The sequence below is a fragment of the Giraffa tippelskirchi genome, chromosome 3 (assembly GCF_054371585.1).
Source record: "Giraffa tippelskirchi isolate mGirTip1 chromosome 3, T2T-mGirTip1v1.2.pri, whole genome shotgun sequence".
NCBI lineage: Eukaryota > Metazoa > Chordata > Mammalia > Artiodactyla > Giraffidae > Giraffa > Giraffa tippelskirchi.
This window is the reverse complement of record NC_137277.1, coordinates 125,596,791-126,750,223: the sequence shown is the minus strand read 5'-3', so window position 1 is coordinate 126,750,223 and position 1,153,433 is coordinate 125,596,791. Positions and strand designations below refer to the sequence as shown.

Sequence of the window (1,153,433 nt, the reverse complement as noted above, 5' to 3'; positions counted from 1 at the left end):
ACAGTGAATATTTGATTGAAATCCTCCATTAGGAAAAATGCTTTAAAAAATGACCTGTGTCCATTTGCAAAGCCAACTGTGGCCAGTGGTTTGGGCACACATTGGCATAGGAACATGCTTGCCACTTAACCTATCCCAGGGCTCCTTTTAATTTTATCTTTTAAAAACAACCTGCTGGATCATACATGACATCTAATCCAGCCTTATTAAATAGAAACTAAATGAGCATGTGAGAAATTTAATTGAAAGTAATATTCAGAATGTTAATAAGCCCCTGGCCAGGAGGGAGATTGATGTTCCCAGCTACAAACACAGCTCAGAGGAAGAGTCCCTGAAGACCTTGTCGCTAGAGGAAGGCTAAGCTTCTATTTGCTGATACTGCTGGCCTTGAAGGCTGGTTTCTACCAGCAATCCTAGCCATCCACCTGTTTCCCAGATTCCAGTGTAATCAGTCTTCCCTAGAGAGGATCCTGCTTACCAGCTCTGTAGCAAAGCAAGCACCTGGCCAAAAGCTCACTGTTGCTGTTAGGAATGAAAAACAGTTTCTCTCAGTGAGCAAATAAAAAGGATGATGCTGGGAAAATGGGGGTTCACACATTTGAATCCCTTCCTCTTCCTTCCTTGGCTTTCTAGCCAAGAACATCACATATGTCCTCTGCAATAAGAAATAATGTCTTTCTGAAAACACACATAAAGTTAGACTACACACTATTCAAATTATATTTTTATATGCTAAAAAGAGGGTTTCCATTTCCAGAGCTTATGACATTAGAGAATACTAACCATACTTTGTTCTTTGAGCACATTTTCACATGAACTATTTCCAGGAATACGAGCATACTCTTGAATTTTTCTTTTCATAATTCGAAACACAGGTGATCTGCTTGCATCTGAAGTGTGTGTGTGTGCGTGTGCATGCTCAGTCACTTCAGTCATGTCTGACTCTTTGGGACCCTATGGACTGTAGCCTACCAGGCTCTTCTGTCCATGGCATTCTCCAGGCAAGAATACTGGAGTGGGTTGCCATGCTCTCCTCCAGGGGATCTTCCCAACTCAGGGATCGAACCCTTATCTCCTCATTACAGGGGAATTCTTCACCACTGAGCCATCAAGGAAGACCCAAAGTGTGTCCAGTTGTGGCTAAAATATGACTATTTTAAAAAATTTTATTGAAGTTTACTTGATTTACAATTGTGTTAACTTCTGCTGTATTGCACAGTAAAGTGATTCAGTTATATATATATATATATATATATATATATATACACATATACATATGTGTATATATATGTATTCTTTTTCATATTCTTTTTCATTCTGGTTTATCACAAGATATTTAATAAGCTTCCTGTGTGATTCAGTAGGACTTTGTTCTTTATCCATCTTATATATAATAGCTTGCATCTGCTAATCCCAAACTCCCCATCCATCCCTACACCACCCCCAACCATGGTAACCACAAGTCTGTTCTCTAGATCTGTGAGTCTATTTCTGTTTCATAGATATGTTCATTTGTGTCATATTTTAGATTCCACAGATAACTGATATTACAGGGTATTTGTCTTTCTCTTCCTGACTTTCTTTACTTAATATGATAATCTCTAGGTCCATCCATGTAGGTGCAAATGACATTATTTCATTCTTTTTAATGGCTGAGTAATATCCCATTATATATACATATATATATACATATATACCACATCTTCTTTCTCCATTCATCTGTCAACAGAATTTTAAGTTGTTTCTATCTCTTGGCTATTGAAAACAGTACAAAGCATTGTCATTCAGAGGCATAATGATTTCTATTGTTGTTTCTGAAATAAAAATGTCTCAGTATACTCATTTTCCATTTGTCTGTAATTGAAATTAAAAATAATTCAGAGCCAAAAATAAAGCAAAGTAAAATTTTCCTGTAGTTGAGGAAACAAATATTTTCATACAGACAAAAGTAGAGATAATGATGAAATACAACTGCTGATTGGAAGGCAGTGCCACTAGGTAGAACTTAAGATGTTTATTTACCACTGACTTTTAGAAACCTGGATTTGGCCTGCAAAGGAGGGGTTGAAAATATCATCCAAAATAGATGAAAGTGTGAATCTTATAAAAAGTTGAAGAAATGAGTATTAAAAAGCACAAACCACTCCCTCATGCTTATTTCCCTGGGGGCCTGAATATTGATTTAAGAAATTTTTGGCTCTTCTGAACCACTTTCCTGGTTAGCTTAGCTTTTCCCTAATGAATTGTATTCTATGGAATTTTTCTGAAACCACGTTTATTTAATTATACACTGGATGTCCTAAAAGATAAAAAGACTATCTTCTTATTTGTCATGTTGGTTTAGGAGAAGCAAAAAAGTGTTATATAGTAGTTATGAGCACATACTCTGGAGAATGACTGACTTTGGATAAAATCTCTTCTCCAACCTTTACTAGCCAAACAAACAAACCTTGAAAGTAGTTTGTTCTTCTTTAAAAGATAGATCATATATATCCCAGAATATATTAAAGGATAAGTTAAGTAACACACATCAAAACATCTGGTGCAGTATACTGCACTGATACCTGAGCATACGGTAATGCTCAGGTAACGTTAGCCATCTTTACTATCTTCATCATCATCCTATCACCCTATCATCAAAGGCTTTAGAAGTCATGGAGAGGAGCTCAGACTCTCTTCTATTGAAGATATAGAACTACTGAAAGAGCAGTGGCATCACTAGATGTGGCCTTTGAATCCTGGAAACTGTGTGGAAGGATCCAAAGTGGTGGGAGGGTGGAGGGTGGTGCTATGGGAGACAGGGAGATCACATAGGAGAACATTCTACTAGTTTGAGCAGGAGAAAGCTTGATGTAAAACAGAAGCTGTGAGGATGGAAAGGAGTGGGAAATGGATACAAGAAAGATTCAAAATGAAAATTGGAAGGACTTAGGACAAGTCTGAATGTGGACAAATGAGGGTGATTGGGGAGTAAGAGATAGCTTGGCTTTCCAATCTACATGACTTGGTAGAAAGTAGAGCCATGTATCAACACATGTAGAGAGTACATCCTATATTTTTTATGCTCTATGGCCATGATTCCCTTACACTGTCTAGATTCATCACTTTTGTTGGCCTATCCTTCTATATGAATATTCAGAGGGAGAATTGGCTATGGGCTAAAGTCTGTTGATTCTAGTTTGCAAATAACTACCATTATTGCTGTGAGAAGTGTAGTCATTAGCAATTCATTTATTTGGACATGACATATTAAGTCATTAACTAATGCCTACTGTAAATGTGCTTGTAGTTCTCTTCCTGAGGCTTTGTAAATTTCTCTTTGGAAAAGATGGAGAAATGAACAAATGAAAAAGCAGTCAAAGAAAAGAAAGGCGTGGAGAGTTGAAAGAGGGAGGAGTGGTGAGATCAGGTCCCACTTCTCAACTAGGATCAATAAGACACAATCATTGCCCCATAAGCCTTCAACCATGACCACTATCAAATAGGAAAATAGATTATGTGCTTCAATCCTCTGGGCCACCTTACTCTGAGCTGATGACTCTTTATTATTTTCACTTTATATTTTGGAACCAGCAGGGTTGAATGGAACCAAAGTTTCACTGAATTGACTGACAGAAGCCTTGTCTAGCCTTGGTCCAAAAAAAAAAAAAAAAAAGAAGTCAATGCAGTTTGTTTTTGGTGCTGGAAAGTGAAGGTGTTAGTCTGTCAGTCATGTCCAACTCTTTGCGACTCCATGGACTATAGCCCACCAGGCTCCTCTGTCCATGGAATTCTCCAGGCAAGAACACAGGAGTGGGAAGCCATTCCCTTCTCCAGGGAATATTCCTGACCCAAGGATCAGACTTGGGTGTCCTGCATTGTAGGCAAATTATTTACTATCTGAGCCACCAAGGAAGCTCTATCTCTTCAAATATCACCATTCCCTTCCTTAAACCTTTTTCTTAACTCCTTACCTCCAGGCCTCCAGCGAGGCTCGATAATCCCCCCAAAGGTGACAGCTAATAAGATTAAACATGTGCCAGGAACTTGAGTTTTAACAAGTTCTCTTGAAAATGAAAAAACTTGAAAGGTTCAAAGGAATTTTAAGCTTTGAAGTACAGAATGTTGTCTTGTGGATCTTGCAGATTTGATGGTCAGAAACCCTGCCCACATGACGTGGGAAGCTGCCTAACATTAAAATTAGCCTAAAGAACTAGGGGATATCTTTGCCAAGAAGACTTGCTGATTTTCCACCTGTGTCCCACAAACATGCATACAAAACATGCCCACCCCTGATTTAATCACCCATTGTCTGAGTTTGACTAACAAACATTTCTTATCTCCAGTTATGGCATATATCATACTGGACTGAAATTGGTTGTTTAATTTTCTTCCTCATCGGATGTGCATTCATTCTCTGTGTACCTTCTAGTTAACACGACACAGTTCCTAGAAAAAAGCAGGCATGGTCTACTTACTCGATTGTTTTAAAACCTGGGGTTTCCCTTTTGTTAGGATACTAACTAGTTAAATAATAATCAAAAAATTTCCAGACTCGTCAGGCCTGTGTTTAAAATGGGGTGATATTCTTTCCATCGCTCAGATCCTGAGTTCTCCTCTCCTTAAAATGCAACTGAGAAGCATCTGTAAATATCATCATGCCAATGTAAGAATTTTTAATTATTATTCTTGTTAAAAATGCTGCAGTGCTAATCCAGAGCTATATATCCTTCAGGCTGCTCCTCTCCATGTTCAGAGTCTTTAGGATATCCTCATCCTACAATTCTTTTCTTGGTGAAGTACCATCTATAGTATTACCTCAGCTTCCTTGTGTAAGAGAAATGAGAGAAACAGCATTTGTAGTTATTGATACCTCAGGCTTCGCAGATAGCTCTGTGGGTAAAGAATCTGCCTACCAATGTAGGAGATGCAGGAGATGTGGGTTTGATCCCTGGTCAGGAAGATCCTCTGGAGGCAGGCATGGCAACCCACTCCAGTATTCCTGCCTGGAGAATCCCATGGACAGAGGGGCCTGATAGGCTACAGTCCATGGGGCTGCAAAGAGTCAGACATGACTGAAGCAACTGAGCACATATGTGCACATGGAACCATGTATTATTCTTTGTGCTTTGCATAAGCTGTCTTATTTTACTTTCTCAGCTATACTGTGAAGCAGTTGCTATTAACCCATTTTTCAAAGGAGAGAGCTGAGGTTTAGCGAAATTAAGTAACTTGCCAAAAGGCACCCAGGTAAGTAGTGACAGATTCCAAAATGGAGCTTTAAATTGTTCCAGATTCAGATCATTGGATATTCTCTCCATCCCACCCGTTGTTTTCTAAACTGATAGTTACTGGATTTCCAAGGTGATATTTTGTTCTTTAGTCTATCTCTGGGATTATCAGGTGCTATTGAGTGGGAAGGAATTGGTAGGTCCTTCCCTATCAAGACCAAATTTGTTCGTTATAACATAAGCATGCTTCTGTAAGTCAAGGCAATGCCTGTCTTAGGCACCTCTGAGAAAGGTTTACCAGTAGAACCAGAGTCCTAGCCAAGGACACCACAGTCAAGATTCACACTGGGTGATGGAGAAAAACAGGCTAAGAAGAGCCATATTGAAGCTAGCAGATTTGTTCAGTCAGTTACAGTTCTCTGCATTCTCACAATTGTGCTTTCAAATATTGGCCAAACAAGAGGGGATAAAGTCTATTCAAATATCTCCAACTGAAAAGGATACAAACTTGCACATACTCAAATTAAAAATTAAAACTGACATCATTCCAAATGCCTAATTCAGAAACAGCAAGATCTGTTTTGGAAGCTGTCAGCTTTGACATCAACATCTTTTGTTTATAAGAATGTATTAGGAAGGCCCTTTTTCCTTTTTAGGGCATCTTCTCAGTGAATACAGAAGATAAATAGGGCAGGCATCAGAGAAGAATTGTGGAATGAACATATGTCCTCTGGAGGCAGTCTAGTCTAACTTTTAGTATATGCATGAAGAAATCAGAGTATAAGGAAAACAGGAACAACTTCACCTAGGACATTGCAAACTATCATAGCTGAATAGGATGGTTTGTGCTGTGTAACATATAACCCTAACAGTGAGTTTAGCCTTAAAAAGTATTCCTTGCTTATACAATTCTGCTGCAATTTGGGCAGCTTGCCAGGGTAGTTCTTTTTCATGGCATGATTTTCTTCTGACACATGACTTTATAGACTTCTACAGTTTTCCATCTTGTGGCTTCCTCATCCCCACATGTGCCTTTTGGAATCTCTGTGACAGATAAAGAGAGCTGCTTGTTTGTCAGGGCTAGCTATGACCCTTGCTCAGAAAAGATGTGTAAATTTGTTGGAACTAATAATATGGTATTGAGCAAGGGTCTTTAAAATGAAATATTTAATATATCCAGAAAGTAGAGGATAATCAGATGTAGCTAGACAACAGTAATCTCTACCAAATAAGTGGTGCAAAATTCACACTTTCTGATGGTTTCTGTCTATTAGCACATGGCCTCTGGGCACAATTTGTAATGGATGCTGGAAACTGGAGAAGACTAATTGGAAATTTCAGAAAACTCTAATGTCATCTCAATCCTAAACTATTTTTTTAAAAATTAATTTTAGGGAAATAAGTTTTTTGATTTAATCTTATTTCTTTGAAACAGAATACCTTAAAGAATTACTGAGTTTGTAGGGGTTGTCATATTTATATCTCCTTTTTAGTCCTTACAACAAGCTATTGGAATTGGTATTACCCCAGATTGAGATAGGAATGCTTTTGATTGCAAATTACAGGAAATTAATAAATTACTTCAAATTAAAACAAACAACTAAAAGGAGAAAACAAATTGAAGAGATTCTGAGTTCACACAGGAAACTTAGATAGGAAATGTCATCAGGAAAACAAACTTCAAACAAAGTAGAATTGGGTCTTATTCAGAATTCAAAGCTGCTCAAGGGCTGCCCTGTATCCCATGAGCAACTTTCTGCTTCTCTGAAGTAGCCTCTGCATTTTTTCAATCTCTCTCCATATGCCTGTTCTTCATGCCATACAAATGACCAACTTTCTCTGCTTTCAGTTTCTGAATGCTTTATCATTTTTGCTTATATATAGCTCAAAATCGTTCACCAATCCTCTCTGCATTTCAGCAACCCTCAGTTATGGCCATTCCTCTTTCTACTAACTGATCTTGTCTCTTACCATCCTCATTGAAAATTTTAAAATACCATACATCTGGTATTATTCTTATGAACTAGGTCATGCAAGTCCTATGTCATAGGCCCACGTATGGGTCTGCTTCCTGATTGGATGAGGTCTCCACCTATGTATACACCTATTCACCTGTGCCCTGGTTAAAGACACTGGAGAAGCAGTGAATATGGACAGTCTGACTTAGCAGGAGCAAGGACAGGAGAGTCTAATGCAGTAAAGGAGCAAGCAGGCATAGTAATGAACATGCATAATCTTGTGCAAGGTCATTGCTATGGTCTGAATGTTCATGCCCCCTACCAAAAGCCATGTGCTGAACTGCTACTCTTCAAAAGTGATGGTGAGAATAAGTAGGGCCTTTAGGAGGTTCCTAGGTTGTAAGAGAGGAGCCCTCTTGAATGAGATTAGTGGTCTAAAAAAGATTCTACAGAACTCCCTAGCCCCTTCCACCATACGAAGATGCAATAAGTCTGTGACCAGGAACAGAGTCCTCACCTGATCATGCAGGCACCTTGATTTCAGATTTTCAACCTCCCAAACTGTGAGGCTGTTACTTATAAGACACTCAGACTGTGGTATTTTGTTACAGCAGCCCAAACCTACTAAGCATCATGATGCTAGTAAATGTTAATGTGACATTTAAATGCAAAATTGCCTGACATTGCAGTATCAAGCTGAATGAGGAAACGTGTATAGAAGCAATAGCTAGGCTGGAATTTTGTTGTCTCTTTCATCATTACCTTTCCTTCTGTAATCCTCAACCCAAACCAGTAATAAGTCTAAACAGACACTTCACAAAAGTAAAGTGTTTGGCTAAAGCTGAATAAAGTAGGTCTGTATAGTCAAAGCTATGGCTTTTCCAGTAGTCATGTACAGATGTGAGAGTTGGACCATAAGGAAGGCTGAACAAACAAAGAATGCCAAAGCATGAACGCTTTTGAATTGTGGTGCTGAAAAAGACTCTAAGAGTCCCTTGGACATCAAGGAGATCAAATCAGTCAATCCTAAAGGAAATCAACACTGATTATTCATTGGAAGGACTGATGCTGAAGCTGAAGCTCCAATACTTTGGCTACCTGATGTGAAGAGCCAACCCATTGGAAAAGATCCTAATGCTGGGAAAGATTGAGGGCAGAAGGAGAAGGGGACAGCAGAGGATGAGATGGTTGGTTGGCATCACTGACATGAGTTTGAGCAAACTTTGGCATATGGTGAAGGACAGGGAGGCCTTGCATATTCTAGTCCATGGGTTCGCAAAAAGTCCAACACGCCTTTGTGACTGAACAACCACCACACCTTGTTTAGAGGGCATTCTTGATTGAATGAACAAAATGCTGGAGTAGTTAGAATGACTGGATGAAAATAATAAATCAACAGTTCTCAGACTGGAATTCTGAATTTGGTCTCTAGGGGATACATCAGCCAGGTTGGGTCTGCTCATATTGGAGCATGACCTAATTTCAGTGCAAGGTTTCATTTTACATGCTTTAGTTCAAAATTGGTGAATGTGTGTCACTTATCAACACTAATGCCTAACCTTCTCACAAAATCCTAGGTGACATTACACAAAATACTTAAGTTCTTTACACTTCAGTTTCCACAACAGTAAAATAAGAGGAGTTATAGTAAATTACCTCCCAGGGTCCTCAGAGCTATAAAATTCTATGACTGACTCACCTTACACATTCAGCATGCAAATGTCTACATTTACTGATTACAACCTGAGGCAAGATCACTTTCCTCAATATTCATTTTAAACAGCACCCAAGAATCCTGGAAGAGATTTTAAAAACTGCAGCCCCATCCAGTAAAAGTCTCTGTGATGATGAAACTGTCTTATCTTGTCTAATACAGTAGCTTCTAGCCACACAGGCTAATTGCACACTTCAAATGCAGCTAGTGCAGCAGAGGAACTGAAATTTTACTTTCATTTAATTTAAGTGTACAGTTCCATGTGACTAGTGGCTACCATGTTGAACACTGAAGGAATGGAGATGTATATAATGTGAACAACAAAAGGAAAATCAAGAGGTAGTGATACTATCTTGATGCAAGCTTAAAATCCCATGGATAGAAGGGCCTGGCAGGCTACAGTCCATGGGGTTGCAAAGAGTGGGACATGACTGAGTGAGTAACCCTTCCACTTTCATTTTAATATATGAAAACCACTGGCTGTCATTTTCCTGTGGAATTGTGGGCTTTTTAATTTTATTATTTAAAATTTTTATTGGAGTATAATTGATCCACAGTGCTGTGTACTTTCTGCTGTACAACATAGTGAATCAGTTATTTGTATACATATACATACTCTTTTTTAAGATTTGTTTCCTACTGATGCTGAAGCTGAGCTCCAATACTTTGACCACCTAATGCAAAGAGCCAACTCATTGGAAAAGACCCTGATGCTGGAAAAGACTGAGGGCAAGAGGAGAAGGGAGCAACAGAGGATGAGATGGTTGGATGGCATCACTGACTCAATGGACATGAGTTTGAGTAACTTCAGGAAATAGTGAAGGATAAGGAAGAGTGGCATTCTGCAGTTCATGGGGTTGGAAAGAGTCAGACATGACTCAGTGACTGAACAATGTAAATCTTTATATTTTACTATATTGTTTATATTGTATATACCCAACTATTTTGCAACCCTGTGAGCTGTAGCTCACCAGGCTCCTCTGTCCATGGGATTCTCCAGGCAAGAATACTGGAGTGGGTAACCATATCCTTCTCCAGGGGATCTTCCTGACCCAGGGATTAAACGTGTGTCTCTTTCATTGCAGGCAGATTCTTTACCTTCAGAGCCACCAAGGAAGTAAAGAGAACAGTACCCTATAAGTCATTAGAGAGTACCAAATAGAGTTTCCTGTGCTATACAGTCTTTATAGGTGCTAATAGGTCTTTATTAGTTATCTATCTTATACATAGTAGTGTGTGTATTTCAATCCTAATCTTTCAATTTATCCCCTCTCTCCTCCCTTTCCCTCCGGTAAATATAGGTTTGTGTCCTACACCTGTGACTCTATTTCTGTTTTCTAAATAAGTTCATTGTACCATTTTTTAGATTCTGCCTATAAGTGGTATCATATGATGTTTGTCTTTCTCTGTCTGATGTACTTCACTCAGTATGACAATCCCTAAATCCATCCATGTTGCTGCAAAGATATAGCTCTGAATTTTTAGTTCCATTTTTGTCATAAACCACTCTTTTCTTTAATTCTAAATTTCCAGTTAATGTAAAATTTACCATGAATTTTATACTACCTTTGGGAAAGAGAAGGTAGTGGTAGGGAAAAAAACACTTTTTTAGCTAACTTATTATGACACTCATTACATAGGCCACCCTTTTATTTCAGTAAAGCTTCATAGGGGAAATCTTCTTTTATTCCCCAAACTCAAGATCTTAACTTGTTCAGTCCTTTAGAATTGATGGTGTAAAGTAACAATAACAGACATTCATCTTCATTTTCTATTTGCTTAACCTTACCTTCACTTATTTTCTTTGATTAAATTATATCTTTCTAAAAATTTAGTTAAATAGCTTTTCCAGAATAGCAGCAAGATGCTTTTGGCAAATAGATGGTTTATGCCTAAGTGATAGTCTTTTACGACACATGGAGCAGTCATAAAATGGTTTGTGAGAATTCTCAGACTTACTCTGAAGGGTCAAGCAATTTCTACTGCCTTTAACTGCTCTGCTTAGCATGAGGTATGCTGCCTACTTCATATGCAATAACTTTTCATTGCAACATAGTTTCCTAATGATTTTTTTAAAAAGAGATCTTAGTGGGAAGTTAAGAATATAAAAATAAGTTAAGATATAGTTATCTGTGGTTTTACAAGGAAAATTAACTGTATTGATGATTGGATGAGCCCTCCAGGCATGGCTCATTAACACAGGCCTAGGCCAGCAATGGTTCTGTTGCAACCTCTTTTCTGTTTCTCAGCTAACAGGTGATGGTTATTATGTTTTTGTGTTTTTAAATGTGCCTTATATTTGAATAAACATGGTAGCTGTTATTTTCTGCAAGTCTCTTCCATACAGTATATTGGATCTCCTATAAAATGGGATTAATAGTGCTACTTATCACCCTTCCCTAACTAGTGGATCCTCACACTTCTAAAATACTCTAATTTTCAAACATCTTATGCATGATCCACTTTATACGATTACCTTTCAAATACAGAAGATTAAGCCAGTTTGGAATATAATCAAGATTACAATTTAATTTTTATTCAGTAAGATATTGCTTAATCAGAATGCTCAAGAGAAAGAATATCCCAGTTAGCTGAAATGGCTGCATAACTGAGGTGTGGTCCATAGCCCTACCTGTACACATTGTATATTTTTCCAAGTCTTGTTTTCTATGTAGAGTTTGGTGTACAGATAAAGCTCAGTTGGATGACGAAAGATGATTTAGGATTTCAGGATTGTTGTCTTGCATTTAGGTGTGGAAGGTTAAGAGGCGATAACCCATTGTGTCACCTGGATTCATTCTGGTTCTATATTTTCATGTTGACTGTATTTACTGCTTACATCAAAGAAAATTCCTTCATCATCACACATAACCAAAACATTGGTTCTTATATCAAACACACTTTGTTGTACAATTACAAGCAGCTAGTTTTTTAAAAAATTTATTTTATTGAAGTGTTGTTGATTTACAATGTTATTCTAGTTTCTGGCATACAGTAGTCAGTGATTCAGTTATAAACACACACACACACACACACACACACACACACACTAGCTGGCATTTGTTAATCCCAAATCCATCCTTCCCTTATCCCCTTACCCCTTTGCCTTGGCAATAATAAATCTGTTCTCTCTGTCTGTACATCTGTTTCTGTTTCATAGATAAGTTCGTGTCATATTTTAGATTCAACATATGTGATATCATATGGTATTTGTTTTTCTGTTAGTGACTTACTTCACTTAGTATGATAATCTCTAGGTCCATTCATATTGCTGCAAATGACATTATTCCACTATTTTTATGATTGAGTAGTATTCCATTATACATATAAACATATATAATATATGTATTCCATTATATATATATAAACATATATGTATACAGCACCTTCTTTATCCATTTATCTGCCGATGGATATTTTGGTTGTTTCCATGTCTTGGCTATTTATTGTAAATAGCACTGCTATGAACATAGGAGCACATGTATCTTTTCAAATTATAGTTTTGTCCAGATATATGACCAGGAGTGGGACTGCTGTATTATATGGCAACTCTATTTTTTTTTTTTAAGGAACTTCCATACTGTTTTCCATAGTGGCTATACCAATTTACATTCCTACCAACAGTGTAGGAGGTTTCCTTTTTCTCCACTCCCTTTCCAGCATTTATTATTTGTAGACTTTTTAATATTGCTCATTCTGACCAGTGATACCTCATTGTACTTTTGACTTGCATTTCTCTAATAATTAATGATATTGAGCATTTTTTCATGTGCCTGTTGGCCATCTGTACGTCTTCTTTGTAGAAAAATCTGTTTAAGTTTTCTGCCCATCTTTTTTGATTGGGTAGTTTTTGTTGTTGTTGTTATTACTGAGTTGTATAAACTGTTTGTATATTTACAAAATTAAGCCTTTGTCAGTTGTAGCATCAAACAATAGTTGTAACTTTAGCTTCTTTCCTTAAACATTTTGGAGATTAACTGAGTGATAACACCAACATTTTAATTTGAATCTTAAGTTTTATTGTTTTTTTAAAGACAATCATTTTCATTAGGAATTTTTGCTAATATCAGCACACTTTTTTTAATGTGTATTGAATTCGATATGAGAATCAGACATCTCCACTAATTATTTGGTAATCTGGTAGTATCTTGAATTACTTTCTAGATATTTGTATGTGTGTGTCTGTATGTGTGATTGTATATGTTAACTATTTTTATATCAGAATAAAGCAGTTTACTAAATTAATAAAATTTTGTTTAATGCATTCTGATTAATAATAGCTTAACTTTGAAATCAGCTTTAACTTTAATTTTTAACATGCATTTTTTATACTAAAACATTAAATGTAAACAAGTGGTTTCTGGGTTCTAACATTTGTCAGATTATTAATAGTTAAGTTTTAAAATATTTTGCTGACAGAGTATAATATTTGTCTTTCATGAGACATTCTAATATATTTCAAAGAAATATGGTGAAAAATCTCTTAAATATATCAATATTGAAGTATTTTTGCACTCTCAACCAAGGAAGATGATCCTTTCTTGTTTGAACCTCTTCAATGAATAAAGCATTAATTTTTCTCCCACAGACAATATGGCCATTAAGAGATTATATATCATTCAAAAGAAAGTTGGGAAAGATTATTTATACCAATACAAATTGAATTACCGAGAATTTTCCACTAGAGAACATTTTCTTCTCAATTGTCATCATTATTTTGGTGCTTAATTGCTGTCTTAATTTCAAGTGGGATCATTGTCTCTTGTGATCCCTTTCATAGAGCCATTTTCTGCTCACAGATAACAGAAAGATTTATAGTCCTATATATGTGTGTGTGTGTGTGTGTGTGTGTGTGTATGTGTGTATATATATATATATTTTCTTTTTTTTCTGTTGTCATATCTCTACTTGGTTCTCAGGAGCTAAACTGGCAGAGGCTAGAAGATATACCAGAATATTAATTCTCATAATTTTTAAATTGAAAAGGGTTTTGACATATGACCTCTATCTTTCCAGGAAGACAGTTACCTTTATGGAATAAGAACAATATTTTTATCTTCTTTATTCTTAGTTGCTGTATCTTTGTTTCTTTGTTATTTTTTCTATATCATTACCTTCTCCCAAAATGCACACACACACACACATACAAAACCTACAAACCTACAATTTTTCCCTTCAGCATCTACCTTTAACATTTTCAGCTTCTTTTTGGAAATGATAGGTACTAAGCAGATATTTATTAATTGTATGACTCTATCTTGGATTAAACATGTTTAGAAGGTGGATGGCATGCAGTCCTAGATATTTTGTATTGTTCAATTCAGTACCAAGCATAACCCGAAAATTAATAAAATTAATAAAATTCTTAAAGATCAAGGTGGCAAAGCTCAATAGATTTTTCTGTGTTTAAATAGGGCATTAGAAAAATTGGCATTGATTTAATTGTTGTCTTTCTAGAAGGTGATTTGTCTATACTGATCAGTAATCTTAAAATATTTTTACCCTTTAAGCCAATCATTCTAAGTATTTATTGTAAAAAGTAGCAATCAGGAGGTCAAAGACCACACCAAAATTTCATTAAAAATATTGTTGAAAGCATTCAAAGCATCTGGTTAAATGTTTATACTATAGATACAAATATACTATGTAGATATTAAAATAATTTTTAAATAGTTATACATAAAACTCAATAACATTAAACTTAAAATTTTGAATTAAGATATAAAAAATAAATCATTTAGAAGTTTGTGTGTCTGTATAAAAAGAAAAAGTTTAAACTATACTAATACATATTAATAATGGATATTTCTAGTGGGTAGGATTTTGGCTGAGATATATTCTTCAATAGTTCTTCATAGTTCTTCTTAGAAGAACTTCATAGTTCCATAGTTCTCTGAATTTTTCAAAAATTTTAAAGTAAATATGTAATGCTTATATAATGATAAATCATGGAAAAATATCATTTGACTTACTAACACCCTATTTTTTAAAGAAAACATGTTAGGTATTCCAAATGATAGCTTTTCAGTTCATGTGTCCTTGAGACCACTACACATAAGAGAAAGACCACACAATTTGGAGTCAAGTTTTTCTAGGAAGGACTCCTTGTTCCATGTCATACCTCACATATGACTTGGAAATATCACCTTAGCTATCTGCACACCTGTGCCTTCTCATTTGAAAATTGAGGATACAAACATTAGCTTTATGGAATTTCTACAAGTAATAAAAAGAGCTAATAATTATTTGAAACCAACATCTATGACTGGTATATAGGAGCCATTTGGTACATGTTAGATGATGTCGGTGATTATAATTTGGTTTTGTTATTTTTCATGTTTCAATGGAAAATTGTATATTTCCCAAGAAAACATTTTGAGAACTTTAAAAGCAGCAGTCTTGCATACATGGAGTAAATTATTCCCAATGAAGGAGTGAAAGCAGAGAATGCTAATTCAATTATAACTTCATGCTAGCTTGATTTTCTAACCCTCAAGTATTTTCACTTAAAAATATAAAGACCAAACACCTCTCTCAGATTTGTTCACTTGTCCCATCAGAAAGGTCCCAAAAGATAAAAATAAAATAAAAATAAAATAACCAAAATGTGGGCAGTTTCAGAAAACAAGCAAACTGGTTGGTTCTCTTATTAATAAACCCCACAGATCACTCACTATATGCCAGGCACTCACCATTCTCTAAGTACTTTGCAAACATGCCTTCTTTTAGCCCTTATAACAATCTTATGACAGTTTCTCTTATCATCTCTGCATTAAAGATGAAACATCTGAGACCCAGGTATTCATAACTTTTTGAAGTTCATATAGCTTGATACAGCACAATGTAATGCAACCCTAGGCAATTTAAATCCTGAACCCATCTTCAGCTTTCCTGATTATCAACACTATTATATATTCCCCTTGTGCCCTGATCTGAAGATCCCCCTAAAGCTTCTAGCGCTTCACTGATGGCTCAGACAGAAAAGAATCCTCTTGCAATGCGGGAGACCTGGGTTTGATCCCTGGATTGGAAAGATCCCCTGGAGAAGGGAACCGCTACTCACTCCAGTATTCTGGCCTGGAGAACCCCCATGGACAGAGTAGCCTGCCGGGATACAGTCAATGGGGTCACAAAAAGTCGGACATGACTGAGTGACTTTCACTAAAGCCTCGAAAGCAGGAGATAGGTGTCTCCCACCCTCCAACCCCACTACCTTCCACCCATTGCCACTCAGGGTAAAGCGATTAGAAAGTCATTCCCTGTGGACCAAACTCCAAGAAGAGAATAGCAAGACATTAAGAGAGGAGACTGAGCCCTGCCCAGACCATGTATTTCTCATTCTCCAAGTCAGGAAACCTCCCTGACCACACATGCGCAGAAAGGAGGTTCAAGGGAAGTGGTGCCAAGGGAAGTGATGCCAAGGGATGTTCTACCTAGATGCCTTTTTGGTAGAATCCACCTTGGCTAAGAGATGTGTTCACACACATGGGAGGATCCTGAGATATACCAGATATGGTCTGTGAACCAGGCAAATTAAAAGAATTGACTAAAGGAAACCTGGAAGAAATGCCCCGTAAAAGTAATTCAAACTACCACAAGGATGTAACTCAGGGACTCTCCCTCTGAGTATGCCCATGTGTTTCTCCACTGTACTGTACTCTTATTCCTCCTAAAAAATACTTTACTTGTTTCACTACTTCCTGTCTTTGTGGAAATTCTTTTCTTTTTTGCAAAGCCAAAGGGCCAGAGTCCTTGTCAATGACCACTGGTCTAGTGGTTAGGATTCAGTGCTCTCACCACCCTGACCCAGGCTCAATCTCTGGCTGGGAAACCAAGCTCTGCTTCAAGCCACTGCAGGAAAGGCCGTTTCAGGCCGAGGCTACCAGAGATCACCCCCACTGGATTCATATGGAAATCCTAGCCAGTCTGCTGAGCTAAGGGTGTGTATAATACCTACCCAGAGAAGGAGGCTCAAAAGGAAGGGAATATATGTATACACTTGGGCTTTCCTGGTAGCTCATGGTAAAGAATCCACCTGCCAGTATAGGAGATGCGGGTTCGATCCCTGAGTTGGAAAGCTCCTCTGGAGAAGGAAATGGCAACCATTCCAATATTCTTGCCTGGGTAACCCCATAGACAAAAGAGCCTGGCAGGCTATAGTCCATGGAGTCACAAAGAGTTGGACATGACTTAGCGACTAAAACAGCAACACGTATATACTTATGCCCGATTTGCATTGTATAGCAGAAACCAATACAACCCTGTGAAGCAATTATCCTTCAATGAAAAATAAATAAATATAAGCTCTCAGGGGAAGGAATCTTCTCTACCATGTTTATCATCTATTTCCAGCACATAGTACAGTGTCTGGAAGGAAGGGCACTCAAATACTGAAGAGTAAATCAGTGAATGAATTGGTGAATATCCAAAATTGCTTTTCCTTGGTTTTAATTATTCTTTACCCTGCTTTCCTTGGAAGTATGTACGGTTCAACAAACTGAACTTAAAGCACAAGTAACAGTGTTAGATCCTTTGGTTTTTGTTTGTTTCTTTGTTTGCCCAGGAGGTCTTGAGCCTTCTTTGTTTGGAAAAAAAAAAGTAAAATCTTTATCCCTGGTGTTAGTCCTCTATCTTAGTTGGAAGTAATTTTTTTCTCTTCTGCAACAGTCCCTTTCTGTATCTCTGCTAGCTGTCATTTTACTCCCTTGTCCTATCTAAGTGTGTAGGTATAATTTTTCTCCTTCAACCTGATGAATTCCTTAACTGCACTGACTATTTCTTATCTATGCTTTTATTATGCATATACAGAGAGAACCCCTTGCTGCTATAGCTGTTGACCTTCAACAACCCCTGAGGGAGTCAGGGTGGAGTGAGGCACTCCATGCTCCAGGGAATCTGGTCCCACAGGTCTTTAGATAGTTGGATGCTCTTCAGTTCAGTTCAGTTCAGTTCAGTCACTCAGTCATGTCCGACTTTTTGAGATCCCATGGACTGCAGCACGCCAGGCCTCCCTGTCCATCGCCAAATCCCGGAGTTTACTCAGACTCATGTCCATTGAGTTGGTGATGCCATCCAACCATCTCGTCCTCTGTCATCTCTTTCTCCTCCTGCCTTCAATTTACCCAGCATCAGGGTCTTTTCAAATGAGTCAGTTCTTCCCATTAGGAGGCCAAAGTATTGGAGTTTCAGCTTCAGCAGCAGTCCTTCCAATGAATATTCAGGACTGATTTCCTTTAGGATGGACTGGTTGGATCTCCTTCCAGTTCAAGGGACTCTCAAGAGTCTTCTCCAACACCACAGTTCAAAAGCATCAGTTCTTTGGTGCTCAGCTTTCTTTATGGTCCAACTCTCATATCCATACATGACTACTGGAAAAACCATAGCTTTGACTAGACAGAACTTTGCTGGCAAAGTAATGTCTCTGCTTTTTAACATGGTGTCTAAGTGGGTAATAACTTTTCTTCCAAGGAGCAAGCGTCTTTTAATTTTATGGCTGCAGTCACCATCTGCAGTGATTTTTGGAGCCCAAATAAATTAAGTCTGTCACTGTTTCCACTTGTTTCCCCCATCTAGTCGCCATGAAGTGATGGGACCAGATGCCATGATCTTAGTTTTCTGAAAGTTGAGCTTTAAGACAACTTCTTCACTCTCCTCTTTCACTTTCATCAAGAGGCTCTTTAGTTCTTCTTCGCTTTCTGCCATAAGGGTGCTGTCATCTGCATATCTGAGGTTATTGATATTTCTCCTAGCAATCTTGATTCCAGCTTGTGCTTCATCTAGCCCAGTATTTCTCATGATGTACTCTGCATGTAGGTTAAATAAGCATGGTGACAATATACAGCCTTGACAAACTCCTTTTCCTATTTGGAACCAGTCTGTTGTTCCATGTCCAGTTCTAACTGTTGCATACAGATTTCTCAAGAGGCGGGTCAGGTAGTCTGGTATTCCCATCTCTTTCAGAATTTTCCATACTTTGTTGTGATTCACACAGTCAAAGGCTTTGGCATAGTCAATAAAGCATAAATAAATATTTTTCTGGAATTCTCTTGCTTTTTCGATGATCCAACATATATTGGCAATTTGATCTCTGGTTCCTCTGCCTTTTCTAAATCCAGATTGAATATCTGGAATTTCACAGTTCATGTACTGTTGAAGCCTGGCTTGGAGAATTTTGAACTTTACTAGAGTGTGAGATGAGTGCAATTGTGTGGTAGTTTGAGCATTCTTTGGCATTGCCTTTCTTTGGGAGTGGAATGAAAACTGACCTTATCCAGTCCTGTGGCCACTGCTGAGTTTTCCAAATTTGCTGGCATGTTGAGTGCAGCACTTTCACAGCATCATCTTTTAGGATTTGACATACCTCAACTGGAATTTTATCACCGAGTCCACTAGCTTTGTAAGGCCCACTTGACTTCACATTCCAGGATGTCTGGCTCTAGGTGAGTGATCATATGATCCTGGTTATCTGGGTTGTGAAGATCTTTTTTGTATAATTCTTCTGTGTATTCTTGCCACCTCTTCTTAATATCTTCTGCTTCTGTTAGGTCCATACCATTTCTGTCCTTTACTGTGCCCATCTTTGCATGAAATGTTCCCTTGGTATCTCTAATTTTTTTGAAGAGATCTCTAGAATTGATGCTTTTGAACTGTGGTGTTGGAGAAGGCTCTTGAGAGTCCCTTGGAGATTCAACCAGTCCATCCTAAAGGAAATCAGTCCTGAATATTCATTGGAAAGACTGATGCTGAAACTCCAATACTTTGGCCACCTGATGGGAAGAGCTGACTCATTTGAAAATACCCTGATGCTGGGAAAGATTGAGGGCAGGAGGAGAAGGGGACGACAGAGGATGAAATGGTTGGATGGCATCACCGACTCAATGGACATGGGTTTGGGTGGACTCTGGGAGTTGGTGATGGACAGGGAGGCCTGGCATGCTGCGGTTCATGGCATCACAAAGAGTTGGACACGACTGAGCAACTGAACTGAACTGAACTAGTCTTTCCCATTCTATTGTTTCCTTCTCTTTCTTTGCATTGATCACTGAGGAAGGCTTTCTTATTTCTCCTTGCTATTCTTTGGAACTCTGCATTCAGATGAGTATATCTTTCCTTTTCTCCTTTGGATGTTTTTAAGAACAGATTTTATGATCTCAATCCTTACATCTCCTCATATCTAGAGAAGAACTAAATCCCTTCATGATGACATCAGAGCCTCATAACTAACAAAAAACCCTTTTGTAAAATGAATGCTTAATGTATTGAACTCCCCCTTCACCAAAACATTATATATTGACCTTCCCCCACTGCCACTTTGGAGCAGTCTCTCAGAGCTATCTGAGATGCTGCCTCCCAGGCTGCAGTCCTCATTTTGCCCCAAATAAAACTTAACTCCAAACTCTCAAGTTGTACATCTTTTTAAAGTTGACATTGTGTTGCAAAATCTTCTACATATCCTGGCTCCTCCCTTACCTCTTGATATCTGAGAGGCAGCCTGCTGGGCTGAAGTCCTCAGTTTTGTCTGCCAAATAAAACATAAGTCTCAACTTTTAGATTCTCCTTTTTTTTTTTTTTTTCAGTTGACACAGGTCACACTGTCTCTGTTGTAGGTACTTAACTCTGCCTTTGCAACATGAAATCAGCTACAGACAATTGGCGAATGAATGAATACAGCTATGTGCTAATAAAACTTTATTTCTGAAACAGTCAGTGGGTTAGATTTGGTCTACAGCCCACAGTGGTTTTTGAACTCCTATTCTTACCACAACCCACCCACAACCTGAGCACATATCAAAGGGTAGTTTTGTCAGGGAGAAAGAATGAATTTATCGATAAAACCATTACTGGCAAAGCTCAGAAGAATGAAGCCTTCAGGAAATAGGTCAGATGTTTCATTTGCATATGCAAAGCCCATACTGTGGTTTATTTTATATATCTTTCTTTGCCTGCATGAAATCTTTTCCTAATCTCATCTTCTTCTCAATTTCCCCTTCAAGCTCTCATCCTTCCAAATCTTTAAAGGATAATAAATAAAATTTTCTTATTAAAGATAATGGGCTTTCAGGGATCTCTCTGCAAAGAGGAAATGAGGGGAAAAAAATCTTATTAGGACCTATCTCTATCATATAGATTGATCTGCAACTCTCCAATTATAAATTTGGTTTTTGTTTTATCAATCAATTCTATCTTTTTACTTCTAATATCCCTTTAGGACATCAAAGAATGAAATTAGTTCCTGGCAATTTCCTAAGGCAAAGGGGAAAAATGTATAGAAGATAACTTGGCTGAAAATAAAATCATAGGCAGACACGAAACACCATGCAACTAAGTGGTAAAGTATAATAATTCAATAATGATCACCTATTTACTTCTAATTTAAAGGATGTATTAGTGTCCAGCCAGGGAAATAGAAAAGTACATGTACTTTTCCAGGTCACACTGATCATCTCCATTTTGGTTTCTCTATCAATCACCAGTACTATTAGAGCTACAGTACCTATTCCCATCTTTTTAAATAATTTATTTATTTTATTAGAATGTACTTGCTTCACAATGTTGTGTTAGTTTTTGCTGTACAATGACGTGGAATCAGCCATATGTATACATACACCCCCTCCCTCTTAGACCTCCCTCCCACCTCACCCCCATCCCACCTCTCCAGGTCATCACAGAGCACAGAGCACAGAGCTGAGTTGCCCGTGCTTTATAGCAGGTCCCCTATAGCTATCTGTCTTACACATTGTAGTATATATATGTCAAACCCAAGTTCCCAATTTGTCCCACCTTCCCCTTCTGTGTACACATGTCAGTTTCTAGGTCTGTGTCTCTATTCCTGTCTTAGAAAGTAGGTTCATCTGTATCATTTTTCTAGATTCCACATATATGTGTTATTCTCACCTTTATTTCATATTTATGGACATGAATTATTTTCTTAAATATGTCATTCTGAGTGTCTGTGCTGTATTAGTCATCAGTTGTGTCCAACTCTTTGCGAACCTTTGGACTGCAGCCCACAAGGCTCCTCTGTCCATGGGATCCTACAGGCAAGAATACTGGAGTGGGTTGCCATTTCCTTCTCCAGGGAATCTTCCCAACCCAGGAATCAAACCTGTGTCACCGGTGTCTTTGACACTGCAGGTGGATTCTTTACCTGCTGAGTTATCAGGGAAGCCCATTCGGAGTGTCACCTTATCCTTAATCCTCATCCCACCTTAAAAGGACCACGCTTTGCCTTCACATTCTCCAGCACTACATGGGGAGTTAACTGAAAATCTGCAAAAACTTGTAGTGGAACCCCAGCCTGGGATAGCAGTAGGCAAATGACCCAAATCCCTCTTTTGGGATCTCCCACCTCCAAGTTCTCTCCCCTGTGGCTGGTCCCCAGATATTATGTAACTACTCTGATTCACAGCCCAGACAGTGTGATCAAGTCAATTTTCCCTCTTGGCACTGTAAATAATGAAGATTGAGAATTGAAAATGCTCCTGTTAACCTAGCATTAAGCAAGCAGCTCTTCTAATTTAAACATTCCTATTTTTTGGAACCAGACAAATATGCTTTATTAACAATATTGTCTAGAGGACTTTAGGTTCAGGTAAATTTATTGTGCCTATAAAGCCAATCACCATTTCCATTTCCCATGGACATCAAGCTAAACTCTCTATGAACTTTAACAATGAATGAAAATTGATTAAAATCACATATGCTGAATTACTTTCTCCCAAGCATAGCTAATAATTTTCTGAATAAACTTGACCTTTACTCTTCCATTCATTTTAACATAAAGGTGAATGAAAATCACATTCAAACAAGTATATCAATCCACTTGGGCAAGCCTAGAAACAAATTTATGTCTGTGAAAATGAAAAGTAATTTACTCTTTTCATTAAGATGTATTGTAAAGTCACAGTTGTGATCTAATGCATGTTTAGCAGCTCTGTACCTCTATTTATGATTTTCTGTTTTTTTTTTTAATGATTCATTTGCTCCAGAGTGAGAATAGCTCTTAAAAAGAAAGAGATTTAGATATGTTTTTTGTTTGTTTGATTTATAAATGATTCTTTAATTAGTAAAACCATCTACCTCTAGCACAGTTTTCTGCATAGTGTTTTTTCAAAGTGATTGCACATGTATTTTACTCATTTGATCTCACCAGCAATACAATGACATTTTTTGTGTGTGAAACTTCAGCTTCCAGAAGAAGCTCGTGTCTCAACCAGCGCACATCCTCATCCCCTTTTCTCACCCTCCTCACCCGATTGCAGAGTGACTTAGACACAGTCAAAGGCAAAATAGGTTCCAAATTGCTCAAGGTATAAAGATAGTAGAGACTGTGTTAAGAAGAGCACAGATATAAGCGACTCCATCTTTTTCTTTTTTTCTTTTTCTTTTCTGCTGTGCTGTACAGCATTCTGGATCTTAGTCCCCAACCGAGAATCAAACCCAAGCCCCTTGCATTGGAAGCATAGAGTCTTAACAACTGCACCACCAGGGAAATCCCAAGATTCCATCTTCTCTGTTTAGTATTTCTAGGGGTTTCCTTTAGATTGACTTATTTTCTATCCATTCATGCAGCTGATTGGTCTGGGGATGTCATCCCAGAGATACATCCTGCTCTTAGGGAGAGAAAATCTAGGATGGGTCCAAGGAAATCTGAGATGAATCAGGCTATTCCAGTCTGTGAAATACCAGAAGGGATCCTATGGCTCACATGTGAGCAGGTAATGTCACCAGACTTAAATATGACAGGAGAATATAAAGGCACAGTTCCAATTAACAAGGAAAAAGACATTTGTCTTGAAGTTGTCACATGACCCAGGGGAACAGAAGCCAAGTGTGTTAAGAAACAGGGTAAGATGTGACCATTCAAGATCAAGGCCAAATACCTTAAACTATATAATAATGCCTATTTTACTATCTTATAATTTGAAGAGCACAGAAATCAAATGGCTTGTCTAGTATCCCATAAGTAATCTGCTCAGAAAAGAACATGAGACTTGATGAGTCTTGTAGGGTACTTTCTAGGGGGCCTCACAGCAACCCTGGAGCTGTGATGAGACTCTCGAGAATCCAGGCTTCTTCCTCTCCCCTGTGACAATCTCTGGTGCCTGTGCCTTATTCGCAGAGTCTCTCTCAGGTGGCCACTCAGTGGACCACCAGTAGACCAGGAAGATGTTGGGAGCAAAGAGCATCCACTGGGATTCTCCTCTGACACCAGGAGTGTCTCATTTCATCCTATGGGTACACTTTTCCATATCATCATAACCTACCAGTAACTTTTCCTGACTTCAAATCTTCACTGAATACCTACCAAGTACTACAAAATTGAGTAAAGTTCAGGGAACAAAAATACAATACATGGTTCTTACCTGTACTCAAGTAACTTACAGTCCATTGGGATTGATTCTCAAAGAAACTGGCCATCACATTACATCCCAGTAAGGCCACTTACAGACTTTCAGAGGAATGACTTCCTCAACACTAGTGAAGCTTGAATTCAAATACCTCTTCCCCAAGTGCCCATATGTATAATTATTCATCCAAGAGAAAAGTAATCCCTTCTATCCAGAGATATCTTTTTCTAGGCTTGTACTGAATTGTCATTGACAGTTTTTACATTGGTATTTAACTTTTCACATTATTTTTGTGAAAGTGAAGTCGCTCAGTCGTGTCCGACTCTTTGCGACCTCATGGACTGTAGTCTACCAGGCTTCTCTGTCCATGGGATTCTCCAGGCAAGAATACTGGAGTGGGTTGCCATTTCCTGTAGATGTCCTCAAATTGTCATTTCAACTCTAAGATTTTATAAAACTCTATTTTGCCGTCTTGACAGAGCTATAAAATCCCTGCAAGAGGGACTTTTTTTTTTTTTTTTTTTTTTATCACAGCCTCAGCTTTCCAGGCACACTATCAAACAGTTCCTTGGATGTATCTAGTACTCTATATTTCAGGGTTTTGATTGAAAAGTACCTGCATGCACTCAAGAGTCAAGTACATTAGTGTTCAAGAATAGTTCTATCTTTTTCAGATTTTGCTCTTTTGGAATATATTGTTGTCTTCTTTAAACCTGTGTTTCCCCACATTTAAAATGAGAATAATGATTCCTAAAATGAAGAATTGTTATAAGATTTTTTTAAAAACATTTAATAATAAATGAGCTGGCACACGAAGAGCCTTAAAGCATGATCTTTAACTAATCTTCAGTGAAATAAAGTGAAAGTGTTAGTTGCTCAGTTGTGTCTGCCTCTGTGACCCCATGGACTGTAGCCCATCAGGCTTCTCTGTCCATGAAATTCTCCAGGCAAGAATATTGGACTGGGTTACCATTTCCTTCTCCAAGGGATATTTCTGACCCAGGGATCAAACCATCTGAGACACCAGGGAAGGATTTAATTATAGCTAGAGAGATCTGAATTCACATCCTGTCTCCTCTACTTACAGATAATGTGCATATATTCTCTGTCAACCTAAACATTTTTACAAATAAAATGGAAAGAATCATAATATCCACCTCCTGAGATTTTAAAAGCATCAAATGAAATAACGTCTGTAGAGCACTTAGCACAGGGCCCACTATACAGAAAGCACTCAATAAATGTCAACTTTAAGACTGATATTCATTATGTAGATTTAGGGGTATAGTGAGTAACTTCACAAGATCTTAAATAGTTAAATAGGATTCCATCATTTATCCAAAGCTCCAGTTTTACCTTTGTTGTTGTTTAGTCCCTAAGTCCTATTCTACTCTTTTGCGACCCCATGGACTGTAGTCCACCAGGCTCCTCTGTCCGTGGGATTTCCCAGGCAAGTATACTAGAGCGCGTTGCCATTTCTTTCTCCAGGGGACCTTCCCGACCCAGGGATCAAACCCCAGTCTGCTACACTGCAGGCAGATTCTATACCATCTTAGCCACCTGTACCTAAGTCTTAGTTGAGGAATCAGAAAATGCTTTCTGATGTTAACAATAGTAATAGTGAAGCATCACAAAACTCCTGCATATCTTCTGTTATGACTTTGATGACAACTAAGCCTGCGATGGTTGCTTGTTCACTGAACAAGGGTTTTACAAGGCAGGAGAGCTAATCTACAGATGAATAAGAGAGACACAAATCTTGAGCTTAAATTGCTTATGATCCCATTTGGGAGTAGGATGTGCACATAAGGGATACCACTGGAGTAGAATATGTATTTACTGATATGAGGCATTTAGGGTGCAAATGCAATGGATCAACTCTGTTCTCAAATACAGAGCAATAAAGAAAACCTCCACTGGAAAGGTTGTACTTAACACTTAATGTCATGCTTAAAAGCACGGTGAGAAGAGATAGATGAGGGAATAACAACATGGTCAAAGAACCTGATGCATGGAATGGCCCTGGATGGAGGGCCAAGGATGGAGGGAAAGGATGAAGTTGTTCTTGTGTCGGTAGTGTGGATAACTTAAAGAAACATTCGAAGTGAGAACTGGCTTTTCTAGAAACTTAACTTAAATTTCAGTGATTCTTCACATTTTGAGATCACAAGTGAAATGAGTTTCCAGTGAAAGTTTTGCAGCTTCTGTTTGGAAAAAGATGTACGCACACATTTTTATAGAACATCCTGGATACTGAGGAAAGATGGAAATAGAACCTCCAGCCTGGAAAAAAAAAAATACTTTTAGTTTATCAGACAAGCACAAGGAATCTCCACAGGACAAAATAGTAATGGAGGTGGTGACTGATTCTCCAATATCAACAGCTTTGTTTGTTTTCTTTTGGAGACTTGCTCAGTTTTCATTTCAATGGCCACACCTCCACCTATAACATGAAGATGTTTTGAGAGACACTGACTTAGTCTTTAGGGTCTAGGGGTATGGCATGTGGTTCTAGCTTAAACTAATCATCCAAAGTTTACCCTTTGACCACAGTTATTGATTTAGGGGAGGGTATAAAATACATATTTAATCAAGCAATTTACTGAAAAGGCTGGCTGAAGGCTTCTGGAAAACAAACATCTTTGATTTTTCTGGGAGGACTTCCAGAAGCAAATTGCAGAACTTTTCTCTCTTTATCTATATGGTTCAGGGCAGAGCAGCTGCAGGAGTTACTACTAGCCATATTCTGTGACTATGATGGGGAATCAGGCTTTAGAATTCAGTCTACGCCGTAGAAGGTGGAATGAAGAGGTGGAAAGAAACATGGTTCTTACTGACACTTCTGAGTCACACAATCAATGTAGCTCTGAAGTTCACCTACCACCAGACCCTGCTCTTATGGTGGCCACTAAGTCCCTTATATGGTTAAAGTGAAAGTGAAAGTGAAGTTGCTCAGTCGTGTCTGACTCTTTGCGACCCCATGGACTGTAGTCTACCGGGCTCCTCCGTCCATGGGATTTTACAGGCAAGAATACTGGAGTGGGTTGCCATTTCCTTCTCCAGGAGATCTTCCCAACCCAGGGATTGAACCCAGGTCTCCAACATTGTAGGCAGACACTTTACCATCTGAGCCACCAGGGAAGTTCCTTATGTGGTTCAATAGATCTGAATTTACTACCATGTATAAAATAGATAGCTATTGGGAAGCTGCTCTACAGCACAGGGAGCTTGGCTCAGTGCTCTGTGATGACCTAGAGGAGTGGGATCAGGGTTAGGAGGTGGGAGGCTCCAGAAGAAGGGGATATATGTGTACATATAGCTGATTCACGTTGTCAGAAGCAACTAACACAACAATATAAAGCATTATACTGCAATTTAAAAATTAATTTAAAAATCTGAATTCAATGTTTATTGGTTGTAGCCAACAGTACCCTAAATAATGCATAGCAAAAATTATATATACTCTCTCTCTGTCCATATAGAGTCCAGCACACCACTTTCCTTCCTCTCGGTTCCTTCTGTCTCTCCCTTGTGTTTCTTCTGCACCTCCCACACTGTGTAGTCTCAGTTCTTGTGTACTTAATTCCATCCTCCTTGATGGAGCTGGTAATATCAGGAGGCTTCCAGGCCTTGCCTTTCCTCAGTTGTTGTATTTGCTTGTCTTAATAAATAAATCTTCCTTTTGCTAATATTAATTTCTTTTTAAAACATCACTATCAATTTGCAACTAGTAGATAAAAAAGTTCTGTAAATCTAATGCACAATGTAGTGATTATAATCAATACTGTATAATAAAGTTCAAAGTACTGAGACTAGATCTTAATTGTTTCCAACACACAAAAAAAGACATGATAATGATGTGATGTGATAAAGGTGTCATTTAGCACTACTATAGTAATCATATTGCAATATGTAAATGTATCAAAATAACACTTTATATATCTCAAGCTTATGTAATGTTATATGTCGACTATCAAAAACAAACAAACAAACAAACCCAAACTCCAGAGATTATAATGTTAACAGCCTCTGCCTCTTTGTTCTGCCACTCGAGGACTGCTAAGATTTTCTTCTTCGTACTTAGATATGTGCCATCACATCCAGAAAAAGGTAGAAAATTCTCTAATAGGAATGTAGAGATGTGGAGGTAAAAACTTCAGTCTACCATCATAGTGTTTGCAGTGTGTTCAGAGACTTTCCCAAAGATCATGGAACTTGTAAGAACCCATAATTTCAGGATAGGAATTCTTGCTTTATACACTAGGGAGCTGTTGAAGGGTTTTAGGGATAGGCCATGCCAGTTGTGTCCAACTCTTATGTGACCCCATGGACGTTAGCCCACCAGGCTCCTCTGCCCATAGAATCCCCCAGGCAAGAATACTGGAGTGGGTAGCTATTCACTTCTCCAGGGGATCTTCCCGATCTAGGGATCAAACCCAGGTCTTCTGAATTTCAGGAGGATTCTTAACTGTCTGAGCCACTGGGGAAGCTCTCATAACATGGTCATATTTGTGTTTTTCGAAGTTCACTATGAAGCAATGTTCTTAATAAGAGGCTAAGTGAAAAGCTTTTAAAGCCACATTTTATTTTTATGCCTGTTAATCAATTTGTCATAATTTGTTCTTGTGACAGTTTTCTCTCTCTCTTCCTTCCTCCCCTCCCCTTCTCTCTCTCCATATAGATAGATATCCATACAATGGGCCCATTCCTTCATAGAACACCGATGTCGATACAGTAGGTTCTTCTGAGTTTCACTATATATGTAGGACAATTCTCATAGGATGTTTTAGATTTATCACTATTTAATTATCTTGAAGTTTTATGTTACCCTACTTAGAGCAGCCTACATATTCATAGAATCATAGAACTATAGGTTTAAAGTGGATTATAAGGTTCAGCTCATCTAGTTGTTTAAAAAACCCTGTTTGTCTACAAAATGTATAATATCTGACATATAAAACCTAGGATTATTGAATGCTTCATGAGAGCATTTTAAAATGGGAATTGACTATTTCTGACCAATGGAAGTTACATTTTAAGGTAGTATGATATGTAAATCATAAACATGATAAGACAGAAATTAGAAAATTAAGCATATGAGGGACAATTATCATTCTGGAAAATGTCCCTAATTTATGAAAACAGTATTTAGAATATGTTATGGTCCTTTTGCCTTCATTCATTTGAACATACTAAGCTCATATTTGCAAAGTCATGTTGAAAACATATGAAGAGCTAGGTAGACAGTTACACTTGGTCTCTGGAAGCAGAAACCAACACAATATTGTAAAACAATTATCCTTCAGTTAAAAGTAAACAAATTAAATAAAAACATAGGTCACTGTTAATGGCCTTGTTCTCAACTCTCCAAACTTTCACTCCTCTTTCTAAGATTCTTGACTAAGTCTTATTTTCTTGATTTAGATTTAATTGAATCTTCTTTTACAGGAACAACTATTTACTTTCTGACCTTATGTGTTGTCAGTATAGAAAAAAGCACCTAATCCCTTAATCTCTCTATATTAATTATTTATTGATGCATAATAAACTGCTCCAAAAGTTAGCAGCTAGAAATGGCAAATATTTGTTGTACACAATTTCTGAGGCCAGGCATCCAGAAGAGTTTTAGCTGAGTAGTTACAGCTCAGCATTTCTCATGCGGTTGCAGTCAAGATGTTTGATGGAGTTGCACTCATCTGCAGGCTGGACTGTGGCTGGATGACCCATTTCCAAGATGGGATACTCAAAGAGCTCTTGGCACAAGGCCTCAGTTCATTTCCATATGGGCTTCTTTTTATGCTATGGCAGGTGGTTTCACAAAGGGCGATGAAAGGAGGCGGGTAGCTGCGATATCTTTTAAACCTAATACTGCAAGTAACATACCATCACTTCTGTCACATTCTTTCGATCACACAGAAAAACTTGAGTACAGTGTGGAATGGGAATATATGAGAATGTGGTCACCACAAGTGAGGGTCATTAAAGGACTTTCACGTACCCTTAGTGGGTTAAGTGCTCCTTCATACAGGCTTAATCAAACTCCCATTACCCTTGATGGGCTGAGAATGGATAGTTCTAAAAAGCGATTTTCCTGAAACAATATCAAAATATACATGAAAAATGTGTGCATGTTTTCTAAACACAATGGTGGATTTGAGTAAAAAGTTGTTCTCTTCACAGAAGCAATATTTTGAACTTTCAATTATATTATACCAGTGAGTAAAAGTAGAGTTGTAATTAAGAAGTCCTCTGAATTGTACTATAAATGACACATCTGAAACACTTTGAAATACAAGATGATTTCTTCTTGAGTTCTGAAATTTTTTCTTTCTTTATTTTGATATTTTCCAAATTTGTTTATAATACATCTGTGGAAAAATTAAGTAAATATACATTAATCAAATAATAAATATATAAAGAGTGTTTGTTTGAATGACAAATATACTAACATTAGGGCTATAAGAAAATCTGCTAGTATTCAGAATTCTTGACTATAAATTACACAACAAAGAAACATAAAAAAACAAAGGCTTAAAGCTAGAAGATGAAAGACTGATAGTTATATAATATATACTATAGTCTCCCCTTATATGTGTGTGTGTGCTCAGTTGCTCAATCATGGCTAACTCTTTGTGACCCCATGGCCTGTAAGCCACCAGGCTCCTCTGTCTATGGAATTTTCCAGGCAAGAATAATGGATCAGGTTGCCATTTCCTACTTCAGGGAATCTTCTGGACCCAGGAATCAAACTCAAGTCTCTTTGAGTCTCTTGCATTGGCAAGTGGATTCTTTACCACTGAGCCATGAGGGAAGCCCTCTCCTCTTATATACAGGGGATATATTCCAAGACCCCCAGTGGATGCCTGAAACCAAGGATAGTATCAAACCCTAAGTATACTATGTATTTTCATATATACATACATACCTATAATAAAGTTTAATTTATAAGTGAGGCACAGTAAGAAATTAACAACGATAACTGATAATAAAATGAAATATTTTAACAGTATACTGCAATAAAAGTTGTATAAATGTGGTCTCTCTCTCTCTCTCACAAAATAACTTGTGCTGTACTCATCTGTCTTCATCTTGTGATTATTCGAGATGATAAAATGCCTGCATGATGAGATGAAGTGAAGTGAATGACAGAGGTAGTTGACATAGCTTTAGGATACCACTGAACTTCTGATAACTTCTGATAAGTCAGAAGAAGGATGGTCTACTTCTGGTGATCCCAGATCATCCAGGCATGAGGATGTCAATGGTTGAATGTCTAAGGAAGATTATGTCAGTGGCTGGGGATTCCAAGCAGGACAGAGAACGAATTAGTGAAATTTCTCATCACACTATTCAGAATGGAACAAAATTTAAATTTATGAATTATTTATTTCTGGAATGTTCCACTTAATATCTTCAAATTGTGGTTGACCGCACATAACTGAAACTACAGAACGCAAACAGGGGATAACTACAATGTATGTGTGTATATATATATGTGTGTGTGTGTGTGTATAGGTATATATATGTATATGTGTGTATATATGTGTGTGTGTGTATATATATATATATATATATATATGTACGAAGGGAGAGAGAGAGAAAGCTGTCACAATCCATATATGTATGGATTGCCTATCTGGAGGAAAAAAAGAAAGTGGAAGAACGCCTAAAGTACCAAAATGTGTATTAAGAAAGACGTAGCCCCTCACACTGGTTAGAATGGCCATCATCAAAAAATCTACAACAATAAACGCTGGAGAAGATGTGGAGGAAAGGGAACCCTCCTATACTGTTGGTGGGAATGCAAATTGGTACAGCCACTATGGAGAACAGTATGGAGGTTCCTTAAAAAACTAAAGATATAGCTACCATATGATCTAGCAACCCCACTCCTGGGCATATATCTGGAGAAAATCATAACTCAATAGGATATATGCATTTTGGTGTTCATTGTAGCAGTATTTACAATAGCCAGGACATGGAAGCATAGATGTCCATCAATGGAGGAATAGGTAAAGAAGATGTGGTACATATATGCAGTGGAATATTATTCAGCCATAAAAGAATGAAATAATGGCATTTACAGGCAGAAAGTGAAGAAGAACTAAAGAGCCTCTTGATGAAAGTGAAAGAGGAGAGTGAAAAAGTTGGCTTAAAGCTCAACACTCAGAAAACTTAGATCATGGCATCCAGTCCCATTACTTCATGGCAAATAGATGGGGAAACAGTGGCAACAGTGGCTGACTTTATTTTTCTGAGCTCCAAAATCCCTGCAGATGTTGATTGCAGGCATGAAATTCAAAGATGCTTACTCCTTGGAAGGAAGGCTATGACCAACCTAGACAGTATATTGAAAAGCAGAGACATTACTTTGTCAACAAAGGTCCGTCTAGTCAAGGCTATGGTTTTTCCAGTTGTCATGTATGGATGTGAGAGTTGGACTATAAAGAAAGCTGAGCGCAGAAGAATTGATGCTTTTGAATTGTGGTGTTGTAGAAGACTCTTGAGAGTCCCTTGGACTGGAAGGAGATGCAACAATCCACCCTAAAGGAAATCAGTCCTGAATATTCATTGGTAGGACTGCTGCTGAAGCTGAAACTCCAATACTTTGGCCACCTGATGCGAAGAGCTGACTCATTTGAAAAGATCCTGATGCTGGGAAAGATTGAGGGCAGGAGGAGAAGGGGACAACAAAGGATGAGATGGTTGGATGGCATCACCGACATAATGGACATGGGTTTGGGTGGACTCCGGGAGTTGGTGATGGACAGGGAGGCCTGGCGTGCTGTGATTCACGGGGTCGCAAAGAGTCAGACACAACTGAGTGACTGAACTGAACTGAACTGTGAGTCTATTAGCATAAGCATGTATTTTTTTCATAGAAGAAATTAACGCTTATAAATTAATAAAGCACTGGAAAAACCACAGTCCAAACCCTAGCTTGCTACACTCCAAAGCCCTTCATGACACAATGCTGCTTTTTCACACCAAATGACTTTTGCCTCTCCTCTGATGATCTGCCTCACCCCTTCAACTTGGCTTGTGGCACCCTCATACAAACACACACACAACTTAGGTAAGTTAAGCACTTTTTTTTTCCAGTACCTCTTATTTGATTCTTTGTCAACCAGCCACACAACAAACTGTTTGACTGAAGGTTTCATATTATATCTAGTTCTCTAAATGATATGAGACATATAGTAATAAAATAACATTCCCAGAGGACATTTTCACACATTACTTGCTGTTTCTCTTTTAAAATTTCCATCATTAAAAGTGCCAAACAGCCATAGGCTCAAGATATAATAGCTTCAGCTGCAAATAAAAGAAACTTCTTTATGGATGAAAGGTGTCAAAAGGATTATTTCATCAGTCTCTCAGCTACCCTCCCACAGAACAGTGTAGTTAGTGTACGAGGACAGCAGTTAAAAAGCCAACATTTAAAATGGTATAAGATCTTCCACACCTAGATTTCAGATCATTTTGAAGGCAAGTATTAATTTATTTTCCGTTTAGTCCTAACTTTTCATATGGGCAAATTTGGGCACAGAGGGGATAATGAGTTTGGCAGAGAATCAGGAGCAAGACATGGATAGAAAATGGGCACATATTATAGGATGCAGATTTCATTGCTTCTCATATCCATTTCTCATCATGGAAGCACAGTCATCCTGTTACACTTGTATTTGACAGATCACTGAACAGCCACAATAACAAATTGTAAATACCTATCAAATGTTATAAAATGTCACTTAATATGTTTTTTGGCTTGTAAAAGGAAAATGAAAATTGATAAAGTTCATGTATATTTTGTACTAGTTCAATACCCTAAATAACATACTGTAAGACTTTTAACAAATACGTAGCCAATCGTAGTTAGTATGGTCATATTAAATACGGGAGTGCTACATGTTTTCAAGGGAAAGTAGTCATATTAAAAACAGTTATTTTACAATCCTCTAAACAATGTCTTTGGGTGCATCACAGCAAGATTCAGCTGATAATAAAAACTGCCTTTCAATAGACTACTCTAAATTTTTACAAGATTCCAATTCTTCTGTGCAATTATGGAATTTGAAATGTAATTCTCCCTGGAACCATCAAAGAATTAAATCAGAGAAATGCTGTTGAGAATATGGCAAGAAAGAAAAAAAAAAGAACTGTTTCAAAGATCTATTTTATTTTGCTATTTCTTGGTATCACATTATATTGTAAGCCACCATGTTGTTATGAAAAAAGACAACTGAATATTTCCAAAATGTTGACTCAGGGATTTTCTTTTTCTTGATAATTATATTTATTAACTATGGCCATCTATCTATGAAATACATAAAGAATTTCTAGAGAAATGAATCATCAGTCAAGGTACAATTGTTTACCAAATGTTCATTATGAACCCATCACCATTACCCATACAAAGGGTGTATAAACTAGTCCAAAGAACTGAAATGTGTTCATCCAAACTTGACTTCTGTCTTTATTTCACAATCAATTAATCACCAGTTCCCATAGTTTTCACTTCCTTTAATGATCTCTCAAATCTCCTCATCCTACTAGATCCCCAATACCAGTACTAAAAATTATTCCAGTAAGTTCCTAACTGTTCTACTTGTCTTCAACTTTGTCAACTTTAATATATTCTGAGAAATATTTTGGAAATAAAACTATGATTATACCACCTCTGCTGTTGAAGCCCAGAATATTTACATCGAAATCCTGAGTCCCAGGACGTCTGTATGATTATGCAGGGTTCTCATGAGTGAGTTCAGTCTTCTTCCCTTTCTCGCTTTGATTTCTGCTCCTCCCTCAAACACTTCATCGAAGTTAAACATCATGTAGTTTCCTGAGCCAGAAAGACCATTTCCTCTTCCTCATTCAAGTTCTTTTTAATGTTTCCTCATCCTAGAACATACTCCCCTCACCTTTTGTCTGACCTGCTCTACTAGCCTATTAAGAATTCAGCGATCACATCTTCTATTATGTTTTTCCTCTTCCTCTCCTCCTCTATGAGTTAGATCCTTTTGCTATGTAAACTCTTAGCTTAGGCAATTATATCTGATACTGTATTTATATAGTTTTGCTGACTTCCATGAGACATCTGTTAGATCTTTGAATATAAAGATTATGCTTCACTAATCTGAGGTGTTTAACCTACACAAAACCTGGCATATGGTTATCAATTCAACAAAGAAATGTTTGTGGAATAAATAAATGAATAAACTCAAAATGGAGAGAATATGTATTCATTTCAACCTAATTTGCAAACTTCTCATGTTTTTCTTTACTGCAAATTATACCCAATGTGATAGTTGGCATCTAACTCCATAGTGTTTATTTCTAAAATTTTTAACTAAACGTTTTGTTTCAAACATTAATGATGTAATTAAATGATAAAACTATGATTCATCAACTGTAAGATTAGCTATTGTTGTTGTTGTTTAGTAGCTAAGTTGTGCTTGATTCTTTTGTGACCCCATGAAGTGTAGCCCACCAGGCTCATCTATACATGGAATTTTCCAGGCAAGAATACTGGAGTGGGTTACCATTTCCTTCTCCAGGGAGTCTTCCTGACCCAGGGATTGAACCCACTTCTCCTGCATTAGCAGATGGATTCTTTACCACTGAGCTACGAGAGAAGCCCAAAATTAACTCTAAGACACCAAAAATGGTAAGACATTGTTCATCTACAGAGATATTAAAATATAGGGAAAAAATGTGTGGCTTATAAGCAATGACATAAAATTCCTTGAAGTCATACCATGTGTTTGGCCCCGTAATGTGTTTTATATTCATAATTCTCTTAATGCTCACAATCTTCCTATGAAGAGGGTGCTTTTATTATTCTCATTTTAAAAATTAACAAGCTGAGTTCAAAGAAAGTTAGGTAATTTTCCCAAGGTTGCACAGATTGTAAGTGGCAATGCTAGGATTTAAGTCTCTAACTACAAAGTGCATGTTCCATTGCTTGAAATGGTTCTAATACTCCTTTATTGAGCTCAGCACTGAGAGGAAGACCCCCAAAAAAAGTAATATTGCCTTTAATTTAGAATATAATTTTCTTGACTTCATCATACCCAGACACACATATAGGAATACAAACATACTCAGAATTTCTAAACAATGTGGTAAATGTTATGATTTTAACATTTTATGATTTTAACATTTAACATTTCTTTAAATGTTATCTATGAACTATTACAATAAGAAGCAGACTCACATATATAGAGAACAAACTAGGGGTTACCAGTGGCACTATAGGAGGTGGGGAAATAGGAGATGGGGAGGGCACTATAGGAGTGGGGAAGTGGGAGGCACAAACTATTGAGTTTAACATAAGCTTCAAGGATGTGTTGTACAACACAGGGAATATGGTCAATATTTTATAATAGCTGTTAATGAAAAGTAAACTTTAAAAATCATGTAAAATTTTTAAAAACTAAATGAATAAGTAAACTGATGCTGAAGGAAAAAACATTATCTATAAGCATTAGAAGTAGTTTTGCATGTAAATTGTAAAATATCTCCTGAAAAAAATATGAAGATAACTCAGGAATTGAAAAAAAAAACAAACCTTAAAAAAATTTAGAAAAGGAAACAAACAAACAAAAAATCCCCAAAACAAAGATGGACTGAGGAATAAGTATTATCCTGGAATGTTAATGACATCTTGGGAGGAGGCATCCTCATTTACAGAAAGTTAGGTAAATTTACAGGAGGACAGATACCTTCTACATAAATGCCATCCCGTTACAAATATGTTATATAAATACTTTACATATTAAGATGCTAATAGAAAATAAACCCATATAAATATTGATTTATAAATAATGCAAACATGCAAAAAATTTTCTAAATTTCAACATGTTGCAGGAGGATTGAAACAATATAATTTTGAAATCAATACCATCGGTTATGAAACTAAGTTAACTCTTCCTGATTGTAACTATGGGATTTCAATATGATCCAGGATGCCCAATATTAGAAAAAAATATCTGAGCTATTTTTGCACTTCCTAACTGCTCACTATTCCCCATTCCTTTAAAAATGCAGGCCTGTACATGGCAGATGCACACAATCACACAGTTTTTCACACCCACTTACTTTTGTCTGTGTCTTAGTGTCAATTCTCTGGAATACTAAGGTAGATGAGGGTAAATTTTGCTTAATTCACTTCTCTTTTATCCTGGTCCCAGGTGATCAATATCACTGGCTATTCCTGGCTGGCCAGGACATCCTCTTCCTTCAATACATATATCCCCTCTTTTTTGTATTTATTGGGATTGGTATATATATAGGGGCTTCTCTGGTGGCTTGGATGGTAATGAACCTGCCTGCAATGCAGAGGACCCGGGTTTGATCCCTAGGTTGGGAAGATCCCCTGGAAAAATGAATGGCTACCCACTCCAGTATTCTTGCCTGGAGAATTCCATAGACAGAGGAGCCTTAGCCTGATGGGCTATAGTCCATGGGGTCGCAAGGAGTCAGACACAACTGAGCCACTAATACTTTCACACTTTCATAAAATAGATAACTAATGAAAACCTAGTGTATAGCACAGGGAACTATACTTAGTGCTCTGCAGTGACATAAATGGGAAGGAAATCCGGAATATGTTTTTGATGATTCAAAGACCATCCAGGTTTCTGATGTAGCTAAGAATCTTACATACAGAAGAACACATGTCCTTCTAGAATTCTCTTTCTTTACTTCTGTTGATAATGGTATAGCATCCCTTGTTAAACTCAGCCTAGGCATGACTGCCTCTTGGAAGCCCTTATATGATTTCTCCTGTTTGACCCTTAATACCCTGTGCCCAGTTCTGTCTCATGTCTTATCTTTCCACATGCACTTGTCAGTTCACCTGGACTGTGAATTATTCAGATGCAGAGACTAGAGCTTGTTCACTTTCTGTACCTAGAATATGAGCAGCTCATCGTTAAGTCCAAAATTTCCCCCCAACTTTCCTCACCGATCCAGTCATTTAGTTTCATGATTCTCAAGTAGAAGGGGAAAGCACTATTTCCTAGGATCAAGCACTGGAACCCCCAGGAGGCTTTTTCAACCAAGCACAGCCTTGATGATTTTGTTTTATTTCCTGCAAAAGGTTATAGCTTTCTCTGCCTCTCTTAGGTGAATCACTACTGTGTGAGTCATCGCACCGGGCAGCAAAAGGGAATCTAATTTCTAATCCTCAAGTGCATTGATGTAGAAAAAGTAGAGGAGAAACATTGCTCTGATTCTGCAAAATAGTGTGTAGATCTTTTAATGCAGTGTGCCTCTGTGACTTTCTGCATACTGGGTCCCACCCACGGTCTTCTCACTTGACTAGCTCCTATTAGCCCTTTATATTCTAGATCAAACACCACCTCTTCTACAAAGCCTTCCAAGATCTTCCTTTCTCATTTATATAGACACCTCAGGATTCTCTTAGTGGTCTGTGAATACAGCCAGTATTTTTGTTTTACTATATTTTCCCAGTCTATTCTCAATCCCACCCACTAAACTGTAAACACCCTGAGTTTGAGTATTGTGTTTCTAATATTTCTATCACAAAGTCCTCTTATAATATCAGGAAAATAATATGTATACAATAAATGGTTCCTGACAGATGGATAAAAATGGAATGAGAGAATTACTATTCAACCTTAAACTGGGTTCTGTTGAAAATAAAATAGAATTGCATAATGTGGTTTTTCCTCTGAATTTCTTTGAGGTGATGTGACTCATCCATGGGAACAGAGGGTTGCATAAAATATTGTATGATAAAGTACTAAATTTATCATCTTCGGGTGTTCGAGGAGAGAAAAGAACTCATTTTAGGCAGATTTAGAAAAAAAATGTTTTATTGTCAAAAACACTTTTACTGGAAATTGAAGTTGTGACAGATTAGAATAAATAGACAAGAGAAGAAAGGACATTCTGTGAAGATGAGAGACTGCATATTCACAGGTGTGGTTGTAGAACAGCTTAGTACAGGTGTTGCAGAGGACATGCAGAAGAAGTGGCAGATGTTTGGGACATGACAACAACCAGAAAAATGGGGTGGTTGGAGGTGAAATGGGGCGATAATGAGGAAGTTATAATATTTTGTCATATGCTTTATCTGAAAGAGATTATAGTTCCTTCAACTGAAATGGCCAGTTCTCAGGGATTTCTACTGGGTTCAGGCCAATCATTAATTCTGCCTTACCACCCAAATCTAGTTCCCTGATCGTTCAGATGGTAAAGAATCTGCATCCAATGTAGGAGATATGGGTTTGATCCCTGGGTTGGGATGATCCCATGGAGAAGGAAATGGCTACCCACTCTAGTATTCTTGTCTGGATAATTCCATGGATAGAGGAGCCTAGCAGGCTACAGTCCCATGGAGTTGCAAAGAGTCAAACACGACTGAGCAACAAACACTATCACTTTCATTGAAACCTAGGATTTTGAATAAGAGTAAGAAATTGCATGTCTTCATAGAAGAAAGGATGGGTTTAATTTTGCACATTTGATTTTGTTGTTGTTCAGTCGCTCAGTTGTGTCTCTTTGCAACCTCGTGGAATGCAGCATGCCAGACTTCCCTGTTCTTCACCATCTCCTGGAGCTTGCTCAAATTCATGTCCATTGAATCAGTAATATCATTCAACCATCTCATCCTCTGTTGCCCCTTTCTCCTCCTGCCTTCAATCTTTCCCAGCATCAGTGTTTTTTCCAATGAGTTGGCTCTTCACATCAGGCAGCCAAAGTATTGGAGCTTCAGCTTCAGCATCAGTCCTTCCAATGAATATTCAGGATTGATTTCCTTTAGGATTGACTGGTTTGACCTCCTTGCAGTCCAAGGGACTCTCAAGTCTTTTCCAGCTCCACAGTTCAAAAGCATTGATTCTTTGGGACTCAGCCTTCGGGACTCAGCCTTCCTTATGGTCCAACTCTCATATCTGTGCATGACTACTGGAAAAACCATAGCTTTGACTAGTTGGCTGTTTCCAATGGGAAATCCTAGCAAGCAGATAGGTAGTCTGGACTTCCAAAGAATTGTCTCATGGTCGAGAGATAGAATTTGGGAGCCATCAGTACCAGCCTAAAGAGTGAATCTTCTATTGGTGAAAAATAGATCTTAGTTCTATGTTTTATTTTTAAAGCCAAAAGTTACCTGTTAATTATTAGCAAAACAGGGACAGGAGGAACCTAAGAGAGCAGTGACCAGGCAGCAATTTTGGGGTCAATAAGTAGTTACTGCAGCACGGAAAATGGCTTAGCATCCAAATCTTGGTTTTATCTTGTGAGACATGAGACTGGGGAAGTCAGCAGGCAAATAGGCAGAGTCAAGAGGTAATAAGGGTAATGTGAAGAAGGAAGTTAGTGGATAATAATACTTCAGAACTAAACAGAGGATGAGGGACCCAAGAGAAAGTTTGAGAAAGGGCAATCAGAGATTTAGAAGGAGGAAAATGAGGATAACTGAAGAAAGGGAATACTGATCTGGCAGACCAGGCAGAAAATTCATGCAAAAACAAAAAAATAAGATATGCTCTTTCAATTCAACCAGTGAAAAATTCTTATTGACCTAGGCAGGTACATACTTTTTAGTTAGAAGATGTTCACTGAACAGTTAAGAATTCAATGACAATTAACCATGGTCATTTAATAGGTTTCTGTGGACTTCTTTAAGTAGAATCTGCTCAGCTTCACAAACACAATATTCAATATGATGAAAATATAAATTAGTAAAAAACATACCTATGCACATGAATTAAATATGCCAGCACAGGTGTCTCATAATAAAAGAGAGAGTAGGATCTCTTTGCTTTTCTCTACTAAAACTGAGTATGGTTTTTCATCCACCAACCTCTTTCCTTTGTGCAATAGGTAACTGAGTGTTGGAAGCAAACTAGACTTCTCTGGCAAAATGTGGTGAATGGGAGAACAGAAACATGGGACCCAACTGTTGAGTAAGACCAAAGACTTGCTGGATGTTCGATGTCTCTTAGTACAGTTGAGTTGCTAACCCAATCAGAGATCTTTAACAAAGTGCTGAAGAAGACAGCCACCCTGGTGTGTCTGCATTGTGAAACCAGCCCAAGAGAGAAAGAAAACACTTTCATGTGCTAACCTCATCCTGTCTTCCCACTTTTGTCTTTGCCTTTGCCTCTGCCTTCTCTCTGAACTGCAGGATCCACTTCTTTCTAACCTTTGAATGTCACAGAAATATGTCCCACTGGGAGCCACAGTGAAGTAGAGGCAGAGTGAAATCAAATCCTTTAACTTCCCTTCCTAGTAAAGTGGTCAGAAGGTAAAAGAGAAAGTTCTCTCTCTAAGTAACTGACAGGAGGGGTCACTTGACTTCCAACTCCTACAGGGCTTGACTTAGAGTCACCTGAAAAATAAAATCCATTAAAGTCAACGTAGGCAGGAAATAGCTAAGGAGAATCTTCCCTACCTGGACTGTTATGGATGGCTCACAGGATTCTGAGACAAGGAAGGATTCTCCCTGCCAGGAGAGGTCTGGGGCAGCTGAACCCTTGAATCTATCATCACAGGCTACACATAGCTTTGGTCTTTCTCTCCATGTACTATACAGATAAATTTTGTATTTTGTGTTTTTGCCATGTATATTTTATGTTTTTGCCATGATATAGAAACCTGGCCACCTCTTACCTAGATGGTGGCTTTGAAGAGGGGACTTTGGAAAGTGAGAAGATCTGTGAGCTCTAGGAGAGACATTTTGAAAGATAGGCTATCACTACTACAATGGGTCGATGTTCTGGATTTTCTGCAGACCAGGGGCAGGGGCAGGGAGTCCAGGACAGGAGAAGAGCTTCATTGTCATCAGAGAGCAGAAGGAAGTCAGTAAACCAGACACTGTGTTAGAACTTATCTTATAGTCATACTCACTGTCCCTAATACATTTTTGTGATGCTGAAGGGGGGAAAAATGAAGGGACACACTGAGTATTGAAGTTGAAGAGTTCGTTGCTGGATTGGGGCGGACCTGGGTAAGGATTTTATTTCTATCATTACTTGTTAAATAGCTCCATGAAAATAGGAATCACTTCTGTTTTTTGCCCACTCCTATATCCCTAGTGTTTAGCACAGTACCTGGTCCATGATAGGGACTAAATAAGTATTTGCTGAATAGATGAAACAAAAGAAGCAAAGGAGAAAATCAGATAGGGAGAATATATTATAGGTTTCCCTCATAGCACAGTTGGTAGAGAATCCACCTGCAATGCAGGAGACCCCGGTTGGATTCTGGGGTTGGGAAGATCCCTTGGAGAAGGGAAAGGCTACCCACTCTAGTATTTTGGCCTGGAGAATTCCATGGACTGTATAGTCCATGGGGTCCCATTGAGTCACATTTTAATATCTCAAAATCTCAGTGTCCTCATCTGACAAATGGGAAAAAAATACTGTACCTCAATAAAGAGCATTTGAGATTTGAGGATAAAGAGCATATATAATTGTACTTATCAGCATTTTCAGTCCGTAAGACACATTCAATAAGTTAGCTACCAATAAGTGTTAGCTATTGTAGTGATTTAACAAAATCTTAGAAAAAAGGGTCTTTTAGCTTACCAAATGGAAAACTTGATTAAAACATTGAGATTAGTTATACATAGTCTGGACAGTGAAGATGGTTTTACTACAAGCTTGAATAGAGGTAGGGCATAAGTATATACAAGCTTTCCAGGTGGCACCAGTGGTAGAGAACCCACCTGAAAATGCAGGAAACATAAGAAATGAAGGTTTGATTCCTGGGTCGGGAAGATCCCCTGGAGGAGGGCACAGCAACTCATTCTACTATTCTTGCTTGGAGAATCCCATAGACAGAGGAGCCTGGCAGGTTACAGTCCATAGAGTAGAAAAGAATCGGACATGACAGACGCTACTGAGCACAGTATATATATACTTTTTGCACTTCAGGAATTTCTGCAAGATCTATCTAATTATTAATACTTATCTATCTGTCTATATATCTACCCATCCATCCATTTAACTATCCCCTTGGAAGATGGTATCATAAGACAGGTTAAAATGACCCAAATTAAATATCTACATAAGTTTTTTTCTTAAAAAAGTAAGACAAAAAGGATACCTAATTTTAAGGGCTTATCTAATAATATTTGAAAGCCTAATGATAATATAATAGTAATAAGCTGACAATTGTCATTTAGAATTGGTTAATTGTTAAACATCTGGGACTGTAAGCTAAAGCAAAGCACAATAAAATAACGGTTTACAGTTAAACAGTTGATAGACTATGGCATACTGGAAGTATTATTGAATTTAAAAGACAAAAATGATCAAGATCAAGATATACTAAAATATAATGGAACCACAGAATCTTAGCATTGGAGTCTCTTAAAACCATGTTTCCAAGCTCCAGCTGGCACCTGAATTCTTAAAATGTGAATGCTGGTTTGAAGATGAAGAATGATTTGGATTTGGCTTGATGGAAGAACAGTTCTGAAGGGATCTCACTCTTTAGAGAGAGAGAAGGAAAGACAGTAAGAGTGAGAGTAAGAGAGAGAAAGAAAGCAAAGAGAGAGAGAGAGAGAAAACAGTCTAAGAGTCCTGTTGATTGTTCTAGGAAATAGCAATTTAACCATTCTGGAAATGAGTACAATAAGGTCTAGCACTTGAGCCTTAGTTTTCAGTGTGTTCACTGAAGAAATGGGACTAGACAGTTGATAATGCTTTCATTCATCTCTTCTAAGCTTGTCACCACTCAAAAACCAGGTCAACCATTTGCTAAATTTCCCAGGCTGTCCACAGTTGGAAATAAAGTCATCTTCCCTGAGCACTGTGGTGCTATTTATCTCTTCTTATCATTACAACAGCATGCCACAGCTCTGTCACACAGCATAGATTATAACAGGAACATAAAATACAGCAAATTAATTTTCTCACATAATAACAGTGTTAGATGACAAGGAAATAAAAACAGGCTGTCCTCTTCCCAAAGCAATTTTAAAACTCTAACATCAAGTCACACTCACTCTACTCTAATCTACTATAGACTTCATAAAATGCATTCTTTCAAAGTATTTATTTTTTGTTAATGCACAGATATTCTCTAATGTTGCATAGTTGAGTCAGCCCACACAAAGCCTCCATTTATTGTTGGAAAGGGGGTGTGCTAAATATTGTAGAGGACCTTTTAAAAGTCAGGAACATAACTAGAGCAATAAACATCTCTGAACTGGGTATTATTGGGTGAACTATTGGAAAGTAACTGTTGTTGTTTCTCATATAAATTTAGGACTCTATCTGATCTCCATGAAATAGATGATTAGCAATATTTTAAGAGTAGAGCATCAGAGGAAAAGACATTACCATACGCACAAGGAAAAACAAATAGAATTTGAAAGCCATAATGGAGTGACCAAATTCTTACTAATATCAGAGTCTTAGTGGGAAGAATCAAAATAAATTAGAACTGTTGGTAAGGTAGTTGGTATCCATACTTTAAGCTAGCAATGGACTGCACTAGGCAGCGTAATGATGCTTTTCTTTTTAAGCTGTATCAGAGAAATTCAAAAAAAGCAACATAGTTGGCAGATCTGACTGAACATTGGATAAAGACTTCTGAGAAGAAATATTTAAACTGGGAATTATAAATTGAGTAGGATCAAAATAATTCAGGTAGCATTGAAATAATTTGGGTAGGGTTGGGATGGGCATTTAGCAGAGAAATAGCTTGATTCATAACTAATATTATGATCTAAGTATAGAACAATATGGAATGTAACTTATAATATGAACAATATGGAAAGAGACTGAGTCCTAGAATCAGAAAATATGGAATAGCTTCTTATATGAAAAGACTCTACCATGTATTGCTGTTGCTGCTGTTAAATTGCTTTAGTCATGTCTGACTCTTTGAGACACTATGGACTGTAGCCCGCCAGTCTCCTCTGTCCATGGGATTCTCCAGGCAAGAATACTAGAATGGGTTGCCACGCCCTCTGCCAGGGGATCTTCCTGACCCAGCCATCAAACTTGCATTTCTTTTGTCTTCTGCATTGATAGGCAGGCTCTTTATCAGTAGCACCACCTGGGAAGCCCCTGCTGCTGCTGCTGCTGCTGCTAAGTCGCTTTAGTCGTGTCCGACTCTATGCAACCCCATAGACGGTAGCCCACCAGGCTCCCCCATCCCTGGGATTCTCCAGGCAAGAACACTGGAGTGGGTTGCCATTTCTGTCTCCAATTACTATGTATTAATAGTAGTCAAAATTCATCTCCTCTCCTAGTAAGTTCTTCTAATGCCAGGACCATGTCTTGGTCATATTTGACTTTTTCTAAGGCCAAAGACAATGCATGGACAATAATTTTAGTTTAATGAAACTGTGTATGTGTGCTCAGTCATTCAGTAATGTTCAACTCTTTGTTACCCAATGGACTGTAGCCTGCCAGGCTCCTCTGTCCATGGAATTTTCCAGGCAAGAATACTGGAACAGGTTGCTATTTCCTACTCCAGGGGATCTTCCCAACCCAGGGATCAAACCTTTGTCTCTTGTGTCTCCAGCACTGCAGGTGGGTTCTTTATCACTGCACCACCTGGGAAGCCCTTAATGAAAATGTAGGTGGATTGAATGGTTCACAAATGTAAATCTGAATAACCTATGTAAATAACCTCGAAGAGGATGGACTTAAGAGATTAAAAAAAGTCAATTTGTGTTATTTTTTTTTCTGGACTATATTCATTGGTACTTTATGCTTTTGTATTTTATTCTTAGGGAGAATTATTTCACTGCATTCATGTAACCCCCTAAATGGGTTTACCTGGTGGCTCAGACAGTAAAGAATCTGCCTGCAATGCAGGAGCCCTGGATTTGATTCTTGGGTCAGGCAGATCCCCCAGAGAAGGGAATGGCTACCCCCTTCCAGTATTCTTGCCTGGAGAATTCTATGGACAGAAGAGCCTGGCAGGCTGTAGTTTATGGGGTCATAAGGAGTTGGACATGACTGAGAGACTAACACACACACACACGTAACCCCTAAACAGCAGATTTGCACAAACATTTTAACACACATTTTTATTCATTTTTATAACACACATTTATTTATTGAATAAAAATAAAAAAACACTTATTATAAAGCTTGATGAGATATGATATATAATAAGTTTTTCAAAAAGAAAAGCAAACCACAATTTTTAAAAAGCAAGAATTTAAAGAATAAATTTATATATCTAAGACAAAATGAACAATGTGAAACAAGAGTAATGAGAGAACTCATTATTTCAGTCTACTTGTGCAGTTCTTATAATACAGAACCCAGGTTTATAAACTTGAATACATTGCTTTGATAATAAATATTTAAGATATCAAAAAAGCAAAAAAAAAAAAGCAACTCTATAGGATGGAGTGATTACAAAATCATAAAAATCACAAATAGTATTGCACAAATTTCCCAGAGGGGAAATCAGCAGCAGAAACATCAAATGTGTTTTTACTAAAACCAGCATGTTAGCACTCTCCCTTGTTTTAAATGCAGATGCTATTCATAATATTTATTTATTTATTTTTTGTCTGGACAGTGATGTTACATCATTTAGAAGATATCCTCAAATACAGAAACCTCCAGAAATAAATCTGTGAAAATATAAAGCATGTTTATGCCAACAGATGTATTCTACATAAGACCCTGCAAATTGATTTCCACCAATTATATCCCATTTTAGATATCCTAGGAGAGTTGCTCATTTTAAAATAAAGTACCTCTCAAGAATCATGTTGTGAAGCATAGAATTTTTTCCTATATCTAGCCCTTACTCTATGAAAGACACTACAATAGAGATTTGACTTCTCAGTTCTTAAAAATTTTAAGAAAGCACAATATTAGATTTTGAAGCATTCTTGTAATCAGTTGGAGAATCATAAAATGTCATAATTCTTTTTAAAACTGTATTCTAGCAGACATATCCCCAAATAAGTAATTTATAATACATTATCTAAATTCCTCCTATTTTTAATCATCATTGGAAGTGGGATTGACAGCTTACTCTTCTTCACTCCCATATTCTCAGAAATGAAACAGACACACACACACACACACACACACAAACACACACCCTCACCAACCTATTGGTAAACGGTGTCTTCATTTTTGCAATACTATCTAATAATCTATAATTACTGCCTCTATTACCTAATATATTGCAGGGGTTATGTGCCAAATTTGGAGTTTAGGCTATGCTCATTGTTTAGATAGTATCTAGTCTGCTCTTATACAATAATAATGGCAGAGTTGAGTAATTGAGTCCATGACCATATAACTCACAAAGTCCAAAATAACTTTCTATCTGTGGTCCTTTATAGACAAAGTTCACTTACCCCTGACTTATAATCTAAGTGTTAAAATGCATCAGAAATTCCTGATCTCTTATAGCTGTCAAAATTGAGTATTTCTTAATTAAAAAGATGCAAAAGATTTCTGTAGTAGGAACATCTAGGATTTTATATTTTATCTAATTTTGACAATGAGTTGCAGTAAATATCCCTTAATACCATACCACCAATGGACTTCCCAGGTGGCCCAGTGTTTAAAGAACCTGCCTGCCAGTGCAGGAGACATAAAAGACATGGGTTCTCTCCCTGGATCAGGAAGATCCCCTGGAAGAGGGCATGGCAATTCACTCCAGTATTCTTGCCTGGAATATCCTACGAACAGAGGAGCTTGGGGGGAAACAGTCCATGGGGTCACAGAGTCAGACATGACTAAAGCGACTTAGCATGCATGCACATCAATGGCATACAGTGTTTGGCCATAGAAGAATAAATTATGTGTATTATATTTCAATGTGTCAAGTATGGGTAGGTTGTTTTCAGTGTATACATTTTTTAATCTTTATAAGCCCTTAATGAACTACTATTGTCTCCAATTTACAGATAGGTAAACAGGGGTCCAAAGGGTTTGTAAAAATTACCTAATGACATACAGCTAGTATGGGCTCCCCTGATGGCTCAGTTAGTAAAGAATCTGCCTGCAATGCAGGAGACCCTGGGTGGATTCCTGGGTTGGGAATATCCACTGGAGAAGGGATAGGCTACCCACTCCAGGATTCTTGGGCTTCCCTTATGGCTCAGCTGGTAAAGAATCTGCCTGCAATGCAGGAGACCTGGGTTCGATCCCTGGGTTGGGAAGATCCCTGGAGAAGGGGAAGGCTACCCACTCCAGTATTCTGGTCTGGAGAATTCCATGGACTGTGTAGTCCATGAGGTCGCAAAGAGTAGAACACAACTGAGCAACTTTCACTTTCACTTTCATGCATCTAGTATATGGGGTAGCTGTGATTTGATTTCAGATCCTTTCTCCAGATTCTTCCTAGTATAGAATAAGCCTTGTTTTTATTTTTTTAAGCTCTCTAGGAAGCTACCTAGACAAAACATGCAGGCAGCTCACATCCTGGATTGCTTCTCTGGCCCAAGAGTCCTCTAATGTTTAGTCCTAAGTAAACATTATAATATAAACTAAAGAGACCTAAAGAATACCAGTTACCACCATTACAATAGCAATAGGGTCTTCTAGAAAACAATTATTCTACTAGCAGACTAGGTAGAGAAAGAATAATTCCACAGACACTTTATGGTTCTCCCAGGAAGTGTTCTCTGCAGTATAAGCCAACGTGTGTTTTCCCATTATAACAAGTGATCTCAGCTCCACCTCCCTGTATTTCAACCAGGGCTCCAAGCAAATAAAATTTAGAAATCTCATTTGAGGTGTTCACAAATAAAATGTTTTGAAGCAATTTTCCTGCGTTAGAGTTTCATGAACCACTGGGGTGTAATCAGACCTTGTTTGAAAACCATGTTCCACCTCTGTGTACAATATTAGTATGGCCACTGCTCCACTCAGAAAATCTGTACTCTAAAGCAAATGCAGGTCTCAAATTGAGGCCACAAATGGATTTCTAGTTGGCAACAACCTGCTGAGAAAAGACTCAGAGATATATCCATGTGCCTGATCCAAGAGAAAATACAAGGAATTACCTTAAAATGACTTTTATTCTGCAGAGTTAATTTCTTTAGAAATCATAGCATCATGATGAGATATTTGAGAACAAAAGTAGAGAATAAAAGAAAAATTTCCTTTTACTCTTTACTATTTAGCTAAGTACCTAGCTCAAATTAGAGAGTTTGTTAATAATATTCAATCAGTGTTCTGCATGAGTATTTGATACTTTTTAATTCCATCATTATTTACTGAGCTTACTGAATGCTCATCATTGTGTTACGCCAACGTTTCAAATACTTAAAAAAAGATACTGCCCTTGAGGGTTTATATCAAGTAGAGAACTTTTGTAAATAACAATTTCAATATGTGAGCAGAAATGAAACAAAAGTGAGGAGGAGGAAAAGGGAAGAGAAAGTACCATCCACTAGCATACATGCTGGAGGCCAGAGCATTGTAAACTAATCCATCTTTAGTTGGTGAAGGAAGGTGAGCCAGGAATAGGAAAGTTGCAAACTTTTCCTATAGTTGAAACATATAACTCCTTTGGAAATACATGGCAAATGTGCTGAAATATATGCTGTTTTATTTAAATCTTCATGGCTACTAGTTGGAACTGAAGACGAATTGTACAATTGGCAGTGTAATTAAACTATTTGTTTAATTCCTACTCTCAGGCATCAGAGTTTAAAAAGTAAAACGAAGACTGACTACAGCAAAATCCTAGTCAATATAACCTTATTCATTTATCATGTTATGGTTTATTACAAATGTTAAATACAAGAAATAAAACACTCCATATATTTCATTTCAGGAAGCTTTCACTTTACAAATCACATACAAAAATACTGGTGGTTGGGTGTGCCTTTTGCAAAAATGTTATTTTATCTTCCTCGCATAAATAACCACCCTCATGAATCTCAATTAGGCTAGAGTTACTGCAGTGATCATCAGATTAAACATGCTTTCATTTGTTCTGAAAGAAAAACAGATCTATTTTAGCACAATATATTACAAATTCATCTAATGCATTCTGAATTGTTATCTGCAGTTTATACCGAAACAAATACCACATTTCTTTAACTATATTGATTCACTAAGAAGACAAACATTGCCTTCATCATTTAGCAGCTGTTATCTGAAGGCAAGGTTTTAACCCTTGATTTTCAGTTTCTGCATTTGTAAAATGTAGATGAGAATTGTGTAGCTTGTGAGGACTGAGTGGGATGATCTATGCATGAAGTAAGTTGCACAGTCTAAGAGATCAATTTGTATAAGCTATTTTTTCCATTAGATACGTAAATCTGTAAGATCCGTTTTAGCGTCCAAATAGCTAATCACCTATTTTTTCTATTTTTTTATCCAAAACTAAAGTACAATGCTATTTTCCTGATAAGAATTCCAAATCCAGTAAGACTAAAAGGACTTGAGTACAGGAGGGAGGTACTACCCGAATGTGCAATAACAATTGTATGTATTCTGTATTTATGTGTGTTATGGGGCTTCCCTGGTAGCTCAGCTGGTAAAGAGTCCACCTGCAGTGCAGGTGACCTGGGTTCGATCCCTGGACTGGGAAGATCCCTTGGAGAAGGGAATGACTACCCACCCCAGTATCACACTTTTGTATTTTTATGTAATACTATGTGTGATATTATTAACTCAGTCTTGCCCAGACAGCCATCTTCAAGGCACAATATATTGCTTGTGATGAAGCTCAAATGTTCATCTTTGATCATTACCAAAAAATACAAAACAAAACCTCAGGAGGTAGAGAGCAGATGAGCCAGAGAAGGACATTGTTCAGAAATAAGATTCTAGACTCTGGATCAAAGGAAGGTGGGCTTCCTTCACACTCTGTGGCCTTGGGCAAAGTAATTTTTCTCTCTGAGCCTCAGTTAAGTAGGTATAATAAATAAGGTCAGGTATTTGATATTTCATATTTAAAATGCTCTGTCCATGGAAAATCATTAGTAAATAGTAGAAAAATATATTTTTCAATTGCATTTAATTATAGGGAGATTATAAAGGGTCAGTTTCAAGAGAATAATCCATCCTGTGGTCCTCTGAGAAATATATATATAATCTTGGCCTGAAGCCTACTTACTCAAATTTTAGTCCAAAGTTTAGCAGCATTAGCAAAAATTGGAAGCTTGTTATGAATGCTGAATCTTAGGCCTTATTGAATCAGAATCTTAACAAAAATTTTAGTGAGAAGCTCAGACTATTTGGATGCCCAACCAAGTTGTAGAAGCACCAATATATAAAAATCACATACCAATGCACCAATATTTGATTGAAATGAAATTCTTTATAACCAATAATGCTTACAATTAAACAGGTAAAGTAGTATGTTAAGTAGTCTTAGTAGTTATATACAGTAGTAGTTACTGTGTTATGAAGAGTTGAAAATAAGTGTTTAAGATATTAACTGAAAATTGAGTATTGCCATCTCCAATATGAGATGAATCTACCTCTTTACACACCACTATCTGTCTATGTGGATCAGCATTATCTGAAAATGTTTTCCAATACCACTTGTATCACAATCATATAAGGACTATTTTAAAATGTAGATTCCCAGGCACCAAATACCTAAACATAGTTATTCAGAATTCTTAGGAATTGAGAGTACAGATGATGGGAAATACATATTCATATTCCCCTTTTAAAAACAATGTTTAAATTCTGATGACTGGGTCCTATCACCAGAAATTCTAATTTGATTTATCTGAGTATGGTTTGAGCATTGGTGGTTTTAAATGCTCCTCATGTGATTTTAATATGAAGCCAATTGAGAATCATTGTTCTCAATAGAGCTCAGCCTGATGGTGAGTGTAAAGAATTTCCCGATTGTGAAATGTAAACTCCAACACTAGCTTGGATGGACAGTTCGAACATAAGGGCCAGAACACACATGTGGACTTTTATAGCCAAACGTTCATTAGCCTCAATCCTAAGGTCATGATATTGGTTAGGATTCATAGGACAAAAATACAGCTAATTAAACTGAAAATTTATCAGATCAATTTCTATTCAAACACTTCCCCTTCTTCTCACTGACATCTATCTCTTTCAATTCTGTTGTGTGTGTGTGATGTTTAAAATACAAGTGCAACTGGGATGAATCAGGGAACTTCTCATTTCTGAAATGATCCAGGATTTTATAAGAGTGATGTTGAAGAACCACATGCAAAGCCATTGACAAAAGACTTTCTGACAGAACCAGACCAGGCAGCAAGAATAGAGCAGGAAACCAATGTGGGGGAATTATGGAAAGACAGTTCAAAGTGAAATAATTTGAATTTCAAAACACTAGGAGAGGCCCTCGGGAAAACTGTTGATGTACTGAAAGATTTCTGTAAAAAGTCACCCCTGTCATCAACACGCTACAAGGGAAGGGTTACACAACTTGGAACTTAGAAGAGTAGGCTGAAAAATTGAACTTTTTGTCAGTTTCCTATAAGCATACATAGTTAAATCTGTAACCTAAAGTTTATAGACTATAAAGTTAAATAAATAAATAATAATAATAATAATTTTAGTTTCATTTTTTTTTTCTGGAAGGAATTTCAACAAGCACACTATACAATATATAGTCTGAAGTTTGATGCTGCATTTTAAAACTGGATCAACTACCTTAAAATAAAAATGTTTCTATATTTTTTCTCTTCCCCATAGTATTTTTCAAAACAAGAGATCTCAAATGTGCATCTAGCCCAGAATAATGGTCAATGTAAAGCCACTTAAAAACTTGTAAGCTATCAAGATGGGATCTTCATTGCCACCACCCTATAAGACTCATTTATTTAAGAAAATAAAGTTGAAAATCTACAGTTCACAGATGTATCTGTTATATTCCCTTGTTTATTTAAAAAGAGTTTTTTTAGTAATAATCTTAAAATAAGTTTTTGTTTTGCTCTTAGAATTTAACTTCTAGTAAAATAAAATAGTGTAAAACACATTTCTTCATTTATGGAGGCATTGTTAATTGTAGTAAATAAGGGAAATAAATGAAAATACATGGTATTACGTATGCTTAAGTAAAACAAACATGTTCAGCTGATGAAAAATTATGAATCCATAAAAATAATATTATGAATAGTTTTCAAATATCAGAGAGTGTTTATGTTTTAATTATAGGTGAAACAAATAGGATATACATTATTTATTCAGCATAATTTAAATTACATTATAGGAACAATATATAACAAAAATACAACAATGTATGCAAAAATTTTTAGTCAGTACGATAGAATGGTACTTTTCTTCCATTTAAAAATGTTTTCTGTGTTTCTCAAATTTTCTAATATATTCCATTAAAAACTTCAATTATTGGAAAACTAAAAGACTTTCAAGTATAAGTTCAAATGAAAGCAAGACACCTTCTGTTCTCAGTTTAGTAAATCTAATTCATCAAGGTCCCTTGTTTCTTAGAAGTTCAAATTCAGCCACCCATAGGTTCTAGTATTGATACACAACAAAGTTATTAATGAACTTGCTTTTAATGTGGATTTTAAATATTCCATCTAGACTTACTATAGCTAAAAGAGTATATTTCAAAGAATGGAAAAATGTTGTATGTATGAAAAGCAGAGTTTTTATGATACTAGGAAATGATAACAAAAATAGAAGGCAATGGCACCCCACTCCAGTACTCTTGCCTGGAAAATCCCATGGACGGAGGAGCCTGGTAGGCTACAGTCCATGGGGTTGCTAAGAGTCAGACACAACTGAGCGACTTCACTTTCACTTTTCACCTTCATGCATTGGAGAAGGAAATGGCAACCCACTCCAGTGTTCTTGCCTGGAGAATCCCAGGGACGGGGGAGCCTGGTGGGCTGCCGTCTATGGGGTCGCACAGAGTCGGACACGACTGAAGCGAGTTAGCAGCAGCAGCAGAGAGGGTATGTTGACACACAAGAACTTACAAGGTGTAATATGTCAAACAAATTAAATGGCATGCCGAGGAAGAGAAAGTTTAACATCGATCTTCTTACCCTTTGTGCCCATCTGATACAATACTTAAATTACAGCACTAAGCCCATAGCAAATGGCTAATAATTCACTGAATAGCAGGTAATAAAATAGGAAGATGTTGCTGGAGCTGGAAGGATGTTGCTGGAGCTAGAACACCAGGAAAGGCTGATCCCATCTTCCTTGACATCACTGTTAGGAATACCCAAGTGTCAGGATTAAGTTTAATCAAAAAAGAAACTGCACATGGAGGAGACAGTATTAACTGTGAGAGTGTGGAGACATTTCACAGAGCATTTAACAACAAGTCCCAATAAATTTTTGTGGGAAGCTGCTATAAATTCCACAAAGTAACATATGCAGTTCTGAGAATCAAATAATCTCACACAAATTCCCATGACAATTTCTGTGTTAGAAGAAAAGGAGTGCAGAAAGTAGCAAGAAAGGTCAACTGGGAAAGATATGCATTCCCACTAGCTTACAAATTGAGTCTTCTAGAAAGCAATCAGCACAGCATCCTTCCCATTTCCTTGCCTCATTTTTCATGTGTTATCTCCTGAAGTGAAGATTGAGTATGCAATTTCAAATTTTACAAATGTAACATAATCAGAAAATGTTGACATAAATATGCAATCACTGAGTATCAGTGCAAACAAGTCACTCATGCAAAGAAGCATTACCTAATTTATCTATCAAACACTTCTTTGTTGAGAAAGTGGGAGGGAGAGATAGGGAGGAATAGAGAGAGAATGATAGAGAAAACATGTATTCTAGAAAGTAAATATAAGTATATCATTTCCACTAACCTTGTTTTTTCCCAGGTGCTTTTTTTATGTCTTATTTGAATGTGATCCACAATCTCAATAAATGTGAATTACAAAAGGGATCTAATTATCTATAAATGATATTGAAACAATAAGGTATCTTTGGAAAATAAAAATAAGCTTGAATGTTTTCACTAACTACACACAAAAATACACAAAATTAGAGTGACTTCAGAGAAGTATCAAATAAGATATATCCCCTATGAATGTCAATAATTTGGCATCCATCCACATACAAAAGTGTCTTCCTGGGAGCTTTGGGATCCAGTTAGGCAATTGTGAAAACCTAGGGCTTCCATGGTGGCTGGCTCAGATAGTAAAGAATCATGCCTGCAATGCAGGACACCAGGGTTCGAGCCCTGGGTCAGGAAGTTCCCTTGGAGAATGAAATGGCTACCCACTCCAGTATTCTTGACTGGAGAATTCCAAGGACAGAGGAGACGGGCAGGCTACATTCATGGTTGCAAAGAGTCAGACTCTCACTTTCAATTCACTTTCATAGTAAAGTTCAAGACCAAGAATTTTGAGGAGGAAAGCTTGTACCCTCATGGCTGGCTTGCTGACCATGGTTGGATATACATGTGATATACACACAGTGATATACATACTCAGAAATAGTTCCATACCCCTGAGAACTTGGTTACAGCCCCATTTGTCTTGGACCTGACACAAGCACCATATGTGAAGAGACCTGGGAGGAGTCACACTCACCCATGAGTGTGTTGGATAGCAGGCATACAGAACTTGGTCCCAGCTGTAGACCCTAAAGTGGATCCAGCTTCAGTCTGTTTTGGCTACTGCCCAGTAGCCCAAGAAGGTAAGCTTGACAAACAGTCACATTGTAGATTCTGAAAGGGCTCCAGCCTGTCCCAGCTTCAGTCTGTGAACACTCCTGCTGGCACAGGGACCTGGCAGGAGACACTCCCACCTGTGACCCTGAAGATCCTGAAAGTACTCCATCCTCAATGCTAGCCCCTCACAGTCAAAGTGTGCCAGTAGACCTGCCAACCCAGGAACCTAGCATTTGCAACCCCAGAGATCTAGAAGGGCTCTATGTTCAGTTCAAGCCCCTCTCAGACACAATCTGTGAGCAGTCCTGTTGGCAAAGGGACTCAGAGGGAAACACTCATGTCTATACTTCAAAGGATCCAAAAAGGTCCATATATTCAGTTTCAGTCTCTCCACAGACAGTCATGGAGAAATCCAGCCCACCCAGGAACCCCTGTGCCTCCACTGTCCAGTGTGCAGATTTCAATCTTGGCTGTGGATACTGAAATATTCCTGGGGCTATGTTACAGTCCATTTCACCCATGTTCCAGGGCAATCCTGCTCAATCAAAGACTCATCCAGTGACTGGGCAAGAATCATCCCAGGGAGCTTCTAGGAGCCACCCCCCATTCCCACGTCTGGTAGTAGGTCCACTGACTGAATACCCAACTCTGGACTCTGAAATAGAAACTTGTCCAAGTGCCACCCTACTGAACAAGCTACTGGAGGAAGTCCCATCCATCCACCTGAACTCTTGGTAACAAACATACCAACTGTGGACCCCACTGCAGCCCCAGTGACAGCCTTCAACCTAGCATGACTAAAAATCGCATCAGCCTAGGGAACCAATGGGAGAAGATATTTACCTGTTGAAACAAGTCTTTAAAGACGGGAAAAGATGTTTTCTCATCCAAATACACAGACTACATGAATCATAAAGAATCAAGTAAACAGGATACTACCAAAGGTAACTAATAAAGCTCCAGTAAATGACCCCAAATAAATGGAGAACATTTGCCTAACAAAGAATTCAAAATAATCATCTTAAAGAAACGGAGTGAAATTCAAGAGAACACAAACAACTAAACAAAGTCAGGAAAACAATGCATGAACAAACTGAACAATTTAATAAAGAAACATAAATCATAAGAAAAAAGCTAAAAACAAATCCTGGAGCTGAAGAGCAAAACAAGAGACACGAAAAATTCAGTAGAGAGCTTCAACAACAGATCTAATCATGCATGCATGGGGGAAAAAAAATCAACAAAAATTTGAAAACAGATCATTTGAAAATCATTTTGCTCACAAGGAACAGAATGGGAAAATACAAATAGAGAAAGCTTACATGAATTACAGGACATCACACAAATGAACATCTGCATCATGGGAGTCTCAGAAAGAGAAGAGAGAATGGGGTAGGAAACTAATTTAAAGAAGTAATTGCTGAAAAACTTCCCATATCTTGGATAAGAGATAGAGATTCTGGTGTGGAAAGTTTAAAGAACCCCAAGCAGGATCAACACAAAGAAGATAGCTATAAAATATACTATCATCAAAATGGTAAAAGGCAAACACAAGACAGTGACAAAGAGATAATTTCAAAAGCAGCAAGAGAAAAATAACTCATTAGATAAAAAGACCCACAATTAGACTATCAACATATTTCTCACTGGCCAGGAGGAAATAGGATGATATAATCAAAGTGCTTAAAGAAAAAATAAAAAAAAACTGTCAACAAAGAATATTATATAGAGTAAAAATTTTACATCATAAATGAAGAAGAGATAAAGACATTCTAACAAACAAAAGCTAAGGGAGTTCATCATCACTAGACCTACTTAACAAGAAATGATAAAGGAGGTTCTTCTAGTTGAAATGGAAGAACACTAAGTAACAACATGAAAACATATGCAAGTATAAAAATCTATGAAAAAATAAATATATAGTCAAATTATGAAAACCCTAGTATTGTAATCATGATGTAGAAAGCACTTTATCTCTAGTACAAGTGTTAAAAAAATGTCAAAAATAGCTATAGCTAAAATAATTTGTTCATGAATGAACAATATAAAAATATATAAAGTATATAACAGCAATAGAATAAAATGTACAACGATAAGTAAATGTAAAATTTTTGTTTGTGATTGAAGATGTTATCAACTTAAAACAGATTGCTGTTTTTATAAGATGTTTTATGTAAGTCTCATGGTAACCACAAAGAAAAAACCTATAGTAGATAAATCAAGAGTTAAAGGAAGGAATTAAAGCATAAACACCATAAAAAAATCACAAAAGAAGAAAATAAGAGAGAAAGAAAAAAATAAAGGAACTAAGAAAATTCCTCATAAGAAAATGAACCGAATAGCAATAGCTCTTACATATTGATAATTACTTTAAAATAAAAGGATTAAACTTTCCAATTAAAAGACATATTAACAGAAGGAATAAAAAACAACAGCCAGTGATGTGCTCCCTATTAAAACAAACAAAAATCAAAACCTCATTTTAGTTTTAAGGACAAACATAGGCTGAAAGAGAAGGGATGGGAAAAAATGTCCCATGTAAATGTTAACAAAAAGAAGGCAGAAGTGGTTAACCGTCTTTCAGTCCAATTCAGTCACAAGAAAAGAAAAGTCAGTTTACTGTGATAAAAGGATCAAATAAATAAAAGAATATAAAAGTTATAAATATAAATGTTCTCAACATAGGAGCATTTGAATTTTTAGAGGAAACATTAACAAAACTTAAACAACAACAAAAAAAAGAGGGTTTCCTTGGTGGCTCAGGTGGTAAAAAATCTGCCCACAATGCATCACAATGCATGAGGCCTGGGATCAGTCTGTGGGTCAGGAAGACCTCCTGCAGAAGGGAACAGCAACCCACTCCAGTATTCTTTCCTGGAGAATTCCATGGACAGAGGAACCTGGCAGGCTACAGTCCATGGTGTCACAGAGAGTCAGACATGACTGAGTGATTAACAAGGGAAAAAAAAATAGACACAATACAGTAATACGAGGGGATTTCAGTATCCCATTCTCAACATTGGATAAATTATTTAAACAGAAAATGAGTTAGGATACAATGGACTTGAATAACGCTACTGACCAAATGAGCCTAACAAATGGTTATAAAACATTCCATACAACAGTACCAGAGAACACATTCTTCTCAAGTAACATAGAACATTTTCCAGGATAGGTCCCATGCTGGATCACAAAGCAAGTCTTCAAACATTTAAGAAGAACTGAAATCATATCAGGTATCATTATTTCCAATTAGAAATATGAGACTAGAAATTAGTGGTATGAGACTAGAAATTAGTAATAGGAGGCAAGTGGGAATATGAAACTTAGACAACATAATTGTTGTTGGAAGTACATGGGAATTAAACAAGTACATGGAAATTAAACAACATGATTTTTAACAACCAATGGGCCAACGAAGAATCAAAAGTGAAATGAAGTATCAAGACAAATAAAAATAAAAATAAACATATCACAACTTATGGAATGCTTGAAAGCAGTTCTAAAGGATAAATTTATAGCAGTAAACACTAACGTTTAGAGAAAAGTAAAATCTGAAGTAAATAACATAGTTTTATGCCAAAATATATAGGAAAAAAGAATAATCTAGGCCCAAATATTGTAAAAGTTAGAAAATAATAAATATTAATAATAGAGGAGAAATAAATGAAATAGAGACTGGAAAGACAATAGAAAAAAAATCAACAAAACAACAAAAAAATTTAAATAAACAAAATTCACAAACTTTTAGCCAGACTAACCAAGAGAGAGGACTCAAATAAATAAAATCAGAAATGAGACAGGCTACATTACAACTGACACTAAAGAAATGTAAAGAATTATAGGAGGTTACTATGAAAAATTATATGCCTATAACCTGTACAATACAAAAGATTTGGATAACTTCCTAGAAACATACAAGTGACCAAGACAGAATTATAAAGAAATAAAAAATCTAAAGGGGTCAATAACAACAAAGGAGATTAAAACAATTATCAAAAACTTCATCTAAAAGAAAAGCCAGGGCCCAGATGATTTCTCTGGTGAATTCTACCAAACATTTAAAGAAGAATTAATGTTAATCCTTTTCAAACTCTTCCAAAATATTGAAGAGGACAGAATACTCCCAAACTCATTTTAAAAAGCTAACATTACCCTGGTTCCAAAGTTAGATGAGAATCTCTAAGAAAAGAAAACTACAGGCCAATACTTCTGATAAATATATATGCAAAATTCTCAACAAATACTAATAGCCTGAATTAAATAGCTCATTAAAAAGATCATACAACCATGATCAAGTAGGATTTAGCTGTGGCATTCAAGGATGGTTGACATACACCAATCAATAAATGTGATACATTATATTTCCTTAAAAAAAATTTAAAAAGCAATTACTGTATTATCCAGCAATCCCATTATTCTAGGCATGTCTGAAGGTTATGACATCATTATCTTGAAGAGAGGTCAACACTCCAATGTTCATCGTAGTATTTATCACAACAGAGAAGAATGGAAACTACCTAAGTGTCTATCAGTGGATAAATTGATAAATAACATATATATATATATATATATATATATATATATATATATAAAATAAAATATTTAGTCATAAAAAGAAGGAAATCAAGCCATTTGAGACAGATGAATGCACCTTGACAGCATCATGCTGAAATAAGCGAGTGAAATAAGCGAGACTAAGACAAACACCATACGATCTTATGTGTGGAATCTAAAAAAAACAGTGAATTTAAAGAAACAGAGGGTACAACAGAGATTGCTAGGGAGTGAATAGCAAAATGAAACGTTGGTCAAAGTGTATGAACTTCCAGTTTTAAGATGAATAAGTTCTAAGGACTAAGTGATGACTGTTAACAATGTTGTATTACATACTTGAAAGTTATTAAGAGAGTAAATCTTAAATAAATCTCACTACAAAAAAAAATAGTTATGTGAAATGATGGCTATGTTAACTGTCCTTATTGTAGTAATCATTTTATGACATATATGTATGTCAAACCATCACACTGTACACCTTAAACTTATACAATTATATAATTCAGTTATATCTTTATAAAGCTGGTACAGAAATACACAAAAGGAACTGTAAAGAAAAAATTGACAATCAAATTTCTGAAATACATATTCTTCCCCAAATCCTATAGATAGATGTTAAAGAAAATCATAGAAAAATGGATGTATGCCTTTAAGAGTAGACAACGTTTTACAATTCAGAAGACAATATCCATATTAGAAAATATAAGGTAAATGTGACTGATACAGGAATATGGTTAAAAGTTAAGTGAGAAACAGCTGGATCATAGAAAACACTAGAGAATTTCAGAAAAACAACTATTTCTGCTTTAATGACTATGCTAAAGCCTTTGACTGTGTAGACCACAACAAACTGTGGAAAATTCTTAAAGAGATGGGAATACCAGACAACCTTATCTGCCTCCTAAGAAACCTGTATGCAGGTCAAGAAGCAACAGTTAGAACCTGACATGGACAGCAGACTGGTTCCAATGAGAGAAAGGAGTACTTCAAGGCTCTATATTGTCATCCTGCTTATTTAACTTCTTTGCAGAGTACATCATGTGAGATGCCAGGCTGGATGAAGCACACTGCTGGAATCAAGATCATGGGGAGAAATATCAATAACCTCAGATATGCAGATGACACCACCCTTATAGCAGAAAGCAAAGAGGAACTAAAGAGACTCTTGATAAAGGTGAAAGAGGAGAGTGAAAAAGCTGGCTTAAAACACAACATTCGTTCCTGGGTAGGAAGAATCAATATTGTGAAAATGACTATACTACCAAACACAATCTACAGATTCTATGAGAGCTCTATCAAATTACCAATGGCATTTTTCACAGAACTAGAACAAAAAATTTCACAATTCATATGGAAACACAAAAGACCCCGAATAGCCAATGCAGTCTTGAGAAAGAAGAATGGAGCTGGAGGAATCAACCTTTCTGACTTCAGATTATACTATAAAGCTGAAGTCATCAAGACAGTATGGTAATGGCACAAAAACAGAAATATAGACCAATGGAACAAGATAGAAAGCCCAGAAATAAACCCATTCACCTATGGGTACCTTATTTTTGACAAAGGAGGCAAGAATATACAATGGGGCAAAGACAGCCTCCTCAATAAATGGTGATGGGAAAACTGGACAGCTACATGTAAAAGAATGAAATTGAACACGTCCTAACACCATACACAAAGATAAACTCAAAATGGATTAAAGACCTAAATGTAAGACCAGAAACTATAAAACTCTTAGAGGAAAACATAGGCAGAACACTCAGTGACATAAATCAAAGCAAGATTCTCTATGACCCACCTTCTAGAGTAACAGAAATAAAAACAAAAGTAAAGAAGTGGGACCTGATTAAACTTAAAAGCTTTTGCACAGCAAAGGAAACTATAATCAAGGTGAAAAGACAACCTTCAGAATGGGAGAAAATAATAGCAAATGAAACAACTGACAAAGGATTAATTTCCAAAATATACAAGCAGCTCATACAACTCAATGCCAAAAAACAAGCAACCCAATCAAAAAGTGGGAAAAAGACCTAAACAGACGTTTCTCCAAAGAAGACATACAGATGGCTAAAAAACACATGAAAAGATGCTCAATATCACTCATTGTTAGAGAAATATAGATCAGAACTACAATGAGATATCACCTTACACTTGTCAGAGTGGACATCATCGAAAAGTCTACAAACAATAAGTGCTGGAGAGGGTGTGGAGAAAAGGAAATGCTCTTGCACTGTTGGTGGGAATATAAATTGATACAGCCACTATGGAAGACAGTATGGAGGTTTCTTAAAAAACTAGGAATAAAACCACCTATGACCCAGCAATCCCACTCTTAGGCATATGCCCTGAGGAAACCAAAATTGAAAAAGACACATGTATTCCTTGTTCATTGCAGCACTATTTACAATAGCTAGAATATGGAAGCAACCTAGATGTCCATCAACAGATGAATGGATAAAGAAGTCATAGTACATATACACAATGGAATATTACTCAGCCATAAAAAGGAACACATTTGAGTCAGTTCTGATGAGGAGGATGAACCTAGAACATATTATACAGAGTGAAGTGAGTCAGAAAGAGAAAGATAAATATCATATTATAACACATATATACAGAATCTAGAAAAATGGTACTGAAGAATTTATTTACAGGACAGCAATGGAAAAACAGACATAGAGAATAGACTTATGGACATGAGGAGAGGGTAGGGGAGGGTGAGATGTATGGAAAGAGTTACATGAAAACTTACATTACCATATGTAAAATAGATAGCCAACGGAATTTCCTGTATTGTTCAGGAAACTCAGAAAGGGGCTCTGTATCAATCTAGAGGGGTAGGATGGGGTGAGAGATGGGAGGGAGGTTCAAAAGAGAGGGGATATATGTATACCTATGGCTGATTCTGTGATCAGATTGGCTAGTTTAATCACAAAACACTAGCCAATCTGATCACACAAACTACAGCTTTGTCCATCTCAATGAAACTAAGCCATGCCCTTTGGGGCCACCCAAGACGGATGGGTCATGGTGGAGAGGTCTGACAGAATGTGGTCCACTGGAGAAGGGCATAACAAACCACTTCAGTGTTCTTGCCTTGAGAACCCCATGAACAGCATGAAAAGGCAAAAAGATAGGACACTGAAAGATGAATTCCCCAGGTTGGTAGATGCCCAATATGCTAGTGGAGATCAGTGGAGAAATAACACCAGAAAGAATGATGGGATGGAGCCAAAGCAATAACAATACCCACCTGGGTATGTGACTGGTGATAGAAGGAAACTTCAATGTTGTAAAGAGCAATATTGCATAGGAACCTGGAATGTTAGGTCCATGAATCAAGGCAAATTGGAAGTGGTCAAACAGGAGATGGCAAGAGTGAACGTCGACATTCTAGGAATCAGAGAACTAAGATGGACTGGAATGGATGAATTTAACTCAGATGACCATTATATCTACTATTGTGGGCAGGAATCCCTTAGAAGCAAAGGAGTAGCCATCATGGTCAAAAAAAGTGTCGGAAATGCAGTACTTGGATGCAATCTCAAAAACGACAGAATGATCTCTGTTCGTTTCCAAGGCAAACCATTCAATATCACAGTAATCCAAATCTATGCCCTGACCAGTAATGCTGAAGAAGCTGAACTTGAACGGTTCTATAGAGACCTACAAGACCTTTTCGAACTAACGCTCAAAAAAGATGTCCTTTTCATTATAGGGGACTGGAATGCAAAAGTAGGAAGTCAGGAAACACCTGGCGTAACAGGCAAATTTGGACTTGGAGTACAGAATGAAGTAGGGCAAAGGCTAATAGAGTTCTGCCAAGAGACCACACTGGTCATAGCAAACACCCTCTTCCAAAAACACAAGAGAAGACTCTACACATGGCCATCACCAGATGGTCAACACTGAAATCAGACTGATTACGTTCTTTGCAGCCAAAGATGGAGAAGCTCTATACAGTCAGCAAAAACAAGACCGGGAGCGGACTGTGGCTCAGATCATGAACTCCTTATTGCCAAATTCAGACTTAAATTGAAAAAAGTATGGGAAACTACTAGACCATTCAGGTATGACCTAAATCAAATCCCTTATGATTATACAGTGGAAGTGACAAATAGATTTAAGGGACTAGATCTGATAGACAGAGTGCCTGATGAACTATGGACAGAGGTTTGTGACATTGTACAGGAGACAGGGATCAAGGCCATCCCCATGGAAAACAAATGTAAAAAAGCAAAATGGCTGTCAGAGGAGGGCTTACAAATAGCTGTGAAAAGAAGAGAAACGAAAAGCAAAGGAGAAAAGTGAAGATACTCCCATCTGAATGCAGAGTTCCAAAGAATAGCAAGAAGAGATAAGAAAGCCTTTCTAAGTGATCAGTGCAAAGAAATAGAGGAAAACAACAGAATGGGAAAGACTAGAGATCTCTTCAAGAAAATTAGAGATACCAAGGGAACATTTCATGCAAAGATAGGCTCGATAAAGGACAGAAATGGTATGGACCTAACAGAAGCAGAAGATATTAAGAAGAGGTGGCAAGGATACACAGAACAACTGTACAAAAAAGATCTTCATGACCCAGATAATCACAATGGTGTGATCACTCACCTAGAGCCAGACATCCTGGAATGTGAAGTCAAGTGGGCCTTAGAAAGCATCACTACGAACAAAGCTAGTGGAGGTGATGGAATTACAGTTGAGTACTTCAAATCCTGAAAGATGATGCTGTGAAAGTGCTGCACTCAATATGCCAGCAAATCTGGAAAACTCAGCAGTGGCCACAGGACTGGAAACGGTCAGTTTTCATTCCAATCCCAAAGAAAGGCAATGCCAAAGAATGCTCGAACTCCTGCACAATTGCACTCATCTCACACGCTAGTAAAGTAATGCTCAAAATTCTCCCAGCCAGGCTTCAGCAATATGTGAACTGTGAAATTCCAGATGTTCAAGCTGGTTTTAGAAAAGGCAGAGGAACCAGAGATCAAATTGCCAACATCTGATGGATTATTGAAAAAGCAAGAGAGTTCCAGAAAAACATCTATTTCTGTTTTATTGACTATGCCAAAGCCTTTGACTGTGTGGATCACAATAAACTGTGGAAAATTCTGAAAGAGATGGGAATACCAGCTCATCTGACCTGTCTCTTGAGAAACCTGTATGCAGGTCAGGAAGCAACAGTCAGAACTGGACATGGAACGACCACCTGGTTCCAAATAGGAAAAGGAGTATGTCAAAGCTGTATATTGTCACTTTGCTTATTTAACTTATATGCAGAGTACACCATGAGAAACGCTGGGCTGGAAGAAACATAAGCTGGAATCAAGATTGCAGGGAGAAATATCAATAATCTCAGATATGCAGGTGACACCACCCTTATGGCAGAAAGTGAAGAATAACTAAAGAGCCTCTTGATGACAGTGAAAGTGGAAAGTGAAAAAGTTGGCTTAAAGCTCAACATTCAGAAAACTAAGATCATGGCATCTGGTTCCATCACTTCATGGCAAATAGATGGGGAAACAGTGGAAACGGTGTCAGACTTTATTTTTTTGGGCTCCAAAATCACTGCTGATGGTGATTGTAGCCATGAAATTAAAAGACACTTACTCCTTGGAAGGATGGTTATGACCAACCTAGATAGCATATTTAAAAGCAGAGACATGACTTTGCCAACAAAGGTCCGTCTAGTCAAGGCTATGGTTTTTCCAGTGGTCATGTATGGATGTGAGAGTTGGATGGTGAAGAAAGCTGAGCGCTGCAGAATTGATGCTTTTGAACTGTGGTGTTGGAGAAGACTCTTGAGAATCCCTTGGATGGCAAGAAGATCCAACCAGTCCATCCTAAAGGAGATCAGTCCTGGGTGTTCATTGGAGGGACTGATGTTGAAGCTGAAACTCCAATACTTTGGCCACCTCATGTGAAGATCTGACTCACTGGAAAAGACCCTGATGCTGGGAAGGATTGAGGGCAGGAAGAGAAGGGGACGACAGAGGAAGAGATGGCTGGATCACATCACCGACTCGATGGACATGGGTTTGGGTAAACTCCGGGAATTAGTGATGGAGAGGGAGGCCTGGCTTGCTGCGGTTCATGGGGTCACAGAGAGTCAGACACGACTGAGCGAGTGAACTGAACTGAACTGATGGCTGATTCATGTTGAGGTTTGACGAAAAGCAGCAAAATTCTGTAAAGCAATTATCCTTCAATAAAAAGATAAATTAGAAAAAACTAAAAAAAAATAAATAAATAAAACCTAACATTCAAAAAACTAGGAGAATGACATCCAGTCCCACCATTTCATTGCAAATAGATGGGGAAACAATGGAAACAGTGACTTTTTTTTCTTGGGATCCAAAACCACTGTGGATGGTGACTGCAGCTATGAAATTAAAAGATACTTGCTCCTTGGAAGGAAAGCTATGATCAACCTAGACAGCATATTAAAAAGCAGAGACATTATTTTGCCTACAAAGATCTGTAGAGTCAAAGCTATGTGTTTTCCTCATTTACAGATATAAGAGTTGGACAATATAAAAGGGTGAACGCCGATGAATTGATTCCTTCAAACCATAGTGCTGGAGAAGACTCTTGAGAGTCTTTTGAACTACAAGGAGATCAAACCAGTCAATCCTAAAGGAAATCAATCCTGAATATTCATTGGAAGGACTGATAGTGAAGCTGAAACTCCAAATCTTTGGCCAGCTGATGCAAAGGGCTGACTCATTGGAAAAGACCCCGATGCTGGGAAAGATTGAAGGCAGAAGGAGAAGGGGACAACAGATAATGAGATGGTTGGATAGCATCACCAACTCAATGGACATGATTTTGAACAAACTCCAGGAAGTGGTGAAGGACAGGGAAGCCAGGAGTGCTTCAGTCTATGGGGTCACAGAGTCGGGCATGACTAAGCAACTGAAGAACCACAAAATGACAAGATTATTATCTAAAAAAAAATTAAGAATTCTTATCAATAATTTAAAAAGACAAGACAGTTCAATTTTAAAAGACAAAGGATATAAAAGGTCTTCTTATAGAATATGAAATGTAAATCACGAATAAAATATTGAAATGTTTTACCTTTACAGTAACCCAAACATGAAAATCTTTATATATGACATATTTTTATAAAAAATTTACCTATCAGAATGGCAATTTTACAAATCTATGAAAACAAATTTCAAGCAAGTAAGAATGTGCAGAAATAGTTAGCTCTCATATTATGATGGTAAAAGTTTAAATTAACATAGGGAATATGGAGGACAATTTGGTAGTGTCTGTTAACTTTAAATTCCGTACACCCCATGTCACTGAAATTACACTTCGGCATATCTACCCAAGACAACCATATGACATATGCCCTGGAGCTAGATATAAATTCACTGGGTTAGCAAAATAAATAGCAAAAAAATTAAAAATAAAGAAAAAATAAGAATGCCCATTTATGGAGGAATAATTAAATAAACTATTTTACATTACACTATTGAATACTATGCAGCTGTTAAAAAGATTATATTTACACTTATACCAATAGAATAACTCTAAGTTCTCTCTCTCTCTTTTTTTTTTTTTTTGGTGAAAAAAGCAATCTGCTGAACAACTCTTGCATAAGAATTTAGTTTAAGTAAAAAGGGAGAACAAAATGCAACATAAACCATACCAAGTGATTTCTTTAAGTGAACATGTAAATGAAGGAATCACACTATTTGATAACAATTAATACCTCTTGAAAGAGTGAATTAAAGGTTAGAAGTGGTGACTAAATGGGACTCTGGATTTGATTGTTATGTTTGCCTTTTTTGTTTTTAGCCCCAAAGAGAATGCCTCTGGTTAATCTTGGTTGATCAATTTCAAATATGAGTATTAATTCCATGAAAGAAAGTGGCACCATTAAGTAAATGAATAGAAGGAAGAAAAATGTTACAGAAATAGGGAGAGAGAATGGATGGAAGAAAAAATGTATGCGTTAGTAAGTGGAGGACAGGAGAAAGATTTGGACTTTACTCAATAGATGTAGACATATCAGAGACTTTTCATACAAGGAGGACTAGATGATAAACATAGTCCTCTGGGAAAGCTGCTTTGTGCAAGATGGAGAAGCATGGGGAGTGAATGGAAATAGACAGCAGTAAGTTCTGATAAAGTAGGGATAAGCAATGAAAGAGATCTAAGCAAATTCAAATGTTTCAGAGTAGCCGGCTGAGAAGGAGCAGCTGAGAAAGGGGATACCCAATAGCAAAGAGCTCTGAAGAAGACTAGAGAAAATGAGATGCATAAAAGAGTAAAGGTATTATTCTGATATAGAAGAGAGAGCACCTTTTCCATCATAGCAGGAGGGAAAGATGAAAGGGAGTAGATATAGATGCAAGGTGCTTATTATAGTGCAATAGTATGAGCACAGTGCAACCACATGGTTTTCCCCAGCAGGGCTCTGCAGGTTAGGTACAGGCAGGAGATAACAGAATTCTAGATTAATCTTGGGTATTTGCCAAAGGGTGAAAACAGTCATGTCTCAGGTGATCCTGTATGGGGGACAAAAAGTGAAATGAAGAACAAGAAAGTCTGATCTACTGACAGGAGTGAAGGAAAAAAGGACAAATGATGGGGAGAAAAAAGTGGCTCCTGGAACTAGTTTTTCTTTCTCATTTTCTTTCTGTAGCAAGTATTTAAAGAGAGTTTTCAACATTCTGAGCATTCTTCTAAGGCTGAGTATATTGTGACAGATGAGGCAGAAAATATTCTTGTTTTCATGGACCTTATGGTCTAGTGGGAGGCATAGTGAAAGCATGTAAACTAAATATGAAAACAAGAGAAAAATATGTTTTTTATACAATTAAAGCTATGTAGGAAAACAAAACGACTTGTTGGACAGAGGGTGGTTGGTGAGTACTTCAACAGAAGAAGGCATTTGAGCTAGAATCTAAATAATGCAAAAGAGGCAAACACAGAGAGACCTGAGAGAAGACTAAGCAGGAGGAATAAAAAGAACAAAATCCTGAGGCTGGACTAAGCTTGACATCTTAAAAAAAATAAAATAAAATAAAAAGATCCATGTAACTGAAGTGTAGTTATTAAGACGGAGATAGGAAATAGGAAATAAGAGGTGTGAAAGGAATAGACTGTACAAGAGTTTAGGAACAGGAAGCCAATGGCAGGTTGCATTCCTCAAGCAACAGGAACCCAATAAAGGGTAACAAAAAGGTTATGATATGATCTGACTTAGTCTCTAAGAAAAGGAAAGGATGAAAAATAAAGCTAGTAGACTAATAAGAGACTATTGCAGTAGTCTGAGTGAGATACAGTGATAACCAGAATGAGCATGTTGGTAGGATAGATGGTGAGAAAGGGTCGAATGCAGTGTAAGTTTTGGAAACAGGATCAATCAGTTCAGTTCAGTCACTCAGTTGTTTCTGATTTTTTGTGACCCCATGGACAGCAGCACGCCAGGCCTCCCTGTCCATCACCAACTCCCGGAGCTTGCTCAAACTCATGTCCATAGAGTCGTGATGCCATCCAACTATCTCAATCTCTGTCGTCCCCTTCTCCTCTCGCCTTCAATCTTTCCCAGCATCAGGGTTTTTTCAAATGAGTCAGTTCTTCTCATCAAGTGGCCAAAGTCTTGGAGTTTCAGCTTCAGCATCAGTCCTTCCAATGAATATTCAGGACTGATTTCCTTTAGGATGGACTGGTTTGATCTCCTTGCAGTCCAAGGGACTCTCAAGAGTCTTCTCTAGCACCATAGTTTAAAAGCATCAATTCTTTGGTGCTCAGCTTTCTTTATAGTCTAACTCTCACATCTATACATGACTACTGGAAAAACTATAGCTTTGACTATATGGACTTTTGTGGGTAAAGTAATGTCTCTGCTTTTTAGTATGCAGTGTAGGTTGGTCACAGCTTTTCTTCTAAGGCGCAGGTGTCTTTTAATTTCATGGCTGCAGTCACCATCTGCACTGATTTTGCAGCCCAAGAAAATAAACTGTCATTGTTTCCATTGTTTTCCCATCTATTTGCCATGAAGTGATGGGACAGGATACCATGATCTTCATTTTTTGAATGTGGAGTTTTAAGCCAGCTTTTTCACTCTACTCTTTCACTTTGATCAAGAGGCTCTTTAGTTCCTCTTCACTTTCTGCCATAAAGGTGGTGTCATCTGCATATCTGAGGTTACTAATATTTCTCCTGGCAATCTTAATTCCAGCTTGTGCTTCATCTAGCCTGGCTTTCGCATGATGTACTCTGCATATAAGTTAAATAAGCAGGGTGACAATATACAGCCTTGACCTACTCCTTTCCCATTTTGGAACCAGTCTGTTGTCCCATGTCTGGTTCTAACTGTTGCTTCTCGACCTACATACAGATTTCTCAGGAGGCAGGTAAGGTGGTCTGGTATTTCCAACTCTTGAAGAATTTTCCACAGTTTGTTACAATCTACACAGTCAAAGGCTATGGTGTAATCAATAAAGCAGAAGTATATGTTCTTTCAGGAATTCTCTTGTTTTTTTTTAATGACCCAATGGATGCTGGCAATTTGACCTTTGGTTCATCTGCCTTTTCTAAATCCAGCTTGAACATCTGGAAGTTCTCAGTTCACATACTGTTGAAGCCTGGCTTAGAGAATGTTGAGCATTAGTTTGCTAGTGTGTAAGATGACTGCAATTGTGTGGTAGTTTGAACATTCTTTGGCTTTGTCTTTCTTTGGATTGGAATGAAAACTGACCTTTTCCAGTCCTGTGGCCACTGTTGAGTTTTCCAAATTTGCTGGCATATTGAATGCAGCACTTTAACAGCATCGACTTTTAGGATCTGAAATAGATCAGCTGGAATTCCATCACCTCCTCTAGCTTTGTTCATAGTCATGCTTCCTAAGATCCACTTGACTTTGCCTTCCAGGATGTCTGGCTCTAGGTGAATGATCATGTGATCATGGTTATCTGGGTCATGGATATCTTTTTTGTACAGTTCTCCTGTGTACTCTTCCCACTTCTTAATATTTTCTGCTTCTGTTAGGTCCATACAATTTCTGTCCTTTATTGTACCCCTCTTTGCATGAAATATTCCCTTGGTATCTCTGATGTTCTTGAACAGATCTCTAGTCTTTCTCATTCTATTGTTTGCCTCTATTTCTTTGCATTGATCATTGAGGAAGGCTTTCTTATCTCTCCTTGCTATTCTTTGTAACTCTGCATTCAAATGGTATATCTTTCCTTTTCTCCTTTGCCTTTCACTTCTCTTCTTTTCTCAGCTATTTGTAAGGCCTCCTCAGACAGCCATTTTGCCTTTTGCATTTCTTTTTCTTGAGGATGGTCTTGATCACTGCCTCCTGTACAATGTCATGAACCTCCATCCATAGTTCTTCAGGCACTCTGTCTATCAGATCTAATCCCTTGAATCTGTTTGTCACTTCCACTGTGTAATTGTAAGGGATTTGATTTATGTCATACCTGAATGGTCTAGTGATTTACCCTACTTTCTTCAATTTAAGTCTGAATTTGGCAATAAGGAATTCATGACCTGAGCCACAGTCAGCTCCCGGACTTGTTTTTGCTGACTGTATAATGCTTCTCTGTTTCTGGCTGCAAAGAATATAATCGATCTGATTTTCGTATTGACCATCTCATGATGTCTATGTGCAGAGTTGTCTCTTATATTGTTGGAAGAGGGTGTTTGCTATGACCAGTGCATTCTCTTGGAAAAACTCTTATTAGCCTTTGCCCTGCTTCATTTCGTACTCCAAGGCCAAACTTGCCTGTTACTCCAGGTGTTTCCTGACTTCCTGCTTTTGCATTCCAGTCCCCTATAATGAAAAGGATATCTTTTTTGGGTGTTAGTTCTAGAATGTCTTGTAGATCTTCATAGAACCGTTCGACTTCAGCTTCTTCAGCATTACTGGTCAGGGCATAGACTTGGATTAACATGATATTGAATGGTTTGCCTTGGAAATGAACAGAGATCATTGTGGCATTTTTGAGATTGCACCCAAGTACTGCATTTCAGACTCTTTTGTTGACTATGAGGGCTACTTCATTTGTTCTAAGAGATTCTTGCTCACAGTAGTAGATATAATGGCCATCTGAGTTAAATTCACCCATTCCAGTCCATCTTAGTTCACTGATTCCTAAAATATCGACGTTCACTCCTGCCATTCCTGTTTGATCACTTCTAATTTACCTTCATTCATGGATCTAATATTCCAGGTTCCTATGCAATATTGCTATTTACAGCATCGGACTTTACTTCCATCACCAGTCACATCCACAGCTGGGTATTGTTTTCACTTTGGCACTGTCTCTTCATTATTTCTGGAATTATTTCTCCACTCTTCTCCAGTAGCATCTTGGGCACCTACTGACCTGGGGAGTTCATCTTTCAGTGTCATATCTTTTTGCCTTTGTTTAGGAGATTCAACTGAATGGTGTTTTTTATGATGAGGTAACACACAGAATGGCAGTAAGGCTTGCCATGAAAAGAGGGAAATAATCTACAAAGTGGAATATTCAGTGAATTGAGTGGAGAAGTGGCTGCATGGTAAATGCCAGTGAAGAGAGGAGGTCAGAGATGGTTAGCAGATGATAAGAACCTCAGATTAACAGAAGTTTTTTTACATAACTTTGGAATATTCATGAGTCTTGTGTAAGAATGGAGAGTGTATTTTATTTCATTCATTACAGAGGTAAATAGGGTTGGGAAATGAGAAGTGTGAGAAAGTGAGTCAGCCAGAGGGATTATGGCATAGTCTTGAAGTGGCTGAGAATATAGTGACATCAATTTATGTTGTACCCTGTGTGTTACAACACATAGTATGATGCAGTATCAAAGTGTAGAGTGAGAATAGTAAGAAGTGAGTTTGGTGGAGAACTTTAGAGCATGTGAGAATGTGAATACCCAAATGGGTGAATGACCCTAGAGATTTATGTTTTGCAGACTGACCAAGGGTATTAAGAATGGTGAATTTATTTTGTTATGCTTTTTCTAAAAATCTGAAGTCGGCTCTTAACCAAATGACAGTGCTTTTGCAAGAATAAGGGAAGTTGTGAGTTATGCAAGAGATTGGTTTTCCTGTCCCTGCCCTCAAAATAGGGGCATTGTTAGAGAGCCTGGAGGCTAGCTTGGGAACAGAGGGACAATGATTGAGTGAGAAGGTTATCCTTGAGTGATGAATTCTTGGGAGGGAACTCTGTAATATGAACAGGGAAACAGAACATAAGGACAGTGAGGAAGCAGCTCTTGAAGGATAGCACATTCGTTATTAGAGAGGGTAAATCTAAGCATGAAAGACCAGTTGCACTCTAGGGAAGAGACTCAGTTCAGTTCAGCTCAGTCGCTCAGCGAGTCCGACTCTTTGCGACCCCATGAATTGCAGCATGCCAGGCCTCTCTGTCCATCACCAACTCCCGGAGTCTACCCAAACCCATGTCCATCGAGCCGGTGATGCCATCCAACCACCTCATCCTCTGTCGTCCCCTTCTCCTCCCGCCCCCAATCCTACCCAGCATTAGGGTCTTTTCCAATGAGTCAACCCTTCGCATGAGGTGGCCAAAGTATTGGAGTTTCAGCTTCAACATCAGTCCTTCCAATGAACACCCAAGATTGATCTCTTTTAGGATGGTTTGATTGGATCTCCTTGCAGTCCAAGGGACTCTCAAAAGCCTTCTCCAACACCACAGTTCAAAAGCATCAATTCTGCGGTGCTCAGCTTTCTTCACCGTCCAACTCTCACATGCACACATGACCAATGGAAAAATCATAGCCTTTACTAGACGGACTTTTGTTGGCAAAGTAATGTCTCTGCTTTTAAATATGCTATCTAGGTTGGCCATAACCTTCCTGCCAAGGAGTAAGTGTCTTTTAATTTCATGGCTACAATCACCATCAGCAGTGATTTTGGAGCCCAAAAAAATAAAGCCTGCCACTGTTTGCACTGTTTCCCCATCTATTTCCCATGAAGTGATGGGACCAGATGCCATGATCTTAGTTTTCTTAACGTTGAGCTTTAGACTAGTTAATAGTTAATAAAGGAATACAGAAAAAAAATATCTATAGACAAAAGTGAAAGTGTTAGGCACTCAATAATGGTAGACTCTTTGAGACTATAGCCTGCCAGACTATAGCCCGCCAGGCTCCTCTGCCCATGGGATTTTCCAGGCAAGAACACCAGAGTGGGTTGCCATTCCCTTCTCCAGGGGATCTTCTTGACCCAGGGCCTGAACCTGCATCTCTTGCATCTCCTACATTGCAGGCAGATTTTTTATAGCCTGAGCCACCAGGGAGGTTAAAGACAAAGAAGTGGCTGAGAAAAAATGGATTCAGAACCAGATATTCAGAGAGCAGACTCTGCTATCTCATCAAGGCCCTAATAGCTTAATGTTATTAACTGTTCTGTATACAGAAGACACCTTATAGAAGTTCCAATAGCCAATACTTTGAGTAACCTTTCCTAGTTCCATTCCAGAGAAAGATGGAAGATGTTTCGTTCAGCTGCTGATTCCTGCCATGTCCCTTAATCTGCTCAACTGGAAAGAATGAGTTAAAGTAGCATTCATGGTTGATACAAGGTAAAAAGAGAAGAAATTTGAGACTATTATATTGAAATCACTGATATCCCTATTTGTATGTAAATGATCTGGGGCGGGACTCAGGTTTCAGTCATTTTTAAATGTTCATGGTTTTTAAAATTTTAATGTGCAGCCAGGGTTGGAAATCATTGCTATATTTACAGAGAAATATTTACTATTCTTTCTTACAAAATCATAATAATATCATTAAGAACAGAAGGTACGATTCAGGAAGAAATTACAAATATCTCCTCCTTATGAATATGTTAAAAAATTCTAAACAAAATATTCAGTTTCAGTTCAGTTTAGTAGCTCAGTTGTGTCTGACTCTTTGTGACCCCATGAACTGTAGCATGCTAGGCCTCCCTGTCCATCACCAACTCCCCGAGTCCACCCAAACCCATGTCCATTGAGTTGGTAATGCCATCCAACCATCTCATCCTCTTTCGTCCCCTTCTCCTCCTGCCCTCAATCTTTCCCAGCATCAGGTTCTTTTCAAATGAGTCAGCCCTTCACATCAGGTGGCCAAAGTATTGGAATTTCAGCTTCAACATCAGTCCTTCCAATGAATATTCAGGACTGATTTCCTTTAGGATGGACTGGTTGGATCTCCTTGCAGTCCAAGGGACTCTCAAGAGTCTTCTCCAACACCACAGTTCAAAAGCATCAATTCTTCTGCTCTCAGCTTTCTTTATAGTCCAACTCTCACACCCATACATGACCACTGAAAAAACCATAGCCTTGACTAGACAGGCTTTTGTTGACAAAGTAATGTCTCTGCTTTTCAATATGCTGTCTAGGTTGGTCATAACTTTCCTTCCGAGGAGTAAGCGTCTTTTAATTTCATGGCTGTAATCACCATCTGCAGTGATTTTGTTAGCAAGTTAATTTCAGCAATATATTAAAAGAACAGTAAAATATAACCATTAGAGGTACATCACAATTTAATTAGAAATTTGGTTATTATCCCCTAAAAGTTATGGGAAAACAACATATGGAAAGTTGTAATAAATGCTTACTGATTTTTTTTTTAATGTAAGAAATGAGGAGTTGATGAATTGTGTATCTTGATAAAACACATATAACACACCCTACCAGTCCATACATATTCTGTTTACTGGTGAAATCTAAAAGTCTTGCCATCAAAGTTAGGTTTAAGTTACAGTTATCTGCTTTTCCTGATGTTATTCTGGAATTATTTGATAATGTCATTGAATAAAGATATAAAGTATTTAATGCATAATATGTTGAAAACAATAGCAAAAATGAAAAACCTTGGAGAGGCCACTTGAAAAGTTATTAGAAATTAGAAATACTACAGAATTTCAAAATAGTGGCAAAATTAAAAATCAACATATAAGTACTTTTATACTAATCAAATAATAACAGACTAGAAAAAGCAATTTAAAAAATATCCCACCCACAATAGCAATAGCAAAAATAAATCTAGAAAATCACTCTATGAAAACTATACAAAATACATATAAATAAATTTGCAAAACTCTGCCAAAGCAAGAAGGTATAAATAAATGGTATGGTTCTTGGATATAGAGATTCAATTTTATATCACATCAGTTCTCCCTAAACTAATCAATAAATTTAGTGTATGCTCAATGAAAATTCCAATGTGTATGCAAACGTTTGTCTATCTCTCTTTTTGTGTTCAAGTTTGTAATGTGTCAAAATATTTTAAAATATAACTAGAAGAAAATTTCAATAGCCAGGAGAACTACACAGGAAAAAAGAATAGTGAAACATACAATAAAACAAAATCACAACAGAATGATGTAAGTGCAAGACTAGAATATATCATTGGAAAATACATTTTCAAAGTTTAAATATACCCAAGACATAAGGACAATTAGACTATAAAATAGCAAGTACTTTGAATTGACAAGGGAAAGTATATTGTTCAGTAAGTTTTGGTGTTAACTGGCAGTCATTAGGTAATAAATAAACCAGTGTTCATTGACTTCAATAAAATATATTCCAGAAAGAACAAAGATTTAAATACAAAGACATACATAAAATATTAGAAAGTGAAAGGACATACATATATATATGTGTCTGTGTGTTATAAATCTTTAAAAATATTGACAGATTTCACTACATAAAATTTTAAAATGCTGACATAGTAAAAAGCAGTACAGAGAAAGGAAAGAAAAATGATGAACATTATTTGGGTCACACTGACAGAAAAATATACTTTAAAAGATAACAGATTCCTTACAGTCCAACAGAAAGATGAGCCAAAAAATATGTAGAGAAAATATTGACAAAAAGTTTAAAAGGCAATAAATGCATGTAAAGATGATTAAACTCCTTAATATTCAATTACTACAAATTAAAAAGCTTTCTTTCACAAGTCAAACTTGCAAATACTCCAGAAATGATTTATGAAGCTTTTTGTAAATATATGGATAAAAGACACTGTTTTGGAGAAAGTATAAATAAATATAACACCTTTAAGAGCAATTTAGCTATATCTGGCTGACTGAAATAAAATGTCTCATTGGCCTGGCATTTTCAATCCTAAGTTTTCATAGTATATAAAAATTTACCCATATGTGAAAACAATATTTGTTCTTGAATATGTAATTGATGAGTGTGTATAAATATAAATACAATATATAAGTATATAAATATATGTAAATTCAAACATTTATATATATATGTGTGTGAGTTACACATACACAAAATATCCATAGCTGCATTGTTCATGAAAGTCAAAAATGAGAGATTGATTAGTTTACTTTGACTCATCTGTAGAATGGATCATATATGAAAATAAGAGATTAAAAAGCTCTCTTTGAAATCAATGGAAAGGAATCCATGGGATGTATGTTAGTTTGAAATGCATTCTTCAGAACAGGCTGCCCAGTGTGATCTGATTTATATACATGTGTTCGTTATACACAGCTATTTTTAAGTTCAGTTTGGTTAGAATTTTTTAATGAAAGAAATTATTATTTTTTTAAATTAGTTAGCTATCTACAAAATAATTTTCTTCTTCTGTGGTCCTCAAAATATAGTCTGCATGAATTAGCACTTTCAAAAGATTATAAAATACTAATACCCATTACACACTTAAATTTTAGTAAATATATTGCACAGTTTAGAAGGCATCTCTAGGGGTTCCAATGCCTTAAGTCAGCTTGCAGGAACATTAATTTTTGTGTCTAAGTCATCAGCTGAAGTGGTGAACAGTAATTGAACAGGACAATGATTTTATTGAACAAAATTCTAATATCTTGTATATTCTTTTTTTTATTTATAACTTCCTTTGTTTCTCATTTCTGCTTTATCTCTTAAAATACTTATCATATACTTACTATAAAAGTGCATGTGAAATAACTGAGATCTGTTTTTGACCTGTTAAAAAAAAATCAATCCCCTATGATTTGATCTCATATATTTTAGGCAAGTGAGATATTTAATCTCCATTATATTCTTATATGGTGAGCATTACCAACCCCGTTTTGATACACACCAAACACACACATACCATTAAGCAGTTAATTAAACCTCAAAGAATTGATTTCTTTCTGTCTTTATTAAAATACTGTTTATTTTATATATATATATATATATATATATATATATTGTTGTCTCCCCACCATTTCCATTTGTCTGACCAAAATAGCAGTGTGGACTACTATTTCATACATACTTAAAAGCAAGCAAAGGGTAGAGTCCCATCTTTAAAAACTAAACAGGCACTTTGGACAACACAGTCTTGCCAATCAAACCTGGAAAACATTTATCAGACATTTATCAGACACTTTAGGGAAAGTTCTCACTCTGTATTATAAAAAGGGCAGCCATATATCAACTTTAAGGAAATGAAATAAGATGGAACATTTCTACTACTTAAAATACTTCCTTTAAGAGACTTCCTCTACTGCTAGAGATTTTGAATAGTCTCCTGGTCAGTCATTCGGAATCAGTTCTTCACATAATTGATAAACTTGTGTTCCACATTAGGAAGAGAGCCACATTCTATATCTGCTTGCATTTTTGATAATGCCTTCTATAGAACTAGGTTCTTTGGGTGTCTTTTTTTTTTTTCTGTTTTTGGATGGATTCTTGATCTTTTGATTTTAGTGTTAATGGTTTTGAATCTTTTTCATTCTGCTTTCGTTTTCATGCATTTTGCCTTTGAATAATTCCAGCTCAAGTAAAAGACAATGATAAGTCTAAATTTTGGAAAAATGGAATGTTTTAAGTATCTGTTGTCTTCTTTATTTTCTCATTTTTAGATGACTATTTATAACACTGTTGCCAGTTGACAGTTATTTTAATCTCTCTCAAAACCATAATATATATATAGGTAATTAAAATTTACTCTAGAGAATAGCTAGGAAAAACTTAAAAATCAAATCTACTTCAAAGCTTTTTATTCTCATTTTCGGTGAACAAAAATTACTTAATGTTAGCTCATCTTGTATATTTTCCCTAATGTGACTTTTACTACCTCTATAATGAATTACAACAGAAATAAATGGTAGTAACTACCTGTGTTTCATGTGATAATTACTATAATCACACCATCATCATTCTCTGTATTGATGTCTTTTTCCTACAACACATCAAGCAAATTATTTACTTCTAAGGTGATGAATGACTTGCAACAAAAATTCAGACAGGTATTATGATGAGAGGTAATAAGGTAAATACAATTTTCCTTTTAAACAGAAATAAGACATGCTTTCTATGTTTGTGTGTGTATATTTTATGCTTAAAGACATTCTTTAAATTTTGTAGACATTAAATGGGGTGTCTGATTAGAAGAAGCCTAATGTAGTCAAAAGGAGAGGATTTAAGCTTATTTTTCTCCCAAAGTACATTATGTTCTTTACAATTTTTTAAAATGACCCTTTTATGGGAAAAAGTCAGCTTCACTGACCAAAATTATTGATGCTTTAAAGGTGGCCTAAATGGCAAATTACTAAATAATTTTAAATATATTATTTTAAACACTTGAATTGTTCTCTCATGCAGAGCGTAAATAGAAAAGAAGAAAGTATTTCATAATATATTTCATATTGAAATTGCTGTTTGTTATTACAGTGTTATCAACCCAGCACTGAACCTGATGATCTGTAATGAGACAAAGTTTCTGATGATCTGAAAGAGACAAAATTTCTGCAAATAGATGTAACTCCTTTATTGACATAAATCAGTAGTCTCCACCCACATACCAAACGCCCCTTTATAAACAACATATTTATTATCAATTTTCTAGAAACACATGTACAGAGAGAGACACCAATTACTATAGGATGGACAACTGGTCCTACATGTGTGTACTAACAGCTTTTCAAAAGTACACAAATGCTTTTCACATATACATTTTAAAAAATCATTACTATAATCAAAATAATTTTTGATACTGTTCTTGGCTCAAGCTATGGTTACTAGAAGTCCAACTGTCACACTGGGGCCTATGAAATTTTTGATATCATATGTTAATCTGAATTAAAATGGCAATTGTTATAAATAATTGGTAGAACAGTTATGACCAGAAAGTAGATGCCACCTCAACTATTTTTAATAATGCATTTTTTTCAACATGTCTTGTGATAATTTTGTGTGTTAGTTACTCAGTCATATCTGACTCTGTGTGACCCCATGGACTGTAGTCCACTAGGCTCCTCTGTACATGGGGATTCTTTTTTTTTTTTTTAATTTATTTATTTTAGTTGGGGGCTAATTACTTTACAATATTGTAGTGGTTTTTGCCCATACATTGACATGGGGATCCTCCAGGAAAGAATACGAGAGTGGGTTGCCATTCTCTTCTCCAGGAGATCTTCCCACCCCAAGGATGGAACTCGGGTCTCCCACATGCAGGCAGATTCTGCACCATCTGAGTCACCAGGATTTTAAATAACACTAAATGGATGTTTGGGGCTTCCCAGGTGGCAGTAGTGGTAAAGAACCCACCTGCCAATGCAAAAGACATAAGAGATGTGGGTTTGATCCCTGGGTTGGGAAGGTCCCCTGGAGGAGGGCATGGCAACCCACTCCAGTATTCTTGCCTGGAGAATACCATGGCCAGAGGAGCTTGGCGGGCTACAGTCCATAGGGTCACAAAGAGTCGCACATGACTGAGCATGCTTGCACACACAATGTCTTATTAGCCTTCCGCTATCCAGGAAAGGGATGGAAATTAATTTCAGATTAAGCATAAGGACAGAATTGTTACTTAAACTGCAACTTATAAATATATATTTTATTGATATTTACATTCTTATTAAAAATTCCTAATTTTTATGAAAAGATACTGTCAGGTAATTCAAGTGATTTACTTTTCTTTTCTCTAGGAACTCTATAAAGTAGGCGTGATTTTTATCCATTATTAGAGATAAAGCAAGACACAGAGATATTTAGTGACATGTTCGAGGTCACAAATCTGGAAGCTTATGATGAAACTCAGATTTCCTTTCTTTGCATTGCTCCTTAGAAACAACACTGTAAAGTGAGTGGTAAGCTCTGACTAGGGAGGGGTTCCCTGACCAAAGATAAACTTGTCAATATGAGAATTATATAAGATGGCAAGCATAAACCATTAAGGAGAAGAAATGTACATATTGCTTCATAGGACCAGCAGGCTGAACCCTCTCTTAATCTCTTTGAAGGGCTCTTAAGCTTGCCTGTCTTTTGAGAATCAGTTGTGCCTCTGAGTGCAGGTATTTCTATAATATACTGTACATTTTTTAAGATTATTTCATGTGGGATGGGAAGGAGTTTTGAGTTGTTTTTTTTTTTTTTTTTGTCTCCCATCTCCCAGTCTCAACTGGAGAACTAGCAAAATTTCTCTGTGGGGTAAAGGAGAGTCATGATCAGCATTCCATAAGCTATATTTCTTTTCTTAAAATTTATTTTACTGAAGTGTAGTTGACTTGCAACATAGTGTAATTGCTGCTGTATATATCAAAGTGATTCAGTGATACATATGTACATTCTTTTTCATATTCATCCCCATTACAGTTTATCACAGGATACTGAGTAAACTCCTGTGCTATACAGTAGGTTCTTGCTGTCCATCCATTTTACATATAATAGTTTGCATCTGCTCATCCCAAACTCCCAATCCACTTTTCCTTACTTCTCCCCCTTGGCAACCACAAGTCTGTTCTCTGTGTCTGTGACTCTGTTTCCATTTTGTAGATAAGTTAACTTATGTCCTATTTTAGATTTCATATATCATGATATCATATGGTATCTATCTTTCTGTTTCTAATTTCAGTACAAATTATATTTCTAAATTCCCACTGGACCATCTCCTAAGCAAAAAAAATATATTTTTTCCCTCCCTCCAACTTTAAAAGGTCACTGAGTTAAGGACACAAGAGATAATCAGTGTATACTCAGTGAATATTGTCTAAATTCACATTATATGATAAGAATTTTTGTCAAAGTTCCAGCATGTAGAACATCCTCTGGCAAAGACATTAGGATGTTTTGGATTTGTACTCACTCTACTTGTACAAGGCCTCCTGATTAAACTTAGATTGCATTCTTATTAGCGCTCACACAATACAGCTCTTTGTAAAAGTGTGCATTTCTGTTTGCGCTCTTCTTTTCTGAAGTCTTATCTCCTCTCCAGCAGCATTTACTCAATATCCCCTGAGCTCTCTTTGAGCAATAATAGTACACAGAATGGGATTTGCCAAGCATGAATATTCCATAAAGGATCACAAGGATTCCATAATTCACTGACTCTATTGTCTTTGAAAGCAAATTTCAACATAAACACTGAGTTCCCTTCTTCCCTTGCAAAGCTAAGTGATAATATTAACCCCATATTATGAAGGGAATTTATATTCAGTAGGAAATTGTTATTCATAGAGGCTCAAACATACCTGACTCATTTACATTTCCTCTTTCCCTAAGTTCTTAAGGTACATTGGAAGAAGAAGCTTACCCTTCAGGTTTATGAATGAGAAAGATGTCAACAACATAAAGAGAAAAATAATTCACAGATGACTTTTTAATTAAAACATAAGGTAATGACCATAGTGTGGACAAAGACATAGTTGGCTGGGAGGATCAGGTCTTATTCACATTTGTATTTAAGTAAATAACAGTGCCTGGAAAATAACACTTGTTTAATAAATAAACATTTGTTGAAAGAATGATGTATAGGCAGTTGAACTATGGCCACTGAACTAAATCTGATCATGCCTTTTTTGCATGGCCACATGCACAGCCATGCCAAAGCATTTATTAATGCCTATGGTTACTTTCATGCTACAAAGGCAGAGTATGTGACTTCTTGAATACAAAGCTGAAATACATGATCTGGTCCTTTATGAAAAATATTTACTAACTCCTACATAGAAGAATGCTTGAAAATAGAAAAAAAATACTTATATTTTACGAGCATAATTTTGTGTACTTGTAGTTAAAGTGTATACAAAACTTAGTGTTTTATTTTTTGCTTCCTGTAGTAAATGTCTTTTTCTGTGATGAACTTCAGTCTTCTCTATTACTTTAATAACTGCAACAGTACTCTGTTGTGTAGATATATTATGTGACTGCCCCTTTTCAATCTCAGTTTTCACATTTGTGAGGGAGAAGGGAATGGCAATCCACTCCAATACTCTTGATTGGAAAATTCCATGGACAGAGGAGCCTGGAGGGCTACAGTACAAGGGGTCGCAAAGAGTCAGACATGACTAAGTGACTAACACTTTCACTTTTATAACTCAATAAAAGTTGCTTCCAACTTCCAACAAGATGCTTCCAATTCTGACTCTGGTTCTGTCTCCCTTCCACAGTCTTTCAGCATACATGCAACTTTAGATGTTGAAAATATGCTTGTTTATTTAATTCTAACATATCTAAGGACAGTTGAGAGACCAGTTCTAAATTCTCCTCTAGATAAAAATGGAAGACACTGGGTTTTTGCTGATCACACATTTTATGGTTTCTACTGGTGGGTCTAGGTCTCCATGTTTTCACGTTCAAAAGAACTCAGCAGCTGTTCAGCTCTGCTAAAAGGAGATAATGTTACATTTTCTTCATTTAGGTGTTCTTTCTGTGTGTGTTAGTCTCTCAGTCACGTCTGACTCTTCGCGACCCCACAAACTGTAGCCTGCCAGGCTTCTCTGTCCATGGAGTTCTCCAGGTAAGAATACTGGAGTGGATTGCCATTCCCTTCTGCAGAGGATCTTCCTAACCCAGGGATCGAACCCTGGTCTCCTGCATCGCAGGCAGATTCTTTACCATTTAGCTACAGGAAAGTCCTTGTACTCTTTCTTCTAGAATTCAAATAATACTGACTTTAGAAATCAAGTATAATAGAAAACAACAATATGTTTGGCTTTTTTTACTTTTTCATTTTTAATCTGCTCACTGAAAAGTTTTTATAAATAGAACACTAATTTTATATTCATGTATTCATTTGTTCACTTATATTAATAAAACATACTAAATGCCTAATATGTGTCTAGTGCTAGGTTATGCATTAGGAATAGAAATACAAGGGAGATAGATATTAGACTTTAATGATGATGCTCAGTGATGAATAGAAGTCTAAATCCTGAAGATAAAAAGTAAGTCTCACACCTGATGCAAACAGCTGACTCATTGGAAAAGATCCTGATGCTGGGAAAGATAGAGGGCAAGAGGAGAAGGGGTAACAGAGGATGAGATGGTTGGTTGGTATCACCAATTCAATGGACATGAACTTGGGCAAATTCTGGGAGATGGTGAGGGACAGGAAAGGCTGGCATGCTGCAATCCATAGGGTGGCGAAGAGTCAGACATGACTTGGTGACTGAACAACAGCATTCTGATCTGAAAACTGTATATTAAGATCTCTCATTATGCTCAAACTTAGTGATATATAGAATCTTCGATGTCCAGAACTGTGAGTTTGAGTTTACATTATTTCTCTTAGGATACTAAAGCAAAAGTAATTCCCCCAAACTCTGTACCCCATTTATACATTTATTTATATTTTGTATTTATACACTAACTTATACATTTATGTATATATAACATAATACATTTAAAAATGTATTACTATGTGAATGTGTGTGTGTGCTCAGTCATGTCTGACTCTTTACAAACCCATGGATTGTAGCCCGCACAGTAGAATGACTGCAATGAGTGAGGGGGGCTGAGCCACATGGCTCCTGTAATGCATTGGTCTCTCTGATTCTTCTCCACTAAAAGAAGCTCATTCTCTTGGAATCACCTGTGATCACAGGGCTTGGGTTTCTAGGAACTGCAGCTCAAAATAAGAATATCAGTGTCCCTTTTATTTAGACAACTTCCAAATTAATTCCCCTAATCAGGTGATAGGAAAGATTTTTCAAAAGGTTTGTCTTACACAATTTTAGTCTTGGCATTCCAAAAGCTGTCCTTACTTTTTTGACACATGTAAAGAAGGCAAAGATCACCTCCACTCTTACTCAGATACAAAGAAGTAGTAACAAACACAGCAGGCTCACATCTACGAAGAGTCATACTGTCTTTTGCAGCAGCCATGGGCAGTTTGGCAAGCAAAAAATGATAAAGAAGAAAATAGTGCATGAAAACAACAAGTTCATTTTCCTTTCTGCTGAGGTTATGTATCAGTGAAGAGAAGGAAGGGCAGGGAGGTCATGAGGCTGCCCTTGACCAAGCTATTGGGTAGGTGGTTCAAGGATGATACCCCACAGTCATATCACAAGCGAGAGAATAGCCTTCTTGGTGGTGGTTTTTCTGCTTCCTGGGGTCCATTCACAAGGCTAGGTTTGAAGGGGCAACATGGCACAGATGAACGTGGGGCAGGAATAGAGACACAGACATAGAATGGATGTGTGGACATAGGATGGAGGAGAGGGAGGGATGAATTGATAGATTTGGATAGATAGACATACACTACCATGTGCAAAATAGAGAACTAATGGGAACCTGCATAGTGCAGGGAGCTCAGCTCAGGGCTCTGTGATGACCTAGAGGGTAGGGCGGCGGGGGGGGGCAGGTGATGGGGGAGGCAAAGGGGGAGGGCCTATATGTATACATAAAACTGATTCACTTCATTATACAGCAGAAACTAACACAGCGTTGTGCAACTAAAGCAACTATACTCCAATAAAAATATCAGAAAATACAACTGAAAAAAAAAATGTGATAACATTTCAACGTACTTTCCACACACATTTTTCCTTGACCTCTAGGTTAGGATATAAAGTACTTACGAGTTGACAGGAGACCTGTGCTATTTCAGGGGACTCCAGACTCCCTTCTGCAGCACCCATACCATCCATTGTTCAACCTACACTACTGTTCTTCTCCTTCCCCGACTGTGGCCAGAGTTACAGGTACTGCCAATGAGATGACCATGTCCTACTGTATTCTACTCTTGAGTTTCTCAAAGTGGAGATGACCCTCCTTCTAGCTTTATATTTATCCACATGCTTCTTCACTAAGAGGGAAGAAATGGAGTTCAAAGTTCAACTTCTGTATGCTGCCTGAGTAGCATAGATTAGCTCTAGAAGAGCTAGCTGTGAGTGCAAAATACAGGTAATCAAAATTCAAGTTATTATGCTCTGGATTGGTCAGCCAAAATGAGAATCTCAAACTTGGTACCCAAATCTAAAATTATTCCAACTACAAGATCCAACTGTAGAATTTTATACAAGAGCTCCTTAGGATATTTGTGGATGATGCATACTTTTACTCCTTCCCCCAAATTTCCCTTCTAGTTACCTATTTTTAAACTCTCATTAATAATAACAGCTACGATTTATTAAGTGCCCATTATATTAAGGGTACTAGTCTAAGTGCCTTGCATGTATTAGCTCACTCCTCAGAGGAAGGTGCTCTTATCATTCCCATTCTACTTTTATGGCATTTAGTCTACAGAGAGATTGAGTGAATTGTTCAAGGTCACACAGCTAGTAAGTGGCAGAGCTGGGTAAATCCAGGTAGTGTGGCTCTAGAGAACCAAAGCTTTAAACAAAGTTCCTTTGTTAACCACTGGGCTCTTTATACACCAGGAATCTTCATCACCATGTCATTATTTCATTTAGTGGGAGATGTTCTCATACTGAATACACCTAGCAAAAATCTTACTACTGTGTACATTTATTTAAAGTACCAGGCAAACAGTTGAGTGTCAAAGAGTCTACAGTAGATTATAAATGCCCTGCACCTCTCTCTTATTTTTGTTACAATGAAGATGGGTTTGCACTATATCTGAGGCAGTAGAATAAAATATACACAGAAAGAAAAGAAGGAGCCCTCAATTACTTAGCTAACAAATGTGGGTGAGGCAGTGAAACTTCCAGGGATATGGCTGCCTTTCTGCCTTATTACACAATGTATGTGATAATCCCCCCAATACTTTTGTATTACAAAATTCAGGTTCTTTTCCATCGATGTTTTCATAACATTAATGCATGCTCCAACTTGTGGAGTACTTGTCATGTATACTATGTATATGCATTATAATATCTCAAGCAAAATCAAATTTTGCTATGGGAAACTTATGCTCCATTTCCTTTGATTCTGCTGTGGATAGATTACTCAGTATAGCATGCAATCTGAAAAGAAATAAAAATAGAACAGCTCAAAGTTCTTTACAGACTCCCCAGTAGTTAATCATGTTCTGATGCAAATCTACTAGGAAATTTTCAGATGTCAAGTCAAGCGTGATTGGGCATCAAAGATTATAAACCTTTGAGGGAGAATCCATATTATCATGGAAGACTAGAGGCCATTTGCATTATTTTAGCATTCTAGAGTACTCATCTGACTTAAATAGAAAGATTTTTTTGTTCCTTGAAAGGAAAGATGAATGGGCATATATCACTTTGGGCAGAATTCTCCGGAAACTATAATCTGCAACTACAGCATTTATTCAAAATTCTGTATTTTATTTTAAAGGTCGTGGCTGTATAATTCTGAATTTAGCAAGCAGAAACATTTTCAAAAAAATGTAGCCTAATTTTATTGTTCATCTTTAAATATTCATTTCATATTTGATGGGCTAGAAATTTGCAATTCAAATTACTTCCTTTTCCTTTATTCTTAGTAAAGTAATCTAAGAGAAAGAGGTGCAGTTCATTTATGACAAAATAGCAATAAAATAAACTTCATAATTCAATAAGAACTAATTAAAATTATTTAAAAGGCAGTTTACAGGTGAGTAAACTGCTAATTCCAATTGCATCACTCAGATTCTTTATAATTATTTCAGGAAAATTATTCACTTACCAAATCATTGAATCATAGTGTTGAAAAGGACATTAAATTCACCTCCTACAAAACCCTCCTATTACTGATGAGGTCTAGAGAGTTTCCTCAGCAAGTACAAGGTCACTTTTTAAAAAAGTTAAGAAGTAAAGAAACAAATTTAGGCCTATGTCTCTAAGTTCTCTGCACTTTCTAGGAAACACTTGGTTATGCCATACTAGATACTGAGTAAATTTCCCTAGCATCTCAGGTCCAAGATCTCAGCCGGTACCTTGTCTCAAGCCCAAGGTCAGGGGTAGCACATGATAGTGGGTCTCCAATGTGGTCACTGAGTTTTAGTCAGAGTATTCCCATGGGTATCCCTTTCTAGAAGAGCTGAGCAAGCCTAACTTTTCTAGAAAACAGTGTCATATGATCCTCAAGCTAACATAAGCAGGCTGTTAATACCAAGCACACTGGATATAAAATCTCTTAACATCAATATCCATTTACTGGAGCTAGTGGTCAGGCAAGAAACGGAATTTGGGTCACCATTTCCTTCCCCACTTCTTTGTGTCCCCGTTTCCTAGGACTGCTGTAAAAAGGTACGAAAAACTGAGAGAATTAAAAAAACAGAAATCTTCTTACAGATCTGGAGACAAGAAGTCAGAAACCAAGGTGTCACTGGGGCAATGTTCTCTCTGAAGGCTGTGACAGATAATCTGTTTCATGCTTCTTTCCTGGCTTCTGGTGGTTGCTGGCGATACTTGGTGTTTCTTGGCTTATAGCTGCATTATTCTAATATTCCCCTTGGTTTCCCCATGGCCTTTTTCCCTCTGGATGTGTGTCTCCCATCTTTATAAGGATACCAGTTAAGGGCCCACCTTAATCCAGTATAATCTTATTCTTAGTTAAGTGCATCTGAAAAATCTCTATTACCAAATAAGGTCACGTTCACAGGTACTAGAAGTTATGACTGTAGCATATCATTTTGGGTGATATAATTCAATCCACTATGCCTCCCAAATTGATTATATTTAATAAAGACAGTACTGCTTCAGGAAACAATAGACATCTCCTGGATGATTGGTTTTTGAACTATTTATAAATATTTGGCCAACTCAGAAAAAAGTTTTAATATAGCTAGGTCTGATACCATATCTCATTACTTGGCTTGGTAATATAGGCAGGGATTTTTTTAGAAGTCAGAAGTAAGGCATCATCCCTATCATGTCAGGACATGTACAGCCACTGCAGAGATCAGGCAACAGTCCCTGGTGAGGGGATTCTTCCATCAGCCTTTTTACAATTCATTGGAACATTCACTTCTGAATTTTGTGTTTTAAGTTTTTATTTACCAGTGAATTTAAACTATCCATAGTCCCTTCTCATATTTATTTATCTGACAGGAACTCAGATCCTCATGCAACATGTATTGTGTAGGCAGAGACATTCCAAGATGCCTAACGCCAAATAGGCTTTGCTGACCTTCTAGAGTTAAAATAATTTCACTCAATAGCAGGTACCAACACAGGGTATACACGGCACAAATTATGAGATACATTTGCAGTGAAAAAGTGTTAGTTGCTCAGTTGTGTCCAGCTCTTCATGCCCCCATGGACTGCACTCCCTCCAGGCTCTGCTGTCCATGAAATTTTCCAGGCAAGAATACTGGAGTGGGTTGCCATTCCCTTCTCCAGGGGATCTTCCTGACCCAGAGATCAAACCTGGGTCTCCTGCATTGGCAAGTGGATTCTTTACCACTGAGCCACCAGGGACGCCCCAAGTGCGAGACACTTAGTAGTGTCTGACTCTGTGTGACCCCATGGACTATAGCCCACTAGGTTCCTCTGTCCATGGAATTCTCCAGGCAAGAATATGGGAGTGGGTATCCATTTCCTTCTCTATGAGATCTTCTCCACCCAGGAATCGAACCCTGGTCTCCTGCATTGCAGGCAGATTCTTTACCATCTGAGCCATCAGAGAAGCCCACATTTGGAGAGTGATGCTCAATTTATCTTTTTATATTTGTTACACATGTCTCCTCTTCTTATTTTTATTTTTATTTATTTTTATTTTTTGGAAGTTCTCTACAGTCATATATGTATATATGCATATGAATGATTGAAACTTTATTACAGGAAGAAATAGAATCCTGATTCATCTTACAGAAGTTAGTTTGATGTCTTGCACAAAACAAGGGTTAAAAAATATTTAGAGAGTAAATAAACTCATGAGTTGTAAAGCCAACAGTGATCATATATGAATAAATTATACTTGAATTTATAAAACACCAACAAGTTTAAACAATGCTCCACTTGATAACATATCTGATCCAGGCATTGCTTAATGAGTTGGTCTCACGTATCACACAAAGAAACTAACAAATTTAGTCACATGTTACTGGCAAAAATAAATATGTTGAATAATAATTATACCTTGCCTTCACACAATGGGTTATTCTTAACCTAGGTATAAAGAACAAAGTTATTTCTACTTTATGATTTTAAATTATGGAGAAAAGAACATTGAAAATAATTAGTATATAGTTTTGACAAGCTTGATTTGTTTAAACAAGTATTACAATTCAAATAATACTGACTAATGACTAATATTTTAATTTCAAGTTATCAAGATAAATTATGACTATTTTGAAAAGGGTGCACTGAAAGGTTGTCATTTAAAACATAATAAGGGGGGAAATGCCTATTTCTGGTCATTCCAGATTGAGTTTAAAGCTAACAAAATCCATTCATTTTTAAATGTCTGCTAATGACCACCGGGAATTAAAAGAAAGAACACAGAACTAGAATTGGTTATATTACAAATTTTCAAGTAAACTGTTGTATCTTTGGATCTTAAACGGTGTAAGTCTGGGCCTCTGGCAAATTGACAGAAGACTGAACCTACACTTGAACCTTCTAGGTTTGGAGCCCACTGGAAAATCCCATGGACGGAGGAGCCTGGTAGGCTGCAGTCTACAGGGTCGCTAAGAGTCAGACATGACTGAGTGACTTCATTTTCACTTTTCACTTTCATGCATTGGAGAAGGAAATGGCAACCCACTCCAGTGTTCTTGCCTGGAGAATCCCAGGGACGGGGGAGCCTGGTGGGCTGCCATCTGTGGGGTCGTACAGAGTGGGACACGACTGAAGTGACTTAGCAGCAGCAGCAGCAACACCAAGTTTAAATACTCTTCACATGCCCTATGAGCCCAGGTTTGTGATCTTCCCAGAAGCAGAGTCCTTTTTCCAATGCTCTACCCCTAAGATTTGGACATAAAAATGATGCTTACATATTTGATTTTTTTGTTGTTGTTGTTCTCTGGACTTGGTTTGACCACCACTTTCTCATCTACTCATTCCTCACCATTCTTTTATGTTCCTGACCCCACCAGCACACACATACACACACAAGCACACTCTACAGTCTTCAACAGAAATTTTGCCTTACTTACTATATATCTCTCTCATCAAGCAAAATGCTACATAACAGTTGTTTAATTATATTTGGGTGTCTCTTTCTCCTTTTGAAAATAAGATAGCTGGTATTGGTTACAAGAGTTTACTTCCATGTAAACCATCCATATCCATATGTGTCATAATGTGTGCAAACTTTATTTTCTCTTTTTCTCCTTTTTTTTTTATTTTCTGAAAATCATTCTTTCCTCTGCTCTAAAAATACATGACCCTCTTTTCTTTACATTCCATCAATCATGTTCCCCAAAATGTTTGAACAAACTCATCACCAACTACATTTTAACAACAGATGCATCCTAAAAGTCAGGAAGAAACTGGGGACCAAGTCTTTAGAGTTATCAGATGATTTGACCAACGTTTCTGAAATTGAAAATTTTGGCTAGTTCAGTAGATTCAAGTACTGAGAATGTTTGCTAAAAATTACCCATTTTTCAGAGGAATTTCAAAGACACACAAATAACACTGAATTACAACACATCTAATTATCCCTTCAAAGGAAGCACACCTTCTACATCAAGTAGTTTTGTGAAGCATAGATAAATATATGAGATTGTCTTTACATTTTATAATCTGCAATGCAGACTTTCACCAGAATTCAGGTTTCTGACCACCAAATTTTAACAAGTTTCTCTCAACAGAATTAAGTCCCATTCTCAGCAGAGTCAGAAATAATGGAATTGCTCATTAAAAATAATGAGATGCTGTTGTAATGAATCCTGATCTATAGCTTCTGTCTCTGAAACATCTTTTCAATGGAAAAAAATAATTAGGTTCTATGAAGTGTCTCACCTTGGGATATAAAAGGTAATCACAAAACCATACTTAATTATATAAGTGAGTGAATGAAAGTCGTTCAGTAGTGTCCGACTCTTTGTGACCCCATGAACTGTAGCCCACCAGGCTCCTCTGTCCATGGAATTCTTCAGGCAAGAATACTCGAGTGAATTGTCATTTCCTTTTCCAGGAGATCTTCCTGATGCAGGGATAAAACCCGGGTCTTCTGCATTGTAGGCAGATAGTTTACCTACTTTCTGAGCCACCAGGGAAGCCCTAATTATGTAAACTGAATACTTGAAGAACAATGTTACCAAAAAGTGTCCATTCCATACCAGGTATCAGGTTAATGAGGAAAATAAGTTACATTTGATAATGAAATAGACCTGGAGGAGAAAGACAAAAAAGAAACAAGAGGATACTATCACTCTTTTGCTACCATGAGCCATCATAACTTTCTCCTGAAGAATTGACCTTGACAGAGAAAGGAGTCCAGTCAGTGAACAGTTAATCTCATTTCTCAACCCATCAGACATTTGCACTCTTCAAACTTCTGAATGCACTTTTCTTGCCTTAACTGCCAGGCTGTGAAAAGGGAACATAATTTTTACTGAAGCCATATAGAAGTTTAGCAAGGAATCAAAAGTTATAATTAGGTGAGTCATTTATACTCAAGTAGCTTATCTGCAATATAGTTAGGCTGCCTGCCTGTCTGGAAACCCAAGTAGGAACAGAAACACCTAGACTCTCATGTAAAGCACAGTTTGAGAGAGTGGCAGGTCTTTGTCTAAATTGCAGTGGGATAGTCAGGGAAGGAAAACATAGGCCAGGCAGGAATCAATTTTTCATTAATTGCCAGATAATATTGGAAATATAAAAACTAATGATTCAATAGTGAGACTGAATACTGTGAGAAGAGGTCGTATTTGACATTAATAACATAGACTAGACTATTGGAAATAGACCTGGAGGGCTATGGATTCCCCTGGGAGATTCAGTATCTTTCTAGCTACCTATTTTGTGAGAGAAAAAGTAACAGCATTCACCACCGAGGGTCTGGTGTATGGGGACTCCCACCGAGAATGTTCTTTTAAATCTCAGCATTTTATCTAATCCATAGAAGTCCATTTAATCCTGAAGCTTTTGGCTGAAACCACACAAACACAAAACTCCCCACAACCTACCCGCAGAGAATTCCCTTAGCTTCCTTCAGGTCTCACTGATCTGTATTTAGATTCAAGATCAGGATAAACAGAAAAGCTCTGCCTTGTTGAAGATTGCTGATAGCCTGTTGTTGGCAGAGACCAGTTGGAGGGCACAACAAAGGCACAGAAGCACAGTTCAAACAAAATGACCTTTGAAGACCCTGGGCACTTGTTTGCCTTTTTCTCCTCCTTCCTTTCCTGAGCCTGGGTTATTCGGTAGTGCAGTTGTTTTCCAGGGCTACCCTAACAAATTGGCTCAGCTGGTAAAGAATCTGCCTGCAATGTGGGAGACCTGGGTTCAGTCCCTGGGTTGGGAAGATCCCCCGGAGAAGGGAAAGGCTACCCACTCCAGGATTCTGGCCTAGAGAATTCCATGGACTATCCATGAGGTTGCAAAGGGTCAGACACAACTAAGCAACTTTCCCTGATTCCTAACAAATCACCACAAACTGGAGGGCTTAAAAAAAAATCAAGAACTTAGTTTGTCAAAGTTCAGAAGAGCAGAAATCCAAAAATCAAGGTGTCCACAGGGCCAGAATGCTCCACTGGTTCTAGGGAACAGTCTCTCTAAAATACCTGGTGGCTTCAGGCATTTCTGAACTTGGGACTACATCCCTCCAGGGTCTGCCTCCACCTTCACCTGGTCTCCTCTGTGTCGTCTCCTATTCTGTGTATTATAGGGATACTTAGCGTTGGATTTAGGACCTATCCAGATAATCTAGGATAATCTTATCTCATCTGTGAGTGTGTGCACATCCTCAGTCGTGTCTGACTTTTTGTGGCTCCATGGACTGTAGCCCACCAGGGTCCTCTGTCCATGGAGTCTTTCAGGCAAGAATACTGGTGGGGGTTGCCATTTCCTTCTACGCAGGATCTTCCTGACTAAGGACATTGAACCCATATCTTTTGAGTCTCCTGCATTGTCAGGTAGTTTCTTTACCAACTGAGCCATGGGGGAAGCCCATCCTTAAATAAACTGTATCTGAAAATATCCTTTTTTTTTCCAAATAAGATCATATTCACAGGTTCCAAGATGTGGAAATATATTCTTGGGTGGTCACCACCACAGGGACAACAGACTTAGGCTGAGACTGAAGACTATGTAACCTCACCCCTCCCCTCCAAGTCTGAACATGAGCTCTTAGAAATTCTAAAGAATTAAATTTCTTTCAAATGTTCCATTCTCCATCTAGAGAAATGCATCAGGGAAGAGCCTACTTAGAGAAAACATACTTGACTTTTATAGAGAATGAAGTTCAACAAACACTATAAACTAGACATCCACTATGACATACCTTCAGATGTGTGTTTTGCAAGTAAAAATCAATCTAAAAAAGCTGAAATATGTGCAGGGTATATGTTTAAATTATTAAGTGAATCTGGTACAACTACTGCTTAGATAATCTTTGCCTACAATCTTGTTCTCTAAACATACTCTATGGGATGAATTTAATGCCAGCTCCTAAGAATAATGTGAAATCTTGTTATTTTGCAATGAAAATTACCTTCTCAATTAAAGCAAATAAGAAGACAGAGAAAGCCCACAGGCTTTAATAAAATCTCTCTGGGACTCTGTTAAGATGAACCACTAGAAGCTGCATTTGCCTTTTTACTCACATGACTGCTTTCTCAATCATGTAGAAATTACATAGTCTGGGCCAATCTTGTCAAGATTGGATGCTTTCTCTAAAAAAATCACTTAAAGACTTAAACTTAGAGCTTTTAAGTAATTTCCTGAGCAGAGAAATCCTCCAGTACTTCCTCTTCCTTCCCATGTTTGAAGTTCTAAAGCTTTATTGACTGTGAGTCGTCCAGCCTTGTTTCACTTTCCTGATCTCATCCATCCACCTACTTTTCTCATCACTTTCTTTCCCTGATCAGATTTCTTCATGGACATCTTCATGGAACTCCTTGCTAATCAGAGTGTGGTTCATGGATTGTAATCACTTGGGAGCTTATTAGATTAGCAGCATCTCAACACGCCCTGGATTTACCATCTGCATCTTAACTTCAGGCACATTAAAGTGTGAGACACAGCCTCCAAGTCCCGTTTACTAATTTGGTTATGTTTTAGCCTGGCCTCCCAACAAGCATGCTCTCTCTCATTCAAGACTTCAGTTCTCACTTGCTATTTGTGCAGAATTAATATCACATAGCATCCAGTCCCATCACTTCATGGCAAATAGATGGGGAAACAATGGAAACAGTGACAGACTTTATTTTCTTGGGCTCCAAAATCACTGCAGATGGTGGCTGCAGCCATGAAATTAAAACACGTTTGCTCCTTGGAAGAAAAGTTGTGACTAACCTAGACAGCATATTAAAAAGCAGAGACATTACTTGGCCAACAAAAGTCAGTATAGTCAAAGCTATGGTTTTCCAGTGGTCATGTATGGATGTAAGAGTTGGACCATAAGAAGGCTGAGCACCAAAGAATTGATGCTTTTGAACTGTGGTATTGGAAAAGACTCTTGAGAGTCCCTTGGACTTCAAGGAGATCAAACTAGTCAATCCTAAAGGAAATCAGTCCTGAATATTCATTGGAGGGACTGATAGTGAAGCTGAAGCTCCAATACTTTGGCCACCTGATGTGAAGAGATGACTCAGTGGAAAAGACCCTATTACTTGGAAAGATAGAAGGAGGAGGAGAAGGGACAACAGAAGACAAGATGGTTGGATGGCATCACTGACTCAATGGACATGAGTTTGAGTAAGCTCTGGGAGATAGTGAAGGACGGGAAAGCCTGGCATGCTGCAGTTCATGGGGTTACAAAGAGTGAGACATGACTGAGCAACTGAACAACAACAAAATCACTTGAGTAGTTGCGTTTTTGTTTTGTTTTGTTTTTCCATCAGAAAAGTCCCACTCTCAGTTCCCTGGTGGCTCAGATGGTGAAGCATCTGCCTGCAATGTGGGAGATCCAGATTCCATCCCTGGGTTGGGAAGATACCCTGGAGAAGGGCATGACTACTCACTCCAGTATTCTTGCCTGAAGAACTCCATGGACAGAGGAGCCTGAAAGGTTATAGTCCATGGGGTCATAAAGAGTCGGACATGACTGAGCAACTAACACACACTGAGACTTTATTTTGTCTAGAGTGGAGCCCAGGCATAGTCTTTTTTTTTCTTTTTTTTTTTTTTTTTAACTTTCCCCGGAGATTCTAATTTGTAACCATATTTGAGAACACTGGCATAGAAGGATGGTTTCAAAGTGTGGTTACAGGGTAGGTAACATTGTATCACCAAAGTGTTAAAATGAAAATCCTTTGGTTCCATCTCAGGTTTTCTGAACCTGGAACTCTAGAGAAGAGCCTGACAAGCTTGTTTTAAAAGCCCTCCAGATGATTTTGATAAGGGCTAAAGTTTGAGAAACTGCCCATCATCACTCACTCCAAGTTCTATGGAAAGTACACAAATGAATAAAGTATGGTCCTTACACTGGAGTAACAAAAATGTACTTGGAAGAAACACTTTGAACATTCACACACACCTCAATAGCACACATGCTTTCAGATCCCTGTAATTCTAGTCAGAATGTGACTAAGGATAAGCAAAATACATGAGAGAGTGAATAAAAAAGAAAAAATACTTCTGAGAGAATTTCTATAGAAAGAGGCCAAATATGCAGCTGATACAAGTATAAATAATAGGTGGGAGAGGCTGTTTAGGTAACTAGAGTGGTTTATTAAGAGGTGGACTAAAAAAATAAATGGGTGGTAGTCGTACTCTGGAATATCTTGAACATCACTCTAAGCCATCCAGGTATTACTAAAAATACCAAGAAAATATTTGGTGTATGCATTGCAGTTAGCTAGATAAAGGAAAGAAGAGGACAGAGAAATTCCCAGGTATTAGAAAGAGTGTGTACGAAGGCCCTGAGATAGGAAAAGCCATAGGATCTTCAACATAATCTGCATGGAGCAGTCATTTAGAATGCAGGGTCTGAGTGCCCATCTGTAAGGATGATATGAGGCTGATTGTACAGGGGACAGATTAATAGGACTTGTGACCTTGAAATTCCAATTTAATTCTCTCTGGTTATACTTAATAGGATTCTTCCAACTTCACAGCCATCTTTCTAAATCCTTTCTTTTAATGCAAACTAATGGTATGGTCTGAGTAAGTAAAAAATTGAAAGAAAAGAAATTTGATTTTATAACACAACTTTGAAGGTCACCATAGTAAATGCAGTGTTGAAAAACAAATTTAATTATGGGTGTGTGGCATTTCTTGTTTGTAACCATAGCTTCCTTTTTGGAGAACTGCCATTTAGTATCACACCCTGAGCAGATTCCCAGTGTCATAAAAACCATTTAAGGAAATAAAATGTAGTGGGGACTTGATATTTTTTGATGTTTTATATTCATTTCTACCCTTTGATTAACATAATGCTAATTTCTCCCTACTTTACCTACCAAAATTCTCTCCTTGAATCTCAGGATGTGTGCTCTGACATAACACTCCAAGATTAGAACATGGAACTCAGGTCTGGCCAATGCAACTGCTATATTTCCCTGATCACAGGGATGGTCTGGTTCTGCAGGGCAAAAGACACTAGATTGTGGAACTCTAGGGGCTTATTCCAAAAGTTTTCCTAAAAATAACATATAAAACATAGCCAAGAACAGTTTTTAAAGTAATACAACTGAGGCAGAACTTGATGTCCTAACTATCATAATACCCTGTAAATCTTTCGTAATTTTGAGACATTATCAATAGTTAAGATATAGTCAAATAGATCAATGGAATGGCATAGAGAATTCAGAATCAGACTGAATTTATATTTGTAATGATATCACTTAAAAACCAGTAAAGAAAGATGTTCAACATTGTTGATCATCAGGGAAATGCAAATCAAAATCACAATGAGGCATCACCTTACACCTATCAGAATGTCTATCATCAAAGAGAGCACAAATAACAAACATTGGCAAGGATACAATAAAAAGGGGAGAGGGATATCTTGTACTTTGCTGGTGGAAATGTATATTGGTGCAGCCACTGGGAAAACAGTATGAAAGTTTCTAAAAAAAAAAAAAAAAAAGAACTGCCAAATGACCCAGCCAATTCTACTCCTGGGTGTATATCTGAAAAAAATGCACTAATTCAAAAAGATATATGCACCTGAATTTATTAGCATTATTTGCAATAGCCAAGATATGGAAGCAACCCAAGTGTCCATCAACAGATGAATGACTAAAAAGATGTAGCACACACAGACACACAAACAGACACATACACACATAAAATGGAATTAACTATTCATCCATAAAAATGAATACTACTTTGTCATTTGCAGCAACATAGATGGACTTGGAGAGTATTACGTGAATTGAAACAAGTCAGACAAAGAAAGACAAATATTGTATCATATCATTCATATGTGAAATCTAAAAAAATGCAACAAACTAGTGAATATAACCAAAAATAAGCTCACAGATATAGAGAACAAACTAGTGGTTACCAGTGGAGGGGGCATTTTAGGGGTAGGAGAGTGAGAGGCATAAACTATCAGGTGTAAGATAGGCTACAAGCATGTATTGTATGACACAGGGAAAATAGCCAATATTTTGTAATAACTGTAAATGCTTTATAAACTCTTAAAGATGTGTAAACATAAAAAATAAAAATTAGAACAAAAACTAGTAAGAAAAATAAAACTAGCTTAAAAACAGGAGATTTCATAAGTAATATTAGAAAAAGTGGCTATTTGGAAATACAAAATAAAAGTTAGAAATCTACTAAGTCCCAGTCCAAAACTGAATTCTGGATAGTCTAAAGTGCAAAATGGAAAATCCCATAAAATAGTTCATTTCAAATTGTTGTTATGTATTACACAATATGTAATAGGGTGTCAAAGAACGAGACGGCTGGATGGCATCACTGATGCCACACTAGATAGTGGAACTTGAGGGTTTTATTCCAAAAGTTTCCTCCAACAGAATATGTAAAACATAGCCAAGAACAGTTTTTAAAATAATACAACTGAGGCAGAACTTGATCACCTAACTGTCAATACCCTATTGTGTTTTTTCCAGTCTTAAAACTAGTCAGAAGGATTTCAATCACTTGGCCATGGAGGAGTTAGGGAAAGGATTGTAGAGAACTTGGCATATTTATCCTCTGTAAGTAGCCATAGTAGTTATCTATTTGGATGGACAGCAGCTTTGCCATGATTATAAATAGCTCTGGGCTTCCCTCATAGCTCAGCTGGTCAAGAATCTGCCTGCAATGCAGGAGACCACAGTTCAATTCCTGGGTCGGGAAGATCCCCTGGAGAAGGGATAGGCTACCCACTCCAGTATTCTCGCCTGGAGAATTTCATGGACTGTATAGTCCATGGGGTCGCAAGAGCGACTTTCACTCACTCACTCACTCTATGTTATATGCATGTATTCCATGTCATTCAGCACTGGGCAGCCTGAAACCACAGTCTTGACATAGAACTTTTAGGCTTCAAGTATCTAGACCGTTTCTTCTTCCCAGTCCTAAGAATAATGCAATCTTTCCACCATGAGCTTAAACATAACTTCTGAATCTTTCTATCATCAGCTTCAGGCTGTCACTTTCAAATAGTTAGAATTGACATATAAGTTGAAATAGGCCTACAGGAATTTTCTATTTCTTTGTGAACATAGAGAGGGAGCCACACTTAGAGAAGTAACCCAGTGGGAAAGATACCAGAAATACAGGCTGAATCCCTGAGACAGGGGAAGAAATCTGGGGTGAAAATTGTGTAGCAATTATTAGTAATTTATATTTACAAGTTTCCAGAAAGTAGAAACCAAGTGTCACTAACTGTGGAGAGTTTGAGATTTACCAATCTGAGATTTACAAATTAACTTGCTAGTTTCATAGATGCTCAAAGATCAGAGATTCTTAGATCAGAGACAAAGGACTCTGCTACTGACAGCACAGGAAGCAGCACGAGTTTTATGTTTTCACCAGTTGCTTTTGACCCTCAGTTCAAAAGGGTGGGTGAGTGGGGGTCATGCAGAGCTGGGCTGGGGGATGCTGCACATATAGTAGGTTTGCATTATAGCCGAGGAGCCCCGAAATTAGAAAATGCTCAATCTTTGATGGAGGTTGCAAGCAGCCCCCTCCAACATTTTCCCTAAGGAAGGCATTATCATTATTATAATGTCCTCAGGCCTGAAGGAAGATAATACCTCTGTCTTCTAAGAATGTGTGCTATATAAACGTTCTTAAAAATAGTAAAAAGAGGTACAAAATTCCATGGCAAATTACTTCCAGCTCAAGAAAAATGGGGATAGCAGAAAGGAACCCAGAATATAGCTGGAATAAGTCTAGGATACAAAAATAATTAATCACAGTAAATAAAGTTAGCAGCCCACATTACAATCACAGCTTTCTAAGACAGGTGACTAAGAAATTGGGTCCCCAGTTAGAGAAATAACTGCATGAATCTAGAATTTAACAAGAATTTCCAATGCCAATATTAATCTAATGTCCACACCCTACAACCAGACTCATGAGTCTCTGAGGATAAGACCAAAGTTAAGGCATTACAGAAGCTGCCACATTTTCATCTGCTGCACAGAAATTCAGTGGATTTGCTTCCCAAATATACTTCCACTTTCCTTTTCATTATAGGTTTCATTATAGGTATATAACCCACTAAGAATATAGCCAAAGGATATCATTACTATCTGATGCCTTACAACTCCAATTACATTAGTCACTTTAAGAATATTGAAGCCGTTAGGGAAATACCTTGACACTAAGTGGCTCTGCGTTTTCAGCAGTCTTGGTTAGTTTGGTTTCATACAGAGAACAGCTGGAGAGGTAAGGGTACAAAGATGTGCCGATTGCAAGTTAAGGACCCTGAAGAAAATCTAAATTAAACATATTTGAATTTTGCTCATGCTAAGGGATCACCAGTGGGAAATGGACCCCCTGAAACAGAGAAAGTGATAGCAAGAGGAGAGTAAAAAGATAGACACCTCACATAAGTTTCCCATGAACTTTCTTCTTATTCACAGAGACCCTTGCTGATTTGGAAATGTGTTCATCTTGTTTCCTTCGGGATGCTATTAAATACACTGTGAGGCAATGATCACAGCTAATTGAAAGATGATGTCATGCCAATACAAGTGAACTGCACTTGGAATCCAGTATGTGAATCACAGCTAACTGTGTGTGAGGACTTAGGCAAGAGCCTCTTCTGCTTTGAATCTCAGCTTCTTCTTTCATAAAATGAGGAGGCATCCACTAGGTTTATACTGCTTATAGTATTTTCCGGGAAGTGGTACAATTGCAAGGACAAGCTTTAAGGATAACTTGATGGAGGGTAGGGTAATAGGTTGAAAGAAAGACCAAGAAACCAGAACTTACTTTTCTCTTCAACCAGCCAGGATGGCATCATTTCATATATTTAACTGTAAGATTCAATTTTAGGTAAGGGTCCTCTGCCAAATGAATTTAATAAAACAAAACGAATTTAATAAACCTCGGAATAAAAATCTCTATAGTCCCTTCTACTACTAATAGTCTATTAAATTTTCATAAATTTCTTCTAGTGGAAAACCAATAATCACACACACACACACACACAAGTGGGGGCTATAAGTCTTCAGAGAGTCAGAATTTAATTTCATATAATGAAGGAAAATTCCCTTGGGGTCCTAAATAGACTTACTCAAAGACTGACACAGAGAATCCTAAAAGGGAGTCTACCCAAAACATGCTGGGAAGTGACATGTACTTAGTTGCTCAGTCGTGTCCGACTCTTTGCAATCCCCCATGGATTGCACCCCATCAGGCTCTTCAGTCCATGGGAATTCTCCAGGCAAGAATACTGGAGTGGGTTGCCATCCTCTTCTCCAGTGGATCTTCCCAACCCAGAGATGGAACCCAGGTCTTCCCCATGGCAGGTGGATTCTTTACCATCTGAGCCACCAGGAGAAATAACATATGTAGTGTTTAATTAGAAATGAATAGTTTTTAGTGCCATATCTTATTCATTTGGGGCTTCCCCCATGGCTTAGTGGTAAAGCCTCAATGCAGGAGATACAGGTTTGATCCGTGGGTCAGGAAGATCCCCTAGAGTATGAAATTGCAACCCACTCTAGTACTCTTGCACGGGAAATCCCTTAAACAGAGATGCCTAGTGGGCTACAGTTCTCGGGGTTGCAAAGATTTGGACACGACTAAGCTACTGAGCACTTTTCCCTTATCTCTTTAAGGAGGGAACTGAGGGACAGATAATATAGAGATAGAGTCATGTCTAGGGAAGAATCCTTCAGATTGACTTGTTCTTGGGGAGCTCTTCTGAATTACAAATGTAGGGAGATGGTAAACCAAGACAGAGAAGAGAAAGCAGCTATAAAAATGTGCCAGGATACAGTATACTAATGCATATATATGGAATTTGAAAGATGGTAACGATAACCCTATATGCGAGACAGAATAAGAGACACAGATGCATGGAACAATTTTATGGACTCTGAGGGAGAAGGTGAGGGTGGGACGTTCTGGGAGAATAGCATTGAAACATGTATATTATCATATGTGAAACAGAACACCATTCCATGTTCGATGCATGTGACAAGGGCTCAGGGCCGGGGCAATGGGATGATCCAGAAGGATGGGATGGGGAGGGAGGTGGGTGGGGGGGTCCAGGAAGGGGAACACATGTAAACCCATGGCTGATTCATGTCAATGTATGGCACAAACTATTACAATATTGTAAAGTAATTAGCCCCCAACTAAAATAAATAAATTTATAAAAAAAAAAAAAAAATGTGCCAGGACTCAATCCTGTACTGTCTGCCTTTAGTCACTTCACCACTAAGGTAAACAGGTGAAATGTCTTTCCTCATTCATATACTCCTGCCATGTTGACTGTTTTTCTGTTCTAAATCTTCATTTTAGGTAAGTTTTCTCCATTCAATTAATCTCATCCTTTTATTCAATTAATCTTGTCTGTATGAAAAAGGAAGGGAGGATGGGAAACACACCTGGTTTGATTGGAGGGTCCTGAGCTATGAAAGGCCACCTGGACACTCCACTGTCCACACATGGCTCTGAAGGGATGGAGAACCAGAGTTCTTCATCTTCCTTTAATTCCTTCTTCAGCTTTTTCTGAGAAGGCCTGGCTTTTGAATTAAGAAGATACTTTGTGGGACTTCTCTGGTGATCCAGTGGCTAAGCTCCACGCTCCTAATGTGGGGGGCCTGGGTTCCACCCCTGGCCAAGGGAAGTAGATCCCACATGTCACAACTAAGAATTCACATACAACAACCAAAGATCCCATGTGCCACAATGAGGACCGAAGATCCTGTGTGATGCAACTAAGGTCAGCATAGCCAAAGAAATAAATTAATATTAAAAATAGAAGATGCTTTGATTTGTTCCACAGATGCCATAGAAGTTGGGGATAGGGTTTTGGAAAGGGAAGAATTTCTGTGTTAGGAGCTCTGCTGGTGAACATTAGTGTGAAGATCAGTTCTAGACCAGTAAACAGGAAGGGACATACAGAATCTTCAGGAGCACCTACAGAGTAGAGTCTACTGCTCCTCATGCCATAGACTGGTGAGGACATCAAACTCAGACACAATAACAAGCAATAATAAATGCAAAATGTAGAAGACAATCTGAAAATAAAACTGGAAACCTCCTAATGGGATTCTACAGAGAAAAGGTGCAGTCAGAATCATGCTGCTCACCCAGTAAGAGAGTTGAGATGTATTTTCAGTTCTCATGCTATAACCAGTGTAAGAAACACTTATGGAGGAAAAGTTCAAGGAACAGGGCTGTGCTATTCAGTAGGTTCTCGTGAATTATCTATTGTATACATAGCAGTGTGAGTGAGTCAGAAAGAGAAAGACTGGCTCTTTCTTCATGGTGCTACCATAGGGTACCAATATTATTGCTATTCTAAGAGTTCTTACTTCCTAGTTACCATCCTGGAGGGTCCTTAAACCTCCTTGATGATAGTCAGGAGAAAGAATGTACTCCACGATGCCAGCTGACACAGTCCTCAATTGCTAAAATCTGTTATCCGCTCTCCCATAAAGCAGTGTCACCTGATAGAACAAATGGGGTGATATAGATACACACTTAGTTTACTCACCCTGGTAATATCTCTGACAGTGTAAGATAGGGCAGGCTGCTACTGTTCCTAAGGCTCTCTCAAACATGCAGGATGCTGATAAGCTTTTTAATTTATGACCTAAGGTGTAGCCTATGTGCACTTATACTTTATCTTCTGCTTAAGTCTTCTAAAGCCCCATCATAAGCCTTCCTCCAGGAGAAGTTCACCAAACAATGCATCATTCCTTCTCTGACAACTATTTCTTTCATTTGCTGAGTAGTAAGTAGATCCTCTGTTTTTGGTTGAATTGCCTCTGGATTCTGGCTTTTATTTTCTCTCTTTTTGACGGAGCCATATGCTTTGCTCTTCTTTTCAGCATCTTGCTTAGATCTTACTAACCAAAGCCACTTCTTCTAAACTCATTTGGTATATTCTTTTTTTTTTTTTCTTAAATTGGAGTATAATTGCTTTATAATGCTGTGTTAATTTCTATTGTACAACAGTGTGAATCAGCTGTAAGTAGATATTTGTATTCATTTAGTATATTCTATATCAACTTACATTATATGCAGAATTTTTCCCAGCATATATATGTATGTATATAACTGGTGATTTGCCAAGAGTTGTATGTGTCTTTCCAGATACCCTATTTTCCTAAAAAAAGAGCTCCTCTTCTCCTAATTGTTATACCTCATAACTTGGAAGCTCAAGTCCCTTGAATTAGAACCAGTGATTAATTTGTTGTCAATAGATCTAAGTCAGTGAATCAGTGTTTCCTCAATCTTATCAAAATGTCTGGGTATAGGGCACTGAAATCAATAGCTCCTAAAAACTGCATGGATAACTTTAATGTGAAGCCAGGTTTATGCTTTCAGCCTCTGAAAAGACACATAGATTTGACTGAGAGAACACTTGGCTCAAAAAATTGCCTGCTTTCTTCATTTATTCAGTCAATATGTATCAGCAACAATTATTTGATAAGCAACTTCAATTAGATGTCCTGCCTAATGTGCAGTCACAGTGGTAGCTTTGAAGGTCATGGACATGCTACTCATTTTATCATTTCAGATCTTCCTGACTGAGTAGATAGAAAACAGGGTAGTCATTTTATTTGCTCTCTTTCTGATCCTGTAACTATAGGCATGCGTGCTTGTGCTCAGCCGCTTTGTCATGTCCAACTCTTTGCGACCCTATGGACTATAGCCCACCAGGTTTCTCTGTCCATGGTATTTTCCAGGCAGGAGTACTGGAGTGGCTTGCCATTTCCTATTCCAGAGTATCTTCCTAACCCAGGGATTCAACCTGTGTCTCCTTTATCTCCTGCATTGGCAGGCGGATTCTTTACCACTGTGCCACATTGTGAATGTACAAAGCTCCCTTTCAGCCTATTATTTTCTGTTGGTGAAATCCAGTCATTACCAATGCAAATTAAGGCCCTAAAATATGCTGAAAAAAAAAATTCTTTGGTCAAGTAGCAAAAATAAGACATAGACCCTATCTTACCAAATTATGAGATTCAAAAAATATAGTTAAGTGTGATAAATGATGTGAAGGAGTTTAGGATACTCCACCCATCTCATTGGTGAACTAAATTGGTTTTGCATGTGCCAGAGTACCTTCTTCTTTCCATCAAAGTGAATTATTCCAGCATAATCTGAGTTAAAAACCTTCTTAAAAATTCAAAGCCTTGGTTTTTAACCAAGATTACAGTGATTGTTCCTGCTGCACAGCTTTTAGGAGCTACTGATTTCAGAGCCCTGTACTGAGAGACTTTGATATGATCAAGGAAACAATGATTTGCTGACTTAGATCTATTGGCAAAAAATTAATCACTGGTTCTACTTCAAGGGACTTGAGATTCCAAGTTATCAGATGTAACAATTAGGAGAAGAGATGCTGTTTATAGTGACATAGGATATTTGGAGGATACAACTGTTGGCAAATTCCCAGCTATATACATATATATATATATATATATATGTATGTTGGGAAAAATTCTGCATATAATGTAAGTTGATATAGAATATACTAAATGAATACATAAATACTTGTAGTTGATTCACACTGTTGTACAATAGAAATTAACACAGCATTGTAAAGCAATTATACTTCAATTTAAGAAAAAAAAAAAAAAAAGAATATACCAAATGAGTTTAGAAGAAGTGGCTTTGGTTAGTAAGATCTAAGCAAGATGCTAAAAGAAGAATCAAGCGTATGGCTCCATCAAAAAGAGAGAAAATAAAAGCCAGAATCCAGAGGCAATTCAACCAAAAACAGAGGATCTACTTACTACTCAGCAAATGAAAGAAATAGTTGTCAGAGAAGGAATGATGCATTGTTTGGTGAACTTCTCCTGGAGGAAGGCTTATGATGGGGCTTTAGAAGACTTAAGCAGAAGATAAAGTGTAAGTGCACATAGGCTACACCTTAGGTCATAAATTAAAAAGCTTATCAGCATCCTGCATGTTTGAGAGAGCCTTAGGAACAGTAGCAGCCTGCCCTATCTTACACTGTCAGAGATATTACCAGGGTGAGTAAACTAAGTGTGTATCTATATCACCCCATTTGTTCTATCAGGTGACACTGCTTTATGGGAGAGCAGATAACAGATTTTAGCAATTGAGGACTGTGTCAGCTGGCATCGTGGAGTACATTCTTTCTCCTGATTATCATCAAGGAGGTTGAAAGACCCTCTAAGGTGGTAACTAGGAAGTAAGGACTCTTAGAATAGCAATAATATTGGTACCCTATGGTAGCACCCTGAAGAAAGAGTGGGTCTTTCTCTCTCTTACTTATACTACATATACAATGTATACACTGTATACAATGTATACACTATGTATATCTATGTATACAATAGATAACTAATGAGAACCTACTGTATAGCACGGGGAGTGGCGAGGGGGAAGAAGGTGTGATCTGTTTGTAGGACATATTAAGTTAACCTTAATACAGCAACTGCAGAGAAATACTGTTTGATTCTACTTATATGCTGTACCTAGATTAGTCAAATTCATAGAGTCAGAAAGTACCCTGGTACATACCAGGGGCCAGGGTAGGGTGGGAACAGGGAATGGGGACGTAGTGTTTAATGGGACAGGGTTTCAGTTTAGGAAGGTGAAAAATTTAGGAGATGACTGATAGTTTTCACATGGAGAAGGCAATGGCAACCCACTCCAGTACTCTTGCCTGGAAAATCCCATGGACGAAGGAGCCTGGCAGGCTGCAGTCCATGGGGTCACTAAGAGTTGGACACGACTGAGAGACTTTACTTTCGCTTTTCACTTTCATGCATTGGAGAAGGAAATGGCAACCCACTCCAGTGTTCTTGCCTGGAGAATCCCAGGGACGGAGGAGCCTGGTGGGCTGCCGTCTATGAGGTTGCACAGAGTCGGACACAACTGAAGCGACTTAGCAGCAGCAGCAGCAGATAGTTTTCACAACAATAAGTACTTAGTACCACTCAAATGTACAGTTAAATATGGTTAAAGTAGTATGTTTTTGTTTTTTACCACACACAAATCAGTACAAAAAAAGAAAGAATGGATCTCTCCTTCCATGAGTTTCATGTGTTCTAGAACCAACTCAATGTTTTGAAATAAGAATAGAGTTAGACTCAAAGTTTTGGGTTTCCTATTATAGCGTGTCTTCACAGACTCATTGCCTTTGCAGGAAGAAGTACTGGTGACTCAGATGGTAAAGAATCTTCCTACAATGCAGGAGACCTGGGTTCTATTCTTGGGTCAGGAAGATACCTTGGAGAAGGGATGGCTACACACTACAGTATTCTTGCCTGGAGAATTCCACGGACAGAGGCAGGCTATATAGTCCATACGGTCACAAAGAGTTGGACATGACTGACTGACTAACACTTTAGACTAGAAGTCTTGTGGTTCCTACTCTAGCTTGTCTTCACAGATTTTTTGCTTTTGCAGGAAGAAATATAAAATCCCATGTAAGGCTCCCAGTGACCAGTGGGCCTCCTGACTGCACCGAAAGCAAGATAAATCAAGAGGGATATGAAAACATGATTAGCTCATTTTGATTATATCCACAGGTGATCCAAGCAAAACATGCTTGGACTCCAGAGATTTGGGTTCTGTTTCCAGCTTCACACTCACAAATGTTGGTGTCTGCAACAAAGCAGTGATGGTTTCAATCTGTGTTAAGTATTAATAGTTGATTGATTGGGAAACACACTGGAAGAGAGGAAGCACTTTTTTCTTAGGCTAGGTGGATTCCTGAAGGTCAGGCTTTTTACTTCCTCACTGTGTGGCCCTGGTGTGTTCCTGCTGCTCTCATGACAACCATTTATTTGACTGTGGTTTCCATAGCTTCTGAGATGCCTACAGCCAAAGAGAACATGCAGTATCTTACTCACCTGCCTGCACAGTGCATGCTGAGAGTGGTGCTGGTACCTGGTAGCTGCTTAATGATGTAAAAAACACATGCTTGCAAATATAATCCTACTTTGTTATTGGCTTAATTTGGTTTTGTTTAATTCAAATCATGGAAAGTGTTGCAGTCTCAGTGAAGACATTTGGGCTTTGAAGTCAATTCATCTGGATCTGAATTTCAGTTCTTTCAAAATCTTTAGTCGAGGAATTAGGAAAATCACTCAACTTTTTTGATCCTGAATTTCCTCTCTTACAAAATGGGGATGATACTACCTAAACTAGCTTCCTATCACAACTGCTTAATGATAAAAGTGGTCTGGAAGGTTAAGGAGTTCAATAAACTAAGAGATCTCTGAGCATTTTTAAAATCTCAATTTATAGGTACAATTATTTTATAGACGTCCAAATATTGCCTTCATTCAACAAGATAGTTGGACTCTCAACTACAAAAATGTTTTGGTTCTGGCTGCAGTGCCATGTCTGATGTCACAGCAAGCAAAGGCTTAATATCAGCCTGAACCAAAAGAGTAACTACATTTAGTGATAATTAAGAGAAAAATACTTTCTTTAAAAAATGCATTAAGGTTTTTTAAGTGAAAAAAGGATCTGTTTAGTTACTCTTAAGCTAAAAAACGATATCTACTTTATTTCCACACCTGGTGATTGATAAGGTCGGTTTTGTACTTTTGAGCCACTACAAATTAATGATGACCTAGAAGTGGTACCAAAAAAGACAAAATGTAATTTTATACATTTTAATATTTATTTTTTATCCATTCCTTTTTTAATCATTTGCTTCACTGAACATTTACATGGTTAATTTCACTGAATTATTCTAAGTTTTAAATTGTTAGCTTTTATTGGGACTTTATAAATTTCCTGATTGGAGAATACTAGTCAGTTTAAAATAGACTTTAGCTGTGGCCAGAAATCCTTATCAAACAGTTAAATGTTATTGACTTCATGTTAAAAAGCAAGACCTTGAGACCATTTAAAACTTTAGGATAATATTTTTAAAAATAATTTTAAGTGGCGCCCACTTTGGAAGCCTCTACCAGATCATTTCATCTGCTATTAAGCTAACTGTGGATCCCTTGGAGGTGGCCTCTGTGCACAGGACCATCAGTGATTTTTCTCCCGGGGAAATTCCATAAGAGAAAGCTCTTCATTGTCTCACACAGCTGGGAAGGTCACTACTGGTCATGAATATGGAAAGCAGGGCCAAGAACAATGTCATTTATCAGGGAATAAAAGCAAGTTCTGCATTGAAAAGCAATTGAGAAATGAGGAAATATAGTAGTTGAAAAATAGCATGATATATAAAGAAGAATGAAAATAAAATTTGGATTTAGACAGAATTACTAGGAATTAAATCTTGGAAAATGACCTACCTTCTCTGAGCCACTATTTTGTTATTAAACAGAATAATAGCAACTATCTTCTAGGATTGTTATGAGAATTAAATAAGCTGACTTACGTGAAACATAGTGGGTGCTTATGACCTGTTTAATCTCTTCTGGCTTTCGCTTCTTCAAGACAGATAGAAAATTAAAGTCAGAGAATGAAAGAAACCTGGGTAGAGGTATGGAAAGTGCCACACAAATCCTGCCAGTTGAGGATTTTGCAATGCTTGGCTCTTCTGGGGTATTATAATATTAAAATAGAGGACTACCTCCTTCTCCATCATTCTAAGATCAAGTTGAATTGATACTTTGTCTTCTGCCTCCCTCTCTCCTGTGATATACCAAGAAGAGAGGTTAAAGTGATGAAAGAGCTAGGGAGCCAAGGGATTCGCAAAGACAAGCTATTTTCCTTATTCTCTGTGTGGCTGACTGGTGGAAACACCTTCAAGGCTGCAGTTACCATATATGTCCATGATGCTGTGGAGAAAGAGGTCACACTGAAGGTGAAGGGACAGTGGGGACAGAGATAAAAGGTATCAGGGAATGGCAATCACAAATGAATGGTCATTAGGGGTTTAGATGAAGCTAGGTTGCTGAATTAGGACATGGAGGAATATGTCCTCTTTAGTTCTCTTCAAATGCACTATAGAAGAATCAGAGATACTGCTTCACACACTGGAGCTGATGCAGGTTATTTCTGAATCATAGGAAGTAGTTAATTAGAGGTTAATAAATCAGATCAATGGGGAATCATTTGTCTGTTATTTTTCTAAAATCCACATATGGTCACTATGTTCTACTGACAGAAATGACAGCAGAATCCATGTCCTATGCTCTACAATCCAGTACTACATGATGTTTGTCCCATTTCTCTCTGCCATTTATTCTCATTCTTTCCATAATTCCTTTAGAAACAGTGAAGAAAAAGATTGTCCAAAATCTTTGGAAGACTGAATCATAATACCTTCAGCAATGTTTTTGTACCGATGTTAACTGATTTCAGTACAAATTCATTTAGAATCTCATTTTTCCTCAAGGAGAAATATTTTGAATTTATAATTATTTTGCAAGTAGGAAAACAAGGATACAGCAATAAATTGAAAACAGAAAAAAAAAATCCAATATCTTTAGAAAAGCCCAAAACAGAATAAAGACCTTAGACCTGAAATGTTCTTTGCTAGTTAACCAATTACTTAGTTGTTTTATGAAATAAATCTGAAATGCGGTTTCTGTGGACTGTTAAGCACTGATCTTTCCCTTGACAACCTGCTCTGATGCTTAACCAACTCCTGTACTGATTGGAGGACAGTAATGAGATAATAGATCAGATGGTCTTCTCAATGACTTTAACATTATAGGAAGTTTGCCTGAGTAAAAATTTCCTTTCACCCAGTAATCATTGCCTATGTGACAAACCCCATGAAAGTCATGATTATTAATATTGTGTGTTTGACTGCTTTTTATTTCAAGGTTAAATAAATTTATTTCAAGGCTAAACAAATATTTTAAATAAAAGCTTCTTGCTAGTTTAAGGATCTTGACCTACAAAAAATATTAAAACTTCACTCCTCGGCAAACACCTTTTCTAAACTAGTCAAACAAAAACAACATTCTTTAAACAATGAATAATAAAAACCAAGAATTTAAGCAAAGAACAATATATATATTAATTTGCTAATGGTTCTTTACCCATATTCATCTCCTGTCATTATTTCCAAGTATGCGGCAAAAGCAAAAGTTTTACCACTGATGATCTGAACTTCTCAGATTTTTTTATTCACCTGCCCTTTTTCATGTTCCAAATTTTTAAGGTGAGGTCCTCTTTTTGGACTGTTGTTGACTCAAATCTTATATCAAAAGTCAACAAAGGAGGTATGTTGTATATATTTGGAGCTATTAATAGAAAAGTTTTTGGTCTTCCTCTGAAGCTCATGTTAATCCCACAGTTCTCAAGGAACATGGAAAGTAATTTGTATTTCTAATTTATGTCTAGGTAGTATGTAGTTCTGGGCTTCCCAGGTGCCTCAGTGGTAAAGAATCTGTCTGCCATTTCAGGAGATGCAGGAGATGTGTGTTCAATCGCTGGGTCGGGAAGATCATCTGGAGGAGGAAACGGCAAGCCACTCCAGGATTCTTGCCTGGAAAATCCCATGGGCAAAGAAGCCTGGAAGGATACAGTCCATAGGTCGCAAAGAGTCAGACAGGACTAAGCAGAAGCCCAAATATGTAGTTTTAATAGTCTTTTGAAAATAAGAATGGAAGACTGAGATTCAGGTTTTAATGGCTGCAGAGCACTTTGTTTCTACCTTAAGTGAATGAGTCAGTTCTCAACAAGACAGCAAGATTACTTGATGTTTTCATTGCAACCCCTAACTGTACTGTTCTGGCCTGGGTATCTGGGATACTGGAACTGGAAATAATTGTCAATAGCAATGCCCTTTTAAAGATAGCTCTTTGAAACAGAGTTGATGACACCTGTGTTAAGTTTTTTTTTTCTTTAATAAATTTATTTATTTTAGTTGGGGGCTAATTACTTTACAATATTGTAGTGGTTTTTGCCATACATTGGCATGAATCAGCCATGGGTTTACATATGTTCCCCATCCTGAACCCCCCTCCCACCTCCCTCCCCATCCCATCCCTCTGGGTCATCCCATTGCCCCAGCCCTGAGCATTTGTCTCATGCATCGAACCTGGAATGGTGTTCTGTTTCACATATGATAATATACATGTTTCAATGCTATTCTCTCAGAACGTCCCACCCTCACCTTCTCCCTCAGAGTCCATAAGAATGTTCTATGCATCTGTGTCTCTTATTCTGTCTCACATATAGGGTTATCATTACCATCTTTCAAATTCCATATATATGCATTAGTATACTGTATTGTGGAAAAGGAAATGGCAACCACTCCAGTACTCTTGCCTGGAAACTCCTATGGACAGAGGAGCCTGGTAGGCTGCAGTCCATGGGTTCGCTAAGGGTCAGACACGACTGAGCGACTTCACTTTCACTTTTCACTTTCATGCATTGGAGAAGGAAATGGCAACCCACTCCAGTGTTCTTGCCTGGAGAATCTCAGGGACGGGGGAGCCTGGTGGGCTGCCATCTGTGGGGTCACACAGAGTTGGACACGATTGAAGTGACTTAGCAGCAGCATACTGTATTGGTGCTTTTCTTTCTGGCTTACTTCACTGTGTATAATGGGCTCCAGTTTCATCCATCACAATAGAACTCATTCAAATGTATTCTTTTTAATAACTGAGTAATATTCCATCGTGTATATGTACCACAGCTTTCTTATCCATTCTTCTGCTGATGGACATCTAGGTTGCTTCCATGTCCTGGCTATTGTAAACAGTGCTGCGATGAACATTGGGGTACTGTGTTAAGTTTTAAAGAATATAGCCTGGGGTCCACCACTTCCAGAGAGCTGAGACTAGTACACTCAATCACTCAATTCAGCTTCATGTGAATAACTACTCACAAGAGCATTCACTTGTTCTAAATTAAAAAAAAAAAAAAAGTTGTCATCTATTGCAGTTTACCCACTCACCCCAATAATCTGGAAAAGTATTTTATTTAGACGTTCTCTGTTGTATTTATTAATTTATTCATTTGGTGGCAGTTGAAGTATGGAGGTTTGAGTGGAGAGGAGGAAAAGGGCCTGAAACAAGAAAGGACTGATGTTCCTAGATGCCCAGAGAACTCATGGTGGGGACGTCATAACATCTGTGGGCCCAACTTTCACTGTAAATGTTATCTCTGCCCTGATTCTAAGGGGATCCAGACATACTACAGTGTTCTTAAAGCACTGTCCACAGATCCCTGGGATGTCTGATATCCTTTCTGATGGCTCTCAAGCTCAAAACTGGTTCCATAATAATTCTAAGACATTATTTCGCTTTTTCATTGTGTTGAAATTTGTATTAATGACGTAAAAGAAATTCTTGGTAAAAAAAAAAAAACTACTGGTGTCTTAGTTTGAGTCAAGATATGGCACAAGACTATACTGGTAATTGTGTTTTTCAAAGCCACTCACTTGCAGGGGAAAAATTCTAATTGTATTTAAGAATATCTGTGTATTTGAAACTGTAATGATTGTTAATTTAATTGACAACTTTTGATTACACATCTGTTTATTGTCTTCTGTGAAGTTTATAGAAAACAAGTCTACTGCATACTGAAGCATACATGGTTATTTCAAGGAAAAGAAGTTGTGCAATTTTTTGAGTTGCAAGACTAACTGGCTCCTTTTATCTCATTTAACATGATTCTCACTTGAAAGAATTATTGAAAACATAATTGTTAGACTAGGGTACTTAGTAGTGCTAGTGAATCTGTCACTTCAAAGAAAACAGCTGACAGCTTTTAAGTAAAAATTCAAATTCTGGAAAAAATGTATCTGCCACCCAGACAGCGTTCCGGTACTTAAAGACTTTCCTCATGAGAACAGTGTGATATTTAACAAATGCAATTTTCTTCCATGTTATAATTAAAATCTGTTGGCCTCTGGAAGATCCACATAACTTAGTAAACCAGTATTTTTTAAATGACCAAATGCATGATCATTTTCAAGATCATACATGAATAAAGACCATGTTCAGAATGTAACTGAGTGTGAAAAGTTCCTTGAAATGATTTCAGCTATCACACTCCAACTGTTGTTTTTGTTGTTATTGTTGTTTTAATAAAGCACCACTTGTAGAGTTTGGATAATGCATCAAAGAAAAATATCCACAAATTATCTGTAAAGGTTACTAAAATACTCCTCACTTTCCAACTACATACCTAAGTAATGCTGTATGTTCTTCATATATTTCAACCAACACAAACAATCATAACATGTTTAATTCAGAGAAAGAATGTAGAAACTGAATGTCTTCTATGAAGCTAGACTTTAGAGAGGTTTGGAAAAAGTAAACTAGTGCCCCCTTTTTTAAGATTTTTTTGAGAAATATGTTTTATAGACATATATGGTCTTATTGTTATTATAAATGAATTAATGAACGGTTTTTTGTTTTCCAATTTCAATTCTTCATTTCCAGTGATAAATGTAACAGGCATAAACCTACATCAGTGAAAGCTATTTGAAGTCCTGGATAAGTTTTAAGAGTGCAAAGAGTCTTTAAATTAAAAAGTTTAAAATTTACTGCTTTAACATAAGTCAGTGTGCTCATTTACCATTATAAAGTTCAACAATACAACAAATTCTCTAAGGCAGGGGACAAGGCATTTACTAATGTCAGGAAAAAAAAAAAAGACGTTGAATGAGCTTTGTCTTTAGAAAAGCAGTCACTCACGGTTTTCTTCAATTTTTCACATAAATTATGCTAGCAAACCTAGTAAGCTGAGTATGTCTCATTCTGTAAAATAATGATTTCCATCAAGATAAAGCAGTCATGATTTTTATTCATGTAATATTTCTGATAACAATATCCAATTAACACATTCATTTTATGTCCACTGCATTAATTTTATGTTAAAAGAAATCCAATAGTGCTCAATTACATTTGCCTCCAAATTAAATTAGCATTACATGAATTTAATGGGTATCTTAATTAGACCATGCCAGTAAGAGGATTTTATACAAATTAAATTCCACCTCTGCATGGTTCAAACTTCTTTATGTTAAACACAGGATGAAAATTCTTTAAAACATAAGGAGCATAAAAATATTTCACATTGCAAACAGAGAAGGAAAACAATGAGGAAATTAACAAAAAAATGTAAATAAGACTTACTTCAGCCAGAAATTGCTTACTGTTTCTATGCATCTTATAGTGGTAGTAGAACTTTCTTTTTCACTAAAATATTAAAATCTTTATATTGTAAAAGGAAGCAATGTCAGCACAATCCTCTGAGATTCTTTTAACTATTAATTTTTGAGGCTTGTTTATACTTTTTATTTTTTTGAGCCAAATAATCCAACTGCACTAATCCTAAGGAAATTTTAATTTTATTAAATAGAATTGGCATGTAATCAGATCATAATACATTTCATGAACTCAACAGCAAAATTGTCTGGTGATCTTCTGTATGGCTTACTGTGGTTTCACTATTTACAACATTAATGAATGCTACTTGTCTGGCAATCTGCTAATTACTTTGCATGAATTATCTCTAAACTTTGTTACATTTCTGAAAAGTAGGCATTATTGTCCCTGATTCATAACTGGGAAAAATGAAGCTCAGAGACGTTAAGGAGCTTGCTTAAAGTCACACAGATAGTAATAGAACCCGAAGATTTCAAATGCTTTTTCCAGAATGTTACCTCACTAGGGCCTTTGCTAACCAGCTGAGTGCTCTATCTCTGTGGGCAGAAGACCTCAGTTTGATTCATGGTTCCATCACTCTAGGCCCAATGTATCTAGACAAACAAATCATCTGCCACAGTAACCAATCCATGATGGGTTAATAGGGATGAACAGATAAGAAAGTAAAGAAAATGAGTAAAGGTTGTGGAGTGAGAAGGACAGATCAGGGTGTGCCTTCTCAGAACCTAGTTTTTATTGCTTTAACATTGAACCATATAAAGGCTTAGTATATTTGAAAAATCATATAAAATTAGCAGATGCTAAAATTCAACACAAGTATTAATAAAAAAGAATTGAGTTGATAATGAAGCCACGTAGATTGAAGAATTGCTTCAAGTAGCTGTTGAACAGAGTATTACTTCTGTATTTTCTTAGTGGGGTATTTTCTTAAGTTTATTTGCAAAGTATACATAACAAGTAGAAGTTGCATCTAAATTCCATTCAATAAATTTAATAATAATATGCACTCATACACACACAATTTGTTGTTGCTGCTTAGTTGCTGAGTAGTGTCCAACTCTTTTGTGGCCCCATGAGCTGAAGCTCACCAGGCTCTCCTGTCCATGGGATTTTCCAGGCAAGAATACTGGGGTGGGTAGCCATACCCTTCTCCAGGAGCTATTCCTGACCCAGGGATCAAACCTGCGTCTCTGGCATTGGCAGGTAGATTCTTTACCACTGAACCACCAGGGAAGCACCATCCCCCCACACACACATACACAATTAGGATGAAGTAAATTATAACCCATTAATGTAAAATAAAAACCCACAAAAAATGAGTCAATATTTTCAGTGTAAAAAAAAGAAATAAAATATAAAATAAGTTACAAAAGAAAATTTATACAGTTGAATTTGTAGTGGAAATATCAGTGCAAAGTACTTAGCTTCCTTTTCAATATAACTTTTGTCTCTGTCACTGAAAAGAGCCAGAAGCAATGATATCTGAATAGCAACAAGCACACACAGCCCTTATATTTTGCTTTCTAATTACCATCTCCCACAGAAAAGAACCAGAGATATTCAGAGAAATGACTGATTCAGGTCTGGAGGCTTGTGAAATATTAAGACACCCTGGTGGGTCTCAAGGATGGCTCAGTGGTAAAGAATCTGCCTGCCAATGCAGGAGACACAGGTTCAAGCCCTGGGTCGGGAAGATCCCCTGGAGAAGGAAATGGAACCCACTCTAGTATTCTTGCCTGGGAAATTCCATGAACAGAGGGGCCTGGCGGGCTACAGTCCATGGGGTCACAAAGTGTCCGACACGACGGAGCACAGCACACAGCACAACACAAGGCATCCTGGCACAGGGAAGTGATCAAGTATCAATAAGAATTATGTCAAAAATGGACAGGTGAGTCATTGCAGCTTGAAAGAGCATCCACTGTCAAGTTTGGAATAAATGTAACAGAAAAAAAATCATTACAGTAATAAATTGGAACCGATTAATATAAATTAAAACCACTAAGTCTAGTAATGCTTAAGCAAAAGAAAAAGAACATTTTAAAAATCTTTTTTTAACAGAAAAAAATAGCTATTAACCCTAGAAGGAAAAACGTATTTGTAAAATTATAATTTTGTAAATCGTAACATTGTCATTGATTACAAAATATATCACTAATGAATGCTAAAACCATAAACTGAGAAGTGATTGGGGCATAGAGGATTCATGGATTTCTTACTAATTACAAAGGGAAAGTGGAACATCACAGTGGAACAGTCACTATATTAGCCAAGTGATTAAATTCAGAATCTCTAACAGTAGGCCAATCTTTTATGGCATAATAGGAAATACTCAGTGCCAACGATGAACTATTCTGAGAGAGCGAGAGAGAGAAAGGGAAAACTCAGTTCGGTTTACCTCCCGTGCAGAGAAAAAAAACCCAACATTTTCCTCCTCTTTCCTTTTTGAGTGTCTCCTCCACTAATCACACACACTTCACTTCCAACACTTCTGATAAAATAATGAAGCTTTTCCCCACACCAGCAAGAAAGTAACTGACCCCAGCTGGATGTTATATCACTCCGACTCAATGGACATGAGTTTGAGTAAACTCCGGGAGTTGGCGATGGACAGGGAGGCCTACAGTGCTACAGTCCATGGGGTCGCAAAGAGTCGGACATGACTGAGCAACTGAACTGAACTCAACACTGTCTGCCTGGAGATACCACTGGCTAAAGTCTCAGTCCCACCAGACTGCTCCCACCCCACTTCAGATGCCAATTATAAGCAGTATAGTCTCTGAACTTTAATCTTATTTGTCTACAATCAAAGTTTCCCATGAACTTCCCTTGTAGCTCAGCTGGTAAAGAATCCACTTGCAATGTGGGAGACCTTGGTTCCATCCCTGGATTGGGAAGATTCCCTGGAGAATGGAAATGGAGAATTCCATGGAGAATTCTGTATAGTCCATGGGGTCGCAAAAAGCTTCCCATGACCTCCTCCTCAGGTCTGATTAATTTTCTAGAGCAGCTCACAGAACTCAGGGAAACACTTAACTTATATTTATCAATTTATTAAAGTTTATTAAAGGGTGCATAAATAACACAAATAATTAGATGAAAATCTCCTGGGGGAAGAAATGGCAATCCACTTCAGTGTTCTTGCCTAGGGAATCTCATGGACAGAGGATCTCATGGACAGAGGAGCCTGGCCGGCCACAGTCCATGGGGTCACAAAGAGTCAGACACGACTGAGTGACTGAGCAACTACACAAATACAAATAATTAGATGAAGAGATATATAAGGCCTGGTCCAGGAGGATCCTGAATGCAGAAACTTCTGTTTCCATGTAGCTGGGCTGTGTCACCCTCCATATAGATGTTTTCACCCACCTGGAAGCTCTCAGAAACTCTATTATTGGGATTGTATAGGGCTCCCTCACATAGGCACGATCAATTATTAACTCCATTTCCAGCCCCTCTCTGAAAAATGCGGAGTATATTAGAAAGCAAAATATAAGGGCTGTGTGTGCTTGTTGCTATTCAGATATCATTGCTTCTGGCTCTTTTCAGTGACAGAGACAAAAGTTATATTGAAATGCTATAATCATTCTCATCATAGCTTGATGTTTCTGCTGACCAGTCCCCATCCTGGAGCCCAACCGGAGTCACCTCATTTGAACAAGAGATGGTCCTAGTGATCTTATTATTCAGGAAATTAAAGGGTTCTAGGAGCTCTGTGCCAGAAACTCTGTGTGTGTGTGTGTGTGTGTGTGTGTGTGTGTGTGTGTGTGTGTGTGTGTGTGTGCGTGTTATACTTTTATCTTATAGAGAGAGAGAGGGAGAAGGAAAGAAAGAGAGAGAAAAAAGAAATGTTTAACCTGAAGCTAATCTTCCAACCTCACAGAAAATACAGAGAACAGAGGAAAACACTGAAATGCAGGAAGATGAAACAATCAGCCACATCTAGATTGGAAGACTATCTCTAAAATAATATCCTAGATTCTTCAAAAATGTAGTGATTAAAAAGTAGTAGAAGAAATATTCTACTAAAAGAAACTAAAGAGATACAATCACCAATGTATAAACCAGATTGAAAATAGGTTTAAAAAGACAAAACTGCTGCAAAACATTCCTGCAACATTTGGGAAACTCTCTCTCCACACAAAGTAGATATTAAATATTATGGAATAATTTATAATTAATTTCTTAGTCCTGAGAGTGGTAATATGGTCCTAGAAGCAGTTGTTTTTAATATTAGGAAATGAGCATAATATGTTTTTGGAAAGGAAGTGTCAATGTTGTTTTCAGTTTATTTAAGTTAAAAAGTGAAATAGGAGAAACATATAGAGAACAAATATGGCAAATGTTGCTAGTCTTTTTTAAAATTCATTGTACATTTTTGTTGAGGTATAGTTGATAAACAATATTATGTAAGTTTCAAGTGTACAGCATAGTGAGTCACATTTTTTAAAGGACATACTGCATTTATAGTTATTATAAAGCACTGTCTATATTTCCTGTGTTATGCAACATATTCTTGTGGCTTATTTATTTTATACATAGTCCTTTGTATGTCTCAATACTCTACTCCTATTTTTTCCTTCCCAACTTCCCTTTTCCCACTGTTAACCATTAATTTATTCTGAGTCTGTTTCTTCTTTGCTATGTCCACTAGTTTATTTTTTTTTATATTCCACATATAAGAGATATCATATAGTATCTGTCTTTTTTGGTTCACCTTATTTCTCTTAGCATAATGTCCTCCAAGTCTGTCTATGTTGCTGGTAATGACAAATTTTTGTTCTTTTCATGGCTGAGTAGAATTACATTTCACACACACACACACACACACATATATAAACATCATATATCATATAACTTCTTTATTCACATATATGTCCATTCATATATATGTATCACATCTTAATACATTCTGTCATGGGACACTTGCTTGGATTACTTGGCAATTATAAATAATGCTACTATCAACATTAGGGAACATGCATTTTTTTTTTTTTTCAAATTATGTTTTTGTTTTTTTCAGATATACCCAGGAGTAGAATTGAGGGGTCAGGGCTAGTCTTCTTTCTGACACTGTATGAACACTCAGGCTGGCCCTGTGAGTTTTTGGTAAATGTCCAATAATAAAAAGTCTTTCAGTTACTTTAGTCTCAAAGATACACTTAATTCAGTTAACAGCTGGAGTAATCAAAACTTTCTATGCATTGATATGTTAAGGTAAAAACTTCCCTCCTCCTCTTGCTCAGACTAGCATCAGACATGAAAAAGGAGAGTGTAAGGAAATAGTTATCTCTCATTTTCCCATTCAACTCCTCCCTCAGTCACAGTTTATCTAGGATAGAGGTTGGGGGCAGACAGGAGATAAGGATGAAGCAGTGGAGGAAAGATTGCCTTTCAATGAGTGGTAACATCTTTGAGCATGTCAAGTTTTTAAAGTTAACTCAGTGAGTGCACACATGTGGGTTTGTCAAAAACCCTACATCTTATTTGCAATTTTGTCCTTGATGGAAAAATGCATCTCTCTGGAAAATACATCTGGATTCTCACTCATCCCTCAGTCCTTGTCATTCAGTACATTTCCCTCTTTATATTAAGATTTTCTTGTGCCTTCCATAAGGTAATTCCTGGATCTCTCTCTCTCTCCCTGTCCCCTACCCCATTTTCTTTGTTTCTCTCCCTTAACCTGCCCACATTTAGTCTCTGGAAAACATAAACAATGTCCTGATACACTCTGGATATTCAAGCAGTTTTAGTTGCAGTAAATCTGTGTTCTACATGAGAGCAATTAGCCAATCACTGTCTCTGGCTTTTCTATTAATCTCTCTCAGGCATCAACTTGATACTAATGCACCAGTGTCTCAGCCCTAGAGAACATGAGTGAAGCTTTCAAAATAAACCCATGGAAATCTCTTTCTTAAGACTTGAAATTAGGGGAAAGCTCCCCCATCTCTCCTCCATGGTAGGGAAGGATAGAGATTTGGTAAAGGAAGCACACAGTAGGCTGCCAAACCTGCTCTAAAAACCCTGTTTTTAAGGATTGTTTTCTGATCCGTATGCTTCACAAACTTAGATTTGACAAAGAAAGTGTTTATGATGAATTGTGCCACTGTATTCCTTCAGTTGGAGCTCCATAAGAGGCGTGACACTTAAATTACTTTGATCAAAAGCGAAAACAGCACTTGAAGAAAAGAAGGCGGCGAAGAAAGAGATTTAAACACTGAAACTTTAAATACAGAAACATAAAATGGATGGAACAACTGATGATGAAGGAAAAAAAAGAAGCTGAAATGATGAATCCATATTTGTTTCAGAATCACTAATTTTAAACCAATTGTTCTTTAATTCACCAGTCTTGCACTGTACAGTGCTCAACTGTTATATCAGACTTATTTATTTACCAAGCTAGAAATATAGTATGTAGTTTCACTTTTTTAAATGCAACAATTGTACTTCAACTTTTTTAAACAATTAATACTTGAATAAAATGGGCTTCATTTATTTAAAAAAAAAATTCAAAAATAAATAAAAACCCTGTTTCAATCTACAGCAAATTCTCTTAACCTCTCAAATCTCTTTAATAGATCAGAGGTGGCTCTTGGTCATCTTATCTATCTGGCTGCTCCAGTTCTTGATTGTGGCATGTGGGATTTAGTCTCCTGATCAGGGATTGAGCCCGGGCACCCTGCACTGGGAGCATGGAATCGTGGCCCCTGGACCACCAGGGTAGTACCCCTTGTTCACCTTATTGGGATTCCTGTTTTGGTGACCTGGCCTCACATGCCACTCTTTGGTTTAAAGCAAGGCTGAGACAGGAAGATTTTTAATAACATCATTTTCATAATAATACATTTTCCTCTCACTTAACTGTAAATGACCAAATGAAAATGGAATGAGAAGAGGAGACAGGGAAATGGACATTATGTTTTCATTTAATAAGCTGAACTTTCCAACTCAGATGTTGCATACCATGTGATTCTGGGATTATTTTATTTTTGTTAATATTGGCCTGAACTGGACAGAATAAAAAAAATCCTGCCTCAGTCAGTAGTTTCAATGGTCTTTCTGAGATGTTCAAAGAGCTTGAGATAAACCTTTAAGAAGTCACCAGCACATTTTGAAATAGTATACTTTCCCAGTGCTATGCTGTGCTGTGCTTAGTCATGTCCAACTCTTTGTGACCCATGGACTATAGTCTGCTAGGCTCCTCTGTCCACAGGGATTCTCAAGGCAAGAATACTGGAGGGAGTTGCCATGCCCTCCTCCAGGGGATCTTTCCAACCCAGAGATTGAACTGGGGTCTCCTGCATTGCAGGCATATTGTTTACCAGGTGAGCTACCAGGGAAGCCCCATACTTTCCTAGCATGTTTGCCTAAATTAGAGCAATTTTGAATTAATAAAAATTTAATTACCAACACACTTTCAAATTTTAGAACCCAATTATAAAATACAGAGAATCAAAGAAGAAATACAGCATCAACCTGGAAAGAATTACTGCCAAAGTGTTCATTTATAATCTTCTAACTTTCATAAGTTATTTATGTATGTACCTATGTATGTATATATATATGTACATATATATATGTACATATAATCATTTACAGCATTTTTACTTAATGCTGTATATCAAACATCTATTTTTATAGATAAATATATACCTACATCATTATTTTTCAAGGTCAAAGTCTTTTGAAAGGATATTTTAAAATTTATTCATTGATGACCACTGGTGTTATTTTTAGATTCTGAATATTAAAAACAATATTACTATGAATGTCCTTGTATAAACACCTTTGAATATTGACTGATTATTTTCTCGCTCTAATTCTTAGAAATTAGTGAGAGTTGGACTCTCATAAAGAAAGTTGAGCACTGAAGAATTGATACTTTTGAACTGTAGTATTGGAAAAGACTCTTGAGAGTCCCTTGGGCTGCAAGAAGATCAAACCAGTCCATCCTAAAGGAGATCAGTCCTGAATACTCATTGAGAGGACTGATGCTAAAGCTGAAGCTCCATTACGTTGGCCACCTCATGCAAAGAACTGACTCATTGGAAAAGACCCTGATGCTGGGAAAGATTGAAGGCAGGAGGAGAAGGGGACTACAGAGGATGAGATGAGATGTTTGGATGGCACCACTCGATGGACAAGAGTTTGAGCAAGCTCTGGGAGTTGGTGATGGACAGGGAAGCCTGGTGTGCTGCTGTCCATGGGGTTGCAAAGAGTCAGGAATGACTAAGCGACTGAACTGAACTGAATTCTTAGAAACGTAGGCTCAGTGGGTTTGCACACTTTTAAGAATTTAAGTTCATGTCATATCCTTGAATTTTCCCTCATGGTGGCTGTAATAATTGATACCATTCTTTTACTTTAGCCAGCATAATCAGATCCAGCACACAATGGTATTTTGTTATTATTTCCAAATAAATTATACTTATTTTATTAACAGGATTGAACTTCTTTTCAAATGTTATTATCCATTATCATTTCTTTATAAATTTTCCATTCATGACTCAAGCCCATTTTGTGTCCAGTTTATAAGGGTCCTTTGTATCTTGAAAACTTTAACCAACCTTTCATTAGAGCCTTTGTTAAGAGTATATAATAGGCATGTTTTCAAATATGTTATCACTTGGATTTTGAATGATCTAAACATTTTCCTATAATCCATCAGGCCCAGATAACCACTGACATGGTATTACATAATTCAGCAAGAGCACAGAGGCAGGCTGATGATTGATTTTAGAGGAAAGAGAAACAGAATTTGTTAGGGAGAAAAAATAAACATCAGTAACCTTTTACTGTAAAGCTTTTATCTTATAAATGAGGATATGTGAATTTGAGGAGGTGAGGTTTTATGGTCTCAGATGGCATAGTTATTTTGTTGCCAGTGCCAGAGCTTATGACTCTGTGCCATCTCTTGCCACCAGCCAGTTTTTCTCAAATTTGGCTGCAAATCCAAAACACCTGAGGAGTTATTTAAAATAATTCATGGGAGGAGATAGCACATGACCTACCACACATTTGTATGCCATTATCAAAGAATTATAAGTCACTATCCTAAATAAACTCTTAGTTTTCTTTTTTTTTTTTATTAGCTTTCCTTCTTAGGGGTTTTGGAAAAAGTGAAAAAGTGATATTTGTCACAAAGAGAAGGAAATAAGAAGACCAAAGGGAAGGGATAGTTAGGGATTTGGAGATTGACATGGACACAGTGCTATAGTTAAAATGGATAACCAAGAAGGACCTACTGTACAGCACAAAGAACTCTGCTCAATGTTATGTAGCAGCTTGGATGGAATGGGAATTTGGGGGAGAATGGATACTTGTATATGTATGGCTGAGGCACTCTGCTGTGCACCTGAAACCTTTGCAACATTGTTTAATCAGCTATACTCAAATACAAAATAAAAAGTAAAATAAAAAAAAAATTAAAAAGAAGACCCCAAGTCTCCACTCTTCATTTCATCAACTTTCCCATGGATTCCAAAACATGGAGTTAAGAGATGGCTCCACAGAAGGATTAGATGGTTACCTAAGCTTCCAGAGTTAGTGAAGGACACCCCACCATTCATCTCTCAACATATCATAACATCATCGCTATTCTTTGTGTCTAAGATTTTGCCTGCAGCTCAGATGGTTTAAGAGGCAGTGCACAGATGATCTCAAGGAAGGAGAATTTGAAGAGTTGGGCTGTCAGTAACAGGACACACGTTGTTAAAGGCCACGTCAATGATTAAGGCTGACAAAAGACCTCACATGAAAATTTCTAGTTAATTATTTTAGCTGATTTGCCCTTTATTTCTTTGTGTCTTAATGAAGTTGGTAAAATTTTAAATGAAATCATATTCTGATCAAATGATGGCACAATGAGACATTTCATGCTTCATGTGACTAGGATCCTACCCACTTAAATCTCAGCAGGAACTGTCTCTGGGGAAAAACTGACTCCTGCATCATATGAATATCTAGTTCAAAATATAGACTTTTTCCCAATTTATAAAGAAATTAATCTGACAGGAATTAAGCCTCAGAAGCATAAAATATCGAAAATCCACAGTCTTGGATTTTAGAGAAAAAAAAAATCAGCTTTTGCACATCTGAAGTCATAGTTGTTTATTTAATCTACGATAGTTAAAGGCCTAACGTAAGAAAACTGATGTGACCTGTCACAGACTTGCATTATAACTCCCTGGAACCTCAAAAGTGCCTCTCTGACTTTAAATGATAGACATAACCAACAAGCTTTATATTCTGCCTTACTCATTTAAATCTTCAAAATTCCTTTCACTAGTGACGAGCAAAATCCAAGCTCCAATCCACCATGGCAACATTTCCAGGGGTTTGAAAAGCACCAAATTCCAGATAACGCTCAAACTACCCAAAACTAACTCTCTGAACCCATCATGCCCCGTCTTCTGACAGGCATTCACCATCACAGCTCTGCGTGTGTTTCACCACTGCCATTTCCAAGATATTCTTAGTTCTGATCCCTAACAGTCCTAAGTTTGCACAAATGCTGGAATCTGACTTAAATCACATACTGGATACCACTTAGGGAGATCCAAGGGCTTGATCACTCAAGGATCCTACAATACTGCAAACCTTCTACCCAGTGTTCTTTGGGGTATCTGGCTTCTACCCAATCAGCCATATTATCCCATGCTTTCTTCTGTCTGTACCCTTACTTCCATCTCCCAAACACCCCTAGCTTATTCACTTTCTTGTTTGTTATAAAGTTATTACATAAGACCACAGAGGTCCCTTGGGGTTCAGTAGTGTGACTGATATTATAGAAGCATGTTTGGCAGGTTATGTTGACCCTAGTGGAAGCCTAGATATTCAGCAATATTAGTTAAATTGTACTTCTCTGGCATGAGAAGTAGCACAAAATATGATCTGCTAGAGGACAGAGTTACGGAATCATATTTTTTACAGAACAGGGAAACACATAGAAAACCTATCTTGAGTGCAGACTGACATGGTCACAGAGGGCAACTTCAGGTCAGTGTTTCAGATACTTCTGAATTCTATCTGCTCGCTTGGCAGCTAGTTAAAAATAAGTAGTTAATGGTTTGTTCTCCTTTATATTCTAATTAGCAAATATTTCATCTAATTGGTGAACAAGACCTGTTAAAATATTAAGCACCCAGATGATCAAAAATATTACTTGTTACTGCTGACAGCTGAAGACAATGCTTAGGTTATTTTTACAAAGTATCATGTGTTCACTGCAAGATTATTAGAACAGCAAAACAACTGGAGCCTGACTAAGTGTTCTACAATGGTGCAGGAGCTAATCAAATTAAGGTCCATCCACTTGATGGAATAGTGTGAAGCCATTACAATGATAATAGGGAGAATATGCTACAACCTGGAAAATATTTATGATAGAAGGTCAAATAAAAGGGCCAAATGGCAAGTAATAGGCATCTCTCAATGTCAAGTCTGTAAAACAGATACATAAAATATCCACAAAGGTATAAGGAGATTGTGACTGACATTTTTTTATTTAATTTCCAAAACTTTCAAAATATTACTTGAATCTTAGTGTCCTTTTTTTAAGCAACAGAAATCTCAGCTCTTTCATAAATGTTTTCCTATTGCTAGTCTTTGCCAGCCAACTCCTTTGATTCCCAAATGAGACATGGCTCTAGGTGGATGACCCCTATGTCTTTTCTAAAACTATTAATAGAAATTTCAAAGAAGTATGCATCTAGCAACACCACACTCCCAATTCCTCTAGCAAAGAGGCTGCTCAAACAACATATCTTAGTCTCAGTAGCCCATTTTTTTTAATACACTTTGCTTGTAGATTTGATTTTTGAAGCCATGTTCATAGTCTACCTAATTATAAAATATAACTTAAATTTAAAAAGAAATCTACACATTTTTAAAGTAAAAGGAAACTGATAAACCTGATGGCTTATCCAACCGGTGGCATGACTACAGAAAGACGAACTACTCCAAACGACCATAAAACACAGTGTTTTCACTGTACGTCTGTAATGAGATAGGTCCTAAGGGCAAAATGAACTTTGAAAGCAATCAATTATAAACTGGCTTTGGGTAATCATATTGGTGGTGGTAGTTTTCTAGTGTGCATTTTATATGTAGTATGTGTTGAAGCAAATGAGTAACTACAATCACGGTGAGAACCAGAATTTTTGACATGGGAGTGAGAAAATGAAGGGTTGGTGAGAGTAAATCAAAATTCTATAGCTCTGAACTTGGAGTCATCAGTATAAACTCATATGTATTTTTAAAAATCGCTTTTATTCTGTCAGTGAAATGATCTAGAAACAATGATCAACACTAAAAGCCTTAAGCATTCTTAATTCCTAAATCTTAGTCACTAGAGAAATTCTACTAAAGGAACAAGGGCTGCTTGGAGAACTGGCAAATTCCAGGTCTGCAGCAGGAAAGACATAGGATGAGCCTGGAGTAGCGTATAGTAGCAGAAAGAAAGCCCTCAAAAGTGCTGCAGTGCCAGCTTGAATTTACTTTCACCGTCCAAAGTTGGGAAAACCCGAGCCTCAGCGCTGTTAGCAAGTGCAGTGATATGAAACACATTAAATGTTTCTCAACCTATTAGTTTATAATCATATTTTTTTTAAATCCAGCCATTATCTTTGGAGACAACTAAGGTATCAACTCATGACTTTGAAAGATGATAAATAAAAAGTATCAGGCATTTATTCATCCTATTATACCTCAGGGTATCTAAACAGTTGATAAGGAGTGGTTTCTTTTAATAAAATTATCTCAGCTTCAATAAAGAAGAAATATAGCAATAAACTACTACTACTTTACAAGTTGTAAATGAAAGTGAAAAAGTTAAAGTATTAGTTGCTCAGTCATGTGCAATTCTTTGTGACACCCCCATGGACTACAGCCTGCCAGGCTCTGTCCATGGGATTCTCCATGAAAGAATACTGGAATGAGTAGCTAATTTTTTCTCCAGGATATCTTCCCAATCCAGGGATTGAAACCAGGTCTCCTGTACTGTAGGTGGATTCTTTATTGTCTGAGTCTCAAGGGAGGTTGCAAATAACGCCTACCAAAAGCTGATATTACAAAATGGAAGGCAAAACAACACAACATACCTCACAATAATGTACTGCTTACGAAGCAATCTATCTAAAAGGCATGTCTAAATCTGGTGCAGCTTCTAGATCTAAGGAAATCAAACCAGTCAATCCTAAAGGAAATCTACTGTGATTACTCACGGGAAGGACCGATCCTAAAGCTGAAGAGCTCCAATACTTTGGCCACCTGATGCAAAGAGCTGACTCATTGGAAAAGACCCTCATGATGGGAAAAACTGAAGGCAGTAGGAGGAGGGGATGTCAGAGGATGAGATTGTTGGATGGCATCACCGACTCCATGGACATGTGTTTGAGCAAACTAGAGGACAGTGAAAGACAGGGAAACCTGGTGTGCTGCAGTCCATGGGGTTGCAACAAGTTGGACACGATTTAGCAGCTAAACAACAGCTAGATCTAAACAACAATTGACAGAAAATACTGGAGTCAGAAGATCCTGTTAGAGACACCTCAAAGATGCAATAAGCAAAATCTATAAAGTGGAAAACTGTAGCACACACACAACCAGGTATCTTCAACAAAACAACAAAATAACAATTGCATAGAAACAGAAAGAGATGATCAGATCAAAAGCATGTGAGAAAAATTTTTAAAATACAACATACGCCTTATTTGAATCCTGATAAAAACAAGCTGAACATAATTGTGAGCATATATTGGATACTTGAAAATATTACAGAATTACTATCAATTATCTTTTATAGATAATGAAGGCATTGGGATATATTTTTTTTTCCCAAGGAGTTCTTAACTCTTAGAGGTGCATGTTTAATTATTTACAAATGAAATTCCATTTCTTTGAAATTTGCTTCAAACTATTTCAGGGAGCAAAGGAAGTTAGTGGGAGTATGGATGAAATAAAATGGGCATGAGCTAACAATGAAGATAAATGATTGAAGTTCATTATACTATTTTTATACTACTCTATTTAGGTTATGCTCAAAATTTCCTCTTGTTAAAGAGTTCAACAAAGTCTCATATTTACTAATTAGGCTAACAACTTTTAAAATGGGGATCAAAGTATTAGTAAATATATTGTATAATGTTTTTATAATGTATATATCTTATTTACTTGTCACAATGTGTATAGAAAAGCACCACATAGTACTTAATATACATAGGAGTCTATGTCTTTTTAAATTAATTCTCTGAGATAAAAATCACTAGTCACATTTTCAAAAGGAGAAATCATTTAATGGCATCAGTTCAGTTCAGTCACTCAGTACTGTCTGACTCTTTGCGAGCCCATGGACTGCAGCACACCAGGCTTCCCTGTCCATCACCAACTCCTGGAGCTTGCTCAGACTCTTGTCCATCAAGTCAGTGATGCCATCCAACCATCTCATCCTCTGTCATCCTCTTCTCCTCCTGCCTTCAATCTTTCCCAGCATCAGGGTATTTTCCAATGAGTCAGTTCTTCACATCAGGTGGCCAAAGTATTGGAGTTTCAGCTTCAACATCAGTCCTTCACCAGACAATTGTGACTCCATATCATGCTACTCTTATAGCTAATATTTACCTGATAATTCAGGGGCATTTCTGAAACTAAGCCGTATTATATCACTAGTCTGTAAAAAATAACTTCAATTGTCCCCCTTTCTCCAGTCAATGAAATTTAAGTACCCTTCAGACCTAATAAGACTTCCCTGGTGGATCAGACGGTAAAGCGTCTGTCTACAATGCAGGAGACCCAGGTTCGATCCCTGGGTGGGGAAGATCTCCTGGAGAAGGAAATGGCAAACCACTCCAGTATTCTTGCCTGGAAAATCCCATGGACAGAGGAGCCTGATAGGCTACAGTCCATGGGGTCGCAAAGAGTCAGACGCGACTGAGCGACTTCACTTTCAGACCTAATATGGCCTACTCATCATTCCTAAAACATACCAAGCTCTTCTAAGGCTAGAGAATTTTGACCCATCAATCTTTCCCTAGAAATCCTACCTACACTTTTCCATTTAGTGAACCTCTATTAATGATCTATCTAAAAGTAGCCCTTCTTGGTGAAGACTTCCCTAGTCCTAGGATAGAGAAAGTCATTCCCTTTTCAGTGTGCCCATAACAAATAGACATAGTCACAGAATATACATTCACAGAATATAACTACTACTATTTACAAAATATTTATCAGTCACTGTTCCAAGTGTTTTATCTATACTAAATTAATTTACTTATCCCAGTAATCCTGTGAAGTAAATACCACTACCATCCCCATTTGGCAGATGAGGAAACTAAGGCTTTTCCTTGATGGATTGAATCAGTTGTTTTGTTTTGTTTTCCTTTGTATTTAAAATACCAAATAGTGCAAGGCATGTAGAAATTGTTTGGTAAATATTTGTTGATTTGGATTGGTTTGGAGATTTTAATAATTTATTTAAAGCAAAGCCATTTTTCAACAGTAATTTTTAGATAAAGCAGGAAAAAATTGGATGGAATAAACTCTTCTAATTTAGATCATGTGTTGGAATAGATTGAAACTGTGATTGACTTTTCTCAGAAGAAAACAAAAGTAATTATCTGTGCAATGGAGTTCTTTTTTCAAACTACTTGCTTGGCTATTTTTGCTGTTGTGAGGCGTTTTACAAAAGATTTATTTATTTATTTTTTTTTTAATTGCCACTACTTTTTGGTAAAATAAGGCCATGAAAGACCTTGACCAGCCCTGGTATCTCAAAATCTCAATTGAAAATCAGCTTTATAAAACACCTCAAATTGCAAGGGCTGGGAGTGTATCTCGGTTGACCTCAGAATACAGTTGAACAAAGTGTTTTCTAAATCATCTGTTTTATTTTTAGAATGCATTTGTCTCTTAAAATGAACAATGGTGCTCCTGGCAATGGTATCATTTGGAAAATGTTTTAATATACATAAACAATTGCATGTCTCTGTAAGTATATTTCTCAAGATATTTTCTATTTGTGATAGTGTGACTACAGTTTTATCTTCCTTTTTTTTTTATCACAGATGGTATTATTTCTAGAGTGCATCTTAACATTCAGTACATTTTTACTGTGTTGTCTTAAATGTCAGTACACCATCAGCCTAAGTCAGTCAAACTATTTTCTGTGAGAGGCAGAAGCTCATGAAAAGGGTCTTGATATATGTCTCCTATGTAACACCTTCAACACATTTCAGCCTTATGCTGTATTCTGAATGCCTTTATTTAAAACATGCCACTTTCCCCATTCTAAACTTGTTTCATACTGCCACCTCAAAATTGTCAACCACTGTTGTAATAAAAAGTTTAAAAAAAGAAAAGAAAAATCAGTTTCCCCAGCCACATTAACTGGTTCTGGTGATATTAGGTACATGTATTGGATAGAAAGGGATACTTTCTCTTAGGGATTGAACCTCTGAAGGTAGGAGTTCATGGTTTTCAGTTGCCATCTTGCTACTAAAAGTGAGAGGGTATTTGAGAAGTACCCTCTCAAAAGAAAAAGAAAACAACAAAAAAGATTTGGGCATCAAATCTTCCATTTATGTCTGGGTTCATCTGATTTTATACAACAAAACTTCAAACTCAATTGGTTGAAACAAAAATAAAAAACCAATCTACACTTGCCCAGGTAAGTAAATTCTGATGCCCAAATCTTTTTTGTTGTTTTCTTTTTCTTTTGAGAGGGTACTTCTCAAATACCCTCTCACTTTTAGTAGCAAGATGGCAACTGAAAACCATGAACTCCTACCTTCAGAGGTTCAATCCCTAAGAGAAAGTATCCCTTTCTATCCAATACATGTACCTAATATCACCAGAACCAGTTAATGTGGCTGGGGAAACTGATTTTTCTTTTCTTTTTTTAAACTTTTTATTCTGTATTGGAGCTGTTGTTTAGTGATTAAGTCATGTCCGATGCTTTGCAATCTCATGGACTATATGTAGCCCACCAGGCTCCTCTGTCCATGGGATTTCCCAGGCAAGAATACTAGACTGGGTTGCCATGTCCTTCTCTAGTATTGGGGTATAGCCAATTAACAAACAATGTTGTGACAGTTTCAGGTGAACAGTGAAGAGATTCAACCATACATATATATGGTCCAATTCTCCCCCAAATTCTCTTCCCATGCAGGCTGCCATATTGCTATTCAGTAGGTCCTTGTTGGTTATCCACTTTAAACAGAGCTGTGTGTACATATCCATCCCAAACTCCCTAACTATCCCTTTCCCCCACTGTCTGCCCCCTGGAAACCATAAGTTCATTCTCTAAGTCTGTGAGTCTGGGCAACTGACTTTTTTGATTGTCCAAACTTGGATCATATGCTTAACCCTATTATTAATGAAAAGAGGCCAGCACTACCTGAAGGACACACATTGAGATTATGAGGTTGTCTCTCCCAAAGAAATATAGAAGAGCTATCACCCAAAAGGCAATGTATTTGGGGTAACAAATATAAGATATAACAATCATTCAGACAACTATACAGTAGTGAGAAAAGCAGTATCAATGCAGATTACTCGGGAACAATGTCCAATTCAAAACCTTAGTATGGTTTTAGCCAGTCAAATTCTTTTGGATTTCAGTTTCCTTCTCTGTAAAATGTGAAAATAATGACTATTTTATGAATCTCAAATGAGTAAGAATAAGTAAATTACTTGCCACATACCATGTTGCTTGCCAAACAGTAGACACCCAACAAAAGCTAGCTTTCTTCAAGACCAAGAAAACATTCATCTTGGAAAGCATCTTCCACAATTCCTGTCTTTTCATCTGTACCCTCTGAAATCTTGGTTAAATTAGAATCCATTATACAGTTTAGCACTTAATTGTATACGAGCGATACCACCTCTGTATGTTAGATATGCAAATGCCTTGTCTATCAACTAATTTTCAAGCTCTTTATGGGCTTAGATCATTTCTTGTTACCCTGCCCCAGCAGTCAGCCTAGGACTAGTTACTCATTCAGCACAGAGTTAAGAGATGCCCTGCATCTTTGAACTGACTATGGGGTCAAATCACATTTTGAGTACATTGGGTGATACCTATGGAAGCACGCACAAGCAAAAGAGGTAATAAATATTGAAATGATAAACTGGGGAAAGTAGTGCATATAAAATGAAAGAGCCTTTATGCATTTACTTATTTACTTAAAGAGTAGAGAAAAATTTAAGAGGTACCGGGAGAGATGTTCAGTGTCATTCTGCTGAAACTATAGGGATGGTTCAAATGCCTTTTGAAAACTCCTTCTAATCCCAATGGATTTTGTCATATGCAGTAGGATTACTTGCATCAGGAAAAACATTAGAATTGTAAATACTTGAGTTAATGACTAGTAGGTAAAATAAACACTATGAGGTTAGATTTTGGAAACAGATCTAGATTTGAGCTCCATATCTAGCATTTAGAATCTGTGTGAACTCTGGCAAATTACTACAGAAGGACCTGTATGGACATATGAGACTTGACTAAGATGGTGCAGGTAAAAGACTTCTTCCCACATAGTTGAGAAAACAATAAAGAACAGCAAAGATAAGATTTACTACTATGTTATTGGGAAATGTAAAAAAACATAAAGGAGGGTTAGGTCTGATTTAGTGAAGTTAACGCCTAATTATTACAACTGTTGCCTTATCTTTGGGAATACTACATACAATAAGCATTTGCCTGATATCCAACTGGGTGAATCCTGTGCTGATTCTTATTTCATTTTAAATCGTATATCCATTGGTTTCATTCTCATTGGAGAACAAGTCAGATGACAGCTGCGACCAGGTTCATCTCTTTTTTCTTAGAACCCCACAGGGTTTCTTCTCTGTTTCCACATTTTGGCTTGACTTTATGTGGGACCTTAATAGTGACTTAAAATTGAAAATAAAATTCAGTCACTGATACTCTCTTGGTAGAGATATTATATTTTCATTTTACCAATTCCATCAAATTTGGGGAACATCGTGTAGTTATTGTCAATCCAAATCTTCTAAAATATACATTGATATATAGAGACAGAAGAATGAAGAGGTCATGTATAAGCCACCAAGGTACCAAGTCATTGTTTAGCTGTGATGAAGAGTCCATTGTAAGAATAGATACAAGAGGATTTTGCAGTAGATGAGAGGGGCAGGGACAAAATCTAAAATTTTCACGTTGTTTATTAATTGGCCTAGTGCTTTCCTTTGAAACCTCCTCAATATGCTCATTAAAACACAGACATAGAACTAAATTGATACTGTAGAAAAAAATGGGCTTTGCTCTATCATTTGGAAAGGGATTTTTCAGGTGATTTTGGTGGTGGCTGGCATATTGTTGTTGTTGTTGTTGTTTTTAATACTCTATAATAGTTTATTTTTACCTCTAATTAAATACTAGATTCCACTGTTTAAACTCATAACACCACTCCATGATGATCAATTAAATTAATGTTCTGAAGAGGAAAATGAAGATTTTAAATAAGACCATAATTAACAGCCTATAGCATTATCCTAACAGCAACCTCAACTCTCATTTTCCTACATGGTTTTATTTATTTGGGCCCTCTTTATGTCTCTCTTCATTTTTTTTTTTTTTTTTTGATGAGTGCAGTTAAAGATTCATTAATTTTATTTATATTTTCAAAGAACCAGCTCTTAGTTTCTTTATATTTTTAATTGCAATTTTAGTCTCTATTTTATTTATTTTCACTCTGATCTGTCTTTCTTTTCCCTTCTACTAATTTTGGGTTTTATTTGTTCTTTTTTCTGCTTCCTTTTTTGTCAGGTTAATTGTTTGAGATTTTTCTTATTTTCTGAGATACATTTGCGTGGTTATAAACTTTCCTCTTAAAACAAATTTTGCAGTCTCCCATAGATTTTCAGATAGTTGTGCTCCCATTTTCATTTGTCTCAAGGTATTTTCTATTTTCTTTTTTTATATGACCCATTGGTTATGTACAATAGCATGATATTTAGACTCCCTGTATTTGTGTTTTTTGAAGTTTTTGTTTTGTAGTTGATTTCTAGTTTCAAACTGCTGTGGATAGAAAAATAAATGCTTGATATGATTTCAATCTTCTTAAATTTAACACGATTTGTTATATAGTAAAGCATGTGATGTATTTTGGAGAATGTTGCGTGTGCACTTGAAAGGAATGTGAATTCTGTTATTTTGGATGAAATGTTATATACATATATAATGTTTTCCATTTATATGTGTGCATATATATAGATATATACATCTATATATACATATATACATGGCTTCCCAAGTGGTACTAGTGGTAAAGAATCTGCCTGCCAGTGCAGGAAATGCAAAAGACACAGATTTGATCCCTGGGTCGGGAAGATCCCCTGGAGTAGGAAATGGCAACACACTCTAGTATTCCTGCCTGGAAAACTCCATGGACAGAGGAGCCTGGCAGGCTGCAGTCCATGGGGCCACAGAGAGTCAGACATGACTGAGTGACCAAACACAGAACACACACACACACACACACACAGATATATAATATGTATATAAATTTCCAATTTATCTAATGTGTTATTTACATCCAGTGTTCACTTATTGATTTTCTGTCTGGTTGATCAGTTCATTAATGTAAACGGGGTGGTAAAGTATCCTACTATTTTTATATTTCTGTCAATTTCTCCCTTTATGTTTTTAAATATTTGTTTTATGTATTAGGTGCTCCTGTATTAGCTTCATATATATTTATAGTTGGGTCTTTTCTACTTAGAGATGTTCCTTTAACATTTCTTATAAAGCCAGTTTAGTGATATTGAACTAGGTTAGCTTTTGCTAGTCTTTAAAACTACGTACCTCTTTTTCAAGTCTGAATGATAATCCTGCTGGGTAGAGTATTCTTGCTGTAAGATTTCTTTTTATCTTTCATCATTTTAAATATATCATGCCACTGCCTACTTGTGTAAAGTGTTTCTCCTCAAAAGTCAGCTGATAACCTTATGGGAATCTTCTTGTATGTGACTAGTTGCTTTTCCTCTGGTGCCTTTAAGATTCTCCTTTTATCAATAATTTTTGCCATTTCAGTTGTAATGTGTCTTGGTGTGGACCTCTTTGAGTCAATCTCATTTAGAACTCTGTGATTCCTGGGCCTGGATGTCTGTTTCCTTTCTCAGGTATCAAAAGTTTCCAGTTATTATTCCTTCAAATAATTTATTGACCCTTTTCATTCTCTCTTCTCCTTGTACCTTTGTAAAGTGAATGTTAGTGTATCTGATGTTATCCCAGAGGGCTTTTAAACGATCCTCATTTTTTTTTTCTTTTTTCTATTTAGTTTGAGTGATTTCCATTATTCTGTCTTCCAGTTCACTCATCTCTGTATCATCTAATCTACTGTGAATTTCTTATCTTTTTTTTAATTTCAGTTATTGTATTCTCTATCTCTATTTGGTTTTTACTTTTTTATTTTTAAACTTTGTTGAAATTGTCACTGTGTTTATCCAATTCTTTTCCCAAGTTCGTTTAACATCTTTATGATCATTACTTTGAACTCTTTATCAGATAGATTGCTTATCTCCACTTCACTTCTTTTTCAGAGGTTGTCTTGTCCTTTCACCTAGAACATATTCTTCTGTCATCTCATTTGGCCTGATTCTCTGTTTTATTTCTATGTGTTAGGTAGGTGAGTTATGTTTCCTGATCTTGGTGAAGAACCCTTACGTAGGAAATGCCATGTAGTACCCAGCAGCATACACCTCTCTTGTGACCAGATCCACGTGATTTAGGATTTCCCCAGTGTGGGATGTATATGCCCTTGTGTTGTGACTGAGCTAACTACTGTGGACATGCTGGTAGGTATCACTGGCCCCTGGACCATTTGGCTGCAAGGCTGTGCCTGATTCAGTGGTTGCGGGCCCTCTGGAGGGTGGACTAGACTCCCCATGTGATTGGCTATGTGACCCAGTGGGGCATGGGGCTGGTGTTGGTCTGCTGGCAGATGGGGCTGGGTCCCCACATGGCTGTCTGCATGATCCTCACCCCAAGATTCTTTAGTCTGAGCCCCATGCAGAGGGACTGCAATTAGAAACTGAAGAAAATGTATCTGCATGGTGTCTAAAAGAATCATATACTGACAAGCATACAGGAGCATTGTCTTAACTGGCAGCCATAGACCTGATGTTAACATTATTTTTTTAAAAGCTCCTTTAAAAAAACTTGTGAGTAACCTGATGAAAGCAGTTCTTTGTAAGGTCAATTCATTCAGGATATAAAGTTGGAGTTGAAGAGAGAAAATAGCATTCTTATTTTCTATATATGTGGCAAAATGTTCAAATACTTTGTTGTTTGAAAAAAACGGCAAGAATATTCTGGTATTTGCAGTTTTATTTAGCTATTTGAAAATCACGTTGTTGCCCGATTCTTTAAAATACATTTGAGCTTGTATTAAACATTACCATGCTTACTGTTAACTATACTTGCATGTTTTCAACTGTTTCTAAACTGCAACAAGAGATTTTAATTTCTTCTACTCTTCTTCGGGGGCCGGGGGCGGCGGCCGACAGGGCCTAGGCCGGGCCAGGGGCCGGGAGCTGGGGGCAGCGGCCGAGAGGGGCTAGGCCGGGCTGGGGCCCGGGAGCTGGGGGTGGCGGCCGACAGGGGCTAGGCCGGGCCGGGGCCCGGGGGCCGGGTGTGGCGGCCGACAGGGGCTAGGCCGGGTCGGGGGCCGGGGGCAGCGACTGACAGGGCCTAGGCCGGGCCAGGAGCCGGGGGCCGGGGGCCGGGGGCGGCAGCTGAGAGGGACTAGGCCAGGCCGGGGGCTGGGGCCGGCGGCGGCGGTGGCGGCGGCAAGAGGAATTACCCAAGGCCCAAGGTAAGAGAAATACAAGTAAGACGGTAAGTGTTGCGAGAGGGCATCAGAGGGCAGACACACTAAAATTAAAACTACAGAAAACTAGCTAATGTGATCACACGGACCGCAGCCTTGTCTACCTCAATGTAACTAAGCCATGCAGTGTGGGGCCACCCAAGACGGATGGGTCATGGTGGAGAGGTCTGACAGATTGTGGTCCACTGGAGAAGGCCATGGCAAACCACTTCAGTATTCTTGCCTTGAGAACCCAATGAACAGTATGAAAAGGCAAAAGGATAGGACACTGAAAGATGAACTCCCCAGGTCAGTAGGTGCCCAATATGCTAATGGAGATCAGTGGAGAAATAACTTCAGAAAGAATGATGGGATGGAGCAAAGCAAAAACGATACCCAACTGTGGATGTGACTGGTGATAGACGCAAAGTCCGATGCTGTAAGAGCAATATTGCATAGGAACCTGGAATATTAGGTCCATGAATCAAGGCAAACTGGAGGTGGTCAAACAGGAGATGGCAAGAGTGAACGTTGACATTCTAGGAATCAGCGAACTAAGATGGACTGGAATGGGTGAATTTAAATCAGATGACCATTATATCTACTACTGTGGGCAAGAATCCCTTAGAAGAAATGGAGTAGCCATCATGGTCAACAAAAGAGTCCGAAATGCAGTACTTGGATGCAATCTCAGAAACGACAGAATGATCTCTGTTCGTTTCCAAGGCAAACCATTCAATATCACGGTAATCCAAGTCTATGCCCCGACCAGTAACGCCGAAGAAGCTGAAGTTGAACGGTTCTATGAAGACCTACAAGACCTTCTAGAACTAACACCCAAAAAAGATGTCCTTTTCATTATAGGGGACTGGAATGCAAAAGTAGGAAGTCAAGAAACACCTGGCGTAACAGGCAAGTTTGTCCTTGGAGTACAGAATGAAGCAGGGCAAAGGCTAATAGAGTTTTGCCACGAGAACACACTGGTAATAGCAAACACCCTATTCCAACAACACAAGAGAAGACTCTACACGAGGACATCACCAGATGGTCAACACCGAAATCAGATTGATTATATTCTTTGCAGCCAAAGATGGAGAAGCTCTATACAGTCAGCAAAAACAAGACCAGGAGCAGACTGTGGCTCAGATCATGAACTGCTTATTGCCAAATTCAGACTTAAATTGAAGAAAGTAGGGAAAACCACTAGACCATTCAGGTATGACCTAGATCAAATCCCTTATGAGTATACAGTGGAAGTGACAAATAGATTTAAGGGACTAGACCTGATAGACAGAGTGCCTGATGAACTATGGACAGAGGTTCGTGACATTGTACAGGAGACAGGGATCAAGATCATCCCCATGGAAAAGAAATGCAAAAAAGCAAAATGGCTGTCTGAGGAGGCCTTACAGATAGCTGGGAAGAGAAGAGAAGCGAAAAGCAAAGGAGAAAAGGAAAGATATTCTCATCTGAATGCAGAGTTCCGAAGAATAGCAAGGAGAGATAAGAAAGCCTTCCTCAGCAATCAATGCAAAGAAATATAGGAAAACAACAGAATGGGAAAGACTAGAGACCTCTTCAAGAAAGTTAGAGATACCAAAGGAACATTTCATGCAAAGATAGGCTCGATAAAAGGACAGAAATGGTATGGACCTAACAGAAGCAGAAGATATTAAGAAGAGGTGGCAATAATACACAGAAGAACTGTACAAAAAAGATCTTCATGACCCAGATAATCACGATGGTGTGATCACTCACCTAGAGCCAGACATCCTGGAATGCGAAGTCAAGTGGGCCTTAGAAAGCATCACTACGAACAAAGCTAGTGGAGGTGATGGAATTCCAGTTGAGCTATTTCAAATCCTCAAAGGTGATGCTGTGATAGTGCTGCACTCGATATGCCAGCAAATTTGGAAAACTCAGCAGTGGCCACAGGACTGGAAAAGGTCAGTTTTCGTTCCAATCCCAAAGAAAGGCAATGCCAAAGAATGCTCGAACTACTGCACAATTGCACTCATCTCACATGCTAGTAAAGTAATGCTCAAAATTCTCCAAGCCAGGCTTCAGCAATACGTGAACAGTGAACTTCCAGATGTTCAAGCTGGTTTTAGGAAAGGCAGAGGAACCAGAGATCAAATTGCCAATATCCGCTGGATCATTGAAAAAGCAAGTGAGTTCCAGAAAAACATCTATTTCTGCTTTATTGACTATGCCAAAGCCTTTGACTGTGTGGATCACAATAAACTGTGGAAAATTCTTAAAGAGATGGGAATACCAGACCATGTGACCTGTTTTTTGAGAAACCTGTATGCAGGTCAGGAAGCAACAGTTAGAACTGGACATGGAACAACAGACTGGTTCCAAATAGGAAAAGGAGTACGTCAAGGCTGTATATTGTCACCCTGCTTATTTAACTTATATGCAGAGTAAATCATGAGAAACGCTGGGCTGGAAGAAACACAAGCTGGAATCAAGATTGCCGGGAGAAATATCAATAACCTCAGATATGCGGATGACACCACCCTTATGGAAGAAAGTGAAGAAGAACTAAAGAGCCTCTTGATGAAGGTGAAGGAGGAGAGTGAAAAAGTTGGCTTAAAGCTCAACGTTCAGAAAACTAAGATCATGGCATCTGGTCCCATCACTCCATGGGAAATAGATGGGGAAACAGTGGAAATAGTGTCAGACTTTACTTTTTTGGGCTCCAGAATCACTGCTGATGGTGACTGCAGCCATGCAATTAAAAGACACTTACTCCTTGGAAGGAAGGTTATGGCCAACCAGATAGCATGTTTAAAAGCAGAGACATTACTTTGCCAACAAAAGTCCATCTAGTCAAGGCTATGGTTTTTCCAGTGGTCATGTATGGATGTGAGAGTTGGACGGTGAAGAAAGCTGAGCGCCGCAGAATTGATGCTTTTGAACTGTGGTGTTGGAGAAGACTCTTGAGAGTCCCTTGGACTGCAAGGAGATCCAATCAATCCATCCTAAAAGAGATCAATCCTGGGTGTTCATTGGAAGGTCTGATGTTGAAGCTGAAGCTCCAATACTTTGGCCACCTCATGCGAAGGGTTGACTCATTGGCAAAGACCCTAATGCTGGGTAGGATTGGGGGCGGGAGGTGAAGGGGACGACAGAGGATGAGATGGTTGGATGGCATCACCGACTCGATGAACATGGGTTTGGGTAGACTCCGGGAGTTGGTGATGGACAGAGAGGCTTGGCGTGCTGCAATTCATGGGGTCGCAGAGAGTCGGACACGACTGAGCGACTGAACTGAACTCTTCTTCAAATTTGCTCTCATTATCCACATGTGGATAAACATATATTCTGAAATTTTTCATGTTATTTATCACAATCCATACTGTTCACCGGGGAAGGCAATGGCACCCCACTCCAGTACTCTTGCCTGGGAAACCCCATGGACGGAGTAGCCTGGTAGGCTGCAGCCCATGGGGTCACGAAGAGTCGGACACGACTGAGCGACTTTACTTTCACTTTTCACTTTCATGCACTGGAGGAGGAAAAGGCAACCCACTCCAGTATTCTTGCCTGTAGAGTCTCAGGGACGGAGGAGCCTGGTGGGCTGCTGTCTATGGGGTCACACAGAGTCGGACACGACTGACGCGGCTTAGCAGCAGCATACTGTTCACCATTCCCATAAAGTTCTTATATCATTCCTATCTACAACATCTAAACCATTCAGCCAATTATATTGATAACCAATAAATGCCTGCCAACATTCCACAACACTCTTTTCCCTCCATTGTTAAGATCAATTGCTTCCTTGTTATATTCTTTCTAATCAGTATCAGTGATTCCTGATAATGCCCAAGTCTGAGCTTCCAAGCTTGAATCTATAGTTTAAAAATGATGTAGAAACTGTGACTTTTATGCAGACAGTTGAAAAAATAACCCCACTCTCTTTATCTCATGTATACAGAGTACTACTTTTGGCTTGAATTATCAGAGAATTTGTTCAATAATCCACTTTATTTTATACTAATTCTATTTCTCCAGAGCTAAATATACCTAATGCAACAAAAACAATACAACATTTAGTCTTTCATGTGAAGCTTCAGTCTATATAATTTATTTTTGTTTGTTTGTTGTTACGTTTTAATCCGCAGCAGAACTATTGTTAGCTAAAATAATAATATTGCAAACATACAAGACTTTTGGTCAAAATCCTCCCTTACCATTACTTTTTTAAAAAATCCTTTTTAAAGAGACTATCTAGAGCAGTGGGTCAAACACACTGTTTAGATTCAAGGAAACCTGAGGTCAGGTTCTGACTAAGCTTTATATTAACTGATGACCTTTCAGAAATTGTTTTCTATTCAACTTTAGTTTTCTCATCTATAGAAAAGAAAAGGGAAATGGTTTATTGATCTGGAAGGGTTTTAATGAGAAAATTATAAATAATATGCCTAGAAAACCTCATGTGTTCCCTGCGACATGGCTGGCTCAAAATGAAGGATTGCACCATCATTTTCATTACTAATATTTTGAAAGAGAATATAACCACCACTTTTCATCTTTTTCAAGAAAATATCCCTTTTTTGAGCTCTGTGTTGCTATAAGTACAGAGAGAGAAAACTGCATACTTGACATTGATGGTTGAATATTTATAGTATCATTGTATTGAAATTACAATGCATTTCCTTTAAAAAATGATGCTTGAGGCATATACAATACCTGTCAATCAATTTCAGTATCTTGCCAATTACATGGCAAGTATGGGATGATTTAGAGGATTTTTTTAAGTGGAACAACTAATCAATTGATATTAATGTGATGGAGACTTTTATTACAGAAATATTGATGTCATATTTCTCCTTTCAAAATATACATGACCCATGATAGAGACCTTGGGAAAGAAACTGAGCAGCCCCATTTGATGTTTAAATACATCATCTGTTCCCACGCTCTCTGTATCACCTGACACTTAGAGCAACATCAAAGAGCTGCAGTTTTATAACTAGCTCTAACAATCTGGTTAACTGGCTTCATTGGCAGTTCACTGTTTACACTGATTTAATCAACTAAATCCTAGGGCAGGAAGCTATACAACCATAGACTATGCTTCCACTGATAAGGACAAAGGAGGGCAATACACAGCCACTAATGTAATAGGCGATAATGAAAAGAAAGTTCTTTATATCATCTTTAATGAAATGGCTAGTGTGTATTTATGCAAATAGCCACAAAGTGCTTTGACTAAGTGAAAACAAGTGTGAAATGTGGTACTGATCTTCACGTAGCTTACTGACCTATTTTGGATCTAGGCAGTAAGCAGATAAAATAAATTAGAGAACACTAAAAACACTAAATTTAGAACCAGATTGCATAGAAAATGACATCCTAAATGCTTTTACACTGGGTCTTAAGTGCATTGTCATTTTAGATGTGAGGGAAGTTCAAAAGGGAGAGGATATATGTGTACCTAGGGCTGATTCATGTTGAGGTTTGACAGAAAACAACAAAATTCTGTAAAGAAATTATCCTTCAATAAAAAAAAAATTGCACACAAAAAAAGCCCTAACCATTAAAAAAATCTCAAATATATGGAAATTTTAAAAGAATAGATCATCTTTAGATAAAGAATAGACATCTTTATCTTTTTCCCTCAAATTTAATAGGCATTTAAATTTTGTAAATATAAATTGTAACACCTATTTTGAAGTAATTTCAAGTCAATTAATCACATATAAGCTATAAACCCTTAAATAATTCAGTATATATCTTAGAAAGTTGAGACTTTTTCTAACTACAATACTATTATTAAACTAAACAATATTAATACTAACTTCTGAGTAAGCTGTAATAGCCAGGCTATATTTAAATTTTCTCATTTGTCTTCAAGTATTTTTCATAACTCAGTTTTTCAAACCAGGATACACACTAGAACCACATACTGCATTTGGTTTTTTCTGCTGCTTTCTCACTTTTTCTTTTTGCAACATTAGTTTGTTGGACAGACTAGTCATTTGTCCTGTAGTAAGTAATGTGCTGAATTTTTTCTATGCTGTTGTGTTCAACTTCTACCTCTATACTGTGTATTTCCTGATAAAGGAAAGTTGCATATAGTGATATACTAGATTCAAGTTAATCACTTTGGCAGAAACACTTAGGCCATGCCGAGGAGTTTATGTGTCACCTGATATGATGCTTTATGGTGTCTACTTATCCCATAATTTGTGACAAATTGCCTTAAAGTAGTAGAAACTTGATCTTGTCACTGAAGTTATTTGTTCTCTTGTCCTCAGCAAGAAATCTGTGGAGTCATAATCTGATACCATGCAAACACTGTTTCCCATCCGTCTTTCATTTAATAACCTTATCATTCATTGATGACTACTTCCTCAATCAATAATTTAATTCAAGCTTACAAAAATGTGTTTTACTAGCCAGTTCTTTGCTTAATCATGATAATGCTTTGTCACAAATGAACCCCAAGTCTCCAAGGCTTACATCAACATTTATTTTCTGTTCACAGGTGTATGTGAAGTCAGGCTGGTCTAGACTGAAATCAGCTGGTGTGACTGGAATCCAGGCTTTGATGGAGTTAAGTCTGGTCCACATTGCTTTCTTGTTGGCATAGACTAAAGAGAAACAGTTACTTGGGAACAAGGTCTTTTCCTAGCAAAGAGTAGAAAATCTGGCAGTAGCTTTCCCATGACCCTTCAAGCCTCAGTCTAGAACTGGCACAATGGCTCTTCTGTCCATATTCCATTGGGCAAAGCAAGTCACCTCACCAAAACCAGCCAATGGAGAAGGCATGCACACTGCTGACTTCAATGGGAGACACTACAAAGTCACGTGGAAGAGGTAATTAGTGTGTAATTCTTCCACAGTAGAATGTAATAAGTTGCAAACAATAATCCCATCTACCAAAATAAACTTATTATTATTTATTTGCTGTCTTTCTTCAACATATTAGTAGACATTGTTGTTACTTTATTGTCACAAAGTCATGTCTTTTTTTAGTCACAAAGTCACGTCTGACTCTTTTGTGAACCCATGGACCGCAGCCTACCAGGTTCCTCTGCCCATGGGATTTCCCAGGCAAGAATATTAGAGCGGGTTGTCTTTTCCTCCTCTAGGGGATCTTCCCAGTCTGAGGATCGAACCCACGCCTCCTGCTTTAGCAGCTGGATTCTTTACCACTGATCGACCAGGAAAGTCCCATTTGTAGATATACAATTATCCTTCTAGTGTAATTCATTTGGATTTAAGATGAGATTCCAGACAATCTTTCAAACAAATTTGAATCCAGATCTCTCTTTCACCTCCTGTCACCTAATGAGCAGCAATGGAACGTCCAACTTATCTTTGTATCCCTGGTGCTCAGCACAATCTTTAGAACGTGGAGAAAGTGAAAGTCTCTCAGTCATGTCTGACTCTTTGTGACCCCATGGACTATACAGTCCATGGAATTCTCCAGGCCAGAACACTAGAGTGGGTAGCCTTTCCCTTCTCCAGGGGATCTTCCCAACCCAGGGATCGCACCCAGGTCTCCCATATTGCAGGCGATTTCTTTACCAGCTAAGCCACAGGAAAGCCCAAGAATACTGGAGTGGGTAGCCTATCCCTTCCCCAGCAGATCTTCCCTACCCAGGAATTGAACCGGGGTCTCCTGAATTGCAGGTGGATTCTTTATCAACTGAGCTATCAGGGAAGCCCTTTAGAACATGGAAGATGCCCAATAAATGTGGAATGGGTTACATTTCAGAGTAATCTTTTGAATTTTGTAAATAATTTTCATCAAAAGAAATGAATAGCATACTTCCCTTTTCCTCAGCTTACAAGTACAGTTATCTTTGTACCTCGATGGATAGAATAAGACACTGAGAGGTTTTAGAGGAATGATGAGCCCAAGGCTAAACAGTAAATCAAAGATAGCGTAGAGAATGAAACCCAATACTTTTCATTCCTTTGCTGTGCATCAGACAGCATGCCTCCATGGCTCTCATTCTGTACCATATGGTTGTTTCCATATATAAGGCAATTGCCACTGAACATTTTGACTATTACTGATAAATTGAGCTCTGTGCTAATCAGTAGATCTTTTATATCTCAGAAGGATATATATATATATATATATATATATATATAAAGAGAGAGAGAGAGCTAGAAATAAGTCAAACTGCTCACTCTATTTTAAATTCAAGGGGAAAGAGACAAAGAACATAAGATCTTGGGGAAGCTAAGGGAAACTATTCTTGTTGTTGTTGTTTGGTCACTAGGTCGTGTCCAACTCTTTTTCAACCCCATGGACTGTAGCCTGCCAGGCTCATCTGTCCATGGGATTTCACAGGCAATAATAGTGGAGTGGGTTGCCATTTCCTTCTCCAGGAGATCTTCCAAACCCAGGGACTGAATCTGTGTTTCCTGCATTGGCAAGCAGATTCTTCACCACTCAGCCTCCTCAGACCACAAGGGAAACTAAAGTCACAGGTAATGTTAGAGAAAACCACACTGTTTTATAAGGACAAACTTAAATTGCATTCATATTAATTTTCAGTAATTACAAAGTTCAGTGACTAAGAACAATAACATATGAACATGAAAATTATATGACTGAAAGCAAGTTTACTGTTCATTTGGAAATAAAACTGGCATGTAAAAATAATAATAATAATAAAAAGATCAGTGGTAAGGGGTAAGATTTGCACATCTAACTGATTATGTTAAATCCTAACCATTCATTGATAGACACACTTAATTATAATCCATAGATTTCAGTAACAAATTATATTCCCATGGCTATAGAGCCTGATCCATAAATATGTACATATTCATTAGTTTGCCCTAAACTGAAGTATTTTGAGAGTTTTTTCACTATCCCCTTTGTTTCAGAATATCAAGTCTGTCACTCTGCAGGCTTATTAGACAGAGACACGATTGATTAGACTTGACTAGCTGTGCTGATAATTTATGCACAATTAATAGAAAGGCTTTTGCCATCATTATGGCATTTCATAGACTACTTATACACTCTAGTGGGAAAAATTGGTCAAAGCACTCTTTATGGAAAGAAAAATTAAACAAATAGCAAGTAGATATAGAGCACTTAAGGATTACAAACATATTGGAACTCCCCAGTGTCCTGAAATTGTGTACGCAAACTGATATAATAAAATCTGACATAAAAAGCCACTTAAACCCCACTAATTAGATGGATAATAAAAATCAAGCAAGTATTGAACTGTGAGGCAGTCAGGAAGATAATCAAAGGTTAATTAGATGCATGATACAGGATCTCCTGCCCTGGGATTTATTCCTCAGAGGCTTCAGACAGATTCAAAAGGAAGTTTGACATATAACATAAAAATTCACTATGATTTGCTAATATGAAAAAAGTTATTAAAAAAAAAAAAAAAAGACCAGGCTTTAGGAATTGCAGTAGGGTAGGGTCCAATAGGAGGATAGAGGGGAACAGAAAAAATTAATAACAACAATGAAATTACTTTGGAAAGGTTATCAATGCTTAATATAAATTTAAATTTATTTCCAAGTGGTGCAGTTGTAAAGAACCCATCTGCCAATGCAGGATATGCAGGAGACTCAGTTTCAATCCCTGGGCCAGAAAGAGCCCTTGGTATAGGAGGGAAGATTCCCTTGAGTAGGAAACGGCAACCCACTCTAGTATTCTTGCTTGGAAAATCCCATGAACAGAGGAGCCTGGTGGGCTACAGTCCATAGGGTCACAGAAAGTTGGACAGGACTGAGCATGCAGGTAGATGCATAAATAGAACTTTAAATGACCCAGAAAGTTCCACTGATGAGAGTAAGTGAGGCACACTGTAAGGTATGAAGAAACCCTGTGTGAGGTAGTGAGACAAAGCCTGAGGTTTGGCTTCTAATCCCACCCTGTGCTTCTCAAAGTCTATGTGCTAGCATTTCATGGAACGTTTTTGGTCCATAGTTTCTCCTCCTTTCAAAAGTTGAAATCTGATCTAGGCTCTTGGATCTTTCACATCACTTTCATAGGCCCATAACTAAATCATTTTTATCTCCAATATTTTCACTGTCATACAAAAATGCTAACGTGTGTGTAGGATGGATTGGATGCTTAAAAATGAAATGTAAAAGCCTCTAAAAATTTATTCCACCATAAATTCAACTCAACATTGTTTTCTGGGAATGAAACATGTGCCAGAAACTGTGCCCAGTGCCTGAATTTGGAGATAAATGTCATGATTCCCAGTCTCTCTTTAATTATTAATAGTAACTGTAGTGATTACTTTGGTGTGAATATCAAATATCAATAACTACAACATCTGATGTATATACAAGATTCAATAGAACCCTTTTATGTGATTCTTAGGTAAAAATAGCAGAGAGCTGAGAATATTTTTAATAATCATATGTTATTTATTTGATCAGCACAACTCTATGAATTAGCAAACATTTTTTGCATATAAACAAATGAGTATTATATGGCATAGAGGTTCACTGAAGGCCACAGAGTTCATAAGAGACTGAGCTGAGAATTGAACTCAGGGTTTATTTTACCAACTACCCTTTGTGGGCATGTACTATAAGGCTATTTGGTTCGTTGGTTGGTCATTTAATATTATGGATCAAGTCTCACAGATTCATTCATACTCCCTCAATAGATATTGTAGACACATCAGGTTTGGAATAGACTGCCATTTAAGGGAACTCCTATCATCTGACCATGTGTCGCTGGAAAAAATAGCTAAAGGCATAAATGAGGAAAAGGGAAGGGATTAATGTGAATGAAATTTTGGCAAAAATAATGAGGAAAAAAGTCACAAGCATTCAAATTCAGAAAGTTTGAGCTAGAATTTCTCTGTCACTTAGAGTAATATGGTTTCAGGCTATGGAATCATCAGGGTTTAGGGCTGGGCAACGCTCCAGAGGAGTTAAGCTAGAGATGACTTCTCAAACATGAGGAAGGCCTGGACAGAAAGGGAGGTGGAAATGTGAGGAGCGGGTTCCAGGAAAGGGACAGACCCACATCAGAGCTGGAGAAGCAGAACAAGTGAAGGGAGACGTTGTACAGGATTCTTCAGATGTGACTTTACCATTAATCAAGTTTAAAAAAGAAGGGCATGTGTGTGCAGTTGCAAGGCTGGAGAAGCAGTGTAAGCAACAGCGTGAGAGATAAAGAGCAACTAACATGGATGGTATGCACTAGAGAAAGGAGGGAGAAAAACTGGGAAAATAAGCCAGGCAGTTAGCATGAGCCCCATTTTACAGATGAGAAAACTCTCCAACCTAGTGTTGGAACTGGGATTCAATCTAAGTTTTTCTGTTCCCAAAGTCTGTGTACCATCCTCACACTGTGCTGTCATTAATAGTCATCTACACATAGGATGAACTTGATCAGTTATCTTGGGTGATAAGTTGATTTATAAGGAATCAGCAAAGGATAGGGAATAATTTCAATATCCAACAATAGGAAAATGAGGAGAGACAAATGAGGGCATGACCATAACATGAAATATCATAAAACAACTAGTCATTTTTAGTGTATTCAATGGCAAGAATAAATGTTACGCTCATAATATAAACCAAAAAAACAAAATATAAAGCTGCTGTAATATAACCTTAAATATTTTGTTTGTGTATGTGTGAATGAATAAGAGATTGGATGGAAATGTATAAAAATGTTAATAAGAGCTACAGAGTCATCAACTGTAAATCTTTATGAATTCCTATATTTTCCATATTTTCTGAATTTATTACTCATGGACTGAGAAAAAATAAACTTTACAAAGGAACAATAAGGGGAAAAATGACAGTGACTGAAGTGCAGACAATATTCTAAACCAATTCCATTCCCAGTGTGCACAAGAAATCAGGCCATCACCATTCTCAGCTTTTTTTAATGATATGGAAGAAAAGGAAATCCTGGGTGAGTAGATAATTAAAAGTTGCACACGCCTATCAAAGCAAGGACACTCCAACTCCCATTCCTACTTGGTGCCTGAACCTTGTGGTGCCTATGGGTTTTCTTTCAAAAGATTTAATAGAGAATGAGAGGCCATCCCTCCCTGGAAAGTACAGTGTAGATAAGTAGAGGGTACTAGGACAGCCTTCATAATTATACCTGAGGCTGCAGGAGGAGTGGAATTGTGTGGTCGGGAAATTGTATCTGATTATGATGGGTCAGTGCCCAATGTCAGAAAATGGTTGCCCTGCTGAAAAAAAAAACAGCCTGCATGTGTGGAAGGGTGGTGGGAGTTACAGGCAGCTAGCGACTCGGCAGTGGAGGAAGAGGTACAACCCGGACACAGAGGGAGCTGATGGTGAAACAGCAGGGAATCTTTTAGAAACCGTGTTGACTGTCTGCTGCCAAGAACACAGAGACACAGCTGGGATAAGCTGTTTGCTTGTTAGCATGTTGGTTGGTCGGTTGGTGGAAGGTGCAGGAGAGAATCGCCCTCATCAGGTTTCCCCAACGGCCAGGCTCTTAGACTATGTCTGGCTTTGTCTTGAGTCAACTGGACACAGTCCCTGATCCCTGGCACATTTTTTCCTAAGTGAAAGTGATAATCGCTCCGTTGTGTCTGACTCTTTGTGACCCCATGGACTGGAGCCTGCCAAACTCTGTTCATGGGATCCTCCAGGCAAGAATACTGGAGTGGGTTGCCATTTCCTACTCCAGGGGATCTTCCCAACCCAGGGATTGAACCCTCTTGCACTGGAAGGCAGCTTCCTTACCACTGTGGTACCTGGGAAGCTACTCCAAATATAAAACACCTCTGATATGATTTGTACAAAGAAGAGCAGGACTATCTTCTCTCCAAACTTTTGTTCTGAATATTGAATATTTATTTCATGCAGTTTAAGAACATTTCACTCCTTTCAATCTGCCCTAGAGGGGTGGGATGGGAGGGAGGCTTAAGGGGGAGGGACTATATATATATGGCTGATTCACCATGTTGTATGGCAGAAACCAATACAACATTGTAAAGCAACTATCCTCCAATGGAAAAACAAACAAACAAACAAAAAACTACCCTTTTAAGTGTCAACCTTGACTTCCCATCAGATCCCCTGTGAAATGTGATCACATTACAGATAACAGGTCCTCTAGCTATGGAAGGACTAATGCAGCAGATTTGAGGTGGAGCCTGGGGAACTTATAATTTTAATAAGTTTCTTAGATCATTGGCTTCCCTGGTGGCTCAGACAGTAAAAGCATCTGCCTACAATGCGGGAGACCCAGGTTCAATCCCTGGGTCGGGAAGATCCCTGGAGAAGGAAATAGCAACCCACTCCAGTACTCTTGCCTGGAAAATCCCATGGATGGAGGAGCCTGATAGGCTACAGTCCATGGGGTCGCAAAGAGTCAGACACAACTGAGTGACTTCACTCACTTAGATTATTGTGGTGTCCATCCAGGGTTTACCATTCCTCTACATTATTACTATAGAAGATGAATACCAATGAAAATCCAAATGTGCAGTTGTTATGTACACAATAGGGACAATGTAGTATAAGGAAAGAGTACTCTTTTCCCTATGCGAGCCTCAGTTTTGTCATCTGTAAAATGGAGACATGATTACCTATTACTTCAGTGTTGTTCATGTGAGACATTTAGCACCGTCTCTTGCACAAAGCAGGTTACTTAACAAATACAAGCACTGCCTTCTCCTTCTTCTGGAATATGGCCAGGTGCATTTAAGAATGCCAACATGCAGCTCAGATCTCTAATGTATCAGAGACATTTGGGATTAAAGGGTGCCTTGTCCTGGTTGAATGTTTTCAGGTTCAAACATGCCTTTTACCTCCCACTGTCCTGTTGTAACTTGGTAAGTGTTTCCCATTCATGGTTTTCCTAAAATTATTCTTGACACCCTGAAATTTAGCCTCTGTCACCTCATCGGTTAATTTCTGAACATTTTCTATAGGGGTCATCTATCAGTAGCTGGGAGTTTAGAGAAAGTAGTTGAGAATCTGTGTTTTAAATTTTCCTCTCTATTACTTACTAGATTTTAACTTTGGACCTTTTACCTGGCTTTCTTTCTGAACCTATAAAATGGAGGAAATTAAGAAACTAGGCATATTTTTGCCTCGCTCTCTGGGCCCAACCATCCCAGAGGGGGTTTAGGCCAACTTCACACAGACACAGGCTATAAGACCCGCACCCTCTGCCAACACAGTGGGCCTCTTACCTGCCATACTGAGGCTTTCCTACCAGCAGTAATGACTGTGAGATACCAGAGACTAGAATAACTATTATTGGAAACACAGAAGCAATGGATGAATCCATTCTCCTTCCCCTCCCACAAAGAAAGTTCTGAGACACAAGTTAGATGCCTTCCTGGGGGACTGTATTGTTGATCAAGTATTCTGTAATACTTGGTCATGACCATTTTGACAAAGCATCCTCATCTTGATGCTTCCTCCTTCTCTGCTTCATTTTCTTGCATCTTCTCTCCTGTCCCCAGAGTTGTCTTCTCAATTAGAGTAATGGTCCATAAAATCTCTGCAATTCTACATTCTTGGTAGCTTTATGTTAAGACACATAATATTTACGTCTTAGAATTGATGTGGAGATAAAATTAGATAGTTCACGAAAATGAGTTAGAAATAGAATTCAATACATGATAAATTATCATGATCACATATCCTGATTTGTATTTCTCAAGCTTCAAGATGTACTTGAGTGTCATCCCTGCTAACTCTTCTAAACCCTCTCCTACACCTGCCTTTTCTGGCCACAATTTATGGTTGCTGGTGGCAGGGCGGGGGTGGGGAGTGGTCCTTTTTTATCTGAATTCAGAGAATAAGTCTGTGCTTAGAATATTTGTGACAAGTATGACTACTTTGAGCAAAGATTTAAATAGCACTAATTATCTCAACTAGGGCTTCCCTGATGGCTCAGATGATAAAGAATCTGCCTGCAGTGCCAGAGACCTGGGTTTGATCCCTGGGTCAGAAAGATCCCCTGGAGAGGGGAATGTCTAGCCACTCCAGTATTCTTGCCTGGAGAATTCTATGGAAGGAGGAGCTTGATGGGCTATAGTCCATGGGGTCACAAAGAATTGGATACCACTGAGCAATTAGCACTTTCACTTTTTTTTCACTTTCAGTTATCTAAACTGCCTGGTAATTCTTTATTAGTTTCTTATTGTTCCTTGAGTATTTGCTCAAAAGATTGTAACCCACTATGGATAAGGGTTATCACCTCACTTGGATCCTTCACAAGCCAGCTCCCTTGGAGCCAGTAAATACTTTTATTGAGAGAGTTTCAAAGTAACAACCTGGGTTTCAGAGAAAATGATGTTATTTGCCTCATGAGATGGATGGTGAATGGAGACCTTGGAGAATCTAACCAGCTCTCAAGCTTGTGGGTCTATAAACTATCACAGAGTAAGGTCTTTCCTTAATCCCGCAATTAGTGCACTGGATGGACAGAATTTTTCCTTGAAAGAAAAGATCATGACAGGTTCAAGAACAATAGTTTGTGGGTTGAGTTGGCACTCAGACTGTTCAAATCATCTAGGAGGAGTTTAGAAGTGTCTATTAAGAAACAAAATCAAATGAAAGCACATTACAGCCCCTTCTCAGTGAGAAGAGAACACAAAGCAAAAAAGGAAAGATATTCCCCTACTCAAGGCTGATGTGTTTGGGAGTGGTCTATGTTGCTTAATAGAAAGTGCCTTACTCATGCGAACTCCCAGTGCCTTGCAGAGTTCTTGGCTTGTTAGCTGCTCTATAGGATTTTGTTGACTAATAGGGTGACACGATGAAGAGAGGCTCAGAGAGGCAGTAAATTCAGCAAGGGAATTAATGATGACAACAATAAGAAATATACAAGGGGGCATTGCATGAATAAGCTGGAATTTCTTATCATCAAGGGCAAGCTTTAAGGTTCATGGATAGACAGTTTAATAGAAACAGGCAGCCAAGGTTCCTCTTGTCACACAATCACACACACAATGTGGCTTCTTCTTTCAAAGTGTTTATTCCCTCATCTGTATTCATTCATAAAAACAGAAAGAGCAGTTTATTCTTTGGTCCACAACTCTTTGCAACCCCATGAACTGTAGCCCACCAGGCTCCCCTGTTCATGGGATTTTCCAGGCAAGAATACTAGGGTAGGATGTTATGAAAAAATCTAAATGAAACTTTTGGCCAATTCAATATTTTTCAGGAAAGGCAAAGTTTTAGCAGAAGGTTTTAAATTAAAAGACCTCATTATCAAAACCACCCATGAAACCTCCATTATTCTAATGTTATTCCATTATTATTCTTCATTATTCTGTTAGGGCTCATGCATGCTCAGTCACTAAGTCCTGTCTGATTCTTTATGACTCCAAGGACTGTAGCTTGCCAGGCTCCTGTAATTCCAGGCAAGAATACTATAGCATATTGTCATTTCCTTCTCCAGGGGATCTTCCTGATTCAGGGATTGAACCCACATCTCCTGCATAGCTGGAAGACTCTTTACCAGAGAACCACCTGGGAAGTCCCTTTGTTAAGGCAACTCCATAGATATCATGGTTCTTTGCATTTTAGGACCACTTCCTTGGATGTTGCAGTCTGGGTAACACAAAAGCCCATGGCCATTCTCAGAATTTGTAGACTATGGCACCATCTTTCCAACAAATTACCTGGATTGAGTTCCTTAGCCAGACTAACTCTTAATTACCTGAGAATACTTTGTGTCCTTTCCATCCATGACACTGAGATGAGAGAGTCCAGGTTTAATTGAACATTAAAAATTCCTCTGCTGCTGCTGCTAAGTCACTTCAGTCGTGCCCGACTCTGTGCGACCCCATAGACGGCAGCCTGTCAGGCTCCGCCGTCCCTGGGGTTCTCCAGGCAAGAACACTGGAGTGGGTTGCCATTTCCTTCTCCAATGCATGAAAGTGAAAAGTGAAAGTGAAGTTGCTCAGTCGTGTCTGACTCTTCACGACCCCATGGACTACAGCCTACCAGGCTCCTCTGTCCATGGGAGTTTCCAGGAAAGAGTACTGGAGTGGGTTGCCATTGCCTCTGGAAAGGGACAAAATTTATAATGTGTAGCATGCCTCCTGAAAGGTATGTGAAAAGGAGAAATAAGTGAGAGAGGCTAGGCTTCCCACTGTGTTGCTAATATGGGAGTTTTGTTTCTCATTATATGTAAGAAATTTTTTATGTTTTCTGGGAGACAGCTGGCATTACGTCTACATTTTTCTCTTCCAGATCACCATTTCCTATACTCTAGACAGGTTCAAATGTACGAGTTGATGGGTGAGATCTTTCTTCCCAAGAAATAAAAAATCAGAAACTTAACAAATGAGTCCCAAAATATTGTTAAATCCTGGTCTGGTAGATGAGATGGCCTTGGGCAGGCAACTCTTTCAGGGAGGATGCAGATGCTAAAATCCTAGTAGCATGAGAGCATCAGGCAACTGAAGAAAGAACTTACATGTAGCAAAGACGGTAAAAAAAAAAAGAGAGAGAGATGTCAGCAGGAAAGACCTTTGCTAACTCCACAATGTTGCCAAGGGCCAGTCAGAATCCTAATCATCAAGCTCATAAAAGTGCAAACATAAAATAGAAACAAAGACAGCTGGCCCTTCAAGTATATCCTGTTTCATTATTTAAAGGTTTATTAAGTGCATAGATCATGGAACCAGTGTCTCAGATTTCCAATGAGACTTGAATCAATATATTAAGATACAACATTAAAGTAAAGGACTGCAAGCTTTATTGAATACTAAATATCTTTTATAGTTAAATGTCTCTATAAAACTAACTCTTTTGCCCAAATGGTTATTTCAACATTTTTAAGAAAGAGAATGAAACTTGAATGAAGTTAAACTTTATTCAAGGTAAACAGTGGCTTTGAAATAGACAAGCCACCCCCTTACTAGACAACTTACATCCAAATGAGAGGAAAATCTTTATTGTAATAAGTGTGCTTAGATATGAAAAGTAGAGATCCAAGCCCAGTTCTTAGCAAAATAATTAGACCTCTGTCTTTGTTTTAGAATCTGTCCCTTACTGGCTGCTTCATTCTTGAATATATTCATCTTATTTATACCTTGAGTTCTTCTACCTTTTTCCTCACTCATGCATTTTTACTTGATGACTACAGTTTCTTGAGTCTTGATCATTTGTACAGGTTTGTACTTATCTCTAGACATTGCTGGCTTAGCGTAGCTGGCCATCCTGACCAATCTAGCTCAGGCTTCGGAAACCCAGCTATGGTAGGGATCCTCTTGATTAGATCTCCACTGTTATCACTACAGGTTCAGGGGGTCATAAAAGGAAGGACTATCTGTCATTGGACTGAGACTGCCTACCTCTTATGACTGTTTCCATGAGCTTACTTTTACGATATTAAGTTGATTCTACAAGACGTCAGTTCAAGATAGAAAATCTGTGTTCTGGCCTAAGTCTTTCCAACAAATGTTCCTAATACGGTTACTTAACTACACTGAACTTAACTACTCTAAGCTAATACAGAGAATCATTGGTCACTGTTCCCCTTCTCTGCACTAAAGCCAGAGTGAACACTATCCAGGTCAACATTAATTACAGTTATAGAGGTAGGTCCCAGGAATGGAGGAAGGAGGGGATCAATATTTATAAATGCCCTCCTATGTCCTAGGTACTATATATGGGGTTTCATATACACAGTGAATGATCATAACAGGGAGTCAGTTGCAATCCTTTGGTATGCCTTAAGAATATAGGATGCAGAGAGGTTAAGTAATTTTCCCCAGGTCACACAGTATGTTAAATCATAACTTGAAACTGAATCCTATATGTGTCTATCTGAGTCCAAATCATATGTTCTTTCTCTTATATTACATTGCCCTCATTTTCAAATTTTTTGAACTTCTTTATTCTGAAAATTGCAGCTAACTATCTGTGCTTATTAAAATAAAGTAAGGTATGTATGCTAAGTATGTAGTACAGGATCTAATGTGTAGTAAACTTGAAACAAATAAGAATCATTTCTCGTTACTATGATTATGATTACACTTTCAACAGAAATTTGTCTGTCTCAGGACTCCTGTGACTGCTCTGCCCAGGGAGCCAAGAACTGAGGATGGCAAGACAGACGTCAAGGACTATCTAGGACATACTATTCTGACTTTTTTTTCATACGTAAAATATAGCACACTAACAGTTATATATCTTATTAAATATTCATCAGATTAGTGCTGAAATTTTTATTTGAATCCACTCCAAACTCATATGTATACAAATCTGAATTTTTCATGTTATTTCTGAATTACTTTACAATGCCCAAATTTATGAGCGAACAACAATAAAAACTATCAAAAGTATTGTCTTGGAGTGGCCAAGTTTGTGTTCCTGAGCACACTGGTGTATGAAAGAACTTTATAAATTATTCTCCCATACATCACTCTATATCTAAGAAACTGAAAAATATATGTTCCCAGATGTATATGAGAACCCATATTTGACTTATTTTGTTAACAGTTCAAAACACATCCCAGGTACTGATTTTGTTCAAATCACTACTGGGCACACGGTGTGGGATAACACAATGTTTGGGTCACAAACATTTATTGAGAACCTACTTTATACAGATAATACCACATCTCTCTGGCACACAATAAGACTTAAAGAATGTGAGCTGGGTTAATGATGGTGATGGTGATTAAAGAAGGAATAACAAATATTCTAGCTTCAGACAAGAGCTTAGATAGTTTCTGAGATCAATCCATTAATATTTTACAGTTTAATAACCACTGGTGGTGGTTCAGTGGCTAAGCTGTGTCCAATCCTTGCAACCTCATGGACTGTAGCCTGCCAGGCTCCTCTGTCCATGAGATTTTCCAGGCAAGAATACTGGAGTGGGTTGCCATTTCCTTCTCCAGGGGATCTTCCTGATCCAGGGATCAAACCCTGGTCTCCTGCATTGCAGGCAGATTCTTTACTAGCTGAGCTACCAGGGAAGCCTACACACAAACATATATACACATATCACACATACACCTCCCCAACACACACACATGAAGTCATATGAAGTGTACTGAGCCTATATCATTGAAATTTTTGGAGGAAATTCAACTTTCATAGCACTACTTATATTAACTACCACCAAACATATAGTGTGTATTCTCCTGTTGAAATATACTTAATATTTTATATGATTACTTTTAAGCTCCACATTAATAAACTTAGCCCAAACAACAGAAAAAAAAATCTTTAAAAATAAATATAGCCCCTTCTATTTCCATGCGGCATGTATTATTGCTATTGATTTTCTAGTCATTTACTTTTAAAGCCAGGTTGAAAATGATTTTTAAGTGCTCAATCTCATTTATTAAAACTTTGAAAGTTGATTGCTTTAATTTTCCTCCAATCAACAAAATAACCCTTAATTTTAAGGTCTGGATTGGTGGCACTCCCAACAATGAAGTAATGATTCCATTTATTTACATTAGAATCAACACAAGTTTATAACTTAAAGCCTTCATCAATTTTCCAAATAAAACTGCAGCTGTAGTGTGGAACAAATGAAATGAGGTCTGTATTTCTCAGATGTAACAGAGCCAAGAGCTTAACCCAGTCTTCATGAAGTTTAAAAGCAATAAAGCCAAAGTTATTTCAGCCCTGCAGGATACTTATTTAAAGAGATGGATGTTATCGGCTGTCTTTCAATGTACTGCTTATGCTATCATTAAGACTTGAAAATGAAATCTACACTATTATATGTGTGGACTACCATAATCTGGTAAGACCCACCCTTTTCCCCAATCTCTATGAAACAAGATAAAACAATTCTAAAGCTACATCCAGAGTACTATGATATTTATAGAATCCTATCTCTGTTCTCATTCCTTGCAGAAAAAGCATTAGATTGTGAGATTATGGACTATCAAGTATAAGAACCAGATACATCTGTCAGAAGCTTTGGTCTAAGAGTCAGGAATTTAAGGTGGCTTATTAGAGCACTTAGTGGCACCTACAAAACTGCCAAATTAATAGCATAAAGGAATATACTAACTAATGTCTAAACTCTATGAAGGAACAAACCATGTCTCTAGCTATAACACTGGCTACTGGGGTAGCCATATCAGTTAGGAAGTGAATGTTGAATGACTTAATGAGCAAATGATACATAGAAATGGCCAAGTCCCTCCAAGGTGATTAGCTGTTTTAAAAAAGTTTCCATCCATGAAGAAAATCTGAGTTATTTGCTACAGCACAAAGTCTAAAAGTCTAATTTTGAAAGGTAAGTTGGAACTGGGAGAGAGCAGAGAAAAGCATTTCATCTTCTTTGCTTGGGTATCTATTTTGGGTAGAAATGCTTTTATTTATTTATTTTTTTAATTAGTTTATTTTCTAGTTTTTAACTTTACAATATTGTATTTGTTTTGCCATACATTGACATGAATCTACCATGGGTGTACATGTAGAAATGCTTTTAAAGTGTCCTACTTCTTCCTCCCTTCTAAACAAACAAGTTCAACAAGTTCTGTCAAAGTAGAATTTATTCAGTGTGGTACTACTCTTTTAATCTCAGCAATCTCAGTTTAATAAGATAAAGCGAGTTTAAATGCAAGTAACTGGGCCTCTTTGATTTTCATGATCATTATCAGGTGTAATCATATTTCTCTATCTCCCTGCATAATAGCTGAGGTTTTTATTCTACACCAATTTGTGCTAGATGTATTATCACTAGTATATTAAACAGTATATTGGAATAAATTAATGATACTGAGGCATACATATCAAGTTGCTTATGACTGTGCCAAGTCAAATCAAGACAATATTTACATTATGATTCCTATGACAATAAAATTCTTTGGTTTCTCTCAAAAGAAAAAGAAAAAATAACTAACAGAAATAGGTCTAGACAAATCACAGATATTAGAATTAGCAGGGAAGGACTTTAAAGCAGCTGTGATAAATATGTTCAAGGATTCTGAAAATGATAAAAATAATGAATGAGCTGATAGTGGTTCTCAGAAAATTAATGGAGTTCATATAAATTAATCCAGTGGGAGTGGGAATTCTAGAACTGAAAAAGATGAAATCTGAAATGTAAAATTATCTTACGAGCTTAACAGAAAATAGGTAACTGAATAAGTAATCTCAAGAGAGGAAAATATAAATTATAAAATTAAAGAACAGAGAAGAAAAGAAAAAAGTTTAAAAATGAACAGAGCCTAAGTGAGTTGAGGGACATTATACAGTCTAACAGATATATAATTGGAGTTTCCGAAGGAATAGAAAAAGATTGGAAGAAAAACAAATATTTTAAAAATGGTGGGTTAGATTTCTTTTCCAATTTTGATTTAAAGAATCAATCCCTGGAGGATGCTGAATAAAACCTCTTCAGGATAAATATAAAGAAAATGGCATCTAGATATATCATAGTCAGTTTCCTGAAAATCAAAGAAAGAGAGAAAAATCTTAGAGTAAATTCAATGGATAATAAAGACTTTTCATAGATTATACTGAGAACCACATGGTATCCATATAGAAAAAAAAAATGAACCTCTACAATTAAATGTAGCTATACACAATGATTGAATCTTTGATGAATAAAAAACATAAGCATAAAATTTTAACTATAAAGCTTCTTTTAAAAATAGGAAAACTTCTACACGCCTTGAGTATGTAAAGATTTGTTACGAAGCAAGCCTTTTACAAGACTGTTCATAAAAGCTTTACGCATAATAGCCTAAAGCTGGAAACAAACAAAAAAACTGTCATGAATAGATAGACTTAACAAACAAATGAATGGAACCTGTGGTATATTCGATGTATTAAAATCTAACTATTAAAAAAAAAGTACCAGTGCAAAAAACTGCATAAATAAATTCCAAAAACTTCATGCTAAAAGAAGCCAGAGACAAAAAGATGTATGTACTGTCTGACTCCAGAAATTTTAGAATGGGAAAAAATAATCTGTGTTTATAGAAATCAAACAGTAGTTGCCTCTGAATGACAGAAAGACTGCAAAGGAAGATGAGGGAACTTTCTTAAGTAGCAGAAGTAGCCTACATCTTTAAAGGTTTTGAATTACATAAATGTAAGCATTTGTCAAAACTTGCATAACTGAAAAATATATGTGCATTTTACTGTGTGTATATTTTATGTCAAATTTTACAAATGAAAGAATTACAAATTAAATTCATCTCCTTTAAGCCACATTATCTTCTGACTTCCTCCATTTATTTTAATGGCAACTCTACTCTCAGTACTCTGCAATTTTTTGGAGTAGTTTCAAAAGAATAGGTATTAACTCTTCTCTAAATGTTTGGTAGAATTTGCCTGTGAAGCCACCTTGTCCTAACGTTTGTTTGCTGGGAGTTTTTAAAATCACAGGTTCAACTTCAGGACTTGTAATTGGTCTGTTCATATTTTCTATTTCTTCTTGTTTCATTCTCTGGAGAATGCACCTTTCTAAGAATTTATCCATTTCTTCTAGGTTGTCCATTTTCTTGGCATATAGTTGCTTAGAGCAGTCTCTAATGGTCCTTTGTATGTCTGTGGTGTCTATTGTAACTTCCCCTTTTTCACTTCTAATTTTATTGATTTGGGCCCTCTCCCTTTATTTTTTTCTTGATGAGTCTAGCTAAAAATATATGGATGGCCAAAAAGTACATGAAAATATGCTCAACACTGATAATATTAAAGAAAATCAAATCAAAACTACAATGAGGTATCATCTCACACAGTCAGAATGGACATTATGAGAATGTCTACAAATAACAAATGCTGCAGAGGGTGGAGAAAAAGGAACCCTTTGACACTATTGGTAGGAATATAAATTGATACAGCCACTGTGTAAAAGATTACGGACGTTTCTTTAAAAAATTAAAAACAGAGCTACCTACCATACGACCCTGAAATCCCACTCGTGGGCATATATCTGGGGAAAACCATAATTCTAAAAGATACATGCATCCCAATATTCACTGAAGCTCTATTTACAATAGCTAAGACAGGGAAGCAACCTGAATGTCCATTGACAGATGAGTGGATAAAGATGTGGTATATTTATACAATAGAATATCACTCAGTCATAAAAAAGAATGAAACAATGCCACTTGTAGCAACATGAATGGACCTAGAGATTATCATACTAAGTGAAGTAAGTCAGACAAAGAAACATATATCAATTATATATAGAATCTAAAAAAATGTTACAAATGAACCTATATATAAAACAGAAATAGACACAGAGACATAGACAACAAATTTATGGTTACCAAAAGGGAAAGTGGGTAGGGATAAATTAGGAGATTGAGATTAACATATATACACTACTACATTTAAAATAGATAACCAACAAGGATCTACAATATAGCACAAGGAACTATACTCACTATTATGTAATAATCTATAAGGGAAAATAATCTTAAAAAAAGATATATATGTATGTATGTATAACTGAATCACCTTGTTGTACACCTGAAACTAACACAATGTTGTAAATCAACTATGCTTCAATAATAATAAAAACACTATTTTTTAAAATTAATTTATTTATCTTAGTTGGAGGCTAATTACTTTACAATATTGTAGTGGTTTTTGCCATACATTGAGATGAATCAGCCATGGGTGCACATGTGTTCCCCATCCTGAACGTCCCTCCCACCTCTCTCCCCATCCCATCCCTCAGGGTCATCCCAGTGCACCAGCCCTGAACACCCTGTCTCATGCATCTAACCTAGACTGGTGATCTATTTCACATATGATAATATACATTTTTCAATGCTATTATCTCAAATCATCCCACCCTCGCCTTCTTCCACAGAGTCCAAAAGTCTGTTCTTTACATCTATGTCTCTTTTGCTGTCTTGCACATAGGGTCATCGTTACTATCTTTCTAAATTCCATATATATGCATTAGTATACTGTATTGGTGTTTTTCTTTCCGACTTACTTCACTCTGTATAATAGGCTCCAGTTTCATCCACCTCATTAGAACTGATTCAAACACATTCTTTTTAATAGCTGAGTAATAGTCCATTGTCCATATGTACCATAGCTTTCTTATCCATTCGTCTGCTGATGGACCTCTAGGTTGCTTCCATGTCCTGGCTATTGTAAACAGTGCTGCGATGAACATTGGGGTACACGTGTCTCTTTCAATTCTGGTTTCCTCGGTGTGTATGCCCAGCAGTGGGATTGCTGGGTCATATGGCAGTTCTATTCCCAGTTTTTTAAGGAATCTCCACACTGTTCTCCATAGTGGCTGTACTAGTTTGCATTCCCACCAACAGTGTGAGAGGGTTCCCTTTTCTCTGCACCCTCTACAGCATTTATTGTTTGTAGACTTTTGATAACAGCCATTCTGACCGGTGTGAGATGGTACCTCATTGTGGTTTTGATTTGCATTTCTCTGATAATGAATGATGTTGAGCATCTTTTCATGTGTTTGTTAGCCATCTCTATGTCTTCTTTGGAGAAATGTCTGTTTAATTATTTAGCCCATTTTTTGATTGGGTCGTTTATTTTTCTGGAATTCAGCTGCAGGAGCTGCTTGTTTATTTTTGAGATTAATTTTTTTTCAGTCGCTATGTTTGCTATTAGTTTCTCCCATTCTGAAGGCTTGCTTCAGTTTCACCTTGCTTATAGTTTCCTTTGTTGTGCAAAAGCTTTTCAGTTTAATTAGGTCCCATTTGTTTATTTTTGCTTTTATTTCCATTACTCTGGGAGGTGGGTCATAGAGGATCCTGCTGTGATTTATGTCAGAGAGTGTTTTGCCTATGTTTTCCTCTAGGAGTTTTATAGTTTCCGGTCTTACGTTTAGATCTTTAATCCATTTTGAGTTTATTTTTGTGTATGGTGGTAGAAAGTGTTCTAGTTTCATTCTTTTCCAAGTGGTTGACCAGTTTTCCCAGCACCACTATTAAAGATTGTCTTTTCTCCATTGTATATCCTTGCCTCCGTTGTCAAAGACAAGGTGTCCATTGGTGTGTGGATTTATCTCTGGGTTTTCTACTTTGTTCCATTGATCTATATTTCTGTCTTTGTGCCAGTACCATGCTGTCTTGATGACTGTAGCTTTTAAAAACACTATTAAGTTATTTTTACACCTGCTATCCTTTTTTCCAATATTTCACTATTTTCTAAATTCAAATAAACTACACTTTTCACCATTTTTGAAGACTTTGTCCAAGTACAGGTAAAGCACTTTTCATTCAATAATTCACTTATAATCTCATTTATATTGTGTATAAACCCTTTGGTCTTTATTTCCTTAGCTACTGTGAGGAAGCTAAGATTCAGGGCAATCAAGTTGCAAATAGTTTGTAGAAAATCAGCGTTTGAATTCATGCCTGCCTCTAGATTTTAACCAACATTACTTATTACAAAATCCCCTAATGTCTGTCCCATTTTGAAGCAGTACTCTTAACCAAACTTAACCTGGATTTTTGCTCTCAAAGTGGCAATCAAATAAGCAAATAACTAGCTATAACTTTCAATGACCCCCATGTTACCAAAACTGTAGTTATGCTCTAGCCCATATCTTATTTGACCTCTAGCCTTCATTTAGCACTATTGATTTTTATTCTCTACACTTAGGGTGTGCTTTTAGCAAACTCCCTTTACTCTTTTTCCTATACAAAAGATATTTGATTTCCCTTCTTCTCTAGCCACTCCTTCCCAAGTTCATTTGAGTATTTATCCAAGCCTATTCAGTAACTTAACATCCTCGAAGAGCAATTACAGATACTGTGCTCCTGCTATTTTATGCTCCCTCTCCCTAGATAATCTTAGTCATACATTGGTTAGCAAAACAAAAGGGCTTATGCTTCTCTCCATCCTCTTTCCCACCCTAAATAAAGATGATTTCTTTAAAGCAGAGTTTGATCATTTTACTTCTTTTCTCAAACATCTTCGACCCTCCCTCTCCCACTGCCATCCAAATGATTCCTCCTCTTGATATCAAAACAAGATCTTCACTCTATGACAGTCTCTAGGTCCATCCACAGAGTGAAGTGAGTCAGAAAGAAAAAAAAACAAATATCATATATTAATGCATATACGTGGAATCTAGAAAAATAGTACAGATAAACCTATTTTCAGGGCAGTAATAGAAATGCAGATGTAAAGAAGGGACTTGTGGACATGGGGCAGGGAGGAGAGTAGGGTGAATTGGGAGAATGAGATTGACATATATGCATACTATATGTTCAATAGATATTAATAGCTAGTGGAAACCTGTTGTATAGCACAGGGAGCTCAGCTTGGTGCTCTGTAGTGACCTAAAGGGGTGAGAAGGACATCCAAGAGGGAGCGGATATATGTATACATATAGTGAATTCACTTCATTGTACAGTAGAGGCTGACATAACATTTTAAAGCAACTATACCCCAGTAATAATAATAATAATTAATAACAATAATAAATCTTCAAAAATGTAGAAACAGCTCTCTTTGCCCTGTATTACACTGCTCCTGTTTTCTATCATCTGTGGTTCAGTCATACAGGTATCTGTGCCTCGCTGTTATTCTTTTTACATTGTGCCGTGACTTGTGCTGTTTCTTGTTTTTGATCATTACACTTTTACTTACATTTGCAAGAGCAGAGTGACATGACATATCTTCCTTGAAACTCTCCCGTATTCCCAAATCAGAAGTATCACTTTCCTCTGCAAACTCTCAGACTACTATATAGTATTGGTTGTACAAAAAGATATTGAAGTGTCAAAAATCACAGTGGGAATTGAGGTGGAAAAAAAGAGTCACTGCCCGAGTTCTAGAGTCTTCTCTAACTATTGGGTAATAACTGGGATAAGGATGAGTGAAGAAGACATTGAAGGAAACAGTGGATTAACTTGAGAGCCATGAACTTCAAAAGGAGATAAATACATGGTTTCCCTGAGAATATAAATGTTTTCCTCTGGCTTGAAAATACCAGTAGTACAGAAGAATGGAAACTAGTCAAAAGGGCTTCAGAGGAAGTGGTATTTCTGGGGAGGAACCAAATTTCCATAGTTTAAGTAATAGGTATGTTGAACAAAAACTCCAGTCAGGCAGAATATCTTCATCATATTTTTTTTTTAATTCAGATAGCACTTTTCATTCCTAATATCTAAACAGATATCAACTAAAATTAAAAAAAAAAGTCTCTACTGAAAGTCTTGTAAGCAAAACTAAGTAAAACAAAAACTACTAAAATATCTTCTTAGGAAACTATTAGCTGCCCTATAATTTCTCTGTGTATGACTTGTTCTAATTGTTCCCTAGTTTAAAATTCCTCATACGAGTCTTCTTAACCAAAGGAGTGAATCCCAACTTGCACGCTTAAAGGATGAGCCTTTTCCTTTTCTGTTACCTAATCAAGTTCTAGCCTCATCCCCATCATAAGAATCCCCTACGTATTCTTCATGGTCCAACAGTAGCATTACTCTTCTTTTTATGCCATGCAATTTCCTCATTAGGTGCCACTGCAAATGCTTTTCCCTTTTTTTCTGGAATATCAGTGCCTGCATTCTTTTTTGCCAGTTCAACACAGAGAACATTCTGGGTACCATATGTGATTGATCTGTGCCTGAACTGAGCCACTTGTCTTAACTGCTATTCAATTGTTTATTACATGCACTGTTTTATATTACATTCATTTGTTCACTTTTCTGAGTTGCTTTCTAGAATATGAACTCATGTATTGCAGCCCTGATTACCCTGTAATCCCAGCAACTAGGACAATGGCTACATACAGCAAATGCTCAATAAGATTTCATTGAGGGGGGTCTTCTCTGACAGTCCTGTGGTTAAGACTTAACCTTCCAGTGCAGGAGGTGCAGGTTCGGTCTCTACCTGTACCAAGGTTGTAATTATTTGAGCAAACTCTGAGAGATGGTAAGGGACAGGAAAGCCTGGAGCGCTGCAGTCCATAAGTTTGCAAACAGTCAGACACTCCTGAGTGACTGAACAACAACAATGTTGTAACAAATTCAATAAAGACTTTAAAAATGGTCCACATATAAAGTATTAAGAAAAAAATTAATTGAGCGACTTCTCTTGTGGCTCAGTGGTGAAGAGTTCCCCTGCCCATGCAGGAGACATGGGATCTGTGATTTGGGAACAACCACAATGCTGCAAGGCAAACTAAGCCCTGTGCTACTACTGAGCCTGTGCTCTAGAGCCCCAGTGCCACAACTACTGAAGCCGACATGCCCTAGGGGCAGTGCTCTACAGCAAGAGAAGCCACTGCAATGAGAAGCCTGCACACTGCAACAAAGAGTAGCCCCCAGCTCACCGCAACTACAGAAAGCCCTTGAAGCAACGAAGACTCGGCACAGCCAAAACTAACTAACTAAATGAATATTTTAAGAAAAGTATTTCATTGAAATAATATGACCCACAGGTTCAAGAAACCCTGGTAATAGCATAGAAAAGCGGCTAAAGGCCCCAATTAATAGCTTTGTATGTTTGTATTAAACCACGACTGACTGATTCTGTGACTCTGGAAAGTTATTCAACTTCCCTTACCCTCAATTTTATCATTTGGGGAAGAAAAGGCAAATGGAGATAATAATACTCTGTAGAATAACAGTTAAGACATGAGATGATTTGTATAAAATGCATAGCATGTTTTCTGTCATATAGTGAACACTCAAACTATAAGTGTTATTATTTGCACTACTACAAAATTAACACCCCAAAATAGGAATCCAAGAGGATTCATGTTGCACTCACGGAAAAAGATCTATGTGTTTTTCTTATTACCGAGCACTCAATGCTCACATATTTATGTTTATTTGAGGTTGTTACAGTAAATTTAGTGGCTACCCAAGTCTCTAAAAACTTACAGGATGCCTAGTTATTTTTTTTTTCTTTCAAAGACTCTGGAAATTTTCATTTCCTTTAGACAACCCAAACTTGAAGGCCGCCATCACGTCACCATGAATATACACAAGTTTGAGAGATCTAGCTATGGAGTGGCTTGTAGGAGAGAGAATAGACAAATATGAAATAGATTTAAAAACATACATCATTCATGTAAATGGCCCAATAAAAAGCAGCAATTTCTCCACAATTTTCAAGAAATAGTTCAGAGAGGAAGAGTTGCACATTTTCAAGCTAGGTTTGATTCACAAGTGATTTTTATATGTATGCCTCAAAAATGCAGGAGAAACTGAGTGACTTGGGAGCTGTTTCTGAAGGACTGGTAGTAGAATGCCTTAGTTTTGTAAATCAGCATAAGAATACCAAGGAGTTTCATTCTCAAATAACACTTCTGAATTGATTTCCTACTAATAGCAATACTGGTGAACTGTTGTGGACCTATGCACTGATTAAGTCTCCTCTTATCACACTCTAGTTGAAAGTACAGATAATGATCAAGGATCACGCAGAGGACATGCAGGTCATCCATCGCACTAGGTGTCTAAGGTAGTATACCTGATTCTTCTTGGGTCATAGAAAAGCTATTTATTTAGTCTACAATGTCTCTGCTCTATCCAGAAGTGCTTTCACTGAGATTCATTTGGAATGCATGCCCTAGCATCTAGGAACTATCTCAACTGTGACTATTTGAAAGGTCACTAGATGAATGGCTTATTCCTCCTCACCCTTTATCTCAGACCATCTGGGTTGCCTTTGTACCTTTTGTGATGACAAAAATATTACTAAAAATCAAAGCCATCTGTCATTGAAATAATCAAGATTAATCAGAACATAGTTAAGGTAAAAATGCCCTTCCTAAGGTAACAGTTGTTTGAGTGTCCTCATAATAGGCTCCCCAAGCCTCTCTTTTTTAAATTTAATTTTAATTTAATTATTATTTAATTTTTATTAATTTAACTTAATTTTTATTTATTCATTTTTATTTTCTAATTTTGGTAGTAAGGCATGCAGGATGTTAGTTCCCTCACCAGGGATCAAACCCATGCCCCCTGCAGTGGAAGTATGGAATCTTAACCACTGGACTGCCAGGGAAGTCCCAAATTTCTCTCTCTCTCTTTTTAAAATAATTTTCCATTTTCCTTCCTTTCAGTGACAGCTTTTTGATAAGGTTGGCCGGATGGTTTGTTTCAACTGTAAACCTGATTTCTACAACGTTGCTCGGCTCCTGAACCATATTCCTCATGAAATCTTGCAACTGGGGAGCACAGCTTTATTAAGACTAAGAACTGGATTCTGTTATTTTCAACTCAAGCCTGATTTTCTTGTTTTCATTATATCATGTAGATACTGAAATTATCTAGAAATGGTGACCTGCCCCAAATAAATTCAGGTGACCAAGCAGTTTCCCCAAATACCAGTGATGTATATTCCCTTATGTAAAGGGAAAACAAGAGGGGACAGATGTTTGAGCACAGACAAGGACCCAGCACCCTCAAGTCATAATCTGGAAAGTGTCCCAGAAACAGCGCTGCTTGCATTTCCCTTTCTGTCACAAGAAGTCACATGTCCTTGACTTCTAGTTTCAATGTCTATAAAGAAAGCAAGGGCCTGGCACTCTGAAAAGAAAACTCATCCTATTACAAAAGGTGAGTATGGTTTTCCCTACATACATGCGTGCTCAGTCGCTCAGTTGTGTCTGACTCTAAGATCCCATGGACTGTAGCCTGCCAGGCTCCTCTGTCCATGGAATTCTCCAGGCAAGAATACTGGAGTGGGTTGCCATTTCCTTCTCCAGGGGATCTTCCTGACCCAGGGATCAAACAAGTGTCTCCTGTGTTTTCTGAACTGTCAGGTGGATTCTTTACCACTAAGCCACCTGGGAAGCCCACTTTTTCCCTACATACATCACAAATAATTAAATTTTCTATCATCCTCTGATTAGGTTTCTCAACACTGTCCACTTGCATGACTATTATCATTGAGGGGGGTATGTTTAAAGTCTCTAGGATAACTTTCCCTAATAACATCAACAAATGTAGCCTGAGTTGAGTTCTCTTTCTAATCTATAGGCAAAGTGATGTTTTAGTTAACAACTTCTTTGGTCATAGTTCTCTCAAGTCAGCATAGATTTACAAAGTTTGTTACTATTTTGGTCTGGATGGGGAAACAAACAAATAAAAAAACTTATTTGTTCAGGATTAGATCAGGGGCATGCTGAGGGGATAATCAAACTTCAAAGAGACACTAAAAGGAAAAGATGAGCTGCTGACCAAAGACAAGTATAAGGGTCCCAACTTATAGAGGTTTGAGTAGGTGTTCTCAAGCTTATGATGGCATAAAGGCCATACACATTCAGGAGAAAGTGTACTTTGAATTTTGATTTTTTTCTGAACTAGTAATATGCACTATATGACATTCTCTGCAACTCCCATTAAGCCATGTGATCTCAAAGTAAACAACAGATACACTTACAGCCATTCTGTACCCAGACAACCATTCTGTTTTCAATTTTAGTAACAGCATTCAATAAATTACATGAAGTATTCAATACTTTATCATAAAATAACTTTTGTGTTAGATGATTTTGCTCAACTGTAGGCTAATAGAAGTTTTCTGAGCATGTTTAAGGTGGCTGAGTAGTAAAGAATCCACCTGCAATGCCAGAGCTTCAGGAGATGTGGGTTTGATCCCTGGTTGGGAAAGATCCCTTGCAGGAGGAAATGGTAACCCACTCCAGGATTCTTGCCTGGGAAATCCCATGGACAAAGGAACCTGGTGGGCTGGAGCCCATTGGCTCACAAGAGTCAGACATAACTGAGCACACGTGCATGCATGATGCAAGGTAGGTTAGGTGAAGCCATGATACTCAGCAGGTTAGACATGCTAAATGCATTTCAATTGATGATATTTTCAACTTACAACAGGTTTAGCAGGACATACCCTACTGCAAATCGAGGAAGATCTGAACAAGAATCAACATCAGCATTGAGGGTCCAGCTAGGATGGGGGCAACTTGCCTCCCTGTCTTATGACTTTGCCTCTGATCCTGTATATTCTCCACATTGCCACTGTAACCATTGTTCCAAAAGGAAAGCCTGAAACATCATATTTAAAAACTGTCAATCACAAGCAAGAGAATATTCTGACTCCTCACCGGGTTTTATAAGCTCCCTCTCAATCTGGCCTCTGTAGACCTCACCCCATTCCAATTATGAGAGACTTGGGCAGGTCCAAACATCGATGCTTCATGCCACTGACCATTCTACTTCCTTAGCATGGAATACCTCCTCATTGCATGCCACAATCATTTATCCTTCAGAACTTATTTCCTGACATCTCCCAATAGAGATGACTATTTTGTGTGTGTTCCCCTCTGTCTTTAGTACCTGACATAGCTCTAGCTGTGTGCTAGAACTGACCCATGTAGGCTTATAGGAGCTGATCCTTAAACTTAAAGGAACTTTCAGACTCACTTGTTAAACACACTATTATTAAAAAGTAAATTCTATAAAATTACATTTAAATTAGTTATTTTAAAAACTACATTGAGAAATACTCAAAGCTCATCACTTCCTAGATATTTTACTACATTTTACAATCACATATTCTTTGAAGGTCTTTATTTCTATTTTATATGTATGTTGAATATACTATAAATGACATGCCACTGTGAATCTCTTTTCCTGATCAGTGACATCCTGTTGGTGTTTGAGATTATCCATGATGAGAGTATTGATAAACCATGGAAACTGATAAATACTACACATCAGGGCCTTCATGTTGTCACATTGATTGTCTAGCCTTAAGAAAATGTTTGACAAAACGTTAATACTGCAAATTAAATTTAAAACTTAATGTGTTTCTAGATGTTGCATTATGAATAACACAAAAAAATTGAAAATAGTCTTTCAGAATTTGAAAATTGTTATCCAACTAACACAAAAAAAGCTGCTCTGTCATTGATGACTAAGGGGAGTGCTGATATGCATCTTTGTGGTTTCCCTTTCATCTTACATGCTAATGTAAACTGAAACAACAGATGTTTATTTCTTCTGGAACTCTCAATTGCAACCATTAGTTGGCTGTAGATACAAAAGGTCAGCCTAAAACCAATGTAGGCATTCACTACATTTAAAATTTAAAATAAAAAGCACTGTATATTTCATTATTATTTGAAATTATTTGCTATGCTTTTTTTTCTATGCTTTCTGTAAATCAGTAGTATTTATAATACACTTGTGTACAAGCTTTCATTATACTTGTGTTTCCTCCCAGAAGGCTAGTTCTTAAACATTTTCTAGTATACCACTTCATGTGCCTATCTCCTCCAAGAGCCTGGAAGTTTCTGTTTTTCATTTGTTTTTTAACAGTTAGGATTCTATCTGAAGCATCATCAAGTCTTCAGCACAGATTGGACACCCAGTAGGTACTTGATAAATGCTTGTTGACTTGTTGACTTGCATGAAAAGGAGGATGGTATTCCTGACTACTCAGATTTGTAGGACCTCTCCAACCTCACGGAGACTGGCATGTTTCTCAGCTGGGCCAAGGTGACTGGGGAGCAATAGACTAATTATCCTGTCTAAATGGAAAGGAACAGAGGAAGAGAAGAGGTGCCTGGCCAAAGCGTCAGTGTTACAGAGTATGTTTCTCTAATTCTTTTACTAGTCTCACATTCTAAAACTCTTATCATCAGAAGACACACTGAATATAATGTATTGGTCTGCTCAATTAAAATTATTGTTAGAGTCTGTAATGTGTGCCAAGTTGCTTCAGTCGTGTCTGACTCTTTGTGATAGACTGACTCTTTGCTATAGACTGTAATCTGCCAGGCTCCTCAGTCCATGGGAATCTCCAGGCAAGAATACTGGAGTGGGTTGTCATGCCCTCCTTCAGGGGATCTTCCCAACCCTGGAATGGAACCTGAGTCTCTTATGTCTCCTGCCTTTGCAGGTGGGTTCTTTACCACTAGCACCACCTGGGAAGTCCAGAGTCTGTAATAAGTGCAGCTCTACTTACTCAAACACATTCTGTACCTATTCGCCAACACCCATAGATTTACATACTACATATACTAAATACTAACATTTATTAAGGGGAAAGAATTGAAAATATATACATGCCAAAATATAAACAATAAAGTTACTTGAAATTGTAAAATAATCCTTTTAATTGCTGAATTCACATTGGAACTTTGTCCTCACTTGGCTTAGAACAGAAAGTAGAAATCACCCTTGGTATTTTAGTAGAAAGAGAGTTAACAAAGAACTTCAGGCCCTTATAGTATGGTTGAGGCACAGAGCAGGAATATTCTATAGGCTGGTACTACAGGAATGATCCAGAACTTTGTAGAACTGGCCTATTCAAAGGGCTTTCCTCTGCTACAAGTCACCACTTGGATGCAGACTTATAAGGATGCTTTGATCAAGAAACTGCCACCACTCTGAAAACCCACAAACATTTACAGAATGCACACTAGAAAGGGCTACTATAAAATTTTATATCCCCAGTTTCCATAAACAGGCAAAGGAAGAAGGGAAACGACCTCTGCCTTACTTCCAAACAGTGTAGATGTATATCTAACTGCTGCTGCTACTGCTAAGTCGCTTCAGTCGTGTCCGACTCTGTGCGACCCCATAGACGGCAGCCCACCAGGCTCCGCCATCCCTGGGATTCTCCAGGCAAGAATATTGGAGTGGGTTGCCATTTCCTTCTCCAGTGCATGAAAGGGAAAAGTGAAAGTGAAGTCGCTCAGTCGTGTCCGACTCTCAGTGACCCCATGGACTGTAGCCTACCAGGCTCCTCCGTCCATGGGATTTTCCAGGCAAGAGTACTGGAGTGGGGTGCCATTGCCTTCTCCGGTATATCTAACTGGCAGACTCTAATTCACATCCAGTCATACATAGCTTCAAGAGAGAATAGGAAATGTGAGTTTTAGATTTCCTACTTCTATGGAATAGGAAGACACAACAGAAAAAAGATGGGTTGGATGCTGAATGTCAAACAACAGTAAACAATAAAAATTCCTACCTGGTCAGTTTTGTTCTCAGGTGGCTATAGGACTACATTCTTAAAATTGTACCAGAACTCAATTGACCACTACACCAGTTCTTCCAAAGTGAGGTTTGGCTAATACAAAATAACTAGTAGCCTCTCTACCTAGAAAAAAGTCTTAAAATATGATTGTGATAATTGAAAATGTGGCATGTGTTTTGTACTCTGCTTTAATTTTCACTTAAAATTATTCATATACCAATAAAAAATTTCATAAACATTTGCAAAGGATACTTAATATGCCATTTGTGACTGTCCTGTATTATACTTAACCATTTGTCTTTTGCTAGTCATATAGACAAGTTATGATCTTCCACAAATGCTAACGATTTTGTAAGCAACACCTCTGTATATAAATATCTGTCATCCTCTCCAATTAGGATAGATTATCAACCTTCTCTTAAAAAATGGGTATTATTTACTGGCTCACCAAATCTAGACCTCTTTATTTGTTCTGTAAATGAGATAAAAGTAGAACCACATTATTTTAGAAGGAACAGGGGATAAAGTCAGCAGTATATTTGTTCTAAAATAGCACAACTTCTAAAGCACCTGGGGCCTTGTTTAGAGGCATTACATAAAAGCATAGATTGCAGTAAATAATGATACATTCTGATGTGTTTTAGGCCCATAATCTTGATGTAATATATCAACATGTTTCTTATTTAAAATGATACTTTATCATTAGAAACTAGCACTGGCAAATATTATTGCTTATTTTCCTAAAGAAGACAACATCTGTTTCTAACATTTTTAGTTTAAATCAATTCACTAAGTATGTGATTCCCCATCATGCCAAATTCTGAGGCTATCAAAAATGTGCAAAATAATGTCCCTAAACTCCAAGAGCTTACAGTGTATTAGAGGAGGGAGAAAATTGCTTTATTGCTCTATTTTAAAATTGAATTTTGTTCTGAAATTTTCTTTAAATCTGAGTAACAATGGAGTTGGGTGATAGAACAAATGATTCTCTTTAGAATCTCTAGACTGTAAAGTTCTCAAGGACTGGAGATTTATTTCTCATTTAAATTGGTATCACCATTACTTAGTTTGCAACTTGATAAATATAGATTGGATAACTGAATTAAAAATTGGATATTAAATGAATGACTCCACTTGGACTGTATTCTCTATGATGGAAAATTAGTTCAAACAATGGCCAAAGACCTATGTGGCTTAGTAACCAGACAAATTATACTGAACCTAGAGAACATTTATCAAGAATTTAACTGAAGTCTGTTATAAACCCTTTACATGCTGTACATTATTTACCATTTACAACTACTTTACATGGTCAGTACAATTATGTTTCCCAACTTATACATCAGAAAACTAAGGCTTAGAATTGATTTGCCCAAATCATGCAGTAAGAAGTGAAGTGGAGATTTCAAATCCCACCATATTCTTAACCATTATACTAGGTTGCCTCCTCAGTTCAGTTCAGTTCAGTTGCTCAGTCATGTCCGACTCCTTGCGACCCCATGAATCGCAGCACGCCAGGCCTCCCTGTCCATCACCAACTCCCGGAGTTTACCCAAACCCATGTCCATCAAGTCGGTGATGCCATCCAACCATCTCATCCTCTGTCGTCCCCTTCTCTTCCTGCCCCCAATCCTTCCCAGCATTAGGGTCTTTTCCAATGAGTCAACTCTTCGCATGAGGTGCCCAAAGTATTGGAGTTTCAGTTTTAACATCAGTCCTTCCAATGAACACCCAGGACTGATCTCCTTTAGGATGGACTGGTTGGATCTTCTTGCAGTCCAAGGCACTCTCAAGAGTCTTCTCCAACACCACAGTTCAAAAGCATCAATTCTTTGGCACTCAGCTTTCTTCACCATCCAACTCTCACATCCATGCATGACTACTAGAAAAACCATAGCCTTAACTAGACAGATCTTTGTTGGTAAAGTAATATCTCTGCTTTTAAATATGCTATTTAGGTTGGTCATAACTTTCCTTCCAAGGAGTAAGGGTCTTTTAATTTCATGGCTGCAATCACCATCAGCAGTGATTTTGGAGCCCAAAAAAATAAAGTCTGACACTGTTTCCACTGTTTCCCCATCTATTTCCCATGAAGTGATGGGACCAGATGCCATGATCTTAGTTTTCTGAACGTTGAGCTTTAAGCCAACTTTTTCACTCTCCTCTTTCACTTTCATCAAGAGGCTCTTTAGTTCTTCTTCACTTTCTGCCATAAGTGTGGTGTCATCTGCATATCTGAGGTTCTTGATATTGATATTGAAATAGATGTTTTTCTGGAACTCTCTTTTTCGATGATCCAGTGGATGTTGGCAATTTGATCTCTGGTTCCTCTGCCTCTTCTAAAAACAGTTTGAACATCTGGAAGTTCACAGTTCACGTATTGCTGAAGCCTGGCTTGGAGAATTTTGAGCATAACTTTACCAGTGTGTGAGATGAGCGCAATTGTGTGGTAGTTTGAGCATTCTTTGGCATTGCCTTTCTTTGGGATTGGAATGAAAGTTGACCTTTTCCAGTCCTGTGGCCACTGCCGAGTTTTCCAGATTTTCTGGCATATTGAGTGCAGCACTTTCACAGCATCATCTTTGAGGATTTGAAATAGCTCAACTGGAATTCCATCACCTCCACTAGCTTTGTTCGTAGTGATGCTTTCTAAGGCCCACTTGACTTCACATTCCAGGATGTCTGGCTCTAGGTGAGTGATCACACCATTGTGATTATCTGGGTCGTGAAGATCTTTTTTGTACAGTTCTTCTGTGTATTCTTGCCACCTCTTCTTAATATCTTCTTCTTCTGTTAGGTCCACACCATTTCTGTCCTTTATCGAGCTCATCTTTGCATGAAATGTTCCCTTGGTATCTCTAATTTTCTTGAAGAGATCTCTAGCCTTCCCCATTCTGTTGTTTTCCTCTATTTCTTTGCATTGATCTCTGAGGAAGGCTTTCTTATCTCTCCTTGCTATTCTTTGGAACTCTGCATTCAGATGGGAATATCTTTCCTTTTCTCCTTTGCTTTTCAATTCTCTTCTTTTCCCAGCTATTTGTAAGGCCTCCTCTGACAGCCATTTTGCTTTTTTCCATTTCTTTTCCATGGGGATGGTCTTGATCCCTGTCTCCTGTAAAATGTCACATACCTCTGTCTATAGTTCATCAGACACTCTGTCTATCAGATCTAGCCCCTTAAATCTATTTGTCACTTCCACTGTATAATCATAAGGGATTTGATTTAGGTCATACCTGAATGGTCTAATGGTTTTCCCTACTTTCTTCAATTTAAGTCTGAATTTGGCAATAAGGAGTTCATGATCTGAGCCACAGTCTGCTCCCAGTCTTGTTTTTGCTGACTGTATAGAGCTTCTCCATCTTTGGCTGCAAAGAATATAATCAATCTGGTTTCGATGTTGACCATCCAATAGATTATAAAACAAATATCAACAGTAGATAAGGGGGAAAATAGTACAGCAAGTCAACAAAACATTGTTCAAATGCTATGACCTCCTGCATGTGTTTTCATGACAAGTAGAGTCACATAATTGTCAAATTTCTATGTGTCTTTTTGGTAGGAAGTCTACTATTGCCTCTTAAGCTCCTACCAACTTTGAAGTCCCCCAAAGGTTGAACGCATACTCTGTCCCAAAGTGTTCTGAACTTAAAGGAACACAAAGCCAAGAGTAAATCCAATTCTGTTGTAAATACTGCCTTTGTCTCTTAACTGGCATGCCACATTGCTGTTGACATGGTATAGTTTTCTATCTGTCCATGAATGTCCACTCTACAGTGATGCTTTATTGATCTGGATACTTGCCAGCTTTACAGGGTTGCCTCTTGCTTGAGTGAGAGCTTATATCTCAGTGGGAGGCAGAATTCTAAATGGTTCCCCATATGTCTGGCCCCTGATGCACTTATGCCTATTCCTAGTTATTCAATTAACACTAGTCAAGGTATTGCTGTAAAGGGATTTTACAGATGTAATTAAGGTCCCCAAACAATTGACTTTAAGATTGAAAGATTATCTGGGTGGAGCTGGAATTAACATTTGAATAATAAATTTGAGTAAATTTGAGTCTACTGGTCAGAGATATTATTGAGTCAAAGAGATGAGAAGAATGAGAGATTTAATAGGAGTGAGATAGGTGGAAAGACATAGGGTATAGAATTCAGGAACCCTCTAGAATCTGAGAGCAGCCTGTGCTGATGATGGCAGGGAACTAGGGACAGTCCTATAGTCCCAAGAACCTGGATTCTGTCAGACACTGAATGGATTTCAGTGTGGCCTCTTCTCCAGAGCCTGCAGAGAAGCCAGCATCCTGATTTTAACAATGGTATACCCTGAACAGAGAACCCAACTATTCAATACCAAACTGTAAGCTCTTAAACACACATTGTTTCAAGCAGCTGTGTAGTATTTGTTATACAGAGATAGAATTATAGTCCATGGGGTCACAAAGAGCTAGACCCAACTTAGCAATTAAACAACAATAACAACAGAAAACCAATATGAGTTCTATTGTTCACACTCTAAGGTCTAAGATTTTTCTCCTCAGTTCAAATATTTGGTCTGAGGTGCTTCTAGCATGATTCACATGGAATTACAGAATCTCCCATATCCTATAAAACTTCAGGTTTTTGCTCTGGGGCCAGGGTTCTTTCAGTGTTTTTGTTGAGTTCCCATTTTTCATTCACAAAAGCAAACTGTTCTTCAGTTCAACAGATAAAGCCTTGCTATCAAGCCACAACAAGTTCCAATGCAGTCTACTTAATCAAGTCACTGGCTACTTATTGTAGATATTTAAAATTGACCTTTCAATTTTAAAGGTCATTTTTTTTCTATTAAAAAACCCCCCAAAACTATTGGTACTTCCCTGGTGGTCCAGTGGTTAAGACTCTACACTTCCATTGCAAGGGGTGTGGGTTTGGTCCCTAGTTGGGGAACTAATTCCCACAATCCAAGTGGTCAAAGATTAAAAAAAAAAAAAAAAAAAACTAAAAAAATATAAATAAATAAATATCATGTGACCTGATATTGTCAACTCTAGGGAAAGTATAATTCTACCCCTCAGTAATGCCTACATTTAAGTTTGGTTTGAAAAGGTATACCATTACCTGTGAATTCTTTTAGCTAACCAGAAAAGAAAAAAACACATACACATACACATACCTACATGTTTCCTTTTCAGGTTTTGTGTCAAAACAAACTTAAAGTAACATGCAAAAGAAGCAAATGTACACTCAGAATACTAACTGGGAGTGCAAAGGTGGTAACTTGATGCTTTTCAACATAAATAAATACAGAATGTTCCTTGGACTCCTTCATGATTGCCTTCTCTGTTTTTGTTTGGTATTTGCCCTTATTCTCTCTTTATCAGACAAATATCCTAAAGTCTAAAGCCACCAGCACTTTTATATATCTTTTATATATCTGTGCACTTCAGGATAATATTTGCTTTCAAAACATTTTTATAGTGAGATAAAAGAAAAGCCTGGAAGGAGAAGGTGAATTATATTAAACAGTGATTCATAAGAGTTGAACGTCAATGAGAAGCGAGCCAAATATTATCTGGAGGTTATTCCACATCTCATCATCTTTTGAAATATGCTATCCTATATAAGAGAAAATAGACTTTATTCAGCTTTGCAGATCCATTGTTTTGGATTTATTTAAAATAGCAGATAATTTCCTCCTCCAAAGCAAGGACTCAAAGAGTTATGGTATAATAAACCCACCTTTAATATTGGCAACTTCTCCCTCACAGGAGTCCAATTTATAGTCAAGGGTTCATTTAAATATCCCCAGATTTCTCTGCAAGAGGTTGACTTTAAACTTTAGTAAAAGGCAGACTCATCTACATTTCAGGTTAGGCATACCTAAGTTCATTTTAAAATTTTACTATACGCGTATTTTATTCTATGTGTAATAAATAGACTAAAACCCAGCAGGTAAATCTGATCCTTTGTTGAAGTTTGTTTGTATCCAAGTGTTTTAACAAAAAGTTCTATTGAAAAGGATAATAATAAAACTGAGTGGAAATGTTGAGTTTTAGCTTCTTAGTTAAGCTTTTGGAAGACTAATATGAAAGATCACAAGGTTGTAACTCAGGCATCACTGTTCATCTGGTAGAAGTTTAATAGCAAAAATATTAACATGAAATACATCAAGAAATAAACATCTTTTGAAAACTAACCTATAAAACACTATTTCAAATCATGATTATAAGCACATACATTTAAATAAGAAATTGTAAACAATACATAAAACTAAAATTGAAATGTTAAAGTAGGGTAATATAAGGAAAGAAGAGGTCTTCCAGGGCTTTTGTTTGAACTCGGTGATCTAGAGTGAAGAGGTAAATCATATCTTTATTGTTTGAAAGTGCTAATATACAGCCAAGATTGAAAACTCTGAGTTAAAAACTAAAAATTAGGTAGATATCAAAACTCAACAAGAAGAAAATGAAAACCTTATTAAAAACCGGCAAAAGATCTATCTAAACAGACATCTCATCAAAGAAAATATACAGATGGTAAATAAACATATGAAAAGATGCTCCACATGGTATGTCATGAGGGAATTGCAAATTAAAACAGTGAGAGACCCTACACATCTATTAGAATGGTTACAATCTAGAACACAGATGATACCAATATCAACAAGAACACTCATTCATTGCTTGTAAGAATACAGAACAGTACAGCCATTCTGGAAGACAGCTTGGCATTTTCTTACTGAAGTAAACAATCTCTTACCATATGATTCTACTGTTGTGCTCATTGATATTTACCAAATGAATTAAAAAAAAAAGTCCACATAAAACCTGCCGTTGGATGTTTAGAGCAACTTTATTTAGAACTGCCAAAAGTTTGAAGCAAGCAAAATATCCTTTAATAGGTAAATGAATAAGTAAACTGTGATATATCCTTATAATTAGTTATCAAGAAATGATACCAAGCCATGAAAAGATGTGGAAGAGGCTTAAATGCATATTACTAAGTGAGAGAAGCTAATATAAAAAAGATGCACACTGTGTGATTTCAATTATATGACATTCTAGGAAAGGCAAAACTATGAAGACAGTAAAAGATTAGAAGGGGTTAGAAGGCAGGAAGGGGTGAATAAGAAGAACACAGAGGACTTTCAAGGAAGTGAATTTAGTATTTTGTATTTTAATTTTTTTAACTGTGGTTAAAACACACATATGAAAGTTTCGTGTGTGCATGCTAAGTTGCTTCAGTCACGTCCAAATTTTTGCGATCCTATCAACTGTAGCCCACCAGACTGTCTGTGGGATTCTCCAGGCAAGAACACTGGAGTGGGTTGCCATGCTCTCCTCCAGGGGATCTTTCCAACCCAGGGATCAAACCCATGTCTCTTATGTCTCCTGTATTGGCAGGCGGGTTCTTTACCACCATCACCACCTGAGAAGCCCATGTATTACAGGACATGGTACTAAATTGGTGAGTTCATACCATCATACATTTGTCAAATCTACAGAATATATAAAACCAAAACTGAACCCTAATATAAACTATAGACATAGGGTTATTATTATACATGAATGTTCATCAATTGAAAAAAAAAATGTACTACTCAGGCACTAGATGTTGACAGTGGGGGAGACTGTACTTGTATAGGGGTGGGGGTTGGGAGGATATAGAAACTCTCTGTAATTAATATTTAATCTTAGTGCAAACCTGAAACATCTAAAAGTCTATTAAAACATGGCATATGACATTAAAGGATAAATTTCATAAAAGATAAATCACATATAAAAATATTTTAAAAATGACAAAAATTTTATTTGACTCATCAGCTGGTAAGGCTGCTAGAAACAAATGTTACAGTAAGCTCAAAGGAGAATCCAAAGACCAAATATGCATGGCCATTAGGAATGCTGAAATGAACTTGCTTCATGGAGGCAAAACGGGATTTTTCCCAACAATGTATAAGGACAATTGATTAAAGCACCAATGGACAGAGTTTGTCTGCATTTATATAGAGAGGAATCATTTGTATTACTTTCTGCTTTTACAAGTTAAATTCTAACTCTACAAAGTTATATAATAGCTCCAAGACAATGAAATACACAGACCCTCCAGAATCAGATAATTCAGATGGAGTGCTCCAAACAATACATAGTTCTCTATGGATGGAGCCTTATAATCTTTTGGGTCATATTAGAGTTGTGTACAATTTTTCCTTACAGTTAAAAACAGATGGAAAAAAAGGACAAGGCAAAGCTTGGCCCCTTAATAACATGGACAGTTGAGATAACTAGGAGGCAATAAGCCTTGAAAAAGCAGAGGGTTGGAATTAGAACAACAGGTTCAACAGTGTTTGACCTTTTTCAAAGGGTGTCAGGTGTCATGCTGATGATTTTGTTATTCCTATTATGGTAATGTGAAGTCATCCTCGGTTTCTGGGAAAAGATATGTATGATTAATGCTGTGCTTTAGGGATACTAGTCTAAAGCAATCTCTAAAATGGATTAAATGCCAGAAATGATTGGGAAGACTAGGATGAAGCTGGTAAGATCATTCAGGATTAAGGTAAAATTTAAAGCTTTCTTATCCAGAGATTTCCTAAGAATTTCTTTGGAGACAGACACTTTTCCAAATTCATCTTATTCTACAAAACTCACAAAACCAGTGTGTACTCTCTCTCATAGCCTTGCTCTACAGTAATATGTTGAAAATAGAGACCCATTTTTCTTTCTAGACAGGGTGGATAGTTATCTGGAGTGAAAAGTTTCATTTTCTAGCATTTTTCATTGAAACCACCACCTGATAATTATACTGACTAGAAAGTAACCATTAATCACATCTTTAATATATCAATTCATCACTGTCTACCTTGTGTGAAATACAAGAACTAAAATTAATCAGTCAAACCAAACTCCACCACAACCAAATGCCTGGGGAGGGTGGGGGCCAGAAGAGAATCCTTTTAAATGGAGAAAATACATTTGCTTCCACTGGCAGAAGGATTGAGGCCTCAGTGGTAACACTACTTTCTGTCATCATAGGTGATTTTAATCTCCTCCCTTTGCCCCATTTGAGCAACTTTAAGTTTGTAAGAAATTCAAAAGCTCTTAAATGTTATCTTATCTACAAGGGAAGGGAGTAGGTGAGTTCTGACATTGCCCTTTCATTGCACAAAATCTTTGTTAATGAAAACCTTTTACGAAACAAATTCACATTTCAAATTGCAACTGCTGCCTCTGTCCTTGTCACCCTGTTTCTCAACTGATAAGTTCACTCTGTCAGGTGACCCACTTACAGATTCCTAGCTCTAAAGCTCTAGGAAAGAAGGTGTCTTTGTGGTGGTGATTAAATGTACAGGCTGACTCTAAAGGTTCCTGGTAATGAATAAGGTGCACGGGGAACTATTCATTTGTTGCTTATCATTGCCTGCTTTCTTGACTTGTGATGGTGCCATGAAAAGAAACCTGAAAACTCCTTATAAACTCCTTGAAAATAACAGCCAGGTCTTATATTTTTTTAAGTCACTTTCCTAGTATGGCAGCTCCTGCATAACTGCTTGATAAGTAATTGAATATTTGGTTGGTTATAAACCATAGATTCTCTAGAAAGTTTAGGAGGAAAAAAAGAAAAAAGTATTCTCTTAAGGGCTAAAAATGTCAAGGCATTTATTTCTAAACTCCTAATCTAGCTTATAAATCATTATTATATTATACATAGAGTGAGGGAATTTGGCATTTCTGAGAGAAATGCCTTAAGACTTTCCGTGATTGCCATGACAGTACATTACCAGCCCCCCATAAAATTCATGAAATTAAAAGCTGATGAGAGGCAAGGCTCTGGCAAAATGAAAACAATCAAGCCACTGAGTTGTGAGTCCTGAGCAGCCAAATCCTCTCCCTCACCAGGAAGAGGCGCCCACTAAGCCCAGAGGGGCACATGTCACATCGTGTGTGTGTGCTAAGTTGCCTTAGTCATGTCTGACTCTGTGCAACCCTATGAATTGCAGACTGCCAGACCCCTCTGTCCATGGGATTCTCCAGGCAAGAATACTCGAGTGGGTTTCCATGTCCTCCTCCTTTAAGGCATCTTCTCAACCCAGGGATCAAACCTATGTCTCTCACCTCTACCTGCATTGGAAGGCAGGGTCTTTACCACTAGCACCATCTGGGAAGTCCACATGCCACACCCACGCCTCCTCAAAACTGCAAAGTACATGACAGAAACCTGTGGGCTTGGTCATTGATCAAGACAATAACTTTAAATTCGACACATTTTCAACTTACCAAGTATCTTCATCTTCACTACAGCTCCCAGCACACTATAAGAAAAATGATAGGCATCTGAACATCATCAAAAAAAAAAAAAAAATCTCCAAACAATAAATGCTAGAGAGTTTGTGGAGAAAGGGGAACTCTCTTACACTGTTGCTCAGAATGTAAACTGATACAACCACTATGGAGAACAGAATGGAGTTTCCTTAAAAAACAAACAAACAAAAAAAAAAACTAAAAATAGTTCTTCCCTGGTGGCCTATTGATTAAGAATCAGCCTGAAAATGCAGGGGACACAGGTTCTATCGTTTCACTGAGTTAGACATCATTGTACTCATCTCATATGCTAGTAAAGTAGTGCTCAAAATTCTCCAAGACAGGCTTCAGCAATACATGAACCATGAACTTCCAGATGTTCAAGCTGGTTTTAGAAAAGGCAGAGGAACCAGAGATCAAATTGCCAACATCTGCTGGATCATTGAAAAAGCAAGAGAGTTCCAGAAAAACATCTATTTCTGCTTTGTTGACTATGCCAAAGCCTTTGACTGTGTGGATCACAATAAACTGTGGAAAATTCTGAAAGAGATTGGAATACCAGATCACCTGACCTGCCTCTTGAGAAACCTGTATGCAGGTCAGGAAGCAACAGTTAGAACTGGACATGGAACAACAGACTATTTCCAAATAGGGAAAGGAGTACGTCAAGGCTGTATATTGTGTATATTGTTACCCTGCTTATTTAACTTATATGCAGGCACATCATGAGAAACACTGGGCTGGAGGAAGCACAAGCTGGAATCAAGATCGCTGGGAGAAATATCAATAACCTCAGACATGGAGATGACACCACCCTTATGGCAGAAAGTGAAGAAGAACTAAAGACCCTCTTGATGAAAGTGAAAGAGGAGAGTGAAAATGTTGGCTTAAAGCTCAGCATTCAGAAAACTATGATCATGGCATCCGGTCCCATCACTTCATGGGAAATAGATGGGGAAACAGTGGAAACAGTGACAGACTTTATTTTGGGGGGCCCCAAAATCAGCGCAGATGGTGACTGCAGCCATGAAATTAAAAGACACTTTACTCCTTGGAAGGAAAGTTATGACCAACCTAGATAGCATATTAAAAAGCAGAGATATTACTTTGCCAACAAAGTCCATCCAGTCAAGGCTATGGTTTTTCTAGTAGTCATGTATGGATGTGAGAGTTGGACTATAAAGAAAGTTGAGCGCCGAAGCATTGATGCTTTTGAACTGTGGTGTTGGAGAAGACTCTTGAGAGTCCCTTGGACTGCAAGGAGGTCCAACCAGTCCATCCTAAAGGAGATCAGCCCTGGGTGTTCATTGGAAGGACTGACGTTGAAACTGAAACTCCAATACTTTGGCCACCTGATGCGAAGGGTTGACTCATTGGAAAAGACCCTGATGCTGGGAAAGATTGAAGGCAGGAGGAGAAGGGGATGGCAGAGGATGAGATGGTTGGATGGCATCACCAACTCAATGGACATGAGTTTGGGTAACCTCCAGGAGTTGGTGATGAACAGGGAGGCCTGGTGCGTTGCGGTCCATGTGGACACAAAGAGTCAGACATGACTGAGCGACTGAACTGAACTGAACAGGTTCCATCCCTGCTCCAGGAAGATTCCACATGCGAAGAGACAACTGAGCCCATGTGCCACAACTACTGAGCTAGCACTCCAGAGCCCACAAGACGCAACTACTGAAACCTGCTTTCCCTAGAGCCTATGCTCCAAAACAAGAGAAACCACCCCAATGAGAAACCTGTGCGCTGCAACTAGAGTGTAGCCCCCACTTGCTACAATTAGAGAAAACACGTGCACACACAGCAGCGAAGACCTAGCGTAACCAGAAATAAAAATAAAAAATAAAATAAATGAATATATAAACAAATAAAAAAAAAACTAAACAGAGAGCTACCATGTGACTCAGCAATCCCACTCCTGGGTATATATCCAGAGAAAACCATAATTTAAAAAGATCCATGCACCCCTATGTTCACTGAAGCACTATTTATAAAAGCCAGGACATGGAAGCAACCTAAATATCCATCAATAGAGGAATGGATGAAGAAAATGGGGTACATATATACAATGGAATATTACTCACCCATAGGAAAAAACAAAATAATGCCACTTGCAGCAACAAGGATAGACCTAGAGTTTGTCATACTGAGTGAAGTTGTCAGACACAGAAAGACAAATATCATATATTGCTTACACGTGGAATCTAAAAAAGGGGGGGTATAAAAGAACTTATTTACAAAACAGAAATAGCATCACAGATGTAGTCATAGAAGACAAACTTATGGTTACCAGGGGATAAGGGGGGAGGGATAATTTGGGAGATTGAAATTGACATATATACAGTACTACATATAAAATAGACAGCTAATAAGAACCTGTTGTATAGCACAGGCAACTCTACTCAGTACTCTGTAATGGCCTATATGGAAAAATAACTTTGGTGTACACCTGCAACTACTACAACATTGTAAATCAACTATACTCCAACAAAAATTTTAGAAAATAAAATTTTAAAGACATTAACATTTATTAATAAAGGTAAGAAAAAGAAAAAGAAAAAATGATGGAGGCTCAGTACATTTTGGTTGGATGAACTAACTTGTAGATCATTAGTCTTCAGGGCAGAGTGTCTACATCTGAGAATAACAAAGAGAGGGAATTAGGGGTCAAAGAAAGCAGAGACGATCATGCCTATGCCAGAAACAGTTTTCATTTTCACATAAATCGAAGGAATGCTTTAATATTTGAGTTCTGAGTTAGACACAGACTCAAAACACATGGAATTTTATTTCATGCAAAAGAAAAGAGAGATAATGAAACAGAAGGATATCGTATATGTCTCGGCCTGGGTGCCAGTTACAATTGCAGAGGACAATTCATACTTTCATGCTAGCAGCCATAGAATGAAGGAGCCAGTGGTCACTGGGAATACCAGCCAAATCTTACTGGAGTGTCCATAACATTGTCTGTTTCTGATTGATGACCATGCAAACTGGTTTGCAGTCAGTGTGCTGACCGTGCTGGCAATTTAAGTTCCTTTTTGTTAGTGAGCTGTTTAGCTAGAGTTGGTGACCTGACCAACCCAGTGTTAAGATGATTTTGCCTTTAAATGAGAGTTGGGAAATATATTTCAGAAAAAAAAATAAAGTGGAAGGGTTCAGTTTCCTGAGAGGAAATAGACATATATGCTACTAATCTAGGATTTAATGAAGTGAAAAGAAATGGACCATATAAATGAGAAATGTTCAATATAACAATAAAAAGAAGCTACCTATACAAATAAAGACTTGTGATGACAATAAAATTCATGCCTTAATTTGAATAGCACACAGCTTGCAAAATGCCATCACATATGGTATCTCATTAGATCCTCAGTGAAAGTGAAAGTTGCTCAGTTGTGTCCGACTATTTGCAATCCCATGGATTATACAGTCTATGGAATTCTCCTGGTCAGAATACTGGAGTGGGTAGCTATTCCCTTCTTCAGGGGATCTTTTCAACCCAGGGATCGAATTCAGGTCTCCCTCATTGTGGGAGGATTCTTTACCAGCTGAGTCCCCAGGGAGGTCCTAGATCCTCAGAGGTTATTTTAAAATGCATTTGCACATTATACATATATTGACTTTTAGGCACCAAAGCCAACTATTGGACATTTGGACAGAATCAGATGCTCATAGTTCTTATGAGCAATCCTCTAAATGCCCATTGTTTTCCTTTTGTTTATATCTTCTTTCCTAGATATTTCACCTTATGAAGCCCTATGAACCAATTCTTCTTATAACCCACTGACAAATTTATAAGTTGCTATTATGAGTTGCACTGTGTCCCTCACAAATGCATATGTTGAAATCCTAAGCCCCCAGCACTTCAGAAGGTCACACTATTTGAAATTATGGTCATTGCCTGTATAAGTAGTTAAGGTGACATGATTAAGTGGATCTTAACCCCATATGATCCCCATCCTTATAGAAAGGAGAAATGTGGACATAGAGATAGGCACACAGAGAGAACACCACATGAAGACAAAGGCAGCGATCAGGGTTATGCTTCTGAAAGTCAAGGAATGCCAAAGATTGTCAGCAAACCACTAGAAACTGGGGAAAGCCATGAAATAGACTCTCCTTCTCAGCCCTTAGAAAGAATCAACACTGCTGATACCTCTATATACCTCTACCTCTAGCTTTTCTAGCCTACAGAACTGAGAATAATGCATCTCTGTTGTTTAAGCCACCCTATTCATGGTACATTTTTACAACAGCCCCAGCAAATTAATATAATACCATCACGCTTATTACTATAAAAATGGAGACACGTCTAAGAGTGTAGGGTTATGTGTCTTTAGGACAATATACCAAAGAAAATCCTTCATCATCCAATAGCAATAGCTCAGATGTTCTAAACTCTTTCAACCGGCAGTAAGCAAGAGTAACTTGTGGAAAGCAGAGGTGTCCAGATAGTTCCTTGGGTGTGTGATATAGATGACGCCCACTCACTCCGTTTTCAATCCATATTCTGGGCTGAGACCTCCTCCCAGTATTACCTGCAGGAAAGCTTGTTGGCCAAGAGAGTTGGTAGAAAGAAGGATGGTTTCTAACTTTATCTACTACCAGGTATATGTTCTTGTACAAGTTATTTAACTTCCCCACTTATAAAGTGAGGATAAGGAAACTTATCTTACTAGGTTACTGTGAGGTGTAAATGAGTTAATGCCCATCACTTTTTCCAAGACATCTTCTCCTGCCTCAGTGTTGAAAACTATCAAAGAAACCAGGGGAAAAATACAAACACCACTTTTTCTAGCCCCAGAGACTAAAAATACTTAGCTTTCTTTGTTTCTTTCTTCTTAATAAAACACCGTAAATTTGCTTCTGTAATATCCATTTGCTTGCTATTTCTCTTAACTTATGTATCTCTTTTACCATGTCATCCCCATCAACTTTGTCCCCCTGACTTTCTCTTATCTGAGGCAAGCAACTACTTACATTGTTTTCCCTTTACTCATTCTCTAGGAAAAGCACTTTTCCTCTCTCTGCTGGTAGCTGAAGAATTTCTATTAGGATGGCTTAGGGGTAGTAATTTTGTTGGAAAGCTGTGCCCAAGGACAGATCTTGAGTCCACACTTGCAGAGCAGGTTCTGTGTTTTTGTTTAGTGTTGTTTTACTTGGGGTGGTTTAAGAAGAGTAGATGTGCCAACTGACTTATGCATGATCTAATATTCTGTCTTTCCACCCCACATTTCTTCTCTACTCTCTCCACCCTGCTCTGTGCCCTGAGAGGGAAAACTCTATGGAGTGTTTACCCAAACTTTCTTGTCCTCCTGCCAGGATATCCTAGGGTTGGACCAGAGAGAAACAGGGGTACTGATGCATGCCATCTCCAGGTCCCTCCATGCAAGGCTATAATTTTGACAGCAGCTGCATTCCTACTAAGACTGTAGCTTCTTTCCAGCAGCTCTTCTCCTAATGCTATAGTTCAGTAATACCATTCCCTCCCCTCCCTCTTCAAGAACAGGGATAGTAACATAAACAACTATAATAGCCATTCTTCAATACATTTATCCCTTAAAAAATTGGAAGACTTGCACCATTGCCCCCTGGGAGTTTTATTATTCTTTAACACCTCCCACACCTTTGTAAACAATCCATTCATTAAAGTTCTCTTCATTTACACCCATTGAGGTGCCATTTCTTTACTGTCAGGACTTTGGTCACCCTGGCACTGCCATCTCCCTAGCACTGTCATCTCTCTTCCTAAAAACATCATACAAGTATAACCAGCACATCATTCATAAGGAACTTCTACTTTATTTCAGTTCATCTATAGCCTGAAGAACTTTAGTGATGCTTTTAATCACAACCATCAAGTATATGTTACTAGGTTATCATGTATTCTTTATATTCTTGGACTTTTCCTTTTTACTGTCTTCATCTTTAAACATCTTCATCTGTGAAGGAAGTCTGGGCCAGTGGAAAGAGTAGGAACCATAGTGGGCCAACTGGTCAGACTTGGAATTCAACATTTAGCTATTATGATATTAGGAGTCTGTGAGTACTGCAGTTTTGAACAAAACATGAATCTTCCATCAATCTTAGTGAGTGTAACACCTCCAAGTTAATAATAAAGAAGAAATAATGAAAGTGAAGGAAATAGCACATACTAGTGAATTAACAGTTATCATCATCTTCCATACAGATAGATAAATAGATCCATTTTGTCTGATGTTTGTTAGATACTGCTATCCTCAGCCCAAAAACACCCTGAGATTTTCATTTCCTTCCCCATTTACGTATTCAGCATTCAGTTCAGGGTCTACTTGGTGTAAAATGCCACACTTCTACAATCAGTTTTTCTGCTCCAACATCTCATGGCATTAGTCATGATTTCCTTTTCACTACTACATAATCAAAAGTAATAATCACAATTTGATGTCTCCTTCCCTTGGAGAAGTGGAGATTTCCCAGCAAATGATCATCTCTTTCCAACTACTTTGTTTGAATAGTACTGGTCTTACAGGCAACCCCTGGAACAAACACTGAAATTACCTACTTACAAAAAATATTTATTTATCTATTTATTGGGCTGCATCAGGTCCTAGTTGTGGCATATAGGCTCAGTAGTTATGGCACAGCATGTGGGATCTTAGTTTCCCCAAGCAGGGATCAGACCTGTACCACCTGCATTGGAAAGCAGATTCTTAACCACTGGACCACAGGGAAGTCCCTGAAATTCTTTTTTTAGTTACTATCAGTGACTGTTCACCCTCTTTCTCATCACTGTTGGCCCAATCACTCATCAGTCAAGAACTATTCTTTGGAAAAAAATTATTCTTTGCATTCCTTCCACATGTGAGTTGGTTTTCTCCCCGGGATAGTGGTCTAGGAGGAAAATAATTTTTCCAGAAGTTCTCAAAACTTTCTTAGAATTCAGGAACTAGGTCAGCAAACCCCCAAACAGCTTCCCATTTCAAGGTATTGTTCATGCTCTTGGTTTCCTGAGCTGAGAAGCCTGCTTTGGGATTATTTTCTCCTTCTCTCTTTAATAGCTTTTGACCTTGCCCTTGCTCCTTTGTCCTGCACTTTTCCTGTTCCCCAAACTGACCTACAAAGAACTCTTCCGTTAGCCACAATTTTTCTTTTGGGATCATCTTTCTAGATCATTTTTTATTATATAAGCCTGTTAGTGCATTATTTTATTTTCTTCCTCCACACTCTAAAATGCTTACAAGTCATGACTGTACATGAGGTTGGCAGCATCGTTCATTGATTAATTTTTTCTCAGATCTCCTTAATTCCTAACACATAAATTCATTTATCTGCTCCTTGAATTTTCATCATTTTCACTTTTCTATTTTCAGCTCCTTTTTATATTCTTCAGGAAAGCAGAAAGAAGCAGCACAGGCTTTGTATCTAGCAGAACATGATATTAATCTCAGCTTGACCACAGAAGTTCAGTTTCTTCACAGTAAGAGGAGATAACATTATCCACTACAGTTTTAAGGATGATCACACTTTAAAAGCCTGTCACAATACCTGGCACATTGTGTCCTGTCAACAAATGTTTGTTTTCATACTTCTTCTTCTTCATTAAACTCAAATATCAGGAGATATTTATCTTTCACTGTAGTTTTACTCCTTTCCCCGAAAACTCATGCTTAGATCTAATTTAGCACATGTCACCAGTTGGAAAGATTGAATGCAGTGGAGATATTCTTGCCTTTCTGATGATTTTTCTTATATTTCTAAACCTTTCATGTTCTAGTGGGAATTTATTTATCTTCTTCAGGCCATGAAAAACTCTTTGAGATTTTGAAGAATTAATTTTGGTTATTATTATAGATCCCTGGGTCAGGAAGATCCCCTGGAGAAGGGAATGACAGCCCATTCCAGTATTATTCCCTGGAGAATTCCATGGACAGAAGAGCCTAGTGGGGTCCACAGGGTTGTAAAAAGTCAGACATGACTGAGCAACTAACACACACTATTACAGAATAATAGATATTATTTTGACTCCTATATCACCATCTATTTTCATTCCAAAAGACAAAGTACCTAATGTCTACTGGTCCACATCATTTTTTGTCAAGTTTGTTCCAGACTGTTATCATATTTATCTAAATAAGCTTCTTAAATAATATATGAGCTGATGAATTCAGGGTGTTTATCCAAAGAGTAACAATTTGGTTATTTCCAATTCCATTAGTTTAATAAAATTATTTATGAAGCATATGCTTCTTCTTTGTAATGTGAGAGGTTCCCTACTCTTTAATAGAGTGGATCGCCTTCCTCTCACGCATGTGCCTGTGTGTATGTCTGTGTGTGTTATGCACAGGAGACAGCTGAGTGGTAATGGTCATCCATTTAAATGTCACAATATGATATATATATAGTATTTATATTATATATATATATATATCAATATATAATGCTATAATATAACATAAATAATTTAAGGCTTATTATGATTCATCATCCAATTAAGATTGTCCTTTATTTTTAAAATCTACAGGATGAACGTTAAATGGAAATTCTGTTTCTGGATGGTTTTCTTTTTCTATAGACCCAGCTCTTTGACAGCTATCCATGTCCCTAATGTACTCACCATAGTTACCTGCAAAAAAAATTACACTTGAGTTCTTCTCTTCTCTCTCAGAACCTCATACTAAAGCAACATTTTAATAAATGTCTGAGATGAAAGACTGAGGCATATGACTATCTGGGGGACAAATGTTCTAGGCAGAGACAAGAAAAAGTACAAGTGCCCTAAGTGGAGAGTATGCCCAGTAAGTTTAAGAAACAACCAGAGTGTCAGTTTTTCTGAAGCGTACAAAGTGCAAGGAAGAGAAGTATGAGATGAGAATAATATTACAGGGGTGTTGGGATTTAGAGAAGGATGAAGCTGCTGCAGGGTCTTGTAGGTCACTATAAGGATTTTGGTTTATGTAGTGTGAGATGAAAGCCACTGGGGTGTAATGAGCAGAGACATTTCATGAACCACGATCTGACCTTGTTTTAACAGTACTATTATGGCTGCTAGGTGAATTGTTCATAGAGACAAAGTGTGGAAGCAGGGAGAATTGTTAGAAAGACCTTGTAATGATGTGTGTGAGAGATAAGGCTGGTGTGGGAGGGGTGGGAGTGGTGAAAAGTATTCAGGCCACAGGACCATGTTGAGGACAGAGCCAGTGGGATTTGCAGACAGGCTGTCTGTTAGATGTAAGGGACGGATAACTCCAGCTGTTTGAGGAGTTGCCATAAACTGAGTGAAGATGTAAGAATACATTTGAGGTGCATGACTTAGATGTTTGAGTGAAGGAGAGAAGGTGGCAGAATGTCGGAAACTGGGGAAAGATACAAGATGATGGTTGGTACTGGAGTCATTGGCTTCTAGACGGTACTGAAAGCCATGAGAATGAGATTTGAGAGAAAAGAAGAAACCAACAACTGAAACTGAGACTGAGTAATCAATGAAGTAAAAGACCAAAAGGAAGGGGTGTCCCGGAAGTGAAATGGGGGAGATAAAGTGTTTTGAGAAGGAAGCAATTGATCCACTGAACCAAATGTTGCTGACAAATTAAATGTGGCAAGGGTTAAGAATTGTCATTAAAGTTAACTGTGGAGGTTATTGGTATCCTTGAGGAGGTATTTCTGAAGAGAGTAGCAGAAGGGAAGCCCTGATGAATTTGGTACTACCAGACAGTGAGAGATGTGGTGGAAGGAAAGAGAGAAAACAGAAGAAATTTTCTTCAAGTAGATTTCCTATGAGGAAAGCTGATAAAGGATGAAGATGAGATTTTTTTAAGATGGAAAAAACTGCAGAAGAGTGATGCTAATAATGCAAGAGAAGGGAGAAACTGATAATACAGAGAAAAAACAGGACAATTACTGGAGTGAGCAATCTGAGTAGCAAAAAGTAAACAGATACAGTGCTCAGGTAGCAGGCTGGCCTCAGAGAGCAGCTCATTCCACCCTCACCCTGTAAGAGTGACCATGAAGAGGACATGCACACATGTAGGTATAATGGTGCAAGGCTGCAGGAGTTCTCTTCCTATTATCTGCAGTGTCCCAGCAAAATAGGCAGCTGGGCCACAAGCTGTGTACGACAGTAAGGGAAGAGGTGTTGGAGAGTGAGTAGGTTTAAAATGTCACCTGGGAGAGGGAGAATGAATGGCCAACAGAAATGTTGTATGATTGCTTGTTAGTGTTGTAGGCCAAGTTAAGGACAGGAGTTTAGTCATTATGAATTTAAGGTGTAACCAGTAATGGTGGGCTTTATTCTCTGCTCACGTTTGGCTGCACAGCCTCAGGCATAAAGAAGTGAGGGGCTGGATGTTTGCACAGAGGTGGCTTAGCTAGGAAGTATGATGATGTAAAAAGGGCTCAGGAGTTGAGGTGTCAGGAATGGAGTGATTATATAGGAGGGCTCTGGGGGCCAGGAACAAACATGAAATATAAGATAGATGGGTTTTAGGGTCAGTAGGGTATAATAAACTGTTTGAATCAGGGCATCTCAGACTAGCCTAGTTTTTCTGAAGTAAATAGACTTGTGTTTCCTTCTGTTTTTTTCTCTTTGAGGACTATTTCCTGCATTTGTCCTGCTCACCATCCTGCTTTTTCTCCTGGTGTATTTTAGCACATGGGCTTCCCCAATGGCTCAGCAGTAAAGAACCTGCCTGCAGTGCAGGAGACCCAGGTTTGATCCCTGGGTCAGCAAGATCCCATGGAGGAGAGTCTGGCAGCCCACTGCAGTATCCTTGCCTGGAGATTCCATGGACACAGGAGCCTGGTGGGCGACAGCCCATAGGGTTGCAAAGAGTCAGACATGACTGAAGTGACTGAGCATGCACATACACATTTTAGCACACACAGAATAATTTTTTCTTTAGCACACACAGAATACATATTTTTTTTTCTTAAGGAGAAATAAAATGTCTCCTTATTTCTTCTGAAATATTTCACTACATTTTTGTTCTTTTTAAATACTATCCTATAGAATTTTCCATGCTAATGAAAATGTTCTATATTTGTACTATTCAATAAAATAGCCAATGGCCACCTGTGACTGTTTATCACTTGAAATGTGAATAGTGTGACTAAGGAAATAAACGTTCAATATTATTTAATTAGCATTAATGTAAATTTAAAGAGCCACTTGTGGCTAGTTGCCAATCTATTGGACAGGTCAGTGAGACTAAGAGCCATCTTTATATTATTTGATGATACAAACGTCATTGGCATTAAAATCATCTTTCTGTTTTCCCAGAAATTTCTTTCATTTCTGCCTTCTAAATTTGGTTCTAGTGCATCTACCTCTCTATTTCCAAAAGATTCCAGTTCAGTTCTGTCACTCAGTCATGTCCGACTCTTTGTGACCCCATGAATCGCAGCACACCAGGCCTCCCTGTCTATCACCAACTCCTAGAGTTTACTCAAACTCATGTCCATCGAGTCGGTGATGCCATCCAGCCACCTCATCCGCTGTCGTCCCCTTCTCCTCCTGCCCTCAATCTTTCCCAGCATCAGCATCTTTTTCAATGAGTCAACTCTCCGCATGAGGTGGCCAAAGTATTGGAGTTTCAGTTTCAACATCAGTCCTTCCAATGAACACCCAGGACTGATTTCCTTTAAGATGGACTGGGTGGATCTCCTTGCAGTCCAAGGGACTCTCAAGAGTCTTCTCCAACACCACAGTTCAAAAGCATCAATTCTTCAGTGCTCAGCTTTCTTCACTGTCCAACTCTCACATCCATACATGACCACTGGAAAAATCATAGCCTTGACTAGACAGACCTTTGTTGGCAAAGTAATGTCTCTGCTTTTTAATATGCTGTCTAGGTTGGTCATAACTTTCCTTCCAAGGAGTAAGCGTATTTTAATTTCATGGCTGCAGTCACCATCTGCAGTGATTTTGGAGCCCCCCAAAATAAAGTCTGACACTGTTTCCACTGTTTCCCCATCTATTTCCCATGAAGTGATGGGACCAGATGCCATGATCTTAGTTTTCTGAATGTTGAGCTTTAAGCCAACTTTTTCACTCTCCTCTTTCACTTTCATCAAGAGGCTCTTTAGTTCTTCTTCACTTTCTCCCATAAGGGTAGTGTCATCTGCATATCTGAGGTTATTGATATTTCTCCCAGCGATCTTGATTCCAGCTTGCGCTTCTTCCAGCCAGCGTTTCTCATGATGAACTCTGCATATAAGTTAAATAAGGAGGGTGACAATACAGAGCCATGACGTACTCCTTTTCCTATTTGGAACCAGTCTGTTTTTCCATGTCCAGTTCTAACTGTTGCTTCCTGACCTGCATACAGGTTTCTCAAGAGACAGGTCAGATGGTCTGGTATTCCCATCTCTTTCAGAATTTTCCACAGTTTATTGTGATCCACACAGTCAAAGGCTTTGGCATAGTCAACAAAGCAGAAATAGATGTTTTTCTGGAACTTTCTTGCTTTTTTGATGATCCAGCAGATGTTGGCTGGATCTCTGGTTCCTCTGCCTTTTCTAAAACCAGCTTGAACATCTGAAAGTTCACGGTTCATGTATTGCTAAAGCCTGTCTTGGAGAATTTTGAGCATTACTTTACTAGCGTGTGAGATGAGTGCAATTGTGCAGTAGTTTGAGCATTCTTTGGCATTGCCTTTCTTTGGAGCACCCACTGTATGCTGGGACTAGTGAGGGGTATTGGTGATTTAAGAATGCTTGTACTCAAGTAAAGAAGAGATGGGTAAATAAATCAATGACAATAATGGAGTTTCCTCAGAAAACTAAAATACAGTTGCCATATCATCCTGCAACCCCACCCTTAGGCACATATTCAGATAAAACTATAATTTGAAAAGATACATGAACCCAATACTCATTGCAGCACTGTTCACAATATTCAAGACACAGAAGCAATCTAAAGGTTCATTGACAGATGAATGGATAAAGAAGATGTACATATACACAAAGGAATACTACTCATGCATAAAAAAGAATGAATAAAACCATTTGCAACAATATGGATGGACCTAGAGATTACAATACTAAGTGAAGTAAGTCAGACAGAGCAAGACAAATGCCATACAATATGTCTTATATATGAAATCTAAAATATAACACAAATGAACATATCTACAAAACAGAAACAGACTCATGGACATAGAGAACACACTGGTGGTTACCAAGAGAAAGGGATGAGGAAGGGAAGGACTAGGAGTTTGGGATAAGTAGATGCAAACTATATTATATATAGGATGGATAAACAACAGGTCCTACTGTACAGCACAGGGAATTATATTCAGTATCCTGTGATAAACAATAATGGAAAAGAATAGAAAAGGAATATATATTCATGGAAAAGAAAAAAAAATATATATATACATATATATACATATATATATATATATAAAACTGACTCACTTTGCTGAATAGCAGAAATTAGCACAACATTATAAATCAACTATATTTCAATAGAATAAACTTTAAAAAATCAATGACAATATAAAATTACAGTACAATGTTCCACCAGCCATGGTCAGTGAAAATGTGAAGAGTGGTAGGTGCCCCAAGGGGACAGCACAAAGGGAATGGATTTTTCAGCATCCTACTGGCTGAGGTGTGAATCCTGGCTTTTACCCTTCTTTAGGGAGTAATCCATCTCACGGTGCATCCTAGTTAGACTTTCTTGACAGAGTCACCTTCTTTGACAAAAGAAACACAGAATTTGTTTTCCTATCTTGATCTGCTTTAGTTCAAATATGCCATTCTTTTTTCTGCCCCCTCCATGGATAGGTCCATGAAGAGGTCCATAGATAGATAAATAATCAACATATACATGATGGACAAATGATAATTGATAGATCGATAGATGATTGCTTGATAGATATGAATGTGTGTGATTATCACTCCTGTTTTAATTCTCTTGTTCTTGTTTCATTTTGCAGCTTTTTTCTCTTCCACTCAGGGTTCTTTCTATGTCCCTATTCCTTTGTTTGGCCACCCACTTTCTCTTCCCCATTACACAGCTTTAAAATGGCCACATCTTTAAGGGGAGCAGTAATACCCAGTGTAATGCAAAGCGTATTTCCCAGGGTACAACAATAACTTGACGGGCCTCATTGTGGGCTGAGGTCTGGAGAGACATGAGGTAATTTGCATTCCAGCAAATATCAGTCTGTCAGGTCCTTGCTATTGTCTTAAAAATAGCTCCCACATATCAGGACATATTTTAGAGCTAAGTTAAAAGCACATTTGCTTGTTCAGAGCATCTCTTATGAGGCTGAAAATGCTGAGCTTGTGGAAAGCAAAGTTGGAAGTATTTATTTGTAACTTGCCGTTACTCAAGAATTTCCTCTGGGAATGACTTTGCAGCAATTTAAGCTCAAACGTAGAGCAAATGGAAAAGTACCTGATTTTTCCCCACTCTCATAAGATTTGTCCTGTACCACCTCCTCACATAGATAACAAGTAGAAAAGAACATGATTTAGAAACCAAGATCTGCACACTTATCTTCAGTAACTCTAGGAGACTTTCTCAGTCCGTATTACAAGCCACACTTCTAAACCAAGCTTCTGCCCCTAAATCACTTTACTCTCACCCATCCTTCTCTCCTTGGGGGTACTCTTTATACCAGGATTATTAATGTATTACATGAGAAAAAACTGTTGAATGTCACATTTCAAAAAACAACTTAGTTGTGCTTGTTTGTTCAGAGTTTTAAGAAACATGTAGTACCTTCTACTGCTCTGATGCTTACAGCAAAAACACATAAATTCTATTGATACATCAAGTGACAATAAACATTACAGCTTTGCTTTGGCTTCTGCAAAAGCAAGAAAAGACTGGAATGGAGAGAGAGACATAGACTTGGTGATACAGAGATAGGCACTTAAGAAAGAGCAGAGTACAAAGGCAGATGAGAGACCAGGTGAAGAGAGAGAGAGACAGACACCCCACAGCCGTCTTTACCTCACTCTCAAGGTATTAGATTTAAAATGGGAGGGAGGTTCAAGAGGGAGGGGATATACGTATACGTATACTTATGGCTGATTCATGCTGAGGTTTGATAGAAAACAACAAAATTCTGTAAAGCAATTATCCTTCAATTAAAAATAAATTAAAAAAAATAAACATAAGCAAATCCTCCTAAGCAATATTTAATGGAATAAGTTGCTATTCAATTGTATGAGGATATTTTATCCTTACTGTGATTGTTTAGGAGTCATATGCGTCAGATCTGAGCATGAAGGTGCTGGACTCAGGTTTGAAGTGGGTCAGGGATGGGTGTGGAGTGTGGCAGGATGGAGAGGCAATGAGTGAATTGGCACTGCATGTCGTTGTGTTCATGAAATAACGATATTGAACAATCTGTATGTACTGAGCAATGTATTCACCACTCAGCTCCTAAGACTTCAGAAGAAACCTACAGGGACAACCCTTTCACCTCAATGAAGCCCTATGACCTAGTGACTATAAATGCAGGTTCTGGAGACAAACCTTGGTTGAAATCTGAATTGTGCCACTTACCAGTTATGCAATTCTGGACACATTTTTAAACCTCCATGGGTATGTTAGTTTTCTCTATTGCCCACGTCCACTGTCATAGTGACCCTGAAATACCGCCCCCCTCCACTGCCTTGACCTCTGTGGTCAACTTCCTTCATCAGTTAAGTAAAGAAAATATTTATTTCTCTGCTATGATGGAAATCAATTTAATGTGGTATATAAGATGCCCTCGCATAATCTAGAGATGGGGCTCAGTGTATGCTGCCTGCTGATAGAATTCAAGCAGAGAATTTATATTTTTAACTAGGAAGATAAGACTTAAAAAATGCTAGTAAAATACCACCTCACGCCAAAGCATCACTTCAAAACTGTGGTCACCTCACTTAAGGGCTTCCCACGTGGCAGAGTGGCAAAGAATCCGCCTGTCAGTGCAGGAGATGCAAGAGACCTGGGTTACTCCAGAGTCGGGGAGATCTCCTGGAGCAGGAAATGGCAACCCACTCCAGTATTCTTGCGTGGAAAATTCCATGGACAGAGAAGCCTGATGGGCTACAGTCCAATGGAGTCTGTTGGATATGACTTAGCTATTGAGCATGCACACATACCTCATGCAAACCCCATGGCACCACTGAACCTATTTTATACATTTGGAAAAACTGAAGCACAGAGAGGTAAATCGCTTCAAGTCATATGACAACTTGATGGCAAACCTCAGGTCTTGGCATTTCAAGCCATTTCTCCTTTGATCCCACAGTGGATCTCCTGAGAGCTGTATCCTAACAGCAAACTGACAGACAGAGGCTTCAAGAACACAGCAAATACACAAACATAGAGAAGGGACATGTGGACACAGTGAGGGAAGAGTAAGGTGGAACGAACTGAGAGAACAAGATTGACATATATACACTACCATGAGGAAAATAGATAGCTAGTGGGAACCTGTTGTATAACACAGGGGGAGCTTTGTGATGATGTAAAGGGGTGGGATGGGGGGAGTTGGAAGAGGGAGGGGATGCATGTATACAAATAGTTGATTCAATTCACTGTACAACAGAAACTAACACAACATTGTAAAGCATCTATACTCCAATAAAAAAAATACATTCAAAACAAACAAACAAACAAAAAGCCCTGCACACACACAGCAAAGAGATTTATACATGGAAGAGAGGGCAGAAGAAAAGTCTTGTGTGAAATGGGCAAAGAGAAAAGTGGATAATTCCCAAGACGCACTGCATTCCTTCACTCTGTCCCTCTGACTTTCATGCTGGCTAATATCCAGATTAACTTGTTTAGTTTCCAGTCTTATCAAGTGTGCCATTTCAAAGCAAGCTAAAAATAGGAATAAATGAATGAAGCTAGGGCTCCACAGCCAGGAAAAACCAAACCGTCTCCTCAGAAAGTAATGAAGCAAGACTTGGGGTTGCTCCTCTTCTTAATCATTTAATGGCCAAATTGCTAAGGTGGGGAAGAAATAGCAGAGACTAACATGATATTGTTTGTATTTGTTTATCCCTGTAACAATTATTTTCCAATAATAAAAATAGTGGTAGACATTTCACTTAAATTTTTGGAAATGTGGATAGATTCAAGGCATATGCATGCCTTGGTCCATTTTTTTAGAAGTATAAATCCATCCTTCAGAATTGAGTGACTGTTAATTTATATTTAATACTTAATTGAAACTTTTTTGTATTCTTAACATGCAAACATTTTAATTTGAAAGAGAAACAGCAATGTTAATTGTGATGTAACTCATTCATTTTTAGGAAGCCCTGCATATTTCGGAGAATTCAACTCAAAACAAAATTTAATATGATTAAATATCCATGGAGCATTTGAAAGACATAAAAGTATAGCAGGGAAATAAAAAATTCCAAACATACCAAATGCTCCATAACAATTTTTCCTTAATATTAAATCAGCTCAATTTGGAAAGGTTACATATAGTTAACCATATGATGTCATATAATACATCAAGATAAATGGAAAATATATAATTCCTTTTTACAGAGTATGATTTCAATACTTAATTCATCAACCACCATTTTGACAGAGAGCTTCAATATGCATCTTAGCTCCAATCCACAATGCATGCACTATAGCTATTTATTACAATGTTGTGCCATTTGTCACTTTTATGGAATTCAGTGTATTTTGCAGGCTGTAAAATGGGCTAGAGTGATCCAAAAATGATCTATGTCATCATTATTTCTCATTCCTAGTGCTTCAAATGCATCTACTCTCCCCAACAGTCTTGATTTATTAGGTGAGTAAATAACAATATGCTTCAATAATGTATATCTACTGAGACTTCATTAGCTGCCCAGGAGATACTATCCTGATTTTAAATAATTGAAACAGACATGTGATGGAGTCCAATGGACTTGAGATGACTGGGGTATAAATACTTGCTAAAGCAGAGTGGTGGAAGGACGAGGCTTTCAGGCTAGATTGGAATTGAAGGGACACATTCAAATGACAGTAAATGTTCTTTGTATAAAGATTTAGAGGCTTCTTCTCTCAAAATAGAAAGGCACCTTAGCATGGAGGTAAGGAAATTTGTTTACTTTTTCTGAATCCCAAACAGACTGTCCTCTATCATTCAGCTGGCTCAATTTTAAAAATGGACCTATAACTCTAGTCAAATTCATTCATAACTTAATTCCCAAGGCAACCCAGTGCTGAGCCTCAGAGTCCAATAAAGTAAGGACCAAACAGTGGAGTATATTGCTCTCTTCAAGGCTAACACTTTATCTTCTGCTAGTTGAGGTCATTCACTTGCTAGGTTAAATGAGTTTTGCTCCCTTAATTAAAAAGTTTTTTAGCTCTGTCTATAACTCATAATATGATGAAAGAAGCTTAAGTCTGTAGTCAGAAAGTCTTAGTTCAGTGTTTCAGAAATTTCTAGAACAGTTTCTGTCAGAAGCCATTCGTAATAGGTGCAGCTTAGCTAGTTAAGAAAGATAAACCTAATACAATTTCTAAACTACTCCAGCTGGCATATTTTGGCTAAAAATGCATTTTGGGGAGGAGAATATATATTTCTTCTCTAAAATACACTTAGAAGTTCCTTCCCTCTAATCAGAGAAAAAAGTTGCCTCACAAGTGGTGAATAGATGCTAAAGAAGAATGTTTATTTCTGCTTTAAAAGAAAACTGGAAAACTCGTCTCCCTAATTGGAAGGGGAGGCATAGTCTCAAATGTGAGAAAGAGTTGCTAAAGGAATAGCATATCTACAGCAAAAAAAAAAGGTACGTGTGTGTGTGTGTGTGTTTCTTTCTCTTCTTTAAAAAGGAAATAAACAAGCCCCCCTCTTCTTGTTCCAGTGGCATATGGATGGCAAGAGATGTCCTGCAGCCCCAGGAACCAGGCATCTATTTAGAGAGGTCAGTAATGTGATTGAGGACAGAGTCTTAGATGGCACCAGGGAGGCAGATTCTAGGTATCTGGTGAAGAATATTCCAGATCAGAAGAGTTAAACAGAACTGGTTGAGGCAGGAGGGAAACCCCAAGGCAGGAGAAAAAAGGTGCTGAGGATCTCCTCCTTTAATTAAGGGAAGGGTGGGGGGATACAAGACTGTGTGACCACAGATGTTATTCATAAAGAAAAGAGTATCGGAGGAGGGCAGCTCATGAATGGTAACATTATCTAAAGTGAGAGGCTCCTCACCAAAGAGTCAGTGAGGATAACTAGTAAAATAGGATGATTCAAACAGATGTTTTCCAACACTCAACGCATTTATGGGATTGTTATCAGAGAGCCTGTGTTAACATATGATCACATATATATATTTATATGTACATGTGATCATATGTATATCATATATATATATATATATTTCTCCCCTTTCTAGAAGCCTTAGAGAATTTCTGCATTCTATAAGTACCCTGTTTCTGTAACCTAGTGAAAATACAATGTAATCAGTCATGCTTTGTGATCTGAGGACTGGCTCGAGAGAAATGGTAGTGGGAAAGAGAACACATGGGTGTGAAAGTGAGCATCACTGTGAGATCCTGGCCCTGACTCATCACTGGGCCCTACTCTCTTCTCCTCCTGGACCAGTGTAAGCCTATGTAGATACAGGGTGTGTCCTTCTTTTTATTTCCATATTCCATGTGCTATACGGTATGTATATATTATTATTTATCTATTTTATTTTAGTCATATGGCATGTGGGATCTTCGTTCTCTGACCAGGGATCAAACCCATGTCACCTGCGTTGGAAGTGTGAAATCTTAACTAATGGACCACCAGGAAAGTCCTACAGAGGGTACCTTTCTCCCAGCAAATGTCTTCCTATCTGAGACTAGACTATATCTACTCCTTCCCTCAAATCTTTAGTTCTGATTGATCTGATATCCTAGGTCCTGCCATGGAGATCCTGGGCATGTGTTACCCTGGAAACCCTGAATAGCATGCATCATACCCCAATTCTTGGGTTTCCAGGTGACTTAGGGGTAAAGAATCCACTTGCCAATGTAGGAGATGTGGGTTCAATTCCAGAGTCAGGAAGATCCCCTGAAGAAGGAAATAACAACACACTCCAGTATTCTTGCCTAGGAAATCCCATGGACAGAGGAGCCGGGTGTGTTAGAGTCCGGCTCTCGCGAGGAGACGGACACGACTTAACAACTGAGCAAGAGCATGACTCTAATACTGCCCCAGGCAAGTTGCTTAGCCTCAGGAACCCATCTCCTCCTGTGATTTTGTTGGTTGCCTCCAAATATATTATGTTTATTTCTGTATTTTCAAGTCCAAATTCTTTCTAACTTCTCATATATCCAAATGCTACTACACATTGCTACCTGAATATTCTCAAAATGCATGTCTAAATATTTCATACCTGTGTGTTTGAGCTCCTATATACCAGGAATTATTATTAAATTAACATATATGTTATATTTATGTTTATTTTTATTTAGGTTTATAACATAACATATATGTTATATATGTTAAATAAATATATATTTAACACATATGTTAAATTATTTACATATATTATTTATAATCCTCACAGCACAGCAGCCCTCTGAGGTAGGTAGCAGTTTATTTAAGAAGAATCTATTGAATGTCTACAAAGCACCAATAATCCTGCTAGGTACTGGAGCATCACAATGAAAAGATTAAGGCCTTGTTCTCACTGACCTTAAATTCTGATAGAATTAATCTTATTTTATTGGTGAGGAACTGAAACTCAGAGGGTCTGATGGGCAACCAGTGGTCCCAGACTTAGTGAGTGAAAGATTTATGATTTGTTCTCATGCACTTCACACTGTACCACACCGACCAACATGTACTAGGCTCCTCTAGGTCAAGTATTGGCGCTATTTCTATAAAGGGGCAGACAGGAAACACTTTAGGCTTTCTCTGTCATAGCTGTTCAACTCTGCCTTTGGAGCAGAAAGACAGTCACAGACACTATGTAAATAAATATGCAAGGCTGTGTTTTCATGAAGCTTTATTTATGACTGGAGGGCCATAGCTTGTTGACATGTGTTCTAGGTGATTCCTTTCATCTCTGAGATTATGCTTTTTCTGTTAACAATACTATATCCTCTAGTGATGCATGTGAAAGCTTTGGATTCATCTACACATGCTCCTCTTCTTTCACTGCCCACTTTTTCCTTCCAACTCACACAAAATATTCCATGGTTCATCAATAACAACTCTTTCATAATGTCAATTGCAATATTAATTAGATGACTTCTAAGGTTAACTGCATATAATTCTAAATCACTGGGACCAAAGTTTAGCCTAAAAAGAAAACCAGTGATGGTAGAATAAAATAAGGTTAGCATTAAAAGAGACCATGGAGGAAATTATCCTATGGCATTTGAACGTGGTATATAAAGTAAGTACAGACTTGGAGAAGCCAAGGTTATATATCAGAGAAAGACATAATATAAGCATAACCTTCTCCTTCTTGCTTTCCTTTCTTCCTTCTTCAATTTTTTTTTCCTCTATAATCCATGATAATACCTGTGATGCTCCAGAAACAAGCATGTTCTTCACCAAACTGGGAAAAACATAAATTCTCACCCTCTAGGCTCCATCCTCTCTTATTACCAACCCTAGTCACTAATGGTCTTCCACAAACCTCTGATCTAGTGCCTCATAATCCATGGAGGTCAGTCAAACCATCCCACAATCCAGAATCCCCTTTCTTGAGATACCACATGTCAGTTATGGAACCCACCTAGTAGGGGACAGAGATGAAGCAAGCTAGAGTGGGTGGGTTTGATGTGAGAATAAGAGTATTTGTTTTCTATTGTTGCTGTGTAAATGATCATAAACTTAGTGACTTAACACAAATATATTCTCTATGGTTCTGGAGGTCAGAAGTTCAAAATGTATTTCACTATGCTAAAATCAAGTGTTGATAAGACTGCATTCTTTCTGGAGGCTCTAAGTGAGAATGCATTTCCTTGCCTTTTCCAACGTTTTTGGCTCCCACATTATTTCTCTTGTGGTTCCCAACCAGCAATTACATGATTCTGACCTCTGCTTCTACCATCACATCTCCTCTCTCTCTGACCTTCCTGCTTCCCTCACTCCCCTTGTGATTACCAGGGTTCTAAATGTGCATCCAAGAGAATCTCCATTTCTTGAGATCCTTACCCCTTAATCACATATGCAAAATTCCCTGTGCTATGAGAGTAAATATACACAGGTTTCAGAGGTTAGGGCATGGACGTCTTAAGGGTAAAGGACATTATTCTGTCTTCCATTCTAAGCTGTATGCACGGGAACATGCTTATTTCTGGACATGAGATGTACTTCTGACTATATTGAAATACAAAATACAGATTAATTTTGAATCACTCGTTGATGCCACAAATAATTCTTAAGTATCCATTTTATGTTAGACACTGTGATCCAGAGAGGAATGAAGAGAAGTCAGCTTTTCGCATCAGATGGCCAAAATAATGAAGTTTCAGCTTCAGCACCAGTCATTCCAATGAATATTCAGGGTTGGTTTCCTTTAGGTTTGATCTCCTTGCTGTCCACGGGATTCTCAAGAGTCTTCTCCAACACACACCACGTTTCAAAAGCATCAATTCTTTGGTGCTCAGCTTTCATTATCATCCAACTCTCACATCCATACATGACTATGGAAAAACTATAGCTTTGACTATACAGACCTTTGTTGGCAAAGTAATGGACACTTTATGAAATGCTTTATTTCTATTACGCTTGGGCTTACTTTCTTCAACTCTATAAGGCTGCCAAGAAGGGGCTGTCAGGAAAGCCGAGTTTTACCCTAGGAACACCATCTTGCTTACCCACTGTGACCATAAGATGAGCTAGGAAAGTTTCAGCTCATTGGTATTCTGATGGAAACCTTCTCCTGTCTCCTACTGGCTAAAGAAAATTCATTGCAGACTAATCTAGAGACCTGCTCTAGAAAGAAAAAAGCCTCAGAACACACCCTCACTTTTCTCATCACTACATATATCTTGCAGGATCTATTTTCATTCTAGACCTTGAGTAGAGATCAAATAAACAACTCTTGTCAGTAACTATCAGTAAATTTTTCAAAGGAAAAGAAATCTGTTTATACTTCATTGACAATATTTGTCAACATTTGTTGACAATATTATTTTCATTTTTCCTGTCCCCATTCACACACACACACACACACACACACTCTTTAATGCCACCAATAATCATATATCCCTGCTCTAGAAAAATATCTAGCTCCCTGTCATCTGATTTAAATTCTCAGCATTATTTCATATGGATCTAGAATGTTACTATGCTATACACATTGTCTTTCTTCTAGGCCCAAAGCCACTCTTCTCTCCCCAGCTTGCTGGGACTCATCTAGGAGACCTCCAGATCCAAAAATGCTCTTCTCTTCCTATTTATACACTTTCTTTCCCTGATTGCATGCTTATTATCTTGACATTAATGCCTCCCAAAAGCTCCTCTCCTTGAAATTCTAGCCTCTATTAACTTCACACACTCATTTGTACATTGTAAAAATAAAATTAAAAGGTGGATAGATGAAACCATTTTTTTTTTTTTAAATATCTCCCCACTAGCCCACCCAGGGACACTTCTCTCTTTGGGCTTCCCAGGTGTTGCTAGTGGTAAAGAACCCTACTGTCAATGCAGGAGACATGCCAGATGCAAGTTCAATCCCTGGGTTTGGAAGATCCCCTGGAGGAGGGCATGGCAACCCACTCCTAGGCAGGTATTCTTGCCTAGAGAATCCCACGGACAGACGAGTCTGGCGGGCTACAGTCTATGGGGTCACAAAGAGTCCGACACGACTTAGCACGCACACTAACTTTTTGCTAACTCAATAAATCATATCTTTCAGAGTACTCATTGATATCTGAAATTACCTATTGATTTATTTGCTTTAATTTGCCTATATGTTTGTTTGCCAAAGGACTTTGCATACGGTAACTAGAAGTACTTTTCCTAGCAATAGGGACTCAGTGATGAATAAGACCAGGGAAACTCCCTGCCTTCAAGGGGCTTGAATTCTGGTCAGGGAAATGGCAAACAAACACAACTTTTTGGCCAACCCAATAGGTAATGGGTATCTTTGTTGCTTTTAATCTCTGAAGGGTAGTATATTTAAGTTCATTCATTCAACACAGATTATTAAATATTTCCTACGCTCAAACTGTGGTACTGGAGAAGACTCTTGAGTATGCCTTGGACAACAAGGAGATCAAGCCAGTCAACCCTAAAGGAAATCAACCCTAAATATTCATTGGAAGGGCAGATGCTGAAGTTGAAGCTCCAATACTTTGGCCACCTGATACAAACAGCAGACTTACTGGAAAAGATCCTGATGCTGGGAAAGTTTGAGGGCAAGAGGAGAAGGGGGAGACAGAAGATGAGATGGTTGGATGGCATCACTTACTCAATAGACATGAGTTTGAGCAAACTCAGGGAGATAGTGAAGGACAGGGAAGCCTGGCGGGCTACAGTCCATGGGATCACAAAGAGTTGGACACGACTGAGCAACTGAACAACAACTTCTCAATGCATACTTTGTGTCTGATCAATCTTGATGACTGGTACAACCAAGTAAAGCTGGCATGCACAGTGGGAGATGCTTCAGACAATCCAGGGCTGGAGTTCTCTGCATGTAGAGTCCCACTGCTCCTACATTCTGAGTGTATACTCTACAGAGTATAGACTGCACATACTATAGTCTAGGTGAGGGAGGAATTGGCTGAGTCTCTATTCTGCACCCAGGACCAATCTCAGGAGATATTTACAATGACTGAATGTGTCATTGTCACTTCTTCTTTCCTTTCTTCACAGTCTCTCAGACCTGAGACCCAGGTCCAACATGTCTGTTGACCGACTGACTATGGACAGTGACTATGGACACCAGCTGTGCTCCTCATCCCACATCTCCTCTCTTTGTTAATACTTACCTCACTGAGTCATTTTTTTTTCCTACCTGTACTGCTTTCATCTGAGAGTGACAGAAAAGTGGTAAATCATAAAAGCAAATTTATGTGAATTTTCCAGTGTATCCAAGGGAGCAGAGGACATCTAGCCCATGAGGCAGATTTAAAACCTTTGAAGAGCCAAGGTAATGGCAGGGTGTGGGGCAGGGGACAGGGGAAAGGAAGATTTTAAAACCCTGAGGTGGACAAAAAACAAGGTAATTTGAGGATATGTCGTTATGCTACTTATTTGATGGTGTATTCCATGTAAGAGACTGTGACCATACATACTCACCAGGTCACAGGTGAGGGATTTTGATCCCTCACGCCAACTTCTGGTCCCTTTTTTCTCCCACATGGACTATTTGTTTAAGATGGATATTGTCCTAATATTTACAGAGCTACATAGAGCATTTCATACAATTGACCACACAAACAGGGAGCTAAGATCTAGAAAAGGCACAAACCTTTCAAGATGATGCAGCATTTGAGTGGACCAGACACTGGAAGCCAGATTCCCTTGCAGCTCAGAACTCAACTCTTATCATGCTCTGCATGTGAGCCAGTTCTGACACCTTTTATTGAGACCTCAATGGATATTGTTGACATTTTAAGGAGAAAGTTCCCTGGGCTTCCTGATCTCAGGATGGTTACTGAGGGTTGGAGTGGGTCAGAGAAGAAAGAAACAGGGATGTGGACAAACTTGGACCCAATTCAAGATTCATTAAATTACTCAAATATCCTTCTGCAATTATGGACTCACAAGCAACCCTCCAATAAGAAATTTTTGTGACCATCCAACACAAGATTTTCCACTAACATTTTCCTATTTTGTTTTCTTCCTAGTACATTGAAAACCATCTAATTTGTCTGTTTTCTAGTTATTATCAGTCTTGTTAATTAAAAGGCCGGCTCCACGAGGATGGAATCTTGTGTATTCTGTTGACCTTGTATTCCAAATCCTGGTGTACTGATAGTCAACAATAAATATATGTGTCAATGAATGCTGATTAAGTCAAAGGTATGGCATAAACTTTGATACCATGGAATCTTCAAATATGTGCTTTCTGAATTAAAAATATATTATTTGATCTTCTGTTACTTCTACTGTTTGAATCTAAGAAATCAAATGTCTGTAATTTGGAGAAAGGATTTCTTAAATTTCAGAGAGTTGAGAGCCTAAATGCTGGTCAGCCGTTTACAATTCATTTGTTGCCCCATCACATTATCACTTTATCTAACTCATCTCTCATAAAATGACAAAAAACTACAGAAAACCACTCGCCTCTCATGAATTCCCCTGATATAGACCCAGAGGGGAAAAATACAAATATTGTTCTCCCAGGGAAAAGAAATGCCCAATTTAGTTACTGCTGGATGGATGACATGATTCGTAGGCATAGGAGATCTATCATCTTGAACTTTTCTATCTAGCAAGGATCAGACTGTGGTAATAAGTCTAAGGAGCAGCATTTCAACTCCAGGTGTGGATCCAATTTCCACTTACATGATTTAACCTGGAAATTACCAGTGACAATTGCAGGGGGAAAATGAACAGCTGATTTGGGAGGTACAGTGTGGAAGAAGCTGGCTCAGCCTTGCAAGAAGAAAAGACAAATGATATACATGGCAAACTGGGATAAAGGATGTCTTTGTGGAAATGAAACGTGATATACAGTCATTCCAACTGTGAAGCCACCAAACAGCCTATTAAGGAATGAGTGGCTTGATGGGATTATAGGTAAGACAAGTGAAATTAAAGAACATTGCATGCATCTGGGAGCTTTGATTGAGAGGTAGTGAGAGGTCTAAGCAGCAGGAGGAAATGAAGACTGGATCATGCTTTGAATGAAAAAATAAAAGGAAAAGAAAGGTAGTACATGGGCAAAAGTCTATTTAATAGGGGTGCAGATATAGGGGGAAATTAGTCTCCAGCTCTAAAATATATAAAGGCTAAGAATTATAAAAAATGTAATGAAAACTCAAATAGTGTCAGCATCTTTAGTTATAGGCATCCCCTGTGTTCAATGAACATTGTTAAAATCCTAAGAGCCAGGCACTGTGCACATCTATAGATTAAAGATATCATCTCTTCCCTGCAACAGATTAAGATTAGGGCACAGAAAAGGCAGCTGAAAAATACAGGAACAAACTTTGTAATAGGAATCAATATTCCCAGGAAAGCTACCCTCTTTTCATTTCAAGAACAAGAACCCCTCCATTAATTGACCTTCCATATACTCTGCCACTCAGTCTCCGCACACCCTGTGAGTGGGGCATTGCTGTCCCCCATTGCACTGGCAATAAAACCGAGGACCTGAGATATTTACACACATCACAGAGACAAAGATCAAAGAAGCTAGGGTTTGAACCCAGCATTTGCTCCCAAATTGCTTCCACAACATCATATCATCTCTGCGGATATTTAACCAAAACAATGCCTGGCAAATCTATAAAGTACACAGCCTCCCCCTTTCTTGTGACTTATGTCCCACTGAAGTGACCCCATTTTACCTTCTCTGAGAACAACTGGCTTTCAAATCTTTCCTGGTGAGATTATAAATGTGTTGACAAGTTGGGTATCCAGGGGAAAAAACATGTTTTATTTTTCTCAAAAGTATTTGAATGTTAGCATGTGCTTCCCTGCAGCCTTAAGGCTGAAAATGATTAATAATAATTAAAAAAAAAAAAACCTTCAAAAAACAATCAAGTCAGGGAATGAAAAATGAGGGAAGGAGGGAGGTGTCTGAGGTCATAAAAGAAGTCTCTAGAAATTTGCCACAGACATCCACAAATAGCACAGGGATAAAACACAGAATCTGTCATATGGAACCAAGTCTAGGAGGCAGAATGGCAAGCCTCTGTTTCAGCACAATAGCATCTAAAGACTCCCCAACTAAAATAAATAAATTAATTAAAAAAATAAAATAGAATTGCAACACAAAAAATAAATAAATAAATAAAGACTCCCCAGCAGCAGTCAGCTGTTCTAGATCTATTGTCTGCAACAATTTTCTCCAATCAGGAGGCTGCCGATAGAGCTGGAGCTCAGAGGGAACTTCTTACAGCCTAGAGCCTGGCCACAACACTAGGAGGCAGCAAAGTACCTGGTAAGGGAACTCTCTTCAATAAACTGTAGTTCCCAGACCTATTTATGATTTGGTGAACATGTGTCCTGCTGCTGAACTTGGAAATACAGTAAAGAGCCAACAATCATAGCTTTGACCACTTAAGATGTATGGTCTCATGAAGGATATAAGCAAAATAAACCCAGTGAGTTTTTAAAGGGAACTGGGGAGTGTTCCAGAGATGGTGACACTGAGAGTATGTTTTAGGAAACAAAGACCAAATCAAGCTACTTAGTTGAAAACTTCATGGAATAAGTGGACTTTGAGACAATTATAAATGAGAAAAGGGATGACCTTTGCTGAATAACAAGCATTTCCATGGAAAAATGAGCTTAGGAAAGATGGAGGTGGGGGAGATGGCATTGCAAAGATATCAGATCAACTCAGAGAGGTGTATCTACTACTTAACAGCCTGGGACTACAAGTTTACAATTGCCACTTAACCTAACTCTCGCAATAACTCTGTTAAAGGCAGTGCTTTGTTTATCCCTATTATAAACAGAACAGAATCTAAGAAATAAGTGGTTCCTCTAACAAGCAGGCCAAAAATTAAAAGATCATTCACAACACTCTCTATTCAAGTGTCTACAGGGGTCAGATGCAAGTGAGACAAAGACATTTTCCCTGAACTCAAGGAGGACACAGCTTGGTGACGGGGGACACAGACAACTTCATCAGAGATTTTAATCTGCTATAATGTACCATGGCAACAATTTGGTCAGGGTCTTGGTTTATAAAAGACGGTGTGGTACTTAAAATGAGTCTTAAAAAATAAACAGAAGACAAGCCATAGACTGGGAGAAAATATCGGAAAAGGTACAACTAATGAGGGGCTATCATTCAAAACACACAAAAACTTCTAAAAATTAAGAAAATAAATAATCTAATAAAAAATGAACCAAAAAATCTTAACAGATACCTCACCAAAAAAGACATTCCTATAGCAAATACACACATGAAAAGATGTTCCACATCGTATGTCATCAAGGTTACAAATTAAAACAATAAGATACTACTACATCTATTATAGGGCTTCCCCAGTGGTTCAGGCAGTAAACAATCTGCCTGCAATGTGGGAAACCCAGATTTGATCCCTGGGTTGGGAAGATCCTCTGGAGAAGGGCTTGGCTACCACTCCGGTATTCTTGCCTGGAGAATCCTACGGACAGAGGAGCCTGGTGGCCTACAGTTCATGGGGTTGCAAAGAGTCAGACATGACTGAGTGACTAACACCTCCACTTTTCACACCTATTAAGTGACCAAAATCCAGAACACAGACACCAAATGTCAGCCAGGATGTAGACCAATAGGAACTTTCCATACATTTCTGCCACAAATACAACATGGTACAGCCAATTTGGAGGCCAGTTTGGCAATTTCTCGCAAAATGTGTTCTCTTCATACAATCTGGCATAATGCGTGCTTACGCAAAGCAGTTGAACACATGTCCACACAAAGACCTACATGTAAATATTTACAGCAGCTTGTTTCATAATTGCTAAAAGTTAGAAGCAACCAAGATGTCCTTCAGTAGTTAATGTAATTTATGAATAAACTGTGATACAACCAGACAACGAAATATTACTCAGTACTAAAAAGAAATGAGCTATCAAGCCATGAAAAGATGTGGAGGATGCTTCAATGTTTATTACTATGTGAAAGAAGCCAATGTGGAATGACTACACACTATATGATTCTACTCATGTGAAACTCTGGAAAAGGCAAAATTAGAGACATAAAAAAAAAAAAACACAACAGTGTTTTCCAGGGATTTGTGGGGCATGCGTGCATGCATGCTAAGTCACTTCAGTTGTGTCCGATTCTTTGCAACCCTATGAACTGTAGCCTCCCAGGCTCCTCTGTCCTTGGGATTCTCCAGACAAGAATACTATAATGGATTGCTGTGCCCTCCTCCAGGGAATATTCCTGACCCAGGGATCAAACCTGTGTCTCTCTTGTCTCCTAAATTGGTAGGCATGTTCTTTACCACTAGTGCCACCTGGAAAGCCTGGTTAGTGGGGAGAGCAGGATAAACAGGCAGGGCACAGAGGACTTTAAGGGCAGTGAAACCTTTTGTAGGATACTTTTGGATTGGCCAAAATTTTCTTTTGGGTTTTTCTATAGGATGTTATGGAAAAACTTGAATGAACTTTCTGGCCAACCCAATATAATGATGGATGCATGTCATTACATTATATATTTATCCAAACCCATAAAATGTATAAAACCAAGAGTGAACTCTAAAGTAAACTATAGACTTCAGATAATAAGAATAGCAGTGTGAGTTTCCCAGGTGGTGCTGGTGGTAAAGAACCTGCCTGCCAATGCAGGAGATGTAAGAGACACGGGTTCGATCCCTGGGTAGGGAAGATCCTCTGGAGGAGAGCATGGCAACCCACTCCAGTATTCTTGCCTGGAGAATCCCATGGAAAGAGCGGCCTGGTGGGTTACAGTCCATAGGGTCGTAAAAAGTCAGACACAATTGAAGCAACTTAGCATGAAATGTAGGTGGGGATGCTGATAATGGAGGAGACTCTGCATGTGTGGAGGTGGAGGCATATGGAAATCAGTACCTCTGCTTAATTCTGTTGAGGATCTAAAACTATCCTTAAAATAAAATCTATTAAAAATAAGAAATAAATGGAAGATATACAAATAAGGAAAGAACAGGGCTGCTTCTGGATGAAGAAATCACCTGCTTATAACCCTAGAGGTGAGAAGGACCTGGCTGATCCAGCAGCAGGTCCTACAGGCTAAGGGCAGAGACTGAAAGCAGATGTCTCGTCTAAGTCTTCTTAGCTGTAAGACCTTGGAAAAGTCATTTAACCTCTCTGGCCTCAGTTTTCTCATCTGAAAAATAAGGACAATAATAACACACATCTCCTGGGGTGGTTATAAGCATTAAATGAGCCAACATTTGTAAGAAACTTAGGATGGTACCTGGAAAATACAAAATGTGGTTTGACTGGAGTCTTAAAAACAAGTCTGATCATGGGTTTCCTTGTGTGTTATGCTAAAGAACCTGTAATTTGTCTTCAGAATGGGGCAGGGATGTTGAAGGGGTTTAATCTCTAGACAGTAAATATCTGAACCAGCATTTTAGTAAGCTGGGAGTGGAAACTTGGAGTAATTTAAGTGAGCAATGGGGAAGGCCAGAAACTAAGACAACGGCAATTGAAAAGGACAGAATGCAGTGAGTCTGAAAGATACTGAGAGTGGAATATACAGAAGAGGTGACTGAATGAATAAAGGCAGAGATTTTCTCTAGGTTTTAGGTTTGGTGATGTGATCATTTCTAAAGGAGGTAAAATGCTTTCCTGTGATCCTTGGCCTTCCCTTCCACTCCTCACCACTCCCTGACTGCTTTCCTATAGTTAAGATGAGAGCTGTCTGGGATATTATCTCTAATTGACCCTTTCAGCTCTAAGAGCCCTTGTGTAGCATGAGTGATTTCAAGCACAGGAATCAATCCAGTTTTCTCTCGGACCAGTATCATGGCAGCCAGCCTTGCCCTCTCGCTTCCTGGTTATACAGACTCATTTTCAATGGTTTGCTTAGAAATGAGGCTTTAAAGTAGATGTCTCTTCCCAAGCTAACACGTGAAGTACCTAGAGATGGGACAGAAGCGTTACTCACAGCTTCATCCCACGCTGTGGATTCCCTCCTTGTCACGAAGAGTCAGTGAGTGAATCTGGGCCAACAAGAATGATTTGTTCCCCACTGCCGAATCCATCACCCTTTTTATGCATGTGTACACTGCTAAGTGAATGTTACGGGGAGGCCAAAAAAATGACCCAAATGAGAACTTAATGCATTCCCAATCCTTCTGCTTCTGTTGCTAACACAAGATATTAGTCAGTGAGAAAATTAAATGTTACTTGGTTTGATTTATGTTCCTATATTTTAATGTCCTTCTGCTTAATAGCTATTCCCCTGCCCTCTTTTAAAGCCACATATCAAAGTATTTTGGACACATCTGTCTTTAACTAAAACTAAACAAGTCACTATACACTGCAACTTCCCTCTCTTAGAGTCACCTCTCACGCACGTGCCACAGGAGAAATGAGTGCAGTATTTCTGCATTCTATTATGAACACATGGTGCCACAGAATGTTCAGGCATGGAGAGAAGCAATGTCGTTTCATCCTACTTCTTGGGAGTCATTGTGCTGACAAGTCCCAGAATTCAAAGACGTCACAGCCATCAATTTTATGCTTTCAGCAGCTCTTGAAACACAGCTCCAAAAGTGGAGTAGGTAATGAGAAACAACCCACTACTTCAGAGATTCAACAACCTAGAATCTCCAGCCTGGTTTCATGAAAGGAAGTATGTGTATGAAAGCAGTTTCTTGGGACTTCCCTGGTCATCCAGTGGTTATGACTCCAAGGTCTCACTGAAGAGGGCCTGGGTTCGATCCCTGGTTGGGGAACAAAGATCCCATAAGTCATCTGGTGTGGCCACAAAGTAAATAAAGTTAAGAAAAAAGAAAGAAAGCAATTTCTTGATACTCATACTAAGCCTGCTATTAGTCTTCTCATCTCAAAGATGAGTAAGGGGAGGATTAGAAGTAAGTGGCCTGTTCAGTTTTCTGACAGAAATATGTCAGGGCCAGGATTAGAATCCAAAAATCCCCACCACCTTGATCTCTGTATTACTGAATAGTGAGGATGTCAGTGGAATCTTGGCTTGTATCCTATAAAATATCACCACCTCTGAGCATGGTGGTGTGACAGAATCAAGAATGTGGCAAGACTTTCCTCAGGCTACAAACCCCACTGCATGAATTCTTACTTGTTCTGGCTTCTCCAGACAGATAAAACATGCAAAGATGGATAATAAAGACGTCTGGCTGGATTCAACGGTACTTGACAGTTACAGTATTTCATACGCTTTATCTCACATAACCCTCAGAGCAATTTACTGAAGTCCAGCTAGGTGTTCTCATTTGCTCCCATCTCACCTCCCCTGCCACCCAGCTTTGGCCCTGGGAGGCCAGTCTCTAGACCATATCGCAGTGGTCCCTGCAGTGTGGATTCTGGTCTGTGTCTGCAAGAGGAAGACACCAACAGGAGATAAGGGGACAGGAGGAGAGAGGGGGTCAGTGAAGGTGGTCACCAGCTCCTTCACCCAGCTAATTGAGCATGACTGTCTGTGCTTCTCCCAAAGAGGTGACATCTTCTGTCCAGAGGCCCACTTCTACCCTCTTCAGTGGGAAGCAAACAACCCCTAAAGGTTAGTATCTTTGTTATCTATGTATGTATCAAACTCACATGCATATACATGTATATTTATATGTAGTAGTAGTAGTGAAATTCACTTGGTCATGTCCAGCTCTTTGTGACCCCATGAACTCCTGCCAGGGTCCTCTGTCCATGGAATTCCCCAGGCAAGAATACTGGAGTGGGTAGCCATTCCCTTCTCTAGGGGATCTTCCTGACCCAGGGATTGAACCTGGGTCTCCTGCATGGCAGGCAGATTCTTTATCGTCTGAGCGACCAGGGAAGCCCCCATATTTATATGTGTATGTATAGATAAGTGTGTGCGTATGTATACATGTATCATAAACGTGTGCACATGTGCACGTGTGCATGCTCAGTCGCTCAGTCATGTCCGACTCTTTGGGACCCCATGGACTGTAGCCCATCAAGCTCCTCTTTTCATGGAATTTTCCAAGCGAGAATATAGGAATGGGTTGCCATTTCCTACTCCAGGGGATCTTCCTGACCCAAGGATCAAACTTGTGTCTCTTGGGTCTCCTGCACTGGCAGGAGGATTCTTTACTACTGCACCACCTGGAAAGCCCCAAGTGTACAAATGTGTACTCAGAAATACCAACACCTGCACACTACTAATGTTTTTCTTATTGAATCATGATCCTGACTGATACACAGAGGATCAATTGGCTAAGGAACTTTCCCAAAGTCACAGTCAGAGTCAGCTACAAAGTTTGCAAAGTCCAGTGAAAAATGAAAATGCAGATCCCTTCATCAAAAAGTAGAGGGGGAAAGCTATTTACTTTCTTCTATGGTCTCTTTTTTGACCTGTCTCAGTGTTTATTTTTACTATTTAATGTTGCAATCTCTGGGTATAGGTGCAACCCCTCAAGGAACCTGAGGCTCAGCCCCAGCGCTGGCATACCAGGCATGTCCTTTCAACTTCAGTTGTCCCCACACCTGCCTCTGGGCCACTGAGGTAGCAGTCACTGAGTAGGAACAGGGAAGTGGCAAACTAGTACCCTAGGGAGGTGGGAAGTGTCAGGAGGCTAGAAGCCCAGCAAGTTGCAGAGTTTACTTACAAAACACAAATCCAAAGATAAAATTATGAAGAATTACAAGACGGCAACTACAGGGCAAAAATCCCAAGAGCAGGGTGCCCTTGGGATGGAGCTCTGCACTCCTGTACACCCAAGATCCTGGCCCCACACACAGATAGTGTCTGATAGACTCAGAACTTGAAGTATATCTGAATCTTAAACCCAAACCCATGCTTTTCCCGTGGAATCACATTGCCTTCGAAAGCCAACAGAGGATGTCTCATATGTAATGTGAGTGTAAGGATAAGAATGAGCAAGCACCCCAAAAGATCCCATTCTTAATTTCCCATTCCTAGAGTCCACCTACATCTCCATTTTGTTAGCCAAGTAATGGCAATATTCAGTTTTCCTTTATAATTAAGAAACTAAAATTGATCCAGGCAACATTTCTAATGACATTTCTACTTCTCAACTCAGCATCAGATGCACGCTGAGCCTCCATTAGTGTACAAGCCGAGCAGAGGTGGCAAATTTTAGGAGATATGGAGTCACCAACCGCTTTAAAATTGAATCATGCACTTGACCGTTCTTGCTGGAGGTAGAAGTACTGGTGAAGGGAAAATTCAAAATCAACAGACTGGAAAAACATTTCAGGGCTTTAGGCACAGTGCAGGGAGATTGACTGAGAGGGTCTTTGGCTGACTGGGTAACACTAATTCTTTCTCTCATGAATATAAACAGAACTCCTCCCCAGGAAAGAAAGAAAGACCACCAATGTGAATTTGCAAGCCATGGATACTTCTCAAGATAGAATTTCATTTGGAGTTTTTCATACATAACACAAGGCACAGGTGTCCAGGTAATGAAATGGCAGCACAGGAGCAAATCACTTATCAAGACTCTTGCATGTGTAAGATTTGCTCCATGGGTTGAAGTACAAAGAAATCCAAGGTGGGACTGAGTTTTCTTGCAGGTGAGACCAGAACTATTTCACAGAAATAAACAGCAACTGTGCTTCACATGTGTTGAATGATAAATGAATGCTAGTAGAGGGTGAAGAAGAGAAAATGTACTTTACGGAGTAGGAAAAACTTGAAACTTTTTTTTTTTCTGCAACAAGAATGAAGAGTCACATAAATGCATCTCCTTGCCAAGAGATCACACAGAAAGAAAACCTTTCTAAAAAAAAATCTAAATTTCCTGCACTCAATCAATTAACAAGTTAAATCCTGATGGCTCAGATGGTAAAAAATAATCTTCCTGTAATGTGGGAGACCCTGGCTCGATCCCTGGGTTGGGAAGATCCCCTGGAGAAGGGAATGGCTACCCACTCCAGTATTCTTGCCTGGAGAATTCAATGGACAAAGAAGCCTGGCAGGCTATAGTCCATGGGATTGCCAAGTGTTGGATAGGACTGAGCTACCAACACTTTCACTTTACTTTTCAAGACAGTTTAGGACATTTGCTCTTGATCTCAATGAACCCCACTTTTTCTCAATGGTTTCGATCACGGTTGTAGGGGTATACCAGTCAGGTGGAACCCAGGGCTCTCTCTGTTGGTAAAAGCCTGTCATGATTGAGTTGCCCTAAAACCTGAGGCTGAATATTTCCTTACCTGGTTCCAGAATGGAAGTCTATTGTAGACTAATTCAAACAGGCATTCTAGGAGCTAAAGAGCCATGAAATCAGACATCCAACTGAGTGAATCTAGACCAGTGCTAGGCGTTGAAAATACAGTGTGAGCCATATGTGTAATTTAAATGTTTTTAGTAGCCAGATTTTAAAAAGTTAAAATAAAGGGTTGAAATTAATTTTATATTTCAACTTATATCTGAACTACTACCATTTTAACATGTAATAAAATTGTTGAATTATTAATATTTTTCATTATTTTTATTAAGTCTTCAAAATCCAGTGTATATTTTATATTTCACAGCACATGTAACTTCAGACAGGTCACATTTCAAGGGCTCAATAGCCACATTTGGTTAACGGCTGTCAAACTGAACAATATAGGTTAAACTCTTTGTTAAGCATTAAAGTCTATTACATCAATCAAAAAGAATTTAGGTAGTCTCTCCTCTGCTTAGTCATGGATAGATTCCAAGGTAGCTCTTTGTGTCTGGAAGCTTGTGAAGAAGAAAGAGTTATTTTTTTCTCGTCTGATCAGTGACCTGGCAGCGCAATGCATTTACTTTTTAATGTGATGAATAAGTGAATGAATGAACAAATGAATGACTAAGTGTCGTTATGAACTACTTACTAGCAAGACTGAGACGGACTAAAAAGCTGGACAGTAGAGAAGAAGCATGCAGTATCACAAGTTTAAACTGTCTGGTATTCAAGACAATTCACATTTTCTTTCTTATCCCCAGTGTTAACCCTATACATTCCCTAATGAATCCTATAATAAAAGCTAACAAAAAACTAATCTCATAAAGGAGTTACTCTGTACAAATAAAATAAAAGAGGATTATACCAATCACTAAATTACACACACACACACATTGTAGTCCCTACTTAGAGATTCTCAATACACACCAGCACTATGAGGAACAAAGCTGCAAGAAATTCTTTTCAGCAAGCCTTTGCAGAGACTTTAATACACTGATACTTAATCGTTCTCATTCTCTACCATGTCTGTCCACATAAATGGTGGGCTTGTTGAGGCCAAAGATCACATTCTTTGTTCTTTTATAACTATCACATGACCTTTTATTCCGGCTTGGACTCTTTCCCCTACAATCCATTCACCAAATACAGTTAGTGTGGCCTTTTACAACATGATCTGGTCACATTTGTTGTTGTTGTTCAGTCTCTAAGTCATGTCCAACTCTTTTGTAACCTTATGGAATGTACCCCACCAGGCTCCTCTGCCCACGGGATTCTCCAGGCAAGAATACTGGGGTGAGACCCCATTTCCTTCTCCGCCAGTCACACTACTACATTGCTAAAAACCTTCTGAAAATCCTCTTTATGCTTGAATGCAATAGGAGCTCCTTCCTCTAATTCTCTCACTATGTGGTTCTACATGATCTGATCACTATCAATCACATAAAGCCTGATGTCCTGCCCCAGGAATATGCAAACTAAGGCTCTGTATCTGATCCAGTGAGTTTTGTGAATAAGGTTTTGTCTAAACACACCCACACAAGTTCTTTAAGTTCTGTGTCTGCTTTGGCTTCAGTGACAGAATTGAGTAGTTGCCAGAAACACAAGTGTGGACCATAGACCCTCACCTATTCACTGTCTGGTCCTTTACAGAAAAGTTTGCCAAGTCCTGGCAGACCCATTCACCTCTGCCCACTGCCTTCTTTCTATGCTGACTTTCTTTCTGAACTTGAAACACATCACTCTTTTCACTATAGGTATTTTTTGCATCCATCCTCTCCTCTGCCTGGAAGATTGACCACATATTGCATGACTAGTTCCTTTTATTTCTCAGGCCTCAGCTCAGCTCCCTCCCCTCACTGTCCAATCTAACATAGGTCTTCTCACCCCCAATTACTCTCCCTCCCACGCCCGTGTGGTTTGTTGCTGATTCTTCCTGGTACCTGTCACTCCCTGAAATTTCCTTACAGATACGTTTATACTTTCATTATCTGTCTCCCTTAATAGACTGTACACCCCCAAAGGGGCACTGCCCATAGCTTTCACTGTTGTAACATCAGAATCTAGAACTCTGCACAGCCCATAGTAGCTACTCAATGCATACTTCTGGAATAAAAGTTATGGAATAAGTCAGTCTATACCGGGCCTGTCATATGGCCTCAAGAAAAGAATTCAATGGACTCAATCTGATCAAGTACCATGATTTTTTTAAAGACCATTTAAGACAAACTTCTCATTTTATGGATGAAGAAAATGAGAAATGAAGATAGGATGTATTCGGGTTGAATTCAGGTTTACTCTTATTTCAGGCTCGGGTTGCCCCGCCGTCTGACTCAGCACTAACATGAATGACTGCCTACATGGAGCTTGATTTAGAGACAACTTTCCCAAGGATTCCATTGATTAATAACCTTTGGAAGATCACAAAGCAAAGTGAAATCATTTCTTTACTGAGAATTTCTCAGATCCTTCAGTAAACTATTTTTTATCAGAGAAGTTACAAAAATGGGATGTTTTATACAGACCTTCCTAAACTAGTTTGAATACTTCTCATCAGAAAAAGTACTATATTTTTCTGTGATTAGTCTATACTCTATCCAATCTTGTTTAGAAAATGCTACAAAGAGAAACAATTAGCAGAGTTACCTTCTTCAAATCTCTTATGCTCCTATAGCATTCTTATAGCATGCTACAAGGATGCTATACCACCCCTAGCATCTTTAGCTTTATGCTTTATCAACAGTTATGATATATTGAAATTGTCTATTTTGGATCCTATACCAGTTTATAAGCTCTGGAAAGCAAGAAACATACTTGATTCATCTCTGACTTCCCAATGATTGATACTGCCAAAAATATTAATTTTTTTTAAATAAGTGCATCTTGATTTTTCCCACCACAAGACTTTTGCCCCGGCCTGGAAAATTCTTTCCCCAAATGGATTTCTGGCTCACTTTTTCACCTCCTTCAAATCTTGACTCATCTGCCATTTCTCAATAGACTCTACACTGACCACCTTATCTAATACTGTAAACCTCTCCACTTGAACTTTCTGATTTCCATCACTCTGTTCTACAGTCTTCCCAAAGCACTTATCACTTTCAAATACAATGTGTACAGTATACCTATTCTCCATTCCCTCCCCTCGCTAAATAATACACTCCAGAAAGGTGAAGGTTTTTTTTGTTGTTGTTTTTTTTTACTTGCTACATTCACTAAAATATCTCTAGCACCTAGAATGGTTGATACTAGGTGGTTAAAATAAATTTGTTGGATTGGGAAAATGAATTTATGAATGAATGGGTGAGGCCAAAAGGAGGAAGCTACATGTCATGGTGCATGTGAGATGGGCCAGGAGACTATCAGATCCTGCTGTAATCATAGCAGATACCAGGTCCTCTCTTCTCAATCCAGAAAGAAGCTAGAGTTCAGGCAAGCCATATTTAAGAGCAGCACTGAACAAATAAAAGTTAACAACCCATATGGGAGAGGAGTTTGCCTTCCTTAATGGCTTGGCAGCAGATTGAGCATGGGGAGTGTTTGAAGAGATTTGAGACTTTATCTTTTGTAGACTCTCTGCTTCTACAGCCCACAGGAGCCATGAGCAATATTTCCAAAGGACAGAAAAAAAAAAAAAAAAAAACTAGTGTTGTTCAACCACCAGGAGGCAGAGTGAAGCACCAGTGTGAAAAGAAACAAATCACAGTCCTTTCAACTAATTTCTATGAAGAAATAAATCTACTTTGAAAGAAATGGAGTAAGTTACCTTTTACCTCAGGCTATCTTGTATGTATTTGTCAACTTTGGCTCAGGGGCTCAGGGAGATTGAGGATGCTATCAATATGGGGCTTGACCCGGCTTGAGAATAATAGAAATAAGCTACCGTGCAAAAGGCTTTAGATGAGATTTGTATTTAACACTGAAACAAAATGGCACCAAGCTTAGAGATGGCAAAAAAAAAAAAAAAAAAAACCCACAAGAGGAGCTATGTGATTTAAATTAATTCTTTTCATTAAAAAAATGATAATAGTAAGAAAATAAGAACTTTGTTTTCCTAACAAATGGATTTAAACAATTAGTACTGTTATTAACAGTCATGGTCTCCTTAGGTACCATCAGGAAATGGAAAAAGCCTCTAGCAGAATTAAGTTAGTCTTTGTGGAGAAAACACATTTGAAGGTTTTTATTCTATTAACTTGGAACAGAAAACCCACTATTCTCCTGAGAAAAACCAAGGCTTATTTGAATAAAGTTGGGACTTTGTTTACTCAAGAGTTTGGGCATATTTAATGGAAACAAAAAGACTCCTAAGAAATAAAAAAAAAACTCCATCCTAAGAAATGAGAGGCCAGCTCCACTCTTCAAAAAATCCTCACTATCAGGATGCTTGATTTTGGAAGCATGGTACAATTAGAAGACAAAAGAAATAAAGTGACTCTCCATTTTTGAGAACTTGTGCTAAGGTTTTTTTCACATGGGTCTCCTCATTTTTATCCTACAAGAACAAGACAGTGTTCTTTACTAGTTAACAGATGAGAAAGCCGTTGCTTACTGACCGAGTATATAGCCAGGGGTCATGCCACTAGCGATCAGGGGAGTCCACTGCAACTGAAGTCAATTTGATGCCAAAGCTCTTTGTCCTCTATGTGGAGAGATAAGAGGGCCAAAAACTGCATTCCTCAGCAATACAGAGGATGCTAGGGAGGCTGAAATCCAAAGGGTTCCATGTATTAGTAAGGTAAGACTTACATAAATCCAGTTCTAAACCTCTGAGCACTTTAGCCAGAGCCAACTTTGTGAAAGGCAAAGCAAACCTTCCCCAGTCATGGCTTGTGGAAAACTTGCAACCTTTCCTACCAAATAAACAGTGGAGGTGGAAGCAGGTAAACATAGCTGGATACACATACACACAAACACACACACAGAGGCAGAACCTGGTTTTAAAAATCCCCCATTGGCAATCTGTTCCTTTCTTCTTTTTACACTTATATTATGTTTTCCTCACAGCAAAAATCATAGAGGACTAGTTCAGTAATTAAAATAAAAACCATAATCTCATCACACAAAGGCAAATATTCACTTCGAGTCTTTTTCTGTGATATTTTTTTTTCCAGGTTTATTGAGATATAATTCACAAACCACAAAATTTCCCCCTTTGATACAATTCAGTGGTATTTATTATACGCAGAGTTGTGCAACCATCACCATTATCATTTCTGGAAATTTTCATCACCCCTAAAGAAACCCTGTACCCATTAGCAAGCACCCCCCATTCTTCAACTCCAAGCCCCTGCCAGCCCCTGTAAAACCACTAATTTATTTTCTATTTCTGTGAGTTTGTCAATTCTGGACATTTCCTACAAATGGAATCATATGGCATGTGGTCTTTTGTGATGGCCACTTTCACTTAGTATGTTCATCCATGTTGGAGCATGCATAAGTGCTATACTCCTTTCATGGCTGAATGTTACCTCTTTGTATGGATGGACCACATTTTCTTCTATCTATTCACCAGTAGATGGACATTTGGGTTATCTTTGTCTTTTGTCTATTATGAATAATGTTGCTATGAATATTTGTGTCCAACTTCTTTTAAGGACATGTTTTCAATTCTCATTGGCAAATATTGGGGGGTGGAACTGCTGGATCATGGTAACTCTATTTTTTACCTTTTTAGGACAGTCAGACTGTTTCCCAAAGCAGCTGGAACATTTTACATTCCTACCAGCAACGTATGATGGTTCCAATTCTCTGCATCCTCACTGACATTCGTTATTGTCCATCCTTTTGATTACAGCCATCCTAGTGGGTTCTGGCAGCATGTTTATAAAAAAGAGCAGCAGTTAATATACCCTGGGCAAGTGTATTCTTTGACCAACTGTAGGACTCACAGGACCCGATCACCATGGGAGAGAGAACAAGGATAATACTGATCGTATTCCCTGTCTACTGCCTGGACTGCCTGCCTGACAGGTAAGGACACTGGTTCTCAAAATGCGGTTCCCAGACTGGCAGCACTGGGTGTATCACCAGGGAACCAGTGAGAAATGCAAAGACTCCACCCAGACACTGAGTCTGAGACTGCCGGGTGGGGTGGGGCCAGCTCTCTGTAATTCTGGTGACCAGGAGGCTTGTGCATAGCGTTTCTGCCCCCAATGCCAGCTTTAACCCCTTACTAATAATGATGAATATGCACCACATCCTTCCTCCCTGCAAACGAGGATGACAGGGACCAAGGAAAGAGCTTTCTGAAGGATTCAATCAAGCAACTCAAGTGGGAGGGCTCTGCGCCTTCCAGTAATGAGTGAGTGACAGACATTGTTGGTGTAAAATGTTCACAATAATTAATGTTGAACACAGAATAAATATCCAGCTGGAAGGTAAAGAGGAATTTCACAAGCACCATTCAAGGCAGTAGTAACAGAGATGTGATTTCCATCATAACGCAATATTTTAAACGTTCCTTATTCACTCAAGGTTTCAGAAAGCATGCTAGCTTGCTGAGGCGTGGATGACACAGACCTGTCCCTGAGCAGCCACCTGAAACACAGTGATGTCTCCTCTGTACCGTGAAGTACACTGCAGATACTCACCTGACAAAGGGAGAAATACCGCTTGTGTCTTCCACACACTGCCACTTAAAAACCCCTCTATACACATTGCTTACAAGCTTACAGATTTAGCTGTTAGAAACACCTCTTTGTAGCTCCATTTTTGTTACTTCCTTCAGATACTGGTCAGACTCACTGCTTCTCTCCACCTTTGCTTGCAGCCAGGTTCACGTCAAGCCCATGTGCTCTTGCTTAGCAACGCCCCTCAAGCGGTCAGGAGAGGAAGAACCCGGAGCAGAGCCACTAACAGGTTACATCAGGGCAAAACCGGTGCAACTCTTCCAGCCGTTCCCTGATTCCCACCCCTCAACGGCCATACTCGGAGAGGGCAATGGCAACCCACTCCAGTACTCTTGCCTGGAGGATCCCATGGATGGAGAAGCCTCATGGGCTGCAGTCCATGGGGTTGCAAAGAGTCGAACACGACTGAGCGACTTCACTTTCACTTTTCACTTTCATGCATTGCAGAAGGAAATGGCAACCCACTCCAGTGTTCTTGCCTGGAGAATCCCAGGGACGGGGGAGCCTGATGGGCTGCCAGCTATGGGGCCACACAGAGTCGGACACGACTGAAGCGACTTAGCAGCAGCAGCAGCAGCAACGACCGTAGTACTGGCTTTTACAGCATCTCTCTTGTCTGAGATGTCGAGGTGTCTCTGGGTAGATTCAGAACCTTCTGGTAAATGTCCAGGACATTCTGAACAGTGGATTTCTCTGCAGGCTCCTGGCTCTTACATGCCTTGTGAATATCAAACAAGTGGAATCTGACCATGTCGCTCCTTTCCACGTGCCCCAGAAGGAAACTGGAGACGTCTGGAATCTTCCAGATGTTGCTCTTCTTGTCATAGATGGGCATGAGATCGTCCTAGAAGGTCGTCCTCTCCGAAGGGCCACAGCTGCTCTGGGGCCACGAAGTCCCCACGGAGCTCCTGGTGACCAAGGTCTAGCTGTGGTTCACCAGGGGCAAGGTGTCCAGGTCGTTGAGGACGATGCTGAAGTTGGCGGTCAGCAGGTACTAGGACAGTGTCTTGGACAGGTCGCTGGAGTCGCACATGACCAGCATGCCCAGGGGGCAGGAAGTCAAGGATGGCCACGTCGCCCAGGGCCATCTGCAGCCTGTACTGCCGCAGGCTGCAGTACTTGGAGAGATTCAGCGTTGCCTCCAGGTTGCCCAGGGAGCCTAAGGGGTGGTACTCGGTAAGGATGATGTTATCTTTCTCGCAGTAGCCCAGTAGCATGACCACGTGCTTGCTCTATGGTGCCTGCAGAATCCGCATCCCGTGCAGGAAGTCATCTCTCACCTCCAGCCTGGTGAACCTCGACAGGGCCACCTTGCGTTCCTTCCACTCGAACAGAAACACTTTTTTCTCCGCTCCTTCCCTGACACGCTTCAGCTGCCTCACGTCTGTCTTCAGCTGCTCCGAGGACAGCCGCGGCGAGCAGCTGGTCATATGCCCCAAGCTGAAGTGGCCGGGGGGCTGGGGGCGGGGGTGGGCAGTGGCCAGGGTCCTCCGCGGAGCGCCGGGGCCAGATGAAGAGCTGGTCGAGGCAGAGGTAGAGGAGGACGTTCATGAGGGCCATGGAGAGCAGCAGCCCCGCTGCCGGGGGCATGTCCCTGGGCTGGGGGCTCCTTCCTGCCCTCCTGGAGCCTCGTGTCCATGGCGCTGTGCTCTGCCAGCTCCTTCCAGGAGGGCATTCCTTCCCGCTCAGGTTTCTGGCCAGATTCCCGGGTCCGTCAAGGTTCTGGCTGGCCCCGCATACTGGTTTGAAAGCACTCTTCCTCAAGATTGCAGGCCCACATCTTTCCAGCCCTCTCCCTCCGGGCGTCTCACAGGACTCCTGTGGACTTGACAATGACATTCACCACTCTGGCCTCACAGTCTCCTGAGCTTCTTCCACCAATGCCTGATTCTTAGAAGGTGACCTGGGCTTCTGCAACACTTTCCCAAGAGCTCTACCACTGCTTTGTCTTTACCAATCCATTTCCCACAGCAAACAGGATCTCTTTTCTTTCCTGCGGACCCCTCCCCTAGCCCGGCGGCTGCCTCCTTCTCTCCTGTGATATTTTAAATAGCTTTCATCTTACTGTACTATTTCCTGTTGTTTGCTTAACACATGATATAAGCATTTTCTTGCCATTAAAATTCTACAAGTTTAAAATATTTATAATTTTATATTAAAAAGTGGAAACATCTTGTAAATGTAATTTTAATATGTAGTAACATAACATCATGTGCATGTCATTTACTTAATTCCCTATATGTGAGTATTTTAAATTGTTTTCATTTTTTCTGATTGTAAATGACAAAGATTAATTCTTTTGACTTAAAGTTTAGAGTTCTGCAATTACTCAAATGCCTTAGGAAGGCTGGAATATAAAATCTGACGATCTATCTGTATACTGGGAGAAGGAATTTGCCATGCGTTTTCTTGAAAGTACATTTAATAAATAGTATTGGTTGAACCAGGAGGGTGTGGAGTGCCTGGTAGCTCCAGGTGGGCCCCCCACTGAGGGAGTGGGTGTCATCGAAGAGAGAGGATGGGCCAGCAACCCCACCCCCCCAGTGCTGACCACCTGACTGCACCCTCACACAAACCACTGAGCAGAACACAAGTGATACAACGCCCCAGACAGCCAGAAATCTTAAACATGGCCAGGGAGTAGAAGGATAATTCTAAGTTTTAGAAGAGGTGACTATTAGATTCCTGTATATTAAAAAAAAATACAGTGGTTGGGAGAAACTGTCGCTCAGTCTCCATTAGAAGTCATATCATCCACCAGAGAAGGTATTCTCCAAATGGGCAAACAACTCCTTTCAGAAGGTTCCGAGTTCTAATTTGAAACATTCTTGATGGACATATTCACCTCTTAAAGACCTAGAGGAGCCGCAGTATTTAAAAAACCGAAGGGAATTCCCTGGTGGTCCGATGGTGAAGACTCCATGCTCTCACTGACGAGGACCCAGGTTCGATTCCTGGTCAGGGAATTAAAATTCCATAAGCTACACAGCAGGGCCAAGGGCAAAAAGAAGAAAAAAAAAAAAGATTGGGGTTAATTTGTGACTGAGAGGGTTTGTTATTTTCAGAAGCAAATTTTTGAGGACAGCCCACAGCATTTTCTGAAGATGGGATTAAGAATAGATTACACATTCATTCACACATACACACACACACAGGATAGATTGCACAATACAATTTTATGTCTGGTTTTAGAAGTGGGGAAGCAGGTGGAAGCAGAGGCAGAGACAAGGGGAAAGATGCCCTTTCACAGAACTGTAGTATAACCAAGTGTTTGTGACCCTCTCAGGTTATGTGCCTTTTCTTTTAAACTCCAATGTAATTAAATCAAAGTCAGCAATAATAAAATATCATAAATAATTTTAGTGTATAATATATGCTGACAAATGTTATTAAGGAGATGGCTGTAATAGACAGGGAAATATTTAGTATGACTTCATCTGAAAGTTACATTGCTAAGAAAACTCAGTAATGAGTTTTACTTTAATTATTCCAATGAAATGACTTCTCTATAAATGATTTTAAAATCATGGCGAGTAGTACTTAAAGAATTTCCAAAAGGCTTTTAGGGAGGACTTGTTAACTTGATCAAGTTTATACAAAATATTCCAGGTTTAAAATAAATATATGTACATAGAATTCTTACTATGACTGATGCATTGTTCACTGGTAACCTTTTAAAATAGGCTTACCAAACTTCCAAAGACTTTTTATTCTGTTTAGTTCTAACTAGGTGATAACCATCTGTCTTGGAATTTCCATGAGAGTTCTAATTATTACATATATTCCATGTCATTGTCCTTCCAAACCATCGAATTGGCCTAGATATGTCAATACAATGGTGTCAAAACTCCTCTTATTAGATGTTTCTCTACTCTTGAAAATGACACAAAAATCATTTGACAGACTATATTTGATTTTTTATTTGAAAATATTATCACTCCATCATTTTTATGAAAAAAGCTGAATTGATGGTATCTGCCTTTAAAAATATGTTCCACATTCTATCACTCAAAGCTTAGGCTTCCACTTCTATTGTGTACTTTAATATTCAAAAAGATAAAAATATATTATTCATTGACAATGTGCAGTAGGCAGGTAATGAGTTAGAAATGCTTGGAATTATCATTACCTACAAAACAGCCATCATTATCACAATAACATTACTAAAAAACTTATTATGTACAGTTCCTATCCTAAATGATTTAGCTGCTATGCCTACATCACTGTGCTTTTGAAGACAAAGTATAGTATTGTATGTGAGATACATACAATATCTGTTCATTCACTCTTGCGTGTAATCATTTTATGAATATTTGTTGAGTATCTTCTTTCTGCCAGGTCTTGCATGATGTACTAAATATATAATGAGAACAAAACAGCCACAATCTCTATGAACAGGTAACAGGGACAGAATGAGGGGATGAAATAGATGATTAAATAGTTAATCCCACTGGAGGATTGTAAGTAGAAAAAATACGGGAGACCTGTAAGTTAATGAATACTTGAGAAAGTAGGTCCGCTTAACCACAAAACCAAACAGTCTTGCTTAGCAACAAAACCATGCAACAGAAGCACAGGACATGCCCCCAAACAATAAAACAATGGTGGCATGAGACCCACAACCTGCCCAGTGAACTCAGTAAGTTAATGATCCCTAGGACATGCTCCCTGCACACATTAAAAATAATCATTTGTGGACCTAGTTTGACCATGCAGAGACAAGAAAACTCCCCTGCACAACCTGGAAAAGGACCTAATGATGAAAACATGGTGTCTACTCAAGAAAGTCAAAAGGAGATCTTCTCCCCCCCCCCAACTTTTCCTTTGACTATAAAATCACAGCTCATATGTTCTGGGGGGATGGCATTCCTCACCTGTCCACTTATAAACCTCAGAAGCATCCTATTCTAATAAATCACTTCTTATCTACTACTTTGCTCCTGCTGAATTCTTCTCTGCACTGAGGCATAAAGGACTATGGTACCAAAGCTCTTCAGAGCCCCTCTGAAATGACAACAGTTGGTTTCACAGAGAACTTACAGGTGGTCAGAGATGACACTGATGCTGAAACATGAACAATACAAGAGAATGAGCCAAGCAGAGAGAAAGTACAGGGACAAGGGAGAAGAGAGAACAGCATATAGAAAGATCCTGAGCCAAGGAAGTGCTTGACAATAGTCAAGGACTTTCAGCACATGTGATGAAGTAACATGAGTTTGCGGATAGTGGCCTGGGGATGGAAAGGGCCAGATTAAATAAGGTCAAAGGTATTATGCAACAGCTTGGTTTTAGCTTAAGGTGATAGAAAGGAAGTAGTATTTCCATCAGAGTTGTGAAGTAACAAGATGTATGTTTTAGAAACATCACTCTGGCTACTCTGTGGAGACTGACTGGTCCATATGACTGATTTGGTGGAGGAGTCAGGAACCAAAGTGATGTGACACTCTTATGAGCCCAAGTACAGAGCTGGGTAAGAGTTCTCTGTGTGTCCCCCTCCTACTCCAGCAAACATGGAAGTGTGTGCTTCGTGTGGGTCATCTATTGGAAGTTGAAAACTCTCTCATTCTGGGTCTTTAGTGACTATAAGAAGAGAGAGTGCCCATCCACCCAACCTGTCACCCACTAATCCACACCAGACTGTAGCAGAAACAAGATATAAATTTTTTATGTTAAGGACTCAGATTTCAGACAAAAACATGGGAATAAGAGCCTTCAATTTTGAGGCATGAGAGTCAGTATAGTTACAGATATGCAAGTACATATCACAGTAGCAAGGACACAGTAGATGTTAAGAAAAGGGTAGCTAGAGACTATCATACCTGTTGATTCTAGTCTCATCTCTGATGTTAACTAACTCTCTTGACTTTGAGTGACTCCTTCAGCTTTCTGAATCTCAATTCCCTGCCCTTTGCAATGAAGGATTAGTACTATATCTCCAAAACTGACGAACCTGGATTCTAAGATGATAGTATAAAAATGCAGGGGAATTCATGGTGATTTAAAAAATTGGACAACACTTCCTCTTCTTTCATCCAGTAGAATAAGCAGATTCTTTGGATACCAGGTCAAGAACACCAGGTAATACCCCCAGGAGCCAGGCCACTGATGTTCTTCTTTGCACAAAGAAAGAAGTGAAACTATTTGGAATTCCTCTAAGTCCATCAAACAAATATTTAATTTCTCCCTGTAAATTTACAAGCCCAGCAGCTAACATAGGAAAAGAAAGGCACTGATTCTTCTAGTTAAGACAGGTCACAAGTGTTGATAAACTTTCCAGTTGATAAATTTCCCAGTTTACACTGCTGTCCTTTTTTGAGAACTTCCAGGTGAATCTGAACATCTCCAGAGTCACTGGCTTGAACTCCCAAATGAGAGGCAGGTTTGGACTTATTCCATGTTCTGGACATTTCTGTGTGCAGGCAGTGCAGATACTCTATTTATGTGAAAACGTTTCTCGGAAAATCTGGACTCTGGCTCCAAAGCTGCTACTAACTAGCTCTGTGATTCTGCACAAAGAACCCTACCCCCTCCATAGCTTAGGATTCTCATGTGTAAAATAGTGATAGTAATACTCACTGTGTATACCTCCTGGGGTTGTCATAATGATCAGATGAGATGAAATAGAAGTGAATGTCCTTTATAAAGCATACTCTGTCTCACAGATGCATTTGAGAATCACTGATGCATTGTTGTTATTATTGCTAGTATGATCTTCCCTGCTCCAAGATCATTTATCTCAAGGGACCTTCCTTGTGCACATCAGGGACCAAAAAAAAAAAAAAAAAAGAAAAATCAAGAGCCTCCCTTCTCCCTTCTCAGTTTGATGCATGATGTGGCTGTGAAGGAAGTTTGCTGGCTTGAAAATGTGAACAATCTCTTTCCACTGAGATGTTTCCCCTTTACAGAAAAAAACAACTGCTTATTTTTTTTCTTTCTCAATGCATATAAATTTCTGTTCTCCTAAGATATCCTAACTGCTTTATCTCTGTAATAAGTTTACCTTTCTACATGCTTGCTATTCACCGAATAAGCTCACTAAAGTAAGTCTGTATTCTTCAGATCTCATGGGAGGCAAGTCGACCATTTTTATCCAGTTTTCATCCCCAGGGACGCTGGTTGACATAAAATTTTGAAACAAGCAACAGGAATTGGAGACAATAGTTTACAACCCATGCATACACCTAAGACATGCTATAAGGTCAATTAGGTGATGAGGGGAGGGGTACCTGGTGGAGTATTTTTGTCTAAAACCTAACAGGCATTATAAAATCCTCCTTTCTTAGGAAGCTTCAACTTTTGGGATTTATCATACTTTTCAGACATCCAAAGTTCTGTCTAGTCTAGTAATGCAAGTACATATGAGAGTGTATCTGAAATTATTAGCTAAAATCTTGAATGGAGTTGCTGACAGCTTGCTGAGAGTAAGTTTTAGTTTGGAAACACCAGAAAAGTGGGTACATATGTGGAAAGGGGGAGAAAAGGGCAGAGATATTATAAAGAAAATAGAATTCTTAGAGTTGAATTATAGTGATCTAATCAAATACCTATAAAAATGATATAATTGCAGCCCAAAGAGGTTAAAGAGTTAATTAGCAAAAAAAAAAAAAAAAAAAGTTACTTCAGTCCCAGGCTAGCAAGTGAATTTCAAATCAAAATGGCTTAAATAATTATAGAAGTGGGTAATATAGCCCCTTAAGGGAAAAAAATATATATGATTTTGGTTGGTGGCCCCCAGTTTCAATATTATCATAGCAGGAAACATTTTACTAAGTGTCAAATAGTATACAGGACATGCAGAATAGAAAAACAGGACAGTTCTAATAGGGTATGGAAATGTAGGCAATTAACGGCAACGCAGGTTGGTATCTTGGAATGGGGTAGAGTGCTTGGAAGTTTGGAAAAGAAACTCCCAGCCCAACTTTGGGAGGGTTGGTGAGAGATTCCTGGAGGTACCGAAGCAGATCTTGAAGTATGTCTCCAAGAAAAGAATGGACATAAATATGCAAACACAAAAATGTGTGTGAACTCACTGAAGTGTCTGGTGCCAGAAAGGCCACAATGGAAAATGAGGTTGAAGAGACTTGTGGGAACGTTCTTTCAGCTGTCACCATGCTGCTCTTAAGTTTGGACTTGAGTAAGCAATAACAATCCATTTGGGAGTTTTACAGAAGAATGTGACATGATCATATTTGTATTTGAGAAAATTCAGCCTGACAGAAAGGCAGTGAATGAATTTGAGGGGTGTGTGGCAGTGAACATACAGCAGGAACTGATAACATTAATTTATACATTGGGGCCCACAAAGTGGAGCCCAACCCAGTGGCCTGTCCGTGTCACAAATCCAAACCCAAATCAAGCTGCATTTAAAGGAAATACCTCATTGTCAAGGAAACCTCACAAGTCTCCAACAAGTCACATACAAGTCTCCATACAAGTCACAAGTCTACAACTCAGCTTTAGCTAACAGAAAATAGGACCTGCTAACCTTACAGTGAGGTCCCTGACTGCCTAGCCAATCATTCTGTGTCCATATTGCTTCCTCTCACGGTCTATAAAACTCACTTGTGCCCAAATCCATCAGAAGGAGTGCTCCACTACTTACAAGTCCCTGTACTCCCCAGCCCATGGGTTGCTTTTCTCTGAATAAAGAACATCAAACTCATTACTAAATCATTTTAGTTTATTTTTCATTTGACAGAACAGATGCAAGAGATATTCAGAAGGTAAAATAATCTAAATTTAGTGAATGCTTGGATTGGGAAGTGTGAGAGAGGGAGTGATTAAGGACAAGCCCTTTTAACATTGGAGGAAAAAACACTTAGTGTAGAAAATATTTTAATTTCTTTATATCATACCCGAGTACTACAGTTGAAGGGGAAGCTACTAAGATATGAATGGAATTAAGAGGTAAAGAGGTTTTTCTCTGTCTGACTTACTTTACTCTGTATGACAGACTCTAGGTCCACCCATATCTCTGCAAATGACCCAAGTTGTTCCTTTTCTATGGCCAAGTAATATTCCATTGCATATATGCACCACATTGTCTTTACCCATTCACCTGTTGATGGCCATTTAGGTTGCTTCCATATCCTAGATATTGTAAATAATGCTGCTATGAACATTGGGATGAAAGTGTCTTTTTTATGGTGTCTTCTTTACTCTTTTTTTAAATTTATTAATTTTTAATTGAGTAGAATTGCTTTATAATACTGTGTTTGTTTTTGTCATATATCAACATGAATCAGCCATAGGTATATGTATGTCCTCTCCCTCTTCAACTCCCCCCTCACCTCGCATCCATCCCACTCCTCCAGGTTATCAAAAAGCACTGGATTTGAGCTCCCTGTGTCATACAGTAAATTTCTTCTGGCTATCTAATCTTACATATGGTAGTATATTTTAGTGCTACTCTCAATTCATCCCACTTTCCCCCGACTGTATCCAAAAGTTTGTTCTCAATGTCTGCATCACCACTGCTGCCCTGCAGATAGGTTCATCAGTACCATTTTTCTAGATTCCATATATATTAGTTAATATATGATATTTGTCTTTCTCTTCCTGACTTCAGCCTGTAAAATAGGCTCTAGGTTCATCTACCTCATTATAACTGAGTCAAGTGCATTCCTTTTTATGGCTGAGTAATAATCCATTGTGTATATGTACAACAGCTTCTTTATCAATTCATCTGTCAAGGATATCTAGGTTGCTTCCATGTCCTAACTATTGTAAATAGTTCTATGATGAACAATGGGGTGTGTGTGTGTCATTTTCAATTATGGTTTCCTCAGGGTATATGCCCAACAATGGAATTGCTGGGTCATATCTTTAGTTCTATGTGGCATAAGAAAAGTTGTACAGATGAACCTGTTTGCAGGTCAGGAATAGAGACACAGATATAGAGAACAGATATGTAGACACAAGGGGCAGAGGGGATGAATTGGAAGACTGCGACTGATGTAAGTGCACTGCCATGTATAAATACATAACTAAGTGGAAATCTGCTTTATAGCACAGGGAGCTCAGCTAAGTGTTCTGTAATGACCTTGATGGGTGGGATTGGGGAGTGGGAGGAAGGCTCAAGAGGGAGGGGATATATGTATACATATAGCTGATTCACTTTCTTATACCACAGTGTAAAGCAACTATATCCCAATTTAAAAAAAAGAGATGAGAATTGACCTACTTTTCCCAATTTAGCAAGTATTCCCCATTTTTGCCTATTAGTTTTACTGCTAGAAAAATTTACTATCTTAAATATAAAAAGGAAAGTGTATCTTAATGGGACAAAAAATTATCTTAGATTTATGGAAGCAAGATGATGTTACTCCTTACTTAATAGAAATCAGGAGATATTTGTTGAATGGGTAAAGGCTTAACATTAAAACTACATCAATTGAACTATGGGTCAAGATGGCAGGTTAAACACATGCATTTAATGCTGTTCCCTCATAAAGCCCACGACATTTATAGTAAATGAATTTTGTTTGTAAAGCCACACACATGGGCACAACAGAAAAGGACATGATAGAAACACAATTCTGGAAGCTAAAAAGCAGATGAGGAAAAGAAAACTTAGCAGAACTGAGAAAGCTAACTGCTAAGTCAGTATTGAAGAAAAACTGAAAACCAACACAAGTTACATCATGGGATCCTCAAGAAGATCAAAAAAATGCCAGTCCCACCCAGGCAATTTTGGAACTGCAGGGCTGGGAGAGGGACAGTGAGGAAGCAAGAAGAGCCTAAAGTAAGAGAAGGTATAGCTGAAGTAGTTTGAGAATCCAGTGAATCGCAACTTCTCCTTCACCCCAGCCCCATGATCCTGTGAGACTTCTGCCGCAGCATAAAATTCTGGAAGCTTATTCCCTTCAAGAAAGTAAAACACAGGGTCTCTGGGGTTGGAAGTACAATGAGAGTGTGGATACTATCCTAAAAGCAAAGGATATAAGTGACTATGCACAAGAATGCTGACTGTTGCAATCCCAAGTCAGTTTCCAGAAGAGCCCTGGCAGTCAGATTTCCATGGCTCTGGGAGGACTGTGGGCAAAGACTTCCTAGGGAGATCTGACCAGCACAAGAAGGGAGTCCTGAAAATACTGAGAGTCCTCCTAGGCAAGAGCTCAGAGTTGATGACCTGTTGGTCAACCAGATTCACATACATAACCTTCTTTTTCTATTCGCAACCACGAAGAGGAAACCACATTCACCAAACACCAGAATTAAAGGAAAACTTCTAAGTTAGAGAAGTCCCTCTCGTATGAAATACAGAGATCAAAGTGATAAACAATATAAAAGCAGCTTGGAGAAAATAGAGACCATAATAAAAGCAAAAGAAAAGGAAATATTTATAGTCTTAGAAAGATAATACAGACATGAAAGAAGCACAGAGATAAAGTACAAGAAAAAACATTCATATAAGTTAAAGGAGTTCTTAGTAATACAAAACATAAACAGAAAATAAAATGGAAATCTCAGCATTAAAATTGTAAGATAAAGTAAAGGGAATATACTGTAAAGCTAGAGGAAAAGAGATCTAAAATAGAAAAGTAGAAAATTGGCTGATTACATCCAAATAATAGATGTTCTAGGAAAAAAAAAGATAATAAAAACAGAAGGGAGAAAATCATTAAGAAAATAATTCAAGAAAAATTCCTGGAAATGGATGACAAGAATTTTTAGATGCAAAGATTGCATGAGTGCCCAGCACAGTGGAATGATCAATTTGTTAAACTTCAAAAGAGGGGGAAAGAATAAACTTAGACAAAGAATAGAGTCTGGAGATGACTGCAGGTTTCTCAACGACTACTCTGAAAGTAAACACCTTTGGAAAAATGCCTGTAACATTCTGAAGGAAATTTATTTCTATCTAATCTAGTAAAAAGTACTATGATGCTATAATAAAGATATTTTCAAACATGCAAGGTTAAAAAATATACTTCCCTCTCATTCTTTTTCATTAAATTACTGCAGTATGAGTTCCACCTTGTGCAAAAAAAAAAAAAAAGAGAGAGAGAGAGAAAGAAAATAAACCAAAAAGAAAATGACATGGAAAATAGGTCATCCAACACAGAAGAAAGGATGAGAGAATCAAAGCATGTAATTAATACCTCCATAGGACTGCTGTGCAATAGATCTGGAGGACAATCAGCAGGGTTTATACCAATGCACCCCAAAAGACAGACACCCCAAGGACTGTCATCTCTAAGATGCCAATGCCATCCTTTTACTTTTTACAAAAGAATAAAATGCCCAGGTAAGTCTGATCCTTATTTATAGCTGATCTTGGTTTACCTTGACACTGTGCTGATAAATTGTCTGCTCTTCCAACTGCCATACATCCTAGATCAGTTGAAGACACTCATTTTGCTTCACAGAAATGTTCTTTGATCCACTCCTGAGAGCTGTAGGTAGGGCATGATTCAATCAGGGTAGAAAATAATACAGAGTCACCAACTCCCCTCGTCATGTTCCTGCAGGATGTCCAGTACCTTGTCTACACCTTAATCCTGCCACATGCCCTGAAGAGGAGACTCATGTCACCTTTACTCCAGTAAAGGTGAAGCCAAGTGATTGCTCAGATTCAGTTCTGTTTGTCTTTTCCTGAGAACCTTCAAGGAAGAGTGGCAATTTGTCCTTTTCTCACACAGCTACTCAAATTTCAAAAATAATCTGCATTTTATTTGCAGATATTTATATTGGTGATACTATGATAAATGAAGCAAGAAATAATTAACAAAAGTCAGGGTAAAAAGTACTTCTGGAGGGTCAACAAGAAGATGCAATCAAGAAAGCTTCTAAAACACTTGCCATATTGTAATTTTTAAGTTCGGTAGTGGTTGGATAAGTGGTTGCTTTATTATTCATAAGCTGTGTATATATTTCATACACTATACAACATATATCATAATCTGTAAAAGTAAAAATAAACATCATATATTTTTCAAAGCTCTTTGAGTTTGGATCCACTGATCCTCTATGAACCTCTATTTGCTCATATTTTACATAATATAGTAAATACTTATTTTCTCATCATTGTCAAAAATGAGGTTATTTGTGACAAATGCAGTATGTTGTAGAAGTCTTCATAGAGGTTCTTGAAGAGAGGAGTATTTAGGGAAGGCTTCCAAGAGTAAATGGAGCCATGAAGGAAGGTAGGATGTGGTTGCCTTCTCTGTGTAAGCATCACAGTTTATTTTTTAAATTAATTTTATTGGAGTATAGCTGCTTAACAGTATCACAATTTATTCCTCTCCCCGCTCCTGCCCTAGTGATAAGCACAGTGCTTAGAATATAGAAGGAGATCAATAAATATTGAGTGACTGGATGTATATTCAAGGAAAAGGCATTCTAATCTCTAGCAGGAAGGCAATTTGCTCTCATAGTACAGCTGAATTCTTTTTTCCCCTATAGACTATCTTTGTCCCCCACTTCCCAGAATTACTGAATGAAAGAGTTTCTATAATGAGGTTTCAATTAAATCGTATCTGCTTTTTATTAATTGACATGAGTAAATTATTCAGGAACAGATGTTCACATTATATAAAAAGTGAAAAAAAAAAGTGAATAATACAGATTTTCCAGTAGCTTTCATTGACCATCAGTCATTTTCTCACCATACAGCTAAACTGGATGATTCAAAAGAATATTTTTCTTGTTTTGTTGATTCTACAAAACTTAAAAATTAATACTATAATTATGCCCTTGATTATTTTTGTTTTTTTTAATTATCTTATTGAAGACAGAACTTCCATGGATGCTTTTGCTGCAATCATTAATGAAAGTGATGAGCTGAGGTCAGCAGAGTAACTTGGAAGAAACCCTGGAGGGGATTTGAGTAGTTGAGTTATTGGCTTGTGCTCTGAGGTTTTATTGCGGATACTTACGAAAAATGGAATTCAAGACCTGCCATTGACCTGAGAGCAGCTAAATGTTTTTGAATGAGCCCCTTTTCTTTGACTATGGGCTATGTTTATTCTCAAATTCCTCAAATAACTCTTCAGTTTACCTCACAACAGAATATTTAAATAATAATCATAGAAGGCTTCTCTCACTGTTGTTACTGCCTCATTCATTTGGCCTTTGTTTTACTTCTGTTTTTGTCATTCTGGTTGGCTTTAGCTAGAGATACTTTGCTTTATTATTCTGCATCCAATAGATATTTATAAAATGGCAATCATGTGCCATGAATTGTGCAAAGTTCTATGAATCAAATTATGAGAACAAACACATTAAACACTTTCTGCAAATACAAACTTATTTTACATAAGACAATTATACAAATATATTATACTCCATGGTAAGTGTTTATTTCAAAGAATTTTTTTGAGGTGAGCTATTTTCAAAGTCTTTATTGAATTTGTTACAATGTTCCTTCTGTTTTATGTTTCAGGTTTTTTGTCCATGAGACATGTGGGATCTCAGCTCCCCAACCAGAGATTGAATCTGCACCCCTTACATTGGAAAGTGAAGTCTTAACCGCTGGACCACCAGAGAAGTCTCAATGGTAAGTGCTTTGAGACAAACATATAAACCCATGTTCTAAATGTGTCATATTAACTGGAGAATAAAATTTCTCTAGCAAAAATGGAATGAAGTTTCAAGAATACCTTCCCCTGTGATCAAACACTTAGAGTAAACTTGCAGAAGAGATAGGATAAGGCAAGAAAAGAGAGAGGAAATTCTGAGGAGAGGAGAGAATTCAGGAAGACGCTCAAAGCAGGAAGTCACCTGGCAATTTCAAGGACCTGGGGGGAAAAAAAATATATATATATATATAACTGGAGCTGAATGAGTGAGCTAAAGTGAAAAAGGAGACATAGGTAGGGGCTGGATCATATAGGCCATGGGACATTATTTGAGTTACTTTTCTCTAAAGGGCAGCAAGAAGTCTTCAAGTTTAAATCAGAAAAGCAACTTGGTCACATTTGCACTTAAAGATAACTGTGCTGTGATACAGAGAAGGTCTGAAGTGGGCAAGAATGAGTGTAACAGGAATAGTGGATCATTCAATGTTCTGTAACAAAACAAAAAAAGTGGGGTGGCTTTCTCAATCAAGTTTGCATTAAGAAAATGTAATGAAAGATTCATTTATACCTATAGGAGCAAAGTTAAGGAGCCAAATAGGGAGTTGCAAGTCATTGGCATCCCTCAGCCTGAGAAGGCAAGGGGAGCAGAGTTTGGCAGAGCCTGAGAAGGGTCAGAGGAAGAAGTGGGACCTGCTGACAGGGCAGGGGATGGAGACAAACACTCTGATCTTTCCACTGCCTGATATTGCTCTATTGCCAATGCATCCCCATCCAGATCCACCTGAAGAGCACGGATGTCAGTTACAAGAGGAGATGGAGGAGAGAACATGGATGTATTAGAACATGCCCTGTGCCAACCTTCACCTCAGAATTCGGATTAATCATCCAGCTAGGTTTAGGTAGCCTTTTCTCTCACCTAGAACCAGGAAAATAGTAGCTAGACCCTGTGGCAATAACGAACCCACAAAGTGATTGAAAGTTGATTTTCTAAGGTATTTTGCCTGAGGATAGCAACCCAGTTCAGTTCAGTTGCTCATGTTCGACTCTGCAACCCCATGGACTATAGCACACCAGGCTTCCCTGTCCATCACCAACTCCCAGAGCTTGCTCAAACTCATGTCCATCAAGCCAGTGATGCCATCCAATCATCTCACCCTCTGTTGTTCCCTTCTCCTCCTGCCTTCAATCTTGCCCAGCATCACGGTCTTTCTTTTCCAATGAGTGAGGTCTTCTAATCAGGCAGCCAAAGTATTGGAGCTTCAGCATCCCATGCACTTCTAACTGACTTGTTTAGTTGCTAAGTTGTGTCCGACTCTTTGCGACCCCATGAACTCCTCTGTCCATGGAATTTCCCAGGCAAGAATACTGGAGTGGGTTGTCATGCCCTCCTCCAGGGGATCTTCCTGACTCAATGATAGGACCCACATTTCTTCTGTCTCCTGCACTGGCAGACAGGTTCTTTTCCACTGAGCTACCTATTGGATATTAAACACAATGACAATGTATTAAAAAGCAGAGATATCACTTTGCCAACAAAGGTCCGAATAGTCAAAGCTATGATTTTTTCAGTAGTCATGTACGAAAATGAGAGTTGGACCATGAAGAAGGCTGAGCACCGAAGAATTGATGCTTTCGAACTACGGTACTGGAAAAGACTCCTGAGAGTCCCTTGGAGAGCAAGGGACAGTCAATCCTAAAGGAAATCAAGCCTGAATATTCACTGGAAGGACTGATGCTGAAGTTTCAATACTTTGGCCACCTGATGCGAAGAGCTGACTCACTGGAAAAGACCCTGGTGCTGGGAAAGATAGAGGGCAGGAAGAGAAGAAGCTGACAGAGGATGATATGGTTGGATGGAATCACCTACTCAAGGGACATGAGTCTGAGCAAGCTCTGTGAGATAGCGAAGGACAGGGAAGTCTGGAGTGCTGCAGTACATGGGGGTCTCAAAGTGGACATCACTGAGAAACTGAACAACTCTCCCATTACCTGTGAAACTCACTGACTTGTCCTTCCACAGGGTTCCAGAAGCACCCAAAATGGATCCCTTAGCTAGTATCTACTCTGTAGCTACATCTGTGTAGTGCCTGGGTTGTGTGAGTATGGGAGGTGGCCATTCCATTGCTCATGCCTTGGGCTGAGAGTGACCCAATGATGCTGGATGTGTTCTTCCTTTCCCAAGATCATCTTCAAGGAAGCTCCTGATATAATCTCATTTCACATTGACACTTCACTTTCCATTTCTGAACACTTTACCTCTTTACTGTTTGAGATTAATTTCTAATTTTTGACCTGCTGAAACCCTATATGTTTCCAAAATTCCTGTTAATATCTAATTCCTCTGGCTCCAGGATCAAATGTCTTTATTTCTTTGTGCAGCATGATGTCAGCATCAGAAAGCCTGATACAGTAATTTCTTGATCATATTTTGGAGATTAAATTACCATGACTGAGAAAATAAAAACAGTCACACCAGACAGTAGTCTTTTTCTTGGTACCAATGTAGGACATTAGGGACTATTCCTATTTGGATTGAGATTTTGATAAAAGGTGGATTGATGGAACATGATAGGTTTTGAGCCATCATGTTCTGTAAACCATCTGGGCTTTCAGAAAATTTTTTTTTTTTTAATTGAGAGAGAAACAGGGCATTATTGAAAAGTCACCTGGTTGAAAAACTGCTTCCAGGATTTAGTGACCCCACATTTTACACAGAGCTAGTCCTAGAGTAGACAATCAATAAACTCTTATCTAAAGATTGATTTCACAACCATTACTATATCTCATTTCACATAGTTAAGAGCTATGATAGAACTAACCACAGAATCCAAAGGAAACCCTGAAAAAGGGTCCCCAACTCAAACTAGAGAAAGGGGAGTGCAGCTGTGGACTATTTCTCAAAGTAAATATTATAAAGGGTAAGCAAATTATACAACATCAAAGGGGGAGAGTCATAGAAAAGGGAACAGCCATTTACAGCTTGCGAAAGATGACTTCATCAGTATAAGTGAAAATCATGCCCACCCATCACTGAGACACAAAGGCACAAAGTCTTTTCCATGGGATATCTTAGACTGCCATAGTTATACCTCACTCAGAGAAATCACGCTTGTGGCAGCAAATTTCAAATTGTATAAAATAGATAACTAATGAGAATCTACTGTATAGAACGAGGAACTCTACTCAGTGCTCTTCGGTGACCAAAATGGGAAGGAAATCCAAAAAAAAGAGGGGATATATGTATATGTATGGATGATTAACTTTGCTGTACAGCTGAAACTGACATAGCAGCATAAAGCAACTCTATTCCAGTAAAATAAAATGAACATGAAAAAAAATTGTCTTGTGATGTTTTATCCTCTCTATTCTCTCCCTAACTTTAGAAACCCAAGCAGTGATTGCTAAAACAAAACAAGGTCGTATAAAAGTGAAAGAAGAATTGACCCTCTTGGCTATCACCGTGCAGCCTCTCCCTCAGTTGCCAATGGAAGCAAGGGAAGACAAGGGAGGAACCCATATTTTCTGGTTGACCAATGTAAACTCCCCTTGCTTCAGTGATTTTACACAATACAACTGATGTTGATGGATGCAACTCAAGGTATTTTGTTAGGTCAGCTGTGTTCTCTTGGCTGGCACACCATCTAGAGCCCCACAGATGATGAATAAGCATCGTTCACAAATCAGATTGCTATCCCGGTTTGCCAAAGAGCACTCCTTTTAGGCAATAAAATATGACTTTGTTTTCAGTGTCAGACATGATTAAGTTAAATGTGTGAAGATTCCTAACCTTATTGATTTCTTTGTATTATGCTCATATTTCTCATGCTTTTCAGCACCGTATCCATGCTCAAAATAGAGGAATACATTTGAAAGAACAGCTGTTGCTTAAGAGTCAAAGAGAGTATAGGCAGGGAGATGTGGCAAGGTAGTTGGATGGCATCACTGACTCAATGGACGTGAGTTGAGCGTGTAACTTGGAGATGGTGAGGGACAGGGAAGCCTGGCATGCTGCAGTCCATGGGGTGGCAAAGAGTCAGACATGACTGAGAGACCAAAAAACAACATAGACATAAGATGCTAAAGATTTAGAGAAAGACTAGTGATTTTGCCTTTTCCTCAGATTTGACTATTTACTAAATAAGAACACTTTCATGGAGATGAACATAAAATCACACAGCAGGAACAGACCTGAGAAAAAGTTTAGTTAACTTCCTTCATTTTACAGATGGTACAAAGATAAAGAGCTTTCAATGTAATGACATGAGCTACCCAAAAATCACATAGAAGCTAATAAAATCACAACTCAAATCTAAGCTTCTTGGTTCTGAAACAAGGTCACTTTCACATACTCTAGTGCAATCTTCAACAACTGTAAGTCTCAGTTTCCTCATCTGTTAAGTGGAGATAATAGCATATAACTCATGGGGTTGTTCTGGAATTGAATGATCATAATACAGGTAACATTTCTAAGCATAACGTAGTACTCAATCAATATTTGCTGTTATTTTTATATTACAGTCTTAACACATGCTTTTTAAAAATATATATTTTTTTTTATAAATTTATTTATTTTAGTTGGGGGCTAATTACTTTACAATATTTTTCTTAGGATCTGGTCTCCTGAGAGGTCAACAATCAAATGTATATGGACTCAAGTATACTTAAAAAGTGCCCATTTATTTTCCAGTAAGTAGGTATTTTCCACTAAGATGCCTAAAATCCTTCCCTAAAGGGATTTTCTCTGGGTTAAGCATTAATCTCTCCCAAAAATGCATTTTTATTATTACATTGTGAACGTGCTTGAATTAATGCACCAATATCTGTGTGTCTAAATTGAACTGATTCTTTTGTTCTAGTACATTATGGAACAAGATGGAATAAGATTTCTAGAGAGTTAACTTATAATGTAGAACTAAAAATAGGAAGATGAAACACTGCTAATAGATCAGCAAACTCTCCACACACACATGCTACGTAGGTATATTGCCCCATCCCAGTGGACTACAATGCTCTTATACATGAGCCTCGTCAGAGCACAACTGAGGCAATGGGCAATTCTGAAAGGACACAATTGGAAGAAAATTACTAGAGAACAACAAAATCTCCAGAGAAGGAAGGAGTGGGATTAAAGAATTGAGAAGTTATGTAATATGGGAACAAGTTAAAGCATTGGGGCATATTTAGGAAGAAAAGGGCAAAAGGGTAGAAAGGACATGATTGCTTCTCTCCAGTGTATAAAGGATTCCATGAAAGTATCATGCATCCTCTCAGGATGCCAGACCAGTCATTCAGCCTTCCTTCTAAATTCCCTGTTTTTCTCTTTGCAAAAAAACCTGATTGTTTATGTCTTTTTTTCTCTCATTATGTTTTAAGCTCCTTGAGAGCTGAGACCATGTCTGCTTTACCTTTGGAATCTCATTTTTAAGACAGCACTTGGCATATAAAACTTTTTTTATTGAATGAACAAGTAAACTTCCCTGCATAACTTCAAAGAGCAGAATTAAGACCATGGGTATAATTCTCAGAGAGATATTTAGATTCCAAATAAAGAAAAACACCATTAATGCTTCAAATGGCACATCCGTCTCCATTAGCAGTTCATGAAGAAAGAAGCATCCATGGCTCTTCCATAAGGAATGTGGGATCCTGCACTAGGATCCCTGAGAGGTTGTATTAATGACTGTTAAGATTAGTTTAGGCTTTTACATTTTTAATTGGAATAAATACCCCTAACTGTCCTCCCTGACGTTTTCTTTCCTCTCTGATCCATCTTCCACATTTCTTTAGAAAGTATTAAGCTACAGCACAAATGCCATCTTCACCCATATTTCTTGAAAAGTCATTGAGTATCCTTGCAAGTATCAGCATTTGTCAAAGAATGTTTTTGTAAATTGCTGATCCCATGAGATGGTCAACAACGAATCCCCAATGAATGTGCAAAATGCCACATTCTAGTCCTCTCTTCAAGATTGGAGACTATGGCACTCCTTTGTATTTATGTTACAGAGACGTTATTATTGTTGTTTAGTCCCGTCTGACTCTTATGAGACCGTATGGACTGTAGCCCACCAGGCTTCTCTGTCCATGGGATTTTCCAGGAAAGAATACAGAGTGGGCCATTTCCCTCTCCAGGGGATATTGCTGACTCAGAGATCGAACCCGTGTTTCCTGCATTGCAGGTGGATTCTTTACCACTGAGCCACCTGGGAGATATTTACAGAGACATTGGTATGTCCCAAATAGGGGACAAATTCAAACTGGCTCTTTCTAGGCTCGTTTTAATCCAAGACAATTTCTTTCCATTTCAACATCACCCCCCAAGTGGTCATATTTCTCATCTATTGTTCTTGGGGGTTAAAAGTTTTCAAACTGTGATATGAGATATGGCATCTCAGTTGAGTTGGACCATTGAGAAGAGTAGGGAGGAGAGGATGGGATGAACTGTGTAGATTCCCTGGAGGATAATAAGCAACACTTAATGGACTAATAGACCATCTGAGTTTTTTTGTGACTTCATTTCTGGCATCATGAATAAATAAATAAATACATTAGTTAGTTGCTCAGTCATGTCCAACTCTTTTGCAACCCCATGAACTATAGCCCGCCAGGCTCCTTTGCCCGTGGAATTCTCCAGGCAAGAATACTGGAGTGGATTGCCATTCCCTTCTCCAAAGCAGGAGTAGAGGATCTCTAATATTTTTCAAGGTTAGGAGAAGAAGGGACTGGCTTTTGGCCCGCTGTTACGGAGAAGATGAAGTTTCTTCTCCTCTTTTTCTTCCCATCAATGGATACTTTCAAAAAATAAGTATCGTATTTATATAATCATCTTTAATTAGAGTCCCACTTCCTATACATATACCCATGCTTCATCCTGCTGCTCTTTCACCATTACATTCCTTTTTTATTACCTAATGAAACTCTGTATTTTCTTTTGGCCTTTCTTACTTTGTCTGCTGTCACTTTCCAAAATTTCTTATACACAAAAGCAGCAGCATTCTTGCAGTAAGTGCTTTGCCTTTCAGCAATTTCCTTTATGAAGCAGCCTCTAGGAAGGCATCATGTACAAATTACAGGTCATCTGTATTTTACTTTATTCATTTACTCACATCTTATTCATTTACAAAATATTGAGTACCTCTGATGTACATTGGCCCAAATAGAAACTGAAGGGAAAAGAAAATCACTTACCACCACTTCATAAATCCCCTTCAGATAAACAAAAAAGTTTTAAGGAATTTGATAATAGTTTTAGAGGGCAATTTTATTTAGCCTGCATTTCTCACATCCATAAATATTATTAAGTGATGATTATCTGCTTTGCTCCTGACCGGGGAAATTGAATTTCACGAGCTACTGATGAGATTGATTTTTCTAAGAAAAGAACATTGGTCAGTTATTTCAGGAGACCTTTCTTTTTTCTTGGTGGTTGTAGTTTGAATATGTACTCCTGAGAAGATCTGAAGGTGTGACTATTTTTATAATAACCCGACCACAATACATGAAGGGGAAAGTAAGATGACTTCATGTAAATCCCATATTTGAATTAGTAAGGATATAGTTTGTAGACATCTAAAACAAATCCTTCCATTACCCGAGTTCTTTGGAGGAAGTGTACCAAGAAACATATAATTAAGTAATAGACTAATACACCTATCAGATGGAAAAAATAAAAAGTGGATGATGGCTCCACACTATGAATTGGGAAAAACATCTGCTGCTGTTTTGAAGAAAGAAGGAACCATATTTATAACCGGCTATGAAGTTACCCTCTTTTTCAGCAGAATGCAGAGGAATCTGATCAGGAACTATGGTTATAACTATAGCTCTATTCTGACTCTGAGGTTCAGTTGTAGATAATGTGTCAACAGAAAATGAACTGGGCAGTTTGGCCCTCTTTTTCTCACCGGGGTGTACAGGATTGGAAGTTGCTTTGCAAAGTGTAGGATATAACTCGGTGTCTCAGACCTTTGAATCCTTTTTAGATCAATGTATGCAAAGTGAATGGCACTAGCCAATTGATATCTAAGGCAGTGGTCCCCAACTTTTTGTTACCAGGGACCAGTTTTGTGGAAGACAATATCCATGAACTGAGGGGTTTGGGGGGATGGTTTCAGAATAGATTAATTCAAGTACATTATATTTTATTATGCCACTGCTGATGTGATAGGAGGCAGAGCTCAGGTGGTAATGTGAGTCATGGGGAGTGGCTGTAAATACAGATGAAGCTTCCCTCACTCTCCAAGCCACTCACTTCCTGCTGTGTGGCCCTCGTTCTAACAGACCACAGATCTGTACCAGGCTATGGCCTAGGGGTTGGTGACCGCTGATCTAAGATCAGAGGTGACCAAATAACCAATGCTGATTCTAAAAAATGATTGAACAGAAGTTTGTATCCTGTAGTTGTTGTCCAGTCTCTAAGCCGTGTCCAACCCTGCGACCTGGTGAACTGCAGCACTTGGAGGAAGCCAGCCTTCTCTGCCCTTCAATATCTCCCACAGCTTGCTCAAACTCGTCCATTGAGTCGGTGATGCCATCCAATCATCTCATCCTCTGTGATCCCCTTCTCCTGCCCTCAATGTTTCCCAGCATCAGGGTCTTTTTCAATTAGTCAGCTCTTTGAATCGGGTGGCCAAATTACTGGAGCTTTAGCATCAGCCCTTCCAATGAATATTTAGGATTGATTTCCTTTAGGATTGACTATTTTGGTCTCCTTGCTGTCTCAAGAGTCTTCTCCAGCTCCACAGTTTGAAAGCATCAGTTCTTCAGTGCTCAACCTTCTTTATGGTCCAACTCTCACATCTGTACATGACTACTGGAAAAACCATAGCTTTGATTATATAGATCTTTGTTGGCAAAGTGATGTTTCTGCTTTTCAATATCATGAGGAGAAGGCAATGGCACCCCACTCTAGTACTTTTGCCTGGAGAATCCCATAGACAGAGGAGCCTGGTGGGCTGCAGTCCACGGGGTCGCGGAGAGTCGGACACGACTGAGTGACTTCACTTTCACTTTTCACTTTCATGCATTGGAGAAGGAAATGGCAACCCAATCCCGTGTTCTTGCCTGGAGAATCCCAGGGACGGTGGAGCCTGGTAGACTGCCGTCTATGGGGTTGCACAGAGTCAGACACGACTGACGCGACTTAGCAGCAGCAACATAAACAATTCTCTTACACTGTCAGAGAGGATAAATTTGGGACACTGTATGACTAAAATTGAGATAAATAGTGGGAATTTTAGTGACAGGAAACCTGAGTTTCTCTATACTACTCATGGAATCTTCTGGAAGCATGAAACCCTTGGCCTCAGTACCTGAAAAGTATACATAAACCAAGAGATATTTCCCTTAAATTTTTCATATCAATGAACAGTATTATAATTATACAAACTTTATCTCTGCAAGTGACTATAGCACTCCTCCAAGTAAGCTTCAAATCTCTTTCACAAACCTTTTCTCATGTTGGACTAGTGACTAAAAGGGCTACCCAGGTGGAACTAGTGGTAAAGAACCCATCTGCCAATTCAGAAGACATAAGAGACGCAGGTTTGATCCCTAGGTCAGGAAGATACCCTGGAGGAGGGTGTGGGAATCCACTCCAGTATTCTTGCCTAGAGAAACCCATGGACAGAGAAGCCTGGTGGGCTACAGTCCAGTGGGTCACAAAGAGTCAGATACGTCTGAAATGACTTAGCACATACAGTGATTAAATGCCAATAAAACTAGAGTTTCTTAGGGCTCAGGGGAGAGCCCTTGACCTCACTTCTCAGGCTTCAAGTAATCATAGCTGAAGATCCTAGGAACACAATTTGAAAATCTGAGCTGATTGGTACAGGTTTCCATAGGTAGACAGTGGCAGAGCGAGGATTAGAAGCTGGATAACCAGGTTCAATGCCAGTACTCCTCACCAATGCTTTTCAAATTTCAGTGAACACATGGATCACTTAGAACTCTTATTAAAATACAGATTCAATTCCATGATTCTGAGGGGGTCTTGAAACACTGTACTGCTAACTACTCCCAGGTGACATCAATGCTGCTTGTCCAAGGAGCACATTTGAAACAGCAGGGCTTTATACTAAACCACATTGCCCACAATGAACAAGCATACTGGAAAGAAACTTAATCTAAGCTAAAAATGGCTCATGTCAGGCCTGAGTATTTTTGAAAGTATAAAACCAAGTTTGAAAATGTTGACTTTAAAAAATATATATATATACATACACACATTTGAGGGAGGATCCACAGATAAATTGAGTACAGAAGATGTAAAGCTGACAGCCATAGAAACATTGCCCAGGATATGAAGTTCATCCTCAGGGGTCCTCCACATTCCTTTTGTGGCCTCATCCTTCTGAGGACTCGTAACCCCTGAGCCTTCCTTTTGAAGCCTAACACTCCCCTCACAAACCTAGACTGTGTATTAAAGAGCAAAGACATCATTTTGTTGGCAAAGGTCCATGTTGTCAAGGTTATGGTCTTTCCAGAAGTCATGTACGGAAGTGAGGGTTGTATCATAAAGAAGGCTGAGCACCGAAGAATTGATGCTTTCTAATTGTGGTGCTGGAGAAGACTTCAGATACTCTTAGAAAGCAAGGTGATCAAACCAGTCAATCCTGGAAATCAACCGTGAATACTCTCTGGAAGGACTGATGCTGAAGCTGAACCTCAAATACTTTGGCCACCTGATGCAAAGAGCCAACTCGTTGGAAAAGACCTCAATGCTGGGAAAGATTGAAGGCAGGAGAACAGGGCAACAGAGGATTAATTGGTTGGATGTCATCACTGATTCAATGGACATGAACTTGGGCAAACTCTGAGAGATGGCAAGGGACAGGGAGGCCTGGTGTGCCACAGTCCACAGAGTCACAAAGAGTTGGACGTGACTTAGCGACTGAACAACAAAAACTCACTTCACCATGTAGGGTAGCACCAAGCTTTCCTATCAACCATTATCTGTTCTTTCCCCTACAGTCATACTCCGTACATCTGAGGCAACTGATCAAATAATTTGCAGGTTAAAAATAATGATGTGCTTTCATTTTAAAACAGCATTTCAATTTATATAATGACCTTAGAAACATTCATGAAAATTAGTGATAAAAATATAGGTTAAATGTTTCACATGCTTTCTTATAGTCTTTATTATATCATGAGGACAGCTGATTTTTTAGCAATGTAAACTCTATGAAACAGATAGGTCCTTTAAAGACTGGTTATACTCCTCAAATCGTAACAGTCTGGTTATTACTTGTAGTATATCATCGCCCTTCTTATTTAACTTATATGCAGAGTACATCAAGTGAAATGATATACTGGATGAAGCACAAGCTGCAATCAAGATTGCCAGGAGAAATATCAATAACCTCAGATATGCAGATGACACCAACCTTATGGCAGAAAGTGAAGAAGAACTAAAGAGCCTCTTGATGTAAGTGAAAGTGGAGAGTGAAAAAGTTGGCTTAAGTTGAGTTTTCAGAAAACTAAGATCATGGCATCTGGTCCCATCACTTCATGGGAAATAGATGGGTAAACAGTAGAAACAGTGAGAGACTTTATTTTTTTGGATGGCATCACCGACTCAATGGACATGAGTTTGGGTAAGCTCCAGGAGTTGGTGATGAACAGGGAGGCCTGGCGTGCTGCAGTCCATGGGGTTACAAAGAGTCAGACATGACTGAACGACTGAACTGAACTGAACTGTAGTATCGAATCCTCAATGGGAACTAAAGTGAATTTCCATGTAAAGAAGTTCTCACTAAATCAGTAACAAGGATATAGAATGCCTTCAAGTTAGTTGGGAAAAGAGCCACATTTTAAGAAGCTGATGGAGAATTGATTATATTGATCTTTACCCACCACAGTTACTGAGAATACAACATAAGAACAGTCTTTTGTACCCTTTGCAATATCTGGATGCAAATCCTTGACTTGGCCTTCAAAAATTCCTATAAGAAACTCTACCTAAAGATTTAGCTTCTTTGGGTGCAAAACAGCATTACTTCATGAACACAAAAGCAGAATTTTTTTTTTAAGTCCAATAATTTATTCTCACAAAACCGTTCTGTTCCATTTACATTTTAAATAAAGTGCTCTCTTCTGAGTTTAATGTGGTAAATGAGCTTAAACTCTTTAGAAACATACATTGGTATTGCTTTCTTGTAATTTGGTAAAGTACAGGCAAGGCATTTGAATAATGAAAAAAGAGACAGTTCTCCTCAATACTACATTAAGTAAAAGCAAATCACTAACTTATAATCCTGTTTCCATGGGAACCTAAGTATAGAGCCAGTCTGATACAAGGCTTTTCTCCTGGTGTACATATTTTCCCCCTGCTTGAAATATACTTTTGATTGCTGTCCAAAGGCTAAAGAGTAGTGCTGAGAACCAAATGATCATCTTTGGTCCTTTTACCAGGTTAATAGAGCTGTATAAATAGCTAAAACAGACAACAGCACAGCCTCATCATGGCAGGACTGTAGGAAGGACTGGCTGGAAGAATGGACTTTGAGGGGGAAAAACTTGCCTTAATGAATCTGCTTGCCTTAGTTGAGATTTGGAGATTAAATCTGAACTTCTCAACTCCATCCCCATTATTTCCTAAGCTGTGTGCATCGCATGCCTCTGCCTGGGCAGCAACCTGTTACAAGACAATGTTCTCTGCCACCCCCATAATCTATAACCAGAGTAGAATCATATAAATGATTTTTTTTTTCCTGGAACAGTTGTTCTCAAGTGTTGTATGGGACCAGCAATATCAGTAGCACCTGGGAGTATGTTAAAAAATGCCAATTCTTGGACTCCACCTCAAGTCTACTGAACCAGAGGTTCAGGAGAGGCCCAGCAGTACATTTTAACAAGCCTTCTGGGTGGTTCTAATGTATGTTTGCAGAATCACAAGTTACACACCTGTATAAACAGGGACTTGTGGGAAGACATGGACTTTGACTTGGAGCTAAGTTACCCTCAGCACACAGGGAAGAGTGGCTAGGATTCATATCTCATCTGTAGTACCTGCCCTAAGAGAGATCCCTAAGGAAACTAAATATCCTGGGGATATTTGATATTTGAAGTTAGAAAAAGGATGACAGGATGACAGGAGGGGTGAGATTATATGGGATAGTGGATTAAGCTCAAGTTTTTTTTAAAAAAGAAGAGGCAGCAAGCTATTTCTTATATCATACTGAACTTTCTCTTACTTGGAGACCACCCCTGACTCCAAATGGTAACTAACTAAACAAACATATGGATATACAATATTTGAATTTAGACTTTTCAAGGTGCATGCTGTACTATTTCCTATCCATCTGGAAACAGTTTTTTATTTGCATCTAAATCAGCATTTTATTTCTAGGAAAAAAAAATAACTATCAGAATGCATTGCACCAAAAACTCTTTTTGTAAATTAAATCTTCAATAAGCTGCCTACCTTCCTAAGGTACCCTAGTCTTCTTGTCAGCTCTTGTTGGAACACCACACTAGGTTAGATGCCCGCTGAAGAGCTGAAAAGGGAATCTGAGGACCTTAAAAACTCCTTCCAACACTAAAATTCTCTCCTCATATGACAGATTGGGTTCTGGGAAGACACAGTGGTTATCAGTCTCAACATTCACTCTGAACACCAATGTCAAAAAGAAAAAGTATAGTAGAATGTGGAATGTTGGAAAGCAAAGCCTCAGTTCAGTTCAGTTAAAGTCACTCGGTCATGTCCGACTCTTTGTGACCCCATGGACTACAACATGCTAGGATTCCTTGTCCATCACCGACTCCTGGAGTTTGCTCAAACTCACATCCTCGAGTTGGTGATGTCATCCAACCAATTCATCCTTTGCCGACCCCTTCTCCTCCTGCCTTCAATCTTTCCCAGCATCAGGGTCTTTTCCAATGAGTCAGCTCTTTGCATCAGGTGGCCAAAGTATTGGAGCTTCAGCTTCAGCATCAGTCCTTCCAATGAATATTCAGGACTGATTTCCTTTAGGATGGACTGGTTGGATCTCCTTGCAGTCCAAGGGACTCCCAAGAGTCTTCAACACCACAGTTCAAAAGCATCAATTCTTTGGCACTCAGCTTTCTTTATAGCCCAACTCTCACATCCATACATGACTACTGGAAAAACCATAGCTCTGATTATAGAGACCTTTGTAAAGCCTATCCTAGAATAAAATCAGAAACTGTCTTAGGGCTACATCTTCACTCCAAGCATGTTTCTTTATCTCTTGGCTCTTTCTCTTCAAAGAGCATACATAAAAAGTTCTAATTATTTGAAGAGATTTGTATCTACAGTCCAATTTAATCAAATATCTGCTACACACTGTAGCATGCTATATAGTATTACCCATGCATAATGTGCTTTTCCTTATTACTAGAAATGAGTGAATACACTGAGTATTATTTGGGAGTAAGGCCATGATACTTGGTAACTCCTATTACTGTTGTAGGGAATTGGGGAAAATACTATGAGAACCCAAACCAGCTTTTCTCCGGCCTCCATTTTGGAGTAATGTACACCTTCTATGGCAATAGAAAATACAGTTATTGTAGCTACTTCATCTAGAAAAATCACTGCATTTTTTTCATGTTCTATATCAACCTATTTGACCTGAGGGACAATGAGTAACACAGACAAACCCCAAGTCTTTGCCAGGGATCCTGTAACCTTTCTCTATAGAATGTAAGTTTCACTAAGAGTTTATCTTTTTATTTAAGACTATGCCCTTTTAAGCAATTCATAATGGGATTAAGACCTAGAGAAGCTTCAGTATATGTCATAATCATATCCATTCTCTGTCCCCTCAACCCAGGGATGGGAAGAAAACATCTCCATCACTGGCTGGAGATGACAGCTTGGAAATTCCCTGAAGGTACTTGGCTGACAGCTGTGGGCACCCTCTCCTACTACATTCCCCTAGAAGTTGCAAATGTCAAGGAAACAGGACCATGTAGACAACATTTTCCACCTTTGAGCAAAGACTTGAAATTAATGCAGGTAATGTCAAACTACCACTTGGGCACTGTATTTAATTGAGAATTCACAAGACTGTGTAGCAGGTTTGTCTGTCTTGGTGTTTGACTAAAATGATCAAGGTGTGCAAGTCATATCTAATCTGGTCAAAATAATATTGGTTTCCCTCTCCTTTTTCTTTGCTTTAAAAGGCGTCATAGGCAGTGATGCAGCCCCTAGAAAAGGCAAATGTTCAGTGACCTGCTGTTTACATTATACTATCTCTAACCTCTCTCCATAATGATGCTCAAGGTGGGTCAAAGTGAAGGCACTACTCAGCAAGGAGTGTGACCAACCAGTTCCTGTTCCCATGCTGAGGACAACATCTGCACAGACCTGCTTCTAGTACCTGGAGAGTTGGCATGTCTCCAGAGGAATTCATAACCCACTTCTAAAAACATGCATCCTTTGCTAGTTGGGAATTAATATTCTCAGAGTTATGTATCAAGGAGAATACCCTGGCTAACTTATGATATGTAAGGGGAAGTAACACACTGGTGGATGTGCCTAACATTGTGCTGCAAAGAGAGAATGAAATTTACTCTTCTCAGTGCCTATGGCCTTCCTGAGACCATAGTCAACACTTTCTTACACAGTAAGGCAATGAATCCTGAGCCATTCTCTCAATTTTACAGATGCAAAAGCTAAGGCCAGAGTTTGTGCATACTGCCAGGCTTATCTGAAGCATGGAAGTCTCTGTCAAAAGGATGAATAAAAGCATAAGGTGTAGTTTCTGTGTCATCAAGTCACTGAGACAAATTAACATGAAATTGTTCAGTCCTAAGGTGTGTGGAAATGATGTTGGTGGGAAGAGATACTTTATGAACAGTGAGGACTCAAAATGTTAGAGGAAGAAAAAGTCAGGTAGGTTTTGCACAGAAAGACCTTTCCCTTTCCCAGGTTACCAAACTAACAGCAGAGTTCACTAACTCAGAATAAGATCATCTGGATTTTGTTTCACAAAGGACAAAAGGACAAAGTTTTACAAAAGGTGGGACCAGTTTCTCTCTGGGATCTGTTATTTCTATACTGCTTCCCAGATAAAAATATCTCTACAGCATTGACATATTCAAAGACAGCTATCCCTTGAGAGGAATCATGTGCATCATTTCCACAGGTGCCTGGAGATCTTTATGGACAACCCTTTTAATTGCTGCTTTTAAAAGCAGATGAAAAAAAAAATAAAAGCAGATGATGGAATAAAATACTCTTTAACAAAGGAGAGAATGTATGGAAAACTTATCATCTGGAAATAATACAGAGCAAGAAGCAATTTGAAACTCACACACAGAGTGTGCCTAGAGGAAAATTCCTGTGCCGGGGTTGATGCCATCACACCTAGGCTCCCTTGGTAGTTCAGGATCACTTTGTGGATCAAACTCACAGCAGAACTTTGAATTATTTTATGGTTTGGGAGCTAATGTGCATTAAGAGCTGATGTAGGCTAATCCTCCTTGTCTTCACTTACTACCAATCATTACATAGCGTTTATACCAATAATTGAGTTCAATTAGCCTGGGAGTGCTCCAGAAGCTGAACTTAAGTCCTGAGACATAAACTCAAAGGTTTATGTCTTCCCTGACATCATCTTTAGACAGTTATATATACTTATTTTTTTCTGCTGCACTTTCAGAGAACTATCTTCAGAAACAGCCAGTCATTCCTTTCTGAATGTCTTTAAACTGTTTGTTTTAGTGCCAGAATACATGGACAGATGTTGAAAGCCTGCTCTGACAGTTCTGTTTGTCTTTAGCACAACTGTGCTTCCCTTGTGGCTCAGCTGATAAAGAATCCGCCTGCAATGAGGGAGACCTGGGTTCAGTCCCTGGGTTGGGAAGATCACCTGAAGAAAGAAAAGGCTACCCACTCCAGTATTCTGGCCTGGAGAATTCCATGGACTGTATAGTCCATGAAGTTGCAAAGAATCGGACATGACTGAGCGACTTTCACTTTCACTTTCACTTCACCTTCTAGGTCTTGCTATGAAACTTCTTACTGTGTTCCATAAGCATGTTTTCATCAAGGCCCAAGTTCACACTAACATTTTCTTGGAGACACATTGATTTTATGAGATCTCTTTGTACAGAAGAATGTTTAAGGCTAAATGCAGAAACTAATTATTAATTTTTTGCAAAGTACCATGTACTATAAATAAATCCATATATATAAATATATCCACATCTTGGAGAAAATTATACATATATCCTGTTTTTTAACTTTTGGTATAAGATAAAATTCAACCACTAGTTTCTATTCCCACCCACTCTGTATCTTCCATAGAACAGATCATTCACCAAGCCTTAGAATCTAGGCACACCCATCATTCCTGAACTATAGAAAGATTTAAAACTCTTTATGTCCAAAGTTTTAAATGACATACTCAACTCCTTTGGCACCCATAATTAAGAAGAAGCTTTGATAAATTTAAATTAATAACTACACAGAAGTCCCTGAACTATTTTTATTTAAATACTCTAAGTAGTATCTAAATACTCTAATTTAGGACTTTTCTGGTGGTCCAGTGGTTAAGACTCTTTGCTCCCAATGCAGGGGGCTGGGCTTTGATCCCCAGTTAGGAATTAAGATCCCACATGCTGCTTGGTATGGCCAAAAAACTAATAACAATATATAAATAAATAGTATAATTTGAGTAGTATCTAATTACTCCAATGAGAATAGAATGGTCACTCCACTACTGTCCATGAAATAATATTCTCCACTGTACACTTCTTTGATTATCTGTACCAGAGAAGAGCTGAAAACTAATGAAAGTCTCAGTGAAGAATAAGAAGTAATGATAAGGACTTAATATTTACTGAGCACCTACTATGTGGCAGCAGATTTGTACTCATTTGATTTTTACAGCAATTTTGCCAGGTCTTTCTTCGTTTTCAGACCAACTGAGAAAAAGACCAGCAATTAGTCAAAGGCCAGACAATTAGTGGCAAAAATGTATATTCATACTGAAGTAATATGACTGAAACATGCACTGTACCTATCCCTCCCATCTGATCTGGAAGTGCACCAGTCTGAGGAATAATTGTGAGTGACTTCATAAGTTCTGAAGACTTTCCTCTTCCTCATATTCCCTCCTCCATTCTTTTCTGTGCTACTGTATGTTTTCATTTCACTTTCTGCCAGTGAAGTATTAGTCGCTCAGTCTCGCCCGACTCTTTGAGATCCCATGGACTGCAGCCCACCAGGCTTCTCTGCCCATGGGATTTTCCAGGCAAGAATACTGGAGTGGGTTGCTATTTCCTTCCCCAGGGCATCTTCCCAAACCAGGGGTCGAACCCGGGTCTCCTGTACTGCAGGCAGATTCTTTACCGAGTGAGATATGAGGGAAGCCCCATCTGCTTATAATGAGGAACAGATATAAAATGTTTAGGTTTTTAAAAATCATATGTGCTCCCTCCATAAAATGAACAAAAGTATAAGGAAATAAGCAGGCACACAATAGGGGAATATTTATATTTCTCTAAATTTTACATATATGAAATATAGTCTTCACATATCTTTTCTGCATTTCTAAATTAGCATTCTATAGCATTTACAAGTGCCTTTCTTCAAACAGCTGATACTATCTCTACCCTCATTATCAGCACATTATCTAGATTCACAGAGAAAGTGGAGTCCATAAACAGGAACACCCTTATTGCCAATTACTTCATTCCCTTCTTTGGACATATCAATGCAGGATCACTAAGCTGGGCGAGTTTCACAGGGCTCTGGGCCACCTTCATCATTTCACCACTGAGGAGTCAGCACTGGAGCTTTATTTCCAGCAGAGACTTTGGAGAAAAGCACATCAGAATCTAGGCTCTAGCTCTGATACTCTCCAACCTTGTAAAAACAATTTAATTTCTTTGAATTTCAATTTCTTAATTGTAAAATATGGGGGAAAAAAAAGAAAAACCCTTTCTCATAGGGTTATTGTGGTGGTAAAATTTCAGAAAGCAATTAAGGCTTTATTATTAAAATGTCTGGTTTATAGTTGATAGGTTTATAGTTAGAACTCAGTCAGTCTTCATAACAATTATGATTTGTCTCAGACAGGGATTATTTGGCTGAGATGTATGGCAGAAACAAAAGCCCATTGCACCTAATTAAAACCAAAACGACTGTTCATTGGGGTACTATCTGGGCATCTGAAGAAGTCCAGAAAGAATTACCCAACATCTTGGAACACTGGAATTGGGAGGAACAGCTGTAGGTCCATCCTGTTACTTAATCTCTTATTTCTGTGCCTTACTGCTTACCTCCCTTCCTCCATTCCTCTCTGTCTTTCTCTCTCTTATTCTCTTTCTCTCTGTCTTTTCTCAGTACTTAACTCTAATGGGCTATACCAGTCCTGTCCACCTTAACTCTAATTCAAGCATACACAATCAATTAAACAAAGCCACTGGTTCTGAAAGCCCCTATTTCTGGACTTCACAGCCTCAGGGGAGAAAATCCATTTGGTTCATCTTGAGCCACGTGCCCACTCCAGTGCAATGAACCATGGCTGGGGTGGGGTGGGGTAAGGGTAATAGGTTCAGGGAGTACAGTGGAGCAACTACTCTGAAAAGAGAACAAAAATGGTCAGTCAAAAGGAAGGGCCTGCCTGCTTCCTTATGAGCATCACCATGATCCTCCAGCATCACTGGAGGCAAAGAGAGGGCCAGGAAAAAAATGTTCCAATTCTGATAAAGTGTGTATGCTTTCCATTATGACCCAGTATCCTCTTTCTGGATACACTAATCCCTGTGAGGGAGTCAGTCCACCCGAATTCTTATGTTCAAATGCTTATAGTAATATTCTTCATAAAGCCCAAACTGAAACAACCCTAATGCCTGTTGACTGGTGAATGGATAGACAATTTGTGATATATTCATACTATGGAACACCGCTCGGCCATAAATGAATAAAATGTTATTACATGCAACAACATGAGTGAATCTCAAAAACATTATGCTAAGTGAAAGAGATCAAATGCAAAAGACTACATATTGCGTGGTTCTATTCATATAGAATTCTATAAATGGGAAAACCATAGTAACAGAAAGCAGATTAGTCTTTGCCTGAGCTTTGTGATGGGGTTAGACTGTAAACAAATGTGAAACAACTTTTTGGAGCATTGCAACTATTTTATGGGCTTCCCAGGTCGCTCAGTGGTAAGGAATTTGTCTGCCAATGCAGAAGTCACAGGCTTGATCCATGGGTTGGGAAGATCCCCTAGAGAAGAAAATGACAACCCACTGCAGTATTCTTGCCTGGGAAATTCTATGACAGAGGACCCTAGTGGGCTACAGTCCATGGGGTTTCAAAGAGTCGAGCATGGCTGAATGACTAAACAACAACAAACTATTGATATTTTATATCTTAACAGGATAGAGTTCATCTGATGGTGTACAATTACCAACATCCTTCAAACTGTGCATTAAAAGTGGGTACATTTTATTGTGAATAAATTATGCCTCAGTAAAGCTTTTTTTTTTTTAAAGCTAAGAGAAAGAAAGAGGAAGACGAGACAGAAGGAGGGGAGGAAAGAAAGGGATTGAAAGACAGTTATCTCCAAATTCTATGATATATGCCATTTTTTTTCATCTGAGTCAGCATATATCAATTACTACATTTAAAACATCTATTATTATTACTAATAAAGATTTATTAAGCAATTACCATATGGCAAAAAGTATGCTAAGTAGTTCCTTTAAATGCATTACTGAACTGAATTCTCACAACAATCCTGCAGAGTAGGTGTTATTATCCCTGTTTTAGATATCAAGAAGTATTTGTTCAAATAAACTAATTTTCTTGCCCAGCTAGTCAGTGTCACAGATGGGATTCAAATTCAGTCTGTCTGATTCCCAAGCCTCTATTTCAGCAACCGTCCTTTGAAACTGAACCCAATATTAAAGGCAGAAATGCCCTCAAACTATGCTCATCACATTGGTTAGAGGAAAAAAAAATCAGCCAAAACAAAATGAAATTGAATACCCTAGGCAATATCTGTGTTTTTGGAAACATGCACTTTCTGATGCCTTTTAAAAAGCATCCAAGGTAATTTAATATTGTTTCCTTTTATGTAGAATATGTCCATGAATATATATATATATATATATGACTGCATATATCATATATATAATTATAAATGGTTTGATTTTTTGGTTCGTGTGATGTGATCTTTACATGAGTATTTTTTTAATTCTTTCAGAAAAATGTCAAATGAAAACTGGATAATTCAGATCCATCAGAGCCCAACTTAGAAAGCATGGTAAAATGCTGGTCAACTGACACCTCAGCTAAGATCCACTTTGTAGATCCTATGCATGGACTTTATAACACTTTCTAGTGTATCCTAGACTTGAAGGTACTGGGTCTAAACAATCAGAGTGAATTATAAGATCAAGATAATTATTTTATAATTGAAGGGGAGGAAAGTTACCTTCACACTATCTATCAACAACAAATAAGTACTAAATGAGCTCCTCCGTGAACTGGGACCCTATACTATTTTAGAAAGAAAGTAGAATGAGGACTTGAGAATCCCTTGGACAGCAAGGAGATCCAACCAGTCCATCCTAAAGGAAATCATTCCTGAATATTCATTGGAAGGACTGATGCTGAAGCTGAAACTCCAATACTTTGGCCACCTGATGGGAAGAACTGACTCGTTGGAAAAGACCCTGATGCTGGGAAAGATTGAAGGCAGGAGGAGAAGGGGACGACAGAGGATGAGATGGTTGGATGGCATCAGCGACTCAATGGACATGAGTTTGAGTAAGCTCCAGGAGTTGGTGATGGACAGGGAGGCCTGGTGTGCTGCAGTCCATGGGATCCCAGAGTCGGATACGACTGAGTGACTGAACTGAACTGAAAATGAGGCATGGAACGCTTTTTAAGACATCTTGCTATATAATTCGGAGAAGGCAATGGCACCCCACTCCAGTACTCTTGCCTGGAAAATCCCATGGATGGAGGAGCCTGGTAGGCCACAGTCCATGGGGTTGCTAGGAGTCGGACACGACTGAGCAACTTCACTTTCACTTTTCCCTTTCATGCACTGGAGAAGGAAACGGCAACCCACTCCAGTATTCTTGCCTGGAGAATCCCAGGGACGGCGGAGCCTGGTGGGCTGCCATCTGTGGGGTCGCACAGAGTCGGACACGACTGAAGAGACTTAGCAGCAGCAGCTATATAATTGTCCAGGGGAATAAAGGCATGAAACAGGCAAAGTGAAATGATACACTGTATGGCTTTGAACACAGCTTCCATACATGTTCATAATGGAGGAGGTCAGTATGAACTGGAAGACAGAGTGGAGACTGTGAAGGGGAGAGGCAGAGGGTGGCAGAAGGTGCAGCAGTAGAGAGAGGAGGATGAGGAGGCAGGCAGCCTGGAAGTGTATCCCAGTTGAGTGACTCAACAGCTGTGTTACTAGGCAAGTCACTCCTCTGTGCCTCAGTTTCCTCATCTGTAAAATGGGGAAGTAGAACTACCTTACAACTTTACAAGGTTGTTATAAAAATTCAATAGCACTTAGGACTTGCTGGTGGTTCAGTGGTTAAGAATCTGCCTTATAATGCAGGAGATATGGGTTTGATCCCTGGTCAGGGAAATAAGATCTCACATGCTGCTGGGCAACTAAGCCTGTATGTCACAGCCAAAAAACCCATGCATCGCAACAAAAGATACCATGTGCTGCAACTAAGACCCAAAGCATACAAATAAATAAATATTTTTTAAAAACTTAAATAGCACAATCCATGACATGTGCTTAGAACAGTGACTGGGACATTGGCAAGTTTCAGTGCATGTTCCCTATTCTGTTATCACATAGGTAGGTATGAAGACAAAACTTAAAAACTCAAATTTATGCAGAGAAAAGAATAAGATCGGGTGGGTGCTCTTGAGAAAAGTAGTAACAAAAGGAATGGCATCCAGACTATGTGTGACAGTGAGGAAAGGCCTTTAATGGGGAGGAAACGTACATTTTGAGTTGAGGAGGGGCAGGAAATCAAGCTGAGATCAAGCAGAACGAAATTGAGGATGACTTTGAAACCTGGGAAGGAAAATTCAGATTACCTCAAGCAACAGTATGCTGATTAGGTTCTTCAACAAGAAAGGATTCAAAAAACAAAGTGGTGTTTAAAGAACATTTTTTTCATAGCAACAAATGAGTTATAAACAGGAAGTGACAAAGGAAAGGAGAATTAAATAGCAGTTTACTGAATAATTCTGTACATTTCAGCAAAATTCTAATTTTAAGCCTGAACTGAGGAAGTCAGAAATCCAGACAATAAAGAACAACCACACTAGTTCTAAGTTATAGACAGACTCTAACTACTTACTGTGACAGTGAGGAGGGAGGAGTACCTGAGTCTGTGACAAATGACAAAGAAAATAGAGGATTCACTTTACTACACTTGGTTAAAACATATCTATTCTAACAATCAAAGTAACTTCTTCTCTGCTTGTCACTCTCTTCCTCCTCATAGGCATTCTAAAATACATTAGGGTTATTCCACAGTCCCCCAAACCTATATAAAAATAGAAACTGATGAATAATTGCTTTAAAAAAAAAAAAAAACCTTGCTAGTGTCTTATATTTCATAGCGCAAAACTCTGACAATATCCAGCATAAAGGAAAAGAACAGGTTAGTCCAATTTATCTCAGCAAGGTTTACAATTGCCTGTAGCATTCTGAGATGATTCCAATGAGAATTTATGTTTCCATATGATGGTTTCACTTGCCTTTACCTTATACCCACTTTTAGTTCCTTTCCCACAGCCATGCTAATAGAATAATATGTTATTTGAGCCTCCAGATCCTTCTCTCCCTTTCAGAGCACCCTCTTTTTCTCAAACTCAGGGCATTCGCTCCAGTATCTATATCTTCCATAGAGGGAGTATTCTAAAACTCAAAAAGTGCCTCTTCTGAAGTATAATATTGTATCAGTGTCAAGCTATTTGAATTTCTCAAGATTTTAAGAGAAATCAAATGAATTATTATAATCTATAATCTATCAAAACTCCCAGCCAGTAAACTCTGGTTATAAAGTACAAAATTAGATATGAACGATCAGATTAAGCCACTTTTTCACAGTTATTGTTAGGACAAACCCTGCCCTATGTCAAAGAAAGCCACTGTCATAGAGATTTTTTTTTTTTTAATCCCCAAACAAATGTCACCAAGTGTCCTAAACTGTGCACATCCCTCTTTTAATAAAGTTGGACATGTCACAACACTTATAGTCTATGTGTGTGAGGCAGCATGTTACTGGTGATTTTCCAGAGTCACTGCAAAAAGTATCTACAGCATCTTAAACATAAGAGCGATGCCAGCTGAATTCATTGCTGAAGCTCTCACACATCTATTTCTAGAGCCCTCTTTGTCCTGCTTATACTTCACACACACGCACATGCACACACAAATATAAACACCCTTTCATGTTGTCTTTTGTCTACCCAAAACTCCGCACGGTGACAGGGACCCTGGCCTGGCCTGTCCCATGGTGTTCCAAAATCCTAATGGGGGTCTGTTGCCTCTATCTTGAGCAAAATTCACTTCTCTGTCTGATTTCAATTTGGAAAGAAACTATGCATTTAACATTTTTAAAAATTCACACTGAAGAATGAGTCACCAGATGATGGGTTTAACCCTTTCAAGTGTGTCTGAATTATAGTAAGGGCCTCTTTAATCCAAATGAGTTTCCACTTGGTAGAATGTGCAGAGATATTTTGACTGGAGTGTGTTCTGGGTGTCTCTAGGCAAGCACTCACATGAGAAAGAGAAGGAGCAGTCACCTGCATTACAATTCTGAAAGAAAACAACTCAAAATATAGGCTGTTTAGCTAACTCACTAGTTTTGTTTAGAATCACGGCAACCAGTGTGTTGCTTACTCATGGCTGCTTTGGGATCTCCCTTAAGCTTTGCCACAGCCTCAAACTGAATGTTTTTTGTTTTTTTAATTCTTAACAAAAAGAAAGCACATGTCTACATACCAATACTTCTCCTTATATAATAGATAGACTCCTAAATTGGCTTTATCTATATCAACATTTCATACATAGAAATCTAGTTTAAATGCTGAAAAATGCTTGTAAAAGAATTCTCTTGAGAACAGAATACACACAGACACAGACAGACAGACACACACACACACACACACACACAGACACACACACACTCTCTCATGAGGATTCACCAGAAAGTTTCCTAATATGTTGGTCTCACTTTTTTCTCATATCAATTGTATCCTCACTTTAATGGTGTTTGATCATATGGAAAGACACCTTCTTCATCAATTATTTCCCACTCTGCTTTAGGAGTGAATATGTACTTCTGAGCAATATTTTATCATATGACACCTGAACTACAGCTTCATGGGCATGAGAGTTGCAAAATGAAATTGAACCGCTCTAGCACCAAAGCCATAAGCAAGATGACAGATATTGATTGTGCCCTAAGATGTAATGTAGGCACCTAATGGGGCGTAGTAATGTACAATGAATCATTAGAATATTATTTTAAATTTTCCAGTCACCTGGGGGATTGCTAACAGGGTATTTCACCTTCAAGTCACTCCCCTGCCTCCCCAGACTAGGACAGCACTTGATAAAGGTCATTTAGAATATGGTAGATGTTTAGCAGCTTTGGGAAAATTAGTGATTATTTCCTAGGTCCCAGAAATCAGACGTTCATAATACTGAGAATTAGGAATCTTTCAAAATGTATGTGTGTGTGTGCTAAGTCACTTAAGTTGTGTCTCTTTGTGACCCACTGGACTGTAGCCCCCCCAGGCTCCTCTGTCTATGGGATTCTTTAGGCAAGAACACTGGAGTGGGTTGCCATGCCCTTCTCCAGGGTATCTTCCCAACCCAGGGATTGATTCCATGTTTCTTATGTCTCCTGCATTGGCAGGCAGGTTCTTTACAAGTATCACCACCTGTGAAGCCCTTCAAAACGTGTGTGTGTGTGTGTGTGTGTGTGTGTGTGTGTGTGTGTGAAGTCCTTCAAAACGTGTGTGTGTGTGTATACAGCTGTGTGTTAAATCCCTCAGTTGTTGCTGACTCTTTGGGACCTCATGAACTGTATCCTTCCAGGCTCCTCTGTCCATGAAATTCTCTAGGCAAGAATACTAGAGTGGGTAGCCATTCTCTTCTCTAGGAGATCTTCTCCACCTGGAGATCGAACCCAGGTTGAATGCAGGGATTGAACTCAGGCAGATTCTTTACAGTCTGAACCAGTAGGGAAGCTATTTTTGTTATTCAAAACACAAAGATGAAGGATGTACCTGCAAGAACTGGAAACTAATAATCACAACATGCTAAACTGTAAGCCTTAACTGAACATTCACCATTACTCCTGGGATAAGTGTTGTTGTGGTTTAGTTGCTGAATCATGTCCAGCTCTTTGTGACCCCATGGACTGCAGCCTGCCAGGCTCCTCTGTCTATAGCATTTTCCAGGCACGGATACTGGAGTGGGTGGCATTTCCTTCTCCATCTTCCTGGTCCCCATGGGATAAGTGCTGCCCATGTATTATTTCCTTATTGTTGACAATAATCCTTTGAACGAAATGCTATCATTGTCTTCATTTTTAGATATAAATTCTGAAGCAGATGGAAGTTAAAGAACCAGATTCAAATGGTCACGAAGTTCATAAATGGTAGAGCCAAGGTAAAACATATTTTTTAGATATATGTACAGACCTCCCACACTTAACTACTATATAATCCTGTGAAAAGAAATGTTAGGAGACCTGAAGTCATTCATTAGAAAGTTAAGTGACTGATCATCTTGTAACCACAGCTCCTTCTATAAGCCAACTGCCTGGTCATAGTTATGGTGTGTATGAAAAATCTTTCCAATTCCCTGTCTGTGGTCCTCAGTTACAAACCATTCATTATGGCCCTTTGCTGCCCTTATCCCTGCCATGATATTCCTCCCTGTCAAATTACTTTCCTGGGCTCCTTTCAGTTGGATAATCCAAAGACCAAAAATGTTTCAGAGTCACTGTTGTTGTTTCAACTGCATTAAGTCTATTCTCCTTTCTATCTTTCTCTCACTCTTTATTCTTTCTCTTTTCCTAGATCCTGGAGACCAATCAATATCCTATTTTTCTTTTGAGGCACTTGTTATCTGAATAAAACTGTGAGGCAGAGTGGGCAGGTCTTAGATTTTTAGTGTTAAGGTGTCAAGGTTCAAATCTGGTTTCCATTTAGCAGAAAATTGGGAGACTCATCTAATCTGATGTATTGGTATGATTGTTTCAAGTTGGCGTTTTATCAGGGCTTTCAAAAACTTAACCCAAACAATTAAGTGGTGGGGAGTTGTGAATAAGGCAGAGATAAACATTTTAATACCATGGAACTTCTGTTGCCATCAAAGTTCATCATACAGGCAAGTGTATATTACACTCACACAGAATGTGAGCCTGATTTAGCAATTTTTTCCCAGGATGTGTTCAATAGAGTAATTAAAATATTTGGGAACTTGATCAGGGTTTCTCATGAATCCTTCAATTCTGTCAATGGAGTCAACAAATATTGACTAAGTGCCTGCTGTGTGTCAGGTTTCTATTAGCGTCTAGAAATCCAGCAATAACCAATGGATAGTTTCTGCTCTCATCTCTCCATTTTGAGCAGAAATAGAATAATTTATGCCATAACTGAAATTTTCAAAGGCTTAAAAACAGAGACAAGTGTGCCTGATGGTCTCAAAAGTTTGGTCAAAAGGAGAGGAGCTAGAAAACTCTTCCCAAAGCGGGTGACAAGAGATGAGTCAGAAATTCTGAGTGGGATTCGGCTCTTCAGAGAATACGGGATTGTATGAACACTGGCAGAAGTTTGATTGACAACAGAAAAGTTCCACAGTGATAGAGCATTATTACAGGAGACCTCATTTCAGGAAATTTATTTTGAATTATCAGCACAGAAAACTGATCTGCAGGATGACAAGCTTTTATTCCATAAAGGCAGGAGATGTCAGATCTGTCTTCACTTCTCCCCCAGAAATCCTCTCTTTATCTTGTTTTAACTACTTACAGCTTCCACCTAATTGCCTAAAATGATAAATATTGAGGATCTCTTTCAGGAACACACACACACACACACACACACACACACACACACACACACACACACAAGTCCATCCTATTGTTTTAACCTGGCATGATGACATTGCTTAAATCCTCTGAGCATGTTTTTTTTTTTTTTCCATTTGTAATAAAGCACTAATTCCATGTCCTTAAAAAAAGTTACTAGGATTATTAAACGAGGTGATATCTCTGAAGGACTAAACAAAACAAATTTCTTGAGCCATCGTGGGTTGAGATAGATATTTGTTTTCTCCTTAAATCATTTCCATTATCCTAGTTTAGTTTACCACTCATCCTATTCTTAGACACTTCACTTTTATATATATATGTTCATTCCTGGTGCTAGAGGTCTCACATATTTCTATAAGAAATACTTTGTAATAGTAAAACTTGGTGAAAAGATTTTTGCTGTAATTAACCTATTGTCTCTCAGATCAACACCCATCATTCTATACCTGCTTGGTTATGCTGAGGCTGAGATTCAGCAAATCTCTCTCTCCTTTGCCAGTCATTTCCATGTCAGACTCTGCCAAGGGTACTAAGAGGCCAGAAGGCAGCAGGAGAAATAAGAGACTTGCTTCTTGCATTTTGTCTTATTGTTCCCTCAGGTGTCACTCCAACAATGACCCTTTGCCATGATGGTAACAGCTGGCTTCAGTTCTTCCTTTTCTTTAGCTCATCTCAAGCCAGCTTCATTGGGCCCCTTCAGAGACAGGAGAAATGGTGGCAATGCTTGTGCTTAGAAGTCTAGGTACCAGTTCTACAATGTTCCTTCTTTGAGTTTCTATTATAATTTAGTACCACCAACTGAACAAAACCTCTTTCCTGCAGAGATTCGGATCTCAACTTTATACCCCCTTCCTCCAAGCTTCTTGGTTCTAATAATACCAAACCTTCCCCTATCTACCCTTTTGACCATAGAGGTGGTAGCTGCTTTCTGCAGGCATCAGTCTGGTAGAATTTAAGAGCGAGTCTTTCAACGTTTCTTTAACCAATGTCCTTATAAAAAAAATTATCTTTTTAGAAATATCTGTATGGTTTCTATTTTCACTGTATGATATTGATACAAGGGATATCAAGATAAGTCCTGCCCAAACAGGGGAAGAACTTATCAAAGGATAATATGAATGTTTGAAAAGAGAAAGCGTAAAAAAAAAAAAAAAAAATCCTGCATATCACACACACACACATACACACAGAGAGAGAGTTGGCATTTGCTTCTCAGCTAATAGGGAAACCACTAAAATGGTGACTCCATCTACTTCATCCAACAGCCCTTAATATATCTTGACACCCAAGATGCTTATCCACTGTTAATCACCCAGCTGCCAACTTACCTAATTCTTTTGAGTCAATCGTTTATGGCTCCATCTTTTAATGACCTATCACTGTTGACCTCCAACACCAATACCTGAGGCCAAGTCTATTCTTTTGGGATATTTTACAGAGAATAAAATCTCCCTTCACAGTTCCTTGTAAAAGAACATTCTATATCTTAGTTATCAAATTGTGATATGTCCAAAGTCATTATTTTATTTATCATAGGTGGAATTTTCTAAGAAATAAGTTTTTAATGGATGATATTTCCTAAGATGATGGGCAGTGAGTGAATAAGGAGAAGAAAGATTACATGTTTTAAAATGCTTACAAATGGTTTTCCAGAGCCAGAGCAATATTTACAGATATTTGTTCCCTTCAGATATAAAAGAAAACTTTAATCAACTGGAGTGGCAAACACAAAGGCAGATAAGATGAGTTGAATGTACTCGAATTCTTACAGGCACTCTTTAAAGAATTCTGAATTAATGGACCTAGAGTAAAATAATGGCTCAATGACTGTTCAAATACAAGCACTACAAAGGTGTTATGCTGGTGGTGTGCTATGGAGCAACAAAAATGTATAGCAAAGATATATGCATAATAACCCATGAAGAATTTTACACATCTATTTTTAAATATTTCTATAATTTCAACAAATAAAAGTAAAACTTTAAAAAATGAGATTAACTAATTATTCTTCTCCCAAATTACCTGATTACCATTTGATCTAGAAACACAGATTTTTTCTTTAAAGACCTACAAAGCTTCACAAAAGCTCTGATAGAAAACTTCCCTACACAAAGCAGGCCATTTAGTTATAAAACTAATCCTCTCCAGTGACCAACATCACCTACCTGTGATTTACATGAGAAAACCCAAAGGGAAGGTTTTCCTTTTCATGACCCAAACTTTGAACCACTCTATCACTAGTTTTGAACATTTTGAAGGAAACCTGAACTACAGTTTCTCTAAAATACCCATGATCATTTTACCTTTCTTTTGCAAAAACTGGACAAGGTGCATCAATAAATGTTGATTCAACCAGAATATCGCTGTTAGCTTCAGCTTCCCCAAAAGTCATGCCTATTATGCCATTCCATTTAAAGAGCCTCCAACATTTTTCCATTCACTGCTGTCACAGAACTAGGCACAATGTGCTCAGTAGGCATGAGAGAATTCCTAAACTTTCTAGTAGGAATCTCTATGTGCTTAGTTGATCACTCATGTCCGACTCTTTGCGACCTGTAGGACTGAAGCCTGCCAGGCTGCTCTGTCCATTGGGGTACTCCAGGCAAGAATGCTGGAGTGGGTTGCCATGCAACCCAGATCTCCAGGAGATCTTCTCAACCCAGGTGTTGAACTGGAGTCTCCTTCATTGCAGGCATATTCTTTACCAGCTGAGCTACCAGAGAAGCCCTAGGAAATCTCTATACTAGAAACAAATAGCTTAAAAAAGAAGAGAAGCTAAAGGCAAAGGAGAAACGGAAAGATATAGCATTTGAATGCAGAGGTTCCAAAGAAAAGCAAGGAAAGATAAGAAAGTCTTCTTCAGTGATCAATGCAAAGAAATAGAGGAAAACAATAGAATGGGAAAGACTAGAGATCTCTTCAAGAAAATTAGAGATACCAAGGGAACATTCCATGCAAAGATGGGCACAATAAGGGACAGAAATAGTGTGGACCTAACAGAAGCAGAAGATATTAAGAAGAGGTGGCAAGAATACACAGAAGAACTATACAAAAAGATCATGACCCAGATAACCACGATGGTGTGATCACTCACCTAGAGCCAGACATCCTGGAATGCGAAGTCATGTGGGCCGTAGGAAGCATCACTACGCACAAAGCTAGTAGAGGTGGTGGAATTCCAGTTGAGCTCTTTCAAATCCTAAAAGATGATGCTGTGAAAGTGCTGCACTCAATATGCCAGCAAATTTGGAAAACTCAGCAGTGGCCACAGGACTGGAAAAGGTCAGTTTTCATCCCAATCCCAAAGAAAGGCAACGCCAAAGAATGTTCAAACTACTGCACAGTTGCACTCATCTCACATGCTAGTAAAGTAATGCTCAAAATTCTCCCAGCCAGGCTTCAACAATATGTAAACCATGAACTTCCAGATGTTCAAGCTGGATTTAGAAAAGGCAGAGAAACCAGAGATCAAATTGCCAACATCCATTGGATCATTAGAAAACTAAGAGAGTTCCAGAAAAACATCTACTACTTTTTTTTTGACTAGGTGAAAGGCTTTGACTCTGTGGATCACAACAAACTGTGGAAAATTCTTCAAGAGATGAGAATACCAGATCACCTGACCTGTCTCCTGAGAAATCTGTATGCAAGTCAAAAAGCAACAGTTAGAATTGGACATGGAACAACCGACTGGTTCCAATCCCGGAGAGAAGTACATCAAGGCTGTATATTGTCACCCTACTTATTTAACTTATATGCAGAGTACATCAAGTGAAAATGATGTACTTGATGAAGCACAAGCTGGAATCAAGATTGCCAGGAGAGATAAAAATAACCTTAGATATGCAGATGACACTACCCTTATGGCAGAAAGCAAAGAAGAACTAAAGAGTCTCTTGATGAAAATGAAAGAGGAGAATGAAAAAGCTGACTTAAAAGTCAATATTCAGAAAACTAAGATCATGGCATCCAGTCCCATCACTTCATGGCAAACAGATGGGGAAACAATGGAAATAGTGACAGACTTTATTTTGGGGGGCTCCAAAATCACTGTAGATGGTGACTACAACCATGAAATTAAAAGCCACTTGGTCCTTGGAAGAAAATCTATGACATATCTAGACAACATATTAAAAACCAGAGACATTACTTCACCAACAAAGGTCCACCTATTTAAAGCAATGGTTTTTCCAGTAGTCATGTATGGATGTGAGAGTTGGACTATAAAGAAAACTGAGTGCCTAAGAATTGATGCTTTTACATGTAGACCCATGGCTGATTCATGTCAATGTATGGCAAAAACTATTACAATATTGTAAAGTAATTAGCCCCCAACTAAAATAAATAAATTTATTAAAAAAATAAAAATAAAAAAATAAAATTAAATTAAAAAAAAATAAAAAAAAAAGAATTGATGCTTTTGAACTGTGGTGTTGGAGAAGACTCTTGAGAGTCCCTTGGACTGCAAGGAGTTCCACTCTCCACTGCCCTTTCCCTCTCTGCCCTGTGTCCATTTCTTGGATTCCAAAAAAAGCTGACTTTCTCTAGTTACCTCAGCAATCTCAAGCAGGCTGATACCATTTAGTTTCCTACCCTTCACCAGGACCATTCTAGTCAATATGTGCTATTCTGCTTTCCCCAGAAAGCTTTCTTCCTCTTAGCTGCTGTAGCTGTATTTCCCAGATGGTTATGAATCTTTTCCCAGGTGTGATGCTCTGCCTACACTAATAAGTGTATTATAGCAAAAGCCTCCTCCCATTTCCAACCCTCTCATTATTCAAAGGCCAGAACATATTCTGTCCCTCTCCATGCACTAAGCATCTTACATGGCACTCACCTCAGAGCACTTATGCAGAAACCCACGTTCAAAATAACAGCATCACCATCATCACACTGGCCAACACTTACTGAGTGTCCTTAATAGATCAATCACTGTGCCTCAGATATAAAACATCTCATTCAATCCTCGTATTTCCATGTAATCTGTCCTACCGCATCCCCATTTTACTGCTGAGATACAGGTCTAGAAACTAAAGGACCTGCTAGAGACTAAATGACCTGGAAAACAGGAGCTGTCTACTCTTTGTTGTATCAGCAGTGTGACTATCTTACTATTCACCAGAACCTAGGCTCTGGAATATCAGGATCATATATGTATTACTCATGTCTGTATCCCCAGGGCTTAGCATGGCACCTGGGCACACAGTCAATGACAGATAAGCCTTTGTTAAGTAAAGATAACATATTTCCAAAGAGAGGAAACTATTTCTCCCCATCAAGTTGTAGTTTCAGTGGCTGTACCCTAACACAAAGCCACATCCATGTGTGTTCAATGCTGCAGCTGTAACTGTGTGTGCCAGTAACTGTATTTAACTAGATATTTTTAATAGAATTAATTGTCTTTGTAAAGCAACCAAATTTAGCTTATATTTAAGACAGCTTCTATTAAGTTTTATACGAAGAAAATAATTTACTGAAATGCAAAGTATTTGCATTTCTAGGAGTTCTAGAAAATGAGCATGTGTATTGTATATAAACATTATTTCTCTTATCCTCTGAAATCAAAAGACATTTTTAATACTAAATGATGTTGGTCAAAAGGTTATTATTTTCCAGTTACCTGTGTGTGTGTGTGTGTGTATGGTTACCATTGTGGCTACTGTTGTGCAATTATAAGCAAATAAGAGTATTTTGGTTAGTTGATCACTGTTAACCTAACTGTAATGGTTCATTTCACAGCCCCTGCTAGGGACTTTAAGCATTTCATAAACATAGTCTGAACTTCTCCAGAGGCTCAGCTGTAAAGAATACACCAGAAGTGCAGGAGACACAGGAGACATGGGTTAGATCCCTGGGTGGGGAAGATCCCTTGAAGGAGGATATGGCTACAGTCAAAGGGTCACAAAGAGTTGGACACAACTGAAGCGACAGGACACACACAACTGAAGCGACAGGACACACACAAATGTGGTTTAAAATGGCAAATTAGTTTTGGGAATAAAATTATATAATACATCACCATGTCAGAATAAAGAATTTCTGATATGATAGCTCCTATTAAATAAAAAAGACACTGAATAAATAATTTATTAATTCCAAGTCCATTCTCAGTCATGTCCGACTCTTTGTGGCCTCATTGACTATAGCCCACCAGATTACTCTGTCCATGGAATTTTCCAGGCAAGAATATTGGAGTAGGTTGCCATTTCTTACTCCAGGGGAGCTTCCTGACCCAGGAATCAAACTCTCATCTCTTTTACGCCTCCTGCATTGGCAGGTGGATTTTTTACCACTAGCATCACCTGAAGAGCCAAATAATCTTCTGGATAAGAGTGCACAAACCAATTCATTTGTAACAAATATCCTTAACTTTTTTGTAATTAAGATAGAGATTAAAAATATATAACCCTATACAAAGTACCTGATACCTATTTAAAAGAAATGTTAATTCTTCCTGATTTATGATCAAAATATTATATTCATTCATTATTTTATATTCCTGAGACTTTTCAACTGTTTTCCAAGAATGCTAGAAATAGTCAGGAAAAAAAAAGAATCTGAATTAAAGACATCAACATGTTCATCAGTTCTTAGGAAAATCCTTTTTGTCTCATGAACACCCAATCTGAGAGCACTGATTAAATCCATCTTCAAGGCAACCTAATTAAATTCTTGAATTAAAAATCTAAAAATTAATTCTTCCAAAACTTAGCTAACATCCTTTGGTCTGATGGTGTATTTTTTTCTTCAGTGTGTAAAATCTTTTCAGCAAAATCGATAAAACTTTCCTAAGGAAATGCCATATTTGGTTTATTAGGTCCCATTTAGGTTGCCAATAGAAATGAACCAGTTCCACAAGCATGTAAGGAAAATAGTACTTTTTATTAACAGAAAAGATTTCTTTTCAACAAATTGAGGGTCAAGTTGGTGTTTTATATCTATAAATATAGGAGATATATTCTTTAAAGTTTCAAATAAATAGAGTCACTATGGATATTGGTTTTTACCCAAAGATATTCACTGCAGGTTTAATTACAACAGTGAAAATGGTACAACTAAACATTCACCATTCAAAGAACAGCAAAACAAATTACACAATGTCTATACTTTAGAATAATATCAAACAGTTAATAATGATATTTTCAAAGAATACATCATGAAGGAAAATGTGAAGCAGAAAAAAAGGTTATTTGTGATTTTTCACTCTTTTGTTGCATTTTTTTTCCAAATTATAAACAAACTGGGCTTTAAAAAATTAGTGTGTTGTGGTACTCAGAAATATGTTAACATAATTTTAAATGCAAATAATTATGTATACAGAAGTCTATCAGGTATAGTAGGTTTCTGAAAAATACCTTTAAATAGTTTTCATATAAATCAGATGCAAGAAACAGGACAAATTGCTGTGTTCTTGAGCTTGCCAGGACATAGTAGGCACCTGAAAATTGCTTAATATTATGGGTTGGAATTGATGCTTATTTTACATCCAGATTCTACTACACTTTCAAGCACTCAAAGCTTGGCACAATCAATAACATCAAAATTAAAACTTACAAATACATATGTCTTCCAAATTATCATCTATAAAATTCAGTTCAACTAATGTCTATTAAATACCTTCTCACAGAAGTTTTCTGAGTTCCACATCAGTTCAGTTCAGTCACTCAGTCATGTCCGACTCTTTGTGACCCCATGGACTGCAGCATGCCAGGTTTATCTGTCCATCACCAACTCCTGGAGTTTACTCAAACTCATGTCCATTGAGTCGGTGATGCCATCCAACCATCTCACCCTCAGTCATCCCTTTCTCCTCCTGCCTTCAATCTTTCCAAGCATCAGGGTCTTTTCCAATAAGTCAGTTCTTCCCATCAGGTGGCCAAAGTATCGGAGTTTCAGCTTCAGAATCAGTCCTTCCAATGAATATTCAGGACGGATTTCCTTTAGGATGGACTGGCTGGATCTTCTTGCAGTCCAAGGGACTCTCAGGAGTCTTCTCGAATACCACAGTTCAAAAGCATCAATTCTTCGGCACTCAGTTTTCCTTATAGTCCAATTCTCATATCCATACATGACTACTGAAAAACCATAGCTTTGACCAGACAGATCTTTGTTGGCAAATTAATGTCTCTGGTTTTTAATATGCTGTCTAGGTTGGTCATAACTTTTCTTCCAAGGAGCAAACATCTTTTAATTTCATGGCTGCAGTCACAATCTTCAGTGATTTTGGAGCCCCAAAAACTAAAGTCTGTCACTGTTTCCCCATCTATTTGCCATGAAGTGACAGGACCAGATGCCATGATCTTAGTTTTCTGAATGTTGAGTTTTAAGCCAACTTTTTCACTGTCTTCTGTCACTTTCATCAAGAAGTTCTTTAGTTCTTCTTCGTTTTCTGCCATGAGTGTGGTGTCATCTGCATATCTGAGGTTATTGATATTTCTGCCAGAAATCTGATTCCAGTTTGTGCCTCATCCAGTCCAGGATTTCACTTGATGTACTCTGCATATAAGTTAACCAGCCCATATTTACACCATGAATTAACTAAGGCTTAGAGTTTTTAAATATTTGCCTGAGATTGCACTGTTAGAAAAGAAAAACAATGGATCAAATCTATATATTAAAGTTTCCAATCCAAGGCTTTTCCCAATACTCTGTAGATCTCCTCAGCACCCTTCCCTTCTTCCCTCTCACTTCTCCACTTAGCCAGATTCTATCAGTTCTTTAACTCTTGCCTTCTCCACAAAGCTGTTCTTGGCTGTGCTCAAATCACAGTGTTGGTTTTCTGAATGTCTGTCAAGTCTCCTCAAATTCACTATGGCCTTGAAGCTCTTGGAACTGGGCACCTTCTCAAGGACGCCTTCTCTAAGAGGTTTTATTCTCCCTCTCCCTTCCCTTAAGCTTTTATTCTCTGCAAAACCGTTGGTACAATGGAAAGAGCCCTGTGCAACTATGAAGGCAAGAAAGAGTAGGACAAAGCTCACCACAGGAGGAAACTCATTTTGCAAGAAGTGTGCAAAAACAGTGAGCGGATGTGGAGAGTTGACTGAATGCAGAATCGGACCATGAGAACAGGCGATTCTCTCAGCAGGGAGTGGCCAGAAGTTGAGAAATTAACCTTCCAGCAAACACATGTCCTGAAATGCTATTGCTGCAATAGAGACCATTCAAAAGGCATTCACTGATAATCAGTTTCTGGTGGAGAAGTCATGGTGATCTTATAAAAAAATAAAACTCTAGTAGATAGTTATGGTGTAATAATAACATTTATTGAACTTTCACTGTGTTCAGACGTTTGTTAAATATTTTACATGCATTATTTCTTTCAGTCTTGACAACGGGTGATTTTACATTTGAGAGAAATAAGGCTTTAAAGGGTTAACAAAACTTGTTCAAGGATACTGCAAATAAATGCTGGAGCTTATTCAGAACCAGGTTTATGTGCCCTTACAAGCCTGCATATTTTACTACACAAATTGTTGCTTTAAAAATAATCATTTGCTGTGTATGGTCTGTGGTGCTTTTATCTCCAGGAGCTTGTCCAATCAACCTTATGTGAGCCCAAATTCAGATAATTGTTCCCAAACCAAGGTGGGGGTGGGGGGAAAGACAGTTCTCTTGCCAGGCCACTGACTGAGTGAGAAGCTAAAATGTAATGTTTCTGAGCACTGTGATAATGAGATGTGCTCACTTAATCGTGTCCGACTCTTTGTGAACCCATGGATGGTTGCCCACCAGGCTCCTCTGTCCATGGGATTTTCCAGGCAAGAATACTGGAGTGGGTTGCCATCCCCTCCTCCAGGGGATCTTCCCGACCTGACCCAGGGATCAAACTCATGTCTCCTGCATTGGCAGGTGGATTCATTACCACTGAGCCATCTGGGAAGCCCAGTAATGAGATACATGTTCATGTAGGGATTAGTTGCTATGCCCCACTCCTGGAATTGATGGTATTTTGGAGAAAAAAATTTCATTTTCCCTTTAAGCGTACTTGGTATTAACAAGGATTGGATGCCAGGACACAAGCTACAGCAAATGCAGCCCTCTCTGCTCATCTGGATATGATCAGGAAGCTTCTGTCATTTGCCTCCTGACTATGGCTGTTAGACACAGCAGAACTTGTCCCACAGGCTATGCAGCTATTGGCAGGTCCCCAGGGAGACTCTCTCAGTGTTTAATATTGGTTGTACTCCTTCCTGGAGAGAAGAATGCAATGGATGTGTGAAAAATAAAGGTGTGGGAAAGAAAGATACAGCAGAGACATTATGAATACATCAGGGATCTGGGCATGGATGACATTTCACAAAGCCATCTGAGAGGATTTTGGACTCTGGTCAAACATTTCAAGCAGCTTCTGATCACACTTTATTTTGAAAACACATTCAAATAGGATGGAAATATTCACATGTAACCCCAAAAGTGTCTGAAGGAACAAATGTTCCAAATGTTCTCACTGGCAGAGGTATTCAAAGAACCAAGAAATATCTGAGACTGAGTTAATGCGTTAGGTGACACAAAATTAGTTAGCGTGATCGATAAGCATATTATATGTCTATCATGATTTACCATCTGCTAAACCTGCCTTGACAAAGAGCACAAGGCTATGGTTCCAGACATGGAGGTATGTAGATCAGAGCTGGGACTGAGCTTCAGGAAGGATCTGCTTAATGAAACAATGTTGCAGAGGCTCCTTTAATCCTGCAGATGCCACTAGGTGGCTGTTTTCCAAACTGTGCTCTGCAGGGCAGTGTCCACTTGGGATTTCTGGGCCAAATTAGCATTCTATGGTTATATAAATTTAGCAAACACTATAAACTATGCCCTCACCTTAGAGATTGTGTGTGTATGAGTGTGTGTATGAGCTCAGCCATGTCTGACTCTTTGTGACCCCGCAGACTGCAGCCCACCAGGCTCCTCCGTTCATGGGATTTTCCAGGCAAGAAAAATGGAGTGGGTTGTCATTTCCTCCTCCAGGGGCTTTTCCTGACCCAGAGATAGAATGTGAGTTTCCCCTCTCCTGCACTGGGAGGTGGATTCTTCACCACTGAGCCATTAAGCCCCCTTATAGATTATACAATGTATATTAAAGGTTTATTGAGAGCTATAGTAGAGGAGGGGGAGGAAGGGATGTTCAAGACAGAGGGGCATAGGTATACCTACGACTGATTCATGCTGATGTTTGGCAGAAACCAACTCAACACTGTAAAGCAATTATCTTTCAATTAAAAATAAATAAATTTAATTAAAAAAAAAAGAGCTATGGTGGCTCAGTAGGTAAAGAATCTGCCTGCAGTACAGGAGATGCAGGTTCAATCCCTGTGTCAGAAAGATCCCCTGGAGAAGGAAATGGCAGCCCCCTCTAATATTCTTGCCTGGGAAATCCCATGGATAGAGAAGCCTGGTGGGCTACAGTCCATGGGATCACAGCGACTTAGTGACTAACTATATCACCAATACATGAAAATTCTGTAATTAAGAAAGTTGCTTGATTGCACCCTAATTTTTTTTTTTTTTGGCCCCACTGTGTGGCTTGTAGGATCTTATTTCCCCAACCAGTGATTGAACCTTGGCCCCTGCAGTGAAAGTGTGAGTCCTAACCACTGGATCACTAAGGAATTTCTTTAATTCAATACTTATCTTTTGATCATGGGTCTCTTTTTCATACACTACTATTACTATTATTAGTTTTAGTAGTAATAAAAGTGAATAATACTAACTGAGTACCTATTCTATGTTAGGCATTGGTTGGAAATGAAATAAATATGTAAACCCATTTATTCCTCATGTCAGTCAACATGTATTAACAGTAGTCATTGCCACTACCATGATTTTACAGGTAAGGAAATTGGGGCACAGAGGAATTGACCCAAGATCACATAACAACTCTGTGGTGGAGCCTGGCTTAAAATCCAGATGGTCCCAAACTCTGTTCCATCATTTCACCATCAAGCCAAAGTTACTCAGCCAATGTCAACAAATGAGATACAGTTCAGCTGAGACATATTGATGACAAAATCTGTAAAGTATAATAAAAATTTAAAGTCATGTTTTCAGCCATTCCAAAATTTGAGGACCTGAAATGACATTTGAGTACCATTTGTGTGTAACATTTTGAATTCAGTCATTATTACTTCTGTAAATGACATAATGGGGATAATACCTTGCATATTCCTTTGGAATAACCCTAATTGGTCTACAATTTATTTATAAGAATAAGGCTCTCCTTTTTGCTAGTGTATAGAAATCATTTCCTGTTATTTCGTTAATGCTTTACTTTCATGATTTCTCACTAATCTATAGGTTACATATGGTTGCTGTTGTTTTCACTTTTTCTTATTAGATACTGACTTTCTTTTTTAATGTTAGTTTTCAAGATTTCTAACTCTTGAGTTATTTATATCTTATATTTTGATGTTTAAAATCAGTCAGAGTCTCAGGAAATTTCATAATAACTACTGTTTAACAAATTTTTATTTCCAATAAATATAATTGGACCTAATTAGTTTAAGTTGGTTTATTAAAGAAACTGTAGGTCTTGAACACTTAAAAGTCACATTTTAAAAAGTTCTGGAATTGAATAATGGTGATGATGCACAGCACTGTGAATATACTTAATGCCACTGAATTATAAACTAAAAAGTGATTAAAATGTTTAAAAAAGATAAATGTTTAAAAAATAAATGAATGCTGAAAAGAAAAAATAAGTCACATTTTATAAAATTTAATTTTTTTCATTATTAAATAAAATTAAACATAATAGCCCAACAATCAGAGAATCATTTTGTGAAACTATAAAGATCCCCGTCTCCCTGGATAACTTTATATTTACATGGATTTAATTTTTACTTGACACTTGCTTTCTCACCAAAATGGAATTTTTTTCTTTTTATTAAAGCTGAAGCTTTCATATTTACAAGACAAACAAATGATTCATCATGAAAAAAGCTGACCTGAATAATTAGACAACATGAGGATTGTCTCAAATTTCTACTTCTGTGCTCCAATATAACTTTTCTTTAATACTTAAGACATATTTGCATAGAAAGTTACTAAACAAATTGCCACAAATTGCACTAGCACCTAGTCCCAAGACAGGAAAATATTTGAAACTTATGTGAGGTCAAGGACAAAATATGAATCAATGTTTTCCTGTATGGTTTTCTAAAAAATATTTTTTCTTTTTTTTACAATATTATTAGGTGGAGCTCAAGAAACTATTAATAGTTGTAAGAGCACACCATTATCACTAAATCCAAAGCATTTTTAAATTTTGGTTTCAAAAAGTAACTTGCTTCAATAAATTAAAAATAGAACTATCATATTATGCAGCAATTGCACTTCTGGGTATACCGCCAAAGAAAATGAAACCCGTCCTCAAAGAGATAGCTTCACTCTCATGTTCATTGCAACATTATTTACAATATGGAAACAGCTTGAGCATTTTTCAACAGATAAACAGATTAAAAATATGTAATTTATATGTACAATAGAGTATTATTCAATCACAAAATGGAAAGAAATCCTGCTATTTGTGAAACATGGGTGAAACTGAAGGACATTATGCTAAGTGATAAAGTCAGACTCTTTGGAGACCCCATGGAGTATAGCCCTCCAGGCTCCTCTGTCCACAGAATTCTCCAGAAAGAATACTGGAGTAGGTTACCATTCTTTTCTCCAGGGGTTCTTCCCACCCCAGGGATGGAACCGGGTCTCCTGCATTGCAGGCTGATTCTTTACTCTCTAGCCACCAGGGAAGCCCATAAGCCAAACAGAAGAAGACAATGCTATGATCTTGCTTATGCTTGAAATCTACAAATTTTAAACTCATAGAACCAGATGGCTTGCCAAGGGCTGGGGGTTGGCAGGGGTGAGAAAACAGCAAGGTGTTGGCCAAAGGGTAAATATTTCTAGTGATAGATACATAAATTTTAAGGATCTAAGTTGCATGAGTGCATGCTAAGTCACTTGAGTCGTATATGACTCTTTGCGACCCCATAGACTGTAGCCTGCCAGGCTCCTCTGTTCATGAGGATTCTCCAGGTGAGAATACAGGAGTGGGTTGCATGCCTGCCTCCAGGGGAACTTCCCAACCCAGGGATCCAACCCAGGGATCCAACCCAGTCTCCCACATTGCAAGTGGATTCTTTACCGTCTGATCTACCAGGGAAGCCCCAGCCTGGTAATAATAGCTAGTAATACCACATAGACAAGCGGGTAAAGTATTGGCCTGCAATGCAGGAGTCTGCCTGCAATGCAGGAGGCCCCGGGTTTGATCCCTGGGTCAGCAAGATCCCCTGAAGAAGGAAATGGCAACCCACTCCAGGACCTTTGCCTGGAAAATCTCATGGACAGAGGAGCCTGGCGGGCTACAGTCCATGAGGTCACAACAGTCAGACACGACTTAGCAACTAAACCACAACCCACAACCATTGTGTACTTGAAATTTGCTAAGAAAGTAGATCTTGTATTCTCACCACAGAATATTGCAAAAAGGTAACCATGTGAGGTGGTGGATTTATTAACTTGTCATTTAATTGTGGTAATCATTTTTATAATATATGTATATAAAACATAATGTTGTATACTGTTAAAATATCATATAGTACAATCTAAATATGTTTTTAATGCAATTTTTATTTGTCTGTCATACCTCAGTAAAGCTAAGAAAAAAAGTGGCTTTACTTCTCTCACATTTTTGAGCACCAGAATAAATTTAGTTAAATATTGCAAAAATCATATAAAATTATATTATTTCGGGACAAAACTTATGGATTTAAACAATAACTCAACTTTGAAAAACTGAAGTGGGGAAGACTCATCAAAAATGCTTAATAAGAATTTCATTGGTCTCCTGAATGAGAATTTTTAACACTAGTAGAAGAGTATCTATGTGTGCTTGAATAAAATTTTCCTCATTAATTTTAAAATAGTTGATATTTTAAAAAGTCAACAAAAATCCATATGCATGCATTATCACAAGTATTTTTAACATTATATTTTCACTTGGAAGAAAAAAACAAATCAAAATCATTAGAACTAGAGAATTACAAGTCCCTTGATGTATAATTTAAAGAAACTAAATTTTGGCTGATGGCAAGAAAAAAAGTTGTAGTCAAATGGAGAAAATAGTGATGCACACACTTCTGATATCTGATACCATCTACTTGTGATGATAAAGAACTGAGAGAGATCATCATTAAATAGTCTTCCTCAAAAATCACTCGCAGCTATTTCAAACATAAATACCTGATATAAAGCATTATGTTCTTGGAAGGAAATTTATTAAATATATTTAATACATTTCATGTGGATGTTTATACAAATTCAATATTTAATATTCTACTTAAAGCTTCATATTTTATTTTTCTTGTAATCTGAAAAAAGGTAATTTCTTTCCATAAGCTGCATCTGAATACCCACAAATGTTATGAAAAATATTGGAATGTCATGTACAATACTGTGTTCTATTAATACCACACACAATAAAAGATGTATTTTTGGAAACCCTCACCTAGTCATTCGGATCTACCCAGAATGCCTAGCCAGGATCACTTCAGTTTCCAGAATACTTCAACATGGATAAAAACTAACCTATGAATATCAAGATCCTGTTTCTTTTGTGCTTCACCTTGTGAGTAAATGTCACCCTAATGGATCTTCCAGGCAGTTCAAAGCTCTCTCAAATGGTATCAGAGAGTATAAGCAACATTTTCAATTCAGAGTGTGCTGTGTGAGTAAGGTAGGATGGGAAGGGAGTGGCGTACCCTAGCCCCAACCCTTCTTCTGTCCACAACGGCATTTAACTCTCATCTCAGGGATGCATTCCACTTCTAACCAAAAATAGTCATGCTTTTCTGTGCTGAAAGACCAGATAATCTTGGATTATCAGAATCAGCAAATCAGTCAAACATGCAGGATATTGAGAGTCAAGTATAGATATGGGCAACAGCAACAAAAATACAGCAAGGGAGAAGAGAAGAAAAGAAGGAAAGCTGGGAGACAACTAAAGGGAAGAAGAAAGAGAAATGCCCATCATTCTAGAAAATATGTCACAACAACCACAATAATGCAAGCTCCTTCAGATTAAAGTTATAATTCCAATTCCACATGGTAACTAGCTGTGCCTCTCAATATCCATCAACATATCATTCAAATTTACCATCTTACTCTACAGAACTTTGCCTAGTGAATCCCACCTTATTCCTCTATTTTCTTTACTCAGATTAAGGTATAAAAAGTGATTTCCTTTGTTACGGACTTTTTTTAACCTCTGCAACCCTCTCTTCAAACAAAATCTTAGGAGGAACTCAATGAATAAAACAGAAAAATCACATACTCCTCTGTGTTGAAGCCAGGAGGGATCTCCATGAAATTCTTGTAATGAAAGCATAGAATTTTTAGCTACATTGTTTTGTGATCAGCCTATATTATGTTCCATTTTTATTTGAGAGTTCTCTGTGTAAACAGCAGTGCCTCTCAAACTCTAATGAGCATTGTATGAATCATCTAGGGGTCTTGTTGAAATGCAGATTCTGATTCAAGAGGTCTGGAGAGGAACCAGAGGGTCTTTATTTCTAACAAGCTCTTAGATTTTGCCAATGCTGCTGGATCTTGGACCACAGGCTGCACAGTAAGGTCCTATGTTACTAGCTGTACGCTAAACCTGGGGCAGAAAAAAGAAAGTACAAATGCTCGCTTCCTACCATTAAAGATCTTAAAACTTAAAGTAATCTATAGGAACTGATTATCGACCAATAAAGCTTACTGCCTAACTTCTCCACTCAGAACTTGGCCATGTCAGGAACATCCTCAAGATCTCTACACCTCAGTTTTCTTCCATATTCAGGTTCATTTTGGTTCCATGAATCTAAAGGCAAAGTGATATAAATCTAAATGCAAGTGCAGAGTGGGTTGAGGGATCCCAGGAGAGTCAGAGTAGTTGGGGACACTTCAAGTTAGATCCAGGCTGTGAGCTGGGATCAGCCATCAGGCAAGTTCGTAGCCTTGGCATGGCATTATTGGAGACTATGTGCTCCAAAGCTGAAGTCACTCGCTTGAGTTCTGCAATGCCATGCCCCTCATGGTATTTGCCCTGGATGAAAGGAATGAGAAAGAACAACAGTCTGATAGTAACACAAATGATTCAGACATACAAGTCTCCAGGGACTAGGAAGATAAGGTAAATGAGTGACACTGTCCCCAGGCCAACAGGGTCTAATGTCACAGGAGTGTGACAAAATGAAGGTGCTGCTACAGGGATCCAGACAATTTTGCAATATAGAAATACAGATGTGTTGATTGCCCAGAAGTAGATATTCAGATTTTTCAGACGAAGTAGAAATCCTAATCGTTTATGAGAATCTTATTTAAAATACGGTGTGTGCTGGGTAACAAAACCTGTGTGAGGATCTCTAGTTTATAATCTTCCAAAGAACTGGATTCCATGTGCAGCCATCATGGCCTCCAAAGAAACCTAAGTTTCCCCAAGAGTGAGAATCCCCTTTCTTTAATAATCAAAAAGGAAGTATTATTAATACATAGCAACCTGCAATAATCTTAGTATTTTTTTTCTTTTTCTTTTGGAAAGTTCTTGCTCACTGCAAGGTCCTTGTAGTTAACGATAGGCTGAAAGTACTTCAAGTGTAAACTGTTCTGTTCTGTCAGAGACTGCCTATTGTCTGAGGGCTGTACATGGTTACTGGTTAGCATCTTGCTCTTTTAGGGGAAAAAAAGTTCAGTGATTTTGCTATTTATGAAGTCTTCATGGCACTTATTTTTAAAGTAGTAGCCAGATGCTGGATAGACTCATTGCATGTTTCAAACATGTCCAAATGATACAGGAAGGAAATATAAACAGATGCCCACTGAGGTCTCTCTCTCTTTTTTTTAACAGAAATGAACTTGTCTTCTCTCTTACCTTCTATCCTCCCATCAAAGTCAACACACTGAAGAATGGTGGGGAAAAAAAAAACAAACAAGCAAACCAACTGACTCAATCAAAAGGTCCTAATATCTTCCAGTTAAAGATTTTTAGATTTAGACAAGGTCTGGCAATAACAAAATATTCAGTCAACTTAGCTATCATTTCATGTAAACCATTTATCCAACTCTTGTGTCATGTTTATGAAAAAAATGAAAAAAACTAGTAAAATACATTGCTTGTTACATTGCCTTATAAGCACAATAATTTGTTTAACTAACTTACTAAGTTGTCAGAGTGAATGGAGAGAGTTAACTTTACTGGGCCGTAGATTTATACTTGTGGAGTTTGCTCACTCAAGGAGTGAACCTGATGACTGAAGTTATGAGATTCAAGATCCAGGATGCTAAGCAGGAGGCTTATTTTTCCAGATCTTCAAAACAAAGTCAACAAAATACTTTCCAGTAATCATAAAAGTATGAAACGTGCATTGGATAACAGGTAATCTCTTACAAAATACAACTGAATAGTCCTTTGTTTGAAACATTTAAATAAGAAAAGAAATAGCAATAAATAAGACTCTTACCCAAACAAAATAGTTCACTAATATCCTTTCTTGGCATCAGGTCCACCCACCAATCTGTTTAGATATGACAGCAGATGTATGCAAACCCAGCCTAGATCTGCTGACCCCTAGCCCTGAACTGCCCCACCAAACTTCACTGATGTAAAGTAATAAATGATTGTTTCAAGCCACAGAGTTTTGAGGTAGTTACACAGCAATAGATTACTGATATGTTTGGCTTTCATAAATTTTATTTCTAAGATGGAATTCACAGAGCTTATAAATCATACGAATCTATCTTTACTGTATTTTTTTAAGCAGATAAAAATAGATTCAATTAAATCCATAGCTTATAGTGAAAGGCCTATTTTGAAAGGCCTGTTTTTTTTTAAGTAGTGTTCTATAAGAAACAGGGCAAAAAGTTAAACTGAATTAAGTAGCAGATATATGTTTAGATCTTAGCAAGAAAAAGAGATATATTCAGAATTTTCTGTAAAATATGATCCCCTCTGAAAATGCTGCATACATATTAAACCAATATTGTTCTAGTTATCAGCACTTATTTATCAATTGTGCACAATAGCTGCAATGGATTTCAACAACTGCTCGAGTTTTACCGTTTGGTTCCATGTATTTTTCATTAGCACCCTCCTGAAGCATCCATTATACATTATACATGCTCCGTGCTTCCACTGCCTTAGATTCAGCAGAGAAATACTGCCTCAAATAGGCCTTGAATGTGGTTCCAATAAAGTTGAGTATGTTAGGAATTTGCTAACAAGTTGTGTTTGTTTTTTTTTTTTTTTTGCTAAGGTATGTTCTACCATTTCCATTTGCTTTATCAATATATGTCTGTATTTAATTCCTAAGAGTATTAGAAAAAATGTGTATTTACTATAAAATTCTATTTATATGTTCCATGATAGATCTTTGTGATGTTTTAAGAAAGAGGTAGGAAAACATTTTCTGTAAAGGGCCAAATAGTAAATATTTCAGAGTTTGCTGGTCCTAAAGTTTCTGCCACAGTTCTCAACTCTATCACTGCAGAGTGAAAGCAGCCATTGACAGTATGTAAATAAATGGGTGTGCCTGTATTCCTATACAAATATATTTTAAAAAATAGAAGACAGGTCTGAATTTGGCCTGGAGGCTGTAGTTTGGGGCCCCTGTTTAAGGTATTCAGTATACTTCAGTTAATTAAGTCACAAAGGATTATAGAGGGTTGAAAGAAGATTGCAAATGGTCTGTTGGGGTCCAGGTAAGAGACCGCATGAAACTACCTAGTCTGTTGATAAATTTAAAACTAGTCACTGGAGAATAGAAAGAAAAAGGAGAGGTAAGAATTATGCAGACAAAGCTTCAAAGAGATGCCTTCCTTAAGAGTATTCCTTTCCCCTACATCAAACATTCTCTCGTTTTTGAATTTAATTTGGCATAACCACTTTGCAAAATTGCTTTGCAGTATCCAATAGAGCTGAACATATATGAACCCTAAAACCCAATGATTACACTCCTAGGTGTGCAACCAACAGAAATACATACATACATGCACTAAAAAGACAAGGCAGAGGTGACATGTGTACACCTATGGTTGATTCATCTTGATGTATGGCAGAAACCATCATAATATTGTAAAGTAATTATCCTCCATTTTTTAATTTTTTTAAAAAATACACATACTGTTTAAAGTGATTTTTTAAATTAAACTCTTTATTCAGAGATAATTGTAGATTCACGTGTAACTGAGAGAAATAACACAGAAAGATCCCATGTCCCCTTTAACCAATTCTTGCCATGTAACATCTTGCAAAACTATAGAACAATATTTTAACCAGTATACTGACATTGTTGTAATTCACTGACCTTACTTGGATTTCCTATTTTACTTGTACTTGAATGTGTGTGTGTGTGTGTGTGTGTGTGTGTGTTGGTGTGTTTGTGTATTTAGGTCTGTGTAGTCTCATCATGTGTAGGTTCATATATTCAATCAAAATATAAAACAATTCCATTGACACAAGTATCCTTCATGCTGACCATTTATCACCACACCCACCTCTTCTTTCCCCCCTGTTATTCCCAGAAGTGCTCATCTGCTCTCCATTTCCAAAATTTTGTCATTTAAAAAATGTTATGCAAATAGAATCATCCAGTATATATCCTTCAGGGATTGGCTTATATTATGAAGTATAATTCCCAGGAGATTCATCTAAGGTGTTGCATATCCATTTCTTCTAATTGCTTCTGATTCAGGATATGGAGCCACCACCATTAAATCCTTCATTCATTGAAAAATATTGAGTTGTTTCCAGTTAGGAGTTATTATGGATACAGCTGCTAGAATATTTGCACGTACATTGTGTGTGAACGTAGGTTGTGATGTATCCGGGACAAAGGTCCAAGAGACAATTGTGGGTCATAAGATGCTTTTTGTTTTTAAGGAACTGACAAAAAGAGTGGCTATACCTTTTAACATTCCCACCAGCAATGATACAGTTCCTCCACATCCTGCTATTGCCTCTATTTGACATTGCCTCTATTTTTACTTTAGCCATTCTGATAGCTATATGGTGATATTTTGTTGTGGTTTTAATTAACACTTAGCTAATACCAATAATGTTGAAGATTTTCTCATGTGTTTATTTGTTCTCTGCATGTACTCCTGTTTGAAATGCCTCTTTGTTTCTTTTGTGGACTTGAATGGTTTTGTACCTGGATGCTGGAGAGGTACTAGTTACTAGTTGGCTATGTGGTTTGTAAATTGTTTCCCGAGTCTGTAGTCTGTTTTTGATCTTTTACACCAGGGTATTAGAACCAATTTTTTTGTTGTTGTTTTTCTATTTTGATGAGGCCCAGCTTGTCATTTATTCCTTACATGGATCATTTTTGGTCTGAAATCTAAGAACTCCTTACCCTAAATCCTAAAGATTTTCTCTTTTCTTTCCTCCTAAAACCTTTATGTTTTATATTTAAGTTCATGGTCTATTTTAAGTTAATTTTTATAAAAGATGAGAGGTTTAGGGAGAGCTTCATTTTTGTATTTTTGCTTACAAATTGTCTAATTGCTAAAGTATCATTTGTTGCAAAGGCAATCTTTCCTTCATTGAGTTTTTTGCAGCTTTGTTAAAAATCAGTTTGGCAATTTGTGCAGTTCCTTTTCTAGATTTTCTACTCTATTTTATTGATCTATTGATCTATCAGTCATACACATTGATCTATATATCTATGTATCCATTCATACACATTAATTTATATATCTGTCTATGTCTATGTATCAGTTCATATATATTGATCTATGTATCTACCACTTCCAATGAATAGTCATTGGAAGGACTGATGCTGAAGCTCCAATACTTTGGCCACCTGATTCAAGGAGCTGACTCATTAGAAAAGACCTTGATGCTGGAAAATATTGAAGGCAGGAGAAGGGGATGACAGAGGAAGAGATGGTTGGATGGCATCCCCGGCTCAATGGACATGAGTTTGAGCAAGCTCTGGGAGATACTGAAGGACAGGGAAGCCTGGCGTGCTGCAGTACATGGGGTCGCAAAGAGTCGGACACGACTGAGTGACTGAACAACAACAATAAAATCTATCACCCTGACAATACCACACTCTCTTGATTTTTGTAGCTGTGTAGTAAGCCTTAACATCAGATAGAATGACCCCTTAAATGTTATTCTTCCATCTCAAGATTGTTTTAGCTATTCCAGAGCTTATGCCTTTCCATATATATATTGCAGAATAAGTGTTTGTATGTGTTATAAGAAATTTGCTAGGATTTTAATAAGAATTGCATTAAACCTAGAGATCAGTTTAGGAAAAACTAACATCTTTATTATTTTGAACCCTTTAATCCAAGAAAATTATATATATATATATACATATATATCTCCATTTATCTCAATTTTCTTTTATTTCTTTCAACAATATTTGATAGTTTTCAGTATGCAAACTTTGCATATGTTTTGCTTTGTGCATACCTATATATTAAATTTTCTTTGGAGTGATAGTATTTGGTATGGTGTCTTTAATATCAATTTCTACATATTCATTAATACTATATAGAAACTTTTGAGTGTTAGGATCTCGCATCCCATGATTTCCTAATCTCCCTTATTAGTTCTTTAAGTTTTTTTGTAGATCACTTCAGATTTTCTATGTAAGCAATCATATATTTACAAATAAGGACAATTTTCTTTCCAATCTATATAGCTTTTCTTTCTTCTCTCATTTCCCTCCCTCCTTTCTTCTTTTTTTTTTAGTTTTTGCCTTATAGCAGGGGCTAGAAGTTCTAGTACTACATTGAATAAGCCTGGTTATTCTTTCTGTATTACCAATCTTATGGGGAAAGCATTGAGTTTTTCATCATTAAGTAAGATGCTAGTTTTAGGGTTTTTGTAGATACTCTTTATCACATTACCTTCTATTCTAACTTGTGGAAATTATTTGCAATATATGGGTGTTAGATTTTGCCAAACTCTTTTCTTGGGTTACTTTATATAATAATATAATTTTTTAAAAAAGTAGAATTTTTCTTCTTTGTTGTTTGCTGTTCAGTCGCTAAGTCACATCCGACTATTTGTGACTCCATGAGCTATAGCACACCAGGCTTCACTGTCCTCCACTATCTCCCTGAGTTTGCTCAGATTCATATGCATTGAGTAAGTGATACTACCCAACCATCTAATCCTCTGCTGCTCTCTTCTCCTTTTGCCTTCAATCTTTCCCAGCATCAAGATTTTTCCAATGAGTTGGCACTTCATATCAGGTGGCCAAAGCATTGATACCATAGATTATATTAATTGAGTTTCAAATGTTGAACTAGGCTTTCATAACTGGAATAAATCTCACATGTTCATACTGTATAATTATTCTTACAAATTTTCTTTCAACTTCCTAATATTTTGTTACAAATTTTAGGTCTAAGATCAATGAAGGATACTGATGTTTAGCTTTCTTTATTGTACTGTCTTTGCCTGATTTGAGCATCAGGCAATACTGGCCTCATAAAACAAGTTGAGTAGCAGTATTATTTTTAGTTGTCCAAGTTTAGATGCTATTCAGTTGTTCATAACCAATAGAAAGGACTTGTACGTTGTGGTATTTCATAAAATGTAACAGTATAAAGAAATCAGAAAAAATAAGCCACAACTATATACAAAAATATACATTGATCTCACAAATGCTATCCTGAGCAAAAGAGCCAGTCACAAAAATTAATATTCAATATGACTCCATTTATCAAGAGAATCAAATAAGAGAAAACTAATGTATGATGTTAGAAGTCAGGATAATGATTATCTTTATGAGAAGTAGTTCCTAAAAAAAGGACATGGAGTGTGGTTTCTGGGTTCCAGTCATGTTCTATTTCTAGTTATACAGATGTGGGCATTCCTGAACAATTCATTGAGTTGTGTACGTACCTACCCATTTCTGTATGTTTGCTATATCTTTATCTGTTGGGGGAAAAAGCAACATCCACCACCTCAACCCAAGCCATGGAGGAGCTCCCCTCTCACACACCTTCTGTCTACTTTTTGTTTGAATTCCCAGGAACGAGTCACATGACTCAAAGTTCATGTAAACGCAAAGATGAAAACAGCTTTTTATAGTATGTTTGACTAGAAAGACACAAATTTCATTGTTTTCAAAACAGAACCACTATCTGTTTTTGTTTCCTTTTAGGCCTTATGTTTGAACAGCCTCAACCAATAGATAATCTATCTGAAAAGTTTGAGAGCCATTCATACTTTTAGCAGAGAAGAAATGTATTAAAAGGTGGTTCTGCCAACAACTTTCATTCACTGTGCACTCTCTCCTGCCTGTTTGTGCTTGAAGAGACTGCTATCATATCATATTCTTTATAACAATACCCAGTTAATTGAAAGTAAATTATCCTAATAGCATCTGTGATTGCAGATTTCCTTTCTTTAGCATTCTGTACTTAAGACAAATAAATGAATAGAGATTTATTAAATACATACTAGAAAATGAAAGCCTTGATTACTAAGTACATCAAGAATCTGAGAATATTTCAGCTTCAAAACAATAAGCAGAAATAGTACATTCCAGTGGTTAGTGGTACTATATCAGTGGAACAGTTCACTGAAAACTACTTCCACCCAAAAGATTTTAAGTTCTTAAGATTTCCTATGCATAGAAAGACCCCTGGCCCTTCTAAATGCCTTCTGAAACAGCACACTTCAAGAAGTCTGCAAAAACAAAAAAAAATTCACTGAACACTCTGAAGCACAGGAAAACTTCTCTGAACAAAATCAATGCACTCCAACATATAGTCACTATCAAGTTACCCTGACAAGAAGCAGAGTTCCTATTGCTCCACCACCCCTATCACCCTCACCCTTCACTTCTTTATTTTATTTTTCAATCTTCAGGAGATAAAAATTGCTTTAAAAAAGTTCCCAGAGAAAATCATAATTCCAAAAGATACATACACTTCACTGTCCATTCGTTGTAGGACTATTTACAACAGCCAGGACAAGGAAGCAACCTAAATGCCCATCAACAGAGGGATGGATAAAGAAGATGTGGTACATATATACAATTAATATTACTCAGCCCTAAAAAGGAACAAAACTGTGCCATTTGCAGAAACACGGATGGACCTAGAGACTGTGATACAGAGTGAAGTAAGCCAGAAAACCCCCAAATTTATTAACGCATATGTATAGAATCTGGAAAAATTGTACAGATAAACCTAATTGCAAAGTTGAAGTAGATACAGAGATGTAGAGAACAAACATATGGACACCAAGGGGGAAAAAGGAGATGGGATGGATTGGGAGATTAGGATTGAGATATATATGTGTGTGTGTGTGTGTGTGTACACTGCTGCTACTGCTGCTGCTAAGTCGCTTCAGTCGTGTCTGACTCTGTGCGACCCCATGGACGGCAGCTCACCAGGCTCCGCCGTCCCTAGGATTCTCCAGGCAAGAATACTGGAGTGGGTTGCCATTTCCTTCTCCAGTGCATGAAAGGGAAAAGTGAAAGTGAAGTTGCTCAGTCATGTCCGACTCGTAGCGACCCCATGGACTGTAGCCTACCAGGCTCCTCCATCCATGGGATTTTCTAGGCAAGAGTACTGGAGTGGGGTGCCATTGCCTTCTCCGGTGTGTGTACACTACTATGTATAAAATAGATAACTAATGATAATCTGCTGTATAGCAACATGGAACTCTACTCATTGCTCTGTGGTGACCTAAATGGGAAGGAAATACAAAAAAAGACAGGATACATGCATACTTGGGCTTTCCTGGTGGCTCAGTGTTAAAGAACCTGCCTGCCAATGCAGGAAACACAGGTTCAATCCTTGAGTCAGGAAGATCTCTTGGAGAAGGAAATGGCAACCCACTCCAGTATTCTTGCCTGGGAGATCCCATGGACAGAGGATCTTGTTGGGGTACAGTCCATGGAGTCAGAGTCGGGTACAACTTAGTGACTAGACAATAAGAACATATGTACACATATGGCTGATTCACTGTAATGTACGGCAGAAACTAACACAACATTGCAAAGTAACTATACTCCAATGATTTTTTTTTTAAAGTTACTAGATGATAACATTTTCATACAAAACTATGATTTGAATATAATTAAACATATTAGCTTCTCAAGCTTTAGGATCCATCAGAATCATCTGCAAAGGCATTAAAAATACAGATACTCAGATCCTAGATTCACAAATGATGATAGACCCTTGGATTCTGCATTTTTAACCATCTTCCAAGATGATTCTGATACATAGGACTTGGAAGACAGAGCAAGAGACAGAGAGATAGAATGAGAGACAAAGTTAGAACCAGGCTGGATAAATGGAAACTCCAAGATTGAAGAGTACATTTGCAAGAAAATCAAACTTGTTTCTTTTGAATGTGAATGGCAATAACAACTGAGTATAAATAATGCTGCCATGAATCAGTAATATGAGGCCAGATTTATACATGTAAGATATCAGTAAATATAATATATTGTCCTCATTGATTCATTCAATAGCTATTTATTAAATACCATTGTGCCAGGCCTGAAGAATGCAATGGTGAAATATTCCTTCAAAAACTGACAGTGTAATAGAAAGAAAAGCAAAATAAGTAGGCATGCTTGTGGCTGAATTGTGTTGTATGGCTGACTTTATTTATTTAACCTTGTTTCTTTAGAACAAACTAACCACTGCATAGATCAAGAATCCACATCACAGAGAGTCTTGAATGCAACCACCACCCCCATTAGCCTGGACTCTGGCACTATCTGTGTCCCTGGGGATGCTCATCTTGAATGCCGCAGACTCCTTTCTTCCTCTATCAAATTGAGACTTTTTAAGCTGACAAGGCATCTTCGAGACAAAACAGCCAGGGAGAACAATGAAGGAGAGGGATAGTTACGAAATTTGGAATGGATATGTACACACTGCCATCTCTAAAATGGATTAACCAACAAGGACCTACTGTACAGTACATGGAACTCTGTTCAGTGTTATGTGGCAGCCCGGATAGAAGGAGAGTTTGGGGGAGAATGGATATATATATCTATAGGACTGAGTCCCTTCACTGTTCACTTGAAACTATCACAACATTGTTAATCAGCTATACCTCAATACAAAAGTAAAAGTTAAGAAAAAACAAATAACCTAAAAATACAAATTTCAGAAGTATAAATAGGAAAATATAAAAACTTACTTTTCTATCCACCTAGAATCTGTCTTCTCTTTAGAACTTAAGATTTTAAAAGAACTTAAGATTTTAAAAAATAAATTAGATTTGGATTGTGAAGTGAAGTCACTCAGTCATGTCTGACTCTTTGCGACCCCATGGACTGTAGCCTACCAGGTTCCTCTGTCCATGGGATTCTCCAGGCAGGAATACTGGAGTAGGTTGCCATTTCCTTCTCCAGGGGATCTTCATGACCTAGGGATCGAACCCGGGTCTCCTGCACTGAAGGCAGACACTTTACCCTCTGAGCCCCACCAGGGAAGCCCTAGATTACTTGTGACCATACTGATTTCTGCTAAGGGTGTAGTATACAAAATAAATGCATTTGGAATGTGGTATTTTGCTGCTAACTATGGAGTAACTTCTTCTGTATTAAAAGCAAACAAAAAGCAAAACAAAAACATAAAACAAAAGTCCTGCACTGTGCATGGCAAGTCCTCCAGGCAACCGCTCTTTCTTCTAACCCTCAAAAGGCCTAGTGTGCATGAGCCATCCCTCAGGGTCTTCAGCCCTTCTGAAACACAGCCCCTACCAAGACTCTGAGAGGTCCTGAGTTCCTGCTCTCCCTGTCAGATACCAAGGAGATACCTTCTAAGTGGAGGGGAAAACTACATCAGCAATTGGACTGTTTTTTTCTCTTCCATACCAACACCATTGTATCCCAAAGCAAAACACAGTATTTACCTTTGGTCTTTCCCTCATCTTAGGGTGAACTTCCTCCTCTTGGAGGACTTATTCTCACTCCAAATCAGAAGTCAGACTGATTACGCACCCTCTTCTCTCTCTCTCTTGTTTAAATTGAAGTTTAATTGACTACCCTTCTATTTGAGGATTGGGTGTCCAGTGATGAGTTCTTCCAGAGTAGCCTAGAGTCTTTTGTTTACTTGGTTCTCTGAGCAAGACTCTGCAGTGATCAAATGCCAACAAAATCTTGTTCCCATGCTTCTAGTTTCAAGCACTATTAGTTTCTTCAGGTATCACAATTAGATAAAGGGTTGATCTGGCCCTAAACCAGCTGAGAAGCCAGTGTGGTTACCCCAGGTTTTGTTGCCATAGTGGGTGAGAAAAGGGAATTGTGATGTTATGTTCCTCATTCTTTTTATTTTGGTCACTATACCATTAGCATAGACTTTTAGACAAAAAATAATTATAAAATAGTGAAATTCACACAAAATCACAAATCATCCTCAGACTTTTACCTAGGCAAATGAATATACATATGAGTATTCATTTGAATGTGTATGTATATATTCATGTGTCTCTGTGTACATAATATATATGTATATTTTAACAATTAAATTTCAGTGTCACATTAATGTTAAAACTGATTATTTTATTGAACAATGTATTATAGCACCTTTCCCTTTTAAAAAAATAATAGAGCTACCATCAATTTAAGACTATATTGGGTCTATTGAATAGATTACTATATTGTATCTAACAAGTCCGCTAATGTTCGGTATCTGGGGCTGTTCACAGTTTTTCACTGTTATAAACAACTCTACATATTTTTACTACATTTCTGCCTTTCTCACACCAATTATCTTATCCATACCTCAATACTCCAACATGTACCACTGTCTCCTGTCATAAAGATACAGGAAGTTTGTTTTTCCCCTGGATAAGGGCCAATTAACAAACCTAGATGGCCTAATCATAAAGATCAAATTCCTCCTGAACACCCTCCATTGCATTTTGTCTAACATACCCAGCATTTCAAAGTCCCACCTTTTGTTTTTTTGGCAGTGAACTCAGGTTACACTGAAATCTCTCCTCTCTCACAGTAGTTAGGACTGAACGAAATCTGACTTCACTACTTTTACAAGTATCTGGCTTTGTTCTTTTCCACAGTTCTGACTGTTACTGCTCTGACAAGTTTCAGATCCTACTCATCGTGATCTATAGTACAAATCACCCTTTGTGATCTTAGTCTAACAGCATCCCTGTCTTCTTGTATCAGTTCTGGTCTCCACTAATTGATCCCCAGTACTTTACTTCCTTGTCTGAACCTCCAATTTCTCATCTTTCTGGGCCTTAAAATATGCCTGTTGATCTCTGCTCAATCTCTTCTAATGGGTCTGGCAATAAATAGGTTGTGCATGGAAACATTTAAACAGACAATAAGAGATATATAAGGTACTGAAATGGATAAGAAATGTATATCTAATTCGTATAGTTAAAATCTGTATCATTTTTTCTTATCCTTTTTGACATTCTATTTTATTCTATTTTTTTTCATTTATATCTATCCATATCACACTCATCAACTACTAAATTTAACACAATAATACTGTTTATCCTCAAGAAAATATCTCATTTTCCTTGCTTATTTCTTTTGGTTCTTGAAATTTAACTAACGAAAAAGTTGTAGACGTGAAGTTAGGTAGAAACACTGAGGAGGTGGGTGGTTCAATTTTGTTCCTAGCTCTCTGATTATCTATGTTACAGCATAGCAATGTTGGAATTTCCTCTGTTCTAATTCCTCAACACCTTTTAGACTGCCTAGAGGAAACAAATGATCTCTTGACTTTGCCAGGAAAATGATCCAAATCTCTCAAATTTAAACTACTTCCCATTTTGATTTGATAGCATTTTCTCACTAACCAGGAGGGAAGAAGATAACCATGGAATAGCTGTTATTGCCAGTATCATATTCTTATTTCTATTCATTAACTAATAGTACTGTGGAAGCATATCAAGTCTTAAGAATGTGATATGTGCTGCAAAGAACATATAATTAGGCTGTGAAATAATGGTATAGATTTCAGAGGCTTCAAGTTAATCCAGAAGATATTGTCTTTCTCCTTCTCTTATCCCCCTCCCGTATTTGACTAATTGCTAACTATTAAATATTTATTGAGTACCTACTCAGTTCCTACAAAGTGCTAAACAGTGAGAAAAGACTCAAACTGTTTACCATTACAGCAAAACAAAATCCCAACCAACGATGTGCTTAAATTCTATGGTGAGATAAAACTTGAAAGGGTAAGGCAATTAGCAAGTAGAACAGTGTATATAAGTGAAAATGGTATGAAACATTTTACACTCCTCTTTTTTGTAAGAGATCCTAACTTCTGTCAATGGAGAAGAAAAGTGTGAGAAGTAGAACACATCTCCCTTATTTAAAGAGCTCAGGGAAAAGGATAATACACATATTAACATAGCCAGCTTTTGCTAAGATTCTAGAACACATAGTGTTGGTCGCTCAGTCATCTCCAGCTCCTTGCGACCCCATGGACTTAACCCACCAGGCTCTTCTGTCTATCAAATTCTCCAGGCAAGAATACTGGAGTAGGTTGTCATTCCCTTCTCCAACATATACTGAATAACCAAACGTGTAGTAAATTAACAAAGAATCATGGTGAAGATAGAATTATAGTTATTTTCAGCATACTTTCTCATTTCTCACCACCCAAAGGAATATCTCTATAACCATGAAACTTAGTGAAGAATTAGCATTCTCAGGTCCCAAAAGCATTATGTGATAACTTTTTAAAGCCCTATATTGTTCTGTCTGTATGTAAATAAATATACTTACTTTGTATTTGGCAATTAAAATCAACTGAACTAAAAACTGGCAAGATTAGGGTTCTTTAGACCAAGATAATTGGGTATCTCAACCAAATTGTGACTATCTGAGACAAATTTGTATGTTTTCCATATATGTTGTAATTTCTTCTATTTTTGCTAGAACTCTAATCTTGCCACTTTTTAGTTCAGTTGATTTTAATTATCAAATATGAAGGAAGTATATATATTTATATACAGACAGAATAATATAGGACTTTAAAAAGTACTTTATTTCCAACTTTATTCTGAACGTTTTAAAAATAATCACTTCAGTAAAAATATGTTTCTTCAAAACTATATTTTAACTATTCTTGCTGGTTTAAAGGTGATTTGAAACTGCAACTTTAAATGAGAAATGAATAAAAATGGATTTTAATTTCACTTTCTGAAAAGAACATAATCTTTCACTTGGGGTATGTGGTAACTCTCAGAGGCCAGAGACTATTGATTCATTTTTACCATTAGTAAAATTTGTAATAAGAAATCCTAATGAACACCAGAATCTCAAATTCAAGTCATTTTTTAAAACACAAGAAGCAGGGAGGGGTAGGGGGCAGAGAGGAGGCATAAGAGAAGATGAAGAATTTAAAACTAGGTTCAGAATTCCCTAGAGCAGGCTCACTAAGGACATTCTGCCCTCACTGCCACAACCGGACAATGCTTTTCATGTTTCTATGTTGTTAGTTCAGAGTGGTTGGAGCAATTCAGTCTTGGCTGGCCAATTAACCTTGGCAGACATATTGAAGGGAGGGTCAAGGGAAGAACCCTGTCTTACTCTTGCAAGAACAAAAAAATGGAAATTCCCTAGTGGCTCAGACGGTAAAGCATCTGCCTGCAATGTGGGAGATCTGGGTTTGATCCCTGGGTTGGGAAGATCCTCTGGAGCAGGAAATGGGAACCCACTCCAGTACTCTTGCCGGGAAAATTCCATGGACAGAGGAGCCTGGTAGGCTACAGTCTATAGGATCGCAAAGTGTCGGACACGACTGAGCAAATTTACGTTGTGCTGCACGACTCCCACATCAATTCCTGATGCCCATTTGTTTTGTATTATTAGTTTTCAGTTTCTTCATCCTGGTTTGTTTTTGTCCTGTGACCATGATGACCTTGCTTTTTCTCTTATATCCTTTTAGGTAAAGCAGTGTTTGGCAGAAAGAATCTCTGCTCTATCAATGTAACTTGTACTGTTGTTGGCATTGTGTATGTTACTGTTGCCAAACACACCATGGAAATGTCAGCAGATTGTTCATTCTTTCTCAAGTTCCCGTTGACACATTTGGCCATCTGAAAAATATAGACAACTCTACCTTTCACACTCTTGGCCAGAAGTTAAACAATTCAGAAGATAAAATCTAAGCAATCAAATACTGAGTGTATTTCTAACTGAGGTTGAGCCCCTCCCTTGTTTAATAAATATTCAGGATCCTAAATATTTAGTGCATTTGAACACTGTTTTGTACTCTTGATTTCAACTCTGTATCATTGCTGTATTTCCTATGGCTTATGACCAAGATACTTTGAGATGATGGAATCAAACAGTAACAGTCTCAGGAATTTCTCAGAGAAAAGTTTCTCAAACTTTAGCATTCTCTCATGAGAAGTCAAAGGAGTCTCTCTTTCCACTGCCAGTAGTTTATAGCTATGCTCACCACTTTCATAGTTATGGAAACACAGACATGGTTTTTAAGTTTCTTTCTTTTGCTGTATCTCTCAACTTCTGCACTATTTAAAAGAAAACTTCCATTTATCTTCTCCTTTTTATTATCTTTCATGTCTTTTATGTCAACTAAAATGGACACTAGAAATACCACTTAATCATGGGAAGATTAGTGTTCAAAAACCTAGAGGTCATGAAATGAAATCAGGTATTTCAAGCACATAATTCCATTAGTTTTTCAAGTGCTTCAGTAGTGTCCAGAAATGACTCCCCCTAAATCCAAGCAAAATTATTTTCCAAGTTCTATATTTTTCTCTGGATAAATCCTCCATCAGTATTCAGACTATATTTTAAAGTTCTCATTGAAATTTACAGTTTTCTTTTTTATTTAATTGCTAGAATTACAAGAGTTCTATTTTCTAAACATTTTCATGGCAAATGTACACTATTTCAGATACATTAAGGCTAAACAGCCTTCTGTGGACAAGCCTCAAGGGAAACATAACTGCATTTGTAACTGTTTGTGCAAGGAAATGGATTCTGAGTTCCAAATAACTGATTTACAAATGAACATTTGGAAAGCTATCTATTGTAAGGAGCAGACTTCTTTAACCTATGTTTTCTGCACTCTAACCAGTAATCTTGACAAAATCATCCAGTAGAATGACTGTAGAAAAAGTTTTTCCAGATGGACAAGATGTGGTCAGCAACTCCAGTTAGCTGATGCCTGGACAATGTTATTCTCAGGAGAGATTTGAATGTTTCATGACCTAATTTGAACTCTAGCTCATTTGAAAGGGCAGACCCAGACAAAATGCTGTTAAGTCTACACTGGTAGCAAGCCTTTGATCTTAGACAAGTAATTGCGCCTTCTAATTTTCTTATCTATACCATGAGAAAAACAACCTGATGGAATGTTTTAACAATCTGATTGTTATAATTAGAGGGGTTTATATAGAATCCCTAATAGCACCCTACATTTAACATAAACAGCTACAATGGAGGTTTATTAATGATTCAAAGGATTGATTTGAATGAGAAAAACTCAGGAGGAAAATCAAATTGAGTCAACAAAAAACAAGTATTAAGCTGTACTATCTAGGTAGCACTGTAAAAGGTATAAGAGGGATATGCAAGCTGGAAGAAACACAGGTTAGTGTAGCCTAAAGATTATAGGTCTCAGTGGCAAGCAAACAGTTTGAACCAGCTACTAGCCATAGACATTCTTTGTCGCTCACAATATTTTATTTATTTTTTTAAAATTAGGTTATTTATCTATTTTTTAACTTTATAATATTGTATTGGTTTTGCCATGCATTGACATGAATCCACTATGGGTGTACATGTGTTCCCCTTCCAGAACCCCCCTCCCACCTCCCGCCCCATTTCATCGCTCCAGGTCATCCCGGTGCACCAGCCCCAAGCGCCCTGTATCATGCATCGAACCTGAACTGGAGATTCGTTTCACATATATTTTAAAAATTGAACTAGTTTTCAACATTAAGAAATAGAAGTTTTCAGATTCTCTTGAAAAGTGTATTCTGCATGAGTAATCAGATGGAGTTGGAAAACAGTTGTCTTTTTAATATGGGCTGTGAGGCCTCCATTTTTCTGTAGTCTCCATTCAGGCTACTTCAGTGATTTACCTATCGGACCTCTATGCAAATAAGTTTGTGATCCTTGTTGCGGATAATGTGTTAACAAAGATATCCCTTAAAGAGTCTTTCACCACTGTTTTCATAATAAAGCTTAAAATTTTCTCTTTATTTTAAACTTTTTGATATCTCAAGAAATAGTGACTACAATGTTAGTTTTCTTTTTTTTTAATTAGTTTATTTATCTACTTTTTAACTTTACAATATTGTATTGGTTTTGCCATACATTGACATGAATCCACCATGGGTGTACATGTTTTCCCCTTCCAGAACCCCCCTCCCACCTCCCGCCCCATTCCATCCCTCCGGGTCACCCCGGTGCACCAGCCCCGAGCACCCTGTATCATGCATCAAACCTGGACTGGTGATTCGTTTAGAACAGTATTATGGACTCTATGGGAGAGGGCGAGGGCGGGATGATATGGGAGAATGGCATTGAAGCATGTAAATTATCATATGTGATACAATGTTAGTTTTCAAAATTTAAGTAGACAGTAGTTTTAAACCTATGTTTTGTATTGGGTTGGCCAAAAAGTGGTTCCTATCTACAGGTGATCAGGGCCAAGGCCTATCCTAAGGTTGTTACCTACATTAACTTATTTAACCTTCACAACTACATTTTGATATAGGTACTAGATTTTTCCCAATTTAGCACAGAAGGAAACTGAGGTAATATCCCAACAAGTTAAAGCCTAAGGTCACACAGCCGGGAAATAACAGACCCAGGACTCAAACCAGATGGTCTGTTTCCGGGACCAGTGCTCATAATTATCATGCAGTATAAAGCTTTCAGTATGGTCCAGACTTTCCTTGATAACTAGAAAAACTATGTGTATATGTGTAGATAGATAGATAAAGATATAGATATATAGGGCTTCCCTGGTAGCTCAGATGGTAAAGAATCCACCTGCAATGCCTGAGACCTGGGTTTGATCCCTGGGTTGGACAGATACCCTGGAGGAGGACATGGCAACTCACTCCAGTATTCTTGCCTGAAGAATCCCCATGACAGAGAAGCCTGGTGGGCTACAGTCCATGATGGGGTCACAAAGAGTCAGACATAACTGAGTGACTAAGCACAGAGATATATAGATATATATGGTAAATATATATACTTATATATGTTTATAATAATGTGTATACATATATATATATAAACATACACATATATACACAAAAATACTCATATAAATATGAATGAATGAACCATATTTGTATACTATTATTTTCTATTGACAAAATACATGTAGCCAATATTAGACTCCTTTAATTATTGTGATTTTATAGAATGCTTTGATATATTTCTTAAGTAATCTCAAATACATTCTCCCCTAAATAAATTTTAAGATAAGCTTGTTTGGTCCATAAGAATTCATAGTTGGATCTTTATTAAGATTACATTAAAATTATGGGTTAATCTTGATCAGACTATCAACTTAATATCAAGTTTTCCTATCCAATCACAGAATAGAAAACAACAGGGAAGAAAATCTTTATAGAGTTGAACTGACAGAGCTTGGTAATATATTAGAAATGAGTGATGGAGAAAGGAGAGCTTGAAGATGTTTTGTTCTTTTTTAACAAATACTCCCCTGATTTGTTCAAGAAACATGATATAGATTTTAGGAAGACCACGAGCAGCCATTTGATGGAAACAAGAAAAACTCCTCAAAAAGATGAGCCATTTGCAGTATAAAGAAATAGAAAAGCTCCTCAAAGTTGCATATTCTGAGTTGTAATAAAAATGGTGGATGAAAATTAGTAATAGAGTAAGGAGTTCCACTAGGGCAAATCAGGAGAGGCTGAAATATATATATATATATATATATATATGAAACAAAGCAGAGGAAAAAAAAAAGTGAGAACTAATACTTACTGAGTGCTTACTCTGTGCAAGGCCCTGTGTTAAGTACTATATATATTTTCTTCCAATAGTACCTTAAGACAGGTGGATAATATTGTCTAAATTTTATAGATGAGTAAGCCAAATTTCAGAAAAGTTAACTTCAACAATTTCACACAACCAGAAAATATGAAGAGCAGAATTTGAACCAAGGTCCCTGAGTGCAATGGCCATGGCTGCTGTACCCAATGGAGAATGTGATACATTTTCTCTGGTCCCAGGCCCTCTCCCCTGGTTTCTCAATGATTCCAGAGGCCCTGTTTAGAAGCTTGACAGACACAGATGTAACTGCATACAGAATTGGAAAAAACAAGATTACAATTTAAACCACTCCATATACAGCAGTCCTTTTGGATATAATATCCAGTTATGCAGAGCAACAGAAACTTATGTAATGTAGTCTAAAATTACTGTGAGCAGTTCCATATAGTAGGAGATCTAGCTGTGGATAAAAAGGGGATACAAACAAATTTTTTTTTAATTTTTAAAAAATACTTTTGCTCTGAGAAGAACACAGATAAGAGAATGAAAAGTCAAAGATTGTGAGTAAATATTTGTCAATTACGTATATAATAAAGGACTTACATCCAAAGTATGCAAAAAAGTAATTAAATCTCAACAAGAAAACAAACAACTCAATTAAAAATGGGCAAAAGAACTGAACAGACACTTCACCAGAGAAGATATACAGACAACAAATAAATATATGAAAAGGTTGAAGGAGGGCATGGCAACCCACTCCAATATTCTTGCCTAGAGAATCTCATGGACAGAGGAGCCTGGCGGGCTACAGTTCATGGGGTAGCAGAGTCAGACATGACTTAAGCAACTTACATGCATGCATATGAAAGGTACTCAGTGTCATTTGTCATTACGGAGTTATTAGAGCACATAAAGCACCAATATGTCATTCCATGCCTGTTAGAATCCAAAAAACTAACAATATCAACACGGCTGGTAAAACATTCTCATTCTTTACTAGTTAGGATGTAAAATAGCATAGACATTTTGCAAGACAGTTTTTCAGTTTCTTAAAAAGCCAAATATTGACTTACCATATGCCCTACCAGTTTCACTCATAGATATTCAGAAAACTTACTTGAATTTATGTCCACAGAAAAATCTTCACATGAATGCTTATGGTAGCTTTTTCCACCAAAAAATCATGAAAAACTAGAAGCAACCAAGATGTCCTCCAAAAGATAAATGGATAAACATATTATTATATTTCCACAGAGAGTACTACTCAGAAAGAAAATGGAATGAGCTAGTAGTCCATGCTATATATAATATGGATGAATTTTAAGTGCATCTTACTAAGTGGAAGAAGCCTGTTTGAGAAGGCTACGTATTGGAAAAGGCAAAAATGTAGAGACAAAAAATTATCAGAGATTGCAAGTGATTAGAGAGAAAGACTATTGACCAGGTGAAGAAAAGATTTTTAAGGGTGGTAAAAATATTTTGCATGTGACTGTAGTGGCAGATACATGATGCTGTGAATCTGTCAAAACTGACAGAACTTTACAGAACAGAGTTAATCTTAATGTAGGCAAATTTTAAAACTTACTAGTAGGTTAGGGGATCCCAAGGTGGAATGTATACTTTGACAAAATAATTTAACTGTATTATAAAAAAGTGAATACAATGTAACCTCACTGAAAAGTGTGGGATAAAAAGGCATCCACAGAAGTAACTTTGTAAGTTACTGGAAAGTATTCAGCTCAGTTCAGTGGCTCAGTCATGTCTGACTCTGTGACCCCATGGACTGCAGCACACTAGGCTTCCCTGTCCAATATCGACTCCCGGAGCTTGCTCAAAATCATGTCCATCGAGTTGGTGATGCCATCCAACTATCTCATCCTCTGTCGTCCCCTTCTCCTCCTGCCTTCAATCTTTCCCAGCATCAGAGTCTTTTCAAATGAGTCAGTTCTTTGCATCAGGTGGCCAAAGTATTGGAGTCTCAGCTTCAGCATCAGTCCGTCCAATGAATATTCAGGGCTGATTTCCTTTAGGATGGACTGGTTGGATCTCCTTGCTGTCCAAGGGACTCTCACAGTTCAAAAGCATAAATTCTTCAGCACTCAGCTTTCTTTATAGTCCAACTCTCACATCCATACATGACTACTGAAAAACCATAGCTTTGACTAGAAGGACATTTGTTAGCAAAGTAACGTCTCTGGTTTTTAATATGCTGTCTAGGTTGGTCATAACTTTTCTTCCAAGGAGCAAATGTCTTTAAATTTCATGGCTGCAGTCACCATCTGCAGTGATTTTGCAGCCCCCCCAAAATAAAATCTGTTGCTGTTTCCACTGTTCCCCCATCTATTTGCCATGAAGTGATGGGACCGGATGCCATGATCTTAGTTTTCTGAATGTTGAGTTTTAAGCCAACGTTTTCACTCTCCTCTTTCACTTTCATCAAGGGGCTCTTTAGTTCTTCTTCGCTTTCTGCCATAAGGGTGGTGTCATCTGCATATCTGAGGTTATTGATATTTCTCCCAGCAATCTTGATTCCAACTTGTGCTTCATCCAGCCCAGCATTTCTCATGATGTACTCTGCATATAAGTTAAATAAGCTAAAGCAATCTTAGCAATAAAATGTGTTGGATTATAAGTGTTAGTCACTCAGCTGTGTCCGACTCTTTGAGACTCCATGGACTGTTGGATTATAATCCAAATATAAAGTAAATATCCATGAGTTCATATGGATAAAAATAAATGAATAATAAGTAAACAAGGAAAGAGAGATAAATCTCTGAATAAAAGAATTTCAGGAATTTCTCTGGTGGTCCAGTGGTCAGGCCCAGTGGTTAGATCCAATGGTTAGTCCGTCTGCCAATGTCAGGGACACAGGTTTCAACCCTGGTCCTGTAAGATCCCACATGCCACAGGGCAATTCAGCCTATGTGCCACAAGTACTGACCCTGCAGCCAAAAATAAATAAATAAGTAAATTTAAAAAATAATTTTAAATAGTTTATGTAGATACCTCCCTCTCAAGGAGATGGAGCACAACTACCTGTCTCTTAAGTGAAGGCTGTGTGTAACTCGCTGCCAAGAGCAACGTCAGAAGCAGGAGAATGCATTTTCACAATGAAGAAGTCTGACGCACTCCCTTAGCCAGGTCATCAAAGTTGCCATCATCAATGAGAAGTCGTGTTGCTAGCACATGCCCTTGGTATAATAAGAACTGAATAGCAAATCATTCTGGGGATTTCCTTCCCCAAAACCATAACCCCAGTGTAACTAAGAGAAAAACATCAGACAAATCCAACTTAAGGGACGTTCTTCAAAATAGGAACCTCCCCAAATTGTCTAAGTCATCAAAAACAAGTTTGAAAAACTGTCACAGACTGGAAGAGAAGACATATGACTAAGTGCTATGCAGTATGATGAATAATATTCTGGGACAGAAGAAAGGACATTAGGGAAAAACTAATGAAACAGAATAAAGTAAGAAATTTAGCTAACAGGAACATACTGACATTGGCTCCTTAGTTCTGATGAATGGATCACACTGATGCAAAATGTTAACAAGACGGGAAACTGGGTTGGGGTATACGAACACTCTTAGTACTGTCTCTACAATTTGTCTGCAGATATAAATCTATTTTATAATGAAAAAGAATTTTTAAAAGAGGAAAATTGCCTTGCAGTGCAGGATAATGTTCTATTCTAATAAAGCTCCACATGTGTTTGCTTTGATCACCCTGCTCCAGCCTATTCCTGACATCAGCACAGTCTGTTCCAGTTATTTCTCAAGTGATAAATTTGAATGAATATCACAGTGCTTCTCCCTTTTCATTCACAGGGAGGTCCACCATGTATTACTAAGTCCAGGGCTCATTATGTCCTCATCATCCACCAGCCTCCACATGGCTCTCATCTCCCTCCATCCTTCCTTCTTCCTGTTTCTTTCCCCTCTTCCATTCTTCTTGTAGCTAAAGGGTGAAGCTATATTCTATCAAATTCAATATATACCAGGTGCATCCATATGTGGTTTCTAATTCTCTAACTTAGAGATGAGGAAACTGCATCCTAGAATCTTTGAATAACTTGCTCAAGCGTAGATCCGACCAAAATGAAAAGCCAGCATTTGTCTCCCCAGGCACAGACCCCTTGCACCAGTAGGACATCGCTGTGTCTTTCCTAAAGCAGTCTAGATTTTCTTTCTTCAAGCATGTGATGCACATGAAAAAGAATTGTGCTACTGGCTTTTAAAAGAACCTTATCATTAATGGAAGTGAGGGGGCATGAGGGAGAGGGGAACTGGGGAAGGGAAGCAAGGAGTCACATCCCGAGAAAAGACAAGCTTAAGAAAACACAACCACAATAAAGAAAGATGTTCTCTCCTAGCAAATCAATGGACAGGGAGAGATTTGTAAGCCTGCACTTCTCACCATCTTCTCCCTCCTACACAGATTGCTCAAAAGGAGAGCTTTTTGTGTCCTGCTCACTCAGCAAACCCTGTGGACACTGAAGGTGCTTGCTACCAGCTGATCCTTAAAAGAAAGCTCTAGGTGAGTGCATAAAGAGTCCTTGCTTTGCAGGCTTCGCCAATCAGGGGAGAACACAAGCCCCCTAACTTCACCAGAGCTCACCTGCAAACATCCTAAGAAATCCAAATGTTAAATGAGAACTCATTCAGATGGAGCTTTAAATTGATGCATTTAAAGAGACTGAATAAACTATGTTACAATCTGGCATGAGCTTTTAATATTAACTACTACATATTTTATAGACAGTATTTGTTGCCAAACACTAAAACAAACATTAACATGCTTTTGCCTCAACTGGTACTCTGAATGCTTCCAAAACAGTTGTATAAAAAGCCACATAAAACACATCATAATCATGGAAATCATCTACATTAAACTCACATTCTCCATAAAAGTGGCACTTATTTTTCATCTACAAACAATTATATCTCAATTACTTATTCTCTGTTAGGGAAAATTTCATCAAAAACTCTCATTTAATTGATGTAAGGATACATTTTGTTTGGGGAGAAATATAATCTCTAATTTGGATTAATTAAAGAAATAGGCATTTTGAATTAGTGAAAGGCTGATGTCTATTGAAAAATATGCAGTTGTGTTAGTTTAATATATAGAGAATAACACAAACTAAGCTGTGAAACTGACATTAAGACAAGAAGGACCTAAAAGAGAACTGGTCTTTAATGAACAGGTAAGGGTAATGCTAAGAGGATCTATATTTCCCATAATATGGAGAGCTTCAAAAAGTCTTTTATATAAGAAGTTGAAATGTACACCCTGTGTTATCCTGTTTAAAATTTGAATTTCCCCAGCAGTTATTTTCTTTTTAACTAGGCAGGTATAATAGGCACATCTAAATTATTACATATTCAGAATTATTGCAGTTCGGACAATTGAGCTGCTTTTCTAGAAGGAATGGTTTAATTAAATCTAGATATGCCAACTAATCTTAACTGATATGCAAATGTATAGATTGTAAACAATCAGTGAAAGTGAAAGTGTTAGTCATGTCTGACTCTTTGCAACCACATGGACTGTAGCCCACCAGGCTCCTCTGTCCATGGGATTCTCCAGGCAAGAATATTAGAGTGGGTAGCCATTCCCTTCCCCAGAGGATCTTTCTGACCCAGGGATCGAACTCAGATCTCCTGCATTGCAGGCAGATTTTTTACCACCTGAACAACCAGAGAAGACCCAAACAATCAGTAGTATACCAAAATACAAGAAAGGATGGAGGTTTACTAGCATGGAACCATTTGCTTGTAAGTTTCCAATTTTTTTAACTCAGAAATTATTCAACACAAGCATGTACTCTTAGAATTAAAAAAGAAAAAGGAACCATCTGAAAATATATTGGGTGGCAATGGAATGATTTCTCAGAAAACAAGGTAGTCTAGTTGCTCTCTTGTCCAGTTCTGTTATTGTCCCAGCATATTGCTGTTTATAATCTTTGGGAGAAAATAGAAGACATTTTCCTTGGCTTAATACACCTGGGCATATGGTTTGTAAGAGCATTTCAGGCGATAAGAATGGCTTTAATCCCACTGTGTTTTATGTCCACCAAGGAATAACCTGTCAATACATTGGCCATGGCAGCCAAAAATGGCAGGGGTAAGTCATAGTGACAGTACAATGTGACTCTCTTTACTACAACTCAAGAAAAGAAGAAGAAAAAATCAGCAATATTAAGGTAATGGTATAAAGCCTTGCACTCAGTGACATAAAATGAGAAAACATTAACTTAGACATCTCATAGCAAAATATAGGAATGGCAATGTTTTGTGATAAACTAAGTGATTATCTATCACTATTTAATCTAAATTGCTTGTATCCTTTCAAAATGAAAGAGAGCTTGTTTTGAGACCTCTTGTGATACAGAAGAGATTCTGACCCAATTCCACTGACTTTGCACATATCAGGGAAGCCTAGGGAATAAAAAAAGAAAAACTGTATGATTCTTCCAGGTCTCATAGAAAGTCTTGACACCAGTCTCTGCCAGTAGATCTATACCTGGATCTTTCTAGATCTATATAAATTCTGCTTCTTACATCAAATATTGTCACATGCCATATAATATATACTACAAGGTAATAAAATCAGTGACATGAGTATTAATAATTTAGGCTCCTAAAGCAAAATCCGGCTTGGAATAATGGCCAGATCACTGGTTACATTACCCAGTGTTACATGTTACATGTTGTATGATGGTGTTCAACTGGCTAACAGAAAAGGTCATAACAACAGTAAGAACATGCATGGTAGAGGGGATGGTAACAATTAAGAGCCAAAAGTTGGGACTTTCCTGGTGGTTCAGTGGTTAAGAATCCTCCTTCCAATGCAGGGAGTGTGGGTTCAATCCATGGTCAGAGAACTAAGATCCTAAATGCAACTAAGCCCATGTGCTCTGGAGCCCATATGCCATAGCCAGAGAAGGTTGAGCACTGCAACAAAGAGCCCTCATGCCACAGCAAAGACCCAGAGCAAGCAAGTTAATAACAATAACAAAATAATGATAATAAACATTCAACATTCAATCTTCAAACATTTATTCAGGCTCTGCATTATACTTTTCTCATTTACTCAATTAGTAAAAGTAATAGTGATTTTACCACACTGTTCTTTTCTAAGATCCAGATTAAGAATATGATAAAATAGTCAAGCGGACTTATTTGGGCAAATACATTGTCTAGTTTTTCTAAAGTTTTTTTAAAATATCTAAAATATCAAATACTTGATATAATGTCTAGTGACATTAACACGTCTTCCTTAAAATTCTCTTTAATATACAAGGCAAAATCCACCCTTTCAGAAACCCTCAGTTCTCTGGAAGTAAACATCAAAGACAGTAGAAATTTCTTTAGAAGCCTACAAATTCAGTTAAGACAGAGTTTATAATAGGAAGAAAAGTTACCACATTTTAAAATGTCTAATACAGGGACTCAACTAGTTTAATACAGCAAGAATTTCTTATGGGGTGATTTAATATATTATAATTCATTTAATATCATTTTCCTTGATGTAATTATGTTTTTATTGATCTATTCACTATAACTCCTATTTTCTGATAACTCAGAAGACTGTGAAATTGTCAAGATAACCTCCAATATCATTTTTATCAATTATTTCTTTAATTTATAGCATGTATGCAGGATGGCCCCAGGAATAAAGTAGTAATAACAGTGGAACTAGTTATTATTTATTTAGCATTTTTAAAATGTTTTACGTACAGTAAGTATGCCACTCAGTTGTGTTTGACTCTTTGTGACCACATGGACTACACAGTCCATGGAATTCTCCAGACCAGAATAGTGGAGTGGGTAGCCATTCCCTTCTCCAGGGGATCTTCCCAAACCAGGGATCGAATCCAAATCTCCCACATTGCAGGCAGATTCTTTACCAGCTGAGCCACCAGGGAAGCCCAAGAATACTGGGGTGGGTAGCCTATCCCTTTTCCAGCAGATCTTTCTGACCCAGCAATCAAATCAGGGTCTCCTACCTTGAAGGTGGATTCTTTACCAACTGAGCTATCAGGGAAGCTTACATACATTATCTCATTTAATTCCAACAATTCCAATATAGAGAATGTTATCACCCCAACTTATAGATGAGGAAAAGAGATTCATAAAAATTTAGAAAACTTCTCTGAGATAATATTGCTAAAAGTGGCAACCTGGAATATGAACTGAGAAAGCACACTTTCCAAAGCACACAATTCACAAGTATGCAATATTGCCTCCAGAAATAGATGGTTTGTCTTTGGCTGACAAAATATACATATGTCAGAATTTTCAAGTTCATCTGCTTTTAAGAAAAATGATAAATGGAGAAATCAACCTCTTTATTTAACAAACTCAGTCTCTAAATGTAGACCTTCAGATACCACGACAGGGAGATAAGGGAAATGTGAGTGGTCAAGCTGTATTTCTCTCACCCTGAGATGACCCTTATTTTAAGAAAAATGAGAAGTTAGAAATTCCTGGATTCATATAGAATTTGAAGACTGCCAAGCAAGATGTTAGCAGGATGAGAATTTAGATTCTCAAGAATGGGGTAAAATTTCTCAAGGTTCTGCCAGAAGAAAACTCTGGCAGAATAGCTCAGGATAGCCTGGAAGAGTAAAATAGGGAGACAAGATGACTTTTTCTGGAAAAAAATCAAGACTGGATAATGAAATGGCCTTTTTGGGTCCCAGCCCCTATTAAATTTCCACCTTGCAGGTTAGCAAACTTAATACCCCTGCAGCCTTAGCTTGCTTTACTCTTGAAAACAGTAACACATAAATATCATTGAGCTTCTCTCTGTGTAAAAGATAATGCAAAGAATTTTACCTTTTATTACTTTAGCAGAAACATAAACCATTATCAACACAGAATGGTGACAGTCATGCTGCTGTGGCCAACAGCAGGGATGGGTAGAAGCACAGGAGAACTCAAGATCCTACCTATTTCCCCTTTCTCTCAATACTTAAGGTTGGGGGAATCTGCAAAATCTGGGATAAAAACCACTTGCTATAGAAAAAAAGGGATGTGGTGTAGAGTATTATGATTGGGTTTCAAGTTTCAGTTCCTCCATGTGACTTGCGGACAGATCTCTAGCTCTCTGACTGAATCCCTTCATCTATAAACCCCAGATGACAATGATTCAATATTCTGAGTACCGTTTGGGTGGCTCAATCATCCTCAGTGTCAGAAAGGCCCAGGGATACAGTGTCACAGTAACTCTGAATCCAAACAAGCCGCAAAACTAGAATGAGCCACTTCTACTCCCAGCCCCATGCCCTTTTATCTGTAGCAAGGGCTACCAGTTAGGCCAGTGGTTCTCAACCAGGAACAATTTTGCTTCCCAGGGAATATTTAGCAATATATGGAAACCTCTTGGTAATAACTGGAGAGAGTGCTATTGACAGGTAGAGGCCAGGAATGCTGTTAAAACATCCTACAATGCACAGTTCAGTTCTCATAGCAGAGAATAATCTGGTTCAATATGTCAAAGGTGCTGAGGTTGAGAAATTTGGAGTTAGAGCAAGTGAGATCGAATGAGACCAGGTAGACATGGAAGTCTTAAATTTCTTTGTATGGACTGACAGAGTGGAAACTACAACAAGAGACATGGTCTCTAATATCATCTGAACTTCAGTGTTGATTATTTACCCAAGACTACCCTCCTAGGTCTACGCCACAAACTCATTTCAAATGCTTTCTCGAATCTTCCCCCAAGATGGAGTTGGATAGGACATGGACAGCTCCACTTCCACCACTGCGTTCTATAACCACCCTTGGCTTTCTTGGCTTTTCTTATTGTTAATGGGCTTGTACCATCTGCAGCAGAACTTGGGCTCTATAACCACAGTGCCAAGAACAGAGCATGTATACTGTGATGTATTTGTTGCTATCTTTCCCCAGCTTAGTCTGAGCCTCAGTTGTCCTTAGCCTATCACATTCCAGTGGTCTCTAGAACACAAGTTGCTGCTTTTACCTATTAATATTTTGCTGATCAGGAATAATTTTGCCAAATACTTTAAATGTTCCAAATAATTGTCTAATAATCACAACTATATTCCTCAGTAGCTGCTTTCCTAAAATCTGTTGTAATTTATGAAACTGTGTAGTATATTTATACTTCATTATATACTGCTATTTTTCTTATTGCAACACCACAGAGTCCCTTCTTTATTTTGTCATATGCTACTGATAAGTATGTGCTTCACAGCATTGCAGTTGACATGGAGTAAGAAGTTATCTAAAAATGTTTTGCATGGAGAAGGAAATGGCAACCCACTCTAGTACTCTTGCCTGGAAAATCCCATGGACCCAGGAGCCTGGTAGGCTGCAGTCCATGGGGTCACAAAGAGTTGGACACGACTGAGGGACTTCACCTTCTTTCACCTATATTGAAAACAACTGATTATGTGAACTCCCTGCCTTTGTTGGTAAGTTACTTTATGCTCCTCACAAAAGCTCAAAGTCGTTTATTCCAAAGTTTCATCTGTTTGAGGAAACTCAAGATAAAATCATCAGTTAACCCCTCCCCCCCCAAAAAAAAATAAAAATAAAAAAAAATTTAAAAAAATAAAAATGTTTTGCAAATACTTAGAGCACACACTTTCTGTCATGGTTGCTGTTGCTAATATTCTTATTCTGGCTCTAGTTAAGTCCAAATTGCTACAGATGCCTCTGCTTGGGTCTCTAATTGTACGAAACCATTTGTCTAAATGAACTTAAAATCACCATTCATCCTGTTCTTATTCCTGAATGTTCACTCTCTCTCAGGCCCTAAGCTGTCTTTTGAAAGTAGTTGATGGTGCTATGTCCTATTCAGTGTTCCTTTCAAACACATATTTTGGACTCCACATTGTTTCTCCTGCCTTGAATCTTGGGTTCTCAATTCTTCTATTTCCAGGTAAGGCCCATTCATTAGTGATACATGAGAAGGACGTAAAATGGTGGTGACTGTGAAAATGTGAGATTTCACAAAGACAAATCTGTCAGCATGCAAATGATTATCTGGAGAATCAAATGCTTATATGTTTTAAAATGAAGACTCCTTAAATTGTGTGTTTTCCATGAGTAATATTATCACATGGTATAACAGAAAGAGCTTGAACTATGAAATCAAGGCAGGACTGGGGAGAAGGCTCAGTTCTATCTTTCCCTCACTCAGATCCTTAAGTCCTTAATATGTTTTGGTAGAATGATGATCATATCTTCCCTAGAATTTAAAAGATATACTGAATGTAGAGGGCTTGACTAAGAACCTACTTAAAATATAGGTTCCCACTACTTTCCTAGCAGGTAAAAGAGTTAAAAAATAAATGAATTTGTTGGTAAAAGAAGTCCTAGCACAGAATAGGTGCTTGGAAAATATTTTCTTCTTATGAAAAATCCCATTCTTAAAAAAATAATTTCTCCACATTTTAAATGACTTTAAAATATATTAATTTAAACACTAATGAAAGAACTTAGCAATAAGCCAATTTCAGCAGCATTTACATTTTTAAAACTCAACCCTCATATTGTCTGTGTGTCTCTCACACACACACACACACACATACACACATACACACATACACACAATGGCGGGGGGAGACAAATTCTTTGAAAAACCACAAATATAATTGGTTTCTTTTCTCACACTTACATTTCTCCCAGAACAAGAGCCATGTGACTCTATATCAAGTGAAAGGAAACATAAATATTATAAAGAATATTCTGAAGCTGTGACATATCATTTGCCACATTAGATGGCCTTTGCTTATTCATTCATTCATCAGGCCCTTTTTGAGCATTTGCTTCATATCAGGAATGGTACTAAACACTAAAGACATAATAACAAATGAGATATCACCTCTGCCTTCATAACCCTGCAGTCCAGCTTCAGACACGACGTGTGGTGGAGGGTAGATAGGATGAGGAACAGGGTGAAGAGAGAAGATAAGAAGATAAATATACACAAAGACGATGGTATGCAGCAGGCTCAGTAGAGTACAAAGCCAACAGTCTCCCTGGGCTGGAAAGGAGCAAGTAAGGAAGAGGCAAGCTTCAAACAGAAGGTGAATTATCTACAAGGCAGGTGAAAAGGAGGGACAGAGGGCATCCCTGTGGGGAAAACAGGACACTTTGACTTAGAGGCATAAAACAGCCAAGAAGCCTGGGTAATAGCAAACACTTCTGTAGAGGATTTGGAAGCATGGGAGAGCAGAGAGAACAGTACTAAAACAGAAGCCAGGAAACCCACTGTCAGCTTGAGTTGTGAAACAAACCTAATGAGGTTCAAATATGAGCTCCATTTCTTACTGTCTGGGAAACTTCGGACAAAATAATGTCCTTACTTATAAAATAAGAATAACAAGCCTTTCCATGAATAGCCACTGTGGGAATTAGAGATACCCCATAAAAGCACCTAGAGCTGTGTGTGTGTGTTGGTATGGTCAGTTAACAACAGTAATGATGAGACAGCAATGACAGTGATCACACAGTGATGGTGGTGGTGGGAGTGGGGCTCTCCTTACCTGGGTGCCTTCACACATTCTACCATCTAAGATGTCCCTTTCCATCAGATTCTTCACCATGATTACTATCACTTGCCCATCAACTGTCTAAGTTCGAAGTTCACTCCTTCACACAAGTTGGAGTAAGGTGTACTTTCTCTGATCTCTGATTTGAATCCACCTGCTAATACAGGAGATGCAAGAGATGCAGGTTCAATCCCTGGGTTCAGGAAGATTCCCTGGAGTAGGAAATGGTACCCCATTCCAGAATTCTTGCCTGGAAAATTCTATGGGCAGAGGAGCCTCATAGGCTAAAAGCCCATGGGGTTGCAAAGAGTCAGACACAATTGAGCGTACACACACACATCTCTGATTTCCCAGAGAATATTCACACTCTATTGTCATTAGGAACTTAATTTTCCATGTCTTCCACCTTCACCCCAGGAAAAAGGAAAGGAGAAAAGGAGCCAGACTGTATGGTTCTATGCCTTATGCCTTTTGGTATCCTCATCTGTGCAACACATGCAACACATATGTTCACTAAATATTTGTTGAATTAACATAGTGATCAGGAAAGAACTGGAAACTAGAATCCAGAAAGTTTCTTTTATAAAATAAAACCGTCTTTTACAAGGGTTGTGATAAGGCATAAAACAAAGATTAAAGGCCTTCAGAGAAGGAAGAGTCCCCCATTCCCCTGTGAATTGGAGCCTTTGGGAGCAGCACTATGGTCATAACACGAGATAATCACCACCCTTGTTTATGAGCTTCTTCAGCACCAACATAGAGGTGAACACAACCTAGACGGGCAGAGTTTATCAGGAGAGGCCTGAGTTGAAACTATAAAGGTGCTGTGGGAAGTGGCAGGAAAAAAAAGTTCTTAGACAATGAGAACAAGCACAGAGAACATGGTGTGGTAAAGAGCTGACAATGGTTTATCCTCAGAAAGGTGGCCCATTTTTGTTGGAGAAGGGTCATGGGGTAGGGTTGCAGGAGAAAGAATGGACACCATATGGTCAAAGGGTAGAACAGGGGCCAGATCAGTGCAGGATCATTAGAGTAAAGTCAAGGATTAGGACTGTTTTCTAAAAGTGATGTTAAGATCTAAACCAGGTGTGCGAATGATTAGCATTGCATTTTAAAACCATCACTCACCTAGGGAGTGGAGAATGTTGGTAAGATCTCCATTACCTTAGAGAAGACAGAGTTCTCTCAAGTAGCTTCCATAATTCAGATGAAATGTGCATGTACACAGAGTTTGGGTGTGGAGGTAGAACAAGGAAATTAGACTGGACATACATTTAACAGGTAGAATGGGCAGGATTCTTGATGGATTGGATGGTGGATTGAAGAGAAGAGACTGCAGCCCACCAGGCTCCTCTGTTCATGGAATTCTCCAGGCAAGAATACTGGAGTGGGTTGCCATTCCCTTCCCCAGGGAATCCTGACCCAGGGATCAAACCCAGGTCTTCTGCCTTGCAGGCAGTTTCTTTACCGTCTGAGACACCAGGGTAATCCCTGGAAGAGAAGAGAGGAAAAGATAAAATTTAAGCTTTTAGTTTGAGTCTCTGCAAAGAAGACAGTGGTACCATGTAATGATGTTAGGTGAAAGAAGCATAGGTAACAAGTAAAAAAGGGTAATATCTTATACTTGGATTATCCTGAAAGATGGACCAGGAATCTGTCAGTCTTCACTTTCTAATTAACTCCTCAGGAATGCTTCCCAAGGTCACAGAATTTAAATCCCATGATCTTATCTTTGTACTCTCTGCCCTTAAGCTTCACCCTCAGGATACAGTCACATTCTGAAAAATAGCACTGTCAGCCCCCCATTTTATACTTGCAACATCATTTTTCACCCCTTCCAATTATTTGCACATTATAGTCAGTTTCAACTCAGCAATGCTGTCATATCAGTTGCTTTGCTTCTTCATCTTTTGCACATGTTTTCTCTGTGTCTGGACTATTTTCTTCTCTGTATCAATCTAAGAACTCCTCTGTGGAATTCTGTTTTGAGCTTTGTGAATGCCCCTCTGAAACCTTACATTTGCTTCACCTAGCAGTTATCATTTTAGATTGCAACTGTATTAATTTGCATCCTAGACTGTGCTTTTTTAAAAAAAAACAAGCATTATCACCCTCTAAAACACTGAAATCTTCTTTCACTAAATGTTGAATGACTGAAACAATGAAACAGTGAGTCCTGGTCTCTACCCATCACATCATACTATGCTCACCAATCATTATCATCATTTCTTGAGTATGTCCCTTCAATGGATTTTATTTCCTTCAGAGGACATACATAAAGGAAAAAATTTAACCATAAGTCCCCTTCCTTGATTAAGAATATCTGTCTTGCATAGTCTCCCTGCCCTATTTCTTTCACTGTCTCAAAAAATGTATTGAAGTAAAGGGCCCATCTATTAAACACAATAATACTTTTGTGCTATTTAATTTCCATTAAAATAAAGTGGAGTCCATTTTTCTTTAGGCCAAATCTTGGAATCCAAAGTTGTAAGAAATGGTGTTTTTCAATCCAGCAGCAGTGATTCATCTTGGAAATTAAGGATTGTGATGAGAAAAAGCCTCACTAAAGTGCCAGAGTCAATAGTCCCCCTACATAACCCCATCAATTAAAATTAGCAGCAACTAGTGTTTGCTATGCTAACAAGAGCCCCAAAGAGGGACAGAGATAATCTCTGTTTGGACACAGACTTTCCTTAACCCTGATGTAGAAAGACACTCATAACAGAAAACCTATTTTTGGCTTAGAGAAACCACTCAGCCTCAAGAGAATTAGCATATCTCTGTCACAAGACATGAGGCCCCTTTGTCATCTCTCCAAATGTTGTTTATATATTTTAAAGTAAAACAATTCATTATTCAAGGATCAAGGAGGACTAGCATGATTCTGAACTCAGAAGTCAGACTGCATCTCTTGAGATGAATGAGTTTATAGCCTTCTTTGAACATTCTTTCACTCAAAGAATCTTAACTGAGCACCTGCTAGGCACCAGATATTGGGCTAAACATTGGAATTAACAAAAAATAAAAGACAGAGACCTTTTAAGAGTTCTTTAATAGCTAGTGGAGAGACATATAGTAACATATAATTATAACTCAGAAGATGAATTGTTATTAATCAGATATAGAGAAGATTGGGCTTCCTTGGTGGCTCAATGGTAAAGAATCTGCCTGCTAATGCAGCAGACGCAGATTTGATGCTTGGATCAGGAAGATCCCCTGGAGAAAGGAATGGGTACCCACTCCATTATTCTTGTCTGGAAAATCCCATGGACAGAAGAGCCTGGTGGACTACAGTCCATGAGGTCATAAAGGAGTAAGACATGACTTAGTTACTGAACAACAACAGAGAAGATTATATGAGAACACAGATGATCAGTTGAGACTATGACTGGTTTGCCTAGGGGAGTCTGAGAACTTTCACTTAGAAAATTCTGTATGAGGTTTCAAGTGAGAATGTGGGTTTTTTAAAGGACCATTGGGTGGAAGGATAAATGAAACAAAGGAAACAGTGAGCCCTGAGGTGGTAATAACGCTGTATCCATATTATGATGAAACATCTCCCCAGTTCACCCACATGGGCAATCCATGCAGCTACTCTTGTTCTCTTCCATTTTCTGTAGCATAGCACCAGAATGAGTAACTGCATTTTTTATTAAATTAATCAGCCCTTTAGATGGCATTTAAACTCAATCTCCTTTTCTCCCTACTTTTCTGGTGCAGGTTCATGATGAAATCTTGCAGATGTTACTACAATATTAGAAGATACTTTTCAGCTCCCTGGTGACTCCAAAATGAGTTTTATCATCATTATAGTTAATAATAATTGCAAATAAAATTCTCAGATTTTATGTCATAAAAATTGATTCTCACTATACACCTCTCTATGAAAATGTCATATCTCTTAAAAATTGCTGCTAGAACAAATTATAATACAAAGCACTTACATAGCATTTTTGTTTGGGGAGGTAATTTCAGTTTATTGCCCTCTGTTAGTGGGAAAAAACACCTTGACAGGGTTAATTGCCTTCCCTAAGATCACATGGTTCATGGTAATATAGAGGAAGTGAGAACTCAAATTGAGGATGATACTCCAAAGGAAAACCCAACCAATCTGCCTTACATTTCATTCACAGCTGGTAGGGTAGGTTGTGCACATTTGATCTTTCTTCCAAGTGGAAACTGTAAAAACTAACCAAAATTCTGAAGAATTTCCAAGAAATAATTCTGTTCAGAAGGTAAGTTTTCTTTATTTTAGAGCTTATCACCCAGCTTAAATCTAATTCTGCTATTGGAACACCATGTTAGGTCTGTTAATGGGAGGTCAGGTTTGAAGATGATAATTAATTTTGGTATACTATTGCCAATTATATCCTACCAATGTGGCCTATATCCAAGAGCTAAAGAACATTCATAAAGAGGAGGGAAAGGTTATAGTGATAGTCCTGCCTACCACTGTTTTGCCAAGTTTCAGAGGAAGCTGGCAAAAAAGGGAGACATTTATCCAGCACACTTTCTGCTTAGTGTGACTACGGATCTCCCTAGTTACCAAAAAATGTTGATTATCAGATGACCTCAAACCAAAATCAGAAAACAGAATCATCAAAAGCCAAAGAAAATGTAAATACACATTTAGAGAAACTTGCTATGAATTTAAGAGACCATCAAGGCTTCCAACCTGGTTATCTATTAAACAAGATTTTAAAAATTGACTTAGCTCATCTGAGACCAGATAGACCTGAGCAGTCATTTTGTTGTTGTTGTTTAGTTGCTAAGCTATGTCCAACTCCTTGCAACTCCAGGGACTGCAGCACACCAGGCTTCCCTGTCCTTCACCATCTCCCGGAGTTTGCTCAAACTTATGTCCATTGAGTCAGTGATGCCATTCAACCATCTCATTCCCATTTAATAATCATTTAATCAATCATCTAATAATCAGCAATTATATATTTGATGTCTAGTGTATGCAGGGTTTTGCATCAAATAAACTCTGCAAGCAATAGCCTTGTATTTGTATCAAATAAGACCTATGAGCAATAGAAGAGATGAACCTGATAAGATCTCAGCTCTCATAGAATTCATGTTAGTTAATGACCCTGAGTATCATTCTGAAGTTCTTCAGGTTCCATCTGTGATACTCAGTCAAATCTTACAGGTGAATCATAGCACAAATGTGTCTTATTTGCTAGTCTTAGTAGTCATTTAGCTCCGTTTCTGAAATTTTAATACACATCTGAGCACACAGAGGACTTGCTAAAAGACAGATTGTTGGACCCTACTCCCAGAGTTTCTAATTGACTAGGTCTGGGTTGATTTGGTCTAACTGATTAGGCCCAAGAATGTGCATTTTTACCAAATTCACAAGAATGCTGATGTTGTTGGCTCAGGAATGCCACTTTAAGAAGCATTACTTTAACTTATTTATTCTGTACTACAGTTGTAGAACCATACCTTTTCGGTGACAGACAGTGGTTTGTCATCACAAATTTATCATCAAGAATGTCTTTACTACCTGACCATAACATAAGTTTCTAGAAAATGAAGTAATATTAAGTATTTTCTAAAATCGTTCAAATTTACCTCAAACATTCTATGACAATACTTCTTTGAAGCAGGAGTTGCCATTTAAATGCATAAATAACAAATAAAAAGAAACTTTCTATTTCTTCTATTTTATTAAGAAAAAAGGCCAGCAAAATACAAAAATGGGCCAATTATTATAACATTGTCACTCTTTACTAAAGGGAAAATAGAAACCTTAGTACTTTCTTATAAAACAGTTTAATTGACATTTATTTAAGATAAAAGTATCCTATAATCTTTTAAATTTTAAATACTTGGCAATAAATTCAACCTGTAAATGACTATAATTGCTTATCAACAGAATTTCTAACTTGTGGTCCAATTAGTGTTTATCACAGTCTGTGATTTTTGTCTAAGCATATGAGGAAGCTGTGTCAGAATAATTAAAAAGAGGTAGAACATTTCTAACAGTGATGAAAAAAATTCTCACACACAATATCCTTCATTCAAATTTTCTATAAGTCTTCTCCTCTGGCTTCTTCAAATATCATCACTTAAGACAGTGACCCATTCTCCTAATGGTGAATAAAAATATGTTCCTTGCCAAGTGGAACTGTAGGGTTCACTAAATACAGATGACAACTTTTTCTTTAGTGTGTCTAAGTCTGTGTTGAGAACATAATTTAATAAACTTTATTTCTTTTTCTCCCTTATGACTAAAGTCCTTAGGATTAAGGCCAAATTTGATCTCAAAGACAAGATAAAATTCAGAAGTCTGTTATAATCTTTGCACTTAGAATTACACATAATAGTAAAATTGGGAGGCTACATTTTGCATATTGTGATGACATAAAGAAGATTTTTTTCTAGATGCTTTTGAATTTTTAACATTTTAAAAATTCAAATAATTTGGATGTTTAATTTTGAAATGTTCTTTAAGACTAAATTGCAATACCAACTCAAGTACCATGTGAAATACGGATGAGGTGTCCATCCTTGAGGCACAGGGTATGGAATTAACAACCATAAAGATGCCAGTTGGTACCATTCCAAGCCAGATGAACCATGCCAACTCATCACAATTTCACACTCCAAAATTTCCAATTTACTAAAGACAGAAATCATTTTCTAACCACATACATCCTTAAGTCTACAGATTTAACAACAAAAAAAATTTGTGATTAAATTTTCATTCTGTCCTACTTTATTTTATACCCTGTTTCTTATAGCATAATTTTAACTGGTGCTGTGGTTTACAGGTAGTAGGGGAGAAAGTATTTACTAGCATAATAACATTTTAATATTACAGTATAACAAGACAGCCAAAATTATGAAAAGAGTTTACCTGCTCATAGATGTTCTACCCCCAAGGCAATGAAAATCCTAAATACTCATTCAAGTGTATTTTGTAAAACGTTTCAGCTACTCCAGCAAGAATAAAATAAAATTAAGATTTCTAGGCCTTGAGATCCTTTTCTATGTATGACTAGGAATCTGGGTTTGAAGGTATCAGTAGAATAAACCAGGCAAGTCTTAAAGAGAGGAAAGGGAAAGAGAGAGACTGATATGAAAGGCTCACGGATGGGAAAAATAATATTGTGTACTGTATTTGGAAGTTACCATAATAAAACATATATGATTCTTGACCTGGGAATCACCAACCCTAGATAATTTATGCACAACTTTTAACTTTTAAAGAAGGATGGAGGATTTCCTTTACTACCCTTAGACATATATGGATGTTAGATTTCTATTAAAATATAAAAGAATTTTTAAAATCTCTCACACTTTTTTAGGCAAAGTTCTAAATTTACTATTCCACTGCAGGGGGGAAAGGTGAATCAAGTCCAGAGATTTGGCTGGGAGATTTGATTTGCTTTCAGTGTAGTCCAGAGAAGGCAAAATAAGGAAGAAAAAAACAAGTTTGTTGTCCAAGGTGGGGTCAATTCTTCAGAAATCAAGTTTATAATAAGCCAAGATTAAATCTGTATTTAGCATTCCCAGATAGTCCTTGAAACTTTCCATTACAAATCTCACAATGAAAGATCATTTTAGAGTGCTGTTATACAGACGGTAAGATTTGCAATCATTTTAGGAAAAGCTTTACTGCTTTGCAAGTTCTAAAATGGGAGAGGACTTTATGAGTGCATTGTATTCAACATTCCATCCAAAGTGATCTGAGAACATGCCTAGCGTCTTTATTTGATTTCCTCTGCTCTATTCTCTCTTATCTGTTTTGACTATAAGAAAACACCTGCTCAAGCACATCAGGAAAACTGTGTTGACTGGTTGAATTGGAGAGTGGCCAGAATGGCAAAGACAAATGTCAAGGCACCTGAATAACACTGACCATTTTATCTCATTATGACCCCTCTTAATCCCCTTTTCTCCAACTCTGTTACTACCATGACCACCAATAGCTTTCACTAGCAATAGTTGCTGGATTTCACTCATTGCACATATCATTGTTTTTTAAATACTTCTAGTAGGGAAAAATACACACACATAAACACACATACACACCTGTTCTTTCTCCACATACACATTTTGGCCTTTAAAGCTGTTTTTAGCCAATTCAATTCAATTTTGTTCATTCCCACTGCATTCTTTTTAGAAATGGTTAAACCACCAAGAGAAGGAACAGCCAGCATTTACTATACTGACAATGAGGAACAATTGCCTACAGGTTTATTACACTGAACTATGGGGGGACAGTTCCTACAGGTTTTAGAATTTCAAAGTGCAACAGTTTACAAATTCTTAAGTATCTGGATATTTCTAGAGCCCCAACTGGGTCACGTATCATTATCTACAGGCAGCTAGATTTCATAAGGGAGTTTTATTGCAAAGTTTCAGACAGTAACTTTAAAAGTGAGCAAAAATTAACTCTAAAAAGCCATGCTGTAAACAAAACAAGATAGATTTCAGAAGTTCAGAATCCTATGAGCCTCAATATCTCAATACTTCCCCAAAACCTCTCCTCTTATGGTTTCTCTTTAGGTTGTTACTGACTTTTGTTCATAGGCTAATGCATTACCTAAATATAGATAGCCATTTTAGTATAAATTCCAAAAGCCATAAATGTTTCATAATTGAGCATATAACTTGAAGTAAGAGAGCTTTTCCACTCATCCACTTTTACTGTTGCAAATTGGAAAATACTCAAGTAATTACTCCCTTAATAGTTCAATGCTTGTAACTATATATATACTTTAGGAACATCACAAGCATCTTTTGCTCCCCAGAGTAATATCAAGGGGGGAGGGACACAAAACAACTTCACTTATCCAATTAACCAAATCACCCAAAGGTTTGATTCAAGATTCCTTAATGAATTCAAGATTCATTAAGCCATTAATATAATACACTGCTAAGTGGTGGGTTGTCCAGTTTTTATGATGCCTTTCATTTCAATTCAATGGCTGCAGTTAGAATGAAAAACCAGCATCTGCAAGATCAGCAAGATGATGCAAAACCTTACACTAGATACATTTATTTTTTTCTGTCTCCACAGTTTGTCTGAGGGCAGTCAATGCCAGAACACCAATAGGGAAGTGATTGTCAGTCTCAGAAAGTAGCACTCACTTGTCCTTATTCAATACATAAAAGGGCAAACAAAACACTTGATTTCTATGACCTCAAACACTTAAACAGAAAGCCACCAGCCATTTTATGGTTTTCTAAACGTACTCAAAGGTAGATTGCCAAATTGTAACTCTACCACACTTTAGACTACAGCACGTATTTCCCACCAGAGTTTATATATCACAAATTTGGAGTATCGTATATACTGTTTGGGCATTTTTCAGTAATGGTACTCATATAATTGAGATATGTGGGAATCTCACATGCAGAGAAAAACTTATCCTAAAGCTCAACATTTTATTTCTAAACTTGGACACAGTGCAGAAAATCCAATGCTGAAAAATATTATACTTTTGCAATTAGAGATGGTATAAATTATCCTGATAATTTGGGTTCTTCATTATTTTAGTTAACTCTATATGTTTATTATGATGGAAGTCTATGCATCATTTGATATATCCTGGAGACTTCATTGCTTTTAAAAATAATTGCAGATAAATGGAAGAAAGTGTTCAGTTTATGGTCTATTTATCACTGGAAGACTCTGACAGAGGGTAGGTAAGTTCACAAGAAAGAGACTTATTGCTGAAAATTATATTCCTTTTATGATTGCAGTCTATGCAGTATTTTCAAAGGCCTTAAACATAACTCTCAAATAGTATAATCATAAAATGAGTCTTCTCAAATTTTGGAATCTCAATAAAAGATATGCATTGTATGGAAATTAAAGACCACAGTAATTAATTTTGATCCATCAGGCTGCCAGTTTCTTCTATAAAAGAGTTCCAGAGGAACACATTACTCCCCCCCTACACAAATGCAAAGTACTTATACAGATAGTAATCTAATAAAGATAAATGGCAAGGTAAGAGTAAATTCTTCAGTAGAAACCTGGTTATTTATAAGTCCTTATGACCATCCCAAATAAGAACAAGCAGAATGACATAAACATTAATAATGAAACAGCACAGTAAAATTCTGAGTTGATCCTTTTCATTTAACCATGTCAGAAAAAGACTCAAATTTAAAACAAGCACCTGTCTTAAACAGTGTCTCCCATCGCCTTACTGTTTCTGAGTTGTCTGGTGGCATATATAAGGACATACATTTTTATACTTCCTCTAAACTCTTTTACACCCTTTATAGTCACTTTAGTATAACTACCAGTTCAACGCTCAAATGAAGAATGCACTTTTCTTTGGAAAGAATGAGAAGTTCCAAATCCACATGACAATGAAACACTGTAATAAAGTCTGTATTCAATTTAATATCATATGTTTCCAGCAGTTTGCAAATTCTACACCAGTTCCATCAATAAAAACTGACATAGATCAGAAACTCTTCTAGAGGCTCACTAAACTTTGTTTCTGAAATACACCGTTGACAGATTCTAAGTCAAAAAAAGCCAAAGTCATCAAGGCAAAACAGTTATTTAGTGCAAACTACTCTTTCTATCCTACATATATATGCAAACGAACCAACTACTCAGATCCACCTTCAATTCAAACTCAAACCAACTAGGTATCGCCACTGTCAGTGCCCTGCCATACCAATGCCCATGTTTGAGGTAAATGAATAAATATACATTCGCAGACGCAGAGAGAAGAAAGAAAACCTGGGTCCTACCTTGATTGTTTTCGAGGGCTGACACTTGATGTGATGGGACACGCTGGCAGTTTGGTTCATGTTTCAGGACCCTGGACAGTGCACGATCCCAGGTGGAGTTCCAGGATGAACTGGAGATCAGGTCTCCTTTATTGGACTTCAGCTGGGGCTGCTGCTGTTGCTGTTGCTACTGCTGTTGCTTCTGATGCTGCTGCTTCTGCTGCTTTCTCACTCCGGAGGCTGAAACGCTGTCAGAGTGGAGGGATCTGTATCTCACTTAGCCCTAAAAAAAGCATTCACTTGGTTCATCAGTCTCAAAGCTCTTGGCGATATGGAATAGAAAACTAAAGACTGTTTCAATTCACTTGCACTGTACCTTTTCAGTACTGAGATGTGACAGCTTCACAGTACAGCCAATGATCTTGGCTCTCATTCTCTTTTCAAAGGGATGAATACCAGAAAACGTACAGAGATCAATTGCAGTACCACAGTTTAAAGCGATATTCTCAACTCCCCTAATTCTAACCAGTTAATACTTTTTTTCAGCATGAAATAAATCTCTCTCCATTTCTTTTCTCTGTATCCCTCTCCTGATTTTTTAAACCATAATTTGTTCTCATTCTGATACTAAATCTTATTTCTTCCAGGGTAGCATGTGAAATCAAAACACCAGTAAGTGCTGAAAAGGACCTGTTGCCTAATTTAAGATTGCAGGTTTATATATCTGTATGGTAAAAGACTGGCATTCTCTACCCATATATAAGAAATTCTGCAGTAACAGTCAGCAAAGATACTGAATCTTCTGTAAGCAGGAAGAAAGCCTATCATATATAAGAAAAGTTTTCAAATACAACAGCTATTGGATGTCACGCAAAGCAAAAAAATGGTTTGTTTTTCTTTTTTTTTTTTATGTTTAACCATCTATTTCCCTGATGCCATATTTGTTTTTATTTCTTCGGACAGACTAGTATTGAACTCATGCCCGTCTAACTTCCCACATAGTTACCTTTCTGTTCCAAAGAACACTCTAGGCAAATATAAATAGTTATGAAAAAAAGTTTCTCTAGAGTCGCCAGTCTCAATTGTCACATCAGTGCTAAGATGAATTTATCCTAGTTAGAAATGAGAGATCCAGCAAGGTTGACTTAATGGAAGAAATTATTTTCCAACATGTATTATAAAGTATTAGATGTGACCTAGGCTGAGTCTGTATGTCTCATGTATTTTTGAAGACCAACACTTTTACTCATCAAAAATATATCCTGCTGGTGGAATGCCAAGTTTATAAAACTGAACTGCATGAAGCTTTCAAGAAGCTTTATGAGTAGGCCCAGAACATTACAGATAAACTCTAGTATGAAATAAATAAAAAGTTTTGTGACAAATTATTTAATTTACAATTGATTTAAAAATACATTTATTGCTCTGAAATGGAAAAGGGATCTAAATATTCTGTACAGGAGTCTGTACAGAATGTTTGTACAAAGTCTCTACAGATGTTTGAAGATGCCCAAGTTGCAGAGACTGATAGCTCTTGAAGCACAGTGGAGATAAAAGATTTGACTTTATCAAGATCAGACACTAAATCAGAAAGGTTCATGGCAGGAGTATTAGAGAAATTAATGAAATATTGGGCAAAATGAGGGAGCCTATAGGAAACAGGCCAAGGCCATGTCCAAGAATCTGGGGTACCAGTATCAAGGCATCACAATGAGCACAACCAAAGGACCAAGAAATCTTCTGATTCACAATTCAATATTTTAAATCATAAGTTTGGCCATCTTTGTGGCTTACATTATATTTTTATTGTATAGAATGTTTTAATAATCCATAAATTAAAGAATTTATGTTAAAACTTTCAAACATTTTGAATTTGAAAATAATTTTAAAATATATCATATTTGTGGGATATAGCCAAATCAGTATTTAGAAGGAATTGTGTAATTTAGAAATGCAAAAGGGCACAAAATTAACAATTAAAATTAACAATTAACTAATTAATTAACAATTAATAAGTTAAATGATCTCAAGGAGTTAAAGAATGGTAAAAAATAAGATCAAATACAGTATAGGGGAGAAAATAATGGAAAGAAGGGAAGAAGTTAATGAAGTAAAAAACAATACAAAGTGTATGATCAGTGGACAAACCCACAAACCCTTAAACATGTAGTTAGCAGGGTTGATAATCTTTGAAGAATTGACTATCCCATACAAGTGGGGTTGACAGCTCCTCTTTCTTAGATGATACTTGGTAACTAGATATCTGAGGAAACTTTGAGCCTAATTATCTAGGTAATTAAGGGAGAATGGGAGTTGGGGTGATACAGGCATCTGGAAGGGCAGGGTGTAAATTCAGACAAAGTTTTTCATCCACGCTGGAGAACTATACAGTATGGGAAGAACCATCAATACCCCAAGGGCTCTTAATCCAGAACAATGAGAGAGTCAACACTTACACGTTTACCAAAAAGAAGGCACGGGGAGCTCAATTACAACCACTATAGTCACATAAGACTCCACTCCTTTCCCTCCTTTCTTCAAAACTGTCTTCCATCCCCACATAGATGGCAGTTAGAATATAAAAAAATACACTGGCATTACCATTTACAGGTAAGCAGCCAGGACCCGCCTTAAATCCTTTTCCAATGTTGAATTTTACAAATAAAAGAAAACAACTCACATTAAGAGAAAAGGGTGACTAGTATATATCACACACTCCCTCTCCATTTCTCCCAGCCTACACTGTATCAAACATCAAGTCCAAAGAAAAATCAATCGCTCTGAACAAAATATATGACTGAAGTCTCATTTGGGTATAGTTTTCCCTTTCAGTAACATTGTTTTTTTCATGAATTAAAAAAATTAAAACCATTATAATTTTTTAAATTTCTATTTAAAATGTATAGATTTTTAATAATTCTGTGAAATCTTCTATCTTAATATGTTCAACTGAAATTACTACCAGAGAAAGTAAAGATTTTTAAAAATTTAGCCAAGTGCTAGAAAACTAAGTAGTGATTAATAAAGATAAAAATTCATATATAATTATTCTAATTGGGACATATATGGTTAAATAAGTTCAGTGTGAAAACAGCTATAAAGTTTCATAAGTTTTTCACATGGTAGGATTTATTTTAATGTTTAGATCTATTCAGAAAACACTACATACTGAATCATAGTGAACTAGAAACTTTAGGAAATTTAATCCAAAAGATCAATTTCAAATTTAACGCTAGCAATAATCATATAAAAATACGCTATTTTCAGATTCCACAGTTCATAGAAAAGTAGAAGTGAATCCCTTCCACCCTCCTCACCAAATAATAAGGAAGATGGCTACTAATTTTAGAAAATATAACCCATGATAGTCCTTGAACAGCTATTGTTTGATCTGGGAAACAGAAATCTAGAACTGACCTAAGGGAAATATCCCTTTAGAAAAAAACATTATCATACTATCAAGTAGATTTCACTGCCTTCTCTCTCTGGTTCAGGCCCTGTCTTATCTATTCCTAACCAGCTGGTCACAATGATGATCTACTAATTGAAAACTTAGGCAATACCAAGTCTTTATCAAGGAGAATGGTATCCAAAAGTATGTGAAACTGTCTCTTTGATATTTGGATTTCACTACAGGGGCTTCCCTGGTGGCTCAGACACTAAAGAATATACCTGCAATGCAGGAAACCCAGGTTCAATCTCTGGGTCAGGAAGATCCCCTGGAGAAGAGAATGGCTACCCACTCCAGTATTCTTCCTGGGAGATTCCATGGACAGAGGAGCCTGGCGGGCTACAGTCCATGGGGTCGCAAGAGTCAGCCATGACTGAGCGACTAACACTTTCACTTTCACTTTTCATAGAAAATCCAAGTTTCTAAATAACCATAAAGGAAATCACCTCCTCGTCTTAACACCCACTCTGTTATGTCCCAGACTTCTGCTTACCTGTCCACAGACTGATTTGCATTGCTTGCTAGAATCAGAATGCAATTTCAAATCGTCAGCTTTGTTGGCCTGGAACGTAAGGTTACCTAATTTCAGCTTGCTTCTTCTTTCTTTATAAATGTAATCTGCTTCTTATATCTGCTCAACTTCAGATTGTTTCCTAAATTCATTCAGGTTGAAGTCAGTGACCTCATTCTGGCCTTTAAGAATTGATCTTTCCCAGAAACCAGAGAATCAGTCAAGATAGGCAAGGTTATACTGCAATAATAAATAATCTCAAAATCTTAGGGGCTTAAAATAATGAAGGCTAATTTCTTATGATGCTGTATGTCAATAGAAGATTGGCAGGGAGGTTCTTTCCAAATTAAGACAATTCAGGGTGATGGAGAGTCATCTTGGTATGAACTTTCCATAATCAACAGGGCAGAAGGAAGAAAACATGGCAAATCATGCTTTCACTTAAACTTTTGCCTAATAATGAATAGCACATATTATTTCTTGCATTAAGGTGGCCAAAGTAAATCCACATCACACTGAAGTTGAGATAATAAGGAAGTAAACTTCCACTATATGCTTGAAGAAAAGCGGGATCCAAAGTGAACAACCCTAATGACAAACCACAAGCCTTTTTACTGCTCTTTCTTCCACACTCAGAACCCATATATGCAGCTGGTCTCAAGATGCCAGCCCATTCATATTTAAGGTTCTGCTGCCTATGGAATCTCTTCATTTGGAAGAGATGATGTGGATACAAGACAGAATTTCCTTATCCTGCACGTCCTGCTATGAACAGAGCTTTCACAGAATCTTTTCCCTGGTTTTTCAGGAGTAAGGCACAGACCTACAATAGTCTTTGTCTGCAGAAAAATACCACAGTTGAATGTGAGGTAAGTGGTTTGATTTTCCCTGTGCTAGTAGATAACTACAAAGGCCAGGGATGATGGTCAGTGGCAGAGAAGGTAGGTCTGACTACATTCCAGAATGCATACTCATCCATTATGCTATACCAGTCAAAGACAGTTTTTATTCTTCTAAGCATGGTAAGTCCACTAATACAACAGTATGTGAAACTCACAATTTTTATTCTTTCAATAGGAATCATTTCAAGAACTGCTTGAAAGAGGCCAATGATAGTACTATGAACTCCCAAGTAGCAATAAAATGCAAATTTATGGGGAAAAGTAACATAAATATCTAAACTTTACTTTTATTTTAGATAGCCAGCTTTTATGACTGTGAAAGTATTAGTCGCTCAGTCGTGTCTGACTCTTTTGTCACCCCATGGACTGTGGGCTGCCAGGCTCCTCTGTTCATGGAATTCTCTTGGCAAGAATACTGGAGTGGGCAGCCATTTCCTTTTCCAGGGGGTCTTCCCAACCCAGGGATCAAACCTGGGTCTTCTGCACTGCAGGCGGATTCTTTACCATCCGAGTCACCAGGGAAGCCCCCATATGTCCACAATCTACCTGTCTAGAATCATGTCACATAATATTACAACTACACAATATGTTGAAGAAATTATGAAGCTAATTTATAAAGTCATGTATGTATGTCAGTCTCATCTGAGAAGCACTTGCCTTACATTTTTGATGTATTAATGTCTTCCAATTTAAATAATGAAGCATTTTATTGTTCTTCATTCAGGACAGGAGGTATTGCCTAAAGCCAGACAGATGTGAGGAGAGATTAGAACTCTTAAGTGAGATTATAGTCTAGTCTATGCCACTGAATCTCTCAAGCTGACTCCCCATTCCCCTATCCAATAAGAACCATCGCAACAGTCACTGTTTTTGTTGTTCATTTAGTCGGTCACATCTGACTGTTTGGGATGCCATGGACTGCAGCATGCCAGGCTTCCCCGTCCTTCACTATCTCCTGGAATTGCTCAAACTCAAGTCCATTGAGTCATTGATGCCATCCAATAATCTCATCCTCTGTCACCCCCTTCTCCTCATGCCTTCAATCTTTCCCAGCATCGGGGTCTTTCCCAATGAGTCAGCTCTTCACATCAGGCCGCCAAAGGATTGGAACTTCATCTTCCAGCATCAGTCCTTCCAGTGAATATTCAGGGTTGTTTTCCTCTAGGGTTGACTGGTCTGATTCCTCACAGTTCAAGGAACTGTCAAGAGTCTTCTCTGGCACCACATTTCAAAAGGATCAGTTTATCAGTGCTCAGACTTATTTATGGTCCAGCTCTCACATCCATATTTGACTACTGGAAAAACCATAGTTTTGACTATATGGACCTTTGTCAGCAAAGTGATGTCTCTGCTTATGAACGTGAATTGTCTCTCATTGCATCTGCTTTTATTGGCATTAGTTTCCTAATGTTTTTCACTCTTTACTTTTTGTTAACCATCTCTTGACCATCACCACGAACTCCTCAGGATGGACATTTGTCTGACCCTCGACTTTCTCTCAGAACAATAACTTGTATATAACCTAAAGATTACTTATTTCCAAGTACATAATACAAATATCAGACTGACTTACATTCTTGACAGCTTTCAGCCCCCCATCCTTCATCAATCAGAAACAAACACGAACATCTCAGAAACTATTTCTTACCCAAAGTAGAGTTCCACAACAATGAAAAGACCTAACATTATCTCTGCTAATGTTATTCAGTCCTTTGCTTTCATTTTCAATGGTGACATTTATGTTTTGTAGAATAATTCTCTTTGCAAAACTGCCAGCTGAAAATATGATACAAACCCTAAATTTATAGAATACCAAAATAAATAGCCACGATTCCCTCATGAGAGATTTCTGTAGCTCTCCTCACCCTTAGTTCTCTTGTTGAAATAATTCAGCAAATAGGAACCCCAAAAGTACCATAGAAATGTCCAGTTCTATATACAGATGCTTCCCTGAATAAATAGAATACATAGAAATAAACACTGGAGGTAACTCCTCATGTAAGCGTAACAATTTCTGCTTCTCAATTGCTGAAAAATGCCTTCAATAAATTCTCTCCATGACCAAAGTCACAAATCACTGTGAAGACAGAAATGCATACATAAAACTCACTGTATTATAGTTCCCTGGACACCCAGAAACAGACTTCTTCATCCAGTTCAGCTATTAGTGACAGTAGTCCCCCAAGCCACACTACTATTCTAAAGTTCCAGGACCTGACTATTTGAAGTTTGACTACAGCTCCCTGGTCACCCATTTGTCCTTTTTCTCAATCCTTCCTGTTCTGAGGGCTATCCCAACTTGTATGACTTGCAAGGAGTTCACATTTAAGACAGATAATCAATGGACACAATAAAGCAGTCATTATTATAGAGAGAGGTTTGGCAAGCATTCAGACCTGGACCCCACTGTATGTCCCACACTTCCAACAAAATAGGGTGGAGCCATGGATTTCCAGGACATTGCACCCTTTCTCTCGTACTGTAAACAGACAGGGAACAGATATTCAACTCAGGTGACTAACTTCTATGTTTGTAGCAAGAAAGAGATGCCATCACAGCTGTGTTTCAGTGTTTCACCTATTATATAAGAGAACAAAGTAGTCACACGGAAATTTTGTTCTAGTTCAACAAAATTATTGTTTAGAGGACAAGTCTTTCATAATACATCCAAGCAGAAGTCTCAAACAAGTTAAATGCTTCTAATCTTTGGGAAGTACAATTACAGGTCCAAATTAAAAGTCTTTCATAATATATCCAAGCAGAAGTCTCAAACAAGTTAAATGCTTCTAATCTTTGGGAAGTACAATTACAGGTCCAAATTAAAACTATCTCCTCTTCCATCCTGGCCAATGCGCCACTCCAGGAGGATCCTAAAATCAAAGTTAAAATGACTATGCTTGAACTTCTGCAAAAAGATTGGGAAAATGCTGATATTATCCCCTTCCTGCCATTCCCAATCATTACACATCCTTCCATGGTTGTTTAAGAGGCTCTCTTTCCTCTATTTTTTTTTCCTGATTTGCCCAAATAAAGCTGAGCTCTTCCTCCTCACATTTTATCTTTACCACTTTTATGATATTAACCTACATTCTGATTTTTTTCAGTAACTTAGTTCTGAATTATTTTTATGGCATTAATTTGCCCATAAGTTCCTTGAGGGATATGATTACAACTCAAAATTCCTCATACACCATAAAATAAATACTTCAGTGAAGATTATGTACACAGAAGATCGATAATTGACTGTTATTTAATTAATAATAAAGTAAAGTCTGTTCATTAAGTTTAGCAAAAAATAAGTCACATTTAACTTGGCTCAGAGCACTTTTGTGAAATGAGAGAAGAGACATGAGATTTCATTGGGTCAAAAGGTGAATAAAAGGTGAGAAAATAGACATGGAGAATATAAACCATTCTTATGAAACTCAGCTGTAAAGAGAAATATGTACATGGACAAGGTAATAGCACCATATAAATAAAAATTATTACTATTAAACCATAAAGTCTACATTAACTACTAAATTTTTCTCTTCTCTAAAAATATTACTAAATCTTTCTATCCTCTCCCCCTAACAAATGTATCAGATATGAGTCAGCCTGGGAACCAAACAGCAGATGTGGTACTGAGCTTATTAGAAAATTTAAGCAAAATACACAGTGTCTGCAGTAACAGCTAAACGGGTGCAGCAACACCAAAGAAGCTGCGTTTTATTCTAAATTTTGCAAAAAAAAAAAAAATCCACAAGTTCCTCTACAGGATTCTTGCTTTTATTGTAATTAGGTGCTAAGCTGGCTCAAAATTACTGTTAGTTCCTTTTTGTGTCATAAAAAGATCCTAGAATGATGTTTCCCGTTGAGAAATTTTTACACAAGGACTGCTTGAACTCTAACAGTTTCCAACACAATAGTTAAAGCATTCATTGATTGACAGAGAAAATGTGTACCTACTATGGTCTAACAACATGCTAGGCACTAGCAGTTCAAAAGTGAGAAATCGCAATCCTCTTCATTGAACTCATCTTCAAATACAGGGAAGACAAGGCCAAATGGTAGTGTCAAATATGGTGCAACTACCTCTGAGGTTGTGGGGGCAAAAAAACCTTCTGAGAGAACGTGCCACATAAGCTGAGTCATAAAAGTTGAGACACGAGAGTTCACCAGGTAAGGAAGTCAAAAGAAACAGGAAACAACAATGCGGCAATTTTCAGAGGAAATCTGAGGGGATGGGGTAAAGATTACTGGTGGCAAGATCATTCTATATGAGGATGAGCTTTCTACTTGCAATGAGATTGGAAAGAAAGAGGCTCATGAGAAGTCAGCTGCAAGTCTTCCTCTGTATCAAGATGGGCAGTTGAGTATAGGAATAGATTCTATGCTAAACAGGAGTTAGCATATTCTGCTGAGAATAAATGAGGCAGGGGACCTGGGCTAAAGAAGAGTAACAAAAGGTTGAAAGAGCTACAGGGAAGAATTGAGCACAAGTAGACCAAGGATAGACAAAAAGAAGGTAGGATGGGGTGGGAGATGGAAGCGGGGGTTCAGGAGGGTAGGGATATATGTATTCCTGTGGCTGATTCATATTGATGTATGGCAGGAACCCACACAATATTGTAAAGCAATTATCGTCCCATAAAAAATATATTTAAAAGATCTACTAGAGAAATGCCTATTATTCAGGTCCTCTGTCCATTTTATAATTGAGTTGTTGATACCAAATCACTATGTTATACACCTGAAACTAATATTGTAAGTCGATTATACTGCAGTTTAAAAAAAAAAAAAAATGAAAAGAAAATAAATAGTCCAATCTTTTGGCTAGGAAGTAAAACGAAATAGAGACCTGTTTGTCGAAATAGGGGGGAAATAGTTATAATAGAGGAATAAGGGTCCAGTTGAAAAGGCCATAGCAGTGATTCCAGAGTGGTTTTGGATGAGTACCAAGGCCATCTTCATAGCGGACCAGCACCCTGTGTGGCATGGGTTAAAGGTCACCAGAGCTTCACATTCTTACTCCATTTTCACTGGTGGCCTGAAATGTCTATACTACTTATTTAGGTGTTTAAGGCATTTCAGGTCTCTCTTCAACATAAAGAAGAGCAAACACAGAAAAATATATCAAACTGAATATATGAATTTCACTTTGCTGCCTCCAGAAAATCCACCCGATAAATAAAGAGATATTTTTAATTACAGTTATTATAGATATTATAATTACAGATATTATAATGGACATGGTGTGTGTGTGTGTGTGCATGCACATGCAAAATTTTTCTAGAAACAGCCATCTTTGCCTTCCAGTTTTCACTTCTCAGAAAATTTGCCCTCATAAGCCACTAACAAGGACAAAAAAACCCAGGTGCCCATTCCTCCTGGTTATAGCTAAAGAGGCTAGAGGTAGACATACAAACAAAACACATTTCTCTTTATGGGATTTAGAACTGGAAAGTAGAAAATATAGTCACTGTCTACTGGGAACTTAAACCAGAAAAACTAAACAGTAGGGATTGGGGCCAGGGCAACCATATCTGGCTGAGACTTGTCAAGTCCAAGAAAATGTGAACGGAAGCACAGGATATGCAGAAAAACACAGGGGAATAAAATGGTTCCCAATTCTCCAATTTCTGATTCCAGGACCTTGTAAGACCCAACAACGCTTCTTTATTTTGGTTTCATAAGATTTTCTTTGATTTGTCAATATTGCTTTATCTATTTCAATTAGGTCTTCATTACTCGCAACTCTGTGACATTATGTGAGGACAAATGTGCACATTGACATAACCCCTACCTTGGTCATGATGAAGGGCAGCTTAGGAGTGTGTGGTGAGAGCAGGCAGAGCATAGATCAAGAGCAGTGGCTAAAGCCCAGCTTCTGCAGAGAGAACAGAGATATATGTTCATAGTTGGCAATATGAGAAATCACATCAGAGATCTGTAATTTGGACCTAAAATGTACTGGCCACTTTCACTGAAAAACTAGATTTAGATATACTGATAACACATTACAAGGTCTTCATAAACAATTGTTAAATTAAAAACTGAAAGTATGACCCACTTGTTGCCAACTCTGGCTAAATGTTAACACCATCTGTAAAGACCCTTATCCAAAACTTCTTATTCAGTTGGCCTAAGGTGAGATCCATGTAAAAGTTTTCTTTTTAAGAGCATCTCCTCACCCCCCACCACCAACTGATGTTAGTGTGAGATGGTGAAAGCACACAAGGACCCCAGAGGAGGAACTCTATAGGGAAAAAAAAAAAAAAAAAAAAAACTTTGCAGAAATTTCTAGCTACATGTTGTAATTCAGAAACAGAAGAATAAAAGTGGTGTAAAAGAGAAAAAGACATTTTCCTAGATAAACACCTTTTTCCAACAACACAAGAGATGACTCTACACGTGGACATCACCAGATGGTCAATACCAAAATCAGATTGATTATATTCTTTGCAGCCAAAGATGGAGAAGCTCTATACAGACAGCAGAAAAAAGACTTGGAGCTGACTATAGCTCAGATCATCAGCTTCTTATTGCAAATTTCAGGCTTAAACTGAAGAAAGTAGGGAAAACCACTAGGCCATTCAAGTGTGAGCTTAATCAAATCCCTTATGGTTATACAGTGAAGGTGATGAATAGATTCAAGGGTTTAGATCTGGTAGACAGAGTGCCTGAAGGACTATGGATGTAGGTTCATAACATTGTACATGAGGCAGTGACCAAAACCATCCCAAAGAAAAAGAAATGCAAGAAGGCAAAGTGGTTGTTTGAGGAGGCTTTACAAATACCTGAGGAAAGAAGAAAAACAAAACGTAAGGGCAAAAGGGAAAGATATAACCAACTAAGTCCTAGAATTTTTTTTTTTTTTAGAAGGAGCTTAAAGACTGGAGCAGTCAACCAGCAAAAAGCAAAGAAAGAGTGTCAGATCAATGAGAAATTCAAAACAGGAAAACACTGGAAAGAATGGAGGAAGTAGCTGTGCTAGCAACTCAAGTAATGTCAGGTAATAAAGCATTTTCGTTAGGATATGGCTGAAATGTCAGAAACAATGTAACCTCCATTACAGACTAGTGTTTATTGTTTCTGAAAGCTCCTTCTAAAGCATTATGTTAAATGTGCTTGAAAATAGCAAGGGAATCATATGGGATGTGGCTCTGACTCCTGGTTTATAGGGACTCAAACCCTAGTAAATGTAAAATTATATTTTAAAATATGGTTCTGATATTATGGGGCCTTCTCAAACGTAAGAATTTTACATGCACCCACACACACAAAGGCATAAGACTTTGGACAGTCGTTACTGGTATCAACTAAAAGTGATCTTATTTACAAAGCAGAAATACAGACACAGAGGTAGAGAACAAAGGCGTGGGTACCAAGAGGGAAAGCGGGGGTGGGATGAATTGGGAGGTTGAGATTGACACATAGACACTATTGATGCTGTGTATAAAATAGATAACTAATGAGAACCTACTACATAATTCAGGGAACTCGACTCAGTGCTCTGTGGTGACCTAAATGGGAAGGATATCCAAAGAGGGGATAAATGTATACATACAGCTGATTCACTTTGCTGAACAGTGGAAACTTAACACAATGATGTAAAGCAACTATATTCCAATAAAAAAAAATTAATAAAATTAAAAAATAAAAGCTTTGTCTTCATCCACAAGAAGGTGTGGCACTTAAGGTCTATGAAACAGTGATTAAAATCTCTACCCCTACCCAGCCAGGGATAAGAGGGGTCTTAGATTCCAGGCAAATCTCTTCACTATCTTTGGCTCACCAGACAAAGTCTGCAGAATGATACAGAGTCTGCAGTTCACCTTTTTTATACCTAAAGACATAGAAGATGACGGGGCTCTGAAGTAAACCTCCAAACACACTGATTCTGTATTTATGGGACCAAGGAGATAGGGAACATTAAGTGGACTTAAAACAGCATATTGTGATCAGATTTTCAGTTGTTCCGTGTCACTGGGAATGGCAGAGTAAAAAGAACAGCCCTGATATCAATAATGAATGTCTACCCGAGAACTCCAGTAAGTTATAAGGGTTAAATAACACTAAGGAAGAAACGCAAAGTCTAGAAGACACTTTCTCTCTCGCTCTCTCTCTGGCAAAATGCCCAGGCCATTGGCTTTTCTTTGCTTCACTTTCATGTTTGCCAGCCTACCCCTACCTCCATAGAAATTTGTTCAAATGGCAGGGTATTTGAGATCTTACAGGAGTTAAAAAAAATTATTTCAAGTCTTTGAATTTCTCTCTGGCCAGAATACATAACTTTAAATTTGATGAATCTATCCTTTGTGCCATTTCACATCCAGATGTGGACTCCTTATTGATTAGAAAATAGCAGAAAATGAAATAAACTTCCATGGTGTCACAACTATGAATCTCCCAGTACATACAGCACTTTGTACATGTGACTTATAGGAACCATACAAGATCTGCCAAGTAAAACTGTTCTCATTTTACAAATGAATAATTAGAGACTCTGAGAGGTTAATGTGCCTGAGGATTTGTAAACATCAGAGCTGCTAAACTCTGGAGAAAGTATTGCAACCCAGTTCTGTTTGGCATCAAAATCTTCTCCATTACTCAGGTTTTTTATCAGTGGACAGCAAATCAGAGTGAATTTCCCAGCATCACCTACCCCTCACCATTGTTTGTGGCTGACATCTGATAGAAGATCAATCTAGGTTGGTTGAATGAAAGCATCAGTGAATGTTCTACAGGGGCCCTTGACACTGAGATGTGACCCCAAAAAGCAGGTAAGTTGTAGGAGGAAGAAAATCACAAGACCACAGAGTGAAAAACTCTAAGACTTCCATGAATGATTTTGCTTGAATGCCAGCCCACCTGGTTGAAGTGCTGCACCAGTCACTTTGGCAGGTATCCTGCAGTTTGTCTCAGCTGTCTTTTGGCTTTTTGAGACAGCAGATAATGGTGCTTTTAACTTGAAAATCTGCTACCAATAAATAAGTGCTGGTTGAGAAATGTAGCTACTCAACTAGTATTGTTGTTGGATTACAAAATTTTAGAACAGATTTGGTTGTGGTCTGTGCCTACAATTTATCTAACAAGGATAGAGAAACTGCAGAGGGAGCTTTGGTTGAATGTCTCAGAGCATTTTAATCCACAAAGCTTAATTTCCACACTGCTCCCAGAACAGAGAAGCCTCTGCAACCCTGATATATTCAGTAGTAGCAGTTTGTCCTGCCCCTGCTCTCAATCTTTGCGGTTTTCTCTTTCTTTTCTTTTGAACATTTGATTTTGTATTAGGTTATAACTGATTAACAATGCTGTGAACAGATGAACGATGCTTAATTTCAGGTGAACAGTGAAGGAACTCAGCTGTACATATACATGCATCCATTCTCCCCCAAACTCCCCTCCCCTCCAGGCCACTACATAACACTGAGCAGAGTTCCCCGTACCGCAGAGAAGGTACTTGTTGAAAGGATGGAGTGAACGGATAGTCTGGCAGTCTGGAATGGGCATGTACATACTGTTATATTTAAAATGGATAACTAACAAGGACCTACTCTTACTCTTTCTTTACATCCATCCACTTGTCCCAATCCTTTCAGCCTAGGTGCTGGAACGTTTTTCCCCTTTCAAGAGGAAAATAGTCAAAAAACTTAACAATGGGTTTAATGTCTCTTCCCTTTGTCTAGCACTAGCTAGGTGTTCTCTTTGCCCCAGGACCTCTTGCTGTTCAGACAGATGCAATCACCAGAGGCAAAGCCATAGGGAAATGACCTTCAAGTAGAGAACTATTTCAATATTGGGAAACTCATTATAATGCATACTGGCTGAATATCAGTCCTGTCTTTTCCAAAACTGGATAGAGGCTGCCACTATCTATGTGGATCTATTCTGTCATCACTTTTCCTTTTTTGCTACTCCTCTTTTTCCAAAACTGAGCTTGTTAAGAATATATCACTCCTCTGCTTTCTTTATACAGAAGCTAGAGTGCTTTTATATCATACAATCCTTGGACCAAGGAAGGTACTCAGAATGAACCGGTGTTATGGGAATTGGAGGCATAAGCTCCGGTGAGGTTATACACTTTTGTGCAGGATAACCTGGATGAATATGTCAGGAACTGATCTTCATTTACCCTTTTCCTACCCTTGCAAGGAATTACTGTGTTTCAGCTATCTATAGAAACTGGCAACATTCTTGATAGAAATAAGCAATGTGGATCCACAGTGATGAATTTAGAAGTAAAACCAGAACTTACAAAAGCTTGTGCCATATCCAGATGCAAACAATGTTGTTGGAGGTGCATTTATGCACCAAACAATGTTGGAGGATTTCAAATCTCAAAATTATATAATTTTTAGAACATGATTAAGGTCAATAGAAATGATGATTAAAGATGTTTAGAAGTGAAACTTTGAGGAAGATACAAAATGTATAGCCATGTCCCAGGTCTCCATTTTCAATCTCAACAATCAGCAGCAAAGTGTGAAGGCCTCTATGACCAAAGGCAAACAGAAACAGGAGAAGGAGGCAAAAAAATTTCACAGTAAAAACTCTAAAACCTTTGCCACCCCAGCTTCTGATAATGCATGTGTGCTAAGTCATTTCAGTCGTGTCCAACTCTTTGTTAGCCTATGGACTGTAGCCCACAGAGCTCCTCTGTCCATGGGATTCTCCAGGCAAGAATACTGGAGTGGGTTGCCCTGCCCTCCTCCAGGGGATCGCCCCAACCCAGGAATCGAACCCACGTCTCTACTGTCTCCTGCATTGGCAGGTGGGCTCTTTACCACTAGGGCCACCTGGGAAGCCCAGCTTCAGATAATGTTGGGACATAAACTTCTAAAAGTGCTACAATTTAAGCAAACTGTAGCTGTACTTGCAAAAGCAGGAAATTGACCTCTACAAAAAAAAGCAAGATGTGTAAAAATAATGAAACATACTGGATTTTTTTCATTGATTAAAGTCTACATTTCCGCAACAAAGTAAAATCTACCTTTCTAGATCTCAGCTCTTTTTTAAAAGTGTTACTTTATTTTTTATTTTTGACCACACACTTTGCAGGGTCTTAGTTCTCCCACCAGGGACCAAACTTGGCCCTTGGCAACGTGAGCATGGAATCTTAACCACTGACTGTCAAGGAATCCCCCTCAATTCTGTTTTAGTAACTACGCCAAGTACCCAATCCAAGGGCATCCAGCCCATCTTATTGATAGTTGAACAACTTTATTATTTAAAGTCAGTTCAGTTCAGTTCAGTTCAGTCACTCAGTAGTGTCCAACTCTTTGTGACCCCATGAACTGCAGCACGCCAGGCCCCCCGTCCATCACTAACTCCCAGAATTTATCCAAACTCATGTCCATTGAGTCGGTGATCCCATCTAGCCATCTCATCCTCTGTCGTCCCCTTCTCTTCCTGCCTTCAATCTTTCCCAGCATCAGGGTCTTTTCAAATGAGTCAGCTCTTTGCACCAGGTGGCCAAAGTATTGGAGTTTCTGCATCATCATCAGTCCTTCCAGTGAACACCCAGGACTGATCTCCTTTAGGATGGACTGGTTGGATCTCCTTGCAGTCCAAGGGATTCTCAAGTCAGATTTGTGTTTAAAAAAAGAGGAAGCAACATCATCTGATTATCATTAAGCCAACTCAGGATGGATGTAGATAATGTTGTCATCTGTGAGAGATAATTATAGGGTGCCAGGATGAGCCATTCTGGGCACTGATTCACCAGGTGCAATCCCAAACACTGGGACTTTGGTTTTATAGTGTGGCAAGTTGTACAATGAAGAGTCATTCTTTGGGGACTTTCTATTACTCTCTTTATAAATCATAAATGCACCTACTATGGTACAATTCATTAAAAATATTCTACCCATGTATCCTTTCATCTAAATATGAGAGAGAGAGATGAAAATATATGACTTAAACTTTTGTCCTAGAAAACAGGATATGAAGGAAGGTAAAAATGGTGGAAAGAAAGACTTTCTTTTATTCTTAAAATTTTTATATAGGGCTGGATTTGTTCACATTTTCAACAAATATACACTAATTCTGTAACTTTTGACAAGAGAAATTTGAAAAGAGAAGTTCGCCCCCATGCTTCTGGAACGTTAGTGGCTTATCCATTGCACAAACCTTGCCCTGCCTAAGGTAAAGTTTTCACTGCTGATCCCTCAGACAACTCTTAAGAACCATGAATTTGAATCCTACTCTGACTTAAAATATTTTAAATAAAAAGAGCTGGAAGATCACATAGGGCAAACTCTTAATATGAGAGGAAAAGAAATGAAGTGGTAAGTCACTTGTCTATGACACACTCTCTTTGTCATTCAACAAACTTTCTTTAGTGTCTATTAATTTGATCAAAAATCAAAAGTTTGTTGGAACTACAATTATTAGTTCACTACATACTTGCTTACATTGGACATACCTCATACAAATTTATTTCACACCAACAATATGGCTGACTTAATTCTAAATTTATCCATACTCATATACCCATACTTTTAGGCAGAAATATGTTGTCCTATTTCACAGAGAAGGAAGTTGAGACTCAGAGAAGTGAAGTGGTAATAAATTCAACCTCAGATCTTCTGCCTTCCAATCCAAGGCTCTTGTCAGTTTTACACTGGGTGTTCTTAGAATTTATTCCATGAGACTAGAGACATTTTCTCCTAAATTTCTAGTTCAATATTTTTTTCTATTAGATCATAGTGATCAGTTTATCAATGTGGATTGCTTATATCCTGTTTTAAATATTATATTAAATGGCTCAGAACTATTTCCTTGATCAAGATTTGATATGTACTTGGCAAGCCCTATTACTTAAGTCATCTCTCATGGAAGAAAAAAAAAAAGCTCATTAGAGGGAATTTTTCAATATTCTCTGATATCTAATTAAAACAAGAATTAAAAATCATAAAACTGACTAATGTTTATGTGGAGGAAAATAACTTAACCTCTGAACTACTGATATTTATCATTCTGGGTGACCTCTCAAGATGAATTCTGGCCAAAAATAGGAGTGTAATGAGAAGGGTATTTGCGTTGCTTTTTATGTTTCTTCACAAATCTTTCTAAAGACCTTGAACACCTGTTGGATAGAGGATACCATGACTTATGATACAGATTACTACAAAAGGTATTTTGTTGAACCTAGAATAAAAAATACAGTTTCTGTTTAGGATTACAACTTCCTTGTCATTATATCTTACGGGGATGTTATGGACTGAATTGTAGCCCCTAAAATTCATATGTTAAAGCCCTAATCCCTAATGTGATCATTTAAAGATAGAGCCTATAAGGAGGCAATTAAGGTTAAATGAGGTCATAAGGGTGGATCTGTGACACGGTAGGATTAGAATTCTTATAAGAAGAGACACAAGACATTTTGCTCTCTTGTCTCTGCACATGCATACAACAAGGTGGATGCTGCCTGCAAGACAAGATAGGAGTCCTCAGAATGAAACTTGCCAGCATCCTGATCTTAGACTTTCCAGCCTCCAGGACTATGAGAAAATCAATTTCTATTTTTGAAAGCGTGCAGTCTATGACATTTTGTTTTGGTAGCCCAAGTAGTTGTGCTGGAAAAGACTCTTGAGAGACCCTTGGAAAGCAAGGATATCAAACCAGTCAAGCTTAAAGGAAATCAACTCTGAATATACTCTTTGGAAGGGCTGATGCTGAAGCTGAAGTTCCAATACTTTGGCCACCTGAGGCAAAGAGCCGACTCATTGGAAAAGATCCTGATGATGGGAAAGGTTGAGGGCAGGAGGAGAAGGGGGCAACAGAGGATGAGATGGTTGAGTGCCATTACCGGTTCAATGGACATGAACTTGGGCAAACTCCAAGAGATGGTGAGGGACAGGAAAGCCTGGAGTGCTGAAGTTCATGGGATCACAAAGAGTCAGGCATGACTTGACAACTGAACAACAACAACAAAGCCCAAGTAGATTAATACAAGGGAATATGAATGTTCATTTAGATGAACAGATAATTTTGAACAAAACTACATTTGGGTAGGTAAATTGAAAGTTGCTATTCTGGGCATAGAGCTTTGTTCCAACTGATAACTAGTTATGAGAGTGATGGATTAACTTCTGCATATGTAACATGCGAATTTCACTCATTTACACTTTACTTAGACAATTTATAAGATCCCATAGACTAGTTAAATTCCCTAATCTTAAAGAAATGGGTTTCACTGACTGTCCATTTGGCCTTCCTTTCTATAAGAGTTTTTAAAGAACAGACACATTCAGCCCATCAATAAACATTTTTCCCATTTTCCCTCATGGCAAATATCAAGACCCACTCTCCTGTCAGGGGCCAGGGAAACCTCAGAATCCATTTCTACATGGCAGTCTTGGCAGTCTGTCCAACTGACTGGAGTTGGCATACACAATAGAATTTAACTGCTGGGCCTGAATATAACTCAGCCTACCATTTTTTTACAGAGCCATAGACCCAGAAGTGGGAAAAAACTGGGCTGAATCTAAATTAAACTAGGTTAAAAGAAAGTAAGATCTAAAACTACCAGCTCTCATATTATTATATTTGGGAGAGGAAAAATATTAATAATTTAAACATATTGTGTTATATAATCATTGCCTATATAATAGTTATCCTTAGAATGGCTTGTTGTGGTTGTGTTGTTGTTTAGTTGCTCAATCATGTCCAACTCTTTGTGATCCCCTGGACTGTAGCCCGCCAGGCTCCTTTGTCCATGGAATTTCCTAGGCAAGAACACTGGAGTGGGTTGCAATTTCCTTCTTCACGGGATCTTCCTAACCTAGGGGTCGAACCTGTGTCTTCTGCATTGACAGGCGGATTCTTTACCACTGAGACTCCAGGGAAGTTAGAATGGTTATGTGCCAACATTAAAGATTGGTTAATACAACTTGCACTTTCAGTACCCTTCCCCTTCGCCTGACAATTATAAATGCCTGTTCTTTAGTCTAGAATGCAGTCATGGACACTGGAGTTGTGGCATTTCCAATGCCCATGAAACAACATGCATAAGCATAAATGCCAATAAACTCAAGATGGTAGGATAGAAATATGAGAGAAGCCTCAAAGTCATTATTAAACCCCCCTGCTCTGCACTCTTACTGCCAGACTACTCATTATGTTTGGCAAATATGCTTTTAGCTTTTTCATCTAGAGCTAACAACTCTTCTGTATTTTGCAATTGAACACACTACTAATTAATACAATGGCTTTAATAAAATCACAAATCTTTAAGCAAAACAAAGGTTCCATATCATAACTATTTCTTCATGAAAAACTTAAAAACCTTTTTAAATCTGTAAAAATCCAGCTACTGCCCCCAGTGAAGGAACTTCTCACTTTCCTCCTCTATCCCGGAAGAAGACACCAATCCTCTTATACTGATAAAATGAACAATGATGTCAAGCTAGAGTTTACAATTCTATTTGCTTTTATAATTTTATCTTCTTTGTCACTTGCTTGCTCGCTGATTCTATGTGCTTGCTGCAATTCTTTTTTATGTTTAATCAGTTCAGTTCAGTCGCTCAGTCGTGTCCGACTCTTTGCGACCCCATGAATCGCAGCACGCCAGGCCTCTCTGTCCATCACCAACTCCCGGAGTTTACCCAAACCCATGTCCATCGAGTCGGTGATGCCATCCAACCATCTCATCCTCTGTCGTCCCCTTCTCCTCCTGCTTTATGTTTAATAGTTCCTTTCTTTTCCCAATCTGCTTTGGCTGCCAGCATGGAAGAACGTCATCATACAAGCCATCTGGGTCCAGACTGTCCCAATCTCAAGCTACTCTTGGCCAAATATAACAAAGCCTTGACCGATCAGTGTGCAGAGTGTGAAACTGGTCTGGTTTTCTAATTCAGTAAAGTTTCTCTAGGTACCTATGAACAAGAAGTACCTTTATCAGACAATCTTATTTTTACTAACCAATTAACTGCCCAGATTTCTCCCTTAAAGTCCTAAAAATAGATCTACTTCAAGGAACTCTTGCATAGGACCATGACAGACTCTGAAGAATGCTTGCAGCTCCCTTTCCACACCTTCAAATTTTACATAATAATGCAAGGAACTCTACTGCATTTGAAACCAGTCATATTTATTCACATAGCTGTGGTTTGCATAAACTACGTAATATACAGGTATACATTTTTTAGCTTTTTTCCAGAGAAAGAGATTTTTAGGGCAGAATCTACTGAACTGGATACTATCAGATTTTTTTAAATAAAAATGTCTGTGCTATTAAAATATAAAGCAAAATTTCTTAATGCCATGAATGGACACTTCAGCTTATAGACCTATGATTTTCATCACTAGTAGGATATTCAAAACAATTGAATAACACTCTACTTCTAGCCAATCAGAAGCCAGAAATGTTTGGTTATTTGCAGTCTGTACCTATACAGATGCTGACATATTCCAGCAATCGCGTTTTTTAACCACTAAACTGAAAAATCGCGGAGGAGGAAATGGCAACCCACTCAGGTTTTCTTGCCTGGGAAATCCCATGGACAGTGGAGTCTGTTGAGCTAAGTCCATAGGACTGCAAAGAGTCAGACACGACTGAAGTGACTTTGCACAGCAAACTGAAAAATAGTTGATATGGCTCTTGATAAGAAACATGAATCTACTATAAAAGAACAGGTAGCAAATTCATTGCTATCTCAATTCCTCAAAAAAATCTACAAGTAAAAAAGTATATTCTTAGAGCAGAACATTGGAATCAGGCTAGAAAAATGTCTTGAAGACTATTACTTTCCCAGAGCCTCATATCCACTCTTCTATTGCTATGAAATGCAGCCTCCTTCCCTGAGGTTCACAGAATTTAAGGCCCAACTTTTCTCAGTCTCTCCTTGTATGGGTTAGTCTCTCTCCATCAGCTGCTGTACTCAGTTCAGTTGATCAGTCGTGTCTGATTCTTTGAGACCCCATGGACTGCAGCACATCAGGCTTCTCTGTCCATCACCAACTCCTGGAGCTTGTTCAAACTCATGTCCATCCAGTCAGTGATGCCATCCAACCATCTCATCCTCTGTCGTCCCCTTCTCCTCCTGCCTTCAACGTTTCCCAGCATCAGGGTCTTTCCCAATAAGTCAGTTCTTCGCATCAGGTGGCCAAAGTATTGGAGTTTCAGCTTCAGCATCAGTCCTTCCAATGAATATTCAGGACTGATTTTCTTTAGAATGGACTGTTTGGATCTCCTTGAAGTCCAAGGACTCTCAAGAGTCTTCTCCAACACCACAGTTCAAAAGCATCAAATCTCCGGTGCTCTGCTTTCTTTATAGTCCAACTCTCACATCCATACATGACTACTGGAAAAACCATAGCCTGGACTAGATGGACCTTTGTCGGCAAGGTAATGTCTCTGCTTTTTAATATGCTGTCTAGGTTTGTCATAGCTTTTCTTTCAAGGAGCAAGCTTTATTAAGAATCTGCATCAAGCCATAGGGCATCTGAAACTATATTATAGGTCTCCATTTTGATTCCTGTCAAGATAATTACAGAGTTGTATAGTGTATGCGTGTGCTCAGTCGCTTAGTTGTGTCAGACTCTTTGTGACTCTGTGGACTGTAGCCCACAAGGCTCCTCTGTCCATGGGATTCTCTAGGCAAGAATATTGGAGTGGGTTGCCATTTCCTCCTCCAGGGGATCTTCCCGACCTAGGAAGCAAATCCGCGTCTCTTGTGTCTCCTTCATCGGCTTGCAGATTCGTTATCACCGTACCACCTGGGAAGCCGAATGTTGTTTGGGATGGAGGGGAGGCAAAATCCAGTTAATAAAGAGACTACCTAAAAAGTATCAGGTGGTGATGTGAATTACTTTCAATGTCAGCATAAGCGCAGGATTCTTGCACTGCTCCAAAGGCAGCCTTTTCATGCAGAAAATCTTTCAATTTGGCTTCAGCTGTGCCTAATTTCTGAATATTCATTCTGTGTGGGGAATTGTGTGCATCCTTGCCTTGCTAGACTGTGGAAGTATAGGTTTTTCCTACGTCTGCTCTCTCCTTGCCCTGTCATCATGCAGATCACCTCCATCCTACAGAATTCCTCCAGACTGCTAGCCACACATGTCAGGTTCTACCAAGAGCTCGGTTACCACAAAGTACACAGTAGATTCTCTGTGTTCAGCAAACTTTCGGCCAGGGATCAAGAGGCCGATGTCTCCTCCTTGCAGGCACTCTCAACCTCTGTAAGTAGACTCTGAGCTCCCTCACTTGGATCAGGTAAATAAGAGAAAGAAGGAATCTCTAAACCTCTTTACTCATAGGAATTTCCTCCAGTCTATATTCCTATAATTTATTGCCCTATTTTAACATTGATGGAAAGGGACAGTGAGGACAAAAGTCCCAGGACCAATTTTGCTCTCATTGTAGTAAGTCCCACATAGATGACTCTAGCACTGCTCTATTGTTTTCCACTTCAAGGTTTTTTGCCCAGTGGAATTCTCAAAAAGATAGAACTATTCCACTTAAAGGTTGCTATATATGTGTGTGCGTGTGTGTGTGTACGCAGTTGCTCAGTTGTATCTGACTCTTTGTGACCTCATGCACTGTACCTGCCAGGTTCCTCAGTCCATGGCATTTGTCCAGGCAAGAATACTGGACCGGGTTGCCATTTCCTACTCCAGGGGATCTTTCTGACCCAGGGATTGAACCCACATCTCTTGCATCTCCTACATTGACAGGAAGATTCTCTACCACTAGCACCACCTGGGAAGCCCTGCTATAAATATAAAGAGGTTAAGGAACATATACATATTTAAAGGACTTTTTACCTAGGCTTTGAATTTTATAACGTTATTAAATGGAATATTAAACTACAATTTGCTTAATAAACAGTCTATCTGTAAAATCATCTTCTTGTGATGTCAAAAATAACTAACCTGATCGTTGTCACTAGTTCAAGTTCCTGCTGCAATGCCCCTCCACCTCCAGATCAAAATGCCTAGTCTCATTACTATGAACCCAGAACCATCAGTGAATCTTCTCAGAGACTCAAACACCGATTTGAATGGCTAGCTACCTCTCACCATGCCTAGGCAAGGGGCAAACACAAAGCACTAAAAATTGCTCCCAGCCCATATGCTGTTGATTCCTCCTCCTCACCAGCCATTCTATCACCAGGACTCAGCTTGCCTTGTGGTGGTTTAGAGCAATAGTTTGTAATACATAATAGTTTACAACAGTAAATTCCTCCAGAATGTGGAAAGCTGCAATACAGCAGATATAAGGTATTTCTTTTTTAGAGGTAGCCAGATATTTTGATCTTTATTTCAGGTTCTCACATCCTTCTTCTTCCAAGAAACTACTCAGTCAAAATATTGATGTTCAATGGTTTCGCTTACTTTCCTCTCGCTCCATAGAGATGGAACAAAGTAGCAGAGCCAGAAATAGGATCTAGATTCCTAAATTATAGGTGATGGAAAGACACGGAAATTATAGAACACGTATCTTTTTCTAAGTCAGAAACAATAATGAATGAATGTATTCATTTACATTTGTTGACATACAAGTATGTGTCAAGCACTAGGTTAGTTTAAAGAATCCAGAGCTAGGCAGTAGAGTGACACAGACATGTAAACAAACACATGATGCTCACTTGTTTTTTCACTATGGATGTTAAGTTGAAAGAATTTTCTCTGTATGTCTACCTTCCTAAAGGAACAGGGTTGGGAGCTGGGGGCTTTCTGTGAATGATACTCAATATTACTTTCACAAGCAGAGGAAAACCTTAGTGAGAAATGATACAACCATAAATTAAGAACATAATGAAAGACTGACAGGTCCACATGAGTGACCAAGAAAACAGAGTCATACATCTTTGATAAGCTCAAAAGGGCCTGTGAGATGGGCAAGTAGATGAGTGACTCTCATGAGCAAAGTCTTCCCACCTTTCTCAGAACTGCTGGATCCCATTTCCTGATAGCTTAGCTGGTAAAGAATCTGCCTGCAAAGCAGGAGACCCTGGTTCGATTTCTGGGTCTAGAAGATCCCCTGGAGAAGGGATTGGCTACCCACTCCAGTATTCTTCAGCTTTCCTGGTGGCTCAGATGGTAAAGAATCTGCCTGCAATGTGGGAGACCTGGGTTCGATCCCTGGGTTGGGAAGACCCCCTGGAGAAGCGAACAACTACCCATTCCAGTATTCTGGTCTGGAGAATTCTATGGATAGAGGAGCCTGACAGGCTATATAGTCCATGGAGTCACAGAGTCGGACATGATTAAGAGACTTTCACTTTCACTTGTATTATGATGGAGAGGGCACAACTGAGACTGAATTAGTTTCTACTCCTTCAAGCAAGGGCTTGGATCCAGGTTGATTTTATTAAAAAAAAAAAATTATGAAATTTTATGTGTTTTGTACCTGCTTCTTAGATAGGAAAATCACTTCTGCTACTCAAATAAATGCAATAAGGGATATATGCCATCAAAGAAATATATGTGCGGATAAAAAGAAAAAGATCCAGTCTTCCTAGGGAAGTAGAAAGATGTGGTTCAAGAAAATAAAGACCATATATCACACATTCCCTACATCTCTCTACTTAAAAGTGTTCACATCCCATGATGGTAGCATGTGCTCAGTAGGGTATTGGCAGGCTTGTGCCAGTGGCTAATATGAAAAGGTAATTCCAGGTGAGGATAGAGTGACACAATGTGTTAAAGTGCAGTTTTCTAAGATGAATATTTGATTTTATTAGTAGATAAATATATGTATTTATTTTACAAATAGATTTTTAATGCTTTAAACAAGGAATAGTAAGTATTTATAATTAGACCTAATCACAGAAGCAGTTCAAGATAACCATTGACCCTATAATAGCACTAAGTTAGTCATGGCTTTTCCCACCTTTATGAGTGTTTAATGATAGCAAAGTAAATAGGTAGGAATAGGTATAGATACAGGTATAGATGATAGATAGATACATACAGAGAAAGACTTATGTATTGAACTAAAATTAAAAGAATAGAAAGCACTGTTCATTTTAATGTGTGTGTATATATACATGTGTGTATATATATATATGTAATTGCATGTATGTGCATGTTTGTTTTTTTGAAAATGTTAGAAAGAAAAAAATAAGTTCATACAAGTGTTAATAGTGGTTCATTGCGAAATTGGGATTCTTCCACACATTTTTTTTCCTTTTTTCTTTATACTTTTCATTATATTTTCTTCAGCATTAGTCAACAAATTTCAGTATTATTTTCCTCAAAGCTTTAACTTTTTAATTATGCTCTAACTTTCATTTTTCCATCAACATTTTCACAACAGACACACCATTTCATGATCAGACAAAAATGAAAGCTGTATTTCTTCAAAGAAATAGAAAGATATCCTGTGTTTTCTGATTGGCAGAATTAATATTCCTAAAATGTCCATAATACCCAAAAAAATATACAGATTTAATTCAATCCCTATCAAAATTCACTATGACATTTTTCACCGAACTATAACTAATAATCCTAAAATGTATATGGAACCACAAGAGACTCCAAATCACTGAAACAATCTTGTGAAAAAAAGAACAAAGCTCAAAGTATCTTGCTCCCTGACTTCAGACTGTATTACAAAGCTTCATTAGTCAAAACTGCATGGTACTGTTACAAGGTAAATAAAACAGAATAGAAAGCCCAGAAATAAAACCATCTATGACAAAAGAGGGAAGAATATACAATGGAAAAAAGACAAACTCTTCAGTCAGTGGGGCTGGGAAAACTGGCGCTACATGTGAAAGAATAAGATAAAAACATTTTCTAACACCATAAAACAAACTCAAATGGATTAAAGACCATAAAACTCCTAAAAGAGAGCATAGGCAGAAGACTCTGACGTGAATCATAGCAAAAAAATTTTTTGATCTATCAGCTAAGGAAACTTAAAAGCTTTTGCACAACAAAGGAAATGATCAACAAAATGAAAAGAAAACCAACTGAATGGGATAAAAAATTTACAAATAATATGACTGATAAAGGATTGATGTCCTTTATTATATGTGTAATATATAAATATATAAATAGCTCACACAACACAATATCAAAAGAACAACTGGATTAAACAATGGGCAGAAGACCCAAACAGACATTTTTCCAAAGAAGACGTACAGATAGCCAAAAAACACATGAAAAAAATTTCAATATCATTAATCATCAGGGAAATGCAAATCAAAACTACCTGTCACCTCACACCTGTCAGAATGGCTATCATCCAAAAGAACACAAATAATGTTGTCAGGGATGTGGAAAAAGGGAACTCTATTACACTATTGGTGTGAATATAAATTGGTACAGCCACTATGGAAAATAGTACAGAAGTTTCTCAAATAACTAAAAATAGAACTATCATATATTTCATTAGCAATTTCACTGGAAATAGTGTAAACACTAATTCAAAAAGATACATGCACCTCACTGTTCATAGCAGCATTATATACTAGAGTCAGGATACGGAAGCAACCTAAGTGTCCAAAAATAGTTAAATAAATAAAGAAGATGTGTGTGTGCATGTGTGTGTGTGTGTGTGTGTGTGTGTGGTGGAATATTATTCAGCTATAAAAAGAATGAAAATCTGCCATTTGTAGCAACATGGATGGATCTAGATGGTATTATGCTTAGTGAAATAAGTCAGACAGACACACTCTATGTGATCACTTACATGTGGAATCTAAAAATTAAAACAAATGATTATATATAACAAAGTAGAAATAGACTCACAGATACAGAGAACAAATCAGTGGTTACCAGAAGGTACAGGGAAGGGAGAGGAGCAAGATAAACAAGATTAAGCAATATAAACTATTCTGCTTAAAATAAAGAGGCAACAAGGATATATTGTACAACACAGCACAATCTATAGCCCTTATGTTGTAATGACTTTAAATGGAGTATAACCTATAAAATATTGAATCACTATGTCATGTACCAGAAACTAATATAATATTGCAACTCAAACATATTAATATTTCAATTTAAAATTTTAATAAAAATAAAATTTTAATAAAAATTAAAAAAAATAATTTTGAGAACAGACAGAAAGGGAGAGAAAAATTCCACTTTGATAGTGTATAGGCAGTGAGGATTCTAGAAATATTACTTTTTGAAGAGTGAGCAGTTAAGACAATTTATGGAACTCAGACATCTGATGGTCTGCCGAATGTTAAGAACCATTAAGGTGGGAAGTTACGTCTTATCATCTAAGATGTAGGGCTGACTAAGTGTCCAAGCTCATCTTGACCTCAAGAGTTTCTGCACCTGCTCTTTCCTTGACCTCCACTTGGAAGCCATCATTGCTATTTCATGTCACAGAGGGCTCAGCCCTGCTTTCAACTTCTCTGACTCCCCATGCTAAAGTCATCCTTTCATCCTCATCCAGTCAATCCTCACCTTAATTCCTTGTATTACATACATCACAGGAAATATCACAACCTCAAATAATCATACTTACTTACACTTTTGTCATTGCCTTAACTTTGCCACTGTAAGGGGGTCTCCAGAGACTGAGACTGTGTCTCACATGCAGTGCTACACCTCCAGGGCCTGGGACAAACTGCACGATTAATGTTCAAGATATTTGTGGAACAAAAGATCGAAAAAATGTGTTTTTGTTTAATGCCTTTATTGGGTATTTTATTGTTGTTTTTGTTGTTCTGTCGTTCAGTCATGTCCATCACTTTAAGCACCAAAACTCCTGAATATTTAGAAGTCCCTTATTCCATACAGCCAGTGGATTAACTGATAACTCACTCTACTTATATAACCAAATACCTCTCACTTTCCTAACACAGGATGCAAACACAGCTAAATTCCTTTTCTTTCCTAATTAATCCAACTGCCTTATAGGAGGAAGTTTCAATATCCTATTCTTTGGCTGTTGAAAAAATAATTAAAAACCACTGCACTTTCAAAAGGATTTGCTACTCAAGCTGTTTTCTTACCTCATTTTATCAAGATGATTATGATTTTTATTCTTTCATTTATTTACAAGCACCCGTATAACCTAATGTTTTAAGAAAATTTTTTAAAAATTTAATTTCTGTTAATTTCATTAAATCTTTCAAACAATATTTTTGGCACAAAGTTTCATGCTTTCAAATATTATAAATATATTTTCATGTAAATCTTGATATTGATGATTTAGTCTAGTTATTTTATGGAAATAAAATAGTGTATCCCAGCTTTATTCAATAAACTAACACATAAACTACTTGGCTAATCTACTTTCAAGTAAATTCACATATCAGACCATAATTTCAATTTAAAATATATTAATAATCACTTAGAGGATTAATATAAAACCTAAAGCAATAAATTAGGATAATGTGAAAGATAAAAGTAATGTGATTTTTTATAACTTCATTAGATTTTAAGTCTCCTAATAAAAGTTTTGATACTTTATGAAAAAGAAGGCATATACTACTAAAAAGCAACAGGTCCAGAGTCTAACAGTACTATAATTTTATTCATTTATATTAAAAAAAAAAACTTTAACATTATACCAAAGGTGAAAGAAATCATGTACTTTTATTAATTAATAGATTGTATTGAATATACTATATATGCTCAGTCGTGTCTGACTCTGCGACCTCATGGACTGTAGCCCACCAGGCCCCACTGTCCACACGATTCTCCAGGCAAGGATACTGGGGTGGGTTGCCATTGCCTTCTCCAGGGGATCTTTCTGACTCAGGGATCGAACGCACTTCGCTTGTGTCTGCTGCACTGGCAGGCAGATTCTTTACTACTACGTCACCTAGAAACCCCTAAGAATCATGAGTACTACTAGGAAAATTTAGTTTGAAGCACTCCACTCAAAAGTCCAATGCTACATACAGATAATTAACTGTACATTGTTCTATACTGGCTTCCCTGGTAGCTCAGCTTGGTAAAGACTCTGACTGCAATGTAGGAGACCTAGGTTTGATCCCTGGGCTGGGAAGATACCCTGGAGAAGGGAAAGGCTACCCACTCCAGCACTGTGGCCTGGAGAATACCATGGACTGCATAGTCCATGGGGTCGCAAAGTGTAGGACCCGACTGAGTGACTTTCACTTTCACTTTGGTCTACACTAGCATTTCAGTAATAACAACGAAAATAATTTTCCTGAAAACATAGCTTATTGATATTTTAGTGCACACAAAATTCAGTCTCTTTTTAAAAAGTACAAGGTGGGAGGATTTTAGTAAATTGATTTGAAAGCACAATGTAGATGAAGAATGTTTCCTTTACCCTGAAACATTCCCTCATGGGCTTTGGCAGGAAAACCTTTCCGTGGTCCCAGCCTCTCACAACTACTGATCTGTTTTCGTCACCACGTTTGTGGTTTGTTTTTTTTTTTTTTTTTGGTAGAATGTGGTAGAAATGGAATCACTGATGAACAGACTTGATCAAGATGTAATATATCAGGTTGCTTTTGTGTCTCGCTTATTTCACTCAGCACCATGTTTCCGAGACTCATACACATTGTGTGTGCTTCATTAGCTTGGCTTGGGTTATAACTGAGTATTCCATCATGGGGCTCCCCTGATGGCTTAGACGGTAAAGAATCCACCTGCCAATGCAGGAGACTCTGGTTTGATTCCTGGATTGGGAAGATCCCCCGGAGGAGGGACAGGCTACCCACTCCAGTATTCTTGGGCTTCCCTGGTGGTTCAGCTGGTAAAGAATCCGCCTGCAATGTGGGAGACCTGGGTTTCATCCCTGGTTGGGACGATCCCCTGAAGAAGGAAATGGCAACCCACTCCAGCATTTTTGCCTGGACAATCCCATGGACAGAGGAGCCTGGAGGGCTACAGTCCAGGGTTTTGCAAAGAGTCAGACACGACTCAGTGATTAACTCTTTCTTTCTTTCTTCTTTCTTGTTGTATTAATCATACACACATACCCCAATGCATGTACAGAGCACACTGCACTGGGGTAGGGGGAAAAATACAGTGCCAGGAGGCAGGCTTCACTGGCAGCTAAGCTAGAGGCTGGATACACACATACAATTTCATTTTTCACATGCATTAAGAGTTCAATGGCTTTTAGGAAGAAAAGTGAGCACTTTTCCTCCAACTATGCCAGTTGGAAGAGCAGTCACGTGATAGTAATTGCACGCCAAGGGTCAGGTGGTTTATTTTAATCCCCACATAAGAGAATTTATTGAATATAAGCTATTTTTTGTAATTTTACAACCCATTACAAATCATTTAAAACTATATCTAGCTCTTTGGCTGTTTGAAGGTGTTTTTCTTTCCAACACATTTCAGATCATAAGAATAAGTGTTGATAGGAACTGAAAAGAAATGCTTACTTCTAAAACATGGAAAAAAGTGTTTTCATGTTCAGTGCTTCTTAATGATAGTCTCTTTTCTTTGCTCCAGCAGGACTCTGCCTTAGAGGAATGCATTCTTTGACAATAGCTGAAGGGTAGATAGAAAAGGGAAAATCACTAAATAAATATTGTAATTAGCCCCACTATCTCACTCTACCATATATCTTAAACGGAAATACCAAAACCATCCAAATTCTTTCTTTCTAACAAGTTGATCAATCTTAATGCAAGCATTTTTAATACAGGGAAAGACTGAAAGTCCTGAGGGTTTATTGTACCTTACTTATTAAAGGAATCTCCCCCTTAGATGCCTAGATTATTTTTAACAACTGGAAGCTGTGTACTTTTGTAAGATTTGGGATGGGTGATGGGTGAGGAATATGCCTTTCTCCTATAAAGTGGAAAAAGCACTATTCTGAACATAGGTAAATTCTCAGGTAGATACATTTTAGAGAATAAAATCCATACCCATAGGGAAATTAAGGACCTAGAAATTGATATCCTTAAAACTTTCTGTGTGCATGAGTAGCTCTAATCAAGTTTAAAGGTGGTATATTTGGGACTTCTCTGGTGGTCCAGTGCTTTAGACTCCATGCTTCCAATGCATGGGGCCAGGGTTCAATTCCTGGTTGGGGAACTAAGATCCCACATGTCACATAGCACAGCCAAAACAAAAACAAGGGAAGAAGAATAAAGGCTGATATATTAAAGCACTCATCACCTCCATATCTCCTTGGGATGCAATTTCCTTTTAAATTCCCAAAACTCAAGAGTCTCATGATATCACTTTTCCCTGGGCAATGGAGCTTCTTACTAACCCTGTCATTAAGACTAGTTATCAGGGGCTGTAAGAGGCCTTGGGCTTCCCAGGTGGCCAATGCAGGAGAGGTAATAGACTGGGGTTTGATCCCTGGGTTGGGAAGATCCCCTGGAGGAAGGCATGGCAACCTACTCCAGTATTCTTGCCTGGAGAATCTCATGTACAGAGGAGCCTGGCAGGCTACTGTCCATAGGGTTGCAAAGAGTTGGACATGACTGAAGCAACTTAGCACAAACACAAGAAGCCTTATTTCTACCCTTTTGAGGGAAGTTACTCTCTTTACTCAAAGGTGACTGGTCTTTCTAAAGGAGGCAGCACAGTTATTGTAAGCTGTCACCACTTCATCTTTGCGGCTGAGGGCTGCTAGGGTGAGGTAGGCTAGCTTCAGTGATTTTAAGTTGAATTTTCTGGCATGCATCTCACTAAAAAAAAAGAGAAAACCAAAAATTTTCTCTTGTGCAGTATCTGATGCTAACTAAGTTTACTAACATTCAGAAGGATATACTTGAAAAAGCAGTCTTGATAGGAGTAAGCAATATTGTTTAAACACATCCATTTGATGTGAAAATGATTCCCTTGTGAGAGTCCCCTAAGTATCCAGACTTTACTGTGGGGTAGACAGAAGGACTCCACTTGTAGCTTACCACAGCTGTTTCCATTAGTTAGCTCACAAAATAATGCAAAAGTGAGTCAGCACTGTAAGAATGAGTGAGGACTTTAGAGTTGGAAAGATAAGATTTCCATCTCTGGTCTGGCCCTTGCTAGATATATAATTTAGGGCAAGCAATCAAGTTTTAGTGTTGCCAACTATAAAATGAATATTAGATTACTAACTTCATGAGACTTGGGAGGATTAACTGAATTAACATATGTAAAGCACATAGCACAGCCACATGCCTGGCATAGTAGCCAATTAATAGAATTTTAGTTCCTTTTCTTTATTCATCATTTGCCACATCTAAAATTATTCCGAAAAGAATGATATATCCATACTTCTCTCAAAAAGGAACCCTCCTACACTGTTGGTGGAAATATAAATTGGTGCAGTCACTATGGAAAACAGTATAGAGGTTCCTTAAGAAACTAAAAATAGAGCTACCATATGATCAAGCAATCCCACTCCTGGGCATATATCCGAAAAAGATGAAAACTTTCATTTGAAAAGATACATGCATACAAATGTTCATAGCACCACTTTGAAATAGACAAGAAATAAAAACAACCCAAGTGCCTATAGACCCTTGGAATATTATTCAGCCGTAAAAAGAAATACTGCCATTTGGAGCAGTATGGATAACCCAGAAAATATCATACAAAATGAAATCAGACAGAGAAAAATATATATTATATCACTTATATGTGGAATCTAAAATATAATACAAATGAATCTATATACAAAACAGAAATAATAAACAAACTTATGGTTCCCAAAGGGGAAAGAGGGGAAGGGATAAATTGGAATATGGAATTGAAAGATACTACTCTACATAAAACAGATAAGCTATAAGGATTTACTATATAGCACAGGGAACTATTCTCAATAATTTACAATAATCAATAGTGGAAAATAATCTGAAATATATACATATGAGGATATACACACACACACATATTTACAAATGAATCATGCTGTACACCTGAAACAAACACAATATTGTAACTCAACTATCAGTTCAGTTCAGTTCAGTCACTCAGTTGTGTCCAACTCTGCGACCCCATGAACCACAGAAAGCCAGGCCTCCCGGTCCATCACCAACTCCCAGAGTCCACCCAAACCCATGGCCATCAAGTCGATGATGCCATCCAGCCATCTCATCCTGTCATCCCCTTCTCCTCCTGCCCCCAATCCTTCCCAGCATTAGGGTCTTTTCCAATGAGTCAACTCTTTGCATGAGGTGGCCAAAGTATTGGAGTTTCAGCTTCAACATCAGTCCTTCCAATGAACACCCAGGACTGATCTCCTTTAGGATGGACTGGTTGGATCTCCTTGCTGTCCAAGGGACTCTCAAGAGTCTTCTCCAACACCACAGGTCAAAAGCATCAATTCTTCAGTGCTCAGCTTTCTTCACAGTCCAACTCTCACATCCATACATGACCACTGGAAAAACCATAGCCTTGACTAGACAGACCTTAACTCAACTATACCTCAATTTTAAAAAAAAGACAAATAAATGCTTCTCTCAGAAGATACAACATGTTGAGAGACAGCTGGACACAGGAATACAAAGTTAATATAGATCCCATTAGAAATCACAAAAGAGGCATGCACAAAGTACTATGGAAGCACAAAATCAGCAACCAAGAAGCCAACCTTTCATATTCCATGTGATTTCATTCAGCTCAGTACAACAAACCATCATTGAGATCCAGCTTTCTGCTCAGCATTACTGGGCGCAATGGACATTTCAGGGGATAAACTTTGAACTCTATCCTCTGATATTTTAGCTCAGAAGACAAGACTTACAGGAAATACAATACTTAACAAATATTTATTGAATGCCTTTTGCGTGCCAAGAACTAAACAAGGTGGACTATGGTCCCTTCCAGAGCTAATACATAGTAGTAGAAATTTATAAGTAAGAAATTAATCTATTAAAGAATTAATGCCACCCATTGACAAAGTGTCAAGAGGTAATAGAGAGGGTAAGTGCCCTGGGAGGTCACAGAGGGTAGAGAAAAGCATTCATTACTATCAGATTGGCCTCATTCTGAAGACATGGGTGGCCCTCTCTAAATATACTAAGTGAGAAAAAAATTCTTTTAGTTTTTACAACTCGTGTAATTTAATATCTCTACTTTTCCCTGAGACTATTAGTGATGAAATGGCCCCAATATACCAGGGTTGCGTATTTCATTTGTGATATACAAACCATTTATTCTTATAAGATTTGATACATGTATATGTGGTTACTGTTCTAGCTATTCTGAACTCTGCTCATAGATGCTCACCACTTCACCATTTGACTGAAGGTGACTGATTTTGGTCTGGTGTGGAGTCATATGAATAGATTAGGCTTAAAAGAAATATTTTAAATACTGATCCCAAAGGAGAGTTCATAACAACAGATATCAAATATTATACCTATTAAATATGACTAAAGATAGTGGAGCTGACATGAGAATATGGATCCTGATGTAATGTCTTTAATTTTCCTAAACAGAAGACATTTTTTATGGTAACATGATAGAGAAAGTACATTATGCCAGCCATGAGAATTCCAAGAAACTGTCAACCTGAAAAGATACTGTCCATAGGGCATAGTGCTAAGAAATATTCTCCAATTTCACTAGCATTATTTACTTTTGACTTGAGAGTTCTTGGAAATACTATTTTATTTACATGTCTGGTAATAGAATTTAGAAGACAAATCATCTTTCTCTTCCTTTCCATCCACTGTGCTGACCATGCCTCACATTGCCTCATGCCTGGCTCATCTCCAGACTTCTACATCTAGAAGAAGGCAGTATGGCAGGGAATAAAGAGGGGAGACACTGGAAACAGACCTGTACACACAGCAGGGCTCCACTACTTGTCAGTAACTCTGGGAACTATTAACCTCTTTTAACATCAACTTTTTGATCAGTGAAGTGAGGATGACATCATGGTCTTGCAGGATTATTATGAGAAGGTCATTAAGGATATAATAACCACAAAGCATCTGGCAATCAATAAACAAAGTTATATAATTATTGTAAGAGAAAGACTGAGGGAACTCTTTAAGTGAGGATAAAGGCATTAATCACAACAAACTGGAAAATTCTTAAAGAGACAGGAGTACCAGATCACCTTACCTGTTTCCTGAGCAACATGTATGCGGGTCAAGAAGCAACAGTTAAAACCTTACATGGAAAAACTGACTGGTTCAAAATTGAGTAAGGAATACAGCAAGGATGTATATTATCAGCCTGTTTATTTAACTCATATACAGAGTAAATCATGCAAAATGCCAGGCTAGGTGAATCATAAGCTGGAATCAAGATTGCTGGGAGAAATACCAACAACCTCAGATATGCAGATGATATCAGTCTAATGGCAAAAAGTGAAGAGGAACTAAAGAGAGTGAAAGAAGAGAGTGGAAAAAAGCTGTTTAAAACTCAACATTCAAAAAACTAAGATCATGGCATCCAGTCCCATCACTTCATTGCAACTGGATGGGGAAAATGTGGAAACAGTGACAGATTTTGTTTTCATGAGCTCCAAAATCACTGCAGACAGTGACTGCAGCCATGAAATTAAGACGGTTGCTGCTTGGAAGGAAAGCTATTACAAACCTAGACAGTATATTAAAAAGCAGAGATATCACTTTGCTGACAAAGGTCCACATAGTCAAAGCTATGGTTTTCTAGTCGTCATGTATGGATGTGAGAGTTGGACCAAAAAACTGACTGAGCACCAAAGAATTGATACTGTTAAATTATGGTGCTGGAGGAGTCTCTTGAGAGCCCCTTGGACAGCAAGGAGATCAAACCAGTCAATCCTAAAGGAAATCAACCCTGATTCATTGGAAGGACTGATGCTGAACCTGAAGCTGCAATACTTTGGATTGCTGATGCGAAGAGTTGACTCTTTGGAAAAGACTCTATTTACTGGGAAAGATTGAGGGCAAGAGAAGAAGGGGGGACAGAGGATGAGATGGTTAAATAGCTTCACTGACTCAATGGACATGAACTTGAGCAAACTCTGGAAGATAGTGGAGGACGGGGAAGCCTGTCATGCTGTGTCCACGGGGTTGCTGAACAACAAAGGCATTGAATTTAGTCGACTGGGGTAGGGGGTCATGGGGAACAATAGTCACTGATGTTCCTTAACTTTAAAGTCAATAATTTAACGTTCTCAAATACAAAAGAGATCAGATAAAGGTGTCCAAGGACTCCCCTTTAGAAAAAAATTTTCACAAATCCAGTCAATCAAAAGATGATTTAAGCAGCCTTAGTTTAATAGTCAATACAGAAAACCATGGAACAGTGTCTACAGAGATCTGAGAGGAAAAAACGGGATTTAAGAATATCCTATCCAAGTTGTTTTGTCCATAAGCTTAAAGACAACAGATGTTTCTAAGCATGCCAGAACTCAGAAAATGTAACTCCTAGAAGTAAATATAGAGGTAAGGTTACATAACTGTGGGAATTATGGTTACTGAACAGACTATGATTATTATAAACTTGAAATTATAAAAATAATAAAATAACAATAAAAATTGGAAGAAAGACAAATTGGTGAAGAAATATGAGTGCTAGTTTTGTCATATTTCACAGGAGAGAGCTAATTGGTAGAGTATAAGATTTCAATGTAAAGTTTTAAAAAATATAATCTCTAAATTCTTACTGGGTTGCACATTATTTTGTCTTTATATAGAGAGAGATATAATATTTATGATAAATATATATCTTACAGTTAAAAATATACTTATTTGAGTATTATTTGTGAAGTCCTCATATTTATTTGTGCTATCATTTCCATTGGATTTCATTTTCTTTTTCATCTATAAAAACTGAGAGAAAATAAATGTAATAATTTAATAAAATATAATAAGCCTCATCCTGTTTAGTAAATTTTATCTCTATAATTTTTTCAACTATATATTTACCTATCTCCACCTCTGAATAATATATATTATTATATTATATATTACATTATAGAATGCTGTCTAGATGGTAATGATGGTAATTTATATGTGGCAGATATTAATGATGGTAATTTATATGTGGCAGATATTGAAGTAATATTTTAACTTTCTCTGTTATCCTTTTCGTTGTTGTTTCAATTTTTTTTTGTTCTTGTTTTTTTTTAATTAGTTTATTTTCTATTTTTTAACTTTACAATATTGTATTTGCTTTGCCATACATTGACATGAATCCACCATGGGTGTACATGTTTTCCCCTTCCAGAAACCCCCTTCCACCTCCCTCTCCATCCCATCCCTCCAGGTCATCCCGGTGCACCAGCCCCTAGCACCCTGTATCATGCATTGAACCTGGACTGGTGATTCATTTCACATATGATAATTTACATGCTTCCATGCCATTCTACCATATCATCCAGCCCTCGCCCTCTCCCATAGAGTCCATAATACTGTTCTATTTATCTGTGTCTCTTTTGATGTCTTGCATACAGGGTTATCTTTACTGATTGACTAAATACCATATATATGTGTTAGTATACCGTATTGGTGTTTTTCTTTCTGGCTTACTTCACTCTGTATAATAGGCTCCAGTTACATCCACCTCATTAGAACTGATTCGAATGTATTCTTTTTAATGGCTGAGAAATATTCCATTGTGTATGTGTACCACAGCTTCCTTATCCATTCATCTGCTGATGGGCATCTAGGCTGCTTCCATGTCCTGGCTATTATAAACAGTGCTGCGATGAACATTGGGGTACACGTGTCTCTTTCAAGTCTGGTTTCCTCATTTTAAACACTTGACATGTTATTTTTTTAATTGGTAAAGACATTTTTTCTTTAAAAATATTTTAAAAGTGGTTTCTTTTGGGAATAGAACTTGGCTAAAGAATACTTTTCATATAATGCATTTGGTACGATTTGGGTTGTGTGTATGCATATGTGAAATACTGACATGTATTCTTCTATACAAAGAGAAAAAAGAAAGAAGGAAGCAAAGAAAAGAGGGAGGAAAAATATATTTGCAGGGTATAATAATAAGTTAATTCCTAATTTGTCTCCTGTCTAAGAAGATATAATTCTAAAAGAAGGAGAAATACAGAGACTGTATCATAGGGCTCTTGTGGTCCACTTGAGACTCTGCTCACTTTGCTGACATCCAGGCTCCACTTCACACATGCTCAGACTTCTTTGCTCTGCCTCCTGTACCTCTTGCCTGCTCTGACTACTAAAGTCATCACAGAACCCGATCTGTGCTCCAAACATGCGTGTCCAAAAGTATGAGGAAATTAACTTTCCTGTGGGGAGAATTTTGACAAGTGAGATACAGGAGCCAGCAGATACATTTTTTTTTTTTCTCTCTGGAGGATAATTCTAAGACCTAGTTTCTTCGAAGGAATTAAGCAATCGGTAGCATTGAACAATTGTTATCTCCTTAGGTGGCGCTAGTGGTAAAGAACCCGGCTGCCAGTGCAAGAGACATAAGAGACAAGGGTTCTATCCCTGGGTTGGGAAGATTCCCTGGAGGAGGGCATGGCAACCCACTCCAGTATTCTTTCCTGGAGAACCCCATGGACAGAGAATCCTGGCAGGCTACAATCTACCGGGTCACAAAGAGTCGGACACTACTGAAGCGAATTTAGCAGCAGCAGCAGCAGCATTAAGACATCCTAGAGAACTCAGACCCTCTTGCCCTGTCTCACTGTTTTATTTCTCTTGTGCATCCCATGGGATTAAACTCCTTAATAAAATGATAGGTCTACTCCCTCTATAATCATTTTCCTGAGGCTCTACTTTCTGGACAAACCAGGTAGGACAGGAATTCTATTTCTCTACAAAATAATGTGAAAATCTAACTCCAATAAAAAGAGGTAGCATTACAAATTGCAAGGCACTTCAAAAATATTTACTTTCCTCTAATGGGGTTTAGACAAAGAACTAGTGTCTCTCCTTGAGAAATTAGTATTTATATGCATTGAAAATGTGCACACAAATCTGATAGAAAAGTTGCATTTAGAAACTGGAGTTGCAAAAAAGACATTCTAGATCTTACTCTTATAAGAAAGCTTTAAGCAACTTGGATTTGTGTGACATCATACACTTCCTCTGTCTGATGTGGGGTACCCTCAGTTTCACCTCTTCTCCTCTTCCTTCTACTCCATGAAACTTGGAGTTCCAAAGGTGATTACCAACTGCCCTAGACGAGTCTCCTTTTATCAGATGGTACAATTATTCAACCAATTCTTTGGTGCTCCAAAGAATTATGATGGGAGATTACTTAAATTTGGAAGTATGTGCTGAGGAGAACTTCTGAGGAAAATGACCCCAAGGGTAAGGAATGGAGACTTTCAAATTTGGATGAAGGATCAGAATACAGAAGCAGAGACAGACTTTCTTTTCTTGGGCTCTAATATCACTGTATCTAATATCTAATATCACTGTATCTAATATCTAAAGAGCCTCTTGATGAAAGTGAAAGAAGAAAGTGAAAAAGTTGGCTTAAAACTCAACATTCAGAAAACTAAGATCATGGCATCCGGTCCCATCACTTCATGGGAAATAGATGAGAAAAAAATGGAAACAGTGACAGACTTTATTTTTGGGGGTTCCAAAATCACTGCAGATGATGATTGCAGCCATGAAATTAAAAGACACTTGCTCCTTGAAAGAAAAGCTATAACCAACCTAGACAGCATATTAAAAAGCAGATACTTTACTTTGCCAACAAAGGTCCATCTAGTCAAGGGTATGGTTTTTCCAGTCATCATGTATGGATGTGAGAGTTGGACTATAAAGAAAACTGAGTACCAAAGAATTGATGCTTTTGAACTGTGTTGTTGGAGAAGACTCTTGAGAGTCCCTTGGACTGCAAGGAGATCAAACCAGTCAATCCTAAAGGAAATCAACCCTGAATATTCCTTGGCAGCACTGATGCTAGAGCTGAAACTCCAATACTTTAGCCACTTGATGCAAAGAGCAGACTCACTGAAAAAGTCTGATGCTGGGAAAGATTGAAGGCAAAAGAGAAGAGAGCGGCCGAAGACAAGGTGGTTAGATAGCATCACCAACTCAATGGACATGAACTTGCAGGCAAACTCTGGGAGATAGTGAAGCCTGGTGTGTTGCTGTCCATGGGGTCTCAAAGAGTTGAACACAACTTAGAGACTGAACAACAGCAAAAATCAGAAGACAAAGCCTGTGACAGAAAATTGCTTTAAAAAACCACATCGTGAGGACAGGTGAATTAAAGTTCTTTCTGGAGAAAACTGCTTTTTTCAAATCATATGCATTATCTGGTATATTTACAAAGCACACTAATGTCTTCTCTTTACTATAGTATGAGCTAGTTTTACAGTTTTCAAGCAGGGAAAATTCTGACAAGGGAATGTCATATAGAACAGAAAAATTTGTGGCGAAGAAGTAATACATCATAAGCATTGACCCTGGGAGGAAAGCCTTGAAGTAGTTTTCCCAGTTGTATTAACTGGAGAAATGGAGAGGCTGAGATTATAACTAAAAGTAAGAATAGGGGCATTTCATAAAAATTGATCGTAGAGAAATTTTTGTCACATTGTATTTGGAAAACTTGCCTATAATCTGCTTTGGCCACAAACAAATCCCAATGTGAATAGCTACATCAAGGGGTATCAATAATCACTTCAAAGAAAGCCTGTTTGTATATATTTTTGCAGAAGGGTTCATATAGATCTCCACATACATTTCTACAGGCTGTACATTGCAGGGTATATAACAATCCATATGAATGCTACCCTCAAGAGCTGTATATGGACAATCTCTACAATGTATACAGCTGCCCTACACTTGCAATTGATGTGCATCTAAAATTTGGGACTTGTTCAAATTCATTTCAAAGCATTTTACTTAGAAATGTCATTTAAATACACAATGTATCTATTTTAACAGTAATACACACTGTTAAGCAGAAGCACCTCTATCCTCAGGTTCACTTTTATAGCCTTCTACCCTGGCCCTATTCCACTTGAGATTCTTGACCTCTTCATTGATTTTATGTGATTTTTATCTTGACTTGTGCATTGATTTTATATGCTGTAGGATGATGTGGTTCTAGGGAGGACTTGCCACGAGACTAGCATTATTATATTTATGATATTATATCCCACACTCCTTAAAGACAGATTCTAGATAGGACTCATAGTTCTATATTCTACATTGCTTTGTACATCATAGGACTCGTGGTGATTAATTGAAGGAGTGATGAGAGGAACTAAATCTCTAATTTCTTTCCATAGCAACAGAGAAGGGATAATATCCAAAAGCAATAGTATGAGCATCAACTAAGATTTTTTTCCTATATAATAGAGTTTCTTCTTTCACAAGTATTGCTTAAAGCAGCTAAAGAACTAAATGAAGTTTCTGAAATGAAGCTGAAAAGAAGTCTGGCAAAGTAATTCCTAACCAACACATCATGATCCCACGGGCTGGTGCTGCCCTGCAGGCCAAAGTTCTGACTGTATACATTGGAGAAGCTGGTTACTGTGTTTGTGAGCACAGGGGAAGCGGAGAGACAGAACTGTTATTGGGTTATTTCAGCCTGATTGCTGGGAAATGCTTCCAGAGGCCAGACCTAATTCCAGAAAGCTGCTCTTCCTCATATACCCAGAGTTGTGATGGATGCCTGTTATTTAAACCCTTGAAATGTGAGGAGAAAGTATCTAAAATGAGCATGATGAAATGTAGCGTTATTCAATTAGAAAGATGAAGAATGATTTTGAGAGGCAGAATATAATTACAAGGCTGGAGCATTTCCAGGAGGTTTTGCATGGCACCCCAGCTGACTCTGGAAGAAATGCACTCAGACTGAGCCTGGGCAGATGGCGTCCATCATCGTCCTCCTCACAAGTGCTGCAAACTTTGGTCTTACAATGACCATAATGTCTCATAGTCTCAATTCACACCCAAATGCCAGTGCTATCAACTCTGCACATTTATAACGTCATATCCACAAAACACTGAAGAAGGCTGATCTCACATTCTTCAGTGTTTTATGAATATGACTTTATAAATAAGACTGAGCACCAAAGAACCAATGCATTCAAATTTTGGTGCTGGAGAAGACTCTTAAGAGTCCCCTGGACAGCAAAGAGATCAAACCAGTCAATCCTAAGTGAATCAATCCTGAATATTCATTGGAAGGACTGATACTGAAGCTGAAGCTCCAATATTTTGGCCATCTGATGCAAAGACTCATTGGAAAAGACCCTGATGCTGGGAAAGCCTCAGGGAAGGAAGAGAAGGGATTGATCGAGGATGAGATGGTTGGATGGCATGACTCAATGGATATGAGTTTGAGCAAACTCTGGGAACTAGCGATGGACAGGGGAGCCTGGCATGTTGCAGTTTATGGGGTTGCAGAGAGTCAGACGTGACTCAGCTACTGAACAGCAAGAATATCTGCAAAACTCACACTCAGTTTTGATCCTCTGTGGATAGGAAGTAGATTAAGTGAATAAGACATATTGGAAACTATAAAAAGCTATGTAAAACGTATGTATTGTTATCAATATTAGAAGGTTGTTCATGTTACAACTTCTCTTACATAGGTCAGATATATTTAGAATCCTCATTGAAAACATAAAAAACAAGGTTATGTGTAAAACTTATAGTTATTACACAACAATTACTCTTCTTCAGAGATAAGTTATGTCATGATTCTATTAATACAAAACATTTTGCATTATTTTAATTGGGGTCTTTATAAGCTTAATTCATTGTAAAAGTTTATGTTTAAATTTCAAAAACTTCAAATTTCAATAAAATATTATTTATTTGGGGGATAATAGACTCTGGAAAACTTGACAGATTTGAGAGAAATCAGATACAAAAGGAAAATAACTCAACTGCCAGCCATGAAGCAAATAAGAACACAGTATTCATAGGTTGACCAGTAGTCCCTGATGAGTTTCAAAAGACTGTCCTCCCAAAGATATTCATCTATGTGTCTAGAATCCTACTCTCCATTTGGGGTGTATTTTACCTTGTCTTTCCTTGCTCATCAACTCTTCTCCCTCCTCTGTGCAATTAGACTTTAACTTCCAACTTCTTGTGTTTACTTAACATTTTGAATCCTAGCTCCCTTTTTCTTATTTTAACAATTACATTTTGAAGGTTTACACTAGTAACTCTCAAACTTTAGCCTTATCAGAATTACCTGGGGAGCTTGTTACACCAGATTTTGGGGTTAGAGTTTCTTTTCAACAGGTCTGGGGAGACAGCCAAGAGTAGTAAAAGTTGCTTCTCCAGAAAGCTTCCAGTGATACTGATGCTGCTGGTCCAGGACCCACACTTTGAGAACCACCATCCTCCATTATACAAGGTGTGATATTCAGGTTATCACTAATGCTAAAACTCTATAAAGTTAAATATTTTAATCCCAATTTTATGAAGTGAGAAACTGAGACTCAGGAAAGTTTAATTGCTTGCTGAAGGGCACACAGCCAATGGGGATAACTTAGGAGTCTCTTATATCAGTCTATATTCTTTTGAATTTATCATTCTTATTTTTATTATATTCACAAACTGAAGTCAGATCCTAATCAATATTCTTAGAACTATTTATACGGAAAGAGAGGAATGCTTATCACTTTTATCTTCCAATTTCTTAGCCCCAAAATTGCTTCAGTTTGTGGATGAGAAAACTGCCAAATTCTACTGCCTAAAACACATCTCCCTGGCACTGATGTCTCCCTCATCAGATTAGCCATGTGACAAGTAATTAAGGAGAGCTATGCCAGTCCCTCTCAGCACCTGCAACTCATTATGGACCCACACAGCTCAAGTCCAAGGGTTCCATTCAGAAGAATGCTATAAACAGTTGATGCCTAATTGGTCAGGGATCCCTAAGGCCTACATTCAACCTCCATTAAGAAAAATGAAGATTTATGCAAAAGCTATTCAATGTTCTCCATATGGGAGGCCACGGACAAAAAATTCAGCTTCACTCAGCAATAAAGTAGCCCTTGCCTTACCAGAATACAGCATTTTGAGAACATCAACCATTATTTGCATGTACAAAAAGACTCATAAGAGCTATATTGCAACGGCTTGGGCCAAAAATCCACCTTAAAATTCTAGGAAATCTTTCAAATTATCCATAACCAAAAACAATCCTCATAACCTACAGCCATATATATATATATATACTGCATTCATCTATCTGGCCATTTGAGTCATGGTGCTGTTAGCAACAATGGTATTATCTGCTATCCCTACTGGCTGCTAGCAACTTCAAGCTTCATTTTCACCCCACCCTGAGCAAGTAAATCCCAATGCATGTACTTAATAAAATCTAGATCCCTGGGCTAATGTTCAGTAGTGTGATTGATGGAGCTCAGTCAGTAAGAGAAACAACCAATTGGCATCTGTTAATAATGAAGGGTATTATTTAACATCATGCTCGTTCTCAGTCACATGTCTAAATACTTGTGATCCCATGGACTGTAGCTCACCAGGATCCTATGTCCATGGGATTTCCTAGGCAAGAATACCTGAGTGGGTTGTCATTTCCTTCTCCAGGGGATCTTCCCAACCCAGTGATCGAACCTGCATCTCTTGCATCTCCTTCACTGGCAGGCATATTCTTTACCACTGAATCACCTAGGAAGTCCTTTAGTGTCATGATATGCTCTCAAATGGCATAGAGAAAATTTGCATTGGATGTCGAGTTTAGGATGTATAATTTTCCTGTATCAAAATTATGTGGCAGGTGACTCTTTTCAAACTTGGTATTACCCAGAGAAAGGGAGTTCCAAACAGGCAAAAAAATTAGACATCTACTACAGATACCTTCAGTGCATGAGGAGGAACTGATCTTGCTCTTAGCTAAGGATAGATGTAATCATGCCTATGTAAGCCAACTTCAAGTAAACCTGCCCAGAGAAGCTTGAGTGATTCCCTTTGTCTTGTTTGAGAAAGAATTGCTCACACTCACTTATACCTAAAGAACTTCTATGGAAAGGGCCCTCAGTTCAGTTCAGTTCAGTCGCTCAGTCATTTCTGACTCTTTACAACCCCATGACCTGCACCACACCAGGCTTCCCTGTCCATCACCAACCCCTGGAGCTTATGCAATCTCATGCCCATCAAGTTGGTGATGCCATCCAACCATCTCATCCTCTGTCACCCTCTTCTCCTCCTGCCTTCATCTTTCCCAGCATCAGGGTCTTTTCCAATGAGTCAGTGTTTTACATCTGGTGGCCAAAATATTGGAGCTTCAGCTTCAGCATCAGTCCTTCCAATGAATCAGTTCAGTTCAGTTGCTCAGTCGTGTCCGACTCTTTGCGACCCCATGAATTGCAGCACGCCAGGCCTCCCTGTTCATCACCAACTCCCAAAGTTTACCCAAACCCATGTCCGTCGAGTCAGTGATGCCATCCAATGATCTCATCCTCTGTCATCCCTTTCTCCTCCTGCCCCAAATCCTTCCCAGCCTTAGGGTCTTTTCCAATGAGTCAACTCTTTGCATGAGGTGGCCAAAGCATTGGAGTTTCAGCTTCAAAATCAGTCCTTCCAATGAACACCCAGGACTGATCTCCTTTAGGATGGACAGGTTGGATCTCCTTGCAGTCCAAGGGACTCTCAAGAGTCTTTTCCAACACCACAATTCAAAAGCATCAATTCTGCGGTGCTCAGCTTTCTTCACTGTCCAACTCTCACATCCATACATGACCACTGGAAAAACCATAGCCTTGACTAGACAGACTTTTGTTGGCAAAATAATGTCTCTGCTTTTAAACATGCTATTTAGGTTGGTCATAACCTTCCTTCCAAAGAGTAAGCATCTTTTAATGTCATGGCTGCAATCACCATCAGGAGTGATTTTGGAGCCCAAAAAAATAGTCTGACACTGTTTCCACTGTTTTCCCATCTATTTCCCATGAAGTGATGGGACCAGATGCCATGATCTTAGTTTTCTGAACGCTGAGCTTTAAGCCAACTTTTTCACTCTCCTCTTTCACTTTCATCAAGAGGCTCTTTAGTTCTTCTTCACTTTCTGCCATAAGGGTGGTGTCATCCGCATATCTCAGGTTATTGATATTTCTCCCGGCAAACTTGATTCCAGCTTGTGTTTCTTCCAGCCCAGCATTTCTCATGATGCACTCTGCATTTCTCATAAGTTAAATAAGCAGGGTGACAATATACAGCTTTGACGTACTCCTTTTCCTATTTGGAACCAGTCAGTTGTTCCATGTCCAGTTCTAACTGTTGCTTCCTGACCTGCATACAGGTTTCTCAAGAGACAGGTCAGATGGTCTGGTATTCCCATCTCTTTCAGAATTTTCCACAGTTTATTGTGATCCACACAGTCAAAGGCTTTGGCATAGTCAATAAAGCAGAAATAGATGTTTTTCTGGAACTCTCTTGCTTTTTCGATGATCCAGCGGATGTTGGCAATTTGATCTCTGGTTCCTCTGCCTTTTCTAAAACCAGCTTGAACATCTGGAAGTTCATGGTTCACGTATTGCTGAAGTCTGGCGTGGAGAATTTTGAGCATTACTTTACTAGTGTGTGAGATGAGTGCTATCGTGCGGTAGTTTGAGCATCCTTTGGCATTGACTTTATTTGGGATTGGAATGAAAACTGACTTTTTCCAGTCCTGTGGCCACTGCTGAATTTTCCAGATTTGCTGGCATATCGAGTGCAGCACTTTCACAGCACCATCTTTGAGGATTTGAAATAGCTCAACTGGAATTCCATCACCTCCACTAGCTTTGTTCGTAGTGATGATTTCTAAGGGCCACTTGATGTCACATTCCAGGATGTCTGGCTCTAGGTGAGTGATCACACCATCATGATAATCTGGGTCGTGAAGATCTTTTTTGTACAGTTCTTCTGTGTATTCTTGTCACCTCTTCTTAATATCTTCTGCTTCTGTTAGGTCCATACCATTTCTGTCCTTTATCGAGCCCATCTTTGCATGAAATGTTCCCTTGGTATCTCTAATTTTCTTGAAGAGATCTCTAGTCTTTCCCAATTTATTTCTTTGCACTGATCGCTGAGGAAGGCTTTCTTATCTCTCCTTGTTATTCTTTGGAACTCTGCATTCAGATGGGAATATCTTTCCTTTTCTCCTTTGCTTTTGATTCTCTTCTCTTCCCAGCTATCTGTAAGGCCTCCTCAGACAGCCATTTTGCTTTTTTGCATTTTTTGCATTTCTTTTCCATGGGGATGGTCTTGATCCCTGTCTCCTGTACAATGTCATGAACCTCTGTCCATAGTTCCAATATTCCAATGAATATTCAGAACTGATTTCTTTTAGGATTGACTGGTTTGGTCTCCTTGCAGTCCGAGGGACTCTCAAGAGTCTTCTCCAACACCACAGTTGGAGCATCAATTCTTCGGCACTCAGCTTTCTTTATAGTGCAATTCTCACATCCATACATGACTACTGGAAAAACCACAGCTTTGACTAGATGGACATTTGTCGGCAAAGTAATGTCTCTGCTTTTTAATAGACTGTTTAAGTTAGTCATAGCTTTTTTTCCAAGGAGCAACTTTTAATTTCAAGGCTGCAGTCACCATCTGTAGTGATTTTGGAGCCCAAGAAAATAAACTCTGTCACTGTTTCCATTGTTTCCCCATCTATTTGCCATGAAGTGGTGGGACCAGATGCCATGATGTTAGTTTTTTGAATGTTGAGTTTTAAGCCAGCGTTTTCACTGTCCTCTTTCATTTTCATCAAGAGGCTCTTCAGTTCCTCTTCACTTTCTGCCATAAGGGTGATGTCATCTGTATATCTGAGGTTATTGATATTTCTCCTGGCATTCTTGACCCCAGCTTGTGCTTCATCCAGCCCAGCATCAGGAAAGGATAGTGATGGCACTTAAAGGAAAAGTGTCCTCAATTGAAAGAATCCAGCCTGCCAATTTAGTCAGCATCTGACTAATGAGAAAGGAAGTCCTTTTATACTTTAAATTTTCCTTCATACATGCCAATTATCAGATGATCTATAAAAATGCCACAGGAACTCACACCTACTGAAGGATTGCTGTACCTGGAGACATCGGATTAATGAGTAGTTAAAGGGAGATTATAAAAATTGCAGTGAGATCCATCTTGAAAGATGGAAACCAAGACAAATCATCAGAATAAGGTAGCTGATCAGACTAATAATGTAGCTATATGTAGCTATGTCCTACCCAGCTCAAACTGCTGCAGCATCTGAATGCTATTTTGTGGGCATGAGATAGCAGATACTTGTGGATCTCAGCTCAGTCAAGGTGAGCAGTAAGTCTCCTATTTTTCTCTGTTTAAGAAATGACAGTGTCAGAATATCACCTTGAAGTCACAGGTAAATTATTCTTAGGGGAGCAATCATATCGGAGAAGGCAATGGCACCCGACTCCAGTACTCTTGCCTGGAAAATCCCATGGACAGAGGAGCCTGGCAGGCTGCAGTCCATGGGGTTGCGAAGAGTCGGACACGACTGAGCGACTTCACTTTCACTTTTCACTTTCGTGCATTGGAGAAGGCAATGGCAACCCACTCCAGTATTCTTGCCTGGAGAATCCCAGGGACAGAGGAACCTGGTGGGCTGCTGTCTATGGGGTCGCAGAGAGTCGGACACGACTGAAGCACCTTAGCAGCAGCAGCAGCAGAGCAATCATATTCTTATCTAGACTCTAAATAAAACTTCATTCCAGAGAAGGGTGAAGAGATTTAGGATGATCACGATGCCCTTAGAAGAGAGAGAAATTATTCTTATTATTCAAAAATTAGGATAAAATCAAATATTCTGTGCTTTGAGTATCTAAAAGCTGAAGCTACCAGACTTATTAAAAAAAAAATTGAAGAAAGATGTTTAGAGATCCAAAATCTAAAGCAGAGAAAAAAGAAGCCAGATCCACAGATCTAATACAGAACTATGTGGCTAACTTGGAACCATGCTTCAGTGGCTGAAATATGGCCAGAAGTATCACAGCAGAGGTTATACTGATCCAGACATAATTACACAAGCCATCTGCTTTTCTGATGCTATTTCTCTCCTTCATGGTTGGTCCTAAAGATAATGCTCTGAATATGTCCTGTTCACAGAGTAACATATGTTCTGGCTAAGTCAGGACCTATCCAAGGCTCTGGCCAAAGTGGTCTTCATCTGACCAAAGGCAGGGCATAAGTATTCTATAGCATTAGGGAGTACAAGAAAAGGCACATAGCAGATGCTGGATAGATATTTGTTGGGGGAATTTATTTAAATTAAGCAGTCAGGCAAAGGCACAAAGCAGATGCTCCATGGATATTTGTTGGGTGAATGGTGATATTCAACAGTTAATGGAATATACAAGCAGATAGTAGATGATAGGAATGAAAAGAGTTGAGGCTAAGGATGTTGTTACACACAGAAAGAACTACTAAAGAATTTATTTGCAAGGCAGCAATGGAGAAACAGACATAGAGAACAGGCTCATGGACATGGGGAGAGGGGATGAGAGGGAGAAACGTTTGGAGAGAGTAACATGGAAACTTATATTACCATACTTAAAATAGATAGCCAATGGGAATTTGTTGTATGTCTCGGGGAACTCAAACAGGGACTCTGTATCAACTTAAGAGGGGTGGGATGGGAAGCGAGATGGTTGATTCATGTTGATATTTGACAGAAACAACAAAATTCTGTAAAGCAATTATCCTTCAATTAAAAATAAATTAATTAAAGAAAAAGAATTTATACTTTATCCTAAGGATAGAGGGGAGTCTTTGAATGGTATTAAGATGAGGTATGAAATAATCCTAGTTAAAGTTTAGAAAGATCACTCTGGCTACTAGAAAATGAACGAGTACCAAGCCAGAGGAAGATGTTGTAAAACTATTTTCATAATCAAATTGAGATCAGAGAGAAAGTAAGTAGAAGCAGGAATGGGTCTTCTGTGATTAGACGGCAACTAATTTCTTGGGTTCTTACTCAAAAGACAATTTTCTGGAAGCTCTTTCTTCAGCAAAGGCAGGGGTATCTGATCAGCTACCTCCTCCACAGTGCCACAGGCCTGCATCAGGCTTTTTCTTTTTCTTTTTTTATTATTTTTTAAAATTGGAGTATAATTATTAACAATGCTATGCTAGTTTCTGCATCAGCCTTTGTGTCGCATGTCCCCCATGGATCACAGGTGTGTTGGTATTGGCAATGAATGTTAATCTAGGGACTCTTCTGGAAACTTGGAGAAAGGAGAGAAAGTTAACTAAAAAATGCCAGTGTTTAGACTTCTTATTGAGTCTTTAGCTAATGACAAACCTTCCCTGACTTTGCCTTCCCCACCCACCACACCCCAGCGAAACAAGGGACTTATAAGGCTTAGTTGTTGAGTCAGACTATCCTTCATTCCCTAGCATCTCCTGTACCCCAACAGTACTGCAGCTCAATCAGCCATGAAGAAGAAATAGCAATATAATTGCAAATGTCATTTACATCCTACAACATCACTGCTTTACTGGAAGCCTTGGTACCTAAGAAAAAAACTCCTGTCACTAATCTACTTATAGTTCCATACACATGACTTTTACATTCTTTCTTCTGCACCTCTTCTCCCTCTGCCTTCCTTCCTTAGATAGCCCACATCCTTGTTTTGTTTTTATAACAATGATATTCATCCTTCAAGACCCAAATGGAACCTCATTCCCTCAAAGATGCCTTCCTTCAGACAATACACATTCTGAGGGATGCTTTCTTCTGAATTCCTGCAGAAAACCTGCTGGTACCCACTGAAAGAGAAAGCAAGTGAGAGACAATGAACAGGGAAGTCACAGCCCTCAGAGTCACTTGCTACAGGAGAGACAGTTAAATTATCAGGTATGATAGACAAAAAAAAAAAAAAAAAAAAAAGCCCCCCAACTAAAGATGTCCATATCTCAATGCCCAGAAACTATGACTAGTATGTTACATGGCAAGAGGGAAATGAGATTGCAGATGGAGTTAGAATTGCTATAAGTTGAGCTTAAAGAGATTGTCTTCAGTGATGCAAATGAGTCCAAGTGTCCTGTAAAATGGAAAAGAGAGGCAGAAGAGAAGGTGAGAGCTGGAGAGAGATTTGAAGATGCTCTGATGCTGACTTTGAAGAAGGGGGCATGAGCTAATGAATGAAAGCAGCATCTAGAAACTGAAAAAGTCAAGGAAATGGTTTCCCCCAGAGCCTTTAAAGAATGCAGCCCTGCTGACATCTTCATTTTAGTTGAGTGAGACCTACTTTGGATATCTGTCCTCCAGAATTTTAAGATGGTTTGTGTTATTTTAAGCCACTCAGTTTAAGAAAATTTGCTATGACAAATTTTTATAGGAAACTAATATATGATATATCCAGCTTAATGCCTGACAGAATTTAGCTCAATTGTTGTTACTGTTCAGTCGCTAAGTCGTGTCCAACTCTTTGTGACCCCACTGATTGCGGCACACTAGGCTTCCCTGTCCTTCACTATCCCCCAGAGTTTGCTAAAATTTGTATCCATTAAGTAAGTGATGCTATCTAACCATCTCATCCTCTGCTGCTCTCTTCTCCTTTTGCCTTCAATCTTTCCCAGCATCAGTCTTTTCCATTGAAGGGAGAGTGCATATTGAGTAAACTAGCACAAGCTACTTTTTATACATGGTGTTATCCTGAAAAAGAAAGGGAAAGTGTTAGTCACTCCCTCATTTTTGAAACTATCAAAAATGCATCCCTGACCTAGAAGAACTGACCATACATTTAATATTAATAGTTGGAAAAAAACATGTCTAGAACACATCTTTGTTTTAGGGTATCTGAAAATAACAAAAAGCAAGAAATCCCTCTGTGGTTCAATGGTTAAGCATTTGCCCTGAAATGCAGGGTACACAGGTTCAATCCCTGGTTGGGGAACTAAGACCCCACATATCACGAAGTAACTAAGTCTGAGCACCACAACTAGAGAATCCATGCACCCAACAAAAGATCCCAAACAACACAACAAAGATCCTGTGTCCTGGAACTAAGACCTGATGCAGCCAAATAAAATAAATAAATAAACAAAAAACAGTTGCCTTCACGCTCTTTGTGATCATGCTCAGTCACTCAGCTATGTCAGACTCTTCACAACCCCAAGGACTGTATAGCCCACCAGGCTCCTGTCCTTAGGATTCTCCAGGCAAGAATACTGGGGCAGGTTGCCATTTCCATTTCCTCCTCCAGGGGATCTTCCCAACCCAGGGGTCATACAATACTGATAATGTGGTTCTAAGGGATTATGCTATAATAATTCATATAGCAGAGGCACTTAAGTGACTCTTCTAGGAAGACATCTCAGGTCTGAACAGAGCATGCATGAGATTACTTACAGTAGAGCATAAGTTATGCTATGGTCAGTAGGGAGGAACAGAGCAGTATTGGAGCAGATGCATGGATTGTTAGCTTATCAAGATAGGCCAGGCAGGGGAATTATAGTAGTCAAACAGAGGGAACAGAGTATGCAAAGTGTAAAGGTAAGATCTTTGATACTTTGAATATGCTAATTTGTATTGTTATTTATAATTTTTAGCTTCATCTCAGGTCTCCCCAACTAAACTATAGTTGCAAATCCATGCCTTTTGCCTCTTTACTCCTGAATACCTGCTGAACACTTTTTGAGAAGAAACTAGGAAATTACTAGCTGATGCTGTGACTTGCTTTTTCCTGATCTGACCCTGATTTTGCTTGGGTGGCATTTGTTGCCATTTTCCACTTCCCAGTTTATGTTCAACAGTATGACAAGGCAATGGTAGTTCTCCAGAAACATCTTGTTCTTTTGTGTTTCTGTCTTTGCCCTTGCTTGTTTTCTTTTCTTAGGAATTTTCTTTCCTCTTTCCTCCCCTTTGTCTGCTGAGTGAGCCCCTGATCCTCCATTAAAATTAAGCTCACACCTGATCTCAACTGCTCTTCCCCACTGTTCCTTTACCATGCAACTCTTTTTCTTGTTTCCTGCATTACAATGTATTTCCTTCCATGCATGCCTCCCACTTCTGACTAGATTGGAGCTCTTTTAGTTCAAGAACTGTTTGGTTCATTACTGTACCCTCAATATGTGTCATAGTCTCTAGCATTTAATTCCTCTGTTATTAATTATTATTTATTTACATTGGCATTATATCATAATTATTCAGTAAATATTTTCCAATGCTTTACTATGCCTTAGGCTCTGATCTAGGATCATGTGAATAAGACAGACAAGGCCAGAGTTTAAAATGGCAAGTAAAGGGTCACTATAAAAAACAACTTGGGATAGTGATACACACTATAAAGAACAAAACAGGGTAATATGATATGTGTTTGTTGAACTGTATTATTGAATTCATGAGAAATTTCAACACGTGATTTGACACTGAATTTCAAAAGTCAAACTCAATCTGTATGGGCAACCCTTATTCACACCGCTATTCATTTCAAATTATTTAATTTCCAAAGATAAACAAAAAAAGGATGACAATTTCAAGGTAGAAGGATTCTCAAATCATTCTTCCTTGTCTATTTGCTTGCCTCTGGTAAGAAGAAAACAACAGTGAAAAGTTAAGACAAATACGACATCAAAATGTTAAATTACACAAACCAAATAGGCAATCAAGCAAAGAACAGCTCAGGAATTAGTGAGTGAATAGAATAGTCATCAGCAGGTATTTATCTAGTGGGACAACTTAAATAGCTTCTACGAAATTACATTGAAAAAGATCTTGATTTAACAATGTCAAGGGAAATCTAGTTCTACTTTAGATGCTCTTCTAAGGCATTCTAATAGGCTGGTAGTGGAAAAAAAAAAAAAAAAAGTGAAACAAAGCCAAAGCATCAAAAGAAAACAGAGGAATTCACTGAGAGACTTATCTCCAACCCAGCTATTATTTATGTCCACAGGACACATCTACACAGCTACATGAATGGGAGACACCTCCGTAACATCTTCCATGGTGGCTTCATAAAGGATGGATTCTGCTTCTTCTTCAGTGAAAAGAGGATAGACCAGAAGTCATGAAACTTCTTAACACTCTGTCACTAACCAGCTACGTGGTCTTGAATGAGTCAGTTCAAGTTCACTTGAAACCTGTGTGAGCCTAAGCTTTACCATCTGTAAACTGCCATCAAATAATCTTTCTGAGTCTAAATGTCCATAATCTTAAACCATTAAGAACTTAGTTTCAGGTAGAATGCTAGTACTGCTGGTTCAGGATAGAGTCAAGCTCCAAGATTCTAATTTCCATATGTCCTGTGGGCAAGGGTTCCCACATTACTCAAGATTACCAATCAAACTGTCTTAGACCAATATGACCATGTCATTTGTGAGCTGTAGAAGGTCTGACTCAAAGTCTCTTTTTCTTAATAAGAAGACGGGCAGTCCTCATTTTGCATGGTACTCTAGGACCATAAAAGTGATTGTGAATCCAATACTGTGAGGAGTGTAATCTTTAATAGTGAAAACCATAATTGTTTTGCAATTCTTAAAAAATTTTGCCAAAATGTTAAAAGCCTATTACTATCAATTACAAATATATCAAGTGACAAAAAGTAGTAAAACTAATATATATTTAGTACAATGTGAATTAAAAATCTTAGAGACATTGAGAATTAAAGCATTGTTTTTCTTTTTTAATTAATTTTATTGTACAGTTTATTTACAATGTTGTGTTAGTTTCTTTTGTACAGTAATGTAATCAGTTATACATATACATATATCCCCTCTTTTTTAGATTCTGTCCCCATATAGGTAATTATAGAACTGAGTAATGTTTCCTGTACCATATAGTAGGTAATTATTAGTTATCTATTTTATATATAGTAAGTCACAGAGAGATAGAAAAATATCACACAATGTTGCTTATATGCGGAATCTTTAAAAATGGTACAAATGAACCTATTTACAAAACAAGAACAGATATAGAAAACAAACTAACAGTTACCAAGGGGGGAAGGGGAAGGGGAGAAATTGGGAGAGTGAAATTGACAAAGCACTGTATTTCTTTGTAAGAAACTTAGCAAGCGTTATTTGAACAGTGTTTCCATTCTTCTCAAGATGCAACCTATAATACACAGTAAGCCTCTTTTTTATATCTTGGTAAATTGTCATATACCTTTCAAAGTTTGGATCAGCTTCCAATATTTTACCCTTTGCACTTTCAGTATTATGAAATATCTCTGAGGGTTCCTTTAATTTGAAACTTTTTACTGGAATCACCTCCTCCAGGATATATTCTTTCTTTTTAATCACAACCACTTTATGTCAGTAAGTTTGCCTCCACTGAGTTTCTCTGGCTTCGTAAGTGTTCTCTCAAATGATGGCAATGCCACCATGCTCAAGGTCAGCTCTTTGACCTGTAATTTCATTTATGTTCAATTTGACTCTCTCTTATAGCATTACCACTTGCTTTTTCTTTACTGCACTTGCATCTTTATTGGCCACTTCTCTCTTTGGATTATACATTTTTGTAAAAAGTCATGTGGATTCATGACTAGGAGAGAAGGAAGCAGCACAACTATACACCTTGCTGTGTGTGCGCAAATTAGATAATATTGGCAGGGACCAATCACCACAGACTTTGAAAGAGGTGAATAATTGGCCACTGATCATGATGTGCATCTCTCATTTGTGATTTATGCTACCAGCAAAGTTTGTTCTACATTCAATTATTCACTGTTAATATGGTAGTTAATGAGGTAACTGAAATTTGAACTATATTTTCAGGATTGGTCTTTTACAACACCTGTTATGGTAACTGTAATCCATGCATATCAGAACCATGCAAAACAAAACCAATATAGCAGAAATTGTTTTTTGCTTTCCTCTTGTCAGTTTAGATAAGGACATCTCAAGAATTCTTTTTCCTATATATCTGTCTTATTCTTTTTAATTATCTCTTTTTTCCCCAACACCTTAAAATTACCATAGAAAATCTCTCTTCCAATTCTGTATCTTCTCTCTTCCCTCACATTCTTCCAAACCAAAACAAAAATAAGAAATGGATTTCAGTCCAGTTCAGTCACTCAGTCGTGTCCGAATCTCTGCGACCCCATGAATTGCAGCACGCCAGGCCTCTCTGTCCATCACCAACTCCCGGAGTCTACCCAAACCCATGTTCATCGAGTCGGTGATGCCATCCAACCATCTCATCCTCTGTCGTCCCTTTCTCCTCCCGCCCCCAATCCTACCCAGCATTAGGGTCTTTTCCAATGAGTCAACCCTTCGCATGAGGTGGCCAAAATATTGGAGCTTCAGCTTCAACATCAGACCTTCCAATGAACACCCAGGATCGATCTCTTTTAGGATGGATTGATTGGATCTCCTTGCAGTCCAAGGGACTCTCAAGAGTCTTCTCCAAAACCACAGTTCAAAAGCATCAATTCTGCGGCGCTCAGCTTTCTTCACCGTCCAACTCTCACATCCATACATGACCACTGGAAAAACCATAGCCTTGACTAGACGGACTTTCGTTGGCAAAGTAATGTCTCTGCTTTTAAACATGCTATCTAGATTGGCCATAACCTTCCTTCCAAGGAGTAAGCGTCTTTTAATTTCATGGCTGCAGTCACCATCAGCAGTGACTCTGGAGCCTAAAAAAGTAAAGTCTGACACTGTTTCCACTGTTTCCCCATCTATTTCCCATGGAGTGATGGGACCAGATGCCATGATCTTAGTTTTCTGAACGTTGAGCTTTAAGCCAACTTTTTCACTCTCCTCCTTCACCTTCATCAAGAGCCTCTTTAGTTCTTCTTCACTTTCTGCCATAAGGGTGGTGTCATCCGCATATCTCAGGTTATTGATATTTCTCCCGGCAATCTTGATTCCAGCTTGTGTTTCTTCCAGCCCAGCGTTTCTCATGATGTACTCTGCATATAAGTTAAATAAGCAGGGTGACAATATACAGCCTTGACGGACTCCTTTTCCTATTTGGAACCAGTCTGTTGTTCCATGTCCAGTTCTAACTGTTGCTTCCTGACCTGCATACAGGTTTCTCAAGAGACAGGTCAGATGGCCTGGTATTCCCATCTCTTTCAGAATTTTCCACCGTTTATTGTGATCCACACAGTCAAAGGCTTTGGCATAGTCAATAAAGCAGAAATAGATGTTTTTCTGGAACTCTCTTGCTTTTTCGATGATCCAAAGGATGTTGGCAATTTGATCTCTGATTCCTCTGCCTTTTCTAAAACCAGCTTGAACATCTGGAAGTTCATGGTTCACGTATTGCTGAAGCCTGGCTTGGAGAATTTTGAGCATTACTTTACTAGCATGTGAGATGAGTGCCATTGTGCGGTAGTGTGAGCATTCTTTGGCATTGCCTTTCTTTGGGATTGGAATGAAAACTGACCTTTTCCAGTCCTGTGGCCACTGCTGAGTTTTCCAAATTTGCTGGCATATCGAGTGCAGCACTTTCACAGCATCACCTTTGAGGATTTGAAATAGCTCAACTGGAATTCCATCACTTCCACTAGCTTTGTTCGTAGTGATGCTTTCTAAGGCCCTCTTGACTTCACATTCCAGGATGTCTGGCTCTAGATGAGTGATCACACCATCGTGATTATCTGGGTCGTGAAGATCTTTTTTGTACAATTCTTCTGTGTGTTCTTGCCACCTCTTCTTAATATCTTCTGCTTCTGTTAGGTCCATACCATTTCTGTCCTTTATTGAGCCTATCTTTGCATGAAATGTTCCTTTGGTATCTCTAATTTTCTTGAAGAGGTCTCTAGTCTTTCCCAATCTGTTGTTTTCCTCTATTTGTTTGCACTGATCGCTGAGGAAGGCTTTCTTATCTCTCCTTGCTATTCTTTGGAACTCTGCATTCAGATGAGAATATCTTTCCTTTTCTCCTTTGCTTTTCGCTTCTCTTCTCTTCCCAGCTATCTGTAAGGCCTCCTCAGACAGCCATTTTGCTTTTTTGCATTTCTTTTCCATGGGGATTTTCTTGATCCCTGTCTCCTGTACAATGTCACGAACCTCTGTCCATAGTTCATCAGGCACTCTGTCCATCAGGTCTAGTCCCTTAAATCTATTTGTCACTTCCACTGTATACTCATAAGGGAGTATAAAAATAAAAGTAGAGTGGAAAAATACCTGAATCAAAGCAAAGTGAAGTCATGTGATAACTAAAAATAAGAAAAGTATCTTTGACCTTCAAGCTCCCTGAATACACTTCTAACATTTTTTTAGAATTTCTAAATAGTCTATACCTATTTCTCAATTTAGCTTTAATTAAATTTACTCTTCTCAAAATGCAACATTGAAGATTTTTATATCTTGCAAATATGCAATATTTCAGCTACTCTGTGAATTTAGTGAACTCATGTGGGTAGGCCAGGGGACCTCATTGTTGTTTATAATACTGTTATAGACACCAAACATCAAAATTCAAGTTATAAATGAGCTTCCAGAGCACAACCCATCATAAAGTGGGGGGCTTCTCTAAAATCAGAATAGCAAGAGGATGTTTCCCTATAGCAACAAGATAGGTATTCCTCTAAGACACAAATGAAACTGCATTTATTTTTACTGGTTCTTTAAATGTTAATCTCCCCTTTTATTCTCTTATTTCTTCTCTCTCTCACTGTGATTTCCTATAGAAGGACAGCCTGTTTGCTCATCCCTGCATGTATAACCTCCTCTCCCAACTTTAGAAGGACACGTTCCATAGAGGAAAAAGTCACTAGACAGACTTTCAGAATGTTTATGAGTCACTTTAAATTTTCATTAAGAGCAAACAATTTTGGTACATGATTACATGACAGGGATATTCTGGGAGAATAATTGTGTCCAAGCAGCCATTGTATGGTAGCTGAAATATGAATTTGAAGTGAGAATAATTTCTGAAGGCATCTTAGGCAAGGCATCTGAAGTCAAATATCTAATTGGCTAATAGATGCTAGGATTTAAGAAGGCAGCTAACAAGCATCCAGACATTAAACTTTCTGAATCACCGAATTTCCAGTCAATAATGATTCCAAGCTGTTCTAACGATGATGTGGGAAGAGGGAAAGTCCCTAACCATCATGAACTGAGAAGATTCCAAGAGAATGAAAGTAAGCTGAGATTTGCACAGGGCATTGAATTTGAGGAGAAAGGTGATAAAAAGAAATATGAGTAGAGGTGGGACAATTATGCCTAGGAGGTGCAGAATATATGAGTTAGATATATGAGTTAGACAGATATATGAGTTAAAAGATAGTGACATAGTAGATGTTTAATAAATACTAGTGGGATCTCTCGGGTGGTTTTTCACTTCAGTGAAAAACTGCCAGTTTCACAGACTTAGAATAGCAACCATTCTGATTAGAAAACAGACTGTCAAAGCACCACCTGAACAAAAAGAATAAATCAATAAACTCTAATGCTGGGGTTATGAGGTCATTATCTGTCTGACCCTAAATTTATCTGTCAGTTTTTAGACAACTCTGTGAGTGGATGATGTGATCTCACCAAAGGATGCCAGAGGTGTTTAGGTAAATATCACCATGACTAAGACAGAGATAGAAATCAGAGATCTACTTATTACTGCACAAAGGAAGAGATGTACTTTGCACTACTCTAGATCTGGTCACCCTCCCTTCTACTCTTCAGCCATGACCAGCCTAGACTGGAAAAAGACCAACTACTTAGACAAAATAATACCAAATTCTAAGCGAACACCTCATGATCTAACTACATTCCTCTCTAAGTCTACTTATCTCCTTTTCTAAGACTGCTAGTATGTTCACAAAAGGTTCCAAATTTTTACTTGATTTTCTCCAGAATTATTCATCACCTTTTTCTAGTATAGCTGGACTATAACACATTAGAATTATATCTTGAATTCTTTCTCCTTATTTCCCATTTCCTCCAGGGAAAGGTGTTTCTCTTTAGCCTCTGAGCATACCTGTCAAAGAGCAGACTTCAGTGATAAGAATAATTGTTTAATATGCTCTTCTAGAGAGAGTCTGAAATTCCCCAGAAAATAAAATTCTACTTCATAAGAAGCTACATAGGACAGCGAAATTAGTTTGAACCAAAGCCTAAAGCAAGAAGAAAGAAAATGCCTTCACTAGCTTTTGTTTTCATTTTTTTATCTAATATTTATTACCAGATATTAGTCCAAGGCACTCATATCCCATCTGGCAGTCAGTATATGAAGTCAGGGCAACTGACGTAATGAGAATATCCATATTCCTTTATCTGTAATATTTGTTTAAACTGATTCTGTTTCTGAACCTTGGTGACATGCTTATTGTCAAGAGCAAGGACAATTATTACGATCATAAAATGTCCTCAGTTCTTCCCCTCAACTCCCCCCTTTACTTATACGTATATATCATGTGCATATGCACCATATGTGTAACACAGAGACACACACACACCTATATATGCCCTCCAATAGCACCAAGTATCCCCCAAATGTGTTTACCAACCATGATATGATATGTCTAATACAATACTGCCTGTAACGTGGGAAGTATAAAAGAAACATACATGGTTCTTCTCTACATGAGGCTTATAACCTAAATGAGGAAACAAGTAACATTTAAGCATATAAGACAGTAAAACATGCCCTCTGTATCAAAAAATCCTACACTTGTCCTCCTGTGTGTCTCTGACCGCTCACACAGAGCACGCCTGACATTTCTGGTCACCAGCTATGCATGGGGTTTTCCCTAAGTAGTCTTCAATGACACCAACTGGGTGTCCAACAGTTTAACTCAATTTCGGAATTATCTACTTGGAAATAGTTTCAGATCTCACAGGTTAAAACCTAAGTCCCATAGGACTGCTCCCACCCCACCTCAGATACCAATCATAAGAAGTAGGTCCCCAGGTTACCCGCAACTTTTGTCCAACTTGGCTACAAATCAGATTTCCACAACCCTCTCCTTGGGTTTGACTGATTTGCTAGAGTGGCTCACAGAACTCAGGGAAACATATTTACCAGTTATTAAAGGATATGATAAAGCATCCAGATGAACAGATACTTAGGGCAAGGTCTGGAAGGGTTACAAGTGCAAGAGCTGCTGCCCCTGTGGAATTGGGGGTCTATCACTCTCCTCATACATGGATGTTTTCACTGACCTGAAAGCTATTGAACCCCCTACAATTGGGATTTTATGGAGACTTCCCCATGTAGTCATGAAAATAACTCTATTTCCTGCCCCTTTCCCCTCTCTAGATAAGTTATTGTGTAGGGAGAAAGGGCTGAAAATTCCAGGCTTCCAAGCATGTCCTGGTCTTTCAGCCAGCATCCAAAAGCCATCCAGGAGTCCACCCAGAGTCATTAGAACAAAAGATGCCTCTAGAGTTTAGAGTTCTTATCACTAAGGTATTCACAAGAGTTTTAGGAACTCTGGGCCTAAATCAACATATTTAGAGATCAACATATTTTTTTTTCTGTTATCTCACACCATCAAATATCTATTAGTGATAAATTTGTTTGAGTCTTTAGAAATTCATCTACAGTTTGAAGGTATTCCCTGTCCATCACCAACTTCTGGAGTTTACCCAAATTCATGTCCATTGAGTCAGTGATGCCATCCAACCATCTCATCCTCTGTCATCCTCTTCTCCTCCTGCCTTCAATCTTTCCCAGCATCAGGGTCTTTTCAACTGAGTCAGCTCTTCACATGAGGTGGCCAAAGTATTGGAGTTTCAGCTTCAACATCAGTCCTTCCAATGAACAACCAGGATTGATCTCCTTTAGGATGGACTGGTTGGACCTTCTTGCAGTCCAAGGGACTCTCAAGAGTCTTCTCCAACAACACCACGGTTCAAAAGTGTCAATTCTTTGGCACTCAGCTTTCTTTATAGTCCAACTCTCACATCCATACATGACCACTGGAAAAACCATAGCCTTGACTAGACGGACTTTGTTGGCAAAGTCTCTGCTTTTTAATATGCTGCCTAGGTTGGTCATAACTTTCCTTCCGAGGAGTAAGTGTCTTTTAATTTCATGGATGCAATCACCATATGTAGTGACTCTGGAGCCCAAGAAAATAAAGTAGCCACTGTTTTCACTGTTTCCCCATCTATTTCCCATGAAGTGATGGGACCAGATGCCATGATCTTAGTTTTCTGAATGCTGAGCTTTAAGCCAACCTTTTCACTCTCTTCTTTCACCTTCATCAAGAGGCTCTTTAGTTCTTCTTCACTTTCTACCATAAGGGTGCTGTCATCTGCATATCGGAGGTTATTGATATTTCTCCCAGCAATCTTGATTCCAGCTTGTGCTTCCTCCAGCCCAGCGTTTCTCATGATGTACTCTGCATATAAGTTAAATAAGCAGGGTGACAATAGACAGCCTCAACATACTCCTTTTCCTATTGGGAACCAGTCTGTTGTTCCATGTCCAATTCTAACTGTTGCTTCCTGACCTGCATACAGGTTTCTCAAGAGGAAGGTCAGGTGGTCTGGTATTCCTATCTCTTTCAGAATTTTCCACAGTTTATTGTGATCCACACAGTCAAAGGCTTTGGCATAGTCAATAAAGCAGCAGAAGTACATGTTTTTCTGGAATTCTCTTGCTTTTTCAGTGATCCAGCGGATGTTGGCAATTTGATCTCTGGTTCCTCTGCCTTTCCTAAAACCAGCATGCTGTGGTCCCTGGGGTCACAACGAGTGGGACACGACTGAGCGACTGAACTGAACTGAACTTGAAGGTATTAATACATTGAGAATGAGATGGTTAGATAGCATCACTGACTCAATGGACATGAATTTGAGCAAACTCCAGGACATAGTGGAGGACAGAGGAGCCTGGCATGCTGCAGTCCACTGGGTTGCAAAGAATCCGACACAACTTTGTCACTGAAAAACAACGACACTTTTTGAGAGGCGACATAGAATGAGATATTGCTCAGTTTGCTCTGTTAAGAGAAAAATGTGTGAGGAAGACCTGTATCCCATAAGACAACTTCGGCCAAAAAAGCCTGAAGATTATCATCAAATCTAGTTTAGATCTTGTTTCACAGTACCCTGACACACAAAGAATATCACTAGTTTAAGGTTTAATACATTAAGCTGGCCAAACAAGACAGCTGTCAGTTTATAACTCTTGGACTATTTTTTTTTTTTTACATTTAGAGTATGTGAAGAACCAATATGAAAGATTTGATTTTATCACCAAGGTTTGGGAATTCCAGTGGACTTGTAGTATATAGTATCTGGGACCCACAGTTGAAAGCTACTCAGAGTCGTTATGAGCCACGTGTCAGCCACTGTCTAATTCACCTGTGAGGGTCATGATCCTTCCACATCAAGTCTCTAGAGCCTGAAAGTACTAAAGAAAATCTATAAAGATCAAAATATTTGTATCTTAGTGTTTGCTCTCAGCTCTATCTGCTCTATATTTTAAGGGCCCATTTCAAGTTCAGCAGCCTCCATCCCCTCAAAACATACACAATCATGCTTAGTAATGAATGTTTATAGGATTCATTTGGATGTAACTAACTTTATTATTTATGCAAAGTTCAACTAGATGACATTTTTAAACATCTAATACAGCAATCAAAAAAACACATAAGTGACTTTTGAATCATTCATACTGCTGCTCTGAAAAATAAATAAAAGGGCATCCTTTTATCCCAAATAGACCCCCAATTTTTTTTTCTTTGGGGACCAGAAAATGATGACTGGCAGATTCTAACACAGTAGTTATTAACCTTGGCTGCCCATTAAAATCACCTGAAGAGTTTCTTCTTTACAATAATCATGTGTTGGCTACACCACTGGCAGAGATTTTTCTTTAATTGGTCTGGGGTGAGGTCCAGGTATAACCATTTGTCCAAGGCTCTCTAAGTAATGCCAGTGCACAGAAGAAGTTGAAAATCACTGCTCTTCTAAGAGGTCATTTTTGAGGGATCTTCCACTTTCTCTCAATATGCCCCTCAAACACCTTATAACTGGTCTTGCTAACGCCCTTCTGTTTCTATGGCTAGGTAAGAGTTCATTTTTGGTTGCTTTCCTTCAAGAGGAAAAAAGTGTTTTCCACTCTGGATTATTCTAACAATCTCTTAGATTCAAGAACTCCCTTGGCCCAAGTTTCAGAAAAGGTCTACAGGGCCTGAAATGTCTAATCAGTTCAGTTCAGTCGCTCAGTTGTGTCTGACTCTTTGAGACCTCATGAATTGCAGCACACCAGGCCTCCCTGTCCATCACCAAGTCTAGTCATTACTCTCCAAGTGAGGTAACACATTTCTTATGCAAGTGATTTAACCTAAATAACAATAATTAGCCACAAATGTGACGACAGTAAACAGAGGACTTTCTTTTATCTCAATTTTTCAATGAGATCTTCAGGGAAGAACAACTACACTTTTGATTTTGTATTTCTTGGCAGCTGGCAGTCTGTGGCCTGTAACTCTAGGCTTCTTGGGTCTCTATTAACTTTGTTCTAAACTTTACATAGCTAATTAGAAGTGTTCAAAGGCCTTCATTTTGAACCACTTAGTTGATGAGAAATGCATACTTAATGGGCACCCTCGAAGACAATTTAATGAATCTAGAAGGAAAGCCAAGCAAATTGATTATAATGCAATGACTTGCAAGAGCTCTTTGCAACCAGCTTGTAAATAGCAGAGCACAAAGGTAACAGGACATGGATGGTGGCAGCTCAGCTTATTAATGAGGACACCAGTTGTGCTAATGATCAAGCAGAATTTTTGAAAATTAAGTCTTTGGGGCTAGGTGAAAATATTCCAATTTAATACCATTTAAATGGTACTTTAAAAAATCTTAAACCCCATGAGCTATTTAAACCTTAGCCTTTGGAAAGGCTAAGGGACAAGAGATAGGCGCTACTGGTTTCCTTGGCTGAGATTCGAAAGGTACCCCTCCTCTAAGAATTCTGTGGCCTCCATATCCAAGGTGATTATTCTAATTAGTGATGGTTGGGATGAGCAACATCTAAATCAATGTAGCAGGGGTTTGTTGTTGTTTAACTAATCATGGTTTTGCATTAGGAATATGGGGGGGGATAATAAAGTAGATACTATCGATGATTTCTTAAAGAAGATTTATACTACTTTAATAATCCCCAGATTTTTGGGTTCAGATTGCAACTGTATCTCCTCTTTCACCACCATGAAGTAAAGAGAAGGAAAATGGATATCCCTTAGAGGAAGACAGACTTTGTTAGCCAGTGGAAATTTGCTGTATGACACAGGGAGCTCAAATACAGTGCTCTGTGACAACCTAGAGGGGTGGGATGGAGAGGAGGGAGGTTCAGGAAGGAGAGGACATACACATGCATGTGTGCTAAGTTGCTTTAGTTGTTTCTAACTCTTTGTAGCCTGCCAGGCTCCTCTGTCCATGGGATTCTCCAGGTAAGAATACCGGAGTGGGTTACCAAGCCCTCCTCCAGGAGATCCAGGAGATCTTCCCAACTCAGGGATCGAACCTGCGTCTCTTACTTCTCCTGCATTGGTAAGCAGGTTCTTTACCACTAGTGCCACCTGGGAAGTCCCAGACATACATATACCTATGGCTGATTCATGTTGATAATGGCAGAAACCAACGCAATATTATAAAGCAATTTATACATAAATAATAAAAACTCAACCTTTCCCAACCCATACCTACCTTTTTCCTCTTCAATACTTTCCGTGTGTACATTTCCACATTGCCTTACAACATGTTCAGATTGGTTTGTCCCACCTCCCACCCCCAGTCTCTGATTCAATAGATAAGAGGAGAGATCCAGTAATCTGCATCTCTAAAAAGTTGCCAGGTGATGCTGATGCTATTGGTCCAAACCACATTTTAAGAATTACTCCTGAGGATGTTCATCTATTCCTGATAAATACGACAACTTCCTACTCTTGTCTGAACATGCCCTGTGCCTTTAAACTATAGGTCCACCACTCTCCACACATCCAATATTAACAAGCAAAAGTTCATAATAGTTTTGCTTCATTCACAGGTCCATCCTATACCATTCCTTTCAGCTCATTTTACACTCCATTTATTGACATGTTCCTAATTTGCTGTCTCATGGTACTTGGCACTGAAACAATTCCAAAGGTCTGAGCTCCAGGCTTCTCTCCTATATGGACATCTCTAATTACACTGCATGCAGTGCCTCTGGGCAGCACTGCATTTGGCCCAACCAAGGCGTCTCTATCCTGACACAAGTCTTTAGGGTAAATGTGTAAAATGATATGCCTTTTTATCGTACATGCTAGAAAAGCAGAGAATCATAGAGTATCAGCATAGGGAAAGACACTAAATTATAAAAGGTAATATTACAAATTATAAAGATACTGTTATTTAATTTAAACACCTGCAAAACTTCTCTTTCTGGATCCAATAGAAATTTTAAAAGTAGGTTTGATATGTGTATGGGCTTTAAAATGGTCCCTGTTCCAAGCACTGCCCCCATTCCTTTCCTAAGGATGGTCTGCTGCTGAAGGATTAGGTCCAAATCTTAGTTTTGACCCTCTTGGTGCTTCTTCATATCACTCTTTTGTGGGGACAGAATAAGTAAATATGCTTAGTGACTGCCATGTCCAACTCTTTGCAGTCCCATGGCCTGTAGCTTTCCAGGCTCCTGCGTCCATGGAATTTTCCAGGCAAGAATACTGGAGTGGGTTGCCACTTCTTTCTCCAGGGTATCTTCCCAACCCAGGGATTGAAACCACATCTCTTGTGTCTCCTGCATTGGTAGGCAGATTCTTTACCATTAGGACTACCCGGGAAGCTCCGTAAGAGGTAAAAGCAGTGTAATATTTCTACCATTGGTCTCTTCAAAAAGGTATTTTGTTCCATTATTATTTTTTTTTTAAAGGAAGGCTTTATTTTTTTATTTTTGGCCACAGGGCATGTGGGATCTTACTTTCCCAACCAGGGATTGAACTCATACCCCCTGCAATCGAATCATGGAGTCTTAACCACTGGACTGACAGGGAAGTTTAGCATTTTGTTCTTTTAATTAAAAGGCACCTCTTTCTCTTCCTGCAGAACTATCATACCATCACTAAAGTCAGACTTCTGTCTCCTAATTATCTCAGCAAGCTTCAAGTACTCACCATCTGCCCTCTGCTTGTTGCCTCCATAGCTTTTAACAGCCCAGTTCCAGGCCCTCTCAGGAAAGCCCACATGGGAAGTCAGCATCTGGTGGTCTGAAATTAAGGTGGCTTATTTCTTTATAGTTCCTGAGTCTGGGCACTTTTATACTCATTCACTCTGTTCACGTCACTTTTATTATTTCTACAGTAATAAAAGACTACCACTCAAAATGTTCCCTTGCCATTTTGCCAAAGTGTCCATCCAGGCATGCGACACAATTATGCCTTAAATTGTGACCATGAAAGTGGTGAATTCCAGTGTGCACTAGAATTCTGGACTGAAGCACTGGTGTAGACCACCACTACAGCCCCACTGAGTGTCATTATGAGTGGGCATAGGAATTTTGGAGGTAAAATTAAAATATTATACAAATAACAGAAGGAATTTAAGGAAACAATAGCCCTATGCTTTTTTTTTTTCTTTTTCTGGGACTTATTTTCAGTCTTTTACACTAAGAACCGTAGCTGTGTCCCTTGATACACAGACCTTCCTCCAGCCCCACAAGTCTGACTCCTGATTTCTCTCATTGTCAGGGTTCAGGCTCCTACCATCTCTCTTACGGACCATTACAACTGCTTCCTACTGAACATTCTTGACCTTGGTGTCCTCCCACATCCAGCTTCTCTCCACTTTCTCATTCTTCAAGCTATCCCCAGAGTGATTATTATAAAATAAGAGTATTTTGCTCAGGAGCTTAATGCTTATAAAGATTTTTAGACAAAATCTAAGTCCATTGGCATTTTGTACAGCCCTTCTCAAGCTGCAAGCATCCTTGCTCTTCAGTCCCATGTCCTGCCATTATCACTCTTCCATGAACACCTCAACAGCCACACCAGGTCTTCAGTATCACCTTATGCCCATCTTCCCTTGCTCTCTGTACTAGGTCCCTTGACCTTTAAATGCAAAAAGCAAAATCCAATTCAAAATGGCATTCTCACATGAGTAACGTGTGTGGTTCCATTTGTCTGAAACAGCCTTCCCCTGGATAATTTCCAAATCACATTCATCTTTAACAGTTTGTTTTAAATTAATTTTATTGGAGTATAGTTGCTTTACAATGTTGTGTTAGTTTCTTCTGTACAGCAAAGTGAATCAGCTGTACATATAGGTATATCTCCTCTTTTTTGGATTTCTCTCCCATTTAGGCCTTTTAATTGTATCTTAATTATCATTTCTCAGACAAGCATTGTATAAGTACAGAAACAGAGGGAAGAATACAAAATGGATATATGCTAATTATGATAAATCAGATTTTTGGCTAGAAGTCCTCAATTTGTGTTCTTCATTAGCACAAAGCCTTCTGCTTAATTAAAACAAGCTTTTTAGTGATATGAATTTCCCTTGTTCAGTGCTAGTTGTAAATCCACCCTCCTTGACCTTAACTCCTGATTCAAGAGAGCTTATGATGAGTTTCAATCAAACAATGTTCATTAGTATAGTAATTTCTGATGCATCTTCCTTGGGAGGAGCTTCCTTGAGATCTGGTTAAAGAAAGATATGTCAAGTTGGGTTTTGAGGGTTGGGAGGGTCACAAAGAGCAGATTAAAGAGTTTGGGCAAATTCTGGTCAAGTTGGCTGGTATAAAAGCAATGAGTTAGTTTAAAAGGATGCAGATGGGTAAGTCCACAATAATTATATCCAGGGCACTAGAGTAAAAGTAAAGTAGCTCAGTCGTGTCTGACTCTTTGCGACCCCATGGACAGCAGCCTACCAGGCTCCTCTGTCCATGGGATTTTCCAGGCAAGAACACTGGAGTGGGTTGCCATTTCCTTCTCCAGGGGATCTTCCCGACCCAGGGATCGAACCCGGGTCTCCAGCATTGCAGACAGACGCTTTACCATCTGAGCCACCAGGGAAGCCCCCAGGGAACTAAAAGAACATACAAAACTGATCAAAAAGCACAAATTTAATATAGTCTTTGAGAAATAATGGAATAATGAGAAGTGTCAGTATCCCACAGGTGAGTAATTGTGGTCCAGGTGTGTGTGTGTGTGCAGTGGTTAGGAGGACAGTTTAATGCAATGGCTGATAATCTCTGACAGATTTCTGCTCAAAGAAACAGTTACCAATAGGCACCATCACAGGTTCACAAAGAGCAAGCTATGTTGAACTAACCTAATTCATCTTTAAGAAAAGATCATACATCAGGAACTATATTACACATATAGCTGATAAACTTCAGTGTATAGTAGAAACTAATACAACATTGTAAAGCAACTATACTTCAATTAAAGAGAAAAAAACAGAAAAACACCTTATATCTAACACAAATAGTTTGCAGGTTGACATAACCTGCAAGTAACTCACTCCTAATAACCTCAAGAGTGAGTCAATAAAGCTCTTTTTTTTTCTTTTTTTGGAACTCTAATATAGTCCATCCTAAAGGAGATCAGTCCCGGGTGTTCATTGGAAGGACTGATGTGGAAGCTGAAACTCCAATACTTTGGCCACGTGATGCAAAGAGCTGACTCATTTGAAAAGACCCTGATGCTGGGAAAGATTGAGGGCAGGAGGAGAAGGGAACAACAGAGGATGAGATAGTTGGATGGCATCACCGACTCAATGGACATGAATTTGGGTGAACTCCAGGAGTTGGTGATGGACAGGGAGGCCTGGTGTGCTGCGGTTCACGGGGTCACAAACAGATGGACACGACTGAGGGACTGAACTGAACTGAACTGAACTGAATACAGCTTCTGGTAATTAACATTGGTACTGCAAAAAGCTCAACAATAATAATTCTCCCTTTATAAGCTAATACATTAAGTTCTATCATTTAATAATTTATACAACTGCTTTATAATTACTTATACTTTATTATTAGCATCTATTCACAAAATGAATTTATTGGCATGAGAACTTGTATTCTTGCATTTGGGTTTTAAATGCTTTAGAAATCTTCCATCTAAAACCACATTGTTATGTGTTCAAATATTCCAACAAATTATATTAGGGGGTGAGTATGGAAATAACCATTTTTTTAAATTTATTTTTGGCTATACTGTGTCTTAGTTGTTTTGCACAGGCTTTCTCTAGTTGTGGTGAGTGGGGGAGACCCTTCTGTGCAGTGCGCGGGCTTATCATTGTGATGACTTCTCTTGTTGCAGAGCACAGGCTCTTGGCGCATAAGACTCAGTCATTGCAGCACGTGGGCTCAGCAGTTGCAGCTCCCAGGCTCTAGAGCACAGCTCAGTAGTCGTGGCTCAGGAAGTTAGTTGCTCCTCTGCATGTGGAATCTTCCCAGACCACAGATCAAACCCAAATGCTCTGCACTGGCAGGCCAATCTTTATCCACTGTGCCACCAGGGAAATCCAGAAATAACCATATTTCTTAGAGATATTGAAAAACTAAAACTAAATCTTCTCTTCATAAGAAAGGTCCTCGTCAAAGCTGGATACAATGATGCTTTCCTTCTGCTATGGCTGTCTTCATTTCATAGGGAAGTATTCCCCTTGCTTTCATTCCCAGCAGCCACTAACAACATAGTCTGTGATTTCTTCACCTTTTTCCAAACCCAGATAGCTAAATCAGCCCAGAGAAAAAATTCTGAAATTGTTTTTTTTATGCCCAATGAACTTGGAAATTGCCAGGCTCTTTGATTCTAGTTTCTACCTTCTAAAGCTTTGTGGTCTATTTTGGAATTTATCATTTCTCACCAATTGCATGTTTTTTCACATTAGAACATTTTAATGTCTACCTGAAACTTATAATAAATAATAGTTTCTATAAACTGTGGTAAATGTAAGTAATGTAAACACACAACATAGAGAAGTGATTAATTTGGTCTGGAGGCTGTATAGGATAGATGGTAGAGTGACAAATGTAGGAGACAGCAGAAAAAGATTTCCAAGAAGACTGTGTTATCAAAGCCTTATCTTTAAGGGAGAGGGAGAGAAAGTAGGAGGAGGGAGGTCATCCTCCTTGTGAATGTATGTCCCACTCTAGGATAAGATTTGACAATTGATGACCTTTTTCCATGACTTCTGAAATCCATTCACACAAAGCCATGTAGGCTGCAATACATTTACCTAAATATAGACAAGACAAAGCTGCTACCATGGCCTACCTGAGCCACTGATTTTTAAGAAAACAAAAACTGCTAATATACAAGGCAGAAATTATAATAAAAATATTAGAGCAAAGAAAGGGTTATGAACAGATTTGCATATTAATTTGCATGTTTGGTATACCTATTTATTACCACTGTCAATTAAATAATTAATTTATTAACATTAATAAAATGGCTGTAAGGTCTACTATGTACCAAGTCTTTTATGTACATGGTTTCAATTGTCATAGCAATGTCTTATCGACATCTTAAGATAAACCAGAGAGGTTAAATCTTTTACTCAATATTACCCAGCTATAAAGTACAAAAGTAAGAATTTAATACTTCTATTCAAAATTTGGGCTTATTTCTTAACATCCTGCTGTCTATCTTCTTCCTCTTACTTAAAATATCTTTCTAAGGTCCTTCTGTTGGAAGTTCAGTAGGGTGCTCTGCCCTTAAGGGAAACCTCTCATGGATGTTGTTCTGTCTCTGTAGGGCCATGTTTAGCTGAAAGTGCCTTCATCAGAACCTGAAGTAATGGCAATCCATGATCATTTAAATCAATAGAGTGCAAAGCAGCTACTCTCAACATAGCAGTTCTTTTTGTTCCAGGTTTGTTTGTTTTTTTCCAAACTCATTAGTTTCCATGGAATATGCCTGTTGATTCACAAATTTACCTTTCCTGCATGATAGAAATTTAATGCTATCTAGGACAGCTAAATAACAAAGTTTTAACCTCTTCCATTGACCTACCTAAGGTCACTTCCAGAAGCCAAAATATTGGGTTGATCTTACAAGGTAATAATATAAAGTGTTGTCTAGAGGACCCCTATTCAAAAACATCTCTCTGTTCAGTATCCACCAGTTCTCAGGAATTATTAGTAATTTCTCCTAATAGAGCACTTCCCATATTGTACTTCAATTACATCTTTGCTTAATCATCTTACCATGAGAGAGTTAGCCCCATCAGTATGGAGATAGAAATGCTCATCTCTGTAGTCCCAAAGCCTGTCCCACAGTGGACATTCATTTAACATGTACAGAATGAAGAATGAGTGAGTGAATGGATGAATTCATTCAAACACCCAATATTAGACTTCCCTGGTACTACAGTGGGTAAGAATCTACCTGCCAATACAGGGAATATGGATTTTATCCCTGGTCTGGGAAGATTCCACATGCCTTTTAGCAACTAAAGCCCATGTGCCACAACTACCGAACCCGTGCTCTAGAGCCCGAAAGCCAACTGAGTCTGTGTGCTGCAACTACTAAAGCCCATGTGGTGTAACTACTGAAGCCCATGTGCTGTAGCTACTGAAGCCCATGTGCTGTAGCTACTGAAGCCCATGTGCTGTAGCTACTGAAGCCCATGTGCTGTAACTACTGAAGCCCATGTGCTGTAGCTACTGAAGCCTGTGTGCTATAGAGCCTGTGCTCTGCAACAAGAGAAGCAATGAGAAGGCTGAGCACTGCATCAAAGGGCAGCCCACCTCACCACAACTAGAGAAAGACTGCATGAAGCAAGGAAGACCTAACACAACCAAAAATTATAAATAAACAAAATTAATTCAAAAAAACAACCCAACCCTACTGGCACCCTGACTTGGATGCCATCCTTCATGATGGCGAGAAATAAATGCCTGATGTTTAAGCTGCCCCTGTGTGAATGCTTGCTAAGTCACTGTAGTCATGTCTGACCCTTTGCAATCCTATGAATTATAGCCCGCCAGGCCCCTCTGCCCATGGGATGCTCCAGGCCAGAATACCAGAATGGGTTGCCATTTCCTCCTCCAGGAAATCTTCCCAACCAAGGGACTGAACTCCCATCTCTTATGTCTCCTGCATTGACAGGCAAGTTTTTTACCACTAGTGCCACCTGGGAAGTCCTTAAGTTGCCTGGTCTATGACAATGACTTAAAAAAAAAAATCTTGAACGAGCCTTTCCAATAAGCTACACAATTTATCTGACAATGGAGGACAATGAGGAAATGATTGTTTGAGCTCCTGCCAGCTTGAGACATACATTTTTAGTGGAGTAAATAGAGAGTAAGCAGATAAGAACTGCAGGAAGGCATAGCAGCCCACTCCAGTAATCTCACCTGGAGAATCCCATGGATAGAGGGTCATAAAGAGTCAGACACGACTGAAGCAACTGAGTATGCGCGCACGCACACACACACACACACACACACACACATACACAAGCAGATATGAAAACAAATGAAACATTTTCAAATAATAATGCTGGCTTATATTATATTAATAGAGTGTTTAATATGTTCAGGTCAACTGCAACTTGAGACAACACCTTATTAGAAGGAATTCTGAAGAAATATGGCCTTCAGGTAGCAGAAAAATGATCACTTGAAATACAAGATGAAAAATGAAAAGCTTGAAATACAAGAAGTTAAGAGCAAAGAAGTGATACAAGTATAGATATATCTAAATGAATGTTGACATAATCAATAATGATAACATTTTGCGGTGTTCAAAGTCAAATAAAACATAAAGTACACAACAATGACGACAAAAAAGAATTAAATACCTTTGGAAAGTAGCACATTAAGTTCTACTTACTAAATCCATTTCTCCCAACATGAGACAATAGGATATCAGGAAAGTTCTAGAGGTCAAAAGAACTGAAAGGATATGAGCATCCAAAATAAATCTGAGAGGGACCTCCTGTATAGCACAGGGAACTCTACTCAACACTCTGCATTGGTCTACATGGGAGAAGAATCTAAGAGTGGATATATGTATATGAAAATTCACCCTAAAAATCATCTGGTCCACCATCTTCATTTCACAGGATGGGAAGTTGAGGGTCAGAGAGGAAAAATTAAAGAAATTTAGTTTCTCTCGAGTGGCTTAGCCTGTGGGGATTGAGTGGGGTCTAGTGCTCACAGCTTCTATCTTGGCATATATTCATAATTGGACCCAGAATCAGTGCCCTGAAAGTCACTTTGACAACAACAGTTCAAGCAAACTCATCATTGACTTTCAAAATTTTAGAGATCTAAAATCCAATAGTGGGGCTCTCACTTAATCTTCTTTGTTCTTCTAGCTTTCAGCTCTCATTTGTACGGGCAAAAGGTGAAAATTCCTGATAAAGCTGTGGCTTAGACAACATTTTTTTTTTTACCTCCTTATTTTACATTTCCTGAGTGTCAAACAAAATACACAGCTCCATAGGGAGAGAGTCATAAGAGAAGTGACTCAATCTTTCAAACACTCCCTATTCTCACTTCACTCCATCCTCCAAAACAGCCTCAATTTCCCCGAACAATATTGAATATGCATTAGCAGCAACTCTGCACCTTATACTTCAGGCAAACACTGAACCTTGTTCCTTCAATTCCAGCTTTCTACTTATTTTTAAAGAGTGTCAAACATTAAACAGCCATGTCTGAGGAAGTGACTCTCTTAACTTTAAAAGAAGAAATACATTGAACATTTTCTTAACCTTTAAAACATGTCAAGGACATAAATCAAAATATACCACATTGCCTCCAGGTGAAAAGAACACTTTCTCACCCAAGTGCCTTGGCAATTCAATAGGCATGAGGTCATTTTCTTCAGAAAGGTTCAGAATCGGTGTATTTTCTTTAAAGAATGGATTTTTTTTTTCCTATCCCCCCTAAAAAATCTTACTTTTCATGCTGGGTGGCTGACAATTCAAGGTCTGAGAAAAACAAAATAAAAACAGAACCAGGAAAAGGTTATTTTAGAGATTCCCAGCGTTGCTGAACTCTTAAAAAATAAAACTAGCAATGCACTCCCAGCAGCTTTTGGAAGATTGAATATTGCCTTGCTCTTAGAAAGTAGCTAAAAAAAAAATTTTTTTATCATTTGATTTTTTTGGCACTTTTGTTTCTTTCTTTCTTTCTTTTTTCTTTTTTTTTTTTTTTGCTGTTGCACTGCAAACGATTGAACCCATGCCCCCTGCATTGGAAAAACACAGTCTTAACCACTGGACCACCAGGGAAATGCTTGACTTTTTAGTCACTTTTGACAGTAGTACCTCTGATACTGATGCAAGATTATCTTCCTTTGTACACACACTGGATAAACCCCTGTTTAGAGCAAATAGTTCCTCTTCCTATGATTTGTTTTAGAATCAAAGAAGATCACTGATAAAAACAGAGCTAAGGACAGCAAAGAGATCACCAGTCAATCCTAAAGGAAATCAACCCTGAATATTCATTAGAAGGACTGATGCTGGAAGCTGAAGCTCCAATACTTTGGCCACCTGATGTGGAGAGCTAAATCATTGGAAAAAATTCACCCTGATGCTGTGATATATTGAGGGCAAGAGGAAAACGGGGCGACAGAGGATGAAACGGTTGGATGGCATCACTGACATGAGTTTGAGCAAACTCCAGGAGATAGTGAAGGACAGGGAAGCCTGGTGAGCTGCAGTCCATGGGGTTGCAAAGAGTCGGACATGACTGAGAGACTGAACAACAACAAAGTATTAATATATACTGATTTAATGGCTTCAAATTGTGGATGAGGAAATTAACAGATGAAAAGATTTGTGGCTGCTCATGCTCTCAGTTAGTGGAGGACCCCAAGCTAGGACTTGAATTTCTAAAGACTCAGTGCCGTGGTCTTTTTCACCATCATCATTTGGGTCTCAGGTTTTAAAAATTATACTCAAACACCAGGGCAAACTCCTTCTGTTTTTAAGACAAAATATTCATTTGTTTCTTTCTTTTTTCCACCTTGTTTTTTTTTTCTCTCATTTAGAAAGTGGTTTGTAAAAAGTATTCTTTGATATCTTGACATCTAGGAATTCTTGAATAGATTTTGCTAAAAATTTTATTTTAAAACATGAAGGAGCAAAGAAAAAATGCATTTGGGTAAAAATCTAAACTAAGAGAATAGAATAGGAATGATGGAAAATAAAATGAATATATGTGACTACATTTTTGCTGCACTAAAACACTCTCACAGCCAAATGGTAGATTCTCTACAGCAAGTTTCTTATAAAGATACAATCTCATCTCAAATAGCTTTCAGATTCAGCTGTGGAGCAAAGACCTTCTACCGTAATAAAGGACAGTTGAGGTTGAATATATTTAAGTTTCAGTTACCTCAGAACACAGAAAGTGGTACATTAGGCTCATTAGCTTGTAGGGGGAAAATAAAAAGTGGTTAAAGCAGTTCCATAAAATGAGACAATCCAAATGTGAGATAAAAGTGATTAAATGATATCTCTAAGTCAGACACTAAAATATGATACTACTGTGGTTATTACTTTTAGCAGTTGGCAGTGATGTGTGATAACTCAAGACCGTTTCACACAATGATTTTTTTTTTTGTGGCTTTGGACCCTTGTGCAAGGATTTTCTAGTTAATTTAGTCAGATCTTATTGGAACCAATTCTCAGGTGGGAAAAGAAAGAGGCCATTTTAATCTGGTGTTCCACTCCAAGAGTTATCATCCTTCACACTGTCTTTAGTGAAAATTTTAAGATTGAATCTATACCTAAGTAAGCCTAAAACCCAAGAGAGTAAAAAATGAATAATTTTGAAAATTTTTCCCCTTTAAATATTTAGATAACTGGAGCAAGGAATATCAGAAGTTAAATTAGTTTGACAGCTGCTTCCCTGTTCTATTTAATTTGGCTGTGGTCTGGACATGTCCTAAGTTTAGTTTATGGGCTATGCAAATATCTTAATATTCTAATACTCTTGTGTGTCCTAATAACAGTATTTTAAAAAACTGTGACCACCATTGAAACATTCAAATATACTCAACTCGTGAACAAAGCTGAGATGCCATAAAAAGAACCCTGTAAGTAGGAATCAAAAGCCCTTATTTTGGTGTAGGCTCTGCTACCATTAGTTCTGTGATGGTATTAAACTCTTTTCATCATGCTACATACAATAGCATATAACTCCCAAATCTCCATGGCTTACAACAGAGGTTTATTTCTTGCTTGCATTTTATGTCAGCAGGGGTTGGGCACAGCTCTATTCCATGTTGTCTTCTTAGATCCAGGCTCAAGGAGAAGTCCCTATCTGGGTTTGCAATTCTTGTGGCAGTAAGAAAAAAAAAAAAAAAAAGAGCAAGCCAAATGACTAAGCCTGACTTGAAAGAAGCAAAAGGAGTAATTCTCTCACAGGAGGCAGCAGATAATTGAGGAAAATACACAACCTACTTAGACCTTTCTTTTAGTCACAAATATACAATTCCTTCCCTTGTATATCCTAAATACATTAATTCTTCCTTGGAAAAAAGTCATAATTTTCATATAATCATAGTATAAAACTTAAATTCTGGGACTTCTTGAAAATATGAACAGTTCAGTCTAGATGCGGTTCCTCTTGATCTGGAAACCTACAAGTTGTATGCCTCTCATACATTCAACAGACAATGATTTAAAAGGGACAGAATATCACAATGAACAGTCTCATTCAGAAAGGAGGATTAGAGGCATTCAGAATCACCAGTCATGAGATGGTTGGATGGCATCACCGACTCAATGGACATGAGTTTGAGTAAACTCTGGGAGTTGGTCATGGACAGGGAGGCTGGCGTGCTGCAGTCCATGGGGTCGCAAAGAGTCAGACACGACTGAGCAACTGAACTGAACTGAAAATCACCAGTCTACAGCAGTTCCAAAATCTCAACAGGTAAATGTTACAAGGGCCGAGTACGCACCAGCTGGGGAATGATCTTTGATTAGACTGAAGTTGTCGTTCTTGACTCTGCCCTCTGGACATGACTTCATTCCCCATTATCCTTTTTAAAACCATATGGAGAAAACAACGAAGCTTCCTTAAGAGACTGAAAGATGTTTTTAGTCTATTTTCTACTTGTAGAAGTTCGAAGCCCTAACAATCACAGTCTTAAATATTTGCAATCAATTGTAATCCAAGTTGGGGATTCTTCTGGAGATTCTAACCTGCTCAAAATCCAACTTGGTATTTTATTCATTTGATTCCATTCAGCTCCAAATGCCAAGAGCCACATTCATGACTATTTTTCAAACTGACTTCTTTGTCTTTCTCAAGACAATTTTACACAGGAATTTATCAAGTTTCCATGAGAAAGCATATCCTTAGTCTTTATTCCATAAGTCATTTTGTCCAAATGAAAATATTTATTAGGCATCACATCGATAAATAAAGAGACCAGTGGCCTCATCCTTGATTTGTTCTTTGCCTCTAATTTGAGTATTAGTTGGCTCTTCTTACTCAGAGCATTTTTTTCAATATTAATCTTTACTAGTTGACAGGGGGAAACATCTTTCAACACTGATGATAGCTTTAAAGGTATATTCTTCAAATGCAACAATTATATTTTACTATTTTATAATTATAAAATATATAATGATATAAAATTCTACTATGAATTCAAGTATTGATTCACACTTCATTTATCATGGAAGCACTCAGATATTGTGCAAGATATAAGTTATTCTTTATGCAAAATATGCTTGATGAGAACACAGACTCAAGATCATATTTCATTAACTCCACAGACTCACAGCGGCCAATGATGCATATTTTAGGAACCACAAATCTAGTTAATGTTTTCTCCACATGCAAGAGTGAACACTACCCAAGGAGAAGTAATTTACCCAATATTACACTGTTAATGGTGGAGCCTATTTCTAGATCCTGACTCATAGTCTGGCTTTCTTTCCACCCAACAGAATACACACTGCACTATGGTTATGTACGAAGAAATTCATAATGATTACCAAGTATTTTTGAAACATACTAAATAGTCGGTAATTGACTATATTTGACCTTCAAAAATCTCAATTGTTCAACCTAACACCACAATTATTTCTCTTTTCTGTGTTTTAGAATTTAGATTTTACTCATCAGAGTTTTCAACATGGGAGGAATATTACAGGTGATTTTGGTGATGTATGTGATTATTTGTATGGTACCCATAAATGGAATTAAATAACACTGAATCATGTTGGTATTTTTGGATACATCTCTGCAACTGGGAGCACTAAGAGAATTGGTATTATATATGGTTATTTATATTAATTTCCCTACAGTTATTATTTATATCAATTTCCCAGTCAGGGGGTTCTTGACTGTAATTTCTTACCTAAAATCAACACAGAGTTAAGCTTTCTTGTTATTTGTGTGAATTTTCCTAGTATTCTTTTGAAGCACTGTGTTGGTAGACACACCTGAGTCTGAATCAATCATCCACTTAATACTCACTCACTGCTAGCCAGATAAAATGTAATACCTTCCATAATACTGTTCTATTTATCTGTGTCTCTTTTGATGTCTCACATACAGGGTTATCTTTACCAATTAACTAAATTCCATATATATGTGTTAGTATACTGTATTGGTGTTTTTCTTTCTGGCTTACTTCACTCTGTATAATAGGCTCCAGTTTCATCCACCTCATTAGAACTGATTCGAATGTATTCTTTTTAATGGCTGAGAAATATTCCATTGTGTATATGTACCACAGCTTCCTTATCCATTTGTCTGCTGATGGACATCTAGGCTGCTTCCATGTCCTGGCTATTATAAACAGTGCTGCGATGAACATTGGGGTAGACGTGTCTCTTTCAATTCTGGTTTCCTCAGTGTGTATGCCCAGCAGTGGGATTGCTGGGTCATATGGCAGTTCTATTTCCAGTTTTTTGAGGAATCTCCACACTGTTCTCCATAGTGGCTGTATGTAAATTATCATATGTGAAATAAATCGCTAGTCCAGGTTCAATGCATGATACAGGGTGCTCGGGGCTGGTGCACTGGGATGACCCAGAGGGATGGGATGGGGAGGGAGGTAGGAGGGGGGTTCTGCAAGGGGAAAACATGTACACCCATGGTGGATTCATGTCAATGTACGGCAAAACAAATACAATATTGTAAAGTTAAAAAATAGATAAATAAACTAATTAAAAAAAAATAAATTCAGAGGGGGGGAAAATGTAATACCTTCACTATCCTTTAATTACTAAATCCCATGTTTAGAAAATAATCAAACTATTAACAGCAAAGTTGAGGGGCTTATAAGTCGATCCACCTAGGAAGAGATACCAATGTGGATTATTGTTTAAATGTCATGAGGGACTCAAGAAAAAGCAGGATGGCTGAAGATGTATGAACATATACTAACGTACCATCCATGTAATGAATGGTAAGAAAATGAATAGTTCTAGAGTGGTAATTGTTGCAGTTATTTTCTAAAATTTCTGATTATGTTAATGATAAAGTCTCAGTCTAATGCTCATCTGTGTTTCACATCATTCTAATATTGACTAACACTAACAAAAGAAAGTAAGCTTTATCTCAAGAGGTTATCTGGGCAATGATTCTTGGTTAGAATATAATAGTGTCATTGCATTTGTTTTTATAATTACCTTTTTACTGTGCCAAATACTGGTTTTCTACTTATATAACATTTCTTTTAAAGTACATTTATTTAAATTAAAAAGGAAAGTCAATTAATAAAATACATTAAGTAAATAAGAATTCAGGTGATATCTAGAGGGTATTATGCAAAGTGAAATAAGTTAGGCAAAGAAAGACAAATACTATATGACTTCACTTACATGTGGAATCTAAAAAACAAATGAACAAACATAACAAAACATAAATAGAATCAGAGATACAGAGAATGAACAGGTGGTTGCTAGAGGGGAAGGAGGTTGGGAGTTGAGTGAAATATATGAGGGAGTTTAAGAAGTACAAACTTCCAGTCTCAGAACAACTGAGTTACAGGGATGAAAGGTACAACATGGAGAATACAGTCAATAACACTGTAATCATTTTGTATGATAGCAGATGGCAACCAGATTTATCATGGTGATCATTTCCTAATGTACAAAATAATGAATGACTGTTGTGCACCTGAAACTAGCATAAAATTATAGATTAATTATACTTAAATTATTAAAACAGAAAGAAAAGAAATATGACCATAGTAATGACTATTTATTATGTGTTCTAGTGTTTATTCCTGGAGAAGGCAGTGGCACCCCACTCCAGTACTCTTGCCTGGAAAATCTCATGGACAGAGGAGCCTGGTAGGCTGCAGTCCGTGGGGTTGCTAAGAGTCAGACACGACTGAGCGACTTCACTTTCACCTTTCACTTTCATGCATTGGAGAAGGAAATGGCAACCCACTCCAGTGTTCTTGCCTGGAGAATCCCAGGGACGGGGGCTGCCATCTATGGGGTCGCACAGAGTCGGACACGACTGAAGCGACTTAGCAGCAGCAGCAGTGTTTATTCCTGTGCATATCTGAGCATTTATAGATTGGAATATATAGTATTTCATCATAAATCTTTTTAATATTTTTATATTAGAGTTAGGACATTATAAGTATACTTTTAGTGTACAGTTAGGTTATTATACATACACACTTGTTTATATCAATATTTTAGGATAGTAAAGAGGACTTCACAATATATTTCTTATAAAAATGTTGTGTTGGTTAGATAGGTTAGATAACTACTACTTCAACCAAAGAAACTACCCCCTTGAATTGCAAATCATTGGTGGGGCAGCGGGGTTGGGAGTGGGGGTGGTGAACTGCGATGACCAAGAAAATCCTATGAATCAGTGTTTTAAAACAAATTTAGGTTATTGGTACCTCATGGCACCCAGTCACTTCAACCATTTTCAGGTCTCAGTTATCCTCTGCCATACTTCTCATCATGTTTTCCAATTTATCCAAAAGAACATACAATACTGTGTGGACAGGAATTTGAGTAGCTTCTCCAAAACTAGGAACAATTGTCACCCTTACCCACTCACCAATATAACTTAAAATACTTCTTTTAAGCACTCACTTTTATGCTTCTAAAATGGAATCTCTTTAGAAACAGCATTTTATAAAAGTAGGGACTTGCTCTGTTATAATTTGGGGACTTGTTCCATGAGATCAGAGATAGAGGTAATACGAGCCTTTAAACCTATTTGGCTCTTCACCAGTAACCACTTTGCCAAAATACCTTCTCCCTCTTAAAAAAAAAAAATAAATATATGTACTAAACATTCTTAGTATGCTTTAGATAGCTACACCTATGGAAAGTCTGTCTCATGTAACACAGAAAATATAGGCTGCAGGTAAATCCATTAGTCCTAGGAAATAATCCATGAACTGAAGTCCAAATGAAAATTTTATTAATTTGGTTATCATGGTTGGGTGACGGCCATGCAAGTATGTGCGTGTATGCAAATAGTGAATCAATGGAAACCTGGTCTGGAAATATCCAATGAGAGAGAGAGAGAGATCAAGAGAAGTCAATGTAAGCAAAACTGATTTAACATCCACAAAAACTCATTAGTCATTTGAGGTCATATGGTTTTCTTAATATATAAAACCTCAGTTGTACAGAATGAGATAAACCCCTAAACCATCAACTGACCAGAATTTTTAATATATTTTATTTTAGAGAGAAAAAAAGCTTAATTTTTTACAAAATAACTAAACAAAAATAGGAAAAAAATATTGGAGAGATTTTCTGTCAGTGACAAGAATCCAGAAATCAGGAGGAATGCTTTTCAAATTAATACATAATACAAACTGGGAACAAGAGCTAAAACACTACCTCGCAGAATGGGGATCTCAAGGGGTCTTGACAAGCTGAAACTTGGGGTTCTCAACTCTGACTGCATACTTTCATCAGTTGAGGAGCTTTAAGAGTCCAGCCATGCTTGGGGTCTACTCTTGGAGATTCCAATTTAATTAGCCTGGGTCAAGGCTCAGGCATTGGTAATTGTTAAATGCTCCCCAGATGATTCTAAAGCACAGTCAGGGTTGAGACCACTGCCTTAGATCATGCCAAGGTTCACTCTAATAAAAGGTCAAATGCCATGATTGCCAGCAGTGGTGGGCAGGTAACTGAGAGAAAAGTGACACAATACAGACCTAATTGGCTCTCTTGGGATAGAAAAAAGGGCTATTCAAAGAGAGATAGAACTAAAATCCACAAGTAGTAGTAGCAGATAGCATCGATGACTGATTCCTATGGTAGGCACGAGCTGAGGTGCAAAAACATGAGAATGGTAAGTTCACCACATATAAAAAGAAAGATGAATAGATAAATAGACAGACAGGTAGACAGAGAGATACACGAACATGTATGGCAAACTTGGTGAAGATATCCAAGAAAGTAGATAATAGTTACCGCTGGAATGTAGGGCTAAAGGAAGACTTATTTTTATTATGTAATTGTATGCTCATTTATATGACTCATTTATGTGACAATGGCATGTGTCATTGTCAGAAATAGTTTTAAGATATTTAAGTAACAGCAATTTCTGATCTTGATAAGGACTTTTCCCCCTGCTGTGCTCCCCAACTCAAGCCATCTGTTTCCCTTTTCTGATAAACATAGTCAGAATTTTTTGGATAATACCCTTTTTTTACTGTTCACTCTCTACATACACCTAAACTGAGCTCTACTAATTAGCAATAGACCTTAATATTTTTAGCTGACTCTGGGATTGGTACCTGTTGAAGATCAGACAAGCTCAGATCAACTGGTAACATTTTTCTATAGAAAATTGCAACATGGGAGTAACTGGGGTATAGCTATAGATACACTTGGGGCTTTACAGTTATCTTGTATATAGATGGGATTAGTGGATGGGCTAGAAAGGAGCCTGTGACTGCTATGAGGAAAGATGATAGGGATAAAATAGAATTTGCATTAGCTTGTAGCTCCCTTGGGTTGCCAAAGCTCTAAAGAACTTTTAGCTCTCCATTCTATTGATCAGGTCTGCCTTTGATGTTCTCTTTAAACATCATCCCCAGAGCAGAAATGTAGGGGATAATAGGGACAGGAGAAGACCACCTAGGGTCTTTTCTCCCACCCCCTACACACTTCCTCCTCCACTCAGAAGTATCCCTTGCTCTAACCACCTGCCATCAAGACAGCACTTTCCCGTCATATAGAGCAACAAACACCAGCCCAAGCAAGAAGAATACCTGCAATCTATTGGCAATTTTAGTGGGTGGTTGTCTAATGCTGGGCCACTGGAGATGGTTACTCACTTGTTCGCTGTACACACCCTGCTCAACTAGTCCCTGCCTCACCCACGCCCTACTCAGCTGACTGACCTTCACTTAATCATAGAGCTTAATCAATAAATACCTACATACTTGCCCCCCCAAACCATCCCAACTAGTGATTGCTCTAATTAACCTTTAGATCACAACCATCTCTACTACGATAGTGTATCTAAGGGTGTGCCCCTCTACTAGTTTCCCTGGTAGCCCATGAGCCAACCTTAAGTCAATCCCCTCTATAACTGGCACTCCCCCTCTCCTTCTAGGAGTGAAGACTACTACCTTGTCCTGCCTGTCATCTGCCACACACTGTGAGATGTCACTCCAGGGCCTGGCTTAAGATATATAAGCTCCTCCCATACATTAAGCTACTAACATCTCTGTTGCTGACTCCAGGCTCTTTATTTGGTCTTGAGGCTGGGCCAGTACCAGACTGGCAGGTCTGTGGAGTTCACACTCATTAGCCTGTGAAATGACCCAGCCCATAAAAATTAACCACACCATATTTCCAGGCTACTCTCATCTTTTGAGATGGCCCACGCTCTGTCTGTGGAGTGTGTTTCTCTCTAAATAAATCCACTTTTTTCCTATCACTTTTGTTTCTCATTGAATTCTTTCCGCAATGAGACATCAAGAACCTGAGCTTCATTAAGTCCTGAGACCAGCTGTGATATAGAAGGTTTACACAGTTTCAAAAGGAGGAAACTTGTAAAGATAGATTCAATTTTTTTCTATGTTCTAAAACTCTAATACTTTGGCCACCTGATTCAAAGAGCCAACTCATTGGAAAACACTCTAATGCTGGGAAAGATGGAGGGCAGGAGGAGAAGGAGGTGACAGAGGATGAAATGGTAGGATGGCTTCACTGACTCAATGGATATGAGTTTGAGCTAACTCTGGGAGAGAGTAAAGGACAGGGAAGCCTGGCGTGCTGCAGTCCATGGGGTCTCAAAGACTCGGACACGACTAAGAGACTGAACATCTTTGGACGGTACTTATATTTAGTAAAATAGATTCTCAACTACTTGAAAGCAATGGCCTAAGAAATCTAGACCCAGAAGACAGAAATAATGGAGACTGCCATGCAACCCAGGCACCAAATGTCATCATACAAAATGGCTTTCTGTGTATATCAACCAGATAATCAATTTCTCTTTTCAACTGTCCATTTGGCCTAGAGAGTTAGAGATTCAAATCATTGCAATGTCCTTGTTGCCACAATAAAACTTGCGGTTGTATTCTAGATACTGAATATTCTTGTTATACATAACTGAGGTGGGTTTGATAGGTACACGCTCAGATTTCTCTGAGAGCACATGTAATAAATATCACTGCAGAAATATGGAAGCTGCCTTAGGACACTAACTTTAATTCTACAAGGAAAGTATAAAACAGAAATCAAGTTCCTGCTTTCAAACAAGAAATCTTAATCTTTTTCCAGTTTTCTTTCTAAAATGACAGTTTATAATTTAGATTAAAAGGCATCTGAGATGGAATAATTTTAATGACTTGACTAGAAGAGTGATGGTTTATTGAAACAATTGAAATGGGAAAATCAATTTAATTCTTGTAAAAACAAGTACCAATGAATCTCTGCCCATGCATTTCAAAAAATTGTATTTAAGTTTTTCTATGAGAGAAATCATTACCAATCAAAAGGATTTGTTTCCAAAATTTTATCAGATGTTATCATCATTTTTTTATCCATCCTCTGACCCAAAGGAGAAAGAGAAAGCTAAAATAGGATCAAAGGAAAAGCAGGATCTTGATTTACAACTTATATTATCTGACCAGACTTACAAATCCAGCTAAAGTGTTTAATCAATACAGAGCACTTAAAAATGATGTCAGTAACAGAATGCTTTCACCTAAAAGTAGTGCTTAAGCTAACTTCTTGTTAAAAAATAAAATAAAAAAAAAAATTAAAAGTCTGTTCCTCTTTAGCATGTATTTCTCTAAATCTAATGCCCAAGACATTAGATTTAGCCTGCATCAAATTGCATCAAATTTAACCTGCTTCTCTTTTATTGAAGAAGCTACATAAAATAAAAGAATATTCAAAAATAGCTGCCTAAGTATTTGCAGGCAGATTTGTGGGACTTTGAATGTCTAGTTCAAGGGCCTCTGTCCTTGCCTTGGAAAGCCCATATTTCACTTAGACTTAGCAAAGGTAACCAATAGTTACTGGGAATATCTGCCAGCTTCCAGGTGGAAGGTATTGAATCAGAGTGTACAGTTTTCTCTATATTGATGTTAGGAAATTAGCCTCTTTAGTTCAGAAATAGAAAATTAAGAAGGTATTTGGCCTAAGTCAATAAGATCATGAAGGGTACAAATGAAATAAAAATGAACCAGGTTATTAAATCTTGAAGTTGAGAGATGTCAGTTGCTGCTGCTGCTAAGTCGCTTCAGTCGTGTCCGACTCTGTGCGATCCCATAGACGGCAGCCCACCAGGCTCCGCCATTCCTAGGATTCTCCAGGCAAGAATACTGGAGTGGGTTGCCATTTCCTTCTCCAGTGCGTGAAAGGGAAAAGTGAAAGTGAAGTCGCTCAGTCGTGTCCGACTCTTAGCGATCCCATGGACTGTAGCCTACCAGGCTCCTCCGTCCATGGGATTTTCCAGGCAAGAGTACTGGAGTGGGGTGCCATTGCCTTAGGATGGCTAAAAGAAAGCACAGTTTTGAATAATCAATAGCATATATATCAGGCTTATGTGTCTAATAAGAAAAAATATAAATAGTGTCTATAAGCACTAAATTCATGTATATATGAATCAGCTATAAGTAGTTATTACAGGAAGTTGGTGATGCTTTTTAGATCAACAGCAGTATTTGTGCCAGGTGTCTGATGTGAATTTTTCATTTACTACTCACAGGAGCTCGGTAAGCAGGTATTCCTATCTCTGGGCTTCCCAGGTGGCACTAGTGGTAAAGAACCTGCCTGCAGGAGACGCAAGAGATGCAGGTTCAATCCCTGGGTCAGGAAGATCCCCTGGAGGACCGCATGGCAACCCACTCCTGTATTCTTGCCTTGAGAATCCCATGGACAGAGGAGCCTGGTGGGCTAGTCCATAGGGTTGTAAAGAGTCAGACACAACTGAGGCAACTTAGCATGCACACACACATTACTATCTTTAATTTACAAATTATGGAGAGAAGCTCAAATGGTTAAGTTAATTGCACTAGGTTAACTGTGAATGATGGAGCTGGGATTTGAACCCCATTCAGTTTCATTCCAGAGCCTATGAACTTTCCTTTAAGCTGAGATACCTTTCAAAGACAAAAGACATCTCTGACACACAAAATACTTCTTGCGGTCACTATCAGACACACAATTATCAATTGGCACCATAATACCACAATAACTAAAACTCTAGATCCTTACTGTTTTTTTTGTTTGTTTTTTAGGTCTACTGTTACCCACTAATCTATGGGTCAGCTGAGAAGCTCTGCTGATCTTGGCTGAGTTTGACCAATCTAACCTAGTCTTGCTCACATGTCTGTAGTCAGCTGGAGACCGGCTTGTCTCAAATGTTCTCAGCTAAGGTGATTGTCTCTCCTCCACATAGTCATTTGTTCTCCAATATGATGTCTTAGGCTTGCTTTCACTATGAAGCCTGTTTTTAAAAAGGGAATGGAAGCAGGTAAGGTCAATGTACACCTGGGTCCAGGGCTTTCCTGGTGGCTCAGACAGTAAAGAATCTGCCTGCAATGCAGGAGACCCAGGTTTGATCCGTAGGTTGGGGAGATCCCCTGGAGAAGGGAAAAGCTACCCACTTCAGTATTCTGGCCTGGAGAATTCCACAGATAGAGGAGCCTGGTGGGCTATAGTCCATGAGGTTGCAAAGAGTCAGACACAACTGAGCAACTAACACACACACACAAGGTCTCTGGAGACCTAGATTCAAAGCTAGCACACTGATATATTTTATTGGCCAATGCAAGTCAAAAAGTCTGTCCAGATTCAATGAATGAGGAAATAGACTCATTTGAGTCTATTTGCGGAAATGAGGAAAATTTCTTCCTCTTTTGAATATTTATTATTTATTTTCCTGTGCCAGGAAATTTCTTTGTTGTGGCATGCACACTCAGTCGTGGCATATGGGATCTGTTTCCCTGACCAGGGATCAAATGCAGGCCCCTTGCATTGAGAGAGTGCAGTCTTAGTCACTGGGCCATGAGGAAAGTCCCAGATATTACTTCTTCATAAAGAAGAACTGCAAAATCACATTGACACGGACATATACAAGAAAGAGTAAAGAATTTGAAACTTTTTTTTCTTTCAATCTACAACAATGCAGAGGTGAAAAAAATAGTTGGAGAGGTCAGGATTGGTTTCTCACCATTTTTTTTTCATTCAATAAATAGTAATTTATCCCTCTCCTGTTTCAGGCTCCTTATAGGTACTGAGAATTCCAGGGATGAATAAAACTGATAAAAACTCCTTCCCAAATGAAACTTCCATTCTAATGAAAGATATAGGCAGTATCCAAAATAAATGAATAAAATAATTAGTGTATATATAAATATGTGTGTGTATACATGTATATATGTTTATAGATAGATACACATATGTGTGCTAATTAAAAAAAAAAATCACAGAACTGTATTTCCTCACAATTCTGGAGACTGGAAGTCCAAGATCAAGATGTCTGCGTATTTGGTTTATCCTGAGGTCCCTCTTCCTAGCTTGCAGACAGCTGTCTTCCTGCCGTTGGCTCACATGGCCTGTTCTCTATGTGTGAGCCTGTCTGGTGTCTCATCCTTGATTCTTCCAAGGACACCAGTCATGTTGGACTGGATTAGGGCCCCACTCTGATGACCTCATTTAACGTTAATAGCTCTTTAAAGGCCTTATCACTAAACACATTCATGTTGAGAATTGGGTCGTCAACATATGAGTTTTGGAGAGATGCATTTCAGTCCATAACAATATATTAGAAATTAAAAATAGCAAAGTAAATAAAAAGCAGGAGGCACAAACTGTTGGGTGAGGGTAAGGTTTTAGATAGAATAGGCAGAGTAGTCCTCACTGAGAAGTGACATCTGAATTGTGGAGCTGATCATGTGACTAGTAGCAGAAGAACATTTCAGGCAGAAGGAACAATAATTAAGGAGCCTCAAAGAGCCTCAGGGCAGTGCCTGCTGGTTGCAGAGGAGCAAAGCTGGAGAGGTCTGACAATAGAGAGAGCCTTTGAGTGCTTGAGTGCATGTGGCTGCTGCTGCTGGTAAGTCGCTTCAGTCGTGTCTGACTCTGTGCGACCCCATAGATGGCAGCCCACCAGGCTCCCCCGTCCCGGGGATTCTCCAGGCAAGAACACTGCACTGGGTTGCCATTTCCTTCTTCAATGCATGAAAGTGAAAAGTGAAAGTGAAGTTGCTTAGTTATGTCCAACTCTTAGCAACCCCACGGACTGCAGGCTCGTCCATCCATGGGATTTTCCAGGCAAGAGTACTGGAGTGGGGTGCCATTGCATGTGGAGGTGGAGACTTACAGTGATTCAGATAGGAAAGAACATACTGAAGATTTTGGCTTTTACTGAGAAACTACTGGAGGCTCAGGAGCAGAAGATTTCTATAACTTAATTCACACTTTAAAAAAATTATCGGAGTGTAGTTGCTTTACAATGTTGTGCATTGTAAATGTTGTGTTAGTTTCTACTGCACAGCAAAGTGAATCAGCTATACATATACATATATCCCCTCTTTTTAAGATTTCCTTCCCATTTATTTCACCACAGAGCACTAAGTATAGAGTCCCCTGCTCTATACAGTAGGTTCTCATTAGTTATCCATTTTATACATAGTATCAATAGAGGGTTTTCTGATTGCTTTAACAATACTCTTGGGAATAACCTAAGCGATCAGTTCAGAGGAGAGGTTAAAAGGTAGCATTCATCAGATGGTAAGGTTAGTGAAAACTGATTGAATTCTAGCTACAATGAAAACTTAGAGGTTACAGGATAGGCTGATGGATCACGTGTGGACTGTGATAAGAAGACAGATGAAAAAGAGGATGCTAAGAATTTGGGCTTGGGTAATTTGGAAGAATGGAATTATTAACGAAGATAGGGAAGACTATAAAAGGAGCCACAGGAGGAATCATTTTTATACGCTTGCTTAATTATTTGTTTATATTTGGTTAATTGTTAAGAATATCAAGAGCTCAATTTTAGACATTTAACTTTGTTTGACTGTTTCAGGAATCCCCAAAACCATTCCTAACTTCAAAAATGCACAAGAAGAGCTAAGAAAATGAAGAATATACATGGACTCAAAGCTAAGATTTATTACAGCAAAAGGGTACAAAACAAATTCAGCAAAAGGAAAAAACACAACAGAATGAAGTTAAGAGAAACCAGGAACACATCGGTGCGAGTCCTCTCCCAGCAGAAGCCCAGGACAGGCTCAATTTTTACCACAACAAATTGTGGCAACACATGCATAATATGTATATGAGGAAAGCACACTAGAGACTCGGTGCGCACCAGTTTTATTGGAGACAGATCACATTCATATCTTTTGCCAAGCATTCACCAAAATCCCAGAATTCCAGAAGAAAAGCACATATTCAGCATAAGCCACACTCTTTGCACAATTTAGACACAATGAGCTAGTCTCAATGGTTAACTGCCAACTGGAAACACTGACTCTGAGGGTCAGGTTCCCAAATGCCAGCCAATGAACAACCTTGCAGGCCAAGTTTCCTAAAGACAGCAGTCTTAGCCTTGCTGTGTTAGCTCCATTATCAGACCTCTTTGCTGCACAGCACCCTTTGGACCTCTCAGTGTAGATCTCAAGTAGGCAGAGGTATATATATATATATATATATCTTGAATTAGAGGAAAATTCTGAGCTAAAGATATGAGTTTTTGAATCATGAGCATAACATGGTATTTAAATTAATGAGGCTAGACAAGGTCCCCTATAGGGAGTAAAACAACAGAGGTCCATGAACTAAGCTCAGGGCTCTCTAATACAGAGAGGTCAGAGAGATAAGAAGGAACAAGTGGAAAAAAGTAGGGATGACAAACAAACAAAAAACTAAGAAGGAACAGGAGTAGAAAGATAAGAGGGGAAGCAGAAACATAAGCTATCCTGGAAGCAACATGAAAAAGTGTTTGATAAACCACAACTCAAGTGGTAAGAAAAGATGAGAAGTGAGAAACAATGACTGGGTTACATTTTGATATTTACAGATAATCCACACTACCTATTCAGAACTATTTTGAACATACTTAACCCACACTGCTGCCTTTTTACTTCCCTACAAGGCCCTATACAAAACCTGGAAGGTGATGGGTGGTCCACAAAAATAGAGCAAGCATAATCTCATCTCCATTCCCTCTGTCCCCATCAACCTGTCTTCACTGAGCAAAAGAGAAGCAAGTTTTGGAAGAATGCAGGACTAAGTGGGAGGAGAGTTCTCTGCTTGTGAGAGAAGAATAGTCCAGCCAGATGGAGAAGGAAGAGCCAAGATACAAGCTACTGAATGACCTAACGCATGCAAATTGCTTACTCCAGTGCCTGGCACTGTGAATACTACTCTGTTTGTCATCACAATCATCAACAAAAACATTAGCATTATCCAAGACTGACCTACTTACAGCAAATCTCCAAAAGAGAAGTAAATCATAGTATGATTTAGACTTTCAAGATTTTCAAGAACCAGAGAGGGTCTTCTTATTCCAGACCAAATCTCCTAAACACCTACACTTATTCTAATACCCCTGAAATGACCTATACCATATCCTTTTACAGAAATAGATTTCCATTTTTTATCCTCATTCTTGCCCATGTTTAAAGTCCCAGGTTTATTTGTACATTGACCTGATTAGGATTCATCCTTTGGACAGTTTAAAATAGCGTGTTTCCTTAAATATTTCACCATAGGTACCATATTCATTCTCTTCATTTCAATCCCATTCTCAACTGGAACTCAACTAATGCTTAATCATTGCTCAATTAATGGTAGGTAATGGAATGATACATGAAAGGACTAACTAAGTAATTGGGACCATACACTGGAATTGCTTTTCTCCATCCTTTTCTCTCTGTCTCCCTCTCTTTCCTTCTTGCTCTTTCTCTTCCTCTATGATTTTTTTTTTTTTTTTGGCTATAAGGATTTATTCAGCATTGACCTTGACTAATCAAGTCAAGCAAGAATCATTATAAACTGACATTTTAGAACAATTATTTTGAAACTGTTTTGCAGCTCATTAGTGGATTGTAACATCTTTTTAATGATTTATTAATGCAATAGAATGGAACAGTTTATACTTGGCTAGTCTAGGAGAAAAATGAAAAAAAAAAACCAAAATAATACCACAGTGTACTTCATGTAGTAACAGTAAAAATTGTTTCTTGAAGTTTTGTGTGTTTGTACATGAGTATGTATGTGTGTGTGTGTGTGTACTAGGTAGCAAGGAAAAAATTATTTCATGTATGATCATGATCCAAACATTCCAGAAACACATTCCAGAGAAATTCAACAAATGGTATTTTGTAATGCAGAAGAGAATCAGGCTAAACTGATGTCACAAAGAAATAATAAAAACACAGAATAAATGCAGCTTGTATGATTTTAACACAGGTTCTGGAAGCTGCAGAAAGCCCCACTGCATGTGGTCTCATCCAGCTCATGCTACAATGCAGGACCATGCAGGCACTTTCAAAATGCATAATTTGTTCATTTTATTATCTGGATGGGAGATGGTAAATACTTTCAATCCATAACAATAGGCTTAGCATTTTTATTCAAACCTCAGTGGATTCTCACAATTTTTTTGCAGCATTTGGGGATATCTTGGGCATTATTATTACATTGTCTGGCCAGAAACACAATTTGAGGTTTGGAAGGAGACATATGCCAAGTCAAATTCCCTAACAAGAGGCTCACTGAACATATATTTCACAAATCAGCCTTTGTACAGTATCAAGCAGACACAAGAGCTCTTAGGAAACCAGAAACTGGTTATAGTATCTGGGAGAGATCACAAAATTCCGGAACACATATCCAGGTAGTAGTCCTCCAAAGACTTGCTTTCTGGAAGGCTGAGAGTCATGTAACTCCAAAGTTTACAAGCTGAAGCCCGGGTCCAGATGAGAGCTGTTGTGTTTTGTCTAGCTGATACAATGATTTATACGTTGGAGACAATATTTTAAAAATGGATGATTTTACATATAATCTGTATGCCTAATTTCTCTTGAAAAATTCAGAATATATGGCAGCTGGGCTCTGTAACAACTGTCTTTTTTTATACAGGCAAACCTTCTCCAGCTTTCCAATGTCAGCATATGCACCTACATCTGCTTCAGTCACTTGTTTTACCTGCCTGGCCCTATGAACATTTTAACTTGCCATTCATAATCTAGCAACGCGTATCTAATCAGAGCAGATCATCTGGAAACAAAGATGGATACCATCACAGAGGTGAAGCCTGGAAGCTAATTTAGTAAATAGTTTTTACCTTTTACCCTGTTTCTTCTAAGCACAGCATTTCCTGTTCATTATAGTTGCTCAGTAAATGACTGTGGATAACTCTTCTACAGATAAATGCAGTGCACAGCAATGAAATGGAGTAGGAAATGACAACCTACTCCAGTATTCTTGCCTAAAAAATTCCATGGACAGAGGAGCCTGGTGAGCTACGGTTCATGGAGTCACAAAGAGTAGGACACGACTGAGCACATAGGCAGGCAGCAATGAAAATCAGCAAGCCACATGTCCGCCAAAGAGGAGCCTCAGCAAATATCTTAGTAGTCTCTTCCCATGCAAATACTTCCACCACCTGTGAGCTTACATTTCTTTTTTATTCTGGAAGTTTAAATTTATTTTAAAAGCAATATAATAACTACAAGCAAGCTCTGAACAGAGAAACAAATCACCCATAATCTTAATCTGCACATTCCTATGCAGCCCTGTACATACCATCAACATCACAATGTATCACATCTCACACACATGTGTGCACACACCTATACACAATCCCGTGGCTACACACTAGGCTAGGTTAAGTCCTGCACTTTTCCCCTCCACTCACCCTCCCAAAGCTCTGCACTTGGCTCCAGTATGTAGTACACAGTAGGTACTCAATAAATCCTTCTTGAATAAATGGCCTCTGCAGCTCTGTCTACTCTATTCTTTAACAGCTATCATAATAGTAAACACATTTCCAGTTTATGGCATTGTCTTCCTACTGTAAGGCTAAAGAGAATTGTGGGAAGTATCATGAATGTTCTTTTTTCCCTTCTATTGGATACAGACATATACATATTTTTTACAGTGAAATAGTCTTCAGCCATGAAAAAGAATGAAATTGCACCATTTTAAAAGCTGCGGATGGACTTGCATTTAAATTTTCAAACTTCTCTATTAAGTTAAAAACAATCAGATGTGTAACTACTCTTAGGTACTATAGCTCAAAAATATTCAAGAAGCCCAAGTTACAATGTTGGAAGAATAATGCTTTCATCCCAATGAAGACAATGACAGTTGCCAATGTCTCCCAAATGCCCCGCTGGTCCTTCAGAACTAGAAACTTGTATTCATGCTCTGCAGTCTAGAAGTCACTTCCTTTACTCTCACATTCAGTTCAAATCCCACCTCAGCCACAATGAGGCCTCTACTGACTCTCTCTTCTCTAGGTTATGATAGTTCCTGCCTTTCCACTCTTACCTGGGGGGGAGACACTTAATTGAAACTTTGCTTCTATTGTTCTTTCTGCAATAACCTGTCAAATAAATATTAATCTAACATGTGAAACCAATGCATAATCACTTTCAAGTTTATAATATGTATAAAATCCAGTCCTCATCTTCATGGAAGTGACATTCAACTCTGTGTAACATCCAAAATTCCCCCAGTCATCAGGTCAAAATTGAGCACATATAGGTTCTAAGAAAATGTTCTTTAAATAACTTATTGAACAGAGAAAACAAATGAGTGAAGGGGCCTATGGGTAAATAAACAGACTGGAGAATTCTGTGTCCTTTGGATCGTCTACACTCTTACTTTTTGGAATTTTACATTTGCACCATGATGTGCCAGGACACATTCACAACCATGAACAGCTCCAAACCTGAGAGTGTGCACCATGCTGCTCTGTTTCTGTGGCTTCCATGGTAACAAGAAGAGATCCAGAATAAGAAGAGAAAGGCCTGACATGGTCGAGAAACCTTGGAGAATCAGGAATCCATGGACTGTTTTGGGGTCCAGAATCTGCTATAAGTGGATGCATTTGACTGTAAATTCCCTGTGGGTGGCTAATTGATCCACTTTAAAACTCAGTTTCCTCATTTGCAGAATAACAAGGATATTTTAGATCCAATTTCAATTCTTCCAATGGTAACTTATGATCTTAATTAGACTTAGTACTAGGGATAGGCTTTTCCTGACATTTAAAGCAACAAAAAGAATCATTTATATCCTAGTTTACAAAAAGGAAAAAGGAAAAAAAAAGAATCTCACCATGTTTTGTTCTTGTTGATGTTGCTTTGAGTTTTTCCCTTTAATCACTTTTGACCCATGGTGGTGGTGCTGCTGCTGCTGCTAAGTCGCTTCAGTCGTGTCTGACTCTGTGTGACCCCATAGATGGCGGCCCACCAGGCTCCCCTGTCCCTGGGATTCTCCAGGCAAGAATACTGGAGTGGGGTGCTATTTCCTTCTCCAATGCATGAAAGTGAAGAGTGAAAGCAAAGTCGCTCAATCGTCTCTGACTCTTAGCAACCCCATGGACTGCAGTCTACCAGGCTCCCCCGTCCCTGGGATTCTCCAGGCAAGAATACTGGAGTGGGGTGCCATTTCCTTCCCCAATGCATGAAAGTGAAGAGTGAAAGCGAAGTCCCTGAATCGTCTCTGACTCTTAGCAACCCCATGGACTGCAGTCTACCAGGCTCCTCCGTCCATGGGATATTCCAGGCAAGAGTACTGGAGTGGGGTGCCATTGCCTTCTGTGCATGGTGCTAATAACAGTCAGAAAAAGTTACTTTGCTTAAGTTGCAAAAAAAAAAAAAAAGAAAGAAAATTATTCTCTTTTTCATGTTCTTTGGTCTGATCAGTCAGGATATAAGTTTGTCACCTCTTGAACTGAATTTGGTAGACTTGATTTAGAATGCTTTAAAAAATAGGATAACTTTTGTTATTTATTTAATCCAAATCTTTTTCAGGGGAAGTTAACAGCAGTTCTAGAAACCATCCTAGAATGATACATTAATTCATAAGAAAAAGAGATAAAGTAGGAATTCTTAAACATCAGCATGTTTCATATATACACTACTATATCAGACTGTAAAGAATCTGCCTGCAGTGCAGGAGACCCAGGTTTGATCCCTGGATTGGGAAGATCCCCTGGAGAAGGAAATGGCAACACACTCCAGTATTCTTGCCTGGAGAATCCCATGGACAGAGGAGCCTAGCAGGCCACAGTCCATGGGGTTGCAAAGAGTCAGACATGACTAAGTGATTAAAATAAACAAACATACATAAAATAGATAATCAATAAGAATCTACTGTATAGCACAAGGAACTCTACTTTCTACTCTGTAACAATCTATACGGGAAAAGAATCTGAAAAAGAATAGATAGATGATTGTGTATAACTGAATCACTGCTCTATACCTGAAACTAATACAACATTGTAAATCAAATATAGTCCAGTATAAAAGAAAAACAAAACTAGAAAAAAATTAGCACGTTTCAGAATTATCTGGAAGACTTGTTAAGTACATGGATTATAATAGGCCCCATCCCAAAGAATTTTTTATTTAATATTTTGAGCTGGACCTGATAAATGCATTTATAACAAGTTCTGGTGAGGCTGATACTAGTGGCCAAGGGGCCATTCTTGACAACCACTTTTCTACAATATAATGCTTCCTTTGATAGCTATTGTTTGCAGCCCTTAAAGACAAAGTCAGGATCCATTAGCAAAAATTACTGAAATAGTATAGTCCAATATAGTCAAAAAAATTCTTAGCATAATTTGTCCGATAGTAGAAATGTCTAACCTTCATATCACAGAAGCCTTCTAGCATCTGAAGACAGGATGGCCAGTCATTACTTAGAAGTCCAAAAAGAAAGTCAAATTAAAAGACCTCTAAAGCTCAGATGGTAAAGAATCTGCATACAATGCAGGAGAGCCAGGTTTGATCCCTGGGTGGAGATGATTCCCTGGAGTAGGAAATGGCAATCTACTCCAGTATTCTTGCCTGGGAATCCCATGAACAGAGCAACCTGGCGAGCTACAGTCCATGGTGTCACAGAGTTGGACATGACTGAGTGACTAACACTTTCACTTTTTCACTTCGAAGTTTCCATATCTCTAACCTGCTACAAAATTCTCAACAAATAAGAGTCAGAAAAATTATATTTTATGTGTTTTATGCAGTAAGTTTATAGTCTATCCCATACTTCCCCTTAATTAACTTGAGTTTGCTCTTTTTGCAATTGCTGTTTTTAATATATTTCAAAAGTTGAGCTTCTGTACGCCTCACATTCACAGATTTAAAATGATGAGAGGGCAAGAGAACTATGTTTGGAAGAAGCTTGCTTTTATCCAGGCATTGCACACTTCAAATAAGAAGTTTTAAAAGTCTTCACTCCCTCTAGTCTGCATCCTTACTGACAGAGAATAAAAAATTTAAATGAGAAATAATCAATTATTGATCTGCATTCTTTTTTCACAGACATTTTTGTGCAATTACACCGTGCTAGCGTTTACTTTGATTTCAGCAGTATGCATCATACTAATTGATTTTGCCTTATTGAAATAAAATTGCAATGCTGCTAGATCAACTTTAACCCTTTACCTTCTAGGAAATGTTGCTTATGCCAAGGAAAGAGCCAAGTTGCATCACAATATAACTCTCTTTTAAAATGTTCTATCCTTTTATGTTTGGAGAAAACATAAGCTTTTTTCAAGAAAGCCTTTTACAAGATGTCTCTAACAAGGAATGACTCTGGCAGATTTTTAAATACCTACATGATGAATTTAATAAACTTGTCTTGAGGACCACTTGTCTGTTGGAAGCATCCATCTATTGATTTTTTTCACTAGTTAGTTCAGCAAATATTTATTGTCACACCTTAAAGGAAGAGAAAAGCAGAAAGTGGAGAAGCATAAATGGATCACAGTTTTCAATGCAAACTCAGGAGTTCCCTTGCCTCATTTTACTTTTCACTGGTTGCAGAGAGAGGATTAAGACTAAAGAACAATGTGAGGGTTAAAATATTAATGGATCAAGGCTTCTCTCCCAGTTCATCCCACCCTCCCCTTCTAGACCTGATTCTGTGTTCTGTGATGACTTAGAGGTGGGATGGGGGGGAAGAAGGCTCCAGGGAGAGGGATATATATATATATATATATATATATAGCTGATTCATGTTTTTGTACACGAGAAACTAACACAACATGGTAAAGCAATTGTATTCCAATAATAAAATAAGAAATAAAAACAATAATAATATTAAAACATTAATGGGACATTATGATATGCAATTAAGATTCCCCTTCAATACACTGGAAAAATTAATTAGAGATCATAGCAGGAAGCAAATCAATGACATATAAGTGAACAACTAAAGGAGATTGCAGTATAGTAAAGCCATATAATGCAGTGATAAGAAAAAGCAGGGGGCAAAAATTTACAAAAAGCTGCTCTGGACCTAAGATTTGAGGCTTCGTGTATTATATGTATATGCATATATATGTTTAACTGTACATATATCTGCATAATTATAGGTTGCCAAAATGTTTCAAAGTAATTTATACGTACCACCACACTTCATCCCTAAGTAGATCAACATCCTTCTCCCAAAACTAGTTCCCTACCTAATACTATCCTCATACTAACAATAATTATGTAATATTATCTGATATCCTTTTCTCCAACTCTCAAGATCTGAGAAGTTTTAAAGGCAGAAGTCCTATCCATAAGTGATATAGAAGATATTTCCTTAAAGTTTATTTAATAAATGTAGTTGATAAACATTGGTTGATAATAGTTGGGTATAATGAAAAATGTTCTAGTCTGTCCTGAGACATTTGTAACTTAATTGTTGTTGTTGTTCAGCCACTAAGTTGTGTCCAACTCTTTGAGACTCCATGAATTGCAGAATGCCAGGCTACCCTGTCAGAGAAGGCAATGGCACCCGACTCCAGTACTCTTGCCTGGAGAATCTCAGGGATGGCGGAGCCTGGTGGGCTGCCGTCTATGGGGTCGCACAGAGTCAGGCACGACTGAAGCAACTTAGCAGCAGCAGCAGCAGCAGCAGCAGGCTACCCTGTCTTCCACTATCTCCCGGAGCTTGCTCAAACTCATGTCCATTGAGTCAATGATGTCACCCAACCATCTCCTGCTCTGTCACCCCCTTCTCCTTCTGCCCTCAGTCTTTCCCAGCATCAGAGTCTTTTCCAATGAGTCGGTTCTTCGCATCAGGTGGCCCAAGTAATGAAGCTTCAGCTTCAGCATCAATCCTTCCAATGAATATTCAGGGTTGATTTCCTTCAGGACTGACTAGTTTGATCTCCTTGCAGTCCAAGGGACTCTCCAGAGTCTTCTCCATCACCACAGTTTGAAAGCATCAATTATTTGGCTTTCACCCTTCTTTATGGTCCAACTCTCACATCCATATATGACTACCAGAAAAATCATAGCTTTGACTAAACTTGTTGGCAAAGTGATGTCTCTGTTTTTTAATATACTGTCTAGGTTTGTCATAGCTTTTCTTCCAAGGAGCAAGCGTCTTTTAATTTAACTTAATATTACAATTCTAAATTGTATTTTAAAATAAACTGAAAAAAACAAAGGTGTTCACTAAATTTTTGCCAATTATGTTTCTTCATAAAGTGTTATATTTCTATAAATGTAAATATATAGACCTATATTTTAATATTTCGCTGATGGTGACCATTGGTATTATCAAGCCTTTCTTGGAACAGTACACTGTGAGTTCCTAAGAGACCCTATGATCAACAATCTTGAAAAAATTCCCTCATCTTGGAAGAACATACCTACAAGCCCATAACTGGGCACAAAAATGAAGTTGATAGAGAGACAAAAGGTAAAAAGGCAAAGAGATAGAAAGATAAGGAAAAATAGGAAATATATGTAATGACAATGAGAATAAAGAAATCAACCTCACTGCTACTAAAAATTTTGAGGATATAAGAAAATAATAAATTCAGGAAGCAGTCAATTCAAAAATAACTCAAATTCAATTCTAAAAGAATATACAAATAACATTTGTGAGTTGCTATTTAAAATAACTGGACAATCAGGCATAAAGAAAACCTGATAACTGGTAACATAAAACCTACTAAAAACTTTTATGGTTTTTCTTTTCCCTCTTCTCCACACAAAATAACATTGTCAATTATTTTTCAATGTGTTCACGTTTCCTATAAACAAAACACGATTTCAGACCATCTTAAATATCACTGTACTCTCATACAACCTAGTAGTAAAGTGTCTTTCACATACCAGACATTCAATAAATATTTACCTTTCCCATTGATAAGAATGGAAAACATAATTTCTTTTAATTCTTCATACCAACGCTAGGTTACTAATAAAATATCCCAGGAGTCCTTGGGAGCAGTAACTTTTCTTTTTGAAAATTTCTGAGTTGTAAAAGCAAATGAGCTCCTTATCTTTAAGGAACAAAGGATGGATAGTAAATGCACACTCACAGTAGCCCAAGATTCCACTGGTGTGTCCCCAGCTCTAAACAATGACAAAAAGTACATTAACCACAAGATCAAGATGCCTAATCAATTTGCAAGTACATGGAAGGGCTTAGAATGATGGGTAATAAGCAGCATGACTTTGTGACCAACAAATCATGTTAGACCAATTCAATTGCCTCTTCTGACAGAGTGGCAGACCTTGTATGCAGGGAGGAAGGGACAGACATAATATATTTTGACTTCAGGGAGGCTTCTGACTCTGTTCCACATGACATGCTCATCAACAAGGTAGGAAAATATGGCTTGCTGTCAGAGATGGATTAAATTGATTAGAACAGTGGCTAATTGGAATGAGAAGGAAAATCATAGACTGCATGAAAACATAAATGCAGAGCCAAATATGCTGGTGTTTTGGTTCTGGATAAATTCAAGGGCAAATGAGTATAGCAGACAAAGCAGAACACAGTTAGATGGCAGATCCTTGCCCATAAATACAGTAGCTCGTGTCTTTTAATGGCATTTCTTCTAACTCTTTGGATATTAACAAGTGTAGGAATAAATGGACACTATGTTACTGTACTTGCAGGAAAGGCATTATGTTAGATTAAAGCTTTGTGTCTTCAAAATATACTTTTAAAATGCAAAGAAAAACCCGTAGATATAATTATTTTCTATTCAGTTCAGTTCAGTTGCTCAGTCGTGTCCAACTCTTTGTGACCCCGTGAACCACAGCATGCCAGGCCTCCCTGTCCATCTACTAATATTAAGAGTAAGTCTCCAACATGAGTAAGGTTCCATTCACCTTCAAATGAAGGAATTTTGATAGATCTTCCCAGATATGACAGATTGAATGAGAATAAGAAAATAAGATGATTAAATTTCAAAGGGAAGAAACAGGAGAGAAATCTTGGGGGCACAGTCAATGGCTAAAGGCAGAGCAATAGGGGCTTCTAATAATTTTGACTGTAGTCTGATTTGACCTGAAATTATTTTTTTGGTTAGCCTATTAGTTAAGATCTGACCCTAAATTCAGCATTTAGACCAGGTCAATCAATATTTTGAACCCATCAGATCAACTGGAAGAACTACCACTATCATAGAAATTTGTCAGGAATTGGGGAATCCTTTATGACAAGTAAATCTTGACTAGACACCAAGTAAGCATTCATCTCTGCTAGACACAGCCACTGCCCTCCAAGATCTGGGGCACTAAAGGCAAAGATAATACCTATGAAAGATAAACCGTATGTATTTGGATCTCTCTTCTCTCCAGCATCTATGATTTCTTTCTCTCACTTGAATATATCCTACTCCCCTTTCTCTAAAAACTTTCACCTGATTTTGGCACATTTAATGATTTTAAGAGATGTCTAAATATTCTTTGAGATTCCTCCTTTGAAAAGGTGAAGACTAATTCCTCTCCCCTTAACCATGGGTTGTGCTTAGGGACTGCTTCTATCAATATGACAAAAATGTTGGTGTGTCACTTTAGGGAAAAGTTTACAGAAGGACCTCAAAGGAAAGATACTGATGTATTTGACAATAATAAATTTAAAACATCTATTCATTAAAACATAAAAAATATAAGCCACAGAATGTGAAAAAATATTTTTAACTGCATCACTATCAAAGAACTTGTATCCAGACTACACAAGGAACTACAAATTGATAAAAATAAAAAGTTGGAAAAATCAATAAAAACAGTAGTTTGAAGTCTTAACTGAGCATTTTGTAAAAGAGAAAATCCAAATGGTCAATAGACAAATAAAATAAGGTCAACCTCTTTAGTAAGCAGGGAAATGCAAATGAAAACTACAGAGATCTACAAGTATATACACATCAAATTGGTAAAAATAAAAATCTAAGAAAGCCTAGTATTCGGTGACAATATAAAGCATTGTCTGCTAAAACTAAAAACAGGCATAGACTGTGACTCAGCAATTTCACCCCTAGGTGGTAAATATATCATAGAAACCATGGGCACACAGACACAAAGATACAGGCAAAATAACTTTAATAGTGGCATAGATTTTATAACCAAAACCAAGGAAAAATTACTATATTTATAAAGAATATGTATATATATATAAGAATATGCTACTGTATATAATAATATGCTATATTTATAAAATATAGAAATTAAAATAAATAAAACAATGTGCCTCAACTCGGATAAATCATAGACATATGAATAAAAAAGTGAAAGTGAAGTCGCTCAGTCATGTCCGACTCTTTGCGACCCCATGGACTGTAGCCCACCAGGCTTCTCTGACCATGGGATTTTCCAGGCAAGAATATTGGAGTGGGTTGCCATTTCCTTCTCCAATGAATAAAAAAATAAAAATAAAAATAAAAAAAATAAAAATAAAAAATCACAACACAAAAAATACATAAGTACAATTTATCATTTATTTATACTAAGTTTACAAAATACAAAATAAACAGCACTGTCAAGGAAGGCATATATTGGTGATAAAATTATAAAGCAAAGCAAGAAAATGATTACCATAAAATTCAGCACAGCAGTTACTTCTAGCAGGTAAAGAGATTTGAAGATATTCCAAAGTGAACATATGGGGAGCTTCTGGAATGCTGACCACGTTTTATTTCTTGACCTATGTGGTAATTCACAGGTTTCACTTTTTAGTTCATCCATTGCATTTGTTTACCTATGTTTTATGCACTTTTCCTGTGCGTTATATTTTAAAATAAAAGGTTCACAGAACAATAGAAAATTTATGCCACATCCCAAGAAACTAGCTTCAATTTCCACAACACTATGGTAATTGCTCTCTGGGTTTTCCTCAAGAATTTCATACAATAGTTGGAAAGATATTTTACTGTGTTTTGTCAGCTTCATTCCATTGCACATATTCATTAAATAACTATTAATTGAGTGCCTACTATGTGACAGGCACTGTTCTAGGCATTTAGAATTATGGATGCCTGACGTCCTCTGCCAGCGTTCAGAAGTAGTTTTGTAAAGTTTGGTCAGCGTTCAGATGTTCTTTCGATAAATTTGTGGAGAAGAGAGTGGTCTCTCCATCCTATTCCTCCGCCATCTTAGCCCCGCCCCTGTTCTAGGCATTTAGAATTAGAGCAGAGAAACAAAAATAAAACCCATGCCCTCACTCAAGGAACTTATATTCTAGTTTAAGTTTAAAATAAGGAATTACATTAGCAAATAAGATTCTAAGAATAAAGAGAAGTTAGCCTCAGGAAAGACTGCATCTAAGAATTCAAATAGCATAACAATTCTGAATCTCAATATTTCTCTCACTTGGCTTAAAGTTGTATTTAGGCCCTATTCCCCTTAGACCTCTCTGTAAGTTAGGGGGAATAATCAGAACTAGCTTTACAGTCAAACTCTTCCAGTTTACATCCAAGGGGAAAGACTATCTCCTTTGTATCTATATATAAAAAAATTTCACGGAAGAGCTCTGATTGGTCACTCTAAGATCATTATTTCATCCATAAGCCAATCACTGAGCCCAAGATAATGATGTAGTTTGACTGGTCAAGACTGGATCTTACACCCAATCCTGTGATGGGAGAAATCTGGTATTGCAATTGATAGCCCTACTAAATGGCATGGAGTCGAGGAGAGGAATTTCCAAAAGAAACAGTGCTGAAATCAGAATTGAGTAGATAGTACTGGGTTGGTGTAGTCTCCAACAAGCACACATAATAGAGATCAGGCTGTGATAAGGGCAATCACAAAAAATAAAACATAAAGCCTTGCAGGGTCCCAGAGAAAGGAATTCTCTAATTGAAGAATCAAGGAAATCTTTACAAATCTGCATTCACCCTCCTTCACTTCACCGATTCTGATCTCAAATCTACCTCTGAAAGAATCAAACTGATCACCTTATTCAGAATTTAAGAAACATAGATCTGAGAGGGGCATGAAGGTTACACTGGATGTTCTAACACCCTCTGAACAGGATGAGTATTGACAGAATCCATAACATTAGTATGATGCTGAGGAAGGTGGCCCCATAATCTGTCTCAGAGAGCAGGCTCAGGGTTTAATAGTCCTTATCGGTTCTGCCAGGATTAGACACTGCTGTCCTTAACCAAGCTGAGATAATGTGAGTTTATAAAACAGTCAATAAAGAACAATGATGCAACCAGAGAGGAAATTCGAGAGCCTAGATGCTCTGCATTTAAGTTCTGTGTCCCTAACTCAGGATTTCTGAAAGTCCTTCCTTGCTCTTCATACATAGTTTAATGAGTGTCTAACAGTGAGGTCCTGTTCTCTCCTCTTATGGACTGCCCTGAAATGTCAAAGCTTTTTCCTGGAATCTTGGACTATGATTTTAAGAAACTATTACAAAATATGGTTACCTCCTTCAGATTCTGCATGTGCATTCACTCACCAGATTCTAGAATCAATCTAATTATAATAACAAATTTAAAACAGCCCCCCCACCTTCTCTCCTCATACTCCAATGAAATTCTCTGCGATAAACTGCACTTCTGTAACAGAACTTTGAAACATGGCACCAGCCATCTCCTTGGGCAGCCCTAAAGGTGATGAATTCCACATCCAACCTACTAATTGTCGGCTGTGTGTGTACATACATCTCTCTCTCCAACCCCACTGCTGGATTAAATTCCCTTTGGAACAAACGACTGTGTTCCCTTTATCTTTGATTTCTTAAACTCATAATATAATCTTGGACCCAAAACATAATGCTTTATGTGGAATGGACATAAATAATTAACTGATAATTTTCAAATTTTTACATTAAAGAACAAGCAATTCTGCCAAATAGTCACTTATCTTCCCAATAGCTGTATGACTCAGAGAAAACCCTTATCAATCCTATGATAAGTATATTGTGGGATTAGGTGACCAGAATGGGGGTATAAAGAGAGTGGAGCTGGTTAGGAATAGACAGGCACCCAGTAATTAAAAAACAAGAAATAAAGAATCAGACATTTCTAAGTTCAAATTTTAGCCAGCTCTTTAAGTTCTTTAGCTCCCAGTTTCCTATTTATGAGATGAATATAATACATTGCTATCTAGGTTATTGTAGGGAGTAAGTAAAATGAGGATGTAAAATCAATAGACATGTGTGTAAATGTCTTTTAAAAACAGTGGTGTAGGTGCGTGTGTAAATTGTATTTTGAGGTCCTAGTCATCCTTTGCGATGGAAGCCTAATCTCAGTTAGTTTGGGGTCTCTGTTCTCTCCACAGGGTTGCCTTTATTTGGGGGCACCATTCATGTAGCTCTGAGGTACAGGTTGGTTAGGGGCATGTGTTCCACTTGTGTACACTGAAATAGCTGCATCTTTGCCTTCAGGTCACTGCTGACACCCTCCTAATTCACATCATAACTTCTTAGTTCTATGGATTATCTGTAGTTCTGTGCTCTGGCTAGAAAATCTTTGTGAGAAGATCTATACTCCAGTTTGCCATGCCTAGTAGCCGTTCCCTTTCTAGGATATTGTTGCCTAAAGAAAATATAGAACCTCTCCAACTAGTAGGGTTTTGTCCCTCCCAAATTACTATCAGAGGAACAATAAGCAAAACCTTCTCTCTGGGACCCACCAAACTCTGCTCTCATTATCTCTCCTGCTCCTACCTTCTTCCAAGTTGGAGAAATTTTCTATCTATGTGGGAAAAGTTCTACTCTTCTCAAAGTCCACCTCTCCCAAATATTTCACCTTTACTTGAATTGGTCTCAGATTTCCTAAAGTCAGAAATACTCCGTTTTCCTCTTTCTGCTTTTCTCTTCCCTCCTGACGATGGTGAAATTGAAGGAGGGATGCAGGAATATAGGCAGAATGAAAGCACAGGGAGGAAAATCCATCCAGCAAGTGAATTATTGTTACTAGTTCAACAAAAGATGGGGATGAACAAAGTATTTCCGATACTTTAATACTTAAGCTATTTTATGGATAATCGCCTCATAGTCTTTGAAGGATGTCCCAACCTGGAAACATTATTTTAACAAAACTATTGCCAAATAAAAGTTCACAGTTGTTACATGGCTGAAAAACATGTTTTCCAGAAAGAAGAAAGTAGGGTAGCTATAAGCAGAGTTTGCCCTCCAAGCACTCCTATCTCCCTCCTACTTTGTTTTCTTCTTTCTCATATCCTGAAAACTCCCTTTCTTCTTTTATTCAGGCATTTGTTTTCTCCATCCTCCTCAGAGATCCATACACATCTTCCCCCCTCACAGTACCACATGGCAATAGATTCCATCTGTCACCTCCTTGACCACAAACCCCATTCTCTCTCATTCTCATACCCAAGCTGAAGGCTGCAGTGACTCAACACTCCAAAGGATATGAATTTTAAAGGATAGTAAGGAAAGGAATCTATAGTAATCACTAGCAGATAGATAAGTAGGCTTTTTTATGGTTCTTAGAGACTCTAAAGCATGGAGCACCTAACAGCTACAGAATACACATTGATTTTAAGCATATCATTGACAAAAATGGCTAATATTGGGACATGAATCAAGTCTTAAATTTTAAAGGAATGAAATCATACAGATTATATTTACAACCACAGTATAATTAAATTTAATATCAAAACAAAAGTAACTAATAAAAACACTATATATTTTGGAAATTAAATACCTCTTATTATACCAATATGTCAAATAAGAAATCATAATTAAAAATTTTTAAATGAGCTTTTATTGAATGTGTGTGTGCTTAGTCACTCAGTCATGTCCGACTCTTTGCGACCCCATGTACTCTAGCCCCCTAAACTCCTTTGTCCATGGGGATTCTCCTAGGCAAGAATGCTGGAGTGGATTGTCAAGCCCTCCTCCAGGGGATCTTCCCAACCCAGGGATCAAACCCAGGTCTCCTGCAGTGCAGGCAAATTCTTTACCACCTGAGCCACCAGGGAAGCCCTTTTATTGAATAGTAGCAAAAAAAGATACTACACTGCAAAATATGTGGGCTACAAATAATGTAGAAATCGGAGGAAATGTACACATTTAATGCATGTCTTAGAAAATAATAATGTGTGAAAATTAATATACATCCATCTGGCACAGATCCTTCTTCAAAGAAGGACTTACTGTCCAGCTGTGAGAAAAACTGTCAGCAGACAATCTTCATCTGTCAGCTCCTACAGGGCCTGCCTCAGCTGCAGAGAGCCACCTACCAACCATAATGCCAGGCCCACATCTAAAAACTGGGTGAAGAAGGGGTTGACCAGACCAGTCCAATGTTGAAAATTCAACACTATATTCAAAGATAATACTCTGAAGGACAGTATTTGTTCTAGAGCTCCCCACCAAGTTGGCTCAGGCTTACAGAGCCTGCATCACAGTTTGGTGCTGCTTCTGCTTTCATTCTACTTTTTCCCACCTCGCACTACCAACTTCATCTCAGTGTATGAGTCAAGTGAATCCACTCTGTGATACCATTGCAAAAAAATGAGAAAAAGGAAAGCACATTAAACTGATAAAATTATAGAAGAAAATAATAAAAATTTGACTAGAAATTATTGACGAAAGCAGACATTCAATAGAGATGATCAAATCTTTTCAAAAGATTAATACAAAAATTATAAATGACGAGTAAAGCTTACAGGAAAAAACAGAGAAGAAGCACAATTAATCAACACAAGGAATGGAGAAAGAAATATCATCTCAGATGCTCAAGACATTAAATGGATGATAAGAGGATATTAAATCACCCTTATGTGAATATTTTTTAAAATTACAACAAATGTACACAGTTCAAGAAAAAGATAACTTAACCAAACAAAACCAAGAAGGATTTGAAAATTTCAACAGCCCTATAGCCATTAAAGTGAATGACTCAGTAATTTTCAAAATTTTCTCCAGAAACTCAAACCCCAACAAGTGATTAGCCATAGAAATCTGTCAATTCTTAAAAAAATAATTTAAATGTTTACATAGTAAGTAGAGAAGAGGCATGAAAAAGTAGAGAAAGTGAAGGAGCACTTCTCAACTCATTTTATGGGGCCAGCATAGATTGGATATGACAGTACGAGAACAGTGTAAGAAGGAAAGTTGCAGATAATTTTTACTAATTAATATTTATGCAAATATCTTAAAGTGTTAACAAAGCAAACTCATTAATCTATCAAAAAATGGTTTAAATGCAAATTTTTATTTTTAAAAGAAAAGTTGCAGATAATTTTTACTAATTAATATTTATGCAAGTATCTTAAAGTGTTAACAAAGCAAACTCATTAATCTATCAAAAAATGGTTTAAATGCAAATTTTTATTTTTAAAAGAAAAGTTGCAGATAATTTTTACTAATTAATATTTATGCAAGTATCTTAAAGTGTTAACAAAGCAAACTCATTAATCTATCAAAAAATGGTTTAAATGCAAATTTTTATTTTTAACATTAGAAAATTAATTAGTATACTCCTCCTAGTAATAGATTGACAAATAGTTATACAATGATTTCAGTAGTTTCTGAAAGAAGGCTCAATAAAATTTAACATACATTCATTTTAAAGAAGGAAAAGTCTTGGGAATCCATTTGGAAAGAAACTTCCTGAATCCAAATAAAAATATATACAAGAAAAAGAAAACTTTAAAAAACTTTAGCAAAACATCAGATTTAAAATCTTTCCCTTTTAGAACAAAAATAAAACAAGGATTCTCACTATCATCCTTTAATTTGACATTGTACTGGAGATTTAGCCCAACGTGGTAAGATAAAAAAAAAGAAATAAAATGTGTAAGAATTGAGGATTTCCAGGCTGGGATGGCAACACAGAAGGCTCTTGAATTTCCCTCCTACCCAGGATACTTGAATATACATGCAGTTTTGTTGCTCTTGTTCAGTTGCTAAGTCATGTCTGACTTTTTGCAACCACATGAACTGCAGCACTACAGGCTTCCCTGTCCTTCACTATCTCCCAGAGTTTGCTCAAACTCAAGTTCATTGAGTCAGTGGTGCTATCTAATTCAGAACAATTTCTTCTTGAGAGAAATCCAGAAGCTACATGAGTGAGTCCTACATATTAGCTGATGGAGAAAATACCCACATCAAAATGGGTAAAAAGACTGACACACTCCCACCATAAACCCTACCCCGAGCATCGTGCCATTATCAGGAAGGCGCTCCAAACTCCCAGCTTTCTCCTCAGAAACCAAGGGCTTGGAACACACAACTAGTGCCCCAACTTTTAAAGCTACTACCCAACTGAGATTCCCAAATCACCTAGCTCTGAAAGCCACCATGACTTACATTTACAGGACCATAGCAGAAACAGAAGAAATTGTTAAAGGGCTTGAGGGCACTCCCAGCTGGTATACCCCAGTTCTCAGCACAGAGGGAGCCAGAAAGAGTCAGAAAGAAAAAAATAAATATTGCATATTAACATTAATGCATATAGATAGAATCTAGAAAGATGGTACTGATAAACCTATTTACAGGGCAACAGTGGAGACGCAGACATAGAGAACAGAATTATGGACATGGGTGAAGAGAAGGAAGTAGTGGGTGGGATGAATGGAGAGAGTAACATGAAAGCATATACACTACCATATGTAAAAAAGAAAACCAACGGGAATTTGCTGTATGACTCAGGGAACTCAAATCGGGGCTCTGTAACATCCTAGGGAGTGGGAAGGGGTGAGATATGGAAGGGAGATTTAAGACAGAGAGGACACATGTTATACCTATGGTTGATTCATGTTGATGTATGGTAGAGGCCAACACAATATTGTGAAGCAATTTTCCTTCAATTACAAATGATAACTTTGGGGAGAAAATAGTCCTTAAAGCCATAACATAAATAAATAAATAACATAGGTATGAATAAACGAATAAAAAGATACACTAGACTCCTTTGGGGAAATTTTTAAAAAATGCCCATCACTCAGTCTTCCCCTTGAAGAGGTTTGACTACATACTTTATAAGCTGCTGCCTGAAATTCCAGCTTCTAATTAGCACACACCTAGGTACCGTGATGGTCTGGGAGCCCAAAAGAGCCAGTGGGCACTTTCCCCTCCTCCTTCCTGTTCGCTCCAATAGTAAAACCAAGTTGCCAGCACCTCCTTGGAAAAAGCATGTCTACACATCTAGCACCCCAACTTTAAGACCCCCAAATCACCTAGTTTTGATAACAAAATGAGATTTAAACATTCACAAGTCCCACAGGGATAGAGCAAACAAAGAAGCACATTTTTACTAGTGCAAAAGAACTCCTGGTTTCCCAGGAGGTTCAGTGGTAAAGAATTTGCCTGCCAATGCAGGAGACACAAGAGATGCAGGTTCGATCCCAGGGTTGGGAAGATTCCCTGGAGTAGGAAACGGAAACCTGATCCAGTAATCGTCTCTGGAAAATTCCACGGACAGAGGATCCAGGGAGGCTACAGTCCATGGGGTTATGAAGAGTCAGACACAGTTGAACACACACACACTAGTACTCCCACTCCACTGGCTATATCCTCAGGCTCAGCACAGAGGGAATGGGCAAGAATGCCCATCTCTCACTCTTCCCCTGAAAGAAGTTAGACTGCACACTTTCCCAACTATTGCCAGAGGGTCAACCTTTAACTAGCCGGCATCCAACTGCTGACTACAATCCTTCGGGACACTGAAGGGTTTTAGCATATCCTCAAACATGCTGACAAGCATATGGAGAAGAGGGAACCCTCATACAATGTTAGTGGGAATGCAAGCTGGTGAAGAACTCTGGAAAACACTGTGGAGGTCCCTCAAGAAATTAAAAATAGAATTACATTATGATCCAGAAATCTCACTTCAGGGTATATATACAAAGGAAACTAATATTCATTATTGCAAAGAGACATCTGTACTTTGTAGCAGCATTGTACAGAATAGTCAAGGTACAGAAACACCCCAAATGTCCCTTGATGGATTAACGGATTTTTAAAATGTGGCATATACAATGGAATATTATTAAGCTTTAAAAAGGAAGGCGTTTTTTACCATTTGCAATATTATGAATGAATGTGGAGGTCATGATGCTAAGTGAGATAATCCAGACAGAGAAAAACATACTGTATGGTATTACTTTAATGTGAGTTTAAAATGAAATGAACTTACACGAAACAGAGATGAGAATGATGCTTGCCAGGGCCTGGGGATAGCAGTGAGGAAACTAGGTAGAGGCTGATAAGAAGATATTAACTTTCAGTTATAAAATGAATAAGGTCTGAGGACCTAATTTTTAATGTAGTCACTATAGGTGATGATACTGCATTGCATAAGTGAAACTTTCTAAGAGTGGAACTTCAGTATTATCACAAAAAAAAAAAAAAAAGTGGGGGGTAAATATGTAAGATGATGGGTATAAATTAGCTCTATGGTGGGACTCCTTTCATAATGTATGCATTTATCAAACCATCACACTGTATACTTTAAATATCTACAATTTTTTCAATTATACTTCAATTATTTTAAAATGTATAAGAATTTGAAAAGGAAAATAAAAGTGGTATCTACAAATGATATGATTGCATATGTATAGAACCCAAAAATAATCTACAGATGAATTATTTAAAATAATACGTAATTATAACAATGTTGCTGAACACCAAATCAGTTTATGAAAACAGCTTTATTTAGAATATCAGAACAATTCACCAGAAAATAAAATTTTAAAGAAGATGCCATTAACAATAGCATCAAATGTAAAAACATGCTAAATATATATGTGTAGCACTTTTAATATATATTTATATTCATATATGTAAACTGTATTAACATATTATGTATAACTATTTGCATATATGTATACATAAGCCTGGGAGAAGGAAATGGCAACCCACTCCAGTATTCTTGCCTGGAGAATCCCATGGACAGAGGAGCCTGGCGGGCCACGGTCCATGGGGTCGCAGAGAGTCGGACACAACTGAAGTGACTAAGCATGCACAGCACGCACACATAAGTTTTGCTGAAATGTACTGAGAGAGATATTAATAGACTGAAACATCATTAAAAATATCAATTATATTCAAATTGATTTATAGACTTAATTCAGTCCCATCCAATATGCTAGTCAGATTACTTTTACAAAATTTGAAAAGTATATTCTAAAATATATTGAAGTATTAGGTTGGCCAGAAAGTTCATTCTATTTTTTTCCATAATACCTTACAAGAAAACCCAAAAAAAAACCTTTTGGCCAACTTAATACAAGGATACCGAAGATAACCAAGACACTTTTAAAGAAGAAAAATAAGTTGGAAGGGCTTCCTCTACCGTATGTTAGAATTATTTTTAAACTATGGTAACAATGGATAGACAAATAGAGCAATGTAATAATGGGCAGAGAATAGACTTATTCAAAATACATACTGGATATATGACAGAGATGTCATTGTGAAAGGGGAAAATGACAGCATTACAAGGAATAATTCTTAGATAACTGGATATTCATACAGAAGGAAATCAAGATGAACTATTATTTCCTTATACATATACAACCATCAAGTTCAGGTAGTTTAAAGATTTAAAAATAAAAAGGGAAAATCATAAGGATTTTTTTAAAGATAACTCTTCAGAAGTTCTAGTTAAAAATAATTCCCTAATAAGACACAAAAAGTACTATCCACAAATGAAAACTTTCAACTGCATTAATGTCAAAATTTAAGTTCACAAAGATAATGCATTCAATACAAGTTCGGATTGGTAAAAAGTATTTGCAGTACAAAATTACTATAAAAAAGAATTTCTATACATTAATAAGAAATAAGCCATTCATTTTTTAATGGGCAAATAGATTGAATAATAGTTTCAAGGGATTAGATCTGATAAAGTGTCTGAAGAACTATGGACAAAGGTTCATAACATTGCACAGGAGACAGTGATCAAAACCATTCCCATGAAGAAGAAATGCAAAAAGGCAAAATTGTTGTCTGAGAAGGCCTTACAAATAGCTGAGAAAAGAAGAGAAGCTAAAGGCAAATGAGAAAAGGAAAGATATATCCATCTGAATGCAGAGTTTCAAAGAAAAGCAAGGAGAGATAAGAAAGCCTTCCTCAGTGATCAATGCAAAGAAATAGAGGAAAACAATAGAATGAGAAAATTACAGATACCAAGGGAATATTTCATGAAAAGATGGGCATAGTAAAAGACAGAAATGGTATGGACCTAACAGATGCAGAAGATATGGCATGAATACATAGAAGAACTATACAAAAAAGATCTTCATGACACAGATAACAAAGATGGTGTGATCACTCACCTAGAGCCAGACATCCTGGAATGTGAAGTCAAGTGGGCCTTAGGAAGTATCACTATGAACAAAGCTCCTGAAGGTGATGGAATTCCAGCTGAGTTATTTCAAATCCTAAAAGATGATGCTGCGAAAGTGCTGCACTCAGTATGCCAGCAAATTTGGAAAACTCAGCAGTGGCCACAGAACTGGAAAAGGTCAGTTTTCATTCCAATCTCAAAGAAGGGCAATGCCAAAGAATGTTCAAACTACCACACAATTACATTCATTTCACATGCTAGCAAAGTAATGCTCAAAATTCTCCAAGCCAGGCTTTAACAGGATGTGAACCGAGAACTTCTAAATGTTCTGGATTTAGAAAAGGCAGAGAAACTAGAGATCAAATTGCCAACATCTGTTGGATCATAGAAAAAGCAAAAGAATTCTAAAAAACATCTACTTCTGCCTCATTGACCATGCTAAAGCCTTTGACTGTGTGGATCACAACTGTGGAAAATTCTTAGAGATGGGGATACCAGATCACCTAACCTGCTTCCTAACAAATCTGTATGCAGGTCCAGAGGCAACAGTTAGAACCGGACATGGAGCAACAGACTGGTTACAAATTGAGAAAGGAGTATGTCAAAGCTGTATATTGTCACCCTGCTTATTTGACTTATATGCAGAGTACATCATGCAAAATGCTGGACTGGATGAAGCTCAAGCTGGAATCAAGATTGCCAGGAGAAATATCAATAACCTCAGATATACAGATGACACCACCCTTATGGCAGAAAGCAAAGAGGAACTAAACAGCCCATTGATGAAGGTGAAAGAGGAGAGTTAAAAAGCTGACTTAAAACTCAACATTCAAAAAACTAAGATTCTTGGCAAATAGATGGGGAAACATAGAAGCAGTCACAGACTTTCTTTTCTTGGGCTCCCAAATCACTGCAGATGGTGACTGCAGCCATGCAATTAAAAGATGCTTGTTCCCTGGAAGAAAAGCTATGACAAACCTAGACAGCATATTAGAAAGCAGAGATATTACTTTACCGATAAAGGTCCATCTAGTCAAAGCTATGGTTTTTCCAGTAGTCATGTATAGATGTGAGACTTGGACCATAAAGAAAGCTAAGCACCAAAGAATTGATCCTTTTGAACTGTAGTGTTGGAGAAGACTCTTGAGAGTCCCTTCGACTGCAAGGAGAACAAACCAGCCAATTCTAAAGGAAATCAGTCCCGAATATTCATCGGAAGGACAGATGCTGAAGCTGAAACTCCAATACTTTGGCCACCTGCTGTGAAGAACTGACTCATTGGAAAAGACCCTGATGCTGAGAAAGATTGAAGGCAGGAGGAGAAGGGTGTGACAGAGGATGAGATGGTTGGATGGCATCACCGACTCTATGAACATGAGTTTGAGCAAGCTCTGGGAGTTGGTGATGGACAGGGAAGCCTGGCATGCTGCAGTCCATGGGGGTCGCAAAGAGTTGGACATGACTGAACAGCTGAACTGTACTGAGATTAAATAATCACTTATATAAAAAGAGTCTAACTAGTCAACATACATAAAAAGCATAGTTTCATGTGTAATCGGCATAGTAACTATTAAAACTACAATGAAATAGCATTACACACTCACTATCTTGGGAAAGGGTAAAATGTCTGACACTATCAACTATTGGTGAGGATACTGAGAAAAGGAACACACTAAATATAGTTAATGAAAAGGAAAACATTTGGTATTATCTAGTAAACTAAAGATATGTGACTTATGACCTAGCAATTCCATTCCCAGGAGTATAACATATAGCAACTCTTACAAAAATGTGTGCCTAGATATTTGTACAGACATGTTAATAGAAACATTATTCATAATACCTCTAAACTAGAAGCAGGTCAAATGTCCATCTAGAGAAGAATGGATAAGTGAACTGTGATATATTCATATAATAAAACATTATACAGTAGTTAAAATGAACAATTAGCCGCAACTAACATTATGGATGAATCTCATACACGTGAGTAAAAGAATTAAGACATATATATATACATATATATATACACACACACATACAAACAACATGATTCTATTCTTCTAAAACTGAAAAACAGTAAAAATTACATTAGTCATTCATGCATAATTATTTTGCAATTTTGCTACATTAGACTATATACCACAGCTTTAAAAATCAATGACAATAAATGAAAGATAAAGAAATAAAAGTAATAGTTGCAATAACTTTTTAAGAAGGATATCTTTAAAAATAACAAATAAATCACTACACTGTACACCTTAAGCTTACACATTGTTATGTTACAATTACAATCTCAATAAAGCTGGGGAAAAACATAAATACATTAAAGAAAAAATAACCTTACAAGGAAAAAAATACTCCTGGCCCACTTCAAAATAATAAAAGCACTTAATTTTTTTAAAAGGAGAAAGATAGCCTAATAGTGCAGAAGATGAATCAAAGGAACTATTGTTTTAAGAGAAATGTAGATTTAAAAGTTTATTCAAGAAGATCAGTGTTTCAAGAGGAATTAAAGATACATGAGACTAAGGGGATGAATAACAGCATGTGATCCTTAAGAAAGCAAAAGTCATGAAATCAGAATGGAAAATAAGGAAAGAATGGATGCAGTTGAAAGCAATTTTGTAAATGATAGGCCAACCATCTGATGGCTCCATTTTCTCTGAGGTAGAAAGTGAGATTGTGCTCCAAAAACTAGCCTTCTTGGCAAAAGGAAGCGGACAGCACTTTTCCTCTCTTCTCGTTCGGCTCACTGGGTTGAAGCTTCTTGTTGCTGCAAAGCCAAGAGCAGCAGCTATGCAGATGATGCCCAGCACTGATGCCAGAGTGTCCACCAATGCCAATGTTATGGGTATCTTTGCACAGCCAAGAACTCAGGAGCTGTCTCTCAAAGGAGTCAAAGCTGCAGGCACCAAAGCTGCACAAGACAGCTGAACTCAAAGCCCACACAGATTTTAGCTTCCCCCAGTTAAAATGATCAAGCTCATCAAATCCAACCCATGAGTTTGGACAACAGTCCGTGCATACTTCAGTTCTTTCTTTAGGTTGTATTTGCTGTAGGAAACTCCAAGAACAGTGGTTGTCAAAACGTAATGTGTAGTTTCCAATCCAGTAGAACATGAGGGTGGCTCAGTGGTACAGAACCTGCCTGCTAATACAGGGGAGTGGGTTCAATCCCTGAGTCGGGAAGATCCCCTGGAGAAGGAAATGACAACCCACTCCAGTATTCTTGCCTGGAAAATCCCATGGCCAGAGGAGCCTGGTGGGTTAGAGTCCCTGCAGTCACAAAGAGTCGGACATAACTTAGCAACTGAGTATGCACACACGCAGAACATGAGGGGACCTGTGATTCTACATTGTTAACATGTTCCCAGGTGATCTCGATGTTGTTGGTCCTCAAATCATACTGTGAGTAGCAAAGTCCTAGGAACTTCACAATAAAAGGCCACAAGGCTCAATGTATCTATCCACATGACATTTCAAAAGGAGCCTGAAATATGTGCGACTTAGACCTAATGACTTAGGTAAATGCAGCTTGGATTCAAGCTGGGACATTCTTCAATAATACCTATCCAAGTGAATGATTAGCACATCTGTCAGTCAAAACCAACTGAGTACCATAGATGTATCCCACTACATGGGCTGCAGAAAATTAGTGGGTATTGTCTCTTCTTCTGTTGAATTTATTTTTGACTCGGTGAAAGGCAAAAAGATAGTCCGAAAGTACCAAAACTATCAGGGACGCTCAGACTAAAAGAGTTTTCAACTACGCACAGTCCTGTTAAACTGTACATAAGGTTTTTTGGTTTTCCTTTCTTTTCCACTTACTGACATATTATCCAATTCCTTAGGCATGCCGTGAACACATTTCATGGACTAGAAATACAGTGATTCGGTATGTACTGGCGTCTCATATGGGTAGTTAACTTAAGGAAAAGCTATCCTGTTGATAAGCCACAGTAATATAACATAGCTATGGAGTTTATATCCTTCAATGACATGATGATTCTGTACAAACTTTAGTACACTTGAAATCCACTTTCACTTATCCAAAAATAATCTTTCTCTTAAAAGGAAAAACAAGGCACTTCCAAACTGAGAAGATGAACAGCTGGTGATACTCAATTCAGGATTTGTCCTACCTTATTTTGGCAAATCAAAAGGTGCTCACAAAGAATTTGAAAAATTTAATGAAAATAGACTTCTTGATAAAAGTTTTAAATTTCAAATCTAGAGAAAGAACCCTACAAGTATCCAAGGATCAACAGGAAAAGCATAAAAGAACCATATACTAGCTAAAGGCAGATTGCTCTTATATAACATGAAAAGAAAAAGACAATGTATAGATTTAGGCAAAAAGCTGTTAAACAAAGATATTCATCCAACTGCCATTTGTTTGTAAATGCCACAAATGTTCTATATATGTAAATATAGATAGGTATACATATGAGTGTAAAAAGTCTAAAAATACTGAAATATCTAATACTCAAATATCCTTTTATACTTACATATATGTATACGAGTATAAGAAATTTAATACTCAAATATCATTTCTGAGAAAATTATTTAAAGATGTAGACCAGCCAATGCAAAAGTTATTCAAAATTAAACATTCAACAATGAAGAATTGTGTTTTTTATTATAGTTTTAAAAGAATGGGCTATGATCACTAAAATGAGTTAACCACTGAGTTTACAAGAAGTAAATAAAACAGAATAATAAAAATACAAACAGAAATCCAGGTCAAAAGTTCAAATTATTTAAACAAAAACAAAGAAATATTTGGATGGGGGAAAGTTTAGAACTTTTTAAATAACTAGCTCACAACTTCAACTCATTCAACAAATGCTCTCTGAGGATCTATTCAGTTCAGTTAAGTTCAGTCGCTGAGTCGTATCCGACTCCTTGCAACCCCATGAATCGCAGCAACACCAGGCCTTCCTGTCCATCACCTACTCTCTGAGTCCACCCAAACCCATGTCCATTGAGTCGATGATGCCATCCAGCCATCTCATCCTCTGTTGTCCTCTTCTCTTCCTGCCCTCAATCTTTCCCAGCATCAGGGTCTTTTCCAATGAGTCAGCTCTTCGCATCAGGTGGCCAAAGTATTGGAGTTTCAGCTTCAACACCAGTCCTTCCAATGAACACCAAGGACTGATTTCCTTTAGGATGGATTGGTTGGATCTCCTTTCAGTTCAAAGGACTCTCAAGAGTCTTCTACAACACCACAGTTCAAAAGCATCAATTCTTCGGCGCTCAGCTTTCTTTATAGTCCAGCTCTCACATCCATACGTGACCACTGGAAAAATCATACCCTTGACTAGACGGACTTTTGTTGGCAAAGTAATGTCTCTGCTTTTTAATATGCTGTCTAGGTTGGTCATAACTTTCCTTCCAAGGAGTAAGTGTCTTTTAATTTCATGGCTGCAGGCACCATCTACAATGATTTTGGAGCCCAGAAAAATAAAGTCAGCCACTGTTTCCACTGTTTCCCCATCTATCTACCATGAAGTGACGGGACCAGATGCCATGATCTAAGTTTTCTGAGTGTTGAGCTTTAAGCCAACTTTTTCACTGTCCACTTTCACTTTCATCAAGAGGCTCTTTAGGTCTTCTTCACTTTCTACCATAAGGGTGCTGTCATCTGCATATCGGAGGTTATTGATATTTCTCCCGGCAATCTTGATTGCAGCTTGTGCTTCACCCAGCCCAGCGTTTCTCATGATGTACTCTGCATGTAAGTTAAATAAGCAGGGTGACAATATACAGCCTTGACGGACTCCTTTTCCTATTTGGAACCAGTCTGTTGTTCCATGTCCAGTTCTAACTGTTGCTTCCTGACCTGCATACAGGTTTCTCAAGAGGCAGATCAGGTGGTCTGGTATTTCCATCTCTTTCAGAATTTTCCACAGTTTAGTGTGATCCACACAGTCAAAGGCTTTGGCATAGTTAATAAAGCAGAAATAGATGTTTCTCTGGAAATCTCTTGCTTTTTTGATGATCTAGTGGATGTTGGCAATTTGATCTCTGGTACCTCTGCCTTTTCTAAAACCAGCTGGAACATCTGGAAGTTCACGGTTCACGTATTGCTGAAGCCTGGCTTGGAGAATTTTAAGGATTACTTTACTAGCGTGTGAGATGAGCGCAACTGTGCAGTAGTTTGAGCATTCTTTGGCATTGCCTTTCTACGGGATTGGAACAAAAACTGACCTTTTCCAGTCCTGTGACCACTGCTGAGTCTTCCAAATTTGCTGGCATATCAAGTGCAGCACTTTCACAGCATCATCTTTCAGGATTTGAAATAGCTCAACTGGAATTCCATCACCTCCACTAGCTTTGTTCATAGTGATGCTTCCTAAGGCCCACTCGGCTTCACATTCCAGGATGTCTGGCTCTAGGTGAGTCATCACACCATTGTGATTATCTGGGTCATGAAGATCTTTTTTGTACAGTTCTTCTGTGTATTCTTGCCACCTCTTCTTAATATCTTCTGCTTCTGTTAAGTCCATACCATTTTTGTCCTGTATTGAGCCCATCTTTGCATGAAATGTTCCCTTGGTATCTCCAACTTTCTTGGAGAGATCTCTAGTCTTTCCCATTCTATTGTTTTCCCCTATTTCTTTGCGTTGATTGCTGAGGGATGCATTCTTATCTCTCCTTGCTATTCTTTGGAACTCTGCATTCAAATGGCTATATCTTTCCTTTTCTCCATTGCTTTTCGCTTCTCTTCTTTTCACAGCTATTTGTAAGGCCTCCTCAGACAGCCATTTTGCTTTTTTGCATTTCTTTTCCATGGGGATGGTCTTGATTCTTGTCTCCTGTACAATGTCATGAACCTCTGTCCATAGTTCTTCAGGCACTGTGTCTATCAGATCTAGTCCCTTAAATCTATTTTTCACTTCCACTGTATAGTCCTAAGGGTTTTGATTTAGGTCATACCTGAGTGGTATAGTGGTTTTCTAAACTTTCTTCAATTTCTGTCTGAATCTGGCAATAAGGAGTTCATGATCTGAGCCACAGTCAGCTCCCGGTCTTGTTTTTGCTGACTATATAGAGATTCTCCATCTTTTGCTGCAAAGAATATAATCAATCTGATTTCGGTGTCAACCATCTAGTGATGTCCATGCATAGAGTCTTCTCTTGTGTTGTTGGAAGAGGGTGTTTGCTATGACCAGTGCGTTCTCTTGGCAGAACTCTATTAGCCTTTGCCCTGTTTCATTCTGTACTCCAAGGCCAAATTTCCCTGTTACTCATTTCTTGACTTCCTACTTTTTGCATTCCAGTCCCCTATAATGAAAAGGACATCTCTTTTGGATGTCAGTTCTAGAAGGTCTTGTAGGTCTTCATAGAACTGTTCAACTTCAGCTTCTTCAGTGTTACTGGCCGGGGCATAGACTTGGATTACTGTGATATTGAATGATTTGCCTTGGAAATGAACAGAAATCATTCTGTCGTTTTTGAAATCACATCCAAGTACTGCATTTTGAACTCTTTTGTTCCTGTGATGGCTACTCCAGTTCTTCTAAGGGATTCCTGCCCACAGTAGTAGATATAATGGTCATCTGAGTTAAATTCACCCATTCCAGTCCATCCAGTTCGCTGATTCCTAGAATGTCCATGTTCACTCTTGCCATCTCCTGTTTGACCACTTCCAATTTGCCTTGATTCATGGTCCTAACATTCCAGGTTCCTATGCAATATTGCTCTTTACAGCATCAAACCTTGCTTCTATCACCAGTCCCATCCACAACTGGGTGTTGTTTTTGCTTTGGCTTCATCCCTTCATTCTTTCTGGAGTTATTTCTCCACTGATTTCCAGTAGTATATTGGGCACCTACCGACCTTGGGAGTTCATCTTTCAGTGTCCTATCTTTTTGCCTTTTCTTACTGTTCATGGGGTTCTCAAGGCAAGAATACTGAAGTGGTTTGCCATTCCCTCCTTTAGTGGACCACGTTTTGTCAGACCTCTCCACCATGACCCGTCCATCTTGGGTGGCCCCACATGGCATGGCTTAGTTTCACTGAGAGAGACAAGGCCGTGGTCCGTGTGATCAGATTGGCCAGCTGTCCGTGGCTGTGGTTTCAGTCTGTCTTCCCTCTGATGCCCTCTCTCAGTGCCTACCATCTTACTTGGGTTTCTCTTTCCTTGAACATGGGGTAGCTCCTTTCAGCTGCTGCCCCTGACCTTGGACGTGGGGTAGCTCCTCTCAGCCACTGCCCCTGACCTTGGACGTGGGGTAACTCCTCTCGGCCATGCTTGTGCACCATCGCAGCATCTATTGCATGCCAGATATTTTTTTAAATGCTCCTCTTACAAAGGTTTATCTACAAGCTTTAAAAATTAGAGAACTAGAACTATGTTTTCTTCTGGCATCCTTTTCATTTGTTTATAAATTTGTTTTGCAGTTTAAATATTTATTTTTATACAAAGCATATCTTTTTAATAAAATTAATATCAGAGGATATTTTTAAGTAGTAGTTTTATTACCTTCAAATACATAAGCAACAAAATGATGGGCAATGGCTCTTTTAAAGATGTAATACATACTTGTAATTGCTGGCATCAATAATACACACTCTTTTCTTTTTATTGAAGTATAGCTGGTTTATGATATTAGTTTCAATTTACAACAAAAGGATTTTTAATCAAAAGTAACATCTCATCATCCCAACTTACCCCATCTCAAGACTCTAAGCGCAATCATTTTTATTATTTCAGTTTTGTTTTTCTAGTTTTTAGTACATATATATATATATATATATTCAATGAAAATGCTAATTCTCTTATTGCTTGGTTCTTCAATATTTGATATTATTTGTTAAAAATACTCTTGTGAAAAAAGAAGCTGGTTGATTTATAGGATCTTCTAAAGTCCCATCCCCTTTTCTTTCAGGCTTTGAGTTTTCTTCACTTGTCTTCCACCTGTGATTTCTGTTCACAGATGACAAAGTCAGCACGCAGCAGTCGCTCAGTCATGTCCGACTCTGCAACCCCATGGACTGTAGCCCACCAGGCTCCTCCGTCCATGGGATTTTCCAGGCAACAATACCAGAATAGGTTGTCATTTTCTCCTCCAGGGGATCTTCTTGACCCAGGGATCAAAACCGTATCTCCCACATCTCCTGCATTGCAGGCAGATTGTTTACTGCTGAGCGACTGGGGAGGCCCAGCATATACCATGGGTCAACAGAAATAGCTTCATTGTGAGAGGGTAGGATGCAGGTCATTCGGCCAGTGGAGAAAGATTCCCAGAAAATGGGAAATGCCAGAGTTGCCTTAACTCTGAACACCAGGCATGAATGAAGTATGCCAATTTCAAGGCTCTATATATTAACCTTCAAGTCCACTGTTGTAAAGCCACACCCCACTTCTCTTTACCTTCTGAATTGCAAACCTTGGTAAACTTTCTTGGACCTCTTTTAGACAGAAAGATGCTTTCCTCCAAAGCATCTCCTACATGTATTTAGTCTGCAACACCCACTGATGATTAAAAAAAGAAGAAGAAAGAAAAAATAAGACATAAAGAACTGCCTCAGCTACAGAGGAATCTACAGAAAACTTACAACTAACATTATGCATAATGGTGAAAGACTGAATTAGTCAACATTTTCCCTTAGATCATGAACAAGGCAGGGATATCTGTTCTCATCACTTTTATTTGACATAGTGCTATAAGTTCTAGCCAGGGCAATAAAACCAGGATGAAATAAAAAGCATTCAGACTGGAAATGAAGAAGTAAAACTGTGCCTATTGGGGGATGGCATAATTGCTTACCTAGAAAATCCCAAGGAATCTTTCCCCAAAAAACCTCCTAGTAAGTTCAGCAAGCTCATGAAATACAAGAACAACACACAAGAATCAACTGCATTTCTATATAGTGAAAGTTAAAATGTAGAAAACAAAATTTAAAGGACAATAACATTTATAATCATTCAAAGACAATGATTCAGATGTAAGTCTATCAAAACATAAATATGACTTACAGATTAAAAACAAATACACTGCTAATGGAAAAAATCAAAAAATATAAAAATAAGTGGAAAATCATGGTCATGGATTAGAAGATTTAGCAAAGTAGTGATATCCATTTTTCCCAAACTGTCATTTAGGTTTACTGTAATTCCAGTCAAAATATTCTGGAAGAAGAAATGGCAACCCACTCAAGTATTCTTGCCTGGAAAATCCCATGGACAGAGGAGTCTGGCGGGCTACAATCCATGGGGTCATCAAAGAGTTGGGCATAACTTTAGCACGCAACCAAAATATTAACAAGATTGTTATATATATGGACAAGATTATTTTATAATTTATATAGAATGGTATAGGAACTAGAATAGCTAAAACAAATAAGACAAATAAGAATAAAGTGGTAATAATAAGCCTACTTGACTTCAATAGTTATTACACAGTTCCAGTTACCAAGACTCCAAGGCGTTGATGGAGGAATAGACACATAGATCAATGAAACAGAATGGAGAATTCAGAAAATGACTCACACAAATACACCCAAATGATTTTTGACAAATGTACAAAAGTAATTTAATGGAGGAAGGATGGCCTTTTCAACAAATGGTGCTGGAATAATTGGACATCAAAGCAAAAAAAAAAAAAAAAAACAGACCTCACCTTAAGTATCCTCTTATAAAAAAGCTAATTCAAAGTAGATCATGAACCAATATAAAACTCAAAGCTAACAAAATTTTTTTAAGAAAACATAAGAGAACACCTTCAGGAGCTTCAGGACCTAGGGCTCGTTCTTGTACTTGACACCAAAATGACAATTGGTAAAAGGGAAGGATTGTAAATTACGAGTTCATCAAAAAAAAAAAAAAACTTTTGATCTCGGAAAGAGCTTGTTAAAAAGATGAAAAAAACAAGTTACAGAATGGGAGAAAATACCTGTAAACCACATACGTGATAATGGACTAGAATATATAAGAAGAAAATTCAACCAAAAAAGCAACCAGTTAGAAAGTGGGCAAAAGACCAAAAGACATGGAGATACATCTCACCAGGGAGAATATACAGATAGAAAATAAGCACATGAGAAGATATTCAACACCATTAGCTATCCACTAAATGCAAATTAAAACTACAGTGACATCTCAATATAAACCTATCAGAATGGCTAAAATAAAAAGTAGTGACAACACTGAATGCTAGTGAGGATATTTAAAAATGGAATCACTCATATATTGTTGGTAAAAATTAAAAATAATACAATCACCATGAAAATGAATTTGGCAGTTTCTTAAAACAACAACAAAAATCAAACAACTACCATACAGCCCAGCAACTGCATTCTTGGCTATTTATCCCAGAGACATGAAAATATACATTCAGGCAAAAACCTGTACAAGAATGTTCATAGCAGTCATACCTGTAATAGACAAAACTGGAAACAGTTCATACCTCCTTCAGTGGGTGAAAAGTTAATGAGACTATGCTACATTCATACCATGGAATATATAATTCAGCAGTGAAAATGAATGATCTATTGATACATGCAATAATCTGGAAGAATCTCTAGAGAATTATGCTGAGTAAAAAAAAAATCTAATCTCAAAAGTTGCATACTAAATAATTCCATTTAAATAACATTTTAAAAACACAAAATTATAGAAATACAGATAACTGATTGCCAGGAGTCAGGAGGGGAATGAGAAGGAAGTAAATGTAGCCTATAAAATAGTAACATGAGATCCTCGTGGTGATGGAAATATTCTGGATTTTAGCTGTATCAAAGTCCACATCCTGGCTGGGACATTGTTCGCTGACAATAAATCTAGAATTGAACCCAGACACATTTGCTTTTAGAGACCAGAGCTTCCTTGGTGGCTCAGATGGTAAAGCGTCTGCCTGCAAGGCGGGAGACCCAGGTTCGATCTCCGGGTCAGGAAGGTCCCCTGAAGAAGGAAATGGCAACCCACTCCAGTATTCTTGCCTGGAAAATTCCATGGATGGAGGAGCCCGGTAGGCTACAGTCCTTGGAGTCACAAAGAGTAGGACACGACTGAGAGACTTCCCTTTCTTACCTTTTTTTTTTTTTTGTAATTTATTTTGCCTCCTTAGTGGTGAAAACATTTGATACGGATTTCAAGTTTGGGTATTTATTGGCTCAAAAGAGAAAAGTGGAGAAGGAATCCCAAGAAGAGAAAACAACATCAATATTATGGGTCTGTTTAGGGAATAAGTAGACCAATTTTACTAGAGAAGAGAATTTAGAGAAAGATGAATTTTAAGCACCTTGAAGACAGGGTAACATCCAAGTGAGCAGTGCATAGACATAGGCTAATGAGGAACCCTTCTACTAGGAATGAGAAGCATAAGATAGTTTTCGAGGAGGAAATGACTTATTACACAATCATCCCTCAGTATCCAGTGGGGATTGGTTCCAGGACCTCCCTCCACCTCCCATACCAAAATCTGTGGATGCTCAAGTCCCTCATATAAGATAACATAGTAGAGTCACCCCTACTCCTTTCCTATATCCACAGGTTCCATATCCCAGGATTCAAGCAAACAATTCAGCTGGGATGTGGAAGCTTCAGATATGGCAGGCTGATTTGAAATGCTACTTCAGAAAAAGAAGCCTGGCATATTGGTCTTTGGTGTACTTTGACCTTTTATAAGGCCATTCTTGGAAAAACAATGGACAATGCAAGAATGCTCACCACTTCAAGGTGGCATGAAATGCCAGGAATCAGAGGGCTCATCTCAAAGTATTTGGAGACAGAATTGAGCAAGTGCCCTCTTCAATCTGTGCTCTGTAATGCTGCCAAAGGAATATTTCTAAATTGAAACTCTGATCTCACTGTTCACCTTTGTAAAACCCTGCAATGCTGCCATCTAGACTATGAAGCAAAATCCATACTCTTTATCGGTGTTTGCAAGGCCTTCCATAACCCAATCCCTTTGGACCCTGTCTCCAGTGCTCTGGAACACAAACTCTTATGTGTCTCTTGCTCTCCCTCTGGAGGGACTGTCCTCTACCTGTAGTGAGCCGCTATAGCAGTGGGGCATGAGAAAATCTACAAGGCAGGAAGAAGATTGATGGGCAGAGAGAAGGAAAAGTCCCTTTCATTTCTCTTTACCTTCTGTGCACTGAAGAGGAAACTTTACTCTTGACAGCTTTTTGCATGAAAGTCAAGCTGCTGACCTCTGTTTGAAGTTTATTTAGAATGTCTTTTTCCTTCCCCATTTCCTCTCTCTCTACTCCTCCTTGTATCCATCCCATTCCCTCTTTTTTCCTTTCTCCTTGCCCAGTTCTCTTCTTTCTTTTCCGGTCCTTCCTTCTCTCCTCTCATCAGCCTTTATCCCTCTTTTCTTTAGCAGGTACTTTATTTCCCTTCATCCACCATAATTTAGTAAATATTCTCCAAGTTATGCCCGTTCCTCTCTAGCTCTCCAGATTAGGAAAGCTTATGAGACCACCAAGATACTGTCGAGATACTGTAACAGACAAAATGAACAAGACTATCAGTCCAATTTCCTAAAAGCATGGGTTCATGGAGAATCATTAACCAACATGTTCTTTTTAAAATTTATTTTATTTATCTGTCTGCTCTGGTTCTTAGTCACAGCAAGTGAGATCTTAGATCTTCACTGAGGCATGCAGGATTTTTTTTTTTTTTTTACTTGCAGCAGGTGAGATCTAGTTCCCTGACCAGGGATCAAACCTGAGACCTCCGCATTGGGAACACAGCATCTTAGCCACTGGACACCAGGGAAGTCTCTAACAAACATTTTCTACTCTTTATTCTTTTCCTTGATTCTAGATCTGCAGTTATCGATAATATTTTCCTGCTTCCTTTTTTTTTTTATTTGCTAGTATGGAACACATGGTCATGAACATTTACATAATAATTTCATGCCAGTTATTTCAAATGAGATACTTTCCCTGATTAACTATTTACACAAATATTCAGGCTTCCTCTTGGGGGAGATTTTATGACCTTCTACTCAAGTACACAACCATAACTTCGGTGATATTAATAGTTTGTCACACCTGCCCTCCACTGGGTTGATTACCAATGCTTATTGATATACAAACCACACAAAATTTTTGTTCCATTGGGTTCAGCAAGAAAAATACTACTGCATGATGAACTGTTTTGAAGTGTCATGGAACAGCATCTATTAAACTACAACCTACTAATAATACATCTATTAATAGCTAATAGTAGCTATTAATAGCTACTATTAATACATCTAAGCTATCATGTTCTGGGGGGGATGCTGGGAAACTTGCCTGTTTTTGAAAATGTTGGCAATGACAAAGTGTTGGCAGTAATAGCATCAGTGGCCCTTCTCAGGAATCGTGAGTTTTAGGTACTGGTATCTCAGAACTATAAACAGCAGGCATTCTGTGCTTTTACTTAGGGTTTCATTTTATGGGCGTCATAATGTTTGTAACAGATTGTATTTCCCCTTTGTTTTGGTTGCTGATAAATTTGCAACTAAATTTGTGAGTCATCTCCAGCAGGGGAATAGTGTCTTTTGATATTCATTACATATTATCAAACTTTCTATTCATCTTATTTTTCTAATTTCATTTTCCTTTTGCTGACATTTCCTCACCTTTAAAAAGAAAATCCTCTTGTAGGCATAAAGACAGAGAGAGATAAGATTTCTCAAATCACTTTCTAAAATGATTTGGAGGCATAAATAAGTCAATAATGCTTTTCATAACATCAATGATGTTACAATAATATGCTTTTTCTCATGCTTACTTCAGAGTTTATAATTGAATCTGGGAAAAACCACTCAAGACTTAATCCACCCCGTTCTCAGGTTATTCCAGATAAAATATGGCCTCTGCCCCCAAAGCCATTACACCCCAATTTAAAGGAGAAAAAGTTTTGCAGTATTAAAAGTCCTAAAGACCTAGAAATAGACCTATAGCTATGTAATAATTTAAGCCACATGTTTCACAGCACAATGGTAGGACCTGTGGATATCAGAGAAAAAGGTGTCAGTGTGTGGAGCTAGAACAGTAGGTGGTTTCAGGGAGATGAGACAAAATGAACCTTGTAGGGTAGCTGAAATCTGCATTCCAATGATCCCTTTTTGGTTGTCAGTTTCATTTTGTTTTTTCTTTATTCAACTTCCAATCTCAAATGTTTCAAGTTTGTGGGGAGTTACAAGTGATAAGAACTTCTGGACCTCAGAAAACCACCATGTAATTCATCAGAGAAAGAAATCTGTCAAAGTGACAAAGCTTTGATCTACTTCCCTTAGGGAAAATGTCTTATTGCAGAGTCATCTCCAAATGAAGTGTGGAGATTTGCTTTTTACACAGAAGTCTCGTCTTACTGGCCCCCCTACTGTTGTTTTCCAGTCCTTGCTGGGTGAGACAAAGAGGCCCTTGGCTAAGGTGGGAATGTTGTCCAGAATGTAATGCAGTGCCAGAGGAAATGAGAGAGCCTCAGGGTGTTAAGTCTGTGGGGACCGGAGGAATCAAAGAGAGCATCAGAACTGCCAGTCTGAACCATCACCTGGAGAAGAGCCTGGGTAGCCCTTGACACTGGGTAAGTCAGGAAAAGCGAAGGTCCGTGGCCACGCACCATCTACACTAATAACAAGTGACACCAAATCCTGGGGAAAAAAATGTGCACGGCTTCTAAGGTGAACTCTTTGCTCGCTCTCCCTCCTCTGCTGACAGTAGCTCTCAGTGCAGTGGACAGCAGCTCCAGCCAGGAGTTCCCAAACACTGCAATCCATCACTAGTGTGTGGATATCGCACCTCCTAGAGACCCGCTGCCCTGGGGAGCAGAGAAGCCTGACCTCACCAGGCAGCGATGAATTAGCACAGGAGACAGCCTGCCTGGAGCAGCTGCCACCTTCCCTTCTCCACCACAGGCATTCATTCTGACAGCAGGCACTGGCCCTGAATCAGAATACCTTTAAGAGCACAGTGTCTGCAGGGCAGCAACTGCAAACACCAAGCATCTGGGAAGAGAATCTGGGCTCCAAGCAAAAGCAAGGCTTTAGCAGACTCAAGGCCTCACATTGTTAACAGAGGTCAGCAGCTACCAACAAAACAAAACCATGCAAGTAACCATGCCCAGGCCATTAAACATGTCCTTTAATTTTTCTCTTCTGACTAAGCTATGTGGCATGTAGGATCTTAAAGATCCCTGGCCAAGACATGGTTATTTGCCTACAGTGGAAGAGCAGAGTCTCAACCACTGGACCACCAGGGAAGTTCCAACATGTTCTTTACATTAATGCTGCCAAACCAAATCAGAGAGGCAATCCATGACTCTGCAGGGAAGTGACATGCTGGGAAGAAATCAAACTAAATGTAGACGAGCCTGGCAAAGGAGCACCCTCTGCTCAGTCCAGGGGGACAGTTGTCATCCTGGCAGAGACAAAGGCTGGTCAGCTCCAGCCTCTCCCCTTTCTCCCACCCCTTTGCTTGATAGCTTCTCTTCTACTCAAGCCTCTCCTTGACCTGGAGAGACACTCAGACAGAAGTTCAGGGCAGCCAGGGTTAAAATCCCTTACACAGGAAACTGGGCCAATTCCTAAATATGGCTTTTAGAGATAATGTGGGTCAGAACTTGCTTTGAGTGCTAGATGCAACCATGGCCAGCCTGACAAATACAGGAACCCTGGGCAGATTTATCATTGAATAGTCTTCAAACCAATATTCTTAGAAGTTTATTCAACATTTATTTAGTAAAGGAGAAAAAAGTAGTTTTCTATTATACAAATTATATTGCTAACTTAAATTTGGAATATAAATTACAGTCTACCCAGGAAAATTTTCAGGACATAAGAAAACAAGGAAAAATTCCTCCTTTATTTCATTTCTACCTGAAAATATTTGGCAAAACCTCTCCTATTTCTCTGTGGTTCCTGTTATTTTTTCTTTAATAAATCCTCAAATAATGAAACTATTGATGATTTAAAATGATATCATAAAGCAAGTCACCTAGTTCTAGTAAATGACACAATGAGGTTTAAGAATTTCAATTATCTTTAACTGATTCTGACTACAGAAGACTGTCAGTCGGGAGACTACAGATTCTTGGCACTTACTAAACTTAAGAATGTGAACAAAAGCACATGAAGACTGAAGGCAGTTGACAGTGTATGATTAAACCAAATATTCCTCAAGAGTCAAGAGTTGGAGTCAGAACCATGCAAACCAAGTTATTGACAAGTAAACTCTTTGGGAAGCAGAAAAGGGGAGTTTGAGAGAGAAAGTTGTTCTGCAGAGAAAAACTAAGAAAATGAAGGCGATATATAGAGAAAGTCTGAGACAGGAGTTCCTAGGAGCCAGTGAGAGACAGAAGGAGCAGTCTCAGTGACTCGCCACTTCCTCCATCTCTGTAACCTCTTCTATTCTTCAATCACCGCCTTCATCTGGGACCAGTTTGAGTAGACTCCGGTCACTTGTATCTAGTGAACAGTGTCAAGACCAGTTGAGGGTGACTGAGTGTCTGTGTGTGTGTCTGGAGGGATCTTGCAGGAGGGAGCTAGAGAATCAGTTCGTGGAAAAGGGTTGCCAGATGGGTCCCCTAAGTCTCTGGAACAGATCAGTCAAAGGGTTAAGCAACACGGAACAACTTCTTGAACAGCTACTAAGCATTGTGTGCTGGTTAGCCAGTGATGCCAAGCCCTGGCATTCTACCTAATTATATAAACAGAAATATCAAAAAAAAAAAAAAAAAGAGTTTGTCCCAGGTGGTTCTGAGGCTGCCAGAAACACTCCAAAGAGTAGGGTTGCAAGAGTACATCATGACCAGAGTGGAAGTCCCACTAGATGGTGTGTCAGGCTGAACATAATGTATGAGGTTTCAGAAAACAACCCTCAGAAGATGAACAGAAAAGGCAGCTTGGCTTTGGTGGGTTGCTCAGTTTTTCTCGACTAGCTGATACTTTCAGGTAGTAAAGGAAAGATGGAAAACTTACTCAGAAGCTGCTAAGCCTCAAGCTACTGTCCAGTACCTAAACCTTGTAACTGTCAGATTTAAGTGCTATTTCTTCTGGAGCACTAATTGCACTGTTCTCCAGGACATTAATGTCAATGTCTATAAGGAAATAAATATAGTCATTTGGCAAATATGTGTATGCTATGCTCAATCGCTCAGTCGTGTCCAACTATTTGTGACCCCATGGATGGTAGCCCACTAGGCTCCTCTGTCCATGGAATTCTCCAGGCAAGAATACTGGAGTGGGTTGCCAATTCCTACTCCAAGGGATCTTTCCCACCCAGGGGTCAAAACTGCATCACTTGTGTCTCCTACATTGACAGGTGTATTCTTGACCACTAGCACCACCTGGAAATGTATGTAGATTAAACAGCATGACCAAAGGAAAACATGCTCTAATGGGGTGGGAATGAAGGCACAGTGAAATTATAACCACCAGTCTGGAGGGTTCAGAGACTCTTCCTGACAGAGAGAGGACAGCTATGCATTCCCTTCTGAGATCCGCAAGCCTTACAGTTGTATTAACTCAAAGGAAAAAATATTTAACCTCTCTTACTCTCTAGAAATGTGATCACGAATATTTTGTCACGTCCAGCCTCCAACCCAAAGTAAAAACAAAACTTCAGCAGTTGTTCAATGTGCAAAAAATATAGTTGCAGTATGTTATCAAATCCCATGAGAGACCAAACCTTCAGATCAATCAATAATACAAGCTGACTCTGTCTTGGTGAATCAGGCCCAAGAGCCAGAAATCTTTCCAAAAGTCAAGAGAATGATTGTACTGTACCAAGGCCTAGGGTGTTTCCACTGAATTAGGCCCTGTTAAGAAAAAGGCATTGGTGATGAAAAAAGGTGGTTTATGTATCTTGTATCATTGTTTTCCTCTTGATTCAACTATATGTAACTCTTGGGGCAGGAAGAGATGTGAAGCATGAGATTGTTAACCTTTGCACATAGAAGTTCTACCTTCAGAAATATAAAACCTCATTTTCAATATAGCACCTTATAAATGAAAGAGCCCCCAACCTCAACCTTTTACAAGCCTTTAATATTTGGAAACCAAAATTACTTTCTATTTTAATCGATGAAAAGCAAGCTTTAACTTATAAATGGATGTTTTCCAGAACTCTTTATAAACCACTGAAAATGGATGTTTATAATGGAAGTCCACTTGCTTTTCCATAAAGCTAATTCTAGCTGGATAATTCCCTTCAGGCAGCAGCAAGCATTGTTCTCTTAAGCTTTTGTATAATTAATACCAAGATACAAATATACTCCTATCTATTCCAGGGCAAGCAGAGTGAGAAAAAGAGAAAGGGAGATGATACTAGTGTCAAATGAATTCTCTAATACATTTCCCCACTAGAGGGAAAGATAAATTAAATGTGCAATAAAAATTTAATAGCGAACAGCAATTGCTCTATAGGAACCCTGATAGAAATAAGCATAATGGCATAATAAATTTTCCTGTGTGAAGAATGATTATTTGGAGCTTTAAGCTTTGACAATTCGTGTAAATCTTATCTGTTTGTTAGCAATTAATAATATTAAATTGCTTCACATCTCCCTAGATAAACATCAGCAATCTTTCAAATCATTGTTGAAGAAATGCATAATCTAGTGCACACTACTGTAGAATTTTCTAAAATTTCTAAGGGGCATTTAATAGCCCTGTTCCAAGAAGAAATAAAAGCAATTTAATCTTTACTGATGATATAAGTACATCAACAAATGTTTGTTAAACCACTTTGTGCTTAGCAGAGACAGCTAGCTGTCCATCAGAATCCATTTTTGCCTTCTAGACTACAGATCTTGTGTCTGGAAGGTGGCTGCTCAGGAAAGGACTACCTCCCCATGTCACCTATGCCTCTGTGACTCAACTCTCCAATAACATTGACTGGAAATTATGTTTGCTTTTGGGAACCAAGTTTTAAGAATGGGATGTGGCTCAGCTAAACTCTTTGAGATTTTACAAGCTTAATGTAGGAGGCAACAATGTTCTGGGAAGGGAGGAAGTAGATAGTGAAAGTTACTAGGCCTGAAGTCACAATGTTTATAAACAAGAACACCCAGCTTGGTTAAATGAATAAGATATAAAAGTTAAATTGCCTTTAAGCCATTATATGTCTGTGGATATATTTGTTATAGCATTTTGGCACAGTCTGACTAATAGAACAATGTTTGTGAGACCCATAAAGAAGTGAAAAACATTATACTTCTTACAAAATTAACTTTAGTTAAAGAGACAAAAAAAGTAAAATAACACAAAACATGCAACAGTGTAATATTTTAAGAGATGTCAGAGGACAGTACAAGAGTAAGTTAACAAGTTAATTGTCATTAGCACTAAATAAAAACGGTAGGTTCTTCTAGTGAGAGTTACAGTTCAAGATATACTGCTGATAATAATAAAATCCTTTATAATGGGGTTTGCTCTTCTGGGAAATTCTTTACTCGGACAGATAAACCCAAAGTTCCAAATATCCACAACCATTTTTTGATGTGCTGTGGGCCTCATTTTCAGTGGTTCCAAGATCTCTTATTTGCCTATGGTTGTAAGCTTATTGTTTATTTCAGTGCCTACCTTTGACCTGAATCATCCACTTATACTTTCATTTTGTGACGTTTCCTTAAAACAACACTTGTGATTAATCTTATCCCATACTGAAAAGGATGTCTTTCATTATTTAGGGAGTAAATTTATAAATCCTAGCTCAAGGAGATTCAGTTCTAATTCTAGCCCAAATTAGAACAATTCAAGAAATAAGCAAGATGCATTCATATTATCTTTAACAATTATTTATTGAATATTACTATTTGTTAGACATTGAGGGTGTGTGATGAAGAGTAAAATAATGTGTCCCCCTTTCTTTTGGCCCTCATTTCTAAGGAGGCTCCCTATAAAGGATGGTGACATCATATCATATATACAAAGAACTGGATAGATCAAGCCTGTAAGCCTGAGGTGGTTCAATGGAAAAAAGATAACTGACTTTAAAGATTTAAAACCTTTTATTATGGAATAGGAATTAGACTTATTCCTCATGGTTTCTGTCCACTGATGTATACCGAGCAATTACAACTGTAGCTGGCAGCTAGTAGTAACTCAAAAGTATATTTTGAATGAATGAATGTCAGTCTAGGCCTGGGAACTTGACTCAACTCCAAACCCTTCTCAAATTTTGCTGGATGAGGACTTGCTGTGAATCTTTGAAAAGAATCAGTTAAGTTTAAGTTTTCAGAGAACTAGGACTAGCCAGAAGTAGCTCAATATATTTGAGCTTGATATAAAGAAAAAATTTCCAAAGGTTAGGGAATTAAAACACAAATGGTCTTACTTTCCAAAGGGAATTATTCCTGGAGATGTTCATGCATGGTAGGTTTGGATGATGGGAAATTCAGTATTCAGTTGTTAGAAGTTTTGGGGCAAGGGGTCAAGATATTATCAACTCTAAACTTGAGGTACTTGGGAACAAGCAAAATGATGACCTTACAATAGTTTGGAGAGTAGATGGGGGAAGAGCTGCACAGGGAACCGGGACCTCACCAAGAGGCCATAAAATGGGACTAACATAATAGACAAGGTTAATGAACTTAACTAAAGGGGAGGGATCCCATTGGCAGCTTTGTCCTATGGAGTGGCCACTTAGAGAAACCATGTGCAAGCATGATACCAATGATTCATCCCTTTCCCCATAAAAGCCCAGTGGGTTTTTTTGGAATGGGAAAGTCAAGGCTCTATGTGGTCCTGTTTCAACCACTTGGCGCTGAGCCTGGAAGTTTGACTTATCTCTACGCTCTATTTGACACAAATAGCTAGTAAGGAATTAAGGGTTTTTTTACATGCTTCTTATCTCTATGACTTGGAAAAGGCTACTCTGACCTCCAGGCTCATAAGTAAAATAAGGATAATAACATGGAGCTGACAAGGTGGTTGTGAGAATTAAATATAATAGTTGGCTCTGAGCTCAGAACTTGTTCCTGATCTATGCTATGCTGCGCTTAGTTGCTCAGTCATGTCCAACTCTTTGCGACCTCTTAGACTGTAGCACACCAGGCTCCTCTGTCCGTGGGGATTCTCCAGGCAAGAATACTGGAGTGAGTTGCCATGCCCGATCTATGCTAGGTGTCTGCCTAATCAACATGCTTCTCCTCTTTCTCCTTCCAGTCTTGAAATTATATAATTCTTTCTCCCTGAGAAGCTTCAGAATCTTTTTCATTTTTATTTCCTGTTGGGAAGCTTTAATTCATCTTCAGAGGAAATCAAATGATATTTACATATTCATAGGACTAGAATGTGTCATTAGCTCAGATCAAATTGCATCTCCTTCAACTACAATAATGGCAAATAAGCCTCCAGAGGCATAAATTCCCCTTGTTTGGCCTTTTTGTAAGCCCATCTAGTCTTCATCCCTGACTACTAGTGTTACCTCACATTAAGTTGTGATGCATTCTGTAAGTCCATTGACATTTGGAGGGTCTTCTCTAAACTGCATCTGAATACCTAAAGTCAATGTTGCATCCTAGAAAGGCAAACGCATATTTTTACATTTATTTCAGAATAGGACGGAAAACCTGAGGCTGCCATATGTTCCATCCTTCATCCAGAAAATCTTTCGTTAAACAAGTACACCTCCCTTCTGACTAGGAGTCACCAAGCTTGCACTGAATAAAAATATATTGGCATTACAATAATCAAAGTAGAACCAACTCTGCCCTTCAGTCTTCAAGGTCTTTTCAGATCAAACAAAATACAGTCCCAGACACATTTCTCTCAAACAATGCAATCCCATGGGAATGGGAGTAAAAAGTCCTAATGCATTTTCAATTTACAAACCAACTTTTCCTATATTTAGATCAGTCAATTTATATCTGAGTACAAAAATTCAAGAGGGTGTGACATCTCTCTTCCCTAGCACAATTTTGTTTTTCAAAGAAACTTGTTCTCAAGAATTCTGACCTATCTCTCAGAAATAGGTTCTTCAGTTGGTATATTTCCAGCTACATCAATATTTCTCTATTTCCATACTTGCAGACAGTCCAATACATTGTTTTGCTTTTTAAAAGGTCTGTCTAGTACATGTGCAACAAAATCAAGCAAAAATACTGGTGTCCAATATTGGAAAAATTGTCATTAATGCGTCTAATAATAATCTTTCCAGGGCACTTAAAATCAAAATCATACATTAATCCCTTTAAGACTATAAAATCTGAGTTTGTTTTATGCTTATCTATTAATATTTGTTTTGATTCAATTTATAATAACTTCCTGATATCTGGGTATGTTATTTGTCTTCAATATATTTTAATGTGAATTAGACTCTTTTTTGTAGGTAGAGAGTCACCTAAGGACACAGGAGGGTCAGGGCCAGGAAATATCACAAGGCTTTGAAAATGTCCTGGAATAAGCACAAAACATCAGAGGAAGATGTGGTGCTTAAAAACAAGGCTGAAAAAAAGAAGATGATCTGCATTTTTTTTAAAATGTATTTTATTTCTCCACATTGTTGGTCAGGAAGGGCCCAAGTACTAGTCAAAAGAGAGAGAGTTTCTTAAAGTGTATAACATTATATCTCAGAATTAGAGTTTTGGAGTGTGGTTCATGATGATCAGTTAGTTCAGGCCTTTGGCAATTTCCTCCTGGAAACTAGAGTAATTTCTGAGGTCCTACCAAAATGTAATTTCTGAAGTCCTACCAAAAGGCAGTCCTTCATTTCCTAAGAAACAAGTAATTTGCCTGGAAATCTAACATGTAGTAATTGAAAAGGCAGATTTTTTTGCATGGAATCTTGTGAAAGTCAATTCTATGAGCACCTCTAATGTTTTTCTAGTTGTAACTGCACCTCAAAACTCCTCATGCTCTGTTGAAATACTGGTTGAAAGGGAATCTGAAGACATAAGGGCATATGGGAGCCCTACCTCACTGAGCCACTGAACACAATTAAACAAGGAAGGAGGGACAGGAGACACTAGGTATAACAAGGAAATCCTACTGATCTACACTTCTGGGGACAGGCACTGGAAGAGGGTCATAAAAAGATGTGGAAGATGGTAAAAGGGAAATTCAGGGATTTGAAGAAGGGAGTTAGAACATAACTGGGGCAGGATTCAAACCCAGGTCAGAAGACACAGGAGATGCAGGTCAGGAAGATCCTCTGGAGTAGGAAACGGGAACCCACTCCAGTATTATTGCCTGGAAAATTCCATGGACAGTGGAGCCTGAAGGCTATAGTCTATGGGGATGCAAAAGAATTGGACATGACTGAGCAACTGCACATGCATGCACGCATACATCTTGACTCACACGCTGAGTTGCTTCACCCACACCATAGTAGCTCTATGTTTTGTGACTCAGTCACCTGAAACGAAGCACTATGAAAGAGACCCAAACCATTCAGGACAAGCACAGTGGGGAGGGCTTTCCAGAAATGTTTAAAAGCCTAAAAAACAAATGCCTATCAAACAGACTAACAAAACAAGTGCTGATGAAGAAAGTGGGCATTAAGAAGACAGAGGGCAAGGAAATAGAGATTAAACACATCTGGAGATTGAAGAACCAGCTTTATAAAAGACTTCTGCATGATATTAGCAAGAATCTTGAGACCTCACCTTGAATCGATAGAGATTTGCAAAAATAGGCAGAGGTGACATATCCAACTGACCATCATTATTATAATACTATTAATATTTCTTGTTACTCCTTTCTTTTTATGGGATATTACATGGAATGACCTGAGAAATATGGATGCATGGTTGTCACAACAGGACTGTGGGACATGATTGATGAAAGGACATGAACAGTCACAGTTAAAGATGCAAATATTCTTCATAAACTGGCATATGTAAACTGATGGAGATAATTACTTTGACAGAACACAGCACGCTCCCAGATGAGGGCACAAGTGCCCCAGGTGGGCAAGTCTCCTGTGAGGTGCAGGCTCTGGACCACACACAGTGTGACTATTTCACCAAGTGCACGGAGCTCACAACTGCCTCTCATGGTGTTGGTGGGGTGTGGAGGGGAAGGGATTCTTTATACTCTCCTATCCAATCCCCATATTCATTTTTCCATTTTTGTCTTCATCTGGAGATTCCTGTTCAGTATGCTTATTCGCCACATGTAAGGAATTGCTATAAAGGCACCCCAGTGTTCACTTGACCAGATGAATCCAAGATCTTTTTCAAATGTCCAGAATCTCTTAAGAGGTCCAAGAATCAGGCTTGTTTTAGGCTCATTCCTTCAAACGATGTGATATACACGTTCATTCTAAATAGTAAAGCCTAGGTTTCCAAACCTGGCTAGTCTGAAAATGGTGACTTCTGGGAAACATTCTGTTTGAAGATATCATTAGAAGTTTCATCCAATTTCACTCTGATTGCTTTCAGGCCTTGGCTGATTTTTAATGTCCCCAGCTGATCTAAGCAAGCTGGCAAGTGGAGGCCTAATTACAGCATCTACTTTTGACCACGATAAAGGATGCAGCAGCAGCCAGAGCTAATAAAGGAGCCCTAGACCATGGTTCCCAGGATGTTCGGGTTATGAGGACCTTTATTTAACACTTTAAAGAAACTCTTCAGAGTGATGATGGCAAACATATATAATAAAAATAGTAACTGAATTACTTGCCATACACTTGCAATTAATACAACATTGTAAATTAACTTAACCTCGATTATAAAAAACTGGTTTTAAAAAAGTGTATGATGATGGCAATGCCTATAAATTAAGAGTATGATTGCACAAGTTTCTATTAAAACACAAGTCTAAAAGAGGCAATCTGATAGGAAGTGCAGGGTTGGGAGTGAAATAGGAGATTGGTCTTGAAAACTCGTTAGCCTCTCAAGGTCCATTTAATGTGACTTTGGTAGAAGCAGGGGTGGGGAGGACCTGATGGAGATCTACTAGCACTATTTGCATGATTAATATAAGGATTAATTAGAAGATAAAGATTTTACACAGCAGAATAACTGACAAAGGGAAAATCAATGAATACTATCCTCATTATTAAGTTGGACTAAATAAAATTACTGGAATTTATACTCTTTTTGACTGTTAAAAATAACAATTCCATATGGCTTCGATGGAAATAATTTAATATTAAAGTCCTAATTTTAAAATTGAAATCCCAATATAACATAATCAGTCTACATCTCCCAAATTATTCAGATTCCTTTTAAGAAAGAAAAACTGAGAGAGGAATTGCTGGCAAGATAGTGATTATTTTTTCTTTCATACTGATTTTTTTTTTATTTTAATGAAAATTCAAAAGGCTTTACCTCAGGTCACTCATTTTTCTGAGTAATAATATGATAAAAAGTGTGGAAGCAGGTGGGAGTTTTGATAGAAAACTCCCAGGAGGAAGTCAGATGAGGGGTTCTGATGCCTTGTGCTATCATTATAACAGGCTGTCCAACTTGTAGAGCACACACTATTTCAGTGACTTTAATTATGACCTGAAACTCTACCGATCAGATGTTAACGTGGCTCATAGACTCTATTCAGTACTTAAAAAGTCACAGAGTCTCTGCCTGTTGGTAATGAATGGCTCCACATTTCCCTCCCTCAGAGGCCATCTTATAAACAAGATCTAGTCATATGGGGCGTAAAAATAATTAATGGACCTGACTGAGCTATTAATACTGTGTTACTAACCAGTTGAGATATCAATCTAATTTGCTAATTTCACATTCATGCTTTATCTAATAGCTAAAGTGATGAATAAATCACTTTGACTTTCATATGTTTACACTTTATGTTTTTAAATTTCATGGGTGTGTATGCTTTTTTTTCTGTAAGTTTTCACAGAGAACTTTCTAAATGGAAGAACATATAGGTAAGATTTCCCAAGCAATAACCACTCACCTCTAAAGTTTCACCCAGCAGTCATAACATTTGCCACCTCCTGAGTCAAAATACTCAGGATATCACATAAGCATATGAGAACCAAGACAGAGAAATACAAGCCTGGGTATTTTATTAGGATCCCAGAATCACAGAGAATCCAGGTTTGCCTAAATGCCTCCATGATCATTACTATTGGTCAATAAAAACCATTAGCTCAAGCATTATAGTTCTCGGGTGACAGAGGAAACCAGCGGAAAAAGAGAAAAAAAAATGTTAGCTTAAAATTAGATTTGGTAAGGGTTTTCTTGTGTAGTTCATGTTTATTTTTTTGTTGTTGCTTTTTGTTTAGCTGAAAGAGGATAAAGGAAGAGAATTTTTCTGCCTGAACTTTTCTCCAACTCCATGCTGGACTTGATCTCTGGGTCAGATCTGGGGAATCCCTGGACACTATTTCTTTGTCGCTCAGTGTCTGATACAAGAAAAGAACGTTGAGCTGAGAACTAAGAACACAGATGTGGGACAGTGATTGTAGCTGTTAAATTTATTTAGATCTGATTCAGCTTGACATATGACACAAACCAAACAAACAAAACATCCATGTCATTTTCAGTTCTGGTTCAGCTTCTGACATGAGACTGGGAAATCAAGAGAGAAAAAAACCTGAAAAAGTAGAAGCACACTTTAACCAGGCTAACTCTGACCAGAAACCATAAAGACAAAGCAGTGAAAATTTTGGTGCCTTTGAAGGCAAAAGGAGATGCATTGAGAATGGTCTTAAGAGAATATGGGGCTTGCATTAATGGAACCAGTTCTGAATCTTTCATATAAATGAAGTCATACAAGATGCTGTGTTTTTTTCCTGGCTTCTTTGACAGTAGGATTCAGGAGGCTAGGTCAGCAGTAAGTAAACTAAACCCAAGGACCAAATCAGGTCACACACATTTGAGACTTTTTGTTTTTTTCAGCTCAACTGAGATATAATTGACAAAACTGTAAAATATTTTAAGTTTGCAACATCATGATTTGATATACTTATGCATTGTGAAAGGATTTCTACCATTAAGTTAATTAAAATGTTTATCACTGAAAACATTTACCCCCCTTTTATTAAATGAGAACACTAAATTCAACTCTCTTATCAAATTTCAGTTACACAGCACAATATTATTGGCTATAGTCTCCAAATCATATATTAGATTCTCAGACTTTATTCATCTTATAACTGAAAGCTGGTACCCATCAATAACCTGCAAATTTATTGAAACCGTTTATTAGTTCGAACAGTACATTTTTGTTGGGGTCTTTAAGGTTTCTATATATAATATCATGCCATTTCTAAACAGAGATTATTTTACTTCTTCCTTTCTGATTTAGACGACTTTTATTTCTTTTTCTTGCCTAATTGCTCTGGCTAGGATTTCCAGTACTATGTTGAATAAAAGTGGTGAGAATGAGCATCTTTGTCTTGTTTCTGATCTTAGAGAAAAAGCTTTCTCCTTTTCACTATTGAGTATGGTACTAGCTATAGGCTTGTCAGATATGGCATTTATTATGTTGAGGTACATATATTCCTTCTACACTTAGTTTATTGAGCACTTTTACCACTAAAAGATGTTGACTTTTGTCAAACTTTTTCTGCATCTATTGAGATGATCACATGATTTTCACCCTTCATTTTGTTAATGTGGTATATCACATATCGATTTGTGGATGCTGAACCAACCTTACATCACATTCCTAGAATAAATCCCACTTAAGTGCACTGTAACAGTCCTTTAATGTACTTTTAAATTTGTTTTGCTAACATTTTGTTGAGGACTTCTGCATCTATATTTATCTAGGATACTGGACTGGAGCTTTCCTTTCTTGTTATTTCCTTGCCTGGTTTTGGTATCAGGGTAATGCTGGTTTCATAAAATGAATTAGGAAGTATCGTTCTTATGTATTTTGGGGAAGACTTTGGGAAGAATTTGTATTAATTCTTTAAATGTTTGGTAGAATTCAGCATTAAATTCATCTGGTTGTGGAATTTTCTTTGTTGGCAGGTTGTTGATTACTCATTCCATCTCCGTAAAAGTAATTGGTCTGTTCAGATTATATATTTCTTCATGATTTAGTCTTAGTAAATTTTGTTTCTAGAAATTTATCCATTTATTCTAGGCTATTTAATTGGTTGGTTCATCACTGTTTGTAGTAGTTTCTGATGACCTTTAGTACATCTGTGTTATCAGTTCTAATGTTTCCTCTTTTGTTTCTGATTTTATTTGAGTCCTTTCTCATTTTTTTCTTGCTGCTGTGTGGTGATGGAGTGACTTTGAGGAGATACCCCGTGTCTAAGGGCAAAGGAGAAGCCCCAACAAGGTGGTAGGAGGGGTGAAATTGTGTTTAGAATCAAACCTCATACCCACCAGAGACACCCAAATGGTTCAAACAAACCCTGTGCACACCAGGACTGAGAGACCCCACAGAGACTGGCACAGAACTGTGTTTGAGTGTCTCCTGTGGAGGTATGGGTCAGCAGTGGACTGCCACAGGGGCAGGAGCTTTGGGTGCAGCAGACCTGGATATGGCATAAGCCCTCTTGGAAGAGGTCACCATTAACCCCACCATAGAGCCACCAGAACTTACACAGGACTGGGGAAACAGACTCTTGGAGGGCACAAACAGAACTTTGTGCACACCAGGACCCAGGAGAAGGGAGAAGTGACCCCACAAGAGACTGACTCAGACTTGCCTATGAGTGTCCAGGAGTCTGTGGTGGAAGCGTGGGTTGGCGGTGGCCTGATGCAGGGTTGGGGGCACTGAGTGTAGCAGTGCATGCATGGGACCTTCTGAAGGATGTCACCATTATCTTTATTACCTCCACCATAGTTTAGCCCCAGGTAAATAACAGGGAGGGAACAGAGCCCCACTCATCAACAGAAAATTGGATTAAAGATTTACTGAGCATGGGTGCGCCCATCAGAATAAGACCCAGTTTCCCCTTCAGTCAGTTCCTCCCATCAGGAAGCTTCCCTAAGCCTCTTATCCTTCTCTACCAGAGGGCAGACAGACTGAAAATCACAATCAGAGAAAACTGACTCTTGAGACTCCCTTGGACTTCAAGGAGATCCAACCCGTCCATCCTAAAGGAAATAAGTGCTGAATATTCATTGGAAGGACTGATGTTGAAGCTGAAACTTCAATACTTTGCCACATGGTGCAAAGAGCTGACTCATTTGAAAAGACCCTGGTGCTGGGAAAGATTGAAGGTGGAAGGAGAAGGGGAGGACAGAGGTTGAGATGGTTGGATGGTACACTGACTGGATGGACATGACTTTGAACAAGCTCCAGGAGTTGGTGATGGACAGAGAGGCCTGGTGTGCTGCATCCATGGGGTCACAAAGAGTTAGACACGACTGAGCGACTGAACTGAACTAATCTGATCACATGGACCACAGCCTTCTTTAACTCAATGAAACTATGAGCCATGATATATAGTGCCACTCAAGACGGAAGGGTCATGGTGGAGAGTTCTGACAAAACGTGCTCCACTAAAGGAGGAAATGGCAAACCACTTCAGTATTCTTGCCTTAAGAACCCCATGAACAGTATGAAAAGGCAAAAGGATAGGACACTGAAGGATGAACTCCCCACATTACTAGGTGCCCAATATGCTACTGGAGATCAGTGGAGAAGTAACTCCAGAAAGAAGGAAGAGAAGGAGCCAAAGCAAAAGCAACACCCAGCTGTGGATGTGACTGATGATGGAAGTAAAGTCTGATGCTGTAATGAGCAATATTGCATAGGAACCTGGAATGTCAGGTCCATGAATCAAGGCAAAGTGGAAGTGGTCAAACAAGAGATGGCAAGAGTGGATGTCAACATTTTAGGAAACAGCAAACTAAAATGGACTGGAAAAAGTGAATTTGACTCAGATGATCTTATATCTACTACTGTGGGCAGAATCCTTTAGAAGAAATGGACTAGCCATCACAGTCAACAAAAGAGTCTGAAAAGCAGTACTTGGATGCAATGCCAAAAAGAACAGAATGATCTCTGTTTATTTCCAAGGAAAACCTTTCAATATCACAGTAATCCAAGTCTATGCCCTGACCAGTAATGCTGAAAAAGTTGAAGTTGAATAGTTCTATGCAGGCCTACAAGACCTTCTAGAACTAACACCCAAAAAAGATGTTCTTTTTATTATAGGAGACTGGAATGCAAAAGTAGGAAGTCATGAAATACCTGGAATTACAGGCAAATTTGGCTTTGGAGTACAGAATTAAGCAGGGCAAAGGCTAATAGAGTTTTGCCAAGACAAAGCGCTGGTCATAGCAAACACCCTCTTCCAACAACACAAGAGAAGACTCTACACATGGACATCACCAGATGGTCAACACCAAAATCAGACTGATTATATTCTTTGCAGCCAAAGATGGAGAAGCTCTATACAGTCAGCAAAAACAAGATCGGGAGCTGACTGTGGCTCAGATTGTGAACTCCTTATTGTCAAATTCAGACTTAAACTGAAGAAAGTGGAGAAAACCACTAGACCATTCAGGTATGACATAAATCAAATCCCTTACAATTATACAGTGGAAGTGACACATAGATTCAAGGGATTATATCTGACAGAGTACTTGAAGAACTAAGGATGGAGATTCATGACTTTGTACAAGAGGCAGGGATCAAGATCATTCCCAAGAAAAAGAAATGAAAAAAACAAAATGGATGTCTGAGGAGGCCTTACAAATATCTCTGAAAAGAAGAGAAGCAAAAAGCAAAGGAGAGAAGAAAAGATATACCCATCTGAATGCAGAGTTCCAAAGAATAGCAAGGAGAGATAAGAAAGCCTTCCTCAGTGATCAGTGCAAAGAAATAGAGGAAAACAACAGATTGGGAAAGGGTAGAGATCTCTTCAAGAAAATTAGAGATACCAAGGGAACATTTCATGCAAAGATAGGCACAATAAAGGACAGAAATGGTATGGACCTAAGAGAAGCAGAAGATATTAAGAAGAGGTGGCAAGAATACACAGAAGAACAGTACAAAAAAGATCTTTATGACCCAGATATCATGATGGTGTGATCACTCACCTAGAGCCAGACATCCTGGAACGTGAAGTCAAGTGGGCCTTAGGAAGCATCACTATGAACAAAGCTAGTGGAGGTGATGCAATTCCAGTTGAGCTATTTCAAATCTTAGAAGATGATGATGTGAAAGTGCTGCACTCAATATGCCAGCAAATCTGGAAAACTCAGCAGTGGCCACAGGACTGGAAAAAGTCAGTTTTCATTCCAATCCCAAAGAAAGGCAATGCCAAAGAATGCTCAAACTACTACACAGTTGCACTCATCTCACACACTAGCAAAGTAATGCTCAAAATTCTCCAAGCCAGGTTTCAACAGTACGCGAGCCATGAACTTCCAGATGTTCAAGCTGGTTTTAAAAAGGCAGAGGAACCAGAGATCAAATTGCCAACATCTGCTGGATCATCAAAAAAGCAATAAAGTTCCAGAAAATCATCTACTTCTGCTTTACTGACTATGCCAAAGCCTTTGACTGTGTGGATCACAACAAACTGTGGAAAATTCTGAAAGAGATGGGCATACCAGACCACCTAATGTGCCTCCTGAGAAATCTGTACGCAGGTCAGGAAGCAACAGTTAGAACTGGACATGGAACAACAGACTGGTTCCAAATTGGGAAAGGAGTACGTCAATGCTATATATTGTCACCCTGCTTATTTAACATATATGCAGAGTATATCACAAGAAACGCTGGTCTGAAGCGCAAGCTGGAATCAAGATTGCCAGGAGAAATACCGATAATCTCAGATACACAGATGACACAACCCTTCTGGCAGAAAGCAAAGGAGAACTAAAGAGCCTGTTGATGAAAGTGAAAGAGGAGTGAAAAAGTTGGCTTAAAACTCAACACTCAGAAAACTAATATCATGGCATCGGGTCCCATCACTTCATGGCAAATAGATGGAGAAACAGTGGAAGCAGTGATAGACCCTTTTGGGGGGCTCCAAAATCACTGTAGATGCTGCCTGCAGCCATGAAATTAAAAGACACTTACTCCTTTGAAGAAAAGTTATGGCCAACCTAGACAGCATATTAAAAAGCGGAAACATTACTTTGCCAACAAAGGTCCAGTCTAGTCAAAGTTATGGTTTTTCCAGTGGTCATGTATGGATGTGAGAGTTGGAGTATAAAGAAAGCTGACCGCCAAAGAATTGATGCTTTTGAACTGTGGTGTTGGAGAAGATTCTTGTGAGTCCCTTGGACTGCAAGGAGATCCAACCAGTTCAATCCTAAAGGAAATCAGTCCTGAATATTCATTGGAAGGACTGATGTTGAAGCTGAAACTTTAATACTTTGGCCACCTGATACAAAGAGCTGACTCATTGGAAAAGACTCTGATGCTGGGAAAGATTGAAGACAGGAGGAGAAGGGAGCCACAGAGGATGAGATGGTTGTATGGCATCAATGACTCAATGGACATGAGTCTGAGAAAACTCCAGGAAATGGCGAAGGACAGGGAATCCTGGTGTGCTGCAGTCCATGGGGCCACAAAGAGTCGTACGTGACTGGGTGACTGAACAATAGTATATGTGGCCCAAACATTTCACTCTCCAGGGAGAGGCTGGGATTTAGTGGTTCCCTCTTGATTTTATAGGGCTGGGATGGGATGGAGTTGTTCTCAGCCTTTCTTACCTGTCTTGATGTGGATATTTTCTCATTCTCCAGATGTACAGGAGACATTCATGTCATTTCTGGATTTCCTTCAGAAGGAATTGCTTCATGCATAGCTGTACATTCAGCGCATCCATAAAATGAGGAAATTTCAGGATTCATCTGTGTCACTTTCTTGGTCCCTCCCCTCATACCCATTTGTTTGCATGTCATCTATGGCTGCTTTTATTCAACAACAGCTGACTTGAATTAGGTATTGCAACAGAGAACATATGGACCACAAAGCTGAAAATATTTATTATCTGCCCAATTACAGACAAAATTTTCTGATCTCTGAACTATAGTAACTCAAGAGAAAGGGTAGAATATCACAACAAAAGCAGGAAATTATGAATAAGCATAATATATTAACAGGCAGAAAGAACATCAATCTGCTGTAAGCAAGATACCCTGAAAGTAAGGAGTCAGGGAAGGAAAGACTCATGTTGGAAAGTCCAAATTATACATATAAATAGTCTTGATTACTAGATCAAAGAGTTTCCACTTCTTTCTGCAGGTAGAAAAAAAGCCATTTGAAGGGTCTTTCACTAATATTAAATATTACGAGAATGTTATTTTAATTTAGCAGCTACATAAGATAAACTAAACAGCGGAGGAGCTTCCCAGGAGGGTAAAGAATCCACCTACAATGCAGGAGATGCAGGCAGACATGAGTTTGATTCCCAGGTTGGGAAGAACCCCTGGAGGAGGGCATGGCAATTCACTCCAGCATTCTTGCCTGGAGAACCCCTTGGACAAAGCAGCCTGGTGGCCTACAGTCCATGGGGTTGCAAAAAGTCAGACATGACTGAAGCAACTAAGCACATATACACAAACAACAAATACCCAGAAAAAAATACCTTTAGAATGCATGATAGAGAAGACTGGAAATGGACAACTCAGGTAAAAACTAGGATCCCATTATATCTCATTCCAGCTCAAAGACTGCCTCTTCTCCATAAAATGATGGGTCAATATTATTTCCCAGAGTGAACTATTTAGATTTTTGCACTTGAAGCATTTTTTCCTTTCCCTTTGTTATTTTTTCTACTCCCCCACCCTTAACTTATTGAGTATAGTTCTGCCAGCCTGCGTCCATTCTTAAAGCTTCAGAAGGAGGCATCTGTTGTTGAAGCTGGATTTGTTGCTCAGCAGCACCTGAAAGTTAATAAAGGGAACTTATCCCCAAATAATAACTGTTACTATCTTCCTAATGTCTCTGAAGCATTATTAAATGTGGCACTTATAGCCCCTTATATGCAATTTACCTCTGTAAAAGGTCATCTGCAAGTACCATACTTAAAAATATGCCACAAGGAGCTGTGAGATCACGTGCCATACCATTCATTACCCAGCATAAGGCTTACATCAAACCATCCCATTTTAAATTTATCTGCTCTCTCTTTAAAATGGCAATGAAATCTTCTCTTGTACATGCTCATTTACGGCAGAACATATCTTGTCTTTCTCAGGGTTCTAAACGTTTTGAGCATTCCCTAGAAGCACTTAGGAGTGCTAACAAGTCAAATGCTGAGGCAAGTAAGATTTTCCACAAAAGATCCCTTACTGCTCTTTTCCATGACCTAAAAGATACCGTGAGTCTTCATGCTTCCCCTAGACCATCCATAACCCTCTACTCTAACTACATTTTAGCTTTCTTTTCTCAATAGTATCTTACGCTCTTGATATTACCCAATTTCTCTTCCTCTGCAAATAGGGACATATCAAGGAAGTTCCAGGTTACACCCTCCATATTAGTTAACGTGGGCTGCTTTTACAAAATATTATAGACAGTTTAACAGCAGAAATTTATTTCTCACGGTTCTGGAGGCTGGGAAGTCCAAAGTCAAGATTTCATTCTTGATGACAGTTCTCTCTCTGGCCTAATCAGCTATGCTCTCAATGTCTCCTCACATAGTGGAGAGGAAGGAAGGTTCAGGTCTCTCTTATTCTTACAAGGACACTAATCCCATCCTAAGGCCCCACCTCATTCAAACCCAGTTATCTCCCAATGGCCCCATCTTCAAATACCATCATATTGAGGATTAGGGCTTCAACATATGGATTTAAGGGGGACACACACACATTAAGCCCATAACATTCTGCTTCTGGCCATCCAATATTCATATCCTCACATTCAAAATATATTAATTCTATCGCAAAAGCCCAAACTTCTTAACTCATATCAATTTTAAAGTCCAAAGTCTCATCTAAATATCATCTAGATTAATTATGGGAAAGAGTCAAAGTACAATTCATCTGAGATAAAATTTGCTGTGAACCTGTGAAACCAGAAAAGTTACCTACTTCCAAAGTACAGTGGTGGGACAGGTGTAGAACAGACATTTTCATTCTAAAAGGGAGAAATTGAAAAGAAGAAAGAGGTGATGACTACCAAGTAAGTCCAGAACCTAGCAAGACCAATACCATACAATCTTAAGCCTGGACAATAATCTTTCTCAGCTAAATGATCAGGGTTTCAGACACAGTGGAATCCCTGGTCTCATCTCTGTGGCTCTGCTGAGTGGAAATGGCTTCCCCAAAGCTCTGATCACCACTGTCCAGCTTGTTGAAACTGAAGCAATGGTCTCCCATTTGAAACTTAAGAGGCATCCCCCTGATGGTCTTTGAATTGCTGCTGAGGTTATTTGTTCCTTCTCTTAGAGAACAGGGCATATTCATGGCCAGTCAAATCTATGTCTGGCTCTGTAGGATCCAAGAAATCTGACAACCTTCCTTCATTTTGTCTCATCTCCTCTAAATTCATACTGGCACTGTTTCTGCTGGTTAGATCCATGGCTAATTAAATCCATATGGCTAATCAGATCTATGGTGGCTGATCAGATCCATGGTTCACACTCATGATAATGTCTTTTTCAAACCGTGCTCAGCCACCCTTAGTGTTCATTTTGGAACAAACTTTCTCAATTTTCACAATATGAATAAGCTGAGACTTCTCCAAGTATCTGAGTTCTGATTTCACTTTATTTAACAATTTCATTTCTCTCTTTTGGACTTTACTACAAGCAGTCAGGAGTAACCAAGCCACTCCTTCAACGCTTTGCTTAGATATCTCAGATAAAACATCCAACTTCCTCACTTACAAGGTTTACCTTCCACAAACCCAGGAACACAGCTCAACAAAGTCATTTGCCAGTTTATGAGGTGAATCTCCTTTTCTCCATTGTCCAATAACATGTTTCTCATTTACCTCTTGGCCTTCACCAGAATTGCCCTTACCATCTATATTTCCATCTTGCCTGTCACAGTTCTTCCAGACACTGCCCATTATCCAGCTCTAAGGCTGCTTTTACATTTTTAGTTATTTGTCACAGCAGCACCCTGCTTCTCAGTACCAAAATCTGCATCAGTCAGCCTGAGCTGCTCTAACACAATACCATAGAGTAGGTAGCTTAAATGACACACACTTATTTCTTACAGTTCTGGAGGCTAGAAAGTCCAATATCCAGATTCTGGCAGATTTGGTTCCTGCTAAGAACCTTCTTTCTGGTATTCAGACAACCACCTTCATGTTGTGTCCTTACAGGACTAAGAGAGAGACAGTGTGTGTACCCTGGTCTCACTTCATCTTTTTATAAGGACACTAAAGCAAGAATGAAGGTCCCACCCTAATGCCCTCATCTAAACTTAATTATCTCACAAGCTCCACCTCTAAATATCATCACATTAAGTCTTAGGGCTCCAACATATGAATGATGGGGGACACAAATATTCACACCATTAACATCTCTGTAAGAACTCCCAGCAAAGAACCCCAGACGCTCGCATCATCCACCACCAGCAAGTGGGGGCTGAACGGAGAGGAGCGGGCGGCACTGCCTAGGGTAAGGACCGGGCCCGAGTGCCCCGAGGGCAATCTGAGGGAGCTAACGTGAGATAGTAACCTAAACTGTGGGACAGCGAGAGAGAGAGAACTATCCCGCGAAAAGCCCAACTCTAAGGCACTGCCGGCCCGCTCACAGAACAAAGGACTGAGCGATACCAGAGGAGAGCTAGCCGGCTGCGGACCACCCCATCCCCCGCCGGACACAGCGGGCAGGCGGGGCCCGCCAGAGCCGGAAAGGGGCAAACTCGGCTCCAGAGAAGGCACCCCCTACCAAACTGCAAACAGGCTCCCAGTTTCTAAGCAAAGACTGCCTGAGATCCCGGAGGGTCGACAGCCGCTGGGAGGGTCGCAGCCAGAGACCAGCTCCCCAGAACCGATACAAAGCACACCGGAGCCGGGAGGGCTCGTAAACTGAGGCGGGGACCAGGGAGGTGATAAGCCGCACCGCCCCAACAGGGGACAGCGCGCTCGCCAAACTCCTGGCCGCCGGGGCAGCTCCGACCGGGAACGGCACAAGCCGTGGGCGAAACCGAGTCTGCGCCTTTGTGGAGTAACCGGGAGCCTGAACCTGAGCGGCTTAGACCTGGGAAGTGCACGCAGCTCAGGGCCTGCTCCCCGGCCGAGTAACCTGAAGCCTGAGCAGGGTAGACGGGGATAGCACACACGCCGTGAGCGGGGGCGAACCCAGTGCGGCCGAGACACTGCGAGCTTACCACACACACGCCAGATTTGCAGTGTTCCTTCCTCCCCACAGCACGATTGAACAAGCGAACCTAAAGAGATCACCTCCACCGCTTTGTTGCAGGGCGGAAATTAGATACTGAAGAGATCTCCAAACAGAAGCCAAATAAACAGAGGGAAGCGCTTTGGAAGGGACAGGCAAACAGATTAAAATCCCTGTAGTTAATACCGACTGCATTGAAAAGGACCTATAGATCTTGAAAAGTATAAGCAGGAATAAGAATCTATCTGAAACTGAGCAGATCCCACACTGCTCACAACAGCTCCAGAGAAAGTCCGGGATATATATATTTTTTTACTATTATTATTTTTTTTTTTAATTTTTTTTTAATTAAAAAAATTTTTTTTTTCTCTTCTTTCCTTTTTCTTCAAGTCCTCTATTACACCATTAAATTTCATTTTCATAACCCACTATTAACTTGCAAAAAAAAAACACCCTATTTTTGAAGCAAACTACATACATATATCTTATACCTTTTGTGTTTTCTTTTTTAATGTTTTTTTTTCCTGTTTTACTTTTTTTTACTGTTTCTTTTTTTACTGTTTTACTGTTTTTTTTTCTTTTTACACTGTTTCCTTTTTTCTTTTTTTTTTATATTGTAAGTTTTATAAGAGTCTAACCTCTACTCTAGATTTTTAATCTTTGTTTTACATATTTGATATCAATTTTGTACATTTAAGAACCCAATCTTTAGGACCCATTTTTACTCAGGAGTGTGATCACTGGCCTGATCACTCTCTCCCCCTATTGATGCTCTTTCTTCTCCCCTAGGGAACCTCTATCTCCCACCCTCCTCCTTCTCTTTTCAACCCAATTCTGTGAATCTCTGAGGGTGTTCTGGGTACCGGAGAACACTTCAGGAAGAGAATACTGCCCAGATCTCTCTCTCCCCTCTTGATTCCTCCCTTTCTACTCATGCTCACCTCTATTACCTTCCTCCTCCCTCTCTATGTATCTCTGTGAACCACTCTGAGGGTTCCAAACTGTGGAAAGCACAGAGGGAAGTGCTTACTGGCTAGATTGCTCTCTTCACATTTGAATTCCCCTCTACCCCTCCTGGTCACCCCAAACCCCCCCCTCCACCTCATCTCTCCATGTAACTCAGTGAACCTTTCTGGGTATCCCTCACTGTGGAGAATCTTTTCACCATTAACCTAAAAGTTTTATTATTGAGGCTGTATGGAAGGAGAAGTCTAGGCTACTGCAAGAATAAAACTGAAAGCCAGGGGAAACATTAATTAATAAGAGACCATCCAATAGCCTGCATATATACACTGAAACCAAGCTCCACCCAAGAGCCAATAAGTTCCAGAGCAAGACATACCACGCAAATTCTCCAGCAACGCAGGAACATAGACCTGAGCATCAATATACAAGCTGCCAAGAGGCACACCAAATCCATAGACATCTCAAAAATTAATACTGGTCACTCCATTGCACTCTAAAGAGAAGAAATCCAGCTCCACCCACCAGAACACCGACACAAACTCCCCCAACCAGGAAGCCTTGACAAGCCACCTGGCCAACCGCAACCGCAGTAAGAAACCTCCACAATAAAGAGGAACTTCATACTACCAGAATACAGAAGCGCCACGCCTAACACAGCAATCTAAACAAGATGAAAAGGCAGAGAAATACTCAGCAAGCAAAGGAAAATGAGAAATGTCCACAAAGCCAAACAAAAGAGGAGGAGATAGGGAATCTATCTAAAAAAGAATTTAGAATAATGATAATAAAAATGATCCAAAATCTTGAAAGCAAAATGGAGTTACAGATAAATAGCCTGGAGACAAAGATTGAGAAGATGCAAGAAATGTTTATCAAGGACTTAGAAGAAATAAAAAGGAGTCAATATAGAATGAATAATGAAATAAAGGAGATAAAAGACACTCTGGAGGGAACCAACAGTAGAATAACGGAGGCAGAAGATAGGATAAGTGAGGTAGAAGATAGAATGATGGAAATAAACGAAGCGGAGAGGAAAAAAGAAAAAAGAATCAAAAGAAATGAGGAAAACCTCCGGGACCACTGGGACAATATGAAACGCCCCAACATTCGAATCATAGGAGTCCCAGAAGAAGAAGATAAAAGGAAAGGCCATGAAAAAATACTCGAGGAGATAATAGTTGAAAATTTTCCTAAAATGAGGAAAGAAATAGTCACAGAAGTCCAAGAAACCCAGAGAGTTCCAAACAGGATAAACCCAAGGCGAAACACCCCAAGACACATATTAATCAAATTAACAAAGATCAAACACAAAGAACAAATATTAAAAGCAGCAAGGGAAAAACAACAAATAACACACAAGGGGATCCCCATAAGGATAACAGCTGATCTTTCAATAGAAACCCTTCAGGCTAGAAGGGAATGGCAGGACATACTTAAAGTAATGAAAGAGAATAATCTACAACCCAGATTACTGTACCCAGCAAGGATCTCATTCAGATATGAAGGAGAATTCAAAAGCTTTACAGACAAGCAAGAGCTGAGGGAATTCAGCACCACCAAACCAGCTCTCCAGCAAATGCTAAAGGATCTTCTCTAAACAGGAAACACAGAAAGGATGTTTCAACACGAACTCAAAACAACAAAGTAAATGGCAACGGGATCATACTTATCAATAATTACCTTAAATGTAAATGGGTTGAATGCCCCAACCAAAAGACAAAGGCTTGCTGAATGGATACAAAAACAAGACCCCTATATATGCTGTCTACAAGAGACCCACCTCAAAACTAGGGACACTCACAGGCTGAAAGTGATGGGATGGAAAAACATATTTTATGCAAACGGAGACCAAAAGAAAGCAGGAGTCGCAATACTCATTTCAGATAAAATAGACTTTAAAATAAAGGCTGTGAAAAGGGACAAAGAAGGACACTACATAATGATCAAAGGTTCAATCCAAGAAGAAGACGTAACAATCATAAATATATATGCACCCAACATAGGAGCACCACAATATATAAGGCAAACACTAACAAGCATGAAAGGGGAAATTAACAATAACACAATAATAGTGGGAGACTTTAATACTCCACTCACGCATATGGATAGATCAACTAAACAGAAAATTAACAAGGAAACACAAACTTTAAATGATACAATAGACAAATTAGATTTAATTGATATTTACAGGACTTTCCACCGCAAAACAATCAATTTTACCTTTTTCTCAAGTGCACATGGAACTTTCTCCAGGATAGATCACATCCTGGGCCATAAATCTAGCCTTGGTAAATTCAAAAAAATTGAAATCATCCCAGCCATCTTCTCTGACCACAATGCAGCAAGATTAGACCTCAATTACAGGAAAAAAAAACTATTAAAAATTCCAACATATGGAGGCTAAACAACACGCTTCTGAATAACCAACAAATCACAGAAGAAATCAAAAAAGAAATCAAATTATGCATAGAAATGAATGAAAATGAAAACACAACAACCCAAAACCTATGGGACACTGTAAAAGCAATACTAAGGGGAAGGTTCATAGCAATACAGGCGTACCTCAAGAAACAAGAAAAAAATCAAATAAATCAACTAACTCTACACCTAAAGCAACTAGAGAAGGAAGAAATGAAAAACCCCAGGGTTAGTAGAAGGAAAGAAATCTTAAAAATTAGGGCAGAAATAAATGCAAAAGAAACAAAAGAGACCATAGCAAAAATCAACAAAACTAAAAGCTGGTTTTTTGAGAAGATAAACAAAATTGACAAGCCATTAGCCAGACTCATCAAGAAACAACGGGAGAATAATCAGATCAACAAAATTAGAAATGAAAATGGAGAGATCACAACAGACTCCACAGAAATACAAAGGATCATAAGAGACTACTACCAACAGCTATATGCCAATAAAATGGACAACTTGGAAGAAATGGACAAATTCTTAGAAAAGTATAACTTTCCAAAACTGAACCAGGAAGAAATAGAAGATCTTAACAGACCCATCACAAGCACGGAAATCGAAACTGTAATCAGAAATCTTCCAGCAAACAAAAGCCCAGGACCAGACAGCTTCACAGCGGAATTCTACCAAAAATTTAGAGAAGAGCTAACACCTATCCTACTCAAACTCTTCCAGAAAATTGCAGAAGATGGTAAACTTCCAAACTCATTCTATGAGGCCACCATCACCCTAATTCCAAAACCAGACAAAGATGTCACAAAAAAGGAAAACTACAGGCCAATATCACTGATGAACATAGATGCAAAAATCCTTAATAAAATTCTAGCAAACAGAATCCAACATCATATTAAAAAGATCATACATCATGACCAAGTGGGCTTTATCCCAGGAATGCAAGGTTTTTTTAACATCCGCAAATCAATCAATGTAATACACCACATTAACAAATTGAAAGAAAAAAACCATATGGTTATCTCAATAGATGCAGAAAAAGCCTTTGACAAAATTCAGCATCCATTTATGATAAAAACCCTCCAGAAAGCAGGAATAGAAGGAACATATCTCAACATAATAAAAGCTATATATGACAAACCCACAGCAAACATTATCCTCAATGGTGAAAAATTGAAAGCATTTCCCCTAAAGTCAGGAACAAGGCAAGGATGCCCACTCTCACCACTACTATTCAACATAGTTTTGGAAGTTTTGGCCACAGCAATCAGAGCTGAAAAAGAAATAAAAGGAATCCAGATAGGAAAAGAAGAAGTAAAACTCTCACTGTTTGCAGATGACATGATCCTCTACATAGAAAACCCTAAAGACTCTACTAGAAAATTACTAGACTTGATCAATGAATATAGTAAAGTTGCAGGATATAAAATTAACACACAGAAATCCCTTGCATTCCTATACTCCAATAATGAGAAAACAGAAAGAGAAATTAAGGAAACAATACCATTCACCATTGCAACAAAAAGAATAAAATACTTAGGAATATATCTACCTAAAGAAACAAAAGACTTATATATAGAAAACTATAAAACACTGATGAAAGAAATCAAAGAGGACACAAACAGATGGAGAAATATACCGTGTTCATGGATTGGAAGAATTAATATAGTGAAAATGAGTATACTACACAAAGCAATCTATAGATTCAATGCAATCCCTATCAAGCTACCAATGGTATTTTTCACAGAATTAGAACAAATCATCTCACAATTTGTATGGAAATATAAGAAACCTTGAATAGCCAAAGCAATCTTGAGAAAGAAGAATGGAACTGGAGGAATCAACCTGCCTGACTTCAGGCTCTACTACAAAGCCACAGTCATCAAGACAGTATGGTACTTGCACAAAGATAGAATATAGATCAATGGAACAAAATAGAAAGCCCAGAGATAAACCCACGCACCTATGGACACCTTATCTTCGACAAAGGAGGCAAGAATATACAATGGAGAAAAGACAATCTCTTTAACAAGTGGTGCTGGGAAAACTGGTCAACCACTTGTAAAAGAATGAAACTAGAACACTTCCTAACACCATACACAAAAATAAACTCAAAATGGATTAAAGATCTAAACGTAAGACCAGAAACTATAAAACTCCTAGAGGAAAACATAGGCAAAACACTCTCCGACATAAATCACAGCAGGATCCTCCATGACCCACCTCCCAGAATATTGGAAATAAAAGCAAAAATAAACAAATGGGACCTAATTAAAATTAAAAGCTTTTGCACAACAAAGGAAACTATAAGCAAGGTGAAAAGACAGCCTTCAGAATGGGAGAAAATAATAGCAAATGAAGCAACAGACAAACAATTAATCTCAAAAATATACAAGCAACTTCTGCAGCTGAATTCCAGAAAAATAAACGACCCAATCAAAAAATGGGCCAAAGAACTAAACAGACATTTCTCCAAAGAAGACATACAGATGGCTAACAAACACATGAAAAGATGCTCAACATCACTCATTATTAGAGAAATGCAAATCAAAACCTCATTGAGGTATCATTTCACACCAGTCAGAATGGCTGCTATCCAAAAGTCTACAAGCAATAAATGCTGGAGAAGGTGTGGAGAAAAGGGAACCCTCTTACACTGTTGGTGGGAATGCAAACTAGTACAACCACTATGGAGAACAGTGTGGAGATTCCTTAAAAAACTGGGAATAGAACTGCCATATGACCCAGCAATCCCACTGCTGGGCATATACACCAAGGAAACCAGAATTGAAAGAGACACATGTACCCCAATGTTCATCGCAGCACTGTTTACAATAGCCAGGACATGGAAGCAACCTAGATGTCCATCAGCAGACGAATGGATAAGGAAGCTGTGGTACATATACACAATGGAATATTACTCAGCCATTAAAAAAAATACATTTGAATCGGTTCTACTGAGATGGATGAAACTGGAGCCCATTATACAGAGTGAAGTAAGCCAGAAAGAAAAACAACAATACAGTATACTAATGCATATATATGGAATTTGAAAGATGGTAACGATAACCCTATATGCGAGTCAGAATAAGAGACACAGATGCATGGAACAATTTTATGGACTCTGAGGGAGAAGGTGAGGGTGGGACGTTCTGGGAGAATAGCATTGAAACATGTATATTATCGTATGGAAACAGAACACCATTCCATGTTCGATGCATGAGACAAGGGCTCAGGGCTGGGGCAATGGGATGACCCAGAGGGATGGGATGGGGAGGGAGGTGGGTGGGGGGTCCAGGAAGGGGAACACATGTAAACCCATGGCTGATTCATGTCAATGTATGGCAAAAACTATTACAATATTGTAAAGTAATTAGCCCCCAACTAAAATAAATAAATTTATTAAAAAAAAAATCTCTGTAAATTTAAAGGATAAAAAGATATGGAACTACAAAGACAATGAGGACAGGAGAAGGTGCAACAGCAAAATATTTTGAAATCTGGAAAACAAACTGATGAAAGACAACAAAATTTTAAGCTTAGAATGAAGAAAGTAAGGAATCAACCTAATTTATACTAGGTAATCCTCAAAGGGCCTAGGAACTAGTAATACCAGTTATCTATGAAATTGAAAGTGAGATAGGAGGGCACAAAAAAATGAGGAAGATTTGATAAAATCAACTCAAAATACAATCACATATATTTCTAGATCTCATCCCCAACTTTGGTTTGTGATTGTCCCTCCACAAACCAAGTAGAAATTTAAAGATTATTTTTACTATGAAAAGGATAAAAGAGTATGCTGGTTAATTTTTGTGTCAACTTGGCTAAACTATGGTACCCAGGTTTTCAGTTAAATATCCTTTTAGAGAAGACTCTTAGAAATCCCTTGGACTGCAAGGAGATCAAACCAGTCAATCCTAAAAGAAATCAACCCTGAAATGGAAAGACTGATGCTGAAGTGACAATACTTTGGCCACCTGATGAGAAGAAACTACTCATTAGAAAAGACCCTGATGTTAGGAAAGATTGAAGGCAGGAGGAGAAGGGGATGACAGAGGACAAGATGGTTGGATGGCATCACCAACTCAATGGACATGATTTTCAGCAAACTCTGGGAGATACTGAAGGACAGGGAAGCCTGGCATGCTGCAGTCCATGGGGTTGCAAAGAGTTAGACACAACTGAGCAACTAAACAACAAGACCCATCTAGATGCTGCTATGAAGATATTTTTAGATATGATTAATATTTAAGTCAGTACTGAAACTGCCAGACTTGGACCTCATCTTAGTGCTGAAAAGCAACAACCAGCCTTCTACCCCCTAGGCAGAAATCAGAAGATTCTTCTCTGAAGAATATGACTAGACCCACAGCCACCAAAAAAATATATAAATAAATAAAGTTACCAATCTTTGGGAATTCTCTTGCAAGAAGCCCATCAGTTTAGGTCAGTTCAGTTGCTCAGTCATGTCCGACTCTTCACGACCCCAGGGACTACAAAACACCAGGCCTCCCTGTCGAGTTGGTGATGCCATCCAAACATTTCATCTTCTGTCATTCCCTTTTCCTCCTACCTTCAATCTTTCCCAGCATCAGGGTCTTTTCAAATGAGTCAGCTCTTCGCATGAGGTGGCCAAAGTATTGGACTGGTTGGATCTCTTTGCAGTCCAAGGGAATCTCAAGAGTTTTCTCCAACACCACAGTTCAAAAGCATCAATTCTTTGGCGGTCAGCTTTCTTTATACTCCAACTCTCACATCCATACATGACTACTGGAAAAACCATAACTTTGATGAGGCAGAACTTTGTTGGTAAAGTAATGTCTCTGCTTTTTAATATGCTGTCTAGGTGGGTCATAACTTTCCTTCCAAGGAGTGTCTTTTAATTTCATGGCTGAAGGCACCATCTGCAGTGATTTTTAAGCCCCCCAAAATAAAATCTGTCACTGTTTCCACTGTTTTCCCATCTATTTGCCATAAAGTGATGGGACCGGATGCCATGATTAGTTTGCTGAATGTTGAGTTTTAAGCCAAATTTTCACTCTCCTCTTTCACTTTCAGCAAGAGGCTCTTTAGTTCTTCTTCACTTTCTGCCATAAAGGTGGTGTCATATCTGAGGTTATTGATATTTCCCCCAGCAATCTTGATCCCAGCTTATGTTTCATCCAGCCCAGCATTTCTCATGATGTACTCTGCATATAAGTTATATAAGCAGGATGACAATATACAGCCTTGACGTACTCCTTTTCCTATTTGGAAACAGTCTGTAGTTCCATGTCCAGTTCTAACTGTTGCTTCCTGACCTGAATACAGATTTCTCAGGAGGCACATCAGGTGGTCTGGCATTCTCATCTCTTTCAGAATTTTCCAGTTTGTGGTGATCCACACAAAGGCTTTGGCATAGTCAATAAAGCATAAATAGATGTTTTTCTGGAACTCTCTTGCTTTTTCTATGATCCAAAGGATGTTGGCAATTTGATCTCTATTCCTCTGCCTTTTCTAAAACCAGCTTGAACATCTGGAAGTTCACGGTTCACGTATTGCTGAAGCCTGGCTTGGAGAATTTTGAGCATTACTTTACTAGCGTGTGAGATGAGTGCAATTGTGTGGTAGTTTGAGCATTCTTTGGCATTGCCTTTCTTTGGGATTGGAATGAAAACTGACCTTTTCCAGTCCTGTGGCCACTGCTGAGTTTTCCAGATTTGCTGGCATATTGAGTGTAGCACTGTCACATCATCATCTTCTAGGGTTTGAAATAGCTCAACTGGAATTGCATCACCTCCACTAGCTTTGTTCATAGTGATGCTTCCTAAGGCCCACTCAACTTCACATTCCAGGATATCTGGCTCTTAGGTGAGTGATCATACCATTGTGATTATCTAGGTCATAAAGATCTTTTTAGTACAGTTCTTCTGTATATTCTCACCACCTCTTCTTAATATCTTCTGCTTCTCTTAGGTGCATACCATTTCTGCCCTTTATTGTGCCCATCTTTGCATGAAATGTTCCCTTGGTATCTCTAATTTTCTTGAAGAGATCTCTAGTGTTTCCCATTCTGTTGTTTTCCTCTATTTCTTTGTATTGATTGCTGAGGAAGGCTTTCTTATCTCTCCTTGCTATTCTTTGGAACTCTGCATTCAAATGGGTATATCTTTCCTTTTCTCCTTTGCTTTTCACTTCTCTTCTTTTCACAGCTATTTGTAAGGCCTCCTCAGATAACCATTTTGCTTTTTTGCATTTCTTTTTCTTGGGAATGGCCTTGATCCCTGCCTCTTGTACAATGTCATGAACCTCCATCCATAGTTCATCAGGCACTGTGTCTATCAGATCTAGTCCCTTAAATCTATTTCTCACTTCCACTGTATAGTCATAAGGGATTTGATTTAGGTCATACCTGAATGGTCTAGTGTTTTTCTCCACTTTCTTCAATTTCAGTATGAATCTGGCAATAAGGAGTTCATGATCAGAGCCACAGTCAGCTCCCGGTCTTGTTTTTGCTGACTGTGTAGAGCTTCTCCATCTTTGGCTGCAATAAATATAGTCAATCTGATTTCGGTGTTGGCCATCTGGTGATGTCCATGTGTAGAGTCTTCTCTTGTGTTGTTGGAAAATGGTGTTTGCTATGACCAGTGCATTCTCTTGGCAGAACTCTATGAGCCTTTGCCCTGCTTCATTCTGTACTCCAAGGCCAAATTTGCCTGTTACTCCAGGTGTTTCTTGACTTCCTACTTTTGCATTCCAGTCCCCTTTAATGAAAAGGACATCTTTTTTCGGTGTTCATTCTAAAAGGTCTTATAGGTCTTCATAGAACCGTTCAACTTCAGCTTCTTCAGTGTTACTGAAGCTCATCAGGACTGCCGTATAATGAAGCTCCAAGAGGAGCTTAACTATACTCTCAGAGCTTCCGATAGATTTTTAGACCCTAATTGTCAGTCATGAGCAGACAACTCTGGATTGCTTAAAAACTAAAGAAAGACTCTAATATAAATAATAAAGACAACATAATTAAAATGTATATAAAGGAATTAAAGGGGATGGAGAAGAAACTTGTTGAAATAAAAAAAACTTAAAATGATATTTTAAAATTATTAAGGATTAATATTAGTAAATATTCCATCAGTGATTTAAGAACATTATATTCTAAGAAAGAAAATCCATAGAACTAATTAAAGCAACTCATAAATTAAAGGGCTTCCCCAGTGGCTCAACAGTAAGAATCCATCTGCAAAGCAGGAGTCAAAGGAGACTCCAGTTCGTTCCCTGGATCAGGAAATTCCCCTGGAGGAGGGCATGGCAACCCACTCCAGTATTTCTGCCTGGAGAATCCCATGGACAGAGGAGCCTGGTGAGTTCATAGGTCACAAAAAGTCGGACATAACTGAAGCAACTTAGTGCACATAAATTAAAGTCATGCTAAGAATCAAAAGTTTTAGAGAAAGACAAAATATACATTTGAAGATTAAATACATAAATTAAAAGCAGGTTAAGAATCAAAAGTTTTAGAAAAAGATAAAATATATACTTGAAGAAATCTCTAGGAAATAGAGCACAAACAGATGAAAATTTTAAAGTAAAGATAAGAAAACTGAAGGCTTAACCCAGAAGAACAAATTGAAATTAAAAGAGTTCCTGGAAGAGAAAAGAGAGGAAAAGGAAAGGAAGAATCATGAATAAACTAGGGCGTGAAAACTCCTCAAAACTACAGAACAGTTTCCAGGTTGAAAAGTCCTACAAGAATCTAGAAAAATACACTATAGTAGACCAAGGCACAATACTATAAAATCCACTTCACTAGTGTGTTGGAGGACCAGTTGATGGTGTATTAATTTAAGAATATTTAGACTATGACCTGCTGAATAAGGAGGCAGAAGCCACCCACCTGGGTCAGCGGGTACCTCCCTTGGCCTCTGAGCTCCCACCTCAGAGAAGTGAAAACTCAGAAGTTGTTTTGATTGAAGACACAGAACACTCACACAAATGACCTAAGTCAAAGATTTATTAGTTACGTATTTCACAAAGAGGAGATTTCACAGTGAGCTGGGGGAAGGGCAATCCCTTCTCAGGTCATGAGCAAGCAGGAGATGCAGGGTACTAAGCACCTATTATTTATAAGGTGGTCTGTAAAAAAAAGATCTTCATGACCCAGATAATCACGATGGTGTGATCACTCACCTAGAGCCAGACATCCTGGAATGTGAAGTGAAGTGGGCCTTAGAAAGCATCACTACAAACAAAGCTAGTGGAGGTGATGGAATTCCAGTTGAGCTATTTCAAATCCTCAAAGGTGATGCTGTGAAAGTGCTACACTCGATATGCCAGCAAATTTGGAAAACTCAGCAGTGGCCACAGGACTGGAAAAGGTCAGTTTTCGTTCCAATCCCAAAGAAAGGCAATGCCAAAGCATGCTCAAACTACCGCACAATTGCACTCATCTCACATGCTAGTAAAGTAATGCTCAAAATTCTCCAAGACAGACTTCAGCAATACGTGAACCGTGAACTTCCAGATGTTCAAGCTGGTTTTAGAAAAGGCAGAGGAACCAGAGATCAAATTGCCAATATCCTCTGGATCATCGAAAAAGCAAGAGAGTTCCAGAAAAACATCTATTTCTGCTTTATTGACTATGCCAAAGCCTTTGACTGTGTGGATCACAATAAACTGCGGAAAATTCTGAAAGAGATGGGAATACCAGACCATCTGACCTGTCTCTTGAGAAACCTGTATGCAGGTCAGCAAGCAACAGTTAGAACTGGACATGGAACAACAGACTGGTTCCAAATAGGAAAAGGAGTCCGTCAAGGCTGTATATTGTCACCCTGCTTATTTAACTTATATGCAGAGTACATCATGAGAAACGCTGGGCTGGAAGAAACACAAGCTGGAATCAAGAATGCCGGAAGAAATATCAATAACCTCAGATATGCGGATGACACCACCCTTATGGCAGAGAGTGAAGAAGAACTAAAGAGCCTCTTAATGAAGGTGAAGGAGGAGAGTGAAAAGGTTGGCTTAAAGCTCAACATTTAGAAAACTAAGATCATGGCATCTGGTCTCATCACTCCATGGGAAATAGATGGGGAAACAGTGGAAACAGTGTCAGACTTTACTTTTTTGGGCTCCAGAATCACTGCTGATGGTGACTGCAGCCATGAAATTAAAAGACGCTTACTCCTTGGAAGGAAGGTTATGACCAACCTAGATAGCATATTGAAAAGCAGAGACATTACTTTGCCAACAAAAGTACGCCTAGTCAAGGCTATGGTTTTTCCAGTGGTCATGTATGGATGTGAGAGTTGGATGGTGAAGAAAGCTGAGCACCGAAGAATTGATGCTTTTGAACTGTGGTATTGGAGAAGACTCTTGAGAGTCCCTTGGACTGCAAGGAGATCCAATCAATCCATCCTAAAAGAGATCAATCCTGGGTGTTCATTGGAAGGTCTGATGTTGAAGCTGAAACTCCAATACTTTGGCCACCTCATGCGAAGGGTTGACTCATTGGAAAAGACCCTAATGCTGGGTAGGATTGGGGGTGGGAGGAGAAGGGGACGACAGAGGATGAGATGGTTGGATGGCATCACCAACTCGATGAACATGGGTTTGGGTAGACTCCGGGAGTTGGTGATGGACAGGGAGGCCTGGCGTGCTGCAGTTCATGGGGTCGCAGAGAGTCGGACACGACTGAGCGACTGAACTGGGTCAGGAGTCTTTTTCTTTTAATTGGGTTATAGTTGCTTTACAATATTGTGTTAGTTTCTGCTGTACAATGAACTGAATCAGCTATGTGTATATACATCCCCTCCCTCTTGGACTTCCCTCCCATGCCTCCATCCCACCCCTCTAAGTCATCACAGAGCACCGAGCTGAGCTCCCCGTGCTATACAGAAGGTTCCCACTAGCTATATATTTTACATATGGTAGCCAGGACATGGAGGCAAACTAAATGTCCATCAACAGGAGAATGGATAAAGAAGATGTGGTACATACATACAATGGAATATTACTTGGCCATAAAAAGGAATGAAATTGGGTCATTTCTAGAACCTGGGCCTAGAGTCTGTCATACAGAGTGAAGTAAATCAGAAAGAGAAAAACAAATATCGTATATTAACACATATAGGTGGAATCTAGAAAACTGGTACAGATGAACCTATTTACAAGGCAGGAATATAGATGCAGTCATAGAGAATAGAGGTGTGGCCATGGTGGGGTGAACGGGGGGGATGAATTGAGAGACTAACAGGTCACTTTTTATTGGCTTAACTGTAAGTGATTATTTTAAAAGATGCCCTGAGGAAAGCAATGGCAGAGTTTGTGGTGAGAATCCTAAGCTCAGGCTCTTTCTAAATGTCCAGACTCTGGGTGTGAGCAGGATTGTCATACACTCGTGACAAATACAGAGGCATAAATTCAAAAAAGCTCTTTACTCATTACCATTTTGACATATTAGAAGATATTCAACTCTCCCAGTTAGAAGAAATGAGTTTTCAAATTTCTGAAAAGCAACACTGAAATCTGTACCAAATGCCTTCACAGTTCTGAAGAAAAACAACTTCCAACACAGAATTCAGTACCCAGGCAATACCTGTTAAGGGTAAGAATACACTGAAAATATTTTCAAATCAATCAGATCTTAATCTATTTCCTTCATTGAGGAAAGTTATAAGGAGATATTTTTTCCCCAAAATGATGAGATAAAATAGGAAAGAATACTTTATGGGACAAAAGAAATAAGAGACAGCAACACAAGAGAGAAGCAAGGAGAACCACCAGGATGATGGGGAAGAGGGATCCCAGTGTAACTGCTGTGCACCAGCTGTAGAGAGTAATCAATCCAGATTGAAGCAAGTTCCAAAATTTGTGGCCAGGAACAGTGCAGGGCCCCATATTTACAGCCAGCTTTTCCTCCAGAGTGAAGTGTTAAGCATACTAAAATTAAAGGAACAATCACTTTTATTGGTAGCATCCATCATGGTGACAGTGTATGGCTAACACTAAATGACAAGACAATAAAGAAATATGTTCCAATCAGAATGCTTGCATCAAAGCCTGTTTTCTTTGTTTTAATCAATGTCCTGGCAAGAGCTATCTCTTTTCTACAAACTACAATGCAAAAGAAAGCACAGATCTGCCTAAGTAAAAGGAATGTTCCTATGTATAGTTGCTTATATATACATGGAATATTTCTGAAGGATTCTTTGTAAGCTGGTAGCAATACTTGCCTCTAGGAAAAGGAACTGGGTGGTTAGAGGGACGAAGCTAATTAAAGACTTACTTTTTGCAATTTACCCCCTTGATCTTTTCAAAGATTACTATATGTTCTTTCCTGGGTCAGGAAGATCCCCTGGAGAGGGGAATGACTACCCACTCCAGTATTCTTGCCTGGAGAGTTCCATGGACAGAGGAACCTGGCAGGCTACAGTCCATGGAGTCACAAAGAGTCAGACATGACTGAGCGACTAACACTTTCACTTTCTTTCTTTCAATATGTTCTTGTATTATATTATACAATGATTAAATGATTTAAATATATCTCCTACTAATTATTATAAATACATATACTTTTGATTCAGTGATTTACTTGTGGGAATTTATGCAATAAACAAACCTAAGTAAGTATACAAGATGACATGGGTAGGAGATTATTCATTGAACTCATTGGTGCTAGTAATACCAAAAATTGGCAACAATACTCATAACCATTAGTAAGGCAACATGGAAATAAATGAACACATTACATGAATATAAGTAATCTCAATGAATGTCAATGAATTAAAATAATTTAACCATAATTTCCAACAAACATATGACAAGAACCTCAATGACAGTCTAACTGGGGAAACACAGAGTAAAATATCAATGGAAGACATTTTCTATTCATTAGATAAACAAGCTATGATAATATCATGTGTTTGGTTATGATGTTGGGAAATAGAAACTCTCAAGCAGTGGTTGGCCAATCTTTTATCAGAATCTATACATTTCCATGTGTCCAACCTAGGATGTCTATTAGTCTGCAATGTGGGTTGTCAGAAAGGCCCATTCATCCTCCCATTTACCCCCCAGAAACCATCCAGTATTCACTCTTCCAATAAACCTCCCTGGTGGATACCAGTGCCTTTCTCACTGTTTGCACCCCCCATCTATGTTTACAGCCCAGAATCCTTATCCCTGTTGCCCAGTCTATTTTCTTCATCCTCTGATGTGGAATCTCTTCATTTCTCTCATCTACTTCATTAGTGAAATCTATTGTATTGAATTCACTAAGGTTTGAGTTTTTATCTATTCAGTTTCCGTGCTTGCTCTGTCCCTTTGATTCTGCACTTCATGCTCATTACTTATTACTATAAGTGACAGTAGAGTGGGCAGACAACATGGTTTTGGGGAAAGAAAGCAGAGATTTAAAATTTATTGAGCATTAATTAAATACCTACAACTCTATAAAATGTGTATCTTATTTTAAAATGAGGGCACTATTATTTTACTTTAGTAAAATGAGGGCACTATTATTTTCCTCATTTTACTCACGAGGAAACAAGTCTTGATTTTTTTTTTCCTTTTTCTTTTCTTAAAGTTGTGTGTGTGGTTGTATTTAATTGTGTGTGAAGAGACACAGAGACAGTACTTAAAAACCAGTAAGGCACTTTTATAGTTAGACATGCTCTACATAAGGCTTCCCAGGAGGCACTAGTGATAAAGAACCCACCTGCCAAAACAGGGAAAATAAGAGACATGGGTTCAATCCCTGGGTTGGGAAGATCCCCTGGAAGAAGGCATGGCAACTCACTTCAGTATTCTTGCCTAGACAATCCCATGGCACAACTGAAGTGACTTAGCACACACGCATGATCTACGTAACCTGACCCCCACCTCCACCCCTTTCACCCCCATGACCCTTCCTCTTACTGTTCTTCCCATCCTAGATTCACACCACAGCCCTGGTCCTCATGTTTCCTCACACATTTCAGGCATGCAGACATCCCCAGGACCTTCACACTTGCTGCTTCCACTACTTGGAAAACCTTTCCCCACAGTGTCTCACCCCTTCACCTGTTTCAGGTCTTTGCTCTAACCTCTCCTCAATGATAACCACTCAACTTAAGATTGTAACCCCCTGTCACAGTCCTCCCTACCGCTCCTGCCTTATTTTTCTTTTTTTTCTTTTTCTTCATTGCACTTACCACCATTTGGTTAGACAAAATACTTCATTAATTTGTGTCTTCCCCACCAAAATGTAAATCCCATAGTCGCTTCCTACGTCTAGACCATTTCCTAGCATCTGTTATAGATGTGCAGTTAATATTTGCCAAATGAAATGTAAGAATAACATTTAGGAAAATTTAAGTCAGGAAAAGTTATTCAAATTTTTTAGCTACAGGAGAAGGTGCCTCTGGTATTCCCAAGAATATTTTCAATCACCAATAATAGAATCTAGCACACAAAATTTCTCCAGCTTATGTGGATCTATAGTGCTCTTTTCATGGAGTAGGTTGTAGGGACTTGTGTTTAAATGGGGATAGATTTGTAAGAGCAGGTTTTGATGCAGAGTGAAAGGGGGAGGGCACTAGAATGTAATGTGTCTGAAGTGAAGTAGGAAAAAGCAATTCATGCACTTACTTGTTCAGAAAATATCTATCATGTGCACCTGCTGGACCCTGAACCCTTCCAGGCAAAGGGGACAAGGCAGAGATCAAAAACAGCAGAAGTCCCAGCTCTCTCAGAGCTCATGTCCTCTTTTGACATTTTTGACCTGCTAACTGCTTTTGATCCTATAAAACACAGGGAAAATGTTCCATGCCTGTGTCATGCTCCTTTGAAGACTCTCTTTTCTGAAAATACAAATACCATATGATATCATTTATATGTGGAATCTGAAATATGACATAAATGAACCTATCTGCGAACCAGAAACAGACTCACAGACACAGAGAACAGACTTGTGGTTGCCAAGGAGGAGGGGCTTGGGAGAGGGATGGAGTGAGAGGTTGGGGCTAGCAGATGCAAACTGGTGCATAGACAGTGGACAGACAACAGGGTCCTACTGTTCAGCACAGGGAACCAGGTTTAAAATCCTATGATAAACCAGAGTGGAAAAGAATATTTTAAAAATAACGTATATATATATGTATAGCTGAATCACTTTGCTGTACAGCATGATTAATACAACATCATAGATCAAGTATACTTGATTCTTTAAAAAGATGTTTCTTTATGACTAGAATATATAAAATTATAATTAATCCCTGGATAAAGATGCCACATGCATATTTGTGAATCAACATGAACTATGGATTTCTCAGTTCCTCTGATTTCATCCCATCAAGATCTGTACTATAATCAATATCTCACCATCTAGAAGATATGATGGAGGAATCCCAGAGGACCACCATCAACAGAATTGTACTCTTTATTCAAATCTTCTTTTTCAGCACAGAAGACGATCATAAGGCAGAAGAAAGGGAATGGCTAGAATACTAATCGGCAGGAGGTTGCTTTATCATATCTAGTCGCCAATAAATATAAATAAATAAATAATTTTATCCTTAAAAAGGTCTTGCCTTCCTGATAAACAGAACAGGGCAACAGGGTATTGTTCAGTGAGTTACTGTGCTTAAAATTTCACTCTGAAAATTACTTGTCATAGCAACAGGCAAGCGTCACCCCTGAAGCCAGCAGCCTGAAGCAGATAGATTGTTTCAATTATCTAATTTTCACAATGAATGAACCCTGCTTATAGGAAATCCATAGGTGGTTGGCAGTGGTAAATGGTGGCTGTGAGATGTTGGGAGGCGGTAGATTTATATTCTCTCTCAAAATACAGAGCAGAACTGTAATTTTCTGTAAACATTCACATGAGTAAAAGGAGGAAGAGCAGGAAGAAGGGAAGAACTCACTATAACTTTCCCTTTTGTCTTAGTTCCTGGGATGAACCTTTTCTTACCAAATTGTCCTCTCTATCTCTGGCTAGATCAGACAGTGCTGCATGCAGGCATGAACGCTTTTGTGGTCTATTATCTAACTGCACCACTCTCTTCCCACTGTGCCTCTTAGACTGCTCTGGAGGTGCTGGACAGAAAGTCAGAAAATGTCCCTAAGAACTCCTTGGCTTCAATGGAAGCCACTGCTATTTCACTAAGTAAATTTCTGCCCCACCCAGACAGATGGTCTTGTGAAAGTTGCTCAGTTCTGTCTGACTCTTTGCAACCCTATGGACTGTAGCCCGACAGGTTCCTCTGTCCATGGGATTCTCCAGGCCAGAATACTGGATTGGGTAGCCTTTCCTTTCTCCAGAGGATCTTCCTAACCCAGAGATCAAACCCAGGTCTCCCTCATTGCAGGCAGATTCTTTACTGTCTCAGCCACCAGGGAAGCCCAAGAATATTGGAGTCAGTAGCCTATACCTTCTCCAGTGGAACTTCCCTACCCAGGAATCAAACCAGGGTCTCGTGCATTGCAGGAGGATTATTTACCAGATTATTTACCAGATTAGCCACAGTTGACCTTGGTTTTGATTAAACCAGGGAGGAGGTTGCCTTGTGATTGGTGTATTCTTGTCCTCCAAGAATGTTGGGGAATGTTACTCGCTAGTATGGTCCATTTTTGTTCCTTCTGACCCTTCCTATCCAAAACAGGGCTAATATGATTATAGGCTAACCTCTCTTTTTCTCCATCTCTCCATCTCCACCCCCAACCTCTATATATCCTGTTTGTGACTTTTTAGGGAAAACATTTTAAACCAAGATGGCTACCAAAAAACTTGGTTTTCCCAAAGTAATGGATCTTTATGGTGTAATTTTAGGCACCAAGAGCATTTTTGTGTTGTGCTGATATTGGACTGTTTTTCTTTGGTAGCCAGTGAGGGTAAAGCACAAAGCCATGACTTCAGTCACACTGTGTGCAGTCCACCTTTCCAATCACAAATGGTTCTTAGTACGACTCTCATGCCTGAAGAGAACTGCCATACACCCATCCTATACTTCCATTTATATTCTCAATGCTATCAAGGTTGACTACAGAAAAAAAAAAAAAATCCCATTTGCTGTATAGTTATTTCCTCCAAGTAATCACATTTCCTTTTCCATGCAACTTTTTTTAAAAGAAGAATTTTGTTTCATTGTCATATCTTTTGGGGTGATGCTGACATTGTTTGAGTTGGTTTGTTTTCATAGTGCTTGCTGACTCCCCAAAATGAACTGGGACTTATGTATTCAGTTATGCATCAGTTTAATAGACTGTTTGGACAAAGTTTAGTTTACAAAGCTAAACTCAGAAATGATTTTCTCTTTAATTCCTTGGAAGAACACAGAAGAAAAAGGTTTTCCAAAGCCCATTAGCCGGTGTACACTGTAACATCTTCAGAAAATCTAGGGCCATATTTTCTCCCTACAGGCTCTGGTGACAGATAAGAGAAGCTGTAATTATCAATGCTTCAAGTTCCAGCCTTGTGAGAATTTCTGATCAGTCTCCTCCTTTCAATCTTTGTTCAAAGAACATTTGTCTTCAGTTCAATAGTTTAAACTCTAAATGACCAAATCAGTAAATGTTTATTTTGTAAATTGGCAAAGGGAAAGGCAGAAGCAGGCTCAACCTTTCACTAATATTTTGTTTACTGTGATAGAAAATGCCACCAGATAAATTAGAGTCAGGAAGCTTTTTTCTAACAGGCACATAACATTTACTAATGAGAGGTTGAGGACTGTTTTGTTCAAAAAAATGAAAAGGGGATTGAAGTAGCATATTCTGGAACATTCGGTGTCATTGCCCTTTCCCTCATGATGAGTTAAGACAAATTCTTTGCCACAAAAGCAGTATATCTGGTGTTGTAGGTATGAAACATACTGCAATATTTAAAAGATACTTCAGGAATAAATGGAGCCAGGCTCTTGTAGAGGGTCAGATTCAAGTGAGAAGTGCAGAGAGTCAAGGGTAAGACAATTTAAATTTTCACAAAATTTGGAATGAGAACTCTGTGAAAAAAGAATCTCTTTGACTCCTAGCAAGGGTAGGGGTAAGAGGAATGCTAGATGAAGGCCTAACTGGCGTATAACAGAGGTTTGTCAAGGGAGCACACTGACCATAGCAAACATTCTTTTCCAACAACACAAGAGAAAACTACACATAGACATCACTAAATGGTCAATACCGAAATCAGATTGATTATATTCTTTGCAGTCAAACATGGAGAAGCTCTATACCGTCAGTAAAAATAAGACCTGGCGCTGACTGTGGCTCTGATCATCAGCTCCTTGTTGTAAAATTCAGGCTTAAATTGAAGAAAGAAGGGGAAACTACTAGGTGATTCAAGTATGACCTAAATCAAATCCCTCATGGTTACACAGTGGAGGTAATAACTAGATTCAAGGGATTAGATCTGGTAGATAGAGTGCCTGAAGAAGTATAGATAGAATTTATAACATTGTACAGGAGGCGGTGATCAAAACCATCCCAAAGAAAAAGAAATTCAAGAAGGTAAGGTGATTGTCTGAGGAGGCTTTACAAATAGCTGAGAAAAGAGAAGTGAAAGGCTAAAGGGAAAGATATCCAACTGAATGCAGTGTTCCAGAGAATAGCAAGGATAGATAAGAAGGCTTTCTTCAATGAACAATGCATATACATCACACTTCTATTTATAATTTCATCCCCAAAGTGTATCATTTACAATCTTAAGTTTTATGACTTTGAGGAATCCCAAAAGCTTGACTTCCTGTAAATTGCAACAACCATAATATTTTCAATGGAGATTACTTTATAAATATTTGTACTAGGACTTCCTGCTCACATAAGCCAAGATAAGAAGTTGAGTGAGGCGTAGGTTGACTCTCATGGTGCTATAGAGTAACAAATACTCCTCAGAGAGATCTATCAAGAGGCTGCAACTTCAAATTATAAGGATTTTGAAAACAGGCTTTGATCAAGGGCTCAAAACACTGCCAAAAGGGTTGGAACAATCAAAAATCAGATTTTGATCAAGTGGTATGATGTCAGGTTCCAAGGGTTCAACTTGGATCAGGAGAGGGAGCAGATGCCAACAGGGCTGGTATGGGCAGTATGCCCACCAAGACCAACACGGTGAAGCCAGTTAATACAAGAACCAGGCAAGGCTGTGCCCACTGATGTGAGGACTGAAACCAGGCATCCTATATAGTGGTTTTTAAAATGAAAGCAAGTCAACTTGACTGATGGCACAAGAAACCAATTTTTTAAAATTTATTTTTAATTGGAGGATAATTTCTTTCCAATGTTGTGTTGGTTTCTGCAATACATCAACATGAATCAGCAATAGGTATACACATGTCCCCCACCACGTGAACCTCCCTCCCACCCCCCACCCCATTCCACCCCTCTAGGTTGTCACAGAGTACCAGGTCTGAGCTCCCTGCATCATACAGTAAATTCCCACTGGCTATTTTACATGCGGTACCTTTTTAAGGCTGAGTAACATTCCATTGTATATATGTACCATAACTTCTTTATCCATTCATCTAGGCTTGCTTCCATATCCAAGCGATCGTAAATAGTATTCAATGAACATTGGGGTACATATGTCTTTTTCGATTATGAAAGAAATCAATTTTTTATTCATTCAATAAATAGTCATTCTTACATGTCAGGCACTCCATTAGGTGCTAAGGATATAAAACAGACTTGATCCCTGCTTAACTGAGCTTATAAATCAGTGGGAAGGAAGATAGATATAGATATAGATATATAATGACATATATAAAATACATACTAACAAACAGCCTCAGCCTTAAGTTCTATGAAAAGAAAATATAAGAAACAGTATGAGAATTTTTTTTTCATTGATCTATATAGTTGACACACAATATTACGTGAGTTTAAGGTGTACTCCATAGTGATTTGATATTTACATAGATGATGAATGGTCACCAGGGAAGTCTAGTAAACATCTGGCTCCATACAAACTTATTACTTCATTGCTGATCATATTCCTTCTGCTGCATATTACATCCCCACAACTTAATTTGTTACTGAAGGTATGTATCTTTGGATCTCTTCCTCCTGTTTTACCCACACTCATTCCCTGCCCCTCTAGCAACCACCTATTTATTCCATGTCTGTTTTCATTTGTTTTATTTGCTTTGTTTTGTTTTTGATTCCACATACAGGTGGGATCTATGGTATTTGCCTTTCTCTCTCTGACTTATTTCATTTAGCTAATACCCTCTAGATCCATCCATGTTGTTACAAATGGGAAGAGTTCATTGCTGGTGGCTGAATAATGTTCCACTGTGTATATACACCACAGCTTCTTAATCCATTCATCTGTTGATGAAGACTTGTATTGCTTTCATATCTTCGCTATTGTAAGTAATGTTGCAAGGAACATTGAGATGCATATATCTTTTCTAATTAGTGCTTTGGTTTCTTTTTAGGAAAATCCTCAGAAATGAAATTGCTGGGTCATATGGTATTCCTGTTCTTAATTTTTTGAGAAACCTGCATACTGTGCATATTCTGGTAGGCATCCCTGGCCCCTAGGTTCTAGTTGGCTGCCAGGCCTTGCCTTGTGCAATAACCACAGGCCTGCTGTGAGTGGCATAAGCTTTTCATATTATTGGTTGTGTGGCCTAGGGAGGTGTGGCGGCTGCTGCCAGTCTACTGGTGGGTGGGCCCACAACCCTTCATGACTGGAGGCGCAGTACTGGTGATAAAGTAAGCCCCTGGCACTAGAGTATGTGCTAAGTCATATCAGTCATGTCCAACTCTGTGTGACCCCTTGGATAGTCTGCCAAGCTCTTCTATCCTTGGGATTCTCCAGGCAAGGATACTGGAGTGGGTTGCCACTTCCTACTCCAGGGGATCTTCTTGACCCAGGGATCGAGCCTGTGTCTTTCATGTCTTCTGCATTGGCACGTGTATTCTTTACTACTGAGCCATCAGGGTGGATTCCAAAATGGGGCTTCCTAGTGTCACCATGGCAGAACGGGCTTCCAAAAATGGCTGCTGCTAATGTCTCTATTTCCAGTTGCTTCCTGCCTCTTAGGAGGCTCACTAAGTTCAGAAAGTGGGTCTGATCCAGTTTCCTTTGACACTACTGCCTCTTTGCTGGGACTCAGAGCACATGAGATTCTGCACACACTCTTTAAGAGCAGACTGTCTATTTCCTGTAGCTCTCCTCAATGTAAGCCCTGCTGGTTTTCAAAGCCAGACGTCCTGAGGTCTAGGTTTCTTTTTCAGAACTCTGGCAGCCCAATTTGGAGCTTAGACCCCTCTGCTCCTTGGGGATGACCTCTGTGACAGTGATTATCCTTCCACTTGGGGGTCATCTATTCCTGGGGTGTGGGTCCTGGCTATACCATGTCTTTACCTCTCCCACCCATCTTGTCATGGTTCCTTCTTCATATCCTTAGTTGTGGAAAATATTCCCTGCTAGTCTTCAGGTTGTTCTCATAGACAGTTGCTCTCTAAACAGTTGTCATGTTGACATGCCTGTGGGAGAAGAATAATTCTGGGCCTTCCTGCTCTGCCATCTTGGCCACTTCCCCTATGAGGACTGACTTTTATTTTAGAGTCAGGGAAGACTTTCTGAGGAACAAACTTCGAAATGAGACTTGATGGATTTGTAGAGGTGAGATGGACAAAGAGAGGGAAGCAGAGAGTGAAGAGGTGAGAAGGCATGAGAAGGTCTGTGAAGGGGTGAGAACTCTGGGTGCAGGGACTTGACAGAAGTCCAGCACAGCCAGGGCACAGGAAAGAGGGGAAAGCAACAGACATGAGACCAGGGACCTGCAGGACCAGTCAACTTGGGTAGAGTTTTGGAATTATGCCACGTGGAACTGAAAACCTTTGAAAGTTTTCAACCAGAGAAGTAAATTGTCCAGATTGGCTTTTGTTTAAGAAGCTCACCTAGGGACTTCCCTCGTGGCCCAATGGCTAAGATGCCATGCTCCCTATGCAGGGGGCTCAGGTTTGATCTCTGGTCAGGGGACTACATCCCACATGCTGCAATTAAGAGTTTGAATGCCACACTAAAGATTCTGCATACCACAAAGAAGATGGAAGATCGCGCATGCTGCACCTAAGACCTGGCACAGCTAAATAGATAAATATTAGGGGAAAAAAAGAAGAAGCAGTTCACCTTGGCTTGCTAAATTGGAGCATGTTGAGAGTGGAAGCAAAAGGAATAGTTAGGAGGTTTCTGCAATGGTCAGACAAGAGCTGACCATGGCTCAGACTGTGGAAAGGCAGTGGAGACAGAGAGAAACCGGAGGGAGTTCTTTTTCAGCTATCCTCTGCCTGGCAGATAGATGAGGCCCACTCACCCCACTTCCTTATGTGCCTATTCCAACTGCTGTCACCCAATTCTACCTAATATGGGTCCATCAATATCAGAGAAAAGATCTCAAGACCCCCCAGAAGTTACCTGGCTCAGAAAGGAGAGATTTTTCACAACCAAGATTCATATGAAAACTTGATTCTGCTTAGGTTAAAAGACTTCTTCTGGTGAGCAAAGCAAAAGCATTGCCTGCTGCTAATTACTTTGCATTCATTTTGGCAGGGCATACCTGAAATGCTAGCACCAAACACACTGGAACTGACCTAACCACAGGAAAAGCAACACTGTTTAGTTGAAAATCTGCAAGAAACTCGTGATTTATTATTAATGTCACCATGGGCACTGGAGGCTTTGATATGGATGCTGGTGATACCTGGTCTGCTTTCAACCAGGCACAACAATCTCACACTCTTTTCCCCTGCCCGAGAGCATTTAATTCAAGGGGAAAGAAGCTTTTTCAGCAGTTTGCCCTTCAGACCAGTTTTGAGTGCAGAAACCAAATCATTTCAAAGGGGATGTGGGATTTGCTCTCAGCACAATTTGAAAAACCACAAGGTTTAGTAGAAACAGGACTTGCAAAGAAAATGATCGCTTCTAAGCAGGACTTCCAGGCACATCCTCTGTCATTTAAATATGAAACCCACATTTATTGTCCAGCTTTGAAGTTTCCAATTCTTTAACTTCCCTTACCTTCAATGCACCCAAAGGCAGAAAACACTTAGGACCTTGATTCCTGTCCCCAGTCCTTGGCCACATACAGAATTATGTATAATTACATCCCATTAAGTATCTCAGGAGAATGCCCAGAGCTTCCTAAACGCTCCTTGGCAAAGCAGGGCTGGGGTGGAAAGGAAGGTAGACAGAGCCATGAACTTCCAATCTTGTAGATGAGACTACAGAGCACACAGCTGGGACAGAAGGACACAGCCCCCTTATCCTCTCAGCACTTCATGCCAGTAACTTCATTTAATAAGCTCCCATGTCACTTGCTAAGTCATCCCTCTGCCACAGGGAATATTTATTCCTCTAAAATAGAGATAAGAGGAGCTCCCATTATCGATCCCCTGCATTGGCAGCATCAACATTCATTCATTCATTATTGAATCAGCAAATATGTAAATGCCAGACACTGGGCCCCTTAGACAAGTTACTTAACCTCTCTGAGAGCCAGAGGTCTCATATTTATAATGGGGTTTGTAACCCGATTGCAAGGTAATTTTGACAATTAAATGAGATATTTTTAAAATACTAAAGAGTGTCTGGCCATTAGTAGCTGCTTCATTTTTTTTTTCCTTTCTTTTGCCTTGCACTTGCTCTGGTCACTCTTTCAGTGGGGTCTTTCTTGTTGCTGAACTTATGTCCATATCAGAAAAATACTCAGCAGAGAATTCCATGGACAGAAGAACCCAATGGTCTACAGACCATGAGGTCATAAAGAGTTGGACACAACTAAGCGACTTTCACTCACTCACTCACACAGCCCTTAGGGGGCTTTCTCGGTGGCTCGGTGGTAAAGAATTCACCTACCAAGCAGGAGATGTGGGTTCGATCCCTGGGTCAGAAAGATCCCCTGGAGAAGGAAATGCTAACCCACTCCAGTATTCTTGCCTGGAAAATTCCATGAACAGAGGAGCCTTTCCGGCTACAGTCCATAGGGTTGCAAAAGAGTCAGACATGACTTACTGACTACACAACAACAACACAGCCCTTGGAGTTGCCAGAGGAGGTTTTATAGTGAATATTCTAGAGCCAACTCTGTGCTCATGGAAAAACAGAAAGCCCTTGTAGTTCTTAGTAGTCAAAGCCATGGAACTAGATTGGTCTATAACATATCTCCATGATGGGATGCATTTATTTCTCTTTCTCTGCTGATGCCATGATGATTTCTAATATACGGCCTTTGGGAGGTCAAGTGAATCTTGTTCATACCCTGTGGGCTCCCATATTAGGTATTTTCTGTGCTCTTAGAGGGAAGAGTTCCTTTAACTGATCTCTGGCTTTCCTAATAACGCACAGAGCTCCACTCTGCTGCAGCAGAGGCTCTGAAAGGTCTCAAGAGCATCTTGTTATTTGAAAAGGTACCACAAAATATCAAGCAACACCGGCCACATAGCAATTGAGAAAAATAAAATATTCATCAGAGGACATTACTGAGAAGGAAATGGCATAGTTAATTTCATGAAAACTCCATTGTAACAGAGGAACAAAATTAATCATGCAATTGTGTTATGACTCCTGAGCCTCAAAGCCAACATAAAATAATTGAGGGAAAAATGAAAGTAAAACAAATCTCTGGCATACATGGAGAGAATTCACAACTGGAAGGTGATGGAAAAATAATAAATAAAAGGCTCAAGTAATGCAAATGCTGGCTGGAGTTCTCTCATTTACTTAGGAAGACAAAACTTACATTTTGCTAGTGTCAATGCTAATAGTCATAAGTCATTTGCATATATTTGATGAGAACATTAGTAAGTAGGAAGATATGAAACCTAAGAGCAAAAAGCTAGCAAAATAAGAATGGGGTAGTTTTGCTAGCCTCGACTGCAAAATTTTGCAGACTCCATCCATAGCCTGCATTTTCCCACATAGAGTAAGTCCATCCTATAAGTAAGTCCATTTTTTAAAAATTCTGTTTCACTGCAGGGATCATTGAGAAAAATCCCATCCTCTAAGGGCCTACATTCCAGAGAGTGGTGTTGGAAAGGAGTGACTCAAACTAAAGGGGCAGCCACCATTTACAGAGCACCTATTCTCTGCCAAGTTCTATTGCAGGGCCTTGATATATACCTCCTCCTCTGAGTCACCTGTGTGGATGAATTGGAGAAGCAGCATGTAAGCAGGCAGGAGAGATTGCCAACATATCAGGAACCTAGAATTCTAATCCTACCTCTGTGAAAATCTGCTGCCTGGCACTGGGCATATTATGTGACCCATCTTTGCCTCAGTTATCCCATCTGCTAAATGGGAGTAATCGTCCTTCTTGTGCCCACCTCAGACAGTTCATGAGAAGACCAAGCAGAATAGTAAAGAGTGCAAAACAAAATGTAACACAAATACCAAGAGTTTTTGCTTTGTTTTGTTTCATTTTGCTTTTGGAACACTTTGAACTTAGGATACTGATTGGCGTCATATGCTGATGAGCTTCCCTGCTGGCTCAGCAGTAAAGAATCCACCTGCAATGCAGGAGATGCAGGAGACTTGGGTTTGATCCTTGGGTTGGAAAGATACCCTGGAGAAGGACTTGGCAACTCACTCCAGTATTCTTGACTGGAGAATGCCATAGATGGAGGAGGCTGGTGGTCTACAGTTTGTAGGGTCACAAAGAGTTGGACATGACAGAGCACGCACGCACACACACACACACACACACACACACATACTCACTGAAGGAACAAATGAATCATTTAAATATATCAAGTGAAGCCTCAGCCTCTTGCTATGGGTTTTTGCAGGAACTGGGTACATTTCTCCTGCTTTGATGATTGATATGACCTTGCAGAGTTCCTCGTTATTTCTGCCTTGCTCTAATTATCAGACTCCTGAAAAGATGGGGATGTTAAGCAAGTGGTTTTGTTATTCCCCCCTCCACCCAGGAATCTTGGGATTCTATCCAGATGTTTAAAGAACTTGGATTTGTGGGATAAACTTCTCATTTATTCCTCAGACTCCAGCCATACCCAAGTCCTCTCACATCTTTAGATTCCTGAAAATTGATAGTTGCCACACTACCTTGCTTCTGCATTTTTGCTCTTCCCAATAACACCCACATCAACTTCCCCCTCTCATTTCAAGCACTCTGTAGAAGTATATTTGTGTGACTCCCCACATGTGTTTGTCAGTGAGAGGTAGAGAGGGAGGCTTTAAATCATCTGACATCATGGTTTAGGTCACTCAGAGTGAATGACATAAATGACATTGTTTCCACATTTCCATAGAATCTGAACATTTTGCATTCCTAATGCTGCTGCTGCTTAGTCCCATCAGCCATATCCGACTCTGTGTGACCTTACAGAAGGCAGCCCACCAGTCTCCTCTGTCCATGGGATTCTCTAGGCATGAGTACTAGAGTGGGTTGCCAAGTCCTCCTCCAGGCTATCTTCCTAACCCAGGAATCAACCTGAGTCTCTTGCATCCCCTGCATTGTAGGTGGATTCTTTACTGCTGAGCCAACAGGGAAGCTCATCATCATACTCTAAGCCAATCCAGGGGATCTTCCCAACTCAGAGATCAAACCTGTGTCTCCTGCATTGCAGGCAGATTCTTTACTACTGAGCCACCAGGGAAGCCCCACATTCCTAACAGACCTCAACAATTACCCAATTTGACGTTCTGTTCGTGTAGATGAGGACTTCCCAAGTGGTAACAGTGGTAAAGAATTTGCCTGCTAACATAAAAGATGCTTGAGGTGCAGGGTTTCTATCCCTGGGTTGGGAAGATCCCCTGGAGTAGGAAATGACAACCTCCTCCAGTATTCTTGACTGGGAAATCCCACAGACAGAGAAGCTTGGTGGGCTACAGTCCATGGGGTTGCAAAGAGTCAGACATGACTGAGCAACTCACCATGCATGCACACATGTGTAGATGAAGCAAATTTGGTCCCAGGAGGCTCAAAACTTGGGAAGTATATCACATCCCAAAACTGGAAAGTATATCACTTGTCACTGCTTTATTTTCTTTTCAAAATCAGGATCCTCCATCTGGGTGACTAGAACCACAGCAAGGGAGGTGCTTGACTATGGACTGTTGGGAGAAGTGGTGAAAGACCCAGAAAAACCTAGTGTTAGAATCTAGAGACAGGGACATCCACCTGATGTAAAGGATGCTTTCAGTGCTCTCCAAACAAGCTCTATGAGAAACAGAAAATGAAATGTATATAACCTTAACAATAAATGTATGTACTTAACACAACCAATGACATAGATCTAAAATACGTGACCTAGAACACAGGGGGTCAAAAAGAACTAGGAAACATGGAACAGTGTATCAACAGGTGCTGAGAAATTCTGATGTTAAAATGCATAAGCAAAATAGAGATCTGAGCATTATTTCATATTCAAACTCTACTACATATCTTAATGTAATATTTAAGATCTAAAGTCTGTGATAAGAGAAGCATTTAACAAAATGTTTTAAAAAACCTATTTTCACTAACATCTAATTTATTTTGAATCTTTATTTTTAATGAATGATTTTTACCTCATCCAAGGAACTCACTAACATGGTTAAAAATCAAATAATATAGAAAAATTTAGAATAAAAAACAAGTCTCCTGCCTGACCTCTCCTTATTCCTCCTATCCTATACCCCAGACAACCACTTTTTATCTTTCTTAGCTGTTCATTTTTCTGTTGTTATTAGCAATTTTCTTATCACTACTAGGTTCAGACGAGTATTTCTTGATTTACCAATTAACTAATCACTTTTGAAACTATACTTGAGACTATATTTTGTGTTTCTGTTGTCATCAGGTGAACATTTAGATGTTTGGTTAAAGCAAATTAAACATGCTTTCAATCTACAAGGATTTTTGTTGTTGTAAATCTTCATTTTTCCTTTTTTATTGGGGTGTAATTCTTTCACAATGTTGTATTAGTTTCTGCTGTACAACAACGTGAATCAGCTATATGTAAACATATATCCCCTCCCTCTTGAACCTCCCTCCCACCCCTCCCCCCACCCCACCCCTAGGTCATCACAGAGCAACGAGTTGAGCCCCTGGCGCTAAACAGCAGGTTTCCACAAGAACGGGGCTTTTCATAGCTTATGGGCATGCTGAAATATTAAAAGTTATCTGATAAGCCCTATTACCTCTAGGAAGTGGGTAACAGATCACCTCACTCATTGATTTATATCTGTGGTTTAACATTCATTCCAAGTTTCTTATTTAGAATTTTTTTAACTTCTAAAATTTAGAAAACTGAATGTTAATAAAACTTAAAGAGACATCTGGTTAAAAATAGTGGTATAAAGATATATTTACCATTAAGCAAAATCAACACAATAAAACAGACAGAGAAATGGGTGGGGAGTGAATCCCATTTTCATTGAAATTATAAATTATCCACAACCCATGTTAATTGTATCAAATAAATGAAACACAAAGGCCTAATATATGCCTTTATGTTCTAACCTGACAAAAGTTTTCCATACTATGTAGCAAGTTGTTAAAGATCCCAACATATAGTTCCCTTATTTAGGACAAGTTCAAGAGTTTGAGAAGCTATTGATACAACACTGAATTCTTGCTCCTCTGAGGGTTAAGAGGGGTTGATGCAGAAAAGAGCTCACATGCTATCTGCTCAAAGAGTTACCTTCTGGTGTGACTGGGTAGGTTTTCTGCTTTTCAGCTGTTTCTAACAGTTAGCTGGAGAAAAATAAACACTTTAGATAATAAGGAGAGTGAGAGACTTACAGCCTACAGAACTCAGCCATTTGGCACAGAGATTTCCTACTTCCTCTGAGGGGTGCCAGTCACATTTTGAGAGGGCAGAACACCCATATTATTGGAGCAAAATAAATAGCAGAGTTGGTGAGAAGGTGTTTGGAAACAATATTTGTGAATTTAAACTGCCCTCTCTGCTGGTTCACTCCCCAGCCCCTTATCACATATATTCTAGACAAAAGCTAGTCCCCAAAGCCTACATAAATATTCACAATCAATTAGGATCTAGCATAGACAAAAACACCAAAAGAAGGAATATAGTACCACAAACAAAAAGCAAATAAAACTATTCTTCAGGATAATACCAGGAGGAAGGAAGGAAAACATATAACAGACTATGATACCATATGGAAAATATATAATAACTTAAAGGAGAAAATAAATCTTTAATGTAGATATAAAAAATGACTATGGGACTTCTTTGGCGATCCAGTGGTTAAGAATCCACCTTCCAATGCAGAAGACGTGGGTTCAATTCCTGGTCAGTGAACTAAGATTCCAGTGTCATGGGGCAACTAAGCCCATGAGCCACAACTAGAAAAGCCTACACATCACCATTAAGCCCCAGCACAGTCAAAAACAAAAAGAAAAATATCTATGCTATCAAATAAATTTTACAAAGCATAACTTCTTTGAAATCTGAGTGTATATAAAAGATAAACAAATATTAAAAGAAAAGTATGAATTATAATAATACAAAATAAAATATAAAAAAAAATACAAAATGAATAGTAAACTGACATCTCAGAAGTGGAAAATAAAACTATCAAGGAAATGAAAACAAGTTATAAAGAGTATAAAGTAGAAATGACTGCTAAAAACATCCAGGAAACTAGATTACCAAACTGAGAAAAATAAACTTGGAAAAATAATTCATAATAATTAAGGGGAGAGTGATATATGCAGAATACAAGGAGATATATAGTAGACCTTTTTGAAGTAAAGTCAAAAGAACGGAAGCAAAAAACAATCAAAGATACAGTAAAAGAGACATTTTTCCAAAATACAAATGAATTTGAATTTATTTTTTTTTTCAGAACATTTTTCTTCTGCCATGTATTAGAACAATTTTCTTGTACTGTGTGTGTGCATGTGTGTGTAAAATGTTCCAGAAAATGGCATAAAATAATTAACAGTGAAATACATACTTTTAAAAACATTACCAAACTTCAAAGATTAAAGAGTCCCTGTGCTATATACAAGGACATACTATATAGCACAGGGAACACAACTCAGTATATAATGTAACAACCTACATGGAAAAAGAATTTGAGAAAGAATAGATACATATACAGGTATAACTGAATCACTTTGCTGTACATCTGAAACTAACACAATATTTTTAATCAACTATAAAATTAAAAGTTAAAAAAAAAGAAAAAGACTCCTAAGGATGAGAGGGTATCAGGAAAATTTGGAAAAAAAAGTTAGCTCTGCTCAAAAACCAAATTTTTTCAGAGCTTTCCATTGTGATGTTAAATGCTAAAACAAAATGGAATATATATATCTGTGTGTGTGTGTATATATATATATATACACACACACACATATATGACATAAAATGGTCTTGAATGATAACACACAAAATGATATCATTGGTTGCCTTTGAATAACGTACTAGGATTGGGAAGACAGTCTAAACTTCGCTTTTCTATAAAGTTTTCATTTTTAAAGTAGAACATGAAAATAATATTAATAAACCACCACAACAATTATAATTATGGTGAGGCAACTGCTACAGTTATCAAGGCAAGACTGTATGACCTAAAAAGATACACCCAACTAAGTTGTTTTTCAAGTAGAAAAAAAGCAGACATCATGTTCAAATATAGGAGACCTAGGCCACTGTATGGAATAAGTATGATAAACAGAATGACAGGAGAAGTCACAATTAAAAAAAAAAGTGGTAATAAGCAACCAATCCATTATAACATTGTTAGATAACTGTAAAAAATTATTATAGAACAGAGCTACATGTAAACGTTGACAAGGTAATGGAGGGAAACGAGCTTTATTCACTGAATTGCACTCAAAGCAGTATTTATTAGATGAGCTCTTACTTATGCAACATTGATCAACATGAACAATGTCTGGGAAGTAAAATTATGCAAAAGAAAGAAATACAGAATTTATTGCTTTTTCATACTAGGATCTTTCAGAAAGATTGAAGAAATGTTCAATATTAAATAAGACACAAAATAAAGTAATAGAAAGCCACTGTAATTTCATGGATAGGGTGATCGATTATACTATTCTTAAGATTATTCATTCTTCCCCAGCTACCAACTGTATATTTTATCCTATGTCATTAATGCAAAATTTGACCATATGACTTTCTCTGCTTAATGCAACATTATCAAATGACAAAATTATGGGATTTTAATAAGATTGTGAGGTTGATTGTTCCTTCTAGGCTCTGCCACTGCTATTAGAAGAATAATATAGCTAATTATCACTATTCTGTAGCCCCAGAAGTAAAAATAAAATGAGTGTTTAGAGACTGAAAAGATAACTCACAGACCAGGTGAAAAAAATTCAAAACATTTACCTAATAAAGGACTTGTATTCAGAATATGCAAAGAACACTTATTACTCATTAATAAGAAAATAACCTAATTTTTAAAAAGGAGCAAGTTATCTGAACAAACACCTCAGGAAGATACACAGATGGCAAATAAACACCGAAAATTTTTAATATAAATTGCCATTTAAAAATGAAAATTAAAACAAAAATGGATATGCCTCAGTTCAGTTCAATTGAGTCACTCAGTCGTGTCCAGCTCTTTGCAACTCCACGGACCACAGCATGCCAGGACTCCCTGTCCATCACCAAAGCCTGGAGTATACTCGAACTCATGTCCATCGAGTCGGTGATACCACCCAACCATCTCATCCTCTATCGACCCTTCTCCTCCTGCCCTCAATCTTTCCCAGCATCAGGGTCTTTTCAAATGAGTAGGCTTTTTGTATCAGATGGCCAAAGTACTGGAGTTTCAAATTCAGCATCAGTCCTTCCAATGCACACCCAGGACTGATTTCCTTTAGGATGGACTGGTTGGATCTCCTTGCAGTTCAAGGGACTCTCACGAGTCTTCTCCAACACCACAGTTCAAAAGCATCAATTCTTTGGCACTCAGCTTTCTTCACAGTCCAACTCTCACATCCATACATGACTACTGGAAAAACCATAGCCTTGACTAGACGGACCTTTGATGGCAAAGTAATGTCTCTGCTTTTGAATAGGCTGTCTAGATTGGTCATAACTTTTCTTCCAAGGAGTATGTGTCTTTTAATTTCATGGCTGCAGTCACCATCTGCTGTGATTTTGGAGCCCAAAAAAATAAAGGCTGACACTGTTTCAAATGTTTCCCCATCTATTTGCCATGAAGTAATGGGACCAGATGCCATGATCTTAGTTTTCTGAATATTGCTTTTTAAGTCAACTTTTTCACTCTCCTCTTTCACTTTCATCAAGAGGCTCTTTAGTTCTTCTTCACTTTCTGCCATAAGAGTGGTGTCATCTACAAATTGAGGTTATTGATATTTCTCCCAGCAATCTTGAATCCAGCTGTGCTTCATCCAGCCAAGCATTTCTCATAATGTACCCTGCATATAAGTTAAATAAGCAGGGTGAAAATATACAGCCTTGATGTACTCCTTTCCCGATTTGGAACCAATCTGTTCTTCCATGTCCAGTTCTAACTGTTGCTTCCTGACCTGCATACAGATTTCTCAGGAGGCACATGAGGTGGTCTGGTATTCCCATCTCTTTCAGAATTTTCCACAGTTTAGTGTGATCCACACAGTCAAAGGCTTTGGCATAGTCAATAAAGCAGAAATAGATGTTTTTCTGGAACTCTCTTGCTTTTTCAATGATCCAGCAGATGCTGGCAATTTGATCTCTGGTTCCTCTGCCTTTTCTAAAACCATCCGGAACACTGGTAGTTCATAGTTCATGTATTTCTGAAGCCTGGCTTGGGGAATTTTGAGCATTACTTTGCTAGCATGTGAGATGAGTACAAACACCCTATTCCAACAACACAAGAGAAGACTCTACACGTGGACATCACAAGATGGTCAACACTGAAATCAGATTGATTAAACTCTTTGCAGCCAAAGATGGAGAAGCTCTATACAGTCAGCAAAAACAAGACCGGGAGCAGACTGTGGCTCAGATCATGAACTGCTTATGGCCAAGTTCAGACTTAAATTGAAGAAAGCAGGGAAAACCACTAGACCATTCAGGTATGACCTAGATCAAATCCCTTATGAGTATACAGTGGAAGTGACAAATAGATTTAAGGGACTAGACCTGATAGACAGAATGCCTGATGAACTATGGACAGAGGTTCATGACATTGTACAGGAGACAGGGATCAAGAAAATCCCCATGGAAAAGAAACGCAAAAAAGCAAAATGGCTGTCTGAGGAGGCCTTACAGATAGCTGGGAAGAGAAGAGAAGCGAAAAGCAAAGGAGAAAAGGAAAGATATTCTCATCTGAATGCAGAGTTCCAAAGAATAGCAAGGAGAGATAAGAAAGCCTTCCTCAGTGATCAATGCAAACAAATAGAGGAAAACAACAGATTGGGAAAGACTAGAGACCTCTTCAAGAAAATTACAGATACCAAAGGAACATTTCATGCAAAGATAGGCTCGATAAAGGACAGAAATGGTATGGACCTAAGAGAAGCAGAAGATATTAAGAAGAGGTGGCAAGAATACACAGAAGAACTGTACAAAAAAGATCTTCACGACACAGATAATCACGATGGTGTGATCACTCACCTAGAGCCAGACATCCTGGAATGTGAAGTCAAGAGGGCCTTAGAAAGCATCACTATGAACAAAGCTAGTGGAGGTGATGGAATTCCAGTTGAGCTATTTCAAATCCTCAAAGGTGATGCTGTGAAAGTGCTGCACTCGATTTGCCAGCAAATTTGGAAAACTCAGCAGTGGCCACAGGACTGGAAGAGGTCAGTTTTCGTTCCAATCCCAAAGAAAGGCAATGCCAAAGAATGCTCAAACTACCACACAATTGCACTCATCTCACATGCTAGTAAAGTAATGCTCAAAATTCTCCAAGCCAGGCTTCAGTAATACGTGAACCGTGAACTTCCAGATGTTCAAGCTGGTTTTAGAAAAGGCAGAGGAACCAGAGATCAAATTGCCAATATCCGCTGGATCATCGAAAAAGCAAAAGAGTTCCAGAAAAACATCTATTTCTGCTTTATTGACTATGCCAAAGCCTTTGACTGTGTGGATCACAATAAACTGTGGAAAATTCTGAAAGAGATGGGAATACCAGACCATCTGACCTGTCTCTTGAGAAACCTGTATGCAGGTCAGGAAGCAACAGTTAGAACTGGACATGGAACAACAGACTGGTTCCAAATAGGAAAAGGAGTCCGTCAAGGCTGTATATTGTCACCCTGCTTATTTAACTTATATGCAGAGTACATCATGAGAAATGCTGGGCTGGAAGAAACACAAGCTGGAATCAAGATTGCCGGGAGAAATATCAATAACCTCAGATATGCGGATGACACCACCCTTATGGCAGAAAGTGAAGAAGAACTAAAGAGCCTCTTAATGAAGGTGAAGGAGGAGAGTGAAAAAGTTGGCTTAAAGCTCAACGTTCAGAAAACTAAGATCATGGCATCTGGTCCCATCACTCCATGGGAAATCGATGGGGAAACAGTGGAAACAGTGTCAGACTTTACTTTTTTGGGCTCCAGAATCACTGCTGATGGTGACTGCAGCCATGAAATTAAAAGACGCTTACTCCTTGGAAGGAAGGTTATGGCCAACCTAGATAGCATGTTTAAAAGCAGAGACGTTACTTTGCCAACAAAAGTCCGTCTAGTCAAGACTATGGTTTTTCCAGTGGTCATGTATGGATGTGAGAGTTGGACGGTGAAGAAAGCTGAGCGCCGCAGAATTGATGCTTTTGAACTGTGGTGTTGGAGAAGACTCTTGAGAGTTTCTTGGACTGCAGGGAGATCCAATCAATCCATCCTAAAAGAGATCAATCCTGGGTGTTCATTGGAAGGTCTGATGTTGAAGCTGAAGCTCCAATACTTTGGGCACCTCATGCGAAGGGTTGACTCATTGGAAAAGACCCTAATGCTGGGTAGGATTGGGGGCGGGAGGAGAAGGGGATGACAGAGGATGAGATGTTTGGATGGCATCACCGACTCGATGAACATGGGTTTGGGTAGACTCCGGGAGTTGGTGATGGACAGAGAGGCCTGGCGTGCTGCAAGTCATGGGGTCGCAGAGAGTCAGACACGACTGAGCGACTGAACTGAACTGAGATGAGTACAGCTGTGTAGTAGTTTGAGCATTCTTTGACATTGCCTTTCTTTGGGGTTGGAATGAAAACTGACCTTTTCCAGTCCTGTGGCCACTGCTGAGTTTTCCAAATTTGCTGGCATATTGAGTGCAGCACTTTCACAGTATCATCTTCTAGGATTTGAAATAGCTCAACTGGAATTCCATCACCTCCATTGGCTTTGTTCATAGTGATGCTTCCTAAGGCCCACTTGACTTCACATTCCCGGATGTCTGGCTTTAGGTGACTGATCACACCATCGTGATTATCTGGGTCATAAAGATCTTTTTTGTATAGTTCTTCTGTATATTCTTGCCACTTCTTCTTAATATCTTCTGCTTCTGTTTCTGTCCTTTCTTGTGCCCATCTTTGCAAGAAATGTTCCCTTGGTATCTCTAATTTTCTTGAAGAGATTTCTAGTCTTTCCCATTCTATTGTTTTCCCCTATTTCTTTGCACTGACCATTGAAGACAGGCATTCTTATCTCCCCTTGCTATTCTTTGGAACTCTGCATTCAAATAGATATATCTTTCCTTCTCTCCTTTGCTTTTTGCTTCTCTTCTTTTCACAGCTATTTGTAAGGCCTCCTCGGACAGCCACTTTTCATTTTCGCATTTCTTTTTCTTGGAGATGGTCTTGATCCCTGTCTCCTGTACAATGTCACGAACCTTTGTCCATAGATCATCAGGCACTCTGTTTATCAGATCTAATCCCTTAAATCTATTTCTCACTTCCACTATATAATTGTAAGGGATTTGATTTAGGTCATACCTGAATGGTCTAGTGGTTTTCTAAACTTTCTTCAATTTAAGTCTGAATTTGGCAATAAGGAGTTCACGATCTGAGCCACAGTCAGCTCCCAGTCTTGTTTTTGCTGACTATATAGAGCTTCTCCATCTTTGGCTGCAAAGAATATAATCAATCTGATTTTGGTGTTGACCATTTTGGTGATGTCCATGTGTAGAGTCTTCTCTTGTGTTGTTGGAAGAGGGTGTTCACTGTGACCAGTGTGTTCTCTTGACAAAACTCTATTAGCCTTTGCCCTGCTTCATTCTGTACTCCAAGGCCACATTTCCCTGTTATTCCAGGTGTTTCTTGACTTCCTACTTTTGCATTCCAGTCCCCTTTAATGAAAAGGACATCTTTTTTGGGTGTTCGTTCTAAAAGTTCTTGTAGGTCTCCATAGAACCATTGAACTTCAGCTTCTTCAGCATTACTGGTCGGGGCATATACTTGGATTACCGTGATATTGAATGGTTTGCCTTGGAAATGAAAAGAGATCATCCTGTCGTTTTTGAGATTGCATCCAAGTACTGCATTTTGGACTCTTTTGTTGACCATGATGGCTACTCCATTTCTTCTAAGGGATTCCTGCCCACAGTAGTAGCCATCTGAGTTAAATTCACCCATTCCAGTCAATTTTAGTAATGTTGACGTTCACTTTTGCCATCTCCTGTTTGACCACTTCCAGTTTGCCTTGATTCATGAACCTAACATTCCAGGTTCCTATGCAATATTGCTCTTTACGGCATCGGACCTTGCTTCTGTCACCAGTCACATCCACAACTGGGTATTGTTTCTGCATTGGCTCCATCCCTTCATTCTTTCTGGAGTTATTTCTCCACTGATCTCCAGTAGCATATTGGGTACATACCCACCTGGGGAGTTCATCTTTCAGTGTCCTATCTTTTTGCCTTTTCATACTGTTCATGGGGTTCTCAAGGCAAGAATCCTGAAGTGGTTTGCCATTCCCTTCTCCAAAGATACCCCACATCCTAGGTCAGGAGCAGTGGCTGTGCTTTGCTGGAGTAGCCGTGAAGAGATACCCTATGTCCAAGGTAAGAGAAACCCCAATAAGATGGTAGGTGCTGAGAGAGGGCATCAGAGTGTAGACAGACTGAAACCACAATCACAGAAAACTAGCCAATCTAATCACATGAACCACAGCCTTGTCTAACTCAGTGAAACTAAGCCATGCCATATAGAGCCACCCAAGATGGTCAGGTCAAGGTGGAGAGTTCTGACAAAAAGTGGCCCACTGGAGAAGGGAATGGATATGCCTATATACCTATTAAAGTAGCTAAGATTCAAAAAATAATACCAAATGTTGGCAAGAATAGAAGGCATTAGGAATACAATTAATTGCAGGTAGAAATACAAAATGCTAAAGCCATCTGGATGGAAGTTTGACAGTTTCTTTTAAACATAGTTTTACCCTACAATCCTGCATTTGTGCTCCTAGTTGCATATTCAGATGGGTTGAGTATATGTCTACACAAAACCCTGCTTATGAAAGTTTATAGTGGTTTTATCCTTTCAGCAAAGACTGAAAACAAGATATTCTTCAATAGGCAACTGTAGAAATAAACTGTAGTATATCATACAATGAAATACTATTCAGTGATATAAAGAAACAATCCTTCAGGCTACAAAGACATAATGGAACCTTAAATGCATATTGCTAAGTAAAGGAAGCCCCTCCAGAAAGGTTACAAACAATAGCATTCCATTTATACGGCATTCTGGAAAAGGAAAAACCATAAGTAAAAAGTTTGACTGATGCCACAGAGAGGAAGAGAAGGATGAATAGCTGAAGCATGGGGTATTTTACCATGGGGTCACAATAGAGTTGGATGTGACTTAGGGACTAAACAACAACACTAGTGGTGGTACATGACACTATACAGTTATCAAAACCCATGTGTGTGATATGTGTGTTCAGTCATATCCAGTCCTTTGCAATCCCATGGACTATAGCCCCACAGGCTCCTCTCTCCATGGAATTTTCCAGAGAAGAATACTGAAGTGGGTTGCCATTTCCTACTTCAGGGGATCTTCCTGGCTCAGGGATCAAACCTTCATTTCCTGCATTAGCAAGTGAATTCTTTACCACTAGCACCACATGGGAATTTACAACACAAAGAATGCACCTTAATAAATGCACACTTTAAAAAATCATTTAGGAATTTAGAGGATCCCAATAAACAATGCAGATCATGAGAAGAGAATCTAATTGTATTTAAAATATACGAAACAAGTTCAGTGAAGAGGATGCAGGCATGCTCAGTCATGTACACCTCTTTGTGACCCCATGGACTGTAGCCCGCCAGGCTCCTCTGTCCATGGGATTTTTCAGGACAGAATACTGGAGTGAGATGTCATTTCCCTCTGCAGGGGATCTTCCTGACCTAGGGAAGATCGAATTTACATCTTCTGCACTGGTAGGCAGATTCTCTACCACTTGGCTACCTAGCAAAGAGGGTAGGGAAAGTGTATTTACCTAAGGGACTTTGAAAATTAATGGAATCTTTAAGAGAAAGGGTAAAAGGAACTGAATATAGTTAGTGTAGAGTTAAGTTGATAAAACTGTTTCCCATAAGATAGGGATTAATAATTTTAACACTGCTATACATATCCACTGAAAATGAAGAATTAAGTAAATAGATGGTGGATGATGAGAGCCAAGTTTCTTACTTTTGGAAGGTTACAGATTAGCAAGGGGAACTAGCTAGAATGATCCATGTGGTAATGGATTAGAACTGGAAACCTCAGTAAGAACTCGTGTCTAACTTAACATAGGTATTTTTTTTGCATAAAGAAATATTTACAGGTATAAGGATATACACTGATCTATTTTAGCTCTGTCAGCTGACAAAGCCTAGAAGAAATAATACCACAGTAGAAATGAGCACACTTACCACCCAAATATTGGTTTCTTAAATCATTTTCCAATAAGGAACCAGGGATTATTGGAGAAATGGCTGGTCCTAGGACAACGGCAGGGAATATACAAAATGAGTCTGGAGCATCTTGTAGCCCAGAAAGTAAGAAAGTGCTCAAAGAAAATATACACACACTGACAGCAGTACATTAAAGGGGCAGAACAGCCAAAGCTGAAACAATTTAAGCAAAAATGAAATGGAAATTTGTTTCTCTGAATTTCTTCCCCAAAAGCCATAACCTGAAGCTAACCATAAGAAACACACCAGAAAAAATTTAATAGAAGGGCATCCTTCATTATTCCTGCCCAGTACTCCTCAAAACTATTCGGGTCTTTGATAACAAGGTCTAACTAACTGCCACAGTCCCAGAAGACCCTAAAGAAACATGACAAATAAATATATGGTATCACAGACAGTATACTGGAACAGAGAATGGACACTAGGTAAAAACCAAGGAAATCCAAATAATCTATAGACTGCAGCTAGTAACGGTGAATCAATTTTTCATTAACTATAACAAATGTATTACACAAATATGTTATTAAAAATAGGATTAACTGTGAGAGAAGTGCTTATGGGAACCTTCAGTACTATTTCTAAAATATTTTGAAAATATATTTATTGATAACAAAAGTTAAAAACACGGGACAGTCCTGAGCCTGAATATGAATGAGGAACCAAGTCCAGTCAGATCTATAGCAGGAGGTGGAGCTTCCATATAGATCTACTGATTCACAAAGCTGGAAGCATTCTGGAAAGTCCCTGAATTCTTAAAATTGAGGACATGCAACCTGAACTTTGGCAAATATTGCCAAGATGCTGCTTAAAATCTCTATTCTTTAAACTTCTACCAAATGTATGAGTTTTCATTTACTCTCACTTTTGTTACACTTGATAACACAAATACTTCAATTTTTTGCTAATTTATCCAGTGAAATACTTCACTTCTCTGAATTTGAGTGTCGCTGTTTCCTCTTCCTAGTAAAGATGGGCTTCTTTTATCAAGAAATACTCCAGGAGACATCTCAACAGGTAAGGACTTTTAAAAATGTGACTCCAATAACATCATCATGAGATTAGCAATAATTCCTTATAATATTTTAATACCTACTTCAAGTTCTATGTTCCTGAATATTTAAAAATATTTTTTAAATTTATTTGAGTAACAATCCAAACAAACACATTTCATACATTGCATTTAATTTTTAAGACTCTTTTGATGTGGACCACTTTTTAAGTCTTTATTGAATTTGTTACAATATTATTTCCGTTTTGTGTTTTGGTTTTTTAGTCACAAGGCATATGGGATCTTAGCTTCCCAACCAGGGACTGAGCTTGCACTCCCTGCATTGGAAGGCAAAGTTTTAATCACTGGACCACCAGGAAAGTCCTCATATATTATATTTAGATTGTGTGAGTATAAGTCCCTTTTAATATATAACAATTCTCCTTTTTTTTTTTTGGTATTTACTATTTGAAAAAACTAAATCATTTGTCTTACAGAACACTGGATTTGGCTGATTAAATTATCTTCATATCATTTAACATGACCTCCATCTCCCATATTTTTCAGTAAACTGGGAGTTAGATCTAGAGATCTGATCAGTTATGGGTTATTTCTTTTGTCAACAATCTATTGTAACATTTCTGTACACTTTCTATTGCCTTGCTTCAAAAGAAAAGTATGTCCTATTTTTCCCTCCTTTAGTGATGGAAAGACTAATTAGTGAATTCAGGTCATGTCAGTCTGATCGATCTATTATTAAGTTTCACATCTAATGTTTCTTATCTAATGGTTTTAGCAACTATTGATGACCATCATCTAGATCCATTATGGTTGTAAATGTGGTTTTCTGTTTCTATCATTTCTTCTCATTTTTAAGCTATGAATTAAAAAAAGAAATAACTTCCCTTCACTAATTGTTTTCCTGCTCTGAGACATAATTCACGCAAGAAAGACTTGCAATACAAACTGCCTGAATCTGGGGGATATTGTAACCATTGTTTCTGCCAGCGGAGCAGATTCAAGTGCAGCTTAGGGATTTCTTCAACATGCAATTCCTTTTCCAATACCATTAGCTGAGCACCAAATGCTTCATGCCGACCCTCTCAATATTCATTGAGTCATCCTAATGAGGGCCTTTGCCAGGGTTTCATCTGGAGAATACCTAGACACTATCTCTGCCAAAGAGGCTGGGTATGAATCAGAGCAGTAAGAAGATGATAGTGACATTGTCTTCTCCTTTGGTATTATTGATTAGCTTTGATTTTCTTCTAGGCAACTCTACATTGTGAGCGACTAGAAACAACATGTGGTAACCCACCTGGCATATTTTAATTTGTCTTGATTTTTTTCTTGTACCTCTTGGAATATATGTTAGAACTGATAAATTAGAAATGTAATAATCCTTACAAATGAAGTCAAAAATTTTATCAGTACCTTCTCTCCCTCTGGGCTTCCCTGGTAGCTCAGACAGTAAAGAATCCTCCTGCAATGCAGGAGATCCATATTCAATCCCTGAATCAGAAAAATTCCCTGAAGAAGGGAATGGCAACCCACACCAGTATTCTTGCCTGGAGAATTCCATGGACAGAGGAGCCTGGCAGGCTACAGTCCACGGGATCGCAAAGAGTCAGAAACAACTGAGAGACCAGCACTTTCACTTTCATTTACTTTCCCTCTAAGTTAGTTGCTTCTGTACAAAACAAGAATCATACCACTGAAGAAATCTTCTTGAGTCTGGAAAAGTAAAATTTTCCTATATCATCATTAACAGGTAATATTATTTGTCAGTGTCTTGCTACAGATTACTACTCTGCCAAGTATTTTAAAATATATAATTTAATTCTGATGTCACAAAAATCCAAAAAAGTTGTTTTATAAATAACTAGATATCCATGATAATTCACAGCATTAAGTAGTGGAATTGATACTGTAACCTAGGTCAGTATTGTCCCAAGGTTTGTATTCTTCCTTTATTTTTCCCCACCAGAAACATTTACTGAACACTTTACCCTTATGCAAGGCACTGCCCAAGGTGTCGGAAAAAGAGTAATATGCTAGTCCCTGCTCTCATCATCCTTGCTATTGTGACTCAAAGTGTGGTCTTAGGTCCAAGGAGCAAGGACACCACCTGGGAGTTTGGCATCTATGAAGAAACTGTCTTCTAGGCAACTTTATATTGTAAGGTATTAAAAGCAAAATGTCATAACCCACCTGGCACATTGTCACTTGAAAGCATTTTTTTCTCTTTACCTCTTGGAATCTATGAAGAATACAGGATTTCACCCCAAACCAACTGAATCAGAATATGTATTTTAATAAGATATCCAGGTATCAGGTATATATAAGAAATATTATATTTGAGATTAATCAAAAAAATTTACCTAGTTGTGAAAATAATATGCCGTTACTTAAAAAGAAAACTAACTACACAGAATAACTAGGGATGAGTAGACAGTGAGCACTGCAAGAAGCCAGCACCATGGGGATACACTGGAGCTAGAAAATGTATAGCTCAGATCCAGGAGGAGGGAGAGCTCAAATTGAATCATGCTTTGACTAGCAACTAGAGAGGGGAATGACAAGCCACTCCAGTATTACTGCCTGGAGAATTCCATGGACAGAGGAGCCTGGCAGGCTAAAGTCCATGTGGTCACAAAGAGTCGGGCATGACTGAGTGACTATCCCCTTCACCTTGATTGGTAACATAGGGAAGATGGTTCTGAGTAAAAAGACTGTGACAATTCCAGGCATAGAGATAGACATTTATGGAATGCATGAGAAGCAGGACTGACTCTGGCCAATATGACCCCTCATGAGTCTCTCCAGGAAAAATTAGAGGCTGTGGTTTCATTCCTGTTCTCCTAGGAACTTACCCAGAATCTACCATTTTGTTGGTATTCAATAAATATTTGTTGAATGAAAAGCACTTCTTAAAAGTTACACAATTATGTGTGTACACATGCTAAGTCATTTCAGTCATGCCCAGCTCTTTGTGACCCTATGGACCATAGCCCACCAGTCTCCTCTGTCCATGGCATTCCCCAGACAAGAATACTGGAGTGGGTACCATGCCTTCCTCCAGGGGATCTTCCTGCCTCAGGTATCAAACACGCATCTTTTATGTCTTCTGCATTGACAGGTGGTTTCTTTACCACTAGCAACACCTGGGAAGCCCTATAGTGTATGTACTTAACCTAATCAGTTTGGTCCAGTCGCTCAATTGTGTCTGACTCTTTGCAACACCAGGGGCTGCAGCATGCCAGGCCTCCCTGTCCATTGCCAACTCCCGGAGCCTACTCAAACTCATGTTCATCGAGTCGGTGATGCCATACAACCATCTCATCCTCTGTCGTCCCCTTCTCCTCCTGCCTTCAATCTTTCCCAGCATCAGGGTCTTTTCCAATAAGTCAGTTCTTCGCATCAGGTGGCCAAAGTATTGGAGTTTCATCTTCAACATCAATCCTTCCAAAGAATATTCAGGACTGATTTCCTTTGGGATGGACTGGTTGGATCTTCTTGTAGTCCAAGGGACTCTCAAAATCTTCTCCAACACCACAATTCAAAAGCATCAATTCTTTGGCACTCAGCTTTCTTTATAAACCAACTCTCACATTCATACATGACTACTGGAAAAACCATAGCTTTGACAAGACAGACCTTTGTTGGCAAAGTAATGTCTCTGCTTTTTAATACGCTGTCTAGGTTAGTCATAACTTTTCTTCCAAGGAGCAAGCACCTTTTAATTTCATGGCTTCAGTCACCATCTGCAATGACTTTGGAGCCCAAGAAAATAAAGTCTGTCATGGTTTCCATTGTTTCCCCATCTATTTGCCATGAAGTGACGGGACTGGATGATCTTAGCCTTCTGAATGTTGATTTTTAAGCCAACTTTTTCACTCTTCTCTTTCAATTGCATCAAGAGGCTATTTAGTTCTTCTTCGCTTTCTGCCATAAGTGTGGTGTCATCTGCATATCTGAGGTTATTGATATTTCTCCTGGCAATCTTGATTCCAGTGTTGTTAATATTTTCTAAGTTAAGATGTTGGGGATCGTTTCAACTTGAGGAGAGTTTCAACCATTGCTGAAAACTTTGGTTTATGTCTAGATAATACAGTGATGAAACCAAAAGACTTTTGCATTTATAAGTATTGCTCAGAGATCAGAGTATTATATAAGCATTTTATTTCATGAATCAATTTATTATGGTCAGTATTTAGGAATATTTCCTTAGAATAGACTCATAAAATAGAATTACCCAATGAAAGATATATGAACATTTTAAAGCTTTGAATCACTTTGCTAAACTGATTTTCAAAAATGGTGTTACCTTTGGCAATACCCTAATATGAAAAACTGCTTAGGAAGAAGAAGGTACAGAGAAGTGGGCTAAATGTTTGATGAATAACAAATAATTGCTTCTGTTTGGAGTTACTATCATTTTTCAGGAAATGTAATATTCAATTTACATATTATAGCCTTAATGCTCATCTTGGTTTTTAAAATATATATTATTACTGCCATTTTAGAGATAACAAAACTAAGGTTGAGAAAGGTTTAATGTTGTTGTTGCTTAGTTACTAAGTCGTATCTGACTCTTTTGTGACCCCATGGACTGTAGCCCGCCAGGTTCCTCTGTCCATGGGATTTTCCAGGCAAGCATACTGGAGTGGGGGGGGGTGCCATTTCCTTCTCCAGGGAATCTTCCTGACCCAGGGATCGAACCTCCATCTCCTGCATTGGGAGGCAGATTCTTTACCCCCGAGTCACCTGGGAAGCCCTTGAAGGGCTTAATATCTGTCTCCAAAATCACATAGCTATTAAATGTTAGAGCCAGAATTTGAAACCAGATCTCTTAATCATCCCTATGCCAAAATTTCTGTTCTGGCTAGCTTTTGCTGCATAACAAATTAGCTCGAAATCCAGTGAGTTTAATCAGCCACTGTTTTACTATATCTCAGAATTTTCTGGATCAAGACTTTGGCCAAGGCTTGGCTAGGCAGTGCTTTTCCTCTGCATGGAATTAGCTGGGCCAGTTCATGTGGACATGAAGTATCCACTTCAGAGATGGCTCATTCAAACAATTGCAAGTAAGTGCTGGCTGTTGACTGGAAAGTCAGGGAATACCATCAGTTGAGGGTCTTAGTTTTTTCATACATGGACTTCTACACTAGGGTAATTGAGTTTTTTCACCGTATTGAAACTGGATTCCAAGTATAAGTATTCTAAAAGACAGGATGTAGAAGTTGATAGTCTCTTAAGACCTAGGCACTAAAAGTGGCACAGAACCATTTCTACAAGATTCAATTGTTCAGAGCTTCAAAGGAAAAACATACAGACATAGACCCCTACATAAGTGTCAAACAATTAGCAGCATCTTTATCACATTTCCTAAAATAGAGTACTGAAAATACATATATTCAAGTTATCCATCATATATAATCATTCCAGAGTGATTCATGGACACTAAGACTTCGATGTTGTCTTCATCATTATAAGAAATATTATATTTCATTCTACTTTCTGTAACTTTGTGTATGAATTATTTTGAGAAAAATTAAGACATTTTCTTAAGATTTTACTATAAAGTCTTTACTTCAGAAACATGAAGTGGTCAGAGAAAACACTGAATCATGGAAAGGGTACTATTTGCATTTTTAGCTTTCTCTTTTTGCCCTCTGACCTGGCATGTAAGTCACCAGCAGGAAGCTGCAATTTGAGAAGCGGCAACTCTCTGAATTTAAGACATGGTTTCCAGATGACAGCAGTTAGTTAAATATTGCTTTTTCATCAGTAAAGCACTGCAAAAGCACGTGTTTCAGTACGTAACTACGCAAGAGAGCCCCAGTTCTCCCAACTACAGGATAAAACTGGCCTGGGTCCATCGATGCCTTTAATCTAGTTAGACTTCAAATGAGGTTTCCATTTTATAAATCCACATAGACCTCATTCTAAGCCAATACAGGTGTATCTGGCTTTCTGGCAACTAGAAACATTGCTGACATATTTCCACTCCATTAAAAATCCTCCTTCCCCCTACACCTGTGTTGAGACCCTGCACTCATGGTTGGCTGAGTATACTCTTTTCAGGAGTTCACTAAAGCACCACATCCATTTTCCAGATTAAGCAAATATGAAAAGCCAATGTAATTCCTATATATCCACCTACTCTTCTGATCTGAAGAAATCTCCCTTGGAGACTCTCCAGAGAATCCATGCTCTTCCTTCTGCCTGTGCCCAACTAAGTTTCAGGGTTCTGAAAGTGAGGCCAACTCAGAAAAACATCCACAGAGTAACAGATGAAAAAAATAAAAAACTGGGCTTCATTAATAGTGCAGTCGAAATCCCCTGTATGAATCTATCTCTATTTGCATGGCAGACACAGGATGAGTGTACGAGGATATGCGTGACCGAGAACATCACACTATAGATTCAGATCTGTAATTTAAGGGTTATCTGCTGTTCCCAACATTGTCACAGTAAATGAAATGTTTTGAACAACATGTACACATTTGAAAATATATTCACAGAGGGACTGTTAGCCCCTCCTAGATCAGAAACTACAAATGTGGGTTAGGATTATGATTGCTGGTACTGAGAACACCATGGAGAGATGACAAGTCAGAGATAGGCTTCAGTTGCCCAGGTTTTCACAATTTTTATTTATCTCAGACTCTAACCATTTCTCCCCTTGCCTACACCCACGTCACCCTGCAACACAAAATAAGATGAAAATATCCTTGAATCCCTTCTCCCCTCTGCATAGTAGGCTAAAGCTTGGGCAAAAGGCTAATCAAGTTCTCTCTGCATCATGAAGTTATGAAAGTTAATGCTACCAACTATCTTTCCAACATTAAGAAAAAAAAATGTAATCTAGGGTGTCCTAATGATGCTCTGTTTAGCAACTTCATATTTTCCTAACGATGGCTTCTGTGGAGAGTAGTAACAGTTTTATAGTGTAATTCAGAGAAGAATAAAGAACTAATTCAGGCTTTGTTTTATTTAGCTACAAAATTAAAGCACTAGAACTCATCACTTAAAGGATTTCATTGCACCTGAACATATACTCAGAAAGGTTCTTTACCGCTATCGAATGCTCAAAAAGGAATATCTTGCTTTATAATATTATATATATATATATATATATATATACACACACACACACACACATATCAACATAACTCTTCTTATGATGTAAGTATTAACAATTAATGAAAACAAAAATATATATATATTTGCAACCATATATCTGATTAAAAGGTAGGGTGGTGTAATTTTTTTTTCAGTGTAATTGTACTTTCCTGGGCTCCAAAGTCACTGTGGATAGTGACTGCAGCCATGAAATTAAGAGACACTTGCTCCTTGGAAGAAAAGCTATGACAAACCTAGACAGTGTATTAAAAAGCAGAGATATCACTTTGCTGACAAAGATCCACACGGTCAAATCTATGGTTTTTCCAGTAGTGGTGTACAGATATGAGAGTTGGACCACAAGCAAGGCTGAGTGCCAAAGAATTGATGGTTTCAAACCATGGTACTGGAGAAGACTCTTGAGAGTCCCTTGGACTACAAGGAGATAAAACCAGTCCATCCTAAAGGAAATCAACCCTGAATATTTATTGCAAGGATTGTTGCTGAAGCTAAATCTCCAATACTTTGGCCATTTGGTGCAAAGAGTTGACTCACTGGAAAAGACCCTCATGCTTGGAAAGATTGAGGACAGGAGGAGAAGAGGGCAACATAGGATGAGATGGATAGATGGCATCACCGACTTAATGGACATGAGTTTGAGCAAACTTTATTTTTTTTTAAATAAATTTATTTATTTTAGTTGGGGGCTAATTACTTTACAATATTGTAGTAGTTTTTGCCATACATTGACATGAATCAGCCATGGGTTTACATGTGTTCCCCTTCCTGGACCCCCCTCCCACCTCCCTCCCCATCCCATCCCTCTGGGTCATCCCATTGCCCCAGCCCTGATGCATTTGTCTCATGCATCGAACCTGGAATGATGTTCTGTTTCACATATGATAATATACATGTTTCAATGCTATTCTCCCAGAACGTCCCACCCTCACCTTCTCCCTCAGAGTCCATAAGATTGTTCTATGCATCTGTGTCTCTTATTCTATCTTGCATATAGGGTTATCGTTACCATCTTTCAAATTCCATATATATGCATTAGTATACTGTATTGGTGTTTTTCTTTCTGGCTTACTTCACTCTGTATAATGGGCTCCAGTTTCATCCATCTCAGTAGAACCGATTCAAATGTATTTTTTTTAATGGCTGAGTAATATTCCATTGTGCATATGTACCACAGCTTCCTTATCCATTCGTCTGCTGATGGACATCTAGGTTGCTTCCATGTCCTGGCTATTGTAAACAGTGCTGCGATGAACATTGGGGTACACGCGTCTCTTTCAATTCTGGTTTCTTCGGTGTGTATGCCCAGCAGTGGGATTGCTGGGTCATATGGCAGTTCTATTCCCAGTTTTTTAAGGAATCTCCACACTGTTCTCCATAGTGGCTGTACTAGTTTGCATTCCCACCAACAGTGTAAGAGGGTTCCTTTTTCTCCACACCCTCTCCAGCATTTATTGCTTATAGACTTTTGGATAGCAGCCATTCTGACTGGTGTGAAATGATACCTCATTGTGGTTTTGATTTGCATTTCTCTAATAATGAGTGATGTTGAGCATCTTTTCATGTGTTTGTTAGCCATCTGTATGTCTTCTTTGGAGAAATGTCTGTTTAGTTCTTTGGCCCATTTTTTGATTGGGTCGTTTATTTTTCTGGAATTCAGCTGCAGAAGTTGCTTGTATATTTTTGAGATTAATTGTTTGTCTGTTGCTTCGTTTGCTATTATTTTCTCCCATTCTGAAGGATGTCTTTTCACCTTGCTTATAGTTTCCTTTGTTGTGCAAAAGCTTTTAATTTTAATTAGGTCCCATTTGTTTATTTTTGCTTTTATTTCCAATATTCTGGGAGGTGGGTCATGGAGGATCCTGCTGTGATTTATGTCGGAGAGTGTTTTGCCTATGTTTTCCTCTAGGAGTTTTATAGTTTCTGGTCTTACGTTTAGATCTTTAATCCATTTTGAGTTTATTTTTGTGTATGGTGTTAGGAAGTGTTCTAGTTTCATTCTTTTACAAGTGGTTGACCAGTTTTCCCAGCACCACTTGTTAAAGAGATTGTCTTTTCTCCATTGTATATTCTTGCCTCCTTTGTCGAAGATAAGGTGTCCATAGGTGCGTGGGTTTATCTCTGGGCTTTCTATTTTGTTCCATTGATCTATATTCTATCTTTGTGCAAGTACCATACTGTCTTGATGACTGTGGCTTTGTAGTAGAGCCTGAAGTCAGGCAGGTTGATTCCTCCAGTTCCATTCTTCTTTCTCAAGATTGCTTTGGCTATTCAAGGTTTCTTATATTTCCATACAAATTGTGAGATGATTTGTTCTAATTCTGTGAAAAATACCATTGGTAGCTTGATAGGGATTGCATTGAATCTATAGATTGCTTTGTGTAGTATACTCATTTTCACTATATTAATTCTTCCAATCCATGAACACGGTATATTTCTCCATCTGTTTGTGTCCTCTTTGATTTCTTTCATCAGTGTTTTATAGTTTTCTATATATAAGTCTTTTGTTTCTTTAGGTAGATATATTCCTAAGTATTTTATTCTTTTTGTTGCAATGGTGAATGGTATTGTTTCCTTAATTTCTCTTTCTGTTTTCTCATTATTGGAGTATAGGAATGCAAGGGATTTCTGTGTGTTAATTTTATATCCTGTAACTTTACTATATTCATTGATTAGCTCTAGTAATTTTCTGGTAGAATCTTTAGGGTTTTCTATGTAGAGGATCATGTCATCTGCAAACAGTGAGAGTTTTACTTCTTCTTTCCCTATCTGGATTCCTTTTATTTCTTTTTCTGCTCTGATTGCTGTGGCCAAAACTTCCAAAGCTATGTTGAATAGTAGTGGTGAAAGTGGGCATCCTTGCCTCGTTCCCGACTTTAGGGGAAATGCTTTCAATTTTTCACCATTGAGGATAATGTTTGCTGTGGGTTTGTCATATATAGCTTTTATTATGTTGAGGTATGTTCCTTCTATTCCAGCTTTCTGGAGGGTTTCTATCATAAATGGATGTTGAATTTTGTCAAAGGCTTTTTCTGCATCTATTGAGATAATCATATGGTTTTTATCTTTCAATTTGTTAATGTGGTGTATTACATTGATTGATTTGTGGATGTTAAAGAAATCTTGCATTCCTGGGATAAAGCCCACTTGGTCATGGTTTTCATAAATGGATGTTGAATTTTGTCAAAGGCTTTTTCTGCATCTATTGAGATAATCATATGGTTTTTAACTTTCAATTTGTTAATGTGGTGTATTACATTGATTGATTTGTGGATGTTAAAGAAACCTTGCATTCCTGGGATAAAGCCCACTTGGTCATGATGTATGATCTTTTTAATATGATGTTGGATTCTGTTTGCTAGAATTTTATTAAGGATTTTTGCATCTATGTTCATCAGTGATATTGGCTTCTAGTTTTCTTTTTTTGTGGCATCTTTGTCTGGTTTTGGAATTAGGGTGATGGTGGCCTCATAGAATGAGTTTGGAAGTTTACCATCTTCTGCAATTTTCTGGAAGAGTTTGAGTAGGATAGGTGTTAGCTCTTCTCTAAATTTTTGGTAGAATTCTGCTGTGAAGCTGTCTGGTCCTGGGCTTTTGTTTGCTGGAAGATTTCTGATTACAGTTTCGATTTCCGTGCTTGTGATGGGTCTGTTAAGATCTTCTATTTCTTCATGGTTCAGTTTTGGAAAGTTATACTTTTCTAAGAATTTGTCCATTTCTTCCAAGTTGTCCATTTTATTGGCATATAGCTGTTGGTAGTAGTCTCTTATGATCCTTTGTATTTCTGTGGAGTCTGTTGTGATCTCTCCATTTTCATTTCTAATTTTGTTGATCTGATTATTCTCCCGTTGTTTCTTGATGAGTCTGGCTAATGGCTTGTCAATTTTGTTTATCTTCTCAAAAAACCAGCTTTTAGTTTTGTTGATTTTTGCTATGGTCTCTTTTGTTTCTTTTGCATTTATTTCTGCCCTAATTTTTAAGATTTCTTTCCTTCTACTGAACCTGGGATTCTTCATTTCTTCCTTCTCTAGTTGCTTTAGGTGTAGAGTTAGTTGATTTATTTGATTTTTTTCTTGTTTCTTGAGGTACGCCTGTATTGCTATGACCCTTCCCCTTAGCATTGTTTTTACAGTGTCCCATAGGTTTTGGGTTGTTGTGTTTTCATTTTCATTCGTTTCTATGCATAATTTGATTTCTTTTTTGATTTCATCTGTGATTTGTTGGTTATTCAGAAGTGTGTGGTTTAGCCTCCATATGTTGGAATTTTTAATAGTTTTTTTCCTGTAATTGAGGTCTAATCTTACTGCATTGTGGTCAGAGAAGATGGCTGGGATGATTTCAATTTTTCGGAATTTACCAAGGCTAGATTTATGGCCCAGGATGTGATCTATCCTGGAGAAAGTTCCGTGTGCACTTGAGAAAAAGGTGAAATTGGTTGTTTTGGGGTGGAAAGTCCTGTAAATATCAGTTAAATCTAATTTGTCTATTGTATCATTTAAAGTTTGTGTTTCCTTGTTAATTTTCTGTTTAGTTGATCTACCCATATGTGTGAGTGGAGTATTAAAGCCTCCCACTATTATTGTGTTATTATTAATTTCCCCTTTCATACTTGTTAGTATTTGCCTTATACATTGCGGTGCTCCTATGTTGGGTGCATATATATTTATAATTGTTACATCTTCTTCTTGGATTGACCCTTTGATCATTATGTAGTGTCCTTCTTTGTCCCTTTTCACAGCCTTTATTTTAAAGTCTATTTTATCTGAAATGAGTATTGCGACTCCTGATTTCTTTTGGTCTCCGTTTGCATGAAATATGTTTTTCATCCCTTCACTTTCAGTCTGTATGTGTCCCTAGTTTTGAGGTGGGTCTCTTGTAGACAGCATATATAGGGGTCTTGTTTTTGTATCCATTCAGCCAGCCTTTGTCTTTTGGTTAGGGCATTCAACCCATTTACATTTAAGGTAATTATTGATAAGTATGATCCCGTTGCCATTTACTTTGTTGTTTTGAGTTCGTGTTTAAACGTCCCTTCTGTGTTTCCTGTTTAGAGAAGATCCTTTAGCATTTGTTGGAGAGCTGGTTTGGTGGTGCTGAATTCCCTCAGCTCTTGCTTGTCTGTAAAGCTTTTGAATTCTCCTTCATATCTGAATGAGATCCTTGCTGGGTACAGTAACCTGGGCTGTAGATTATTCTCTTTCATTACTTTAAGTATGTCCTGCCATTCCCTTCTAGCCTGAAGAGTTTCTATTGAAAGATCAGCTGTTATCCTTATGGGGATCCCCTTGTGTGTTATTTGTTGTTTTTCCCTTGCTGCTTTTAATATTTGTTCTTTGTGTTTGATCTTTGTTAATTTGATTAATATGTGTCTTGGGGTGTTTCGCCTTGGGTTTATCCTGTTTGGGACTCTCTGGGTTTCTTAGACTTCTGTGACTATTTCCTTCCTCATTTTAGGAAAATTTTCAACTATTATCTCCTCGAGTTTTTTCATGGCCTTTCCTTTCATCTTCTTCTTCTGGGACTCCTATGATTCGAATGTTGGGGCGTTTCATATTGTCCCAGAGGTCCCGGAGGTTTTCCTCATTTCTTTTGATTCTTTTTTCTTTTTTCCTCTCTGCTTCGTTTATTTCCATCATTCTATCTTCTACCTCACTTATCCTATCTTCTGCCTCCGTTATTCTACTGTTGGTTCCCTCCAGAGTGTCTTTTATCTCCTTTATTTCATTATTCATTATATATTGACTTCTTTTTATTTCTTCTAGGTCCTCGATAAACATTTCTTGCATCTTCTCAATCCTTGTCTCCAGGCTATTTATCTGTAACTCCATTTTGCTTTCAAGATTTTGGATCATTTTTATTATCATTATTCTAAATTCTTTTTTAGATAGATTCCCTATCTCCTCCTCTTTTGTTTGGTTTGGTGGGCATTTCTCATTTTCCCTTGCTTGCTGAGTATTTCTCTGCCTTTTCATCTTGTTTAGATTGCTGTGTTAGGCGTGGCCTTTCTATATTCTGGTAGTTTGAAGTTCCTCTTTATTGTGGAGGTTCCTCACTGTGGGTGGGGTTGGACGGGTGGCTTGTCAAGGTTTCCTGGATGAGGGAGCTTGTGTCAGTGTTCTGGTGGGTGGAGCTGGATTTCTTCTCTCTAGAGTGCAATGGAGTGTCCAGTATTGAGTTTTGAGATGTCTATGGATTTGGTGTGCCTCTGGACAGCCTGTATATTGATGCTCAGGGTTATGTTTCTGCGTTGCTGGAGAATTTGCGTGGTATGTCTTGCTCTGGAACTTATTGGCTCTTGGGTGGAGCTTGGTTTCAGTGTATATGTGGAGGCTATTGGATGATCTCTTATTAATTAATGTTTCTCCTGGCTTTCAGTCTTATTCTTGCAGTAGCTTCAAGACTTCTCCATCCACAGAGCATCGATAATAAAACTTTTACGTTAATGGTGAAAAGATTCTCCACAGTAAGGGATACCCAGAAAGGTTCACTGAGTTACATGGAGAGGTGAAGGGGGGGGGGGGGAGATTGAGGTGACCAGGAGGAGAAGAGGGGGACTCAAACGTGGAGAGAGCAGTCTAGCCAGTAAGCACTTCCCTCTGTGCTCTCCACAGTCTGGAACCCTCAGAGCGGTTCACAGAGATACAAAGAGAGTGGGGAGGAAGGTAATAGAGGTGAGCATGAGTAGAAAGGGAGGAATCAAGAGGGGAGAGAGAGATATGGGCAGTATTCTGTTCCCAAAGTGTTCTCCGGTACCCAGAACACCCTCAGAGATTCACAGAATTGGGTTGAGAAGAGAAGGAGGAGGGGGGGAGATAGAGGTTCCCTGGGGGAGAAGAAAGAGCGTCAATAGGGGGAGAGAGTAATCACAAGCCAGTAATCACACTCTTAAGTAAAAATGGGTACTAAAGATTGGATTCTTAAATGTACAAAATTGATATCAAATATGTAAAACAAAGGTTAAAAATCTGGAGTAGAGATTAGACTCTTACAAAACATACAATATAAAAAAAAAGAAAAAAAACAGTGTAAAAAGAAAAAAAAACAGTAAAACAGTAAAAAAAGAAACAGTAAAAAAAAGTAAAACAGGAAAGAAACAGTAAAAAAGAAAACATAAAAGGTATAATATATATGTATGCGGTTTGCTGTAAAAATAGGTGTGTTTTTTTTTTTTTGCAAGGTAATAGCGGGTTATGAAAATGAAAATTAAAGGTGTAATAGAGGACTTAAAGAAAAAGGAAAGAAAAAATTTTTAAAAAAATATTTAAAAAAATGATAATAGTAAAAATATATATCCCGGACTTTCTCTGGGGCTGTTGTGAGCAGTGTGGGGTCTGTTCCGTTTCAGATAGATCCTTGTTCCTGCTTATACTTTTCAAGATCTATAGGCCCCTTTCAATGCAGTCGGTGTTAACTACAGGGATTTGAATCTGTTGGCCTGTCACTTCCAACGGGCTTCCCTCTGTTTATTTGGCTTCTGTTTGGAGGTCTCTTCAGTATCTAGTTTCCGCCCTGCCACAAAGGGGCGGAGGTGGTCTCTTTAGGTTCGCTTGTTCAGTCGTGCTGTGGGGAGGGAGGAACACTGCAAACCTATATCACTGGCGTGTATGCGGAGAGCTCGCAGTGTCTCGGCCGCACTGGGTTCGCCCCCGCTCACAGCGTGTGTGCTTTCCCTGTCTACCCTGCTCAGGCTTCAGGTTACTCGGCCGGGGAGTGGGCCCTGAGATGTGTGCACTTCCCACGTCTAAGCCACTCAGGTTCAGGTTCCCGGTTACTCCACAAAGGCGCAGACTCAGTTGCGCCCGCGGTTTGTGCCGTTCCCGGTCGGAGCAGCTCAGGCAGCCAGGAGTTTGGCGAGCGCATTCTCCCCTGTTGGGGCGGTGCCGCTTATCACCTCCCTGGTCCCCGCCTCAGTTTACGGGCGCGCCCGGAACCGGTGTGCTTTGTGTCAGTTCTGGGGAGCTGGTCTCTGGCTGCGACCCTCCCGGAGGCTGGCGACCCTCCGGGATCTCAGGCAGTCTTTGCTTAGAAACTGGGAGCCTGTTTGCAGTTTGGTAGGGGGTGCCCTCTCTGGGGCCGAGTTTGCCCCTTTCCGGCTCTGGCGGGCCCCGCCTGCCTGCTGTGTCTGGCGGGGGGTGGGGCGGTCCGCAGCCGGCTAGCTCTCCTCTGCTGTCGCTCAGCCCTTTGTTCTGTGAGCGGGCCGGCAGTGCCTTAGATTTGAGCTTTTCGCGGGATAGTTTTCTCTCTCTGGCTTTCTCACAGTTTAGGTTACTATCTCACGTTAGCTACCTCAGATTACCCTCAGGGCATTCGGGCCCAGTCCTTACCCTAAGCAGTGCCGTCCGCTCCTCTCCGTTCAGCCCCCACTTGCTGGTAGCGGATGCAAGCGTCTGGGGTTCTTTGCTGGGCGTTGCCTTTAGGCACGTAATCTTTGGGTTTTATTTATTTTTTCTCCCAGTTATGTTGCCCTCCGAGATTCGAAATCTTCCCCCAAACCCGCCGGTGAGAGGGTTTCCTGGTGCTTGGAAATTTCCCCTCTTTTACGACTCCCTCCCCGGGACGGGTCTCCGTCCCTAACTCTTTAGTCTCTCTTTTTATCTTTTATAATTTCTCCTACCTGCTTTCGAAGATAATGAGCTGTCTTTCTGGATGCCTGACGTCCTCTGCCAGCATTCAGAAGTAGTTTTGTGAAGTTTGCTCAGCGTTCAGATGTTCTTTCTATAAATTTGTGGAGCAGAGAGTGGTCTCCCCATCCTATTCCTCCGCCATCTTAGCCCCCTCCCAGTTTGAGCAAACTTGAGGAGATCGTGAGGGACAGGGAAGCCTGAAATGCTGTAGTCGATGGAGTTGCAAAGAGTTGGACACAACTGAGCAACTGAAAAACAACTTTTTCTAAGCCCAAATTTTCTAGAACACAAAACCTGAGGCAAAATAGACATTTAATGTTTCATTAGGCATACAATTCCAAGAAAGTTAGATTAGAGAAAAAAGAAAATGAGGTGAAGAAGGAGGGAAAGCAAATATAAAATGATGAATTATGAATCTGGCCACTGCATAGCCTTAGCAGAAAGCACACCTGGTTGCTCAGTCACAGCACATCTTTTGAGAGGGCACTTAAACACTACATCTGGCAACAGCCCATCAGATAGAAGGAAGGAAAATAATTTATCCACAAGCTTCCCAATATCTTCTGTTTGTCATTAATCAAGACTTCCCTCTGGGGCCTATGAGAATACAGTTAACACCAGGCTAACTGGAAGGTCACTCAGCCGCATCTAACAATAAACCATGGCCAAGCAAATCTGATGAGGTTTGTGAATTTGAACCAACACAAGTGTAAGGAAATACTTGCAGGTGGCCTTAAAGGACACTACTGTAGCACTGTTTTTACAAAGAAAATTGAAAAAAAAAAAAGGCTGAATATACATTTTAATAATTAATAATAGTAGTAATAATATCTATTATTAGGATAATAGTAAATATATAATGGTACATGTAAAGTCACTTCAGTTGTGTACAACTCTCTGTGACCCATGGACTGTAGCCTTCCAATCTCCTCTGTTCATGGAATTCTCCAGGCAAGAATACTGAAGTGGGTTGCATGCTCTCCCCAGGGGACCTTCCAGACTCAGGGATCAAACCCCCATCTCCTGTGGTTCCTGAATTGCAGGCAGATTCTTTACTGCTGAGCCACCAGAGAAGCCCTAAATATATTATGGCACACTTATATAATGGATAAATTCAAAAGAATGAATAGATCTACAGCTACTTACCCAAAAATATATCCAGGCCTTATTAAATTTTTTAAAAAGTCAGAGAATTATACATATATCACAATCCACTTTACTGTAAAATGAAAAACTATGTGAATTTACATCCATATCTATATGTTGTTTGTTGTTGTTTTAGTTGCTAAGTCACGTCTGACTCTTTTGTGACCCCATGGACTGTAGCCTGCCAGGCTCTTCTGTCCATGAGATTTCCCAGGTAAGAATACTGGAGTAGGTTGCCATTTCCTTCTCCAGGGGATCCTCCTGACCCCAGGATTGAACCCATATCTCCTGCATTGGCAGGCTGATTCTTTATCACTGAACCACCTGGGAAGCCGTTCCATATCTATATATCTAAATGCATATCTATATCTATGTCCATATCTATATATTTAATCTACATCTCTCTAATATGTATATACATATGAGATAAATAGAAAAATGTTTACTAAGACACTCATCAAAAATGTTACTGGCTACAACTAAAGAGAGGAGTGGGCATGTGCATTATCCTTTGTAGAGGAACTTCACATTTATTCTAATAATTTTTATATAATTTGAACATTGTTAAGTTAATAAATAATTTAAAGGAAGAAGTGGAAGAAGGTGGAGAGAGTTATGGAGGAGGATGGAATACAGGATTGGGATCCAAATTTTACTATGTCTGAATTCTAATAGGGTCACCAATCCCATCCAAGCCATGTTAGGCACTTCCTCTTGAGGCCTGCCTTCTGAGTTCCAATCCTAATACTACCAGCGATGATTCTTAAAATTTTTGTTTTTGAAAAGGTTGGATGATATGTTTTAATATTATGATATAATGATATGAATGAGAGATCCACTATGGAGATGAAACAGAGCTTGAATGACTTTTGATGAAAGTTACAGATCAAAAGAATGCCCCCAACAAATCATGAAAAGAAGGTCCTGAAGAGCATATGAGTGAAACAGAAAGAGTATTCCAGACAAACCTCAGTTGTCTAACACCAGACAAATCAAGCCATCTCAGTTGCACGTGGTCTCAAGTAATGAGGGTAGTAAAGGACAAGGTACGCAAAAGAGCGGAATGAGCTAATGATTGTTCAGAGGGTTGAAAAGTTTGCTGAAGCAATCTAGGTAAAATATGCTTTACAAGGCATCCTAAGTGACAGCAATGAGAAAACCTACAACCATCCTCACCTAACACAGAGTCGAGGGAGATAAGAGCTCCCTTGAAGAGTGAGGCATTGGCCTCATTTTTTCCAATAACTTCTATCTACACAAATAAAGAAAACATATTTCTGCTAATGGTAAATAAAAGATCTCATTCTGAAGTAGCTCCAACTATAGTAAATGTGATCATTTAACTCAATACAGTCAGTGATGCCAACATATTCCAAGCTGTCTCATGTGTCTTCTGAGTCACTAATTTTTTCAAAGGTCATTGAATTTTAAAGCAGAGATAGATCTTAAAGACTATCTTATAAACTTTTTATTTTTAAAGTGAAAAACAAAATACAGGCACAGAGAGTGGTGGAATGCAGTCTCACTCGAATGGAGGGGTCAAAAGACTGAGGTGTGATCCTAGCTCTCCCCTGATGACTTACACTACCTTTGTGTGCTTAGTCGCTCAGTTGTATCTGACTCTTTGCGACCCCATGGATTGCAGTCTGCCAGACTCCTCTGTCCATGGGATTTTTCAGGCAAGAATACTGGAGTGGGTAGCCATTCCCTTCTCCAGGTGATCTTTCCAACCCAGAGATCTAACTCACGTCTCCTGCATTGCAGGCAGATTCTTTACCCGCTGAGCTATTGGGGAAGCCTTCACTACCTTTAGGAAGGGGCTGCTTAAGTGGCTTAGTTGGTAAAGAATCCACCTGTCAACGCAGGAGATGTGGGTTCAACCCCTGAGTTGGGAAGATCCCCTCGAAAAGGGGATGGCTACCCACTCCAGTATTCTTGCCTGGAAAATCCCATGGACAGAGGAGCCTGGCGGGCTACAGTCCATGGGATCACAAAGAGTCAGATAGAACTGAGCACAACATACACACACGCACCTTTAGGAAGTCAGTTACATATTCTAGAACTCTGCCACCTCCTCTGTAAAGTGAGTGCTTCCAAAGATGTTCTACCTCTGAATTCCCTGACATATTGACACTGTTGCGAATTATTTCTCTTAGGAAAACATTTTTGAGCTATAAATAAGTTATCATACCCTTCCATTTTACTTGTGGATTACCCGTGGCCTAGAAACACTGAATTACTTGGTTGTGCTCTTGCATCAAAACACTTGCATAAAGAGTCATCAAAGAGGAGAAGTTTCCAAACAGTAGGAAACCGTCTCACAGACAGGTCCATGGGGAGTTTTGGAATCTCAGAGGGCAACATAAACGGGAGGAAAAAAACAAAAACAAACACAGAATACGCATCTAACTGCAACTGTCAGTGAAGTAGCCCAGAGGTTCACGTCAGCCACCAGGGAGCAGGGGCTGGACAGGGAGGTGCAGCCTAAACAATCAGTGCTTAGGGTAAGAACCAGGCCTGAATGTCCTGAGGACAATCTGAGGGAGCTAACATGAGATAGCAACCCAAACTGTGGGATCACCAGAGAAAAATAAAACGAGAGAACTTTCCCATGAAAGGCTCTAATGCGCAGCCTGGCCTGCTCACAGAACAAAGGATTGAGTGAATACCAAAGGAGAGCTACATACAGGCCCCTCCCTACCAGATGCAGAGAGGCAGAGAGACAGCCAGAGCCAGAAGAAAAGGGGCTGCTGCAATCTCGGGCCCAGAGTTCAGCATCCTCCATCAAACTGTGAGCATGCTCCCGGTTGCTAACCATGTCTTCCTGGGATCCTGGACGGTTGACATCTGCCAGGAGGGTCACAGCCTGAGATCAGCTCCCCAGAGGAGACACACAGCACACCTGAGACAGTGCTCTGGCGATGCACCCAGGAAACCCAGCAACCGGGACAGGGGAGGTGATTAAGATGCACGGCCCACCTGGGACAGTGCGCTCATCAAGCACATGGTCACCTGAGCTGCTCTGACCTGGGAAGAGCACAAAATGCACACCCAACCGAGTCTGTGCCCTTGCAGAGTACCCGAGAACCTGAGAAGCTTAGACTTGGAAAGTATATGAAACACCGCCCCGCTTTGGACAGTGCTCCTGCAGAGCACCCTGAAGCCTGAGCAGTGTAAACCCAGGAAGCACATGCCACCTTGAGCTGGGGCAAACCCAGTGTGGTCCATACACTGAGAGCATTCCCCACACATGCCAGTGATAGTTGTTTGCAGGGTCCCTCCCTCCCCACAACACAACTGAACAAGTGCGCCTAAATAAGTGACCACCTTCGCCTCCTTGTGTCAGGGTGGAAATTAGACACCAAAGAGACTTGCAAACAGAAGAAGCCAAAATAAATACAGAGGGAACTGCTCTGGAAGTGACAGGTGCAACAGATTAAAACCCTGTAGTTAATATTGACTAAGTTTTGGAGGGGGCCTATAGATCCTGAGAACAAGTACAAGCTGGAACAAGGAACTGTCTGAAACAACTGACCCCACACTGCCCACAATAGCTCCAGAGAAATTCCTAGATATATTTTTACTATTATCACTTTTTAATTTTTTTAAACTTAAGTCCTTTACTACTCTTTTAATTTTCATTTTTATAATCTACTATTACCTTGCAAAAAAGACCCTATTTTTAAAGCAAATTTCCTATTATATATATTTTATAAATTTTGTGATTGATTTTGTTTTGTATTTTTAATATTGTTTTTTTGAGAGTCTAACCTCTACTCTAGATTTTTAATCTTTGCTTTTTGGTATTTGTTATCAATTTTGTACCTTTAAGAATCTAATCTTCAGTATCCGTTTTCACTTAGGGGTGTGATTACTGGCTTGATTGCTCTCTCCTCTTTTGACTTTCCCTCTTCTCCTCCTGGACACGCCTATATCCTCCCTGGACGGTTGACATCTGCCAGGAGGGTCACAGCCTGAGATCAGCTCCCCAGAGGAGACACACAGCACACCTGAGACAGTGCTGTGTCTCAGAAGAGAAGGGGAAATAAATGACCCAATCAAAAAATGAGCCAAAGAACTAAACAGACATTTCTCCAAAGAAGACATACAGATGGCTAACAAACACATGAAAAGATGCTCAACATCACTCATTATCAGAGAAATGCAAATCAAAACCACAATGATCTCACACTGGTCAGAATGGCTGCTATCAAAAAGTCTACAAACAATAAATGCTGGAGAGGGTGTGGAGAAAAGGGAAACCTCTTACATTGTTGGTGGGAATGCAAATTAGTACAGCCACTATAGAGAACAGTGTGGAGATGCCTTTAAAACTGGAAATAGAACTGCCATACAACCCAGCAATCCCACTGCTAGGCATATACACTGAGAAAACCAGAATTGAAAGAGACATGCATACCCAATGTTCATCACAGCAGTGTTTACAATAGCTAGGACATGTAAGCAACCTAGATGTCCATCGGCAAACAAATGGATAAGAAAGTAGTGGTACATATACACAGTGGAATATTACTCAGCTATTAAAAAGCATGCATTTGAATCAGTTCTAATGAGGTGGATGAAACTGGAGCCTATTATACAGAGTGAAGTAAGAAAGAAAAACACCAATACAGTATGTTAATGCATACGTATGGAATTTAGAAAGATGGTAATGATGACCCTAATGACAGCAAAAGAGACACAGATATTAAGAACAGTCTTTGGACTCTGTGGGAGAAGGCGAGGGTGGGATGATTTGAGGGAATAGCATTGAAACATGTATATTACCATCTGTGAAATAGATGACCAGTCCAAGTTAGATGCAGGAAATGGGGCACTCAAAGCCAGCGCACTGGGACAACCCAGAGGGATGGCATGGGGAGGGAGGTGGGAGGTGGGAGAGGAGATCGGGATGGGGGACACATGTACACCCTTGACTGATTCATGTCAGTGTATGGCTAAAACCACCATGATATTTTAAAGTAATTAGCCTCCAATTTAAATAAATAAATATATTTTTTTAAGATAAGGAAAAAAAGAAAAATACGGAAACCTATTGGTTTGATCCAGTAAGACCAATAAGACCACTATAAAGAAATCCTTATATGGATACAAAAAACAAGCCCTTAGTAGAAATGTTCAGGGCCTAGGGAAATAGAGCTTGTGATTGCTGGACACTGAAATCTACCAAACCTGGCTTGCTCCTAAATGGCTGAGAGGGTCTAGGTTGAGGTGGTGTTCAGAGGTGAGACAGGGGAAACATTCTTCCCTCATCCATCAGCAGAACATGTTGGCTTTCTGGGAGGATTCTGCTCTAGGGCCAGGAGCAGTGACCAGAAATAGAGGTTCAGACTTGGTCATGTCAGATTTGATGGGAATTACGATGTGCTCCAGCTGTGGATCTGATAATGTCAGCCACTCAGGGGAAAGAAAAAAAAAAAAAAAACAAATACGTTGCAACCTCAAGTCTTTGGTTTGGCAACAGATGACCCTGACAAGGAACCAGTTTTTAGTGTATTATCTGAAGTGTGCTCAGCTTCAAGGAAACACAACTGAGATCTGACTCTTGCTGTAAGCCAAAATTAATCTGAACTGATCCTATGAGTGTGACAAAGAAACATGGTAATTCGCTGAGACCATTACGGTAGAGGGAACCCTAGGAAGAGAAAAGTATATTTCAGTTTAGAGGCAAACTGGGGACTTGGGCATTCAAAAGACTTTTTTTATTATTATTATTTCTTTTTCATTCTTCCTTTCCTCCTTTCCTTCTTTCTTTCTCTCTCTCTCTCTCTTTCTCTCTCTCTCTGCTGGGTTTTCATTGCTGGGCAGGCCTTTCTTTAGTTGCAGTGCACGGGTTTCTCATTGCAGTGGTTTCTATTCGTGTGGAGCATGGGCTCTAGTAGCTGCAGTTTCCAGGCTCCAGAGCACAGGCTCAATAGCTGTAGTGTACAGGCTTAGTTGCTCATCAGCATGTGGGACCTTCCTGAACCAGGGATTGAACCTGTGTTTCCTGCATTGGCAGGCAGATTCTTTACCACTGAGCCACCAGGGAAGCCAGACTTGAGCTTTCTAATATGTGAATTTAAAAGGAGCTATAACATCTTATTTTTCAACCACAAGCTCATAAAATGAGTTATATCAATCGCATATATGTTACATGCATACTTTTAAATAAATGGTAGCATATTGTACATGCCATTGGAGACACAACTTTTTCATTCAATTTTATGTTGTGACTGTCATGTTATGTTAATTAATGTAGACTGGCACCCTTATCAATGGCTCTTACTATTCTAAAATAAATATATGCACCATACGCTAAATGTTTTCTTATTAAAGTTCACTAAATGTGAATCTTCTTACTTTGTCAGTATTATTAATACAAGCAATGTTCACTTATTAATGATCCTTCAATAATAATCATTATTAGACACTTATCTTCTGACATTTAGTTTATCATTTCCTTTTTTGGTTTATTTCTCCCTTAAAATAATTTCCTAGAAGTGGAATTGCTAGATCAAAAAGGATCAAAATTTCTCTTTTTAGCGCCTTTGACCAAATAGCCCTTGAGAAGTATTGTACTAATTTGTATTCTATTACAGTGTACGAGAGTGTCCATTTTCCCATGTTCTATTTATATGTTGTGTTACCAATCTTTTTTATACACAAATCTAGTAAGTGGGTGGGGGGCTATTGTTTTTATATAGTATCAGAAGTGTTGATCATATTTCCCATATTTCTTGGCCATTTTTATTTATCCTATTGTGAATTACCTCTTTATGTCCTTTGCATATTTTTTCTATGGGGACAGAAATGTTTTCTCAATATTTTGTAGGAGTTTTAAAAAATATTTTAGAAATATTAATTCTAATCTACAAAGCAAACTTCCCCCACTTTTTCACTCTTTAAACTTTGCTTCAAGACATTTTTCTACGTGAATGTTTATCATTTTAAGGAGTCAAGCCTATCACCCTTTTTGTGACAAGTTTCTAGCTGGGATGTTATACTTTAAAAAGTTCTTCTTCAGCCTCAAAATAACTAAAACATCTATATTTTAACCTAGTATGCATATGGTATAATTTTTACATTTAAGCTATCGATTGATCTAGAATGATTTTAAAGCCTCAGCTTTTATCAGTGTCTAGCGACTTCTTCTAACAAGATTTCCTGAATAATTTTTGAATAATTTATTTTTTCTTATTATCACTTAAAATGTTAGATTTCCAAATATCTTTGGAAAATTTTATGGAATTTGTGTTTTATTTCACTTATCTGTTAGTTCATCACCCTTCCAAAACTGCATGGTTTGATTTATTGCTGTTCAGTCACTAAGTCATGTCCGAAACTTTGCAACTCCATGGACTGCCACATGCCAGGCTTCGCTGTCCTTCACTATCTCATGGAATTTGCTCAAACTCACATCTATTGAGTCAGGGTTGCCATCCAACCATCTCATTCTCTGTCACCCCCTTCTCTTTCTACCCTCAATCTTTTGCATCATCAGGGTCTTTTCCAATGAGTCGGCTCTTTCCATCAAATGGCCAAAGAATTGGAATTTCAGCTTCAGCATCAGTCCTTCCAATGAATATTCAGGGTTGATTTCCTTTAGAGTTAACTGGTTTGATTTTCTTGCTGTCCAAGGGACTCTCAAGAATCTTCTCTAGCACCACAGTTCAAAAGTATCAATTCTTCAATGCTCAGCCTTCTTTATGGTCCAACTCTGATATCCGTACATGACTACTGGAAAAACCATAGCTTTGACTATACGGCAAATTGATGTCTCTGCTTTGTAATATGCTGTCTAGGTTTGTCGTAGGTTTTCTTCCAAGGAGCAAGCGTCTTTTAATTTCATGGCTGTAGATGATTTGATTACTGATAGTTTAAATGTGCTTAATAACAATGAATCCTTTGTAAACATTCAAGAAATTTTAACAAGTCCTATGAAACTCAGAGGTGTGATATGAACACAGGAAAGTAGAGGACTATTGGCATGAACTGGGTGGGGAACACCTATGCAACATCACAGGTCCAGATGATCATGTAAATAAAGCCATCAAGAAACAGACAATTTCTTATTCAGTGAATTTGGAGAGAAGTCTTAAAGAACATGTGAAGATGTCAATAAATTTAGCTGGTGTTAAATCGTCTATGTGATGAGACCTATCAGGAAATTCTCATCAAGACTTTTCCATAATTTTAACACTATCTTTAAATTTTCCCTGGGTGTAAAATAAAATCTTATTTGTAGGACATCATCTTTCTTCTCAGATGCCTCATCAGTATAGTTTTAGGAATTTTTTTTTCTAGAACTTCTTGTGTAAGGTCATTTTCCCCCTACATTTTCCTCCTACATGAGGTCATTTCCTCCTCCAAAATTTTCATAGAGAATTTGTGCTTTTGCTGTATATTACAGAGTTTCTGGAACTTCTAAGAACCCAGACAAGCAATTTTTAGAATATTCCAAATCACACACTCAGTACTGAATAAGAAGCATCACTTGTAAAAGCTACCAACTTCCCCAATTTTGCAAACACATAGGAGGGACATTTCTGGAAGTAAATGGAGGTAATTTGAGCCTTAAGCAAAGAGTAGGAAAGAGGTCCTAGAAAGATCGTCTTGACCTTGACCTTAGAGAAAGAACAAATAGACATCTCACTGCCTAAGTCCCTAGGTTATTAATATGAATAAGAAAAAAAGTAATAAATTAGGAGAGGTATACCTAGGATAAATCTACAGTTGGAGTGGGGTTACCCCTTGTATGGTGCTGGGACTGAATCTTGGCCACAGTTTCGGCCACAATTTTGATCCTCTCAATCTGTCAAATAATGTAGGGTAATAAATCCTGAATCCAGCGTGTGACCATGAAATCCAATGTGAAGCTATGAAATCAAAACACATCAGGGGTACCCTGTTCACAAGATAATTGCTACCTGAGGATATCCAGAACATTTAGAAGGATTCTTACTTCATCATGCCACTAAAAATAATAAAAATTTTATCCATTCTAAATATTACCAGAGTTCTCATATCACTCTTTTTAATTTTGTAGTTAGCCATCTATATTAGATAAAAATGCTTCCCAGTTAAGCATTCAGATCAGCATGATAGGGAAGAAAAGCACATTCAAGTGATATGAATTAGGAATGGGTGGTACTGTACTCAGGTAGATAAAATCTTCCAAGTTTCAGGAGAAACTTTAGGGCCATTCAATAAATATGCATTGAGAACCAACAGAGTACCAGGAGCTCTTCTAGGAACTAGGGGTAGAATAGTGAATAAGACCGGTAAGGTACTTACTTTTACAGGATGACTTGTCATAGGAGAAGTATAATAATAAATAAATCAGTAAGTAAATATTAGCTATTGAAAAGTTCTCTAAAGAAATGTGCTAAGTATATTGTGGGTTAGGAAACACCCCTGACAGATGTGACTTGAACTGAGGACTCAGAGAAGTGACGGATGATCTTCCAAGGTCTGCAGAAGGAGCATTTCTGATAAAGGGAACAAGGTGCCCAGAATGGTTGGAGACAATGAGATGGAGAGTGCTAGGGGTTGAGGTGTTGGAGATCACAGGAGCAGATTAGGCAGGGCTTTGTAGGATGATAAGGGACAGGATTAAATTTCTGTAGTAATGAGAGGCCACTGGAGAGTCTGAGCAGGGAAATTAAAGGATTGGGCTTACACCTTTAACTGATCACTTTGGCTATTGAGTTGAGAAATTATTCTAGAAGAGCAACAACTGACTCAGAAAACAGAAAATGGCAGGTAGGGTTAGATTGATAGATGACAAGTTGCAGCGAAATGAACAGATTTAGGAAGCAAATTCAACAGACATGCTAAAGGGGTTATATTCTAGGTTATACAGTTCTGATTTTGGTACTGAATTTATGAGGTTCCCTAATCTACATGGGCTATAATTGGATCATTTGTCTTCAATCTATAGAACAGAAATTACATAATAATTTTACTATATTATTAGGCAAAATTTAATCAATCCTCTGGCAAGAATTTCTTGCTCATTTTTTTCACTGCCCAACAAGTTCTTTCTTCAAGTATACATATTTTTCCTAAGTGATCAAATAATCTTTTCCAATAATTAATTTCAAAGATAGTTCTCATTCCATGCATATTGGCCAGTATACATAAATCCTCAATTTAAAAATAAAAATGGATGAAGTATCAAGAGTCTTCTTTGAAGTGATATTTTTCCATACATAGATGTAATTTCAGTAAATAAATCATTTGCTATTTATCACTGATATAACAAATATAAAACTACATAAAACCCATGAGTGTTTAGATGTCCCTTGAAAATGTCACTTGCTCCTTGGAAGAAAAGTTATGACCAACCTAGACAACATATTAAACAGCAGAAACATTACTTTGCCAACAAAGGTCCATCTAGTCAAAGCTATTGTTTTTCCAGTAGTCACGTATGGATGTGAGAGTTGGACCATAAAGAAAGCTGAGCACTGAAGAATTGATGCTTTTGAACTGTGGTGTTGGAGAAGACTCTTGAGAGTCCTTTGGACTGCGAGGAAATCCAACCAGTCCATCCTAAAGGAAATCAGTCCTGAATATTCATTGGAAGGACTGATGCTGAAACTGAAACTCTAATACTTTAGCCACCTGATGCAAAGAACTGACTCACTAGAAAAGACCCTGGTGTTGAGAAAAATTGAAGGCGGGAGGAGAAGAGGACGACAGAGGATGAGATGGTTGGATGGCATCACTGACTCAATGGACATGAGGCTGAGTAAACTCCAGGAGTTGGTGATGGATAGGGAAGCCTGGCGTGCTGCAGTCCATGATGTCACAGAGTGGGACATGACTGAGTGGCTGAACTGAACTGAACTGAAAATGCCATGTGCACAAGGAGAGTCAATTGAATAGGGAAACAGATCTGTTAAAAGATGATAGGTATTTTTGAATTTTTAGTTCCATCATAAAACTTTCCTAGACACACACAATGATAAATTCTATAAACAATAACTATAAACTAATGGGCCCTATCAGATATGATGTGACATTATGGAATATGCCAGTCATTTGCAGATTCAGATTTGACATTATTTTTATTGACTTTACTGAAAATGATGAGATACCTAAAGGGAAAATAGACCATTTCCCTCTCTCCCAAGACATCAAACACTGAAATTAGCAGTGTGTGATTTATCTTTCGGCCCTATGTATCAGTGGAGAAAATCCATTATTATCTTTGCATGGAAGGCTCTGCATTAGGTAATAAAGAAGTATCACTGCATTGAGAAAGCACATTTCCCAGGCAGCTGTTGCTTTTTTGTGTTTTGTGTCTTCAATAAGCTAGGGGACAAGGAAGAACACAAAACAGGATCACTGAGAGCCAAGTCAAAGAGTAAACTTAATCGTACCTCAACCCCATGACACCTAAAATGTAATATTCTCTGAAGCTGGAAATTCTTGACTAGCCTCATGCTTAAAAAAAAAATTACCCTAATAAATTTATGCCATCATAAAATCATCTTAGCTCAGCTAAAAGGGTTTTATGGATAGAGTTAGAGGGCATTATTTTAAAGTTATGCTGGAGGCAAAATGACAGTGGCGAGGGCCATGCATACAAGAAATTATGTTCTGATCTCCTCATGCTGGTATCTTTATTTTTTTAATGATCAGATTCTGATATTAAATCCATTTTCAATTATTTCATTAAGAAAAAAAATCCATTTTATGTATAGTTTTCTCTTTGAGTGCTTTACCCCCCAAAAGGCAATAATATTGTAAAATATTTATTCCATTAGTTTTAGGTAATTGAAATGCCAAGAGCTAAGCGCTTAATCTCTGCCGGCAGGGAAAGCTGCCTGCTGTCACTTTTTATTAAGTCTTTTTCTGCAGCTTTTTGCATAGTCAATAACAGTGTCTGAACCCAAGAAAAGATATAGAGTAACATTTAAACAGCAGTCTGTGATAAGGTAATGTTTACATTCAGGATAATATGAAAATGTTTGCTCTAGAGTTGCAAAGATTTTTCTCTAGGTTAACTAATTAGAATGTTTATTAGCTACATTCATTATTCTGACAGACGCAGAGATTTCCAAACATTATTAACTTCTTAAGTACCATATTCCCTAAAGAGCTTACGTCTGCTGGAATCTGGACAGGTAGATTTGTGCAGTACTTGGTATTTATCTCCCCATGCCTATAAGAGCACAAAAGCAGAATACAGAGCATTCATCCTTAGTACCTTCAGGGCACAGAGAGCGCCTTCATAGCTTCCCTCATCATTTTTATAGTACCCTTCACAACTCTGGCTGGTTAACATACAGCCTTCTTAGCTCGACTCGGATCAGTGACCCATCATCATGGTAAATGGACAGCAAACAAATCTGTCTTTAGTGGCACTAACTGAAAAGAAAAAGGTATATTTCCGCCCTGAGGGCTGGTGAGCACACAAGCAAGGTTTACAGCCTCCTTATGACCTGAGACATCACGTGGAAAGAGGTGAACCCCAGGAAATCTGGATCCTGAATCATAATAAGTAAAGATCCTGTATCTTTGATTTGAGCTGTTTAGCTTCTGTTTTCTGCCACTGACAACTTATCATTATTCTCAACATCATCATAACTTGAGCCTGAAATGTATAATTATACTAATATTTAAAGCCTCTCACCAATACACCACAGTACAAGGAGAAGTACATGGACTTTAGAGTCAAAATTATGTGAGTTCAAAACGTACCTTCCCAAGGTACTGGCTATGTGACCTGAGTCAGATTATTTGACCTCTCTGGGCTTCAATTTCCTCATCCATAAAGTAAGGGTGGTATCTATCTCACAGAGTTGTTAATGACAGGATTGAGAGAGATGAGATATAGTGTAGACAAGTGTTTCAGCCACGGACTCAGGAGTCAGACTTTAGATTCTTGGCTGTATTACTCATTAAGTTCGTGGCCTTGGACAAATTATATGACCAATTAAGTCCCTGTTTACTCATGTGTAACATCCAAATAATCAAAGTACTCACTGCATGGAACAAGAGACTTACTAAGGCAGTAACTATCTTTTCAGTGACTCCAAGATCTAGGAACTAGGGATAGACCAAGAAAATTAAAAGACAGCAATCTCTGCCCTCATGGAGATTACACTCTAGCCAGGGAGGACTGAAAATAAACAAAATAAATGGATAAATTTTAGATCAGTGCCTAGCACCTAATAAGCATCAAATGTGGTTATCATTTCTCAGTCTATAATAAACACCTCCCCAAATGCTGTCCTCTTTTTCCTTTCCTATATCCGAGTTCTACCAAACCTCTCATGTTTCAGGAAGAAGTTGAAGTCAAAACCTACATCAAAATGGAACGAGTCTTTTCAGGGCTTTTTGCAAGGCAGCTGTACCCATGGACCACTTAAAAATATAAGAAGAAATGGCCTTTCATTTCAATTCATGATGAAGCTTAAAATGCAAAATGCCTTGTTGAGGACCCATTCTAAGTGAGAGTGAGTTACTCTAAAAGAGTAAGCTGTAAACAAATTAACATACTTAAAAGTTCATTGGTTGTTCCCTATTTTGAGAATAGGATGAGAAGAGAAATTAACTATAGCAAAGTATCTCATCCAAGCTGAAGAGTAAGTCTTTTTTAGAAACTCATGGGCTGTCAGCTCTCCGGGGTCTACAGGATAAGAACAGTACATACACAATAGAGATTTTGTTGAGGGGAGCACAGGAGAAGTTGAGGGCAGCCCAAGAAAACTATCCCCTAAGGAAGAGGGGAGAGTTTGTGGTTAGTTTAATGAAAGAGAGGTGGCTTCTGAAATTGAAAGAACTAGTTTCATAAAAGCTCTGGAAAACCTACAAGAGAAAGGCTTTCTTGGGGCCAAGAAGACAGAGTCCAGGGCAAACAATGGCTTTATCTTGTGCAGAATCCAGTGAGGTGAGGACCAGCTGTCAGGCACTCATAGATGGCACCCTTGGCCCATGTGTCAGCATCTTCACAGAGGAATTCAGCTGTAGCTCCATGGTAAAGCATCAATGGGATGGAAGAGAAACAAACCAGAGACTAAAAATAACTAGGGAGGGCATTTTTGTGGAAGAGCTATGTTTTGAGAAATAAAGCTAATTTGAGATATGATTAAGAATCTACCATGATCACTTTTGTAAGAGGAAGTTTTTTCCCACAAAAATAAATCTCAGTATTTTATACTAAGCATTATTTAAAAAAAAAAAAATCCTTAAAAATTATGAAGATCTTCTGTATGGCAATGACGTATGAGGATATCAGCTGAATTTCCTGCAGGTGTCTTATACAAACCATGACCAACTTCATTGTTTTTTTTTTTTAAGGACAAACACCTTTCCCTTCCACCACCACCTCACTACACACACACACACACACACGCACACACACACACGTTTGTTTCATGATATACATAAAGGTAAGAAGTAGGTCCCCTCATAACATGGAAATGGAAACTAAGACTGTCAACTCAATGCTGACAGGTTAAGTCAACACTATAGGGAGAATACAATTCCATTGATGGCAGTGACCTTCCTATTTTCTCTTCATCCCTTCTCATTCCTTTGGGTGACTGATTACTCACTTGGGAAGAAATGGTAAAAGAGCATGCACTGTTGAGGCCCTTTCTCTCTCCTGTTCTTTTTGGAACACGATTCAATCCTCTCTGCTCTGGTTGTAACAGGAGGCATGCTTGGTTCACCTTATTCTGGGGCTTGATTTTAGGTATCCATTTGACTTACACACCAGCCCTTCTCTCTCTCTTTCTTTCTTTCTTGGGAGAGTGCCTACCTATAGGGAGCGTGTGCTCACAGTTACTCTCCTCCAGGCAATAAATCACAAGACCAGGCCTTGTCTGGCATTGCTGGAGCAGATGAATTCAAGCTCCAGCTTCTGCGACACTGAGCAAGGAGTCCACTAAAGGGAGCAAGGAAATGAACAAAAAGGAGCAAAGACAGTAGGTTCTGAAATTACATAGGAAAACAAAGGACCTGAAAAAGTTGAAACTATTTTGAAAGAGATCAACACATTTAGAAAACTCATACTATTTGATTTCAGTATTTACTGTAAAGTGAGTAGTCACAAGGATGTGGTGTTGGCATAAGGTTAGACATATAGATCAATGAAAGATCTTGCTTGCTGCAACTAAGACCCGACGCAACCAAATAAATAAGTAAATATCAAAAAATAAATTATCTGACCATTCTATTGATGAAGGTAATCTAGATTTTAGTTTTATTGGGAAGTCACTCAATTTATAACATTTTTCTTGAGTCTACCACCTGCAAGTTAAATGGTTCTGAAATAAACTGAACATTCAAAAGCAACAAAGAAAAGAAGAGAAAAAGAGGAGAAAATATAGAAATATTTGTCATCTTAAGTTAGGTGGATTCTTAACCAATGGACCACCAAGGAAGTCCTTATAATTTATTTTTTAAACCAAGTGATTTGGAGAATGAATGTGCTATTTGATCATAACTTTGGGATAAGACATATACTGGGACAGTCCCAGGGAAATTGAGATTTACAGTTGATCTTCTCAGTAACCACTGAGCTTCTGCTGTGGACTTGGGAAGCATTAAGTACTGTGTTCTATACACAAAGCTTTGCCTGGAAACTCTACTATTAGAGCTGGGGATTGGCTTGTTTTGTAAATGTGGTGTAGGTGAGAACAGTACTAGTAATTATCAGTGTCCAAACAATTTGGGCTTCCCAGGTGGCACAGTGGTAAAGAATCCATCTACAATGCAAGAGACGCATGAGACGTAGGTTCAGTCTCTGGGTTGGGAAGGTCCCCTGGAGTGTGAAATGGAAACCTGCTCAGTATTCTTGCCTGGAAAATCCCATGGACAGAGAGCCTGGCAGGCTGCAGTTCATGGGGTTGCAAAGAATCGGACACAACCTAGTGACTGAGCACACAGAGAAGCAATTTGGAGTCTTTTAAAAGTGAGGCTCGTCAGAAATTTGGCATTGGAGTAACTCATCTTCAGAGTTCCTGAAGCAATCATAATCATTCCAGTGAAAGCTGCTAAAAGCACCCCAATTCCACCTAAAAGATCACCTTTGGCTAACAATGAACAAAATAAAAAATAGGAAAGAACTTTGTTTTCATTAGACTTTTCATTTACAAGGGCAAGCAAATTTGATTTCTGCCTTTAATTTCTTTGCACTTGAACTTGCAAAGCAATTTAATTTTTTGGACTAATTTCTCCCCAGGAATTGGATAATGGGAGGGTGTTTATATTCAATTTGGGGCATTTCTATGTTCTTGACATTTTATTATTAGGAGTATCTTAATGTTGTCATTTAATTTTATTGTATCTCTGGTGGGCTATATTGAAAAATATGGCTAGACATAATTTGGAAGGAGAAATAGACCTGGGAATGAATGTTTAGCCTTAAGCATAGTGTGGCCTCAGAGTTCATTTAATTGTTTACACTCTCTGCTTCCACTCAGTCTTCCAGGGGAAAAAATCTATACTGCCCACCAGGGATTCCAGGAAAATATAAAAAAAAAAACAGTGGTTAGGAACAGGGGGAATGACTTTGAAGCTAGAAGCTTACTTTCTTTTAGACAACCATTGCCTCTCTGGGGAGGGTGTCCCTATCCCTGGCCTTTTCCTTCCCTAGGAAAAAATCAAAGTAGCATCACACACCTGGTTTCTCTCCACTACCTTCCTCGCCCTTATTCAGAAAAATTCACCTGGAGACTTTTATCTGCAGAGCTCAACTGGGGGGTATAAGTCCATCCACACTGCTGCCCATGTGAGATGTGGACTCTGTCCTTCCCTCTGCACCCAAACAGTGGAAGGCAGTGACCTAGTAAAGCATATCTGCTCTTCAGACTCCAACTATCGTCAGATGAGCTGTCTACTGAACAATTTTAGCAAACATTTTTTTCTCAGTGTGCTCTCTATTTTCTCTTATTTCTCAGTTGGTTCAGAAACCTAGCCGAGAACGATTTCTCTCTTGGATCCCTCTAGGACTCTGGACCAACAGCTCATATCAAGCATCTGGCAGAATATCTGGATGCAGAGTCAATATTTGTTGAATGAATGATGAGAGTTGAGATGCACAAATCACATCAAAGAGACAATTAAATCAATTGTAGGCTTACACTATCCAGGATGGGGAACATGTGTAAACCCATGGCTGATTCATGTCAGTGTATGGCAAAAACCACTACAATATTGTAGAGTAATTAGCCTCCACCTAAAATAAATAAATTAATAAAAAAAATAAAATCTTTTGAACTCTCATTATGTCCAATAGCTGGTTTTAGTTGATTATATTGGGTTTTTCAGAAGCCATTCATCTCTTTATATTTCCTATAAATTATAACTTTATCCTTTCCAATTTTCATTCTTCTTTCATTTGCTGTTATTTTCACTTCTATTTGCATAAAGTAGCATTTCCAAAACTGTGCTGAAGTCTAAGGATGACATTAGGAAGTGTTGTTTTATTTCATCTGACCTCACCTAACCCACTGTGTCTTTGGTGTGTCTGTTGTTCACTTGAGACCAAGCTTTCAGCCCCCACGTGTTAAGGAAGGACACACCTATTCCTAAAGACTGAGGTTTTGTTCTTTTAATCATAATATTAAATTATTATAAAATACATATTTGGAAATTATGATAACAGTGTTTCCCCTTTAACCTACTAATATCATGAATTATATTAATAGATTTTCAAATGTGCCATACTCATTTTCCTAAAATAAATTCTGTTTAGTCATGGTGAATTATTCATTGACTATACTGTTGGATTTGTATTTCTAATATATTATTCAACTTGTTTGCTTCATGGATAAATGAGAAATTACTCACAGTTTTTCATTTCTTTTTATCCTGTGCTACCTCTTTCAAGTTTTGGCCACAAGGCTTACACTATCCATATAAAAATAAAGTTATCGCAAGGGTCTTTTTTTCCCCAGTGCTCTACAAAGTTTAAACAATATTAGCATCGTGTATCTCTTGAAAGACCATAAAACATTAGTGAAACCACCCAGGCATGACCTGGGTTATTTCCTGGGGTTATTTCTTCAATCTTTGCATTTATTTTAGCGTTATTGATATATTGATAACTTCTACCCTATGTACCAATTTTTGGATATTTGTCAAAAAATCATATACTTCAATGAAACTGAAAATTAACAGGCTAGTATTTTAAAAATTATTTTTGTACAATTGATTTAATTTGCTTATATTTTCATTACTAAATCTACTGTATTTTTAATCTACTTGGATTACATAATCTTTTGTCTATATTATTGCTTTTTTACAAAATTAAGTTTTTAGAACTTAATATAAACTGTATTTGGAGAAGGCAATTCTGTTTTCTAACTTATAAAATTGTCTTTAATCTTTCTTCTTATTTCTTTATGTTTTTCTTCCTGTTCTATTCCATTTATTTTGACTAGTTCATTTATTTCTCTTATTGTTAAGAAATTTTTAGTTTTTTTAAAATGTGAAAAGTACTACAGTACTAAAGTCTTGCATGCCTGTGTATTCCTTTTTGTAGCTTTCAAATGAATGATAACTGGCTAAGGAGAGAATTTGGGGGCATAACCTGTTCCATCGAACTTCAGTAATCATTGCTTTATTTTCCTCTGGCATTTTACATTACAAAAAAGTCTGAGGGCCACTCCCTTTTTTCTCTCCCTTTTTAAATAAATACCCGTTTAAGTTGTTGGTTAGTTGGTTGCTATTATTGTTTTAAAGCTATGATGTGTTTAGAATGTTTTCTTCATCTGAAATTCAAACTTTCATTTTTGATTAAGTTTCCCTTGTACCCATGAGCACTTTGCATAAGCAGTTCATCCATCATTTTCCACCAGGCTGGTTATTGCTCTTCCTGCCCACTCCCAGTGTGGAGACAAAGGCTGCTTCCCAAGTCTGCTGGGTGCTGAAAGTTAGATTTTGAGCAATGGTGAAGTCCTCTAGTAAGTGGCTTTCTGTGGAGACTTCAGGTTGTCAGCCAGTCAGTCAGAACCACATTTTGAGGATATATTTGCCGAAACAGTTCTAAAATTATGACAGTTAATTACATCCACCCATCAGTCCTAAAATACTCAAATAAGAAAGGAACAAGAAGAATTAGGACTGATACATATACAATATTGATACTATGTACAAAATAGATAGGGGCTTCTCAGGTGGCAGTTACAGGAAAGAACCCACCTGCAAATGCAGGAGACATGGGTTAGATCCCTGGGTTGGGAAGATCCCTTGGAGGAGGGCATGGCAACCCACTCCAGTATTCTTGCCTGGAGAATCCCATGGACAGAGGAGCCTGGTGGGCTACAGTCCATGGAGTCGCAAAGAGTGAGACATGACTGAAGTGACTTAACACACCTACACATAAAATAGATAACTAATGAGAACATGCTGTATAACACTGGGAACTCTACTCAGTGCACTGTGGGGAAACTGAATGGGAAGGAAGTCCAAAAGGGAGGGGGTGTACATACATGTATGACTGACCCATTCTGCTGTGCACTAGAAATGAACACATCATAAATCAACTAAACTCCAATAAAAATTAATTTAAAAAAGAAAACAAAGGAACAGAAGAAGACAATTGTGAGATAGTTCTAGACTCAGCCTCACAGTGGAATCTTTACACAAGATTCTGCATATCAGGGAAGATAAGGACAGCATTTTCTCATTTCCTTCTGCCACCAACCAGAAAAAAACATTTGCTTTTAAAGGGGTTCGTGTGATTAAATAAAGTCCATCTAAATAATCTATCTATCTTTTTCTTTTCTTTTTTTATATACAAATATTTTATTACATCATATATCAAAAAGGGTATATTATACATCGTGTATGTGTTTATACAAATATTTTCTTTCATTCTGGAAGATATCTTTCTACTTTCTTGATGCTATTCATTGATCTGTTTTTCTTTGGTTTCTTGCACTTTAGGTGGCATTGCTAAGCAACCATTGCCTAAGACAAGGTCATAAAGCTTTAGACCTGTGTTTTCTCATGTTTTATATTTTAGCTGTTATATTTAGATCTTTGATCCATTTTTTAGTTAATTTTTGTATACAACATTCTCTCAAATTTGTTTATGTCACAATGATCTAATTTCTCCTTTATTTTTGAAGGATAGATTTAATGGATCTATTGGTTGACATTTTTATTCTCTGAACACATTGACTACATCACCCCACTATCTCTGCTGTTCATGGTTTCTGATGAGAAATCAGGTTAATCTTGCAAGTGATGAGTTACTTCTCTATTGCCGCTTTCAAGTCTCTCTGTCTCTGCATTTCAACAATTTGATTATGTTTTGTCTAGGTGTTACTCTCTTTGAGGTTGTCCTACTTGGAGCTCACTGAGCTTCTTAGATGTGTGGATAAATGTTTTTGTTTTTATTTTAACAAATTTGGGGTATTTCAGCCAGTATTTCTTCATGTATTCTTTCTACTCCTCTTGCTCTGTTCTCTCCTGGGATTCCCATTGTGTGTGTGTTCATACATTTGAATACACCACAGGTCTCTAAGGCTCTGTTCATTATTTTTCTTGTTTCCTTTTTCTTTCTGTTCCTCAAGTGACCTATCTTTAAATTCAATGATTCTTTATTCCACTTTATCAAACCTGCTTTTGAGCCCTTCTAGTAATTTTTTTTTTTTAATTTCACTTACTGTATTTTTTTGCTCCAGAGTTTCTATTTGGTTCTTTTTAAATAACTTTTATATATTTATTGGTAGTCTCTATTTGGTGAAACATTGCTCTCATATTTTCTTTGATTTCATAAACATGATATTCTTAAGTTATGTTGAATATATTTTAAATAGTTGATTTAAAATCTTTATCTACTTAGTCCACCATCTGGGCTTCCTCAGGGACAGTTTCTATCATGTGCTTATTTCCTCTGTTTGGGCTATCCATTCTTGTTTCTTTCCATGTCTCATAACTTTTTTTGAAAACGGAACATATGTGGAAACTCTGAAAATTATATTCTCCCTCCTTCCCAGAGTTTGTTATCACTGCTGATTGTTGTTTGTTTAGTGACTTTTCTGAACTATTTTTATAAAATCTGTATTCTCTGTTTCATTTGGTAAATGAAATGTTTGCTCAGTTAGCTTAGTAGTTGCTAATTATTAAACAGAAATTTCTTAAAACTCGTGAAACCAGCAGGTGTCTCAGTCTCTGTTTAGAATCTTGGTGTGCATGTTGGGGTACATCTTAACAATCAGCCAGCCAGCTGACAACTTTACCTTAGTCTTTACTTCAGATTTATACAGAACTTCAAGGTGAGCCAGAGGTGAGAGCTTAGGACATTTATCTCAGGTCTTTCTCAGCACTCACACAGCCCTGAGCATGCACATAGCCCTACATATGTGTATGACTTTCTAAATTCCAAGAAACATGAAGGAGTTTTTCAGAGCCTTTATGGGCATCTCATTCCCTAGCTTTTTCTTTTAATTTATCTATCTTAAAGTCAACTGTGCCATATAACACAACATAATTATGGTAGTAATAGCTCATTATAGTCATAGGTCCTGTAGATTAATCATAGAATTTTGAGACCCATTTTTAGAATTCTGTCTACTGCAAGTACATTTCATACTATACCCAGATGCCACCCAAGCTCTTGGGGGTCACCAGGGAAACAAAGACCACCTTTGCAAAATCTCCACTTTGGGTTTTATCTATAGATACAATTATTAATCAATAGCCAGTATGTTCTATGTTATAATCAGCAAACTCAGAGGGCATAATGAGACCTGATTCTCTCATCAAAAATATTATAGACGTTTGTCTATTTTTTGACACTTACAGGAATGATATAGCATTCATGGGTGGGTACTAGTATTAAATACACTGCATTTGGGGAACCATTTTATTCATGGGAAAATGCTTTATGTGCAATACTCACCACAACTTCATTTATAATAATGAAAAAAGTGTTTAACAACAATAGAGTGCCAGTAAATTATAGCACATTCACAAGATATAGTCATTTATTCATTCTTTCACTCTTTCAAAAATTACTTATTATCTGCCATGTGCCAGGGTATCATTAGGTGCTAGGGATACAACAGTGATGCACAACTGGTTCATATTCTTATGGAATTTATATTCCAGTTGGCGAAGAGAGACGTTAATCAAATAGTCATACAAACTAATGCAAAATTGCAACCTCTAAAGCGTGTAGCCATTTTAAATGATGGTTTTAATTTAACAGTTGTCAAAAAAGAAACCTGCTTATGACCTAATATTAAGATAAATAAGAAGGATGTGTAATTGTACACATGTTGTTATTTAGTGACTAAGTTGTGTCCAACTCTTTGCAACCTTAAGGACTGTAGTCTGCCAGGCTCCCCTGTCCACTGGATACTCCAGGCAAGAATACTAGAGTGAGTTGCCACTTCCTTCTACAAGGGACCTTCCCAACCCAGGGATCAAACCCATGTCTCTTGTGTCTTCTGCATTGGCAGGCAGATTCTTTATATCACTGAGCCATAGGGAAGCCCAACTGTATGCATAGAAAGATACTAATAATATAAGTTTGCAAGGAGAAAACACTGGGAGGAAACAAACTAATTCCTATATTGGTTATCTTCTTTGTATTTATACATAATTCCCAAATTATATAATCTGCATATATTACTTTCATAAATAGAAAAATTTAGCTCTATTACAAAAACAGGAAAAACATTTTATCTATCCTTATCATTAGATGCTGCAAGTTTGCAATGTCTGAGCCAGACTTTCATGTCTTCTTTGTTTGAATTTTGCGGTTTAGGTTGAACAAACTGAAAACATACATGTGAAACTGCCCAGTTATTACTTGGTAAATTCCCATTCTTTACGTGGATTTGCAGATGTAGTTCAATATTCCAAAGGCCTTCAAAAACTTTTCCACAACAATTAAGCTCATAACATATAAGCATTACTGCTATCTACTCCCCCTTCTCCTAGACCAAGAGCAGTATCTTCCCTCTTATCATAATATCCTTGCTGATGGGGGACTCCCTGTGCTAGATGATTACACCAACTGGCTCAAATCTCTACAAGATTGCACAGTAATATGACTATCTTCATTTGATAGGTCAGATATCAGAAAACCAGTATTACTTAACAGACAGGAAAGACCAAGGACAGAAGTTGAACCCAGGACTGTCTGACTCCTGGGATCACACGCTTTTTATTATTTTGATAAGTAGAATGTTCAGATGCCCCCCAAGATAGCCACAATTCCCTGGCATACGAGCCCTCCATAAGGCCCTGCCTTTGAGTATGGGCAGGATATGTGGTATGATGGAATCCCTCCTATGATTGCTACATTACAAGGCAAAGGAATTTTTCAGATATAATTAAGCTTTGATTTTTTTTTTTTAGTTAATCAATTTAAGTGGGGAGATTATCCTGGGTAGGCATAACCCTATTAGGTGAACTCTTTAGAAGAGAGGCTGGGCCCCTCTTTGAAGTCAGAGAGATTTGTCCACTGGCCTTGAAGGAGAAAACAGACTCAATTCTTCGATTCTGCTAACAACTAGTGACCCTGGAAGTGTATCCTGAGCCTAAATGAAATTGCAGCTCCAGCCGACACTTTAAGACTGGAGACACCCTGAAAAGAGAATCCAGCTAATCCATGCTCTAACACCTGACACACAGAAAGCGAGATGATAAAGTTGTATAGATTTAAGCTGCTAAACTGGTATGTTACCCAGCAATAGAAAAGTAATACAATTACCTTACTCTGTTTCCTGCCTTGGATCTGACTTCTTCGTTTGGGTAAGTAGTGCTCCCAGTTTCTCTCCAAGCTGAGGGCCCAGGTGCTTGGGCTGGTACGCTGTGGGGAATTTTAGTTTCCATGCATCAAGGGCCACTTGGAGACTTCTGGTCCAACTAGGATGAACCCAATCTCCAACAAGAGTCTATAAACAAAGACAAAACAAATAAAGTGAGTAGGTTCAACAGGTACAGCTGGAACCTCCTAGAGACATCCCCCAAGGTGACAAGGAGCAGACCTTTGATGGACAAAGGGGGGTTGATTAAAGCATTGAGCTAAGGATTTCTCCTCCTACTCCATCCTGCCTTCCTTCATGTCATTTTAATGTCTCTATCCTATGAGATCCAAATAGCAGCCAGAAGAAGGGCCTCCCAGTACTCCCTTCCTATAACCAACATGGACTTTATGAAGTCAAGTTGGATTCAAACATAAACATTGGGTTGCAATGTTGGGGACCTCTCCAGACTTCAGTTCCAGCCACTGGGCACATGACAAAGATGAAAGATTTAGGGCTGCCATTTCCCAAAAGACCCATTTCAAGACATTCTTTACTATGGAGGTTGATATCATGGAGGATATTTAACATCGACTCCTATAAAATGTATTTTGACATCAAAGAAAGCTTTAAACAGTATCACTGACCACCAATAATCCAAATCATTCTGATGGAATAGATGATTCACCACATTTCAGGATATTTCAAGAGAACCAAAAATGTCTAATGACTCCAAAATATCTTAGGCTTCACTGGCCAATACTTAAAATTCGTGTGTGGAGCTCTAATTCTTTGGTTTACAGGTCTGTGTTTATTAAAATAAAGGCACTCCTAGAAAAGATTCCTTAGTTTAAAGTTTTAACAACCAATAGACAGAAACAAACTTCACCCCTTCTCTTATGAGTAGATGTGACTATAAAAAGAATAAGAAATGAGGAAAATACTGAGATGCTGGAGAGTAACTGCAGGGCAGCAGACATTTTCAGAATGGATGTTGAAGCTACTGGATGTTAATGGCAAAAAGCCCCTTTGTTATAAGCATGTGAAGGCTGGTGCCGTTTTTTCACATAAATATGTTTATTCCCCTGTAAGAAAAAAGTCTTTTAATCCTATTGAAGTGAGGTGATCACATTGTTTTTAATATTTATTTGGCTGTGTCAGGTCTTAGTTGTGGCACACAGGATCTTCATTGTGGCTTGCAGGCTTCTCTAGTTTTAGCATAGGGGTTTCTCTCTAGTTGTGGCTTGAGGGCTTAGTTGCCCCGAGGCATGTGGGATCTTAGTTCCCTGACCAGATATTGAGCCTCTGTCCCCTGGATTGGAAGGCAGATTCTTAAACACTGGACAGCCAGGGAAGTCTTAGAGTGATCACATTTTAATTGGAATTTGGCAACCCACTCCAGGATTCTTGCCTGGAGAATTCTACGGACAGAGGAGCCTGGAGGGTTACAGTCCATGGAGTCGCATAGAGTTGGATACGACTGAGCAACAATCACTTTCGCTTTTCCATTTACCTAATCTCTTTAGCTCAAAACTCACCATTGTTCTTCACCCAAGAAATAGGAAATATAAACCCCAGACCCAAAGTTATATGTAGAACATGAAATTGGTATGAAGTACCTTCAAGTAAATGAAGAGGCCATTGATAAAGCAGAACCCACAATTTAGTAACTGGGGAAATTTACAGATGTCTGCACCAAACCTCAAACATGGAAGAAGTGGCCAGAGATTAGTAGGCATCTTCTTCAAAGCATAGACATTCCTGAGGCTTAAAGCACAGGCCAGGGGAGCCATTTACTCCCCGAGAACACTGTGAGACAGAGGCCCCACTTCACCTTAAGCCTGGGCACTGGTGTGATGCTGTTACTGCAGTACTGTCCCTTGTCAATACCCTAGGTTACAAACCAGGCTTAGAAACCAGATGGCCTCAGGAATCAGCTATGGTAAAGAATCACCATCCCTTGGGTATCCTTCTCAGGATCTGAATACTACTCCCATGATTCCTGAAATCCAAAATAGTGTAGGCCATCCTCTTTTATGAATAGTAAAATTTAATTTCTCCAAAAGACAAGAAAGTATCAAACATAGGTTTATTTACCTTGGGATGGAAAGGAGGTAAGGAGGGGTGTCATAGAATAATTCTACCTAAAGGCAGCCCAGGAAAATATATCCCACCTCTGTCTTAAAAAAAAAAAATATAGAGAGAGAGACAAAATTACAAATTTAATCCCTGCCATGGATGATGCTGGACTACATTTTAACAGGACTCTACACAGTGAGTATAGACTCAGAACTGGGTAGGAACAGAACTTACAGAACATTTAGACATGCATTGCCTCCATCCATCAACCAGACAGAAGTACTGAAGGTGCCCTTCACTGTGCTAGTTGCTGAACATCCAAAGATAAAGGGGAGTTGACAGTATAGACAGAGGAACCAACAACCACAAATGTGTCACTGGATGAAGATGCTACAGCAGAAGCAAAGCAGAGTGATGCAAAGAAGCCAACAGTCTCTTCTCCCTGGAGCTCTGGGGACATAATTCAAGCCTCTAGTGGTACATCTGTTGTTCAGTCACTAAGTTGTGTCTTACTCTTTGCAACCCTATGAACTGCAGCACACCAGCCTTTCCTGTCCTTCACTATCTCCCTGAGTATGCTCAAACTCATGTCCATTGAGTCAGTGATGCCATCCAATCATCTCATCTTCTGTCGCCCCCTTCTCCTCCTGCTCTCAATCTTTCCCAGCATCAGGGTCTTTTCCAGTGAGTCGGCTCTACACATCAGGTGGCCAAAGTATTGAACCTTCAGCTTTAGCATCAGTCCCTCCAATGAATATTCAAGGTTGATTTCCTTTAGGATTGACTGGTTTGATCTCCTTGCAGTCCAAGCAATTTTCAAGAGTCTTCTCCAACACCACAATTTGAAAGCAGTGTATGCATTAGAATGCAAACTTTTCTCAAAAGCAGCTAAGGACCATGCCTCATGATTTCTAATGTGTGACTTAGAACCCAGTCTTACCAGCAGCTAAGTATATATTTTGATTGATTGGTTGATTGATATAAAAGTCTTATCAGTGAGGTTGTTAACTCAGTCTCTCAAAAAGTGCAAGTTAAATATACACAACCATTATATCCCCAGATATTATACAATGTGTTGGGTCAAAACACATTCAGAAAGAGAAAGAAAAGATACATTTCAATGGGACCTTAGCAGGGGCTGAGGAAGCAGTTCAGGGCATAGATAAGAAAGCTGTCAAGGTTTCAATGGCAGCAACTTCAAAAAAGAAGGCTTTTACATTTATGGGGATTTGATTATCCTGAGATAAGATTGAAACTGGTAAGGGAAATCAAAGAGAAATGAAACTCTCAAGGTTGCCTAAGAAATCAGATTATCTGGAAAAAGGAGGAGATTATTCAGCCAGTTGTTTTCTATTAAAAATCAAATCCTCAAAAAAAAAAAAAAAAAAAATCAAATCCTCAAAGCCAAGATTTCCAAGTTGGTGTTATTTGAATCTTTCATGACAAAGATAAAAAAAATTGAAAACCAAAGATACCAAACTAAATGATTTTAAAGAAAAAGAGAGTCTAAAGCACTGATTGAAGCTATTGAAGAATAATTTCACAAATATGAGATTGTTTTGGAAAAAGCTTGTAAACTGATGGCAAGAGCTATTGTAGAGCAGATTTTAGTTTAAAAAAATAATAAAAATTCTCAAATTGTTAATGGTTGAATTAGATGACACTGCATTTTACCTCAGGAATTCCTGATACCTTAACAATAATGAATAAACTAAAATTGATGCTGAAAGAAATAAAAAGGATGTGAGGGAGGTATTTTTCTTTCTTTTAATTAATTGAATAATTGCACATTATTCCAAACTATGAACATCATAGCCACACACACATACACACACATCCACAAAGTAAACAGAGGGATAGTCTTGGTCTTTTGATTCACAACTTGTTTCAACCAAAGTGCTTGTATAAAGAGTGAAAGAGATCAAGAGAGAGAAGAGAAAAACCTCATAACTGGCATGACGGTGATTATTTTGGGATTCCCTGGCTGTCCTGAGACTCAGGTTCTAATTGTATAAAGACAGACCCTGCATCAACAGTTGACTAAAATTGACAGCTACCCAAGCTGCTGCTGATGGTCCCACCTATTTAGAGAAACTGTTCTCCCTTGCCTGGTTGGGAAAATAAACCTTAGAATAACTGAGTCCATTTTTCATTTCATTTTCCCAGCACACTCCTTGTTCATAGCTGACCCAATCTATAATGTAAGTCAGCCAGTCTCTAACTCAGAGGAAGAAAGTGGGGAAGCCAAGGGATTAGGCAGGTCCCATTCATCACCCAGAAAATAAAGGGTTTGGATCCTCTCCTGGAGTGGTGAGAAGATAGGAGCTGAGTTATAACTAAGCGACCCAGCAGTGGTCCAGCAGGACCCAGCCCACAAAAACTTGACCTTAGGAAGTAAAGTCAGAAGACAGATGATCAGGCTGGGAGAGAAGTGCTTTTGTTCTTTGTAAAACAAGAAGAAGCTACACCATTTCTTACATTTATCTAGTGCTCCCCTTTGCAAGACACGTTACCAAATATGTTCCATTTGATCCCCAACCTTGTTAAAGACAGTCTCCAAAGTCCAATGACTTCACAGGATGCTATCCCAGTCTATCGTTCCATCATTTCACAAGATCTATGCATTCATCTTCATTCCTGAACTAGTCTCTTTGCAACATTACCAGCCTCTAGTGAAGGCTGGTATATCACAACTCATACAGACAAGGGGGAAATTTTTTTTTAAAGAAAAATACCAGGGAAACAAGCATATAAAGCATATAAAGTGCGACTTTAAGGTACTGAAACTGATAATATTTTTAACTTCCATTGCTAATTAGCAGAAATCAAATCAGCACTACTTTCAATACAGTCTGCCTATTCTGAGAATTCTCCCTGGTTCTCAAGGCCAGTATTTTTGTAGTATTTTTATTGTACATATGCCCAGTCTTAGATCAAAGGTCTCACAAGAAAATCAAGCTTCCTTCCTTAGAGTCACATTTTGTTTGGAACCAAAAGTTGCCATTACTAACTACCAAGGCTGCTCTCTCAAAATTATGGGCAAAACTCATAGCTGTGTGAGTTTGGCTATTTCAGGAAATCTTACCCCTCAGAAAGAAAAGATTTATCACCCCCAAGAACAGTCAAGAGAATATAGTACAGACTTGATAGGTATTGCGAAAAAGAAACACCTCCCAAGCCCCCAAAACTCCCCAAGCAGGAAGATGGTATCTTACTTGTATTTGTATCTACAGAGCCTGGTATGATGGTGGTCACATAAGCCAACACCCAGGACCAGCTTGGGCACCTAAGCTGTGCCCTGTGCTTTAGGAGGACCCTGTGTTCAATTTAGTGCTCTGCTGTAGCTATTTAGGGGCTTCCCAGGTGGCGCTAGTGGTAAGGAACCCACCTGCCTATGCAGGAGACACAAGAGATGCCAGTTTGATCCCTGGGTCAGAAAAATCCCCTGGAGGAGGAAATGGCAACCCACTCCAGTATTCTTGCCTGGGAAATTCCATAGACAGAGGAGACTGGCAGGCTACAGTCCATGGGGCCACAGAGTCAGACATAACTGAGCAACTGACTACAGTAGCTATCTTGAAATTCTTTACAATTTAACAAATTTCATTTTCATTTTGAAAAGAGATAGATGTTATTAATATCCAGTAATTATTTGTTAACTTGAATTGAATCACTGTGGGCTCGATTCTGCTTTACAGGATACAGGAAATAATATAGAGAAGAAAGAACAAAAACTCTGGGTTTGAATGGTATTTTCAGCATTTACAAACTCTATTCTTGGGCAAGTTGAATAATCCTCCACATGTACATACATGTCATGTATTATGTATCTTGTAATGTTTTGAGGATTCCAACAGTGTCTATAAAGCAAAAGCACAAAGTAGGCAGTCAAAGTTGGGTATTTTTATTATTATCACAATTTTTATGGAACTGGATGGGGTTGGGACTATCAGATACGATATACGAAGAAGAAATGCATAGATGCAATGTGCCTCATAATACCCCACAGTGAACAAAGGAAATAAGTTGGCCACAATTTTTATAGCCTCAGAACTCACTATTCCAAAGCACACATTTCTGGTAAGAAATAAGACCTGTGAAGCATGGCAACTATAGTTAATATTACTACACCGTATATTTGAAAGTTGCTAAGAGAGTAAATCTTACAAGATCTCACCACAGGAAAAAACATCTTTAACTTTGCAGGGTGATCATATTGCAATACATACAAATATGGAATCATGTTGTACATCTCTCAATAAAAAATAATAATAGTACTTGTGTATTTATATTATTGCAGTGTTCAAATTAAATGAGGGACATAAAAGGGCTTCAAACTTGAAATTTTTAAATATAAATATATCACAGTATCTAAGTTAAATGACATTTTAATTAGCTTTATAGTGTCTTGTTTAATTACTGTAAACTTTAAAAAGATTTGTGCCATAAAATTATTATTTCTAGTATACTATTAATTATAGTTCGTAATCATTTCTCTAAAATGTTGACTATCAGATCCCCTGTTCTAGAGCTAAAAAGTTTTATAATAACTATAACAAGAAAAAGAAAATGCATTTTTATAAGATAGAATTTTGCTATAAGAATATATTATTTTGTTGGACGAGGACTTTGAAAAGCCACTTAGGCTGTAAGGTAAAAAGAAACCTCTGTGATTTTCCCACTTTCCTGGCAAAAGGCCATGCAGAATGATTGATAGGGACAGTTCTGCTAAGTGTCCAGGTTTTGTTTTGCTGAGTAGTAGACAGGTAAGCTGAAGGTGTTGGCTACATTTCTTGACACAACATAGAGGATTCTTAGCTTCCCAGAGAGGGAGAAAGCAGGCTGGCAAGAGGAACTTAGATGGGAAGACATGGTGATTTAACAAGCAGTTTTATTAAATAGAATGTAATATGAATCCTTTTTTCCCATCTTACAACTACATCTTCAGTAAAATATCTGTATCTCATCAATTGTTGACTTAAAATTATTTGGGGAAAATGCAACAAAGTTGTCTGAGGAGCACAGCCACGGCAATGTGTGAGAAGACCAGTGGGTCCAGGAAGCAGAATATCTGATGCTATGTAATATTCCCATGAGAAATTAAGGATCGTTATTACTTTTAATACCGGCTTTTATAAGAAAGCAATCAGATAGGAATATGAATTCTCATATTTAAAATTAAGAATAATAATAATGCTTTCAGTATCTCTTTTTCTATGGCTTTTCTGTATAAAATTTTCTGTTTAGCTGCCATAAAGGGAAACAGAAGTGAAGGAACCAGAAAAATAAGTGTGATAATTAGATTAAGTGTTGTCAATTGGTGCTTAGTAATGTTACCTCTTTTACATTCACTCTAAATCACAAGTAGACAAAAATCTACATTTCCTAGACTCCCTTAGATCTAAGAATGTGGATGAAATATAGACTCTAGGAGCAAGGTAAACTGCTGCTAGATTTAGAAGGCAAATAAGGTGGAGGCCTTCGTAAGAGGCTGCAAGTACTGTCTGAACTCTAGGGATCATTTTTTGTCACCTGCTGTGTCGTGGGGGCAGCAGTTTCCTGGCTTCCAGATCACAGCTACTGTGATGGACCCCCAGACTGCTGCTGCTACCACCATTTGAATAATTTTATAAGCACCTAATTTTCTGTCTTAAATCTTCTCTGAAGTACCTATCAGAGATTTGTTTCCCTCACTATATCCAAACAGCAAATGACATATGAAATCAACCACACTAATAAATCTCTAGATTTAAACAGTCAATGGTTTAATTTGTAATCAGCATCTCTCTCCAAACTGCTCTGTAAAAGGAAAGAAAGTAACCTTCTTCTTGCTAGCTTAATTTGTTCGGAAAAAAAATGCTATTAATATTTAGGAAACACCCACTAGGCAATAGGACTACTTATTTAATTTATGAAAAACTTTGCCACCACGGGGTACGCAATTCTACACTTTAAAGCATTCAATTACCATCAGTATAACAGAGCAGCAGCCGTTAAAACAGCCAAATTGAACAGAAATTCCTTAGAGAGCAACTTAAATGAGCCTTGTACTGGGGCGTAAATGTCAGTATGTGGACAACTTAGCAAAGCAGAGAATTCAGGTAAACGCCTTTATCCACCTCCAGCAAGGCATATGCAAGGCTTGTCACTCTTTCCATTCCCTTTCTTGGATCATTTATCTCTTTTGAAATTGCTACTCTACCCACATTGCTCACATCCTTAAGAACTCAGGTGAAATCTTATCTCTTCTGGGGAGATTTCTCTGACCCACTTGGCATGATTTTTCCTTCATATGCCATTTTATAATTCTCATATCTATTCCATATCCCACTCTTTCTGATTAGGCACTTTCATTCCTATTAACTTTTTCCAGGAAAATAAAACACATGATAATTCCCTGAAATTTACCAAACTATAAACTCAAGATACTAAGGACTGGACTTTCTGTTTTGAGCTTTTGATTGATTTGCTTATTTAGCCACTTCTTTATCTCCAGCACCTAGCTCAGTGCTTGGTATTTGTTAGGTTTTCAATAAATATTTGCTGCACAAATAAACTTTGTTATCAACAGATATGAGTCCACCAAAAATCCATGCACCCTGTCCATAATATAAAGTGGTTCCTGGGACTAAATTCCCAGCTCCTTTGCATCCTGGGGTGGCCACTTGTCCGCTTCTCACCAGTAGAACACAAACAAGACTATGGTGTGTCCTTTACGGGTTGGAATAGTAGAAGGAGGTCCCTTTCCTTTCCAATGGCTGGAAACAAAGAGGTTCAAGGCCCTAGGTGGTTAGGGATCCACAAAACGAAAGAAGCCTAGATTCCCAAGTTACAAAGTGGGAGGAGAAAAAAGCTGTTTGTCCATTGTGAAAACCTATACTGAACACTTTACATAAGTGATAAACATTTATGTTATCATTCACATACAAATCTGTACCTGACTCTCTATGAAAGTTTTATTCTTAGTAGCTAAAAATCAAAATGTTATTCAATTAGTAAATGGACAAATACATTGTGGCATATCCATAATATGGAACACTACTCAGCACTAAAACAGAAATGTATCAATACCAGTGATATATGCAAAAATGAATGAATCTCCAAAAGCATTACACTAAGTAAAAAGAGGCAGACACAAAAATCTACATACTGTTAGCATAATATCAATTAATATAATATTAATATAATTTGTAAAAGACAAAATAATAGAAATAAAAAATAGGAATAAAAAATCATAGCAACAGTTGGCAGTCTCTGGGAGGGAGGGATTAACTCCAAAGGGTCACAAGGGAACTTTTTAGGGTGATAGAAACATTATATCTCTTAATTGTAATGGTGAATATACAAATAAAAAGATTTGTCAAAACTCATTGAATTGTACACTTAACAGGGGTAAATTTTACATTTCTTAAAAAATCTACTGTGCTAACACATTAGAACTTCATGGTTGATTTGATACATAGCCAAGTATGTTAATGCCTTCCAAGCTAATACATGAAAAAAGGATGAAGCAAAACCCATACCAGAGGCTATTTCTGCATTCTCCACGAAAACCTGTATGTTGCTGAGCTCATAATAAGTGCTCAGGCAAAAAATGTATTGAAGAAATTTCCTTTCTCTCTCAAAATTTTTACATTCTGTAGTTTACCTACCATCATTTATATATTCACTCATCCACTGCCTCCTATCACCGCACACCATAAAACAAAAGCTGTCAAGACCCGAACTCTGCAAACACATTTTTCAAATACTTTTCATGCAAGCAATCAGGCACTGGCCTGTTTTATTCATAAGATGATTTTTCTTTCTAGCTGCTGGAGCCACTTAAACATTTAATATCCATAAAACTGCTTTAATTTTTTAAGAACACAAATGGGGATTCCATTGCACTGAATATGGAATTATTTGGTGTCATAGCAACAAGCCTCATTGTGCCATTCAGAATTCACTCACTGTGGGTAGTTCTCAAACAAATAGTCTGACTTCTTTGGTCATCCTTCTTACTCACAGATTTAGAATCTGAGGCTCCCAACACTCCCTGACCTTTCACCTTGAAACCATTCTTTTCTACCCTGAGAGAAGTTAATATCCCTAACCATTTTACTGCACCTATCCCCCAAAGTTCACTAAAAAAAAAGAAAGGCAAGGCTGTGGAAAAAAATTAAGGGAACAAGCAGATTCTCTATTTAGTATGATTTTCTAGAATGCATTCCCCAAGAATGTGCAGAGTTAGAATATTAAAGTAGTTTATAAAGAAGACAGTGGGAGCTTTAGAATCAGTCAGATGTGCATGGGATTTCAATTCATATTATTTACTGGAAAATGGACATGTAATTTAAGCTCTCTGAGCTTCATTTTCTCATTCATAAAAAAGATATAAAAATAATTATCAATAAAGGGTTAAGGATTTTATATATATTATCCTTCCCAAGAACTTCTGTTTTGATTAATAACACTGGGTAGAGAGGAAATACTGAAATCAAAGGAGTGATTCTTTTTAAGGGAAGAATATCAAGTGTAAAAAACATTAGGCCACTCTTGCATCTCACAGTTAAAAATGGTCCAGAAACAAAAGCACTTCCAAATTTGAAACAATGTGTTGTGATGTAAGGAGAGACATAAATGAAAACCTAGGCCAAGAGCCTTTACATGGTCAAGAACATTATGTTTTTTACCACAGTAGCCCCAGCCTAGGTTTCCCCGGTGGCTCAGTGGTAAAGAATCTGCCTGCAATTCAGGAGACTTGGGTTTGATCCTTCAGTCGGAAAGATCCTTTGGAGTGGGAAATGGCTACCCACTCCTGTATTCTTGCCTGGAGAATTCGACGGACAAAGGAGATTGGTGGGCTACAGTTCATGGGGTCGCAAAAGAATTGGACACAACTTAGGGACTAAACAACAGCAAAAGTCCCAGCCTAGCACATAGTAGGTGATCAAGTCACTAAATGTTGAAGGAAAAGGGAGATTCCGGACCCACCTCACCATCACAGTTGTTATCACCCCCAGTGGGTCTTGGTTTCCTCGTATATAAAGTGATTATCTAAAATGGTACTTCTAGCTTTGAAATACAACCATTTATAACTTCTAAAAGTGAACAGGACCTTAAGGGGTCATTCTAGTTTAATATTGTTCCTGTTGTCTCTGTTTTCACCCCTGGCAGGAGGGCACTTAAACCTTCCATGATGGATTGTTGCTCACCCTTTTGATAGAACAGATGTAAATGACATTGGGTGATATTTCTGTGTCTCCCCTTCCATACCATTAATAATTCCCTGTCTTATAAAATATGTGCAATGCCTACTAACTGAAATGTCAAAACTGACATGCTGAGATTATAGTTACTCTAGGAGCAGAGTCAAATACCTCTGAAAGAGCAATTTGTATTCTGGGGTCATTCGCAGACCTAGAGATCCTGCATAGTGCCTTGACGTTATCAGAGGCACGTGGAAGGGAAATCTGTCTCTCAAGACATATTCTTACTCTGGTCAGACAATTAATGAGAGAGGCTATTAAAGCTAATCTCTTCTTGTTAGCATTTGAAAAGGAGCTCCCTGGAAAGTGGGCTAAAAAAGAAGACATTAAAATAGAGGAACCAAGTTTGGTGATGGAGCTCTTCCCCGCTTTGGAAGGATGATGAACAGATAATGTGAACAGATGATGGATGACTCAATAATGTGAACAAATGACAGAGAGAGAAAGCTGCCTTCTGTAGCACAGTGACATTCCTGGGGACGTTGCCTGACTCACAGGAATACAACTGCTTTGTGGGTTAATTAAGTACTCAGTCATTCCTAGGACCAGAAGAATATAACTTGTAATTTTAGAAAGTTTTTAATGCTAATTAAACAAAAGGGTGGCCTCTTCACCTCTTCTTATAATGAAATCTCTTCCTTAGGTCTTTATGACAAAGGGGTTTAATGGAAGGCTTGGTTAACACTGCTAAAGTTTGGCAATCGAATCATAATAGGATAGTTAGCATGGCTTGGGGGCAGGGGTGAAGTGGAGGGGGAGAGGATGAGGAGCAGAAAAGATTAAACCAACAGGTATTTTAGGCAGTCTAGGGTAGGCTCTGCTGGGTAACAAATTCCAAAATCTCACATCAAAATTTTGTTTATTTTTGTCTCCTGCAAAAGACTATTTCATGACCAAGAACTTCTCCAGGGCATCTGGCCTCCATGTAGCAATGCAGTGATCCAGAATCCTTGGATCTGATGGTTCTTCCATCTCAACATAAGGATTCCTCAGTCTTCAGGGCAGAAAAAAGAGAGAGCAGAGAACTAGCCAATGCTGAGTACCACACAGAACAACTTTGGAGAGGCCAAGAGCCCCTGGCCCCCAACCCATCTAATTGTGAAGCTGTCCCTCCCTGACTCAGCCTCATCACCACACAGGATCCTCCTCCTGCAATGCTGAAAGTTAGATAAGTCGATATGAGGATTTCATATATGACACCTGAATTTCAATAGGAGCTTCCCTGCTGGCTCAACGGTAAAGAATCTGCCTCCCAGTGCAAGAGACTCAGGTTCAATCCCTGGGTTGGGAATGGCAACCCACTCCAGTATTCTTGCCTGGGAAAATCCATGGACAGAGGAGGCTGGCGGGCTACAGTCCATGGGGTCACAAAAGAGTCAGATACAACTTAGTGAACAAACAACAACAACAACAAGAGAGAAGAAGACACAGCCCATTCATGGAGCCCAGTGTGAGGAAGTGGCAACAGATACTAAGAACCGGTAGAGGAGATATGAATCCCTATACTGATTCCTAAAGTGGTTGAGGCCCCTGAAAGACCCAGACTTCTGTTCATCTGCAATGTTCCCCCACCCCAGAGTGGCTGTCCTGACATCTGCTTCTTCCCCTCTAGCCAGACCTCACAGCTGGTACCCTTAGTCCCAACATGACACTCAGCCACTCCAGACTCCAGTGCAAAGATGGCCTTTTCAGTGAGGGAGGCAGGGAGACCCCACATCCACAGTGCAGTGCTCAGCAACTTGGCAAAGCCAACTTTGAAGTTCCCTTGTAAGTGCTAAGCACAGAGCTAGCACATACGGCTCCTGAAGTGACAGGTCACAAGTAAAGCTCTCGTTTTATATGAACAAACTCTTAATCCTCTTAACAATGTAGAATGTGGAGCTAGCAATCAAGCTCACTATATATACTACTGCTAAAAACATCCAGCCTCCTCCAGGCCCCTAAACCATCTCAGACTGGAGTCTAACCTGCATCCTAGAGACCTTCCAGTGACTGCAGAGCTGCTCCTGAGCCCCAGTCTCTGTGACTGGATGCTCTTCTCTTATTGGAAAGGCTCCTTAATGTTGATGATTTGTTTAATTTTCATTTTAAAAAAATAATCCTTTCTAGGTTGGGCAGCCCTAAGGCCACCCTCAGGTTCAATGCTTCACTAGCAGAACTTCTCACAGTACTCAGCATACAGTCATTTTCATGACTATGATTTACTACAACAAAAAGATACGAAATAAATCAGCAAAGAGAAAAGGTGCATGAAGTGAACAGAGGAGACCAGACACGAGCCCCCAAGAATCTTCCTGTGTGAAGTCACACACAATGTGCTTAATTCTTTCAGCATCAAATGACAAAAACATCTGTGAAATGCCGTCAACCAGGAAAATCATTTGAGCCTGAGAGTCCAGGGCTTTGACTGGGGGCTGGTCACACAGGTACTCTCTGCCTAACCTGTATCAAAATCACAAAATCCCAGGTGTCAATAAAAAAAGAGAGAGAGAGAGAGAGAAGATGGCTGTAAATAAGCAAAGAGTTTATTGGGGGTCGATATAAGATTCTGATAAAACCAAAAGAGTGTTTCAGGAAAGGGAAGGAGTCAGGGGCTTATAAAGACACAAGTCACCAGGTTGTGCTACAGCTGCCTGGTGAGAACTGTGATCAACTCTGACAGGAGTCGGGAAATACTTGACCTTAGGAATCATGAGCTACTTTAAGGTAAGTCCAATAACTAGATAGGCTGTCATGAGCTATTTTAGGGTAAGGGTTCAACAAGTATCTTGAGTTTCTGGCAGATGTTCTGGATGTCTTTGTTAGGACAATAAGTAGCCAAAAGATCAGATTCCAGCCAGGCTAACACATGTTTAAGTCACATTTCTTCGACGGCCTCCTGGCTCCATTTTAGAAAGTTCTCTTAGCAATACTGACTGCATTTTTATTTTCCTTACACAAAGGAAAGCAGGTGTTCAGCATAAACCATACTGTTTGTACAAACAGTTTCATTTCATTTCAGTTCAGTCGCTCAGTCGTGCCCGACTCTTTGCGACCCTATGAACCGCAGCACGCCAGGCTTATCTGTCCATCGCTAACTCCCAGAGTTTACCCAAACCCATGTCTATTGAGTCGGTGATGCCACCCAACCATCTCATCCTCTGTCATCCCCTTCTCCTCCTGCCCTCAATTTTTCCCAGCATTAGGGTCTTTTCAAATGAGTCAGCTCTTTGCATCAGGAGGTCAAAGTATTGGAGTTTCAACTTCAACATCAGTCCTTCCAATGAACACCCAGGACTGATCACCTTTAGGATCTCCTTGCAGTCCAAGGGACTCTCAAGAGTCTTCTCCAACAGTTTAGGCAGAGTGAATAACTCTGATCAATTCTAGCAGTGGTGGGAGCCCATTTGAAAGCCAAGTTCCCAGATGCCAGCCCAGGGCCAATCCTGCAGGAAGATCTTTCTGAGAATAGCAGTGTGATTTACTATGTTAACTCTGCTTTACATACGTCCATATCCACCAGCTACAATGGGAAGAAATGAGTTACAAAGACTTATTTTTCAAGTATGCACAATGTGCCAGTCACTGTCCCAATGCTGGATACACAGAAAAAAAGAAAACAACAGGAAAAAAGCAGACAAAAGTCCTCTCACAGAGGTTTCACTCTCTAGTAAGGGAAATAAACTTCAAAGAAACCAAATATATAATAAAATGTACCAGGTCAGACAGAGAAGAGAGCTCTGAAGAAAACCAGATCAGGGTGGATGGATATAGAGACAGAAAAGGCACTCCAGAGAAAACAGTCAGGAAAGGCATTGGCTCCATGGGCCAGAAAGCTGGAGAGACCTCAGTGAAAGGAGGGACAAGTCATGTGACTCTCGGGGGAAGGGATTAACAGGCAGAGTGGGGAGGGGACTACAAAGTCTCCTAAACGGAAATGTGCTTGGTGTACATGGAGTAGAAACAGAGACTAGTATGACTGAAGAGAGATAGTATGACATAAACATGATCTAGTTTACGTTTTAAAAAATAAGTCAGTCATGCTTCCTGCCAAGGGCTGTGGGTCTACTAGTTGAAACAGTTGTGTTTATTAGCAATGGCAGTCCAGTGAGTTCCATGCTAACAGCAGGCATGGAAAACGACACAGGGGAAGGGTTAAGGCTATCTGATTTCAAGACTTACTACAAAGCTTTAGAAATAAAAACAGTGCAGTATTGGTAAATGGTTCAATGGAACAGAATAGTTTAGAATTAGATTTGCACAAATATGGACAACTGATTTTTGACAAAGGCAATTCAGTGGAGAAAAGACAGTCTATTCAGCAAATGATGCTTGCACAAATGGATATTCATATGCAAAAAATTAACTGATTCATGTATCATATCATATATAAAAATTAATTTAAAATGAGTTGTGTACCTAAGTGTAAAACTTAAGACCATAATACTTCTAGAAGAAAATACAGGAGAAAATACTGTGACTCTGTATTAGACAAATATATCTTTTTTAATTAATTTTTATCAGAGTCTAGTTGCTTTACAATGCTGTGTTAGTTTCTACTGTACAGCAAAAATTTTCTTAAATATATAGCCAAAAGTATGATTCATAAAAGAACAAATTGGCAAATTTGACTTCCTTAGAAGTTCAAACTTCTGTCTTCAAAAGATTCTGTTAAGGTAACGGGGAAAAAATCCACATACTGGGAGAAAATACTTTAAAAAGCAAAAAACTATTATTTATGACAAAGAACTTACATTTAAATGTGCAAATTTTATTATAAGAAATTTCATTAATAAGAACGCAAACAACCATTTTTAACTAGGCAAAATGTTTCCTTAACAGACATTTCACTAAAATATACACACAGATGGCAAATAAACACATGAAAAGAGGTTTAACATTATAACACAATGAAATACCACTGTACATCAATTGTAATGACTAAAATTCAAAGTGAATAATGATTTTAAGCTTTAGCAAGGATGTGGAGGAGCAGAAAGTCTCATACACTGCTATCAGGGATGAAAATGTTACAATCGCTTTGGAAAACAGTTTGGCAGTTTCTTAAAAATTAAAACACATACCTACCATATTGTAGCTCAGTTGGTAAAGAATATGCCCGCAATATAGGAGACCCGGGTTCAATTCCTGGGTCGGGAATATCTCCTGGAGAAGGAAATGGTAACTCACTCCAGTATACTTGCCTGGAGAATCCCATGGACAGAGGAGCCTGGCAGGCTACAGTCCATGGAGTCATAAGGGTAGGACACAAGTTAGCAACTAAACCACCACCACCATATTATTTAGCCATTCCACTTCTAGATATGTTCATTTGTATGTTCATTTCTATGAAGCTTTATATGAAAGAGCCCCATCTGGAAATAGCCCAGATATACATCAGCAAGTGAATATATAAATAAATTGTGGCCTGACCCATACAATGGAATAGTATTCAGCAATGAAATGAACGAACTGTTGATACCTGCAAAACATGACTGATTTTCTCAAAACAATCCTGCTGAATAAAAGAAGCCAGGGAGTGGGGGCAGGAAGAATACACACTGCATAATTCCATTTGAATACGGCTCTAGAAAATATAAACTAATCTACAGTGATTGAAAGTAAATAAGTGGTTGCTTATAGGGAGGTACAGATAAGGGGTAAGAAGAAGATGTTATAAAAAGGCATGAGTAAATTTTTGGAAGGGGTGGATATGTTCATTATGTGATCATGCTGATGGTTTCACAGGTGTATATATATATATATATAAATATTTACCAAATTGCACATTTCATATTTGTACAACTTATTGTATGCCAATTATACCTCCAGAAAGATGTTAAGAAGGAGAAGGAAAAGGAGAAGGGGGTGGTGGCTACCAAGGTGCCTTCCTGTTGCCAGTTTCTGAAACATATTTTTCCAAGGATCCTAGAGCCTTTTATTGGACAATAACATTAGAAATCAAAGTCTGGATGTTGGGTGCGCTCATTGCTCCTGGGGTTGTGTTGTTTTTAGATCATCACAGTGAAAAAAAAATACATATGTGTTTACTAGTCTGTTTCTATACACATGTCTGTAACTATTTTTGTATGTAACCATCTCTATATATATTAAGCTAAATAAGAATTTGTACTAATGTCTCCCATTAATATATTACCACATGGATCATTCCAGCCTTCTTTCCCTATTTATCTGTAACCTCCCCACTTTAACAGTGAGAAACCTGGCTTCTGTCATCCTCCATTCATTTCCTTAATTGTTCAGTTTCAGCATACATGTATAGTGGTTTCAGAATTGTTAACTTGTATTTCTGTGGGAAAAAATTTTAAAACAACTACACTACAGTACAGTGCTTATGTGCAATTCCTTTTGCCTTCAGTCTTACAGATTCCACTCATTTCTAAAGTTACTTAGATCAGCACCTCTCCCTCTACGTCTTTCAGTAATAATTGTTTCATACATTTGTCATACAGCTAGACTTTTTTTGATCACATTTGCATTCTATCCACAGATTTCCCAACACCCTAAATTATTTTTTCATTTGCATATATTAAGGTTTACTCTTTGCGCCTTAAAGTTCTATGGGTTGTGATAAGTGTATAGTCAGGTATCCACAATTATAATATCATACAGAATATCTCACCATCCTAAAACATGCCCTGCGCTTCACTTATTCAGTCCTATCCCCCCCAACCCCACCCACTGCTCCAGATCTCCGGCAACCACTGATCTGTTTGTTATTTCTATAGCTCTGTCTTTTTCAAGAATGTCATATAAGTGAAATCATATAGTAAGTATCCTTTCAGATTGGCTTTTCCATTTAGTGATTTAAGATTTGTCCATGTATTTATATAGCATGAGAGCGCAATCTTTTTTATTGCTAAATAGCATTCTGTTGTATGGATGAACCATACATTCATGCAGGTTTATCCGTTCACCTATTGAAGGATATCTTGGTTGCTCCCCGTTTGGGGAAGTTAAAAATAAAGGTTCCCACAGGTAGTGTTTTTCTTGGTGGTGAGATCCGGGGGCCTCAGGCACTCTGCCTCTCCCTCCTCCCTCCTGGGCCTCAGCTGTTTGTTATCTCCTGTCTCCTCCCCATCACACTGACAATTGCTGGTCAAGCAGGGACACCTCTGAGTAGGCCAGAGTCTGGGCTGAACTGGAAATAAATCAACTGTCTGATAGGAACAGCAGAAAACCAGTGCTTACAAGAACAAAGGTCTCATCTCATGATCACTCATAGCCCTGTCTCTGCCAGTTAACTGACCCCTCCCAGAAGAAGTTTTCTCATCAGGCTAATCAGCATAACCAGCCCAACCCTACATCCTCTGCTCTGAGGATCAAAAACTGATTTCTGGGCAAGACTGCCTCCATACAGCGCATTTGGAAATGTAGGCAGGGATCTGGGGAGTTGTTACAACTGTTGATCTAGGGAGCATTACTGATGTTTTGGAGAAAGAAATGGTAACTCACTTCAGTATTCTTGCCTGAAGAATCCCATGGACACAGGAGCCTGGCAGGCTATAGTCCATGGGGTCCCAAGAGTCAGACATGACTTGGGGACTAAACCGCCACCACTGACATTTTAGCAGGAGGGGACCAAGAACGCCAATGGCTGCAGTGCATAAGACACACCACATAATGAAAAGTCTCCCCATAAACACTGCTGATATTGCATCTGCTAAAAACCCCTGTTGGAGCACCTCAAGACAAAAATCTTCAAAAAGCTTTATAAATTCAAATATGTTATAATTCCACAGTGATAAGAGTAATCTGTGTGATTTCAATACCTTTAGACCATGAAATTTTTCCACCTTGTTTTATGTCCCCAGATATGTTCCAGTGCCTCCTAGTTTATAGTCTATGGGCACTTGAATAAAATTTGTATCCTAAAAAAACAAAATCAAATATGTTAGCACTAAGTAGTTAAACTCTTGTTCAATTTTCTATTTCATTAACCAGAACATAGTTTATCCGTGTGTGTGTATGTCTGTGTGAGAATCCACTTACAAACTAGAAAAAGCACTCATAGAATTGTGCATCTGGAGAGCCAGGTGCTAATTTTAATTCTACCACTGACCCCACGGTGTGTCCCTGAGAAGCACTTCCCCTCTTTTGGGTCACACAGAGTCTCCTGGTCCCCTGGATGAAATGCTCATTCTGGTTAATTTCTAAAGTTCCATGCAGTTCAGCATTTCTATGACTTGGAGACCCACGAAAACCTCATCATTCTTTCTATACTTTAATAAGCAAATGTGACCAGTGGGGATACATTAAATAAAGGAGTTCAAGATGGACGGGGGTCACCTTGTGTTTTTCCTATAAAGGTTAAGTCCAGTGAGATGACAACAGTGGTGGAGAGATGTCAACAGGAGGTGATGAAGGCAAATGGCAAGGTCATTGTGTGCTTCTACGGGTGGTGGTTTCAGATCACTCAGAGGCAGAGCTAGGAAAACACTGAGGCACATCCTCTTAGCTGACTGAAGCATATGGAGTTTGAACAGGGATGTAACCAGTTGGGAAAGAAGGTTGAATTTAGCCATTAATCTACTCTAAGAACATTTATGAAGTACACACTCTGTGGCAAGACCTGGGCCATGAAGAGTAATAGAAAAAAAAAAGGTTTAGCCTCTGCCTTCAATGTGCTCAGAGGCATACTGGGGGAAAGACTAGTTAAGTAATGTCATCTTGAGAGTGGAGTGGGTATTAAGAAATACCAGAGAAGAGACTGGAGGCGTAGGCATGGACCAGATGTACGATTTGGACTTTATCTGGCCAGCCACAAGGATCACTGAGGAAATTTCTAGTAAGGGAGTGACATAAGCATATTGCATTTGGTGAGATAAAAAAAAAAAAGTTATCTAGGATGAAAACAAAATTAAGGCAACCAAGACTTTGGAGAAAAAACATTTTTCTAAGCCTAAAACTGTAAGTCATTGTGAAAGAAAGGAAGGTCAGGTAGACATAGTTCAAAAATATAATAACATGGGGTTCTGAATGAAACTAGCACAAAAGCTTTCATATTGCCTTACTTTTTGGACTTCAGTAAAATGAAAGAGACAGAAAACCAAACACCGAGGGGATGGGAGGAAGACCATCAGCAAGCAAGCTAAGTTAACACATTTCTAAACAGAAGACTTTGACTGGGCATAATGTAACCAGGAAGCCCTGAATAAGCAGGAAAAGGCTGTATCCAAGGGAAGGAGCCCATGTGGGGGACTTCTCTGGCAGTCCAGAGGTTAGGATGCCATGTTTTCACTGCCAAGGGCCCAGCTTCTATTCCTGGTTAGGGAACAAGGGTCCCACAAGCCTCAAAGCAGAGTCAGAGAGAGAGAGAGAGAAACCATCTGCTCCATGGAAACTCTAGACACTAAGTGTGTCTTGAATTTGTCCTTGAACCCATTGCAAGGACAGTGGAGAAAGGGAATGAGAAAGTTCCCAAGAGGAGAAACTAACCAACTCTACCAACCAGCCACTGTATTAGTCAGCAATGCACATTGTCTATCTCCTTGCATTTGCAGGCAAACACACACACAATAATAATAATAATAGAAGTCTCAGATGCAAGACAAGACTTCTTTGTCCTTCTTCCTGCCTAGAATATATTCAGGGTAATGGAGTAGAAGCAGCCATCTTGTGACCAGGAGGTAATAAGAAAATGATGAAAAGATAATGAATTAAATATGACTCCATGGAACAGAGAGAGACAATAATTTTCAATTGTTTAACTGCTGAATGAGATCTAGAACAACCTAAACCTTTTTTTTTTTTTTTTATGTGAGATAATAAATATCTAAAATGCTGAGGCCACTTTGATCAGGTTGTGGATAAACACATCTTAACCAATAGATATAGTTAATATCAGACCTAAAAGAGGAAATGGCTAAAAGGGATGCTCTCTGGGTAATGGCACAGTGTAGAGACAGAAAAGACAGAGTTTTTTATTTAGGCCTTCTGAACAACTTTTAAATTATACATTTTTATTGCTTTGACAAAAAGTAGACTAGGGACAGATATGTATCAGAGATCATCTATTTGTTATGTTAAATACATAATTTTTTTAAGACATGGAGTTTTTCAATTATTTCATTTTTAACCAGTAATGATTTGTATTAAAATAGAAGCCAGAATTTTGTCCATAGAATTTAACCACAGATCACACGTGCTTGTAGCCCCTAACTAAGGACTAAACAGCTGTGTGTGCACTCATTCTCCTCATCTGGTGGCAGCAAATGTAGAAAACACTCAAAAAGGTGACTTTGCAAGTTGTATCAATGAGGAAAGCTATGTGACCTTAAGATGTTATTTTTATAAAGAGATGGGAAGAGATGGCTTCATAACTACTAAGGCAGTGGTTGCCCATCTCAAAGGATCACCTGGGAACTTGCTACAGTTGAAAATGCAGGATTTTGAGGTCCAACTTTGGAGATCTGTTTCAAGTGAAATATGATTAGAAAGTCTCTCCAAATGATTCAGATGCAGGTAACCCATGGAACATACTTCAACCACATGGTTTGAGAAACACCATGAAAAAGGGTCAGTTGGGAAAGCAGTTGCCTTCATAGAGACTGGATTGAGCAATCTCCCACCCATTCAGCAAGCTTTCATTCATTCATTCATACAACAAATGTGCATTGGGCAGTTACAGCATGCTCACCACTGACTACACAAAGCTGATTAAGACAACAGTCATGCCCTTGGAGACTTAACAGTACACTTGGAAAGAAAACACATTAAGAGAATCTCCCTTGGGACTCTTTTCTTATTTTTATTTTTTAGTTTTATTGAGATATAATTCAAAACACTGTAGGATATTTAAACTGTGCATTGTGATGATAGTGTGATAGTAAAAGGATTCTCCTCATCTATTATCACACATTTCTACATTTGGGGGGTTAGAATATTTAAGTTCTACACTCTTAGCAAATTTCAATTATGTAATACAGTGCTATCAACTATCAGTTGGTCAGTTCTGTTGCTCATCGTGTCTGACTTTTGGCAACCCCACGGATTGCACCAACCAGGCTTCCCTTTCCTTCACCATCTCCAGGATTCTGCCCAAGTTCATATCCACTGAGTTGGTGATGCCATCCAACAATCTTACCCTCTGTAGTCCCCTTTCCTCCTGCTTTCAATCTTGCCCAGCATCCGGGTCTTTTCTAATGAGACAGCTCTTCGCATCAGGTGGCCAAAGTATTGGAGTTTCAGCTTCAGCACCAGTCCTTCCAATGAGTTTTCAGGACTGATTTCCTTCAGGATTGACTGGTTTGATCAAGGGACTCTCAAGAGTCTTCTCAAACACCACAGTTCAAAATCATTAATTATCTGGCACTCAGCTTTCTCTATGGTCTAAATCTCACATCTATGCATGACTACTGGAAAACCATAGCTTTGACTATATGAATCTTTATCAGCAAAGCAATGTCTCTGCTTTTTAATATCCTAAGATTGTCATAACCTTTCTTCCAAGCAGCAAGCATCTTTTAATTTCATGACTGCAGTCACCATCTGCAGTGATTTTGGAGCCCAAGAAAATAGTCTCTCACTGTTTCCACTGTTACCCCATCTATTCGCCATGAAGTGATGGGACCAGAGGCCATGATCTTCATTTTTTGAATGTTGAGTTTTAAGCCACCTTCTTCACTCTCCTCTTTCACTTTCATCCAGGGATCTTTAGTTCCTCTTTGCTTTCTGCCACAATGGTGGTGTCATCTGCATCAGTTCAGTTCAGTTCAGTCACTCAGTTGTGTCCGACTCTTTGTGACCCCATGGACTGCAGCACGCCAGGCTTCCTTGTCCATCACCAACTCCTGGAGGTTACTCAAACTCATGTCCATTGAGTTGGTGATGCCATCCAACCATCTCATCTTCTGTCGCCCCCTTCTCCTCCTGCCTTCAATCTTTCCCAGCATCAGAGTCTTTTCAAATGAGTCAGTTATTCACATCAGGTGGCCAAAAGTATTGGCATTTCAGCTTTAGCATCAGTCCTTCCAATGAATATTCAGGACTGATTTCCTTTAGGGTGGACTGGTTGGATCTCCTAGCTGTCCAAGGGATTCTCAAGAATCTTCTCCAATACCACAGTTCAAAAGCATCAACTAACAGTGCTCAGCTTTCTTTATAGAACAACTCTCACATCCATACATGACTACTGGAAAAAACACAGCTTTGACTAGACAGACCCTTGTTAGCAAAGTAATGTCTCTGCTTTTTAATATGCTGTCTAGGTTGGTCATAACGTTCCTTCCAAGGAGTAAGCGTCTTAATTTCATGGCTGCAGTCACCATCTACAGTGATTTTGGAGCCCCCAAAAATAAAGCCTGCCACTGTTTCCACTGTTTCTCCATCTGTTTGCCATGAAGTGATGGGACCGCATACCATGATCTTGGTTTTCTGAATGTTAAGCTTTAAGCCAACTTTTTCACTCTCCTCTTTCACTTTCATCAAGAGACTCTTTAGTTCTTCTTCACTTTCTGCCATAAGGGTGGTGTCATCTGCATATCTGAGGTTATTGACATTTCTCCCGGCAATCTTGATTCCAGCTTGTGTTTCTTCCAGCCCAGGGTTTCTCATGATGTACTCTGCATATAAGTTAAATAAGCAGGGTGACAATATACAGCCTTGACGTACTCCTTTTCCTATTTGGACAAAGTTTGGGTAAACTCTGGGAGTTGGTGATGGACAGGGAGGCCTGGCATGCTGTGGTTCATGGGGTCGCAAAGAGTCAGACACGACTGAGTGACTGAACTGAACTGAACTGTTACAGTAGAACCTGTGAAGGCACAACCTCCAGCCCCACCCCACTCTGCCACAACATAGCTTCACAAAATAACACCTAATAGATCCTCCATCCCATTACTACCCTCCAGCAGCAGCATTATAGTTTTTGTTTTTCAGATTCCAGCCCAATTCTACTAAGCACACTTTTATTTTATTTTCATCAAAGACTGACAAATATGTGTGCAATCTCATCTTTAAAATAAGTTACAAGGTGGGAGTAAGTTTCTGAGCAAGAAAATATTATCATTTCAGAGGTAATTTTTTACAAAGGAAATATTATACTGATGAATCATTGCATCAAATTAAGTGCAGCATCTAATTAACCAGAAGTCATGCAAAAGGTAGTCCTCAAAACAGTAGTTGCATTTGAGCTCATGAGAAATAATGGCTTACTTTTCTCTAACCAAGTATAATTGAGGAATCTTTATAATGCAATGTCCTCTCAGAGATAACAAATGAACCTCAATATCCTATGGTTTAGAAGTCCTGCTTCTAGAGAGCCTATGAATTTTGCTTTCACTACAGTTCCCTAGAATCATTTTAACAGGTAGCAAACTAGTTTATAGGGGCTTCGCTGGTGGCTCAGTGATAAAGAAACTGCCTACCAAGCAGTAGACTAGGGAGACACGGGTTCAATCCCTGGGTCAGGAAGATCCCCTGGAGAAGAAAATGGCAACCCGCCCCAATATTCTTAAGTAGGAAATCCCATGGACAGAGGAGGCTGGCAGGCTACAGTCCAAGGAGTCGCAAAAGTGTCAGAAACAACTTAGTGACTAAACAACAGCAACTCTAGTTTATGAAAGGAGAAGGGTTAAACCAGGGTTAAAAAAACAAACAAACAAAAAAAAACTGTCCTGTTCTCTACCCGGATTCTGTGAATTTCTGGATAACAGGCTGGATGTTTCACTTTTCAGTGATGTTTAACTCTTGTGTAAACAGGTCAAGACAATGTTAAAAATACATAGGAAGATGTATGTATACCTGCTATTGTTGGTAGACGTTCTGTATATTGTTATTTGATAAAACTGTTGGTTTTTATGAAATTCCTTTAGAAGGGAAAAACAAAATCTTGTTTTTCAAACATAAGTGTCTTTGTGTTTTCATGCACTTCCCCAAGATTTCACCCATTTCCTTCTCTTTCTGGGAATTCTCAGAATTGACAGCCTGGAAAAGGCAGCAGTGTAAATCCTACTAAAACAAAGTGGGAATAAAACCTGCCAAGAAGCAATTCATCTCTGCTGAAGTTTTTTGTTCAGTGGAAGGAGACCAGAATAATTGATTAGAGACCCAAAGGACTTCCAAACTGCTTAACATTCTTTTTCCCGTGGAATGAGAAGCATTTTCTAGAATGCCTAAGCTTCAAACTTGAAAAGAGTTATTTAATATTGAGCAAGAAGGAGCATGGCTTTCACCAAAAAAAAAAAAAAAATTAAAAATTCCCTCAAGCTAAAATTAGTGTTGTCACCCAACCTACAAATCGAATTTAGTCAATTCAAGCCCCACAGACTGTCAGTCAGGACCTTCATAAAAGGGTACCAACGCGGGAATGTTCATGAACTCAGAGCCTAGGAAAATCTATTCTAAGCTCAGTGCTGCTTCTAAGTTAGTATGTCTTTAGGCAGTCCCAAGGCACAGGAGACGCAGGTTTGATCCTTGGGCCAGGAAGATCCCCTGGAGGAGGAAATGGCAACACACTCCAGTATTCTTGCCTGGAGAATCCCATGGACAGAAGAGGTTGGCAGGCTACAGTCCATGGAGTCAGAAAGAGACAGACACAATAATTTTGCTGAGCATGCAAGCCAGCAAAATAACTTTTGAAGCCTTAATTTCCTCGTCTGTGAGAGGAGTGTGAGAGAACTGCTATCGAATGATTATGCTCATTATACAGTAGAAGCATTTTTAACTGTCCTGCATGTGATCAGCTTGTGGGATAAATTTTCTCTATATTAGCTTGAGAAAAAATGTAGTTGAATTCCTACAGCAAGTCATGGTGTACCAAGTACTGGAGACCCATATTTAAATACTGAGTACCATTTTTTTATAAACCTATTTATGCTAGTTGTGATTATGACTATAATTTAATTTTTACCTTGTACTAGTTAGTGGAAGAATAGAGTTCTTCCTCAGACATTAAGTTAAATGCTTAGCTAAATCTCTACAATAAAATAAAGGTGAGATTCAAGAAATTAGTATTGAAATAGGTATGAGCAAAACTGTAAAAGTTTTGCTATAAAACATATACAAATTCAGAAGTCACTCAAATGTCTTCATGTGAGCCTTCAAGTTCCAATTCCACTTTCTTAATTTTAATAGAAATATTTGATTCATATTAAGTTGCAAAAAAAAAAAAATAGTACAAAGTATTCTCCTATATCCTTCACCCACATCCCCAATGACAATAACTTGCATAATCGTAGTATACTATCAAAAACTAGACATTGATGTAGGTATAATTTTATCAACTCTAGACTCACTTTATAATGGCAACCCACTCCCGTGTTCTTGCCTGGAGAATCCCAGGGACGGGGGAGCCTGGTGGGCTGCTGTCTAAGGGGTCGCACAGAGACGGACACGACTGAAGCGACTTAGCAGCAGCAGCAGCAGCAGCAGACTCACTTTATAATCCAAATTGCAAATAATTAAGGATGTATTGTAGGTATGGTAAACCCAGTAAAGATGAGGTGAAACTCTTAACAAGAAATCCATGGCTGGAACTTCAATGGTGGTCTAGAGGTTAAGACTCCATGCTCCAAATGCAGGGGGCCTGGGTTCAACACCAAGTGTCACAACAAAGATCGAAGATCCCACATGCAACTAAGACCAAGCACAGCCAAATAAATATTTAAAAATAAAAAAGAAATAAATCCATATATAATCAAAAGATTATAATCAAAAGATTATCCATATGTTAAAAAAATTACCAGAACTAAAAGTTTTACAGCCTGTGATAGGTTTCAACTTTTATGTTAAAAAAAGGCATAATATCCATTTACTCAGTGCTAACAGGGAGAAATTTTAGAGTAATTTTCTGGATATGTCACATATGAAAGAAAAATAACAGGCAACAAATGATTAATGGACATTATATGTTGGAAAGTAAAACCAGAGATGATACAGAAATTGTATTATCCATGACAGAAACAAATGAATCTAAAGATGAGAAAGATGGAGGATAATAAGAGAAATAGAATCAATATTATAGACCCAAAATTATTAATATAATATATAAAATACACAGGAATCACTTTTTATATTGAACAACCTGAGTTGATGTTATCATAATTTTTTAAAAAATGTTGGACTATACTATAAAAATTAGATTACTTATTCTAAGCAATGTAAAATTCTGTATTTTATTAAGTTAACATTTTCTTATATAGTTATCTTAAAATTGTGTGTGTATAAATACATTTATAATTCCTTTTTTGAACTACAGCTACCAGCCCCAACCGCAATAAAAAAGAAGGAACCTACTGTTCTATAATATTATGATGTAGACTTTTCTGTGTGGGGACTAGAGAGAGAAAAATAGGGAAAAAACAAAGTATAGTATCTCAGAATTTTCCAGAAAAAAAAAAAAAAAGAAAAACACTTATAACTTGGGTAAGGAAAAGCAAAATCGTTCACTTTGGACTTATGTGTGTCACTGAATGACTATCTAGACAGATTCATCCCACAGCACTGAGTGGGCCGTCCTTGGTTGGAAAAGAATATTTGAAAGAGATAAAAAGGATTAGTTACGGGAAGTTGGGATTTAACTGTGAACAGGGTGATCTATCAGAGAACAAGAGCTTCCACTCTTAGAAAAACAAGATGGTTCCCACAGGTCTCATTTTTGAAGCAGACAGAAGCTCAGGTGGCAAGAGTGTGGCAAGCCTCTCTGACATTATCCCTGATAATCTGATTATCTTGACATAAAGAACTCTTTACTGCTTTTACTGAAAATAGTTCTTTGGAAACAGTGCTGTTATATTCCTGTTTAAATTTCACAAAAGCTCCATTTGAAATACTATCCCATTTAAGCTGTGCTAAAAAGAGCAGAGAAAGAAATAAGTTTCTGTTCAAGAAGGATAAAGTTCTAGGTTAAATTGTGTCCCCTCAAAAGGCATGTTGAAGTCCTAAACCCCTAGTACCTGTGAGTGGGAGCCAATCTGGAAACAGATTTTTGCAGATGTAATTAAGTTAACATGAGGTCATTAGCTGTTATTCAGTCACTGAGTCATGTCCAGTTCTTTGCAACCCCATGGACTGTAGCACTCCAGGCTTCCCTGTCCTTCACTGTCTCCTGGAATTTGCTCAAACTCATGTCCATTGAGTTGATGATGCCATCCAACCATCTCATTCTCTCTGGCCCCCTTCTCCTGCCTTCAATCTTTCCCAGCATCAGGGTCTTTTCCAATGAGTCAGCTCTTTGCATCAAGTGGCCAAAATAATGGAGTTTCAGTTTCAGCATCAGTCCTTCCAATTAATATTCAGGGTTGATTTCCTTTAGGATTGACTGGTTTGATCACCTTGCAGTCAAAGGGACTCTCAAGAGTCTTCTTTATCGTCACAGTTTGAAAGTTATCAGTTCTTCAGTGCTCAGCCATCTTTATGGTCTGACTCTCACATCAGTATATAACTACTGGAAAAACCATAGCTTTGACTATATGGACCTTTATCAGAGCTGAGATTGTTAGGGTGGGCCCTAATTCAATTTGACTGGTGTCCTAGTAAGAAAAGAATACCATGTGAAGAGAGAGACACAGAGAAATGATCATTTGAAGACAGAGGCAAAGATTAAAGTGATGCTGCCACACACCAAGGAATGTTGGGGCCACTGGGAACTGAAAGAGGCCAGGAAAGATCCTTCTCTAGAAGCTTCAGGTGGAGCATGGCTATGACAGCCACTTAATTTTGGACTTCTAGCCTCCAGATCTGTGAGACAATACAGTTCTGCTGTTTTAAGCCATGTATTTTGTGGTCTTTTGTTACAGGTACTCTAGGAAACCAGCGGAAGTAGTCTAGACACAATGCCCATGATAGGCATCAGAGCTAATACTTCTGAAAGTGGTGGTGGGGGAGAAACAAGAGGCTCCCTTCAGGAATGCTTTCTTCTGTATTCCTTGGAGAAATTACACTGCTTGTTTGATTAAAGAGGACTTTTCTCTCATGTAGGTTAAGGCAATAGAATCTCCACAAGCAGTCTTAGACAGGGTAACCGTCAGGTCTCTTTTCTATAGACAGTTCTCATGTCTATCTCAGCACAATGTAATAATTTAGAATACCACCTTTCACTTTCTAAAATATTCCAGTTTGAACAAAATAATTTTTGAGTCATCTAGCAGTAAGTCTAAGCTGCTAAGATTCTAGTAATCTTGTAGTGGTGGTGGTGATGGTTGTTTAGTTGGCAAGTTGTGTCCAACTCTTCTACCCCGTGGACTGTAGCCCATCAGGCTTCTCTGTCCATGGGATTTCCCAGACAAGAATACTGGAGTGGATTGCCATTTCTTTCTCCAGGGGATCTTTCTGACCCAGGGTAGAACTCACGTCTCCTGCACTGGCAGGCAGGTTCTTTACTGCTGAGCCACCAGGGAAGCCCTTCTAGTAATCTAGTAATCCAATAATCAGAGTTTATCATTAAACAGACTTTGCTGTCTACTATTTAAGAAAAAAAAAAAAAAAAAGGAGGGATTTCCTTAGTTGTCCAGTGGTTAAGACTCTATACCTCCACTGCAGGGGGGCATGTGTTCAATCTCTGGTTGGAGAATTAAGACCCCACATGTTGCCTGGTGGTGTAGCCGAGAAAGAAAAAGTGGGGGAAGAGGAAATGACAATAAAAGAAGATTATAAATCCTGATATTATAAAACAAAAAAGAAAGTTTACATATGTATAACTGAATCAACTTTGCTATAACACATAAGTTAACACATTGTAAATCCAACGTACTTCAATTAAAAAAATTTTTTTTACTACTATGAGTTATCATTTTATAAAACACAACACCATAGTAACTTAGAGTTTATCACAAAGATGCTTTTCCCTGATATCTTAGGGATGGTAACTGGCCATAGATTTCCAGAGCCAACTTCTTCCAGTGGGCTGTGGGGCCTGGGTAAGTCTTTTGATGTCTCTGGGCTTCTTGTTACCAAATAGAGATGATGCCTGTATAGCCTAACACTCATGGTTATTGTGAGAATCCAGATATATAGTGTTCACGTAAGAGTTCTGTAGAAATGCATAGCCATGTGTGAGTGGGATTTGTGGTGCATTGTTATTTTTGGTTTGTTTTCAAAAGTGTCCAACCCCTAAGGCTTAGATTTCCTGAAAGATTTCACATGAAATGGGAAATGCCCCCCACCCATGTTCTGATGGTGAACAAAGCATTGTCTTCAATTACTCTTAGAATTTCAAGGCCTTCCTTATGGTGGGAAAAAAAAAAAAAGCTATAGACTGCATTAGAGCAGCTTTATACTGTTGTATTTCTGTACCAAATAACTCTCAGGCTTTTATTAACTGTTCTACTGAGTCCTATTTATCAGAGAGGCAGGTGTATTACCTGATAATACAATAAGCTCTGGTGAATGTATGAGTTGTTTTATTTTTTTATGCCCATAATCAGTTCCCAGAGCATAATAAAACAAAAAGCTTATTTCTCCCACTAACCCCCTTCAGTTTGTTCCCAGTAGTGAAGCTATAAATTATCAACCTTCAAAAATAACTGTTGCCATTTAATAAGAAATATAAAATATACTCTCATCTAACAAGGGAACACACAACAGATAAAAACAAACACAGTATTCTTTAAATTTGGTGACAAGATGAAAGATGGGTACAAGCATGTGGGTGTATTAAAGTTAGCAGTGGGCATGACCCAGGGACACAGCTAAAAAAAAGACCTCATTTAGATGTCATAAAGTGGATATTACACATCATTTTTATAAAATGCAGTTGCAGGCATCTTATCTTACCTCCTCCTGAGCTTTGCAATTCCCCAAATTGTCAAAGCCAAGAAAAGGAACACCTTATCACTCGAATATAGAGGCATAAAGTGAAAACAAAGGCAACCTGTGCCATGTTGAGGGTGGAAAGCTTTGGTGTAACTGCAGAGGTAGCCAAATCTCCAGCTCCCTATAGACTGGCTGCCTTGCTGCACCCCCTCCAGCCCTTCCCTCAACACCCACTCTCTGCTCTTCTCCCAGAAGTTTCATGCCTGCAACAGTTTGTACCCAATGTGTTCCCTACAGCATGGGTCTCCAACCTCTGGATCTAATGCCTGATGATCTGAGGTGGATCTGATGAAATAATAACAGAAATAAAGTGCACAATAGACATAATGTGCTTTGATCATCCCCAAACCATCCCCCTCCCTGTCCATGGAAACCATGTCTTCCATGAAACTGGTCCCTGGTGCCAAAAAGGTTGGAGACCTCTGTCCTATAAAACCTCTAGTCATCACAGACTCTGATCTTGTATATCCAATATTTTACATCTTAAATCATTTTAATACATCCTATTTAATCAATACCAATCACACTGAAGTCTCTGGGTTAAATACCCTACATCAAAAATTCCTGCCTAAATCCTTAAATCCCTTGCTTTGGAGAAGTAAATGTGGTCTACATAACTGAGATCTTATTAAAAGTGAAGAATCTCTAATGAGCAAGCCAAAGAAGCTAGACATCAAAGAATACATGCTGTATAATTCCATTTATGTGAAAGCCTAGAACAGGCGAGATTAATCTGTTTTGACAGAAAGCAGATTAGTGAGTGCCTGGGGCTAGGAGTCAGGACTGGGGAGTAAGGGGCTTGGGTAAACTTGTTAGAGTGATAAAAATGTCCTATACCTTCATGGAAGTAGTGCTGACACAGGTGCACACATTTGTCAAAACTCAAACTGTTCACTTACAAATAGTGCATTTTCTTGTATACAAATTATTTCCAAACTTCGCTCCATCTCAGAACTACTGAATCAGCATCTGCATTTTAACTAAACACTAGGATGATCTGGACACTTATGAAGCTTGAGAATCAAAAGATTAGAGAACTTATCTCAACTCAGGAGCACATTGAAATTGCCTGGGTAGCTTTAAACCAATTCCAGAAAAACACCTACTTCTACTTCATTGACTACACTAAAGCCTTTGACTGTGTGGATCACAACAAACTGTGGAAAATTCTTAAAGGGATGGAAATAAAGACCACTTTATCTGCCTCCTGAGAAACCTGTAGGCATGTCAAGAAGCAACAGTTACAACAGACAAGGAACAACAGACTGGTTCAAAATTGGGAAAGGAGTACATCAAGACTGTATATTGTCACTTTGCTTATTTAACTTCCATGCAGAGTACATCATGTGAAATGCCGGGCTGAATGATGCACAAGCTAGAATCTAGATTGCTGGGAGAAATATCAATAACCTCAGATATGTAGATGGCACATCCCTTTTGGCAGAAAGCGAAGAGGCGCTAAAGAGCCTCTTGATGAAAATGAAAGAGTAGAGTGAAAAAGTTGGCTTAAAACTCAACATTCAAAAAACTAACATCATGGCATCTGATCCCATCACTTCATGGCAAATAGATGGGGAAACAATGGAAACAGTGAGAGACTTTATTTTCTTGGGCTCCAAAATCACTGCAGATGGTGACTGCAGCCATGAAATTAAAAGATGCTTGCTCCTTGGAAGAAAAGCTATGACAAACATAGACAGTGTATTAAAAAGCAGAGACATTACTTTGCCAACAAAGGTCTGTCTAGTCAAATCTATGGTTTTTCCAGTAGTCATGTATGGATGTGAGAGCTGGACTATAAAGAAAGCTGAGCGCCGAAGAATTGATACTTTTGAACTGTGGTGTTGGAGAAGACTCTTGAGAGTCCCTTGTACTGCAAGGCAATCAAACCAGTCAATCCTAAAGGAAATCAATCTTGAATATTCACTGGAAGGACTGATGATGAAGCCGAAGGTCCAATACTTTGGCCACCTGATATGAAGGGCTGACTCATTAGAAAAGACCCTAATGCTGAGAAACATTGAAGGCAAAAGAAGGAGACAACAGAGGATGAGATGGTTGGATGGCATCACCGACTCGATGGACATGAGTTTGAGCAAGCTCCAGGAGTTGGTGACAGATAGGGAGGCCTGGCGTGCTGCAGTCCATGGGGTCTCAAAGAGTCGGACACTACTGAGCAATTGAACTGAACTGGTGCCTGTTTCCCACTCCCAGAGATGGTGACAGATTTGATATGGGATGCAGTCTCACCCTAAAAATATTTAAAGCTAACCAGACAATAACAAAATGGAGCAAAGTGTGAGAACCATTCACTTAGGGCAGCCATTCTGGAAGTGGGGTCTCCAGACCAGCAACAGCTTCAACATCTCCTTAGAACTTATTGGAAAAGCAAAACCCCAGGTTTTATGCCACACTTACTAGACTAGAAACCATGATTCTGATGCATACCAAAATTTGAGAACCACTGATCTAGACTTAGGAAGATTAAAAAAAAAAAAAAAAAAAATTCCTTAACCCAAAACCTCATTGAATGAATCTGAGTCACTACCTCCTAAAGAATCTTAGAAAATTGTGTGCATTTGAAAATCACTGCTGTAGGTCTTATAGATGAGATCAGTTTGCTAAAGATCTTAAGAATGTGACCACCAAAACCATCACCATGTTTCAATCCCTCCTAATACCAGGCTGGTGCTTCCTGGAAGAAAGAGAAGGAAGAAAAACAAGTAAGATACTCTTCTGATATATAAATCCAAATTTTTAAAAAATCTTCATTTCCAAGTACCTTTGGTTCCCCTTGCCAAGTGGAGGCATTTTGTATTAAGTGACTGGACAATGCTACAGAAAGTGGAAAAAGGAAAAGAGAGGTGATTCTTTCAGAATTTCAAAAGTCAAGCCCTTCAGTGTAAACAAAGAGAACTCAGAGGAGAAACATGAGATTTCCAAATCAGATACATAACAAATTAGAGAAGGACAGGACTTAGAGACGCAAAGACTACAGAAAGTTTCTTCAGGAGAGAAAGAAAAGAGGCAAAAGCAAAGCAACATGTATTTGCCTAATTATGGGTTCTTGAGAAAGAAAGTTCCTTGTTCTGCCTTGATCACCATGCCTGGGCAGGGCTGGAGTCTTGGTAGAAACTCTACATAGGTTGAGAGGATCCCTGAGAGAGAGGGTGTGTGCCCCTTTCTCTGTGTTAAAACTCAAGGAGGTGGGCAGCAAAGTGACTGTGTGCTGTGTCTGGGAAGATGTGGCTTAGAGAAATTCACCAAGTGTTTTAGAACCAAGCATGATGTGCAGGAACTTGAATCTCATGTCCTATTCAAGGACAACTGCCAGACCTAAGGGATCTTAAAGGATGTAAGAGGGCTTCCCAGGTGGCACTAGTGGTAAAGAATCCACTTGCCAATGCAGAGGACACAAGAGACAAAAGTTTGATCCCTGGGTCAGGAAGAGCTCCTGGAAAAAGGAAATGACTACCCATTCTAGTATTCTTGCCTGGAAAATTCCATGGACAGAGGAGCCTGGCAGGCTACAGCCCATGGGGTCCCAAAGAGTCAGACACGACTGAGTGACTGAGCACATACAGCGTACACACGGAAGGTGTAAGAGAAGAGGCAGTAACAACCTGTATGACTCTGTGTGTGCACGCACACTTAGTCATGTCCAACTCTTTGGGACCCTATGGACTGCAGTCTGCCAGACTCCTCTGTCCATGGGCTTTTCCAGGCAAGAATACTGAAGTGGGTGCCATTCCCTACTCCAGAGGATCTTCCTGTCCTAAGGACTGAATCCACATCTCTTGCATCTTCTGCATTGGCAGGCAGATGACTGAGACTCAAGACCAAATAGGACAATGGACATTTCAGAATATTCTAGTGCAGGGAGAACTCAACAAGAACCCAGTGATCTCCCCTAAACCTGAGATGCAGGGGCATCCTCAAGTTGACTGAGATTAACTCTCTGCCACCTGGTAGAATAGGGGTTTATAAACTGTAGCATTGCAGAAAAACTCAAAAAGTTCTAAGAAACTTCACCTGAGTTGGACACCTCAGATTGGTTCTTTTATATACTCAATGTCTGGTTGTGAACAGAAGATAACCTCTGAGAAGCCAATATCAAGAAAATTTGAAAAACAAAATCCAGGGAATGATGGAAGACATATTACCAGATGGTGGGAAAATTGTTAAATGAATGGCAAGGTAACTAGTGAATGCTGAAAGGGTCTTGTGAACTCTCGAGCAAAATAGAAATATTGGTTAGCACTCCTGGTAGAGGAACTGTGTTAGGATAGGGTTAGAGTCCAAGCAAGAAAAGTCCTGCGAACAAGCAAGTACAGCAAAAAGAGGAGGCTGAAACATTATTCTTCAGGGCAAATTCTAAAAGAAAATGGTTGCGATATTGACCAGATTTCATTTTAGATCCAATTAATACATGTTGAGCTCCTATAAGTGCTCAGCATATTTATGGCTTTTTGTCACATGGAAGAAACTTACTCATTATATTTTGCAAGACCGATTGAATTCTATCCAAATAAATGGAGTAATAACCATTGATTCTTATGCCACTTGCCAAAGGGTATATTGTGTTTCTCCTACTGAACTGTCCACTTTTCAAGAATAATGATCATGTCTTCAATTTCTCTTCCAGTTGCATTGCTTCATTCTTAAATATTGAAATATGGTGCTTAGGTTTTGGTCCTTGGTTGAACCAGAACTGCTAAAATTTAATAAACGTGGAATTCTGATTTTCCCCTGACAAACAGGTGTTAAGCATCTACTCTAGATGAAGCCCTGGGCAGGTTGTTTAACCAGAGCCAGTGTTGTTGGGTATACAGTCCTCAATAGGCTCTTCACTGGACTTTTGGAAACTTTATTTGTCACTGATTCCTCATGTTTGCTCAATGTATAGCCAGTTGTCTAAAGTAGAATCCAGAAAATTATCTCATTCCTCTCTTAACTTACACCCACTTAAAATTGATCACCAAATCCCATCAATTCTTCTACCTAAATATTTTTGCATCACTGCCATTTAAGTCTTTGCCATCTCTTGAGGGGACATGTGCAGTGGCCTTCTAGCCAGCAAAATGGCCACCCACTTCAGTATTCTTGCCTAGAGAATTCCATGGACAGAGGAGCCTGGCAGGCTACAGTCCATGGGGTGGCAAAGAATCAGACACTTTCTTTTCTAGCCAGCAAGGCTCCCCTTGGCTGCCCGTCCATGAGTGATCTTCCAAAATACTTTTCTAAAGATGTCATTCCATCACTTCAAACACTTGCATCATCCCCATAATCTGCAAAGTAAAGTCCAAACCGCTTAGCCTGCTAGTCAAGACCTTTCAGGTTTCATAAGCTCCGCAAAAACAAGAGGTTGTGACCATCTTATTTACTGATGCAGTCCCTGGCACCTAGTTGGTATCAATTACTGTCTGGCAATGTTGTTACACTTGAACCTGCCTGTGCCTACTTTTCAAGTCCTCTCCTGTCCTCCTTTGAATCTTTCAGTATATGCTCCAACCACACAAAAGTCTTTCCAGTCCCTCCCCCAAAAGCTACACTTCAGCATTTTTTACACTTTCAATTCCCTCTGCCTAGAATCTAACCCTTCTAGGAGAAAGCTTAAATTCTCTGAGTCTCCTAAACGTTAACCTGAAGACTGAATTTTTATCACCTGGTTGCTAGGGCAGGTTGGCTTTGACCTCACACATTTGGGAAAAGTTGACCTCCTCCTTCACTTGTTGCAAAAGAATGGCTTCTGGATGCTTGGCCCTCATCAGCCACCTGGTCTCTCATCAGTCACCTCAGTATTCTGTGTCATACATGGTGGCAGAGAGCATTAGCGTGTGTGAATGCTCAGTCGTGTCTGACTCTCTCTGACCCCATGGACTGTAGCCCATTAGGCTTCTCCATCTGTGGGATTTCCTAGGCAAGAATACTGGAATGGGTTGCCATTTCCTTCTCCTGAGAGCACTAGAGTCCACTGGTTTTAAGGTGGGAAGACTCCCTTGCACATTTGGGCATGGGTTACATGATGCTGACTAGACAGTTTAAGCCCCCAAGTGTGAGAAAGCAAACTTACACAATGCCAAGCTATCATCTCATCCACAGGAAATAGAGAACAGAGGGTGAGGCTAAAAAAATAGCTCTTTGCATTCATTCAGGGAATTTTAGTAAGCATGTAAGCAATTGTTGTTCATCAAGATCTTTGTGTATAACAAAAATCATGATGTAATTATAAAAAGTATCATTGGAAAACAAACATTCACTATTCCTCATCTATATGTGTATTTTAGAACAACAGTACTTCCTATTTGTATCCCAAACAAATAAATGCAATCATGAAAATGGGATACTTACTAACATTTATCAAGCACATACTATGTACCAGAAACCGCTATAGGGGTTTCACACATATTAAATTACTTAATTATCTGAATAGTTTTTAAAAGTATGTCTTATTGCTATACTCATTTTACAGCAGAGACATTACTTTGCTAACAAAGGTCCGCCTAGTCAAGGCTATGGTTTTTCCAGTAGTCATGTATGGATGTGAGAGTTGGACTATAAAGAAAGCTGAGCACTGAAGAATTGGTGCTTTTGAACTGTGGTGTTGGAGAAGACTCTTGAGAGTCCCTTGGACTGCTAGGAGATCAAACCAGTCCATCCCAAAGGAAATCAGTCCTGAATATTCAGTGGAAGGACTGATGCTGAAGCTGAAACTCCAAAACTTTGGCCCCCTGATGAGAAGAGCCGACTCACTGGAAAAGACCCTGATGCTGGGAAAGATTGAAGGCGGGAGGAGAAGTGGACGACAGAGGATGAGATGGTTGGATGGCATCACTGACTCGATGGACATGAGTTTGAGCAAGCTCCAGGAGTTGGTGATGGACAGGGAAGCCTGGCGTGCTGCAATCCATGGGGTCACAAAGAGTCGGACACAACTGAGCGACTGAACTGAACTGAAGGAACTTGCCCAGAGCCATGGTTAATGAATGACAGAGCCAGGATTTGCACTCAGGCCATCTGCCTCCAGGGCCTCAGACATCATGTCACAGGTCATAGGTATGGGGAAGGCTAATTCAACTGGTTATCTTATCTTAGTCACATTAAGATAAGATTTAATGACACACATTTAAGTCACAGTAACTTAAAATCTGTTTACATTGCTCAAGTATCAGGCCTGATTTCAGGATGACAAATTTCTAATGGATTTCCCCATAGAGCAACCAGGATTTTAATATAAATGATTCCCATTTAATATAATATGATATATTACTGACCATGACATATCACCAATGCAGCATTTTATTTAAACAGTCTTGGTTCAGACTAGTAAAAAGTATTTCTCTTATGTATATTTGGGGAAGATATTGCAAATATTTAAAAACTGATAGGCATGGGCATTGATCAGACAGAACAAATGCCAGAAGCATCCAGAACAACTATTTTGGAACATATCAGCCAGATGTCACCCAACTTTGGTTGTATCTATACTCAGACTTCACATGCACATCATCAAACTTTATATACATGTCTGTGAAACCCAACACATAATCAGTACTCTGTTTTTTTAATCACATTGGAATCCTTTTGAATGTAAACAGTGAAACATATTTCTGAATTTGGCCACAAAGGGAGGAATTTCTGGGTGATTGAAAGCTTTTGCAAATAGATGGGTACATGAATAGAATCATTTGAGTCTCAAATAAGCACAGAGAATATGTGCCAGTCATCTCAAACTAGTCAGCTCAACCTGGGCAACAATTTTCCTTAAAAAATAAATAGACAACAAATATAGTCATTGTTTTTTAACTACATCAAAATCATGAATGGTAATAGAAATCCCTGAGCCACAGAAGCTCTAACATCTACAATTCCTTCCCATGCCTCCCCCACAAACATCATGTGTCCCAGCCACAGTGGCCCCAGAGCTTACCTTGATTTTCTGCCATTTGGTCCATTCACTCACTCAGAGGTCTCTATATGCCAGCCCTTTTTTCCCCAAATCCACTTACCAAAATCCTATCCATTCTTCAAGATACTTTGCAAATCTGAACTTTTCCAAGACCTTTGTGATTAGCTGTCAGAAATATTCTCTTCCTCATTTAAGCATTTTTTTCCCTCTTAAGGCACTCATTTCTTATTGTCTTATATTTATTTGTAAATTGAATGAGAAGTCTCCCCAGTCAGAATGTATGCTCCAAGAAGTCAAGGAAGATATTATCTATGGGTTTTGTCACACAGCAAGACCTTATTTATTATATTTGAAAGACTGAACGAGTTCTACCTAAGTAAACAGAGTGGTGACTATCAATTCTTATGCCACTTGCAAAAGGGTACATTCTGTCTCCCCAACTAGATCTTGCATTCTTAAAGAATATTGACTGTGTCTTCAATTTCTCTTCCAGCTTTCACTCCACACAAATAAGGCCTAGTTTAGAACTCTATATGAAAGAAGTGAATTGTGGCACTCAATTGGTCTCGAACAATAAACAAGAAATCTATTTTATGACTTTGTCACAAGATAAAAAATAGCTTCAGAGATCATACATGATAGGGAACATTGAAAAGGCACACATTTTTTCTAATGTTAATTTTTTGAAGTTTCAGACATAACATTTTTGTAATGTCAACCATTGCAGAAAGTAGCACTGGTGATTTTTTTTGAAAAAAATAAAGATATTCTACCACATGCCATGAATATGTTAGGTAGTTAGAATAGGAAACAGGAGTCCAGAATGGCGGTGGCTACAAGACAAGGAAGAGAAAAAAGCCCGTGAAAATAGAACAAAGGAAGTTCCAAGGACCAGAGTGAGGACCTCAGGTAAAACAAACAGCACTCCTGGCTAGCCCAGTGTACATAGGGCAGGCCCAGGGGGAGGAAAAAACATATAAAAAGAGGAGCCAAAGAGTCAGGGCCCCCCTCTCTTCTCTTTGCGTCTTTGGGTCAGCACGCCCTCATGCCTCGAGGATGTATTTTCCTGCTCTTTTCTAAATAAAATGGAGCTGTAACACTGATCTAAGAACTATAACACGGTCTGTTCGAGACCTGAGAGCTATAACACGGTCTAAGACCCAAGAGCTATAACACGGTCTGTCCGAGAGCTATGACACGCCAAAGGCTCTAACGTCCGTCGCTTCAAATTTTTGTTGAGATGAGACTGAACCAAAGAGAATACACTCGCCTGACAAATATAAAAAGTGATGTGCGATTTTTCAATTTCTTAGGAGCCTAAGTAAAAACAATGAAATGGGAAATAATCAGAAAATTTACAACTGGAATATATACTCAGATTCAGAATAACTGAAGTTTATGAAAAAAGATCAGTTTATGGTAGACTAAAGCCAACCAAAAATAGGCACTGGAACTAACAACTATTTTCATTCTAAAAGCTTCATTGACACCTCTAGACTTCAAAAAATTTACTTTGAATAGTACTACGAAGACAGTACTATTGGCTGGTTTTACCTGCACTGGATTCTTCAGGGAAACAGAGAATAAGAACCACAGGATAAAAATATCAATTAAAATGAGCAACCAAGTAATTTGAGAAAAACCGCCCCAGGTAGAACTCAGAGGGTCTGTGTTCACATTAACATTTTACCTCACTGAATCTCAGTCCTCTCATCTCTAAAACAGTAATATTAACAATATTCTCCTTTCCTTACAGTCTACTTTTATGATCAAATAAAATAATGTTTGAGAAATCACACTGTAAATTAGAAAATGGTAAAAATGTGAGATGCTAGACTTTAAAGATAGTGAATGCGAATGTGGAAGACTGTAACCATATTCTCCAGATCAAAGAAAATGTTCCATTTGTTCTACCAAAGCATTTTCTTCAAGACATTATACAGAATGTTTTGAGTCACATGGAAAATTTAAGCACATCTGGGTTAATAATAAATTACATAATTATTAAATGAAAGTTGGTTGAAATCAGAGTTGCCCTGAAAAATCATGAACACAGGTGAGTATGTGTAGACATGGGGATGATGGAATCTAGAGAGAGAAGCTGAGGGTGGCTGGGGGCGCCCTAGTACCATCTTTAGGTGTTTAGCAATAGATACTACTCAAGTCCCATTTCTTCCATGAAGGTTCCCCCAGCTGCCTGTGATTCCACCGCACTGATCTTTCCTTCTGAAGGAACTAACCACCTCATTACACATGCTCTTCCTTGCTACGGCTTAGCTGTGCCTCTCTGAAATGCACTGTACCATCTTTTCAAGTCAATGTCATGGCTTGCCCCTTCTACATGACTCCTAGGACCCAGCAGTGCGCTGGGAACAGAATTCATGCTTGGTGGGTGCTTGTTGACTTCACTTTCACTTTTCCCTTTCATGCACTGGAGAAGGAAATGACAATCCACTCCAGTATCCTTGCCTGGAGAATCCCAGGGACGGTGGAGCCTGATGGGCTGCCGTCTATGGGGTCGCACAGAGTCGGACACGACTGAAGCGACTTAGCAGCAGCAGCAGCAGCAGTGCTTGTTGATTGATACATCATTTGTTTTCTTCTCTTCCTTCTTCTAATCTTTATTTGAGTGTAGTTTATTTACAATGTTGCGTTACTTTCTGCTGTACAGAAAAGTGAATTTTATGTTTTACACAAAGCTTTCCCTAATCCCCTAACAACCTGGCCTTTGTCTCCAAAGAGAAGCAATCAAGAGGAAGAAAGGTTTGATTTGTGGGAGGATCAAACAAAGGAAACTCCTGACTGCCTAGTCTGCTGTTTTATCCATGTTACCTTCTTGGTGGAAATTTTTAACAGTCGTTAATCTATTCCCAATTCCCAGAACATGATCTCACCAGGAGATCCAGGCAAAGATACCCAGGTGCTCATCTTTGTCACTGCAAGCTGTGGACGAGTGGGAAGGAATCTCTTCTAACAGACCTCAGAGCTCGCCTACAAAATAAAGCAGTTGGATCAGTGGTTTCCAAGAACCCCTTGTCATTCTAAACTCAATAAAAGTAGGGCACTGAAAGAGGTGGCTTACTGGATCCTGGCAAGTGACTCAGTAAATACACTCAGACCGTCAGTGGCAACTAGGTGAGGTGCTAAAAGGTGGTAAAGATCTTGATGGAAAATCAAAAAAAAGAGATTTTGCTTCCCACTGTGGCTGCCTTTCTTTCCAAAAACGTGACTATGATTGGGAATCAGACAGTCAGAGAAGCACAAATGACTGCACAGTTCTCTCATTACAGGAGAAAACAGAGCCCTGGATACTTGCAAATCGTACACGCACAGTGATAGGCTTCATGAAAAACAAAAATTACATCAAATTGCTCTTCAAAAAGAAATTCACCTTTATGAACAAATACAGCCTGGGGTATTCTCAGAGTTCAGGCAAGGGCAGAATTGAGGTTACATTTGCAAAATCTCCCAGCAATGCATAAATGAGTTAGGCTATAAATGAACACGAGATTTGCTTCAACCCTAAGAGCTTCTATAAAGCATAAAAGCTTTTAACTCCCTGTGAATAATACTTTCCCATAAAAATCTGTCTTCCTGAGCTCTATTACTATAATTTCTGTATCTATAATTTGGGGCCTTGTTGTTATTTTAAGATACAGTGAAAAATAGTTTCAAAGAAATAGTTCTTACCAGCAGATCTGCATGCTGATAGAGTTAACTACCACCGTGTTTTCTCAGCAAAAACTCCAATTATCCATTTATCAATCACAGATTCAAGTTAATTCCAACTTCTCACTCCCCTCTCCCTGCTACTGACCAATTTCCACCCATCCTTCAAGGCCCAGATGTAGGAAGCATGTCCTGTTTGCTGCAGGTCATGCTGATCTCTGCTTCTGCAGCTCGTCCAGACTCTGGCTGTAGCAGATAATTCAGCACTTGACTATATATTTGGAATTCTATTGCTCTCTAACAATTTCATAAAACTTAATAGAAGTAGCTTCAACTACATTATGATTTCTTTGCTACTTTAAAAGCATGACTTCTTATATATGAATCCACAATAGATGCTTAATATCTGTGGAAGAAAAGGAGAGGAAAAAAGGGAGGGAGAGAGGAAACTCACAATACTTGTTGCTTAACCAATGATCTTGAAGAATACCTGGTAGGACTTCTTGACAGGGTACCCAAAGAAATTCTTTTGATAAAATAATAGCTGAACCCTGAAGAAATGTAATTTGATGTAGCATTCAGGAGTGAGGGCTCCAGAGTCAGAACCTCTGGGTTTGAGTTCTGGCTAACCACCTTCCTTAGAGTGTTATCTCCTTTGTGCCTCAGTTTCTATAATGTCTATAAATAGGAATAATAGTTGTACTAACTTCATAGAGGGTTATGAAGATAATAAGCTGACACAGGGAAAGAACTTAGCATTCACCTATTATGTACTAAGCATTCCACAAATGTTATTATTATTATTTTGCTTTGGACTAATAGCAATTCTCCTAGTGATATGGGACTCAGAGTCCATTGTTTTTGCTATAGAAAGATCAACTGACAAATAAGAAGTAAAACAGAAACAGACTGGGTTTATAACTAATGAGAAAGAAAAATAATAAAACTAGTAGGTTTTGAAACTAACATAAGACCTGCTTAAAGAATGAGCTTGATATATGAGAAAAGAACCCATGGAGGCAGGATTTCTGGGTGTGATAAAAAAAAGACTGATTAAAAAAAAAAAAAAAGCTTAGTATCTCAATACTGTATGAAAGGGAAGGGCCTTAGGAGTCATCATAGTTGACTTGGGCTAAGCTAAGAAAATAGCCAATTATCTCTTTCAAGCCAAACCAAGCTATGCTGTTCCTCTGTATTGGTGAACTGGACCAAAGATGCACTAGTTAGGACATATGAGATTATGCTGCAGTAACAAACATCCCCCAAATCTCAGTAACTTAAAACAGCAAAGGTCTATCTCTCTTTCATGCTACATGTCTACATTTATCAGCAGAGGGCAGAGAACTCTGCTCATCATAATTATTTAGCGACTCGGGTTGCCAGAAGCTCCAACACCTGATACCACCATCTGAAAACCATGCTTTACAGTTTGCCACAGTAGCAAAAGAAAAAATGGAGGCTTGTACACCATCACATAAAGGCATGGAAGTAGCACATTATTCTTCCTATTTCATTGGCCATTGCAAATCACATCACCATGCCTAATTTCAAAGAATTATGTTCCAAGAGGAAAGAACTAGAAATTTGGATGAGTCCTAGAAAAGTCTAGTGCTAGTGAATATTTTCTAAAGATTTCTCACAGTCTGAATAGCTGAGTAGCTGAATTATACATATGACACATGAAAAGCGAAGAAGAACTGAAGAGCCTCTTGATGAAAGTGAAAGAGGAGAGTGAAAAAGCTGGCTTAAAACTCAACATTCCAAAAACTAAGATCATGGCATCTGGTCCCATCACTTCATGGCAAATAGATGGGGAAACAATGGCAACAGTGAGAGACTTTACTTTGGGGGGCTCCAAAATCACTGCAGATGGTGACTGCACCAATGAAATTAACAGATACTTGCTCCTTGGAAGAAAAGCTATGACAAACCTAGACAACGTATTAAAAAGCAGAGACATTACTTTGCCAGCAAAGGTCCATCTAGTCAAAGCTGTGATTTTTCCAGTTGTTTTGTATGGATGTGAGAGTTGGACCATAAAGAAAGCTGAGCACTGAAGAATTGATGCCTCTGAACTGTGGTGTTGGAGAAGACTCTTGAGAGTCCCCTGGACTGCAAGGAGATCCAACCAGTCAATCCTAAAGGAAATCAGTCCCTAATGTTCATTGGAAATACTTATGCTGAAGCTGAAACTCCACCTGATGTGAAGAACTGACTCATTGTAAAAGACCCTGATACTGGGAAAGACTGAGGCAGAAAAAGAAGGCAATGACAAAGGATGAGATGGTTGGATGGCGTCACTGACTCAATGAACATGAGTTTGAGCAAGCTCCAGGAATTGGTGATGGACAGGGAAGCCTGGCATGTTACAGTCCATGGGGTCGCAAAGAGTCAGACACGACTGAGCAACTGAACTGAACTGATATAACATCAGCCACTTTTATAGAACACCAGTACATGCCAGACACATACCTTGGTGCTCAATAAATTGTAGCTATGATCATTCTCATCATCATTATTTTTCTAATTCTAAGCACAATTCCACAAGGTAATATTACCTCCACTCCACAGATAAAGAAAACGGAGATCCAAGAAATTAAAAAATTTATGCAAAGTCATATAGATTTCAAGATATTGATCCCTTATTTCTTTTTGTATGAGAGGATTCTATCTCCTTTTACAATCTTTAGCATGGCCCTAGCCTACCTTTGCAAGGATATTTCCCACTTATCCTCTGTTACAACTGACAATTTAACCAAACTCCTCTCATTCTTCACAGTGCCCCTCTTTATGCTTCTACTCACTTATGTCCTACACTTGGCAAGATGTCTTCCTTCTTTTCATACATTTAAATTGTACCAGTCCTTTAATACATGCTCAAAAAAATACTTCTTTCATAAAACTTTTTTCCTACTCCCTCCAACAAATTTTTTGCCTTCTTATTTTCTATAACTCCTATTACTTTCTATATTGGCGCTTAAGTCTTACTTCTCCCACCCTATTGTGAGTTCCACTTGCATCTGCATCTTCTGAATATGTATGACTCTTCTTGCACAGGCAGGTGTGCAAGTTATGGCATGGAACCTTATTTACTTCAAATTACAATAGATCTGATTCTGATACCTCACCCCACCCTTATAGCCAGTCTGGTAGGAAAGTCGGTATGTTTATTATTACAGATCTTTCCTCCCTAGAGCCCTGTGAATGTCCCTGGAATGAGGAAGACATTCCTGTAAGTCCTTTGGTTTGTGTTCCCAGGAGTCACTGCTGATAGGCACATGGTCTTTAAAGTCCACCTCTGTCCAGGGCAGGAATCTGAGTCCTAAATCTGTCTTGTGGAAATCAGACCAAGTAACCATCTACTTGCTGCCCTACTCCTGGCATCTAAGCTCCTGTCTTCTTTCCAGGTTACTGAGAAGGATGAGACTACAGGGACCAAAGGCCATGCACACTTCCCTAGTTCTTGGAAATCACCTTTGCTCTGTTGTATGGCTTTGCTTTCTCTCACCTTTCCCACCCCCAGTATAATTTCCCTGCTTGAGCTTTCAGAACACCAAACCCAAGAAAAAGCACTCTGCAAGCAACCTCCACTAGCTGCCCTGCCAACATATCCCCTCTAAGGCACTGAAGGTCAAAATACTGCCTACACCTTTGAATGTATACAGGAAATTACATAAAAACAAAATTTCAATGCATTATCCAACTACACAAGCTCCAGTTTTGATCTGCACAAAGTAGGCTTTCTCCACTTGATTAAAGGCATGGATGACGATAGGTTAATCCAGGAAATAAAACAAAGTGATTCAATTAAAAGAACCAGTATGAAAGCTGTTAATACACTTACTAATGGAGCTGGCATTGTTCGCTTGTACAGTGCTATACAACACCCATGATTGGCTTATAGTCATACAGAAATTTTATGTGGCAGAATACTATTTAACAGAGATCAATCAGTAAGAGCGGGTTTTGAAAGATTGCTTAAAAATATACAAAATAATTAAATGTTGACAATTGCTTCGATAAAATCTATATTGACTTCTTTTGCTTAATATGAAACCTTTGACATATGAGCTCACATATAAAACATGAAAGTGAAAGTATTATCCAACTCTTTGCAACCCCATGGATTGTAGCCCGCCAGGCTCTTCTGATCATGGGATGCACCAGGCAAGAACACTAGAGTGGGTTTCCATTCCCTTCTCCAGGAGATTTTCCCAACGCAGGGATTGAACCTGGGTTTCCTGCATTGCAGGTGGATTCTTTACCTTCTGAGCCATCAGTGAAGTCCTCACATTTCCAAGGATGTTCCATTTTGATATTTTGTGGCGTGGAGTTCACGAACTTAAAGAGAAACCCCTGGAATTTTATGCAAAATTTTTTATGTTGCTGTATATGTATATATTTCTGAGTAGGGAACCCAAAGGTTCCATCAGATTGTCACACCAGTACGTAGCCCATAAAGACATGCCCAACATATGCACACATCTCTAAATACACCATTTTTGCATTTTCTAGGTAAGTTAAAAAAAAAATCATAAAATTACCAAGCAGCCTTAAAATTGACACACGATTTTGAAGTGCTCCATTTAAGAGCCACCTATCATGACACTGTGCCTTGTTCTCTAACCCTAGTCCAAATGAGAATTCCAAATCTCTGGAGTTATAATATAGAAGGACATGTAGGACAAAATTCTAAGTGGCAGTAAGAGAGAGGGTGACGTAAAGAAGCCTTGAGTGCAAATGGATGTGAGAACCTCTACAGGTCAAGGTCACTTCACTTCTGTAAATAAGGGGAAATTCTTCAGAGACAGAGAAGCAATGCAAGATCACCAGTGACTGGTAAGCTCGCTGTATGGTTGATGGAGTAATCTCCAACATCAGAAACAAAACTGAGGTGATGTAAAAGGTTGACAAAATGTTTGCACTTCATCAAAGGAAGAAACATGAAAGCTGGTGGTTAACTGGAGCCTGTTCCTCCCAAAGGAATAGATTTCCCTCAATGAAAATGGTGGAAAGTGGGGGCAGGCCCTAGCCCCAAATGACCGTCACTTTTTGCTTTAAAGGGGACATGGGATATCTTGGGATCACATCTCTTACAATCCCTATAGAGGGGTCCTTGATTTATTTTCTGCTGGGATATATATGATGAGGAATGTTAAAGTATAAGCATTCTGAGGACAGGCATAATAACAACAATGATTAATACATCATCTCATGGGATCCTCAAATAACCAACAGGATACCTCTATTATACAGTTTTATAGGTGAGGAAGCTGAGGCAAAGACGTATACTAAGTTACCCAGGATTAAGAGGTAGAGATGGAATTAGAATTCAGGGAGACTATTAAATGAGTAAACACCCTCAACGACCACCCAAACTCCCTCCCATACCTGTCTTTCAGTGCTACTTCCTCAACATCAAAAATAATGGTTTTCAAGTAGTTGGGATTCAGATATTTGTCAAATGATTGAGTGAGGCCCACGCGAGATTTTGCTGGCACACCATCTCTTACTCCACCTGCTTTCCTTCTAAGGTGATGTACCAGCATGTGAGAGGGAAATTCTTGTAAGAAAAAAATGTGAGTTTGCATCCACAAATTTAAGTGTGTTCTCAACTTCAATGTACTTATATTCTACCAACTATTAGTGAACAGCACATTGTAACACCATAGTTGAAAGAACAGAGGCTGGTTCCTTTATGCAATGCCTACGAGGGAAGGATCCAGCAGAGATGACATGGCAGAAGGTACTGGTTCTCCACAGGCATCCCTTCTCTCTTTCTCCCAGGGTCACAGAATGTAAGGACCATGGCCACTCACAAAGAGTCTGTTTTCAGGGCTCCCTTGTACCAGGTGTGGCCACATAGCTAACATCTTACTGATGAAACATGAGCAGTGGTGTGGCTGTCACTTGCAGGCATGGCTCTTGAAACCTTGCACCTTGGCTTCCCTATACTGGCCCCTCCGTGCAAGTTCAAACAGCTGAACTCCAAGCCTCATTACTCTCAGACCTTACCAGAAATGCAGAAACTTGAACCCATGTCACAACCAGAACCAGCATTTAACAAGTTCTACAAATGGGCCACTTGCCTGCTGGAGTTTGAGGAGCACTGAACTAGTGGGTATCAAGAAACCAGCTGAAAAGAGGCTCATGGACTCCTTCTCAGCATGATTTCTGGTGCAGATCTGCCCAACAACCTGGACTGTTCCGTGAGAGAAAAACCCACATTTTCCTTTTTTAAACCACCCAATTACTGCTGAGTCTCTCTATGAGAACAGGCTAGTCTTGCCCTAACAGGGAGGAAATAATCTACTTGATGAGTTTCTCTATTAGAGACCTACAGTGAAAACCTTTGAGAAAAGTATAAAGACAAGTCCCAAAGGGACTACAATCTTTTACTTCTGATCATGAAGGACATTATTACAAGTGTGCCTTTTATTCTCCAACCCAGATGTCAGAAAGCAATCCTTACCCTTTCGAATCTGGTTAAAATTGACTCAACAAATGACCCAATTTTGGTCCTTTTTATAGACCAAATATTACATTCTATATATGTACCATATCTTCTTTATCCATTCACCTGCCACCGGACACTGAAGTTGTTTCATTGTTCTGGCTATTGTACTGAGTGCTGCATATTGATACATAGTACACATGTACACATTAGGGTGCATGTGTCATTTTGATTATGGGTTTTCTCAGGGTATATATAACTTAGAAAGATAAAAACAAATATTGCATATTAATGCGTATATGTGCAATCTATAAAAAAATGGTACAAATGAAACTGATTGCAGAGCAGGAATAGAGACACAGACTTAAGAGAATGAATACGTGGACATGGGGAGGGGAAAAGGGGGACGAATTGGGAGATTAGAACTGACATATATACACTGCTGCTGCTGCTGCTAAGTCGCTTCAGCCGTGTCCAACTCTGTGCGACCCCATAGATGGCAGCCCATGAGGCTCCACCATCCCTGGGATTCTCCAGGCAAGAACACTGGAGTGGGCTGCCATTTCCTTCTCCATATATATATACACTACCACATATAAAATAGATAGCTAGTGGGATCCTGCTATATGGCACAGGGAGCTCAGCTCGGTACCCTTGTGATGACCTAGAGGGGTGGGATGGCAGGGGGGAGAGATGTCCAAGAGGAATGTATATGTATACATATAGTTAATTTATTTTGTAAAGCAATCATATTCCAAAGGAATAAAAAAAAAAAAAGACTGACTGGGACCTCATTTCCAAGACTTAATAGGAGCCCAGAACTTTCTCTCACGACTGAGCGAATAACACACACACACAGAACTTTCTCTCAAGCTTCTGTGAATTCCTGGGGATTTCTTCTCCCCATTTTTCTAGGCTTTAAGTGCCTGTATTCCTGCACAAGGCTCTGATTTCATTTCATATCAACCTAGATGTAAAGCTCAGCCTCTCCCACAATTGCCAATAAACAATCACCCCTCTCTAGAAACACCACTCTTCCCTCCCCAGTTTAGAAACACTGTTAAAGATTTGGGACATTGGGACTTCCCTGGAGGTTAAGTGGTTAAGATCTCACCTTCCAATGCAGGGGATGCAGGTTCCATCCCTGATTAGGGAGCTAAGATTCCACATGCCTCGCAGCCAAAAATCCAAAACAGAAGTCAGAAGCAGTATTGTAACAAAGTCAAATAAGACTTTAAAAATGGTCCACATAAAAAAAAAAATCTTAAAAACAAAACAAAAAAATATTTGTGACGTGACACTGAGACATCCCATATGGCCTTAGTCATGTCCCAGGAGCTCCCCAGTACCTCTCCCCCACTCCCTCCCTTACCATCCCCTGGGGTAACAGAGAAGAGTCTCAGCTGAGGGGGCCAAGGACGGAGGAAAAGGATAAAATACCAAACTATGGGGAAAAGAGAAATCCACTAGCCTGAAGTCTGGAGATGATGTTGTCACTACAAGGCAGCAAAGGGACCTTCGCTTTTGCACAGTCTGTAGTCAGCAGTTGCAGACTCCCTTCCTCTATGTTCACGGAGGTGTGGCATAGCTTATCCTAAATTAATGTGTGTGACAGTCATTTGACTGCCTTTTATTATAAATCTACTACATGCAGGCTCTTTTCTAGGCACAGAGGACACCAGGGTCAGAAGACATGAACCCTGACTTCAAGGAGCTGAATCAATTACTATGAAATGCGGTAGTTACCATCTGGTCTCCATCTGTACCAGGTTCAGCGTGGGTGGAGGGAGCGGCATCTTGGTGTCCTGGGATGGTGAAGGAAAGCCTTCAGTGAGGATGGCCACTCAGGCTGACACTTGAGGCAGGTGCGGACCATCAGGAGAGCATTGCAAAGCCTGCAGTTTTATGCCCACCAAGTCCAAGAGTATGGTCTCCTCAGGACCCTCCAGTGATAGTCAAGTGTATGTGGGGGCAGAGAAGGGAGAAGAGGAAAAGATGAGGGAGGAAGGGGGTGAGAAGTGGAGTAGGCAGGGACTTCCCTGGTAATCCAGTGGATACGGCTCTGAGCTCCCGACGCGGGAGGCATGGGTTCGGGCCCTGGTAGGGTAAATAAGATCCCATATATCAGAAATAAAGAAGCCACAATGAAGACCCAGCAAAGCCAAAATTTTAAAAGAAAGAAAGAAATGGAGTGAGCAAGTGGGCAGGACTCAATCACTAATAGTAGGCTGTTTATACACACAAAGGGTGTTTATACACACTCATAGTAGGGTGTTTATACACACAAAGTAAGGTGTTTATACACACTTGTATCTAGACACACAAGTGTTTATACACTTGAACTAGTTGATTATCCTCTTTTGTGCCATGGACCCTTACAAAGTGTGATAAAATCCACAGGACACCTCAGAAAAATATTTTATATGTATAAAATGCAATATGTAAGATTACAAAGGAACTCAATTTTATTAGGATACAACTCTATCCTGAGGAATACTCCAGGTTAACAAAACCAGACGATAATGAAGGAGTAGAGAGTGATAGGTCATATAAGCTAATTTTCATTTCAGAAAAAGCACTCAAAAGCTGGGTGGAGGTGGAGGAGTGGTGTGTGATAGTGCGAGATGAGATTAGATGTGGGAGGACTAGTTGGGCTCCTGTTAAGAGTAACTTGAGTAAGAAGGTCTTGGTGAAAAGGTCATGAGGACTATTTTATTACAATGATGATGATTATTATCATTATCATTATTTATTACATCATTCTTCTAAAGCAGTGGTTTTTACTTCTATGAAGCCCAGCACCTTTATTAATATTAAATATTTTACAACACCCACTTTATCATCCTGAGACAAAATTTAATGGTGATATAACCTACCTCCACCTTTAGGGGAAGAAAAAGAAATTTAAAGTCAACTTTGAGTAAGATCATATGTCTTTCAAAATGCCATTGCCCAGACACAGCTAGACTAGAAGATGGAATGAGTAGTCAGCACCAGACCCAGAATCACTGTGACGGTAAACGCTCCAAATGCAGACTGACACAAATGTGCTAAGTTAGCAACTTAAATTTCTCAACAACCTTTGCAATTGTAATTGTGAGTTTTCCAAAATACTGAACAACTCAAATTCCAAAGCAAGATAAAACACAACCTTTTGTCCATTTTCCCAGCAGGTATATTCCCGGAAAAGTCAGTGTCTATTAAAAGCATACAGAAATATTTGGTGTTCTAAGCATAATGAAGTTAAGTTCCAGGTTCTGATCACTGTAATCAGATTTTTCATCTATATGAATAACTGGTGTGGCATCTTGAAAGACTGGGGACCAACTTATTGAGGCGTTTCACAACCCGATGCATTGCAGGATATCTGACCTCCCTGGACCTAGTCCATTTTCATTGTGAAGTCCAGAAATATTGCCCAAAGAACTCATAAAATACAGTATTAGATACTACCATTTTGTTGAGAATAATTAGTATAAAGTAAGCAGAAGCTAAAATAGCAAGCCAGTTGCAAATGATGTTACCAGCAAGGGATTAGTCTTCAAAGTTTACAAACAGCCCATGAGGCTTAACATCATCAAAACAAACAACCCAATCAAAAAATGGTGTCATTGTCAAAAAAGAATGTGAATAAAATATTTCATCAATGCCCCCCCCAAAAAATGGGCAAAAGACCTGCATTGAAGTTTCTCCAAAGAAACCAGTCAAAATGGCTATCATCAAAAATCCACAAACAATAAATGCTGGAGAGGGTGTGGAGAGAAGGGAACCCTCCTACACTGCCGGTGGAATTTAAATTGGTATAGCCACTATGGAGAATAGTATGGAGATTCCTTAAAAAAACTAAAAATAGAGCTACCACATGACCCTGTAATCCCACTTCTGGGTGTATATCCAGAGAAAAACATGGTTTGAAAAGATCCATGCACCCCAATGTTCATTGCAGCACTGCTTACAATAGCCTGGACATAGAAACAACCTAAATGTCCACTGTCAGAGGAATGGATAAAGATGTGTTACATATATACAATGGACTATTACTCAGCCATTAGAAAGAATGAAACAATGCCATCGGCAGAAACGTGGATGGACCTAGAGATTGTCATGCTGAGTGAAGTAAATCATTCAGAGAAGGAGAAATATCATATGATGTCCACTATATGTGGAATCTAAAAGGAAATTATACAAATGAACTTATTTACAAAATAGAAACAGATTCACAGACTTAGAGAATGAACTTCTGGTTGCCAGGAGGGGAAGAATGAGCTGAAGGGATAGTTAGGAAGTTTGGAATCAACATGTATGTCCTACTGTATAACATAAGGAACTCTCCTCAATGTTATGTGGCAGCCTAGATGGGAAGGGAGTTTAGGGGAGAATGGATGCATGCTAAGTCCCATTTCTGTCCACCTGAAACCATGACAACATTGTTAACTGGCTATACTCCAATATAAAATAAAAAGTTTAAAAAATAAAATAGCAAGTCAGCACTGGGCTAGAATGTGTGCATGTGAACGTGTGTGGGTGTGTTGGGAGAAGAAGAGAAAAAAATGGAATGGGATGTGAGAACAACTAAGAGAAACTGTCAGCTTCATTATATTTTTGAGTCCCATTTCCAAAGAGGGAGAGTAAGGGTGCTTGTAAGAGCCCCCAGACCTTGACAAACTCTTTCTTCTATCAATATCCAGATTTGGTTGGCACCTGAAGCTTTAAAAAACAGTTAAGAAAAGACATTTGCTACACCAGCCACTACAGCTCAACTAAAGGGAGAAGTTACCCTTTGACCCCTGAAGCCATTTGCTAATGACCTGCAGCATGAGATTGGATGGCTTTTCTCATTAGTGTACGACTACATTGAAAATGTTATTGCCAGCCAGCCGATTATACAAGCATAAAGAGAAAGTAATTAGCACAATCATTTTAAGTAGAGTAAATTTTAGTGCAGCCAGTTTGTCAGAGATGCAATTTCATGGGATCACAGCCATGCATTAATGGAGTTATGGGAAACTGTTAATTTGTTATTTGAAATGAAGTCCTTATCTCTGGCCAGTTAGTTCAGTTAGTTAGCGCCTGATGCTAAGGAGGCCAAGGACATGGGTCTGCCTTCTCCACTGTCCAGTTTGACTTTGTAAGTTTGCACAACTGCTGACTGGCACTCCCAGCCAGCCAGTCCATGTGGGAGGTTGTCCATTCAAAGCAGAATAATTTTCAGGGTTCCATGAGCATAGATGACTCAGGAAAATTTGCTGGGAGAATTTAAATTCAAAACGCATGTGCAAAAGGAATATGAGAGCTTCTTGGGGTGATGAAGCTCTCTGTATTCTGGCTGTGGTGGTGGATACATGAACCTAACATGTGATAAAATTATACAGAGCTAAATACACACACATACATACATGCACACAACACACACATACACGTAGAAAAGTAAGTACAAGCAACACTGGAGCCCTTTGAGTAGGATTGGTGGATTGCATCAAAGGCAAATCTTAGCTGTGATATTGTCCTAAAGTTATTTACAAAATGTTACATTAAGGGCACAGGAGGTCTCTATATATTATTTCTTACAAGTGCATATTAAATCTGTAATTTTACCCATAATTTTTTTCTTAAAAATGTACATGTTTTGGTAATGGCTAGTGGGCTTCCCTGGTGGCTCACCGGTAAAGAATCTACCTGCAGTGCAAGAGACTCGGGTTCGATCCCTGGGTCGGGAAGATGCCCTGGAGAAAGAAATGGCAACCCACTCCAGTATTCTTGCCTGGGAAATCCCAAGGACAGATGAACCTGGCAGGCTACAGTCCATGGGGTCACAAGAGTCTGATATGACTTTGCAACTAAGCATCCACCACCAAGCAGAATAAATCTGTATTCCCAAGACAATTCCTAATTCAGGACTTTCAATGGTTCCCAAACACTACACCTTAGTGCCCTAGAGTCACAGTTCCTCCAACTTGGAAACTAGGCATATGTTTCCAAAAAGGGAGGTTGGCTATTCAAATTTGCCCTTCTCTAATCCCATCAATTTTGTTCACATTAGATATCATTACAGTCTCATGGGTGAATTAATGGTGAAATCCTAATATTTAGATTTTCATGCAAAGAAAAAAATAGGAAATAGTATCTTTTTAGCTTCTTTTAAATATCAGTCATCCTGAATACTAACCATATCAAATCCTCATCTGAAAATGGAGTTACTTCTCAATGCAATTTTATGAGATAGCCAAACAAAATTTACCTGATTGTTACATTTAACCTTAGGCTACAGATTTTCCACCTTGACAAATAATTACCAGCAAGACTTGGGATCATTTTGAAATAGGTTATAAAGTGAATCTATAGTTTCACTCTTAGAAAACTCTAAAAGGAAAATCAAGAGCCATAGATCTAGGATGGTTTAAAGTCTCATCTAAGTCTGTGTCATGAGCTCTTCTGTAAAGAAAGTGTTCCCTAAGGAGTCATGTTAAAGGAATGCAACATTTCATATCCATCCCTCAAAACCATTACAGGGGGGATGAATGGTGTTCCTCCTCAAATATGAGGTCCACCCAGAGTGTGATCTTATTTGGAAATAGGGTCATAGCAGGTGTAAGGATAAAGTTTCACTGGGTTAAAGTGGGCCCTATATCCAGTGATTGTGTTCCTGAAAGAGGAGGACACACAAAGACACATATAGGAAAGAAGGTTGTGTAATGAGAGAAGAAAAGATTGAAGTGATGAAGCTGCAAGCCAAGGAACACCAAACAACAGCGAGCAGCACCAGGAGCTAGGATGGAGGCATGGAGCAGATTCTCCCACAAAGCCTCCAGAAGAAATCAACCTGACAACCTCTAGGTTTCAGACTTCTGGTCTCTTGAATTGTGAGAGAATAAACTTATGTTGTTTTAGGCTACCAAGTCTATGTCATTTTTTATTAAAACAACCTATCTCTGAGATCTGCAGTCTTTATTAGTAAGTTGAAAGCTTTGAGACATCCTCAAATACCCCCAAATTTATTTAACTATGGAAGGACTTTTTCCTCATATAACACCTATTAGTCTTTCACAGAACATCTTATGAAAATGCTACTTAAGACCATTTTTGATTTCAATGTGTATGTGAATCCCTTAAAGATTTTATTAAAATAAAAATTCTGATTTAGTGAGTGCAAGGTGGGGCCTGAGACTCTGCATCTCTAACAAGCTTTCAGGTGATGCTGATTCTGCTGGTCCTTAGACCACACTTGGAACACAGATTTATAGACTAAGAGGAAGGGGGCTGGAGTGGATCGTCTTCCTGGGTCTTTTCCAGTTCCAAGGGCAATGACCGCCATCTGTGATGGCTTGATTTTTGTGCTCAGCTCTTGACTTTCTTATAACAGGGAACATTGCAATACTACCCACAGTGGGTGGAGGACTTCCCTGCTTTGTTGATATCAGCTGATCCATGTGACTTCCTTTGAGCCATGGGATTTTAATGGATGAAGAACATATCTTAGGGACACTAATTAATGAAGAACCTCTATTCCTTCAGACAGTCTTCAAGAATGAAGACTTGAAGAGGGACTTCCCTGGCAGTCCAGTAGTTAAGACTCCATCCCTCCACTGCAGGAGGCACGGGTTTGATCCCTGGTCTGGGAATGAAAATCCCACATGCCACAAGGCCAGGAAAAAAAAAAAAGAGAGAGAGAGAGAAAGACATGAAGAAAAAACGAGCCCAGCCAGAAGGCTGAGGTCATCCTGCCTGACCCAGTCAAGCCCAGCCTCCATCAGCCAAACCACAGGCTACCCATGGACTTATGAGACAGAGATAAATGCCCACTGCTACAAGCTACTGGGATTCTGAGATGGCTGGTGATACAGCCAAAACTGACAAGTACATCATCTTGGTTTTCTATCCATTCACCTACAACTATGGGTACAAATGTTAATTTATAAGCTTGGAGGTATTTATTGACTATCAACCATCTACCCAGTATAAGGAGGTAGAAAATATGGTTTCTACTCATAGAATTGACAGTCCAGTTTGAGGAAAAGTGATTTAAAAATGAAAGAAAAAATTATAATGTAAAACCGTGAAAGATTAAGAATAATAGAAGGATGGTGTAAAATAAGGAGGCTGGAGTTGTCAGAAAAAGCTATGGATGAGCTTTGGGTAGCTAACGACTAGTGCAGAACTCATTTTGTGGATGAAGACATCCTCCGGAAAGAAAGGTTCTAACAGAGGAAAATGCCACAAGCGAACAAAGTATTGATTGCAAAATTTAAACCACCTTTCCTGACCATTAGGGAAAAGCTCACACACATTATTATAGTGTGGCAGGCCATCTGTGACCATTTGGAGGAGAAAGAACATTCCAGTTGCCCATTACTCACTGCTGGCACAGTAACAATGAGGAAGCGCCAGTGGCCAGCTTTCAGTAGCCCTGACAAAGTGGAGGCGGTGAGGCTGGTGGGCTGCAGGCAGAAGTCAGTGCGTGAGCTGCCCAGTGGAGCTAACAGAGGCTGAGAAATATCAGAGCAGGAGGAAAAGTGCTTTGCACCAAATTACTTTTTATTCTTCACTTAATAAAAGCTTCCTGGGTTGTCTTCAGTTATCGTGGCTGGGTTCATCAGTCATAGATCATAAATGTATGCATACAGCAATTCTGATCATGTGTTGGGATTAAGTGAATTCAGAGGGAAGACAGAATCTACACAGACCAACTAATCTAACCCTTAGGGTCTGCTCACCTACAGGATTATAACAATAGTACACAAATAAACCAGAGATGGAATCAACATCCAGTGTCTCCCACAACGAAAAGGATTATAATGATTTTCAAGGTAGATTTTATAAATGTTCTGTTCCTACATACTAGTAAATACCCTACACATGAACCTTCAAGTTGCGAATTTTCAAAGATGTGAACATGTGTTTACACGTCCAATCACTTGCGTTAGTTCACATTGCTAGTGTACATCATCATGTGCTTGCATCCCCTGCAAGTGGTTGTGCTTTTGTGTACTTTACCGTACAGGACTGTATAGAGTACAGTAAGTAGTACAGTATCTTTATTTCAAGCTCAAGTGTCTGGAAGCAAGTGTAAAACAGCAGTGATGTAGCTGGCACTGCTACCAGCCCCATGTGCCAGCTGTCATACTGTACTACTGCACTTCTTTTCAAAGTACTGTACAATTAAAAGTGTTTTCTTTATTTGGGGGTTTGTTTTTTCTTGTATATGTGTGAGAAGTGTTATAAATCTATTATGGTACAGTACTATATAGCCAATTGTGTTAGCTGTTAACTTTGTTGGACTTAATGAAAACACTCTTGGAATGGAACACATTCGTTATGTGGGTGACTTACTGTACTCATTTTATAGGTTGGGAAACTGAGACCCAAAGAAAAGTGATCTGCTGACTTATTCAGTGTGGACCCAGAACAAGAAGTGTTTTCCCATTTGCAGCAGGAAATCTGAGAATAACAGAGCTGTAGATCCCCTGCTGGCCCAGCCCCATCAGGGGGTGTGCAGTTCTTGCTCCAGGCATGTCTCTGCCTAAGAAACTTGGGGGCAGCTCTCCTGGGAAAGAAGAGCTCAACACACGCAGAAGCCCAGCCACAGTCAAAGGGAAACGGGAGAGTTCAAGTGCAGCAAGGTCTATACGCCTCCAATTGCCCTCTGGTCCCACATCAATGCCCTCCCCACACCTGGACCAGAATTGTCAGAATCGTGGAGAGAGAAGGTAGAAACCAAAAATAAAACAACATTTATTGGTCATTTTACATACATTTTCTTAGTCAACATCACCAAAGCCTATTTTATAGATGAGGAAACTGAAACAGCCTTAAAGATGTTAAGCAACCTGTTCCCATCTCGATGAACATCTGTGGTGAAGGGAGGGTGTCACAGTGAAGGTTAGGCTCCAGGGCGCCTGGTCATAACCTCTGCTACATGCTTTCCACCACTGACACAGTCTCTGGGCGGCAGGCTAATACCTCCTCATGCAATATGGCCACAAGCATTCTCCTCCCTCCAGCCCACCCAAGAAAATTCTGTAATTGCCAACTCAGTTCCCCGGTCCCATCATTTGCTCTCAGGGGAAAAAAAAATTATCCTCTCTTGTCCTTGAGAATGGGCAGGGTCTAGCTGGACTTGGAAGGAGAATGAAAGGAAGGACACTCTTATGATGAGCTACAAAACAAAGAATAGTAGAGAAAGGAGAGGGATGAGAGAAGGAAAGATGAATAGGTCTACTAAGAAGAGCCAGGGATGAATGAGAGACTCCAGGCCAGGTGGGATGCAACAGAAATGAGAACTGGATCTGAGAAGTGTTGCTGGTGGTTCATGCTCTTCAGGAGACAGAAGTAAAGCATGGTGTTCCTTGCATATTATGGTATGGATATTAAATTGTACTTCTGTTAATATGATCCCTTCTAGAACTAAAAAATTTCAGTGTACCAACAATTTGAGAGCAAAGGGTACAGTCCCAATAGGTTTCTATTAAGAAACAGGGAGCAGCATCCTCACACTCAAACTTGTTTCACATACTGGGATGGGAGGCATCTTTCCAGGAACATGGCAGGCCTTATGGCAAAGGTCATTAACCTGCAAAGGATAGAAGAATCCTTCTGCAAATCAGAGACCTGCAAGTTCAACCTCTAGCACAAGAAAGGAGAAAACAGTAGACGCTAAGAGGCCACAAAGAGCACTTCTCAGAACACATAGATGATGCCTCCAGAGACTTCCTGAACTAGCAGGAAGATATGAGGAGGTGTATATTTGCAGCAATTCTACTGATGTCAGAGGCAGAGAAAAAAAAGTATAGGTTCTGTTTTCATGATCCTAAGATACCCTCAGTTAGGGGAAACCTGAGAAAAACAAAGATTACACATTCTACCGCCACTGGAAAGTTTAGATAAATAGAAACCAGAAATCAGTAAAATATTGAGATGATACATATTAACTCCAAGGACATGTAGCAAGACAGATGTGTCCACTAGGGAAGCTGAGATGTCAGCGGGGGTTTTGAAATGGCAAGGGCACCTGAATGTGGATTTAAGAGATGATAACAGGAGCCATGTGGGCTACAAGGAAGTACAGGAAAAGAGGTGTGCAGGGGACTGAAGCTTCCAACACTCAGCTTCTTGGTTGCTTAGCAACCCCTCTCCTAGAGATTAAGCACTGAGTCTTTCAGAACTCTGCAGTGAGCTCTTTGTTGTAAGTAACAAAATTGTATCTGAGTCACCAAAGAGTTACTTCACCTTTCAGAGTTGACAAATTCATTACTGGAGGCAGTCAGTTACCAAGGTTTATCAGAGTCCTACTATGAGGTGCCCTAGGGGATTCCAGAAAACAAGAGACAGCCTCAGTCAATCTCTGATGAGTTCACTACCCAGACAACATGTTCTCATTTGTGTCAAGTTATTGAGAAGAAATATGTCCACCTCTAAGTGTATAAATTATGTGTGTGTTATGTGTTCTGGAAATGTGTTTGGTTATTCACTTATTTGTGTGCACATATGTTCCTATAGCCATTTTAATGTAAAGAAATTCAACTTCTTTGCCCTGCAAATAAACACCTAAGGCAAAGGAAGAGGAGGCACCCAGCATCCTGGGATTGAGTGTAACAAAATATTGTGCACTCCAATCAGACTATTATCCCCCAGGGCACTGTTACAGAAAGATGTTCACTATAGAAACAGTCATTCATTTCAGTGTAGAGTATGCAGTATTTGGAAACAAAAGAGCTGCCATGTCAACTCCAGCACTCCAAGGCAGGAGGTTAAGCAGAAGCAGACTCTCCCCAACCAAGATTCAGTGACAAAGAAGGCCAATGAGGCTCCATAAACAAGTATGACTTATATATGGTGAGAAGTCTAGACTGGATTCAAAGACACAGGGTTCATGCAGCAAGCTGTCAGAACATATAGATGATACTATAACAGTCCTCAGTCCCACATCTTTGCCCTGGGAGTGATGACAGGGCATGAGGTGCAGAATGAAGGAGGACCACTGATTATGGCTGGCACCTCTGGAACAAGGCCAACCTTTCTCCACTGCTGCTCTGAGGAGTCGGCACAGCAGATTGACTCTGCTGAGGCCCCTCCTGCATGTGTGTGTGCGCATGCACACACACACACACAAATGTGGGCAGCAGGAAATGAGGGGCCACCAGAACACTAGTGTTTCCACTTGGAAGTGAGAAAAAGATGGACATGCCATTTGGATCAGTGTTAGCCCAACTCATCCCAAAGTTCTAGAAGAAAATCAAGAGGAGGATGGCATCCCAAACTAGAAACATCCTCAGGCACTCTTCTGACCCAGCCAGCTGGTTTTAATTTCAAGAATTAAGGGACTTACTGGAGGTCCAGTGGTTAAGAATCCACCTACCAACACAGGGAACACAGGTTTGATCCTTGGTCTGGGAAGATTCCACATGCTGTGGAATGGCTAAGCCTATGCTCTGCAACTACTAAAGCCTGCGTGCCTGAGAGCCCATGCTCCACAACAAAAGAAGCCATGGCAATGAGAAGCCCATACGCTGCAACTAGAGAGTAGCTCGCCACAACTAGAGAAAGCCTGCACACAACAACAAAGACCTAGTGCAGCCAAAAAAAAAAGAATCAAGGAGTGATATCATCAACATGGTAAAGTAGGACACCCTCGATATGGTGGAGGAGGGACCCCAGCTTCCAACCTCACAGAGTAGAACAGATAGCTATCTGTGAATGAAAACATGCCTAAGAGAGCTCAGGAGCTGCCTCAAATGCTCCTGAGACACAGTGGAACAAAAACCTGAGAACAACAGCATCAAAAGGGTAGAAAAAAGAGTTTCATTTTACCTGCATCATCCCATACAGCACTGCTCAGCACCAAGAGGGAACACCATGGCCCAAGACAGTGTCCCTCACTGGGAAAAGGAGCAACCAGCATCCCAAGCCTCTCACACCACTGCACGAATGACCTGCTTGGTTTCACCCTATACACTGAGCAAATCTGAGACTTCTGGGGACAGCAAGGAACTCTAAAGACAGGCAGGTTCTTCCAGTATCACCTGTGTGGAGGGTGCTACCATGCTCCCGGTGGTCTGCAGTGTGAAAGACGCCATCGGCTTTCACCACTTAGCAAAACAACAGCCAGCACAGCTGCAAGGACGCCCTACAGCTTTCCCTGCTGAAGGTCTCACATGTTTTTGCATTTCCAGAATCTGGCTGTCTGAGTCCCTCTCCATATCCACCCACCACCCTCAACACCACCTGAACCACCCTAATCAGAGCCTACGAAGTGCCCCAGCCCCAGGATCCTGCAGGACCACCCTGCCTGCAGCCAGTCCTGGCTTCTGTGGCTGCGTACATGCACAATGTCAGGTCACAGTCTGAATCCCTACCACCAGCCTTACAGAAGAAGACACAGTAAATGCAAAGACATTCCATGTTCATAAATTGCAAGGTTTAATATTGTTAAAATGTCCAGTCTACCCAAAGTGATCAGAGTCAGTGCAATCCCTATCAAAATTACAGTAGCATTTTTCATAGATAAATTTTTTAAAATCCCAACATTTTTACAGATTCACAAAAAGCTCAAATAGTTAAAGCAATCTTGAGCAAGAAGAACAAAGCTGGAGGCATCATAGCTCCATATTTCAGACTGTTACAAAGTTATGGTAATCAAAACAGTATAGTATTGATATAAAAGACCAATAGAACAGAATAGACAGCCTAGAAATAAACCCATACATATAAGGTCAACTAATTTTCCACAAAGGCACCAAGAATATACAGCAGGGAAAAGAGAGTCTCTAATAAGTGACTGTTGGTGGGAATATAAATTGTACAGTCACTATGGAAAACAGCAGCGGTTCTTCAAAAAATTATAAATAGAGTTACCATATGAGCCAGCAATCCCACTTCTGGGTATACAGCCAAATGAAATAAAATCACTGTCACTGCACTTTTATGTTCATTTCAGCATTATTTATAGTTGCCAAGATATGGAAACAACCTAAGTGTCCATCAATAGATGAATGGATAAAGAAGATACACACACACACACACACACTCACAATGGAATACTATTCAGCTCTTAAAGAGAAGAAGACCTTGCCATTGGTGACAACAGGGATGAACCTGGAGAACATAATGTAAAGTGAAGTAAGCCAGACACAGACAAATAGCACATGATCTCACATATATGTGAAATCTAAAAAAGTTGAATGCATGGTAACAGAGAGTAGAACAGTGGTTACCAAAGACTTATGGCAGGGGGCGGGGGCGGGGGGGGGCAGGGGAAACAAGGTGGTAAAAAGAAAGGGGAGATACTGATCAAAGGGCACAAACTCAGTTACAAGATGCATTCTGGACACATCATACATGGTAAATATGCCAATTAGTTAAACTGAGGTAATCATTTCACAATGTATATGAATGTCAAAGCATCCACTGTACACTTTAAAGACATACAATTTGTATTTTTCAAAAGTAAATAAAAATTTAAAAAAGAAGAGCAAACATCCACCTGCTAGATATATGCCACCTTTCATTTGGAAGTTAGAAACTGCATATGTGATGACAACGCCCTTGCAAGGAAAGTTTAATGCATGGCTGGTAGCTGAACTAATGTGTATGGACCAGCATCATCTGACAAACTGAAGATTCATTGGTTGGCCCAATGAATCAGTTCAGCTGATGATTATATATTTAGAGGATATTCATTAAATATGGGAAGCGGGAGAGCACAATGAGATATACAGCCAAGACTGAAGAATATGCTAAACTGGGCCAACCCTGAGTATGAAAAAAAAATTGGTTTACAAGAATTCCTGTAATGATGGAACAAAAAATTAAATAATGCCATTCGCTTCAACATGGATAAGCCTAGAGATTCTCATACAAAGTGAAGTCAGAAAGAGAAAGACAAATAACCTATGAAATAATTTATATGTGGAATCTTAAAAAAAATGATATAAAGGAACTTATTTACAAAACAGAAATAGACTCACAGATATAGAAGACAAACTTATGGTTACCAAAGGGGAAAGGGAGAAAGTGAAAGTCGCTCAGTCATGTCCTACTCTTTGTGTCCCCATGGACTATATAGTCCATGGATTCTCCAGGCCAGAATACTAGAGTGAGTAGCCTTTCCCTTCTCCAGGGGATCTTCCCAACCCAGGAATCCAACCCAGGTCTCCTGCATTGCAGGTGGATTCTTTACCAGCTGAGCCACAAGGGAAGCCTGGGGAAAGGGAGAGGGAGGAATAAATTAAGAGTTTGGGATTAACAGATACACACTACTATAAATAAAATAGATAAATTACAAGGATTTACTGTGTATCACAGAGAACTATATTCAATATCTCATAATAACCTATAATGGAAAGTGAAAGTGAAAGTGAAGTCGCTCAGTCGTGTCCAACTCTTTGCGACTCCATGGACTGTAGCCTACCAGGCTCCTCCGTCCATGGGATTCTCCAGGCGAGAATACTGGAGTGGGTTGCCATTTCCTTCTCCAGGGAATCTTCCCGACCCAGGGATCAAACCTGAATCTCCCACATTGCAGGCAGATGCTTTAACCTCTGAGCCATCAGGGAAGCTATTATAATGCAAAAGAATCTGAAAAAGAATATATATATATATAGCTGAATCACTTTGCTATACATCTGAAATTAACACATAATAAATCAACTATACTTCAATACAAATAATAACAGCAATAAGAAGAATTCTTGTAAAGAAAATGAAAAAGATGGAGAATAGAATTAGCAATGACTGTAGATTAATGTCTTGGGGAGGGAGGCTTCTCAGTTATTTTTGTTATTGTTCATTTCATAAATAAATCATTTTTTCACCATATTCACTCTGTCTAGAAGTGTTTACATAGAGTATTAATTCATTATAGTAAAATGACAAAATTTGATGGTTTCTTACTCACTGAAATGTATATCATTCTTCATATAAGAAAATTAATTTTAAGTGTTTTTTAATTATTTGCTTTCCTTCAAGAAACTGAACATCATGTAAACTAGGAGACTGCTGTATTATGCAAACTATTAACATATAGGCTGTCATCAATGACATATAGGCTGTCATTTATAAATGGGGTGAGTTCTCACAGTTTCTTAGTAACGCAGAGGTTGGAAATTCAGAGTGTACTTTTTTTCATGAAGATTTGTTACACAGAACGGTTAGTTTTCTAAAACCAATAAAAAATTGTTCTACCCCGTTAACACTGATGAACTGTTTTCCCAGAGTAGTTAGTCTCAAAGTGTGGTCCACAAACCCTACGAAACCACTGAGACACTTTCAAGGAGTACCTGGGTCAAAAATATTTTCACAATCACACAGAAATGCTATTTACTTACTGTGCCCACATTTACACTGATGGTCCCAAAGCAGCGGTGAATAAAACCACCAACGCCTTAGCCCAAACAAAGGTGAGGGCACTGAACTAGTAGCTTTCATTTTTCACTAGTACTCATATATGGTAGAACAAAAATGCCAATTTCATTTAAGAATGACTATGATGAAGCTGTAAACATTGTTCATTATATTAAGTCACAACTCCAAAAGATCTCTTTTTAATATTCTGTATATCAAAATGGGCAGTTCACAGAAAGCACTTCAGCTGCATACCAAACTACAGTAGTTGTTTGCAGGAAGAAAAAAAAAAAAAATGCGTGATTGTTCAAGATGCAAAAGAACTACCCACTTTTGCCATGGAATAGCATTGTTCCTTAAAAAGCCAACTGGCAAACAATGGTTAGGGGCTTCCCAGGCAGTGCTAGTGGTAAAGAACACTCCTGCCAATGCAGGAGATATGGGTTTGATCCCTGGGTCAGGGAGATCACCTGGAGGAGGAAATGGCAACCCACTCCAGTATTCTTACCTGGAGAATCCCATGGAAAGAGAAGCCTGGCAGGCTACAGTCCATAGCATTGCAAAGAGTTGGACATGACTGAAGTGACTTAGAATGTAGCATAAACAATGGTTATTCAGACTTGGGTATTCAGAAGATATTTTAGCTCCCTATTCATAAGTGAAGTTTCAGCTTCCTTCATCCCTGTTGAGAATATCTGAAAAGTCCATAAAAAGTCTATCACGAATAATCAAGAATATCTATTCAGTAAAATACCATACAAAAGTGATAAGCTCTCTCTCTCTCTCCCTTGTTTGACTAATTTTAACAGCTGCTCCAAGCTTGACGTGCTCAGAGACCATTGGTTCTCAATTCTTCTGTATGGTATTTTACTGAATAGATATCTTAACCATAGCAGAGTTAGGCAGAGGTGTTCTTTTCCCTGCTTGCTGGGGTGGGAAAAAAAGTGGTTTCTCCACGTGAGGGGCATTGACAAAAGTGCTATGGTTAAGATATTGGATTGGCCAAAAAGCTCATTCAGGTTTTTCCACAAGATCGTAGGAGCTTACAGGACTGGGGGAAAGAGAGGCTTCACCCTTAAAGGTGAACACAAAACTGCATGCACACTAGAACAGGGACAACAGCAGTAATTTGATAGAAACCTGAGCCAGACCTACCTGCTGGTCTTGGAGGGTCTCGAGGGAAGCAGGGGCTGCAGCTGTGCCTCACAAGGGGCTGAAGGAGCCAGGGAACATGGACATGGGCAGCAGTCATACTGGGGGACACTCAGCAGAACCAACAACCCTGGTAGCTGGTATCTTGGCCCGTTAGCGCCAAAAACCTGCCCCACACAAAACTGGCTCCAGGAGACGGTGCTGAGACTGGATGCCTGAAGCCAAACAACCAACTAGGCTTCGACACAGCACCACCTATCAGCAGACAGGCTGCCTGAAGACTAAAGAGCCCAGGGCCCTCTCTGGACATACCCTCCTAGACACGCCCCCTAGATATAGCCAGCCTACCAGAGGGCCAGGACCCAGCTCCACCCACCAGTATGCGGCACACGCCCTTCCCACCAGGAAGCCTGCACAAGCCTCTCAACCTGTCTCTATACTTATTGTTATTGTTTAGTTGGTAAGTCCTATCTGACTCTTTTGCGACCCCATGGACTGTGGCCCACCAGGCTCCTCTGTCCTTGTGATTTCCCAGGCAAGAATACTGGAGTGGGTTGCCATTTCCTTCTCCAGGGGATCTTCCAGATCCAGAGATCGAATCCAAGTCTCCTGCATTGGCAGGCATGGGCAGGTGGATTCTTTACCGTTGAATCAGCAGGGAAGCCTTCTTGCCTGTTACCAGAGGGCAGATACTAGAAGTAAAAAAACTATGATGCTGATCCCCCAGTGTAGGCCAGACCCTGCCCTGAGACCAGCTGAACAACCGTCACACCCAACAGCAGGCCAACACAACCTGGACACCATGGACTTCAAACCCAACTGTGTCAGGAACCAGCACTCCCCTCCCCTGCTCCCACCAGCACTGATCTGAAACAAGCTCTGGGATCTCTGGCCCTGCAGCCAGACTTCAGGAACCAGCTCTGCCTACCAGTAGTCTGGCACCAAGCCCAGGATCTGGTTTCACCAACCAGTACATGGGGCCACAGCCTGAGAGCGTCTGGGACCCTGACTCTCCCCATGACTAGCCAGCACTAGCCCTGGGCACCCCCAGCATTCCACAACCAGCCAACTCTTGACCATATGTGCTGAGTCACTCAGTCGTGTCCAACTCTCTGCGACCCCTTGGACTGTAGCCTGCCAGGCTCCTCTGTCCGTGGATTTCCCAGGGAAGAATACTGGTATGGGTTGCCATTTCCTTCTGCAGGGGATCTTCCTGACCCAGGGATCAAACTCACATCTCTTGTGTCTCCTGCATTGGCAGGTAGATTCTTTACTACTGAGCCACCTGAGAATCTCAACTCTTGACCAGGTCCCAATAAACAGCAGCCAGCAGCATCCGCACAAGACAGGGCCTGGCAACCAACCAGATCAGGGGCCAGACCCCCCACATAGTCAGTCCACCACAACAGAAGGACCCACGCAGCCTTCTCATGAGGAACCTCTGTAGCTTATAGCTTAGGTGACCAGAGAGTAATGCACGGCTGGGATGCATGAGACGTCTCCTACAGAGGGCCACTTCTCCAAGGTGGAGAAACATAACTAACCTGCTACATACCTAAACACAAACGCAACTTAGACAAAATGAAGAATATGTTCCAGACAAAAGAACAAGATAAAACCCCAGAAGAACTAAGTGAAAGGGAGATACTACCTGAAAAAGAGTTCAGAGTATGATCGTAAAGATAATCAAAGAACTTAGAAGGAAAATGGATGGACAGCGTGAAAACTTAGACATTTTTAACAAAAACTTAAAAACTATAGAGAACAAACAAGTGAGACCCTTCTGAGCTCAGGCTCCATATGGTAGCACAGGTCACCAGCCCACGAAGCTGGCCCTATTTCCTGCAAAGCATCTTTATCTTGTCAAATGGAAATCAATTTCTGTTGATCAAATAAACATCCCTCCCCAAAAAAAAATCAGAAGGTAGGACTATAAAGAAAGCATGACTGACACAAGCCAAAATTCAAATGGACTATTACAGTACTACCATATTGTGTGGGCTTTCCAGGTGGCGCCAGTGGTAAAGAACCCACTTGTCAATGCAGGAGACGTAAGAGACGCAGGTTCGATTCTTGGGTCAAGAAGGGAAGAGGGCATGGCAACCCATTCCAGTATTCATGCCTGGAAAATCCCATGGACAGAGGAGCCTGACAGGCAACAGTGCATGGGGTCACAAAAAGTCAGACATGACTGAAGCAACTTAGCATGCATGCACACTCTATATTGTGTGTATGGGAAACAGCAGCCCATATGCAGATCCAAGAGCTTATGACAATCAGCCTTAAATCTGAAGTTTTCTGTCACAGCGAGGACCTCCCAAAACAGCCACCAGGGCCTTTGCTGGAAATAGTTCTCTCCACTCATTAATCTCGGGACCAACACAGCTGTGATTTCCAGGAAACAATAGAGACTCTGATGCAGCCACATCCTCAGAAAACAGTTATTTAAATGGACCTCTGTTGTCTAAAAGTCAATTAACAAAAGAAAGCAATGTTAATCAACAAATTCTAGCACTTAAAACTCGCCTAGTTTGCCTAAATGTTGATAAATTGCTATTAATTTTGTACAGTAAAGGCCAAGTTATCATTTGTTTCCATCTGCTCATAAGAAATGAGTTTAACGTCTAAATATTAATGAAAAGTGTTCATTTATAACTGAGGAACTTTTAAGCTTTCTAGATATTACCATCACTAATATAAATTTATCAGAAGGGTGGCAGCAAAGTCAAATCATAGACCAATAGAAGATTGCACTAATTGGAAAATCAAATCTGGCTAAATACCAGGTTTGGGCCAGAGCCCACTAATTTTCCCCAGTGCAGTATACACAGCGAAGGAAGGTGCTTCAATCCTGTTATTTCAATCATGCAGTCAAATTAAATCATTTGTCTTCAAAGCACTCACTCTCTGCGCGTGTGTGCTAAGTCACTTCAGTCTTGTCTGACTCTGTGATCCTATGGACTATAGCCTGCCAGGCTCCTCTGTCCATGAGATTCTCCAGGCAAGAATACTGGGGTGGGCGGCCACACCCTCCTCCAGGGGATCTTCCAGACCCAGGGACTGAATCTGCACCTCCAGCATCTCCTACATTGGGAGGCTGGGTTCTTTACCACTAGCACCACCTGGGAAACCTATTCATTCCCTATATAGGTTCTTATTGGTTTTGTTTATTTCTCTTTTTTCAAAAGTAACAGCACTCCAAATTTCTTTGCAGGCAGGGGGCGGCGGGGGGTGGAGGAGGGACATGTGTGTGGCTCTCACCTCTCCCTCATTGTGGGCAGTCCTGGGGGAGCTGTAAACCAAGGTACCTCCCTTGCCCCAAACGAAGTATGAGCAGTTGACCTGAGCAGACATGCTGAACCAGGACTTTGAATCTTGATAGAGTTAAAAAAAACAATGTGGGCCACTCTCGCCTTCTGCAACAGCCCACGCTATGTCTACAGAATGTTTCTCCCAAGGCTGCTCTCGCCTTCTGAGAGGGCCCACACTCTATCTTTGGAGTGTGTTTATCTCTAAATAAATCCACTTCTTACATATCAAAAAAATAAATAAAACAATGTTAGAAATCTCACTCATTCCAGCAGCGCGGCCCCGCAAAGACGATTGACTTATTTCTGCTGCATGAATCCCCTAAACCTGTATTATCCTACCTATCCTTTTTCTCCAGTTTTTTTCTATTATTCCTATAGGATATCCAATATCTCTGTGATAAATTACTTTTCTGTTAAAGTTAGACAGAGTATCTGCTGCTCTGAAACTAGAAATACACTTAACAACATGATTTGTGCTTCTGGGGTGACCAAGACACATTTTAGATTCCCAAAGACATGTGGATCAACCAAAGGCAAGCTTGCAAAACTGAGCATCTCATTGGAGGAAGAATCCAAATCATTAATAAATATGACGGAAGAACTGGAAAAGCAACAGACCAGTGTGTTCAAATCAATATAATACACTTTACAGTTATGGGTTTATATTAGAATGTATACTAAAGAATACCCAGAGAATCCAATTTTGAGGCAATTATCAGGATAATTGCGAGATAAGAGATGGAAAGAGCTTGGTTTAACAAGATGAAATGTTTGTTAACTTGGTCTAACAAAATGACCTGCCCAAATCAAATAATCTTGACAATTGCCAAAAATCACTTGCAATTAGCATCACAGGATTAGCTGAACACAAAGAAAAACAGACTTTGACATCAGAGAAGTGTTAAATCACCAGTGTCCTAACAACCAATTTGGCTGTGACACATCTGGTTAGGTTAAGTAACGCACTATGGTTTTTATCCTCAAGTATCCTGGGATGTGCAACGTATGACTCATGAAGAAAAACCAATGGGCAACTTCCATAGATTAACATAATCTCTGTAACAGCAATAACTATTTGAAATCTACCTTTAAAAAGACACTCTCAATCTGTATTTTTTTTCATGTAAAAAGAAATAACGAGGTTTATTAACTTGATTTTTGCAACAGAATGTAAAAACATTAACTTTGGGTGACAATATTGTGTCTACTCTGCTCTCCAGCCTAATGGGCTGAGGTGAAAATCAGGCTTCAGTCTGCCTGCTTATACAATAATGATAGTACGTGTTTCTTGAATACTAACCCAACCAAGAAATCCAGCGCCCTAGTTTGAGCCTTAACTGATTCTGACTTGCCAGCTCCCCTGCCTTCTCCAGATGCTAGGGTTCCAGTGGTGTTGCCTGAAAAGTTGTGGTAGTTACAACATTGTCACTTCTCTCTCAAAGGCAGTGAGACTGGGGTACCGAGAGCCTTACTATGGGACCTTGGACCCTTTGCTGCAAGCGCTGCAATGCTTGCTCCTGAACAAACCTCTCCTCCAGAAACAAAATATAAAGAAACCACATGGGACTAAAAATAACTGCATGTGTGTGCAGCTGGGACAAATTCTGGACAAAAGATACAAAAAGACCAAAACATTCTATTTCCACTTCTGAAGAACCAGGAGCAAGCAAACAAGGGAAATTGTTGTTTGTTCTCTCTCCCCACTACTGCAGCAGGGGCCCCAGTAAAGTCTTGCCTGAATTTCTTGTCTGGCCTTTAGACAATTTCTATTGATTGGAGAAGGCAATCAATGTTGGTGGGGCTTCCGAGGTGGCTTAGAGGTAAAGAATCTGCCTACCAATGTAGGAAATGCAGGAGACTCAGGTTCATTCCCTAGGTCAGGAAGATTCCCTGGAGAAGGAAATGGCAACCCACTCCAGTATTCTTGCTTGGAGAATCCCGTGGACAGAGGAGCCTGGTGGGTTACAGTCCATGGGGTTGCAAAGAGTCGGACACGACCTAGCAACTGAACACATAATCAATGTCGGTAACATTACTAGTCCACAAGAGACTAGTCCATAGTCTGTGCCCAGGGCAGTAACCATTACTACTGCTAATCAAATACATTCTGCTCTCTGCCTCCTGAGTTCGAGGGCCTCCTAGGATTTCTGGGCCCCTCATCCTGGGGCAGACCACATGACTTGTGGAGTGAAGCACCCAGCTACCTGCAGTGGAGGTAGGGCACTAACAAGTCAATCTTTTGCATTTGAGCACCTCTAGGATTCAGGAGGTTTCTCCGCATGATGTCACCTAATTCAACAGACATGAGGTATTAAAATGTCAATGTCATCACCAATGGGTTCTTAAACAGTTCCTTCAGAAAGCAAAACCAAACTCTCAATTCTGCCTACTAGGTATTCAATTCAGTTACCTGGCATGATGCAAACAAGGATTTTGGTACTAACTGAACTTTGAATAGACCACACTGGTAGAAGGTTGTAAATATATTTCATCAGCTCCCTGCTCAGTTCTATAAGGTCTTTCGGAACCTATGAACCCAGAGGCATGTTGAATTCTGGGAAGCACACAAACTCAGTGACATAACTATAGACATCTTATTGACAAAGTCCCAGCTTGTGGCAAGCAAAATAAGAACTTGGAAATCTCTGCTGAGTTAGGATATCAGCAGATAATAGTTGACTTCAATTATCTTATTACTTCAATAAGAAAAAAAATGTCCCACCTGGGTGAAAAGGTTGTGTAGGCAGAACCACAGCAGGCTTGTGTTCATTCTCTGCTGAGTGTGGCCCTGCTGGTTCATAAGCACAAATCACCTGTGTGTCAACCCTGAGCTTTCCCTCTGCTAATTGTTCGATATGAGATGCTAAGCTCACCAAGGGTCTTGGGCATACATAAAATGTGTGCCAAAACCTATTCCTAAGAGCTTGTTAGAATGATGTATAATATAAAATCAAAACTTCTAAAATCTAATATGCACGTCCACATGCACATGCTTTCATAACATGCGTTATTAAAGGAATTAGGGATTAAGATCTGAAGTGAGCAGTTAAAACATTATGGAGGTGAGGTTTGTGAAGAGTCAGAGACTAAGGAAGGCTTGAACTGAGACTTGAAGGATGTGTGGGTTTGAACACACAGCATTTGATAGACATACCTATTCAGGTAGGAACATTAATTATTAGACTATTCTTCTTAGTTTCTCAATACACGTTTCTATTTAGTTACCAACTGATTAATAGCAAACAAGGCCCTTATTTTAGAATAAAGCAATTCCTTATTACTGAGGGGAAAAAGTATGTAATATGTATATGTCACACCCTATTAAGTGATCTTAGACAACACTCAGTACTTATTTGAGCATTAATTTCCTCATCTGTGAAATGCAGGACTGAGATTCAATGATGGTTGCATTCCCTAACAACTTGGTAATTCTCTGATGACTACATGTTATGGATCTTTTAGCCATCTATTTTCTTCACATTTGCCACCCACAAAAAACACTCCCATTACAACTGGCATGCTATTCATCCTTCTTTTGGCCAAAGGAAGAAAGAGAGAATAAAAGCAACTATCACATTTAAAGGAAAGAGTTATCAGTCATTCTTGTATATTGCAGCTGCTTGAGAAGCCACAGGGCAAGGCATTTATATGGAAGATAAGCTCATTGTGTTGAACAAATTAATGCTGGATTGTGAATTAAATGGCGTGTCTTCGGACAGCTAATTAGCTTTGTGCTGCTCAATTAAGTTTTGAAAGGACATGTTGGGTTTCTTGATGGAATACAGAAAATACTTCAAGGCTATTGCTGCTCTGGATAATTTCAATTGCAAACCCAGTGTAAATGAGCAAGAAAGAATCAAGACCTTTGGAAACCCCCAAACAATGCAGACTTCCCAAAGAGCTTACATTTCAAACCCTAAATAGCAAAATAAAAATTTTATTTTTAACCACATCTGGAAATCTCAACAAGCTAACAAACATGAAATGAATTCAACTTTACTTTTCATAGCATTGAGCAGAGTATATTTTTCATTTAGATGGAGAACAAATATTTTAAAAGTAAGAATGAACACTAAATTAAAGTGCCTTCTCTTCGGTATACTTTTACTTTACAAGATGGAACCACAAATGTCCCTTCTTCCATATACTGAGAAGGAAGATGTTGCTATTGGAAATGCTTAGGCTTTTGGAATAAGAGAAAGTTAAACAGAGCTTGTTTCAGATTTTAACTCTGCTACTGACCCTGGGTAAATGACTTAACCTCTTTGTCTGAATTTTCACACCTACAAAATTGGGTTATAATTATTATCTCATAGGGTTATTATGAAGATGCCAATAGTCCAAGTACAATGTCAGTCCCAATTAAACCCAGTTTCCCTTTCCTGTCCATATTGGTTGTGAATAGACTTAAATCCATATGTAGATTTTCTTTTAAATACCAGGAACTTCCAGGAATTAGGAATATGCCTGCCACTACAGATATATTGCCAACAGTTACTGTGCTATAGAAAAAAAATTTCAAGTAGAATTCTGCTACTCATACAAATAAAGTAGGTAAACACAAAATCGATCCTACTAACTGTTTCTGTAAGCCTGGGGATGTCCCTGCTTCTCTCCTAGAACAAGTGATCATGAGGATGCAAAGCAGAGCTCCAAGATAACTCAACAGTGCTCTGAAAGCAGGATTTCCTAGTCTCCTTGTGTAGCTCAGTCGGTAAAGAATCTCCCTGCAGTGCAGGAGACCCCAGTTTGATCCCTGGGTTGGGAAGATTCCCTGGAGAAGGAAATGGCAACCCACTCCAGTATCCTTGCCTGGAAAATCTCATGGACAGAGGAGCCTGGTGGGCTGTAGTCCATGGGGTCGCAAAGAGTCAGGCACAACTGAGCAAATAACACTTATTTGTCATATCAGGTAACAATGCCAGCAAGGGAAGAAGGCACAAAGACCAAGACAAATCCAGACCTAGAACACAGTTGCATGGGTGCATAAAGGGTTAAAATACATATATGCAACCCCTGAACAATACCACCATTTCAACCACCAAGATTTGTAAGCCCCCAGCCTTGCAACCCCAAACAAACAAACAAACAAAAAAAAGTGCCCTCCTGGACTTCCTGAAATGCCCATTTTCCTCACTAGATTTGAACCCACTAAGTGTAATTTCTCAATTTTCTTATCTATAGACCATCTGCTTCTGAGAGTTGGGAAATGAACATTTGACAAGCTCCACACAACACATACTGTTTGCTTGTTTCTTTTTCTCCTAACTTAGGAGCCTCTATCCCCATAAAACTCTGCTAACTGCCAGAAGGCAGAGCAGTTTCCCTTTCAGACAACCTCCAGCTACCAATGAGTGAAGACTCTTTAGTTTCACTTGGGCAGTTTTTCATTTCAGAGCTCTTTGGCGAGTGATGTATTACCGGGTTTGCCAGATTCATATACATTCTAGCCAATCACATTCCTGGAACACTGATCATTTGTCCAGTGAAAAATTGCTTCTAGCATTCCCACCCCCCACCAACGCAGGTCAGAAATAACAATATTGGGAGCATTTGAAAGACCCACCTCTGCAAAGTGGGTTCCTGATAAGATTTTTATTTCTAATGGCAACCAACCACCTATCCAGCATACTGCTTATACCAAAGGACCTTAAAGTATGTGACAAATAATATAATAACACTGTCAAGTTTTTCTAACTGTATCTAATTTTCTGACATCAATGTATCTAACTTATCTGATGCATAGAAGTGTGGTATGGCAAAGAATAGGAGACTGCATCTACATTCCTACAAACCAGTTTGACTAAAAGCAACAAATTTATTTAAAGGAGGAAAAATAATACAGGCCAAGTGAATCTCCTAGTTTCATTTTTGTTTGAGTAAAAAGCACCACAGTGGTACATTCAGATAAGGTACTGGAATATCATTCAGCAGTAAAAAGGCAAGGAAACCATGAAAAGACATAGAACTGAATGCATATTACTAAGTGAAAGGAGACCATCTGAAAAGGTTACATACTGTATGATTCCAATTATAAGACATTCTGGAAAAGGCAAAATTATAGAGATAATAAAAAGATCAATGGTAGGCAGAGGATTTTGATGGCAATGAAAATAGTTTGCACGACATAATGATGGATACATGTCATTACACATTTTTCCAAACTTACAGAATGTAAAATATGAAGAGTCAACCCTAAGATCAACTTATGGATTTAAGGGTAATTTGATGTGTCAAAGTAGGTTCATCCTTGGTTAAAAAAAAGAAAGAAAGGTACTATTCTATTGAGTGATGTTGGTAAAGAGAGGTGGCTATGGATACGTGGAGGTGAGAGTACATGGGAAATCTCTGAAGGCTCTTCACAATTTTATTGTCAACCTAAAACTGCTCTTTAAAAAAAAAATAGTCTTGGATATCCCTGGTGGTACAGTAGATAAAAATTTGCCTGCCAATGCAGGGGACATGGGTTTGATCCCTGGTCTGGAAAGATTCCACAGGCTGAGGAGCAACTAAGCCCATGTGTCACAACTACTGAAGCCCGCACTCTCCAGAGCCTGCACATGGCAACTACTGAAGCCTGTGTACCTAGAGCCTGTGCTCCGCAACAACAGCTACCTCAATGAGAAGCTCAGGCACTGCAACAAAAAGTAGCCCCCACTAGCAACTAGAGAAAGCCCAAGCACAAACAACAAAGACCCAGCCCAACAAAAAAGATAAACTAAATAAATAAAATAAAAATTAGGTCTTCCCAGGTGGGATTAATAGTGAAGAATTCACCTGCCAATGCAGGAATCACAAGAGACTCGGGTTCTATCCCTGAGTTGAAAGATACTCTGGAGTTGGAAATAGCAACCCACTCCAGCATTCTTGCCTGGAAAATTCCATGGGCCGAGGAGCCTGGCGGGCTACAGGCCATGAGGCCACAAAAAGTCAGACACAACTGAGTGACTGAGCACTGAAATTAAAATTTAAAAAACAGTCTTTAAATAAAGGGGCAGGAGGACAACAGAGCCTACTATATGCCAGCAGGCCACAGGCTAATGCTGGGGACTCCACGAGGGAGACCAGATTCCAGCCCCAGGAAGCACACAGACTAGTGCTCCTGTAATCACAGACAGGGCCCCAATCAATGCAAGAGTCACCTTTGTAACGTTACTAACAAATGGTGATCCGGCTGTGACTGAATACACTGTAGGGACTGGAACACTCCGTAGCACCCATTTCTTCTGGGACAAACTAATGGACCAGTTCATTTTTTTTAATTTAGTATCTATACAGATATGAAATACTACCTTTCCTGGCTAATGTATTCACATTTGTATAATAGAGACTTGTCTTTAGACTAAGACATCACGGTTGGAATTTCAGACATGGCGGCAGACCGATCAGAAGACTATTTTTCTTACTGGAGTGGAGAAGAGACCTCTCCGTGCCCTTCCAATCAGACACCATGATTTGTGGCCTTTCCCCAATAAAGGATCAGCCCTGCTTCCAAAGGATGAGTAATTGTGGAGAATAAAACACTTTTCTTCCAAGAAGTCACAAAAATAACTATTCTGCCCTCACATCATTTCCCTCCCTTCATTCCACTATAATTTATGAAAATAATTTAAAACTTTGGACTTTAGTGACTACTGCAAAATCCGGTCTACAATTAGTTTTGTATGTTTAAGGTTTCATACATCAGAGCAAATCATAATTCTTTGGAAGCAAAGTTGAACCTTGAAAAAGATATGAATCTGCAAGCTTCCGTTTTTAGAGAAATTGATTTGTAAGAGAAAAGGACTTGCGTACGCTTTCCTTGGTGGAAAATTTCTGAAAATAAATCTTGAAGAAACCGGTATAAGAAGCTGCCATCAAATTCCAGTTCTCAACAGTCACAATTAAGTGTTATTAATACCAGGTGCCAGGGACTATGCTGGGTGCTTCCTTATGAATTAGACCATCAGTACTGGGAGGTGACTGTGGCATCAAGGTGCAAGGATGTTGAGACTGAAGTGAGAAGCTACTGTGCAGCCAGGTCCATGAAATAACCCTTCAGAAGAAGCTATTTCAAGTCATTCTGACTACCATTCTTGCTCACCTCCCTCTTTGGCTTAGGTGGTGCATGTGTGTGCGTGCCTGCTAAGTCACTTCCGTCGTGTCCAACTCTTTGTGACCCCATGGACTGTATGTAGCCCACCAGGCTCCTCTATCCATGGGATTCTCCAGGCAAGAATACTGGAGTGGGTTGCCACGCCCTCCTCCAGAGGATCTTCCTGACCCAGGGATTGAATCCCCCTCTCACGTCTCCTGCATTGGCAGGCGGGTTCTTTACCACTAGCGCCACCTGGGAAGCCCGACTGATATAGTGCTTGTTGCTAAATGGTACCCAGCTAATGCGCATCAAACTGAGCAAATGCTATAAAATCTGAAACCTGCTGTCTCCACAGCTTCTCTACGCCTTGGGAAGGTTTATTAGAGGCAATATATGTTCTCCCTCAACGTTCTGCCTTGATGATTGATGATATGGAAGATGATTAAAGATCCTCAAACTTGGGAGTCTTTAATATATGAGTAGTAATCCCTTCAAATAAATCACACATAAGTAATAAGTTAAGAACGTCATTCAAAAATTACAAAGGAAGTCAAAACTTGTTTACTGGGACTCATCAGAACTGATTTATCCTTGTTATCAGAAATGTAATACCAGATTGCATTTCTAACTGGCTCCCTGAATGACTCCTTTGTTTTGTTTTGATGATAGCTCAGTCTTAATGAACATAACATTTGGCAAGAAAACAGCTAAATCTGCTAGCAGTACATGAATTTCACTCTGTATTATCACGCTGGCTTCCATGGTCACATCTGTGAAGCCAAAAAAAAAAAAGAAGAAACAGCTTCTGAGACAAAGGACCACCTACTGGCCCCCAAGCCAGTCTAATTGACTCTGGGTATTTTCTTGGTTTGCAGATCAAACTGAATAACATCTAAACTAAATTACTTTTCTTTCATAGAAAAAGACTCTTTCCCACCCAGAATTTCAAGCTGTTTTCATAAAAGAGATTTAAGAAGCTGCATGTTAGAAATGACTTTGAATGCAGGGGAGAGATTCAAACTTAGAAAATAGGATTTCTGCTCACCTGGAAGAGAAAAGGTAGACAGATGAGCTACTTTATAAACTCACCCAATGTCTCTTTCGGGACAACAGCTTTGAGAAGATTTCTTGAGTCCAGGGTTAGAGTGGCATTTCATCATTTCTTGTTATTTGCTTTTATTGACTGATCAACATGTATTAATGAGCCCCTGTTATGTATCATGTGCTGGGAACACCTGATAACATCTGAGCACCCTGTAACCCAAACTGGATGAGGTTCTTCCCTTCAAGATACTATCACATGAGCAGGGGAAAGGATTGTGGCCAAACACTGCAATCCAGGATGTAAAACTGCTACAAAGGTGATGTAGGAAAGACCCACAGTAGGGGATCTGACATAAACAAAGTGATCAAGGATGGACTCTGGCATTAAATGATCATTAACTCTAGAAATGTGGAAATTCACTCTGTATAGGGTGTGGCAGGCAGAAGGAACCTCAGGTGGAAGCCTCCCTCCCTACAAGGAGCGTGGTGACCACATGGGACAAAAAGAGAAGCAGTATATGGCTAAAACACAACCAGGGAGGGAGAGCGTGATACCGGGAGAGGTGGAGAGGGTTCAGGAACAAGACCATGCAGGCCCTGCTGGTCCACTTAAGAGTTTAGTCTTCATCCGTAGGGAACAAACGTATGGATACCGGGGGTGGGGGTGGGGGGAGATAGGAAGAATTGGGAGATTGGGATTGACATATATACATTATTGATACTATGTATAAAATAGATAACTAATGAGAATTTACTGTATATCAGAGGGAACTCTACTCAGTGCTCTGTGGTGACATAAATGGGAAGAAAATCCAAAAAGAGGAGATACATGGAAACATATAGCTGATTCACTTTGCTGTACAGTAACACTGTACAGCAACTGTACACAACACTGTAAAGCAACTCTACTCCAATAACAATTCATTGAAACAAAAAGTTTAGTCTTCATCTCAGGAGCAGTGGGAAACCCCAAAGGGTTATAGGCAGGAAAGTATCATGATCAGTCTTGAGTCTTTAAAGATGGTTGAAAAGAGGAGAACAGATTGGAAAGGGGACCAAAGCATTTGTTAGTGGCTCAGTGAGGAGGTTCATAGCCCAGGCAGTAGACGATGGTAGCTTACCCTAGAGGGCAGCAGTGGAAAGGGCTGGATAGTTTGAGAGAATATCTCATATCCACTTCCATTGCCCAACCTGGGTCTTCCATCTCTTCATTCTAAAGAGCTTCTTTTCTCTCTACATTGATTTTCTCGCCCATTTCATACTCCCCTCTGTGATACCAGATTTTAGTGCTATGTTTTGTAATAAGGGCTCAATGTTTATTTGTGTTATGGATGAGTAATTCCACTTTCATTATGCTCTTCCCTGAACCATAAAATTCTTCCAATTCAATCTGTCTTACAGTCAACCATGGAAGAATACAAACAGAAAGGTCACAGATCTGGCCCAGTGGCCCCAGGGGCACAGGTGGAGATTCCTGGAGGGAAGGTGTTCTCACCCCATTCCCCAGTCACAACCTTAAATCCAAAGCCACCATGAGAGTGAGTGGTCAGGGGAAACGGAAGCCTTGACCGTAGGGTTTCATGTCTTTGAAATGAACCTTCTCTATAACACCCACTGCCATCCCACTATCATCCATCTCTCAAACTGCCTTTGCTGTGACTTTCGTAAGTTATTAGCACCTTTTCTAGAATCTCAGATGGACTTAAAACATCCTAGTCGTCCACTTCCCCTGTAATGCCCTTAATATTATTAGATGGCTCAAGGCCTAATAATGAGAATATAAATAAACAATTTTATGATGTGTGATGTGCATGCATAATCAAGTCCCACTCTTTGTGACCTCATGGACTGTAGCCTGCCAGGCTCCTCTGTCCATGGAATTTTCCAGGCAAGAATACTGGAGTGGGTTGTCATTTCCTCCTTCAGGGGATCTTCTCGACCCAGGGATCAAACCCATGTCTCTTGCATCTCTTCATTAGCAGACTTACTCTTTACCACCGTGTCACCTGGGAAGCCATAAAACATCTTTAAAGGTCTTTTATCTGTACTACCTCTATGACACAATAACCCCCATGAGGTAGGCAAGACTGGGGTTAATTCCCTAGCCGTGCCTTGAGGATGAAACCCACTCTTTTAGACGACAGCACAGTGAGCAGCTGCTGGGCTGACTAGTCAGGAAGACTTCACAGATCTCCCCAAGAGCTTCAGTCATGCCAAGCCCAGGTATCTCAGATGGAGTGCACACCATTTCCCCCACAGCCTCTTCCTCTGGGAGAAGCTTGGCTCCTGTGATACTTAAGCAATTTAATTTTAGCCATTTCACTAAGACAATGATCTGAAACTGAAAATAGCATTCATAGCTTCTGTCAAGCACCCCCAGTTTCTACTAACATCCAGAAGTGATTCCCACTGGATTTTTCCATTCGGGCTACTTATCACAGGGGAGCTGTCCTCTTGCTCTAACTACAGAGGCAAATATGAATGGTAGGTGGTATAAACATGGCCTTACAACTTTCCACACTTTCTCTGACTAATCAGATTACTAATAGAAGGAAAGACTGACCGCTAGAGTTAGGCAGTTCCTTAGCAGACACTCAATCCACTTTGTTGACCCCTTGGCCCATATCATTGTATGTACATGTGCATATGTCTGTCCAAAAAAAGTTACATCTGAGAATCCTTGTGGTAGTCCAAAGGTCCAGGCCAGACATTCTGCTATTGCTCAAGAGATTTTGGAAAACTTGTCTTTGAGAACTATCTTTAAAACCAGTTTATGGGACTTCTCTGGTGGTACAGTGGTTAAAAATCTGCCTGCCAACACAGGGGACACTGGTTCGATCCCTGGTTTGGGAGGATTCCACATGCCACAGAGCAACTAAACCCGTGCATCACACCTACTGAAGCCCTTATGCCCTAGAGGCCATGCTCTACAACAAGAAAAGCCACCTTAATAAGAAGCCCATGCCCCACAACTAGAGAAAGCCCTCCTGCAGCAAGGAAAACCCAGTACAGCCACAAATAAATAAATACATAATTTTAAAAATAATTTTTTAAAAGATACAATAGCATATAAGTTACAGGGGAAAGCTGTCTTGAAGAACTCCTGGAACAACTTCAGACTGAGGCCTGAGTGGCAAATGGAATTTGTCAATCAGCAAATCCACCCATAAAAAAATAATAGCAAACTAAGCAACAGACAAACAATTAATCTCAAAAATATACAAGCAACTCCTGCAGCTGAATTCCAGAAAAATAAACGACCTGATCAAAAAATGGGCCAAAGAACTAAACAGATATTTCTCCAAAGAAGACATACAGATGGCTAACAAACACATGAAAAGATGCTCAACATCACTCATTATTAGAGAAATGCAAATCAAAACCACAATGAGGTACCACTTCACACCAGTCAGAATGGCTGCTATCCAAAAGTCTACAAGCAATAAATGCTGGAGAGAGTGTGGAGAAAAGGGAACCCTCTTACATTGTTGGTGGGAATGCAAACTAGTACAGTCACTATGGAGAACAGTGTGGAGATTCCTTAAAAAACTGGAAATAGAACTGCCATATGACCCAGCAATCCCACTGCTGGGTATACACACCGAGGAAACCAGAATTGAAAGAGACGCATGTACCCCAATGTTCATCGCAGCACTGTTTACAATAGCCAGGACATGGAAGCAACCTAGATGTCCATCAGCAGACGAGTGGATAAGGAAGCTGTGGTACATATACACAATGGAATATTACTCGGCCATTAAAAAGAGTACATTTGAATCAGTTCTATTGAGATGGATGAAACTGGAGCCCATTATACAGAGTGAAGTAAGCCAGAAAGAAAAACACCAATACAGTATACTAATGCATATATATGGAATTTGAAAGATGGTAACGATAACCCTATATGCAAGACAGAATAAGAGACACAGATGCATAGAACAGTCTTATGGACTCTGAGGGAGACGATGAGGGTGGGACGTTCTGAGAGAATAGCATGGAAACATGTATATTATCATATGTGAAACAGAACACCATTCCAGGTTCACTGCATGAGACAAATGCTCAGGGCTGGGGCAATGGGATGACCCAGAGGGAAGGGATGGGACGGGAGGTGAGAGGGGAGTTCAGGATGCGGAACACATGTAAACCCATGGCTGATTCATGTCAATATATGGCAAAAACCACTACAATATTGTAAAGTAATTAGCCCCCAACTAAAATAAATAAATTTATTTAAAAAATAAATAAAGACTTGCTGTCACTGAGGAGTATCAAGAAAACGTGGTCACAGGTGTTTGCATATGACAAAGACACCCCTGAAAGGAAACAGCAGTGTGTATCACTCTTCTCGGCACAGAGCCTAGGAGGATAGGTAAAATACCTTCATTCTTGGATATAAGAAGTTCTAATGTCTCCATTTCCAAAAAAAAAAAAAAAAATCTGCTGTCAATTGATAGTCACATTTCAGACCTCATTTTAATTCTTCACATTTCCAGGGTTCTGACCACTGTTGTCATCTCTTCTCTGCCCACTGAAAAATGTCAGCAGCCAACAGCCCAGTCTTTGAGGTCTGGGGAGGTGTCTTACTCGGTTATGACTAAGAGCAGTAACAGGCACTCTGAAGCACTTGAATTGTGGAAATAATGTTGAAATCACTGACTAACAATTGCACTGTCTGTGTTTATTAACATGTGGGAAGTCGCCATGTACTGCATAAACTGATTTAACTCTAAAGATGAAAACACGTGTGAGTTTGAAAACTGTCCACTTGCAATGAGCCTGATATATAGGCAGATAGAGTTGAGGGTTGAGAAGTGTGAAAATTGTTTATCTTACCTAAGAAACCATGATTTTAAATCTTATTTTAAAATAAGGCACAGAAACAAAAATAGACCCTGCCTTCAGAATTTTTCAGGGAACATATCTCTTTTCAACTCATCCTATCTCCACAAAAATGTCTCTTAGAGTTTGGTCATTTATCTTTAAAATTTCTTAAAGGAAAGAAACACGAATGTTCACATTTAATCTAAAAGTATGCTTGTGTGTTAGTTGCTCAGTCATGTCCAGCTCTTTGCAACCCCATGGACAATACCGTGTCAGGCTCCTCTGTCCATGGAATTTTCCTGGCAAGAACACTAGAGTAGGTTGCCATTTCCTTTTCCATGGGCTCTTTCCGACACAAGGATTGAACCCAGGTCTCCTGCATTGCAGGTCGATTCTTTACATCTAAGCCACCAGGGAAGCCCCTTATCACAGAAATATGTAAGAGTGAAAAAATGAAAACAACATTATTTTATATTAATTAGGTTAATTAAATGTATTATATAAATGTAGGTTACAATACTATGCCACTGCTAGAAATCATGTTTTCATAAAGAATCTAATGACAAAGGGAAAGACTCACCCCCATTGCCCATAAGCTCTAGGAAGCAGATGGCCCGAGACCCAAGATCTTTTCTTCATACCGGGTCAAGCTCCATCTGAGAACCCACTTCAGTGTCTAAATGCAACTGCAGGATTTTCATTTATAAAGGTGACTGAATGACAACACAGGGAGGCTAATTCTTTGAAAGAAGTTTAATGTAGAGATTCTATTTTATTACTACATTTCCAGAGAGGACAGGGCTTGCAGGGCTGCATGGGGAAACACCAGATTTGATCAAGAGCCCGAAGAGGTGAGTGGAAAGCATGGCCCAGAGCATTTATTGTGTTTTCCACAAGAAACAGCTTAGGATTGGCTCACTGGAGTGTTCAGTGGGCTCTGAGTTATAGAGGTGGTCTCTAGGTGCCTGGTACCTGGTTCTGGCTGATTAGGGCAGAGGAACCTGCCTCCTAGAGTTCAGAACCAGAGAAAGGAGGTTGATCAGAGTGAAGGTTCTGGATTAGTTTGCAAATGAAAGGGATGCTCCCTCCTGCGGGGTGAGCCTTTTACTGCCTCTAAGAATTGACTACCCCCTCAGAGCAGCAGTCTTTCCCCAGCCAGTGAGGTCACAAATGCCAGAGAATCAGAAATTCGGAAAATTTCTAAATGTCGTTAACACAACATCTATAAACAAGGAGCTGCTCCCAAAACCTCTGGACCATGGAACAAAGCACTGACTTATCCTCAGCATGTTTGTCTCCTTCTTTAAAAATATAATCACTTTGTTGGCCTCCTTCATGACACTGTGTCCCCAGTTCCCCAATCCTTTATAATAGATGCATCTCTGATATAGTGCATGGCCCTTTGCCTTGTTGATAGCCGGACCATCACTTTACTCATCTTTGCATCCACCACAGTATCTTTCACTTCATAGAATGTGAAAGATGCACCTTTTCTGATGGGGACAGTTTTGACCACAATCACGTCTGCTGACAGCTAGTGGATTATATTGAGTTGACCAAAAAGTTCATTCAAGTTTTTCCATAACATCGTCTGGAAAAACTGAACAAACTTTTTGGCCAACCCAATTAGAAGACCCTGGCGGATTTCACAAGTATTCTGTGAGTGTTTATTATAGCCTATGAAAATGTATGTTGTCAATTACCCTTAACAATCCCTAAGAGAAAGAAGACAAAACTCAAAACGTAGGTATGTTTTTGCTTAACAAAATATTCCATAGTCTCAAAACAAAAATTGAAAAAACCCTGGTAGGAATATTTTACAAAAGAGGGTGGGAGTACAAGGGAGACAAGTGAGACAAAGGAGAACAAAGGGAGACAAGGGAGTACACATCCTCCCAAACTGGCAAAATGTGCTGGATGTGAATACTTGAATGTGTGCATTAGCCCCAAGTAAGGCGCCAAGGCTATCACTCACTTCAAAAACAGTCAAAAGCCTGAAAATGCTGAAAATGATTTAGCCACATTTTCTTTACCTACTCAACTGCTGAAGGGCAATTAGGTTGCTTCCACGTCCTGGCTCTTGTAAATAGTGCCACAATGAACATTGGGGTACATGTGCCTTTTTGAATTGCTGTCTTCTCAGGGTATATGTCCAGTAGTGGGATTTCTGGGTCATATGGTAGTTCTCTGTGGTACATATATACAATGGAATATTACTCAGCCATAAATAGGAATGAAATTGAGCCTGTTGAAGTGATGTGGATAAACCTAGAGCCTGTTATACAGAGTGAAGTAAGTCAGAAAGACAAAAACAAATATCATTGCTCATATATATATGGAATCCAGAAAAATTATATTGATGAACTTTATTTTCAGGGAAGGAAAAGAGGCACAGACATAGAAAATGGACTTGTGGACACGGTAGGGGAAGGAAGGAGAGTATGAATTGAGAGAGTAGCACAGACATATATACGCTACCATGTGTAAAACAGACAGCTTAGCAAGAAGCTACTGTATAGCATAGGGAACTCAGCTTGCCGCTCTGTGATGACCTAGACTGTTGGAATGGGGTGGGGGAGGCGGTGGGAGGTTCAAAAAGGAGAGAATATACATATACATATAGCTGATCCATGTTGTTGTACAGCAGAAACCAATGCAACATTGTAAGACAGTTATATTCTAATAAAAAATAATAATTTTGCCAGGTTGCCAGATTGTCAAGATCAATTTTAAGGAATGAGATGATAGAAAAATTATAAGGTGGGAAGACGGGCACAGAGGGTGCAGTAGGAAGAGTGTACTTCCAGAATGAAATTCACCCCAGAATTGGGAACTAGGGATTCAAACTTCACACAATCAAGAGAGCCAAGCCAGGGCTCTGGAAACTGTATTTTCTAAGAAATGGGAGCTTCAGTATGGGGACAGATGCGACAGGCCAACATCATGTGTGATTAAGCCAAATGGGAGCCCTTCACATTTGCAGGCTTGTTAGGCAATTTCACATTCTTCTGGAGATAAGCCAACTGATGGGCTGTGACGCGAGGTAATCGGTGTCACTGATGTGTGAAGGTCCCATAAGAGATGACAGGCAGGCTTTATGGAAACAAGCATCCCGGGGTATCTGGGTGAGCAGACAGAATAAATGCATGTAATAACACGGGGCCCATTTGCAGAACAACAGCCTGTTTCTTCGGCAAGCTGGCAATGACAAGAATTTTCCCGAAGTGTTGTTCTTAATGATTTGAAAGGAAAAAAAATGAACTGCATTCTCTTTCTGGATGTCAATGACAGGCAGAGGGTATGAAAGTTTTTCTGTTTAGGAAACAAGGGATATTGGCACAGCATGGGGTGAGGATTGAAATACCTGAGTATCTTTTTTCAGTGACTTTCAGGATTAAGAGGGTGAAAAGTTCCAATAGCTAGCATAGGAAATGTCTCTACCAGTTTTCTCTGCATCTCAACTTGACCCTGCACTCACCATCTACCCGCTTCCACTCGCCTCTATCAAGCCAAGTTCTGACTGAGAAGACCCCACTCATGTTCTCCATTTCCATAGCTCTCATTCACTCCTCAACCCACCTCAGTCTGGCTTCTCTGCTCATGCCAAGTCACCAATGGCCTCCTAATTGTCAAATCCAGTAAACTTGTTGAGCTTTCTGTCACCTCCATTGCTTTTAAAAGACTCCATTGACATGATTCTTAGTTTGGAGAATTGGACCGTCCAAGAAAGAGCTATCCTATCATAAAATCAAAGACAACTTCAGGCTTGTGGAGGACTAGAGGCAAGGGGCAAGAATAACTTAACAGTTCCAGCAGCTTAACAGGGCATCCAGGGGAAGGGGCAGAAGAGGGTACAGACTCTGAAACCTGGATTCCCCTGGAGGCACTGGCCTGGAGGCAAGTACTGCAATTTTCCAGGAAGACAGGACAAAGTAACCATGATGTAAAAACATTAATTGTTGCATTTGTGCTTCTGGCCACACTATGCAGGCATGCAGGATCCTAGTTCCCTGACCAGAGATAAAACCCAAGCCCCTTGCAGTGGAAGCATCGAATCTTAACCACAGGACCGACAGGGAAATACCTGCAATTAAAATATATATACATACTTTCACTTTTTCCACGTAAAATGAGCATGGTTTAACTGATAGAGTCTAGACTATAAATGTGGGTGAAGCTAGTACCAGGATGGTGGTGGTGGTTTAGTCGTTGAGTCATGTCTAACTCTTGGGACCCCATGGACTATATAGCTGCCAGGCTCCTCTGTCCATGGGATTTCCCAGGCAAGAATACTGGAGTGAGTTGCCATTTCCTTCTCCATGGGATCGTCCCAGAGCAGGGATTGAACTCATGTCTCCTGTACTGGCAGAAAGACTCTACCACCAAGCCACCAGGGAATCCCCCTGGTTTGTGTTTTGAAATCTGAAATTGTTCCTGAGTCAAACAGGCACCTCGAGTTGATGGGTACCTATCACTGGACATGCTGCTGCCACTTGCCCTGTTTCCCCCTCCCTTACTCTTCTGCTATGGAAGCCTTCCCTGCCCCACCCCACCCCCTACAGCCTGGATTGGATGCCTATTTTATCACCCTCTGCCTTATGCTGCCATAATGCTTAAAAGGGATCATAAGGATACCATCAGCTGAGTTTGTCTTGCCTGGTCAACTGCAAAATCACTGACAAGGAAGACAGTATGTCTTATTCCTCTGAGACTAATGCAATGTCTGGCAATGAATAAAGCACTCAATAAATTTGTGTAGAATGAATGAAGGAACAGTACTATTACTGGCTAACAATAGCACAAACTGAAGTTCAAAAACTGAAGTTCTCAAGCAAAAATGTTGAACTGTTGAATGCAATGCGACATGCAAGTGACATGACTTGAGCCATGAGAAACTGAGGATTTTAATGCTGAGGATTTAAAATATGCTCAATACAGGAAAAATGTAAGTCTAAAGATCAGTTGAACACCACTTGTGCTGAGAACACAGATCTGCTATCTGTCTCCATTTGGCTTCATAGCAGTAGGTTACAAGAACATGATTTGAAAGGGTGTCATATTCTTTTATTGAATATTCAAAAAAAAGTATAATAAAATTGAAATGCTGGAGTCCATAGGAAATACCATACACTTTCGTTTTTTCATTCCACCGCATAGCAAAATCCTATCTTAAAAGTGTGCCTGCAGTTCTAATCTCTTCAATGATGCTCAGTGCTATATGATACAGACCCCATGGTCATTCTGGAAAATCTGCATTTTCTTTGCAATATGAGAAGCTACAGATATTTCACAAAACCACCATCTGCCAGAAACAGAGGAACCAGACAATATTTGAGCTCTTGAGAAGAGCCAAAGGCACTGATTTGGAGATAGAAAGAATGAAGAGGACACTCAGAAGTGGGCACCCAGTAGTGATAAATCTATAAATGCAAAGAACAAAATATGATCAATAAGTAAATTATCTCAGTGCTTCTAAGAGATCTCTCTCTCTCTCTCTCATGTCCCAGTCTAGTAGAGGGCAGGGTTGGGTGGGGGAAAGTGGAGAGAGTCTTCTGATCTCTCTTGCTTCTCTACAATTCTCTAAAATCATTTCCCCAATGGAATATTACCCAGCCATAAAAAGGAACAAAACTGAATCACTTGTAGTGATGTGGACAGACCTAGAGTCTATCACACAGAGTGAAGTAAGTCAGAAAGAGAAAAACAGAGATATATTATTACATATGTATGGATCTAGAAAAATGGTACAGATGAATCTATCTGCAGGGCAGGAATAGAGATGCAGATGTACAGAATGGATATGTGTACACAGTAAGGGAAAGGGAGGGTGGAACAAATTGGGAGAGTAGGATTGACATATATCCACCACTAGGTGTGAATATACAGTTAGTGGGAAGCTGCTGTATAGCAGAGGGAGCTCGGCTCAGTATTCTGTGATGACCTAGAGGGGTGGGATGGAAGCTCAAGAGGGAGGAGATATATGTGTACATATAGCTGATTCACTTTGTCATAAAACATAAACTACACAACATTGTAAAACAATTATACTCCAATAATAAATAAATAAAAACAAAATCACTTCTCCTTTCCTTCCACCTCCTCAGCAAACTATATCAGTTCTCCTGAGCAATTCAGCTTTTGAGAAACCAAAGACAGAATAACCAACAGGCCACTACCTTCTACCCCACCATGTAGCCCTCCTGAATCAATGATGCACTGAGCCCGTTACCTGCAGAAAGAGGAGGACAAAAAGGAAGACACATACCAATTAACACATCAGTCGATATCAGAAAGCCACAGACATGAGTACATGAAAATAGATCATGGCATATCTCTTGTCTTCAGAGTCTTGTTATGACATCTGTAGGGGCGGGGGCAGGAGGGTGGGTGGTCATTAGTAGTAAAGATGCTCTCCATGTTTCTGAAGATCTGCTCAATTGAGATGGCACTAGACTGCCAGGTGAGCATATGGGCTTCTTACCCTGCCCGTTCTCTCAGGGCTCTTGTCTAAGTGAATCAGACAGCCTGGTGGCCCTGCCAGCATGATTAGGATCGAAGCGTTCACCCTGTCTGCAGATGGTAATCAGTTCAATTTGCTCACCTCATGAAGTTATCTGCTCCCTGCCACTCCTCCTCAGGAAGTGGAAATGAAGCCCCCTTGTGAGTCTTGGGCATGATGGATCCTTCAGTAACTGAGAGTGACAGGAACAAGGATACTCGCTGGGCTAAACAAGGAACAAGCCACCAGAGCCGCAGCCCAGCACCACCACGGTCTCCTCTGGAGAACCACATGAGCAACTCCACAATCCCACCTTGATTTGTAAAAGAAAACGTCAGTCGTGCAGGAGGACGCTGTTGAAATCCATCTGTCTCTTTCTTCTCAAACTGCCAGATGATTCAATCATCTTCCTTAATAAGCCACATGTAGCTGACCTTTAGAAAACCTCTGGCAAGCAGGCATATTTAAAAGCAACGTGCTTTCCAAATGCCAAAGAGCTAAATGTTATGTTATGTAGTATTCATGTTCTTCTCTGCTCTATGGAACTTGCTAGGTCAAGTGTCTGGGCCACAATACATCTCTGTGAGACCATCCAAAAAGAGCCTTTGTATACCCTGCTCTCTCGTTGATGCTTTTGCAAACTCTGGCTCATACAACCTCCCAGGTAGGAATTATTATCTTTAACTTAGAGATGAATCATCTGAAGCTCAGAGAGGTTAAGTAGCTTTTCCAGGGTCACACAGCTTGTGACACACCACTAGGCAGGAGTCGTGCCTGCTTGCAATTCTTTTTTGTCTTAATTTCAAAATGTGGTTTTATTAATGCACTTAAGGACAAATGCCATTCTTAATCTACCTTCTTTGGAAGAAATACTGCCAATTATAAATAGCCGCAGTAAAATTTTCATTAGATAAAAACTGCAGTGTCGAGGAGAGTCTGGTTCATTTATATCATACTACAAAGATAAACCCACGTTCTGAGCTTACAGACAACATTGAACAACAATATTTCCTTTTGAATTTTCTTTAAGGCAGATCTGTTTAGCATCGTGTGTGGGTCACTAACATTGTGTAGTGTAGTTTCAGCAAATTTAACTCTTTTATTAATAGTTTCTCAGCAAAAAAAACATATGTGATCAGGAACAGGCAACAGGTCTCTTTTCTAGTCCCTCTGCCTGGCCACCATATATACCTATTTGAAAAACTTGTAACCTGTGGACTACAACACGCCAGGCTTCCCTGTCCTTCGCCACCTCCCGGAGCTTGCTCAAACTCATGTCCATTTAGTCGGTGATGCCATTCAATCATCTCATCCTCTGCCGTCCCCTTCTCCTCCTGAATTCAATCTTTCCCAGCATCAGGGTCTTTTCTAATGAGTCGGCTCTTCACATCAGGTGGCCAAAGTATTGGAGCTTCAGCTTCAGCATCAGTCCTTCCAATGACTATTCAGGGATGATTTCCCTTAGGATTGACTAGTTTGATCTCCTTGCAGTCCAAGGTACTCTCAAGAGTCTTCTCCTGCACCACAGTTCAAAAGCATCAATTCTAGGGCCCTCAGCCTTCCTCATGGTCCAACTCTCACATCCACATGACTACTGGAAAAACAATAGCTTTGACTATACGAACTCAAAACACATTTTAACAGAATTCACAGCTCACTTAAAGCTTCCATTTACAGTCATTCAAATGAAAGGTTTATAATATGGAATGTTCACTTAGAAAGAATTCCTCACTGGGATTCCAGCGTTCTGTATCAGAAATGGAGAATTTCTTCAGGGCAATGCTAGACATTTTACCTCTGTTCATTCATGTTTTTCTTTCAAGGGCTCCAGATTTACTTTTGTATCTTCATTTTCATATATCTGACTAATTTCCTTTAGTATCTTATCAGTCCTGGGTGTTCATTGGAAGGACTGATGTTGAAGCTGAAACTCCAATACTTTGGCCACCTCGTGGGAAGAGTTGACTCATTGGAAAAGACCCTAATGCTGGGAAGGATTGGGGGCAGGAGGAGAAGGGGACGACAGAGGATGAGATGGTTGGATGGCATCAACGACTGGATGGACATGGGTTTGGGTAAACTCGGGGAGCTGGTGATGGACAGGGAGGCCTAGCGTGCTGCGATTCATGGGGTCACAAAGAGTCGGACATGACTGAGCGACTGAACTGAACTGAAGGTAAGGCAGGTTGATATCTGTATAAACAACCATATGGATGAATATGATAAATGAGGTATTCTAACTCATACATAGTTGTAGGATCAACACAGTGAAAAGAAACTGCAAGACAGGAAAACAACCAGGACCCCCTACAGGAGGATAATAGTTGTAATTCCAGTACCAATGGTTCTAGGCAGATAACCCTTGATTATGTGGTGTTCTGGTACAGACTTTCCTGGTGGCTCAGTGGTAAAGAATTTGCCTGCCAAGGCAGGAGACACAGGAGATGCAGGTTCAGTCCCTGTGTTGGGAAGATACCCTGGAGAAGGAAATGGCAACCCACTCCAGTATTCTTGCCTAGAGAATTTCATGGACACAGGAGCCTGGCAGGCTACAGTCCATGGGGTCGCAAAAGAGTTGGACACGACTGAGCAATTAAACAACAACAGTAACAACTGGTACACGGGGATGAAAAGTTTCTTTTCCAGTGGTATCTCTGGGATCTCCCGCTTCTACATTTAAAATTTCCATGCATCTCCCCAGTGCTAAACCTTTGATGGAGGAACTATGCGTACACTTGTCTGTTTTAAATGCCTCAACAAATCTCTTCAAGGCTTCTTTGCTCAGTACATACCCTGCTCCTCCACTCATGTAGCATTGCTTTACATGCTGCTACTAAGTCGCTTCAGTCATGTCCGACTCTTCGCGACCCCATGGACTGCAGCCTACCAGGCTCCTCCGTCCATGGGATTTTCCAGGCAAGAGTACTGGAGTGGGTTGCCATTGCCTTCTCTGCTTGCTTTACATAACTGCCTGCAATTCTCACAGTGCCTAGTCTAATGCACCAGGAGACCCTTGATGAGACTGTCAAACAGGCTCACTTTGATTTTCCAGTTTGAAGTGAAGAGGCCTGTCGTTAGGGCTGATGTCCCTACTTTATTTGGGTCGGTTTCAGATGCTGGTTCCCTTGTGTCCTCATTTCACCTCATCCCCATTAAAATATGATAACACTTCAGTCAATTTATCATAATACACGTATCTGGAAGTTAGTGATGAAAGGGTTTGGAGATTTTTCTAAGCCAACCTTTTCATTTTTTGACAGATGGGAAAAGTAAGAAAGAAAGAGAGGTGGCAGCTTGGCTGAGGACACCAGAGACTATCCTGTTCTCCCAGCCCTAGTCTGCTGCTCTGAGCTCACACCACAGTGCTTGTCCATGTATGTGAGAGCCACTTGGTCAGCTCTCTGTGAACATCCACAAGCTCCCCCTTATCTTTAAACTTTGGAGAAGGCATAGACTTTGTTCATTTCAAAGGGAATTTCTGACATCAGTCATCCAATTGGAGAAGTGTTTGCCTCTAAAACCACACTATTATGAATCTTGTATTACTACTGCTGAGTCAATATGGAGCACCTTGGGAGAGGCAGAGATCAAGCAAGAATGGGATCGGCATATATACACTACACATAAAAGAGATAACTAATGAAAACCTGGCCATAGGACTGGAAAAGGTCAGTTTTCATTCCAATCCCTAAGAAAGGCAATGCTAAAGAATGCGCAAACTACAGCACAATTGCACTCATCTTACACACTAGTAAAGTAATGCTCAGAATTTTCCAAGCCAGGCTTCAACAATATGTGAACTGTGAACTTCCAGATGTTCAAGCTGGTTTTAGAAAAGGCAGAGGAACCAGAGATAAAAGTGCCAACATCCGCTGGATCATTCAAAAAGCAAGGGAGTTCCAGAAAAACATCTATTTCTGCTTTATTGACTATGCCAAAGCCTTTGACTGTGTGGATCACAATAAACTGTGGAAAATTCTTAAAGAGATGAGAATACCAGACCACCTGACCTGCCTCTTGAGAAACTTGTACGCAGGTCAAGAAGCAACAGTTAGAACTGGACATGGAACAACAGACTGGTTCCAAATAGAAAAAGGAGTACGTCAAGGTTGCATATTGTCACCCTGCTTATTAACTTACATGCAGAGTACATCATAAGAAATGCTGGGCTGGATGACACACAAGCTGGAATCAAGATGGCTGGGAAAAATATCAATAACCTCAGATATGCAGATGGCACCACCCTTATGGCAGAAAGCAAAGAAGAACTAAAGAGCCTCTTGATGAAAGTGAAAGAGGAGAGTAAAAAAGTTGGCTTAAAGCTCAACATTCAGAAAACTAAGATCATGGCATCTGGTCCCATTACTTCATGGCAAATAGATGGGAAAACAGCAGAAACAGTGAGAGACTTTATTTTGGGAGGCTCCAAAATCACTGCAGATGGTGACTGTAGCCATGAAATTAAAAGACACTCCTTGGAAGAAAAGTTATGACCAACCTAGATAGCATAGTAAAAAGCAGAGACATTAACTTTGCCAAAAAGGTCCACCTAGTCCAGGCTATGGTTTTTCCAGTAGTAATGTATGGATGTGAGAGTTGGACTATAAAGAAAGCTGAGAGCCAAAGAATTGATGCTTTTGAACTATGGTGTTGGAGAAGACTCTTTAGAGTTCCTTGGACTGCAAGGAGATCCAACCAGTCAATCTTAAAGGAAATCAGTCCTGAATACTCATTGGAATGACTGATGCTGAAGCTGAAACTCTAATACTTTGGCCACCTGATGCAAAGAGTTGACTCATTTGAAAAGACCCTGATGCTGGAAAAGACTGAAGGTGGGAGGAGAAGAGGACAACAGAAGATGAGATGGTTGGATGGCATCACTGACTCAATGGACATGAGTTTGAGTAAACTCTGGGAGTTGGTGACGGACAGGGAGGCCTGGTGTGCTGGAGTTCATGGGGTCGCAAAGAGTCGGACACAACTGGGCGACTGAACAGAAGTGAATGAAAACCCGTGTATAGCACAGGGAACCCGACTCAGTTCTCTGTGGTGACTGAAATGGGATGCTGCTGTTGTTGCTTAGTTGCTAAGTAGTGTCTGACTCTTTTGCAACCCCATGGACTGTAGCCCACCAGGCTCCTCTGCCTGTGGGATTTCCAAGGCAAGAACATCTTCCCGACCCAGGGATGGAACCTGAGTCTCCTGCGTCTCCTGCATTGGCAGGTGGATTCTTTACCACTGAGCTACCTGGGAAGCCCTAGACCTAAATGGAAAGGAAATCCAAACAAAAGGAGCTATATGTATACGTATAGCTGATTCACTTTGCTGTACAGCAGAAACTAACACAATATTGTAAATAAACTATATTCCCATAAAAAATAATTTAAAAAGAAAGAACAGCCAAGAGTCCTTTCTCATATTTCCCTAAGCTTGCACCCCACCTCAGGTTGCTGAGGTAGTCCTATTCCTAGAGTTCTGAAGGGGAAGATTTTATGCCCAGATGTCAGCCCAGCAGCAGCACAGGACTCCACTACCTGGTCCCAGAATCAAACTTGCCCGGGATCCCAACCATCTATCTGACAAAAACCTCCCACAGGTATGCAGTCAGAGCCTTTCATCATAACCTCTCAGCCCCACACCTTCATCCTTAGCAGAAGGCAGAAGATGCAGAAAGCTGGCTGTGCTGTTCAAGAAGAGAGAGGCAGGGATGGGAGTCAGCAGCTTAGAGCATCTGGAGTCAGAGTCCAGGGCCAGGAAAAACAGGAGTCTCAGGAAACTGCACCACGGAGACTCTGGGGGTTTCACTTACAATGTGTATGAACATGAGCGCATGTGCACGCATAAGCATGCCACAGAGCCTCTCACACTTTGTGTGCACATGTATCTGTACTTGTATCTGTGTGTGAGGGATTGTGCATGTGTCCTTGTGTGTGCGTGTATGTGTGTGTCTGTGATTAGGGTGAGATGAGGGGGCACTGGGAAAAGCTGTCAATTCAACTGTCATTATAGGTAGAAAAGTATTGACGATAATGAGAAAAGAAATTCCTCTGAAAGTGATGGGAATGTGTGAAGCAATGGGGTGTCAGAGGGGAAGGCAGATTCCTGATTTGGAGTCAATCAGCTCACACTCAGATAAACTGCAGGCTCATATTTTGACAACCCCTTAGGTTCACTGTGACAAACACTGACAGGGTCTGGCACACAGCTCTGGGTTCCTCTGGTCTTGAGTGTGCTAGGAGGCTGGATGGGGAGCAAGAAGGATCATGGAAGGAAGAGAACCCTTTCCTCTCAGACCTGAAGGAGGAAAAACTCTACTCATTTAAAATGTTCAAATTTTATGAATATAAAAAAGAATGTATGTATGTGGGTAACTGAATCATTTTACTATACAGCAGAAATTAACACAATGTTATAAATTAACTATATTTCAATAAAATAAATAAATAAAGGCAAAAGTTAAAATGCTCAAAATTCTTAGACTAGGTGTCTCTTAATATTTCAGAAATTTAAACCCAACAACCCCCTGGAGCAAACTGCAATCTGTTCCTTCTTCTAAAGGGTTTAAACTTGTAGCAGCTGTTGGTGGTGGTCCTTGATGTCTTGGCGAGCCTACCCAGTGCAAAATGTATGAAACCCTAGGAACTCAGAGGCAGCCAGAAAAAGAAAACCCTTCGGAGAGAAATCAAGTTCTTAACAATTCCTGCTAACTATGCTATGAAAGGGAGAACACTGTTTCAATTACAAAATGTCAGCTTTAATCCCCACTTATGAGCACTGGAAATAAAACAATGCAATAATTACACAATCTGCAGAAAAACTGACAAATATATTCCCAATACAAATGATTTATTGAGCCAGCCCGGCCACAGCCTGGCTTCACTCCTTAATAGAAGCTGTAAAAATGGTGCCCTGTCCTTCAATAATCACCATGATTTCTTACAAACCACTGATTAAGCAATAGATGAGGCAAGCATTTTGGAAATGCTAAAGTATCTCTGATTGTTGGAGCTCTCTCCAAAATGATTGTGTCTGCTTAGGTGGCCTATTAAGGAATTGTATGACGGTATATCAGAAAGGACCTTTTACAACTGAGGCCATTTCAGAGATGAGAAGAGGTTACATGTTAGGCAGAGGGCATCATGCATCATGCAGGAAACCCAAAGGCCCTGATTTCCAGTCCTTTCCACAATCCCCCACAGCCTCACCTATTAACAAGGCATAATCAAATGTGGGCCATTAACCTCTATTACTTCCTCCTTGAAAGCTAAGCCAATCAATATGTTACTGTCACTAACAGGGCAATCATCTGATAGCAGTTACTCTTGATCAGAAAATTAATGGATTGGGTAATATAGAAAGAAATGTGCAAACCATTATACTCTTGGGCATAATATGGATAGAAAAGGCCAGGTGAGAATCTGAGGGTCTGAGTGATGGCACGTATTCAGGAAGATGCTTGTGGTAGAAACTTACTGTCCTTCTCTAGAGCCTGGGGTCATTCAAGCTCTTTGTATACCCCAAGAAATAAGAGGAAATTGCTTAGAGGTGCAGAAGATTGTAAAATTAAGGCTTTCAGGAAAGGAGATTGAGGAAGCAGGCAATAGAAATAGCAAAGCAATATGGAAAAGATGACTTAGATAATATGATATTAAGATATAAGATAATATATTAATATATTAGAATATATAAATATATAAAGTCATGAGAGTATATACATTAACAAACAACTTAGACTACATCATTATAAGTTTGCAAGTTATTTGTGTTAATCCTAAACCATAATTTATGCTACTCTATCTTCTGAGCTTTCCTGCTGGCTCAATGATTAAATAATCCACCTGCTAATGCAGGAGGTTGGGGTTCAATTCCTGGATCAGAAAGATTCCCTGGAGAAGGAAATGGCTAGCCACTCCAGTATTCTTGCCTAGGAAATCTCATGGATAGAGAAGCCTGGAGGGCTATAGTCCATGGGGTCACAAGAGTCAGACACGACTTAGCGACTAAACAACAACAATAATTTATCATTTAAGATGAAGAACTGAAACTCCCTGAAACAGAGATTATTAAACTATTTTGGATGACAGAGTCTTTGAAAACTCAACAAAAGCTTTGAATTCACTCCTCAGATAAGTTCACATCTATACATATAAAGTGCCCCATATAATTTCAGAGTATTCAAAGACCCTTTTGAAAGTATATCATTGGATCTCAGGACACGGCTCCCTGTACTAGACTGAGAAGTTTTAACTAGTTATATGAGTATATGCTTCCCAGGTGGCTCAGCAGTAAACAATCCACCTGCAATGCAGGAGCCACAGGAGATGCAGGTTCAATCCTTGAATTGGGAAGACACCCTGGAGGAGGAAATGGCAACTCACTCCAGTGTTCTTTCATGGAGAATCCCATGGACAGAGGAGTCTGGTGGGCTACAGCCCACGGGGTCACAAACAGTCAGACATGACTGACCAAGCACCCACCATCACAAGTATATACCCCAAACTCCTGAAGTTGCTTCACTCTTCGAGTTTCTCAAAACTTCTGTTCTGAACACTTCTGGTGAGAAGCTTCATCCATATAAGATGAACCCTAATGTTTTTGTTCATCCTCCAAACTTTCAATGTTTGCGCTGTATGCATTCTCTTTTTTTTTTCAAGGTATAATCTTTTTTTTGAGGCTTTAAATTAGTTTATTTATCTATTTTTTAACTCACAATATTGTATTTCTTTTGCCATACATTACCATGATTATTCATCTCTCTGATCCAGGTGCTTCCCAAACACAGGCATCTCCTTTTACACATAAGTCTCTTCAAGTACATATGTGTGCCTAGGGGCATGCATGTGAATATTTACATGATGCAATATGCAAGGCATAATCTTTTTGATGATCAGTTTCTTTATAATTTGAAAATACCTGTCATATCTCAAAGTTGCTAAGAAATAAAATGCAACCACGGATGAGAACATTCTTTTAAAAATTTATAAAGAAACATAAAAATGTATGGCACTGTCATTATTAATGTCATTGTACTGTCATTATTTGCAAAACATAAATGCAATTTTCAAGCCTCAGGATCACCCAGGAAGTTAGTTTAAAATGTTTTATCTATTTGTAAAATAAAGATGCTATAATTTTCCAATTATATTAGTCATATTGGCAATATTCTCTGCTCCAGAAGAAGAAATTGGTCACAACCTAGATCTATCTTATGAGCTAATGAACGATTCCAGCCCCCACAGGGCTGATGTTTAATGGGTTTATGGTGGCTTGGCTGTACTGGGTGTTAGATATATGTTCTGATCAGTTGGTGCCCCAGTTAAAGTAGTTATTAAATATTTTTAATATTCCTCCTGGCACCAGCTATATATGAAATACTGTGCTGAGAGTCACAGGAAAAAAAGAAAGACGTATAAAATATGGCCCATATTCCTCCCAAAGACAAAAACCTGGTTGCAGAGCTGTCTATTAATAACACGGGGTACATCCATTTATTAAGGATTTCAGGCTTCCCAGGTGGCGCTAGTGGTAAAGAATCCACCTGCCAATGCAGGAGTTGTAAGAGATGCTGGTTCAGTCGGAGTTGGGAAGATCCCCTGGGGATGGGCATGGCAACCCACTCCAGTATTCTCGCCTGGAGAATTCCATGGACAGAGGAGTCTGGTGGGTTACAGTTCATAGAGTCACAAAGAGTCAGACACAACTGAAGCAACTTAGCACACATTCATGAACAGTAAGGATTTCAGTAGATCGGAAGAGGCAGTCACTTCTAGAAGGATTTGTGGGCAAGATCCACAGATAAGGTGGAACTGACAGTGGTCCCAAGCAGGACCAACCCAATGCTAGGGGTCACCTGTCAGCTCCACAAAGATGCCTGTAGGAACAGAGAAAAACCAGCCTGCCAGCATTAGAAAGGACAGGGAACACAAGAGTCTTTGCATTTTATTTTACAGATAGCTTCTTCTTTCTCCACCTACTTCCAGGCAGAGATTTAATTACTTTTGAAGGGTAATTTGAAAAGTTCTTTAAGACCTCTAGCCATCAAGTGCCACAAGAAAGATAAGTGCTGTGCCTACTGTATCTATTTTGGTGCAGGGTAATGCACCATTAGATTAGATCAACGTGGTGCTAATTTCACACTAGCAATTTCTGTTCTATTAATTCTTTACTCAAATCTCCTAAGCACCTCTTCATTTGCCTCACCGCTGTTATAATTTAATACGTACAACCAGAGTTGGTGTTTCATTGTTTCTTGAGTGAGTTAAAATCCAATATTTGTCATATGTGAAACAGAGCACCATTCCATGTTCGATGCATGTGACAAGGGCTCGGGGCCGGGGCAGTGGGATGATCCAGAGGGATGGGAGGGGGAGGGAGGTGGGTGGGGGGTTCGGGAAGGGGAACACATGTAAACCCATGGCTGATTCGTGTCAATGTATGGCAAAAACTATTACAATATTGTAAAGTAATTAGCCCCCAAGTAAAATAAATAAATTTATAAAAAAAAAAAAAAAAAAAAAAAGAATAAAGTGAAAAAAAAAAAAAAAAAAAAAAAATCCAATATTTGTAAAATGAATCCATTTAAATGAAACCCCACCAAGATTCTGCCTCTTGTTGCAGCCCCATGGGTGCTGGCTTCGGTTCCGCTCTCATGGAGCCTCGCTGCCTCACGACACTGATTCCATTAGTGGGGAGAAGGCCACAGCTGCCTGGGACCGACCTGCCCATGGCCCTGCGTCCGCCAGCCCTTGCCTCCCTGTTCTCTACCTTGGTTGAAAAAATTAAATTTGGTGGGGAAAACATATTACTGTATGAGGGTCAAGAGCCTGTCCCTTTGCCACCCACAAAGGAGAACCTGGCTTTGCTTTTCTGGATCAATAAGCAATAGTCTAGCTGAATTTTCACCAAATTGAAAAAGAAACATGAAAGAGAATGAAACAGACAAGGAAGCAAAGAAGCTCCTGTGACCTGAAAGAGTCGCTAGAGCAGGGGTTCCCACCCTCCAGGATCTAATGCCTGATGATCTGAGGTGGAGCTGACATAATAATAATAGAGATAAACTGCACAGTAAATACAGTGCACTTAAATCACCCCCAAACCACCACTTCTACCTGCCGCACCGTGCATGGGCTTTGAAAATCTGGCTCTGTGAATTGAAGGTAATCCCTCATTGGCATTTTCTCAAGACTGAAATCAAGATTTAAATTGCTTTTCAAGTATTATGAGATGCTGGACTGCAACTTCCTTGAATGAGATGCTGCAAAGAAGGTGGGAATTAGACTGGCTGACAAAGCAGGTTCTTGATGAAGCTGAAGATTCACGATTCACTTCCGTTCCATGTCTGAGAAGCAGAGCAGAGCAGTATCAGGGCCTCACAGTCTCTCTTTACCAGAAGGATCAGGCTGGCCCAATCTTGTGCTCTTTCAAATGGCCACTCTGTATGTTTACACAAACTCATCATCAGGCCAGAACTCAGGAGCTTCTGGAATCATCTCCTAACTTGACATGGCCTCCTCTTTTTCCCTTTCATCTCATCATCATTACTAGCCATTCCTAACAAGTTGAAATCTTTACATCTGTCCCAAGATATCCCTTTTGGAAATCTCTCCTACACATTCATCATTCTTCCTTAAGGCCAGGCCCCTCCATGAGGCTGGCCCAGGTCACTTCAGTGCTCAATTATTTTTACTTTCTAAAAGCTGGACTTCTTCAACTGTCAATTCATTGGAAAAGCATTACATGTGAAAGGCAATAAGGAAAACAGCTAGGGAGATGTAAAAGATAAGGATGTTTTGAGACTTCCCAGGTGGTCCAGTGGCTCAGACTCCATGCTCCCAATACAGGAGGCTCGGGTTTAATCCCTTGTCAGGGAACTGGATCCCACATGCCACAACAAAGAAGTCACATACTGCAGCTAAAGATCCTGCACACTTCTACTGAAAAAAAGATTCCACATGTTACAACTAAGACCCAGAGCAGCCAAATAAAAAAATTAATTTAAAAAATAAAAAGATAAGGATGTTTCTGTTGGGAGTTCCAAAATACTATCAATAAAACTTAGCAATTAATTGAATGTGATACTCAGACGGGCCTCCTTACTCCTGGTTACCTGTGGCCATTGGCTCCTTGAAGACATCTGTGACCTCCTCCCTGGAACCCGTGAATATGTTATTTAACACAGCCAAGGAGAATGAAGATTGCTGATGGAATTGAGATTGCTGATCAACTGACCTTGACATGGGGAGATGAAGCTGGATTATCCAGGCAGGCCCAGTGTAATCACATTGGTCTTTAGAAGTAGAAGAGGGAGACAGAAGAGAGACCCAGAGAGATGATAGCACGCATGCATGCGCATGTGCTCAGTCATGTCCGACTCTGCCATCCCATGGACTATAGCCCTCCAGGCTTCTCTGTTCATGGCAATATTCAGGCAAGAATACTGGAGTGGGCTCACGTTTTCTTCTCCAGGGATCTTCCCTACCCAGGGATCAAACCCATATCTCTTGAGTCTCCTGCATTGGAAAGTGAATTCTTTACCAGGTGAACCACCAGTGAAGCCCGATGACAGCATGAGAAGGACTTAGTAGAAGTTACTGGCTTTGAAGGAGGAAGGGGCCGTGAGCCAAGGAAAGTAGGTGGCCTCTAGAAGCTGCAAAAGGCAAGGTGACAGATTCCTCAAATTCTACAGAAGGAAGGCAGCCCTACAGGCACCTAGATTTTAGCCCATTGAGACCCATGAAGGACTTCTCATCTCTGCAACTGTAAGATAGTAAATTTGTTTGGTTTTAAGCTACTAAATTTGTGGTAATTTGTTATAGCAGCAAGAGGAAACTAACACAGCATCCTAGGGGCTTCCCTGGCAGCTCAGTGGTAAAAAAAAAATCCACCTGCCAATGCAGGAGACATGGGTTCAATCCCTGGGTCAGGAAGATCCCCTGGAGAAGGAAATGACAACACACTCTAGTATTCTTGACTGGGAAATCCCATGGGCAGAGGAGCCTGGCAGGCTACAATCTACGGGGTCACAAAAGAGTCAGTCACGACTGAGTGACTAAACAACAACACCACCACCACCCTAGGCTCCACTGTCCGGACTTTCCAAAACCCCAGCCCCAAACCATGTTCCTTATCATCAGCATCTTGGAACTGGAGGAAATTCTTGCTCACATTTTCACAGAAAACTTTGTTGTCCAAATAGGGCCAGCAGAGATCTGTGGGGTCAATAATACAGCACACTTGGGTTTTTAAAGGGCTCTGTTGGCCAGCCTGGGAAACTAATTGTTGCTGTTTTTTCAAGGAAAATAAACTCTAGTGCCAAACATCCAACTTTCTAATGAATGTTTGGAACTCCTAACAAGGGTGAGTTGGGCACTGCCTATGGTTTGTGCTGATGGTTAAATGAGAACTATCAGTTTGGACTCCAGCTATGCAGGAGGCCAAATCATTATTCATTTTCAAAAGTTTAATCCCAGCTTGTGATCTGGTCCAAAAAAACCATCTGCTTTAGCAGAGGCTTGTGCACTACATGAGCCTTTGGCTGAGACAAGACATTTCCTCAAAAAAGAGGAAAGTGCCTCCTGTCACTGACTTAAATGTCAATACATCACATTACCTGAAAGATACACTTGTGGCTAAGACTGTTTGCAAAAGAGCACATTGAACCACTCCTGTTCTTTAGAATTATATGAGCTAGAATGTAATTCTAGACCTATATTTCAACAGACAACAGGAATTAGTATAATAGGACACATGCTATATATTGATGACATTCGGTTTTCAAATCATATGGTAGATGTTAAAAAACATATTTATTATCTTCTTTTCTAAGTAGCATGAACTTATATCTCAGTTTTCCTTAGCCAGTCTCAACTTTGCTGCCTCTTCTTAATTATTAATAATTTTCCCTTTCACTCTCAGAACTGTGCTCGTTTAATGACAAATTACATGGTCACTGTTCATATAAAAGGCAATCACAGTTTTCTCATATGTTTTCTTGAGCACAATTCTTCACAGTTTCTCCTCCATGTTTCAGACTTCATGGTGGAAGAACAGGAAGAGAAGCAATAGAGTTTTAACAGAGAAAACAGATGATTTTTTAGTGATACAGTGCAACAAGTAACATAACTACGCCCGGCTGTATATATACATGATACATGATATGTGTATAATAAAAAAAATACACTTCCCAGTCGTCACATTCCTAAACCCCAGTGCTAAGCCATTACGAGTCTTATCACCAGCAATTTGGAGCTAGAGAAAATTCTTGCTCACTATTAGTAGAAAAGTAAGCTTATTTTCCCAGAAACACATTGCTCTCCAAGCTGGTAGAGCTCTTTGGAGTCAAGAATACAAATATGACATATACATACATAATTACATCATTATATGTGTATAAAATAATGATGCAGCAATGGCATATATATTTTTATGTATATATACAGACACATATATATATATATATATATCTAACCTGTAAGTTATATATATATATAACTTGTAAGTTTTATATATATATATATATAAACTATAAGTTTTATATATATACATATATAAAAACTTGTAAGTTATGACAAAGTATGACTGGATGGCAAAGCTGAAAGGTTTTGGTAAGGATGACAAGACCATCAGCTCTCACTGTTTCTATTCAACATTACACTGGAGGTCTAGCTAAGACTATTAGGCAAAATATAGAAATAAAAGGCATCGGTATTAGAAAAGAAGTAAGACTATCTCTTTTTGTAGATTACATAATTTCGTATATAGAAAACCCTAAGGAATTCACAAAATCAAAAGACTACTAGAGCTAATAAATGAGTTTGACAAGGTTACAAAATACAAGATCAATGTTCAAAATCAATTACTTTTCTACTCACTAGCTATGAACAATCTAAAAAAGAAATGAAAATTCCATTTACAATAGCATCAAAAAATACTTAAAAATAAATTTAACCAAAAAGTGAAAATTTTTCACACCAAAAACTACAAAATATAATTGAAGAAATTAAGGAACATAAGTAAATAAAAATATCCCATGTTCATAGATTAGAAGACAATATTACTAAAATAGCAGTACCCTCAAATGATCTACAGATTCAACACAACACTTATCAAAATCTCATTTGCTTTTTTGAGAAATTAACAAGCTCATCTTAAAATTCATATAGAAACGCAAGGGATCTAGAATAGCCAGAACAATCTTAAAAAAGAACAAATTCAGAAGACTCATACATTCCAATTTTAACAATTATGACAAAACTACAGTAATGAATACTGCTTCATACTGGCATAATGATGGGCAGATAAATTAATGAAATAGAATTCAGAATCCAGAAATAAATGCAGACATTTATGGACAGCTGATTTTCAACCACTGCCAAGATTATTCAATGGGAAAAAGATTTTCTCAAAAACAGTGATAAGACAACTGAATATTCTTATACAAAAAATGAAATTGGAGCCTAACCTCATACTATATACAAATATTGTACACAAATTAACTTAGAAATATGTCAAAATAAATCAAAGATCAAAATATAAGAGCTAAAACTATGAAACAGGGAAAACCATAGAAATAAATCTTTGTAATCTCAAATTAGACAATGTTTCTTAGACATGACATGTGAAACACAAGCAACAAAAGAAAAAAAAAGATGAAATAATGCCATTGAAATTAAAAACTTTTATGCTCAAAGGAAACAGAGGAAAACAATAGAATGGGAAAGACTAGATATCTCTTCAAGAAAATTAGAGATACCAAAACAACACTTCATGTATAGATGGGCACAATAAAGGACAGAAACAGTATGGACCTAACAGAAGCAGAAGATATTAAAGAGGTGGCAAGAATACACAGAAGAACTATACAAAAGAGATCTTAAAGACACAGATAACCATGATGGTGTGATCACTCACCTAGTGCCAGACATCCTGGAGCGTGAAGTCAAGTGGGCCTTAGGAAGCATCACTATGAACAAAACTAGTGGAGGTGATGGAATTCCAGTTGAGCTATTTCAAACCCTAAAAGATGATGCTGTTAAAGTGCTGCACTCAATATGCCAGCAAATTTGGAATATTCAGCAGTGGCTACAGGACTGGAAAAGGTCGGTTTTCATTCCAATCCTAAAGAAAGGCAATACCAAAGAATGTTCAAACTAATTCACAACTGCACTCACTTCACATGCTAGCAAAGTAATGCTCAAAATTCTCCAAGCTAGGCTTCAACAGTATGTGAACTGAGAAATTCCAGATGTTCATGCTGGATTTAGAAAAGGCAGAGGAACCAGAGATCAAATTGCCAACATCAAGTGGATCATCGAAAAACCAAGAGAGTTCCAGAAAAACATTTACTTCTGCTTTATTGACTATGTCAAACCTTTTGACTGTGTGGATCACAAAAAACTGTGGAAAATTCTTTAAGAGAAGGGCATACCAGACCGCCTGACCTGCATCCTGAGAACTCTGTATGCAGGTCAAGAAGCAACAGTTAGAACTGGACATGGAACAACAGACTGTTTCCAAACCAGGAAAGCAGTACGTCAAGGCTGTATATTGTCACCCTGCTTATTTAACTTATATGCAGAGTACATCATGTGAAATGCCAGGCTGGATAAAGCACAATGGAATCAAGATTGCCAGGAGAAATATCAATAACCTCAGATATGCAGATGACACCACTCTTATGGCAGAAAGTGAAGAGGAACTAAACAGTCTCTTATTGAAAGTGAAAGAGGAGAGTAAAAAAGTTGGCTTAAAGCTCAACATTCAAAAAATGAAGATCATGGCATCTGGTCCCATCACTTCATGGCAAATAGATGGGGAAACAATGGAAATAGTGTTTTCTTAACTATTTTCTTAGGCTCCAAAATCACTGCAGATGGTGACTGTAGCCATGAAATTTAAAAAATGCTTGCTCATTGGAGGAAAAGCTATGACAAACCTAAATGGTGCATTAAAAAAGCAGAGACATTACTTTACCAACAAAGGTCCATATAGTCAAAGCTATGGTTTTTCCCATAGTCATGTATAGATGTGAGAGTTGGACTATAAAGAAAGCCGAGCGCAGAAGAATTGATACTTTTGAACTGTGGTGTTGGAGAAGACTCTTGAGAGTCCCTTGGACTGCAAGGAGATCCAACCAGTCAATCCTATAGGAAATCAGTCCTGAATGTTCATTGGAAGGACTAATGTTGAAACTGAAACTCCAATACTTTGGCCACCTGATACAAAGAACTGACTCACTATAAAATACTCTGATGCTGGGACAGACTGAAGACAGGAAGAGAAGGGGACGACAGATGAGATGGTTGGATGGCATCACCGACTCAATGGACATGAGTTTGAGGAAGCTCCAGGAGATGGTGAAGAACAGGGAAGCTTGGTGTACTGCAGTCCATGGGGTCGCAAAGAGGCCAAAGCGACTGAGTGACTGAACAACAACAAGAATGTTCAAAGGACACTATAAAGAAAATTTTTTTAAATCCCATGTAATAGAAGAAAATAACTGTAAATCACATAACAGATGAAGGTCTGGTATATAGAAAATATGAAGAAACATTATGATTCATCAATAAAAAAGAAATAATCCAATTACCAATTGGGAAAATTATTTGAATAGATATTTCTCTGAAGCCATTCTATGGCTACTAAGATCATGAAAAAAACATTGAATTACCATACAATTCAGCAATTTCTCTTCTGGGTATATATCCAAGAAAATTGAAAGCAAAAACGTCCATGCAAAAACTTGTACATTAAAGTTCATATCAGCACCATTCACAATAACAAAGAAAACACCCATAAGTGAGTGCATAAACAAGATATGGTGTATTCATACAATGGAATTTTATTCAGCCACAAAAAGGAATGAAGAACTGATACATGCTACACCATAAATAAACCTTGAAAACATTATGCTAAGTGAAAGATGCCAGTCACAAAAGTTTTCATATTGTATGATTCCACTTATAGGAGATATCCAGAATAGGCAATCTAAAGAGACAGAAAGTAGACTGGTTGTGGCCAGAGGCTATGGGGTAGGAAAGAATAAGGAATGACTGCTAGTAGTTGCACGGTTTCTTTTGGGTGATGAAATGTTCTGGAATCAGATAGTGATGAAGGTTGTATAACTCTGAAAGACACTAAACCACAGAAATATGCACTTTAAAAGGGTTAATTTTATGATTTATGAATTCTATTTCAATTTTTTTTCAAAGAAAAGAAAGAAGAATAGTAACACCTCTCTCAAAAGGTTACCATGAGGATTAAAGATGAAGACATATAAAGCAATTAGCGTAGTGCCAGCCTGGATGACGACGATGATGGTGATGATGATGATGGTGGTGGTGGTGGTGGTGGTGATGATGGTGCTATCATCTTGGAGAGTATCGTGTGTTCACAGGTTTAAGGCCTAAATTTAAAACCCAAGAGTCACTGATCTGCATCCTGCTTTATTTTTTTTTCTCCTCCTCTTTTCCATGCTCTCACCCCGCTATTTCCAGCTTTCCTAGATCTGGTCTTGGTTCCAAACACTTCTATTCAACTCACCCCAAGTACCTGTATCTGACCTTCAAATAATTTCCTCCAGCCTTTTCTCCCGCTTGACTGGCAGAGTTAGACTATGTCAAAATCATCCCAAGTAGCCTGCATCTTTCTATACAGCATGAACACAGAGACTGGTTCAACACACACCCACATAACAAGACAGAAACTTCAGTGGGCCGAGTGAAGAGAGGGGATAATTTTGGAAACTAGGAGCCTGTGTCATCTCTTTAATGAAATAATAACAGATTTTTTGATTTGCACCCATTTGCAATGTTACTGCTCACAGACAAGCTTCTCGGAGGTGATTCATCAGTCAGCCATCCCATTACGAGCCGTGGAGAAACAAATCACCATGCTGCACACATCATAAAAATGGAAATCAAGGAGGCTGTTCATTAATGCAGATTAGTTTTAAGCTTGGCATAGCTTTGCTCTGCCGAGATTAATACACACACAAGAAATTCTCAGTAGGCCTTGAGTCCTTGGTAATATATAGTCCTTATTACTTTGCTGACTAATGAACCTTCAAGCTCAGAAGGAGGAACTTCTGATCATGCATGTTCTCTGCAGATGGACCAGGGATCAGAGCAGCCTGGAGCAGGCTTCCCCATCAGACCCTCTGCCGTGAGCCACAGCAACTCTGGTCCATCTCTGCCATCCCTGCGCTGGTTTGCCCTTGCCAAAACGAAAGAATTATCCTCTGTTCAAGGTCTCCTCAGCTACTTTTCAACCAAGCAGCTGAGCACTAAGTAATCTGATGAGCTTATGAACGAAAGAGTTAATGGCAAAAGATTGTGCAGTACATTGCCCCACAATATCAGGACAGAAATATAGAGCCTCTTTATCTGAGAAGCTCGTAATATGAGAGGATCAAAATCTCATAATCTGAGAGATTGACTAATGCGAGAATTTCAGGTTTTGAGAAAAATCTATGGAGAATTTTTTTTTCTTTCTTGGTTAATGGGAGGAGCTTTTCAAATACTTCACATCACACCATGCAGGCAGCTGCCTACTGCAATCAGATTGAAGCTGGATTTGAAGCAATCTTGAGAAAGAAGAATGGAACTGGAGGAATCAGCCTGCCTGACTTCAGGCTCTACTACAAAGCCACAGTCATCAAGACAGTATGGTACTGGCATAAAGATATATAGATCAATGTAACGAAATAGAAAGCCCAGAGATAAATACACGAACCTACGGACACCTTATCTTCGACAAAGGAGGCAAGAATATACAATGGAGAAAAGACAATCTCTTTAACAAGTGGTGCTGGGAAAACTGGTCGACCACTTATAAAAGAACGACACTAGAACACTTTCTAACAACATACACAAAAACAAACTCAAAATGGATTAAAGATCTAAACCTAAGACCAGAAACTATAAAACTCCTAGAGGAAAACATAGGCAAAACACTCTCCGACATAAACCACAGCAGGATCCTTCATGACTCACCTCCCAGAATATTGGAAATAAAAGTAAAAATAAACAAATGGGATCTAATTAAAATTAAAAGCTTTTGCACAACAAAGGAAACTATAAGCAAGGTGAAAAGACAGCCATCAGAATGGGAGAAAATAATAGCAAACAAAGCAACAGACAAACAATTAATCTCAAAAATATACAAGCAACTCCTGCAGCTGAATTCCAGAAAAAATAAACGATCCGATCAAAAAATGGGCCAAAGAACTAAACAGACACTTCTCCAAAGAAGACATACAGATGGCTAACAAACACATGAAAAGATGCTCAACATAACTCATTATTCAGTTCAGTTCAGTTCAGTCGCTCAGTCATGTCCGACTCTTTGCAACCCCATGAATCGCAGCACACCAGGCCTCCCTGTCCATCAACAACTCTCGGAGTTTACCCAAACCCATGTCCATTGAGTTAGTGATGCCATCCAACCATCTCATCCTCTGTCATCCCCTTCTCCTCCTGCCCCCAATCCTTCCCAGCATTAGGGTCTTTTCCAATGAGTCAACTCTTCGCATAAGGTGGCCAAAGTATTGGAGTTTCAGCTTCAACATCAGTCCTTCCAATGAACACCCAGTGCAAATCAAAACCACAATGAGGTACCATTTCACACCAGTCAGAATGACTGCTATCCAAAAGTCTACAAGCAATAAATGCTGGAGAGGGTGTGGAGAAAAGGGAACCCTCTTACACTGTTGGTGGGAATGCAAACTAGTACAGCCATTATGGAGAACAGTGTGGAGATTACTTAAAAAACTGGGAATAGAACTGCCATATGACCCAGCAATCCCACTGCTGGGTATACACACCGAGGAAACCAGAATTGAAAGAGACGCATGTACCCCAATGTTCATCGCAGCACCGTTTACAATAGCCAGGACATGGAAGCAACCTAGATGTCCATCAGCAGACGAGTGGATAAGGAAGCTGTGGTACATATACACAATGGAATATTACTCAGCCATTAAAAAGAGTACATTTGAATCAGTTCTATTGAGATGGATGAAACTGGAGCCCATTATACAGAGTGAAGTAAGCCAGAATAAAAACACCAATACAGTATACTAATGCATATATATGGAATTTGAAAGATGGTAATGATAACCCTATATGCGAGACAGAATAAGAGACACAGATGCATATAACAGTCTTATGGACTCTGAGGGAGAAGGTGAGGGTGGGACGTTCTGGGAGAATAGCATGGAAACATGTATATTATCATATGTGAAACGGAACACCATTCCAGGTTCAATGCATGAGACAAATGCTCAGGGCTGGGGCAATGGGATGGCCCGGAGGGATGGGATGGGGAGGGAGGTGGGAGGGGGTTTCAGGATGGGGAACACATGTAAACCCATGGCTGATTCATGTCAACGTACGGCATAAACCACTACAATATCGTAAAGTAATTAGCCCCCAACTAAAATAAATAAATTTATTAAAAATAAATAAATAAATCATAAAATAGGAGGAAAAAAATAAAAGATTAAAGCTGGTTTTGATGTCTAACCTAATTCAAGAGAATAGACCAGCTCGGAGCAGGCATGGTTGTCTATAAGGAAGCCTGCCTCTTTTATTTCTTTCCTCCACTCTTATTTTCCTCCATTTTTTTTCCCTTTTCTTCCTCTGTACCTCAGATTTGGTCACAATTCCTCTTTTCATGCGTCACTGTGCTCATGCTTTTTCCCATACAATTTGCATAATAAAAACAGAAACATTGGGACTTCCCCAGCAGTCCAGTGGTTAAGATTTCACCTTCCAATGCAGGGGTATGGGTTTGATACAAAGGAGAAAAGGAAAGATATTCCCATCTGAATGCAGAGTTCCAAAGAGGAGCAAGGAGAGATAAGAAAGCCTTCCTCAGTGATCAATGCAAAGAAATAGAGAAAAACAACAGAGTGGGAAAGACTAGAGATCTCTTCAAGATAATTAGAGATACCAAAGGAACATTTCTTGCAAAGTTAGGCTCGATAAAGGACAGAAATGGTATGGACCTAACAAAAGCAGAAGATATTAAGAAGAGGTGGCAAGAATACACAGAAGAACTGTACAAAAAAGATCTTCACGACACAGATAATCACAATAGGGTGATCACTCACTTAGAGCCAGACATCCTGGAATGTGACATCAAGTGGCCCTTAGAAAGCATCACTACGAACAAAGCTAGTGGAAGTGATGGAATTCCAGTTGAGCTATTTCAAGTCCTCAAAGATGATGCTGTGAAAGTGCTGCACTTGATATGCCAGCAAATTAGGAAAACTCAGCAGTGGCCACAGGACTGGAAAAGGTCAGTTTTCGTTCCAATCCCAAAGAAAGGCAATGCCAAAGAATGCTCAAACTACCGCACAATTGCACTCATCTCACACGCTAGTAAAGTAATGCTCAAAATTCTCCAAGCCAGGCTTCAGCAATACGTGAACCGTGAACTTCCAGATGTTCAAGCTGGTTTTAGAAAAGGTAGAGGAATCAGAGATCAAATTGCCAATATCTGCTGGATCATCAAAAAAGCGAGAGAGTTCCAGAAAAACATCTATTTCTGCTTTATTGACTATGCCAAAGCCTTTGACTGTGTGGATCACAATAAACTGTGGAAAATTCTGAAAGAGATGGGAATACCAGACCATCTGACCTGTCTCTTGAGAAACCTGTACACAGGTCAGGAAGCAACAGTTAGAACTGGACATGAACAACAGACTGGTTCCGAATAGGAAAAGGAGTACGTCAAGGCTGTATATTGTCACCCTGCTTATTTAACTTATATGCAGAGTACATCATGAGAAATGCTGGACTGGAGGAAACACAAGCTGGAATCAAGATTGCCAGGAGAAATATCAATAACCTCAGCTATGCAGATGACACCACCCTTATGGCAGAAAGTGAAGAAGAACTAAAGAGCCTCTTGATGAAAGTGAAAGAAGAGAGTGAAAAAGTTGGCTTGAAGCTCAACGTTCAGAAAACTAAGATCATGGCATCTGGTCCCAACACTTCATGGCAAATAGATGGGGAAACAGTGGAAACAGTGTCAGACTTTATTTTGGGGGGCTCCAAAATCACTGCTGATGGTGATTGCAGCCATGAAATTAAAAGACGCTTACCCTTTGGAAGGAGGGTTATGGCCAACTTAGATAGCATATTTAAAAGCAGAGACATTACTTTGCCAACAAAAGTCCGTCTAGTCAAGGCTATGGTTTTTCCAGTGGTCATGTATGGATGTGAGAGTTGTACGGTGAAGAAAGCTGAGCGCCGCAGAATTGATGCTTTTGAACTGTAGTGCTGGAGAAGACTCTTGAGAGTCCCTTGGGGTGCAAGGAGATCCAACCAGTCCATCCTAAAGGAGATCAATCCTGGGTGTTCATTGGAAGGACTGATGTTGAAGCTGAAACTCCAATACTTTGGCCACCTCATGAGAAGAGTTGACTCACTGGAAAAGACCCTAATGCTGGGTAGGATTGGGGGCGGGAGGAGAAGGGGATGACAGAGGATGAGATGGTTGGATGGCATCGCTGACTCGATGGACATGGGTTTGGGTAGACTCCGGGAGTTGGTGATGGACAGAGAGGCCTGGCGTGCTGCAATTCATGGGGTCGCAAAGACTTGGACACGACTGAGCGACTGAACTGAACTGAACAGGGAGTTAAGATTTATATGTCTGGAGGCCAAAAAACCAAAACAGAAGCAATATTGTAACAAATTCAATAAAGACTAAAAATGATCCAACTAAAAATATACAAACTTTGTTCAGAACAAGATGTGTGCCTTTAATGAAAATAATCACACACAAAAAAAGCACAATCATTTGTGGGTGTTTCTTAAATAGCAAGCCCTAAAACTGCAATCATCAAATTTTTTTGAATGTGCCCTTATTTGAGTAAGTGATTTTTAAATATTCTGCCAGTATATGTGTATGATTACTTATAAATTGTGTACATGTATGACTACTATTATACTATATAAAGTACAGCATAAAACAGTAAAAAAAAATTAAAGATAAAATTAAAATAAGGGTCAACTAACTTTTTCTTAAATCACCAGATACACTTTGGGCTTTGCCTGCCATATGGTCTTCTTTGCAACTACTTAACTCTGCCATTGACAATATGTAAACAAATGGGCACAGCTATATTCAAATAAGATTTTCTTTACAAAGACAAGTGGTGGGCTGGATTCAGCCATGGGCCATATTTTGCCAACCCCTAAACTGAAACATAAATAGTAGAAAAACTCCAAATATGTTTTCTCCTACCCACTTGGAGGCCAGTGCCCAAGAATACGAGAAAGAATATGATTAGATTTTTCTTAATTCACCAATTTCTGATTACTACTGCAGAATATAATTTGCTTTGTTATTTCTATACACAAAGACAAAGAGTATGAAGCATAGCTAGAATGAGATACAAATGCTAGGCTCTAGGCTGAGCTCATTTTTAGATATATAATTTGCTCCACAAATCATATTTCTCACCAACTCTGCAGTTCAAATTCATGCTTCAACAAAATGTCAAATTACTATGTGTCTTAGATCTTGGAGGTTCCTGGCACTTAATCGAAGACATAAATGTCAGATAGAAAATCCCAAGGGACTGTTAAATAATGAAAAATAAAACCCCAAGTAAAAGCATAAGATGTGTGTTATGTATGTATGAAGCTGAGTAAATAAATCTTGTCATTTCGATCTTTAAAAATATTATTGCTGTTTATGTTGTTGCATGGCAGAAACCAACACAACATTGTAAAGCAATTATCCTCCAATTAAAAAAAAAGACATATGTAGATTTCAAACCATGAAAAAAAAATGTTACTGCTGATGCTATTGTGTTCAATCCATTAATCTGTAAACAGGGATCTTGGAAATTTTGGACAAATTATTGAAGTCATATGTATTAAATCCAACCGAAACTGGAAAAAGAAGACTGATCAATGTGACCATTTTTGAATATCAGGACAGATTCACTGATAATTTTTTTTTTATCTTGCTTCACCGGTGTAGAAAATCTTAACACTGCACTGGCGTGTTTAGAATGTCAGTGCAATCAGCCCTCAACACGGAGCCCTCTCTATGATGCTCTTGTAATAACTTCACCAAACAAAATGGAAATGTTACTTTAATCATTTTAGTCAAATTGAATGTGTCAAGGAGAAATACTATGAATAGAGGCAGCACTAATTCAAAAACACGTCTTCAGTCCAAACAATCCCAAGTGAAGCAGAGAAAAGAGATTGCATGCCTTGAGAAGAAGATGCTAGCAATTAGGAAAACTTGGTTCTAATGCAGTTCAAATGCAATCCATTTCAATGCTCTGAGCTTCACTCTTCCTATTAATATGATAATAATACATGACTTATACAGCTATAGGGAGATTAAAATTAAATCACACATATGAAAGTGCCTAACAGAAGTCCAAGCATACAACAGGTGTTCAATGAATAACTTGAGTTTTTTTCTCCTTATTCCTCCTTTATGTACCAATATTATTATCTCTAAAACAAACACACACACACACACATACACATATATATAAACCAAATTCAAATGATAACTAAGAATATTCAAGATATAACTGATGAAGATAAAATGCCTTGAAAATGAACATTTTTCAGCTCATGTAAAATATAGGTGCAATTGAAAATTAACCCAAATTATCTTAATATATGCTACCTCCTAAAACTCCACAGAGGATATCTTTTGCTCACCAAAAAGAAAAGAAATCCTCTACATCTCCTTTTCAATAATATTGCCCCATAGTGCAGGAAGGGAGGTCTGAGAAGGAGGGGATATATTATATGTATCATGCTGTGAACTCAGTTATTCAGTCATTTCCGACTCTTTGCAACCCCATGGTCTGTAGCCCACCAGGTTCCTCTGTCCATGGGATTTTTTTCCAGGCAAGAATACTGGAGTAGGTTGCCATTTCCTTCTCTAGGATATCTTCCCACCCCAGGGATCGAACTAGTGTCTCTTGTGTCTCCTGCACTTGCAGGCAGATTATTAACCACTGCACCACCTGGGAAGCCTCAGGGTAGTGATAACAGTTCTGAATTCCTTCCTGTGAGCCTAGCACCCAGAGCCACTATACATATAGCTGATTTACTTTGTTGTGCAGCAGAAACTAACACAACATTGTAAAGCAACCATACTCCAATAAAAAATAAAATAATATATTGCCTCAGCTTGATGCTAAAACTCCCTTCTCTGAACAAGTATGTTCCATGGCTATGAGCACAGGCTCTTTCTTGTGTCATTTTAGACACCATACAAGGAGCATATTATACCCAAAGACCACTTTTCTGTGGGATATCAATACCAGTCCTGACATACTCAACCCAAACTCAAGTTGAAAGAAAAATCATGCAGGGAAGAGAGTCCTTTTCCTTCTCCAATATTCCAGGTATCAGCACAGGCCTCCAAAGCTTTTACATGTTTTACCTGGAAGTTGTTCTAGGTGGTTATCCATCAGGAAGGCCAAATAGCCTGTGTCTTCAAAACTGATTACTATACATAACCTAAAATCTTATCATTACTGTGTTAATCATGGATAAACTCATCAAATATTTCTGGCTTTGAACCTTTAAGGCACATATAGGATTGTACTGCTTACTCCCTCCCCTTATGGTTGGGTATGGCCATGTGACAGTTTCTGACCAATGAGTAGCCCCTGAAAGTCTCAGGTACTTCCAAGACCAGAGGATTTAAGTGCCAGTCAGATACATTCAGAGCTCTTTTTCTCCAAATATGGCAGCTGCTCTGCCAACCAAGGTCAAGATACAGAATCAGAGGCCCCTAACCACTTCAAGAGAGACATGATTTAGAGATCAATTGTTAATGGGAGTCTGACAGTTACTCCAACAAAACTAGTCATTGAGTTTCCCTTAAACACAGTTTCTAACTCAGCTGTTACCACCAATTAATATATAACCAATTAACAAATTAACTCTAGGAAAAAGCATACTTTTAAAGAAATGAAACATAGATAAAAACAAAATCATTAACACTCAGTATTCTAGGAAAGCAGGCCAGAGTGAGACAGTATTGGTAATTCCTCTGAGCATATAATGGCCTGAGTGCTATAATATAGCTACAGTTAATAGTTAGCATCATTATAATTGCAAATATTTAATGAGAACTTACAATATATTAACCACTGTGCTAAGTGCTTTACAACAAAAATATCTCACTTAATCCTTATAATAACCTTATGAGGTAAAAAGCTATCCCAATTTTACATGAAAGTGAAAGTCTCTCAGTCAGGTCCAATTCTTTGTGACCAGAATACTCCAGGCAAGAATCCTGGAGTGAGAAGCTGTTCCCTTCTCCAAGGGATCTTCCCAACCCAGGGATCAAATCCAGGTCTCCTGCAACGCAGGCAGATTCTTTATCAGCTGAGCCACCACAGAAGCTCAAGAATACTGGAGTGGGTAGCCTTTCCCTTCGCCAGTGGATCTTCCCAACCCAGGAGTCTCGAATCGGGGTCTCCTGCATTGCAGGAAATTCTTTACCAGCTGAGCTACCAGGGAAGCCCCAATTTTACATGGGCAATGAAGAAAGCAATGAAAAGATAAGTTACTTACAAGTCTGTCTAAAGTCAAACTAGCCTCTCTCAAAAGCAATGGTAATAGATGTGAAGAGACAGATGATAGATAAACCAGAAGGAAGGAAGGGAGAGAGGGAGGGAGGAAGATATAATGATTGATGGAAAAGCATATGAATTGCCCCTTACTTAGCAATATTCAATATTTGCATTTCAATTCTTGACAAAGAACATAATTGCAAATTCTCTATTCTCTGATCCTTAGCTCAGTGAGAAGAAATCATTTTTCCTGGGCAACTGCCTGCAGAATATGCACTCTACTCCTTCTTTGAGATCAATAGCTCTTCATGATTAAGATGCAGGCATAGACCCTTTTATAAATCTTATGAAACCTATGGACCCTTTCCTAGAAAAATATATATACACAAAATTTTAGAGGATTCATAAATGGTCCCTCAAGTCTCATTATGGATTCCAGAGGGAACCCTGGTTGCTAAATGCCTTTTTCTAGTGACTGTACCTGCACCACCAGACTTCGCTTCTGTAAGCACACATTCCCAGTCACATGCTGGGTCCTTGTCCAGTTCCCGCAGGGTTGAGGCTTGATGGAAACAAGCATGCTGATGCCTGCACCTTGCAGAAGCTGTGGGTTACTTAGATCCAGATGATACATTCTCCCCGAAGTATGTAAGGAGAAACAGACAGGAGGATGTCTGGTGAGTGTGGTCTCCCAGCTCAGGTTGATGGTGGTGTTTCCTGCCTTCCAGGGTGAAGTCCAGGCAGGCCAGAAAACACCATGCTAAACATCTTGTGCCCCAAACATGCTATCTTGAAACATCAGCATAATTACTACATAGGGTTGCAAAACCAACTCACTACACTTCGCTGCCTTAAAATGCTGCCCTTTCAGGGGTCAAATTGCTTCCTGGCTTTGACTTAGCCACCCCGCTCCTCAGTCTAATCTCCCTTGTATTCAATGTTATCAAGTCTAGACACAAAGAAGATGGGTCCTTCCCCCAGCTGCTAGGAGAGAAAATTCCTCCCTCAAGAAGATGAGTGTCTGTGGAACATGAAGTGAACAACTGCTCTATCATTGTTTATAAAATCAATGAAAAGAATACCAAAATGCATCTGTGTATGCTAATAATAATTATCTCTAGAAGATTAGACTGACCATGAGAATTTTATTATAGTATTCATTGTTGATTCAAATTTTCTACATTCACCTACATTTATAATGTTTATAATCAGAAAATAAAAAACTAGATTGATGCTTTAAAAAAGTATGTGAGAACTATCAGCTCTTGTTAGTGTCTCTAAATAACTGCTGGCTCTTATGATTGGAGCAGACAAGGGAATGGACACTTACATTCTAATAACTTTTATGTTCTTTATCTCATTTAATCTTTACAACAGGCCTACAATACAGGTGTTATCCACCTTTTTTAACTGAGAGGGGAAAAAACTGAAATTTATGGAGGTTTCAGAAGTTAACTCCCAATCACATGGCTAGAAAGTTGTAGAGCTCTGCCCAACTTCCACAACCTGGATACTTTCTACTGTTTCTCCACTGGAAGAAAGAGCCGAACGATGAAATCATTAAAGTGATATTTTACCTTCCAAGTCTTAGAAATGACTGGGGAAGAAAACGTCTGTGTTTTGCAGACTGTGCCTGTGCTAAGGAAGAAAATAAAGTTTCTCTCTCTGAAAAGCCAAGGCTGCCAAAACCCTGGACATAGGACTTCTCTCTACGAAGCACAGGGAAGTTTCAGAACTTGAGAAAGTATGGGAGCTGAGTTCAGTAATCAAGTAATGAGCCTTAACGAGGAAATAAGGTCACTGCCTGCAGGGGCACAGAAGACCATAAGATGGCAGGGGCTGCTCCAGAACACAGGCTCTCACGCAGTCCTGCCCAGCTTTCTATTGCTTCCCCAAAGATTCCTGGAGAAATGCAACGTTGTTCCTCATTGCCGGGTGGTGCCCAGTGCCAGGAGCGAAGCGATACCTGGCTGGAATTCACATCAGATGGCTGCACGGCTGGCACTGTGGCCTGGAGACTGATACTTCTAAGGCCAAGGCTGCTGTTTCACTCCAGCTCTCTTTCTGTAAAAAGAAACTGCACAATTTCCAGAGTCTGCACTTCTCATCTCTACCAGCTATCTCACACAGGCCAGTTTTGGACTCAAGTGCAGCTTCAGGGAGCCTGAGAGCATGCCAGAAGAATAACTTTTGATGGGCCATCTTTGACGACTGTGCCTTTAAAACAATAAGACTTTTGGAAACATTCTGCATTCATCAGAATGTCACTTATTCTAAAAGAATGCCAAAAACTTCTCATCCTTCCCAAACCCACTGTGTGACAATAAAGAAACAGAAAAGAAAATCAGCTCATGGTGGCACCAGGTACAGGAAAGAGTGGACCACTGACAGATCAGAAATGTTCACAGCCTTCCAGAAGTTACAAAGGGGATGGGATCGTACTTGGCAATAAACAGAGGGAGGAAGGCACAGCCCGGCATATACTGAGGAGGAAGGTCTGCGGTGGTGAGAGGTGATCTTCCCTGTAGATCTACAGGTTTTTCATGACTTTATTACTTTCCTATTGCTGCTGTAACAAATTACCACAAACCTGATGACTTAAAGACACCAATTTACTATCTTAATAATGTTGGCACTCAGTAGTCTGAAATGGGTCTTATGGAGCTAAAATCAAAGACTGTGTTCCTCCTGGGGTTCTCAGGAGAAATTTGTTTCCGAGTCTTTGCTCGCTTCTGGAGGCCATCTACATTCCTTGGCTTGTGACCACATCACTCCTACCCGTGCTTCCATTGCCATGCCACCTTCTCTGACTCTGACTCAGCTGTCTACCTCTTCTAAGAGACTTTGTGATTATAATAGGTCCACCTGTATAATCCAGGATAACCTTCCCATTTCAAGATATTTAAATCTCACTGCAAAGTCCCTTCGGATATGTAAGGCAGCATACCAGAAATTCTAGGAATTAGGAAGCGGACATTTTTGTCGTTATTCTGCCAGGCATGCTTGGTAAGCAGATACAGAAAGTAAAGTAAGAAGCAGGACAACAAATAAGGCTTTAGATGCAGAATAGCTCAAAGCAGCCACAAAAGTTGGCTCTGTATACTGCAGTCAGAACAATTGGCAACAGAAATGTTTACTCCAGGATACAGCTGGATAAACACTCTCCAACAAAATTGAACAGTCTGCCAGGGAAGGTCTTGGGTACCCATACAAAAGAGAAGATCAAGAAGAGCACAGAACAACTGATCTTAAAGGAAAGAGATGAGTGGAAGAGGAGAGATGAGGGGAAAGAGATTTAAAAATTCTAACAGGTATCCTCACAAAGATTCTAAACTTATTATACTCATAAATAAGAAGAGTCTACTATGAGAAGGGAGCAATTACAATAAAGTTCCTGAAAAATAAGCTAATGATTTGTAGGACAAAAATACAATAGCCTGGATAAATCTGAGAAAACATCCAGTTCATAAGGAGCATAACTAATCAACAAAATAAAAGAAAATTCTCCTGAACTGCACAGAGAAATAACTCTCTTTCAAGAGGGCCAGCTAAGAACTGAACAGGGTGAATATTTATATTCATATCCTCACAAAATTATAAACCACCATGAAGAGAGAAGAGACTCAAAAGTCTCCAAAGAGATTTTTTTTTAAATCTAATCTACAAGGGAAGGCAGAACTGTCCTCAGCAGCAACATTCTTTAGAATACAATGAGCCATGATTTCCAAGTTCTGTAGAAAATGATAATATTGAATCTAAAATTTGAATCTTCAAACTATCCATTGTGAACAAGGAAGAAATCAATACATTTTCTGACAGGTTTCAGGAAGTTTGTTCAGGAAAGGCATTCAGCAAGTTGCAAGCTTATTGTAATGAACTTGGGAAGTACGCCAGAAAATAAAAGAGGAAGCCAGGAGAAGATGGCAAACATCCACAGTGGATGCTGCAGGTAGCTTACCCAACACCTGTGCCAACTCCCTTTCTATATGCCTGGATGCTCCTGAGCATGGAAAGTCAAAAACTCCTGTTGTCTGACTCATCTGCAGCTAGATGCTGTAGGTAGAGAGATGATGTCTCCAAAGGCAGGGATCCTCCACCTCGGGGATCTAATGCTTGATGATCTGAAGTGGAGCTGATGTAATAATAATAGAAATAAAGCATACAATAAATGTAATGCACTGGCATCATCCTGAAACCATCCTCCCACACACACACCAATTCATGGAAAAATTACCTTCCACAAAACTGTTCCCTGGTGCCAAAAAGGTTGAAGATTGCTGTCCTAAGCCGGCCAGAGTCTAACTCCTGCTCCCTGGGTTCTAACCTCCTGGCTACTGAGCATCAGGCTATAAGCGAAGAAGTTTCTGCCAAAACTTACCATCATGTGTTTGGGTGTTTCTCCTGAATATAAATTGTTCATTCCTGGCTCTGTCACATCTCTGAAGAACTTAGAAAATCTATAAACCATCTATTACCCTGACATAAAGGCCTTTCTAGGGCTTCCCTAGTGGCTCAGATGGTAAAGAATCTGCCTGTATGCCGGAGACCCAGGTTCAATTCCTGGGATGGAAAGACCTCCTGGTGAAGGGAATAGCTACTCACTCCAGTATTTTTGCCTGGAAAATACTATGGACGGAGGAGTCTGATGGGCTACAATCCCTGTGATCACAAAGAGTCAGACATGACTGAAGCAACTAACACTTTCACATTCAGAGCCCTTTCTGCTTAGAAAAGCTAATATGGATTCTGTTACCTGCCTTTGAGGATTAAGAATAAGAGTGAAGAGGTTATAAGAACACATGGTTATGGCTTCCCTTATCAGTGTTTCTGTATTTATTTTTTGCCCTGTGCATGCATTACTTTGAATAGAATTTTCTCCCTATTAATGTAGTAATGGGCAAAAGAAATGAAGCTTTGTATCTAATTCACAGATTAACAAATTCAAATAGGCACAAACATGTGCATAGTTCTCCAATTCACTCCTAGCCAAAGAAATGCAAAATTATGCCACAACTACTGAAACCTGCGCACCCTAGAGCCTATGCTCTGTAACAAGAGAAACCACTGCAAGGAGAAGCCCGAGCACCATAGGAAGAGTAGTCCCCACTCACTGCAACTAAAGAAAAGCTCGTGCACAGCAACAAAGACCCAGGGCAGCCAAAAAAAAGAAAAGAAATGCAAAACTGAAGTTATGCTGCACCCATCAAACTGGCATAAATTTTGAAATACCATACCTACAGCAGGCTGAGGTGTAGAGAGACTGTACTTTTAGGTGGAAGCATGAAATGTTACAGCCTCTTGGAAAAACAATCTGGTAACACAGATTAAAATAAAGATTAAAATTTTTAATATATGTACTCTTCAATTCAGCAAACTCAGTCTTTGAAACCTATGTCACAGAAATAAATAAAATCACCAGAATTGAAGAACTCATTGTTACAGAACTGTCCACAGTAGTAAACACTGGTATTTAAAAAAGAAGTAAATTACCAACAGTGGTGAAAAGACTGAGTAAGTTAGGATTCACCCGCAGCACACTTTTTAAAAGAATAAATATCACCTATACCAATTGATATAAAGGAGTTTCCATAAAATATTGGGTAAAAAAATGGCAAGCTCAAGAAAAGTTGAAGACTTCCCCAATGGAGTATATATTTTCCCAGTTCCCTACATTTTTTCTTCACATTGTGCATTCCACTGAAAAGATCCTTTCTCCCTGACATCAACCTCTTATCTCTGTCTAGCAAATCTTACCCTTGTTGACTATAAATTTGCTGGACCTCTTGGAAAAAGCAGTACAAAAATATAATTTAAAATTTAACATGTATAACCACTGGACCCAACCATCTTATACCTCTAAATTTAAAACAAATAAAAAGAAATAAATGTATAAGTGAAACCTGAGGCATGTACAAGGAAAACAACCCAAATATTCATCACTGGAAGACCAGCAAAATAATTTATGATTTGTATGTTCTGTAGAATATTATACAGCCACGAAAAGTGATCAGAGGTCATACTAATTGATTAAAAAACATCTGGACATACCACATAAGGGATAAAGGTCAGTTACAGAAGAATATGTTATAATTCAATAATGTAAAATTAGGTATATTTATCTGTGAATATATTCATATTTGGGCTCATCTGGTGGCTCAGATGGTAAAGAATCCACCTGCAATGCAGGAGACCCTGTTCAATTCCTGGGCTGAAAATACAGGGAGACTGATGTTGAAAGAATTTCCCAAGTCATTTTAACAGTGGTTATCATTGAACTTGTGAGATAAGCTAGTTTTAGTTTCTTTTGCTTTCTCGTTCTTATATACTATTTTAATTTTTACCCAATTAAATATTTCATAAACACACTAGTGTTATTTTTTTAAAAAAAAACTATACAACTCTGTAAGTTTCAAGTTTTAGAATGTCAAAATCTAAATTCTAATTCATTAAACTTAATAGAATAATAACAGAAAGCTGAGCACCGAAGAAATGATCCTTTTGAACTGTGGTGTTGGACAAGACGACTCTTGAGAATCCTTTGGATTGCAAGGAGATCCAACCTGATTTCCTTAGGAAATCAGTCCTGAATATTCATTGGAAGGACTGATGCTGAAGCTGAAACTCCAATACTTGGGCCACCTGATTCGAAGAGCTGACTCATTTGAAAAGAGACTGATGTTGGGAAAGACTGAAGGAGGAAGAGAAGGGGACGACAGAGGATGAGATGGATGGCATCACCAACTCGATGGACGTGAGTTTGAGTAAGCTCCAGGAGTTGGTGATGGACAGGGAAGCCTGGCATGCTGCAGTCCATGGGGTTGCAAAGAGTCAGACAGGACTGAGTGACTGAACTGAACTAGCATTTATTGAGCATTTATAATATACCCTGTACCATCCAAATACATGTATTAACTTATCTTCACAACAAGCTTATTAGGCAGGTATAATTATCATCCAAATCCTACAGTGAGGAAAGTGAAGCATAAAATATTATCGGCTTTGGAAAACCAAACTGATATTTTAGAAAATTTTTTGACAGTTTTGAAACAATATCAAAAAACAGAAACAAATGTTTTCCATTAACCAGCATTAACCCCATTATGTAGAAGAGCCAACTAACCAGGACCTCTTACTCAGTCTCTCATTTACCAAGCAATCTGTTTTTTAGCATGAAGCTTTAACTCTTTTCCATTTCTTAGCTGTGTGCAGTCTCCCCACCGTATTTTCTGCCACCTTTTAAAGCACAGCTGTGGTTGTATTGGATTATATTAATTTATATGCAGCAGTATCTGTGTGGTTATAAAACTCATCCTTTGCAAAAAACTGCCATGCTGTGACACCCAGAAGGCAAAAGGAACATAATAAATGACTCAAACTTTTAGTGCTTTAAATGGAAAAACAATGCTCAACAAACACAGCAGCCCAACATTCATGCACTTAGTATTTCAAAGCATGCAATGGAAAAAATGTAATTACTACGGTTAATTGGCTCCTGGTAAAATGTCACTGAGAATGAGAACTCATTAATATATCATTTCAATCACTGGAGACGCCAGGTGCTCCTACTCAGGTCTGCTCCATGGTATCAGCACTGATATCCTTCTCAGGGTTACAGCCCTCTCCGGAGGGGAACATATAAACACCAATTTGTAGACTATGACTTGGAATGCATTCTCTACAGTTTCTGTGAAAAAAAATAAAACAAATTATCCAGCCAGGTAAACTTCTACATAATTTAAGGAGATCCACATGAGATTTCTGTCTAAAAGCCTGACCTTTACACATCAAGCAGGTGCATGAGTCTGATAGATATAAATGAAGATGAGTCAAAGATATTCTCTCCGGTGTGTCTTTATTAATGTTTGAGCTCCAAAGAATTAATGCTTTTGAACTATGATGCTGGAGAAGACTCTTGAGAGTCCCTTGGGCTGCAAGGAGATCCAACCAGTCCATCCTAAAGGAGATCAGTCCTGGGTGTTCATTGGAAGGGCTAATGTTGAAGCTGAAACTCCAATACTTTGGCCACCTCATGCGAAGAGCTGACTCATTGGAAAAGACCCTGATGCTGGGAAAGATTGAAGGCAGAAGGAAAAGGGGACAACAGAGGATGAGGTGGCTGGATGGCATCACCAACTCTATGAACATGGGTTTGGGTGGACTCAGGGAGTTGGTGATGGACAGGGAGGCCTGGCGTGCTTCGGTTCACGGGGTAGCAAAGAGTCGGACACAACTGAGTGACTGAACTGAACTGAATGTTATTTCGGAATTTTTTTAACTAATGAGATTGAAAAGAAAGCTCTTACATCAGGATTTCTCACAGGTTGTGTTTCCACATTGGAAAACTAAACTGGCCCTAGAGATTTAAATAGTTAGGGAAAAGTCCTAAATGTATTCCAATTTTTTTTCACGATTTTATATATGTATTTTTAATCAGAGTATAATTGCTTTACAACGCTGTGTTGGTTGTCTCTTCTGCTCTCATGTATTTCAATACTCATATAACTTCCAAATCTCCAAACAGTGAAACTTGAAATGGGAATGAAAATTATGATGATGAAAATAATAAAAGAGAAGAGGAGAAAGAGAAGAAGTGGGGGTGAAGAAGTGGAGGAAGGGAAGGAGGAGGAAGAGGAAGAGAAGGAAATGGCAGTGGTGATGATGACAGTGGTGAAAATGGTGCTGGGGATGGTGATGATGATGGTGTCAGTGGTAAGGACATGATGGGTGTGCACCTCTAGGTTCTTAATATGTTGTTGCTGTTGTCAGTCACTATATCGTCTCCAACTCTTTGTGACCCCATGGACTGTAGACTGCCAGGCTCCTCTCTCCATGGAATTCTCCAGGCAAGAACAATGGAGTGGGTTGCCATTTCCTTCTCCAGGCGATCTTTCCCACCCTGGGATCGAACCCACGTCTCCTGCATTGGCAGTTCAGTTCTTTACCACTGAGTCACCTGGGAAGTCCAGGTTTTTAACCTACTTGAGTACCTTAAAAGACAATCACGGAAGCTGAAAAGAGAAACTAGATTTATACATTAGACATTTCTTCATTTTACTTTTTAGTTTAGTTGTTACTTATAGCAACCAATCTCTACATCAGCTTCTGTGAGAGAGACTTCTAATAATTCCCAACTCGTGCATGCAGGTGGTGGGGGGAGGGGGCAGTTAGTCAAATATGTTTGTCCTCAGAGGAAAGGAAGGGGTTTTCTCAGCAAAACAGTAAAACTGTATCTATGCTGAAAAGTTCATTCCTGACAAACATTTGTGCTTTTCACACAAATAAATATTAACAAGGAATATTGATTTTAAATTTTAAACAAAAAAAAAATCAGATTACAAAATAGAATGTACAACACGATAGTCATTTTGTTTGGAGATAATGACATCAATATATGGTTAAATCTGGATTGTAAAATTATACACAGTTGTATTTTCTTGGAGTTTTTTGCTTTCTGTATTTTTTCAAAACTTTTTTCAATGCGTATGCAATATTTTTGTGATGAGAAAAAATATACTTTTTCAAGCTTATGAAAAGAAAGAAGATATATTTTCTGGCTGTGGGTAGAATACTAAAGCTGTCAATGCAATGCTTATATGGAGAAGGCAATGAAACCTGAAAATACAGACTTGACCTCCCCGCCAGGACTGAACTCACAGCAACAAAGGTGCTCCCAGGGAGAAAAAAAAGAGAGAGAGAGATAACATGAAGTGTTGAAGAGGAAACATTTCTAAGGATCAGGGAGAGGTGTCTGAAGGAGACAGAGTTCATTTCAGCTCAGCAAATGCTTATTTATCACCTGCCCTGTACAAGCACTGAACATCACAGTAAGATAGAGAATGGGAACCATGTGGAATCTGTGGTCCAGCAGGAGAGTGAGAAATGGGAATGAATGAATTCAGTGCATCCAGGAGAGTTCTCTGTGGACATGGGCACTGACTTCTCCGCAACCCCAGAAGAGAGGTTTGGAAGCAGGTAAGAGACATGGATATAAAGAGGAGTGAAGCTAAAGGAGAGGAATAGGAGAGAGGGAGTATTCCAGGCACAGGAAAGCACTAACACAGACACATCAGTGGGACTTCCTTGGAGGTCCAGTGGTTAAAATTCTGTGTTTCCACTGCAGGGGGCTCGGGTCCGATCCCTGGTTGGGGAACTAAGATCCCACGTGCCACATGGCCTGGCCCCCAAAATAATAATAATAATAAAATAAAACACACATTGGTGACCAGCAAGGCAAGCTTGTGCAGGAGCACACAGGGTGGAGTATGGGATGTATGGAAGGTTGCCGGAAGAATGAGCGAGGCTGATGAGGCCGCTGCCACATATCAGACTAGGAACACTGGAATTTAACACGCTGGGATGAAAATCCACAAATGGGTTTTATGTGGGTCGAACAGTGCTGAGCTCTTGGAAAAGAGAAGTCTTAAAGAAAACTCCTTACCCTCTTGCATTCCTGAAATGGTTTCCCAGAAAGAACCACCCTCTTAACCACATGATTTAAGCTGGACTTGTTATCCACTCTTTGGGGTAATTCCCAGACCATGGGTGCCTCCCCTATTTACACATGATGAGACCAAACACAATTTTCCCCTTTTGCTTGGACTGTTGACAAGGTCTAATACCATCTGTATTAGATTACCACGTGCATGAGTGCTAAGTTGCTGCACACTGTGGACTGTAGCCCACCAGGCTCTTGGAGTGGGTTACCATGCCCTCCTCCAGGGGATCTACCCAACCCAGGGATCAAACACACATCTCCTACAGCTCATGCATTGCAGGTGGATTCTTTACCACCAAGCCACAAGAGAAGCCATGATTCCTAGAGTGGCCCTAACACAGTACCACAAACGGTGTGGCTCTAAATAGCAGAAATTTATTATCTTGAAGTTCTGAAAGTAGAAGCCTGAAATCAAGGTGTTGGCAAGGACTTGCTCTTGCAGGAATGGAGGGAGGAGAAACCCCTGGTGGTCCAGTGGTTAGGACTCTGTGCTTCCACTGCAGGACTGCATCCTGATCCTTTCCATCCTGATCAAGGGCTTCCTAGGTAGCTCAAATGGTAAAGAATCTGCCTGCAATGCGGGGGACCTGAGTTCAATCCCTGGATTAGGAAGATCCCCTGGAGAAGGGAATGGCTACCTACTCCAGTATTCGTGCCTCGAGAATCCCACAGAACATGGTGGGCTACTATCCATGGGGTTGCAAAGAGTCAGACATGACTCAGTGACTAACACACACACACACATACACACACACACACACACATACACACACACACGGAACTAAAATTCTGCATGCTGCGCTATGAGGCCAAAAAAGGAAAGGAAAAAAAAAAAGACTGTAGGGAGAACCTGTTCTGAGCTTTCTCTCTCTGCCTCTGGTGTGGTTGTCACTGTATCACCCCAACCCCCGCCTCTGTCATCACATGGCTTTCTTCTCCCTGTGTGTTTCTATCTTCACCTCCTCACAGAAGGATACCAGTCATATTGCATTAAGGCCCACCTTAATGACATCTTGGGTTTTCCTGGTGGTTCATACTGTAATGAATCTGCCTGCAATGCAGAAGACCCAGGTTCAATCCCTAGGTAGGGAAGATCCCCTGGAGAAGGGAATGGCAACCCACTCCAATATTCCTGCCTGAAGAATTCCATGGACAGAGGAGCCTGGCATGCTACAGTCCATGGGGTCAGAAAGATGGACAAGGCTGAGCGACTAACACTCAATGACATCTTAACTTGATGACATCAGCGAAGACCCTATTTTCAAATAAGGTCACATTCACAAATACTGGGAGTTAGCAGGAGAGGGAGAAAGAATTCAATGCATAACACAGACCCTCCAACTTCCCATTCCTTATCTCATGAATGATTAAAGCTGTTTGTTCCCCTGGACCCCTGGATGCAGCTAGCCATTTCCTATGCAGATAACTGTCTGAGGCTTCCTCTGCTTATAAAAGAACCCCAACTATGAAGTACCCCATCTGCAATGCACTTTACCCCTCCCTGTGAAAAGTCACTTGGCAATTCCAGTGGGTCTTCAGGTTTGGGGCATTCTCTCTACTGTGGCAGGCCGGATACATTCATCTCCTTGCTTGTTCCATTTTTGTCTTTGACAGTGGGTAGAGTGTCATGGCCAAATTCTCTCACGTATTTTTTAAGTCATTTAATTTTTTTTTATTTATTATTTATTTGTTTGTGCCAGGTCTTCATTTCAGCACACAGGATCTTTGATCTTTGTTGCAGCATGTGGGATCTAGTTCCCTGACCAGGGATCAAACCCAGGTCCCCAACATTGGGAGTGTGGAGTCTGACCACCAGGGAAGTCCCCTTCATGTATTTTGAGGAACAATTGCCAGGTGGGCCATGGCAGTGAGGGCTGATGGTAGATGCTTGGTGGCAAATGCCCTAGAGAAGGCCATGGTGCTCAGCTGGATCCTGCCCCAGGACCACTATACTCACTCACTCACACCCTCTTGCTGAGAACATCAGCTGCTGAGTGGTCTCAGGGACAGCTGAGGCAACTCTCTGGTTGGGAATTGTCTCAACCTATTCACTATTTGTGAGCAAGTATCTGGCTGGGAATTGTCTCAACCTATTCACTATGTGTGGGGCTTCCCTGGTGGCTCAGAGGGTAAAGTGTCTGCCTGCAATGTGGGAGACCCGGGTTCAACCCCTGGGTCTGTAAGATCCCCTGGAGAAGAAAATGGCAACCCACTCCAATACTCTTGCCTGGAAAATCCCATGGACGGAGAAACCTGGTAGGCTACAATCCATGGGGTAGCAAAGAGTCAGACATGACTGAGCGATTTCACTTTAACTTTCACTATTTGTACTTCAAAGACTAGATGAACTAATATATTTGTGGTTTCTCACTTCTAACTATAGGGATCTTCCTTCGACTCCAGCAAATACACAAAGGGAGCCAGGCCTGGTGTTGCCTCTCTTGTGTGCCTTTGTTTGCTAGGAGCAGAAGCTGGGAGGTACCCAGGAGTTAACACTCCCTTCCCGCATCTAGACTGTTGTGTACAAGATCCATGATTCATTGAAGCAATCAGGCTAAGTGGCCCCAAGGTGATGGAGTGGGGCTGAGCAGAGGGTAGGGAAGCAGCTATTTCAAAAGCAGCTGAAAATAGAACTACCATATGAACCAGCACTCCCACTCCTGGGAACATACCTGGAGAAAACCATAATTCAACTCCAGTGTTCACTGAAGCACTATTTACAATAGTCAGGATATGGAAACAACTTAAATGTCCAACAACAGAGGAATGGATAAAGATGTGGTACATATATACTATGGAATATTACTCAGTCTTAAAGAGGAACAAAATTGGGTCAATTGTAGAGACGTGGATGGACCTAGAGATTGTCATACAGAGTGAAGTAAGTCAGAAAGTTCCAGAAAAACATCTATTTCTGCTTTATTGACTATGCCAAAGCCTTTGACTGTGTGGGTCACAATAAACTGTGGAAAATTCTGAAAGAGATGGGAATACCAGACCATCTGACCTGCCTCTTGAGAAACCTGTATGCAGGTCAGGAAGCAACAGTTAGAACTGGACATGGAACAACAGACTGGTTCCAAATAGGAAAAGGAGTCCGTCAAGGCTGTATATTGTCACCCTGCTTATTTAACTTATACGCAGAGTATATCATGAGAAACGCTGGGCTGGAAGAAACACAAGCTGGAATCAAGACTGCCGGGAGAAATATCAATAACCTCAGATATGCGGATGACACCACCCTTATAGCAGAAAGTGAAGAAGAACTAAAGAGCCTCTTGATGAAGGTGAAAGAGGAGAGTGAAAAAGTTGGCTTAAAGCTCAACATTCAGAAAACCAAGATCATGGCATCTGGTCCCATCACTTCATGGGAAATAGATGGGGAAACAATGGAAACAGTATCAGACTTTATTTTTGGGGGCTCCAAAATCACTGCTGATGGTGATTGCAGCCATGAAATTAAAAGACGCTTACTCCTTGGAAGGAAGGTTATGACCAACCTAGATAGCATATTGAAAAGCAGAGACATTACTTTGCCAACAAAAGTCCATCTAGTCAAGGCTATGGTTTTTCCAGTGGTCATGTATGGATGTAAGAGTTGGACGGTGAAGAAAGCTGAGCACCGAAGAATTGATGCTTTTGAACTGTGGTGTTGGAGAAGACTCTTGAGAGTCCCTTGGACTGCAAGGAGATCCAATCAATCCATCCTAAAGGAGATCAATCCTGGGTGTTCATTGGAAAGTCTGATGTTGAAGCTGAAACTCCAATACTTTGGCCACCTCATGCGAAGGGTTGACTCATTGGAAAAGACCCTAATGCTGGGTAGGATTGGGGGCAGGAGGAGAAGAGGACGACAGAGGATGAGATGGTTGGATGGCATCACCGACTCGATGGACATGGGTTTGGGTAGACTCCGGGAGCTGGTGATGGACAGAGAGGCGTGGCATGCTGCAATTCATGGGGTCGCAAAGAGTCGGACACGACTGAGTGACTGAACTGAACTGAAAGTCAGAAAGAGAAAAATTAATATAACTTATTAACACATGTATCTGGCAAAATGATATAGCTGACTGTATTTGCAAAGCAGAAGTAGAGATGCAGATGTAAAGAACAAGAGTATGGATACCAAGTGGGGAAGGAGGCGGTGGAACTATTGGGAGATTAGGATTGACATATATACATTACTGACACTATGTATAAAATAAATAACTAATGAGAACCTACTGTATAGCATAGGGAACACTACTCAATGCTCTGTGGTGACTTGAATGGGAAGGAAATCAGAAAAAGAGAGGATATGTGTATATGTATAGCAGATTTATGGACTTCCCTGGTGGCTCAGAAGGTAAAGAAAGTGACTGCAATGCAGGAGACCCAAGTTGATCCCTAGGTCAGGAAGATCCCCTGGAGAATGAAATGGCTACTTACTGCAGTATTCTTGTCTGGAAAATTCCATGGACAGAGGAGCCTTGTGGGCTACAGTCCATGGGGTTGCAGAGAGTCGGACATGACTGAACAACTAACACTTTCACTTTTCATAGCTGATTTTCATATACTTTGATATATAGCAGAAACTAACACAATATTGTAAAGCAGCTATACTCCAACAAAAATTAACTTAAAAAAAAAAAAAAAACCAGCTGGTTATCTCTTTCCAAAAGAGCCTGGAAAGGAGACAAGGTTTTGCAGCCCCTTAAGAAATATCAGAGTTGGCTCAGGGATGCTGAAGAGACCAAGCATTAAGAGAGGCAGCTTTGCTAACAGCAGGCAAAGATGGCATACAAATGCTTGATGGGGAACCAGGAAAGCAACCCACCTTGAAATATACCATGTGAGTGTGAACAGCGAGGATCTCAAGTCATCCTAATGATGGGATTAGACCATCCTAATAATGGGATGGACCAGAGACCCTGCTGCCATCCCCACTGTCCTGACCTTGTGTACATGCACAGAAATGGAGCAACATTGCAAAGAGGACTGAGATATGATCTCTCACTCCCTAAAGAGTTAAAACTCTAAGTCAGAATAAATTTAACTTGTAAAAACAAGACATTTCTTGCCCCGTGAGAGTGTGAATCAAAATTTTAACTCCTATAGAGGCAAATCCAAGTCAGCCAGATAGCACTATATAAATAGGACAGCCACCAATTGCTTCTTTTTGCAGTGGTAACCCCCAAGCTCCAGCTCAAAGATCATGATTAAAATTCTCTGGAAATTTGCTCTCCAGGGAACCACGGTGCGTCACCTCTCCCAATGCCCTGCCCACATGCCTCCTCTCTCCTTCTTGCTCCTCATTTGTTTTGTGAACAAGACATTAACTTCCGTGTCTGGGTCCGACGACTAAAGTCCAGTTACACCAGTATAGGCTCAGAGAGTCTTTCCTGCTGACACTTGGAGTGGGGAAAAGGACAGAGTGGCTCTCTTTTCAGAAAGGCCATCATGAGAATGTTATGAGAAGACACTCTCAAATTCATGGGGCAACAACAAATCGATTAGTATGTGTCGGGGAGAAATGCTGGTTAGCAGCTAAAAAGGAGGAGGAGGCAGTTTTAAAGAAAATGAGTTCTTCCCAGGATGCAGGCTTGAGTAGTGGGCTAGTTCTTCTGCTAGTGTTTAGCAGCTTTGACTACATCTTCTGCTAATCCTCTCAAAAACACTTATATTCTATTTCAAGGCTTTCACGGTGGGTGCCTGTCTTTTTCACATCCTTGTCACCTGCTGTCCCCACCAGCCCAAGTCACTGAGACACTTCAGGCTCCCCCTGCCCCTCCATCTTCCTGAATGCCACTTCCTGGTGTCTGCATCTCTTTGTAATCGGTGGGGCACCCTTGTGGGTTGCCAGGGGAGACACCCTTGGACAGAGCCTCGTGTCATCTCTTTTTCGTAGCTCTGGAAGCATCTTACGACAGCAGCTCCCACTCTCTCCAGCCACTCTGTCATAAGAAGAGTCTCATCTGAATCATTTCAGTTCACCTTTCAGGAACTGGAAAGTCCTGCCCAGTATAAATCAAAGTCCCATCTCACGTGCAGTGGAAAGTCATTACCCTTCTCCCAGCTACGGTCTGAACTGTAGTCAGAGAGAGAAAGCACCTGGTTGTCCTTTCACTCCCCCTTCCCACCCTCCATCCCTCTCCCGGTCCCATCCCCTCCTTGAGAGTTGGAGTCAGCAGGTAGCCTGAGAGAAAGGAGGAGGACATTCTGACATCACTAGGGCTGCTCCCCTTCACCAGCAACAGCCTTGATGTGTCAGAGGCCCGTACTGTGGCTGCCTGATCCCAGAGAGGGCCTCCATGAAGGAAGAACTCCCCAGTGACTTTCTATAATTTCCTTCCTCTCACTTCTTGCCCTTTCATTCACCCCATAGCTTTTCATGGCTGAGAGTCCTCCCCTGGCCAGCCACCCTCTTCAACCAGAAGCTCTATCCCACAGCATGTACTTGGTCCACAGGAAACTCACTCATCCTTGGCAGGCTAAGCAGTGCAGATGCAGGCAGCCCACAGCCCTGACATCACAGACTGGTCCCACCTGCCCCCACCTTCCAGATGTCCCCTGCAAGCAGCAGGTACCAGTCTACATGCTCACAATGCCTTTTCTCATCCAAGGTCTTGTGTCAAGTTCTGCCAAGACCTCTGCTCAATGCTCTGTCCTAGAGGTACTTCCAGAGCAGGTCCACAGCATCAACGGCTCAAGCATCAAGTGTAGGGAGGCTGCCGGGTTCTTCTCTCTTGTCTTGGGGGACACGTGGGGACATCCCATCCTCCTCCTCCACGTGAGAGAGAAAACACCCACCACTTTCACTAGGCAGACCACATACTACTAAACATCCCAGCAAGATCTTCCTTTCCCATTTATAACCTTCCACTTTTATAAACTGGTGGGAGGGTGTGGGAAGCACAGAAGTATAGCAGCGAGCATCACAGGATGACCCGGCCCCCTCTGAGGAAGCCCTGTCTAAGGCTGGCAGCTCCTTGGCCAGATTTGCAGACTGTGGGAGTAATTAGGTCATGTTGTGTCAGCTTTGAGGTGTCTGTAGAAAATCTGAAACAACAAGGAAAGTTCTGCATGTGATCCTGCCACATATTCATCTTCCTGAGCATTCAAAGCCCTGTGCCAGCCCTCAGTCCTTCCAAGAAACCTTTCTGCTCTGACAACTCCAGCCTTCACCAAGAGTTCCATTTTCTGGACATTCAGTGCACTTAATGTCAGAACAACACATCTTGATAAGTAAATATATTCTGTCTCATGGCGGTCTCTTGTTGTTCTTCCATCTCGGTCCCAATAGCGTGGCAGACTTTTTGAATGTAGAGACTGTGCTTTCTACTTATTTTGTATCCCCTGTGGCTTTTACCACTTTGCTGCTGACATGAAGGTGTTCAATACATATTTGAAGTGAGTTGAATTGAATTTTCAATCAGACACACACTGGATGGAGAGAGCCTCAATGTGGTGAGGGGTGTGCGGTGCACAGAGCGGAAAGCGAGATTGCACACAACATTTCTTCCTGAAATTTACGTGTTGTAAAACTGAACAGGAACATTGTAAAAATAACATATGCTACTGCTCGCTGGAGTTGGATAATGTTGTTTATACATCTCGGAGAATAATAACCTGGGCTCAGGATGCAATGTATTGGAACCATTTGCATGGGGAGCCCCGGGCTCTGAGAATACGAGAGGAAAATGATGGAGGGAGCTGGGATTCGGGTTCCTCGCCTATCTCATCTTAAACCTGCTCCCACCCAGAAGGTTTAGCGGCTTGACAGGAAGTGGCAGAGATTCAGATACGGCAGGAAATTTCTGTGAGACCAGGTTCCGAGGGCTAGACGGGCATGCCCTCTTCTCTTTTCTCTTCTCCTTCCCTTTCTTCTCCTCTCTTCTCTCTCTCTCTCACACACACACACTCAGAGGTTTGCACACACTCACAGCGCACCAGGAGGGAGTCACCTGCCAAAATGCAAGTTAATAATAGGGCCTGAGCTAGTTCCTCTCTTTTCTAACTTTTGCACAATTTCTCCAGCAACAGGGAATTTTTTTCAAGAAAGACTGTGATACTATTCAACTCATCCAAGTATGCTTCAATACTTCTAACTTTAATCTGTCTACCTCAGGTTAGTAAAAGAAGAACCTAAGGTCTTGAACTCTACACACTAACAAATTCAGAAACATTTTCATACTATTGACAGCCAAAATGACATGATTGAAGCCCCACAGGCGAGAGCAGAAAAATCCAGATTTAAGGCACTCTATCCCCATTTCCTATACAGTCATGGGAATGCTAAGGTGTGTGCTGTCACTGGCTTCTGAAGCTGGTCAAGTTCAGGGTCCGCAGCCTCACAGGCATGCCACCTTTTCCCTTGTAATCAGGATCGCATCTGCATTTCATCTGCTCCTCTGCTTTTCCATCCCTGCCAGGTGACAGTGGCCATGCTGTCCTAGACCTACTGGAACAGGAGGTCTTCCCAACACTTTCCCTATCTCCCCTCCCCAAGTTCTCCCAGGGTTCCAACAGTTACTTTGCAGTACTAATGATACAGTATGAAATTAAACAGCTCCTAAGTAAATTAATTTAGCAGTTCTGTGAGTCATTCATATTTGACCTGTCATTTTTTTTTTTAATTTATTTATTTTTTTACTGTGCTGGGTCTTTGTTGCTGCGTGTGGGTTTTCTCTAGTTGCGGTGCTTGGGCTTCTCATTGCAGCGGCTTCTCTTGTTGGGGAGCATGGGTTTTAAGGTGCACAGGATCAGTAGTTGTGGCCCATGGGCTTAGCTGCCCTTTGGCAAGTGGGATCTTCCCAGACTAGGGGTCGAACCCGTGTCTCTAGTATGACAGGTGGATTCTCAACCACTGGACCACCAGGGAAGTCCTAACCTGTCATTCTTAAATAGCAACCAAAACAAGTAAGGCCAAAGAAAATCCGGCCATCCTTTGGGTCCAGGTAGCATTTTCCAGTCCAACAAAGAAGGGCTCTAAGAGTCGCGTTTTAGTTGCAGACAGTGGAGATATTTGGGGTGTGTGAGTTTCATCTATGTTTGGCCCTGGGGTTGATGGCAATGTATTCCCAACGTAATGATTCTTTTCATGTGACAGGGAGCTGGAGAGAGGGATGCTGAGCGAAGGAGTCCATATATTCCCTATAACTCGAATTACTACAATGAATTGCTACATTACTCACCCCTGTACTGGACATTAATCACAAAAACAAAAGTGCAGCGCCAGGGAGTTAGAGAGGCTGTGTGACTCCAGCCTGCACCCTGTGCCAAGAGCCTGTGGCTACAGTGAAGGTCTGCACAGCTCTCTGTCCTTTCTGTTTTTAAACCCTTAGTCACCGTGGTTTGTGAGGGAAAGTCACAGCAGAGACTGAGACACAGCTGGGCTCTTGCTCCTCTGTGAGGGCCACCTGCCAGCCAAGGGCTCACCAGGGTCTCCTCTGGGTCCTGTGCTTGCCAGTCGTGCATGTATGCATGCTAAGTTGCTTCAGTAGTGTCCAACTCTATTGTGACTCCAAGAACTATAGCCTGCCAGGCTCTTCTGTCCATGGGATTCTGCAGCCAAGAATACTGGAGTGGTTGCCATATCTTCCTCTAGGGTTTCCCCGACCCAGGGTTCAAACCCATGGCTCTTATGTCTACTGCACTGGTAGGAGGGTTCATTACCACTGAGCCAACTGGGAAGCTGATTCTTGCCAGTCAGCTTACTTGTATTGCCTCATGCTTGATTTTGTCAAATTCTTAAGAACCTGAGACAGTTAAAATATCTCCATATTTTAGAATATTACATATCTGGAAAAAATATAGACAAAATTGTTTATGTCACAGAAAGAGGTAAATTATTAAGATGAAAAGCACATTGCCAAGAGATATATAAATATGATCTAATTTGTCTATGTATATGTTTTAACAAATATAAGATATTCTGTTTTCCACCAGCTTATGGGAGACAGGCTCAAATTTGAATCTAAGTAGGCTTATAGAGAGAGGGCTTCCCTGACGGCTCAGTGGTAAAGAATCTGCCTGCAATGCAGGAGATGCAGAAGATTTGTGTTTGATCCTTGGGTCAGGAAGATTCCCCTGGAGAAGGAAATGGCAACCCACTCCAGTATTCTTGCCTGGGAAATCCCATGGACAGAGGGGCCTGGCAGGCTACAGTTCAAAGAGTCGCAAAGAGTTGTACACAACTGAGCAACGGAGTATGCAGGCTTACAGAAGATAAAGACATAACACTGATGTATCTAGAACCACTGGGATGGGACTAGGATATTCCTCTAACATGACTTTCTGAAGTGCCTCCATATCCCATTTATGCCCCAGTTATGGGATCTTACGTAAGTCAGGGAAATGAACTAGGGGAGGAATAGGAAGTTGAGCCTCAGGTACCTGTTCACACTGGCTCCACACACCATCAGTGCTGTCATCCCATTGGCTCCAGAGACTTACTGTTCCAAGGGCAGGGACCCTTTGCCCTGAATCTCCATCTTTCAGTCTTGGCATATCCTGCAGTCACTTCTCTCTGGGTCTCTCCAAACTGCTATCTCTCCGCTGGAGAACAGGGCCTGGTTTCCAAGTGTTCTACTACAAATCCCTCCTCTACCTCCTTTGTGGTCTAGAGAAAACTCTTTCCCCAAGAAGTAAACAATTATATAAAGAAAGTGCAAAGATTACAAAAAGATGTATTACAGATCGCTAATAAACACATGAAAAGATGCTCAACGTTCCTCATTATTAGAGAAATGCAAATCAAAACAACAATGAGATATCACCTCACACCACTCAGAATAGCCATCATCAGAAAATCTACAAATAATAAATGCTGGAGAGGGTGTGGAGAAAAGAGAACCCTCTTGCACTGTTGGTGGGAACGTAAATTGATACAGCAACTGTGGAAGACAGTATGGAGATTCCTTAAAAAACTAGGAATAAAACTACCATATGACCCAGTAATCCCACGACTAGGCATACATACTAAGGAAACCAAAATTGAAAAAGATACATGTACTGTAATATTCACTGCAGCTCTATTTACAATAGCACATGGAAGCAACCTAGATGTCCATGAACAGATGAATGGATACGGAAGTTGTGATGCATATTTACAATGGGATATTACTCAGTCATAAAAAGAAACACATTTGAGTCAGGGCTAATGAAGTGGATGAATGTAGAGCCTCTTATACAGAGTGAAGTAAGTCAGAAAGAGAAAAAGAGATATAGTATATTAACATATATATATATATATATATATATATATATATGGAATCTAGAAAGACAGTACTGATGAACCTATTTGCAGGGCAGCAATGGAGACACAGACAGACATAGAGAACAGACTTATGGACATAGTGGGTGGGGGGAGGAAAGGGTGGGATGAGGTGGGATCTATTTTACCATGTGTAAACTAGAAAAACACCTATTTCTGCTTTATTGACTATGCCAAAGCCTTTGACTGTGTGGATCACAATAAACTGTGGAAAATTCTGAAAGAAATGGGAATACCAGACCACTGACCGGTCTCTTGAGAAACCTGTATGCAGGTCAGGAAGCAACAGTTAGAACTGGACATGGAACAACTGACTGGTTCCAAATAGGAAAAGGAGTACGTCAAGGCTGTATATTGTCACCCTGCTTATTTAACTTATATGCAGAGTACATCCTGAGAAACGCTGGGCTGGAAGAAACACAAGCTGGAATCAAGACTGCCGGGAGAAATATCAATAACCTCAGATATGCAGATGACACCTCCCTTATGGCAGAAAGTGAAGAGGAATTAAACAGCCTCTTGATGAAAGTGAAAGAGGAGAGTGAAAAAGTTGGCTTAAAGCTCAATGTTCAGAAAACTAAGATCATGGCATCTGGTCCCATCACTTCATGGCAAATAGATGGGGAAACAATGGAAACAGTGTCAGACTTTATTTTTGGGGGCTCCAAAATCACTGCTGATGGTGATTGCAGCCATGAAATTAAAAGACGCTTACTCCTTGGAAGGAAGGTTATGACCAACCTAGATAGCATATTTAAAAGCAGAGACATTACTTTGCCAACAAAGGTCCATCTAGTCAAGGCTATGGTTTTTCCAGTGGTCATGTATGGATGTGAGAGTTGGATGGTGAAGAAAGCTGAGCGCCAAAGAATTGATGCTTTTGAACTGTGGTGTTGGAGAAGACTCTTGAGAGTCCCTTGGACTGCAAGGAGATCCAACCAGTCCATCCTAAAGGAGATCATCCTGGGTGTTCATTGGAAGGACTGATGTTGAAGCTGAAACTTCAATACTTTGGCCACCTCATGTGAAGAGTTGACTCATTGGAAAAGACCCTAATGCTGGGAAGGATTGGGGGCAGGAGGAGAAGGGGACGACAGAGGATGAGATGGTTGGATGGCATCACTGACTCGATGGACATGGGTTTGGGTAGACTCCAGGAGTTGGTGATGGACAGGGAGGCCTGGCATGCTGCAATTCACGGAGTTGCAAAGAGTCGGACACGACTGAGCGACTGCACTGAACTGAACTGAACTGAAACTAGATAACCAATGGGAATTTGCTGTATGACTCAGGGAACTCAAACTGGGGCTCTACAACAACCTAAAGGGGTGGGGTGGAGTGGAAGGTGGGAGAGAGGTTCAAGAGGGAGGGGACATATGTATATCTATGACTGATTCATGCTTATATATGCCAGAAACCAATACAATATTATAAAGCAATTATCCAATTAAAAATAAATAAATTTTTTAAAAAGATGTATGAAGAATATCCCACCCCCCAATTAAAGGCAAACAATAGCAAATAATTTTCTCTTGCTTTATCTAGATTGTCTTTAAAAACTATAAAAAGTAATGGACAACTTAAAAAGTGACTTTTAATAGATGCTAAAAAAAATTCATCAGTGCAAAGGAAAATGTATTTTATATCAAACAAGTTTAAAGAGCCCTGTATTACAGCATTCTGCAAAATAAGCAGGACAAAAAGTTTGTCTTCTTGTTTTAATTTTTTAACAACTGTATAATTTTTAAAATTTCAATTTCTTATAAAATGAGATACAGTTTACATACCAAAATAGACCTTGGTGGCTCAGATAGCAAAGAATCTGCCTGCAATGCAGGAGACCTGGTTTCGACCCCTGAGTCAGGAAGATCCCCTGGAGGAGGGAATGGTAACCCATTGTAGTATTCTTGCCTGGAAAATCCCATGGACAGAGGAGCCTGGCAGGCTACAGTCCATCGGGTGGCAAAGAGTCAGACACAACTGAGCAATTAACACTTTCACTTTCAAACCTTTCTTACGCACCATAAAATATACCCATTTTATGAAGAAAAATAATTTTCAGTAAAGTTATCAAATTGCTCTACTATCACCATGATCTAGTTTTAGGACATTTTCATCATCCCAGTAAGATTCCTTGGAACACTTGCAATCACTCCCAGTTGTCACTCCCAGCCCCAGGCAACCCCAGAACTACCCGCAGAAGCACTTCCTTTCTTTACTTTTCTTCTATTGCCTCTGGAAACTCTCCAGGTTCTACAAGAGGCTTGAGTTTTGAAAACAAAAACGAGGAATTCTGTACAAGTTACTTCACATGACAACTTGCCATTCATACAAGATATTGAGAACTAACCTGGCCAATTGCTTGAATGGTGGAAACGAAAGGAGAAAAGAAGTAAAGAAAAAATATTTATTCTGGTTAGTGCTTATGAGAATAAAGTTAGGGAAAACATGAAAAGTTACCTTGACTTTTTAATAAATGTGTTTCTTGAGTTAATTTTAAACTCAAAATATAAAGAATATAAAACATGGTATTTTTAGTAAGAATGAAAAAAACCCCTTTCTGTTGGAATAGTCACGAAAGTGAATGTTCTAATATCTTTTAAAGCTTGATAGAAGTATTTTAAGGGAATAACTTATTTTCCTAAAATATTCCCATGGGAAGTAAAAATAAAAACAAAAAACCTACAGGCACACTAGAAAATTACAGGAGAATCTGGAAATTTCAAATTTAAAAAAATCTTCAGAAATTTTTATGTTCATTATAACTATGAAAGAATATGAATTTGGGAATGTCATTTGTTGTTAGGGTTCCACACAGCTTGCTTTTCAAAAGCACTGGTATGAATTCCCTGGTAGGTCCAGTGGCTGAGACTCTGCACTTCCAACACAGGGGGCCCAGGCTTGACCCCTGGTCAGGGAACTAGGGAACATCCCTTTCAATGACTTCATGGCATGCTGCCATGAAGACTGAAGATCCCATATGCTGCAACCAAGACCCAGCACAGCCAAATAAATATTAAAAAAAAAAAAAAAAAAGCACTGGTAGTAATGCTGATCACCACCATCATTGTATGGCAAACCCTGAGAAGTTGTCATACACCAAGCACTGTTCAAAGCCCTGAATATACAAGTTTATTTGATCCTCCCCACAACTTTAAGAGATGGGTGCTATAATTATCACCACTTTACAGTTTAGAAAAATTATAATTAATCAATGAAATTTTCTATGTTAAGCCCAAGCTTCAGCACCGTCTGGGTGGACAGCATCCTCTCCCCCCATCACAGTCCTTTGCCTGCCTCTACCCTGAAGTCTTTGTTATTTTCTGATGAGGAAAGGGAAGAAAGATTGAGAAGGAGAAGGAGGCTGAGGGGAGACAGAAGAGATAATTTGGGGATGAAGTTTGTCTGATAAAGGTTGCCTGGTAGCTGCCCCTACATAGTCCCTCAGACTGGTACTGAATTATACTTGTCGGAAAGGGAAGTTCAGATGCTGGAGGACCTGATGTAACAGGAGTCTTTCTGGGGTGCTCTGGGTACCAGCAGAATAGGAAATCAGTGACCGAGCCTCAAGGGAAGCTTTTCTCTTGTCACCTGTACGCATAGCCCAGCCCTGCAATGAGCACCTTTGGCAGAGTCACTAGTTCTCTCAAGGCAAACGCACCACCAGCAGCATCTTTAGGTAACCTAGTGGAGGAAACATCAGTAAGAATCAGTGCAGAGAAAGATGAGCCCAGGAGCTGTGTCATGGAGCCTTCAGACCTGATGTTTTCTAAGTACACTGAAGGAGACGTCTATTCGTCTGGTACAAAACAAAGGCTCAAATGAACAAAAGAGTAGACCCTGCTTGAACACAAGGAGAGCACTGTTGATGTGGCTCCTCTGCATAGTCTGGTAAAGATAAATAGTCGAACTACTGGTCTTCCCTTCAGTTCTGAGCTCTATTCTGTAAGCAGAATATTGAAACTGAAATATGTCAACTGGAGTGACACTGTTACTGTTAGAGGTGACTGAGGTGAGAGAATCAAGAGATAATCAGAGGCACTTGGAACCTTCAACCTAGAAAAGAGAAGATCCAGTAACTCTCTGTTAATAGTTAAAGACCTACATGGAAAACTAATTTAGTGTTTTACTAATTCCAGAGAAGAAAGGGGATCTTTAGAAGAATTTACGGGAAAACAGTTTTCAGCTCAGGATGAAAAAAATATGATATTTTTTTCATATGGAATTATGATAACTCTAGCTGTCCAAAAAAGGAGTAGGCGCTGCTGCTGCCCATCACTGACTGTGTTGAAACCATAAGAAAACAGCTCTACGTCTGTGATGACCAACATGTGACTACACATCCTGGGAAATGGACTAGACAATGGACCCTAGTTTTCCAATGATGGATTTAAAATCCGAATGTGTTAGAATTATTTTTCCTGATTCTTAAAGATTCTCATTCAGAGTTTTGTCTTTTCCTATCTATAGAAGCCACTGATTACATTAAAAAATTCACTGATCTTTAAAATGCCTTCACATAAATTAAGCATAATGAAGAATAGGGTGTTATTATAGAGAGAATCTTGAAGCAGGCAATTAATAATCTGGGTTCTGTTCCAGAGTGTTTGGCAGAGTTACTGTGTGAACTTGAGAAAATCACTTGGGTTCTCTGAGCATCAGTTTCTTCATCTGTAAAATGGGTATCATTGTTAAGAAAAACTCCTCAGGAATAGATCAAAGAAAGTCCCAGCCCTTGGAGCACTCTTGAGTGTTCCCCAAAAGGCAGCCCTAGTCCTTGGCAAGTCGGGGAGACAGGTGCTCCTTGCTGGTGCCTCACTTCTTTCTTTCCACAGTCATTTCTACACTTCAACTAAGTCTTTCCTCCCAGAATCCTGCCCTCTGTTGCTTTCACTTCTCTCCTATAACAGAGGAAAACACTCTGAAAAAGATCCTTCGGAGAAAGACATTAGAGAGTTTAGCATGATTATCCCTGCAGAAAAGTTAAGAGTTGAAAAAAATAAATATCCTTAAGGGAAGAGAATGCTGAACCCAGTGACTGGGATCACTAACTCCACTGCACCCAAATATAGGGTTTTAGATTTGGACAGAGGAGTCCTCCCGGCAGGCTCATATCATCCAGGCAGGTGGCTTAAAAACAAAATAACATCGTGCTGAGAGATTTTTTTTTTCTTCCTTACCAAAGGGACTCAGCTTCAAACTGAAGAGTGATTGAACAGAGCAGCATCTGCCATTGTCTCTTAATAAATGCAGCTGCAGAAGCCAGCCTAAGAAATGCAATTTTCCAGCCTGCTTGGCCAAAGCTGTTATCATCCAAGATATCACTTACGTGAAATACATTCTCTCTTAAAACAAAAATCAATATTAGACACCTGTCACCTTCTCATTCGAATCCTGCAACAGACTGAGACCTGCAAGCTGTTGAAATGTGGAGGAGAAAGCCTTCCAAGCTTGCTTCAGCCTTCACGTGAGCCAAGCACAGAGCCCTGGGTGAGACAGGGGGAAAGGACAGTCACTGGGAAGGTCAACATGAGCCTCATAGGGGTGGGGGGGGGGCAGGCGTAAGTCTAATAACTCATCAAAGTTATGCCACAAGGGAAATAATTAGCAAAAGAAAAGTTTGTTGTTGGAGATGTTCCATCTGAGACATTTGAAAGGCCAGCACTGATCACAGAAGAATTAGATCTCCATCACGAACTTTTGGGGCAGTGGGCAAAGGTCCCCAGGTTTGACCACTTGGGGCAATTTGGTGTCATAAAGCCAGAGTGGATGGAGGATAGAGGAGGAAGGAAGGAGGAAGCCCAACAGGGATAGAATCCCCCACTTCCATCTGAGTGTTAGTTATTGCCTCCTGGTAAGATAAAGTCATCTGTTTCCTGTGGACACCTGCCCACAGGTAGTGGGACTTAGTGTAGGGTCACGCTCACTGCAGAGGAAAGAGTCCTTGGAGCCAGCAGACTGAGCTATGTTAGAATGTGAAGTACATTACTCAGCCATTAAAAAGAATACATCTGAATCAGTTCTAATGAGGTGGATGAAACTGGAGCCTATTATACAGAGTGAAGGAAGTCAGAAAGAAAAACACCAATACAGTATACTAACGCATATATATGGAATTCAGAAAGATGGTAATGATGACCCTATATGCGAGACAGCAAAAGAGACACAGATGTATAGAATAGTCTTTTGGACTCTGTGGGAGAAGGCGAGCGTGGGATGATTTGAGAGAATAGCATTGAAACATGTATATTATCGTATGTGAAACAGATCGCCAGTCCAGGTTCGATGCATGAGACAGGGTGCTCAGGGCTGGTGCACTGGGATGACCCTGAGGATGGGATGGGGAGGGAGGTGGGAGGGGGGTTCAGGATGGGGAACACATGTACACCCATGGCTGATTCATGTCAATGTATGGCAAAAATCACTACAATATTGTAAAGTAATTAGCCTCCAATTAAAATAAATAAATTAAAAAAAAAAAGAATGTGAAGTACATAACTTTCTGGTAGTGTGACCCTAGGCAAGTTCCATAATTTCCCAGACCCTGTCTTTTTCTCTTTGTGAAATGCAAGTGAAATCATATGAGGATTAAAGTATCATACTAATGGTTAAGCATTTACCAAATTCACTCAACAGTTATTGACTAAGGATTGTGGTTGATGTCTGGCATTCTGGGTTTTATGCTATCTTGAATGGCCAAAATAACACTACTTTGTTGGTGAAATGCCAAAAATGTTCATTTTTTAAATGAGAAAAATTAATCTGAAATATAATATATCTGGAAAGTGATAAAAGGCATTTAATTTTTAATTTGAATAATTTAGAAAGCATTATTTTTCTCTCCCTCCCTAAGTAGAAGGAAATGACAATAAACAAAACAAAAGTTCTATTACAAAAAGTTCCACCCTGGACTAAAGACTTGTTGTATGAACAGAAAATGTTCATGGTGACATTAAAACTGATAGTTTCCTCCAAAGTGTAAATTCTCTGTACATAATAAATAAAACAAGGACAAACCAGTGTAGTCTTCTTTGAAACAAACTTAAGCTTGGTAGGAATTAAAAAGATTGCATTTCTTTAACAAGAAAAATTCAGAGATATCAACATGTTTAATGAAGGAAAAGAATTGTTCAAAGATGAAGAAATCAGAAGAAAATACCTGGCGTTAGCTTGTAACTATCTCCTCTCCACTCCCCCATCCAATCAGGGTGTCAAAAGGGCCATTTCACTAGATGGAAAATTGTGCACAAAACTCACTTGTCAGTGACTCAATGATGACATGATGATTATACTTTGTCTCTTTTTAAGGTGCTCCTTTTTTAAAATATTTCTATCATTTAATTTTCAAATTAAACTTTCTTATGTATTTTTGTTTCCTCTTTAATAAGAATTCTGGTTCCTTTTCTTTTCTCTTTTGGCAAACCTTGCAGCACCCATGCCCCTTGCAGTGGAAGTGCAGAGTCTTAACCACGGGACTGCCAGGGAAATCTCTGGTTCCTTTTCAATACCACTTCATTGCATCCATTTTATCTGCTAATAAATTAAATTAGAATGATATATGTTTATTATTTACATTTTACTGTATTTATGCTTTATATTTTATGATTACACATTTTCATATTTAAAATCATTATATGTTTGGTTTTAAAGGTGTTCTGTGCTTTCCAAATTCTGAACCTTTTTATATAGCATGATGTTCAGATATCATCCATCTTGATGTTACATCATTATTACTGCCTTTTTGTGCCAGCCACTATGTAGATATGGGAAGATAAGAATGAGCAAGACTTTTAAGAGACATATGGTATGAGTACATGGTTTCTTCTATTCTTTCTCAGACTTTCAGATATATGTATAAATTACTGTCAATTGAGACTTAAAGGTTATCATTAAAATTATCCCAGTGGATGTGCTGTGTGGCATTTAAGTGCCAGGTCCCCTTTTTCCCCATTGCAAGCATCTCATGTTTGCTGGTTTTGGAGGCGATGTTGAAAACACTGGATTCTTCCAAAACTGTCAGTTTTTCTTTTCAATTATGAATATATAGCTAGCATCGGAACAATTAGCAAATCTTAGGAAATTAACATTTAAGAGGTTTTGGTGAAATTCATAGAAAAAGGCATGCTGGAAACACCAGGATTCCCAATGGAGAGAGAAGAAAAGAAAGAAGATACTGAACCACCTTGGCAATCAGAGCTCGAGTTGACCATCAGGTGGGCAGTTTTCAAACATTTGGATTTGAGTTTTTTATTCCCTTGGGAGAGTGACTTGGGTTACACAGGAAAATGGTTTGGATAGTATAAGGAGAAAGCAGCACAAAGGAATGTAGATGATGAGGGGGAAAAGCAGGAAATGAGGGTGGAAATCAGAGACACATTGAAAAGTCTTTAAATTACTTTTAATTAAAATGCTGATTATTTTCCCCAGTTTATAACAAATGAAATTTTTAAAAGAACAATAAATTAAAAAATCCAATAACAATCTTGCAAAGAGCATGTGACACCAAACTGAATGGACCTCAGCCCATTCCTAACTCTGCAGACAGGAGTTACCCCTTCCCCAAGAAACATTAAATTCAGTAAAACAACAAAGAAGTAAAGGAACTAATTATGAAAAGAGGATTGAAGGAAAATATAAAGAATTTTAAGCACATTTCTACTTCCTCCAGAAATTATAGTAACATCAACGAGATCTATGGAGTGCTTCCCAGATTATTCACCAAGCAGAATTGGAGAATTTTAACTGATGAAAGTGAATAATTTTTAAACAACACATCAAAGAGGAGATATAAATGTTTCTGGAACATTTATTTTCTTTAAGAGCTTAAACATTAATCTCTTTAAAACATATATATTATTTGTTATCTTAGATATATTATTTTATAGGGAAAATATAAACACTTCAAAATATCATGAATTCTGAATTTGATCAGATATAAATTAATGGAATTGAAACCACACCCCTCAGATGTGGGCTCCAAACCAATTGCACCTCAGATGGGACTCAAACCCACGATCTCTGGCTTAGGAGGGGACTCAAACCCACAGTCTCACTGCTGAAACTGCATACCTGATCTCGGAACTTCATGAAGCTCAGACTTTGTGTCTTAGCACAGAAGGAATACAGCAAGAGACAAAGTGATAGGCAAGAAGTTGACTTATTAATAATCTTTGTAAAGATGTTACAGGAAAATGGGGTGTGAGAGGATGGTCATGAACCAGGTCTCAAGTGAATTCCTTCTTAAGTGAGGGTCTTTGGCTTCATGCAAGAAAGAATTAAAGTGTTAGCCACAGTAAAGTAAAAGCAGAGACGCACGTTCCATGGGCAGAATGCAGTCTGTCTCAAAAGGCAAAAGCATCCTTGGGAGAAACACACTCCACAGATAGAATGCGGGCCAATTCAGAATACGAGAGTGGCCCCGGAATACAGCGTGGTTAGTTTTTATGGGGTGGGTAATTTCAAAGGCTAATGAATCTTTGACTATGTGGATCACAACAAACTGGAAAATTCTTAAGAGATGGGAATACCAGACTGCCTTACAAATCTCCTGAGATGCCTTTATGCAGGACAAGAAGTAACAGTTAGAACTGGACATGGAACAACGGACTGGTTCAAAATTGGGAAAGGAGTATGACAAGGCTGTATATTGTCACCCTGCTTATTTAACTTCTATGTAGAGTACATCATGTGAAATGCCAGGCTAGATGAAGCAGAAACTGGAATCAAGATTGCTGGAAGAAATATCAACAACCTCAGATATGCAAACGATAACACTTTAATGGAAGAAAGCAAACAGGAACTAAAGAGCCTCTTGAAGAAGGTGAAAGAGGAGAGTGAAAAAGCTGGCTTAAAATTCAACATTCAAAAAACTAAGACCATGGTATCCAGTCCCATTACTTCATGGCAAAGAGATGGGGGCAAAGTGGAAAGAGTGACAGATTTTATTTTCTTGGGCTCCAAAATCAATGGAGATGGTGACCTCTGTCATGAAATCAAAAGACACTTGCTCCTTGGTAGAAAAGCTATGTCAAACCTAGATAGCGTATTAAAAAGCAGAGACATCACTTGGCCGACAAAGGTCTGTATAGTCAAAGCTATAGTTTTTCCAGTAGTGATGTACAGACATGAGAGTTGGACCATAAAGAAGGCTGAGCACCAAAAATTGATGATTTTGAATTTTAGTGCTGGAGAAGACTCTTGAGAGTCCCTTGGACAGAAAAGAGGTAAAGCTGCTGCTGCTGCTGCTGCTGCTAAGTCGCTTCAGTCGTGTCCGACTCTGTGCGACCCCACAAACAGCAGCCCACCAGGCTCCGCCATCCCTGGGATTCTCCAGGCAAGAATACTGGAGTGGGTTGCCATTTCCTTCTCCAGTGCATGAAAGGGAAAGGGAAAGTGAAGTCGCTCAGTCGTGTTCGACTCTTAGCGACCCCATGGACTGTAGCCTACCAGGCTCCTCCATCCATGGGATTTTCCAAGCAAGAGTACTGGAGTGGGGTGCCATTGCCTTCTCTGAAGAGGTAAAGCTAGTCAATTCTAAAGGAAATCATCCCTGAATATTCATTGGAAGGACTGATGCTGAAGCTGAAGCTCAATACCTTTGCCACCTGATCCAAACAGCCAACTCATTGAAGAAGACCCTGATTAAGGGCAAGAGAAGAAGGGGACGACAGAGGGTGAGATGGTTGGATGGCATCACTGACTAGATGGACGTGAGTTTGAGCAAACTCTGGGAGATGGTGAAGGACAGGGAAGCCTGGTGTGCTGCAGTCCATGGGGTCGCAAAGAGTCAAACAGAACTTAAGTACTGAACAATGAGTGGAAAGATTATTCCAACTATTTGGGGAGAGGAGCGGGAAATTTCCAGGAATTGGGCACCACCTACATTTCTGGCTTTTTATGGTCGGTCTTGGAACAGGCTTCCCGAGTGGCTCAGTGGTAAAGAATCCACTTGCCAGTGCAGGAGACACAGAGACCGAGATTTATCCCTGGGTCGGGAAGATCCCCTGGAGAAGGAAATGGCAACCCACTCCAGTATTCTTGCCTGGGAAATCCCATGGACAGAGGAGTATGTCAGACTATAGTTAATTGGGTTGCAAAGAGTCAGAAATGACTTAGCAACTAAACAACAACAACAAAACTCAAAACTGTCATGGTGCTGGTGGGTGTGTCAGTTAGCTAATGTATTATGATGAACAGAAAATGAGGCTCAAGGTTCACTGAAAGTCAGATCTCCTATCTTGGGTCTAATCAGTTCTAATCAGTCTCTGTCAGTCCTCAATGGCTCTGGATGTATTAAAGATTGTGCCCTGCCCCCTTCCCTCTTGTCTCAAAATCAGTTTCAGAAACCTCCTTTACTAAATGTGGTTCCAAAAGATTTTACTGATATCATGAGATTAAGGTTGTTTTTATATCTTATAATCACAAGGAGATACATTGTGATCTGAGCCCACATAAACAAAATCTTGGTCACTCATTCAATAAGCAAATATTTTTTGAGCACCTACTACATAATAGAACCTTTTTAGGGTTTACTGTTTACCTGGAGAAACAGAAAGTAAGTCAGGGATTAAATATATAGTATATCAAACAGCGATACATTATATGTAGAAAAGTAAAGGGTTAATGTTTTTAATTTATAACAGAATAATTGGGGAAGGAAGACCTCATTCATAAAGTGACATTTAAGCAGAGGTCTGAAAGACAGGAGGGAGCAGAATATTTTAAAAGTATCTAGTGAAATTGCCTTTCTGCAAGTGCAAAGGCCCTGAGGCAGGTGGGCAGGATTTGTTTAAGGACATCAAGATGGCTGAGGAAGTATGCAGTGGATGCTGTGGACATGGACATGCACTGCCTATGGGGTCAGAAGATAACCTCTTACTAGTAGCTCCTTCAAGGTGTGCCTTAGCTACAGACTGAGAGAGCCACCCTGCACCAGGTCACACCTTTCTCACAGCAGCACTCATCGAATGGCTAATGAAGCAGGTGTAAAGGTGCAGCTATTTTGGCCTCAGGAGAGGCACCTCCAGCAGGCCATGAATTCTCCCCAGCTCCTGAAGGATTGCCTGCAGCTTTGTTGAGCTGCTTCACAGTTAGACTTCTCTCTCTCTTACTTCTCTCTCTTTTCCCCATCCTACTTCAGCTTACTTCTTTCCACAGGTGTTAAACCCTAATTAATACCCAGACCAACAGATGAGACGGTTAAATAGCTTCACTAACTCAACAGACATGAGTCTGAGCAAGCGCTGGGAGATAGTGAAGGACAGGGAAGCCTGGCATGCTGCAGTTCAAGGGATCGCAAAAAGTCGGATACGGCTTAGCAACTGAACAACAACAACAACAACAACTCTGAGTCCAGAGCCTGTCTCTGGAAAATCCAGTCTACCACAAAGAGTGAGCCAGGAAGAGGATAGTTGGAGATAAGTTCAGGAAGATATCTGAGACCTTGGCTTTGGTTTTTACTGAGTAAGATGAGGGCTTTGTGGTATTTGGAGCAGAGTTGGCTTGGTCTGACATTTCAAAAGGATCCCCCAGCTGCTGTGTTGTAGAGAGAATGGAAGAAGACAAGGTTAGGAGCAGGGAGAGGATAACCCAGTCCAGGGGAGAAGTGATGGTCTGCACCAGGCAGCAGTGATGGGAAAAGGGCTTCTGAGAAGTGGTGGATTCAGGGTATATTTTGAAGAAAGAGTCTTCAGGACTCATTGATGAATTGGATGTGCATGGGAGGGAAGAGAAAAGTCAAGAACATCTCTGTTTAGGACTGAGCAACTGGAAGGGCAGAGTTGCAGGTCTGCAGACAAGATAACCAAGTTTGATTTGGGACTTGTGACAAATGGAATGCCTGTTAGACATCCAAGAGACTAGATTTCTGCAAGAAGTTTGGAATGGAAATTTAGGAATCAGCATACGAATGGTATTTAAAGCCATTAGTTGGGGGGAGAGTGGGTGTAGAAAGAGGAGCAAAGACTTGCAAAGACAAAACCTTGGGGTTTTCATCACATTTCACTGTCCCCATATGGTCCCAGCACTCCTCTCATTACTGGAACAACCATCCCTGTGATAAGCAGCAGTGCAAAGAGGAGAAACAGGAGGGTTATGTAGTCAATGGGGCCTTCTGAAATTTTTGTTGTCAGAAGCTTTATAACATCTTTCTCTTGAGCTGTCAGTATGAAAAAAATCAATGATTTCTACACTGATTTTTTAAAAAAAATTATTGAAGTACAGTTGCTTTACAATGTTGTGTTATTTTCTACTGTATAGCAAAGTCAATCAACCGTATGTACACATATATCCCCTCTTTTTTGAATTTCCTTCCCATTTAGGTCACTGCAGAGCACTGAATAGAGTTCCCTATGCTATACAGTAGGTTCTCATTAGTTATCAATTTTATTCTTCTTGAGAGTCCCTTGGAATGCAAGGAGATCAAACCAGTCAATCCCTAAAGGAAATCAACCCTGGATATTCATTGGAAGGACTGATGCTGAAGCTGAAGCTCCAATACTTTGGCCACCTGATGAGAAGAATTGACTCATTGGAAAAGACGCTGATGCTGGGAATGATTGAGGGCAAGAGGAGAAGGGGGCGACAGAGGATGAGATGGTTGGATGGCATCACTGACTCAACAGACATGAGTTTGAGCAAACTCTGGGAGATGGTGAAGGACAGGGAAGCCTGGCATGCTGTAGTCCATGGAGTCACAAAGAGTCAAATGCAACTAAACAACTACTGTGAATATATGGGCTTCCCTGGTAGCTCAGTGGTAAAAAATCTGCCTGCCAGTGCAAGAGACACAGATTAGATCCCTGGGTCAAGAAGATCCCCTGAAGAAGGAAATGGCAACCCACTCCATATTCTTGCCTGGGATATTCCATGACAGAGGAGCCTGGTGGGCTACAGTCCATAGAATTGCAAAGAGTCAGGCACAACTTAATGACTAAAGAACAACAAAGTGTATGCATGTCAATACCAATTTCCCAATTCACCCCATCCCACCTCCCCCCACCTGGTGTCCATATATTTGTTCTCTATGTCTGTGTCTCTATTTCTGCTTTGCAAAAGTTTCACTTGTACCATTGTTCTAGATTACACAAGTGGTACTGGGAAAACTGGACAGCTCCATGTAAAAGAATGAAATCAGAACACTCTCTGGCACCATATGCAAAAATCAACTCAAAATGGATTAGAGATCTAAACTTAAGGCCTGATACTATAAAACTCTTAGAGTAAAACATAGGCAGAACACCCTTTGACATAAATCGCAGCAAGATCTTTTTATGACCCACCTCCTAGAATAATGAAAAACAAAAAACAAAAACAAATTGAACCAGGCTTTATTGGACATCTTGGACCTCCTGACCTCCAACATTGACAGATCAACCAAAGCCCAAAGCATATTATCCAACACGTTGGCTGAAAACAGTAAAGAGGAAATTTAGCAAGGCAAAAGGAATTGCAGGTCATTGTCCCATTCACTGAATGAGGAAATTCTGGTGGACAGATGGCTGCAACTGTACCCGATGCTGGGAAGACAAGGATGGCATTATGAAGGAACACAGCTTTGACTCTGGAGCCAAGGTACTTTTGCTTAAAGCATAGATCCTCTAATGGATCTATGGATCCTCGAATGGATCTAAAACATAGATTCTCTAATCTTGATTAAAACAACTTGTATCAATCAAGTCACAGATTAATTTTGGTTTTACTAGTAAAACTTAATTAGTAGATCACCTGGAAATGATATGACTTCTAAAGAGTAAGCAATTAACTTTTAGAAAAGTGACCATCAAGTTCTGAAAATCCATTGTCTACAGTTGTTCATAAAGCTAAATTTTTTAAAAGACAGCCAAGAAGAGTGATGAGAGATATACAATTTTTTTAATTCTATTTTATATTGAGGTATAATTGATTTATAATGTTGTATTAGTTTCTGGGCTTCCCTGATAGCTTAGAAGGTAAAGAATCTGCCTGCAGTGAAGGAGACCCAAGTTCGATCCCTGGGTTGGGAAGATCCCCCGGAGAAGGAAATTTCAACCCACTCCAGTATTCTTGCCTGGGAAATCCTGTGGACAGAGGAACCTGGAGGGCTACAGTCCACAGAGTCGCAAAGAGTCAGACACAACTGAGCAACTAACACTTCACTTTCATACAGTAAAGTGATTCACTTATGTATTTACATATATCTATTCTTTTCCAGATTCTTTTCCCATATATGAAAATCCATTTTAATTCAAAGAGAAAGTATGAATCATACATATACATGTCAATTCTTAATAGAAATCTTTCTTATTATGCCTGCATTGGAAAGACAGGTAAAAGCCAGAGGTAAAAGCACATGCAAAAACAGTAAAAAGTTTCTTGAGTTCAGTGCTTCTCAAACTTAATGTGCAGATGAATTATGTAGAATCTGGTTAAACTGCAGATTTTGATTCAAAGGAGGCAGAGCAGGGTCTGGAATTCTGCATATTTAACAAAGCTCCCAGGTGTGCTGCTGCCACTGATCCACAAACCACACCTCCAGTAGCAAGGCTTTAATTAACATTATCTGATAAGAGGTTAAACTGACCGTGTGGCAGAAAAATCTCTCTCCCTGCAGACACAAGCTTGCTGGGAGATCTTAAATATGAGGACACATTCACTGAGAGGGATTACGCTTGACTATAAGCAGAAAGAGTATAAGTGAACAATACCTATTCAAACCTGAGGAAGGCAGAGTGAAAAATCATAAAATATTACAAAAGAAAAGATCAAGCAAGAGTTGGTGATCATAGACCATTCCGTTAAAATGGCACCTAATTATGCATAGGTCTTTCTATTGCTTTAAACTTAACAATGTAATTTAATTTTTACATCTTACTTAAAGGTACTGTTTAGACTAGTATCTTAATGCTGTGCTGTGCTCAGTCACTCGGTTGTGTTTGACTTTTTGTGACCCTATGGACTGTAGCCTGCCAGGCTCCTCTGTCCATGGAATTCTCCAGGCAAGAATACTGGAGTGGGCTGCCATTTCCTCCTCCAGGGGATCTTCCCAACCCAGGAATCGAAACCGCAGAGGATTCTTTACCACTGAGCCACCTGGGAAGCTCCAGTATCATTTTTTTTTAATTAATTTATTTTTTTAATTGAAGAATAATTGCTTTACAGAATTGTGTTGATTTCTATCAAACATCATGCTTTTCATTTGTTTTTAAAAGAATGGTTAGGTGTGATCAAATTTTCTATTCTCTCTGATTCAATTGTCTCAGTTTTCAACCTTGATGACCTTTCATAATCTGGAAACTTTAAAATGCTGATTCTTAGGTCCGGCCTCTAGAAAATACGATTTCCTTACTCTAAGGATGGGCTTCTGTAAATTTTAAAGCTCTCCAGGTGTTTCTAACATGCTTTCCAGCCTGAAAACCACTGAATTTAACCAAAACTAAGGAAATCTGTGGGTTTTCTGAGACCATAACCCTGGGAACACCATCTACACAATGGCAGGGTAATGACTTTTGGAGACTAGCCTTGCACCCCCAAATTTATAAAGTTACAGCAAATAGCATAAAGGATTAACAAAATCCTTTGATCTCAAAAACTTCTGAAAATCTAGTCACTTCACTTCCCCTTTTCCATTTTTCCAAATAAAAGGCTTCAGACAGATTATCTTTAAGCAGGTTTCCAAGGACTCCCACTGAAACTGAAATGTTGGTAGTTTCCAGCAGATAATCAGAATGGAACCGATATGAAGAACTGCTCTTGAAGTGTTGGAATTACCTATTGATCCTATGGTGCTTTAAAATATACAGAAGGAAGAGAAGGGAGGAAGGGACAGAAGAAAGAGAAGAGGGAGGGAAGGAGAGAAGAAACAGCTCCTATGAGATAATATTCATTTTTGTTGTTAAGCTATTTTTTCAGTAGAAATAGTCTAAAGGAGGGATTTTTTTTTTCCTCTCTCTAAGTCTGAGTCTAAAAGTGAAAGGGCAAATTAAAAAATTAACTTCAGACTTGACGATCCATGTGGACATCAGGAAAGGCCCAGAGAGACAGGTTAGCTCAATTTGTTGAAAGATAGCAACAGTAAGATCAAGGTGAACTAATACGATCTCCATGTAAGACAGTTCACTACCCTCTATTCTCCAGCCACTGACAGTATTGCTAAATCCAACCAACCATTTTAGAAAATGTATTCTCCTGAACAATAGGGAAATTTAGTGAGAATAAGTAAAAGGCTCAGGGCAGAGCTACGGCACTAATGGGAAAAATCAATCACCTTTATATTTGAGGGATGGCTCAGTTCCATGACATTATCTTTGGTTCTCCCATCTGTTACCCAGGAAAACAAGAACTTGCTTTTTGATGATGGAAAACCCCAATGAGAATCTAAAATGCTCCTCTTTCCTCTTTGATTTTGTTTGGGTTTCCATAGACAAAGTGTGGTTTGATGAGGATTATCTAAAAACAATCCTTGGAGTTTAACCTGGGTTTCCCAGACAAGGAGCCCCTGTAGACTTTTCTCCTGATGGGAGCACCCACACCAAGATTCAGTTTCCTGCAGCCACAGTGCTCCCAGTTGAAGGTGCAACCATTCCCATGGTCTTCGCTCGCCAACCCCAGTAGTTTATCTCTGCTAGGCTTCCTCTTGCACCTACAGTCTGCTGGAAGCTGGGTGATCCAAGATGGCCTCTCTCACATGTCTGAAAGTTGGTCTACTTTTAAATGGAGCACAAGTTCTGTTTCATATCATCTTTCACCCTCCACTAAGCCTGTGCATTAGTGTTTTAGGGCTGCCATAGCAGAATACCACCGACTGGGGGGCTTAAACAACAGAAATTTACCTCCTCACATTTCTGGAGGCTAAAAGTTCAAGCTCAAGCAGTCAGTAGGGTTGGTGTCTTCTGAAGACCTCACTCCTTGGCTTCTAGATGGCCATCTTCTCCCTGGCTCTCCACATGGTCTTCCCCCCGTGTGAGTCTGTGTCCTAAGCTCCTCTTCCTATAAAGACACTATTCATACTGAATTAGAGCCCACCCTACTGATTTCATTTAACCTTCACTACTTCTTTGATAGTCTATCTCCAGATATAGTCACATTCTGAGATGCTAGAGGACTCTGACATGGAGTGGGGTGGGGGTGGGTTGGAGGGGCACAATTCATCCTATGGACACAATTCATCTCATGGACTCATTCACATGGTGGCCTCAGGGTTCCAAGCACAGCAAGGAAAAAGCCCAATACAAGTGCTTTGTAAACCTCTGCTTGTGATGAACTTGCTTAAGTTTTATTGGTCAAAGGTAATCTCAAGGCCAGAGTCACTGTAGGACATGGCTTCTCAGGTGGTGCTGGTGGTAAAGAGCTGGCCCACCAATGCAGGAGACCTAAGAGACGCAAGGTGGATCGCTGGGTGGGGAAGATCCCCTGGAGGACATGGCAACCCACTCCAGTATTCTTGCTTGGAGAAGTCCATGGACAGAGGAGGCTGGTGGGCTACCGTCACAAAGAGTTAAACACAACTGAAGTGACTTAGCATGCACCTTAGGACATGGATAGAGGGAGGGGAATAATTTGTGACCATTGTTGTAGCCCACAACATGTTGTGATGGAAACATAACTGGTTCACTCTGACCCCTGAAGAACTTCACCCCAGTAGGGGTAGAGTTCAGATACCCCTTCCTAGAAAAATAGCTTCCAGTGTAATGAGATTCACACTGTGGGCTATGACATAGTGTGGTGTCAATACAAACAAGTCATTTTTCCTTATTAAAAGAGAAAACCAATCCTCATCTTTCCCTTTCTCACACAGACCTTATGAGATCAGATGTGAGAACTCTTTGGAAGAAATGTGCTCTATCAGTCTCCTTAAGTGACATGTGTATCATACTGATCAACCTGAGATATCTTAATTCAAATCATGTGGATGTCTGGCACCAATACTGAGTCACTTAGCAGAGATATGTTGCCTTGGGTGTTGCCCTATCCCCAGAGTTTTCACAAGCATCGCCTTTTAACAAGACACTTCCAAATGCAGACTGAGCTTTTCAAGTGACATTGTGACTGTCACTGCTAAGTCTCTGTCAGGCTAAGCTCTCCGTCCAGTGGTCAGTAAATAGCATAAGATTTGCACAGTTCATTGGCTCCAACTCAATGTGAGTGGTGTCAGAAACTTCAGAGGTTCCAAGAACCAATGAGCACAGGAAATGAGTTTTTGTAATAAATGTCTCACAGGGAAGAACAAGGTCAAACATCTATCAGCATCCATCCATCCTTTTAAGACACACACAGCTCAAGTGCCTCCTATCCCATGATGCATTCTTAGATCATCCTTGCCCACAGAGACCTCTCCTTCTGAGTGTCAATCATGTTTTACTGAATCGACTAGACTTAACAAGAAGCAAAGAAAAACTGACTTTATTTTTCTCACCTTTCCCCATTAGTTTGAGTAGCACATTCGTTACCACCTCTTATTCTGCTGTCCCGGGCTGTTGGCTAGTCACAGCCTCAGCCACCTGCCTTCCTTCACTTTAAGCCAGATTCAGATACCAACCTCAAAGTCTCCTAAATTCTAAGCAATGCAGCCAGTCTTTCTGAATAGTTCTCTTGAAACGCCCCCTCACTTGGCTTAAAATCAGTGGAAAGTCCTGATGGGGGTGATAGAAATGCATATAACTCTCTCAACTCCCTCCAAAGAATCCCTTTCTTGCAATGCTTCAATTTCTCCTCCCCTGTTTAAGCTGGAAGTGGATGATGAGCTAATAAGGACAGACCAGTTCGCCATCTCTTGATTTCTGTCTAGGTGGTCTCGTCCAACATACGGCCTGCCTGATGAGTGTGGATACTTGGCAGTAGTCAATTTGTTCTCAGCCTTTGGAATCATCACCAAAAATACGAGACAAACTGTTACTGATAACAGAAACATCTAACAACTTTTTACTCTTCTATATGTATTGCCCTTAACAAAATTGCCTTATTGGACTGAGTAGGCTCAGCGGGTAAAGAATCTGTCTGCAGTGCAGGAGACCTGGGTTAGATCCCTGGGTCAGGAAGATCCCCTGGAGGAGGGTATGGCAACCCACTCCAGTATTCTCGCCTGGAGAATTCCATGAACAGAGGAGCCTGGTGAGCTATGGTCCATGGGGTAGCAGAGTCAGACACAACTGAAGCAACTGAGCATCATGCACCCCATAAGACTAGACATATTTTGACCTTGGAAAAATGAGAGTTTTGAGAAAATGAAAAAAAGAAGAGAATATAACTTGTACTCTTGCGGTCCTCACACACTAGTAGAGATTATAGTAGAAGCTTTTTGGAATTATCTATCTATTCCAATGGCCCGATTTCCCAATTCTTGGAAGTTCATCCCCATTCCCCTTAATGGACCCCAATAGCCATGTCTGTGTGGTAATGTCACTTGTTAACCATGGCTGACATCTTCCTCAAGATGAGCCAATTATATTACTCTACTGGGAATTAAGAATTAGACTGAAAATCACATCAGACTCTGTAGCTGGAAGGGTGAAAGAAAAGTGAAAGTGTTAATCACTTAGTACTGTCCAACTCTTTGCCACCCCATGGACTGTAGCCTGCCAGGCTACCCTGTCCATTGAATTCTCCAGGCAAGAATACCAAAGTGGGTGGTCATTTCCTACTCCACACTGGAAGGGGAGACATTTTATACCTTGTGGAATAGAGAAGAAGAGAAAGTCAATATGCAGAGAAAGAGAGAGAAAGCGGTAGACATACAAAGAAGTCAGAAGTTTCACAAGGATTATACTAAGATTCTTTGATGAATGAAGCCCTTGACTAGTAACACCTGCCCTGAATTTTTTCATAATAAATGATACAGACCTTTGAGACTAAACTATGTACCTTTGTCATCATTTGTGACATCTGCATCTCTTTTTCCTTTTAAGTAGAAACTGACTGTCTCAGGTTTGAATAATATATATCTATGTGCTGGCTCTACTTTCCCTCCCACGCACCAATCAGCCATCACCAATCCTCTCTGCTGAGTTCAAATGCAGCCTCAGACCTTTCTCAGCCCAGAGGAAGACAGCTACCCCAGCCCTTTTAAGATAGTAGGAAATAAGGTCCATTTGCCATTTAGGGCGATTTTGTGAGGACCTAAAATTTGTCACTCTCTCAACAGAATGGGGACTCTGTCTATCCAATCATTTTAGCCAATGTAGAATTCCATAATACTAAGAATCAGCGCTGAAGCCATTTGCTAGGCAATTTGATTCTCAATGGACTGGATAAACAAGTTAACCAGATGATTTCCTAGTGTCTCTAGGCTCTCCTTCTCTACTTCTTTCAGCTATTTATAAAGCCTCCTCAAACAACCATTTTGCCTTCCTGCATTTCCTTTGCTTTGGGATGATTTTGGTCACCATGGACATGGACATAACATGGATAATGTTAAGAACCTCTGTCCACAGATCTTCAGGCACTCTAACAGATCTTAACCCCTTAAATCTATTTGTCAAAAATAGCTGAGAAAACAAGAGAAGTGAAAGGCAAAGAAGAAAGGGAAAGATATACTCAACTGAATGCAGAGTTTCAGAGAAGAGCAAGGAGTGATAAGAAAGGCTTTTTAAGTGAACAATGCAAAGAAATAAAGGAAAACAATAGAATGAGAAAGACTAGCGCTCTCTTCAAGAAAATTGGAGATACCAAGGGAAAATTTCATGCAAAGATGGGCAATGCACAAATAAAGGGCAGAAACAGAAAGGCCCTAACAGAAGGAGAAGAGACTAAGAGTTGGCAAGAAAACACAGAAGAACAATACAAAAAGATCTTAATGACCCAGATAACCACAATGGTGTGGTCACTCACCTAGAGCCATAGCTCCTAAAGTCTGAAGTCAAGTGAGCCTTAGGAAGCATTACTTTCAACAAAGCTAGTGGAGGTGATAGAGTTCTGGGTGAGCTATTTCAAATCCTAAAAGATGATGCTGTTAAAGTGCTGCACTCAATATGCCAACAAATTTGGAAAACTCAGTAGTGGCCACAGGACTGGAAAAGGTCAGTTTTCATTTCAATCCCAAAGAAGGACAATGGCAAAGAGCGTTCAAACTAACACACAATTGCATTCATTTCACATGCTAGCAAGGTCATGCTCAAAATCCTTCAAGCTAGGCTTCAACAGTACATGAACTGAGAACTTCCAGATGTACAAGCTGGATTTTAAAAAGGCAGAGGAACCAGAGATCAAATTGCCAACATCTGATGGATATAGAAAAAACAAGAGAATTCAAAAAAAATCATCTATTTCTGCTTCATTGACTATGCTAAAGCATTTGATTGTGTGGATCACAACAAACTAGAAAATTCTTAAAGAGATGGGAATACCAGACTACCTTATCTGCCTCCTGAGAAACCCATATGCAGGTCAAGAAGCAACAGTTAGAACTGAACATGGAACAATGGACTGGCTCAAAATTGGGGAAGGCTGTATATTGTCACCCTGCTTATTTAACTTCTATGAAGAGTACATCGTATCAGGCTGGATGTATCACAAGCTGCAATCAAGACTGCTGGGAGAAATACCAAAAACCTCAGATATCCAGATGATGCTACTCTAATGGTAGAAAGCAAAGAGGAATTAAGAGCCTCTTGATGAGGGTGAAAGAGGAGAGCGAAAAAGCTAACTTAAATCTCGACATTCAAACAACTAACATCATGGCATCCAGCCCCAACACTTCATGGCAAATAGATGGGGAGAAAGTGGAAATAGTGCAAACTTTATTTTCTTGGGCTTCAAAAATTAATCATGGACAGTACTGCAGCCATGAAATTAAAAGATGCTAGCTCTTCAGGAAAAAAGCTATAATATACCTAGTTCAGTTCAGTTTAGTTGCTCAGTCATGTCCAACTCTTTGGGACCCCATGAACCACAGCACACCAGGCCTCCCTATCCATCACCAACTCCAGGCATCCCTGTCCATCACCAACTCCCAAAGTTTACCCAAACTCATCTCCATTGAGTCGGTGATGCCATCCAAACATCCCATCCTCTGTCGTCCCCTTTCCCTCCTCCCTCAATCTTTCCTAGCATCAGGGTCTTTTCCAATGAGTTAGCTCTTCACATCAGGTGGCCAAAGTATTGGAGTTTCAGCTTCAACATCAGTCCTTACAATGAACACCCAGGACTGATCTCCTTTAGGATGGACTGGTTGGATCTCCTTGTAGTCCAAGGGACTCTCAAGAGTCTTCTCCAACACCACAGTTCAAAAGCATCAATTCTTTGGTGCTCAGCTTTCACTATAATATACCTAGACAGTGTACAAAGCAAAGACATCACTTTGCCAAAAAAGGTCTCTATAGTCAAAGCTATGGTTTTTCCAGTAGCCATGAACAGACATGAGAGTTGGACCATACAGAAGGCTGAGTGCGAAAGAATTGATGCTTTCAAATTGTGGTGCTGGAGAAGACTCTTGAGAGTCTCTTGGACAGAAAGGAGATCAAACCAGTCAATCCCAAAGGAAATCAACCCTGAATATTCACTGGAAGGACTGCTGTTGAAGCTCCATAACTTTGGCCACCTGATGCAGAGCTGACCCACTGGAAAAGACTCTGATGCTGGGAAAGACTGGGGGCAGAAGGAGAAGGGAGGATAGAGGAGGAGACAGTTGAATGGCATCACCAACTCAATGGACATGAGTTTGAGCGAACTCTGGAGATTGTGAAGGACAGGGAAGCCTAGCATGTTGCAGTCCATGGGGTCTCAAAGAGTCGGATATGAATTAGTGACTGAACAACAACTATTATGCTCTCCTTATTAGGTCATTAGATTAGGTCATTAGAAAGCCAAGAACTTGCATTTATACATAATAGTGTGAAGAATTCATGGTAGGAGCCCTGGCTCCAAGTCCCAGGTCCAACACTAATTTGTCATGAAACATAAGGACAATCGTTCTGTTGACCGACCTCTAGAGGGTTCTTGTAATGAGCGAGGTGATCATTCAAGTTTGCGGATATGCTCTGAGTAACTTCAGATGATCTGCTACCACCATATAGATCTCCCAATACCAAACAAATGCCTTTGATAAGATATGCCTCAGGGAAAAGCCTGAAATAAGAGGTATCCATTCAACTGGCACCATTTATGTGTAAATACGATGCTCATTAATGACTAAATGCCCCTTTAAAGAACCTTGGGGATAAGTTCCACTGTGAATTTAGTCCCACAGAGCATTTATCATCGATCAAAATTTTGTAAGATTTTTTTTTTTATCTTACAAGAAAATTATGCAACTTTATTTCACTTTTTTGGAGCCAAGATCAATGGAAAAAAACTGTTAAATTAGCACATCCTAGGTGCCTGGGAACATCTATTCTTGTTCCTTTCAAAGCATGAGCACTACTGCTATTTTTAATTTGACTCCTCTATATCAGATTGAATTTTATATGAGAGCTCATATTTCCAACAAGAAGGAATTAAAAATTAAGGAGGTATCAGCCATGAGTGACTAAGCGATCTTTCAGAAGAAAAAAACACCTGTCCTGCAAGTCAGACAGTCATCTACCTAGAGGGATTTTCCAGGGATCTCTTTCAACACTCATTTTCTCTGATTTATGTTACTGAATCCAAGCTTGGTGTCCTTGCCACACAACAGGCCAATAACTGGGAGATGAGATGGTGAGGCAAGGAATAGCAATCTTATTCAGAAAGCCAGGCATCTGAGAAGAGGGTGGGTTAGTGCCCTAAAGTACCAACTTATCAGGATCTGGATGCCAGTTTCTTTTATAGAACAGAGAGGGGAGGAGGGGAGGAAGTAAGACTTGCAAGATATCTCGTGGCTTGGCCAGCATCGGGGAGGGGGTGTGTTGATGTCTTCTTTTCTGCTGCCATTCACAGGTGGGCAGGGTCAGAATGTTTCCCTGTGACCTGAACAAAGGCACTTTAGTTTAACATTCAAGCAGAAGGAAAGGGTTCCCCCAGGCAGGCCATTATGTACCCTTATAACTATAGACAGCATCCTTTCAGTGATCATGGTAATAAAGGGAGTGGAGAGTGAAGATTAAAGCAAAAGAAACAGATCCAACATGGGGTCAGATTCTGTTCTATCCTGTTACAATTTCATCTGCACCTTAGTCATTATGGCAACTTTAAGATTATTCAGGACAAAGTTAACAAATCCAAGACGCCCAGTTCAGTCCACAGCCCAGAAGGGGCCCCTCTTCAGATTCCAGCAGATTCCCCAGTGGAGATTAGTGGAAAAGGCCTAGGGCCAGCTCACTGCCCAGACCCTGGGTCTGAGGACAACCGAAGCAGGAGATCCAGGGTCCAGCAGCAGTCTCTTCCTCCAGGGAACTATTCTAAAGTTGTCTGGTATTAAAGTTAGAACCGTGTATTGTTCACCCACTATGCTCTGTGTCAGCGATACATGATAAGGAACACAAACACAAACAGAAGACGTCATTCCCAATCCCAGGAAGTTCGTGGTGTTGTGATGGGGAAAGAGGCAAGAGTTGACATAGCTACAATGCAGGACCAGAGGTTAAGAGACGGATGAAAAGTGTAAGTCAGGGGCAAGATGAGAGGCAGAGGGGTGAAGTGGTTAGCATCCTTGGCTCAGGGTCATACCACTGCCTGGGCTCAAATGCTTGCTCTGCTGCTTACAAAATGTGTGACTCTGGGAAAGTCACTTAACCTCTCTGTGCATCAGTTCCTTTATAAAGCTGGGTTAATGACAGTATCCACATCACTGAGTTGTTACAATGACTAAAGGGGTTAACATAGATAAAGCCCATGGAGCACTCTCAGACACTCTGCATGCTGTTATGAGTGAAGAAGGTGGCCCTTTCATTCTCTTTACAGGGGAGTCCCCAAAAAGACAGAACCAAAAGCTGGTGACAGGCAATCTTCTTGTCAACCAAACCATTTGGTATATCATCTAGTGATTTGGGAAGAAGATCTCTGGAGAAAGACGGCTCTTACTTCCAGATACCAACCACCTTAATCATATCACTTAAGAGACCACTCCACAGTCACTGGGCGGGAGAAGAATCTAAAGCTTCATTAAGATGTCTTACTGTCCTTAAAATTAATTCAAATGATTTTAAGAAATTAAGTTGAATTGTGAGTCTCTCTTTTGCTGATTCTGTGCAACAATAAGCTTCTCCCCTTTATTTTTCCGATTCAGCTTCTATTTAAAACTTCTGATCATCTAATAGTATGACTGAGTAACCTTAATTTTGCCTCGAATAAAATTTTAAAAAAAGCATCCTTGTGTCTCCAAAGAGAACCTAGGAAGAGAAGAGTTGGAAAGAGAAAGTAGATGCAAACAGCACTGTTTCTCCATCCGTACTTTACTGATGACCAGGCTCTTACACTCAGGGATGAGAGTTTTGAACTCCACAGGTATTGTATGGAGAACTCTGATCTGGTCTGAAGAGAGACCCCAAGCTCTTAAATATCTGAGCATAGCATCTAGTTATTATAAATAATAAACTCTCAGCATCAAAGCTGGATGGATGGTTAGATAGAGAAAGAGATAATCAACAGGTGGACAAATCTAGGGGGTTAAGGAGATAAATAGGAAACTAAGTAAATACCTATTATCTTTTTTTCAGCGTCAAGAAATTCTCATGTCTCCACATTACTGTGTCTGAAATCCCATCGTGAACTTGCCTTTTGGTTAAGTAGTGCATGCCCTTTACAGGCATTATTTCATAAATTCAAAAATTATCAAGATTGATAGCTCATTGTGTCTCTAACACCTTAGCCTGAACACAACCATCAGATGCCCTCTCTCCTGCTAGAGGAACAAAGATGCTGGAGGTGGAGTGCCTACAGAGTTATAAAAGGGCCAGCAGCTGAGAAAGAAGACCAGTAGTGCCCAGACACAAACTTTCTACCCTCACAAGTTTGTTGAGAGCTGGTCATCAGTCTCTGTTTTGTCCAAATATCTTCCTCTGACTTAACAGCAAATTCAGGAAAATTTAGCATTCAGCTCTTGCTTCCTCCCAGGTCGTGCAGTGGTAAAAAATTCAACTGTCAATGCAGAAGGTGAAGGAGATGAGAGTTCAATCCCTGGTTCTGGAAGATTCCCCGGAGTAGGAAATGGCAACCCACTCCAGTATTCTTGCCTGGAAAATCCCACGGACAGAGGAGCCTGGCCGGCTACAGTCCATGGAGTCTCAAAGAGTTGGGGAAGACACGCCTTGCTTCTAGCTTTATAGCTAAAATTTCAGAAAAGTGGGGTGGAGGGAAACATACTTCCATTGTCAGTCCTGGCTTGGTGAACACACACTAATTGCCAGAGAAATAAATGGTAAATGGTTGAATTATAGTTGGTGGTGATATTGCTCTAAAAAGCTCAGGCTGCAAGAAGAGATGTGGGAATGAAAATATCCAAAGAACATCATTGTCATGGGCATTTCAAATGCAACACAGCCAGCCAAATCAATCACAGTTAAAAAAAAAAAAAAAAAAAAAACTGGCCAAAGGCCACCCTCTAGTCAATCCTGGAAGTGAAAACTGTAGCGACATATGTTCCCTTAAAAATGGAAAATTGCAATTCATTTCCAAAGTAATCATTTCTCGTGCCTGCCCCAACTTTTTTATGCCTCTCTGAACTTCCTGAGTATATTTACAGCGCAAAACTTTCTTCCTGTGTATGTGTTCATGCTGTGTTTTATTTGCATTGCAGAATATCACTGTAGCCCTCCCAGTCCTTATAAATTAAGTTTATTTTGAGATGAAAGGAATGGAACAGAAGTAGTTCCTGCTGTGACTTAATGCTGTAAGAGTTTATTTCTTTGTTTTTCTTGGGAAACTATATTGATGGGACAGACAGGGGGGAAAAAAGATAAAAAGCCTCCCCAAATCCATACTCGCATTTTTAAAAAAACAATGTATGTAAATAATCCCCTTCCAGATGTACTCGGATCAAATGGGGACACTGGGTAATTGAGAAGCAAGATTTCCATCTGCTCTATCAATCCAAAGGCAAAAAGTGGAATGTAAAAAAAAAAAAAAAATTAACATCTAAAAACACAACAACATTGACCCAGTCCTCCCTTCCCTATGAGCACTGTGAATGGATGGGTAAGTCAAGTGCCCCAGGAGCTGGGAAGAGCTGGGTTCCTTGAGTGACTGAAAACTGCAGCTTCAGCTCAGCCATACAGCAGGTCTGTGTTCTCCAAGGCTTTGTCCAGAGCCAGGACAACATCCCCCACCCCATTCTATTGGCCCATTTGTCTCCTGTACCCCACCCTCATTGGCCACCATGCATTCATCCATTTATCCAACCACCTCGGCCTTCACTTATTAATTTTGATTTCACCATGACCCTACGAAGTACCAGCAGACAGGCAGGTCATTGTTGTCCTGAAATGATATTAAATTCTACACATCAAGGACTTCCCTGATGGTCCAGCGGCTAAGACTCCTAGCTCCCAATGCAGGGGACCCATGTTCCATCCCTAACCAGGGATGGAACTAGAACCCACATGCCACACCTAAATATCCCACATGCTGCAACAAAGAACGAAGATCCCAAGTGCCACAACTAAAACCCAGAGCAGCCAAATAAATCATTTTTCTTCATTTTTAAAATCCCACACTGCATTAATCTGTTCACATATGTCTGCTCTGTCTTTCAGGCTAAACTGGAAGCCTTTTCAAGAGCAGGAAGCTTGTCTTTCATTGCTCAGTCTTCATATTGGCTTCCAGCAAAGAACCCTCCTACTAGAAGTACAACAAACCCAATTAGAAAAAAAAAAAGTTGATTTTATTTCATTTTAAAATATATTGATGTACCCAGTAAACCCAAATTTTATCACATATGAACACTGGGAAGAAAACAGACTTTCTCAAGTTCCCAGTTCTCCCTATTTCTAGAGTCAGAAATACCGCCTTGGAGCAGACTGCTTCTCTGAGGAGAGGGAGCTGGGGGCTTCTCTAAGTTATTTAGATGAAGGCAAGTGCCCATTCATTCTGGAAAAATTCCCTACCCAGATGCCTCTGTCTGGGCAAGGAGATCTGCAGATAGAGGCGGCAGCAGTCACTGCGCGCCCTTTGTGGGTATCTGCATCTGCTCATGCTCCCCCAGGTCTTGGCGCTTCCTGACAGGAAGGGGAGGAGGACCAGGGCCCCCTGCCTGCTGTGGTTTAAAGTTACTGGACAGATCCAGGGACTGAAGCAGCAGCTGGCAGGAAAGGACGATGGGGCTCCCTGGAAGAAATGGACCACGAGCATCATTCAACTCAGACCTTGCTCCTCACTGGGGAGGTCTGCAGCTGGCATTTGAAGCCCCTCTTTGGACCCACCTCCTCCACAGAGAAAGAAACTCGTGGGCAATGACTGCGTGCAGTTTGTTATGGACTGAATTGTGCTGCTCAACCAAACGGCTTATGTTGGAGTTCTAATCCCCTCTGTGTCTCTCTAGAGACAGGATCATTAGGAAGTACTGAATAGTTAAGGTTAAATGAGATTATAGAGTCCTGATCTGATAGGACTGCAGCCTTGAAAGAATATGGAGCCCTCTCCATGAGTGTCCGCCTGTGTGTCTGTCTGTCTATCTCTCTCTCTCCACCACATAAGGACACAGCAGAGAGAAATGAGCTGTCTACAAGCCAGGAAGAGAGCTCTCACCAGGAACCAACCCTGCTGGACCTTGACCTGAGATTTCCAGCCCGGAGAACTGTGAGAAAATAAATGTCTGTTGTTCAAACCGCCCAGTCTAAGGTATTCCATTTGGCGGCCCAAGCTAACTAGTATAGGTATTGTCACCTTGATTTAGTAGATTAGAAAACTGAACTCAGAAAGGTTCAAGATAACATGCTCAAGATCATACAGCCAGGAAGTACCAGAGCCAAAGGTCCACTCCACACAGTTTTCATTTTGCCAAGCTCAGTTTCTGATGGAAAACCACATTCACAGTAATCCACAGTTACAGGAAAGGGAGACAGACAAATTCATCAGACAATAGTGAGAAATGTATAAGCTACTGTATAGCCGTGTGCTCAGTCACTCAGTCATATCTGACTCTCTGAAGCCCCATAGACTGTAGCCCACCAGGCTCCTCCCCAAGCAAGAATAATGGAGTGGGGGTGCTATTTCGTACTCCGAGGAATCCCCCGACCCCGAGATCGAACCCGTGTCTATTGCACCTCCTACATTAGCAGGCAGATTCTTTACCACTAGAGCCATATGAGAAGCCTATTATAGTCTTAAGTGACCTGGAATAGGAGGGAAGCAAGTTCTACCAGAAATTCCTGTTGAATCAATGGAGGGATGGATAGATGGATGGGTGTACTCCTCCAGGTTGGAGCTAGCAAGGTCTTCTAGAAGAGGTGACAATTAGGAAGCTTGCATTCTTTTCTCAGAACCTCAGGCACAGTGAATACTTTCCTTGCTCTCAGATCCCCTGAGAGATTAGTCTTCCTCTGACCACACAGCACTGGGAAACCTGTCTTTGCAGGTTCAGTGCCTTCCGCTTGTCCCCACAGTGTTTTATATGAAAATGACAACAAATCAATATGTGGGATGGCTGGTTATTGGTCCGTCTTCTGCCCTCCTTTCCTGGATTTGCACCTTTCCTGCGGTACAGGTAGAGGCTTCGTAAATTATTAATAAATTCAATTTTTTTCTTTTCCCTACATGAGTGCACGAGGTCTCCAATTTGCTTTCAGACTGAGGGTTGTCAAAAGAAGGAAGGATTCTTTATGTATTTTACTCTTAAAACAGAAGACCTGAGATAAGCAGGGGATACTTTCTATACCCCACAGGAGAATTGGGAAGACACAGAAAGGAAGAGACTGTAGCTCCACTCTCTTCTGCCCTCAGGGACACCAAGAGAGGGTCCCCTGGAGTGCGTGCAATGATGTGACCCTGGAAAAGATCTGGGAGGAGAGACCAGAGGTTCTACCCCAGGGGCTTGGAGGAGAGGAAGGGTGGCCCAGGAGTCAGGACCTGGGTGGCAGCTACAGAAATCTACAGGGAGCTGAACCAGAAGGTAGAAGCCAAGCCACGGCTATGGGTCACTCCTTGTCACTCAAGGCACCACACTGTGGGAGCAGGAAACCCCATGAACTGTCCAGCTTCTGTTGCTGAGGTGGGCGCCTTCCAGCTCAGGCACCTGTACTCTGCCTGTGGATTCTCCACCAGGGGGAAGACGTGCACTTACCTTGGGTCCCACACTGGCCGAGCCCCACCCACCCTGCTCTCTGTGGGCTGCCCTGTCACTCAACACTAATAGCTCACCCATAGAGCTTACTGTGAAAAAAGGTAAATAGCTACATATTTGTTCAGTCGTGTACAATTCTTTGCAACCCCATGAACTGCAGCAGGACAGGCTTCCCTGTCCTTCTCTATACCCCAGAGCTTACTCAAACTTATGTCCAATGAGTCAGTGATGTCAACCAACCACCTCCTCTGTCGTCCCCTTCTCCTCCTGCCTTCTATCTTTCTCAGCATCAGGGTCTTTTCCAATGAGCCGGCTCTTCGCATCAGGTGGCCAAAGTATTGGAGTTTCAGCTTCAGAAGCAGCCCTTCCAATGAATATTCAGGGTTGATTTCCTTGAGGAGTGACTGGTTTGATCTCCCTGCTGTCCAAGGGACTCTCAAGAGTCTTCTCCAACACCACAGTTCAAAAGCATCAATTCTTGGGTGCTCATTCTCCTTTATGGTCCACTCTCACATCCATACATGACCACTGGAAAAACCATAGCTTTGACTAGATGGACCTTTGTCGGCAAAGTAATGCCTCTGCTTTTCAATACGCTGTCTAGGTTTGTCATAGATTTTCTTCCAAGGAGCAAGCATCTTTTCATTTCATGGCTGCAGTCACTAATAAAGTCTGTCACTGTTTCCATTGTTTCCCCATCTATTTGCCATAAAGTGATGAGACCATATGCCATGATCTTCATTTCTGAATGTTGGGTTTTAAGCCAGCCTTTTCACTCTCCTCTTTCACCTTCAAGAGGTTCTTTAGTTCCTCTTTGCTTTCTGCCATAAGAGTGGTGTCATCTACATATCTGAGGTTATTGATATTTCTCCCAGAAATCTAGGTTCCAGTTTGTGATTCGTCCAGCCCAGTATTTTGCATGATGTACTCTGCACATAAGTTAAATAAACAGGGTGACAATATACAGCTTTGACACACTCCTTTCCCAATTTTGAACCAGCCCTTTGTTCCATTTCTGGTTCTAACTGTTGCTTCTTAACCTGCATGCAGGTTTCTCAGGAGTCAGGTAACATGGGCTCTTATTCCCATCTCTGTAAGAATTTTCCAGTTTGTTGTGGTCCACACAGTCAAAGGCTTTAGCACAGTCAATGAAGAAAAAGTAGATATTTTTCTGGAATTCTCTTGCTTTTTCTAGAATCCAACAGATGTTGGCAATTTGATCTCTGGTTCCTCTGCCTTTTCTAAATACAGCTTGTACATCTGAAAGTTCTCAGTTCACATACTATTGAAGCTCAGCTTGGAGGATTTGGGGCATGACTTTGCTAGCATGTGAAATGAGTGCAATTGTGCAGTAGTTTGAATATTCTTTGGCATTCTCCTTCTTTGGTACTGGAATTAAAACTGACCTTTTCCAGTCCTGTGGCCACTGCTGAGTTTTCCAAATTTGCTGGCATATTGAGTGCAGCACTTTCACAGCATCACCTTTTAGGATTTGCAATAGCTCAGCTGGAATTCCATCACCTCTTCTAGCTTTGTTCGTAGTGATGCTTCCTAAGGCCCATTTGACTTCACACTCTAGGACGTCTGGCTCTAGGTGAGTGATCACATCATCATGGTTATCGGGGTCATTAAGATCTTTTTTTGTATAGCTCTTCTGTGTATTCTTGCCACCTCTTCTTAATATCTTCGGCTTCTGTTAGGTCCATACTGCTTCTGTCCTTTATTGTGGTTATCTTTACATGAAGTGTTGACTTGGTATCTCTAATATACCAATATAATACATATATTTATACTTATATATAATATAAATTACATATATTTAAACTTATTTAATCTGCTCAACAGCACTCCATTATAGTATCTCCAAGTACAGACCAGCCTCTCTAGCACAGAGAGGTTAAATAAACTACCCACAGACACACACAGCTGAGCTTCAAACCAGAGAGTCTGGCTCCAGATTCCTAGTTTCAACCACTGTTCACTACCTCCTCTCATTACTCAGGACCCACATAAGACCCTTGAAACAAGAGAGTTGGGGAAGCAGAAGGTAAAGCATCACAGTACTTGTGGGGCACAGGGCAATGAAGACCACCCACCCCTCCAACTACTACACATGATCCAACCCTTCCTGTATGGGACTCCAGGTCCGTGATCCAGCTCTCATTCTTGTTGTTGTTCAGTCACGTCTGACTGTAGCCCAGCAGGCTCCTCAGTCCACAGGATTTCTCAGGCAAGAATAGTGAAGTGGGTTGCCATTTCCTCCTCCAAGGAATCTTCCTGATCCAGGAGATGAACCCACATCACCCACATTTCCTGCGTTACAGGCACATTCTTTACTGCTGAGCCATTGGCGAAGCCCCCCACTAGCTCTCATAGTGCAATTAAACTCCTCCAGGTTCACAGCCCTGATTCATTTTTCTTGATACATCCATAGCTCTTGGACACCTTGAATGTACAAAGAGCTGAGTAAATGCTAAATATATTGAATTATTAGAAAGTAGTAATAAAAGCTTTATATTTGAATATGGTTTTGTCCTGGAGCGACCTGAAGGATACATTTCTCAAAGAAGCCCAGGCAGGTACCATGGATGGAGAAGCTCTTTATGTCACAGTGCTCTTCTCCATAGGCCAACACTTGTCTTTCATTCTTCAGACACTGTGGAAAAATAACTTACTTTTAATCATGTCTTACACTTTTCACAGTTTTTTAAAATGCATCATCCCTGTGAATTCTGTAGTTAAAGGAGGTATTCTCACTCCTACTGTGAAGGTTAAGAAACTGAGGCATAATGTATCCAACATCATACAGCTGCTCAGCAGCAAAGCCAGGACTTAAATACTAATACCTGCTTCCTACTTGCTGGTCTGGCATTCTTTTCTTGGATGGTGAATGTATTCCTTATTCTAAGACTCCATAGGTTTAATTCCACAAGTACCTTTTCTCAGGCTGCACACCTGCTGGAGAGGATTGGGGGAGGGCATTTCACACAAAGCCTTGCTAGTTAAGCTCTCCATTGCCCTTGTGATGGACGAATGGACCAGCAGCATCAGCATCACCTGAAAGCTTATTAGAAATGCAGAGCCTTGGGCCCATTCAGGACATATTGAATCTGAATCTGCATTTTAACAAGATCTTCGGATGATCTGTATGCACACAAAGGTCTGAGAACCACTGCTCTGGAAGACATGCTCACAAGGGCAGTCATCAACAGACATAAAGAAGTTGAATATTCCCTGGTGGATTCTGTGAGAGTTAAATGGGGTATCTCATTTGACTACTACATTCAGATATTAACTTGGAAAGCATCACCTGGCTCTCACGCATGACAAGAATGTAAAGGAATTAGCACTCGCCTTGAACTTCAAGCAGCACACATCAGAATGCAAACTTAACTGCTAAATAGCTGGCAGTCTCTCCCACCTGCAGGGGGGAGATGGGGGTTGTGGGGAGGAGACACCCACGGAAAGAGAAGCACCCATAGATATTCTGCCCAGAAATAGGGCTTTGACTGGCACCATTCACTTACCACATGTTTTCTGATGCTGCACTAGAGTGCCGGGGCTTAATGTTCTGAACACGCACATCCAATTCTGTTTGGCACAAACCAGAAAAGTGACTCTTCCATTACATATTATGCTGCCTGAGTGGATTTCGTGGAGGTCTGTCATCTTGTCGGTGGACAGGTGGTAGGCTGAATTGGATTCAGCCTCCTCCTCCCACCCCAACTCTCCCGCCAGATCTCATACCAGAGGAAGTCTGAGTCAAACACTATTTTTGATTTTTTTTTTTTATAAATTGTCTCTACAGGATGGTGTTCAGGCTATAAAATGCAGTGTGTTTTAAAGAACCAGATTTTTAAATTGGTCTGGAATTTTAAAAAACTAAACATATTGATAGATTTTTCTCACCAAGAGAAGAACATGCTAAATCAAAATGAATTTGTCAATTTCAAAATGAATTTGTACTTTAACGGTACCGTAGAGGGGTTGAACAGTGTTCCCCCAAACCCATGTCTGCCAGAAACCTTGGAATGTGACCCTAGATGGAAATAGGGTTTTTGCAGATGTAATTGGTTAAGATGAAGCTCTACTGGATTGGGGGCTTTCTTGGTGGCTCGGATGGTAAAGAATCTGCCTGCAATGTGGGAGACCTGGGTTTGATCCCTAGGTTGGGAAAATCTCCTGCAGGAGGGCATGGAAACCCACTCCAGTATTCTTGCCTGGAGAATCCCCATGGACAAAGGAGCCTGGCAGGCTACAGTCCATAGGGTTGCGAAGAGTAGGACACAACTGAGCACATGCTGGATCTGGCTTCCCTTGTGGCTCAGTGGTAAAGAATCTGCCTGCCAATGCAGGAGATGAGGGTTTGATCCCTGGGTCAGGAAGGCCCCCTGAAGAAGGAAATGGCAACTGACTCCAGTATTCTTGCCTGGGAAACTCCATGAACAGAGGAGCCTGGTGGGCTACAGTCCATGAGGTCACAGAAGAGTTGGATATGACTTAGCAACTAAACAACAACTTACTGGACTATGTAGGAGAGGGTCCTAAATCCAATGGCTGATGGTGTGCTTATAAGGTGAAGGATATATGAAAATACACAGGTGTACACAGGTGAGAATGGGTGATGATGGAGGCAAAAGCTGGTGCTACAAGCCAAGAGACACCAAGGCTGCCAGCACCCACTAGAAGCTAGGAAAAGGCAAGGATTCCTCCCTAGAACCTGCAGAGGGAATTCAGCACTGCCAACACCTTGATGTCAGATGCCAGATTACAGAACTGTGATAAAATAAATTTCTGTTGTTTGAAGATACTCAGTTCATGGCACTTAGCTAAAGCAAGTCTGGGAAAGTAATAGAGTATCTAATAAATAATGTTGCTAACATTATTTTGGGAGCTTGCTCTGTGGCCAGGCACTGCTCTGAACACTGTACATGTATTTATCCACTTAATCATCAAAGCAACCTTCTGAGGGAGATAGTCATTCTCATTTTACTAAGAGATACTAAGTCACTTACCCACATTTGTTATCCAGCTGACGGATAGACAAACAGGCTCTCACCCAGGCAGTACCACTTCAGAGCCCCCACTCAGAGCCTCCAACCATGAGCTCTGAGAGTTGGAAGGTGAAACTGAGATGGACATAAGGGCCAGCATTGGTGTGAACACAGCATCTTGTGTTCCTCCTCTAGCTCCACCTGCCTGATGAGCAGACATCAGAACCAACAAGATTCAGCTGGACAAGCAGGAAGCTTAGCTACTGGGTGGTAGGAGTTAATGCTGTTTGGATTCTAGGAAATGGAGTTACTAGAGAATGTTTTCAATTAAGAAAGCTCCAGAGTGCTAAGCTGAGTTGAAAGATCTTAAAGGCTCCGGAGCTGACATGCCTGGGGGCTATCAGCAGGGCAAAGCTTCAAAGCACAACTCGGAGAAGATTCAGCTCACTCTGAGACTCACAGGCGTACCAAGAAGGTATCAAGGAAAGAGTGACCTTGCTAAGTTAAGATGTTCAGTTCTTGGAATACATTTCCCTTAAATCTCTGATGGCACTTATTAAGAACTCTTCCTAAAATTACTGTGCTCATGTACTGCTTGCACTGGTTGAAAAGGTACGCTGACTTCCTAGAATCTTTCAAATTCTACTTTCAAAGGTGGCCCTGCTGTTGAAACACAAACTAGAAAGAGCTGCAGTGCCCTGTGGTGACAGACAGTTCTCCTTGTGAGCACAGCACCCAAGGCTTTAATAAGTTGTGCCAAATGAGTGGACCCAACACACAGTCTTCCTCATGGGTTCTCAGCTTTCTTACTTGATGTTTGGTGCAGGGCGATGCTTTGTTGGGGCTTCCCAGGTGGCTCTTTATTGTTGTTCAGTCACTCGGTCGTGTCCAACTCCTTGCGACCACATAGACTGCAGCATGCCAGGCTTCCCTGTCCTCCATCATCTCCCAGAGCTTGCTCAAACTCAGGTCCATTGAGTCGGTGACACCAACCACCCATTTTGTCCTCTGTCGTCCGCTTCTCCTTCTGGCTTCAATCTTTCTCAGCATCAGGGTCTTTTCAAATGAGTCTGCTCTTTGCATCAGGTGGCCAAAGTATTGGAGCTTCAGCATCAGTCCTTCCAACGAATATTCAGGATTGATTTGCTTCAGGATTGACTGGTTTGATCTCCTTGCAGTCCAAGGGACTCAGTCCAGGTGGCGCTAGTGGTAAAGAACCCCCCTGCCAATGCAGGAGGCATAAGAGATGTGGGTTTGATCCCCGGATCTGGAAGATCCCCTGGAAGAGGGCATGGCAACTCACTCCAGTATTCTTGCTTAGAGAATCCCATGAATAGAGGAGCCTGGTGGGCTACAGTCCATAAGGTCGCAAAGAGTGGGACACGACTGAAGGGACTTAACACACACGCACGCACAATGCTTTGTTGGGGATGACGGGGAGCTGTCCTGTGCATCGCAGGATGTTGAGCAGCATCCATGGCCTCTTACCCACCACAGAGTCAGAAGCCTCCCTACCCCAGTGTGACAACTACAAATGAACCCAGAGAAATGAAATCACCCCCTACTGCATTGAGAACCACTAGTCCATAGAAAGCAACAGAAATAAGCCACCGTAAACTTGGGGAGAACTTTGTGTTTACAAGGTTTACCTGGCAGCTAAAGGTAGAGGGAGAATACTACTACCCTTTCTCATCAGCTCTGTCCACACACCCTTAGCCCAGGTTTGGCCACTAACCTTCAAAGTTTCTTTGCCTTCTTTCTCTCTTCCTTCCCTTCTCCCCACAACTTTCTCCTTTGTTCCATCCTTAGCCCTTCTCATGTTCCTTTCCTGGCTCTTTCTGCTTCACTTTCCCCTAAGATGTTGATGTTCCACCAGGTTTTATCCTCCAGCCTTCATCCTGCTTTCCTTAGTTAAGTTTCACTTATCCCAACCTCCTTTCTCACCTACATGTTGATAACCAACTTTAACACGACCCTTGTCCTAAGTTCTAACTTAAAAGTACTAAACTGGCATTCCAGTGTTTCCAACTAGTTATCTATATATGTTCCATTTATATCTCAAAACCAATTTATCTAAAACTATGCAGAATATTTATTAAAATTCCATGTAGTTTAGTTTCATGTTTGATTTGGTAGAATCAAAATTCTAAGAAGCATCTCTTCTGGAAGGCCCCCACAATTAATGAGACACTACATAATACTATAGATTTCACTTGTGGTCTGAGCTCTCCTTTCTACTCTTGCTGTGGCTACCCTGGTCCAGGCCTTCTTTCAAGACTGTAAATCTCAGCCTCTCCAACTCCATCACCCTGCACTGTTGCTAAGGCAACCATTACAAAACAGTGAGGCTCAAATCGCCCTCTTCCTCTGATGCTTCTACCACAAGGCAGGCTCCATGATCCACCTAGGTCCCAAAACAGAAACCTAAGCTCCACCACTGGCTCTTCCTTCCTATTTCCCATTCAACCTGTCAACAGAGTCAGAATCATTCTGCCTAAAATCCATCCCCTTTCTTTCTACTTCTGCTCCCTTAGTTTTAACAACCAGATGTTCAAGCTGGTTTTAGAAAAGGCAGAGGAACCAGAGATCAAATTGCCAACATCCACTGGATCATTGAAAAGGCAAGAGAGTTCCAGAAAAACATCTATTTTTGCTTTATTGACTATGCCAAAGCCTTTGACTGTGTGGATCACAGTAAACTGTGGAAAATTCTGAAAGAGATGGGAATACCAGACCACCTGACCTGCCTCTTGAGAAATCTGTACACATGTCAGGAAGCTACAGTTAGAACTGGACGTGGAACAGACTAGTTCCAAATAGGAAAAGGAATATGTCAAGGCTGTATATTATCACCTTGCTTATTTAACTTATATTCAGAGTACATCATGAGAAATGCTGGGCTGGATGAAGCACAAGCTGGAATCAAGATTGCCAGGAGAAATATCAATAACCTCAGATATGCAGATGACACCACCCTTATGGCAGAAAGTGAAGAAGAACTAAAGAGCCTCTTGATGAAATTGAAAGAGGAGAGTGAAAAAGTTGGCTTAAAGCTCAACATTCAGAAAACTAAGATCATGGCATCTGGTCCCATCACTTCATGGCAAATAAATGGGGAAACAGTGGAAACAATGGAAGACTTTATTTTGGGGGGCTCCAAAATTACCGCAGATGGTGACTGCAGCCATGAAATTAAAAGACACTAACTCCTTGGAAGGACAGTTATGACCAACCTAGACAGCATATTAAAAAGCAGAGACATTGCTTTGCCAACAAAGGTCTGTCTAGTCAAGGCTATGGTTTTTCCAGTAGTCATGTATGGATGTAAGAATTGGACTATAAAGAAAGTTGAGTATCAAAGAATTGATGCTTTTGAACTGTGGTGTTGGAGAAGATTCTTGAGAGTCCCTTGTTCAGCAAGGAGATGCAATCAGTCTATCCTAAAGGAGATCAATCCTGAGTGTTCATTGGAAGGACTGATGTTGAAGCTGAAACTCCAATACTTTGGCCATCTGATGTGAAGAGTTTACTCATTTGAAAAGACCTTGATGCTGGGAAAGATTGAAGGCAGGAGGAGAAGGGGATGACAGAGGATGAGATGCTTGGATGGCATCACCAACTCAATGGACATGAGTATCAGTAAACTCCAGGAGTTGGTGATGGACAGGAAGGCCTGGCGTGCTGCAGTCCATGGGGTCGCAAAGAGTCGGACACAACTGAGCAACTGAACTGAACTGATATCTTGCCTGAATTCAATAGGTCTCTCTGTCTCCAATGCTGGCCCTATGTAAAATTAGTCTTACACACAGTTACTACAGTGATCTTTAAAAATTAAAGTCTGCCATGTGATTCAGCAATCCTGCTTCTGCATATTTACCCAAAAGAATTGAAAGCAAGATCTCAAAGAGAAATTTGCACATCCATGTTCCCTGCACAACTATTCACAATAGCCAAGAGGTGGAAGTAACCCAAATATCCACCAATAGATGACTGGATAAGGAAAATGTGATATACACATTCAATTGAATATCATTCCACCTTATAAAGGGACGCATTTCTGTCACATGCTACAACACGGATAAAACTTGAGGACATTGTATTAAGTAAAATAAGCCAATCACAAAAGGTAAATGCTAAAGGTAGCTAAAGTAGTCAAACTCATAGAAACAGAAAGTAGAATGGTGGTTATGAGGCAGTAGGTATGAAACTGCAGAAATACATCTTGGGGGGGGGTGCTCCAAGGAACTCCAGTTCTTCATGTTTCAGCTTGAAAGAATTCAGCAAGAGGCAAAGTGATAGAGAATTGACTTATTAGAATAGAACACTTGTGAGGTTTATAAGTGAGTGGGCAAGGGAGTACCATGCACAGAATTTAGTGGGCTATCGTTTTATAATCAAAGGAAAAGTAGGGAAGGGGAGAAGACTATCTTCTTCCACATTCTTGAGTAGATGTCAAGCTTCCATCATCAGCTCCTCCTCCATATCAGGCAGGGAGTTTTCTTATCTCTACATGGTCAAGCCAGGACCATGACAGTGCAATGCAAATGAGTAAAAAATGTAACGTATACTAAAAATGGTAAATCATCTCAGGTTTCAGTATAATGTCACTTTTTCCTTATATTTTTGTTTTTAGTGTGCCCAGATGAGCATGTCCTAAGACTCATTAACTTACTGACCTCACTGGGCACCATATGTGGCTCATTCCACCATTTTTTGTTTTGGGGCATGTCTCATGCTTCTATTCCATGGTTGCAAAGCAAGCCTGCTGGGGTTTGTGGTTAAGCAAACTTGCCTTCTTAAGTGATTTTTAACTTACAAGGGTCTCTTGTTCTTCTTTCTTGTGATCCCTTAGTGGGATTGACTATTTAATCACGTACTTTGTCCCTAGCAGGGGGAGAAGGGAATGAAGAGTTTTTCAATGGATATTGGCATTCAGTGTTGCGAGATGAAAAATTTTTAGAAATCTGTTGCACACCAATGTGTATATTCTTAACTGTTGAATTGTACACTTAAAAATGACAGATGGTAAATTTTGTTATGAGATTTTACTACAAATTTTTTTTAAAAATTTTAATGAAAATCTGTACCTATAATTCTTTTATAAACTTTTCCTGGGCTCACTTTCTCTCTGGCCTTTGTGCAGTCTGTCTGCTCTGCTTGGAACTTGCTTCAAAACACTTCCCCTCCCCTATTCACTCTGCTTCAGGTAAATGCCTCCTCCTGGTCCTGATGACTTCTCTACCCTCCCTGCTTTGTGCCCCAAACCTACCCCAGCAGGGAACTCACACCAAGTAGCAGCTGCCTGCTATCCACGTCTACCCACCCTAAGAAACTGTAACACACACAGGCAATACACTCAGGTACTCATGTCTCAGGATAAGCATGTTGCCAGTTTATTTGTCAAGGCATTCATCAGAACCTAAAGTTCTGCTCAGGAGGACTGCTGTTGAATTAAGTTTTTTCCATCTTTTTCTACCTGAAACTGGCTTTTCTTTCTCTTTTTTTATAATCTTCTTGCCTCGATAACCATCTGACACCAGCCTGGTCCTGCCTAGACTAACCTCAGGCTTTCCAAATTTCATTTTCCTCATACTTCTCTCCCACAGTGGCTAGACTCCAAAGCTTTTTGTCACTGTAGAGTTTCCTGCAGAGAGTGTGCAGGACGATCCACTGAACCAGAAGAAACTCTCATCTTAACTGAGGCCAAGTATGATAAACCGAGACTGGTTGGGAATATTACATGCAGTGTGAAGGACTGTCCGTAGGCTCACTGCTCAGAGCCATTAAAAAGCAGAATCATAATATTCTCCATCTCTCTGGGTTTGTTTGTTTGTTTGTTTTTTTAATTGGAGTATAGTTGATTAGGGCTTCCCTTGTGGCTCGGCTGGTAAAGAATCCACCTGCAATGCAGGAGACCTGGATTCAATCCCTGGGTTGGGAAGATCCTCTGGAGAAGGGAAAGGCTACCCACTCCCGTGTTCTGGCCTGGAAAATTCCATGGACTGTATAGTCCACGGGGTTGCAAAGAGTTGGGGCTTCCCTGATGGATCAGCAAGTAAAGAATCAACCTGCAATGCAGAAGACCCAAGAGATGTGGGTTCAATCCCTGGGTCCTGAAGATTCCCTGGAGGAGGAAATGCCAGCCCACTTCAGTATTCTTGCCTGAAAATTCCCATGGACAGGGGAGGGACCCTGGCATACTACAGTCCAAAGGGTCACAGAATTGGACCCAACTGCCAGACTAAGCACTTAAAGTTGATTAACAATGTAGTAAGTTTCAGGTGTACATGAAAGTGATTCAATTATACAAATACGTGGATCTATTCTTTTTCAAATTTTTTCCCCACTCAGGTTGTTATACAATATTGAGCAGAGTCCCCTGTGTATACAGCTCCTTGCTGGTTCAGTTAGTCAGTTCAGTCGCTCAGTCATGTCTGACTCTTTGAGACCCCATGGTCTGCAGCATGCCAGGCTTCTCTGTCCACCACCAACTCCCGGAGCTTACTCAAACTCATGTCCATCAAGTCAGTGATGCCATCCAACCATCTCATCCTCTGTCATCCCCTTCTCTTGCCTTCAATCTTTCCCAGCATCAGGATCTTTTCTAGTGAGTCAGTTCTTTGCATCAGGTGGCCAACGTATTGGAGTTTCAGCTTCAGCATCAGTTCTTCCAATGAATATTAACGACTGATTTCCTTTAGGATGGACTGGTTGGATCTCCTTGCAATCCAAGGGACTCTCAAGAGTCTTCTCCAATACCACAAAAAGCATCAATTCTTTGGCACTCAGCTTTCTTTATACTCCAACTCTCACATCCATACATGACTACTGGAAAAACTATAGCTTTGACTAGATGGACCTTTGTTGGCAAAGTAATGTCTCTGCTTTTTAACATGCTATCTAGGTTGATCATAGCCTTCCTTCCAAGGAGTAAGAGTCTTTTAATTTCATGTCTTCAATCACCATCTGCAGTGATTTTGGAGCCCCCCAAAATAAAGTCTTCCACTGTTTCCCCATCTATTTGCCATGAAGTAATGGGACCAGATGTCATGATCTTAGTTTTCTGAATGTTGAGCTTTAAGCCAACTTTTTCACTCTCCTCTTTAACCTCCTTGCTGGTTATCCATTTTAAAAATAATAGTGTGTACATGTCCATCCCACACTCCCTAACTATCCCTCCCTGTTTTTCAATGCAGATTTTATTATTATTAAATTCTGGTGTGACCAATAAATTAGGAGATGAATGCCATTGAAAAGACATCGAGTGTTCCTCACACTCCCCAAGAGGAAGGGCAACACTGCACCAATAGGGCCTCCACAAGGAAGGGCCAGGGTGGGTCAGGAGGCAGGAGGAGTGAGGAGGGAGTGGAGAAGAACTTTTATTATAGTTTGAGGGGAAAGAAATAAGTTCAGCAGGATAAGCTAGCTGAGCATGGCAGGATGGGCTAGCTTGAATACTTTCAGTGGGCTCCAGGGCACAGGGGCTGTTTCTCATTGTCTGGTATCTGAGCCTGAAATGCTTAGGGAAGGCAAGAGTACCTGGAAGTCTGAGAGTCTAAACAAGGAGGTGATCAGAGGCGGGGCTCCGGATGGGGTGATAGAAATGTGACAGGTGCAACTGTAGGGGACTCATCTGCTATCTCCAAGAACAAGCTTTCTCAGGGATGGGCAGTCTCTCCATGGCCAGTGAGTCTCCAAGATGACAAAGTGTCATAAAATGCAAAAAATTAAAAATATCCACACCAGGATCAGATGGAATATGGAGTACAGTGGCAGGGAGGACAAAGAAGGAAGAAAAAAAAAAATAAGGATGCTGCTGCTAATAACATTGCTAGTAACCCAGCTGAGAGTATTCCCTGACTTTCATAAACTTGATAAGAAAAATTCTTCAAGTCCTGGATTAAAAATAGCCACTCACTTTCTGAGAAGTCAGCTACTAAAACATTTACTTCAGATTTCTTTTTATGTAAAGTGATAAATATACATTTTTTCCCCCTGGAGAATATTTATGAAAACTTTTCTGGGAAATGTCTTTTCACTAAATATAGGATCTCTGGAAACAGTTCAGGAAAGCAGGCCCCCAAATGTGCTGTCAATTGTGACCTGACTGTCTAAATTACCATATTTTTATATTGTAACTCACTTCCTTTAATGATATATATATATTCAACTAATGGTGTGAAAGAGATGGAAACTGGCAGCTTTAATGGTGTGTGATGTATGTGCTCCCTGAGCATTAAATGTGAGGGTTTGCCTGAGACCAGAAGAAGCGTCGATGGCCTGCATCTGGGCCATCGGCTTCCGCGTGTCACTCCGCAGAGGTGACTTTGGTGGTGATGTGGTATGTGGATGCTGTTTCCTTAGAGCACATTACAGATGACCACAGAGCTGGACTTCGACAATGGGAACTTCAGAGCCTTTTAAGCACCACTTTCTTTCTTTCAGGCCTCACCCCCACTCCCCTTGGGCCTCCTTTCTTTACTTTTCTTACTCTCTGTCTTCCTGGATGAGGCTCCAGACCTCAGCACTTACTGGAAGTGACTGTCAATTCAAATGATTCTACCGCTGGTCACCCTGCTGAAGGAGCGGTATGCCCGCACGCACGTCTCTGGGTTTTGGAGACCAGGATGTTTAAAATGAACCTAAGACAGGGCTAGGGCTTTTCAGGTGGTGCTAGTGGTAAAGAATCCACCTGCCAATGCAGGAGACATAAGAGATGCAGATTCAATCACTGGGTCAGGAAGATCCCCTGGAAGAGGGTAACTCACTCCAGTATTCTTCCCTGGAGAATCCCATGGACAGAGGAGCCTGGCAGGCTACAGTCTAGGGGATTGCAAAGAGTCAGACATGACTGAAGCGACAGAGTATGCACACAAGACAGGGCTTAAACAGTAGGGCACCAGGTGTGTCTCCATCTGGGAAGTCAAGGGGGAACACCACACACTGAACCCCTTCATCCCTACCCTGTATCTCCTCTCCAGACTGTCCCAACTCAACAGACCCAGCCAAAAGGGGGCAATGTGAATCTAGAGCAGTGAGTGTCTGTTACCCAGTGGCTCTCCTCTGTTCTTTTCCCCTCATTATATCCCTTTATTACCAACCCCAGTGCTCTCGATACTGTTACCCAGTGGCTCTCCTCTGTTCTTTTCCCCTCATTATATCCCTTTATTACCAACCCCAGTGCTCTCGATACCTTTTCCTTGCAGAGGTGAGGAGAGGATGTGTTATCAGTCATTCCTACTTCAAGCTAACCATCCTCGCTCCAGGCATTTTCAGCCATTTCTGACTGTGAAGTACAATATTTAGGTTCCCTCAAAGAAACTGCAAACAGGAGCCAGCAAGGGGAGGAGAAATGATCTGACAGGGTGGAAATGGAAATGGGTCCTCCCATTGATAGAAACAATTAAAAATACCTACTCCTCAAGGAAAATTATCAACCCAAAGAAAAAGAATAGGCAGGCTGGGCAAATATAGTTGGAAATGGCTATTTTTACTGAACTGAAAAGTGTGTGTAACTTGCAATAAATGCATTAAGACCCCAGCAGATAAAACTAGGAAGACAACAAGATAATAAAATTCAGAAATGTGAGACAAGTTTGCCAATTATAAAATAATGCAAATTAAGTAAACATTAAGGTGCACAATTTACATATTAAGTTAATAAAGAAAAGTTTAATGGTAATCTACATTACTAGTAATGATGTATTGAAAATATGATCACCTACATTGCATATAGCATTTTTAATGATACAATCCTTTTGGAAAGCTACTTGCCAATATATTTCAGGGACCAAATGAAAGATTATATTGTTTGACTTGAAAATCTTACTTCATACAAAATATGGGAAAGGCTATATATATGAAGATATTTATCACAATATTACTTTAGTAGGAAAAAACCAAATAATGTTCAGTAACAAAAGGATAATTAGGACAATTAAACTGGCTCTGGACCTGTGCCAGTTCTAAAACATCTCTGCAAATTCTTTCAACCCCTAGCCAGAGAGACATATTCCTTCCCCTTGAATCCATGCTGACCTTAATTACTGGTTATCAAGGGGGACAGCTGAATGGTACTATTTGAAGGTGATAGGAGACAAAGCTTTTGTCTGTCTTGCTAGAATACTCATGCTGGAGACCCAAACCACCACCTATGAAGTCCTAGCATCCTGTGTTTGCCATATTGTGAGGAAGGCCCAAATGGAGAGTCCACACTGAGATGCCCTGAAACTACAGAAAGACAAATGGATGCCCAGCCAGGCTCAGATGCCCCAGTCACGTCTGTCCAGGATCCAACCACCCTCTGATGGTAACTACTTGAGCCTAACCCACTCAGGCAAGCCTTCCGCAAACTCCTGACACACAGAAACCATAAGAAGTAATTCAATGATTTTGTTGTTTTAGGTCACTAACTTCTGAGTGGTTACAATAGATGCCTAGAACAGGAGTCTCTACTAGACAGAACATGAGGCAGCCACTAAAAAGCTTAATTAAAAGACTGTGTAGAGGTCCAGTAGTTAAGAATCTGCCTCCCAATGCAGGGGACACAGTTTCGATCCCTGGTCAGAGAACTAAAATCCCTGAGGGGCAACTAAGCCCACATGCCAAAATTAGAGAGCCCACGTGCCACAACTACTGCAGCCCTTGCACTCCAGATCCCCATGCACCACAACTAGAGATCCACAAGACTCGACAAAGATCCCAAGTGCCTCAACAAAGACCTAGGACAGCTAAATAAATAAAATTTTTTTAAAAGATTATATAGAAACACAGAATATTCTTTTACGTAATATTTAGTGAAAAAGCAAGGCTACGATTTTTGCACATTATGACTGTAAGCATTAAAGATCCATACTGAAAAGACTAGAACGGAATAATTACAATGTTAACAGTGGTATTGGGTTGGTAATATGAGGATGGTGTGTGTGTGCTAAGTCACTTCATTCGTGTCCAACTCGTTGCCATTGTATGGACTGTAGCCCCCGAGGCTCCTCTGTCCATGAGATTCTCCAGGAAAGAATAGTGGAGTGGCTATGCCCTCCTCCAGGGGATCTTTCCAACCCAGGGATCTAACTCACATCTCAGTCTCCTGCATCGGCAGGGGAGTTCTTTGCCACTGGGAAGCCCAAGGATGGTATTACTGTGTTCAGTTCAGTTCACTCAGTAGTGTCCGACTCTTTGTGACCCCATGGACTGCAGCATGCCAGGCTTCCCTGTCCATCACCAACTCCCGGAGCTTACTCAAACTCATGTCCATCAAGTCAGTGATGCCATCCAACCATCTCATCTTCTGTTGCCCCCTTCTCCTCCCACCTTCAGTCTTTCCCAGCATCAGGGTTTTTTCTAGTGAGTCAGTTCTTCAGATCATGTCGCCAAAGTACTGGAGTTTTAGCTTCAGCATCAGTCCTTCCAATGAATATTCAGGAGTGATTTCCTTTAGGATAGACTGGTTGGATCTCCTTGCATGCTAATAAAGTCTAAACTCACTGATAGTGTTATAATGTTTGTGCAATTAATTAATGAGAGTCACTGGTCCCTAAGAGAAAAAAATGAAGAGTTTCACTTTAAGATACTGGTTTAGCAAAACGAAAAAAATCTAAGATGCCAAAGCACAGAAGTACTATGACAAAATTCATCCCTTTCTCAAGAGTGATTCTGAATTGGGATGGAACCCCTGAGGTTTAGGTGTTAAAATGTAAAAGTTGTACCTTCCGTTGTTTCTAAAGACTGATGAGCCCTCATAAATATTGATACTATCCACCGCCAAACATGCACTGCAGATTTCTTCTTATTTTACAATGCCCTTATTTTTAGGACAAAAATTGCCAGGTATTTATTTGTACAGAATGCAAACAACACAGAAGTGTTTGACATGGCTAAATGAAAATGTAGTTTTACGATGGTCTCCCTTGGGACCAGATAAGACTCTTGGGGCTACTTTTGAAGATCACTCATATCCCATCACCTCCAGTCCACCAGGAAATGCATGGCTCCTTGGAGCTCAGTGACCTATCAACTGAAGGACACAACCACACAATATGGGATGATGGAGTAAGTCTCAACGGGGGGTAAATAAAACATCCTGCGAGGGGAATAGGACTCAGGAAACACAGAGCAGCCACTGGCCCATTTGTCCTTTATCAAATCCACAAGGTAAGTATTGTGCAGGCTTCATCTCAGGCCACAGAGTACACTGGCTGCTGGCCCTCTGTCCTGTTTTGGAGGGTGAGGCAGGCCCTGGAGGGTGTGTTCCTTTTAGAGGCTGACCACCCACCTCCTTCCTGCTCATGCAGATTTGGGATCAGCAGCATTGCTTTCAGGCTTGAATGATTCCAGACAAGGCAAAGTTAAAAAGGGAAAGGGGTATGTGCCATGTCTTTAAAAGAAGGCTCTTAAAAGCTACTAAAAGATGTTTTTGCTTGCATATCATTTGCTTGCCAGAAGGTAGAGACTAAGAAGAGCTCAAGGAAGAGCTAAGAAAGGCAGTTCCCATCCTGGGAAGCCCGATGCCTCACCAAAAAACTGGGCTTTTATCACCTTGGAAGTGACAATGATATAAGGGCTGACTAGTAGTCTCTTTCATTGATCAGCCAGTCAGTTCAGTCACTCAGTCATGCCTGATTCTTTGCGACCCCATGGACTGCAGCACGCCAGGCCTCCCTGTCCATCACCAACTCCCAGAGCTTACTCAAACTTATGTCCATTGAGTCAGTGACGCCATTCAATCATCTCATTCTCTGTCATCCTCTTCCCCTCTCGCCTTCAATCTTTCTTAGCATCAGGGTCTTTTCTAGTGAGTCAGTTCTTTGCACCAGGTGGCCAACATATTGGAGTTTCAGCTTCAGCATTAGTCCTTCCAATGAATATTCACGACTGATTTCCTTTAGGATGGACTGGTTGGATCTCCTTGCAGTCCAAGGGACTCTCAAGAGTCTTCTCCAACACCACAGTTCAAAAGTATCAATTCTTTGGCACTCAACTTTCTTTACAGTCCAACTTTCACATCCATATATGATTACTGGAAAAACCATCTCTCTGACTAGATGGACCTTTGTTGGCAAAGTAATGTCTCTGCTTTTTACTATGCTGTCTAGGTTGGTCATAGCTTTTCTTCCAAGGAGTAAGCATCTTTTAATTTCATGGCTGCAGTCACCATCTGCAGTAATTTTAGAGCCAAAAAAAATAAAGTCTGTCACTGTTTCCATGTTTCCCATCTATTTGCCATGAAGTGATGGGACCAGATGCCATGATCTTAGTTTTCTGAATGTTGAGTTTTAAGTCAACTTTTTCACTGTCCTCTTTCACTTTCATCAAGAGGCTCTTTAGTTCTTCTTCACTTTCTGCTATAAGGGCGGTGTCATCTGCATTTCTGAGGTTATTGATATTTCTTGCTGGCAATCTTGAAGCTTGTGCTTCATCCAGCCCAGTATTTCACATGATGTACTCTGCATATAAGTTAAATAAGCAGGGTGACAATATACAGCCTTGACGTACTCCTTTCCCAATTTGGAACCAGTCTGTTGTTCCATGTCCAGTTCTAACTGTTGCTTCTTGACCTGCATACAAATTTCTCAGGAGTCCCAACATAATTCTCGTTTTGAAGATGAGCACATGTGCATGTGTGTGTGCTAAGTCGCTTCAGTCATGTCCAACTCTTTGCAACCCTATGGACTGTAGCCCACCAGACTCCTCTGTCCATGGGATTTCCCAGGCAAAAATAATGGAGCAGGTTGCCATTTCCTCCACTAGGGGATCTTTCCAACCCAGAGATCAAACTCACTTCTGTGGCTCCTGCATTGGGAGGCAGGTTCTTTACCACTGAGACATTCTTTACCACTGAAGATGAGAATACCAAGACTTAAAGAGGTTGTGTTGCCTGAGATAAAGTGGTAAAACCAAAATTCCACACCAGGCTGTCTGACTCAAAGTCTCATGTTCTTAACTAGGATCAACCAGCTTTTATGTGGGATTTCACCACACAGTTTGGGGGTGCCCCTCCACTCTGCATATAAATAGATTTAGAGAAGGAAACTGCAATGGGCTTCCTATCCAGCAACTTTTTTGAATTGTCACATTTTTTAGCAAAATTTTCAGACTAAGTTTGAGAAGACAGAGGGGAAAAGGAAACTATGGTCCCTGAACAGTGGATAACAAAATGCACTATATCCATACAACAGAATACCATTTGACTACCAAAGGGACTCAAGTGCTGATACATTCTATAATATGGTGAACAGTGAAAACACTGTGCTAAGTAAAAGAAGCCCATCTCAAGGGAGCACACAGTATAAGATTTCATTGTTGTGAAATGCCAAAAATAGGCAAACCCAGAAAGACGGAAAGGAGATTAGTGGTTGCCAGGGGCTGTGGAAAAGGGCAATGGCAAGTGATTGCTAATGGGTAAAGGGTTTCTTTTGGGGTTGATGGAAATATTTTAAAATTGATTGTGGTGATGGTTATGCGACTCTGAGAATATACTGAAAAGCACTGAGTTACACATTTTAATTGGGTGAATTCTATGATATGTGAAGTACATCTCAGTATACTTGTTGCCAAAATAAAAAGCCCAAGGTGACACCGCAACAGGAAAGTTAACACAATGTGTTACGTTGATAGACATGTGAGCATCTCATGTACTTATAACAGTCCCTGCTACTTGCCACGCATCCAAAGAGTGCCATGGGAAAGCCATATCCACATTAGGAATCACTAGCTGCAGTTGTGTGGTAACGATTAACCAAAGGAAAAGAAAAGAAGGCAGGGAAAAGTGAGCTAGGACGGTCAAAGAGTGCAGGGTGAAGGAACTGTCCTTTCAAACTGCTAAAGTATTCTTATCTTTGTTATAGACTGATTAACAGTCACTGATATGTTTCATGGTTCAATATAGCACCAAACAGTCTGCACTTGAACTGAAAATCACGTGAGCAAGGAGCGCTTTCTCTAGCTGTGTTGCCTTGTTCTGGCCACACAGAAGTGACAAGCCCTCTCCTCCTAGGTGCCTGCCCTCACCTCGGCCTGGATCACCTGGGATTCCACTAATTATACAATCAGAGACCTCAAAGATCCAGCTAATCCATCTCTCTTATTTTACAAGTTAAGGAATCAAATAATCCTAGTGTTCAGTGATTTTTGCAAAATAAGGCATCCAGTGGGGGCAGATCTCCTTGCCCCTTCCCCTTAGCCCAGTATATTTTACCCTATGTCTTATTGTTGTTGTTGTTTAATGGCTAAGTCGTGTCCGACTCTTTTGTGACGCCCCTGGACTGTAGCACTCCAAGCTCCTCTGTATATGGGATTTCCCAGGCAAGAATACTAGAATGGGTTACCATCTCCTTCTCTGAGGGGTTTTCCTGACCCAGGGATTGAATCCACATCTCCCGCATTGGCAGGTGGATTCTTTACCACTGAGCCACCAGGGAAGCCCATGCTATGCCTTGCTCAATCTCAAATGGCAATGGAGAAATGCTCTGGAAATGTTCAAAGGTTTAAACTAGTATCTAGTGTCAATATTCTCAATATTTTACAGAGACAAAAATATTATTGTGAAACAGGGACAAAAATGTATGCATAACTCTTCACTGTGGCATCTAAGAGGGAAGAATTCTCACAAGTCAGGTCAGCTCTTGGGCTGCCAGTATGAAGGTTCTGGATAGGGCAAAAGGGAAAATCAAGAGAGCCACTATGCTTACAACTGTCAGGAGATGGTTTTCAGGAATACAGAAATGAGAGTAGAAGATAAGGATTTACAGTGGGCAAAAACTATTTTTTATTGGAGTATAGCTGCATTACAATGTTGTACTAGTTTCTGTTGTAAAATGAAGTGAATCAGCTTATGTATACATAAATCTCTTCCTTCTTGCACCCTCCTCCCAGCCCCCATCCCACTCATACAGGTCATCACAGAACACCAAGCTGAGCTCCCTGAGCTATACAGCAGCTTTCCACTAGCTATCTATTTTATACACAGTAGTGTATATATGACAATCCAAATCTCCCAGTTCATCCCACTCCACCTGTGTCCACATGTCCATTCTCTACACAAACTTAAAGGCTTTTTCACAGCAAAGAAAGCCATATGCAAGATGATAAAAAAAAAAAAAACATAGGAATGGGAGAAAATATTTACAAAAGGACAAATAGTTAATCTTCAAAATATACAAACAGCTCATGGAACTATATCAAAAAACAAACAACCCAATAAAAAAAAAATGACCTAAACAGACATTTCTCCAAAGAAGACATACAGATGGCAAAGAGGTACATGAGAAGATGCTCAATATCACTAATTATTAGAGAAATACAAATCGAAACTATAATGAGGTATCACCTCACCCCAGTCAGAATGGCAAAAGCTATTAAAAGGAGCAGTGATGGGAGAAAAAATACATCCTAAAAGAGGCTCAGTTCAGTTCAGTTCAGTCGCTCAGTCGTGTCCGACTCTCTGCGACCCCATGAATTGCAGCACACCAGGCCTCTCTGTCCATCACCAACTCCCGGAGTCTACCCAAACCCATGTTCATCGAGTCGGTGATGCCATCCAACCATCCCATCCTCCGTCGTCCCCTTCTCCTCCCGCCCCCAATCCTACCCAGCATTAGGGACTTTTCCAATGAGTCAACACTTCGCATGAGGTGGCCAAAGTATTGGAGCTTCAGCTTCAACATCAGACCTTCCAATGAACACCCAGGATTGATCTCTTTTAGGATGGATTGATTGGATCTCCTTGCAGTCCAAGGGACTCTCAAGAGTCTTCTCCAACACCACAGTTCAAAAGCATCAATTCTGCGGCGCTCAGCTTTCTTCACCGTCCAACTCTCACATCCATACATGACCACTGGAAAAACCATAGCCTTGACTAGACGGACTTTTGTTGGCAAAGTAATGTCTCTGCTTTTAAACATGCTATCTAGGCTGGCCATAACCTTCCTTCCAAGGAGTAAGCGTCTTTTAATTTCATGGCTGCAGTCACCATCAGCAGTGATTCTGGAGCCCAAAGAAGTAAAAAAGTACTTTTTACTTAGTAAAAAGTAAGTAAGTAAAAGAGGCTAGCTGTGTCTTAAGAACACACAAGCTTCTTTTCCATTTCAGTAAGAGTTTGAGTAAAGAATTGAGGTATTTTTATAATCTTTTGGCCAACATATTGCTTACTTGAACATAACACCCTGCCCAAACCAAGCTTTGAGGTGTCGCACAATTTATGCAGGTTACAGTGATAATCAATCCTCTAAGAGTTCTATAGTTTCTGGTCTTAACAAATTGAGAAAGTAGCATTGACATATATACACTATCATGTGTAAAACAGATAACTAGCAGGAAGCTGCTGTATAATATAAGGAGCCCAGGCTGGCACCCTGTGATGACCTAGAGGGGTGGAATGGGGTGGGGAGAGAAGCTCAAGAGGGAGGGGATATATATAATTATGACTGACTTGCGTTGATGTATGGCAAAGACCACCACAGTACTGCAAAACAATTATCCTCCAATTAAAAAAGAAGAAAAAATTAATCCATTAAAGCCACCTACACGATAATTCAGAAAAAGAGTGCTCTGGGAATTTTCTTTAACATATATACATTTTTATTCTTAATTATTGCAGTGTATGACACGACAACTGGAGAGTAAATATTTTGAGAACAGAGAGTGGTTCTTACTCCTTTTTGTATTCCCAAAGTACCTAAAACTGCTTTTTCACATATTTATTAACGATAACTATCAACTTTCTGATCATTCTCAAATGTGAAAAATAAAGTAGGCAAGCAATGCCTTGGGCCTTGTGGCAGAGCTGATAGTTAGCCCTCAGGATATATTTTCTCCATATTACATGCCTGGATGCTCAGTCGTGTCCGACTCTTTGCAACCCAATGGACTATAAGCCACCAGACTCCTCTGTCCATGGGATTTCCCAGGCAAGAATACTGGAATAGGTTGCCATTTCCTTTTCCAAGGGATCTTCCTGACCACGGGATTGAAGTAACATCTCCTGCATCTCCTGCACTGGCAGGCGGATTCTTTACCACTGAGCCACCTGGGAAGCCCACTCCGTATTACACAGTAACAGGATTGTAGTAAAGGACTTGACTGTCCCTTTAAAGACTACATTTTCCAGCCTCCTTCGCCAATAGACAAAGCCACATGACTCTTTCTGACTCCACAGATTGAACCTGCCACTCCTGCATTGGCAGGCAGTTTCTGTAACACTAGCCCCACCTGGAAAACCCCACATGACTAAACTGTGGCTAATAAGATGTGAGCATCAGTGCTGTGTGCAAATTCAGGATGATGCCCTTAAAGAGAAAAGGGCTGCCTTCCTTTCCTCTTTATTTGCCAGTCTCTATCTATTGCAATAAACTCATGATGGAAGAAGCTAGAGCAACCATCTTGATCATGAGATGGAAGTTGTGTTTTAAGGATGGTAAATTTATAAATAATAGAGAAATAAACTTTCAGTTTATTTAAGCTACTGAAATTTTTTAACCTGTTATAGAGATCAAAATAATTGTGTTTTTATACATTTCATGAGCTTTGATCAATGTAAAGTGGCGTGTATACATCATTCTAGTATCATATAGAACTGTTTCACTGTCCTAAGAAAGTCCTTTGTGCTCTGCCTATTCGCCTCTCCCTCCCTTACCCTCTTGCAACCACTGATTTTTTACTGTCTCTAAGTAGTTTTGCCTTTTCTAGAATATCATATAGCAGGAACCAGGTAATATGCAGCCTTTTCAGATTGGCTTTATTCACTTAGTAATGTGCATTTAAGTTTCTTCCATGTCTTTTTGTGGAGTGATGCCTCATTTATTTATAGCACCGAATAATATTCCATTGTCTGAATGTACCACAGTTTATCCATTCACCTACTGAAGGAAATCTTGTTTGCTTCTAAGTTTTGACAATTATGAATAAAGCTCCCAGTGCCCTAATGTATATTATGGATTCTTGGTGATGATATGTCAGTGTAGATTCATTGATTGTAACAAGTGTAGGATTCTGGTGAGGGATGTGCATAGCAGAGGAAGTTGTATGTATATGGAACTCTCTGTAACTACTGTTCAATTTTGTTGTTAAACTAAAACAGCTTTAAAAAATTAAGTTTATTAATAACAAAAAAAAAATTATGTCTTCAGGAGAATTGTTCATATGTAAAATATGAAAGCATTTTACTCAATTCCTTCCCAAGAGTTGGTTTTCCACACCTATTGTATGACATTACTGGATGGCACAGGTTTTGGTTGAACCTCCAAATTAGCACCTGGATATGTTCTATTCAGTTCTCAGGGAATATGAGGAGTTTTCCCCTATCTTTAAATTTTTTTTTTAAGAAACTATCAAGGAATTCTCTAGCAGTCCTGTGATTAGGACTTAGTGCTTTCACTGAAAGAGCCCGGGTTCAATCCCTGGTCAGGAAACTAAGATCCCACAAGCCAAGTGGCAAAGCCAAAAAAAAAAAAAAGAAAGAACTGCTTTGTTGTATTACACATCTAGGGGCTGATATAGACCTTAAAAAGTATTTCCTAGGGATTGAGTTGTTTTTTTCCGAGACCCTAAAAGTCTATAATGCATACAATTCTAAAACCACCAAAAAGAATTAGTTTTGAGAGAGAGAGAAATGTTTAAAGAACTCAAATAACCAGGAAGTTTTGCAAGTGTTGCTGCAGAGGCAGTGGAAAGACTTCCTGTCCATGCGACCCTGGGTGAGCTCCTACTACTCTCCCATCTCAGAAGCTCAGTGGGAGGTGGGGTGGGGGGGCAGACTGTTCACTAATTTCCCTCTAGCTATAAAATGTAGATGTTAGTAAAATGAGAGCAACCTGGTTTCCCAACTTTCAGTTAGACCAAGATAAGTTTGTGTCCAGCCTTAGAACTCCAGGCTGAACTTCTTGGTTCTAATGGCCTGCTCAAGATCTGTCTTTGGAATTCCGCTGAAAGTCTCCTGTTTCAGGAATGTAAAAATCAGTTATAAAACACAGAGGTTTCATTGAGTTTCATGAAGACCAAGTAGGTCTGCCTTAAGGATACGCCTGAGGCTGCCACACCATGAGGATCTGGGGAACTCTGCAGCCCAGCCACATCATCCATTGCCCACTGTATCCTGATGGGTTTGCTTCTGCGCTCTGTGTCAGTGTTCGGTTCTCTTACATCAGTGTGCATCCATCTTCCTGTGCCCTGCCCTGCTTCTCCTTGTATCACAGCCTGTCAGCCTCTACTCCCACAGTTTACTGCTCTGTTACTCAGCCTCTGCCTGAATGTCATTGTTGTTGTTCAGTCACTAAGCCATGTCCAACTCTGTGACCCCATGGACTGCAGCTCACCAGACTTCCCTGTCCTTCACCATCTCCCAGAATTTGCTCAAACTCATGTCCATTGAGTCAGTGACGCCATCCAATCATCTCATCCTCTGTCACCCCTTTCTCCTCCTGCCCTCAATCTTTCCTAGCATCAGGGTCTTTGTCAATGAGTCAGCTCTTCCCATCAGGTGGCTAAAGTATTGCAGCTTCAGCTTTAGCAACAGTCCTTCCAATGAATATTCGGGGTTGATTTACTTTAGGACTGACTGACTGAATGTCACTGGCCCAGGTTATCTTTCTATGACAGGCCAAGCTATTGGTCAACGGCCAGTCTGCAGTCTGGCTACCACTGGGTCACACTGCTGTCTCTGCGCCAATTGGAGGTAACCAGAGAGATCTCACAATCCAACCCATGGCTTCCCTGCAGCAGTGTCTACAGACACAGTAAGCACCTTGATGGGTGTGCCTTGTATTCTATAATGGGACTGTCACTGTGTATACCCTATTTTGAGTTTTAATTAAATTGCAGGGCAACTGAAAGAGCTTTGGTTTTAGAGTTTGTGCTCTAGAGGGATATGGACCCTCTCAGCCTCTGCTTCCTCATTTCTTGGGTGGGGATCATCATTCCTGCCTGTATTACTCAGGCATCTCCAGAGAAACAGAATCAACAGGAGATATATATATATATATATATATATATATATATATATATATACACATATGCATATGGAGAGGGATTTATTTTAAGGAATTGGCTCACATAATGGTGGGGGCTAGCAAGCCTAAAATTTGTAAGGCAGGCTAGCAAGCTAGAAATTCAAATAAGAATTGATGTTGCAGACTTGAGACTGAATTCTGCAGGGGAGCAAAGTAGAAATTTAAAAAAAGTTTCTATGCTGCAACCTTGAAGAGAATTTTTTCTTCTTCAGGAAACCTCAGTCTTTGTTCTTAAGGCCTTCAACTAATAGGATGAGGCCCATCCAGATTATGGAGAGTAATCTGCTTTACTTAATGTCAATTGATTATAAATGTTAATCATATTCAGAAAAAAAAAAACTTTATAGTACTATCTAGACTAGCATTCGGAGAAGGCAATGGCACCCCACTCCAGTACTCTTGCCTGGAAAATCCCATGGACGGAGGAGCCTGGTAGGCTGCAGTCCATGGGGTCACTAAGAGTCGGACACGACTGAGCGACTTCAGTTTCACTTTTCCCTTTCATGCACTGGAGAAGGAAATGGCAACCCACTCCAGTATTCCTGCCTGGAGAATCCCAGGGATGGCGGAGCCTGGTGGGCTGCCGTCTATGGGGTTGCACAGAGTCGGACACGACTGAAGCGACTGAGCTGAGACTAGCATTAACCAGACAACTACTACCACAGTGCAGCCAAATTGACACATAAAATATAAAATTAACCACCCTACCCTTCCTGCCTCACAAGTTGCCTAGGGAGGCATCATTCCTACATATTTTGCTTATTGCCTACATAGCACTGGGCACACAATTACCACAAAAATATACCTTGTGAGTGTATGCTGTGATAACCCTTTGGAATTCAGAGCAATTGTCCATGTTAGGCCCTGAGCACTGTGGTTTGGGAATGAGTCCCCTCACTCTCATCATATATTTTTGAGCCCTCTGCAGTCTCATCAGTTACACCTTAACTTCACCATTAAACTAACACAGTAGTCCAGAAATTATACTTCTAGAAGTTATTTCCATGAATATACTCACAGAGACACAAACTGACTTAAGGACAGTTATTCATCACAGCATGGTTTGTAGAAGAAAAAACTAGCAACAACCTAAATGCCCATCAATACAGAATTTGGTTAAATGAACTTACTGGAATTTTAAAAATGAGGAAGCTCCTTACGTACTGGTATGGAAAGATCTACAAGATAGATACACCATTAGCAAGAAAAGCAAGAAACATAATGAGGGATAGGATGTTACCAAATTGTATAAAAGAGAAAAAATAATGAATATTTGAGAGATGTCCTTACTTATGCATAATACATATTTGTACAGGTGTATAAATTAATTATAATGGGGAGGGGCACTGAGTGGCTGAGGGATGGAGGTATGAATGAGATCTTTTACTGAATATTCTTAGTAATAATCTTAAATCCCATGAGCATATGACTGATACAAAATTAAATTTAAAAACAAAGAAAATGAACTCAACTAGTACTTGGTATAAAAATAAACAGGCAAACAAATGAGTTTTCTTTGAGTTTTCTCTTCACTTACTTCTACCTGCTTTTGAGGGCTTCCCAGGTGGCTGAGTGGTAAAGAATCCACTTGCCAATCCAGGAGAAACAAGAGATGTGAGTTCAGTCCCTGGGTTGGGAAGATTCCCTGCAGAAGGAAATGGCAACCCACTCCAGTATTCTCGCCTGGAAAATTCCATGGGCAGAGGAGCCTAGTGGGCTACAGTTGATGCCAACACAAAGAGTCAAGACTCGACTGAGCAACTGAGTACACACACACCTGCTTTTGAACTTTGTGTTTCAAAACTTTGTGTTTCTTGGATCTGAGACTAACTATCTCATAGAATGAGAAATATTGAGAAGACCAACAGAGGCTTCATTTCCACAAGAAGAAGTCCTAAATTTTAGATTTGGGGCCTGATGTCTGGTTTGTAACAGATTTTCCTCTGAAGAAAGAAAAGAAAGAGTGTAGGGTTGGCTCGGAGGAATTCCAGGAAACTGATCTGAGTAAAAAGCAGCAGGAAAAGGTTTTTGAGAAGATGGCCAAAACACATCAGCTCAAACATAACAAGAGCTCAAAAAAATACCAAGTTATTTAGCTGAAAGACAGAATTCCAATGCTTTTTTTTTTTTGCATGCAGCCCATCAGAACTAAAACAAGTGAACCAGAAGAATACTTCAGACAAGATTATAAAAGATATATCTTTAGAAAACCAAGCTTGCAAATCCAGCCAACTCTCAGTTGGCCAGAGGTTGGCAGTTCAATCTATGAAACCAGACTAATTCTTCATCTCTTTCAGAGCCCTGCTCTCTGCTTTTTAACACTTCACCAACTCCCTCAAGCCGGAGAGGAAGCAGAAAAAGAAAAAAAATCAAAATATTTCACCCAGGAATTTGGATTATCAGGGCTTTTTTTTCCTCCTTTTCTCAGTAAAGTGATAGTGCCTATTCACTAAATGTTGCTGTCTGTTTCTTTCTATATCCATCAGGTTATGCTAGTTTCCACTGTAGTAACTGACAACCTCAAATATCTTAAAAGCTTAAAACAATGGCTTATGGCTCAGTTATTCAAAGTACACTGCCAGTTCTGGCACCTTCCAGGTAGCTGTCCTTGGTGTTGCACCCCATGACACATCCTGCTCACATGACCACTGTAGAAAGGAAGCAAGAGCGTGGAGAACCTCACATTAACTCCAAGGCACTTGTACCCAGAAGCAACCTGCACCTCTCCCAATCACATTCTCAGGGACAAAAAGATCACACAAGACACCCATCCTCAGAAGCCAGGGAAGTCCAACCTTCCTGCTCACCTAAAGGAGGGGAAGTGGGAATATTGAGAGGCAGCGTTAGTGGCTTCCACACCTGCTTTGCTCCCCAACATGAGAGGCTTTGTTATTGCTTGGTTTTTACTTTGATTTTTGAAACCCCAGTTGCATCTGGAGTTGTGTCCAAATGCTTGGGGTAACAGTACTTGAATGACAATTTCCCTGGTGGTACACTGGATGGCAATCCACCTGCCAAGGCAGGGGACATGGGTTTGATCCCTGGTCCGGGAAGATTCCACATGCCATGTGCAACTATAGCCCATGTGCCACAACTACTGAGCCCATGTGCTGCAACTACTGAAGCCTGCGCGCCCAGAGCCTGTGCTCTGCAACGAGAGAAGCCACCACAATGCAAAGCCCATGCACTGCAACTAGAAACCAGCCCCTGCTCACCGCGACTAGAGAAAGCCCACACGCAGCAGTGAAGATCCAGCACAACCAAAAATAAACATTTTTTTCTTTTTTTAAAAAAAGAGTACTTGAATGAGTTAACAGGTGAAACAGCAGCCTGGCTGCCCTTGTCCTGCTTATTCTCTGACATGAATTACTTTTTGAAACCTATCCTCTAGACACTACCCTCTAGGAACAAAGGGGACCCTGAGGGCTTCATCAACAGTGCACACTCAATGGGGTTCCACTGTAAGGAGCCTTTCCCATTCTTTTCATGACTCTTCCTTGTAAGTACTGCCAAGTATCTCTAAAGCTAGAGGGTCTTTTGTGGTTTTAGAACCAAGTTTCTAAACATCTAAACTGATAAGACCATTAGAAGATGATTAGACCATTAGAATATGCCAGAAAATTTGGAAAACTCAGCAATGGCCACAGGACTGGAAAAGGTCAGTTTTCATTCCAATCCCAAAGAAAAGCAATGTCGAGGAATGCTCAAACTACCACACAATTGCACTCGTCTCACACGCTAGCAAATAATGCTCAAAACTTTCTGAGCCAGGCTTCAACAGTACATGAACCGTGAACTTCCAGATGTTCAAGATGGATTTAGAAAAGGCAGAGGAACCAGAGATTGAATTGCCAACATCCACTGGATCATCGAAAAAGCAAGAGAGTTCCAGAAAAACATCTACTTCTGCTTTATTGTCTATGCCAAAGCCTTTGACTGTGTGGATCACAATAAACTGTGGAAAATTCTGAAAGAGATGGGAATACCAGCCCATGTTATCTGCCTCCTGAGAAATCTGTATGCAGGTCAGGAAGTAACAGTTAGAACTGAACGTGAAACAACAGACTGATTCCAAACAGGGAAAGGAGTACATCAAGACTGTATATTGTCACCCTGCTTATTTAACTTATATGCAGAGTACATTATGAGAAATGCTGGGCTGGATGAAGCACAAGCTGGAATAAAGACTGCTGGGAGAAATATCAATAACCTCAGATATGAAGATGACACCACCCTTATCGCAGAAAGTGAAGAAGAACTAAAGAGCCTCTGGTTGAAAGTGAAAGAGAACAGTGAAAAAGTTGGCTTAAAGCTCAACATTCAGAAAACTAAGATCATGGCATCTGGTCCCATCACTTCATGGCAAATAGATGGGGAAACAATGGAAACACTGACAGACTTTATTTTGGGGGCTCTAAGATCACTGCAGATGGTGACTGCGGTCATGAAATTAAAAGACGCTTGTTCCTTAGAAGAAAAGTTATGACCCACCTAGACAGCATATTAAAAAGCAGACATTACTTCGCCAAACAAATGGACATGAGTTTGAGTAAACTCTGGGAGTTGGTGATGGAGAGGGAGGCCTGGCGTGCTGCAGTCCATGGTCACAAAGAGTCAGACATGACTGAGTGGCTGAACTGAACTGAAAATAAAAAGTAAACATCTTGGGGGGGGGGTGTGTGTGTATATATATATATATATATATATATATATATATATATATATATACATAATGGAATATTACTCAGCCGTAAAAAATGAAATAATGCCATTTGCAGCATGGACCTAGAAACTGTCATGTGCTTAGTTGTGTCTGACTGAGTTGTGACCCCACAGACTGTAGCCTGCCAGGCTCCTCTGTCCATGGGATTTCCCAGCAAGAATACTGGAGTGGGTTGCCATTTCCTCCTCCAGAGGATCCTCCCAACCCAGGGATCAAACCTCCATCTCCTGCACTGCAGGCATATTCTTTACTGTCTGAACCACCAAGGGTGAAACCAAGTTTGGGTCTTCTCTGAGTGGGAGAAACCAAGGAAGCCAGGAGACTGCTCAAGGCCCAAGGCCACCAGGCCCAGATGACAGCACCCAGCAGGCACTCCACTACAAACAGACTGAAAGCTCCTGAGGCAACTTCTCCCTTCAAGGCAACCACTGCTACTCCCTCACAGATATGATTTACAGAGGGGTGACTGGGTGGGGCCGCGGGGACGAGGCAGAGGGGGAGAAATTGAGGGAAGAGGTGTCACACCGGAATTAGAGAGCAAATTTCAGGTCACCATAGACAGAAACTCAGTTCTACACACCGTGAGCATCCACAGAAGCCAACAGGGCCGCCCTCCCAGCAGTCCTGTCCAGGGTAAGAGCAACGCTCTTGACAGCCTGCCTCCAAATCCCGAGGCAGCATTGGCTACCTGTGCCCCTGGCCAAGTCACCTGACTTCTATCAGCATCTGTTACCTCATTCATAAAGTGGGCATGAAAAAACTAGCTCCATCATTAGGTGCTTTTTAGGACTGAATGACTTAAAACATACAAAAGTTCTTGGTTTGATATCTGGAAGATAGAAAATATCTAAACATCTATTACAAAGGCACTGTCTTAGCCTTCCTTGGTGGTTCAGTAGTTAAGAATCCACCTGCCAATGCAGGGGACACAGGTTCAATGTCTGCTCTAGGAAGATCCCATGTGCTGAGGAACAACTAATAAGTCCGTGCACCACAACTAGGGAAAGCCCACATGCAGCAATGAAGACTCAACGTAGCCAAAATGGTAAAGAGTCTGCCTGCAGTGCGGGAGACCCAGATTCGATCCCTGGATCAAGAAGATCCCCTGGAGAAGGAAATGGCAACCCACTGTAGTACTCCTGCTTGGGAAATCCCATCCATGGATGCAGGAGCCTGGCAGGCTACAATCCATGGAGTTGCAAAGAGTTGGACACGGCTGAGCGACTTCACTTTCACACTTTCAAATAAACAAACAGAAACAAAAAGCAAAAGCAAAACAAAAAGCTCTCTTTCTAACCTTTGGTAAACTCACTCTCAGCATGGAAGAAAAGAACCACCACTCTCCACCTCTCTTCCACTCCTGCCCCCACATCCAGAAAGAGCCCTCGTCTTATTCACCCACTTCCCTTGTTTACAGGATGAAGTCCAGCACCGTGGTTGAAGTTTATTTCGTGTTTGTAAGAAGCTGCTCTTGCTGTAGCTTCAGGTCTATTTTTTTACTTCAGCTACTGGTTATCACCTCAGTCTGCCAAAAGCTGCCACCAGTGCAGCAGGCCACTGAGGTGGGCAATTGATTTTTCCTCCCCTTAATTTGGGGCCAGAGGCAACAGCTTCTTTCAAGAAATGAAATCATAGCTCTGACTGTTCTCAGTGGGGAGGAGGTCAGGACTCAATGTAAGGAGAGGTGAGACCTCCCTGTTCCAATATTCCCAGGCAATGAATCTGCTTGGAGGTAGACATGGTTGGCCCGGGTCCACAGAAATGGGCAACCCCTGGTGTTAAGTGTCATCTGGAGAGAAAAAACCACAGAACCCGCCCAGTCCAAGGCAGTTAGCAAAACCCAGGCCAGCACTGTGAGCTACAGCAAAAACAATGAGCTGAAAAGGAAGAAATAGAGACAAAAAGTATGTGGTTTTACATGGTCTTTATTTAAAGAGGTGTCCAGCTATTAAATAGCTGCTTGGAATTCAATACGGAAAGTACAGGAGGGTTATGGGATCACAATCCCAACCAAATTTTGAAGTCAATTCACAAAGCTGCATTATACTGCAGAGAAAATACTCAGAACATCTCTAAATTCACAGTTTAAAAATGACATTCTGTTGGTCAAGTTTCTAGCAGCTTCTTTGGAGGTGTCCTCTCCTTTGAGTCCTTTTACTCAGGATAAGATAAAAAGAGAAATAGGGATGCTAGTGGACTTTTGAATCCCAAAGGGCTGGTCTAAATGGCCTAAAGAACTCCACAATCTCAGGGCACAGGTGTCTGTCACTTAGAGCCACAGATGGAAAACTTAGACCCCCAAAACCTCCACTGAAGAAACAAAACAGCAGATACATTATCTGAGAGGCATCAAGTTAGGGAATATTTTTTTCTTATTTCTTTTTCTGTATAGAACCATCCAGTCATCTAAACCTCATGGCTGTAACCAGGAGAGTCATTTAGTCTGAAATGCACTGGTTCCATTTGTCCACGAAGTGGTAGTAATACACTCTTTCCCAAAGGGAGCAATAGCAAGAACGGAAATGTAATTTATTTTTTATTGCTGAGTTGGGCTTTTCAATTTTTGCAGACATATCTTTAATAGATTTTCCGACATTTTATTTGTTGAAAAATTTCCATGCCCTTGCATAATTTCAATTATTCAATGGAAAACACAGTTTGGGGAATTGCTTCCAGCCACTTATTCAGCTCTTTGAATAAGCCATATTTATTACTTGAATTGATTACTTTGCCCATTTGCAGATTAGCTCAGATGAACGAGGATTAGGAGAGAATGCGTTTTTAATTCTTTCTCCTCCTGCAATCACACAGGGGCCCTTTGTTTCTTGGAGCAGCTCAGAATCTGGCCGTGCAGATCCCTGGGGTCCTACCAGAGAGGAGCAGAAGAGGGAGGGTGCCATTGGGGCTTCCCAGGTGGCTAGGTGGTAAAGAATCCGCCTGCCAATGTAGGAAATACAGGTTTGATCCCTGGGTTGGGAAGATCCCCTGGAGAGGAAATGGCAACCCACTCCAGTAGTCTTGCCTGGGCAATCCCATGGATGGAGAACTCTGGCAGGCTACAGTACATGGGGTTGCAAAGAGACATGACTGAGCACACACACACCATGGGGGTACCACACCAGAACATCCATCAGCCGCAGGCAGCAGAGCTTTGTTGAGTCTCTAAATACAGGAAATCTGGAGATGGGCAATTACTGGCTTTGGCTCAGGGAATCGACAAAGCCCTGGGCTGACATCTCAGGATGTTTTTTTGACCACAAATGGCTGTAGCAAATCAGGTCATCACATCCACAAAGAAGAGTCAAAGGGGAAAGACCACTTCTGCACATTCTGCCTCTTTTTATTAGGAAATGAAAACATTTTCCAGCAGTCTCTCACTGGCGTCCCCTTACTTCCACTCCCACCCTCAGTCCAAGCTACCGTCTTATCACCACCACTACATTCTCGTTTCTCTTCCACCTTCTTCTCCTTGCCCTGTCTGCCTTTTCTCAATATAACAAACAGAGTGAACACATTCAAGTGAAAATGAGACCATGCTGCTGCTGTGCCCTGAACTCCAGTAGCTTCCCCTCATACTGTAGGAAGAAGTCCAGACCCCTTGGAGGGGTTGTGAGGCCCACATGATCTGGCCATCTCCTTCCATCTGTGGTCTCTACCCACTGAACAACCTGTGTCCACTCTGCTCCAGCCACACTGGCTCCTTCTGGGTTTTTTTTAAGTATTTATGTTTTTATTCTTATTTATTTGGCTGCATCCGGTCTTAGTCGCAGTATGTGGGATCTTTTGTGCAGTGCACAGACTCTCTCGACGTGACACAGGTTCCAGAGCACATGGGCTTCAGTAGTTGCAACTCATGGGTTTAGTTGCTCCATGCCATGTGGGATCTTAGTTCCCCAACCAGTGACTGAACCCATGTCCCCTGCATTGCAAGGCAGATTCTTAAACACTAGACCACCAGGGAAGTCCCTGGCTCCTACTATTTTAATAAGACCAGCCTTTTCCTCCCCATCAGGGCCTTTGCACATGCTCTTCCTGCTGCCTGGCATGCTACTCCTCCTATAACTACACAATTGGCTTCCTGACCTTCTACAATCTTTGTTCACATTTCATCTTAGAGGTGAGATCTTCCCTGACCACACTATTCATAATTCCAACTTCCCTTTCCCCATTTCTTTCCATGTTTTATCTTACTATTTTTGCATAGTATTATCTAACGTATCCTGGAGGAGGGCAATCCACTCCAGTATTCTTGCCTGGAGAATCCCCATGGACAGAGGAGCCTGGCGGGCTACAGTCCATGGGGTCACAAAGAGTCCGACATGACTGTGCAACTGAGCATATCTAACATACACATTAAGTCCCCTACATATGAATGAGTTCCCTTCTGAGAGCATGTCTGAAAGTCCAGTTTGCTCATAGGTCCAACAAACTGAGCCTAGGTACCCAATTAACATGATCTACTATATAGTACTGCACTGTAATAAGGTTTATAATACTTTTCACACAATACACACAAAACAAACACACATAAAATAAGAAAGCCTTTTAATCTTACAGTATTCTATAAAGTACAATACAACAGCTGGCATACAGGGCTGGCATCAAGCGAACAGGAGAGAAAAGTTACTGACTAGAGGAGGGAGAGGAGGTGGGAGATGGTAGAGCTAAAGGATTGTCAGCAATCAGAGTGAGGGCAGGCTGCAATTTCACTCAAGTCTGACATTGATGGAACACACATTCACATCTTTTAAAGTTCACAACTGGAAGATTTGTATGTAGAGGACTTAGTGTATACCTATTTATCTTTTTAACCTGCCTCCCCTCAGTGACTGGAACAGAGCCTCACATGAGTTATCTACCAAGGCACTCAGGAGAATGCAAGAATGGATGGGACAGAACTAGTTTACAAGGCCTCTACTAGCAAGAGCCTATGTACCACATATGCAGTACTCTGGCCTCTATAGCGAGAGCCTATCAGGAGAAAGGGACTAGGAATTACTTTGGGGGTGAGGGGTGGTTGCCACACCATGCAGCTTATGTGGGCGCTAGTAGTAAAAATCCTGTCTGCTAATGTAGGAGACATAAGAGACACAGGTTCAATCCTTGGGTCAGGAAGACCCCCTGGAGGAAGAAATGGCAATCCACTTCAGTATTCTTGCCTGGAAAATCCCATGGACACAGAAGCCTGGTGGGCTACAGTCCAGAGGGTCGCAAACAATCAGACATGACTGAAGTGACTTAGCACATGTGCACATGCAGATTGTGGGATCTCAGTTCTTAGTTCCCCAACCAGGGATTGAAGCTGTGCCCTCAGCAGTGAAAGCACAGAGTCCTAACCAGTGGACTGTAGGGAAGTCCCTAGGAATGACTTCTGAGTGATCAACTAGCAGTGATTATGATATACATACACCAGCCCTTCTTCATTAAAACAAAATCCCAATCTATAACCACTTGTGAATGACTGTAACAAAACTGATCAAATTATTCTGACTTTTCTCACTGAGGATTCCAAAGGTTAGCTGGAATATTAAGGATCAAGGAAAAGAGAAAAAAATAAAAACAGATCATAAATCTTCATGCTGCTAAGCTGCTGCTAAGTCGCTTCAGTCGTGTCCAACTCTGTGCGACCCCATAGACGGCAGCCCACCAGGCTCTGCCGTCCCTGGGATTCTCGAGGCAAGAATAATGGAGTGGGTTGCCATTTCCTTCTCCAATGCATGAAAGTGAAAAGTGAAAGTGAAGTCGCTCAGTCGTGTCCGACTGTTAGCAACCCCATGGACTGCAGCCTACCAGGCTCCTCCATCCATGGGATTTTCCAGGCAAGAGTACTGGAGTGGGGTGCCATTGCCTTCTCCAATAGATCTTCATAGACATGTGTTATTCATTCTTTAAATCCTCAGGAAAGCCCCAGAGGAAAGTGAAGTTAGGAGATACTGGCTAATGTGTCCACAGACCCTGTGGGGGTGTAATACTGGGGGTGTCAGTCTCCAGTGAAGGTGCTGGACACCCCACTGTAGAGACCCACACTGTCCAATGCTGTGGTCATCAGCCACAGGGGCTGTGGAGCACTTGAAATGTGGCTGATCCAACTTGAGATGTGCCATCAGGGCCAATACATAATAGATTTTGATGGCTTAGTAGGCAAAAAATGTAAAATATTTCACTAATATCTTTCATGTTGATTACATATTTAAGGGAAGATATTTGGGATATATTGAGTTGAACAAAATATGTTACTAAAATTAATTACACCTGTTTGTTTTTACTTTTTTCATGTGGCTACTAGAAAATTTTAAATCACATTTGTGGCTTGTGTTATATTTCTATTGGACAGAGCGGACAATTCGTCACATTATACTGCCATTATTTGTTTTATCTCTGTCTCACCCACAAGACTAGGAGCTCAAGGAGAAGAGAAAAGAGAACCTTCCATCGCCAGAGAGAGATTTATGGTAAATACTCCAGAAACATTTGTTGAATGGAGCTGTGAAAAAAAAGACTGCAGCTATTAAATGATTTTGAAATAGTTACAAATCTTTTGGAATTATATGCTATAAATTACTACTGAACTGACCACCAATCTGTTGGGTGTGGATTTTCAATACATATGGTTAGTTTCTATGTCCATATAATCTCACAGGCATAGACAAAATGAGTATTCCAAAACTACACCAAACCTTATGCATGTGAACTCAAATCTGCACACATTTATCTTTCAGGTGAGTTAGGCAGCCTACTACTTATAAAATGCTGCAAGTGACATAATTTGACTCTGCAGTCAGCTCTTCTATCTATATCTCTACTACACAATGGCTGATCTAAGGACCAGCAGCAGGAGCATCACCTGGGAGCTCCTGAGAAATGCAGCACTTCTATGCACCCTGATGTTCGTTGCAGCATTATTTACAATAGTCAGAACACAGAAGCAACCTAGATGTCCATCAACTGAGGAATGGGTAAAGATGTGTTACATATATACAATGAAATGTTGTTGTTCAGTCAGTAAGTCGTGTCCAACTCTTTGCAACACCATGAACTGCATAGCACCTCCAGGCTCCTCTGTCCGTGGTGTTCAGGAATATTACTCAGGCATAAAAAGCAACAAAAGAATGCCATTTTCAGTGACATGGATGGACCTAGAGAATATCATACAGAGTGAAGTAATTCAGAAAGAGAAATACAAATATTGTATAATATTGCTTATATGTTGAATCTAGACAAACGGTACAGATGAACTTAACTGCAAAGCAGAAATAGAGTCATAGATGTAGAAAACAAATTTATAGTTACTAAGTGGAGAAAGGGAGTGGAATGAATTGGGAGATTTGGATGGACATATATACACTACTATATATAAAATAGATGACTAATGAGAACCTACCGTATAGCACAGGAAACTCTACTCAATGCTCTGTGGTGACTTAAACGGGAAGGAAATCTTAAAAAGAGTAGATATACGTATGTGTGTAACTGAATCACCTTGCTGTACAGCAGAAACTAATACAACATTGTGCTGCTGCTGCTGCTAAGTCGCTTCAGTCGTGTCCAACTCTGTGTGACCCCATAGACGGCAGCCCACCAGGCTCCGCCATCCCTGGGATTCTCCAGGCAAGAACACTGGAGTGGATTGTCATTTCCTTCTCCAGTGCATGAAAGGGAAAAGTGAAAGTGAAGTCGCTCAGTTGTGTCCAACTCTGAGTGACCCCATGGACTGCAGCCCACCAGGCTCCTCCGTCCATGGGGTTTTCCAGGCAAGAGTACTGGAGTGGGGTGCCATTGCCTTCTCCGATACAACATTGTAAAGCAACTATAATCTAATAAAATTTTTTTAAAAAAGAAAGAAATGTAGAACTTCTGGTTGCACCCCAAACTTACTGAACCAGAACAAGATTTTCAGTTAATAGTATGCACATAAAATCTGAGAAGCCTAAGCTGTCTGTTTTTGCTTTTTAACTCTGGGAAGAAGGCCACCTGCGACTTGGCTATCATTCCTTTTCATTTTTCACACCTTGTTTGTTAAAAATAATTAAGCATTTACTTTGTGTAAGATGCTATCCTAGGTCCAGAGATCCAAGGGTGAACCAGGCACACGGCTCGTGGTTCTGTGGCTTGTGTCTCCTGTTACTGAGACCTCACTCCTTGTATGGCAGCTGGATACACCAGTTACTAGAGCTCCAGCAAGCACTGCTGGGGGTATGTACTGGAGTGAGAGGGCAGGCACAGTACAAATGGCCCCATTTCTGCAGTGAACCTGCAGAGAGCCACCTCATAAATCGTGCATCTCAGCATATCCGGAGGAAAAGAATCAGCCAACACTCTCCTTTTCAAGAAAGAAACTTTCCCTGAATCTGTTCATTTCCATTGAGACTTAAGAACCTGCAAAAGCTTCCATCAGCTTTTTGGTCCCCAGGCTCCAGTGCAAGCAAGCTTAATTCCCCTTTGTCTGAGTCTCTGGGATAGCATGAGTTTTCTTACTCTGGGGAAATGCAGGGTATTTTAGTCACAGGTGTATGGTCCCAGAGAGCAAAATCAACTCACACTAAATCTCAGCACCAGTCCTCAGACACTCTGTGGCGGGCAATTTGTGCTGAAACCTCAATGAACTCTCAGACACAATCAGGAAATCCAACTCCCAGATTTCTTTTCCTCTATTTCTACAATTACAATTGCATCCACTTCATCAGTCAAATTTCTTGAGCACCTTTGATGTTTACGTAAAGAATGCAGAAATTGTCCTTCTTAACAAGAAAAATTGATGTCTAAACAAGTAACAGTTTAAAACTTAATGCATGGCTTTCAATGAGTCACTGTTGCTGTTATTGTTCAGTCACTAAACCATGTCTGACTCTTTGTGACCCCATGGACTGAGGCTTCCCTGACCTTCACTATCTCCTGGAGCTTGCTCAAACTCATGTCCACTGAGTCGATGATGCCATCCAACCATCTCATCCTCTGTTGCCCTCTTCTACTACTGCCCTCAATCTTTTCCAGCATCAGGGACTTTTCCAATGAGTCAGTTCTTCACATCAGGTAGCCAAAGTACTGGAACTTCAGCTTCAGCATCAGTCCTTCCAATGAATATTCAGGGTTAATTTCCTCTAGGATGGACTGGTTTGACCTCCGTGCTGTCCAAGGGACTCTCCAGTCTTCTCCAGCACCACAGTTTGAAAGCATCAATTCTCTGGCACTCAGCCTTCTTTATGGTCCAACACTCACATCCATAAACAACTGCTGGAAAAACCATAGCTTTGACTATACAGACTTTTGTTGACAAAGTGATGTCCCTGTTCTTCAATATGCTGCCTAAGTTGGTCATAGCTTTTCTTCCAAAGAGCAAGCATCTTTTAATTCCATGGCTACAGTCATCATCTGCAGCAATATTGGAGCCCGAGAAAATAAAGTCAAGCAAAATTGATTTCTAAACAAATAACAGCTTAAGACTTAGGCACAGCTCCCAATGATCCATACATGGAAATTATTCCACAAATGCTTGGTCCACCAGGCTCTGTGTTCTGAACAGGCACCTGGCTCATCTTCCCTACCTCTTGCCTGCTCTCGGCACTTCAGCCAGACTGGAATGTTCTTCCCACATTCCCCCTCCTCTGCCCCTCTTCTTACCTAGTGAACTCTATCCATCTTTCAGTTCTCAGCTCAGGAATTTCTTTCATGGGGAGCCTTCCAGGTGCCCAGTGGCTTGTGTGACTGGGTTTCTCCCCTGTGCTCTCTTTCTGACACTCTCTCCCCTGAGCCCTTAGCTGTGCGCCTGTTTCCTGACTGATTCAGACTTTATTCTATAGACTAGGGGAATCTGAAAGCAAAGGAGAGATAAGATTAAAGCCAGGGAAAGATAAATTCACCAGCTGTGGGCAGAGTACATTAAACAAAGGAAGAGACTACAGGCACAGGGAAGAGCCTGGAATGATTAGCTGTTAAATGCCAGGGCTGGGGCTGTTTTTAAAGTATTATCTTATTTGTTCCTCATCATATAGCTTCCCAGGAGGCTCCAATGGTAGAGAATCCACCTGCCTATGCAGGAGACATGAGACCCGGGTTTGATCCCTGCGTCGGGAAGATCCCATGAAGGAAGGCATGGCAACTCACTCCAGTATTCTTGCCTAGAGAATCCCATGGACAGGAGAGCCTGGCAGGATACAGTCCACGGGGTCACAAAGAGTCAGACACAACTGAGCGATTTAGCACATATATCTGTGAGGGAAGTTTTGCTTTCCCCATTTTTTAGTTAGAGACTGGGACGGAGAAGGGTTTATTAACTTGCTCAAGGCCCCACAGCTGAAATGCTCAGGTCTGCCTGGCTCCTATAAGCAACTTCTTTCACAGGAAGGAAAGAGAAAGGAAAGAACTGATCTGGCAAATATTGTAGAGGAAAAGCAACAGAATTAATTGATGACTATGTGTGGGGATAGGCGTGGTGGTGGTGGTTTAGTCACTAAGTGGTGTCCAATTCTTTGTGACCCCATGGACTGCCCGCCAGACTCCTCTGTCCCTGGGATTTCCCAGGCAAGAATACTGGAGTGGGTTGCCATTTCCTTCTCCAGGGGATCTTCCTAGCCCAGGGATCAAACTCGTGTCTCCTGCACTGGCAGGAGGATTCTTTACCACTGTGCCATCTGGGAGCAGACTGGAGTGGGAGAAAGGAATTTATTCAAGATGACTGACATTCTCACTGGGTCACCACCTCCTGGAAGCATATGAGACACATCTCTTCGGCGTCCCCTCAACACTCTGTGTCTCCCTCCCTGCCCCCACCCCCACATCAGAGCTCTCTTCCTAGAGTTTAGAGTTCCCAGTCTGTTTGCCTGTCTTCCCCACCAAGACCATGTCTATGGGATTCACTGCTGGACCCCTGCAGGAAAGCAAACAGCCTGAAAGTGCCTAGTGAAGACCTGCTACTTGAATACAAGGTGACAAGTGAACAAAGGACTGGACAATCAGGAGAGTGAGAGTGCCAAGGACACATTCACAGAGGGAAGTGCTTGGATCAAAGTGCCGAGGATCAGCCAGCCAGAGAGGGCAGGACAGCTCTCTTGGGTTCACCTGGAGTGTTTGTCTGGGAGGACCTCTGTGACTTAATCCCACCAAAGAATGGGACTTTTCCAGGTGAGAGTTAGGTGACTGGATGGGGCAGGGCTGCAGCATCCAGCCTTAGAGGAGACAGAGTTCAATACAGTGAGTCTCCTACATACAAACCTTCAAGCTGAGAACTTTCAAAGATGCGAATGTGCACTCACATGTCCAATCATGTAAGTTAGTTCACATGTCTGGTGTACCTAATCCCATGCGTGCATCCTCTACAAGCGGCTTCTTTTGTGTACTTTACTGTATATAGACTATATATACTTATTTACTATAGGACTATATAGAGTACAGTAGTACAGTAACTTTATTTCAAGTGCAGGATGTCTGGAAGCAAGTGTAAAAGCAGCAGTGATGTAGCTGGTATTGCTAAGAAGCCCCAAAGGATAACAATGGAAATAAAAGTGAAAATAATTGAGACAATGGAGTGAGGCATGTGAACAGTATTATATAAGCCTGTAACAGTACGGTGCTATCTAGCTGATTGTGTTAGTTGGTTACCTGGGCTAATTTTGTTGGACTTACAAACAAACTGGACTTACAAAGGTGCTCTCAGAATAGAACTCGTTTGTATGTAGGGGTCTTACTTACGTCCAAGGCTGGGTACAAAGCAATAATGCCACAACCGAAAACCTCAGGGTGCCTCTTGGTGATTGGTTCTTCGGGACATTCAGCATTTGAAGAACAATCTATGCCACAACTTGCAAAACTTTAACAGCATGAAGGTTGGTTTCTCTTGAGAGTCTGCAAGGGGCCTCTATGCAGAGACACTCCACAGGTTTGCTCTTAAAATGGCATCTACCTCAGAGGTTCTCTGTTCCCCATGTGGGGAAGGATCAGAGTCTCACAGACCTGTCATCACCACCTTGTTTCCTCTTCAAGTTGCTTAATCTCCTCCTCACGCTCCAGGGGAGTCTCAATAACTCCCTGACATCTCTCTGTGCCAACTGTAGTCACTGTCTGTATCACCTCCTGAACAAACCATGGTAATCACCTCCTTCTAATCTGCTTCCAGTATTTATCCCCTCCTCACCTCTCTCCACACTATTAGTAGATAAGTTTTTCTAAACACTGGTCAGAACTCAGAGAAGAAATTGCAACTCCTTAAGCTGCATTCAAGACCCTCCATGCTATGGTGATCACCTCCTCCCCTGGACTTAACCTTCTCCTAATCATCTCTTCATGTTCACTGGCCACAGTCAAGGCAGTTCTTAGTTCTTCCTTAGTTCTTCCCAAAACCTGCCCTCTGTTTTCTAGCCATATTGTCAGCCCATAATGTCTTCTCTCCAAGAACCCTGTCAAGATCTGACTGACCTTCCAGAATTTGCTCAAATGGCCCTTCCTCCCTGAAGCTGATCCCAACTGTCTCAGTGAAAACCAACTCTCCCCTTTGTAGATTCCCATAGGACCTCCTTTTCATTGTTCAAAAAATTTTTCAAAAGATTGTCTGATATTGGGGTTAGCTTCATGAAAGTTAGTGAGAGAAGCCCCATTGCATGATGGTCTCATTCCTATATCATAGTTAAAGTCCACTGGTAAACAGCAATCACCCACACTCAGCACATTAGTGCGTTGCTCTGGTGTTCTCTGCAACCTAAGAGTTTCTGTAGCTAATGACCCTAATTAAAACTATTTGCATATCAAAGAAAACTTTTTAGAAAAAAACAATAATTAGCTTTGAAAATTTTCATAATTTCTTAATGTTGTCAAGCTCAATAAGCACTGTTTTTTTTCTGCTTACAAGTCTTTCAGGAAAAGATCTGAAATCCTGAATGAGTGGAAATAGAATGGGTGACCATTTTCAAACTTTTTTCCTTTTTTTTAGAAAGAGAGTCTACAAAGGTTTTAAGGGCATCCAACTCAAAAATTCATTATCAACTGTTTCCTCCCTCTTGGATAATTCTCAGCTTGCAAGAATATGCTAGAATCTCCATGTTTAATAACTTTCTCTTAACCTAGTCCTCCCCTCTAGAAATGGCACCAGCAAAACTTCTCAGAAAGAGTTGTTCATATACATTCTATCTCTGCTTTCTCATTGCCTACCTAGTCTCTATTTTGAATTAAATTTGTATTCTGTTATAAACATAAATTCATTGTGGGAAGTTATAAAATACAAATAAACAATGAGAAAATTAAAAGAATTCATGTGATGATGGATCTACAGATTATCATACTAAGTCAAAAAGAGAAACAAAAATACTATATGATATCACTTATATGTGAAATCTAAAATATTACACAAATGAACCTATCTATGAAACAGAAACAGACTCACAGAAATAAAGAACAGACTTGTGGTTTCCAGGGTGGAGGAGGGTATTTAGAACTAGCAGATGCAAACTATTATACCAAGAATGGATAAACAACAAGGTCCTACTGTAAAGCACAGGGAACTATATTCAATTTCCTATAATAGACCATCATGGAAAAGAATATGAAAAAGAATGTGTGTATATAAATATACTTAATCATTTTGCTATATACTAGAAATTAACACAACATTATAAATCAACTATACTTCAACTTAAAAAAAAAGGGATGGGAAAAAGTATCCATGTGGGGAAACTAAGCACATGGTAAACTGCATTGCCCAGCACCCCCTGCAGTTTGGGCACACGCTTACATTCCATCAGCGAGTGAGACACATCATTTCTACTCACTAATGTGAGTGGTAGTAATATGTTCTACTTACTGGCATGGGCCACAAAACCCCCCATGTTCACTCCTCTATGCTCTTTCCTCTTCCTGTAACATATAAGAACTTATAACCAACTGGAATTTATTCCAGGGATGAAAGGTTGGTTTAACACTGGAAAGTCAACTAATGTAATACATCTTATATAGGTAAAAACAAAAATTATACAATCATCTCAAAAGACACAGAAAAAAATTTGACAAAATCCAACACTTTTAGGATAAAAACACACAACTAACTAAGAATGGAAGGGAATTTCCTCAACCTGATAAAAGTATCTATGAAAATTCCAGAGTAACTTTATACTTCCAGGAAGTAACTTTATACTTCCTGGTGAAAGACTGGAAGCTTTACCCCTAAGATAAGAAACAAGACAAGGATGACCATTCTTGGCCACTTCTATTCAACCTTATACTGGATGTTCTATCCAGGGCAATTAGGGATTCAAGATTTTGTTTAAAAAAATACCACAGACTGGTTGACTTAAACAATAAATAAATCAAAGGTCAAGGTGTCAACAGACTGTCTGGTGAGAACAGCTTCCTGGTTTATAGACCAGTCTTCTCATTGTGTTCTCACACAGCAAAAAAAGCAAAGGAGCTCTCTATAGTCTCTTTTATAAGGGCACTAATTCCAGCTATGAAATTAAAAGATGCTTGCCTCTTGGAAAAAAAACTATGACAAACCTAGACAGTGTGTTAAAAAGCAGAAACATCGCTTTGCTGACAAATGTCTCCATAGTCAAAGCTATGGTTTTTCCAGTAGTCACGTACAGATGTGAGAGTTGGACCATAAAGAAGGCTGAGCACCAAAGAATTGATGTTTTCACATTGTGGTTCTGGAGAAGACTCGTGAGAGTCCCTTGGACAGCAAGGAGATCAAACCAGTCAATCCTAAAGGAAATCAACCCTGAATATTCATCGGAAGGACTGATGATGAAGCTGCAGCTCCAATACTTTGGCCATCTGATGCAAAGAGCTGACTCACTGGAAAAGACCCTGCTGCTTGGAAAGATTGAGGGCAGGAGGAGAAGGGGGCAACAGAGGATGAGATGGTTGATGGCATCATTGACTCAATGGACGTGAGTTTGAGCAAACTCCAGGAGATAGCGAAGGACAGGAAAGCCTGAGGTTGCAAAGAGTCGGATACGACTGAGAGACTGAACAACAATTTGTTCATGAGGGCTCCGCCCTCATAACTTGATCACCTACCAAAGGCCCTACCTCCTATTACCATCACAAGGGGATTAGGATTTAAATGTATGAATTTTAGGGAGATACAAATATTCACAAACATTCAGTTTGTAAACAGAAATTAGTGCATAAAAGAAATAAAAGGAAACCAGATTGTAAATAAGAAGTAAAACTGTCTCTAGTCACAAATGACATGATTTTGTATATAGAAAATTCTAATGAAACCACCAAAAAACTACTGAGTGTGCCAAGTTGCTTCAGTCGTGTCTGACTCTGCAATGCTATGGACCATAGCCTGTCAGCCTCCTCTGTCCATGGGATTTTCCAGGCAAGCGTGCTGGAGCAGGTTGCCATTACCTCCTCCAGGGGATCTTCCCAACCCAGGGACTGAACCAGCGTCTCTTAGGTCTCCTGCATTGGCAGGCAGGCTCTTCATCACTAGCACTACCTGGGAAGTCCCCAAAGACTAGTAGAACTAATAAATAAATTGTTGGCAAAGTTATAGAATACAAGATAAATGACACAAAAATAAACTGTATTTCACACACTTGCAATGAACTATCCAAAAATAAATTATGAAAACAATTCACAATAACATTAAAAAGAGTAAAACAGTCACCAAGTAAATTTATAAAGAAGTACAAAATTTATATGCTGGAAACTACAAAACTTTATTGAAAGAACAGCTAAACAAATGGGTAAGTATGCCATGTTTATGGATCAGAAGACTTAATACAAAATCCACTACAATATTGTAAAGTAATTAGCCTCCATTTGAAATAAATAATTTTTTTTAAAAAAGATGGTAATAATCCCCAAACTTATCTACTACAAATTCAAAACAAAATCTACTCGGAATCCTAGCTAACTTCTTTGCAGAAATTAAAAGGCAATTTGAAACTCATATGGAATTGCAAGTGGCCCAGAATAGCCGATACAAAGCAGAAAAAGGAGGACAAATGAGAGGACTCACTTTTCAGTTTTGACAATTACTACAAAGCAGTGTTAATCAAAGTGGCGCTGATGTACTAATGCGCATCTAAATCAACGGAACATAAGTGAGAGGCCAGAAGCAAACCCACACATCAATGGTTAACCAATTTTCCAAAAGAATGTCAACACCATCCAAGGGAGAAAGAATAAATAGTCTTTTCAACAAATGGTATTGGGGACAACTGATTAGCCAAATGCAAAAGAATTAAACGAAAACTTGACCTCATATCATATTCTAAACTGAAAACAAAGTAAATCGAAGACCAAAATGTAAAAACTAGAATTATACAACTTTTCAAAGAAAACATAGAAGTAAATCTTCATGACTTGAGATTTGGCAAAGGATTCTTAGATACACCAAAAGGACAAGCAATAAGAGAAAAAACTGACAAATCAGACTTCATCAAAATTAAAAAGCTCTCTACTTCAAAGGATACTACCAAGAAAATAAAAACAACAACCCACAGAATGGGAGAAAATATTTTCAAATCATATATCTGAAAAGGGACTTATATCTAGAATATATAAACAATTCTTACTCATAAAGAATTCAATAACTTAAAAAACTCACTTTACAAATAGTTTAAGGCTCTGAATAAGCATTTTTTCCTAGGAAGATACACAAATAACCAGTAAGAACTTGCAAAGATATTCAACACCATTTGTCATCAGGGAAACGCAAATTAAAACCACAGTAAGATACCTAGTTATACCCACTAGGATGGCTATAGTCAAAAAGTCATCTAACAAGTGTTGGTTAGAAAGTGGAGAAACTGGACCTTCTTGAATATGAAGCTTGTGGGAATTTAAAATGGTGCAGCCACTTTGGTAAATAATCTGGCAATTCCTCCAACAATCCAATATAGTTACAGTATGACCCACCAATTCTACTTCTAGGTATATAACCAACAGAAATTAAAACATACTTTCACATAAAAACTTTTAATACATGAATGTTTATAGTAACATTATAATAGGCCAAGTTAGAAACAACCCAAACATCCATCAACTGATGAATTAATTAACAAAATGTGGTTTAGCCACACAATGGAATATTATTCAGCCATAAAAAGTAATAAAGTGCTGATGAATTCTACAACATGGACAAACAGTGAAAATACTATGCTAAGGGAAAGAAGTCAGTGACCAAAGACCATATATGCGATTATTTCATTTATATGAAATCTCCAGGATAGGGATATCTATTGAGTCAGAAAGCAGATCAATGGTTGCTTATGGCTGGGAGGTTGGTGATTAGGGGGTTAGAAGGATGACAATTAAAAGAGTATGGGGTTACCTTTTGAGGTAATGAAAATGCTCAGATTTTACTGTGGTGATGGTTGTACAAATCTATGAATACACTAAAAAGCACTGGATTGTACATTTTAAATAATGGTATAGTGTATGAATTATATTTAGTGAAGCTGTTTAAAAATGTTTGAACCATTGGCTATTGGGGTCTATTTGTTACAACAGTTCAGCCTACCCTAACTAATACAACTGATAATCTCATAATCCATTTATATGCTTATTTTGACATATATCCTCTATACTTTGTTTTGCATGATATACTTTAAAAAAAAACATTCTTTTTAATGTGCATTTTTCACTTAATTATAACTATGTCAATAAATATGCTTTTTCTCATTTTATTTACTACTGAGCATTGCATTTCATTTTCTGTTTTATTATAGTTTAAGGTCTTGAGTTGACAGGCTTTCTTTTTCTTTCAATTTTAATTTTTCCATAGCATATCAATTTTTTAACTTTCTCTTTTTTTCATCTCTTTTTGTTACGTTTTACCTTCTGAAAGATTTTCTTAGCTTTAATACCAATGTCTCTAGCATATTTTAAATTTCCAACCTTCTATCTTTTTCTCTGAACGTTCCTTTTTATAGTGCCTCATTCTTTTTCATGAACATAAAATCTTCTCCTATGCTTCTGAAGATATTAATTATAGGTTTTTTAAGTCTGATCTCCACACTGTCTGTTTTCTCTGAGTTCTTTTCTTTTTTCACTCTGTTCATTTCACTCTCTCTGTTTCATCATAGAGGGTTACTTTAAATATATATTCTTCACTGGCTTTCTGTTCTTGTTTAAAGTGAAAGTATTAGTCACTCAGTCACATCCAATTTTTTGCAACCCTTTGTACTGTAGCCCACCAGGCTCCTCTGTCCATGGGATTTTTCAGGCAAGAATACTGGAGTGGGTTGCCATTTCTTCCTCCAGGGGATCTTCCCGACCCAGGGACTGAACCTGGGTCTCCTTCATTGCAGGTAGATTCTTTACCATCTGAGCTACCAGGGAAGCCCAGTTCTTGTCTAAAAGTGCAGCACTAAAACATGATTGGAAACTATTTGTGTAGGGGTGTGGTATGCTAACTGCTGAGCACACTGTACAGTCAGGGAGAAGAGAGTCAGACTCCTCTGTTGTGGTTTCTCGAATATTAGTGTCTGAAGTTCTCTTATCTCACCCTAGACGATGTCTCCAGGCAGAAGTTCTCCAACCTCCAAGCCTGCATTCTTACGTATGGAATTGAGCTACAGGAGCTGCTTCTTTATTTTTGAGATTAGTTCTTTTGTCAGTTGCTTCATTTGCTATTATTTTCTCCTATTCTGAAGGCTGTCTTTTCACCTTGCTTATAGTTTCCTTCATTGTGCAAAAGCTTTTAAGTTTAATTAGGTCCCATTTGTTTATTTTTGCTTTTATTTCCATTACTCTGGGAGGTGGGTCATAGGGGATCCTGCTGTGATTTATGTCAGAGAGTGTTTTGCCTATGTTTTCCTCTAGGAGTTTTATAGTTTCTGGTCTTATGTTTAGATCTTTAATCCATTTTGAGTTTATTTTTGTGTATGGTGTTATAAAGTGTTCTAGTTTCATTCTTTTACAAGTGGTTGACCAGTTTTCCCAGCACCACTTGTTAAAGAGATTGTCTTTTCTCCATTGTATATTCTTGCCTCCTTTGTCAAAGATAAGGTGTCCATAGGTGCGTGGATTTATCTCTGGGCTTTCTATTTTGTTCCATTGATCTATATCTCACTCATCTCACATGCTAGTAAAGTAATGCTCAAAATTCTCCAAGCCAAGCTTCAACATTATATGAACCGTGAACTTCCAGATCTTCAAGCTAGTTTTAGAAAAGGCAAAGGAACCAGAGATCAAATTGCCAACATCCGTTGGATCAACAAAAAAGCAAGAGAGTTCCAGAAAAACATCTACTTCTGCTTTATTGACCATGCCAAAGCCTCTGACTGTGTGGATCACAGCAAACTGTGGAAAATTCTGAAAGAGATGGGAATACCAGACCAGCTGACCTGTCTCCTGAGAAATCTGTATGCAGGTGAGGAAGCAACAGTTAGAACTGGACATGGAACAACAGACTGGTTCCAAATAGGAAAAGGAGTATGTCAAGGCTGTATATTGTCACCCTGCTTATTTAACTTATATGCAGAGTACATCATGTGAAACACTGGGCTGGAGGAAGCACAAACTCCAATCAAGATTGCCCGAAGACATATCAGCAACCTCATATATGCAGATGACACCACCCTTATGGCAGAAAGTGAAGAAGAACTAAAGAGCCTCTTGATGAAAGTGAAAGAGGACAGTGATAAAGTTGGCTTAAAACTCAACATTCAAAAAACTAAGATCATGGCATCTGGTCCCATCACTTCATGGCAAATAGATGGGGAAACAATGGAAATAGTGACAGACTTTATTTTCTTGGGCTCCAAAATCACTGCCAATGGTGACTGCAGCCATCAAATGAAAAGACGCTTGCTCCTTGGAAGAAAAGTTATGACCAACCTAGACAGCATATTAAAAAGCAGAGACATTACTTTGCCAACAAAGGTCTGTCTAGTCAAAGCTATGGTTTTTCCAGTAGTCATATATGGATGTGAGAGTTGGACTATAAAGAAAGATGAGCACTGAAGAATTGATGCTTTTGAACTGTAGTGTTGAAGACTCTTGAAAAGTCCCTTGGACTTCAAGGAGATCCAACCAGTCCATCCTAAAGGAAATCAGTCATGAATATTCACTGGAAGGACTGCTGCTGAAGCTGAAACTCCAATACTTTTCTGATGCGAAGAATTGACTCATTTGAAAAGACCTTGATGTTGGGAAAGATTGAAGGTGGGAGGAGAAGGGGACGACAGAGGATGAGATGGTTGGATGGCATCACCAACTCAATGGACATGAGTTTGAGTAAACTACAGGAGTTGGTGATGGACAGGGAGGCCTGGAGTGCTGCATTTCATGGGGTCGCAAAGAGTCAGACACGACTAAGCAACTGAACTGAACTGAGCCACTTTCTCACTGTAAAAGAACTAAAAGTTGCCATCATAATTTGCTACAGAGCTGAGTTTATATTTATACAAATGTGCATGGCAAACTGCATATAAGTCTCCCCCAAAATGGTGACAAATTAGTCACACTCAACCAATTCTGACTTAAAAGAATATTTCTTCATATTTCATGCACAGAGCAAACCAACGTGGGGACACTCCTGTGCTCTCTTTAAAGCATGACCACTTTTGACCCTACAATTCTACTTTAAGGAAGTTAACCAAAGGAATTAATTAAGAATGTGAATTAATTTGGGGTATAAGGATAGTCATTACAATATCACTTACAATAGCAATCTAAATGTCCAACTGTATGAGATTGGTTACAACCATCTAAAAAATTATTCTGTGGAGAAATATTTGTTGGTATCAAATGAGTTCATTATGTTGAAAAAAGCAGGTTACAAAATAATATAATCCCATTGTATTTATACAATACATATATTAATATATACAGACATACATATCCATCTATATATGAATATGTATGCCAAACTGAAATTTTATAAGCAGTTTCTCTAGATGATAATAATATGGAAGATTTTTAAAATGAGTTTTGTTTTTCTTTATCCTAATCCAAATTTTCTGTTTTTCCTATAATGAACAGTTGCTACAATTGCAATACGGAAAAAAAAAAAGCCATAAAATTTTAATCAAGACTTTGTTGGTGATCGTAATAGGTACAATCAAGTAGGAAATACACTTTACACTTTTCTTAATCAGTTTATCCTACTTGAAAGAGCCACATGTCATGCACACGTGGACAGCACAAGGCTTTAAGCCTAAAACAGACAGAGCCCAGTAGACACCTGTGATGTGGATCTCTCTGATGTAGCTGGAGAACCATTCCTTCCTAAATCTGTCTAATCCCTGATCTCTATGAAGTTACCTTCAGGAAGGCTTCTCCCTTTAGCCTTTTCATCATGCTTTTATTTTTTTTCCTAACCTCCTTGTTTTAGCTTGACCCATCATAACAAAGGGGGCTTCCCGGGTGGTGCTAGTGGTAAAGAACCCACCTGCCAATGCAGGAAACATAAGAGATGTGGGAAGACCCCCTGGAGGTGGACACAACAATCTACCCCAGTAGTTTTGCCTGGAGAATCCCATGGACAGAAGAGGCTGGCAGGCTACAGCTCATAGAGTTGCAAAAAGTCGGACACGACTGAAATGACTTAGCACACATAGCACGTCATAACGAAATACCCGAGACTGAGGGGCTTACACAGCAGAAGTTTATTTCTTATGGTTCGAGAGGCTGGATGTTCAAGCAAGATGCGTGCTGACTCAGTTCCTGGTGAGAGTGTTCTTCCTGGCTTGAGATAGCATCTTCTCTGTGTGCCTTCAGTCTTTCCTTAGTGCATATACTTGGAGGGGAGAGAAAGCTCTCTCTCTTTTTCTTCTTACAAGGTCACTTAATGCCATCATGACAACCCTACCCTCAAAGGCCCCATCTCTAAATACCAGCACAGTGGGAGTTAGACTCTCAACATATGAATTTGGGGGCAAGGGTAGGGAGCACAAACACTTGGTCCATAACATTCCTCTTCTTCTGATTAAATACAAATGTTTTCCGGGGCTCTGTCCTGATGCCTTGCACATTCTCCATCATTCACATATAGCAATGCTTCCCACTCCATTTTTTTCTAAAGTCTCAATGATGACTCAGGCTCCAGGTCCAGACCCAAATCTTCCGTGAGTCCCACACACAGCTCAAACTCAAATATCCTAAAATTGCTACCCATCTCCAGACTCACTTTAGGATAAAGAAAAACAAAACACGTATGAAAAGGGGGAAACTACTTCTTTCAGCATCTCAAGACCCAGAATTCAGACCTTAGTGTGACTGGCCTTGCATGAAGCTAGCAGTGGTTCTAGGTGCCAATATGTCCTGGGTCATGAAACCCACAGCCTTTGGCCTCTCTGACTTGGCAGACATCTCACCACACTGGCTGCCAAAACATCCAAAATACAGGACACGAGGGAGGTCATGGGAGACCTCCCTTCATCCTAAAATCACGAACGGCATATCATCTGCCTCCCTGAGGTTTTGTGAGCAGATTAAAGTAAAAGCAACCTTGGAACAAGTTAAAATTCTCCTTCTCACCATATCTGGCCTAATCCACATTGGCTCTGGAGATTTCTAGAACATATCTCAAATTTCCTTTGCCACTCCTCTTAGTAGCTCATGTTCTAGCCATTTCTCTCGCAGATTAGGGCTCAGCTTCTAGTTTTCTCTGTTGCTCAAATCTCTCCTGACTCCCACGCATTGTCCATGCAGCCGCAGAATGGTCTTTCCAACATGGAAATCTAGTGCTTCTCACACACTGGAAATCCTGGGATGACTTTCCCTTATCCCCTGGCATAGGCATCTTCTACAACCCAGCTCCTACCTGCCTGCCCACACCCAAATGCTTCACTCTCACTCACTCTTGCTGTACTTGCTGTTTTGAGCAAGTCGTGTTCTGTTGCCTCCACTCCCTTGCACGTGCATTTGCTCACACTGTGCTTCCAAGCCCCCAACTCCTCTCCTACCTGAGAACTTCCCTGAGACCCCTCCCCTGCACAGCCCCTGGAGGCTTCAGAGTTGCTTTCTCCTTGCTCCCATTATACCGCAGAGAGCCTGGGGTAGCCAGACCTTGCCCTGTTGTATAGTAAATGTTGACCTCTCTCCACCATACAGTAAGCACCCAGAGAACAGTCATGAAATCTTTTTGCCTTTCTTCTCACATGTGATTCTGTGTTTAGATATAATGCTCAATAAATATATTTGAATGAGTTGGTGAATAAAATAATGAACAAATCAAAGAATGACTGAGGGCAGGAGGAGAAAGGGGATGACAGAGGATGAAATGGTTGGATAGCATCACCAACTCATTGGACATGAGTCTGAGCAAACTCCAGGAGATAGTGAAGGACAGGGAGTCCATGTGGTGGCAAAGAGTTGGACACAACTGACTGAACAACAACAACAAAGAATGACCAGATGGCACCAATGACGATGACCTCTAAGATTAAAATATCCCTTCAGGCCTTCCCTAGTAGTCCAGTGGTTAAAACTTTGCCTTCCAATGCAGGGGGTTTGGGTTCAATCCCTGGTCAGAAAGCTAAGATCCCACATGCTTCAAGGTCCAAAAAACAAAACATAAAACAGAAGCAATATCGTAACAAATTCAATAAAGACTAAAAATTGTCCACATCAAAAAACATTTTTTCAATTAAAAAAAATTAAAATAAAGTATCCTTCAAAAATGCTAAGGAATCCTTGTGGCCTTGGATATGGGACACTGGAATGGGGGAATTAAATGACTAGAGAAGTTATTCATGTGACATGGATGTCAGGAGAGTCGGGGTAAACTGATGATGGAAAAATGAAAGATGCTGGTCTGAAGAGTTTTGCAAGTCTCTGTAATATTGATTTGGTGATTGTGCCATAGTCATGAGAAGGAGACACTGTAGCTCAGACCCACTGTTTCTTAGCAAATACACTTCAAAAGATAACCCGGGGAAAACAAACCCCACTGAAAGCAACATTCTGTTAATCAGAGGCTCTCAGATGTGACCTGCCTGGGCAGCTATTGGGCCTCTTCTGCCATTTCATATTTCCTCTTTAATCAATCCCTGGATGCTAGTGTTTTCAATGTGCAGAGGTTTAAAAGGCGCTTTGATTAATGGACTTGATCAGTGTCCACTCTTGTTTAACTACTGTGTTCTCCTCCACGTTTCACATTTCACACCCACATAGCACCATTCCCCTTTTATTACAGGAACTAAAGAATGTGATGGCCTTCCAGACAACACAGTAATTTATGAAAAATATATTTTTAAAAGGAGAGTATATTAAAGCTTGAAAAGAACTCAGAGCCTGTTGCTATTTTAATTTTAAATAGGCTATGCAAATAATTAAATGTCAGGTCATATTGACACCATCAAATTTAGGAGTATAGATGGCATACAACCCCATAGTCCTAGGGAATATTAAATCAGATTTACCAGGGCACTGAATCATGTCTTGGTTTTGACATGAAACAACAGTATTGACTGGGTTAAAAAAGAGCCAATTTCTGAAAACCTCTACCTGCTACAAATGCTTTCATATGTACCACAGTTTTTTAAAAGGAGATAAAAAGAGAGAGAGATGAATTCCAAATATATTTAAGCCTTAAATCTCTCTTTGGTCTTTTATTTTTCTCAAACCTCTCCTTCCTCATACTAGCCAATTTCAGATATTGACTTGCAGGAGGGGATGGATGAGAATAGCCAATATTCAGTGCTAAAGTAATGGACGCTGCTCACCCTGCTTTAGGACAGTCTAATTTGGATATTTACCTGAACTCTGCTTTACACATCTGAGTCTCAATCAGTCACATCAATGGGCCCTATGTACTGTGTACCATGTAGGGTGTCCCTAGTGAAGCTATTCTAGATTCACAAGAAGGTTGAAAATCCCTCTAAAAATGACACTGGAAAAACACAAATGGTCAGTGAATAAATATTTATTGTGCAAAGAACTGTGCTATGTCAGAGATGTTCTGTGATGAATATGACACTATTATACTCTTGAGTAAAGCAGATAACAACAGAAAATGTGCCTTCTCCTTTTAAATTCTTATTAGTGATAAAGATAAATTTCTATTTCCAGAGTGCCTAATAACTGGTCATCAGGAGATGGACTAGAATCAAGCTGGATGTCAGAAGGAAACCAGTTCCTCATCCAGAATTGTTTGGCCATCATTAACCAATCCTGTGATAACAAAAGCTTGGTACTGACATCATGACTGGTCCCTCCACTATCTGTAACAGACCTCTCTAATCAACTATAGCATTTGGCCAACCCTTCCACAAGTATTTACTAAGCATTTCCTACGTGTCAGCACTCTAACTGGCACAGCAGATAACACAGTGGACAAGGCAAATATGATCCCTGCCCTACTGGAGCTTTTTTCTTTTTTGGTTGCACTGCATGGCTTGTGGGATCTTAGTTCCCTAACCAGGGATCGAACCTGTGTCTCCTGCAGTGGAAGTGCAGAGTCCTAACCACCGGAAGTCCCTTGGAGCTTATATTCTAATGGGAGAAGAAGGCAATATACAAGAAAGAGTATTTCAGATAACGCGAGGTGAGAGGAAGACAATCAAGGAAAGGAGATGCATGTGGGAGAAGATGGAGGGGGGGAAGGCACTTGAGCTGGGGTGTTCAAGTCCTCTTGGTAGTGGTCACATCTTGGGAGAAACCTGACCAGTTTCTCCAGCCTGAGAGGTTCTTACTGACTCCTCCTCAACAGGGCTCTCCTGGCAGCCATTACAATTCAACTGCCAATTGACTGTGCTGTGGATGAACCCTGTACAAGGCATGCTGTGGAATGTAGAAAAGTCCAACATAAAAAGCATTCAGTGGAGCTGAGAGAACACATTTAACAACATGCAACAGCATGAGGTTCTGAAATAGACAGCGGAAGGAAGTTTTGGAAAACATGGATTCCAGTTCCTTTTGACCTTTCAGAATCTCAGTTCCTTCACCAGAAAAATAAGAGCTTTATACCAGATGGTCTATAAAATTCTTTTTGGCTACTATGGTCAACTGTTGTTGCTGCTGCTGTTGTGCAGTCACTCAGTCATGTCCAGCTCTTTTGCAACCCCATGAACTATAGCCCACCAGGCTCCTCTGTCTATGGGATTTCCTGGGCAAGAATACTTGGAGTGGGTTGCCGTTTACTTCTCCAGGGGATCTTCCTGGCCCAGGGATCAAACTCATGTCTCTTACATTAGCAGGCAGATTCTTTACCACTGAGTCACCAGGGAAGCCTATGTTCGACAAATCTAACTAAAAAGCAAAGCAGTATTTTAGACAATTGCAGAGAGAAGCTAGATTAAGGAGAGAAGTTTATCTATAAATGGGGTCATTTGAACAGTTAGAGGAAAACTAAAATGTAGGCACACTTCTTGAGATCTTCTTGGTAATTTTAGAAACAGACACAATCAGCCCCTGGTTTTGCAAACAGCTTCAACTGCTACAATGCAAAGCAGTGTTCACCTTAAATTCTAGATGAAAATTAATTGGTGTGGTCTTCTCAGCCATACGTATTCACAATCACCCTCAGCACAGTCACCTGGTCATCGCAAACACAAAGCACTACACAAAGGCCAACCACCCAGTTGTAGAACAAAGAGGGAAGAGTTACTACAGGTTCATCCAAAAGAATCCACCTTGCACAGCTGCCTATCAACAGGAGAGCCAGAACTTCCACAAGTGCCATATGAGAGAATTACAGGTTTGCACGGTAATGACTGAAGCCTCCCTGGTGGCTCAGATGGTAAAGAATCTGCTGGCAACGCAAGACATCCGGGTTCAATCCCTGGGTTGGGAAGATCCCCTGGAGAAGGGAATGGCAACCCACTTCATGATGGGTCCGGACCAAGACTCACGTATATGTGTCCAAAATTCCTGTTCTTCCTTCAAAATAGCATTAAAAATAGATCTCAGGTGCATAAAGATGTCCCCCTTTTTACAGGCAGCAGTTCAAGTTTGGGGCATCAGCCATAACACAAATACGTGTGTCACCAGTGATACTGTGTTTTTAGATGAGAAATGATTGAAATTCACTTTGTGGATACAAAGTGCTTCATAAATACTTAATCTCCAGAGAGGCTTCAACTTAAGAGTGTCTAACTCCATTTGGAATTCTCGTCCATGTCACACAGGGTCCCTCTCTGCCTGTACCTATTTCATGTTCCACACTGGCCTCTTCACTGTTCCCCAGGCTGCTGACCGATGCTGACATGGATCTGGACACCCTGGCAGACTGACACATCCTGAACAAGCCAGGAATGGTGTTTTGAGTAACTTATGATTCAGAAACAGCACCATCAACTTACTGTTTTTCTGCTTTTCCATGCTCTGGAGCAAAGATGAAACTGTGACCCATCCCAGATCACAGGGGTGGATGGTTTTGTGAGAGGATGCTGTCTCCAAAAAGTTCTTGTTATCAATCCAGCTCTTTGCCCACGAGCTGTTCATCAGCCTAATTATAGCTCCCACATTCCCCCAGCCAGGAGCTAAACAGAATGACTGAGGGCTCATGTTCCTTGGGAACATACAAGACATGGCAGTGGAGATTTCATCTTCTCTGTCCCCCCTAGTAAGGCAACGGTTCTGAAGACATTCATTCAACACATCTTTGGTCTACACCAAAGGCCAGGCTGGAGTGTTCCCTAGCCAGAGATTTGTGGTTAGTGATAAAGCATAGCAGTGATACTATTTCTTCCTGGTTCTCAATCTTCTTATTTGTAGAATGAAGGTTTGCATCTGTCTTTTAAGGCTTTCACATCATGGAAAATAACTGGTGGGTAAAGTGAAAGTGTTAGTCACTCAGTCATGTCTGATTCTTTGCGACCCCATGGACTGTAGCCCATCAAGCTCCTCTGTCCATGGGATTCTTCAGGCAAGAATACTGAGTGGGTAACCGTTTCTTTCTCCAGGGTATCCTCCCGACTCAGGTCTCCTGCATTGCAGGCAGAGTCTTTACCATCTGAGCCACCAGGGAAGCCCAAAAGAGAGCTGGAATGCTCAGTCAAGGCACCGCTGGAAATGAACTTAGGGTCTCCTGTTTATCAGCAAGTAAACAGGAGATCTGAATTGGCGGGTAAGTCTTGGTTCAAATCCCATCTCTGGCACTTACCGCCTATGTGACCTGGTTTCAGTTGACTTCTCAGTGTAATAAAATGATATTTGCTTCACAAAGTAATGGTAAAAGGCAAATTAATTAAGCATGTGACTACAGTCTATAGAGTCACAAAGAGTCAAACACGACTGAAGCGACTTAGCACGCATGCATGTGTATTTATTAAACTGCAGTGAGGTGTTTTACATGATATGTACAGAGAGAGTCTTCTTCCATCACCATCCAGCACACTTTCCTCCCCATGGAGATGCTTACTCAACATTGGATTGATTACTTATTGGATTTAAGCTGACAACAAAATTGTACCTGCAGTATAGACCGAACTCTACTTAAAAGAGGAGTTTATCTGGACCATCTCTGTTGAAGATGGAGATTCCAGGCTAACCATGCCTCCTCACGGGTGAAATCTGGTTACAGAATCCAGGCACACAATATAAAAGATTTGGGAAAAGGGAAAAAGAAAATCAGGTACCTGAGAGTGAGTGTTAAGTGTGTATTATCTGCTTCATTACCTCAGTGCCTTTAAGACAATAGCCATATTATTATATCTTGTGACTTTGTGGGTTGAGAATTCAGGCCAAGTTTTAGCTAAGGGATGTTTCAGGTCCTCATGGCATCAACTGAGACCAGTCTGTAGTATTTAGATGGTGAGTAGGATGAACTGAGGTCTTCCCAGGTGGCACTAGTGGTAAAGAACCCTCCTGCCAATGCAGGAGACCTAAGATTGGGAAGATCCCCTGGAGGAGGTCATGGCAACCCACTCCAGTATTCTTGCCTGGAAAATCCCATGGACAGAGAAGCCTGGCAAGCTATGGTCCATAGGGTCACAAAAGAGTCTGATACAAGTGAGGTGACTTAGCATACACGCACACCTGCAGGATGAACTGTAGGGTCCAGGCCAGCTTCACCCGTAGCCGGAGGGCCTTGGTGTGAATGGCTGAAAAGCTGAGCTCAGCTGGACTGTCAACTGGAGCAGCTCCAGGTGGTCAGACTTCTAACACAGTCAACTGGGGCTTTGAGGTTGTGTCCCAAGAAACTGAGGCAGGAACTTCAAGGCTTCTTCTGACCAAGCCTCAGAAGTTATACGGTGTCACTTCAGCCACATTCTGTTGGACCACTAAGGCTGGCCCAGATTCAAGGGGATGAGTAGCAAAGAACTTACAGCCCTCTTTAATCTACTCAATACCTGAGCCTCAGTCCTGTTTTGTAGAATGGGCTGTGGGTGGGTACCACCTTTTTCATCCTCTCACCCTTCCCAATGTCACTCCCAATCTCTTCCTCATGTAATTAGGAAGCCAAGACTGAGATATTACCAGGACAACAGAAAACCTCAACAGGTAACTCCAAGTAGGGTTGCCAGATAAGATACATTGTATTCAGTTAAATTTGAACTTCAATTAATTATAATAATAATTTTTAGTATGCATTTCTGGAGATGTACTTACACTAAAAGAAAAAAAAAAAACCAGATTGATCATTTGAAATTCAAATTTAGCTGGTTGTCCCGTATTTTCTTTGTTAATTTGAGCAACCCTACTCCCAAATGACCTGCACGGGCCATGTAGCATTAGAAAGAAAAAAACTTCCATTAATTTAAGCCATAGAGACTTGGGGATTGTTTGTTACAGCCCAATTGCCTAAAATGACTTAATTTCTCATCTTTGATGAAAAATATTTTGATTAGCCTTAAGTGCAGCCCTAATATTTGAAAGGAAATAGGCAGCTCTTCTACATAATAAAAGAGAAAATTAAAAGCTCTAAGATATTATTTGAGAAGCAGAGATGGAGAGAAAACTGATAAAACACTGCCTCAGCCATCCAGGAATCACTTGTCTACTTGGAAAAGAAAATAAGAGGAAAAAAAATGATGGTAGAGAGTAGTCCTGATAGGTCCTGAGGGCAGAGAGGTCATTGTGGGTTTGGAGGAGGCACAGAAGACTTCAGGAGAAAGGTGGCCTTGTCTGATCTGGGGATGGCCTAATAAGTAGGATTTAGACACGGAGGAACAGGACTTCCCTGGTGGCCCAGTGGTTAAGAATCTGCACTTCCAATGCAGGAGGCATGACTTCAATCCCTGGTCTGGGTTCTAAGATCCCACCTGCCACGCAGTGTGACCAAAAAAAGAAAAAACAAGACACCGAGGAGCTGGAAGCAGGAATGTTGTGCGAGAAACACCATGGCTACATTAGTCAATGCTGTCACTTTCCAGCTTCTTCAGCCCCTGTGGACTTAGGTTTTTAGGTGGAGATGGAGATCAAGCTCCAGGTGGCCACTGGACCCTAGTTCACAGGACTGCTAGGATGCTGACAGATCGACTGCATGCCACCACACAGGTGTCAGTGACTACCCTGGGCCTCTGGACCCAGAGTTGAAGTAAAACCACCTTGGCAGGGAGTGGATGTTTCAATACACAAATCCAAACATTTTTGCTAACTTGTGTCTGAAACGTCAGTGTCGTATGAAAGCTCCTTGGTATTAAGGGCCTGGCTCTCTTCATCTTCACGTGACCCTGTCCTACACAGCCCCACTCTTAGTGTCTGGTTGGTGAAATAAACATACCATAATCAAAAGGAGGAGGCCCTAAATATTAATATATTGAGACCTTTTTAGCTGCTACAGTTACTCCCTCTGACCACCAGGGGGCAGCATGGTGTCTTGAACTGTAAACCATGGTTGGGTTTCAGAACCAGGATGGATGTGATTCTCAAAAACCAGTTGCACCTGGATGCCAGACCCTGCCAACATTTTCCTGGGCCCACAGCAAAGGGAGACAGACAGAGGCAAAGTGGTCATTTTTTTTTTTTTCTGTAAAGGTATTCATTCAATTTGAAGAAATACACTTTGATCTAAGATTGTCTTTCCCAATACATATTTTATCATTAAAACCTCCTTTCTTTTATGAAATGATGGCAACAATATGTGGTAGAGATTTTTTTATTGTTAACATTCTTATTTAATCAAATAAATAATGGTAACCTTCTGGTATTCACAGATGATTTTAGGTTTATGAAATCAAAAGTCAAGAGATCCATTTCTGTAGAACGTCAGAATGAGACAGGGCACAGGACATAAAAGAGGGTAGGAAGATAAACTTCATCTTTGGGTCCCTGGCTTTCTTTCCCACCACCCTCTGCTCTTTTCTTCCTGCCAACCCCATTCCTGGTCAACAGGCCAGCTTAGGGCTCTGCCCCAGCCTACCCTCCTCCTCCCAGCGGAAAGTCATTCTCAGGAAAAAATCTGCTATCAGCAGCTTAGACCTCAGTGAAAATTTAAATCACTCTTTTCCTCACCCAGAAAAACCTGCCTTCCATGTTCAATCTCGGATCTTAGAACACAGATGGGTGTGGCCAGTTTAAGGGTTTCAGGCATCAGCAGAAGATCTGGGAATGAAAGGCAGTCAGCAAGGTGCTGAAATCAGGCCACCCAAGGGGCTCGATGATGCCAGTGTGCTTTACTAGGGAGACAGAAGAGCCACCCCCAGAGCAAAAGGACCAGGGTCTCAGACAGAAGGCCCCAATGATTATTCCTCCCTCAGCTCTCTGGAAAGTCACAGGTTGAACCCATAAGTACTATATTCTGGCCCTGATAACAGAGCCTTCCATCCTTAAGGACCAGAGCAGCCACGGCACGAAGTGCCTCCCCAAATCATAAAGGTCTGCTTCCGTCACACCTCAAGGGGTACTATCCACAGTGCACGTGGAATACAGCGTTACTTTCAGCACTGATTGCACCCAACAATCTTGGCTGAGACCTACCATGGGTGCCATGGGGACTCAAAGGAATACAAAACGCCAAAAGGCTGCCTGTAAAAATACTCCAAGACCATTGCCAGAGTTGAAAAAGTGCTGACAGCTAGTTTTGGAAAGACTTGGAAAGGCTTCATGAGCTGGGCCTGGAATAAAGGGTAAGGTTTTGACAGGAAACAAGAAAGGAAAGACCTGTTTCAGTCAAGATACAGCCTGACTCAAGGGCTCGAGCAGCAAGTATGGGGCACAGGGCCCAGTTCAGTTTGGCCAAAATATCAGGCAAGTAGCAGGAAACAGAGAAATGATAAGGAAAGGCAGGAGGCTTTGGCAGGCAGGCAGAGGTGGGCCTGAATGCCCTGGCCACAACGGACCTCTCAGCAGCCTCAGTTGCCCCTGCTGCTTCTGTGCCTCTCTAAGTCACCTGAATCTCTGTGGCCCTCTGCTCTGGGACGAGGAGACAGCCCTCTTAGCTCCGAGACCCTCACACCCTTCCTGTTTCCTCCCTAGGGGCTCAGGCATTCACTCTGAGGTCCCACAGGCCCAGCCCTCCCCGGGGAACTTGGCTGAGGGTAGATGAGAGCAGCACGGCCTCCCTGGCTTCAGGCACACCAGTGCCCCCTCTCGTCACCCCACACCCCTCCCTTCTCTCTTACCAACCTGGGACCACTGTGTCTATTTACCGCTTGTGCTCCCAAGTCTATCAGGGAAGACGTAAACTTCTGAAACTCAAAAGCCAAGAAAAGAGCCCTTTTCTCCAGCACGGTGCCTTTCCTGGCATACCTCCCTCTGGCTACATGAAGCAAAGGGGTCTGCTAAGAAAATACCAGCAATAAAGTGACTCATAATTTGAAAATACTGGGATTTCCCTGGTGGTCCAGTGGCTAAGACTCTGCACTCCCAATGTAGGGGGCCTGTGTTCCATCCCTGGTCAGAGAACTAGGTGCCATATGCCACAACTGAGAGTTTGAATGCAGAAGCTACAGATCCCGTATTCCCCCACTAGAAGACCCCCCAGGCCGCAAGGAAGATCAAAGATCCTGTGTGCTACAACTAAGACCAGGTGCATCCAAACAAATAAGTAAATAAAAAATAAATATTAAAGAAATGGTATCCCCCTGCCCCATTCAACCGCCCAGCTCACTGAACATGTGTGAAGGTCTGTTTTCTCTGGGGTGAACATTTCAGTCAACCAGGATCACTGACCATATGATTTTGCTTTGCTCTCAGTGCTAAAAGCAGGAAAGTACTAGGCACCAGGACAGAATAATCACCCTGCAGTAAACACCATGACCTTCCCCAGTCCAGGGATGCTAAACAACCCAGGGGTGGGGATTAAAAGTGCTGAAGGAACTGAGAAGTCTCTCCAACAAAGGCTCTTTTTAACACGGTGACCGGTTACGATTTCAGAGCAACGCCAGTAAAAGGCCCTTGGCAACTCATGGAATGACACAGAGGCATCATGGAAGGTTCCGATCCTCTCGGAGGGCTCAACCCGCAGCCCTCCCCTCACACATGACCTTTGCTAGGACTCTGGTCCACTCTCCACAAGTAGCTGCCCCACCACAAAAATAATACTAGACTTCCTTTTCATATTCTTGAAAATAAAACTACTATAGGCTCCCCTACCCCCTCTTGCCCCGGGATTCATTCTTTCTGACTTTTCGTGTTTCCACTGTAGCTAACAGTCGTCTGAAATCTGTAGCGTGTCTGCAGGGCAGAAAAACCACGTGGAGTTCCTCAGCCTGAAACCTAATTTCTGGTAGGAAGGTACCATCTGGTGGATATTTGGGAAAGTGCTCACGTCCAGTGCTTGAAAAGGAGCATCTGAGGGCAGCTTGCCCGACAGAATGCCAATGGAAATATCACTCAGAGACTTAACGACAGCTCATCACCCAAATACAGATCCATTTCCTTAAATATCTAACGCCACGTACAGCTATTCTCAGAGCCAATCAGAAGCACCAAACAGAGTCTGTCTCCCCGCCTCCTTTGTCCAGTTTACAATGACAGCCGTCCCCTTACCTGAAGCTTGGCTCTCGGAGGTTTCCATTACCCACGGTCAGCCACGAACAGGAAATATTAAATAGCAAATCCAGAAATAAACAATACTTACGTTTTAAATCACGCACCACTCTGAGCAGCGTGATGAAATCTCGCGAAGTTTTGAATCCCGCCCAGAAGCGGATCAGCTGTAGGTCCAGCACATCCGCCCATTGGTTAGTTACTTCGTAGCAGGCTGGGTATCAGATCAACAGCTGTGATATCCTGGGGCTTGTGTTCAAGTCACTTTCATTGAGCAATGGCACCAAAATGCAAGAGTGGTGATGCTGGCGATTCGGGTGGATATACCAAAGACTGAAGTGCTCTCTTTAAGTGAAAAGGGGAAAGTTTTCGACTTAATGGGGAAAGTGGGAAAAATCATATGCGGAGGTTGCTAAGAGCTACAGAAAGAACAAATCTATCTGAAATTGTGAGAAAGGAAAAAGGAATCTGTGCTCGTTTTGCTGTCACACCTCCAACTGCAGAAGTTAGAGCCACCAGACATGGTAAGTGCCTAGTTAAGATGGAAGAAGCATTCAATTTGTACAGTAAGATATTTTGAGAGAGGTTACATTCACATAACTTTTATTGCAGTATATTGTTATGTAATTGTATTTTATTAGTAGTTATTGTTGTTAATCTCTTATTGTGTCTAATTTATAAATTAAACTTTATTACAGGTATGGGGCTTCTCTGGTGACTCAGATGGTAAAGAATCTGCCTGCAATACAAGAGACCTGAATTCCATCCCTGGGCTGGGAAAATCCCCTGGAGAAGGCAATGGCTACCCACTCCTGTGTTCTTGCCTGGAGAATTCCGTGGACAGAGGAGCCTGGGGCTACATTCCATGGGGTCCCAAAGAGTCAGACACAACTGAGCAACTAACACTTTAACTTTCATGCATGTACAGGAAAAACATCATATTAGATTTCAGAACTTACTATCTACGGTTTTGGGCATCCAGTGGGGGTCTTGGAAGGTATCCCCTCATGGGTAAGCGGGGACAGCTGTAAATCAAATAGATATTCATTGTCTATTCTGTTCCTCCTGACCTATAATTCTGCTTCTCTTTATCATGGGCATTCATCTCTGAGAGTTGTAAATATCTTGAGAAATCTAGTCATCCCTCATTCAACCCTCCAAGGACAGATTGACACATTATATATAATCATTCTGTGGGGGGTAGGGGGGTCCTCTCCCCAGCTCACCTCAGCCCCTTCCGCTTAGATATGCGCCTCCACTGAAGATGCAGGGTTCTGGCACGCTTGTCCACCAGACTCCAGCCACAGATGTTGAACCCGGATGGCCATGTCACTCAAGGAAGGCAGCCAGATTCTCTCCCTCCTGGCATTTGGGATTGGGAATCAGTATTCAGAAATCATGAACTGGTGCAACTAGATCTGCAGTGAGGTGGACTCAGGTGCTGAGGGGCAACTGCTGCCACGTCATGCACAGGACGGCGACCAAGACTGGCCAGCTGCAAGCAGACGCCAGCCCAGAGCAGAGTCTGCTGCAGAGACCCTCCTGCCTGTGCTCTGTGGTTATTTGTGGTTAACACACACACACACACTGATGAGTGGTTACATAAGGTTAACACACACACACACACACACACAAACACACACACACAAACACACACACACAGTCTGATGATCTATCAGTAGATCCTGAGCTGCCAGAACTCTGAGTTCGCCTGGGGGAATCTAGGACTGCACACAGATATAAAATTACTTCTAATCGAAAAATTCTGAGCGATTCTATACTCTATATAATATATAATATCCGTGATCAACAAGGAGTTAAACCATACTGCCCAGGCCTGTCTGCAGGTTCTAGCAAGGGAGGTGCTACATTCTGCCTGCCCGTAAAGCAGGTTTTCTCCAGTCATCTTCCATGATGTAGACAGTTTGGGGGAGAAAGTGCATGGTGATGCAGGAAGGAGACACCTACCCCCATCACAGCAGTCAGGCCACAGTGGGCGGCAGACAAGGCAGTCAGAGGCTTCTCTGAGTGTCCCTGTGTTCCCCAGGAAGTGCCTCTGAAGTTTAGTGGGCAAGCTCTGGGAGGAGGCAGAGGCAGGACTGGGTAGATGGAAAGCTGAGTTTCTATACCGCCCAGGATCAGTCTCAGCTGCCAGTCCAGTGGCTTATCCTCTTAGAAAACAGAACTCTAACCTGTAGAAGGAGGGAATGGAGAGAAGGTGAAGGACCAAAAAGGGGAGAAATAGTACAATAAAGAGAAGGGGCAGAGAGAAAAAGTAGAAATGGACTGAATATTGATGGCATCCCCCTATTTCTTACTTATAGATCCTGGTTTTGAGGGGATGGTTTAATTTACTTTACATAATGCCTGTGGCCTTTTCTCATTGCATGAGGGTAAGAAAGAACAGAATGAGAAAGACATGATCTCCTAGCGCAGGTGTTCCCTACCTCCAGGATCTAATGCCTGATCTGAGGAGGAGCTGATGTAATAATAATAGAAATAAAGTACACAATAAATGTAATGCACTTGAATCATCCTGAAAGCAAACCACCCTCCACCCCGAGTCCGTAGAAAAACTGTCTTCCATGAAACCAGTCCCTGGTGCCCAAAAGGTTGTAGTGTAGACTGCCTGTCAGAGTTGCCCACTTTGGACCAAGATGTCCCAGTCTTTATACCCTTGTATCTGTCAGTCACTGGGGGAAGGTCTCCAGGCAAAGGCAAGGCCTGGGGCGAGGAAGCCCTCTACAGCTGTAGGCTGTCAGCTGCAGACCTCCCAACAAGGGGCTGGGGGAGGGATAATAAGTCCTTCCCTGAGGGCGTCCCCAATTACTGAGAACCAGCTGGTGGTTGTCTGGAACTGAGGTAGCCCCAGGCAGCTGGGCTCCAGAGTGTGTGATCTTCATTTCCTAACATGATGTTTATTCCGTTGTTAAGGTCTATGCCCACTAGGGCAGTGGTCCCCAACCTTTTGGGCACCAAGGTCTGGTTTGGTGGAAAACAGTTTTTCTACGGACTCGGGGTGAGAGGAGGTTTGCTTTCAGGATGACTCAAGTGTGTTACCTTTATTGTGCACTTTATTTCTATTATTATTACATCAGCTCCTCCTCAGATCATCAGGCATTAGATCCTGGAGGTAGGGAACACCTGCGCTAGGAGATCACATCTTTCTCATTCTGTTCTTACCCTCTTGCAATGAGAAATGGCCACAGGCATTATGTAAAATAAATTACATAGATCCTCAAAACCAGGATCTATAAGTAAGAAATAGGGGGGATGCCATCAATATTCACTCCATTTCTACTTTTGCTCTCTGCCCCTTCTCTTTACTGTACTGTTTCTCCCCTTTTTGGTCCTTCACCTTCTCTCCATTCCCTCCTTCTACAGGTCAGAGTTTTGTTTTCTAAGAGGATAAGCCACTGGACTGGCTAATTCTTACTGTGAGTTGAGTGATGGCTAACTAATAATTCTTGTCCAGTGCAATCTTCTCCATTCCTGCTGTGGCCCAGATGTTCAACTATATCTAGACAGTCTTTTACTCAGTCTCTCTTCTCCATTTCTTCCCTACTCCACCCAGACCACTGAAACCACACAAACCAACTCTCAGTATCTCTTTTGTCATGTCACTCCCTTGCTCAATGACTTCTCGGTGCCTTACATGCCCAGTTCAAGGACTAGGAGTGCTAGATGAGAAACCCTGGATGAGGAGCATTGGACTAAGGCGCCCTGTGGCTCAGAAATGAAGAGTACACATTGTGCAGCCCAGCTGCCTGGGGCAGATCTCATTTCCACCACTTTCTGGTTCTATGACTTTGGGCAAGCTCCTTGTATTCTTCCGCCTCAGTTTTTCCATCTGTGAAATGGAGGTGAAATACAACATAACCAGCTGTGAGTATTCAATTAGATAATACACCCAAAGCACCTAGGATAGTGGCTGGTACACATTAACTGCTCTATAATCTTAGCTCTTAGTAGCACTATTAGTACTATTATTACCACTCCCATTCATAGCATTATTAGTACTATTACCAGTAGCAGTAGTAGTAATAACCACTGAGTACCAGATAACTGAGTGACTTTGACCTTGAACAAATCACTCCATGTTGCTGAGAAGCAGCTTTGGTCCTCCCCCCCTTTTTAAATTAATTAATTTATTTGATTGTGCTGGGTCTTAGTTGCAGCATGCGGGATCTAGTTCCTTGACCAGGGATCGAACCCAGGGCCCACTGTCTTAGCCATTGGACCACCAGGGAAGTCCCTCCCAACCTTTGAATTGAGATTGCCAAGTGTCATCTCCAACCCTGTAATTTTGTTTCTCTCTTCCTCTTTGTGTATTCAAGACCTACCCATCAATACACATTACCACATTATAGTAGGGTGGCTACAGTTTTCCACTCACCCTTAGAGAAGCCTTCCTTCCTAGAGTTGTCCCTGCACCCCTCCAGGTGCTGTCAGTCTTACTAGATAAAGGACAGAATTTGGTCTTTGTGATTTCTGTGTTTTCCTCTAGTGCCTGGAGCAGCTCCTCCTACACAGGCATTCAGGAAGTGCTTATTGGCCAAATTGATGCCTTTGAGCACCAAATGATTTTTGGCCCCTTTCAGCTATTTGTCCTCCCTGCCTCTCCCCCTCTGGAATCACTTCCCCAGCAGAGGGCCTGGAAACGCTCTTTTTTCAATTGCCAGTTTAATTTGCCACCGTATGTCAGAGGACAGGTTCTCAGAGGCCTGGAGCACATTTCCAGGCGCTCAGCGGGGCGCCCATCCGCCTCCAGGCAGAGGGAGTTTACATATCAAAAAAAACCCCAAAACACCAGAACAGCAGTAGGAGAGAGGAGGGAGGCAAACACTGCTGTAGATGCACTCTTACAGCCTCCAGTTTTCAGTTCTCCCCACTCTCTGGGCACTGACAGAATTTTAGGAGTTGACTTCTAAACATTTAGAGAAACTAGTGTCGTTGAGTACGGAGGTCTTCCAGAAAGATAGCCTCCTAGACATATCCTTTATTCTTTTGTAGGTTAATGGCTACAGCACCCACAGTAGTAGAGGCACCGGTAACAGACAGTGAAAGTGTTAAGTCACTCAGTCATGTCTGATTCTTTGCGACCCCGTGGACTGTATGTAGCCCACCAGGCTCCTCTGTCCATGGATTCTCCAGGCAAGAATACTAGAGTGGGGCCATTCCTTTCAGAAGGAAATGACAAAAAGTCCTAAGATCCACAGGTTATGGGTAAGGGAGGTGGGAAATGACAGTTTTTCCTAGAAGTATCAATGATAAAATCCATAATATCGGATAAGGAAGTCTCTACAATGTGTATGAGTAGACCAGTATCCTCTGCCTAGAAAGTCAAAAATATACTTATGAATATTTTAATCTGTGTATATTTGGGCCTGTTAACTGCCCATACTGAGAATACTTGTTAGGGTTCTAAAAAATATACATCCCTTTTCAGTCGTAGCCAGATTTCTGGCAACTTCAACCCTCCAGAACCAGGAGCCTGGGGTCAAGTAAAAACATCAGAGCATCACTGCCTCCCTGTATCACCAACTGACATGCATTCAAGAAGTACAGAAGCACTCTGGCTGGAGCAAACTGTACACTTGCAGCATCACATTCATTGTGAAGCCCATTTGGTCTGCTAGGAGCCCTTTTGTGCCGCAGATACAATTCTGATAATGATTACAAACCAGAAGGGCTCCTGAATTCGAAGTCTGGCATTTCCCAGGTTCATGTTGCCAATCTTTGCAGCCAGTGTTAATCGCAGTTGGTACAGCCAGGTAATTCCATCCCTGGTTAATCTGATCAAAGAAAATGTGCCTAGTGTCTCTTAATAACACATCATGGTGTGGTTCCTAACTTAGGGCTTGCTGCCATCTGCCACCACATGATAGACAGGCTACAGACTGACTCTGGGGAGAGTGATCTCTACTATCTAGCCCTGGGCAGTTGGGAGAGGCCTCCTCTACACATGCTGCACTGAAATCCAACCTCCTTGAACCTGAAGCGGGACCCTTTATCAACTTCACCTGTTCAGAGTAAATAGAACAAAAAAATCTCTTAAGGAGCCGTGTCATGCTGAGGACAGGCATTGGAGCTGGGGCTGCACCATCCGCACCCAGGAATATGTCACTCAACCTCTCCTGCTTTGTTGCTTTCCAAGAAGAGGACTCAGCCATCATTCTTCTCCAGGCTTAACCTGCCCCCTCTTTCTTTCCATCCTATTAGCTCATACCTCTCTGGGAATTTTTTTTTTTTAATTCCTTTTATTTAATTTTGGCTGTGCTGGGTCTTCGTTGCTGCACGTAGGCTTTCCCTAGTTGTGGTGTGCAGGCTTCTCATTGTGGTCACTTCTCTTCTTCGGAACATGGGCTCTAGGCCCATGGCACATGGGTTTCCATAGTTGCAGCCCACTGGCTCTAGAACTCAGGTTCAGTAGTTGTGGCACACAGGCTCAGCTGCTCCATGGCATGTGGGATCTTCCTGGACCAGGGATCGAACTCATGTCCCATGCATTAGCAGGTGAATTCTTATCCATTGTACCACTGTACAAGGGAAGTCCTCTCCTAGGAACTTGAGTCCAAATCCACCCTTTCACCCTGTCTCCTCACCCCCAACCCAGTCATCTCCAACACCATCCAGGCTACACTACTCAGCATGGTCCCTCTTCACCTCTGCCCGGTCTGATGTGCACTGAGCTCCATTGACACTTGCTCTACACCAGCTTTCATAGCCACTCCCTTGAGCTTGTTCCCAGGCTCCACTCTAACTTAAGCCCAAACTGGCTCTTTTCTGGAGAATTAAGTGGTAGGCTAATTTATTGAGATTAAGTTGTATGTTTTTATGTTGCCATTTCCCTCTTCTATTCCATGAAGACAGCCGAACACTTTGTACATCCTTGCCTCTAATAAAAATCTTTCTGGCTTTTATTGGAGAAAGCACACTTAATGCCTTTGAAAGCAACAAGGGGAAGAAGGAGCTGCTTCCAAGGAAAGAGAGCCAAGGAACAACTTACAAAATAAAGAGGTGGAATGCTATTCAACAACGCAAAAGTAACACTAAGCACCAAAAATGAATGCTGATACACACAACGATGTGGAGGGGTCTCACATATAGAGTGCTGAGTGAAGGCTGAACGATTCTATTTATATGAAATTCTAGAACAAGTATGGGCTTCCCAGGTGGGTCAGTGGTAAAGAATCTGCCTGCCAATGCAAGAGACACAGGTTTGATCCCTGGGTTGAGAAGAACTCCTGGAGGAGGAAATGGCAACCCACTTCAGTATTCTTGCCCAGAGAATCCCATGGACAGAGGAGCCCAGCAGTCTATAGTCCATAGTGTCACAAAGAGTCGGACACGACTAAAGCAACTTAACACATATGCATGTCTTTTTCTGGCCAAAGTCTTCAGTGACTCCAGGTTCCTTACAGAAAAGCATCCCTTGGCCTGAGTGAAATTCAAGGGCCTCCTCAATCTGTCTGCTTTCTCAAACTCGTGAGCCCACAGCTACTCCTCACTAAGGAGACAGTGAGAGGGACGATCTGTAAAAAGAGACTGTTAAAACCAGTCAGAGGAGTTATGCTGTCTTGTTTCCAGGAAGTCATACTCTTCAATACTACAGTTGCTCCACACACAATTTGGCCAGTGTTCATAGAAAGTAAGCAAATGTTAATACTTATCTAACCCAAATGTAATTACAAGTGTAAATCTCTTAAACACTGGGATCTGCTCCAGTCACATTTTTCATAAGAGCCACACACAGGAAGCATTTATGCACATGTGAGTTTTGGGAATACGTGAGGCAAGCCCAGGCTTTAGGATAGGTCCCTGCTCTGCTCCAAGGGGAGCAGATATTGTTGACTGTGTATACAGCAATCTGAAATGTGCACACACACCCCTTCCATGCAGCCTGATTTGTCTCAGGGAGACACACTCTTCCACTTGCTTTCACTAAGTCAAACACTGAAATCCACTCAGCATGGACACGTGCTGTAATTCTGACCATGGAACACGTAAGAACTCTTCTGGGAGGTATGTAGGAAATTCCCCTTTTTCTTAAAAAAAAGACGATCCAGGATGAGCGGTCTCTTCTGCTGCTGGATGCGATGATGTCTGGATAAGAGGCCTGGAACAGCAACTATTCACTGTCAACCACAGGAAGAGAGCCCGAACACAGAATCTCCTGCTGAGAATGACACAACAGAAAGATGGGGGAAATGGAGTTCCAGATGATTCCAGTGGACTATCAGGTTAATCACTCCCGGAGCTACTTACCTATAGACTGCTTCCACACAAGGTGATATTCTTATTTATTTAATCTATTTGAATTTGATTTTTCTGTTACTTGTATCCAAATGGAGCTTCCCTTGTTCAAGTCTTTCCTCCTTGCTAAGCTTCATTTTTCTTCTCTGTAAATGGAGTTAGTGACACCCAAATCATGGAGTGACTGTGAGGATTAAGTGTCAAGTATCCAAAACAATGGAGAAGACTCAAGTCCCTTAGACTGCAGGGAGATCAAACCAGTCAATCCTAAAGGAAATCAATCCTGAATACTCATTGGAAGGGCTGATGCTGAAGCTGAAGCTCCAGCCACTTGATGCGAAGAGCCAACTCATTGGAAAAGACCCTGATACTGGGAAAGACTGAGGGCAGGAGAAGGGGATGACAGAGGGTGAAACGTTTCGATGGCATCACCGACTCAATGGACACGAGTTTGAGCAAACTCCAGGAGATAGTGAAGGACAGGGAAGCCTATTGTGCTGCAGTCCATGGGGTCACAAAGAGCTGGACGTGACTGAGCGACTGAACAACGACAATCCAAAACACTGCCTAGCACAGAGTTGGTGCTCAACAGATAGTAGTTTTTGTCTTTAAAAATGTTTTTGTAACTATTTATTTTTGGCTGTGCTGGGTCTTCATTGCTGAGGGAGCTTTTCTCTAGTTGTGGGAAGCAGGGGTTATTCCTCATTGCAGTGTGCAGGATTCTCTTTGCAGTGGCTTCTTTTGTTGGAGAGCATGGGCTCTAGGGCACTCAGGCTTCAGTAACTGTGGCACATGGGCTCAAGAGCTGCAGTTACTGGGCTCCAGAGCACAGGCTCAATAGTTGTGGCACGTGGGCTTCAGTGCTCCACAGCATGTGCGATCTTCCCAGACCAGGGATCAAACCCATGTCTTCTGCACTGGCAGACAGATTCCTTACCATTGAGCCACCAGGGAAGCCCTGTCTTGTTTTTTAATTTGGCCATGTCTCACAGCTTGTGGGATCTTAGTTCCCCAACTAGGGATTGAACCCATCCCCTGGGCAGTGAAAGCACAAAGTCCTATCCACTGAACTGCCCAGGAATTCTCAGTAGTTATATTTTCAACTACTTGTCACCCTCATTTTTCAGGTAGCAAAAAATCCTTTAAACATTATCTTTTACACTTTCCTTTTTCAACTATTTTTTAATACTTACTGAACAGAATTCAATCTTTCTGTGGAAAAATTATCAAAACCAAAGAAGCTTAGGATCATGACTGGGCATCTTCATTATTTTTCACTTATGCAGTGCATTACACCAGTGAGTGAAACAGTAAACACTGGGACAGACTCCCTCCTGGTTCCTTCACCTGCCTTCAGTGGGAAAACATAAAACCATTCCAGGTGTACATCACTGAAGTGATCAGCCTTCATCAAGTCCGGAGGAAGGTGGGGACAGCAACACTAACTCAAAACCTGATACATTAACGTTCATTAGGGACCAAACACTAGAACAGACAGCTTTCAGAACCACTTGTCAGGTAAGCATGAATTTTAGGGCACAACCATGAAGAAAGAGCAAGGGGTCAGAATGTGGGCTTTTACCCAATCCTTTCTGGTTACTCAAAAGGTTTATTACTTCCCACTTCTCCTGGTTTTACGAATCCCTGAATACCCAAGTTTCAAGGAAAAGTGTTACTTAAGGCATAAGTAGATCAAGGACACAGATCCTCCAGCAGCCACTAAGAGCCAGAGACTTCAGCTTCTCCACCAGCCTCTACAGAAAGGGCAAGGCCCGCCTGGATGGCAAGTCAGTGAATTGAGACTGTTGCACTGCTGCTGTGTTGAGATCTATTAATGCTGTCGGTGGTTTTCCTGAGCTGTTTTTAATTAAAGGTTTATTTCAACCAAAGTGGTGAATGAACAAAAGTAAATACACGGAGGTTTGAAAAACAAATCAGGTTGGAGTGAGAAATTGTGCATTTACTACTGCACATTTTCAGCTACAAATGACATTCTGTATTTCCTTAGAGGTCAATCTGACAGCTTATCACCTCTTTTTGAGTTCTTGTGTATCGATTTTATCTCTAGTGATACTACTAACAGGGGGCTTATTTGCACTTACCGAACATTATGACAAATACATCTATCCACTGACATTTAGATAGATGGAGCTACAAAAAGCTTCAACTGCACAGCGCCTCACTATCTGGGTAACTTGTACTTTATACAGACATAGAAATGTGAGGAAGAGGATGCCACAATACTTTAGGTTTCAAACTTGGGGCAAGTCTCAAGGAAATAGCTAAGATGTAAAACTTCTTTGATTCAATGTGTAAAGTGTTTATTTTTTAAATGTTTTCTTACTTATTTTTCATTTTTATTTTATATTGGAGTTCCGTTGGTTAACAATGTTGTGTTAGTTTTAGGTGTACCACAAAGTGATTCAGCTATGCATATAGATACTTCTATTCTTTTTCAAATTCGTTTCCCATTTAGGTTATTTTAGAATACTGAGCAGAGTCCCGTGTGCTATTCAGTAGGTCCTTGCTGATTACCTGTTTTAAATATAGTAGTGTATATATGTCAATCTCAAACTCCCAATTTATTCCTCCCCCGCCACCTTTCCCCTTTGGTAACCATTAGTTTCTTTTCTAAGTGAGTCTGTTTCTGTTTTGTAAGTAAGTTCAACTGTATATTTTTTTTTAGATTCTGCATATAAGCCATATCATATGACATTTGTCTTGGAAAGTGTTTATTGAACACCTACTATATGCACAACGCTGGTCAAGACACTGAAAAAAAATTACGTGGAATTTTAAGCACAAACTCCAACCTCCATGAAGAGGTATTACTTTGTGGAAGAGAAGTTATCTATCTATATATAAAACCACTAAAAGTGAAAACACAGGATACAGATATATATGTATCTGTAATACTGAACTGTTTAAAAGGTGACAACATGTAATAAATTATTAATGCAGCTGCCTTCTTGAAGCAATCCTGAATCCTCAGTTAAAATCAGATTCTCTGTCCTTTTGTGTTTTATACTTGGAATGGATTTCTGTCCTAGCCCAATCACCCTAAGACTTCCAGGAGCAAACCAATAAACTGACAAAGACACCAGTCTGACAATACCCGTTACTGTAAAAGTACCTGCACATACTGCACATGGAGGAAATGTGGAAATTACGAATTCGGGGGAAAGGATGAAATTTCAATAAATCAACCTTGTGATAGGCTCAGAGCAAGGCAGGGCTCTGTAAAGGGCTGAAATAAGGTCTGGACTACCAACTGGACCTAGGGTTCTGTATCCTTGAAAACTGGAGTTGACATGTGCCATGACATGTTCCCAAACCCTTATTTGAAGCTCTACCCTTCATTTGGAAGCAACGGCAACTTGTATTAAAGTAAATGACACAAAAGTGGAATATTTCATTTTACTGACATAATTTTAAGTAACAAAATTTTTGATGGTCTATGAGACTTAGAAAACAAAGTTTCTCAATGAGCAAGAAAGCAGTAGTCACTTTAAGGAGACTGTTATATTACAGTTGCAGCATATCCACGGGAGAAACACTGTTTCCTGTTTACTCTGCAGCTGGCTTTATCTGTGTCTTGTGAAGAGCAATGCAGTGTCCTGCCTCTACTTAGTAACGTTAGTTTAGGGCTGTCTCCAAGTTAAGCACACATACAAAGTGCCCTGTGTCCCCACTGTCTAGCACAGTGCCTCCTATGTGATGAATGCTCAAACATATTTTTTGGACTGAATTTGATTACCAAGGAATAGCAATATTTCAAGTTCAGCAAAAATTGCACATCATGCCCAACCAAACCTAAGATGAGGCTGAGTCAAGCAGTAGGTTATTAAGCTATAACAAAAGACCTCCTCACTTTCAAAACTGAAGGCAGGCCAGTCTTCCCTCAGCTGGAAGGAACAGTGATTTAACAGGATTTCAACAGGAATCCATCCAGCAAAGTTGCACCTACAAAAAGAACTCTCAAAGGAAATGCGCAGCTAGGAATCAAGTTAGCATTCTGTGTAAATCCTGCTAACATGAATAAGGTGATACTTTCAAACCTGCAACTTTTAGATTTTGCTCTTTTTATGAATGGGGACAGTAATCAGCCTTTCTTCCTGGCTTATCCTTCCCTAAACACACATTAATTGCTTGAAAAGGCATAGCTTATTAAGTTTTTATTGCTCAAATGATGTATATCACATCAGCTCAGCTCCAATGTGTCATCATTAGATAATCAAACCCATTATAGAGAATATAATGAGAGCACATGGAGTGGAAACCTGTTCTTAGCCCAAAGTGATAGGGACAGAGTAAAGGGACAAAGTAGATGAATAAATGGTTAAACCCTCTAGGGGATTGTTAAGTAAAAAAACACAGGACTTCTCTGGTGGTATAGTGGATAAGAATTCGCCTGCCAATGCAGGGGACATGGGTTTGACCCCTGGTCCAGGAAGAGTCTACATGCTTCAGAGCAACTAAGCCTGCACTCTGCAACTACCAAGTCCATGTGCTGCAACCCTGAAGCCCTCGCAGATAGAGCCTGGCTCCCCGAGAAGCCACCACAATGAGAAGCTCACGCACCGCAGGAGAGTAACCCTCGCTGGCCATCACTAGAGAGAGCCCACATGCAGCAATGAAGACCCAGCACAGTCTGATATATATATAGGCCTATATATATTATATGGGAAACTCCTGTACATTACCAATTACTCAACAAAGTAGGTTTGCTTAACCACAAAACCAAGCAGGCTTGCTTAGCAGCAAAACCATGAAGCACGAAACATGCCCCAAACAATAAAACAATGGTGGCATGAGCCCCACATCCTACCCAGTGGGCTTAGTGAGTTAATGATCCCTAGGACATGCTCTCTGCACACATAAAATACAATAATTTGTGGTCCTAGCTTGACCATGAAGGGACAAGAAAACTTCCCGGCTCAATCTGCAGGAGGAACTGACGATGGAAGCATGACATCTACTCAAAAAAGAAGTTTTTCTCCCCCTCTCCCACTTTTCCTTTGGTTATACAACTGTAGCCCAGTAAGCTCTCGGAGCACAGCATCCTCTCACCCACCCACTTGTAAGCCTCACAAGTGCCCTGTTCTAATAAATCACTTCTTACCTATCACTTTGCCTCTTGCTGAATTCGTTCCGTGCTGAGATATAAAGGACTATGGTGCTTGAGCTCTTCAGAGCCCCTGAAACAACCACCAAACTGTTTCAAGTCACTCTTAAGGGTTTTTGTGTCTTAAGAACACTTTCCATTCACTGCATCATGAAATGTTAACACACTGGTAGGGCATGCCTATAAATTGGTCTGGTGGGTGTAAACCAGCAGACAGTACAAAAAGCTGTAGTTCACAAGACATGCTACCTGCATACATAAAAAGACATGGCACTAGAATTTCTCTAGGAGTTTAATAATTCTAGGGTAAATGTACTAGAATGTGGTGAACACAAGACTTCCTTACTGATGTTCTGGGCTTTCCTGGTGGTTCAAATGGTAAAGAATCTACCTGCAATGCGGGAGACCTGGACTAAATCCCTGGATGGGGAAGACCCCCTGGAGGAGGGCATGGCAACCCACTCCAGCATTCTTGCCTGGAGAATTCCCATGGACAAAGTTGTCTGGTGGGCATATGGGGTTTCCAAGTTGGACATGACTGAGCGACTAAGTACGGTACTGATGTTCTACCATGTCCTGTTGACCACCCACATCTAGGGCAACTGGCCCCAATCTCAGAAGAGACTAATGTTCAGAGGCAGAAGTGATGACATACGTCAGCAAGGCCTCTCCCCATAAAAGATTGCTTTCAGTCAATTTGTGGAGCCCCTTCTTGAAATTGGGAGTGGCAAGAGACATGTATTACTGCAGCTGTGTCACAGAGCCAGGGGTCTCCTGCCTGGTGGAATGTGCCAGTTCTTTCTCCAGAGTATCTCAAGGTCACTTAAAATCCTAATATCTATATACTGTCAAGACAATACATGCGCATTTATTCCACTTTGCAAAACATTTGCATTAAACCTCAGGTAGCACTATCTCAATCTGAAGTGATAGCCCTCAAACTCACAATAAAGCATTCTTTCAAGAGTTAGCTTTAGGCTTGTGCTACTGGAGTTCACCTTGCAGATTTTATGAGGAAGCGCTGGGAGAAAACCTAACAGAACATAAGGAAATAAAAATGCTTGCTTCTTTGATAAAGTATAACTTCAGTTCATTTCTTTGCTACTAAGGCTAACATGGCCCAAGGCCACTTATTAATACTGAAGAACTTTAATCATCTCCTTTTGCTATTGGTGCTCATTTTGAGAATATAAAGGGCCCAAGAAGGAAAGCTGCTGGGGAATGGGAAATGATCTTGCCAAGAATGTAGGTGACACAGAGCACACAGCCCCTGGTCTCAGAACACCATAAATTCCCAGTTCTTGTTGTAATTTTATGACTTCAGTCAGTAAAAAAAAAAAAAAAAAGTCGAGATTTTCTGTTGTAAAGGACTAACCAATGTCCAGAAAAGGGTATACATACCTTGAATATATTCTGGAATATAAAACTGAAATCACAATCCTCTCTGATGCCAAAGCACAGTACCTCAGATCAGACTAAAATAGGAAGAGCAACTGGCCAAATTCATGCTGTTGTCACCCAAGGTTCAGTTTGATGGGTAAAACACACCACCTCAAGGAGCTCTTGATCACATGTTGCTAAATGGAGGTAATTTTTAATTTTTTTTCTGGTAAGAAACCTTCATTTACTCTTTATATATTAACCTTAGAAAAGTTAAGTTGGTGGGTGTCTCAAGTCTGCATGTATTAAAGATAATTAACACATCATGTCTTTGTAACATAAGATGTAACCAATTTTAGATTTCTTTGACTTAGCAATTAACTAGGCATTTTTCCATGATCTACATCACTAAAGAGAAATTGAACAAAGCCTAACCTTAAAGAAGAGTCTCAGGTAGCAAACACCACTTCTGTTTTGCTATTATAGCCCCTGCATCTTTAACAGTATTTTGTACATAGAATGTTCCAAACTAATACTGCAGAATAAATCACACTCTGAACGATGAAACAGCCTATATTTCATTTTTAAAAGTCATGCTGAAAATGGCATCTTTTAAATGGGAAAGTGAATGTGTTTTTTGTATAACCCAGATCCAAACTGCTCTTGACAGCAGCAAATCTAATTGAAATATATTCATTTATGAATGGAGAAAAGAGAGACATCTAGTGGATGGACTGAAAGACTAAACTCAAAAGCCACCGCTGCCACTCCTTCCATCTGTTAAACGTCTTTTAAGTCATGTGTCTTCTTTGTGAAATAGGTAAAAACAAGTAGTACCTTCAATTTCAAGAATATAAAAATGCTAAAGATTAAATGTAGTCTCCTATGTGGGGTTTAAGAAGTCGTTATCTTTCTCCTTGGGGAAAAAGTACTTAAAACCATTTAATTCATTCTTCCAAAGCCCTAAGGAATAATGTCCAGAGTCGTGACTTCCATTTTATAAAGGTGAAAAAGAAAATTAGATAGGAAAATAGTACTGTTCAAATAACCATATATGTATTTTTTAGATATATCAGTGACAGATGAATTCAGACATACAACTCAAATGCAATCCAAATGTGGAATCATTAGCAAATCCTTGAAGTTATTAAAATATAAAATATACATACATATAAGGATTGAACTTTTTCAATGAACCGTCTTGCAAAGGATGAATTTTAAAGACAGCTATAAATGGATATGTAAATTTTTAATTTGTGCCAAATTTGTGACCTATTTTTAAAATAGATATCCCCCTGCCTGAATCATAAAGTATTCTTTTAAATTACTGGATCAAAACAGTGACAAGATCAGAAATATCATTTCCACAAGTCCTTTTTGAACCAGATCTTTTTTTCAAGAAATATTTGAGCACTTCCCACATGCCATGATAACTTTTTAACATGATCAACTTCACTTTTATTTGTAGCCTAAAAATGCTTTCTGTTTTTAAAACCAGTTCAGGTACTAATTAATAAAAATCCAGTTATGCCACTGACAAATTTAAATTTCAGTATGAGAGCTGAAATATGGTACATAAATTTAGCATTTTAGAGATACATGGCCAAAATGTGTAAGAGCTCAAATATGCCATTTCACCTATATTGGGACAGTTTTAAGATTCCAAAGGTTGTTCTGTATATGAAGTGTCCTTTACTTTCTTTTTAAAGACCACTGCCTCTTAACATCTAATTCAGTCTCAAATAGACATACCGAGTTTTAGGTCCTTGCTATTCACTCAGTCCTTTGGCCTGGTAATTACAGGCATCATGCATGACTTGGTAGACATTAAGTCATTTAATACCTTCCTCTTGTAAACAGCTTCTAGCACAAGAATGCTGGTATGAGCTCTCCCAAGAGAGTGAGTCTGAGAGGCTAAGCAATGTTGCCAAATAAATTTTGGAAAAAAACCCATACACTATTCAATATAAACAAATATCATTACCAACAAGTCCTATTCTGTCACTACTAAAGTGGTCTCACACAGTCAATGTGTTTTCTCTTCTGTAAAATATGAGTTTAAGTGACCAAACTCTGAAAATTCCCCAGTGATACTGATGTCAATTTGGGTGTGCTATCAACCTTAACTGCATCAGTTTTTAAGTCAGTGTTTGAAGGAGACACCTTCTCATCTTATGCCCCATTCTTCAAACTTGTCTACAATCACATGCTCACTCTTTGCCCAACTACTAATTGTTTCACAGGCTGTTTCTTCTATAACTGAAACATCTTCCCCATCTACTCTCCAACTACCAAAACCTTATTCTTCTTTCAGGATCTCAGGAAAGACCAGTAGTATTTCAATAGAAAGTGCCCTGTGAAGTACTTCCATCATCTCACTAATGTATGTGACATCCCAGCTAAGCATCATGGCACCAAAAACAAGTCTCAGATTTTTTTTACTGCCCAGCCTTCTGAACAATGATGGATTCTTAAGAATTTGTTTGGGAATGATATCATGTATGGCCAATAAGAGAAAGATTGTGTGGTTCTAATTCCAGTATTAACTTTCTAAAAACCTCCAAGAGATTAACAGCCTACCGTACCACTGACTTATTAATTGAAAATGGAGGCAATTTTGAAGTCATCACCTCTAAATGAATTGGTTTAAAATGAAATTTGAACAAAACAATAACTGATCAATAAAAATCAGGGCTAGAAATCAGTGGTATTTTTTACTGTTGATATTGAATGTTACAAAACATTTCAGGGATTTCAATTAGCCTTGTACAATGCGATGATTTTCAGAGATGTGGTCATTTACATCAGAGATTTCAAAATGATCAAAGACCTAGTTAAGGAATTACTGAAGATCTACTTCAGAAAATTTGATCACTTAAATAATTCCCCACTGTTTTATGTAAAATGTCACTGTTTTATTAAGGCAAAAACTACTGGTATTAAAAAACATTAATAATTCAGTCTTAAGTTTTCTGATACAGATATTTTTTAAGGAAAAAAGCTATATACTCAAATAACTCAAAGTTTTAATTTCAAAGTGAAAAATGGCTTTTATTCATTCATCTATCAGACACAGCCACCTAACCACCACAATGTGCCAGGCAATAGTGTAAGGCCCTAGAAAAAGCACAGGGATAAGACAAACCCTACTGTGAGATTTTACTTTTGTCAACTATTGTTAGGTAACATTTATCAGTATTTTAAGAATCTCAGGCATATATAAAATACTAATTTTAAACAATGAAGTGTTGAAAGTGTTAGTCACTCAGTGTGTCCTACTCTTTGTGACCCCATGGACTGTAGCCCACCAGGCTCCTCTGTCCACAGAATTCTCCAGGCAAGGATACTGGAGTGGGTAGCCAGCCATCCCTTCTCCAGGGGATCTTCCCATTCCAGGGATCAAATTGGGTTTCCTGCATTGAAGGCAGATTCTTTACCTTCTGAGCCATCAGGGAAGCTAATTTTAAACCACAGCCACACTTGTATTAGGCTTCCCAGATGGGGTTGTTGGTAAAGAACCTGCCTGCCAATGCAAGAGACTAAGATACAGGTTTGATCCCTGGGTCAGGAAGATCCCCTGGAGAAGGAAATGGCAACCCGCTCTAGTATTCTTGCCTGGAGAGCCCCACAGACAGAGAAGCCTGGTGGGTTACAGTCCATAGGATCACAAAGAGTCGGACAGGACTGAAGTGACTTAACACATTTACACTGTGTGTGTATTTTCCACTTCACCTGAGTTTTTTCTCTAAAATCCACTACCACCACCACCATCTTTATGAAAAGAAATTCTAAGTTAACACGATATTTCACAAAACTCTGGGCAAAATATTCCTCACTCCTCTGAGAGCATCTTTACTAATACATTAGCCTCTGAGCTCAGGGCAGATATTCTATTCACCTTCATGCAGTGCCTGAATCACAGCAGGTAATCAAGAAATGCCTGTGAGATTAGAGGCCCCAAATTTGATGCACTATACAAAGAGTATAAATGAGTTGTAGCATTTGAATAAAACTAAAACTATTTTGACTCAGCATCTTAGCTTTAAATGTAATATATAAAAATCACCAAAAGTGAAGAAACACTGGAAAACAGTACAAGAATAATACTTTGCTAAATCAAAACTAAAGAACAATACTTTTCTTCTTCCTAATTTTTAATTTCCTTATTTTCTTCTTTCAGGTCCCCCCCCCCCCAATTACTAAAAATGTGACTGGAATTCTACTCAGTTCTGTGTTACTCCTGTTCAATTCAATCATAGTGCCTACAACTGCGAACAAATCAAATTTCATTTCACAAGACATACATGATAATGCCTCTCTGAATGTATAATTATTACAAAAAGAAATCTTTGAAACCTTTTCTAAAAATCTGCCCTCTTCCACTAATTTGGAAACTTTAGCTGAACAACTAGCTGATCAATTATCTGGGCTAGACCCACATGGATGGTTTCAAAGCATTACTCACAAAATTGGATCTGGAACTGTAATTTTGGTGATTGTCTTGACAATTATATTTGTTGTTTACCGTTGCCTGCATGCAAAAATTGTTAATAACAAACAAACAAATGGTCAGAACCCTTTTTACTAATATTATAAATAAATAAGGGGGAATTATCAGGGGATGTTTAACAGGAGGATTTCTATGTGCTGTTTCTCATGAATCCTCAAATTCTCAGGGAATGTTTAACAGGAGGATTCCTGTTTCTCATAAAACCTCTGTTCCTTATCAAGTGGAACGGCAAGCTGCTCCCAGGACAGAGGTTATGGAATGAGATGGGCTCGGGTCTCCTTCAGTAAACATTCTCCTTAGGCAAAACTAGTTAGTCTCTATCCTCTTTCTTGAGATATGGTTTGTCTCCTGACCTTGTGATTATTATTCTTCCCTTGTTCCCTTGGTAACGGTTGCTGTACATTTGGTTTTCTGACCTTTGTCATTGTCAAAAGAAATTTCTTGTAACACAGCATATAAATACTCATAGAAAGATCATTAAAGTACCCTTCCCCATCAGAGGCTTGGGTCCTCATGTCTCTCTCTCTCTCTCCTTTTCTATCTATCTTTCTCTCTTTCATTTTCTTATCGTCGACTCCGGACCACCAAACCCCGGTCCATTAAAGGATCCCAACAGACAACCACAGATTTTACCTTGTTTTTGTTAAGGTTCTATCAAGACCAAGCAGGTTATAAAGAAAACTCTGGAATGCTGGGGAAAAATGTGGGAGATGAACATGAATATAGTATTGAGATGTTATTAACAATGAGTAGCAGAAATCCTTTTCCACCAGCATCTAAAAACTTTTCATACTCACAAGCAGATCTAAACATTGTTGCTTAAGGTTAGCTTAGATGTGATATGGAACTAATTATAAAAATAAAACTTTTATTTTCTGAATTTTCTGTGAAAGTTCCTTATAAACTCTCAATAACAACTCTGTCCCCAGCCAACTATATAGACTAAGCGCTATTACACAGAAACATATTCTAAAACACAGGATTCCAATATGAATGAGAGAATGCTTCACTCCTAGGGTCGGTACATATTTTAGTTTGTATGGTTAACTAATATATTTAGTCCTCGTTAACCGAAGCTGAGATTCTTGGTGCTAACAGTTAAATGATAGACTGCCAAGGGCTATCCAAAGTACTCAAGCTTACTGATAGTGAATTACAAAATATCAGGGAGTACGGGGTCACAAGAGTCAGAGATGGGATGGTAAGAAAATCAGAAATACACTGGACTTCACTAGTGACAGATAAGTCCAGTATTTATAACAGCACTCTTTACAATGACAGAAATAAGCTTTTACATTACAAATAATTTCCTCAACATTGTTACAAGTACTCTAGAACCCCCTTTAGGGTTATCTGAAAGTTTTTATTTATATAGATATATTCTCTAGGACTTCTCTAGAAATTAAGTAAAGAATAGAGAACATAACAGCCTATTATCCACACAGTTCATTTTATTTCTGAAGGTATTTCTAGAAACTGCAAGAACAATTTATTTCCATTTGTTAAAGTAGCTTTGAAAACAAACCAAAAAACGTGTATTAAGGGACCTGGATAGATTAACTGCCTTATCTCTTATCAAAAAGGAAGACCAATCAGAACAGGATGATTACTTGCAGTATATACCATTTACTGATTTTAAGAGTAAGCTGTACTTACCAAAGAGTAAACATCATGTTAGAGAGCGCCATCATCTATTTTATTTCTGTCTATTAGTATTTCCAATTAATTAAAAGTCCTGCCTATCAAAAAGGAGACCTTTAATAACATCTTTACTACCACAAACAAACTAATCAAAAAGACTAGGTTATAGTCTCACAACTCATAAAAACTGTATTGTTAATCCAGGTAACACTGTGCTGTGCTATGCTTAGTTGCTCAGTTGTGTCCAACTCTTTGCAACCCCATGGACAGCAGCCTGCCAGGCTCCTCTGTCCATGGGGATTCTCCAGCCAAGAATACTGGAGTGGGTTGCCCTGCCTTCTTCCAGAAGATCTTTCCAACCCAGGGATCGAACCCAGATCTCCAGCATTGCGGGGGGATTCTTTACCCGGATTCCCTGAGCCACCAGGGAAGCCCAAGAATACTGGAGTGGGTAGCCTATCCCTTCTCAAGGGGATCTTCCCGACCCAGGAATCGAACCAGGGTCTCCTGCATTGCATGCAATTCTTTTCCAGCTGAGCTACCAGGGAAGCCCCCAGATAACACTACTATCTTATATATAAACTGAATTAAGGTCTAGCAAGTTCAAACAACATGTCCATGATTATATAAATATTTTTTTTATGTTTGAACAATAACAACAACAAAAAAAGTTGAAGGAGTTGTATTATCCATCTGTAGAACTAGAATAAAAATTTCAACAATTGGCTTCAGGCTTCGGTCTGGTGTTTTTCCAATGCAACATGCTTATGCAGTCTCTTGTATCAGTGTTATAGATTTTAATCACCTTGGCCAACCTCTACACATATACAACCAAGGGTGCAATAAATTAATGATATACAAAGACAGGAGAGATGTAAAGGACATAAGAGCACTGTTTCTATTATATCATACACCAGCAAACATACAGGAAAGGCTAGAGACTTCTTGTTTCCCCAAGTTAAGTTGAAGCTTAAAACAAAATTTCTGACCCTCAAGTTTATTTATTTACTATTCAATCATCTGAGATGGAAAAGACAGTTATGACAATACTAATAATAATATTGTTTGGGGCCAGGAGAATAAAATCTTTAATGCTTATTAATTTAGTTCTATATCAAAAGATCTTTGAGAAAGCAAAGTGCAGAACAGTATATATGGTAAGCTCCTATTTCTGTAAAACAAGGGAGCTAGATTCATTCCTATATGCACAGAAAATTACAAGGACATAAAAGACATTCTAAGAATGTAATGATGAGAAAAATGAGACAGGATAGGGTAGGAAAGAAATCTTTCACTATGAACTCTTTGGTACTATTTGAACAGTTTTTTTTTTTTACAATGCTCATGAAATACTTTTTCAAATAAAACAAGATCTTTGATCCTGAGAGGATTACCACTTTACAACATACAGTATGTTCCTGATTCCCACATTCAAAGAATTAAGATTCACATAAATTATTAATATAATTTTAAACATCCATATTCACTCTAAATAAAAACTAAAGTTTACTCCTCAAATCTATATTAAAGACAAAAACACTTTAATTGTTCTTTAATTTTTGGACAAAAGTATATATTAATATTAATCCTGTGTGTTATTTTCATGGATAATGAAGTTCAAGTGTTCACTGGTATTACTGCTTAAGTTCTAAAAGCCTATAAAAACATCTCTCATTTTAGTCTTCTATAAATAACTGGCAAAATTTCAAGTTCACAAGAAATGTTCTACCATATATATAGAGAGAGATTTCAATGAATTCTACTATTTCAATAGAAATAAAAAGCATATAAATATATAAACACAAAGTAGAATGACACTGCTTCTAAAAAAAAAAAAACATTAGAAAAGGTAATTCAGTTTTAATTTATTTTCATCACTTGTTCTTCATGATCCATATATTTTAAAATGTAATGAAAATAACTTTCCATGATATGTCAGGGACTGGCACTAAAAAAATTTTTGGACTGCAAATGAGTTATACAAATGAAAATATCAAATGGAGATCCAGTTATCAAAATGAAAGCACTCAACATATTAAAAGTTCACAATTATTTGTTTAGAGCACATAAAAAAGTCAGCTTACTAACCAACTGTTGAGATTTTAAAGAACTATTGCAGAGGTTTGAAGAAAATAGATTTATTAGTTAACTTATAAAGATTAAAGAGCTTGAAACAAGTATTAAAAAGAAATTTGTGCCTTTATTAGAATGGTGTTAGGCTTTAAATATACCAATTTGGGTAATCAAATTATTCATTTTTTAATAAGAAATGACACTACAGAACTGCAATACTGGTCCAACAGTCTTGTCTTTACTTTTCCTTTAAAGCAAGAAAACAGAATGCGAGTAATCAGAAAGCACTAGCAGGCATCAGTTAATCCAAGACACTAGCTTCTTAGTTCCAAAAGCACTTGCAAAGAAAACCATTGGGGGGCACAGGAGGGTGGAAGCACTTCATAATAACTGGAATCCCATGAGTGTGTATGTACGCCAAGTCTCACAGGCTATTTTTTGTATTCATCCTTTACTTGGTCACTTTTTTTTTACCCTCAAATACTAGTTTTTCTTTGACTTTTTTTTCCTCAAAGTATAAAAAGTATGAAATATAAACAAGCTCTTGCATTGCACACACTTCAAAGTGTACAATTCAAGCATTATAGAGCTATCTACATACTGATAAATCCCATCAAATCTTGGATAATTCAATAATATACAAAATACCAGGGCACAGAAAGAACTAAAACCCACTTCTTTTTGATACACGTAAGATTCAATATTCAATCTAAAGAAAAACAATCATTTTGGCTCTCCTCTACATTCGCATGTTGATATACTTATTAAAATATTCCTGTATAATTAATGTTTGGTCTTATTATTTCAAGTCAGGTTTAAAACCAGCCATCCAGACAAAACAGGTAATCAGAAAGACTATTTCTTCCCCACCTCCCTAACCCTAATAACTATGAAGCCAATTTTACGACATGACTCCAAACACTGGATTGTGACGACAAATGCTAGGTCCAATTTCTTCATAATCCTTTTTGGTGTGGCATACTTGGTAGAACTCAGGCTGAAAATAAAAATAGATTTTTGGAAAGGTCAAAAATGTACCACTTTTCAACATGCTTTAAGATAGATATGTTAAATCTAAAACGTTTATCAGTCCATTCATGGTAGTTCAACAAAGCTTTGAAATTCTAGCAACTGTGACTCAAAATCAGCAACAAGTCTATAACCAAAACTGAAAAGGAGCATTTGACAAAAGTCTCTCCAATCCCCTTCCTCAACATCTGTTTCTCTTGGAATTTTTCAATTTTGAGGAATGGAAGGTTGAATCTCAAATGCTCAAACTATTCTGTTGTGGCTTTCCCACACTGTACATTGAATCAAGAAAAGCAGCAGCATTCATGTAAGTTACAGATGACGTATTCCAGATCATGCTCCAAAAACTTCTAGGTGAACTTGCTTTCCTCACTGAAGGTCAGGTATAGACAGACTATTCCATAGTCTATTACCTCATTTCTCCAAGGGAAAAGTTACACACTCAACTAGGTGAAGTTGAGTGTGAAGACAATTCAAATTAATTCAAATTAAGGAAGAAAATAACTTTTACCTCTTATTTTTAAATGCTTTTATTGAAATCCAAGGTTGTATAGTTTGCAATAATTCAAATTAAAGTTCTTACATTTTATTTTATACTGTGTCTTACAGGATAAAGCTAAAAAAGTAAAGTTGCTCAGTCGTGTACAACTCTTTGCGACACCATGGACTGTAGCCTGCCAGGCTCCTCCGTCCATGGATTTTCCAGGCAAGAATACTGGAGTGGGTTGCCATTTCCTTCTCCAGGTACTACAGGATAGAGCACCACTATTTACTAGGCTAAGGATGTTAAAATTTAAAGTATCTTTTAAAGGGACTTTAAGATGTTTTGGTTTGGGAGAGGTATCTTATTAATTCCTTTGACTCAGTTTAGAACATCGTACTTCCTATGTGGTAACTCTTAATATTTTAAAATATTTGCACAGAAAAAACAATGACCTTCTGATACCTGTATTACCAGAGAACTCAAAGATTCTCCCCTATAGATAAACTTTAAATCCTCACTCTAGGACTTCCCTGATGATCCAATGATGGAGAATATGCCTGCCAAAGTAGGGGACATGGGTTTTATCCCTGATCCGGAAAGATTCCACATGCCACAGGGCAACTAAGCCCATGCACCTGTGCTCTAGGGCCCATGTGCTGCAACTACTGAAGTCCTTGAACCCTAGAGCCTGTGCTCTGCAACAAAAGAAGATACCACAATGAGAAGTCTGCGCACTGCCATGAAGAACAGTCCCCAGTTGCTGAAACTAGATAAAGCCTACGTGCAGCAATGAAGACTCAGCACAGCCAAAAACAATACATTAAATAAATTTAAAAAGTGCTCACTCAAAAAATGTCTAGCAAGAACAAAAGCAAAACAAAAAAACCAGTAAGTCCAAATGAATTCCACTTTTCAAAAATACTATATTTATGTTCAATTTTAAAACTTCCCTGTGCAATATTACATAAAAATTTAAGAAATTTCTCTTGTTCCTCTAAATTAAGTTGATAAATTATTTTATCTTTAAAACAAAAAAGTCAAATTTTAAAGTAAGCTTCATCTCACTTACTGTGGAAGCCAGCATAGATCCTCCAAACCAAACTGCATATCGTTGCATGTGGTGTGTAATGACTTGTACATCAATAGGTTTTGGCTATAAAAGATATAGTAAGATCAGTTCAATGGTAAACTCATATAACAATTCCTGTATTATTTAACCTTAGTTGTACATACTCAAAAATAAACAAATAAAAAAAGATGCGGAGGTGGGGGTGTACATAGGGCAAAACAATGTTAACAGAAACAAATTAAGCTAATTTTATTATTTTTTTAAAAAATAAAACCACACTAAAGTAAGGGAAAAGAACTAATCCAGGTAACCCATGAACACAGTATTAGAATTACGCCCTCAGGCTCAAGCTAAAAATTAAGCAAACACTGAACTCTCATTAGTTGGTCCATTTCTCACAGTGGCATGTATTAATTCTGAAACTACTAAATATGTATTCAGGATTGAGCAAACAACAAACATAAGGCTGGTTTCTTACTGTCAGAGAAGAGCATTACAAATATGGGAAGGTATAAGGCTAGAATGAACCTTACAGTATTCTGGAACTTCTATTATCAGTATGTAGTTTTTAGTTTATACAGAGAACTAGATTTATATGCATATACACACACACACATCCTACATCTGACTGCCAACAAGACCTAGATGCATTGACCCCTCAGTAACAACTGAATATATATCTAGTGTCCACATCTTGGTTTCTTTTCATTGAAGTACAGCTGGTTTACAATATTGTGTTAGTTTTTGGGTGTACAGTAAAGTAATTCATATCTATATAGATATATAGATAGATTTCAGATTATTTTCCATTAGAGGTTACTGTAAGATACCAAATATAGTTCCCTGTACTATACAGTAAAATCCTTGTTGTCTATTTTATGTATACGATTTTTCTTAATAGCATTCTCCACTAAAAGGAACAAGGGTGCTTTGAAATAAAATGGCTGATTTCAAGACTGTAGAAGAGAAAGTACAAGATGAACCTGCAATATCTTGCTATTTCAGAAAGTGAGGATGTACCTGCAGAATACCTGGGCCACACCAAAAGGAATAAAAGCCATCTCTGAAGGATTCTTACTAGTCAAATATGAAAAAGTTTGAGCATCAAACTTAATAATAGTATTAATGATATGTTATATCATAATATTAATGACACAGCCTACAGAATAACTGAGAAATCAGGAGTTCAGGGATATTAATGAATGAATAAGGGAGAAGGACATACTCTTTCTTACAGCAAAATGAGACTATGAAACATAGAAGAAATAATGGAATTTGCAAAATACCATTTGGCAACTACCACAGCGATAACTAAATATGATGTTAAAATCAGTGGCTGAGAATCTGATGAAAATTAAGGCAGTTATACATAATCTGAAAGTATCATTCTATAAGATTCTTATTAAATATAAAAGAAAAAAACAATAACTTTCAAATAGAGACACCTGACACACTTAACCAGGTGATCAAAGTTAACATATAAAGCAAATCATGCGTCTGGCAATACAATGCGGTAAAAAGAATACAACATCACTTCTGTACTATTACTGCCAAAAATGCATTATCTGAACCTAATCATAAGAAAATATCGGACAAACCCAAACTGAGAAACATTCTGCAAAATAAATTGTCTGTAGTCTTTAAAGATATTAAAGTTATAAAAGACAAAAAAAAAATGAGTACTTTTTCCAGATAAGAGGGAAATGAAACCAAATTCAAACATATGATCCTGGACTGAATCCTAGACCAGAAAAAAATATATATATATATTTTTTTATTTTGATAATTTTAATGACCTGTTTTTAGGAAATACACACTAAAATTTAGGGATAACAGGCTATATTTGCAACTCACTCTCAAATAGTTCAGGAAGATACATGTGTCTATTTGTATATATACATATAATCATAAAAATAGAAAAATAAAGCAAATATAAAATGCTAAAATTTGGAATACCAGGAGAAGAATATATAGGAATTCTACAAAATTTTGCCAACCATTTTAAAGTATGAAATTATTTTGGAATAAAAAAATTTTTTATTTATATGTCACAAAAAGATATGGCTTTTTGTTACTAAAAAAAAGCTATTTGACTGTCATTTAAAATTGGATTGACAGGAAAAAACAGCCAGATTTAACTAGAGATATATAAATATGTTATAAAGATCCATTTTTATAAAGATCCATAAAAATGACTACTGAGTAGAACAAAAGGGAAGGAGGTAGAGTACTCCAGTATGTAGGATTTTTCCTGTATTAGATATGTTAGTATAGTGCTGACATCACTGAGAGAAAAAAGAAAAAAAATCTCAGTTCTTATTTAGAAATGTGTAAGAAGCTTAAAAATATTTTAAACATTTTTATTTAGCTGCAATGAGTCATTACAAACTTAGCAACTACTTTTTACTATACTCCAAGGGATAGTTTAAAGATAATCAAAATTTAGGCGCTGAAAGTAGTCAGCTATCATGCAATTCTTCAAACAGCAGTAAACCACAGAGTGTTGTTTCTACTACTTTCAAGTAATTCTGGGTGACTGGTAGTCTCAGATGAAGCCCTCATTCTTGGTAATTTTCCAAGTTGCATAAATGTGTTATACTTAGTAACATATCCTCTGAATCAATGTTTTGCTTCAATATCCCACATATAATGAAAATGAAACAAAATTTACTGAAAATTTTCTTATAAATATATAAAGCAGTCATCTGAGAATATGAAGTTATTTTTTATTCTTTTTGACAGCAAGCCCAAAATTACAGGACAGAAATTGAAAGGTTACTTTGCTGTACCACCAATCTGATTTCACACTTATGAAGCTGCTATAGGAGAGGATCAAGTCAGTGTGTGAAAACAGGTGAAATCATACAACAGTCTCTCTCTTCCAACTCTGCTTTGTTGTCCTGCTATGAAAGGTATTTAATATTTTGTAGATTCATAAAGAATATTATTCCTGGAATATGCAACAAATCTACTATATGGAAATTATCTGTGAGATGAGAAAATCTCTCTCATAGCTATGAAAGTGAAAGTGCTAGTCACTCAGTCATGGCTGACTCTGCGACCCCATGACAGTAGCCCACCAGGCTCCTCTGTCCATGGAATTCTCCAGACAACAATACTGCAGTGGGTTGTTGTATTTTCCAGAAATATAGGTAATATCCTAGAGGAATGGAATGACCAAGAGTATCATGGATATGAACCTATAAAATCACCCACTTTCCATTAGATATCTCAGGCTCCTCTTACCTTCCAAAGAAAGCTGGCAGATATTCTACATTTCCAATACAATAATCAAGGCACCCTCAACCTTTCCACCAATAATTGAGAAAACCTACCTTCAATCTACCACCACTCAATTCCTCACTTAATTTCAGCCTGGCATCTACAGTTCTTTTCAGATCTCTTTGCAAGCGACGTCCAAAGTCCCTGAACATAGTTGAACCTCCAGAGAGGACAATATTCTGTATTAGTGGAGAAAAATAAATAGAACTTTTACATAATGAGAAAGAAGTTTAAACATGTTTTTAAATCTACATTCACCAACAGACAGAAAATAAAGACGTTTTTTAAAAGTGTGACTTAGAATAACAATTTTGCTATAAACACTGACCTTGTAGAGAGGACGTCTGACATCAATAGGACAATTCTGAATTACTTCATCTACAACTTCTGAGATAGGCTGGGTAAAGTCTGGGTTAGCAAACTGAAAAGTAAGTTGGACACATGATAGAGATCAGACCACTACTGATTTAAATATCACAATTAAAAATTAAGAAACTTTTCAGTTCAAAAATAAAAGGACTTCTAGAAATAATAAATTCTGGTCTCTGATCCAAATTAAAGACACTGAAATCAGAGATCAAAAGAAATAAAATTAAAATAATGATTACATATACCATTTCATAATCATCAGATTAGCAAAAATGTAAAGCCAAACACATACTATGACCTGGCAAAAATCTATATAAATGGGAGCACTTTACAATGCTTATGAGAATATACATTAATGTAAAGATTACTCACTATAGCACTTTAGCATTCAAAAGAAATTTCCTGAGATTTAACTCTCTCTGATACTATTGACTGGTATTTTCTGCGGAATAATTCAAAACAAGTCTATCTTAAAAAAAAAAGAAAAACTTACCTCTGGATGAAAAAAAATTTCAGGTCCCAAGAATCTCTCATATCCAACATCAATGGAAAACTCTTTCTTTGAGATAGCATTGATTCCAGTATACTGTTTAATCCACTTTGATCCATCTGTATCATACTTGTTAAATTCTTTTACTAAGTCTGGGCAGACATAACTATAGCGCTCCTAGAAAACGAAGAGTAATGTTTCCCTCTTGTTTTAGGAAAAGCAAAACACAATGGTATTTATTTTCAGTAAACTAAAATCAAATGAAAAAATATCTTTAGAAAATAGAATTCAGAAACTAAGATGAAGAAAATTTTATGTTAGGATGTTATCATATGCATAGTACAAATTAACAGCTCATCTCCTGGGCTTCACATACAAATAGAATAAGACTTAACAGTCAATTTCTAGTATTTCAGTGCTACTTCATGAAAGCACTCATTAATGTCATACAAAATTTTATACTGTTTCAATAATTAAAGGACTTTATATTTTAGAAAAGAGAAAACATAAAATACACAAAGAATTGCAGAATAAATACCTGACATAACCACACAAATTAATACAGTAAGAGGTACAAATTATTAGGTATAAAATAAACTTCAAGGATATATTGTACAACATGGGGAATATAGCCAACATTTTAAATGAAATATGATCTTTAAAAGTTACGACTCACTATGCTGTACACCTGTAACATGTGTATTATAGAGCAACTATGCTTCAGTAAATAAACTTTCTGAGGTGACTTTTGGCAACCATTAACAAATTCCTTTACTATCTAGGAAGTGGTAAATTCATTTTCATTCCTTACCTCTGATAAGCAAAGAAAACACTATAATCATGCAAAGACTGTCAAATCAACGGAATTATTTTTACCTGGGATGTTTTGCTTTTACATATTTAAAACATATATGAAAATTTTTAGATATGTTGACAAATGATAAATTTTAAAAAGCAATGCTAAATATTTTGGTATTTTGCATAAGCCCTAGTGTAGCATACAAATTATTAAAATACCTTACACAGCCTTCACATTTTTCTTCTATCTGCCATATCATTTGAACCAACCACTGCATCTATTCTACAGTGCAATGAATCAATGACACCAAAAATTTTGTTGTAACAGATAACTGTTAGAAATAAAGAAATCAGTGAAAATTGAGATGTGAGGACTCTGAAGTAAACTAATTACAGGCATACCCCATTTTACTGTGCTTCGCCGATAATGTATTTTTTACAAACTGAAGATATCTGGCATCCGCATTATCAGATGACAGCATGTTTTAGCAACAAATATTTTTTAATTAAAGTATGGGATTCCAAATTAAAGTATGTACATTTTATAGACATAATGCTATTGCCACTTAATAGACTGTAGTGTAAACATAACTTTTAAATGCACTGGGAAACCAAAAAATTTGTGTGACTTGCTTTTCTGTGATACTCGCTTTCCCACAGTGGGCCAGAACAGAACCCACAGTACCTCCAAAGCATGCTACATTTATTTTACTAAAGATAGTAAGTATGTTGAAGTCAGTTTGTATAAATGTCCTTATATGTTAGTCCTCTCAAATGTGAAATGTGGTGAGAGCAAGCAACAAGTTGCTAAGCCCCCAAAATTTCCTATAAGAAATATAAAGAAAAAAATGTAAATAAGATAAGTGTTTTATAACTGGGTAACAAAAGCTTTTTTAAACTACCGTTCTTGACTTAAGAATTTTTCCTGTTAATATTATAAACATGACTTTAATTTCTAGCTGAATTATATTCTCAGCATTATTTTTTACCTTCACTGCCTTAGCAGTTTCCAAGGATTGTTCTGGAGGAATTCCTACTTCTCGGTCTCTCAACAATTGCTGAATAAAATATGTTATATCTCGTCCTGCGATTGGAATGTGCTTAATACAGCTGCCAATCACATACCCTTCAGCCTAGATGGGGAAAAAGAGCCAAATTTACTTTCAATGTTTTCAAGAATCACCTAAACTAATCACTAAAGATCAATTTCTCAGTTACTGCATTTGTATCCTTAAATATTGCTTCATTCCAGGAAAATTCTAGTCTTTATTCCTCAACTGCATTCTTCACAGCTAACTTACCACAGAATTTACAATACTGTACAGACACCATGAATAAGAGTAGCCAGCAAGTTAGATTAATTATCCCACTGGTAAGAGTTTATAACAAAGACTGAAATGACTCAACAACAAAGAAATAGTGAATTTCAGAAGTATTAAAGGTTATAGATAACAGACTTCAAATAGGATATTAGTGTTTAAATTTTCTATAATTTCAGCAAAAAATTTAAATTGCACTGTAGGAAATTTGATCATTAACACACATTTTCTATCATTTTTATAATGAAGTAGGTACCAACTTAAGCCTGAGATAGTCCATGCACCATCATAATTCTAAATAATTTAATTTTGCAGAATGAATTCATAAATTTACTACTACAACTCAGAAGTACAAAAATAATGTAACAAAATTAAATTTCATTAACAACATTGTTATTTATGAAAAGGTAGGGTATTATTAGATTATGATAAGTTAGAGATGTTTACTATAAACCATACAGCAAAACTCACCAAAATCAAATGACAATAACAAAGAAATACACAGCATAGCTAAGTCAGTAAAAAAGATAAAATGAAATTATAAAAAACACTCCATTAATTCAAAAGAACACAGGAAAAAATAATAGGAATACCCAATTCTTAATATGCTTCCTAAAACTGTTCAAAGTTGGTAGCTTTGTTTTGCAAATTACCTACTCCAATATTAATTATAAGGATAAAGATATTATTGCTTAATTGTGTAGATATTAAGAAAAGACTGCAGTCAGGCAGAACAAGTTCAAATCCTAGCCCCATGACCTACTTGGTGATGTTAAGGAACTCATTTGCATTTTATAAGTAAACTGAGGTCCTTAAAGGATAATATAATCTACAATGAAGATCTTGAGGTTAAAATGAGAATTTTAAATGAACAGTTTGAGAATCTTTATGTATCTCTAAGCAGCATACATATATCCATTATTTAATGCTCAAAACAGCTCTATTAAACAGGTTGCTATTATTGTTCCCATTCGGGAAAAAAAAAAGGAAAAGAATATGTAGCACTAAGAAAAATATGCCCACTAAATTATAAAAAGCTATCAAAATATTAGACATACCCTAATTACCAAGATATTAAAATATCCCCCAATGCAATACAATAAAATGTAGAATAGCCATACAATAAGATATTATTTGGCAATAATAATAAGTGAAGTACTAGACATGCTACAACATGGATAAGCCTTGAGAACACTGGACTATGTGAGAGAGGACAATCACAAGAGTGTAGGACTCCATTTATATGAAATATCCAGAACAAGCAAAACTATAGAGACAGAAAAGATAGACTGGGCTAAAGGTAAGGGGGGGAAGAGTGAATGCTAAAAGATATAAGGTTTCTTTTTAGAGTGATAAAAATGTTTTAAAATTGACTCTGGTAATGATGCACTTTATGAATATACAAAAAACACTGCATGGTACACTACAAATGAATGAATTGTGTGGCGTGTGAATTACATCTCAAAAAAGTTTCTTTTTTTTTTTTAAAAAAGGGCAAGTATTACTAAAGCTATTATGATATCAGGAGGGTGAATTATGACATCTAACCTAATAATCACTCAGGATGTAATCATCAACAGAGGATGCCCACTGCATTAAAATGAGGAATAAGAATAATGAAGAGATAAAAGTTCCAAACAACTTCACTCTTTACATGATATTCAATATAACATAAAGATTTTTTAAAAGAGAAATATTTCTATATGTACCAACTCAACAGAGATCAGTATGAATTCAAGTAATAATTCTGAATCTATTGGGCACAATGAAAAAATTTAATTTGTCATTAAAAATTAGAAGGAGAAAGGCTTTGGCAGAAAAATGCCTTCTCTCACAAATAATCCAATCTGATGCATTTTTCTTAATGTGCTTGATTAAATCCATGCAAAGCACAATCACAACTTGAGCTTTTTAATTCAAAAATGTAATTCCCCAGAAGTCATTGATGGTCATGTGCTTTCAACTAACTGCCATTTTAGTAAAAAGCTAACACATGTATGAAATCTGTTAATTAAAAAGAATAAGAAAAACTATTCACTGGCTGTAGAGTAGGAAATGGCAATCCACTCCAGTATTCTTGCCTGGAGAATCCCATGGACAGGAGTCCGGCAGGCTATAGTCCATGGGGTCATAAAGAGTCAGATATGACTGAGCGACTTAGCACATTCACTGGCTAACGTACATCCAAACTGGAAAACTGAATTCCATGTTTAAGAAAAGAAAGGTACATTTCCATTCCAGACACTGTAATTCATCATTTTCTAACTACAAATTGGAAACTTCTTCTAATAATTTTCTAATTATTTTTAACTACAGTACAAACCTATAGCAAAAAAGAAAAAAAAATGGAATTTGTTTATAAAATTCTAATAATGTGAGCAAAACACAACTATAGCTGAGCAATGACCAAATTATAGTAAATAAATTAATCCATATAATTTAACTTTGCTAGATGTTAACTGCTACTTTGTTCAGTAATTTTAAAATATCCTTACCACAGGGATGACATGAGTGACACCATCTCCACTGTCTATTACCGTACCGGTCAATGTCCGTTCTCCTACTTGTCTGGAGGTCCAAGATGCAGCTAAGGCAAGAACAGCCTTGAACAAAAAGAAATATGGCAGGCCAAGAAAATGAAATAAACAAAGAGTTAATAGAAAAATTTTTTTATTGTAGAACTTTATTCAATTGTAAATGTAGTATCTTTGGAAAGAAAATACACAGAATTAACTTACATTATACAACAAAATTGTTTATATCCTATATATTATTAAGACAACTTAAAGGCTTACATTAGTTTTTAGGGGCATATTTATAAATTTTCCATATCTTAGTGAGGGCCATTTTCCTCCTATAAGATACTACAGTACTAACATATAGGAGATTAACATGAGATAATACAGTATAGGACTTAAACTTTGTGTATATGGCCCAGCCTATAACAAACACAAAGGTGAAAGTAAGGCAGAGAAGCACACAACCACCAACCATTAGTTATTCAATACATAGATGGCTATACACAAGTATCACTCTTATAAGATTAGCTCCAAATTTTCTAAATGCAACATGCATTCAGGAATATGTAACAAGCTATACAACCAGAGAAAAGACCACTGCACACTTCCAAATACTATGATTTAATTAGGAAAACAAAGTTGATGAAATAATGTTTTTCTATAAAAAATCTTGGCATAAGCAATAAAGTGTAAGTTTTTCCATTTACAAATTAAGAAATTAATGTAACTAGTTCAATTAAAAAAACTAAATTTCATACAAATCCAAGCCTGAAACAAGATAATTAATTAAAAACAGTACTAAGCTGGCTTTATTTTATCTACTTGCAATATAATAGCTGAAAGGAATTTAGAAAGGTAACTAGACCATGGGCTAACAGAACTACACAATAATTTATATACTTATTAAGCATTTGTGATATGCCAAGGATCACATTTGCTACAGGGTTAAGAAACAAGTAAGAAGTAAGCTCTGTTCCTAAGAGGGGAGAGAAACTATTCCATTGTTCCATACAGATTTAACTCCATACAAATTAAATTCGACAAAACATTATAGGGACTTGTGATATACAGTATACAGAGGGGCACAATGGCGACAATGGTCAAACATATGTAGTGGTAACTAATTCAAAACAGACTACAAAAAAGGACACAACGAATGTTACAAGGATAAATAAATGTGGATACAAAGTTTTTGACATGAACTCTGAATAAGTATTAGTTTCCTTATTTCTGGTCTATGAAAGGCTTTATTATCCAAAAACCATCAACTTACTTCCTTTAACACTTCTCTTTTACTCACTAAATAGTTTCATTGCTCTAATGATTTCTAAATTATCAATAGAAAACTATGATATGTTTTGAAATTAAGAAAAATACACAAATATTTTAAGGTTGAGTTAAACCAGGTTAAAATTTAAGAGCCATGCTTATTTTGACATCTAAACTTGCTTACCTGTACAGCAATGTACAAGCCAGGAACATTGAAAGACTCAAACATTATTTCAGCAGTATATTCCCTGTTTTCTGGAGTATTCAGTGGAGGTTCAGTCTATGAAATTGAGTAACATTTAAACAGGCAATATCAGATTACTGTGATAACTTTATAGACAATTTGTAAATGAGAAATAATGTATTTCAAACACTATATTTATATAAAAGTTATTAAACTCAGAGGTACAAAGACACACAGGCTAACGAAAAACTGTAGAGAATTCAAATAGATCTATACATACATATAACTGTTAGAGCACAAAATGGAGATGTTTACACAGTTCTCTTAAGTTTAAGTTATGTGACTGCATACACCACATCACTTAGAAACCTATGGGGTAAGTCTGGGTCAGAACATACCCCAGTGAGGCAAGAAAGGACCTAAGGAACAGCACCCAAAATCCTGAACTTTATGCTTCACCTTTGCCTCAGGAATACCTAAATCATTTTATATCACCAAGCTTGAAACCACATAAGACATTATTCTCATGAGTCTGATTTGACTATTCAATTCTTTTTGTTATCTCAAATACTTAAACTTGAAACGCAAAACTTTAAACTTAAGAAATACAGAATTATCTTTTTGACCTGGAGTTAAGGAAAAATTCCTTAAATTTAATGAGCACAACTTGCAAAAGGAAAGACAGATAAAACTTAAATTCACTGCAAATAAAATCATGTTCTAGATTTTAAAAGACACCATAGAAATTTTTTTTCAATTAACTGGGATTAGATCTTTTCCATTCATAAAACCTTTAACTTCTAAACTACTTGATGTATTTAAACTTATTTAGGAAGGCTTTGGACTATGTTCAAGAATTTGGAGATAATTTAGTAATACTTATGTGTAAAATTAAGCAAACTAAAAAAAACCAAGGCAGTTAAATTACAAACCCCAAGAAAAACAGAATTCTATACAAAATAAAATTTCATCAGAAGATCTCACAAGGAAAATACACAAATAGCTAATAAGCACATGAAAAAGTACTCAATGTTATCAGTCGTCAGAAAAATGCAAATTAAAACCAAAATGAGAAAGCTCACACTCACCAGAATGGCTAAAATTAAAAAGACTGACACATATCAAATGTTAGATAGAATACAGAGTAACCAAATCAATAACACATTGTTGGTGAGTGTGCAAAAAGTACAATCCTTTGGGAAAAGTTCTGAAACTTTCCTATAAAATCAATCATACAGCTACCCTACGACACAACAATTCCTTATCTAGGTGTTTACACAAGAGAAATAAAAACATGTTCACAAAAGACTTGTATAAGAACATTCACAATATCCAAAATATTCATTAACTATCAAAAACTTGAACAGCCCAGGTGATTTTCAATAGGGAAATGGGCAGTGAGGCATATTTATACAATAGAGTATGACCCAGCAAAAAAAAGCAGCAAATGCAACATGTATGAATCTCAAGATTATGGTGAATGAAGTCTTACCAAAGAGCACATTTTACACAATTCCACTTATATGAAACTCAAAAATAAGGAAAATGTATATGTGTGGGAAAAAAACTGGAACAAGGGATGCCTCCAAGGGTAGGGATTAACTGGAAAAGGGCACGAGATAACTTTGCAGCTTAACAGCAATGTTCTGTATCTTGATAAGAGTTTGGGTTACACAGACATGCATCTGTCAAAACCAGAGAAGGGCAACGATTAATACATCATGCATCCTGCAGGCCAAATCTAGTCTACCACTTCTTTTTGTAAATAAAAGTTGACTGGAACACAGCCACAGTCACTCATTTAAGTACTGCGTATGGTTGCTCTCCTACTACAACAGCAGAGCTAAGCAGCTGCAACAGAGACCACATGGTTCACAAAGCCAAAAATCTTTCCTATCTACCTTTAGACAAAGTTTGCCAATGCTGGTCAAACCAATAAAATGGTAGGGTTAAGATGTGTGATTTTACAGAATGTAAGTTTTATATAAAAGAAAAAAATGTGAACAATAATAAACTCTAACTGATGATAATGTATGCTAAAGTAGTTAGGGGTGAAATGACTCAACCTGCAACTCTTTGCAGTGATTTAAAAAGTAAGATGGAGTAATAGAAGGATAACCAAATAAAAAGATGTTCTAAGACAATTACAGTAAAATTAATTGCTGAGTCTAGACTGTAGGTGCTCACTGCAAGGTTCTTTGAACTTTGTATTTATGTATATGTATATTCACATATTTATGTATATATATATTCACCATATATAATATAATCACCATAATAAAATATAAAAATATTCATTTTACCCAAAATTATAATATAATTATATCACAGAAAGAGGAAGAAGATAAGGATATTGTGTTAAGGAGAGGGGACAAAAGGAAAAGAACAAAATACTCATCTTTCCTAGTAGGAAGTTATAGTATCTAATATTTAAAATAACAAACAAAAAATAGAAGAAATACATGAGAAAACTATCAGGGAAAACTCTTTAAAATTTTAAAGCGTGTGCCACTGGGGAATCAAGGGTTTACAAGTAGGAAGAGGTGAGGAAGGAAAGTGCTGTTTTTTAAAGTTAAATCTATAGCACTTAAATTTTTCAAGTTATAAACATGCATTGCTTTGATAAAAAAAGTTTAAAAATTAAATTACATATTTTATTAGCAAGAATCACAAATGAAATAATCACACCCACTGTTTTTTAATAAAAAAAAAAAAAGGGCCATGTTTCCAACTTTTTTCCCTCAAATTTACGGTTAAAGATACTAAAAACAATCCTGATTTATCACAATGTTTTAAAATACATGACAAATAAATTATAGCCTATTGAGTCAAATGTAATGAAAACATTCTCATTAAGCTTCTTCAAAAATTTCCTCACTGAAATTATAAGTTGTGCTTACCAAAAGAAAATAATGATCTTCAGGTTCCGCCCTTAAATATTTAAAGATCACTTGCTCCATAAACCTTTCCATCAAGTCCCAATCTTCAACTATACCATGGCGGATTGGCCACTATTAAAACAAAAAAATCAAACAGGAATTAAATCTTCATTAATATCAAAAATAAAACAGATCATTAGTGAATATTAGATGAAGGAAGCATTTCTAAGGAGTAATAACACACAGATCATTAGAGGATGCATACTTAACTATAGATAAAGGAAATGATTTCCACATATTTTCAGATGTTTCTATTAAAAAACTAATGCAAGTATGTCGAAATGTTAAAAACTATTCAATCTAGATGAAAGATTGCACCAGTCTTTCTGGATTTTTGAAAATTTTGTAATAGAAACATACCCTATTAAAATTCAGCTTGTGAAAATTACAGGTTATGACAATTTGCTTAATCTTTAATTTACTAGCTCTCACAAATATTTGTTGCATGTCTAATATATAAAAAACGGTAAGTAAATAGCAAGAATAATCATAAATCAAGCAAGCAAACTTTTGTAAGACAAGTCATACATATCTGTATAGACTCAGTTTCAAAACTGAACCTGGCAGAACTACAGCAAATTCAAAAAGACATCGCAAATATTTTCAATTTTCCAGGGAAATTTGGTGATACTCAGAATCAGTTTGACACTATGTATCTACTAGTTTAAAACAGTACAGTTTCAACATCAGTCAGTAACATCATTTCTTTGAAAAACTGGATTATCAGCAGTTGCTATGATAAAAATTAAATCCCTCCCCACAAAAATCCATAAAATAAGAAATGTAAAAAAGTAAATTAAGAAATGAGAATGGTGATACAAAATCTAATTCCAGGTGTGAGAGACTGTGACCTACCCGACATGCATATGCACCCTAATAGTAACTAATTAACAATTAAACAAAAATATTTTCCTTTCAAAGAAGTGTCATTTTTTTTTCAAGTAGCTACGTTGCTACTTAACAAACAGACTGTTAGGAATTTCTTTCTAAGTGACAAAAAACTGTCAAAACTTTTACTGAGACACGAAAGGCACTAAGAAAGTTTGTGAACCTCTGCAATAAAACAGTTTCACAACACAGAAAACTAAAGCAAAAATTAGTATTCGGAATATATGAAGAATTCCTTAAATAAGCAAAGTAAAAGCTTAGGCAAAAATCTTCCAAAATTTTACAAAATAAATATTTTCTAAAAATATAGTTCCATGCATATAGTATAAATATACACTCAGTACCTAAGGATGAATACATTAAGGAAGAAAATATCCTACTGTCATTTACTCATCATTAAACTTCTTATCTATTCATTTCTAATAATCACATTTCACCAAAGCCTTCTAATAGATACTTCTTAAAGCATTACACTTAAAAAATAACTTCTCCTCCTCACTGACTCATTGGAAAAGACCCTGATGCTGGGAAAGATGGAAGGTGGGAGGAGAAGGGGACGACAGAGGATGAGATGGTTGGATGGCATCACCGACTCGATGGACATGAGTTTGAGTAAACTCTGGGAGTTGGTGATGGACAGGGAGGCCTGGCGTGCTGCAGTCCATAGAGTCACCGAGTCGGACACAACTGAGCGACTGAACTGAACTCCTCACTTTGCTTTAGGAAAGGAAAAAAATGTACTTATTACATCATTCATTTTATAACATTACTGGAAGTTTACATATTTTAATGTTCTAAATGCTATTTATTCATTTATTCATCATCTATTATAGTGCACCTACTATGAATCATTGGCACAAATGCTAAGGACATGAACACCCTGCCATAAGAATCTATCTAATGAAAGAAATATAACAGATACAAATATTACACTATTAGCTTTTAAAGAAATAAAGTACCTAGGACAAGATGAACAACTTGCCTTCAGAGGGAAAATATGAATGCTCCTGTTTCTCTATGACTGAGGAGGTCGTATCTAAGCTGGGTCTTAAAGGAGCAACCTTGTTAATTTTGTTTTCAGAGTGGGAGGTAGAAGAAAATGTAAATAGAGAATAGCAAAAAATATGTACAAACACTGCATAATACACAAACACAACAGTTATCAGTGAAAAAATACCTGTGCCTTTAGGGAAAGGGGTGTAGATAGGTAGATTGCTTCTAGATGAAGGGGACCAGGTTCTCAAAGGCTATTACTTGCCTTGTATTGGTGTTTTATTCTATAAGAAATAGAACATCAGTAGAAATTTTCTATCAGGGTAAACAAGAATAACTTTGATTTTTAAGAAGATAATTACAGTAGCGCTGGGAAAGCTGAACTGAATCTTAAAAGAACAAAAGAGACTAAGAGCCCCAGTTGTGCTGTAAAAGATGTTAGGCCAGACTGAAGATTTCTGTCACTATGAGAAAAAACTCAAAGATATCAATAGGTTTCTAACTATGAAATCAGGATGAAAAGGATCTATTATTAATCAAGATACCAAAAATGTATTTTGTCTTATCTTGGAATAAGCGAGGGTGGAGTATATATAAAAAATTTTGTTTTGAATAGGTAGGTGACAGTAGGCAGCTGGAAATGGGGTCAAGGAATTGGGTAGAGATCTAGGCTGTGCCTGCAGATGAAGGTGTGGAAGAGATCACCTACAAAACATCCTAAATAAGAGAGAATCAAGGATAGTACCTGGGAAATACTGATATTTGAGTAGTAGGCAGAGGAAGAAGAACCAGTGACAGTATAGGGGAAAAACTGAACAGTAACAAATAACAAGAATAGCCTATGTTAGGAAGAGAACCAGCAGAGTAATCTTGTGAAAGAAAGACAAATCAAGAAGGATGAAGACTGCTAGATATAATTGGATTTAACAAGGAGCTTATCAAAATAAGTTTGCTTTTAAAAGGACAAAGAGGAAAATAAAACAACAGCTAAAATGCTGAGGAAAGAAGGCAGGACTATAAGTTTTGTCATTTGGGTGTGCCTGTTGCATCTGGAAGACCTGAAAGTGTATTAAGAGAACAGAATCAATGCAGAGGAATTCTGGCTTCTCAGTTCACTGACTTCACCACCTCTGAAGGTGTCTTTTCCATTTTGGCCACAGTCTAGAACTTAGTATCATTATCATCTCTAAATTTCTAAAATGCAAGTACACTCCCTTTCTAATCACAACTTCTTATCCTTCTAGCATACTCCAGCACCTCACTACCTCTCTCTCGACTTGCAGTCCACGGGCTAATACACTTTTTCTCTAGTCAAAACCCATCCCCCTTCACAACACACAGTTTAAAGTTTGGGCTCCCTTACTCTGCTCATATTTCCTTTTGTCATTCCATCTACCAAAACCCAACTTGGCATGATCCTACCCTAAACTTACCTATATCCAGAATGCTGATCATACAAATCACACAGAACTGGCTGATAAAACAGAATTCATAACTACTATTCCCAAATGGACATAAATATACCTGGTAAGCTGTTGTTTCCCCACTCTTCATTTTTACTCTCCATAGTGATGATTTTAAATTTTCTCCCCATCACTCAGACTTCACTTTCCCCCCTATTTCCTGAGCAGTAGAGAAAATGTCATCATGTGCTTCACAAGGAAAGCAAGAGCTAATAGTCAGGAAGCCAAACTGAGTTTCCTCACCAAATCTATAAAACTGATTCCACACTTACTTCTTTTTTTCCATTTTTTTCTAATTTAAGAGATCCTCCATGTATGAAGTAGATCATCTGTGCTCTGAATTCCATCCCTCTAGCTTTGTCATCAACCTGTATTACAGTCCATCTTTCCTGTTACCTTGGTCTCTTTTTCTAATGATTCTCTCACATTAGCATTTAAGCATTTAAACATCTCTTCCATCTTATACCCACAACTTATCTGTTTATTTCTCCTTCCCAATCAAAGCCAAACCTGATAGAAATAATCCTTTGATTTTTCCTGGCCTACTTTGCTGGCCATTCACAATCCAACCTATACTTTAATCCAGGCTCATTACTCTTCTAAAACTATTCTTATTAAGGTTACAAATAACATCCTTGCAGCTAAAGACAGCAACTAACGTATGGGCTCTAGATCACTTGATAGCAGCATTCCACACTGTTTATCGCTCGTTCCTGTTTACCCAGTCTAACTATGCCTTTTCAGAATCCTTTGTAGGCTTTCCTCCTCCATCCAAATCTCAATGGTGCATTGATCAAGCTCTGTCCTAGGCCTACCCCTAGAGAATCTTTTCCCTTCCAAAGGTCACTAATATCTTCCAAATATTTATCTCCAGCTCTGTCTTGTTTATAAGCTCCAAGAGCCAAATATCTGTATAAATACAAACCACTTATAATTACTTCTTCAAGGGCTTTCTTTCCACCACATTACAATAGTCTTGAAGTCAGGAAAGCCATTTTTCTTATTTAATCTCAGTACTTTAAATAAAGTTATTTATACATGGTAGTTTTTTTGTTAATGAATAAATTATAAGAAGGGAAGAAAAGACAATATAAAGGAAGAAATGTGCAAATCAGGCAAAGTGAGTTTGAATAGTGTCTACCTTTTGGTGCAGGTGGGGATAGTGACTCTGAGAGTAGACACAAGGAAGGTATCTGGGTTACTAGATTTGTTCTCTATCCTGAACTTTTATGATTATACTCACAAAAATTTTTTTAACTGTATAACTAAGCCTTACCTATTTTACAGGATGTAAATTATATCTCAATAAAAAAGGAGTGGGAGGAAGAAGGGTAGGGAACAAACAAGAAAGAGAAAAAGATAAAAAAGAGTGCACTTTCAGATGACACAGGCTTCAACAGGAGAAAAATAGTGTGGGTCTGAATAAAGATGGGAAGTATTTCTAGGTGTGATAATGTGGAGGCAAGAGAAAGCCAATCACATTGATGATTCTGAGATTGAAAAAGTAAATACCAGTTAATTGAAGGAGCTAAAATATTCCTCTTGGGGGGGAAAAAAAATAATACAGTTAAAGCAAGGTTAGAGGAAGTCACAAGGGAAGAAGAAATTTCTACTGTGAAGAGGCTGAGAGTGTTAGTCCTGTAATTGAGTGGCAAAATTACTAAACGAACTAATTTTTTGAAATAAAATGTTATTTATATTTATACAAATCATAAAAATATACCTTTGTTGCATATGTAGGTTTTTCTATTGCTTCATCACCAATGAAGAAGTCTAGGTCATCAACACCTTTCATCACCCTCCTTTGAGCTTGATCACCCACTTTTGCTGACTCCTTAATAGCAATACCTTTAAAATAGAAGTTATTTATGCATGTCAAAAATTTTATTTTTTTCAAGTGAGACAAATTTTTCACTTGTATTTTTTCATAATAAAGTATTATTACATAGAACATGATCTAGTATATTTAAACTGCTAAATTAAAGCAAAAGCATTAATAAAAAAATGATAAAATTCCTTTAATACAACGAAATCTCAACTTCCACCCAGAAACAAGGCCTCAAATATAAAAAGCCCCCAAAAGAGAAGTACTGCTGTGGGAATGTTTCAGCTATGTTTTTAAAAACTATGTAAGCTCTATTTTGATCTGAGTAAAACTGTAATTCCACCAAGTCAACATAGGCTTGATGGACAATCAGAAAGAAAAAATTGAAAACCAGTAATAAAAGTAGGAAAATTTCATGGGGAAATTTTTTTTTTTAATTTTTTTCATCCTGTTTGCACTACTATGAACTAGCTTAGTTTTAACACTGGCATAAAGAACTGTTAAACTTTAATCCACATACACAAAGGGAAATTTCAAATCATTTAGGTAAAACCCACAGCAATCTCCTTATATAATTTCAAAAACCAACATACAGTTCTAGACCTAAAACTTATAAATTTCTTAACTAAGTTCTAAATGTCTGAATCCTTCAAATTAAACAGTTCTTCATTCAAAACATCTGCATGGGGACTTTCCTGGTGGTCCTGTGGTTAAGACTCAGCTCTTCTACTGCATGGGTGCAACCCCTGGTCAGATCCTGCACGAGGAGTGGCCAAAAATTAAAAAAAAAAACATGCATGCACATAAGCTGATGGGCCATTCAATCAGTTACACTTTCAGTTAATAACAATTTATATCCTTAATAAGGTGTGTAGAAAATACTGAAGGAAATTCTAAATCCAATCTACTTCTAAATGCTGCTTCTCTAGCATAATGCATGTAGACGTCCAGATGCGTCACTACATATTTCCTAGAAGACAAAGATTATGAAAATAACTTTGAACCATATCCATAGGTTTTTCCAGATCAAATACTCGTGTTCATCAGTGGCAATGATTATATCTGCTCATTATAAAACTACACCTGCAGCATTAAAACTAGTTGGGTGAAAAAAAACTCCATAATCAAAAAGCTTTTCTTTCAGTACACAAATGGATTTTTAACATGCTGCAACCTCTCATAAGAAAGACAATGAAAACTAAAATTGCAAATTTTGGCAGAAAGATGAAATAGAGAAAGGATACAATGGTGATGAGAATCACAAGTTTAAAGTATCAAAATTGAATGGGCTTCCAACTAAGACTTAACACAGCACTTAAGAATATAAGCAAAAGCAAATTTTGCAAGAATCAGAGTTAACACCTCAGGAATCTCCTGAAATAAATGTTTTAATCACATCACAATGCTTTATAAAAGATTACAAATTAGGAGATTGCAAAATCAGCATTTTATGGGTTGAGTTGTGTGCCTCCAAAAAGATATGTTTAGGTCCTAATTCTTACTACCTCAGAATGTGACCTTATTTGGAAATAGGGTCTTTCAAGTTAAAATGAGTTTATTAGGATGGGCTACAATCCAATGACTGGTGTTCTAATAAAAATACAATATTTGGGCATGTCCATGCACAGAAGAAAAACAATGTGAAGACACACAGGGTTAGCTATGTGACTGGAGTGATGCACATACAAGCCAAGGAATGCCAAGGATTGTCAGGAAACACCAGAAGCTTTAAGAGCCAAGATTTCTCCCCTAGAGCTGTCAGCAATATCATGGCCCTGTTGACACCTTGATTTTGGACTTCTTGCTTCCAGTACTACAAGTTTCTGTTGTTTTAAGCCACTTGGTTTTTGGTATTTTGCCTTGGCAGCCTTGAGAAACTAATATAAGCATACACATGGTATAAAACTAAACTGAAACATAACTAACGTCAAGTACTGGTTCGCAAAAGTACTCTATTTTAGTCAGCAACAGAGCCAATATTTGTCATCAAAATCTTAAACAACAAACTATCAATATATTGATATGTAAAGTTGGGACAAAAGTGAAAAAAAGAAAATCTGTCCTTCAATGTAGATAACATATATGCTTGAATAAAGGGTAAAAACAACAGTACTACAAATTAACACCACTATATTCCTATGAATAAGTTATTTCATCAGTGTCACCTAAAAGCCATTCCATGTATTGAAGCATTAGATTTAGGTAATAGCCTAAATTCACAGATAATCAATCCCTAGAAAAATATATCACAAGTTTATCAGAAGTGCAAAAGTCAAACAGGTCTGTTTCTAGAGAATGAAAGAAATATATAATAGCTCCCCCTCTGGAGATAATTTTGACACATCTTCACACATTTAACTTTGTTCTTGCCATACATAAACAACAAAACTACTCGTTCATGTCAGATGAGTGCCCAGTTGAGTCCAGAGATCTGTAGTTCAGGCAAGTCTAGTAATTTCTACCTTGTTCTCAATATCACAGACTCTGAATCCTAAGCTGCTTTCACTATTCTCTGCATGTTTATCTTCCCATTTCCTTCTCATTTTCAAAAATCAGTAAGAATACACAAAAATATTCAGTTACACAAATACTAGTGATACTTCCAAAATTAAACCACCTAGGAGTTAGCACCACCAAGGAATGGCTCAAAAAGTTTGTTGTCTGATATGGTGAAGTCTTAACCTGGTGGTAGGTCAGGTAGTTGAGAAACGTTACTATATAATGTGCAAAAGGTGAACTGTCTAAAAGTCAGATGTCCAAAATATGTCCATCAAGGACCAGATATATAGCCCAGGCTAAAAAATAAGAGCACAATCAAACCAAGTCTGAGAGTATTTTTTAAAAACATCTGAATGATAAATTATTGAAACTGGTCAGTTAGAGTGAAGTTAACAAACGTAAGACAGAACAAAAATAACCTAAGTAAGGTTATTAAGTATTAGAGAACAGCTGAAGTCTACATCTCTAAAGATGAGATGGCATCCTTATTTTGAAGCAAGGGCTTCAAATGTTAGGGATGTCAACAAGCACAAACCCTGCAAAAATCATGAGCACAAACCAAAGGATGGTCTTTGTAGGCGTGTGATGGGAAATGCATTACTTAATAGTAACACACATATTATTAATAGCAATATCCTCAAAGCAGATTCCCAGCTCTTTCATTTTTGTCTTTAAAAAGGTACTTGGTAGATTTAGTAAATGAAGAGCTAAAAAGAGATCTGAAATAAATGGTCAGAAGTACGAAAATGAGGCCACACTTAGAACTTGGCAAATCATGTTTCTAAAGGACTAAATCTTACAGAGTGTTGAAATGATTTTTTTTTACTTTATCAAGAAAAAGATATTAAGTCAGCTTATTTGTGACTTAAAAGAAATACTTACAGGAAGGGATGATGAACTGTGGCTCTGTATTTCCAGCATATCCTAGTTTTGTATACCTGAAAAACAAAAAGAATTTTATAAGTATTTCACTAATATCTTGGCAATTATGAATTTAATTCTTAGATTTCTACTTGTTATAAAGTAAGATTCCATTCTGGGTAAATATTATACAAAATCCCATATCTTCAATTCATTTAAACATTTCTACTTTAGAAATTATAAGTACTCATAGCTTTTATTTGCTAATTGTATTTCAACAGTTTTACGAAACTGCTGTCTCTTATATTACCAAATGGGTGATTAAGCCTCTGATAAAATAATATACAGTTCCATATGAGATCAATGATTTTAACTGTGTAACTCTAGATACGGGAAGAAGCAACAAGAGGGAATATTTTCCTGGATCAAGAGACTAGTAATACAGGTGGTCCAGAGAATTTTGGATACTGTTTTATGACCTAGTCCAGTAAGAGCACACTGAGTGGCCTATAAGCAATGTCTCTGCCAGACATGGCAATGAGCATATTCTCAGTACAACAGGACGGAATGGCACCCTCAAATCATGGTCAAATTTATGACATAAAGGGACTCTGCCAGCTGGAAACTAGCAATTGCCATCTACTTCTACAAAGATTAAATCATGGCCACTGCAGCTGCTGACCTTCAACACCACTGAAAGGAGATGAGGGTGGAGATCAGGAATCACGCACTCTGTGCTCTGGAAAAACTGGCAGAACAGGCCTTCAGAGAGTTGGATATCTTCAGGAAAAGATTTTATGAGTCCCAATTCCTGCATCTTCTCATACACAGAGAAACACTAACATTGTTAAAGATGATATCTGCTTTGGCTAATAAGAAAAATATTAAAAGTCAAAACAGAGTAACTATGGTTCAGACATCCAAAGAAATAATGAGGTGACACAATGGGTGTAATTTCAGACTAGTCCTTGCATTGCTAACAAGCTGAGTTTTCTGAGACGTGTCAGGTTTGGATGCCACTGGACATTATCAAAACAGTATCTGCTGGCAGCTTGTAACTACAATCTTACTTTTTATAAAGCTAGGCAACTGGCTACCTGGCTACAAGTCATTGAAACTGAGCAGGAGTCTATGAGGCTTTAGGGTCTTTCTGTGTCCCCCGTTTCTTCCCAAGTGGCTCAGTGGCAAAGAATTTGCCTCCCAATGCAGGAGTGGGTCAGGAAGATCCCCTGGAGGAGGAAATGGCAACCTACTCCAGTATTCTTGCCTGGAAAATCCCATGAACAGAGGAGCCTGGAGGGTTAGAGTCTGTGGGGTCACAAAGACTCAGACACAACTGAGTAACTGAGTACACATAGCTTTTCATGAGAAACTGTACTTCTAGGGATTGATCCTACAGGGATATTCATAATGTACAAAATAACATATAATAAGGCGTTTCATGACAATCTTGCTTATAATAGCAAAAGTGAAAATAAAGAGCCATCAAATGAGAAACTAACTAAATATGCTATGTTTAAACCATAGAATATTAGGTAGCTATTTAAAAAGTGATTGAAAAAGCTCTTTATGTACAGATATGGAACAATCTCCAAAATGCTTTTGTTAACTGAACAAAATCAAGGTACCGAACAATGTGACATTTGTAAGAAAGTAAAGGGTACAGGTAAAACATATTTGGCTGTACAAGCACAGAATATCTCTGGAAGAGTACAAAGAAATTCATAATTTTGATTGTCTCTAGAAATCAGAACTAAGTAACAGGCAAGGGTAAAAAGATTTTTTTATCACATATTATTTCATACCATTTGAATTCATTACTATTAAAAAAAAGTATAAATTTTATCGTGTTTGCCATAGTAGATTTAATCTACAGTCTTACACTGGCTTCCCTGGTGGCTCAGCAGTAAAGAATCCACCTGCCAATGCAGAAGACATGGGTTCGATCCCTGGTCGGGAAGATCCCCTCTAGAAGGAAATGGTAACCCACTCCAGTATCTTGCCTGGGAAATCCCATGGACAGAGGAGCCTGCCCAGCTACAGTCCACAGGGTCACAAAAAGAGCTGGACGTGATTTAGCGACAAAACAACATCTTACAATAACAAAATAACAAGGATGGCTAATAACAAAATAACAAGGATGGCTAGAAAAGCGGAGCTTCCACAAGCAGCATGTTGGGGGCTACTTAGAAGACAGCTGGATACTTTTTGGCTATAAGGGAAAAACCTATTATCCATAAGCGGGCTTTAAAAAGAAAGTATTTACATTACAATATTAGAGAAACACACTCCACAGACAGAGTTTGACTCCATATTGAAACACACTGCTAAACAGTAGGCAGGTAAGTTACTGTGATATTCTTGGATTCTAATAGTTTCAGCAGAAATATTTTTTAATATGATGGGAGGATCTCTCTTTGGGATACACTTTAGCCCCAAAATTAAGTTCAAGATATGAGAGTGCTAAACAGACTAAAACATTAAAAATAAGGGGAAAACATAAACTGTTCAAAATGTGATACTGCTCCATTGACCAAATCTCTATAAAGATTCCATACTATACATGTTATAAAAATAAATAAAACTTCTTTACAGGACATACAAAAGACCCTCTTTAATATCTGGCTCCTGACAACCTCTTCCAGCAGCCCTGACACCACACCACACTACCAAACCATAAAAATACTAACAATTTCCAAAAAGACCAACTCATGCCATGCCACAGAGCCACTATTAACACTGTTCCAGGTTAAATACCATCGCTTTTACATGAAAACTTTCACAACCTCCCACATAGCTGATTACCTCTGCCCTTGTGAGTACAAGTATCATTTACTAATAATTCCTAAGTCTTGATTCCTTCATTTGTAAAATAAAGAGCAGTAACTCATGACTGTTCAGGGTATTTAATAGGAGAACAAGGTAAACCATTAAGCACAGCACCTGGCATAAAGGACACATTTAATACATATCAACTCTAATTATTCTTTTCATGCATTCTCTCCAAATATTCCATTCCCCAATAAAGGCTATGCAGATATCTGAACTTTTAAATACTTATCAGTTCAGTCGCTCAGTCATGTCCGACTCTTTGCGACTCCATGAACTGCAGCACGCCAGGCCTCCCTGTCCATCACCAACTGCCGGAGTCTACCCATACCCATGTCCACTGAGTCGGTGACGCCATCCAAACATCTCATACTATGTCATCCCCTTCTTCTCCTGCCCTCAATCTTTCCCAGCATCAGGGTCTTTTCCAATGAGTCAGCTCTTTGCATCAGGTGGCCAAAGTATTAGAGCTTCAGCTTCAACATCAGTCCTTCCAATGAACACCCAGGACTGATCTCCTTTAGGACGGACTTGGAGCCAAGGGACTCTCAAGAGTCTTCTTCAATACCACAGTTCAAAAGCATAAATTCTTCGGCTTATCACTATGATACAAATTATCCCTGTATCCTTAAATGAAAGTCAGTCTGTAAAAGATTTTTCAGATTAGTGCTTATATCTGATATCTTTTTTCAACCCTTCACAGTCTTTTTTGTTGTTGTTAAGGTAAGAAGTGGATTTATTTACAGAGAAACATACTCCACAGACAGAGTGTGAGCCATCTCATAAGGCAAGACTGGCCTTGGGAAAAACATACTCCACAGACAAGAGCATGGGTTGTTGCAGAGGGCTAGTGCCCACATTTTTTATACTTCCAAATCAGTCTCTTCTTAATGTAAAACCTTCAACTGTGGTAGAATTGAACTCCTGTAATAGATGGAGGTCAGCATGATTGAACCACTTGCTCACATCCGCTCTGGTTTGGGTACAAAAAAACTAGAATTATTCAAATGCACAAAACCACCATCAACTAGTATGAATAATCTGTTCCCACTGAACTCACTGAAACTTAACAGTAAGTAACCTACTTGAAGTAAGAGGGTTATGTGTGTGTGCTCAGTTGCTCAGTCATTTTGTGACCCCACAGATGGTAGCCTGGCAGGCTCCTCTGTCCATGGAATTTTACAGCCAAGAATACCGGAGTAGGTTGCCATTTCCTACTCCAGGGGATATCCCCGACCCAGGGAATCAAACCCACCTCTCTTATATCTCCTGCATTGGCAGGCAGATTCTTTACCACTGCACCACCTGGGAAGCAGTACTGGATAAAGGAGAGGCTACCATGACACTGAAAGGAAGAGGGCCAACAGTATTCCTTGTCCCACTCCATCCAGTGGACAAAAAGAACTACTTTAACCTTATTAAAACAAAGACTTAGTTAAACCAAGTCAGTCTAAAGCTGCCTGAGGCTGTAACACCCTAAAAGACACTACTGTCTTACCAACACAGTGGAAAAATGAATACTAATTATTCTTTCATCCAGTCCCTTCCATTTTATTTCCAAAGCTGTTCAAGCAATTATACACAACAGTACCCTAACAGAATAGAATGACTTTCTTCCAGTTCTATGTCCCTGACAAAGGATAATCCTTTGTCCTAAAAAGTCACTGCCTAACAAAAATCTTCAAATGAGGCTCTATGGCCCACAAGATTAAGAACTTGTTTCTGTGTCTATAAAACGATTTACTGTAAATAGTTCATAAAGTACCTGGTAGATAAAAAATTATGACTCCTTCAGCTAAGTATTAAATTCTCCAAAATAATCCTCAATTCAACTTTAAAAGTGTCTCCCATCACCTGCTTCCATGAACCCAACTCAAAGCCCACTGTACCTATTTCTCATTTTCCCCTACATGACTTGCACATTTCCCCTCACATGTTATCTGTGCTCCCACTGCACCCTCTCAAAAACCTCAGATCACAGCTTAGGAGTCTTCCATGAAGCCTTTCTTGGTCATTTTAACTAAGAGTCATCCTTTCCTTCAATAAACTCCTTCTCTCAACCACTTCATGAACATATATACAAGCCTATGTTACTTTTATGTGTGTAAATACCATTTCCCAAGAATAACAGTAAGAAACTTGAAGTAGAAACCACATTACCATAAGAAACTTCCATCAAGTTCACCAGGTAAATCAATACTCCATTCCTGGTCAAAGTAAAATTCCCTAGGTTGAGCATATTCAGCAATAATCTACTCTCAAAACAAACACCAAAAGAAGGATATAATAAGCTTAATACAAAAGTCAAGACATAATCAAAACAAGTATGTTCTTCCCCCAAACATGAAGGTAACTACAGATAATATATCAACTATATGGATACACCATAACATTTAATCATTTCTGTTAAATTTAAAACAATCTAGCAAAATAATTTTTTAACTGGGGGAATGGGAGGAACAGCAGCCAAATACATTTACTAATGTTCTACTTGGAGTAGGAAATGGCAACCCACTCCAGTATTCTTGCCTGAAAAATTCCATGGACAGAGGAGCCTGGGGGCCTGGGAGGCTACAGTCCCGGGGGAGCCTGGGAGGCTGGGGGGCTACAGTCCATGGGGTGGCAAACGGTAGGACATGACTGAGCAACTGAACACACACACACAATGTTCTACTGCCCTGGATTTAAATAATACCCCCAAAGAACAAAATCATCTAGTCTAGATACACTAGATATAGACCACTATTTAATAATGGTTGATGATTATCATAGAGGACAATATTTTCATCCATTTTTAAGAAATGTAAAGGGAAATGTCCTAGTTTATGTAATTTTACAAGTTGTTTAGCTTCTAAAAAGCTTTCCAACCCTTTACATATCAATGCATACAAGGTACAGTAATATTTGTAGAGCACATATAAATCAACTGGAGGGGATTTGAGAATATAGCTATAAGAGGTTTGCTCTAAAATTTCACTTAAATTTTCTTTATATAAATATAAGAAAAAATTAGGAAAGACTTTAAATACTAAATTTGTTTAGAGCTTTCAAATATAAACTAGCTTTTCATTAACCTAACTTAATATTAAATATTATCAGGTTTTACACTTGAAATGACTGATTTAAGGTATTTTTACAATGAGCTGTCAAAATTCTCCAGTCACCACAGAGAAGGAACACTGTATAAGCAGATGGCAGAAGAGTTTCTCTCATTTTTTTTCTTACTCAAAGAAACTCCTCTCTCACAATTAATTGCCCTTTGATAACTTAAACACTTTATAAACTAAGGACGTGATCAGTTTATTTAAACTAAAAAGTTCTTGGTTTTCATTAATATCTGCAGAATTCAATTTTTATAGTAAAGGAAACATTTCAAATCAAACTTTTTCATGTTAAGAATTTCTCTGGACCCAATACAAAATAATAAGTTAAAAGTTTGAAAGAAAAAAAAAATTTCTCTAGGTATACAGATGTCCCTCTCTTAGTTATAATACTGTTCCTTAGACTTAAAAACTAATATTGATCAAATATCACAGCGAACCATTTCTAACCTTACGTTTACAAGGTAAATTTTTGTTTTGAATTCATAGATTCTGTCAGTACACTTTATTTTTCCACAGCCCTTGCAATTTTATACTAAGTTTTTGGGGTGTTCAGAAAGTCACTTATATAATTAAGCATGTTAGGAAAATAAGTTAACTAAATTATAGAACTAAATTATACTAAATTTCAAACATTCACATGCATCAAAATCTTTCTAAATGTCCCTTGTAACAGGGAAGAACAAATCTGACTCCATATTAGAGCTGTTCCTTTTATATACTTTATTTAACCTTTGTGCTTTGTTGCCTATGCTTAGCCATGCTAGCTCCGCACTTTTGTAAAAATAAAAAATGTTGCCTATAATCTGAAATATACAGGATAACCAATTCTCAATGCTTCTTTGACCTTTTAGAGTATAATACCTTCTTATTCACACAGAGATAAAAAGTTGCTGAAATCTTTGTCTTATTAGAGGCTTACAGAAATAACCTGACATATGTGACCAGGTGCCAACACACCACTCCATCACTTTGCCTTTAAAAGTGCTTTGCTGAAACCTTTCAAGGAGTTCAGGGTTTGAGGGGCACAAGGTACCAGTCCCCTTGCATGGCCCTGCAATAAACCTTTCTCTGCTCCAAACTCGATGTTTCGGTTCATTTGGCCTCACTGCTCGGTAACACCTTCAGAAAAAAAATCTTCCTTCAGACAAACATGAGATTAAACAGCTTGGATTTTTCTTAAATTTGCCATCTGGATAACATTATTTGGTACAGGACTCAGACATGGGCCAAACTTGCACAACAGTAAGCTATTTACTCAAATCCATCTACAGATTCATGTGATTGCTATCAAAATTCCAACAATTTTGGGGGGAGAAACAGAAAATCTATTCTAAAATTCACATGGAATCTTAAAGGACTATGAATAGCTAAAACAATCCTGAAAAAGAACCAAATTGGAGGTTTCATACTTCCTGATTTCAAACTTACAAAGTTACAGTAACCAAAGCTGTGTGGCCTGACAGACATAGAGATCAACTGGAATAGAACAAAGCCTGGAAATAAACCCTGCAATATACAGTTGAATAATTTTTGACAAGGGTGCCATAACTATTCAGTGAAAGGATAGTCTTTTCAAGAAATGGTGCTAAGAAAACTGGATATCCATTAATGAACATGGACTTTAATCTTACACCACATACAACTCAAAATAGATAAAAGGCCTACATGTAAACGCTAAAACTAGATGGTGATGACAACAAGGAGAGAAAGAAGGAGGAAATAAAGGAAGGAAAGGTAAAAGACACTAACCACTTAAGAAAAAGAAATATAAACGGCTACAAACAAAAAGATGCTCAAATCCATGGGGCTTAAAAAAAGAAAAGCAAATTAAAAGTACATTGAGATAAATTTCATACATTTCTAGTTGAAATGACAGAAATCAAAATCATTTGTAAACAGCCACTTTGGAAAACAGTTAAACATTCATTTACCACATGATCCAGCAATTCTACTTCTAGGTATACACCCAAGAAAAATAAAAACATATGTCCACACAAAGATATGTGCACCTTTGTTCACAAGAGCATTATTAATAACGGCCCAAAACTGGAAGCAAAGCATATATTCATCAACAAGAGAACAAATAAAAAAATGTTGGCTAATTCATACATATCAAAATTATTCTTTTAATATGAAGAATCAGGAAAATGTAACCCATTTTTCAAGGAAAAGACACTCAACAGAAGATGAAATAATCCAATGTCAGAATTATCAGATAAAGCCATGAAAGCAGCAGCTGTGACTATCACAATGCAGTAGTAATGACTGATAATAAATAGCAAAGAAACTCTAAAACTATAAAAAGAGCAAATGGAAATTACAGAACTGAAAAATGCAATTCCAGGTACAAAAAGTTCTCTGAATGAGCAAAGCAAAATAGAGGCAACAGAGGAAATAATCAGTGAACTTGAAGGCAGATCAGTAAAAATTATCCAATCTGAAAAGAGAGAGGAAAATCATTAAAAAGATAGACCCAAAGAAAAAAGAATAGATCTCAGAGACTTAGGGAACAAAAAATGAAAGGTGACACAATGAAGTTCCTAAAGGGTGGGAAGAAGGAGAATTGGAGGGAAGTGGGTAGGAGAGACACAAAGAAACCTTAGGGATGTCATAATCAAACTACTAAAAATCAAAGATAAAGAAAAATCTTAAAAGCAGCCAGAGAAAAACGCCCCAATAACAGGGACAAAAAATTCAAATTACCAGCACCTTCTTATGAGAAACTATGGAAGTCAAAAAACAGTGAAGTAATATTCCTTAAGTCTGAAAGAGGTACAAAAACAGTCAACCCAGAAATCTTTAAGAGTGAAAATATCCTTCAACAATGAAAGTGAAATAAAGACATTTTTCTAGTAAAAGAAAACCCATTGCCATCAAATCTGAGCTAAAGAAAGTTCTGCAGGGTGAGGGGAAATGACACCAGAGGGGAAACTGTGGTATTAATGAAAACCATTAGAAATGGTAAACAGGTAAATGAGACTTTTTTCTGCTTAATTTTTTGACATACTTTTGAGTATTTAAAGCAAAAATTAAATTGTCTTGTGGGGTTATATATGTAGATGTAACACCTATGGTTGGAGAAGGCAATGGCACCCCACTCCAGTATTCTTGCCTGGAAAATCCCATGGATGGAGGAGCCTGGTAGGCCACAGTCCATGGGGTCGCTAAGAGTCGGACACGACTGAGCGACTTCACTTTCACTTTTCCCTTTCATGCACTGGAGAAGGAAATGGCAACCCACTCCAGTATTCTTGCCTGGAGAATCCCAGGGACGTCGGAGCCCGGTGGCTGCCGTCTATGGGGTCGCACAGAGTCGGACACGACTGAAGCGACTTAGCAGCAACACCTATGGTAACTATACCATAAAAGGACAGTTGAATAGAGGGAATGGCAAGAGAGTTAGTATTGATGGATCTACAGAGATGCAAGGGTTCTACTCTGCATAAAGTTTTAAATTATTCACTCTAAGTAAAAAATAAAATGGCATACCCAAATCCAACTATAGTAACTGTTACATTAAATGTGATAGACTATATTCTCCAATTAAAGGGGATAGACAATCAGAATAGATGAAAGAAAAAGGAACAGAAGAAAGGAAGAAAGACGGAGGGAGGGAGCCCCAACTGTATATTGTCTGCATGGTACACACTTTAAGTATAAAGATGGAGAATGAAAAAAGATGGATGAAAGGCAAATAGTAAGCATAAGTCTGAAGTGGCTATATTAACATCAAATGAAACTTTTAAGAAAAAGAGTAATACCAGAGATAAAGAGAAATTTTATGATAATATAGGGATAAATTCATCAAGAAGACATAACAGTCTTAAATGCATGTGCCTATTAACAGTTATATGTCAAGCATGGATTAACAGGGGCTTCCCTTGTGGCTCAGCTGGTAAAGAATCTGCCTGCAATGGGGGAGACCTGAGATTGATCCCTGAGTTAGGATGATCCCCTGGAGAAGGGAAAGACTACCCACTCCAGTATTCTCGCCTGGAGAAGTCCATGGACTATATAGCCCATGGGGTCGCAAAGAGCTGGACACAACTGAGTGACTTGCACATACACACATGGATTAGCAGTACCAAAAGCCAAGGCTCTGCTTTTTAGAACACCTCAATGAATTTCACTGGTTTGAAGACTACTCCTCACATGCTATGTATGACCTGATGCCTATTTACCTTCTCAGACTCATTTAGATACCCACAATTCACTTTCTTAATCCTCAACTCCAGCAATACATTGTTATGTCTGAAGCAGAAAGAATAACTATTATAAAGTCTTGAAAATTGTATTTGGGAACAGAAACATAAACCCTAGCACTTATAAATGCTCCATCTTCTTTTCATTGTTGTTTTTGTTTTATCCTAATCATTTCTTTCTTCAAAGGTCCTTTTCAAATCTTCCATTTCATCAGTCCTTTTGGACACATTTTATTTTCAGAGCATGATTCCCAGGCAAAATTAGTAGAGTCCTAAAGCCATCCAACTTGCTATTTCTTAATAAATGGTGTGTGTGTATGTATGTGCCTGTGCATGTACATGTGTGTGTATTTTAGTATTAATTACATTACACTGTTACTTTAAAATGTCTCAAAACTACTTTCAAACCTAGATCTAAACAGGGAAAAATACATGTTGTGAATACCCTGATATTTTCATGTCAAGTATTTTTGTCAACTGTAAACAAAAATTTACATACACATGTAGAGTAGAAAGATTATTACACATCAAGAATAATTCTATTATATAGTGCTAGACTATACATACACATTTTCTTCTGAAAGTCTACAGAAGAAATAGTAAAGTCTGATTACCTACAGATAGCAGGATGTCAGAATTTTGTTTTTCAAATTAACACTTGTCTTTAGTCTAACCATGCACATAAATTATTTTTAAAAGAATTTCTGAATAGGTAACACTAGCACATGATAAAAATTTTAATTAAAAAAACAGGAAGTACTAAAGTTAGTATCTCTACCACACAAAAAGCTTCCCTACAAGGCCTATCTACTAACTAGTCCATTGCTACCCCAAGAGTCAGTCATTTACGTATTCCCAGAGATAATTCACACACAGACAGGCATATATACTACTTTAATTTAAAACATGTCACTGGGTTACCTGGGTAGTGAAATCATGGCTCTTCTTCTTTAAGCTTTCCTATACTTAGAAAAAGAAAGTGTCATTTCTAAATGGTTTTTAAAGAGACCATAAATGAAAAAGACAAAGCTATACTAAGTTTATGAAATTGATAGGGGTGATATAATACTCTGAAAAATTAAACCAAATTTTTTCCTTTGTGGCCCAGGGAAGCAAGTTAAATAAATAGAAAATCTCCCTGGACTGCAGTAGCAATGAGAAAAAAATCTACAATGCTGGTTTTGAGCAGCAAGGTTAGAAATTGCTTTGAGAAAGGAATACAATAAAAGAGAGAGTTCAAAAGCACTTTTGAAATTATAACAAAGTGACTAGAAGAGCAGTAATGGAAATGTAATCAAGTCAGGAGTGAGGGAAGACCTGGACTGATACAAATGAACAGCGAAACAAAAGAAAAAAGAAAGAATTTTATACAAAAAATGGTTAATTTATTGTACTCCTAAACGCTTCTGGGCACAGGAAAAGTGGGCTTGAGGAGAGTCATTTATAATGTTCTCTTATTCTTAAAAAACAAAGAGATGAAATAAATATAAAATTTTACCAGGTAATGATTCTGATAAATAGGGGTATATGTTATATTATTCACTATATCTTTCTAAAAGGAATAAATTTATTTATGAAAGAATATTTTTAAACAGTAAAATCAGTGATGCTTTTAATATAAAAGCAGTAGCACCCCACATGTTGGGTATTACTTTTAATTCTACAAATTCATATTTCCTCATTAAAAGCATTAGTTGACAAAGAGTACTTTTTTTACTTAATACAATGGTTCACTTTTCTTTTTGTTTTGAAAAACATATCACAGCAAAAACTACTTAAAGATCTCAATTAGTTGCCGACATTAAACCATTAAATGAGAATATTAAAGAGAATCTTTGAAAAAAAAAATCACATTTCAAAAATGAAATGGATAGAAAGCTAGGACAAAAATCATTCCAGAAAAGAATAAACTGAATTATTATACTAAGTATGGTGTATTTGATTCTACAAACTACATAAGGGAGAAACAGCAGTAGAGTTTTAACTTTAAATGTTTCAACAATTTTAAACCATACAACAAAACAAATAAAAGACCCTAGACTCTAGAACTTTAGAGTGCAAAGAATCTTAACAACTTAGTACAATTCATTTTCCAAAATTTCTTGGTAGTGAGAACCACTAATTTAAAGTTGAAAGAATTTTACCTCAGTATGAATGATCAGCTTCCACCCTAATATGTTATAATAACAAAGCAAAGCGCACACATAGATTTTTATAAAATAAACAAATAATTTTCAAATTTTAAATGAAAAAAGAGGTATACAAATGAATCCTAATGTCAAATTTCATAATACCTCAATTCTCAGCTTAGCTATAGTTTTCTTCATACTTGTAGTGTTAAGGAACTTTCAGAACAAGAAGGTAATATCTAGTTCACAGGGAATGTTAGCTATAAAGATAACTAGCAATTATTTAAAGAGCATTTCCAATATCCTTCAATGTTCTTCTCACTACATGAAAGTCACTATTTAACCTGACCCAAAAATACATACAAGACCGTTGACTGGAAGAATCTGGACTCCTAAATATCAACAGAAATATTCTTTCAATTCTTCTAGATCTAAAACTTAACACCTTTACACTAGTAGGGAGGTAAGAACATGGACCATAGAATCAAAAAGTCATGAGTGAAATGTCGACTATTTATTGTCTTATGATTATAAACTTTACTCCTAAGACTGTATTCCTAATACACATTGCAAATGTGTATTAAGTCCTCTGAGTCTAATACAAAAATCATTTTTATAGTTCTATATTCTAAAGCTAGTTTTACTCTTAGGTTCAACTGTTTCATTTCTGTGTTTTATGCCATCATTAGTGAGGAAGGACTTTTTAAATGCATCAATTATTTATCTTCAAATTGCAGCTTAACAAATATGCTCATCTTCATTTTAAAGTTATATGTAATTAGACATCATTTCTTTAATTGAGCTGCCCTGTATTAACCAACAATTGTCAGTTTTATTATGTTAAATACAATATATGTCCTTATTATATTCATGAGGCTAAATAAATAATTCTATGCTTTGTAATTTACATGTGTTTCCGGTTAGTAAAATCAATGAACTGGTCACAAAGACCTCCCTATGTATTTCATATTTGTTCAAACTTAGCAGTTCTGGGACATTCCTGGCAGTCCAGTGGTTAAGAATCCAGCTTTCAATGCAGGGTACAAGGGGTTAGATCTCTGATAAGGGAATTAAGACCCCAAATGCAGAGGGCAACTCTGCCTGTACACTGCAACTAGACTTGGGCCGTAACTAGGGTAAGCCTGTGCCCTGCAAGGAAGACCCAGTACAGTCCTGCCTCCCTCATCAAAAAATGCAGTTCTAAAGTAGAAATTTAGGACTTCCCTGGTTGTACAGTGGATAGGAGTCCACCTGCCAATGCAGGGGACACCACTTAGATCCCTGGTCCAGGATTCCACATGCCGCAGGCAACTTAAGTCCGTGCACCACAACTACTGAGCCTGTGTTCTAGAGCATGCCAGCACCAACTGGTGAAGTGCATGTGCCTAGAGCCTGTGCTCTGCAACAAGAGAAGCTGCAATGAGAAGCCCGCAATGGAGTAGCCCCACCCGCCGCAACTAGGAAAGTTCACAAGTAACAACGATGATCCAGTGAAACCATAAATAAATAAATAGTATACTTTAATTTTTTTTAATAAAGAAATAAAAGTAGAAATTTACTTTTCTAAATATGTAGCTTAAACTCTGAACACTTTTCAAAAAACTGGGTTAACAATTTAACTATCCCTGTTGAATATATCCCAAGTTAGGGTAGTACAGCAGTGGGCCCTGGAGTCAAACTGCCACAGGGTTCAAATTCCAGACTACTACTTAACTGAGCAAGTTACTTAAGCTCACCATACCTCCCATTCCTCATCCTTAAAAAGATAATTATATATAGTACCCATTTAGCACACAGAAGGCAATGGCACCCCACTCCAGTACTCTTGCCTGGAAAATCCCATGGACGGAGGAGCCTGGTAGGCTACAGCCCATGGGGTCGCTAAGAGTCGGACGACTGAGCGACTTCACTTTCACTTTTCCCTTTCACGCACTGGAGAAGGAAACTGCAACCCACTCCAGTATTCTTGCCTGGAGAATCCCAGGGACGGAGGAGCCTGGTGGGCTGCCGTCTATAGGGTCGCACAGAGTCGGACACGATTGAAGCGACTTAGCAGCAGCAGCAGCAACCCATTTAGCAAGGTTTCTGAAACTGTTATAAAAAATTATCTCAGAAATAAAACCTTTACAAGGGCCTTGAAAGACATTTCTCAACTCTGGACCTCTGTTTAATTTGTAAATAAAGAGTGGATTAAATTATTTTTTAAAGTCTTTTTCAGCTCCAAAATTCTGTGTGAGTAATTAGGCACTTTTCTTAATTACTAAAGTGTAACTGAAGTGTTACAAATACACATTAAATACTATTTTTATTGACTCAAAGTAACCTAACTTTTTAAATGCTTATAGCAGAAGAAAAAGTGCACTGTATTTAATTATATTGAACTCTAAAACTGTTTTATCATAGACCAATATTAAAAACATAGTTTATATTTTTATACAGCTTCCAAACCAACTCTAAACTATAAGGTATTTTGCATCCTAGTTCCCCTTTTGAAGACATGCCCTCCTTCTAGCAACCCTTCATTCACACTAATTACTATAACCGAAAAAGTGTTAAAGACATCCTTCTCAAAAGTATCGCATTTTCACAAAGGGCAAGAAGCCTTCAAGGAGAATGTTTAAAGATAAAACGCTCAGCACTAGAACAAATGAAGAAAATATTCTTTAGGGTACGGCTTATAGGTAGGAAGGAGAGAAGGAGTAGGAGTGAAAAAGAATATATGTGACCATATATATTCAAGGCTGTTCCTTCCTGGTTGCAAAGAATATATAAGAACGACTTGTGTTTAAATGAACAGTTTGGAAAGCTTTTAAAAGAAAATTATTAAAATTCTATAAAATTTTGTCCTTTGAAAAAAATTAAGATACTATTTGTCTTTCTTCACTGGTATTAATCAGTTATGCAGGCACCTTTTATATATTTTATGATATAAAGGCACACATAAAGCGCTTTTTTGGTGGTGCTAGTGGCAAAGAATCTGTCTGCCAATGCAGGAGCCACAACAGATGCAGGTTCAATCCCTATGTCGGGAAGATCCCCTGGAGGAGGAAATGGCAACCTGCTCCAGCATTCTTGCCTGGAAAATTCCGTGGACAGAGGAGCCTGGCGGGCTACAGCCCATGGGGCTGCAGAGTCAGACACAACTGAGTGACCAAGCACAAAGACATAAAACAAGCAACACACAAAATAGTATTAATCGGTACCATACTTAAGAACCAAATTTAAAACATTAATCCAATAACATCACCCTATCTTGCACCATTCCTTAATAATTCATGAATTATTAAGTTCTTGGTAAGCTACAAAGCATGTTAATGTAATCCTATTATTACTCAACTGCTTTGCTCTTACCTCTATGTTAGTGGCTACTATAAACCACAGTATCATAAAAGAGGCTACAAGTTCCAAAAGAACTGCAGGTGAGCATTCCAATGCTTTTATTACAAGGGAATTTTGTTTCAGAAAATATATTGCCTAAAGAAACATTTTAACCATCCCAGACTAGAGCATTCTGGACTAGGAAAAACACTGTGGAGGAAAATTTAGCCTACCTTGAGCTAAACTCTTGTAAGTCCTTTGCCTCTTAAGAAGTGGGATGAGATCACTCACCATGTCAAGCGACAGAGTGCTCTTATTCTTTTTGTGACGTTCAAGAAGCCAGACCACACATCCAAGATTTTTTTTAAAAAAGAAGATAAATATTCAACCTTTCTGTTCTCTCTTTAAATCGTCATCTTATTAGCTTCAATTTAAAAGTTATAATGAAAAAAATAAATAAATAAAAGTTATAATGGTGACTGCCAAATCCCCATCTTCATTCCTTAAGTTCCTATATCTCTAACTTCTCTTAGAAACATTTCCAATTATGGCTCACAAATCCAAATTTCAACCTTACTCAGCTTCTTAAAACCACCTCCACTCAAAACTCATAATCTGGAATCTTCATTGATTCCTATTTACAATACACTAAAAACAACTGACAAGCCCTAACTATACTTCCATCTTTCAAATCAACAAAAATATTGGGACTGAGAAAAAAAACTACAGTAGACAAAGCCTACAGGAAATAAGAAGCATAAGACAATGTGTTCCTTTTCTTAAGAACTTTTCAATTCAATAAAATAAGAGAACTAACTGATAACTGTAATGATTACAATGTACTGAACTCTTACTATACGCCAAGCACTAGGTTGAACCATCTTCATGCATTATCTCAAAAAAACAAAAACCCCATAAGACACTATGACCTCCAAGTGACAAAAACAGTATCTGTAGAATCTGAAGGGTACAGCTAGAAAATGGTAGAGCTTGAACTCAAAAATAGCTCTGACTACAAAGCCCTTGCTAACCATAAATAAAACATACAAAACAATATAACTGCCAAAAGAAAGATACAAACAAAAGCAGCAACTTTTCTCAAATTGATCTCTTCTCCATTCCCACTGCCAACACCCTATTTCAGAATTCCTGCAAAGCAGGTACTGAGAGGGGTGCTTAAAAATCACACAGGGAGCCTATTTAAATAAATGGTCCTAGGCCCAACCCATAAGATTCTGAACCACTGGGCAAAAGGTGTTTCTGATGCATTTTTTTAAAAACTATATCCCTAATTATTGCTCATTCACTCATTTATTCATTCATTCATTCATTCAACAATGATTCAGGTTCCTACTATGCAGCAAGTCCAGTAAGTTCACCCCAAACATCTCCTCTATACCTGATCCAACTAAATTCCATTCCAGAAATATTCTAATAACTCTATTTTCAACATTCACTCACCTGTGTACTAGATTATTATGCCCTATCAAGTAAAATTATTTTGATCAAAGCTTTCCTGCCATATAATGAACACCTGGTACACAAGAAGAGCTCAATAAATGTTAGTACCTTTTCACATTACATAATCTAGATCTGCACTGTTATTACAGACTTCAATTCATAAGGTAGGGGAAGTGGTGCAACATATGCTAAGAGAACTAAACACAAACAGCTCTCCGCCCTCTCCACTATATATGCTTTTCCTTCCCCTGCCTCAATCCAAATCCTTAAAGAATTTACATCCTATCTTCACTACAAGTTCCTCGACTCATCCTGACCACAATAATCTTTATTTCCTTACTAACCTATAGGACAGGAATTACTACTGCCAGAAAAGGGAATATCTTAACATTTGATTAAGTGCAGTCTTATACATCCTCTAAATTCCTTTTTTAAAAAATATTTATTTACTTATGGCTGTCAGGTCTTAACTATGGCACAAGGGCTCAGCAGTTGCCTCGAGGCAGGTGGGATCTTAGTTCCCCAACAAGGGTTAAAAACCCAAATGCTCTGCACTGGAAGGCAGATTCTTAACCACTGGACCACCAGCTAAGCTCCGCTAATTTCTTTTTAATGATTTTTCACTCTTGTCTCATTAAGATTCTTGAGAGCTGATTGTACTAAACATTTTCATTATAATTCCAAGAGTTTCTGACCTGCTAAGTATTTAAGTGTTAGTGGCTCAGTCATGTCAGATCTTTGGGACCCTATGGACTGTAGACCACCATGCTCCTCATCCATAGGATCCTCCCGGGAAGAATACTGAACCCGGGTCTCCTGCACTGCAAGCAGATTGTTTACCACTGAGCCACCAGGAAAGCCCCTTACTAAGTCTATAGTTAGCCTTGATATGACAACACCACTTTTTCCACCTGTGCAAGTAACCTTTAAGTTACATTGCTTTCTGCCTCTTTAACAACACATATTTCTCTTTTAAAAAATATCTAAATGATTCAAAATTGTCAAAAGCTCATCCTCTATGTAAGGAGACTTACATAGTACAGTGTCTCTAACACAGGTATTTGCTACAATACCTTGAGTCAAATAGTTTAACTTCTCTAAACCTACATTTTCCAGTCTAAAAATGGAGGCAATACTTCTCAAGCCAATATAAAAAGTAAATGAGATAACACAGAACATTTAGCACAGCACTTGACACATAATTCTTGGTAAATGTTAGCTGTTAGTATTTCCTGATAAACAAAACCTGGAGAGTAAATTTTTTCTGGAGATTAAATTTAATCATTTCTAAAACAAAGTGACAAAAAAAATAAGTCGGTGAATTCACATATCCAGAAAAAAAAAAATCTAAAAGTAAGTCAGACTTGCACAGAAAGGTTTCTTTAATTAGTAAGGCTAGGATTTTTTAAATAAGATTACTTTAAGCAAGGATAGAGTTAACTTTACTAATACAAATAATCAATGTGCATAGTTCCTAAGAGGAGTCCACACAGTGTTAACAGAAAGAACATGGGGCTTAAATACAAAAAAAAAATAAAAATTAATAAAATAAACTTAAATACAAATAGCAACTCTCACACTTAACTACACAATATCAAAAAAATAAATTCTCTATCCTATTGTCTCACTTGTAAGATGAGGTAAAAATAGCTGTCACGAGATTAAATAAGTTAAGTAAAAAGCCTGAGCAACAGATTCTCCACTAATGGAGCTTTCCCTTCTGTGCTTAAAAGTAAAATTTCCAAACTCTTTTACAATAAAGCTGAAAAGTTCATTAGATACAACATATACCCAATCCAAAGTCAATATTCCAACAAAAAATTGGCAGGCAGAAGAACACTGGAAGGAAAGGAAAGGAGAGATTTTAGACAAGACCAAGTAAGAATCTGACTTTTCAATAGAAGCATGTCTGTTATATTTACTGCAAACAGCATGCAAAACAAGACCCATGAAGTAGTAAGAATTTTAACGAATGTTTTGGTAACAACTAGATACTGTGACTGTTTCTGCCCTTCAAGACAACTGGAAAAATAGCATTATTATTACATACTACATACAGAATTTATGTAAGAAACATGGACTTCCCAATTATATTTTCTCCCACTCACTCAGCTCTTCCTCACTGCTCTCAAACATGAGCACCCTATCTGTACTAATAGCTAGAATGTGACTACAAGATGAATATAAGCTCCTCATCCACCAACTCCAACAAAATACTTATGCTTACATTTCAAGATTGCCAAGAAGTTTAATTCAACTAGGAAAACTGCTTAATTGATTCTAGATCCAAATATATCCAAGAGCTCTTGGATATATGTACAGTAAAACTATAACAACTCTGCTAATGGAAATAATTTACCAATACAGTATTTATTAGGAAAAAAAAGGAAAGACATTAAAGGGGAGAAAAATTTCACAATGCACAGCTCTGCAAACAAGCTATAACAAAATAAAAGCATGTAAGGAGTTCCTTTATATGGCTTGAATGTTGAAGAATTCTGGGGGAAAATATGCAAAAGATAACTTAGGATAATCTTAAATGTACAAGTATTACAATATTTTTTAAATGCTTAAAAAAAAAGTTTTCCTCACCACTGGTAGCCCATTTGAGTCCGCACCTTAGTTCTTAAGCAACCCACTCTATCCATAATAATTTGTCCCCAAATTTTATTTTACATTACTATTCCAATACAGATTCCACCCAAAAGTATGTAGACATGGTATCAATATGAAAGAAGTATTTTTTTCTAAATTCTTTTCAAAAGGAGTTACTTTCTTTTATGATCTGTGCTTAGGTGATTCTTCATCTTATGCTGAAATAAAGGGTCACTGGAGGATCTCTAAATTTGGGGATTAAACTTCATTGTTTCCTAACTTTTACGGCTTGTCTTACCTAAGCCCACCAAATTTCATAGACGGCCATTCTTTTCATTACCTTTTGCTTATCTTATATAATGAAATGCAATGAGCATCTGAACTTGTTATAATTTTTCACTTACGTAAATGGTAGTTGTGGTTGATGAATGCATTCTCTAAAGTACAAAAGAACACACACATTGTAGGTGTATAATTTGCATCTGGAAAACTACAGTACTATGGAACATAAAACTCTCTATTAAGGGCTTATTTACAGATGTTTATCAAAGGTCCAATTTCAATCAGCTATCTTCTATATGCTATTAAAGTTGACGGTGTAACTTTACAGGATTTGTATTAATAGGCAACAAGAAAGACCAAAATGCCTTCTGAAAACCACAATAAGTGTGTATCTGGAACTTCCCTGGTGGTTAACACTCTGAGTTTCCAATGCAGGGGGCAGAGTTCAATCGCTGCTCAGGGAACTAAGATCTCACATTCCGCATGGGCAATCAAATTAAAAATAAACAAATAAATGGATCTCTAAAGGTGGAATTTCAGACAGTGACAGATGGTAAAAGAAAGTAAGAAGAACTCGTAATCAGTTTCATTTAAATCATGACTGTCCAGCTAACAACCTCTCCCTATGAGATAAAACTAATGTAGTAATATAGTCAATAACTGATCATTAAAGCAAAAATATCCTAAGTATAAGGGGCTTCCCAGGTGACTTAGTGGTGAAGAATCTGTCTGCCAATGCAGGAGACACAGGTTCGATCCCTGAGTGGGGAAGATCCCCTGGAGTAGAAAATAGCAACTCACTCCAGTATTTTTGCCTGGAAAATTCCATGGACAGAGGATCCTGGCAGGCTACAGTCCACGGGGTCGCAAAGAGTCGGACACAACTCAACAAGTAAGCATGGGCAGCATCCTAAGTATAGATTGAACCCCTATCCCCCACACCTCCTGGTCACTCAGTCTGTTTTTTAAATTCAGGCTGCCCTATCAGAAAGAGGTCACTTAAGGATAGTTAACCTCAATGAAATACCCAGCATACTAATTCAAACATAACCAAAATTGTATTTCAAAAGGGAAAAAATTAAATGAGAAAAAGTTAACACCTTAAGATATTACCATGCTATTTATTAGGGCAACAATTATCTACACTAATTTTATTGACAGGGCAATAATTACTAAAGCATAGAATATTAACTGTGTAGCAATATTTTTCACTGTAACAAAACATACCTGAAAATTCTCTCAGTCAAGCCGCCAAATCTAATTTTAAAACTGACCCCAACATAAAACTACTCACCAACTGGACTAAGAAGGAAGGCGACAAAAAAACATATTGGTTCAAGGAAATAAAACTGGATTAAGAAAAATAACTTTAATCAGCCGTCCATCAAAAAGCTACATAGAAGTTTCATGGCTAAACGACACCGGTTTATTATTATATTAATAAATCGGTTGTTTCCTTCTGCACGGCTGGGATTTTAGAAACTGCCACACTTTCATAAAGGTATGATCATGAGGATTACAGAGAAATTTCACACAGACAAAATTAAGTGAGGAGTATACCATCCTTTAAGTAACAATAGTTTGCTCAAGAGTAAAAAGGGAAGGGGAAGGCTGACAATCTACTTCTCATAACCCCCTTCAAAATTTGGGGAACTGGAGAAGTACTCATATATCAGCACGGCATTCACAAGCACAAAAGAAAACACTTCCAATATTGAAACATAAAGCAGTCACTCTGCATTAAAACATAGGCAATATTTTCTACGTTAGTATAAAGTGTGCTATAACTCTCTAAAACGCCTATTAATACAAAAGGTACGACCACTTCCACACCACTCTATACTTTAGTAAACTACACTGAAGATCTATAATAAACAACTCCTTGAAAAGCAAGTACCTCCCTTTACAACTCTATTACCTTCCTTCTCTCCTTAAGACATGGTCACAGAATGAACGTATACAACTTAATTTTCCTGGGTGCTTCCCTTCCTCCCTCTCCGTGCAACGCAAATATATTTTTTAAGTTCACAGAAATCCATACCTAGCACCAGCAACTCAGCCTATTTGAAAACTGCTTGATTTTGAAAGTTCTAATAAGATGTGTTCAGGTTGGAAACGAAAAACTACCTTATAAGGGTATAAAAGACTGAAAGCAGGAAGCGGCTTTGACAAAACTAAGGAAGTTGCAGCGCGCTTGCTCACTGGGGGACTTTTTTGAGGCAAGAGAAGTAACACATGACATCTTTCTCTCAAATTAAAATGTGACTTGGTTGGCCGGTAGGAACGTAGTGGGAGATGGAAAAGACCGGGAGTCGAAAAGGAAGAGGAGGTGGGTGGTCCAATGAAAGCCCCGATCTAGGTTCCCATTTTCAGGGTCCGATTCTTCCCTTTCCCCACCCACACCCCGGGTAGAATGTTGTCACAGCAATCTTGCAAAACCTACAAGGAGCGCTTCTCTTTTCTCGCTCCTTTGCCCGGCCAGTCCCCGCGCTCCATTCCCCTCAGTCTCCAAACCCATGGGCAGGAAGGGGCACCGGGGCAAAGAAGGGTCAGCTGCGCGGGGCTCGACGACCACCCCCACGCGACCGCGGGCCCCGGGGAGGCGACCGTCCCCGCAGCCCCTCGGGCGGCGCTGCCCACCGCGGTGGGAGAAGGGCCGGGAGGGGTCGCGCGGAGGAAGCCACTCCTGGGGGGGTTCTGGCCCCGCGCCCCCGCCCGGCTCTCAGAGGGTGAAGCGCGGGGGATGAGGGAGGCCCTCACTGCGGGCCCCACCCCTCGCCACCCGGCGCGGCCCCGGCTGACACAGCCGGCGGCGGCACCTTGCCGCTCCATTCATCTCCCGGCCTCCTCCCGGCCCCGCCATTTTCCTGCCTCCGCCTCAGTTTCCCCACCCCCGCCCATCAGCCCCCTTACCCCGTGCCACAGTCCACCACACAGGCCGGCAGCCGTCCCGCCATCTTCCTCCTCGCCTGCTGCTGCTGCTGCCGCCGTCTGCTCCGTGCCGGTTGGGGCCAGGGATGGGCGGCGGGAGGTAGAAGCTATCTGACCATCCACGGCCGGGCCACCCTCTCCGTCTGGGGGGGAGCCGGGAAGCCGAGGCAGTAGCGAGAGCAGCAGGCTCGGTCAGCGGCTACCACTTCCGCAACCCGGGCAGGCAGGCAGTCCCCGCCCTGCCCCGCCGCGGCCTCCTCCCCCTCTCTCTCCCCTCCTCCTCACTCCTGCCCCCACCCTACAACTTCTTCCCCTCACACCGCCTTTCCCCGGGAAGCCAAGATGGCCGCCGGTGCCGACGCCCCGGCCAGGCCAGGCCTAGGCCTCGAGCGCTCCCCCTTCCGGCTCCGAGTGGGCGGGGCTAGAGAGCATGCGCAGTGAGGTGCGCTGACTGCTGCCGCTCCCATTCCGAAGGTGAAGTAGTCCACTTCGGGTGTTCTCCAGGTAGGGGCGGGGAGGTCTGCCCGAGCCTCCAATTCTCCTTCTGAAGCTGGAAGGGCTTTTTAGTTTCAGTTATTTCTGTGCTAGGTTGAGGAAACGTTGGAACCGCATTCCACAGCCACAACTATTACTCCGGTGCTCCGGGGAAAACGGCCTAATTGAAAACCTTGTCAGCGGCACCCATCCGTTTTTATAACTTGAGCGGCTCCTTTTCTGGTTGGAAAAGAGCGATCTCAGACGAAGGGTGAGCAGTTGGAGGAGAGAGGAACAAAGGCTGCGCCGTGGGTCCTCTGCCTTGGTACTGTTGTGTGTTTTTTTTTTCTTCAGTTACACTTGTGCGTTGTTACAACGTGGCATGTTACAAGTGTTACCACAAGGGTTAGATTGTAGGCCATCTGGAGGGCAGGCCTGTGCCTACGAGGAAGGCACACCTCACAGGAATATACAGGTAAAGACCTTACACAAATAAGCCTTTGGTGGCTTAGAATGAGGAGAAAAAAGTACTCTCCGGAGTAGTTTAAGATTGTACTATTCTACTTGCAGGATGAAACCAAGGATTAAGGACCAAAATTTTTAATTAAAAACTAGAAAGCCTAGAACAATGGCATTTAAACTTCTCAAAGTGTGCATCAGAATTCCGTGGAAGGCTTGTTAAAGCACAGAATGCTGGACCACACCCCCTGAGTTCTCTGATTAGGTGGTCTGGAATGGAGCCTGGTAATTTGCATTTCTACCCAGTTCCTAGGTGTTGGTCTGGGACCCCCCCCCCCAACCTGGGAAACCTATAATGTTAATAGCTTTTTTCTCTTCTGGTTTATCTTATAAACCATGTGGATTCACTTATAGGTGACTGAAATAAAAATATTTTTCCTAAGAAAGGATGTCTGATTACTCCAGAAGATCACATAGAGCGGTGTTAGACCAGCCTGGGCAATGGAATTTAAGCTTTTCATTCATTTGGCAAATAAGAATTGCTCACCCATTCTATTAAGGCAGGGACTATGCTGACCGTTAATATTCAGTAGGCACAAGATGGATAAGTTCTCTGCGCTGCAGAGTTTACAGTTTAGTGGAGAAACATACAAATTGTATTAAGAGCAATAGAAATTATAAAGCAGGGCTCTGAGAAATGAGGAGGAGGGGTGAGTGAATGGGAAGCAAAAGGTAGGAGAGGATTCTCTGACAAAAGTGAAAGTCGCTCTCGTGTGTCCGACTCTTTGTGACCCCATAGACTATACAGTTCATGGAATTCTCTAGGCCAGGATACTGGAGGCGGTAGCCTTTCCCTTCTCCAGGGTATCTTCCCAATGCAGGGAGTGAACCCAGGTCTTCCACGCTGCGGGTGTATTCTTTTACCAGCTGAGTCAGGAGAGAAGCCCAAGAATACTGGAATGGGTAGCCTATCCCTTCTCCAGTGGATCTTCCTGACCCAGGAATGGAACTGGGGTCTCCTGCATTGCAGGCAGATTCTTTACCAACTGAGCTATCAGGGAAACATTTAAATACTGAGGGCTGGAAGATGGTAGGAGATAGGGGCGAGAGTGAGGAAGAAGGGGAGCCCTCCAGGAAGTGAGAACAGCAAGAGTCAAGGCCCTGAGGTGAGAATGAGCTTTTTTTCTTCCACAAATTTAAAGAAGGTCCAAGTGTTCAAAAGTGAAATGAGCCAGGGAAGAAGACAGAATGGGAGGTAAAGCCTGAGATAAGGAAGAATCAAATGATGTGAGAATTTGTAGACTTCTTAAAGCATCATAAAGTTTAGCCTAAAAGCAACTTGGAATCCATCAGAGACTTAAGGAAATATTCTGCCTGCTTTGTAAGGAATGGATTCTACAAAGTTAAGAGTGAAGTGAATGCTTATATAGCATATATGATGTTGGCATTAAGAAATAGAAAATGTGAGGAGTAGCATCTAGATGGGATTGGATGTGTACAAAGGAGACTTCCTAAGAGGCGTCATCATCATTACCATCCACTGGCGCCCAGCACTTCCACAGCTACTCATATGAAATAAACAAACAAATAAATAATCCTCAGGGACATCTTTCCTCAGAGATTGTCTTCCAAGAAGTCAAACAAGTGCTTCTTTGTTCAGGTGCCTTTTGTTTTTTCACTATGCATAGAAGATGGTATATGAGGATTCTTTGCTGCCTTTTCCACCAGCAAGTATTTAATGTTTAGGGGGAGAGCAGATGCCTGAAGATTGGCCCTGACAGAAGACAGAGATGTGGTTTGGTTGGGGTAGAGCAAATGATTGTTTCTGGTATGACAGGTAGTATGTCTGGACTAAAGGGATCTTACCAAAGGGGTCTCAAGAACAGAGGTTTGGAACTTGAACTCAGGGAAGTTCTCCTGCTCAGGGAAGCCCGCAGCGATAGATCCTCAAAATGGCTGTCCAAAATGCTGGCCTTGGGTGCGTTGTCATGGAAGTAATTACATCAGTGTTCAGAAATTAGAATGCTCCCATGGTCCAAGCAGGCAGCCTTTTAAGTGAAGAGAGCTATGAGGAGGGTATGGCAACATGGAGAGCCCACAGAAGACAGTAGAAAACTGTTGCTATGTAAGAATGTAGGCCTTGTGTTGCCAAAACCTCCTTTGTTTTCAAGAAAGGTTGGAAATACCTGTATTTTTATCTGTTGGTAACTAATTTTTTGAAGACCATATCTGACCCATGGGCTACCCGTTTTCAATGTTTGATTCAAGAGACTGTTTAATGTTTACTGGTGTATTACATTCAAATATGAACTTCATGGTAGTTACTGTATCTCATTCCATAGACATGAGGAAACCTGCAGTCTCTTTCACAGAGTCAAGACCCGTCCCTCGTTTGTAAAGGCAGTGACTTATTAGAAGTGTTTCAGTTTCCAGCACTTGTGAAAAGTGTCATTTGTGGAGGTTCCTCATAACTTGCCTACCCAAACGCTTTGCCTGCGTAAGACCCTTTCCACTTCCTGCTTGCTGCATCCCACATTGGTCAGCGTCTGTACTGCTGTGGTGGCTCAGCCTTCTTCAGCTATGCAGAACCTTCTGAGGCATATCCGGCCAAAGCATTTCTGACCACCCTGTTTGCATATGCACTCCTCTTCCTGCTTACCCTTCTCCAAATACTGAGAAGCAGAGGATGTCAGAGCTGGAAGGCCTCTTGGGGATGATCCTTGATAGATATGAAAAGGAAAGCAGTGGTGGGTGGGTGGGATTTGACTGCCCTAAATTCACTGCTGCCTATTAATACCCTGGTTTTCCTTTTAGTTCAGGTCAACCAGGTGCTTTGTTCTTTTCAGTTTCCAAACCCAGTTCCTAGCCTTTAAGCATCTGTCCATCTTAACAGTATCCTTCCAATAAACCCCCTGTTGCCTAAGTTAGCAGCAATCAGTTTCCATTGCATAAATTTAAGAGCCCTAAGTGATACAGAAGCCCAGAGAGTTTAAATGATTTTCCCTATATCTTAGAGAAACTAGGGAACAGGGTCCAGACCAAAACCCGGTTCTGACCCCTTTTCAGGACTCTTGAGTTATAATGCCGCAAGCATTGTTTAATTTTGACTGCTATACTGGTTACAGGTTACCATGAGATTCCCTAGGTCATTCCTATTCTTTAACATCAATTTAGCAAATGTCTCTGAATCTTAAAATGTCCAAGAAATTCACAGCACTCCATTTCCATTATTTTAAAGTGGGAAGCAGTAGTATTTTTTTTTTTAAATTAACTTGGGTACTTGTTGCACAGGTGACTATTTGCAAGTTGTCAGACCAATCAAATCTATAGATTGATTAAGGCAGATAGATAAATGGTCAAGATGTCCATGCAGCCTAGTAGTCATAGTGGATGATGGCTATGAACTGTGGCTTCTCATTTCTCAAGTTGTGTGACCTTAGATAGCTTAGTGTATAAAGAGAGCACTGACCTTGATATCAAGAGACTTGAATATCAGCTTCTTATATTAATGTTTATTCATCTTTAAAAATGGTAGGAATATCTAACTCACAGAGTTGTTGTAAAGCATAAATTTTTAAAAAGCATGTTGCAAATTATAAAACAACTATATGAAAAGATCAAAAGGAATATGCTTGAATTATAAAGTAAAGTAATGACTATTTTACTTATTACTTATACAGACCTACAGTTTTAAAGTTTGTCCCTCTTTTCACAGAAGTTATCTTGGGGCCTGTCTGCTAACCCTTTTAACACTACCATCATGCAAAATCTTTTTAGAAGGTTTCCTTCAGACTTGCCTTCAGAGCCTGTTGCACATTCCTTTAAATATCTTCATTGGTGGCAAATCTTGGCCCTTGAGTGTTTGCATGTCTCACATGAAGGCACAGGTCAGCAGTGGCCTGCCACAGGACAGGAGCTCTGGCTGCTGCAGACCTGGGTCAGGCAGCATGTGGCATAAGCCCTCTTGGAGAAGGTCACCATTAGCCCCACCATAGAGCCACTGAGCAGACAACCCACAAACTGCAGAACAATTATACCAAAGAAATTGTCACACTTAAGAAAGTTCTAGGACCCAAAACAGATTTATAACCTGGGATTGGCCAAAGGGAAGGAGAAGACAAAGGGAATTTGACTTTGGAGGGCAGTGGGATTTGAGTACAGAACTTCCCACAGGACTGGGGAAACAGACTCTTGGAGGGCATGAACAAGACCTAGTGTGCACCAGGAGAAAGGAGCAGTGTCGCCACAAGAGACTGAGACAGGCTTGCCTTTGAGTGTCCAAGAGTCTCAGTGGAGGCATGGGTCAACAGTTTGGCCTCAGGTCAAAAAAAGAGAGGGAACACAGCCCCACCAATCAACAGAAAATTAGATTCAAGATTTACTGAGCACGCCCCTGCCCAGTAAACAAGACCCAGTTTCCCCCACAGTCAGTCTCTCCCATCGGGAAGCATCCATAAGCCTCTTATCTTTATCCATCAGAGGGCAGACAGAATGAAAACCACAATCACAGAAAACTAACCAAAGTGATCACATGGGCCACAGCCTTGTCTACCTCAATGAAACTATGAGCCACGCTCTGTAGGGCCACCCAAGACAGACAGGTCATGCTGGAGAGTTCTGACAAAACATGGTCTACTGGAGAAGGAAATGACAAACCACTTTAGTATTCTTGCTTTGAGAACCCCATGAACAGTATAAAAAGGCAAAAACATATGGCACTGAAAGATGAACTCCCCAGGTTGACAGATGCCCAATACGCTACTGGAGATCAGTGGAGAAATAACTCCAGAAAGAATGAAGAGACAGAGCCAAAGCAAAAACACCACCTAGTTGTGGATGTGACTGGTGATAAAAGCGAACTCTGATGCTGTAAAAAGCAATATTGCATAGGAATCAGGGATGTTAGGTCCATGAATCAAGGCAAATTGGAAGTGGTCAGACAGGAGATGGCAAGACAGTGAACATCGACATTTTAGAAATCAGTGAACTAAAATGGACTGAAATGGGTGAATTTAATTCATATGACCATTATGTCTACTACTGTGGGCAAGAATCCCTTAGAAGAAATGGAATGACCCTCATAGTCAACAAAAGAGTCCAAAAGGCAGTACTTAGATGCAATCTCAAAAATGACAGAATGATCTCTGTTCGTTTCTGAGGCAAACCACTCAATATCACAGTAATCCAATTCTATGCCCCACCCAGTAATGCTGAAGCAGCTGAAGTTGAACGGTTCTATGAAGACCTACAAGACCTTCTAGAACTAACACCAAAAACAGATGTCCTTTTCAACATAGGGGACTGGAATCCAAAAGTAGGAAGTCAAGAGATACCTGGAGTAACAGGCAAGTTTGGCCTTAGAGTACAAAATGAAGCAGGGCAAAGGCTAACAGTTTGCCAAGAGAATGCACTGGTCGTAGCAAACACCCTCTTCCAACAACACAAGGGATGACTCAACACATGGACATCACCAGATGGTCAACACCGAAATCAGAGTGATTATATTCTTTGCAGCCAAAGATGGAGAAGCACTATACAGTCAGCGAAAGCAGGACCATGAGCTGAATGTGGCTCAGATCATGAACACCTTATTGCAAAATTCATACTTAGATTGAAGAAAGTGGGGAGAACCACTAGACCATTCGGGTATGACCTAAATCAAATCCCTTACAATTATACAGTGGAAATGATGAATAGATTCAAGGAATTAGATTTGATAGAGTGCCTGAAGAACTATGGACAGAGGTTTGTGACATTCTACAGGAGGTGGTGATCAAAACAATCTCCAAGAAAAAGAAATGCAAAAAGGCAAAATGGTTGTCTTGAGGAGACCATACAAATAGCTGAGAAAAGAAGAGAAGCAAAAGGCAACGAAGAAAAGGAAAGATATACCCTTCTGAATGCAGAGTTCCCAAGAATAGTAAGGGGAAGTAAGAAAGCCTTCCTCAGTGATCAGTGCAAAGAAACAGAGGAAAACAATAGAATGGGAAAGACTAGAGATCTCTTCAAGAAAATTAGAGATACCAAGGGAACATTTCATGCAAAGATAGGCACAATAAAGGATAGAAACTGTAAGGACCTAACAGAAGCAGAAGATATTAAGAAAAGGTGACAAAAATACACAGAATAGCTATCCAAAAAAGATCTTCATGACCCAGATAGCCACGATAGTATGATCACTCACCTAGAGCCAGATATCCTGGAATGAGAAGTCAGGTAGGCCTTAGGAAGCATCACTACAAACAAAGCTAGTGGAGGTGATGGAATTCCAGCTGACCTATTTCAAATCCTAAAAGATGATGCTGTGAAAGTGCTGCACTCAATATGCCAGCAAATCTGGAATACCCAGCAGTGGCCACAGGACTGGAAAAGGTCAGTTTTCATTCCAATCCAAAGAAAGGCAATGCCAAAGAGTGTTTAAACTACTGCACAATTTGCACTCATCTCACACACTAGCAAAGTAATGCTCAAAATCCTCCAAGCTGTGCTTCAACAGTACATGAACTGGGAACTTCCAGATGTTCAAGCTGGATTTAGAAAAGGCAGAGGAACCAGAGATCAAATTGCCAACATCCGTTGAATCATAGAAAAAGCAAGAGAGTTCCAGAAAACATCTACTTCTGCTTTATTGTCTACGCCAAAGCCTTTGACTGTGTGGATCACAACAAACTGTGGAAAATTCTTCAAGAGGTGGGAATACCAGACCACCTTACCTGCTTCCTGAGAAATCTGTATATAGGTCAAGAAGCAACAGTTAGAGCCGGACATGGAACAATGGACTGGTTCTGAATTGGGAAATGAGTGCGTCAAGGCTGAATATTGTCACCCTGCTTATTGAACTTACGTGGCAGAGTATAACATGTGAAATGCCAGGCTGGATGAAGCACAAGCTGGAATCAAGATTTCCGGAAGAAATATCAATAACCTCAGATATGCAGATGACACCACTCTTATGGCAGAAAGGGAAGAGGAACTAAAGAGCCTCTTGATGAAAGAGGAGAGTGAAAAAGCTGGCTTAAAACCCAACATTCAAAAAAGTAAGATCATGGCATCCAGTCCCATCACTTCATGGCAGGTAGATGGAGAAACAATAGAAATAGTGAGAGACTATTTTCTTTGTCTCCAAAATCACTGCAGGTGGTGACTGCAGCCTCGAAATTAAAAGATGCTTGCTCCTTGGAAGAAAAGCTGTGACCAACCTAGACAGCATATTAAAAAGCAGAGACATTGCTTTGCTTACAAGGGCCCATCTAGTCAAAGCTGTGGTTTTTCCAGTAGTCATGTATGGATTTGTGGGCTGGACCATAAAGAAAGCTGAACACCAAAGAATTGATGCCTTTGACCTCTGGTGTTGGAGAAGACTCTTGAGAGTCCCTTGGACTGCAAGGAGATCCAACCAGTCAATCGTAAAGGAAATCTGTCCTGAATATTCATTGGAAGGACTGATGCTGAAGCTGAAGCTGCAATACTTTGGCCACCTGATGCAAAGAACTGACTCATTGGAAAAGACCCTGATGCTGGGAAAGACTGAAGGCGGGAGGAGAAGGGGACGACATAGTATGAGATGATTGGATGGCATCACCGACTCAATGGACATGAGTTTGAGCAAGCTCCAGGAGTTGTTGATGGGCTGGGAAGCCTGGCGTGTTGCAGTCCATGAGGTCGCAAAGAGTCGGACATGACTGAGCGACTGAACAGTACTAACTTGAGATGACTTAAAAACTGCTTCTGACCATGTTTCTAATATGTAGTTCTAGAAAGATTTGTTGAACAGTCACATCCCTGAGATAAAAACATTATATACTCATGGGGACTTTCCTGATGATCCAGTGGTTAGGACTCAGCAATTCCACTGCAGGGGGCATGGGTTCATTCCCTGGTCAGGGAATTAAGATCCTTCATGCCACATTGCATGGCGAAAATCCAAAACAACAACAAGAACAAAAAACAAAAAATGAAAACAACACAAAACAAAAATTACACTCATTCTATGTTTAATTTCAATTGAACAAATATTTCATTTAGTAATATTATCTGTACAGTGTTTGAAATGGGGTGAGATTCTGTAGAATATCACCCTATTTCCCACCACCACCTGCAAATGATGAATAGTTTATTTAAAATAGAACTCTCCATTTGAAAGAAAATCACAGTTAGACTCCCCCTACACACATACCGGAGAAGGCAATGGCACCCCACTCCAGTACTCTTGCCTGGAAAATCCCATGGACGGAGGAGCCTGGTAGGCTATAATCCATGGGGTCGCTAAGAGTCGGACACGACTGAGCGACTTTACTTTCACTTTTCCCATTCACGCACTGGAGAAGGAAACGGCAACCCACTCCAGTATTCTTGTCTGGAGAACCCCAGGGATGGCAGAGCCTGGTGGGCTGCCGTCTATGGGGTCGCACAGAGTCGGACATGACTGAAGCGACTTGGCAGCACACACATACCACATTACATATAAAAATAAAGTCCATATGGACTGTAAATCCTCAATGTAGGATAAAATCTTTACTCCTCTTTGGCCTGCTAAGCCCACCGCTTTCTGGTTCCTGCCTCCCTCTCAAATTTTTCTCCTCTTCTTGAGCCATTGGCCACATCAACCTTCCAGCTCTTCACACATCCCAAGACCATTCCCACCTGCATCTTCTCCCCTAATCAGTAGTTATTCCTGGATCAGTTTATATCTTATCTCCTCAGAGAAGCTTTTCTTGGTCACTCAATCTGAAATAGCCTGCCTCACCCTACCACATCACCATGTTTTAATTCTATGGTGAAATGCCTCATGTTTTATATCAGTTCATTGCATTATTGTCCATCTTTACCAACTAGGAAAACATCTCCACTAGAATTTGAAGAGGACCTGGCACATAATAAGTAGTCAACAAATAGTTGACTGGATGAGTTGGATAATAAGGATAAAAATATAAGTATATTAGAAAATCAGAAGAAAATTTAGGAAAATAATCTGAAAGTGGAAGAGACGTTTTCTTAAGTAAAATTAGAAATCCATCACCATTGATGGAAAGATTTGGTTACATAAATTTCCAGTGGCTAAAGATTTTTTTATAGAAATTATGGGATTAGAAAAATATTTATATCATGTATGGCAAAGTCAAAATGGTAAGAACAAGGCAAATAATCCTACAGAAACTTTGGCAAAGGGTTTTAACACAAATTCCCTGCAGAAGAAATTTAAATGGACAATTAACATAGACAAAGAGGCTTTTCATTGCTGACAGTAAGGGAACCACAAATCAAACAATGACAGATATCATTTTTCACCCATTATTCACAACATTTAAAAAGAGAAAAAAAATCCAGTGCTGAGAATATATAGAAAAATTAACATGTATTGAACAGTGTATGTCAGTTGTTCTAACATTGTGTCAGTTCTTGAAAATGAATTGCTATAGCCTCCTGCAAAGTGAACCACCAGTACCTGTTAAAACTTAAACTTCCAGTATGACACAGGGTGCTCAACCCAGTGCTCTGTGACAACCTAGAGGAGTAGGACGGGATAGGGGGTGGGAGGGACGTTCAAGCCAGAGGGGATATATATATGTATATATATATATATACTTATGGCTGATTCATATTTTTGTATGGCAGAAGCCAACACAACATTGTAAAGCAATTATCCTCCAATTAAAAATAAGCTGAAAAAATAACCAACTTAAACTTTGCTTAAGTTAGTCTTAGCATTTGGTGAATCCTAAAAAAATAAAAGCTCTGATGATGGAGGGAGAGAGGTTATGATCATGAAGTATTATTTAAAACTTTGAAGAGTTAGAAATATAGCCTTCATTTCAAGTACCTCTGTGACCAGGTTAAAGCTGAAATTTCTTTTAACTTAAAAGAAGAGTCACCTGGATCTTGAGGGACCCTGGCAGTCTCGGCCATATATCTGTACTAACCTGCAGGGATATGGAGCAGAGGTGATATTTTTGTTTTCTCCTTGATAGCATTACCTGGATCTTATTCTGGTGCCTGTGTTCCCAGTCAAGGACATTTCTCCACCTCCTATGTAGCTAGGTATGGCTGTGTGGTAAAGTTATGGCTCATGAGATCTAAGTGGAAGTATTTGAGCTGGACTTCTGGAAAATGCCTTTAAGGAAGGCTGATTCATGAGAAGCACCATTCTGTGTTTTGCCCTCCAGCTTGCTACTGCCTGTAACACAGATCAAGTGACTAGAGTTCTTAGCCAGTAGGGATGGTAAACTGAGCTTGAGATAGAAGCCAGGTCCCAAGGAAGGTGGAAAGGAAAAATAGGAGGAGCTCAGGTCACTTATGACTCTGAAGTGCCATCTAAGCTGTGGCCCACACACTTCCAGACTTCTTTTACATGTGAAAAAGAGAAACCGGTAGGATTTAAGCCACTATAATTTGGCATTTTTAGTTATAGGGAACTGAATTTAATTCTAATTGATAATACCATGACATAATGTTAAATGCAAAAAGCAAGTTGTTAAGTAATACCAGGAGAATATAAATTCAAATGCTTATAGGTGATAGGCCAGTAATGTAAAAAGGTGGATTATTAGAGGTGTGAATAACATGGAATAGGCCCATGTTAAATTGGAAAGCCTGTGCAGCATCAGTAACATCATCACCACATAGGAATGGATATCCAGATTGTTCACGTTAAATTTCCCTAATGTTTTGCCAACAAAATATTTCCCCTGACTGTGGGCCACTAGTTTGTGACCATTGATTTGTAGTGAGATCCAATATTTGGAAAAACTATGGGAAAAAAAAGGAGGAGTAAGGGAGGGAGAAAGGAAGGAAGGATGAGCCCTGTGTATGTGTATGTTTATATGTGATATAAACAGAAACCATATAGAAAGTTGCACATGAAGCAATGGAGACCTAACAGATGAGATTGAAGGAAGATTAAATTTTTCATTGTAACTTTTGGTATAACTTTATTTTCTGTCTAATTACAATGAATATACATTAATTTTTGTAATTTAAGAAAATCTAATAAGGCAGGAGGAAAATTGCAGAGTTACCCAAACTGGAAATCCAGTGCAAATATCACAACATAGTCATAGAAAACTTTTAGGGTAATTCAGCCTGAGCAAGTTCAATGTGTCTTAGGAGCAGATCATTATGTATTAACACCTAAAACTAAAAATACAAATTTGAGAGAGAAAACACAAACACATTGTATGTTGCAGTGATTTTTGTTAGGTGTGGATGAATAGGAAGTCATATAAACACATGCACATGAGAAAAAAAATGTTTCAGGAAATGGAACCTTGATTATTTTTTAAGTGAAAGATAAAAAGAAGTGCATTCTGAGTTCTTTGAAGTTGCAATGTAATCCACTGTGTAATTACATTTAGTTTAACGTATTATGTTGGTTTTTATTAAAACTGCTTCTGGTTTTAGAGCAGCCCAGGTTTTTAAATAGTCATTGCTTTTTTCTACGTTTGTCTCAAGCATTGCCATCTCTTCAAAGCACATATTTGAAAAATATTTAGGCTTCTCTCAGTCCAAAACTGGGCATTTGGTTCCAGTTTGATGAGAAGAAACTGAATTACGAATGCATTTTTTCCCTGACACATCTATTTTCATTCTTTGGTAAATCTGACAACCTGTGACAGTTCTCACATTTCTGGAACTCATCTCCCAGTTACAGAAGAAGCTAATAATGATACTGTGATACATAATAAATTATTTGACTGTTTGGGGTTTATCCAAAATGAAGCTGGTTGGACTTTCTTCTTCTTTCTCTACCCTCCCCCTACTCCAGCCCCTGACACTTACTGTATGCCATGGCAGCATTTATGGTTGAATAATTATGATCCTCAATATGCTCTAATATTGTGTCAGTGTTTTTTCCATAGAATAATAATTTTGCAGAAGGGACTTTGAGTAACTCCCCAGTTTAGCAAATGAGGAAGCTGAAGTACAGAGAATTAAATGATTTATTTAAGATCTGACAACAAACTGGTAGATTACTTCTACTTTAAGTATATCTCTAAGGATTCATAGAAGAGAAGAGCTTTGTTGAAAATCCACACAATTCTTGTATAATAAGTTCAGTGATGCTATAAAATCAGATATAGTGTCTTATGATCAAGACACATATGATAGTAAATGAGAGAACGCAAACTCAAGTGAGTTTAAGAATAAGAAGGATTTTTTTTCTTTAGAGTGAGTAGAGCTCAACTAAGTATAAATCTCAAGCAGTAAACAGTTTAGTCATAGCTGGATGCAAAGGTTCAAAAGTATCATCAGAAATTGCCTCTCTTTCTCTTTTGGCTTTGCTCATTATCATGTTGGCTTCATTCTTAGGCAGCTTTACTCACACAGTGGCAAAAATGGCTTATGTTCTAGCAGTGTATCAGTCCCAGTGCAGGGAGTACATCTTTTCCAGTAGTCTTGGCAAAGGAAGGAGGACTAACTCTTCATGGCTGCCTTGAACCAGTCGTCTTCCCTAAGCTATTCACTGTGACTCCCAACTGGCCAAGCCTGAGTCACATGTCCCCCGTCCCCAACCAGTCCCACCAAAAAGAACCACGTGTACAGAAAGTGGAGGAGGAGTAGTCACAAAGGGAAAAATATGTGTTTATTACCCAGAGAATGAATGTAAGGCAAGAAAAAACAAATGAAGTCCATTAAAAATTGCATTTACATTGAATTATAAACTGATACAACTAAGTGTCAGTGTCTTGCTTAGTGGTTGGGGGTTCATAGTATGTTCATTGAAACAAAAATACTACCAACTAAAAGCCGAAAAAATAGAAATACACTGAAAAATATTTTTGACTTTGCAAAAAAAAGAGATGAATTGCATGTTTGTGTTTATATTGGTTTAGTTGCTCAGTCATGTCCAACTCTTTGGATTCCATGGACTGTAGCCCACCAGGCTCCTCTGTCCATGGGATTCTCCACGCAAGAATACTGGAGTGGGTTGCCCTTTTTCTTCTCCAGTATTTATATTGCCAACCCATAAATGAACACAAAGGCAAATGAAAAATAAAAAACATTGGACATCTGCCAAACAATACATTAACCTAAATGTTTAATGATTCCCTCAATCCTGCACATGGAGAGCAATCATATGCATTTGTTTATTTCCATTTTATTTCAAATGCTGATGAGCGTCTGCTAGCTTTGCTTAATAGTATTCTGTTGAAAGATATATAATTATTCAGTTCATAAAGAGTAATGATCTATACACAGCCAATTTCTACCATAGTGTAACCAGAATTCTGCTCATTCGTTAGTCTATTTGTTCATTTATTTGTTATGTCCCTGTTATGAATCAGGAACAAGGCTGGACTCTTAAGATTAAAGAGATGAGTAATTTGCAGTCCCACCCCTGAAGGAGTCAAAGTACAGTTAGAGAAACAGACAAGTGAAAATTAAAGCACGCTATGAGAAGAGATTTGCACAGGGCTTTTAAAAATAAAGGCGGACCCTTAGCTCACTCAGCTGAGAGATCAAGGAAAGCTTTAAAGAAGGCTTAGGAAATGCTTTCCAGGATGAAAAAGGAGTGGAAGGTAATTCTGGAGAGAATAGGTGTGCAGTGACACAGGCTTTAGAAGAACTCTGGGAGTTTCAGAAGTGGGTTACAACCATGACCATGATATGGGGTGTGTACGGGGGAGGAGTCCATGTGAATCACTGTGTGCTAAGTTTGGATTTCATCTTGCAGTTCCAAAACCCTGGCCCCTTGACTGGAACCAGGCTGACAGTAAACAGTACCTGAAGAGCTTGTTAAAAATACGGATTGCCAAGGCCCCACTTTGGAAATTTTAGTTCAAGAGGAATCTGTTGGAAAAAGAAGTTCCCTAACATGAGGAGCCTGGTAGGCTGCAGTCCATCGGGTCGCGAAGAGTCGGACACGACTGAGCGACTTCACTTTTACTTTTCACTTGCATGCATTGGAGAAGGAAACGGCAACCCACTCCAGTGTTCTTGCCTGGAGAATCCCAGGGATGGGGGAGCCTGGTGGGCTGCCGTCTATGGGGTCACACAGAGTCGGCCACGACTGAAGCGACTTAGCAGCAGCAACATGATAACGGGGTACATCCAAGTCTGAGAGCCACTGTGTATGGACAGTGGGGATCTATCAGAGGGTACCAGGAAAGAGAATAACGTGTTTTGGAAAGAGAGCACTTTGCCAGTGGAAAGTTGCAAAAGAGCAGATCAAAACAGGAGATGGAGAGACCCAATAGGAGACCTTTGTGACAGAACAAATTAAGAAATGGCAGGTACCTGCACTGTAGCAAAAGCAGATGTTCAGAGATGTTTCTGAGAAATGTAGTCATCAGCACTAGATGATCTGTTTGATGTGGGAAGCAAAGTGTGTCTGTCTGTGGGAGGCAGGGGGTGGAATTAAGTTTATAAAGGGTGCCCATGAGTTCTGGGAGTGAGAGGTGAGCAGGAGGCATGGCTGTGTGTATAGCAGTGTGATGTTGGCTCAGGATGGAAACCAGGCTGGAACTTGCCGTGGACAGGAGACCAAAGCTTGGGACTGGGCTGTCCAAGGTCCAGAGCCTCCAATTTGCAAACCTTGAAGTTGAAAACTTGTGAATGACTCCTTGCCTAGGGACACCTCTCTTCTTTGTGCCACCTGTGGGCCCTGCCAACAATCACCTCTCATAGCTTCTGTAGTAGCTTCTTAGACTTTCTCTCTAGCTTATATACTTCCTAAAGCTAGGAATTATGTATATGTACATGTTCTCAGAGCCTAGCCTTGTGCCTGCCCATATTTGATGCCTCTATTTCTGGGTGAATGAATTTTATTAATATCTATAATTATAGCTACAGCAGCCTCATTATATCTGTATAGATTTTTGGCCTCCCTTGTGTGTGTGTGTGTGTGTGTGTGTGTGTGTGTGATTATATAAACTGGTATTTCTGAAATTCACATGCTTCCTTTATTATTTTCCAAAATGTACATTTTAATGATAAAGGAGAGTATGCAAAATACACAGCTTTCTTCCAAACATTAATTATTGTTAATGCCTGTATAATTAGTGGATCAGGCATCTCCTATAAATATTAATTTAGATTCCACCAAAAAAGACCTTGGTTAACAAAAAAAAAAATAGTTTAAGAACATTCAATGTAATTAATTAAAGACAAGGAACAATTTTCATTTCATTTTATCTAAATAAACATTGTGGATCCAGAGAGATTATTTTTAAGGAGAGTAGCATTATCACATTAAAGTATCTTTTTCTCATATGATGCTATACAGAATAAATAAGAAAAGCGTTACTCAAGCTCATGAAAAAGAAATAATACAAGGACAAAAAATGTAGGACGAATTTGATGGATACATTACTGTATATGTAAACTTTCATTCTATCCATTGGCTGGATGATTCCTTTTTTGTTTATTCCCCATTATCTTTGCCTTCCTTGCTACAGATAAGTGCCTTGTGAGTACCTAACAGGAACATCCTATTGTAGAGTTTGTAATCAATAGAAAACTCAAATAGTTACAACTTTTCTTTCTAATCTACTCTCATGAGAAAGCAGTGACAAGTAACCAAACTAATACAGTGATTTCAAAGTGCAATTTCCAAGCAAATACAGTAATGTCTATCTTTCAAACCGATTATTTGGAATGGATCCCTGTTGTAATACAGGTAATGAATTGTACCTCTCTGTCAGCCTATTTGACCCCTTGTTACTACCTTGTGTGTGTTGATGTTCTATCCGCGTGATATGGCCTAATTATCATGAAAATCTATGACTTCTTGTTTCCTCTGATCTCTAGGAGACTGTTTTATACATCTCTACTTATAATTTATGACATGTGTGTGCTGATTCTCTTTATTGACTCAACTCCTATTTATGACTCTGTATTCCTTTTTTTTTTTTTTTCAGTTTGGTTGTGGCATGTGGGATCTAGTTCCCTGACCAGATATCAAACCCAGGCCCCCTGCATTTGGGAGCCTGGAGTCTTAGCCACTGGACCACAAGGGAAGTCCCATAACCCTGTAATCTGTATGCAGTATCTGTCATACCTCACTGGCTTTGCCCAATCTCTGATTTTGGCTTCTCTTACCTGTTTTGACCATTTGCTACCCCAAAGCACAACATAACATACTGTACTAAGGGCTTAATGTGCTGGCCGTTTGCTTGCATGTGTGTGCTAAGTTGCTTCAGTCATAACCGACTCTTTGTGACCCTATGGATTATAGCCCATTAGGCTCCTCTGTCAATGGGATTCTCCAAGCAAGAATACTGGAGTGGGTTGCCATGCCATACTCTAGTGAATCTTCCTGACCCAGGGATCAAACCTGCATCTCTTAGGTCCCCTGCATTGGCAGGTGGGTTTTTTTTTGTTTGTTTGTTTGTTTTTACCACTAGTGCCACCGGGAAAGCCTAATCATTGGCCTACTTGCTGTTAAATTCATTCATTCTTTGTCATTCTCTTATTCTGTCTGTATGGAAGGAAGCTGATTCCTGCCACTTCATTTCTTAGACTTACTTGCCCACGCCAAAAAAGAATTAGGATAATGAAAGATAAAAAGATAAAATAGGAACACAGGCAGAAGAAGAGAAGCCAAGGTATTTGCCTCTTTCTCTGAATCAGAGAGCTTCTCCCACAGTGACTGCTTCTCCTCTGTGATTCCCATTCTAGGACCATCTGGGGTAAATGACTCGAGGGATCTGTTAACCCAGTCCCTCTGTTGGTCTCTCCAAACCCTAGAGGTGGAGGGTAGAGGCTTTGTGCTATTGCTTATCACTGGGCTTCCCCTCTTTCCCCAGTTAGGCTTTCTGGCCCATCCAGCACCTTTGTAACCAGTTCCTGATTAAATTCCCTCAACTGAACTATCTCACTTGGTTTCTGACTGGTCCCCAGAGACAATATTTGACAGACTGTTAGACAAAGAACCAAGTGATCATCATCATCACAGAACTCATGTAGGTATTTCAAGGTTCACATCCCAAAATATCCAGCAGAGGTATAGAATAGCTAATGAACATGCTGTTGGAAATATATAATGCCATGGAAACATAGTCATTTAATTTTTTAAAGGGCCTTTCATTTGTTTCTTATATTTATTCATTAGTAATCTCCCATCAATAGGGAAACCATGGGGAATGAAGCAGAGTGAAAAAAGAACCATGCCCACCCTGAGTCCAAAATAATCCCAAGCATATTTGCCTGCACAAAAGAAAGAAAGATGTAATCAGCACCCAGTGTAGGTAATAAAATATATTTAGCATTGTTAATGTTAAATAACAATGGGGACTTCTGCTCTCCCCCCAAGAAACTCTCTCTGCATTAATTTTTCCATGACGCAAAAGCAGCCACACTAATGGCAAGGAAGTCCAGGACAGTTGTCAGTGGCCCAAATGGCCTAGGAGTGATCCATCCTTTGCAGAGAAGGCAATGGCACCCCACTCCAGTACTCTTGCCTGGGAAATACGATGGACAAAGGACCCTGGTAGGCTACAGTCCATGAGGTCACTAAGAGTCGGACATGACTGAGGGACTTCACTTTCACTTTTCACTTTCATGCACTGGAGAAGGAAATGGCAACCCACTCCAGTATTCTTGCCTGGAGAATCCCAGGGACAGAGGAGCCTGGTGGGCTGCCGTCTATGGGGTCACACAGAGTCGGACACGACTGACACGACTTAGCAGCAGAAGCAGCAGATCCATCCTTTGAGGTAGGTTTCAAAATCAGGCTTTTGTACTCTGGGAAAAGTTGACACTAGGGTTTCATAACCTTGGGTAGGATTCAGTTCATTGTGTCTAGCTTTTAAGTAAATTATTTTCTGGTTTTGTTGAAATGTAACAGAATGAGAAGCTATAAGGGGGATAAGTTTTATTCTTCAACCAGTGATGGGCTGTATGTTAAATTCTTGTCACCAGTGTAACAAAGGACCCACAGACTAGGGGGCCCAAACAACAGAAATGTGTTGTCTCACAGTTCTGGCAACGAAAGAATGAGATCAAGGTGTTGGCAGGGCTGCTTCCTTCTGAGGACTGTAAGAGAAGAATCCATTCCAGGCCTCTCTCCTAGATTCTGGTGACTTGCTGACAGTCTTTGGGATCCTTAGTGGGCAGAAATATCATCCTGATGTATGCTTTTGTTTTTACAGTCAAATCTCTACCATTGGGTGGGCATTTAAGGTCACACATAATTGAAGAAGGGCTTCCCCAGTAGCTCAGATGGTAAAGAATCTACCTACAAGGTGGGAGACCTGGCTTCAATTCCAGGGTTGGGAAGATACCCTGGAGAAGGAAATAGAAACCCACTCCAGTATTCTTTCCTGGAGAATTCCATGGACAGAGGAATCTGGCAGGCTACAGTCCGTGGCATTGCAAGAGATGGACATGGCTGAGCGACTAACACACACACACATATGTAAAGAAAGTTAAACATTTGTTTTACAAGAACTTTTATGGCCTGAAATGTATACCTGGTACTCAGTGGAAACAGGAGATCTGGGTTCAGATTGGGAGTCTCTCTTACAAGCTGTGTGCCAATGGACAGTCAGTGTTTGTGAGCCTTGGGTTCCTCATCATTAAAATGGGTATGTTAACATTAGGTTGAATATATAAAATTGACATTTTTGTGGGTCAAAAATCAGTGAATATTTGCAATTTCATATGATTCAACTTAATACCTATTTCATAGATATAAGGAAAAAATTAGAATAATGTTCTGGCACTATCCCTCATATTCAGTAAGTGCCTAATAAGCACTTGATTTATTAAAAGATATATAAATAAAACATTAAGGCCTAATTGTCATAGTATAATCTGAGTTTATAATATCTGCCCTTTGCCATATGTACACGCTCAGTTGCTTCAGTTGTGTCTGACTCTTTGCAACCCTATAGACTGCAGCTCCCCAGGCTTATCTGTCCATAGGGATTCTCCAGGCAAGAATACTGGAGTGGGCTGCCACACCCTCCTCCAGGGGATCTTCTTGACCCAAGGGTCAAACCCACATCTCTTATGTCTCCTGCACTGGCAGGTGGGTTCTTTACCACTAGCGCCACCTGGGACGCTCACCCCTTGTGATACAGAACATGAAATGCCTATTAATTTCTTATTTCTCTCTCCCTCCCTACTTCCTTCCTTCTTTACTCCTTCTTTCTTCTTATTCTTAAATCTCAGTCCTTCTTTATTTTAGTGTTTACTTTTTTTTGAAATAGCTAGCATGTTTTCATGGTTCAAGAACCAAAAGGCATAAAAAAGAATCTCCTATAACATCACTTGTCTTCCACCTGTCCAGAGTACTATTTCTTATATGTTTTCCTGATGTTAAACACATTTAAATGTGTGTTGTTGTTCTGTATGAGTTCTAAAAATAGCTTTAAATATCTATTTATATAAATATCAGTTCAGTTCAGTCGCTCACTCATGTCCGACTCTTTGCGACCCCATGAATTGCAGCACGCCAGGCCTCCCTGTCCATCACCAACTCCTGGAGTTTACCCAAACCCACGTCCATCGAGTCAGTGATGCCATCCAACCACCTCATCCTCTGTCGTCCCCTTCTCCTCCTGCCCCCAATCCTTCCCAGCATTAGGGTCTTTTCCAATGAGTCAACTCTTTGCATGAGGTGGCCAAAGTATTGGAGTTTCAGCTTCAACATCAGTCCTTCCAATGAACACCCAGGACTGATCTCCTTTAGGATGGACTGGTTGGATCTCCTTGCAGTCCAAGGGACTCTCAAGAGTCTTCTCCAACACCACAGTTCAAAAGCATCAACTCTTCAGTGCTCAGCTGTCTTCATCGTCCAACTCTCACATCCATACATGACTACTGGAAAAACCATAGCCTTGACTAGACGGACCTTTGTTGGCAAAGTAATGTCTCTGCTTTTAAATATGCTATCTAGGTTGGCCGTAACCTATGGCCCAGTTCTCTCCAGTCATTCTTTCCCGGCCAGCAAGGACTGGGGAACTCGGGCGTCTTACTGCTTTTTTTTTTTTAATAGAAGGATAATTACTTTGCAGAATTTTGTTGTTTTCTATCAAACCTCAAGATGAATCAGCCATAGGTCCTCAGCTTGTGGGACTTACATCCCCTCTGCTCTCCAGCAGGATGTATACCTCACAGACCACTTTCTCTGAAACCCTTAAGTCTACTCACCACTGACTTCCTCACTGGCTCTCCTGGCTCCAGACCTTTCCTAGTCCCAGGAAACAGAAAAGTCTGATTCTTACATACTGTACACAGTCCTTTCAAGGCATGGGCTTTGATATTTTACAAGCTTAATCTTTCACATTTCTGACAAAATGTGGTCCACTGGAGGATGGAATGGCAAACCACTTTAGTATTCTTGCCTTGAGAACCCCATGAACAGTATGAAAAGGCAAAAAGATAGGACACTTAAAAATGAACTCCCTAGGTCGGTAGGTGCCCAATATGCTACTGGAGATCAGTGGAGAAATAACTCCAGAAAGAATGAAGAGACGGAGCCAAAGCAAAAACAACACCTAGTTGTGGATGTGACTGGTAATGGAAGTAAAGTCCAGTGCTCTAAAGAGCAATATTGCATAGGAACCTGGAATGTTAGGTCCATGAATCAAGGCAAATTGGAAGTGGTGAAACAGGAGATGGGAAGAGTGAACATTGACATTTTAGGAATCAGCGAACTGAAATGGACTGGAATGGATGAATTTAACTCACATGAACATTATATCTCCTACTGTGGGCAAGAATCCCTTAGAAGAAATGGAATACCCATCATAGTCAACGAAAGAGTCCGAAATGCAGTACTTGGATGCAATCTCAAAAACAACAGAATGATCTCTTTTCATTTCCAAGGCAAACCATTCAGTCTCAAGTAATCCAGTCTGTGCCCCACCTAGTAATGCTGAAGAAGCTGAAGTTGAACAGTTCTATGAAGACCTACAAGACCTTCTAGAACTAACACCCAAAAAAGATATCCTTTTCATTATAGGGGACTGGAATGCAAAAGTAGGAAGTCAAGAAACACCTGGAGTAACAGGCAAATTTGGCCTTGGAGTACAGAATGAAGCAGGGCAAAGGCTAACAGAGTTTTGCCAAGAGAATGCACTGGTCATAGCAAACACCCTCTTCCAACAAGGCAAGAGACGACTGTACACATGGGCATCACCAGATGGTCAATACTGAAATCAGATTGATTATATTCTTTGTAGCCAAAGATGGAGAAGTTCTATACAGTCAGCAAAAACAAGACCAGGAGCTGACTGTGGCTCAGATCATGAACTCCTTATTGCCAAATTCAGACATAAATTGAAGACAGTAGGGAAAACCACTAGACCATTCAGGTATGACCTAAATCAAATCCCCTATGACTATACAGTGGAAATGAGAAATAAATTCAAGGGATTAGATCTAATAGACAAAGTGCCTGATGAACTATGGATGGAGGTTCGTGACATTGTACAAGAGACAGGGATCAAGACCGTCCCTGAGAAAAAGGAATGCAAAAAAGCAAAATGGCTGTCTGAGAAGGCCTTACAAATAGCTGTGAAAAGAAGAGAAGCAAAAAGCAAAGGAGAAAAGGCAAGATATACACATTTGAATGCAGAGTTCCAAAGAATAGCAAGGAGAGATAAGAAAGCCTTCCTCAGTGATCAATGCAAAGAAATAGAAGAAAACAATAGAAAGACTAGAGATCTCTTCAAGAAAGTTGTAGATGCCAAGGGAACATTTCATGCAAAGATGAGCACAATAAAGGACAGAAATTGTATGGACCTAACAGAAGCAGAAGATATTAAGAAAAGGTTACAAGAATACACAGAAGAACCATACACAAAAGATCTTCACGACCCAGATAATCATGATCATATGATCACTGACCTAGAGCCAGACATCCTGGAGTGTGAAGTCAATGGGCCTTAGGAAGCATCTCTACGACCAAAGCTAGTGGAGGTGATGGAATTCCAGTTGAGCTATTTCAAATCCTAAAAGATGATGCTGTGAAAGGGCTATACTCAATATGCCAGCAGATCTGGAAAACTCAGCAGTGGCCACAGGACTGGAAAAGGTCAGTTTTCATTCTAAACCCAAAGAAAGGCAATGCCAAAGAATGCTCAAACTACCACACAATTGCACTCATCTCACACACTAGCAAAGTGATGCTCAAAATTCTTCAACAGTACATGAACCGTGAACTTGCAGATGTTCAAGCTGGATTTAGAAAAGGGAGAGGAACTAGAGATCAAATTGCCAACATCCGCTGGATCATCGAAAAAGCAAGAGAGTTCCAGAAAAACATCTACTTCTGCTTTATTGACTACGCCAAAGCCTTTGACTGTGTGGATCACAACAAACTATGGAAAACTCTTCAAGAGATGGAATACCAGACCACCTGACCTGTCTCCTGAGAAATCTATATGCAGGTCAAGAAGCAACAGTTAGAACTGGACATGGAACAACAGACTGCTTCCAAATAGGGAAAGGAATATGTCAAGGCTATTTGTTGTCACCCTGGTTATTTAACTTATATGCAGAGTACATCATGTGAAATGTTGTGCTGGATGAAGCACAAGCTGGAATCAAGATTGCTGGGAGAAATAGCAATAACCTCAGATATGTAGATGACACCACCCTTATGGCAGAAAGTGAATAAGAACTAAAGATCCTCTTGATGAAAGTGAAAGAGGAGAGTGAAAAGGTTGGCTTAAAGCTCAACATTCAGAAAACTAAGATCATGGCATCTGGTCCAATCACTTCATGGGAAATAGATGGGGAAACGGTGGAAACAGTGACAGACTTTATTTTGGGGGCTCCAAAATCACTGCAGATGGTGACTGCAGCTGTCAAATTAAAAGACACTTACTCCTTGGAAGGAAAGTTATGACCAACCTAGACAGTATATTAAAAAACAGATACATTACTTTGCCAAGAAAGGCCCATTTAGTCAAGGCTATGGTCTTTCAGTAGTCATGTATGGATGTATGGTTGTGAGTATTGGACTATAAAGGAAGCTGAGCGTCAAAGAATTGTTGCTTTTGAACTGTGGTGTTGGAGAAGACTCTTGAGAGTCCCTTGGACTACAAGGAGATCCAACCAGTCCATCTTAAAGGAGATCAGTCCTGAATATTCACTGAAAGGACTGATGCTGAAGCTGAAACCCCAATACTTTGGCCACCTGTTGCAAAAAACTGACTCATTTGAAAAGACCATGATGCTGAGAAAGATTGAGGGCAGGAGGAGAATGGGACAACAGAGGATGAGATGGTTGGATGGCATCACCGACTCAATGGACATAAGTTTGCGTAAACTCCAGGAGTTGTTGATGGACGGAGAGGCATGGCATGCTGCAGTCCATGAGGTCACAAGGAGTCGGTCATGACTGAGCAAATGAACTGAACTGAACTGAATCTTTCACCTTCATTAGACTGTTGTCTTCAACTCTTTCCTATTTATGATTTTGAAGTCTGTTTTGAAATGCAAAAATATCAGGAATCAACTTTGTGTTTCCTTTTAGTCTTTTCTTAAAGCCTAAAGGCAAAATAATTAGTAGCCTGGGGGTGAGGGTGCTAGGAGAGGTAGAGATAACAGGAAGAATATGTGGGAATGAGGGGAATATCAGTTAGTGTTCAAAAAACTGTCCTGCCACTTATGTCTGTTGTTTTTTCTCACCACAGCTTCTCATGTAGTGCTCAAACTTGAGGATATCTAACAACTATCTAGCACCATGCGGCTTGCAGGATCTTAGTTCGCGGACCAGTGATCAAACCCATGAATCCTGTAGTAGAAGCTTGGAGTCCTAACAAGGAAGTCCCTAGACCCTATTCTCTTTGAAGAAGGCTACTCTGGACCAATGGAAACAGTTGACCTTTTATCTTACTTTACACTTGTGAGCACATCCAGGTTGAAATAAGAACTTGCAATCATAGGAAATAGAATGAAATGTTTTAGGTAAATAGGACTGAATTTTGTTTTCAGCCAGGAATTGAATAGCAACATGGCACTGGCTAAACAGCAAAGCCTCTTGCCGTTTAGCAGCTCCTTGGCCCTTTGACTTTACCTGTGAAGCAGTCCTTTTAGACACAGAAGGGGCACTGGGCCCTTACTGAGGCAAGACTAACATAGGACAGAAATTGTTCAAAAGAACATGACAGATCAGAGAGGAGAGCCAGGCAGACTGTTCTGCTGTGCTGTATCTAAATTGCAAAGGAGAAGAGAGATTTGGGAAACAGTGTAATTAGAGGCATTTTAAGCTCCCTCGTAGGAGGAACAGCAAAATATTCTAAATTTGAAATTGTAGTGGGAACTTGAAGCTCCGAGGTAGTAGGGACAAGGATAGGGAACAAGGAGAAGGGAAGAAGGCACAATGTGCTCTCAGACTCAGAGGGAAAGTATTTGATCAGACACTTCAGAGAATCAGAAGACACAGTTCTAGGAGGAAGGAATAGTAAAATAACATTTCTCCCAAGTACAATGAAAAATGTAAGGCTAGAGAAGAAAGAACCAGAGATTGAGGGGGTGGGAGTAAGAACAGGGTTGACAGGGCAGAAAGAACTCCGATGAAAGCAGATTGAATATGTACAAGGCACAAAATAAAAATTGATTTTTTTAAGTAAAAATATTTCACTGTACAAAATCTCTAGGCATGCCATTAATGTTTAATTTAGATGATCACACTATGTATTTTTTTCTAAAAATACTTTTAAAAGTGCTAACAAACCTTTTTGGCCACAGTTCAGAATACAGTTGTGAAGCCTCACATAGACTCAGAGAGTTTCTCCTCCTGAAGGGTAATTTTGTTCTCTACCTGATTCTGCCAAACTGAGAAAATAAGCATAAGTTGTTTCTTCAGCAAAGAGCAACTTTCAAAACTGCTGTCCTTCTAAGAGGAGAGGCAAAAATACCAATGTTTCATGTTTCTCCTAGAAGAGCTTTCTTGTTCAAATAACCCCTCACAGTTATATAACACTTTATGCCTTTAAAACACTTTCAGATGCATTATTACTTCATTTGAATTTTAGTGAGTTGTATCATAAAGGGCACTTTCTGTTTTATGTATTTTTACATACTGCTTTTCTACCATCAAAATCAATAAAACATTAGATATTGTTAATTAGACTCTTATGCCCTAAAAACTCTCAGCCTTTCGCTATTTCCACTTAGGTTTTTGTTTTGTTTTGCTTTTAGTTTTTTTTTTTCATTTTTCATCTAATTAGAGAGCATTTTATGCTACTGGTCTGTTGTCTTGACTGTCTAAATTTCTCGTCTTGCACTTAACAAAGTAACACAGGGCCTCTAAGACCTAGAAAAAATCCAGGTTGGGATGGACCTCTGGGTCTCTATGTTATAACTAACTGTCCAGGTCATTCACTAATAGTGTGAGAGCTCTGTGGCCTGTTGATGCTGTTGAAGCACATCAGAGGTTATCAACTAGCAACCAATTTTTTAAGCTAGACTAGACCAGGCTTTGAACCCTAGATTTACCACTTAATAGTTGTGTGGCATCCTCCATAAAGTGGTGATACCTACTTCATGTAATTTGTAAAGTTTCTAAGTATACTAGAGTTCCTGCTATACAGTAGGTACTGAATGAATGTCCATCCCTTTCCTTACCTCAGAGAAGGAGGACTGTTGAAAAGTGAAGTCACTCACAATTTATGTGACAAGGACTGGGTTTGATTTTCTTGACACAAGTAGAGATGGGAAGGCTACCTGCAAACCCCAGGGTAATTGTGTGCACTGCTAAACTCTGACCAGTCCACCAAGCCTGCTGACACCCCAGTGGATTCCATCATCCCCATCAGGCAGATCATGAGGTGCCTACATACCATAATCTCAAAATGGCCCAAATATATACCATATTCCCAAAGAAGACTAGCCTCATAATTATGCAAACAGTAGATTCAGATAGCACCAGCCAACCAACATCACTCAAGACATTTCGCTTTCCTAATATGGGATGAAAACAGTTGAAGCGTTTTTGCTTTAAAAGATATATCTGCTTTCTCCTTCCCTAAACCTCATCCTTGAGGGGATCCTAGACCTGTTCCTCTGTCTGAGTCAAGTTCCCTGGTTTTCCAATCAGCAGTCAGTCTTAGGTCTCCAATAGTCTTTCTTTTTTTCCCCTTTAACACCATGTAAGAAAAACTAGTGTCAGCCTCTGGGGAAAAATTCTTCGTCTTTATTCCCCTACAGAAGAAGGCAAATAGCTTGATAGATACTGATTCTTTGCCTAAAGGAGAGAACCAAGTTGGAAGAACTGGACTGGAAGGTCAGAAGATTTTGCTTCCACAAGACAAAAATCTCTCTGTGAGAGATAATGGCTCAGTTTCAATTTCAACAAGCATGAATAGAATATATACATTGTCCAAATACTGCATTGGATGTCAGAGATATTAAAGGGAGTAGAACATGTTCCTTATCCTATCCTTCAAGCCTACTTGGAAGAACAAAAGAAACTTATGATTCAACCTATCATGATGGTGACTGAGGCTAAAAAAGGCTCAAAGTGAAAAGTGCTCTGAGTCATACATAGAGGGGAAGTCATCAGCTCTAATGGGAGGAAAGGGAGCTAAGAGTAGGCTTCACAACAGAGGTAATACTGATGCTAATTAGAATCTCTATGTTGGGTCTAACTGGCAGTTATTTTGTGAACGTGAGATATATTATGGAGTTTATTGACACTTCTGGTTTGTCCTAATTCTTTTATTTTTTCTTTTCAATTCATTAAGTTCTGTTTTACAAACATATATATATGTGTGTTTGTGTATGTGCATATATACATACACATGTGCATGTCCATGTATATAAATGTATGTACATGAATATATTACAAATACTGTGCTGTATTGTGAGTCTTGCTCCTGCTGCTTTCACATATGTTCAAGTGTTAAAATATGGTTGAAGCTATGCTTTTTCTACCTAGTAGATATAAATGATGACTTCTAAATAAGCTGAAACTGGGATCAGTATGTATTTTATTATATATGTATACACATACCCTGTTTGACTTGAATCCCCTAAATACCTTCCTTTCTTCCTTTTGAAGACTGCCATCCTTATTTAGGGCTTCTTTAGTGGCTCAGACAGTAAAGAATCTGCCTTTATTGTAGGACACCCAGGTTTGATCCCTGGGTCAAGAAGATCCCCTGGAGAAGGGAATGGCTACCTACTCCAGTATTCTTGCCTGGAGACTTCCATAGACAGAGGAGCTTGGTGGGCTACAGTCCATGGACTTGCAAAAGAGCCAGACATGACTGAACAACTAACACTTTTGCTTTTTCATTCTTATTTTCTGTTCTGTATTTCCTTCACACTTGTCATAGAGTTTGCCAGCAGCCTACATACATCCTGTAACCAGCAACATTGCCCCAAGATCCCTTACAAGAAATACCTATAGAGGCCCATATTTTATGGTCTGGGTACACAGCCCCTGTTGTTACTTTCAAAGCTCCATGCAATTCTGCAACTTCCAAGTAGGCTTGGACTTTGGAGCATGTTGTCATCTTTATTGTGAGGAAATGCTCTATGCCCTGCGCTGCTCTCTTGATCGCCTTTAAGAGTATTTTCTGTTAGTAAAGTATGTAAAATAGAACTTTCAGTTTCAACTCGTCTAAGACCGTCTGTTCTTGAGCTGTCTCTGAGTCACACTGATCCAAGGAGAAAGGATTGGTCCTGCTCGAGTTTTAATGAAAGGAGAGCTTGAAGTAGTGGAACCTAGCAAAGATTCCCCGACTGAACCCCAAAATCTGCTTTCTGCTACTTCATCATCCCATATCCATTTTGAGGGAGTGGAGCATCCTTGGCTGAAGCTTACCTCACATCCCTCTATGATGTAGGCCACAAAAGCACTTTGCAAACTGTAATGCATTATACAAACACAGAGTCTTATTGTAATTATGTTAGAAATAGCCACCCATTAAAAGATAAAGTCTGTCTGCATGGATCACACCCATTTATCAGTCCTTTATCATCATTTATGTGAACTACTTTAGGACTAAGTTGCCTTATTGTTCCTTACAGTCATTAAAAGGCTACCCATGTGACTGCAGAAGAGCCTAAAAGAGACTTCAACTTTTCAGGAATATTCTTCTATTTAAAAAAAAGTATGATGAACGTTCATTAATTCTGGGTATCTGTGTATTTTTCACTGTCATCTATGTTTTTTTCTGCATTTTTAAATGTTTTCAAATTTCAAAAATTAAAAATCCTCCTTGGGCCAAACTGCATACCTACTAAAATGTACGTAATTAATGTATAAGAATAGAAAGCTGATTCTGCTGAATCAACTGGCTCTTAAAGGTAACTTCTAAATCTTTCACATTTAACTTTTTCCTTTTTTAAAAAAGTTCATTTTAAAATTTTTCTTAGCATCCCCTCTCTTACTTATGCTGAGAATACCCACTGTGCTTGTTGGCACATATTTTATAATTGTAGGTAACTTGAAACAATAGCCACCAGATGAAGACACTGAGAATGTAGGTCTGATGACTGATGGTGTGTTGAAGAAAACATGTTAAATTTCAAAAGTGACAAATTATATATCATGCTATGATTAAAATGAGGTAAATATATATATATATACATATATATATATAGTGTGTATGGGGGCATGGAGGGATAAAATTGGGGTAGAACATGAAGAAACAAAATCACCATATAGTAAGGGAATTTCAAGTCACTTTTAAAAATTGCTTGTAAAAATGTACTCCATTTAGCTATAAAGAAAGATGAGTGTTCTTACATTTATGCTTCCATGCCACTGAGTTTGGGCTCTCTTTGATGACTCTTGCTTCTACTTTTCTAGCATAAGTTCAATTGTTTAACTGCTAGATGCTATCTATGTTTCTCTGGTAATACATTCTAGCTATGAATGGTGATTTTTTTTTTTTTCCACAGAAGCTGAAAATGGGTCAGTGCTCACATCCTTGTCCCTTCTTCCTAATTTTCATTCTGTATAGTGTGAGCTGTACCTTATCCTAAGTACCTTAGTATCAGCCTTGCTTCACACTCCCTGATACTCTCTTTCTACCCACCCTGGGACCATAGCAAGGAAACCCCATAGGGGAACATCCTCTTGAACTTCAGCACTTCATTTCTTTGCATGGATGGCCCAGTCTAAAATCTGTCTTGGTGCAAAATTAAAAATCACCTTTCTGGGACTTCTCTGGTGGTTTGAAAAAAAGTGAAAATGAGAGTCGCTCAGTCATGTCTGACACTTTGCGACCTCATGGACTGTAGGACGCCAGGCTTCGCTGTTCATCACCAGCTCCTGGAGCCTGCTCAAACTCATGTCCATCGAGTCGGTGATGCTATCCAACGATCCCATCCTCTGTTGTCCCCTTCTTCTGCCGTCAATCATTCCCAGCATCACAGTCTTTTCCAATGAGTCAGTTCTTCGCATAAGGTAGCCAAAGTATTGGAACTTCAGCTTCAGCATCAGTCCTTCCAATGAATATTCAGGATGGATTTCCTTTACGATTGACTGGTTGGATCTCCTTGCAGTCCAAGGGACTCTCAAGAGTCTTCTCCAACACCACAAGTCAAAAGCATCAATTCTTCGGCGCTCAGCTTTCTTTATGGTCCAACTCTCACATCCATACATGGCTACTGGAATAACCACAGCTTTGACTAGACAGACCTTTGTTGGCAAAGTAATGTCTCTGCTTTGTAATATGCTGTCTAGTTTGGTCATAACTTTTCTTCCAAGAAGCAAGTGTCTTTTAATTTCATGGCTGCAGTCACCATCTACAGTGATTTTGGGAATCAAGAAAATATGGTCTCTATTTCCACTGTTTCTCTTTCTATTTGCCATGAAGTGATGGGACCAGATACCATGATCTTTGTTTTTTTGAATGTTGACCTTTAACCCAGCTTTTTCACTCTCCTCTTTCGCTTTCATCCAGAGACTCTTTAGTTCTTCTTCACTTTCTGCCATAAGGGTGGTGTCATCTGCACATCTGAGGTTATTGGTATTTCTCCTGGCAATCTTGATTCCAGCTTGTGCTTCATTCAGTCTAGCATTTCTCATGAGGTACTCTGCATATAAGTTAAATAAGCAGGGTGACAACATACAGCCTTGACGTATTCCTTTCCCTATTTGGAGCTAGTCTGTTGTTCCATGTCCGGTTCTAACTGTTGCTTCTTGACCTGCATACAGATTTCTCAGGAGACAGGTAAGGTGGTCTGGTATTCCCATCTCTTGAAGAATTTTCCACAATTTGTTGTGATCCACATAGTCAAAGGCTTTGGCATAGTCAATAAAGCAGAAGTAGATGCTTTTCTGAAACTATTGTTTTCTCTATGATCCAACAGATGTTTGCAATTTAATCTCTGGTTCCTCTGCTTTTTTAAATCCAACTTGAACATCTGAAAGTTCTTGGTTCATGTACTGTTGGGGCCTCATTTGGAGAATTTTGAGCATTAGTTTGCCTGCGTGTGAGATGAGTGGAATTGGGTGATAGTTTGAACATTCTCTGGCTCTGCCTTTCTTTAGGATTGGAATGAAAACTGACCTTTTCCAGTCCTGTGGCCACTGCTGAGTTTTCCAGATTTGCTGGCATATTTAGTGCAGCACTTTCACAGTATCATCTTTTAGGATTTGAAATAGCTCAGCTGGAATTCCATCACCTCCACTAGCTTTGTTCATAGTGATGCTTCCTAAGGCCCATTGACTTCACACTCCAGGATGTCTGGCTCTGGGTGAGTGATCACATCGTTGTGGTTATCTGGGTCATGAAGATCTTTTTTGTATAGTTCTTCTGTGTATTCTTGCCACCTTTTCTTAACATTTTCTGCTTCTGTTAGGTCCATACCATTTCTGTCCTTTATTGAGCCCATCTTTGCATGAAATTTTCCCTTGGTATCTCTAATTTTCTTGAAGAGATTTCTAGTCTTTCCCATTCTATTGTTTTCCTCTATTTCTTAGCTCTAAGGAAGGCTTTCTTATCTCTCTTTACTATTCTTTGGAATTCTGCATTCAGATGAATGTATCTTTCCTTTTCTCCTTTGCCTTTCACTTCTCTTCTTTTCATAGCCATTTGTAAGGCCTCCTCAGGCAATCTTTTTTCCTTTTTCATTTATTTTTCTTGATCACTGCCTTCTGTACAATGTCAAGAACCTCCATCCATAGTTCATCAGGCACTGCCTATCAAATCTAATCCCTTGAATCTCTTTCTCACTTCCACTGTATAGTCTTAAGGGATTTGATTTAGGTCATATCTGAATAGTCTAGTGGTTTTCCCTACTTGTTTCAATTTATGTCTGAATTTGGCAATAAGGAGTTCATGATCTGAGCCACATTCAGCTCCTAGTCTTGTTTTTGCTGACTGTATAGAGCTTCTCCATCTTCAGATGCAAAGAATATAATCAATCTGATATCAGTAGTAGTACTGACCATCTGGTGATGTCCATCTAGAGTCGTCTCTTGTGTTGTCAGAGGATGTTTGCTATGATCAGTGCATTCTCTTGGCAAAACTCTGTTAGCGTTTGCCCTGTATCATTTTGTACCCCAAGGCCAAACTTGTCTGTTAACTCCAGGTATCTCTTGACTTCCTACTTTTGCATTCCAGTCCCCTATGATGAAAAAGACATCTTTTTTAGGTGTTAGTTCTAGAAGGTCTTATAGGTCATCATAGAATCATTCAACTTCAGCTTCTTTGGCATTAGTGGTTGGGGCATAGACTTGGATTACTGTGGTTTTGAATGGTTTGTTTTGGAAACGAACAAAGATCATTCTGTCATGTTTGAGACTGCACCCAAGTACTGCATTTTGGATTCTTTTGTTGACTATGAGGGTTAGTCCATTTCTTCTAAGGGATTCTTGCCCACAGTGGTAGATATAATAGTCATCTGAATTAACTTCACCCATTCCAGTCCATTTTTATTCACTGATTCCTAAAATGTCAATGTTCACTCTTGTCATCTCCTGTCTGACCACTTCCAATTTGCCTTGATTCATGGACCTAACATTTCAGATTCCTATGCAATATCGTTATTTATAGCATCAGACTTTACTTCCATCACAAGTTACATCCACAACTGGGTGTTGTTTTCTCTTTGGCTCTGTCTCTTCATTCTTTCTGGAGTTATTTCCCCACTCTTCTGCAGTAGCATATTGGTCACCTACTGTAGTCCGTGGAATTCTCCAGGCCAGAATACTGGAGTGGGTAGCCATTCCTTTCTCCAGGGGATTATCCCAATCCAGTGATCAAAGCCAGGTCTCCTGCATTCCAGGCAGATTCTTTACCAGCTGAGCCACCAGGAAAGCCCAAGTATATTCCTCACCCAGGAATCGAACTGGGGTCTCCTGCATTGCAGGCTGTTTCTTTACCAGCTGAGGTACCTGGTCTACTGGTTAAGAATCTGCCTTGCAGTGCAGGGGATGCAGGTCTATTCCTGGTTGGCGAACTAAGATCCCTCGTGCCATGGGGCAGCTAAGCCCACGCATCCCACAACTAGAGAGACTGGGTACCACAACTAAGACCCCATGCAGCCAAAACTAAATAATTAAACAGATAAATATTTTTTAAAAAATCACCTTCCTGAATCTGTCCTTTGGTACTGTAGCCTTCCTCATAAGCTACCCAGCTACTGTTTTTTACCCTTTTATGGTAGACTGTGCACCTTGTGAGTCATGCTCCTGGAATTTTTTGCTTGCCTTGCAATAAGAGTTACCCCAAAATCTCAGAATTTAGAAACATTAGTGCTCCCGAATTCTCAGCAAATTTTAACTTTGAAAATATCAACATTAATAAATAATACATGGATATATAAGATATAGGAATTTATGTAAATATGTTTATCATATATATAGATGGCAAAGTATGTGTTACAAATATAAAATCATGTGTTAGAATGGTAAACATGGAATTAATGAGATAGGTTTTTGATGTAATGATAAACACTAGTAAAGAGAAATAGTATAGAGCCCCTTAATGGATTGGCAATGCTTTATTTTTTAAGGGGAGTAAATATGTACAGTGTTAAGATTTGATAAAGCTGAGTGGTGGATATATATATATGTGTGTGTGTGTGTTTCTATATTAGTTTCTATTATTGTCTGTGTGCACGAACTATTTCACAATTTTTGTAATGTCATTTGAACTTCTTGGTTTTTCTTTAATTCCTTTTTTTTTGTTTTTTGGCTGCACAGTTTGAGGGATCTTAGCTCCCCAGCCAGGGATTGAACCCAGACCCACGGAAGTGAAAGCACTGAGTCTTAACTATGAACCACCATGGAATTCCAGGAACTTCTTATTCCATTATGCTGGTCCTTTAAACTTTTTCATTGAAATCTTACAGAGGACAGCAGTAAAAGAACTCTGGAAGTGGAAGGAGAGGGGACCTATACAAAATGGGGGTTGAGAGCTGTAGGTCATTGTTAATGGAACAGGAAACAAAAATACATAGAGTATGAAAATTGCAAAGAGGGACTAAAGAGTGTTACCTAAAATTACAATAGCAGAATTAAAAATAGTGAGATATTCATGTTGAGTGGTGGGGAGGATGTAAGTGAACTAAGTACTCATGTATCAGAATGTGAAGGAAGTCCATAGATAAAGTCTGTTTGATAAACAAAAAGTCCTGATATGACTGTATTACTGAGAGATAGGGAAGTAACCACCCAAAAGGTTAAAAAAAAAAAAAAAACTGTAGCTGTTAAAAAGTTAAACTTAGTTGATTCTCAAGTTTGAGTCTTCTAGGGTTTGGGTAGAGACAAAGGGGTGGGGCACGGCTGGGATGTAGCAGCAGGTATTCCTACCTTTTGCAGTAGCTCTTCAGCATCATTGATACTTTTTTATAAATGTGTGCACATACTGCTATGATATTTGAAAAAATATTTTAAGAATGAACACAGAAAAACTGTCAGACCCAAGAAAATGTCTCTTCAATAATCTGATCAAGTTACTATTCACTTCTTAAGCTGTGTTGTCCGCTTGCAAATAATTGTTTACATCTTCATTTTTCAGTTATCCTAGAATTATCCTTTATTTATTTATTTCTCTGTTTCTTTTCTTTCTTTTAATTTTTACCCTCTGCAAACATTTATGTATATAAAAATTTGAAAGCTGTTTATCCATTCATGAAAAGTTGTTTCTGATAGATTATTTTTTTTTAAGTTGGAGGATAATTGCTTTACAATGTTGTGTTAGTTTCTGCTGTACAACAATGTGAATTAGCTACACACACACACACACACACACACACACACACACACACACATATGTATATATATATACCCTCCCTCTTGGACCTCCCTCCCACCCCTACCCTCATCCCACCCCTCTGGGTCATCACAGGACCAAGCTGAGCTTCCTGTGCTTTATATTAATAGCAGCTTCTCACTAGCTATCTATTTTACACATTAGTGTGTATATGTCAATCCTCATCTCCCAGTTTGTCCCGAACTCCCCTTCCCCCACCACATTCATATGTCAGCTCTCTACATCTGAGTCTCTATTCCTACTCTGGAGATAGATTCATCTGTGCCATTTTTCTAGATTCACATGTGTGCATTAATATATGATATTTGTTTTTCTCTTTCTGACTTACCTCATCCTGTATAACAGACATCCACATCTCTACAAATGACTCAATTTCATTCCTTTTATGGCTGAATAATATTCCATTGTATATGTGTATCACATCTTCTTTATCCATTCATCTGTTATTGGGCATTTAGGTTGTTTCCATGTTCTGGCCTTTGTAAATCGTGCCACAATGAACATTGGGGTGCAGATATCATTTTAAATTATGATTTTCTCAGGGTATATGCCTCGAATCATTCCTCAAGTCTAATCAAAGCTGGCAGGAAATCTGGAGGAGGGGGAAAAGGAGCTCAGATAGGTTAAGCAACTCACTCTGGATCACATAGCTGGTAAATTGCAAAGGCAAGTGTCAGACCCAGTTCAGTCTAACTTCAAAACCAGTGCTCTTTCCTCTGCACCTTCATTTTTAGTGATATCAATGCTGTTGAAACATATTGCCAAAGTGGCCTCCAAAAGGTTCTATCAACTTATACCAATAATTGGTGGATTTTTATGATTGTTGGTCATTTACTTATTTGCCATTAGTAGATTTTCATATGTATATTAACTATAACATTTCTTCGCTGAATTTCCTGCTAATTCCCTTTTTCCTGTTTCCTTACTATGTTATATGTAGTTATGATTCCTCTTGATTTATAGCCTCTCTATATCATGGCTAATGATTTATTTATTTTCTTTGTTATAATTCTGAGTTCCTAGATTTCCATTCACCTCCTAACTTTGTTTATAGTACTGTTACATGAAAAACAATTATAATTTTTCACATTTTAATCATTTTCATTATGGTTATGGGCTTAATGTTATTCTGAGAAATAATTTTACCACCCTGAGGTTATAAAAACATTTCTATGAATTTTGTTCTTAGTAGTTTTACAACTTTCTTTTTTATTAAAAAAATATTCAGGACTTCTCTGGTGGTCCAGTGGTTAAGACATCACCTACCAATTAAGGGGGGTGGGTTTGATCCCTGATCAGAGTGCTAAGATCCCACATGCCTTGAGGCCAGAAAAACAAAACACAATACAGAAACAATATGGTAACAAATTCAATAAAAACTTTAAAAATGGTCCACATCAAAAAAAATTTTTTTTAATTTTAAGGTCTTTGATCTATCTGAAATTTAGCTTAGTTTGTGATATGAAAGATAATTAGCATTTTTTTTCTTTAAACAATAACCGGTTGTCCCAAATCAATTTTACTTTACATAATGATTTGGTATGCAGCCTTTCAGTTCAGTTCAGTTCAGTTCAGTCACTCCGTTGTGTCCGACTCTTTGCGACCCCATGAATCGCAGCACACCAGGCCTCCCTGTCCATCACCAACTCCCAGAGTCCACCCAGACTCATGTCTATCGAGTCGGTGATGCCATCCAGCCATCCCATCCTCTGTTGTCCCCTTCTCCTCCTGCCCCCAATCCTTCCCAGCATCAGAGTCTTTTCCAATGAGTCAACTCTTCCCATTAGGTGGCCAAAGTATTGGAGTTTCAGCTTCAACATCAGTCCTTCCAATGAACACCCAGGACTGATCTCCTTTAGGGTGGACTGGTTGGATCTCCTTGCAGTCCAATGGACTCTAAGAGTCTTCTCCAACACCACAGTTCAAAAGCATCAATTCTTCAGCACTCAGCTTTCTTCACAGTTCAATTCTCACATCCATACATGACCACTGGAAAAACCATAGCCTTGACTAGACTGACCTTTGTTGGCAAAGTAATGTCTCTGCTTTTTAATATGCTATCTAGGTTGGTCATAACTTTCCTTCCAAGGAGTAAGCGTCTTTTAATTTCATGGCTGCAGTCACCATCTGCAGTGATTTTGGAGCCCAAAAAAATAAAGTCTGCCACTGTTTCCACTGTTTCCCCATCTATTTGCCATGAAGTGATGGGACCAGATGCCATGATCTTAGTTTTCTGAATGTTGAGCTTTAAGCCAACCTTTCCACTCTCCTCTTTCACTTTCATCAAGAGGCTCTTTAGTTCTTCTTCACTTTTTGCCATAAGGGTGGTGTCATCTGCATATCTGAGGTTATTTATATTTCTCCTAGCAATCTTTATTCCAGCTTGTGCTTCTTCCAGCCCAGTGTTTCTCATGATATACTCTGCATATAAGTTAAATAAGCAGGGTGACAATATAAGCCTTGATGTACTCCTTTTTTTCCTATTTGAAACCAGTCTGTTGTTCCATGTCCAGTTCTAACTGTTGCTTCCTGACCTGCATACTGGTTTCTCAAGAGGCACGTCAGGTGGTCTGGTATTCCCATCTCTTTGAGAATTTTCCACAGTTTGTTTTGCAGCCTTTATGGAATAATAAATACGCATGCGTGCTCACACACGCATACATATATATTAAACTGACATACACATTTATACAAGAATCTAATTCTACAGATGGCCTACAGACACATGAACAGGTACTCAACATCAATAATTATTAGAGAACTGGAAGTCAAAACTACAATGAAATATCATCTCACACCAGTCAGGACAGCCATCATCAAATAGTCTACAAATAATAAATGCTGAAGAGGGTATGGAGAAAAAGGAAACCTCCTATACTGTTGGTAGAAATATAAATTGGTACAGCCACTATAGAGAGCAGTATGAAAGTTCCTCAAAAGACTAAAAATTGAAGTACCTTATGATCCAGCAATCCTACTCCTAGGCACACATCCAGACAAAACTCTAATTTGAAAAGATACATATTGCTAAAGTGGCCTCCAAAAGGTTATATCAACTTATACCAATAATTGGTGGATTTTTATGTTTATTGGTCATTTACATATAGCACTATTCACAATAGCCAAGACATGGAAGCAAAGTAAATGTCAATTAACAGTTGAATGGATAAAGAAAACATGACATATATATATGTATAGACATACACACACACACACACACACACACACACACACACACACACACACACACTTATATAATGGAATACTAGTCAGCCTTAGAAAAGGATAATGACATTTGCAGCAACATGGATAGACCTAGAGATTACCATACTAAATGCAGTAAGTCAAAGAGAGAAAGATAAATATATGATATCACCTATATGTAGAAGCTAAAAGTATGATACAAATGAACTTATTTACAAAACAGATTCACAGACATAGAAACAAACTTATGGTTACCAAAGGGGACAGGAGTGGGGAGGGAGGGACAGAAAAGAATCTGAAAAAGAATACATACATATGTGCATATATATGTGTGTATATATATATATATATATATAGATAGATAGATAGATACATATATCTCAATCACTTTGCTGTACACCTGAAACTAATACAACATTGTAAATCCACTATACTTCAATTAAAAAAAATCTGTCTTCTAGTCTGCTCCATTAAATTTTTTGCCTATTCCTAAATCAGTACTGTGCTGTTAATTTTGATAGAACATATCTTCTTGCAATATGTTTTGAATAAACAAAAAAATCTCACAATAAATAAATAAAATTTGTACCCAAAGTTGCTAAATGATGTGTTCAAATTCTTGTGTAATTTAGAGATAGAATCCAGAGAGTAATCTCAGTATCTTGAGTTTGGTCATCTTTCATTTTATTTAACATATTTTTATCGAGCACCTATTATTTTGCCAGAGACTCCAGCAGTGAAGGAAACAATATACATCTCTGCTAAATTTCTCAATTTTTGAGAAATAAATCTTAGTTATTTCTTTAGCATAATTGAAAGAGTTGGAATCTTGTACTTTATATTTCAAAGCCTCTTTCCCTTGGATATAAATATTTTAAACTCTACAGTTTCATTTCTCTCTCTTTTTTTTTTTAATGCAAAATAGTTTCTCTTCTATACCCAAGTTTGGTTTCTAAAAACCTCTTTGTAGAGAATTCATTGTTGAGGAGCTTAAGATTTTGTGAGGAAAATTAGTTTAGGGAAATTAAGGTCAGAGTTAAAGTAGAAAAATACATATTTTCCTTAAACAGTAACTAAAATAACAGCTAGCACATATTTTGCATCTGAAATTAGTAATTAATTTTCCTTCACTATATTTTGCTTGGGGGAAATTTTTCAGGACTTCCCTTTTATGAAGTTTCCAAAGTTTCAGAAGATGCATGATTATATTATTTTAGAGCATGTAAAGTTCATGATGAATCTTTTTTTTCTTCCCTATAAGTTCTAATCATTACATATATAATTTTATGATGTAGAGTAACTGAATCCCACTTTCTAGAGGCAACGTGACCCCAAAGAAAGAGAATGACTTGGCTGGAGTTAGATTTAATTATATGTTTGGGTTCTGAAATTGTACAAATCTGAAGACAGAACCAGCTTTGTCACAGAATCACTTTGTGACCTTGAGTAGGAGAGATCACTTCTCTAAACTAGGATCTCCACCTATAGATTGGTAAGAATAATAATAGTGCCTCATAGATTGTTGAAAACATTAAACAAGCAAAAACATGTAAAGTTAACCCCTTAGTGCTTGTCACATAGGTGTTAAATAAATATTAGCCAGTGCTGTTATTCCTGAGATGTTGTCAATATCCTCTCATTACAAAGACCAATGGTTCATTTGAGGGCTGGAAGTAGAGGTACTGTGAGGATATACATGGAAGTAAAGACTTTTAAGAATCTTCTTGGAATTTGGGAAAAGTGATGGAGTCAGTCCTCGTGAACACTGGCAGTCATTCAGGAACTGGAGGCATCCAGTGAAGAGTTGCTGCTCTGAGTCATCTTGTTGTCTTGGCAAGTTCAGAGCCCATACTGCCATGACTCAGCATCCCTCCGTCTGCCCTGCCACCATTCCTATTTCTGCCCACCGATTTCTCAGCTTCCCTATGAATACCTTGTGATTTTAGCTTCTCTTTTCTGACAACTTAAAGCTTCAGCTTATTCATAATTTTTCAGTTCCTTGTAAAATTTCTAAAAGATAGTGTCTGCTTAACCCAGAAAAATCCCTATTTGGACAAAGGTTCTATGCCAAGCCTCCTCATAGACCATGATTCCATAAAATTGTTTTGGGGTTACATGCTCTTCCTGGCTCCAGTCAGCTGAGGTAGGAGAACTGGGAGCTAAACGATTAGCTAACAGTCATGGTGGAACACAGCAGGTTTTCCCAAATGGGGCCATGCGTTGACTGCCTTGCCAGAAGGTCTATCGTGGGTAAATTATATCTAATCTGTTCAACATAGCAAAAAAGAAATGTATCACTTTTCTTCCCTCCATTCATAGCTATTTCATCATTTTGGTTGGTTTCAAACTTGACACAAAAGGGGGAAACTGTTGACTCAGTGGCTCCAGGAAACATGAAAAAGTAGATGACCAAACCCAGCCTTTCTTCACATATTACCTTACTTCTTGTTTTAAAAGTATACCCTAATTCTTTCCTCTCTGATACTTATAAACTGTGCCTGTAACCTTGAGTGATCTACTGCTATCTCAGTGACCTCTTTCCGGTTTACATAACACTTGGCCCACATATATGGTTTATTTTTAGCTTCTCTAGGCTTCTTTTGAACTCCTTTTACTTCCTTAAATTCTTAATGTTTTACTTCCTTTAATTTCAGAACTCACATTTCTTTCTTTTCCTATATTCTTCCATCTTGAATAGTTTACATACCTGCATGATGCTTCTCATTTCCTTTGTGCTTTACCTCCATGTAAAGGAAGGTACATGTAAAGGCTTGCATGGAAGCCTTTCCTTACCTCTTTGTCATTGAGCTCAGGAAGTTTTCTCCTCCACTGACTGAAAACACAGGCATCTCTGTTAGAGAAAGAAATCTTGGTACTCTTTCCTCAAAAAAGGTTTGTTTTGGCAGTTGCCCACTTTTTCTCATTCATTTATTGTTATCTTCACCATTTCCTGAAATTGAATTTGATGAAAGTGAAAGTCATCTTCTTGTTTTTGTTTTTATTGACCCCTTTATCTCATTCTTCTCTTACAGAATCACTAATTCTCCTGCATTCGAAGGGCAAATAATACCAGATAGTGCCTGTGTTAATTTGCTAGGGCTGCTATAACAAAGTACCATGACTGGGTGGTTTAAACAACAGAAATTAATTTTTCTCACAATTCTTGAGGTTGGAAATTCCATATCAGGGTATTAGCAGGACTGTTTTCTTCTAAGGCCTGCTCTTTGGGTTGGTGGCAATCTTCTCCCTGCTTCCTCACATGATTTTTCCTCTCTGTAACTGTGTTCTAATTTGTTCTTCTTATGAGAACACCAGTAGTATTAGTTTAGGGCTCTTAATATTGGGAGAAGGACAGGAATTTGTGATTCCCAGGCACTTTCAGGTTTGGAATTCACTAGCCCTGATGACCTTGCGCAGATTGAACTTTTAGTGTGTTGGTGGTGGTTGAGTCACTAAGTCATGTCCAACTTTTATAACTCCATGGATTGTAGCCTGCCAGGTTCCTCTGTCCATGGGACTTCCCAGGCAAGAACACTGGAGTGGATTGTCTTTTCCTTCTCCAGGGGATCTTCCCAAACCAGGGATCGAATCTGAGTCTCCTGCATTGGCAAGCAAATTCTTTACCACTGAGACACCAAGGAAGCCCAAGACTATTGTTTTAAAATAAACTGTTTGAAAACAGTTGGGTGGTAGTGGAAGAAAGAAGGTCAGCCTTTAAAGAGGTACAGTCCAGGCTTTGAACCACAGTATTACTACTTATCTCACAGCAGCCTTGGATGAGTTGCTTAATCTCTCAAAGTCTTGCTTTCTTTATCAGTATATACTAGAAGGACACCAAGTTAGGAGGTAGTTGCAAGTTTTTTGAGGTCATTATTGTATTCCTAGTCCTTGGCATTTAGTTGCTCACAAAACATTTGCTGAATGAGCTAATGGTTTATTTGGTAACTATCTAGCATGAAAGAAAGAAAGTGAAAGCCACTCGGTCGTGTCTGACTCTTTGCCACCCCATGGACCATACAGTCCATGGAATTCTAGCATAGCACCTACTTAATAAGAGGAAATTAGTGTTATTATTACTGCAATATTTTTCTCCTTTTTTGTCATTATTTTCAAATACCACATGTACTTGCACTTCAAATTTCAGAAGATCGTTTGAGGAGGTGTTGGGATTCAGGTGGGGTATAACTGGGAGATAGCCAAAGGGGAGTTTATTTTGACCTGTAACTTTTATAATTTTTGCAAGGAAAGTATATTTGTGTATTATTTGTTCTATTGAAAAATTTGTAAAGTAAACTCAAAACCTCTTTTACATCACTCCATGAATGGTCTACCAACCAGCTTAGAAGTTTTTCTTTAATTTTTCATTTATAATTCTGCACTCGCACACGTACACACACACACCAGACACTCAACTTTCCATCTAAAGGAAAGTTGCATATTTTCCTTTCCATTAAGCAAGCTGCCTTGAACTGTGTAATACTTTCCTGCTGGAGAAATATGTAGATCTCTTAGCCTGCCTCACCCTCAGTCACCTAAACCCCTTATCTTATCATGTTCAGAACAATTCCGATTAATTTACTTAAAGCTTTTATCTTATCTCATGAAGGACTCTGGTTACCACATCTCTTTTTCTCTGCGGTGAACAAAGTGTTACGTGCAGCCTGGGCAGAGAGTGGCCTCTTAACCCTTTGCTCCCAAGTGACAGTCATCTGTCCAACATTCTCAGCCTGGCTGGCAAGACCTTCCAGCTTGGGCCTCACTTGACCAAGTGTTCTTTTCAGTCACATGTAGACACCTCAGCATCTCTAGCAGATGGTAAACTCCTTGGGTGTGGAGCCTAAGCCTTCAAACTGTTTAAGATCTCTTCAGCTCAATAGGGCCTTTGTCATGAAGGAAATGTTTCAGTTGGATGAATGAAACTGGAGTTTTGATCTTACATTAAAAAAAAAAAATGACTCAGTCACTACTTCCTATCTACAATAAATAATTGTGGCTGAAAAGCAGCTTCCCACTATCGTAACAAGTAATTTACAGTTGTCTAGTATTTTTCAAGGTTTCAGCTTCCCTTGATCATGTACTTATTCTGAGCTCTAAACTGAATGTCCTTTTTTTCTCCCCATTTATTAATTTGGCTAAACTCATGTTTAACTTCTGCTTCTGCAGAATATGCTGATTTTAGAGTTTATTTTCACTGACAGCCATGTCATTGTATGAGAATATTTTATTGGAGAAATTTCAACTTCTCATCCAGTGGGTTTTGTTTGGTTTTGGCATTTCTTAGTAAAGACCCCTGGCTTTGGGACACCCCGGGCTTGAATCCTGGATCTGCCATTTAATAGTTATGTGGCTCTGGACTACTTATTTCATTTTTCTAAGCCTTATTTTTTTAATTTGTAATATTGAAAAGATGGCCATAGTAATGATTGCAAGAATTAAATGAGAAAATTATGTTGAGGACTTAGCTCAGTGGCCAGTCACCAGAGAATACTTAGTAAATAGTATCTGTGATTATGATCAAGGAAGATATTGTGAACTTTATTCATTCATTTATCCATCCATTCATCTGATTGTTACAGCAACGGCACTTCCCTGGCACTATGGGAAAACAAAACTAAGACATTCTTCCTTCTGCTTTTCTGAAATAGAAAAGACATGCACACACATGAACATGTGTGTGTATGTACACTTCATTTACTATCTCTATATATTTAACTATGTAAACTGTTAACTATAAGAACTGACAGTATCCACTTTTTTAATGTTAATCAATTAACCAACAAGCCTTTATTAAATATCCTCAACACTTGATGCTGTGAGGAACTCAGGAGTACTACACACTCAGTAGTTCTTACAACAAGTTTCTATGGGGCTGTAGATACATATATTACAGCAAAGAACTATATAATTGGGAAATTGTGGGCTACAGAGAAGTGGCTCTCAGTCTGCTCTCAGCTGGGACAAATCCCAGGCACTATGATTCATGGGGACACAATCTCTCATTAATCATGGTTGTGCCAACACCTGCTCTTCCCCCATTACTCAGCAGATGGAAAAAGTAAGTGTCATGTGAAAATAAGGATAGCTCTAAACACAGTCTTTTTTGTTTAAGTTGATTATTAGCAAATTTCAGCACTTTCACTGCTATCAGATAAAAATGCTTTGCCTGAAACTGAGAAAAAGATTCAGAAAAGGGTCTTAAAGTAAAATGCCTGCAGAGAGTGAGATGAGCTGAATCTAAGAACCTACAGGAAGCTGACAGAGAAAACCTCAATGAGCCAGGATCCACTTGCATTTTTAAATAGGGCTGCACTCATGTGGCCCTCGGTCATCAAAGGACCAGCACTGCCAACAACTCTGGTTTCTCAAACAACCCACATGCCTGAGATTTTCTGTGAAATTTCTGGATTTTAGTGTTGATTCATACACTTTTAAAACAGAATGGGACACATCAAACATGTCTGATTTATCTAAGACCTAAAGCTCATTGGTTTGTGATACAACCTACAGACCAAACTTTTAAATTTTATATCCTAGCCAGTAAAAACATGTTGAACATGTAATTCAGAATATAATTTATAAATTTTATACACGGGCTCAAAAGTGGATGAATTGAATGTTAATAATACTTTCTTTCTTTTAGGAAAAAAGTAAATCTAAATAGATGTTCTCACATTTTCCTTCTTCACCCTAGAGCATCACCGTGGTGGTGCTGTCTGGACTCTGGGTGCTCTACAGCACCACCTTGGGGTGCAGTCTGAACTCTGGGTGCTGCAGGAGTTAAAGATCATGGGACCTAGGCAAGTGGAAAATACTTCTCTCTTGCTCTCGCACCCCTGACACCCAAGTTCCCAGTTGCCTTCCTCAAGGCATTCACTATAAATATATGGCCAACAGGGGGAAGTTCTCCCGTATTTTTCATTATAAGTTAATTTATTCAAAGGAAATGTATTAATAGCTACTATGCCCCAGGGGCTTCCCAGGGGCTCAGTGGTAAAGAATCCTCCTGCCAGTGCAGGAGACATGGGTTCGGTCCCTGGATTGGGAAGATCCCCCAGAGAAGGAAATGGCAACCCACTCCAGATTCTGGCCTAGAGAATCCCATGGCCAGAAGAGCCAGGTGGTCTCTAGCCCATGGGGTCTTGAACAGTCAGACACAGCTGAGCGACTAGGCACACACACTCTGCACCAGGCCCTGTTTTAGGTGCTTGGGGTCTTCCCTAATGGGACTCCACATGCTGTTGGGAGAGACAGCTAGTAAACAATTAAACATTCTGCTGCTGCTGCTGCTTAGTCGCGTCAGTCGTGTCCGACTCTGTGCGACCCCATAGACGGCAGCCCTCCAGGCTCCCCCGTCCCTGGGATTCTCCAGGCAAGAATACTGGAGTGGGTTGCCATTTCCTCCTCCAGTGCATGACAGTGAAAAGTGAAAGTGAAGTCGCTCAGTCGTGTCCGACTCTCTGCGACCCCATGGGCTGCAGCCTACCAGGCTCCTCTGTCCATGGGGTTTCCCAGGCAAGAGTACTGGAGTGGGGTGCCATTGCCTTCTCCGAATTAAACATTCAATATATAACTAAATGTCAAATGGTAATCAGTGCAATGAAGAAAAATAAATCAGGGTAAGGTGACAGACATTATAGGTAGATGGGGAGTGGGGAAGGAGGAGACACAGACAAAGATGAGGAAAGGTCCCTGTGAGGAGCTGACATCTGAGCAGAGATCTGGGTGACAGGCCAGACTCAGTCTCTGGGAAAAGCACTCTAGGCAAAGGGACCGTGTGTTGAAGTAAGAATGAGCTAGAATAAGATGAGGTCAGAACTAGATCATAGGGGATTGTGGAGACCTGAAGAGGAATATGGTTTTACTCAACTTGATAAAAAAAAAAAAAAAAAAACACTTTGAAGGTTTTAACAGGGAGAGGGTGGGGGGTAGGGGGATGATGTTATTTAATATTCCTTTTAACTGGATGCCTTGGGCTGCTGTGTGGGGATTAGATTGAAGGATGGAGGCAGGGAGGCCAGTGAAGTAATGAAAAGGTTGTTAGCCTCATCTAGGCAAGAGGTGATGGCTCTCCTGAGGATGAGAATGATGGAAGGGGAGGGATAGTTGGGATTGGAATTTATTTTGAGGGTAGACTCAACACAGCTTTCTGATGTATTATTCTGAGCAATGAGTGTGTGTATGCATTCTCAGTCATGTCTGACTCTTTGCAACCACATGGACTGCAGCCACCAGGCTTCAATGTCCATAGAATTTTCTAGGCAAGAGTACTGGAGTAGGTTGCCATTTCCTCCTCCAGGGGATATTCCTTACCCGGGGATAGAACTCATGTCTTCTGTGTCTTCCGCATGGGTAGGCAGACTTTTTACCACTAAACCACCTAGGAAGCCCATTCTGTGCAATACAGGTATATATTTATAGTTTCCACCCCCTCTTTTTTTTTCATTGTTTTGTTTTTTTTTTTTTGATGTTGACCATTTTTAAAGTCTTCATTGAATTTGTTACAATATTGCTTCTGTTTTATGTTTTTTGGTTTTCTGGCCAAGAGTTATGTGGAATCTTAGTTCCCTGACCAAGGATTAAACCCTTGTCCCTTGCATTGGAAGGTGAAGTCTTAAACACTGAATCACCAGGGAAATCCCTGCCCCATTTTTAAAAAATTTACCTATATATAAAAAATAATTTTATTTATTTATTTTTTACATGTTTTTTTAAACTGTGCTGGGTCTTTTTTGCTTTGCAGGCTTTTTTCTAGTTGTGGCAAGCAGGGGCTACTCTCTAGTTACAGTGCATAGGCTTCTTATTGCCATGGTTTCTCTTGTTGCTGAGCATGCTCTGGGCACACAGCTTCAGTAGCTGTGGCACATGGGCTCAATGGTTGTGATACCCGGGCCTTAGAATACAGGCTCCATAGTTGTGGTGCATGGGCTTAGTTGTTCCAAGGCATGTGGGATCTTCCCAAACCGGGGATCAAACCCACGGCTCCTGCACTGGCAGGTGGATTCTTTACCACTGAGTTACCGGGGATACTTCTGCCTCTGTTTTTAAAATGCAAACAATAGCTTAGTATACAAACTACTCCACATTTTAATTTTTGTCACTTGATATTAGACAGAGATTATTACATATCAGTCTGGACTAAAGGTACTTATCACTTTCTTCTCTGTCTTTTTTCTTTCAGTTTTTATTTGTACTTAAGTGAATATGCACATAATTTTAAAGGCAAATATTTCTTTGTGACTTTCTGTGGAACACAGAAGGTCCCCTCACATATCATTTCCTCCTTCCCAGAGGCACCAGTTTCACCTGATTATTTTGGTATTTGCTCCATTTTTCTAGATAACATTTCTGCATTGCTATTTCTTGACTTTCCAGTTTCAGATATGATCTCTTGATTTTCCATTCAGGAAGAGGAATGGAAGAGTAGGACTCAGCACTCTTTTATCCTTCCTGCCCCACTACTTGTACCCACTTTTTATACTCATTTTTCTCACAATTTGGTCAATTTTTTTTTTTTTTCTTTCTGGCTGCATGGCATGCCATGTGGGAATATTAGTTTCCCAACCAGGTATTGAACCCATGCCCTTTGCATTAGGAGTACAGAGTCTTAGCCATTGGACCACCAGGAAAGTCTGGTCAAATTTTAATTTTCATTTGTTCAATATTTATTATTGACTGGCTGATTTATGACCAATTAAACACTAATTAACACTAAATCTGTTGCAGATTGTGGTTAGTTTTATTTCCTAACAACATCCTGTTATCCTCAGAGTTAATAATGGCCTGTATTTTTTTCTTTGCTTAATTATCTTTTTTATTTGTCTTGAATTCAACACCAAAATCTTTAACAGCTGTCTAAATCTTCCCTCATTGTTACATTTTACTAGTTTCATCTTCTTAAAGAATTTTTTTCTGGAAACTTCTGCTAAACTCTTTAGTAGATTGCTAACAGAAATGTCCAACAATTCCTTTTCTAATAGCCATGCTCCTTGCTCTGCAACTTTAAGTACACTTTCTACTTTGATTCTTAACTTGACCATGTGATTCTCCTTGGCCAGTGAAATGTTAGCAAACATGACATAGTAGTTGGAAAAGATCTTGGGCTTTGGGTTGTTGGAGTCCTGCTGCCATGTTAAAAGCAAGGCTTACCTTCTGGATGAGGAAAGAATTATAGCTTAGCCACTCTAATGGCTCTAGCCACCATCACCACCTCTCAGACGTGTGAGTGTGGCCATCCGGAACAAATCACCCCCAGCTAACCTGCCAACTGACCACAGATACATGAATGATCCTAGCTAGGATCAGCCAGAAGAAATGCCCAGAAAAGCGTGAGCCAAAGAGTTTGTTTTAAGTCACTTCATTTTAGGTTTATTTGTTATACAGCATTAGGTAGCTGATACAAGCTACAATATGGATTGGTTTGCTGTGGGGGTGTAACTATCACCTTGGGATTCTCTTGATCACTGCTCTGAAACTGTCTTTTGCTTTTTTCCTATATGGGGTCTCTTGTTTCCAGTAACCCACATCTTCCTTTTGAATGGTTTCATCCAGTGACTTCCCAAGAAAGGGTATATGATAAGTAAATTGTTTAAGATCTTGCGTATCTAAAAATGTCTTTTTAAAGAAATTCTCATATTTAAATGATAATTTGGCTGGGTGTAGAGCTCTGCATGCATGTTCAGTTGTGTCTAACTCTTTATGACCCCATGGACTCCTCAGTCCATGGATTTTTCCAGGCAAGAATACTGGAGTGGATTGCAATTTCCTCCTCCAAGGGATTTTCCCAACCCAGGAATCAAACTCACATCTCCTGCATTGGCAGATGGATTCTTTACCACTGAGCCAAGTTGTTAATTATTTTCCTTAAGAATTTTGAAAGTCTTCCTCCATTGCTTTGTAGCTTTCAGTGCTCCTGTTCAGAAATTAAAAACCTATGTCAAAGGCTGATGAGACCACCACTCAAAGTCTTAAATAAAAGAGTGAAGCTGGATATACTGCTTGCTATGGTAAAGGAGAGCTAGGCTGGTCAGGCATAATTTCTCCAAGCAAAGCAGACTGCTAAGCTTGTCTGGCGTTTTGGGGAAGCACAGAGTTCAGGGACTGGTGGATTTTCAGAGGCTTCAGTGGGTTGCCATCTGCAGAATCACAATTCCTTGGATGTGTTTATTGGAGTGAGTCCATCCCTCCTGGGCCAATGATCAGAAGTGAGCAACTCATGCTGATTGCTGGTTTGCAAAGGCATATTCTTCCAGGGTGGGGTGGAGGGGGAAGGTGCATTTGATTGATTAAAAGAGTTTAAAACCATTTTAATGGCTACTTGTTACCATGACTATAGAACAATTGCCTTTATCCATGTTTGAGGGAATATTTTTATTCTCACTGATTGCTGATCCTATGTGTATGATCTGGACTGTTTTTCCTCTTTACAGTCTTGCCGGATCTTCTCCTTGCCCTAAATGTTTGAAATTTCACAATGTCGTACTAGCGTGAATCTGTTATCACTTGGTAAATCTTTCAGTCTGGAAATTCAGATTATTAACTATCTCTCCTCTCCATCTTCTCTTATTTTTCCTCTTTTTTTAATGCTAATTTTTCCATGATCAGTTTCTTAATTGTCTTAGAGTTTTTTTAAATCTATTTTCTGTCTTCTTTTCTTTTTGCTGATAAAATTCCTTCACTTTATATTTTAAACTTTCTATCAAATGTTTTTATTTCTGTTACTGTATTAGATTTCCAAGACATTCACTATGTTTTTGGAACATTCCACTTATTTACTTATTTGTTTATTTATTTAGGGGCAGAATTCAATAAAGGACAGAAATGGTATGGACCTAACTGAAGCAGAAGATATTAAGAAAAGGTGGCAAGAACACAGAGAACTATACAAAAAAAGATCTTCATGACCCAGATAACCACAATGGTGTGATCACTCACCTATAGCCAGACATCCTGGAATGTGAAGTCAATGGGCCTTAGGAAGCATCACTATGAACAAAGCTAATGGAGGTGATGGAATTCCGGTTGAGCTATTTCAAATCCTTAAAGATGATGCTGTGAGAGTGCTGCACTCAATATGCCAGCAAATTTGGAATACCCAGCAGTGGCCACAGGACTGAAAAAGGTCAATTTTCATTCCAATCCCAAAGAAAGGCAATGCCAAAGAATGTTTAAGCTACTGCACAATTGCACTCATCTCACACGCTAGCAAAGTAATGCTCAAAATTCTCCAAGCCAGGCTTCAACAGTACATGAACCGTGAACTTCCACATGTTCAAACTGGATTTAGAAAAAGCAGAGGAACCAGAGATCAAATTGCCAGCATCTGTTGGATCATCAAAAAAGCAAGAGAATTCCAGAAAAACATCTACTTCTGCTTTACTGACTCTGCCAAAGCCTTTGACTGTGTGAATCACAACAAACTGTGGAAAATTCTTCAAGAGATGGGAATACCAGACCACCTGACCTGCCTCCTGAGAAATCTGTATGCAGGTCAGGAAGCAACAATTAAAACTGGACATGAACAACATACTGGTTCCAAATCAGGAAAGGAGTACATCAAGGCTACATATTGTCACCCTGCTTATTTAACTTATATGCAGAGTAAATTATGTGAAATGCCAGGCTGGATGAAGCACAAGCTGGAATCAAGATTGCTGGGAGAAATATCAATAACCTCAGATATGCCGATGACACCACTGTTAATGGCAGAAAGCGAAGAAGAACTAAAGAGCCTCTTGATGAAAGTGAAAGAGGAGAGTGAAAAAGTTGGGTTAAAACTCAACATTCAGAAAACAAAGATCATAGCATCTGGTCCCATCACTTCATGGCAAATAGATGGGGAAACAATGGAAACAATGGCAGATTTTATTGGGGGGGGGCTCTAAGATCACTGCAGATGGTGACTGCAGCCATGAAATTAAAAGACGCATACTCCTTGGAAGAAAAGCTATGACCCACCTAGACAGCATATTAAAAAGCAGAGACATTACTTTGCCAACAAAGGTCTGTCTAGTCAAAGCTGTGGTTATTCCAGTAGCCATGTATGGATGTGAGAGTTGGACTATAAAGAAAGCTGAGCGCCGAAGAATTGATGCTTTTGAACTGTGGTGTTGGAGAAGACTCTTGAGAGTCCCTTGGACTGTAAGGAGATCCAACCTGCCAATTCTGAAGGAAATCAGTCCTGAATATTCATTGGAAGGACTGATGCTGAAGCTGAAACTCCAATACTTTGGCCTCCTGATGCAAAGGACCAACTCATTGGAAAAGACCCTGATGCTGGGAAAGATCAAAGGTGGGAGGAGAAGGGGACAACAGAGGATGAGATGGTTGGATGGCATCACCAACACGATGGACATGAGTTTGAGTAGGCTCCAGGAGTTGGTGATGGACAGGGAAGCCTGGCGTGCTGCAGTCCATGGGGTTGCAAAGAGTCGGAGACGACTGAGCGACTGAACTGAACTGAGAATTGTTCTTTTTCATAGTTAACAGTCATTTCACTTTGTGATATTTTTGACCTTTATTGTGTCTTTAGTTTTTCAACATTACTTTTTTCCCTTAATTTTATTTTCTATCTTCCAGGTTAGCTTTCTCAGATTTCTCATACATAGTGTTTGTACTTGACAATATTTATGTGTGTGATACTAAAATATTGACTGGAAGCTCTGAGGATGTGAGAGATGGGCTAGTCTGATGTGAATTTTCCTGTATGAGCATCAGGGTGGGCTGTTTAATGGGGAAATTTGTGATGTCAGTATCTTTCCAATGTCATGGGTTTCATCATGGACTGGCCATATTCCCAGAGAAGATTCTTTCAGTATCCTGCCATGAGGGTGAAGATCTAGCTTTCAGTGTCCTGGACTCAGAACTGAGAAAGATCGCGTGTTATGTCTCCAAAGCAAATATACATACAGTCATTTATTCCCTTGTTGATAGTCCTGCTCTCTCGCCCTCAACTGCACTGATATTCTTCCATGCAGACCATCTATTTTATTTCATTCTAAAGATAAACTGTCACTCTGCCAGCTAAGGAAGAGGCAGTTTCTGGATGCTGTTTGGATCTGGGGAGGAGTCTAAGGATCCAGTTCCTTCTAAAACAGTCTTCCTAACAATCCTTATTAAATCTATACCCCTTTTATTTTCACTTCCACAAGGACCTACTGCCATTAGTTTCTAAGTTTTTGTTGTTGTTGTTGTTGTTGTTTTGTTTTTTGCTGTCAAATGGCATGTGGGATCTCTTCTTTATCCCTCCTTTACTTCTTCTTATTCTCTTGACAGGTTTGCAAAAGCTACGTTGTCTTCCAAGAAGGCATCCCCAACTACTGCAGCATCCCCCACCCCAACCTTCTTCTTCCTGAGGTTTTAAGCTCCTCAAGAAAAAGGACGAGGTCATCCCAACTATTGTGTGTCCTCGGTGCCTGGCACATGGTGTCCCACAGTAAGTGTTCAGTGAGTGAATAGATGGGCCCCCCCCTTTTTTGGTTGCACTTTGTGGCATGTGAGATCTTAGTTCCCTGACCAGCGGTGGTATCTGTGCCCCCTGCAGTGGAAGCCCAGAGTCTTAACCACTGGACTTGCAGGGAAATCCTAATTTCTAAGTCTTTGATTCTCTGTAAATCAGATTACTTCTTAGTATTCTCTATTGTTTGATTGAATTCAACTTTCTCAGCTCTTTTTATTCTGTCCCTATGTGTTTATCTGCTATCCAACTTCCAAAATGCTCCCTTTTCTAGCTCTCCATATATTGGATTTAAGCCTTAAAATATCCCTTCACTGGTTGTGTTAGCCCACTAACAGAAGTGCAAGTCAAAGTACATGTTAAATCTCATCTCTTCACACAGAACTTGCTTTTTATTTTCTATTTATGTGAAGTGTGATAATGGCTTCATTATTGAATCTAGCTTATAATTTATGTGAGATCAATCTAAAACTGATATGTGAAAGATGACTTCAACTGCAATAAGCTTAAAGCAAAGCTCTTCTTCTTAACACTACAGACAAGAAAAAAATAATTTGGCACTAACCCAGTGAAGGGGGACACATAATTATAAATCAAGATGAATATGCCTGGGAATACTCTTTCCATTCATTTCTATGCCCTTGCTAAATTGCAGATTGTGTAACAACCTTAATAAGAAAATTCCTAAGCCTGTGCAAACTTGTGGGAGAGGTGTGGTCATGCATAATCACACACTAAAATCTGCCAAGGCAGTGCATACTATAGAATTCATAATTTCCATTTTTATTCCACACAGTAGCTCAAAGCCGGAAACAAACGTGTTCATGAATATGTGTCAGGTTGATTACTTTTTCCAGTTGTACCACAAGTTTAATACAGGCTTCTCAACAATCTGTTGCTAGAATAACCTATTTACTAATCTTATGATAAATCACACACGAGGTAAATTAATGTTGCTGTGTTAATTGCAACCATTATTTTTTTTCCGGAACTCTGCTCTTCTGCAGTCTTTTGAGGATGACTGGGTTTCTTAGCTAGAACCAAGCCAGACAACAACACACTGTAGCACTGCAAGACAAAAATAAGCAGAAAGTACATGTGAGCTGTTATTTAGTTATTCCATCTCATTCTGAAGTGACCCTTATTTGCTCCTGAAGCAATTGTCTGCTCTCCTTTCTTTGATTCTGCCACCTCTTGTAGGTGGCCTTGTACCTTACTGTGGTCTTTTCTCACTTCTATCCTCTTTCATTCCTAAGCAGTGTTTGCCAAGATTACTCAGACTCTCTTTACTAAAAGGTAACTTACAGGGACTTCCCTGGTATCCAGTAGCTAAGACTCCACACTTCCAAAGCATGGGGCCCAGGTTTGATCCCTGGTCATGGAACTAGATCTTGCATGCCACAACTAAGGGCTCTCATGCCGCAACCAAGATCGATGATCTCACATGTGGCAACTAAGACAATGCAACTAACTAAATAAAAATAAGTATTTTTTAAAAAGGTAACTGACAAAACAACTCAAACATAATGAGCTTCAATAGGAAATCTTGATTTCCCACCTTAAACCCAATCCTTCACTTCTTTAACCATACATTAGTTGATAATAATAAAAGCTTATATAGAAGATTTATTTAGCTAGGTGCTAAATACTTTTCACATATTAACTCTTTTTACCATCACAATAACCCTATGAAATAAAATCTATTATACCCATTTTTGTAAATAAGAAAACTGAGTCCAGAGAATTTATGTAATTTGCTCAAGCAAAAATCCCTGGTCAGTGGCAGTCCATATATGTGAACTGTACCCCCATTCACCCAGTTTCCCAAGCCAGAAACCTAAAAATCAGCATTAATTTCTCTTTCTCTTTCTCTCTATATTCTTACCATCTTAGGCTAAGCTACCATCGTTTATCGCCTGGCCTGGTGTACCAGCCTTCCAGCTATTTCCATTCATGTTCCTTATTTTTCATATAACTGGCATGTGAATTTAATAAATCCATGATCATAATGAAAGATTTTTAACAAACTTCTTTCAAAAACTGACTTCATACCATCAGAATAGTTGTATGAATAAAGATGTATTAATATCTTTATGGTGTGGACAACACAACTAACAAACCAAGTCTGACAGACATTTGTGGAACACTGCCCCCAAACAAAATAGAGAATACATACTCTTCAACAAAACTTGGAACATTTACAAAACCTATGTCATAGGCCACAAAATAAGTTTCAATAAATTACAAATAATTATTATCAAATAGACTACAATCTTTGATCACCATGAAATAAATTTACAAATCAGTAACAAAAAGATCATCATTTTCTCTGCTGTTTTCCCTTTACTCTTCCCCTATGAAAGGGAACTACAATTCCCAGGCTTCCCTGGGCTCTGATAGTGGGAGGCACTGACAGCACTGACCTAGATTAGGAGGAAGAAAGGGAAAAGGAAGGATGTTTCTTGGTTCCTGTAGATTGTCTCTCTTGGCTCCCAGCTTCTGTTGGGCAGTCCCCACTTTGGCTGTAACTCACTTCAGATGGGTTCAGCTTTAAGCTTGGATGAAGCCACCTCCTTTTGTTGTCCCCGCAGGCATAGAATTGGTAATGAATTCCTGCTGTTGCTAATCTCTGGATTGCCTCAGTGTCCCCGGTTGCCTTCTCAGTCTGTGGCCACCACAATCAATTCTCTGTATTAAATTTCTCTCTAGTCAAATCTGTATATCTATAGCTATATCTATCATGACCAATACAACCCCAGATACTTAGAAACTATGCTAAATAATTCATGGGGTAATATTTAGAAATGAGGAATTACACAATCTATGTATCACCATTTGGGGATGTTGGTAAAGAAGTACTTACAGTGAAATTTCTATCTCAAAAAGCAAGATCTGATGTTGACCCTCCTCCAAGTTTGGCTAACTTGTCTGTGCTATATTCACCACTCTTTAACACTTTTCCTTTCTTTTACCAATTCTGTATCATTCTTTGATTTTTGAAGCAACTGTCACTCTGTTGAAAACCTCCACTGGGGACTTCCCTGGTGACCCAGTAGCTAAGACTTGGCGTTCCCAATGCAGGGGGTCCAGGTTCAATCCTCAGTCAGGGAACTAGATCTCATGTGCCACAAGTAAGAGTTTGCATGCCCCCAACTAATCATGTACCACAACAAAGGCTGAGAATCCCGACTGCCAAAACTACTACCTGGTGCAGGCAAATAAATAAATGTATATAAAAAAAAAAACCCTCCATTGATACTCGCCTATTAGCCTTGGAAACAATAATTTCATCCTCTATGTCTGCCTCTGGCACTGACTTTATGCTGGTTTCTATACCCTAACATTTGTATCCCCTGCCTTGCCTTTTCTCCTGAGCACCATTTCCATGTTCGAAATTGTGTATTAGACATAGCATACATTTTTCAGAACATCAAATTTGACTAAATTCATCATCTTGCTCCCCACCCTCTAGAATCTGTTGTTTTAATCCTCTCTCTGACCCTGTTACTTTCCCAAATAGCCATCCTTGAAAGCTCAGACATCTTCAAAGCAGACACTGTATCTCTTTCACAGTAATATGTTTTGTTCCAAGCAAAGAACCTGATGTGGAACAAGTATGCAGTCAGTGTATTTTGAATCATCAGAAGACTCCACCATCTTTCTAATTCCATATCCTTGTTTTGTATATCTCGGTAATGCCCTCTCATATTTATTCTCTTTATGTTTTCTATTTTCATTGTAACTCGTTTTCTTGACCACTCACCTGGAGAGAGGCACAGGATAGGCTGAAATTCTGAGAGTTAAATTATAACTCATCTGAAACCCTGAGAGTGAAATTATAGCTCATCTCATAATAGTGTTCAACAAAAGCCATGTTAAAAGCAAAATGCTTCTAAGTCAGTTAGAAGGGTAAGACCTGACTGGGGGTTCCAAATGCTGATAACATAATGGAGAATGTGTTGATCCGATGGGAAGTTGGTATGTGGAAAAGACTGCAAAGGCTAATACACCAGCAGAGCCCCTTCAAGTTCTTTCAGGATACTTCCCTGTCCCAGGACTCAGCTTCCCCCAGGGATGCATGTAGCCCAGTTGGTTCAAGTTTTTAGCATAGCTGGATTTAGCTTCTCTAGAACCAAATCTAACCACCCCCTACATTTCTGGCAGTCCCAAAGCTATTCCTTTAATTGACCAGGCTCAGAATGTAAAAATTATTTCTGACTCTTAGTCCTGTCTAGTCCTCACATCTTCCTGATAGATCTTTTTTCATTCTTAGTCTCTTTCTTTCTCTTATTTCACTCCTCCTTTTTCTCTGCCATCCATAATTAATAAGGCACTCATTAAAATAAACCCATAACATCCTTCAGTTAGATCTCTTTGCCTCTTTCCACCCCTCCTAAGAGTCCTGCCCTTGGCACCAGATTTCTCATCCTTTTTTTGGCGGTGCTGGATCTTAATTGTGACATTCAGGATCTTCAATCTTTATTGCAGCATACAGGATCTTTCATCACAGCATGCGAACTCTTAGTTGCAGCATGTGGGATCTAGTTCCCTGATCAGGTATTGAACCTGGGGCCCCAGCATTGGAAGCACAGAGTCTTAGTCACTGGACACTAGGGAAGTCCTGATTTCTCATCTTTTTGTTGCCTTTCACTGTGTAATGCCCTAAGACTAAGGAATGTACAAACATTCCCAGCAGACTTTCCATCCTGGCATTTCAAATAGGCACCGCCTTCCTCAGCAAACCCAGTGGTTCCCCTCTGGCCAGCGTCACTGTGGGTTTCAGGCAGGTGGCATTTTCTGTCCTCCCCTGAACAGACAGTGTTCACACTCCTCCCACTTCCTTTACACTCAGGGTGCCCAATCACAGCCACACTTCAAAGTCCCATCTCCTCCTAAAAACCTCTGCTGATATTCCTGGCTGACACTGATTCATTCTTTGTCAGGCCTTCTTCAGGTGCAAGGACATTTAGATGAGATGGATTTGCCATGAAGCTAATGAGGCTTCCAGGCTTCCCAGGTGGCGCTAGTGGTAAAGAACCTGCTTGCCATGCAGGAGATGTAAGAGATGCAGGTTCAACCTCTGGGTTGGGAAGATCCCCTGGAGGAGGGCATGGCAACCCACTCCAGTATTCTTGTCTGGAGAATCCCACGAGCAGAGGAGCCTGACAGGTTACAGTACATAGAGTAGCAAAGAGTCGCACATGACTGATATGACTAAGCACACACACACACACACACACACACACACACACACACACACGCACACACAATGAGGCTTCCATTTGAAGGTTCCCTTCTTGGGAACTGTAGACCTAATTTTTACTTATACTTTACTATTTCTTCTGAAAAAAGATCTTTCAAGTTGTAAAAGCCTGAGGTCCTACATAGTGTGGATCTGTCCCTGAATTTGGGCAGTTAATTATATTCTTTCCTTTCCCTGAAGCATTTTCTAATTGATTAGTGTTAAACAAATTTGTTTTCCAAATTTGGTGTGAGCTTCTTGCTACATAATGTTGTCTAATGTATAGTGTAGTAATTAAAAGGGTCATCAGTAGAGTCCTTCAGAGCTATATCCAAAATTATCTACCATTTCTTGCTCTGTTGCATGTTTTATTTCTCCACTTGATTGAGCCTCAGTTTCTTTATTTGTTAAATAGAAATGATTATAGCAAGGGCTACATTATGACTTTCTGAGGCCCAAAGGCATTTTGCCCTCATGGATGTTTACTCCATAAAAAATATTATAAATTACATTTTATGGCTGTAAGAAAAACTAATATCCAGGGAAGATTATATTCCTTTATTTCCCCCTTCTGATTCTAAAAGAAACCTAAACATTTTCATGGACCTGTAAAAGCACTGTGGGTCCTAAGCGTTGTACCTAGTGAGCATAATGGATAAGTTGGTCCTGATTACAATCTCCACAGAAGGTAAGTCTGGTAAATAATAAATGAAACAGTGCATGTGGAGCATTTAATAAAGTGCATGACATGTATTAAGTGCTCAGTAGATGGTAGCCATTATTACTGGGTTGGCCAAAAAGTTCCTTTGTGTTCTTTGGGTTTTTCCACGAGATGGTACAGAAAAACCAGAATGAACTTTTTGGCTAACCCAACATTTTTGTTATTGTCATTATTTCATTCCTCTTTTATATCCTTCACAATGAATAACAGAAAATAAAAGCTTACTTGGACTTCCCTGGTGGCTCTGGGGTAAGGAATCCCCCTGCCAATGCAGGAGATGTGGTTTCCATCCCTAGGTAGAGAAGATCCCTTGGAGAAGGAAATGGCAACCCACTCCAGTATTGTTGCCTGGGATATCCCGTGGACAGAGGAGTCTGGCAGCTACAATTCATGGGGTCTCAAAGAGTTGGACATGACTTAGCAACTAAACAATAACAACAAAATCAGTTTGACTAGAGCATATTTTATACTAAGCTATCTGTAGTCTTATACGATAAACTTAGGCATACTAAAAATTTTAAAACTTTGAGCAAAAATCGACTGGAACTTGGCCACATCAAACCAGAAATGGTTAGGAACCACTTTACAGACAGAAGTTAAGGGAAAAACTTTTATAGAGAAAAGGTGGAAGCAAAGCAAGGAAATGATTTGATTGGTTATAGTGTTAGGTGGTTGCCTTATGCAGGGAAGCCTAGTTGGCTGTTTGTGATAGGTTGTCCTTAGGTTTTGATTTTTTCAGCTGGATGCATTTCAGCCTTAGGTTTTGGTTTGCTTACACAGACTACTAAGGTGTGATATTAAAGCCACCTCAGTCTAATGGTCTCCTTGTTTAATTAATCTAACAGTAGCAATAGGTGTTGGGAAACAGAATTATCACTTAATTGTATATTGTAATATACAGTAGCAATGAAAGCATTTATTATCTTTGCTTATGTTTCCAGATTGGATGCACACCCTGTATTTACAAAAAGTTACTACGTGCCAAGAAGGTGCTAAGATACCTTTAGGTTGAATTTCCCAACAGAGACTCTTAAACACTAGAATCTTGGACTCTACCCAAGAGATTCTAGCTCAGTGGCTCTGGAGTAGGACCTGAAAATAAGTATTTTTAAAAAAATCTGACTCCCATGGTAATTTTGAATAGCGGCTAGATTTGTTGGAAATCATCATAGGCAAGGACAGTGGTGGCTTAAAGGATGGTATGTGGGGCTATAGCTAACCTCTTCCCAACTCTGTAACACCCACCCCCCAATCACTGCAAATAAAAATAATATGTCTGCTATGCAAATTCAAGTTCCAGTCAAGTCCCCTAGGCACTCTCTTTCTGACCAGATTTCATCTTTAAGCCTCCTTAGTAAAGTAATTTTGGAGTCACCAGCAGAAGATATATAATCTTGATGACAAATTGAAATTATAATGGATTAACCACACTTCAGGCATACAAAAACGGAGTCAGGTGGCCATTGAGGATCTGGTGTCAGACACATCTCCACACCATGAGAACCTGAGCTCTATTTGAACTGTACCAGACCCAAAGACACTACCAGTTGTATTCAAAACAACACTTGCCAGCTGCAACCTTGTGGTCTCAAGTTCTCCCTTTGTAACTAGGCAACCTTTTCAGGCTCCAACCAATTCTTACTTAATAAGCACCCTTACTTCTTGCCAGCTCCAATTGTAATTCTTGAAAAACAATTCAAGTAACTCATAGTAATCTTCAGTTTTCTTCCCTTATAAGCCAGCCATTTTATAGTCTGGCAGAACACAATTCAACTGCTTCTTGAATCTGTGTATCTTGCAGTCCTAACAAACCCCAAATTAGCACTTTTTAATTTCAATCAGTTCTCTGTTTCTAAAACTTGATTAACAACCCCTATTCTAGGAACTTCCCTGGTGGTCCAGTGGTTAAGAATCCCCCTTTCAATGCAGGGAACATCAGTTTGATCCCTGGTCTCAGAAGATCCCACATGCCATGGAGTCACTAAGTCCGAGAGCCATAGCTACTGAGCCCACGTACCACAACTACTGAGCCACACACCCTAGGGCCTGTGCTCCACAGCAAGAGAAGCCACCCCAATGAGAAGCCTGAGCACTGCAACTAGAGAATAGCCCCACTTGCCACAACTAGAGAAAGCCTGCATGCAGTGATGAAGACCCACTGCAGCCAAAAAAAACCAAAAAACAAAAAAACCTATTCTAGCTTTTAAGGAGCTTCCAGGATAGATGCACGTACAGCACTAGAAGAGAACATTTTCAGGACTGAAAAAGTACTGCTGGCATTGAGCATTCAGAGGAGGAGGAAGAAGTCACTATAGGCTGAGGTTTTGGGAGTGGCCTCACAGTGAAGAGTGACAGCTGATTCATGAAGGAAGGTAGAACTAGGATGTGTCAAGGCCAGGAAAAAAGAACACAGGACTGGGTCTAGGAATAAAACTGGTTTTGCCATTCACTAGCTTGGTGTCTTTGAAAATGAAGATACAGAAAAATATAAATCTGTCAACATCTACTCTAAACAAAACAAATTTGGTATAAGAATATTAGTATTTGAAAAAATATAATTTAATGCAAAAAGAAGGATATAATATTAAGATAAGGAATTGTCTACCAGGAGGATAGAATCATCACGTACTTGCATGTATTGCCCCCTTGCCCTCCCAAAAAACAGCCTTGAAATATGTTAATCCCCAAACTGGGAGAATTTAAGACCTCTCTCAGAAAATGATGGATCAAGCATTTAAAACATTAATAAGGATAATGAATAATTGATTTGAACAACAAAAAGGGGAAACTGAAACACAGAGCTTCAGTGAAATAGCTTGTCCAAGTCTATATAGCTAGTGACAGAGCAGAGATGCAAACACAGGAAATCTTCTATTGCCAGCCTGCGGCTAAAGTGGAATTATGAAAATGAATTTACATAAAAGTATTAAAAACAAGTCAATTAAGCATTCAGTATTCAACGCAACAAGTTCAAAAATAGATAAATCCCCCAAAGAGGAAGCAAACAAAAACTCTCAGCACCCAAAGCTGGTTCTTTGAAAAGCATATAAAAATAGGTTTCTTTAAATATTGACAGAGAAGCTGACAGAGAATGAAAATATGAGAGAAAGAGATGTGAGTAAAGAAAGGGACATAACTAGAGAAATATCAGAGACTTTTAAAATTATGGGTGAATAGTATAAGGAATTTTTTACCAGTAAACTGAAAACTTAAAGTGTATTTTTTCTAGAAAACAAAAATTAACAAAGTTGCAAAAAAAAAAAAAAAGATGAACCAATACCCAATAAAGAAATAGAAAGTACTCAGGACTCTTCCAACACTCCTCTTTTCACTTACAAAAAGAGAAGGTATAGAAGATTTTATGGTGAATTTTAAAAAACCTTTAGAGAAATGATAATCCAAAGTTTTAAGAGATTTACAATTACAAGCAGAAAAAGGAAGGGGAGAAAAGCCATGAACTTTATTTTATGAAGATATAACTACCTTTACACCAAAATGGGACAAGAGCAATACAAGAAAAGGAAAGATGAAATTTTTCAAGGTAAAATTAACAAAGAGGTCTTTAGTCTGAGATCCAGTGAAATGTGTTTGCTATGTAGAAGTAGAAGGGAGAGGGAATCTTAACTCAGTGAAACTGCTGGGTTCTCCTCACTGACTAGTTTCCCAGATTATGAAGAATGAGGCATCCTCCAACATGCAAAGGTAATTTTTTAAATTGGATCCTTCTATGACCTGAAGAAATGAGTTTTTACTTCCCAGTGCCATTACCATTGATACTTTGCTGTTCTTGACCTTAGGTAGAGTGGAACATGCATAAGCTACTGGTCACCATTATAACCTCATTGGGATACCACACAGTCAGTTCTCTACAGGTAATCTAGTATTAGAAACTGCAGGAGTTTTGTGAGAACCAATGACTCCAAGCTCCTTCTACAGCAAAGCTTCAACTAGATCAGCTATTGCACAACAGGACTGCTTTTGATTTCAGCTGCTTTTGTTCCTCCTCTTTGGTCACATGCCTTATTTTTTCTATTTTTATAGCCAACAGTTGGCTAAGTAGCAAGTTCACAAAAGGTACTTGCAGGGTGTCATTTGTCAAAAGCTCTTTTAGTTTTAATTAGTTAATTTAGTCTTCTTTATGCTGTGGATAAAAAGGCTCTTTGTATCAGAGAGATGGTACTTAATATGTTTTAGCTTTTCCTGCTTTTCAACAACAATCAAATTGATAAGAGTTTTAAGAGCCATTTCATTTTATAGCATATGTATATAATTATATAATTTGCTATTTGCCTATGGAAGACAGTATTGAATATTCGTTAGAAATAAAGGCTTTAGAGTCAGAAACGATGGGATTTAAGTCTTGGCTCTAATAGAAAATGGTGTGGAAATAAACACACCCGGTTGTTAATAGAGGTTACCTCTGGAGGCCAGCAGGCACTCCACTTTTACTTTACCCCCTCTGGATTTAATTAGCATTTTAACTTTTTTAACTTGAAAAGAAGAGAAGGGAAGGAAAGGAATAGGAAGAGAGCTAATTCTGTGACCAGAGGCAAACATTTCTGCCTCTCTGTACTGCAGGTTACTCATGCATTATATAGAGAATATTGAAGGATTATTACAAGGAATACAAGAGATTAATGCATATAAAGCATTTTGCACTTCACTTGGCACAAATTCAGCATCCAATAACTGTTCACTGTTACCCCTAGGCAAAATACTTAACTCAATATTTGCCATATAGTAAGTGCTCAAAAAATGGTAAGTAGTCAAACAAAATATGATAAATATTCCTTTTTTCCTCCAGTTTTATTGAGATATAACTGTATAAGTTTAAGGCATACAACGTAATGATTTGACTTACATTCATCATGAAATTATGACCACAGTAAGTTTAGTGAACACCCATCATCTCATATAGATAGAAAATTAAAGAAATAGAAAAAAAACTTCTTTGTGATGAGGACTCTTAGGATTTACTCTCTTATAAGTATGTATATATAACATTCCACAGAGTTAGTTGTACATTATATCACAGTGTTAGTTGTACATGTAAGATAAGTACTTACGTATCTTATAACTGGAAGTTTGTACCTTTTGACTAACTTTCATCCAATTCTTCCTTTCTCTTCCCTCCTCTGGTAACCACAATCTGATCTTTTTTCTATGAGTTTGTTTCTGAAATAAATTGGAGCTACAACACTGTTAGTACACGACACAGTGATTTAGTATCTCTATACATTTCAAAATTGTCACCACGGTAAGTCTAGTTACCATCTGTCACAATACAAGATATTACATAGTTATTGACTATTTTCACACACTATACGTTTCATACCCATGATTCATTTATTTTGTAACTGGAAGTTTGTTCCTCTTAATTTCCCTCATTTATTTCTCTCCTCTTATCCCCACCCCCCCAAATGATAGGTATTCTTACTATGTATATTTTTGAATTTTATTTTTCTTGTTCTTGTCTATGTCTGGAAAGTTTTCCGTGTATTTTGCTTTGAGTTATTTGCAATTGGTTCTTTGTTTTAAAAAAAATAAAGGCCCAAATTGAGGGGCAGTTTTTGAAGTGGCCTAAACTCTTCAAAAGTGTTAATGTCTTAAAAATAAAGATTGAGAAGCTATTAATGCTAATTTTCTGATATATGTCATTGACTATTCATTAATATCTGAAATCATGTTAAAATAATTAGTTACTGAATAAATGTAGAAACCCTGTGGTCCATTGCTAATACAATATAAACTGATGTGACTGCCCTGAAAGATAATTTGGCCACATCTTTCAAAAACAGAAATGAATATATCCCTTGACTTAGAAATTCCACTTCTAAGAAATTATCCTATAAAGACGCTTCCATTTGTGTGAAATGAAATGATACAAATAAAACAATGTATTCATTGTGTGAGCAAAGTTTAGAAACTTGCTGGACCATCAGTAATGCGATACTTAAATAAATTATAATACACTCAATGGCACCCCACTCCAGTACTCTTGCCTGGAAAATCCCATGGACGGAGGAGCCTGGTAGGCTGCAGTCCATGGGGTCGCTAAGAGTCGGACACTACTGAGCGACTTCACTTTCACTTTTTACTTTCATGCATTGGAGAAGGAAATGGCAACCCACTCCAGTATTCTTGCCTGGAGAATCCCAGGGACGGGGGAGCCTGGTGGGCTGCCATCTATGAGGTCGCACAGAGTCGGACATGACTGAAGCGACTTAGCAGCAGCAGCAGCAAACAATAGAGTAAAATGGACTTAATACACTGTTTTAAATGTACTTTTCTGCAAAGAACTCCAAGAGAAGGGAAATTAAGAGAATAAGGCAAAGTACAGAACATTGCATAGAATATGCCCCCATATGTGTGTGGGGAAAATATATGTGTGTATGCATATATATGCATTGATTTTTATATGCATCTATTTATACTTTATATTAAAATATAGTAATATATACATTTGTGGGGCTTCCCGGGTGGCACTAGTGATAAGGAATGTGCCTGCTGATGCAGGGGATGCAAGAGATGCAGGTTCGAACCCTGGGTTAGGAAAATCCCTTACAGTAGGAAATGGCAACCCGCTCCACTATTCTTGCCTGGAAAATTCCATGGACAGAGGAGCCTGGTGGGCTGCAGTCCATGGGGTTGCAAAGAGTCAGACATGACTGAGCAACTGAGTACACATGCATACCTATATTTGTATACTTATATATGTCTATATACATACTTTTTAATACATTGATATATGTATGTATTTGTAAATACATAGTATACTTCTAATGATGCTTTTAAAAAAAATTGAGGACACTGTTAGCTCCAGAAAGGAAACTGAGTTACTGGGAGATAGAGAGTGGGTACAACTTATTTATCTTGGTATGTACCATTTTGTATTTTGTGCAATGTACAGGTATTATGTATTAAAAAAACACTAAAGAATAGCAACAATGCAGAATGTTGAAGAGTTGATATTAAATCAGTTGAAAGAACTGAACATTTGTTAATAATATGAGTATAAGCAGATGGAAAGAGAACTGTACTGAACCAAATATAGAAACCATCTACTGGAGAAAGTCAGACAAACATGGCATGTCCAAAAATCTGTTTCCAGTTTAAAGCTTTTCATGGAGTAAGGATGTTCACATGACTCATTTCTTCATTTTTTTTTTTTTTTTTGGTAAGACTAAGGTAAAGGGGTTAATTTTATTGTATTTGAATTAAACTTTAATTAAAAATATAATGACTTTTTAAGAGGTTAGTAATGATGACTCATTCATACCATGGAATACTGCTCAGCAATAGATAGAAAGGAAGTATTGATACACACACAAGTTGGATGAATCATCCAGGCATTGTGCTTATTGAAAAAAGCTTGTCTCAAGAGGTTACATGCTGTAAGATTCCATTTATATGGCTTTCTCAGAGACAAACTGTAAAAAAGAAGATAGATAAGTGGTTTTTGGGGACTGGGAGTGAGTGACTATAGACGGATGATAGGAGAGAGTCTTTTTTGGAGGGTGGATGATGGGATGGTTCTGTATCCTGACCATGGAGGTAGTTGCATGAATCTATACATGTGTTAAAATTCATAGAACTTTACCTCAAAAGCAAAAAATCAAAATAACTATATAATAATATACAAACTAAAAATGTTTTAGGTTAAAACACACTCACACACTTAAATGTGGGGGTTCTTGCAAGAGCTATCTCTTGCAAGATAGCTAGAACTCTGCTAGAGTTCATAATTTTAGCATTTAAAATTTGCTTCTATACCAAGAGTCAGCAGGGTTTGGCTGGTGATTTGATATTGCGATCATATTGTCCTATTCAACATGACAACCCTAACCCTCTCCATGATTCTCTCAGAAAGAGTCAGGAAGTATTTAATAATTCCAGAGTCTCATCATTACAGGAACATGGTGGCTACACATCATAATTTCCCTCCTATGTGAATGCACCAGCCAAGTTGACATTGGTGGGTGGTCATGACACACCCTGTAACACAGTTTTATGGTTCATTGTTACAACACACCTTAGGTGCCAGTATGAAGATGACTCAACGGAAGTAAAGAACCAAGCATTCCAGGGCAGTGTCAGATCTGAAAAAGCAATCCCAGCACAAGTTCCTTGTCTCACAGTGGCTTGGCAACTTCACGTCTCTCCAAGGTAGAGAGGAAAAATCAAGTCAAACGGGCCTTCCTGAAACATGGCATGAAACACCACATGTCATCTTTGTCCCTGGAGGAGACACTAAACAAGACTTGTTGAGATAAACTATTACATATTCTCCCCATTTCTCACCTAAGCAGTCAGAAATTAACTATCTTCTTGAAGACATGGAAAGAGCAAAACAGCTACCTGGCATTATTATATTTCCCCTGCTGGTAATTCTTTCATAGCCTACTTATTTTACACATTTCTTCTAGACTTCAACTCAAATAGCTCTAGGAAAATCCACTTGTTATAGAGCAAAATGGGCTGATGGTTCGAATTATCCATCCACAGAGGAAGAAATGATCCTGAAGAGAAAGCTGCATAAAGTATTTCCTGGTTGAAAAGGCTCTGGAATCAATGTTTAGAATTTGAATCTCAACTCTGAAGTGCATCAGCTGTGCGATCTTAGGTAAGTAACTAAACTTCTCTGGCCTGTTTTCTCTCTGTTCATTACAGGTGCTAAAGGAGCCTACTGAACTAGGGGTAAGATTAAATCACATAATGGCTATAATGCATCTAGTAGGAGGCTTGTGTGTATGCTTGGTTGCTCAGTTGTATCCAACTCTGCAACCCTAGGGACTGTAGCCCACCAGGCTCCTCTATCCACAGGATTCTCCAGGCAGAAATACTGGAGTGGGTTGCCGTTTCTTCTCCAGGAGATCTCCCCAACCCAGGGATCAAACCTGAGTTTCCTACATCTCCTGCATTGGCAGGCGGATTCTTTACCAGTGCACCACCTGAGAAGCCCAATAAACAGCTTAGTGAGGCTTAATGCATATTCAGGACGTGTGAACCGTTTTTACATGCTAAGTCATTAATGTGACCAGGAAGGGGTGGAACTTTCCAGGAAGGTGTTTAAATTCCTTTTGTTGCCCAGTTCGTCTACTGTGTTTAGAGTGACCTGCAACATTCCCAGGGTCTGCTGTCTGCTTCCCTGTTGGCATGGTGTCCTGTTCCCTCATGTCCTTTGCTGATCTGCCAATCAATCTGGGAATCTAATCATCCCAGAGTTGTTAGTGACTTTGACTTCTCCACTTAGAGAATGATGGCTTAAGAAGTGTACATTAGGCTGGGAGCAGCTGGGGCCAATCAGCAGTCTTCAGGTAGCACCTCTTACCACACAAGTCAGCCCCACAGCCTGGGCTGTGACCCCTTTGTGAACTGGCCACCACCTTGCACTCCCTTCTCATGGTCCAGGGTCCTTGTACACACTTGATGATACTCAACTTTCTGCTTCCCTTCCTTTTCTCTCCTTCCCTCCCAGATCAAAGTGGAATAGGGCTCATTAAAGCCTTATAGGGACAGTGCCAATGAAGAACTTTCCAGATCTGGGCTTGGTCCAGAGAAGACTCATTAATAAAGATCAACTGGGAACTTCTCTGGCAGTTCAGTGGCTAAGATTTCACCTTTCAATGCAAGGAGTATGGGGCTCAATGCCTAGTTGGGAAGCTAAGATCCCACATGCCTTGCAACCAAAAAACAAAAATTTAAAACAGAAGCAATATTGAACAAATTCAATAAAAACTTTTAAAAGGGTCCACATCAAAAAAAGAAAAAAGAATCTTAAAAAGATTGAATATACACTCCGGGAGCCTATAGGTAGCTGCTGCTTGCATTGATGTTTACTGTTTATTGCTTCCTCATAATCTTTGAGTGTCTATCCTGCCAATTTTAGGAAGTCTAGGGAAAAATTCCTATAAATGTTTATTTTCTACCACATAATATATTTACTATTTGGCTTGAAATTTTGATTTTTATGTTTCTTATGAAAATATAAATAAAATTACTGCTGTTTTCAGGCCAAACATAGATTATTGTACAACAATCTACTGTGTATAAGAATATCACACAAATTGGAAGGGTTAGTCCTAAAAGAACTTGACACAACACTATAATAACACAGTATAATAATGGAACTAGGAATGAAAAAAGAATCCATTAAGTCTTCGGAACCTGTGAATATGTGATGGTACACAGCAAGGGGGAATGAAGAATGCAAATGGAATGAAGATTGCCAAGAGGCTGACTTCAAAGAACTGAGATTATCCTGATTATTTGGTTCAGCTGCATGAAATCACAAATTCAGGGAGGCAGCAAAGGAAGTTAGGCAGAAATTTGAAGGAGCTTTACAGGAAACCCTGCTCCTCTTCTCAGCAGATTTCTCCAGCTATTGTTCTATTAGTCTCTCTCCCTTCATTGCTTAACTTATTGAAAGAATTGTCTATGTTCTCTGCCCAGACTTTCCTCACTTCTCATTCATGGCTTAATCTATGATGTTTTTGCCTTCATGTTGTATTGAAATTGTGTTTCCTAAGGTCACCAATTACCTCCTTGTAGCTAAATCCAGTGACTATTTTTTGCCTTCTTCTCTTAGAGATCTCTGATAACTCCTCTGTCCTAAGATAATTTTACTTACTTTGATTTGTGTGGTTTTACACTTCCCCACTTCTCCTTCAACCTCTCTGGATGTTCCTTTTCACTCCCATTTGAGGTCAGTGCTTCCCTTGCCTTTCCCCAAATAATACTTATGATTGGCCTTCCACTTCTTCTACAGACTATTAAAAATCATCTACATCCACTATCTCAATGAGAAAGCATATGTTGATGACTCCTAAATATTAAATATCTTCCAGCCCAAAGTTTCCACCTGAGTTTCCAATCTTCACATCCATGTGCCTTCCAAAACCTCCACTTGGTTGTTTCAAAAACACCTTCATTTTAGACTCTGATACTCCAATATGGGTGCAAATGGTTTATTTTGTGTGGGGGGGGGTGGGGGGGGTTGATCTCTGGAGGCCTTCTAAGGGAATGAGAAATGAGACAGGAAAAGAAAGAGAATCAGCAGAGGATGTGTCAATGAACCGCTATCGTGGTTGATACCTGAGGCTTAGTCTCATGGGACCCTCTAGACACTGGATGGAAGATGTCTCAGAAATGGTGTGTAGAAAGACAAAAAAAAATTCCCCTGCAGTCCAGTGGTTAGGACTCGGTAGTTTCATTGCTGAGGGCCCAAGTTCCATCTCTGATGGGGGAACCGAGATCACAAAAGCTGTGTGGTGGAGGCAAAAGGAGAAAGAAAGCTGAGATTGTGATTCATCAGTTCCTGTACCTCACTGTAGTTGGTCATTCTTGGGACATTAACTCCCTGGAACTTTGGAGCTGACTACATGTGCCCTAAAGCAAAACTCACTTTAGTGAGCAAGGAATGACCTCAGGCAGAGAGATACAGACACTTTCTTCACATACAGGAACTTGTTGTTATTGTTCAGTCACTAAGTCATGTCTAACTCTTTGTGACCCCACGGACGTCATGCTTTCCTTTCCTTCACTATCTCCCGGAGTTTGCTCAAATTCATGTCCTTGAATAGTAGGCCTCAGGGACATGAGTAGGCAATCACCAGTGTCCACTATACACCTCAAATCAACATGTCCTAAACTGAATTCCAGATCTTAGACTCAAATTTTGCTCTTCCTTCTGGGTTCCCTATTTCAGTAGATGACCCCACTATCAACCTAGTATCCAAGCCAGAGACTTGAACAATCTCAGTGTCAGGCTAGAGTCCCTCCTCTCCTTTCCTACACCATCCACATAATCTCTGTACCATGTCTGGTCAATTCTACCTGCTAGAATTTTCTCAAATCTGCCCTCTTGTACATTCCACAGCCAGTTCATGATCTCAGAGGACCACTGTCTCTTACTTGGATAGCAAATAGATCCTGCTTTGGAGTTTTAATCTCCTATCTCCAGACTTTTTCTTTCTCAATCTGTTTTCAACATAGCACCCAGAGTGGCCTCCAGAAACAAATTCAATCATGCCACTTTCCTGCTAAAAATTATTCAATGACTTTCCATAAAGATAGAGGTCGCACTTCCTAACATGGTTTGCTAGACTTTCCATGATGTTGCATTTGCTTACCCCTTTAACCTCAAGCCACATCTCTTTCCTGTTCATTTATTCCCTAAAAAACACAAAAACAAAAACATTTAATCTCCTTCACCCCTGCATGTAACTTTATATTCTCAGTGCTTTCAAATATGCCATACACTCTCCAGCCCCCTGGACTTTGCTCATTCCCTCATCCACTGATTAAGTCCTGCTGTTCCTGAGATCACAATTCCAGGTTGATTCTTTTAGGAAGTCTTCCCTGATTTCCTCCAGTGTAAGATTAGTTAGGGCTTCCTGGGTAGCTCAGCTGGTAAAGAATCCACTTGCAATTCAGGAGACCCCGATTCGATTCCTGGGTTGGGAAGTTCCCCTGGAGAAGGGATAGGCTACCCAATCCAGTATTCTTGGGCTTCCGTGGTGGTAAAGAATGGTAAAGAATCCGTCTACAATGCCAGAGACCTGGGTTCAATCCCTGAGTTGGGAAGATTTCCCTGGGGGAGGGCATGGCAACCCACTCCAGTATTCTTGCCTGGAGAACTCCAAGAACAGAAGAGCCTGCTGGGCGACAGTCCATGGGGTCGCAGAGTCAGACGTGACTGAGCGACTAAGCACACACGCACATAAGCTGAGTACCCCATGTGTCTTCAGTTTGGTATTTCTCACACTGAATTGTAGGCTGTTTATCTGCTAGATTCAGCTCCCTCCTCCAATAACGAAAGCTCTATTAAGTAGGTCTTTTGGGTGAATCTAATAGGTAGATCTATTAGGTGTCATCAGCACATTGCACGGTGTGGCACATAGTAGAAAATAATACATATTTGTTGAAAAACTTCTCTCCATCCTATGGCAAAGCAATAAATTTGTAAACATGGCTAGCTGTTGACTTTTTTCCAAATGCCTGAATTCTGAGAGCCAGTGCAGTTTTTATATCTGAATGTCACATAGCAAAGAGAGGCCTCTCTTTGAAGTCAGTGGGCCGGAAGAGAGTCTGCTATCAATAGACCTACCTCCCACCTGCTGCTGGAGGAATTTATTACAACTCTGAAGAGTATCCAAGAAGATATGTTTCCCAGAAAAATCAAACCACTGATCTTTCCAGAGCCCCTCCTTTTAGGAACCCAGTACAAAATCAGTCTATTCATCTTTCTGGTAATGATATTTTTCCCTCCTCAAAGCACTCAATTCACTTGCCATCACTGGCATGTAATCCAGAAATAATAGAGGTCAGTCTAGTACAACTTATTTCCAAAAAGGGAAAGTGCCGACACCCTGAAAGAAAAGCTCTGAATTAAGTATTCCCGAAAATAAATCAGGGGATATGAAAAGGCCTATTCAGCAGATCATATCTCTTTTTATTGTTTATTATAAACATATCTCCCCAGTAGAAAGAGTTAGATTTGAAAACAGCGCTCTGGGACAGTCTTTATAATTATATTGCGGGATTCAAATCTGAACGTTTCTTCTTATTCTGTTTTCTAGTAAAATTCTACTCAGGGATACTAATATTTAAGCCATTTTTAAAACCCCTAAACTCCCACTGTGTTGTGTGTATAGTGAAAAACAACCACCAGAGACCCTGTGAACAAGTAACATAAGTGAGAAATAAACCTTTGTTGTTTCAGCCACTAGGTTGGAAGGCTTTTGTGTGTGTGTGATTTCTTTAATTAATTTTTTATTGTCTGCTCTGGGTCTCTGTTGCCACCTGCGGGCTTAATTGCCCCATGGCATGTGGGATCTTAGTTCCCCAAGCAGGGATCAAACCCCCGGCCCTGCAAGGCAGATTCTTAACCGCTGGACCACCAGGGAAATCCCTTGAGGGGGTTTTTGTTCCTATAGAAGAAGTGATAATTTCCTTTCAACCCTCTGAATTCTAACCTCATTGGGAAGTGGACACAAGAGTCAGACAGCTGAAAAACAAAATGATCAAAGGGCCAGTTTGGAGAATGGATATTAACCAAAATCCGGTTTCCTGATGACTTTCCCTCCAGACTGACTAAACTTAAAGGCTCCTCATTTCAGCCAGATTCTGACATAGAAAGCTTATGCCATGGAGAAATAGAATGAGAGATGCTTGAGGAGAAGTGGGGCAGAGAAGCAACAATGAAGCACAGGTGCTAAGCTGAGAATACCGAATGCCTGCTCCCTATCACCAGGCTGGGAAGGCACTCCTCCAAGGGAAGAATTTCCATCCTTTCCCTTCCTAAGGTGGAAAAACCAACAGTTGAAGTAATGGAATGTTGATCCAATTAAGCACAAAAGCTAAAGAAACTCACAGGGCCTTCTTTCACCTAGTTTTGAAAATGACCATAATGGGACTTCCGTGATGGTCCAGTGGTAAAGAATCTACCTTCCAATTTCTGGGACCTGGGTTTGATCCCTAGTCAGGGAACTAAGATCCCACATGCTGCAGGGAAACTACGCCTGCACACCACAACTGGAGAAGCCCATGTACTTCAATTAGAGAAACCCCTACACTGTGACAAAGAGCCTGTGCACTGCAATGAATACCCAGCACAGCTAAGTAATAATAGTAAAAAATAAAAATTATAAAACAAAGTTTCACAATAAGGTAATTTATTATAAACAAATAAATAAAAATGTAGGTTGTGGATGCTAAATTCATGCAATGTGGACTCTGGCAGATAGGGGGCAAGGCCATCTATCTTCAGGGAAAGCAGGACCTTTTACTGTTTTTGGTATTGTGGGAAGCTGGGTTAAAAACAAAACAAAACAAAACTCTATCTGGGTAATAATGGGTTGATCTGAGCTCTAAGACCAGCTCTGAGGGAGAAAACATCCCAACAGGCAGCCTGGATTCCTAGATAGAGGAATGTGAAAGAAAAAGAGACAGCCCTATTATTTTGGCTCAGTAGGGAGAAAGGGCTCTGGGTCCGATTAGAGGCACATCAGCCTCAGAGATTGTAGAAGTTCATGATAGAAGCACGTCTTTTACCCAACATTTGCCTTCCTCAATTGTTACTTCCCTCTTACCAAGTGAACAGTGTTTATTCATTTAAATCTGGGATTTGATTGTAGCTTTTGTTATAGAAGTATGGACTTCAGCTTTAAGTTCATAACAAAAAAATTAATTGCTGAGGACAAGGGACACTCAGTTTGAAGCAGGAGGAGAAGCATGATGCAGTGATACTTTGGAAAAAACAACCAGCTTATCCTGTGATTGTCATGTGGGATGTATCAGTTGAGTAATAAACGTGTTTGACTTCCAAAGCAAGAAAATGCCTTCGGCCTCTGCCAGGTTGTAAAACATACACACACACTTGTAGAGAAAGGTCAAAATAGAGGTAGGTAGATAGAAAGAAGGAAGGAAAGAAGGAAGGAAGGGGAAATGTTTCTCTCTCTCTTTTTTAACATTCTATAAACTATATAACAAATTGAGTCACTTTGGGCCAAATACCTTTTTTATGTGTAACAGCTAAGAAACCACGAGATCATCATGTGAAAAGGAAGAGTCTGGCATTACATCTGAAATTGTAATTATATTCTTTGCATGAACATTGGGGAAAAGATTTTCATATTAGTTTATTTTTGTAAAACATTCTGCTTCAGCTGATCCTAAGACATCATCTGAATGAACTACACAGAAGTTAAAGGACCTGCCAGGCGAGTAGGCATACATCATTGAGATTGCTATTGAAACTCTTTCTTTTACATAAAACTTTTCTACTGTTTGTTCATTGCCTTCACAGTTTCTTGTTTACTATATGGAAGCCTGACTAAAATTACTGGAAAAGTATTCTTGGGACCTATTTTTCCCTTCTGAGTTTCCCCAGTTAGTAGCTGATTATGAATGAATGTTATTTCTTCCCTGGAAAATATAAATAGTTTAGTTTAGATAGATTAAATAATAATCCTTTAATGTTATATTGCCTTAATCTGATATGGCAGATTTCAGTTTAGGTATGGTTTATAAATTTTATTAAGTAGATGTTTCAGAGAGCTATGATTAGCTTCCAGGAAATTTTTAGACAGAGACCTATATACGTGCTTGAAAAGCTCCTTCATTAATGAACACCTGTTATCAATAGTTTTAATTTCAGGTCAGAACTTATGATTTGTGATTTCTGCTTGTCGGCAAGCAGTCTATCTATCCTATAAAGTTTGCTGTGACTGTCCAGCATGGCTGTAATATGTGAGTGAAACAGAATCCCACTGACGAGATGTGTTTTCTGATGGTATTGAATCTGAATTATGACTTACTGTCTTGGGTTATTTTTAAGCTCCAGTCATTCTTCCACAGTGGGAAAGAGGAGCAGTGAGCCCCAGAACTCCAGAGGAAAAGATGTGAGTCTATTTTCTGTAGCAAAAGATAATTGCAATGATTTTTGCCCACTATAGCTTGTTGATCATAAGAACAAATATAGAGAGCTGCTCACCATAGGCCATGCTCTATCTGGTTGTCCAAGAATAATTAATTATCCCAATTTTCCTGGCATGGAGGGGGTTACTGGGATGTGGGTCTTTCAGTGTGAAAACTGGTAAACTTCTGGGTAAACCAGGACAAGTTGATCACCCTAGGTAGTTCCGTATTCTGAAAGATTGCAATCCCTGATTTGGAGACTTCAGAGGTCTGACTGACATAATGGAATTGCAGTGGATCTGCAAATATAGCTTATTAGCTCTAGGTTTGCCTTAAAAGGAGACAGGGAGACTATATATGTTACTGGCCCATAAAGGGTCAGGGCCTCCTCTCAAAAGTACAACTGCTTAACTGCTGCCACATTACTGAGGGGTTCCTTCCTGGTATAGACACCAGCCCTCCAGACCATGTGGGTACCTTTTCCTCTTTAAGGTTTTGACATGTTTGCTGAAAAACAAAAATACTATTCTCAGCTATTGACTATTTATCAATAGATAAGAGCTGTCTTTTTTATTTTTTAATGACCTATTGAAACATAGTTCATATACCATATGATTCACTCATTTAAAGAGCACAAATGAATGGCTTTTTAATGTTTTCAGAGAATTTTGCAACCATCTCCACAATCTAGGGGCTTCCTAGGTGGTGCTACTGGTAAAAAAAATCTGCCTGCCAATGCAGGAGACACAAGAGATGTGGGTTCAATCCCTGGGTGGGGAAGATCCCCTGGAGTAGGAAATGGCACCTCACTCCAGTATTCTTGCCTGGAAAACCCCATGGACAGAGGAGCCTGGCAGGCTACTGTCCATTGGGCCACAAAGAGTTTGACATGGCTGAGCAACTGAGCATAGTACAATCCACAATCTAAGATAAGAAAATTTTCATCATTCCGCAAAGGTGCATCATATCTATTAGCAGTTACTTCCTATCCCTCTCTCCCTCCAGCCCTTGACAATGACTAATCTATTTTCTTTTTATTATTTTTTAAATTTATTTTTTGGCCTTGCTGCACCAAAAAATCTTAGTTCCCCACCCAAGGTCTAACCCTCACCCCCTGCATTGGAAGCACTTAACCACTGGTCGGTCAGGGAAGTCCCTAACCTGTTTTCTTTTTTTTTCCTAACCTGTTTTTCTATCTCTATCAATTTGCCTATTCTGTACATTGCATATAAACGGACTCATACAATATGTGATCTTTTTGAGCCTGATTTCTTTCAGTTGGCATCGATTTTCAGTGGTCATTCATATATTAGTAGTTTATTCCTTTTTATAGCTGAATAATATTCAATTATATGCTTATACCAGGGCTTCTCTGGTGGGTCAGATAATAAAGAACCTGCCTGCAATGTGGGAGACCCAGGTTCGATCTCTGGGTTGGGAAGATGCCCTGGAAAAGGAAATGGCAACCCACTCCAGTGTTCTTGCCTGGAGAATTCATGGACAGAGGAGCCTAGTGGATGGTCCATGGGGTCGCAAAGAGTTGGACACAACTGAGTGACTAACACTTTCACATGCATATGCCACATTTTTTCATCCATTCATTCACTGGTGAGTATTTTGGTTGTATACATTTTGAGGCTATTATGAATAATGGTATTAATGCACATTCAGGTAAAAATTTTTGTGTGAACTTACTTTTTTAATTCTTTTGAGTACATAGTTATGAGAAGAATTTCTGGCTTATGTCATAACTCCATATTTAAACTTTTGAGGAACTTTCAGACTAATTTCCAAAGTGGCTACCCCACTTTAAATTCCTACCAGCAGTGTATGAGGGTTCTAATTTCTCCATATCCTCAGCAAGAGAATGTTATTTTCTCTATTTTTTATTTTACGAATCCTAGAAGGTTTAAAATGGTACCTATTTTTGATTTGCATATCCCTATTGGGCTTCCCTGGTGGCTCAGATGGTAAAGAATCTGCCTACAATGCGGGAGACCTGGGTTCCATCCCTGGGTTGGGAAGATCCCCTGGAGGAGGGCATGGCAATCCACTCCAGTATTTGGGATTTCCTCATAGCTCAGTTGGTAAAGAATCTGCCTGTGATACAGGAGACCTGGATGTGATTCCTGGGTGGGAAAGATTCCCTGGAGAAGAAATGGCAACCCACTCCAGTATTCTTGCCTGGAGAATCCTATGGACAGAGAAGCCTGGTGAACTACAGTACAAGAGTTGGACATGACGTAGCAACTAAACCACTGCCAACCACCACCACCACCAATCACTAATGATTTTGAGAATCCTTTCACCTGCTAATTGGTCATTTGTATATCTTCTTTGGAAAAATGTCAATTGGAGCTGTTTTCTATTTGACTAAGTCAAGTAAAAACAAACAAACAAACAAAAATAGTTCACATAAAGTGAACTAAGTTTTCAGCTGCAAGGGAGATAGGCTTTTAGGTCTACCATGACCTTTTCTGTCACTTCTGAGAAAAATCAGTCTTCTGACAGCAGCATAGTTGTCACGGATCTGATGACCTGTAGAGTCCAGGTGCTCTACGGTGAGGTAGTAAATGTACAGACTCCTTCACCCAGCAACTCACTCAACTTTTGTGACAGGTTAAATTTAGAGTTCTGGGAGAACTGATAGGATGCCAGCCAAGCTGGTCCTTAACCCCTCACTCATCAGTCAGTTCAAGCATGCAATTTTTCTTCCAATGGCAAGTCAGTAAGAACTAATTGGTGACTTCAGCTATGGGATGAACATTAGAAAGCAGGAGAGACTTATTATCCATCATTGCAACATTACTTGGTTGCATTTGATACTGGCAGGAATAGGGACAACTTTGTCATCTGGGTGAGGCAGTATTTTAAGACCTTCCTGTCCCTCAGCTCTTGTCCCTCAGCAAAATTTTAAGATCTTCTTGTCCCTCAGCTCCTTCTTTTCCCTTGGCAAAATTTTAAGACCTTCTTGTCCCTCAGATTTCATTGTTCAGTTCAGTTAGAAAATATTACAGAATATTTTAAAAGTTTGGATATATAGTAAGAAAGTTAAAAAGTCCTAGAATATTGAGTGGTGGATGAGCCCTATTGCAGAAAACTTTAGGGTGCCTTGAGGTGGCATAGAAGTGGTTATTTTTTAGTTAATATGTCTGACTCTTTTGTGACCCTGTGGACTGTAGCTTGTCAGACTCCTCTGTCCATGGGATTTCCCAGGCAAGAATACTGGAGTGGGTTGCTATTTCCTTCTCCAGGTGATCTTCCTGACCCAGGGATGGAACTCACATCTCCTACATTGGCAGGTGGATTCTTTACCACTGAGCCACCAGGGAAGCCTGGCATAAAAGTACCAGAGCTCATTTCAAAGGAAACAGAGGATGTAGGGAATTGTGTCCATTGTTGATTCTATCACACACCCAGATTGCAGACTGATAAAGGTCTTGTCAGGTGATCTTTACTATTCCACTGTAACTCAGAAAAAGGGTAGAATAGAAAGAAAATGCTTTTAGAGGGAGGGATATTATATCCCTCAGATATTTATAGCTGCTTTATTTGTAATTGCCAAAAAATGGAACAACCAAGATGACCCTTCAGTGAAGGTGAATAAATAAGTAACTGTGATGCACCCAGACCATAGTGTATAATTCGGTGCTGAAAAGAAATGGACAATCAAGCCATGAAAAGGCATGGAGGAACTGTAAACTTACTAAGTGAAAGAAGCCAGTCCAAAAAGTTTACATACTATATGATTCCAACAATATGGCATTCTGGAAAAGGCAAAGCTATGATGACAGTAAAATGAGTATTTATTGCCAGGAGTAGAAGGAATGACTAGGGCAGTGGACTTTAGGGCAGTGAAACTACTGGCTTTGATACCACAGTGGTGGATACCTGTCATCAGTTTGCTCAGATACATAGAATGTACACCAAGATTGAACCTGAAGGTAAGCTATGGACTCTGGGTGATATGTACCACTGATGGGTTGTTGATTGTCAGGGAGGCTACACACATGTGGGAGCTCAATTTTGCTATAAACATAAAACTGCTCTAAAAAGACTAAAGTCAAAGCTTTGCCCTTGTGAAGCTGTCAGGAACTTAGCTGAGCTAAGAGAGGAAAAAACTGTTGTAATAGCTTTTTAAAACAAGCCAAAAATCAGAGTGAAGTCTTTAATCACTTCTTGTGATGCTATAAGAAAGTCTAAAACTGGGAAAAGTGCAGGCTCCCTCCTGTTTTATTTCCCCCACGAAATGGCATTCCAGTGAGGGTCAGGTGGATCAGTACAGACCTGGGGGTCTCCTGCAGTTTTATGGAGAAGAGGGGAGGATGGCAAAGTGAGGTGGGGCATGCTAAGACTGGATAAGTAGGTGGTATTGAGTCAGAGGAAATAAAAAATTGTCAAGGCTCTCCCCACTAAACCCATAAGGAGGTCACGTTGGAGGTGCCTGCAGATCTCTGCCCAAGGCCTTAGATAAAGAAACCTACGAATGAAGCCTTCAGGGTTAGCAGTGAAAGAGCGTGACTTCCCCCAGAGGTTCTGAATCCTTGAGACTGTGTGGGGAAAAGGAAGCTCCCCCCTCCCAACCCCAGGCCTTCCATCTTAAAGCCTTTGAATTGCCTTTGGTCAGGCCTGAAATGTCACACACAGGTTTTGAATCAGCAGAGGGACTCCTCACTAAGATTGTAGACAATAAATAGAATAAGCAAGTAAAATATATGCTGTATTAGATAGTGATAAGTGCTGACAAAATAATTAAATAATAAAGCAGGGAGGATGACTCAGGACTCTCTCTGAGTCTGTCCATGTGTCCACAGGTACTATACTCTTTTTTCCTTCTAATAAATGCTTGTTTCACTAAAAAAAAAAAAAAAATTTAATAAAGTAGGGAGGTAGAGAGGGAATCAATGTGAATTTGCAGGTAAGTGTGTGACAGCAATTTTTTTTTTTTTTAATTAATTTTAAAATTTTATTTACTGATTTTTTTTGCTGTGCTGTGCACAGGCTTAGTTGTCTCATGGCATATGGGATCTTCCCAGACCAGTAATCAAACCCGTGTCCCCTGCATTGGCAGGCAGGTTCTTAACCTCTGGACCACCAGGGAAGTCACTTAAAATAATTTTTATGAGAGTATAGTTGATTTACAATGTTGTATAAGTTACTGCTATACAACAAAGTGAATCAGTTATATATATATACATATATGCAGTCTTTTTTATTTTTATTTATTTTAAAAAATATATATGTTTATTTATTTGGCTGGGTCAATTGTCTGTTGTGACATGTAGGATCTTTCCTTGCAGCATGGTGGCTTCTCTAGGTGTGGCACTGGAGGGCTCTAAAGTGCCCGGGCTCAGTTCTTGAGGTGCAGGGCTTAGTTGCCCCGAGGCATATGGGCTCTTAGTTCCCTGACCAGGGATCAAACCCATATCCCCTGCATTGGAAGATGGATTCTTAATCACTGGACCACCAGGGAAGTGCCCATCCACTCTTTTTTAGATACTATTCCCACATAGGTCACTAGAGTGTTGAATAAAGTTTCCTGTGCTATACAGTAAGTGCGTATTAGTTATTTATCTTTATATAGTAGTGTGTAAATGTTTGGTTGCTAAGTTGTGTCTGACTCTTTGTGACCCTGTGGACTATAGTCCGCCAGGCTCCTCTGTCTATGGGACTTCCCAAGCAAGAATACTGGAATGGGTTTCCAATCCTTCTCTAGGGGATTTTCCCAACCCAGGGATCGAACCCATGTCTCCTACATTGGCAGAAGATTCTTTACCACTGACCCACCAGGGAGGCCCATACGTCAATCCCAGTCTTCCAATTTATCCCTTCCCTACCAAAACAATATCAGACAAAGGAAGATAAAGGGGGCCCCCCCGAAAAGGTGAAGTTGGTGAAAGACATTTTCAGCTGAGCCTTGCAGATACCTGGAAGAAGAGTGGGTCTTGCAGAGGGATCATGAAGTACAAATTGCCTGAAGTGGCAGTGGAAGTGTTGGAGGATACCCACTTGTCTGGAGGGAGAGGAGCAGGAGAAGGGGTCATGTAGCCTGAGCTAATGAGGAGTCCTAGTAGCCTCCATAAGGACTTGGATTTTTTCTCTGAGTGGGACAAGAAGCCACTAGGGATTTTGAACAGAGGAATGACATGATTTGACTCTATTGAGGATAAATTTAGGAGGAGAGGAGGAGACATTAAGGGTAGAACTAGTGAAACCTGTTAGGCAGCTACTATAATAATTTATGGAAGAGATGATATTCACTTGGACCAGGATGATGAACTGGAAAGACAGAGAAGTGGTTGGATTTTGTACTTAACACAGAGCTCCCATTTTATCAATTCTAAACAAACCAGTTCTTCCTCACATTTTAACATATCTGAGACCAGAATGCAACTTATCTTGGGGTGGCATATTATGACTGCTATCAGCCAGCTGGCAGTTTTGATATCATTGTCAGTTAGCCAAAAACTCTCCAGTGATACCGTCTGATAATTGTCAGCATCAATTCACAGATACAGGTATGTTGTGACAAATTCTGATTTTAGGTAAGGAAGTTTTGAAGTTTAAGGTCTTTGCTCAGAAGCACATCATAAATGTGGCTGCTCTACTTAACAATACCTTATTTGTGGTCCTCGTCCTTTTGTACCTGGACATTACTGGGTCGAGGTTTCTCCAGGCTTCAAGTGTGTCACCTCCAATGAGCACAGCAGGCTGGTGTCAGTTATCTTTCCCAAAATCAAAACTGACCATTTCATTCAGTGCATGTAAGTTTCTGATGCTATGGTGGTTACAGAATCCATTCCAGACTTTTCAGCTTCACACAAGACCCTAATGATCTGCCTCCCATCTAATTTTTCCAGCTTTATTTCTCATAGTCTCTAGTTGGTACTTCCTACCCAAGCTACATTTAACTCTCAGTTTTCTGTGTGATCAGAACCTTGTGCCAGCTGCACACCTCTACTCATGTTTCCTCTGCCTTTTATCCAACAGCTGCTTATCCTACAAGTTCATATGTCACCTCCTTTCCAAAACTTTTACAATTTACAGTAGTGTAAATTTACAGTAGTATAAATTTACAGTAGTGTATTTTATCCGGAGAAGGCAATGGCACCCCACTTCAGTACTCTTGCTTGGAAAATCCCATGGACGGAGGATTTTCTGTCCATGGGGTCGCTAAGAGTAGGACACAACTGAGCGACTTCACTTTCATGCATTGGAGAAGGAAATGGCAACCCACTCCAGTGTTCTTGCCTGGAGAATCCCAGGGATGGGGGATCCTGATGGGCTCCTGTCTATGTGGTTGCACAGAGTCGGATATGACTGAAGCGACTTAGCAGCAGCAACAGCAGCATTGCATTTTATCACATTGACTTTGCCTCACAAGAGTCTATTCATGTCCAGTCTGCTCTGGGTCATGAGAAATGCATTACCCAATTACTTATTTGGTCTCGTTTTTAATATGGAAATAAGCAATTTATATAATTAGTCAAGTCACTAGAACAGACATCACTCAGTCTCTGTTAATTCTGACCCTCCAGCAAACTTAATTATTCATCTTCTCACAAAGCATGCTGCATTAAAATGCAGGTCATCTGTTTACTCATTTATCTTTTCTGGAAGGCTATGATTAGGGCACCCTATTCATTTTTGTTGTTGTTATTGTTCAGTCAGTAAGTTATGTCTGACCCATCGTGACACCATGGACTGCATCACGCCAGGCTTACCTGTCTTCACTATCTCCTGATTTGCTCAAACTCTTGCCAATTGAGTCAGTGACGCCATCCAACCATCTCGTACTCTGTCTCCTCCATCTTCTCCTGCCCTCAATCTTTCTCAGCATCAGAGTCTTTTCCAATGAGTCAGCTCTTTGCATGAGGTGGCCAAAGTATTAGAGCTTCAGCTTCAGGATTACTCCTTCCAATGAATATTCAGGGTGACTTTCCTTTCAGTTCAGCTCAGTTCAGTCATTCAGTCGTGTCTGACTCTTTGCGACCCCATGGACTGCAGCACACCAGGCCTCCCTGTCCATCACCAACTCCCAGAGTTTACTCAAACTCATGTCTGTTGAGTCGGTGATGCCATCCAACCATCTCATCCTATGTCATCCCCTTCTCCTCCCACCTTCTATCTTTCCCAGCATCAAGGTCTTTTCAGATGAGTCAGTTCTTTGCATCAGGTGGCCAAAGTATTGGAGTTTCAGCTTCAACACCAGCCCTTCCAATGAATATTCAGGACCGATTTCCTTTAGGATGGACTGGTTGGATCTCCTTGCTGTCCAAGGGACTCTCAAGAGTCTTCTCTAACACCACAGTTCAAAAGCATCAATTCTTCGGTGCTCAGCGTTCTTTATAGTCCAACTATCACATCCATACATGACTACTGGAAAAACCACAGCTTTCACTAGACAGACCTTTGTTGGCAACGTAATGTCTCTGCTTTTTAATATGCTGTCTAGGTTGGTTGTAACTTTCCTTCCAAGGAGCAAGCGTCTTTTAATTTCATGGCTGCAATCACCATCTGCAGTGATTTTAGAGCCTCAAAAAATAAAGTTTGCCATTGTTTCCACTGTTTACCCATCTATTTGCCATGAAGTGATGGGACCAGAAGCCATGATCTTAGTTTTCTGAATGTTGAACTTTAAGACAACTTTTTCACTCTCCTCTTTCACTTTTATCAAGAAGCTCTTTAGTTCTTCTTCACTTTCTGCCATAACGGTAGTGTCATCTACGTATCTGAGGTTATTGCTATTTCTCCTGGCAATCTTGATTCCAGCTAGAGCTTCATCCAACCCAGTGTTTCTCATGATGTACTCTGCATATAAGTTAAATAAGCAGGGTGACAATATACAGCCTTGATGTACTCCTTTTCCTATTTGGAAACGGTCTGTTGTTCCATGTCCAGTTCTGACTGTTGCTTCCTGACCTGCATACAGGTTTGTCAAGAGACAGGTCAGATGGTCTGGTTTTCCCATCTCTTTCAGAATTTTCCACAGTTTATTGTGATCCACACAGTCAAAGGCTTTGGCATAGTCAATAAGCTGAAGTAGATGTTTTCCCGGAACTCTCTTGCTTTTTTGATGATCCAGCGGATGTTGGCAATTTGATCTCTGGTTCCTCTGCCTTTTCTAAAACCAGCTTGAACATTTGGAAGTTCACGGTTCACCTATTATTGAAGCCTGTCTTGGAGAACTTTGAGCATTATTTTGCTGCCATGTGAGATGAGTGCAATCGTGCTGTAGTTTGAGCATTCTTTGGCATTGCCTTTCTTTGGGACTGGAATGAAACTGACCTTTCCCAGTCCTGTGGCCATTGCTGAGTTTTCTAAATTTGCTGGCACATTGAATACAGCACTTTCACAGCATCATCTTTTAGGATGTGAACAGCTCAACTGCAATTCCATCACCTCCACTAGCTTTGTTCATAGTGATGCTTCCTAAGGCCCACTTGACTTCACATTCTAGGATGTCTGGCTCTAGGTGAGTGTTCATACCATCATGATTATCTGGAGTGTGAAAATCTTTTTTGTACAGTTCTTCTGTGTATTCTTGCCACCTTTTCTTAATATCTAGTACTTCTGTTAAGTGCATACCATTTCTGTCTTTTATTGAGCCCATCTTTGCATGAAATGTTGCCTTGGTGTCTCTAATTTTCTTGAGGAGATCTCTACTCTTTACCAGTTTATTGTTTTCCTCTATTTCTTTGCATTGATCACTGAAGAAGGCTTTCTTATCTCTCCTTGCTATTCTTTGGAACTCTGCATTCAAATGGGTATATCTTTCCTTTTCTCCTTTACTTTTCGCTTCTCTTCTTTTCCCAGCTATTTTATGTAAGGCCTCCTCAGACAGCCATTTTGCTTTTTTGCATTTCTTTTTTTGGTGATGGTCTTGCTCCCTGTCTCCCTGTACATGTAAATGGAGGTACAATGCATATAAGTTAAAGTACAGGAAGGTTCAATGTCATGAACCTCCATCTCATAGTTCATCAGGCACTCTATCAGATCTAGTCCCTTAAATCTTTTTTTTTTTTCAAAACCAACTTTTTATTGTGTTAAATAAACATAAAATTTTCCATCAACCATTTTTAAGTGTACAATGTAGTTATTGTTAATTACATGCACATTGTTGTATAACAGAGCTAGGATTTTTTTTCCTCTTGCAAAACTGAAACTCTTTTTCTAAAAACTTTTAAATTTATTTATTGATTTTTGGCTGCACTGGGTCTTTGTTGCTGTGAGGGCTTTCTCTAGTTGCGATGAGTAGGGGCTACTCTTCCTTGCAGTGTGGAGGCTTCTCATTGCAGTGCCTTCTCTTGTTTTGGAGGGCAGGCTCTAGGTACACAGGGTTCAGTGGTTTTGGCTCATGGGCTCAGTAGTTATGATGCATGGGCTTAGTTTCTCCGTGGCATGCATGTGAGATCTTCCTGCACCTGGACCAGGGATAAAACTCATGCCCCCTGCATTGGCAGGTGGATTCTTTTTTATTATTATTATTTTAATTGGAGGCTAATTACTTTACAATATTGTAGTGGTTTTTGCCATACATTGACATGAATCAGCCATGGGTGTACATGTGTTCCCCATCCTGAACCCCCCTCCCACCTCCCTCCTCATCCCATCCTTCAGGGTCATCCCAGTGCACCAGCCCTGAGCACCCTGTCTCATGCATCAAACCTGGTCTAGCGATCTGTTTCACATATGATAATATACATGTTTCAACGCTATTCTCTCAAATCATCGCACCCTCGCCTTCTCGCACAGAGTCCAAAAGACTGTTCTTTACATCTATGTCTCTTTTGCTGTCTTGAATATAGGGTCATTGTTTCCATCTTACTAAATTCCATATATATGCGTTAGTATACTGTATGGGTGTTTTTCTTTCTGACTTACTTCACTCTGTATAATAGGCTCCAGTTTCATCCACCTCATTAGAACCGATTCAAATGTATTCTTTTTAATGGCTGAGTAATATTCCATTGTGTATATGTACCACAGCTTTCTTATCCATTCATCTGTTGATAGACATCTAGGTTGCTTCCATGTCCTGGCTATTATAAACAGTGCTGCGATGAACATTGGGGTACACGTGTCTCTTTCAATTCAGGTTTCCGTGGTGTGTATGCCCAGCAGTGGGATTCCTGGGTCATATGGCAGTACTATTTCCAGCTTTTTAAGGAATCTCCACACTGTTCTCCATAGTGACTGTACTAGTTTGCATTCCCACCGACAGTGTGAGAGGGTTCCCTTTTCTCTGCACCCTCTATATCATTTACTGTTTGTAGACTTTTGATAGCAGCCATTCTGACTGGCGTGAGACGGTACCTCAGGGTTCCCTTTTCTCTGCACCCTCTATATCATTTACTGTTTGTAGACTTTTGATAGCAGCCATTCTGACTGGCGTGAGACGGTACCTCATTGTGGTTTTGATTTGCATTTTTCTGATAATGAGTGATGTTGAGCATCTTTTCATGTGTTTGTTAGCCATCTGTATGTCTTCTTTGGAGAAATTTCTGTTTAGTTATTTAGCCCATTTTTTGATTGGGTCGTTTATTTTTCTGGAATTGAGCTGCAGGAGCTGCTTGTATATTTTTGAGATTAATTCTTTGTCAGTTGCTACGTTTGCTGTTATTTTCTCCCATTCTGAAGGCTTGCTTCAGTTTCACCTTGCTTATAGTTTAATTAGGTCCCATTTGTTTATTTTTGCTTTTATTTCCATTACTCTGGGAGGTGGGTCATAGAGAATCCTGCTATGATTTATGTCAGAGAGTGTTTTGCCTATGTTTTCCTCTAGGAGTTTTGTAGTTTCTGGTCTTACATTTAAGATCTTTAATCCATTTTGAGTTTATTTTTGTGTATGGTATTAGAAAGTGTTCTAGGTTCATTCTTTTACAAGTGGTTGACCAGTTTTCCCAGCACCACTTGTTAAAGAGATTGCCTTTTTCTCCATTGTATAATCTTGCCTCCTTTGTCAAAGATAAGGTGTCCATAGGTGCATGGATTTATCTCTGGGCTTTCTATTTTGTTCCATTGATCTATATTTCTATCTTTGTGCCAGTACCATACTGTCTTGATGACTGTGGCTTTGTAGTAGAGCCTGAGGTCAGGCAGGTTGATTCCTCCAGTTCCATTCTTCTTTCTCAAGACTGCTTTGGCTATTCGAGGTTTTTTTTGTATTTCCATACAAATTGTGAAATTATTTGTTCTAGTTCTGTGAAAAATACCATGGGTAGCTTGATAGGGATTGCATTGAATCTATAGATTGCTTTGGGTAGTATACTCATTTTCACTATATTGATTCTTCTGATCCATGAACATGGAATATTTCTCCATGTATTTGTGTCCTCTTTGATTTCTTTCATCAGTGTTTTATAGTTTTCTATATATAGGTCTTCTGTTTCTTTAGGTAGATTTATTCCTATGTATTTTATTCATTTCATTGAAATGGTGAATGGGATTGTTTCCTTAATTTCTCTTTCTGTTTTCTCATTGTTACTGTATAGGAATGCAAGGGATTTCTGTGTGTTAATTTTATATCCTACAACTTTACTATATTCATTGATTAGCTCTAGTAATTTTTTGGTGGAGTCTTTAGGGTTTTCTATCTAGAGGATCATGCCATCTGCAAACAGTGAGAGTTTTCCTTCTTCTTTTCCAATCTGGATTCCTTCTATTTCTTTTTCGTCTCTGATTTCTGTGGCTAAAACTTCCAAAGCTATGTTAAATAGTAGTGGTGAGAGTGGGCACCCTTGTCTTGTTCCTGACTTTAGGGGAAATGCTTTCAGTTTTTCACCATTGAGGATAATGTTTGCTGTGGGTTTGTCATATACAGTTTTATTATGTTGAGGTATGTTCCTTCTATTCCTGCTTTCTGGAGGGTTTTTATCATAAATGGATGTTGAATTTTGTCAAAGGCTTTCTCTGCATCTATTGAAATAATCATATGGTTTTTATCTTTCAATTTGTTAATGTGGTGTATTAGTTGTTTGATTTACAGATATTAAAGAATCCTTGCATCCCTGGGATAAAGCCCACTTGGTCATGATGTGTGATCTTTTTAATATGTTGTTGAATTCTGTTTGCTAGGATTTTGTGAAGGATTTTTGCATCTATGTTCATCAGTGATATTGGCCTGTAGGTTTCTTTTTTTGTGGCATCATTGTCTGGTTTTGGTATTAGGGTGATGGTGGCCTCATAGAATGAGTTTGGAAGTTTACCTTCCTCTGAAATTTTCTGGAAGAGTTTGAGTAGGAAAAGTGTTAGCTCTTCTCAAGATTTTTGGTAGAATTCAGCTGTGAAACTGTCTGGTCCTGGGCTTTTGTTTGCTGGAAGATTTCTGATTACAGTTTGGATTTCTGTGCTTGTGATGGGTCTGTTAAGATTTTCTATTTCTTCCTGATTCAGTTTTGGAAAGTTATACTTTCTAGGAATTTGTCCATTTCTTCCAAGTTGTCCATTTTATTGGCATATAGTTGCTGATAGTAGTCTCTTATGATCCTTTGTATTTCTGTGTTATCTGTTGTGATTTCTCCATTTTCATTTCTAATTTTGTTGACTTGTTTCTTCTCCCTTTGTTTCTTGATGAGTCTGGCTAATGGTTTGTCTATAATTGTCATATCTTCTTCTTGGATGGATCCTTTGATCATTATGTAGTGTCCTTTTTTGTCTCTTTTCACAGCCTTTATTTCAAAAATCTATTTTATCTGATATGAGTATTGCTACTCTTGCTTTCTTTTGGTCTCCATTTGCGTGAAATATCTTTTTCCAGCCCTTCACTTTCAGTCCGTATGTGTCCCTTGTTTTGAGGTGGGTCTCTTGTAGACAGCATATATAGGGGTCTTGTTTTTGTATCCATTCAGCCAGTCTTTGTCTTTTGGTTGGGGCATTCAGCCCATTTACATTTAAGGTAATTATTGATAAGTGTGATCCTCCTGCCATTTATATTCTTCGTTGTTTTGGGTTCGAGTTTATACACCTTTTCTGTGTTTCCTGTCTAAAGAAGATCCTTTAGCATTTGTTGAAGAACTGGTTTGGTGGTGCTGAATTCTCTCAGCTTTTGCTAGTCTGTAAAGCTTTTGATTTCTCCTTCATATTTGAATGAGATCCTTGCTGGGTACAGTAATCTGGGTTGTAGGTTTTTGTCTTTCATATCTTTAAGTATGTCCTTCCATTCTCTTCTGGCCTGAAGAGTTTCTATTGAAAGATCAGCTGTTATCCTTATAGGAATCTCCTTGTGTGTTATTTGTTGTGTTTCCCTGGCTGCTTTTAATATTTGTTCTTTGTGTTTGATCTTCGCTAATTTGATTAAAATGTGTCTTGGGGTGTCTCGCCTTGGGTTTATCCTGTTTGGGACTCTCTGGATTTCTTGGGCTTCGGTGACTATTTCCTTCCCCATTTTAGGGAAGTTTTCAACTATTATTTTCTCAAGTTTTCTCATGGCCTTTCTTTTTGGGATGGTTTTCTTCTTCTGGGATTCCTATGATTCGAATGTTGGGGCATTTGACATTGTCCCAGAGGTCTCTGAAGTTGTCCTCATTTCTTTTAATTCTTTTTTCTTTTTTCCTCTCTGCTTCATTTATTTCCACCATTCTATCTTCTACCTTATTTATCCTATCTTCTGCCTCCATTATTCTACTATTGGTTCCTTCCAGAGTGTTTTTGATCTCATTTATTGCATTATTAATTATTGATTGACTCTTTCTTATTTCTTCTAGGTCCTTGTTAAACTATTCTTGCATCTTCTCAATCTTTGTCTTCAGGCTATTTATCTGTAACTCCATTTTGTTTTCAAGATTTTGGATCATTTTTACTATCATTATTCTGAATTCTTTTTCAGGTAGACTCCCTATCTCCTCCTTTTTGGTTTGGTTTGGTGAGCATTTATCACGTTCCTTTACCTGCTGTGTATTTCTCTGCCTTTTCATCTTGTTTAGATTGCTGTGTTTGGGGTGACCTTTCTGTATTCTGGCAGTTTGTGGTTCCTCTTTATTGTGGAGGTTCCTCCTTGTGGGTGGGGTTGGATGAGTGGATTGTCAAGATTTCCTGGTTAGGGAAGCTTGCATTGGTGTTCTGGTGGGTGAAGCTGGATTTCTTCTCTGGAGTGCAATGGAGTGTCCAGTAGTGAGTTTTGAGGTGTCTATGGGCTTGGTGTGACTTTGGGCAGCCTGTATATTAAAGCTCAGGGCTATGTTCCTGCATTGCTGGAGGATTTGCGTGGTATGTCTTACTCTGGAACTTGTTGGCTCTTGGGTGGAGCTTAGTTTAGGTTTGGAGGCTTTTGGATGAGCTCTTATCAGTTAATGTTGCCTGGAGTCAGGAGTTCTCCTGTGTTCTCAGGTTTTGGACTTAAGTCTCCTGCCTCTGGTTTTCAGTCTTATTCTTACAGTAATATCAAGACTTCTTCATCCATACAGCACCAATGATAAAACATCTAGGTTAATAGAGAAAATGAAAATTAAAGGAATAATAGAGGACTTAAAAATAAAAAATTAAAATTAAAATTTAAAAGTAATAATAGTAAAAATATATTTAGGAATTTCTCTGGAGCTGTTGCAGGCAGTGTGGGGTCAGTTCAGTTTCAGATAGTTTCTTGTTCCAGCTTATACTTCTCAAGATCTATAAGCCCCTTCCAATGTAGTCAGTGCTAACTCCAAGGTTTTAATCTGTTGCACCTGTCACTTCCAAAATGGCTCCCTCTGTTTATTTTGCCTGCTTCTGTTTGCAAGTCTCTTCAGTGTCTAATTTCTGCCCTGACACAAAGGGGCAAAGGTGGTCACTTATTTAGGCTCACTTGTTCAGTTGTGCTGTGGGGAGAGAGGAACACCACAAACAAATATCACTGGCACATGTAGGGAGTGCTCGCAGTGTCTTGGCCACACTGGCTTTGTCCCAGCTCACGGAGTGTGTGCTTTCCCAGTCTCCACTGCTCAGGCTCCACGTTGCTCTGCAGGGGAACTGTCTAAAGCAGGCCCTGGGTTGTGTGCACTTCCCAGGTCTAAGCCACTCAGGTTCAGTTTCACAGGTACTCCACAAAGGCGCAGACTCAGTGGGTTCTGCGTTTTGTGCCCTTCCCAGGTCCAAGCAGCTCAGGCGACCAGGTGCTTGGCAAGCACACACTCCCCTGGTGTGGTGCATCGTATCACCTCCCCCATCCCAGCTGCTCAGTTTCCTGGGTGCCCAGCAGGAGCGCCATCTCAGGTGTGCTGGAGAGCTGATCTCTGGCTGCGACTCTCCTGGCAGATGTCAACTGTCCAGTATCCCAGGAAGACTTGGTTAGCAACTGGAAGCCTGCTCACAGTTTGGTAGAGGATGCCGTCTCTGGGGCTGAGATTGCCCCTTTCCAGCTTTGGCTGTTGCCTGCCTGCCTCCCTGCCTCCAGCGGGGGATGGGCCAGCCCTCAGCTGGCTAGCTCTCCTCTGGTATTCGCTCAGTCCTTTGTTCTGTGAGTGGCCCGGCAGTACCTTAGGTTAGGGCTTTTCGTGGGAAAGTTCTCTCTCTCTCTCTCTTTTTTTCTCTCTCTCTATGGCTATTCCACAGTTTGGGTTGCTATCTCACGTTAGCTCCCTCAGATTGCTCTCAGAGCATTCAGGCCTGGTCCTTACCCTAAGGCCCAGCTCGCACCTCCCTGTTTAGCCCCTGCTTGCTGGTGGCAGACCCAAGCATCTGGGCTACTTCTCCACTGGGAAATGCCATTAAGCATGGAATCTCTGGGGTTTATTTATTTATTTATTTATTTATCCTCCTGGTTATGTTGCTCTCTGAGATTCCAAGACTCCCCACAGACCCACTGGTGAGAGGGTTTCCTGGTATTTGGAAACTTCTTCTCTTTTACGACTCCCTCCCGGGATGAGTCTTGTCCCTAACTCTTTTGTCTCACTTTTTATCTATTATATTTTGTCCTACCTCCTTTTGAAGACAATGGGCTGCCTTTCTGGGTGCCTGGTGTCCTCTGCCAGTGTTCAGAAGTTGTTTTGTGGAATTTGCTCAGCGTTCAATGTTCTTTTGATGAATTTGTGGGGGTGAAAGTGGTCTCCCTGTCCTATTCCTCTGCCATCTTAGGACTGCCCCTAGTCCCTTAAATCTATTTCTCATTTCCACTGTATAATTGTAAGGGATTTGATTTAGGTCATACCTGAATGGTCTAGTGGTTTTCCCTACTTTCTTCACTTTAAGTCTGAATTTGGCAATAAGGGGTTCATGATCTGAGCCACAGTCAGCTGCTGGTCTTGTTTTTGCTGACAGTATAGAGTTTCTTCATCTTGCTGCAAAGAATATAATCAATCTGATTTCTGTATTGACCATCTGGTGATGTCCATGTGTAGAATCTTCTTGTGTGTTGTTGGAAGAGAGTGTTTGCTATGACCAGTGCATTCTCTTGGCAAAACTCTGTTAGCCTTTGCCCTTCTTCATTCTGTACTCCAAGGCTAAATTTGCCTGTTACTCCAGGTGTTTCTTGACTTCCTACTTTTGCATTCCAGTCCCCTACAATGAGAAGAACATCTTTTTTGGGTATAGTTCTAGGTCTTGTAGGTCTTCATAGAACCATTCAACTTCAGCTTCCTCAGCATTACTGGTCGGGGCATAGACTTGGATTACTGTGATATTGAATGGTTTGCCTTGGAAACAAACAGACATCATTCTGTCATTTTTGAGATTGCATCCAAGTACTGCATTCAGACCCTTTTGTTGACTATGATGGCTATTCCATTTCCTCTAAGGGATTATTGCCCACAGTAGTAGATATAATGGTCATCTGATTTTAATTCACCCATTCCAGTCCATTTTAGTTAGCTGATTCCTAAAATGTCAACGTTGACTCTTGCCATCTCCTGTTTGACCACTTCCAATTTGCCTTGATTTGTGGGCCTAAAATTCCAGATTCCTATGCAATATTGCTCTTTACAACATTGGACCTTGCTTCCATCACCAGTCACATCCGCAACTGGGTGTTGTTTTTGCTTTGGCTCCGTCTCTTCATTCTTTCTGGATTTATTTCTCTTCTGATCTCCAGTAGCATATTGGGCACCTACTGACCTAGGGAATTCATCTTTAAGTGTCCTATTTTTTTGCCTTTTCATACTGTTCATGGGGTTCTCAAGGCAAGAATACTGAAGTGGTTTGCTATTCCCTTCTCCATTGGACCATGTTTTGTCAGAACTCTCCACCATGACCCATCTGTCTTGGGTGGCCCTCCATGCCGTGGCTCATAGTTTCATTGAGTTAGACAAGGCTGTGGTCCATGTGATCAGATTGGTTAGTTTTTTGTGATTGCAGTTTTCTGTCTGTCTGCCCTCTGATGGAGAAGGATAAGAGGCTTATGGAAGCTTCCTAATGGGAGAGACTGACTGAAGTGAAAACTGGGTCTTGTTCTGATGGGAGGAGCCATGCTCAGTAAATCTTGAATCCAATTTTCTCTTGATGGGTGGAGCTGTGTTCCCTCCCTGTTATTTACCTGGGACCAAACTATGGTGGAGGTAATGAAGATAATGGTGATCTCCTTCAAAAGATCCCATGTATGTACTGCTACACTCAGGGCCCCCAACCCTGCAGCAGACCACCACAGACCCACTCCTCAGCTGAAGACTCCTGGACACTCACAGGCAAGTCTGGGTCAGTCTCTTGTGGGGTCACTGCTCCTTTCTCCTGGGTCTTGGTATACAAGATTCTGTTTGTGCCCTCCAAGAGTCTATTTCCCAGTTCTGTGTAAGTTCTGGCAGCTCTATGGTGGGGTTAATGGTGACCTCCTCCTCCTCCTAATTTCCTTTAGGATTGACTTGTTTGATCTCCTTGTGATTCAAGGGACTCTCAAGAGTTTTCTCCAGCACCACAGTTTGAAAGAATCAATTATTTGGCACTGGGCCTTCTTTTTTACTATACAAAATCCCCTGAATGTAGTAATGTACTTGACATGGAAGAGGTATACAATATTTGTAACAGTCTATCTTATTACACTGGATTAAATGAACCAAGTTTCTGTCTTTTGCAAAATGTAGGTAGTAATAGAAGCTACCTCATAAAGATGTTTTAGGAGTTTTGAAGTTTATGTAAGATAATACATATACCAGGTACAAAGAACAGTGCTTGGTACCAAAGTGCTCAATGAATGGTTGCTCTTTTAAAAATTTGTATTGCAATGTGAGTAATGTTACTATTACATGTTAAATTATCATAATGCATTTTTAATTTCTTTTTTTTTTTTTCTTTTTTTCTTCTTCCTCCATGTCTCCCCATTCACAATACAGACCAGGTAAAGGGCCTGCCTGGGCTGAGGTGTATATGGGGTGGGTTTACTCTGCCTCCTCCTTCTATACAGTCAGTGTAAGTACACAGCCTGTGGTAAGCATCGGGAGGCCGCATTTTTAATTTCATGTGAAAATTGTAACATCTGTTTTTAAGATTTAGGATGTGATCTCTCCCATCACAAAATTTTCAGTGTGTTCAACAAGAAAGAAAACCAATGAAAAGGTGAGGTAATCCCATTCTATGTCTTTCTTGTTGACAAAGTGCTGAGATCTATGGTTATTTGAAGATTCTAAATATAGAGCATTAATGACCCAAAAGTTCTTCTCAGATTTCATTTTTTCTAATAGCTTCTGAAAAAATACTCCCAGGAGTGTCAACTCTTAGTGTTAAGTTAGCTAGTTAATGCAATTTACTGTAGTGTATTACATTTTATCACATTGACTTTATCTCACGAGTCTATTCATGTCCAGTCTGCTTTGGTCATAAGAAATGCATTATCCAATTATTTATTCAGTCTCTTTGCTAATATGGAAATAAGAAATTTATTTCATTGGCTAAGTCGCTAGAACAAACATCATTGTATGCACATGTATCACTTTAGTTGTGTCCAACTCTGTGAGACCCGATGGATTGTATCCTGCCAGGCTCCTCTGTCTATGAGATTCTTCAGCAAGAATGCTGGAGTAGGTTGCCATGCTCTCCTTCCAGGGACTCAGGGATCAAAGCCACATTTCTTACATCTCCTGCATTGGCAGGCAGGTTCTTTACCACTAGCACTACCTGGGAAGCCCATCACTGGGTCTCTTAATTCTGGGTAAGATGCACAACTGAACAATACTTTCATGTGTACTTCCTTCTATGACTTCAGAATTTTCCTGTTGCTGAATTGACACTGGTGAATTTTAATATATGATGATAAAACTCCCCTAAGGCTTTTAAATAAAATTCCTCAATAAATCCATCTTGATTTTTACACTGTTGTTCTTGGTGCTGAGCCTCTTCACTTTTTTTCTTCTTTGAGATCTTGAGAAACTGTGAAGTTTATTGGGTAAGTGAGAGACTATACGTACATAATTTTCAAATTAGCAGGATCAACATGAGATGTATCAGTTCAGTTCAGTTGCTCAGTCATGTCCAACTCTTTGAGACCCCATGAATTGCAGCACGCCAGGCCTCCCTGTCCATCACTAACTCCTGGAGTTTACCCAAACCCATGTCCATCGAGTCAGCGATGCCATCCAACCATGAGATGTATAGTATACTCAAAGAACCTGTTCTAATCTCCCCCTTCCTTCTTCCCTTTCTTACTGGTGAATTTGATTCATGCTTCATGAGAAACAGAAGTAAATGGACACTTTCTCATTTTCCTTTCACCATGTCTCTGCAGCCTCTTGAATCAAGACCCACTGTCTTTCATCCATTATTGTAGGAGGAAACATCCCTGTTCCTAGATAAAGCCAACCTTTCCCTTGTGCTCTGTACCTCATCCCCTTTCACTTTCTCAAAGACTTTACTCCCACAAATAGACATCTCTTTCCTGAATTATCAGTTTCCCTCTTTCTAGGGGGTTGTTAGGAGAAGGCAATGGCACCCCACTCCAGTACTCTTGCCTGGAAAATCCCATGGACGGAGGAGCCTGGTAGGCTGCAGTCCATGGGGTCGCTAAGAGTCGGACACAACTGAGCGACTTCACTTTCACTTTTTACTTTCATGCATTGGAGAAGGAAATGGCAACCCACTCCCGTGTTCTTGCCTGGAGAATCCCAGGGACGGCGGAGCCTGGTGAGCTGCCGTCTATGGGGTTGCACAGAGTTGGACATGACTGAAGTGACTTAGCAGCAGCAGGGGGTTGTTTTCTTCAGCCAACAAACCTGCTCTTGACCTCCCATTCCTGTCTAGCTGCTACCCCATTTTCCTGCTCTCTCACAGAAAAACTTCTCAAATGAATGCCTTTCCCTACTGCATCACCTAGTTTCAGTCCACTTCAAATAGGCCTTTGTCCTCCCCGCTACATCTGAAACTTCTAAAAGATTCATCAGTGACCTCCATGTTACCAAACTCAGTGGTCACATTTTGCCTTCATCTATGTAACAACTCAGTGGCTTTTCTCCCAAGTGACCATGATCTCCTCAAAACTTTTCTTGGCTTCTGTGATACCCTGCATGCATGTGTACATGCTAAGTCATGGTATGTTTCTTCAGTCATGTTCAACTCTTTGCCACCCTATGGACTGTAGCCCTCCAGGCTCCTCTGTCCACGGGGTTCTCTAAGCAAGAATACTGAAATGGGTTGCCCTGTCCTCCTCCAGGGATCTTCCCCACCTAAGGATCAAACCCATGTCTCTTATGACTCCTGCATTGGCAGACAGGTTCTTTACCACTAGTACCATGTGGGAAGCTGCTTCGTGATACCCTACTCCCCTGATTTTCCTATATCACTGCCTAGTGAGTATTATAGACTGGTAACTTCAAAGTGTACATATCCAGATCTAACCTTCCCCAGATCCCAACTTGTATATCTAAATGCAATTTGGCATCTCCATTTGGATGTCTCATGAGCATCTCATATCCATTTATTATGATCACCTTTACATGTAAATAAATACACATTTAGAATCCTTTTGCTCTTCACTCTGCTTGGTGCTCTCTTCCCTCATCTTTTCTCTTTATTTCCTGCTCCTTCTCCTAAACCAGTCCCCAATAGTTTAGATCCCTTGGTGATTCCATTGCACCCAGTAGTTTTCCTTTGTGGTAATTAGCACACTTATAGTCAACTAGCCAAATGTATGATTATCCATTTAATGTCAACCTCGTGCCTTTATCCTTTAAAATTTCTGAGGCCACAGGTTTTCCATGTTGTCCACTATCTCTTCAGGGCTCAACTCAGTGTCTTGAGCATATTAGGGCCACTATAAATATACTTATTTCTTATCTTTGTACATCTAGGTTGCTCCTATTTTTCACCACTACAAGCAGTTCTACAATGAACTTCATGTAGCTAAATCTTTGACATGTCTTTAATCATGTGATTAAAATATCCCTAGAAATAGAATCATTGGTTTTATAATGAGATGCACATTTTCAAGGCTTTTTGCTAATGGTGATGGTCTGAAAAATAGCCGTCATTAACTTCTCCTCTCCCTGTACAAGCATGCCACTCATCTGTCAATAAGTGGTGTCTCTAGAGAACAGACTTATAGTTGCCAAGAGGGAGGAAGGATGAGGAGGGAATGGAATGGGAGGCTGGGGTTAGCAGATGCAAGCTGTTACATACAGAATGGATAATCAACAAGGTCCTACAGAATAGCATGAGGATCTGTATTCAATGTCATATAATAAGCCATCATGGAAAAGAATATAAAAAAGAATGTATGTATGTGTGTAACTGAATCACTTTGCTGTACAGCAGAAATTAATACAACATTGTAGATCAACTATACTTCAATAATAAATAAATTAAATTAAATTTTAAAAAAGTGATGTCTTAGGACTTCCCTCATCATCCAGTGGTTAAGAAACTGCCTTGCAATGCAGGGGATGTGGGTTCAATCCCTGGTCAGGGAACTAAGATCCCATAAGCCTCAAAGCAGTCAAGCTCATGTGCTGCAACTACTGAAGCCTGCTTGCTCTGGAGCCCATGTGCCACAATTAGAGAGCCCACGCTGCAACGAAAGATCCCACATGATGCAACTAAGACATGAAACAAACAAAAAAAAGTGATGTCTCCTTTCCTTATCCTTGAGTGACTTACTTTGACCTTCAGAATGTGGTGAAAATAGAATTGCCAGGTAAAATACAAGATGCCCAGTAAAATTGGAATGTCAAATAAACAGAAAAGTGGGACATGCTTATACTAAAATATTATCTGTGGTTTATCTGACATTCAAATTCAACTGGGTATTCTGTACCTTTTTATTGATGTATAGCTGATTTATTAAATATTATCTTCATGTGTACGGCATAATGACTCAATGTTTTTGCAGATTATGCTCATTTGTAAGTTATTACAAGATAATGGCTATAATTCCCTGTGCTATACAATATATTCTTGTTGCTTATCTATTTTATACACAGTAGTTTGTATATGTTAATCCCATATTCCTAATTTGTCTCTCTCCCTCTCCCTCCCCCCTTTGGTAACTACAAGTTTGTTTTCTGTATCTGTTTATGTTTCTGTTTTGCACATATATTAATTTGTATTATTTTTTAGATTCCATGTATAAGTGATATCCTATAGTATTTATCTTTCCCTGTCTGATTTATGTCACTAACATAACATATTCTCTAGGTCCATCCACATTGCTACAAACGACAGAATTTCATTCTTCTTATGACCGAGTAAAGCTTCTTAATCCATTTGTCTGTTGATGGACACCTGGGTTGCATCCAGGTCCTGGCTGCTATAAATAGTGTTGCAATGAACATTGGGTTGCATGTATATTTTTGAATTAGTATTTTCATTTTTTTGAGATACATACTCAAGAGTAGAGTTGCTGGGTCATATGGTAGTCCTATTTTTGGGTTTTTGAGGACGCTCCATACTGTTTTCCACAGTAGCTGCACCAATTTACTTTCCCACCAATAGTTTACAAAGGTTCCCGTTTTCCCATTTCCTTACTAATATGTTATTTGTAGACTTTTTCATGATAGCCATTCTGACAGGTGTAAAGTTATATCCCATTGTGATTTGCATTTAAGAATCAGCGATGTTGAGCATCTTTTCATGAGGCATTCTGTATTTTTATTTGCTAAATATGGAAACACTAGGTATGAAGACACTATTGCTATTCCAGGCCTAGCCTTTTTTTTTTAAATTATTTTTTAATTGAAGGAAAGTTGCCTTACAATGTTGTGTTGGTTTTTGCTATACAACAATGCGAATCAGCAGAACTAGCCTTTGAGAGACATAGCAGTTTCTCCTGTTGCTGTCTAGAAACCAGCTAGCATTCTGTAAAGAACTTTGCCCTAGACTCCTGAATGAAGAGAGGTCAGCTAGAGAAGACAAGGAGATGAGAAGTCACTTGACATGTTTCAGCCCTAGTGGAGCTCCCAGACCCAGAGCTAGGGGCGGTGGGGTATAGAGGATTTCTCATCTTATATCCAGGTAGATTTCAGAATTGCTATAAACCTCTTCTCTGTGTTGCATCCATGGTGACTTTCCTGTCCACTTCTCACCACTGAATGCCTGGTAGGGGTGGAAGAGTGGAGGCAAGTTGGGAAAGTTCACAGTTCACAGCTTTCTAGGCCCAGAGGAACTGCACTCACATCTGAGCATGATTCAGATCATGAAATATTCAACTTTTAAAAAATTCAATTCCAAAGTGGGTATTTATTTTATTATTTAAAACATTTTTTTTTAACTTTTAATTTTATACTGGAGTATAGTTGATTAAGGGGCTTCACAGGTGGCTCACTGGTAAAGAATCTGCCTGCCAAGCGGGAGACACAGGTTTGATCCTTGGGTAGGGAAGATCCCTGGAGAAGAAAATAGAAAGCCACTCCAGTATTCTTGCCTGGGAAATCCCATGGACAGAGGGGCCTGACAGTCTACAGTCCATGGGGTCACAAAGAGTCGGATACAATAGTTGATTAATAATGTTGTGTTAACTTTAGGTGTACAGCAAAGTGATTTAGATATACATATACACCTATCTCAGAGAAGGCAATGCACCCCACTCCAGTATTCTTGCCTGGAGAATCCCAGGGACTGGGGAGCCTGGTGGGCTGCCGTCTATGGGGTCGCACAGAGTCGGACACGATTGAAGCGACTTAGCAGCAGCAGCAGCAGCAGAAGCATACACCTATCTATTCTTTTTCAAATTCTTTTTTCCCATTTAGGTTGTTACAGAATATTGAGCAGAATTCTCTGGGCTATGTAGTGGGTTTTTGTTAGTTAGAAATATTGAACTTTGAGGCTGATGCTTTCTTGGGATGAGACTTTGAGGTATCTTGAGAGGTGGTCTGTTTTGTTTTGTTTTGCATGACAGAGAATATAAAGAATTTGTGGCCAGAGGGAAGACTCTGTTGGATTAAATATGATCACAAATTCTTTGTCACTCCTCAGATCAAGAGGTAGAATTTGTTTCTTCTCCCACAGGGACTCTGGGCTGGATATGTGACTTGGTTGAAGAAACAGAATGTGATGGATGTGAATCTGTGTGACTTTCAGCTTTTTGAAAAATAATTAAAAGTCCTGATTTAGAGCATTTGCCAATTTCTAAGAATCCACCTGAAATGCAGAAGACACAGTAGATGTAGGTTTGATCCCTAGGTCAGGAAGATCCCCTGTAGAAGAAATGGCAACATACTCCAGTATGCCTACCTGAAAAATCCTGGGGACAAAGGAGCCTGGTGGGCTATGGTCCAAAGGGTGCAAAGAGTTGGACATTACTGAATAACTGAGCACGTGGTATAAGTACTGCCAGCATGACTGATTTCAAGCTACCAATGTGATATCACAGAGCATGTAGTTGGAAAGAGATAGGCATAAATGACCAACGGGCTCCAGCATACCATCACTTCCAGACTTACTCCTTAAGAGATCTGTCAGCTTCCATGATTATTCTGAGAATACTATTTCTTACATTATATTGTTCTTTGGGGGAAATAATCTGTCTAGAATTATGCAAGTTTTGAATTTTGTGATCTTTTTAAGATCTTTATCCCATGGATATAATTCACTGTCATATGAACTGTATAGTTAAATCCCATTTTGAAAATTGAAATAGGAAAAATTGAAGATGTAAGCCTTCAATTTTTAAGCTAAAAGAACTTCCTTCTCCCAATTAAGAGTCAAAAACAGAACTAAAACTCTCTCTTCCAGTTTCTGACATTAGAATTGTGGTAGCAAAACCTTATCATTCTATGTGATCTCTGGACAAGTATGTGATTAAAGACATGACTTTAAGTGTGGAATCTGGAAGCTAGGTCATCAGGTAAAGCTTGATCTATACTCTGAGGCAGAAATGTCAGCATGGAAATCCAAACCTTGCAGGCACAATTTTTATTAGAAGTTTGGCTTTTGTCCATGCAATTGGTAGGATTTCCCACCTCCTCCCTCCCACATTTCTGTGTTCTCTTCCATCACACAAGTGTCTTGGGAGTGGGGTGTTTTAGTTTGTCATCATTTCACATTCCTTTTTAGGTTTCTGTGCATATTAAAAAAAAAGTACCTTTTTTATAGGTTTCACAGTTGTAAAACAAATTCCAGCAATTTAAATTTTAGATGTTACAGGATTTACATTTCCTACTGTCTTCCTCTATATTTAAAGTATATCCCTTGAAATCCTTTGATACACTCCCCTGTGCCTCATTTCTTATAATACCCTCTCTCTGATACTGAATGGTCTTTGGATAAACAGTGTGTTTATATTTCACACTGATTCGAATTAGCAAATTTGAAACAGTGAGCAATGAAAAATATTATTAAGGTCTCACTTTATGCATATACATTGAAATAATTTGAATTCCCCTCACTAAAAATTGTTGATTGTGCATTAAACAGTAAGTTGGATGTAAGAAATGTATTTCATTTGCCTAGGTTTACATGCACTCAGACTATTATTTCCCTCATTACATTTATTCTTAAGAGAAAAATCTATCTTGATGTCTTATGCATGTTTTGAGTTACATGAGGTTTTCAGGAGTTGTTCCCAGAGTGACTCTCCAGTGACTTAGATGATCCAGTTTCTCTACTGTGAATCTGTTTATTATTTTTGCTGATTGTTAATGATAAAAGTTACTGATTGCTTAATCCTGTACTAGGGACTATGTTGATTATCTGTGTACTCAACAATGTGTATTACTGTTATCTAAGAAGCGGATATCATTATATCATCTCCATTTTGTAAATGAAAATTTTCATGCTTGAAAAATTTAAGTAACTTGCCTTAAGGGAATATCTTTGGATTCCAAAAGTCTGGAATAAGATTTCTTTGTCAATGCCAAGATTTTTGCTAACCAATTTAGTATGAACTATTTGCCATACTTCCCTCTGTTATTTCAGTCCTGTAGAAAGGTAGGTAGATTTTGTTTTTGTGATCATGGCCTTTCAACTTTTTAAAATATTAAGTAATTTTTTCCTTTCTGGCTGCACTGGGTCTTCATTGCTGTGGGCGGGCTTTCTCTAGTTGCGGTATTCAGGCTTCTCATTGCAGTGGCTTCTCTTCTTGTGGCGCATGGACTCTAGGCACGCAGGCCTCAGCAGTTGTGGTACATAGGCTCAGTAGTTGTGCACAGGCTTAGTTGCCTCTTGGCATGTGTAATCCTCCCTGACCAGGGATTGAACCAGTGTCCCCTGCATTGCTAGGAGGATTCTTATCCACTGCACCACCAGCGAAGTCCATTAAAAAAATTTTTTTTTAATTCTTTTTTTTTTTTTTGCTACCAAAACTTGTGGAATTTTAGTTCCTCAAACCAGGATTGAGCCAGTGCCCACTGCATTAGAAGAATGGAGTCCTAACAACTGGACCACCAGAGAAGTCCCTCAAATTTTTTAAATGACTGTTTTCTAATCCCAAAAGGAGCATTGTGCTCCCAAGTTCTTGAAGATTATTATAAGTAACAGTTATAGACATATAAAGTATAAGACATATAAAATGACTCATTCTGGTTTTGTGGAAAGAGACAACCACAAATCACTGCTATTTTTCAAAATTATTTTGCAAGTTTTGTGTTTCAAAATGAAACCTACATTTATTGCCTTTCAGTTCAGTTCAGTTCAGTCGCTCAGTCGTGTCCGACTCTCTGCGACCCCATGAATTGCAGCACGCCAGGCCTCTCTGTCCATCACCAACTCCCGGAGTCTACCCAAACCCATGTTCATCGAGTCGGTGATGCCATCCAACCATCTCATCCTCTGTCGTCCCCTTCTCCTCCCGCCCCCAATCCTACCCAGCATTAGGGTCTTTTCCAATGAGTCAACCCTTCGCATGAGGTGGCCAAAGTATTGGAGCTTCAGCTTCAACATCAGACCTTCCAATGAACACCCAGGATTGATCTCTTTCAGGATGGATTGATTTGATCTCCTTGCAGTCCAAGGGACTCTCAAGAGTCTTCTCTAACACCACAGTTCAAAAGCATCAGTTCTGCGGCGCTCAGCTTTCTTCACCGTCCAACTCTCACATCCATACATGACCACTGGAAAAACCATAGCCTTGACTAGACGGACTTTTGTTGGCAAAGTAATGTCTCTGCTTTTAAACATGCTATCTAGGTTGGCCATAACCTTCCTTCCAAGGAGTAAGCGTCTTTTAATTTCATGGCTGCAGTCACCATCAGCAGTGATTCTGGAGCCCAAAAAAGTAAAGTCTGACACTGTTTCCACTGTTTCCCCATCTATTTCCCATGGAGTGATGGGACCAAATGCCATGATCTTAGTTTTCTGAATGTTGAGCTTTAAGCCAACTTTTTCACTCTCCTCCTTCACCTTCATCAAGAGGCTCTTTAGCTCTTCTTCACTTTCTGCCATAAGGGTGGTGTCATCCGCATATCTGAGGTTATTGATATTTCTCCCAGCAATCTTGATTCCAGCTTGTGTTTCTTCCAGCCCAGCGTTTCTCATGATGTACTCTGCATATAAGTTAAATAAGCAGGGTGACAATATACAGCCTTGACGTACTCCTTTTCCTATTTGGAACCAGTCTGTTGTTCCATGTCCAGTTCTAACTGTTGCTTCCTGACCTGCATACAGGTTTGTCAAGAGACAGGTCAGATGGTCTGGTATTCCCATCTCTTTCAGAATTTTCCACAGTTTATTGTGATCCACACAGTCAAAGGCTTTGGCATAGTCAATAAAGCAGTCAATATTGCCTTTAGATAAGTTATATTAAGGAAAGGGCTTCCATGGTGGCTCTGATGGTAAAGAATCTGCCTGAAATATGGGAGACCTGGGTTCGGTCCCTGGGTTGGGAAGATCCCCTGGAGGAGGGCATGGCAACCCACTCCAGTATTCCTGCCTGAAGAATCCCCATGGACAGAGAAGCCTGGCGGGCTACAGTCCATGGGGTTGCAAAGAGTCAGACACGACTGAGCAACTAAGCACAACACATATTAAGAAAGAGCAAATAAAATTTTGGATGGGAAGAACTATCATTCTTGTGCAGAAAATATTAGGTACCTCTATCTTTTCCTGTGGTTCAAAGTGTGGTGAAAATCTTCAAAAAGGGTAGGTAACTAAGTGGATGTGGGTAGCACCTGCTACACTAGAAGAATTAAAGTGTCTGTTCTCATTACCATCACTGTTATCTGGACCAGGTGACTACAAGCCTGTTGGTCAGGTCAGTCCCCAACACAGCATTTTATGGGCTCAGGAATTATTCCTGATCTATATTGCTGTTCTTCCTGATATTGCTCCAGCCTTTCCACCACTGTTCTCTTTTTAAAAATTTTTTATTGATGTATAGTTGATTTACAGTGTTGTGTTAATTTCTACCATACAGAAAAGTGATTCAGCTATACATATACATACTTTTTAAAATATTCTTTTCCATTATGGTTTATCTCAGGATATTGAATATAGTTCCCTGTGCTATGCAATAGGACTGTTTTTTATCTATCCTATATATAATAATTTACGTCTGCAGTCTCAAACTTCCAATCCTTCTCTACCCTACCCACCCTCCTTAGCAACCACAAGTCTGTTCTCTATGTCTGTGAGTCTGCTTCTGTTTCATAGATAGGTTTTTTTGTGCCATATTTTAGATTCCATATATATAAGTGATATCATAAGGTATTTGTCTTTCTCTTTCTGATTTATTTCACTTAGTATCACAGTCTCTAGTTGTATCCATGTTGCTGGAAATGGCATTTTCATTCTTCTTCATGGCCAAGTAGTATTCCATTACATATATATACACCACATCTTCTTTATCCATTCATCTGTTGATGGACGTTTAGGTTGTTTCCATGTCTTGAATATTATGAACAGTGCTGCTATGAACATAGAGGTACATCTATATCTTTTAATTTTTGTCTGGCTACATGCTCAGGAGTGAGATTGCAAGATCACATGGTTATTCTATTTTTAGTTTTATGAGGAACCTCCATACTGTTTCCCATAGTGGCTGCACCAACCTACATTCCTGCCAGCAGTGTAGGAGGGTTTTCTTTTCACCACACCCTCCCCAGCATTTGTTATTTGTAAACTTTTTAATGGTATTTGTAAACATTCTGACCCATGTGGGGTGTTAACATTGGAGATTTGATTTGTACTTCTCTAATAACTAGAAACATGGAGCATCTTTTAATATGCCTATTGACCATCTGTATGTCTTCTTTGGAGAAACGTCTAGGTAAGTCTTCTGCCCATTTTTCAGTTGTGTGTGTGTTTTTGTTGTTGTTGTTGTTGTTGTTGTTTTTTCCAAGTACTGTCCTTTTTGTACTTATACACTAGGAACAAGAATACTGGTTTCAGAATTTGCCACTTATAAATAATAATAATAAAATAGCAGCTAACAATTATCAAGTTTTCACCTGTGCAAACCTCCTTATAAGCCTTATCTCATACAGCCCTCATAACTCATGAAGTAGGTGCAATTATTTTAATATAATACTCACATTTTAGGGAACTGAAGTATAGACCTTGAGCTTTGGTGAAATTTTTACCTTTCATTTTTTTCTTCTGTAAAATGGAGATTATATCTATTATTCATTTACTTCCCTTAAGTGAAGAAATGTGTATAAAATTCTTAGCACGTGCTTTATGAAACATAGTTGCATTGGATAAATAACCTTTTGATGTAACCTTGATACACATGATGGAACTACTTTTCAGATGGATAAAGATAGTTTCCTTTCTAGGCTCCCAAGAATTTATCTTTTCATTGCTTACTTTATTCATTATTCACCCCGATTGCTTCCAAAAGTGCTTCTCTGCAATATTTTCTTCTTCTCATTGAAAGGAAAAACGTCATCAAGGAAGCTCAGAGGACCTCTCCAGAATGAAATTACACCTAAACACACAAGTTATTTGATTGTGAGGAAACAAAAGAAGGGCTTCCCTGGTGGCTCAGACTGTAAAGAATGTGCCTGCAGTGCAGGAGACCTGGGTTCACTCCCTGGGTCAGGAAGATCCCCTGGAGAAGGGAGTGGCCTCTTACTCCAATATTCTTGCCTGGAGAATTCCACGGACAGAGGAGCCTGGCATGCAGGCTACAGTCCATGGGGTCACAAAGAGTCAGACACAACTAGGCGACTAACAACACTGAGCAACACATATAAACAAAAGAAACCCATTGCTACCAGGATTTCTGAATCCCTAAATCCTACCGTTTCTTCCCATTGGAGTCACACAGATGACATTTACACATGAGAATGCCAGAATGTTTTTTAAAAGTGGTGGCCAGAAGAGGATAAAAATGAGAAAAGATTGGACAAGAACTTCAATGACACTGAACCTCACTAGAAGGAGAAGCCCAGAGGCCAGCTCCTCAGGGCCAGAGTGGCTCAGGGTCCTAGTCTCCAGACCCACAATGGCAGGTGTGGGCGGGAAGGACTCTATGGTTGATGCAAAGGCATGTACACTAAAGCCCCTTTAATGAAAATGTGAATGGCTATCCATACAGGTCTCTGCCCACATTTGAATATCAGCAGCCAGACATCCTAAATGATTCATTTTTCTGAAGTTTTCCAAGAAGGAAACTCCTGTTTCCCAGGTTTGTTCTTAATAGATACTCCTGAGAAAGTTTGATTTTGGGGATGTAATTGATAGATTTGGATAGTTGTCATTTTTCTCAGTAATAAAGAGTTGGGAAGACAAGAGGGGAATTAACCTAGAAGTAATATTTAAAATACATTAATAACTATACAAAAAGAAAGAAAAAATAAAGGGAAAGGAAGTAAGGTAAAGAAAGAGGGAGGAATAAAAGAGAAAAAGGAAGAGCAAGAGAAAAATCCCTAGGCATTCATACAACTCTCTCAGGGTCCTTGATTGGGAACTAGATATTTTTTAGGTCAAGAACAGAGGCACAGGGAGAAAACCTTGAGTGAAGTTCAAGATCTATCTCTTATGGTAATTCATTACCACAAAATCTCTGTGTGTTGGAGTAGGTGAGAACCATGGTTTAATTATTTCACTGAAGAAAGGGAAGGACAAGTGCCAACATGTGCCAGTAACTTTCTCAAGATCACAGTTCCAAAATTTAAAAGAAGCTAGGCTTAAGGACTTCCCTAGTCCGGTGGCTAAGATTCCACACTCCTAATGCAGGGGATCTGGGTTCCATTCCTGGTCCGGGAATTATATTCCACATGCTGCAACTAAAGATCCCACTAAAGATTCTGCATGCCACAACTAAAGGATCTTTGATGAAGACTGAAGATCCCACATGCTGCAACTAGGACCTGGTACAGCCAAATAAATAAATAAAGAGGAAAAATAAACAAACAAAAGAAACTAGGCTTAGAAATATCCAAATCTTAAATGTCAGGACAATTTTGGGCTTTGGGTGGTTAAGTATTGTTATAAAACAAGAGAAAATATAGAGAAAAAAAGGACAAAGAAGCAGGAAGAAGAGGGGATGCTAAAAATACAAAGTGTATGTTTGCCTTGATGTCCTTAGGTTTGGACAGGCATGAATCTTGCAGTGTTGTGAAACAGGGATTAGGATGGATATAGCACATGTGGATGTTAGGCCAGAATCACTGCATGAGTACCATGATTCACTAATTTTAAAAAAATTGTAGTATAAAATACTCAGAATTTTAGTGTCCTCTGTAGTTCTTTTCAGAATCAACTTAATATGGAATGATTTCTGTCTGATGTGCCTTTCCTCATCTTCATGTCCTCAATAAACAACTTTTTCCTACATTTCTTTACCATCATCAAAGACCTCATTTTGTACTCTGGGGGAAAGCCTGTTCTACAGCAAGTTTACCTCTCTCCCTTCCTTCCAATTTTATATATATGCACACACAATACATGTAAGTGTGTGTGTGGATGTATACACAATTAATTACAAAAATGTGTGTATCCACTGAAAAAAAATCAGAAAATACAGAAATAAAAACAACAATTTAAAATCACATTTAGTTCCACTGTTGCTGTTGTTTAGTTGCTAAGTCATGTCCAGCTCTTTGCAACCCTGTGGACTGCAGCACATCACACTTCCCTGTCCTTCACTATCTCCCAGAGTTTGCTCAAACTCATGTCCTTTGAGTCAGTGATGCTATCCAGCCATCTCATCCTCTGTCTCACCCTTCTCCTCCTGCCCTCAATCTTTCCCAGCATCAGGGTCTTTTCCGACGAGTTGTCTCAGCTTCAGGTGGCCAAAGTGTTGGAGCTTCAGCTTCAGCTTCAGCATCAGTTCTTCCGATGAATATTCAGGACTGATTTCCTTTAGGACTAACTGGTTTGTTCTCCTTGCAGTCCAAGTGACTCTCAAGAGTCTTCTCCAACACCACAGATCGAAAGCATCGATTCTTGGGTGCTCAACCTTCTTTATGGCCCAATTCTCACATCTGTAGATGACTACCGGAAAACCATAGCTTTGACCATCTGGACCTTTGTCAGCAAAGTGATGTCTCTGCTTTTTAATATGCTGTCTAGGTTGGTCATAGCTTTTTTTCCCAAGGAGCAAGTGTCTTCTAATTTCAAAGTCACAGTGATTTTGGAAACAAAGAAAATAAAGTCTTTCACTGTTTCCATTGTTTCCCCATCTACTTGCCATGAAGTGATGGGACCAGATGCCATGATCTTAGTTTTTTGAATATTGAGTTTTAAGTCAGCTTTTTCACTCTCCTCTTTCACCCTCATCAAGAGGCTCTTCAGTTCCTCTTTGCTTTCTGCTATAAGGGTGGTATCATCTGCATATCTGAGGTTATTGATATTTCTCCTGGCAATCTTGACTCCAGCTTGAGCTCATCTAGTCTGACATTTCACATGATGTACTCTAAATATAAGTTAAATAAGCAGGGTGACAGTATACTGCCTTGACATAATTCTTTCCCAATTTGGATCAAGACTGTTGTTCCGTGTCCGGGTCTAACTATTGCTGACTGTAACTTCTTGACCTGCATACAGGTTTCTCAGGAGGCAGGTAAGGTGGTCTGGTTTTCCCATCTCTTGAAGAATTTTCCACAGTTTGTTGTGATCCACACAGTCAAAGGCTTTAGCATGGTCAATGAACCAGAAATAGACGTTTCTCTGGAATTCTCTTGCTTTTTCTATGACCCAGCAGATGTTGGCAATTTGATCTCTGGTTCCTCTGCCTTTCCTAAATCCAGCTTGTATATCTGGAAGTTCTCTGTTCACATAATGTTGAAAGCCTAACTTGAAGGATTTTGGTTTTCTATGTCTGGAAGTCTATTTATGTTTTGAAATAAGTTCATATGAATCATATTTTCACACTCCACATGTAAGTAATGCCATATGATATTTGTCTTTCTCTGAGTTGCTTCACTTAGTATGATAATCTCTAGGTAATTAATATTTTAACTGCCTAAAATATGATTGTCTAAAGTGCCACAATTTATTTAAATCATTGATTAGTATGGATATTTCTGTGGCTACAGATTTTTGCCAATATAAAAAAATACCACACAAGCTAAATCTTTGCATACTATTTATTCAGGATAGATTCCTAGAAATAGGTTAAGATAATCACATAATTAAGCATGAACAGGTAGAGTTTTAATAAAGACCACCAATTTTTATTCCAGAAAGACTGTGGAATTTCATACTCCCATTAGCAATAAAAAAAGAGATGAAAACAGTGTATGTATATTTGTACATATTTGCTTCTTTTGTGTGCATATAATGTATGTGCATATGTGTTTCTTCTAATAAGGTGAAATATTACTTAACTTAGGTAACTATATTGGAGTGACTAGCTGTGACAATAAAACCTAAAATTATAATGGCTTAACATAATAAAAATATATCTTTTGCTGATAAAGCTGTTCAATGAAGGGTTCCTGATTGAAGATGGCTTTCCTCCATGGGTTGATCTAGAGATCTGGACTCTTCCATCTTGTGGCTGTCAATTTTCTTGTGCCTTATTGATGTTATACCCATCTGGTGGGGATACAGGGAAAAGAGAAAGCATGATGGAGGTATAACTTCACAGTCCACTGGCCAGAATTCAGTCATGTGGTCTACAAGGGACTCTGGGAAATCTAGTCAGGGACTGGGGCCACAGAGACCAAAATGGATAGCCCCAGGTAGAACAATAGGGCAGGCTTACAAAATATGAAAAATTTCAGCTACATTGACAGAAGAGACTAATTGCAGTCATTAGCAGTGGCATTCCCATGTACACACAGGGAGTTTTTCATCTTAATTAGGCTGAAAATTTTTATTTTAACTAGGGCAATTTAAATTCTTTAAAGGTTTTCCACTTGCATATTTGCAAATATATGATAGATTTTTTTAATGCCAATTTTGTACTTAAGAAGGCCTTCCCATTTAATATCATACTGGCCACCAAGTTTTCAATATAATACATTTGTATGATAATGAAAAAATATTAACTGCCTAGTTAAAATAATTGTGCACACAGAATACTTTTCATTTGACAACATTCAGTTTATAGATCTGCTGTACTGCTTAGAATAATACTCAGGTAGGTGAATATGCAGATCCATTGATCAACCATAAAGGCTATCTTTAGATTTTACAGATGTGTTTCATTTTTTTCCTCTTCTAGAAGAAAACCCATTGCTTTAATAATGATATATTTAAGGTTATCTTATAGTAAAATGAATAGCTTTGTATTTTTCCTCCTTTTTACATTAAGTGAAAGTGAAGTAGTCTACCCAGATGATCATTAAATAATTCCCCCAAATTTTTTTTAGGAGACCCAGTAAGATTTTCATAGAACGTGCAATACCATACCTTTTCTACCTAGGTTTAAGCTTCACTGTATTCTGGTTATGCAACAAGATATATGAGTACAATCCCAAGAGACAAACATCAATTCCTTCCCTAACAATTCTCTTGCTTTCTTGGTTATGCCATTTTGTCTCCCAGTATTAAACTGCAGGAAGACAGCTTAGCCTTCTTTCAAACCATTAAGTGTGTCAAAGGGAAGGAGCTACATAAGTTCAAAGCATGATTCTGAGTTATTTTACAGCAAATCATAGCTCCCCTGCTGGCTCAGTGGTAAAGTATCCACCTGTCAATGCAGGAAATGTAGGTTCGATCCCTGGGTTGGGAAGATCCCTGGAAAGGGGGCATGGTAACCTACTCCAATATTCTTGCCTGGAGAATCCCATGGACAGAGGAGCCTGGCAGGCTACAGTTCATAGTGTTGCCACGAGTCAGACATGACTAAAGCAACTTAGCACACATGCCATAATCTAGACAGTATAAAGAGCATGCTGTTCATTGAGTACGTTGTTACACAGTTTTTCATTTATTGTTTTCTGTTCAACAACACAGTTTTATTGAAGGTGTGAAAGAGTGAAATAGGCATTCATACTTGCTTCATTGAAAGCAAAGGAAGCCCTGATAAGAAAATTTTAATAGAGTTACTTCCCAAACATTAAACAAGAGCTAAAAACAAAAGTTGAGCCTATTTGGAAAACATCAAGCTGATATTAAAATATTACTAATGAAGCAAGAGTCAAATCACTGCTTTCAGATCTCCAACTAATATGCTGAGCAGCCAAGAACCAACAAACTCAGTAAATATAAATAGATAATGGTCAGAATAAAGAAAATAAAGAAAGATAAATGGAAATGAGGTGAAATAGAATACACTGAAATACTTTAATGTATTTTAAGATAAATAAAAGTGGCACTCAGTCATTTCTGACTCTTTGTGACCTCATGGACTGTAGCCTGCCAAGCTCTTCTGTCTATGGAACTCTGCAGGCAAGATACTAGAGTGGGTAGCCATTCCCTTCTCCAGGGGATCTTCCCAACCCAAGGATCAAACCCAGGTCTCCTGAACTTTGGGCAAGATTTCTTTACCACCTGAGCCCCCAGGGAAGACAAATAAAGAGATTAAAAAATAAAAAAGCGCTACTCAAAAAAGTATGTGCCAAGATTTAGGGAAAAAACAAAACACATTTCAGGCTTCTCTGGTGGTCCAATGGTTAAGAATCTATCTGCCAGTGGAGGGGACACAAGTTCAATACCTGGTCCAGGAAGATCCCACATGCTAAGGGGCAAATAAGCCTGTGTGCCACAGCTATCGAGCCCACGCTCTAGAGCCTATGCTCTGCAACAGGAGAAGCCACTGCAATAAGAAGCTCTGCATGGCAATGAAGAGTAGCCCCCACTCACCGCAACTAGGGAAAGCCCACACGCAGCAAGGAAGACCCAATGCAGCCAAGAGCAAGCAATCTAATAATTAATTAAAAACAAACAAACAAATAAACCTCTTGTCATCTTCTTGCCCTGGTTGCCAGTCTCTGATTCTTTCCCCTTCAAACAATATTTTATTTCTAGCACTTCAAATCGAAGAAGCTTATGATACACATAAGTTGCTCACTTTACATATTTTGCAGAAAATACCACCTCTAATCAAATCCTAGCTGTTGTTAATTCAGTGTTATGCTCTGATAGGTATCAGACTAAATTCTTTTGCGAGGATTGTGTTTTGGCTACTCAGCAGGATTCCTGAAGGTGCAAACTTCCATCTGGACTTATCTTGAATGTTACTTGGGATGGGATAACCTTTTAGATTAAAATGCTTATAGTCTTTCAATGATTATTAATGAATGATCACATAGGGAACAAACATATAGCTACCAAGGGAGAAAAGGGAGGTGTGGGATGAATTGAGAGACTAGGATTAACATATATACACTACTATGTATAAACATACATGTATATATATATATATGTACACACACACACACACACACATACACTATTATGTATACTATGTCACAAAGAATAAGACACAACTTAGCAACTGAACAACAACAACAACAAATGTATAAAATAGATAGCTAATGAGAACCTACTGTATAGCACAGGGAACTCTTCTTGGTGCTCTGTGGTGACCTAAAAAGGAAGAAAATCCAAAAAAGAGGGGATATATGTATAAGTACGTCTGATTCACTTCATTGTACAGCAGAAGATGACACAGCAGCAACTATACTCCTATTTTAAAAAAAGTAATCACACGGTGAGGTGAAATGTGTAACAAAGGCACATTAAAACTGTAAAATCCTTCAGCTTTGTATTGAACTTTTTGATTTCTTAAATTAGTTTAACAATTTATTTAGGATCACATCTCATGCTTGTGATTTTGAAAGATGCCCTGAAGCTCCTTGGCTTGGCATTTGTGGTGTTCAGCCTTTCTTATCTTTTCAGTCCTTCCTTGTTCTCCTACAAGCTGTAATTCTGCATCTCTCTCTTTGGTTTAATTTTCTGGACCAGAGCTGGAAGATAATACCTTCCAAACTATCTGTTATTACTGTCTTCAAGGCACACTTTGAGTCTCATATCCTCAGTCTAACCCCGTGACTTCATGACGATACTTTGCTGAATTTTCATTTCCTTCCTTCCTTCATTCAGGAAATATTTGCTGAATGCCTACCATGGGACAGACACTGTTCTCAGCCTTGGAGATACAACACTGAACAAAACAAATCCCTGTTCTCAGGGAGGCTACATTTGAGCATGGGAGTACAGATAGTAAACAAACAATTAAATATATAACCTATCAGGTCGTTATGTAGGCCAATGAGGGAAAATAAAGTAGGGAAATGGAGACCAGTCATGACATCATAGTGGGGAGACAGAGCTGTTTTTACACTAGGAGTCAGGGAAGACTTTCTTGCAAGGAGATGTTAGAGCGGTATTAATGGAGTGTAGGAGACATGTAGGAATTTCAAGGTCAAGTATTCTGGAGAAAGCATGTCAAGGCCTGTACTAGCTATCTATTGCTACAAAACAAGTTATTCCAAAACATAGCTGCTTAAAATAACAATAGATATTATCACATAGTTTCTGTGGGCCAGATTTGAAAGTGACTTAACTGGGTGGTTCTGGCTTAGAGTCTCTTAAGAGGTTGCAGTCAAGATGTTAGACAGGGCTATAGTCTCTGAAGGCTTGACGAGGGTGGAGGACCCAGTTCCAAAATGGGTTCTCTCACTTGGTGCTGATTGTTGGCAGGAGGTCTCGGGATCTGCCAACATGGACCCCTCCATGGATTGCTTGAGTGTCTTCATGATGCACTGGCTGACTTCTCCCAGAGCAAAAAGTCCAAAATGGGGCAAGGGAGAAGCCACATGTCTTTTTTTTTTTTTGGCTGCTCCAGTCTTAGTTGTGGCCTACAGGATTTTTAGTTACAGCATATGAGATCTAGTTCCCTGACCAGGGATTGAACTTTGGCCCCTTGCACTGAGAGTGCAGAGTGTTAGCCAGTGGACCAAGGAAAGTCCCAGAAGCCTCATGTCTTATATGATCCAGCTCAGAAGCTGCACATCATCATCTCCACAAAATCTGATTGTTTCACAGATCAACGCATCCAGCGTAGGAAGGGACTGTGTAAGTGAAACCAAGTGAAGCTGTGTAACCTGGATTGGGGCTTGAATCCACAGTCTTTTAATTGAGATCACACACTTGGTCTCAGGACTTAATGAAGCTCAGGTTCTTGACATTACATCACAGAAAGAATTCAGTGAGAGAAAAAGTGATAGGTAAAAAGTGAACTTATTCAGAGGTAAACATTGCACAGACATCTCAGAAGGTGAGAGGTCCTGAAATATGCTGTGGGTAGTTTTTATGGACTGCATAATTTCATAGGCTAATGACTAGGGGGATTATTACAATTATTTTGGGGGAGGGGCAGAGATATTCAGGAATTGAGCCACCACCTACTTTTTGATCTTTGATGGTTGGAACTGTCATGGAGCTGGTGGGTGTGTCATATAGCTGTTCAAGGTCACTGGAAGTCAGTTCTTCCACCATCTTGGATCTAGTTGGTTCTAACCGATTTTTGTAATGTCCTATGGCTATGTCATTCTTTCAAAGTTTGTGCCTTGCCTCCTTCCCTCATGTTTCACAAGGACATGAAAATCATGAGATGAGGATCATTGGGGATCATCCTTGAGGCTGGCTGCCACAGGTATCTGAGGAGGAAAGAGGTCAGCAAGTTCAAGGAGCATAAAGTACAGTGTGAATACAGTGGAATTATGAGAGGGTGTGACAGAGGATAAGGGAGTGCAAAGTAAGAGCCAGGATGCAAGAGGGAGCAGGAGGTAAAGTCATGCTGGACTTTTTAGGTCACAGTAGGTTAGGTACTTCCAGTTGTTTGCTCAGTGAGAGGGAAAGCCATTGGAAAATAGAAAGATAATTTACTGAATTACTAAATTCTGTTTGCTCTTCCATGATTTTCCCTCCGCACTCCTTGTCATCAGGCTTTGCCATTCTATGCCTTAGGGCTTACGACTAGGCTGAAAGCAGAAACAGCCTAAGTCCAAGGGATCCTGTTCAGTTCAGTTCAGTTCAGTCTCTCAGTCATGTTGTCTCTGTGACCCCATGCACTGCAGCATGCCAGGCTTCCCTGTCAATCAGCAACACTTGGAGCTTGCTCAAACTCAAGTCCACCAAGTCAGTGATGCCATCAAACCATCTCATCCTCTGTCGTCCCCACCTCCTCTGGCCTTCAATCTTTCTCAGCATCAGGGTATTTTCCAATGAGTCAGTTCTTTGCATCAGGTGGACAAAGTATTGGAGTTTCAGCTTCAGCATCAGTCCTTCCAATGAATGTTCAAAACTGATTTCCTTTAGGATTGACTGGTTTGATCTCCTTGCAGTCCAAGGGACTCTCAAGAGTCTTCTCCAACACCACAGTTCAAAAGCATCAATTCTTTGGCATTCAGCTTTCTTCGGTCCAACTCTCACATCCATGCATGACTACTGGAAAAACCATAGCTTTGACTAGATGGATCTTTGTCAGCAAAGTAATGTCTCTGCTTTTTAATATGCTGTCTAGGTTGGTAATAGCTTTTCTTCCAAGGAGCAGGAGTCTTTTAATTTCATGGCTGCAGTCACCATCTGTAGTGATTTTGGAGCCCGAGAAAATAAAGTCCATCACTGTTTCCATTGTTTTCCCCATCTATTTGCTATGAAGTGATGGGACTAGATGCCATGATCTTAGTTTTCTGAATATTGAGTTTTAAGCCAGCTTTTTCACTCTCCTCTTTCACCTTCATCAAGAGGCTCTTTAATTCCTCTTCACTTTCTGCCAGAAGGGTGGTGTCATCTGCGTATCCGAGGTTATTGATATTTCTCCCAACAATCTTGATTCCAGCTTATGCTTCATCCAGCCTGGCATTTCACATGATGTATTCTGAATATAAGTTAAATAAGCAATGTGACAATATATAGCCTTGACGTACTCCTTTCCCAATTTGGAACCAGTCTGTTGTTCCGTGTCCAGTTCTAACTGTTGCTTCTTGACCTGCATACAGGTTTCTCAGGAGACAGGTAAGGTGTTCTGGTATTCCCATCTCTTAAAGAATTTTCCACAGTTTGTTGTGACCACACAGTCAAAGGTGTTAGCATAGTCAATGAAGCAGAAGTAGATATTTTTCTGGAATTCTCTTGCTTTTTCTATGATCAACCAGATATTGGCAATTTGATCTCTGGTTCCTCTGCCTTTTCTAAAACCAGCGTGAACATCTGGAAGTTCTCAGTTCTGGTACTGTTGAAGCCTAGTTTGGAGAATTTTGAACATTACTTTGCCAGTGTGTGAGAGGAGTGCAACTGTGTGGTAGTTTGAACATTCTTTGGAATAGCCTTTCTTTAGGATTGGAATGAAAACTGACCTTTTCCAGTCCTGTGGCCACTGCTGAGTTTTCCAAATTTGCTGGAATACTGAGTGCAGCACTTTCACAGCATTATCTTTTAGGATTTGAAATAGCTCAACTGGAATTCCATCACCTCCACTAGCTTTGTTCGTAGTGATGCTTCCTAAGGTCCACTTGACTTCACATTCCAGGATGTCTGGCTCTAGGTGAGTGATCACACCGTCGTGGTTATCTGGGTCATGAAGATCTGTTTTGTATAGTTCTTCTCTGTATTCTTGCCACCTCTTCTTAATATCTTCTGTTTCTGCTAGGTCCATACCATTTCTGTCATTTATTGTGCCCATCTTTGCATGAAATATTCCCTTGGTATCTCGAATTTTCTTGAAGAGATCTCTAGTCTTCCCATTCTATTGTTTCCTTCTATTTCTTTGCATTGATCGCTGAGGAAGGCTTACTTATCTCTCCTAACTATTCTTTGGAACTCTGCATTCAGATGGATATATCTTTCCTTTTCTCCTTTGCCTTTTGCTTCTCTTCTTTTCTCAGCTGTTTCTAAGGCCTCCTCAGACAACTATTTTGTCTTTTTGCATTTCTTTTTCTTGAGGATGGTCTTGATCACTGCCTGCTGTACAATGTCATGAACCTCTGTCCATAGTTCTTCAGGCACTCTGTCTATCAGATATAATCCCTTGAATCTATTTGTCACTTACACTGTATAATCAGAAGACATTTGATTTAGGTCATACCTGAATGGTCTAGTGATTTTCCCTACTTTCTTCAATTTAAGTCTGAATTTGGCAATATGGAGTTCATGATCTGAACCACAGTCAGCTCCTGGTCTTGTTTTTTCTGACTGTATAGAGCGTCTCCATTTTCAGCTGAAAAGAATAAAAGAGTTATAAAGGGATCCTGTAGGGTTGGACTTTCCTGCCTTTCAGACAGTGAAGACTCTGCCTGCAATTCAGGGCACCTGGGTTTGATCCCGGGGTTGGAAAGATACCCTGGAGAAGGAAATGGCAACCCTCTCCAGTATTCTTGCCTGGGAAATCCCATGGACAGAGGAGACTGGCGGGCTACAGTCCATGGGGTCACAAAGAGTCAGATACAACTGAACAACCAACACTTAACACTTTCTTCTGGGTTTCTTTGGGATGCCCCAGGGGTGAGAGGAATAGTCTCCTGAGGCACTGAAATGTATTTGCAATCTGGAGCTTTGGATACCCTGGCATTGCTCCCCTGCAGTGGCCCTGGGTGAGCACAGAAACGGCTTTGTGGGTACTTGGGTAGGAAGGATTGAAACAGAGGAACCACAGAGCATGAGTGTGATTTTGAGGGAGATGAAACAACAGCAAGTTGTATTTCCCTATGATAGCCCCAGGACCTTTGCACAACTCTCCTTGAAAGATAGGTCCTGAAGGGCATTGAAGCTGCATTTTTGGAGGGAGGTTCATAGTGATAAAGTTCATTTAACTGAAATATTAAGACTTCCCTGATGGTCAGTGGTTAAGAATCTGCCTGCCAATGCAGGACAGGTTTGTTTCCTGGTCTAGGAAGATTCCACATGCTGCAGGGCAACTAAACTCTTGCACCACAACCACTGAATCTGCAAGCCCAAGACCCCATGGTCTGCAACATGAGAAGCCACTACAATGTGAAGACCATGCACCAAAACTAGAGAGTAGCCTGTGCTCAGCAGTGAAGACCCAGTGCAGCCAAAAATAAATAAATAAATAAAATTTAAAAACATAATAAAAAAAGTAATGTGATATTTCTTAGACACATTATTTTGTTCCCTGATATTCAAAACACACAGTCAATGTGTTTTACTTAATTCCATCACTGTTAATGTTTGCTGGTCAGGACAGAGATAAAGTTCTCGACTTACCTATAAATATACGTCCTTGGCACAGACATTTTGCCACGGTACCACCAGGCAAGTCCTGGTATAGAAATTTTGGATGCAGCTAGATATCCACAAAGTAGCTTATCTGCATGGTCATAATGAGATGGTCAGTCTGCCACCTTTAGGTTGTAGCAGCTGAGTGTCTCTAGCTTGAGCTTTTGCTACATGGACATCTCCCTGAAGATGACAATTGAAATAGCCTGAAACAAAAGGCAGAACTCTGACTCCCATAAAGCCATGTGTGTGTGCTAAGTTGCTTTAGTTGTGTCCAAATCTGTGCAACCCTATGGACCATAGCCTGCCAGGCTCCTCTGTCCATGGGCTTCTCCAGGCAAGAATACTGGAGTGGGTTTCCATTTCCTCCTCCAGGGGATAATCCTGACCCAGGAATCAAATCCATGTCTCTTGTGTCTCCTGCATTGGCTGCTGCTGCTGCCAAGTCGCTTCAGTTGTGTCCGACTCTGTGCTACCCCATAGATGGCAGCCCACCAGGCTCCGCCGTCCCTGGGATCCTCCAGGCAAGAATACTGGAGCAGGTTTCCATTTCCTCCTCCAGGGGATAATCCTGACCCAGGGATCAAACCCATGTCTCTTGTGTCTCCTGCATTGGCACATGGGTTCTTTATCCCTAGTGCTACCTGGGAAGACTGTCTTGGCTAAGACACATTGTTTGATGGCTGTACCCACTCTAGAAAGGCATCCTTGGATCTGTGGACTGGAGCACTGGATTCTATGCCCTGCTACAGTTATACCGTCTCTGTCTCTATTTGGCCAGGGATAGTTGAGGCTTAGATGTACCCTGGCAAAGGCAGCTGAGAAGATGGTGACTGCTGTTATGGGCCATTGCATGTCCCTGGAGATGCTTTCCATGGTTGTACTGATGGACTTTTTTGAGTTTGAGCTGGCTGCACTCACTAGTGCTGATGATTGGTTTGCATTTGGGAAGAGGAGCTTGATAGCTATTAACTTAAACCTGGGAGGAAGTTTTAGAGATTTGGTAGAAGGGTGACAGAAAGACACCCTGCTTATCTTATCTGGCATAAGAACCAGCATGTCTATTTCACATTATGTTCCGAGAGAACCAGACATATGTCACGAATCGTTTATCATGAGGGAGAGGGGAGTGCTCTTAATGTCAATACCCCAATATCAATGGGGGAGTGAAGAGGCAGAAGGAAAAGATGAATTGCTATCCAGTCACAACAGAGAACTCAGCTGATAGCTTATGGAGCTCTGGACCTATGAATTGTCCCGATGGAGGTAAGGGTGTCTTCATTTTCATCCTCCTCCAACCCCATCTTTAGATGAGGGTTGCCTCCAGGGCAGTGACCTTGGGTGAGACAATTCTCCGATGATTCAGCTGAGAGTCATCAGCCTTCAATACACTGGTAGCTAGAGAAGTGAAGGCTGTATTCCTGAAAAGATGATACCAGAGGAGGGGAGAGTTAAACCTTGCAGCATACGACCACATCCACCACAATCTGTTTCATGTTGGAAGGAACAAATGTGTCCCAGATAAGAGATGTTTGTAATAAGTTTATAAAATTAGGCAACACAGGCAACAAAGGAGAACTCTTGGCAGTTTGCCTATGACCACATGTATCCGTACAACTGTCATTCAGCATTCAACAATAATTGTGTTGCCCAGTGAACTCATGGCCACCTCAGAAGCAGGCACATTGTTCCTACTCTTGCTTTCAACTCCAGAATGATTGCAATTTAGCTCTTCTCTCTGAATATGTCTTCCTCTGACTTTTTCTACTGTCCTCTCTTTCCATTTCTTCCAACTGCTCTTTCTTCTGCATTCGTATCTTCCAGAAAGAGGTTATATTGGGGTTCATTAGTCACCCTCCAATATAGATTGTCCCAGTTAAGTTGATTTTGAGGCAAGACCACCCCAACCTATGTAAACTGGTTGCCTTTGGTCAGTGAACCCATTTGTATTTCATTTCAGCTCTGGTCATGTGACACAAAGCAAGTCAAGATATATTTAAGGAACCACATAGTCCCTCTGCTCAGAAGGAACCGGCATCCTGGCAGGTATTCAGTGTTTGAATGCTTGTTACACAGTGGTTTCCAGCTTCTCTGAAGTTTAATACCGACACATGACATTTTATGAATAGCAGCAGAAGTAGCAAAGGCTGAAAGGTTTAGAATAGTTTAGAGATGATCCTTCTTTTAAGAAAAACAATAGGGCTCTGCCCCTACCTCCCCAGTCTTCATTCCGTGCTTATAATCTTTTGGCTATTTCTTTTATTTGTTACAGTTCATATTGCTGTTTCTTTATCAATTTTAGACATTGTCACATTTTTATTATAGTATATGGGAATTGAGTTATCTTAGCCTTTCTTTGGATTGGGAAATTATACTAAATTCAACTTCCCTTAAAGAATTTTGAACACTAAATTACTATAAGCCATTAATATTTAATATGAAAGAGCCCTTCAAGTTTTTCCCCATTTGATGGCTAGCTGAGAGCACTTTGGAGAAAGTTTAGTGTTTCTCCAACTAAAATAAATCCAACTGAGAGACACAGAGTGAAGAGAAAGATGAAGGATGATTTCTGCTCTTTTAGCTGATGGTTTTGGTGTTTGCCTCTGAACCCCTAAATAACCTGTCCCTATATTCAGCGTAGTCACAAGATCACAACTAGAGGTAATATGGGACAGGAAATACAATCTTTTAGCTGGGCACCTGGTCACGGTGAGTAAAATTTGGGTTCTATTGGAATAGAAGAAGGAGAGAGGTGACCAGTGATCACTTCCATGTCCGTGTAATTTAAAATATTTTTCCTATTCTTAAAAATGAGGGCATCTGATTCTCTAATGGAAAAAATGGTGGGAAATGCTAAAAGAATTGGAAACAAAAATTTCTTTTTGAATAAAACAGCTCCAGATTTCCTTTAAAAAGAAAAAAAACATTTTTCATGTATGTAGAATAGTACTAATTCCAGCAATTCTTGCAATTACAGAAAGCTCTAAGGTTTCAAAGTTGTTTCAGAGAACACTGTGGCCACTGATGGTCCTAATAGTCCTTCATGGTAGATGAGATAGAAATTGTCATCTTTATCATACAGATGATGAAACTGAGGCACAGAAAGAATATGTATTCCCCAGGGTACCATGGCTGTAAGCTCTAAATCATTCTTTAATTTTCCCACTTCAGCATCAGGTGGGAGCATTGCAGAAAGGAGAATCTTCCATGAAGGGCCTTGGTAGTGTTGGGAAGGGGAGGGAAGTTGGTTCATGCAAACATAGCCGCCAATGTTAAAAACATTTGTCTTTTCCTCAAGCATTTCTTCTTCAGAATCATTGGATACTTCTCAAATAAGGCTGGACACCCCCTATCTGCCATTTAGGACTCTCACTCACGGTAGTGTAACAATAAATCTTAGCATCAAATCTTGTACAGATACTGGATAGATTTGGGATCCTCTGTAAGGCACAATACCAACTTTGTAGTCATAGACATTTAGCTATATAGTAATATAAGTGTTAGTCACCTGGCCTCTATATTTTTATGCATAGAGAGATCAATATAGAAATCTGATTATTAAAGATTGCAGATTGTTCAAAAATAGACCTAGTAATATGAAAATAATTCAGAGTTTGGGAAACAGAAAATCCAAGGTACATTTTACGCTTTCACATGTCACGCAATTCTTGTTTTTCTCTAGCTATTCATTGTTGTGCTTGCATTAGAGACTTCACAAGTGATAGATTTAAATGAAAGGAAAAAAAATGCAGTCATAGTGTTATGCCTAAAGGGAAAATGTGTTTACTAAAAGCAGGTAAATTTTTAACTGAAAAATAGTTGAGTTTCCTGGAAGGATTTTAACACTATAACTATTAAAAAGTAAACTTTTAAAACCACATAATCAAGCAGTCAGTTGAGGTTTATGCTGTACTAGGTATTGAAAGCACTTTACGCACCATTAAAATTATTGACAATATTTCAAATACAAGATATCTGTAAAATTCACATCATATATACAATTGTACACCAGTAATCTAAGGAAATAAAACTTTCTCCTTCAAATTCCAAATACCTAAGTTCCTAACCATGAAAGTAATTTATTTCAGTTTTCTCAATATTTAATATCAGTAAAGATACAGCAAATGCATCACAGAGAAATGTTCTAGTGGTCTTTTCTTTCTTTCATTATTGCATAGCTTTCGGATAAAAGAAAACTTGAACTTTTAAAAACAACTTTTGTTTGGAAATTCCCTGGCAGTCCAGTGGTTAGGACTATGTGCTTTCAATGCTGAGGGCTCAGGTTCAATATCTGGCTGGGGAACTAAGATCCCACAAAGCCACAGGGTGTGGCCAAAAAAAATAAAACAATTAAAAATTGGAGCTTCTCTGGTGATCCAGTGGTTAAGAATCTGCTTTGCAATGAAAGGGACACTGGTTCAGCCCCTGGGCCCAGAAGGTCCCACTTGCCTTGGAACAACTAAGCCCAGGCTCCTCACTACTGAGGCCTGTATGCCTAGAGCCCATGCTCCGCAACAAGAGAAGCCGCCGCAATGAGAAGCCTGCACACTGCAAGGAAGAGTAGCCTAGCAACTAGGGAAAGCCCTTGTGCAGCAACGAAAACCCACCACAGCCAAATAAATAAATAAATCTTTAAAAATTTTTATTTAAAAAATGCTGTTAAAAAACTTTCTTTTTATGGGAAATTTCAAACATATATGAAAATAGAATAATACAGTGAACCCCACATAGCTATCATCCAGCTCCAGTAATATTCATGACATCCTGTTTCATCAACACCCTTATCCCCTCCTCACCCCAATTATTTTGAAGTAAAGCTCAGCAGCAGGCAGCATACTTTTCATCCGCAAACCCTTTGATATGTATGTCTAAAAATAAAGCTTATCCTTTTGAAAACATAACTTCTGTGGTCGGTTATAGATGGCCCCACATTTTTACCACTCCCTCCATTGAGAGGTGGAATTTAACTCCCTGCACCTTGCCTTTCAGTCATAGTGACTAGTTTGACCAGTAGAATATGGCAGAAATATCAGAATGGCATTTTCAAGGTTAGGCCTTATCTGGATCTCTGGGGCTTGAGCTGCCAAGTCAAGTCTGACAACCGTGAAACCGCCACAATGAACAGGTCACACATAGGTGCTCTGGTCAGAAGTTTCAAGAATCCAGTCTTCCTTTTTTAAAAATTAAAAAAAAAAAATTTGGCCTACCGCACAGCATTCAGGATCTTAGTTGACCAGCAGTTGACCACCTGGGAATTACTTAAATTTTAATATATCTGGAATTTGTTTATAGTTGAGAGATTAAGTGCTTTTGTTACCAGGATGAGTTACGTAAAAAGCATGCTTTAAACATTTTTATTACTTAATTTGGTTTTCCCAGGTGGCGCAGTGGTAAAGTGATTAAGAATTTGCCTACCAATGCAGGAGAGGCAGGAGACACGGGTTCAATCCCTGGGTCAGGAAGATCCCCTGGAGGAGGAAATGGCAACCCACTCCAGTACTCTTGCCTGGAGAATCCCATGGACAAAGGAGCCTGGCGGGCTACAATCCATTGGGTTGCAAAAAGGTGGACACGACTGAGCATGCATGCAATTACATGATATGGTGATGAGATTGTTTTCCCTATACTTCAGAAAAAGAAGCCAAGCTATATTTGGTGAGGACTGACTTCAGGAGAATAAGGGAAGAAGAGCACCATCATGTCTTATGTAGCTTCATCTTCTCTTCTGTCTTGAAACAGAGACCTGAGATGGGACATCTTGCTTATTAATGCCAAGACCTGGAACTTATCTTTGGCTTTATCCGAACTGTTTTAGAGAGCAGGTATATTTCTCCTGTCACAAATGTATTTAATTCATACTCAGTGTGATTCAGCAAGTACTAATTGATCTCTAGCATTATGCAAAAGCAACCAGATGGGCTCTGTGTGAAATTGAGAGGAAATACAGAAGAAAAATAAAATATATTCCCTGCTCATACAATCAAACTGGAGAGACAAGATAAATTGCAGGAAGAATTAGATTATGATCCAGCGTAATATGTAATTTTGTGTTCAAACAAGTGGTACCAATACTACTATTAGATTTCAGAGGCAAGTGAGATTAATTAATTTAGCGTGGTCTGTGATGTTCTTTGATCCAAACCCTGAAGAATGAGTGTTATTTCCATGGGCTGAAGAAGGCAGGGGGGTAGAGGAACAAATAAGCAGTTATAAAGGTGAGAATAAAAATGACACAGAGGACATGGGCAGGCCAGCCACCTCACTATGGAGGGCTCAAGGTGGGAAGGTGGGCGGGCATTAATACATTTGGAACACATGGGCCAGAATAAGTTCTCTGGCAAGTCTGAGTGGCAGGCCGAAGAGATTAGATTTCAGAAAACCGTCTGTGCCCTTCATTTCAGATGCCAAGGTCTTTGCTGTTAACCAGTAGCTGCTGCTGCTGCTGCTGCTAAGTCGCTTCAGTCGTGTCCGACTCTGTGTGACCCCATAGACGGCAGCCCACCAGGCTCCGCCGTCCCTGGGATTCTCCAGGCAAGAACACTGGAGTGGGTTGCCATTTCCTTCTCCAATGCATGAAAGTGAAAAGTGAAAGTGAAGACTCAGCCGTGTCCAACTCTTCACGACCCCATGGATTGCAGCCTACCAGGCTCCTCCGTCCATGGGATTGTCTAGGCAAGAGTGGAGTGGAGTGGGCTGCCATTGCCTTCTCCCAACCAGTAGCTAGCATATTTATTTCTGGAAAAAATCCAGGTGTATAATTAAAGTTGGAAAAGAACTATCAGAGTTTGAAGTGGTAGAGGAAAGACATGCATAAGAGAGACTTAAGTGCATGGCAAGGAAAATGAGGTGGTAAACTCAAGGCGGAAAGTCTGTATTTATTCAACAAATATTTATTGAATACATACATATGCAAATCATGTGCTAGGCACAGAGGAGAGAGAAGAACATTAGTCATTAAGAATTTGTTGTCTGAAAAATTGAAGAAGAATCAGTGCTTTGATGTTGATGACTTGATAATTTAATCCTTAACAGTAGAATTTCAGGGTATGTAATAGTCCAGTAGAGAAGGTAATTTTTGTCACAGTTGCTGTTCCTATCACCTCAGTAGATGGCCATCTATCTACTCTACCACCAATGTGTAATGTCAAACTTGAAAAGTAAGTGGATCTTTTCCAAACCATTACTCTCTTTTTTCCCTCTTCTTGAACCCCTGGCCTCTATGAGCTCCAATGATTGTAAATCAATCGTACTCCAATAAACAACAACAACAATAACAACCAGTTCCCAGGAGAACAAGTGAACAGTTAAGAGCAAGAGTTCTGACGACAGTGGTTCTAACAACATTAACTGTAGGCTAACTACTCTGGAGCAGGGAGCTTTGCTTAGAAGATTTGTCAGAAAGCATTAGTCATGAATTAATTCCATCAATCAATATTAATTTAGCTCCTTATATGCTTTAGACCCTGATCTAGAGGTAGGGCATGCAGTGGTGAACAAAACAGAAAAAGTTCCTGCACTCTTGGAGTTGATATTCTGATGGAAAACAAACAAATGCATAAATATATACTGTATTTCCAGTTGGTGATAATTGCTATGAAAAAAAAAAGTATATAACAGGGTAGGAAAATGAAAAGTGATGGTGGTGTTGGGTGGGGTGGGGAGGAATAACTGTAGATTGCATGGGTTGTGGAAAATCTCTGAGGAGATGACCTGGAACACTTCAGGAATGGTATTGCAGGAGAAAGGAATGGCCAGTGCAAAGGCCCTATGGCAGGAAGGGCTAGGGGTGATGGAGGGACAATCATCATAGAAGGCAGTGTGGTTAGAATCTTGTGAGCTAGGTGGTAAATGACAGGAGATTTAGTAGGAATGCCTTTGGTTGTCAAGGTGAGAGGTGATAGTGGTTTGGATGAGGGTGTGAGAAGTAGCTGGACTTAAGATGTATTTTGAAAGTGGAGCTGGTAGAACTTGATGTCCTTGGGATGAAAAAAAGAGGTGAACAAGATTAACACTGCTCCACAGAGAATGGTAGCCCCATTTTCTGAGATGGTGAGAGGCTGGGAGAGGAGGAGGTTTGGCACTCACATATTTGTTGAATGATCCAATAACTCAATCAATGATGTTCCAAACTTATGGTGATGAGGATGAGAAGTTGTTTACTTCTTCGCTGTTAGGAGATGTAAGAGTACATAATTGTCTGGAATCACTCTAGATTGTGATAGAGTTTTTGGAGTTTCAGGTATTGGGGGTATAGAAATCTTTGAAGAAATACAGAGTATTTAGAAATGCCATGACAGAAAAAAAATTAAACTAGTCGTCTAAAAGAATTAGCCCTGGACTGGAGTCAAAATATTTTCAGTGCTTGAGGTGAGGGACGGGGAAAAAAAAGAAACAGGCCTCTAATTACTTTTACCATGCATGCATGCTAAGTTGCTTCAGTTGTGTCCAACTCTTTGCAGCCCCATGGTGTATCCTGTCAGCCTCCTCTGTCCATGGGATTCTCCAGGCAAGAATACTGGAGTGGGTTGCCGTTTCTTCCTCCAGGGTACTTTGACCACGTTCTTCCACTAATCTACCATTTTAGAAGTTCAAGGAGGAATGCAAAAACACATTTTTTCTTGAGAGTATAGGAGTAAGCATTTGGACACTGCCCTTTCAGCTGGAATAGGGAACTAGAGAATCTCTCCATCCAAATTTTATAGGCTCTTGTCCAGCTGTAGATTTGGCAGATGTTGCCTAATCAGAAACACATGACACATCCTAATTGGCTAAATTCCATCTAACACTTGAACCTTGCTGTTTCCACTGTAGCCACATAAGTAATTCATGCTTATGCAAATGGCAAAGGTGTAACTTTCAGGAAAGTATCTTTTAATCTACTTTGCTCTATGGCATTCAAGCAACTACTAAGCCCAAGTTAATATTTCTCACAATATTATACATATGTAGATTGTAAGTCTTAATTTTGAAAACTTTATAGGACAATAGCAAAGCAGAATACAATAAATAGTCATACATTCTGCCTCTAGAGTCTCTCAGTTCAGTTCAGTCACTCAGTTGTGTCTGACTCTTTGCGACCCCATGAACCGCAGCATGCCAGGCCTCCCTGTCCATCACCAAATCCCAGAGTTCACCCAAACCCATGTCCATTGAGTCGGTGATGCCATCCAACCATCTCATCCTCTGTTGTCCCCTTCTCCTCCTGCCCTCAATCTTTCCCAGCATCAGGTCTTTTCAAATGAGTTAGCTCTTCGCATCAGGTGGCCAAAGTATTGGAGTTTCAGCTTCAGCATCAGCCCTTCCAATGAATATTCTAAAGTCTCTAATTGTTAACATTCCACCATATTTGCTTTATCACCAGCTTTTTATATCTATCTGTACATACAAGTGCACATATATGTGTATTATTATTGCTACTATTTGTGTTGTTGAATATTTTAATAGTAAGCTGAAGATATCTTAACCCTTTACCCTTTCCTAATGTATCTCCTATGAACAAGGACCTTCTCATACATAACCACAGGATGATGACCAAATGTGGTCAATTTAACTTTGACACCATAATACTATCAGTCTGTATTCAAATTGCACCAGCTGGCCCAATAATAGTCTTTCTAGGGTTTTCCCTTTCTGATCCACTGCATTGTGCTTAACTGTCATCTTATGACATATTTGCTACTCTCCTTCTCTTCCTATCTCTGTGTTTGGAGCTTTTATGAGTCTTTCTTTCCTCTATTTAAGTCATTAAGCACCAATTGTTTAGCACTTGTTAAATGGTTAGCATTACATTAGGCCAAAGGAGGACCAAAAGAAGATGAGACGAAATTTCATATTGTATCATCTCTTGGAAAGACAATATTTCTATTCATAAAATGATTAATCTACTTCACACTTTAATATATAAAGCTTAGAAGCTATAGTCTAATCATTTTATGAATGGAAATAAGGAATTGGGAGAAGGCACTGGCGACCCACTCCAGTACTCTTGCCTTGAGAATCCCATGGACATAGGAGCCTGGTGGGCTGCAGTCCATGGGGTCGCTAAGAGTCGGACACGACTGAGCGACTTCACTTTCACTCTTCACTTTCATGCATTGGAGAGGGAAATGGCAACCCACTTCAGTGTTCTTGCCTGGAGAATCCCAGGGACGGGGGAGCCTGGTGGGTTGCCATCTATGGGGTCGCACAGAGTCGGACACGACTGACGCGACTTAGCAGCAGCAGCAGCAGCAGAAGCAGCAGCTCAAGGAATTTAGAGGAGAAAGAAAGAAAGGGAAAGAAGGAAAGAAAGTAAGTTTAAACGTCCCTGTAAGGTTCACTGAACTGTCTCCACTACAGTTCTCCCTGTGGGTAGGATCTGAGACAGCCCTCAACTCTGTGTTAGGTTTCACATTTCCCTACTGTATACCTAGTAGAGGTGCAAACTGCTCACCAAAAGTTTTTAAAACTCTCTTTGGAATTCTACATCAGCCCTTAGGTTGAGAATCATTGCACTAGAATTGGAAAATATCACAGTGAGCAAAACCTCCTGTATATTCTTGTACCTTCTTCTGATGTTGGCTAGACTTATTTCTGTTTGCAGGTTTGAGATGTCTATATAAATCCCAAACACTTCATTCTAAGTGATGATTTCCTGCTGGTGGAATCCTCCACAGAGGATTTAGTTTACTGTTCAGTAAATCTGTAACATATTTCCATTCATTAGACCAAAGCATCTCAAACTCAGCACTATTGACGTTTGGGGGGGGTGGCTATTTGGGGGCGCCATTGGCATTATTAGGGAGCTGTCCTGTGTATTAGAGGTGTTCAGAAGCCTTTCTTGCCTCTACCTACTAGAGGTTAGTAGTGCCTTTCCTGTTGTAACAATCAAAAATTGTGTCCAGATGTTGCCAGATGTTCTTTGTGGGGGTATAAAATTAGCCCATTGAGAACAAGCACATTAGATGGAGCTCTGCAAGAATAGGGTCATTTATTTACTATTATGTGGCAAGCACCACACCTGGCACAAAGTAAGTACAGGATAAAGAGCAAGCTAATGAATCAAAGCACTAGATTCCTGTTAATTTGTTTAATTATTCCCACTGTGTTTGTACTGAATTGTCTCCACAAGTTTTTTTCCAAGAACTGTGTGAGAAAGGGTTGGGTCGAATCCAAGTAATCTTTCTCTTTTCATTTTACTAATTTTTTATTGGAGTATAGTTGCTTTACAATGTTGTGTTAGTTTCTGCCATACAGCAAAGTGAATCAGCTATCTGTATATTCACTTTTTTGATTTCCTTCCCATTTAGGTCACCACAGAGAACTGAGTAGGGTTCCCTATGCTATACAGTAAGTTCTCATTAGTTATCTATTTTATACATAGTAGTATATATATGTCAATCCCAATCTCCCGATTCAGTCCACCCACCCCTTCTCTCCCTTGGTTTCCATACATTTATTCTCTACATCTGTGTCTTAGTTTCTGCTTTGCAAATAAATTCATCTGTACAATTTTTCTAGATTCCGTATATAAATGATATCATACAATCTTTGTTTTTCTCTTTCTGACTTACTTTACCCTGTATGACAGTACATTTTGATCAAAGTTCAAGGCCTTAGTCGACCAATAAGGCACAGGCAGATACATCCAGCATGGTATGCAATTAGTTTCAGAAAATGTATTCCTTTCACTTAAGTAAGGAAAAAAGATCATTGACAGTGTAAGTCTGGCTGGAAAGGTGGGGGAATGAAGGCAGCTGATACATCCTACTGATGATAAGAAAATCTGTGAAATAGCCTAGGAGCTGCTTTGAGTGCCCAAGGGGCAGTGATCAACTTGGTCTATGAGGAAAACTGAAGGGTAATCATGATGAAATATCAGAGACTTATCTTAGCTGCAATAAATGCATGTTGTGAGAAACATATCTTTTCACTTGTTTATCTTTGTCAGACAAGAAAGGCATGAAAAATTGTGTTCATGTAGAATTTAAAATAGTGCCGATTTGTTTACAGATGTTGGTAGAGGGGAGAAGTTGGGTGAAAGGATTACAGAGAAATTCTTTGTACTTGCTACTTAATCTGATTGTGAAAATAAAGCTGCTCTAAAAAAGTAAAAAAATTAACCTTTGCTAAGATGTTAATGCTAAGTTTAGTGGACTCTAACCACATTTTTCAAATTTTCCTAGTTTATGTGTCCTTCTCATACCTAATAACCTCAAAAGTCTATTTCAGTGACTACAGCTGTCATTAATGAGGCAAATTCCTGGCAGGGGAAGAATCTGAAGTTAAGGTCATTCTAAGATGAGGATTTTCTGAGAATTTTGGCTGCCTGGTCTTCTCACCACCCACAAATTCTTGATTTTGAAAGTAACTATTTTATATCTTAATGCTTAACTGAACTGCAGTTAAAAATTCTGGAAATCACAATACAGAGGACTTGGGAAGGTGAAACAGGACTGTGTGTAATTTAGATTTTGCAAGGTTTAGCTTTTAAAATCTAACCTAACAATATCCATGTAAGCAAACTGCTCAATGCATAAAAAATTGCAACCTAGAGATTCTTTTAGGAGGCAAATTAAGGACATTTTCTATAGGATTTACACTCCCTACCTCTTGCAAGACATGTCTTGGTTGCTGTGTATGTGTGCCCTCAGTCACTCAGTTGTGTCCGACTCTTTGTGACCTGGAAGTTTTCCATGCAAGAATGCTGGAGTGGGTTGCCATTTCCTCCTCCATGGGATCTTCCCAACCCAGATATTGAAATCATGTCTCCTATGTCTCTGCATTTCAGGAGGATTCTTTACCCGATGAGCCATAGGGACTCCTTATCAAATCCAAGACTGTCATCTCCCTTAGCACTCCGAAAATAATCTTTTAATTTCTCCCTTTTCTCTGTATCCATCCTCCTATTCATTCTTCATATGGCAGCCAGAGTATTTTTTTTTTCAATTTTGTGTTGGCCAGTGCTCACCAGTTAACCCATCTTACACCTCTTCTTGCCCACTGAGGCCTCAGCCACACCTGGTCTTCCTTCTGAAACCACCTGTTACTTCCTCCATTGGTTGCTCTCCCCACAGCTATTCACATTTATGGTTCAATCTCAGTCTTCTGAACACAAGTCACCTCTTTAGACAGGCCTTCCCTAACAGATTCACTGGAAACTGGTCTCTTCTACTTACTATCACATCTCCATCTTTATTTTCTTCAGAGTACTTATCACAATCTGTGTTTACTTGTTTTTGGTTTTGTTTATTTATTGTGTACTCCCCACCTCTAGAAAATAAATTCCAGAATATAAGGGCTTTATTTATTTATTTATTTTTAAATATTTATTTATTGATTGCTTGACTGATTTGGCTGTGCTGGTCTTAGTAGGGGCATGTGGGATCTACTTCTCTGACCAGGGACTGAACCTGGTTCCTTGGTATTGTAAGCACAGAGTCCTAGCCACTAGACCACCAGGGAAGTCCCCAGGGCTTTATTTATTTTATTTACTGTTATATCTCCAGTGCTTTGAAGTCAAGGTCATTTTCAGATAGTCTATTGTCTTGAATAGAGGGTGGAACATAACAGGCTCTCAAGGAATATTTGTGAGTCAATGAATATATTCCCCACATTGTCTAGCAATGGTCATACAAGAGAGCATCAATAAATAATTTTTGATCAATGGCCATATGAGGACCTATGATAGGAATATCTTTTCAGACTTACAATATGTTTTAACTTATAATTCTAGAATATTTTATTCCTTGGAATTACTAAGAATTATAGTATTATGAACTTATGGTGTAAAATATTTAGTATAGTAAATAATATATATACATACGTTTGTACATACTTGTATTGCACACTTTCTAAAGGATGTCCTGTGCATAAAAAGGTACTTTTAAATATTTAAAAATATTAAAAATTTAAAAATCAAACCCCTTCATGGATCACAGCCTTGTCATGGTGAAGGGGCTTGTGCAACTGAATGAAGCTATGAGCCATGCTGTGTAGGGCCACCCAAGATGGATGGATCATGGTGGAGGGTTCTGACAAAACGTAGTCCACTGGAGGAAGGAATGGTAAACCACTCCAGTATTCTTGCTGTAAGAACTCCATGAACAGTATAAAATGACAAAAAGATATGACACCAGAAGATGAAGCTCTCAGGTTGGAAGGTGTCCAATATGCTACTGGAAAAGAGCAATTAACTCCAGAGAGAATGAGGGAGCTGGGCCAAAGCCGAAACAACACTCAGTTGTGGATGCATCTAGTGATGAAAGTCCGATGCTGTAAAGAACAATATTGCATATGAACCTGGAATGTTAGGTACGCGAATCAGGGTAAACTGGATGTGGTCAAGCGGGAGATGGCAAGAGTGTAACATCGACATTTTAGGAATCAGTGACCTAAAATGGATGGGAATGGGCAAATTTAATTCAGATGACCATTATATCTACTACTGTGAGCAAGAATCCCTTAATAAAAATGGAATAGCCCGCAAGTCAACAAACGCGCCCTGCAATGCAGTACTTGGGTGAAATCTCAAAAACAATAGATTGATCTCGAAGAACTGACTGGTTCCAAATTGGGAAAGGAGTACAGCAAGGCTGCATATTGTCATCCTGTTTCTGAAGCCTCCACGGATAAAGGACAAGGCAGAACAAGGATGCCAGGGAAGGGACAGCAAAGGTCTTACCTTGGCTGTAATATGACATCTGTGACTTCTGAGAATGGTACAGTGGTGTATGCCGAAGTTTGCCTATGTCATCCCTCAAGCACTAATTGTTCAATTATTAGGAATTTTGTATGGTTGTTAAATCCAGTCATCATTAAAAACTAAATTATGGACTTCCCTGGTTTTTCAGTGGTTAAGAATCCACCTGCCAATGCAGGAGACGTGGGTCTGATCCTTGGTCTGGGAGGATTCCAAATGCCATGGTGCAATTAAGTCCATGCACCACAGCTATTGAGCCTGCACTCTAGAGACTATGAGCCACAACTACTGAAGCCACTGCAATGAGAAGCCTCTACACAACAATTAGAGAGTAATCCCTGCTTGCTGCAACTTGAGAAAGCTTGTGTTCAGCATCGAAGACTCAGCACAGCCAAAAATAAATAAAATAAAAGACTTAAAAAAAACTAAATTATATATAATGAGCTTAGTTGTTCAGTCATGTCCAACGCTTTGTGACCCCATGGACTGTAGCCCGTCAGGCTCCTCTGTCCATGGGATTTTCCAGGCAAGAATTCTGGAGTGGACTGCCATTTCCTACTCCATTTATATATATATACTTACAGTTAAATAATTTTTTAAAAATCAGGGATAACATGCAACAGCTCTTAGTTATTTGATTATATTTTTCTATTATGTCTGGGGCTTCCCCAGTGGCTTAGTGATAAAGAGTCTGCCTGTGATGTCGAAGATGCAGGTTCAGTCCCTAGGTCAGGAAGATCCCTTGGAGGATGGCTTGGCAACCCACTCCAGTATTCTTGCCTGGACAATGCCATTGACAGAGGAGCCTGGTAGGCTACAGTTCATGGGGCTGCAAAGAGCTGGACATGACTGAGCAACTGAGCACACACTTTATCTCTGTTCTTGTCTTGAGTTTATTTATTTCTACTGTATCTGCATGGTGGAAACCCTTTATAATGGTGTCCTACCATGCATCTTTCCCACATAAGTTGGCTGTGGCAGGAGACAGGAGCCAAGCAATCACACCATGGAAGACAGAAATGCTACAAATCTGGACTCTTCCTGGAGATCAGGTGGTAAACCTTTACTAGAACACCACTGGCATGGTATATTCCAAATGCGGAACTTGATCTCATGGAATGCTTCTGCTGGGAAATATTTTCCTATAGTTCCCTTGGCACAGTCCTGCTTCATTTACTTGACCACTTACAATTCCCTCCACCCCCTGAGTAGTTCCCTGTTAGAGACCTCATCTCTCTAGGCAGTCCTAGTTGGTAGAGTCGCTCTTAATAAGCCCAGTATGCAATAAAAACTCATTTCCTATTGTTGATAATATAAAAAAAAATAAGGTAAATAAGTACCATGGATGTAATGTAACAACATGATAAACATAATTAACACTACTGAATGTTATATATGAAAGTTGTTGAGAGCAAATCCTTAGTCCTCATCACAAGGAAGAAACTGTTTTTCTGTTTCTTTAATATTCTATCTATTTGAGACAACGAATGTTCACGAAACTTATTGTGGTAATAATTTTATGATGTATGTAAGTCAAATCATTAAGCTTAAATTTATACAGTGCCATACGTCAATTATACGCCAATAAAACTGAAAGAAAAAGAGAAGAAAAAGAAAGAAACCCAGTATGCCTCCTTCCTATGTGGTCCACTTTTGGCCCAGGAGAAGTTCATCTTAATTTTTGTGCCTGGAAATATAGGCCATTCCCATCAGAATTCTCTTTCCTTGTCCTGCAGACCGAGCAGCAAGGCTCCTATTCGCCCTAGTTACATCCTCTTGCCCCTGGACTTGGGCACCATACTTTGTGTTCCTTAAATTAAGAGAACGTATGCCAAGACTGTGGACTACTCTCTTGAAGTGTCTGCTTCCTCCCTCGCTTGTCTTGAGATGGGGAGAAACACACCTCCCAAATCTATACAGGGATGCTGATGGGAATATTCAGATCATGTGGCAACCCTCTTGAAACAAATGCATGTTTTCCCATCTTTAGATCCTTCTCATGGATTCATAGTCTACATATACAGCCTGGATACAAGTGGTGTGCTGACAGTAAAACTGGGTTAGGGCACCCCATTTGCAGTCTAATACCTCACTTTAGAACATGACTGTCTTTGCTACTTATTTTTATTCTGTGTTTTGGGGCCTCTGCTCAAAGCAGGGGACAACACAAACAGTCACATCTAAAAACCTATCATATATATCACAGCCTCAGTTTGCCTTTTGTAAATTTTCTCATTTGGTCATTGAGGCAACCTGGGCTATTCAGGGGCCACACGGGCTGTGGAAGTGTTCCAGGTACTGTGAGGCACAGGCTGCATTGTTTGCTTATGGCCTGGCAGCAGATGGGAGTGCAGGTGTTGGTGAAATGATAAGAAAGGAAAGACCCAAGGTCATACTGGGAAAGTGGTATCAGGTATCAAGTTGCTGATATCAAGTATCAGGATCAGAGCATAATACCAAGATGGGAAAAGAAGAGAGAAGCTGAGGAGGTCAGGATCATGTTGGGAAATGGATGCGGCTGTCAATGAGCTCCTCATTACTATGCTCTAACCTGCTGGTGAGGCTTCCCTGGTGGCTCAGATGGTAAAGAATCTGCCTGCAGTGCAGGAGACTCAGGTTCAATCCCTGAGTTGGAAAGATCCCCTGGAGAAGGGAATGGCTACCCACTCCAGTATTCTTGGAATTCCATGGACCAAGGAGCCTGGTGGGCTAGTCCATGAGGTCACAAAGAGTCAGGCATGACTGAGTGACTAACAACCACAACAACCTGCTGGCATGGGCCACTCAGTTGGCAGGAAGCTGATGAGCTGGCTGAAAGCACAGGGTGAGCATGCACAGTGCCACATTAGATTCCCCAGCACCAATCAGATGGGGCCCTTATTTCCTTATCTAATTCCTTACCAAGTATGCCTTCAACAGTAAGATATAAAATGAAGTCATACTCAAGTGAGACCATTTTCAAAAAGAGCATCAGCATCAATCTGGTGTCTGGCATGGTGCAGAATGCTAAGAGGGTACTAGACATATATGTTTAGATTCAGTATTTTCTAGTTTAGCAAATACCTGCCTTAATTTGATAATCAGTTTTGTCTATAACATGGTTTCCTTGAGCGTGATGTCTTATGTTGTGCTCTTATTTAAAAGCTCTTATTTTCTCAAAGTCCAAACTCCCTGAATTAGTTTCTGCAGCTAGTAGAACCTTGCCATGATACCTGCAACCTTGACGGAATTTTAATTCCTATTGCTTCTCTACATACATGCTGTGTTCTGCCAAGTGTTTTAATTTTTATTTGGCTGTGCCAGGTCTTAATTGTGCCTTGTGAGATCCTTAGTTGCAACATGTGAACTTGCAGTTGTGGCATGTGGGATCTAGTTCCCTTACCAGGGATCAAACTGGGGCCCCCTGCATTGTGAGTGCAGAGTCTTAGCCACTGGCCCACCAGACAAGTTCCCAGCCAAGTGTTTTATAAGTTGCCTCTGGACACGTCTTTTTCTCTTGCTCATGTTGAGGACCAGAATATGTCACTTTGACATAATGAATATTTTAAGGGCTTCCCTGGTGGCTCAGACAATAAAGCATCTGCCTGTAATGCGGGAGACCTGGGTTTGATCCCTGGATCAGGAAAATCCCCTGGAGAAGGAAATGGCAACCCACTCCAGTACTCTTGCCTGGAAAATTCTATGGAGGGAGGAGCCTGGTACACAACAGTCCATGGGGTTGCAAAGAATCAGACACGACCGAGCAGCTTCACTGGTTCATTGCATTGTTAATGCCAAGTCTTAGTCACTGGCCCACCAGGCAAGCTCCCTGTCAAGTGTTTTACAAGTTGCCTCTGGACACGTCTTTTTCTCTTGCTCATGTTGAGGACGAGAACATGTCACTTTGGCATAAGGAGTATTTTAAATTGGAGGCAAATGAGAATCAATAGATGTGGACTAAGTTCCTGACTAAAAGCAGAAACTTCTGAAAAGGACTGCCATACATACATTTCCTGTCCTTGGTAAGTTTTTTTTTTTAAAAATTAATTTTTTCGCTGTGGTGGGTCTTCGTTGCTGCTCGAGAGGGCTTTCTCTAGTTGCAGCGAGCAGGGGCTACTTTCTAGTTGTGGTACACGGGCTTCTCATTGTGGTGGTTTCTCTTGTTGTGGAGCATAGGCTCCAGGCGTGCGGGCTTCAGTAGTTGTGGCTCATGGGCTCTAGAGTGCAAGCTCAGCAGTTGTGGCACACAGGCTTAGTTGCTCCACAGCACATGGGATCTTCGCAGACCAAGGATTGAATGGGGGAAGCCCTCCTTGGGAAGTTTTATAGCCATGAAGATTGACAGAAAGCCAAGATGGAGCTGTACAAACAAACCTTATTCTATTAGCAGCCCCACATATTAATATTTACCTTCCCATGGTTTGCCACTCCTGAAAGTCTGAAACTCTTCCTTTGTCACATCTCTACGAATTATTCTTGTTTTGTTAAAGATGCCACATTAGCCCACCTTCTAACCACCAATTTGAGTTACTCTTCATTTGGAATCCTCTCCAATGATATGCTCTGTATGTGTTAATAAACTGCTTGTTTTTCCCTTGTTCACATGGCTTTTGTCAGTCTAATTTTATAGGACCCCAGCTGGAAAACCAGGAGGGTAAAAGGAAAAAAGAACTTTTCCTCCCCCTACACTCATATTCTTTTATTCTTAGGAAAAAGAAAATCATTCCTCTATCCCTTCCCCATCAAAATTCTACCCATTATTAAAACGAAGTTCAGATCCACCTGTTTCCTAAAGCTTTCTTTATATTTACCTGAAGAAATCATGCCTGCAGAACTCTGGTCCATACCCTCAAGGGCATGGCAATGAGTGGCCATTAATTAAGCATTGTCTTAAGATGCCTATTTTATGGGTGTTTAGAACTTTTATTCAATTCTCTGTTGATATTTTGCTCCTCCAAACTGCCTGTAAACCCTTTAAAATGTAGGACTTGCTTGTACACAATAAACCCTCAGGACCTTAGATCTAAATCTCAGAACTTCCCAAGGTTCTGACTTACCTGTAAAATGCAGTAATTCCAATTCAAAAGCTGTCTCTTGTGTACAGTAATGAAAACAAAATTGTGAACGCCAATCCATTAGACCATGTGTTAGATACAAATCAAATCAATTATTTATTGAGCTTCTGTGCCCAGCATTCTAGTAGAGAATATGATACAATACAAGCGACAAGAGTAGACTGTTGGTCAGCACTTGATCAATAACTGCCAGCTTCCTAAGTTTTTGTCTTGTTTCCAACTTAGAACCAGAGAAAGGCAAATATGCATCCCTGCAACCACAAAGGATGCCTTGTTTCTAGTTAGCTTTCCTTGTTTCCCCATGCCAACCATCAGGGTATACCTGAAGCCTTTCCCTGCTTCTACTGGAAAGTTTTTACCCTTCCCTGTCTTTGAATCTCTGCCAAATGCAAGTAATGAGGGCTGACTGCCTTGCTATAGCAATCTCTGAATAAATGTCCTCTGCTTGTTCTCATTTGAGTGTTCTTTATTTCCATGCTTGGAATTCACAGAACTATTATAAGTGGTTTCAACTATTAACTGGAAGCTCCAAAGACTCATGACATAGCCATTTGTAATTTTACTAAGGCTTGAATTTGAAATGTAATCTTTGATACTGGTGTACAGAGTGAACTACTGACTGCCCTGTACACTCACACATGATCTTACCTTCATATTCATATTGTGACACATGTAATTACTGAGGAAATTATATTCTCTATAGTTCAGGTAACTTTTTTTTAAGATATCGGACTTAATAACATGAATCTTAAGGGTGTACTACTGCGACATTTCAAAAGGACTTAAAGAGTGATCAACTTTGAAGAGTAAAAAGGATATTAATAAAAATGAAAAATCAATCTTTTAAGACTGTGAGACTACAAAAATAGTGGTGCCAACAGAAATGAAGATATGAGGAAGAAAATAGGCTTCAAAATGTCAAGAGACAGCGAGATGTTCCAGTTCATTCAAGACATTGACCACACTTCTGTGTTAGGCCCTAGTCTAGATGCTGAGGGTATGGTGGAGGATAATAAAGGCAAAAATTCTTGTTCTTGTGGAGTTTATATTTGAAAATGTAGACAGTTGGGATTTTGTAGAGAGGGAAATGTAAAGTTCTTGCTTCTAAGAATTAATCACACAGAAATAAGAGTTAAAGTTATACCAGAAAGCAGCTTTCTAAGACTTCGAAGTTTTTAAGGGCTTGGCCTTGGACAAGACATTTGGGGACACAAGAAAGAAATGCCTGAGTTCAGGATGCCACAGCACAGAAATCACACTGAGTCTGTTGACTCAGAGTAGTCCAGTGGAATTTTCCTCAGAGTGTGCTGGGAAAACATGTTAATGGAAGGTTAACCTAGGACTAGTGGCACTGTTCTTTAGCAGATGCTCTGGAAATAAGTGGTAATAAAGGTAATTTATATACATTTATGAAGTACTTACATAAATAATACTTAATAAATACTTAAATAAATAATATTTAAGAAATAGGTAACAGTATCAGCATACTTCTAATGAAGAATTGAGGTAGAGAGAATAATAGTCCTTAAGATCACAGAATAAAGTGTGGTCAGATTAAGAAGTACAACCTAATTTTCCTGATTCTTAGATCCTGGAAGGTATTTATAATGCTACTATTTTTTTTCATTCTACCATGGGCCTGTCACTCTAAAGAAACAAGAATAAATCATCTATTGGAATAATTTGATCAAGGTCTGCAAACAAATTTCCCCTAAGTAATTTAAATGGTTAAGATTTTTCTATTCTGCATGATCCCTTTCTGAATGTTATTAGGGGAGCTTAATGCTGACAGTTTATTAGAAACTGACTGGGTCAACACAAAAAAATGTTCAATGGTCTTGCTTTACTAGTTAATTGAACAAATTAAATATATTCAATTTCAATGAAACAGGAGAAATTTAGAAAGTAAGAAATGCACTACATTGTGATTACAGAAGAAAACTTAATTTCTTCACACCACCTCATAAAGATGTTACAAATGTGCTGGTGGTAGACAACTCCAGTGAAGAAACTTTTAGTGTCATTTTCGTTTTCTAAATACATATCAGGACGCTGGTCAAGGCTTTTTCTTATGGGATATTCAAAAGCTAATTTAAAAAATCTGTACAATTTAATAATTATTAACATTTGTGTTTTACCTGCATGAATTATCTAAACCCTTCACATTTGTATGCTCAAGTAATCCTAGCACATATACAAATTAATAGACGAGGCAGGTACTATTATTATGCCCACTTTTCAGTAATCTGAGGGCCAGGGAGGTGAAATAGTTTGCCCTTATTGACAGAACTTCTAATTCCCGAAGCTGGGATCTATTTTACATGCAAGAGTTTCCAGAAAGCAAAAGTTCTCCCAGGCCATTCTGTTCTTCCGTCCTCTTTTCGAGAAAGCACTATTGAGAGTTTCCTGACCGAATTTTGTAACAAATGCAGTTGTTAGCTCTTGTCTTGGTGCGGGGCCATCTGGAGGGGCTCAGTCACCTCCCTCGTCCTTCGCTCCACTTCAACCACCCACGCCTTCTTCCCTCTTCTCATTCCACCGCGCCCTGCTTGCCTTCTTCCCATCTCCTCTCTGCTGTCCCAGCGGCGTCTTATCGCTCTGTGCCCAGCGCCTGTCAATAGACAAACCAACCTACCAACCAACCAACCAACCAAACGCTCCCGCGGCCTGCAGTCGCGCAGTCGTGACGAAACCCGTGCGCCGCCGCCCTTGGGCCAGGGAGAGGGGCGGGGCCGCAGGCCGGGCTGGCAGGCTGGCCGCCCGGGGGCGGGGCCGGGGCCAGGGTCTAGCTCCGGGCCTCCGCGGCCATAGCTGCCTGCGCGGTTCCTTACCTTCGCCCGCCCCCAGCCCTCCCGAACCGAGTGGAGCCGGTTGGCGTCCGCAGCGTCGCTCCGAGGGGCACCGCGGCTTCAGGGGCTGGGCCTCCGCGCAGCGCAATGACAGGCGGCGCGAGAGCTCTGTGAGTCCGAGGCCGCAGCCGTGGCCCTGGGCGGCGGCGGGTCCGGGCCGGGTCCGCTCATGGTGCCGCCACGACACCATCCCGGGGCAGGAAAGCCAGGTAAGTAGGCACAGCGGGGCCGCGAAATCACTCGGAACCAAAGCCGGGGACCGGGGACCCCGAACAGCCCCACTCTGAAGCCTCTGGTAGCAGCCGAGGTGCTCTGACCGAAATGGCCACAGTGTCTGGGGACCTATTGAGGGGGAGGATGACAGGGGCTCGCGAGCCCAGTCTAGACTCTGGTAGTTGAGGAAGCTGCCCGGCCCCGCCGCTTCAGGGCTTTAATCTTCTCCGGGGAGACGGCACTCGCCTTAACTTTTTTTTTTTCTCCTCGGAAAAGGAAGATTCCCTTGAACAGCTGTTTCCCCACCCACCTCGTGAATGACTATTTCAGATCGAAATAGTAGACACAGTGACAGGCGTGGGTGGGGAAAGCGTGGAGGATCCTTTCCCTTGACCATGTGAGGTGCTTGGAAACGTGCCCTCAATACTCAAAACAAATCACTTCCTTTCAAATCTGCCAAGTCCACTCAAGATCAGGGACGGAGAAGACACTTAGAAACAGGCGCGTGTCTAGACACTGTCCCGGGGTTGGTACCTCTGGAGAGAGTAGCAAGAGCGGCGAATCCAGTTCTGTCTTTATGAAATTATTATGAAGCTGTTCTTCACTAGTTAAGTATTCTTAAATATGCTGTTTGTTGAATTTTGCTTTTTTTCTTTGTACTGTGTTCTTTGAGTATAATTTGAAATGTATAGTAGACAACATAAAAGTGTAGAGAAAAGTGTCAGTTATATTTCACATACTTTGCTGTTCTTTCATGTGCTTTCATTTTAAAGGTGAAACGTGAAAAAGAGCTTATAAGTCTTATTTTGAGTGGTTGATGTTTTCACAAGCATTATTCTGTGGTGATTTTTAGGTGTGCTGAGTTCTTCACCTCCGTTTAGACTCAGATCTGCTAAGTTTTCAGGCATTGCTCTTCAAGATCTCAGAAAGGCCTTTAAAATAAGGTAAATTCAACACTTTTAAAAAACAAAAACTGTATGACTTTGAACATTAACTTAACAAATGTCATAGTTCTGGTGTACTTATATTCTCATTTTTATATGGTTATTTTTAAAAGATCCTTTCTAATGTGAACTATATTTTTCTAAAAACAGACTGCAAATGGTGTGTGTGTTTATCATGAACCGAATGAATTCCCAGAGCAGTGGTTTCACTCAGCGGAAGCGAATGGCTCTTGGGATTGTTATTCTCCTACTTGTTGATGTGATATGGGTTGCATCCTCAGAACTTACTTCGGTATGTAAGCCTTATCTAGGAATGATGCTGTGTTATTGAAATATCGTTATATCTCTAGCCGTTACTGTCTCTCATGCCCACTTAAGCGGTATTTTGAATATTGTTACATTTTCTTTTATAATGAACTAGTATCAATTCAAGTTGAAGCTGAAAGGATACTGTTTTTATTGTTTCATCCAGTTTTCTTAAATCCCTAAAGGAGGTTATTTAGAAAATGAGGTACATGCCTATTTTCTTAATATTTGTGGGTTTTTTGTGTTTTTTTCCCTAAATTTATTTTTTTTTATAAATACTATTTTCTAGTGGAACAACCATCCAGGAGTCACCATTTAATAGAAAGTGAAAATACTTTTGGACAAATGAGTGAAAGTGATCCGAGTTTTCATGTATGGTCACTACTGTACACATACATGGGTGCATGGACATTTATGTGTTTGCTGATTTAAACCTTCTTGTGAAGTGTATGTATAGAGTGATTGCCTGTAATTAAATTTTATTTTGTTTTTATTCATGACCTATTGGTAGTAATGTGGTATTTTGAGTTCACAAGCTAGTTTTTCTTTCAACTTGTATAGTTACTTTATTCACTTTGGTTAATGACCCCTGCAAAAATTTATTTTCAGAAATTACTGTGTTTAAACTTACATATTGCTATCTTAAGGCAAAAGGAAGACTAGCATTTATAAAATGAACTTAAATGTCAAAGGAAGCAGTGTGATGCTGCTGGTCATCCCACGTGGTAGCTAAGTAAATAGTTGACACTGACATTGTATCTGATGAATAAATTTATAGCCTTTTTGGAATTAGACTCTGGAATATAATAGGCCATTGATTTTTCACTCTTCTACAACCTTTTTTTTTTTTTTTAAGATTAGCATTCTGTAGTTTAACTACAAAGAAATCTCTTTAATGTTGATAGGGAAATAAGCTTATCTTTAAAGTTTTATTTTAGTTTTAAATAGTTTGTTTTTTATTTATTGTGTTGGTTACTTCCTTTGACATCACAACATGAGGCTGGTAATGGCTACAAGTCTTACTTTGGATGATACCAATTTGAGCACTCTAAGTTCCTCATCAGTCTTTACGTAGTTGTTGAATATCCATATGATTATTGTCCAGATAGAGTATTTAACTAGAGATTATAAAATGTTGATTTTTCTAAGGGTCATTCCTTTTGCATTTATTAGTTAGAATTCTTTAAGGAGAACTTTTCTGCAACTACTGTTTGGTTATCCTGAAACATGGTTCATATAGAAAAGTTTAGATAAATCTTTATTCCTTTTCTTTATTCATTTTAAACTAATGTTACCTAGCAACTTCCAGAAATAACCATTCAGCATTTTTTGTATATCATTATACATTTATGGATTTTTATTTGTTTGATGTGTTTTAAACAGTTGTGGTTATTAATTACTATATGTAAAATTAGATAGCCAATGGAAATTTGCTGTATTTGCTATATGACACAGGGAGCTCTATTTCTGCTTTATTGACTATGCCAAATGTGTGGATCACAATAAACTGTGGAAAATTCTGAAAGAAATGGGAATACCAGACCATCTGACCTGTCTCTTGACAAACCTGTATGCAGGTCAGGAAGCAACAGTTAGAACTGGACATGGAACAACAGACTGGTTCCAAATAGGAAAAGGAGTACGTCAAGGCTGTATGTTGTCACCCTGCTTATTTAACTTATATGCAGGGTACATCATGAGAAACGCTGGGCTGGAAGAAACACAAGCTGGAATCAAGATTGCCGGGAGAAATATCAATAACCTCAGATATGCAGATGACACCACCGTTATGGCAGAAAGTGAAGAAGAACTAAAGAGCCTCTTGATGAAAGTGAAAGAGGAGAGTGAAAAAGTTGGCTTAAAGCTCAACGTTCAGAAAACTAAGATCATGGCATCTGGTCCCATCACTTCATGGGAAATAGTTGGGGAAACAGTGGAAACAGTGTCAGACTTGATTTTTTTGGGCTCCAAAATCACTGCTGATGGTGATTGCAGCCATGAAATTAAAAGACGCTTACTCCTTGGAAGGAAGGTTATGGCCAACCTAGATAGCATATTTAAAAGCAGAGACATTACTTTGCCAACAAAGGTCTGTCTAGTCAAGGCTATGGTTTTTCCAGTGGTCATGTATGGATGTGAGAGTTGGACGGTGAAGAAAGCTGAGCGCCGCAGAATTGAGGCTTTTGAACTGTGGTGTTGGAGAAGACTCTTGAGAGTCCCTTGGACTGCAAGGAGATCCAATCAATCCATCCTAAAGGAGATCAGTCCTGGGTATTCATTGGAAGGATTGATGTTGAAGCTGAAACTCCAATACTTTGGCCACCTCATGCGAAGAGTTGACTCATTGGAAAAGACCCTAATGCTGGGAAGGATTGGGGGCAGGAGGAGAAGGGGACGACAGAGGATGAGATGGTTGGATGGCATCGCCGACTCGATGGACATGGGTTTGGGTAAACTCCGGGAGTTGGTGATGGACAGGGAGGCCTGGCGTGCTGCAATTCATGGGGTCGCAAAGAGTCGGACACGACTGAGTAACTGAACTGAACTGAACTGAACAGGGAGCTCAAAGCCACTGCTCTGTGACAAGTTGATGGATGGGATGGGGTGAGAGGTGGGAGGGAGGCTCAAGGGGGCGGGGACATACATATATACCTATGGCTGATTCGTGTTGATATATGGCAGAAACCATTACAATATTGTAAAGCAATTAATTGTCCTCCAATTAAAAATAAATAAATTTAAATTTAGAAAAAGAATTAGAATTGTGCTTATTATCCCTTTGATGCTTAAACTGCCCTATCTTTGGCCAGTGGGAGCACTTTTAAATTGTCTCTAGTGTCCATTCAGTAGGACCCCATCCTGTTTGCCTTCTGACACAAAATGTCCTAGACTTATCTCATACATTCCTGCCCCATACTTGGATTTGACCCTTTTTTCAAGGATCAATGGCTTTTTTGTTTTCAAAATGGTACAATTATCATCTGGATTCTTGAGGTGCTCATTTCTTGCACATAACTAGGGTTTGTTTTTTTTTTTAATAAAATTTATGAGTTCTTTCTGATATTTTCTATTTAAATGATGATTACAAGGATATCCTATATAGCACAGGGAACTATATTCAATGCCATGTAATAACATATAATGGAAAAGAATCTGAAAAAGAATATATGTTTTATATATGTATATATATACACACAAAACTGAATCACTTTGCTCTACACCTGAAACTAACACAGCATTGTAAATCAACTATACTTTAAAAAAAATCAAACAAAAAATGATAATTGCAGGGTTTTTTTTTTTATAACTTCCTAATAACTTTAAACTTCATGCAGTTTTCTTATTAGCCCATACTTTTTCATTGCCTTTCTTTGTGCTGTTTCCTCTGTTTGGGCTATTATTTAGCTTTTCAGATATGGATCAAGAATAGCTTCTTTTGGAAAACTTCTGTAACCTTCAAAATGATCTTTCTTTGGTACTCCCGTGGTACCCTGTACCCCGCTGTCATAGTATTAGCATATTACACTGTGTATTCTTATCTATATCTATCTATATATATAAAATCTGTATCTTTATATCTCCTCTCAGGAAAGCCTGTCTTATTTTGCCTTAGCCCCTAGTATAGATACTGTTGCATAGTAGGTTTTCAGTGCAAACTGAAAGTTGCAAGTTGTTTAGAAATATTATGCTTTGCATGTAATAAAAAGACAATATTCAGAAATGAATTCAAAATATTTTTGTAATCTCTTTTGATCTTTCCAAACGAACATTTAGAGTTAAAAATCATGTAATAATCTTATTTTATTGGAAATGAGTAATAAGGTTTTTCTCATAGTTTGTGTAACTGTTTTCCTCCACAGTATGTTTTTACTCAGTACAACAAACCATTCTTCAGCACCTTTGCAAAAACGTCTATGTTTGCTCTGTACCTTTTGGGCTTTATAGTTTGGAAGCCATGGAGACAACAGTGTACAAGAGGATTTCGAGGAAAGCATGCTACTTTTGTAAGTTTTAAATTTCAAGTGTTTGTTGGAGAGGGGGTTTTCAATTTTTCAAAGTACTAGTTTTTTGAAAGATGTCAGATTTTCAGTTGTTCAGTTAAATGAATGAAAATAGCATGATATAAGAAAAACCTACTTTTGTCCATACTTTAAATTTTTTTCTAATCAGCTTGATGTCAGAATATTTTGTGAGAGATCAAAGGTACATAATCAGTTTCTTTCCCTTACCTCATGGTATCCTCTGAGTTGTTAAATATTATTTAAGTAGCCCAAATCAATTAATGCGGGGAAAATGATGGAAGAGAAGGGCTAAGAAGAGTGTCTAGAGTTTTGGTCATTTGCAGACCAGATGAATATCATCTAATTAGTTGATTATAGAAGAAAAATAATTCAAACTTTGTATGTTAAAATGAAAATAACATATTTCAGGGTATTTTTAAGATGTTTGGCTAATCAAATTATATTCTTTCATTAATGTGACATAACATGCTTGTTTTTAAGTGTTGGAAAAACTGACAGTTTATATAGTGATATATCTTCCTTGTAGTGGAAACTGAATTTTTGATAATGAAGAATATAAAACTATCTCTTACATTAATTCTTTTCTTTTTTTTTTTTTTTTTAGATTATCTATCCCTCTCTTTCTTTTTACAATTGTGGTAACATATACATAACATCAAATTTACCATATTAATCATTTTTTTCTTTTACCCTATTTTTTATTGTACTCAAATATATATAACATAAAATTTACTATTTTAACCATTTTAAAATCTGTAGTTCAGTGGAATTAAGTACATTTATTTTGCTGTGTAACCATTACCACTATCCATCTCCAGAACTTTTTTGTCACCCCAAGCAGAAACTCTGCTTGAATGCCCACTCTTTCTTTCCCCCAGCTCCTGGTAACTATTGTTTTATTTTCTATTTCCATTAATCCTTTTCTTTTATGTGTATTACTTTTTGTGAATTAAAACAATATTATTTCTTGTCTTAGCTAATGAATGCATGCCTGAGAAATGAACTTTTAGATTTTTATCGGGCTTTTCAGTAATTTTTGAGGTAAAGACTAGAAATTATACTCCTGTGCACAAAAGCTTACCAAAATTATGAATGTATATATTTTTTACTTTGTAAAAATTAAGATGTATACATTATAGAAATGCATGTTCATTGTAGTATTACATGTAGGAATGTGTTACGTGTGTATTAATACATGTACATTGTTGAAAATTTTAAAGACATAGAGGAACAAAACAAAGAAAATAATAAATTCTACCATTCAAGGAATAATCACTGACAGTATTTTGGCATATATACTGCCATTCTTTTACATGTGTATATTTTTATTTCACTTTTTAAAAATTGAAATTGTACTGTTACATCCTGTTTTATTACTTGCTTTTTGTGCTTGATAGTATATCACGAACAACTTTTTATGAAACTTAACATTGCTGGAACATTTTTCATTGTTAAGTATTTTTTAATTGCAGTAGTAATAAAGTTCATTGTTGGAGACAAATTATGTTAACAGGAAGAATAAGAATAATCTGTTCGTACTCTTACCATTCTAAGACCACTATAAATATTTGATACTATCCGTAGATATCCATTTACATGTATATATTAAAAAAGATTTATAGCAGTGATAGGTTTGGTCTATATATATTGCTTTCTAACTTGACTTGATTTTTCATTTACTATATCATGAATACTTTTCCAGACTAATAAATAAACATTTGTTATCATTGTTTCCTATTTTATTTAACTAACAATTTTTAGAGTGTTTTCACTTTCTCTGTTGTTGTAAATATATAGGAATGCCTTTGTATTCATATGTCGTTATTTACTGAATTGCTAAAAGCATAATTGTTGGGTAAAAACACTAGTGTCATTTTATAGCTTTTGATTCCTTTCACTAAATTAGCGTCTATAGTAATTTCACCTGATTCATGTCTGTTAGCGGTGTATAAGATTGAACTGTTAGCAAAACCCTAATGATTTGCCAGTAGGATAGGTAGGCAGTGATATCTTGTTTAATTTGCATGTTTTTAGTTACTTTTTTCATGTTTTTGTTGCATAGTAGAATTCTTCTGTGAGTTGTCCATGTCTTATCCATTTTTCTACATTGACTCTTCCTTACTGATTTGAGCTGTGACTCACATCAGTTCTACTTTGTAACATGAGTTTAATCGAATTTTATGTCTCATAATTTGTAGTTTGCAGATGCAGAAGGGTACTTTGCTGCTTGCACAACAGATACAACTATGAATAGTTCTTTGGTAAGTGTTTCTTTTCTCGTCAGGGAGAGACTGGGTGGAATGGACCGTGGCAGGAAGGACTGAAATAACTTTGATAACACCACAGCTATGTTAAGATAGTTATATCTCCATGTTAGGTGCTCTCCACAAGAGTTGTAATTTGGTACTTTCTTTGGTGGTGACTGCAGCCATGAAATTAAAAGACGCTTACTCCTTGGAAGGAAGGTTATGGCCAACCTAGATAGCATATTTAAAAGCAGAGACATTACTTTGCCAACAAAAGTCCGTCTAGTCAAGGCTATGGTTTTTCCAGTGGTCATGTGTGGATGTGAGAGTTGGACGGTGAAGAAAGCTGAGCGCCGCAGAATTGATGCTTTTGAACTGTGGTGTTGGAGAAGACTCTTGAGAGTCCCTTGGACTGCAAGGAGATCCAATCAATCCATCCTAAAAGAGATCAATCCTGGGTGTTCATTGGAAGGACTGATGTTGAAGCTGAAACTCCAATACTTTGGCCACCTCATGCGAAGGGTTGACTCATTGGAAAAGACCCCAATGCTGGGAAGGATTGGGGGCGGGAGGAGAAGGGGACGACAGAGGATGAGATGGTTGGATGGCATCACCGACTCGATGGACATGGGTTTGGGTAGACTCCGGGAGTTGGTGATGGACAGAGAGGCCTGGTGTGCTGCAATTCATGGGGTCGCAAAGAGTCGGACACGACTGAGCGACTGAACTGAACTGAACTTCCTTAGAGATACCTGGGGCTAGAAGCAAGCAATTCAGCCACCTCTAAGGGGAGAAGGGAAGAGGAAATTAGTTAAGGAGTGAAAAGAGAAAAGGAAGTCCTTAAAAGGAAGTCCTTTGTTTCTTACGAGCTTTGTCACATCATGTTTGTTACATTTTATCACTTAGAAGCAAATGCATTTACTTGAAACTGGCTCTATAAGCAGGTTGTGTATTCATTTCACAAATTTTTGAGAGCACTTAATGTATTAAACACTTCTAGACTCTTGAAATACAGCTTATGTTCCAGTGTGTATTTGAGGAAGGGAGATAATAAGCTTACAAAGGAATTAACATTGTCACTCTGTTTAAGCATTTATAATCTTGTTGGAGACAGTATGTAAAAATACTCTTTTTAGATCATTACTAAGGTATCTATTTAAAATGTATCATTCCAAGTGTGGTATTCTATTTGAGAAAGATTTTAAAGTTACTCTAAAATTTAGTACCAATTTATGAAGCACTAGCTTGGTGAACTTATTGACAGTACTGTTTTTTAGTTCATCTGGCTCTTAGAACAACAGTTGCTTGCAAGATAGGTTACTCGGTGCAGTGTAGGGTTTTTTAAACTTAAAGAAAGTGCCATTTCTTTTCTCTCTGGGATCTTTAGTGTCAACAGACTAATAATTGGGAATTCCCTGATGGTCGAGTGGTTAAGACCCTGTGCTTTTACTACTGAGGGCATGTGTTTGATCCATGATCAGGGAACTAAGATATCACAAAGCTGCACAGCGCAGCAAAAAACAAAACAAAAACAAAACACAGAATAACAACAGCAAAAAGAAAACTAGGGGAAGAAAACACAAGGCTAATATCAGTTGTCTCTGTCAGTGTAGCCAGAGTTGAAATGGCAACCTACTCTTCTACTGCTGCTGTGCTATGCTCAGTCCTGTCTGACTCTTGGGACCCCATGGACTGTAGCCCTCCAGGCTCCTCTGTCCATGGGATTTTCCAGGCAAGAATACTGGAGTGGATTGATCTTCCCGACCCAGGGATCAAACCCCATCTCTTGCATCTCTTGCATTGCAATATTGCAGATAAATTCTTTCCCACTGTGCCACCTGGGAAGCCCTACTCTCTTGCTAATTTTTGCTGTTATCTGTAAGATGAGCATGTCAAATTGTTCTAGGCCAAATGCTGTAATGCAACAAAGAGACTCTATTTCCAAATCCTGTTATCTCTTCATTTACTGAATATTTTTAATTGACAGGGTCTGTATCAGGCGTTAAATAAAAATAAAAAATATTTTATGTTGATTTAAGAAACAGCATCTTTGGAGAATTGTACCTTGAATATAGATCATCTGAGAAATATTTGCAAAAACAGTTGAGGCATTTAGAACCACTTAAAAATGTAGAAAGGAAGCTGAGCACCTAAGAATTGATGCTTTTGAACTGTGGTGTTGGAGAGGACTCTTGAGAGTCCCTTGGACTGCAAGGAGATCCAACCAGTCCATCCTAAAGATCAGTCCTGGGTGTTCATTGGAAGGACTGTTGTTGAAGCTGAGACTCTATACTTTGGCCACCTGATGCGAAGAGCTGACTCATTTGAAAAGACCCTGATGCTGGGAAAGATTGAGGGCAGGAGGAGAAGGGGATGACAGAGGATGAGATGTTTGGATGGCATCACCGACTCAATGGACATGAGTTTGGGTAAATTACGGGAGTTGGTGATGGACAGGGAGGCCTGGCGTGCTGCGGTTCATGGGGTTGCAAAGAGTTGGACGCGACTGAGCTACTGAACTGAACTGAACTGAAAAATGTAGATCTTAAGAGCATGGTTAGACAAACCTGAATTTAATTCTGTTGTCTACCACTCAATTATTTTATATTTCAACTTCTAGAAAAGTTCCTTTAAAATTCCATTTTATAAAGTTGTTGCGAGGACTAATGAGAAATGTAAGTTTACCTGCTCTGGACATGATAAATAAGAACTGATAAGAAGAAGCTATTTTTCTATCTATTAATCTCGTTAAAATTTTTAAGAATTTTTGGTTTTAGGTGACTCAAGTAGTAAGGGGAAGCAATTTGGCAAATCTGTATACATGTTATACATGTGATTATCTGTTCGTTGTCTGCCTTCCCCATTAGACTGACTGGTCATCGAAAACAGATTTTGTTTCTATTCACTGTTATATCCCCAGGACTTAGAACAGTTCCTGACACAGTAGGAGCTCAATATGTATATCTTAAAAGAATGAATGAAAAGGAATGGGAGATAATCTGTTAGCTGAGAGAGGTCTGTTTTTATGATATTTAAGTGTTAAATATCATAATGTGCCAGTGCTGTCCGATTACATTTCTAAACTTTAAACTTGTTCTTTCTGTCTTTGAACCTGAGTGGATCATTTGAGTTTCCTTTTTAAGTCTTGAAAATGCATTTTGGGAAAATTATGCTGTATAAGGCTTTGTTTTGGGTGGTATCTCTGTCTATAAACTATTCACTTAAATTTAGCCAGTGTATCAGATATTATACTTGCTGTTTATATTTGTTTCTGTTTTTGCTGCATTCCAGAGTGAACCTCTATATGTTCCTGTGAAATTTCATGATCTTCCGAGTGAAAAACCTGAGAACACAAACATTGATACTGAAAAAAGTAAGCAAAACTTAGAATTTCATAACTTAGAAATGGGTGAAAATTTTAGCTTTTCATTCAAGCCATTCCAAAACTTAGTGGTTCGGTGGGTTGCCTAATATCACCTGGCAGGTCTTTTGTTCCATGTGGTATTGGCTCAACCTGTAGTTGTCTGGTAGTTTGAGTGGAAGTTTTCATTACTTCAGTGGAAATAGCTTCCAGATACCAGAAATCTCTATGGTGTTATTATAAACATAGATTTATTTTTTAATGAACAATATCTTCTCCAACCAGGCCATCAAAGACGTTGATAGCAAATTACAGGAGTTTTGCTAGTTGTGAACGTGATAAGGGAAGCCAGCTTCAGTGTAAGGTGCAGAACTTATCCATGATATTCTCTTGCAAGTAGTGGAATTGTAGAAGAATATTCTGCATGCTTGACTAGGAAAATAATTCTCATAAGTTGAATATCTATGAGGAAAAATCCAAATAAGCTTTTACTATAAATGCCAGGCTGATGAGTTACAAGCTGAAATCAAGATTTTCGGGAGAAATAACAACCTATGATATGCAGATGATACTACTCTAATGGCAGAAAGCAAAGAGAAACTAAAGAGCTTCTTGATGAGGTTGAAAGTGAAGAGTGAAAAAGCTGGTTTAAAACTCAGTATTAAAAAAGTTAAGATCATGACATCTTGTCCCATCACTTCATGGCAAATAGAAGGGGAAAATATGGAAGCAGTGACAGATTTCCTCTTCTTGAGCTCGAAAATCATTACTTGACTGACAAAGGTCCTAGTCAAAGCTATGTTTTTTCCAGTAGTCATGTATGGATGTGAGAGTTGGACCAAAAAGAAGGCTGAGTGTGAAAGAATTGAAGCTTTTGAACTGTGGTGTTCAAAGAAGACTCTTGAGAATCCTTTGGACTGCGAGGAGATCAAACCAGTTAATCCTAAAGGGAATCAGTCCTGAGTATTCATTGGAAGGATTGATGCTGAAGCTGAAACTCCAATACTTTGGCCACCTGATGCGAAGAACCAACTCATTGGAAAAGACATTGATGCTGGGAAAGGTTGAAGGCAGAAGGAGAAGAGGGCCAAAGAGCACGAGATGGTTGGATGGCATCACCGATTCACTGGACATGAACTTGAGCAAACTCTGGGAGATGGTGAGGGACAGGGAGGCCTGGCATGCTGCAGACCATGGGGTTGCAAAGAGTTGGACATGACTTTGCGACTGAACAACATAAATGCTAAAATAATATTCATACTATATCCTGAATCAGGCATTTGTGTGTATATGCAGTTGAAGAAACTTTAATTGAATATTTGTTTCACTTTAAAATCTTCAAAATGGTTTATAAATGGAAACATTTTTCCTGCAAACTCTTTTGAATAAGCAGAGCTGTCCCATATAATAATGTAATTGTTTTTTTTTTTACTGTTCAAATGTGATCATAGATTTATTAAATTGTATACATTTATCATTATATTAAAACTTGTGACTTTTGTTGGGTGTGAGGGGAAATGTTTAATGATTTTGTACTATACTTTTCCTTTTAAGTTCCCAAAAAGTCTCGTGTAAGATTTAGTAATATTATGGAGATTCGACAACTTCCATCAAGCCATGCATTTGAAGCCAAGTTGTCTCGCATGTCATATCCTACTGTGAAAGAACAAGAATCCTTACTCAAAACTGTGGGGAAACTTACAGCAACTCAAGTAGCAAAAATTAGCTTTTTTTTTTGCTTTGTGGTAAGTCTTCTCTTTATTATATGTTTGGAATTTGAATTTTAAGACAGTATACATATCAAAAATATACTATGGAAGTGTAAGACAATTTTGGTTGCTTAGTCATGACTCTAAACTCTATTATCTGTCATCAGAGGGAAATTAGAATATTAAAGTTAATAAATACTAGTCATGTGAAAGAATTTAATAAGTACTGTACATTGCAACTACTCATATATATTTAGAATTTGAATAATGAATAGTTATTTTATACTATGATATATATTAATACAAATGCTAGTAAATATCCAGATAAGAGTTTGCATTGACTGCATTGATTTCTTCAAATAATTGCTTTTGTAGTTTTACTTTAAATTCGTATGTGTGCTGTCGCTTCAGTTGTGTCCGATTCTTTGCGAACTTATGGACTGTAGCCCACCAGGCTCTTCTGTCCATGGGATTCTCCAGGCAAGAGTACTGGAGTGGGTTGCCATTTCCTCCTCCAGGGGATCTTCCCAACCCAGGGATCGAACCCCAGTCTCTTATGTCTACTGCATTGACCGGCGGGTTCTTTACCAACTAGTGCCACCTGGGAAGCCATATAAATGTGGTCGAAATTTTACAAATATTCATGGTAAACATTTTTTTCAGAATATATTATTACATCATAGGTTCTCAATTATTTTCATATAGAAACCGAAAAATATGCTTAATGTTTCACATAAAAAATTCATTTAGCAAATAAAATATTATTTTAGGCTAATCTTGGATTAGACAACTTGTCTGAGTTAGTAAAAACTCTGCTTTACAATTTAAAAATGAATTTTAATGCTCAACCTATTTCAAGGTTGTTTTGTATGAACCTTTAGGATTTAAATATATACTGAGCATTTAAAAACACTAGGTAGTGATGCAGTGCTAATGTCAATATTATTAGCCTGATTATTAGATTTTTTTTTTTACATTACAGTTTTGCTTCATATATATTGAACAGCCAATTTTTCACCATCCTCTGCCTGAATAACCTCTGTTTTAGTGATACCTTGATTAATATATTTAGGAATGCAAATCAAAGAATCTTTGGAAGTTGTAATATGGTAACTACATATGTAATAAGGTTAACTTGAAGGCTCGTGTATTTAGATTATGCTATTATGATTTCCGTTACCTTGTTTTAAATGTGTAAGGCAAGACTAAAATTAATTAATTTTATCTCTTAACTTTTAAAGGAGACATGAGGTGAAACGCAAAGAATCTATATAGTAAAAGTTTAAAAGGAGGAGGGAGATAAGAACCAGATTAAACAGATAATGTCTGTAGAGGGGGCAAACTGTGGAATGGGTTGATTGTGTCAGGAACTTCCACTGAAAGAAAGCACACAGTTTATCTCTAGGCAGTTTGACAGGAAGGAAAGAAGGAAACCTTTTTGATTTACATAGCTTGTTGTCTATTAAAAAGAAGTATTTCTCTTTATTGATAAAGTTAACTTTTCCCAACTCAAAACTGAGGGAATAAATTTCATAGGCAGTAAGACATTGTTCTGTATAGCAGATTTACAGGTAGATATGCACAGATAATAACCTTTTAGAAAGATTGAAGTAAAATGTACATATCACAAAACTTACAATTTTAATTATTTTTAAGTGTACAGCTCAGTGGCATTAAATACATTCACACTGTTTTGCAAACATCTCCAGTGCCTGTCAGGAGAACTTTTTTCATCTTGCAAACTGAAACTCTATACCCATTAAATGATAACTTCCCTTTCCCACCTCCCTCAGCTGCTGATAGCTACTGTTTTATTTTTTGTCTCTATGAGCTTGACTGCTCTGAGTACTTCATTCAGATAGAATTATACATTTTTCCTTTTGTGACTGGCTTATTTCACTTTATAATTTAATAAATTATTCTTATTATTCAAGGTTTATCTTTGTAGCATGTGTCAGAATATTTTTCTTTTTAAGGCTATATAATAGTCCATTCTGTGTATATACCACATTTTTTTTTATCTGTTCATCCATTGGTGTACACTTAGATTGCCTCCACTTTTAATAGTCTTTTTTGAAAAATCAACCTTAAGTAAATTATTAATGTAAGAGCAGGGAGCTATGTTAATCTTTAGTAAAGGCATTTCTGTAGGAAATCAGAGTAGTATAGTCCAGGAATTCAACTTTTTGGAAACCCGACTCAACAGAGTGATAAGCTTAGTTGAGGTCTAGAGGAGTGCTATTCAGTAGAATTATAATGTGAGCCTCAAATATGGGTCATATATGTATTTTTAAATTTTCTAGTAGCCACATTAAAAAAAATAGAAAGTTATTTTTTTCCTTGTATCCTTATTTGAGAATTATTTGAAAATTTAAATGTTTTAGAATTTTGCCAACCATAAATGAGTTTTTGTATTACATCAACTGCGGGGCCCATAATGAGGCTTTCTATTTAGTATAATGTCTTTCATCTTTGGCCTTTGAAACACTTTATGGGCCTTAATTAATTCTTTGTTTTTCTTTTATTGGAGTATAATTACTTTACAACATTGTGTTAGTTTCTGCTGTCCAAAGTGAATCAACTATATGTATACATATATCCCTTCTCTTTTGAGCCTCCCTCCCACCCGCTTCATCCCACTCCTCTAGGTCATCACAGAGCACTTAGCTGAGATCACTGGCTCTGTAGCAACTTTCCACTAGCTGTCTGTTTTACACATGGTAGTGTATGTCTGTCAATCCTAACCTCCCCATTCGTCCCACTCTCCCCTCCCCAGCTGTGTCCACAGGTCTGTTCTCTAAGTCTGCATCTCAGTTTCTACCCTGCAAATAGGTTCACTGGTACCATTTTTCTAGATTCCATATATATCCGTTAATATATGATATTTGTTTTTCTCTTTGTGAGTTACTTCAGTCTGTGTGACAGACTCTAGGTCCATCCACACCACATAAGTAAAGTTAATTTTAATACTATATTTTTATTTAATCCACTGTATATAAAATACTTCAACATACTATTGATATAAAGATGATTGATGAGATAGTTTGCATTCTTTTTTTGGTACTAAAAGCTTCTAAACAGTTCAATTTTTAAATATTTCTTTTTCCATTTCATTTCAATTTCTAAACATTTCAGTTCAAGCTAGCCACATTTCATTTGCTTAATAGTGACATGTGGCTAGTGGCTAGTGTATTGGACATTGCAGTTCAAAAGGAGTTAATAATTACTGTATTTGCCAGCCCTCCTTTAATTATTTTATCTCATTAGGACTTATGGTGTTATAGTTTTTTTCTATAAAAGACAATTTAGGTCTCACAGGCTTTTACGCTAGTTTTAAAATTAATTACCACTCATGAAATAATGAAGTATTATATAAATTATTTGTGCTAGCTCAATTATTAGTAAGTGGTTGTCCTAAACTCTGAAATAATGAAGAGAAACATTGTAAAAATAATTTTCACTGGAGGGTAATTGAGATGGCCTTCCTTTGTGATGAGGCTGCCTTGAGTTTGAGAGCCAGAGAATGGAGTTTGGGGAGAACTGGAGAGTGGGAAGATTTTTCTGGAAAGAGTTCATAGCTAATGATGAGTAGTTAGAATCTTTGAATTCCTACCATCTAAATGGTCTGATTTTATTTCTTTATCTTGCATTAGCAGAGAACAGTGAGATTGTTTGGAAAATTAGCACAGTGTTTAAGTATTAAAGTGGTAAGGAAAGTAGGTCAAGAAAGCTAATTATCACCTGATAAGCATTACCTATTCTTGCAGAAAATCTCCAAAAGATAATTAAAGGGCAGACTCTTCTGCTTCTTGTTTAGTGCAATAACTGCAAGCAATTGTGACTCCTAATGCCATATATATTTTATATTGCCCATCTTACCAGTTGCTAACCTCATTTTCTTATTTAGATAGTCAAGTGAAATTAGGATATCAGAAGACTACAGATGGAATCAGAGTCTCTGCTGTGCTTTCAGTCTGGCTTTCGCTTTGAGTACAGTGTAGACTGAATGGAGACTTCTAGGCTCTCAACCATCTGCTGCCTCCTAGCAGTGCGCTAAGATCATGTGTCTATACTGCTTCTTTGAAATATAAATACTGATAATCATACCACTCACTTAACTAAAAATTCTGGAAGAGATCAGGAGGTGTCCCTCCTTTAACAGAGACAAGTCATTCTCCAGCAGAACATGATTATCCAGTCCATCTGTTTAAGCGACAGAAAACAGGTAGACAAGCAGTTAATTTACTTAGACCAACAATCTGCTTCTTAATGTATGTTGCATTTGGGACACTCATGCACATGTGTCCCAGGAGGCATATGCTAAAATGTTCTTGGTAGCATTGTTTGAAATAGTCAAAAAATGTCCACCACCAGAAAATAGATAAGTTGTTGTAAATTGCATTAGAATATCTGATGGCAGTGAAAATAACTTTTTATGCACATACACACAAACATCAGGCTTCATCAAAACAGGCCTTATTTCATATTCTCTAAATCAAAGTGGGCCCAGGGTTGGGCATATAAGGATACCCTAGCCTAGATGACCAAAAGGAAAGAAAGAAGGGGAAAAACATTCCCATAACTGGAAACTTCCTCTATTATATCCAAAATTACGAGAACTTTTGGTATTATGTCTCAAAACTGAGAATCAGAGAAATGATCACAGTTAGCCAGTAAATTCACAGTATTCTTGGACATTCTAAAATTTCCAAAGTGAATACAGCCTTTTGTCTGTATCAGTCTGGCTAGTTCCATCCCCTTAAGCATCACCTGTTCAATCAATTTCTCATCATGTTATATTCATCTGTACATATTTTAATGTTTGAGAATTTCTCCCAACTTAAATTTGATTTAGATAAATTTAATACTGTCAGTGCTTAGATAAATCAAATTTCAATGTTGATTTGATACTAAATTTATCCTAATTTTTAAAGTAGCCTGAAGAGTGCTAATTTTTAACCAATTTGTTCATTTCTTAAGGAAAATTGGATAGCAAAGATTTTTGGCCTGATACAAATGTTTGTCTTCTTTTTGGGCCTGTGATTTTTTCAATGCAAAACAAAATTTAAAGCTTCTTATAATAGTATTTAGTGGGAGAAAAGAAGGAGGGGACTATAAATTATAATGACAAATACAAATAAGTCATTTATTAGGTTTCATTATTTTCTGTTTCTTCAGTGGTTTTTGGCAAATTTGTCATATCAAGAAGCACTTTCAGACACACAAGTTGCTATAGTTAATATTTTGTCCTCAACTTCTGGTAAGAAATTTGTGTTATCTGTATTATAACTCGAGGCCTATTTCTGATATATATGTGTACCTATAAGTATTTTTATATTGTTATAAATTATTTCATTCTTTTTAACATATATTAATGTATTATAACTACTACTTAATCTTTAAGTTTAGTACCATAGCCTTTACTGTTTATATTCCTTCTAATACTTTACAGTATTTTCCATGCAATAAAAATACATAGTATATAAAGTTTTACAGGCTGACCCTTTGTATTGTAGCTATCTTTCCTTTCACATATTCTTTCTAAGGATATTTTTTTCGACCCTTTGGCTAAATGTGGTTGCTTATTTCAGATCTATAATTTGCCCTATGAAAGGTGTTTTATTTTTAAAATTGAATCACCTTCCAGGTCTAGAAGATAAAACAAGTATTTTTGAGCTGTAAAAATAACTTTAGCACACATGCTTGATTATGATGAGGTCAGAAAGTTACTCTGAATGCTGAGTTTAACTCTCTTAGTAGTTTTAAAATAAATAGGACTGTACTTGATCTGTATTGGTGAGATAAACATAGTTTAATTTGGAGACTATTTCCATGTATGGTCTTTGAACATTTCAGCCTAGGTAACTGTAGTTGTATTCTTAGTCATTTAAAAATGACAAGATTTAAAAGTTAGGTAATAAGTAATTTACTTATTTAAACAATCAAGTTGGTAAGAAATTTTGACAGTATTTATTTAAGCGAATGAATCTTTTTTAAAATCTTTTTCTTTCCACAGGACTTTTTACCTTAATCCTTGCTGCAATGTTTCCAAGTAACAGTGGAGATAGATTCACTCTTTCTAAACTTTTAGCTGTAATTTTAAGGTAAGAATATAATATAATAGCTAGTTTGTTCCTCTTAAAAATGCAGTGTTTAAAGCATTTCTGGTAGTGATAGAGGAGGGTTTATATTGTGATATATAGGCAGAGAAAGATGAAGGTAAAAGATTTTAAATGAACATCAGCTCTGCATTACATCCTTGGCTAGTTTTCGTTTTCAAAACCTTCCTAGGGAGCATAACTGAAGGGAGGATATTAAAGGAGCTTTGGTTCCCATTCATGAGACTCTGAACTTAACTAAGTATTGTACTGACATTCACGTTTAACTGCCTGTTATGAACCCTCATAACCTCCCAAGTTTCTGTTTGCTTTTCCTAAAGCGAACTTCCCTTTTTGTTTAGTTTTTAGTTTTTTACTTCTCCCATTTATAGAAATCTAACATGCATTCTTCTCTGATTGTCTCAGCCTTAATCTTTTAGTTATTTTCTGTATAAGCCATCTGGCAATTTTGTATTACTATTTGTAATACAATACATAAGTACCATTAGTAACTAATTTAAATCTTTTATTTTTATTTAGCTTTGTATATATTTGTCTTCTCTTCCCTAGGAGATTGTAAACCATTGACGGCTAAATCCTTGTTTTCTGCTTCTTTGTGTTATCAAAAGCCTAGCACAGTGCTTTGCTTATAGTCAGTACTCAAAAAAGATATATTGATTTGATGAAACTCTTGTTTTTGTAAGAGAAAATCAGAAATCAGAGAAGGTACCAGAATAATTTACCAGAAAGATTAGTGTTTCTGAGCTATCAGAGCTGGCTTTGAATCAGAGCTCTGTTTGCTGCTGCCTACTTCTCTTAACTCTCTGAGAGGATTTCCTTGATGACAAAATGATGATAGTATCATCTAATTTACAGTTTTGTTTTAAAGTTTGGAAGGATGTATATAAAAAGTGATTATTATAGAGACTGGTTCTTGGCAGTCACATAAGTGGTGTTTCTCTCTTTTAGATACAAGGGTAAATTGACAATGGTAGTTTTCATGGGCAGTCTGGTTGAGCCAACTGACTTACCATTTATTAGACTTCATGGATGCTAGAGATTTATTCTTTTACATGATTGGCCCATGATTTAGCCAGACGAATTTTTGCACTAGGAAAATATAATATATTTATACTAGGGAATAATGAGGTTTATCCAGCTTTGTTCACAATTCATGCCTATTTCTAACTTTTCTTTGTGTTGTCTTAATAAAAGTAGAAAGATGCACAGAAATAGAAAGACAATATAAGGCTCCATGAGGACGGGAATCCCATCTCTCTTATTCATTGCTTAACCCAAACTATTGCTCAATAAGCAACAGTTGAATGAAGAAATAACCTCTGGTTTCTCTGCCTCCTTTATCTGGTCTTATTTTATCCATTAAAATGATAGAATTAATTATTTAAATATTTAAGAATAATTTTACTGTTAATTTTGATTTTACCTGTAGCTTAGTGATAAAGAACCCACCTGCCAATACGGAGATGCAGGTTTGATCCCCGGGTCAGGAAGATCCCTTAGAGTATGAAATGACAACCTATTCCAGTATTCTTGCCTGGGAAATACCATGGACAGAGGAGCCTGGTGGGCTACAATTCATGGGGTCATACAGTCAGACACAACTTAGTGACTAAACAACCATAACAATAGCAAGAGTTATTACTATTGCTAGGTTTATATGGGTTTAATACACATAAATTTCAAAAAAAAAGATTGAAGGAGGGATGACAAATTGACTTTTTCCTAATTGAAAGGCAGAAGATAGCATTGCAAGTTAAGAACACTAGATTCTGGAAGTAGACTGCCTGCATTTCAATCCCAGCTATGTGATTTTGGTCAAGTTACTTCACTTTTTTGTGTGTTAGTTTTCTCATGTGTAAAATGAGAATGGTAATGATAATAATACCTTCCTTATAAGGTAATGTCGGTCATTTTATGTGGATTAAACAAATTAATACAAGTACAGCACTTATAGTATATTGATAATATTATTCAGTATTAATTAAATCATGAATTCTTTGATGGTTTGACCTAAAGTTAAGATTAGTCTTTATTACATGTAAATAACTTTGATCTTTATGATTAGTCTTTTAAAGGAATTTATTACGTTACTCATCAGTAATGACTGTTATTTCTCATAGCATCGGAGGTGTTGTGCTGGTAAATCTGTCAGGGTCTGAAAAATCTCCTGGAAGAAACACAATAGGTAAATATCTGATTTTGAATTCTTCTTGTTAGAGTATACAAGAAAGACTTGCGCATATCATTGTGAGTGTGCACATACACACACATGCATGCATATGCACACATGTGCACACACATACACACAGAGGGCACTAATAAGGCTGTTATTAAAAAAGTTTTTCCTTTGGAAATAATGTAAGAAAATTAAAAAATAGAACACAGAACTCTCATATAACCTTCACCCAGATTCTCTTAACTGTTTATAACATACATAGCTACAGTACAGGTTTAAAAATCAGGAATTAACAACGATTACAGTCATTTTGATTTAGTCTGTAGGTTCTTTTCAAATTTCACCATTTTTTCCACTAATGTTCTTTTTCTGGTCCAAGATCATTTTTTGCGTTTAGATATCATGTCTCCTTGGTTTTCTTTAATCTGTGACTATCCCACTGTCATTTTTTGTCTTTCATAACTTTAATATTTTTGGAGAATGCTGTCCACTTTTTTTGTAGAATGTCCTTCAATTTACTTTTCTGGTATTTCTTTATGGTTAAATGTATATTGTGCATTTTTGGCAAGACTACCATGGAAGTGATACTCAGTTCAGTTCATTCGCTCAATCGTGTCCGACTCTGCGACCCCGTGAACTGCAGCACACCAGGCCTCTCTGTCCATCACCAACTCCCAGAGTTTACTCAAACTCATGTCCATTGAGTTGGTGATGCCATCCAACCATCTCATCTTCTGTTGTCCCCTTCTCCTCTTGCCCTCAACCCTTCCCAACATCAGGGTCTTTTCAGATGAGTCAGCTCTTTGCATCAGGTGGCCAAAATATTGGAGTTTCAGCTTCAACATCAGTCCTTCCAATGAACACCCAGGATTGATTTCCTTTAGGATGGACTGGTTGGATCTTCTTGCAGTCCAAGGGACTCTCAAGAGTCTTCTCCAACACCACAGTTCAAAAGCGTCAATTCTTTGGCGCTCAGCTTTCTTTATAGTCCAACTCTCACATCCATACATGACTACCGGAAAAACCATGGCCTGGACTAGACGGACTTTTGTTGGCAAAGTAATGTCTCTGCTGTTTAATATGCTGTCTAGGTTGGTCATAACTTTCCTTCCAAGGAGCAGGTGTCTTTTAATTTCATGGCTGCAATCACCATCAGCAGTGATTTTGGAGCCCAGAAAAATAAACTCAGCCACTGTTTCCACTGTTTCCCCATCTAATTGCCGTGAAGTGATGGGACCGGATGCCATGATCTTAGTTTTCTGAATGTTGAGTTTTAAGCCAACTTTTTCACTCTCCTCTTTCACTTTCATCAAGAGGCTCTTTAGTTCTTCTTCACTTTCTGCCATAAGGGTGGTGTCATCTGCATATCTGAGGTTATTGATATTTCTCCTGGCAATCTTGATTCCAGCTTGTGTTTCTTCCAGCCCAGCGTTTCTCATGATGTACCCTGCATATAAGTTAAATAAGCAGGGTGACAATATACAGCCTTGACGTACTCCTTTTCCTATTTGGAACCAGTCTGTTGTTCCATGTCCAGTTCTAACTGTTGCTTCCTGACCTGCACACAGGTTTCTCAAGAGGCAGGTCAAGTGGTCTGGTATTCCCATCTCTTTCAGAATTTTGATACTGTCTCCTGACAAATCCATCATATCAGAAGGCTCATGATGTTTATTTGTCCTATTACTAATGACATTAATTTTAAAGTGATGTCTGTCAGGTTGCTCCAGTGTAGTTACTAGTTTTTCCCTAATAAGCATCTTGTTAGAGATACGGAGACTCTACATATATCCTACCCATCATGCTTGCAGCCACTAATTTTGTCATTCACTTCTGATTCTTACCTGAAACAATTACTACTATGGTAAGCACTTAGTTTTTGATCCATTGTTTAGATTTAACAGAAGAATCCAGCTTCCTTGGTTTCCTTCTGTATACTTTCTTTAGATATTTAAAGTCCGTTGAATAGAATAATGCTTTCTAAACTTTTCCTGGATAGTGCCCAGGGAGCTGTGTCTCTTGAACTGTCTTAGCTCTTTCTCACCCAGAGCAGCTCTGTATGTTTAAAACAATATATGTGTTTTGTGTGTGAGATTTTGTTGACAGGCTTTCCTTTTGCTCCTTAAAAAAAGTTTAGTAGTAATAGCAATAATAAATAGATTTAATAAACGTTGAACTTTTGGATAATTGATTTAAAGTATTGAATGTGGTCAGTTGGCGAATAGCACCTTATTATAGCTGTTTTTAAAGGCTTTTAAATGTTTTTGAGAGTGAGTTAAAGAGAATCAATATTCATTATGCAGGAAGGAACTGCTAGTCCTACATTATGTTAGATATTTTAGAACATTAAAAAGTATAAATTATGTGTTTGCAGTTGTCAAGAAGTTTTTTTCTTTTAATCAATATATATGATTGACAAAATGAAACCCCTAGAGAATAAAATCATACTACATTCAACTGTAGTAAGTTTTAAATTGTCTAAAATAGAAGACAAGTAGGATTGAAGTTTAGTGGAGTAGAAAGAGGATGCTTGGTGACAGTGTGGGACTTTAAAAGAGTCTTGAAGATGGTGATAGAATGTGTATTAAAATGATACATGTCAGTAGGGAGAACAATATAAATAGTCTAGAGTGGGAAGAAAACATTGTTAAGTTGGCTATGTCTTGTTTCAAAATTGTTTATGTAGGGGAAGATAGGAAGTATACACTTCAAAATTAAATACCAAGGTGTCGGTACTATAACATGTATAACTGATTGATTAAATAATCAAGGTGAATGTTTTTCTATTTGTGGGTTTATACTTTAAAGTCCTTCCTATATTCCTGGAGGACATGAATAAGGTGGGTTATACTTTATCTTTTCATATTTGAATAGTACTAATTTCTTGAAATAGGACCTGACTGTATCAGATTTTAGTTAAGTATGTGTTGAATGAGTTCGTGAACAAATACTTTATTATATTGACTTTTACAGGTTCCATTTGGTCTCTTGTTGGAGCCATGCTCTATGCTGTTTATATTGTTATGATTAAGAGAAAAGTAGACAGAGAAGATAAGTTGGATATCCCAATGTTCTTTGGTAAGAATATGTTTAACTTGTTGAGGCTATGTACTCTGAATGATTAAATTAGGGTTTTGCTTTTGTGTTTTGGAGGAAATAGGGAAGGCTCCCTTCCCACTCCCCCATGTAATTCTTTAAAACCATTAGACTTTAAAGATTATGAAGTCCACTGTCAGTGTTTTTCTCTTACCTTGTTCTGCATAGTTGTGGACCTAGAGGAAATGCTCACTCAGTCAATGTGAGGTAAAAGAAATTCTTCTAACATAACTTTTTCAAAATAATATCTTTAACGTGTAAATCAGATATTTTCCTCATTGATATCGCTGGTTATACATTATAAGCATGTGAGGGTTTACCTGTTGTATTATACATTTTGCCATTTTTGAATTGTTAGAAGCATAAGATTGGGGAAACTGCCCCAAAATGATGTCTAATACTATTTCTGTCTATGAGCTTATTTTTACTAAAAATTGTAGGTCATTTGCACTTTAAGACTCAGACTCTTTTATGACATAGCTTTTTAAATTACCCAGTTACCGTTTCTGGTATCAATTCTTAATTTTGGTAAATGCCTAACATAATTTATAAATTCTTATTTGCCTGAAATGAGCTCAGTAAAGAACGTCTGATATCTAAGATTACAAAAGAAGAGTACATTGACATGATATGTTCCAAATGATATCTGAATATCAATAGATAATGGAGCCTAGGGATGAGAATTCAAAGTACAGCTTACAGGAAACCAGGAGAACTGGACTCGAGCTGTTGTAACTTCATTTATCTCATAGTTATCTGAAAATGAGGAGATTAGACCAGGTTAGTAGCTGATTTATGAAGGACCCTGGGAAGATTGGAAGGAAGTGGAGCTGCATGTGTGAGTCTGGTTCCCAGACTGCTCTGCTGCTTCTACTGAAGCAATTCTGCTTTGTCGTTTTTTTAGCATTATAAATTAATTTGTAGAAATGATTTTTCTACTAAAAGTAGTTTGTATATCTGCACCTGATGATTAACAAAAATAAAACCTTTGAAAACCCACCAGACTGGCTGATCACTCAAGTTCCTATCAAGTAGAGAATTCCTAAGTATACCTTAAATATGAAGATAGTTTTAATGACATCTTATTTTGAAGTCATAGAAAAGTCCATCTGGAATGGATTGAAATGTTAATATTTTGCAGTTTTTTTTTTTTTTTTAAGATTGGCAGCTTTGAAGAAAAATTGCTTCTTTACTCTTACTGAAGAATATATGTAGACATATGCCATGATATGTAAAGCAATATGAATTTGACCTGGGCTTTAGAATTGACAGAGTTAGAGAAGAAGTAGTTAGAATTGGGATATGGAAAGTTCTTTGGGCATCACGGTTTGAGCAGAGCATAGCAGGGAATAGTGAGTAGATCCAGTGTGCTGGAGCGTTCAGTTGAGGAAAGAGGAGAAGCGTATGAGGCATATGAGAGTCTGCAGAACCGGTGAAGTGATTTGGACCTTTCATCTCTAGATCCAAAGGTTGTCACTTCATGTGGAATCTCACAGTCTTCAAGTTCAGGGAACAAAAAGAGATCTGCTTTTTGATAATGCTGAAGTTTGGTGTTTTAACTACAATGATTTTTTAATGTTATACAAGCTTTTTTTGTGTGTGTTATTTTTATTTTTATCACTAGGTATCTTAAGTTGGTTTTCCTAGAAGTGGGATATGAGACAGTAATTTGGTGTGGGAGATTCATGGAAGGGGTGCTCTGCAGGAAAGACTGACAAGGGAGTGAGATAAGCAGAACAGAGAAGAGGCAAGAGCCATGTGATCTCTGGTGCAGCTGAGGCTTGGCCAGCTTGTTATAGGTCCCTGGGCAGGGAGCATAGTGGGAGCAGAGGCAGTCCTCAGAATTGTCCTAGCCTAGAGCCGTTAGGATTTGGCTGCAGAGAGTGTGGAGTGGGGAGAGGGTGGGATCTTTTTGGGAAAGACAGACTTGATCGCTCACTCTTCTCTTCAGAGAAGGCAGGTACTGTAAGTCTTAGTGACAGATAGAGAGTGGGCGTTCCCACCCTATTACAATTTTACTAGGCATCCTAAATACAAGTTTATTATTTAGCAGCAAATATAAAATATGTATCTACTGTAATTTAATTTTCTTTTAGGAAAGCTCTATAATTACCTTTGGATCTCACAGTGAAATTGTGATGTTAAACTGTATAGAAAGTCCAATAAAAACTAGTATAAAATTGTAACATTTGTGTCTTTACATTTTCATGTGTGTAGTCATATATAAGCTCACATTTCTATATTTAAAATAATAGTTAACGTTTGTTAACTGTTTACTCATACCATGTACTGTGTTGTATTTTTGTCTAATCTTCCTAGTAATCTAATTAAATATTATTTTATACTTATAGATTGGAAAACCGAGGTTTGCAAGAGGTTAGCAAGTTGCTTAAAGTTTGCCTAAAAATTACAGTACTAGTGAATGGTAGAGTGGGATTGGATCCCGGGGCAGTCAGACTGCAGAGCATGCACTTAACCACTAAATGTTATAGCCTTCCTTTACATATAGTCCATGCTTAGTTCATACTTACATAGCTATTTGTGTTTGTGTGTAATCTCACAGACTAGCTTATGAGCTCTAGGAAGGCAGGAAACAACAATTTTATCTTTATTTGGAACCTTCCTCCATTATCCCTAGCATAGCATGGGTGCTTTAAACATAAATACAGATTGAATCAGAGAGTAAACAGTGTAGTTCCTTGTAATAATTTACGCTGAACACATGCACACACACATATGCATGAGTTATTCCTTTTAAGTTCTAGGACACTATATTATCATAATCTAAGGTTGACAGCCAATCTTTTTGAATCGTTGTAAATGTTTTTTCTTCAGTAGTTTCTCTATGCAATAGGGATAGTTGAACCTTGAAGACTCTGTGATCCCCAGTCGCTTAAAGTTTTTTCTTGTGTTCATCTCTCCACAGGACTTACTTAAAAACAAAAGTAACAGAAATTTCAGATAAGGAAACCTAATGAAGCTTATTGTGGGAAACCTAATGTTTTATGATTGTAGAGTTGCAATTTTGAAAGATTGAAATAAATCACAGTTACTAACTTTTGTCTCTTTTATAATGTGTTTAGGTTTTGTAGGTCTCTTTAATCTGCTGCTCTTATGGCCAGGTTTCTTTTTACTTCATTATACTGGATTTGAGGACTTTGAGTTCCCCAATAAAGTAGTGTTAATGTGCATTGTCATTAATGGCCTTATTGGAACAGTGCTCTCAGAGTTCCTGTGGTTGTGGTATGTACTGTTTATTACCCTGTGATTTGTTAATTATGAATTTATTGACTTTCAGCTAGTTTAAGCATTTCTATTTCTTCTGTCTTCTGGTGGCTCTTCCTATGCACTTTCTCACCCTATACACTTACAACTTAATACAGTAACTTCATTAGAGCAGGAACTGTTTTTGTTTTTTTTTTAATTTCTGTGTTCCCATTGCATAGAGAAGTGGCTTGCATATAGAGAAAGTTCATAAATCTTTGTTGAACGATTAGATGAATATGAATGACCTATATTTATAGAACTGTTTTATAAAGTAGAGTGTTATGCAGATTAAAGGCATCATTTTCTAATGGACACTCACACTTAGGAGATGTGTATCCCAGGTATGCATACATGAGTTCTAAGTGAGACTCTGGGAACTTTGCTTATTCAGGAGTCTTTGGAATGTCTGTTTGATTGTTCAGACTTTTGTTTATTCTCAGGACTTTTCATATGAGTGAGGCAGATATATAAACCCGAAGCTTTAGGGTTTGATTAATTTGAGATTTTAACATACTGTGATGTAATATCAACTATGTTGATATGTGATAATAATCTTAAAATAGTTTGAAGACAATATCATATATAGCATTTAAGAAAACCTTCAAATATAGAGCTTAACACTTAGTTCTATTTCCATCTAATAGAAACTTAGAAACACAAATTGTACTTAAGCTCCTGAATCAGTTTTATTACATACCATTTAAAACTACTGATTAGTTTTCCCTTGCAAAAGACTGCAACAAAAATAGCCTTTTCCATGAAGTCTTGCTTAATGCTCTGCCTGCACTTCTCTCCCCTCTCCAATTAAGGAAGTATCTCTTTCCTTGATGTCCTCCACTCTCACTCCCTTTTATGTAGTACTTGAAGGTTTAGTTTATATTGTAGTAATTCATGTAGTTGGGTTTTCCTGGTAGCTCAAACAGTAAAGAATCTGTCTGCAGTGCAGGAGACCTGAGTTCAATTCCAGGGTCAGGAAGATCCCCTGGAGAAGAGAGTGGCTACCCACTCCAGTATTCTTGCCTGGAGAATTCCAGGGACAAAGCAGCCTGGCAGGACATAGTCCATGGGGTTGCCAAGACTGAGCATGAGGTTGTTAGACTGAGTAACACACACGTACACAATGTATGTAATTATCTTAAATTCCTTTGTTGATATAAAACCTTTTGGTATCAAAATCTATTTCCTTATTTTGTGCAAATTATTTTAGGTGCTCATTTTTTTTTTTAACCAAAAGGAAGGACTTACTTTTTTAATGTATTAATATGGACCGTATGTCTTGTTCTTTTATCCCATCACTTTTTTTGTTTTATCATTTCTTTTGCCTCTTTCCACTCTTGGTTCTGGGCTGATGAAACTACTTACTGGTGATGTTTTGAGTGTACTTAATTGAACCATAAGGAATTGTTGATCTTCAACCATTTTTGATGGCTGTTTGAGAGGGTTCAACTCAGTGAACCCTATGCTTTAAATGATTATGCACTCACTGTATTTTAATAGAAGTTTATATTCTGTACTATTTTAAGTTTAGTTTAAATTAGAAAATTTCAAAGCAAAGAGTTCTTATTTGAAAGAAATAATTTTTAAGAATTTGGATATTAGACTAGAGAAAGGTTTAGTATGGTTCATATTACATTAAGACTTATAGTAAACATGGACAATGACACTTTCAAATGTTAAAATACTCATTCTTTATTGAGAGCTTTATTTTTAATAAATATATAGAATAGAGTTTCATTATGCCAGCAGATTTTAATGTAGGCTTTGAGGATGAATAAATACGAGTTGTGACATGTGTAAGCTCTCTTATGTGAACATTCTAAGTTTGCACCCTTAGAAAATTTTACTCTTAAATAATAAAATAACATGTTTTGAAGTATCCTTTTTTATATTTAACTTTTTTAAAATTTAAGAGAGTAATACATTTTAAAAAATGTACAAAATGGATTATAATGAAAAGATAATCTCTCCGTTCTACCCCAAATTTTCATTTCTTTTTCTCAAAGGCAACCACTGTTAATTTCTTAGCCTTGCACAATACAAAATTATCTGTACATACACAAGTGTGTATCAATCTCTTGATCCTCCCCCTTCCAATTTGTTTTATTTTTAACATGCAAACTATGGATATCATTCTATACTTTTCTTTGTTCCCACAAATTGTTGTAAATCCTTACATATCAGCCACTAGATTCATTTTTTTAAAGCCTTTGTAGTATTCTAATCTGTTATGCTCCAATCCATTATGTAACATAATGCATAGAACATAATGTGTTTTACCAGTTCCTTCTTGAGAGATGTTTTTGTTTGTAGTCTTTTGCTTTGAAAGTAATATGGTATTAAGCATCCTCATTTATGTTTTTGCATATATATGTAATTATTCTATAGGATAAATAATGAAAAAACTGAATCAAACACATGGACTTCTGATTCTGATAGAGAGTTACAAAATATTCTCCACAGGAAGAACACAGTTTATATTCCCAACTGTGTATATGAATCTTTGTTGTTGAAAAAACTGGACACTCAAAGTCATATATTATGATCAAAGCTACCTGGGCTGGATTTTTCAGGACCTCAAAAAAGTTTTATTTTTCAGATATACTTCTATACTCAAGCACTTAAGGGTACTTTTAGTAACAACTCAATAGCAGTAAGTTAATCTGTAATGAAACAAATTTCATGTCCCTTAAATTCTAGGTGTCATTGTAACTCAAAACAATTATAAGAAGCATATCTATATGTTTTATATCATTTTTATATCTTAAAAATAATTAAATCAGAAGTCATAATCTACATGTATGATGATTTCTTTTTTTAGGAAGGCAAGATTATCATATGTTAACTATAAATAGACAACTAACTTTAGCATATATAATCATGTACTGAGTAGCATACTAAAGATTTAAAAGTGTAGTTGTAAATTTTTTTGGAAATTAGAGATGTGTACTTGTCACTCATTGTTTATTTCAAAAATTTTTTTCAAGTGCACCATTAACTCCATACACTGTACTGCTACTGTAGATGTGAGGTTATCCACCTAGTCCTCTGTCTCAGCATTTCCTGAAGTGTACTGAATGGATAATAGATCAAATGAATTCAGCCATCAGCTAAATTGGGAAACCTGGTATAAGTCAAATGGGTTTTTTAATACTTTATCTCAGACTCGGTCTGATGTTACTTTGCATTATGACTCTCCAAGAACAAATGTATTTTCAAAACCCAGGACTTCCCTGGTGGTCCAACAGTTAAGAATCTACCTTCCAATGCAGGCAGTGCGAGTTTAGGATCCCTGGTCAGGGAACTAAGATCTCAAATCTTATGGGGCAACTAACCCCACATGCCACATCTAAAGAGCAGCCCACGTGCCGCAACGAAGAGCCTTTGAGCCACAAAGAAAGATCCCACATGCCACAACTAAGACCTGACACAACCAAATAAATAAATAATTTAAAAAAAAAACCAAACGACTCAGGGAATTCCCTGGTGTTAACGGTGGTTAGGACTCAGTGCTTTCACTGCCAGTCCCAAGCCTTGTTTCCAGTCAGGGAACTAAGATGCTATAAGTTGTGTGGCCAAAAAAAAAGAAAAGATCAATAATAATTTTTTAAACCCAATATTTGATCCCCAAATACTCTTTTCACAGAGAAACTTATGAATTGTGGGCTATCCCTTAAATTCTCTTTACCACATCAATAAGAACTAATTGTCCAGCCTCTGTTGAACACTTAAAGTGACACACTTTATCAAGAGTTAGTCTCTTTTATTTCAGGACAATATTGTTAACCCTAACAGCTAGAATTTACTTACCTATAATTTCCATAGTTCTATAGTCCTAACTATATATATTACAGTTTTATAATTAATTTTTATACACTCAATATCTATTCAATACAATGCTTTTCTTCATTTTTTTATTCAGTTATATAAAATTATATGCAGCTGGTATGTCAGAATTTGATACTAACATTGATAATTCAATGTGAAAATAAAATGAAGAGCTTATGTTTTGGTTACATCAATTACTAGAAAAATGAAAAACAGCAAGGAAATATCCTTAAAAAATACTCCATTCTTTTTTTCTGATACTAAGCCAAACCAAAAGAGCAACAAAGATCTAAAGACTACTTAATTTTAATGAGGGCAAGATATTTTTGTTTTAATGACAGACTCACCTGTTGGTTATCACTTTCTTAACTGTGTTATGAGTTATTGTCCTGAAATTTTATTATAGCTGTTTCCTGTGTTATCTAAGTGTCATTATCACTAAACTGAGAATTCTTCTGACAGTTTTATAAAAAATGTTAATATAAGTTATACATCCAAAGTTGAATATCATATGTAAGCAGATTTAGAAAATAGTATATTTTGAAAATTTGTATATTTATATATTGGATTTTTAATATTTGAAGATGAATTTTAAGAATTATCTTAGTAACTTTGTTTTTTATTATGTTAGTCCATCCTAAGCTTTTATCCTGATCTCCCTTGCCTATATGGTAGGATAATTTTTATTTTTTATGATTTTTTGGATGTGAACCATTTTTAAAATCTTTATTGAATTTGTCACAAAATTGCTTCTTTTTTATGTTTTGGATTTTTGGCCACAAGGAATGTGGGATCTTAGCTCCTCAACCAGAAATCAAACCTGCACCCCCTGCATTGGAAACTGAAGTCTTAAACTGGACCGTCAGGGAAGGCCCCCTAGGATAGACAATTTTTGATCACTGTTTTTTGTTGGTTCTTTTGTGTTTTTGGTATGGAAATGTATGTTTTCTTTCTTTCTTTTTTTTTTAGGGGCTGCTTTCTTACCTCATCATTGATAGGCACACTTGCACTAAGCCTTACAATACCTCTATCCATAATAGCTGACATGTGTATGCAAAAGGTAAGGCAAACTATTTACTAGATGTTTTAAGTATATTATTAAATCAGAGATAATAATGAAAGTTAAGGGATATGACTAAATTATAAAGATGACCATGAATAATACTTGGTGCCTTCTCTTCCAAGCTGTTTTACTACATAGAGATTTAAAAAGTACCAAAGAAATGGTCATATTTGTAATTTAGTCACATTTGGTTTTTTATTTAAAAAACAATGCTTTGTTATTTAATTTTGTTTTCTGGTTCAGTATATTATTTATTTGCTGTGGTTAGGAATGAGAATCTCTGTAATTGAGAATTAATTATTCTAAGTATACCATGATTTTCAAAGAATGTGAATATTATAAAATATATATAACACTAAAATCATACATCATATAATATCCAGGCCTTTCCACATCTTCAGGTCATAATCTTGAATATCAACCAAAACTAGTGAAACTAGGGAAATGCTGCTTATCAGAGGATTTTGGTAGCTGCTGTGTAAATGAACTTTACCATACTGATATTTTGAAAAATCAGCTTTTTTGCAGATTTGAAAAATAAAAATTGAAGGTTAATTTTATTTTTGAATTTTTAAGAAGAACTGTAATAACACATTTAATTTTAGTAAATGATACTGTAATTTGTTCAAATATTTTAAGATGGAGGCAAAACAGAAGGGAAAATATATGTATATATAATTGATTAGAAAAACACACTGACAGTCATTTCTTGATTGCGCATCAGGCATTTAGTTAGATGAGAAGGCTGGGCCTTTGATGGGAATTGAGGGCAGAAGATACTTTCTGGAAAAAGTAGCAGGGTGTGTCCCAGAACTGCAATAGAAACATGATGAGAGTAACTTACTTTCTTAGGTTTTTTTGTTTTATTCTAATAATCAAGTGTATTTATATATATATATATATCAATAGTTTCTGAAATTTTTGCATTCATTAACTTTATTTATTGTGCTTAAGATACATATTTTTTTAACTTACTGCTATTTGGTATAATAGGAAGCATCCCTGATTGCATTCAGGTTTGTATTCAGATATATTCAGGAATTAGACTTTTTTTGTTCACTTGGACAGTTTTCATTGTTAATAAATGTCTTCATTTTTTTAAAAAAAGTGTGTCCTAATAGCTTGCTGGAAATCAAATTAGAAGTTTTTTATTATTTGGCAACATAAAAATAACTGCATTGTTAAAAGTGAAGTTTGCCTGTAAAAGTCATCTAGAGTTTTACCCACCTTTATGAAGTTTGGTTTTTTCAGTTATAAAGTAGAATTTTTTTAGTTGAATAGTCATGATATCATTCTGTCAACTATATTTGTGTTTTTAACTCTCGTTAGTCATAAGTTTTTTTATGCTGTACTTTTTCTGTTCTTGGGTCATTTAAATTCATCATGGTTTTTCTAGATTATTAAATACCCTGCAAATATTCCAAGTATATGTTATACCAACAGTTTGATAACAGTGTGAAGGCTTTTTAGTACTGAGTGGGTGTTCTTAGGCTGATTCAACCTGTGTGTGTGTACCATACGAGAAGAATGTGCATGTTGAAATTTGTCAGTGGTTTTCCTTGTGTTATGCATTATGAGTCCTTCATAAATAAAAAAATAATTATTTTCAGAAAACTCCTTTACTCTGACTAAAGATAATACGAAATGGAATAGTATATGTTTCCCACAAGAGGGAGTCTTGCCTTTGATTCTAAACCTCATTTCTTTAATACTTAGAAAGTGTAAGCAGTTTTTCTTCCCTATTTTAAACATAGGAGTTACTGTTTTCATCATTATTTTGAAAGCAAACAACCAGTGTGTTGCAGCTGAGTCTCAATAATTAATCAGTGTAGGCTTTTTTGGCAGTTGTTTTTGATCCTAAGTTGAATCCAGGTGGTAAAGGAAATTTTTTTTTTTTTTTTTGGTAACTTTATGGGATCTCATTATTTTCAATTTTCTTGATGACCCAGGTAAAATGATGGTTTGGAGGGTCAGGATTAGCAATCTGAGAGCTCCTCACCACTGAGGCTTTGCCTATCTCCTTTGGCTCACATTTCCTAGTAAAAGTATTTCTCTTTATAGTCTTTATTTTACTTAGTCATGATTTCCTTTGGAATCTTTTTCTTTGCAAGCTATATTTCATCAGTAAATTGTTTGCCAAAGTTTCACTTAAGAGTTTCATCTGATTTCAGTACTGTCGTAAGAAAAGACCCATGACATAACACAACATCACAGCTATAGCATAACTTAGTGTTTTATAAATGGGAATTTTTGAAAAATGACTTCAGAATCTAGAGGGGAAGAATCAACTTGACAATCGTCAGTAATCAGTAAAGAACAAATGGGCAATGTGATGTGTAAAACAGATGCTTAAAATTTTGTAATTCTATTTCTGATGTACTCTGCCTAATAACTGAAAAGCATGCTTTCCTGCCTTTCCTTTAGGATATTTTCTAAGAAGTATTTTTGTTGGTAATTGAAGCAAGTGATGAGTATGTTGAAGTCCTGAATCCTTATATTTAATAATAACATTCTTAATATATTGTCAGTGCTTAGTATTATTTTCTTGGTGTTTTAATTTATTTGTCCAAGTTATCACAAATAGAAAAGTTGTGTTTAAGGGAAAATTGTCTTAATGATAATTGTGGGCTTTTTTTTTTCTTTTTTCCTATCTCTTATTTTCAGGTGCAGTTTTCTTGGTTATTTTTTGCAGGCGCTATCCCTGTATTTTTTTCATTTTTTATTGCAACTCTCCTGTGCCATTACAATAATTGGGATCCTGTGATGGTGGGAATCAGAAGAATTTTTGCCTTTATATGCAGAAAACATCGAATTCAGAAGTAGGTTAAGTTCCAATATAAATTTTTCAAAATGTTTGCTAAGTAAATTGGGAATCATACCATGCTGACCTAGCTTTTAGAGAGTCTGTGAAGAATTTTTAAAAGATTATAATATTATATGTACAATGCCAGGTAAAAGAATTTGTTCAGCTCTATGGGTGATAAGATAGTTTCTTCAAAACTGCTGTTTTTAAAAAATGTTTTAATTCACAGGTGAAATCAAAGTGCTTACAGTTTCACTGTAACAAATTTAAATGTAGAAAACATTTATTGGTGTGAACAAAATTCATAATAAAATATGGTAACGTTGCCTCGTTTTCTTTTTCATTTTTTATTTTAAGAGAGAAAGCATTTTATATTCTCTAAAACATTACATTACAGAATGTAAAGAACTTCTTACATTCTGTAAAGAACTTGGGACAGTTTATTGAGCAGTCTTGCTCTAGTCTTAGGTCTGACCTCAGGCATTGGCCAGTGGAATAGATCATTTGTAAAAGTTCCTTTCAGGTCTAAAGCTTTCCTAACTATTGTCTTTTTTTTTTTTTTTAAGGGTTCCGGAAGACAGTGAACAGTGTGAGAGTCTCATTCCTATGCACAGTGTTTCTCAGGAGAATGGAGCTAGTTAGCTATAGTCCAGGTTTGTATGTTAGTGGACATTAGTATTGAATAAGGTTCTTATTCTTTTAAAAATTTTATTTATTTTTATTTTTGGCTGTGCTGGGTCTTCATTGCTGTGCGGGCTTTTCTTTAGTTGTGAATGGGGGCTACTTAGTTGCAGTACACAGGCTTCTCATCACGGTGGCTTACAGGCTCTAGAGCACACAGGCTTCAGTAGTTGCAGCATATAGGCTCATTAGTTGCAGCACCTGAGCTCTGGAGCACAGCCTCAATAGTTGTGGCACACAGGCTTAGTTGCTCCACAGCATATGGGATCTTCCCAGATCAGGAATTGAACTCATGTCCCCTGCATTGACAGGCAGATTCTTTACCACTGAACCACTGGGGAAGCCCAGGTTCTTATTCTTGTATTGCTCAAATACAGAATCGATTTCCTATAATTAAGTGTTTTGAGAGTTGATACAGCTTTACTGTGGGCAAGAGTCCGTTAGAAGAAATGGAGTAGATATCATGGTCAATAAAAGAGTCCAAAATGCAGTACTTGGATGCAATCTCAAAAACGATAGAATGATCTCTGTTCGTTTTCAAGGCAAACCATTCAATATCACGGTAATTCAAGTCTATGCCCCGACCAGTAATGCCGAAGAAGCTGAAGTTGAACGGTTCTATGAAGACCTACAAGCCCTTGTAGAACTAACACCCAAAAAAGATGTCCTTTTCATTATAGGGGACTGGAATGCAAAAGTAGGAAGTCAAGAAACACCTGGCGTAACAGGCAAGTTTGGCCTTGGAGTACAGAATGAAGCAGGGCAAAGGCTAATAGAGTTTTGCCATGAGAACGCACTGGTAATAGCAAACACCCTATTCCAACAACACAAGAGAAGATTCTACACGTGGACATCACCAGATGGTCAACACCAAAATCAGATTGATTATATTCTTTGCAGCCAAAGATGCAGAAGCTCTATACAGTCAGCAAAAACAAGACCAGGAGCAGACTGTGGCTCAGATCATGAATTGCTTATTGCCAAATTCAGACTTAAATTGAAGAAAGTAGGGAAAACCACTAGTCCATTCAGGTATGACCTAGATCAAATCCCTTATGAGTATACAGTGGAAGTGACAAATAGATTTAAGGGACTAGACCTGATAGACAGAGTGCCTGATAAACTATGGACAGAGGTTTGTGACATTGTACAGGAGACAGCGATCAAGAAAATCCCCATGGAAAAGAAATACAAAAAAGCAAAATGGCTGTCTGAGGAAGCCTTACAGATAGCTGGGAAGAGAAGAGAAGTGAAAAGCAAAGGAGAAAAGGAAAGATATTCCCATCTGAATGCAGAGTTCCAAAGAATAGCAAGGAGAGATAAGAAAGCCTTCCTCAGCGATCAGTGCAAAGAAATAGAGGAAAACAACAGATTGGGAAAGACTAGAGATCTCTTCAAGAAAATTAGAGATACCAAAGGAACATTTCATGCAAAGATAGGCTCGATAAAGGACAGAAATGGTATGGACCTAACAGAAGCAGAAGATATTAAGAAGAGGTGGCAAGAATACACAGAAGAACTGTACAAAAAAGATCTTCATGACCCAGATAATCACGATGGTGTGATCACTCACCTAGAGCCAGGCATCCTGGAATATGAAGTGAAGTGGGCCTTAGAAAGCATCACTACGAACAAAGATACTGGAGGTGATGGAATTCCAGTTGAGCTATTTCAGATCCTCAAAGGTGATGCTGTGAAAGGGCTGCACTCGATATGCTAGCAAATTTGGAAAACTCAGCAGTGGCCACAGGACTGGAAAAGGTCAGTTTTCGTTCCAATCCCAAAGAAAGGCAATGCTAAAGAATGCTCAAACTACTGCACAATTGCACTCATCTCACATACTAGTAAAGTAATGCTCAAAATTCTCCAAGCCAGGCTTCAGCAATACGTGAACCGTGAACTTCCAGATGTTCAAGCTGGTTTTAGAAAAGGCAGAGGAACCAGAGATCAAATTGCCAACATCCGCTAGATCATTGAAAAAGCAAGAGAGTTCCAGAAAACCATCTATTTCTGCTTTATTGACTATGCCAAAGCCTTTGGCTATGTGGATCACAATAAACTGGAAAATTCTGAAAGAGATGGGAATACCAGACCATCTGACCTGTCTCTTGAGAAACCTGTATGCAGGTCAGGAAGCAACAGTTAGAACTGGACATAGAACAACAGACTGGTTCCAAATAGGAAAAGCGGTACGTCAAGGCTGTGTATTGTCACCCTGCTTATTTAACTTATATGCAGAGTACATCATGAGAAACGCTGGGCTGGAAGCAACACAAGCTGGAATCAAGATTGCCGGGAGAAATATCAATAACCTCAGATATGCGGATGACACCACCCTTGTGGCAGAAAGTGAAGAAGAACTAAAGAGCCTCTTGATGAAGGTGAAAGAGGTGAATGAAAAAGTTGGCTTAAAGCTCAACGTTCAGAAAACTAAGATCGTGGCATTCTGGTCCCATCACTTCATGGGAAATAGATGGGGAAACAGTGGAAACAGTGTCAGACTTTATTTTTTTGGGCTCCAGAATCACTGCTGATTTTGATTGCAGCCGTGAAATTAAAAGACGCTTACTCCTTGGAAGGAAGGTTATGGCCAACCTAGCTAGCATATTTAAAAGCAGAGACATTACTTTGCCAACAAAAGTCCGTCTAGTCAAGACTATGGTTTTTCCAGTGGTCATGTATGGATGTGAGAGTTGGACGGTGAAGAAAGCTGAGCGCTGAAGCATTGCTCCTTTTGAACTGTGGTGTTGGAGAAGACTCTTGAGAGTCCCTTGGACTGCAAGGAGATCCAATCAATCCATCCTAAAGGAGATCAATCCTGGGTGTTCATTGGAAGGTCTGATGTTGAAGCTGAAACTCCAATACTTTGGCCATCTCATGCGAAGAGTTGACTCATTGGAAAAGACCCCAATGCTGGGTAGGATTGGGGGCGGGAGGAGAAGGGGACGACAGAGGATGAGATGGTTGGATGGCATCACCGACTCGATGGACATGGGTTTGGGTAGACTCCGGGAGTTGGTGATGGACAGAGAGGCCTGGCGTGCTGCAATTCATGGGGTCGCAGAGAGTCGGACACGACTTAGCGACTGAACTGAGAGGCTAAGAAAGTCCAACTCGAGTCAAACTGCTTGGGATCCAATTCCAGCTTCTGTGTGTACTAGCTGTGTGACTTTATGCAAGGTTCATAACCTCATTGTGCCTCAGTTTTCTTCTCTGTGAAGTGGGGTTGCAGAAGAACCTCCCTCACAAAGTTGTTAGAAGTATTAAATACTTGGTAAGTTTAAAACACATGAAATATTGTACCTGACCCAAATAAGTGATTTCCAAGCATATCCAGTCTTTTCTCTATGTATATGTTTTTACCATAACTGGCATGATACATCCAACATATCCTGATTCTCCGACTATGCGTTTCACTTAATAATGTTTCAAGAACTTTTTTTTTTTTTAATTTTAAGAGATAGTATCTTTTATATTTCTTACATGACAGAAAGCGTTTTGTTGTGTTTTGGCTGCTGTATCTTCACTGCTATGTGTGGACTTTCTCTAGTTGCCACAAGTTGGGGCTACTCTCTAGTTGCGATGCATGGCTTCTTGTTGTGGTGGCTTCTCTTGTTATGGAGCACAGCCTCTCGGGCCTGCGGGCTTTAGTAGTTGTGACACGTGGGCTTAGTTGTTCTGTGGTGTGTGGGATCTTCCGAGACCAGGGATCAAACCTGTGTCCCCTGCATTGGCAGGCAGATTCATAACCACTGGACCACCAGGGAACCCCTGATTGGTCACTTTTTATTCTAGTTTTTACTCTTAAGATGGTTATACCTGCAGTAGTGTGAAGAGTTAGAGTTCCAGAAGACTTCTTGTTCAGTGCAGCTGTCTCCTGCCCTACCTATACTGCTCTCATTTTTTTTCCCACTCTGAGGAGTCCCTTTAAACTCCTCATTGGTTCTTTCTGTATTTTCCTCTCCATCTAAGTACCATGCTTATACTTCTGTTTCTTGATTTCTCAGTTTCAGGCATCTTCAGTTGATTTTCCCACTTTGGCACTATAGGATAGGTTACTTTCAGCTTCCTCCTCCTCCCCTCCCACTCCACTTGTCTGCCTTCCAACCCTGTATCCTTCCTTCCTCCTCATCATCCAGGATAGTTACCGTGTGGTTTGGATAGATGTGTTATCAGTGTTTACCAAGTTATGACCATATAAATGTTATTTTTCCTGAACCATGTAAGATTGTGCCTGGCATTTAACTAGTCCAGGACCCTTTCTTCCTACCCTTTTTAGAGAATTAACCTCAGATCTTCTCCTGGGATAGAGAAGAGGCACTTGACTAGCTGTAAAAAGTGAGGGGAGGGCATCCGAGTATCTAATTGCCTTTTTCTATAAACTTTGTACCAATTTTAGTACATTTTTAGTTGTACATTTTTTTAGTTTTTGAAGGCAACGGCACCCCACTCCAGTACTCTTGCCTGGAAAATCCCAATGGACAGAGGAGCCTGGTGGGCTGCAGTCCTTTGGGACGCTAGGGGTCAGACACGACTGAGCCACTTCGCTTTCACTTTTCACTTTCATGCATTGGAGAAGGAAATGGCAACCCACTCCAGTATTCTTGCCTGGAGAATCTCAGGGACGGCGGAGCCTGGTGGGCTGCCGTCTATGGGGTCTCACAGAGTCAGACACGACTGAAGCGACTTAGCAGCAGCCGCAGTAGCAGCAGTTGTACATTTTTAGTCTGCCTAATTTTAGTTGTTTCTTCACCTCTCCCTACAGAGATACCTGGTTGTATTTCTTCATTGCTAACTAAGAATTAGCTGCTATATTCTTGTCTCTGTTCTTTGTCCACATGGTTTAAACCTTTAAAAAAAAATCCCTATATTGTCTTTTTCCTGAGGTTTTGGAGACAGTAGAACTAAATATGTATTTTGCCATATTTAAATTTTTAAAAAATGCAAATAGTTATTTAAAGCTTTTTTAGAAAATATTTTATTTATTTTACTATGTTGGGTCTTAGTTGCTACACATGGAATCTTTCATTGAGGCATGTGTGCGTCTCTCTAGATGTGGTGCACGGGCTCTAGAGTGCACAGGCTCTCTAGTTGCAGGGCACAGGCTTAGTTGCCCCACAGCATGTGGGATCTTAGTTCCTTGACCAGGAATTGAACCTGCATCCCCTGCATTGGAAGGTGGATTCTTAACCACTGAACCATCAGGGAAGTCCCTCTGTAAATCTTTTTAATGCTTTAATTTACACATTTTCCCTCCTTCATATGCTATGCATCATTTTCACATTCACATTCATACCTACTCTCACCCAGATGTGTTTGGAAGTGAGAGCGGGATAAAGGGAAGATAGTAAAGACTAAAGAAGATAGACTACAATAGAGTAGAATAAAGTAGGCTGGGTTAGCCAGGAGTCTTTGTCTCTACAGGGATAATGGTGGAATGTATTATGAATAAAACTGTTATTTTGTGATCTTAAAATAGCATTAGATGTCAGTCAACATGTAGAACTCACTTACATAAGTTCTTAGTACTCATCTCAAGTTCTAGCATCCCGTTATTAAGTATGTATCTGTGTTTGATATATATTTCAATGTTAATTCGCTTTTTAAAATATAAATTAGAAAATTAAAGCTGACAGTTGTAATCTAATGATGATTATGTGTTTGTTTTTATTTTTAGCTTGATGATGGAATAGTATACAGCGAAGAGACAATCTCTGGCAAGTTTTTGTAGAAAAATGTTTCAGTGCCTAGTCTGAAAAATAACAGTTTCAGTTCTTTGGAACTCTAAAACATATTTTCCTCATATCTTTTGTCTTCATTTTCATAATGAAGTACTTTGCTATGTAGCTATGTACACACCACTGCAGTTATAGGAAGTTTCAGTCTACAGTCCATCTAAAGGACCGACCTGCCTTATACATCTCAAGGAATTCAACTGATGAAATAATTTGAACTAATCAAAGGATAAAATTTTAATGTTCTGGAGACTTTATTTTCACATATTGTTTCTTAAATGCTGGACTATATTAGGAAAATGTTTTCAGAAATCATTTTAAGTGTATAGATCAGTGTTTCTTACAGGTAAAATGCTAAAATAAGCTGCCTATAATAGGTACGAATTATATTTTTGAGTTTTGTAGAATATTGCAAATTAACAAAACAAAAAATGTTTAATTTATGCAACAAATATGTTCACACAAATTTGGTAGGACTTTAAAAAGAATCAATGTTTGACAGAAGATCTGATCTGTTTCATTTACACTGCATATACTGTATTATCCTTTCATAGCATTAGGTGCCTTGTACTTTAAATCTGTGACAAACCATGATGAATTTTTAAAGGGGAAGTATTACTGTAAAATGAAGAATTATGTATTTCTAAAGGCTGTAATGCTGTAAATTTAATTGATAAAGCTCTGCTTATTTAGAGTTTTGAAGAAATATCCTCTCTTTAATTAAACATTTTCATAATGGAAAGATGTAAATTGAAGTGATAAAGTATTATTAAAATAAAATGTTTATATATATGTGTGTGTGTGTATTACAGATCTACCAATTGGTTTCTGATTTTTTGATATATAAATATGCTAAATTGTTCTAGAACTGAATGCCTCTTTTTAAAATAATTTTAGTTTTCCTAAATAAATTTTTATGGTTAAAAACCAAAGAAAGAAGGCAAGAAGAAATTCTACTTTAAAAATTACAGTTAGACTTTTCCTCTACCAAGTTTAAATTAAATATAAATACTCCTGATTTAACTCTTAGACTTATGTCCTTATTGTGCAGCTGCTCCCAGACTTTACTCACTGTAGATCTCAGAGGATGAATGTATGTCTCAGGATCCATTCAGTCTTTTGATTAATCAGAACCCATTTCCTTCTCAAGTTTTGTGAGACTAGTTCATTTCTCTTTAGAATTTCTTAACAAATCTAAGTTTTAAGAATTCCCTTTGTAATGCTTAGCTTCATTTTGTCTTATTTACAATCTTAAAATTGCTCTGGTGTTACTATAAGTCTAAAGTGAAGTTTAACTTGTCCTGAGAACTTTTATATTGCATTAATTTAAAAGATTGTTTCTTGCTGACATTAAATTTAAAAAATAGACATCTGTTCTCCTACTTGGTGCCACCAATAAATCTTATGCTGAAAATCATAATTGATTTTGTTAGCTTGACACAGGTTAAAGGCATGTAAAGAATGTGGACTACTAAGAAATTTTATCCTGGAAAGAACTACTGAAGTAACATTTCAGTTACTCAAAGACTAAGTTTGGTTGAAATTTATTATCTGTGTACCTCTCTACTTTCTATTTTTGCTGTTTTGACAGTTTGCCAGTACCTCTTGGCAATTACAGGATGAAATAGTTGAAACAGTGATGGTGAAATTAAAACTTTAAATTATGCTCTAAATATGATAGGAAAAGAAGTTGAAGTCAGAAGTTTTTAGTTGTCCATGTGTTCTATGTTCATATGCCATACAGATCATGTGTTGTCACTCAGGTTTCCAGAAGTAGTAAGGCTTGTTAATATGTTGGAAAAATCTTGAGGTCTTCTTCCACTTGGCTATTATGCTTTTTATCAATGAACAGCCTCTTTAGAAGGAAGCAGTATTATTGCTTACCTGAAAGTATGAATTACTACTGCTTTGCAGTATTATCTTCTCTCCTAGTTATATTTATCTTAATAATTTTTTTTTTTGCTCCCCCGCCCCCCGCTTCCCCTATCTTAATAATTTTTATATTTGAATACTGTAACCATGGCAAATGAGCAGTTGAGGACTTCCTTCCTGCATCTTTGTAGTTGAGGGTTCATCTTCTCAAGAAATAGTTATGGTAGATTTCTTCCATGCTGTGATTACCTAGAAATCTAGGTACCAGGGCTCTAGGGTGACAGCAGTCACATTGTGGACCTTTGGAAATATTGGGAGAGGCTACATTGAAGTATCTGCTAACGTCCTTCATCTCTGTTGGAACAGTGTTGGCCTGTGATTATATTTTTCTGAATCTAAAGACCCAAATAGAGATTTCTAATACCTTGTTTCAGTCTTCTACTTTTCTCCCCATACATAATTTAAAACCCATTATTGTATAATGTTTCAAATTATGACCTTGATGAAAGGCAGTCTGCTGTTTTGTCAGACTTTCTGTTAAATGAACATCAGAATCACTGCTAAAACAAAACCGAAAAACAAGGTAGCCTTAAAAGATTAGGTGAATGCTTTTTGAAGCTTAGAAAAGCCTTTAGGGGTACATAAGACACCTATAATTATTCCTGTAAATAAATTTTGATTTTTTAAAAATTGATTTTTTTATTGACTTCTATCAGCCTGATTAACCTCTTAAACTGATTTTTCCACTGGCAGGGAATGAATAAAATTCATTGTTTCTATAGAAGTGAGCTCACAAGGTAAAATGAATGTTCTCAGAGTTATACAGTCTTATTTCAGGAAGAATTAATGCCTGCTTTATAATCAATCATGCAGAGCCAATTTGGGGTTGCAAGGTATGACTTCTATGGAATCCAAGGTTTTTTGTAAGGCACTTTGGTAAGATCTGTAACACTAATTCTCAGTGTGCTGGTTGAAGAAACAGAATGTCTTTAAAGAAGGATAAAGTAGGAATTAATTGTAAAATATATTTACCAGAGTCATATTAGCAAATAAATGAAATGTTATTTTTATATCAAGCAATTCTAGTTGTTGTAATCCTGCATCATTTCTGCCTACTTTCCTTTTGAAATGGTTATTGCTAAATAATATTATAGGAAGAATGAAAAAAAAACTAAGAAATGACTGTTACCTGTGACATATGCAGATTTAACTTATATGGCTAACATAATTGTGTGCTGACTTTTCTTCAGTAGTGACAAGGCATACATGGAGAATTTGAAGGTAAGGTTCTACTTTAGTATATCATGTACCAAAGATTACATTTAGATAAATTGAGGTACATTTTTTTACATAGACTTGTAATTTTTAGACCTGCCTCATTTCCTTTTTTAGACTATTAGTTTCATTCATCTGTGGAAAAATTAATAAAAAGTATTTCATAGTTCATACTCTATATGTACTCTATAGGAAATTTCCTTTTAAATATCAGAAACCTTTAAAAAACTGGAGATAGAAAAGGGATTCATTATAAATTTGAAGCAAATAATGACCGTTGAGAATTTATTGTTATATTAACATGAAACTTTTTTTTTTTGCCATCAGGCATCAAGATTACATGATAATTGAAATCTCTATTTTAATTTTAACTCATTTTAATGATTACCATGATTTCATTGTGATTTTTTTTGTTTTCTAAGAAAAAATGTGCTTTATGTATCTTAGAAACTAAGCATATTTTAATGTCATTGCATTTATAAAACAATGCTTTCCTATAAAATTTCCTATATGAAATATGCATATTAGAATGGCAGCTAATGAAATCATTGACATATATTTAAGGGAAAATTGCACATGAAAAGGAATTAGTATTCTCTGGTTAGGCATATTGGCCAAAATGCTAAAATGAAATGGCAAAATCTCCAATGAGAACATTTTGAATTTTTGTAACATGAATGATTTTATTTTTCATATGGGGATTTGGAGTGGAGAAGTTCTCAGATGATGACAGGATTTCCTTCACGATACTAATGTTTTAAAGGTGGAAAAAAAACCCTGCAAATTGAAACTTTGCACAAGGTAATTCACTAAATTCCTACTTGGTTTTCCTATACCTAGTTTTAATTATGGCAAGTAATAATAAAGTCAGGCACTGGTATTTGTTAACTTCAGTGGATCTTTCTAAGACAGGCAGAGATTTTTGTTTCAAGAATCTTATTTATTTTGGACATAAGGTGAAAACAGCCTCAGAATCTTACAGCCAGTATTTGTTTATTCAGAATAACTCTCAATTTTCTTTTTTTCCTCAACAAAAAAATTCAGTGTCAATCAGTTAAATCATGTAACATCCAAAGCAAAACTTTGTTGAAGGCTATCTGTGTAATGATATTCTGGTATAAAGGGTAATACACTAAGTTCTTTTACCTCTGCAGTAGTTTAGTGTAAAGTTATATGTATTTTAATATATGTGTTCTAGGTAGAGTTTTTGAGAGACATCGTGCTAAAAGAGCAATGGCTCTAAAACTTGAGAGTTTCACCAGCATCACTTGTGGTGCTTGCTGGTCCCCACTCCACCGTTTCTGATTGAGAAGTGTTAGAGAAGGCCTGGGAATTTGCATTTCTAATAAGTTTCCAGGTAATGCTCCTGCTGCAGGTCCAAGGAATCATTTGTGAATCATTACCCTGAGGAAGCAGTTTTGTTCTGATGAGTGATTCAGGTCAGTTCAGTTCAGTCACTCAGTCGTGTCCAACTCTTTGCGAACCCATGAACCGCAGCACGCCAGGCCTCCCTGTCCATCACCAACTCCCAGAGTCTACCCAAACCCATGTCCATCGAGTCACTGATGCCATCCAGCCATCTCATCCTCTGTCGTCCCCTTCTCCTCCTGCCCCTAATCCTTCCCAGCAATAGGATCTTTTCCAATGAGTCAACTCTTCACATGAGGTAGCCAAAGTATTGGAGTTTCAGCTTCAACATCAGTCCTTCCAACGAACACCCAGGACTGATCTCCGTTAGGATGGATTGGTTGGATCTTCTTGCAGTCCAAGAGACTCTCAAGAGTCTTCTCCAACACCACAGTTCAAAAGCATCAATTCTTCGGCGCTCAGCTTTCTTCACCGTCCAACTCTCACATCCATACATGACTACTGGAAAAACCATAGCCTTGACTAGACGGACCTTTGTTGGCAAAGTAATGTCTCTGCTTTTAAATATGCTATCTAGGTTGGTCATAACTTTCCTTCCAAGGAGTAAGGGTCTTTTAATTTCATGGCTACAGTCACCATCTGCAGGGATTTTGGAGCCAAAAACAAGAAGTCTCTCACTGTTTCCATTGTTTCCGAATGTATTTGCCATGAAGTGATGGGAAAAGATGTCATGATCTTAGTTTTCTGAATGTTGAGTTTTAAGCCAGCTTTTTCACTCTCCTCTTGCACTTTCATCAAGAGGATCTTTAGTTCTTCACTTTCTGCCATAAGGGTGGTGTCATCTGCATATCTGAGGTTATTGATATTTCTCCTGGCAATCTTGATTCCAGCTTGTGCTTCTTCCAGCCCAGCATTTCTATTGATGTATTCTGCATATAAGTTAAATAAGCAGGGTGACAATACACAGCCTTGACGTACTCCTTTTCCTATTTGGAATCAGTCTGTTGTTCCATGTCCAGTTCTAACTGTTGCTTCCTGACCTGCATACAGGTTTCTCAAGAGACAGGTCAGATGGTCTGGTATTCCCATCTCTTTCAGAATTTTCCACAGTTTATTGTGATGCACACAGACAAAGGCTCTAATGGGTGGGGCCATGGTCAAAATAGTCAATCCAATTTTCTGTCTCCCATGGGTGGATCTGTGTTCCCTCCCTGTTGTTTGACCTGAGGCCAAGCTATGGTGGAAGTAATAAAGATGATGGCAACCTCCTTCAAAAGGAGGATTAAAGATTTACTGAGCATGACTGTGCTCAGCGGGAGCTGACTGTGGCTCAGATCATGAACTCCTTATTGCCAAATTCAGACTTAAATTGAAGAAAGTAGGGAAAACCACTAGACCATTCAGTTCAGTTCAGTCGCTCAGACGTGTCCGACTCTTTGCGACCCCATGAATTGCAGCACGCCAGGCCTCTGTCCATCACCAACTCCCGGAGTCTACCCAAACCCGTGTCCATCGAGTTGGTATGACCTAAATCAAATCCCTAACGATTATACAGTGGAAGTGAGAAATAGATTTAAGGAACTAGATCTGATAGAGTGCCTGATAAACTATGGGCAGAGGTTCGTGACATTGTACAGGAGACAGCGATCAAGACCATCCTCAAGAAAAAGAAATGCAAAAGGCAAAATGGTTTTCTGAGGAGGCCTTACAAATAGCTGTGAAAAGAAGAGAAGTGAAAAGCAAAGGAAAAAAGGAAAGATATCCCCATTTGAATGCAGAGTTCCAAAGAATAGCAAAGAGAGATAAGAAAGCCTTCCTCAGTGATCAGTGCAAAGAAATAAAGGAAAACAATAGAATGGGAAAGACTAGAGATCTCTTCAAGAAAATTGGAGATACCAAGGGAACATTTCATGCAAAGATGGGCTCAATAAATGACAGAAACGGTATGGACCTAACTGAAGCAAAAGATATTAAGAAGAGGTGGCAAGAATACACAGAAGAGCTATCCAAAAGAGCTATCCAAAAACGATCTTTGTGATCCAGATAACAACGATGATATGATCACTCACCTAGAGCCAGACATCCTGGAACGCGAAGTCAAGTGGGCCTTAGGAAGCATCACTATGAACAAAGCTAGTGGAGGTGATGAAATTCCAGTTGAGCTATTTCAAATCCTAAAAGATGATGCGGTGAAAGTGCTGCACTCAGTATTCCAACAACTTTGGAAAACTCAGCAATGGCCACAGGACTGGAAAAGGTCAGTTTTCATTCCAATCCCTAAGAAAGGCAATGCCAAATAATGTTCAAACTACCGCACGATTGCTGTCATTTCATACGCTGGCAAGGTAATGCTCAAAATTCTCCAACTTCAGCAGTATGTGAACCATGAACTGCCAGATGTTCAAGCTGGTCTTAGAAAAGGCAGAGGAACGTGAGATCAATTGCCAACATCCGCTGGATCATCGAAAAAGCAAGAGAGTTCCAGAAAAACATCTATTTCTGCTTTATTGACTATGCCAAAGCCTTTGACTGTGTGGATCACAATAAACTGTGGAAAATTCTGAAAGAGATGGGAATACCAGACCATCTGACCTGTTTCTTGAGAAATCTGTTTGCAGGTCAGGAAGCAACAGTTAGAACTGGACATGAAACAACAGACTGGTTCCAAGTAGGAAAAGGAATATGTCAAGGCTGTGTATTGTCACCCTGCTTATTTAACTTATATGCAGAGTACATCATGAGAAATGCTGGGCTGGAAGACGCACAAGCTGGAATCAAGATTGCCGGGAGAAATATCAATAACCTCAGATATGCAGATAACACCACTCTTATGGCAGAAAGTGAAGAAGAACTAAAGAGCCTCTTGATGAAGGTGAAAGAGAAGAGTGAAAAAGCTGGCTTAAAACTCAACATTCAGAAAACTAAGATCATGACATTTTTTCCCATCACTTCATGGCAAATACATTTGGAAACAATGGAAACAGTGAGAGACTTATGGTTTTTGACTCCAAAATGACTGCAGATGGTGACTGTAGACATGAAATTAAAAGACACTTGCTGCTTGGAAGAAAAGCTATGACCAATCCAGATAGCATATTAAAAAGCAGAGACATTACTTTGCCAACAAAGATCTGTCTAGTCAAAGCTGTGGTTTTTCCAGTAGTCATATATGGATGTGAGAGTTGGACTATAAAGAAAACTGAGTCCCGAAGAATTGATGCTTTTGAACTGTGGTTTTGGAGAAGACTCTTGAGAGTCCCTTGGACTCCAAGGAGATCACACCAATCCTAAAGGAAATTGTCCTGAATATTCATTGGGAAGACTGAAGCTGAAGCTGAAACTCCAATACTTTGTCCACCTGATGTGAAGAACTGACTCATTGGAAAAGACCATGATGCTGAGAAAGATTGAAGGCAGGAGAAGAAGGGGACGGCAGAGGATGATATGGTTGGATTGCATCACCAACTCTTTGGACTTGAGTTTGAGCAAGCTCCAGGTGTTGATGATGGACAGGGAAGCTTGGTGTGCTTCAGTCCATGGTTTTGCAAACAGTCAGACACAACTGAACTGAACTGACCCTGAAGAAAGAGCAGTAACTTTGAAGATGGAATCCCCTTGTTCTCCATTACTGGATTTATTGGGGGGTCATTTAATCCAGATAGGTCTGCATTTCCTTTGCTTTAAAATGGAGGTTAATGCTACCTACCTGGGACTGTAGGAAATGAGATAGCCAAGTTGGAAGTGCCCCGTCCAACATGCCTGAAGCTCGATAAATGCTGACTCCTTTGGTTCATTCTTCCCTTCCTATTCTCAGGTGGAAAGTAAGGGACTGAACTTAGCATCTTCTAAGTTCCTCTCAACTCTCATATTCTATGTGTCTGAAAGTTCTCTAGTTTAAGAGACAGTGCCAAACAGTGTTTTGGTGCTTTATAGAGTGGTGTGGTAACATTGCGTAGACCATAGTTTTGTTTTTGCTTTTGTTACAGCTTAGCATCTAGACTCTAAAAGTTTTTAGTCAGACTTAGAAAGCAGCATTGAAGAAGTTGTATCTGAACTTGTGATGGTTTCTGGATGCTGATGATATCAGATAAATGGGCACACTTTTCTAAGTAACTGGCCTTGTTAGAGTCTCCACTATGCTGCCTCCTATAAAGCATTCTCAAATATATAGTTTTCATTACTTTGTTTATTTTCAGCCAGTGTTAAATAAGCTACAAAACAAATTCAAGCTAAAATTGTAAGCATATAATTTTTACAGCATGGAATTGTTCAATGTTTTAAAAATAATCACTAGTGTATTATTAACTGTTGTGAATTTATAATCTAAAAACTTCGGAATGCTCAAAGTACTGGGCTAAAATACTATTAGATGCGTTGTGCTGTTTAATTCCACCTTATTAAAGACAATAATCACAACTAGGGTCCTTTTGCCTCCCCTCTCATCCACCATCTAAATCTATAGAGTAAATATGAGGATGAGTACATATAATACAACAAAAAGCATATGCGGCTAATTGATTGGGGTTTGGAGACGCATGTGGAACTTGAATAAAGCATTTACATCCATCCAGAATGGTCTCCTTAAACTGCAGACTGCTGGGGGCTTGTAGGAGGAGCACTTGGAGACTTGGGTGAGAGAGCTTTCCCCTTACGTTGTGGGCTCCAACTGCATTTGAAATGCCTGTTTTTAAAAACCTGAGAAAGAGGCTAGTAAGAATTCAGATAAGACATTGAAAATGCTAATTCCCTTGGTTAGTATAATATGAAATATCTGATAGTGGCAAAACAAAAAGTCAAATGTCAGGATGCAATGTAAGATAAAACTTCACCTAGTATAATCTAAAATGGGTCTTAATATTCAGATTAGTGTTAAGAGATTAGGCAGCAGTATTTTTGTGGGACCAGAAATATGTATTTATTTTGCATTTCTTTGTAGTCACTCTGGTACATTCTTGTGAAAGTTTGTTTTGCACCCAAGATATTTTCTATGCAGTTGACTCTCAAACAGTATGGGGGTTCATCTGAGTATAATTCATCATTGCCTTCCATAGCCATGGTCCCACCACATCTGTATATTCAACCAACCACAGACTGTATAGTCCTGTGTTGTTCTGTGCTTAGTTGCTTCGGTTGTGTCTGACTCTTTGCTACACTATGGACCATAGCCTGCCAGACTTCTCTGTCCATGGGATTCTTCAAGCAAGAATACTGGAATGGGTTGCCATTTCCCTCCTCCAGAGTATCTTCCCAACCCAGGGATAGAACCCATCTCTTAAGAACCACCATCTCTTAAGTCTCCTGCATTGGTAGGAGGGTTCTTTACCACTAGCACCACTGGGAAGCCCTTATAGTACTGTAGTATATACTGTTGAACAATATCCACATATTAGTGAAGCTGTCCAGTTCAGACCTGAACAGTTGTTCAAGGGTCATGTGAAGTCAAGTGGGCCTTAGAAAGCATCACTACGAACAAAGCTAGTGGAGGTGATGGAATTCCAGTTGAGCTATTTCAAATCCTGAAAGATGATCCTGTGAAAGTGTTGCACTCGATATGCCAGCAAATTTGGAAAACTCAGCAGTGGCCACAGGACTGGAAAAGGTCAGTTTTCGTTCCAATCCCAAAGAAAGGCAATGCCAAAGAATGCTCAAACTACCGCACAATTGCACTCATCTCACATGCTAGTAAAGTAATGCTCAAAATTCTCCAAGCCAGGCTTCAGCAATACGTGAACCGTGAACTTCCAGATGTTCAAGCTGGTTTTAGAAAAGGCAGAGGAACCAGAGATCAAATTGCCAATATCCGCTGGATCATCGAAAAAGCAAGAGAGTTCCAGAAAAACATCTATTTCTGCTTTATTGACTATGCCAAAGCCTTTGACTGTGTGGATCACAATAAACTGTGGAAAATTCTGAAAGAGATGGGAATACCAGACCATCTGACCTGTCTCTTGAGAAACCTGTATGCAGGTCAGGAAGCAACAGTTAGAACTGGACATGGAACAACAGACTGGTTCCAAATAGGAAAAGAGGTACATCAAGGCTGTGTATTGTCACCCTGCTTATTTAACTTATATGCAGAGTACATCATGAGAAACGCTGGGCTGGAAGAAACACAAGCTGGAATCAAGATTGCTGGGAGAAATATCAATAACCTCAGATATGTGGATGACACCACCCTTGTGGCAGAAAGTGAAGAAGAACTAAAGAGCCTCTTGATGAAGGTGAAAGAGGTGAGTGAAAAAGTTGGCTTAAAGCTCAACGTTCAGAAAACTAAGATCATGGCATCTGGTCCCTCACTTCATGGGAAATAGATGGGGAAACAGTGGAAACAGTGTCAGACTTTATTTTTGGGGGCTCCAAAATCACTGCTGATGGTGATTGCAGCCATGAAATTAAAAGACCCTTACTCCTTGGAAGGAAGGTTATGGCCAACCTAGCTAGCATATTTAAAAGCAGAGACATTACTTTGCCAACAAAAGTCCGTCTAGTCAAGGCTATGGTTTTTCCAGTGGCCATGTATGGATGTGAGAGTTGGACGATGAAGAAAGCTGAGCACCGCAGAATTGATGCTTTTGAACTGTGGTGTTGGAGAAGACTCTTGAGAGTCCCTTGGACTGCAAGGAGATCCAATCAATCCATCCTAAAGGAGATCAATCCTGGGTGTTCATTGGAAGGACTGATGTTGAAGCTGAAACTCCAATACTCTGGCCACCTCATGCGAAGAGTTGACTCATTGGAAAAGACCCGGATGCTGGGTAGGATTGGGGGCGGGAGGAGAAGGGGACGACAGAGGATGCGATGATTGGATGGCATCAGTGACTCGATGGACATGGGTTTGGGTAGACTCTGTGAGTTGGCAATGGACAGAGAGGCCTGGCGTGCTGCAGTTCATGGGGTCGCAAAGAGTTGGACACGACTGAGCGACTGAACTAAACAACTGTATTAAAATTTTATAGTGTATTCTTAATCCCCTTTGGTTAGTAAACTAAAGCTGAAATTATCGTGTGTCAACAAACTATGATTTGTGTTTTTACATTAGACAAGAATGCATCGTTCTGGTCAAGTTGCCACATTTTAATTTTATCTGATAGTTCTGTATTGAGTGATCAGTAGCTAAGTGCAAATACGCCCATCCCTGTAGTAGAGATCATTTTATATAAAAGTCACCTTAATTATTAGACCCAGAAAGCCAGAGGTAATGAAAGGTACTTTAGAAAGATGAAATGTTAATGGTAAAGGGAATAATCTTAGATAGATTTTCTTAAGTGTAATTTAATGCAGATTTTTGTCTCAGATTTGTTATTAAACTTAATAATTTTATTCTTCCATCTGTTTAATAAAATGAATATTTTCAGATTTTCAGAACTTGGCATATTTAAAATTTAAATATAATTATAAAAATTAATTCTAATTACTTATGTTATAAATTCTGTTCTAATACAAGGTCAGAATTATCCCAGTTTTGGAGGCAATTTGAAACATTGCTTATTTTTATACTATATGACTTGAGAAAGATTATTTTATATACTGAATAACCTGATGTAAAATATGTATGGTTTATTTTAATGCATTTATGTAAAATCATTTGTATATTCTACTTACAGTTTGTAGTTTCTGTTTCAGTGAAAATACATGAAAAGTTCAGATATATCCTTGTGCAAACCACTATTTGATTTCTAAATTCTTTTATTGAAACATTTGCACTTATTCTTTCATGCCTGAATCTCCAAGATATATCTCCTGTGATAAAGTAGATGTTCCTGTAGAACAATGTGGTTCAGCTTTAAGAGAACAAACATTAAACATGATGAGTTGCATATTATACTTGTCAAGATCTAAACCCTGGTGGCTCAGATGATAAAGAATCTGCCTGCAATGTGGGAGACCTAGGTTTGATCCCTGCCTGGGTTGGGAAGATACCCTGGAGGAGGGCATGGCAACCCACCCCAGTATTCTTGCCTGGAGAATCCCATGGATAGAGGAGCCTGGTGGCCTACAGTCCATGGGGTCACAAAGAGTCAGATACTACTGAAGTGACTAAGCACAGCACAGCACAAAGCCAACTCACAAGGTGATGTTTTTGAATAATTACTCTTGGGAAGGTTCCCTGTAGGAGAACCACATTCTCTCTCAGAGTAAGGCCCTTCCAGTGAGTTTTCCTCCAGAGTTGGAACAGCTCACTATTTTACTGAATATTATAACAATCATTTCCACCCAGAAGACAAAAACTACTCAAGTATTTTAAACAGGGAATTTAAAACAGGATTGATGCTCTTGTGTTAAAAGAGCTGAGAGAACCAGCAAAAGACTGAAGCAGCTTGGAAATAAGCATCAGCAGGAAGCCAATCCTCTCTCTAGGTTGGTGGGACAAAGCCCACAGCCAGGTCTGCAGGAGAAAGGTGAGCCTTAACAGAGAAGAGCAGGAGCTGTTCATGTGATACAGCTAGAAACAAGACAAAGACTCTGTTTTCCCTTTTCTTTCTGCCACTGACTCGCACTGCAGGACTTTCCTGGGAGCCAGCTGCCACAAGAGCTTGGAAATTGGAGCCTTTGGATGTCAACTTGTCTGAGTTAGAGAGCAGAGGTCACGCAGGCCAGAGTTGGCACAGGCACTAAGTAGCTGGTTTGCACTTGGAGACCCAATTGTGTGGAAAACATATATCTTTAAAAAATAGAATTACAGTGCGTGAAGATGTCATGTACTGTGACAAGAGTACAAGAAACACTCTGAAACCAGGATTAGTTTTGTTCATCTCAAGTCCACTCCAAAAAGAAGAAATGGGGGAAAATGCCTGCCCTGGACATCTGTCATCATTCCCATCCCTCCTCCTCCACTTCTCACTGTCATCCTTTCTTCTCTTCCTCAAAAAACTGGCTGCTTTAAAACCAAACATAAATATAGAACATGAAAAACATTTTTTAGTGACTGAGAGTTTAAGAACTAGAGCATTCAGGATAGTGTATTCATGGAAGTGTTGGAAAGAGGAACTAAAACAATTTCTTAATTTCTTGAAAGACTGAAAATAGAATCTTGAGGAGATAGTGTTTTCAAAACTTTGCTCTATTTAAAACTCTTCATCTTAATTTTTTTGAAGCCATTAAGCACTTGTCAATTCTCACCATGAGAGATAAATATTTTAAACTGCTTTGCTAACCATAGGATCATTGTTTTACAGTTGGAAGTTTCTCTACAGAATATTTAGTGATAGAATTGGGGTGACCATATATCCCAGTTTGTAGAGGACAGTCCTGGTTTATATCTGTTGTCCTAGTATAATCATTAAAAAGGCTCCAGTGAAGAATATAATTTATATTCAATTAATCATATGCTGGGCTTCCCTGGTGGCTCAGGGGTAAAGAATCTACCCGTCAATGCAGGAAACACAGGTTCTATCCCTGAGCTGGGAAGATCTGCTAGAGAAGGAAATGGCAACCCACTCTAGTATTCTTGCCTGGGAAATCCCATGGACAGAGAATGCTGGTGGACTGCAGTTCATGGGGTCAAAAAAGAGTCAGACACAACTTAGCAACTAGACGACAACAACAACAACAACAATTATATGGTTGCCCTAATGTACTCTATGTTTCCTGACAAGTAGGCTACTGACAGATTTCACATTCTCTGACTCCCAATCTAGTGTTCGTTATTCTAGATCTGTGTGCTTGCGTGAAAGAAGCCATATTGATCAACGATCTTGGATCTTTTGATCAGGAAGATAATTCCTGTCTCGAAGCAGTTTTCTTCTTTGAGAAGAATGCTAGGATATTTCATGGAGGAAAGTGAAGAACCTGATTATCTGCTTGCTCTATCGGCCCAAATTGTTCTTTTAGGGCCATAAACCAGTTATTAAACAAATTAACAAGCAAATTTTTTATTTTTCAAGTTTATTGAGGTATAATTGAAAAACTAAGTTGTAGTGTGTTTAAAGTGTGAGGATTTGATCCGTGTATACATTGTGAAAGGATTTCTACTATAAAGCTAATTAACACCTCCATTACCTCACATAGTTATTTATTTTTTGGTGAGAAAGCTCAAGATCTACTCTCAGCAAATTTCAGTTATACCATAAAGTGTTATCAACCATAGTCACCATGCAATACACAAGATCCTTAGAACTTAACTCATTTTATAACTGAAAGTTTGTAGCCTTTTACCAACTTCACCTCATCTCCCTCAACTCCCAGCCCTTGGAAACTACCGTTCTACTCTTTGTTGTTGTTGTTGTTGTTGTTTTCTTTTTAGATTCTACATATAAGTGATACCATGCAGTATCTGTCTTTCTTCCGTCTGGATTATTTCATTTATCATAATGCCTTCCAGGTTCATCTGTGTTGCAAAGAGGAGGATTTCCTTCTTGTTGAGGTCTTAATAATATTGCATGTATATATTATACACACACACACATACATACAGACATTTGGCTTTTGTGAATAATGCTGCAACAAACATGGGAATACAGATAGTGATATTGTTTTCTTAGGATATATATCTAGAAGTGGAATTGTTGGGTCATATGGTAGTTCTGTTTTTTAATTTATTGGGAAACTACTTTAATATTTTCCATAGTGGCTGTTGTACTATTTTACATTTCTGCTAACAGTGTACAGGGGTTTCCTTTTTTCTATATATTTACCAACTTCTGTTGTGTTGTTTTATAAAAGCCATCAGGCTGTGAGGTGATATCTTATTGCGGTTTTGATTTGTATTTCCCTGATGATTAGTGATGCTGAGTTTGTTTCCATATGCCAATTGAACACTTGTATGTCTTCTTTGGGAAAATGTCTATTCAGGTCCTTTGCCCATTTTAAAATTAAATTATTTTATTTCTTTTGCTATTGATCTGTATGAGTTCCTTTTATGTTTTGGCTATTAAAAAAGCCATGTTTGACAACCCCACAGCTATCTGCATGCTCAACAGTGAAAAGCTAAAGGTTTTTCTTCTAAGATCAGAAAGATAAGGATGCCTATTTTTATCACTTCTATTTAACATAATACCAGAAGTCCTAGTCAGAACAATTAGGGAAGAAAGAGAAATGGCATCCAAATCAGAAACGGAAGAATTAAAATTGCCTCTATTTGCAGATGACATGGTCTTATATATTGAAAAAAACCCTAAATATTCCATAAAAACTGTTAGAATTGATAAATGCTTTCAGTAAAGCTGCTGAGTACAAAAATTTATATGTAAAAATCAATGTTACTAATTAGCATCCTTTTGTTTCAGCTTGAAGAACTCCCTTAAACATTTCTTGTAAGACCAATCTAGTGGTAATGAACTCCTTCAGCTTTTGTCTCTGAAATCTTTATCTCTTCTGTAATTCTGAGCGATCAGTTTGCTGGGTAGAATATTCTTGGTTGGCAGCATTTTCAATATGTCATCCCAGTCTCTCCTGGTCTACAAAGTTTCTGCTGAAAAATCCAATGATAGTTGTATGGAGGTTTTTTACCTCCTTGATACTTCTGATGTGTGTAGGCTAACTGGAAGTCTGACCTTCAGGCAGCAGCTAGAAAACTTAGGACTTTAGCTATGCAGTCTAGGCCCTATCAGGAAAAAACCAAGAGCTGGGTGGCTTTGCTTACTCTGTGCTAAGTCAGATGGAAAAGTCACCACAAGAACTTGTGCACCCATATAGAACTGCCTACTTGTTTTGTGTGATCTTGGGGACCTGGTGAATACTAAGCCCTGTCAGTTTCCAGAACCAGGTGACTTGGGAGCCAGTTCCTCAAGCAGTCATAACAATTGGATGCTAGCTGTGTGGACAAACTCCTTCCAGGAAGAAGCTAGAGACTTGGTTTTACTGGGGAATGAGCCAGGGGAGTTGGTGTGGAATGTGCCTGCTGCTCTCTCAGGCTCCTGGGAGGATCCTAGTTGACTTCATGCAGGCTGAATAGAAGCAGCTGGATCCTCAGACAGCATGTGGCTGGGCAAGTATGCAGTCAGATTCCTTTCAAGGAGACACTGAAAGATGAGTATTCTTGTCTGCTCCCTCCATACTGAGCCTGGAGGGGATAACTGTGGAAAATGCTTGCTGCCCATTCAAAAACTGCTGTTTTGTTTTGTTTTATATAGTCCTGTGAGACTCATGGATGGTGAGTTCCACTGACTTTCAGAGCTGGATGATTTGAGGTGCCATCTCTCAGCAGCCATAAAAAAAGTTGTAGCTCTAGATGTATGTACAAGCTCCTTCCAGGGAGAAGCTGGCAACTTGCTTTTATTGTCTGAGCAACTCAGAGGGAGAATGTGGGGGAAGTGTCCCCTGGCACTGATAGGCTCCTGGGAGGATGCCAGCTAGCACCCAGATGTAGCAGCAGCTGGAAGAGCATGCGGTCAGACTCCTTCCATGGAGAGAGTGGGAGATGGGCATTTTTGCCTGACCTCTCTGTGTTAAGTCTGGGGGTCTAGCCACTGGAAGTGCTCACATGCCTATTTAAAACTGCTGCTTTGTTTACTATGGTCCTGTGGGACTTGTGAATGCCATGTTTGGTCAGCTTTTAGAGACAGGTGATTTAAGGACCTGTCCCAGTGTGGCAGCTGTAAAAGTCGGGGCACTAGATACGAGTCCGAACTGTTCTCTCTGCTGAGAGAAGCTGGTAGTTGAGGGTCCTCTCCTGATTGTAAGACATTGTGCCAGGGGTGGGCTTTATGGCAAGGGTGTGTTTCAACCTTTCCTGCCCATTTGGTTGTATTAGTCTCCCAGTGTGTTGTAGTCACTTACCTAGTTTCTGCATCTCTCTTGGGGGGAATTAATCCACGTGTAGCTGTATGTTTGTTGCATCCATGGGAGGAGGGAAAGTTAGGAGCCTCTTACTAGCCTTCTTGGTGATGTCCACAATGTGACATTCTTAAGGGGCCTTTGGGCTGCTCAGACAGTCCTCTTGTCTGAGCATCTCCACTTGAATCTTGCCACACACATTTAGTTTTAAATTGGCTTTAAGGAGAAACATCTAGAATGAAATCTTAACTACATAGACCCAAATCACCCCAAGAGATAAAGGAATCTAAAACATACAACAGGTACTGCTTTCATAAAGAGTAAGAGAAAAAAAAAAGCCTTAACAGGTAAGTAACAACTCTCAAACAAATAGCAGGTGATCATGCTTTTGTTAAATGATAGACTACTGCATCATCTCTAAGTGTCTTACAGTATTCCAGAATGACCTGGACCATAAGCAAGGTGGTGAGTTCTTAAAATATATATATGACTTTGCTGAGTGCATTTAAAATTTGCTTTAATGAGGGAGCAGTTATCATTTCCTAGACCAGAGGACATTTCTGGTATATACCCCCAAAGAATGCAGATAGTTAAGCCTGATACAGAATGACAAACTCCATGAGCGTATGCAGGCTTAGAACCTTACAAGTATGTATTTCATGAACAGTATGGAGAATGTGATCAGGTACTTTAAAAAACATCAGTTATTAAACTTATATAAATATGACACAGAGGAAAAAAGACTGGTCTTGACCATTAGCATTAGTGTGAGCTGCACTAAACCCAATCTGAGAAAAATCCCAGAAGTTTAATCAAGAATGTATTGAAATATTTCAACAATCAAATTAAGGACACAACTATGAATCCTTTTCTTTTGGGTATATTTAATTCAGAACTATTAACCCTATTTTTCTGGATAGTGTTGAGAAACCACTCAATCTTGGATGTGCTTGTATAAATCTGAATTTCCAACTCAGATCTTTTTCTTTTCTGACACTTACTTTAGATGGATTACTTAAACATACCCACATGAAACTATTTCTTAGCTCAAGTCCTGCTGAATACCAGTGTCCCATGAGATTAATTCAGTGAATCTTCTGAAACAAAACAAAACATAAAACCAAAAGCTGATTCCATGGTTGAATAAATTGGGAAACGCTTACATGTTCCTGCTTCACTGCAGGATAATATGAGAGATTTAACATCCTATGTAAATAAAGACTTCCTGAAGGAGTTGAGGTCCAATTTGCAGTTTTCTTCAAACTTATTTGATCACTGATCCCCACCCCCACCCCCCATAAACCCTTGCTCTTTTTGGCTAAACATCTATCCCTTTATGCAGAGATACTTCCTTTCCACAGAATATGGTTTAGAAATTGCTAATATTGAAGATAACAAATGACTGACAGGAGGTCAGGAATCTTTATGTATTTTTGTGTTGTTTGAGTTTCTGGAAGAAGAAATGTTTTCCTCTTGCGTTAATGAAGGGAATGAATGCACAGCATGTTTTCCTAGCACAGATGGCCAATTTGAGGTGCTCTGGCAAACAACTTTGTGTCCCTAATAAACACAAAGTATTTTTACCCTCAGCTTATAGTAAAACCTCACACAGCATGAAATTGATAAGCAGTTCAAAAATAATGTCTCCTATCCTTTTAAAATTAGATTCATAAAAACCTGAGGAACCATTGCAATTACTGCCAAAATGTTTCAGAGGGCACTAGGTTAATAGAAGCTGGAGAGAAGTGGAAAGGAGGTAGATGCTCATCACCAAGGATAGGACTCTATTTGCTATGAGGATTTATAGGGGCAGCACTTTTGTTATTGGGTACTCATTTTGAAATTGGAATTGTATTTGTTGAATTTTAATCATAAGCAGGAAAATACATCTTCCTGAATGTAAGAAAACACATTAGCTAATTTGGGCCATAATTGTAAAAGTTGCCCTTAGCATGTGGCATGCAATCATAGGAACACAACTTTATGATACATTATTTTTCTTTGGTGAAATTTTTCTTTAAAACCTGTTGGGTTTAGCAACGGAGAGGAAGGGGATGAAGGTCAAGACCTGGTCGTTTTGCAGATGATTACAAGACACACATATACAAACATGCACACTGATTCATTAAACTTTAACCTATATTTTATCCAGTAGGAATGTTTGCTATTAGAAATAATTCTACTTGCATCTTAATCTTGCTTCCTCAATGAGTATGTTAAGTGTTTTGTTAAGTCTACCTTTAAAAACATCATAAATATATTAAATAGCAGTTCTGTAGTTGAAAGCACTCACTTAATTCAACAAATACTTGTGTGGATTCCTACTGTTGGCAAAGCTTCAGTGAACACATTATGAATAAGATCATCTTTAATCTCAAGGAATTTATGATGTTTTGAAGGGAGATGATAAGAAAAGTACCAATAGCAACAAAACAGGTTACAGTAGTAGTTTATGTAGGATTGAAAGGAAGCCTATCAAGATAGCAATAAGGAAAAGCTTTACACAGAAAGTGGCTCTTGAGATGGACATTAAAGGTTGAAGTCAGACTTTGAGAGATATGATTGGTTGGCAGAAGATAACAAACGGTACATAGAATTGGAATAATTTGTGAATGAGGAAAAGCCAATCACCAAGTTTAGCAAGCATTGCATGGAATAAGTGTTGAAGAGTAATGGGAAATAGATCTAGGAAAGCAAACTGTGAAGTATTTGTATCAGTCAGCTTGTGTGTGTGTGCACTCAGTTGTGTCTGACTCTTTGCAACCTCATGGACTATAGCCCACCCAGCTCTGTCCATGGGATTCTCCAGGCAAGAATACTGGAGTGAGTTGCCATTTCCTACTCCAGGGGATCTTCCCAACTCAGGGATTGAACCTGTGTTTCTTGCATCTCCTGCTCTGGGAGGTGGATTCTTTATCAGTCAGCTTAACAAAGTTAGATGTGGTAACAAAGGACTCCAAATCACAGCAATGAAGCAAGCTTATTTTTCATTTACATCAGTTTTCCATTGTGGGTTGCCCATAGCTCTGCTCCTTACATCTTTGTGCTGGGTCCCAGCTGAGAAAGCAGCCCTTATATGGAGTATATTGGTTCTAGCTGAGGGAAAGAGAGTATGGCAGAACTCTGCAACAGTGCTCCCAACGCCTGCCTGAAAGAGGCATGTGTTACTTCATACGTTCATTGGCCAAAGCACAGCATATGGCCAAGCCTGCCATCACTGGGGTAGGGACATATAATCCACCTACAGAAAGGGACAATTTACCAAAGGCTTAAAAGTCAAGAATGGGTCTTTTAGACTTAATTCTTTAAATGGTTAGGAGGTCTGGCAAGTTTCTGGATAAGAGTGTATAGTTTGATTTTTAAAAAATCAGAGCATTTTTTGTATTGCTCCCACATGTATGCATGTGCACGTGTGTAGGTGTGTGTGTACACATAAAAATTCATTCTCTGGATACGTGCTTCTTATAAAGGTGGGTTCTGGGATTCCAGAAGGTCTGATTCAGAGGGCCAGTAATCTGCATTTCTCGTTAATCTTTTATTTTTTATTATTAGTTTTAAATTTTTGATTAGAGAAGGCTCGTGAGAGTCTCCTGGACAGCAAAGAGATCAAACAAGTCAAACCTAAAGGAAAGCAGCCCTGAATATTCACTGGAAGGACTGATGCTGAAGCTCCAATACTTTGGCCACCTGATGTGAAGAGCCAACTCATTGGGAAGACCGTGATGCTGGGAAAGATTGAGGGCAGGAGGAGAAGGGGGCGACAGAGGATGAGATGGTTGGATGGCATCACCGACTCAACGGACATGAGTTTGAGCAAACTCCAGGAGATAGTGCCATTCCCAGGACAAGGAAGCCTGGTGTGCTGCAGTCCATGGGGTTGCAAACTATTGGATGCGACTGAACAACAATACTTGCTTTACAACGTTGTGTCAGTTTCTGTTGTACAGCAAAGTGAATCAGTTATACATATACATATATCCCTGCTTTTTTGGATTTCCTTCCCATTCAGATCATCATGGAGCACTCAGTAGGGTTGAGTAAGGTTCCCTGTGCTATACAGTGAATTCTCATTGTGTGCGTGTTCAGTTGTGTCCGACTCTTTGCTACATCATGGACTGTAGCCCACCAGCCTCCTCTTTCCATGGAGTTTTCCAGGCAAGAATACTGGAGTTGGTTGCCATTTCCTACCCCAGGGGATCTTCTTGGCCCAGTGATTAAACCTTCATTTCCTGTGTCTCCTGCATTGGCAGGTGAATTCTTTACCACTGAGCCACCTGGGAAGCCCCCAGTTTCTCTTTAGTTATCTATTTTGTGCATTTAGTGTATATATGTCAGTCCTACTCATCCGATTCATTCCACCTTCCCTTTTCCCCCTTGTTATTCATGTTTATTCTCTACGTCTGTGTCTCTCTTCTGCTGTATAAATAAGAACATCTATACCAATTTTGTCCAATTCCACATAACCATCTGAGCCACCAGGGAAGCAGCTATATGCATTAATATATAGTATTTGTTTTTCTCTTTCTGACTTACTTCACTCTCACAGTCTCTAGGCATCCATATTTTAAGCAAACTGTCTGGCAAATAGTACATAGGTGGACCATGGACCGGCTTGTAAGAAACCTGGGATTGAGGAATGAGTGGGGAGAGCACAAGTGCAGATGAGGTGGGTCAGTGAGCGAGGGGGTATCAGTTTGTCTGTGGGTGCAAGGCCACGATGCACACGGTACACACAGTAAGTGGCCGGTACAGCGGCAGATAGACACACTAAAAGAACTAGAACTAGAACTACTCAAGAGGAAATAGGAAAGAGTCATGAAAGGAACAAATCTTAGGAAGTGAGATATCAAGGGATTTTTCTCTTCACTGAGAAAAAATGAAGCCCATCTGATGCAAGAAAGAGTTGCAAGCTAGAGGAAGGCAGAGGTAATAATCTGGAGGTCACAGGAAATCCCATGTTTTCAAAGAAGCTGTTGAAGAAGTGTCTACTAAAACCTTCCACATAAATTTGTTTTTGCATTAAGCCAGCAGGGGTCACTATGGTAGCACATATGCTGATGTTAATAGTTGGGCTCAGCTTTCTAGACATCCCCCTGCCCCCACAGCAGCAGTTCTTACTGAATAGGATTCTTTAAAAAATTTTTTTTTCATTTAAGCTTTTTATTTTGTATTGGGATATAGCCAATTAACAGTGTTGTGCTAGTTTCAGGTGAACAGCGGAGGGATTCAGTCATACATATACACGTTTCCATTCTCCCCGCAGTTCCCCTTCCCTTGAATAAGATTCTTAGCCCAACCTATAGTGCAGTCTTTTGGGAGCTTCATTTATTACTTTTATAGCTATGAACCTTCACAGAAGGAACTTTTAAAGTTTCTCTTTAATTATTAAGGCATCTAGGTTTTTTTTTTTTTTTTTTAAGCTGCCAATTCTCATAGTCAAAAAGAAATTAATTATGTAGAGCTTAAGGGAATTATTACCCACTTATTAACTTCACTTGAGGCATGCTGCTGCTGCTAAGTCGCTTCAGTTGTGTCTGACTCTGTGCAACCCCATAGATGGCAGCCCACCAGGCTCCGCCTTCCCTGGGATTCTCCAGGCAAGAACACTGGAGTGGGTTGCTATCGCCTTCTCCGCACTTGAGGCGTACAGTGGAGATTAGAAGAGAGAGGAGAAAAGACAAAGGAAAGAGAAAAGTGCATTTGTAGCATGACTCCTAGAAGGGGAATCTCTGGGTTACAGGATTCTTTATACTTTTTGTTAGATGGTATCTGATTGCCTTCCAGGGACTGCCAATTTATTTTTTTCACTAATAGTGCAAGGATCTTATTTCTTTATATCTCTGAAAACCTGCTGTATAAATAAGCTTTTTAATATTTGCCACTCTGACAGAGGAAATATGAAGTGTGGGGGTAGTTTTAAGATGCATTTTTCTCTTGTGGGAGGAGAGATTTTTCACATTTTAATCTGATTTTTACATTTTTTAAATGCCCTGTATTTTCATGTCTTGTCCCCAATGTATTACTGTTCTTCCACTTATTGATTTGTAGAAACTCTTTTTATGAAATAAAAAGATTTAGCTGACAGTAAAATAAATAGTGCTTTTCCATAAATAATGATGAATGATTTTCAAAGCATTCCCTGCTCCTACCTGCTCACTTGATTCACTAATCATATAACTTGTTAACAAAACAAGTTAGTGTCTAAGACTACTGTGTTTTTTTCTAATTTCTGGCTGCATCATACAGGCAGGCCCTCAGTAGTGAAAGTATGGAGTACTAACCACTGGACTGCCGGGGAGTCCTAAAACTACTGTTTTAAAGCACCTTTGGGTAGTCTGTAGAATTGTTTTCCTGAAGACTGGCCCATTTCTTTCATTTTATAGTTTATTTTAATATGGAGAAAAGCCAAGAGTTAAATGGTGACAAATCAGATGAAAATGCTGGTTGGCACATTTTTGCTGATTGAACATTTCCCAGTGGCTGGTGGTGCTCTCAGATTCCCAGTGCTTCAAATGGAGCATTTTCAGGCAATGTCTTGGATGTGCAGGACCCATGGTGATGACTGTTGAGATTCAGCAGGCCCTCCAGTATATAATCATGAAAGCCTGGCTTTTGATATCCTGCCATGTCAGGTAACTAGATTCCTTCGTAATTAGATTATGTTATTTTATAGCAGCTTGAGATATAATTCATATGCCACCCAATCTACTCATTTGAAGTCCACAATTCAGTGGTTTTTATTCATAGAGCTGTGCAACCATCACTATAGTCAATTTTAGAATTTTTCATCCATCCCTTTGATGTTACCCTCCCATTCCCCTGACTTCCCTATCCTAATCAATCACAAATCTACTTTCCATCTTTATGTGTTTGCCTATTCAGGGCATTTCATATAAATGGAATCATAATATGTGGTGTGACTGGCTTCTTTCACTTAAAACAATGTTTTCAAGATTCATCTCTGTCATGGTGTGTATCTGTACTTCATTCCTTTCTTTGGCCAAAATGATATTCCATTGTATAGAAATGCTACATTGTGTTTATCTGTTAAGCAATTGATAGACATTTGGGTTGTTCCATCTTTTGGTTACTATGAATAACACTACTATGAATATTCATGCATAAGTTTTAGTGTGGACATAGGTTTTCATTTCTCTTGGGTATATTCCTAAAAAGTAGAATTGTGAGTCAAATGGTAACTCTGTGTTTAATGTTTTAAGACCTGCCTGACTGTTCTCTACTGTGGCTGCACCATTTTACATTTTGACCAGTAATGTATAAGTGTTTCAATTTCTCTACATCCTCAACAGCACTTGTTTTTCTTCCTTCCTCCCCTCCTCCCCATTATAACCATGTTACTAGGTTGAACTGCTATCTTATTGTGAGGCGTTTTTGTTGTTTTTAGGGTCTATGCTTTAATTTTTTTTTTTATTGTGGCAAAACATATATAAGATAAAATTTACCATTGCAACCATTTTCAGTGTACATTTCAGGGGCAAAAAGTGTATTCAGTTATTGTGCATGATTGTGGCTTTGATTTGCATTTCCCTAATAACAGATGATGTTGAGCATCTTTCCTTGTGCTTGTCGGTCATTTGTATATTTTCTTCAGAGAATTATCTATATAAGTTTTTTACTCATTTTTAAATTGTGTTGTTTGTTTTGTTGCTGAATTGTAACTATTCTTTATGTATTTTGCATAATGGATTTTTATCAGATATGAGTGCTAAGTTGCTTCAGTCATGTCCTATTCTGCGACCCCATGGCCTGTAGCCAGCCAGGCTCCTCTGTCCATGGGATTTCCCAGGCAAGGATACGGGAGTGGGTTGCCATTTCCTTCTCCAGAGGATCTTCCCAACCCATGGATCGAACCTACATCTCTTACATCTCCTGCATTGGCAGGTTGGTTCTTTACCACTAGCACCACCTGGGAAGCCCCCTCAAGTGGTTGGCAAATATTGTCTCCCATTCTGTGAGTTTTCTTGTAACATTTTTGATAGGTTTTTCTGATGCAGAAGAGTTTTAAATTTTGATGAAGTTTGATTTATCTATTTTTTTCTTTTGTGGCTTGTGTTTCTAGTATCATATCTAGGAATTCATTGCCAAATCTAAGGTCATGAAGATTTACCTCATGTGTTCTTCCAAGAGTTCTATAGTTTGGTTCTTATGTTCAGGTCTTTATTACATTTTGAGTTAATTTTTTTTTTTTTAATAAATTTATTTATTTTAGTTGGGGGCTAATTACTTTACAATATTGTAGTGGTTTTTGCCATACATTGACATGAATCAGCCATGGGTTTACATGTGTTCCCCATCCTGAACCCCCCTCCCACCTCCCTCCCCATCCCATCCCTCTGGGTCACCCCATTGCCCCAGCCCTGAGCATTTTAAAGATTTATTTCTTTATGGCTGTGCTGGGTCTTCTTTGCTAAGACCTGGCTTTCTCTAGTTGTAGTGAGCAGGGGTTACTCTTTGTTGTGTGTGAGGGCTTCTTATTGTGGTGGTTTCTCTTGTTGCAGAGCACAGGCTCTAACATTTTGAGTTAATTCTTTTGTGTGTGTTTAGTGTGACGTAAGGGCATATACTTTTTAAAAATTCTATGTTATATGTTAAAGAAATAAGGCAATTCCTATGAAAAGCAATTTGGCCATGTCTATTACAAATGCATATCCTTCCCAGTTCTACTTCCAGGAATTTATCCTACAGAAACACCTGAAGGATATATGTATAAGGTTATTCATTGAACCTTTTTTAAAAAATGCAAAGCCTCATGACTAACCCAAATGTCCAGCAACAGAGACTGTTATATAAATTGTGGAACAAATAGAATATTATGAGGCCATGAAAGAGAATGAAGGAAGCTCTTTACTGACAATTTGGATTCTCAAAAAAAATAGTATTTGTTGAGAAAAAGCAAGGTTTAGAACAGAATATCTTGTGTGTGTAAAAAATTGGGATAAGTATCTATGTGCATATTCCTAATATACATAGAAAGCAACTCTGCAAGTTTTTATAAAAATAAAAAATAGTAGATTCCTGCAGTCAAGGTGGACATTGGGTCCATAGGCAAGTGAGGGAGACTTATTCCTATTACATTGGATTTACTGTTAAAAGATGGAAATGTATTGCCAAACAATTGGATAAATATAAGTAAATATATATTTATTTACATATAAGTATATAGAAAGCACCTTCTGAAGAAAGGGGGATGGGGTAAGAAAGCCACATTGTCGTAAGTATAGCATACAGTTTCCTGCAGTTGAAACACAGGCATTTTCTAACCTGTTTTTTTTGTGACTACTAACATATTAAATATGGTCAAACTGTTGCTGATTAAGGTAAGACTTGTGGTCTGTGGCCATGAAACTAGCACCATACTGGTCCCCAAGATGCTGAACTAAAAACTCTGACCTCATTCACACAGTAACGGGCCAACATCACACAAGAGGTTTACATGTCGAGTACTCCAAAGAGAAAAGCTGTCTGGAACCTCTGTCACTGAAAGAACACAAACCTATATGAATACACAGCATCATTGTTTTACCAATAAGGACCTTGACGCTAAACTACTTACATTCATGTCATCAGGCAATGTGTGGTGGGTGCCCTTGAAAAGCATAACCCTCCCTACCACATTCATGTCTGTCCTTTACCCTGGAGAAATCAGAGATAAAAACCTCATCCCTGAAGTTCCAGCCATGAAATTAAAAGACCATTGCTCCTTGGAAGAAAAGCTATGGCCAACCTAGACAGCATATTAAAAAACAGAGATATTACTTTGCCAACAAAGGTCCATCTAGTCAAAGCTATGGTTTTTCCAATAGTCATGTATGGATGTGAGAGTTGGCCTATAGAGAAAACTGAGCACTGAAGAAATGATGCTTTTGAACTGTGGTGTTGGAGAAGACTCTTGAGAGTCCCTTGGCCTGCAAGAAGATGAAACCAGTCAATCCTAAAGGGAATCAGTCCTGAATATTCATTGGAAGGACTGATGCTGAAGCTGAAACCTCAATACTTTGGCTACCTGATGTGAAGAACTGACTCATGGAAAAGACCCTGATGCTGGGAAAGGTTGAAGGCAGGAGGAGAAGGGGACGACAGAGGATGAGATGGTTGGATGGAATCACCGACTCGATGGACATGAGTATGAGCAAGCTCGAGGGATTGGTGACGGACAGGGAAGCCTGGCGTGCTGCAGTCCATGGGGTCACAAAGAATCGGACATGACTGAGAGACTGAACTGAACTGAACTGAGATTCTACCCAGATTGATTCTAATGGCAATTTTGGAGGACTTGCTCTTTAAAAAAAAAAAAAAAAAAAAAATTATTTTGTATTGGGGTATACCTGATTACCTGATAAACAAAAAATGTTGTGACAATTTCAGGTGAACAGCAAAGGGACACAGCCATTTATACACATGTATCCATTCTCCCCCAAACTCCCCTTCCATCCAGGCCACCACACAACACTGAGCAGAACTCCAGGTGCCGAACATTAGGTCCTTGTTAGTTATGCATTTTAAACATAGCAGTGTGTATATGTTCATCTCAAACTTCCCAACTATCTCTTCCCCCCACCCCACACCCCCATCCCCCAGCAACCATAAATTCATTGGAGAGCTTGCTCTTGTCTTTAAACATTTCTAAAATTGTCTCTTGGCAATTTTTTCTCAGCTCTTTGAAACAGTTGTGGTTGTATTCTGTTTTTGCTGAAAGAGTGCTCTCCTCTTCAATGTGGAATTCTCCATTGAAAATACATTTCCCCTTTCTGACTCTTGTGGTTAGTACTGCAACAGGAGCAAAACTGGTCTCAGACACATGAACTTGAAGCAGGAAACCCCAGAACACACAGTGGTGCCGATGTGCCTTTTAATTCTTTCAATGTGTAGTAGACAAGATGGCCTGTGGTCTCACGTGATTGTGAGAGATTCTGAAAACTGGATTGGCATTCTGGGAACAAATGTCATACATGCAAAAGTTGGAGGTGCATGGTGTAAAGAAGGGGTGAGCCAAATTCCTTCCATCTTTATTCTCCTTTGAGTATGAACCAAAAATATCAACTTTGTAAATGGGAAATGATGAAAAATCACAGTCCTCAGAGAAGTGGTTGGGGAAAAGGGGGACAGATCTGTAAAATAAAATCAAACTTGAGAAAGCAAAATAACTCCAGCAAAATGAAAGAAACTGATCTTAGAGATATAATAAAAATATACTATAAATATAAAGTATTATATTTATGATAAAATACCACACAGTTCTTTTCTAACTCTGGATAGAGAGACATCTTTAAAGAGACAAACTCCAGAATAAACCCGAGTCATCAGAAAAGCTCTCAACAAATGAATGGCTTCTCTCAAAGACCTAGGATGAATGAGCTCAACTGTAACCAGCAACTAAGAGGAAAGCTGTCTAAGTGCAAAGATGCAGACCTTTTCATGCTGAAAGTTCTAGGTACTGTTCATCCCTGCTCAGGTGGCAGCGAGGTGAAAGGACAAGTGGGAGACTTTGAAGTCTTGGCTTGCTATTGCTAGAAGTCCTTTTTCTTCTCCAGTGTTGCAGGAACTATGAAGGGAAAGAGACCCGCTGTGAGTTGGGAGGTCCCATCTGAAACTCAGGAGTGAGCTTTGGACAGAAACGAGGCATGTAACCCCACTGTGTTGTTCCCATCTTATGGTTGACTTAAGATCCCACAGGCATCATTTCTACTTCAACTGGAAGTAGAGTTGGACTTTTACTTTACTGTTTAAAAAAGGGTCATTCATTATACTTTCAGATTGGTGTCACTTTTACTAACTGCATTTCAACCTTTGTGTTTGAAACTTGGAGGCAATTGAAAGCATTTTGTCACCTCCTCTCTCCATGTGTGTGTGCTTAGTCACTCAGTCATGTCTGACTCTGCGACCCCATGGACTGTAGCCCGCCAGGGTTCTCTGTCCATGGGTTTCCCAGATAAGAATACTGGAGTGGGTTGCCATTTCCTCCTCCAGGGGATCTTCCCAACCCAGGGACTGAAACTATATCTCCTGTGTCTCTTGAATTGCTGGTGTATTCTTTACCCACTGAGCCATTGGGGAAGCCCCTATCTCCATAAGTCACTCAAATGTAGCCAGTTTTATCTTGGTGGAGTTAGGCTTTTATTTTCATTTTTGCAGAGGGCTTAAGAGGGAAATGGAAGGACCTTTTCCATTCATGGTTATACCATGAATGGTATAACCTTCTCAGTGCAGGCTTCTTCTTATCTTTCCTAAGTAAACCACCAGCCTCTTTCTAAAAATCTCCAGAGATGTGAGCTCACCTCTGCCAAAGGAAGTCCAATTCATTGTTGGGTAACTCTCTGGTTCAATGCAGTTCCTTGCATTTCACTGATATTTGCTTCCTTGGTGTTCCCCCATTGAGCAAGGCCAATTCCTTCTTCTCATGATGGCCCTTCAGATAGGAAAGACAGTTCTCATCTTTTGAACACTCTGTGAGCTGTTTACAGTCTAGGCAACTGGTCCTTTTCCTGAGATTGTGGCCCTATCTGCCATATTGGTCTTCAAGCTGTCAGTCTCACCTGCAGTTAAAGTCTTGCACCTTGCTTCTGGGCTTCCCTGGTAGTTCAGCTGGTAAAGAATCCACTTACTTCTAGATTTATCCAAAAGCAGCTTTACTTTTATCAACCACTTGTTGAAAAATAAGCACAGGGTCCCTGCTCTATTAAAACTAATTTCAGGCCAAGGGTTTTTTTTTCCCAGCCAGCCCTCATTGGTCTATAAAACCTCATGATTCTGTCTCTCAACAAGGTTATTCTGCTCTGGTGAGGCCAATCTGAGCAGTGGTTCCCCAACTCGGCTATCTGTGCTTCTGACCTGAGGCTTCCTGGTGGTTTGTTATCCAGCAAGCTTCAAACTGGCTTCTCCCAGATCATAATTCTGTGTGGCCTTAAGGTTTTACCTTTTCCATAAATCCCATCTGGGACAACACTGGTTTACAACAATTGTGACATGTATTTTGAATTCTTTCTCATAAGCGAACATCTCCAATAAGGTCCTCTGGGAAACAAACTTTGAAACGGAGATTTGTGTTTAGGAAGTTAATGGGGAATATTCTCAGAATGGGAGGAAGTAAGGGAAGAAAGATCAGACAGAGGGAAAATTTGAAGATAGAGGGAAAATTTGAACTGTGATGCAGTGTCAACAGAGGCTTTAGCCAAATCATGGAGCTAGGGTGGGCCTGCCCCCGTTCCAAGGCATAGTCACCTTTTTTTTTCCTGTCTGGACCAATCACTGAATGTAAGCTGTCCCAGAAAGAATCATAAGCCAAGCAGACAGCTTCATTCTGCTGAGAACAATTTCTGGGAAGGGATCTCTGAGTCCTTAAGAAGCCACACTCCAGGAACTGGGAAATGAGTGCCCCAGCCCTGAGGCAGAATTTAGGTGACAATCCATAACATCATAATTAATAACATCCTAGTTTGCACTTGCCCAGATACACGTGAGTTGGGGTGGTTGCAAAGTACCCCCTGGTAAGAACCACCGTTTAGCCCTTTGGGGGTGGCTCTAGGGTTGAGGATTGGGATGTTCATAACATAGCAGTGCCTACTGAGAGGGGACTGGTGGATTGGGTCATAATAGCTAAAGAGAGTTAAAAATGTCATCAATATTGTATGCAGTGTGGATGAACTTTTTGCCTTAAAAAATAGGAAATTTCTATAACTTGATTGTAAGAAAAAAAATGTGTGAATAAAATTCAATAGATTCCAGACTTTGGAGAGTTAATTCATTTAATTTTATTGATAGTATTACTGTGTATATTTATTGACAAACTACATACAGAAAAATACACAGATCCTAAGGGCACAGCTTGATAAACTTGAGTGAATGCACTCCTCTATCCACTCCAGTATTCTTGCCTGGGAAATTCCACAGACAGAGGAGCCTGGTGAACTACTGTCCGTGTGTGCATGTTAAGTCGCTTCAGTTGTGTCCGACTCTTTTCAACCCTATACACTGTACCCTGCCAGGGTCCTCTGTCCACAGATTCTCCAGGTAAGAATACTGGAGTGGGTTGCCAGCCCTCCTCCAGGGGATCTTCCCGACTCAGGGATCAAACCTGCATCTCCTGTGGCTCCTGCATAGCAGGCAGAATCTTTGCCATGGAGCCACCAGGGAAGCCCAAACCACAGTCCATGGGGTTGCAAAAAAGAGTTGGACATGATTTAGCAACTAAACAACAATCTGGTACCATATCATGAAAGACAAGTTTACCATTGCCCAGAAGTCCCCACGTGACCCTGTAGTCCCCATTCATGGAGAAGGAGAACCTCTGTCAACCTCACCATGGTTAGTAAACTTGCTCTTGATGCTTTTATAAATGGATTGCATAGCATGTTATCTTCAGCGGCTGGCTTCGTTTTCTCTGTGTTATGTTTATGAGAGTCATCTGTGTAGTTCTGTGTAGTTGAGATCCATTCATTCTTACTATTGTATAGTATTCCATTATAAATATACCACAGTTTGTTACCAACCAGGGTTCTTGGACTCTTTAATCAATAGGAATTGATAAAAAGCCAGATAAGAAATTTAGACAAAGCTTTACTGGAACTGGTGCTGAACCAGAGGGGAGGAAATATGGGTAACAGTTACCCTTGTTCACTCCCTGAGTTGGGGAAAGAGGTCAGCTGGTCCCTTACATAGGATGTGGGTAGGGGCGTGTTCGGGGATTGGGCTAGAGGGGTGGCTTAGGTGGTTCACTCACCCCTTTGGTGGTGTTGTATACAGGGGGCATGTGCAGTACCCTGACTCCTGCTCCTGACTCCTGAGAAGTAGCAATTGGATTTTTGGTCTTTTTTATAGCTTGTTCATAATTTGCCCCAGCTGGGCATGCATGCAGTTGTTTTTTCTCCTTTATAGTCTCTTTGTATTCTGGTACTCAAGGAGATGTTTGTGGAGGTGCCAGCACTGCAGCAATGGGTCCCAGGTCCCAGTCTGTCTCACATCCATTGTACACTACCTGGACATTTGGTTGTTTCCAGTTTGGGGTTCTTTTGAATAATGAAGCTATGCACATTCTTGTACCTGTGTGTCAGTGAAGAAGTACATACACTTCTGTTGGCCCTTTATCTAGGAATAGAACTGCTGAACCCTAGGTATACATATGATTGGTTTTCATAGATATTGCCAGTTGTCCAAAGTGGTTGTACCAATTTGTAACTGACCAGCAGTGTATGTGAGTTCTAATTGCTTCACATCCTTGCCACCATGTATTTCTATCCGTTTCTTTCATTTTGGTTATTCTGATGGGTGGTCATGGTTTTAATTTGAATTTTCCTGATAACTAATGACGCTGAGCATTCTTTTAATGTTTATTGGGCGTTGCCCCCAAAAGATTGCTGAAGTCTTCTGCCCGCTTTTTTTACTGGGTTGTCTGGGCAAAGGATTCTTTGTGGTGTGAAATCAAGAATATATACTTATTAACCTGTAAAGATGCCCATGATAGAGTAAGAGGAAAGCAAGGATTATAATGGTTATAATGCAGCTAGTTTAGTACAATCATATTTTTGATTTGGGCTTCTCAGGTGGCACAGTGGTAAAGAATCCGCCTGCTAATACAGGAGATGCAGGAGACATGGGTTCAATCCCTGGGTCAGGAAGAGCCCCTGAAGGAGGAAATAGCAGCCCACTCCAGTACTCTTGCTGAGGAAATCCAATGGACAGAGGAGAATATTGAGATACAGTCCATGAGGTTGCAAAGAGTTGGACATAACTGAGAACACACACATTTTAAACTTATAATTATATAAACTTGAAGGATAATACACTAAATTATAAACCACAGCTCACTCTGGTTGGGAAGATTATAGATAATTTTAACTCTCTACAGTTACCCTTATTTGTTATTGTCTAAATTTGTTTCAATAACAAGCATGGATTACTTGTATTATCTGGAAAAACAACAAAGCTATTTTCATTGGGAAACAAACAATCAAACCGAAAGAGGAAACAAAAGATTGTCAGCATGTGCTGGTTTGGCTTAGCCATCAAATCTCTTTCCATCTGGGACATTTAGAAGCACTGAGGGAAAGTGTCCTTTCTGAGCATGCTTTGAAAGTTTGGGTTAGAAGAGAGTGTAAAAATGAAGGATAGTTTTCCCTGCCTAATAGCCATGTGCTCCCTGGCCCCCGCTGAGCCCAGGAGATGATCCTGCCATAAAGACTGGCTAATTACTTAAATTGCCTTTCTTAGTGGGAGTGAACCTTCCCAGCACCAGTGACTAAACGTATTTGGTCTGATTGCTGGAGTCCCTGCTGTTAGCTGGGATGAGGAAAGCACATTATTACACAGTTTAAGGGTAATGTCTTTGTTTACATTTTGCAAGGCAAACAGGGTTACTTCCAGTCTTTCAACCCAGAGTTCTACAAAAACCAGGAAGGGGAACACGTGATTCTGCCTCCCTCCCTGTCTTGTCCATTTCACTATGTCACTCATCTCACACGCTAGTAAAGTAATGCTCAAAATTCTCCAAGCCAGGCTTCAGCAATACGTGAACCGTGAACTTCAATATGTTCAAGCTGGTTTTAGAAAAGGCAGAGGAACCAGAGATCAAATTGCCAACATCCACTGGATCATCGAAAAAGCAAGAGAGTTCCAGAAAAACATCTATTTCTGCTTTATTGACTATGCCAAAGCCTTTGACTGTGTGGATCACAATAAACGGTGGAAAATTCTGAAAGAGATGGGAATACCAGACCATCTGACCTGCCTCTTGAGAAACCTGTATGCAGGCCAGGAAGCAATAGTTAGACTGGACATGGAACAACAGACTGGTTCCAAATAGGAAAAGGAGTACGTCAAGGCTGTATATTGTCACCCTGCTTATTTAACTTATATGCAGAGTACATCATGAGAAACGCTGGGGTGGAAGAAACACAAGCTGGAATCAAGATTGCTGGGAGAAATGTCAATAACCTCAGATATGGAGATGACACCACCCTTATGGCAGAAAGTGAAGAAGAACTAAAGAGCCTCTTGATGAAAGTGAAAGAGGAGAGTGAAAAAGTTGGCTTAAAGCTCAACATTCAGAAAACTAAGATCATGGCATCTGGTCCCATCACTTCATGGGAAATAGATGGGGAAACAATGGAAACAGTGTCAGACTTTATTTTTTGGGGCTCCAAAATCACTGCAGATGGTGACTGCAGCCATGAAATTAAAAGACGCTTACTCCTTGGAAGGAAGGTTATGGCCAACCTAGCTAGCATATTTAAAAGCAGAGACATTATTTTGCCAACAAAGGTCCATCTAGTCAAGGCTGTGGTTTTTCCAGTGGTCGTGTATGGATGTGAGAGTTGGACGGTGAAGAAAGCTGAGCGCCGAAGAATTGCTGCTTTTGAACTGTGGTGTTGGAGAAGACTCTTGAGAGTCCCTTGGACTGCAAGAAGATCCAACCAACCCATCCTAAAGGAGATCAGTCCTGGGTGTTCTTTGGAAGGACTGATGTTGAAGCTGAAACTCCAATACTTTGGCCACCTCATGTGAAGAGTTGACTCATTGGAAAAGACCCTGATGCTGGGAAGGATTGGGGACAGGAGGAGAAGGGGACGACAGAGGATGAGATGGTTGGATGGCATCACCGACTCAATGGACATGGGTTTGGGTAAACTCCTGGAGTTGGTGATGGACAGGGAGACCTGGCGTGCTGTGATTCATGGGGTCACAAAGAGTTGGACATGACTGAGCGACTGAACTGAACTGAACTAACCCATAAACCAAAAACGTAATGTCAAACCAACCCACCCACTAGTACACAGCTTTAAAAAATTTTTGAAGCAATTTCAAATTTATAAAAAAGTTGCAATACTTCCCTGGTGGTCCAATGGTTAAGCATCTGCTTTCCAATGCAGGGGATGTGGGTTCAGTTCCTGGTGGGGGAACTATGATCCCACATGCCATGGAGCAATGAAACCCATGCATCGCAACTAGAGAAAGCCTTCATGCCACCACAAAGACCTAGCAAAGCTAACAACAACAACAAAAAATTGCAAGTATAGTACAAAATACAAAATTTTTTTTCATTTTTTCCCCTTAACAATTTGAGAATAAGTCACCCACAAGATTCTCCATCATTCCAGATATTTTAGTGACTGCCAAGAAGGGCCTCCTCCCACATAACCACGATACACACATTAAAACTGGGAAATTAACACTGACATGTTACCACCATCCAAATTCAGGTTTTTTCAGTTGTTCCAATAATGTCCTTTATAGCCAAAAGCTGTGGTTAGAGAGGTACACATTACATTTACACTGGGTTTCTGAGAATATGTTGAACACCTGACCTCTTTAAGAGCTGAGCAGCTATTGGCCAGGTCTCTCTCTCCTTCCCCTGCTGCCCACCCTTCTCCCCTCCTCCCAGGAGGGAGGCCACAGGGTAAACACTGGGTGCTTGCTCTGGAGGGGTGAAGATGCAAGAAGAGGACCACGTTGCTGTCCCAGCAAACAAGGTCAGGCTCTTCAGGGGGAGTGGGGTCGAGACAGGGATGAGGTGCCAGAGAATCCTCTTGGGGCAGGGACAACACCCAGCGAATGTCAGCCTAGCCCCACGTAAGATTCCCCATCTCCACCGTTTTCTCTTCTCTAAACACTTCTCCAAACACTCCCCCTTATCCACAGGAGATTGTTCTAAGACCCCCAGTGGATGCTGGAAACCATGCATAGGGCTGAACCCTACATATGCTATGTTTTTTCCTATAGTTACAGGCAGGTAATGTTTACACCCTCTGTTCATGGGACAAAAATTCACCTCCAGCTGGGACACCACAGGACTGTAGGAGACTTTACGTTACTCAGAACAGCGGCATACTTTAAAACCTCTGGATTGTTTGTTTCTGGAATTTTCTATGTAGTGTTGGCTGCAGGTAACTGAAACTGCAGAAAGCTTAACCACAGATGAGGATGGGCTACCGGCTTCTACTGTTGTCTCTCCTTCCCCTGACCCCTCTACTTGGTTCACCCCCCGCTTTTTATTTTTGCAAACTTTCCCACCATTTTACTAAATTCCTCTGTTTCTTTGAAACTTTCTTCCCTAAGAAAACCAGGGAACTCTTAAAAGTTGTCTATGGAAAGGTGGGAAGGTGAGGAACAAAGTTTGCTGTCTATGGCTTTTTAAAATATAGTCTTTATTTTTTAAATTTACATTAATGTCTTGCCTGCACGCTCAGTCACTCAGTCATGTGACTCTTTGCGACCCGTGAACTGTAGCACTCGAGGTTCCTCTGTCCATGGGATTCTCCAGGCAAGAATACTGGAGTGGGTTGCCATTTCCTTCTCCAGAAGATCTTCCTGACCCCGGGATCCAATCTGCATCTCCTGCATTGGCAGGTGGATTCCTTACCACTGAACCACCTGGGAGTTCCAATTAATATAAGACAATACATAATAACAACCAAACTAGACTAAAACCAGACATCCTACCTGTTAATAAGTCTACTTTAAGGAGTGAGTAAAAAGGGCAAAATCTACCATGTTTTCTATCTTTATTTTATAAAAATACTGCAGTCTTGATGGATTTGTTGCCTGTGTTTCTTTGAGAGTTGACCACCACTGCATCTTTCTGGCAGGTGAGTCTCATGAAGACATAGGAAAGATTTCTCTCTCTCTCTTTTTTTAAACTGTGCAAGGCAGCATGTGGTATCTTAGCTCCCTGATCAGGGATGGAACCCGTGCCCTCTGCTTTGGAAGCACAGTCTTAACCACTGGGCCTCCAGAGAAATCCCCTATTTTTTCTTTTAAATTCCTTCTAACTCTTCCTCCTCAGGCTCTTTGGGAACAGATGTTCTATACAAAGTTCTGTCCTGTCCCACTTGCTGTTAATTTTCTTATGATCTCATTCAATCCTATGATTTCAACCCTGTGCATGATTTCCAAATCTACATCCTTAAAACTGACATCTCTCTGAGCTCAGGGTTACACTTCTAATTGCCTGCCAAACTCAACCAAACTTCCTAGTGATGTTTTATACCCTGAGAACAACTCAGCCTACCAACTTCTGATATGTTATTTTTATCTTACTGCATCCATTCCCACATCACTTCTTTCTTCAGCACTTAATAACATATATTACTTTTTCTGTTTCTATCCTAGTGCTTTTTAAAAAAATTTAATTCATTGTAAGTTTTTCTTGAGATACAGTTCACAGGCAAAAAACTCAACCAGATGTACTGTTCAATTATTTTTGCAAATTGAGAGAGTCGTGCAACTATCCAGTTTTAAGACATTTCCATCAACTCAAAAAGTTCCTTTTTATCCATTTGCAGTTATTTCTCACTCTAACCTCAGACTCAGGCAAGCAGTGACTTGCTTTAGTTCTATAGATTTGCCTTTTCTAGAAATGTCATGTAAATGGAACCATACACTATGTTGTCTTTTGTGTCTGGCTGTTTCCATTTAGGATAATGACTTTGAGGTTAATCCATGTTGCAGTATCAGTAGATTGTCCTTTTTTAGTGCTAACTAGCATTTTATTCAGAGAAGGCAATGGCACCCCACTCAGTACTCTTGCCTGGAAAATCCCAGGGATGGCGGAACCTGGTGGGCTGCCGTCTATGGGGTCGCACAGAGTCAGACACGACTGAAGTGACTTAGCAGCAGCAGCAGCAGCAGCATTTCATTATACAGATAGACCACACTTAGTGTATCTATTTGCCAGTTGATGGACATTTGGGTTATTTCCAGTTTATGCTTGTTATGAATAATGCTACTTTGAATTTCACATGTAAGTCTTCCTGTAGACATATCCCTGCCTTTGTTCCTTTTCAGTAGATATTTAGAAATAGAATTGCTATATTATTTATAAAGTGTATCTTCAACTTTTTAAGAACTTTTCCAACCATTTTTCTAAGTATACCCTTTTAGAATCTTGCCAACACTTGATGTTGTCAGTCTCTTGACTGTAGTTGTCATAAGTGGGTAGTAATAGTATCTTATTGTGATTTTAATTTGCATTTTCTTAATGAGTAATGATATTGAGCCATTCATATGTTTTCTTGGGTGGACGTCTACTAACATCATTTGCATATTTTAAAATTGCCTTCTAATTATTGAACTGTAAGAATATTTTGCTTGATCTGGATACAGATCCTTTATCAGATACATGATTTACAAATATTCTTCCCATGGTTTATCTTTTTGTGTTCTTGTTGATACCTTTTGAAGAGTGAAAGCTCTAAATTTTGTTGAAGTGCAATTTGTCAGTATTTTCTTGTATGAATCATGTTTTGGTGTCAATTCTAAGAGTTTTATGCATAACCCAAGACCACAAAAATTTTATCCTGTACTTTCTTTTAGATATTTTATGGTTTGACCTCTACACTGAAGCCTATAATCTGTCTATTAATTCCTGTGTCCCCTGTAAGGTAAGGACTAAATTTATTATTTATAATTGCACACGCCTATGCATTATTTAGCACTGTTGTTGAGAAAAGCTATCTCTTCTACAGCAAATTGTCTTGGCATCTTTCTTTTTTGAAACTAAATTGTAGGGTGTTATTTCTGTACTCTTTATTCTGTTTTGTTGATTAATATGTCTATCTTTATACCAATACTATTTGATTAGTACATTTCATAATAAGTTTTGATATGAGGTAATATGAATCTTTTAATTTTGCTTTTCTTATTCAAACTTCTATTGGCATGTCTAGATCCTTGTATTTTCATATACAGTTTAGGATCAACTTTATAGTTTCTATAAAAACAGCCCTGGTCTATTTGGATAAGGATTGCATTTGAACATACAAATCAATTTGGGCAGAACTGCCATCTTAAAAATACTGAGTTTTCCAGCCTGTGAATATGATATGTGTCTCCATTTATTGAAATCTTTTAAAAGCATTGTTTTGAAGTTCTCAGTGTATGGGTCTTAACCCTTATTTTGTTAGTATTTCGCTAAGTGTTTTATTCTTTCTATGACTATTACAACTGGATTTTTTTCTTATTTTCACTTTTAGATTGTTGATTGTATTCTTCAACTTTGGTAAACTTACTACTTTTAGTAGGTTTATTGTACATTCTATCAAATTCTTGACATAACGTATTTTATGAATGAGGACAGTTTCACTTTTTCCTTTCCAGTCTGGTTGCCTTTTATTTCTTGCTCTAACCTATTCCTGGGTAAAGGCTTCAGTAGCTTTTTAAATAGAAGTGGTAAGAACAGACATCCTTGTCTTGTTCCTGATCTTAAGGGGGAAGACTTCAGTCTTTCACTATTAACTATAACACAGTAGTAGGATTTTTTAGAAGCTCTTTATTAGGTTTAAGAAGTTCTGGATTCTGTCTACTTTGTGGAAATTTCTTTTGTTTGCTTGTATTTTAATCATGAATGGGTGTTGAATTTTGCCAAATGTTTTTCCTATAGCTGCTGAGATGATAGTGTGATTTTTTTTTATCCTTCATCCTATTAATCTGATATATAATATTAATTGATATTTAGATGTTAAATCAACCTTGTTCTCCTGAGGTAATTCCCACTTGGTCATGTGTGTAATTAAAATATATGTATTTATGTATTTAGTTTCCTAATACTATTTTTACAACTTTTGTATCAATTTTCATGAGGGATTCTGGTCTTTAGTTTTCTCTGCTTCTGATATCTTTGTGTTTGATTGATGATAATACTGGACTCATAGAATGAGTTGTGAAGTATTTGTTCTTCATTCATTGCTATGGGTTGAGGGTGTCCCTTCCTCAAATTTGTGTGCTGAAGTACCAATCACTAATACCTCAGATTTGACCTGATTTGGAGATAGAGTCTTCACAGAGGTAAGCAGTGAGATTATTAGAAAGAAGGTGTAATGTTAGTCCCTCAGTCTTGTCTGACTCTTTGCAACCCCGTGGACTGTAGCACACCAGACTCCTCAATCCATGGAATTCTCTGGGCAAGAATACTGGATATTATTAGAGTGGACCCTAATCTAATATGATTGGTGTCCTTATAAGAAGGGGAAATTTGAACAGAGGGAAGACAGATGGTGACTGTAGCCATGAAATTAAAAGATGCTTGCTCCCTGGAAGAAAAGTTTTGACCAACCTAGATAGCATATTAAAAAACAGAGACATTACTTTGCCAACAAAGGTCTGTTTAGTCAAAGATATGGTTTTTCCAGTAGTCATGTATGGATGTGAGAGTTGAACTATAAAGAAAGCTGAGCCCTGAAGAATTGATGCTTTTGAACTGTGGTGCTGGAGAAAACTCTTGAGAGTCACTTGGCCTGCAAGGAGATCAAACCAGTCCATTCTAAAGGAAATCAGTCCTGAATATTCATTGGAAGGACTGATTCTGAAGCTGAAACTCCAATACTTTGGCCACCTGATGTGAAGAACTGACTCATTTGAAAAGACCCTGATGCTGGAAAAGATTGAAGGCTGGAGAAGAGAACAACAGAGGATGAGATAGTTGGATGGCATCACTGTCTCAATGGATGTGAGTTTGAATAAACTCCAGGGGTTGGTGATGGACAGGCAGGCCTGGCGTCCTGCAGTCCATGGGGTTGCGAAGTATCAGGCATGACTGAGCGACTGAACTGAAGCCAGTGTAAAGACACAGGCTATAAACCAGCCATGTGAAAGCCAAGGAGAGAGGCCAGGAACAGACTCTTCCCTCAAGCCTCAAAAGGAATGAGTCCTGCTGAGACCTTGGTCTTAGACTCCCAGTCTCCAGACTGTGAAACAAGGTATTTCTGTTGTTTAAGCCATTCAGTTTGGAATACTTTGTTATAGCAGCCCTAGCAAACTAATATATATATTTGCTGAAAGGTTTTGTGTAGGGTTGGTATTATTTCTTCTTTAAATATGTGGTAAAATTTACCAATAAACTCACCCAAACCTGGGCTTTTCTTTGTGGGAGGATTTTAAATTACTAATTCATTTTTTAATTTGTTATTGATCTTTTATTTTTAGTTTCTTATTGGGTCAATTTTGGTAATTTTATCTTTCTAAGAGTTTATACGTTTCATTGAAATTGTGTAATTTGCTGGCATTCAGATATTCATAATATTCTCTTATAATTTTTTAAATTTCTGTTAATCAGAAGTTATACCCCTCTTTGAGTCTTGATTTTAGTAATATATATTTTATCTTTTTTCTTTGTCAGTCTAGTGAAAATTTTATCACTTTTATCCATCTTTTCAAATAATCAACTTGATTTTGTTTTTCTATTTTTATTTTATTTATTTCTATTATGATCTTATTGTTTCTTTCCATGCAACTACTTTAGGTTTGATATGCTATTCTTTTTACACCTTAGATTAATGATTATAGGTCTTCTAATTTAAGCATTCAATGGTATAAATTTTCTTCTAAGCATTGCATTAGCTGCACTTATACATTTTCGTATGTTTGGTTTTGTTTGAAATATTTCCTAATTAACCTTGTGATTTCTTCTCTGACTCATGGGTTATTTAGAAATGTATTTTTCAAAGTCCTGAAGGTATCCCAAATTTCTGTTGCTGATTTTCAAGTTAGCTGTATCGTGGTTGAAGAATATATTTTGTATGATTTTAATCCTTTTAAGTTTCTTGAGATTTTATAATTTAACATATAATTTACCCTGGAAAATGTTCCATGTGGATTGAAACCATTGTGTAATCTTCTATATTTGTTACTTGGGTACAGTTGGATGATAGTTATTTACATCTTCTATATCATTATTCATTTTATTTCTAGTTTAATTGCTGAGAAAAAGGATTTGAAATCTCCAACTATAATTAACAAATTGTTTATTTACGTTTTGTCAATATTTGCTTCATGTATTCAGCACTCTTATTAGGTACCTATATATTTAGAATTCTTATAGATTCCTGGTGTTTTGATCCTTTTCTCATTACGTATGTACCTCTTTATCTCTAGTAGTATTTTTTGTCTTAAATTCTATTTTTTATGACATTAATGTTGGTATTTGCAATAACTTTGCATAGTATATACGTTTTTTCCCCATTCCTTTTCTTTCAATCTATTTGTGTCTGAATCTAAAGCTCTTGAAAACAGCATGTAATTGGAACTTGCCTTTTTTAAGCTATGTTGATGATGATTGCCTTTTGGCTAAAGTGTTTAATTTATACACACTTAATATAATTTCTGATACCTTCAGATTTATATATGCTATTTTGCTTTCTGTTTGCTTTATGTATATTTTGTCTCTGTTCCTCTTTGGCTGCCGTCTTCTATGTTAAACAAATATTTTTAGCATGTCATTTTAACTCCTGTGTTTTATTAACTATTTTTAAAATTAATTTTCTTAGTGGTGTCCTAGGTTACAATATATATGTAAATGTATTACAACCTGCTTCAGTTTAATGACCATTTTGGTACAACACAACAACTTGGTTCCAATATAGCTCGATTGCTTTCTCCCTCTTTTGTGCTATTACTGCCAGATATATTATATCTATATATGATATATGATATATATATGTAAATCCAACAGTACAGAATTATAATGATTGCTTTATACAATCACTTTTTAAAGGAAATTCAGGGAGAAAGAATAATGCTTGTTTATAGTCTTTTATGTTTACCCAATATTTATAATTTCCAGTGCTCTTCATTTCTTTCTGTGAATTCAAAACACAATCTGGCATCATTTTCTTTTAGCCTGAAAATCTTCCTTTAGTATTTCTTAGGAGAAAGTTCTGATAGCTATAGTCTCAGTTTTTGTTATCTTTGAGTGACTTTATTTTGCCTTTAATTTTGAAAGATAGTTTTGCTAGATATATTAGTTATGAGTCTTTCTTTCAGCATCTTGACTATGTCATTCTACTGCCTTGTGGCCTCCATTTTTTCCTGATGAAAACTCAGCTGATGTACATGCTGTTCTCCTATATGTGATAGTCATTTTTCTCTTACTGCACTCAAGATTTTCTCATTGTCTTGGGCGTTCAGCTATTTGACTATAATGTGTGAATCTCTGTTTATCTTGCTTAGGTTTGTTGGGTTCCTTGAACCTGCCAATCAATGATTTTCAGCAAGTTTGGGAAGTTTTCAAGAATTATTACTTTAAATTACTTTTTACCTCTTTTTCTCTCTTCTCTCTTTCAGAACTCCCAACTCACACATGTTGGAATTCTTTCTGTCCTACGGGTTTTTATGAGTCTGTTCATTTTCCTTCAATCTTTCTTCTCTGTGTTGTTCTCAAAGGATAATTTCTATTAACCTATCTTAAAATTTATGAATTTTTCCTTTTGTCATCTCACATCTACTCTCAAGCTCATTTTTCATTTTGTTAAACTTTTCAGCTCTTAATTTTCATTTGGTTCTTTTTATAGTTTATATTTCTCTTGTAAGATTTCCTATAGTCAGTTGTTATAATTATATTTTCCTTTAATTCTTTTAACATAATTCTTTTTCCTTTAATTCTTTTAAAATAATTCTTTTTCCTTTAATTCTTTGTGCATAGTTTTAATACCTGCTTTGATGTCTTTGTCTGGTATTTTTAATATCTAGGCACAGTCAGAATTAATTTGTATTGACTGCTTTTATTCCTGACCATGATCACACTTTTCTATTAATTTGTTTCATAATTTTTGTTGAGATCTGACATCTTAGGTAATACATTGATTTTCCCCCTGAGGTTTCTGATTATTACCCATGAGATTCTCTTTTCTTTCTTTTATTTTTGTACTTTTCCTGTAAATGGTAGTCTGTCTCCTTGTGGAATGCAGCCACTAATGTCTTTTTTTTTTTAATTTAATTTTTTTGGCCTGACTTCCTTGGGGTCACCTCAGTGTCTGCTTAGTGATCAACCAAAGATTTAGGCAGAAGTTGTGCTCACTTATCTTGAGTCTGTAAATGTTCTATCTCTGCTAATCAATCTGTTTGTGGGTTGGAGAGTACATTCAAAGTTAAGCCAGTTTTCAAGTCTGCCTTGCCTTTCACTTTACATCAAGCTCTCTCAAGTCCCCCTTGCTCACGTGTAGTTCCCTAGTTAGTCAAAGATGTGTGGAGCATTTACTTAGCCCTCTTAAAGCTTTCTCATTTCTAGGATCTTCCGATAAACTCTTTGGCTAGCCTGCCACTTGCCCTAAATGAAACTACAACTGCAGACTAGCAAATCTGTAAGTTTTCTCCATTCTGTCTTTCTTTTTCTTTTTCTTATAGTTTCACTACTTTAGCTAACAATACTACTAGTGAGGAGGCATCCCCAATGGCTCAGCAGGTAAAGAAGTGTGAATGGGAAAGTGAAAATGTTAGCCCTTCAGTCATGTCCAACTCTTTGTGATCCTGTGATCCCACTGTAGCCCGCCAGGCTCCTTTCTCCATTGAATTCTCCAGGCAAGAATACTGGAGTGGGTAGCCATACCCTTCTTCAGGGGACCTTCCCAGCCCAGGAATCGAGCCCAGGTCTCCTACATTTGAGGCAGATTCTTTACCGTCTGAGCCACTAGGAAGCCCACAAGTAAAGAATCTACCTGCAATTCAGGAGACACCATTTCTATTCCTGGATTGGGAAGATCCCCTGGAGAAGGAAATGGCAGCCCACTCCAGTATTCTTGCCTGAAAAATCCCTTGGACAGAGGAGCCTAGTGGGCTATAGTCTTTGGAGTCTCAAAGAGTTGGAACAATTGAAAACTAAGTATGCACTACTAGTGAGAGTTTTTACTCTCTGCCCCAAATCAAATCTGCCCGCCTGCAGCAATGTTGATTTTCTCACCCAGCACTGCCCTGGTAGTAAAACCTACTGTTACTGCCAAGTAAGCTCAGTAGGGGATCAGAGCTCCTCCAGCAAGAAGCCTCAGATTCCTGCTGTTACTGTCTTATGCTTGAGTAGGTTTTCATGAATAAACACTTTTCAGTTTCTTGGGGAGAGTCTTTCAACCTTTCCAGGCCACATAGCTAGATGTATCATCTGTAGTATGTTTATAGTTTTATATTTTTGTTTAAATCCTTAATCCTCCTGGAATTTTAATTTTGTTTATAGCTTGAGACAGAGGTCTTAGTTCATTGTTTCCTCCCAGATGAATAGACAATTTTCCAAACAGCGTTTGGTGATTAAACCCAGACCCAGTCTCACTTGGTTTGTATATAATTTTTGAATAAGACTAATGTTTTTTGAGTTTGTGTATGTTGGTGTAGTTGTGGAAGAAAATGGAATGTAGGTCCTCAAACTGAGTCAACTCAATATGTAAAGATAAAAGAATCTGTGTATGATAAATGAAAGTAATCTGCAGAAAACTTCCCAGAAATTACTACTGTTTAGACTACATTTGGAGCTGTGTCATGTCTGAATTTGGTCCATTTATGACTCTACTGATTTGGCTTTTACACATTGTCTACATCTTTTCCGGCATAAACTTTAGTCCAACATTTTGATTTGAGCTTTTCTATTATCTGGGTATACTTTTGACAACAAGCAGGGTCCTTAGCATGAGAATCCAGCAGCTCCTTCTCAGCTATCTAGCTGTGAGTTATTGGCTCAAGAAGAGGAATGAGATGGAGCCTATTCTTTTTTTTTTAATTTATTGAAGAGCATGGTTGATTTGCATTGTTGTGTTAATTTGTCTTGTACAGCAAAGCGATTCAGTTATACACGTACATTTTTTTCACACAATGCGAAACAATGTGATCCGTGGTTTATCACAGGATATTGACTGTAGTTGCCTGTGATATACAGTAGGAACTGTATGGTTGTTTGTTCATTTTATATATAATAGTTTACATCTGCTAATCTCAAACTCCCAGTCCATCCTCCCTTATCTCCCCACCCCTCTTAGCAATCACAAGTCTGTTCTCTATGTCTGTGAACCAGTTTCTGTTTTGTAGATAAGTGCATTTTTTCATATTTTAGGTTCCCCATATAACAATATCATATGGTACTTGTCTTTTTCGTTCTGACTTATTTCACTTAGTATGATAATCTCTAGATCCATCTATGTTGCTACAAATGGCATCATTCTTTTTAATGGCTGAGTGGTATAGTATTCCATTGTGTATATATACACCACATCTTTATCTATTCATCTGTCAGTGGACATTTAAGTTGTTACCATGCTTTGGATTTTGTAAATAGTGTTGCACTGAACATTGGGGTGCATGTATCTTTTCGAGCTACAATTTTTTCTGGATATATGCCCAGGAGTGGGATTGCAGGATCATACAATATTTCTGTTTTTAGTTTTCGGAGGAACCTCCATACTGTTTTCCATAACGGCTGTACAATTTTACGATTCCACCAACAGGGTGGGAGGGTGATGGAACCTATTTCTGATGCTCATTGAATCTTCTTTTTGGTCATCATGTTAATCTCCATATAAATATTAATAGGAAATATTTCAATAGAGCCAATACTTGGAAATATTTTTTTTCTCTTGAGGGGATAGGAGGATGGACTTACACTGGAGGCTTCAGTCTTCTTTATTTAGCCATCTTTTAGGACCAATGGCTTCTACTTGATTCCCTGAAAATTCTTATGGTCATGATCTTGCCTTACAGAGAGATCCAGAAGAGACCAAAGGCTGCAAAAGAGTGAGTAGCTTTGGAGACACTTCCAAATAAGTTCCTGTCTCTAATACTTTGAATGAGGTTGGTCTTAGTTGCTGATGTGAATAAAATTGAGGTGTTAGTGCCACTGTATAGTACGATGGGATGTATCTTTCTTGGCCTAACACAGTTTCATTCCAAAAATACCATGACAGGGGCTTTCCTGGAGGTCTAGTGGTTGGGAGTCCACCTGCCAATGCAGGGGACACAGGTTCCATCCCTGGTTGGGGAGGAGCTAACATGCTGCAGGGCATCTGGGCCTGTGTACTGCAATTACTGAAGCTCTTGGGCCCCAGAACCTGTGCTCTGCAACAAAAGAAGCAATGGCAATGAGAAGCCCTTATACTACAACAAAAAGTAGCCCCTGCTTGCCACAACAAGAGAAAGCCCCAGTGCAGCAACAAAGATCTAGCACAGTTAAAAATAAGTAAAATAAATCTTAAAAAAAAAATACTGGGACAAAAAAAATTGTCAAAATCAAGTCCCAGTAGAAGACTGCCTAACTGCTTAAGTCTTCCCAGGAGTAGCACATATTGTGATGAGATTTATAAAAATGTTGCTACATGATGACACAGACAAATTTCTCAAAATCTCACCAGATTATTACTTTAGACATCATAACATACATTTTTGTCATTAAATGTATTAATGACATTTTGTCATTATTTAGACTTAGTCAATATTTGAGTACTGATTATCATATCACCAGTTCTGATTTTAGACTAAGCTTGTCAAATTCTTACAAATTTTTAAAAAGATTTATGTATTTTTGTCTGTGCTGGGTCTTCACTGTTCATGTGGGCTTTCTCTAGTTGTGGCGGGCGGGGGCTCCTCTGTAGCTGTGGTTCACGGGCTCTTAATTGAGTGTGTGGGCTTCAGTAGTTGTAGCATGTAGGCTCAGTATGTGTGGCTCACGGGCTCTAGAGCATGGGCTCAGTAGGTGGGCACATGGTCTTAGTGGCTCCTCCGCACATGGGATCTTCAGGACCAGGGACCGAACCCATGTCCTCTGTATTGGCAGGCAGATTCTTAGCCAGTGGACCACCAGGGAAGCTCTTTATATTAATGCTTACGTAAGGAAAAATCAACTTTTGGCAATGATCCTTCATTTAAGATCCTCTCCTCCTCCTGTGACAATTATTTATTCGTATTTATAAGAATACGCATAAGCACCATGATTCAACATGAGAATGTGTCCTGAGGGGAAAATGGGGTTTGTCTCTTAGGCAAATAAGTCTATCTCCATGACAATTGGGGACAATGGACCTTTTGTTCTTGTTGTTTAGTCACTCAGTTGTATTTGACTCTCTTGTGATACCATGTACTGTAGCTGGTCAGGCTTCTCTGTTCATGGGATTTCCCAGGCAAGAATATTGGAGTGGGTTGCCATTTCCTTCTGCAGGGGATCTTCCTGACCCAGGGATTGAACCTGTGTCTCCTGCATTCATAGGCAGATTCTTTACCACTGAGCCACCAGGGAAGCCTGACAATGACATGAAGCATATCATATATAACATATACTCAGTTAATGATGTTATCAATATTATTGTCATAATAATTATTATGTGATTATTATTTTGTGATGTCACTAATGTGAATTTGCTTCAAAGACACAAGCTACCCCTAAATGAAATGGTAGGGTGAGGCTTTTGACTTTGTCATCTAAGGCCCAGGTAGACCCTAATATAAGATCACCTCATGTGGCACAACTACACTGGAGTGCTTGGCCCCTACCTGGAAGCCCCAGCCAACTTGACTAGTTGCACTGTCATTGGAGTCGAGTACTTAATGCTGAGAGATGTTGTGTGGGATAAAATAGGCCTTTCAGGGGGAGATTACATCCAGTGCCATGATTTCCTAGCTTTGTGAACTTAGCAACTAGCTTCATCTCTCAGAGAACCAAGGCTCATCTGTAAAACAGGGATGATGATACCTTGCAGAATTTTTGTTAAAATCTGAGATAATATATAGGAAGTACTTGGTTTACTGTAAGTGCTACATACTGGCATTATTTAAACACGTTAGTGTTTAATTTAATGACCCCTATCTTGGCAGTTTTATGGGAGGATTTAAAGAAAAATATAATTATGAAGTATTTGGTACATAATATACCCTTAACAGGGCTTTCTTGGTGGCTCAGCAGTAAAGAATTTGCCTGCGAAGCAGAAGACACAGGAGACATGAGTTGGTTCCCTGAGTCAGGAAGATCCCCTGGAGGAGAACATGGCAACACACTCCAGTATTCTTGGAGAATCCCGCGGACAGAGGAGCCTTGCAGGCTACAGTCCATAGGGTCACAGAGTCGGACACAACTGAAGTGACTGAGCATGCACACACCCTTAACAACAGGTAGACTCTTGTGTAAATTACAAGGAATACAATTATTTAATGGGCTCCTTTAAGTGTAACTCAGTTTGGAGTTGAGAGACTTGTTTTAGTCTTGGCACTAGTACTCATTAGCTGTGTGCTTTTGAGCAAAACACTCTGGGCCTCAGTTTCCTCACTCAAAAATGAGATCTTTGGGTAAATAAGAAACTAAAGTGTCCCTTTTTATACTAAAAAAAGATACTTTCTAATGCCTTATAAGGAAGGAGCTTTGGGATCCTGGGGAACGTTCCGGAAGCCCAGCTAACACTAACAAGTTAGGGTCGTTAACTTTGCCAAATGAATGAATTTGTTACAAATGAAAGTGGAAGCAAAATGGTTTATGCTCAGCCAGGTTAATTCACTGAGAGATATTTTCTGTGCTCCTGAGTCCTGGAAAAAATTGCACCGGGCTCTTCTGAGCTCCTTCAAAAGAGATTTTTAATGGAGTATTACGTGTTTTGCTTCCTTCTCACATCAAAACATTCAGCATACTTTAAATTTAGAAGCAGCCTTTCCTCCTGGTGTTAAGAAATCAGTGAACACATCACCTCAACCTTCTTTTTATCTATGAAAGTGCAGTCTGCTGTTTTCATTTTAAAAAAATATGTTTATGGAAAACACCTTTTTGCTGGTCAGAAGATCAAGTTTACCTTGAAAGAATCTTTCTTTTTAATTAAAAGGCTGATAACAATATGCTCTTCAAAGCATTTCTTTGAATTAAATACCAATTGAAATGAGTTGGTGGTGAATGAGAAAGCTTTTCAGTTTTGGGAATTTTGAAATAAATGCTATTAATGGATTACTTAGATGCCTTAGCTGCAGAGATATTTTTTTATGATTCACTTATTTGTTTTGGTATGCTCAGTGCCTGGCACTTAGTAGCTCTTGAAATATTTGTTGATCAAATAAAGGAATAAAATATCTTCTCGTGGTCTCCAATGAGAATAGCATAAACAGTCCTGAGTGTGTTAATGGTAGATTCTGTTTTTCATACAAATTAGCTAGGCAGAGCACCTGGGCTTTGGGAAATTGGGTGTGGAGGTAGTTAGGTTGGGATGACACTGGCTTGTCCTCTGCGTAGGCCTCTTCCTTCAGAAGGAGAACAGGATGGGATAGTGTGGAGAAGAGCTTATCAACCCGTTGTTGTGGAATTTAGCATTAAGTCTTCAGTCCAAATAAGGCCTGTTGGTCACTTCTCTCAGTGATTTGGTACTAGGTGGTTGCATTTGGTACTAGGTGTGGTTATGGGAGCTGTGTGGGATTGGCTGAACTATTGGAAAGAAGTGGAAGTCACAAAAAGGAAAAATATGAGACTGAAAATGCTTCTATATGTGGGATGGAGCAAGTGAATGATCCTTGACCTCTCATTTGGAACTTGATGCTGCTTTTTGTACTGGTCACTTTTCTTCTTGAAGATGCCCCTTTGTTACTGAGTCCAAGCATGTATCGCACACCATACAACAAGCCCAAAAATCAAAAGACGAGGTGAGATGTTGGGGCAAGGAAGAGCGACTTTATTCAGAAAGCCCACAGACCAACAAGATGGTGGACTAGTGTCCTAAAGAACCATCTTACTTGTGTTAAAATTCAGGCTTCTTTTATACTAAAAGGGGAGGGGTTGTGGCTGGTTTTTGCAAACTTCTTGGTCCCTGAATTCTTTGTTCTTACAGCTGCCCACCTAAGTCCAGTCACAATGTTTCTGTAAACCTCCAAATAAGATAGATGTTAGCCTCTGCTAACATCTGGTTTAGGATTGGAGGCAAGAGGAGAAGGGGACGACAGAGGATGAGATGGTTGGATGGCATCACCGACTCGATGAACATGGGTTTGGGTAGACTCTGGGAGTTGGTGATGGACAGAGAGGCCTGGCATGCTGCAATTCATGGGGTCGCAGAGAGTCGGACACGACTGAGCGACTGAACTGAACTGAACTGAACTGAGCCTCTGCTCTGCAACTTTTTATCCCTATATGAATAGAACAGTGTTATGCCAAAGCCTTTGACTGTGTGGATCACAATAAATGGTGGAAAATTCTGAAAGAGATGGGAATACCAGACCACCTGACCTGCCTCTTGAGAAACCTGTATGCAGGTCAGGAAGCAACAGTTAGAACTGGACATGGGACAACAGACTGGTTCCAAATAGGAAAAGGAGTATGTCAAGGCTGTGTATTGTCACCCTGCTTATTTAACTTATATGCAGAGTACATCATGAGAAATGCTGGGCTGGAAGCAACACAAGCTGGAAACAAGATTTCCGGGAGAAATACCAATAACCTCAGATATGCAGATGACACCACCCTTATGGCAGAAAGTGAAGAAGAACTAAAAAGCCTTTTGATGAAAGTGAGAGAGGAGAGTGAAAAAGTTGGCTTAAAACTCAACAGTCAGAAAACTAAGATCATGGCATCTGGTCCCATCACTTCATGGGAAATAGATGGGGAAACTGTGGAAACAGTGTCAGACTTTATTTTTCTGGGCTCCAAAATCACTGCAGATGGTGATTGCAGCCATGAAATTAAAAGACACTTACTCCTTGGAAGGAAAGTTATGACCAACCTAGATAGCATATTAAAAAGCAGAGACATTGCCAACAAAGGTCCATCTAGTCAAGGCCATGGTTTTTCCAGTGGTCATGTATGGATGTGAGAGTTGGACTGTGAAGAAAGCTCTGCGCTGAAGAATTGCTGCTTTTGAACTGTGGTGTTGGAGAAGACTCTTGAGAGTCCCTTGGACTGCAAGGAGATCCAACCAGTCCATCCTAAGGAGATCAGTCCTGGGTGTTCATTGAAAGGACTGATGTTGAAGCTGAAACTCCAATACTTTGTCCACCTGATGCGAAGAACTGACTCATTTGAAAAGACCCTGATGCTGGGAAAGATTGAAGGCAGAAGGAGAAGGGAACGACAGAGGATGAGATGGCTGAATGGCATCACTGACTCAATGGACATGAGTGTGGGTAACTCCGGGAGTTGGTGATGGACAGGGAGGCCTGGCATGCTGCAGTTCATGGGGTCACAAAGAGTCAGACACGACTGAGCGACTGAGGTGACTGACTGACTTGGTTTCCTGTTGTACCTTCTGTTCTAGAAGATCAAGAATGTCACTTGATCCTTAGCAGTGGGTATTGCTCTTGGTAGCACAAGGGAACCAGGTCTGGATGGTATGAAGTAGAAGAAAGAGTATTAAACTAGAAGTCATGGCTCAACTGGGAAGCTATGTGGCTTTGGGAAAATTGTTTAACCTCTCTGGTTCTCTGTGACAACATCTGTAAGGTGAGCAGTTTGAGTAGGTGATCTTTTTTATTCATCAATATATACTCTTCTGGGTGCCAGGCACTAGGCCAGCATGGGATCTCAAGTTGAGTCAAACACATTCCTGGCTGTCATTCTTGCTGCTAAGGGCTGTAATTAGAGTCGATAAAAAAATGCCAACAGGTAAAGAGAAGGAAATGACTACTTCTGTTTGCTAAGGCTAGGGGGATGACATTTTAAGAGTAGAAATTCCCAGGACATTTATTAATTCTGTCATCATTGATTTATTCCAGAAATGTTGACTGGGTGCCTACTGTATACGAAGAGTGGGGAAACAGCCTTTAAAAAAGCAAATAAGCTCTTAACCTCATTCAGTTTAATTTTAAACTGGGGGTATTAGGGGCCGTTGGGAAGAAGGACTAATCATAGGTAACATTTAGTGAACATTTTGTATTGTCTCATTTAATGCTCCCCAGCATACCCACAGTGTAGCTTGTATCCTGGTCAAACAGTGAGGAAACTGAGGCCCACAGGAATGAAACCATTTGCCAATCTCACACTAATAAAGACTCAAAACCCATCTCCATCTGACTTCAGAGTTCCAGCATTTAACTGTGATACAATTTTGAGGGGGGGGGAGCCTTTGGTGGCCACAAAGTGGTCACTTGTTTTGCGAGCACAGGATACTTCTTTGAGTAACAGCGGATCTCTTTTTTAGGAGATCTAACCCCACCCATTGTCAGCCCACACATTTACTGTACAATCCACATCCCTCCCTCCATGGGCTTCAGGGAGGAGGTCCTGACAGACGTGGGCTATCAGAGCACGTGTCCTTCTGGGCACGGTGATTGGCTTAGTGACTGGTATGTGACCAACCTGCACCAATTGGAATCAGTGCCTGGGATTTTGCTGGAAGTGTTTTTTTTTTTTTTTAAATGGTCTTGCTGTTTCCCTTGGGATCCTTAGACTGTGGACTGTAAGCCCAGAGCAAGGAGGTGATGGCCCACTTCACCACCAAGGTGGGGGGATGCCTGCCAGAGAACACAGTGGACATACAGGAAAGCAGGGCAGAGCAGCATCTCCAGACAATGTCATTTGAACCCTTGGATCTTGTTTTGCTTGAAATGGGAACTATTCCTGTACTTTTCAGTTCTTTGAACTAAGAAGTTCCTTTTCTCCTCAGATCATCTGGGTTACTATTAGTTGCAACCATGAGTTTTGAATAATATAGGTTCCCAGCGTATGTGGAGGACATTTCTTTCTTTCTCCTTTTCTCTACCAGCCTCACCTAAACTTTTGTTCCTGAGGGTTAAGAGAGTGTACTCTTTCCACTGAGTCTTTTGCAGGATGCTGTGTCTCAGAAGTCTCTCCCCAGGATCATATATATTCCTACATACTAAGTGATGCCAGGCTTCACACACCTGAGGATGGGCAGCCTCCCTTTTGAGCATAACCCAACATCTTTCCCTTTGCTCAGTCTAGGACCTCTGCTTCCCAGCTCTGGTCCTTTTTCTCATTATGCTGGGACCCTGAACACAGCTCCTCCTGACCTTGGGGTTTCATTGAGAGTCTCTATAATCTTACTGTTGGTAGCAGTGAAGATGGAGGTTGAAGATGACCAGGAGGAATAGCTTCTTCTCTAGTTGTAGTATCCAGGCTCCGAATCCTAGATCCCCACTCCCAGAGAGCCTGTCTATAGCAGCCCTGGCCATTAGAACTGAAAGTCCAAGGAGGAATCCTTCCTGCCTTCACCAACACAGCTTGCACAGGGGTCTCAGCTGTGAAAGATACATTATTCTTACACTTGTTAAAATGGTAATACTCAAGATTATTGCAATGGAGTTCAACTCTGTTGCAATGGAAAAGAGAGGCTGAACTCAAGTCCAAACACAACAAGGACAAGCGGGGTTTAGAGTCAACAAGCAGAGTGAAAGTGCCAGTGGATGGGCAGTTACTAAGAGGAGACATAAAGGGTAGGGAAATTCTTACTAAACTGAACCATCAGGATTCTTGCTAAAGACCGGCCAAGAATGTAGACACAAAGGTAGTTGATGAGAAACTTGATCAAATATTAAGGATGATCAGATACCAAGGATGCGGGGATGATTTAGCATGACTCTTTGCCAGGGCTGCCAAGGACAGGGCCCAATAACTAGACTTTGTGGAAAAGAAGATTCAGAGGGGCCTAACTAAAATTCAGTCAGGGAGAGAGTCTTCGTCATAGCCATGGCCTTGGATGGTTTGGTATCCTTCTTGCCATCACAAGGTCTTTCCCTCTTCCAAGTAGACTCAGGGTTGGGATTATAGCCAGTGCTTCATAATGAGATGCTCAGAATGATCTGTTGGAGGCTCCTGTGTCTAGAGGTTTCTGTAACAGAGTCACCAGCTGCATTATTTAATCAAAGATTTTGAGCTCTACCTCTGTACGTCTAAATTGCACAGCTCTGTGGTTCTCGGCACTCAACAGATGCCTCTGGAGATCTCAGGCATTCAGTCCCCATCAACAAAGCCCCATTTAATTTGAGACTGTAAGTGAGCCCACACACTGATCCTCTAAGATACTCTCTCCATCTTTCTGCCTTGGTCCCCACCTCCCTTGCAGCATGTAGTATGGTACCCCAGCCAGGGATGAAAGCCTTTCCATTTTTATGAAAGGAAACCCAGAGACGAGTCTGTTTTTGGCATGAAGGAGCTTCACAAAGCATCGTTGATTACTACTCCACTGTATACCAGATGATGTGAGTCTGAGCTCTGGGGGCATCCACTGTAGCATTTGGGTTGGACCAAAACCTCCAATAAAGTCACTCTAGAAGCCTGACATCCCTTTCTAAAAATGAAGCCATCCTTTTCAGAAGTGTTCTGTAGAGGGTAGCTTGTGGGTCAACATCCATGATGTCTGAGAGAAAGCTCTGATGGAAGCCCAGATTTAGGGAGTTTGGGTGAGTCCTGGGAAGAAGGAACATAGTGTGGCAAACCCTATTCCAAGGATAGCACCCTGAGAGTCACCCTGAAACTGGCTATGGACGAGCTACATGTGTCCTGAAGGTCCCATCATGTTGAACCCCACAATGTTTAGAGTGCTCTGCACCCTTCCTCGGAGAAGACAATGGCACCCCACTGCAGTACTCTTGCCTGGAAAATCCCATGGATGGAGGAGCCTGGTAGGCTGCAGTCCATGGGGTCGCTAGGAGTCGGAGACGACTGAGGGACTTCACTTTCACTTTTCACTTTCATGCATTGGAGAAGGAAATGGCAACCCACTCTGGTGTTCTTGCCTGGAGAATCCCAGGGACAGGGGAGCCTGTTGGGCTGCCGTCTATGGGGTCACGCAGAGTCGGACACGACTGAAGCGACTTAGCAGCAGCAGCAGCACCCTTCCTAAGTGATTTAGAAAAGATATGATCACTGGGGCAGGGTTTCCCTCCCAACAGGCCCGGCTGAACTCTTCCAGTGACTGGCAGCTGCCCTGTGGGGAGGGAAAGAGCTACAGAGGATGGATTGCTCAGGGACACAGGCTCATGGTAGAAGCACCAGACTCGCTCATTGCATGTGTAAGATACACCCTAGGGGTTTCCAGGAATGTGTCAAGCAGGAAAGAAAGATTCTGCAAGAACTTGCAGAAATTGAAATTCTTGACTGTGCAACTTTTGCTTAAAGTTTAGAGAGATACAGAGCTAGCTAATGCTAATGCTATCACATCAGGCTCACCTTGGGGTGGCTGCCAAGCCTAGGTCACCATGCAGCCAGGGAGAGGGGTGCTGGGGGTGTCCTGAGATATGTATTCATTCTTGGCACAGGGAGTCTAAGATGCAAACTGTCTCTCTCCCTGCCCTTCTCCTTTGTATGTTCTCCGTGCACTAGATCACTGAACGATGGTGCGGGCATTGCAAGAGGACTGGGTTGAGCTGCAGTGCTCTTGGGAGGGGTGGAGGTGGTCAGGATATGGAGTTATTTCCGGACCCTTAAGAGGAGGCAGCGAGTGTGCCAGGTGTGCCTGCAGGGGGCACCACACAAAATGATGAGGAAAATGCTCAGAGCTACAGGTGACAAATGTCTTCTCCTGGAAATCTTTGAGAGCAGAACATGAATGGGACCAGTGAGGAAGAAGACCCTGTCTTGTAAATGTCAAGGGTGTCCTAATGTATCCTTCTCACTGGTCTCAGGAAACCCTGATTATTAACTTTTCCACCAAGGCCTAAAAGACCTCTATTAAAATGCAAATGAGATTTGCTGAGAACTTCCAAATAAGCCCTTACCAACAATTAACACCTTGGCTGCCCCTCCTGTCCAAGGAGGGAATTAGCACTCTGAGAAGGGGATGGAGGCAGCTAAATTTGAATGGGAGCAGATGAGAAAATGGTTTCTGCCTGGGTGATGCTGGGCATAAGTCAGGGAAGCCAAAAGGAAATGGCATGGCTGACTTTTTAGGCACATAGAAGAGAGATGAAGAGAGAACTCAGACCAATTTCACCAGTTTTTGGATTCACTTGGGGTGAAACTCTTTGTGTTACTTAGCACCAGCCTTTCTGAAGCGGTCTGATGCAGTCGGGATTCAGTTTCCCTTCAGAAACACGGATTTTCCAGAGCCTCAGGGGTCCAAGTTACACATGATCAAGTGTAGTATCCAAACCCTGCTCCCTGTGCCCCATCAGCTGTCTTCTTGGCCCTTTCTGATTAACAAGCTTTGTTCAGATGCATTCAAAGATGTATTCTGGCTGACCTAGCCAGTATCCCTAACTGCATGATTGTAGCTTTGAACAGAAGATTGTCTTTTTTTTTTTTTTTTTTTTAATTTATTGGCTTGTGCTCAGTCTCAGTTGCAGCATGCAGGATCTTTAATTGCAGCATGTAAACGCTTGGCTGAAGCACGTAGAGTCTAGTTCCTTGACCAGGGATAGAACCTGGGCCCCCTACATTGGGAGCACAGAGTCTTAGCCACTGGACCACCAGAGAAGTCCCTGAACAGAGGTCTTCTGAGAGCCCTCATATAGAATCTCTGGCTTGCTAGCCAACTGCAGTAGCCCCTGTATTATAGACAAACCTTACTTTATAAACAAGTAATATGTGAAGTGTTGATATTTCCACCAGCAATTATTTTCAGACTCAAAGTCAAATCACATTTTTAAGTTTAGACTTCCTTTTGAGTTTTCTGAGCCCCGCCCCCCAATGTTTTTCATGAAGATACCACACACACACGTGTCACCTAGTGGTCACACACCCACACCCACACCCACCCCGCCTACACACACCCACACCCTGCCTACACACACACACACACACCCCGCCTACACACACACACACACACACACACACACACACACACACACACACACACACACACACACACACACACACACACACACACACACACACACACACACACACACACACACACACACACACACACACACACACACACACACACACACACACACACACACCACCTAGTGGTGAGAAGTGAAACTGCAGGGTGTATTTTTGAAAGCACTACTGTGTCTGCTTTATTGACTATGCCAAAGCCTTTGACTGTGTGGATCACAATAAACTGTGGAAAATTCTGAAAGAGATGGGAATACCAGACCATCTGACCTGTCTCTTGAGAAACCTGTATGCAGGTCAGGAAGCAACAGTTAGAGCTGGACATGGAACAACAGACTGGTTCCAAATAGGAAAAGGAGTACGTCAAGACTGTATATTGTCACCCTACTTATTTAACTTATATGCAGAGTACATCATGAGAAACGCTGGGCTGGAAGAAACACAAGCTGGAATCAACATTGCCAGGAGAAATATCAATAACCTCAGATATGGAGATGACACCACCCTTATGGCAGAAAGTGAAGAGGAACTAAAGAGCCTCTTGATGAAAGTGAAAGAGGAGAGTGAAAAAGTTGGCTTAAAGCTCAACGTTCAGAAAACTAAGATCATGGCATCTGGTCCCATCACTTCATGGGAAATAGATGGGGAAACAGTGGAAACAGTGTCAGACTTTATTTTTTTGGGCTCCAAAATCACCGCAGATGGTGATTGCAGCCATGAAATTAAAAGATGCTTACTCCTTGGAAGGAAGGTTATGGCCAACGTAGCTAGCATATTTAAAAGCAGAGACATTACTTTGCCAACAAAAATCCGTCTAGTCAAGGCTATGGTTTTTCCAGTGGTCATGTATGGATGTAAGAGTTGGACGGTGAAGAAAGCTGAGCGCCGAAGAATTGCTGCTTTTGAACTGTGGTGTTGGAGAAGACTCTTGAGAGTCCCTTGGACTGCAAGGAGATCCAATCAATCCATCCTAAAAGAGATCAATCCTGGGTGTTCATTGGAAGGTCTGATGTTGAAGCTGAAACTCCAATACTTTGGCCACCTCATACAAAGAGTTGACTCATTGGAAAAGACCCTAATGCTGGGTAGGATTGGGGGCGGGAGGAGAAGGGGACGACAGAGGATGAGATGGTTGGATGGCATCACCGACTCGATGGACGTGGGTTTGGGTAGACTCTGGGAGTTGGTGATGGACAGAGAGGCCTGGCGTGCTGCAATTCATGGGGTCTCAAAGAGTCGGACACGACTGAGCGACTGAACTGAACTGTGTCAATGGTGTGGTTTCTGACTAATTAAAGGATGTGCAGAACATTTTATAAGAAATCTTACCCTTTTGGATGCTTACAGAGGAGAACGGCCAGCCTTAGAGGTCGGAAATTGTGGCCCTCAAGGTGATTTTGTTCTCAAGGAATTTCTAGACTTTGTGAATTCTTTCTTTGCTGGAGTTGTATGATTGGCTCCTAATATATTTAACTTTAGCTTACCTACATAGATATTTCCATTACCTTGAGAAGAGTCCATCTAGAATTTGAAGTTTTTGAGTTTAGAGGTTAATATATGAAATATGCTTAAACTCAGAATGTTTTCTTATGGGGAAAATTTTCCCCTAATACTTGGGAAAGGTGATCTTTGAAGTGTCTTATCATTTTATATGAAGCTTAGAAAAGTAACATGTGCTTTCACTCATACCTTGAGTGATTTTAGCAGATATGACCTTAATGAGGTACATGTGAACTTTGTTGTTCTTTGGTAAAGTGATTAGATCTCATTCTGCTGAATCTGGGTTCTCATCAGATGACTGACTTTTTAAAGAGTATGTTTAAGCAATAACTATTCTTTAGAAAAAAGTTATTTAATGGCACAGTGAAATTTGTGGGAGAAAGTTGGGGAGAAAATCTCTTAGAATTTAACCCATAGCATCTCCTTTTCCTTGATGTTTTTCTTCTAAGCCTCCAAGTCTGTTGGCTGGAGGGCGGTGGGACCTGGAAGGGAGGTGGAGGGGTTGGGGGATGACTCAGAAGGCTATGAAGGGTGGGGGAAACATGATCTAAGGGTTTGGAGAAGTGCTTGTGAGTTTTCCATTTCAGTGCTGTCACTGCTTATTTTCTGTGACTGTGTAACAAATGACCAGAGGCTTACAAGGGCTGGTTCCTTTTGCCAGTTCCAAGCAGACTTCATTTCCTTGCCTCTTCATCTTTTGGAGGCTCTTCACATGGCCCCTTCCTCCATGTTTAAAGCCGGCAGCCTTGCATCTCTCTGACTTTATTCCAAAGTCACGTCCTCTTTTGACTCTATTCTGCTTCCGTCTTCCACTTTTAAAGACCTCTGTGATTATGTTGGGCTCACCGGAATCATCCATGGTAGTCAGTCCCCTGTCTGCTGATTACTAGCCTGAGATGTCTAGAGGTGCCAGGGATCAGGATGTGGACCTCTTTGGGTTACTCTGCTGACCACACGAGGCTTGGAGCCCTTAGATGCTGTCCTTACAGGTGAGGTTGGGTCAGGTCAGTGTGCAGTAGGCTCTGGCACTTGGCCTCAGTTCATCAGAGCTCTCTCGGTTCCTGGAAGATGCAATACCTTTGGTCAGCTAGTGTAGTTTGGCAGTGACGGGATTAGTGGGTATGGTGGAAATGCAAATTCTGGATATGCTATGCTATGCTATGCTATGCTAAGTCGCTTCAGTCGTGTCTGACTCTGTGCGACCCCATAGACAGCAGCTCACCAGGCTCCGCCATCCCTATGATTCTCCAGGCAAGAATACTGGAGTGGGTTGCCATTTCTTTCTCCAGTGCATGAAAGGGAAAAGTGAAAGTGAAGTCGCTCAGTCGTGTCCGACTCTTAGCGACCCCATAGACTGTAGCCTACCAGGCTCCTCCGTCCATGGCATTTTCCAGGCAAGAGTACTGGAGTGGGGTGCCATTGCCTTCTCCGAATTCTGAATAAAGTACTGTTTTATTTAAAAATTTTATTTAAAAAATTTAATTTCATTTTTAAAATTAAATGTCTTATTATTTTTTTTTGGCTGCATCACTTGGCATGCATTATTTTAGTTTCCTGACCAGGGATCCAACATGTGCCCCCTTGCAGTGAAAGCGTGGTCTTAACCACTGGACTGCTGGGAAGTCCCAAGGTTTTGTTTTAAATAAGCTTTATTTTTTGGAATAATTTTAGATATACAGAAAAGTTGCAAAAATAATAGAGTTCCATTATATTCTTTACCCAGGTCCTCTATTATTAACATCTTACACAGCAATGTTAAGGTTGGCCAAGCTAATAAATTAGCATTGATACGTTATGCTGTTAATTCAACCCCTGATGCATTTAGATTTCACTCACAGAGAAGGCAATGGCAACCCACTCCAGTACTCTCGCCTGGAAAATCCCATGGTCGGAGGAGCCTGGTAGGCTGCAGTCCACGGGGTTGCTAAGACTGAGTGACTTCACTTTCACTTTTACTTTCATGCATTGGAGAAGGAAATGGCAACCCACTCCAGTGTTCTTGCTTGGAGAATCCCAGGGGCGGGGGTACCTGGTGGGCTGCCGTCTATGGGGTCGCACAGAGTCAGGCACGACTGAAGCGACTTAGCAGCAGCAGCTACTGAACAGTTATGGAAGAAAAAGTAAGGTATGTTTTGGACATTCTAAATTGACATTTTCCCCCTAATTTTAGGGCATCTAAATTAATCCTCCAATTGATTCTTAATTCTGCAAAGAAATTAAATCAAATATTTAATGCTTAAAGTTGTCATATATGTTTTATATCAAATTTACAACAGAGTTGTTTTACTCTATAACATTTTATAGAACATTGGAGCCCTTTGGATAGTCAATATGTTGTGTTCATTTATGATAGATTTATAAGGATAGAAGCTTAATTTTGATCTCTTAATATTATAGACACTTATAGTTATTTCATTATATATTGGTGGTTATATATGAAATTTAGTTGATATCAATTTCTTGGCAAGCATGATACCCTTCGGCTCCCTCTCCTCCATATCAGACTCTCCTCCATCTAGCTAAATACTGCTTTCTAGTGTTAGTGTTAGGGTGAAATCAAGGACTTCCTAGATAATCAGCCCAAATTGGGATCCCTTGAAATACCTGAGAAGTAATGCATTTTGAACAACAGAAACCAAGAAACTGATATTTTTGAGACATTCTTAATATCACCAAACATGAACAAATTCTTAAAATCCATCTCTCATGAATTCCAAGAGTCCTCGGCCTTTGGAATTCATCCTTATTACCCAGTGTCTCAGGCTGGGAGAAAGCTGTGGCTATCTGGAGTGCCACCTTTAAGCATCTCATCCCCTGCCTTGCTGTCCCTAGGTTTCTTTGTTTTTTATTTCCTTGGCTTGGCTTCCTCTATTGTTTTCCAAAGTAACTGGTAGGTGCATGCTTGCAAGAAAGAGAAAATAAGCAGGCTTGGCCAAAACCTTAAAATTGAAATGAACCCACCCCTGAATGGGGGTGTTTTCTGTGTGGTCACCTTTGAGCTTTGCTTCTGTTAACACCTCAGTGGGGAATCCATGTTATAGGACGAGGGCAGTTAGAATTCTTTGTTCATCCCAGAGACAGGATAGGTCTTGAAGATCCCTGGAAACATGGATGTCATTATGCAACATGTTAGTCCTGAGGTATCAGGGCAGCTGTTGATAGATCTGAAATGGTGGAACCCTCTAGAAACTAAATTAGAGGCTGGTATTTAGCAGTGCAGAACAATGCCAAAACATGTTCTTTTTTCCCTTGAAGATTGGTTTGAAGTGGGGGAGATTTTTATGGGGCCAGAAACCACATGCTAAGCTGTAATTGAGCATAATTATTGCCCTGTGTGCAGCAAAGTGCTGGACTTGAGACATCCTACAGAATCCCATTAATTTCTTGATTGAGTTCTACAAAATAGTGCCCCCAACAGGGCCAGAAAGAGCTGCATTTAATCTGCCTGATCTTTAAATGAAGAAATCACTGGCTGTCCAGTTGGTTGATGTTGTTTCCTCCTAACTCTGGGGCCTTGATCTGTGATCCATGGCTGCATTGCCAACACACTTTATTAGAATTCTGTGGTGGTATCTTCCTTGCTTTGGAATAGTTCCACACAAGAAAACTGAAGTAGACAATGAAAGAATTCATAGGAATGAGTCAAACAAACACCCTAAATGCTGCCAGAATACAAAATAAGTCTTTTGTAATTATCTGGTTATTTCAGGTGAGAGATGTGGAAACAGCTTAAATTATTTGGGCAATTACTTTCCCCTTTTTCTTCAACATGTATAATGGCCCAGACTTTGGAAACACCACCCAAAAGGCTCTCATGCATCCAGGACTCTGCTTTATATGGAAGAACGTGGGGATGTGACCATTCACTCCTAAATATCACCCTCAATGTTTAAGTATATTTCCCAAAGATAACTTAATCATGCTAAAATATTCCAAATATAAACGTTAAAAATCTTTCCAAAATATTTATGTCTGGTGTCCTGCCAACATACATATAATCCATGGAGCAGAAGTTAATTTTTACTGATTAGATCTGTCCAAACTTCTAGGATCATTGCCTTTATCATTAAATCTCATAGTTCAGGCTATCACTGTGAATAGGAATGGAAACCGGGATGAATGCATACTGTCTGCAGGATTTTGTTGGAAGAGGCACTTTTTAAGCAATCAAGCCTACATATTAGCTTTTGTTTTCTATTAGATTTCTTTTGGGCTTCCCTGGTGGCTCAGACAGGAGGCCTGGTGTGCTGCAGTTCATGGGGTCACAAAGAGTCGGACACGACTGAGCAACTGAACTGAATGGTCTAGTGGTTTCCCCTACTTTCTGCAATTTAAGTCTGAATTTGGCAATAAGGAGTTCATGATCTGAACAACAGTCAGCTCCCAGTATTGTTTTTGCTGGCTATATAGAGTTTCTCCATCTTTGGCTACAAAGAATATAATCAGCCTGATTTTGGCATTGACCATCTGGTGATGTCCATGTGTAGGGTCATCTCTTGTGTTGTTGGAAGAGGGTGTTTGCTATGACCAGTGAATTCTCTTGGAAAAACTTTATTAGCCTTTTCCCTGCTTTATTCTGTACACCAAGGCCAAATTGGCCTGTTATTCCAGGTATCTCTTGACTTCCTACTTTTGCATTCCAGTCCCCTGTAATGAAAAGGACATCTTTTTTGGTTATTAGATCTAGAAGGTCTTGTAGGTCTTTATAGAACCGTTCAACGTCATCTTCTTCAGCACTACTGGCTGGGGAATAGACTTGGATTACTGTAATATTGAATGGTTTGCCTAGGAAAGGAACAGAGATCATTCTGTCATTTTTGAGATTGCATCCAAGTGCTGCATTTTGGACTCTTTTGTTGACTATGATGGCTACTCCATTTCTTCTAAAGGATTCTTGCCCACAGTAGTAGATAAAATGAACAGTAAGAAAAGGCAAAAAGATAGGACACTGGAAGATGAATGGTCTAGTAGTTTTCCCCACTTTCTTCAATTTAAATCTGAATTTGGCGATAAGGAGTTCATGATCTGAGCCACAGTCAGCTCCCAGTCTTGTTTTTGCTGATTGTATAGAGCTTCTCCATCTTTGGCTGCAAAGAAGATAATCTGATTTCAGTGTTGGCCATCTGGTGATGTCCATGTATAGAGTCTTCTCTTGTGTTGTTGGAAGTCAAGAAACACCTGGAGTAACAGGTAAATTTGGCTTTGGAGTACAGAATAAAATGGGGAAAAGGCTAGTAGAGTTTTGCCAAGGGAACACACTGGTCATAGAAAACACCCTCTTGCAACAACACAAGACCATTCAGGTATGAACTAAATCAAATGCCTTACAATTATACAGTGGAAGTGACTAATAGATTCAAGGGATTAGATCTGATAGAGTACCTGAAGAACAATGGATGGAGGTTCATGACATTGTACAGGAGACAGTGATCAAGACCATCTCCAAGAAAAAGAAATGGGAAAAGACAAAATGGTTGTCTGAAGAGCCCATGGAAATAGCTGAGAAAAGAAGAGAAGTGAAAGGCAAAGGATGAAAGGAAAGATATATGTTTTGAATGCAGAGTTCCAAAGAATAGCAAGGAGAGATAAGAAAGCCTTCTTCAGTGATCAGTGCAAAGAAATAGAGGAAAACAATAGACTGGGAAAGAGTAGAGATCTCCTCAAGAAAATTAGAGACACCAAGGGAACATTTCATGCAAACGTGGGCACAATAAAGGACAGAAGTGGTATGGACCTAACAGAAGCAGAAGATATTAAGAAGAGGTGGCAAGAATACACAGAAGAACTATACAAAAAAGATCTTCTTGACCCAGATAACAACGAAGGTGTGATCACTCACCTAGAGCCAGACATCCTGGCTGAAGTCAAGTGGACCTTAGGAAGCATCAATACAAACAAACCTAGTGGAGGTGATGGAATTCCAGTTGAGCTATTTCAAATCCTAAAAGATGATGCTGTGAAAGTGCTGCAGCAAATTTGGAAAACTCAGCATTGGCCACAGGACTGGAAAATGTCAGTTTTCATTCCAATCCCAAAGAAAGGCAATGCCAAAGAATGCTCAAACTACCACACAATTGCACTCATCTCACACGTTAGCAAAGAAATGCTCAAAATTCTCCAAACCAGGCTTCAGCAATACGTGAACCATGAACTTCCAGATGTTCAAGCTGGTTTTAGAGAAGGCAGAGGAACCAGAGATCAAATTGCCAACATTCGCTGGATCATCGAAAAAGCAAGAGAGTTCCAGAAAAACATCTATTTCTGCTTTATTGACTATGCCAAAGTCTTTGACTGTGTGGATCACAGCAAATTGTGGAAAATTCTGAAAGAGATGGGAATACCAGACCACCTGACCTGTCTCTTGAAAACCTGTATGCAGGTCAGAAAGCAACAGTTAGAACTGAACATGGAACAACAGACTGGTTCCTAATAGGAAAAGGAGTACATCAAGGCTGTATATTGTCACCCTGCTTATTTAACTTATATGCAGAGTACATCATGAGAAACGCTGGGCTGGAAGAAGCACAAGCTGGAATCAAGATTGCCGGGAGAAATATCAATAACCTCTGATATACAGATGACACCACCCTTATGGCAGAAAGTGAAGAAGAACTAAAGAGCCTCTTGATGAAAGTGAGAGAGGAGAGTGAAAAAGTTGGCTTAAAGCTCAACATTTAGAAAACTAAGATCATGGCATCCGGTTCCATCACTTCATGGCAAATAGATAGGGAAACAATGGAAACAGTGAGAGACTCTATTCTTTTGGGCCCCAAAATCACTGCAGATGGTGACTGCAGCCATGAAATTAAAAGATGCTTACTCCTTGGAGGGAAAGTTATGACCAAACTAGACAGCATATTAAAAAGCAGAGACATCACTTTGCCAACAAAGGTCTGTCTAGTCAAGGCTATGGTTTTTCCAGTTGTCATGTATGGGTGTGAGAATTGGACTATAAAGAAAGTTGAGCATAGAAGAATTGATGCTTTTGAACCATGGTGTTGGAGAAGACTCTTGAGAGTCCCTTTGACTGCAAGGAGATCCAAGCAGTCCATCCTAAAGGAGATCAGTCCTGAATGTTCATTGGAAGGACTGATGCTGAAGCTGAAACTCCAATACTTTGTCCACCTGATGTGAAGAGCTGACTTCTTGGAAAAGACCCTGATGCTTGGAAAGATTGAGGGCAGGAGGAGAAGGGGATGACAGAGGATGAGATGGTTGGATAGCATCACCGACTCAATGGACATGAGTATGGGTAAACTCCAGGAGCTGGTAATGGACATGGAGGCCTGGCGTGCTGCAGTCCCTGAGTTCGCAAAGAGTCGGACACTGCTGAGCAACTGAACTGAACTGTTCATGGTGTTCTCAAGGCAAGAGTGCTGAAGTGATTTGCCATTCCCTTCCCTAGTGGACCCTGTTTTGTCAGAACTCTCCATCATGATCCATCCATTTTGGGTGGCCCTGCATGGCATGGCTCATAGTTTCATTTAGACAAGGCTGTGGTCCATGTGATCAGTTTAATTAGTTTTCTGTGATTGTGGTTTTCATTCTGTTGGCCCTCTGATGGATAAGGATAAGAAGCTTATGGAAGCTTCCTGATGGGAGAGACTGACTGAGGGAAGGCTGGGTCTTGTTCTTACCAGAGGCCATGCTCAGTAAATCTTTAATCCAATTTTCTGTTAATGGGCGGGGCTGTATTCCCTCCTTGTTGTTTGACATGAGGCCAAACTATGGTGGAGGTAATGAAGATAATGGTGACCTAATTGAGCTAATTGGTGTTATAGAAACCTTTGCTGCTGCAGAAGAGGCTGTAAATAATTTACATTTCTCCTCTATTGTTCAGTTCAGTTCAGTTGCTCAGTCGTTACGACACTATTTATTGAACAGTCTCTCATTTCTCCTGAAGTTATTTTTAAAATTTTGGTGTTATTTTATCAAAATATACATGCACATCCATCAAATAGTTTGTTTTGCTGTAAAAAATAGCCACCATTTGTGTATCTGCCACCATTTCCCGCTACTCAAGCAAACATTTCAACTGTAGTTGATTCTTTTGGTATCTACTGGTATATCTCTAAGTAACATGCTTATATTACTTTCTTGATTTTTTTTTCTTTCAATTTTAACCATTGTTGACTTCTTGTTAGATAAGATAAAGTTTTAGCTCATGATCATTTTTCTGCCTTGTCCCAATCACACAAAACACCCATCATCCCTTCTTCCTCCTGATATAATTCTTGTGTGATTTCTGTTTAAGCTGCATGCAGGATTTGCATTGGTACAACTATATAATTGCTAATTATACCCAATTCATGTAGTAACTGTGTGATTATTTTTCCTCTTTGCCCACCATCTTGTATTGCCTAGACCAAATAACTGACTTTAAAAAATTAGTATAATTTTATGCAAATATTAATACAACCCTAAACATTGCCCCAGGTGTATAAATTTCTTTCCATGCATTCAAACACATTAGACATTCTGTTAATTTAATCTTCTTTCAGAGTCAGAATCTTTCCTACTTTGTTCTGGATTGGCTACTCTCTAGCTTAGGTTGCCATCTCCTAAGCTGCCCTCTTGAAGCTTCCCTTCATCATCTTTTCTGTGTATATTTGAAAATGTTTTCTTTTACCCAATTGACTGAGAATTTTGTTTATACAGTGTTAGGTTGCAAATAGTTTTTTCTTTGAATTGTGAAAACTTTCACCCATTGTGTGCTTAGTCGCTCAGTTGTGTCCAACTCTTTGCGACCCATTGGACTGTAGCCCACCAGGCTTCTCTGTCCATGGAATTCTCCAGGCAAGAATACTGGAGTGGGTTGCTATTTCCTCCTCCAGATGATCTTCCCAACCCAGGGATCAAACCCAGGTCTCTCCTGAGCCTCCTGCATTGGCAGGCAGGTTCTTGACCACCGCTGAGCCATCAGGAAGCCTTTGACCCATTATCTTCTTACTTTCAACAGTGCTGTTGAGAAATCCGATGCCATTCTGGATCTGATGTCCAAATAATTGTATGAAACTAGTTTTTGAAATTTTCTTTCTGGAAACTTGCAGGATCTCTTCTTTGTCCCTGGTATATCAGAATTTTATGACGCTAGTATCTTGCCATGGTACCATTCTCAATCTTTATGCTTAGCATTTGCTAAGTCCCCTTGATATAGAAAGACATATCTTTCAGTTCTTAGAAATCTTCTGGAATTAATTCTTAGATAATTTCCTTCTCTCCATTTTCTTTTTCCATTCTGGGAATTCCTGATATTCAAATATTGTATCTGCTAGACTGGTCTTTTTGTTGTCTCTTTGCTCTCTTCTGGGATTTTACTTTTCGCTCCAGACTTGTTTGTTTCTCTTTGACTGGTAATGTAGTATATGTTTCGCTTTCCTCTCCAAAACTCCTTTCCTCTTCCGTAATTTGTGTAGTGGCACAGATCATCTCCTGTGGTGGTTATTGGTGCTGTTTCCAGGTATTTCTGGTTCTTCCTCCTTCTGGGCACATGGTGCCCTTGTGGTTGAGTAGGCAGTATGATCAGTCCTGAAGAATATGTTGTGAATGGATATGGTGTTTGTTATGTCCAGGCTGGAGAATTGAATTGCCTGCGCTTGACTCTACAGAACTCTCTCTCTTACAGTGATCAGCAGTGCTCCAGAGGGTGGTTGCTTCTATATTCTGAGTCCTATAGTGTGGGTGATGTTGAGCAGAGCCCTCTGGACCATAATGGGCAAGAGCAAAGCATGGATGTGTTGGGACTGTCTCTTATTGGAGCAAACCCAACACATTCTGAAATCACCTGGGTTCCAGAGGAACCTGGAATTTCCATCTCTGTTGCCAGTAATTTGTTCAGGAATATGGACCTAAGAAAACTTTTTTCTAAATTGGCTCTTTTAGACTAAAGGAACAGAGTTTGTTTGGGTGGGGAAGAAGGGCTCGTCTCTCTTTCTCCGTCTCTATTCCATCTATTGAGAACACAGATTCTATGAGTCATAGAATCCTATGAATTTAAAGGGATATCACCCTTAAAATAAAAAATTCAGCCTATATTTTAGAAGACAGAGCTAAGAATCCTTGGGATCCTTGAGGAAACTATAGAGAACCTGGATCAACCACCCCTGAGGTCTGCCTGGTGTTTTACCTTCTGGTTGTGAAGGGAGCCATTTCTTTATTGCTTGAGCCACTTTGAAGTTGGCCTTTTGTTAGTTAAAGTTCAACACATTCTAATGGATAAATGGAATAATACCACCCTCAAAGATGGAGAGAGAGCTCTAATTATGACAAGATGCATATGGTAAGAGTTATTTCTTTATCCTCTGCTTCATGTGTTTAAAATTAGCCTTGTCCATTAAAATCATTAAAGGAGAGAGGCTGTAGATTAAAGTTATCAAACGATGTCACCCTTTGCACACCTAGTTCCCGTGAATGGTTAGGTGTGATTTTGTGCTGTTCTTTTATGTTTATTTACTTACACTCACCTTGTTCCAAAAAGGATCTGAAGTAGCTTGCTATTTGGTTATCACAGCCTTAGAGTTTGAAAGGATTTGTTTAAAGTAAAATCACAGAGAAGTCACTAGAGTAGTAACTAGAGTAAATATTAAAATTCCTAGGGTGCTGGGAACTTGACTTAAGGCTGCCTTTCATTTCCCTATTTCCCTTTTTGTGTTGCTTTAAACCCATTTCAAAGACTCATCTGCAACAGAGAGAGGAGAAATGTTTGCCAAAGGTCACAAATTAGATGAAAGTATGGTACAATGATGAAGAGCAAGGGTTGGCAAACTCTAGCTCATAGGCCAGATATAGTTGGTCACCTGATTTGGTACTGCCAGAGCACTAAGAGTGGTTTCCACATTTTTAAATAATTACAAAGACAAAAAAACAAAAAATAAAGACACAGGTTATATGTGGTCACAAAGCCAAAAGTAGGTACTCTTCAGCCATTTATATATATATATACGTGTATATATATATATATATGTGCGTATATATATATATACACGTGTATATATATATATATATATATAAAATGTTGGCCAGAAAAGACAAAAATTTTAATTTAAAAAGCTACATGCACCCCTATATCCATAGCAGCACATTCACAATAGCCATAGAAGCAACCTAAGTGTTCATTGACAGATAAATATATAAAGAAGATGTAGTATATATACAGAATGGAATACTACTCAGCCACAAAAAAGAATGAAATAATGTCATTTGCAGCAACATGGATGGACCTAAAGATTGTCATACTGAGTGAAGTAAGTCATACAGAGAAAGATAAATATCCTATGATATCACTTTATGTAGAATCCAAAATATAATACAAATGAATTTATTTATAAAACATAAACAGACTCACAGACATAGAAAACAAACTAATGGTTACCAAAGGGGACAGTAGAGGAGGGATAAATTAAGAGTTTGGGATTGACAGATATACACTATGGTGTATGAAATAGGTAAGCAAGAAGAGCCTACTGTATAACACAGGCAACTATATTCAATATCTTGTAGTAACCTATAATGGAAAAGAATCTGAAAAAGAATATACATATAAAGCTGAATCACTTTGCTGTGCACCTGAAACTAATACAGCATTATAAATCAATTACAATTTTTTTTAAAAGATACAATGAACACTGGTACATACAAAAAAAATTTTTTTTGTCAACTATTAGTTAAGAGTTCAAGCTCTAGAACCAGAGTTTGAACCCTAGTAAGATTCCACTTCACATCTCTGAGCCTCAATTTCCTCATCTGTAAAATGAGGATAATGCTCCCAGCTTCTCAGACATCATGAATGAAACTGGGTTGGCAGGGCCCTCCTCAAACAACCAATATAGAAGCTTACTTACTTCTATGATTTTTTTTTTTTTTTTCTGTGCTGAGTCTTCACTGTGATACATGGACTCTGTAGTTGCAGCCTGTGAGCTGCTTAGCCGAGGTGCATGGACTTAGTTGCTCTGTGGCATGTGGGACATTAGTTACCTGATCAGGAGTTGAACCTGCATCCCCTGTCTTGCAAGGCAGATTCTTAACCACTGGACTACCAGGGAAATCTCACTTATTTCCATGATTTTTATTTATGCAAAGGCATCTGGTACCTCCTGGAGCGGGCTTCTCCCATCCACACTGGAGCTGCACAGGGATCGTTATCTCCTGTGTGTTGATGGCCCCATGGCCTGTCTCCTCATTCTGCTTTCAGCTGTAATCAGGCAATCACTTTTGCCCTTGCATCTGATCAAACAGTTTTGCCATTTCACATTCTCAGACATTCCATATTTTTCAGACTATTTTGTGAAACCCATATATTTTCTTTAAGAGTTGATAATAAACTCTCACAACGGAAGTTTTTTCCAAGTTCATGATTGATGATGGTGCGATAGGGAGCTGAGTGGCTCTCATTTCCTGCTCAGGCAGGAATCTGCTTGGGGCAATCATGGGGCCTCTCAACAGCACCTTCCAACACCCATCAACTTCACCACCTGCCCAGAGCCATCTGGAGACAGCCCCCTCCTCCTCTGGGAACCACTGCAGAGGAAGCAGCCTGGTTTTGGGATGGTTCTTTCTCTACTCTAGAAGTACAGCATCCTGGCAGAAAGCAAGTTGTGATAATTCATAGGGTCTAGTAATTTGGTCCTCTTATTTTCATACAGTTCAGTGGTGGCAAATGATGAAAATCATATATAGGTTAGTTCTTTTTTTTGTTGTTGTTTATCTCTTCTTAAAAATTTGGCTCACTTTCTGAAGTCCAAATGTCTTGCATCCTTGAAGACAGGGCACAGAGCACCCTTCTGGTGGTCTGGTCCTGGAGCTGAGATGTGCCGCGAGCTGGGAGAAGCTGGTGGGGCCAGGATCCCACCTCTGAACAAGGAAATCTTGTGGGGATGGGCAGCTGTTGCCCTGTCACAGTGACCCAAGTGACCCTAGTGGAAGCAGCATATGGCCTTACCTGTGAACTCTGGCTCCACTCGCTTCTTGTAAGAACGACTTACACTGGATCCTCCAATGCTCCTGGGAGTGCGCCCGGCCTCTGCCAAAGCAGGAAAGACCTGGGAACTCTTTAGGGAACTCTTTTCATTCTGGAGCAGGAGATAGTCATTTTGACAGGAAGTAGGAGGCAAGAGGGAGTGAGTGGCACTGAGAATGTCATGACCACGCACATTTGATCCAGCAACAATGATGGTAAAGTTGGCAGTTGCCAATTTCTGCCCATATGTGCACAGTAAAGTCTCAGAGAAGCTTTGAGAGGTGAAGAGCTTGATGACCTGCAGCAGAGGAGACTAGAGTCCACGAGTGTGCAGGCTGTCCAGATCTGATTTTGGAGAGGACACTTTTACTGGGGGAGGAGTGCTTGTTCCTATGACACCTCATTGGTGGGGCTTGTGTCATGGAGTCCCTCCTGTCCTCCATGAATGTGATTTCTTGATCACCTTTGTTGTTCAGTTGCTAAATCATTTCTGACTCTTTGTGACCCCATGAACTGCAGCACACCATGCTTCCCTGTCCTTCACTATCTCCCTGAGTTTTCTCATACCCATGTCCATCGAGTTGGTGATGGCATCCAACCATTTCATCCTCTGTTGCCCCCTTCTCCTTCTGCCCTCTATCTTTCCCAGCATCAGGGTCTTCTGCAGTGAGTCAGATCTTCAAATCAGGTGGCCAAAGTATTGGAGTTTCAGCTACAGCATCAGTCCTTCCAATGAATATTCAGGGTTGATTTCCTTTAAGATTGACTGGTTTGAACTCCTGGCTGTCCAAGGGACATTCCAGAGTCTTCTCCAGCACTACAATTTAAAAGTATCAATGAAAAGGACCCTTAAGGGGCCCACCCCAGTTAGCTCAGCTGTGGGAATGTATGTCTGGCATTGACCTTTGCTAACTGATTCAACTTCTGTCTGCAGGCAGCCCAAGGGCATTTAGGTGTGGCAGAAACAGGCTGGAACTGGGAGTTAATCAGAGGTGTCCTCTTTTATCCTTAAACTTAGGTTATTTTTCAAAGAGACATTTCAAACATATTGTTTTCCTGTTTACGATCAGATTTCTATGCATTTGTGTGCCAGGTTACCTGGCAGTAAGTGGATACCAACCTGCCAAACAGCCATCTACCCTTGCTGTTGTTTTCCACTCGTTCGAAGAGCAGGCTGAGAATGTACCTTCTGGTCTCCATAGCAAAGTGCTGGCACTGCTCCCAGGAAGGAAGGCAGTGAACAGAATGAGAGTGAGAGCTTCTTATTGTTCCATTCATAAAGGGCATCACAGACAACAGGTATAGGGGATGGTCCTGGTAGAAGGCAGTAAAGCCCCCAGACCAGTGTATGTCAGCGAGAGCTGCCATTTTGCTGTGGGAATTCCTGACTGGGTTTCCCTCCCTCCAAGAGTCTAAGACCCTAAGGTAGACATCACCTTTGCTTTGCTTGCCTGTTAGGCTCCTCTGGGTTACCCTTTCAATGCCCCCTCAACTGAGGGATAGAGAGTTGTTGTTGAATAGAAGGGAAGGAGTTAAAAAAGTGAATTTCTTCAACTTCAAAATCAAACAATCCTTTCACAGCCCCCTGGAAGAATACCATGCTTTTTCTTGTTGATGTACTCACTGAGATTATTTTAATGTTTCTACCATCAGGGAGAAGGTATGTTTAATTTTCTCTAAAATGTAAGTGACTGATAGTCCTGCTTTTGAAATTTCGAACAGAGAGACAGATGTTTAGAACTGTTCTCCCTAGGTGTTGGAATTCCTAGAGCTGCTCCTTTTTTGTAGAACAGCCATATTGGAATAAACTGAGAGAGTTGCTGGACTGCTTTGCTCACAAACAGCCTTATCATTTCCTTCTGTTAAATTTAATTCTGTTCAACTTTTTGATGCAGAATTAGTATATGCTAAAACATAGAGCATCACAAATCAAAGATGCTTTCATAGAAGGAGTGGTGGTTGTTGTATAGTCACCAAGTTGTGTCCAACTCTTTGTGACCCCATGGACTACAGCCCACCAGGCTTCTCTGTGCATAGGATTTTCCAGGCAAGAATCCTGAGTGGGTTGCCATTTCCTTCTCCAACAAGGAATGGAGTGGATTATAATTCTTACACTCTTTTCTTGTGGTTCTTGAATGCATTAAAATGGACTTCAAGTCATCCACAGGGCTAGTTAAAAGAAAGGTTGCTGAAGCCTAAGGGTTTGCATTTCTAGCAGGTTCCCAGGCCTTGCTGATGCTGTGATTCATGGATCACACTTTGAGAACAAGAGCATTAAAAAGATTGTAAGTTCCTCTCAATTTCTTTTCTCAACAAAACCCATCAAGTATTTTGTTCTCCTAAGGGCTTCTGAAAACATTCCCCAAGGGCATATCTTTTCCTTTCATTAACATAAAAATAATATTAATGTATTAAACATCATGGACTTCCCAGGTAGTGCTAGTAGTAAAGATCTCACATGCCAATGTAGGAGACATAAAAGATACGGGTTTGATCCCTGGGTCGGGACGATCCCCTGGAGGAGGGTATGACAGCTCACTCCAGTATTCTTGTCTGGAGAATCCCATGGACAGAAGAGCCTGGTGGGCTATGGTACCTAGGGTCACAAAGAGTTGGACACGATTGAAGCGACTTAGCACATATGAAACATCTGCAGGACTGCTTGCCAGGATGTGGCTGCCCTGAGCTTGTCTGGTTTGGGAACATGGCTGACAAATAGACCCCACTAGCAGGACAACACTAGAAGCCTAAGGAAGGGATGGTGTGCTTGTTCTCTTCCCAGCCATTACTGGGACGTCCTGAGAATCCTGGCCTTTTCTGCTTGCCATGCCCAAAGCATCTTCTTTGTCTGGCTCTAGTTTTAGGGAAGGTGAGGGAAGCACGAAGGGAATGAAGATTCAGTTTCTGCCCCAAAGGTTCTGGTGTGGAATTTTTCTATCCTAACCACTTGCTTTCAGTCTTCTGTTCTACAGAGTTCAAACTATTTATACCTTAACCAAAAAAGGAAAATACATCAGCTTAGGTAACTGGAAAGACCAGAGAGAGACTCCCAAGCTCTTTTCAGATGAGATCTCTATTAATCTCTGTCCCTACTGGCACCCTCACCTGTCACCCAAGTGCCCGCTGTGAGGAAATAATTGTGGGCACTGAGGAAGGGATCCCATTTCCATTCCAAAGGATACTGGAGAGAAAAAGGAAAGATAATGGCTTAACTTTTTTATGTTTATCCCTTCGCTGAAACTGTTTTTCCTTCCTAATTTCTAACAAACCTGTAAGTCATTCATCGCCCACATTCCATGAAGACCCTGACACCCCAGCAAGAAGTAAGGTCCGTTTCTCCAAACACTACCAGCACTTGACTGGGAGGCAGTGTAGTTATGTTAAACACCTGGGCTCGGCTGGGTACTGCCTGGACCCTCTGTTTTCCTTGAGCAAGTTGCTTCAGTGATCTGTGCCTTAGTTTCTTCATCATAATACGAACAGACTGTGTCCACCTCCTGCAGTTGTGAGAGGAATAAAACTAAGGACATTAAAAGTGCTCAAATGGTGTATGGCACAGAGAAAGCCCTCAGCAAATGTTTTCCTTTAGTAATTTACTTTCCTTCTGTACACTGCTCATTTTCTACTCTGTTTTACTATTTTTGGTAAGAGAACCCCTGCATCCTTCTTTTTATAGGCTTGGCCCCCCTTGGTTATAGAAAACATTGTCATTATTCAATGTGTGACTCTTTGCGACCTCATGGACTGCAGGGCTTCCCTGGTAGCTCAGCTGGTAAAGAATCCGCCTGCAATGCAGGAGAGCCCGGTTCAATCCCTGAGTTGGGAAATCCCCTGTAGAAGGGATAGGCTACCCACTCCAGTGTTCATGGGCTGCCCTGGTGGCTCAGATGGTAAAGAATCTGCCTGCAATGCAGGAGACCTGGGTTCAATCCCTGGGTTGGGAAGATCCCCTGCAGGAGGGGATGGCAACCCACTCCAGTATTCTTGCCTGGAGAATCCCCGTGGACAAGAGCCTGGTGGGCTACAGTCCATGGAGTCGAAAAGAGTCCAACACAACTGAGTGACTAAGCGTGGCATGGACTGCAGCATGCCAGGCTTTTCTGTCCTCCACTCTCCTGGAGTTTGCTCAAAGTCATGTCCGTTGAGTCAGTGATGCTATCTAACCATCTCATCCTTTGTCGACCACTTCTCCTTTTCCCTTCCATCTTTCCCAGCATCAGGGTCTTTTCCAATGTGTTGGCTCTTTGCATCAGGTGACCAAAGTATTGGAACTTCAGCTTCAGCAACAGTACTTCCAATGAATATTCAAGGTTGATTTCTTGGGCAGAAAACAACCTGACCCACAAGCTGTAGATTTTGTTGGTGTCATGGTGTCTGATGACACCAGACGCTGACTCAAGCTTGGTTAGAGAAACATTTGTTGATGGGCACTGCCAACTTGTATCCCACCTTCTCCAGTCTCCTCCAACACCTCCGTTTCCTTCCATAACTTGCTAATGATGAGCATCTAGACTTTTTAAAAAAGAGACATCTTAGGTTGGCCTTTTCAGGGTTCATTTTTCTCTCCCAAGACTTCTTGATATCTCATTATATTTACTGCCAACAATTAAGATTTTAAAATCCTTGAGGAAGCCAAGCATTCTAGTTTTCTTGGTGCCTTTTAAAAGTGCTTCCAACTTCCTATATCCATATGCCAAAATGTGAATTCCTCTATTACATTTCACATTTGACTAAAGGAAAGACAGATACCTCCTCAAGAATTCATACACAATGTGGAGAAATTGGAGCCATTGTGCACTCTTGGTAGAAATGTAAAATGGTACGGATGCTGTGAAAAACACTATAGTGAATCCTTGAAAAATTAAACATAGTTTTACCACATGAACCTGCAATTTCACTTCTGGATATGTACCCTCAAAGAATTGAAAGCAGGATCTCCAAAAAATATTTGTACACTCATGTTCATAGTAGCATTATTCTCAGTAGTCAAAATGTGGAAGCAGCCCAAGAATCCATCAACAAATGAATGGATGAAAAAAATGAATATATACATACAATGAGATATTATTCAGCCTTAAAAAGGAAAGAACTTCTAACACATGCTACAAGATGGATGAACCTTGAGGACACTATGCTGCGTTAAATAAGACAGTCACTAAAGAACAAACACTGTATGATTCCACTTACCTAAGATACTGAGAGTAGTAGTTGCCAGGGGATGGAAGGACGGGCCAATGGAGATTTGTTTAATGGATACAGAGTTTCAGTTTTGCAAGATGAAAAACTGTCACTAAGAGAAAATGCAGATTGTGGTGGGGAGAATTCCAAAGCATTTTCTGAGGAAAACAAAGGAAACCAGGGCAGGCAGTTATGTATGAAAGGGGTAGTTATGGGCTGTTAACATTAGAGACAATTATGGGCTCAACCTGAAAGTCCTTTTTTAGAACACAGAAAAAAAGGGACAGAATTGAGAACATTCTTCCATGAGCATCATTTTCTCCAAGCTTGGGTGATCCTGGATTTCATATGGTGGATTTTAAGCCTCTCAGACAGGTCCATTCATAATTTTTGTCCATCTTTTGCTTTCCCCAATAGACAATACTCTTGGGGGCTGGATCCACATCTGATGAAACCAAACGAGGCTCTTTCTTTTATTCTTTTTAGGTAATACATTGTGATTTCAAAGCTATGTTAGCATTACATATTGTCAAAGATTCTTTCCACAATGTATGTATCAGATAGAACCTGCAGAGCAAAGACAGAAAAGATAGAAAAAGGAGATATGTGTGAAAGACTTGGCAGAGAGAAGGATGTTAGTGCTAGAGGCTTCTTTGAGGAACGGTATCTAGGAACAAGGAAGAAAGTATTTACTTGGCAAAGTGAGTTGTATAAACATGCTTTTGCAGAGGCAATCCAGAGTATTTTTCATCCTAAATTCCTTAAAAGGCTAGACTTTCCTTAAAGTGCAGGCCACAAACAGGATTGCCAAAATGGAATCTGTCATGTCCTCTCTTCTTGGTCAGTAGGATTCAGTGTTTCTCAGGTTCCTGGTGTATCAGGAAACAGGGGGTCTCTAATGTAGTCTGGCTTCTGCACCTGTTCTGAGGTCTTTGACACTGCTCACACCAGTGTCCCAGCATAGTTCTAGTTCTAATAGTAAAATCCTGTGGGATTTTTTTTTTTTTAAGTATTTATTTATTTGGCTTCACTGGGTCTTAGTTGCGACATGGAGGATCTTCGATCTTCATTTCAGCATACAATGTCTTCGGTTGCTACATGAGAACTCTTATTTGCTAAATGTGGTATCCAGTCCAAGACCAGGGATTGAACCCAGCCCCCTGCATTGGAAGCACAGAGTCATAGCCACTAGACCACCCTAGACCACCAGGGAGGTCCCCTTATGGACATTCTTAATGCCTTAGCCCAGGGGTTGGCAAACTTCTTCCATAAAGGGCCAGAGAGTAAATACTCTATCTAGGCTTGTGGACCCTATGGTTTCTGTTGCATCTCCTCAACTCTGCCATTATACTGTGAAAGTAACCACAGTGAATATGTAACTAAATGAGAATGGCTGTGTTCCAATAAAACTTTATTTATGGACATTGCAATTTGCATTTCATATAATTTTCAGATGTTTAAAATAGTCTTTTCACTTTTTCAAAGTATTTAAAAATGTGAACACCTTTCTTAGCTTGTGGGCCATACAGAAACAGGTGGTGGGCTGGATTTGGCTTGCAGGTCACAGTTCAGTGACCCCTGTTTTAAAGCGCCCCAGATCATCCTGTGTGTAGCCAAGGTTGAGAACCCCTAGCTTATAACTTTCAGTTTCTCGAACCATCGTCCTAATTCATCATTGTATCCCTATATGGTACACAGGTGCTTGATGAAGTTTGAGTTTATCTTTTTTAGGTCTTTGGTTCAAAAAACTCAAAGTATAGGCTAGGAGTTCTCAACTTTGGCTGCACATAGAATGATGCCCTGCATCTCCTTGCTGATGGGTGTTTATTGAAATGGTTAGTAAATAAGATATCTAGAGAGCAGGGCAGGTTATGCTTGGTAGAGATGAGGGACAGAGCAGCAGGTGCTTCTGGGATTCATGGCAGGTGGGGGTGTTGGGGGGCTTTGATAGCCATGGAAGTGCACCATTCTGAGCTCCATTCCAGAGAAGCTTCTGTGGGGAGGGTAGATTGGTAGATAGTCACCAGCTGATGTACTTTCAGATTTCATGCTAGAACCATGTTCTCCACAGGCTACTCCTATCAACTGAAAAATAAAAGAGCATGACCAAAAAGTCAAGAGTTATGTTTTATTTGGAGGACAAAACTGAGAACTTAAACCCAGAACAGTGCATCTCAGAGAACTCTGAGTGACTTCTCCAAAGCGGCAAGCAGGGAGCCAGGATATAGGAGTTTTTACAGCAAAAATTCAGGTAGTTGGCACAGCAAAGATCGCTGTTAATCAAATAAAACCAGATATCTAAAGTTAATGAGGGATGTTCCTATACCTCAGATAGTAAAGAATCTGCTTGCCATGCAGGAGACTTGGGTTCGATCCCTGGGTCAGGAAGATCGTCTGGAGAAGGAAATGGCAACCCACTCCAGTACTCTTTCCTGGAGAATCCCCATGGACAGAGGAGCCTGGTGTGCTATTGTTCATGGGATCACACAGAGAGTCGGACATGACTAAGTGACTAACACACACAAAGTTAATGAACACTTTTCTATGTATGGGAAGATGCAACCATCTGGGCTCATTGGAATCATTCCTTTGACATGCACCTCAGCTCTCTGGGGCTGGTATCCTGTGCTTTCCTCATCCTGAGTCTCCTCAGGGTGCATATCTGGGGTGGCCACAGTGACTGACTGCTAGATGGCGGGCATCCTTTTTGCAGCCTGGTTCTCTCAGGGCTTGCTGTCTGTCGGGGCAGCTGTTATGTGGCAACTTGATGGCCATAACATCCTTTGTTTACTGACCTGGCAGGCAGTATTTTAGTTCACACTCCAAGTCAGTATCGAGCACAACAGGGGCCCCAAAGCTGGGCCATTCCTTCCCAGGACAGGACCCTTCTGCTGGGAGTATTTTCCCCAGGGCCTCTTCATCAGCCTGGATGAGGTTTCCCGAGGACTGCACTGCAGTGCCATGCTCCTTTCGCCCCATCTTGTCTTCCCTCTGGCTGTTTACAGGTGTCAGACCTGCAAGAAGGTCTGGAAGCACCCCTAGCTATACCTGATCCCTCTCTTCTTTATCCTTCATAAGCTTTTCCTCCAATAAATCTCTTCACAGAGGGCCTGGACTGATGTCAGGGAGGAGACTTTGTGAGAAGTAGATATAGCTCATTTTACTCCAAGTTTGGGATTTCTTTCTTTTCTTTTCCTATCCTCTCCTTATTTATCTGAGGGTAGAACCAACCGGGTTGGCAAATGGCTATGCTGATTTTAGTGGAATTGATGAGAGAATTGCAGTCAAGTGTGAAATTTCTTCCTGAGCTGGCAAGTATTCTTGGCTAGAGGCAGCTAATTCCTTAGGGAACTTTGATATTAAACTCATAGCTTCAAATCAAAATTAATTCTCGTTCCATTCATTTGTGCTGAAAGGCCATATCTTTGAGGCAGGTGGGAGGCCTGGGAGCTGTGCTAGGTGTGGCCATCTCAGGACTGACTCCAGCCAGGACTGGTGACCAGGGGATGAGAAGCAGGATGGGCCGGGCAGAGAGAAATGGCCCCAGCTTTTGTCTGTCTTCCATGTCATTCTGTAGAACCTACTGAAAAAATAGATACTAGATTTAAAATTCATCTCTAGGGGCAAATGATGGACAGAAACCAGACGTAAGCGTCAGAACTCTGCCAGGCACCTGAGGTCTGGTACTAGACTTCATTTTCAAAGGGCTCTCATGGGGGACCCTGGGTCAGTGGAGAAAGGTGGCCTCACACACTGGGTAGAGATGAGAGACTGCAGCCCCATTGCCTCCCCCTCCCCAAGGACATTTACTTAGTTCAGAGCAATGAACTGTTCCAGCTTCTACTCCCTAGTGGGTTGTGGGCTCCTAGGATGACTTATCAGTTAAGGCTCTGCTTATAGACGACACTGTTTTTTGTTTGTTTGTTTGTTTTTAAGAATTATTATGTTTTTTATTGAAGTATAGTTGAGTGACAGCGTGTTCCTTTCTGCTGTACAGCAAAGTGATTCAGATACACATATATACATTCTTTTTTAATATTCTTTTCCGTTATGGTTTATAATAGGATACTGAATATAGTACTCTGTGCTAGACCTTGTTGTTGATCCATTCCAGACATATTAGATTACACCTGCTAACTCCAACCTCCTACCCCACCTCCCTCCCTCAACTCCCTCCTTCTTGGCAACCACAAGTCTGTTCTCTATGTCTGAGCATCTGTTTCTGTTTTGCAGATAAGTTCACTTGTGTACAGACGCAATTGTTGCAATGAATAGGGAAGGTGGAAGGAGCTGGCAGGGTCTGGCACTTGGCCATTGGATTGGCAGAGCCAGACAGGTCAAGAGCCACCCCCAGCTCTGGCTTATGTGATGCACATCCCTCGAAATGCCAGGAGATGAGCACCTCTTCTCTGACAGTTTCACTCTGAGTCTGAAGAACGGTGTTGATTGACTGGGCCTGAATCCTGTGCTTGCAGCTGTGTTAGACACCATGGGTGGAAGGGACTCTTTAGCAAGGAAGTGGGGGTAAGGTTTTCAGAATGGGATGGGGGGGAACAAAGCTACCACTCTTCTCTTCCTGTAAAAGGCACAGATCAAAGGCTGAGCCTTCAAATGAGATCAGAAAGCACATAAATTTGGAAGGTGGGTATCCAAAGTTCAGGTAAATAGGAATGAAAAAACCTGTGGGGAGAGGAGGACGGGAGAGGAGCTCATATTAGACTCATGATGGAGAGCCCATACTGAGTGCTGTGTCTACCAGGACCCTTTCACTTAACCAAGAAATCGTACTTAGCAAGTTTAAACAATAATAGAAAGGCTGAAGGTAGAAAGGCTCCAGGCTGCTTCCTGCTAGAGTCTTCCAGGACCAGGGTCTGTCTGCCTCCCTGCCTCTCACTTTGCTGTCTGGGCATTCTGCTGTGTCCAGGCACCACCCCTGCCCCATCCCCACCTGGTCACAGGGTTGCTGCAGTGGCTGTACCAATGCTGGCTTCCCCTTGGGTCCCTCCCCTTTTGAAAGTGGTGGTAAAATGCATATAATATAAAATTTACCATTTGAACCATTTTTTTTAGAGGGGGTAGTATTTTTTATTTTTTAAATTGAATTGTAGTTGATTTATAATATGTTAGTTTCAAGTGTACAGCACAGTGATTCAGTTATATATACATATATATATTTTTTTCTTTTTCAGATTCTTTCTCCTTATACGTTATTACAAATATTGAGTAGCGTTATCTGTGCTATAACAGTAGGTTCTTGTTGGTTATCTATTTTATAAAGAATCTGCCAGCAATGCAGGGGCCGCAGAAGATGCGGGTTCGATCCCTGGGTCAGGGAGATACCCTGGAGGAGGGCATGACAACCCACCCCAGTATTCTTGCCTGGAGAAATCTCATGGACAGGGGAGCCTGGTGGGCTACAGTCCATGGGGTTGCAAAGAGTCAGACACAACTGGAGCAACTTAGCACGCGCACACACACACACACACAAGTGTGTATATAACCATTTTTAAGTGCACAGTTCAATGGCATTAAGTGCATTTACACTGTTATACAACCGTCTCCACCATCCACCTCCAGAACTGTCTTAATCTTGTACTGTGAAACTCTGTCCCCTACTAAACAATAATGCTCCACCACCCCTCCCCCAGCCCTGGCATCCACCCTTCTACTTTCTGTCTCAGTGATTTTAACTCTTCTAGGTGCTCATATTAAGTGGAATAATAGTGTTTGTCTTTTTGTTTCACCTGTTTTTGTTATGACCCATGAATTAAGAATGCTTTCAACATTTGTAAATGGTTACATTTTAAATGTTATATAAGTACCTATATAATATCCTCAATTTATATTTATATAATATCCTCCTGGCTTGCAAAGCCTAGAATAGTTCCTAGCTACTCTTCACAGAAAACTCACCAATCCCTGGGGCTAGATTGTTGGTTTGCCAACGATTTTCTGGTGCAGACGCATCTCTCCAGCCTTCCTCCTAACTCCAGTGTTGCCCAGAGGGTCTGCTCTGCTTTACATAGTGGCATCCATATCAGCTTCACTAGAGACAGTGGTCTCAGCCAGAACCTTGGAAAATCTCTGAGCTAGACGTTTTATGATACCAAGTTCCTCACAGATCCAGCCTCCCAAAGTCCTCTCTTTTCAGCAAATTCAACACTGAGAATGAGAGTCAAAGTTCTTGTGAAGACTTTTTTTTTTAGTAATTTGATGTTAAAAGAAATTGGAAGTGATATACAAAATGAAGCAAATATGAATTCTGTAAAAATAGGGAAAGAAATATTTTTAAAGTGCAAAGGATTGGAACATGCCACCCCCAAAATACTTCTCAAAAGAATTTTTCTGAGCTGAAGGCATTTGAGTTCCTGAAATCCCTTATCTGCCTAGAAGCAGAGCCTCCCAAAAGAACTCAGTTGTCATAAATCCCTCTCCCAGAAAGCAACTCTAATCTTTTCTCAGTGAAAAGTGGCCACCACATCCAGACAGACATTTGTCACAAAATTATCAAATCTCCCAACTGTTCTCCTAAGGACCCATTGATCTTAAAAAAAAAAAGCATAAGTAAACCATATGTGTTTCCGTAAGTGTGCTTTCTCCTTACCACTTCTTAGAAGTCATTTGTTCTCCCAGAAGTATCCCTCTGTCCTTCCCCATTCTCTTTCTAGATGCCTTTGTAGAGGAGGAAAATATCTTTTTCCTCTACCCTCCTTAATTCTCAGCCAGAGCCCCTGTAATGAGAAACAGATTTGTTATGAGAAAATCCTCCAAAGTTATTATTTTTTTTAAATTAATTAATTAATTTTTATTTTTGGCCGTGCTGGGTCTTCAATCCTGAGTGGGCTTTTCTCTAGTTGTGGTGAGTGGGGGCTACTCTCCATTTGTGGCATGCAGGCTTCTCATCGTGGTGGCTTCTCTTGTTGCAGAGCACAGACTCTAGAGTGCATGGACACTTCAGTAGTTGCTGTCCATGGGCTTAGTAGTTAGTTGTAGCACACAGGCTTAGCTGCTCCCTGGCATGTGGGATCTTCTTGTACCACGGATTGAACCTGTGTCTCCTGCACTGGCAGGCGGATTCTTTACCACTGAGCCACCAGGGAGGACTTCCAAAGTTATTTAACCCAAGTTTTACATGGCATGGGACACTTCATAAGGAAATGGGACCAAGAAAATGGTTAAACTCGAGCATTTCTGGATTTGAAAGAGATTGGAATGTTGTGGGGGAAATGTGATAGACCCACAAAGGGTATATGAGCTTTGTGTAGTAAACTGGGGGAAATTGCAAGCCCTGTTCATTCAGGTTCCAAGGTCTTAGAGACAAGGTTGCTCCTTTACCCTGTATGGGGAGGGCACCTCACTCCTCACAGCTTTATGACCTACTTTCGAGGGAGGTCAGAAAGTCTTCCCACATATGCCTTTTCTCAAATTTCTTCAACTGAAAATATTCAATATGCCAAGGTGCCATATTTTGAGGTAGCATGCCTGAACCCTACCAGTTTATAAACTCAAATCTCACCACTCATTTGGGTATTCATTTCCTTCTGGGATGTCCCTATGCATTCAAAACTTAAAATCAGTAAATCCATATGTGTTTGGTACCAGTTTAGGGCTTCCCTTGTATCAGTTTAATTTCTTTGATGTCAGTTTAAATCACAGGCCCTCAGTGAACGAACTTAAGAGAGTAGAGGAAAAGTTTTCTGTTCCTTACAAAAGCAAAGCCTGTTCTAAAATATTCTCCTTGGATATTTTACCTTAAAACCATAGGCTGGAGGTGTTTTGAAAAACTTCTTATGGCAAAAATAATATTTTGAGGAAAATCTTGAAAATCACAAAGTCTCTTTGAAGAGGATTGACCATAGAGTAAAGCTGTGGTGTGGATCCACATGCCATGCCCCACTACCATGGCTTGGCTTTGCATCTCTGGACTCTGGGATGGGCTGGCAGAGTTCAAAAAAGTGGGATTAAGGTTGTCAGAAGTTTTAACTTCCTCCCTGCTAAGAGGTGAAAAAGTTTCATTTTTGAAAAGAAAATGGATTTTCAGACCCCAAGTATTTTTTTTCCCCTTAAGGGTGAAACATTCACCTTACTGAATCTCTTTCATTTTATTTATTAATTTACTTTCCTGAAATGTCTGAGTCCCTTAGTAGACTGATGAAGCCCACCACCATTCATATTCAACTAAACTGCATAATAGTCTTATTTACAAGTGATGAACGCACCAACGGAGCTGTCTTGGGCTGTCCTCTTCTGTCTGCAATGGGAGCCCATTCGTGAGTTGCCTGGTAACAGAAGGGCTGGAGGGAGCTCTCCTGACTGTAAAACCCAGGCTTTCAGACTTGAATGGCAGCAGTTGGACTGTCTTATCTGAACAGCAGCATTATTCCAGAAGCTCCTCACAATAAACTTTCGTACCAAATTAATTAAAGTCTTGATAATTTCATTCCAGCGCATTCCAATGAAAGTAATTTCAGATACATAATGCACAATGGGCTTCTCCACTTAACTTCCAAATGAAACATTCAGGATATTTAGTACCATTCACATTAATCAGCAAAACCATCAGATCCTCAGGCAGAAGAGGCCGACTTTGCCAGGAAGATAGAAAGAAGATCTGTGTGCAGTGTGGTAGACATTAGACTATTCAAATCAGAGACTAGAAGCTGCAGGCCTGCTCACCATCCTCTGGAAAAAGGAGCACACTTTTAGAAAAGAATATGGTAGAAGTTGCTGTAAATGAAAACTTATTCACTAGACACTTTGGAAAAAACTTTTATTCATTGTAATGAGTCAACTCTGTTGCAATAGGGGGAGAGAGATGAACCAGGGATTTGTAGCCAATGAGCAGAATCCTGAGGGCATCAGTGGATGGAAAATTACTAACAGGCACATCAAGAGTAGGGGACATTCTTGCTAAATTGACCTAACAGGATTCTTGCTGAAGACTTGGGCACTAAGAGTGGAGATGGAGAACCTGATCGGGTATCAAGTGTTGGGAGATGACTCAACAAAATTCATGCTAAAATTGGACTCTCCAAGGAAGGACACAAAGCCAAGGTCAAGGCCTAGTGGAGAAGAGGACTCAGAGGAGCCTAAGGAAGTTTGTTCAGAGTCTTTGTCATGAGACAGCATGGATGAATCTCAAAAACATTATGCTGAGTGAATGAAGTCAGAGACGAAAGACTAAATACCGTAAGATTCTACTTCTATTACAATCTGGAAAAGGCAAAACTATTGGGATAGAAAACAAAAACAGTGGTGGCCTGAGGATGGGGGTCTGGGGTGTGATTGATCCCAAAGGGGAATAAAGGAACTTTGTAGGGGAAAAAGTTTTGTCATTGCTCTTCGGCTATTTTGTGATGTGTTCTTGGTTAATCTGAGGCTCTTGCTTCATCTCAAAAGAATTCAAAGACAAAGCGGTAGATAAGAAGTGGATTTATTTAGAGAGAAACACACTCCACAGAGTGTGGCCCTTCTCAGAAGGTGAGAGCTTTGAAATATGGCGTGGTTAGTTTTTATGGGCTGGCTAATTTCATAGGCTAATGAGTGGAAGGATTATTCCAGTTATCTTGGGGAAAAGGGTAGAGATTTCCAGGAATTGGGCCACCACCCACTTTTTGGCCTTTAATGGTCAGCCTCAGAACTGTCATGGCACTGGTGAATGAGTCAGTTCGCTTGGTAATGTATTATTAATACAATGAGCATATAATGAGGCTCAAGCTCTATTGGAAATCAGATCTTCTGCCATCTTGGATCTAGTTAATGCTAATCATTTTTTGTCATCTCCTAAAACCATTTCATTCTTCAAAGATTGTGCCCTGTTTCTCTCCCTCCTGTTTCAGTAGAGTAATGAAAAGTGGACTCATGAAGAAATTGGAAGGTAAAAGTCTTAAGAAGAATTTTCAGTAAAGGTCATTATGTGTGAGAAAAAAGGAACTAAGAAGACCACAGAAACTTTACTCTCCTGGACAGCCTATCACACTTGAGAGCCTCCTCTGCTTGTGTGGACTATTGTGGCCTTGCCTACAGATGTCTGAGCTCTCACATCCCAACAGATCTGGGCTCAGTGCTTCTGGTCACACACATATGATCAGGCATTGTCTGCCAGATGCCGTGTTACTTTGTTCACCATAGGAGGTGGCTGCCTGGGCTGCCCTAGGTTGCCATGCAAGCTGGAGGCAAATAAAAGCTCCAAGGAATGACAGGGCCTCACCCCAAGTTTTCCTAACACTAGCATCTCACAGCAGTGCCTCCCCTTGTCTGGCTCTGTCCTCTCTCTTCCATTTTGCAAATCTCCTCTACCCTGTTTTCTCTGCCATTTATCCAACTACCTAGTTCTTTCTTCCTGAGTCTAGCTTATTCTGTTTATCTTTGTGGTCCGATATCAGACTGCCAACACTTTTGTAAATATGTGTCTGAAGCCCCTGTAAACTCTAAAACTCTGATGTATTTCCTTTCAGAAACCCATGGGTGCCCTCTGTCTTGTTCTTATAATTCCCTCATCAATAAGGCACAGGCAGGGCACTAAGTGATGAATCTGCCCTGCTGAAATTAGATTCTGACTTGGAGAGATGCTACAGAGGACAGGTCACATAAAGTTAAGTGGAAGGCAAGTGAAGTCACCTCTTTAACCTGGCTCTGAGAACCTGGGACCCAGAGCTTCGGGGTCAGGGACTCTGCCATCAAGTGAGGCTATTGCGATGTGTTATTAATACGCTAAGGGTCAGGCTAAAAACCAACATTGGAAACAGGCCTGATTTGCTTCTCGCAGATGTTCGTGTTGCCTCCAGCAAGAGTAGTGGGGAATTGAGAGCAGCAGATGCTCTAGCATCTCCAGAGCAGCTCTTGGCTCCCTGAATCCACCAGGGGAGACCTATGCCCAGTTTTGGGGGTGTGTGTGTGTGCGTGCATATGTGTTCAGTTGCTCAGTTGTGTCCTACTCTTTGTGACCCCATGGATTGTAGCCCACTAGGCTCCTCTGTTCACGAAATTTTCCAGGCAAGAATACTGGTGTGGCTAGCCATTCCCTTCTCCGGGGGAACTTCCCAACCCAGGGATCAAACCTGGATCTCCTGCATTGCAGGCGGATTCTTTACCACTGCACCACCTGGGAAGCCCGTGCACAGTTTTGGAACAATGCTTAATAGCCCTGCCCTTTTTTTCTTCCAGTAGGTCCTGCCTTTAGCTCACCTACCTGCTTCTGACCCCTGACCTGGTCCTGACCTTCAGGAAGATGTGCTCCAGACCACACACATGGTTTCAAGTTTCAGGCTCCTGTTGGTCACTGTCTTCTCCCTCCGTTTTCAGGTTCCTTTGTGCCTGTCATGTATCTCTGAAATCAGAGGATGAGTCTTCATAGCTCTCTAAACGTCTAGCTTGGTAACGATGAATTTCCCTTTCTGTTTAGGAATTTCATTATTCAACACTCTAGTCTTACTCCTCACTCCCCTGTCAGCCTGAACCTTTCAGAGAAGGGTGGTTCTCTGAAAGAGGGTGGTTCTTCCTAGGATAAAGTGTGGCAGCTGCTTCCGCCCAGATCTGGGGGCAGCTCCAGCTCATTTGGCTCCTTCTGTTCCCTGCAGTTTTGACTTAATGCCACTGAAGGGGGAGCGTGGTGCTGAGGAGGCTGGAGGGGGAGCAACCTTGTTCTTCTGGCCTGAGCTGCTGCTTGTTGTGCAAACTTTCATGACCATATCTTATCAATTGATTCTACAAAAGGCTTTGGTTCACCCCATCTTGCTTCCTTCTAATTTTCTTGTTCCAATGCTGGCAGAATGTTCCAGTCATTCATGAGATTAACTTCCAACATGGCACCTCTCACATTCTCTGGCTTGAGTACTTGGCATTTATATTAATTCCAGCTACCACGCCCTTCAGCTCCTCTGGTAAGATCAGTTTTTTTTCAAAGTGGTGATCACAGGGCCATCTTGTACACTCTTCCTCTATCTTTCAACTTCTCCATCATGATTGAAATGGACTCCCTACTGGATGCACAGACATATTTGCTGTGTAATAATGTTAAACTTTCCCCATCAGCAACGAATTTATGTCCATTTTTGTGAATGTAACACAAAGATATGTGGTATTGCAATAAGGAATTGGACCTAGATGACTCCAGTGTCAACTCTTGGTGTCGTCACACAGGAGTGTGTGGTAAGATGTGCACAGGACACATTTGTGGTCACACTCCAGTCCAGAGTGAGATGCAGAGTGAGAAATGGATTGAGCCTGGGGATGCTTGGAGAAGGGGTCCTCAGAAAATACTCTCACTTATCAGCAACTTCAGAGGTGAAGAAGATGCAGAACTCAAGGCTCTTAGCTGCTAATTTCTTCCCAAACTAGGGCAAGAGTTCAAACATTGGTATCTAGGAGCATCTCTATCAACAAACACTTGTGGCTGGGATCCTAGAGGTCAATGTAAGTGGTATACCTGTTGCAAATTTAGAAAGATACATACATTTGGAAAGCCCGGTGGTGGGTTGTTTTGTGTTTTTTGTTGGTTTTTTTTTTTTTTTTGGCACAGAAGATGGAAGGGCTTTATGGGAGAGAACTTATCCTAAGGGGAGAGAGGACAAGGAATCAAACAGGGACTAAGGACAATGGGTTAAGGAAGAAGGGGAGGTAGTTTGTTTGTTTGTTTTTTGGTAACAGCTTTACTGGTATATAACTCAGATATTTTATAGTTCACCCATTTAAAGTTACAATTCAAGGGCTTTTGGTATATTCACAGAATTGTATAACCATCACCACAGTGGAATTTAAGAAGTTTCTGTCACCTGCTCAAAAAAGAGGGTACCCTTTAGCCAGCACCCTACAATCTGCCCAATTCTGACATCCCTAGCAGACTCGAATCTTCTATCTCTGTGATTTTGCCTGTTATAGACATATCACATAAATACAATCTTAAATACTACATGACCTTTTGTGTCTTGTAGCTTTCATCTGTCATAATGTTTTCAAGATTTATCCGTGTTATAGTGCACTTCAGCACTTCATTCCTTTTTAGAGCTGAATAATATTCCATCATTCCTAGAAGGCCTAGAAGTTGCCCTTCCTGTAAGAACACCCCCTCCACCACACACACAGGATTCTGCTGTAGAATGATACTCATGGAACCTAGACTCTCTTCTTCTCTAAGGAGGACTTCTCTCCACCCACATTCCTCCCCTATATTTGGGAAACCCTATGGAGGTGGGGGCGTGTCTCACATGTGGATCTGGGCTGTCTTTGGAGACACTCCTGGCATCTCCATTTCCTCCTCACCCACCGCTGGCCTCCTATGTTTCCATACTTCCTGGCTGCCTCTCTGGAGTAAACTGGCCTAACACACTATGTAAGCAATTACTATGTGTCTTCTGCTCACATTTCTTCTGGTGCTGGAGGTCTTCATCTTCTTCTTCATGTTTCAGTCACTTCCAGTCAGTGACTTTCACTAGGGAAACAAGTCCACACCTCATGACACCTGTGCCCACCACGGCTTGAGGGATTGCAACACTGTGATTGTCTGTTTCCTTTTACTTGACATTCCTCTTTGTGGGATTCAGCATGAATCTAACATAGGGGAGTCAGAGAACAATCCGAGAGGCATGTACCAGGCTCTACCCAAAATTCTTCCTCCTGGTTAATATATGATCCCAAGGTTCCTCTCCTAAGTATGTACCAAGAGAAGTAAAAACATGTCCACACAAATCTAAAAGAAATCATACAAACAAACTTACTTACAAAACAGAAAAAGACGCAGATTCCTGAATGAGTTTATGGTTTCCAGAGGATAGGGTGACAGATAGTTAGGGAGTTTGGGATGGACATGTATGCACTGCTATATTTAAAATGGATAACTAACAAGGACCTACTGTATAATACAGGTATCTCTGCTCAATGTTATGTGGCAACCCGGATGAGGGGGCGTTTGGGGGAGAATGGATACATATATGTATGGCTGAGTCCCTTTGCTATTCACCTGAAAGTGTCACAACATTGTTTATTAGCTATACCCCAATAGAAAATAAAAGTTAAAAAAGAACACATGTGCACAAAAATTTGTACATGAATGTTTATAGTGGCTTATTCATAAAGCCAAAAAAGTTAAAATAAAAAACCCAAACAAAATGATGATCCAATCCACTGATGAATGGATAAATGAATTGTGGGATATATCATATTCCATCTCCACACCCCATTCATGTTTTGACAGTTTGTAAATTTCTGAAACCTTGACACCTTTCTATTAATAGCTTTGGGCAGAATCTTCAGAATGACAGAGGCAGAATTTGCTACTAGTCTTGCAGGATGGTAGTTAGGGATAGAATTTGTTGGCTGATAGAAAATGAGAAGATTCTCACACTCTTGAGTTTATGAACTGAGATGCCCATTGGTTACTGATTTAAAGGAGGAAATATGAGTGATGTGTTCACACGGACAGTAAGTAAATAAATCTGCTCTGTTACGGGAGTGGAGTGTTCATAGAGGGAAAAAAAGGGATTGAGGATGTAAAAATATATAAGATATTGATAGTGAAGGGCTTTGGATGCTATGAAAGTGTTTGAACTTTATTCAGTAGTGTGGACAGTCATTTGAACCTTTGTCCTGGGCAGAAGCAGACAGACAGGATCTTCTGTCCAAGAGCTGATAACTGCCAGAGCTTCTGTGTTCTCAACAAGGAGATTCAGGACAGTGAGATGACCTTTTTTTTTTTTTTTTGGAATTCAAGTATTATGGCCAAATAAGAACATGAAAAAATTCTCAAGATCATTAGCCATCAGGGAAGGAAATACGTATCAAAACCACAGTGAGTTACCATTTTCCACCCACTAGGATGACTGTAATAAAAAAAGATGATAACAAATGGAGATATGGAGAAATTGAAACCATCATACACTGGTAGTGGGCTGTAACATGTTGCAGCTGCTTTGGAAAAGTTTGGTGGTTCCTCAAAGAATTAAACATAGAGTTACCTTGTGACTTGGCAATTTCACTCCTAGAGGATCACTTAAGAGAAATGGAAACATATGGTCACCTGAAAATTTGTACAAGAAATAGAAACACAGTTCATAGTAGCTAAAAAGTAGAAACAACCTGAAAGTCCCTCAGGTGATGAGTTAATAAACCAAATGTGATATATCCACAAAAATGAATGGAGTACTGACGCATGCTACAACATGGATGAACCTGCAATCATTATACTACGTGCAAGATGCTAGACACAAGAGACCACATATTGTTTGATGCCATTTATATGAAATCTTCAGAGTTAGCAAATTCATAGAGATAGAAAGTGGATTTGTGGGTGACAGGAGCTGAGAGGAGGGGAGAGTTGGAACTGACTGCTAATGAATTCTTCCTGGGGTGATGGAATTGTTCTGGAATTAGTTGTGATAATTGCACAGCCATGTGAATGTACTAAAAGTCATTGAATTGCACACCAATTAGAAATTTTAGGAACAATGTTATAGCTAGCAGGGACTTCCCTACCCTTATGGTTAAGATGTGTGATAGACAGACCAATTTTCCCATTTTGTTTGGGACTGTGGAAGTTCCTGGGATGTGAGACTATCACTGCTAAAACTGATAAAGTCCCAATCAAACTATAACCAAAAGTGGGGTCTGGCTGCTCACTGCTCAAAAGCCAATGAAGAGGCCAGGTTGGTGGAAAGGAAAGTTTGCTTTATTTCAGATGCTGGCAACTTCGGGTGAAGGTAGATGCGTGTCCAAAGGCTGACTCCCCACATCCCTATCCCCCAAACTGACAAGAAGTGAGCAAGAGCTTCTATAGGTTGAAGGAGTGGGCTACTTGCAGAAACAGCACAGTCAGCTCTGTCGTCTTGAAATTAGTCATTGGTTGTCTGACCAGCATCATCCTGATTGTTTTAGGTGCAGTTAATCTTCAGTTCCAGGATTGGTTTGTTTCTACTTCCTTGAGGGCAATTCTCAGAATTGTTGCTGCTTAGGTGATTGCAGCCATGAAATTAAAAGACTCTTACTCCTTGGAAGGAAAGTTATGACCAACCTAGATAGCATATTAAAAAGCAGAGACATTACTTTGTCCACAAAGGTCCATCTAGTCAAGGCTATGGTTTTTCCAGTAGTCATGTATGGATGTGAGAGTTGGACTATAAAGAAAGCTGAGCGCCGAAGAATTGATGCTTTTGAACTGTGGTGTTGGAGAAGACTCTTGAGAGTCCCTTGGACTGCAAGGAGATCCAACCAGTCCATCCTAAAGGAGATCAATCCTGGGTGTTCATTAGAAGGACTGATGTTGAAGCTGAAACTCCAATACTTTGTCCACCTGATGCAAAGAACTGACTCATTTGAAAAGACCCTGATGCTGGGAAAGATTGAAGGCAGGAGGAGAAGGGGACGACAGAGGATGAGATGGCTGGATGGCATTACCGACTCAATGGACATGAGTTTGAGTATACTCCGGGAGTTGGTGATGGACAGGGAGGCCTGGCATGCTGCGGTTCATGGGGTTGCAAAGAGTCGGACACAACTGAGAGATTGAACTAAACTCAGGTCATGGCTACAGTCTGGTCATCACATAGTTAACTTCTTCACTCTGGTAGGGGTTTCAGTCTTATCTATAAGACAGCTCACAAAATATGGCTCAGAATACTGAGCCCTTGAGTATTCCATAGCCCTTGAGAAGGAACTAAAGGTCCTTGACTCTGCTTAATGTATATGCAAATTATTATTTGGTCTCCTTTGACTGTTTTCCATTGTTTCTGGATGTTCTGACTTCTCTGATTAAACTTATTCTTTGGCTAAAGCTTTTCCAGAGACAAAAGGCAGGCAGAGGACATGGGGAGAAAGTACCATAGGGTCCTGCTCTCTTTCAAAACTGGATGACCTGATCACCCTAGTGTGTGCTGAGATAGTGCTCAGGAATGCCAGTGAAGAGAGGCCAAGTTAACATTTATGACCAAACAATTTCTTATGCACAATGTGTTTGGCCTAAACTCACACCCTATGAACTAGCCAAGGCAGGTTTTACTTATCTCATATTTATAGACAAAGAATCGAGGCATTTATGGGCATAGAGATTTGCTTAAGCCTCTATGGAAAATAAGTGACTGAGCTAGAAGCCAAGCCTGACCCCTAGTTTCCAAGTCCAGGCTCTTTCCTATAAGTGGGTAATTGTTTGTATCTATTGGTGGTTCTGGTAAGCAAGGGCCTCACTTGTTTGGCTGGCTTTCTGGCTTCTGACTTCAAGGGTGCCTCTTTCCTCTCTCTCAGCCTCCCCAGTCCTGGAGGCTACATCCTGTGGAATCTCTCCTAGACCATGATGCACTTAGCATCCTGTTCAAGTCCATCTTCCCTGGTCTTCTGAAATCTCTAGAGCAGGTACTGGGTCTTGGCCATCTCTACTCTTGGCTCTTACTGCCATGTCCGGTAGAAGTTAGTGCTCAGTAACCCTCTTCTGAAGGAAGTCTGGCTTCTTCTGTTCCAAAGAACAAACGGGGATGAATATCCCAGACCAGAAAAGCTACTGTACCCATTTCTGCTCCCCAAGTACTGTCACCATCTCTTTAGGCTGAATTGTTCTCCCTCTAGGTCTTTCTTAGGCTTTGTTTTCTGATTCGCTCGTTGGTGGAGCTGGCACATTCTGTCTGCTGCATTTCAGAATGTGTTCTAAGCACACTCCAAAGGTCAAGCCAAGATTTCTGTGGTGATTTTGCACAGTGTGGCCTTGTCTTGCAGCTGGCCACCTGGGACAAAGTGCGGTTAAGCCCAAACTGAGTGGATAAGAAAGGGACAACTTTCTTGGCTTTTAGGAATTCCATGGATATTATGACAAAGGACTTCATGTATACAGGGCCTGGGGCTCCAGCAAGGTCTCACAGGAATGTTAGTAAAGCAGGAAGCACCAGCCTTCCATCCTGGTCTGTCATCTGGGAGGTTATATAAAGTTCGTGGGTGTCAGAGGGTTTCCTTAACTTTTCAGGTCGGATAATTACAGTTTCTTTACTTCCTTCTTAGGCTTTTATGTATTTTAGATTAGATAATGGTTAGGTAGTTTCTCACCTGAATCTCATAGAGGCTTAAGATTCTATAGAGATTGCTCAGGAAGAGGGATATATTTCCATGTGTTTATTTACTTTCCATATTGAGGTGCTATGTGAATTATTCCTCAAAAATATTTGCTACCTTTTCCTGGAGAAGATTCTATTTCCCTGACATGGATATGCCAGGCTCGGTCATTAGATTACTTTTGGCCAATGAAATGAGAATAGGAAGGACGTGTATTGTTTCTGGGAGCTTTAAGAGCCAGGGTATGGGTTTTTATATTCTCATCTATAGTCTCTTTATACTCTGTAGTGAGACAAGCAGTGTTCCAGATAGAGGTAGATATGTCAGCTTTGGTTCTGAAATAAAGAGGATATGAAGCAGATCCACGATGGGCATGGAGCATGAATGAGAATAAACCTTTGTTGTTGTAAGGCACTGGAATGTTGGGCTCGTATGTTGTTGCAGCATAATCAGGACTATCCTGACTGATCCAGATGCCAAGTAAGATTATTATTTGAAACTATTTTATTTTGTTGCTGAAAAAAGGTTGGAAAATCACCAGAATAAATGCTGGCTGACTATAAACTCCTTGACAAGAAAGACTTTGTCTTAATACCCTGTGGTTCTTTGTTTACTCCATGCCTAGTCTGGTGCCTGATAGAGTGTCTGGGTTATAGCAGATATTTGGTAATTTGTTGAATGAATTAAATGAAAATGGTTTTGAAAAAATAAAAGGTACTATTGTTATCATTGTCTGTTGTACCTGTTTTTTCCCTTTATAAGTCTTGGAAAATGTATTGGTCAAAAATCAATATAATCTGCTCTATAGTATCATTTTAATAATTATTATTTTCTTTGTTTAACAGGAAATTTTTTATTCTATATCAAACATTCCAGTGTTGAACATGCAACTGATAAATAGGAGGCAAACAGATCTGACTCAGCCTATACAATGTTCTTGGTATCAGGTCCCCATGGTACTATTTTGAATCAGAACTAGTTAGTCTGGTTAATGGCATTGGGCCATAACAGCTAGGAAAGGGTGGACAGGGAACTTGAACTAATCATTAGAGTTTGTGCGAGCTAGGGAGATAAGCTACAAGGTCTAGCATAAGGCTGCCACAACAGTCCTTCAGACAGACAGTAACAGGCAATGAGTGACACAGCTCATGCAGAAAGGACTTGGAGCTGCACAGAAGCTGTGTCACGAGGCAGGCAGGCCTCCCACCAGGCAGCAGGCGACCACTTCAGGATGCCAAGGGAGGCAATACTGGAAAGTCCAGGCAGACGTTAAATATCAGGGAAATCTATCATCAGCCTTGTTAATGGAATGGATTCCAGTTTGCGAATTGGTGGGTAGGGTGAGGAGGATGCTTCCAAAAGTAAGACAGGATTCCAGAACAGACAAAGTGCTGGAAAGGGGGCAAGGCAGGGCTCAAGGTTTCAAGGCAAAGATAAGGGTTGAGAATTAGATTAACAATAAGGGTGACTTGATGTCAAACACTGGAGTATGGAAATAGAAAACTGAGACAGACTACAGGTGGGGCTCCACTGGCCCAGGGATCCTAATTATGGAAGCAGATAGGTAGAAACAGTGAACCAGGAAGAACCTGGCATAGATTATCCATAGGAAATGGAGTTATTAGTCTGTGCAAACCAATGATGTAGCTAATGCAATGCAGTGGATCTCTCTCCTTCAAAGGAATGTTGTTAAGTGTGGCTTTGAGAAACATGCTGTAAGCACACAGGGACACATGCACGCACAGAAAGAAGAATCCAGAAGATTCACCTGAAGTTTGTTTCATTTATACCAACTGACTGATAGTGAAAGTGAGTGAAGTCACTCAGTCGTGTTCAACTCTTTGCGACCCGTGGACTGTAGCCTACCAGGCTCCTCCGTCCATTGGATTCTCCAGGCAAGAATACTGGAGAATTGGAGTGGCAATTCCACTCCAACTGGAGTGGGTTACCATTTCCTTCTCCAGGGGGCCTTCCTGACCCAGGGATCAAACCCGGGTCTCACACATTGCAGGCAGACACTTTACCCTCTTAGCCACCAGGGAAGTCCACTGACTGATACCAGATACTAAATGTAGGTTCCCTCAGATAGCCCTCAAGATGGCCATTTCTTCCAGGGTTTATTAAGTAGTGACTCTCTTGAGATGAGTTGTTTTTTTCTCTTCTTCTTTTAAAAAATGTTTTGGAAAGTTCAAAAGGCAGTAGGTTGTCAATCAATCCCAAGATATATCCAGAAAGGGAGAAAGTTTAAGAGGCAGATGAAAGGCTTTTGCAGCCTGGACTGTCCTTCTCATTGATAGTTTTGCTGTGCTGGGCTAAATCGCTTCAGTCATGTCCGACTCTTTGTGACCCTATGGACCATAGCCTGCCAGGCTCTTCTGTCCATGGGATTCTCCAGGCAAGAATACTGGAGTGGGTTGCCATGCCCTTCTGCAAGGAATCCGCCCAACCCAGGGATCAAACCTGCATCTCTTACATCTCCTGCATTGGCAGGGGGGTTCTTTACCAATAGCACCACCTGGGAAGCCCCCTCATGGACGGTTACCCATGTTTTATCCTTTTTTATCAGAGCCCTTGTTCACAAAGTCATTGGATGCCCTGTTCCCTGCCTTTGGCATCACCCTGCAGTTGGAATGTTACCTTTGACCTTGATCCTAACATGCACTCCTCATTAGTGCCATTTTCCTCTGGTATAGTCATGACTTAACACTAATTACCTCCACCACAAAGTTCTGCTTTGCCTAATCAGATCATGTCACAGAAATGACATATGCATTTTTCCTCCTAATTTAAAAACTATCCATAAAAAACAAGCATTTAGCTCTGGGCTATAAGACTCCACAGAACCTGGGAAATCTTGGGGCTGGTGCTTCTGTTTCTTGAAGGTAGAAGCTCTCACCCATTAGAGGTGAGTTGACAAAGATACTATAGGCTGTTCCCAAGCTGAAGAACTATTGTGTTGGCAGAGCATGAAAAACTAAGAATTCTAGCTCTTTCTGAAAAAAATATTGGTCACAGTCAGCTGGACCTGAGTGCCGGCTGCTCCTTTTTGACTGATGCGAGTTTTTACAGACTCCACCTCTCTCTAATGCCTCTTGCCAGCCTCATCATTTGGTTCTGTCCACCTGCCTGGGCCCTGGAGGCATCTCAGCTTGTGAGCTCATGAAATAGGCATTGAGCTGAACTGCTTGAGTGATGGTAGAAAAATCAGTAGATCATTAAAAAAAAAAAATCCCATTTGAAAAATCTAAACAAGGGTGACAGTAACTCTTCTCTACCTTGCCCTTTTCAACTCTCTGGTGCTGCTTCTGTTTTTCCTGGATTCTTCTTCCTGTGACTGATGAATCCCCACATTTACACGTTGAACCCCTGCTCTTTTCTTTGGATCCTCTCTTTGAGCTAGCCCATGTGCTCCTGTGGTCCATCAAAAGCTTGATTGTTTTTTTAAGAATTGAAGTCTAGTGGATTTACAATGTTGTATTACATGAACTTGAGTAAACTCCAGGAGATGGTGAGGGACAGGGAAGCCTGGAGTGCTGCAGTCCACAGGGTCATGAAGAGTTGGACATGACTTTGTGACTGAACAACAGTATATACACACACACACACACACATATATATGGGAAGGGTACAAGACAGGACTCAGGACACAAGGATTCAAGGTAAATATATATGTATGTATATATACATATATATATATATTGTTTTCCAAATTATTTTCTATTATAGGTAATTACAAGTTACTGAATATAGTTCTCTGTACCACTTGATTCTTATCTGATGAGTCTCAAATCCCTCTTCAGCCTCTCTTCTCTCAGGTCCCATTCTAGTATTAAATAGAGACTTTACCGGCAGGCAGCTCTGAATCAAATCCTGGGTCAGTGGGGTGACCTTGGACAAACACTGAGCATCACGGGTCTGCCACACCCATGAAATGGGTACAAGGTAACTTCTTAGGGCCATTGAGAGTATTGAAGAAAATTTACATAAGTGCTTGGCAGTTTTGTCCTAAGCCCAGGACCACTGGGTGTCAATGCCTAGTTCTCCCCATGCTGTCACACTACCTCAATCCCTTGTTTTCGAAAGTGACTTCTTACATCAGGTTGTCAGCTGGGAGAGGCCCACGCAGGCCTTGGGGATGGATGAGCAGGCAGGCCATCCTGAGTAATGGGACAAGGTAGGATCTGCTGACAAGACAGATTATAGCAGAGCTTTGTGGGAGTCTGGAATTGCCAAGAATGGCAAACTTGCCCGGCAGCATTCTGCAATCCTGCCATCTCAAATTAGAGCCATTTATTCCTTTCATTAGCAGTAGAGTAAGCAAATGAATGCTCTGAAGCTTCCTTATTAACAATTATGACCAGCAGATAAACAAAGGCAGGGGAGCGGAGAGTGTCAATAGTGACCCGGGGCTTCCTCTGCCTGCTTTTACATTGCTTCCCAAAGCACAGTTTTTCTCTTAATTATAGCTGACAAACACTTTTGGGAAAGTTTTATTTTATGTTTTGATGTAGTCTTATACTTTTTTTTCTAGAAGCTTCCCAAAACTGGGAGAATGTTAGTACGAGGAAGGGAGAGAAAGAAAAGTAAAATTTGGTATACTTCTGACACTGGGCTTGGTGCAATGCATTCATTCTTTCGTGTTCCACTGTCTGGGCTTACCTTGATAAGATCCTAGAATGGGCTTGATCATAGAGATATCAAGTCATAAAATTCTGTACCTCAGCTGATCTAATCT

At 39.2% G+C, this 1,153,433-nt stretch overlaps 2 protein-coding genes, 5 long non-coding RNA genes, 1 other non-coding gene and 2 pseudogenes across 20 annotated transcripts; 3 read left to right on the top strand and 7 right to left on the bottom strand.

The window, feature by feature from the left end:
* Positions 1-228,200: 228,200 nt before the first annotated feature.
* Positions 228,201-229,241, bottom strand: LOC145542597 (protein O-mannose kinase pseudogene; annotated as a pseudogene).
* A 96,853-nt stretch (positions 229,242-326,094) lies between these two features.
* Positions 326,095-800,273, bottom strand: LOC145541809 (uncharacterized). 2 transcript variants are annotated; one of them, XR_014079305.1, is made up of 6 exons: positions 800,164-800,273; positions 738,225-738,335; positions 564,862-565,045; positions 523,218-523,286; positions 340,078-340,161; positions 326,095-329,711 (listed from the first exon to the last, which is right to left on the bottom strand). It is a non-coding gene; the product is annotated as an uncharacterized LOC145541809 (long non-coding RNA). The 2 variants fall into 2 exon arrangements; XR_014079306.1 differs by lacking the exons at positions 340,078-340,161; positions 523,218-523,286; positions 564,862-565,045; positions 738,225-738,335; positions 800,164-800,273 and adding exons at positions 360,560-360,668; positions 479,800-479,845; positions 540,008-540,173 and having other exon boundaries at positions 326,099-329,711.
* LOC145542506 (glycoprotein-N-acetylgalactosamine 3-beta-galactosyltransferase 1-like) lies at positions 654,978-683,462 on the bottom strand (annotated as a pseudogene).
* Positions 800,274-823,255: 22,982 nt separating the features above from the next.
* ACTR3 (actin related protein 3) lies at positions 823,256-870,491 on the bottom strand. 5 transcript variants are annotated; one of them, XR_014079302.1, is made up of 12 exons: positions 870,262-870,491; positions 847,450-847,505; positions 843,967-844,091; positions 838,861-838,971; positions 835,961-836,056; positions 834,484-834,591; positions 831,659-831,802; positions 829,875-830,048; positions 829,337-829,433; positions 829,066-829,191; positions 825,731-825,814; positions 823,256-824,145 (listed from the first exon to the last, which is right to left on the bottom strand). XR_014079302.1 is itself a non-coding variant. In XM_081579272.1 (12 exons), the coding sequence occupies exons 5-12, from the start codon at positions 836,003-836,005 to the stop codon at positions 824,050-824,052; spliced, it is 870 nt and encodes a 289-aa protein (XP_081435398.1). In that variant the 5' UTR covers positions 836,006-836,097; positions 838,839-838,971; positions 843,967-844,091; positions 847,450-847,505; positions 870,262-870,491; the 3' UTR covers positions 823,256-824,049. The 5 variants fall into 5 exon arrangements, 4 of the variants coding, with proteins under 4 accessions (XP_081435398.1, XP_081435395.1, XP_081435396.1 ...); XM_081579272.1 differs by having other exon boundaries at positions 829,341-829,433; positions 835,961-836,097; positions 838,839-838,971; XM_081579269.1 differs by having other exon boundaries at positions 829,341-829,433.
* Positions 870,492-870,703: 212 nt separating this feature from the next.
* On the top strand, positions 870,704-938,667 carry LOC145541808 (uncharacterized). 2 transcript variants are annotated; one of them, XR_014079304.1, is made up of 4 exons: positions 870,704-870,783; positions 920,345-921,840; positions 922,824-922,983; positions 937,473-938,667. It is a non-coding gene; the product is annotated as an uncharacterized LOC145541808 (long non-coding RNA). The 2 variants fall into 2 exon arrangements; XR_014079303.1 differs by lacking the exon at positions 937,473-938,667 and adding an exon at positions 924,898-926,249 and having other exon boundaries at positions 920,345-922,127.
* A 25,926-nt stretch (positions 938,668-964,593) lies between these two features.
* LOC145544012 (small nucleolar RNA SNORA51) lies at positions 964,594-964,729 on the bottom strand. The gene has a single exon (XR_014081237.1). It is a non-coding gene; the product is annotated as a small nucleolar RNA SNORA51 (small nucleolar RNA).
* A 15,433-nt stretch (positions 964,730-980,162) lies between these two features.
* Positions 980,163-983,572, bottom strand: LOC145541806 (uncharacterized). The gene is made up of 2 exons (XR_014079301.1): positions 983,528-983,572; positions 980,163-980,627 (listed from the first exon to the last, which is right to left on the bottom strand). It is a non-coding gene; the product is annotated as an uncharacterized LOC145541806 (long non-coding RNA).
* A 1,228-nt stretch (positions 983,573-984,800) lies between these two features.
* Positions 984,801-1,006,590, bottom strand: LOC145541804 (uncharacterized). The gene is made up of 3 exons (XR_014079299.1): positions 1,006,454-1,006,590; positions 999,355-999,432; positions 984,801-988,203 (listed from the first exon to the last, which is right to left on the bottom strand). It is a non-coding gene; the product is annotated as an uncharacterized LOC145541804 (long non-coding RNA).
* On the top strand, positions 1,006,262-1,054,160 carry SLC35F5 (solute carrier family 35 member F5). Of its 7 annotated transcripts, none has more exons than XM_081579261.1 (17): positions 1,006,262-1,006,459; positions 1,007,769-1,007,903; positions 1,012,872-1,012,962; positions 1,013,113-1,013,254; positions 1,017,129-1,017,272; positions 1,019,489-1,019,551; positions 1,022,828-1,022,909; positions 1,024,452-1,024,642; positions 1,029,785-1,029,866; positions 1,030,623-1,030,710; positions 1,032,846-1,032,910; positions 1,035,872-1,035,976; positions 1,039,078-1,039,237; positions 1,044,056-1,044,146; positions 1,046,814-1,046,968; positions 1,047,519-1,047,605; positions 1,053,311-1,054,160. In XM_081579261.1, exons 4-16 carry the CDS (start codon positions 1,013,120-1,013,122, stop codon positions 1,047,592-1,047,594), a joined length of 1,437 nt encoding a protein of 478 aa, XP_081435387.1. In that variant the 5' UTR covers positions 1,006,262-1,006,459; positions 1,007,769-1,007,903; positions 1,012,872-1,012,962; positions 1,013,113-1,013,119; the 3' UTR covers positions 1,047,595-1,047,605; positions 1,053,311-1,054,160. The 7 variants fall into 7 exon arrangements, 5 of the variants coding, with proteins under 5 accessions (XP_081435387.1, XP_081435390.1, XP_081435388.1 ...); XM_081579264.1 differs by lacking the exons at positions 1,006,262-1,006,459; positions 1,053,311-1,054,160 and adding exons at positions 1,006,667-1,006,726; positions 1,048,176-1,048,894; XM_081579262.1 differs by lacking the exon at positions 1,006,262-1,006,459 and adding an exon at positions 1,006,686-1,006,726.
* Positions 1,054,161-1,056,490: 2,330 nt separating this feature from the next.
* Positions 1,056,491-1,106,302, top strand: LOC145541803 (uncharacterized). Its single transcript, XR_014079298.1, has 5 exons — positions 1,056,491-1,056,521; positions 1,057,224-1,057,316; positions 1,091,922-1,091,989; positions 1,100,055-1,100,087; positions 1,102,224-1,106,302. It is a non-coding gene; the product is annotated as an uncharacterized LOC145541803 (long non-coding RNA).
* The last annotated feature ends 47,131 nt before the right edge of the window (positions 1,106,303-1,153,433 follow it).

Bases quoted from the DNA above. Each gene is read 5' to 3' on its own strand.
- SLC35F5 (XM_081579259.1), top strand. From the start codon at position 1,011,975: ATGGTGCCGCCACGACACCATCCCGGGGCAGGAAAGCCAG. The intron at 1,017,273-1,019,488 runs GTAAGTTTTAAA...CATAATTTGTAG, and splicing joins GAGGAAAGCATGCTACTTTT to TTTGCAGATGCAGAAGGGTA. The intron at 1,029,867-1,030,622 runs GTAAGAAATTTG...TTCTTTCCACAG, and splicing joins TATTTTGTCCTCAACTTCTG to GACTTTTTACCTTAATCCTT.
- ACTR3 (XM_081579269.1), bottom strand. From the start codon at position 870,305: ATGGCGGGACGGCTGCCGGCCTGTGTGGTGGACTGTGGCACGGG. The intron at 844,092-847,449 runs GTAAGTATTTCT...TCTATTTTAAAG, and splicing joins ACAGTTCATCATCCCTTCCT to GTATTGCTATTAAGGAGTCA. The intron at 824,146-825,730 runs GTAAGTGAGATG...TTTTATTTTCAG, and splicing joins GATCTATGCTGGCTTCCACA to CCTGAGTTCTACCAAGTATG.